We start from the raw sequence: 1,153,433 nt of genomic DNA on the forward strand, positions 1-1,153,433 counted from the left end.
GCATTGGGAAGTAACATTGCAACTTCATTGCAGTTCATGTGCAAATGTGGAGACTGGCCTGTCGTGTCCTGGGAAATCCAGGCTTAATAGGTTCCCAACTGTTACAACTGGAGTCTTTTACCTCTATTGCCTCCTTATTATCGGACCTGAAGGGATCCTGACCACCACATACACCAGTGAACGAAGTCTGAGATCTTTCTCCCTGTAACACCTTAGTTCTTAGTATCCTCTGCTCTGGGACTCTGCAATTGGCCTCACTTGAACAGCTCTGCAGCAGTTCCTAGCAGCTACGCCTCGTCCTCAGGGTATTGAGTTCAGGACTTACTAACAGAGGTGCAGTGGCGGCTGGTGACATTATAAAGTGATAGGGCGTAAAAGTTTGGGTGAGTGCCAGGTGTTGAGGGACATAGCCAACGAGCCCGACTGTCATGAAGGGGGGACAGGGAGCTCTCCTCCAGAACATTTTGAAAAAAATAGTGGCCAAATGGTGCATCTTCAAGCAGTACACAGTGTGCAGTCATGGTATCCACGTATCCAACCAGTGCACGCAGAGAACGTCTTCTGTAAATCCCCGCTAATTTCTCATCCTGCTGGATTCAGTAATTTTAGGCACGTCATTAGGGCATCAGAATTACCAATGTTGTAATGTGGCCTGTAGAGAGGAGGGTCGATGTAGTGACCTGAGGGCAGGGCACTAGGACCCTGCAAAGGAATGAGAGGACACCAAAGGAACCGGACACCACATCCGGTCAAGGGTGTGGGAGGGGGCATTGCAGAGCGAGTGCAAGAGGTGGGTAGACGTGCGTGGGCACGGCAGAACATCTTGTATGGAAATAAAGCATTGACAACTGGCGAACGAAGTTGGGATCTGAAGGGCAGAAGCGAATCGTAAGGTCAGGCAAAGCGAGAGGGACAAGGAAACGTGGCAAGACTACCGTGGCCATTTTGGAGTCAGGCAAATCGAGCCAATCAGAAGCAAGAAATAAGCGGTGGCCATTTTGAAGTCAGGCGGCCATTGAAATGGATAGGAAAATGGAAAAACTGAGAAAAAAGAGTCAAAAGGAAGAAGAAAACAGGGGAAATAAAGCATAATAAAGAGGGAACAAAGGAACAAATAAAGAAATAAAGAAAATAGAAGAGGAAGACGCGCAGAGGAGTACCAAGGAAGAAAAATGAGCGACAATGATGAGAAGCAGAGCACGCAAGCAGTCTTCCGCAGGCCTTTACCATTCAGCCTATCTGAGCCACAAGCGGGCATCCGGTGGGAAAGATGGATCAGAAAATTTGAGCACTACATGAGCGCCACAGACGTCCCGGATAGCAAGCAACTGCACCTGCTTCTGAATCTCGTAGGGGATGAAATAGAAGATCCGTTGCTAACATTCCCCACCGATCAAACAGCGGATTACAAAGGAGTGATACAGTGTCTCACACAGAAATTCAACCCCCAACGAAACGTTGACTTTGAAAGATATACATTCAACACTGCATGCCAGCAAGGAGAAGAGAGCCTGGACGATTTTGCGACGAGACTCAGAAAACTGGTCACATACTGCGAGTTTGACAAATTCGACAATGAGCAAGCAATAAGACTGCGCATCATCGAAGGTTGTCAATCAGTGGAGTTCTGAGCACGCATTCTGAATGAACCAACGACGCTGGAAAAAATATTGACGATGGCTCGCATGGAAGCACGGGCCACAAAGCACGCCAAGCAGATGGAGTTGGGAAAAGAGAAGAGAGTGGCGCTAGCACATCGCGTCACTGGGAATTTCAGAAAGAAAGAATTCCAGACGCTGATCCTACCAAAGAAGGGCGAATAAACATGCTACCGCTGTGGTCTCGAATTCCCACACATCGGTGCCTGCCCAGAAATGGGTCAGAAATGCAGGAAGTGCAACAGGGGCAATCATTTTTCAAGCACATGACTGACCAGACAATTCAGAAGTGAAAGAGGCAGAACAACGAGACCACGGATGACCAGGAACAGGTACGCACGACATATGGAAACTGCCAATCGCAGCTCCTCCAACGAGTCAGAAGAGGCGGCAGCACCTGTGGCGGAAGCAAGACTATATCTAATGTCAGACGCACCAAGAGAAGCCAAAGAGACAGAGCACGTTCATCTCATGTAAAAACAACAAATAAAGAAAACCGCCACTGTGGACATCGGCGTAGGGAGCCACCAAGCTAAGTCCGTGCTTGACAGTGGAGCCACATGCAATATCATGTGCATGTCAGAATACCAGAAAATGAGAGTGAAACCACAGCTATCACCGTCGACCGTGGATGTGTTAACGTGGGGTTCCCAAAGGCCAGTAGGAACTATGGGAAAATTCATGGAGACTTTAACATACAGGTCCTACCAAGAAGAAATACATGTGCTCAAGGGTGACATCCCAGCACCATGCCTGCTAAGCAACGTGACGGCACAGGTGATGGGGCTACTAGCAATGACATACCACATGTCGGAAACGGAAAACATCCTACAAGAATACCCAGCTATACTGAAAGGTCTTGGTAAGCTGGAAGGAAAACAAATAACATTACACATCAATGAAGCAATCAAGCCAGTGGCTCAGCATCATAGACGAGTACCAATCCATCTCCAACCACAAATTGAAGAGGAAATAACTAGCTTACTGGCACAAGATATGATTGAACCAGCTGAAGGACCAACGCCTTGGGTGTCTCCGATTGTGGCAGTTCCTAAGAAGAACATCTCAAAGATCCGCATCTGCGTGGACATGAGGATCCCAAATACCGCAATCGCAAGGGAACGTCACCCGGGGCCACACCTAAATGACATGATCGGCTGCCTCACTGGAGCCTGCCGGTTTTCGAAGCTGGACTTGTGCAAAGGGTACCATCAGGTAGAACTGGATCACCAGTCCAGATACATCACAACATTCTCCACACACCTGGGTCTGTTCAGATACAAGCGACTGAATTTCGGAATCTCGTCGGCAGTGGAGATATTCCAGGAAACAATACGGCAAGTGATAAGGCCGGTACGGAACAGCCTAAACTACAGTGATTACATTTTGGTATTTGGAAAAACAGACAAAGAACATGACGCAGCATTGCGTCAAGTGTGCACACAACTGGAACAAGCAGACCTAACATTAAATGGAGAGAAATGCAAAATGGGGAGAAGGGAACTAGTGTTTTTCAAGCACATATTCTCCAAACAAGGGATGAGGCCAGATCCCAGCAAAGTTGAAACACTGAAGAATGCAAATCCCCAGACGGATGTTGCAGAAGTAAGATCATTCCTGGGCCTCGCTAGCTACTGTGCGCGGTACATACAGGACTTCGCCACAGTGAGCACACCACTAAGAGAATTGACAAAACAAGGACAGAAGTTCATCTGGTCTCAGGAATGCAACAAGGCATTCGAGGAAATAAGACAAGCAGTGGTGACTGTGGAACTTCTGGCCTACTTTGACCCCCTACTCTGCACTGAACTGACTGTCGATGCCAGCCCAGTAGGACTATGAGCAATTCTAGCGCAGCATCTGCCAGGGAGAGATTCACAAAGAAAAATTGTTGCGTATGCAAGCAAAAGCTTAACAGACATTGAAAAGGCATACTCGCAACCAGAAAAGGAGAGCCTAGCAGTGGTATGGACATGTGAACACTACCACATGTTTATCTACGGGAAGTCATTCACCATCATAACTGACCACCAGGCGCTAGTGACGATCTATGGCAGCCCGTCAGCCAAAATGCCACCCAGGATTGAATGCTGGGGCATATGGCTGATGGACTATGACTTCACGATTGTGCACAAGCCAGGGAAAGAACACAATCCGGCAGACTACATGTCAAGACACACATTACCGCAGGCCCACGAGACGACATCGATGGCAGAAGAATACCTCAATTTCGTACTGAAACAAAACACCCCAGCGCCGATAACACTAGCAGAGCTAGCAAGAGAAACCAAGGACGATGCCACGCTGCAAATGGCCATGGAGATAACGAGATGGCAGAGATGGAGGCACGTTAACAATAATTGCACCTGGGGAACAGGAGTATGCAAGGAAGAAGTGCTAGCTCTCAAGAAGATCCATGAGGAACTGTCTGAAACAAACACAGGGATAATGATGAGAGTGACGAGAATCGTGATACCAAGCTCACTCCGGAGGCAATTGGCAAATCTGGCTCATGAGTCACACCGAGGCGTAGTAGCAACAAAGAAACTACTGAGAGAGAAAGTATGGTTCCCTGGCCTAGATCGCATGGTAGAAGACACCATAACGACATGCCACCTCTGTCAAGTGACAGGACCACCGGCTAGGCATGAACCACTACAAATGTCCGAACTTCCAAGAGTGGTGTGGACAACATTAGCAGCTGATTTCTTCGGGCCCCTGGACACAGGCAACTACCTGCTCGTGGTCATCGACGAATAATCACGGTTTCCAATAGTACGACACGTCCCATCGACATCAGCAAGAGCAACCCTACCGATACTAGATTACATATTTGCAGCATGGGGTTCACAAGAAACACTAAAAACAGACAATGGTCCTCCATTCTCAGGGGAAGACTTCTGCAGATTTATGGACTATCTAGGGATAAACCACAGGAAGATACTTCCACTGTGGCCTCAAGCGAATGGAATGGTGGGGAGGTGTTAGACCCGGCCTTGTGGCATGGCCATCCCTGACCCCTAGCCACACACCCTGACCCGTGCACCTCACTCAGCCCCCGAGTACACGGCCTAGCCGGTCCTTCCCGGCAGAACCCACACACACCCGACCCGGACTTCCCCGTCCATGCCCTCCATCTTGCCAGCACCACAGGGCGCGCGTGCCCACTTCATGCACCTACGATGGCCGCCCGGCTCCAGCGCAACCCAGGCCTAGAGGCGCCGCCCCGGCTGGAGGACATCGCGCTCCCACGGAGTGAGAGAGGGAGGAGCAGTTTCCATCGCACCTCTGACCTCCCCTTGGGAGATGGGTTTCGATCGGCCCTCCGGCCTCCCTGAGGGCTGGCTCCATGCCTGCTGTGTGTCTGGGACTCCTCCCGACCCGGCCCTGAAAGGATCAAAGGGCGACATGGCAGGAAACTCCAACAAGCAACCCCCAGGTGCTAAGACCCCTGCCTACACAGACTCCGGACATCAAAGAGGAGTTGACCTATAACAAGGGGTGCTCCGGGACTATCTGGCAGATTCGACTCTGGAACGACGAGAGCCCTGCTGACGTGGTCGCGGCTCCCTTGCAACCTTGGAACACTTGAGCCCTGCTGAGTGACTCGCGGCTCCCCTGAAGATCGTAAGACCTCCGACCTTGTGCTTGAGCCCTGCTGAGTGACTCGCGGCTCCCCTGAAGATCATAAGACCTCCGACCTTGTGCTTGAGCCCTGCTGAGTGACTCGCGGCTCCCCTGAAGATTGTAAGACCTCCGACCTTGTGCTTGAGCCCAGCTGAGTGACTCGCGGCTCCCCTGAAGACCGTAAGACCTCCGACCTTGTGCTTGAGCCCTGCTGAGTGACTCGCGGCTCCTAAAGACTCCCTCGGTCCGGCTGGAGCCCAATGACCACAGCGTATCCCCCAGCTCGAGGATTGTGAGCTGTGCGCCGTGTACGTCCCTGCATTGAACCGGATCTCCAAAGACTGTCCCGCTACCCCCTATCCCTACCGAGACTCTTTGTGCCCGTGCTCTATTTGTAAATATCCACCTTGTTGATCATAAAGATCCTACGAAGCTGATTAGATAAAGATCAGTTCCCAAGAACATACCGTGTGGTGTCTCTTTGTCGTGTGGTGCAGTGTGTACGATCCTAGACACGAGGCTCTTCCCCTGAGGAGTCTCCCGCCAGTGCCCGGCTACGATACCCGAGGGTAGGTCTCAGGGTGCTCAGGTACCCTCCCTGTCTCCTCTGAGGTCGCCTTCTAACATTGGTGGCAAGCGACGGGATTCGGGCCCATAATCTAGAGATCATACCGTAAACGGCTGACGCACTACCGGCAAAGACGGCAGAGGAAAACGCCATGAGTCTCACAGAAACCGACGCGAGTACTGTGTTCCAGGCAGAACAACTGGAAGAGTACACGCACAAAGAACTGAAGCAATTCTGCAAAGAACTAAAAATCGCTACCACTGGTCTCAACACCAAAGAAGATATGCAGAAGGCACTGAAAGCTTGGGTGGAATCCGGAGCCCCCCGCCCAGAAGGAGCGGTGGAACTCCACGACGAAGCTGGACTCTCCCAAAGAGAAAGCAGCAGCAACCAGGTACGAAGCTTCGTACCAGACGGGGGTCTATCCCCGGAAGAACTCGCAGACAGAGAGAGAAGTCGTAATCACGAACTCGAACTGGCCAAACTGAAAATCGAGGGCGAGTTGAAATTAGCTGAGAAGAAACTAGCAGTGGAACAGATGCGAGTACAAGGCGAACTAGAAGAGAAGAAACTCCAACAGGAGCACGAAGGGAGAAGACTTCAACTGGAGCACGAACGCAGCTTGAAAGAAATCGAGCTCAAAGCAAGGAGCGAAGAAGCTCGACCCCCGGAGAACCGAGAGGCGCCACTCCCGGCGGAACAGAAGGTCCACATCCCCAAAGATGTGGTCAAGGAATATTACAAAAACGATGACATCCAACAATGGTTCAAGGCCTACGAGGTCGCCATGACCTCACACCGAGTCCCGCAGAAGGATTGGGGGGCCGGGTTGTGGGGCCGATTTTTGAGCGAGGGGAGAGACACCCTGCTCGACCTACCATCCTCCCTGCAGACCTCCTACAGCCACATGAAAGAGGCCCTCCTCACAAGGTACGGCCTCACCCCGGAGATGTACCGCCAGCGGTTCCGTGACTGCGCGAAGATCCCTGGCACCACGTGGGTGGAGTATGTGAACTTTTTTCAGCCGTTCATTTGACGGGTGGATTAAGGGCAGCAAAGTAACCACCCTGGACGAACTAACCGACCTCATGTTATGGGAACACCTGGCCGCGAACTGCTTTGTGGAACTACGCCAGCATCTGCTCGACAGCAAGCTCACGGATCCGAGGAAGCTGGCTGTCGAGGCGGATCGCTGGACCAACACCCGGGTCTCCCGGGGCCCTGTAGGAGAATACCCCCGAGCCAGTCAGGGACCACCCCACCAGAGAGGGGGGGGGGAACCAGGGAGGGCAGAAAAAATCCCAGTCCGGTCCTCCGAAAAACCAACCTCCGCACTTCCCGGCACCCCCACCAGCTGTATCCGGTCCACCCGTGAGACGGGGGCACCGGGTGACCATCGCTTGTTTCCGTTGCCAGAAGCCCGGGCATTACGGCAATGACCCCGAATGCCCCATGGCCCTGCGCATCCCCACTACAGCCCCTCCAGCCAGACAGATAGCCAATGTAGCCCTAGGGGAGGAGATTGAGGAGACCGTAGAGTGGGAATCCGCCGCCATGGCCTTAGTATCATTAGGAGACAGAGAAATGGTCCCTGGGAGCCTCCTGCCCTCCAACACGAAGAAATACGGGCAGCTAGTGATGATCAATGGCCAACAGGTAGAGGCCCTTCGTGACACCGGGGCGAGCATCACCGGTGTCCTCAGCCACTTAGTCCACGAAGACCAAGTCCTCCCCAATATATTTTGCCCTGTAATTGCAGCTGACAACACTGAGAGCCTCTGTAAGGTAGCCCTGGTGCCTTTTAAATGGGGAGGAGCGGTCGGTAAATTGAAAGTAGCAGTAAGAACCTCCCAGCCGGTCTCCTGGGGAACGACCTGGAAAGTTCCCCCTGGAAGCAAGTCGAGCGCAAGACCCACCTAGGGATGATGGGTCTCCCCGAGTGGGTGTGCGCCACCACCCGATCTATGGCGGCCCGACTGCCCCCCCCTTGGGGAAGTCGAGGATGCACCTGCCAACGAGGACAGGATTGTCCCAGGAGAGGTCCCCCACATCTCCCCACGAGGAGAATCTGTCACCAGCGACGAACCCCTACCTTCCGACCCCGCACAGATCACAGAGTTAGGCGATCTGCCCGAGTTGGCCCAGTGGCGCCACGAGGGGGGCCCCTCCCGAGAGGAGTTCTGCCAGGAGCAAGCTACCTGTCCTTCCCTGGTCGGACCCCGGCAGCAAGCAGAGGCCCAAGCCGCGGGCGACCAATCTGGAACACAACGGTTATATTGGGAAAATGACCTTTTGTACAGCGAGCAGAAGTCGGTGGAGCTAAGATCAGCCCGGGTGCTGGCGGTACCCCTACGCTTCCGAGACTTCCTCCTGGGCTTAGCCCATGATGTCCCCCTCGCAGGCCACTTGGGCCAAGACAAAACCTACAGTCGCCTAGTGACTCACTTTTACTGGCCTAAAATGAAAGCAGATGTAGAAACCCACTGCAAGTCCTGTCCCACGTGCCAGGCTAGTGGGAAAAGTGGAGGAAAGCGCAAGGCTCCCCTCCAACCCTTCCCTGTCGTCAGTACCCCTTTTGAACGGGTCGGGATCGACATCGTGGGGCCCCTGGACCCCCCAACCTCACAAGGTCACCGCTTCATCCTCGTCCTAGTGGACCATGCCACCCGATACCCTGAGGCCATTCCCCTACGCACCATCACAGCCCCCGTGGTGGGCCGGGCGTTGATGGGGATCTTTTCCCGTGTGGGTTTTCCCCGCGAGGTCGTGAGCGATCGCGGAACGAACTTTATCTCCAAATAAATGACGTCCCTGTGGCAACAATGTGGAGTGTCCTATAAGTTCACCACCCCGTACCATCCCCAAGGAAATGGCCTAGTAGAGCGGTTTAACCGGACTCTGAAGGGGATGATCGCGGGCCTGGAAGAGCCCCTCCGGCGCAAATGGGACGTCCTGCTCCTCTGCCTTTTGTTCGCCTACCGGGAAGTTCCCCAGAAATCCTTGGGGTTCAGCCCGTTTGAGTTACTCTACGGGCATCCCGTCCGGGGGCCGCTCAGACTGGTCAAGGAAGGGTGGGAGGCGGCGCCCCGAGACCCCCCCCGAGATGTGTAAGGATACGTTCTGACCCTCCGAAACCAGACTAGGAAGTTTCGAGAACTGGCCGAGGCCAACCTGGAGACGAGCCAGGAAGAAATGAGGCGCTGGTACGACCAGAATGCCACTCTGGTCGAGTTCCAGCCGGGCCAGCAGGTATGGGTCATGGCCCCAGTGAAACCTTGCGCCCTCCAGGATAAATGGACCGGGCCCTTCAAAGTCGTTGAGCGGAAGAGCCAGGTCACGTACTTGGTGGACGTCCAGTCACCTCGGGACCCCTTCGGGTCCTTCACGTGAACCGCCTCAAGCCTCACTTCGTGCGGACGGAGCTGAGTCTACTACTGGCCACCGATGACGGGGCCGAAGAGGAGTCATATCCCCTCCCTGACCTCCTGTGTACCAAGGAAAAGGATGGCTCCGTGGACGGAGTGAATCTCTCTCCATCCCTCACTTCCCAGCAACGCGAGGACTGCCGCCAGCTCTTAGGGCAGTTCCCCGACTTATTCTCTCTTGTCCCCCAAGTCACCGACTGGTGTGTCCATGACGTGGACACCGGAGACAGCCCGCCGGTGAAGCACTGAGCCTACCGAGTCCCTGATCGAGTCCGGTCCTGCATTCAGGCCGAGGTCTCGAAGATGCTGACCTTGGGGGTGATCGTACCCTCAGACAGCCCCTGGGCCAGCCCCGTGGTACTGGTCCCGAAAGCAGCTGCCCCCGGTGTCGCCCCAGAACTCCAATTCTGTGTGGACTACCGGGGACTCAATGAAGTCACCCGAGCCGGCGCTCACCCCATTCCCCGAGCAGACGAACTCATTGACCGTCTCGGGTCTGCTCATTTCCTCAGCACATTCGATCTAACCTGCGGGTACTGGCAAATTGCGCTCACAGAAGGAGCCAAGGAGCGGTCCGCCTTCTCCACCCCGGATGGGCACTATCGCTTTCGCGTGATGCCCTTCGGGATGAAAAATGCCCCGGCCACCTTCCAGCAACTGGTAAATAGAGTCCTGGCCGGGGCTGGAAAAGTGCAGCGCCGCATATCTAGACGATATCGCGGTTTTCAGTTCCGAATGGAGTGAGCACCTCCAGCACCTCTGGAGGGTGCTAACGGCCCTGCGCCAGGCAGGCCTCACAGTAAAAGCCAGCAAGTGTCAGATTGGACAAGGTTCGGTGGTCTACCTAGGGCACCGGGTCGGAAGCGGGCAGGTCGCCCCTCTGCAGCCTAAGATCGACGCCATCCTAGCCTGGGAACCACCCACTACCCAAACGGAGGTCCGAGCCTTTCTGGGCCTCACCGGCTACTACCGGAGATTCATCCGGGGGTACGGCAGCCTTGTCGGTCCCCTCACGGAACTCACATCCAAGAAACAGCAAAAGAAAGTGCAGTGGACCTCTGCCTGCCAGGAGGCGTTCGATGCCCTGAAAGCGGCCATGTGTACTGCCCCCGTGCTCCAGGCCCCCGACTACTCCAAGGAGTTTGTGGTACAAACTGATGCCTCCGAGCATGGCATTGGGGCAGTCCTGTCACAGGTGAATGACCAAGGCCTAGACCAGCCCTTAGCCTTCCTCAGCCGAAGGCTATTACCCAGAGAACAGAAATGGAGCACCATTGAGCGCGAGGCGTTCACCGTAGTCTGGGCCCTCAAGAAATTACGACCCTATCTGTTCGGCACCCATTTCAAAGTCCAAACCGACCATCGCCCCTTGCGATGGCTCATGCAGATGCGAGGAGAAAACCCCAAACTACTGCGGTGGTCAATCTCCCTCCAGGGGATGGATTTCACCGTAGAGCATCGCCCTGGTACTGACCACGCCAACGCTGACGGCCTCTCCCGGTTCTTCCGCCTCAGCGAAGAGAACCCCCAAGAGGATGGGTAGTTCTCTCCGGCTTTCAGCTGGGGGGGACGCGTGTTAGACCCGGCCTTGTGGCATGGCCATCCCTGACCCCTAGCCACACACCCTGACCCGTGCACCTTACTCAGCCCCCGAGTACACGGCCTTCCCGCCAGAACCCACACACACCCGACCCGGACTTCCCCGTCCGTGCCCTCCATCTTCCCAGCACCACAGGGCCCGCGTGCCCACTTCATGCACCTACGATGGCCGCCCGGCTCCAGCGCATCCCAGGACTAGAGGCGCCGCCCCGGCTGGAGGACATCGCGCTCCCACGGAGTGAGAGAGGGAGGAGCAGTTTCCATCGCACCTCTGACCTCCCCTTGGGAGATGGGTTTCGATCGGCCCTCCGGCCTCCCTGAGGGCTGGCTCCACACCTGCTGTGTGTCTGGGACTCCTCCCGACCCGGCCCTGAAAGGATCAAAGGACGACATGGCAGGAAACTCCAACAAGCGACCCCCAGGTGCTAAGACCCCTGCCTACACAGACTCCGGACATCAAAGAGGAGTTGACCTATAACAAGGGGTGCTCCGGGACTATCTGGCAGATTCGACTCTGGAACGACGAGAGCCCTGCTGACGTGGTCGCGGCTCCCTTGCAACCTTGGAACACTTGAGCCCTGCTGAGTGACTCGCGGCTCCCCTGAAGATCGTAAGACCTCCGACCTTGTGCTTGAGCCCTGCTGAGTGACTCGCGGCTCCCCTGAAGATCGTAAGACCTCCGACCTTGTGCTTGAGCCCTGCTGAGTGACTCGCGGCTCCCCTGAAGATCGTAAGACCTCCGACCTTGTGCTTGAGCCCTGCTGAGTGACTCGTGGCTCTCCTGAAGACCGTAAGACCTCCGACCTTGTGCTTGAGCCCTGCTGAGTGACTTGCGGCTCCTAAAGACTCCCTCGGTCTGGCTGGACCCCAATGACCACAGCGTATCCCCCAGCTCGAGGATTGTGAGCTGTGCGCCGTGTACGTCCCTGCATTGATCCGGATCTCCAAAGACTGTCCCGCTACCCCCTATCCCTACCGAGACTCTTTGAGCCCGTGCTCTATTTGTAAATATCCACCTTGTTGATCATAAAGATCCTACGAAGCTGATTAGATAAAGATCTGTTCCCAAGAACATACCGTGTGGTGTCTCTTTGTCGTGTGGTGCAGTGTGTACGATCCTAGACACGAGGCTCTTCCCCTGAGGAGTCTCCCGCCAGTGCCCGGCTACGATACCCCGAGGGTAGGTCTCAGGGTGCTCAGGTACCCTCCCTGTCTCCTCTGAGGTCGCCTTCTAACAGGAGGTTCATGGGGAACATCAAAAAGGCAGTTCAAAGGGCAAAGCTAGCGCAGATATCACTTGGCCAAGCTCTGTGCCAGGTACTACGTGACTACAGAAACACACCCCACAACTCCACAGGAAGATGACCAGCAGAGCTAGTACTGGGAAGAACAAGTAGGAAGAGGCTACCACAAGTAGAAGTAACTATGGCACCAGATCACAGCAACATTGCAGCAAAAGACAGAGAGGCGAAAGAAAAAATGAAAAGATATGCAGACGCCAAGCGACACGCCAGCTCGTCAGACCCAAAGGAAGGAGACACGGTGGTAGTACGGCAGAGACAACAAAGGAAGTCTGACAGCATGTTCTCCAAAGACCCGCTAATAGTAACTAAAGTGAAGGGCCCAATGGTCACAGCCGAGTCAGAACGTCAGAGGATAACACGGAACAGCTCACATTTCAAAGAACTAAAAGAGAAGACAAGGGAAGACCAAGATAAGGAAACAGCAGAACAAGAAGAGCAGGAGCACAACAGGAAGGAAAGAGACAATGACGAGGGACCAGCAGAAGAACAACAGACGGAGGCCGGCCCGCGAAGAGCATGCAGACGGCCAAAAAACTAATAGAAGAAATGTAATGATGGGAGGCACACCGACCTGTATCAGGGTAGACTTGCATCTATCTCTATCTACACATCTTTGTGTTTTTCACTTTTCTCGTCACTTCTTTGTGACAAAGGGGGGAGATGTAGTGACCTGGGGGCAGGGCACTAGGACCCTGCAAAGGAATGAGAGGACACCAAAGGAACCAGACACTACATCCGGTCATGGGTGGGGGGGGCATTGCAGAGCGAGGGCAAGAGGTGGGCAGACGTGCGTGGGCACAGCAGAACATCTTGTATGGAAATAAAGCATTGAAGATCCTTACCTGTCTCCTGTGAATCTATACACATCAAGACACGACAGTCATTACCCATTCGGCCGGATTTACAATGCACCCGGGACGCACACTACAAAACTGGGTTTTTCTACAAGACTTGATGACTGTGTTTGTTTGCTGAATTTGGCGGTAGAGAGCTGAGACGTGTGCTTCCCAGGTGCATAATTACATACTATTGCCTTGTTTTAAAGGCGTATCCATTATGTTTTGTGTCTATATAAGCCCAGAAGTTCCTTAGATCATTTCTTTTGAACATCATGCAAATGTTAAATAACATGAGCCACTCTTTCTCCCTATGTTAATGCTTAGACTCCCATACTTGTATAGCTTCCGTAATACCAGCAACTGTCTCCAGGGTGGACTAGCCTCTGTACCAACTTGGATACTATGTGGCGAAATGCGCCTGAAGGTGACTAAACTCCAAAGCGGTGGAAAAAAAGATTCTTTTGCACCAGGTAGTTATGCAGCCCCTCACAAACACGCAGGAAAAGCTCAGGTATTCAACTTGAATGGAAGTATGTACTGCCAATGTGTTTGTCATGGATACAATCCCAGCGGAATGGAAGTTCACACAACTCCGTTGCTGCATTACTTTAGAAGTGCTTAATTAAGATGGCGGGATAGCTCAGTGAGCTGGATGTTTACAGCTGAGAAATGCAGTGTTCTGAAGGTCACGTGTCAAGCTTGGCAGGGCAGGCACGGCATTGAATCATTACGACTAAACTGACTACCGTAAAATAGGTAATAATATCTGTTATTTATAGCGCTTGGAAATGGCAGCAGTGTGGTACGTAGCGCTATTAAAAACATTATTTATATCAAGGGCAGAAAGAGCCTTTGAAGACATCAGCCAGCCTTGCTGTAAGCTAGTAGTGCAATGACATGAACTCAGTCGCGGCCGGCATGGCTCGGGGGGAGGGAGGGGTACACGCAGGGAGGAGGGGCGTTAATTAAATGAATAAAATAAACAAAAAAAGCTTACCAGGCATCTCCTCCGGTCCTGCGTCGCATCACGTCTCCTCTCCATACAAGACGTGCAATGGAACTAACTTCTCCCCGCTCTTTTCTTTTGCGCTCGGCTGTGTCCAGGGCATGGGGCGACTGTGTGAAAAACACGTCACCGCCCGAGCAGGATTCTATCTTCAGACGGCTGCACTACACATACATGAATTGTACAGATATTCCAAAATATATGAGCACTCAGGGAAGCACAAATTAAGCACTCTTTTCGGTAATTCCAAAGTTTGATGAAAATAAAGATTTTAATAGGATCAAAGCAATTCAAGATACTATGTTTGGTGATGCTAAAATAACAACTATTTGCTGAAATCCAATTTCCACATATTATTATTTGTGGCTGTATAGTTTTATCAGGAACATTATGTTTGTACAAAATTAGTGGCCTTTCCAATGGAAAATGTGTTGTGGGTACCAACTATACCAAGCTTTGGTAATATAATTGTGACAGTACAATCCTAACTTCACCTCCAGCTACATAATGCACCCTTACCGCTCTCTTGCCGCATAGGCATAGCTCATTTGCTGCCCTTGTTCTTTGTGCAAAACCTGGACTTTTCACAGTTCCTATGAGTTCAGTTATGTAATATTGATGGTAGCTCCCCCCTATGAAAATTGTTCCAGCTGGGCAAATCACGTAGTAGGTCCTTGCCTAAAAAGGTTGACTGTACTCTGGTTCTCATGTAAAGGGCTATGATTCCCTGGGGCCACGTTTGCGCTGTATAAAACTGCAAAAACAAAAATAAAGGCCTAATAAATCAACACGCAGAAAGTGCTTTTACTTTTAATAGCATCTTAACTCACAAATAACTAAATACTAAACTTAAAATTACAAATGTACGTAACGAAATCAAACCTCTCTAGCCTTTCTTAAACAAGAAATCTGTGTAATTAGATCTCTCAGTTTTGTGTTAAAAAATGCAAACCCATCCTGGCATCTTGCCCAGAGTTCACAGTGTAATACCTATTTCTTTTTTTTATATATATATTTTTTTTATTGAGAAAGATTCATGACAGACAATCCTAAATTATTGACAGATATTATTGGCAAGTTGCATTTATCATTATATACGTTACATGGGATAAGAAACAGAAATTTCAAGAAATCACATCTCTGGCCCCATTTCCAATTCCACCACGGGTGATACACAAATCTCTCCCCTGTAGGTGTTCCATTTGGACCATTTTTTATCCCATTTCTTCGGGCACCCCCTGGTTACAAACACCTCCTTCTCCGCAATCATGCACTTGTCCAGTTCCTTCAGCCATACCGATACAGCAGGTGGTGTCACTCCACCTCAGCCCCTAGCCAACTCTCTTTTCACCAACGTGTACCCCAACGTCACCAGTTGCTGTTCAATCTCCGTCAGGTCCGAATCCACCCATATGTTTAAGAGGCCTAGGCGGGACGTCAGGTCCACTGTCTTCCCCAATGCAAACTGCATATGATTCGTGGCCTTCTCCCAGAGACTGCGCACCAGCGGACATTCCCACAGCGTGTGGTAGAAGGTAGCCTGGTGCTTGCAACCCTTCAAACATAGGTCATCGTGTCTCGCCCCGATTTTAGCAAGAGTTATCCCCGTCATATATGACCGATGCAGAATCCTAAGTTGTATCAGTCTGAATCGAAGCGTGATGGCCGCCTCACCAGGTGACATAAGAGCCAATTGCCAATCGTCCTCTTCAATCAACCCAGGTCTTTCTCCCACTGCTCCTTGAGCTTGCCAAAGTTATCTGGTAAATTGTTACTGAGTTTTTTATATGTCAAGGAGATCGCTTTAGACTGTAGTGGCCCATCAAGCAAGCAATCTTCCAGAGGCGACAAGTCCGGTATGTCCTCGCAGCTCGGGAAGGCCGCCCTTAAGGCATGTGTTATTTGCAGGTACCCAAACACCTCCCCTGGAGCCATCTGGTAGATCTTCCGGAGATCTTCAAATTTGAGTATTGCTCCCTTTTTAATCATGTCTTTCACTGTCGAGATGCCTATCATATCCCAACCGTCAAACCCTGGTTGATAGCATACCATGCCTAGTTTCTGAGTGTACCATAAAGGCATTGCCTTGTTGAGAACATTAGCCCATCCCAGCCTTGAGTTTGCCAGACGCCAAATTTGTATTGTGTGCAGTGTTGGACGCAAGGTATAACAGTATGTCGTCGGCATATAAGGATATTCTGTCTTCGCATTCCAATGTCCATCGGAGGCCCCGTATCATAACATCTCGACAGATCCAAGTCGCCAGGGGCTCCAGCATAAGGGAAAACAGCAGTGGGGATAGTGGACATCCCTGTCTAGTGCCCCTTCTAAGCGTGAAAGCCCGGGAAGTATAGCTGTTAACTCTGACCTGCCCCTGTATGTCAGTTTGGAGTAGTTTCACCCACCGAATAAATCTAGGGCCCAGTCCGACCCTCTTGAGAACTTCAAACAAATATGGCCTGTTACACTCCTTCCTCTCCGTGCCTTACCTGACTCGCGTCATGCCCGGAATAGCTCACCAGACGCTAAGGCGAGAGCGCTGATGGGGTGGTTAGCCGGATGGTGGACACGGAACGAGAACACAACGGGAGTTAGTACTACAACTCCCATGATCCCTGCACTTCCGCCACCAAGTCCGATCACGTGGGAAGAACCCGGAAGAGGTAAACCTTTGAAAACGCTGTTCGGCGTTCCACTCGCTGCTGATTATTCTCCCGATGCAGCCGAGATCCCCGACGTCTGCTGTTCGCCCATGTAGGGTAAGGGTGCACATGCACCACCTGGATCATTGAGAGCCGCTGCTCTCGATATTGTTATTGCAAAGACTTCGTACTCCTGCCTAGACTTTCCTTGTGTGGCGAGAGAAACCATACCCTGCTGTTCTTGCTAAGTGTATACTTTGGCCGCTTGGCTACTCCATATTCATGAGTGTTATTATTTTCGCATTCCCTGTGTACAATTTCCTGGGTGATCTTAGGTGTTTAGTGGTACTTGTATAATACTCGCCCTGAAACATTAACCAACGGTTGACATTGACTTAAATGCCACGGAGTTGAAAGAAGCATTTTAACTCCGGACCATTGTTTATTAATAGGGGGCCATGAGGCGGCAGTCTGCTCATCCCCTGTGAAGCGAAGCAAGTCAACCCATGTGGTGTGTATGATAAAGAGCACCTGATAGAGTGTTTGCTGTCTGCCTGGCCACAGAGTGTGAGGAGGTGTTTTCATGTTGCCTTCCTTTTGTTCCTAGAATCCTCTATATCATTCAGAACAGGGTATTGCTTGAGTGGGATCCAGGATGAGTACACCTGGAGAAAACGTGGTTTAAGTTTATTTACAGGTACGCATCTTTCCTCTAGAGTGAGTTGAATAGGCATATTAAAGAAAAGGCTAATGTGTTGAGTGTATTTTACTTTCAGATCTCCCTCCCAGCTGTTCCCATCCTTTCCTTCCCCCGCTTGACCATCCCACTCTCCTGTGCTTTAATAGCAGTCAGGGTTGGGGCTGTCGAGAGGTGGACCCCTTTTTGCATCGTTCCGCTCCCGAGGAATCTTCGAGTCAACAGAATAATCAGCCCACGAATTGACTTCCTCCTGGGCGGGTCGATGCAAAACATGGCCACATTAGAGGAAGTTGTAGGTGCCTTAACCTTAGTACAGCAAGAACTAGCCACCTCTCGAGCCGAAACAGCAGCCTTAAGGCAGAGGGTTGAAGGAATGCAACGCAACCCCTTTGATGCAGGTATGGGGCGGGTTCCTTTAGGTGGCTTTTCAGCCTCAGCCGCACCATTCAGCGTAGAACTGCCTACGCCTATTCCCCTTGCAGCTCCTGAAAGGTTTTCAGGAGATGCCCATAAGGTGCAAGTATTTATTACACAAATCCTGCTACACTTTTCGTGTAAACCCAAGGCTTTCCCTTCCAACCAATCTAGAGTAGCCTTCACCATTTCCTATTTGAACGGTGATGCCGCGCAGTGAGCTGTTCCCCTGGTGCGGCGCGATGATCCACTTTTGTATGACTGGGATGCATTTCGAGACGAATTTGAACGAGTGTTTGATCGCCGAGCCGCCACCTTTACAGCTGAACGTGAACTGCTAGAATTGATACAAGGGAATAAAGAATTAGTTGTATATGTCAACGCCTTCCAACGATTGGTTGCAGAGACAGAATGGCCCGAGAATAAACAACGCGCGTTGTTTTATCAGGGCCTTAAGGATGACTTGAAGGACGTAGTGGCTACTATAGATCCTCAACCCACCTCTTGCAAGGCACTCATTGAACTAACCCAGAGGTTAGACCACAGATTAGCAGAACGTAGGGTGGATAAAAGGAGAGGAGAGAAACCCTCATTTTAGGTTTGACCGAGCTAGACCAGCTCCTGGAGGATATAACTCCACTTCGGAACCCATGGAAATAGGTTCAGTTCGAGCCTCTCTTACCACAGAAGAAAAGGAGCAGAGACGCAAGAATGGGCTGTGCCTATACTGCGGAAAGAAGGGGCATTATGTGAGGGAGTGTTTGGCTAAACCTCCAGGGAGGGATAGAGAGGTCTTGTCCCGTAGGAGTGGAGAAAATCTGAAGACGGAAAACTTCAAGGCTCAAGAAGACAAGAAGGGAGGTTCTTGGGCATAAAGGCGATCCCTTCCGTACAAAACATTGATGACAGTTCGACGTCCCATTTGCATGTGTCGTTACACCTACATCTGGGAGAACAGAAACGCCCCCTCAAGGCCATGGTAGATTCGGGAGCAACTGGTCTTTTTATAGATAAGGACTTAGCTCACGCATTGAAATTAAAACTAATACCTAAGGCCGAACCCGAAATTGTGATGACGGTAGATGGGCGGCAATTGGTTTCTGGCCCCATCCGGTACTGTACGGAAAACCTTGAGATATCTTGGGAAGAACAACATTGGGAAACGCTTTGTTTCAATGTGATAAAGGCACCCCAGTACGGAATCATATTGGGTCTCCCCTGGCTCCGGAAACACAATCCGATGATTGATTGGGAGAAAGAGACGATCAAATTTAATTCGCCCTATTGCATAGAACACTGTAGTTCTAATCGACAGAGTACGACGAAAGGGTCCTCTCGAACGCATATGATAGCCACTGCTGAGGAGAAAGACATTCGTTTACCTGCACCATACCACGACCTCCGGGACGTGTTTGACGAAGACCAAGCCAATATCTTACCACCGCATCGTAGCTACGACTGCCAAATTGATCTGGTTCCCGGGGCTGTGGTGCCATGTGGAAGAATCTATGCGCTCACCGAACCAGAAAATGAGCATTTACGCCACTATCTAGACACATATTTAGACAACGGTTTCATAAGACCGTCCAAATCACCCGCTGCATCACCCCTCTTTTTTATACCTAAGGCCAATCGAGAACTCAGAGCCTGTGTGGATTTTAGAGCGTTGAATAACATCACCATTAAGAATCGCTACCCTCTGCCCCTCATTCCAATGTTGTTAGACCAAGTACGCCGAGCGGTAATATATACTCGCTTGGATTTGAAAGGCGCTTACCATTTGGTAAGAATGCGTGCTGGTGATGAGTGGAAGACGGCCTTCCGCACAAGATATGGCCTATTTGAGTACTGTGTGATGCCATACGGCCTATGCAACGCCCCAGCTGCATTTCAGTTTTTCTTAACCGACGTCCTGCGTGAGTTCCTTGATGTTACGGTTATCATTTATATTGACGGCATCTTAATATACTCTGAGAAAGAAGAAAACCACGTAGAAGACGTTCGAGCGGTTCTGCTCACACTACGAAAACATCGCTTGTTTTGTAAAATAAGCAAATGTGAATTCCACGTGAGGAGAGTGGAATTCCTGGGAATCATTCTATCGGCTGAAGGACAAGAAATGGCAGCACGTAAAATACAAGCTGTTTTAGATTGGCTACCCCCCAAAAACGTAAAAGAACTGCAGTGTTTTCTGGGGTTTGCCACTTTTTACAGACGTTTTATTCAGCAGTTCTCGCAAGTGGCGGCTCCTCTGACCAGACTACTGAAGAAGAACGTTCCTTATGTGTGGACTGAAGATGCCCAGAAGGCATTCACTGTGTTAAAAACCGCCTTCACCACTGCGCCTATTCTTGCCCACCCTGACAGTGACATACCATATGTAGTGGAGGCAGATGCTTCGGATGTGGCCATTGGAGCCATTTTATCACAAAGAAACAAAACGAATGGGCAATTACATCCGGTGGCCTATATGTCCCGAAAATTAAACACGGCGGAAACCCACTACACCATAGCAGAAAAAGAACTCCTTGCTATCAAAGACGCCTTTACAGAATGGAGACATCATCTGATGGGGGCAAGACATACCGTAACGGTATATACAGACCATCGAAACCTGCAATTTATGAAGTCGGCTCGGTTACTCACTCCTCGTCAACTAAGGTGGATGTTGTTCTTTGCGGAGTTCGACTTTGTGGTTACCTATAGACCCGGGGTGGAGAATAGGAAGGCAGACGCCTTATCTCGTCGTGACAATTCCCTTGCTGAGAACAAACAGGAGCAGCAGGCCATCATTCCCTCCACAAAAATTGTGTGTGTAATACAAACAGAGAACTTCCTAGACCAAGTAAAACAGGCCATTAAAAGTCCATCTTGGAAAACCTGGATGAAGGACAATACAGAATGGCATTTAAAAGACGGTCTTCCCATGCGCCAGCATCAGCTGTTAATACCTGTCTCTGCACTAAGAAAAACAGTCTTCGCTTGGAGCCATGAAGACCCATGCGCTGGACATACAGGCTTGGAGAAAACTATGGAAAAAATTCTGCGCCACTTTTGGTGGCCCAAGGTTAAACAAGACATCACTAAAAGAATCCAAGAATGTGTTGTGTGCTGTCAGGCCAAGGCAGACCATAGAAAACCTCAAGGACTGCTGCAACCGTTACCCTCTCCAGAAGAACCTTGGGAATACGTATCAATGGACTTTATCGTCAGTTTACCAAAGGATAAAGGCTGTACGACCATTTTAGTGGTCGTGGATAACCTAACTAAGTTGGGTCACTTCATAGCGTGCGCTGACCTGCCCTCCTCATCCCAATTGGCAACCTTGCTGCTCACAAATGTCGTGCGTCTTCATGGGATACCCAAAGTCATCATTACAGATAGGGGTCCTCAATTTACCAGCAAATTTTGGAAAACCTGGTGCCTGGTGCTCAACACTTCATATAGCAAACAACACCTCCACAGCCTTCCACCCACAGACAGACGGTCAAACAGAACGTCTGAACCAAACCTTAAAGAAATACTTACGTTGCTACGTGGATCAAACAACGGACGAATGGGTGGACCTTCTGTGGTTAGCAGAAGTGGCCTACAACGACGCTCAGCATAGTTCCAACAAAATGACATCCTTTTTCTGTACCTATGGATTTCATCCACGCTTTCTTCCCATAGTGAAACCTCAGTATAATGAGAAAATACTGAGTGTACAAGAAAGGGTTACAGTGATTCAAGAAACTCTGAAAACCGCCAGAACAAACCTACAAAAAACCAAGGAACAATACAAAAAACAGGCCGACAAGCATCGTAGACCAGGTCCTACCTATAAGAAGGGTGACTATGTATGGCTGTCCACAAGGAATTTCAGGTTTCGCAAATACAGTGTTTTCAATCCTCGATACGTGGGCCCGTATCGCATAGTGAAAAAGATTAATCCAGTGGCGTTCAAACTCGCCTTACCCTCACACATGAGGATCCATCCGGTTTTTCACGTTTCCCTTCTGAAACCATCTGCCAAACCACCTCGACAACCAACGTCTCCTGCAATAATAGATGGACAACCAGAGTACGAGGTGAAGAGAATACTCGACTCCAAGTGGAGACGCAAATCCTTATGGTACCTTTTGGCTTGGAAGAATTATGGACCTGAAGAAAACTCGTGGGAGCCAGCAACTAACGTGCATGCCCCTCGATTGGTAAATCTGTTTCATAAAAAGAACCCTAGTAAACCTGGCCCTCAAAGAGGGGCCCCGAAGAAAGGATGTGCTGTTACACTCCTTCCTCTCCGTGCCTTACCTGACTCGCGTCATGCCCGGAATAGCTCACCAGACGCTAAGGCGAGAGCGCTGATGGGGTGGTTAGCCGGATGGTGGACACGGAACGAGAACACAACAGGAGTTAGTACTACAACTCCCATGATCCCTGCACTTCCGCCACCAAGTCCGATCACGTGGGAAGAACCCGGAAGAGGTAAACCTTTGAAAACGCCGTTCGGCGTTTCACTCGCTGCTGATTATTCTCCCGATGCAGCCGAGATCCCCGACGTCTGCTGTTCGCCCGTGTAGGGTAAGGGTGCACATGCACCACCTGGATCATTGAGAGCCGCTGCTCTCGATATTGTTATTGCAAAGACTTCGTACTCCTGCCTAGACTTTCCTTGTGTGGCGAGAGAAACCATACCCTGCTGTTCTTGCTAAGTGTATACTTTGGCCGCTTGGCTACTCCATATTCATGAGTGTTATTATTTTCGCATTCCCTGTGTACAATTTCCTGGGTGATCTTAGGTGTTTAGTGGTACTTGTATAATACTCGCCCTGAAACATTAACCAACGGTTGACATTGACTTAAATGCCACGGAGTTGAAAGAAGCATTTTAACTCCGGACCATTGTTTATTAACAGGGGGCCATGAGGCGGCAGTCTGCTCATCCCCTGTGAAGCGAAGCAAGTCAACCCATGTGGTGTGTATGATAAAGAGCACCTGATAGAGTGTTTGCTGTCTGCCTGGCCACAGAGTGTGAGGAGGTGTTTTCATGTTGCCTTCCTTTTGTTCCTAGAATCCTCTATATCATTCAGAACAGGGTATTGCTTGAGTGGGATCCAGGATGAGTACACCTGGAGAAAACGTGGCTTAAGTTTATTTGCAGGTACGCATCTTTCCTGTAGAGTGAGTTGAATAGGCATATTAAAGAAAAGGCTAATGTGTTGAGTGTCTTTAACTTTCAGATCTCCCTCCCAGCTGTTCCCATCCTTTCCTTCCCCCGCTTGACCATCCCACTCTCCTGTGCTTTAATAGCAGTCAGGGTTGGGGCTGTCGAGAGGTGGACCCCTTTTTGCATCGTTCCGCTCCCGAGGAATCTTCGAGTCAACATGGCCATTCAATAGAATCGAAAGCCATGGAGGCATCCAAGGACAATATAACTGCATCTTCCCCTAGAAAAGCCCTGCGCGCCATCACATTGTGCAGTTGGCGTATGTTAAGAACCGTATTTCTTCCCGGCATAAAGCCCGACTGATCCGGGTGTACCAAGGAGAAGATCACTGTTCCAAGGCACGAAGCAAGTACTTTCGCCAAGACCTTAGCTTCCGCATTTATCAACGAAATAGGCCTGTAAGAGCTACAGTTGTCCACAGGCTTTCCCGACTTGTGAATAACAACAATACTAGCAATATGCTGGTCTGCCGGCAGACATTCCTTTTCATAGCTTTCCTCATACATTGCCCGCAGATGTGGGACGATCTGAGAGGCCATGACCTTAAGGAACTCTATGGGGGTGCCATTTGGCCCCATCGCCTTCCCCGACTTAATGTGATCAATAGCTTTCTGGGTTTCTTCATTAGTCAGGTCCGCGTCTAGTGCATCTCTATCGAGCTCTGAGAGAGCCGGCACATCACTATCTGCCAGAAGTTGACGTGAGTCCTCTTCCATATATGCAGTGGAGGGGGAATATACTGTTTCAAAGTGACCCGCGAATGCCTCCGCAATATCCTCGGAGAACATTCCCATTGGGCAACGTTAGTCAAGGCACCCATCTTGTACCCTGCTCCCTCCTCTCCAACCATGCCAGAGTCATCCCGGCCCGATCTCCCAGTCATATAACCTATGCTGAGTAGCACTATGGGTGGCCATCATGTGTTCACGCACCTTGAGCCTGTATTCGTCTTGTTTTAGAGTCAGTCTATGATGTGCATCCCCGGAGGGGTCCCTTGCATGCTCTGCCTCAAGCTCTTGGAGTTCCTCCTTTAATTGAACCAAAATTTGACGCCTATTCACAACATACTTCGTATTTAATGACAAGGCATACCCCTTTAGGACCACCTTATATGCCTCCCAAATGGTCTCTGCAGAGTCTACTGATCCCAAATTTTCAGCCAGATAGTTCCCTGTTTGTACACAGAGTTCTTCTTTAATATCTGGTATTTTTAACAGCCAAGGGTTAATAACTATAGTACTGCGGGCCTGTCGCTCTCCATTCATGAACTCAATTCCCACAGGGGAATGATCCGAGATTCCTCTGGGTAGCGTTCGTGGGTGTCTAAAGCTACCAATGGAGGCCTTGTGTGTTAGGAAGTAGTCAATACGGGAAAGACTGCCGTGCGCACTGGAAAAGTACGTGTACTTAGAGTCTGCTATTTGTAGCTCCCGCCCAACATCTGAAAGGCCTAGTGCCGTGGTGAATTCTGCCATAAGGTCATTAGGTCTGGCCCCCTGCCTCTGTGGGTATCTGTCGATCTTATCATCCATAGTCAAATTGTAATCACCACCCATTATCAGTGTACCCTCGGGGAGTCCCGTCAATATTCTACCAAGGTCAGCCAGGGCCACCTTACCCAGCGCCGGTGGCAGGTAAACAGAAACCACATTAAGGGCTCTTCCCTTCCATTGGGCTTCAACCACAGCAAATCGCCCTCCCGGGTCTGCCCATGTATTGTGTATGATCAGGGGCTTGCGTTTTTTTAACCAGGATACACGTACCTCTAGAGCCAGTGGTATAATCAGCATGGACCAAGAGCTTGTATCCCCATCTAGTAAGGGCCTTGCTTTTGTTACCCACCAGGTGAGTTTCCTGCAGCAGCACCAAATCCGGGGACTGCCTCTTGAGATATTGTTGGACAATCCCCCTCTTTATTTTGTCACCCAGTCCGTTAACATTCCAAGATAGGACAGAGAGTACTAATTCCCCATCAACCCCCATCCCATGGCACGCTAGTATATACCACCTCACAGGTCAACAGTACGGCATATATGTCATAATGCACCATACACACAAGAGCAACTCCATCATTTTTGTGTCACTTCCAAAACCAACATGAATACCATCACATAGCAAAACAATACAACTACTTTTCAACTGGCTACGAAAACACCCCCCTCCCACCCAATACCGCCCCCCTTCCCTGCCCCCCTGCTCGTGGACTTAAATCTACCCACCCCCTAACATGGCAGAGTGCCTCTCTCCCTCCCCAGAATGCTGAAAATGCGCTGGGTCAGTGAGCCCCTCCCCCACATCTACATATCACAATTTATGAGTCTTGCCATCCACATTATGCAATCCCTTAAGTCTTGGGCGAACCATGTCCTTAAGTCCACAATACTTTACCAGATTACCATCGCCCACCTTCAGTGTCCTATGTGAGGTCGCAGCCGGAACCATGTCTCTGCTTCACCACTCTTACTCTGTGAGCGGGGTCCGATGCCGTCTAGGTTCCACAATGAGTGCTCCAGAGCAGGACCTCCTGTGTCTGCTGAGTCGTCGCCTAGCACTTCTGTACAGCTGTTCCTTTGCAGGGCCGATCTACTCGCCCGGTCTCTTCTTTGGCTTCCAGCTTTGCTCCATCCTTCCATTCAGTCCCATGCTTCCTCCGGTGACTCGAAGAACCACGTTTTGCCATCCGATTCCACTCTCAACTTAGCCGGAAAGAGCATTGCATACTTCACCTCACGGTCACAAAGTTCTCTTTTCACCGCCTGAAAACTTCGACGCTGGGCATGGATCTTGGCCATGAAGTCTGGAAAGAAGGCGACTTCATAATTATCCACCTTCAAGGGAGGACTGGACCTCGCCGTCTGCAGGATAATGTCTTGGTCTCGAAAGTTGAAAACTCTGGCTATTAGGGGCCCTGGGGGGGGCACCAGGCTTGGGCCTGCCCCCCGGCACTCTGTGAGCCCTTTCAATCGAGAAATAGCTGGACAATGTCTTAGGCTTGAGATGCGCGGTGATTAGTTCTTCAACATAGAGATCTGCGGCAGGCCCTTCTGCCCGTTCCGGAACCCCCAAAATGCGTATTTTATTGCAGCGGGCGCGGCCTTCATAGTCGTCCAGTTGTTGTGCCATTCGCTCCTGCTTCTTTTGCATCTCAACCATCTGCGTTTGGAGCTCTGACGTATCCGTTTGCAAGGCCGTAGAAGCAATTTTCAGCTCCTTCACCCTGTCGTCCATCTTCCTAAAGTCTGCCCTGATGAGAGAGACTTCCACAGTGACCCGAGTCCAGCGGCGTGCGCACTCCGTTAATCGCCGCCATAACATCATGTATTGTCGGCTCCGGTCCCTGTTTAGGGACAGTAGGCCCTTCTACTTTCCCCATGTGTTGCGGCTCACCCTTATCCCCTGCCTTAGACCAAGCGAACTTGGCCAGTTGCTTCTGAGCGTTCGCTTTAGGGCCCCTGCCGCCCGTCGCCATATATGTAGAGCGGCGTCACGGGGGCCAGGAGAGACCTCGGGGCTACCGCGGCTATCGCCAGCCGTCCACGTTGCCAATGAGCAGCCCAGCACCTATCCAAACAGATTCTCCAAGGCTTCTGCCTCCGCTTCCCAACCCGCTGCCCGCTTTTCCAGAGAGGATGGCTGCCGGCTCCGAGGCACCGCCACTCTGGGGTATGGGGCAAGTCCAATTATACCTCACTCCAGAGTTGTTCTGGGTCCCAGAGACAGCCCGGTTGCGCTAATATTGCTGCGGTCCCAACACTAATCACTGCAGGATGCCCCCCAGGGGGCATGAGTCACTACTACGAAGGCACGTCCAGGCCTAAAGGGGGCCGAAATCCGGTCCTTCCCGCACTGTACCGCCAAGTCCAGAGTGGCCGCCGCTTCACTCACCCGGCCCTGCCACAAGTGCCCCCGATACGTCTATCACGGCCCGCTGTTAGGGCCTCCGGACAACCCACATATGTGGTTCATCGACCGTGTTTCATGGCGCAGGTTCCAATCTTCAGGGTACAATTTACACCATTGCCCCCACCAGGAGGACGTTCTGTACATTGGCTGCAGACTGGGTATCAGCCACAGCCTCCAACCCCCAGATTTGCAACTTTACATGGAGAGTGGGGGAGGGGTGGGGGGGGGGTTTCCAGGTACCAGATCCAACCTAGAATGCAGGTTATATGCAAACACGGGGAGTCAGACCCCTAGCCTCCTCCAACCTCCCAGGAGCTATGCGCCACCACCAGTCTCAATCAGGCCCAGCAGGCCGCGCGACCGGGGCCTCGTGTAGCAGGGCCCACCACCGTATCCTCTCCGGGCCTCTCACTCTCTTCCGCCGCCGCACGCCGTCTCCTCCAGCGCGGTGGGCACCACCGCTCAACGGACTTCCTCTAGATGCGCAGTGCCCTGATTTCTGCCGGAACACCGGACTTGCCACCAGGGTCTCGCCGGCACTGCCTCCCGCCCGGGCTCCTCACTGTGCCTCCGGGAGATCGCGATCAGCAGGCCTCCACGCCGGGACCCCAGGTCGAAGCGTCAGTCACCCAGCTCTTACCGCCTCAGCCCCAGCTCACTCGCGGTGCGACCATCGGGTGTCCGCTGCCTCCAACACCGCCATCAGGGCTCCGCTGGGCACATCGGAACCTTCACACGCTGCAAGAGACTGTCTCCAGCTCTAGAAGTCCGCCACTGCTGCCACCGTCAGGGCTCATGTAGGAGGGTCACTAATGCCTACTTTCCGCCCTCAGGATTCACCAGTCTCAATCCCACAGGTAGGGAGTGCGACGCCACATCTCCACCGTTTCTTTATGTCCTTGGATGGCACAGGATATATCGATATGTCATGCGGGGATCGGGAGCTCCGTTAGGCAGCGGCCATTCTCGATGGCTGCTAGCCACGCCCCCTCGTAATACCTATTTCTATTGTATTTCTCAGGTGTTCACAATGTACAACAATGTAAAACCCCTTTCTATTACATTTGGTACAGGTCATGATCCAAATCCCCTCCTTATTATATTTTCCAGAGAGTTCCAATGAAGAACCCCCTTCCTGCTGTATTTTCACAAGGTTATATATATAAAAAAAACAAAGGTTACAGGGACGTTATAGTTAGGCTCAGATTTTACTCATACTAATCCATAGAAATTAAGCAGTTATAGTTACCTGAGATAACTATAACTTACACCCCGCAATGTACTGCCTCACATATTACATCACTCATGACATGGTCAGTGGCATCATTGATGACATCACTGATGACATCTCAAATGACATCAGTGTAAGTATTTTCGAAGAGTTTATGATTGTTAAACATATATACTAACCTACTACAAAAGCTAAATTAGTATACTAAGTGCACTACTACTGAGTGATACTAATTCTAACATATATTATGTGAGTGGCTGTATGAATGTATTTATCCTTGTTTGTTTGGGTGTGAGAGTGGCTGTATGGGTATAAGTGGTTGTGTGATGAGCTGTGTGGATGAGGAAGATGCTGTGTGGCTGGCTGTATTGGTGAGTGAGTGGGTGTGTCAGTGGCTGTATGAGGCTCACTTAGATTTACTGCAGGGACAAAATGGATGGAATTGATGCTAGGTCCCAACTTCCCTCACCTACCTTCTTCGCCCAACTAGGTCAAAGCAAAAGAGGGAAGGTGGGGAAGGAGGGAAACAAAACAAGGGAAGGAAGAAGGGTGCTGACTTCCACTGGTTCTTCTGTTGGGAGGTCACCAAGAATCCTGTGAAGGAATATGCTAAGCATGTGTGGGGGACAACTCCCATGGACTGTAGAACACTCACAGTATCTATGTTAGAAGCACCATAGGAGTATAAAAGACCCTTTAAATAATAATCATATATTACACCTGAATTTGGTAAAAACCCAAAAACATTTTTCCCAGGACAGGAGAGACCATGGATAAAAATAGGGCAAAAAGCGCAGGATCACTTTAAACAAAAAAAGTGGATTTCCTATTAATAATATAATATAATCTCTCTTTTTCCATTGCAGCAAGAGACTTAACAAAATCAAAAGACCATCAGAAACAAACTTCTAACAATATAACCATCAGATAAGTGTGACCTTCCTTCTACTTAAATAAGAAGATAAACACTAGAAACTAAGAAACTGCAATTCTTTACAACCCCTGCTTTCATTGCATTTCAGAGGCAAGCTGCCCAGGAAGCTGAGGCTTAAGGAAACAATGTTACCTGCCGGAAAGAAGCTACGTAATGAATTGCTTCGGAAGAGTACCAGAGCACCCAGGAAGGCGAAGGTATCACGAAGAGGCCCTGCAATCCAGGACCGAAGCGACGACCAACAGCCAACTACTGCTGAAGGATTCATGTGAGTGTGGCGGTGAATTGGTGGGAGGCCTGGCAGGATCCGTGCTGGAACACAAAGTGCGTTACCAATGCGGACCCCTCCCTTAAGTACGCCTCAAGCGCCGCCCTCACCTGCTGACAGACAACTGTGGGCGGGGCTCGCGTCAGCGTTCTCAGGGTGCCCCGTAAAGTCTGACAGGCGGTATAAGTGAGTGGTGGTGTGTAGTGTCTGTATGGGTGTCTGAATGGCTGTATGAGTTAATGACTGGGTGTGAAAGTGTCTGTATGGGTGAGTGGCTGTTTGCGTGGGTGTTTGGTTAAGTGAGTTGGTGTGTGAGTGCCTGTATTGGAGAGTAAGTTTCTGGGTAAGTGATTGTATTGGTGAGTTAGTGGCTGTGTTGAGAGGATGTATATGTGAGTGAGTGGATGTCAGTGACTGTGTAGGTAATAAGTGGGTGTGTGAGTGGCTGTATGGGTGAGTGACTGGCTGAATGAGTGGCTGCATGGGTGAGTGAATGGTTATGTTAGTGGCTGTACAAGTGAATGAATGGGTATGTGAGTGGCTCAAAGGAGGAGTGAGTGGGTGTGTGAGTACAAGTATGGGTCTATGAATGGGTATGTGAGTGGTTCTGTGGATGATGTCATCAGTGCTGTCATTTGAGATGTCATCAGTGATGTCATTGGCCATTTCATTATTGATGTAATATATGAGGTCATAAGCAGTGCAATACAGGGGCCTAAGTTATAGTTAACTCAGGTAACTCTAACTGCTGAATTTCTATGGGTTTATATGAGTGAAATTTGAGCCTAACTATAACGTCTCTGTATTATGGTTTTTTCAGTGAATTTCTAAGATTTAAAAAAAATTCTATTTCCTAACTATAACGTCTCTGTAACCTTTGGTTTTTTTAAGTGTATTTCTATGGTTTTTAAACTGGTAGTCGTGTTTGCAGAGTGGTGGAGAAAAATGCGGCGGGCCTCCGACCAGCTCTCAGGAATCCCGCTGTGTCAGGATTACTGGAGGTAACAGGAGGGCTTCTCGTCCCCCAAGGACCCCCAGCAACCAGGACTTCATCCCCCAAACCGGTATGATGCTAGGAGGCGCATTTGCAGAGTGGTGGAGAAAGGGGGCGTGGCCTCCGACCAACTCTCAGCAATCGCACTGTGTGGGACTCACAGGAGGGCTTGTTGGCCCCCAAAGACCCTTAGCAGCCAAGTGGACTTCATCTCCCAACCAGTCGCGCCAGGAGGCGCGTTTGCAGAGTGATGGTGAAAGGGGGCGGCACCCCAACACAACTTACTGGGCCGGCTTTTAAAAAAAAATGTTTTTGTTAGGAGAGCATGGGCCCCCTTCCCTGGGCTGATTACGCGCAGGGGAGCCCAACCCCCAGGGCCAGGCCTTTTTTTAAATTTCTTTATCTATTTAGGGGATGGGGGCCCTGTGGCCCCCTCCCCGGGATAATTTTGGCCCCAGAGACCCTATTCCCCAGGGCCCACCCTTTTTTTTAAAACAATTATTACTAGTAGGGGTGGTCCCCATCGGGCCTGGCCATTTAGAGATGGGGGAGGGCTTCTATCCTCAGTAATGAAAACTGCACCATTTGCAAAAATGTGACTGTACTCTTGCTGTAGCAATGACATGCTCACCTCCAAGGTATTTATTACTGCTTACTTGCCCTGTCTGGGAAAACATGCCCAGCTCCAAGGTAGTTATTACTGCTTACTAGCCCCATCTGGGAAATTGTAGACCAAACCTGCATTAGATGCACTTGCTTCATATGCATTTCCTTGCCCTGCCAGGAGAATTGGACACCAAACCAGCGCCACCTGTATTGGATGCTCTTCTTTTGCAGCTCTTTTATTTTTAGAGAAAGATCTTCCTGTTGCTTGAGAACTGTCGCAGATAGGTTGTGAAACAGGTAAATTAAAGTGTTATAATACTGGACAAGGCTTTGCTGACATGCTTGTTGGCTTATACTCAAGAGTTGAAAATCACACACCGTAGCCATGTTTCTAGGTCTTGTATCAGCTTCAATGGGGTGCCTTCCCACTCTGTATGCTCTGATGTCAATGTGTAAAGCAGAATCGTCTTTTACGATGCCCCTGAATAGCTTTCACAGGTAAGGGTGGACAGTGCCCTCTGTGTGTTCAATAAGGTTCCTCACCATGACATTCTCCCTTCTTTATCTGTTCTTCATGTCCTTGTACTTATCCATGACCACTTTTTTCTGTCACTGTAAGAGTACCCAAGTAGAATGCATTCATTGGTCAGTTTTCTCATTGGCTTTAAGTTAGCTCTTAACGGCCTTCAGGTGCTGGGTCATTGAATAACCTCAAGATGTCTTTGCCCAGATCAACCCTGAAGTTATTTGGTTTGATTGAGTTTGGTAATGACTTGAATAGTTTTAGTCGGCATTATTTTTGCGGGCCTTAAATGCCGTACCAGCTGGATGCATTTGTCAATGTCTGCCAGTGTTGGTTGTTTTTGTGGTTTCTTCTTTAAGGAAAATCACCACTGGTACGCTCTAAACTAACCCACTCCAGCCACCATTCAGCAGCTAGGTGGCTCATGCATGTGCCTCCCAGCTGGCTTCGCTGTGGGCATCACCACCCAACATTGCTTCACCTACACAGGAGTTTTCACAAGTTTGTTTTTTCTCTTCAGATGCCCTCTGCCTTGGGACCTGTTTGACTGCTGTCCAGAATTTTCAGCACGCAGTTCTAGGCTGCTCTCGGGCAGGTCCTGATTTCCTCAGAATAATTTGATCTCATACTCTCTTCACCTCACCATAGCTGGGTTTGGAAACCAATGCTTAATAGAAATGCTTTTACCTGGAAGTGGCCGCAAAAGTTCACCAAACCCCTTGCAGCCAATTCTGATATCCAAGCCACTCAAAGGCCAACACAAGAGCAATGTCCTCATAGGAAGGTCTTCAAGGTGCCATCCCATGCCCACAATGTGTCCAGCGCTCCTGATCATCACAAGCCTTCCCTTAGTATACCACACAGTGCTTCAGTTCAAGTTCTCTGCACTTTAGGAAAGACCACGCTGGCTTTGTAACCCCACCACAGATTCTCCTGCCCAGCATGTTGTTATCATTTCAAGAGCTTTTTTAGTCTAATTGCCACTCCCCCCAGCACCTCGCTGAATCACTATAATGGATGGTCCCATTTTATAAAATGATATCAAGATGGCAAACATTTATTTAGACTCTGAAATTTCTTGTCTTTTTTTGCGCAAGGCAGAAGGGTATGTGGCAGAATGTCTGATGGCAGGCATGCCACAGCCAAGATAGCACAAACTAGTCCAGGCTTTTGATGGGTACATGTCTGCTTGGTTTCCACACACACACACAGTAATGCCCATTTTGGTTAGATACACCACTACCGGTGAACAGCCCCCCAGAAGGAAATATTTCTAGGAATATCAATGTGGTTGAAAATCATAAAGGGAATGGGTTCTATGTGTTTAGGTTTGTCACATTGCACGCTCTACATGCGCAGAAGGTGCTGCCATTTCTTTAATCACAAACTAGTCAGTGGGCAAAAGAAGACAGATGAATAGAAGGGGCAAAACCTCATGATTAGGAAAAGGCACAGTCTGTGAAGAGGGGATAGAGAGAGGGGCTAGTCATGCTGTTGAACCTTTATAGGGGTCCACAGGGCAGCCAGAGGCTATTGGGCCAACACGTGGTGGTTGAAGTCATTTGATACTAGTGTCCTGGAACCCATCCTACTTTGGCTCAGTAAATTGAGTAAAGTACACAGGTGTGTAGCTCCAGGGGGGGGTTGTTTGGGGTGCTGTACCCCCACTGCAAAATGTACTTTGTAGTAAATAGTTGGGTACTAGTGCTTTCAGTCGAGTAATGTGAATTGTCTGTCAGATTTTACCTGGGATTTGTACATGCCCACACTGACAAAAACACACTAACTCTCTCTCATCTATGTTTTGATGGCATTAAAAAATGTTGCTTCATTTAAAAAAAAAAAAATTGTGTTTTAAGTACCCCAAACAATCCACACTCCTCTCTTTTTCCATTGTCCCCTAAGCCACCCCTCATGTCCTGTTTCTCATATAACGTGTTTTAACAACATGTCCCAGAGTGATCGTTGGGAAATCTGGAGCTCATACCCCTCTGCCCCCCAATCATACTGACCAGTCTATTCCCCCACAAGTAGAACCCTTTCCGCATTTGACTCAGAGGGTAGCAAGGGCAGGCAGTCACAGGCTTCTCAGTGAGGTATAGTGTGGGTGGGGCTCAGAGTTCAACAATCAACTGACATTCACAATAACGTCAATTTTCAGCCCAGTACTCATCTTTTTAGAAAAGAACGTATTTTTTTATCACACAGCAGTACACAATACTACACGATTCAATCCACTATAATGTGTAGTAATTCTGGTCACGATTCTTTGGTGGTGCTACAGCCCTTATCTCCCTTCATGCTAGATCTCATCAGGGTGACCCTAGATGAAACTGTCCCCAACAATTTATGGTAGGAACATGAAAAGGGCTTAGGTGCAGCTTTTAATACCCCACAAGTCAAAGACACAATTGGTTCACTCATTAGCTTGTTGCTGCTAACCCTAGTGGTGTAGTGGGTAGAAATTCGGCCTTTCAGATCTTCATGCTTGAGTAACAAAAACTCAGAGATCCCTGGTGCCCAGTTGCAGTCATTCCAAGGTCCTTGAGTAGACCGGTAGTCCATGTCTATCTGTACGTAGCATTGGCATTGATGGTCCTCGAATCACGAATGGCACAGCTGCTGACTTGCTGGGTCGGCAGATGTGGCCCCATTCCGGTCACCAGGTTGTCATGGCAGAGGCAGTCCTGACCTGTGTTGGACTGGCATGTTGGGCACCTGGAGACCCTCTACAGCATGTGTTGCTCTTGCTTTGTTCTCAGGAAGCCTGCTTTCTCTCCGTATCCCTCCGACCAGAAACAGGCTAGATTTCTTCTCCTGGACAGCCTCTTCTCCAGCAGAGCCAGACAGACTTCTTCCCTCTCCCAGCAGGCAGGCAGGCTTTTAGGCACAAGACAGACCCTTAGTTCTTCCAGCAGGAAGTGCAGACTTCAGATGATGTCCCCTCACCATTGGAGACTAGCTGCCAGACAGCAGTAATGGAAACAGAGCAGTTTGACGATTACTGTGTGGAGCACTTCCTTCCTTGGTCATGAAGATATTGGAACTGGAACAAGCTTGGATGGTTTGGGTCACACTTTAATATATTTTCTAGGCAGGGGATGTGGATCCACTGTCCCAAACTTCAGATCCGGTTTGAGGTGGTTCTCTTTTAACTGACTTTCTCAAGTTGATCTCTAGAAATGGCCTATGTCTAAAGTGATGCTTTCACGTAAGGTAACACTGGGGCTGTCTCCACACTGGAGCACCAACAACATGGAAACAAGTGTGAGGTTTCCGTATCTAGCTGACCTCTGTCTCTCTTAAACTGCATCAATCAGAGATTGACAATATGGCAATCCTGACCCAGAAACGGTGTCACCTTGAACAACAAAAACAACAGAGGTGTAGCTCCAGGGGTGATTCACCCTTCACCCCTAACATCCACTAAATGCCGGTGGTCAGGAAGAAATAATTAGCAGCCTCTTGCTAAGTAAGCACTTGTAGAATTTAAAATGTTTCTGAAAACATGAGACAGTGAATTAAATATTACTAAGATCAAAGGACGGGGTAGCGGTTTTCAGAATGTCTCATTCACACCACTTTGCTATATAGTGTTTTACTCTGTAAGTCAGTTGTGCCTTTTTTTCTCCCCATAGCTTTCTGAAATCATCCATCTCCATATCTCATGCCCTTTCCTTGGACTTCATCACTCCCTTTTCGTTCTGCTCTTGTGAACGTACTTCTTAATGTCAGATCCCCTTTACCATGCCCTCTCACTCACACAGTCCCTCCTCACCTGTAAACACCGCATTTTCTTTTCCTTTAGTGCTGTCAATATTTCAAACGTTCAAATAAAATTGTAGTGAGAATTGACAAACGTGATCTCATCTCTTTGTGCGCCCTGCAGAGCAGGCTACGATTGGTTGAACATGTATTATGAAAATGTAGTGTTTGATACTTTGCAAATTTATTTTGGTTAATTAAATCCATTTAATTTAAAACAACCAGTGATAAAATCACAAGAAGTAATATTTTTTTGCAAGACAAATATATAGTATGACGTTTACAAGTCAGGTTTGACGCTAGATGCAAAAAAATGATAGGCTTTGTCTATATAAAAAGTGCCTTATGTGCGGATCTTACTAAAAATATCAGTTCAAGATGGATTCCTTGGACCTTGGTAAGCTTAAATACCAATCAGTTTAAATGATGTGCTCTACGTAAAAGTTAGCAGATTAAATATGCCCATACACCGGCAGGGTAAAGTATGTGAGTACTTTGGTTTGCCCCAGAGACACCTGAAAAGTCAAAATGGCAAACACTTTTATAGTCTTGCTAGCAGCCTGTTGTTGTACCTGCTGCTCAGCCAGTGTGCGTGTGGTGTGAAATGTTGGTGCGTGATGATGCTGTGGAACGTTGGCTGAGTGAGGCTGGCAGTTGGAGTACAGGCTGAGCAGCAGGAAGGCTGCTCCTGGTGGGGCTCACTGTACCTTTCATCTTGAACCATCTACTTGAATAAATACAACCTTAAGTTACCCTGGAACTTGATCCTCGTTTATTTACAGCATTTTGGCGACAATTTTACAGAAAAGAACCTGCGTGTGCTACCTGAATGGAAAGGTACTATGAAGCCTTCAGTAACTGGAAACTGAAGAAGCAGAACTTGAAGGAGCTCCTCTTGTGAGTAAGTTTGGCATGTACAGCAAGCTGGCAGTCCTGAGCCTCACCAGTGACCACAAGACCGGTCGGCCCCAACCTGGGTGTGCCAGTTCTTACTTAGTTTGTCTTCTATCAGTCTGCTGTAACTGTGGGAAAGTGGTGTTCCCCTGTGGACCTACAGTAAGAAGTTTCCCTCTTGTCCATGACACTGACAGCGCTGAGGAAGTTGTGTTCTCCTCTGAGGGTGTTGGAAAGAGAGTTTGGGGAGGTGCACCTTGAAGAGGTCTCCATGTCGTTAAAAGCCTCTAGTCCCAAGAGCCCAGTTGTGGAAGTGCTATTGAAAGACTCCTCACAGTCCTTGTTGGAAAGAGTGTCTTGCAGGGCAACTAGTCCCCAGAGACAGTGCGACGTGTGAGAGGAGTCTCCATACTGTGGATTAAGAAGGACTGCAAGATTGTGGAGGTGGACTACCCGGAGCTCGTGTCTGGACAAGCAACCTGGGTAGTCCATTCTGTGAACTTTATTTCCCTCAGTCCATGCGGGTAAGAGCGTCTTGGGAGGTGCATCTTGGAAGGGGAGTTCTCTTGTTTTCTTTTGGGAAGTGCTACAAGTCCCCAGAGCTTGTCTTCGAAGGTGTGACTGGGAAGAGGTGTCCCCTGAGTGCGTGTCAAGAGGCGCTGAGGGTTGGAGGAGTCCCGCAGTCCATGCGTGGAGGAGTGACTTGAGAGGCGCATCTAGGAGGAGGAGTTTTCTCCCGCCTCTGTATTTTTCCCTGAGCCGGCTGGGTGATGTGGAGTGTGGTGTTTGGTGGCCTTTGCTCCTGACTACAACTTTTTGCCATTGCGCCTGTTAAAAAAGAATACGGTTGGAATCCATTGGCTTACCTGTCTTTAACAACCATCCCTGGTGTCAGCGCGAGCACTGTCTTCTCCTCGCGCAGTGTCCTGCAGCTTTCATGCAGTGCTGCACGGACGTGCCTGGAGCCACCTGGCCCTTCATCAATCTACGTGATCCCATTTTGTCTTTCTCACAAGCGGACAGGCATTACTTCATTGTGTTCTTGCAGGTTTGGAGCCGTGCTGTGTGTGGCGTTTTGCTTTCATCATGGTGATCTTGTGAACTGTTGTGTGTCCATAACAGCTCTCGTGGGCACTGGTGCAGTGGTTGGGGTCAGGGGCAACCTGAAAGGAAACATCCTCTGAGGTAGTGTTTCAAGTGTTTCCCACTTCAAACTTGCGTGTTTCTGGTTCATCTGCCCAAGGCACAATTCACACTTGACTTTCCTAAATGCGATTCGGAGGTGAAGTTCTTCACGATCCTGCTGCCTTGGTCAATTCGAGTGAGATTTCGCTCACTGGTGTTTGAACAAGACATTACTGGTTGTGCCCGTAGCACATTCACAGTTTTTTATAACTTTTGTTTCAGGTGCATGTATGGTGTCAAATTTTGATCTCAGCCGTATGGATTTGCAAGAGAATTTCTATTACTGCTTGGTTTTGCAACTTCTATTTTGTTTGTGTTTAATTGTTGTGTGTGAGTTGACTTTTCGGCTCTAAGTCACTCAGGTTTACCACTATTGAGTGGGGTGGGAGGATTTAGGTAATTCACCCATTGTTGGTGCATTGTGTGAGATGACTTTGTTTGTTAGGTCACTCTGTGTTACCACCATGGCTGGTTGTTGGGTTGGTGATTCCCTCTCTGTGGGTGGTGTGCGTGTGTGAAGGCTTTTTGGTGTTTAGCCTCTCTGGTCTCCCACGACTTTTGTGGGTATGGGTTGAGTTGGTATGTCGCCCTGTTAGTGTTGTGTGTGAGTTGACTTTTGGTGTTAGGTCACTCTGGGTTACCACCTGAGTATGTGTTGAGGAGTTGACTTTTACGCATGTAGTCACTCTGGTTCATCCCCTGTCGATGTTGTGGGTGTTTGTGCATCTCACTGTTGGGTGTGTGTGTATGAGAGGGCTCTCAGGTTCTGAGCCTCTCTAGCCTACCACTATTTTTGTGGTTGTGGGTTGACATAGCTTTGTCACCTTTGTGGGCGCTGTGTTTGTGTTGACTAGTTTTCAGTCACACGTGTCGACCACTTTTGTGTGGTTGTGGGTTGACATAGGTTTGTCACCTTTGTGGGCACTGTGTTTGAGTTGACCCCTTATCGATGTCGTGGGAGTATGTGTATCTCTCACTGTTGGGGGTGTGTGTGTGAGAAGGCTCTTTGTCACAGAGCCTCACAGGCCTACCACTATTTTGTGGTCGTGGGTTGACATAGGTTGGTCACCCTTGTGGGCGTTGTGTTGGAGTTGGCTTGTTTTTGAGTCACTTGTGTCTATCACTTCTGAGTGGTTGGTAGGTGAATTTTACTTCACCTCTCGGCTTTGGCGTTGTTGCTGAGCTTTTCTTTATGCTTGTCCTCTTTTTGATTCCTCCCTTTCAGCTTAGGGGTTTGTCTCTATCTTTGTATTTGTTTTGCTCAGGCGTGTTGGCTCCTGCACCGTTGTGGTTTGGTTCCCTGTGTTCTCACGTTCATTTTCGGCCTGGCCAGCTGTGGTTTTTGTGGAATTAGGGGTTGGTTGGTTGTGTGCGACGCTGTTGCTTGCTGGTTTGTTTGGTTTTGTGTGGAAAGGGAGTGGATGTGTGTAGGTGTTGTCTTTCTGTTTGTAGACTCATTAAGTACATGGGTGGGCATTGTCATTTTTCATGATTGCATTGCCTTATGTTGTCATTTATGCTATGTATCACTTTCTACTATGCATTTCTGAATTTTTGAGGTTGACCTGTAAGCCCATTGTACTGCTTTTCCCATGTTTTCATCTTAACTGGTTTGCCCTCAACCATCTTCAGGTCTTAGCAATGGTACCTTTCCAGATTCATGTACATGTTATTTTCACTATGGTGTGCTTTTCACTTGGATCATTGCATTGTGTTTTTGTTTACTTTTTGAGGAAGAGAGAAGTGTTGTACCTGCTGCTCAGCCAGTGTGAGTGTGGTGTGGAATGTTGGTGCTTGATGATGCTGTGGAATGTTGGATGAGTGAGGCTGGCAGTTGGAGTATGGGCTGAGCAAAAGGAAGGATGCTCCTGGTGGGGCTCACTGTACCTTTTATCCTGAACTTGTTATCTTAATAAATACAACCTTAAGTTACCCTGGAACTGGATCCTCGTTTATTTACAACAACTGTCTACATGATTGTGGGAGTGCGGGCCGGATAAACAGACGCGGAGGCTGTATATTGTGGGCCAGTGGGTGGCTTTTATTTAAGGTTTTAGTTGTTTGAGCTTCAAGTGAGCGTGGTGGATCTTCGGCTTTCCTCTGGATCTCCTTTCTGCCTTGTGGAACCTCGCCTTCGGCTATCTTCCCCTTTGTCTGTTCTTCTTCTGGGTCGGGGAATCTACCACGGAGGCTCATAAAGAGGAAATGGAAAAGGAGCCGTCAGTCACCACTTAAATGACACGCCCGTAATCACACCAGATTGGTGTTTGGGAATGTAACAAGACGAGACAGGGGATACTAGTGAAGGTAGGGGCAATTGTGATTGGGGGTAGGTCAGGGAAATATTGTGCACTTTGTGAAGGTGTCTAGAATATCCCCAGAAATCAAACTGACAACAACCAAAGAAATGGCACGTGAGGGACGGGGCTCTTAAAACGTGAAACACATTCTATACACTAACGCCCCCCTTCCTTCCGTCAACCACTAATTGCTCACCTCCCACCTCCCCGCTTCCTCTTTCACACTGCCCGCGGTCACTCACCGGCTCTGCCGCAACTCTCCTGAGTTGCAGCCTCTCTCCAGCCTCCTCCTGTGGGGACCACCACCTCTCGTCTTCTTCTCTGGCTTCCTCTTCTTCCTCCTCTGACTCAACGTCGTTCTTCTCCACGTCTCCTCCGCTTCGCAACTCCTCCTTGTCTCTGGCCCATTCGCGCCCTTCGTCGTTGGATTCAGTCCTTTTCTCCTCCTGTTGAGAAGTGCTTCTGGGGTTAATCCCTCCTCCTTTCGCTGCGGCGTCACGAGCGCCTCGTTCCTATATGGACAGAGCACAGGGGGGTGGGGTTATCCTTCCGGAGGACGTTGTGAAGTAACTCCGATTCCACGGTTCGGTCACCAAAGGAATTCCGTCTCTGCTATTATGGCTTGTCATCTCAGGTAAAAGGCATGTCCCGATCGGTACCCTATCACATAGATTAATGCATTTAATGAATCTGGTCACTACTTGAAGGTGATCTCCTTGCAGACAGAAAATGGCAGGGCTGCTGATGTGTATGCCAAACTGATTAAAGGCATGGTGTTACCATTATCTGCGCTCATTGAGTAGCATGGTGCAGGTGCATAATATATGGGACAGAGTTGCATATTGTAACCAGCACAGGCACACATACAACACAGCAATCACACCGAAGCATTACTACATAGTCATATTGTAGGCAAAAAATGAATTAAATACACAGCAGCAGAACTTTATGAGTCAGCTGGCAGGTGCACCTCTAGTGACACAGGCAAATAGGCAAGTTCACACTACTTACTCGTAAGTAACAGAAAATAAGAATGCTGCCACCACTGCGCTCATGCCACTTAACTCTTGGCAACAGCTGTACCCGTCTACCATTAAGAGGATAGCACTTGGTGCACCTCTCCCAGACTATCAAGACAACATTACCATGAGACAGGACTAGAAAATGGCGCACATGCGTGATCCATGTGCCACCATGTCCAAAAATCAGTACCAAGGGTCTAGATACCCATGCAGCAGAGGCACTCAGAACAGGGGTGCAAGTCCAGTATCATGCAGGAAACTTTTCCATCTCCACACAGCTCAGACACCTAAGGGGACTCAGTTCACAGTATGCACTATACAAGAGCCCTAGGTAGCATGAAGAAATCTACAATAAGACAACCTCTGGAAAAAGCTAAGTCTCTTATGGATTGCAAGATAAAAGAAATGGAAAACATAACGAGGACCTGCATCACTGATGTGGATCACTTTAAGGACTTTTAGTCATTTTTGAGAAATTGAGCACTGTTTTTGCCTGTAAAGTTAAAAACATGAACATAAGGTCCGATCAGCATCTGTTATAAAGTTACAGCCGGTTCTTCCCTATTTAAAGCCCACAGGACAGGTATAAACTTCCATAAAAACTGTTCTCTTAACACCACCATTCCTTCTGCACCACTTGTGAGAAGATGGCCTGGTATATGCTGTCCACTAGTCATAGTGGGCACCTTGTACCAGTCAAAACAACCCTTATTGATGATAGGTTTAAAGACAACCTTTATTGAAAGCTATCCTAGTGGTAGCTATGGAGAGCAGCCTTCAGGCTAAGTCTTGAAGGAGTGTAAAGCAGCTTGGTTTACCAGATTATAACCTCTTGAATCACTAAATGGAAGGAGAACCACACAAGGTATTTATAAAATATATGTATTTATTTCTAAACACTCACTACTAATCTCTTTATGAGATTAGAGTCCAAGATACACAATAATACAGTTCTAAAATGACAGTAAATAGTACAATATACAATGGGCCCTGGGGCGGACCAAACCATATATTAAGAAAGTGGAATAAGAACCATGACTTGACTTGACACAGTGCCTAGAGTACGTAGAATCGCTGGGAGCCCAAGGAACCACCCAAGGTAGTGACACAGGAGACCCACGGGGGACGCGTGCAGTGTGAGAACACAGGCGCGAGCCCCGTACTATTCTATGGGAAAGTCGCGGTTGGAAATTTAGAAGTTAAGGACACTTAGGAGAGGACTTTGAGCAAACCCCTTTAGACTTAGAGGGTTCTAGGGCCAGCACCCACAGGAGTACCGTAGAACTCGAGTTACCTCACCCAGGGAAGCCGGGTGCATAGGTGTCAAATCTTGTTGGGAATCGTCGTTGATTTCAATGGCGATCTGCTGCAAAGTGCTGCTGCCGGGAAGGAGAAAAGTGTCCATTGTGATCCAAGCCTGAATGATCGAAGATCAGAAGAACCTGAAAGCAGAGGGGACAGGGTCTGGGTCACTTGCCAGTGATCAGGGGAACGATAGACGAATGCCCACCGATGTCGTGTGTTTCAGGTGTGAAGAGGTGAAGCTTGACTCTGAAGCCACGAGGACCAGGAGGCGTCGATGACAACCAGGAGCTGGATTCGAGCTGTCCCACAAAGGATGTTGAGTGCTGCAGTGTCGGTGCCCGGATTGGACCCAACAAACTTTGGCAATAGCAACCCACACAGGAAGAGAAAAGATGCTTCGGTGCGGCCCAGCAAGGTCCTGGGGACTCCACAAGAGATGGAGAGTCAGGGCACGTCTGGAGCAACCAGGTAAGCCCAATTAAAGTTAAAGTTGCCTTCACAGGGACCCACCAGTTGATGGACCAGGAATCGCGAAGGGACCTCGAGAAAAAACACAAAGGGCCAGCTCACGGAACACTTGTGGAGTGTAGGTGGGCAATCTTTGGTGCAAATGCTGCTCGGGGTCAGGGCTACAAGTAACCCAAAGCTCAAATGCAGGAGTTATTGGAAAGCTGATGCTTCTGCATAGTTACGCGGTGTCCAGGGGTTCGGGTTGCACTGTCGCCATGAAGGATACGGGCCTCAGACTTGCTGTGGGCACTGATCAACCTCTAAGACCACGGAAACCCACCTCCTGTGTTGCAAAATTCTTCGGAGTCTGGTGCTTCGGAGATGCAAACCGGTCAGATGTGTCTTTGGTGCCTGCCTTGCAGGGGAGTAACTCCTTTACTCCAAGGGCGATTCTTCAGTCATCTAGTTCAATGTAGATCGTCGAAGTTCCAAGATTCAGTATCAGAGTTTCGTCCAGGTGTAATCTAAAGTCCTGTAGCCAGGGGTTCCGATCTTATACCCAAGGAAGGGGTGGTACAAACTCTAGGGAACCACCTATGGGAGGGTCAGGAAAGAGGGGTGGCTACACCTATTTCCTTTGTCCAGTTTCGCATCAGAGCAGGGGCTGGTAGCCCCTGCAAACGGTTTGAGCTGGACTATGCACAGGGACACCAAATGTGCCCCCAGTGCAGACTTCAAAGCACTCTTGGAGTGCACCCACCCCAATACACTAAAGCCTGTCTGGGAGGGAGGTGGTGACACCTCCCTGTGACAGGAAACCTATTGTCCAGGCCTCCCCTGCCGGAGTTTCGTCCAGCAGCAGGAGGGCAGCAGGGTTTTTGAATAAGTGGATGTCGGGGAGGACGATGAACCCCGCTTTCCAAGGGGTTTCCTCACGTCCCTTTTGTGCATCTTGAGCTCTACTATAGGCACTAGCATTCTCAATTGCTGTCTCTAGGGTGAAGTGTGCATGTTGTCTGACCCATTTTTGAATGGGAGGATGGAGTGAGGATAAGTATTGTTCCAAATATACTTTAGCCATGATGTTCTCCTTAGTGGTGGTTGCAGGTTTCAACCAACGGTCGGCCATATCTTTTACTCGAAAATATAGGGCTCTGGGGGCTTCTTGAGGGCCAGCTTTGATTTGTCTGAACCTCATCCTGTACGTTTCATCGTTGACACCTAGTCTTTCCATGATGCACTGTTTTATTTCTGCATATGGGTTCACTCCCAGGACTTTTGCCGCTTCATAGGACGCTTGAAGCTCCCCGGACAGTAAGGGTCCTAAATATTGTCCCCACTTATCTACTGGCCATGATGCTGCCAGGACCATCCTCTCGAAGTTATTGAAGAAGTAATCAGGATCTTCTCCACACACATATTTCTGTAGGATTTCAGCTGAAAGTGTACTCGGGCCCCTTTGTTGCCCGAGGGCGTCAGCGAGTTTCCTCATTGCAGTGTCATGGGTTTAGCCTTGTTCAGTAATGACTTGTTGCAGCTTTCCACGATCTTCTTCTACAACCGTGAGGAACTTCTCCATTGCTTTCCCCAGACTCTCTTGGCTTCCAGCCATTCTGGCAATTGCAGCCTCCATGTCTCCGGTGGATCCCACTTCTGACACCACTTGTGGGAGTGCAGGTTGGATAAACAGACATGGAGGCTGTATATAGTGGGCCAGTGGGTGGCTTTTATTTAAGTTTTCAGTTGCTTGAGCTGCAAGTGAGCGTGGTGGATCTTCGGCTTTCTTCTGGATCTCCTTTCTGCCTTGTGGAACCTCGCCTTCAGCTATCTTCTCCTTCGTCCGTTCTTCGAATCTCCCACGGAGGCTCATAAAGAGGAAATAGAAAAGGAGCCATCAGTCACCACTTGAATGACACGCCCGTAGGCTGTATTGTGCCCGTCACCACACCAGATTGGTGTTTGGGAATGTAACAAGACGAGATAGGGGATACTAGTGAAGGTGTCTAGATTATCCCCAGAAATCCAAATGACAACAACTGAAGAAACAACATGTAAGGGGCTCTTAAAACGTGAAACACATTCTATACACTCACACCCCCCTTCCTTCCGTCAACCACTAATCGCCACCTCCCGCCTCCCCGCTTCCTCTTTCCCCTGTCCGCAGTCACTCACCGGCTCCGCCACAACTCTCCTGAGTTGCGGCCGCTCTCCAGCCTCCTCCTGTGGGGACCACCACTCTTCACACCACCTCTCGTCTTCTTCTCTGGCTTCCTCTTCTTCCTCCTCTGACTCAACGTCGTTCTTCTCCACGTCTCCTCCGTCTCGCTACTCCTCCTTGTCTCTGGCTCATTCGCGCCCTTAGTCGTTGGATTCAGTCCTTTTCTCCTTCTGTAGAGAAGTGCTTCTGGGGTTAATCCCTCCTCCTTTCGCTGCGGTGTCACGAGCGCCTCGTTCCTATATGGACAGAGCACAGGTGGGTGGGGTTATCCTTCCGGAGGACGTTGTGAAGTAACTCCGATTCCGCGGTTCAGTCACCAAAGGAATTCCGTCTCTGCTATTATGGCTTGTCATCTCAGGTAAAAGGCGTGTCCCGATCGGTACCCTATCACATAGATTAATGCATTTAATGAATCTGGTCACTACTTGAAGGTGATCTCCTTGCAGACAGAAAATGGCAGGGCTGCTGATGTGTATGCCAAACTGATTAAAGGCATGGTGTTACCATTATCTGCGCTCATTGAGTAGCATGGTGCGGGTGCATAATATATGGGACAGAGTTGCATATTGTAACCAGCACAGGCACACATACAACACAGCAATCACACCGGAGTATTACTACATAGTCATATTGTAGGCAAAAAATGAATTAAATACACAGCAGCAGAACTTTATGAGTCGGCTGGCAGGTGCACCTCTAGTGACACAGGCATATAGGCAAGTTCACACTACTTACTCATAAGTAACAGAAAATAAGAATGCTGCCACCACTGCGCTCATGCCACTTAACTCTTGGCAACAGCTGTACCCGTCTACCATTAAGAGGATAGCACTTGGTGCACCTCTCCCAGAATATCAAGACAACATTACCATGAGACAGGACTAGAAAATGGCGCACATGCGTGATCCATGTGCCACCATGTCCAAAAATCAGTACCAAGGGTCTAGATACCCATGCAGCAGAGGCACTCAGAACAGGGGTGCAAGTCCAGTATCATGCAGGAAACTTTTCCATCTCCACACAGATCAGACACCTAAGGGGACTCAGTTCACAGTATGCACTATATAAGAGCCCTAGGTAGCATGAAGAAATCTACAATAAGACAACCTCTGGAAAAAGCTAAGTCTCTTATGGATTGCAAGATAAAAGAAATGGAAAACATAACGAGGACCTGCATCACTGATGTGGATCACTTTAAGGACTTTTAGTCATTTTTGAGAAATTGAGCACTGTTTTTGCCTGTAAAGTTAAAAACATGAACATAAGGTCCGATCAGCATCTGTTATAAAGTTACAGCCGGATCTTCCCTATTTAAAGCCCACAGGACAGGTATAAACTTCCATAAAAACTGTTCTCTTAACACCACCATTCCTTCTGCACCACTTGTGAGAAGTTGGCCTGGTATATGCTGTCCACTAGTCATAGTGGGCACCTTGTACCAGTCAACAAAACAACCCTTATTGATGATAGGTTTAAAGACAACCTTTATTGAAAGCTATCTGTGGCTATGGAGAGCAGCCTTCAGGTTAAGTCTTGAAGGAGTGTAAAGCAGCTTGGTTTACCAGATTATAACCTCTTGAATCACTAAATGGAAGGAGAACCACACAAGGTATTTATAAAATATATGTATTTATTTCTAAACACTCACTACTAATCTCTTTATGAGATTAGAGTCCAAGATACACAATAATACAGTTCTAAAATGACAGTAAATAGTACAATATACAATGGGCCCTAGGGGCGGACCAAACCATATATTAAGAAAGTGGTATAAGAACCATGACTTGACAGGACACAGTGCCTAGAGTACGTAGAATCGCTGGGACCCCAAGGAACCACCCAAGGTAGTGACACAGGAGACCCACGGGGGACGCGTGCAGTGTGAGAACACAGGTGCGAGCCCTGTACTATTCTATGGGAAAGTCGCGGTTGGAAATTTAGAAGTTAAGGACACGTAGGAGAGGACTTTGAGCAAACCCCTTTAGACTTAGAGGGTTCTAGGGCCAGCACCCACAGGAGTACCGTAGCACTCGAGTTACCTCACCCAGGGAAGCCGGGTGCATAGGTGTCAAATCTTGTTGGGAATCGTCGTTGATTTCAATGGCGATCTGCTGCAAAGTGCTGCTGCCGGGAAGGAGAAAAGTGTCCATTGTGATCCAAGCCTGGATGATCGAAGATCAGAAGAACCTGAAAGCAGAGGGGACAGGGTCTGGGTCACTTGCCAGTGATCAGGGGCACGATAGACGAATGCCCACCGATGTCAGGTGTTTCAGGTGCGAAGAGGTGAAGCTTGACTCTGAAGCCACGAGGACCAGGAGGCGTCGATGACAACCAGGAGCTGGATTCGAGCTGTCCCACAAAGGATGTTGAGTGCTGCAGTGTCGGTGCCCGGATTGGACCCAACAAGCTTTGGCAATAGCAACCCACGCAGGAAGAGAAAAGATGCTTCGGTGCGGCCCAGCAAGGTCCTGGGGACTCCACAAGCAATGGAGAGTCAGGGCACGTCTGGAGCAACCAGGTAAGCCCAATTAAAGTTAAAGTTGCCTTCACAGGAACCCACCAGTTGACGGACCAGGAATCGCGAAGGGACCTCGAGAAAAAACACAAAGGGCCAGCTCACGGAACACTTGAGGAGTGTAGGTGGGCAATTTTTGGTGCAAATGCTGCTCGGGGTCAGGGCTACAAGTAACCCAAAGCTCAAATGCAGGAGTTATTGAAAGCTGATGCTTCTGCAAAGTGACGCGGTGTCCAGGGGTTCGGGTTGCACGGTCGCCATGAGGGATACGGGCCTCAGACTTGCTGTGGGCACTGATCAACCTCTAAGACCACGGAAACCCACCTCCTGTGTTGCAAAATTCTTTGGAGTCTGGCGGGTGCTTCGGAGATGCAAACCGGTCAGATGTGTCTTTGGTGCCTGCCTTGCAGGGGAGTAACTCCTTTACTCCAAGGGCGATTCTTCAGTCATCTAGTTCAATGTAGATCGTCGAAGTTCCAGGATTCAGTATCAGAGTTTCGTCCAGGTGTAATCTAAAGTCCTGTAGCCAGGGGTTCCGATCTTATACCCAAGGAAGGGGTGGGACAAACTCTAGGAAACCACCTATGGGAGGGTCAGGAAAGAGGGGTGGCTACACCTATTTCCTTTGTCCAGTTTCGTGTCAGAGCAGGGGCTGGTAGCCCCTGCAAACGGTTTGAGATGGACTATGCACAGGGACACCAAATGTGCCCCCAGTGCAGACTTCAAAGCACTCTTGGAGTGCACCCACCCCAATACACTAAAGCCTGTCTGAGAGGGAGGTGGTGACACCTCCCTGTGACAGGAAACCTATTGTCCAGGACTCCACTGCCGGAGTTTCGTCCAGCAGCAGGAGGGCAGACTAGTGTCTGTGGCTGGCAGCATCCATTTTGTGATGCCAGGGCTCTGTTAGCTGTTACCGGGTATACCGGTGCTGTCATGTCTCTCCCTCTAGAAGGGTAGGATCATATTCCAACACCAGTTACTGGTGTGGGGGTATGATTCCAAGGTGTTTGACACCAAACACAACATGTTTCCGTGCAGCCATCCCAAAGTTAGCATTTACCGTTTGGTTATAATAGCACTTAGAGTATATGGTTTGGCTGCATCACAAACAACCCCAGAAAAAAGGTTCTGAAGGCTGCAGAGGGGCTCTGCTCATGCATGGGCACCCTCTTACATCAGCACTCTGACTTCAGGATTAGTAAGGCCTGCCATAGAGATGACTGATAAGTTTATATGTGCAGTGATATGGAGAGATATAGTGAACCTATATCTCAGTAAGGGGTGCATGCACCACCTTACCCAGGCTGCAGTAGCAGTCCTGTGGTGTCATTTTGGAAGGCTTCCCAGGGGTGGCATAATACATGCTGCAGCCCCTGGTAGGCCTCTGGGGTACCTATTCCCTGGGTACATAGTATACCATATACTAGGGACTTAGAAGGGTTCCCCAGAATCCAATCTGGAGTGTACCTAAAGTACTGGTAATCAATTGAGAGAGGAAGCAGCTAGGCTGGGGTCCTGGTTAGCAGGGCCCCAGCCAGACTAAAGTCGAAAAACAGTGAAACATCATCAAAAAGTGGGGGTAACTATAAGAAGCAGGTCCTACTCTCCTACACCACTCGAACAGGCTGGTGATCTTTCTTAAAAACCTCAGGATGTTGCAGATCCCTTAAAATCATTTCTAGTCCGAAAGGGGGTAATTTTTATTATTCATCTCATAAGACTGAAATAACTGCTCCATCCTACTTGTGATACTTTGCACCACAGTGTTACACATATGACAGGCGTACCAAAATGAGGAAACTCCTAGGAGGGAGGATTTAGAGAAATAATAACATGGGGTGAAATGAAATTAGCTATTAAATTGCATTGTAGTTAAAAGAGGTTTAAAAGGGAAACCGGCAATATAAAATTTTGCTTAAAAAAATGAGTCTCCTTCCTAAATCAGGAATATTGCCATACATGGTATAGGTACATAAATGTCATACATTAAGCACTTCAGACCAGTTCCATTTCTGTCTTATCTTTACAACTTCATCTTGAATATCAGAAGAAACGTTTTAATCCTACATAACAGAGGTGAGCCAATGGATTCAACATAATAATTTGAAACGTAACTCAGGAAAGGCAGAGCTATCAGTCCTAGGGAAAACAAACAACTTGACCTCCAATGATTGGTGGTCAGTTGCTTTATGAACCCCTCCAACCCGAAGTAATAGAGGTAAAAAACTTGGGGGTAAAGTCTGATAAGAGGTTGTCTTTCTGCAAGCAAACTTTATAACACCCAAGGCACCTGCTTAGCTCTATTTCGGTCTCCAACCTTTTTTTTATCTCCTACCACTGGAACTGCGAAAAACAGTTAGACACGACTTAATCACTCTGAAAATTGATTACGCCAATAGTCTCTATATTTTCCCCTAAAACTTTTATAAACTGCAGGTAGTACAGAACACAGCATGTGTGATTTTAAAGTAGCCAAGGTACTCAGTAATATCTAATCAACTTGAACAGCTACATTGTCTGCCTATGGATAAATGTATTCAATTTAAATCTTTGACCTTTGTACCTATATATCATGTGATTGGCGCTACGTACTTGACAGACAGATTTCAGCCTTATAAACCGATTAGAAATCTGTGATCCGGTAGAGCAATGCTGTTTCAGCTCCCCGCCTTCAGATTAAGTAGAATAGGAGGCAAAGCATTTTCCTATCTGGCACCCTAATTATGGAATAACATTCCATTATCCCTGTGAGAGCTAGATGGTGAATTTCAGTTTCGGAAAAGGCTAAAAATATGGTTGTTTTATCTCAATAGACCTGATATTTAATTAATTGTGGACCCTGTTGTGTCTGGGCCCAAGGCACCCATGGTGACAATCACGGACACAGACACACAGTGGTAAGGTACTATAACTGGCCACGAGCACGTGCACCAGGGCCCTTTTATTGGCAGGCTCACGTCACTCGTGACACCTGTGATGGATGGGTGTGGGGTGTATGTGTGCTCACTCCCCCAAGGAAGTGGTTAACAACTCGGTGTCTGCTGAGACACTAGAACGTGTCCAGCAGGACACAACATTCCTCCCAAATTTTAATGAAGACAAAACAAAATACTAGTCCAACCTGTAGGGATAAACAACAATTAAGTATACACCACAGGGTCCATCAGCTTCTCATTTCAGGCATTAGGAGGACAGCAGACAAGGACTGGTGACTGTCGGCAGCAGGACAATCTCGGCAGGCACTTATAATTTAACCTGGGTGGTTCAGGACACGAACGCTGGCTTGGAGACGTCAGCTGCACTCTTGTAACATGCTGGTGGAAACATGTCTTTTGGTCCGAGGTGGCTCTCCTTCGCTGACCTTGAGGATGGTATGTGGTGGGTAATAACAGTTCATTAAACTGGGTGCGTCAAGAGCATGGTGGGAGTCCATGGTGAAAGTTCACGAAAGTGTTGCGGGATCGACTGACGCTCCTGTTAGACTACCTTGCTGTATCCAGTAACATGTTGGTGGGGCAACCGGTTACTGCTTGTGAGCTGCGCTGGGGCTGCGTGTGTGCCGACTGGGGGCAGCTGCAAGACCACCGAAGAGCCAGTACCCAGTCGCTTGCACAAACCGCAGGGGTGGATGAGTCTTGGTCAGGACATGCTCTCGCTGCTGCAGTTCAGGTGTAAGCCAGGTCAGAGGGTGGCTTCTGGATCTTCTTGTCAGCTGGTGTAGCAACGGTGTAGGACTCCAACCCATTGGTACTTTGGGGATGGTAGTGTTTGACGCACTTGACACTGACTGGTGTGGTAGCATTGCCAGCCGTGTGGTGAATCTGGACAACAGTTGGTGATGACTTGCCTTGATGGTTGCAGGCCTTCAGTCTTGAGTCGATCACCTGAGGCAGGGGGTGGCCAGGTACCTCCATTTCCTTTGGGGAGGCAGTTACATCCGTGCACTTGGACTTCTTGGGCTACTAGGACGTTGGTGACAGTGACGTGATGGACATGCTGAGAAACGTGAGGCATGAGACTCTGTTCGCGCAGGCTTGTGGCTTACTCTCGGTCTCCCACCGTTGTCACCAATTCATTCTCTGGTTGTCACCCCCTCCACTTGCTGGTGGTGTGTCGGGATGCGCTCCTTTAGCAGCTTGGGTTCTCTTCAGCATCCGGCCCGGCCACTCACGACTTCCCCTTCTGAACTTGGTCGGTTGTCCGATTCTTAGTGTAGACCCTCCGGTCACACTTCCACGTTTCTTGCTGAATGAGGTGATCTTCACATGGCAATGATGATGGGGTTGCCATGGGACCTGGACAACAGGTGTTGACGATCTTCTGTGAGAGGAGGTTTCTGGAGGGACTTCGCCACTACATGTCTCTGCCTTGCTGAGGCTGTTCCTTCACCTCTGACATCTGCGGTCAGGGGCAGGGATGCTGTCCGACTTCAACGGCCGACACTCGGGATGGACGATCTCACTGGGAAGCATTGGGGAGAGAAGCTGTCGTGCTTGCTGCGGCTTATGTTTGGTTCTCCCATGGGGCTGTCTCCAGGGACGTCGTTCCGCCTTGGTGGCTGTCTGGTGTCTCTGGGTGTGCTCTTGGCTTGTGGTGCTACGAGTCCTCGTGCTTCTCCTCTTGTTTTACTTAGCGCACCTGTGTCTGTCCAGCTCTTCCTGGTGACAGGATTGTCACTCTTCTTTGCGATTTTGTTCCAGGTGCAGTCGCATACACCTTGTTCAAAAAAGGCCAACAGGGCCTATCAACTTCACTGGTCTCTGGATCATGCGGCAAGACTTCTCTCGCTCTTCTCTGCTGGGTGGTGAACAGCCACTTGTCTTGTATGCTCTCTCTTCAAGCAGCTTCTTGAAGCTCCTACTCTGGGTGTTCCCTCTTCTGGGAATGACTTCCACAGGCAGTAGGGAGCTGTGATAGTGGCTGACCACTTGGAGTGTGCGACTTTCCTCTTGTCTGTCTTGGGTCACCGGCGACTCTGTCTTGAGGCAGTGTGAGGGAGGACACTGTGCTGTGTTTGGCTCACTCAGAGCTCTTTTGCTGCTGTGGAGATGTAGACGATCTCCATGCTGTCTCCAGCATTGCTTCTTTTCTTTGGAGAGGTCTCTTTAGCTCCTGGGCATTTACCCATGCTGATGCGCTTCTGCTTGCATGTGTCACACATCTGGGACTGCGCACGCTTCGTCTTTTCTTGGGCGCCCTCTTCTGGCACCTGGCGTGTCTGCTCTTCCTCTTTGCGATGGTGATCGTTCACCGCCAGGGGCGTGATGTGCAGTCTTCTCACTTGTGGTGGCGTTGGGCAGCCGCTGGTGGTGCGCGCTCTGAACCAGTCTTTCTTGTGTAACTAGGTGGGGACAGCTGGCGAGGTTTTGTGCTTCCTGAGGCTCCTTGTGGGGGTTAACAGTCTCTCCCCTCCAATGCGAAAGACATGAGTTGGTGCCCCGTCAGGCAATGCTGGGGCTACTATGCAGTGTCTGCTGGCGCCGTGCAAGCCCACGTTTCTCTAGTGGTGGTGGGTGTTCACATCTTGGGGGCGCGCTGCGCTGTCTTCTTTTCCCAGGGATGATGCTTGTCCACGTGCTGCCTCTTTTGTTTCTGGTCAGCATACCTGCAACGCTAAAACTTTAATCGACGTGCCTGTATGGCGGAGTGCTGGTGGCGGCTATCATTGTGCATGGTCATTTAGTCTTTGTGTGACTGCTGGTAATTAGGCTTCCTGTGACATTGTCTCTATTGCTGCAATGGCTGACTACCACTGAGAACCATACCCTTCTCTTTAGGCTATTCCTTGCTTCTAACCCCTTGTCTCAGGCTTGACTTGGGTACTTGCACCTGTTGGAGGCAGTGTCTCACGCTGGGGGAGTCACCAGGTGCAGTCAATGCTTATCTTGATGGCGCTTCCCAGTCTCAGTTGTTCTGAAGCAAAGGGTGGGGTGGGGTGTTGAGAAGTCCCGGTTTTGTAACTGAGTTCATATGGAGTAGTGCACTACTGGAGGCATGGGCACAAGCACTGCTGGCCTTCTTGAGGTGATGCATCTATCCTGTCCATCTACCGGTGCTCCTGCAGTTGTCTCCCAGTGGGGCCCATTGACCACATGGTGGCGCCTCAGTCTTTGATGCCGCTACAACAGCCTTTGCTAGTGCTGCGGGACCGTTAGGCACTCTCTCTGGGGCCGCTGGGCTGCAGTGCTACGGGTGCTGATGTGGGGCTGCATTCTGGCACTGTAGCTGCAATAGCCACTAGGTGGCACTGCAGACACTGTCCCTGTTATTTCCCCAGGCGGCAGCTTCATTTTGAATCCCCGGCCACGCAGGGGTCTGTGCTGTGCGTTTGAGTTGCGGCTTCATTTCCTCCTCGCCTGGTGGGGCGTTGACCTGAGAGGATAGCGGCAGTCGGTAGCATGAAGGAGGGAAAATATCTACTCACTGGCAGGTAGGGACGCTTGCTCCAAGAGGGAGGTGGTCTCACCGAAAACCAGTCCCGGACAGGGCTCCCGCATGCAGGGCACTACCGTTGGTGGGGAACGGTGCAGCCGCTAGGCGGTGCCTCATCCGTGTTAATACTCCGGCCGCGGCAGCTGCCTGAGGCTGCTGGCTTTCCGGCTCACACGCATTCTATATGAGGCATAACCTGCAGGTGTGGCCTCTAGGTGTGTCTGCAGCGGGCTTGACTCTCGATGACCGGGTGCGCACCTCACCGTCAGCAGACGGTACTGGTGCCATTCAGCAGGCCGGCATTTCTGTTCCTCTCACTGCGCCTACCGTCTGGCAGGTAAGTCTACCCGAGGTGCAGTCTGGGGCATAGCCGGCTTGGCTCCGCTGCACAACAGGGCCAGGCGTGGGTAGCTTTGCCGAGACTGCCTTATTTGGGGTGCAGCCTGCTCACATAAACCGCGGCATCTCGATCTTCCGACAGCAATGCGGTGAGTCCTGTGCAAGCTTCATGGACCGGTGGCAGGCTCGCGGACGCAGTCGTCTTGTGGCTGAAGGCTGGGTGCAGTCTTGTCACCCCCCCACAGGCATCAGCAGTGAGGGTCACTCGACGGTGTGGTGGCTCTTCACCTCCGCTTTCCTCCCCCGCCACAACTAGTGCAGGCTGGCAGGGCTCTTGCGGGTGCGTGGGTTGCCACCAGGTCAGCATGCAGTTGGATGCAGGACGAACTGGAGGGCGCGTCTCCTGGTGTGCCACAGCTCCGGTGCTGCGGTCACTCAGCAGCTGGTGAGGAGGATGCCCTCAGCGCTAGCTACCTTGTCCCCCCCACCAGGGATTGGGACGCGGCTGCCTCCTCACACGTGGGATAAGACCCACTCGTCGCCATTGTTGTGTCGGGGCCCTAGGCCCACATGGTGACAATCATGGACACAGACACACTGTGGTAAGGTACTATAACTGGCCACGAGCATGTGCACCCGGGCCCTTCTATTAGCAGGCTCACATCACTCGTGACGCCTGAGATGGATGGGTGTGGTGTGCATGTGTGCCGACTCTCGCAAGGGAGTGGTTAACAACTCTGTGTCTGTTGAGACACTAGAACGTGTCCAGCAGGACACAACAGAGCCTGCTCTGTTGGTTTAGTGCCGGGACACCCGTTTGGGCAGCTGTTAGCACTTTATAAATCCTTTTTAGGTCTCGCCTGACCCATCGCATGCGCTGGTCTGGCGAGACTTGAGAGGGCTCCAAAAAGTGCTACCAGGCCAGCCTAGAGCTACAGTGCATGTGCGCGGGCGCGCGCGCCGCGCTTGACCACATTGCTTTCACTTTCGCGGCCGCACAGTCGCTTTGATTTTTGATCGCGATCACATTCACTTTCGCGGCCGCACGGCCGCTTGTTTGGCTGAGCTTCCACGTCGCTACTTTTAGTTCCTTCTGCAATACCATTACCTACATCTTAACAAATGTAACCAATAACTGGGTCATTCAACCAAAAGAGTTATTTGTGGAAGATTAATAAGGCCGAGGTTTAGCACATCATGCAAACCCTGTGATTGATGTTTTTGTGGAAATAATAAAACATCCTTGTCTCCCATCTCATCTGCTGCTTGTCCTGGACCCTCATTCACGTCACTCTAATACCACTAACTTACGAACCTTTGAAACTATTTCTCCGCTGACTTCTTCCATATCCGCCGAAGTCACCAATTTAAGTTCTGGGCCCTTGACACTGGTGTCCTGTCATTGCTTATTGTCTTCCGTACCTCCTCGTCAGGACAGGACTGGAAGCCAAGGACGGACTTGGTAAAAAAATTCTCCTCTTTATTTATAATTCTGTTTTCTATATTGGCATAGTTTTTTTATGGTGCCTGTGTACCTTTGCTGTACTTTGTGAAATGATTTCGGTCAAAAGTGTAATTCCAGCGGGTTCGGGTGCAACAAAGTCACTACCCAACTTTGGTATTTCACATTTTCCGTTTCCTGTAGAAAGGAGTTTCATTTGTAAAGTGAAGTGCTGACTTTAATATTTAGTAAATCCTTTGTTACCAAGAGTTGTAGGAGCGTAGCAGCGCTAACAAGAGCTCTAGTTTTTTTCCATCAGAAGTTGTCCCTTTTTCTCCTGCTCCCGTTCTGCAGGCATCAATCACTGTGCTCAGGGTGTCCAGGAAAGATAACCGTTTATCCAGGTTCCAACTGCGAGCACAACATTGTGTTCACTCCCAAGGTGACAAATGTACCTTAATTCGTAAAGAGCCACTGATATGACATGAAATGACGCTACGTATAAAACTAATGATTGCAAGATACCAACTTGTAGCTCTGTATATTCTGACTGGCAATTTACGGGTCAATTTTAAGTTTGGCTGGCGGCCCTCCACGAGGGCCACCCACTATGAGCAGTGATTCCCCACCTGCCTTTTGGGGATCTCAGTAATGAAAGTGCATGTGCTTTTAAGTAACAACCCCTCACCTCGAAAGGCATATGGATTAGGTTTTTCCCAGGTTTACATCACTGTAAATCTGGGGCAGCATCAAATTGCATGGGTGTTGCACGGGAAATCCCACCGCAACACCCATAGAATGTCTCCCAGGTGCAGAGTAGGACAACACAGCAATTTGCGCTGCGTCACCTTACTCATGATTTATGAGACCACTCAAAGCCACGCAGGGTGGCTTTGCATGGCTTCATAAATCTTTATAAGAGCCCGTCGCTGTGCATGTACCACTTTACGTGGTGCAAAGTGACGCAGGGCTCTCATAGATAAGCCCCGAAATGTCCCTGAGGTCCATGGAGTTTTCATTCTGCATGTCAGGGGCTTTTGGCCTTTTTAGGTCGAGCCTACAAAGCACTTGCGCTGTCTGGAGGATCTGTTGTATATACTTTGTGGGATCTGGAGATCAGCACTGAGATCGAACACTGAGAAGCACCAACACTCTTCTTCTCATACCCCCCTACTCAAAAAAATCGCCTCGAAGTCCCGCTCCTTTTCTGGCAAGGCCACAACCATTTGGAACGCCCTCCCCAAAGACCTTCGATGCAACCCCTCCTATTCCAGCTTCAAAAGAGACCTTAAAATTCATTTTCTCACTACATTTTGGGGAAATTAAATCCCTGATCTCCTTTCTGACTACTCTCCCTCGTCCTTAGGCAACTCCGCCTACCCCCACACTCACCCACCCCCCTCCTGACACCCTCCTCACCTCCATCCCCCTCATTATACCCCCCCCCATTCCCTACTATGTCCACTGAGTCCGCCTTGGCATACTGTAAAATTACTATTTATAAGAACATTCTGGTTCTTTCAATTTGTTTTCTATTTATCCTATATGTACTTCTGCTCACTATGTACCCTAAATTGTTCTCTTTATTTTGTTCGACCACATGTATAGCTTGTTTCGTTCAAATGCTATGATTGTTTTTCTTGTGTATTTCCATAGCTGATGTAAAGCGCTCTGATACCCCCGGGTGGAGCTAGCGCTATATAAAACCTTCAAAATAAATAAATAAATAAGTCCTAGGACTGGTCTTTGCTTAGGGATTTTTTTTTCTGTTCAACTGCCACTATTTAACTGTCTTAATAGAAAACGACCAGTTGCGGCCAGCAAAATACCAGAATTGCTTTCTACTTTTAGGGACTTTCTTTTTTAAATATTTCTAGCAACTGCGTCTATTTAACTTTCTTGATAGAAAACGACCAGCAGAGGTCAGTAAAATATCAGAATCACTTTAGCATTACCTAGATTCTAGGCCATAGAAACTTGTATTCAATGAGCACCTGTAGACATGAATATTTTTTTCAAATCTTGTATTTTCAGTGATATGACCACCGAAAGGGGCTGATTGTATATTAAAAACAGAGCTTTGAACAATACAATTTCCCGCTGATAGGCAGTATTTCTCTCCATGTGTTCCCATACCTGGCGGGGGCGTGGCTAACGGGCTACAATGGCGGACGCAATCTTGTAGAGCTCCGCTACCTTTTCCCCGAGTTATCCTGTTCACGGGGATCCTGAGGTGCTGCCTTTGCACTAAATGCCGGCGGCAAGGTGATGTGGAGCGACAGGGGTGCTGGCGAGGCTCCGGAGCGCTGTGGTGACGGCGAACGAGCTGCGGAGTGTTGGTGACGCCTGGCCCTGAGAACTGTGAACGGCGGTGGACCGGGAGGGCCGCGGGGCTCGCTCCCGGAGCTGCGGTGTCTGGAGATAATCGCAGGGCAGAGGTGAACGCTGGGCGAAAACGAGCGACTGGCAGGGGAGATCCCCCGGATGCAGACCCTGACATGCAGATGCGGTGGAGGAGGCTGCGGGCGCACTGAAGCTGCGGCGCTGGGGGCACTGAGCAGCGCCCTGTGACGGACTGCCGATGTGGGGGCGCCCTTGCGGAGGGAGACACGGAAACCGGCCCCGGTGAGCGGCGCATCTGTGCAGCGTTATCTGTGGAGGTGATTGGCGACAGACAACTGCTGGGGGCTGGAGAAATTCGCGCGCTCGCGGACCACTGGGCACCAGAGACCTTGGACTGGCGCTGGGGGCCGCTGTGAGACGCGGGACCCGGGCGGCGGCGGCCATTTTGCGACCTGCCTGCTAGGGTTGCTCAACGCAGGGCAGAACGGGGTGCAGGACACGGACAAAGCCATATGGCGTGCCGGACGCGGTGAAATCGCGGCGGGACAGGCCGCGGATAACCCCGCAGCCGTGGGAGAAGGAAAAGGTAGAAGAGGCTCCCCACGAACGCCCAGCACCGCCTGCTGAATGACGCGAAGGAAGCATGGCTGAGTAGGGAGCGCGAGGGACTCTGTCATCGTGGGGCACATACGGCGGTGGGCCCGCTGTCATAGCGCTTCCAGCTGGAGGAGGGAGTCGGCGAGGAGTGCTGGGAGGCGGCTGCTGCTGTTCCGGTGCGGCGCCGCGAGCGGTGAGTCTGCGGTGGGAGCTGCTGGCCATGCTCTTGTGAGAGGCTGAAGGACTGACGCCTGTGGTGTAGAGAAGACGGTGGAGGGCGAGGCTATACTTGGAGATCTGCCTCGCGGGGGGGTACCACTGCCTCCAGCTAAGGAGTTCCCACCTGACCGCTGCCTACCACCTCAGGGTGCGTTTGCCCCTGGAGAGCTGAGGTGTGCTGCCCCCGCCTAGCTCCTGCTGGGCGACATACCGTGGAGGACGAGCGGGGGGCTAGATCGTGGTCCCTGAGCGAGAGAGCGTCCGCGCCTGTTATACACTGCGGACGCAGAGGGCAGTGTCGGAGAGCACATGTGGGTGCCGGCCAGCCTCTAGAGCCTGTTGTGGACCCCACAGGCGGATCCTACCTGTGGCTGGACACGTGCGGAGCCTTTTGTGAAGACGGAACCTGTGAGACTTCACTGGGGGGCGCTGGCTATGCGAACATCATCTACCGACCAAGTGCCACTGTCCTGGTGCGGTTGGCGAGAGGACGCCGCGGGTGCACCAAGTCTACTGGCGATTGGTGGCGGATGCCCACAGCGTAGCAGCTGGTGATGGGCCGTATGCGCGCCAGGTTGCAGCAGGGCCCGCTGCAGGCACCGACTTCTGACCGCACCCGCCATCGAGAAGAGATGGAAGAGGGATCGTCATCTGCGGCGCTGGCAGCCAAGATGGACTCTGTACTGGCCGCAGTGGAGAGAATAGGGACAACCCTGGACCACACTAGGACGTCTCTGGAGAACCGCATAGATAAAGTCACTTCCGACTTCACGCTCCTCCACGCGGACCATCGCAAACTGGCAGACATGGTCGCCACCCAAGGGCAAACACTAAAAGAGCTACAGCCGGTCACTCGCAGTCATGTCGCTGCTCTACAAGATATGTTGGATCGTATCCACGCCCTAGAAGATAGGGCGGAGGACGCAGAAGGGCGCTCCCGTCGCAATAATGTTCGCGCCGTGGGCCTGCCGGAGGGAGAAGAGGGCCGAAACCTGGAGCAGTACGTGGAGGACTGGCTACGCACAGTCATGCCGCCAGGGAAACTGTCGACCCACTTCGCGGTGGAAAGAGCTCATCGTATGCCTGCCCAAAAGCCACCACCGGGAGCCCGACCGCTCCCATTCCTGTTCAAGCTGCTGAATTACAGAGATAGGGACGCCATTCTCAGAGAAGTTCGCAATATGAATGGTCTTTCAGTGAGCGGCGGCCAAGTTATGCTTTTTCCGGACTACACCGCGCTGGTGCAAAGCCGGAGAAATAATTACATGGCAGTGAAACGCCAACTTCGTGAGCTGGCGTTGCCGTACTCGCTGTTGTTCCCTGCTAAGATGCGTGTGGTGGACAAAGGGAAGACTCACTATTTTGATTCCCCAGCGGAGGTCTGGAACTGGCTAGAGGAGAAAGGACTATGGACAGGGCCGTGGCCGGCCGACCCAGGGGACGGAGCCCGACCAAACAGGAGAGACGGGGGTCGCAAGCGGCACAGAACAGTACGCGAGATGCCAACGCGGTCAGCGGCTCCAACGCCGGAGAAAATGCGGCTGGAGCGCCAAAATGTACTGCAGGCGGTCACAACACTTGCCAGTCCGAGTCCGGTAGACCCATTAGATATGGAGGAACGACCCGCAGTGCTGGTGAGCAGGTCAACGTCACCGTCGACTACACACTCTGAAGATTTTAGTGGGCCGGTGGTCACCCCACAGACTGCGGATGGTATCCTGGACTGAGAGATGGCCTGAGACCGCTCGTGCAAGTATCTTGCAGTTGGCTGATGTACATGGGTGGGGAAGGGGGAGAGACTAGGTGATGGACCTGGCCTAGTAGACCTGCCGATCTGGGAGGGGGAATTGTTGAGATCATAGCTGCTCGCCCATGTCAGGACTTCCCAGGGGAGAACAGTAGACGGGAATGGTTCCCGGGGACTTTGCTTATGCCTCACTAGCTGCACCGATCACCATTGGGTAACACTTCTTAGCGGTGCAACACACTTGAAAGGCACACGGGGATAGCGATAGCGAGCTTTCATCCACACGCATACTCCCCCAGGTCACACCCTGACCTAGTTTTCACCTGTGTAAGGTTACGTAAGTTTGGACCGACACACTTGTGAGGTTCGCCCCAGCCGTTAAGCAATTGTTATCGTTATGTTGATATTGTTGCCTCAGACTACAGCTCCCTTACTTTACTGCAGCGCATGCCGGCTGCCACAAGCCCCGAGCCTGGTTTCCCCAATCACAACACAGCTGCGCTATGACACGCGTTAACATTCTTACATGGAACATACGGGGCATGCACACTCCCACGCGGAGGTATTCCATTTTCGCCTACCTACAGCGACACTCTGTTGGAATCGCTCTGCTACAAGAGACACATATGACGCAGCCCGAATTAGAGAAGCTGCGAAGGCGCTGGAGAGGCCAGGTGTACGGCACGGTGTACTCGGCACACGCCAGGGGCACCCTTGTGTGGGTCAGAGCGGGTGTTCCGTTCGTCAGTGAAGACGTGTCTGTGGACACTGAAGGTAGGTACACACTGGTACGGGGAACACTGAATGGCCAATCTATGCTACTGGCCTCGATCTATGCTCCGAACGTCGACCAAATACACTTCCTCACACAACTATCACTGGCGCTGCCTCCTTACGCCGGGCTCCCCTGGCTTATTGGAGGGGATTTTAACTCTGTCCTAGATGTGCACCTGGACAGGTCGTTTCCTCCGCTCCGTGCGACGTCTGCTGCTTCCACGGCACGCGCATTGGTTGACTGGCTCACGCAGTGGGGGGTGCTTGATATCTGGCGGGCCCTGTGCCACGTAGATCGTATTTATTCATATTACTCCACGACGCATGACCTACACGTGCGTCTAGACAGGATAGTGGTATCTCCGGCGCTTCTGCCGCTAGTGGTGAACGCAGAATACTTGGGGCTCACGCACTCTGATCATAACCCCCTGTGGCTCCAATTTAGCTGGGAAGCGGGTCGTCCTCCCATACCCACGTGGCGACTTCAACCTACTGCGCTAGAGGATCCGGAATTTCGCTCCTCAGTGGAAAACGCTCTCCTCTCCTATTACGAGCTCAACGAGGGCACAGCGAGCGACGCAAGGGTGGAATGGGACGCGCTTAAAGTAGTAGTCCGAGGTCACAGCTTAGGAGCCACAACAACTGGCAGATCTGCGCGCCAATCACGCTGCACTCCTGGAGCGCCTGAGGTGTCTGAATTATGCGGCACACACGACCCGCACGCACGCCTCGGCTGACAGGGCAGGCCGGCTGCTTGCCTGGCTCTTAAAACAGGAGGCCACCCGAACCCTGATCGCAGCGATACGCACGCCGGAGGGAGAACTCAGGTGCACCCAACGGGAAATTCATAGGGTCATGGTAGACCACTATACACAGTTGTATCGCGCGCGAGGTCGCTGTTCGGGAGACGATCTAGAGCGGTTTATTGGACAGGCGCAGCTGCCTACGGCCACTGCAGAACATATGGAGGCCCTTAACTGTCCTCTTACGTTGGAGGAGATAGGGGAAGCCATATCCTCCATGGCAACTGGGAAAACTCCGGGCCCAGACGGGCTACCTACGGAGTTCTACAAAGCCTACCGGGAACATCTGGTGCCGCACCTCCTCAAGGTATATAGGGCGGCGGTTGAGGTGGGCGCCCTCCCTCGATGCGTGAAGCCTATTTGGTGTCTCTACCCAAGCCGGATCGGGATCCCAAGGACTTAGGCTCTTACCGCCCGCTAGCGCTCCTTAACACTGACTGTAAGATCCTAGCCAAGGTGTTGGCGGAGCGTTTGGCGCCGGTGGTTTCGCACTTAGTCCACAAAGACCAGAATGGGTTCGTGCCAAAACGCAGCACGTCCTTGAACCTGAGGAGATTTTTTAGGGTGGCGGCAGACAGTACACAGGAGTGGCCTAGGGCAGGCTGCCTAATATTAGATCTGGAAAAGGCATTTGATTGCCTGGAATGGCGATATCTCTCGGCGCTGCTGCTGAGATACGACCTGGGCTTGGGGTTTCTGCAAATGGTGGGTCTCCTCTATAAAGATCCTACGGTGCGGGTGCGACTAGGACCGTATATCTCTGACGCCATACCGATCTGTAGGGGAACCCGACAGGGATGCCCACTATCGCCGCTCCTGTTCGCCCTGGCGATGGAGCCCCTGGCGTCGACTATACGGGAACGGATGGGGGCTGGCATACCACTGGGGGACGCGGTCCATCAGGTGTCACTCTATGCAGACGACCTGTTGGTGTACGTAAGAGACGTCGACGACATCCCACCTCAACTAGCCCATATTCTGCGTGACTTTACTGCCCTCTCGGGACTTCGGGTGAACGCAAGTAAATCTTGCCTTTACGCATTCGGCGAGGGTCGACAGGACCCCGGCTACATCTTAAATGGCACCAGAGTACAGTGGAGGGGAGACACCTTCAGGTATCTGGGACTACGTATTTACCGCCAACCGGCGGACCTACTAGATGGCAATCTGGGTAAGACCTTCACGGCCATTAAATCCCAGATACGCTTCTGGAACGCGCTGCCGCTCACGGTCACAGGTAGAGTGGCGCTGTCCAAAATGGTGATCCTCCCGCGGCTTCTCTATTATTTTGCTAACCTACCCCTCTATGTCCCAGCGGCCTTCTTCACTAAGTTGTCACAACTTCTCAGGGACTTCATCTGGGGGAATAGCCGACACAGGATGTCACTCAAGAAACTCTACCTCCCTACAGACCAAGGAGGTTTGGCCGTACCCTGTTTCGAGCATTATTACCTAGCGGCCCAGCTGCAGTGGATAGCTCGTTGGTTCGCGGATAGGGGTCGCGAGGACACTGCGTCCGTACTGCCGCCGTACTCACTTGAGCGGTTGTTGGTGCTCTTCCATCCAGCCTCCAGGAGTGCTGTCCCAACCCCGCTCCTCCTTGCTGTGGCGTATCGCTGCTTCCGCAGGAGCCTATTCCTTACTCGGCACGTGCACCCATATGCCCCAGCGCTGCCGTTAGAAGGCACCCCCAGTGGGACGGGACCGCTCACCTCCCTCGCGCTCACACAATGGCGAGAGGCAGATATTCAGACCCTAGGAGATTTGTACCAAGACGGAGTGCTCCTTTCGTGTGACTTGCTTGTGGAGGAGGGGGGACTACCAACGGGACAATTCCTGACTTATCACTCCTTAGTTAGGACTTTGGTTGCTAGGTGGGGAGACATGGCCGCAGAGCCCAGCCAGCACCTCACTATACAGTATTTACATGTCCTGGGACGGGGCTGCCGTCTGATTCGATGGTTTGCAACGTCGTTGAGGATACACACGGCGATTACCCTAGAGCCGCTCAGTCACAAATGGGAAGTAGATCTGGGGAGGCAGCTGACGGATAAAGACTGGGAACGCATATTGAAAGGCCCGGTGCGTATACCTAGAAATATGCGCCTTCGACAGATACAACTGTTCGTCATACATAGGGCATATCTTACCCCCGCGGTTCTTAACAGCTATTTCCGCCGCACGGACACAAGGTGCCCTAGGTGCGCTGAATCGGGGGCTGATCTCATACACATGCTGTGGGGCTGTTGTAAACTACACTCCTATTGGCGTACAATTCATGACTCCCTGCGCACTATAACAGGACGGGACATATCTTTTGACTGGGTGGTCTACCTGCTGTATCACTTTCGCAGGACACAGACAACTAAGGTGACGTCTCGGTTTCTGGATTTGGGGCTTGCGGTCGCAAAGCGCCTCATAACCAGGAGGTGGAAGGCGCAAGATCCGCCTCATCTGCAGGCATGGAGGCACTCACTTGCTGCATGGGCCGGAGCGGAGGGGACGGCCATCAGACGGGAGGAGACATTAGGGTTGAGGAAGACGCCCATAGCCGCGCAGTGGGAGGAGCTACTTCAGGCGCTCAGACATGTTGTGGAGGGAGATGGGTGGGATGAGCAGACAGGGGGGGGTTGACTCCAGGACGGGCAACAGGAGATCCGTCGGAGTGACCTCGTAGGGTTCCACGCATGACTTACACCTAGATTGGGTGATGTGGGAACACGCATCTACGCACAGGATTATGTACCGTAGCTTACTCACTGAACATTACCAGGGGAGGGGGGGGGGAGTATACGAGGGGCAGAGACGGTGATATGAACAATGGAGCTGGTCTAATTTTGAGGTGGTTGAGGTTTTCTATGTTTGTTTCATTATTGTTTCTTGAAAGTAGATATGGATTCGGCTGAGGGACTCAATGGGACATCCTGACGTGCTCATGTAGGGGAATAATGGGCCGCACACACCAATGCTTAAGATCTGTACTTTATTAGGGGTTCCGAGCAACTGGGTGGATGTTAGAAGGCGACCTCAGAGGGGCCCGGAGGGGGCCCTGACTGCCCTGAGACCCACCCTCGAGGTATCGTAGCCGGGCACTGGCGGGAGACTCCTCAGGGGAGGAACCTCGTATCTAGGATCGCACACTCGGCACCACACAACAGAGAGACACCACACGAGGAGTTCTTACGAGCAAATCTTTATCAGATTGGAGTAGTAGGATCTTTATGATCAGCACAGCAAATATATACAAGCAGAGCGTGGGCTCTCAAAGTCTTGGAGGGGAGTAGGAGGAAGCGGGACAGTCTTTGGGGATGTGGATCAAATGCAGGAGCGTACCCTTCGCACAGCTCACAATCCTCGAGCTGGGGGATACGGTTGTCGTCGTGGGGTCCGGCTGGACCAAGAGAGTCTGTGGGAGCCGCGAGTCACTCAGCGGGGCTCGGTTACAAGTTCGGTGGTCTTACGATCTTCGAGGAGCCGCGAGTCACTCAGCAAGGCTCAAGCACAAGTTCGGAGGTCTTACGATCTTCAGGGAGCCGCGAGTCACTCAGCAGGGCTCAAGCACAAGTTCGGAGGTCTTACGATCTTCAGGGAGCCGCGAGTCACTCAGCAGGGCTCAAGCACAAGTTCGGAGGTCTTACGATCTTCAGGGAGCCGCGAGTCACTCAGCAGGGCTCAAGCACAAGTTCGGAGGTCTTACGATCTTCAGGGAGCCGCGAGTCACTCAGCAGGGCTCAGGTGTTCCAAGGCGAATCTGCCGGACAGTCCCAGAGCACTCCTTGTTATAGGGCGACCCCTCTTTGATGTCCGGAGCCTGTGCAGGCAGGGGTCTTGTCACCTGGGGGCCGCTTGTTGGGGGTTTCCTGCCATTGTCTTTTGATCCGTTTAGGGCCGGGTCGGGAGGAGTCCCAGACACCCAGCAGGCGTGGAGCCAGCCCTCGGGGAGGCCGGCAGGTCGATCGAAACCCACCGTCCCAGGGAAGCGCAGAGGTGTGATAGAAACTGCTCCTCCCTCTCTCATCCCAAGGGGAGCGTGATGTCCTCCAGCCAGAGTGGCGCCTCTAGGCCAGGGTCGCGCTGGGGCCGGGCGGCCATCTTGTTGCATGAAGTGGGCACGCGTCCCGGTGTGGCCGAAGGGCAGAAGGCCACGGACGGGGAAGTCCGGGTTGGGTGCGTGCGAGTTCTGGTGGGAAGGATCGGCTAGGCCGTGGGTTTGGGGGCTGGTGTGAGGTGCAGGGGTCAGGTCTAGCTATGTTACGAGGGCCGGGTCTAACATGCGTCCCCCCCAGCTGAAAGCCGGAGATAACTACCCATCTTCTTGGGGGTTCTCTTCGCTGAGGGGGAAGAACCGGGAGAGGCCATCGGCGTTGGCGTGGTCAGTCCCAGGGCGATGTTCCACGGTGAAATCCATCCCCTGTGGAAATTTTGCTTGTAACTGAACATTATCTGCGCCATCTTGCCTCTCCCCAGCGCCACGCACAGCGAATGCACGGCCGCCATTTTAGGCACCCCACTCTCTCCCCGCTCATTCTCGATCGCCAGCGCTTTCCCCTGGCGCTGCGAGCATCCCCCGCGCGCCGGCCACCCCCGCTCTCTCATACACGGGCCATAAACCCTCGCATTCTGCGCGACCCTGCCATGGAACCACATCCCACACCTGACCGACATCCCATACATGGTCATGCCTCTCTTTGATAAACCCCCTTCCTCTGCGCCCCATTGTCCGAACCGATCCCAGGCCATCACCTAGCCCTGCGGATGCAGTTTATTGCCCCTACTGTAAGGGAAACACCCCACATCAAAGGGATTACAGTGGATCAAAGCCCCTGCCCCCTGAGACCCGGCCGGTTGCACACACCCCCGGGAATTGGCGGAATGTCCAGCTGCGTGATAGCCATCTCCTACTGTAGATGGGGTGGGGACTTCTACTGTAGATATGTGTGGGAACGAGCTTGAAGTGGGGGTTCCAAGGAATGTCTTTCCGTACATCAAAGTCTCAATAAGAATGTACCATGTGTAATAAAGCAATAAACCTGTGTATAAGAGGCCAGGCCTCAGAGATGCAGTTAGAGCACCTCGTGACGATACCTTGCTGTCTGATCTGATGTGTTCTGCTCCGACGGAATAAAACTTTGTTTCCTGCCTTCCAGTCTCCGGCGCCTGCCTCTTTCATTGGTAAATTATCGAGTGGTATGAGAGGCGATTACCGCCGGGCAATACTTGAAGGGTTATCGACTGAAATTGCCGCTACCATTTAACAATTGGCGTCCCAAGCGTGGGGCCCATCAGAGACACGTGGATCCAGTGGGAGAGGTCCTGACGACAGAGTGAACGACTGCAACGATCGGGAGAGCTCCTGCCCAATAGACCCTCGTCTGGCAGCCGATCATCCGAACTTCACTGGTTCCGAGCAGACCTCTCTCGAGTGATCTACGGTCCTGACTGGGAACCATCAGGAGTGCCGCGGCAAATACGGAGAGTAGAGGACGATCGGGCGCTGGAGGCGGAAGACGAGAAACTGTCCACGCGGTCCGGGTAAGGTCGTGATACACGACAAATTGCGAAATAATTGATTGATTGTTTGAAGTTTTGGAATACTAGTATTGCTCATTGATTGTGCTCATTGATTGTTCTCTTTGAGATATTCGCTGTCTACAAACGGGGAGGAGTAGAAATACTCTCTCTCTCTCCCTTTGCAGATAGTGAAGGGTAGGTAACGCAGACTTTTGTCCCCGTTGAAACCCGTCGTGCCTATCTTTATCTCCCCACTGATTGATTGTCCGAACATTGATTGTTTTGAAGAATAGTGCTCTTTGAGATATTCTCTGTTTGCAAATAACGCAGAATAGAAATATTGTGTCTAGTCTTTGCAAATAGTGAAGGGTAGGTAACGCAGACTTTTGTCCCCGTTGTAACCCGTCGTGCCTATCTTTATCTCCCCATTGATTGATTGATTGATTGTCCGAACACTAGTTGTTCGATATTGGTTCTTTTGGAGGTATTCTCTGCTTACAAATAACGAGGAATAGAGATATTCTGTCTAGTCTTTGCAAGCAGTGAAAAGATAGGTAGTGCTGACTTTTGTCCCCATTGAAACCCGTCATGCCTATCTTCTCCCCACTGATTGGTAGTTGGTTCTGCCCGGACCGCTTATTAGAGGTGGACCATCCGGCTCCACTGGAAGGCACCCCTAATAAGGACATGTTCACTAAATATGGACTAGTCGCCGTAGCTTATACCAAGCTATGGCATAAATATACAAAGAAGGACCCCGAGAGTCAGTGGCCACTGATGGGATCCTTCGACGACCATAAGATAGAAGTGCTAGAAATGGCTCTGCGTAGCAATAAGACGACGCCTACTATGCTTGACAGTATCGGCATGTGGCGCAAAGAAGCAACGCAACGGAAAAAGAGGGAAGAAGTAAAAGCAGAAAAGGAATTACGAAAGGCAGCTCACCTTGCCGCTAGAAAGTTAGAAGAAGAAATAAAGGAGAGAAGGGAAACTAAACTAAGACAGGAGCCCGAAACCTCAGGCCAGTACGCTGTTAGGACCCCCTCTATGCTCTACCCTGAGTTGTCCTCTAAGCAACGGACGAATGATGAATTACTATTAGGTCCCCCGATCATTTACATGCCCCCTCCATACGCACCCTCCCAATCGGTAGTGCAACACCCACAACCCCCAAACACGAGCGAAAGCAGTACAGGGGCCTCGGTCCTCACGGCCTCCGTGCCGGCCGAGCCTCTTGTACTGAACACAACGTCGGCAACGACGTTGGATGACCCTGAGATAAGAAAGAAAGATTCCACCAGAATGAATCGATTAACAAAGGATGAACGAGCAGGAATTGACAAGATAGTAGGGACACTGGTGGAGCGGAAGGAAAGTGAGGAGTATATAACAGACGTGTATAACTCGTATGCCGACAGCCGCAGACGACACTTTGTCGTACGACTTTGTTATCACGCCCTGAATGCATATGAGGATAGGTACCACGATAAAGGTCCCGAAGGCTTAGCGGCCCTATATAGGAAGGTAGACATTGGGGAAGAAGGAGAGGGCGATGTGACGAACCTCTTCACTCGCACACTCGGGGTCTATCGACACCTTAAAGAACACAGGCAGACAACCAAAACAGAAACCCCCATAGCGGCTAAGCCCCAGGAAGGAAGGACTGATACCATGATGCCCATCAAAGAGGCCGCCCCCTACTGGGTCCCCCCACGAGGTCAGGGAACACATGACGACATCAACCACCAAGATGCGAAGGGGAGGGTTGTATATAATTGGGTCTACCAGCCATGGGACCGACAAGATATTTTGACCTTTAGAAAAACTCTACCCGACTTAAGAAAGAACCCGACTGCCTTCTACACCGAACTAGGTACAGCCTTAGGCTCAACAATAATGACTTTAGCAGATATCGACTTGTTCTTCGGATTATGTCTGCCGGCTGATGTGTGGAAACAAATCCGGAAAGTTGACCACGCTGAGCCGTTCGGATATACCTGGGTACAACTCGATACCATAGATAAACAGCGAGAACCGGGACAGAAACCCCCGAAAGCCATATTAGAGCTCCCAGACAAGATTGTACTTAAGTTGAAGACTCTAATCCCAGAAAGAAAGGTAGATTGGTCAAGAGTGACGGCTTGTCGCCAGAAACCCCAGGAGGATGTGTCTGAATATTTCTCTCGGTTCGAGACTGTGTTTTCCGATTATAGTGGCCAGGATATGACCACTGCAACCGGACATCACCTCTTTGTCCAGAATTATGTGAAGGGTCTGTCACAAGAAGTCTCCCAGAAGCTGCAGACCAGCGAGAGTAGTTGGGCAGCCTCCAAACCCGCAGCTATCCTCCAGATGGCCCAATATTACGAAAACCAAAAGAATGAGAACGATAGGGCGTCAGAAAGGAAGAAAAAGGAACTAAAGGAGAGGGTAATGATAGCACAGTTGCAAGGGGTGACCATAGGAAGGGAACCCCCGAAAGGGAATTACCAACCAACCGCCCCTAGAAAGCTACCCCCTAGAGACCATACCCCTGCACCCTACAACGGACGGAGAGACTTAGATGGGAATCAATGTGCGTTCTGTAGAGGGTTCGGACACTGGAAATCCCAGTGCCCGGTCCTTCTGGAAATGAACAAAAATAGGGACCCCAGAGACACAGCATATGACCCCAGAAATAGAGGACAGGGACGAGGGTACACGAACGACGCCATCAACGACAGGCCAGGCAGACCAAACACCTTTGATCGCCCCCGACAAAACCAGTGTCAACAGTCTGACTATGAAAGCACCCATGACTTCGCATAGGACCGCCAGGGGCAAGGGAGGGATCCAGTCGAACTCCGTGTTGACCAGCAAGGTCCTTACGTCACTGCTAAGGTCTTGGGCACAAAATCTCCATTCCTGGTAGACACTGGGGCGACACGTAGTGCGTTATCCAAACGACTGATTCCTAGGGCACCCTTGTCTGGCTCACATGTAACCTCAATAGGCTTCGATGGAACGCCCTCCACTAACCCCTTATCAGCACCAATCTCCTTTGACTTAGAAGATAACACCACTGACACGACCTTTCTGCTCTCCTCCAACACCCCCGATGCTATTATGGGACTTGATTTGCTAAAACATTTTCGAGCTACCATCAGATGCTCCCCAGACGGAGTTCGAGTCATCCTACATGATAACCCAGATCTGTCCAGACCCTGTCACACACGGCGTATGCTCTCTATAACCGATGCTGACATGTCCCTACTCGACACATTACCTTCACACCTATGGGCTAAAACCGACTCAGATGTAGGGCGCATGGTGATCGACCCGGTACACATAACCGTCCGACCGGACGCAGTGCTCCCAAAGCTTCCACAGTATCGGATATCACCCGAAGGCGAGAAGGCATTGGTGGAAATCATCGAGTCCCTAGTCGAGGCAGGAGTGGTAGAAGAAGTAGTCAGTAATGTTTGCAACATCCCTATCCTACCCATTGTAAAGAAGCAAGGCGAGGGAGATGAGAAAGCCTACCGTTTCATTGTTGATTTGCGAGAGGTTAACAAAGTAGTCATACCCCAGTACCCCGTGGTCTCAGACATCACCACCATCCTCACCCTGATTCCATCCACTGCCACCACCTTTACTGTTATTGATCTCAAGAACGCATTCTTTTCCATCCCCATCCACCCAGACAGCCGCTACCTGTTCGGCTTCACTTTAAAAGCCCGTTCGTACAGATTCTGCAGGGCACCCCAAGGCTACACTGAGAGTCCCAGTATTTATAGCCAAGCCCTCAAGAGGCAACTAGATGCAGTCCAACTACCCGATGGAGTGGTGTTGATACAGTACGTCGATGACATTCTTTTGGCGGCCGACACCACTCCACTTGCCGTCACAGCCACCATTCACCTCCTCCGCTTCCTTGCGGAGAACGGTCACAAGGTCTCCAGAAAGAAATTGCAATTCTGCCAGCCCCAAGTAACGTATCTAGGCCACCTACTATCCAAAGACGGGAGAAAACTTACCCCTGACCGAATTCAGACCATCCTAGAAACCCCTGTTCCCAAAACTCAGAAGCAAGTGCGGTCCCTAGTAGGCCTCACCTCCTTTTGTCGACAATGGTTGCCAAACTTCAGTCTTATCGTAAAACCTCTGCTTTCCCTGCTGGCTAAAGATGTCCCCTTCCCCCTCCCCTGGACACCCGAATGTCAATCCTCCTTCAAAGAATTACGAGACGCCCTCTGTTCGGCCCCAGTCCTAGGAACCCCAGACTACACTAAACCTTTCTCCCTCTACACCCACGAAAGGGAGGGATGTGCGTTGTCTGTCCTAACCCAGTCCATAGGCCCTAAACAACGCCCTTGTGCCTACTTCTCTGCCACTCTTGACCCTGTAGCCAGAGCTTTGCCCGCATGCCTTCGAGCAGTAGCCGCCGCGGCTATCTCTATCCGGCAAAGCGAGGGGATCGTGCTCTCAAACCCCCTCACAGTATTGGTACCCCATGCGGTTGACACCCTCCTGAACCAAACCAAGACTCAACACCTGACTAGCGCACGACTGACTGGTTATGAACTGACTCTGCTTGCACCCCACATCACATTGAAACGATGCACCACTCTGAATCCAGCTACTCTACTGCCTCTCCCTGACTCTGACCCCAATGCGTCCCCTATACATGATTGCGTGACTCTCACCGACGAACAAACCAAGAGTAGGGTTGACCTCCGGGATACTGCCTTCCCGGACCCTGACGGAGAACTGTGGGTGGATGGCTCATACATCAAGCTCCCCGATGGCACCACCTCAGCTGCCTATGCAGTCACCACAGCCCGAACAGTTGTTGAGACAGCCCGCATCACACAGCGATCCGCACAGGCGGCGGAACTAATTGCTCTCACACGAGCCTGCATCCTGGCAGCAGGGACAACCGCAAACATTTACACAGACAGTCAGTACGCCTTCGGGGTAGTTCACCACTTTGGGCTCTTATGGAAAGAGAGGGGATTCTTGACTTCTCATGGCACACCCATCCTGCATGGAGATCTAGTCTCTGCCCTGACCGAAGCAGTCCTCCTCCCCACACGGTTAGCTGTGATCAAATGCCAGGCACACAAGAAGGTGACAGACATTATAGGACAGGGAAATGCACTGGCTGACATTACTGCCCGAACCACAGCCGAGAATAGGTCCACGACCCGTATGTACGTAACCAGGTCACAAACTGAGAAATGGAAGGATGCTAGGGAAACAATTAGGGATATCCAACTAGCCAGCACACCACACGAATTAACTGAATGGGCCCGGGTGGGATTGAAGGACGATGACGGTTGCTGGCGAACTAAAGACTTGAACAAATGGTTGCTACCAGATTCATACTTGATCCCCATGCTGACCATGGCACACTCCCCCGCACACATAGGGTCTGCCCCCATGATCGAGCTCATCTCCAAAGTCTGGCACAACGACAAAATCCCAGACTCAGCCAAACGTCTGGTCCAACAATGCCTAGTATGCCTCCAACACAACCCTGGGAAGGGAACTGCTGTACCCAGGGGAGGGTTTGGGGTCCCCAATCACCCCTTTGAAGTCCTACAAATGGACTATGTCCAGTTAGAAAGGTGCCAAGGTTTGAAGTATGTACTTGTCGTTGTGTGTGCTTTCAGCAAGTGGTTGGAAGCCTACCCAACCCATGACAACACCGCTATGACTACCGCAAAAGTACTACTGAAGGAATTCTTCCCCCGATACGGCCTTTGTCGAATTTTGTGGAGCGACAACGGCCCACACTTCGTAGCCGAAGTTATCCAACTCATCTTAAAAGGGTTGGGTGTAAAACAGAAATTCCATGCGGTCTTCCATCCCCAATCTGCAGGCTTGGTTGAGCGACACAACGCCACATTGAAGCTTAAGATAGCAAAAATAGTCGCCACCACAGGACTGAGATGGCCAGACGCTCTCCCGCTAGCATTGCTATCAATGCGTTCCACCCCCACTAAACACCACTTAACCCCCTACGAGGTCGTTTTCGGGCGGCCCATGAACCTTTGGGCTGCTCCAAAGCCAACATCCATCCACGACGTCCCGGACGTCCTCATGTCTGACTATTTGTATAACCTAACTAAAACGTTGTCTGTCATCCATCAGCAGGTGCTGCACGCCATTCCCGATGTTTCCAGGGGCCCCGGACACGACATCCAACCCGGTGACTTCGTCTTAGTGCGTAACTTCCAGCGCACCAAGAGTCTGGAGCCCCGGTGGACGGGCCCCCTGCAAGTCCTGATCACCACCCGAACAGCTCTTCGAGTGGAGGGGAAACGCAATTGGCTGCATGCACACCACTGCAAGAAGGTATCACCGACCCTGACAACCACGGACAACATCACCGCCCAAGAAGAACTTCTGGACAAAGACCGACCATCCCTGAGCCGCTGGCCAGATACAGAGACACTCGAGTTAGTAAGATATCCTGATCCCACCGTGCCATCCAAGGAAGGGTATAACTTGCGACGAAAGGAGAGAACTTCGGCTAAGCAGACCACAGGCTAAGTGGAAATCTCAGAGCGGTAGCCTAGTCACCTCAAAGGCCACCAGGAGAGAAACTAAACAAAGTCTGTGGTTCTGCCCGCTACCGAGTCTCTTGAAGGTGATGGAAGCGCCCGACATGAAGATGATGGAAGCAACCGGACGTCCGAAGATCCACTACAAAAACCCAAAGACTGACCGAATGCACAGCTTAAAGACTATTGCACTTTTCATTACCCTTCTCTTTTGCCTTCTCCTCGTGGTCACCTTCTGGATCATGGAGGAGAGCACACCCGCTCATAAGACATTGCTGACCACCGTTCAACCTACCACCATGAAAGAACACCATCTGATCTCACTTTCACCCCAACTCCGAGAAAGGCGTAAGGAGTTCTGGAATAACTCTTTTGTGCAGTTGCTCCACCAACACAATCTTGCTGCCAACGCCACTAATTGCTGGATCTGTGGATTGCTACCACATGCCACTGGACACTCTATCCCTTTCATCCCTTCACCTTTTTCTGTCCATGGTTCCTGCCTCGCCTGGCTAATCCTCCTGCAAGAAAGCTACAAGGACAATGCCACTTCCGGCAGAACCATGTCACACTTCTACCATGGGTTCTGGCTGAATAAAACTGGAAGAACTTCTGCCCTCTTCTGCCCTCTGAGATCGAACACTTCCTTTCACATGGACATCCCTGCCAAAGAACGAGTTGAAATGCAAGTGTTCAACAACCCAGCCAGACCCACCTTCTCTTACCTCCGGAAACGGACGGCCGCCACCCTAACAGTGGCCCTGTCCGTCATCAACATCACTGGATTTGTGTGCCTCGAACGCCTGGGGGCGCAGCTCGTGGGCCACAGCTCCTGTCTCATCACCCGAACATTGGACTCAGTTGACCCACCCTCCTTTGTTGCCTCCCCGAATACGTACTTCGTCTGTGGTACTAAGGCCTACACCTGGCTTCCGAAAGGTTGGGGAGGCACCTGCTACATCGCCTTTGTCCTTCCTCCGACATATGTGGCTCCAGCAAACCATCACCGACAGAAACGGGCCAAAGACATTGTGCAAGCCGACTCCGCCGGAGCACAGTTCATGGACGCAGTGAAAGGCCTTGTTCCACTCTGGGGTCCAATGGCAAACAGCCGTGCCATCCGCCACTTAACCCAGGCAGTCGAAACGGCGATGAACATTACGGCTGGCGCCCTCGCCAACAACACCGCCGAGCTCCAGGCCGTCCGCTTAGTGGCCCTTCAGAACCGCCTCATTCTAGATGTGGTTCTGGCTGATCGTGGAGGAGCATGCCGCATCATTGGGTCCAGCTGTTGTACCTACGTACCGGATAACTCACCCTCAGTCTACAAAGCAATTGAGCACCTCCACAGACTGTCCACAGAGGTCCATCAAGAGCAAGAAGAATGGTCACTGGGGAGTTGGTTTTGGGACACTATTAAAAGTTGGGGATGGAGGCTGTTGTCATTTATCCTAATACCGATTGTGATACTATGTGGATGTTGCTTGGGGATTCAGTGCCTGCCACCTTTATGTTCGCTTTTTATGAACTGCATCTGCCCTAAGACTTTGGACTTTGAAACAGAGCGAATGAAAGCTCTGTATGAGGTGGAAGTTCGAAGTATTATGGGGATAGATCCGAACTAGACAAGCTGGCGAGATATGTTAAAAGGGAGGACTGTGGAAATTTAGCTTGTAACTGAACATTATCTGCGCCATCTTGCCTCTCCCCAGCGCCACGCACAGCGAATGCACGGCCGCCATTTTAGGCACCCCACTCTCTCCCCGCTCATTCTCGATCGCCAGCGCTTTCCCCTGGCGCTGCGAGCATCCCCCGCGCGCCGGCCACCCCCGCTCTCTCATACACGGGCCATAAACCCTCGCATTCTGCGCGACCCTGCCATGGAACCACATCCCACACCTGACCGACATCCCATACATGGTCATGCCTCTCTTTGATAAACCCCCTTCCTCTGCGCCCCATTGTCCGAACCGATCCCAGGCCATCACCTAGCCCTGCGGATGCAGTTTATTGCCCCTACTGTAAGGGAAACACCCCACATCAAAGGGATTACAGTGGATCAAAGCCCCTGCCCCCTGAGACCCGGCCGGTTGCACACACCCCCGGGAATTGGCGGAATGTCCAGCTGCGTGATAGCCATCTCCTACTGTAGATGGGGTGGGGACTTCTACTGTAGATATGTGTGGGAACGAGCTTGAAGTGGGGGTTCCAAGGAATGTCTTTCCGTACATCAAAGTCTCAATAAGAATGTACCATGTGTAATAAAGCAATAAACCTGTGTATAAGAGGCCAGGCCTCAGAGATGCAGTTAGAGCACCTCGTGACGATACCTTGCTGTCTGATCTGATGTGTTCTGCTCCGACGGAATAAAACTTTGTTTCCTGCCTTCCAGTCTCCGGCGCCTGCCTCTTTCATTGGTAAATTATCGAGTGGTATGAGAGGCGATTACCGCCGGGCAATACTTGAAGGGTTATCGACTGAAATTGCCGCTACCATTTAACACCCCTGGAGGGAGATTGACCACCGCAGTAGCTTGGGGTTTTCTCCTCGCATCTGCATGAGCCATCGCAAGGGGCGATGGTCGGTTTGGACCTTGAAATGGGTGCCGAACAGGTAAGGGCGTAGTTTCTTGAGGGCCCAGACTACGGCGAATGCCTCTCGCTCGATGGTGCTCCATCTCTGTTCCTGTAACGCCCTGAACGTCTCAGGATCGTTTAACAGACACGATAATGAGAACGCAACCACTTGTGAAGGTTTAGTTATTTTAATGAAGGCAAAAATAATACAAGGAATAAACAAAGGTTATAGTCACTGGAATCCTCCAGGCTAAGTACGTTACCAGCCCACAGCACGGATGGTCCTAACCGTCCTCTGCATATACGCCAATCCCGGCGTATGCCAACAGAGGGCAGAAATGAAATGGCCGATAATGCCAATCGGTAGGCTGTGAGGGGCACGAAGAGTGTTGGGGAGAATCGAGGAGTCAGGGAAACACCCAGCCGGGGTCTCTACCTGAAGGGAGCAGCCGCTCAACCTCTTCCTCAGACTGCACCGGGACGCGGAGTCACCTCCTGGTGATGCGTCACCGATACCCCAATCACAAGCAAAGAAGACTGAACCGAGAGCAGCCGCTCGATCGATCCCGTGGACTTCCGAGTCTGTAACGCGGCAAACACCTCCTGGTGTGCGTTACAGCTGGCAGTCCCTGTATCTCTGGTCGGGCTGGGAGTTACGACTCCAACCAGCAAAAGCGCCACTGTGCTTTGACTCAGCCGAGTCAAAAAGCGAAGCTCAATGGTTATCCGGTAGAGCTTCCGGGTCCTTCACAGGTGACGATGGGGCAAGACACGGCCCAGGGAGTAACGACTCGACCTACCTCCGTTCTTGCCTTACTGGAGCACCACTCCGGAACACTGCTCTTCACTAAGCAGGTACGTCGGTGTAAACACAATATCCGACAGCGTTGTACCTCCCGGTTCCTCCCTTTATAGGGCGTGTTTTCCTTGAGTTATGTAACAGCTCTCCTGTTTACATAAGGGCGTGTTTTCCTTGAGTTATGTAACAGCTCTCCTGTTTACATAAGGGCGTGTTTTCCTTGAGTTATGTAACAGCTCTCCTGTTTACATAACCTCTCAACCGCTAAGCATCCTGGGAGATGTAGTCCGTTTTCGCTGGTTACCGTTTTCCTCCCCTCGCATGACAGGAATTCTTGACAGTACATCCTCCCTCTCAGCGGCTCCCCACGGGTCCAGCGCTGGCAGGAAAACGCCGATGGAACAAGGAGACCAAGCGCGGAGCATGAACCCTCTCAGCCGGTTCCCATGACTGCTCCTCCGGGCCATAGCCTTTCCACGCAACCAGGTACCACAGCTTCCCCCTGCGCCATTTGGACGCCCGTATGCCCGACACTTCATACTCCACCTCCGACTCCACGCATACCGGCCTGGGTGTCCCAGACGGCTTGGAGGGTGCTGGTTTGAGCAATGATACATGAAAGACAGGGTGTATCCGCAATGACTGGGGCAAGCACACCTTCACGTTCACGGGACCCATACACTTGGTAATTCGATAGGGGCCCATGTACTTGGGATGGAACACAATGTTCTTTCGAAACCTCATGTTTCTTGTGGATATCCAGACGTAGTCTCCAGTGCGGTACAGTGGCCCGGGCCTTCTCTTCCTGTCTGCCGCAGCCTTGTATCTTCTCTTGGCCTCTATTAGGACAGCCCTTGAGCGCATCAACGTGTCTTTTATGTGTGCCACCCTGTCCGCTGTGGCGGGAATCCTGTCCTCTCTGAACGGATGTAGAAATGGCAAGAACCTGGGATGTTGGCCATAGTTGCTATAGAACGGAGATGACTGTGTGGAGCTGTGAGTGGCGTTGTTATAGGCTATCTCTGCAACCCATAGCAAGTCGACCCATTCTTCCCTGCCCTGGTCCACAAAACATCGCAGATACTGTTTGAGCGTTTGGTTCAGGCGCTCGGTTTGGCCGTCCGTTTGAGGGTGGTAGCTGGTGGACAGGGCGGTCTTAACATGCAGCGCAGTGCACCAAGTCTTCCAGAATTGCGCAGTAAACTGCGACCCCCGGTCCGACACGATCACCCCAGGTAATCCATGCAGTCGTACCACATTCTTTAGGAGTAGTGACGCCAATTCCCCGGCCGTAGGGACTCTCTTGCAGGGGATGAAGTGCCCCATTTTCGTCAAGTAATCCACCACCACCAGTATTGCCGTCATCCCCTGGTCTACCGGTAGGCCCACCACGAAGTCCAGAGATATGCTATCCCATGGTCTATCCGGGGTCGGAAGTGGATGTAAGAGCCCTTGGGTTCGGCCATGGTCGGCCTTCATTGTAGCACACGTAGGACACTCCTGTCCCCACCTCCTGACATCCACTCTCATGGTTGGCCACCAGAAATGCCGTCCCATGCTAGCCACCGTTTTTTCAAAGCCCAAATGACCTGCGCATGGAGAGTCATGGCACCAGATGAATGCTTGTTTCCTTAGCCTAGGCGTGGGTATCAATAGGCACCTGCCCTTCAGGGGTATCCCGTCCTTCAGCTGCCATTCTCTGTGACTGAGGAGCCACCTCTGCCATGCGAATGACCTGATCCCTCTCTTTATTCCCCTCAGGAAAGTATCCGGTTGGATAACCCCCAATACCATCCTCGGGGAAATGATGGAATGCTCGGTCGCAGGCAATGGTTCCTTAACTGCAGATTGACGGGACAGGGCGTCCGCCTTCCGGTTTTCCATCCCCGGCCGATATGTGATGCGGAAGTTGAACCCCGCAAAGAAGATCATCCACCGCAGCTGTCTGGGAGAAAGGTGTCTTGTGGCCGTCATGAACTGTAGGTTCCGATGGTCCGTGTACACCGATACCACATGTCTTGCCCCCATCAACCAATGCCTCCATTCGGTGAAGGCGTCCTTGATTGCGAGAAGCTCCTTCTCCGCAATATGGTAGTTGCGTTCGGCGTCGTTGAGTTTGCGGGACATGTACGCAACGGGATGAAGCACCCCTGTGTCGTGGTTGCGTTGGGACAAGATAGCCCCCAGCGCCACATCCGATGCGTCCGCTTCCACCACGTAGGGGAGATCCGGATCGGGGTGAGCCAACACCGGCGCCTTACCAAAGGCGCTTTTCAGGGCCTCAAAGGCTGTGTTCGCTTCAGGGGACCAGACAAACTCCTTGGACTTCCTCAGTAGCTGTGTGATTGGGGCCACCAATCCTGAAAATCCATCTATAAACCGCCTGTAAAAGTTGGCGAAGCCAATGAAACTTTGGACGTCCTTCACGCTTTGGGGCACCGGCCATTCTTTCACCGCCTTGATCTTTCGTTCTGCCATCTCCTGTCCCTCTGGACTCAGCATCACTCCGAGGAATTCCACGGATGTGACGTGGAAGTCACACTTGCTGAGTTTACAAAACAGCATGTTTTCCCTCAGCTTTTGGAGCACAGCTTTGACGTGGTGTACGTGCTCCTCCACACTGGACGAATAGATGAGGATGTCGTCGATATATACGACCACGTAGATATCCAACTCCTCTCTGAATACCTCATTCAAAAAGTACTGAAAGGCTGCCGGGGCGTTGCACAGACCGAACGACATGACGAGGTACTCAAAAAGGCCGAACCTGGTCTTAAAGGCGGTCTTCCACTCGTCTCCGTCCCTCATGCGCACCAGATGGTATGCCCCTTTCAAATCCAACTTGGTGTAGATACGAGCTTTCTTGACCTGTTCCAGAAGTACACTGATGAGAGGCAAGGGGTACCGATTCTTTACGGTTATCGCATTCAATGCCCTAAAGTCCACACAGGCTCTCAGCTCCCCATTAGCCTTCGGGATGAAGAAGAGTGGCGAGGCGGCCGGAGACTTGGACGGGCGGATGAATCCTAGCTTGAGGAGTTTATCCAGGTACCCCCGGAGATGCACGTTTTCAGGCTCCGTCAGGGCATACAGCCTGCCGCTGGGAACGCTGGCCCCTGGCACCAGGTCGATCTGGCAGTCAAACTGTCTATGTGGTGGTAGCACTTCCGCCTTCACCTCATCAAATACATCCTCAAAACTGTGATAAGCCTGGGGGAGAGCCACATCTTTTTCTGCCGCTGTAGCCACCGTCTGACTCCCGCTCTCATCTGCGTCAAGGGATTCCGTTCTTATTCCACAATGCAGGATGCAATACGGTGACGTCAGTTCGATGCGATGTGTTGGCCAATCCACAGAGGGGTTGTGTTTCTGTAGCCACGGCAATCCCAATATGACGCCATATTGGGGCGCTCGGATGATGTTAAAATCGATTTGTTCCAAATGGTTCCTCCCACATCTCATCGGAAGGACCCCCGTGTGCTGCCCGATGGGCCCCGTCACCAATCGCCTTCCGTCTACAGCATAGACGTCTTCGGGTACAGCTTTGGGAAGAAGCACTAGCCCTAGCCTGCATGCCTCGTTGTGGTCCATAAACATGCCAGTGGCCCCTGAATCCACCATGGCCACAACGGGTATCCACTGGTCATGCACTCCCACGTGCACCGTGAGAAACAGGGGTCGTTGTCCCTTAGTGACCGAGTTGGAAAGTGAAGGGATGGATGAGTGACTCCGAGATGCCCCTTCTTTGGTCTGGGAGTCCTCTAGTTTTCCGCCGGTACGTCCACCACGGCTGTTACCGACCGGTTGGCCCGATAACGTGACGTCTTCGGTTTGGCAGGGCATTCACGTACGTAGTGGCCTTTTTTGCCACAATATAGGCACAATCCTTGTTTACGGCGTGACTCTTTCTCCGTGGCTGTGAGGCTCGCTCGTATTGCGCCGATGTCCATGGGTTCTCCCTTGGATGCGGTGGCAGTTTCAGGACTTCCCACTGTCACATAGGATGGAAGGGATTTTCCTTTTCTCCCATGATCCCCCTTTCTTTCACTTAGCCTATGTTCCAGCCGTAATACCAGGTTGATAAGGCCCTCACATGTCTTGGGTTGTGGGTCAATATGAGCCACGGCGTCCTTGAGCTCCTCGCACAGCCCGTGATGGAAGAGCGCCGTCTGTTTAGCAACAGGCCACTTGGTTTCCGCAACCAGCCTTCGGAACGCGTTGAGATACTGCACCAGGTCGTTGGATCCCTGTCTCAACTCAAGCATTTCACGGTCCGCCGTGTACGAGTCAGCCCTTCTGTCGAAGACCTTCAGGAATTCCTCGCGAAAAGCACCCCAATCACATAAGATGGGGTCGTCCCTGCTCACCAGAGGTACGGCCCATTGTGCCGCGTTTCCAGCCAAATAGGATATAAGGAAAGCCACACGAGCCTGACTCGTGGGGAACGCCCTTGGTTTGCACGATAAATGTAGCGCCACTTGTGTGAGGAATACCTGCACTGTGTTAGGATCCCCACTGTACCTCTCTGGTGTTGCCAAGGGGACGGCTACCGGCATTTCCACTACTACCGCAGGGGTCTGGTTCGTGAGGGAGGTGCTGGGCGTGAGCGGGTCCAATTGGATAGCATCCAGTCTGGCTTTTACATCGGCTGTTTCTTGCCTGGAGGCAGCCAATTCAATTTGCACGGTCGCTAAAGCAGCCAGCACATCATCAAGTGTTGCCATGTCTGTTATCGACCGGGAGACAGTTAGTGTTTATTAAGGTCGGATATTTTGTAACGCCCTGAACGTCTCAGGATCGTTTAACAGACACGATAATGAGAACGCAACCACTTGTGAAGGTTTAGTTATTTTAATGAAGGCAAAAATAATACAAGGAATAAACAAAGGTTATAGTCACTGGAATCCTCCAGGCTAAGTACGTTACCAGCCTACAGCACGGATGGTCCTAACCGTCCTCTGCATATACGCCGATCCCGGCGTATGCCAACAGAGGGCAGAAATGAAATGGCCGACAATGCCAATCGGTAGGCTGTGAGGGGCACGAAGAGTGTTGGGGAGAATCGAGGAGTCAGGGAAACACCCAGCCGGGGTCTCTACCTGAAGGGAGCAGCCGCTCAACCTCTTCCTCAGACTGCACCGGGACGCGGAGTCACCTCCTGGTGATGCGTCACCGATACCCCAATCACAAGCAAAGAAGACTGGACCGAGAGCAGCCGCTCGATCGATCCCGTGGACTTCCGAGTCTGTAACGCGGCAAACACCTCCTGGTGTGCGTTACAGCTGGCAGTCCCTGTATCTCTGGTCGGGCTGGGAGTTACGACTCCAACCAGCAAAAGCGCCACTGTGCTTTGACTCAGCCGAGTCAAAAAGCGAAGCTCAATGGTTATCCGGTAGAGCTTCCGGGTCCTTCACAGGTGACGATGGGGCAAGACACGGCCCAGGGAGTAACGACTCGACCTACCTCCGTTCTTGCCTTACTGGAGCACCACTCCGGAACACTGCTCTTCACTAAGCAGGTACGTCGGTGTAAACACAATATCCGACAGCGTTGTACCTCCCGGTTCCTCCCTTTATAGGGCGTGTTTTCCTTGAGTTATGTAACAGCTCTCCTGTTTACATAAGGGCGTGTTTTCCTTGAGTTATGTAACAGCTCTCCTGTTTACATAAGGGCGTGTTTTCCTTGAGTTATGTAACAGCTCTCCTGTTTACATAAGGGCGTGTTTTCCTTGAGTTATGTAACAGCTCTCCTGTTTACATAACCTCTCAACCGCTAAGCATCCTGGGAGATGTAGTCCGTTTTCGCTGGTTACCGTTTTCCTCCCCTCGCATGACAGGAATTCTTGACAGTTCCCTGGGCAATAGCCTTCGGCTGAGGAAGGCTACGGGCTGGTCTAGGCCTTGGTCATTCACCTGGGAGAGGACTGCCCCGATGCCATGCTCGAAGGCATCAGTTTGTACCACAAATTCTTTGGAGTAGCCGGGGGCCTGGAGGACGGGGGCAGTACACATGGCCGCTTTCAGGGCCTCGAACGCCTCTTGGCAGGCAGGGGACCATTGCACCTTCTTGGGCTTTTTTTTGGACGTGAGTCCCGTGAGGGGACCGACCAGGCTGCCGTAATTCTGGATGAACCTCCGGTAGTAGCCCGTGAGGCCCAGAAAGGCTCGGACCTCCGTTTGGGTAGTGGGGGGTTCCCAGGCTAGGATGGCGTCGATTTTGGGCTGTAGAGGGGCGACCTGCCCGCTTCCGACCTGGTGCCCCAGGTAGGTTACAGAACCTTGCCCAATCTGGCACTTGCTGGCTTTCACGGTGAGGCCTGCCTGGCGCAGGGCGGTCAGCACCCTCCGAAGGTGCTGGAGGTGCTCACTCCACTCAGAGCTAAAAACTGCGATATCGTCGAGATATGCGGCACTGAATTTTTCCACCCTGGCCAGGACTCTATTTACCAGTCGCTGAAAGGTGGCCGGGGCATTTTTCATCCCGAAGGGCATCACGCGAAAGCGATAGTGCCCATCCGGGGTGGAGAAGGCGGACCGCTCCTTGCCTCCTTCTGTGAGCGCAATTTGCCAGTAGCCGCAGGTGAGATCGAAGGTGCTGAGGAACCGAGCAGCCCCGAGCCGGTCAATGAGCTCGTCGGCTCGGGGAATGGGGTGGGCATCGGCTCGGGTGACTTCATTGAGTCCCCGTTAGTCCACGCGAAGCGGAGTTCTGGTACGACCCCGGGGGCAGCTGCTTTTGGGACCAGGACCACGGGGCTGGCCCAGGGGCTGTCCGAGGGTTCGATCACGCCGAGGGTCAACATTTTCGAGACTTCGGCTTGGATACAGGACCGGACCCGATCAGGGACTCGGTAGGCTCGGTGTCTCACTGGGGGGCTGTCCCCGGTATCCACATCATGGACACACCAGTCGGTGACCTTGGGGACCAGGGAGAAAAGGTCCGGAAACTGCCCTAGGAGCTGGCGGCAATCCTCACGCTGCTGGGGAGTGAGAGACGGGGAGAGGTTCACTCCCTCTACGGAGCCGTCCTTCTCTTTGGTGCACAGGAGATCGGGGAGAGGATCTGACTCCTCCTCGGACCCATCATCAGTGGCCAGCAGGAGGCTCTGCTCCGTTCGCACAAAGTGGGGCTTGAGGCGGTTCACGTGGAGGACCCGGAGGGGGTCCCGGGGGGACTGGACGTCCACCAAGTACGTGACCTGGCTCTTCCGCTCAACCACTTTGAAGGGCCCGGTCCATTTATCCTGGAGGGCGCAGGGTTTCACGGGGGCCATGACCCATACCTGCTGGCCCGGCTGAAACTCGACCAGAGTGGCGTTCTGGTCGTACCAGCGCTTCATCTCCTCCTGACTCGCCTCCAGGTTGGCCTCGGCCATCTCTCGGAACCTTCTAGTCTGATTTCGGAGGGTCAGGACGTAACTGAACACATCTCGGGGGGGGCCTCGAGGCGCCGCCTCCCAGCCTTCCTTGACCAGGCTGAGGGGCCCCCTGACGGGGTGCCCGTAGAGTAACTCAAAGGGGCTGAACCCCAAGGATTTCTGGGGAACTTCGCGGTATGCGAATAGGAGGCAGGGGAGCAGGATGTCCCACTTACGCCGGAGGGGCTCTTCCAGGCCCGCGATCATCCCCTTCAGAGTTCGGTTAAACCGCTCTACCAGGCCGTTTCCTTGGGGGTGGTACGGGGTGGTGAACTTATAGGACACCCCGCATTGTTGCCATAAGGACTTCATGTACCGGGAGATAAAGTTGGTACTGCGATCGCTCACGACCTCGCGGGGGAAACCCATGCGGGAGAAGATTCCCATCAACGCCCGGCCCACCACGGGGGCTGTGACGGTGCGCAGGGGGATGGCCTCAGGGTAACGGGTGGCATGGTCCACCAGGACGAGGATGAACCGGTGCCCTTGGGAAGTTGGGGGGTCCAGGGGCCCTACAATGTCGATCCCGACCCGCTCAAACGGGGTACTGACGACAGGGAAGGGTTGGAGGGGAGCCTTGCTCTTCCCTCCGCTTTTTCCACTGGCCTGGCACGTGGGACAGGACTTGCAGTGGGCTCCTACATCTGCTCTCATTCTGGGCCAGTAAAAGTGGGTCACGAGGCGACGTTTTGTCCTGGCCCAAGTGGCCTGCGAGGGGGACATCGTGGGCCAAGCCCAGGAGGAGGCTTCGGAAGCGTAGGGGCACCACCAGCACCCGGCCGGACCCTAGCTCCACCGACTTCTGTTCGCTGTACAGGAGGTCATTCTCCCAATACACCCGGTGCGTCCCCGTCTGGTCGCCTGCGGCCTGGGCCTCTGCCTGTTGCCGGGGCCCGTCCAGGGAGGGACAGGTAGCCTGCTCTCGGCAGAACTCTTCTCGGGAGGGGCCCCCCTCGTGGCGCCACTGGGCTAATTCGGGCAGATCGCCGAACTCGGTGACTGGGGTGGAGTCGGAAGGCGGGGGTTCGTCACTGGCAATCGACTCTTCTGGTGGGGACCTGGGGGGACCCTCGGCTGGGACCATCCTATCTTCAGGGGCCGGGGCGTCGTCGACTTCCCTCAGGGGGGTCAGTCGAGCCGCCATGGATCGAGTGGTGGCGTACACCCACTCAGGGAGGCCCATCATCCCTAGATGGGTCTTGCGCTCAACTTGTCCCCAGGGGGAACTTTCCAGGTCGTTCCCCAGGAGACAATCAACGGGTTGGGAGGTTCTCACTGCAACCTTCAGTTTACCGACCACCCCTCCCCACTCAAAGGGCACCAGGGCTACCTTACATAGGCTTTCTGTGTTGTCGGCTGAAATGACAGGACAAAAGACGTTGGGGAGGACCTGGTCTTCGTGTACTAAATGGCTAAGGACACCGGTGATGCTGGCCCCGGTGTCACGGAGGGCTTCTACTTGGTGGCTATTGATCGTGACTAGCTGCCCATATTTCTTTGTGTTAGAGGGCAGGAGGCTCCCAGGGACCATCTCTCTATCTCCTAAGGACACTAGGGCCATAGCGGCGGGTTCCCACTCCTCTGCCTCCTCAACCAGGGCTACATTGGCTATCTGTCTAGCAGGGGGTGCTGCCTGGGTGGTGCGTGGGGCCATGGGGCATTCAGGGTCGTTGGCGTAATGCCCGGGCTTCTGGCAACGGAAACAAGTGATGGTTACCCGGTGCCCCCGTCTAAGGGGGGGGCCGGATACAGCTGGTGGGGGTGCCGGGAAAGGTGGAGGTTGGGACTTCGGGGGACTAGCCTGGGACTCTCTCTGCCCTCCCTGGTTCCCCCCCCCTCTCTGGCGGGGTGGTCCCTGACTGGCTCGGGGGTACTCTCCTACAGGGCCCCGGGAGACCCGGGTGTTGGTCCAGCGATCCGCCTCGACAGCCAGCTTTCTTGGGTCCGTGAGCTTGCTATCAAGCAGATGCTGGCGGAGTTCCACAAAGCAGTTGGCCGCCAGGTGTTCCCACAGCATAAGGTCTGTTAGTTCTTCCAGGGTGGTTACCTTGCTGCCCTTGATCCATCCATCGAAGGCGCGGCTGAAGAAATTCACATATTCCACCCAGGTGGTACCCGGGATCTTCCTGCAGTCCCGGAACCGCTGGCGGTACATCTCCGGGGTGAGGCCGTACCTTGTGAGGAGGGCCGCTTTCATGTGTTCATAGGATGTTTGCATGGAGGTGGGTAGGTCGAGCAGGGTGTCTCTCCCTTCGCTCAGGAATCGTCCCCACAACCCAGCCCCCCAATCCTTCTGTGGGACCTATGGGAGGTCATGGCGACCTCGTAGGCCCGGAACCACTGCTGAATGTCATCATTTTTGTAATATTCTTTGACCACATCCTTGGGGATGTGGACCTTCTGTTCCGTTGGGGCGGCCGCCTCCCGGTTCCCCGGGGGCCGCGTTTCTTCGTTTCTCGCTCTCAGTTCTATTTCCTTCAGGCTGCGTTCATGTTCCAGTTGAAGTCTCTTTCCCTCGTGTTCTCGTTGGAGTTTCTTCTTTTCTAGTTCTCCTTGTACTCGCAATTGTTCTACTGCTAGCTTTTTCTCGACTAATTTCAGCTCGCCCTCAATTTTGAGTTTGGCTAATTCGAGCTTGTGATGGCGACTTTTTTCTCTGTCTGCGAGTTCCTCCGGGGATAGGCCCCCGTCTGGTACGAAACCTCGCACCTGGTTGCTGCTGCGTTCTCCTTGGGAGGGTCCAGCTTCGTCGTGGGGCTCCCCCGCTCCTTCTGGCCGGGAGGCTCCAGAATCCACCCAAGCTTTCAGTGCCTTTTGCATATCTTCTTTGATGTTGAGACCAGTGGTAGCGATTCTGAGTTCCTTACAGAATTGTTTTAGTTCTTTGTGAGTGTACACTTCAAGCTGTTCCACCTGGAACACGGTACTGGCGTCGTCTTCTATGAGAACCCCGGTGTTTCCTTCTGCCATCTTTGTCGGTAGTGCGTCAGCCGTTCACGGTACGATCTCTAGATTATGGACCCGAATCCCGTCGCTTGCCACCAATGTTAGAAGGCGACCTCAGAGGGGCCCGGAGGGGGCCCTGACTGCCCTGAGACCCACCCTCGAGGTATCGTAGCCGGGCACTGGCGGGAGACTCCTCAGGGGAGGACCCTCGTATCTAGGATCGCACACTCGGCACCACACGACAGAGAGACACCACACGAGGAGTTCTTACGAGCAAATCTTTATCAGATTGTAGTAGTAGGATCTTTATGATCAGCACAGCAAATATATACAAGCAGAGCGTGGGCTCTCAAAGTCTTGGAGGGGAGTAGGAGGAAGCGGGACAGTCTTTGGGGATGTGGATCAAATGCAGGAGCGTATACTTCGCACAGCTCACAATCCTCGAGCTGGGGGATACGGTTGTCGTCGTGGGGTCTGGCGGGACCAAGAGAGTCTGTGGGAGCCGCGAGTCACTCAGCGGGGCTCGGTTACAAGATCGGTGGTCTTACGATCTTCGAGGAGCCGCGAGTCACTCAGCAAGGCTCAAGCACAAGTTCGGAGGTCTTACGATCTTCAGGGAGCCGCGAGTCACTCAGCAGGGCTCAAGCACAAGTTCGGAGGTCTTACGATCTTCAGGGAGCCGCGAGTCACTCAGCAGGGCTCAAGCACAAGTTCGGAGGTCTTACGATCTTCAGGGAGCCGCGAGTCACTCAGCAGGGCTCAAGCACAAGTTCGGAGGTCTTACGATCTTCAGGGAGCCGCGAGTCACTCAGCAGGGCTCTGGTGTTCCAAGGCGAATCTGCCGGACAGTCCCAGAGCACTCCTTGTTATAGGGCGACCCCTCTTTGATGTCCGGAGCCTGTGCAGGCAGGGGTCTTGTCACCTGGGGGCCGCTTGTTGGGGGTTTCCTGCCATTGTCTTTTGATCCGTTCAGGGCCGGGTTGGGAGGAGTCCCAGACACCCAGCAGGCGTGGAGCCAGCCCTCGGGGAGGCCGGCAGGTCGATCGAAACCCACCGTCCCAGGGAAGCGCAGAGGTGTGATAGAAACTGCTCCTCCCTCTCTCATCCCAAGGGGAGCGTGATGTCCTCCAGCCGGAGTGGCGCCTCTAGGCCAGGGTCGCGCTGGGGCCGGGCGGCCATCTTGTTGCATGAAGTGGGCACGCGGGCCCGGTGTGGCCGAAGGGCAGAAGGCCACGGACGGGGAAGTCCGGGTTGGGTGCGTGCGAGTTCTGGTGGGAAGGATCGGCTAGGCCGTGGGTTTGGGGGCTGGTGTGAGGTGCAGGGGTCAGGTCTAGCTATGTTACGAGGGCCGGGTCTAACAGTGGAGTCTCCATGCTGCGTCCCAACTGTGTCCCTATCATGTGCACCATATAATGCTGTTGCAACGAAGGAACTCATATGCAAGTAAATCGAATTCCTGTAATTGTGTTTGAAAAATCAATAAAAACAGATGATAAAATTTTTTTTTTTTTTAAATGTGTTCCCATACCTGGCATGTTACGCAGTTTGGTACTTACTTTCCCTTTATGTTAAAGAACAGTAGATGTTTCAGCATCTAGGCTAATGTGCTGCATAGCTAAATACATATACGGTCCCAAAGGCGAGACCGATTGCATTGCAAATGCTTGTTTTATTTTCCCCAGTAAGGTTTTTAGGTCTCGGCTCGAAGGCTGCGCTTGCGTAGTCTTGCTCCGAGATTTAATGTTTTGGAGTGGGGCTTTAACCCGCCCCTTTTTTTTACCTCTTCTCCATTGGCTGGCCTCTTGAATGCTGGCCAGCCATTGGAGAAGAGGTTTGTCTCTCCGAACAGGCCCCGTCCTTTTCGGATTCGAGGGCGTGTTTTATGCTACTTTTCTCATTATCTCCTCCAGCCAATGGCAAGAGGAGAGAAAAGAAAAACACGCCCCCGAATCCGGAAACGCCGCTGCCTTTCTCCGAGGCATTTCTGCTTCGCCTCGGAGAAAGGCGGTGGTGTCCCGGCGTCCGGACGCATTTGTTAATTTCCAATACTTGTTTTTCAAGTGCCGGCGTTTCTGGTAGGAGGCTTAATTGGTGAGGGAAAACTTTTCTTTCGCCGTCCGATCCGGGTTTCTTTCATTCGTCTGACTTGTTTTTTCTCCTGAAACGTTTTTCCTCGAGCTGAGAGATCGCAAACACGAGCTTCTTAAAAACAATTTATCCAACGCGGCAAGTTGCGTATACGAGCTATAGCCAGTAGATGGCACAATCGACACGTTTCTTTCTCAACAACAGTTACATTGTTGACATGATGCAGTTCATGATGGGAAAGATTTAAGTGTCAAAATTATTTTCCACCCACAGACACCAATGTAAATGAAATTACTGTACTATTCATTTCTGGAGTATAATCGATTGTCTAAATGAAGGATTCAATTAAGGCTCATCGTTGACTCGTGTGATTCATGTTGAACGTGAGAGAGACAGACGCAAGAGCACACGCAGGTAAGCAAACACGTCCTTTCACGAAGACAGACTTTCACAGGGGTGCGTAAAAAATGATTGCCTTGTGGTTCTAGTGAGCGCTCATTGGTTAAACTCCCTATCACTGCGAGCGGCAGCGCACTGAAGACCTTTCACTTGCAAACAATCTACCGTATTCTCACAGAAAGCTATTACCTCACTTGTGTAACCCAGCTTTCGAGGACTGTAGTACACAACTGCATAAGAAGAATGCTTTTGTGCGCTATATTGCCCTGATTTCTGCGTAAGGCGCTCTCAGAGGCATGGACACGCACTGGACACTCCCACTTAATAGGGTCCTAGCCCTAATAAAAATGCCAAATATGTCTGCAGATAAAATCTGCCCTTTAAGACTGATGTCCATGCTAAATGCCTCCACCTGCCCTCTGCATACCTGCACAAGCATAGGTTTTTGTCCAAAGCTTAATTTCTAAACGAAAGAGTGCCTGCGCTAAAAGCTCTGCTCTGATACACATGGCTGGTGCAAATAAATGTGTGTGCACGGAATACCAAATCTGTATAGTCCTAAACATACCTCAGGCATCTTTAGTTCATTAACACTATCACTAACATTTATATTTTCTAAGAATTAAAAAAAAAACTTGCCTTAACATTGTCCAATATTCACTCTCACATAGCATGTTTTTAAAATATTTTAAGCAGATTTGTTTAATGTTATATTGCCATTGTTTTAAAATCCGTCTGGTCAGGAAACAAAACAAGCATTTACAATGCAATGGTCTCGGCATTGATAAAGTTAGAGCTATTGGCATTGCTCATGACATTATTGTTGTTTATGTTTTTTTTTTTAAACATTTAAAGAAACGGCAAAGTCAATGCTATTATTCACCTCGATAATCTCCACGGCTGCTCCGTCGTGTCGCGGTGCACACATTCCGGTGGGTTACATCTGCATCACAACAATTAGTGAGACCATTTCATATTTCGGGTACGAATTTCAACAAGAACCCACAAAAAACTGACCTTTGGCTACCAAGACATTTCAAATGTATTTAAAATATCGAAATAATTACGCGGCATCCGGATTGAGCAGGGTAAAGATTAATATTTTGTTGTTAAAATAAATATAAATAGCTCTTTGATCCCAGACAGAGCTGGTTTCAAAATAAAGATCACTGCCGGCACATAACACGCCGAAAGCCGGCTGCGAAACCTTCTGTATTCGGGTCTCAGAATCAGCGCTCTCCTAAATGGGCGCAGCGTTCATTTGTGCGGCAGGTGCAGTGACACCAGGGCCTCTGCCTTTAATCACTCAGTGGGCGGCGGGACGTTTTCATCGCGTCCTTGAGAGGCCAGCGCGCTCTTGCTACTATTAATCACAGCTCCTAGCGCTGCCGGATGGAGCAGGAGCACCTCAGAGGGAGCCCAGCAGCGGCGGGGACACTGGTCAAGCCCGGCCCAAATGCAGACTGTGGATGCTGCTGGGTGAGTGCGCCTGTAGCAAAGAAACCAACTTCACCCCGTCCTGTCCATCTCAAGTTCCACCTTAAAATACTATTATTGCTCATCCGGCGGTGCCTCAAGGGAGCCCCTGCTGGAAGCCCACGTCTTTATGTGAAAGCGCTATGTTTCTGTAGCTTGGGGCGCTGCAGACCTCTTTGCGTTATAGTTTGGTGAAATATTGCCAACACACGAAGTCCCAAAGTCCGCTTTTCATACATTTACTATTTTAGTCAAGTTGCCAGTTTCCCCTAAACCGTGATTCTCCATTCAAACCCTACACGCATTAATTGGCACGGATGAAAGGAGCGGTTAAGATTCGGACCTGCAGAGCACACCCAGCGGTGAGAGGCTGCCTCTGTGCGCTGTACTTTGTTGCGAGTTCAGCTCTGTGTAGCTGCTGGTTGGTAACAAGAGCTCGCTGTCTTAGGACCCCTTGAAGTAGAACCCCAGGCCTCAGGCACACAGTGACGTTCAGCGCCTGTGGGGTGCACAGCGGCTGTTTTAGTTTCTATTAGTGTGTGCTGCTGTGGGTTTGTGTTTAGTGAAAGTGAGTGTGCAAAGCCCTGCAGGGGGCTGGGCGGGTGCTCGCGTCCAGCTGTGCTGTCTCCAGCAGGTACCGGGGCAGGGAGGTCTGACACGGGCTCCCTGGGTCACAGGGATGAGCTGGTCTCCGGCCAATGGCTGGCAGGGAGGAGGGCGCAGGAGGGGAGAGGGCGAGCCTTGGACTGACTGTCAATGGCTGGCAGGGAGGAGGGCGCAGGAGGGGAGAGGGCGAGCCTTGGACTGAGTGCCCGTCCCACCTTTCCTCACTCTCAGATGAACCATCTGTCTCTCCGTGTCCTAAGCACAGGCAGCAGAGGCAGGGTTAAGGTTATAGAAATGGGATCTGCTTTGTGTGATAATTCAAGAATTGAAATCCTTTATCCTTTGAGATTTGGGAATCATATTTCAGCCAGCAACATCACTTAGATAAAATGAAAGGGGTGTACGGGCAAAAATGCTTCACTCCTTAGCTAGAAATCTGTCAAGCCACTTCTGGGGTAACATTGTACTGGTAAGCACTTCATCACGTGTAAACTGTTCAGGGTGCTCGTCTATAGTTCATCCTAGTAGTCTTGTCCTTATGTTATGCATAGTAACAGAATCAAAATCAGTTTTTAGGTCTCTTGTGTATGTGTGTGTGGCTCTGTGTGGGTGGCTTTTTTTGTAGGTGGCTCTATGCGTGGGTGGCTCTGTCTGTGTGTGGGTAACTCTGTGTGTGTGTAGGTGGCTCTGTGTGGCTGGCTCTATTTGTGTGCAGGTGGCTCCATGTGAATAGCTGTGTCGGTGGTTCTGTGTGTGTGGGTGGCTCTGTGTGTGGGTGGCTTTGTGTGTGTGGCTCTGTGTGTGGGTGCAAATGCAATAGGTCTCGAATTTGAGAGAGATTAAGCTATTGACATTGTAAATAACAATGCCGTTTCTTTAAATGTTTTAAAAACAAAAACATAAACAAAAATAATGTCATGAGCAATGCCAATAGCTCTAACTTTAACAATGCCGAGGCCATTGCATTGTAAATGCTTGTTATCTTACCTGGGGAAAAATACCGCCATATGTTCAAGTAATAATATTCAACACAGACCTGGACCTGATTGTTAGGTAGAACTATATATGAAATCGTTAACATTATTATTTTTTAATAGCCTTTTTGTCTTTGTTAGAATTGGCAGTGATCCTTAGGGTAACTATAAAATACGTTAGTGTTTTCTTCTTACATTTGCTAACTGAAGTATGTACTGTTAAGATTAAAACAAACCCGACTTTAGGTGAGTTTTCTTATTTTAGTGCCGGCATTTCAATAAAATTCCGGTCACGCCAGTATAAAAGCGGTCAGGTGGCAACCTTAGTCGCAACTACCATAATCTGATTTTGGCTCGTGGCCATTTCAAGCAGTCATCCGCTTCAATGCAAGGTTCAGCTAAGGAACGTGAGAGGGCCGGTCGCCCCACTGAAAACTTTGGAAGATTGATGGCTATTGATAAATGCAGCAGGACAGCCATGCGCGCTGTAAAGAATGACAGCAGGCCAGTAGCCCTGCAGCAAAAAGCTTAGAATGCAAAGATAACTCCACCCTAAGCAGGCAGCAACCAGTTTCCCTCACAGCTGTTCTTCTCTCGACCGGTTTACATAATCCCGCCCAACAACACGGACAGGCAAAAACACAAAAAGAGGACACAAATGGCAGGTATCGCTCTGGACGGATCGTAGTTCAAGAAGCCATCTTTAAGTGAACCTCACACCATCGATGTTAGGACATTTACTAAAGCAAAACGCACAAGGACGTTTCCTTCTAGTTTGATAAACAATTTCACTATCAGAAGCGTATTTTAAAATACACAAAAAACTCATACGCGTTTGAGGAGCGCAATATTTACGGTGTTGTGAAAAATATGTATTTTAAAGCTAACTATCCCGGCTCTGTTTATTTTTTGAAGAACTCGGTAGTTGTTCGTTTTCAACCGCCCAAGCAGCTTTCAAGCCACATTGTTAAGATGGCCACTTCTTCCCTATGTAATGGCTAGCGTTGTCCGCTCTTCTATGTCTCTGGTCTAGTGGCTGAGCCTTTGTGTTTGCGGAAACCTCTGTTTCTGCCAATAGAGAGACTGTAACGGCCGGCCCACTGTACTCGCTGTAGCGACCCCCAGTGGCAGCGCCGCTTGACAGCAGCCTGAGAGAAAGAGGAATGGCGCTGAGAAAGCCCGGGCAGTGAGAGGCCCCGGCATTAAGCGCAACCCGCGCCGGCAGTATGGTGAACACCCGGCGCTCCCTTCGCAGCAACACCGCAACCCCCGCCGCAGAGCCAGCTCACTTTATCTCCTCTAGGACTCGCTCCGGCAAGGGTGCCCGTAGTGAGGCCGCTGCAGAGCAGGTCAGCCGGGGACAGGGGTTCTGTTGGGATAGGAGTAGTGGGAAGGGACGCGGCTAGACTCTGCAACAGCAGCACACACAAGTTGTAGGTTGTCATCTGTCTGTGTGTACACACTGCCCCATGCAGCCAGAGGGAGGCGGGCCAGCGCCAACTGTGGCTGTGTCTGGGACTGCACCCTGCCAACACTGGACCCTGCACCTACCGGTAACCGTTCTTTGCAACCCCAACCGGCAACAGAATCTAGCATCTTTACCAATTCCCGCACACCTAGAGGAATGGAAGAATCCATTAAAAAAAAAAATCCTACAAAAAAGGGCGTAATCCCGAAACTATCCTACAACATGACTGAACCAAAATAAACCCTGCAAAACATACACCTCCTGCCAAGAAAAGAGGCCAAACATTTAGCAGCCCCACTCTAACCAAGAGCCAGAATCTCTAGGAGACCCCATCCGAAACATGTCCCATCGTCATTAACGACATACCCCAAACTAAACTACCACCAACTTCTTTGCTATAACTCTCGACTCAGCCTCATATTTTGTGTGCCCCTTCCACTTAGAACTTTTTTTCTTACCCTCCAACTTAAAAACCTCCATACATTGAAGGAACCACCGTAATGGCAGAACTCCAAACATTGACATCTATGGGATAATTATAATCAACTTGCTCAATCCTTCTCGGATACTCAACAAGTTTAGAATTGTGTATACAGCAACATTTCCAACCAAGCACAAATGCAGTATGCCCATGCAAGGTAAACCACATAGAACTTTAGCCTTAAACAAGCTTTTACAGTAACCACCACCCTACTTCTCCAAAGGCAAACAGTCCCCACTCAGTTATGGTTTAGGGGGACATCAGTCACAAAGTCTTTACAGGCTTTTCAGGATAAACACTTTATGTGTATGTATGTGTGTATTTCTATCGGTGTATCTCTTTTTAAATTTTTTTTTACATCACCTAATCCTAAACACACCCTTCCATTTGCACACTTGCATATTTATGTACTTTTTTCTATAGCTCCTACTCAAACCGCTTGGGGTTCAGTGCATTGTACAATGTATTGCGGTGCTATAGTGAGAGATGTGTTGACTAATTTAAAAAAAGGATATAACTGATGAACAGAGAGAGGTGATTATCTTATGCGTACATTTTCATAATATGTACAGCAAATCAGAAAGATTGGAATATAAGGGAATTAGTTAACTTTGGTAGATAAGTTAACATTTACATCAAACAGTGGAGTAGGTGGATAAGTACAAGGAGTGCAAACATTGGTAGTCAATTGAAGTAGGAACAGGTATGATTAAAATCGTGTTATAAGAACTGTTTAACAAAGTGTTGATGTTACACTTGAACCAGAATAAATAAAGTAAATGCATAATGTACAGACTGTGATTACAGCTGCAAATCACATTAAACATTGTGGTAATGTATAGAGTGCACAGAGTATATTAAACTATCAGGTCAAAAAGAGTCGATGTAGAGGTTGTGTAAAGGAGTTAATTACTGCAAGACTCCTATCAAGCAAGTCCATTACAATGTGAAGCATAATTATCCTTAACATCGGCCGTAAACTGAGTGCCCTATTTAAGATATAACTTTAAATGGTGCATAGCTAGACTTTGAGGGTTGAGCGTCTTAAATGAATAAAAGGGCCAGTAATAGGGTTAGTAGGATTGATGTTAAGTTCATTTATATGTATAGACAAAGATCATCTTCCGAGGAGAAATGGGACAGGAGATTGATGCGATCAGCAGCAGAATGTATATAACAAAAAGCGCATCAGCATAGGCAAGTATAGGCTATAATGGCCAGTTAACACTTAATGGATTTGCAAAATAATGTTAATGAGTGGAAGAAGGAAGGGTTTGCAATCATGACATAAGAAAACGGCAGAACATTATACTGTCTCATAGAGTTTCCCTATGAGCATGTGTTTAAGGAGAGATTTTACATTTGGAAAAGGCGGATGTCTTCTATCCTTCACATTCTGGCAACAACAAAACCTGGGGAAAATGGTCATTCTCTATATCAGATAATTTGAGTGAGGCAGGAAAGTCGTAATGTTGAACAAATGTTAAAGTGTGTGGAATTTGTTGGGGGCTGTGTACTGTGATCCGAACATTTTGGCATCTGAATGTGTGGGTAGGAGTGGATATTATGGGTCACCATGGAATATTTTCTCAAGAAGAATACATAAACGGTGAGCGAGAAACATGGGGGCAGATGAAATGTGCTCAATATAAGATCAGTCATCTTGGTCTTGGACAGGATCCTTTTAGAAGATGAATAGGTGAAAAGTGGCTGTTGAGGCTCAGAAGTCTCTTGCATTTCTCAAAGAGAGTGGACCATGCTGTTCCTGGCTCTAGGCAAACATAATGAGCTTGTAAGGGGAAAAAGTCTAGTATCCAGGAAAATTTTGTATGGTGGGAAAAAATAATCGTTGTGGATGAAAACGTCACGTAAAAGGCAAACACTTGGGGCGGGGTATGATCTGCGTTTGCACATTATTTATTAGAGAGAGTTTACTGGTGACTAGTGCAGTCTATTTTAAGTAGTCAGCAAAAGGGAGAGCTCAAAATCATTTTCTGAGGGATGTCATTTTCTTTGCAGTCTACTACAATGTTGGTTATGCTTTTGTGAGCACACCCTTCAATGGCACTTGGCCTATAAGGTGATTCCTCAGCAAGCACAACTTTTTGTGTATTTTCTTTATCTCACTTTAGAATCCTCTAGTTCATCCACTTAGCCATAGCATTGTACTGGGAACAGGGTATCCTCCGTAGCAGCAATGACACTGTTACAGTAGACTCCAGGTATAACCCTATACAAGTCTGCTGCTCATGCACCAACCCTAGTCAAATTAGGGCTGGTATCTCGTATGCCATTCAACTTGCTACCGTCCACCCCATCAGGTTCCAGATAGCCTGGGCTGTTGGGTGGGATTTGTGTACTTACTCATTCCTAGTATACTGGCCATCCTCGGAACAACTTGGGGCAACTATCACCCACAATGAACATTAGGCTAGGCACATCGGTGTTGGTGTTATGTTTGGGCAGTTAGCCCGCTGTCACTTTGAGTTCCACAATTATAACACATCCCTTATTAGGTCGGAGATACCTTATGGCTACCTCCACAATTCCCCAGCCATGTGACCTCTTAGAGCGGATTCATTCCCTTTAGGCTGTCCCTTGTGGAGTGACCTGGGAACCACAGTGGTTACTCTTAGAAGTTTCAATTTGATGCTTAGTACCCCTGTACCCTTGTCATCACACCCTTTGTCCATCTGACTGCCTTGTCCCTTCTGTACAGCTTCTGCACTAGTTAACAGCCCAGTTCATTATCTGCCTGTCCGAATGTGCTGCAAGTTCCTTAGTGCCAGAGTTCTGCAAATCATTCAAATATGGATTAATCTCTAATGGGCAAAGACCCACAATTTGTATAACTAGCTTACAGCTAACTAAGTTCGATGTCAGTTGGCAGTTCTTTGCGTGTGTTGCTGTGTTTCATGGTATCTTCTTCCACATGTTAGAGGAAAATGCACCTGCATGCGGCACAGTTATTTTTTTTGTTTAGAAAACGGTATTTTTCATTTTGATTTGCACTTTCAACATTCTGAAACAACAAACATCAAGATTGTGGCAGGTGTCGGTTGCAACATTTATAAAGTATTCCAGAATTGCGCAGAACTTTTCAAACCTGCTAGTAGTCTTCCTGTACTGTATGCCCAAGTCCTGGAAACAGCCTATTTCAAAGTGAATCCCCCAAACTCTGGATGCACCTCACAAGTTAGCCTAGTCAGTCCTCCCCAATGAGAACAACTTTGTTTTTCCCGAACTGGTGCGCAGCCCTGAGACTACTGCGCAGTAATTCAGGTCCCTTACTTGTACTGGCAATGATTCCTCTGGGGCACAAAGGTATATGAATGTGTCATCCTCATACATGGACGCAGTATTTGTGGTTGAGTCTGTTCTGATCCACAATCCTGCAGCACTGACTTCAATCTGCATCTCAGTGTCTTCACAACTAGTGTTAACAGGTGAAAGTGGTCAGCCTTGTCATTTACTCATCGAATCGATCAGCTTTCTTATACCACCTAGCCATGTGTATAATGGTTATTTCAGCCTAGAAAGTCAGGCATATATTATCACTAAAGCTCCACTACTGCGTCTTATTGCTCCGCTGATGTCCGCAAGGGCAGAATATGTGCCACTCATCCCAAAGATGCCGACTAATTTAGTTAGGCATGCATTTTCATAATATGTACAGCAAATCAGATAGATTGGAACATAAGGGAATTAGTTAACATTAGTAGATAATTTAAGATTTACATAACACATAGAGGTATGTCGAGAAGTACAAGACATGTAACATTTGGTAGTTATTTGAAGTATGAACATCAATGATCTATGTTATTTGTAGTGTTTAACAAAGAACTGATGTGTTAAATTTGAACCAAAATAAATGCAGTAAATGGATATTGTGCAGACTGTTACAGCTACAAGTCACGTTAACCCCACATTGGCCATGGTGCACCAGGACTTGCACCTTTCTGATCACCCTGTTTGCTAACAATGCTCAAAATGTAGATTTCACTATTGGCTGTGAATAGCGTGAGATGCAGTCATATGGGTCAGAATCTCTCAAACCGTATCCGATTTGGGGTTGTTGATAGGCAGTATTTTGGTATTATGCACCCACAGAAAGGTTTCCAAGAGTCTCTCCAAGGGCATATCTAGAAATTATGGTACAGAGCAGCAGGGAAACCATCACTTTCTGGTGCTTTGCCCCTCATACTTTGTATTGCTGCCACTAACCACTCTTTAGTTAAAAGGGTTGAACCTTGCTACTATTAAAACAGCTGCCACTAATCGTTAGTGGGGTAAAATTGCCTGGCTAACGGTATTATTTTAGCCATCCCTGTAAAAAGGAGTGCTATTTTTGGTGGATCTTTATCGACCAACAGAGTTTAGCACTCAGCCAGCGAGAAACTTACAAAGTCATATACTTTGCGCTGGACCCTTTTTGCAGTGGTACCCTGCACAAGAAAACCTAAGGTGTTTGTTAAAATGAGAAATTAAGGAGCAGATTGTAACAAAGACACCACACAAGGAACATTTGACACTACAAGGTGTTCAGTGTTTGGCTGGAAGACTTTATTAGTTGAGCCAACATTTGAGGTCAGTACCTTGCTCATTATCGGCTGTTTAAAGATAGTCTGAGTCTTGTGTCTGGCTTTGTGGCTTGCCTGAGAATTGTTGCTAATGCTGCTGAGAGCAGTTTGATGGCATCAGTTGTATTTGTGTTGTATGTATGTGTTTTTTTTTAAATGCTGTTAGATAGTGTTTTGGGTGCAAATGAAAATAGGTAAACTTTATATTTAGTTACAACAGGTATTGCATGAAAATATGACACTACACTCCCTCAAACATCAGACCAGGGCAAATGAGCAGAGGTAAACTGGCAGCTGGTAATATGCGAAAGGTGCTTCTGTACTACAACAGGAAAGGGTTTGTGTTGGTTGGCACCTCTTTGCCAACAAGACCTGCTTTAGTGCTATTTGTGTACTCGAGGAAGTCTGCTAAACATGTTCTGATGGGATTGTGAATTGTGGACTGGTTGAGTAGATGACGTTTTTTAAAAAAATTTGCTAAATAATTGTATTTAATGCTATACAGTAAACCTAATTCCATTGTATTATAGTGATTAATGCACTATATTCTAATGCATCATAATATTTATTTAAGTGATGCGATGCTGTGTGCAAGCATGCCTTAATTCATAAAAGAATATAGTTAGATTGAATCATTTTATCACTTACCAAATGTAGACAGATGACTAGTTGCTTGTTGGATAATGTTAATCTGAATAATTAAATCATTGAAAGGTTGGAGGACGTTAATGTGAAAGCTGTTGAGATTTTTCATTTGAACGGGTAGAAGAGAAGTCCTTCCCACATGCTTTAGCAAACAAGACAATGTATTGTAATTGCATTTATATCGTGCTTACTATACCTGACGAGGCATTGAAGCACTTTATGCTGGGCAGCATGCTAATGTGGAACCCAAGGTTAGCGACCATTAATATTGGTTATTTTGGCTATTGCGGTTAGTCTTGGATGCACAAGCAAACCATTCTATTAATTCATTCCAGTTTCTGTGTTGTAGATTAAATTAATAGAAGTTAGTTGTGATCATTAGTTTGGGTCGGGAAACATAGAAGGTCATGTAGATGGTTGGTGGGATTAAAAAATGAGCTAGAGGAGATTCGGTACTGTTAAATTACAGAGGTATGACTTTCAGAGAGGAGTAGTTGTGATCTTGTAAATGAGTTGTGGGCTGTTTGCAGAAATATAAAGATTAAGCCAAATAATGCATGATGACGGCCTTTAAATACAGTGATAGAGCGTGTCCCCGCATTCTCAACAAGACCAGATGATAGTAGACTGTCTGATTTCCTTGTAAGCACTTCATTGCTGTTTTCGAAGTTGCCTGGCTCCCAGCGCATTAGTAGCACCATCTTAGAAAGGGCTCTGACCCTTAAACTGTTAGGTAATTTATGATTGTTTTATGCTTTCACTTGATTTTAAACTTTCTCTTTTAGTTTGTGTTTCTTTACAAGTATTGCCTGCCTCAAAGGAGCTTGCGGCAGAACACGTGGTATTGCTGGACCCTTGTTTTGAATTTTTAGTTTCCTTCACTTGTTTTTAGGTGTCGCATGCGTGGGCTGCGCACATGCGCAGTCTCGCTGGCGAGATTTTATGATTTGGAGGAAATTCTGTAAAGGGCTTCAAGCCCCGCCCCTCTTTCCCATTGGCTGGCGTCACCGCTTATGCTAAACTGTTGCCAGCCATTGGGAAGGAGCACTGCGTGATGTAGACTTTTCCACTTTTCGGCCAGCCCACTTAAACGGGCTCGTCTGCCTTCCTCCCGTCGTAAAAGGTTTCTTATCTTTATGGGGCCATGTGTTCCAAACACATGGCCCCATAGAGACAAGCAATCGTTTTGCTATGGACGAAAATGAAAGCGAACCCTGCTTGTTATGGGGTCGCTCTAGAGTATGTGCATGCGTGCACTTGGGAGGAGAGGCTCGGGCATTGCATATCTTTAGAATTGTTATTGTTTGGAGGGCTTATTCTCTGGCATTGTGAATTGTTTTTCACCCGCCTACTGTGTATATTTTTATTGTGATTTGAAATGTGTAGCTTCCTGAGTGATGTAGCCAGCGCAGAGGTTGAATCAGTTTTACCTGGCTGTCTGGGGTGTTGGCTGTGTCAGCTGTGGTCTCTGTTACTTTACCACTGAATAAAGAGTTCACCACCAATCTGGATCTCATACGCTTCTGCCTGACGTCACCATAAGGCAGGCACCGTCGGATACATACAAGACATCTCGAACTGCCTGACGTCACCATAAAGCAGACAATGCGTTCCGCTTTGAAGAATGAAATGCTGAGTTGGCGCTACCGACATTCAGACGCCTTTCATCCGTTGGGGTCTTTTATTCCTAATGTTCCTCCAGATTACACAGGCAGCATCTGCGCCGCCTCGACCACAACAGCACCAAATAAAGATTAATAGCAGGGCCTCTTGCCAGTGCATCTTTACTAGTCACTCTCTACTAGTCACTCTCTACTAGTCACTCTCTACTAGTCACTCTCTACTAGTCACTCTCTACTCTCTACTCACTCTCTACTCTCCCCCTCTCTCTCTACCCCTCTCTCTACTACTCTCTACCTCTCTACCTCTCTACCTCTCTCTACGCGCACACATATATAATATACTCACGCTCAGTGCCTGCAGTCGACGAACCCGGTGTGGGGAGTTTGTGAACACCTCCCTGTTATAGTGTCCCACCCAATCACGAAGGAGACACTTTATTAAAGTGCGGACATTGTGAGTTACAAATGATGGCAAAGGCATTAGCTGAAACGCGTCATGCCACATTCATCTGGCTGGAATAAACGAGAGTTCCCGGTTACCTGCGTGAGCTTGTTTCTTTCTTAACAGGAAGGATTCTGGTGTCTATATATGTATATGCATTTATATATATGTATGTGTAAATATATACATATACATCTGCATATCTATATAAATGCATGCATACATATACATATATGCATGTTATGTACTTGAAAGTTTGAAAAACACTAATAAAAGCAAACCTAAAAAGCCACCTAATTACAAACCGAATTGCTTTAAGTTAAACAAGGACGAGACCTATTGCATTTTCAATGCTTGTTAGTCCGTGCTCTCAGCACCCTGTCATCATGCCTAAGACATGCCCCCTGCCGATGCCAGCCTTTAAATACGATAGTGTGTCCGCGTAGCTGCCGCCCCGCTGGCGCGTAAATGGCATGTCTTAGGCCAGCCCGTCTGCGCTGTTCAGCACCCGACCCGGAACGCGTCCGCCCCAGCCACTATGGTGGTTTGTTTACACAGCCCCAAATGTTTTGCAGATACTCAATGGGCGAGCTGCGTGAACCTAATCCAGGTAGGTTATGAAACGGCCCTGTGTTGTCCGTCGCCAACTGCGAAAATTCTGTGCCTTGTCCATATTGTAACTGCACCCTACTAAATCTTAAAATAAACAACCTCAGATCACCGGAAGTAAAGGGTTCCTCAGACATCAAGCAGTTTTGATGCGCTCTTATAAACGTGCAATCCTTGGTGAAACACGCCACTGCCTTTGTGGATTTCTTAGATGCTCTGTATTTAGCTATGCCATTTATTGCCAAATTATGGGCCGATGCAGCGGCCGTGCCCGACCTAGCCATAGCAGTACCTTCAGGTTATTTGATTCACAGACTCGACTGGGTAGGAAAAAAAGGAGGAGGCATTGCCGTAATTTATCAACACTCTTTTGCAGGGTCCTTCAGGGAACTTATCAGCTCAAAAGAACTAGATGCGATGGCATTTAAACTACAATTTACTAAGTATTATATATTCAATGGGATCCTTCTATATTTATTTATTTATTCGTCCCCAAGGCTCCTGTACAGTCTTTCTATCGAACTTTCCCCAGCTTTTAGACCTAAAAATCGATTCTCCTGACTACACGATATTGGGGGATTTCAATTTGCACTTGGAAAATCCAGATAACACGGATGCGTCAAATCTCTCTGACATGTTGCTTAGACTAGGATTAGAGCAGTTGGTTAAAGAACCGACGCATCAAGCAGGTCATCGACTCGATGGCATTGTTTCCGACTGCCCTTACCTTTCAACATCGACAGTCCTCCCTGTGGCATGGTCTGACCATCGGGTGGTCATGTTAAACATTAAATTACCCACACCGCAATTAATATTAAACCTCGACTTATAAGGCTGTCCTCTAAATGGCACACTGTTAGAGCGGAAGAGCTAGAATCAGTCTTGACCGCGACCATGCCACTGGCCACGACCGATCCGGATAAAGCCGCCTCTTTATATCAGTTATGGCTGGACAAAGCTATAGATGGAATAGCACCTGTTAATTTCAAATAGAGCAGCAGGGTCAATCCTAAGTCTTCAAAAACAAACATGTCACAGACAGGAAAGAAAATGGAGGCGACATAATGAGAAATCAGAGAAATTCAAAAGCATCTTAGCCATTTACAAAGATATGATCATCAAAGAAAAAACCTTATATTTCACCCAAAAAATAGAAGCGGTAAAAAAATCTTCAAAATAACTTTTGTCCTGTTAACAGTTATCTAAAATACCGGTAAAAGTAAATCATGACTTTAACAAGACCTTTTGTAACTCTTTTGGTTACCTTCTTTCAAGACAAGGTGAATTCTGTTTTTAATCTTTTCTTTTCCAATTCTGCAAACCGGCCGATCTATCGAACAGGGCTCCAATCCAAGGGAAACAAACATAAGGCCACCTTAACTGCCTTTTCTGAGCTCTTCCCTGAGTAAATCAAAACTCTTCTTTTGAAAACCAAGTCAGGATCCCCTTTAGAAAAATGCCCTACCAAAATTACACATCTAGCATCAGAAACAATTTCAGGCTCCATAACAGAACTTTTTAATAAAATGATCAAGCTAGGGCAATTTCCAAGTCTTTGGAAGATGGCATCTATCCTCCCTCTGCCCCAAAAAACTAATCTAGATCCCACAAACCCCAATGATTATTGGCCAATCTCGAAACTACCCCCCTTGCTAAAATATTTGAAAAACAATCATCTCTCAGCTGACCACTTTTATCGAGGACCACAGCCATCTAGACCCTTGCCAATTCAGTTTTAGGTTACACCATAGCACTGAACAAATCAGACTCCTGCTGGATGGTGGTGGCAGTGCCATGCTGATCCTATCAGCAGCATTCAACACTGTAGACCATGATATCCTACTGAACAGGCTTGCAGACATTGGTGTAAGGGACATAGCCCTCTCCCTTCTTAAATCGTTCCTGTCAGACAGAATAATTTGTTGCAGCAGACAATTTAAACTCCCCCTATTTTTCTCTCCCATGTGGTGTTCCCCAGGGCTCGTCTCTTAGCCCGACCTGTTTCAATATATATGTGGCACCTTTGGCCAAACTTATTAGATCATTCGGGTTCACTGTAGTCACTTATGCAGATGATACCCAATTAGTGGTCTCAGTATAATCAAATGTTACAGATACAGCAAGGCCTTTTCATAGCTGCATGGAGGAGATTGTGAAATGAATGGCCCAAAACCTACTAAAGTTGAACTCTGGTAAAACCGAGGCACTGCTGTTTGAAAAAGATCGCTCCTTTTGGTCCCAATATTGGTGGCCATCTGATCTAGGCAAATTTCCTTCTCTAGGGTACCAAGGTAAAAAACCCTGGTGTAGTATTTGACAGCCCGCTGACCTTTGAAGGGCATGTTAACGTAAATTACCTCTGCCTCCTTTTTTACCATGAAACTGCAAAGAAAAATATTACCTTTCATACCTAAAGATTTGCAAACCACGGTAGTCTCTGCATCGAAAATAGACTACACCAATGCACTATTTGTGAATATTAGAAAGAAAAGCCTTAACAAGCTGCAGATTTTGCAGAACTCCCCTGCAAGTCTATTGTTAGGCATACCAAACAAAAGATCCGTATCAGGTGTTCTTCCACTTCTTTATTGGTTACCCATAGAGAAACGCATACATTTGAAAGCTTTATGTATTGCTTTCAGGGCTCTTCATGGAGAAGCAACTGAATTTTTCAAGCTAAACTTTTGCTGGTACATTCCGCCCACACATCTTCGTTCAGAATCAGCGTCCAACGTGATCATTCCAAGAGCAAATAGAGCTCAGTGGGGAGGGAGAAGCTTCATAGGCAGCATCTCTTGTCTTTGGAACTGTCTCCCAATATCTTTAAAGAGGGAAACTGACCTGCTTGCTTTCAGGAAAAACTTGAAAACGTGGCTTTTTAAATTATACGGCTCGTCAGTCTTGGCCGGCGACCTCATAGAGTCCCATGCCTAGACACCCCTGGGTAGTAGCGTGCTCTTTTGTAAATTATTATTTCATTTCATTGCATTTCACTTAGGTTAGTTTGTGCTCAGAGAAAGAAGGCCTACAGATGATGGAAAGGAAGAAGAGGGCATTTTGAAAGAAAAGAAGATAGGTGACAGTTGGAAGCTTTAAGTAAAGGTTAGTTTTTTTATGCTCTTGTTTAGGAATATAGGGGATGTTTTTTGAGGTAGCGTGCATTTTGAGGATACAAAATGGTAGGAAGAAACAACTTTATTTGAATGTGAAGTCAGTGCTATATTAGGTACTTTTAATGGGCACTTGAATCTGGCAGTCTGTCTACTTCTAGGATACTGCTAGATCACCGCTACAGCCCGGTCAGCCTATCAGCTCAGGGGGTTGGAAGCCAAAAGTAATTGCTGGATGCATAAAAATGGGGTAATATTGAGAGCTTTAGGCTGTGCTGAAAGGAAACATTGATTCCAAGATCATATCAGTGTGTGAAGATATATGGGTCTGTAACACAAAATACTGGAGCGAATGAATGTCTTCTGATGTTCTTCCTTATGTTTGGTTCACAGAATTAATTACAAAAAAGAGTGGGATTTATTTTGGATGCCTCCTGTTTGAAATGGCACAAGATGAAGGGTGTGGACAGCTTTCCCAGACAGTGGAAGTGTATTGTCTACATTCCAGTGGCTCGATGGTCGAGATACAGACACTGGTGTGAGGAGGATGTTGACAGAGTTCTCTTTAAATATTAAATCAAGACTTTGTTAGCAAGAGGCTGCTGATTAGACTTCCTGAACCACTGCCCTTTGGTAGAATGCTGGGCTGGGAGTGGATCTGCGAATTGTTGTGCAGGGTGAATGGGGACATTTAGGTGAGGTCAGGACCTTGATCTTCATTGATCACACTTTCAGTTGGGCTGATGGCAGACAAGTGCAGAAACCTCACACCTTTGTGTGCCTCTGTTGTGGGTGCTTCAGACTGGAGAGTATACTGATGTGAGGTGCATCACTACACAGAAGCTTTATCTGGAGAGCAGCCTGGATTGACAGTTGAAAGGAGGACAACCCCAAATGTATTCTGAAGCATGAGACCGTGGGTCCACTTGCAGCATGAGTCAAGTAAAAAGTCGGTGTCTTTAATCGTCACTCCCCTGTCACTCCCTAAGAATTAGTGATAAACGCAGGGTCTACAAACAGGTGCCGTTGAATCGAGAACAATGTCTCTGAGGCATGATAATTTAAACATGTATGTCTGCTATATAAAAAATATATACATATTCTCCCTATATAAATAGCTTATCATTCCCTAATAGGAAAAGGCTGGTTACAGATTTTTTTTTTTTTTAAATACAATTTTATTGAGTTTTCAAGCAGCATAATAAATGCAATACATCTTCAAAACAATTGGCCGCTAATAATTAAAAGGTATGAATACACAGATCTTTACAAAGATGTAAATAACAATGTGGACATTCGTATCCAAGAACACATATCAAGACAGTGTCACGTTATCTAAGGAGCAAAAGATAAGGAACTGACTTGACATTGCGAGATATCCGAGTATTAGCAGACCCATAAGTATCTGACTCACTCTACTTTACAAACTAATATGAAAACTTAGAACCACCCCCACACCCCCTGTTCCTGTTCCACTAACTTATAGCGTGAGACAAATAAAGATTGTATCCACACAGTAAATAACAGACAGTTTCATAGCATACATATGTATATATCTATAGGTCCTCCGAGAGATAAAGGGAAATGGCATTATTGGGTAGCAGATAGTTTAGCTTTTGGGGATGTGGGGGTGGGCTGGGCCTGCTCTGCGATGTTAGTGGGGTTAGCATATCAATGGCTTTAAATGTTTCAAGCATGTAGTCCCAATCTAGAGAGCTAGGGATTTTATGTAATCCTCTAAATTCCTCTTATCTGATAAGCGTACTCTCAGTGGTACCCCAGCGAACCATTACTGTCTGCCATGAGATAGGTGTAGTGGGAGAAGCAGATTTCCTCCGCATTGTGATGGCATGTTTTGCTATAAGCACAGCCAAGTCAGCAAATCTATACTGGACCCTCTGCCTCTTGGGTCGTTTATGCAGTCCCAGCAGACAGCTTTACGCCGATGACCAAACAGTCATACCGGTGACTTCCTGCACTCTGTAACCAACAGTTTGCCAGTATATGCGTAAAGGCGGGCACTCCCAAAGCACATGAAGTAGGTCTGCATCTGCTTCCTGACACCTAGGGCAGGTGAGTTGTATGTTGGGGAATATACGATTAAGGCGATGTGGTGTGAGGTATGCCCAATGTAAGATCATGTACTGTATGTATTTAAATTTAGCATCGCGAGACACTTTCTTAGGAACTTCTAAAAACAGATGCCCATTCCTTGTCCGTCATTTCTCTTCCCAGCTCCAGCGACCATTTAACATGGAGTGGTAGTAACTGTATCCCCGAGTGTCCTCGAATATCTCTGTATAGCCAGCGAGTGGGGTGGTGTCACCTTCCCATGAGATATGTTGCGTATAGTAGTTCATGCTTAGGGGATTCAATCCCGTTAGGGGACCACCAGCGTTTGATGTAGTAAGAGATAGCTGCGTGTAGAAGAAAATGTGTCCGGGGAACCCCCTGTGTACGGACAAAGTTAACGTGATCTGCTAGTATGCCCTCAGTGAATAATGCTAGCTGGTTACAGATTTCATTCACGTGATCTGCATTTTGTGTTATGTTAATGTAAATCTAAACTATACACTTCTTTAGTCACAGAATAAGCACTCTAGCATGTCTTATACTTCCCATCAAATACTTGGACTCCATTGTCCACATCACGAACATTTAAATTCTCGCAGTCTCTCACCCATTCTGCCAGCAGACTCTGCTCCTCCAGTAACAAGCTGGAACAAAACGCCTATTCTGTTAAGTACATTTGGTATTTTAAAAGTTTGCTTTCATACAAAGACACAAACCCACAGGCAAGGATTGGCAGTCCATAAGTGGCCCCCATAGAAATGAAAAAAACGGATGTTGAGACTTCAGAGTTAAGGCTGAAGCAGCTTCGATTTCCCCCATCTTTTGATTATCCGTCTTTAGAAAGATTAAGATCTCATTGATAATTCCTGTTCAGTTTCAACAGAGCAGAAACATCTCTTCAATAGATAGGCAGCGCCTCTGCTGTTAATTATGATACATATTGCCTAATAGACAATGTTCGAGCAGAACATTTAAATATTGCCCTTGTATGCTAAAAAAATCACTCCCAACATAACTGGAAGAGTTGGCAGTACTAATAAATAGCTTATCCTCTTCTCTCCTCTCTCTAAACGACTTCACTCCCATTGCATTTCATTTTTATTCATTAATTATTACTTAACCATCAAATAAATATTTTCCAGACCTACTTAGTATTACGTGCCACAGAGATTGTGAGGGTATTCATTAGATTGGTGTATTCTCCACCTGTTTCATGTGCTCAGATTAGATGTTCAAGCAGGATGAGAACGTGTGTGTGAAGGCAGGCAGCCTTGTTGCAAAGAACCAGTGATTATCATCTAGGCCATTTGTCTAGTATAAAATGGGTGTGAGTTTATGATCTATATGCTTCTATAATAAAAAAAATTCGAATTGCGCGGAGTTGGCACTGTGGTGGGAAGTTAATCCACATCCACCTTCCATCCAAACAGTTTTTGTTTGAATACCAACAGGACCCCAGTAAGCAGCCTTCTGCACATAGTTTACTGTGCTTTCTATCTAAACACCCTGATGTCTTCTAACTATAACGAGGTTTTCCTCTAGAAATCTTAAACTGGACATCTCTAAATTGATAGAAGCCATTACATGGAAATCCAGCCTGTCGTACTGTAAACAGGACACCCATTAACCTAGCTAATAACTAAAATATTGTCAAATAGTTTCTAACCAGGCACTGTCACACCTTGTTGCGTGACATCTTTCCTGTAACAAAAAAATCCAAAAACATTTTGGGTTTAAACAAATTCTTGAGAGGTAGTCTAATAGTCTAGCTTGCATAGGTCACCCCAGTTTAAGCCCATCAATGTATTTATTTTAAGGCTGAAAGCCTTTCCAAGGGAAATGTCTTTTAGAATTGCCGTTCTTCAATAGGACTTGAGTTGTAAACATTTCTGAAATTATACATTGCTTTCCCTTCAATACCCAAAGTAAGTAAAATGACTGTAAATCTGCTCTAATTCACTTTGGAGGAGTAGATTATGTGAAGTGTGCCCTCACAAAGTAGATTCCACCTCTGCCCTGTTAGTGTGGAACAAAAGAGTATGCTACTTATGTTCAGTAATGCTCTTTCTGATGGCACTGGATAGATATTTCAAGAGATTTATCAGCTTTTCAATATTCTCAGGTACCAGACTGAATCTGGAAAGATTCACAGCAATATCTTTCAATATCTACCAGTGCTGTCAGGTGCTTTGTGTCAGTGCGCCACAACAACCAAGACATTGTAACTAGACCCTGTATCTCACGCCATCCTCCTTGCTGGCATCAGTTTAGCTCTGTTTCCTTGTACATCAGCTAACTAAGGTTCTGAAAGTCCTATGAAAATTGATGTTATTCCTTATCATGAGAAAACAGTGCATGCCGTGAGTTATTTAGCTTCTTAAAGACCAGTTGTACTCCGACATGTAAGAGGAATTCCTCTAAGGGTGAACCAAATGTGATATGCTACAGTCTCCAGCATAGAGAGTTGTTCTGGTCCCTGGAAAATTCTTAGGCAAGCTTTAGACATGAGACTGAAGTGAATGCCAATAATTAATTGAATTGTGCTATTGGTAATAAGGTGTCAAGCAGTACCGAAAACTATCCTTACCCAAGAAAAGACCTGCATGAGAGAGCAGATAGAATTCTGAGGGTTGCTTTGATTCCAGAGCGTGGTGGCACCATTATTTGACGGATCGGTCCTGTCCAGGTGGCCAGGATGCGGTTGGCATGAATATGGAGTATTACTACGGTTCTTGAGCTGAATAGAAGAGCCAGTAGCTTTCACAGGGCAGCACTTACTATCTTCTTCTCAAATATATGTCTGATAGATCCCGTAATGCCCAGTTATGCCAAATGGTATTATAGAGTACCTCAAGCTCTTGAGTGTCTGCTAAAACTATTCTTTGAAATGTGAGCTGGAGTGTCACCTCTTGGTTGCCGTACCATCCCTTCACAGAATTGTACATAGCCTTCTATATTTTAGTGTTCAAGTTGATTGAGGTCTGTAAATGTAATTTTCCTTTTACCATCTCTTCTCCACTGTCTACTTTTCATAAAAACTTCACGTATTATACTACTTTCTAAACTCTTCTTTATGGTGACCCAAAACTATTACTTGAACCCCGGAATATCAAGACCAATTTTTCCTTGAACACCTTGCATTTAATGGTGATACTCCTCCACCCTTTTAGTCACGTATATGAGTTGATGGCATCCATGACTGCTCAGTGGACACATTCTTTTGTGCACTGAAATCAGCAGTTTGCCTCCGCCTTATTCACTGTCCTGCAAGTGATTTCCCAGCATCAAACTGCCCTTTTCTCAGTTTCCCTGAAGTTCCTTCCCAGATATGTCCATTGCAGTCTGGTGACACTCCAATTTGATCTCATGTTCACGTTTAGGTCTCAGCAGTTCCACTCAGCCTGTCATCTTTCAGGAGATTAATAAAATCGGTACTTTTTTCTGTTATGTAAATCCCACTGTACTTAGTTGGTAAAAATCTTTATTCGACTGGTGATAGAAATTAAGATGTTTTCTCAGCGACGTATACAACTAATTTTAGAAGCCCTCATCAACATTCATGCCCAACTTTATAGTACTGTAAGATAGGCCCTGATCCCTGCCTTCGTTTTTGAATCTCAATCTCCACTCCCTTGGTCATGCCCTGCATAATCTTGGCCATTCCCTGAACATATGAACCTCACTGCGCACCCTCTGTTGTGCTATGTGCACTAATGTCAGTTATTTTCTTTGCGCACACATGGCCATAATAGCTATGCTGTCAGTCCACTTCATTGCACCTTGTAAGCCATGGTAAGTGCATCTACACTCTCGCAGATCCTCATTTACACTTTACACACCACTAGCTATGATCCTGATGCACCTACCCTACACACTCTCAGCCAGCATTGTCACCTGCACTCTTTCTCTGCAGATACTCGCTGCTTACATTTATTCACTCTGCATATTCTTTGTCAGTTTGTGTGCCCTCACCATGCTCTAATGAAATTTACCTGCACACTTACATCTACAGTGCATACTCTTTCTCTGCTTCTTGCATTCTGTGAGACTTATCTGTCTTTTGAGGAAGCCTGAAAGGGCATTTCTTTGATTGGGAGTGCTTGTAGAGAGAAGTAACTGAACAGAAACTGCGGACTTCAGTTACCATTGCATTCCAAATGGATAAGCAAGCTCAGCCTATTTGTTCACATGGATCTTGAAGTGTACCGATTAGAGCAGTCCAAGATTACCCCAGGAGATCTTTGGATATTTAAAACTTGATACACAATGCCCAGTCTGAGTTGTGTCCTGGCAAATGAGCAGTTTTGTATTTTCATGCAGGGACGATAGTGTGGATCTAGGCTACCTGGTTGCATATACCACAACACAAAACAGGAAAGAGATGCTCGGCATGTTAAAACTTGATGTCGGGAAATTGATATGTTCGCTCAGCCCACCTGACATCTACAGCATCTCTGGGGCCAGCTGAGATGCAACAGTCAAAGGCATATACAAACATAACCTTAAGGGGAACCATTATTTCGTGCACGCACTTGCCATGTCCTATATGGAGATGCATCATCTCAATCTGTTGCTTAGTTTCAACCCCCTTCTCTCTCCCTCTCATGCTTTTTTGGGCACCACTGCTAATTTCCCATCTTGTTAACTAATTAGATTATTGTTTGCATTACATAAATATAAACTTGGGGCTTGTGTCCAAACACGCTTTGTCTAAGTTTCAAGTCCATCTGCTACCCTCTTATGAAAAAGCTTGCACCAACATTGGGCCAGTTCCTAACCTTCCTTTCTTTTATAATGAGGAACAGAATATGTCTACTCTATCTTCTATTTTCTTGTCCGTGATAATTCAGTCACATTAGTAGAACACAAAATAACCCTAGTCACAATTACCAATGATAACCCTCTATCCTTGGCGCATTAGAATGGGATATCAAAGTCTACTGTGCTTGGTTATAGCCTTGAACTTCTTGGATCAAAATACACTTCTTCAGTCTATTGCTTCGGTCTCCAACCGAGCCCTCATATGTTTTTCTTTCTTTGTCATGGACGCAGGTTTGTTGAATGTGTCTTAGCTCAGTGCCCTTTGGATCTCTCCTGTCCCAATCACGTCTGAGGCATGTTTGTTTGCCCTTCCTCCACTTTTGATCCTTTGTAGAAAGGCTTTACCTCCAGGAATACAGCACTCAAATCTACTTAAGGCTTTCATGGAATTGACAAAACTCCCTGTATCAGGTCATCTCCTAGACCAGGTCAGGAATTGGATGACATTTAGTAAATAGTCTTTAAAGATTCCTGCAATGTTCAAAAACTATTACCATGAACGTAATCTACATATCTCTCATCCTTTTTAAATACCAGTCAAATGCTCTGGAGACTGACTCTTTCCTACATTTCATCATCAAGTCGACTACTTTAGTTCTCGTAGAGCACGTTTTATCTAATTTGAAGGACTGCTGGCCTCTTGTTTGAACAAAAGACATCTAAGAAAACAGATCCAATTCAGCCATGACTACTACAATGACCCCTAAAGGTGCTACTTGCAAGTCTTCTAGAAATGCTACAAATCCTATAGACCACATCTATTTACTGAAACCTTTTTACTGACAAGTGATCAATGGGAACCTAAAGATATTATGACATCATATTTCGATAAACATTTTTTAGTCATCAGAGTTTTTACTGAGATCTCACTCACTAGCATCCCCCTTCCACTGCCATCTCTACAGTAAGAACATTTATTGCTCACTTGAGTTCCAAGCACCTTATTTTGTACGTCACGTTGCGTTTTATAGGACCTCACTCATTTATTTCCTTCATTCTCCATGGTATACCCATATCAAAGGCATGTAGCATGGTTCTTCGCATTCGCCTAGCCAGATAGTTCACTTCATAGCCCTGCAACCGGCTGTGCCCATCTATTTGGTGGGACCCTTCTACAGCTTATGAAATAGTCCTCTCAGTCTAGAGACTGTTTACCTTCTATAATTAGCCGTTCTTTAGTAGTTGAAGCAGTGCTTTCAGGCTTCGTAGTTTGATAGGAATCTTTAGTTTAGGAAGTGTAGAAACATTGCCATCGTAGGTAGATGTTTTGCTCATTGCTTTAAGCTGGTATGCTTAACGCATTTAAACACCTTTAAAAATATTTAAGGGTTATTGGCCATCAAAGAATACTTCTCCACATCCTATCCAGGTTTATAAGGATGTGTGTTCTCATCGCCAGGCTTTGTAGTTGTCCTCCATTAAAGATTATTTCCTTAAAAACTTTGCTACATTTTCTTGTTTCGCAAAACTTTATGTTCACGTTTTACATATAATGTTTTTGTACATTGCTTTTGCAGGGTGATTACTTAACATGGATTTCTGCCAAGTCTGCTCATTTAACTTCGCAAACAGAATTAGTTTCTTCCTGCTTTCAGCTGGTTTCTTTAGCAAGGCTGCCAGAATCCGAATTGAAGGGTTGTTTTTCAACGACCAGACTAAGTTGTATTGTTGTTCGAGTGTGCTGCTTTACAGCAGTTAAATGTATTGAGGAGATTTGTGTAATCAGATTAACCGCATTTAGTTCTGTAAAGAAGCGTTAACCGTATGGTGTTATTCAGTGAGGGTTCTTTGCCATTGTTTTGAACAAACATTTTGAAGCCAACAAATACATTTTTCGAATTTTGTGGTTAGAGACACCTCTTGCTGAGTAATGATAGATTTCGAAAAAATGACATTCAAAAATAGGAATTGTAAAACACAGACATGCTTAGCTTGGATACCTGCATTCTGAGTTCTGTTCTTTGGACTGCCTAGGCTGGGTGCTAATTAAGAAGTGTGTTTGATGGTTAAGCTGCTGCTGACCCATTGCCTGCTAAGTAGCTCCTTTGTTCAGATTTGGGATAGCTGTGTATTTGCCGCCTCCTCCATCGCCTCTAATAACAAACCTAGATTTTCTGTGTATTCATTTCAAGGTTACTTAAGCAGTTTTTATCTCATGCCCTCATTCATTTGTTTCTTAACTGTCTATTATCAGATATTGTTTCTGATTCGGATCCTTGCAAAACTGCAATTAAAAAATTGCTCAACTACCTGAATTGAAAGTAGTTTTCTACCAGTGCTATCGGTGTTCTCTACCATGAACAATACTACACGCTACTATACATGGCCCTTCACAAGCACAAATTCTGTTACATAAGATCCTGTTCCCTTAAACAGATTAGCCCTTTCTTTTGTAATATTTATGCTGATAATTTTGTTTGTAAATTTATTTGTTATAAAAGCATATGTTTTTGCCCTCCTAAAAGAATGGTGAACACGTGTTTACCGTTGGGCAAGTCATATCGTCCCAATATGTTCCTGGGTAGACCTCCTAGTGTACAGACTTAAGGCAACACAATTATAAACATAACTGTGATTTCAACTATTAATAACATACCAACATAAATGAAGGGAGAACCAACTATATCTGGATATGTTTACAAAATAGTCATAATTTTTATTGATGATAATATAAGAAATTCAATTGTGAGTGAGATTCAACTGCAGAGCAAAGTATTGGTTGTGTGTAACTAAACAACATTAACCACAAAAAAACTGAATCTGACTCTTGTGCTTCCCACGACCCACCACTTCAGACTCACGACCCGCTTTTTAGAATGGCAAACTTTCATGACCCACCTTACTTTCATGGACATGAGGCAGGCGATTATATTTATTTATTTATTTTCTCTTTTATGTTTTGGTGTCAAACTTAATTTTGTTTTTTCGAGTCTTACACATCACACATGGTCATACATTTAAATATTGCCATCGCTTGTAACCAATTAGTAGCTTTTTTATTGTACAGGTTGGACAAATAAGCCGAGGAGACAATCCATTGAATGCTACTTCATGTATTACCAGGGATCCTGTAACCCATTTTTATTCCTATCCTAAACCCTCCCCAATCCCCCGTTTCTCCCATATATCGTGAGGCTGAATCCTCCCTAAACAGTTGTCGTACTATCGCTCTGTATATATGCCGAGGGAGATGCAATGCAGAGAGGAGTCAAAAACTAAAATATCAAAGACTGGTAAATTAAACAAAAGATAAACATATAATAACTTGGCCTAGTTTAGAACCTGGGTGACATGGGGTTGTTACTTTACCATTGGGGTGGGTTCTAGTAGGAGCCGTGACACCAATCAGAATTGGAAAAGATGCAGTGCCCTGACTCTCGAAGGGCAAGTTGTTAACGCAAGACTTTTTTTTTTTTTGCCATACATATATCCTTTTATTGATCTCTGTCCATGCTGGAAAATGAGATTATAACAACAAAAAAGTCAGTTCTCATTTTTATTTAAAGTGCACCTAAACCAATCAATGAAAAACAGAAGGACTTAACATCACATTTGTTTTTAATAGTAATTAACTTTTGGTAGCCCCCTCCACCACAATTTTTAACAAATCGTACTTTAAAAAAAAACAAAAAAATTGATTTTCAAGCAAAGTTAAACGGCATCGCTACCATGCAAGGCAGCTTATGTATAAAAACGACTAAAACAAAACCAACTTGTGATTGATCAACACAGGGGTACAGAAGCATTACATATCAGATCAAAGTCTTCATTGTACATCTGGATTGATAAAACGTTCCCATGTAGAAACTAATCTGCTCCAGATTGAGGGTCAGCCATGGCTTGTTGCAAGAATTGACGCAAGGGCTCTCAAATGTCTTTGGGCTTAGACGATGTCTGGAGTTCTTCAGCACATAGTTCCATATTTTCTTTGCAGTATATCAGGTCTTGAAGCCAATGGTCAATTTTTGGTGCTTGTACTCCTCCCCACTTAATAGCGAATCGATGTTTGGCCATTAGCAGCACAATTCGTTTGAATTTTCCCAATGCCCTTTTCACATGAGGAACGTAACACAATAGACACACCAGTGGTGTACATTGCAATTCCGACCCAGACATGTCCCGTAGTCGTTGTACCACATGCCTCCAAAATCGCGCCACCCTCTCACATTCCCATGCGAGATGCAAAAAGTCAGCTTCCAGCTGTCTACATCGCTGACAGCTACTGGAATCTCGCAAACCATATAAGCGATGTGGCGAGTGATATGTCTGATGTAAATATTTGAAATGTATGATTTGGAGGTTCCCATTCGGTGTAAGCTTACTGGTAAGACTGCAAACATGTTCCCACTCCGCGAGTGTCATAGGGGGGTTTAGTTGATCATTCCATCTAGCAAAACTCTTATCTAACCCAGTGGTCCTCTCTGCGCTTATTACCCTGTATAGTTTTGTGATTAACTTTCTCCTTGTGGTTAAGAGCAACTGTAGAGACTGTAGAACAGGAGGTTCTAGCGGATATGTAGTATAATGCGATTTCATCGCCAGTCTCAGCCTATGAACAATGAATTGAAAAAGTAGAGTGGGGTTAGTAATATACTGGAGATTGTCTGCGCCGAGAAAATTGCCGTCCGGGTAAAGGTCCTGCATTGTGGTTATACCTCCCTCCTTGAGTAATCTCAGGGGGCCCACCTCTTGTGTCACCAATATAGAAGCATGATGCATCAAAGGCATTGCTGGGGCATATATAGGTAATTTGTGAGCGAGCTGGCCTATTGATTGCTACGCTACAATTGTTGTATCTAGTGTGTTAATTTCAGTTCTTGGAGTTCCTCGTCGCACATGAGTAAAAAGACTACAGAGAGGGGTCGGGTAGGCGTCACCCTCCTCAACTGCCACATGTGGGGTGTAGGCATGGGGTGCAACCAGAAATATGCATATTGCGTGTGAGCACTTAGTTAGTATATGTATGGGTCTGGTGCACTAAATCCTCCTCTATCATAGTCAAGTGTAAGTGTAGACCAGCCCACCTGAGCTTGTTTACCTTCCCAAATCAGTCGGAACAGGGATGTTCGCAAAGTATTATAACATTTTTTGGTTAGTCTTATCGGTATGTTAGCAAATAAATATAGGAAACGTGGCAATACCACTATTTTCATGATTGCAATACGGTCGGCTAGGGACAGTGGCAATGCTAACCATTTATCAATTTGCTTATCCAGTGTGACGCATGCCCTCCCATAGTTTTCTCGTATCACGACGTCTGGGTCCCGGTGAACCCAAATCTCCAGGTACTTGATCGGGTCTGTTGTCCAAACTAACGGGTAGTCCATAGGTGGAGGATTGGGGGGGGAGAGGGGGGGAGGATGTTCACCGTCGGAGGGATAACCACTGACTTGCCCAGTTAATATTCAGGCCCGATAGCAGTCCAAACCTAATGTAATCTCGTAATACTTGTGCCAGATATTGAGTAGGTTCTCTAATGAAGAGCACCATGTCATCAGCATAAAGGGTAATACCCACCAGTCTGTGATTAAAGTTTAGTGCTGTTTCCCTGTGCCGTTGGCGTATCACACATGCCAGAGGCCCAATTGTAATAGCGAACATTAACGGCGAGAGGGGGCACCCCTGACGAGTGCTGCCTTTGATAGAGATTGGCTCGGACTTCAGCCCTCCCACACGACCCCGTGCCGAGGGGTCTGCGTATAGCACCCTCACCCAGCCCAAGAACAGTGGTGGAAAACCCCATTCGCTGGAGAATGTGGAACATGTAGCTCCACTCGATGGAGTCGGACACTTTAGCCGCGTCAAGCATAACAGCCGCAGCATGGAGCTGTGGGTTAAGGAAATGCAGCATCGCAAAAATGGTCCTCAAATTATGTGATGTGGATCGCTCCGGAATTAAGCCAGACTGGTCCGGCAGGATCAGACAAGGCATCAGTGGCTGGAGCTTAGTGGCTAGTATTTTTGCATCTATGTTTATCAGCGAGAGAGGCCTATGTGATTCGCATGCGTCAGGAGGTTTTTCTTTCTTAAGTAGGGTGATGATTAAAGCCTGACGGAGGGAGAACCCCGGTCTCATGTGCCTCCGCATATACCTCTAGTAAATATGGTGTGAGGAGTGCAGCGTTTTCTTTATAAAATTCCATGGTGAGTCCATCCGGTCCGGGTGCCTAAGCCTTAGGTAGGGCATAGATCGCTGCTTTTATATCGTCCTCAGTCAGTGGTTGATTCAAATATTCCTGATGGCCATCGGCTAACCACGCACAGACAATGTCCTCTAAATATTCTCCCAGCGCAGATTCTGACCCCGCTCCCTGTGATGTGTACATTGTGGCATAGTAGCCCCGAAATTGTTCCAGTATATCTAGTGGGGCATAATATTCTACTCCCCTGGAATCGGTTATTTTGTCTATGTGGTGATGGTCTGCATGCGTTTTGAGTTTCACAGCTAAATTGCGGCTTGGTCTCCCACCCTCTCCATACTTACTTGCAACATGTCGGCGTGACATGTATTTAATTTCCGATTCAGCTAGAGTGTCATACTCCAGGACCAGTTCATGTATTCGTGCCAGGATATCAGGGGAGGCAGTAAACAGCTGGTCGGCCATTTTCACCTCCACCATCGCCGCATCTTCCCTTCGCCGATTATATCAGGAGACTGACGACTTTAAACACTTTGTCTATCGCCATATGCTCCTCACGGAGGCGGTTATCTGCACTGCAGAGTTCAGTGAGCTAGGTGCGGACAAAACGATGGTATTTGCAGGATTCCGGAGCCCGGCCTGCGGAGCTCCCTCAACAGGCAGCCATTCCGCAGCGCGCCGTGACCACGCCCCCGGTTAACGGAAGACCTTTAGATAAGTAGCTGACCAGTGGTTCCTAGGCGCATTCATAATTTTTAAACTCATTCCGAAAAATATCGCTCCTGCGTCCCATGATGAGTGCCTGCCATAGATGTGCGTACCATTGTGTCAAGGCTGGTTCCTCTTTCTTCTTACAGGTTGCGTCTATGTCCTTCTTATCTGCCCCTAAGCATAGCCACATAATGACTTGGTCTACTGTTGTTTGGTATTTCAAACAAGGGTCTCGAAGACCTAGGATTGCAAAATCTGGGGTGTCTGGGATTGGATATCCCAAAATCTCCTTAATTTGAGCTAGGATTTCTGTACAAAAGGGCAGAATAGTCGGGCAATCCCACCATACGTGGCGTAAGTCGCCTAGGAGACCATACACTCCAGTAGAAGTCTGTCGTAGGGAATATCTTTTTTTAATTTGGTGCGGTATAGGTACCAGATTGTCGCCTAATCTCTCTCCACAGGGCCTTCCGTTGTGTCTGTAATAGCATGACCTAATATGCGTTCCCAGAATTCAGTGTGACGTGGGCGCCAGGACAGCATTGTATTTAACAGCAAAGAGTAGAGGAAAGAAATAGCCCCTTTTACTGTCCCTGACCCTCTTACAAAGCGCTCTAGTGTCGTGAGTTCCCTTGTCGCTCCTTCTCTAATGCCAGGTTGTATAGCCCAATGGTGTGATTGGAGATAGTGGAAGTATTGTGTGTGTGGGAGGTTAACGTCTCTTTGGCAGTGTTCAAAAGTCAAGATATCCCAGTTATGGAAAATGCCAGCTAGCGTGAGACATGCCCCCTCTTTCCAGGTATCAAAGGGCCTCAGTTGTAGCGTAGGAGGGAACGCTGGATTGTGGTGTATGGGGGTGAATGGCGAGGGAAATGTTGTCCATTCCATCTGTTTCAGTACCGTGCCCCATGTTTTCAGAGTCGTCCAAGTGGGTGTGCTTAAGTAGGCATTAACGGGTCGGTCAGCTTTCGGTTTCCAGAGGACATCCATATCACCCTCCCCGTGACTGCCCATTTCATATGTAGCCAGTGTTTATCTGACTTGCGTTGGGACCATTCCACCATGACGCAAAGTTGCGCCGCTTATTAGTAAAGGGTCAAATCTGGCAATGCCAGTCCTCCCTCTTCCAATGGCTTTCTTAAGAAGTTAAAGGGAAGCCTCGGTCGTTTATTTTGCCAGATAAATTTAAGCCGCACATGGGCTTCCTGAAGGAAGTCTCTGTCTAGGTTGATGGGTAGGCTCTGAAATAAGTGCAACAATTTCGGGAGGACCACCAGCTTGATAGCATCTATTCTGCCAATCCAGTATAAAAATAATGGTGCCCATCATTTGAGATCTGCCTGAAGCTGGCGTAAGAGTGGAGGGTAGTTGCCTGCAAATAATTCCGAAATTTTGGTAGTAAGTTCTATGCCTAAGTAGGTTAATTCCTTCTTGGCCCGTTGGAAGGGAGTTGTGGCTGCCAGGGTACTCATCTCTGCTCCTGGTATGGTCAAGTTAAGGAGGAAAGATTTGGGGAGGTTAATGCGTAATCCAGCCACCTCTTCAAAGCTTTTCAGCTCCTCCTGAAGTGTTGCTAGGGAGCGTTGCGGATCTGAAAGTGTTAGTAAAATATAATCCGCAAACAAGGAACTTTTTTGCTCTTCTAAGCCGAAGTCGATTCCCCTTATCGTCCGACTCTCCTGATTTTTGCGGCTAGGGGTTCAATGCTGAGGTCGATGAGAAGTGGTGATAGTGGGCACCCCTGCATTGTCCCCCTCCCCAGTTTAAAGAGGATCCAAACATATCCCATTAACTAGGATTCTGTCACTTGCGGCCGCAAAGTTGACCTTTATCAAATTTATAAAAGCCTCACAGAAGCCGAATCTGTGCAGTGCTTGAGAGAGAAACAGCTAATCTACCCTGTCAAACTCCTTCTCGGCGTCTAGGCCTAACAAGATTGCAGGGACTTGCTTTTTAGTAGTCTTTTCCGTTAGATGTATTATCCTGCAGACATTATCATGTGTCTGTCTACCCTTGAATAATCGGGACTGGTCCGGTTGTGTCAGTCCCAGCATCAGGTCCTCTAAACATGTGGCTAGAATTTTTAGATATAGCTTGGCATCTAAATTGAGAGAGGCTATGGGGCGATAAGAGCTGCATTGTTGTGGATCTTTCCCTGTTTTGGGAATCACTGTAATGAGTGCTTCACACATGGATTGTGTAACCTGCTGGGAATTCGCGATGTGGTTAAAAAGAGTGGTCAACTAGGAGATCAGTTCTGGCCTGAAGGTTTTATGAAATTGTGATATCAGGCCATCTGGACCAGGTGAGTTGTGCAATTTCAGTCCCGCTAGCATCAGGCACACCTCCTCCTCTGTTATTGGTTCGCCCAGCTGTTCATTCTGGGTTGGGGTGACCTGTGGGATGTCCACGCTTTAAGGTAGCCTGCTTGTGCCTGTGGGTTGGGTTAGTCAGCTGTATATAGTGTGCTATAGAAAGTCCCTAAATACACGCACTTTCCCTGTGTCTTCCTGTGACAGAATCCTAGATGGGGTTTGTATATCCCGAAGTATTCCTTCTCTCTCTTAATCCGTAACTGTCGGGCTAAGTGAGAACCTTCTTTGTTACCTTTTACGTAAGATGCCGTCGTAGCAAAGTCTGTTCCGCTCTGTTAAATTAGATCGCCTGTAGTTTCCCTTCTAGGGCAGTTAACTTTCCTTTGAGTGCTAGTGTGAGGTTAGCCTTGTGTGTGTGTTTTCGAGTATTTTCAGTTCTCCTTCTAATTCCATCTTTTCCTCAGCTCTCTGTTTAAGGGGGGCCATCAGAATTTTTCAATGGCCCCTCACCACTGCCTTGAATACGTCCTACGTGTTCGCTAATGAGGTGTCTTGTGAGTCGTTTATTTGGAAGAATTCTCTGATGGCTGTTCTAAATGGGTCCCGTAATGTTTTGCCCCGGGCTAGTGCAAAGGAGAAAAAACATCTTCCAAATGTTGGTGCGGACGCTCTTCTTTTTTTTTTTTTTTTTAATGTAACTAAAACATCGTGTGGCAGCGCAGTCATTTACAAAGACCACATTTTCCATAGAAATTTCCACTGAATGTGCACAGATATAGTTTTACTGATCAAAACATATTGAACAAAAATGATAATGTGTGGAAATTGGTTTCAGTTAATATCATTAGAGCCGCTCATCCAATATGCAAGCAGTGGGGGAAGAGTGCCCCATAATGCTTTGCAGAGCCTAGATGGAAACATGCCCGTGTTCCAGTTGTGGTGGCCTCAGGAGGACGGGGTCACCACCAGGTGTTTGCAAAGGTGCAGGGAGAGCTGCAGGAGCATGCAGACTCCTGCAGCACAGCGTGAGGAAAGTCCCCCCCCCTTAAGTCTCTGGGGACTCAATGGAAATAACCCATCAAGGGCTCAGCCATCTTCCAACAGCCTCCTGTGGCTGGAACTTTGGTTCTTCAGTTGGGGGATGTTAGAGACTGCCTCAAGGTGTGGAGGGCTGTGCTGGGGATGTCTGGAGAAGGGCATCCCCAGGAGGTAAAGCGGTGCAATTTCACGAGAAGTGCACTTACCAATGTTATCTGTATGGTGGGACTGTAAGTCACATGTGCAATGTGGAGTCATAAGCAAAGTGGGCTTATGATGCCAGACATTCCTGCTAGGGTGTCTGGCTGTATATGCTTAATCCTGTGATTTTAACTGAGATGCCATTAGGGGCTTTAATTGCAATGCATTATAATTATCAGCTATGCTGAGTACCTCATTTAAAGTGATGTTCAAACAAGTATTCTTGCTTCTGCGTTAGGGGAAGAACAACCCAGACTGTTAGCCACTAAGAGGTAGAGGTATGGTCAGTATGAGATGGTCAGTCAGGGTTATGTGTCCCCAGGACAGGTGTACTTCTTTTTAATGCTTGTTGAGATGATGGGGTGGGTCGCCACTGAGATGGTGCCAGTGGGCGAGGCCATCGCTCCAGGTTGTGTCACCCACTGCATTAGGGGGCAAGATGATGTGCATACATGGGAGTGGTGGTACTAGACCCCACCACCCCTGCGGGAGGGGTGGAGATGTTATACAATGTTACTAAGTAATTCCAACAGCTTATCTACATTTGTAAATTGGTGCATAGTATTGAGTAGTGTGTGTGTTTAATAAATGTACTCTTTCTTTTATAAAGCAAAGTACAGACTGGACAATCCATTATTAAGTGTTATTTCTGCGTACTGGTAAATGGGGTTTACTAGCCTACACCACCTCCCTTGAGTAAGCCTTAGACTGCTCTGCAACGCTCCAACAGGGTGTTTGGTTCCCAGTGAAGGACAAATGTGACATGTTATTTGCGCAGGCCTCACAGATAATGCCTCGTTTTCCAACACTCATATTTCATTAGATCTAACTTGAAACATACCAAGTTAAGTAATACTCCGGTTTTTTTTTTAGCAGTTAGCCAAATTGCAAACACAGCTAGACATTTTCCTGAAAACCCCACTGAGGGAGGACACTTTAGCCAAGCATAAAAGCAGGACATTTTGTTCTAATACATAACACAGTGAAAACTGCCCATGCCTCTTTAATAACTTTGAAAGACTTGACTGACTCTTAATGACCAGTTACAGATTTTTTTTTTTTTTTTTACCCAGGTTCCTAAATACATTTATAATAATATTTATATTTATTAACATCAAATTCGTTAGAGATAGTTTGCATTCACTCTGCATCTTTAGATACCAGCTACCATTTTTAAAAATCCTTTTTTCCTAGAAGAAGGGATTTTTCTGGGTTTCTGTGAAAGAATTATCGCCTCCTTTTTCTTCTTTTTTTCTCTTAGCTATTTTTTCTTTACTTTTACAAGTCTCCAGCCTGTGGCGCTAAGATGTCAAGGAAAGATGACTCTAATGTTAGTGTGTTCTGTCTTTGTAACTGTCACTTCATGAGGACTGCAACAGTAGTTAAAGAGGCAGGGGCATGAAGAAGATTTGTGTCCCAAAAGTATATTCTACTTATCTAGTCGAAACATACAAAAGTATTGAGGCCTTGGCTAACTAACAAAGGGAGTTTCTGTCTAATTGATATTGGGGAGAAGAATAGGAGGGGTCCGCATAATCGTGTTTCATGGGATGCTTTGACTCCGGGAAGGAAAGACATAATATGCTGTACTTGGTTGTTATGGTGAAAATCAATAAAAAATATTGGTTAAAGGAGGTTTGTGGCAGAGAAAGGGAAGATTTGCCAGGGGGTTTTCAGTTTTACTGGATCCACTTCTCTAACCAGGCATTTTGTCGTTGACAAAAAAATCCTTTTAATGACTATTCATTTTTGCGTCTGCAGGTGTCGCATCTCTCGTTTTAAGAGTCATCTGGGTGTAGTCTAGTCTGCAGACAGGCAAGAGAAACGCATGCTATGGAGTACTGTTTAGCCTGTACCAGGCTTCTGACTGGTTAGCACACCTAGCATATCTACACTATTGAACCTTTGCATTATGTTCTCTGGGCTCTATTGTTTCGTGGCACACAGGATTCCTGGAATGTATATTCTAAAGGACATGAGTATTTGCCATTATGACTCAATTAGAGCGGTCTGTGCCATTCTATCATGTGCCACAGGGTACTCTTAATAAATGGAACTCTGCTTGTTGCATACATATAAGCTGCTGATGTTCAGCCCTCTTTGTCCAAGGCTTTAGAAATATGCAATTTACCTCAATGGCTGTGGCAATCTCATGTCGGCTGCTCTTGGTTCAGGTCATAGTTTCATGTAGATGTATTGCCGGATACCATGGATGGGTATTTGAATCTGTAAATGTGTTCTTGGCAAAGAATGTCTACTATAGGGGGTGGAATATTTGAAAGTGGATGGTTCATGGTAAATGGCTCCCTCTGAAAGGTTAGGGGCCCACCTGCACCCCAGGGCTTGCAGGGCTTGCATTAGGCTCCGGTTACAAAAATATAGGTGTCCGTCAATGTGTTCTCTGACTCAATGTGCTTCCTAGTAGCAGTGGACCTTTTACTATCTAAATTAAAGCCAGATTGATGTGGTCTCTGATCTGCAGGCTTGATTCTTCAGATTAACCATCTCTTCTAAACTGAATGGAAGCATATTGTACTTATGAATACATCAAACCTTGCTTGTGTTCCTGCTATGATTTTAACTTGTGTAATCAATTAAAATCCTTAAATTACAAAACAGCGAATAATAAAACTATGTGCATGTCTGTTTTGGTATATTGGCTGATATACAAATGTCAATTGACTTCTGCATGGCCTCCTGGTTTTCAGTCATTTTGTCCAATAAAGTAGCTGACAGCAGACATCCACCCTGTTCAAAGTAACGTTTTTGTTCATATCCATAACATAAACCCCCTCTGTTCTAGATTCTATCTGCTGGGCAGTCTAAAATTTTAACCGTGCATGTAAAAGCTATATCTTAGTCCCCTTCCTTACAGCTTACATTCATAAGTATTGAGAATTAAATTCACCTTTCTGTGGTTTTGGAGAGGCTTTGAAAAAACATCTTTATTCAGTAACTTTGATCACAAGTTCCCTCCTCGCCTAGCAGCATTGTTGCTGGCAATTCATCTATTTTATTTTGCCTATCCATAGTGAAACTCCTTGGAAGAGCGGCTCCTCAAATAAGGGCAGAAGAAGGTGTGTTTGCTACTTGCCACAGTCTTTACTATCTTATGGCGTAATCAATGCGACTTGACTTGACCTACTGTCCGATCACTTTCTTTTCATACTCTTGTTTATGATACGCGGACCTTTGCCTGATGTTATAATCTAGCAATCATTTGCATTAATATAGTGCTTCATACCACGCTTCAGTCTTTTCTAAGCACCATAAATAAAATGCTATTGCCCTAAGTGCGGAACTCAGTTTAACAATCTTAGAAGACTGGAAGGCTGAATCTGCCTTGCCGCGATTGAAACTCGCAATCTTCACATCTCTGAGTGTCTGAGCGGTGGGCCTTCTCCTTACAGCTGGCTTGTGCAACAAGCATTTGCAATGCAGTAGGTCTCACATTTACGAAAGTTTAACCTATTGGCATTGTAAATGACAATGCATTTTATTTATGTTTCAAAAACCAAAACATAAATAAAAGGCATTGTCATTTACAATGTCAATAGCTCAAACTAATGTAAATGCGAGACCTGTTGCATTGCAAATGCTTGTTTACTCCTGGAAATGCTGCCTGATGAACTGAGGGGGATCAGCTGACAATCTAGCATGAGATGGCCACTAATGTAATCTTGTCTGGTGTGTCACTTTTACAACACTAACAATATCAGCAGCTCGGGATGATTTTCATTTAAGATAAGTAGCTCTTATTACAGAGAATGTTGGAGACCCCTGTATTTAGGTGTAAGGTGACGAATAAGGTTCTAGCTTCAGTTTGCTTTTTTGTGATATACTCCAAAAAACTCAAAAATGGCATCTCGCAGTTCTCTCAAATGAAAGTGCTCAGTACCACACGACTTTATTTTTGACAAGTTTTATAGCTCTGAAGTAAGTGAGGCACTGCACAGTGCTATGTAAAGCACCCAAATAGTTTTAATTAAAATAAATACATATCATATTCAATTATAATTAAAGGATAAATATGTTATAGTTTTAAGTAACACATATGCAACCACCTCAGGACTCAGCTATTTGAAATGTATTCTAAATTGTGGAAAGTAGCAATGTTGTCTCTGGGCATACTTGTGAAGAGAGATGATGACATATTCAGGAATGCAAGAGGCTGGGTGAGATTCCAGTGTAAGGGCAAGTGGTTTGCCCTGGATTATAAAAATAGGCAGGCACCCCACAATGTTTCTTTTCCACTGGAGGATGGAGATTTAACTGTCTCTTTGTTGCTGCCAAGACTCTGCATGTGCCGTCTTGTTTCGAATTTTAAGGGGTGCATATGGCGCTGCCTGCAAGCAGACATGACCACATCCCGTTTCGGACTCGGCACGTTTCTGCTGAATTAAGAAGGCCATATTGAGACGTAGATTCCGACAACATGCAAAATCTCTTTATGACTTCAGTCATTAGAATATTTGTTTACCAGAGATCATGTGCGTAATTAGATGGAGAGGTTGAGAAGAGTACGTGGCTCTTTGCCACCGAAAGATATTCCTGTAAATTATCAACAGCCAGGGAAAAGATGTCCGCAACTGTGGAAACAAACATCGCGGCACCAACGCTTTACTTTTAATGTTAAAAGTACAGCGCGGGTGCCGCGATTATACCAAAAGTAATGAAATAGATGTTTTTTTCTATTTCTTTACTTTTGGAATAATCGCGGCACCCGCGCTTTACTTATAACATTAAAAGTAAAGCGCGAGTGCCGCGATTATACCAAAAGTAAAGAAAACAAGCGGCACTGAAAGCGATCGCGTAGTGTCAACAACTAGTAGTGCCAGTGCACCACAGAGGAGGGGGGTAAGGAGCACGGCAGCGACAGCAAGGCGAGCGTGCGCAGCTGCACGTGCTAGCCACTGTCGGGAATGGGCGTAGCAAAGGCAGGACATGCGCTAGCCTTTGCCCACACACGTGCCTTTTTTTGTAAAAAAAAAAAAAAAACACGCGAAAGCCAATGCCTGACGGCGAAAGCTGATCTCACGCACGAGCGTGTGGTCAGCTTTCAAAACCCTATACAAAAGGGCTCTCGCTGCGCGAGCAGGGCTACGCATTGCAACGCAGGCGCGAGCCCTAAAAAATGAAATACCATATCGTTTCACTTTCGAATATTATTGCTCACTCTGACCTGTTATTCCCAGCCCCCAACAGATTTTTTTTGTTTGAATATTTCCCATAAGCAGTCCTCAGATACATGCAAGATGTAAAGCTCTCTGCATTATAAATATTTACACCTTTTTCAATTCATTGTACCACTCTGCTACCCCTTTTCTGTGGTTTTAGTATTCTTTTTATTAAAATTATAATAAAAAATTCAACTTGATTCGAAGCTCAAGGGGACCAAGGCTTAGAGGACCTTTGCACCACTTGGAACATACCACCCAGTTCCTTCCACTGTTTCTGTTCTGCTGTCCTTACATTGCCTCACTTTTGGTTCTGTGCTCTAACTGCAGTAGCTCCTCACACAATGTGTGGACGCCGTCGATCACTTCTGTAAGTGGGCCTTTCTTTGCAAAGCTTTCATTGCTCGTGGTTGTCCTGCTGCACTCGCTGTCTTCCGTCTTCGGGTCCCTTTCTCACACCCCGTCTTTCCTGCTCCTCATTGCTCACGCTTAATTTATTTCCTTGTCTACCAAAAGTCAGCTCTCACGTTGCTGCGTGGACTAACTATTACAAATATCCTGTGTTACAAGCGTGGGCATCTCATTTACTAATGTACTTTTAAGAATGAAGTTTGACCGTTTATACCGCACGTCCTTAAATTTAGGGCCTTGCGTAGACCTATTGTTCCTTCTTGTTTCCCTTTATTTAATATATATATTCTTTTTCCGTACAATACCCGGATATTCCCTGGGACCTCGTCGGCGATTTTTAAAACTCTGTAACTTTACAATTAAACGCTCCCAAGTTAGTTATTGTACGGTGGGACCTTACTTAAATAATTATTTTATCCCGACTCTAATAATTAAACTATGACTAGGAATGACTGTATTTGTTTGTCAAATTACAATCTACAATTTAAAAAGAAGTAAAAAACAGTTTTGCCTACTTTTAGTGGTGTTCCCGGAACAATTGGACTTCTACATGCTGCAATATGGAGGCGTATCTTAAGCATAAAGATTTTGTTGCCAAAATGTTTTCTCTTCTCTGTTGTTTCCATATGTATCCTCCCAATCTGTGCAATGTTTCATTCATGCCTCTGTAGTTAATCCTAAAGGCTAAAGTAGCCCTTAGGACTGTTAAATCTCATTTGCTTCAGAGGTAGGAAGAGGGTGCTTCCTTTTGGAGCTCAAACTGTATTATTTGGGTGCTATTGGCAAGCGATGTATGCCTTTAATCCCTTCTGCTGGGCTTTCTGAGATTCTCTTGCCTTTGTCTAATTCTCTACTTGCAATATTGGAGATGGTCAAAAGGGGTTCCTCCCAATATTGCATCCAGTTTGGTCAAGACCACAGTATGTGGAGAATTGTTCTGGGCTCTCAATTCACTTTCTCCAATACTCTCTGGGCTTGGATGTAACAACCTTATTTAGTTGTCTATGGGTATGATGCCACCTATTTAGTATCTTGTAGACTACCTCCCTTGTGCATGTTATTCAAAGTTATTTGCATGCATGTATACCTCCTCTACTGCTTGTGATTGAAGGTGATATAGAGAATATTTGCCCACTGTTTTGGAAGGTGTATTTAATCTGTGATGGTCTTGCCTCAAGTATTGCATAAAACAACCTGGATACTAACTATATTTGGTGTTGGAGAGGGTCTGTCAAAACTTTTTTGGTGGTTAGCAATGAGTAAAATTCTGCTAGTCTGCGTTCCTTTTCAATGTGCTTATAAAGTGATGAGGGGGCGGTTGAGCCAAAACGTGGTCAATTGAGCCTGTGCAGCAAATCAGTATACATAGAGATCTAATACAGGCAACCCACCATTCTCCATTGGTTTCCCATTTGATAAGTGACTATTCCCCCTGGTTAGATCAATTTGAGTAAGCATTTATTATGGTACTGATAAATTCTTGTAAGAGTGGAATAGATTGATTTTTGAATAGATGTAGGAACTTTTGCAAGATTATCATTCTTTTTAAAATTGCAGTTAGTGCGATCACTTGAGAGTGAAAGGGTTATCCATCCCTTGATCTATACCTTTATCATCGCCTTGCTATAGTTAAGGTGGATCATCTCATTCACATCTCTGCTTACACGGATTCCCCTGGTATTTAACAGACTCTCCCTACCATATTAATAGATAATCAGTTTAACCTTTCTAAGGCAGTCGAAAGTGGCTCATAATAGGATCTATATTCATACCTGAATTTTAACTATAAAGTACAATGTTGTCAGTTTAAAGGGAGACCAGAAGTGAACAGCTTGTAATATATATGACTGGACATGAATGAACTTCTCTCCAAATCCAAGCGAGAGGTTCTTTGTCAATGGCAAACGTCAAGGATGAACAAGAAATATCTGAATACCCCAGGACTAAGCAAAGAGGAGTTTTTTGTAAGATGACAATGTCTATATCATTGGGATATAGACATGCTAATACTTGTTGGGTTGTCTTTGAAATTAAGGACCCTAACATTACAACTAAGCATCTATTTTGTATGATTATTTAGTATTACGTCTGGGGAAATGAACAGAAACGCCCACAAAGTTGACTGCCATGAAGATTAATGTGATACATTGTGCAGATTTCTGAATCTGTGTCAAAAGTGTAAATATCAGAAAAGCAATATCAGCTCTCCTAGCCTCCTTTCCTCCAACACAGACTTCGAATGTAATCCCACCTTCCCAAATTAAAACAACGAAGCCTGCTTTGTCTCCAACCTGAACTCAGATGCTGTTTTTTGCGCATACGGGGGGGGGGGGGGGGTGTAGGAGGGCGTGCAGTCACACAGCATTTATTAGCTTTATTGCAAAACTACAAAATATGAGTTGCAATGCCCATAGCCAAGAACCTCATTATTGAAGCAACAGTGCACTTTTACATATCACCATGCTGCCATTCTAAGTGGTCTTCTCATGGCTAAAGTAGACTGCTAGTTGGCTTTATCAATATAATGAAACCCAATTCCCCTTCAGAGCTTCCTGCTGGTCAAGTGTCTAGGGTGTCTGAGAGTATCAATCATTTGCGGAAGTATACATCCCCACCCCTAATCTGTTTTACATAGTAATCTAACATTACACATTGAGCTATATATATATATATATATATATTCTATCTATCTCAATCTCCGCAACATTCTATTTGGAATAACTTTGGCACCGATTGACGAATCTTTGCCAAATTTTATTACCCGGGAAGGCGAAGCCGGGCCCGGGGGCAAACGCTGTCCGGAGGAGGGAAGCCCCACCCCCTCATTAACATCTCGGCTAGGCAGGAGTGACCAGGATTGGTCCCCAAGTGCGAGTGTGGGCCCCCCAATCAGGGGGCAAGCAAGCGAGGGGGGGGGTAAAAAGGGCCAGCAGGCCACAGAAAAATACAACCACCCCTTCTCGCAGCAGAGAAGATAGAAGAATCGTGTTGTGTCGGTGGAAGCGGCGACATACCAGGAGCGGAAGGACTGCCTCGAGGATTGCTGCCTGCAGCCAGGAAAACTACAGCCGACACCGAGCTGGGCCTGAGGATTGCTGCCTGGAGCTGGGCCTGCTCTTCCACCTTTTTTGCCTCTCTGCAACACAGCCGCCCGACCAACTGATCTGGTGCAGCGAGAATCGGCGGAACAAGCGGAGGGCTGGGCCCTTGCCTGTTTTCGTGCCCTTTTCCGTGCAGCGGAAAACATCCCACAGCTGACCTGGGCAATGGGGAAAGAGAGACTGCTGCAGCGTGAGGGGCGGTCCCAACCAGAGGAGCGACGCGAGCCTTAAAGGCACACGACCCCAAAACGGGAAACAGCGCGCGTATTGAAGTGCACATGGCCCGGCAGCTGAGAGGAGCGTCGGAGGCTGAGCTGGAACTAATTTCAGCTCCCCCAGCAGCGAAAACTGGGCAGGAGACTGGAGGCTAGTAGGAGGTCTCCGATTGCTAAAAGGAGTGGCGGCAAGCGTGCACAGCAATTGGGAACCTCCTGCAGTATTGGGGTAGTTTGTTTTGCTCTCGGCTGGGATGGGCGTCTTAAGGCCAGCAGGAGGTCTCCAGTAGCCGCCTGGGAGCAAAAAAAGGCGTGACCAGCGCAGGGGGCACTCTCTCCTCTACGATTGACTACTCAGGCAGGATAGACAAAGGTGTGTACAGTGAGAGTAACATTTTGGAGTTTCCTGCATTGTCTTGGGGCTGTTGGTCACACAGGACCAAGGACTTGATTTAACAGCAGAGCATTTGGGGCACACACTGCTGCAAAAGGAAGCTCGGAGCAGCAGATACAAGCAGCTAGGGCATCTCAGCACCAAGCCACCAAAAGAACAGGGGACAGCACAGGATTTTTGCAGGAATGGTCAGCAAGCAGGGAGAAAAACGCAGCCCCCGGCTCACTTCAGGGAGAACCATGCGCGGCCGGAGACCGCAAAGAAAGGACAGAAGAGACGCGGAGGAGACACTGGCCCGAGCTGGACGACGACCTGCAAGCCATGTTGGTTCAAGCCAGGGCTCTGGTTGCCCTGAAGGGACAGAGCTGGGTGGTCCAGCCAATCAAGGATGGGGCCCAAGGGAAGGAGAAGAGGCCACGGCGGGCATCCCCAGAGCGGCCACCTCCCTAAGAAGGCGGGGGGCAAGGGGCCTGCAGCCATAACGGCGGCCCCTGTGAACCAGAATGGAAGGAGACCAAGGGGAAAGGAACGCCCCGAAAGCCAGGAGCAAGAGGGCTGTGTCACCGGAGTAGGTGTCTAGCTCGGAAACGGATGGGAGCAGCGATGACGAGGGGTCTGTAGCCAGCACGGTGGCCCCTCAGGAGAGACAAGAAAACATGGGCGACAGAGAGAATGATAAGCATGGCGCACTAAGCAAGCTAGGGCGTGGGAGAGGACAAACAACGAAGAGCAGCCAAGGGCAAAATGTAAATATGGGCACTCAGCTAGGAGTGAGTAATGTGGCATTGCAAGGACCATGGCTCATGCACCGCGCGTGGCAGGCAGGGCTATGTCAAGGGCGGCAGGATTTCGAGGGCGAGGCCTGGACTGCGGGGGCAGCTCATCCAACAGCATGGATGCCCTGGTGGCAATGGCCAGGGGTAGGAGCTCCATTACCGGGGTACACCCCATGGAGTGCAGGGAGGCAAGGGGACAGCCCGATGCCAAACCAAAGGACAGACAAGAGAAGCCACACAAAAAGGGCGACAAACAAGGAAACGGGGGCAGCAAACCAGGCGCAGCAGGGGGAAGGGACAAGACCCGAGGCAACCACACAAGAGGGTGCAGGGGTCCCTGGGGGGGATAATTCAAGTACGAGCAAGACAGGGAAGGGGCCAGACACCAACGAAAAGCTGGCCAGCAAGTACCTGCGCCCCTCCCCGAGCAACCCCACCACGACCACAACGATGCTAGGGCTGGCCAACCTCATCACAGTAACCGTGAAAGAGGGGATCTGGAGAAAGGAGTTCATAGACCTCTTTTCACTACTGGAAGTGCGCCAGCAACACAAGACAAGAAGGACGATGACAGGAGGGACACCCGTAAACCCAGGGTGGAAAGATCGATAGAAAATTGTCTGAAAGCATTCAGAACATTAGCATGCGTATTCATTATGAAATTCCCTTAAAGCACAGCGGCACTGATCTTATACGAGCAAAAGGTGCACGAGGCGCAGCAGCAGTATCCAGGCGAGGCATGGCTAAAATACGATGAGGGTTTTAGGGAGAAGATGCAGGTATGGCCAATAATGGGATGGGACGGTCAAGACATGGAAGGTTTCACGGAGCATATGGTGGCAGCCAGGGAGGGGGTCGGCGCAAAAGAGAGCAATTTTCGTCCCTACGGGAGTAAAGGAAATTTCGAGGGGCAAGGAAAGGATTTAAAAGGGAAAAACCAGGCCAGTAGCAAATCAAGTAGGCCATGTTGGAAGTTTGACAAAGACGAGTGTAAGTGGGTGGCTTCATGCGGATTTAAACACGCTTGTGGGACATGCAGGGGAACCATCCCACCATACGCTGTAGACGGGCCACAGGGCCAGGGGCCACCAAGGATAAAACCGGCACAAAGAAATGAGGTAGAGGCCCCTCTAGTCGGGGGCAATGGAGTATGGGGCAGGAGACAGACTCTACCAACACCCGTAAAGACAAGCAGACTGTTACATTTGTTAAAGGACTATCATAAGATAACAGACAGACACCTGTTGGGCTGAAGGCTTCACACAAGGTTTCCCAATCCCCAACCAAGTACCCAGAGGCGGCCGGGAGTGCCGGAATCTGAAATCAGTGAGAGACACCCCCGGGGTGGCAAAACAGAAGTTAGAGAAAGAATTACAACTGGGACGGGTGGCTGGCCCATTCACTCCCCCTACCCCCTCCCAATGAAAGATATGGTGGTACCACCGCTCAGCATGGTGCCCAAAAAGGAGCCGGGAAAATACCGGCTGATCCATCACCTGTCTCACCCCGAGGGAGAGTCCATCAACGACTGGTTAGAAGAAGGAGCATGCACTGTGGCCTACGCGTCGGTGGACGATGCAGTGGACCTTATTAGACAGGAAGTGAAGGGCGCCCTGATGGCAAAATCAGACATAAAATCAGCATTCAGGTTATTGCCGGTGCACCCAGAGAGCTACCACCTGTTGGGTTTCCAACTAGAGGGGCAATATTACTATGACAAATGCTTACCAATGGGGTGCTCAGTATCATGCGCGCACTTTGAGGATTTCAGTAGTTTTCTAGAGTGGGAGCTGGGATTACGCGCTCCAAACGGTGGACGGGTTGACTACCTAGATGACTTCTTTTTTATTGGGAGAGCAGACACGGGGGAGTGTGCCAATCTACTAAACAATTTCATAATGCTGGCCCAGGAGTTAGGCTTCCCATTAGCGCAGGATAAAATGGAGGTCCCAACCACAAAACTGTCCTTCCTGGGGATAGAGCTGGACTCCGTAGCCGGGACGTTCAGGTTGCCACCAGAGAAGGTAGCCGAGCTACGGGACACCCTAGGAAGATTGAGGCAGCAAAAAAAAGCGACGAAATACAGCAGCTTCTAAGGAAATTGAATTTTGCCACTCAGGTGATCCCTGTAGGGCACACCTTAGCTAGACGCCTGGCATGGTTGACCAGGGGCATGACACAGAAGCACTACAGGGTTCGCATCAAGCAAGGGGTGAGGGAGTACCTGGGGCAATAGGAGAATTTCCTGTCAGAATTCAATGGCACCCTAATATGGCGAGACCCCTGGGTGCAAGCAGACGACTTAGAGCTCTACACGGACTCGGCCGGGGGGGGGGGTTCAGTTTTGGAGCAATCCTAAGGACCGCATAAGCAGCGAGGGCCTGGCCAGCGCCCTGGCAGAGCGCTGGGCTCACCAAAAACATATCCTTATTCGAGTTGTTCCCAATAGTGGTGGCTTTACACATTTGGCCCCAGCAGCTATCTAATAGGCAGATAACGCTATGGTCTGACAACCACGCAGTGGGGCAGGCAATTAACACAAGGTCAGCAAAATGCCCAGCTGTGACAACCCTGCTGCGCAAACTAGTTGGCTGCCAGCTAAGGGGCAACATCGTGCTTAGGGTGAGACACATCCCTGGAATAGACCACTCAGTGGCGGATGCCATTTCTCGTTTTCAGTCGGCGAAATTCTGAGAGCTTGCCCCAGACGTATACAAAGAGATGACCCCAGTGCCAGAGGAAGGATGGGCAAGGGTGGACCTGGGTTGAAGACATTGCTGAACAATGCACTGGCCCCAAAGACCAACAGCCGTTACCGTAAGTGTTGGGAGACATTCATGGCCAGGACAGGTTTAGAAGGGGGCTGGAGGAAGTCCTAAAGTTCATTGAGTGAGCATTCACGTCGAGCAAGACGAAAACCTGGGCCCAGACACACTTAAACGCGGTGGCATATTACTCAAAGATGGCTACAAGGAAGGACCCAACTAGGGCTTTCCAATACAGGATGGCAATGAGAGGTTGGGGCAGGTTACAACAAGCAAAGAAAGACGCAAGGCACCCCATCCACTTTAGCATGCTGCGAGGGATTTTGGGACCCTTGGCAGGAATATTTACCTCGAGGCATGAGACAACACTTTTTGGCGCAGCATTCGCACTTACATTCTATGGGGCTTACAGGGTCAGCGAGCCCCATCAGTCAGTGACCCAGGATCAGCATGCATCCACAGAAGGGACATAGAGATAGGCAAAGGGTGCATGGACGTACTACTGGGACGGTCCAAAACGGACCAGGCAGGAAGGGGCACATGGACCAGAATACACTGTATTAAGGACGCAGCCTGATGCCTGGTTTGCTTGCTGCAAGAATACTTGGGACCGGTGGAAGGCAGAAATGGGCTGCTTTTCAGTCACAGGGATGGGTCTTTCCTCAGCCGCTTCCAGTTCATAGCAGTGATGAGAAGAACCCTGGAAGCGATGGGCCTCCCTGCAAAAGAGTTTGGTTCCCACTCATTCAGAATAGGAGCGGCCACTACGGCTGCAGGATTAGGGTTGGGCAGTGAGCAGGTCAAGGGAATAGGGCGCTGGGCATCTAGCTCATTTAAGCATTACGTACGCCCCACAATGTACTGACTCCAACTTCTCCTCCTTCCCCTGAACCCATCTAGGTCCGACCAAGACACGAAAGGTGTGGCTCATGGGGCACGCCAACCTGAGGCGGGCCCAACACTGAGCGACGGCCAGACGTGAATTTGGCGGTATATGGCTGTGGGACACCGAAATAATCTGGTGGGGGCGCTCGGGAATGAAGTGGGACCAACTGCTACCTACGGCGCGGGAAGCATTGAGACAAGGTGGCAGACCGGATGTGTTGGTGGTCCACCTGGGAGGAAACTATTTGGTGGCCTTGGGTAGGCAGGCTCTCCTAGAAAGTATGCAGAAAAGCCTCGCGGTCTTGGCACGCCTGATACGCCCAGCCGAAGTAATTTTTTCAGAAATAATAGTCTGAAAGGCCTGGCGAGTGGCAGCGGACTTGGAGGCGGTGGAGAAATCCAGACGGAAACTCAATATTACCATGGCGAAGGTTTGTAGGGCCAATGGATGGGGGTTTGTTAGACACGGTTTCATAAGCTTGAGGTCCCCGGGTTATCACCTGGAAGACGGGGTACACCTTACTGGGGTAGGAATGGACATGTTCCTACTGAACATTATAGGGGTACTAGAGCAGATGGGGTTCAGCTGAGAGCAAAGGGGAGGCCAGGATAGGGGGTGCTCCCTCCAGTCGGGAATCCATAGGTAGCGCGAGGCGAAACAAACACAAGGAAGGTAGTAAAAACGGAGAACTTACTAAAAGGTAGATGGAGGGCTCTCACAGTGTCCTTGGGATGCCTAACTGCAGGGGCACTGAGGGAGCCAAGGGGCGGTGTGCCGCCGTAGGAAGAGTAGATGTGATGCTCCTGCAGGACCCTTGGGATGCCTCACGGCAGGGGTACCAAGGGAACAATATGCAAGGACTCAGCCTCAGGAAAGCTAGAGTAGATGCTCAAGTAAGGTCCTTGGGATGCCACACGGCATTTACCCCAGGGAGCAGGGAGGGCCCAAGAAAGGGTACAGGGCGAGTGGGACGGCACTTGCAGCCCAGACAGGTCCAGATGGACACCCTCCAAGTTGGTAGCAAGTTGAAGCCTAGACCCGTCAGTCTGAGGCCCAGACAGGGGGTCCCTCTCCTCCCAGGAAATTGAGGAGGCTGGGTCCATACTGCGAGCAAAAACGAGGGCAAAGACCAGTAAATGTGTAACATGGACATTAAATGAACAGATGATATGACCATGAACGTTGAAACTGTATAAACATGTGATGTTGAATAAACTGCGACCTGTTATGGAACCAAAGGACGCTTGTCAGTGGTGATTTAAGGAGTACAGGAACGCAGTTTGGTGGGAAGTGGGCAGGAAGGGGGTGGGGGCAGTTTGCCACCTGGAGGGGGTTATGCCCACAATTCCCCTTACCTGATTAGGGCAATAAGACACTGCATTGCTTCCAGCTGAGACCATACTGCTTCTTTAAGCTTTATGTTTTGTCGATCCTCGCTAAATTTTCATATGAAGATGTTTTCTCTTGTTGAATTACCTACTTTCCTCACTGACATCACTTTTGTCAGGCAGTTTGTACACCACTTTCGGTGAACTTGTCAAAAGAACCTGCACTTTTCTGTGAATTACTTACTCTCCTTGCTTACACAGTTACATGTCTGTAGCAAAGCCCTTCAAGAATGTGAAAATTGCACATTCCTAGTTTATATTGCATGCTATGCAAGTTGTCTAAATCAAGTGCTGCCTAAATGTTCCACGAGGTGTGAGTATTTACAGAAAACGCCTCAGACTTCATAGATGTAGGAATAACGTCTTTGACATATTATGAAAAAAATCACACTTTACCAATCCAAGCTAGTCTGTATAAAGTTAACTCTGGCTACCTGAAAATTCTCTGCCAGATAGTAAAGGTAGTTCCGAGTTGTTATATTTAAAGCCTTAATGTTCAGCAGATTAAGGGCTGCCAGTGATTAGAAATAATGCTCCCAAATGCCCAGATTGCTGTGATGAGCTGGTGAAAAGCTAATACTGGACTCGCTGTCAAAGGGGTATACCTAGGTATATATGGATTTGATGTATTTGAAGTTAGGGTCTGGAGAAAATAATTTAACTTTATGGTCTGGATGTAGTGTTTCAAATGTTTATGGAGTTACCTCTGTTATGAAAATAGTAGTATTTTATGTATCCTTATTTATCTTTTCACTTCTATTAGAAGGAAATAAAAGTATTTGTATTAACACTCTACAAATTAAAATAATGTTAAAAAGATGAAGACTTTCCGTAGCAGCCGCCCCAGCAATTTATCTGGTACTTCTGTGTGTGTGACTGGAGCCACAGTTGCTGTTATCTTTTAGCCAACGTTTTTTGGCCCTACTAAGACTCAAGTGAAGTGTTGGTTCTTGAAGTTAGGAGTCTTAGTTTGTTAACCTGATCCGCTTTTACACTGGGTTATCCAAAGAAGAGCTCTCATGTTACTGATCAAAATCGGTTTTCAGGGCATTGTCACGCTGCTAGAGTAGAATGCTCTGAAATTGGAAACTGCCTACCTATTGTAGAGGACCTATCCCTTAAACGCTGAAGTTCTGTCCTATCAGAACCTTTGAGGTGCTAGGTAGTCGGTAGGGGCTGTAGGTAATCGCACTGATTATGGGGTATGAGGTGTAGGAAAAGAGTTTAAATTGCATCCTGCATGGGCACCAGTCTGAGATCACAACTAACACTGAGCAACTCAACAAAAAGAATGGCACACTCCGACTCCTTTCTCCCGCCCCCTGACTCTTTCCCCTCTTAAATCTCACGCCCAGCTGATCACAATCATAAAAGTACGGGGAGAGGTCTCCGGATCCGACCCTGCTTTTATGAGTGCCCAGCCTTTGGGTTAACCTTCTGGCAACAGATAACACTATGCCTACCACAACACCAAATGTCGCCACAAATTGTAGACCTCTGTGCTATATAAATTGTACCACGGGTGTCTACTGCTAGAAGCACATCTGCGTTGTACTATGCGGTGAGCATCTCCCTGAGCTATTTCAAAGTTTCTGTCATATCTCCTCTTTCCTTTATCCAGGGTTCTCCAAAGTCTGTCCTGGAGGGACGGATCCATGCCAGATTTTCTTTTAGCTTATCTCTATTTGGATGAATGCAGTTATCTTTTACAAATCTGGTATGGATCTGGCTGTCCAGGATCGACTTTGGTGACCCTGCTCTGTACAATACTACATCATGTACTTGTGTGACTATTTACAACATTTCTTGTGCCAGTACAGGGCTAGCTTAGAAGCTGTGCTTTGAAGGAACTCTAACCTACATTTATTGTTCTGTAACCTGTCTGAGAAGAACTGATAAGCTTAGTTAAACAGCATGCTTCAAAGACTGTCCCAGCAGTTTTAATGTACTTGTTCACAATAGTACAGTTGGGCTTTAATTTACTTTTGCCAGAATGTCTGTTCTTAGGAGGCAATCCATAAAACAAGATAAGGAGTACAAATAACCCTTACTCTTTCATTTAAAAAAAAAAATCTTGACAGTTTAGATTTTAGCATTGCTAGGTGTCTTTGGCTCCAAAGGTTTAGGCAAAATGTAACTGTCCAAAATACCAATAGGGTGTGTTAGATAGTCAGGTGCTTGAGACATGACAGTAGTTTTTTTAATTTAATTTGTGTAACTTTAAGGGCAGCAGACTTATCGGGCATTAACCCCTTGTGTGCCCATGACGAGCTGGACTCGTCATGGAGCACAGTCGCCCTGTGCCCATGACGAGTCCAGCTCGTCATGAGGCATTCCCTGGGGGATTCCCTTTTAGTGAAAATAGCCTCGGGAGCTGGGGAAGAGCTTCCCCAGCTCCCGAGGCCCCCCCCTGCTTTCAGTGTAATGACGATCGGCGCGCACGTCGCGCCAACGTCATTACACTGAAAGTGAAACTGAAATGAGCCAAGAGGCTCATTTCTGTTTCTCTTTCTACGTGCTCAGGGGGCTATCTCAGCCCCCTGAGCACGTAGAAAGACGGGAGAGGTATCGGAAAGTAGAGAATCTCCCCTTTCCAATGGTACCACTCCCCAGTGGATCCCTGCTTGGGGATCGCCACAGGAGGACGATCCCCAAGCAGGGATCCACCCACTAGACACCAGGGAGGGGGGAGCGGCCCCTTGGGCAAGGGCCTTTGCCCCCCAAATAATTTTGGCCACATTTAGTCTTTTTGCCCCCCCTGGGGGGCCGATGGGGGCAGTAGCCCCCAATCTGCCCCCCTCGGGGGGCAAAAAGCCCACTAGACACCAGGTAATTAAAAAAAAAAAAATAGGGGTAGGGGCTGCCCAAAACGGGCAGGCCCATGCCCCTACCCCACCCCCCAATTATCACAGTCTTTCTTCCCCCCCCCCCCGGGGGGCAGAAGGGTTATTGGCTCCTAATCTGCCCCTTCGGGGGGCAGAAAGCCCACTATACACCAGGGATTTCTTTTCATTTTTTTTTAGGGTGGGGGCTGCCCGAAACGGGCACGCCAATGCCCCCACCCACCAACCACCATTACAGCCTTTCTGCCCCCCCCCTGGGGGGCAGATGGGGTATTGGCCCTCAATCTGCCCCCCCGGGGGGGCAAAAAGACCACTAGACACCAGGAAATTTTACAAAAAATAAAAATAGGGGTGGGGGCTGCCCAAAACGGGCAGGCCCATGCCCCCACCCCACCCCCACTTATCACAGTCTTTCCATTGGCCCCTAATCTGCCCCTTCGGGGGGGCAAAAAGCCCACTATACACCAGGGATTTGTTTTCAGTTTGTTTTAGGGTGGGGGCTGCCCGAAACGGGCACGCCAATGCCCCCACCCACCCGCCACCATTACAGCCTTTCGGCCCCCCTGGGGGGCAGATGGGGCATTGGCCCTCAATCTGCCCCCCCGGGGGGGCAAAAAGACCACTAGACACCAGGAAATTTTACAAAAAATAAAAATAAGGGTGGGAGCTGCCCAAAACGGGCAGTCCCATGCCCCCACCCCCCAATTATCACAGTCTTTCTGTCTTTCTGCCCCCCCGGGGGGCAGATGGGGCATTGGCCCCTAATCTGCCCCTTCGGGGGGGGGGGGCAGAAAGCACACTAAACACCACGGATTTTTTTTGCGCAATTGTTTTTAGGGTGTGGGCTGCCCGATACGGGCACGCCAATGCCCCCACCTCCCCCCCACAAAAATGACAGTCTTTCTGCCCCCCACGAGGCAGATGGGAGCTGTAGCCCCCAATCTGGCCCCCACTGGGGGCGCAGAATGCCCACTAGAAACCATGGATTTTTTTGTTTTATTAGTGTAGGGGTAGGGGCTCCCCAAAATGGGCATGACAATACCCTACCCCACCCCCTTAGAAATTCCAGTCTTTCTGCCCCCCCCCGGGAGGGCAGATGGTGGCAGTGGCCCCTGATCTGCCCCCTGGGGGGCAGAAAGCCCACTAGGTGCCAGCAAGTACGCAGGCTTTTATTATGCGTGGGGGCTGCCCAAAATGGTCATACCAATGCCCACACCCCTACAAAAAATAGCCAGTCTTTCTGCCCCTTTAGGGGCATATCAGGATGAAACCCCCTTCCCCGATTCCCCCCCAGGGCGGCAGAAAGCCCAATGGGCTCCGAATTTTTTTTAGCAATGTGCATACCTGTGGATTTTGGGCCCTAGCGCAGTTGGCACGTAGGCAAACCTGTACATTTTTTTAAACTAGACACCGAGGGGAATCCTGGATGGCGCGATTTCACTGGCCCTCACCAGGATCTGTTACCCAGAATCCATTGCAAACCTAAAAATGTGTCCAAAATAACACATTTTCCTCACATTTCTGTGGTGGAAAGTTCTGGAATCTGCGTGGGTCCACAAAATTCCACCCACCCTGCGTTCCCCAAAGTCTTCAGAGAAAAATGGTACCTCACTTGCGTGGGTAGGCCTAGTGCCCGCGTCGGGCAAGGGCCCAAAACCTATTGAGGAGACATCAAAATTACCTATCACAAAACAACCTGGTTTTGCAAAGGGGGTCCCATGAGTTTTTGGCCCCGGGCTTGGCGGCCATCTAGGGAAACCTACCAAACCCTAGGGATTCTAGGGAGGTATGGCTTGCGTGGATCCCCCAACGTTTCCTTACCCAGAATGCCCTGCAAACCCCCAAATTTAGCTGAAAAAATCACCTTTTTCACACATTTTTGTGTGGGAAAGTTGTGGCATCACCGGGCTGACACAAATTTCCTACCACCCAGCGTTCCCCCGGGTCTCCCGATAAAAACGCTGCCTCACTCGTGTGGGAGGCCCAAGTACCCGCGACAGGCAAGGGTCCAAAACGTAGTGCGCCTCAACAGGCAAGGGTCCTAAACGTAGTGCGCCTCACTACGTTTTGGGCCCTTGCCCGTGGCGGGTCCTTAGGCCTCCCACACGAGTGAGGCACCGTTTTTATCAGGAGACCCGGGGGAACGCTGGGTGGTAGGAAATTTGTGTCAGCCCGGTGATGCCACAACTTTTCCACACAAAAATGTGTGAAAAAGATGAATTTTTCAGCTAAATTTGAGGTTTGCAGGGCATTCTGGGTAAGGAAAAGTTGGGGGATCCACGTAAGCCATACCTCCCTGGAATCCCCCGGGTGTCTAGTTTTCAAAAATGTGTGGGTTTGGTAGGTTTCCCTAGGTGCCGGCAGAGCTAGGGTTCAAAAACTACAGCTAGGCGCTTTGCCAATAAAGGTTCATTTTTCACTGCGAAATTGAGGTGTGTCCACGATGCGTTGTGCGCCGTTTCCTGTCGCGGGCACTAGGCCGACCCACACAAGTGAGGTGCCATTTTTATCGGAAGACTTTGGGGAACACGGGGTGGATGGAAATTTGTGGATCCACGCAGATTCCAGAACTTTCCACCACAGAAATGTGGGGAAAATTTGTTTTTTTGGCAATTTTTTAGGTTTGCAAGGGATTCTGGGTAGCAGAACCTGGTGGGAGGCAGTCAAGTCACCCCATCCTGGATTCCCCTGGGTGTCTAGTTTTCAAAAATGTATAGGTTTGCTACGTTTCCCTAGGTGCCGGCAGAGCTAGGGATAAAAAACTACAGCTAGGCACTTTGCTTAAAAAGGGTAATTTTGCATTGTGAAAATGCGGTGTGTTCACGTTGGGTTTTGAGCCATTTCCTGTCGTGGGCACTATGCCTACCCCTACAAGTGAGGTACCATTTTTATCGGGAGACTTAGGGTAATTCAGATTTGTAAAGGAACTGTTATTACCTATTGACTTTCGATGCATTACTGCCTTCCAAATGAAAGACTTTGTGTAAAAAAGAAGTAATTCTAAAAAATGACTGACAATTCTCATGCTAGTATGAGTATTCCCAATTTCGGAAATGTGCAAATATCTACTGTTTCTAAGTTCTATATTCTGTTCCCATTTCAGAAATACATAGTTGTCTTTCATACCGATTTTTCCATGTACACATTTTTACAGAATAATTACTATATACCCAGTACATAATAAATGTTGCTGCTCAGTTTTTGGCTCTGGTTCGTCTGGTTCTTGGTGAACCTACAAGTCCTTTATATCCCCACAACCAGAAATGTCCAGCGGATGTAACGGTATATTGCTTTCAAAGAGCTGTCAAAATTAGAAGTTGTTACAGGTGAAAACGTTGACACAAAAGGCGCTTTTTTTCAACAAATATTCAATTTTTCCTATATTTAACTGGTAGTTTCTGTAAAGAAACCTTGATGGATCTACACAAATGACCCCTTGCTGAATTCAGAATTTTATCTATTTCTCTAAAATGTATAGCTTTCCGGGATCCATTATTGCTTTTGTACCCGTTTCTACCATTAACTGGAAGGAGGTTGAAAGCACAAAAAATAGCAAAAATAGGCTATGTCCCAGAAAAATGCCAAAACTGTGTAAAAAATATGTTGGGTTTCTGACAAAAGTCTGGTATCCCCTAAAAGCTGGGAAAATGGTGATTTCAGCCCCACAAACCCTTTTGTTGATAACATTTGTAGGGAAAAACCCAGATGCTTTCACTTGCTGCCCGTTTTTCCCATTTTCCCCCCAAAAAACTAAATTTTGCTGTATTTTGGCTCATTTCTGTGACCCCTCCAGGGGAATCCACAAACCCTGAGTACCTTCAGAATCCCCATGATGTTGGAAGAAAAGGACGCAAATTTGGCGTGGATACCTTATGTGGTCAAAAAGTTACAGGGGCCGCAGCGCGCACTACCCCAAATAGCCAAAAAAGGGCGTGGCACAGGAGGGGGAAAAGGCCTGGCAGCGAAGGGGTTAATAGTCAAGGGTGAAAAATGTCGGCACTTATGAAAACAGTATCTTCGTTCTATTTTGCATTAGAAGATAGACGTCCATGCACAACATATCGCTAAAAACAAGATCCTATGTTCATCTGAAAAATGGGGCAATAAAAATTGGATTAAAGCGTAATACTCTACATGATTGCAACACCTCGGCATGTGCAACTCAATAAATCCAACTCATTAAGTCCACATACTATTTACAAGAAAGGTGTGCTACCAGCGAATATAAAGGGTATATAGTGCATAGAACTGCCTTATAGCGGCAATGGTGGTGGAACCACATTAACAAATGAAGATCTAGTCTAACACAATCATGTTATTGTAAGGTAGAAGCAACGGCTAAGCGTGAAACCAAGGGTGTTCGTTTTTAAAGCAATGGTGGTAATTAACAGATGAGCTTTAATTGCAGCAGATCGTATATTATATTTTATAGATTTATAGGTTTATAATATACTTGTTTATTGAATACTTATGTTAGCAGTAGTTCCTGATATTTAGGATTCTGTATAATGTCAGGGTTAGGCAATACCCATTACTACAGCCTCTGCTTTTCTCACTGAGCATATCATGAGATCATTTCAAACAAGTTTGACTGCTTTGCTCCCAGCCCAATTGTACTTCCTGCTTAGCATGGGTTGTATTGGTAAGAATGCTCCTATCAACTTGCTGCAGATTTTACAGATTGGCAAACTTTGTAAGGACCCTTTTAGTATTCATTAAAGGAAACCCTCCCTAATGACTATGTTCTCGTCTTTACTGCTGCATTTTTAAAGTCATAAACATTTTTTGCGTTAAATTATCACTTTAAAAATGCCGTTCCTGATTAAGACTTTGAGTGTTCCCCCCTCAGGGTTACGAAAGGCAGTATACGGCATGTTTCTGCCTTTTGTATTTTAGCTTGTTGAACAATGCTTTCATAAAGCCTTTACTTATGGCAGTTTGTATTGGCACACAGCCCCGTTAATACTTTGAGTTTGGGTTTGCATGATGTAGCCTTTCATGTTCAAAGTTACTCTGTGCTATGTTTGTGTGTCCGGTTGCAGTCACAGTTGCTGTAGTTTCTTGGAGCTTTTTGGCAGTGATAAGACCCGAGTGAAGGGCTGGTTCTTGGGGTGAGTAATATTTGTTTGTTAATGTTATCCTCTTTTACACTGCCAGTTCCAAAGAGAGACTCGCCATGGGCTATCCAAAGGAGAGCAGTCACGTTAGGTTGATCAAAGTAGTCTTCCAGATTGTGCTGCTCTGTTTCTCCAGTAGGGGTTCGAGGTTGGGTTGCTCCGTGGAGGGCTCCAGGTCGGATAGCTGAGAGCAGGTCGTTAGGTTGTGTTGTCGAGAAGAAGGACCACAGGTCGGGCTGTTGAAAGAAACAATGTAGTGGAGGGCGGGGTGTAGGGGTAAGGTTTATTAGAGGGCTACCGCATGCAAACCTGAAAAGGAGGATACCACCATAGATTGATAAAAAGAAGGGTCTCTCTTTGGTTCACCTGAAAGGAGGGCCATTTGTTTGATTGCTCAAAGTAAAGTGATTTTGGGAGGGCTCAAAAGACTGTTTGAGATCCTATTAATTTCTCAATTGTACGTGAACTGAGAGACCTATTACTATTGTGTTTTTTTCTTAATTATTAGTAATCGTTAGTATATTATGTTATTTTAGTGCATTGGACATTGACTTGTGAGGTTTGCAGAAAAGAAAAACATCCTTCACATTTTTGACATTTTCTTATGCAGCACATTTGGTCATATTGTGAAATTAAATAACCAGGCCACATAGTCTTTCCACCGGTGCTGCAGTTCCTATTTGATTTTTGTAAGGCGCCGTCGTTTATTACCTTTCAGACCAATTGAAGCAGTCTTGGTGTGGAACTAATCAATATATTTGTTTCACTTTGACAAAAAAAAGTGCGGTTTTCCTTACTGTGATTATTAGTTGTTGTCGTCCAATGCTGTCGAGTCATTTAAATGTCACTGCATCTTAAGGTTTCTGAGGCACACACTAAAAAACTGTTTCGTGTGCCGGCAAGCCCCATAGCAGCCTGTAATTCCAGTTTTGCGCTAAGGTGTGAGGCGTAGCATTTTCATTGTTATTTTGTGAGCTGTTTTTGTCTTTAATAGCTGATGGGTAAGAAAGGAAACGCGAATTTGGATGTCTGATCGCTGATATTGTATGAAAAATAAATATATACCGCCGTTCCCTAGCCCGATTATTGTTTTCATGTTTGTTAGAGTTGAGCATGGTTCGCTGCGCTGATCACTGTATTTTGCGAGCTCTTCACACAGTGCTTCAGGGCGAAGTGAATCACTGATCCCACGTTCTGCCCGACTTAAAATATATGTCAAAACTGTGCTGTAGCCTGTTTTTAAAAAAAATAAATAAATAAAAAAAAATTTTTTTTTATACGTACTTGAGTTTTGGTGACACTATTTTTTTAACAATTTTTATTTATTGAATATTTAGGTCACTGGTATATCCACACAATTCCAACATTTGTAATATTAGTTTTAAATGTGTGATCTCATAAACTCCCTTCCCCCCTCCCTCACCGTTGAGATGTACCTTGTACAGAAATCCAGGACTGGCCTAAACACTCTGCAGTTGACATGGTAACTGGCACAGATGATTCCTAACCGGCTTCCCTCCCTTTTCTTAATATAATTTACAGTCGTTATACCACCCCCTTCCTTTCCAACTAGCACCAGAGCTAGTCCACACTATCCTGCTTAAAGCAGTTTGAGGATTTTCAACTTTGGAGGTATGAGATTGAAGACATTTCCGCTGTCGAGTAATTCAAGAGCGGATCCCATATTGTTTCAAAGTCTTGCAACATGTGACAGGTGAGCTTTTCCTGCTCCCATGCAGATTAAGATCAAAATGTCCCCCCAAACCCCCCCCCTACCCCCGAGGTTGAAAGCACATATCTGTTGATAGGGTTCCAGTCTCTAGGAATTCAAATATCTCTGGAAGAGGATAGGTCAGAATTGTCCTCATTTTTGAAAAACGTTTTTATTGACATTTATAGGTAATAATATACACATGCACCGGTGGTATCGCCATTAACACAGAGATTTACATAGCAAGAGCGCCCAATCGCAGCCCTTTCGACCTCAGTCTCGTGGGCGCTCAGGCCATCCGACCCTATCCTAAGTGGGGCTGCAGGTGCGTGGCCGGGATCAGCCGCTGGGTATGCCCTACCGGAGTGCGCCCTGATCGCCGCGCCGCAGGGGCGCCGTGCAATGTGATTGAACCCCTTTGAGTGGTGTGTCGGAGGCTAGAGAAGTGCAGCCAATGAGTAACTATGAACGAACTGGGGGCAGGGAACCAGGGGATGGGGGGTGCACTATGTCGTCTTATCAGGAATGCTTGTGGCTATGCGCTCGAGAGCTGGACCAATGTGAGAAAAAGAAAGGGGGGGGTTCGGGGTGGCCGCGGATGCGGAGAGGGGGAGGGGGCCGGAGGGGCTGGGGCATCGGTCGTAGCCTATGAGGGATCTGGCGGTGGGGCCTGTGATGTCTGCCTCTGCGAGGCACCGGGTGCTTGGACTGCCCGCGCCGCTCGCAGGGTGGGCTCCGGGGTCGCTGGCGCCCCCGGGGGATCAATCGGTTGTGTACTCGCCGCAGCCGCTGTTTCCTGCGTGAAGGCGTGCAATAACATGGCCCAGGGCATGGAGATCGGGTGTTTGCGCATCCCTCGGGCCTCCTCCGTTCTAAGTGTAGTCTCCTCCGCCTTGCCCCATTTCAGGTCAGAATTGTCCTCATACTTGTAAAAAATCTCTACTCAAAAGGACTGAAACTTGTGACATTCCCACCAAATGTGAGCTGGTCCACCACGCAGCCCACATTCTGTTCATCAAAAAAGGGTGATTGCAGGGTGTGGTATTTTTGTAATTTGGTAGGGTACCTGTACCAATTAAAAAGGAGTTTGTAGTATGCCTCCCTTCCTAGAACACTGCGTAGCTTTAAGATTTCTCCAAGTGAGTCTGTACGTTCCGTGCCTTGCAGTTTGTTCACTTATCTTTTGTCTACTTATCTTTTTTCTCAGGTGTGATAGTAAGAAGTAGTTGCTATAATTTGGAGACTTTTCCCTTTGCCCCTGGGGCTTTTCGTACAAAATTCTCCATAGGGGATAAGTCTCTAATGCTAACCTCCCAGTTAGGTGGTTGTAAAAACCCGGTGTCGTATCTATATATAATGATATCTGTCCTCACTTATTTTTCCCCTGCCGAACATATTGCTCAGCAGGCGACAGTCACCATCTTGGCAAGTATCGAATGAACCCAGATGAAGTGCCAGGGTAATTGTAGTGCGTAAGTGGAGAGATATGTAGTCAGATAGTCCTATGTAGATATGGGGTGAAACCCCGAAACCGGTTCTAGGATGCTTGTTTCCGGTCCAGGGAGGACCTGGCTTAGCAGTTCGGGCTTAACTGTTCCCATGAGGCACAGGGTCAAGACTGATTTGCATATGGCCAGGTCTAAACTGGGGTGGCATGGTGAGCAAAAGAATGATGGATTTAACCCAGATCTCTTGACTGGGGGTGAATGTTTTGATTTGTTCTGCATTCCGTCAATCAACTGTCTTTTTTGCTTTAGAGCACAAAGCGGCACGCACAGTTATCTGGTCATGCGAGACCGGGTGAAGGTCACAAATTCAGACTGACCGCGATGAAGCGCGACCTTAATACATGGACCAGGTTACTCCTGCTGAAAAAGTTTCTCTCTTAAGTCTAGTGCAAAGTGTTCAGTTTGCGGTGGAAGTAGTCCTGAGGAGCATGGAGAACCTCACGGATGGACCTTGCTGTAACACGGACAGCAAGCTGAGCATTGCGGATGGTCATTGCTGGAGATTTGCGTTGGCTGTCACCTCTGGCTGTCCATGCTGTAGCGCGCAGTGCTGATCTGGCATTGCCGGTCGCTGTATCAAAAAATTGTCTGGTTCACTTGAGCTTCCCGTTGGCGCGTGACAAAATTTTGGCACAAATAGGCCCATTCACAGTTGCAAAGAGCCCAAGACGTCAGGATTTCTGTTTTTTCTTCAAGGAGTGGTTTAACGCATGCCACACCAAGAGTCCAGGAACTGAGAGGCACCTCTTGGGGATCAGAAACTCACTCCAGCATGGCCAAGGCAGGTCCAGTTGCTGGTTCAGTGCAGCAGGTCAGCTGGGCAGTTGCATGGACTCTTCTGGAGCTTGTTATATCCCTGTTGCTCAGAACAGGAGGTCAGTTAGCTGTCCCTTGGAGTTACTTAAGCATAGAATGAAGGGTTCAGGTCCAGTCTTCCTACACAACAAGTAGAGCAGTTCTCAAGCATCAGGGCATCGCTCTTCTGTAGTATTGTCAGTTGTAGGAATGTACTGAAGAGTGGGTGTGAGGGCCCCTCTCTTTATACCTGGTGCCCACTTTAGAGTGGGGGAGGTTCTGGAGTTTTCTCCTATAGAGGTGTCTGAAATTTTCTGCCTCCCTGCCATGGCCTGAGTCTGGAGGAGGGCACAAAAGGCTAGTGTGAAGTTCTTTGTGTGTGAGCTGAGTCTCTGCCTTTGAAGTGCAAGTGTGGTAGGTGACCGCTCTGCCCCTCTATCAAGTCAGAGATGGCCCTTTCTGGCAAAACCCAGTCCCTCTATTGTGATGTTAATGCACAAAGGCAAACTACACCAAGTCATGTGACCCAGGAACAGGTTGCAGGCACCCAATAGTATGGACAAGGAAATGCCAACTTTATAAAAGTGGCATTTTCAGAATTGTGACTTAAAATCTGACTTTACTATAAAAGAAAGTTTTAAATTTCAATTTCTCAGACACTAAACATGAAATTCCCACCTGCTGTCAATTGAAAGTTGCAAAAACAACAATTGATGGACAGAATGCAGCACAATGTCATACATTCACCCCAGTACAGAGATCTGGGCCTAAATCCAGCGTTTTTTTTGCTCACCATGCCATTCCAGTTTGAACCTAGCCATATGCAAATCAGTCTTGACCCTGTGCCTCATGGGAACAGTCCAGCCCGAACTGCCAAGCCAGGTCCTCCCTGGACTGGAACCAGGTATTCTAGGATCGGTTTCGGGGTTTCACTGATTTGCATATGGCCATGTCTAAACTGGGGTGGCGTAGTGGGCAAAAGAACGATGGATTTAACCCAGATCTCTTGACTGGGGGAGAATGTCTGCATTGTCAGCATTCCGTCCATCATTTGTTTGTTGTAACGCTTTTCGCCCTAAGTGGGATGGGTATTCCCAGACGTGGGACCCATGCTCACTACGCCACTGGAGTCAAGCTATCCTGGCTGATGACGGCTGATAGCCAGAAACCGGTCCTAGGATGCTTGATTCCGGTCCAGGGAAGACATGGCTTGGCAGTTCGGGCTTGACTGTTCCCTTGAGGCACAGGGTCAAGACTGATTTGCATATGGCCATGTCTAAACTGGGGTGGCGTACTGGGCAAAAGAACGATGGATTTAACCCAGATCTCTTGACTGGGGGAGAATGTCTGCATTGTCAGCATTCCGTCCATCATTTGTTTGTTGTATCGTCAATTGAAAGTTATCACTTATCAAGTGTAATAATGTAACCCAATGTTATCCTATAGGAGAGGTAGGCCTTGTAATAGTGAAAAACAAATTTGCCAGTTTTTCACTATCAGGACTTGTAAAACGTAAAAGTACATGACCAACTTTTTAAATACAATGCACCCTATTCTTTGCGACTGTTTAGGGCCTACCCTGACTTATATGTATTGACAAGCATTTGCAATGCAATAGGTTTTACGCGTGTTTGAGTTATTAACATTGCAAATAACATTGCCTTTTATTTTTGTTTTTAAAACATAAATGAAAGGCGGTATCATTTACAATGCCAATATCTTAAACTTGCGTAATTGCGAGACCTATTGAATTGCAAATGCTTGTTGAAATACTATCTGGATAAGCAAGATGACAGCTCATTTTGTTTTATCCATGTCACTCTTAAATTGTATGCTAGGTCTCCAATGACCCCCATCAATTGAGTAACTTGATTATTGTGACTGACACCAATGAAAGGAACTACTCAATGCGCAGTGCCATCTTGTTTGAAAATTAAAATTTGTGCATCTTTTATTGAGTTGAAGTTGTAAGGTGCCCGGCCTCTGATAACTCTTCAGATCGTCCGGAAGTTGCCTACGTTAGCAAAAAAAAAGATACTAAAAATGCTCCTGTTTGAGCTGTGACGCAGTCTGTGAAGATTATGGTGTGGAACAGGCCCCTGTGTTGCACCATCCTGGACCAAGGCATCCAGATGTCAGCAGCTGCTCAACTTGGGGCTGGAAACAGAACACATATATATCACTTTCCTAATGTGAGTTACTTGCCAGGCCCTCATTATACGTTCATAGCCGCTTTGACAAGAAAGTCTTCAAAGAAAGCAGAGCTGTGGGACACACGCTGCAGCTTCCGTGAGCGCTGAGGACTCGTGAACAGGCGCCCGGAGTTCATGTTTCTCACATCCATCTGGTGTGGCTCCATCTGCCACACCTCGCAGCTCCAATACGCCCCCAAGGCAGGGCTTTAAGTGGGATGAAAAAACTTAACGCAGCAAGCAGGTGTGTGGGCTTGAACTCTATCAGAGAGAGGTGCCCGCCGTCACTTGTAGAGGTGACCGCTGTGTGGGGGGAGCGCAGGGAAAGACTACACTTCCCAGCATTCCCTGGGGCCCGGATATCGACGTCAGCGCGCCCGGAGGCGCTATTTACCGGACCTCGACCCCGGCAGAGCGGGGGACGCAGCAAGCAGGTGTGTGGGCTTGAACTCTATCAGAGAGAGGTGCCTTTTCTTGGGGACCCTGAGGATCGCTGTGGCCGCGCCGTCTCCCTCCCGCCGTCACTTGTAGAGGTGACCGCTGTGTGGGGGGAGCGCAGGGAAAGACTACACTTCCCAGCATTCCCTGGGGCCCGGATATCGACGACAGCGCGCCCGGAGGCGCTATTTACCGGACCTCGACCCCGGCAGAGCGGGGGACGCAGCAAGCAGGTGTGTGGGCTTGAACTCTATCAGAGAGAGGTGCCTTTTCTTGGGGACCCTGAGGATCGCTGTGGCCGCGCCGTCTCCCTCCCGCCGTCACTTGTAGAGGTGACCGCTGTGTGGGGGGAGCGCAGGGAAAGACTACACTTCCCAGCATTCCCTGGGGCCCGGATATCGACGACAGCGCGCCCGGAGGCGCTATTTACCGGACCTCGACCCCGGCAGAGCGGGGGACGCAGCAAGCAGGTGTGTGGGCTTGAACTCTATCAGAGAGAGGTGCCTTTTCTTGGGGACCCTGAGGATCGCTGTGGCCGCGCCGTCTCCCTCCCGCCGTCACTTGTAGAGGTGACCGCTGTGTGGGGGGAGCGCAGGGAAAGACTACACTTCCCAGCATTCCCTGGGGCCCGGATATCGACGACAGCGCGCCCGGAGGCGCTATTTACCGGACCTCGACCCCGGCAGAGCGGGGGACGCAGCAAGCAGGTGTGTGGGCTTGAACTCTATCAGAGAGAGGTGCCTTTTCTTGGGGACCCTGAGGATCGCTGTGGCCGCGCCGTCTCCCTCCCGCCGTCACTTGTAGAGGTGACCGCTGTGTGGGGGGAGCGCAGGGAAAGACTACACTTCCCAGCATTCCCTGGGGCCCGGATATCGACGTCAGCGCGCCCGGAGGCGCTATTTACCGGACCTCGACCCCCGCGACGCGGACAGCGCCGGGAGAAGCCCGGGACAAGGGCGGGACCGTCTGTGGCCGTCCGGGGCCGGAGGAGGCCGGGCTGGGCCATATCCCCTTCGTCCTGAGACTGTGAGTCACCACGGTGTTCTATGCTATTGATTTGCATTTGATTAGTACTAGGCACATGTTTCTGGATAAGTTTACTACCCACTGAAGCACAAGACCCCTCATTTACGGACCAGAGACTATTAACTGTTTGGATTGTTATTTCCATCTACTGTTAACTTGTGGTAGATTTATTTTCATATTGTGTGTATTAGCCTTACGTGATAAAATTAGGAAATGATGAAACGGGGAAGGAAAACAAACGCCAAAGCCCCTGCAACGCGGTCACACACTAAGTCCCTAGCTGCAGGTTCCCAGCCACTACCAACATTGACTGCTATCGATAAGATGCTCCAGCAGACCATCGGGGTTGTGGCTAATGCTATAGAGAATACCGAGAGACGGCTCTCCATTACACCATCACTGTACATTCCAAGTCAGGAAAGAGACACTTCGGTCACTATGACTGAGGCGCTGGAGGTTAGCTCCTTTATGACATCATCTTATATAGATCTACCTTCCAGTCAGGTGCCAATAGAAAATTCTAAGGATCCCCGAGATAGATCCACTATACTGGCTTCTCCCCCTGTTGTGAAGAAAAGGGTGGACACATGTAAGCCGTGCCCGAGGAATAAAAATAAAAATAAAAATAACACTGCCCCAACTAAATTAAAAAAAAATATCCACACCAACCATGACCTGGTGACTCCATCCGAAAATCTGCGTGACGCAGCGCCAGGAATACCGTGTTGGGTTACTAATATGGTCACGGACCTACAAACTTCCTTGGAACGTACAATTCTCATTCAGCTTAAGCCACTGGTATCAAAACTAGATAAATTGATTTCCATGTTGAACTCCAGAGGCGGGGGGAAAACTGAGGCAGTTAACTCCCAAAGATCGTCGGCCCCTCTTGGTATGGAAGCCCAACAAAATAAAGCTCCCTGCATTTTAGTTCCTGACACTACTAGCCAACCGGCACAGATTGCCAATACGGGATTGATTATGGATGCCCAAAAACCTACATCCCTTCTACCCCAAGACACTCTTAGCGATGGTTCCCAGCAAAGATACAGCCAACCCATAAAAACTCTGGCAAGTAAACCTGATAAAGTCCCGACTACGTTAAAGCAAGGCCAGCTGAGTAACAATACTAGCATTCCCGCAAAAGCTAATATGATACCAGAATCTAATGCCCAGCACTTGCCCACAATAAATTTACCACCCGAAGCACAAACTTTTGTCGTTGCACTGGTGGGTGTTCCACCTTTAAGAGAGGGCAAAAGAGAAAACGAGGATGAGTTAAAGAATAAGTGCATTCAGTGGCTCACAGTAAATAGGCCCCTACCAAGAGACATTTCAGGAGAAATATTGCTGGCTAGAAGAGTGGGCTGGATTGGGAGGAACCCAAAGACTGTAGCAGGAGATGTAATAATTCTAAATTTTAGGGATGCCACTGCTGTACAATATATATGTAGTAGTGACACTTATAAACAAAGCACCCAAATATCTGCTCTACATCTCTCCTATTTCTATCCTACTCCTAGCTGGGAACCGCACTATTCTAGAGCCAGGATTTTTAATAGGGGGCATCACCTCCCACCCTGCAATTTGGAAAATAGAGGTATACATAGAGAAGGCTGGCCTATTCGTACTCCTCTCTACCCGCTACAGTCACATTGGAATAGATTCAGTGTACTGGAAGAGGTGGATTGACTTGGCTTGGGCGGAAAACTAGATCAACAACTCACCAGTAAAACTACCAGCTGGACAAGGGCCATAGAGGGAGAAGCACCGTTAGCAGATTGTATAAATAGCTCACAAAACAGGGAAACTAATATAAATAGCTCGGACACTGAGAGTCCTGATGATCCAACACAAGGTTGCATAAAATTGGTCTCTTGGAATATAGCTGGCCTAAAAAACAAGTTGGGCTCCCCAGATTGGACTGCGTTTATGACTAAATTTGACATTTGCCTAATGCAGGAGACCTGGGCATTGGAGGATAGTAGAAGCCCGACTTTTGCTACCTATAATATCCTCGCAACATCACTAGGTAAAGGCCGCCCGTCTGGGGGACTATCGATATGGGTAGCCACACACTTGGGAACCCAGGCCGTACAAATACCAACAAAATCGCTGGATTTCCAATGTGTTTTATTACAACCGCCAAACAACCCCCCAGTAGCACTAATCAATGTTTATTCGAGGCCAATCAGAAACGGTAAAGAATCAACCACACTGAGTGAGCTGGCATCATTTATCTCAGGGCTAGATCCTTGTAATTCTATAGTCCTCGGCGGGGACTTTAACTGCCAGTTTGAACCATTGGGTGGGGTGGATCAGGGTGAGCAGGATGAGGTAGATGCACTATGGCATATCCCAGACCCGGATATTTCCCCAGTCAGAGCTTGGACACCTCTGGTATTACAAGTAAAATCCTTCTGCCTTACAACGTCTCTGCGGGCGTGTAACGGGAGAATGGACTCTGACCGCCCAGCAGCAGGAACGTTTAACCGGACAGACAGGGTCTCCATAATTGACTATATAATGATTGAAGCTAAAAATTGGAGCAAGATAAAGAATTTTAAAGTTGAAAAAAGGCAGGATAGTGACCACAATGCTCTGACTTTAATTCTGAAGCCAGGGTCCTTCGGGTTAAAAAACCCTGAGACTACACTAAATGTGGAAATTCCTCCTCTTGTACTATCTAACAACCGTAGAAGGGTGAAATGGCCTCGCCTGGCAACGTCACCTTTACAACTTGCGAAAATTTATCAAACCGCGATACCCTGGATAACTCGGATGGCTGCTGAAACTGGGCCTACGCAGGTAGTGGAAATACACAAACAGCTAGTATTGGAACTGGGGGATGTTTTTTATCCAATAGCTAGAGCAAAGAGCTATGTGCCCAAAGCGTTTCCTTGGTTTAATACTAGGTGCAGGGAACTAAAAAAGAACCTTCTCGCAGCAATTAAATCAAAAAATAAACCCAGCACTCGAGATGCTAGACAAGCGTATAAGAAGGAGCTGTCTAGGAGTAGGTTGGAATGGGAAGAAGAGAGGTGGGAAGCGCTGAGGGATGCCTTGGTGACTAAGGACGCCAAACTCTTCTGGGAGCTAGTGAGTTCTTCTGTAGGAGGCAGTGGGGAATCTTTCCTGCCAAACATTGCTCCCTCAGTATGGGAAACGCACTTTGCCACATTGTATTCTTCCCCCTCGGTCACCCCGGAGCCACTGAATAGAGCTCGGATAATGCAACCAAAAGACCAACTCTGTGTTCCATTGGATCTAAATTCTACACATGAGCATTGTCCTCAGGAGCCGTCAGACCGTGGAAACTACTCTGGCCACCTAAGAACTAGGAAGCAGATGACTACTGGAAGTATTGAGGTTATCTCAATCAAAGAAGTAGAATCTGCTATTACCAGGCTACCCTCTAACAAAGCCCCAGGGCTAGGTAAAGTGCCAGGTGATCTCTTTCGTTCACAACCTAAAATCTGGGGACCCTATCTAGTTGTACTATTCAATGCAGTCCTGACAGGAGCTAATTTACCAGATACCTGGGCAGGGGCTGAAATTGTTCCTATTTACAAAAAAGGTTGCCCTTTAGCTCCCTCGAATTACAGGCCCATAAGTCTCTTGGATACTACACAGAAACTTATGGGCCGGATCTTACTAGATAGAATACTTGAGTGGGCAGAGGAGAACAAGATATTAAGTACCTACCAGGCAGGGTTTAGAGCAGGGATTTCGACCCTGGATCAGCTCTTTAGACTACAGGTCTTGTTTTGGAAAACCGTAATTCTGGGAGGGGGTAGTCTCTACCTGGTCTTCGTAGACTTACGGGCTGCTTTTGACCTCGTGCCCAGAGAAAGCTTATGGAAGGTCCTGAAAGATCTAAACCTCCCGCCTTACCTCCTAGAAGTTCTGAAGCATTTCCATAAAGAGAATTATGCTCAGGTACGTTGCGGGAAAAATGGAGAGCTTTCAGAACGTTTCCCAGTTACCAGAGGTGTGCGCCAGGGCTGTGCCCTGGCCCCCACCCTCTTTAGCCTTTACATCAATGGTTTGGTGGGTGAGTTGGACAAGGTTAAGAATGGTGATGTTCCCCGGCTGGCATCTGGACGGGTGCCTGCATTGATGTTCGCAGACGACACCTTATTGCTGTCTCGAACCTCTACAGGCATCCAGAGGGTATTGGATGGCTTTGTAATATTCTGTGCTTCGAGGGGGCTTGAGATCAACTTAGAAAAGACAAAGTTCATGATCTTCGGCCCCCCGAAGCGCACTCGCCCCTGCCCAGTCCTAAATGGCATCCCACTGGAAAGGGTTGGTACCTTCGTCTATCTGGGTGTTACCCTGACCGAAGATTTTGGCTGGGGCCCACAGGTGGTCAAATCCGCCCTGAGGCTCACACAGATAGCGGGGGGTATAAACAAATTCCAAAGGAAAACGCTATTTAAACCAGTCTCCCCTGGTCTCGAGATTTATAAAGCCCAAGCTAGACCTGCTGCAATGTACGGTGCAGAACTCTGGGGCCATACCCGTGTATCACCCCTTTCCAAGGTCGAACATACATTTATTAGAAATTTGATAGGGCTCCCTCAGAGCACCCCGCTGATACCCCTGAGACTAGATTTAGATCTAGAGCCTATCTTTGAACTTCTGGCGAGCAGACCCCTCTTGTACTGGAGAAGGCTGTGGACAGCGTCAGAGCTCGGCGACTACAGAGCTGAGTTTCTTGCAATTTGGGATCAGCTGAAGAGTAGAAACATACCTTGGCTATCCCATATAAAGGCCACACTATACCAGATTGGCCTCCCCCAACTTTGGGAGACCCCAGAGCAAGGCTGTCTGGCGGTAAAAAGAACGGAGTTGTTAGCTATAATTAGACAGCATAATCTGGACCAACTATACCGCCTGTCATCTATGGGTAGGTTGACAACGGAATTCCTGCAAATAAAACTGACCCCCAGTAAGGAGGAGTACCTAGACTTGATTCAGCCGCCCAGAGCAAAGAAGTTATATACCCAATTAAGATACGGCTGTCTCCCGATTGGGGAATTGACTTGCAAGTGGACGGGAAGAAGTGTGGGGGTTTGTCCCGTCTGTAATAAAACCAAAGAAGACCTTGCCCATGTTCTATTTTTCTGCTCCGCTTACAACAAAATACGAAGAGCCTGGCTCGTGCCATTGTGCAGAAACTTGGGATTAAAGCACTGTGCGCAAGCCTGCAGGATTTTACGCTATGACACTTCCCCCCAATTGTGTTTTCTGTCTCCCGTTTTTTATATGGTATGTGGAGAAGAAGGTCAGCTCTGATCAATCAACCAACTATTAACTTTTAATACAAATGGAATTTTATTGTTCTTTGTTCCCACTTTGATAACTGCTGTTTAATAACTTTTTATCCAAAATACTGAATTATTTATGCATTTTACGTGTATGTACATATTTTATCTGTGCTTTTATGGTCACTGACCGAAATAAAGCTATCAAAGTGAAGTGAAAAAACTTTGGGGGTGTCTCAAAGGGGCGTGGCCTATGCAGTTAAGGGCGTGGCTTAAAGGCATGTAAGCTAAAAATCTGTGCTTAGCATATTAGGCCGCCCAACTTATATTTTGCTGTTTCTTTCAATGCACCCAGATACATGATACAACAAGTAACATCATACCTACAACAATTCAGGACTATCGGCTTTGTCAATGGTTGTTAGTTGCATAAGATAAATAAGCAGTGACAATGGCTTTTATATAATATTGAGAAAGCTTCCTCTTAACGCCCTGGTGACACCACGACGATGTTGCTGCTCTTGAGTTTCAAAAAGAGAAAGGAAATCCAAAGAGAAAATGATTCTCTTTAAAGCATTTCCCTTCCCCTACAACGCTGTCACTTCAGTCTGTAAAAAATAGACCGTCTGTGCCAGGGCACAAAACCGAGCCCGATAGAGACCCGTTTCGAGGCCTCCTTCAAAAAACTGCCGGTGCTCAGCACCGGTGAGACCCGGCGCACTTAAAGTCCTTGCCAAGGGCACATTGGGTTACTTACTCGATGAGTTACGGTTGCAGCTGCTGACATCTGCGGTGACCTGCAGGTCACGAGTTCGAAAATAGGTAAAGCAAACCATTCTGTCGAGGTCGAAAAACTGAGTATTAATAGGTTTAAATGGTGTCATTTGTTGTAAGCAGTGTTTAGAATCGGGCGACACATAGCGCTCGCTCAACTATCCTTACGCACACTAAAAACAAAACGAAGGTATAGACTTCATGTCTAGTCCCATCTCTCCGGAGTGCTCCTCGTCACAGGACTGCACAGCATTGCGAAGCCACATACACACTTTGTCTATTTGTCATCTTTCTCCTCCTTCCGTTTCCTCGCGTATCTTTCTCCATCTCTCCTTTCACCATGCTTGCTTCTATCCACATCTCTCATCTGTGGCCCTTTCCCACTTATTGTTTCTCTTCCCTCTGTACCTTTTGTTCTCTCCTTCTCTGTCTTTATACCAGCAGGTTTTCGCACTCCACCTAACTCCCCATCTATCTTTCTCCTCCAATCTACTTGCTCCCTGCCGCTAGTCTTCCGCGTCACTCTCTTCCCACTCGAGCCCACCTCCCACCCCTTCTGTCGCTCGATCTCTTCCTCCTGTCGCCTCTCTCTCTCCTCTGGCTCTGTCCCCTCTAGCTCTCACTTTGTGGCCCTATACTACCCCCTCTCTCTTCCTGAGGCAGTCTCTGTGTCTGTGGGGAGCACTGCAGGCCCCGGTGCACGTGAAGAGAGCAGTGCATTATACTTGGCGCTTATTGGATTAGGTGAGAGATTTGCGCCAATTCGGACCTAATTGAAATTCTGAAGCACACACTCGAAAGCAGAGAGCCGACCCGTGGATTGAACACCCCTCCACGGACACTGCAATCGAGCCGGCATACTGCCAGGAGCTCACCAGCCACTCACGAAGCGGCCCTTGCCTTAAAGTGTATGGATGTGAGGAAACTCCCAAGTTTCCTAGGTCCACGAGGGATGTTTTTTTCTTTAAATTCTGGAACTTGTAGTCCAGATTTATTTTATACCGCTTTCAAAAAAGACTACAAGTCCCAGAATTCTTAAAAAAATAAAATCAGACCTGGTCTAATCAGTCAGACATGGATCTGGGACACGTGGTAGCATTGAGAGGCTGGCCAGCTTCGGGGGGGGGGCAAAGGGGATTCTGTGCAGTTCGTGCGTGTGTGCGTGCCTCCGGTGTTGGTGCGTGAGTGCACGTGTCCATGCAGTGGCGTCACTAGGGTTGGTGTCACCCGGTGCGGGTAACTCATGGTGTCACCCCCTCACGACTTACCGCATGGACCGAGTCCGCTCCGAGTCCGCCAGTGGACACAGTTGGCAAATAACGGGACCATACAGAATCCTTAGTAACGTTTGTAAATGTAGGTCCTATATTTACAAAATGTGCCTGTTAACCCCTTCCCTGCTCATGACGGAACCGTTCCGTCATGAGCCACGGTTGCCGTGTGCTCATGACGGAACGGTTCCGTCATGACAATCCTGTCGGCGGCCGCTCCGCCTGCGCGGCGCTGTTTTCCCGCCTGTGCGGGGCGACAACGCAAATGGGCGGAGTCATGACGGAACCGTTCCGTCATGAGCACAGCTCAACTGTGGCTCATGACGGAGCGGCTCCGTCATGAGCACAGGCCCGCCGCGCTGCCCCCCTGCCCCCCCCAGCGCTGCAGCGGAATGTCCGCAGCAGCGAAGGGGTTAACAACAGTGTGATAATGATTCATTAATCAGGTTGTACAGTGGGTTACCTGCTAGTCAACAGTAGCTTGGAATTTATAATATCATAGGTATGGTACTTTTTACTGGTGTGGTGTTCCCACTATCCAGCAACACGATATATCAGTGGTCGAAGTGGGGGAAAAAAAGTAGGGGAACTGTGGGCGGAGAATCAGAGGGCGGGAATAACCCAAGGATTGGATCAGTGGGCAGAGCCAGAGGCGTGGCCAGAATGCGCAAACATCCCAATTTTTTGTATTTGTTTGGTTTCACTGCCCAGTTTTATCAACCAATTGATACACGTGATTATTTAAGGTTATAATGAGTTATTGACAGTAAAATGTGTTCACAAAGTGGGATATGCTTCTAATCACAGAATGTCCCCAAATACGATAAAATGTGGAAGCACAAGCCATTTGTCTCCGAGCCATAGAGTTTCTGTCATCAGCATTTCTCCTTTTTCCAAAACAGCAGTTCAAACATGAGTGGCTAAAAATCCTAGTTTGCAAATGTTTTCTAAATAATAATGGCTCTGCCATATTTGCCTCATAATGTAAGATCTGCAGCATGATCTGACCATTTAAACTAATAAATTGTTTGTTGCTCAAACGTATCAAAAGTTGATAAAAAATGTGACTTGTGTTGCTGTGGAGTAGATGACAGTTAATAGCTCACTGTTCTATGTTAGGATTTTAACTTATAAACTGCAAGTAACAAAAGGATCTCTCTGACAAAAGCAGTAGCCCACTGGCCTATTTACATTATGTGCACTTTGTGATCTGCATGGTACAGGTTATTTGCAGCAGGTACATTAACCCTCTGAGCTACCTTTCCATGAGTTAAATCTTCTATTAGACAAAATTTCGCTCTCTCTCTAGGAAGAACATTAATCACCAGTCATCATGACATTTTTATTGTTACCGAAAATTACTGGAGGCCAGGAAGGAGGCAGCAAGCGCTTTTAAAACCATAATATACTTGCAAAAATGATGTCTCCACCTAAAGTGAGCACCTGGTGCAGTCACACCGGTTGTACCGCCCTAGAGCTGGCCCTTCTCAAGGGTCCTGTGATCTCTGTGACCGGGTCACTGTTCTAGGGTGTACTGCTTCATAGGCCTGCCCGCAAGACTGGAGGTGAACTTCAGTATGAATAGTGGTGGACAAGCCTTGAAGGTTAACCTACACTTGTCATGCTAGGGTCCACCTGCTGGTGCTACGACACCGGGGCTTCTGATGTCTTGTGAAGCCTTCTAAGGTCTAGCATGAGATAGTGCTCTCTCAGGAGAGTGGTCTGGCGGACTGGTTATTAAGGCTGAACCTGGTTACCCAGTTCCAAATTCAGCAGCTCTGGCCATAGTGCCACATCCTCTCCCCCACTGAACACCATACTGTCCCACTGAGAAAAACTCAGACTGCCTTCAACTACAACCCAATTGTTGCCAGCTATAAACACCTGGATGCGGCTCAATTTAAATTACGCACTGGGCAAGAGCAATATGTGGCCTACAAAAAAAAGTGACAGCATCCTGGAAAAAGCAAACAATCATAGGGAATGCAAAATTTGGCAAACCATGTGAGATGCAACCAGGAACAACATGGTTACCTTAACGCTTTTACACTCACTGTTCAGAAATCAGTGAGTGCTTTTGCCTGAAAAGTTAAGGACATGACAACAGGGCCCTGAATGGACCCATTTCAATGGCCATTGCTTATCCTTACAAAACGTAAGCAGTATGGTAAAAAAAGACAACATCCCTAGATACAGAGCAGCAGTACAAATTTTGTTTTTCAATCCTCACATTGCAGTACCTCCAGGATTGGTGCACTAGTTCCAAGCCCAGGGAAAACAAAGCCAAGACAACAAAAATAGCGCTTCACTGGTAAACACTGTAAAAGTGGCGCTAATGTGCTTGGGTGTGAATAAAATCAATCTGGACAGTTTGCTACCTCTCTGTCTTACTTTATTTAGTTATTTATTTTTCATATTTTTAAACTTTTATTCCCGATGCTGCATTTTGGAATTAAATGTCAGAAAAATATGATATTGATTTCCAGCATAAGTGATTTTCTTTTTTGGATCCATTTCACAGGGAAGCAAATAAAAGAAAGGAGAGGAGACAGTGCGCACTGCGCACAGGCACGTCCTCCTCCTAAAAGGCTAGGTTGCTCTGCGCACACCGGCCCTGTTGGTGTCACCCCATGTGAGGGTGTCACCCGGTGCGGTCCGCACCCCCCGCACCCCCATAGTGACGCCGCTGTGTCCATGTCTGCCTATGTGTCTTCGTGTGTGTAACTGTCTGTGTTTGGGAAGGGGGGTGCTAGGAGTGCACCTTGACAAGAGATATCGGGGCGTCGGGGAGGGGTCGAGGGTTCCAAAAAAGGCTCGAAGGAGAGGAGTTTGGAGAACATGTAGCAGAGTTCTCCAAGGTGTCACAACAATTTGAGCAGAGACAGCAGTCACTGCGCTCCAGCCAGCGCCAGGGACGCAGCGTGCACTAGTGTGTAGCAGGTACAGGGACACCGGGGCCAAGAGGTCCGAGGAGGGCCCACCGAACCCTCATTATTGCTTTATTTGACAATTCAGGTTAGCAGCTTCCAGGGGCCCATTACTTCCAAGCCTAAGGCCAGTGACCGCGACTACGCCACCGGCCAGTGCGTGGAATTTACAGCGTTGCTCTCGGTGCCTTAATGTGCGGCCACGCAGTGATGTGGAGTGAAGGGGCCCCCACAGTCTCCATTGGAGCTGCGCCCTGGCGTCCCTACAGCGTGTCTAGATCCACTGGAGGGCAGGCCGTGGGGGTTTATATAGGACCCGGAGTACAAAAGCTTAGCAAGGATGCACTGGGAGTGACGCGAGCTAAGAAAGTGTCCCTTTAACTGCTGTTGTGGGTAGGGAATTCTGGGTTCAATGAGGCCCTCGTGGCTCTAGGCCTCGGTGCCACTGAACCTGCTGCTCCCGCAGGCCAGGCGTATGGTGGCATGTGACAAGTCTAGAGGCTCCGAGGGGTCGCCGAGGCTCACACGGACCAGGAGAAGCCCTTGAGAAGCTGCGGGGCCTCCTAGCTCCAACCTGATATGGAAGGGGGTGGGGGGGTGGTGGTGTGCTGGTGCACCTCCACACTCGCGCCAAGAACGGCCCCAGCACGCCTCGCTCCGTGAGTTCAGAACCAGCGGGGCACAGGTTTCAATCCTGTGGGGCCGCTCTACATTCCGTGTCCCCACCTATTGCTGCTGGCGCTCCAAGACGCAAACTAGTTTACATGAGAGCAGCGATGAGCTTCCAGGCACAGTCCGGCCGATCTAGGACGGAGGCTGCAACCAGCGCTCAACACACGGTCCGGATACACACCCCCTGCTCCGACGTGCTCCTACCCACAGGCAAAAACAGCAAGCAGTACAGCTAGAGGCAACCACACACGGCAGGGCGCACCACCCACCAAAACATCAATGTTGTCTACTATAATTTACAACAAATGCTAAAACAAAGACTGCGTTTACACCCCCAAAATAATTACGCAGCCTATATATGGAGCCCTCAAGTGTAACGTAATCACGACTCAACATTATTCAACCGGTCAGGCGTAAATGCGCACATCCCTCTAGCGAAATATAGACCGCTATAGGCTCAATGCCACCCCCGTAAGGGCCGACCGGTTATGTTAAGAGTTGACTCCTGCGCGCACACCTCCTCAGGTACAAACAGATGCGCCGGGATATGGAAGCACATTTTGAGCAAAAGGCATTCACGTTCATTCTAGCCATATCAGTACGTTCAGAAGCTGCCAGACCCCGCGTGCTCTGACAACGCATCCTGGACTGCAGCAAAGAGACCATCGCGCTGCGCCACGTGCAACGGGTGAACCCTGCACTGCGAAGTGACGACCCCCGCAGGCAATGGGGATCTGTGCGCTGACCCTGTCCGTTACTGCACCGGATGACCCCAGCACTACTCTCACACATAGGGCCAATGGGTGCCCCCTGCTCTGTCCGACTTAAGACAGGAGACCCTCAAAACTGCACGGAGCGATCTCTGCACCGACCTCCATTATACTGCAGTGCCCATGGGCAGGACCACCTTTATACTGCAGGAAACCTTGCCGCGCTGTACCGATGTCAAGTCCCGGTGCCCTGATCTCCCGGGATGACACAATCTGAGGATCAGCCGAGGCTACGGCTCTAATCTGCTGCATTAAAGGGCCGGTGCCCCGGAACAAGATCAAGAGCACACTGGCAAGGTCCTGCAACCGGGGTGACCTGAGGAGGCGTGGCGAGTGAGTCCCCCTGCAACTCAGCGTGCGGGGGGGTTGGGGGTAACCAGCACTGCCTGTGCCGGGACAGCACCCGCTGCAAGTCTTCCACCTCACTTCACCCCCGTGGGTGGCGAGGCTGATGTGGCACCCCGAACATCATGCAGAGGAGGCTGGCACTCGCAGCCCCCTTTAACCTCTTCAGCACCCCAACACCCACCAACGCCCCACAAACAGCCGGGCTCACCTCAGACGAAACACCGCTGTCATCACAGAGACAAACACCAGCAAGAAAATACAGTGCGAAGTCTACATGCCCTCTGTGCGCTGAGATCAGAGGCCAACTCCATCAACAAGAACCTCTGAGGCTGTGGGTAGCCAGCTTCCAGACCACACTGGGTACCTTGCATCTCAGGCAGCACGGTCGGAATGCTCCACATGCTCTGAAAATAAGCGCGGTCCCGAAAGTGAAAGAGGACCGCGCTGCAGCCGGAGCATGGAGATCGCATGGGGCCATGTGTTTCTAATTAGAAACACATGGCCCCATAAAGATAAGAAAGTGCTTTGCGACAGACGCAAAGCAGTCCACCGATTCCGGCTCGGAGGCGAAAGGGCGTTTACAGAAAACCCTCATTTCCAATGGCAGGCCACCGTTTAGCATAAACGGTGACGCCAGCCAATGGAAATGAGGGGCTGGGCTTAAAGCCCTCTTCTGAAAGTCCTTGTCAACAATAAATCTCGCGAGGCGAGCAGCGCATGCGCTGCCACGCCACGCGAGACCTAAAAAGGAAGGTCTAGGCCTTTTTCTAGGCAGTTTCAAACAGCGCACACAAGTTGCAATGGCAGACCAGGGACATGTTTAAGAAGGCTAGTCAAGTGGGTGGCAAAATCAGTGCTGCAGTATTTTAATTTAATTTAAAGGCCCTGGGTACATGTAGTACCACTTTACAATTGGTGTAAGCCAATTTTACCATGTTTAAAGGAGAGAGCTCAAGCACTATAGCACAGATGAGTAGTGGTAAAGTGCACAAAATCCTAAAAGTCATCAAAAAGGAGTGCAGGAAACAGAATGGGTGAAGGCAAAAACATTTACGGTGGTTCTGCAGAGAGGCCAAGTCCAACAGTCCCAGTCATTTCTTATGTTGATGATCAAAGGTTTACTGCTATGGGGTGTTCCCCTCTCTAATTAAAAAGTTTTAGACATTTCCCTGTTCAGAATTACTCTGTGTCTGGGTGCTTTGTACCAGCCATGGCCATTGTTATAAACTTTGGTCCCATTACTATCACTTTGTTTTCTTTAAAAAATGGCAGTCAACACCAGTCCACTCGATCAGTGCTTTTTTTGTTGCATCCTATGCCTGCTTATTAGCCAGCGATCTTTCTTTGCTTTTTTAAAGATGTATGACCTGCCTGAAATTATCGTGTCTGGTGTTCTTTTATAAAGCCAGATTGATCTCAGTGCATCAGTGTTGGATAGACTTTCTATAGTCATTGGACTAGAATTTCTGTGTAGACTTTAACATCTACGTTCAAGAAGGCCACTGGTCTCTCCATTTTTATTTAGGTATTAATGATATAGTGGCCTCAGCCATCCAGTGGGTGACACTCCCTGTTGCCAAGAAGAAGTTGCATAGGCGGATTAATGTACGTGCTAACCTACTTGCAAAAGCTTTGTAAATTCTCCCTGAGAATCTGTCGGGCCTTGTGTTTTCTTAGTCTTTTGAGGCTGCTTTGACTTCATCTTCTGAGAAAACACATCCAAGCAATGGGGGATAAAATTGGAAATTGAAAAGCAACCTCCTGATCCGACACCTTTCCTACTTCCCACTAGGACATCTCCACAGAAAAATACCAATTCAGTATTAAAGGGAGCTAGGAGTCCACCCCCCCCCCAAGAGTGCATGCCTAAGACATAAAGACTATTCCCTCAGCCCAAGATTTAAAGGTCTCGCGACATGCCTTGCCAGCCACAATACAAAATTGGAGGCAAATTCAGTGTACTATTATAAAAGATCACACAAATTGACAAAGGGAGAGTATCCTTGGTTCTGCCTTGGTCAATTCCAGACAAACTAGCATATGTACCTGGAATATTAACGGTCTAGCTAGTAAAAGTGAGGATCCGGAGTTTCAGCAATATTTAAAATTATTTGACTTGCTACTGCTTCAAGAGACCTGGGAGGAAAAGGCCTTTGGATTCCAAGGATACACATCCTGCTGTATCCCAGCAATAAAATGCTCTGATTTTGGTCGTCGGTCGGGGGGTTTAATGATTATGGCATCTATAGTAACAATAGGAGAGATTCCAACAATAGAAACTCAAATAGCACCTCCAAGCACCATGCAGGCGGCAAAGATAGTACTCGGGCTTAACAGCGTACGCCAAGAAGTCATAGTAATTAACGCCTACATTCACCCCAAAAGGAAATTGAAAGCTGCCAAGGAAATGATAGAAGCCACAAAACAGATAATGGATGAGGAGGATACCGATCATATTATTCTGGCAGGTGATTTTAACATGTACCTTATTAGCTCTGGAGTAGGTGATGCCTTTGACCAAGAACTTAGCGCCGCATGGGAAGTCCCAAGACAGGGCTCTTCAAAAATTAGGAAACCTACAAGTTGTTCAAAATACTTATTACGGCAACTAGAACATCTTAATTTAAGAGTCTTTAATGGGCGCTTTCCGGAGGACGACCAACCTGTCGCAACGTTTCATTCATAATAAAACAATCTTCCCATTTGAATTATACATTCACATCATTAAATATGCTTGGTAAAGTAACAGCCTTTAGGATAGGGACTAGGGAATACAGCGACCACCTGCCTCAAGAAGCAACAATAAAAGTCAACTCACTACTTAAAATCGAGCCATTTACAGGAGTTAACATCGAAGTGGCCGCAAATCTTAAGCGGCTGTGGTGCAGCCCCAGCAATATTAGCACAATATCTCTCATGGCAAAAACGCTATATGCTCAAGCGGCAAGTCTCACGATAAAGCCAGTAGAAATATGGCAAAATTTTACTGTAACATTTGGTGATAAACTATTGAAAGGGCCATTGGATAGGGTGAGCCAACAAGAGGGAGTATCAACAAGATCACAACCTAGCACAGAAATTAAAGTACAAAAGCAAATTATGAAGCGAACACTGAGACAGATGCGAAAAAAATCCAACAAACCAGGAGCTGCAAGTTGCTCTTCGGAGAGCGAAAAAACTGTTAAAAAGGAAGAAATGGGAAAAAAAAGAAACAAAAAAACGATGAATAATGGGCCAAGCTCCTCCACGAAGTTAAACAAAAAAACAGCTCACGGTTTTGGCAACTAATCAAAAGAATTAAGAATCCAAACCATCTTGGTTTAAACTCTAATATAACGAAGGAAGCATGGACAGGATACCTCTTCACGCATTTTAACAGTACAGCCGCTGATAATGAGGGGAACATTGAAGAAATAGGGAAAAAGGAGCCCAGCGGTGAAATCAACAGGCAATGGCCACATAACAGCCACTTCCCACGAATTAGACCCAAAAGGAATCATGCTATCCTCTTGTATGGGTAAATTGATGCTAGGCTTAAATTCTCCTCCCTCTGCCAAAACTGAACATCATGACGCCACATCAGCTGATATTAAGAGGCAAATAGCAAGGGGCAGACCAACTGGTGCCCCCGGTCCAAATGGCATTCCACCAATGCTATTTTAAACGTACGCGTAATTTTGGAGTGTTGCATTAACACTGGTTTCTAAAGACATAAAGGATACCCTGACATTACTGGAGTCCTGGTCAGGATCAATAATAAAGCCCAATTTTCAAACAGGGCGTCTGGAAACTCCCAAACCATTATCGGCTCATTGCCCTTATAGACGTGGAGTCTAAGTATTTTGCAGGAACCATACTGGAGGAACTAACATCATGGGCATCTGATAATTCAATCGTCCCAATTAATCAAACCGGCTTCTGCCGGGGTCAAGGGGCCACACAACAAACATCATGGCACTGACCCTACTGATGGATGCAGCAAAAGAGGCCAAATCTCCCCTATTCCTTTGCTTCATTGATTACACTGCCGCTTTTGATCACGTTGATCGTAAAAAGCTCTGGCGGAAATTGGAAAATTGGGGAATACCTAACGGCTTCTGGACCAGTTAAAACTACTGCATGCAAACACCTGGATTAAGGCTAAACTAGGAGCAGGAACGAACCTCTCTAAACACATCCCGACAACAAAAGGGTTGAAACAGGGTTGTGTTCTAGCTCCGCTTTTATTTAATCTTTTCCTTTCAGATTTGCCATAAGAACTCGACAAATGCCCCTGTCATGCGCCAAAACTGGCGAAAACTCCGCTGTCAAATCTGCTGTACACGGTTGACTTGGTATTGATAAGCCGGACCTCCATCGGCCTCCAACACCTTATGAATGTAACTCACACCTTTTCAGAAAGGAATTGCCTGCAAATAAATTTTACAAAATCCAAGATCATGGCAGTGAACTATCGGAAAAAGAGGAAGATCAATTGGCACCTAAATGGACAAGGGTTGGACCTGGTAACTACTTACAAATACCTGTGAGTAATTTTGGACCATAAGAACTCGTTCAAATCCGAATTGGAGTCCCTGCGGGGAAGGGAACTGTGACTTATCTGGCAATATCCTAAAAGGTCAAACTTCCCGACTTTTTGACTCCTTGCTTCAGGTTTTGCGTGTAAAGCTACAGCTGACCCTCACATATGGGAGTGAGCCCCTTCAAGGAAAGGATGCTGCACTACTGGATATAGTGATAGCAAATTCATACAGAGCAATCTTTAACTTGCCACGATATGTTTCTCCAGCGCAAATTCGGCTAGAATTCGGCCTTTTAAAACAAACACTGGAAAGAAGGGGCGCTTATGTCATTAGTTGGCATAAGATTTGCAGTGGCGAGGTTGGTTCTTTAAACTCCAACCTATGGGAAGAGCTACTCCGACACAGAAAATCCTCAGACAGAGATTATTTATTTGACTCCCTTCAAGTGTTAGGACAGTCAGACCTTTGGGGCACTCCCACTGATCTTTTGTCTTTTAATAAAAATCGCGAAAAAATCAGTACAAATCATGTCCTTCATTGAGGACAAGACGGCATTAACTAAAAGAGCACGTGGCTGAATCATGCTTAGCGATTACAGATCATTGCAACCTCAAGCGTACCTTAAAATTGGACTTAACATAAAAACAAAAGAAAAGTTCTTAAAATTACTCCTCGGAGTAATTCCAGTTGCCCCTCACCTGCCGCCTTGGGAAAGAAAAAACTACCCGCAACAGTGTCGCTTATGTGGAACTGGTAAGGAAGACATTATTCATATTGTTTGCATCTGTCCTAAATTAAAGGATATTGGGCACAGTCTGTTACGTCCATCTTTCAATTTACAAGGTGTTCGAGCATGCAGGCAACCAGTCAAATTGTGCTTTAATCCAACTGAAACAAAATTAAATTGTCAGGACACAAAGTTTTTGACCTAGTAACAAAAAGGCACAAGAGCATGTTGAGTGCGGATCAACAAAAGACAGCCCGAACACCTCCTTGATGGTAGCTTGATACATCTGAAGACGTACCACGGGCACTTGATGTTGAGGTAACAACGGAGCAATGGTACAACTTGGGGAAGTATAGCTTTCCTAAGACCAACAAATAACAAAAAAGACACAAGAGCAAGCTGAGTGTGGATCAATAAGAGGCAGCTCGAACTGCTCCTTGATGGTAGCTTGACACATCTGAAGATGCACCACGGACACTGTAAAGTCGAGGTAACAACAGTACAACGTGGGGAAGTACACGTTCCCTAAGATCAATAAGTTAGTACTATCTTCATCTGGGAACTTTAGAGCATAAGCATATAGTAATCTATTTAATCTAGAGTAATTTCTAATTGTCTCTGGGTCTCATATTTGAATTTTACCTGGCGATGATGAACTTGCAATGCAAACTTTTAAACTTTCAACTTTATTAATGACTATAAACTGGTATTACGCACATTTTTACATTTCAGAATCTGTAGAAAATGATTTCTTAGCAATTTCTAGCAATACTTCACTTTTTTGTAAAGGTTTTAATTAATCATGTACAAATAAATCATTACCTTACCTCACCTGACTTCATCTTCTGAGATTTGGGAATTCTATTTCTCAAGCTCCGATGTCAGCTACTGGGTGGGGAATAGGTAGCTAATTAATTATCTTGCAGTGCCTCAGGGTGATGGAGGGTTTCAGACTTGTATAGCAAGGCATAGTAGCCTAGAAAAGGTTATGAGAAAGAAAAGGTAGTGGTGTTCCCTAAAAGGGAATAACCGCACATCCAAACATTTTAACTGTAAAAAAGATATCCGTAATATGCGTGACACATGTATGCGTTGCTATATTGGCAACCGGGTGCTAGGTCAGCTTCAAACACCTACTACCTGAAGGTGCTACCACGCACATTAAACAAATAACTTGCATATAACAAGACACAAAAAAGAGAAGCAATTGCAGGACAACCATTAAACCTAATTTGTTTAAACAACCTAGAACAGTATTAGTCATATATTAGAATAAATCCATAATGTAATTTCGGGTCTGGTTTCATTCTTATTTGATGCGCTTCAGTGACGTTGTGTCTTCTCACTAGAGTTAGTCAACATTGCGAAACTTTTGCCTTGAAAAAGTCTGTGTATCAGACGAAACGTGTCGGCTAATCGTGTGCTGGGAGTTTTAATGTTTGAACTTTAAAAAAGGAAACGAGGAAATTTATCATGTTGATCTGATTGGATTATTTTGAACTGATTGGTGTTCCCTCATCGCCTTCATTGTGCAGAGACCTGAAATTACATTATGGATTTATTCTAATATATAACCAATACTGTTCTTGGTTGTTTAAACAAATTAGGTTTAATGGTTGTGCTGCAATAGCTTCTCTTTTTTTGTGTCGTCTAGCAAAGGCTTTAATTTTGACTCTTCTTTACTTGTTTTGCCCCCACTCTCTAGCCGAATCCCCTTCACTAAGCCCTGTTCTTGCTTGATGTGGACCTGTCATACTAAGTGGGTTTCTGTTTTGTTGCCCGGTGCATAGTAAAGGTGTTTGAGGTTCAATATTGACTGTTCTTCAGTATTGGTGTCTTAAGTGCATAGTTGACCTTTCAGAGAATTGACCTCTTTCACTAGGTGTTGAGAGGGGGTCTCCCTGTATATGAGCTCAGTTATTTTAATCTCCTTTTCCAGTTTTTCCCTTTATTGGCCCCTCAACTTTTTATAAAACACCTTCCTTATGCATGTCCCCTGTAAAATGGCTATATCAGTGAGAGTAGTGGGTTATTCACGATAATGTAGCCTATCCTGGAGTACATCCAGAGGAGGTGAGAATTGAACAGGAAGTCTCTTTGTGTATCATGTTGTTTTCCCTAGACATCAGATAGCCCAAGCTCTCGCAGCTTAGATTTAAGCAATCTGAAGAAATCCCCTGCGCTTGTATTTGGTCTTTGTCTGTCTAAAGCTGAGTTTTACACCATGCTAAAATCTCCCATCAAAAGGATATCCCCTTCTGCAAATTCTACTTGTTTATCACCTCATATAAAGCCAAATAACATGACACACCCTTCAAAACAGTTCGGCTGTGACCAGGGATGGAGGAAAAACAGTATTGACCCTGTAAGGTAGGGCAGTGACCAAGAAGCTGAAGAAAGACTTGCCTTGTGGCAGCTGGGTTTCGCCATCTTTAAACGGGGGCTCCTGGGTAATTTCATAGTAAGGCAAAGAGGAGGTGTATCAAAAGGAAGTGGGGATTGCTAGAACATTGATTCAACTGGGTAGTAGCATTCCTCCAATCTCTGGCTAATTTACAGGATTAATCTGGCAAATCCACCATCACCTCTAGAAATCATTCCTGGATCTTGGAAGATTCCATCTGAAGAGGGCAGCCCTGCTTGCAGAAAAATCCTGACTCCTGATTGCTGTCTCCTGCTGGAAGAAGAGGAAACTCACGTGGAATCAGGTACTCAAGGACCCCATAATTCTGCAGGGTTCCACGGACTGGAACTGCTCTCCAATGGCCAGCTGGAGACAGCCTCCTGTTTGCTTGCTTCACGGGCACAAAAACCAGAATGGCTCCTGACTCTAAGACGGCTCAGCAGACTTAAGAGAACACGACCTTGCAGGAGACCTCGCTGGGGAGAGTCTTCAGAAGCTAAGGGATTCAGGACTGACAGAAGAAGCTTTCCCAGCAGTTGTAAACTAAGTCTGAGAGTAAAGCCTGTGGGACAGGACAATCCACTTAGTGTAACTGACCTCCACTCCATCAAGGTTGGCCTGAAATTGCACCTAGGTTCTGCTGTTGGCTTTCGATTGAGCTTGACTTTCTAGGTGCTTCTTGCCTTAAAGCTTGAAATATGTAGATGTCCAGTGCACCTTAACCTGATGATCTTGGTGTTTTTGTTTTGCTAGTTGCATTTATTTGTTCTAAATTGGTTTGAGATTGCTTTTGTTGTGTTCTTTACTTTAAAATTGTTTGTATTGCTTGAATTTAGCATGCACTTCTCTGAAGATTGTCTGCTTATGCCATAGCTATCAGGGGTTGAGCAGAGATTCCCTCAAAACACGTGATCTGAAAGACATTTGTTAGTGATAGATTCCTTACCTTAGAATATCCCCAGGAGTCAGACTGGATCCGGAAAGTTTTGCTAGCAGTACCCTTGCGCGTCAGTAGGTGGCGTCGTGCAGCTCTGTGTCCGTCACTGGCATTGTAAGCGCCGAGATGACGTCACGGAGACTACTTAGGCGCCACCCATGCACGCTGACGTCAGTTCTTTCTTTTTCTGCGCCAGCAAGCGCAGATCCGGTTAGAGCACGTACCTTAGTCACTTTTTGACTACCCTTTTTGAGACTTATTGTCTCCTTAGTGCATGTAGGGATACCTGGATTTAAGTCTTGTGGGGCCTGCCATCGTAATATGTCGGTGGCGGACCCCCACGATGTTTGTCTCTACTGCCTGGAGACCAACCACGACTCCCGGGACTGTCGGGCTATGGCCCTGAAGGCCTTGAGGGAGCGGCGCCGGAATCTGTTCGAGATCCGGCACTCGTCCCAACGCCGTTCCAGGGACCGTTCCCGGGAATGCTCGCGGGACAGCAGTCTTCGCCCTCGGATTCGGGTAAGAGACCATACAAAAAGAAGTCAAAGAAGAGAGTTCGCTCTCCGACGTCCCTCCGTCAGTCCTCGGATGCGGACGAGGGGGAAAGGGGTTCTGCCCCTGCTGCTCCTTTGGAGCCAGCGAGTCCCGCGGCCTACCCGCCTTACCCGGGTCCGTCGGCGACTCCCGAACAGGTGCAAGAATTTCTTACTACCATGGACCGCCTTTTTAGGACTCGGGCTCCCGCCGGCGCATCTTCGGGCCCTGCGGTCCCGTGTCTGGATCCTGTTGGGCCGCCGGTGGATCCAGCTTCGGCGCCACAGGATCCTGCGCCGTTGGCTCCGGCGCCACTAGGTCCAGCGCTGCCGGCTCCGGCCCCAGCGCCACCCTCGGCTCCGCCCCCGATGCTGAAATGGGTGCCCTTCGTCCTGCCTTTGCCCAGGTTCATTTTGTTCCGGCCTGGGATCCGCACTGCGACGCGGTGCTGTTCCTGGTGCTGTTTCCGACACCGTTTGTTCCTTCTCCGGTCCCAGCTCTGCCGCCGCAGTCTGTTCCCATGTGACCGAGGTAGAGGATGACTGGGAGGGGTCCGAGGACCCTCTTGATTGTCAGTGTGACTCCGAGCAGGACTGGGTGGACGACTTGGAGGACTCCAGCGACCTCAACGTCTCCTCTGACCCGGGGTTTGCCTCTCCCCGCCTATCATGGAGGAGGCTCCTCCAACACGATGGTGCTCCGTCGGCAGCTGAAGTTCTAAACCTTGATCTCCCTACGGTGGCCCTTAAAACTAATCTCCTCACTGAGGTGCTCCAGACGGCGTCCTCTTCGTCGGAGCCCCTGCTCCTATTTAACAACGCCCTCACTGACGTCTTGTTGGGCACTTGGTCGCGGCCAGCCACAGGGGCCCGTGTGGGTAAGAATGTTGCCAGGCGTCACTGCCCGGCGCATGGTGACCCCGCTTTTCTGACCACTCGTCCTACGCTTGAGAGCCTGGTTATCCAAGCCTCGACGTCGCAGGGTGCCTTTCCCACGGTTCCACCTGATAAGGACTCTAAGAAGCTGGAACAGTTCGGTAAGCTTGGGGCTGCGGTCAGTGAACACCGCCTGCTTATTGGGCCGCTATTCCCACGCGGTGTGGGATACGGTTGCGCAGGTGTTGCCTCAGTGTCCTGAGGAGACCCACGCTGTGCTGTCCCAAGCGGTTGCTGAGGGTAAGGATGCAGCTAAGTTCGCCATTCGGTGTGGTTTGGAGACTGTGGACTCACTGGGTTGGGCGATTTCTACAATTGTGGCGCTTCGTCGCTACGCCTGGTTGCGATCTACCGGGTTCTCACCAGATGTCCAAAGCCCGCTCATGGACATGCCCTTTGATGGCACTCGCCTGTTTGGCGTTAAGGCCGACAGTGCACTGGAGCGTTTTAAGGACTCGCGGGCCATGGCCAAGTCCTTGGGTCTTTCCGCAAAAAGCCCGGCAACTCCTGGTTTTCGTTCCTTTCGTGGCCACGGCAGATGCGCCCAGGCACGTTCCTTCAGCAAGCCTGTGCAGAACCAGCCTCTACGCATACGCGGCTTCCGCAGGGGCGGGTCTGGTCTTCAGCGTGGGGGTCAGTCCACCTCCACCTCTGCCCCTGCTGCTTCTACCTCCAAACCTTCCTAATCCGAGCTTTGTGGAGGTGCCCACGCTGGTGGGTGGCAGGATCCGCCACCACCTCCCCCACTGGCGCGATATCACATCGGACAAGTGGGTGTTGCTGATCATTCGCAGGGGTTACTCCCTTCCCTTTCAGTCCTCCCCTCCAGCCATCTCGGTGCCACCGCATTGCGAGGGATCACTTGGTACTTCTCCAGCAGGAAGTCACCGCCCTCTTGGCCAAGGGGGCCATTGAGTGCCTTCCTGGGCCGGAAGTAGGGAGTGGTTGTTATTCCCACTACTTTCTGGTCCCCAAGAAGGACAAAGGGGGCCTGCGCCCCATCTTGGACCTCCGGAACGTCAATCGCTTCTTCCGGAAGTGTTGGACTTGAAGGACGCATATTTTCACATCCACGTCCTGCTGGCCCACCGGCGTTACCTGCGGTTCACGGTAGGCCAGGAGCATTTTCTGTTTGCCGTGCTCCCCTTCGGCCTTACCAGTGTCCCTTAGGTGTTCACGAAGGTGATGGCGGTGGTAGCAGCTCACCAGCGCAGGTCGGAGGTGTCAGTCTTCCCTTACCTCGACGACTGGTTGTTAAAGGCGGGCTCGCCCCAGGCAGTCGTCAACCACCTTCAGACTACGGCCGACCTCCTGCATTTGCTGGGGTTTTCCATCAACGTGCTGAAGTTGCACCTGAGTCCCTCTCAGAAGCTCCCCTTCATCGGAGCGGTTCTGGATTCGACGCTGTTTCGGGTTTATCCTCCCGAGCAGCAAGTCCGGGATATTCAGGCTATGATTCCGATTTCTCAGCCTCTGTCCCGGGTTTCTGTCAGGATGACCCTCTGGTTTCTGGGCCTGATGGCCTCCTGCATCCTGCTGGTGACACTATGCAGTGGGCCCTGAAGTTCCAGTGGCCGCAGTATCAGGGCAACCTGTCCGATCATGTCCAGATCTCAGAGGGCACTGCACAGTAATTGCAGTGGTGGCTCACGAATCGCGATTGGGTCAATGGCAGATCCCTCTCCCTTCCCCAACCGGAGCACATAGTGGTGACGGATGCTTCCCTCCTGGGATGGGGTGGCCACTTGGGAGAGGCGGAGATCAGAGGCCTCTGGTCTCCGGTGGAGTCCCGGCTCCATATCAATCTGTTGGAGCTTCGGGTGATCTGACTTGCACTGAAGGCATTCCTTCCCTCTGTCCGGGGAAGTGTGGTGCAGGTGTTCACGCACAACACCACCGCCATGTGGTATTGCAACAAACAGAGCGGAGTGGGGTCCTGTACCCTATGTCAGGAGGCTCTGCGCCTCTGGACATGGCTGGAACATCAAGGCATCACCTTGGTGGTTCAACACCTGGCAGGTTCTCTGAACACCAGGGCGGACGAACTCAGCCGCCGGTGCTTGATGGATCACGAATGGCGTCTTCAATCGGAAGTGTTGCAAGGTCTCTTTCAGCAGTGGGGAGTCCCTTGGTTAGATCCATTCGCCACCGAAGAGAACGCACAATGTCTTCAGTTCTGCGCGTTGGAATTTCTAAGGCGGCACTCGCTAGGCTACGCTTTTCGTCGCGAGTGGAGTTGCGGTCTATTGTATGCCTTTCCGCCTATACCACTTCTGCCCCGAGTGCTGAAGAAGATTCGGTGCGACCGGGCCCAAGTCATCCTTGTGGCTCCGGATTGGGCACGAAGATACTGGTATCCCGAGCTACTCAGCATGGCGACCGATCCCCCGATCCGACTGCCTCTTCGGGAGGATCTTTTGTCGCAGCAGCAGGGGACGGTTCTCCACCCGAACCTGTCCAGCCTCCACCTCCATGCGTGGTGATTGAGCGGCGACAGTTGACAACTTTTGATCTTCCTCCTGAAGTCTGTGATGTAATTCTGGCTGCCAGGCGTCCTTCTACTAAAACGGTATACGCCTGCCGGTGGAACAAGTTTGTGGCATGGTGCACAGCTAAGGCTGTGGATCCCCTTTCTGCCCTTCTTTCCGAAGTCCTTCTGTTCCTTCTTTCTTTGGCCCCGCAGGGCTCTGCTCTGGGCACTATCAAAGGTTATCTTTCGGCCATCTCCACCTTTTTACGGCTTCCAGATCAGTCTTCTCTTGTTAAGTCCCCGGTTGTTAACCGTTTCCTAAAAGGCATTACGCACACGTTTCCTCCCGAGCCGTTCATAATGCTCCAGTGGGACTTAAACGTGTCTTGACATATCTGATGTGCGCTCCCTTCGAGCCCCTTCATACCTGTCCTTTGCGCCTTCTCACTCTTAAGACGGCTTTCCTGGTAGCTATCACCTCTGCCAGAAGAGTGAGTGAGCTCCAGGCTCTTTCTTCCAAACCATCTTTCCTTTCTGTTCATCCGGACAAGGTGGTTTTAAGGACCCATCCTTCTTTTTTGCCAAAGGTTGTTAGGCCCTTCCATATCGGGCAGACCATCACTTTGCCCACCTTCTTTCCGCCTCCGCATCCTTCGAAAGAGGAAGAGAGGCTCCACCGTCTGGACCCAAAACGTGCGCTCTCGTTCTATCTGAAGTGCACACAGCAGTTCCGGGTGGATGACCAGCTCTACGTGGGCGCCAAAAAAAGGTCGGGCCGTGCACAAACGAACCATCTCTCGGTGGGTCGTTCTGTGCTTCAAAGCTTGTTACTCGCTGGCTAAGAAGGCGCCTCCTGTGGGGCTGCATGCCCATTCTACCAGGGCAACGGCAGCCACTACTGCCTTGGGATGCGCCGTTCCCTTGCAAGATATTTGTCAGGCAGCTACGTGGGCCTCGTTGCACACATTTACCAAGCATTCCTGCCTTGACAGTCAAGTCCGGAGAGACTGCTTCTTTGGCTGTTCTGTTCTCTGTGACTTTCTGGTGTAATCTATTTGCAGACCCACCACCGGGGTTGGTATTGCTAGGGTATCTATTCTAAGGTAAGGAATCTATCACTAACTTGTCTCTTTCAGATGCACAAGTTACTACCTGTGTAACGATATATCTGTAAGAGACATTAGTTAGTGATAGATTCCTTACTGCCCCACCCTTCCTCCCCGTTCTGCGAACTGATCCTAGGGTTAAGGTCATCCCTTTCAGGGCCCTAGTTTCTTGGCACCAGTGGTCAGTTTCTTGCATGGCTCTGCATTCCTTGCATGGAAAGTCGTGTACAGAACTGACGTCAGCTTGCATGGGTGGCGCCTAAGTAGTCTCCGTGACGTCATCTTGGCACTTACGACGCCAGAGACGGACGCGAAGTCGCACGACGCCACCTACTGACTCGCAGGGGTACTGCTAGCAAAACGTTCTGGATCCAGTCTGACACCTGGGGATATTCTAAGGTAACTAATCTATCACTAACTAATGTCTATTACAGACATATCGTTACACAAGTAGTAACTTGTGCTTTTGACCTGTAAGTGTAGGTTTATTGAGTTTGCAGGGGTGCCCCATCCAAAATTAATATTCCCATTTCTGACAGTCACTGTTGGTATAGATATTCTGCACGAGATGTGAGAGTGGGATGCTCCAGGTGAGTCAAGGTAAACAGAATATAGTTTGCACAGTCATTTTGTATTCCCTACTAACATTTGTTATCACTTTAATAATAAAATTTTGAAAAGCAGAGATGATAGTGGGCACTCCTGCCTGCTGCTTTTCAAAGACAGCATGTTTGCGATTCAAATATGTTAACACTCACTCTGGGATTAGCGATAGCTCTAGTATAACTCTCACAAATTGGGCCAAACTCCTTATTTAGATGGAGTGTCTGTGAGGACAACTCTCTCGACTGAATTCAATGCATCTCCTGCTTCTAATGAGCTCCAGGGAGGCTTCCAATCACTTTTCTATGTCAATGTGAACTGCACAATTGATATTGTCACCTGCCTGTCTCCCGATTACGGAATAAGATTTGCCTCAATAATTTGACCTCTGAAGGAGTTTTCTATATGCGTTACAAGATCCTTGACTTAAACCTTAGCATTGATATTGAATAGGGCAAAGGGCTTATATGAAGAACATGAAACAGAATTGTTACCTGGTGTTTGTATAAACCATGTTTGTTGCATTCTCCATAAAAGGTGCCCTCAAGCTCTTAGCCGTGCAAAAATCAAATCTCAAAGAGGACCTAACTGAGGTTGCTGAAATAATTTATGAAAACTAGTTGTCTGCCCGGTATTGCCACTTGATTTGCTTTAAACTCCCTTACTGAAGCGAAGACTTTTGATAGAGTGGTGATATCCTTGAAAGACTGAGTGGACGTGCTCACCTTCCATCTGGGCCATCGCACTCTTGACTGGTCATACGTCTTTGCTGTTAAAAAAAAAGTGAAGTATTCATAGGGTTTTTATCCGAGATCACTTTATCCTGACTTCACAACTCCTTCAAGGAATGGATTTTTGTTTTTTGTTTGAGTGGCATGAGTAAAGAACATGGAACTCGTTTTGTCAGTGCAGCTTCCATCTCTGGCAGCATGTGGAGCAGTGGTACACATGGGCCATGCATGAGAATCCAAATGTTGTTTCCTTACGCCAGATCTCTCGAAATACAGCAAATGTGAACAGAGCATGAAAGGATGGTAGAATAGTTGTTCAGTTTCCATTCCAGCTGTATTCTGTCTTGCACACTACACAGAACCATCAACATGGGAGAAAGATGCTGTATGCTTGTCCTAGTTGAAATAAGGTTGCAGTGACATAAAGCCAATTGCATCGAGAGTCTTTCGCAGCAACACATTTAAATAGCCACAGTGATAGGTAAACTATGTTAATGTCCCATTGGGTGCGGTTGTCAAGAATGGTTGGAGTGGCTCACTCGAGCCACTGAGCACCGCATCTGCATTTAAGGCCCACTTCAGTTGCGAGGATTTAAAGGCTGATCCAGCAGTTCCCATTGCATTTAGGTGACACTGGTGCTAGTTGAATTCGCAACAAGACGGAGGTAACTCCATGATTCGCCGCAGCTCCCACAGCAGGATGCAAGGAATTGCTCAGGTCTATGGAGAATTGATCCTCCGTGCTAAAGCTGTAGCGTTTCACCACCATTTTCGCGCTCACAGAGAGCTCTCAAGTGAATTATTTATCAATATGGAGCCGGTATGGCACTCTTTATAATTATTCTTATTCGTATAATATGCATTTAGATGCCTAAATAGATTTTTGCAAGGGTTTGAGATTCGAATGTGTGTAAGGATCTGGTTAGCAGCCTGGTAGTCCGAGATGACGTGTTTAAATGTCCAACCCCCAGTATCCCATTGTTAACAGTAACGTGTGTTGTTAGCCTCTATCTGTAGACCTCCACATCAGTGGAGCTCCCTCCTTGTTCGCATCACGTTGCCCGCCAAAGACTGGTTCATCTCTGATATTTTAAGACCTTATTTGAATCCGTAGATCCTTTCCCTGAATTCCACCTGTGGACGTTCAGTGTCCTTGTTCTCAACACACTGTAGTGCAGTATTTATGTAGCGCGGTTAGCAAGGCGTGTTTTTCACAGCTAGTCCTTCACACCATCAAAGTGTGAGATGCATCAGTTAAACGGAGCGCTTTGAGCTGTGATGGCTACAGTCCGAGGATCTTGGTTTGGCTATGCCACGATGTCCTGTCCGATGCTTATTAATTTTGCTAAAATGTATAATGATATGACATGGCACACCAAGCTAGGGTGTCACTTTCGCATACATGCATTGTATGCACAATATCTGCTGCCACTATTCCACCAATTGTACATAAACGTCGAGTTCAGAAAAGTAAATAGTTCACTTGGCGATATATTAGTACACGATGTAGTCAACACGATATTTTTGTAGGTCGGTATTGTTCACGATATCGTGACATACAGCCCATACCAATCCACACAGTTTTCCTTTCCGACAGTCAAGATGTATAGTCTCCATGAAATTGCTCGGTGTGTCGTCCTTGATGTGCACACTCAGTGTACACCTTGTGTAAAAAAAGCGATGTAACAAATCTGAAAATGCTGACTTGTTCCACGTTCTTCTACTACTCTATATCCGGTTGCTGCGCGAGCACTTATTCCGAATTAAATGGGTCACACAAGCCGTCCCATCTGCTCTATGACGTCTCTCCGCCATATGCTGCTGCGTCACTCCAAGGTACAGAGAGGATTAGTGCTGTTTACTGCTAGTTACTCAAGTCTGGGAGGAGGCTTTTCTTGCGATCAGCAGCGTGTGTGTGTCTGAGCTGAGATCATGCTGAAAACACTGAAGCACAGGAAACATCTGGGCAGCAGCCGGCGTTGTCCTCGTGTTCCCTTTTAATGTAGGCAGTTAGTTCCATGTGCAGAACTCTGCCAGCTTTAAACGGCTGGATGTGCTGGCAAGCCCTCTGCGTTTAGAGCAGCGCCTGGGACGCGCTACCTGCTTTGTTTCCAAAACCATGACTAGGCAGGAACTCTAACACAAAGACCTGGCACAGTTTCCTCGACGTTAGAGAGCTCAATTCCGTCTCCTTGGCTGTGGGTTACGAAGCTCTTGGTGGGGTTCGAATTCAGGCAGTGCTACTAGATGAAAGCGGAGCAGTTCTAGTTCCACGGAGTTTGGTTTAGGCGTCGTTGAGCTTTGCTGCTGACTTTAATAAGTTGCCCCGTTGTCCTGAATTGGAAGAAGAGCAATTAATAGCCGTTAATGCCCAGTTATCAGATGAGCCTCTGTGCGCACCTACTACAGTCCATGCTGGTACCGGAAGGCGTACAATCTGTGACGTCTCTAGATTTCTTTTTTTGGTGGTTATGTGTGTGAAAGGCTACACCGGGAACCACAGATAAAAAAAACAGTTATGCCACTTGTAATGGGCAGTGGTGGGGAGTGTACGTACAGCAGATTCAAAACTAATATTTCACAGAGGCACAGTCTCTTTTTTTTGCATATGCCTTTATTCTGTGCGCTTTTCATCCAATAGGAGGCCCAGTCTCGGGCGATTCCCCTAGCTCCATGTGCAGTGATGGTTGCCTGCATGGTGGGTTGAAGTACCAAAGTATAAAAACATAGGAGAATGATGTAAAAAAGCATTAAAAAAAGTTCCAAACGTAACTGAATAAACTTTAAGGGTAAGTAATAGGCTCTTTTTTTTTATCATAAGACATGAACTTGCGTTATATAAAAGATCCTTCCACCTTGACAACCGGTTGTGGTGGAAGGTATGGCTTTTGGTGAACAACTGCTCTTCAGGGTTAAATATCCATATTACCTTAATCTAAGTGTACAGGACACATATGAATACATTATATTGCTAGGGATGTAAGTTACTTTAAGATTGAGATGGACTCACCTGTTGTTCACTCAAGATGCCGTTGGAAAAAGTGTAAAACAATTTGAGGAACTGAAAAAAAAAAACAACGAAATAACAAGCTGAAACACTAGACTTGCCAGTGTGATAGCAATGCAAACTCAAATTATTGGTAAAGCTGATGATACTCTTATACTGTGGTACACTTCTCCTGCATGTTGTTTATTACTCTTTGTTGTGCTAGCCCATAGTGACAGGACGCCTTACGGTAATATCTCAGGTGTGCATTATCCAAAGATAACGAGCAACACATAAATATTAATGTTGTGTGGGTACCACTCAGTAGTATCCTCAAATTTAGCTGTAATCTTCTAAGCGTATATTACTTAAAGCATGAACATTCTCTCTTAAATGTACATTCACGTTGACCACACAAAGCATGTTAAAATTCAAAAGTGCCAGGCGAGTTTTAGAAAAGGAGATTATGCACTCTACAGTCCAGTGAGTCCCTTTAGTGCCCAATCAGTCTTAGAAGAGGAGCTGATTAATTAAGTGCACCAACCACCCTTTCAAAGAGACCTAAATGTACTAATGGTAAAAAGAGTCACTTAGCTTGAGGCTGCGCAGAAGAACATTTGGAGCGTCCTGAGGAGGCCAAGGCATTAAAACACGGGTAGTCCTTGTAACGCTGCTACTGCGACCACCTTTATCAGTTTCTCATTGTAAAGCATCAAGAAGAAGGGTACAGCATAAATACCTTGGATTCCAAGTTGTTCTCACAAGAGCTGCCAATTCGGTGAGCATCGGATAGGATCCAATCACATTTGTCTCCTTTGTGGAATAAGGCTTTTTCTTGTAAGCGGCAGCTTTGTAACATTAAACTTAATAAATCCATAAAACGCAACTAATGCCCACAGTTGGCACTCAAATTATAGATGTCCAAGGTAACTCATAGGTGTGAAATGTTAATAAATATCTTCTTGTCCAAGACTTGTTGAAAAGGAAAAGAATAAAAAATAACTTTTCCCTTTTGGTGCCATGCAGTAAGTTGACAAATCATAGATTGATCTAATTTTATCAGAGCTCGGATAACCTCCTCTCTCACTGTGCTAGGGCTCATAGTATCTGAGGATTTGGATTCTAACACTGCTGTAATTTTGCTGCCTTACTGCAGAACGTCATACAGGGGATAGAAGTAGGTGGGAAGCTATAGTTCCAGGGTTAGAATGCCCTCTGAGTCTGTGTACACCCATAAATCTATACTTTTACGGCTATTCTTCAACTCCTCTCAAAACACTTTTCGCACTGGAAAAGGTTGGAAACCTATTCCTGAAAAGTGTGGAATTTTTTTTTTTTCTAGGTGGGAAAAAGAGGATGTAGGGAAAGTGAATTTGCGATGACACAACATGAGCATTTATAACTGCATGCGTTTTCTCACGTGAAAATTAAATTGGCTAAAGTTTACTAGGAGCACGGTTTCTAGGCCTGCATCCTTGAATACCTTCTAGCCGTGAAGCTTCATCAGTGCTGCAACATATACTTGTAGGTGCTCTTTTCTGGTTTTGTTTAAGAATTGGGCGTCTAATTTATTTTCACACGGCCATAATGATGTCAATAACTGTTTTACACTGATTCTCCATATCCTATTTGCACATGATCTGGGAGCATTATAAGCCGTCTCAAATTGTTACATTTTATTAATGTGTACATGTTTTTATACTGGAACCACTGTCTGTAATGGAAGTTGAGCTCTTGCAGCTCATTGTTTTTAGGTCTCGCCTAGCGACGCAGCGCATGGGCTGCTCGCTTGCAAGATATGTTGTCGTCTATTTCTCTTCCGAAGCGGGGGTGGAAGCTCCTCCCATGCTTCTAATTGGCGCAGGTCCTAAATGCATGATTTTCATTGGGAGGGAGGCATGTTTTGTTGCCTCCCTGTCTCGTCTCCTGCTCGCCGTGCCTGCCCGGTTAGGCAATGTGCATGTGTAGGGCTCGCGGCGTTTCAGCACAGCGCGCACACGGCGCACTTTCACTTTCCCTCCCTCGGCATTTCAGCACAGCGCGCGCATGGCGCGCTTTCACTTTACCTCCTTCCATCCCCCAGTCGGCTCGAGATCATCTCGGAAGATCCCGGGGACCCTGCATGGCGTCAGCAGTCTCTAGGTATCTAGGTTTTGTATCCAGGTTTCACGTTGCTTTTCTTATGGGTGTCTTTGCACTTAAAGTGTTCTGCTTAAAGGGAGGGGGTTTGGACAGTTTGCATCTGTTTTGAATTAGTTAATTTGTACAAACAAAATATTGCTGTTGTCTTTCCCCCTGTAATCCTGTTTGGTTGTTTGTATATTTCGGTTGCATTGTTGGAAAAAAAGGGTCTTGCTTCTAATACATTGTTAAAATAATTAGTATTTTCTCGCTTTATCGAGAACTAAATTGCTGCATGGAGTTGCAAATAAGACGTTTCCAATCCCAACTTTAGAAGCCGCATTGGAAAGATGTTTCTGGAATAAGATGACTAGGACTGTGTGAAGGAAATAAACCGAACTATTTGTGGATCCACATTTCTGCCGTTGTATATGGTTGTATTTTCAAATATTTAAAACAGCAGAAACGAACGCCCGGGTCCCTCCGCGGTCCGCTCTTTTCAAGGCGCTGCTCGCTGCAACAGTTTCACCAGCGAACTCAAGAGTTCCGGTGAGATGAGTGGTTTTCGCGCTTACTTCAATCTCTGCCTTTTGGGGTTCATGGGGGCGCAGTGACCCACTCACCCGCGTCCTGTGTTTGCATTTTTCGTGTGTACATCGTCGGTTCCTAGTTGTGGCGCTTCTAAATGCTTGGAATGAAAGGTATCGCAAACGGGGAGCTAGGAGACCCCCGCATTATGCCCCTTTAGGGTTTGGTTTTAAACAGCTACTTCGTGTTTTGTTTGAGAAAAAAAAAAAAAAAAATTCCGAGTTCGTATTTCTACATTTCACATCCCTTGTTCCAGTACACCTCAAATATACATTTATGAAGTAACTGTTCTGACAGGCAGCGAGAGAGAGACAGACTCCCGCCTCGCTGCACCCCGATGTATGTGACACCCCGAAGGGGTCATGAAGCGTAATTTCCCTTACCTATTGAATGAAGTGCTTTAGTGAGCAGCAAACATAGTTTACCGACCGTGGAGGGAATAAACCTGTCGGGAGCGGCTGCAGGGAGGGTGCAAGGGATCACTTCAAAGAGGGCAAAGTGCAGCTTGTGACCCCTTTCTGCCCACGTGAGCAATAGAACAAAAACAGCACGATAATAGAAGTAATACAAATAACAATGATACAAACAATAATAGAGAAAATAAATATACTAATTATTGTGATTATTATTATTAATGATGATAATGCCTATTTTTAATAATACTTTTTTGTGTGGATATTTATATAGCGCGAACTCGGCCCGAAGGTATTGGAGCGCTTTACACGAGCACCAGTTACTACACAATGACATATTTATTTTTTGGCTAGGCATGGGGAGATTAAGTGATTTTCTCACATTCGCGGGATGTGGAGTCGACACTGAGGCTCGAACCTAGGATTCCCAGCTCCATAGTCGGCGGTCTAGCCGTGAGACCACATCCTCGTACTTCTGTTAACAAGCCCAATCAGACTTCCTATTATTGCTGTCTTTGCCGCCATTAATGTTCACCAGAAGTTTTGAGGTAGAAATGGTTTTGATTTGTTGCCAGCAGTGTCCTGCCAGGCACGGGCATTAACTCTTTCGATTGGCCATCAGCAGGCGACAGAGTAGGACTGCCCGGAGCGCGGCCTCCTCGCGCGCTCCGGGGATCCACCGGAAGTTGGGAGCAGCACCCCAGAAAGGACCAAGCCAGTGAGGGGCTGAGCTGCATCTAAGACCCTGCAGTCAGTTCCCAAGTGCCCGGGAGAGGCCCTTACCGCCACTGACCTATGTACTGGTTACTTCTACCCATTCAAGGCTTATGAGTCGAGTGCAGATAGCACCAAGCAGGGATGATAACTGAGCCTTGCACTGGGGGGGCCTCTGGGTGCAGTGAAAGACTGCTGTGTCTTCTTCCTCATACTAATGTTATTTCACCAGAGACTCAAAGAATGTATAAATATATATATCACTGACAAAACTCACATTATTAGAATGTTATAATTGATATTCATGTTTTATTGATGTACATGCAAAAAAAAGTGTATCACCTTTTTAAAGTTTCTAACCTGGTTGTGATCGTGATCTGTGCGGGTGCACGGACCGCCACTGGTAAGAGGCCGCATGAATGCTGTTCAATGGCCTTTAAATATGGCTTGTGAACCCCACGTCCCTCCGAGGCTATTTTCTACTCCCTGACCATGGAACCATAAATGTCCTATAGATACACCCACGAGGAGCCGGCAGACAGAGCCCTTTCATGTTTTCAGGATATCCACCGGAATTTAATAGCTATTCAATGAATGTAAATGAAACCCATTTGCATAAGCGGTTATTCTGGTAGCCTGGCACAGATCTGCGCATCTACACTGAGCACTCGTGAAATACGTCATTATTGTAGTGAGACTGTACCCCTGTCAAGTGTGACATGACGTTGAATTAATCTAAGTGCAGGCTTGTGCCTGAAGCAAAGAGAGTTAAGTTGGGGCGCTTTCTATAGCGCAATTTTCACACCGGAAGGAATCACGGCGCTGGAAAACTTAATTCTGGCCTCAGACAGACTCATCAACCCAGAAAACAAGCATTTGCAATGCAATAGGTCTTGCAATTGCGAAATTTTGTAGTATTGGTATTGTAAATAACTGCCTTTTATTTATCTGTTTTTAAAATCAACACATAGATAAAAGCTTTGTCATTTACAATGCATGTACCTGAAAGTTTTGCAAATGCGAGATCTATTGCAATGCAAATGCTTGTTATTTAGAGCGCTCACAGTAATAGTAAATGGCCTGTTTAGGTCTCGCCTAAGCAGCGTGTATGCGCTACATAGGAGGCGACCTCTTGGAATCGATCCGCTTTTTTGGCCAAAAACATGAGTTTTGCCTTGCTTTCAATTGCAACGCGTGCACGTTTGGCGTTTCCCTTGCGGGAGTGAACTTTGGCAACATTTGTTTGAAATTATCTTGCAAACAGATGGTGTCCCTGCGTGCTCCCACAAGGGAAACACTGTGCGAGTCTCGCTCGTTGTTAGCTTGAAGTGGGTGCTGCTCGCAAAACTCAGTCCGTGCTTGGCGTTTTTAGGTCATGCCTGAGCCAGCGCATGCGCTGCTCTGGCGAGACTTTTAGTAAGTGGGCTTCAAAAATCCGACCGCACTCTTTGTGTGGCCTAAAGCATGCAGTTATGCGCACAGGCGCCATCTGGCTTTCCTCTCTCGTCATGGCTCAGTAAGCGCATCGCTCTCGGGCACCCTTACACTCGCGGGACGCTACAGCTACTTTCACTTTTGCCACCACACGCACGCACACAACTCCCTGGCTCTTTTTTTTTTTAACTTCCAGTGCGAGGCGCCTACGCTTGTTGCTAAGTGTTTTCCAGCATGTGTGTTTTCATTCACTGACCTGCAGCTCGAAACAAGCAAAAAAAAGAACTTGAAGTAACAGTTCTTTCCTCCACTTTGCCGTCACTGGAGACACACATAGGATGTACTCTACACCTTCTGCAAAGCGAGCAGCGGGCTGAAATTCAATTAAAGCTTAACCCATGTGCTCACAATACAAACATCAGAAATAATTACTCTCTCCTTTATTCCCAGGGCCGGGGTTTGTTGTTGAACCACCACCGCCTGGAGTAAGGTACATTGATTTACAGGCAATTGTCTGCTCATGCGCATATTAGTCATTTACAAATGCTACTGTTGCAGCCAATGAACCCTGATAAGCCGCGGTTTTCTGAGCCGAGTGTGTCATCAGTGCGTCAGTGTCTGTTTACAAACAGCTCCCTTCCCTCCAGCTCTCCCTCCCCCCTTAAAGTTCAGGAAAATATTTGTTCCGAATGGTCTCGTTTGAACCACACGCAGCCCTGCTCCCGGCTCTTCTGCAACCTGCCTCTGTCCTGCTTAATGGGAAAATCTTCTTTAATTAAGAACAAAAAAGCATTTCTTTCTCTGGTCCTCCATTTTAGGTTCTTTTGCTTTTAATGCAAGCTAACTCATTAGGTGAGTACACAAGAAGCTCTGCCTGTAGAGGCTTGGATTTTTTTATCAGGAAAAAGGCAGGCGTGGTTGCTCACTAAATGTCGCTGATGGATGGCCGGAAGTATGCTAAGTGAAGAAGCAACCTGCCCGTTGTTGTGAAGCTCTTCCAGGCAGCTGTTGTATCACGATCAAAGGCCTATTTTCTTTCTGTGCCCATTAGTGCCACAAATACAGGTTAACCTCAAAAAGCCCTGTGTCCAAATGGTATGTCAAGGAGGAATTCAAAGCAAACACACATGTTGATTGACACTTCCAGATATGTTACTTTCACCAGGCTTTTTCTTCGTTAGGCATTGATAAAACAGAGGTTAAAGTAACCGAATGGGCGATTTTTTTGTTGTTGTCATATAAAGAAGAAAGTTGCTGTGGAACGGATAGTTGTGTAGATATATATACAATGCACTTATCAGTTCCACGCATGTATTCCGAAGAGAGGTTTTTGTCTCCTGAACCAGTAAATCCGGACATTAATTTTAAAGGTTGAGTTTGTAGGAGAGTAGGGTCTGCTTTCTATGTTCACCCCCACTTTTTGCTTTTGCTTTACTGGTTTTCGACTTAGATGTGGCTGTGGGCCTGCTAATCAGACCCACAGCCCTGCTGTTCTCTCTCTAAATTAATACTATGTACTTTAGGTGCATAACCCATTTGGATAGGATCACCTTATTGGCCCCTGTACAGTGTACCTTAGGTACCCAGGGCATAGGTGTACCCTAGGCCTACCAGGGGCTGCAGCATGTATTATGCCACCCCTGGCCTGGCCTTCCATTATGACACAACTGGCTGATCACTCAGCTGGGGCAAGGTCGTGTAATCACCCCTTGCTTAGGTGTAGTATTCCTATACCTAACTTACATATAGACACATGTGTACCTATCAGCCACTCCTATGGCAGGCCTTATCAATCCTGGAGGCAGAGTGCTTGGTAACATGTGTGATGGTGCTCTAGCATGAGCTGAGCCTGTCTGCAGCTTTCGGAACCATGTCCTGATAGCTGTTCTATGATATAGCCTACCATATACTCTTAAAGTGCCTTATAATCTTAAACGGTTATGGTAACTATGGTTTGGCTTTATCAAAACATGTCGTGTAAGGTGTCTAACACTTTGGAATAATACCCCCATCCCATTTCTGGGGATGAGGATATTATCCCTCCCTTCTAGAGGGAGAAGACATGTTGTAACCTACTTACCCGGTTAAAGTTAACCAGAGCCCCAGCATCACAAAATGGATGCTGCTGCCACAGACACGAGTCTGACCTCCTGCTGCTGGGAGTGATCCCGGCAAGGGAGGCTTGGACAACGGGAAGGGGGTGTAACCACCCCCCTCCCAGGTCCCACCCATAAGGCGTGACCTAGCAGGTAACCCAGCCCCCCAGATTTGGATAAGAGTGGTAGCTGGGCCCCAGGAGACTAGATTATCCTGAACCTGCAACTTGAACAGAAACTCTGGACCTTCGACATTCGACGAAAGAAGAAGACTGAAGAATCGCCCTTGTGGCCAAGGAGTGGCTACCCTGTGCAAACAGGCACCATCAAGAGACTACCCTTTGCTTTGCTAAAGTTCTACGAGGGACCGACTGCAGAGCCCGACCAGAGCCTTGACTTCCAGACTTCTCCGACCCTGATCCACATCCACAGCCGAGCTGAGATCCGTGGAGGCGACGAGAGACGTGGGACCGGCTAACTGGGAAAAGTGGCGAGTATCTTCCAGCGCAGCTTCTGAGGCACCCTCGAAGTTGTGCACCGGGGATTGAGAAGCCCCAACCCCAAGCACCATCTGCACCGAAGATCAGCCCCCCACACTCCACGAGTCCTACGTGGGGCCCTTCTGCATTTTCCTGCTTGCCGCGCCTGTCCGGTTGCTTGCCCGTTGGCTAGTGGCCTTTGTGACGACGCATCCAGAAATCTTCACTGCTGGTTTGGCTCCTCCAGACTGGCTCCCGCTTCCTTGCAAAAGAGAAGCACCCCAGACCTTCCTGGTCTGCACCAGAAGCAAGTCCTCCGTTCTTCGTGGGTTCCGCTTGCCAAGGCTTGGTGAGTCCTAGTTCAACTTCGCCGCCGCCGACAGCAAGATCCTTCGTGGGACAGCTCGCCTCCTGGTCCTGGTCGTCCTCGACGTTTCCTGGTCCCCGTGGCTGCAGCGACAAGCTTCACCTTCACCTGCAATCTTCACGACATCGCCTGGTTCCTTCCTGGTTCCACGTGGTCACTGGCTAGTGACCTTGACTCTGTCCCTTCTGCTTGCAGGTCTCCTCTCTTCTTGATCCCAGCCTTGGGATCCACCGGACACTCTTCACTGACTGCCTGTCAGCAACTTTCCTTCAGGCATCCATAGAAGTCCACAACGAAACCCGACGCAAGTTCACACCTATGCACCCGCAGTCCGTGGGCTAGGTAACTTGGGTACTTCGGTGCTCACAAGGGTAGTGACAATCCTAGGGTCTAGTTTCAGAGTCTCGACTCTCTAGCTGCTTCAGAAGTGTCCTTAAACTGTTAATTGCTAACAACTACTATTTCTATCGACTTTTACGCATTACGCGTGAGTGTTTCCACTCTGCACCTGAATCCCGTGGGCCTCCCACTTCCTAACTGTTGCTAGTGCAGTGTAGCCCAGCGATGGCCTAGGCCTATCCTATTTCCGTGACAGTGGTCCTTATACCACTTACTTAGTATATGGTTTGCGTGGCCCCTAGGGCCTAACTGCATTACTTACCTGTGTGACTTAATGTATGCTTAAATAAGACTGTGTTGTACTTACCTCTAATCTCATAAAGAGTGCTGAGGGTTTGGCTAGAATAAATACACTTTATTTTATATATATATCTGTTGTGGTGTCCTTTCATTTGGTATTCAAAGGATTATATATGGTATCACAGCTGGCTTCACATGCCATTCAGAGTTTAGCCTAAGACTGCTCTTGTCCGTGCTACCACTAGGATAGCTGGTCTATAAGGTTGACTTTACAACCAATCACCATAAGGGTTGTTTAGACTGATATAAGGTGTACACTAGAACTAGTGACATCATACATCAGGCCAACTTCTCACATTGGTGAGCAGCGGTTGGGATCTGAGCTTACTGTTGTAATACCATTGTAATCTTGAGATACTAAATTGAAAGATCACACAGATATTGTCTAGGTACATATAACATAGATTATAATACTTAAGTCCTACTGGACTTAGTGGTTGTAGGTTGAAGGGAGTAACACACCCTGACTACAACTACCAGAGAGGTTTAGTAGAAACAACTAGTGTAGGTAGGTGCACACACCACACCCTCACTAGATCATGTCTCTGGGAAGAGATCAAGAAGATGCTCTCTCAGGAGGGGCAGGTCTGCAGAAGACCCCCTCTAGATATGATACCCTAACTTTTCAGGAGATGAGACAATTGTGTACCTCCAGAAAGTTAAAACAGGGTGCAAACCCTACCCTCCTTCAGCTAGTACAACTCCTAGAGGAGTATGATGCTCTTAGAGCCTCACAGGCCAGTACCCTAGGTACAAAGGAGGGTCTACCCACCACAGATGAGTCAGATGGGACTTCAGATGAAGAGGTAGACAGCCAGGGCCAAGTAGGAAGACTTAGCCAGGCTAACCTAAGCTTACATGGGAGTTTGCATGGGGTCCCCCCCATACAGACCCCCAAGTGGGCTTACACAGAGAAGCAGGAGGGACAGATCCCCTTCCAGGGAATCCATCCACTCCCATGTCTCTAGCATCTCTAATGCTTCCTCTCACAGGGGAATGACTTCCCCTGAGAGAAAGGAGCATGAAGCCAGGATGAGGGAAGCTAATCTGAGGATTCAGAGGGAAGAACTTGCCCTTGCCAAGGAGAAGCTTGCTCTGGCTAGAGAGCAAAAGTTAAGTGGGTCAGAACCCACTGGTGGCAGCAATATCCCTAAGGATAGAGACAGGCACTATGATAATAGAAACCTGAGCAAGATTGTCCCTCCCTACAAGTGTGGGGATGACATCCACAAATGGATAACTGCTTTGGAGAGAGCTTGCAAAGTACAGCAGGTACCCCAAAGTCAGTGGGCAGCTATCTTGTGGCTCTCCTTCTCTGAGAAAGGTAGAGACAAGCTCCTCACAGTTAGTGATGAGGATGCAGACAATTACACTGTCCTGAAGAGTGCTCTGATTGATGGGTTTGGCCTAACCACTGAACAATACAGGTTGTTGTTCAGGGATACCCAGAAGACACAGACTCAGGACTGGACTGACTTTGTAGATTGTGCCACTAAGGCTCTGGAAGGCTGGCTAGTGGGAAGTAAGGTTAAGGACTATACAGGATTGTATAATTTGAGCATGAGAGAACATCCTTAACAACTGTCAAAACAAGCTACTGCATCAACACCTGATTGATTCTGATCGGACTTCTCCCCAAGAATTGGGAAAGAAGGCAGATAGATGGGTCAGAACTAGAGTTAAGCAGAAAAACCAGAACCAGGGCGGTGATCAGAAAAAGGCAGACCAGAAGGGTAATGATCAGAAACAAAAAGACCAGAAGTCTTCACCAGGCCCCCAAAAGGCTCAGGGGGAGGGTGGTCCCAAAAAGGATAAAAAGAAAGATGGCCAAAAGAAACCATGGTGCAACTATTGTAAGTCCAACTCACATTGGTTTAGTGAGTGCACCAAAAAGGATAAGCCCCCAGCCACCATTGCCCCTAAGGCAACTGTACCCCCTAGTCCAGCTGTAAGTGGTGGTTCCCAGCAAAAGGGTGTAGTAGGGTTAACCCTGGGAACTGAGGAGGATTCTGGCCTAGTCAGAATACCTACTCAGGCTGTTCTGATCTGTGATGGGGACTTAGCTTTGTCCTCTACTGTAGGCCCCAGTAACCTGGGCAAGTACAGACAGACTCCTTTTATCAACCAAAGAATGGCTCAGGCCTACAGGGACACTGGGGCTAGTGTCACAATGGTGACACCTGCCTTTGTGGACCCTGGACAGATCATACTAGGTGAGAATTACCTAGTGACCAACGCTAGCAATGCCATTACCTCCCATAGTGTGGCTATTGTTAACTTCTCCTGGGGAGGGGTAACTGGCCTCAAGAAAGTTGTTGTTAGTTCAGACCTTCCTGTAGAGTGTTTACTGGGCAATGATCTTGAAACTTCAGTTTGGTCGGAAGTGGAGTATAGGACCCATGCAGAAATGCTGGGGATAGATGCACATGTCCTTGCTGTGACCAGGTCACAGGCCAAAAAGTGCACCACTGAACAAGTGCTGGATCCTGAAACTATGGACCAGTCACAACCCAAGAGGAAGAGCAGTAGGGTTAAGGCTGTGCCTTCCCCCCTGCCTCAGGTGGTGGATCAGCCCTCCCAGGAGGATGATTCTGAGAACCCTGAAGGAACTGTCCTAGAAGAACTTGAACCTGATCAGGTTGAGTTTCTTGGGACAGGGGGACCTTCAAGGGCAGATCTGAGGCAGGCTCAATTAGACTGCCCCTCTCTTGAACCCCTCAGACAGCTGGCTGCTGCTGAGGCTGCAGGGAATGCTCAAGGTACCCGTAGAGTGTATTGGGATGAAGGGCTACTGTACTCAGAGGCTAGAGACCCCAAGCCTGGTGCATCCAGGAGGTTGGTCATACCACTGAAGTTCAGAGGCTTCCTTCTTACTTTGGCCCATGATATTCACCTTGCAGGACATTTAGGCCAGAACAAGACTTGGGACAGGCTTGTCCCTCACTTTCACTGGCCCCATATGTCAGAAGATACCAAGGAGTTTTGTCGCTCCTGTGTCACCTGCCAAGCCAGTGGCAAATCAGGTGGCACCACAAAGGCCCCCCTCATACCACTACCTGTGGTGGGAGTTCCCTTTGAAAGAGTGGGCATAGATATTGTAGGACCAATGGACCCACAAACAGCATCTGGGCACAGATTTATACTGGTGATAGTGGACCATGCCACCAGGTATCCAGAAGCTATTCCCCTGAGGACCACAACAGCTCCTGTTGTGGCAAGGGCCCTGCTTGGAGTATTCTCCAGAGTGGGCTTTCCAAAGGAGGTCATTTCTGACAGAGGTACCAACTTCATGTCAGGATACTTGACTGCAATGTGGAAGGAGTGTGGTGTGAACTACAAGTTCACCACACCCTATCACCCACAGTGCAATGGGCTTGTTGAGAGATTCAACAAGACCCTAAAGGGAATGATAAAAGGTTTACCAGACAAGCTTAGGCGAAGATGGGACATCCTTTTACCCTGCCTTCTGTTTGCTTTCAGAGAGGTCCCACAAAAGGGGGTTGGCTACAGCCCTTTTGAGCTTTTGTTTGGGCATCCTGTAAGAGGACCCCTATGTTTAGTGAAGGAAGGATGGGAGAGACCTCTCAGACAACCCAAACTTGACATAGTAGATTATGTACTTGGTCTCCGCTCCAGGATGGCAGAGTATATGAAGAAGGATTCTAAAAACCTTGAGGCAAGCCAAGAACTCCAAAAAGCTTGGCATGACCAAAAGGCTGTGCTGACTGTTTACCAGCCAGGGCAGAAAGTGTGGGTGTTGGAGCCAGTGGCCCCAGCAGCACTCCAAGACAAATGGTCTGGACCCCACACTATTGTTGAGAAAAAGGGAGAAGTCACCTACTTGGTGGACCTTGGGACTCCCAGAAGCCCCCACAGGGTGCTTCATGTCAACAGATTGAAGGCATATGTTGACAGGGCAGACATGGGCTTACTCATGGCTACAGATGAGGGGCAGGAGGAAGAGAGTGACCCTCTCCCAGACCTGTTGACTCAGAACCCTGATGATGGCTCAGTTGATGGTGTGGTCTTTTCTGACAGCCTCACTGTCCATCAGCAACCGGACTGCAGACAGGTTCTGCAATCCTACAGACATATGTTCTCTCTGACCCCAAGTCAGACAAACTGGTGCACCCATGAGGTGGACACTGGTGACAGTCTGCCTGTGAAGAGTAAAATCTACAGGCAACCTGACCATGTCAGGGACTGCATAAAAGTTGAGGTACAAAAGATGTTGGAGCTGGGAGTCCTTGAACCTTCAGAGAGCTCTTGGGCTAGTCCTGTAGTTCTTGTGCCAAAACCTCACACCCAAGATGGTAAGAGAGAGATGAGGTTTTGCGTGGATTACAGAGGTCTCAATGCTGTCATTAGGACAGATGCCCACCCAATACCTAGGGCAGATGAGCTCATTGACAAACTGGCAGCTGCTAAGTTTTTGAGCACATTTGACCTGACAGCAGGCTACTGGCAAATCAGACTAGCTGAGAATGCAAAGGCCAAAACTGCTTTCTCGACCCCAGGAGGACATTATCAATTTGTGGTAATGCCCTTTGGTTTGAAGAATGCACCTGCCACTTTCCAAAGGTTGGTGAATCAAGTCCTTACTGGGTTGGATGATTATTGTGCAGCTTATCTTGATGATATTGCTGTCTTTAGCTCCACCTGGGAGGATCACCTGGTCCACCTGAGGAATGTTTTAGAGGCCCTGCAAAAGGCAGGCCTCACTATCAAGGCCACTAAGTGCCAGATAGGGTAGAGCAAGGTTGTATACCTGGGCCACCTAGTTGGTGGGGGTCAGGTTCAACCACTGGAGAGCAAGATCCAGACCATAAAGGACTGGACTCCTCCAACTACCCAGACTCAGGTCAGAGCTTTCTTGGGCCTGACTGGGTACTACAGAACGTTTGTTAAGAACTATGGGTCCATTGTGACACCACTTAATGACTTGACCTCCAAGAAAATGCCAAAGAAAGTTCAGTGGACAGTAAGCTGTCAAAAAGCATTTGATGACCTGAAGCAGGCCATGTGCAGTGCACCTATTCTGAAAAGTCCAGACTACTCCAAAGAGTTCATTGTCCAGACAGATGCTTCTGAGTTAGGTGTGGGAGCTGTTCTTTCACAACTGAATGTAGATGGTCAAGACCAGCCCATTGCTTTTATAAGTAGAAGGCTGACCCCTAGAGAGAAACGTTGGTCAGCTATTGAGAGGGAGGCCTTTGCTGTGGTTTGGGCCCTGAAGAAGCTGAGGCCATACTTGTTTGGCACTCACGTCAAGATTCAGACAGACCATAAGCCCCTCTTGTGGCTAAATCAGATGAAGGGTGAAAATCCCAAACTTCTTAGGTGGTCCATTTCCCTACAGGGGATGGACTTCACAGTGGAACATAGACCTGGGACTGACCAGTTTTCAGTTTTCAGTTTTTAACGTCTTTATTTCGAATATTCTTCATAAAAGACAAAAATATTTACATACATATAAATAATAACAATATTACATAATCAATGACATTATATGAAAATTAAGCGTAAGGAACAATAGAACAAAAAGAATTAAAAATTGATTAAAACCTCAATTAAATTAAATATGTGCATAAAGACGACAAGAGAAGATTATTATTGAACCAATGCATATAAAAAGACACAACATCAATACTGGTCGGAGACACAATCTAGTAAAGTAACGTACTATATGGGTTTTTCATGACGGTATGTTACAAACTGTCTTAGACCTTAATAACCAAGCCCATCCAAGGAATTTGGCCAATCCAATGGAAAGACATTCAGAGGTGTTAGTTCTTAGAATGAGCAAGGCTTCACTGCTCGACCGGGTCTTTAATCTATAGCATATAGGCTTTAGCCACTTGTGGCGTGGTTCACGGTAAGCATTACAAACAAACAAGAAATGACCTATTGTTTCTTTATGGTCAGTACAACATGGACAAAGTGAAGTCGCCGGCTTCTGCCAACCACTGGTGAAGGCCCGTAATGGCAATGTACCTAGACGGAACTGAAAGTAAAGTTTCCTATCTAAGGTTTTGACGATTACATCCCAAAAGCACTCGGTATGAGGGACTATTTTATGTAGCAGAAACAGACCGGTCAGGTTCGGTTTCTCCGATAGAGCAACGTGTTCATCTTTAACCATAGACCAGAAGAGAGATTTAAAATCTTTCTTAGAGGGAAAGATGTGAGAGCCCGGCTCAAACCACAACTGGGGGAGGCCCATTCCGATAAGAGTGTTTCTAATTGACTTAAACCATGGAATTTCACCTGCCCCCTGTTGTGATCTAACATCCTGAAGCTCTTGGGCAAACATGGCAAGTTCCGGTGTGGACCATATTCGTCTCCATAACGCCACCATCCTGTACTGGGCTTGATGTTTAATTGAATGGAACCCCATATCCATCAATAGTGGTAGAGCGGGTGTTGATGGAGGAAGACTGACTAGGTTTCGGAAAAATTTGTTCTGTATCCTATCAAGGACAGCCAGGTCCACACAACCCCATATATCAGCCCCGTATAATATGGCAGAGCTGATTTTTGCACTATATATTTTAAGAGCGGGCAATACCCTTTTGGTCAGAGAACTCCGCTGCTCCTTCACCAGACATCCGGACAGACGCGTAAATTTCAAGCTAAGCGCCGCTATTTGCTCTTTCCAGCGTAATCTATAGTCCATTGTCACACCAAGATAGGTCATAACTTCAACCTGTTCCAGACTAGACCCGTTCATCGTAACATTGCCCCTCTGTGGTTTTTTCTTTGTGAAGACCATAAATTTGGTTTTGTTGATGTTAATTTCTAAATCGTTCTCATTGCAGAAATCCACAAATTTGTCTATAGCTACCTGCAGACCCTTCTGTGTTTTAGCCAATATGAGCGTGTAATCAGCAAAAATTAAAAGGGGGAATTTAGTCCCACCCAGTGATGGGGCATCGGTAGGGGTTTCTGAGAGAAACTTAACCACTTGATTAATAAAAAGTATGAAAAGGGTAGGGGCCAGGACGCAGCCCTGTCTCACTCCACGAGTCACAGGGAAGGGTTCTGTGACCTGGCCCTGGCGGCCCCACCTAACTCTAGCAAAATTTCCCTCGTGCATCCTGATGGTAAATTCTAGGAGCGCAGAAGGAACTCCCATCTTTCTTAATGCAGCCCACATCTTTCCTCTGGGGACCAAATCAAACGCTGATTTGAGGTCCACAAATGCAGCGTATATCGTGCCACCTCTCAAAAACACAGTTTTCCAGTAGATCATAACAAATCTTAAGATCTGATCTACAGTACTAATGTGAGCCCTAAAGCCAGCTTGTAATGGAGAGAGAATGTCAGCTTCGGTCATCCAGGTGTCGATTTTACCTAAAAGCATTCTAGCCACTACCTTTTGTAGGGCATCAATAAGACTGATGGGTCGGTAGTTTCCTGCATCAGTTTTATCCCCTTTTTTATACACGGGCAGGATCTCTGCCCCTTTCCATGAATTTGGGATCCTAGTCCCTCTAGCTATCGCATTTGCTAGGGTAGTTATGTACGGAACCCAATGCACCTGGTCATACTTAAAAAGGTCCGCTGGGACACAGTCCATACCGGGGGCCTTACCGTTCTGGACTTGTTTAAGAGCAACTACAGTTTCTGTTTCTGTGAAGACAATGTGGTCAAGTATGGGCACCGCAGTCTGTACACTGGCATCTTCCCAAGTGTGGGAGATCCGTACCGTGTTACTAAACTGCGTCGCGTAGTGCTTGACCCATTGTTCTGCAGGCACATGGTTAACGGGGACTTTCGAGTCCCCAGTCCCACCCCACCTCACAACCTCCCAGAATTTTTGTTGGTTAGGTGAGGTGCTAGCTTGGTATAAATCTAACCAGCGCTGTTCGTCCCAGTTGGTTTTTGCCTCTTTAAGTACTTTCTTGTAATTAACCCTAGCTAGCCTAATATCATTGGCTGACTTGGATTTAATAGCAGCTATTAGGGTGCTATGGGCAAGACGACAAGATTTATCATACCATTTGGTCCTAGTTGGTACTGGACCATTATTCCTTCCTTTTGTGGGTTCATTAAAAAAAGTTTTAATCTTATTAAACAGAGACTCATGGATCGACCCTATTTCTTCCAGGGAAGTGCCTTCATTAACTATGGGTACCATCGAATTGGTGGCTGCTGAGACCTCCACCGCAACCCTTTCTAATACGGTAGGGTTGTCTATAAGCCTAGTCCAGCGTACCCTTCTACAGTCATTCGTGAGAACAGCCTCGGCTGTAACGGTAGTGGATGCAGAATCCAATCTGAGACCCTCATTCAGTAGTAATTTAATTGCCAGGGGATTATGGTCACTTTCAGGTCTTTGGACTACTTCCATATCCTCTAGGATTTTCCAAAACTCTATCTTTATTAAGAAGTAGTCAATACGGCTCGAATGCTGGGAATTGTCAAAAGTGACCTTTCCCATCGAATCTGATTTAGTTCTACCGTTAGCTGCGCGCAGATCCCATTCAAGGCAGAGGCCTAACCACTGCATTGCGGCCTCGGTAACTTTTTTAATTGGAGGGATGGATAATGGTGGAATATTCCAAATTTGATCGATTTCCCCATATCCTTCTTTGTCAAGACTAGGAAAAGGTTCAAAAGAACAATTAAAATCACCTGCCACCATTATACATTTGTCGCTAGTAATATTGTTTAATAGGGAATCTAAATCGCTAGCTGCTCTCGCAGGCTTCCCACCAGGTTGCCCTCTTGCATATATGTTAATCAGAAAAAAGTCCTCGTTATTTTTACCAGACAATTTCAAGGCAAGAATATCACTACTTAAAGTAGGAATGTCTATAATTTTAAAGGCTAGGGATTGTCTGATCCAAATAACCAGACCACCTGAAGGACGACCTTTAGGTCCTTTTCAGGCTGGTTTATAGTAGTTAAGATAGCCAACCCGAAAGATGGCATCAGTTGACCAGCTTTCCTGTAAAATGATAACATCAAAAGAGTCCACATAAGAGCCCCAGTCATCCTCAGACATTTTCCCTTTTAATCCCGCTATATTCCAAGACAAAACTGTGAGGGTATTACTTGTTTCTTTCGGCAAGTTGTTAAATGGATACACAGTCTCCTCAGGGACCAGGGGTCTATATGTGGGATTTGGAAGTTTTACCCTTTCTACCTCCCCTTGGGAATTACCACTCAGCCCTGTTACAATATCAGCCCTGGGAGATGGAGTAGGGTTAAGGGAACTCAGTACAACTTCACTCGGCCCGGGAATCGGTAGTAGATTGTCAAGTCAATCCACACCTTCCAAGCCGGATAGCGGAGCAAACCGGTTTGTGAGGTGCGGGTGAAACAAAGGGTAGACTGGGGTATCAAAGTGAAATCTCCCTCTCGGCCTGTCTCTTCTAGAATGTTGAAATGGGGTGTGGGGTCTACTTGTATATAAAGCAGGGTAGAAATAATTCAACAATAATGTTTGCACATCCCCAACTCTTCCGAATCTAGGTTCCCTGCTGATAAATTCAGCCACCCATGGCTCTCTGAAACTTATCACCACACAGTCCCCCTCAAGATCTTTCTTACCATAACCTATCCAATCCACCCTTCTTACATTAAGAATTTCAGGATTCATGTTGGGTGGGAGCGGGCGATTTTTATTAAGCCAGAATGTTACTTTGTTGTAGAGGTCCTTGTGTGTTTCTCTTTTACCATCTACTAAAGGAGCCACTCCAGTTAAGATGATGGTGTAAGGCTGTGACTCTGGGGGGAGATTAACACATTGTTTCCTCGGGATAGGTTTGATATAGGGCCGGATGTTTTGGTCGTGACTACTAAGAGTTTTCTTGGCCTGGGGTTGCTTTGCGGCCTTCTGTCTAGGTGCGCCCTCAGAGCTAACTGTTTTCTTGGGGGCCGATACAGTTGTTGGCTGCGGGGCTTTTAACGTAGTGGGTCCCGCTTTTGAACTTGAGGCCCCTGCTTTGTTATTCACCAGAGTAGACTTCGATGATGACAGGGCAGTGGGGGGCAAGCCTTTGGGGGCTAAACTGGCAAGAGTTCTGTTTGTAGATGCTATATTATCTTTAACCAACCTATCCAAGGAATCCATTTTTGTATTCAATAGTCTTGTCCTTTCGAATAGTGGTAAGAGCAGGGATTTCATTAGTAACTCTATCTTAGCCAGAAGTATGCCTTCAGCAATACTAACTGTGGTATTATGGTCTTCAAGTTGAATCACCACATTAGTATTAGGCAACTGTATAGGTGAATCAATAGTACTTCCCGCCCCCTCAATATGTTCATCTAAGTCGGGAGAGTCTAACCTTTTACGTTTCCCAGGGTTCTGTGAGGGTAGAAGTTGTGAAAGGGGAGGGGAAGTCACTTGCTCCTTACTGATATTAAGATTAGGTGAGTCCGAGAGACCTGATTTCTCTCCAGGCTGGTCTAAAAAAAATAGTAGTCCCTCTATTTAGCATATTATCATGTGCAGTGGTATATGAGCCATCTTGACCCGTCCCCGCTAACTCCACAGTTTGGGTCTCAGGAACAGTTACAAGCACTAAATCTGTATTAACATCATTGCTATCAGTGTCTAAAAGGGAAAGCGGGATGGGGGAGACTGCCTCATTAATTTTCCCAAGAGAGGATCGCTTGCCTGTAATTATATCTAGTGAAAGACGTTTTTCAACTAGAGCGATTTCTTTCTCCAGTATGGCAGTAGAGCGTTTAAAAAACTGGTCAATTGTACCCGTAAAAGTGCCATTAGAGGTGGAGACCTGGACTTGCCTCTCTTTGCCAGATCTTAGGGTCATCTTTAGATATACAAGTAACCAAATTAACACCAACCTCAGACCTCAGATTATGTACAATAATGGGCAAAGTTAGGTCAAAGCGGTTATACTAACAATGAGGACACAAGCCTGGTTATGGTCAGATGCAATGTTTACAAAATAAACATTTAAAACGTCTGTTAGGTGCTACCATGAGATGTTATAAATATTGAGTGGTAAATGTTAGGAAGGTGGCCCGGCCCGGCCTCACTCGGCCTCTGACGGCCACAGACGGCCCGCCCTCTGCCCGGGATCAGCCCGGCGCGACCCGCGACGCGGAGGGAGCCGCGGCTTTTGAAGCGCCTCCGGGCACGCTAACACCAGGAAGTGGGCGGGGCAGCGGTGATTTACGGGAGCTGTAGTCTCCCCCAACGGCGGCCTACGATGTCGTGGAGGCGGCGGGGGAGACACACAGCGTAGGCACCCCGTCCAGGCAGCAGCAGTTCGGCGTTTTCCAGGCGCAGGTAAGGCACAGCGCGATGTGGTAATGAAAGACGGCACCCCCCGCTCCACCGAGGGAGCCGCGGCTTTTGAAGCGCCTCCGGGCGCGCTAACACCAGGAAGTGGGCGGGGCAGCGGTGATTCACGGGAGCTGTAGTCTCCCCCAACGGCGGCCTACGATGTCGTGGAGGCGGCGGGGGAGACACACAGCGTAGGCACCCCGTCCAGGCAGCAGCAGTTCGGCGTTTTCCAGGCGCAGGTAAGGCACAGAGCGATGTGGTAATGAAACACGGCACCCACCGAGGGAGCCGCGGCTTTTGAAGCGCCTCCGGGCGCGCTAACACCAGGAAGTGGGCGGGGCAGCGGTGATTCACGGGAGCTGTAGTCTCCCCCAACGGCGGCCTACGATGTCGTGGAGGCGGCGGGGGAGACACACAGCGTAGGCACCCCGTCCAGGCAGCAGCAGTTCGGCGTTTTCCAGGCGCAGGTAAGGCACAGCGCGATGTGGTAATGAAGCACGACACCCCTGGGACTGACCATGCCAATGCAGATGGACTCTCCAGATATTTCCACTTAGAACATGAAGACTCAACTGGTCAAGGTTAGTTTAATGTCCCTAAGTTTGGGGGGGGTTGTGTAGGAGAGTAGGGTCTGCTTTCTATGTTCACCCCCACTTTTTGCTTTTGCTTTACTGGTTTTCGACTTGGATGTGGCTGTGGGCCTGCTAATCAGACCCACAGCCCTGCTGTTCTCTCTCTAAATTAATACTATGTACTTTAGGTGCATAACCCATTTGGATAGGATCACCTTATTGGCCCCTGTACAGTGTACCTTAGGTACCCAGGGCATAGGTGTACCCTAGGCCTACCAGGGGCTGCAGCATGTATTATGCCACCCCTGGCCTGGCCTTCCATTATGACACAACTGGCTGATCACTCAGCTGGGGCAAGGTCGTGTAATCGCCCCTTGCTTAGGTGTAGTATTCCTATACCTAACTTACATATAGACACATGTGTACCTATCAGCCACTCCTATGGCAGGCCTTATCAATCCTGGAGGCAGAGTGCTTGGTAACATGTGAGATGGTGCTCTAGCATGAGCTGAGCCTGTCTGCAGCTTTCGGAACCATGTCCTTATAGCTGTTCTATGATATAGCCTACCATATACTCTTAAAGTGCCTTATAATCTTAAACGGTTATGGTAACTATGGTTTGGCTTTATCAAAACATGTCGTGTAAGGTGTCTAACACTTTGGAATAATACCCCCATCCCATTTCTGGGGATGAGGATATTATCCCTCCCTTCTAGAGGGAGAAGACATGTTGTAACCTACTTACCCGGTTAAAGTTAACCAGAGCCCCAGCATCACAAAATGGATGCTGCTGCCACAGACACGAGTCTGACCTCCTGCTGCTGGGAGTGATCCCGGCAAGGGAGGCTTGGACAATAGGTTTCCTGCCTTGGGAGGTGCGAGCACCACCCCAGACAGGCCTTAGTGTATTTGGGCAGGGAGGGATGAAAAGAATGAGACATGCCTGGGGCACACAAGGTGTCCCGTGCATAGTCCAGTTCAAACCGGTGCTGGGGCACTCCAGCCCCAGTCCTGGCGCGAAACTGGACAAAGGGAAGGGGGTGTAACCACCCCCCTCCCAGGTCCCACCCATAAGGCGTGACCTAGCAGGTAACCCAGCCCCCCAGATTTGGATAAGAGTGGTAGCTGGGCCCCAGGAGATTAGATTATCCTGAACCTGCAACTTGAACAGAAACTCTGGACCTTCGACATTCGACGAAAGAAGAAGACTGAAGAATCTCCCTTGTGGCCAAGGAGTGGCTACCCTGTGCAAACAGGCACCATCAAGAGACTACCCTTTGCTTTGCTAAAGTTCTACGAGGGACCGACTGCAGAGCCCGACCAGAGCCTTGACTTCCAGACTTCTCCGACCCTGATCCACATCCACAGCCGAGCTGAGATCCGTGGAGGCGATGAGAGACGTGGGACCGGCTAACTGGGGAAAAGTGGCGAGTATCTTCCAGCGCAGCTTCTGAGGCACCCTCGAAGTTGTGCACCGGGGATTGAGAAGCCCCAACCCCAAGCACCATCTGCACCGAAGATCAGCCCCCCACACTCCACGAGTCCTGCGTGGGGCCCTTCTGCATTTTCCTGCTTGCCGCGCCTGTCCGGTTGCTTGCCCGTTGGCTAGTGGCCTTTGTTACGACGCATCCAGAAATCTTCACTGCTGGTTTGGCTCCTCCAGACTGGCTCCCGCTTCCTTGCAAAAGAGAAGCACCCCAGACCTTCCTGGTCTGCACCAGAAGCAAGTCCTCCGTTCTTCGTGGGTTCCGCTTGCCAAGGCTTGGTGAGTCCTAGTTCAACTTCGACGCCGCCGACAGCAAGAGCCTTCGTGGGACAGCTCGCCTCCTGGTCCTGGTCGTCCTCGACGTTTCCTGGTCCCTGTGGCTGCAGCGACAAGCTTCACCTTCACCTGCAATCTTCACGACATCGCCTGGTTCCTTCCTGGTTCCACGTGGTCACTGGCTAGTGACCTTGACTCTGTCCCTTCTGCTTGCAGGTCTCCTCTCTTCTTGATCCCAGCCTTGGGATCCACCGGACACTCTTCACTGACTGCCTGTCAGCAACTTTCCTTCAGGCATCCATAGAAGTCCACAACGAAACGCGACGCAAGTTCACACCTATGCACCCGCAGTCCGTGGGCTAGGTAACTTGGGTACTTCGGTGCTCACAAGGGTAGTGACAATCCTAGGGTCTAGTTTCCGAGTCTCGACTCTCTAGCTGCTTCAGAAGTGTCCTTAAACTGTTAATTGCTAACAACTACTATTCCTATCGACTTTTACGCATTACGCGTGAGTGTTTCCACTCTGCACCTGAATCCCGTGGGCCTCCCACTTCCTAACTGTTGCTAGTGCAGTGTAGCCCCAGCGATTCCCTAGGCCTAGGCCTATCCTATTTCCGTGACAGTGGTCCTTATACCACTTACTTAGTATATGGTTTGCGTGGCCCCTAGTGCCTAACTGCATTACTTACCTGTGTGACTTAATGTATGCTTAAATAAGACTGTGTTGTACTTACCTCTAATCTCATAAAGAGTGCTGAGGGTTTGGCTAGAATAAATACACTTTATTTTATATATATATATCTGTTGTGGTGTCCTTTCATTTGGTATTCAAGGGATTATATATGGTATCACAGCTGGCTTCACATGCCATTCAGAGTTTAGCCTAAGACTGCTCTTGTCCATGCTACCACTAGGATAGCTGGTCTATAAGGTTGACTTTACAACCAATCACCATAAGGGTTATTTGGACTGATATAAGGTGTACACTAGAACTAGTGACATCATACATCAGGCCAACTTCTCACAGAGTTGTGTTGAGAAAGCGTATTACAAACGCAGAGACAATGATGGCTTGGAGCATCCCTGGCAAAAGGTACCCACATCCCACTACTATTATGCGTTCAGAGAAAAAACAGGGATATGTGTGTTGCTGCATCTGCTGTGTTGCTGCGTCCGTACTTCGTCACCACCAGTACACCGTCTGACCACATCACTGTTAACACAGCACAGTGAACAGAACACAGTCTGCATCTAAATGCATTTGTATAACTGGAACATGAATGTAAGTTAATGTATTTCAACTTAGACTAAAACATACAAAAATAAGGGCAACAATTTACTAATAAAGACATATTATTAACAAGCATTGGCATAGCCAATAGGTCTCGCCTTTGGGACCTTATAAGTGTTTAGCCATGCAACAGTTGATGTTGTTGCACCAAGGATATTGTACTGCATAACTAAATACTTATAAGGTCCCAAAGGCTAGACCTATTGGCTATGCCAATGCTTTTTTAAAATTGTTGTGCAGTTATAATCTGTTCTGTCCTCTGCTCCCTCTTTATTTATCATTGCATTTAAGTGTGCATGTTTAGCTGGTCATTTTATTGTATGTTTGTTGATACGTGTTGGGTTTCTTTTCTGCCCAGTGCATACGAGATTGATCAAGATGGCAAAGTCAGCTGGTGTCTCGTTTAAAAGGTACTTTTGTGTGTGTACGAGGTCTTTTAGTGCAGAAAAGGGCTGAAAAAGAGAATGTGTCCTGTTTTTGCTTTTCTCCCGTACCTCTGCTTTTTAGCTGGAACACGGGCCATGTTTCCTGTGATTTAAGGGTTTAAAGAGCCCGTCCAGTGGGGGAACTTGGGGAAAAAATCAGTGAATAATATTCCGTTTTTAACTGTTTGATGCCTGGTTTTGGGGTGTCTGCTTTCTATTTCTTTAGTGCGTTTCTGCATGGTTTGCTCCAGGGTGGGGGTGTCATCTTCTGATTTGTGAGTGGTTGTTTTGGTCATTAATCAAGAGGTTTCGACTCAGAAAAGTGTCTTGAGGTGGGGGTGGATATGTTTCTATGCATGCTATACTAGTCGACTTAAGGTTTTTTGTATGCATAAAGTAAGTTGTATAATTGTTCAGTGGGAAGTTCGCTGTTTCGGGGGAACAAATTGTGCTTGAGGTGTAATTGTGGGCGGAGTTGCGAAGAAGGGGTGGATTTGCTTGCTGAGGATGTTAGTGATTGTTAGAAAACTTTGGAGTCTGCTGAGCGATGAGGGGAACAATGGAGTATTGTCGCTGGGAAGCGGGTCAGCTGTGGTCAATGCTCAGGGAGCATTTTCCTCCTTTTGTGCTCTACAGGAGGGGGTGTGGATAATTTTAGTGCAGTTCCAATCCACAGAAGACGCTGCACTAACTCCCCTCCGGAGATGCCCCCCTTTAAAAGTAATGTCTTCGAGGGGTTTCCATTGGATGCTTTTAGAAGTTTGGAGGAGTTCCACGGGGTGTGTGTCTGAGCTGTTCCTAGAGACGGGGGTGGGGATGCAGAGCCCCCCAGGCGACAAGTCCTGGCCAGACAAACGCCACATTCCCTTTCCTCCCCACCGCCGTCCCACAGTTTCCAGAACCACTCTTGCTTTGTCAATAACATTGCAAATGTTGTGAGGGGTTAGTCTTCCTGCCCCTACCTTTATCCTGGTTTCACAATGTTATTAGATTTGTGTGCCGGGGTTGGGGGTTTACGCACTGTCTCCAGCCGCACCTCAGTGTTTTGCAAGTGTTGGTGGTTGTACACCGGGTCTCCAGCTTTACACTTGCTTTATCAGTATTTTATTTTGTGTGTTTAGAGTCGGTGATATGTATTCACCCAATTGTCTTTCTGGACGTCTGCTTTAATCTCGGAGAGGTTTTTATGGGATCCCTTGTAACTTCATATTCGATGTTTCAGTTCCTGGGTCATAGGTCACATTTGTGTTGTCATGGTTTAGTTGTTTGACTCCGGCATTGCAGCAAGTTTGTTTCTCAGTGTTATGCCTCACCTGTGTGTGCGCGCAGAGAATCACAGGACCCTCTTGGTCTCCAGCTTACCCAGTTCTTTCTCGGTATTACTTGCTGTGTGCGCCCGGGGTTGATGGATGTCTCCCGCCTTACCTTCTTACTGCCTCCATTACAGCTGGTGGTAACTGCTGCTGTTCTACCCTCAGCCTCACGCGTGATTTCAGTAGTACTTATTTGCTGTAGTGATAGAGGGCACGAAGTGCTTCCACCTTATCACCTGCTTTAACCTCCCCCACCCCGCCTCTTACGGTTTGGGTATCAGTGGTGTTAAATTGGTCTCAAACTTTACCTTTGTTTTCGCCCTGCCCGGCTTTCAAACTTTTTTTGTTACCTTGTTGCAAATTGGATGATCTCCTTGCCCCCTCCTCCCCCATTTGTTCTAGGCATATTGGAGGGGGCAACCTGGGCTTCAGCTTTTCCTGTATTTTTCAGCTGTGCTGGGGGTGGGGGGAGGTTTTTCTTGCAAACAGTTTTCTCAAATTTTGCTCTGCTGTTTTTGACTGGGATCTGCTGGAGAGAGGTTGCTTGATCTTACCTTTACCCTTGCCTCTGCACCCAATGTTTAACAATTTGGCGGAGCATGGACTTTCGGTTTGCTGGCGGAAATTGAAGAAGGGCATAACAGCGTCCCTGCTCCACTGGTCAATTTCTCGGAGATAGTGTTTTTCCAAATAAATTATGTCACAAATACATTTGCAGGTTTTTTTTTACCACGTTTTTGCCCTTTGTCATTGTTTTTCCTTCTTTCTCTCCCTCATTCTTTGCCCCTTGTGTGTTTGTTTTTTCCTCTCACTTTGGATCAAAATCTGTTGAGGACAAGCATTGGCATAGTCAATAGGTCTTGCCTTTGGGACCTGTTAAGTATTTAGCCATGCAACAGTTGATGTTGTTGCACCAAGGATATTGTGCTGGATAACTAAACACTTATAAGGTCCTAAAGGCTAGACCTTTTGGCTATGCCAATGCTTGTTTTCCTTGTGTGGAGGTTTGGTCACAGAAAAGACATGTGGCATGCTTAGCATTCAATTGTTTTTCTCTCTTAAGGATGAAATCCAGTTTTGAATGTGCATTTTTGTTCTCTTCATCTCCTGCGTTAATCAAGTTATCCTCATTCTGCTCAAGGGGTAGATTCTGGGTGACACTGTGATTGAAATCTCCAGAAGTTAATCAGAGCTCATGATGAACAGGAGCTTAAAAATGTGATGCAAGTAAATGTAACTTTCGTTGTGAAATTGATCAAATTTGAAATGTTGTGCAATGATTGCGCTTTGTAGTAAGGGTAATAATTTGAGTTGTGAAAGAATATTTATCTAACAAACCATAGTTTTTCCATAATTGTCCGAACCGATCATCTGATCCTTCCTGGTTTGTGTTGCTTCAGGATGGAACTTCCTGTTGTATGATCCACTGATTTTTCTGTGATTCATACAATATGATCATCAGATTGTTTAAGAGAAGGGTATTAGTTTTAAATAAGTATTCTGTAATAGTCATTCGATATTGGGGATTTCTGGTGTATGCCACCATATTGTTTGTCAATAAAAATGACCGCTTAGGAGCGGTCTGTGGTCAGATTGGTGTTTACAATGATTACTTCAGCACTTTAAAAAAAAAAAACTGGGTCTGAGGTAGGATCCATGGATTCCCAAATAGAGAGCCCAGCCCTTTAGCATACAGTATACTTCACAGATCTGAAAAAGAGACCGTATAGGACTTTTTATGGCTGATGGTGCCATTCTTTCTCTATTTGAAACCCACCCCTAAGCCCCAAAACACTGCATGAGAGTTCCTCTACTGCAACTTGGGAAGTCCTACCTACTTGTTCTTGTGAAATTTGTGAATCCCTGCATGGTCCCACTGATCCTGTTAGAGGTACATTTAAAAAAAAAAATGTTTTTACGTTATTTGGTTGGTTAAGAAGTTAGCTATTCCTCCACTAAAAAAAAGTAGTACATATTTGGTAAATACTGCCTTCTCTTATGTATGGTTCTCATACTGGCTATGATGGAGAGGCATCAGCATATATTGTTTTGGAATTGGGCAGCATCATGGCTGTCATTGATGTAGACGCTGGTGTTGAAATGGCTTTGAAGTCGTGTATCAAAGCCTGCAAAGTTTCATGTGGATTCCCTCAAGGATCCACCCTTTTTCCTCTGCGGTTTAATGTATACATGCTTACTTTAACTCGGTTATTAAACTTCAAGAGCACAAGGTTCTTCATGTGCAGTGATGAAATGGTGTTTGTTTAACTTACAAATCCTAAAGCCTATATCTGCGTTTTGGACCAGGCTAAGGATGCTCTGACAAATACTCTAAGTTTGGTTTGTTACTGTATGGCCTCCAACATTTTGAAACTCGATCCCTCCAAGCTTCTCATCACCAGATATGTCTCCACCAAATGCAGCTGTATCAAAGACCGGAAAGTATTGGCTCTCTTCTCATCCCCACTTCTGTCATCCAAAATCTGGGCGTTAACATACACTCTAACTTCTGTTATGAACTTTAAACCTCTCACCTTCCCAGCTCTTTCTTTTGGTATGTTAAGTGTTTGAGAAAAATTCTCCCATTTGTTGCCCCAAAACTTTATATTACCGTAATCTTCTACTTAGGATCACCAGATGAGCTCATCAAACTTCTGCGGCATATACAAAACTTTGCAGCCCACCTTCTGACACGGCCCTAACCAGATCCCTCTTAACCTGAAAAGCTTCCACTGGCTCCATGTAAAAAAAATGTGTGTACTCTTCAGGTTCCTGGTACTCGTTCATGAGTTTATTCACCTCTGGTCCCCACCTTTCTTGGACGCAAAATTGTAGCTTGATGTCTCCCAGTTGACTTTGTGCCTCATGGGTCAAAGGTTATTCCAGGTCCCTAGGGCTATTGTGGTCTCCTACAGACAAAGAAGCTTTTTATCATTGCTGCAGGAGTGGAACAAGTTTTGCCCCCGAGTTCTATTTTGTGATGTTGCTTAGCATCTTACGTGGGTGGGTGAAAATGCTGCCTCTTATACATTGGTGTATTCTATTAATGCCTCTGCCTTAAATATGCAGGTCTTGTTTTTTTTATACACGTTTTTAGGTCTCGCCTACGTAGCGTGCTTGCGCTGCATAGGATGGCCTTTAGCCGTCGCTCTGCTCATTTTCAAGCACACACTCGTGCTTGTGGCGGCATCCACCTTGCAGGAGCGAGTGCAGTGCTTCAAAATGAGCAGACTGCTCTCCCAAGCGCGCACGCATCACTCGCGGGCCCACCTCCTCCTCCCCCTCTCTCTCACAAGCGAGGTTTTGAATTAGCGTGGTCGCTTTCACAACGCTAATTCGAAACAGATGTTAATTACCGCGTTCGCTGCGCTTTGGGTGCCGGGAGCGGCGTGTGACCAGCGCTTGTTTTACCAGCCACCGCTCTCCCTTGCCTTTGATCTTCCTCTTGTTATTCCTTCCATTCTCTTCTTTCTTCCCTGTCGATCTTTCCCCGCTATTCCTTCTACCCTCCATTCTAGCCTCTACTGCTTCCTTCGTTTTTGCTCGCTTTCATGCTTTATTTTCTTAGTGTTTATTCTGTCACTCCTTTTCTGTTCTCCCTCTAAACCCCTTCCTCCTTTTATCCCTCTCTTCTCTCGTCGCCCCTCCTCCTTTCTTCTCATCTTATTTTCTTCCTCCTCTGCTTTCAACCCTCGTCTTCCCCTCTCTTCCTTGCTTCCTCGGTTCCTCCGTTCCTCTCCGTGTCCAGCCCCCTCTCCCTGGCACCTCTGACCTTTCCCGCTGCCTCCCAACCGCCCTGACAGTTGGGAGCCGGTGCCTGCGGGCGCAGAGTCGGGCTCGCCGTGATTTATGCAGTCGGTAAAACAGCAGACACACTCCAGTCTCCCTGATTAAAATTCAGCTCCGGCCCCGACTGCAGCACTCCACACCAATGAAGACCAGAGGTTTCCGATTTGCTTATAAGAACTTTATCCCTGCCATCTGTGTTGACAGACTCAAGTTTCTGTACGAAAACTTTTGTATCTAGTTACTTACTGCTACTTCACGTGGGTGCTGCAGCTGACCCTTACTTCCCTAGTTGATTGTAATTGGAGTAAGGATGTAAACTACCTGTATCTTATTACAGGACATAAAGAACGCCCAAGTAATGTGTGCACCCATGCTACTCTTGCATAGCACATCCATTTAGGTACACACCCTGGATATCTGACGTGCAGCGTTAAAGTATTCGGACTGCAAAACTTTAAAGGTGTGAATGTGTGACTTTTCTGTTGCCCACGTTGTTAACACATTTGAGCGATTAATATTTCTGTAGATGGTGGACTCCTAATTGGCGTGCCAGCAATTAATGCAAATTTTGCCAAATTGTACTTCTTAGGGTGGCAGATATTTTTAATAGTCAAGCAGGCATGCTTTTGATTACACTAATTAAGCCCTTAATTTGAACGTGGGCATGCTTGCTTCAACCGCTTAGGCAGTCTCTGGAAAGCCCTGCTGAGCGCGGCCCGTTCCAGTGCTGCAGGAGCCAAGCTCAGTACTTGGAACTCGTTTGTGTGGCTGCGATCATCCTTTCTACGTTCAGATATTTAGAAGCAGTGGCATAGGCAATAGGTCTTGCCTTTTGGACCTTATATGTGTTTAGTTATCCAGCACTTATAAGGTCCCAAAGGCGAGACCTATTGGCTATGCCAATGCTTGTTATACATTGGTGCATTCTTATTAACGCCTCTGCCTTAAATATTCAGGTCTTGTTTTTTTTATACACGTTTTTATTAAGTTTCTTACCCTTGTTGCTCATCACAACATACAGTGAATAAGTCCTACCATTGCGACTGGATTATGCAAACCGTGTCACAATAGAGAATCTAGTGCAATATACAGCTGAAGGATTTGGTCAGACAACAGTTACATTAGGTTAGTAATGTACATCAGCAGTAAGACATTTTGGACATATGAAGAAATTCGAAATCATGGCATAACAATGTTAACAAAAATATCTAAATATTAGCAAGCATATTCTTACTTTATGAGTAGAAGTAAGGAGGATAAAACTTTTTTTTTTTTTTTTTTTTTTAAGTTTTCAAAACCTTTATTCAGCATGAACACGAGATACACAGCCCCACGCCTACAACCAACCTGTGGCCGGCGGCTTGGTACGAAACTGAAAGTGGACGTGAACACAGCTGCCTGCCTACAACCCTCAAGGGGCCGGCTGCGGCGTAGGAAGAATAAAGACAGTACAACAGCATGAAAGACCATATCTCATCACCAACTGAACATTTTGCATTGAATGATCTACCCACAGGAATATGCCTACTTGTAGCGAGGCAGCCTATAGTCACGTGCAGTGGCCTTCACATCCCTCATCCCAGCATAGTGCCCGGCAAAGGAGCAGGAGGAGTCCCACCCCGGGTGACACAACAATAGAGGATGTCCATCCCAACCCCCGTCGACCCAACTCCCGCTCCCGTCCCATCAGTTGGGTTGACATCGTAGCAGTAGTGCCCTAGAAGACTAGGGGTTAAGTGAACAGATAGGTTTGTTACACCTGTGGGTGCGCTAATAGATATGTCTGAAGGGGTCCCCAGATGTCAGTCGGTCTAGAGGCGGAGGGCAGGAGTTCTGCATAGCGAAGCAATGTATCTTGACAGTGTATCATGTCCCTGATCCAGTCCTTAAACTTAGGAGCTCTGCCCCTCCCCCATCTACAGGCTATCAGTCTTTTTGCCATGAGAAGGGCGACCGTGGCAAATCTACGGACCGGTGTTTTTATAGTTTTGGTGTAGCCCAAGAGTGCCTGCGTTGGAGAGGGTGACAATTGCACATCTATCATTTCCGAAAGCCCGGAGTACACTTTTTGCCAATAGTTGGCTATTTCCCGGCACCCCCATGCCATGTGAAGGAAGTCCGCCGCCGGAGCCCTACAGCGCCAGCAGAGATCACCCTCCCTAAGGCCCACCCTATGCATATGAGCCGGAGTACAATAGAGCCTATGTAAAAACCTATAATGGATTACCCTGAACCTGCTGCTAGAGGAGATTTGTTCGGTTTGTAAGCAACAATAGCTCCAGAGATCATCATCTATGGGCAGGCCCAGCTCCTCCTCCCATTTGGTGTGTGCCCTGCATGGCAGGGAATCTGGTGTAGTACGTAGAGAGTGGTATAGGAGAGAGACTGCGTGCGCCGGGGTGTTAGCCTTGAGTAAACGATGCAGGGGCTCCAGCGTGGGTGGCTCGTCAGGAAATTCCCCCGTCAATGCTCGAATACCACTACGAAGCCTGATATAGAGGAATGTGTCCATGGTAGTAGGAGTACGGCCGGTAGACATGTGCGACCAGGAGCGGAAGCGTCCGTCCTGATAGAGGTCCCCCCATGTCTTAATGTGGAATTTAGCCATAAAGTTCTTAAACAATTGTTCCTGCAGAAGTGGCAGCCGGGGATGGTATGCCAGGGGAAGTAGTGGAGAATAAAGCAGCGCAGCGTGGGCTATCTTCGCAATGTATCTCCACGCTAGAATGGAACTCGAGATCGTGGTGCGGTACACCGTTCGCGTCTCTGGTGTACTCAATATTGCTCCCTCCAGTGGGATAGGATTGACCAGCCAGTGTTCCACAGCCGTCTGTGGTAGGAAGGGAGTGGGGCGAATCCAATGATAGACGTAGTGAGCTTGTGCACTATAATAGTACATCTCAAAGTCTGGCAAGTCGAAGCCGCCCTGCGCGAACGGGCGGGTCAATACCTCCCAACGAAGACGCGGCTTCTTCCCTCCCCAGACCAGACGGATAAGCTCAGACCTCAGAAGTTGAAAAAAAGATTTGCCTGGGTAATATGGGATATTCTGAAAAAGATAAGGATCTTCGGAAGAACCACCATCTTGATGAGGGAAGAGCGGCCTGCAAAAGAGAGGGGTAGCGTGATCCATCTGGTCACGCATGCTTGGACATGGTCAAACGTGCGGCCATAATTCATCCGCATCAGCTCCTCGCGGTCCCGAGAGAGAAGTATGCCCAAATAGTGAACCTCATCCATGTCACATCGCAGGGGGTATCCAGAGGGAACGGTTGGGCGGCCGCAGTAAGCGGAAATATAGTGGATTTCCCCCAGTTGATATGGATACCAGACAGTCCCGCGAAACGAATAAACTCCCGGAGGATGGGATTTAGGTTCGTAGCCGGGTCACGAATGTAGAGCGTGATGTCATCCGCATAAAGGGAGATGAGCACTTCTCGCTGAAGACAACGCAGAGCCTTATCTCGGTGGTGTTGCCGGAGCCGGGCAGCCAGCGGTTCCATCGCCACTGCAAACAGCAGCGGAGATAAGGGGCACCCCTGCCGGGTGCCACGCGACACCCCAAAGGCTTCCGATATGCGCCCATTCACCCCCACCCTCGCAACCGGCCGGTCATAGAGGATATCAATCCAGCGCGTGAAACCCCGGGGCAGTCCCATGTTGCGTAAGATACAGTTAAGATAGTCCCATTCCAGGGAATCAAAGGCCTTGGTGGCATCCAAAAAGACCGCCACCAACGGCAATTCCGGGTCTACATTATGCATGACTGAAAAAAGCGTCCTGAGATTATTGGAGGTGGCCCTGCCAGGGACGAAGCCCGCCTGATCCGACAACACCAAGCCTCCCAACAACAACTGTAAACGATTAGCAAGTATTTTAGTCAAGATTTTGGCGTCACAGTTAATTAAAGAGAGCGGGCGGTAGGAGTCACAGAATTGAGGTGGCTTCCCCGGTTTTAATAAGGAGGTAATCAGTGTCTCTTGCATCGATGGAGGGAGTGTGCCCGACTCATGTGCCTCCAGAAATACCCCCTGGAGTACCGGAGCCAAGATGTCTATGTATGCCTTGTAAAAATCCATGGGTAACCCGTCCAGACCCGGGGCCTTCCCTGGTGCCATCTGATTAATGGCATCTCTAACCTCCTCCAGGCCTATCGGTTCTGCCAGAAACTCCCGCTGACGGTCTGAGAGCCAGCCCAGTGTGAGCTCCTTCAGGTAATCGTCCATATCTAATGCGCCGACTCTAGTAGTGGAGTAAAGTGTGGAATAGTGTGTAGTGAAAGCCTCCATAATCGAGCGTGTGTCACGTATAGGAGTTCCACCCTCCCCTTCCAGCTCCAACACGAAATTAGAGCCTCTCAGGGGGCGGACCGCTCCCGCCAAAGATTTACCGGGTCGTTCCCCCTCACCGTATGTACGAGCCTTGAAATACTTGCCCCGGAAATTGACCTCTCTGTCAGCGGTGGCCATATAGTCCGATAGTGTCTCGCGGTATTTTGCCTGTGCATTGGTATTATCGGCGTAGTCTGGGCTAGTCTCCAGGTCGTGGAGTGTGGACTCTAGTGCATGGAGCGTGTTGCGTAAGGCTTTCAACACCCCGGAGCCCTTGGAAATGCAAAACCCCCGTATTGTGACCTTGAGCGCTTCCCATAAGGTGGCCACACGGTCCACCGACCCCTTGTTAAGGGACAGGAAGTCTTCCAGTTCTTGAGATAATTCCACACGGAACAGGTCATCAAGTAAGATCTTTGGCTGGAGTCGCCACGTGGGGGATCTACCTAGAATGTCCTGGAAACGGAACTTGGCCAGTACCGGGGAGTGGTCAGAGAACGTTCGGCCGACATGCTGCACATCCACTAGGGAGGGGGCTAAGGCTCTAGTCACCAAAAGGTAGTCTAGTCTGGCCCATGTTGCATATGCATTATTCCAGTGCGTGCCTTCCAAGGAAGTCGGGTGTAAGTGACGCCAGGTATCCACGACATCCTGAGTGTCGCATATGTCCCTCAGATATCTATGTGTGTTAGTATAGTGGTGTATAGAGGGGTTGGACCGATCCATAGCGGGGTCTAAAACGGCGTTAAAATCCCCCCCCCCAGATGAGATGTGTGGATCCCACTTCTCGGATCTTGTTCCAGAGAGTAATGAAACTGCTCGGGTTATCGCAGTTGGGTCCATAAGAGCAGGCTAGGGAGATAGTCTCGGCACCCATCCTACCCCATGCTAGACAATAGCGACCCTCCCGGTCTGCTGCGGTACCCAAGGGGACATAGGGAACACCTCTTTTTATTAGAATAGTAGTGCCTCTTGCATAGGAGGAGTAGGGCGCATGAAGCGAGTGAGCAGCCCATCTGGCAGCGAAGGTGCCCCCGCGGAGGGGGTCCATATGAGTCTCTTGCAGAAAGACAACCTGGACATTCAACCTGTCTAAGGCACCCAAGATTCGTCGGCGCTTTCTCGGGTCCCCCAGTCCCCTGACATTCCAGGTAATAGCAGTGAGCAGCCCCCCCCCTCCCCGCTCAGCGTGTGCGGCGTGGGCCATGTTCACTAAGGGAGGCAGTACAGGTGAAGAGGCCCGTTAGGCAGCAATTCCACAGGTTCAGTTGTCTATAAAGGGTGGCATACTGTGTTACTTCGAGAAATATGTGTGCAATGCTCATGCTGAAAAAAAAGAACAAACCCAAAACATTCCCTCGAGGACCCACCCTCCCACCCACTCCGACATCCCAATCATGTCGGGCATCGCCCCCACCCCGTACAATCCAACAATGTCCTAACATTTACTTATTGGGGAACACCCAAGAGGGGGACACCAGGGGTCCAGACCCGCCATCCCACTCCCCCGATATCTCACCCGCTATCCCCCGGAGCCAAGGTCCAGCGGAAGCGCGGGAAGGGGGAGATTGGTGCCAGGGCGCATTCAATTGTAAGCATCATCGGGAAACCAACTAAACCAGCAAGGCCTAACAAGTGATGGCTCAACAGTAGAGGGCTGCGATACACAGGTGTTTGCGTGAACAGCTCGAAGCCTCAACAGTAAGGCAAAGGGAGAGCAAGGCCAGCCCTGGGAGTATCAATAATGGAACATGTTAACAGCTTGAAAGCCCAACTCAGTCAATGGCAGAAGTGGGGGATCGGGACCCAGCCCTCACCAACGGGGAACGGGCCGGTTCGGAAGATGTTTTGCAGTCTTTCAGAAAGAGTTCAACTTGGGACGGATCCTGAAATACATGGGGTCTGCCAAGGTGGACCACCCGCAGCCGAGCCGGGTATAACATAGAATATTGAAGTCCTTTTTGCTGCAGCCGTTTCTTGACCGGTCCAAATTTGCGACGTGCCTCTTGCACTGACTGTGTGAAGTCCGGGAAGAAGGACAGTGTGGTATTTTCATAGAGGACAGGCTGCTTCTCCCTGGCCAGTCGGAGCAACGTGTCCCGATCTCTGTAATTCAGGAAACGGATTACTACCGGCCGCGGGGGCGCACCTGGCACGGGACGGGGGCCCAAAGTGCGGTGAGCCCGCTCAACCACCAGTTGTGGAGAGAATGCATCCGCGCCAAAGAGGTCAGACAGGAGTTTTTCTACGAAAAGTTCCATTTTCCCTACTGAGGTGGACTCCGCCAGACCAATAAGGCGGACGTTGTTGCGACGCGATCTCGCCTCTAAGTCCTCGTTCTTGTCAGCGATGACTTTCAACAGTCTCTCCATTTGCGAGACCTTGGAGGTAGTGCCCGATGCCCCATCCTCCAGCTCCGAAATCCGCTGCTCCGCTTCCTTGGCCCGTTCTTCCTGTTGGTCCAGTCTGTGCACCACGGAGTCTAAACGGCGAGACATGCCATCAATCTTAGAATCTATAGAAGTGAGGCTGGTCTGCATGTTCAAAAGGAGCGCCTTCCAGTCCACCTCTTCAGCGTCGCCCCCCTCAGGTTCTCCATCTCCCGGCGGCGAGGCCCTGGGTTTCTTCTTCTGGGACTCGAATGGGAGTTGGGATTGCTTAGCATCATTCTTCCCCATGATGGCAGGCGACGACTGAGACCTCAGTCCTGGTGGCCAACCGGGAGCCGACTCGGTATGACAGTCAATGTCTGGGTGCGTGTGGCCGTGTAGGAATCGGGTATCACGTCAAAGATTTCTCGGCGGGAGTCACTTCCGATGGCCACCAAGCGGGGGGCCCATAGATATGCAGCAGGAGGGAAGGACTGCAGCACAATGCGACAGAGTCAAGGGCCCACACCAGGAGGAAGGCCCCGGTTCCCGCCAACAACACTAGCCGGGTAGCCCTCCAACTGACCATCAGCTCGAGCCGTCCACCAGCGTATGCGGCAATCTCCTCCGTGGTCCACGCTGCGATTCGCACTCCACTGGGGTCGCCGCGACAGGGGAGGGCCCCACGCGGGGAGCCGACAGCGCCGCTCCTCAGCCAACTGCTAGATGCCCTTCGCGACCTCTGTCCCCCGCGGGGCCACCCCAGCCCGCAACTCCCCGTCCGGGTGCAATGCTTGTGGCAGGCACGACCTCACAATGAAGCTCCGAAAGAGGGGGCAATCACCACCAAGGCTCCCCTGCAGCCAATGGGGGGCAGGGCCGATCCCCACAAGTCCGTCTGGAACCGTCCCTGGGCGGGTACTTAGGGATCTAACACCTCCCGCAAGGCCATAGCATGTCCCCGCCTTACCGGCTCCTCGGGTGGTCCGTGAGGGTCCACAAGTATTCCGGCAAGTTCGCCAGCCTCCGATCTCCTCCTCCGTTGTCGGCCGCGTCTCGCGGCCCAGCGCGCACGCCGGATCCCCGGTGCAGAGTATGCGTGGCAGCCGGCGTCCGCGTTCCAGGCGAGCGGCAGCAGCGGCCTGCAGGAAGTTTCGATGGTCGCCTCCGCCGAACCGTCTCTCAGATCGCTCTCAAACTCGCTGTGGGCATTCACCGGACCTAGGACCACCAGTTGAGCCCGGTAAATCTGTAGCTCCCCGATGCAGGATGATATGGTGAAGCATGGAAGCGCCCGGCTGGCGAGAGCCTCACAGGTGTGCGGCCATGTTGGTCTGGCGCCCTCTAGCGCCCCCCAAGTAAGGAGGATAAAACTTTTGTGAGAAGTATAGACCGTTCTTGGTTATGTTGCTCTCAACAGTGCCTTGAATCTCCAGTGTACATCTGCTATATACATAAAGCACATAACCTAATGAAATGAACATCTCCTTTCATAACGCATCAATGCTTGAGCAGCACAACCTTTTGCACCATAACAATCAGAGGACAGATAGAGGGAGAAAAACTGAACTCACCAAAGGAGTCATTTATATATTTCCTCCTACATTCACCAGGGGAGAAAAAAAAGTCAGATGTGCATAAAGTTACAGGTAAAGCTTGCGAACAAGTTCTTGGATGTTGCCTTTCATGTATGTATTCTATCGAACATAAATGCATCTCAAATCCAACATGATGAAGATAACTTTTTGCAATAAACCAAATAAGATAATCCCAGACTAGTAATTCATTAGGATCAAAGTGAACAGAATGTTCCATGGAACATAAAGAAAAAAAATGATCCACACATGAAAATGGTGTGTTGCATGGAATGCCAAATCAATATCTGGATTTGCATCACAGGTAGTGAATTAACACATGTACAAGTCTCGTATATAATTTTTGCATTTTTTTACACTTTTTGTTTAGGTTTCAATTCAACCATTTGCCCTAAAGAGTTTTTGGAAGACCAAACCAAAAAAGCTACTGCACAGAATTGCCTGTTACGGTTTAAAAGTAGAACTATTTATTTCTTCTTACTTCCTTTCTGTTAGTATCATGATGTCGATGTCAAGTAACCTATGAGTGGGGGGGGACTCCCGAGATGTGCATCGATATGTGAGAATGATAATATTCTGCCTCTTATGTAGATTATATTGAATCCGATTATATGATGCCTACGTCCTAGTTTTAATGTGTGCCAGGCTGCACAGTTTCGCCTGGAAGTTGAAATAAAGAAAGGGCTGTCTGCTGGCTATCTCATGTGTTTTAAAATTTAATAAAACTTTTGCAAGGTAGCCCTCCCGGTTCTCAAGTTTAGGCTCAAATGAATGGTTCTTTGAAAGTGCTACATGCACCGAGGACATGGCTCCTTCAAGCCGCATGACCTTTGCTTTTTATAAAGCCTTTACGTTCTCAAAATGGGCCCCTTTTCGTTTTCAAGGCTCCCTCTCTGACAGCAAAGTACACTTTAAGCGGTGGGGAGAGGGCTTCGCTAGGGGCACATGAAACCCGTAGGGCAAGGCATGCTGGAGTGTGCGCTGTCAGTGCCAGTCTCCGCCTCAGTGCCCCCAACTCTACCAGGGATATCCTCTTAACAGTTTTGTGTTGCACACTGGGAGAACCTAAAAATACCTCCACTTCGTCTCAGTTTTGGTATCTTCTCAATCTTGGGTTAATAAAGGGAGAGGAGTGGGTGGCCTGTCAGAGCTGCCAACTTTAGAAGTGGGTCAAGTGTCCTGACGTCAACGTAACAACTTGTGATTGAGCAAATATAACGAAAAAAATTGACCGAACCATGCCCATGTATTCTGGAGCTCATAGCGCTGTAATGCCGTTGTTTAGAAATAAGCAACTGGCACAGTATTTGAAACGGGGATGTGGAATTCCTATAGCCCGACGCCCAGGACATATTGTTTGGGGTCAAGGGCAACACGTTTTCTTGTGTATTTTGTCCTTGGGACAAGTAGGCCCAACCCCAGGAAGCACAAACCGTTTGGCTGCCAGTGTGCAGTCCTACATTATGGATCAGGGAAGGGCACGGTACAGTTAAGGTAATATATGCGAATGCGGTTCAAACTTGTATTTATGGTTCAATAATTGAAAGCCTTTATTATTAGGGTGAGCGCTTTAAGTAAATATTGTAAGCTCTGACTGCACTACTGACAGTGGTTCCAGTATAAAAATGTGTACACACGTTTTTAAAGTTTGGCAATATGAGGCTATGTATAATGCTCCCAGAATGCTCTCTGATTTGATGCAAATATTTGCTGGAGCTTGAAAGCAAGATTAATGATTCTTTGCTTTCAAAATAAAATGTTCATAAAAAAATTAAAGCAGGAACTAAAACATTTAGCTAAACTACTGGAAAATTTCAGAAAGCATTTCTTTGCAGAATCATTTAGTAACGTGTTGATGCATGCTAGTATTCCCAAAAATATTCATAACGGAAAACCATTGTAACCAGTTTCAAAGAGATTATGTGAAACAAAAATAAACAAGCACTGGCAAAGCCACTAGGTCTGAAATTGGTGATCAGCTTTTTAATTTTGTCAATGTGTGACTTCTTTTGGCATGGTTTTTGTAAAACCCTATTGGTGTGGGAGCTTCGGGGCCCTCACCATTATAACATACATTGGCAAAGTAAAAATTGTTTTTGTTACACTGGCACTGAACAAAACTACTTTGTGTGCCAATATGTGGCTTGTGAAAGTGCAGAATGCTGTTACTCACAGTGAAACCAGCCAATACAGAGAGAGAGACCAGAATTCTAAAACGCAAAAGGTCATGGTCAACACCACACCAAATCAGTGGCCCAATTATTAAGGAAAGTCTCAAAGGTGCACCCATGGTATATATCCTTGCAGTAAGTGCAGCTATACGGCTTTTGTGAAATCCCAAAAATTTACAGAAGTAGGACAAGAAACTAGAAAATATTTCTGAACTGTATTTAAGCATGAGCAAATGCGTGTGTGTAGATTTGCTCATGCGAAAATCTGAATGTTTGCAAGTTCACTTTCCCTCCAACCTATTTTGTTCCCAACTCTGGAAGAAGGTTTACATCTGCCATTGTCAGGAGTACATTTCCAACATTTCTCAGTATAGGGAAAGATTAGAGAAGAGTTGTTGAAAACCACTAAAACATGCAAGTTAGTAGGTATGCACAGACTCAAAAGGGCATTCTAACCCTGGAACTATTGCTTACCACTACCTTCAGCCCCAGTATGTAGATCTGCAGAATAAGGGTATTGCAAGTATTCAAACACTACTATGAGATTGCTGCCATAATTTGTCGCCACACTACGTGGCACTGAAGGGATAAGTGGTTTCTGTTACAGGACAAGTAGATTTATGAAGCAACCTGCCCCATGGACAGGTAGATATTTTATTAAATTCCACACCCCTGATTGAAAGCACACTACAGTTTTTGGTCAAGTGCGCAAACAAAGTTAAGGTGTGGCTGTTTTCAGACAAGAGATCCTCAGCATTTACAACATTACGTTGTTTCTCCCCAGCCGATTCTTGTACTTGTAAGTCCTTCAAATCACATCCTGTCATATTTGTCTTTCGATTTTAAGTCAGCTTCACATTACAGCAAGTGCCAAAACATGAGTAGAAGCCAGGACTCTTGGTCCAGGGTCACGTGGTAGTCACCAGGCATGCCAACAACCCATTAGAGAAACATCCCGCATCTGTATGGGAATGCCCACTCTTTCTCCACTACAAATAGGACCTCTAGTCAGGACACAATAGCAATGGTACATGGGCCTAAACTTTTTGGGGCTTTTTTAGATAGCACAAACTTGACCCAATGACACGCCTTGGTTCTGTAACCAGGTCTTTGCCGGGACCTCCACTTTTCGAGTGCATCTGTGGTTTCTGCAGGGCTCTCAGGCTAGCAAGATTATCCCCACTCCCCACTTCTGCTTTACTCATCCCAAAGCTCCTTCTACTGCTGGGAACTCCAAAAAAGCACTTTCTAGACCCTTCTCTCTTATATCCCTCCACTATCTTTTTCAATCCAAATAACAGACCCACATGTCCACTGCTCAAATTAATTTAATTTATCCTTATACTAATTCTCCACTAATCCTGTTTGGGTTCCGGACTAGTGTGCTACCTGCCGAAAAGCGCTAAAGCACCTCATCGGGGGTAGCAAGCGCCATATAAATGCAAACCCTTCCCTCTTCTATTCCTCTAATATCCCTTTTCAATCCAAATAACAAACTCACATGTACGCCACTCAAATTTATTTAATACTTTCCTATACTAATTCACCACTAATCCTTTTTCGGTACCAGAGTAGCGTGCTACTCGGCGAAAAGCTCTTCCATGCCTTATCAAGGGTAGTAAGCGCTATATGAATGCAATTACAACACCACCACACGGCTCCAGTGAAAGCAGCTTGATGCAGGGGCTTTTTTGGGCAACTGGAATTATGTGGGTGGAAAGTAAATTATACGTCATGAAATGGAAAATTATGCAGCATAATGCAGCACATTTTGTAATAGTATTACTTATTTAGTCCGGTCTAAAACTAAAATTAAGGACTCTATATTAAATGTGTTAACGCTTAAACAACACCTTTAAGTACAGGCATGGACATCTCCTTAATAATCTCTTATAAGGTCCCAAAGGATAGACCTATTGGCAATGCCAATGCTTGTAATATTGGGGAGGTGGGAGCCACCAGGCAGCCTGCCACATGCTCACCTGTAGCACTTCAAAATTGGAGGGACACTCAAAGCCCTGGGATGGCAGAGATGCCTCACAAACGAAACCCCATTGCGGTGCAGGACTATGATGCCACAGGTCTCAAGGTTGCGAGGATTCAGGTCATGGTCCATGAATGGCATTTCCAATTTGGGGGAAGCTCTGGGGGACAACAACATTAAATTCTTTATAGACTTTCAAACAGAGTTTGACCTGCACCGCATGCAGTGTTTTTAGATGTCTACAGCCCCAACATGCTGTCACACTCTACATGGCAGAGCCCCATGAGATATCAGAGAGCAGATTTATAAAACAAACAAAAAAACCTTTGACTTTTGAAATGTGGCCTTATTTTATTGATGATGGACACAAAATGTATATCATAGCTGGGTGGGCTATGCCTGTATAGAGTTATTTATATTAGATGACACCATCTCCTATTGCATATGGCCAGAGGTATTTCACATTGGCCTATGACTGCATGTGAGATAGCCTCAGTCAACACATGTGAATGTTCAGAATCCTGAATGAAGGCCACCTTTCACTACTTTTATGGAATGGTGAATATCCAACTTCATCCTGGTTTGGAACAAAATCACTATAGATGTTTGGGCGTTGTATGTATTCTGAATTATGTTCTCCAGTTCCAAATAAAAAATGCTGAACGTCTGCTGGGATTTGATCCACGTTTGGTTTCTTCCCCTAATGTTCTCAAGGAAATGATCATCAGTTTTCCAGATGCTAAATTGAGGACACATTTTCTATAAATTCACAAATATCTTCCTCATACTTGAAAGGCAAAAATATGATATGCTGAGTAAAACGTACACCCTAGAGGAGCAGTAGACTGTCCGTTAAGTCCTTTGCCACAGAGTTCCAAAGAACAACTAGTGCGCTCACATTCTATATTCATGGCAAAAATGTGGCACAACTGAACACCATGTTGCTGAAATAGGAGCTATAGAATTGTACTGTTTTCCTATAGAGGAGATCGCTGTAAACTAACAAGTTTGTTTTTTTTTTAAACTTTATTTTCCAGTTTGCAACATGTTAAAGGATACATGTATGCAAAACAGTTCACCGTCAATTGCAGTATTTTTGTCGCATTAATAAAACATTGTCATGTAGCATTACAATATTGACATGACTGTCATGGCTGGTATGAAGAAATCAATGATACAATAAAGTTGTCACCCCGAAAGCCCCCCTCTGCCCCCAACTGCTGCTGTCCCCCGGCAGCGCAGGGACCCCAAAATAGTAGAAATAGTGAACATAATCGGCCAAACATTCAGGCTCTTCCATGTCTGTCTAGAGGCACTGGAGTATGATTAAGCCGAAAGGATTGAAGCCGGCTACCCCACTCTCTCCGGGACAATGCCATGGTCTAGTTGAGATTTGGAGTCCTGCCGCAGACCCTCCACGTTGGAACGATATGGGCCCCCATATGTCATTAGGATGGGAAGAGCTAGGCATTATGCTGGCATAGACCTCGCTATTGGTATTACAGTAGGCCAGGCTGTGCAGCCAACCCTGTAAGGTAGGTGCGGACTTGCGGCCCCAATGTATTACTATCTCTCTTTTCACCAGCAACAGTCCCAGTGATGCCAATCGTCTAACTCCTTTGGGGAAGTTAACCGTGTATCTCAGTAAGGCCACTTCCGGAGTTGGAAAAAGGGGCAGGTTAATAATTTTGGCTAAAATGCTGTGTATTTGTTCCCAGTAGGACTGCAGCCTAGGACATGTCCATTTAAGATGTGCAAAGTGTGTATTGGGTGCAGCGCATTTCTGGCAGTTATGCGGTCTGGATTGGTCTAGTCCGTGCGCTTTAGCAGGGGTGAAGTAAATTCAGCGTAAAAATTTGAAATGTAGAAGTTTGTGCCTGCTGTTGAGAGAGACTTCTTTTGTTACTGCACAACACTTGGCCCACTGCTCATCCGTAATCGGGTGGCCCAAGTCTGTCTCCCAGTCATTACGGACCTTGTTGTCTACCGGCCTCATGCCAGGCCATGCTTTATCTAATTTAGAAATTAGATGTGCACTACTCGTGCTCTCAATGATCAACGTAAGAGGGGTGAAAGACTGGTTCTATCGGAAAATTAGGCAGTGTGGCGTGCAAAGCTGAACGGATGCGACCTAGGACAAATTTATCCAAAAAGCTGCTGTCGTGAAATCGGGCTTCGTCTACAAGCGAGAAGATGTGGCCCTCTGGATATAAATCGCCCATTTTAAAAAAGCGAATGTGGACAAAGAGCGCTTTACCAGTCTTTCACCAGTTATTGGCAGCCAGCAAGCTTTGGGGATGGGTAAGGCAGAGTAATATAATGCCGTGGCGCCGGTCAACTGCCTCTCATTTATCCCATGCCCAACTTGTCGTGGAGACAGTTTGTATGTCATAGGGTCCCTAGGTACGCCCTTGGGCAGAACAGTGGCTAACCGCTCCGGCAGAACAAAGTCTGCTTCAGGGCGAAGAAATGGGATCCTGGCATCTGGGTGAAACCATGCATGAGCATAGCAGCATTGGGCCACCAGATAGTACAATTGTAGATCTGCGACACCATACCCCCCTCTGTTATATGGCAGGGTGAGCACTTGCCATCTAACACGTGCCTGCTTCCCTCCCCAGACCAATCGTGTAAGTTGTGCGTGCAATGCCCGTAAGAAAACGTTTGGGAGGGGTATGAGGATATTGTTAAAAAGGTATAAGAATTTAGGGAGCACCACCATCTTCAGGATCACCACACGGCCGGCAATTGATAACGCAGTCATCGTTCCACCTGAGTCTCAAGTGTTCCAAGGGCCTGCCCATTGTTTAAGCGGATGATCTGGGCAGTGTCTAGGTGGATATGGATCCCCAGGTACTTGACCGAGTCTGTGCACCATTCAAGTGGCAATTGGCACTCCCATGGCATCGTGCTCGATGTTAAAGGAAAAATCACTGATTTTTGCCAATTGATGCAGAAAAGGCAGAATCTGAGGATTTCTCTGATGAGCGGCTCTAAATTTACCTGGGGTTCCCTGACGTAGGATTGTGAGGGCCGGTGTTGAATTGTAAACCCCGCTGTAAATGTCGCTCCTGAAAATGGCGAATTAAGGGATCCATTTACCAGGATAAACAATAGAGGGGATAGGGGACAGCCCTGACGTGTGCCGCGGGAAAGCTTGAAGGGTCGGGAGAGCGTGCCGTTTAAGCGAAGTCTCGCCGTGGGTCTGCTGTATAATAATGCGGTGGTAGCAATAAATCCCATGGGCATGCCCATATGGCACATCACTGAAATAAAAAAGGGCCACTCCAAGGAGTCGAATACCTTCTCCTCATCTAAAAGGATTGCAGCCGCAGGGACCTCAAGATTAATCCTGTGTAGGACTGCAAAAAGTGTCCTGAGATTGAGCGAGGTGGATCGGTGTGGTACGAAGCCCGATTGGGCCAAGGATATGATAAACTCCATTAATTGGGACAGACGATTGGCGATGACCTTGGCTAAGATTTTATAGTCTAAATTTAGTAGGGACAGAGGCCTGTAGGATCCTCACAGGGTTGGGTCTTTACCAGGTTTGGGGAGTAAGATAATAACCACCTCGGAAAAGTGTGTGGGGGGTAGTATTTGTTGCTCGAGGGCCTCCACGTAAACCTCGATGTAAACTAACGAGTTGATGGGTTTCATTTAGGAATTGGTCAGTACTCTGGAATACTAAAATGATGGCACGTTTTCTATAATTTCACAAACATCTGCCTCATCCATTGCATAAGTAAGTCAGGGAGGCTGAGTGGAAACGTGAACTCCCAACAGCTGCAGCAGTCTAAAAGTTGATTCTCCACTGGTCTACTGTGCCTTCACCACAGATTTCTAATGAACAATTAGAGTACTAACATTCTATATTCATTAAAAAATGAATGTGTGTTAGACCTGTCAGCCTTAGGGTGGTCTGCCCCCAAAACATTTAGCTTTGGACCGCCATGTTTTTTATGTATCTTTGTTGGCCTTAGGACCCTGAGCACTCTACCACTGCTAACCAGTGCTTAATGTGCTTCTTCTCTAAACATGCTTATTTTTGGTGTATACCTGATTGGCCTATTTAATTTACTTGCAAGGACCACACCATTTACACAGGGCCTGTAAGTTAAAGACCACAAGTGGACTTGCAGTATTGATTGTGCCACCCACATGAGTAGCCTTTCAAAGTTATCCTAGACCTGCCATTGCAGCACCTGTTGTGCAGGCTACTGCCACCTTGACTTGACATTTAAAACCTACTTACCAACCCTTAAACTCCCATTTTATTACATATGTCACACCTAAGGTAGGCCCTAGGTAGCCCTAAAGGCAGGGTGCAATGCAAGCAAGAGGTATGGCATGCACCTTTTGGTTTACATGTCCTGGTAGTGACAAAAAGCCCTTTTCATTTTTTACTACTGTGAGGCCCAACCCTCTCATAGTGTAGCATTGGGAATGCCTTAATAATCTTTTAAGCTGTAATTCCTGATCAGAGAGGATTACCTTTTTGATGTTTCATATGTTTGGAATGGTATAGAGAAGTTCTACTTATTGGTGAGGTTGGGTTTAACTTTACTATTTTAGAAATGCCATTTGTAGAAATTGCAAAAACTACAGTTGATGGACAGAATGCAGAACAATGTCATACATTCACCCCAGTACAGAGATCTGGGCCTAAATCCATCGTTTTGTTGCTCACCATGCCGTTCCAGTTTGAACCCAGCCATATGCAAATCAGTCTTGACCCTGTGCCTCATGGGTACGGTCCTCCCTGGACTGTAAACAAGTAGCCTAGGACCGGTTTCGGGTTTTCACCCCTCTTCAGCCAGGATAGCTTGATTCCAGTGGCAAGGAGAGTACGAGACCCACATCTGGGCATACCCTTCCCACTCGGGATGACAAATGCAAAAACAACAGTTGATGGACAGAATTCAGAACAATGTCATGCATTCACTCCAGAAATTGGACATTTCCCTGCGCGTATTGTGACAGTGTCTTAAATACATGCCTGGGGTGAGCTTTCCCTCTAGACAGCCACAACACAGGGCACTCAACGGCATCTGCATTCATCTGTCTACTGATGGGTCATCCTGGGCAGGAGGGAGGAGAGGAGGTAACGCGTCACTTTAATATGTAGTGTCCTGCCTCCACACAAAGGGCTGATTTAACTCCATAGCTAGGCTGGCAGACCAGACTGGGCTGAAAGGGGACTTTTGCACTTCAGAGAGTTCTTTTGAAGTCACCCCCACATCGAAGGCACGTTTGGGTAAAAGTACCGGGTCTCTAACCTGTCTAATTAAACAGGTTTTGGACCTATAACCAGACAGCGCTGGCTCTACAGCTGCACATTGCCACAAGGAACTGCTGTACTGCCAGGAAGGGACTGCCACTCTTCATTGCTCTGCTTTGTTGGCCTGCTGCTTGTTGAGTTGCAGAAGGGACTGCTACTTTGTCACTTGCCTTGTTGTGCTGGCCTGCTGCCTGCTACGTTTGTGCTGTGTGGATTAAAAGCATTCTCCAAGGTCTTGTTGGCTTGCCTCCTGTTCCCCAAAGTCTCAGGGCCATCAAACACTTGCCCTTTTTCCAGTCCCTGCTATGGCATTTTGCACCTGTGCTCCGGCAGTCAGCTGGTGACTACAGACAAATCTCTCTTAATATTCTGCTCATGGTGGGAGTAGAGTGACCGCTTCACCCTCTGGCAGATTGAGAGCGTGCGATAACCAGTGTCAGCACTGCCCTCCACATGGGCCAAGAGAGATTGAGTGCTGTTTGTTCCCATGTTTCCAACGCAAACGTCCGAGAGGAGACTGCCGAGCACCACCTTTTTGCAGCGTGGCCCCACCTGAACCTGGGACCGCGACCAAGCACTCAGTTCCTGCCAGCCCGAGCGCCCCTCCTCTTCACTTGATACTGTAGCACTCTGGGTGGATTCTCCAGCGTGCTTTGCTGCCCCTGTTGTCTTGATGACCAGGACTCACCTGCTACACCACCTTACTGGATCAGACCTTGCCGAACTACATCATGCGCCGCCTCCATCAACGAAGGGAGCTGCAGCACAACTCACCAAACTACTGCCTTTCTTACATCAAAAGTACTGTGATTCCCCGAGACTTGTGAGGTCTCTGCAGCCGGTCTATGCGACATTGGGAGTGTGTTTTTTTTTTTTTTTTTTTTTTTACCAGCATTCCAGTCTTGAGGGACCGAGCAGAGACGTCTTCAGTGAGGACTTGGAGGGAGTACTACACTTGCATTGAGAAAGTACCTGTGCCCTTCCATTCTAGTATTACCACAAAGATTGTAAGGGGAGCAAAGATAATTTGCAGCACTGCTATTGTTAGCACTTGCATAACTTGAAAAGCATACATGGGAATCTTTTTGTTTTGGTCTTGCTTTTTTCAGAACATAACCTGTGTGGAGTCTTTGTGTATCCATTGTGTTACTGCGTGTTGTGCACAAATACTATTCACATTGCCTATTTTGAATATCCTGCCTGCTCTGCATCATGCTGCCAGAGGGTGAGCACAGGTTATCTCAATTGTGTATCTAGCTTACCCTGACTAGAGTGGTGGGTAATGCCTGGCTTGGGTGTACACTTTAGCCAACCAGGAACACCATGTCCAATTGCCACTTTGCTGATAGGAGATATGGAGTTTAAATTCTTTCCCATGGAGCTGGCTTAAGTAAACGGGCCTTGAAGTGTTTAACGCCGATATGAACCTAGCTGGTTAAAAATATGAGGGGAAGTATAGATACACACAGTCAGTGCTGGCATAATCTGTTATAAGGTGCTAAAAGTAGTTAATGAGGGGGAGCTTTGCCTAAGTCCAGCATCCCCTTTCCACATCTGTTTCCTCAGGTTATTTTTCCTGTATGACGATTAATACTTCCATTTACATGTGTGGCAGTAGTTTTTTTTAAGAGGTGCAGAAAGCTATTTGTAGAGTGATGTTTCTATTTAAAACAAATAGATTTGTTTCTGTGGGGAGTGAAACCTTGCAAATTAGCTGCTGTTTGGACATTTCATTTGTCCCATTTCCATTTGTGTGCATTGGCTTAAAAATATTTTTTATTTTGAATTCAATATATGGAACTTATAAAACCCATTTAAAAGTATATATTGCCTATAAAAATGTTGCATCGTATACTTCAGAAACAACTACATACTAAGGTAATAAAAACATATTTCAAAACAAGTAACGTAAACCAGGCAGGCTCCTTTTTATAGCCTAGAACTGTCCTAAACTACACAATTTCGTATACTTTAATAATATTTTGCAGCCAAAGTGAAAGAATTCTTTTAGTGTACTCATTAATTTCAGGAACATGTACTGACCAAGATGAGAACCATTATTTTTATGAACATATTGAGCCTCCTGTATAGGAAAGTGATAGGCCGCTGCAGATGACAACTGTGGAGTCAGTCTCCCAATGCAGGCACATTCTGCGAGCTAGATGTATATTCTAGCTCTTTATTACAACTCTCTGATAGTTACTGCCAGCTATAATGGGAGGAAGTCATAGTGATGTGTGGGTCTTACTGTAATGAGGCTTATGAGGTACGTGCTATGAATCTCTTGGGTACATATTGTGTGGTTAGAAGGCAATCGAAATGCACCATTTTTGGTAATGTACCGTACAGAAGTGGTCATAGAAGCCATCATGTACCTGACTCGTGTAGAACTCTTCTGTATAATATAGTGATAATACTTTACCATGCGTGCCAATAATGTAGTATGGAGGGCTGTACCTTTCTGTACTCTGGGCGTGTTTGGTGTTTAGATCATCTGGGAAGAGATCAGTAATGAACTGTCTTAGATTGCATTCCAAGTGTTCCAAAAACTTGAGTTTACACAGCAAACTCTTGTATTGTAGTGAAGATAGTTTCTTTTCTTCATATGCATTTTTTCGTACTAAAACATTTTTATTGGAATTGTCTCTGCTTTCTTTCCCTCAAGTTATAACACAGGCAACAACATTTAGGTTAAGAGGCCTATATACAAATAAAATGAAAACATTTTGCTGTGAATAAAGCCAATGGGAATATTTTATTATGAAACAAATAAAGATAATTTTGGTTTAGTTTGTAGATCGTTCTGGAAATAATATTCTTTTCAACAATAGATCTGAATCAGAAGCAGGTGATGTGTCATAAAACTTGCAGGTTCATATATTTCAGTCACCAGAAGTCTGTGCCTAATTTCATAGTTTTGTTTCATACTGGCAGCTTGCTGTGTCATAGTATTATCTTAGAATGCCTTGTCTTGTTGTTATTTTATAGAAGGATATAAGCAGTGATGTGAGCTTGAGTGACAGTCATCTGTCTCCCCCCGCCAAACGCATCTGCAAACATGATGAGTCTGGTCATGAAGAAGGTGCAAAGCCACGCGACACTGGCAAGAGAGAAGAATGGGGTATCTCAACCAGGCGTAGGAGGTAAGGTTTATGTTTGTATACGTTTGCATGTCTATTTGTGTTCTTCTGTGCCAGTGCCTTCATGGATATTTAAACTGATGTACTCCTGATCTCTGTAGCTGCTACTTCTTTGTATTGCTCCATCTATGCCTTCCGTCTGATGCTTCTGTGGCTTGGGCAGTTAGCCTCTTCTTTAGTAATGTGTTTTTTTAATTTGTACTGATGTAGGTTGCTTTTTAGGCCTCGCCTGTGACAGCTCGCATGTGCTGTCCCTTGTGACAATCTATTGTTTCTCAGAAAACAAAAACAAACTTTAAAAAGAGGCTTCTAGCCTGCCCATTACTTACCATTGGTTGGCTTTGTTGTCAATCTTATTTTCTTCCTTTACATTGGTGAACGCGTGCAAGCTTTGTCTCTGTGTTTTCTGGTCTTGCCCGGAGCATTAACTCAAGTACCTATTAATTTCTTGATTAGTGTTTTTCCGTACAGCTTGTGCTCTGATTGTAATACATTTTTTTTAGTTTTTTTGCATTTCGTTGAAAGGCAACTTTACACCATCAGATTCGAAGCTTGCGCTTCCCAGTAATTTCAAGACATGAAAGTAAGCAATTTGAAATAAATAAACAAACTGTCGTATGTGATCATTTTCCTGAAACATACATTTTGGCAGCCTGCCGCTTTTGTTGTTGATGGAGCTGTAAACATACTCCCTGCTTTTCAGACTGTTGTCATACAGACTGTATTATTCTGAATTGCAGCTGTGTCATATTTACTTATTTGTTGGTTACCTTTTATAATTTATAGGGTGTTTAATGCATCAGTAAACACATGGTGATTTCAAAAGGTTTATGTTTGAGCTTTTCCCCCACCCACTACTAGCATCACCTTAGTCTCCATTCACTTCTACCCACAACAGGATCCTCAAGTCAACCTCGCCTCTTTATCTCCGCCCACACCTGAATCCTCAAGTGATCACGCCTCCCTTACCTCTGCCCATCTCTGAACTCTAAAGTCACTCTCACACCTCCCTTTACCCATCCAGAACCCTCAGGTCACCCTTACCTCTCTTTACCTATACCCACCCCCTGAAACCACAAGTAACCCCCCCCCTCCTTTTACATCTACCAACCTCTGCCCACTCCTTAACACTCAAGTAACCCTAGTCTCCCTTTATCTCTGCCCTCCCTGAACCATCAAGTCCCCCTCGCCTACCTTTACCTCTACTCACGTCCAGAATCTCAAGTCACCCTCACCTCCCTTTACTTCTACTCACCCAGAATCCTAAAATCACCTCTACCCACCCAGAACCCAAAAATCACCTTAAAAAAAATAACATATAAAGTAAGTTATTTAAAAGAATGTGTGTGTGGTAAAGCACTGCATGGTAAAGATACAAATACTTACCTGTGCGGTACTTACCTGCGTGGTAAAGGCTGCAAGGTAAAGACTGTTTCCGCTCCGGCAGGACACATCTCTGCCCCTTTCTTAAACACTCTCCTGCCTTCACCCTGCACCCCTAATTGTTTGGGGGGCACTTTTGGTTGTTTTATGTCTTGCAGTAGATTTGGAGGGCACCTTTGCCTCTGACAGTTTGCCTCTTATGCCACACCTAACCCTCTACTTTAAGTTTTCCCTGAGACAGTGCATGCGCTTTCGCTTGTGAAACATTTTGTTTGATTACAAGAGGCTTAGAGCCTACCCCTTGCTTACCATTGGTTGGCCTCGTCGTCGCTCATTTCCTTGCTTCTCTGTGGTCAGCAAATTTGTGCTTCACGTCCTCTTTATGTGTTTGTCACTACCATGGAACATTGACCTAGTACTGCTTTCCTTGCTCAGTGTCCTTTCACTTCTCACTGCTTTCAGAGGTACTTTTGGGTATTTTTGTTTTTCTTTTTACTTGCCTGCCCCTTCCTCCTATTATTGCTTCCCCTGTCCTCCGCCTGGGTTTTCCTTGTCTGGTCCCCACTCTGTTGTTGCTTGCCCTGTATACCCCTCACTGACTTCCTCTTCTTGCGGTCCATCTCCTGTCCCGTCAGGAAAATAGGCTCCTAAAAGTCAAACCAATGGGTTTCAAGATTGCACAAAGATGGAAATTATACTGTACTCTCTGTTATGCATATTATTTTTGGTGCTGTATGCATGCGGGGGCCAAAACAGCAAACGTAAGCTCGGACGTAAGATAGCTAAACCTTTTTTTTTTTGTCGTCCAGACCGAGAATAATCTCATATTAAGAAAACGGATCATTGCCTTTCGCAACATGACTGCGGCTTGTGAAAGCATTTTTGGGGGGCTCGTGTCCTTTGGCTACCTCCCGCTTGCACCAGCAGCAAGAGCCTGCTGCTCTTAGACCAGTTTATACTAACCTTTAATTACAGCGGCAGTGCCCCGCACATTTTAAGATGGCAAACAGAGGAACTTAAGTGCGCCTAGCAAGACTTATTTTGTGGGGACAGGCTCATTGATCGAAAGGTGAGCTATGTCCCTTTATACTTTTCTCCCAAATGCTACCTGTAATCATGTTGGAGAATGGGTCCGGAGATAAGCAAACCTTTTTAGGTCTCGGCTAGCGAAGGCTGCGCTTGCGCAGTCTCGCTCGCGAGATTTAATGACTTTGAGAAGAGGGGCTTGAACCCTCCTCTCTTCTCTCCTCTTCTCCATTGGCTGGCCTCTTGGAATGCTGGCCAGCCATTGGAGAAGAGCTTTGTCACTCCGAACAGGCCCCGTCCTTTTCGGATTCGGGGGCGTTTTTTTTTGTTGCTTTTCGCTTTTTGCCAGGCCGTCCCTTTTTTCGCTGGTGGGCGTGTTTTTTTTTTTTTTTTTTTTGCATCCGAAGGTTCGGCCATTTCGTGCGTGGCGGGACTGGGAACGGAGCAGCAACAGTCCTTCGCTCGCAGTACCATAAAGCAGTCCCTGCATAAAGGCTAAAAACATTTGCTGTGATCACTCCACACACAGAATAGCCATGTTCTATTTTTGTCCGTCTGGAACTAGCAGGGCAAGTTTTGTAAAAGTAAAAAAAAAAAAAAAAGGTGCGCGCGTCATTATTTGCCAGACCTTGGCCAAACACAATGTCTGTTCTGTGCCTTCACGCGACGCCCCGAGTCACTCTGGATGCCTGTCACGTGACTTGAGAAGTTGCATTCCTGAACGTTCTCACTGAGCTGCTGCTGTGGAGCAGTATTGGAAACACACGTCACTATCCCTTAATATTGGATGCAAATACAGTCTTGGCGAAAGAAGGCATGATAGAGCTGAAATTTAATCCTAAAGTCTAAGCTGTTCCGAACAGGGGCCCCCCAAATAGGTTTCATCCAGGGCCCTCAAAATCCTTAAAATGCCCTTCGCTGACATGGGTAAGACTGTGCTCTATGCAAATCAGAATGTTCACGAACGAGTAATGTTCATGACAATCTGTAACTTTCAGTGAAATCTGTTCTTAAATGTGGAACGCCAAGAGCAATTTCGGTGGCCTTGCTATTTTATCTGATGAAAAACTAGACGATTCGCTGTTGCGTTTGCGGGTGCCCACCCCGCTGGTGTTTGCTTTCTTGATGATGGCGGGTGCCCACCCCGCTTATTTTATATTCAAATTACGAGGGAGCCTACCCCTCTTACTGCCGAAGCAACAGAATCACCGCCGCGGCCCACAGGAAGCCAGGCATCCTTGCCCGGGACTGGGGCGGAGCCTGCGGTGTAGCAGGAAGTGTCTGCTCAAATGGGGCTCCCATGCGCTGTTGGGAGCCCCGGTGCGCGCTGATGAAAGTCCAGGCGGGAGCCCACCCCGCACTGGACAGCACCCACAACGAAGGAGGCAGCCTGGGGCCTCGCGGGCCCCATCCTGAAGTCCCGGTCCCGAGACGGGATACCGGGTGAAGCCTGGTGCAGCAGCAAGGCGGGGCTCAGTTGAAGGTACTCTGTACCCTTACTATGTTTCCTGAGCAAGGATTTCTGAGGGGTGGGAGTTACATAGGTATCTGCCTCCACAGTTCATTCCTGCCCTGAAGTTCTCGGAGTTTGTTTGAGACTTTACTGGTATTTATGGAAGCTGCCTTTAGAATAAATCAGCATCTCCCTTAGTTCCTTTCTCTTCCCGTCTGTCCTTCCTCCCTTCATTTTACAGTTTCTTTCTCATACCTTCTATCATTTTCCCTTATTTCTACTTTCCTTCTCTCCTTCCTTCCTTTATCCCTCCCTTCTGTCCTTCCTTTATCCCTTCCTTAACTCATTCCTTTGTTTTACCACTTCTGTCACTCTTTCCTTCTCGCATTCCTTCCTTTATTCCTTCTACCCAAGGACCAAACAGATGACTTCTCTCTCGGCACACACACAATAACATCACACGTTAGTCAGGAGGCACACACATGCTTTTATTTATTGACATAAATAAATCAACAAATCAGCCTAACAATAACTAAATAAAGCAAGACGGAGTGTTCTTAAAGTGGGCAGATTGGTTTTATTCAAATCCCAAAAACATTAGCGTCATTTTGCCAAGTTTGCCAGTGAAGCGCTGTTCCCCCGCCCCCCTGGGGAAGTGCGCCAAACCTGGAGGTATTGCAATACAAAATGTGTAGGGCGGCTTTGTGTTCACGAATGTGGGGCCATATTATCAAGTAACAGCGATAACATTATCGCCGTTCCTTGATAATATGTTCCAAGGTGTTTTTAAGCCATACTGCTTACGTTTTGTAAGCATATAAGCAGTGGACATTGAAATGGGTCCTTTCTGGGCCCTGTAGTTTTCAGGCAAAAATACTTGTTGATTTCTGCATAAATGTAAAAGCGTTAAGTTGTTCCTGCTTACATTTCACATGCTTTATTTAATGGCTCTGTGTGGGTGGCTTTGTGTGTGTGGCTCTGTGTGTGGGTGCAAATGCAATAGGTCTCGCATTTGAGAGAGATTGAGCTATTGACATTGTAAATAACAATGCCGTTGCTTTAAATGTTTTAAAAACAAAAACATAAACAAAAATAATGTCATGAGCAATGCCAATAGCTCTAACTTTAACAATGCCGAGACCATTGCATTGTAAATGCTTGTTAGGTATCACGTAGATGCGCAACGCGCTGCTTCGCTTTGCGAGGCATGCTGCATTAGAGTATATTTTAGAAGTGGGATGGAAGCTCCGCCCCTATTTTTCATTGGCTGTCGCTATCGTCCATGTTAAATGCTGGCTTCTGATTGATAATGAGGCTTCTTAGTCCCTCCTTGTTACCGCCCTGTCTCCTTTAGGAACCGCCCATCAGGACTGGATTGTTTACTTGTGGCGTTATACTGTCTCCTTCAATTAGTCCCTCTCCCTCAAGTCGTGTCTTCACCAGGCTCCGATGCGCCGGATTGGGTCTCGGGCCCCAGCCCAGTGTCAACATTGCACAGATGCCGAGTCTCCAGGGGGGGGGAGGGGAAACGAAGAAGATAAACAAGCGCTCCAGCTGCCCTCTCATCCATCCCTCCCTTCCAGTCAGGCGCTATCCTCCAAGCGTGGTGTAAATACACCTATGGCCTTAAGTCCAACCCCAGGGATCAGATTTTCGACGTCCCCCACGGCTCATTGCGTCGTTTGGTGCTGATTGGTAGGGAGAACATTTATTAACAATACGCCTGAAATCTAAGTTTAAAAATATCTTCTTAGACCTTGTTTTTTCTCGAACAATTGTGCAATCCTGCTCTATGTATGTCCCGCCCTCCGCCCAGCTCCCTGCATTTCACACATTGTTCTTAAAGGCAGGTACATTTGTGAAGTATGTTTTTTTCTGTTGCACGTGCACACTGCTTCTACCATCTCGTGAAGCTCTTGATGAGGGGTTCTTCCCAGGGGGTCGGCCAGTGGAGTTGTCTGAGGCGGGATTATCCGTATTTACTTGAGCCCTTTTACAGGTTCCTCCTAAAGGAGATTAAAATAGAGCTCTGATGGCGTCGGGAGACAAGGTTTTCAAGGGGAATCCCGGTGTGGTTTCCCGTTATAGGTGGCACAGACTTAAAGGAAATAATATTATTACACCTGCCTTAAAAATAACTTTTGTAGTGTTTTGTTTACATGCCAGATTGCCGATTTACAATAAATCCAACAATAGCTATTAATATTGCGAGTAAAATATTAGTGTGAGAGCAGTGAAAAAGAAATGCCCCCCTCAACAATCTTCGTTCATCAGTAGCACTTATTTTGGGGTAATGTATCCCAAATCTCTGCGGAAGTGTCGTGTATGTGCACATATTTAACCGCAAGTTAAAAGCGCTCAAGCTTCCCTGTCTCGTTCATCATCTTTTTTTTTTTCCCTCTGCATGCTGGGACTTGTAGTCGGGGCCAGTCTTTAGCATGAGCAAACAGTGCTCACGCCCAGGGCGCAAGAGCAACCTGAAGCAGTCTCCCTTCAACCTGGCCCTAAATAAAATTGTAGTAAACCCTGTTTTGAAGTCCTTTTTTCTCTTTTCTCTTGCCCCCATATCCACCCTTTTTTCCCAACGCACTGACAAAGATGAAATCATTGACACCGGAAATTGTTCTCAGGCCTTTCCAGAACAAGTGGTGAGTTTGTCGGGTTCTGGCCGTCGAATTGGTCTCTGCTGGGTACGGGATTCAGTGAGAGCTTGGCACTGACGTTTGGTAAATATCTGAATTCGTAGTAGGAAATATCTTAAATTACGACACGCAGTTTGTTAGCACACCCAGGCTTTTTCATATTGTGTCATGTGGACAGTCTTGTATGCCCTTATCTACCCTGTAGTACGGAACCTCCAAATATTGATTGTCGGTCATTGCTATCTTTGCTTGCAAATCGGACATTAATGTGAAAGTTAATGCGGTTAAAATCCGTTGTGTTGATGATGGCGCATCAAAAAGTGTAGCTTTTTATTGCACAAAGGCAGGAGTACACTGGGAGACCACACTTTGGAAATGATTATCAGTTGCACACTGTATGTTTAAGAACTTCTGTCCAGCTGCAGATTTTCGCATCAGTTTTCAGAGTAAGACCTGGCTTGTTTTTCTCAGAGATGTAAGTTGCAGTGTTGGCAGCTGCACACGAGAGTCAGAACTCATTCCCAGGGGTGAGTAGCTTCATTATTTGAAGATCAATATAAACCAGTTTGGATTCGACAAAGTAGGTTTTGAGTCCGTGAATGAATGATTCATGGGTACTTTTAAACACCACCATCAACGCTCCGGTGTTTTCCAGTGTGGAAGCATGCTGTGTCTGCTCGCCTTTTGAGCTGTCAGCGCGTTGCTCAACAGCACCGCCTTCTACTGAGCCCAAGGCTCAGAACCTGGGGGAAGCTGTGGAGCCAGGTTCGTGTCTGGCGGGACGCACAAACATCATGTGATTCTGGGCAAATCACTTCATCTCCCTGTGCCTAAAAAAGGCGAATGTGCCCGTGTAATGCAACTGCTGTTCATGTAAAGCGCTCGGATACCTTGTGTATTTTTAGGTCTCTCCTGAGCCAGCACGCATGCGCTGCTCTGTGAGGCATTTAGTATGGGCTTTTGAACTCAGAACATACGCTCGTGCGTGTGCTTTTTTTTTTATTAACCCGCAGTTGGCCTGTGCATGCGTCTTTCTTAAAAAAAAGACAGCACGCAGTTGGTCCAAGGCGGGTGATTGTTCCGCCATCTTTGTTCCCTGGCTAAGGGTGCTCGGGAGCGAGCATTAATGCCATCTGCTTCCTATAATCGCGTTAATTGGAAACAGATGGCGGTTAGCGCTGGTCGCGCTGGTTTTTCGCCTGCATCGGCGGGTACAAGCGCGCGTGCACTCACCACTCCCGGGCTTGTTATAGTCTTCTTAGATGTAGCAGTTACATGCACTGGATTCAGTTCGCAAGCAGGAGGTTGTCACTTGGCACTGCCACTCTCAAGCAGTACTGGCTCCGCCCCTTTCCTCACCGGCCTTTGACACCTCAGAGGCCACCCGCCCCTTTCTTGCCTTATGACTTGTTTGGGGTTGTTGCCTGCAAGTATTCCCGGGAGCATACCACCACTCGGCACTGCTTGGCCGGAGTGCCGCTCTCCCTTTAATCTGCAGGGCCTGAGGAGATGTGATGCTATGTGCGGCTGGCGCTGCTCTGCTTGCTCGGTGGACTCACTTCTTTACGCGACGTTTTGCCAGCTCGCAGGCTCCGGGTACACAGCAGTGGCGGCCAGCGGACACCTTCAATGCGACTGGATGTACCAGAGGTATGTAGTCGGAAATGTAAAGCACAAACATGGTGCTGCAGGGCTCGAGACCAGTCGCGGAGACCATCATCGGCGAAGGTAAATGCCGCCGCAGAGCAGCTACTAACACCCGCTCTGCTATCAGCAGCTCGGACAGCAGACATTTTTAAATATTACGCTGTGCATCAGGGCGGGGCAAAAGGTGACTGCTGTGCGGCTCCATTTTAAATCCTGGCAAACCTGTCGCTATTCTATTTGAAAGTGTTTCTCAAAGCATGTGACGTGGTGCCAGTATTAAAGATGGCTAACGCCTGACCCTAATGTGACGGGAGGCGATTAAAACAGTAGACACATTTGAGGGAAATAAGAGCTGTGGGATTTATGACATTCCTACATCGCAAGCTGCGCTATGTTTATTTGTTGATGTCTATTTAAAACCTTGGAACAGAAATCAACGGAAAGGCGTATTTTGAAGTCTGCATCAAAAGTGTTTTAAATATTTATGAATTAAGGGGAGATACCCGAAAAGCTTGAAACAAGTGTATTCTCAGTTGATCAACCTTTATACCTTCTAGATTTAGAAATCTACATTTTATAAGGTTTGTGTTACAATTATGTCCCTTTCCCCACGTAGTCCTTTCCTCCTTAACCCTCTCCTCCTTTGGAATCTTCCTCTTCTTCTTTCCCCCCCCTTCTTTCCCAGCTGTTGGTACTTCCCTTCTGTTAGCCGAGAGGCTGCCTTAGAATGTTGGTAACGTTCCGTCGGAGAGACTATAGACGAACTGTGGAGCACTGTGGAGGTGGAATAAAGAGGTCTTACCTATCTGGCGTGCTGTCATCATTTCAACACTGGCGACGAGAAGACTGCGTGAGGGAGCAGTGTCCACCTCCATCCCTTTGGTGTGTTCGTGCTCGGAGTGTCGTTCATACACCTTGTGGCCCACGAGGTCAGGTACATTTTATAAAATCAAGAAAAGGTTGGTGCCTTTCCAGCGGAGCGGTGGTGTGGTCAAACTTAGCCCTGAGCTATGTATTGACGGCACTGCGGGGAAACTCATAGCTCTGCCCAGCTGTTTCTCAGCGCTTACGACGTACTCTGGTTCCCGTTTGGTTTCAAAGCGATTCAACGCTGAGAGACACGTTCCAGTCTGGTCCTTGGGGGTGCGCACCCTCAGGTTCCAGTGTGTTTTGGGCGTTTGCCTTCTACTTTGAGGTAATTTTGCACGGGCGCCCCTGGTCTTTGACATATCCGTCACCCTCAGGCTTCTGGTGTGCTTGTGGGTCCAGTACCAGCGTTCAAGTGGAAAACAGCTGATGTTTTGAGGGTTACGAAGCGGAGAATTCACCTTTTCCCCTCAGGAAACTTCGGGGGCAGCTTCCTTGTTCCGTGTTCGATGGCACCAGCGCAGCCGTCCTCAGCTTAGACACGCCTATTATCATAGAGCGGAGGGCCAGACAGAGGCGGAGCTTATTTCTCACGAACAGTTAACCCCTAACATCCAGGGTTTACATTTTCAGCTGGTCTCTGTGTAATAATTCGCCAAGTCTTCCTTGCCTTTGCCTCTTCTGTGGTATTTCCTCGTCAACGGTGACAGGCACACCTCCAGTCCTTATTAGCCTGTCATCTCTATTTCAACAGCGTTTGCCATCTATTCTTAAGCATTCTGAGGAAGTTTTGTTAGTTCCTTGTAACGGTGACAGGCACACCTCCAATCCTTAGTAGCCTGTCATCTCTATTCCATAGCGGATGTCATCTATTCTGAAGCATTCTGTGGAAATTTCGGCAGTGTATTTTCAACCTGGAACTTCGTAGTATTTTCTCATTTCAGCCTGTTGTTCAGTGGCAGTCACTATTCAGACTTCGGAATTGTGGCGTGAAATTTCCTTTGTAATTCTACTGTTTGAATTCCAGTCCTATATAACCTTGTAAAAATGGCGGCAAATATGTCTCAACCTCCTCCATACCTAAATGAATTTTCAGAACCCAATTGTCCTTGGAATGAACGGGAAAAAGTGTTTGAATCATATTTAATAGCCATTGGGGGAGAAAGATTTGGTCCGATAAGAAAACAGCACATATTATTACATAATCTTGGTTCCCATGGCAGAAAAGTTTTTGATACGCTTCCTGACATACCGCAAGATTCAAACTTAGCAGATGATCAGTTGGATGTTTACCACTTGGCATTGTTAAAATTGAGGTTACACTTTGGTGATAAAGTGAATATTGTCCTTGAACGACACAAATTTTTTAGCAGGGTTCAGGGGAAGCAAGAGAGTGTTTCAAGTTATGTGGCTGTACTTGGGGGTTTGAGTGAATTGTGTGAGTTCGAAGGTCTTAGAGACTCACTAATTAGCGATCAGGTAGTTAGATGTACTAACAATCCTAGAATTCAAGAAAAGCTATTACAGAAGCAACCTGATCTTAAAAATGCTATAGAAATAGCAAAGTCTATAGAGCACACAGTGTTATGCATCAAAGAGATGAAAACCCCTACAAATAGTGAACAGGTGACAGAAGTTGCTAAGTTGACACCTGAGGATACGGTATGCAAGGTGAAAGAGAAAAGCAATGAAAACTCACGTAGCGATGATAACACTAAACTAAAATGTTACCGCTGTGGCAGCGGCAATCACTTAGCCAATAGTCCTAATTGCCAAGCAAGATCTTTTATTTGCAGGAAGTGTAATAAAAAGGGTCATCAGGCTAGGTTATGCCACAGTAATCAAAAGAAACCTTTTGTTGGCAGTGACGTAAATGACAGTAAACAAGAGAGTGTGAAGAAAATTGTGTTTCAGATTCACGATGGCAGTGAGATCAATCAGATCAAGTATCCTCAATGTGATGTCAGATTGAATGGTAAAGTGATTAAGATGTATGCAGATTCGTGTTCACCGTTTACTCTACTTAATGTGTCTGATTTCAATGAAATGAACATTGGTCAAGAGGGGGAATTACAGGTTGCTGATATTTCACCTAGCAGTTATACTAAAGACTCAATTCCTATAAAAGGGATGATGAAAACTCGAATTTCTTTTAAGGACCGGTCCACCACAGGGAAAATTTACGTTGTGGAAGAAGGGTCCAATCTGCTGGGTTGGCAGCATCAAAAAGAATTAGGAATAAGATTAGACCCTAACAACCCAGAGCAAGTACTGGTCGTAGACAGGACGTGACAGGTAGAGAAATTTGTAAGAAATTCCCTGAAGTATTTACTGAAGAGTTAGGGCTTCTCAAACATTATCAACACCGAATTAAACTCAAACAAAACGCTAAGCCTAAAGTACATAAAACTAGACCAATACCACACCTCATGTGGGAACCCTTAAAAAAAGAGTTAACTAAATTACAGGATTTAGGGATAATACGTCCCATAGATTGCTCTGAATGGGTTGCCCCCATTGTGATTACCCGTAAGGCTCATGGAGAGGACATCAGATTATGCATTGATCTTAGAGACCTAAATGACAGCATAATAGTTGAGACACCCATTGCCCCGCATACACGAAATACTCAGTACAATGGGCAGAGCAACTTGCTTTAGTGTTCTAGATCTATCAATGGCATACCACCAGGTAGAGCTAAACCCGGATTCGAGAGAACTTACGGCATTCACCACTCCTTTGGGCACATTCATGTTTTGCATAATGCCCTTCGGGTTAGCATCTGCGGCTGCAGTATTTCAGAAAATCATGCAGCACGCACTGGAAGGTATACCCAAGACATTATGCTTCCAGGACGATGTCCTAATTTATGGTGCTACCACAGAGGAGCATGATAAGAACTTATTTCAAGTACTCACAAAATTTAAGGAGGCTGGTGTAACACTTAAGGAAGAGAAATGTAAAATAGGTGTGAGCACAGTTGACTACCTGGGACATACCCGAAAAGCTTGAAACAAGTGTATTCTCAGTTGATCAACCTTTATACCTTCTAGATTTAGAAATCTACATTTTATAAGGTTTGGACATTTCCAGCCTTTCACTTGTATGCATTTGGATCTTGTTTACATTGACAGAGTAGCACACTTGCAGCGACGTGAATGAGCGATGCACAGCCACGAAAATGAGACGGGTCTGTGGCCAGCATCTGGCACTAGTGCAGAAATATTCATTTTTAGTTGCTATACATGTCACAGTTCTAACATGTCTAACTTTGTGTATCCCTTCTCTTTCTCCTTATGTGGAACGGTAAGTTGTTGGTATTTTTCTGGCTCACACAACCCCTCAAAAAGCGCAAGAACGGTTTATGAATGGGTAAAAAGCTACTCCTTAGGTGCACAAATGTTATTGATTTAGTCTAGAAAAAGACTTGTAGTTTATTATGTCATTTAGAGTTCATGCCATGCACTTTGTATTATTCAGGTCATTGAGTTTATCATAGCCAAAAGTTCTGGCTAAACACATAAGGTCCCTAAGGCGAGACCTATTGGCTATGCCAATGCTTGTTACCTATGTATTTGGAGTAACTTGTAACAATTAGCGCAGAGGTTTGTGCCAGAGCAAAGAAAGCAATGGAAAGCGATGGCTGTGTCTTAATGCCAAGTGTAGTGGTTTTGTTTTTTGCCAAGTGGTTTGGTGTGTGTTTGGCCGAAAGTAGTCTGCGGGCTTCTACCTACCCTCTTAAAGTGACAGAGCTACTGCTCTGCGCATTAAAAGTTAGGGAGTTGCAGTGATTGGATCAGAATTACAGGATCCGTGTCTGAAGTACTAAACCCCAGGTCTTAAGCTGGTCCCAAGGTTGATTCCCAATACACCTTTACATGTTGTGGGTTCTCTGTCTCAGCTCCTCACTACCACCCTTTTCTCTTTCCCCTGTGATTGTTTATTTAAATCACATTACCAGAACCCAAGCCTGCAAATGTTTCTACACTACACCCACAGCGTTCACCATACACCTTCGCAAGTACTGCAGCTTTGTTATTAAGGAGACTTCCATGCTCACTGATCCCTCACTGACTAGACTCTGGGACTAAAAAATCAAGCATTTGCAGTGCAATAGGTCTCTCATTTGCGAAAGTTTGAGCTATTGGCATTGTAAGTGACAGTGCCTTTTATTTATGTTTTGAAAACCTGCAAGCGGTGCTTAAACACGCACTTTGTACTATAAGTTATAATCGTTGCTTACTAGAAGCAAAGCTAGCAGTAAAAGAGGCGCAGTTACTGCCAGTCTTGCTTCTTTCTCTTAAGGAACGATTATAAGTACAAAGTGCTTGTTTGGGCACCGCATTCAGGTTTTCAAAACCTAAATAAAAGGCACTGTCATTTACAATGCCAATAGCTCAAACTCTCGCAAATGCGAGACCTATTGCATTGCAAATGCTTGTTTAGTGACTGCAATTGCTAAAAACGAACTACAGAAAGTGAGTAGGAAATGTATGGCATATTGTTGTGTGAATTAAAGAAAGCCCTACTTTGAAGGTGTTAAGTGTGAACGTTTCCAAAACAAACTAAAAGGCTTCGAAGTAATCTAAGGAACTACATTTCCCATAATGCCTTCTATTCTACATAAAGATGAAGAGCGATCGAAACGCGTCGTGGTGTGTCAATGCTCTATGCCTATTATAGAAAGTTGCTGAAGCGAATCTCTGGTTGTGCAGCTTCTCCCTTGTGCAAGCCGTACTGCTGTACAACACGACGGTGACTTGTGAAAGCATATTGGGGTGAGGGGTGGTGAGTTCGGGGCCTTTTACCCCCTCACGCTAGCACCGGCAGCAAGGGCGGGCATAGGTGCTAGTACCCCAAGCCGCAGTGGTTTCAAACTTAAATCACAGATGATCCCAAACATGACACACAATATTATTGATGTCTTGTTTTTTTCATTTGTGTATTCTTTCTTCCTATTTAGTGTCCACAGTTCTACTGTGTAACAGTATATGTATTATACAATGGGATAAAGTGGAAGATATCGCTTAGCACTAATATTCTTTTTTAGATTTCAGGTATATTTTTAAGGAATATATGGGAATGCGGTTGGGGAAGGCACACCACGTCTCTTTTTATAGTATTGGGTCACCTCAGCAGTGGAGCCATAATTATTTACTTTATCTATGTATTATTTTCCTCCAATAGAATCATTGATTACAACAACCAGAGGCCCAGATTAACCCGATACCTGTATTTTTCTGTGTTTTTTATATTCTTTTGAACCCCCTCCCCTTTCCTCCCACCTTCCTTTTTCGGTACTTTGCCCACTGGGGCTTAATTGGGAGAGGCTGCCTCCATATTTTTGTGAGAGTCCAGTCAAAAGAGAGAGAATAAAAAAGTGAGAGAGATAAAAAAAAAAAAGGTAAAAACAATGGTAAAGTACTAATTTCTTTAAAGAGCAATAGGAATCATTCTGGTCCCCGCAGTCCTTATATATATATATATATATATATATATATCATTTTAACTTTCTCAATTTTTTTCAAAAGAAATATTTCAAAAAATATTTTAGTATTTACAATGTTCTCCTCACAATTCTAAGTGCATGAATATTCATCACCCCAAACAAACAGCACTACCAGTTCAAGGTACTGGCTTTCGGTCTAAAATCAGCACCAAGGGTGTTCACAAAGTGTCTAGCAGCTGTAGCAGCTCATCTCAGAAGGCAAGGAATTCATATTTACCCCTACTTGGACAACTGGTTAGTAAGAGCAAACTCATACAGCCTATGCAAACAACATATGCAGCAAGTGATGGAGACATTAATTCAGCTGGGATTCTCCATACACGAGCAGAAGTCATCAATAGAACCAGAACGCAGGAAAGTGTTCTTCTTTGCAGAAATAAACACTGTGTTAGGGAAGACATTTCCCAATGAGAAAAGGATAACCGCTCTGCTAAAGGAGACTCCCCTATACCAGAAGGGGTGTCATCTGGGGAAATTACTAGGAATTATGGCATCATGCATTCACCTTGTTCCCAATATCCGTCTACACAAGAGACCGTTTCACGAATGGCTCCGAGCACAATGGTGTAAAGCTACAGGAAGTTGCAATGATCTAGTGGTTGTCACAAACAAGGTTCATCAGGAGATGGCATGGTGGAACAGAGCAAACCCAGCACAGGGGAGACCTTTCACACCTCCAACACCAACAGTGACCATAACAGATGCGTCCTTAATAGGATGGGGTGCACACATGGACAATCTTAAAATAAGGGGTTTGTGGTCACCACAAGATGCAGTGAAGCATATCAACCTGTTGAAACTAAAAACGGTGTTCTTAGACTTAAAAGCCTTTCAGAAAGAGCTATACGGAAAAAAGATGTTGATACAAACGGACAAAACTATAACTATGTTTTACATAAACAAACCAGAAGGGACTCACTCTGTAGCACTATCCAATCTAGCTCAGCAGATATGGAGCTGGGCAATCCCAAATGGAATAGATATTTTAGCGATACACCTACCAGGGAAGGACAGTCTAGAAGCAGACAGACTGAGCAGACAAACAGCAGCATCCCACGAGTGGAAACTGAACCAAACAGAAGTACAAACAAGCATTGGCATAGCCAATAGGTCTCGCCTTTGGGACCTTATAAGTGTTTAGCCATGCAACACTTGATGTTGTTGCACCAAGGATATTGTGCTGGATAGCTAAACACTTATAAGGTACCAAAGGCGAGACCTATTGGCTATGCCAATGCTTGTTTGCTTAAGTGTGTGCTCTATGGTAGGAGCGTCTTCAGCAGCCGCCTAGTATGCTTTGTCAGAGGCTTGGCTTCAAACACTACTATCCATTTAATAATGAAAACACACCCCGAGATGGCCCTTCATACGCCCAGCACTTCTTCGAGCCCCCTTCATTTCAATAATCCAATATGTGCCTGCTTGGGAGTTTATGGCACCTAAAATATTTTGGAATTCCTTTGGAAACCGTTTTGAACGTCAGCGGATCTTAGACACAACTATTTGACTTGGTCCAGACCCCATTTTCCACACATGGCAGCAGCTGAGTGGCAACTGTTGATAAGTTAACTGCTTGTCAACTGTTGGTCCAACGAGTGTTTTGGGGTACTGTAGGGGCACCCACTGCAGAAACGTCTCGACACTGGCCCTCTAAAGGAACAATTACTGGCTGTTGAAGCGGTGTCCTTGCCCGGCCCCAGAAACGGCATGAGGTTCTGTTTACATCTAACTATGCCATTTTACGCGTGGACGGTGGGATTGAAAAATAAACTAATCTTGCTGCATTGTTGCCAATCTAAACACGTCTCCTCCTGCTACAAGATCCGACAGACCTGTGTCCCCCGCCAGCCAGAAGCGCACAGAAGAATTATGAGATCCCTAGGTTGCCATGGCAGTCTGAAGTACACGTGACCCACCACATCTGAGAGAAAAACACACTAGCGGTGAGGGCGAAAAAAGTAAATTATTTTCTGCAGAGCATAGCATGAGGAAAGCCAGAGGAATTTAACACTTTAGACAGAGACTGTTTCCGAACTCATACAAATGAAAATCCAGGAGCTTCCCCTGTGTGTGGACCCCAACATTACATCGCTGAAATGATGGACACTTTGAGTCACAAAAAAAAGGTGGTAGTCTGTATCTGCTCAATATTTGTTAGCCCCTTCCACACGGGGGGTAATTCCCCTGCGGTGCGGGGGGGTGGCGGCGGTGGCGCTGTGCTCGTGACGAGCCCAGCTCGTCATGAGGCACAGTGGAGCTGTGCTCATGACGAGCTGAGCTTGTCACGAGCCCAGCTCGTCATGAGGCACAGTGGAGCTGTGCTCATGACGAGCTGAGCTCGTCACGACCCTGCCCACTAATTGATTCCCCGCCTGTGCGGGAGAATCAATCGCGCTTGGGCGGGCCGCGACCGTTATGACGAGCCCAGCTCGTCATGAGGCACAGTCATGAGCACCATAGCGGTTCAGAGCTACGAAAGAGCAACACAAAGCAAAACATCAAAAGAATTCAAAGGACAACATTTATGGCTAGCGTCAAGCACTTATAATGCAGTTTCTCTCAAGTCATCAAAACAGTTTGAGACTGGCAGTTTTACATATAAGAAAAAACGAGTGGTGTGCGCGCGTGCGCACCACAGCGAGCCATGTGTTTTGAATTATTGCGCACGCGTCTGGGCACGATAATTCAAAACCCATGGCGCCCGTGCAGGTAACCGCACGCAATAGGTCACACACGCATGAGCGTGTGGTGAGCTTTGTGAAGCCCCATACAATAAGTCTTGCAGAGCAGCGCCTGCACGCTGCTCTAGGCTAGACCTAAAAATGTTCAAAAAATGGGGAACTCCACAGATAGACCTATTTGCAACACCCCAGAATGCTAAATGCCAAAATTTTGCATCCAGGCAAGCCTGCAACCATGTGGAAATGTGCCTTTTTAGGGGAACACCAGTGCAGGAGTTACCCTTAACTGTCCACGGGTCCTTAGACCAACAAAATAGAGATTGACACTGAAGCTGAAATTCAAAATAACAAGTTCGTTCACTCATGAGTGAGACCACGTCCATACAGCACCCTCCAGTGTCCCAGGAAGTAGTGGCTTGAATACACAGACCACGATGCTTTTATACAGAGTTTTCTGCACTGGTAAGCACGTAGTTACAAATAGAAGGTACAGGCCTACACAGGAATAACTACCGACAAACATGGGCAAATGGGAAATCACTTAGTCAGCAAAGTGGGAGGGGGAGCAGGAGTGCTTATTGCAGGACTAAGAGATTGACAGTTTAGTCTGAGACCAGGTGTTCTGGCAGCTACAAACTCTTTAGCATGCATATTGCTTTTAGCGGAGTCAGGAAGTCAATTGAAATAGACTGCACAGGCAGGGAAAAAGATGAGCAGCAGAGGATGGTTGAATTACATAGCTGACAAAATGAATGCCACAAACAAGATGGTTTCAGCTTATGCTAACAGAGATTATTTGCGATTTCCACAACCAGTCCCTTGGGAATGCGCTATGGATAGACTGGCCAGGAAAATTTGCGTACGCGTTTCACCCAATACCATTACTGAACAAAGTAATCAGCAAATGCAGAACCAGCAGGATGACCATGATTCTCAATGCACCACAATGGGCCAGAGAAACATGGTTCTCGGAACTCATGGCAATCTCGCAGGGGACAATGCACAAACTCCCGGCAAGAAAAAATTTGCTAACAATGCAATACGTGAAAGTACTTTATCCAGAGCCAGAGAGCCTAGGACTAGCAGCGTGGCTTCTGAAGACTTAGAAATCGCACATCTCAAACTGCCCGAAAGCACAATGGCTGTTCTAAGAGAAGCAAGAAAACCAACAACAAGAAAGTGTTACACAGCAAAATGGAAAAGATACACACAATGGTGTCTTAAAAAATGTCTGTCAACAAAAATGACAAAAGAAAGAACAGTGCTAAAATACCTCACGCATTTACTACAAAGTAAACTATGCTTTACATCACTAAAAGTACACTTAGCAGCTATCGTCGCGTACACAAGAGGGGAAACGGGGAAGAGTTTGCACACCTCACAGGTGGTCAAACGGTTCTTGGAAGGAGCAAAAAGAATTGCACCACCAAAATCGGTGCCAGCACCAACATGGAATTTAAACATTGTTCTGGCACAATTGATGAAGGCACCTTTCGAACCACTGCACAAAGCAACATTGCAAATGCTTACAATAAAATACAGCATTTTTAGTGGCAATTACATCACTACGTAGAGTTAGCGAACTACAGGCACAAAATTTACAGGAACCCTATTTTCGAATACATAGAAACAGAATTGTCATGAGGACAGATCCACAATTCATGCCAAAGGTGGTATCAAAATTCCACATAAATCAGAGTATGCAGATACCAAATTTCTTTCAAAATCTAAATAACAAAGTGGAAAGAGCTGTACACACACTTGACGCAAGAAGAGCAGTCATGTATTACGTGGAAAAAACTAAAGGATACAGGAAAACAAAACAGTTATTTGTATCCTTTGCAAATACAATCACAAGATGGTTAGCACAAGCCATGCAACTGTGCCACAAGCAAGCAGGACAAACTTTACAGGAATCGCCACAGGCGTATTCAACCAGAAAAACAGCAGCAACAATTGCTTTTCTTGCTAACACTCCAATTCAAGATATTTGCATGGCTGCAACATTGTTTTCGGTACACACATTCAATAAACATTATTGTGTGGACATTCAAATGAACAAGGAAGCAGGATCAAGGGTCTTAACAGCGTCTATTTACAAACCAAAGTTCATCTTCCACCCAGCCACCGCAAGACTAACAAACCGCTACAAAGTCTATGCACAGCAAAGTGAATCCAGAAAAGATTCATGCTGCAAAACAAATGGTTTCTTACCTGTGTAGTTTTGCAGCTTGAAGAATTTCTGGATTCACTAGCGAACCCACCCTCCTCCGCCAAGGAAGAGAACCATAGGGAGGAAGAATGGAAACAAATGACAAGAAAAAAGAATCCGAAGATTGCTACCAATGGTGGGTCTTCCGGAGGAAGTCCGTCGACGTCACAGAAGGGCACCAAATGGTACTACGTTGTCGAAGCCCACCAAAAAAAAAAAAAAAGGAAAATACTACAATTCCGGACCCAACCACTAGATGGCGGAATAATGCACAGCATAGTGAATCCAGAAATTCTCCAAGCTGCAACACTACACCAACAGGTTAGAAACTATTAGTTTTCTCAGTGACTATGTATATAAATGTGTGTGTATGTATATGTATGTGTGTTTGTGTATATATGTGTATGTATATAATATATGTGTATATTGGTGCCATAACACACAATTGGTGTGTGAAATTAAAATAATGGATTGATTATTAAAATACAACAAAGACTCAATGAATATATGTATAATAACGCAAAAGTACTATGAAGTATCTCCCTGTTTGATACCAAATCCCTTTTTGGTTATAGCATGCTTGATTGGAATATATAGTTATTTCTGCACAGTGTCAAAGCATTTAGAATGAATTTCTTTCCTTTGAAACTACGTCTCCCAGAAAGCATAGCGATGTATTGACAAGAAATTACCACGAAATACTTAATGAATAACCATGTATATAATTGGTCTAAACACATTGCTGTTTGTGAACCGTGCACAAGGTCTCAGGAAGACCGAAATGCGTGGTTTGTAGTATTTGGCCCGTAAGATTCTGAAGTTGCCGAAGGATATTTGAACCTACCCGTGGGTGCGATCCATTCTTCCTTGGAAGTTGCTCTTTGATATGTATATATGTGTATGTATGTATATGTATGTGTGTAAAGGTATATATGTGTGTGGGTGTATGTGTATGTATATATATGTTTATGTATGCGTTTGTGTATATATGTTGTATGTGTATATATGTTGTATGTGTACCGGACCCCCGTGTAGCCTCTTACTTCTCTTGAACCGGAGTGGTGTGTTTTGGATATTTTGCACGCGGGCCAGTGGCGTGCTAAAGAGGCCCCGTTCTGTAAAGAGGCCTGAGTTTTTGCTGGCTCAGCTCATGCTGCTTTTTGACTGTAACCAAGGATTTGGTAACTCCGGCCCACCTTGAAGTGTTGACGCTGGACAGGGCTTCTGCCATGAGCAGCTCATGACTTCACAAGGTGGCGGTATTCATTGCATCCCGTCTTGTGGCCCGCCTGCTGTCTTCACAATGGGCTAAGAACGTCAGTGGGGACCCAAGGAAGCCCGAGGACAATTTTTCCACAACAAGGCGGAATCTGGATATTGCACACCTTGCCCCTAATATCAGGACTATTCCAGTTGTCCATCTTTCTTTCCCCCCCCCCAACACTGCCAAATCCCTTTTGGTGAATTCTGGGACCTGTAGTATGTTGCTACGAACTACAGTGGGCGTGTTGTCAGGTGACCGTGGGGTGGTGCTCCTTAGCCAATGGGAGCACAGCAGGAGGTTAATTAAGGTGTGGGTGGAATCGTGCCATGTTTGCAGAGGCATCTGAGGAAGGCGCAGGAGCGCCGAAATGCATTATGCCTGAAGTGTCCCATTAAAGGCTTCCGACCGGACCCCCGTGTGGCCTCATACTTCTCTTGAACCGGAGTGGTGTGTTTTGGAGATATATATATATATATTCACTGAAAAAACCATAGGTTTCACACACGTTATAGTTACGAATTAGCATTTAAAAAACCTTGCAAATTCACTTAAAAAACCATAGGTTTCACACATGTTATAGTTAGCTGGACATTTCACTCGTAAAAAAACAATGAAATTCTCCCGTTCTAGTTAGTGCAGGCAACTATAACTCACGCGACCGCAATCCTCTGCTGATGACGTCAGATATTACATCACTGTATTTAGACACTTATTTACCCATGTCTTCTTCCATTAATCGTTAGCTATACATATATTACAAATATTTATTTTTCATAAAGACACATATGTCATCAGTGATGTAATATCTGACGTCATCAGCAGAGGATTGCGGTCGCGTGAGTTATAGTTGCCTGCACTAACTATAACGGGAGATCTGAAAATTCTATTTTGAATAACTTTGGCGCCGGTTGATGAATCCTCGCAAATTTTTCAAAATAGGTGGGGCGTTCCGCTCCGCTCCTACCCTGAAAGTCTCGGGGTGATTAGTCAAGCGGGGGCCGAGAAAAAAGGGGGGTCCCAAAACGCGTTTTCCCCATGCATTTTTCCATAGGGACCTTTAGTCCAAGGTACAGCCCGAACGGCTGAACAGAATTACTTGAAATTTGGCAGAGAGGTAGTCCTGAGGTCAGGGATGTGCCTTTTGAATATCTGGAGTCAATCTGTTCAGTAGTTCCTGAGAACATTTCTGTTAAAAGTACATATATATCTATAAGCGCGCACAGTGCGCGAGCGCAATTCTGATTGGTTGTTAGATGTCAGTAAACATTCGGCCGCCATTTTGTCTCTCGCAGTCTGAGGCAGTGAAAAACAAAGGTGGAGAATGTGTAAAGGGGGCAGGGTGGACAGTTCCTGACCCCCTAGCCTTTGTCAGGGGGTCACTGAAGGACCCACAAGAGTGAAAAAATCATTTATTTTTTTGACGAAAAAGCACGGCATGCACAACGCATCGTGGACGCTCGGTGCGCGAAGCGCACCGCGCGCCCACACTGCGCACACGGTGAAAAACCTGGAAAAAAAAATATTAATAAATACATAACTTAGCATTTAAAAAACTGTACAAATTCACTTAAAAAACCATAGGTTTCACACACGTTATAGTTAGGAATTAGCATTTAAAAAACCTTGCAAATTCACTTAAAAAACCATAGGTTTCACACATGTTATAGTTAGCTCGACATTTCCCTCGTAAAAAACCAATGAAATTCCCCCGTTATAGTTAGTGCAGGCAACTATAACTCATGTGACCGCAATCCTCTGCTGATGACGTCAGATATTAAATCACTGTATTTAGACACCTATTTACCCATGTCTTCTTCCATTAATCTTTAGCTATACATATATTACAAATATTTATTTTTCAGAAAGGCACAAGATGGCTGCCAACACTTCCTGATTTGGAGTGTTGACAGCCAATGAGAATGCAGCTCTTGCACGACAGGGTGCGCGCTGGGTGTTCTTACGGTACGCGGATCCTCCGAGGCCATAGATATATATGTACTTTTAAATGTCATTTTCTCAGGAACCACTGAACGGATTTACACCATTTAAGCAAAAGGCACGAGTCTGAACTAAGGACTACCTATTTGCCAAATTTGGTGTAATTCCGTTCAGCAGTTCGGGCTGTAGCTGCGGCTAACGGTCCTATGGGAAATTGCATGGGGAAAACGCGTTTTGGGACCCCCCTTTTTTCTCGGCCCCCGCTTGACGAATCACCGTGAAACTTTCAGGACAGGAGCGGACCGGAGCTGGCCACAAGTTTTGAAACTTTCGTGAAGATTCGTCAATCGGCGCCAAAGTTATTCCAAATAGAATTTTGCGGATTTCCTAAGGAATATAGGTCCTAACTATATCTACCTACTGGCGATCGCCAGTAGGTAATATATCTTGTTGAAGGCAAGCGCCGAAACGCGTACACTGTCCCTTGTATGCACTGGTGAAATAAATAATATTTATAAAAAAAGCTCTGTAGTGCCGCTTTGCTTCCTTGTCCCACTATTCTGCACTACATTTGAGCTATGGATTAGATATGACGAAGCCGTTTTTGAAATACATGTGTGTAAAATATATATATATATATATATATATATATATATATCGCAGCATCTTCCCCCATTCAAGAAAGAAGAAAGGGACACAGCGGGGCACGTCTTGGACGCTTTATTCAAAAGAATTCAGCATGACCGGTTTCGGCGCACAGCCTTTCTAAAATGCCCCAGTCCATTGAAAAGAGTCCCCACTAATGTTCATAGAGCTCCTCCCACTAAAATAGTGAAGGGTCCAGCTGCACCATGTTGTGCTGACATCCAGTAGACCCATGCCACGAACTACCGGTCCCATCATGCACCTGGCTGGAATATCACGAGCTGCAGCGGGAGTCTTTAACAGATATGCTGGGGGAATTAGCGTCCCTGGGTCCCCTACTTTCCACCTCATCACAAAGCGGCACCTTAGATGGAGACACAACTATCATGAATGTGCCTCTCCACACAGTGTTGAACCACAAATCAGCGGCAGCAAATCGGTAACCACAGGTGAGTAGGGGGGTCATGGATTTCCGATACCTCGGACACAAATTCAGCTTTCACACATAGTTTCCACTTGCTGGTGTTATCCATGACCACTTTCAGGAAGGGTCCCTTTAATCGCACCACAGGCTATGCGCGAAACATCACAGCAGCTTCCCCCATTCAAGAAAGAAGAAAGCGACACAGCGGGGCTCGTCTTGGATGCTTTATTCACAAGAATTCGGTATGACCAGTTTCGGCGCACAGCCTTTCTCAAATGCCTCATTCCCCTCTAATGTTCATAGAGCTCCTCCCACTAAAATATTGAAGGGCCCAGCTGCACTTCGTTGTGCTGACATCCAGCAGTCCCATGCCACGAACTACTGGTCCCATCATGCACCTGGCTGGAATATCACGAGCTATATATATATATATACACACACACATACAAGAAGAGCTCCTTCCGGACTGTTGGGGACCCAAGGAGAATGGCGCACACACAGGCGGAGCATACCGGTCATTCAATCACCTAGTCAACTGCAACAGTTCAGCAGCGAGCTCTCAGGAATGCAAAACTCTGAATCGGTAAGGTTCCACTGTGTTTATTCCACAACTCTTTTCGATTTCAACCCAAATCTTGATCACGTGAAACGTGCAACATAAACCAAATTACTTAAATAGCCTGTAAGTAAGTGCGGAAAACAAAAAAGGACCACAGTATTGATAATGGCGGACATGTTGGAGTAGTGGCTTACATGAAAACGTAATGTTATACATGTTGGCAAACTTGCGTGGGGACACAGAAACATAGGTACAAATGATGTATACCGAGTACTGAATGCAAAGTGCACAATATACCAGCAAAAACACTCGTACAATGTTATGACCGACAAAGCCCATGCGCATGCTCAGTTGGCAGTCAAACTTTATCAAAATTCTGAGACTAGAAACTGCAACACTGAAGAGGCCTATCGACTAGAGAGATGCCATTATCGAGCGTTTTAAGGAAAGAGGATACCCGTATTGGGTGCTCAAGAAAGCTAAAGATAGTCTGGGTTCTGTCAATGACGCCAGCCCTATCGCTGATGCGCCTATTTCACCCACTGACACTGACGTTGAGAACACTAGGGTAATCATAATCCTTCATGAGCTGCGCTCTGAGATGGGTCAATGCCAGCTGTTTTTTTTTGCTGGTTTTTTCCCATGTCGTTTGAAATACAGTGGCTCAAATGTCTCTGGCTGTTCTGGAAGACCTTCAGGCTTCTCTCTCTCAGGCTTTTCAGGATGGCTAGCGATGCAGTGAAATTTGTGATACTCTCAGAACTGGACATACAACAGCCACAAGTGTGGCTCTTCAATGCCAAGCCTCGATGTGGTCCACAGGCTTTTCCATGAACAGCCCTCTTTAATGATGTGGATAAATCCAGGAGAAGAACAAGGTAGAAACAATATTTTTATCAACATGAAGAGAAACTCCATCCCCAGCTGTGCAATTCAAGACGGTCTCCCAGCAAATGTCTTCACTGCTCCTGTTCAAGGCATAACATCACCAACATTCCAACTAGAACAAACCAACGATGCTTCAATAGGTGATACATTTGGAGATACCAATGATACTATAACACACATTCCTATACCGCACGTGCCTTTTGACGGAGCTCATCTTTTTAGGGATAAAATGTACGTTTCGTGGAGAGCAGAGTCATGGCACATTTCTTGGGGCTTTCTGCCCCAAAAGGCAATTCCACCAGCAATTTCGACCTCTTTGTGGCTACGTTGGAGGATTTTCCCATGTGTCATTGCTATCCCCTTTCTCCAGCATACCAGACTTGTTTTACCCTTGCTATGGCTGCTTTTCCCAGAAACCGCAAGGACAGCAGCAACAACGTGAGGCTCGGTCTGTAAACCCTTGAGTGGCCGCAACTCCAAAACCACCTTGGTGCGCCTTTGTCAGCACAAAGCCACGCTTTCAGAGGCAGGATCTGATTTTGAATTCAGGCCATTACGACGGATAAGTCAATCCTGCTAATTGTCCACTGGGGCTATGACCTTCCCAACCTTTCTACCCTGCCGCACCTTCCACTGTGTTCAGAGTGGCTGACTGAGGGCTATCTGAGGCCATAGAGGGGAATGTGGTCTCATAAGTAGTAAATGGGTTTTACAGGTGCTATTTCCTTGTGCTGCTACACCCTACTTCCTTGTGCTGAAGAAGGATGGATGCTTTCATCCTCTCCATGCCTTACTATAGAAGGACAGATTTAGGATTCTCTTGCTAGCCCAGGTCCTGTCTTCACTGTACCCTCGAGACTGGTTAGTGGCATTGAACCTGTAGGACGCTTATTTTCACATCACAAACCTCTGAAAGCAGACTGGCGATACATGTGGTTCACAGTGGGACAGGAGCATTTCGGTTTGCAGTACTCTTTTGGGCTCATCAGTGCCTGTCTTATGTTCAGGAAAATGATGGCCATGGATGTAGCACATCTACAGAGGTATGGGGTACCAGTCTTACCCTACCTCTACGTGTGGATGTTAAAGCTGCGCTCGTCCCAAGCAGTTGTCAACCACCTTCAGACGACGGTGATCCTCCTGCAATTGTTATAGTTTACGATCAACATGCTGTAGTCACACTGGACTCCTTTGCGGATGTTCCTTTTCATCTGAGCCATTTTGAATACTGTACGGGCTTATGCCTATCCCCTGGAACAGAGTCTAGGACATGGGTACTCCAAGAGGCCTCAAGGGTGATGTGATCGAGGGCCGCATTGATGCCAGCGGGGTGGAGGTTAGGCTGGGGGGAGTTGGCATTCATGTGGGTGTAGGTGAAGTGAAGAATAATTGCATAATGTGAAACCAGAGAACCTGGGATTAATCCTAGCTTCCCCACTTTATTAAATTGTCTGACGTTCAGAAATAGTTTTATCTCAATGTCCCTCCTTTTTCTTTATTATCACAAATAAGAGGATCTCAAAATAAATGACTTAAGGACGTGCGTTGTACAAAACCTTCTCCTGTGTTTGATTTAGCAAACTATAATGTTGTTCATTTATAATAGGACCCCAGGTCTCCCAAATAGTACACGTAACAACTGATTTGCTGCTTTAGTTCACCATTGGTATTATTGCCAGGGTAGAGGGAAGAAGTAATGTTTATAAATTCACATTTGAAAACCATCACTTTTAAAATAAAACTTGTTAATGCACTGATATAATCTGATAAACCAAGGTTAAAAGGTTATGCAAGTTAATTAAATACACCTTTAGAATTTTGAAGAGTCTAAAATAGTTTTACACTTTTGCAGCACAATGTCTTTAAAAATAAACATGTTCTTAAAATTAACATTTAAATAAATGTTCGCCCGATTATTTAGCTTCTTTTTATTGCTAGTGCTGAGATGAGTAAACAGCCGGCCAGAGCTGCAGTAAACCAGGGGGCCACATATAAAGGTCAGGAGGGCCGCACTTTCAGTAGCAGTGGTCTAGGACATTCCTTGCTATATTACCAATGTGTCAACTTCTGTCCTGGATCTAAGTGTGGATGACTCTGAAGATGCTAGTATTGTTGGCCTCTTGGATCCTGCTAGTGATACATGGCACATGTGGACCCTGCATGGAGACCTCAAATCCCAGTGGGCACAACTTCATGGAAATCTGTCGGTTTCCATCCCAATTGAAGAAAAAACTGCAAAAGATCTGCAGTGGTGGCGCTTCTCCTTACCACCCACAATCCCAGAGCTGATGATGGTCGTGGATGCATCACTACTTGTTTGGGGAGGCCATCTGGAAGAGGTGCAGATCAAAGGAGCCTCAATTCCATATCAGTTTGTTGGAGTTTAGGGCAATTTGCTTGGTGCTAAAGGCCTTTCCGCCCATCTTCAATGGGAGATTGGTACATGTTCTCACTGATAACACCACCGCCTAGTGGTACTGCAAAAAGCAGGGTGGTGTTGGCGCCTGGATTCTGTGCCAGGAGGCATTAAACCTCGAAGTGGCTGGGACGCACAGGGGATCACAAATGGCAGTTGCACCCAGAGGTGGCACAGGCCGTATTCCAGCAATGGGGAGAACCCTGGCTTGATCTTTTTGTCGCCACCAGCAGCATGTAATGACGGACCCAAGTCCAGAGTGCCATCCTTCAGAGGGAGACACAGGGCTGTCTACATTAAGGTCATGCAAACAGAAGTGTCCCTCTCACTCTGCTCCAAATTTCTTTCCCACTCAGGGTGCTTTCCAGACAAACACCAGTTCTTCTCCAGAGCACGCACAGAAGAGAAGAAAGCGACATTATTTCTCACAGGAAGAGCTGGAGCTGCCGTAAAGTCATTGTGAAACCTTGTACATGGCAGCATGCAATGCCTTCTGCTAAGTCTAATGACCTTGCTGCTGAAGCCCTTCTGTAAAAAGGATTTCCTCTTACCATTTTTTTTTTTACTCTTTACAGGAATGGTAAGTATTTTTATTTAAAGGCCCGTAAAAATGTGGGGAAAATCATCAATCTGTTTTATCCTCCTTTAAAATTTAATATTTTGAAAGCAACAAGTGCATAAAAAATTATTTCAAAATAGCTGTTAAGCTATCTTTAATTTTTTTTTTTTAGAGCAAACGAAGTGGATTGTACTGTTAAAAAATAAAGGTTACTTACTTTTGGTAACTGTCTTTCCGGTGGATACTCTATCTAGCCACAGATTCCTCACCTTGTGAGTGAATAATCCCCAGGTGGCATCGTGCATCTCCTTGCCAATGTTTTTCTGCTGCGGTTGTGATGAGCAGAGCTACATATAAGCGCCACACATGCTTATCAGTTGCTTTCTAGGCTGTCCGATTCTTCAGACTCGGAACCCATCTGTAAATTGGACTAGTGTGGAGTTTAAGGAGTGGATTGAACGACATAGAGTAGAATATTCATAGCTGAGAAAGGTGTCAATTTTGAGTTGACCACATCAAGAATAATTGGGTATTGTAGGAAATCGGCTTCTTATGTGTAGTCACCCCAGATTTTTTGTCTTTTGATTGACCCTATAGTTTTGCTGGCTTTAGAAAACTGTACACTTCACCACTGCTAACCAGTACTAACGTGCCATGCTCCCCCTTTAAAGATGGTCGAATTAGCTTACTCCTTATTGGTATATTTAACTTTGCCTATAAGTCTGTAAATATCCCCAGGGTCACGAATTTAAATGCCACAAGTGGACTGCAGAACCTATTGTGCCATCCACTATAGTGGAAGTGAAGACATGGCTTTAGGCCTTCTATTGTAGCCTGACTGCAACAATGCAAAACATGCACTGTGACCTGTCAAACAAAGCCCTTTTGGCAAGTAAACACGTTATTTTAAATATTAATAAGTCACCTTTATGTAGGTCTTGTTGCCCACATGAGAGAGTACATGATATTTAAAAGTAAGCGAACAGGGAGTACTGAAAAAGCGGGTAGAGTTGGCCCCGGGAACTTTAAGCATATTAGTTGGGGAATACGCAGGAGTCATTCCCACCCTCTTGCTAGTGTCATGCATCAGTGTGGCACCTACAGGCATCCACTTCAGAGCACTTCTGTACATGGGGAAAAACGTAAGAGGACTGGACCTATTGTGTGTGACTTAGATGAGCCCTGAACGGCTGGACCTGCTCCCTCATGTACCAAGGACAAAGAAGTGGACTCAAAGGGTCAGTTAACTAACCACCCATGTAGCTATAGTGAGACCTAATGCTGCAATAGGCCATTTCTTGGAAGTACCCAGCTGACCATTGGCAAATGGACCTAGACTGGATCCTGCCGTTGGCATCTGCCTTGCACCCTGTGAGCCTCCAAGTACCTCCCCTGAGGTCTTGGGAGGCTTTAGAAGTATACGCCTGTGGTGGACTAAAATGTTTGTCAAAAGGTAAAATGTATAACCAGGTATGTGTAGCCAACCCGTGGTCCAGTGCATTTAGCTTTTCAAATTGCACCTAGGGCCTAGTGCCTACTCTGCCACAACCGTTGACATATATTAGCCATTTTTGCCTGTTTGTTGGGGCAACGTTAAAAATGTGTATCGCTGGTGAATTATTACATTTTACTTAGTTTCAATATGGTTTTTAATGTTTTACATTTTGACTTATTAATTGTTTTGGTACTGCATACATCCTTTACACATTGCCGTATGTTAAGATTGTCTGCTCTGTCCCATAGCGACCAGGGGGTTGAGCTCAGGTTAATTTAGTGACTTTGAGGGTTTACCTTGGAAAGGGTTGTGATTATTCCTGGAGGTGGGTAGTCACCTACCCCAATTAATCTAATTTCGTGCAGGTCTGTGTCTCAATTAGAGAATTAATTCACCTCTGTATTCTGTAGTTGCAAGTGTGTCTCATGAGATAAATATGCTAAGATGGAATATGAGTAATACAAATGTGTTCCTGGAAGAATTGAGAACATTTCTTATTTGTAAATATAAGATTATATCACAGGAGGATATGAAATCAATGAGGAAGAGGTTGAGAAATGTACCATCTTCTTACTGAAGAAAGGTTTGAGTTATAAGATTTGTGTGCGAAAAGCAAATTGAGTGCTCGGATTGGTTGCCGCCAATCTGGATTTCCTTCAAGAGCTCATGGGGATTTGAGATTGTGTATTGACCTTCCCTGCCTAATTGATGATATATGGATAGACCAATTCCTTTTTATCGAACTGCAAGAGTTGACATCGGTGGCAGGAGCTATTGTCCTTTCAAAAATTGGCTTAACAAGTGCTTGCCATCAAGTGGAATTGGAGGCGGATTCCAGGCATTATACAGCTCTTATTACACCGGAAGGAGAATTTCAATACAAACACATGCCATTTGTATTGGCAGTTGCATCACCTGGGTTCCAGAGACTTATGCGAAACATGGAAGAATGCGGAAGGTGCCAGAGTGTTTCAAGATGATATTTTAGCTTTTGGGAAGAACATGAAATTGCATGGTGCTAACCTGAGGAGAGTTTTGTCATTACTGGGGCAAGCAGGTTTGACAACAAAACTTGAAAAATGCAGGTTTGGCCAAGGGGAGGTGGAATATTTAGGCAAAACAAATTCTAATTTTGAAATCGTGCATAAGAATGTCCATGTTGAGTCAAGCGTTCCTAAACTACTTCCTATCATTGAAGATCGATTATGGTCCTTTTTAGGCATAGCAGAGTCGAAGCTAGGTTTATTCACAATCACTCTTCCAGTAAAATATGTTCGGCCATGAACAAAATAAATATTTTAAGAGGTTAAAAATGGAAATTGCCAAAGCACTGTGTCCTAAACTGCTTGTGAGTGAGAAAAAATGAATGGTGTTGATGAGTGGTTACAGTTTGGCTGCTATATTACCCCAGAAAAATGAAACTGAGTGAGAAGTGGTGTATGGTTCACATGCCATATGGTCAGCAGAAAAAATTATTCCGTTATCTAACGAGAAATGCTAGCTTGTACTTCGGCTGTGGGCCATTATGAGGAACACGATGTTTGTAGCATGTATTGCTGTAGATTCAAATGTTCTGCATTTTTCTGCCATCTAGTTCTGGGCTCGGGCTTTTGCATGTTGTTTTTCTTTAAAGAAGTCTTTCGATTCAAAAGGTACAGTGATCCTCCCTTAGCTGGCAATGCGCATCGACTCCATGTTAGATTGAATTTTTCTGTCATTTAAAAAACCACATATAGATCCATACAAACTGTTTTTGCCTTGTTTTCCACATGCTCCCCGAGGATTAATCACAAACCCCTGGCAGTCAAACAGTGCATAATACAAGGCCATGTAAATCTCTCCAGAGCTTATGCGTCAAACAAACAAAAAACCCCTCCATACCAAATACCCTACCCCTAAACACTATGAAAATTAGAAATTCCCTCCCCCTCCCTCAGTCCTCACCAACAACTCAGGTGGCCGCCTCTGTCCTCTGGTATCCTACATTCCGAGGAATATCTATGTGTTGAGTTATGATGTACCCAGCTTGTTCCGGGGCTATCCCCTCATCCCCGACTCGGTCTCCGCCATCAGCATACGGTTCATAATCTCGTAGTGCCTGTACTAACGCCTCCCATGCAGCTAAGAATTTTTCTGTCATTGGGTTCGGATATGTACTGATGGGGCTTACTGTTCCGCACCTGAAGCACTTTCCTTTAGGCCCATTCTGTCGCTTTTGGACTCCAGGAGCACCAGAAGAAAATCCTCTTGATGATGAATTCATTTTGTTCAGAACAGAGTTCAGGAAACTCCAACTTTCTTTGACGCCTCACTGTTGGGGCCTTGATCCCACTTCGGGGCCTTATGCCTCTCGGAATTTGTCACCAAGAATGCGTGAAGAGTCATGGAACAGACCACCTTCCAGTACTGCCCCCAATGCCACTCCAAATTGGCCACAACTAGGTCTGCAATATCTGCCTCTCCCTGGACCTCAAACCGCCACGTGTGAGGCCTGCCTCACCTTCCGTTCCTCACAGGCTAGGGTGAAGGCTTCAACCGTGAGTTCCATTGTCTCCGACACACAATTCAAGTCAGCACAATGGACCTTAGCTGAAGCTTGGCCTTAGGCGAGCTATAGTAGAGCCCGGTTTCTAAGAAACAGCCAGCCAGGCCACAAGTTCGAAACGGGCGAAAGGACCATCGGTGCTGAAATTGAAGCCTGATTCAGCACCAAAACCACCCTTGTTGTCAAAAACTCCATTGACTCCGAGGACTCACTTGCTGCCGAAAACACCTTTGACTGCCAGCTCTTAGGTGACAGAGCAACCTGTCCTTCAGCGGCTGCAGAAGAGTGGGATGCTCACCAGAAAGGCTAGTTCATCCATCCTTACACAGGCAAGATCATTACCAAGCTACATTCAAAGCCAAAAGACACTTCGCCACAGAAGAGAAAACTCACTTTTGAGGAGGAAATTGCTTTGTATGCTTCCCTACCTTGTAAGCTCAAGAGGAGCAAAGACAGTTGTGCCATTCCTCTTCCGCCTCCACCACCTTTTCCTCCTCTTCTACACACTTCTTCTCTTCCATACTCAATAGAGCGTTCACCCCATTTATCTTGCGTGGAAGGCAGTTCACCTTACCGACCGCTATTATGCTCCTGACTATGGGAGGACTTCAAGGTTGATCCCCTAGGCAACACAGACCGATATCTGTATCCAGCTAGGCCATTGCCCCTGGATGGCATACATCCTACCACAAAGTCATTGAGAGGGCAAGCACTTATCATAGGGGGGGGATATGAACGTCCTTCAGGGAGATAACGCCTACTTCCTGGTAGAGACTCTACCTAAAATGCTTAAGGGTATGCTTAAGATAAACATAGACAACTTCAAAGGCAAGAGTGGTCGCTCTCCGGGTCAAAAAGAAATAAAAGCCCTTTCCCAACAACCCGCCCGACATATGTGGGCAAGTCCCCCCCAACCCCGATTGTCTGAGGCAAGAATCGCATGACTGCCAGCAAAATGATCACAAGTTGAAGGTCAAATCGAAGATCTAGTTTTGGTAATGTCCAGCATCCATTGTACTCCGCAGTGGTGGAACGGCAACAACCTGGTGTGGGGCAGGGCTTTCCTAGACCACTTTCCACAAGTCATCATTTCCACAGATGCCTCCCAAAACAGATGCGAACTCCCCTCGATCACAGTACAGGGTGTGTAGACTCCACATCAGCAAAGCCACCACATCAATTCCCAGGAGCTTTTGGCAATGTGCCTTTCCTTACGTCTTTCTACCTCTTATTTGAAGCAAAGTAGTCCTGTTCTAACATGACCACCATATACTACCTTCAGAAGCATGGGGGTACTCACTCACTCTCTCTTTCCCTGCTAGCTCAGATAGTCTGACATTGGGTCATTCGTCACCGCAATTTACTCAATGGTGGAGTACATTTGGGGTGGACAATGACCTTGCAGAACTGTTAAGCAGGATGAACCAACAAGTCCACGAGTGGTAACTCTACTGGTAGGTCCTACACGTGAACTTCTACTGTTCGGGCTCTCCCAAATTAGATCTGTTCGCTGCCCCAGAGAACGCAAAATGCCCAAACTTTGCCTCCAGGTATCCACACCCGCAATCCATGGGTAAATTCACTATGGAGCAGCTGGTCAGTGATATTTGCCTATACTTTTCTGCTCCTTCAACTGGTGGTGTGGAAGATGCAACAAGCAATGCAGACCCTCATCCTGGTGGCTCGGAAATATAGCCCTGCTAGAAATTTTTATCCCCACCCCCCTCCCCAAGAGGCTTACTAACTCACTGGCCCTTCTCACCAGGAACCGAGGTCAGATGAGGCACCCAGATCACAAGCAACTCAATCTAGCGATCTGTTACTGGCTTCCTTAGAATTTGGTGACTTGGTCCTCTGACAGGAATGCATGGTCATGCTAAGTGAGTCCCCCAGGCCTATCACACAGGCATGCTATGATGCAAAGTGGAAACAATTATGTCTACTACTGACTGCATTGCCGAGAAGATAGGCCCTCTAAGAACTGCTATCCAAGACAGCATAAAACTACCTGCTACACCTCCAGAAGTCAGGCCTAGTTTACACTTCAATATGCCTTCATTTAGCAGCAGTGGCTGCATACATGCAAACAAAGAAAGTATTTCTCCCTCTTCCTTTTCCCAGTAATTAAGGCATTCATGGAAGGTCTCAATAGAGTTCTTCCTCTTAGGGTTCTACCAGCGCCAGTGTGGAACTTAAACATTGTACTTAACAGACTCATGGGTCCCTCATTTGAACCATTACATTCTTTCCCGCTCCAATACCTTTTCTGGAAGATAGCCTTCTTTGTTACTGTAACCTGTTTTTTTCACATTAGTGTCCTACAAGTTTTAAGGACAGGGTTGTGCTCAGGAGAAACCAGAAGTTCCTCCCTAAGGTGGTTGCCAAATTGCACCTTAACCAGACTGTAGAACTCATGGTCATTTTTCCCCAACCAAACTTGGTAGCAGAGAGCGCGCTGTATGCCCTAGAATAAAGCACGAGAGAACCAAACCTTTTCGCAAGGCAGGCCAACCCTTTGTGGCCTTTGTAAAGCCAAACAAGATGGAACCCATATCCACGGTAGGAATTGCTAGATGGATAGAAAAGAGTATTGGGCATGCAGTCTTGCTATCACCAAGCACAGAGAGCCCTCTTAGTTACATCTAGGGCACACTACTTGCAAGAAAGCTGCATCGATGGCCTTCTTAGTAAACATTCCCATTACTGACCACTTTTATTGTGTTGATGTTCTAGCCATAAAGCTATGGTTGGCCAAACGTCTTAAGGACTTATTTCAGACACAATAATAATAATATTTCAATTTCTAAAGTGCGTGCTTACTCACAGAGTAGTGTCCCAGGGTTAGGCTTGGCCCTCCTACCTACTGCCAAACTTAAGCTCACACCAGTAATAAACCATGCTGGACAGGGGCACTCCACCAGTGATCCTACTGTGTCTGAAATAACTAAGTTTTGAGCGTCTTACGGAAGACTCCATGCTGAGATACGGGGGTGGGGGGGCAGGTTATTTCCACATCTTGGCCGCTTGGAAGCCAAAGGAACAACCACCCATTCGATTTTTTATTTTTTTTACAAAAGGTACCATAGCCAACTTAGCTCTGGGCGATCGAAGACTGCAGCTGGGACAGTAAGATGGCACCATAGATGACAAATACCAGGGACTCTGTCATTAAGAATTTTGTGACACAGGCCCTTTGCTTTAAAAGAGGCCCTTGTTTAGTGGCAGTTAGTGCAAACTAGCAAGCGCTGGCCCAGATGTTGCACGTCGAGGTAAGTTCAGCACTAAATGTGCTGCCAGATTCTGAACTCTGCAGTCTCCTCCGAGAGATCCCAAGTTGCAGAACATTGCAATACTCCAGCTGGACTGTAACCAGTGCATCATCCACACGCTAGCCACTACATTTAGTAGGGTACTGCTTTACAGTGTATGCACAGCATGTGTATGTATTACAACACATGCTATGAATGGAAATTGTTACCCAGTAAGCATCTGTTTGTAGTGTGTACTGTTGTCGATTCACATGCACCCTCCCCGGACACGGGTAGCTTGGATTTCAAATCTCTTTACGTTTTTCACAAATTATCCTCTTTGTGCAGTGCACATGTGCATCGTTCAGTGTTGACTTACCAGTCCTAAGTTTTCTCACCTGCTGAGTGGAAAACAATCTAACATGGAGTCGATGCACATGCTCATTGCCAGCTAAGGGAGAAGTCACTATACCTTGTGACTCAAAAGACTTCTTTGAAGAAAAACAACTTGCAAGCGTCCCAGCCCAACATTAGATGGTAGGAGTATGTAGGGCATGTGAATCTAGAGCACTACATGTTACAAACAGATGCTTACAGGATAACATTTCATACACTTGGGACTAATCATAAACCATTGGCACATTTGTTGGCTCCCTGGAAGTTGGAAGGTTGCTGTCGCCAAGTTTGGTAAAATTAGCATCCATGTAGCTGGCGTACTACTATTCTGTAGTGTGTGTCCCTGAGTTATTAAACATACAGGAGGATTGGTTATCCAGATTGCCATTTCAGGGATGTGAAGATCTTGCCATGGAATGTGATGGGGCTACCACATTGGGGAATGTGGAGGAGAGATTTGTGGTACATAGTGGTGTGCTATCAGAGGAGGAGTAGAGTAAAGCAATGATGACTGATAGTTACATGATATAGTTAAAACAGGTTTTTGTTTCTGGTTAGCCCTTTTACAAGAATTTATATGAAGATTGCACTGCCTTCGAGAAGATGAGTAAGTTGACATTTAAAGGGAATGTTTTGGCAAGGATAGATTTGTTGGTGCCTTTGGTCAGTTTGCATGCGGAATCGTGAGATTGGCACATAAAGGGCATTATGAAATGTCTGGAATTAAGGTGAAAGTAATGGAACATTTCTGGTTGCCAGGAATTGATGCCAGTATAGATGGGTAAGATCCCCTGCAACTTAGTTTTTCCACTTCACTCTGAAATATTCAGACAACTTTTAATTTTCATTGCTTCCAGATCACTGTATGTATGAGTATATATACCATATCTTTCACACTGAGGTGATTAATAGCGAATGCCCTCTTCATGATGTACTTCACAGCTTGCCTGAGGGTTTCCATTTTACACTCTGGGCACCAACTGGTAATAATCTGTCCAAATCAAGACATCTGGGTGGCTGGTTTCATGTTTGCAAACGTGGACTACTTGCAACCCACCTGTGAGCAGTCATGCTGACAGCCTTTTTATGGCCTGGCTTGACAGCGCAGCAATCGCCAAACAACTATGTGAGCATCACTGGAGAGAGCATTTGTTCCGCCCTCAAATTGGGATCTAGGATTACATGCTTTGTTTGGGCTGTAGCTGTGTGCTTCCACAAAAAAGTGACAGGCCTGCAGCAGCTGTAATTGTTTTGTTTATTTATCCAGCTGTCTAACCTTGAACTCTTGAGGGGCACACACATGACACTGGAATGCTATTAACGTGTCTTAGGTAGCTAGATAATGTATGTTGTTTCTTTCTGGCAGCAGCTCAGATAAGAGAATGGTATTCCTTAACCTGTATGATTTTTTTTTAGGTCTGGCGTGACAGTGCAACTCTCACCTGACAATCATACGTCCAGTTCTTTGTATCCACACAACTGTATATTTGTTCCCATGCTATTTCCTTGTAATGCTTCACATTACCACACTACCATGGCACAATTCGAGGGTACATGCGGGTAGACGGCGTCTACTCACTCTTTTCGCAGGGTGGACGCTGTCTACCCTGCCAAGAGGTTGGGCCCCTCAGAAATATGCTAAACTTGTCCTGGGGATACATTCCTCCGCGCCTGCACGTTGTCTGCTTCCGTGTTTCGGCCAGAAACGTGCAGGCGGGGAGGGGGCTTATCGGATTCCAGCTGGGCCGATAACAAAGGCTTACGTGAAGGGGCCATCAGACCTCCTTTTGTTACAGTATCCTGGTTAGGAGATCTGGGGAGCCTCACACCTGAATGCAATGCATGGGGAAGCAAACGCACACAGTTTATCACTTCACAGGTATTTAAGAGAGGCATGTTTTTGAATTTGTTCTGTCCCAGCATATAAGAGATATGCATGCAATGTAAGACTGTCAGATGTCTCTGTCCTAGTATTTTCACAAATAACAATTTAAATACCACTATTTTGTTTTATATCTTTTATAGCGCTACTCATCCCAATGCAGGGTGTTGGAGCACTTTACATCACACGTACACAATATACATTGACAATAAATCATATGTGTGTAAATCAGTGTAGGATGTGTTACATAAGACACTGGGGATTACAAGGTGTAGGAACCACATGTCTTTCATAGCTCACTGTGCTAGATTAGAAGGATAACAATTTATGAACTGCAAGTAACAGAGATATCTTTGTTAAAAACAGTAACCCACTTAGCCATTTACATAAAACACAAATCAGTCATTTGCATGATACATAATGTGCTTTGCAGGAGACATATTAACCCTCTATGCTACTTCGATTCAAAACTGGGACTAAACAAAACAAAGGTCTCTCCCGCAAATAAGTTGACTTCCAGAATTATCTTTATTAATATTATCGCCTGAGATTTAGTTGTCAAACACAAATCTCTGCAGCAGGTGCCTTAACCCCAGAAGGTACTTTAAAATGCAGACATTACAACCAATTAAGCATAACAGATTTACTGCCACGTTTGTCCTTGTTGGCAATTTCTTTGTGGCAGGGTTTTCAAAAATAAATGTATAAGTTGAGGCCAATGTTTTGCATCAGGGATGCTCACTTTTTTGGCGCAACCCAACGCAAAATCGCATTTGTTAACTATTGTAATGCGCTTAAATGGACTTATGATAGACATGCTAAACATATATCTGAGATCTCAAGATCTGATATCACTGTTTGGGATGTCAATTCCTGTGAGGTCATGGGTTGTGATGCCATTTCCAGTGATGCCATGTACGATGTCACACATTGTGATGTCACACAATGTAGTCACTCGCCATTATGTCACTTGCATGTTGCCTAACTTGATTAGATCCCTTTGTCTTTTTTTACGACTTGGTCTCTGCACACAACGTTCCTTTAAAGCCAGACCTATTGGCATTGCCGATACTTGTTTTTAAGTTAGTGGACCAGTCAATACTGCATCCTTCTCAACATCATCAAGTGACGTGGACCTCGCTGTGCCATCTTGAGGGCGTTCTCTGCATTAGAAGTGCTTTAAGGGTCATTCTCACAGTGCGCAGGACACTGAACTGATCATATTAACAGCATAGGGGATACCCCTGATGGAGCGGGTTACCAGCTTGGGTTACTCACACATACCATATACTCACCTGGGCCCTTAACATTCATACAAGTAAGCTAGTAAAGACCCACTGCCATCAATTGTGTGATTTACCTGTAATTTGATATTCACCTTTACCAAATCTTACCAATTCTATATCCTTGTCAATAATTCTCCTTCCCTCAATGAATCAGGTTGCTGAGTTAGTTTATAGTAGAAATGACATTAACTTTACCTTTGAAATAACCACAAACTCTAAAAGTTTTAAAATCTTTATCTAATCAATAATATTTGTGAGTCAATTCAAACACAGCTCAAACACCTTCTCTCTTCAGGACAAATTTAAAGTCATACAAAGCAAAGTCACAAAATAAAGATCAATGAAGATGGTACCGGAGGAGGGAGAAAAATAGAGAGCAGACTACACAGTTTTATAATTACCTAGGATAGTGCGATGACCAAACCCCTGGCCTAGGAGTCCGGTGCAGATCTCCAGAACAGGTCGGGAAATGAAGATCAAGACAGATTCAGGACTGGGAAGGTGACCTCTTCTAAGTGCAACGTCTGCGTTGCACCCTTCTCTGGCACTACTCTCCTCGAATAGTTCTTCCGCAAATCCCCTTCTAGATGATTGGATTATCGATGGGTATTTTGGTCTTTCGAGCAAGGTCTCTGTCGTCTACAGGGTCTGAGACAGCGTCTCGAACAGAGTCTGTGGCAGCATACGTGTCAGGTCTGTGACGAGTCGGAATGGCGAGTCTGACAGATGGGTCTTGGGCTCTGGTCTGAAATGAGCAGATCTCTAACTAACTTACCTCAATTATACTATTCTGTGTTCGTGTACCACCCCCCAATGTTTCAATACTGTGTTTTCCCCCTATTCTGATTGGACAGGGCAAGGAGGAGAGTTCATCACACCATACTTAAAGTAATATATTTCTTAAGACCATTGTTCTATGTTTCCGCCCCTTAATTTACTTTCCCAAAGCTTTATTCCCACCCGCATTTCACGTTATGATCAATACATTTTGAAACATTATTAAAAGTCTCTTCCTTTGTCCAGGTCAGTAGGTTGAGGTCTTTTGCGTCTCTGTCCAGTGTGGCCTTGGCTGTGTTTCAACTGTGCTATAATGGATTTCGGCAGGTTTCTGTGCGCCTGTACGTGAGTCAATTGGGGTAGGGATTTCAGTCACCCCCAGAGGCCCAAATATGAACCAATAATAATGTCAGAAAAAGACACGTTAGAATACGAAATAAATTAAATAAATTTTTCACTGTATACAACTTATCTCTGCTCTATCCCCATTTACTTAAATCTTTCGCATTAGCAATTAGTAGAACTTATAAGATTTAGTTTAAGCAATAGCATGCGCATTATCATGTGAGTTTCAAGCAGCGATATTAAGAGCTATTGCGCAGCTGCAAAGTTTCCACCCAAGCATAGGAGACGTCCTACTACGTAGATGCAGTAGACGCATGCGCAGTGAAGTTCCCGCGTTTTTGGCGCCCATTTTAAGACACTTGGGTTACTTGTTAGTAATACACATATAAAAGCTTCCCCTAGATGCAGTATGTCGTGTGTAATGCAATTTTAGTATTTACAAAACAGATTGGTTACGTGATTAAATGTTATTTGAGAGGGTTGCATACAAGCAAGTTTCTTTTATACGAAACCTTGCTCCATCACCCCTGTGCTTCATCTCTCTTCTTCCTTTGTTCCAAGCAAACAGTTACTGACTCCCTCACAGATATTTCTACACAGCTAATGCTCACAGCGTCAAGGTCTGCACAGGGAGCCTGTTGCAAGTTGTACTTGGGACATTCCACACCCTATGATGCATTGGCAAAGTCATTAGGTCTGGCTTTATTATGCTAGAGCATGCAAACCGCGTTTGCGCCTTCCTTAATTTGCATGTCTAAGTACATTCAAGCTAGACCAAGTAGCTTTTATTCATACTGTTGCATTAACTTCTCTAATCCAAGATCCCGCTCCTGTTGGGTCTCAGTTTGGACCCAGCATCTTTAATACACATCTTTCGAGGCAAAGCCCACACTTAATTTGGTTTAATGAAAACTATCATTTCATGTAATTATAATGTTCCTAACTGGTATTGTTTGTTCTTGTTATTTGAACTAACAATTTGAATAATTCACTATTTAAAAACATTATTCAGAGTGAAAAATATTGGGCAGGTAATCAGAATAAATCAAACATTGTACTACCTCACTTCAGAACATATAAGATCTTATATTTCCCATTAGTTGATGTTCCCCGTGCATTTTGACTCCAGGTGACCTGTCTCTCATTGGAATGTATAATTAATTTGTGCTTATTTTGTGTTTAGGTTAACGTCCCCTCCTGTTGCATCTCTGCCAAATGGCCACACTACCTTATGTAAGTACTTTCGAAAGTCATCCTAAGCATGTATATTCTAATTGTTGTATGATGTCCGTTTCATTCTCAGTCCGAAAGCACTTGCGCTTAGTCATGTTTATTGAATAAGGATGCGGTGCTTTAACGGAGTGCTAGATCTGACAGTTGCTATAAAACTTTGTATCTCTCGCGTTTGTTCCAGAGATGTTAATAAAGATTATATAGGTTTGATATTTTGCTTCCTTAACATATATTAATTAGTGTAAGATTTCTGCTTTTTTCATGAAAAATGTTGTTCCGTTGTCCCCGCTTTGAGCATGTTTCCATCTAGTGGACAGATTATTTAAAAAAACTTAAACCTGCTTCGATTGCTCTATTACAGGAATGGAACTTCTGGCTGTGCTTTTATTTTTTAAAGTATCAAAGCTCACGTACTATTAATTTTGTTGTATTTCTTGAATTGTCCCTAAACTTCCGAGTACTTTTGGTAGGAGTGTGGTGGAGGAAGGCTAACAGAAGGTTTTTGGGGGTCCCTGAGATTTAAACACTGCTGGCAAGGACAAAGGCACTCAAAGGAAAGCAGCCGGTTGGCACGTGCCATATACCAGTGAGGGTGCCAAAAAGAATGTATACTCCCTATGTTTTGCAGGGCAACACATGGTGGGGCCTGTGGGAAGTGGGCAGCCTTCCCAGCCGATGGGGCTCTAGCAGTCTCATGTTCTCCTGAGGAAAAAGTATCATTTGGTAAGGGAAGTTTGTATCGTGAGCCAGAGAAGTATTATCAAGGCAGGTGTTATTTGGGTAGATGAGTCTGACCTGGTGCCACTCCTACCCTGTATTGAGCGGGTGTCTGGCTGACTCGGCACTCTTGATTAAGAGTCGTGTGATGCATGCTTTATATGGGCATACGTTGAGGTTCATTTTGTAATCACTTGGTCAGTTGCATGTCTTGGGACACGCAGAGTCTGGAAATGCATGTTGTACTCCTATGTTTTGTTGGAATACAGTATGCCACTGGTATTACCTTGTAGATCTTTTGCCAGTCTAATGGCTTGCCATATGGCTTTTTGGTTTCCATTGCAGACTGGAGTTCGATGTAGCCTGTGATGTGGTACCGTTATTGTGCTCTCGCTGTAAGCTTGTTTAGGTGACCATGTCTTCTTTGAGCTGTTGGTGTGTGATTTTGGTGAGAGCGCTTTGCAACTGCATAGGCATCTTGTAGGTTAGAGGGCCTAATGCCCATTACAAGTCTGAAAGATGTGTGTGTGTTTTTTGGCGGTGAGTGCTATTTGGTAGTGTGATAACCATACCAACTAAATGGCGTGTCTGTGCTATATTGAAGCATTTCTGCCCTCTGTTCTGTTCAGTGTTAGTTGGTGTAACATGTCATGGCCAGAAGTTCTGTTATAAGCATGGTGATGGCCAGCTGTGTGGGACATGTGCAGTGCAGTGTAGTGTGTTGGGTGTACGCAAGATAGTCTGCCTGATGGAGGTTTTATAATTTATCTTGTATACAAATAAGAATTAATACATATTTAAGTTCACAAAGCAAATAATAGAATGTATCCGTAGGTGAATCAATACTTTTTAGTCTATATCGCAATTATTCATTAGAATAAATACAGTGACAGTGCATTCATTACCCAAGTATAGACCTATATTACTCCCAATAGTTCTCCAGCTGATTAATGTGGGAATGGCACGGACATTCATGGTGGCTGGTTTTACCCACCTTAGTGCACTATTGCATAAAAGTAGGACTTTGGGATGATTTTCTGTGGGTGGTGATGAGGAAATGGGTAATCGCCTCAAAGACCAGATCAAAGCTTTTGCCTTTAAAATTGTGTTGGATGCCTGATCCCCTACTCCGACCTAAATGGGACCACGACGTGGCGGGACCGGATGATGAGGGATTGCCTCACCTAAGGAAACTGCTATTTCCTCCAGACTCAGACTAGTACAGCTTAAAATACTTCATAGAATATACCTCTCGGGACCAACGCTGGTAAAGATGGGCTACAGGACCAACGTTGACTGCACAAAGGGATGTGGGCAGGAAGGTACCTTTGTGCACTTGCTCTGGGAATGTCAGGCTATCCAAGAATACTGGGCGGGAGTGGCGAGCAGCATGGAGGAAGTAATGGGTGTTAAAATAGACTGTAATTTAAAATTGTGCCTTTTAAATATTTGGGGTCCCATGGACTTAAATACCAAGGAGAAAACATGGGTGACATTGGGAATGATGATTGCCTAAAGGAATATTGCCAGGATGTGGGGGGAGGGTGTGAAGGAAAAACCATCACTGAGACTTTGGGGGAAAACAATATGGACCAGTGTATGTTCACTGAAAAGACAGTGTACGAATCTAGAGGCTGCCCCAACAAATGGACACAAATATGGAACAAATGGAATTGTTATAGAGGAGAGATATGTGTACCACCATTGCCAAGGCGAAGACATGAATCAGAGCAGACTGTTCCCAATTCTGCTAACTGTGTAAAGTCTGTAACTTGGTGATTGCTTTTATAACTAGAGGGAGCTCTATCCATGGGCGTTGCAGTGGCATTGATGACGTATCATTGTTTAAACCTGTAATACCTTGTCTTAATAAAAAGAAAAGTAAAAAAAAAATTACATTGTGTTCGGCCACCGGACCTGGTATTCTGAAGTACGCTGTTTTAAGATTAGGCTGACATTGTATCTCACTTTGGTTTAAATTGACTTAAGTTTCTAAACTCAGTTATTTTAACACGCTGCAAAAACATATTCTTTCAAACGCCTGTTATATATATATATGTGAGGTCATCCATCAATGGAAAAGCAGCATTCGATCGAAGTCTGCTCCTCTCAGTGTGTAGTGGCCCAGTCTGTTACAGGCTTGACATTCTGTGCCCATGAGCTTGATGCCTGTACGCTTTCCCACTTACACCTACACTTACACCTAATACGATGTAGTATGTCATGTGGTTTGGCCTGTGCTTTTTAGTGCCAGAACCGAAGTGTAAGTGTATTTGGCTCAAGGTTAGATTTAATAGAACTTGGTCTGGACTAGATGAAGGTTGGATATGTGTTAATACATAAAACCAGAGACTCTTAAGAGGGTTTTCACTGTACACCGAATAACACAGAATTGCCTAATTACACTCAAGCATAATGTTCAGGAATTCATCCATGGTTAACCTATTACTAGAGATATACATACATACAGATCAATTCCAGAATATTTGTACATAAGTATTTACACCATTGCAGCGATTTGCGCACCCATCAACAATACTTATGAGATTCACAGAGCGTCTGCTCTGTACCAAGACATCCACAGACACAAAGACTTGCATTCCAATACAGCAGCTTGCAAATAACACATGGTTAAATACAGACTCAAATGTGTGCCAGTGCACTCTCAAAACTATTATGCTCTACCAATAGATTTATTAGGGTAGGAATAATTTGAAAATGTATGCTTGCATGCTTACAGTAGTTATTGCTTATGAAGTGTGCGCCTAAAAGTAGCTTGAAATAGTAGCATTGATGCATCCATGTTTGAGCACAGTGACCCCAATGTACAACTATGTGTCTTGTTTCCTTAGACACAGTTGACCTGGGGCGGCAAGACTTTGCTTGGGAATGTGATATTCTTTTATATGCATTTTCTACGAAGTTTGATGTGTTATAAGAGTTCATTTGCATCTATGTGCGTGAGCTAGACCCATAAATTAAGCTGTGGCTCTAGCTATCGGAGGAGTCCTGTTCGTGTAACTTCTCCATGCTACTTCCAGTGTGAACAACTTTTACTCAGCATACTGGATAACTTTCAACCAGGCGTGGTCTTATTTAAAGAAAGATCTAGAGTTATATTCCAGATGTGGCGCATGTTTCTGGATTGTGCACACCTTTTAGAAGGTGTGCCCAGCGCAATCCAGGAAAATGCGCTGCATTATGGTAAATGCGCTGCCACCAGAGCAGCGCATCCATGTGAAAAACAGAGCAGCTGTTTTAAACAGTGCAGGCGGCAACTCGTCTGCACCTTTAAAGGGGAAGTCTAGGGGTGTCCATGGGACCCTCTTTCCCCCTGCCAGAGTGCTGCAATAAGGGGATGCACTGACAGGGCGCACCATCGGTGCGCCTCCTGACCCGTTCTTTGCATCTTTGCCCGTGTTGGTAATTTAGCACGGGCGCAGAGGCAAAGGGACTCCCTCATTTGCCAGGGGAACACCCCCATGCAAATGGGGCAATGCCCTATGAAGATATCGCTGGTGCTGTCGGTATAACGGTAGGGGTCGCACAGGCGTCTGCGGCCCTTTCTATAATACCAAAGTACCCTGGGGGCATGCATAGAGTGACACTTGTTATAATAAGGCCCATGATGTCTTAGAAATGTTCAGTATTTTTCCTTTTCTCACCCAAATCACCTGTCAAATGACCTGAACTTCCCATCAGAGTTGGTGGTTTGATGTAAAGCTTGCCACAATCTACGTTTTAGGTGTTATAGTACTATATATGGCAGTTATGGTTGAACCATTCAACAGTGGGGAACCACTTTATTTTCTTATCACGTTCTTTGTTAAAATGGTACAACTTCTTTAGGTTGTGAGAACACAATGCTTTCTCTCCTAGCCCTTAGGAGCCGTCCTCGTCGTGGAGACAGTGATACCAATGTGGACCATCCTTGCATTAACAGTGAAATGGAAGTTAAAAGAAGTTGCCGGACGAAGAAAAGCAGATTTGAAAGCTTAAATCAAAGTCTGTTGTTTGATCAACTGGTAAATAGGTGTGTATCAATTTCTATGTACTTAAAAAGTGTATTTTATTTTATATTTTGCTTACTATTTTTTTTTTTTTAAATGGACCGTATAAAAGTTTTCCAAAATATTCTGAATACTTGAGTGGTTTGGCCGAGTCCCTGATCTGTAATTAAAACTTGCTGAGGCACAATCAGATTTTAGTTTTGCACCTTTGTGTTTTCCAGTATTTTGGTAATTCTAATAAAGCACATTTGTGTTTTGCCTTGATTGTGGAGTTCCTCTGGATAAAAGTAAACATTCTATTTTGCTTTCCCAATAAAGGGACATCATCTGCGCCTCCTTGTACTGGCAGTTTTGGCAGGTGGTATGATTTTAGCTCAACATGTTTCATTGGATGTAAATCTTCACTTCTGGTTTAAAGGAAAAAAAAGGCTTATAGAGGGCACTCTGTTGCTTCTATGCGCTTTTTTGAAAATACTGAGGAATACTTTGATGAAGAAATCCGCACTACTTTTTGACAGTAAGTATTTCTGCAGCACGGACAAAGCCAAAAGGCAGCAAAGCCCTGTACAGGGTCAAAGCTGAGCATAAAGTCAACGAGTTATAGGAGTGGTAACTGGTTTGTGGGCCGTTAATGCATTGTGATGTAGTGTTCTTTAAAGAGGTGAGTTTTCAAATCTTTCCTTAACTGAAGCAGCCCTTATAGATATGGGGATGATGTTCCAGATCCTGGGTGCATAGATGGGGAAACGCCTGCTGCCTTGTGTTTCTTCTATTTACACTTCTTAGTCCGCAGTCTGATGGTGTCTTGGTTGCATTGTTTGTAGACAACTACCAGAGATGATGAGCTTGTCAGCAAAATACCCAGGGGTGCTGGCCTTGATGGCTTTTCAAATTATGCAACTGGCTGTAAAGATGATGCGAGCCGGCAAGGGTAGACAATGGAATCCCATAAGGATGGGGTGATGTGATCATATTTTCTCAGTCCCTGATAGGATGATATGCAGAAACGTTCAGTACTGACATTTTAAAGTGTAAGAATTTGCCATTAAGTAGACACTGATCTTTAAAATCTTGACAGTGGTAGTAATATACAAGCAAGGGCATGTAACACTTAGAAGTACCCAGCCCTAGTTCTATCAGAGGGCTCTCAAGAACAGTTCTCCCAGAGCTTATGCTGTGAGGCAAAACCCTAGTAGTAAAATGGTCCCCCAGTGCTTATTATTTAATAATGCTGGTATATTTAAAACTGCATGGTAAAGCAACAGACCCTAGCTACACAGCAATAGCTAAAGGCTCCACTGGGTCAGTGCCCTTATGCTCAGTGCAGCTACCAAACTTCAAAACGTTTCTTCAGCTTGTGCTTACCAGGTATAGCTTTACACCTTGTATTTCGCGTCTTAATTTCCCTTTCCTTCTCTCGTGTGTGCCAGTTTTATGTTCGTAGTGCCTAAATGGCAATCACTGCAGGCCTGATTTTGCAACCTGCAGATCTTTTTACTGGACTCCTTAGAATAACTTTATTCCCGAGAATAACTTTAATCTGTGGCTTTCCTTTTTTTGTAGATTCAGAGTTCAAGGAAACATTCTAGTGTTTGGAGTGATGAAGCAGTAAATGTCTTCGCGTTCGCCAGCCAATGGCCCTTTATTTTGTAGACCTCCTTCCTAGGCTAGAAATTTGTTGATTTCAGACATTGCCTCTGTACAATTATTATTGCATCCATTGGGCCACAAGCTAGTTTTCACTGGTCATACAAAAGAAACTCCTAATGTGCTTTGTTTATCTAACACTAGAGCACTGCTAAAGGTGATCTCTGGGCCAGGTGTCCTTTAAGTCTACCAGACCTTCTATCTATGCACTCAGTCATTTGGAGCAATTTCTTATGTTACTTCATAAGGTAACCTACCAGTACCATATAGCATCATGGTGCTTCTCGATGCAAGCAGGTAGGCCATTTGCCATTGTCATAGGCCAAAACTTCTAGCTTTCTAAAAAGAGCGTTCCAATGGAAGTTTCTTTCGGTGCTTGACCCAAATCAATCAAATGTTCTTGAAGATCACTATACGACTGTGTAGTGCATCAGAGTCACAACTTTTGACCCCCTACAAAAGGATCGCTTGACTAAAAATAGATCACCAAATCATCTGACCCTTGACATTTGTCTCTGCAGGATCTTGATCATCTTACTGCTCTTCAAAGAGAAGAAACAGTTGATTTGTTTCTGTATTCTGCCGCTAAGAATGATCTATTTTGCTGTTGAGCTTTCGCCCTGCATTTCACCATACATCTGTGAATGTCAGGGCAGACCCCATGAGCCCTTTGCCTTGTCAGGGAAAATGGGTTGGGGAAGATGGGCACTATTGTTAATGTTGTTTTTCGATTCAGAAGGATTATCCATCAAAAAGATTTTTCTTTGGTTTGTCCATATCTGAAGCTATTAACCACAGCAGAGACTGTAAGGTGCAAACTGACCTCATAGCTCCTGCATTATTCCAACAATATTAGCATTCTTATGTGTGCTCACCACTAGTAGATCTTTTTACATACAAGGTCAATTCCTTGCTGCTGATAATGAGGAAAGATCAGGTCCTTCGTGATTCTATGTCTGGCAAGCTGTTTGACATGTTGAGTGTGGAGCCCTGGATATTCTAAAATACTGTAGCGATCTTATACTGGCGGCCTGTCCCTTGTCAACCAAGAAGACTCTAGAAAAGTGGAACTAATTCTAACATAGGTCCAGAAAACATTCATACCCTCTCTTCATAGTGTGCTCATTATTGGCTCAGTTAATTTTTACCTCATACATTCCTCCCTCAAAACTGCTTCTATTAAAGAATGTCTGACAATAATATAAAGATTCAGATGGTAACAAAGCACACAGTCCTTATTTTCCCAGTGCATTATTTCTCTGGGTACTATTTAGGAGTTTCCACCCCTAACAAAACATGTGCACTCATGAGTACTCTGTACTGCAGCCGCGAAGAATTCATTAATTCTTATGAACCTATACATAAGGCCGATATTGATTAACAAAATCTGTACACTCATTAGCATTCTGCACTGCAGCCATGAAGAATTCATATCATTCTTATAAACCTATACATAAGGCAGATATTGGAGTACATATCCTGCATCTTTTGAATGGGATCATGAAGGATTTTTGGATCAAAAATGCATTCTTTGCGTTACTTAAAAAAATAGCCTTAACAACTAATCCAGTTTCTATTCCGCATCAACGAACCAGTTAACCTTATGGCAACTTTACTCCGTATGAGATCGATTTGAACCTCTGCAGATTTGAAACAGTTTTTAAGTTCTGTTAACAAAAGTATATGTTTCTTTAAATTTGACAAACTTATTTCATTTCAGAATTTAAATAAGTGTGACATCTCAAAGCATTGGATAGCGTGGAGGGAAGAGTATGCATCGTGCTCTGCCAGAACAAAAATGAAAAGCCACTAGCTCAAATGGTCTTGCCCTCTTTATCAGTTGTATTCCTGACACGTGTGCATGCCGTTCAGATGGCCACTCCTCTGCGTAGCTCTACTGCTGGCGCACTCCATTCAAGAACAAACTTGAAGTCAGACCGCCAATACTTAGAACCTTGCTCAAATTCCTTGCCTTTTGAATTTTAAATAATATAGCTGACTACGATTCATTTCACTATGTGAATCTATGACTATCTAAAGGGGAAGAAATAAAAGTTACTTGTCTGTAATTGCATTGATATATTTCACAGATCTTATTTGCAGCCTTTCCCCCTTCCTTTCTGATGCTAGTTTTATGCCTACAAAAATCTAAAGTTCGAATGACCTCTCGGGGATTGTAGCACAGAGCTCATCCAGATCATTGGCTGCAGTTTAAAGCTTCGAGTGAGATGACGGGCTGCAAATGTGTTCTTAAGTATGCCGGTTTCAGTTTTTCACTGATAATTCCCAGACTAACCGTGTACAATTTAAGCATGTGAATCAATTAAAGATGCATGTGTCAGGAAACTTTAAATGCATATAAGAGACTTTTTATTCGAGGCATATGAGCTGCAGAATTCATAGTTGCATACATTGCCATCTGGTGTTGGGCTCGGATGCTTGCACCTTGTTGTTTTCTTGGAAAAAGTCTTTTGTTGTCACGAGATGGGTGATTCCTCCCTTGGATGATAGTGCGCATGGGCATCGACTCCATCCTCAGATTGTTTTTTTTTTTGCCATCGGGTTCGGATGTAACTTCATTGCTCTGGTTCGGTACCGTGTTTTCCTAACCTTTCGACGCACAAACCATTGCAACTCTACGGTATTGTTTTCGTTTGCGTGCCTTTCGACGCACTAACTCTAATTCGATTCCGGTTGTCGACGCGGGCCGCTGGGCCTATCGACGCCATTCGGGCCTACGGCTAATGGAAAGGACTCCATTCAAAAAATGCCCCCAGTGTGGAGCTAAATTCCCACACAGCGACCAACACAAGGTCTACAACCTTTGTCTCTCGCCTGAACACGAAGAAAAGGATTGCCAAGCCTGTGTCTCCTTCCGGTCAAAAAAAACGATTCTTGATTGCCGGGCTCGATGACACGTTATGGCGCAACAGGCTGCACCGGTGCCCGAAGACCTCTTCGATGAAGGCCCGATGTTCCAGAGGCAGAGGATTCGGAGGAGCTCGACATCGTATCCGAAGCAGATGAGACTGACTCCGATGACCATATCACTCCAGGTCAATGAGTGAGTAGAACTGCCTCTGCTCCAACCCCACCCGACAAAACAAAGGCTCCGGTCAAGACTTCGCCTGAAGGCATTAGTCGTGACCTAAGGAAAACTTCAGAAGCCCCGCCTCCGGGCCTGGCTCTGAAGACAAAGGAAAAGCCTTCCAGCAGCTCGGGACCAAGCAAGTCGCACGTCGGTGCCCCAAAAACACCGTCGATGCCGAAAGCGGGAACACATCCTACTCCCGCTGTCCCCAAAAAAGCCACGGCACCGAGCACTCCGGCACCGAAAGAACAGAAGGCCTCGGATCCGAAGAAACATCGACAACCTTTGGATCTGAAAAAGATTTCAGACTCGACACCGAAGCCGAAGGACTCAAAAACCCCTTCTAAGGCTCCAGATCCAAAATCGAAACCACGTTCGGAACCAAAAAGGTCGCGCCGAAGGGAGATGCTGAAGAGGAGGAACTGTTTCGCCCGGATCCTATCGATCCGAAACAAAAAACATTGCATGTGGACCCTAAAACAGGCCAATATTGTCAATATCCCGTGGAACAAGAGGCAATTGGACACCCCACACATCTCTGAGGTGCCTGTGAAGAAAAAAGACTGTGCAACTTCACCATTAAGACCCTCTTCTCCTGTTCTTCCTACTAAACCTCCTTCTCCTCCAAAGTCTCACATACATCCTCCATACCCATACACACAACCACAGGATGATGATGACCTAGGTGATGGAGGTGGACATATTGACCCTTACAATGATCCTGATGATGACACTAACAAACCACAGTACACATGGGACAACTACAATGATCCTGTAGATCCTCCAGACCTTCCTGATACAGATACATACCCAACAAGGCCATCTTCCCCAGATGACAACATTGGATTTAGTCAGCTCATTGATTGGGCTGTCCAATATCATGGCGTCCAAATGCATTCAGACCCCACAGAGGGAGATTTCCTCATAGACACTTTTGCACAAAGGACAGTACAAACATTACCCATGATGAAAGGTGTCATCAAACATGCTCCAGATTTCTTCAAAGACCCTGTCAGGACCAGGATTCTCAATCCTCGGATTGTGAAAAAATATAAACCCGCCCCTAATGATCCCACCTACATTAAAGGCCAACTCCCCTTAGATTCCCTGGTGGTGACCAATGCTAGTAAGCGTGCCAACTCTCAGACCACCGGTGATGATCCATCTCCAGACAAAGATTCTAAATTACTAGACGCTTCAGGCAAAAGAGTTTCCTCCCAGGCAGCTAATCACTGGAGGATAGCTAATGCACAAGCATTACTTGCCAGGTACGACAGGGCTCACTATGACGAGCTTGAGAGCCTAATGCAGCATTTACCTGACCAATACAAGGCCAAAGGCAATGATCTGATTCAGGAGGGCAAGTTGATAACAAACGCATCCATTAAATGTGCCCTCGATGCAGCAGACACTGCATCTAGATCAGTCTACACTAGTGTGTTATTACGAAGGCACGCATGGTTGCGCATTTCTGGGTTGAACGAGAAGTGCAGACTACTATCCTGAATCAGCTCTTCAATCAGGAACAACTTTTTGGCCCAGCTGTAGACCCAGCCTTAGAAAAAATGAAAAATGATACTGTGTCTGCAAAATCAATGGGAGCATTACAGTCTCCATCTACACAAGGCTCCTTTCGTCGCTCCTTTTATAGGGGCGCATCCAAAAACATCAGCACAGACACTGCTTCCTCCTCCTATAAAAGTCCCACACAAACGTTCCCCAACAAGGGATATTTCAGAGGCGGATACAGGGGAAATAATAAGGGGAGAGGCCGAGGTAACGGCACTCATACCTCCCCCACTAACATACAGTGACTTCCCTCCACTACCTCCAGACCATTCCACTCCGGTCAGAGGAAGACTCTCGCAGTTCCTACTTGTGTGGAATTCCATCACTACAGACAAGTGGGTAAGACAAATAATCCAGTATGGTTACTGCCTGGAACTTAATGCAACTCCCCCCAACATACCACCCAAACAGCGTCCAATGTCCATAGAACATCTAACGCTCCTCAAACAAGAAGTTCTCTCCATGCCTCAAAAGCACGCAATAGAACCAGTTCCACTAGAACTTCAAGGTACAGGGGTTTACTCCCTGTACTTTTTAATCCCCAAGAAGGATGGTACTCTCAGGCCAATATTGCACCTCAGTCCTCTCAACTTCTACATACAGTCGGATCATTTTCACATGATCACTCTCTAACAGGTCCTTCCACTGTTCCAACAAGGCCACTTCCTTGCCACACTAGATCTCAAGGACGCCTACTTCCATATTCCCATACACCCTGCTCACAGGAAATATCTAAGGTTCACAGTGGACAGCCAAGGTCCTCCTATTTGGAGTAACCACAGCACCCAGGGTCTTCACCAAGTGTTTTGCTGTAGTGGCCACACACTTGCAGAGGCAGCAGATCCATGTGTTCTCATACCTGGACGATTGGCTGATAAAAGCCAAATCGCACAATCAGTGTGTTCATCATACTCACCAAACAATTCAGCTGCTACACAACTTGGGGTTCACAATAAACCACACCAAGTCACACCTACAGCCCTCCCACCTACATCAGTATCTAGGGGCCACAATAGACACTTCCAAAGCACTAGCATACACCAATCCAGTCAGGATAGCCAGTATGCAGACTCTCATCACAAAATTTCAACCCCAACACTCCCTTCCAGCTCGAGTGTTTATACATTTTCATAGTATCTCACGCAAGACTTCAGATGCGGCCCTTACAGGAATGCTTAGCACGTCAGTGGAATCAGGCTCAAGGTCAACTTACAGATCTCGTGTTGGTGGACAGCTACACACATTGCTCTCTGCAGTGGTGGAACACACAAAACCTTTCCAGAGGGCGGCCGTTCCTAGAGCCAGTTCCCCAGATAGTGCTAACAACAGACGCATCACTCACCGCCTTGGGAGCCCATCTCCTAAACCACAAAACTCAGGGCAGGTGGACCACTCAACACAAAGTGCTCCACATCAATCACCTAGAATTACTGGCACTATTTCTAGCGTTAGTCATTCAAATCACATCTCCTCAACAAAGCTGTCCTGGTCCGTACGGACAATATGACAGCAATGTACTACATACAGAAACAAGGAGGAACACATTCTTTGCAGCTGTCTAACCTAGCGCAAAGCATATGCAGATGGGCCATTCCGCAAAACGTATATCTTCTGGCAGAACATCTTCCAGGAGTGCACAATCAGATTGCGGATCTGCTAAGTCGTCAGACACAGCAGATACATGAGTGGGAACTTCATCCTCAAGTTCTTCAACCATTTTTCTACATGTGGGGTCACCCAGACATACATCTATTTGCCACACACGTAAACGCAAAATGCCCAACCTTCGCTGCCATGTTCCAACACCCGTTGTCCAAGGGCAATGCGCAATATGGATGAACTGGTCAGGCAGATTTGCGTACGTTTTTCCGCCACTCCCACTCATTCCGCTAGTAGTACGCGAGCTCAAGCAACATTCTCTCAAAATGATCCTAGTTGCTCCCACATGGTCACAGCAACTGTGGTTCACAACACTCCTCGAACTCTCTGTAGTTCCACACCAAAAGCTACAACTCTCCCCAAGACTGCTCACGCAGAACCATGGAGAGATAAGACATCCAGATCCAGCACAACTGAATCTAGCAATCTGGCTCCTGAAGTCCTAGAGTTCGGGTACCTTAACCTCCCACCAGACTGTATGAACATTATCAAAGAAGCCAGACGCCCTACCGCTAGAGCTTGCTATGCAGCCAAATGGAAGCGATTCTGCATTTACTACAATAACAACAAAATTGAAACGCTAGATACTTCCATTCAGAACATCATTTGCTATTTACTGCATTTGCAAAGATGTACTTTTGCAAACTCATCCATAAGATTACATCTGGCTGCCCTTGCCGCCTACCTGCAAAACAGATAACATTTGTCATTGTTTACAGTACCCGCAATAAAAGCCTTTATGGAAGGCCTTAACCCCTTCAGCGCTGCGCGGATTCCCCCGCGGTGCTGAAGGGTTCGAGCGCGGGCGGGGCCATGACGGAACGGTTCCGTCATGAGCACAGCTCAACCGATGCTCATGACGGAACCGTTCCATCATGAGCATGGAAGGGGTTAAAAGAATAATTCCACCCAGACTGCCGCCCTCTCTGGTGTGGAACCTAAACATTGTCCTTACTAGACTCATGGGTCCCCCATTTGAGCCTTTACACATGTGAATTGCAGTTCCTTACTTGGAAAGTAGCTTTCCTCGTCGCAATCACCTCACTCAGAGTAAGTGAGATCCAGGCTTTAACCATACAAGAACCATTCTTTATTTTTTTTTTATTTTTTTTTTTTTTTGGTTTTTCAAAATCTTTATTTTACACAAATCCAAAAGAGAATTTATTGATAGAGGTCCCCCCATGTCTTAATGCGGAATTTAGCCATAAAGTTCTTAAACAATTGTTCCTGCAAAAGTGGCAGCTGGGGATGGTATGCTGGGGGAAGTAGTGGAGAATAAAGCAGCGCAACGCGGGCTATCTTCGCAATGTATCTCCACGCCAGAATGGAACTAGAGACCGTGGTGCGGTACACCGTTCGCGTCTCTGGTGTACTCAATATTGCTCCCTCCAGTGGGATAGGATCGACCAGCCAGTGTTCCACAGCCGTCTGTGGTAGGAAGGGAGTGGGGCGAATCCAATGATAAACGTAGTGAGCTTGTGCACTATAATAGTACATCTCAAAGTCCGGCAAGTCGAAACCGCCCTGCGCGAACGGGCGGGACAATACCTCCCAACGAAGACGCGGCTTCTTCCCTCCCCAGACCAGACGGATAAGTTCAGACCTCAGAAGTTGAAAAAAGGATTTGCCTGGGTAATATGGGATATTCTGAAAAAGATAAAGGATCTTCGGAAGAACCACCATCTTGATGAGGGAAGAGCGGCCTGCAAAAGAGAGGGGTAGCGTGATCCATCTGGTCACGCATGCTTGGACATGGTCAAACGTGCGGCCATAGTTCATCCGCATCAGCTCCTCGCGGTCACGAGAGAGAAGTATGCCCAAATATCGAACCTCATCCATGTCCCATCGTAGGGGGTAGTCCAGAGGGAACGGTTGGGCGGCCGCAGTCAGCGGAAATATAGTGGATTTCCCCCAGTTGATATGGATACCAGACATACCCGCGAAGCGAATAAACTCCCGGAGGATGGGATTTAGGTTAGTAGCAGGATCACGAATGTAGAGCGTGATGTCATCCGCATATAGGGAGATGAGCACCTCTCGCTGAAGACAACGCAGAGCCTTATCTCGGTGGTGTTGCCGGAGCCGGGCAGCCAGCGGTTCCATCGCCACTGCAAACAGCAGCGGGGATAAGGGGCACCCCTGACGGGTACCACGCGACACCCCAAAGGCTTCCGATATGAGCCCATTCACCCCCACCCTCGCAACCGGCCGGTCATAGAGGATATCAATCCAGCGCGTGAAACCCAGGGGCATTCCCATGTTACGCAAAATACAATTAAGATAGTCCCATTCCAGGGAGTCAAAGGCCTTGGTGGCGTCCAAAAAGACCGCCACCAACGGCAATTCCGGGTCTACATTGTGCATGATGGAAAATAGCGTCCTGAGATTATTGGAGGTGGCCCTGCCAGGGACGAAGCCTGCCTGATCCGATAACACCAAGCCTCCCAACAACAACTGTAAACGATTAGCCAGTATTTTAGTCAAGATTTTGGCGTCACAGTTAATTAAAGAGAGCGGGCGGTAGGAGTCACAGAATTGAGGTGGCTTCCCCGGCTTTAATAAGGAGGTAATCAGTGCCTCTTGCATAGATGGAGGGAGTGTGCCCGACTCATGTGCCTCCAGAAAGACCTCCTGGAGTACCGGAGCCAAGATGTCTATGTATGCCTTATAAAAATCCATGGGTAACCCGTCCAGACCCGGGGCCTTCCCTGGTGCCATCTGATTAATCGCATCTCTAACCTCCTCCAGGCCTATCGGTTCCGCCAGAAACTCCCGCTGACGGTCTGAGAGCCAGCCCAGCGTGAGCTCCTTCAGGTAATCGTCCATATCTAGTGCGCCGACTCTGGTAGTAGAGTAAAGTGTGGAATAGTGTGTAGTGAAAGCCTCCAAAATCGAGTGTGTGTCACGTATAGGAGTTCCATCCTCCCCCTCCAGCTCCAACACGAAATTAGAGCCTCTCAGGGGGCGGACCGCCCCCGCCAAAGATCTACCGGGTCGTTCCCCCTCCCCGTATGTACGAGCCTTGAAATACTTGCCCCGGAAATTTACCTCTGTCAGCGGTGGCCATGTAGTCCGACAGTGCCTCGCGGTATTTTGCCTGTGTATTTGTATGTCGGCGTAGTCTGGGCTAGTCTCCAGGGTGTGGAGTGTGGACTCTAATGTATGTAGCGTGTTGCGGAAGGCTTTCAACACCCCGGAGCCCTTAGAGATGCAAAACCCCCGTATTGTGACCTTGAGCGCTTCCCATAAGGTGGCCACTCGGTCTACTGACCCCTTGTTACGGGACAGGAAGTCTTCTAGTTCTTGAGACAATTCAGCACGGAACAGTTCATCAAGTAAGATATTTGGCTGGAGTCGCCACGTGGGGGATCTACCTAGAATGTCCTGTAAACGGAACTTGGCCATTACCGGGGAGTGGTCAGAGAACGTTCGGCCGACATGCTGCACATCCACCAGGGAGGGGGCTAAGGCTCTATTCACCATAAGGTAGTCCAGTCTGGCCCATGTTGCATATGCATTGTTCCAGTGCGTGACTTCCAGGGAAGTCGGGTGTAAATGACGCCAGGTATCCACGACATCCTGAGTGTCGCATATGCCCCTCAGATATCTATGTGTGTTAGTATAGTGGTGTATAGAGGGGTTGGACCTATCCATAGCGGGGTCTAAGACAGCGTTGAAATCCCCCCCCCAGATGAGATGTGTGGATCCCACCTCTCGGATCTTGTTCCAGAGAGTAATGAAGCTGCTCGGGTTATCGCAGTTGGGACCATAAGAGCAGGCTAGGGAGATAGTCTCGACACCCATCCTGCCCCATGCTAAACAATATCGACCCTCTCGGTCTGTGCAGTACCCAGGGGAACATAGGGAACGCCTCTTTTTACTAGAATAGTAGTGCCTCTTGCATAGGAGGAGTAGGGCGCATGAATCGAGTGAGCAGCCCATCTGGCAGCGAAGGTGCTCCCGTGGAGGGGGTCCATATGAGTCTCTTGCAGAAATACAACCTGGACATTCAACCTGTCTAAGGCACCCAAGATTCGTCGTCGCTTTCTCGGGTCCCCCAGTCCCCTGACATTCCAGGTAATAGCAGTGAGCAGCCCCCCCCTTCCCGCTCAGCGTGCGTGGCGTGAGTCACGTTTACTAAAAGAGGCAGTACAGGTGAAGAGGCCCTTTAGGCAGCAATTCCACAGGTTCAGTTGTCTACAAAAGGTGGCATACTGTGTTACTTCAAAAAATATGTGTGCAACGTTCATGCTGAAAAAAAAGAACAAACCCAGAACATTCCCTCGAGGACCCACCCACCCACCCACTCCGACATCCCAATCATGTCGGGCATCACCCCCACCCCTTACAATCCTACAATGTCCTAACATTTACTTATTGGGGAACACCCAAGAGGGGGACACTAGGGGTCCAGACCCGCCATCCCACTCCCCCGATATCGCACCCGCTATCCCCCGGAGCCATGGTCCAGCGGAAACGCAGGAGGGGGGAGGTTGGTGCCAGGGTGCATTCAAATGTAAGCATCATCGAGGAACCAACTAAACCAGCAAGGCCTAACAAGTGGTAGCTCAATAGTAGAGGGCTAAGATACACAGGTATTTGCATGACCAGCACTAAGCCTCAACAGAAAGGCATAGGAAGAGCAAGGCCAACCCTGGGAGTATCAATAATGTAACATGATAACAGCTAGAAATCCCAACTCAGTCAATGGCAGAAGTGGGGGATCGGGAACCAGCCCTCTCTAATGGGGATCGGGTTGGTTCGGAAGATGTTTTGCAGTCCTTCAGAAAGAGGTCAACTTGGGACGGATCCTGAAATACATGGGGTCTGCCAAGGTGGACCACCCGCAGCCGGGCCGGGTATAACATAGAATATTGAAGTCCTTTTTGCAGCAGTCATTTCTTGACCGGTCCAAATTTGCGACGTGCCTCTTGCACTGACTGTGTAAAGTCCGGGAAGAAGGACAGTGTGGTATTTTCATAGAGGACAGGTTGCTTTTCCCTGGCCAGTCGGAGCAAAGTGTCCCGATCTCTGTAATTTAGGAAGCGGATTACTACAGGCCGCGGGGGCGCACCTGGCACGGGGCGGGGGCCCAAAGTGCGGTGAGCCCGCTCCACCACCAGTTGTGGAGAGAATGCATCTGCGCCAAAGAGGTCAGACAGGAGTTTTTCAACAAAGTTCCATTTTCCCTACGGAGGTAGACTCCGCCAGACCAATAAGGCGTACGTTGTTGCGACGCGATCTCGCCTCCAAGTCCTCGTTCTTGTCGGCGATGACTTTCAACAGTCTCTCCATGTGCGAGACCTTGGAGGCGGTGACCGATGCCCCATCCTCCAGCTCCGAAATCCGCTGCTCCGCCTCCTTGGCCCGTTCTTCCTGCTGGTCTAGTCTGTGCACTACGGAGTCTAAACGACGAGACATGCCATCAATCTTAGAATCTATGGAAGTGAGGCTGGTCTGCATGTTCAAAAGGAGCGCCTTCCAGTCCACCTCTTCAGCGTCGCCCCCCTCAGACTCTCCATCTCCCGGCGGTGAGGCCCTGGGTTTCTTCTTCTGGGACTCGAATGGGAGCCGGGACTGCTAAGCGTCAGTCTTCCCCATTATGTCAGGTGACGACCGAGTCCTCAATCCTGGTAGCCAACACGGAGCAAACTCAGTATGACAGTCAACGGCTGGGTGCGTGCGGCCGTGTAGGAACCGGGCAGCACGTCAAGTATTCCTCAGCAGGATTCACTCCTAATGGCCGCCAAACGGGGAGCCCATAGATATGCAGCAAGATGGTAGGATTTCAGCACAATGCGACAGTCAGGGGCCCCCGCCAGGAGGAAGGCCTCGGTCCCCGCCGTCAGCACTAGCCGGGCACCCCTCCAACCGACCACCAGCTCGAGCCGTCCTCCAGCGCATGCAGCAATCCCCTCCGCGGTCAGCGCTGCGACTCGCAATCCACTAGGGTCGCCGTGGCAGGGGAGGGTCCCACGCGGGGGGCCAGCAGCGCCGCTCCCCAGCAAGGCGCCAGATACCGTTCGCGACCACTGCCCCCCCGCAAGGTTACCTCAATCCGCAACTCCCCGTCCGGGTCCAATACATATGGCAGGCACGACCTCACAGCAAGCTCAGAGGCGGGGGCAGTCACAACCAAGGCTCCACTGCAGCCACGGGGGGGCAGGGCTACGCCGATCCCCACAAGTCCTCCCTCCGTCGGCCCCCTCAGCCTAGAATCGTCTCAGGGCGGTTGCTTAGGATCTAAAACCTCCCGCAAGGCCATAGCATGCCCCCGCCTTACCGGCTCTTCGGGCGGTCCGCGAGGGTCAACAAGTACCCCCGTATGTGCGCCGGCTTCCGACCTCCTCCTCTGTTGTCGGCCGCGTTTCGCGGCCTAGCGCGCACGCTGGATCCCCGATGCAGCGTATGCGTGGCAGCCGGCCTCCACGTTCCAGGCGAGTGGCAGCAGCGGCCGCAGGAAGTTTCGACGGTCGCTTCTGCCGAACCGTCGATCGGATTGATTCCAAAATCACTGTGGGCAGTCACCGGTCCCAGGCCCAACAGTCGAGCCTGTTAAATCTGTGGCTCCCCGATGCAGGATGGAATAGTGAAGCATGAAAGCGCCCGGCTGGCGAGAGCCTCACAGGTGTGCGGCCATGTTGGTCCGGCGCCCTCTAGCGCCCCCATACAAGAACCATTCTTACAATTACATCGTAACAAGGTCGTTCTTAGAACAAATCTGAAATTCCTTCCCAAAGTAATCTCTGCTTTCCATCTTAATCAATCTGTAGAGTTACCAGTGTTTTTCCAAAACCCAGACTCCGTAGCAGAAAGAGCTCTTCACACACTTGATGTCAAAAGGGCTTTACTTTATTACATTGACAGGGCTAAACCTTTTAGAAAGACAAACCAACTGTTTGTATCTTTCTCTCCACCTCATAAAGGAAATCCCATCTCCAAAGCTGGAATTGCCAGATGGATAGTCAAATGCATTCAAATATGCTACCAGAAGGCAAAACACACATTAACAATTCCCCTTAAAGCGCATTCAACACTCAAACTAGGGGCTTCCATGGCATTCTTAGGGAACATTCCCCTAGAAGACATTTGTAAAGCAGCGACATGGTCTACTACACACACCTTCACCAAACACGATTGTGTAGACGTGCAGGCGAAGCAACAGGCTTCTGTAGGCCAGGCTGTTCTTAAGACACTTTTCCAAACCACTGCAACAAATACAGGTGACCACCACTAGTGGAGACACTGCTGTACAGTCTATGCAACAGTATGAATTCTGCATTTCATATGCCTCGAACGGAAAATGCTACTTACCAGTATGCATCTGTTCTTGGCATGTAGAGCTGCAGAATATCATACGCCCACCCGCCTCCCCGCAACCTGTATCTGTTTCAGTGATATCTTACTTAGATACATTCACATGGACATATTTTCTGTTTCTTACAAACTCCATCAATTCCCATCATGGCGAAAAACTATCTGAGGATGGAGTCGATGCCCATGCGCACTATCATCCAAGGGAGGAGTCACCTATCTCGTGACTACAAAAGACTTCTTCAAAGACAACAAGAAGGTGCAAGCATCCGAGTCCAACACCAGATGACGATCTATGCAACAGTATATTCTGCAGCTCTACATGCCAAGAACAGATGCATACTGGTAAGTAGCATTTTCCTTTACTTATACAAGTCTCAGTAGGGACATCTGAAGTGATTACTTTGTGGTTTTTTTCACATGAAAATTCAATAGTACTGCTGAAGCTGTTCTCCAAGAAATGGACAACATTAACATCAGACGAAGTGGAAAATCAAGGGAGGTGGAGCGCCTTAGAATGTGGACAGACACAGAACTTGTAAGTGGCAATATTTGTTACTTTTTCGGTAGAAGAGTACATCATATTACAGAGGTTTTTCAATGTAAAATATAAGCTCTCAAGGTTTTTTGCTGAAGGTCCTGGAGAAGGCTGCAACTGTGCAGTGTTGGGGTTTATGGAAAAATATCACTGGCTAGCGACATGGCAATTGGACTTTAGATAAATCAGTGAGCTGAATGGAGACTACCTCCTTGGATATATAGACTACAACCCTGAACATTTTGAATTGAGTCCCCCTGGCGTTGCTGTTTAAGCACTTTGACCAAAGTTTCGGAATTGGCAGAAAAAGGGTGTGCCTCAAATTCAACAGACAGACAACCCCAAGTTAAAAAAATGCACGTCTTTTTGGTGTTTAAACCAATACTGTTAGGAGTGCCACAGGGATCATGCCCGTCTTCTTTGCGGTTTACTGCCTATGTACACCATAACCCAATTCACAAACTTGTCTGTGAAGTTGGTTCTAATTCCACAGTTATGCGGATGACACTAAAGTTTTCTTCCTCATTTCTGACAATTCTCAGGAAGATCAGGACAACAGTAGCAAAGTATTTGCTAATGTACAGCAGTAGTTGTCGGAGATTTGAATCATCCTAAATTCAGAATACTTGTACGCCATACTTCATTTTGAAAATAGTGGGTGAAATATACAGTCCTACCCAGATTGATGCTGTCGCAATCCCAATAAAAAAGGAAGCCTCTAAGTGTAACATTTGACAGACTGTCTCTGGCCAGCAGGTTTTACTCAGATTGTCTCTAAAGGCTGTCAGCTCAGACTGTTCAGATGCGTTCACTTTTGTTTAGGTCTGGCCAACAGACAGCTTTATTTGTTTCATCATCTTTGTGTAATATAAAAATAAATACAAATAGGGACATTGGTTAAGGTCACTGTGACTCTTCTGTAAAACATTTGATTCTGGCCCCTGCATCATACAGCAGGGGGGTCGTGAGTTAGCGAACTTCAGCCACTGAGTGTGCTGGTGTTTTTACTAATTGCATGTTCACATTCAACTAATACAAGAGCACTTCAGCCTCAGGGCTGGTGGGCCAATACTTTATCCTTTTTTAGTGATCCTTGTGTGCTTAAAGTGTTTTCCTGTTAAAGTTATTCAAAGGCCATACATTTTTTTGTTTGCACCAATAACAATCATATTTTCCCGTGATGTACACTGCCTGCTTGAAAGCATCTGTACTGTCACATTAAGATGATATGCAATGGATAATTTCTTTTAATTTAAAGTTTTAATTCGAAGGATGTGGCAGTACTTTTTTTTCTGTTTGTGAAATATGTTTGCAATAAAAAGAAGCAAGAACTATATAAAGGAATATCGTGATGAATTTAGTCCTGCCCTATGTGTGCGGACTCGCTTCCCAGCCCTTGGAAGCAGTAGACAGACACCCAGTAGTTAGTATTTTGTAATGCAAACTTATTTATTATGAACACTCCACCTAAAAAGCTTGTGTATTAGATTGACGGTAATTATCATAATAATCTCACCTGTCCTGATAACGCAAATGAATACTAAAAGTACCCAGAGTATTTTACAACATTCATCCCTTCTTCCTGTTCTAGTTTAGTGCAGTTTCTTCCTAACACCTGTAACTATATATGTATGCATTGTTAGCACCATAATTATGGGAGCAGTTAGTAATTTTCTTGGTATAAATATATACCTTACAGCTGTTGGCCTTCAGTTGGATACAGTCTCGCTGGCAGGCCCCTCAAGAGTTATGATCAGTGATTGTTGTTCCTCCCGAATCTTCACTTTATACTCTTCCCCCAGTGATTCTGGATGGAGAAAGGAGGAGCTGTTCCCTGCAGATCCTCTCATAGATTTGCTCTGTAGAAAATGGGTCTGTTACCTGAGCTATAGACAGCATTCAGATATTGCAGAGGCACATGGAAGATTGAACAAATGTTTATTTTATTGTTTCCTTCAATAAAGCGATCTGTGCAAGTTGAGATGGCCTTAAAATTTCGTTCTGCAACTTTCAGAAATGATTAGGTCTGAAATGCAGTGATCTTGCCACAGAATGGGAACGTGTCTGTTCTGTTAGCACAACTGTCTCTTAAAATTAGGTTTATATTAATATGGTGATCTTATTCACATCAGTATTTCATTCAGAATATCCGTGTTTTCTGGCCTCAAGCCTGTCACATACATACTCTAAAAGAGTTCATGCTTTCATGTTTACATAGTCAGGCCTGGCTTATTTGTAACATGTCTCTGGAATATGGAAATGATCCATAATATGGGAACATTTCTGCATCACACGACTTTGTCTATTGTTTCTTCATCGCGGCAAACAGAGATTAAGGGCTTCTGTGTACTGAAGGTAGCTACAACTCTTCCACAAAAGCCCACCCGAGCCATTGAGACACAGGTGCTCAAGCAGTCTAAGGCAATCTAAAAGCTCTTGAACAGACAATACCACCTTCCCTAAGGCAGGCCATTATTTGTAAATGGGAACCAGCCAGCTTAATTTGTTGTGTTTGCAGCTACTTAACTGAATGGAACAGCACCATCTTTGCACATATTCAAGGTAGTCCGAGAAAAAATGATAACGTTTTTGGACGGCATGGCTGCTGTATAAGTTTTAAAGCCATTTTAACGCTCTAATGGATTTTTAATATTTCTATGATACATTTCTTGTGAAAATTAAAACTGTTGAGTAAGTCTGCCTATGAATGGGCATTTTCAGTTATTTTATTTGGAGGGATTTCTTATGTGCTTCTTTACATATTTTATTGATACTTAAATGCCACTTTCTTATCCCTTGAAAAGCACAAAGCACTTTCTGTAATATTTATATTGCACTCATATCCCTGGTAAGTTTTTAAAGTACTTAGCTTTGCATTCAGTTCCTTGTCACATTTGGGGGTGCATGGTTGAAAGGGTGATATTTGTAGAGGTGGTGTTTGTAGATTGTCATGTATGTAACATGTTCAGTGGGATGCTTGAGATATGATAATACTGGGAGCATGGTGCGTTGAATGTCACTGTGGACAAGCATGGGGTGTTGCAGAGAGTGTGAGATTGGATATAGTTGAGCTTGTGGTTTTTATCATTTTTAAGGATTGACAATTGTGAATGTAGAACCTGCTGTAGATGTGGATCTGTGGGATTATGTGGAGTCTCCCTAGAAAGTCAAGAGAACAAACCCATTGGAGGCACTGTCAAGCTACCAAAGGAGTCCAAGGCCAAGTCCATCCTGGAGTGACAGTGGAACAGTCCACTGGAAGCATTGTTAAACCAACAAGGGGCACATAGAAGAGTGAGAGAGTACATGTGTATTCAAAGTACTCACAAAAGCAATCCTCCCAAAACAAAAGTGTTTTCAGTGAAGGACAACCGATGGGAGGAGACAGAGTTTCTTAAACCGGCAAGACACTACTGTAAAGTGCCTAGGACCTATCTGTTCTTGACCTGAATGCCCTGGGGCTTTAGGGCCTAGAAAAGGATTGGGCATTCGCCCGTTATTTATAGAAATTTAGTTTCTTATTTAACTGTTCAGGGATCTGGCATGTGGGCACATAGTGTTTATTATTGTTTGAGTTTAATACCAATACGAGAATACCCTGATGTGGCACTTTGGTAACTTTTCCTTTGCCCTGTATGTGTGATAATCTCAAATGAATTGTCCTCTAAGGTAACCCAAGTCCCACATTAACAATAATCTTCAATTCAAATTGCCGCTCATCACTGCAGGGCTCAGCTACCATAGGCCCTACTCATGTTTTACATACTCAATAGAAACTACTTTTGAGGTGAGGGACTCAAGCATTAGTTCCTTGAACAAAAGTGTAAGTCCACGGCCAATTTGTCAACAGTTTATAGCGAGAGAGCTTGGAAATAGTCCAATTCCCTGAGAGCAGGAAAAACAATCATGCTGAATTCATCTTCGTACCTCAAATTAATGTTTAAATTCTTGATGAAAAATATGTAAAAACAGGTATAAGACCAGCCATTTGTTTTGTTCCCCACTGGAACTTTTACAGGGATTAAAAAGGACATGTACATACACAGGTCATATACATACGAAGGACATGTACAAACACATACATAGATTACAATTGTATAAAGGAACCCCCGCTTTTTTAAACAATGAACTAATATTCCAATGATATAACCTTTGTATTACATTCCAATGATCCCTAAGTGTTTCTCTCACCAAGTGATAGCATAACCTGTATATTGAACATTAACTTCAAGAGCAGAGTTAAAAATTAAAGTATGTTACATTTAATGTCCTAAAATTGGCGTTTTTAGAAATTTGAGCAATATGAGATTTTGCATAGCCAAACCATAACTTAATATGATATTATATGTACTCAAGCAGGCATTGCAAGCATATATACCTGTCAGGAACCCTGGAATGTTCTGTTAGCAGGCCAGGCAATCTTGCTTATTACACAAATGAGGCACTGCTATGTCTCAATGTAAAGCATAAGCCTCATGTTAACATAAAAATATGCTGTTTACTTAGAATATTTTTGCAGCAAAACCAAGCTGAACTTCTCAGTTCAAGATCACCAAAATGATAGGCTCACCATTGCACACATTCAGAACCCGTATCAGCAAATGTATCGTGTTATTTTTCATAATCAGAATCTCCTTAAAGTAAAGCACTATCATACTGAGTCCAACTTTCAAGTCACAGTATAATGCTTGACATATCGGGAATTGCAAACACAAGGGGATGAAGAACGGAGCGCTGAAACTTTTCAGACACTCAACCCCCAGTCACATATTTGGGTTGAATCCATCAGCGTTCTTTAGCTCACTCTGACACCCCAGTTAAGACCCAGCCATATGCAAATCAGCCCTGACCCTGTTCCTCATGGAAACAGTCCAGCCTGAACTGCCAAGCCAGGTCTACTCTGGACCAGAAACAGGCATCCTAGGACCGGTTTCGGGGTAACACCCCTCATCAGCCAGGCTAGCTTGAATCCAGTGGCAAAGTGAGCAAGGGACCCACATCCGAGCATACCCTGCCAACTTAGGGCGAACAAAGCAAACACAAGAAGACGATGGACAGAGCGCTGAAACTTTTCAAACACTTACCCCTGTCACAGATCTGGGTTGAACCTATCATTGTTCTTTAGCTCACAATCGGGAATTGCCACAGATGGTGGTGTTCGGTTATTAATTTTGCATTCCATGATTGCACACCCAAAGGCCAGATTCCATCCTGTAGACCATCTCTTAAAGGGGCTGAGAAAATTTTGAAGATTCACATTAACCCAGATATGTTGCTGTCCAGCCTCCTCCCAAAGCCACACACTTGTTGTGCAAACTCGCAACTTGGTGAAAAATCACTAGATTGTGTGGACAATTTTCACCTAATAGAACACAGGCTACCTTGCAGCAAACAGCTGATTGTGAGCTGATGCTGAACAGCTAAGCATCAACACCAACACTGATTCAAGATCCATAAATATAACAAGATATGTGAATGAGGCATTTCTGAGCATGCCGTCGGAATCTGGAAGCTCCACCTGACACTTTCCCTGCCTCTTGTTCAGTTCTGAAAAAGTCCACTTACATAAGTCGCCTGTTCAATCAGTTTGTTGTCATCCTAATGTTAATTCTGTCACCAACTGATGATTATGATGCTGAAACAGATTTATATGGTGACCTGGTAGGACATCCTAGAGCTAAATGTTATCCTAGGTCTTCCATAATCCTGTCTTACCTACGTTCTTTTGCATTTATTTTGATCAGTGTTTATAGGAAACTTCACAGCACAGGCTGATGTAGTTACTGCAACACCAAACCATGGGAAAGGTCCAGCAATTGCACCTTCTGGATAAAGATGGGAAGGCTTTGGAAGTTAAGCAAAAGAAACGTTCTATTAAAGCATTACTAAACATGATTCACCATCATGTCCTGTTACTGTTTGTGAAGTGCAGACAACATTGTGGTATTTCTAGGGTTTCTCCCTTTAGAAAAGACACAAAAATGTATTTTGTTCCTCAGCAGTAGAATTTGACGGCAGATACCTAATTTCCCAGAACTAATCAAAACCCGGAGAAGTAAAAATGTGACTATTCAGAGTGAAATTCTCAAGTACAATTTTGATCTTGCAGCAGTAGGTTACATACAAGCCTTTTTTGGTTTTCAAGAAAATACTAGATTAAGAAAATAAACAGTTTTCCTCCATATCTTCCTTAATCGAGCATAGCTTTTATCCAAGGTGCTAGAAGGCAGTGCAGTCTGACAGCTTTTAGGCAACACTAATACATTTGCATGATATACTCTTGACTTTTTATCAGCCAAGGATCATTTATCCCAGGTGGGAGCAAAGGCCTTCTGTTTTCACAAAGTTTGGTCTCTAATTACTCAAGACCAGTGGGATCTGAAAATATTCTTGAAAGGTTCACCTTGGACCTTCCTTCAAATCCTGCTCTGTTCCCAACAAAAGTTTCAGAAGTCCTCACCAGAGCTGTTGCTGGAGCTTAAGAAGCATTTTCTTTTGGAAGTTACTGGTTTGGCTTCTGAACAAGAGAATGCCACGAGCTTTATTTTTTCCTGGTACTTAATTATCCCAGAAAAGATTAGGGGCATAATTGTAATTAGTAGATTTAAATAGCGCATCTTCTCAACCATGAGGCTATCCAGGCGCTGTCCATGGGGAGATTAAGTGATTTTCCCAGAATCACAGGATGTTGAGCCAACACGGAGGCTGGAACCCGGATCCCCAGCTCCAGACTTGGCAGCTCTGGCCGCTGTGCCACACCCTCTCCTAGGCATCAGACCTATCTCTGACCTGAACAAATTTTTCTCCCAGTAGACATCTTTCATATAGTCACTCTGGTGCACATTTTGAAGGTGTTCTCTTAAAGTGACTTGTTAGCATCTGTAGAACATCTAAGTGACTTCACTTACATTGCAGTCAGGATAGACTTTGGGCAATACCTCAGGTTTATGTATATACAACTCAACACCCAAGAGTGGACTTGTGAGTGCTTTCTTTAGTGAAGTCTTTTCTTTATCTTTAGGAAGTGCAGTTATACCTTTAAGCCAATGACTATCAAATAGGAGCACAGTATCCAGCAGAAGTTCAGTTTATATGTGCTTTGCAGTACAGTTCTTTGTTAATGGCCTTTTCTCTCACTGCCTTCCTGGTCTCCCAACTCGCTAAACTATCTCCATCACAAGATGAGAGGCATTGACAACAATGCTCAGACTGCAAACTTTTTAATTGTGGTTTCATAGGCTTTTAGGCATTTTGTTTAATTTTATTTTACTATTCTGAAAATGAGAGCTGTTGTGCGGCCTTACTTTTAAAAGGAGAAGAAAAGTCTATGGAGAGCCTTTAAACAAGATATTGCATGTTCCTCACTAATAGAAGTTAAAACTGATTGGCCTTCAATCTAGTTATGAATTATTCACATAGCCAAGTTTGGGACTGAGGACAAACACTAGTGTCCCTAGATTGCATTCCCTTCCCCACAAGAACAGCCAAGGAGTCTCTTGGGAAGGATAGATCTTCCAATCACTCCAGAAAAAAGAACCCCTGGCTAATTTACTTTTGAACTATGCCAGTCAAAAAATATTCTCAAAAGGTTGACCTATTAAATTTTCAGCAGTAAAGACTCTATCTCTCACCTGTCCTTTGAATGGCCTTTTTGCTCCAATAAAAGTCAATATATAACATAATTGCTTGTGTTGTATACTAGTCTCCAAGAAGTTTTTTGTATTGTCTTCTGTACTCGTCTGTGCCGTGATGGAAAGAACCAACCCTGCCTGCGTAACCAAAGTCCTAGTCCAGCAGATGCATAATGACCAGAGCAACTCTACATTGATATTTCTGTTAGGAAAACATGCCAGACTATGACCTTAGTCATACCATACACAACTGTCTTGTTTTGGCCAGATGCCCACATTGGTTGCACTCAGCTTGTGATTGCTACTCCTTCGACCTTTCTCCCAGTTTCGGGATCTACTGTTTGTCACCCGTAATGAAGATCTAATGATGGAGAATGAAAATTGATTTTCTATAAACCTAGTTCCCCTCTGAAGTCACGTTATTTCCAAACTGAGCTGTCCATTATTCCCTGGTTTTAAGCTTTAGATAACTGTTCTGCGATGTTTCCCAATAGAAATCCTATTTTAACTTTAAATGCCTTTTTACTAGTGTTCTTGGGTCCTGCTTATCTCGCATAGTGTTTTTCACTAGTATGAATATAGTGGAGAGTCCAAGAATTTTAACATTTTTGCTGATTCGTGCAGGGAGTATTAAGAGATAACAAAGTATTTGTACATTGTTCAGTAAAAACGTATTTAAATATGCTGTGGGATTTATAAAAGAAACCAGCATTGAAAATGCTTTATGTACATGAAATCTTTGGCTCCTGTAACGTCATCCTTTTTGCTAAGGGAGACTACGGTATATCATACTTTGAACCAGCTCAAAGATTCTAACTGTGTGAGGACTGGTGGGGTAATTGTGACCCCTACTTACCATCTGTAATTAAGTTTTAGACTGCTGAATCATTTTGTGAATGTATTGATTGTACTGTGCAACATTCCAGGAATTTGTTTATGAACAATGTGCCTTGAACAATCTTCTGTCGGACAATTCTAGGAAAATATGGATATGTACTCCAGAGTGAAGCGCAGGAGAAAGAGTTTGAGGAGAAATGCATACGGCATCCAAACCCACGATGATGAGTCTTCTGAAGGAGAAGAGGAGGAGGGGACGGAAGGTAGATAACAAAAATATGCACTACCTAAAATAAAATGGATACTGAAATGCTGATTTCATTAGAACCTTTGGTTGATGGGTGCTTCCAGAACTTGTTACCCGTTCTACATGAAATACTCTAACAGTTGCATTGTGCTCTAACTAACCTCAGAATAAAGTATACAACCATGATTGTGAAAGCTTTACATGTTTTACATTTAATCTCCCATTTCCTCATACATGTATTACTTTTAGGGTCTCATGTGTTGTAAGCAAAAGAAATCACCAGGTCAGATATTTTTCATATTCTCTGCCTTAACCCGGTTTTCACCTTCCACTACAAATTTCTTTTCAATATCAAAAGCAGCATCTATTTTGGAGAAAGGAGGATGGGAGGACAGCTAGGCTCCTTGCAATCCACCAAATAAACTCTATGGTAAAGATGTGGTATATTAACTGTGTGAACTTGACAAAAGATGATGATTAGAAGTCTCATTTGAGAGGGACTTGACCAGCAATAAGCCCGAAGATCCCAATCAAAAGAGCAAGTGCCATCTCATTCACATGGTGCCATCATAGAAACAAAATCTACTTTGTATGTTGCCAATATTCTGCATGAGCTTTATTGCCAAAACGAATGCACGCCAGCTTTACACCATCCGGTCTTTTAAATATTGTGGTCATCTGTGAAATGCAGTTTTTCAGAGGTTCAGCCGCTTAAAATTACATCCTACTCTCCTTCCTAACTGAATTGGATTTGCTTAGGTTGCCTAGCAGGATCAGAAAAAGCCTCTCTAAAATGCTTTTACTTAAAGTTTTTTAGCTCTCCATGTGTAAACACCTCTCTTTGCCTACCCCCATATCACCAATTTCCACACCTGTGCTGTGTTTTCTGGCATCCTTCTAAAATACTTTATTGAAAAGAATTTTGTGTACTATGCTGATTTCGCTTGACCCAGTACTCTGTATAAGAATGCTAAAATCTTCTACTTTCCACCATTTTCGGGAATTGTAGGAGTACCTTTTGTCGCCCTTCCCACAAGAGTTGGGTTTTTACTCCTTATCATATGTACACAAAAAATGCCTTGCCATGTTTTGTCAGGCATGCCTTCCCCAATGGGCTTTAATCAAATTGTAGGACGTGGTAAGCAGTTTTCAGCAGCCAAAACACACAAAGCCTGTGTTTCTTGTTTGAGGAATCTGCATCTTATGAGATGCTGCCTCTTTTATTGTAGAATTTGCAGACTATTTCTATCTGTTCAGAAAGGACCTGGAACTGAGAGTGACTGGAATGTATATTGGTTTTGAAGCAGTTTCATCTTAGTAAGCAGGATTCCATGCCAAGAGTGGCCCCTTATACGACAATGTCTATTGGTATCACCGCTCCTATTCTGAATCATTCCCTTTAAAGGGTACACACTTGAGAGAACCACTTTGAAAGAAAGCATGGAGCTTTACAACTTAAGGACCAATGGTACCACAATCATTGTTTCAAACTGAACATGTTCCAATGGAGAATTCGAACTGCCGTCCATTCTCCTTAGAATATACTCCCTAGGCCTCTAGGTGGCGCCATGCAGCTCCATGTTGGCTCTGTACAGCCCTAGAAGTGACAGAGCTGGAGCCCCATATGCACCACCCCTGCATGCTGATGTTGGTTCCCTTCTTTCTGTGCCCTTGATGCAGATCTGAAGCTCCGATTCCAAATTTGTCAGACTTCTAAATCTAATTCCAGTGTGTTCATGTACACCTACAGGTTTAAACCATGCTGCGACCAGAGTAAAGCAATGTCAGTAACCGACCTGCACAAAATGTCTTTCTGGTGTCTGTGTTCAGGCAATGACTCATGTGCCCAAAGGCAATCTATGAGCGGAAGGCAGAGCCTTATGTGGTTATAAGTAGTAGTTATGGCTAATGCTCAAGTCCTACTCCAAATTGTGGGCGCGGACTCTGTCCCACTCCCAAGGCTATTCCTGCAAATGGTCAACTTTGTGCTGTATGTCAAGCCAAGTGCAAACATGAAAAGGCAAGGGGGTGCTCAAACCCATCCCAACCAAAAGAGAAGGCATCATGATGTGAGTTTTGTTACCATTGAGGGATCTGATCATGGAGCATATTCCTCAGCTGATAACGGTATGCCATGATTCCACCCGACCATCTGTGATACTACACAGATTGAAGCCTTTGGGGCTGGGGGAAACGCTGCTGAATTGTGTGTGCTTGGGTCTGCCTCTGGTATGCATTGGGCCCCCTCGCAACTGAAGAGGCCCCAAGTCAGGTTACCGCCTAAGCGTTCTTTATCAGTGCCATCTGATCCTTTGGAACCTGTTTAGGGCCCCGTACCAACATCAGTATCAACATTGGTAAAGCTTCTACTATGGCTCCAACATCTGAACTGATGGCACAGGTGCTGAAAGATAATCTAGTGCGGATTCTGATGTCAGACTCCAAACCGCGTGCAGCTTGATCTTGACTGACGTTGCTCTATGACATTACGAAAGTGCAATTGTTCGTTGTCCATCCTGACTCTGACCTCATGCCTCTACCAGGGCCGATGCACTAGTAGAGTCTCGATTTATCTTTTTGATTCTAACTCTGAACAAGGACAACCCAGAGTTGAGATGGAGATGGTTGATTCCCTCTTATTGCACAGATGGTAACCTTTAGATGGATTTACAAAAGGCCAATGGGCTTGACACCTCTCTGGAGGCAGGGTTTGACTCACCACTAATGGGATAAAGTTCCTCTATTGCAATGGTGGTCCGGCAACCAGCTGAAGTCCTAGAATTACAGCAGCCCTCAGACTAAACCAAAATATTCTTCCTTACCGAAATTTTGCAGCCTGATCCAGCCACATATGATTCTTTTGTCGCTTTTAACGAGGCCCTCACCAATACGTTGATGGCTACTTGTTTGTGCCCACTATTGAATATATAAGTGGCTAGGTGTCCCAGACTGACTACTGGCTATCCTGGTTTTCTGACTAAGCATCCTACTTTAGAGAATCTTGTGGTTCAAGCTTCAACCAGTAAAGTGTATCCCAATTAATGTCTCAAAACTCCAAGGGAATCCAAGAGGATTGATGCTTGTGGCAAGCATTTATTTCATCTTCCAGTCTAGTATTGCATATGGCTAATGATGTCGGCCTATTGGGCTTGCCATGCCTTTTGGGACATGGCCAGAGAGATTTGGCCTTTGGTCCCATTAGACTTTCGTGATTCTATGGATGAGACAATTTATGGTAGACAAGACGCAGCCTAATATATCTAGATGTTCTAGATACTAGTTATTGCCTGTGGTGGGTAGTTGGCACCAGTGTTGTGTTTGACATGCATGGGTCTGTTCCACAGGATTTTCCAACGATGGACAAGCCTTTTTCATGGATACGCCTTTTGATAGCTTACACGTCTTTGGTGAAAAGGCAGAATTTGCGTTGAAGCGCTGTAAGGAAAGTAGAGCTGCAACTCGCTCCTTGTGCCTGTTGACCCATGGCTTGCTGTTTCCTCACCGCTTCAAAATGTTCAGAGGCTATTCTAGAGGGGTGACGTATAGGCAAAGTCAGTCTCCCCAGTGGCATTAATTTCCTGGGGCATTAATTCTTCCATTCCCACACCCCTACTGTAACAGCCACCAAACCCCTTTAGTTAACTCTTAGTGGCACATGGCCATCTATTAAGAGACGGGATCCAGCACTTACACCCAAGGTTGCAATCCATCACGTACTGCAAATGGGTCTTGCAAATCTTTCAGCATAACTATGACCTTTGTCTTCTTTTTTCCCTCCAAACATTCCCCCCACATCAGAGATCTTTTCAGAAGATCCCCTGTCTATTATTCTGTAGGAAATGCGAGCCTTACTCTTCAGGGGTGCTATCGAGATGGTACTGCACTCAGAAAGAAGAGTGTTGTTATGCTTGTATTTCTTTCTGTCAACAAAGAAGAGCGTCCAACCTATTTTAGACTATTGACCTCTGAATATCATCTTACAGAAGGACAAATTTAAAATACTCATGCTGTTCCATATCTTGTCTTCCCTGGGCCCCCTGCAACTGGATTGTGTCCTAGGACCTGCAGGAGACATTTTCTTTTTAGAACAGTCCTGTAGTCCCACATATGTTACATGCTGCTAGGTAGGACTGGAGTATTTTCATCTTTCTGTACTTTGTTTAGGCCTCCCCAGTGCCCCTCTGTTGTTCACAAAAGTGATGGCAGTGGTTGTGACCCATCTTTGAGATTGGGGATATCGTTCTTCCCTTGCCTTGACCACTGGCTGTTAATGCAAGCTTGCCACAATCAGTTGTAGACCACCCGCAAATGATGGTGAGCCTCTCGACGACATTGTGGTTCTCAAGCAACAAGCTGAAATTGCACCTGACTACTTGGCAGAGGCTTCCATTCATTGGAGCTGTCTTGTATACAGTGCAGATCAGGGCCTTCCACAGCTGCAGTGAGACCAGACATTCAGTCTACATTTCTGATGTTTTGGCCTGGTTGCTAGGTCATGGTGTAAGCAGCTCTAAGACGTCTTAACCTCCTGCATCCTCATTTGGCATATTCTGGTTCTGCAATGGAATTTGAAGTGGCCCAGCATCAAGGAAATCTGACGGATGTTATCCAGATTTCATAAATGACATCTTACAATGACTGACACATCCACAGTAGATGAGGGGCTCCGGTCCTCTTTGAACATCTTATTACCTGTTTCCATCAAAAAACACCAAAGAACCCTTCTCCCGACACCCTGGTACAATGACTCATTATGCGAACAAAAAAAGCCATGTAATCATCTAGAGAGGGTGTGGCGTAAAACATATGAAAAGAAAAATTAGGCAATTTACAAAAAAAGCATTAAAATACAACCAGAAAACTTGTCGCAAGGCTAAAGCCTCATTTCATTCGAGTAAAATCACTGTAACTCAGAACTGCCCCGAGACTCTTTTTCAGGTTGTGAAAGCCCTTTCCGACCTGACCAACACTCCACCTCCCTTCCTCAAACACTGTGCGGAAATAGCTGAATCCTTTACCAAGAAAGTGGCCGATATCCATGCGACTATTTCCAGTACTGACGAGGTCAGCTTTTCAACTAGTCCATCTTAGGTAAACGGTGAGTTCTATGAGTTCCAGCCTTTGGATAACTACTAATGAACAGAGGCATTTTGCTTAGGTATATTGGCGCCACTCAAGAGAATAACACATGTATTTGTACATAAAAGCACTTATTTGGAAGACGGTGCTGTAAGGTGAGGAGAACCACCAACCTCCCCAAAATAGCGGCCAAAGCCAACAAAATATACAAAGAAATCCTCAGCACACTTCATAGATGTATCAACAATTTGTTAAGTGCACGATGTAAGCACAAAATATACACAAGTTATTTCAATTCTTATTTTCTTTCTTTATTCTTTTGGTCTTGCTTCAGACAGCCAACACGTGTTTTGTCGCTTACACCGGGAATCATCCCGCGACTTTCTCAAGGATATGTCATTTCTGATAAAGACCTTTCTTTTGTGGTGATATTTCCAACTCACAAAGGGATTCAGTATCTTGCGCGGTCAATAAGGCAGTCCATGCATCTGAGGGATCCTATTTTGTCCCCAAATCTTGAGCTTGCGAGTCTGACGGTCTCGTCCCAAACGCCATTCTCTGCGTATGAGCTACACGGAGAGCGACATTTGGGACGATTCCAGCCTTTGGATGCCTTATTGTTTTATCCGATTCTAAAATCCATTAAATCGGGATCCCCATTGAGTTCCTGTCCCCTAGATGTATTTGGAAAAACTTTCCCACTCTTATAGGGCAGATTACCCAATTGTCGTTGATGGAGGGCGTGGTTCCTAAAATCTGGAAAACTTCTTTGATCGCCACCCCCACTAAAAAAAACGAATTTGGACCCTCTTATATGGTCGAATTACACACCCATATCGTTGCTACCTACTCCAACTAAAGTGTTAGAAAAATATGTAAATCTACAACTTACTAGGCACACTTAACTCAACTACTTACTACATCTCACAGTCTAGGTTTTGTGCGGGACATAGCACCGAGTTGGCGCTTCTTGGTGTTTTGGAGTTTCTGAAGCACCACTTAAATGCAGGCAGATCTGCTGCACTGATTTTGTTAGATCTCAGTGCAGCATTTGTTACTGTTAATCACTGTGCTTGCAAAGAGGTAGGAGGAAATGGGAATACAGAACACTGCTTTATCCTGGCTTAGATCCTTTTTTCAGGATCACAGCTTTCAGGTGCATACTGACCAACATAGGTCAAATCCACCATGCATAACCTTTGGTGTGCCTCAAGGATCTACCTTAAGTCCTCTGCTATTCATTTACATGTTAGACGTCTGGCAGAGATTGTGGAAAACTGTAGCCTTACACCTTTCTCATTTGCAGATGATGAACAAATTGTGATATCTTTGGCATCAAAGGATAATCGGAATGTGATGGCTTTCCACTCCCATCTCACCCAAGTTTCTTCTTGGATGGATGACCACTTTTTAAAGTTGAATGGGGACAAGACAGAAGTCTTGCTGGTGGGTAATCCCTCCACCCCTAGGGGTTCTCACCTGTGGCCTGTGATTATGGGTACTCTTCATAGCCTAGTGCCAGTTGTAAAGAACTTGGGTGTTTTGTTGGACGACAAACTTACGATGAGCCAGCAAATTAGCAGTGTGGCAGCCACCTGCTTTGGCATACTGAAGTGGCTCAGAAAGATCATGTACTGCTTCTTCACTTCTGTCCAGAGAACTGTAGTCCAGGCCCTTGTTTCCTCCAGGCTGGACTAGAGAAATATTTAGAATCTGGGAGCAGCTAAACAGCTACTTAAGCGCCTTCAGATTGTTCAAAATGCTGCAGCATACCTTTTGTTTCGCCCCCCTGCCTCCACGTTTTCCTCTTCAGCCAGTTTGCTAAAGAATCTTCACTGGCTGTTTGCAACGAGTGCATTTTAAAGCAATGTGCTATTTTCACAAATGCTTAGCTGAGATCATTGTTGTCTTGATACTTTCCCGTACGCTTGTTATGCTTGTCAACGGAGGTTGGCCGTAATTCCTAAAACCAGGATATCTTGCCAAAGAGGCAGAGCCTTTCTTCCCTTGGATGAGGGCTTTGGAATAATCTGCATTCAACATTGAAAGAATGTGACTCATTTCCGATGTTCAGGAAACTTTTAAAAACCTTGCGGTTTACATTCTCAAACTCCTCTTAAATTCTTCTATTAGTGATTACAGTTTGGAGTGATTCTCTGCCGTATGAGCCTACTGCTGGGAAATCTTATGTAGGTAGTCATGCGCTTTACAAAACGCGCATGATAATTTGCGATGGAGGCTGACCAAGTGCAATTGGTCCAGTGTCAGGCCCATCTCCCTTCCCCACTCAGAGTTGACAGTGGTGACGAAGGCGTCCATGCTCAGTTGGAAATGGCATTGGGGGAAGATGGAGATCTGAGGATTTGTTGGCTATTTGTCTGTCTCTGAAGGCCTGACATCCATAAAGGGGTAGCTAATGCATGTTCTCTACAACTCCACCGCCATGTGGTTTTGCAACAAGTGGGATGGAGTGGTGTTCTAGGCCCTGTGCTAGGAGGCTCTGCCTTTCTGTAGTTGGGTGGAGCACCAGAGCATTTCCTTGATCGTGAACCACCTATCAGGGTCCCTGAATGCTGGAGCAGTTGGCATCTGGCAGATCACAAGTAATGCCTACATCCCGAACTGGTGCACGGTATCTTCCAACAGTAGGGAGAATCCTGGATAGATCTTTTTTGCATTGTTGAGAACACGCAGTATCAAGCATTTTGCACTTTGAAGTTTCCAAAAGAACACTCATTAGGAAATGCATTCGGCTGGAATGGAATACTGGACATCCTATAAGCCTTCCCACCCCTCCTCTCTTGCCGGAGTTCTGAAAAAGATCAAGAATGACTGGCAGCCCCCAAGACATTCTAGTTGCTCTAGATTGGGCAAGGAGATTGTGGTACCTGGAACTTCTGGACATGAGCATCTGTTTCTCGAAGAGGCCACCACTTAGGGAATGGCATCTGTCACAGTAACAAGGCAGGGTACTCTGCACAATCTGTATCTACATGCGTGGAGTTTGAGTGGCAAACTGACCTGAAGTGGTGGATGTGATCCTTGCCACTGGGCGACCTTCCACAAAGTCCATACATGCCATGGGCTGTGACCAATTTGTGACTTAGTTTGCCCCTCGTAAGATTGATCCCTTACAAGCAAGCTGTTGGACGTCCTATTGTTTGTTTTATCTTTACCCCAGCAAGACCTTGCAGTTGGCCCTATCAAAGGTTATTTGTCATCCCTTTTGGCCTTTCCGCATGTACCGGACCAACCGTACTTATTTAAATCACTTGGTGTAATGAGATTTATTAAAGGTTTGACACGCTTGCTCCCTCTCAAACAGTTTGTGATGCCACAGTGGGACCTTGGTTGTGGTGATTCTTATTTGTAAGTCATTCCAGTCGATGCATAGCTGCTTGCTGCATCTTCTGACTTCAAAGATTGTTTTCCTCATTGTGATTACGTCAGAGAGGATGCTGTTAAGGTGGATAGTCCTCTTCATCAAGATCTGCTACTCACTGGCCAAGCAGCAGTCCCTGGAAGGTCTGAGAGACCATTCCACCGAGGCCAAGGTTTTGACCATTAATTAGGCTTGATGAATGCCTGTCCTTGACATCCGAAAGGCTACAACCTAGAAGTCTGAGCATACATCCATGAAGCACTACCTCTTTGACAGCCAGGTCCACTAGGAACTTTGCCCGCACAGTCCTGTAGGATTTTTTGATTTGCGCCCGCTCCACCGACCCTTTGCCTGGGTAGGTCCTGCTTTGGTATGTATTCTTAGGTGAGAAGTCTTGGTAGAAGTGTCATCTGTGCTTTTAAGTTAAGTTAAAGCTGATTACAGGGTATGTGCCATTTTAAGAATAGTAGATGACCACTGATAGCATACTGGCCATCAAATCCAATTGGAAGCCCTCTGTCAGCACTTAAAATTATTATACAATGCACTTCAGAATCTCTTGGTTGGTTACATTATTTGTGTTATTGATTTTACTGTAGAATCTCAAGAAGAAGGTGAAGATGAAGATGAAGATGGAGATGAAGAAGTCGAAGTAGGAGAGGAAAATGACCGACCTTATAACTTGAGACAGAGAAAAACTGTGGATAGGTATCAAGCCCCTCCAATAGGTAGGACGCAACATGGTCATCACAGCTAAATATTGTGATTGTATCTGCTTTCACAAGTCTTTTACTGTTACTATATTCTGAAATGTGTGCTGATTATTTCGGCTGCTTGTTTGCTATATTAGTGGTATGTTATGAAATGAGTGCTGTTTTCAGGTTGTATTGTGAAATCCTGTTCAAAGTGGGTTTGGCCTTATCTGTCTTCTTTGCCAGCATACCTCAGGGCTGCTATAGATAATAATATACCAATCAACTTATGATTCTATTAATATACACATAGTATTGCTTTTTGTTCGAAGCTTAGTAGGATGATTGACCTCTAAAGCTTTGTCTTGAAGTTTTCAAATTTCTTCCTTGTGGTTGAATATTATAAGCTTTGTTTGACACTGATATTCTTTTTATTTGAAGGAGTCATTTTAAAAAAGCTGACCAAGTGGTATCTGCATTGTCAAGAAAAACTCCATTCCTGTAGGAATTTGTAAATGTAGTGGATATGGAGATGCATAATCTAGGACCCTCTACCTATAGTGGTACACCCACTCACCACTGTTTCTTCTGCTCAGTCCACAGCAATTGGTTACCTTGGGGTCAACCAGACTCCAAGACATTTTAGTGTGCTCTCACTATAGTTTCAGTACAGGCCACCATTTTGCGTTACCCTACAGCATATAGATCATAGTCACCCTGGGGACCAGTAGGCTGTACATGTTAATTTCAAAGGCCACCAAGCAAGCCTATTGGTCTTAATTTATCATGTTGTATACCCCTGTGCCTAAGCACTGCGACAGGGCCACTGGCTAATAAAATCAATTTTAAAACGTCCAGAAAAGCAGGGAATAACAAACAATTGTTTATTGACCCCTTAATATATACTAGTCTTTGACCTGAATGCTTCACATATGTGGAGAAATGTTACAGACTTGAATCTGAACCCTGGCATCCCTACACACGCAAACACCTGCTCTCACACACCCACACTTCCTCTCACTTCCCATTGCCATCAGGGTTAGTTCACTCACCGTGACATCAGCCTGGACTTTAAATTTACCTTGCAATAATAAGGGTGGCTTTACTTGTGTAGAACAAGTTTAAAGACTGGCTCATCTGTATCAGTGCTGAGTTTCCAATGTTGGTGAAATATATTTCCTTTTATGAAAATGCACAGTGGCTTGTGTCTGTTATTAAGGACATCCGTCAGGGGATTGGCAATGTTTATGCATTAAGCCTTAAAGCCATTCCAGCTTGGTTAATTTTAAGTAATTCAGCAACTCTGTGATTCCAACTTCTTCCCCCCAGTTTGTCTCTGATTTTTCTGATGGTTGAAGTACTTAAACAGCAACAAGGTGAAGAAAATATTCCAATAATGCTGGGAGCGAATGGAATGTTAATGTTGGTGTTATAGAAATAGGCATACAGGCAGAAATCATTATGGCACACAAGGATATGTTGATTATGTGAACTTTGCTCAGTGATGATAAGTAGATTAAGAATTTTTGAAGTATTTCATTGGCAGAGATATTTCTTATGGTGTAATGTTTGGTATTTATCCAAATGGATAATAAGTACATGGTCTTGTGAAAAAGTTTGAAATACTGCTTGAAATTAATAAATTGTTGGAAAGATGTTATGATAGTGAAACCCTAGATCCTAAGTAAATCTGATCTTCAAATGTGTTCTTTCAAATTTTCTTTACCAGAACCAGCACATCAAAGAAAAAGGCAAAATACTTTGTTCGATACTCACAGGTCCCCAGCAAGAAGGAGCCATATTAGGTAATACGAAAGCTACAGTTTTTTTTTTTTAATATTAATTTTCTCAGACTTGACGTATAGACATTGCTATTTTAAATAACTAAAGATCTTTCCCAGGCTTTTTGAACTGATATGTAAAATCGAATTGTGAATGCGCCAACTTATACTTAATGGTGTCATACAGTGTAATCTCTAATCACTTTCTTACATTGAGAGTATGCTCTTACCAAACATCACATGAGCTTCATCCAGCCAATAAGCACATGTGAATAACCATTTCCTTGCAAACATTATTTTCTTCATCTCATTTAAACAGGTCCTGCCAAAATGCCAAGCAATTTAGAACTGTACTAAATAGCAATCGACTTTGTATTCCAAATGCATGTTTATGCTGCCTTGAAATGTGATTCAAAATCCATGTGGGTAAAGCCTTTTGTGGATCACAGGGCCATTCAACACAAGAGTTGTAAAAATATAGCACAAGCAAGTATTCTCATTTCATGTATAATTGTTATATAGTTGTAATATAATGAATATGGTAAAGCAAATGAAAATTTAGAAAAGTGGTGACAGTTTAAAATATATATATCTTGTAAGCCTTTTAGCATGATCAGGGAGCAGAAAGCATTAAACAAAATTGTTTTAAAACAGTCTATCACAAGAAATCCAGAACAATATTAATTTTACATGATAAACTTAAATAATATATATTGTCCCACAATATGTTAAATATCTGTAGTTCGCAGAACAAAGTACTCCAGAGGGCTATCCAATTTACACTTCAAAACTGTCATTAGATAGAGCTATAGAAATTCTTGTTCCAGTGTTCTAATGTCAAAGGTAAGTGGATTTCCAAGTAACTCACATTTCTGCCCCATGGCAGGTCCTCAAGGAATACTCTTATTTAGTTTGTCTATTCTAAACTGCGTGCATTCCGCCATTCAGGCAATGATAATTTATTGTCTCTCTTCCAATTTGTTGTAATGTAACATATAGCAGTAGCAATACCTAAATTAATTAATTTAGTCTTGTTCTATTCTGAAATTTAATTGCGAACTTATGAAGCAAATGTATTACCTGATATAAGAGGCATAAATAGATTAAACCGATCCATTACCTCACCAATATATAAACCATTTTACACCCATACAACCAATCACACACCTATTCATCGACCTATACAGCCACTCAAACACCCAGTCTTAAAGATACAGATTATGCTAGGAAATACAATTAAAACAACCTTTGAAATTCACTGATAAAAACAAAGGTTACAGGGACATTATATTTAGGAAACAGAAAAATCTTATGTTATAGTTAGGCTAAGATTTAACTCGTACAAAACCAGTGAAATTCAGCACTTCTAATTACCTGAGCTAACTATAACTTACGCCCATGCAGTTTACTGCTTATGACCTCACATATTACATCACTCATGACATGGTCAGTGACATCACTGATGACATCTGAAATGACATCACCGAGGACATCACCCACTCACACCCTATAGAACCTCTCATACACATACTCAACCCTTTACATACCCATTCACAGACCCATACCAGTACTCACAACACCAATCACTCATCCATCGTCACTCACACATCCACTCACTCATACAGCCACTCATACACCCACCCATACACCCACCCACTCACCAGTACAGCCACTAACACATCCAATTATACACCCTTACAGCCGCTCACATATCCACTCAATCACCCATACAGCCACTCACACTGCCACGTACTCACCAAAACAGGTACTCACACACCCACCCACTCACATACAACCACTCACTCACCCATACAGCCACTCGCACACATTCACTCTCCAATACAGCCACTCACACCCACTCACCTATACAGACTCAAGCTGCTGCTCACTTGCCCATACAGCCACTCACACCGCCACTCACACCCACTCCCTCATCCATACAGCCACTCAATGACCCCCTCATACACCTATGCATCCACTTGCACAGCCACTAACTCACCCATAGTCACTCACACACACTCACTCCCCAATACAGCCATTCACATACCCATACAGCTACTCACATACGCACTAACACATTCAACACATCCATAGAGCCACTCACGCACCTACACTTTGATACAGTCACACAGCCACTCAGAATGATTACTAGTACAGAAGAATAGTAATTTAACTTGTGCTGTAGTTTAGTATACATCTTTAAGTTTCAGAAATGTTTATGAAACACCTACAGTCTTGGGATGATGTAATCAGTGATGTCACTGACCATGTCATGAATGATGTAATATGTGAGATCGTAAGCAGTGGCAGTGCATTGCGTGGGCGCAAGTTATAATTACCTCAGGTGACTATAACTGCAGAATTTCAAGATTTTGCAGAAGCCTTGATTCCAGTGAATAGATTCGATAGGCTAGCACCCTCCTTTAATAAAGTGGTACTGCTCCAGAGCAGTTCACCATCAGCCACTTTTAAGCACATACCAATATCTTGGCCACAGTCCAATAAAGCTAAATCAAAGGATGTGGTATAGCTCATGACTTGTACAAACAACTGCTGTTAGTGAGGACTAGTATGTTATGGAAATTCACACCTTTTTTAAGGGCATGTCTACTATTATATAAATTGCCCCCACCTCAGGTCTAGTAAATCTAGATGTGTAACCAAAGTTTGGCAAGCACTGGTCAGTCACATCGAATAAGGCAGCACTACATATCTCCACATGGCAGACTAACCAATGGCAGGGCCACATGCTAACAAACACACACTGTGACAACCTGTAGGACGTGCAACATGATGACCTGTTTCCTCATCCAATTTTGTAAAGTCACATAAGGGATTTGTCACTTTGCAAGGCCCACTCTGTCAGTCGTGCAGCATGTGTGAAAACAATAAGGTGTTCTTGGAGTTTTTTTAATCTAGAATTAAATGGGTATTTTGATAGAAAAATGTTTATTTTGAGGAAGTGATATGCTGATGTTTGAAAACAAATTGATAAAAAAAAAAAAAAATTATTTAAAGCTATTCTTCGAATGATAATTCATGATGTGTTTGCGTGTTTTATAGCTGCTAGTGTTTCCTTCATGCTAGTGGCCAATTGCTGCTATGGCCCTTGGTTCATTAGTCTTGTGGAGGCATTTTATATTTATTATACTTTTCCTGACATTGATGCTGGTATACCTGTCCTATACGTTGGGGTTGTTGGTGTTCTGTCACAGTATACATTTTTAAATAAAGTCCTCGCAAAAAGTAAGTATATGTGGGTGAATACAGTTATATTTACATTCTTAACTCCATCTATTTATCATCCGATTACTTAGAAATGGAGCTATGAATAGCAAACCTAAAATTGTCTATGGATAAGTACCTTCATGATGATATACAATCCGTATTCTGGATTTGAAATTTTGGCTCACAGTATTTTGTCACTTCATATTGTGACATGCATCTTGGTAGCCACTTTTGTGACCACCTCTGCAACAGTGTTGAGAGTCATTAGAAGCTCAGGCGTTCCTCTCATTACAGAAAAGGTTGAAGACCCCTGCTTTAATTTTTTAGGCTGTTCTTATGAGCTGAAGATTGCTCAGAGAGCTGAAAGCTTGTTGCTGACAAACGTGTGGACTGGTGGACTCTTGTGTATCATTAATTGGGTGCTCGTGACATCTGTTATTTACATAGCTAAGAAATGGAAGAAGTTTGCATTATGAAGCTAGAACAAAATAATGTGTTTGAGGCATGTGAGCTGTAAATCACATGCCTTGCATACTCCTGCCATCTAGTGTTGGGTCCGGATGTTTGCAAGTTATTTTTCTTCGAAGAAGTCTTTCAGTCACGCATTAGGTTTCAGTGATATTGCGCATGGGCATTGACTCTATTGTTTGTTTTTTTCCGCCATCGGGTTCGGACGTGTATTGCTGTGCTTCGCTTCGAAACAGTTTCTTCGGGTTCCCCTTGGTGCGCAAACCACTCTACCCGGTATTGTTTCAATCACGTATCCCACTTCTCTGAGTATTGTATCTATTGATGAAAACCTCTATTTCGATTGAAGATCTTGGAAAGGCCGTCTGGCCTAACTGCATTGGTCCACTTTGCAGTTGATGGAATGGACTCCATTTAAACTCTGCCCTCTGTGTCGTGCCAAGTATATGCGCGCCGACTTGCACGAAGTGTGCATCTTAAATTTGTCTCTGGAGCACAACGAAGACTGCAATGCGTGCAAATTATTCCGATAGAAGAAAACGCTCCGTGATAGTCGGGCTCGACGTCGCGAGATGCAGAGTGAAAATGTCGAATACATGCCGTACATCTTCGGTGAAGGATCTGAGCAAGAATTCAACGCACAAGGGGCCGAGGAAGGACAAGAGGAACTTGTCTTCATCCCAGAATCGGAGTCGGAAGAAGACTTGCCACCACAAGGTCAGCGTACCGTGAGTACCGAACGCCCCTTAACCCAAAATCCAACTCAGCTGAAACAAAAGGCTTCAGTCCCACCCCCGCCTTCGGGCCACTGTCGGCACCAACAAGATGTTTCAGACTCCCCGCCCTCAAGCTGGGCACCGAAACACGTTGCTAAGCCTTCCGGCTTGGGCCCGAAAGCTTCGACGCCCAAAAATGATTCCTCCCCAGCGCCGAAACCTAAAACTGTGCCTCTGAAGCGGCAGGATCTGATTTACGACGCCCCAACACTCAAATCTGACCCAAAACAAAAGGAACTCTACATAGATCTTGATACAGGACTTGTTTCTACTAATTCACCTCAGAAACGAAAACCTGAGTCAGAACAAGAACCTTTATTCCTTCCAAGAGGAAGATTGTGGGTACTAACCCTCCCCCTCCTCCTCTTCTACCACGTTCCCCTAAACTAACCTCCCCACCTTTGCGTCATTTACTAATTACACCAACTAACTCACCTCCAACACCTGATGATGATGATGATGATGATGGGGGGGGGGGGGGAAATATCGTACCGATAGATCCCTGGAAGGATAATCACATTTGTCCAGCTACTGATAATGACCCAGATCTTTACCCTGCAAAGCCTTCCCCTCCTGACGACAATGTAGGACATCGAGAATTACTTGCTAGAGCTGCAGAATATCATGGGGTGCAGTTACACATGGAATCTTTAGAGGAAGATTTCCTATTTGAAATGCTCAGTACCACACATAGGGCTAGTCACACTCTTCCTTTGCTTAAAGGCATGATGAGACATGCTGATGACATCATTAAAGATCCAGTGCAGGCCTGCTTTCCCACCCCCAGGACTGATAAAAAATATAAACCTGCTCCCTCAGATCCAGTCTTCATTAAAGGTCAGCTACCAATATACTCTTTGGTAGTCTCTAATGCCTGTAAACGGGTCAAATCACAGACTACAGGTGATGCTCCCACTCCAGACAAAGAGACAAAACTATTAGACGCCTCTGGTAAACTAGTAGCTGCCCAAGCAGCAAATAATTGGCGCATTGCCAACACTCGGGCCCTGCTAGCCAGATATGATAGGTCACACCTCCCAGATGAACACAAAGCAGAAGCCCAAGATTTAGTCCAGGAAGGAAAACACGTATCCAATTTCTCAATAAGATGTGCTTTAGATGCTGCAAACACCACAGTTAGAGATCAACACTATTGTGTTATTATAAAGACATGCATGGTTGAGGATTTCTGGTTTCAAACCAGAAGTACAACAGTCTATTTTAAATACTCCTTTTGACAAGAAACATCCCTTCGGGCTCAAATTAGATAAATCATTAGAAAAATGAAAAAAGACACAGAGGTAGCCAAGTCTATGGTAGCTCTGCAGTCTCCCTCTAATCAGGACTCCTTTCGTCGCGCCTTCTACCGTGGGGGGAGTCCAAGACCATGTCCTCAGACAATACTGCCACCTCTTATAAAGGCAACAATCAATCTTCCTCTACAAGGGATTTCTTTAGAGGAGGATATAGAGGTAACAACAACAAAGGTCGAGGCAAGGGTTCCGCACCGTGTGATTGCCCCTCCCCCAGCAAGCAGTGACTTCCCTACACTTCCCCCGATCATCTAACACCTGTCGGGGGACGTCTTCTACAATTCCTCCCCATTTGGCAATCTATCACCACAGACAAATGATTGTTGGGAATTATCCAACATGGTTATTGCCTGGAGCTTACCAGCAATCCTCCAAACATACCACCAGTTTCTCACAAAATAACAGAACATTTACATCTACTTCAGCAAGACGTACAGTCTCTCCTCTCCAAAGGAGCCATAGAACCTATGCCGTTACAACATCAAGGGACAGGTATGTACTCCATCATCCCCAAAAAGGACGGCCCCTTGAGACCTATTCTGGATCTCAGAGAACTAAACCTTTACATACTATCAGAGAATTTCCACATGGTAACAAGTGTTCCGGCTTCTACAGCAGGGCGATTTTATGTCTACTCGAGAATTAAGACGCATATTTCCATATTCCAGTTAATCCTGCTCATCGTAAATTCCTCAGATTCATCATAGCGGGTCACCATTACCAATTCAAAGTGCTGGCAGTAGTTGCAACCCATCTGAGAAGACAACACATCCATGTCTTCCCATACCTGGACGACTGGCTCATCAAAGCCAATACTTACCAAATGTGTCTCCAACACACTCAAACCACTATTCACTTACTTCACCAACTAGGGTTTACAGTGAAGTCTCATCTACAGCGTTCCAACCTGCAAACTTATCTAGGAGCCACAATAGACGATCACAAAGCTCTAGCCTCGCCCAATACAGCCCCGATTCACAGTATTCAGCCCCTTCTCACTCAATTTCAAACCAACCAATCATTGCCAGCAAGAGTCTTCATGCAACTGCTAGGCATGATGGCATCTTGCATAACAATTGTTTCCCACGCTAGACTTCACATGCGTCCCCTTCAAGAATTCTTAGCAAGGCAGTTGCTGCAGTCGCAGGGTCAATTAACCGATCTAGTGTTGGTAGACTGCCTCACCCATCGCTCTCTGAAATGGTGGAATTAACCAAAAAGGTGGCCCTTTCTTGACCCTGCTCCACAGACCGTGGTAACGGCAGACTCATCACTCACTGGTTGGGGCGCTCACCTACAAAGTCACACAGTCCAAGGATTATGGACTCTAAAGTACAGGAGCCTTCATATCCATCACCTAGAGCTACAAGCAGTGTTTCTAGTGCTCCAAGCCTTTCAAACTCACCTAATAGGCAAAACTGTCCTAGTCCGCACAGACAACATGACAGCTATGTATTACATACAAAAACAGGGGGGTACACACACTCCAACTGTCACGCCTAGCACAAGCCATTTGGAAATGGGCCATACATTACAAAATGTATCTCCTAGCAGAAGACCTTCCAGGAGTAAACAATCAAATTGCAGTCCTTCTCTGCAGACAGAAGCAGCAAATCCATGAGTGGGAACTTCATCCCTAAATCCTTCTTCCCTACTTTCAGGAATGGGGGTTTCCTCACATAGACCTGTTCGCCACAGATCAAAACGCAAAATGCCCAAGTTTCGCCTCGTGGTTCCCACACCTGCTCTCCAAAGGCAATGCCCTATGGATAAACTGGTCAGGGACATTAGCCTACGCTTTCCCGCCTCTCCCACTCATTCCGCTGGTAGTTCGGAAGCACAGACAATCATCCCACAAACTCATTGTCATAGCTCCCACATGAGCACGTCAACCATGGTTCACCACCCTCTTAGAGCTCTCAGTAGTTACATACCAAAAGCTGCATCTCAACTCCAGTCTCCTCACTCGGAGCCATGGATAAATCAGGCATCCAAATCACAAGGAACTCAACCTGGCGATTTGGCTCCTGAAGCCATGGAGTTTGGTTATTTACAATTACCACCAGACTGTATGAACATCCTAAAGGTGGCTAGAAGACCTACTACTAGGGCGTGTTATGCAGCAAAATAGAAAAATGTTGTTATATACTGTAACAATAACAATTCCTGATGCTTCGGTACAAAACATCATATGTTATCTTTTATACTTACAGCAATCTGGATTAGTTTATACATCCATTAAATTGCATTTAGCAGCAGTAGGCTGCATACTTACAAAACAGACAACACTTATCTCTATTCAGAGTACCAGTAATTAGAGCCTTTATGGAAGGACTAAAAAGAGTAATACCACCAAGAGTTCCACCTGCACCAGTATGGAATTTGAACATAGTCCTTACAAGGCTAATGGGTCCGCCTTTTGAACCAATGCACATGTGTCAATTACAGTTTCTCTCATGGAAGGTTGTTTTTCTTATTGCAATCACTTCCCTAAGGAGAGTTGGCGAACTCCAGGCACTAACTATCCGAAAGCCTTTTTTTCAACTTAACAAAGACAAGGTGTTTCTTCGAACTAATCCCAAATTTCTACCTAAAGTGGTTTCTGCTTTTCACATCAATTAATCTGTTGAGCTACCTGTGTTCTTTATTCAACCTGATTCTGTAGCATAACGGGCTCTACACAAACTAGATGTTAGAAGAGCTCTACTATATTACATGGAAAGAACAAAAGATATTTGTAAAACAAAACCGCTTTTTGTTGCTTTTTTGCCACCACACAAAGGCACTCTCATCTCTAAATCGGGCATTGCAAGATGGATCGTGAAATGTATCCAAACATGTTATGTGAAAGCGAAAAGAACCTTGACAATTCCCCCTAGAGCGCATTCCACATGCAAAATAGGGGCTACTGCGGTCTTCTTAGGGAATATTCCTTAGCGGACATCGGTAAGCCAGCAACATAGACACATCTACACCGCACACATTCACTAAACACTATTGTGTAGATGGCCTAGCGAGGCAACAAGCTAATGTAGGAAAGGCAGTACTTAAAACACTTAAGAATACTGCTGTATAGTCTATGCAAAGCATGTGATCTACAGCTCACATGCCTCTAACGGAAAATGTTACTTACCCAGTAAGCATTTGTTCTTGGCATGTAGAGCTTCCCCGGGTACCTATATCTGTTGCAGTTTTTTCTTATCTTATATACATACATACGCATGGACATCTCTATTTTACCTTTACTAACTCCATTGTCACCCTCTGCGGGAAAATAATGCAACTATGGAGTCGATGCCCATGCGCAATCTCACCGAAAGGAGGCATCACCAATCTAGTGACTGGAAAGACTTCTTCAAAGAAAAACAACTTGCACACATCCGGACCCAACCCTATATGGCAGGAGTATGCAAAGCATGCAAAGTATGTGAATCTACAGCTCTACATGCCAAGAACAGATGCTTACTGGGTAAGTAACATTTTCCTTATTATTATTGATGGACATTGCTGTGCTGATTGGCAGACAGCAGATGTCCCTGGTTTGTACATGGTCATCCATGAATGACTATGGTTTAACCATGTATTAAAACAGGGTTAAACTTCTATTGTGTTTATACAAGTCTGCATTCTTTACTTTGAAACATTTATTTATTGAACTTTATGGACAAAATTCATTTGATTTAAGTAATGTATGTTTTGTAATAGAAGAAAGAAGCATGCCATTCATAGCAGTGATACAACGTCGTCTTCAGATGAAGAAAGATTTGAAAGGAGGAAATCTAAAAGCATGGCAAGAGCAAGAAACCGGTAATTATGTCACTTTTTTTGTGTTTATTGTAATTTACTTTAGTACAGTTCAAGAAAGATACATATATTGGCAGTAGCAGAATTATAGATGAGAGAGTGGGTGTCACAAAACATCTTTTTCCACTTTGTTACTCTAGTAGCTAAAACAAATGCTGGGTAGAATGATGCCACATTTAGCATGCACATATATGCCGGTGAATTTAGTGTGCAAAATCTATTCAAAGTTTGCTGAGATATTTGCTGAAAAGTGGGTTCAAGCATTATATTGATATTTGAGTGGGAAGATTCCAGACGTGAACCAGTATAAAATGTTGAACTTGAATTATTGTAGCTGGACTCTGAATATCATTCTTCTCTTGGTTGTGAATGTGTATATTTTTTAATGAGGGTTTCACAGCCCATTTGTTGTGATTGTGATTCTGTTTGGTAGTTTTTGTTCAGTCTACCTAATCGAAATTAAATTGAGAGCACAAGATTTGGGATCTAATGTATTACATTCCTCATCCCATAGACCACATTATTCAAACCTTTCCAAAATCAAATCTACTTGCATGAACTGTACCAAAGTTATTTGTGATTTAAACATAGTTTCCTTATGGACTGTTGGCTTGAACTCTATCTACCAAATCTTTCGCTGTCTGTCTCTCGCAAATCTGCAAACATCGTATAATTAAGTGTGAAAGTGAAGCCTGTACTACAGTCTGAAAATATGATTGTCAGGGAAGTAATTATTAAGGTTGACCACAGAGAGAGTTATCAGTTGGCTTGTAAGAGGAGAGACAAGGGGAAAAGGATAGGTTTTGAAATCTGAATGTAATTGATTTCAAAATGTACTAACAAGGATTCGTCCTGTGTGCATAAGTTTGTGTTAGCTTACTTAAAATCCCTCAAATATTTTGGTGCATAAACTAACTGTATGCAGTTATATTTAATGACAGATGTCTACCAATGAACTTGAGAGCAGAGGATTTAGCCAGTGGAATTCTACGTGAACGGGCAAAAGTTGGCACAAGTTTGGCTGATGTTGACCCAATGCTGCTAGACAAATCGGTAGGTTGTGTGTATGGTTTACATTTGTAGCAATCTTTTATGTCACATTCTTGCATTAACATTTTCAGGTAATTGAAGAGAAATTATTATATCTTGGTAGACACAAATTAAAAAGGCATACCTGATCAGCAACTCTGAAGAGACAAGTTATTTGTGTGTACTCAAAGGGTGAAAACCGTGTAATGTTAAATCAAAGGTCTCTGGCCAAGTTAAACTCTATCATACGTATAGGCAGCATTATGCTTAAAATACATTTTTGAAAGTTTTACTGTTGCAGAGTGCATTTGAATTCTAACAAAATTCAGAGTAGCGTAATTAAATTTCATGTCCTGACATCTTATTTTCCAAATTGTTGGTACCCAGGTGCCGTCACAATAAACTTCAAAAGGCTGTTTAGTCCTAGCTTTGCCATTTGGTAAGAGAAATGCATACATATTATTATTCTCTCTCTCCCTCTCCCCCACCTGCCACTATTTCAATATTTCTGCCCTAGATAGGCCTTCAGCAATGAGCAGACTTTATGTGCATCCATTCCCTGGGTTCCCTCCCTCAGGAGTTCCTGTGTTGGGGGGTGTTTGATCTTCCAGGCACCTGCCTGGTCACTGACTCAGAGACTGATACTAGAGAATGTAGCTCGGCACCTTAACAGGTGGTTAAATGCAGTCATGGCTAAGGCTTTGGACAAATTGTACATCAAAGAGTTTATACGGCTTAACTCGACCATAAACGTCAGAGCAAATAAAAGAAAACCAAATACAGTATTAAAATTCATAAGACTAAGACAGACGCCCCCAGGTTATTGCAGCATAGATTTGCAAATTTAGCAGCACAAAAATTAAAATTTAACAGCACAACATTTTTAATTTTGCAGCATTGTTGCAGCACTGTGTTTTTTTACTCCTATTCATTCATTTTCAGCCTTAAATCAGTGGAACCTGTTTTAGCATTATTCCACTTTGAATAAGGCATGTTTAAAGTTTCTGCAACTCTATGGAATTACAGCTCCAATCCTAACCTCATGGGAGGGAGCCGTATTCCTCCCTGGGAGGTTCTAGCGCTCATGTATGCAGCCCTGTCATGGCACCACTTTCACCACTCCTCTTCTGGTTTAAGTCACCCAGTCCTTTTCTCTTTCTGGTTTCAGTCACACAGACCACTTCGCTCCCTGGTTTTAGTCATCCAGACCCCTTTGTTCCTGGTTTCAGTCATACAGGTTCCTTTGTTCCCTGGTTTCAATCATACAGACCCCTTGTTCCCTGGTTTGCCATACAGACCCCTTTGTGCCCTGGTTTGTCATACAGACCCCTTTGTTCCCAGGTTTCAGTCACACAGAACACTTCGCTCCCTGGTTTGTCATCCAGACCCCTTTGTTCCTGGTTTCAGTCATACAGGTTCCTTTGTCCCCTGGTTTCAATCATACAGACCCCTTTGTTCCCTGGTTTGTCATACAGACCCCTTTGTTCTCTGGTTTCAGTCACACAGAGCTCTTTGCTCCCTGGTTTCAGTCGCACCGAGCTCTTTGCTCCCTGGTTTCAGTCGCACAGAGCTCTTTGCTCCCTGGTTTCAGTCGCACAGAGCTCTTTGCTCCCTGGTTTCAGTCGCACAGAGCTCTTTGCTCTCTGGCTTCGGTCAGTCTCTGGTTTCAGTCACACAGCCCCCATCGCTCCCTGGATGCAGTCACATAGTCCCCTCTCATGTAGCATTCACTGACTCCCTGCCCCCTCCCACGTCTGATCTGGGCACTCTTCCATGGCCTTGAAAGCTTTAGGATGTATCTCAGCCCCCCACACCTGCTTTCAACCCGTCCTGATGCTGAGAGGCTGTGAAGGGGATCGAGCCGGCAGATTGAAGCCCTTTACACAAAACATTGTGCTCTTAGGTGTAAAGAAGGACATACATGGAAACCGGGTGCAATAGAGAAGCATCTTCCGGTATTTAAATTATTGTACCAGATGTATCTACCTTCGTCACCTGGGGATTTGAATCTGAGATGCATGTTGACCAAGGACGCAAGTTATCCTAAATGCAAATACATTCCGTGCTTTTCAGACTAGATTACCCTGAAGATACTTATTTTTCAGCAAGTAGAAATGCAGGACATCACGCTTTCTAGAAAGAGGGGATGCACAGAAGTGGCAAAATGCCAACAGCTATGTAGACACTCCCAGTGGATTGTGAAATACTTCAGCTTTGAGAGACACATTGATTGCAGACGTCTCCATTTCTTTGAAAGCTTTCTTCACGCGCTTCCGCCTTCTATTATCCTGCCAATCTCAGGTCAGGATCAGCCTGTCGACTGCCGCCATCATAATGACAGAAAGGGAATTCGGCTGTGTTGCACGCCCTGGCCCTTCAGTGGCGATAGTGCGGGTTTCGACAGAATGCCAGCAACTCCCCTCCATTACATATTCAGCCTGTCTTGAAGAACTTTATTTAAAGATCGCACGCTTGGACCGAAATGATGTGCACAGAGTGCATACCCTTTACAAAGTTTGCTAGCGAAGAGCTACTTTGGTTTTCTTCTCTTTCTGTCAGCAGGCAGCTATTAAGTCTGTACAGCGCCACGTAGTGACGCGTACATGTACACAGCCAATAAAATGCCACCATTTTTGTGGCTGTCTGCTGGAAGCCGTTTTTAGCGGCCAAAAAATTACATTTTATGGTCATTGTGCTAGTCAGCTGATTTCGCGATATTTAGCGCATCACGAAATCCTGGAGGGTCTGTGAAATGTCAGACACTTGTTAAAAGTACTAAAAACCGATATAAAAGACTTCTGAACAATAAGAGTAATTAAATGACAATATCGTACCTTTATAGCACTTAACGTGTAATTTAAAACAGCATGTATAGCGGTTTCGTTTCCCAAGCAGTGCAAATAAGCAAAGGCTGCTGCATGAGAGTTAGTTTTTAATGCTCGTAAATTAGGGGGGAGAAACCACACTCTTTGTGCAGTGTAAAATTTGCCAAAAGTGCATAGTGCTTTGTTCTGCTGGGAATTGACAGTGACAGCGGGGAAGAAATGAAAACCACATGCCTTTTACTGGGAAAGCTAGCAAAGTGTATAGTTTGGAGATGAAACGATGTCAGAAGAAACTCGTGCCTCATTTATACGTGCCGGGCGTGCAGGAAAAACCCTAGGTATCTGTTCTAACGGTCCTGCTTTGGTCTCTACCCATGTCCCTTGTACTTTTTGATTAAAGAGGGCTTTCATTTGAGTTAGGGGAATAGTCGAGAGACTATCCTGGTTAAGATGAAATGTTGAGGCACCAAGTCTTTCAAAACTCGTTTTAATGTACTTAAGACATGGAATACCCAGACAGTTGTCCAGCTTCAGACAATCTTGTAAGATTGACCTGCATAGATGGGCTTTTGGGTTTTGCAAGATTCTGTGCCATAACAAAAGTGGTTGTAGCTTGATATGGTGTCCTATATAATCAAGCCCAACCCGTTCATGGCAAAAGGCTGTCGAGGTAGAACATGGAACTTCCAGGAGCCTCCTTATAACTTTGTTCTCTACAATTTGTAGAGATTTGCCACTAATATACCCCCATAAGCCCTCACCAAATGTGGCGACAGACACGCATTTGCTTTTAAAGATGCGAAACATTTCTCTTGGTGGTTAGTGCTTCAGTCATTTGGAGAATCTAAAAACTGCATTAACTGCTCTTTGGAATTGAATGGCTCTTACATTGAGGAGGAATTTCCAATTAAAATCTACTTCGATCGAAATTCCCAAATACGTAAGAGGTGGAGTTTTAATAATTCTCCCGTCCCCCCAAAATAAAAACATTTTAGTCTTGGCTAGTTTGGGGCCACATTTCATTACAAAGGACTTTGTTCGATTTGTGTTTAGTCCTAAACTACTCATAAAACTATTAAATGCATCTAGTAAAATCTGGAGACCATTAGCGGTTTTTGCAATGAAAATGGCGTTGTCTGCATAAAGCAGCACCGGGATTTCTCTCTCGTTGATCTTTGGCAGGTCCTTCCCGTCCGTTATCAGGTGCTCTCCCTGGAAATTAATATAAATTAGAAATAGAAAAGGTGCCTAGAACCAGCCCGGTCTAACTTCAGTGAATGATGGAAAGTCCTTAGATAAATCTCCGTTCATGCTATACCGTACTCTGGCTGTAGTATGTTCATGTAGCCTACTGAGTAGGGATATTATTGCGCTGACAATGCCTAATTGGATCAAACCTTTGGGTGGTCTACCATATCAAAGGCGCATGTTAGGTCTATGAATGTAAGATGGACACATCCTTTTTTGGCCTTAGTATACTTTTGGACGATCAGGGAAGGATGTAAAGATTGTTCGACAGTGCCCAGACCTGGACGAAACCAAACTGTAGGTCTGAGTTTTGGTTGGATTTAATTTATACCCTGAAACCTTCCCAAATGAATAGGCCAAGCTTTCTATCTCCACAATTGCTTGCTCAGGGTCTGAGGTTGCCACCGCCATGTCATCCGCATAGGCTAAAACCCGCACCTGGTGTTGCCCGCAAATCATAGAGTAAATCCTATCACTCATTTCCAACATTACAAGGAACGGGTTAATATACATAGCAAACAGCGGGGAGCAGGGACACCCCTGTCTCCTCCCCATACTGATTTACACAGGCTCTGATTCTCTGCCAATTACACAAATCTTAGCTCGCGGTGATTTATACATAATTTGTATAGCCCTGATGTAGCTTGAACCAAACAATATCCTATGCATGACAGCCCATAAAAATAGCCAGGAGACAGGGTCAAACGCTTTTTAGTGTCGAAAAAGATCAATCCTAACCTGCTGTGTTGTATATTAGCATAATCTATCAATGTGACTACTCTATTATATGGTTGAGTGTGCTCCTGCCAGGTATAAATCCATGCTGGTAAGTAGATACCAAGGGCGTGATAACTCACGCCAGCCTTGTTGCTAGGATGTTCGCGTATACTTTGCCATCGGCATTTAACAGATATATTGGTCTATACGACCCTGGCAAATTTGAGGACTTGTATTTGTTTTTAAAAACCACTATATTAGCCTAATCCCATGGTGGCAGATTCCCAGACTGTGCCTCTTGAAATGTAACCAGCATATCTTCCTTAAGTACTTGAAAGAGTGTTCGATATACCTCGAGTGGCAGCTTCTCTGGTCCTGCTGCTTTCCCACTGGCCAGCGAACCTATAGCCTCCTCGAACTCCTCCATAGTTATCGGAGCATCAAGTAGTACCTTGTCTTCTTGCCTTAATTCCACTAGGTCCAATTGTTGTAAAAATATCTGTCTTGGTGGTTAGATTCATTCTGTGTATACAGTTCTTTGTAAAAAGCACGAAATATTCCCAGGATGCCCTCCATAGTTTCTACTGTGTTTCCAACTGGATCAACCAGTGTAGTTATTTTCTCTGAAGATTGTTTGGCTCGTAACCTTTGTGTCAAGTATCGCCCTGTGGCTTCCCCATATTCATACCTTTCTTCTTTGTACACCTTATACTGACTGGCAATTTCCTTACTCCATAACTTGTTAATTTTAGCTTTACAACACGCAATCTTGGTTCGTATTTCCTTACCTTCTTCTCCCTTCTTTATCACCTGTATGAGTTCCTGATCCACTTTTTTTAACCCCTCCCTACCCCTTCCTAGAAGACCCCCCTCACCCACCACCAAAAGACACCCTCCCCATCCATCCTTACCCCTTCCCCAAAACAGCGGGCACTAGGGCCTGTGGCCCTTGCGATGGGGAGCTGGCTTTCTACCTGATATGTCCCCCCCCCCCCCCCCACCCCCAACCAAATTCTTTCCTTCTTCGAGCAAATACTCTGCCTTAATCAGAAAAAAGAAAATTACATGCATTACTAAGGATCTAGCAAGTCTTTCAACTATGAATCCCTCTTGCATCACCCTTGAAGGACAGATAAGAATAGTCAACTGCGCCCAAAGCTCCGTCTCCATCCGCTTTAGATCTTGTGACAGCAGCATTTTACACAGCCTTTTCTGCCTCCGCCGACTCATTTGCATCTGTCAGAGCTGGGTTGTATTCTACTACTGCCCCTACCTCCCTAGCCTCAACCCCACTTTCCTGTATAGCTTCTGAATTATTTTTAGAGTAGACTTCTGGCAACACCGGCTCCTGAAATGTATCATCAGCCAGGATATTGCCCAAATTTCCTGGTGTTCCTTCTATCATTTTCGCAGCACTCACTTTGGAAGCATGTGGAGCAGTATTTTTCTTTTTTGCCAAAGAATATCTGGGGGACCTTTTTATTGTAGATTCCCTGCTCACCTTGAAACAGTGTGTCTATACTGCACTGTACACCATCTGCAGTCGCCTGCTGCATACCATGCCTGGTAGCTGCACCTCTGTTAAGACGCCGCATCCACCATTACGTGGGTTTTCCCTTCTCTTGCCGATTTGGGAGGCATACCGCTACACCTGAGCCTAGAAGGCCCAGCCTCCTGCAACCGCTGGGCTTGCCGCCTCTGAATAATCTGTGTATTGCAGCACGGTCGAGCCTCTCAATGGACCTGTCACTGAAAAAAAAGCCTTCATTCAGACACCTGCTAACCTTTGCGAGCACCTTTCCAATACCGCTGTTAAGTCTTCAATACTGCCAAGTCCTTGTTCCGCTAACTCCGTGGTTAGCCTTCAGTTTTGCTTCATAGACTAGGAAAGGGGGGAGAGACTGGGAGCTCGCTGCTCACTCGTCGGAGTCGTCGGACGCCATCTTGCCCCTTTGTGGTGTTTTCATTGTGTTACTGTGTGAATGTGTTGCACAAATACTTTACACATTTCCTCTTTAGATAAACCTGACTGTTCTGTGCCAAGCTACATCTTTTAGTGATTAGGGTGGTGGTTCCTGCTTGGACAGAGTGCATACCTCTGCCAAACAGAAACTCCATTTCTAACACCTGCCGGAAAGCGACATATGCATGACAGCTACCTGGTTACCAGTTCACACCTTCCCAAGGCACTATTGCGTGTCATGGAGCTGAACAAAGAGTCACAAGTGGGACAGAGTGCTGGAGTACCTGTTTGCAACCTCATTTTAGTACAGCCTCCAAGAGAAACCAGAGAGATCGCTACAAAATCCATGCACAGCATATGAATCGGGAAAAGTATTCATGCTTCAAAACAAAATAGTTACTTAACAGTAGGAATAGTTTTATAGCTTGAAGAATTTACTGGATTCACATGTGACCCTTCCCCTCCCTGAAAAATGAGGCTAAAAAGAGGGTTAAACACAGCGATACCGTACATCCTCAAGAAGTCAACAAGCAAAAAGGTCACCAAAAATTGAAAAAAGATTCTGAAGATGGCGACCATGCTCACAGGCTTCCGGGGCACACATCTAATGTCACAGAAGGATGGGCTTAGCACTAAATAGCCACAGATGACGGCAAACAAAAAAAAGTGAGAGTTTACAAAAATAAAAAGAGGACTAACAAAAGAATCCCGGATCCAACCACTAGATGGTGGAATAATGCACAGCATGGAATCCTTAAAATTCTTCAAACTGCAGAACTACTCCTACTGAGAAGTAAATATTTCTTTGTCAGGCCTCAAAATGTACTCACCCACTTGCTATGGCGAATGAGATTTTATCAGTTCGAGCTAAATTTAGGACCTACTCATCCATTCTGGTGAGTTGACGAAGAACAAGTGTTCAATTCAGTCAGAACGTGAAGTAGCAATAATGATGCATTTAAATCTTTTTATCTTGTCATTTTTTCTGTGTTCTGAGACCGAGGTAAGATGTCAGTTTATGATTAGTTATCCTCTACTGTCTGCAGAGTTCTAGGATTTTGTAAAGTGAACTGTCTGACCTGCTGTACAAAGTGTGAAATAAAAAGTTGAAGTGTATCAGGTTATTCGCAACACACAATCTGAAAGAAACACGTTCGTTAGATTCCTCACCTTAGAATATCCCCAGACGTCAGGCTGAATCTGGAAAGATTTTCGTCAGCAATACCCTTGGGTATTGCTAGGCGTCGTCTGTGGCTCCGCGTCCGTCGTCGGCGTCGTGCGCGTGATGACATCGTCGGAGTACTTGGACGCCGTCCTCGCGCGCTGACGTCAGTTCTTCTTTTTTCACGCCAGACAGCTCCGATCCGGGAAGAGCATACCCTTTTAGTCGGACCGACGCCGTCTGGCGCCGCACCCGACGCCAATGGTTGGCAATTTAATCTTACGCCTGGCTCTGATCATTCCACCTGTTTACCAGGAATCGGATGACGGTGACGACTGGGAGGGGTCTGAGGACCCTCTGGCCCGGCAGGGCCAGTTATCTCAGGACTGGGCAGACGAGCTGGGGGATGCCAGTGGTCTTGACACCTCCCCTGACACTGGCTTCATCTCTCCTCCGACCGTGGCTTCGGAGGAAGGTGCTGCATTTTCTGTGGTGCTGCGCAAGGCGGCCGAAGCCCTTGGGCTGCAGCTACCTGCTGTGGCCGTGAGGACTAACCTCCTCACTGAAGTGCTCCAACCATCAGCAAGCTCCTCGGAGCCTCTGCTGCACTTTAATGAAGCACTGGTTGACGTTCTGAAGGGCACCTGGTCCAAGCCCTCCACAGTACCTCCCGTGGACCGGAACGTGGCCCGGCGCAACCGCCCTCCACCGGGCGACCCCAGTTTTCTGTCCATGCACTCCACGCCCGAGAGCCTGGTTATTCTCTACTTCCCAGACCTCCTTCCCATCCGCTCCCCCGGATCGGGACGCCAAGAGACTCGAACAGTTTGGTAAGAAGCTGTTCTCCTCCCTTAGTTTGGGATTGCGGTCTATTAACACCACTTGTCTTTTGGACTGTTACTCCCACTCCCTGTGGGATACGGTGGAGGATGTGCAGCCCCAGTGTCCGGAGGAGGCCCGGACACGGCTCGCCCAGGCTCTTGCCGAGGGGCGGGATGCAGCGCGGCATGCAATCCGATGTTAACTGGACACTACGGACTCACTGGGTAGGGCAATGCCGACCACGGTGGCGCTTCGTCGCCACGCCTGGCTGCGGTCCACAAGTTTTTCTGGGGATGTCCAGAGCACCCTCATGGACATGCTCTTCGATGGCAGTCCCCTTTTTGGCGACAAAGCGGATAGTGCGCTGGAGCGCTTTAAGGACTCCAGGGCTACAGCCAAGTCCTTGGGCCTCTCGGTCCGCGTCCGCAAACTTCCACTTTTCGCCCCTTTCATGGCGCAGGAAGGGGCGCCCCCTCCCGTCCGCCTAGCCACAGGCCGCAGAACCAACCTCCACGCGGTCGCGGACGTGGCTTCTGCCAAGGCGGTACAGGGGGACAACGTGCCGGTCCGTCCACATCTACCCCAGCAGAATCCGCCTCAAAGCCCTGCTAGTCCGTGCTTTTAGGCCCATTCCACGCCAGTGGGAGGCAGAGTTCGCCATCACCTGCTCCACTGGCGTTCCATCACGTCGGACAGTTGGGTGCTGCAAATCGTCCGAAGGGGCTACTCCCTCCCCTTCGAAGCGACCCCTCTAGCCATGCCACCGCAGTACCACCCCATGTTGGGGGTTCACTTGAAACTTCTACAGGAGTAAGTTACGGCCCTCTTGGCCAAGGGGGCCATCGAGCGCGTTCCTAGTCCAGAAGTAGGTCGTGGTTGTTGTTCCCACTACTTTCTGGTTCCCAAGAAGGGCAAAGGAGGCCTACGCCCTATCTTGGACCTCCGGAGCGTCAACGCCATCCTCTGGAAGGAGAAGTTCAAGATGCTCACCTTAGCTCAGGTTCTGGCTGCCCTAGACCCTGGAGACTGGATGGTAGCGTTGGACTTGCAGGACGCCTATTTCCACATCCCCGTCCTGCCGCCCCACCGGCGTTACCTACGGTTCACGGTGGGCCAAGATCATTTTCCGTTTACCATGCTCCCCTTCGGCCTCACCAGTGCCCCTGGGGTGTTCATGAAAGTGATGGCGGTGGTCGCAGCTCATCTGCGCAGATTGGGGGTTCCAGTCTTCCCCTATCTCGACGACTGGTTGTTGAAGGCGGGCTCGCCCCAGGCAGTTGTCTCCCACCTCCAGACCACGGCCGACCTCTTGCATTTGCTGGGGTTCTCCCTCTGTCAGGGGAAGTGTAGTGCAGGTGTTCACGGACAATACCACCGCCATGTGGTATTGCAACAAACAGGGCGGGGTGGGGTCGTGGACCCTTTGTCAGGAGGCTCTACGCCTCTGGACATGGATGGAACATCAGGGCATCACCCTGGTGGTTCAACATCTGGCGGGCTCTCTGAACGCCAGAGCAGACGAACTCAGCCGCCGGTGCATGATGGATCACGAATGGCGTCTAAACTCGGACGTGGCGCAAGGCCTCTTTCAGCAGTGGGGAGAGCCTTGGTTAGATTTATTCGCCACCGAAGAGAACGCGCAATGTCAGCAGTTCTGCGCGTTGGAGTTTCCAAGGCGGCACTCGCTTGGGAACGCCTTTCGTCGCGAGTGGAGTTGCGGTCTGTTGTACGCCTTTCCGCCTATACCACTTCTGCCCAGAGTGCTGAAGAAGATCAGGCGCGACCGGGCCCAAGTCATCTTGGTGGCTCCGGATTGGGCACGAAGGTACTGGTATCCCGAGCTACTCAGTCTGTCAATCGATCCCCCGATACGACTGCATCTTCGGGAGGACCTTCTGTCGCAGCAGCAGGGGACGGTGCTCCACCCGAACCTGTCCAGTCTCCACCTCCATGCGTGGAGATTGAGCGGCAACAGTAGATGCCATTTGACTTGCCTCCTGAAGTCTGCGATGTGATTCTGGCATCCAGGCGTCCCTCCACAAAATCGGTGTACGCCTGCCGGTGGAACAAATTTGTGGCATGGTGCACAGCAAAGGCTGTGGATCCCCTTTCCGTCTCTCTTTCTGAGGTTCTCCTCTTTCTTCTTTCCATGGCCCAGCAGGGCTCTGCTCTGGGCACTCTTAAAGGTTATCTTTCTGCTATCTCTGCTTTCTTACGGCTTCCCGATCAGCCTTCTCTTTTCAAATCCCCTGTTGTTTCTCGCTTCTTCAAGGGCATTACTCACATGTTTCCTCCTGTTCCTTTCGTAATGCCTCAGTGGGATTTGAATCTGCTATTGACGTATCTGATGTGCGCTCCCTTTGAGCCACTTCATAATCGTCCCCTACGTCTGTTGACGCTCAAGACTGCTTTCCTGGTTGCCATCACCTCAGCTAGGAGGGTGAGTGAGCTCCAGGCTCTCTCTTCGAAGCCTCCTTTTCATTCGGTCCATACCGGACAAAGTTGTACTCAGGACTCGTCCATCCTTTCTCCCTAAGGTGGTAACTGCCTTTCACATCGGGCAGTCTGTTACGTTGCCCACCTTCTTTCCGCCTCCGCATCCTTCGAAGGAGGAAGAGAGGCTCCACCGTCTGGACCCAAAACGGGTGCTGTCCTTTTATTTGGACCGCACCAAGCAGTTGCGGGTGGACGACCAACTCTTTGTTGGCTACGTGGGCGCTAAGAAGGGGCGGGCGGTGCACAAGCGAACCATCTCTCAGTGGGTCGTTTTGTGTATCAAGGCCTGTTACTCCTCAGCCCAAAAGGAACCTCCTGTAGGGCTGAGGGCCCATTCCACTCGGGCCACAGCGGCGACAACTTCCCTGGGCCGGGGAGTCCCCTTGCAGGACATTTGTCAGGCAGCAATGTGGGCCTTGCTGCACACGTTTGCCAAACATTATTACTTGGACAGCCAAGTCCGGAAAGACGGCTTCTTTGGCCGTTCTGTTCTTCAGGACTTTCTGGTGAGATCTTGGTTTGCAGACCCACAACCGGGGTTGGTATTGCTGGGGTATCTATTCTAAGGTGAGGAATCTAACTAACATGTTTCTTTCAGATGAACAAGTTACTTACCTTCGGTAACGATGTATCTGTAAGAAACATTAGTTAGTTAGATTCCTCACCGACCCACCCATCCTCCCCGTTCTGCGAACTGATATCTAGGGTTAAGGTTATCCTTTTCAGGGCCCTAGACTTTTTTGGCACCAGTGTCGGTCTCTTGCATGGCTCTGTGTTCCTGGCGCGGAAAACTATGTACAAGAACTGACGTCAGTGCGCGAGGGCGGCGTCGAAGTACTCTGACGTCATTCCGGCGCACAACGCCGACGACGAATGCGGAGCCGCAGACGACGCCTAGCGACACGCAAGGGGTATTGCTGGCGAAAAATCTTTCCGGATCCAGCCTGACGCCTGGGGATATTCTAAGATGAGGAATCTAACTAACTAATGTTTCTTACAGATATATCATTACCGAAGGTAAGTAACTTGTTCTTTAAATTGCTTATAAGTCAACTGTGCAATCATTTAAAAATGTATTTCAGTAGTTGTGAAAGCCTGTTTTTTGTACTTCTATGTGATGAAAAAAATATTTTAATAGATGAAAAACATATCAAAACTCTTTACTTGGTTATGTTCAAATGATAAATGTTTTCTGGAACCCAATTTTCACAGATTATTATAAATGCTCTAAATAGTTATATCAGTAAAACTGCACAGTAGTAGGAAGATTTGTGGCCATTTCTTGGAAATTTACTGTCTGTAAATGACAGTGCGCTACCACATCATGCTTTAGTAATATATTTATCAAAAGTGAGTTTTAAACATGAACTGAGAAACACTCCTGCATCTGCCCTTATGGCAATTCTATTAGTAAACTGAGAGGCAATTCAGGGATCTTATGTACCCTATATATGGGCTAAATTCTTATTACACAACGAGCATACGTTTAGTCTATTTAATCAAACAAAAGAGTTTTGCTTTGTACAGCGGAAATGTTGAACACACATGTTTGAAGGTGCATTCATGTGAGAATGAAGAAAAAGGCGACTCTGAAATAAAATATTTGCCAATGATCACACAATTTGAGACCAGTCTATGGGTCAAGTACATTACAATTAGGTCGAGCATGTTATTCAAGTTACTCAACCTGCAGGTCTAGCAAAATTGTTATGATTTTTCGAGGCCTGTTTGTGTTTGGTAAACCACACTGAAATCCCTAGGCTTGGCTTACAAATACACTGGAGACAATTTGTAGGCAATTGCTTATGGAATTACCTCATTTCAAGGTTTTTGAATGCTGAATCCACGTTGGAAAATCAAGTTTGGAGATTATGTAGAGTAGGGTCATGTGAAGTCCATCTCCGACCTTCAGGAAAAACGAGTTGTACAAGACTGATGTGTGTATGTATCAGTAGAGAAAACACATACTGCACTATGTAAAGGAACTAGAGACTGTCTTAAAACATATTTTTATAATTCTTATATAGCAGTGATTGTTGTTGAAAACCTATCAAACGACTCAACAATGCAGGGCATTGTCAGAATGTTTAGTTTACTTCAAGGATTTTAGGGAAGGATGTGATTGAGAGGGTGTGACACAATGAGAAAGAAAGGTGTGTAGCTCTTGGGAAGTTTCAGTTTCCTCAGATGTATGCTACATAGAAACAAGTGCTTCAATCACACTTGCTATAATTGGGAAAATCTCAGGGAGGTGTGTTGTAGCCTAATTTCCAATTGTCATACATGTTTTACTAAGGTTTTTTCATTCTGTTTGGAGCTCTCTTATTCCTCAGATTTTAGAAGTGTGTACTGATGACTATTACAATGGTGAAGTTATAAATTCTCGACTTAAACCCAAACAAGTACTTCTCGGATTGTTCGAGGAGCTAGAAAAATCTGAGTTTGAAATGGATTACTCTGGGTATGGTAATGACAAGTGAAAACAAGCACTGGCAATTCAGTAGGTCTCGCATTTACGAGAGTTTGAGCTATTGGCTTTGTAAATGACAATGCCTTTTATTTATGAGTTGTTTTTAAAACAGATCAATAAAAGGGATTGTCATTTACAATGCCAATAGCTTAAACTCTCGCAAATGCAAGACCTATTGCATTGCAAATCCATTTGTGCCATATATATTTTAAAGCGTTAGGAGAGTATTGCTGGCAGGACAAAGCTATTTGAGAAAATAGTGCTCGGAGACTGTAATTAAAGCCTACCGAGTAACACCACAAGTAACAGGGTGTCGCCATGGGAGGTTATAAAATGAGACAAGGCGGTACTAAGGAGGGACTACTATGCCTATTGACCAATGAACAGCCACAGTTTGCAGTGAACAATGACACAAGCCATTGAAAAATATGGGCGGAGAGTGGGCGGAGCTTCAAGCCCCTACCTGATACAACATGCCTCGCAGAGCAGCACATGCACTGCCCAGGCTCGACTTAAAAAAAAAAAAAAAAATTAACTTATTATATAAAAAAGCTGAAATTTACATTCAGTGATCTTGGCCTGATGCATGACTTACCATACCATACCTCCTGGAAATTGGGAAAGGCGATCTGTATGGTCTTCAACTACATTCATGTATGAGTTATCATACAGTATGGCTACATATATTCATAAACAGTAGTTCACCTCTCCCATTCTAAGACTATTCTGAAATCGTTGGCGAGTTTTTTTGTTCCCAGTTTATATGCCTACATCAATGTGGAAGGTGAACACTGCTAACAAGACACAAGACTTCTGTTATCTTTTGAGATAATGCGCAGTTGACATTAAGCATTTATCTTGGAAGACTGAATCAATGAAATTAAATTTTTTAACTTAGAGGACTCTCTGAAAGCTTTCAGTGACTAGATTCATTCACATACTTCCAGATCAGCCATACCGTGTCACCTACATTTTTGTCTTCAGAATTCCTGTGCACCGCAGACTGTGAGGAGTTTCATTATTCAGAGCCTGGCAAACAATTCCCTTTTTTCCGTTATTGGCATTTGTTTATTTAGTTAAAGTACATCTCTAATCTAAGTAATGAAGCATCATATAGACAGGGTTGTGCATACAACTGTCAATAGACTTCTACCACTCGTAATAATACCATGTGGTCAAACATGCCAAAGTGCAGGTGCCAAAGATTGACAAGCTGGGAAGACCATGACTGGGAGAACACCATGGGCTTTTCTGAGGCACTGCTTGCGCATTGTTGCCCACATCAAAGACATAAGTGGAAGAGGTGGTTCTAAAAAATTGATTCCATTAAAGAAAACTCTTCACAATCCCATTGTCCCAAGTGATACCATGTTGCAAGGATTTTGCTCAGGAACAGACCTATGCTTGGGACAATCGAGCACCAGCTTGAGGGAATTAAGTCACCATGCCACATCATCCGACTAGCTTATAGTCCCTCACTTGCCCTCCTAACTTTTCCAGATAGACAAGTGATTTGGCACCCCAGAACACAACCCTCTCGACCCTCTCCGGGATTGTGGTACCAGGTCACCCCCTTACATTCTCTCTCACACTTGTCCATAATAAATAGAAGAGACATGAAGTAAGTTTACAATATTTATATAAAGTATCATGTTCTAATATGCATTAATTGCGCCACAACCAGAAAACAGACGCAAGTCAGTAATGTAATTAGCATTATTAGCAGACCATATACAATAAAAACCCCTGTCATAATATGTGACAGATTCACCTGAACCCACCCTCACTACAAAAACAATGTGATTATAGATCCCTGGACTTGGTGGCGGACCCCATACCTTAGCACATATAGATAGTTGCTCTACATCCCAGCTGATGTAGCCCTCTTGTCTCAGGACTTTTGCTCTGTCTGCAAGTCCCGGGTTATATTCAAAAATGTGTTCAAAAACAGCAGCTTGTTTTCTCTATTATGTCTAGGTGCTAGTGTCTTACTACAGAGAATAACAAGGAGCAATGTTGGTTAACCTTGCCTAGGCTGTTCGGACTCAATCCCAGGAAAATAACAAAATATAAAACCATGTGTTGACTAGGTGGGAAAATAGTGTGTCCCAAAAAAAAAGCGTAATATTTGGTGAAGTGTACAATGCAAAAGCTGCCTACAGCATTCATAATTAGGCTAACATAGGGAAAACGACAATGGGCCACGTAGGAAACACATGACAGCCACTTACTGTTAAAAGTATGTGCCACCCTGAAGAAAGTAATTTACCTATAGCTAATGTTCTCCACCATTTTGTTGACGTGTGCTTCAGCCTTACATTCTTGTGGGTACTTTTTTCATGCTATAAAATGTCTTACTGGCTCCTCAGAAATGGTTTCGAATTCCTTTCTTAGGCTAAGACTAAGCAGCTCCAAGTATGATCTGAATGAATTTCAGAAGCTCAATCAATCAATCAGTGACACTTATAAAGCGCGCTACATACCCGTAGGGTCTCAAGGCGCTGGGGGGGGGGGGGTGCCGCTACTGCTCGAATAGCCAGGTCTTCAGCTTCTTCCTGAAGGAGAGGTGGTCTTGGGTCAGGCGCAGGTCGGTCAGGAGGGAGTTCCAGGTCTTGGCGGCCAGGTAGGAGAAGGACCTTCCTCCTGTAGTCGCTCTTCGGATGCGGGGGACGGCGGCGAGGGCGTGGTTGGCTGATCGGAGGTGGCGCGTGGGAGCGTAGAAGTTGACTCGGCTGTTGAGGTAGCTCGGGCCTTGGTCGTGTAGGGCTTTGTGTGCGTGGGTGAGGAGGCGGAAGGTGATTCTCTTGTTGACGGGGAGCCAGTGAAGGTCTCTCAGATGTCCGGAGATGTGGCTGGATCGTGGGATGTCGAGGATGAGTCTGGCTGAGGCGTTCTGGATCCGCTGGAGTCTCTTCTGGAGCTTGGCGGTGGTACCGGCGTAGAGGGCGTTACCATAGTCCAGTCGGCTGGTGACGAGGGCCTGGGTGACGGTCTTCCTGGTCTCTGTGGGGATCCACCAGAAGATCTTCCGAAGTATGCGTAGGATGTTGAAGCACGCCGAGGAGACGTTGTTGACCTGCCTGGTCATGGAGAGGGAGGAGTCCAGGATGAAGCCCAGGTTGCGTGCATGGTCTGTCGGTTTGGGTGCGGTGCCCAGGGCGGGAGGCCACCAGGAGTCGTCCCAGGCGGAGGGTGAGGAGCCCAGGATGAGAACCTCCGTCTTGTCCGAGTTCCGGTAGGTAACAACGTTACATTGCCCAGGATTTCCAGCATGGTGACACAAAATATATGTAAGAAGCATGACCATCTATATATTACACCAATGTTCAAGAACGAATCTACATTTAAGTACATTTTAATCTTATTACTGCCTTGTCAAAAATGGATGCTATCACAAGTGTACCTCCAGTGCACATTCATCATCTAGCACTGCAACATCATTCCTCGTGTCCGTCTTTGTATCCCAACACAAGATTATGAAGAAGGTGTAGTCCCATGGGTCAAGATATATACAAAAAAAAAAGGACTAGAAAATTATTTCCCTAGTATTTAATCCCTTCAATATGGGTTTTGTGCACAGCCAGTTAGGTTTATTTGTAAAAGAAATGCAATCCTTTTCATCCACCAACAAATTCACTTGCTTAGATTTGGACCACCATGGCTCTGCCCCGATTTTGCAACAATAGAACTTTAACAAGGAGTTTCTAGCATGATGCAGTACTCCAGTGATTTTCTACTTAGATGTTTTCCTTTTTCTACACTGTGCTAAGGATCTTTGAACGATTGTCATCGTTTTTGACAATTTGACTTTTCTTCTTTTATAAAGTGTATTCGGTGTTCACTAGCAGGGTTTACCTCAATCTTCAAGAGTGAAACTAAATTAAACAATTCTTCGAAATGCCAACACCAACTGCCTGAATGTGAATGCTTCACCTCCCTTCATGTTCAGGACTGGATAATTCAGCCTGATAAGAAATCTGGTGCATGGAGGTGATTGATAACCTATGGGAAATGGCTTCTGAACACCCACACTAATAAACATGAGATCTCCACTGTGTATCATTTATTTTTAACTATGTTTATTGCCCCGCCAAGACCCTGACACAAACTAGATGGGAAAGGTAATTGGAAAAGCCTTTGACAGGTAAGAAATTGACCAAAATCTATGGTAGAGCTTGCATATCCTCTAGAGCCTGCCACATCAAACACATGCAGTACAAGTTAGTACACTATTGGTGGAGAACGTCACAGAAACTAGCAGAGTGGGACAGAAGAAATGAGGTTACTTGTTGGTGTGGCTGTGATGTACTGGGTACATTAACACATCTTTTATGGCTTTGTCCGAAGTTGAAGAGGTATTTGAATGTAGTACTGTTGGTCTTAGAAGCAGCTTTTGAAACCCAAGCCCAAGATTCATATTGCTGGATGCCTTCCACCCTCCCCCCATCTAGGAAAAATGTAATACGAGTTCCTTAGAGGCAAGTGTCATACGAGTCCCTTAGAGGCAAATGTCATACGAGTCCCTTAGAGGCAAATGTCATACGAGTCCCTTAGAGGCAAATGTCATACGAGTCCCTTAGAGGCAAACTACTCATCCAAGCTCTTGCAGTGGGAATTCAGACAGTGTTGACAAAAGTGGAACACACAATCCCCGCTGTGTCATGAAGACTGGCTCTATAAAATGTGGAATGTGCTGGCCATACAATATAGCACTCAACACATAGAGCAGAGGCACAAAACAGATGATACAGACTGGGCCCTGTTCATTACCATCTTGTCTACAGAATATAGAGAGAGGTTTCAACCTAGCTACCTTAGAGTCCTCCGAGATGAAACAGATCTGTAACAAACTAGCCTAGCTCCAGATGTCAAAAATCTTTATCCAAATTGGCTTCTTTGACAAATGATCCTGAGTAATTGTATTTGGCCAAGGAAGTAACATTGTTATATTGCAAACTGTTCTTCATATTTAAGCGATGAGAATGGAGGGAGTTCTCATGTTCAGCTTCAAAGCCCCTCGCCGTTTGGTGGATGGACGCAATGGTATGTGTTTCCAATTACCTATAAATAGTTTTCATGTTAAATTCTTCAGATTCTGCCTGGTTTGATTTACACTGCTATTGTTCGAGCTGCCATCAGACTCTTTTCAGTAAAGCCTTGCTTTGCATTTCATGGGGTTTTAGGGTAGCCTAGACTGCTATTGAATTCCACTTGGCAGCCTTCGTAACACTACCGGCAACTTTGGACACTTCCTTGAAACACAATCACTCAGCCCTCCATACATTTAACATGTAATAATGTGTATAGCATGGGTGCAACACGGAAAGTCAAAATTTAAAACCGAGGAATGCTGATGTTAACACAAAGGGTCGGCATGGCTCTTAGACCTGTTCAGGAAAACGTGCTTCTCAGATGCAGACAGGGTGGCACTCAGCAACCAACTAAGATTGTACTTGAGCACCAGAGTGATAGTTGAAGCTGCAGTACCTCATGCTGTGCATGCAGGTGTCGAAGTCAGATTTGGTTTATTTAGGCTATGCTGTATTGGAGTGTGTACTTGAAGCCCCGCCCATATTTGTCATTGGCTTGTGTCATTGTCCTTCGTAAATGCTGGCTTCTGATTCAGTATTAGGCTTGTTAGTCTCTCCTTAGTACCGCCTTGTCTTCATTTGTAACCTCCCATGAGGACTGGCCCTTTTACTTCTGTTGTTAACCTCGCCCCCTTCTCCCCCAGCGCCTTGAGACCCTCATGGGTGAGTAGCACGCTTGACAATTCCCTGATTGATTGGCAGGGTACGTCGTCTTTAGTCTGTAAGCACTATTTTCTTTTATGAGTTTCTCTTACTGCTGGAGGATCTCTTGTGTGGAGTTGTGACCGTCTTGTTTATTTAACTCGTAGCATTGGCCATGGGAGACAGAAGGGGGCAGGTCAGCGATGCCTTCAAGCATTTGGAATGCAGTAGGTCTCGTATTTCCGAGAGTTTAAGCTGTTGGCATTTTAAATGACAGTGCTTTTTGTTTATGTTTTAGAAACCAAAACATAAATAGAAGGCAATGCCATTAGCTCAAACTTGCATAAACGTGAGACCTTTTGCATTGCAGATGCTTGTTTATTAACCTCGTCTGCATCTTCATGAGCATGAGTGGCATAGCCACAGTGAGACCAAGTAAAGGCACAGGAGTGTCACAAGCCGCAGCTCATCAGGCAGGGAAGCAAACAGGTGAGCTGGAAGTGTAAGTTGGTTGGTCATGGGACATTTGCACTGTACATACAGCCGTTTGGGACTCAAAACTGACCTTTGTTTGGGGTTTGAAGGGGAAGCACTGGACAAGCCGGGGGGAGGGAGGAAACTGGGGGGGGGGGGGAAGCAGCACACGGGAGAGAGATAGCAAGAGAACGCATGCGCTCCCCTGGAGTGCTTAAGTAATAGTAAAGCAGTAGTTTCCTGAATGAATGCTATGTCTGCAGTAGAAGAACACCAGACAGAACACTGCAAGGCGAAAATGCTCCTGGGTGGGACAGACGTAAAAACAGGGAGAAAAGTTGTCGACAACTGAGGTACACAAGGAAGACATCCCAATATGAGCAAGTGATATCACCACAAACCCACTCTTAGAATATTGGTATATTGTATGCAAAAGGTGTGCCAAAAAAACACCTAAGGCTGTTTGTAGCCCGACCAAAATAATCAAGGTTTGAGAGCAGACATGCCCCGTAGTCGAACAAAAAAAAACTTGTCACTACTGGTGAAAAATATTCAGTTCTAAAGCGGTTGGTAGACATTTTTATATTAATTATTTTAACTTTGAACAACCAGTTTAATATTTATTTTTCTTTTAGGTACGTTTTGATAGTATTGGTGGATTACGCCATCATATCCATGCACTTAAGGAAATGGTTGTGTTTCCGCTTCTTTACCCAGAAATCTTTGAAAAGTTCAAAATTCAGCCTCCCAGGTATGGAGTTAAGTCGTAACCGAAAATGTATAAAGGTCCTAATGAAACACGCATTATGAAGTTAACTTATGCATGTAATTGAGCACACCTTGCATAGCAATTGACTCATGGGTGTGCTATTTTGTCTTGTTTTTCCAGGTAGTCGAAGTCAACAAATGTGCGATTTTTGTACTGAGCCTCGTTTAATGTTATATTGTTGGACTGTGTGATATTTTCAAAGTTTTCCTGCATGACGGGTCATTGCTAGCCTTATTCAAAGTTGTTGCCCTCCTCTTGCCACCTGGTAGGTGGTTGAGGTGTTACATTTTACATACTTTTGGGGCAAAGAGTCCGCTTTCCATGCTAGTAACGGCCATGCTGCTGTAGGAAGCATAATGCAAGCTACACTCCCCTCTTTGTGAAGTGTAGATTGCAGGATTTAAAGAAGCCTTGCATGAATTTTGTATAGTGGTGTGCTTTTTTCCTTGATTAATTACACCCAAGTGCTGGTGATTATAGGAACCAATGAGAGCTGCTCATTATATTTGGTACGGGATCATATGGAAACTGATATGAATATACTGACACCCTGTGGAAACGGGCAAAGCACTCTAGTAGCCCAGTTTGCAAAGTGCCAATAAATAAAGTGGCAAATCAATTGAAAGTTTTTGCTGTATGCATTGTACTTTTCACTTCTAATAGATTTTTCAAGGCTGTTTTTAATTACAAATGAAGAAGAAACAATGAAAGGGAAGCAGCCTAGTAATTTTATGTAATTATTTTTTAAGTGTAAATGTTTTGCCCAAATTGTCATTTATCATTATTCACGGTAAAAGAATGTCTCTGCAATTAGTCGTTGTTAGAGTTGTAATGCCCTTTATAATAACTATCCTTAATAAACTGTAATAAATTATATACATGCTCTTAAATTTCCAGATGCAACAAAGTGTGCTTTGTTGTAATTATTATACTCTAGTTTAATCTACATATTTTCTGCTTCTAAGCAATTTTAAGAGGAACCCTGTTTTTAGGTGACTCAAGACTGCTTTAGCTGTGTGCCAGAGCCTTCTTAATAGCAAAATATTCAAGCATTGGCGAAGCCAATAGGTCTGCGTTGGCTGTCAGCCTTTTAGCTTTGTGGGTCCTTGTTGTGTCATGGGTTATGCAAGTCTTTGCTATTGGAAAAGGTGCCAGGCCTTCATCAATCTAAAAAGCAAAAAGGTATCTAACAGCAATAATTTATTTTGGTCTCATTTCCATATTGGTCCGAGAGTGAGGGAGACTGACTGTAAAAATCTGTCACTCACAGTGAACTTAGCCTGTGGCTGACGTCGCTGGACGCATGCTGTATGTGGTAGTGGGTGGAATGCAAATGACTCAATAACGGACAAATGGATGAAGAGGGCTAGTTGAAAGCCTCTGTGTAATTAACCTATGGAAAATTAAAATCTGTTGGCTAGTGCCAGAACTAAAGACGAAGAGGGGCTTTCAGTGTTGATCAGCCTATTTATGACCTCTCTTCATAATATTGGTCTGCAGTGTTGTTAAACTGTCATTACAGAGCATGGACTATTCATGCTGGCTTGTATTCAGATAGCGTGTCGTTCGCAAACATAGTGGAACCTACTATTGATGTACAACACCAAAGCTTTTCATTGTTTTAATAGCTGGTCCTGCAATGTTTGTGAGGAGCATGCTGAAGGTGTATGACAAATAACTGAAAAACTTATCAGTTAGTGGCAGCCGAAGGCCCTCTCACTATCATAGCATCATTCCCACCTGTAGCATTATGCTACCTGCTTCCATTACACGTAATATGCACTACATTAGCATATTAGGTGTAAGCTGTCCTTAAATGTAGCTCAGATTATACATTCTGAAGTAAGCGGTATGGCTTGCACCAAGGTAACAACTAAGGGGTTCTAAATTACTCTGAGGCATAGCTTGTTCATGCCAGCATCACCACCATCTGCACTGCATTCCTGGATATACAACCTCCCTTCACTGATGGCCAAACCTTAAGCATTCTGGGAATGGTCAATCCAGTAGAATCCTTGATCACGGCCAGCAGGAGGGTGCATAAATTATCTATTCGTAGCATGTGTTGGCTGCAGATACACATGCTATGCATACTCCTGCCATCTAGTTTTGGGCTGGGACTCTGCAAGTTGTTTTTCCTTGAAGTTTTATAATCGGCGTCATGAATCATTTGTCCCCCCCTCGAGGTATTGTGCATGTTCAACAAATCCTTTGTTTAAAAAAAGAAATTTCGCCACCGGGCTTGGACGGACTGCGCTGGAGCTCTGCAGCATTCGATGCCCACGTGGCCTATGGACAAGAAAGAATACAACTGGATATCCAGTAGACAAACTACAGATTCTAAGAGACTGATTACCCTGCGCCCAGAACACACAAGTGTCGAGACTATCCGTCTCTGGGCGATGGAGACGAAAAACGACCTCTTCCGATGGTGACCTCGGTGAGGGGCCAAATACGCACACAGTGATACACAGGAGCAGTGTAATTTATGCCTCTCTCTGAAACATAAAGAGGAAAAGTGTGCGGCTTGTGCATTATTCAAAAAGACTCTTTGGACCTATAGGAACCGACGCCTGGCGCACACCATGGAATTGGAGGCAAAGGCGCAATTCTCGCACGACAACAACATGTAAAGCGAAGCTGGAACTCCGCTAGGAGGTGGGATGGTCATCCCCAATCCCCACCATGTCCCTTCCAAATCATCCCCTGAAGAACACTCGCTGGTGCATGAAGAGTGGCCCATATCGCCGAGGCTGATACCTGGACTGAAAACCAAGACGACTCCACGTTCCGTCAGTACAGTCGCCCCTGTTTAAAGAAAATCTTACTTACCTCTACCACCCCACCACGCCATGGTATGCCACAGCCCTCGCTCTCAGGCCGACACCATGAGCACGCCTTGGAGCCAAGAAGGGGTAGGAACGTTCTGATCCCAATCGGGCAAACCGACCACAGCACGGGGCGGTTCCGGCACTTTCTTCGGCACCCAAGCTTAAGGCGATGTCGACAGACACCGGCACCCAAGCAGAAGTCTGCATCGGAAAACACATTGACACTGGAGGATACCAAGCAGGCTGTGGCCCCAAGAAAATCATCGGATCCGAAGAAACACTCGGGTTCATCAGAATCAAAGCAGACTTCGGTTCCGAGGACTGAAAAGCAACACAGACACATTTCTGACCAGAAGAAAAGTCTGATCCATGGGGTTTCCAAGCTACACAAAGTTTCTGAGGCCACACCACAGGCTCCAAAGAAACACAAAACCCATACACAGAGAGTAAGTGATGACCAAGGCATTGTGTTTGAGGGACCACAACAATTTGTGCAGGAAAAGCGTTAAGAAAATGCCATGAGGCATGCTCAGGAACCAGGGCCTCCACCAAAAAAGTGTCACAACAACACAGGGACACAAGTCAGATGTCTTTCAGCCCCCCAGATTCACCACAAACACAAGTAACCTCTCCACAAGAGGAGGAAGAGGGAGAGATATAGACTCCCATGGAACACCGGATACTCAACATACCCCTGACCAAGGTGATGATTATGATGTGGTACTGCCATATCAATATATGAAGCCGCCAATCACTACTAAAGTGTCGCCTCCAGATGACAAATCCTCTTACCACATCATTCCAAGAGCGGTGAGTGCATCAAGCTCCCCATACACACTACAGAGGAGCCAACTGGCTTCCTAGTAGAAACACATTTGTGCACAGAGTGCACAATTCAATATCTCCCAATGATTGGCTTCGACATCTTTGAGGACCCAGTCAAATCCAGAGTCCTAACTCCTTGCATAGAAACGAAATACAGGCCATCTCCAACTGACCCCATTTACATAGTAGGACATCCCCCTGCATATATTCCCTAATTGTCACCACAGTCAGGAAAGGAGCTGCAGCACAAGGTACTGAAGAGGTGCCGCCTCCAGAGTAGCAGCAGGGCATGCAAACCACTGGAAGATCACCAATTCAGTTAGCCTGCTCTCCAGATACAATAGGGAAACCTGGGATGAGATGCAACATCTAATACATCATCTCCCTGAAGAATACAAAAAGCAAGTAGAAGACCTAGTAAATGAGGGGAGACCAATATCAAATGTAACAATCAAATGTGCATGAGACAAAGCTGACACTGCTGCAAGATTCATCAGTACGTCAGTCATGCTCTGTAGACATGCGTGGCTACGCATATCTGGGTTCAAACTTGAGGGATGGCAGCAGCATATTTTTAATGTCTCATTTGAGGGGGAAAACCTCTTTGGGCCTGCTGTAGACACACAATTGGAGAAGATAAAGATACCGATTCAGCCAAATCCAAGGGTACCTTACAAACAACACCTTAAAAGCAAAAAACTTTCAGTGTTAGAGACAACAAAAGCCTCTACCCCAGAAAGCCCCACATAACAGCAATATCCCCAGCAAGGACGTGGATGCTATAGTGGAGGATACAAAAACAAGGCTCGAGTTAGAGGTACCTCGAACAAGGGCACCTCTACACCACCAGCTAAATGACTTGCCCACATCCCCCCCCCCCCCCCCCCCCTCCTCTCCCTCTCAACCACAAAACACCTGATGGGGAAAGGCTGCAAAAATTCCACCGATGCATCATGAAGGATATTGTGGTTCAGGGACACTGGAGCACCAAATAACAGACAATGCACATCAACATGCTGGAGCTCCTAGCCATCTACATGGCTCTCAAAGCATTCCTAACAAACATTACAGGCCAAACTGTCCTTCACCCAACAGAAAATATGACTGCAATGTATTCTATTCAGAAACAAGGGGGGACCTATTCCATACAACTGTTACAACTAGCACAGATCCTATGGAAATGGTCAAACAAACACAAAATTCTCCTCCTGCTATAATACATACCATGGTAGGAAAACTCAGTTGCTGACCTGCTCAGCAGGAAACAGCAAAAAGTTAATGAGTGGGAAATACACACTCCGTCACTGCAACAATACTTCCATCGAAGGGAAACCCCCCTGTAATAGACCTTTCGTCACTGCCAAAAAAATGCCAAAGCTTTGCATCCAAATATCTATACCCGGTATCCTAAGGGAACGCTCTATGGATGAACTGGTCAGGGATATTTGCTTACGATTTTCCTCCTCTCCCACTCATCCCATCCATGGTCGGAAAACCAGACTTCGATGACCCTAATACTAATTGCTCCTACATGAGCTCGACAGCCAAGGTACACTACACTACTCGCGTTATCCCTAGTATTTCACGAGAAGCTACCCAAACCTTCTCACTCACAGCAGGGGTAGGGTGAGACATTCCAATGCACAGCAGCGCAATCTTGCGATTTGGCTCCTGGGGTCATAGAGTTTGGATACTTAAATCCCCCTCCTGAATGTATGTCTGTTCTAGAGGAGACCAGAAGAACAACCACATGAGCTTGCTAGGCAGCAAAATGGAAATGTTTTGTTCACTACTGTGTGTCCTTAAACATCAACCCTTCCTAACCAACAGAACAAAACCCATATGTTACTTGTTACACTTACAAAAGGCACATTCAGCATATAGCTCAATATGATTTCATTTAGCAGCCAATGCAGTATACCTACAAAACAGGAAGCACCAATTACATTTCCATATTCCTGTCATCAAAGCCTTCATGGTAGGATTAAAAAAGTCATTCCACTACATACACCTCCAGTACCTGCTTGGAACCTAAACATTGTCCTAAGACGCCTTATGGGGGCCACCATTTGAACTACTTATTTATTGTCTAATACTATTTTTAACATGTAAGGTGGCTTTCCTTGTAGCAATAACATCTCTACGAAGTTTTGGCGAAATACATACGCTCACTGGGGAGAAACGATACTTTCAGTGTTCCCTTACAAAGTGCGTTTACACACAGACCCAAAGTTCTTACCTAAAGTTATCTCGTTTCCATTAAAATCAAACTCTAGAGTTACCGGTTTTCTTTCCAAAACCAGAGACAGCCCGAGAGCGTGCATTACATACATTTGATGTTAAACGGGCACTTATGTAGTACAAAACCCTGCACGAAAACACAACAGCTATTTGTTCCGTTTTCAAATCCACAGAAAGGAATGGGTATTTGAAAAGCAGGGTGTAAGAAAGTTGCTCTGTATATACTGCACCAAAGTAAGGTTCAGTGTGCAGAGAGTCTGCAGTCCCCAGAGGTTTGGCAGAGGTTAAAGTTAGATATAACCTTACTCTCTAAAGTGGCAGCTTAGTCGAGCAGTAAGGCAGTATCAGAGGACAGTGTAAAGCATTTGTTGTACACACTCAGTCATCAAATGGTCTCACACACTCAAGAACTGAAATCTAGGCCAATTGTTTTGCATATAAAAACATAGTTGTTTTTATTTTAGAACCACAAGTAGGTATCAAAATACTTTTCTCAGTATGAGATGCTTTAGTTAAATACTTTCAATAAGCAATAGACTTTTAAAGGCAATAGTTACAGTTGTTGCAATAGGCAACACAAGTTAAACACAATTATAACATGGAGCTCAATAGGGATTTTAAAGTAAACACAATATCAATTACTTTGCTTAGGTTTTTCTTACTCGGGGCTGGATCCTGGATTCAGCCCTGGTGCATCTCCTGTAAACAGTTGAAAGAATTTTTTTTTGTTACACAGGTGATTTTTAAGGAATATTTATATATTTCAAAAATCGACACTTAGAATTTCTGGCAAAAACCAGGCAATGTTATCCTATGGAGAAAAGTTTGGTTATCGGAAAATTGCTTTGTAGGGTCAGTGCTGGGCACAAAGATCCAGCACTGGGATATCTCCTGATAACAGGTGAGTAATTTCGTTTTCGTTGATCGGGTGATTTTTAGTGAATATTTTAAAGTTTCAAAACTCGACACAAAAGAATTTCCAAGTGAAACCAGTCAATGTTACCCTATGGAGAAAATGTAGGTTATCGGCTTTCAGGTAAGTACTTGACTGGCAGAGTTAAGGTTCTGGGCTTAGACTCAGGGGTCTCCCAGGGTCAGGTAGGTACAGTTGTTACACCCTCAGCAGCACAGGGGCAGCTGGGTGCAGAGAGAGTAGACCCAATGTTAGCCTAAGGCAGGTAGGAAGCCTTTGGTGGCTGCTAGCAGGCAGGCCACGCGGCTGTGGGAGCTGAGCTCCTAGTCACTTACTCAGGGCAAGTGGGGAAGTAGAATAGGACCGATCCTGCACTTCCAGGGGCACTCGGGAGACTGGGTACAGGGTGCTTTTGAGCCTTCGGGCGCCCAATGTAGTTCAATGGAGAAGCTACAAGACGAACAAAGGCTGCAAGCTCGGGGACGAAGATTCTTCAGGTACGACCACCACTGCGAGAGGTAAGTTGGGAAGCTGAAGGTTAGGTAGGCACCTAGGAGTTGGGCACAGGGGGGCCGCAGGGCGCCGGGTGCACGGGTGCCTTTGGGCGTTGGGAAATCTTACCCTCTGCTGGTCGCGGGTGGGGGTCACTTGAGTTGAGGCTGCAGGCGTCGTCAGGAGCGTCGAGGAGGGTCCTTGGGTGCTGGATTCTTGGTCACAGTCGCCAGGGGGACGTCCTCGTGGTCTTTGTTGACTCAGGCCGTGCTCGGCGGGTGCGGGGTGTGCAGGAGTCGCGGTTCCTGGATGGCACCAGGGGTTGTTGCTTGTTTGAGCAGGACCACTGCTCGTGGGAGTCCCAGTCTATTAGAGGAGCAAGGCAGTCCGGTCCTCCAGGGTTTTCGAGGTTGCTGACCACTGGAGACGCCGGGGTTTAGCAAGAGCAGGTTCGAGGGTCGACAGGTCTGTAGGGCTGGGGCCAAGTCAGTTGGTGTAGTCCTCTTGTTAGCAGCTGCACGGCAGGTCTTCTTTCTTCTTGTTCTTCTTCTTGTTTCGGGATCAGAGGAAAGAAGATTCGGGGTGCCCCTAAATACTAAATATAGGGGCGTTACAGGTAGCGAAAGGTCAGGGACCAATGGGTCCCTTCCCTGGGGTGGGTACACCCCCTATCCTGCCACTCTCCCGTGGGAGGGAGGCAGGAGCCTAGTCCTTATTGGGTAGGGCTCCCCATCCTCAAGATGGCGAGAGCCCGGAGTTGTGCTTCACCTCGCCTCCCCACCTGAGGCGTGGGGTTGGCACAGGCTGGCACACCCCCTTTCCTCACTTAGGGTTTCCCGCCAGTCTTCCCGCCAGAGTGGGGGCCAGAACCGGTGGGGACCAGTTGCTGAGTACAGCAAGTGGTCTGGGGAGACTCACAAAGGTGGAATGCCTTTGAAGCTTCCCCTGCCCATCTTGGGGGAGGAGACCTAGCACCTCGCCCAGGACGTACATTGTTGCAGGCCTAGGAGAGCGGCTGGCTCTCTTCCCAGGGGGCCAGCAAACTGTCTGCTGGGTGGCAGGCTAGGCAGCCTCTCAGTCAGGACACGGGTTGTGCGTTAGTTTCAGGGGGCAACTCTAAGTTGCCCTCTGTCTTGAACTTTACATTAAAACCCACACTTGCATCAGTGTCGGTTTAATGTGCTGAAAAGTTTGATACCAAACTTCTCAGTCTTTTGTGTTACCATTATGGTGCTGTGGAGTTTGTGTTGACAACCTCCCAGCACCATATACTCTTAATGACAGCACTGCACTTACAGTGCCCAGGAATGGACCTTGGAACTGTAGGGGTACAGGGCTCATGCAGCTGTACCCACACCACTGGCATAGGGCACCCAGCTTGAGGGGTGACTGAAGTATGCCAGTGCAGTGTGTTGTGGGCATGGCACACAGGCATGTGTGCCATGTCGACTTTGTTTTGTTCTGCACCAAGAAACTCAGCCTGCAAAGGCAATGTGTGTGTGTGTGTGTGTCAGGGTACAGGGCCTCTAAGGGTGGCACAATAATTGCTGCAGCCCTTAGGGTCCTTCTCTGGTCACAGGGCCCTGGGTACCTAGGGTACCATTTACCAGGGGCTGACATGTGGCCAGAGATGCCAATTGGGTTTGGGCTTAGATGCAGTTTTAGGGAAGGAACACAGGCCCTGGGCACCTGATTGGCAGGAGCCCAGGGCACATCAAGTCAAAGAGCATCAGTAGTCTGGCAACAAAAAAAAGAAAGTGGGGGGTTTACTGCAACAGAAACCCACCTTCGCACACAGGGATAGCAAGATGGATTGTCAGATGTATCCAAATTGGTTATGGTAAAGCAAAACCGACATTACCAAGTATGCCAAGTGCTCATCCAACAAGGAAGAAAGGAGCAATCTTGGCTTTTGGGAAATATCCCTTTTAGTGATATTTGCAAAGCAGCAACATGGATGAACCCACATACATTTACAAAACATTAAAGTGTGGCTGTTCAAGCAAGACAACAAGCTCTAGTTGGTCACAGTCCTTCAAACATTATTTCAGACAAACGCACCATCTCATGCCTAAAGCCACTGCGAGAGGGGTACTGCTTTACAGTCTATGCAAGGCATGTAGTGTTGCAGATTCACATGCACCCTCCTCCTCCCCTGCAGGTATTAGATGGTGAGAAGAATACACACAAATACAGCATGTTCAACAGTAAATTCCAAGTTAGCAGAATATATCCTCACTCCGTATAAGGAAGGGAGAGAAAAATCTAACAAAGGAGCTGTTGAACATGCACAATACCTTGAGGGGTAGGGGAAATGACACACAACTCCGATCATTAAACTTCCTTAAGGAAATAAAACTTGCTGAGTCCGGGCCCAACACTAAATGGCAGGAGTATGCATAGCATGTGAATATGCAGTACTACACACTTTAAATTGATGCTTACTAGTTAAGTAACATACTCTTTTTCTGGGGATAGATTGTAGATGGAACGCTGGAGAACAGCCTTGTAGAGGGGGTAGTAATTCATTAGGCCACCGATCTCCTACTGCATGTAGAGTGCTAACTAGGATGCAAAATCTGCATTCTCCACTTTTTACGTTGTGCCATAATACTGCACTATTGGCATTGTGTGCACCTTTGTCAGTTCCAGCTCATAGTACATACCAAAACTGAGTTGAATATGCTATTTTGACGACACCCGGTAGACTTGGCGCTGGAGCACTTAAAAGTAAGTAGGTCACAGCCTGCCTGCGCCCGTGCTGCAGTATCCTCAGAAATGTAGCCCTTATGAGGCTTCGAAAGGGATCTGGCACATAGACCATGCCAAGCCCTCCAACCCAGCTGCAGACTGCTGAGTCCTTTTGAGGCTGGGGTCAGTGATCCAACTGTCATCGTCCCCTGAGGCGCGCCCAGTCCCCTGCACCCCTGCTTTATTTTCCAAGCTGCTTTCAATCAATCAGGACTTACGAACCAGGCAAATCACCTTTGAGGGTCTCAAGGCTGTGCAGTTGCTAGATGCTTCATTGAGAAAGCAGTAGAAATGAGGGAAAAGCAGGAGAAACACTCAGGAAAAAAAAAAGAGAGGAAGAAGAAAGCAGTAAAAAAAACATGCAAAGCAGGAAAAAACACTCCGAAAATGGGGTGAAATGAAGGGGAAAGAATTAAAAAACGAGGCAAAAGCAGGAGAGGATGGAGAAAACAGTAAAAAAAAACGAGGCAAAAGCAAGAGAAAGCACTCCGAAAAACAGGGGAAAAGATGGAGAGCCTTAAAAATAAAAAGTAAAAGCAATAGAAAGCACTCATAAAAACAAGGGTGAAGGACTGAGAAAGCAGTAAGAAAAACTAGGGAAAGCAGGAGAAAGCTAAAAAAAATAGGAGGAAAGGAAGGAGAAAGCAGTAAAAATCAAGGTGAAAGCAGGAGAAAGATGTAGGGGACGGAGGGGAAAAGTAAAAAAATAAAAACAAGGTAAAAACGGAGAAGGCACGAAGAAAAAAGCAGTAAAAAGATAAAAGCCTGAGAAAACACTCAGACAAAAGGGGGAAAAAAGGAGAAACCAATAAAAAACGAGGCAAATGCAGAAAAAAGCATAGGAGGAAGGAAGGAGAAATCATTAAAAACGAGGGAAGAGCAGGAGAATGCACTCAGAAAAATGGGGGCGATAAGGAGAAAGCAGTAAAAACAAGGGAAAAGCATGAGAAAGCAGTCGCAAAAATGGGGAAAAGGAAGATTAAAACAGTAAAACGAGGAAAAAGCAAGAGAAGGCACTCAGAAAAACAAGGGAAAGGAAGGAGAAAGCATTAAAAAAAATGAGGGGAAAGCATTAAAAAACAGGAGGAAAGGAAGAATAAAGCGGTACAAAACGAAGGTAAAGGAGGAGGAAGCACTCTGAAAACAGGGGTGAAAGGAAGCACCTGTTTCCGCAGCAGGGCAGGATCCTGCATATGAATCTCTAGAACTTGTATCTTCATTCGTGAAAATAGAACAGTGAGTTAAATGCGTTTGAATTGATGACTGAGGTGGTGAATGTTTTCTTTGCTGCCAGATGCCTTTCCACGAAGTCCATCTGAGCTGACACAAATCTGTTTTCTGCTGTGCTGCCTTAGATGCGACTCCCCATCACAAGACAAACTTTTCGATGTTCTTTTGGTTGTTCTCTCGCGGCCATGCAATGCCTTAGTAGGCAAAGTGAAACATTTCTTGTTGGCCCTTTCTGCTTTTCTAGGTTTACCAGATCACTGGTTGTGATGGGTTTCATTATTATAATAATGCGAAAGTAGCTACTATTAGACGCACCTAGGGCAGGGAAAATGCAATTGTAAATACAGAAAATCTCTAGGCAACAAATTGGTCAGTCAAAAATTATTAGAGCATAAATTAACAATAATAATGCTCGACCCAATGTACCAATATTAATAACACTCAATTTTATTAATACACATTTTTTTTAAAAAGGCTCAACTTTTGTCTGAAAACAAAAAACAATGTACATAGAATGACAGGACAAAATGACGCAATGATGACAAATATATAATAATGAAGGATTGTAGCACACTGGCGTTAATTCAACTATAAAAGCTTTGATATTGTTTTCACACAGTGAAAAATAAATCATTACAAAGATGAATATGACATTGGACTATAAACAAGAAGTACATATGACTTATCTAATGAGCCACATAGCAATGTAAGGAACAAAGGAAAACACTGAATTAATAAAATAATGCAATGTTGGCTCTTAAAAAAATCGAATCTATGGGTTTCATGAAAGGTTTGACACATTTCCTTCAAAACCATTTGTAATGTCCCAGTGGGGGCTTCACCTGGTCTTTGCATTCCATATGTAGACACATTTGAGCCGATGCTCAGCTGCTCCTTCAGGCTCCTGACGCTGAAATCAGTCTTATTGTGTGCATGCCATGCGAGTGAGCTGCAGGCACTTTCGGTGCAACTGCCCTATACATTTTTTGTAGACCAGTAGGTGTTGAGGATGCGAGCAGCATTCCTCCATGTGATTGTGTTGTCCTGTCGCGTTGATCGATTGATCATGTTGCCTGCAATCCTTTGCTGTGCCTCACCCCTTGATGTGAGTGACGAGTTAACAAATGATGCAAGATTTGTCCATGCTTGTGTTTCTATGTATTAGCACATTAAAACTAGAACTCTTGAGTTACTAATATATAATGTACACATGTAAGGCTTTTAAGCCTGTCTTTTTTGCAATAATACATAAAAGGTTTTCTTACCGCCAGCTGCGAACAAGCATTTGATATTCCACTGTTAAGATTATTTTATTTACTACAGGTTGGTTAGTAAAGATGGAGTAAATAAAGTAATTGTGGCTCTACACACTACAATAAAATCTAATTTAGACTATATGGGAAATATACTGCTAATTCCCTTGAGTGTACGATATTATTGATTTAGTAGGTGAGGGCCAATTTTCGTTGCTCAGTTTGTTAGACATGGGAGATTAAATGACTTACCTGGAATCAGGATTTTGTACTAAAAATCTATTTCAGTTTTAACAATTATATACAAACACAGGCACATTTGCTATAATTTTGTATTTCATAGACACATTGTTTAATAGCTGTAACGTTGTACTCTGGACATCTGACGTCTGCTTGATTTACATGTGCAGGGGCTGTTTATTTTATGGTCCACCTGGAACCGGTAAAACCCTGGTGGCTAGAGCTCTTGCCAATGAGTGCAGCCAAGGAGACAGGAAAGTGGCTTTCTTCATGAGGAAAGGAGCAGACTGTCTCAGTAAGTGGGTTGGAGAGTCGGAGCGACAACTGAGGCTGCTCTTTGATCAGGTGAGGATTGTCTGATGTTCACTGTTTAGACACGCTGCTGCATTCCTAGTCAGATGATGTGGGGGGATTTGTAGCGGTAGCAATCCAGTATTGTTTAGCCTTCTTTGCCACACTTTAGGCATTTATATTAGACTAAAGACAAGACAGTGTATTGATTGGATCTGCATTATAAAATAAGGTGGAACTTTTAAAACCAACTGCTGCTGGCAGTTTGAGTCTGCCAAGTATGTATTCAATTGCTCTGTAAATGCTCTTGTTTTAAACAAAATCTCACACATTTTCTTGCGTAACTACTAGTAATCTGAGAATCGATGCATACCATTGTAGAGATCTATGCTGTAACAGGGTATCATTCTCGTGTAATGTTTATCTTTGAGTGAACCTCCACCATTTTAGACACAATCTTTGATGGGATCTGCAGGCAGTGCCTTTCAGCACCTGCTTTCTTTCGTCTTTGAAGTACTGCCATTTTCCTCTTCAGTATGTGTATATATTATATATATCTTCACAAGATTTTCACCAGATTCGAGGACGGACTCCGTAGCAGGTAGGTAAACCCCTTTATTTGAAAGAAACATTCAGCTTCCCCGGCCCGACGCGTTTCAGGGAATCCTTTCCTCAGAGGCCTCCATGCGCAGCTTCAAAGTGCATGCCTGCTTTTCACTCTGCGTGCTTCTAAAAGTCTTAATTGGCCTCCGGTGCGCCATTTGAACAGTTCACTGTTCTATTGCACGCTGGTTATTGCAGTTCTCATTCAAAGTGTGTTACCCTCCAGGGGGTTAAGTTGCTCATGGTGAATGTAGGACAATTATAGCAGCCCCTGATTGAGCCTCCGGATGAGACTCTCAATGTTTGATTTATTTCTCTGCTGCGCCGAATATGAAGGAAACAGTTTTTCCCTCCCACGGACCCTTTACAGCTCCTCTGGGCGGTGCAGTCACTCCACGGCTTTATTAATTGATTAAACAAAATCTCACTCATTTTCTTGCGTAACTCATAGTAATATGAAAATTGGTGCATACAATTGTAGAAATCCATGCTGTAACAGGGTATCATTTTTATGTAATGTTTATCTTTAAGAGCGATCCGCCACCATTTCAGACACAATCTTTGATGGAATCGGCAGGCAGTGTCTTTAAGCACCTGCTTTCTTTCTTCTTTGAAGTACTTCCATTTTCCTCTTCAGTATGTATGTGTGTATATATATATATATATATATTCACTGAAAAAACCATAGGTTTCACACATGTTATAGTTAGCGGAAATTTTACTGATAAAAAAACCAATGAAATTCCCCCGTTATAGTTAGTGCAGGCAACTATAACTCACGCGACCGCAATCCTCTGCTGATGCTAATACTGTATTTAGACACTTATTTGCCCATGTCTTCTTCCATACATTTTTAGCTATACATATATTACAAATATTTTTTTTTCATAAAGACACATATGTCATCAGCAGAAGATTGCGGTCGCGTGAGTTATAGTTGCCTGCACTAACTATAACGGGGGAATTTCATTGGTTTTTTATCAGTAAAATTTCCGCTAACTATAACATGTGTGAAACCTATGGTTTTTTCAGTGAATTTGCAAGGTTTTTTAAATGCTAATTCCTAACTATAACGTGTGTGAAACCTATGGTTTTTTCAGTGAATTTGTACGGTTTTTTAAATGCTAAGTTACTTTACGCCATTCGTGGCGTGCGCGCCCACTTAACGCAGTTCGTTCCGTGCGCGCACGGTGCGCGCACAGTGAGCACGCGGTGCGCTTCGCGCACCGCGCGCCCACTTTACGCAGTTAGTGCCGTGCACGCACGGTGGGCACGCGGTGCGATGACAAAGCAAGAAAGCACGTCAACAAATCTGTTTCTGCTTTCCTCCGTGACTATGGTATGGGTGCCATTTACCACAACAACTTGCGTTATGACATGCAAGACATTTATAGAGGAGATGGTGTGCACTTCAATGATGAAGGGAACAGAGTCTTCCTCTTGAACCTTAGACTCTGCATCGGTACTTACTTGTAGGTACCACTAAAAAATCATTTCATAAACACAACGGCTCTTTTTAGAGCCCCCTAATATCTAAACACTTAAATCTGATTTTCATTTTTTTTTTTTTTTCTACCGTACGCTTACCGTAAGCTTACCGTACGCGTACCCCGTGATTTTTTTTAAAATCAATAAATGTTTTCTTTGTACTTTACAGTCCTTCTTTGACCCCCTCACAAATGTAAGGGGGTCTGTAACTCTCCTCATTGCCCCTTTTTCTTGTTTTCACTCTTTTTTTTCTGAGTGAAATACACAAAATGGCGGCCGCCGCTTCCTGGTTTCTGCCGATTCGAATGTTTACTAAGATCTAAGAGCCAATCAGAATCGCGCTCGCGCACGCCACCGTACGCTTACGGTAAGCGTACGGTAAGCGTACCGTAAGCGGGCTCAGATATATATATATTGATTTAAAGGCTATTTTCTCAGAATCTACTGAACAGATTTACACCAAACCTACAAAAGGCACTTCCTTGACCTAGGGACTACCTCTCTGCCAAATTTCGAGTAATTCTGTTCAGCCGTTCGGGCTGTAGCTCGTTCTAAAGGTCCTATGGAAAAATGCATGGGGAAAATGCGTTTTGGGACCCCCCTTTTATCTCAGCCCCCGCTTGACGGATCCCCCCGAGACTTTCAGGGTAGGAGCGGAGCGTAGCGCCCCACCTATTTTGAGAAATTCGCGAGGATTCATCGACCGGCGCCAAAGTTATTCAAAATAGAATGTTGAGGTTTTCCTATGGAAAAGGGGTCCTAACTATAACTACCTACTGGCGACCGCCAGTAGGTAATATATATATATATATATATATATATATATATATATATATATATATATATATTTTACTCTCCAGTCGTCCAAGACACATTTACATCTCAAAGGCACAAATTAACATTGTTATAATTTGTTTGTGTTTAATAATTCCTTCTAATGATGGATCACCAAAATGGGACTTTCCTGATTGATACCTTTACCTGCAAATTATTTCACTTGAATCGCATCTAGTTTCCAGAGGCATTCAGAAAGTTGAAATAGTGTTCCTGTGCTAATATGTGGCACCACGCTCAGTCTCTGCTTCATCCCTAGATATGACACCAGAGAAGCATTTAAAGTGGTTTGAAGAATTTTCAGGTTTGCTCCCTTTATTTTATTTTTTTTTTTTTTTTTTTTTTGAAACCGTTTATTACAGGTCTTAAAAGTATACAAGTATGGGCCCACAACCTTCCGGCCGGCCGCTAGCAAGGGTAGGAACATACGACATACATTTATGGAACACGTGGTATTACAGGAAGAGCATTTCTCAGTAGGTAACAATGTCAAAGCCACATCATCCAGGCCCCATTATGCGTTTTCATTTTAAATTAAGAACAACAAAAATTAAAACCACACCCACAAGGCAACCCACAATCAAAATAGCAGCACGTGCTCCCCAAGAGGGGGGATCCCAACTATACACAGAAGTGTGAGGAGGGGGAAGAGAACAAAGCGAGGACTGGGGGAACCCAATGCCCGGCAGCGGGGGAATGAGTCGGCTAAGGGGATGGGGCTGGCGAGGCATCAGGCAGCAGCGGTGGTGCGCAGATACCCCCTCGGTAGGCGTTCCAGGGGCCCCATACTTTCACCCATGTCCCAGGCTTACCCCTCGCCACATACACCACCTTTTCGCGAAACATGCACCAGTCCATGTGTTCTTTCCAGGCCGAGACCGTCGGGGGCCTCTGGGATCCCCACAGTTGAGCAATATCACGCTTGGCTATCATATATCCCAGAGTCACCCACCACGTCTGCGGCGCCGAGTAATCAGTCGGTTCCCACACATTCAACAGGCATCTCCTCGCTTCAGGCAACAGCGCCTCATGCGTAACCCGTCGCAGCACCTCATGTACACCACGCCAGAACCCCTCTACCTCCGGGCACTCCCACAAAATATGCATAAAGGTCCCCAAAGCACCACACCCACGCTTACACAACCCATCTCCAGCATAGCCCATACGCAGAAGCTTTGGCCCCGTCATGTAGACCCGGTGGAGTATCTTGAGCTGGACGAAGCGAAGGCGAGCCGGTATGGCCACCTCCTTCGGGGAGGCCACCGCGGAGGTCCAGTCCTCGTCGTCCAACTCCAGCCCGTCGGCAACCCAAGCCGCACGAAGGGCAGTCAACAGGCCCGAGCGGTCGTTTATGAGCTTTTTGTATATAAGTGAGATCGTGCTGTCCGGGACGTGCCCATCCAGCATTCTATCCTCCAGGGGGGAATATTCCGGGATGGAGGCAACGTCCGAGAAGACGGAGCCCAGTGCATGACGGACCTGCAAATACCGAAAGTATTCACTGCCCTGCAACTGAAATTCCGTCTGCAGCATATCGAACGTTTTAAATCCTCCCCTCGTCCAAAGATCCCCCACTTTACTGATACCTATTATGTCCCACTTCTCGAAGCCCCTAGAGGTCCACAGGGAGCCTAACCGCTCAGACGCGTATAGTGGTGATGCCCGGGTCAAACGGTCCTTCCACCCCATAGCTGCATTGGCCGCGTGCCAGACTTGCACCATGACACGCGTGGGGCCCGTCAGACGAGCGTCGGGCGCACTAGAGTAGAGCGCTTGATTGTAGTCGCCACCTGGCAGGAGCATCTTGTCCATTTCAAATGCCGGGTTTAAGGCGGGCCCGTAGAGGCCATGGTTAATGGCAGCGAGCTGGGAGGCCCAATAGTACCGTTTAATATCCGGGAGGGCAATCCCCCCGTCAAACCATGGGAGCGTCAGCTTAGCCAGAGCAATGCGCGGCCTCCCGTCCCAGAACAGGCGGCGTTGCAGACTCTCCACCTCACGGAAGTAGCGCGCCGGGACCAAGTCCATAGTGTTCTGCAAAGCGTACAGAAAACGCGGCAGAGACATCATCTTGAACAATGCCGCCCGGCCGAGCGGCGAAAGCGGCAGGCGCCGCCAGCGTGCGACATCTACCCGCAGACGCTGGAGGGGGGGAAGCAGATTCCGTTCATACCGGGCCTCCGGGTCCAGAGTAATGAAGACACCCAGGTACCGAAATCCCTGCGGGGCGATCTGGATCGGACAGCCCCGCGGGAGAATAGGAGCCTCCCCAGAGAGAACATACACACACGATTTAGCCCAGTTGATGACGAGACCGGAGTTACGACCAAACGAGTGTAAAACATCAACTAGCACTATAAGTGATTTACGTGGGGAGGCTAGGTACAGAAGGATGTCATCAGCGTATAGGGATACGCGGTCCTCATACTCGGGGGTCCAGGGGAGACCACGGATGGAAGGCTCCCACCGCAGCCACTCCGCCAGGGGCTCCAAGGCAAGCGCAAAAAGAAGCGGCGACAAGGGACAGCCCTGTCGCGTGCCCCGGCCCAGCTCAAACGGGGCCGATACTCTTCCGTTCACGACCACCTGCGCCAATGGGCCCGCTTACAACAATTTGACCCAACTGATGAATCCTGGGCCAAGTCCGAACTTCGCAAGCATCGCCCAGATGTATGGCCACTCAAGCGTGTCAAACGCCATGGTGGCGTCTAAGGACGCCAAAATGGCCGGTTCTCGTATAAATGGGACACGCGCAAGCACCCCATGCAAACGCCGCAGATTAAGGGCTGTATTGCGATGGGGAATAAAGCCAGACTGGTCCTGATGAACCAGATCTCCCACCACACCGACCAGCCGAGTGGCGAGTACCTTAGCGAGAATTTTGGGCTCCGCATTCAGTAGTGAGATAGGCCGATAAGAAGTAACCCGATCCCGAGGTCTCCCTTCCTTGTGGATCACCACGATTGTAGCCAGACGCTGGTCAAGCGGGAGGGAGCCCAACGAGTGGGCCGCGAGGAACATTGCGCGGAGGTGAGGCGCCAATGTATCCGGTCGCAGCTTATACAGCTCGATCGGGATACCGTTCGGGCCCATGGCCTTGCCAGAAGCGACCGAGCGTATGGCGAGGGCGATTTCGTCGGAGGTGGGAGCGGCGTCCAGCGACACCCTGTCCTCCCCGGACAGGGAAGGCAGTGCGATATCCCTGAGCAGGGCACGGGAATCCTCTTCCGAGCAAGAAGAGACCGGGGAATACACCTCGCGGAAATACTCCGCGAAACAGGAGACAATTTCTTCTGGCTCAGTTACACACACACCATTCGTTTTCTCAATCAGCGGGACCACACGATTCGCTCTCTCCTTTTTATCCAACCACGCTATCAGTTTACCAGCCTTATCACCCACATCATACAGTCGCCCCTGTTGCTCTCTACTAAGGCCCCTGGCCGCCTCCGTAACGAGGGCCCTATAAGCCGCCTGTTTGAGCTGGAGGACATGTAGTGCAGCATCCGTCACCCCATCTTCTAGATTACCCTCCAGCTCAGCACTTTCAGCCTCCACCCGGGTCACCTCCTCCCGCTCGCGCCTCCGGGCGTGGGAAATAAGGGATAGGGCCTCCCCTCTAAGTACCGTTTTGAAGGCCTCCCACAGGGAGATAGCTGAAGGCACTGACCCCACATTCTCCTCAAAATAGCGCTGGAGGGATTTAATCAAGTCAGCGCGAATGGTGGGGTCGCGCAGGTACCAGGAATTGATTGGGACCACCCTGCTCTCAGCCCTCGGAAAGACATCAAAATGCAACAATAGCGGGGAGTGGTCCGAGATACCCCGTGCCAAATGGCGCACCTCCCCCACCCTCCCGACATGGGCCGCCGGGACAAGGACATAATCAAGCCGTGAGAGACTACCATGGGCCCCCGAGTGGAAAGTGTATTGCAGCTGCGTGGGATGTTTTAAGCGCCAGCAGTCCACCAATCCCAGTGTATCCAAGAGGCCGGATAGCCACGCCTGTGCCCGGGGGAGGTCCCTAGGGGGGTGACGATCCACAGTCCCAGAAACCACCGCGTTGAAATCCCCCCCCACCACCAGAAGCCCCCCCGGAAGGCCAAGGAGGAGGCGCCCCAGATCTGCAAAGGTGGTCGACTGCAACCCCGGTGGGACGTACACTGACACAAAGACAACCACTTTGCCCTCCATTCTCCCCACCAAGACAGTGTAACGTCCCCTGTCATCGTGGAGCACCTCATCAATTTCTAACGGGAGCGAGTTCTTTACCATGATACCCACACCCCTCGAGCCTGACGTGAAGCCCGAGTGGGCCACGAGGCGGTAGCCACGCCGATTCATGGCGCAGAAGGAATTGCCAATAAGGTGTGTCTCCTGCAGGAAGACCACATCAGGCGAGAGTCGCTTCAGATACTGTAGGACCACACCTCGTTTGATCCTGTCCCCCAGTCCATTGACGTTCCAAGACAACAAAGTTAATTCCCTACCCCCCATCATACACAGAAACCATCATTCGTCCCCCCGAGAGCACAGTAGAACCAACACAAAAAAAGGGTTGCCTTGTGATAATAACGAACAACACCCCATCCCTGCCCACCCACCCCAACAAAACTCCCCCCTCCCTGCACCCCTGCATGAGCCCAGACAGCCCCCCCAACGTGCAGTGTGCCTGTCGCCCCATAGATAGTTAAACTAACTAGACCCCCAGAGGAGGAGGGAGAACCCCCAAGAGACCCCCACAACCTCAATAGGAGGGGAACTTAAGCAATCCGACGTATAGTCAAAAGTGGCATCATTTTTGTCCCGAGCGAGGCCTAATATTAGTCCCTCAGTCTTGATCCGGCGAGCCCTCTCCCCCGGCCGCTCCCCCCCGCCACCCCGCTCTCCAGACAGAGTATCCAGCCAGTCCCCGGCCGCTTCGGGACGATCAAAAAAGTGTGTGCGACCTTCCACCTCCACTCGCAGCTTAGCTGGGAAAAGCATGGCGTATTTGAGATTTAGGTCCCGAAGACGGCGCTTGACACCAAGGAAGCTCAGTCTCTGCTTCTGGACTGCAGGGGTGAAATCAGGATAGAAATTAATGTCCATATTGTCAAGTCTAATCGGTCCCTGCAGTCTGGAGGATTGGAGGATAGCGTCTCTGTCCCGAAAATTAAAAATCCGGGCGATGAGAGGTCTCGGAGCGGCTCCGACCTTAGGCCTTCCCCCGGGAACCCTGTGGGCCCTCTCCACAGCAAAGAATTTACTCAGCCCCCGTGGCTGGAGATGGGTAACAATCAGGTCTTCCACGAAAAGGTCCGCCGCCGCTTCCTCACGTCCCTCAGGCACCCCGATGATACGGATGTTGTTCCTCCGGGCCCGACTCTCGGAGTCCTCCAGGCGACGATCCATCAGCGCACTCGCCCGAGCAAGCCGGCGCACCTCCGTTTGCAGGGCCGCCACATCTGTCGTAAGGCCCGATGCGGTGTGGGCCAAAGAATCGACTCGGTCGTTGGTCTTGGAGAGATCGGCCCTTATCAGGCCAACATCTACGAGGACCGAGTCGATCTTCTGCGCCAGTGTGTCAAAACGCTGGCCCACAGAGGCCTTCATCTCGGCGATGGCGCCCATGACATCCCGCAGAGTCAGATCCGTGGGCAGATCGGGGGCATCAGTAGGGCCCTCAGGGGACCTGCGTGGCACCTCAGGAGATCCCTTCTGGAGGGTATAGCGATCCATGCTGTTGGACTGATGGGCTGCGCCACGCCGGGTCGATTTTACCTTTGCCCGATCGCCATCTTGTTTCGTGGCCATGGTCCCAGTCTCCCGATCGCACCAGCCACGTCGTGAAGGGCGGGCAAGCCGGTCCACGGGCTCCGGGGGGTGCCACCCCAGATCTGCGGGGCAGATCACAGCCGGCGGGCAGGCAGGGTCCCCCAGCGAGGCCACACCAACACACAAAGCCCCGCGACCCAACCTCGCATATACAGCAAGGAGGGTGCGAAAGTGAAAGTGCGGGTTACTCGAGCCACCAAGCCCTGTCCGCCGCTGTTATTCACTTCGTCACTGGATCGCCCCACAACGCAAATCCGGGGTTCGGCTAGGAGAAGGCCGCAAACCTCAATCGGTGCTAAAGTCGGTGTCCGAGGTCCGATTTGGAAGCGGAAAACGGGCGCCACCTCAGCTCGGGCTCACCAACACAGTCCCCTCATCTGGGACAGGATATGTTCAGGATAGTCATAGGAGGTCGCGGAGGTCCTCGGGAGCCTCGCACCTACGCGGCCATCTTGGTTGCGCGCTGGGTTTGCTCCCTTTAGAGCATTTCCCATGCAAAATAGTTTTTCAACAGTATGTCACAGATGGTTCTGGCCCCAAAACCTCCGGGTATAAGAGATGCAGTTCCTGCAGCAGACAGATGTTCATTTCAAATCTGCATGATGCATTGGGGCACAGAAATTACCTAGTCATGTGAGAAGTGTGACAACATGTAGGCCAAGGATGTCTAGGAATGGAAGGCAAAGCTTTTCTAGACGTAGGCTTATGGTGATCACTTTGAGCAACCATGTTCTTCGAGGTCCAGCTCCTGCATCATGTCCCACTTGTGCTAGCCTTCAACCAGTCCTCCAAATGCACCACATCCAATAGGAAAAAGAAGTCCTCTGAGAAGAAGCACAGGAAGAAGCACAGGAGATATACTCTGGCCTCTGTCATTCCTGTTAAAGAATGATTTCTCTACTTGGTGGCCTCTTTCTCTCACTCAGCCATCGACTTTGGAGACATAAGAAATCCTTTTGGTGCCGTTTTCAGCCGTAGGGCACTCTCTGCTAATTTTGGAAATGGAGCTCCATGTTCCATTTCTAGAATTTCCAACCTTTTAAGCTGCCTCTGTGCAGATTGAAGTCTTCACCCAGGCAGTGCTAGTTCTTTTGTGTTCCACTCTGGAAAGCCTTGGTGCCACTGTGTGCCCCAAGAACATCACAAGGCCACTGGCTGTACTTCTTTTGGCAGCTCATCCCTGAGCCTGTTGCACTTCCCTACAGCACCTTCAGTCACCATTCTGGCCAGGCCAAAACTCTTCCGCCACCAAAGGCATTGCTGGTGCTCTGCGACCAGGAATGTTACTGATGTCACCAGCACCAGCTTTGAATCTGCTACAGAATTTAGCAAACTTTCCACAGACTAAGGCCATTCAAGGACATCTAGATGTAAAGCTCAGCCATTGATGGAGTCCCCTTACAGTCCTTTATCTTGTGATTAACAATATTTCAGGCTTAGGAAGCTTTTGTGTCGGATTCAGATGTCCAACACAGTTTACCACAACAATGATCACAGCAGTGAGGTGGACTAACTTCTAAACATCCCCCCAAGCAGAATGGATATTGGTGGCTTTCTGACCCTGCAGAATGCCATTGGCCTGGAGTGTCGTTAGGGGTCTCCCTTTAAGGAAGTTGCATCATTTACAGCTGTGCTTCCCAAGACCGAGGATGTCTTTAGATTGCCCTTGCATGTGAAGTATAATAAGGCAAATCTCCTTAAACAAATTCTGCAACCAAAACTGCCTCCTTTGAACCTTTGCTTCTTTTTATCTAGGTACCAGTAGATCCCAGTGAGATAGCATTGAAAAAACTAGCCTCTTCCCCTGCAGTGAACCACCATGTCTCCTATCTCCATTACCCAGCTCAGGGAGACCCCTCTCACCGCAGAGACTTGTGGTGCAGGTGCCATCCACCTCTAAACAAAACCCTGACTGCTTCTCTTCCACTTCTGTTATTAGGGAGGAAAATCATAAAGGCAAGGAGGAAGATTTTTTTTCTCCTCCGGGATCATCACTTTTCATTCCACAAACGCAACTTGACAATGGCAAATGTCAGTCCAAACTGTCAGGACCATTTTGTAGAACTTGTACATCATGACAAGACGCAGGCCAAGCAGATCCTGTGCTCTGGGCACAGTGGATTTGTTGGTGCATTCCATGGGCTGTTACTTTGCCATCCACTCTTATGCCTAAATGCGTTCCATGTGCATATTGGAGGGAATCTTATGGACATGCCTTTCGATGGGCCATGCCCCTTTGGAGAAAAATGCTAATGAACACTGGAGCAATTCGGATAAAATAAGGCTATGATTTGGTCCTTGGGGCTGGCTTCTCTTGCTTGCAAGTTTAACCAGCAATGCCAAATTAAGAGATACTCCTGGACCTGCCCTTCCTGCAGCACAAGCTCTTTCAGTCAGTCCAGAGTTCAACAAGTTCATTCAGAGTTACAGATGGCATGTTGGCTTCAAACGCTTTTGAGAGCAGCAACCTCCTCCTCCCTCGCCCCTCCCACAAAACCACTTTAATCCACCCTTGATGGAGTACGTGAGGCCTGTAGGGAGGAGTGTGTCCTTTCATCCTGCTAGCTGGAAGTCTGTCACCTTGGACTGATTGGTCTTCCAAGTTGTTTAACAAGGCTACTCCGTTCCCCGAGATGCTTCTTTCCATTCCCTGTATTCTCTTTGCCACCTCAGAGGACGTTGCCTGAATTCTGAAGGAAGAGGTTCTTACTGTGTTGAGGCAAGGGGCCCTTGGAATTTATCCCAAAGAACAAGATCAGACAGGGATGCGATTACTTGTATTTTCTTGTCCCTGAGAAAGATTGTGGTCCCATTCTGGACCTCTGAATTTTGAATTCCTTCCTCTGGAAGAAGTTGAAAAAGCTCTCCCCTGCACTGTTTCCTTGTGCATCTGGAGCTGGAAGACTGGGTTGCATCCCTCTGCTTCCAAGACGCCCCATTCTTTCTGTCGCATAAGAGATGGGTCAAGTGATGGGCTCCACCCTCTATCAGTTTGCAGGCCACCTGCTTTTTGCTTACTTCAGCCCCCTGGGCCTCCACAAAGGTGATGTTGGTGGGTGTGCATATCTTTGGAAGTCAGGGATCTCTCTAATCAACTGGCTGTTGAAGACCGTATCGCTATTGTCACCTAGCAAGACCACCTACAGGCCTTGATCTTCCTGCCCTTGGACCTGGGCTTTTTGACATAAATAAAGACTTTTTTTTGTTTGTGCACAAGAGCCAAGCATTGTCTTCAGCTGGAGCTTTGATATCTCTTTACTATTTGTCGCCATGTATTTTTAGGAAGGTATTTTTTAAGTGTACTTGTAGTCTTGTTCTGAGGAACAATTTCTGACCTGTTCATGACCTCTTGTGATGTCAAGCTTTACCTCTGCTGCAGCAGTGTTTTTGGCATCATTATTTCTTTATAAAGGACCCATTTGAACAAATTCTGTATTTGTCCTCCTGCTGTTAGTCTGTTGAATACATTTGCCACCTTTTCCATGAAAATAAGTTGTAGTTACTCCTGAGCCTCTGAACTTGTGTTCTGTTTTGTGCCGCAGGAGTGCACTTCTAGTAAAAATTCAGCACTCCATAACTGTGCACATCATTCAGTGATACTCATTGGTACGTGACTCAGCAATCCTTAGTGTCTGCACATCTGCCACTCTTTACCTACTCATCCTTTGGGTATGCTAATCAATGCCACCCATCAAATAATTCTGGGACAGTGTCCTTTAGCAATTCTTGGCGATCCCTCCAGGGCAAAGAGAATCTCTTCTGCTCACAGTTCCATTGCTTCTGCTTGGGCATGAAGAATTAAGTAATCACCTCAGAGACTGAAGATTAAATGGACATTAGCGTTCCACTGTTTCCTTTGCCTCGCCCTTAAACCAAGCTAGTTTCTTACAATCGGATTGAGACTTCTAGCTGCATATTTCTTACCTTAGAAGATTCAAAAGGTGTTAGACTGGATCTGAAACATCCTAAGCAGTACCCTGGCACGCCGATAGGTGGTGTCAGTGGGCCCCACATTGGTGGTGCACTGGAAATGACGTGCGTGGTACCTATATAAGCGCCACCCCAGAGTGCTGACTTCAGTTCTTTTCTCGCCATCCGCACAGTTCTGGAGTGAGCTACCTCTGTCCACTTTTTGGTCAACATTTTCAACATTTTGTCTGATACTTTTCAGACATTATGCTAGCTATGCCCCCTAAAGAACCTGAGGGGTTTTAACTTTGTGATTTCCATCACAGACAGGTGTCTGTGACAGACCCCCATCTAGTTTGATTCTAGTGCCTGGAGCCGGGCCACGACTCCAAAGCCTGTGAAGACTGTTGCGCTATGAATCCCCAGGTGTTGCGAAGCAGTCCCTGAAGCTCCTGGTCGCCAACACCTGTTGAATCTGTGACGCTCTAGGTGCCAGTCATGTAGAAGACCCTGGACCCGTTTGTGGAGCCTTTCCCAGCAATCGTCATTGAGCTTGTATTGTTGGGTAAGTCTCTCAAGAAATGGTCTGAGTGGTTGGACATGGTGCAGGAACGACGGTGCTACTCTGGGCCCCGCTCCCACGAGTCAGCCGTGGAGCCTCGGTCTTAACCTGCTGTGCCCCTTCCCGAATCCCTGGAGCCTGAGTGACCCCTGCCAAGCAAGTTTCATAAGGTCATGCACCCTATATTTGGACCAACCCCTCTGCAGCTTCTTCGAGCCCCATGAGTTTGGCGATTGCTTCCAATGGCTTTTCATTATCGAGTCAGCACTCTGATTAAGTCAGGCTCCCTGGATCTGTTGCAGGATCTGCACCGGCTCGGGTTGCGAGACCACTTCTTCCCCAAAGCCCATTCCAGTGGTGCAGGTCCCAGTGCCCCTGACACCCCACAGTGGCACCCACCCCATCATCATACGCGATATGGAGCTGAATCGGTGTCCCCAGACGTCCACTCCTGTGCCGGCCAGAACTCGACCTTCCAAGTCAGAGCCAGGATCCCCTTTTTTTGATGGGCTCTGTGAGGAGTGTGATAGGGGAGATCTGAGGATCCTTATGGCTACCAGAAACCCTTAGACGTTCCTGAGGATAAGTGGTATGAGAAACTGGTGGATGCTAGTCGTCTGGAAGCCTCCCTATACTCTTGCTTAGTCTCTCTTCATAGTGTATGAAGGAAGGGGCTTCTTTTGCCATTTTGGTGAGGAGGGCAGCTGAGATCCTGGACCATACACTGCCCTCAGTGGCAGTCAAGACGGACCTCTTGACAAGCGCTTCCGCTGAGAGTTGGCCCCACAGAACCTTTCCTCCCTTTTAATGAAGCCCTTATGAATGTCCTGCTCGGGTCACAGGCCAAGCCCTGCAAGAGGCTTCTTGTGCACTGGACAGTTGCCCACAGCTAGCTCCTGGGTACCCAGCTTTCCTCACTCAGCAACCCACTATAGAGAGTCTGGATGTCCAGGCCTTCACCTCAAAAGTCAGCCCTAGCACGTTACCTACCATAAGATCAGAGAGGGAATCCAAGAGGCTAGATCTTTGGCAAGAGGATGTTCTATTCTGTCAGTCTGAAACTGCATTCGGTAAACACTGAATGCCTTTTGAGCCAATATAACCACACAGTTTGGGATTCGGTTGTGCAAGTGCTGCCCATAGTCTTGAAGGAGATCCAAGCCATCCTTACCCAGGGTATTGCTGATGGCAGGGATGCAGCAAAGTTAATCATTCGCTGCATGACAACTCGGTAGGAAGAGCGATTGTGTCATCATTGGCACTCAGACGCCACACCTGGCTTGGATCTACTGGCAATCAGGCAGAATCTGTGCCAGAGCGCTTTAAGGATAGCAGGGACACTGCCTGCCTGCTTGCTTGGTTTCTTCATGGCCCCATACCAACCCATTCTGCTTTTTGCCTTTTCTGTGGCTATGACGGGGGCTGCCAGCTGCTCCATTTCTGCCCAGCCACCAAGGCCAACAGGCTCCCCAGTACCTTTATGGCATTGGATTCCCTGTGGAACACACAGCCAGTGATCTACCCAGTCTGCCACCCTGACAGCCTCAGCCTCTAAAACCCTTGAGTTTTCCCTCTCACAAATACGGGCAACCAGATTGTCGGTTGGATCCGACAGTACCTAACTCACTGGCAGTCCATAACATCAGAAAAGTGGGTACTTCAAATTGTTCAGCGGGGTTACTCCATCACTTTTGTAGAAAACCCTGCCGCCCATGTCCTCATCCTCAGACCGGCTGAAGGAGTACCACCTTTTACCACCTTTTGGCCCAAGGAGCCATAGAGCGGGTGCTGGCATCAGAAGTAGGTTGTGTTTGCTCCTCCCTTCTGGTGTCCAAGATGGAGGGAGACCTTCGCCCTCTTTTAGACCCGTGCCATCTCAACTCCTTTTTGAAGAAGGAGAAATTCAAGATGCTCACGTTAGCTTGGGTCCTGTCTGCCCTGGATGATGAGTACTGAATGAGCCCTGGACTTGCAGGACTATTACTTTCATGTAACTGTCCTTCCTGCCCATAAACGTCACCCGTGTTTCACGGTGGGCCATGAGCACTTTCAGTTCTCTGTGCTCCCCTTTGGCCTCACCACCACACCTTGGGTGTTCACAAAGGGGTTGGCGGTGGTCGCTGCCTATGTGTGGAGGTCAGGAGTTCCAGTCTTACCTTACCTTGATGACTGGCTGTTAAAAGTGAACTCACCACAGGCAGTCATCTCCCATCTCCAGACTACGGTGGACCTACTGCATTTGCTGGGGTTCACTATCAACGTGCCAAAGTCACACCTGACCCCTTCTTAGATCCTCTTTCATTAGTGCTGTTCTGGACACAGTGCAGTTTCGGGCCTCTCCTCCGGAGCGGTGAGTCCAGGATATTCAGGCTGTGAGGCTGATTTTCTGCCTCTGTCCTGGATTTCGGTGAGACTGACTCTTAGGATGCTTGACCTCAAAGCCTCCTGCAGCCTGCTGGTAATACATGCCCACTGGCATATGCAAGCTCTGCAGTGGGCCCTGAAGTGTCAATGGGTAGGAGCATTAGGGAAACCTCTTAGACCTTGTCCAGATTTCAGCGGGAACTGCTAAAGATCTGCAGTGGTAGCTGACATACTACGATGGGTTCAGCTGCAGACTCATCTACCTTCTCTAACCAGAACTGACTCTGGTAACAGATGTGTCATTTCTGGGTTGGGGCGGCAATCTCAGAGATGGAGATCAGAGGACTGTGGTCTCCGGCCGAGTCTCGGCTCCACAGCAACCTGATGGAGTTGAGTGGTTCACCCAACATTGAAAGACTTACTTTCTTCCATCAAGGGAAGGCTGGTTCGGGTGTTTATGGACAACACCACTGTTATGTGGTATTGCAACCAACAGGGTGGGGTCGTGGACTCTGTCAAGAGCTCCTGCGTCTCTGGACATGGCTGGAATGCCAGGGCATATCCCTGGTTGTTCAACAGCTGATGGGCTCTCTGAACGCCAGAGCGGATGAACTAAGACATTGATGCCTTGCAGATAACTAATGGAGTCTCCTTCCGGAGGTGGTGCAAGATCTTTTCAGAGATTGGGGTTCACCTTGGTTAAATCTATATGCCTCTGCCGAGAATGCGCAATGTCAGTACTTCTGCGTGCTAGGGTTTCCAAGGGGGCACTCGCTTGGAGGCGCATTTTGTCTCGAGCGGAGCGCAGGCCTCCTGCACGCCTTTCCGCCTATACCACACCTGCCCAGTGGTCTCAAGAAGATCAGGCCCAACAAATTCTTGTTGCTACGGAATGGGCACAAAGTGGATGATATCCTGAACTCCTGAGCATCAGCCCTCCGATCAGGCTGGCCCTACGGGGAGATCTACTGTCAGAGCACCAGGGCAGGGTCCTGCACCTGAACCTGCGCATGCTCCGCCTTCATGCTCGGAGATTGAGCTGAAACATGGACAGCTTTTGACCTTTCTGCAGAAGTCCGGCATTTCATTCTGGCTGTCAGGAGTTCCTTAACAAAGACAGTATACACCTGCTTTTGGGACAAACTTGTGGCATGGTGGGCTACCAAAAATGTAGATCCCCTTCCTGCAACTTTGTCCCAGGTGGTGTTTGTTCCCTTGTTTGCCCCTACACAGCTAAAGGGTACCATTCAGCCATATCTACTTTTCTTGCAGTTGCTGTAGAACCCCCCCCTTTTCAAATCACCTGTTAGACCAGTTTTCTCAAAGCTCTCAAACACATGGTTGCCCCGTAGCCCTTTATAATGCTCAAATTGGACCTGAAAATATTTTTGACTTTTTTTATTTGATAACCATTTGAGCCTAGGCAGAGCTGCCCACTGTGTCTCTTGACCATCAAAACAGCCTTCCTAGATCGGCCAGGCGGGAGAGCGAACTACAGGCACTTTGTGTGCATGCTCCTTACTCGACTATTTCCCAGATAAACTAGTTCTGGGAACATAGGCCTCTTTCTTACCAAAAATGGCTACACCCTTTCACGTAGGCCAGACCATCACACTGCTTACATTCTTTGCTCTGCCTCACCCTTCCAAAGAGGAAAGTCTTCATATCCTGGATCCAAAAAGAGCGTATCATTCTACATTGATCGTACCAAAGAGTTCAGTTGGACAATCAACTCTTTATTGGGTTCGTTAGGACTAAGAAAGGAAAGGCAATGCAGAAAAGGACCTTTTCAAGATGCTCTGCTTTAAAAAAGGTTATGCACTGGCAAAAAAGCAACCTCCTGAAGGCTTGCATGCTTATTTCATCAGAGCCATGGCTGCGTTAGCTTGTAGTACCTCTCCTGAAAATCTGTCAGGCTTCTATGTGGGCATCCCTGCACATAATTAATAAGCACCACTGCCTGGATAATTAGGTTTGACGTGACAGGCACTTTGCCTGTTCGGTCCTCTAGAACTCCCTGGTCTAAATCTGTTTGCAGACCACCATCCGGGGAGCTTATTGCTTGGGTAACTATTCTAAAGTAAGTAATCTGCAGCTAGAAGTCTATCAGATGAACAAATTACTTACCTTTGGTAACACCTCTTCTGGTAGAGAAGCCATCAAGCCGCAGATTCCTTACCGACCCTCCTATTCTCACCGCTCTATAAACCGATTTCTCTACATGAAGTGACCTTTGTAGGTTCTTATTGTCTTCACACTGGTCCATCTGCATTCTGTCGTGGCTCTGTGCTTCTGGTGTTGAAATATGAAACTGATATCAGCGTGCTGGAGTGGTGCCTATATAAGCACGGCAAATGTCACTTAGTGCATGGCTGACAGAGCCGAACAGTGCCACCTATCGGCTCACAGAGGTACTGCTCAAGATTTTCCGGATCCAGTCTTACAAACTTATGACATGTTTCTGGAACCAATAATCTTCCTACCACTTTGAATAGCATATGGGCCGGCTATTCCCCAACTGGAAAGGTCACTATATTTCAGGTTTAGGCTAGGCACACTGCCAGTCTAGACCTTTACGAATAACTGATCTACGAAAGGTTTGGCTTCAACCTCGTGCAATTGCGAATAAGTGGTGAAGAAACAATATTACACTTTATGCTACTCTGTACCACGTCCTTCAAAGCAAAGAGGATACCCACGACCTCTTTATTTGATTTAACAAAAGGCACTGTAAAGTTGCTCTGTCTTTGTTTTTGAGCTGACTCTGATACGTTTTTTTTTATTACCATCTGCTTCTTAAATCTGTGCCATCTGGAAATCTACTAGAAGTGACTTCACCATACATCCTTCTGCCACGTGGATACACTAGGCCCGGTCAAGAAACACCATTTTACATGCTCAAGTTTCTAATTTGCCTTCTCTCCCTAAACATGATGACATTTGACACACATTCATTTATGTTCACATTCAGGATAATATTCTTTGGAGTTTTGCTTCCACTACTAAAATATTCACTTTTCCTGGCTGGAGCATCCAATAATGACTTGGGAGAGGCTAATTTACGTAATTTTGTACTCTTTTTTTGGTGGTCCCAGGAGTACAGGGGCACCACGGACCTCAGTGGAAATGTGTGAAGAGGCTGCAGGAGCGCTGGAGCCCCCTTCCCTACAGTTTTACACATCAACCATACGTTTGCAGTGTCTTAAAATTTGGGACCACCTTAGTGTCAAGAATTCCTGTCATGCGAGGGGAGGAAAACGGTAACCAGCGAAAACGGACTACATCTCCCAGGATGCTTAGCGGTTGAGAGGTTATGTAAACAGGAGAGCTGTTACATAACTCAAGGAAAACACGCCCTTATGTAAACAGGAGAGCTGTTACATAACTCAAGGAAAACACGCCCTTATGTAAACAGGAGAGCTGTTACATAACTCAAGGAAAACACGCCCTTATGTAAACAGGAGAGCTGTTACATAACTCAAGGAAAACACGCCCTATATAGGGAGGAACCGGGAGGTACAACGCTGTCGGATATTGTGTTTACACCGACGTACCTGCTTAGTGAAGAGCAGTGTTCCGGAGTGGTGCTCCAGTAAGGCAAGAACGGAGGTAGGTCGAGTCGTTACTCCCTGGGCCGTGTCTTGCCCCATCGTCACCTGTGAAGGACCCGGAAGCTCTACCGGATAACCATTGAGCTTCGCTTTTTGACTCGGCTGAGTCAAAGCGCAGTGGCGCTTTTGCTGGTTGGAGTCGTAACTCCCAGCCCGACCAGAGATACAGGGACTGCCAGCTGTAACGCACACCAGGAGGTGTTTGCCGCGTTACAGACTCGGAAGTCCACAGGATCGATCGAGCGGCTGCTCTCGGTTCAGTCTTCTTTGCTTGTGATTGGGGTATCGGTGACGCATCACCAGGAGGTGACTCCGCGTCCCGGTGCAGTCTGAGGAAGAGGTTGAGCGGCTGCTCCCTTCAGGTAGAGACCCCGGCTGGGTGTTTCCCTGACTCCTCGATTCTCCCCAACACTCTTCGTGCCCCTCACAGCCTACCGATTGGCATTGTCGGCCATTTCATTTCTGCCCTCTGTTGGCATACGCCGGGATCGGCGTATATGCAGAGGACGGTTAGGACCATCCGTGCTGTGGGCTGGTAACGTACTTAGCCTGGAGGATTCCAGTGACTATAACCTTTGTTTATTCCTTGTATTATTTTTGCCTTCATTAAAATAACTAAACCTTCACAAGTGGTTGCGTTCTCATTATCGTGTCTGTTAAACGATCCTGAGACGTTCAGGGCGTTACAAAATATCCGACCTTAATAACACTAACTGTCTCCCGGTCGATAACAGACATGGCAACACTTGATGATGTGCTGGCTGCTTTAGCGACCGTGCAAATTGAATTGGCTGCCTCCAGGCAAGAAACAGCCGATGTAAAAGCCAGACTGGATGCTATCCAATTGGACCCGCTCACGCCCAGCACCTCCCTCACGAACCAGACCCCTGCGGTAGTAGTGGAAATGCCGGTAGCCGTCCCCTTGGCAACACCAGAGAGGTACAGTGGGGATCCTAACACAGTCCAGGTATTCCTCACACAAGTGGCGCTACATTTATCGTGCAAACCAAGGGCGTTCCCCACGAGTCAGGCTCGTGTGGCTTTCCTTATATCCTATTTGGCTGGAAACGCGGCACAATGGGCCGTACCTCTGGTGAGCAGGGACGACCCCATCTTATGTGATTGGGGTGCTTTTCGCGAGGAATTCCTGAAAGTCTTCGACAGAAGGGCTGACTCGTACACGGCGGACCGTGAAATGCTTGAGTTGAGACAGGGATCCAACGACCTGGTGCAGTATCTCAACGCGTTCCGAAGGCTGGTTGCGGAAACCAAGTGGCCTGTTGCTAAACAGACGGCGCTCTTCCATCACGGGCTGTGCGATGAGCTCAAGGACGCCGTGGCTCATATTGACCCACAACCCAAGACATGTGAGGGCCTTATCAACCTGGTATTACGGCTGGAACATAGGCTAAGTGAAAGAAAGGGGGATCATGGGAGAAAAGCAAACTCCCTTCCATCCTATGTGACAGTGGGAAGTCCTGAAACTTCCACCGCATCCAAGGGAGAACCCATGGACATCGGCGCAATACGAGCGAGCCTCACAGCCACGGAGAAAGAGTCACGCCGTAAACCAGGATTGTGCCTATATTGTGGCAAAAAAGGCCACTACGTACGTGAATGCCCTGCCAAACCGAAGACGTCACGTTATCGGGCCAACCCGTCGGTAACAGCCGTGGTGGACGTACCGGCGGAAAACTAGAGGACTCCCAGACCAAAGAAGGGGCATCTCGGAGTCACTCATCCATCCCTTCACTTTCCAACTCGGTCACTAAGGGACAACGACACCTGTTTCTCACGGTGCACGTGGGAGTGCATGACCAGTGGATACCCGTTGTGGCCATGGTGGATTCAGGGGCCACTGGCATGTTTATGGACCACAACGAGGCATGCAGGCTAGGGCTAGTGCTTCTTCCCAAAGCTGTACCCGAAGACGTCTATGCTGTAGACGGAAGGCGATTGGTGACGGGGCCCATCGGGCAGCACACGGGGGTCCTTCCGATGAGATGTGGGAGGAACCATTTGGAACAAATCGATTTTAACATCATCCGAGCGCCCCAATATGGCGTCATATTGGGATTGCCGTGGCTACAGAAACACAACCCCTCTGTGGATTGGCCAACACATCGCATCGAACTGACGTCACCGTATTGCATCCTGCATTGTGGAATAAGAACGGAATCCCTTGACGCAGATGAGAGCGGGAGTCAGACGGTGGCTACAGCGGCAGAAAAAGATGTGGCTCTCCCCCAGGCTTATCACAGTTTTGAGGATGTATTTGATGAGGTGAAGGCAGAAGTGCTACCACCACATAGACAGTTTGACTGCCAGATCGACCTGGTGCCAGGGGCCAGCGTTCCCAGCGGCAGGCTGTATGCCCTGACGGAGCCTGAAAACGTGCATCTCCGGGGGTACCTGGATAAACTCCTCAAGCTAGGATTCATCCGCCCGTCCAAGTCTCCGGCCGCCTCGCCACTCTTCTTCATCCCGAAGGCTAATGGGGAGCTGAGAGCCTGTGTGGACTTTAGGGCATTGAATGCGATAACCGTAAAGAATCGGTACCCCTTGCCTCTCATCAGTGTACTTCTGGAACAGGTCAAGAAAGCTCGTATCTACACCAAGTTGGATTTGAAAGGGGCATACCATCTGGTGCGCATGAGGGACGGAGACGAGTGGAAGACCGCCTTTAAGACCAGGTTCGGCCTTTTTGAGTACCTCGTCATGCCGTTCGGTCTGTGCAACGCCCCGGCAGCCTTTCAGTACTTTTTGAATGAGGTATTCAGAGAGGAGTTGGATATCTACGTGGTCGTATATATCGACGACATCCTCATCTATTCATCCAGTGTGGAGGAGCACGTACACCACGTCAAAGCTGTGCTCCAAAAGCTGAGGGAAAACATGCTGTTTTGTAAACTCAGCAAGTGTGACTTCCACGTCACATCCGTGGAATTCCTCGGAGTGATGCTGAGTCCAGAGGGACAGGAGATGGAAGAACGAAAGATCAAGGCGGTGAAAGAATGGCCGGTGCCCCAAAGCGTGAAGGACGTCCAAAGTTTCATTGGCTTCGCCAACTTTTACAGGCGGTTTATAGATGGATTTTCAGGATTGGTGGCCCCAATCACACAGCTACTGAGGAAGTCCAAGGACTTTGTCTGGTCCCCTGAAGCGAACAAAGCCTTTGAGGCCCTGAAAAGCGCCTTTGGTAAGGCGCCGATGTTGGCTCACCCCGATCCGGATCTCCCCTACGTGGTGGAAGCGGACGCATCCGATGTGGTGCTGGGGGCTATCTTGTCCCAACGCAACCACGACACAGGGGTGCTTCATCCCGTTGCGTACATGTCCCGCAAACTCAACGACGCCGAACGCAACTACCATATTGCGGAGAAGGAGCTTCTCGCAATCAAGGACGCCTTCACCGAATGGAGGCATTGGTTGATGGGGGCAAGACATGTGGTATCGGTGTACACGGACCATCGGAACCTACAGTTCATGACGGCCACAAGACACCTTTCTCCCAGACAGCTGCGGTGGATGATCTTCTTTGCGGGGTTCAACTTCCGTATCACATATCGGCCGGGGACGGAAAACCGGAAGGCGGATGCCCTGTCCCGTCAATCTGCAGTTAAGGAACCATTGCCTGCGACCGAGCATTCCATCATTTCCCCGAGGATGGTATTGGGGGTTATCCAACCGGATACTTTCCTGAGGGGAATAAAGAGAGGGATCAGGTCATTCGCATGGCGGAGGTGGCTCCTCAGTCACAGAGAATGGCAGCTGAAGGACGGGATACCCCTGAAGGGCAGGTGCCTATTGATACCCACGCCTAGGCTAAGGAAACAAGCATTCATCTGGTGCCATGACTCTCCATGCGCAGGTCATTTGGGCTTTGAAAAAACGGTGGCTAGCATGGGACGGCATTTCTGGTGGCCAACCATGAGAGTGGATGTCAGGAGGTGGGGACAGGAGTGTCCTACGTGTGCTACCATGAAGGCCGACCATGGCCGAACCCAAGGGCTCTTACATCCACTTCCGACCCCGGATAGACCATGGGATAGCATATCACTGGACTTCGTGGTGGGCCTACCGGTAGACCAGGGGATGACGGCAATACTGGTGGTGGTGGATTACTTGACGAAAATGGGGCACTTCATCCCCTGCAAGAGAGTCCCTACGGCCGAGGAATTGGCGTCACTACTCCTAAAGAATGTGGTACGACTGCATGGATTACCTGGGGTGAGCGTGTCGGACCGGGGGTCGCAGTTTACTGCGCAATTCTGGAAGACTTGGTGCGCTGCATGTTAAGACCGCCCTGTCCACCAGCTACCACCCTCAAACGGACGGCCAAACCGAGCGCCTGAACCAAACGCTCAAACAGTATCTGCGATGTTTTGTGGACCAGGGCAGGGAAGAATGGGTCGACTTGCTATGGGTTGCAGAGATAGCCTATAACAACGCCACTCACAGCTCCACACAGTCATCTCCGTTCTATAGCAACTATGGCCAACATCCCAGGTTCTTGCCATTTCTACATCCGTTCAGAGAGGACAGGATTCCCGCCACAGCGGACAGGGTGGCACACATAAAAGACACGTTGATGCGCTCAAGGGCTGTCCTAATAGAGGCCAAGAGAAAATACAAGGCTGCGGCAGACAGGAAGAGAAGGCCCGGGCCACTGTACCGCACTGGAGACTACGTCTGGATATCCACAAGAAACATGAGGTTTCGAAAGAACAGTGTGTTCCATCCCAAGTACATGGGCCCCTATCGAATTACCAAGTGTATGGGTCCCGTGAACGTGTGCTTGCCCCAGTCATTGCGGATACACCCTGTCTTTCATGTATCATTGCTCAAACCAGCACCCTCCAAGCCGTCTGGGACACCTAGGCCGGTATGCGTGGAGTCGGAGGTGGAGTATGAAGTGTCGGGCATACGGGCGTCCAAATGGCACAGGGGGAAGCTGTGGTACCTGGTTGCGTGGAAAGGCTATGGCCCGGAGGAGCAGTCATGGGAACCGGCTGAAGGGGTTCATGCTCCGCGCTTGGTCTCCTTGTTCCATCGGCGTTTTCCTGCCAGCGCTGGACCCGTGGGGAGCCGCTGAGAGGGAGGATGTACTGTCAAGAATTCCTGTCATGCGAGGGGAGGAAAACGGTAACCAGCGAAAACGGACTACATCTCCCAGGATGCTTAGCGGTTGAGAGGTTATGTAAACAGGAGAGCTGTTACATAACTCAAGGAAAACACGCCCTTATGTAAACAGGAGAGCTGTTACATAACTCAAGGAAAACACGCCCTTATGTAAACAGGAGAGCTGTTACATAACTCAAGGAAAACACGCCCTATATAGGGAGGAACCGGGAGGTACAACGCTGTCGGATATTGTGTTTACACCGACGTACCTGCTTAGTGAAGAGCAGTGTTCCGGAGTGGTGCTCCAGTAAGGCAAGAACAGAGGTAGGTCGAGTCGTTACTCCCTGGGCCGTGTCTTGCCCCATCGTCACCTGTGAAGGACCCGGAAGCTCTACCGGATAACCATTGAGCTTCGCTTTTTGACTCGGCTGAGTCAAAGCGCAGTGGCGCTTTTGCTGGTTGGAGTCGTAACTCCCAGCCCGACCAGAGATACAGGGACTGCCAGCTGTAACGCACACCAGGAGGTGTTTGCCGCGTTACAGACTCGGAAGTCCACAGGATCGATCGAGCGGCTGCTCTCGGTTCAGTCTTCTTTGCTTGTGATTGGGCTATCGGTGACGCATCACCAGGAGGTGACTCCGCGTCCCGGTGCAGTCTGAGGAAGAGGTTGAGCGGCTGCTCCCTTCAGGTAGAGACCCCGGCTGGGTGTTTCCCTGACTCCTCGATTCTCCACAACACTCTTCGTGCCCCGCACAGACTACCGATTGGCATTGTCGGCCATTTCATTTCTGCCCTCTGTTGGCATACGCCGGGATCGGCGTATATGCAGAGGACGGTTAGGACCATCCGTGCTGTGGGCTGGTAACGTACTTAGCCTGGAGGATTCCAGTGACTATAACCTTTGTTTATTCCTTGTATTATTTTTGCCTTCATTAAAATAACTAAACCTTCACAAGTGGTTGCGTTCTCATTATCGTGTCTGTTAAACGATCCTGAGACGTTCAGGGCGTTACACTTAGGACATTTGTTTTTCAAAGTACTCCCAAAGCTGGAGCTTTTGTTCCACATCTGGGAGTGCAGTGCCCTCTAGAGGTTGGTTCTATGGCTGCATTGCATGTGGCTGAAGGGGTTTAAAGAAGCCACATGGAGTATAGAACCCACTAGGGTCTTGCTCTATGACTGCATTTTATGTGACTAGAAATTGGCACCCTCTTGAGGCTGTTTAAATGGTTGTATTTTATATGGCCTGAAAGTATGCAAATGTTATGATCATTTAAAATGTTTTATTGATATAATAATGTTGAGAGGGATTACTGAACAATGTTGATATGCTTGATTGATATTAATAATTGCATTTGCACATGGTTCTTATTGATTATTACACATACGCACAAAAGTATGGTATTTTCAACATGTGGGTTGTTGTTTCAATGCGATGACCCCTGATAGAGCCAATCATTTGATTTATTTAAACGTATGCCGCCCATATGGTGATGAGTTATCTAGTATAGGTTGAGGGGTAATCTAATTTTGGGCTTCACAACCCTTTAGGGGTCATATGTGATTTCATAATGTAATCCAAGGTATAGTTGATCTGCTTTATTTATATATTTGTAAATCAATTCATAGTATTTAGAAGTTGGGGTGTAATAAATGTCCTTTTAATCAAGAAAAAGCACTGACTGAGTAGGCCTTGTACTGCCCTGCTTTTCTCCATTGAGTCAGTGGGGTGATTGGTTCCCAGAAAGGGGATATTGTGGGCCTATTTCTTGGGGAGGCCTCAAATCCTGCACACCTAATAACTCAATTTCATACACTTTCTATTTCTCAAACTGTTTTCGTTTGGTTCCTGAGGGACCAAGCGATGTGACCCTATGGGCAGTAGTGTGCATATTGGATAAATAAAGACATAAAGACCTAACTGTTCAGATGTATAACTGGTTTGGAATATTAGTGTATGACACTTATTTACTTTGCCACACAACAGGCCTACCTGATGAGACCCTCTATCATCTTCTTCGATGAAATCGATGGCTTGGCTCCTGTCCGTTCTAGTAGACAAGATCAGATACATAGGTAATATTTTCTGATCAACATTTCATCTAAAATCTATTTAAAGGCAAATGAATTTCAAATGTTATTTTTTCCTTCTAGGTATAAAATGCAGTGTTGCAGTTCAAGGCATCATTCTGAAACAATGTGATGCCCTGTTCAGAGTTCTGAGCATCATTTATTTTTATCTCCTACCAATTATTGCCGCAATTTGTGTACATTAGCAAAATTATTATTCTAGTATCGCAAATATGCAGCTTTTGGCATCACACCATTGTGACTCCGAGTCAGGCGTTGGCCTGAAGTAGACCTATGATGCAACCTCTAACTTTGGATGCACTGCAGCGTCTCCCTCAACACCAGGTGTATTGGAGGTTAGCGGTCCTGTACAACTCAAAATTCAGATGCAGAGAATGTGCTTCAGAACATTCCACATAATGACAATGAATAGCCGGACAACTTCCGCCCTCATTACTATGCTGATGCTGTATCGTGCATGGACATACAGATTGGAAATGGGATGGACTCTTCCCCCTGAGACTGATTAGAATCGCCTCCAGTTTACCCTAAGCGAAAAGTGCCTCCTTTATGGTAAATTGTCCGCAGGGCAGCTGCAGTGCTTGATTTCCAACTATCTACGTTTGAAGCAAAATCAAACTTGTTGATGGAGCCTGCCCGCCAGTTCGGAGCGCTTTTTGCCTTTCATTGAGGCCTTAACAGATACTTTGATAGTGGCTTGAATGAAACCATGCTTTGCTCATCCCATTAGTCATCCACTGGCTAAACATTAGTGACCCATTCTTTGTCACCTAACTTCAGACCCGGAGACGCTTAGTGGTCCCGGCGTCCACAAGCAAGGTCAATCTGAACGCATTACCTTCCACTCCGCCTGATAGAGAATCGAAGCACATTAATATATTTGGCAGCAGTATATTTTCCTATCCAGATCCGTAAACACCATCTGCCTACGGGGATTTTATAGACATGCGCTTTAATACATGGCCAGCAAAATCTTGACCACTGTCCCTGATGAATTCAGGACAGCCATTGCCCGAACAATTCAGGACTCTGCTAAATGTGTTAAGGGACAGAATAGACTGCATGGGCCTTGCTATTGACACCATTGTTGTGATCAGGATGTGAGCTACTTGGTTTTCCCGTAATGCTCAGGCATCCTTATTTACTTGCCCTTTGAAGGAGCCAGACATTTTGGTGAAGAGGCCAACTTAGCGTCAGAGCGTTGTAAAGACAGCCACTTTACATCCGGTTTCTTAGGCTTCCTTTCGATTGCCTGCCAGTTTAATCAACAATAGAGAAAATTCAGAGGCTATTTGAAGGCAAGGCTTTAGCCGGTTGATAAAAGCAGCCCTCAATCAGTTGAGCAGAATATTTGCAGCTCAAGAGGACGTTGCGGTGGTCGCCTTGATTTTCCCTTGCAGGCCCTTGCCCAGCTAATGCAGACCAGATTCATTTTTTTCATATTTAGCTGGGAATCCATTACTTCGATCCAAAGTTGCTGAAGTTTGTGAATATAAAATGACCTACCATTCCCATCATCCTCTCCTTGTAGCCCACCGGCTCCTATTCACGTTTAATTTTAGTGGGCACAACGCTGCGGCTGTTTGTGGGACTTCACCTGCATCTCGAAGGCAGCAGGACAGGACCCTTCATGCTGCAGACTTTTCTCCTTCCCTCAGTCAGAGATTTCAGTAAACCGATGAGCAGTCTTTGGTTTGGGGTAGTCAGACGGGTAAGGTGGAAATCAGGAATATCTGGCCCCCAGTGAAACAAAGGCTTCATATCAAATTCATGGAGCTTTGTGCTGGCTGTCTGTTTCCGAAACCCTGTCTCCAATCCTTCAAGCCAAGTTCTGTGCAGGTCCTGATGGACACCATGACTGCAGAGTGGTGCTGCATCAAGCTGGAAAGAATTGAGTCTTTAATCTTGTACCAGTAGGCTCTGCACCTTTTGAAATGGCTTGACTTCTTCTGGTGGGGTCCAAAAAGCTGACAGACCAAGAATTGCTTATTCATCCCATAATGTCTCCGGATATCATAACCATTGGTGTTACCCTGACTGGAGCTTTTTGCCACTGCTAATTAGGTGCAGTGTCAAAATGACTGCGTTCTAGTTTTCCCTCCAATAGGATCTCTAGGGGGCACATTTTTGCCAACACTGGCTTCCAGTACTTCCTGAACATTTTTACACTGCTGCCTGTCCTGCTTCCTGCCCCGAGGAGGGTCCAGACAGACTGGGCTCTAGTCATTTTGATAGCCCAGCTTGGTGCTAGAATAGTATGGTTGCCTGATCTCTTGAGCCTGAGCATTTGCTTTCCGATCTGTCTGCCTTTCTGGGAGGAACTCCTGTGTCCACAATAGGGTAGGATCCTGCACCAGAATCTCCACAGTTTACACCTCCATGTTTGGAGAATAAGCAAAAACTGAGTAGTTTCAACTTACCTGCTGAAGTTGGTTAGGTGCCTTCTTGACTAAATCCATCTATTTAGAATGTTTGGCAAAACGTGTAGCCTGGTGCAGAGACCATCAGCTCGTCCCCTCTCATATATTTGGCTGTTTGCGTTATCCTTGTCCCAGCAAGGCTTTGCAGTGGGCACAGTTAACAGACATTGGTAAAGCGAATAGTTTTCACCTATGTGAATTCTATTTACTTCGTCAGTGTTTTTTTTACATATTGCAAAGCAGTTGAGGTGCTGTGCAACATGGCTTTAAAAAAAAAAAAAAGAAATTGCTATGACACGGACAATGCTGGCCACGTCCTAGCTTTTATTTTGAACCATGTTGCACAGTAGCTCAACTAGAAAGCGACAAGTAAAACATTGACAAAGCCAATTGATTTTGCATAGGCACAACCTATGAGATTTGCCAATGCCTGTTATAGTTACAAAGCAAGTGCATGTAACTGTTACATTGGTCACTGAATTCAGGTTTGATTCTTTCTTTTTTTTAGTTCAAAAAGAATTTTATTGAAAGAAAATAAGGTGTCAGAGTATAACATACAATCTGAAGTACAAATCAATATAATGAAAGCTTTTATAATTAAAATACAGATATTGGACTCTGGACATCAAAATTAAAAAAAGGAAGATAAAACAGGATATGTGAACAAAGATACCATTGGGAAATATGAAGAAAGTAACGGAGCCATTAGGAGAATCAAGGTGGTTTGAGAACTTTGTGTTGAGAGGGCTTTACCATGGAACTTCGTTTGGCACAAACATCAAAGTATGTTGTAACAGGTGACCATAAATCCAGGCGTTTCGTCGCCAAATTAATAGGATAAACAAATGCAGTATCCAGTCTATGGTTATGGCAAACAGTGTACCACCAGGCTTTGTAGGACATTTTTGTAGAGTCTTTCCAGTTAATAGTTATTTGCTGAAAAGCGACTGCTAATAATAAGTCAATAACTTTAATATTGAGACAGACATTATCCCAAATGGGGAAGAGGCTGCCTAGGAAAATGTGAGTAAAAGAGAAAGGAAATTTAGTATTAAAAATTAAGTTGATTTGAGACCATACTTGTTTCCAAAAAGTGTGTACATGTGAGCAAGAAAAAAGCATATGGAATAAATCAGCAGTGGGAGATGAGCAAGTCAGCATAAATTTAATGTGGTATGGAATCTTTTACTCAAGGTAGTTGGTGTAATTAGGATTCTGTTGTAAACAAAAAATAAAGTTTGCGTAGTGTTTGCTGCCCTAGAAGAGTTCTGAATCTTAATCCATATGCCCTTCCAAAGTGATAGCGGCCAGCATGTATCAAGATCACTTTACCATGTCTCTTCTATTTTAGTCTTTTGTGTGACCAAATCAGTATCTCGTAAATAATTATAAATAGTGGATGCTTTGGGTATAGTCTTTAATAATGTGTGAAGAGTTGGAGAGGGCTGTGAGATAATAGAGGTAATATGTGACACTCGGAGTTGATCATAGGTATCCAACCCGTTTTTTTTAGCAAGTTGTATTTATATATAAAGGAGGTTGGTAATTGGCTAAGAATATCAAAAGACCACAGTTTTGGGGTATTGGGAGATGGGGGGGGGGGGGAGGGGAAGGGACAGTTGGCGCGGGTTGGGTGGGCGCGGGACAGAGACAGGTCAATGAAGGCACGCACGACACGGGGCTTGGCCGCCACCAGGGAGCCACCACACCAATCACCACCGATGGCGCTGCAATGCCTGACGCCCAGGGACCGCAGGGAGTAGACAGAGAAGGGTTCTCAATCCTAACGTGGAATGTAAATGGGCTGGGTAGTAAAATCAAACGAGGCCTGGTAAATGCATACATTAAGAAGCTAGGACCTGACTTTGCGTTGTTGCAAGAAACACATCTTATGGGGAGCAACTGTGGATTCCTAGCCCGAGGGCCCTACAAGGTCCTAGCGCATGCGGGATTTACCCAAGGCTCGAGAGGGGTGACAATCCCGGTACGGAAAACACATCCGTTTAGGGTGACGCGGACGTGGACGGACTCACTAGGGACTTACGTGGGGGTCCGGGGAGTGTGGAGACGGAAAGAATACACAATAGTGTCTGCTTATGCACCACCTAAACTTCAGGCAGCCTCGTTGAAAGGAGTGGCGGAAATACTGCTTGATACGGCGGATACGGTGCAGGTGCTTGGGGGCGACTTTAACAATGTGATGGCCCAGGCGCTTGATAGGTCGGGAGACAGGGGAAGAGACCTACCTCCGACTGCCCTCGCCACCATGATAGAGGCTATAGGTTTGACTGATATATGGCGATGGTTACACCTGGAACGGCGAGATTATTCATTTTTCTCTGGTCCCCACAGGGTGTATTCCAGACTGGATTATATCTTCATGGCTCGACACATCCTGACTAGGGGGGCTATAGCAGAGTACAACGCAAGGGACCTATCCGATCACTCCCCCCTTCTGGTGACACTGGGACACCAGCTGCGGGGTCAGGGACACTGGCAGGTGTCGGCCTGGGACCTGCAGAACTCGAAGGTACTGAGGGGCATACGAGCGGATGTCAAAGTCTGCTTAGCCGACAATGAGGGCTTGGTGTCGTCGCCGGTGACCTTCTGGGAATCCATGAAGGCGGTCATGAGGGGTAGGGTTCAGGATAGGATTGCAGAGGAGAATAGGGAAAGGCAGAGAGCAATGCAGACACTGGAACGTCACATACTAAAGCTGGAGCGGGAATATCTCGTCGGAAAGGAGCGGGAGACACTCCGCCGGTTGCTCAACGTCCAACGGCAGTATAGAGATCTTGCTACGGGAGAAGCCAAAAAACAGGCGATGGCAACGCTCCATCGTCTATACGACGTCGGAGATAAGTCCGGTAAGCTCTTAGCGTGGCTAAGTAGAAAGGAGAGGGACGCGCGGTGGATAGAGCAGGTGAGAGATGCGCAGGGGACTCTGGTGAGTTCTGATGCCCAGATCGCGGAGACTTTTGCGGGACACTTCCGGGCATTCTATGCAGCACGGGACCTGGGCACGCAGGATGATGCACTGCAGTACATGGTGGATCTGGACCTGCCAGTGCTCGCGGACGGGGACCTCAAAGAATTGGAGGCTCCCCTCACGTTGGACGAGGTAAAAAAGGCGCTGGCCAAGCTGCGGGTGGGGAAAGCACCGGGCCCGAACGGGTTCCCGGCAGAATTTTTTTTTAAAATGGCAGATCTCTTAGCTCGCCACTTGCTGGCTTTATTTGAGGGGGCGCATGAGGAGGGAAGCCTCCCCCCGGATCTGCGATTGGCCACGATCATCCCGATCTTCAAAGAGGGGAAGCAGCCGGAGGAATGCACCTCCTATCGCCCGATATCCTTACTCAATATTGAAGTGAAACTGTTGGCGACGGTGCTGGCCCTCCGGCTGTGGAAGGTGCTCCCGGATTTGGTGCACCTGGACCAGACTGGCTTTCTCCCAAGCAGAGCGACGAGACTGAATCTGCGGAGAACGCATAACTGGCTACAGGCGGTGAGCGGCATTCAGGATCCCCACTGGTTTCTCTCCCTGGACGCAGAGAAGGCATTCAATGCGGTGCATTGGCCCTTCCTGGAAGGGGTCCTGGGGTGCATGGGCTTCAGACCAGTCTTCCGCCAGTGGGTGCGACTGCTGTATACGTACCCCAGGGCACGAGTGAGAGTAAATGGGGTCACCTCTGGGGAGTTCCCTATCTATAGGGGTACACGGCAGGGGTGCCCCTTGTCCCCCCTGCTATTCACAATGACAATTGAGGTACTGGCGGCAATGGTTAGGCAGCATCCGGGGATTAGGGGGTTCCGCAAGGGACCACAAGACTAGGTGGAGGAAAAAATTTCCCTATACGCTGACGATGTCCTTCTCTATGTCACCCACCCGGACACGACGATCCCGATAATCTTCTCGGAGTTGGAACGGTATTGTGCCCACTCGGGATATAGGGTTAACTGGCACAAGTCGGTTTTGTACGATCCAAGGGGGAGGGAGCAGTGGCCGTGTGTCCCAGACAGCCTCCAGAAGACGAAGGAAGGGTTTCAATACCTTGGAGTGTTCCTAACGCTTGACCAGAGCGTCTCCTATAGTAAGAATGTCGGAAGGGTTCTTAAAAACTTTGTAGAGGACGCGCACAGATGGCGACGGCTGCAGCTTACGATACTGGGGCGTGCAGCCATGTTTAAGATGATAACCTTACCCAGGTTCCTGTATGCATTCCAAAACGAATATTATCCGGTTCCCAGAAGGGTCTTCCGGGAGATCGACTCGGAGGTCTGTAGTTTACTTTGGTTAGGCAAGCAACCCAGGGTGGCGCTAAGGACTCTGCAGCGACACCAATATAGCGGGGGGATCTCGCTTCCTAACGTAGAGGCCTACTATTGGGCGGAACACCTGGTCTCCATTAACGACTGGTTCCACGCCCCCGCCATGCACCCAACGTATGCTCTAGAGCGGTACGCCATGAGCGCACACTCATACAATCACTACCTCTATGGTGGCAAGGGTACGGGACGGCTATTGCCGGCGACTAGACTCACCCTGGCGATATGGCAAAGGGAGAACCGGGAGATTGGATGGGATCGGAAATTGACTAGACGAACGCCTTTTTGGCACTGCGCGTGGCTGCCGGAACTGAATAAGTTGAGAGGGTTCAAACACTGGGATACCATTGGGGTGTCGACGTTAGGGGATGTGCTAGTGAAGGGGGAACTGAAGTCCTTCTCGGTCCTCAGGGCGGAATTTGGCTTACTCCCCACGCAGTATTATAAATATGCTCAGCTGAAGCATGCATGGAGGTCGGGAGGGCAGCAGACGGCCTCACTCCCGGAAGGGGCGCCTGTCGCAGGAACACATGATTGAGAGAGCGGTGTCCCTAACGTATCGGACCCTCATGAATAACATGCCTGACACTCTGGGGGCGCTCAGAGGGACATGGGAGGCGGAAGTGGGGGAGATGGACGATGTGGATTGGAACACAGTTCTTATGCATCCACGAAAAGTGGCGATTAAGTCCCGGCTGCGGCTGATACAATTTAATATCCTGCATCGGACCTATTTTGATAGATTAAGATTGTACAAAATGGGAAAGATAGGGGACACGACTTGTCTGAGATGTGGAAGGGAAGGGGGGGACTTCTATCACATACTCTGGATGTGCCCACAGATTAAGAGATACTGGCGAGGGATCTTAGGGGAACTAGGTAAAGTGCTAGAGGTTCCACTACCGGAAGCTGGTGTTACTGGGCATGACGAACGATGTAGACATCACTCGCCCCCTGCTGATCTTCCTGGTTCTGGCCCTTGTGGTCGCAAAGAGGGACGTGGCGAAATACTGGGGAGCGCCCACGCCACCCCGACTGGAGGAATGGAGGAGGGGTCTCGACCTCTACATGGCGGCAGAAAGGGTTACATACAAGGCACGGGGCTGTCCCAAAAAATTTCGCAGGGTGTGGTCCCGGTGGAGGAAATATAATGGCATGGATGGGGGTCTATAGAAGGGTGGCTGGGAGGGGGGCCCTGCACAGTTCACGGACAGTATGAGTAGCCCAAGAGTGTGGGCGGATGTGAACAATAAGGATGATGGTACATTCAGCAGAGCAATTATTGAACGGGCTCCTCGGGGGAGGGGTGAGGGGAGGGGGGGCGGCCGAGAAGTGAAGTGGGTGTACTGACCAGTGCTGATCTGTCTGTTTGGTTGTTCTTCTTTGGTGATAAAGAAAAAAACGAAAATGCAAATAAAAATATTTTTTAAAAAAAAGAATATCAAAAGACAAAAAATTTGAGTCCAAAAATAGTTGATGAACCCATGTTAAACCTTTGTTTCTCCAAGTTTTCCAATAAAAGGGCTTATTTCGGATCATCAAGTTTTTATTGTGCCAAATTGTTGAGTTAAGGAAAGAATCTGCGGTAATGGAAGTGTGAGTGGAAGGCAAGTCAAGAAGTTTGGAAGTATGCTTTATTATTGGAGTAGAAACGGATTGTGGCTTTCGTGAGAAGGAAAGGTACTCTTGGAATGAATAGGGAGATAAAAAACGGCCTTCTAATGTAGTCCAAAGAGGGCAGTCGTCCTTAGAGTCAAGTAACCAAAGAGATGCTTGGCGTAAAAGGAAAGCTTTCTGGTAGGTTCGGAAGTCCGGAAAATTTACACCTCCTTCTGTTTTGGGTCTTGTTAATTTTAATATAGACATCCGAGGTTTCTTGTTGTTCCATAAAAAGGAGGATAAAATCAAATTAATAATATTGTACCTGAGAATGAATGTGTAAAATATAAACCTAAATATTTAATATGATTTGGACTCCAAGAGAATTTGGAGGCAAGGAAATCGGGGCTAAAAGTGTGTTTTGTCAAGGGCAGAATTTCACATTTGTCATTATTTAACTTGTACCCAGAGATGAGAGAGTAAGACTTAACTTCTGTTAAAAAAGCTGGAACTGAGTCGTTTGGATTTGACAAAAAAAGAAAGATATAATCAGCGTAGGCAGCTAATTTTATATGAGCGTTCGGTGTCTGAAATCCATGTATATTTGGATTCTGTCGTATTTTGGTTAAAAATGGTTCTAAAGCCAAATTAAACAAAAAAGAGGAAAGAGGACATCCTTGACGTCCCCTCTACCTAAGTTAAAAAATGGGGAGACCAATCAGTTGGCACAAACAGTGGCTCGAGGGTTAGAATAAAGGAGAGAAATTAGGTTTAAAAAATTGGGGCCATAGCCAAACCATTTGAGGGTATAAAATAAGTATTTCCATTCAACTCTATCGAAAGCCTTTTCGGCATCTAGCGCAATTGCTGCTAAAGGATGGTTTAAGTGAGAGGGTTTGGAAAGGACATTAAAGAAAAGTCTTGTGTTATCTGTTATAAACCTCCACTTAACAAAGCCAGATTGTTCTTTTCCTAGTAGTTTCGATAAGTATGAATCTAATCGTATGGCCAGGGTTTTAGAATTTTTTTTATAGTCCATGTTGACCAGGGACATGGGCCTGTAATTTTTACAATGTGTGGAGTCTTTACCTTCTTTAGGGATGAGGCAAATATGTGCTTCTGAAAAAGAACCAGATGAGTTGTTTGAAGAGTAAAAGAAATTTATCAAAGAATGCAATTTAGGTATTAAAAGAGTACAAAAATGGAGATAAAATTCGACAGTGAATCCGTCTGGACCAGGAGCTTTGTCTCTTTTCAAGGTGTGAAGAGATGTTAAAAGCTCTTGTTGATTGAGATCCGCTTCTAGGGGAGAAAGATCCAGCTGGTCCTGTTGGGATTTTTGAATGGTTGAAAAAAACTGTGATAAACTGTGATCCATAGGATGGGTTTCCGATGCATATAAGGATTTATAAAAAAGGGAGAATTCCTTCAAAATTTCAGCATCCTTAAGTTTTAAAACATTGTGCTCGTCATAAACAGATTCAATATTTAATTTGTTATGCTTAATTTATAAATAGTTTACTAGTATTTTACCTGCTTTGTTTTTACCACCATAAAACTTTGCGCTGGACTTTAACAGGTAAAGTGAAGCGTCCTCTGTTGATTTCTTGTTAAATGACAGTTTAGCATTTATAAGAGCCGTTAAACATTCTTTCGAATTGGATACATAATAAGTGTTCCAGTTTCTTAATGTCTTGGAGGAGATCGCTAGTATTTTTACGTGCCGTTCTATGTTTTTTTGCAACAAAATTAATAATAAAATCTCTTGCTTCAGCTTTAAAAGCATCCCAAATAGTCTGGATTGGTAAGGATTCTGTTTGGTTTATCTCAAAGTATTCATTAAAGAAGGAGATAGTAAACGTTGGGTCTAAAAGAAGGGTGTTATTAAAACGCCATCTTATTGGGGCATTCATTTTGGGTAATAAATCAAATCCAATCGATACCGGTGTATGGTCTGATGATAGAATTGGACCAATTTTAGCATGTGTAAGGGATTGCAAGATATTGTGGGATACAAATACATAATCAATTCTGGATGGAGTTTGATGTACAGGGGAAAAAAATGTATATTCGCTAGTGGTCTGTTTGCATAGGCGCCACGCATCAAGGAGTTTATATTGAGTAATGGTGCGTATGAAAGATTTATGCGGTTTGTTAGGAACGAAAGACACCCTAGAGTTCCGATCAATGAAAGGATCGAACACCTGATTACAATCCCCAGCTAATATAAAATTATCTTCCATACAGCTTGAAAGATATTTAGCCAATGTAGGACAAAATGAGGCGTCTCCTCCAGTGGGGGCATAGACATTATGGAAAGAAACTGGAACACCGCTTAATGATAATTTAACATTTAGCCATCTACCCTCTGTATCTGATTCTTGTAGAATAAATGTAACTGGAAGAGATTTACGACATAAGATCGCTACTCCATTTAGTTTACCATCACCTTGAGAAAAATATACTTCCCCCACCCAGCCTCTTTTTAATTTCAAAGATTCAATTTCCGTAAGGTGTGTCTCTTGCAAGAAGGCTATGTGTGCATCTAGCCTGGCCAGGTGAGTTAAAACCCTCTGTTTCTTTATAGGAGAGTTTAATCCCCTAATGTTCCATGAGACTAGCTTCAATGGCATATGTAGTTAAAGAAAAGCATAAATAACAGGGGATATTGACAGTCCAATATAGTGAAGCGTAAGAAGAAATGGTGAGAAACAGGAGTAAAAATGTACGCAAACAAAGTAATCCAGAGCCATAAAGAAGAAAAAATAGTATTGGGTTGATTCCAGAGAAAGAGCTCTGATAGAACAGAGCCATGAGGGAGAGAAAAGATACCTATATAGCGAAATAAGTACAAAAGATAAATATTTGGATGTGTTATGAGAAATAAAGATATCAATTCAGAAAGGAGAAAAGAGATAGAAGTGTTAAAGACACCTTGAGAAGAGGAGAGAAAGAAATGTAGAACCAAAAACAGAACAAAAGACAATACATAAAACATACCTACAAAAACGAAACAGGAAAGTGGGGGTGGGTGAAACCACATGGATTAGACGAACCATCCAGGGAATACCAACCGGGCCAGAAAATAAACATAACTGCAATAGGCAAAGAGTAAGATAATTATAAAATAGCCAAGGAATAACCAATAATTAGATACATAAAGGAACTGAAGACCAAACAGTATAAATAACATTGGACTAGTTAACAAGTATAGGTATGCAACTATATGTATCCATGGTAACTGAGGATAACAATGAGTGAAGAAGATGACAAAAATGCGATACTAATAAGAGAAAATTGAACAATGAACAATAAAAACGTAACGAATCAACAGAGTAACAAAATGTGATTTGGAAATAAAGCAATAAACATATTATAGTCAAATCGGGTAAGAATCCTTCTGATCAAGAAACCTGTTAGATAAAAAAAAAGTTTGAAACCAAAGAACTTGTGAATAGTATATAGAAAACCAACATTAAATAGATAAAGGATTGAAAAGGCGACTTAACAACCAATCCATGAAGAATTAGGTACTAATTAATTCCAGTATGTCCTTAAAGTCAAGTATTACTCGAAGCAGAAGGCTGCATGACGTCCATAGCAGTTGGATTACATGAATTAATGAAGCTTTGTAACCTAACTGGGTCTTCATACGTTGTTGTCCTGTTATTATATGTAACCTTGAATAAACAGGGATGAAAAAGACCATAGCGAGCACCCATTGATCGAAGAGCTGGTCTCATGTTGAGAAATGCTTTACACCTGTGGGCAGTGGCTTTAGCATAGTCTTGCGTGAAAAATAAAGTTGAACCAGACCAAGTAATCCGCTGGGAAGATTTTACCGCAGATAACACCAATAACAAATCTGTGTATTCCAGAAAGTAAATAACTCCTCTTTGCCTTTGTGAGTGTGAAGTATTGGAAGAAGGACAACCTAATCTGTGTGCTCTTTGAATATTAAGTACTGTGCTCTCTGCTAAGTGTAGTACTTTGGGAAGAAAAGATTTAAAGAAGGCGACAGGATCCGACCCCTCAACTCACTCGGCCAGACCATAAATTCACAGGTTGTTCCTCCTATTTCAATTTTCAAGGTCCTCAATCTGCTTTTGGAGCGTCGAAACTTGAGACTGAAGCTGGGATACGTTTGCATTAGTATCTCTAAATGAGGACATACTTTGTTCAACTGCAGTGACTCTTGTGTCAAGTTGAGACCAATTGTCTGTGAGGATTTGTAGTTTAGAATTAGTCTCCTCCATAAATGGCCTAAGGGCCCTTATTTCATCCAGCAACATCTTCATGGATACTGGTGAGACTGATTTAGGAGGAGAAGGAGGATTTTGTTTTAGGCGTTTAGTAACAGTTTTCCTTAAGGACGCCGGTGAGGGATCCATATCTGCCACGGAGGAATGTGGCATAGACAGTAGAGATTCTTCCAATTTAGAGTAAGCAGTGAAGATTTGGGAATTGTTGACAAAAATAGGTTTTGGTTGCGACTTCGTAGGTAGAGCTCCTTTCGTTCTGCCCATAGAGCCAACTTTTGACACTCAAAAGAATATGCAAATAGGAGGGAATAACTGTGTGGAATTTATACAAAATATGCAGTAATGGCAGAGAAAATCAAATTCTGAGCGTCCATTGAAATTGAAGTTCAATAAACAATTACCTATTTATGACTATGCTTGGTATAGAACCAGAAATAAATAGTCATTGATGTTGAAATCATAGCAGCTGAGGCTATAAATATAACGCAAGGGATCTAAAAGTGACCAACAATCCAAAAGAATATGAAGGATATTGCGCCATATAAATGGGGAAGGGTGCGCAAAATGGCCGACAAGGTTCTCCTCTCAGTCAGGAAGAATGAAGTATTAAAATATCAAACTATCTTCTGCCTCCAGAAAGAATGAAAGAAAATCCAGGAAATGTGCATTACAACACGTGCAGGCAATGCGTGCTATAAAAAACAGTCAAGGAGACATTAAGGACTTCGGAGCCGGTACCTCCGTGTTTTTGAAGAATACAGCCTTGATGCAGATCCTAAGATGGCGGCCGCGATATTGCCTCTCCGCTGAAGAAACTCACTTGCAGAAATGCAGTGTTATCCTTATGATTTAAAAGGCGCCGAAAGTCTCTGGATACTCAGTGCATCTTCCGACATCCTGTCCGCATTTTGGTTTCGCGGTTGACAGCGATGTAGCGCGAAAACTCCAAGACCCGTCGGATTTGATTCTTAACAGTAGCTTTTTTTAATTACTCCTTAATTTTGGACACCATCATTTATTAATATAAAATACATGTCGTTTTGTTTTGTTTACAGACAGAAAATAGTTTTCAAGCGAGTTTTCACATGCACAAACACACCGCATGCAACTGTACTGCACAAAGGATTTGATCTGATAGACATCTGACTGCAGAGTCCTTAGCTTAGAACTTCCCCAGGCGCCGGTCTGGATCCAGAGATTTTTCCGCAATTCAAACAATTTCTGTTCCTTTTTCAGTTTCTGGCACTGTTTATTGGCAGACAAAGGGTCCCGACTAGTCCAACTTGCACCTAGAACGTTTTGCTGTGTTGGTTTTTGTAGTATGGTCTATTTTGCGATCTCTGGGGTGCAGAAGTGCTTATGTGTCTGCCTTACTCTCTTGGTTCTGATTCCTGCCTGTTTTGCCCTTGCTGGCAGCTGGACCTTTCATTTGTCCTCTTTCACAGTTGCCAGTGGTACCTGTTGGACGTAAAGCTGTACTTATGTTTCCTTCTTCTTTTATCTTGGGTTTCCTGTCCTAAGCTAAGTGAGCTCCGTGTTATATGTCTGGATTTTGCCGGTATTCTTTTACCAGAATAATGCAGTAAATGGTTCGGTTTGCATGTTTATCAGGTGATACATTTTTGTAGATCATTTTTAGTTTGTTTTTCTGGTCACACTCTGTTACAGGAATGTAGACATTTACTGTACGTTCATGTCCATCACTGTTTGCCTCGTAAGAGGATATGGTTTTCCCTTATGGATTTTTTTTCCTAGGAGCGAGAATTATACTCTCTCCTTAGTTTTAATTTTATTGTTGGGTATTTTATCTTTTTTGGCGCACTGTTCCTTTATCCAGTTTTACAGGTGGCTCCGCGTTCTGATATGGAAATGTTTGACAGTAGAAAACTGACGTTAGCGTGCCGGAAGGAACTTCTATGGCCACTGACGTCAGATCTGCGGACGACATCAGGGTGGAGCCATGCGACGCCGTCCCCCGGCGTGCAGAGGTACTGCTGAAAAATCTCTGGATCCAGACTGGCGCCTGTGGAAATTGTAAGTTAAGGAATCTGCGGCTAGACTGTCTCTACCAGATATATCATTACCGAAGGTAAGTAACTTGTCCAACAGGAAAACAATTCTCTATTTCGTATTAATGTCTTTGCCGTGAGACTTCTGATGGAAAGAAACGATGTGTTCGAGGCATTTCTGCTGTAGATATACATGCTTTGCATAGGTCCGCCATCTAGTGTTGGGCTCTGATGATTATAAGTTGTTTTTGTTCCAAGAAGTTTACTTCAAATCACGAGGCTGTGTGGTGACTACTCTTGGTAATACTGCGCATGGTCATCAAAGCCATCTTCAGATTGTTTTGCCATATGTGTGTGAGAATGTAAGGATGATGTATATATCAGCAAAGTGATGTCCATGCAGTAGTATGATGTAAGTATATAAAGTATATGAACTGTAACCTACTCAGGCTTTTTGGGGAGAAGGGTTGGTGCATGTAAATCTACAGCACTACCAGCCAATAATAGATGCTTACAGGTTAAATAACATATTCCGTTTGAGGCATGTGTATTGTAGGTACACATGCTTTGCATAGACTGTAAAGCAGTCCCTCTCCCTAGGCAGTGGTTAACCTGTGGGCGTTGCAGTTGCTTCTTGTGAGCTGGGTCTGAGGGTGCAGAGAAGTGCAAAACTAAACCAGTGTCACCACAAGAGCGGCGCCTATGTGGCTCCGTACTGTTGCTTCTGGAACAGTGTGAGGCCATCATGGAGTCCAAAGGTGCCGTCACCTGTTGCTGGATGAGAGCTATTGCTGTTGAAATCGGGATCCAGTCTGGTGTTTTGGATTATTCTAAACATGAGATCTAAAAGAGACTCTTAGTTATAGATTCCTTACCTTAGAATTACCCACAGACGTCAGACTGGATCCGAAGAATGTTTTCTTCAGCGGTACCTATGCGCGTCAGTAGGTGGCGTCTGTCGACTCTGCGTTTGTCGTTGGCGTCATGATCGCTGGAATAATATTGCGGTGTTCACTTAGATGCTGCCCCTGCGGGCTGACGTCAGTTCTTTCTTTTTCTGCATCAGCCAGTGCAGATCCGGAGAGAGCGGGACCCTTAGTCAATTTTTGAATAGTGTTTTTCGACTTTTGTCGACTTCTTTTTGGAGTCGTTTGACTCCTTGTGCTCGTAGGGATGTCACATCGGCGGACCGGCTTCAAGCCTTGTGACTCCTGTCACAAGCTGATGTCAGTCATGGATCCGAACCTAGTGTGCCTTTGGTGCCTGGAGCGCGACCACAACCCGAAGTCGTGCTCCGACTGTCAAGCCATGAACCCAAAGTTTTTGCGGGAGCGGTCCTGAAAGCTTCTGGAGGCCCGGCAGTCAGCCCCGGGCCGCACGAGGTCCCGGTCAAGAGCGAGGTCAGGTGACCGGTCGCAGAATCACCACCATCACTCCTCATCAAAGTCTTCGGGTAAGTCAAAGCACAAGAAGAAGGCAAAGAAGCACCGTCGCTCTTCGCCTTCTCCCCGTCCGTTGGCTGATGCAATGCGGAAGGTCCTTGTCCTTCGGTTTGGCCCGCTGGGTCTGCTGGGACGGCACCGCACTTTCCTCCCTTTCCAGGAGCCAGAGCGTCCCCTGCCCAGCTTCGTGCCTTTTACGAAGTCCTCCACTCCATCTTTGGGCAGCCCGACTTCGCCAGCGCGCATTCGGGCTCCGCAGACTCGGCTGGGGGCTCTAGGCCTTCGATGCCTGTGGCTCTGGCCCCGACGCCGCAGGGTCCCCAGGGATCCAGGCCTGGATCCGGATCGACGCTGGTTGACCTCACGACACCTCCCCCAGCGCCGATTCCACTGACGACACCGCTGTCACCTTCCCCTTGAGCCGAACACTGAGCCGGACCGGCATAGCCCGACACCGGTGCCGACTGATACTTTTGTACCACTGTTCTATCCTGGCGTTCCTTTTTGCCTTGAGTGGCAGCCAGGAGAGGATGAGGACTGGGAGGGGGTCTGTGGACCTTCTGGCAGACCAGCTAGAAGAGCCGGACTGGAGAGAGGAGTTGGGTGATGCCAGTGGTTTGGATACCTCCCCAGACGTTGGAATGCTTTTCCCCCTCACCATGGCCATGAAGGAGGTAGCCTCTTACGTTGTGGTGTTGCGTAGGGTGGTTGAGACCTTGGGCCTTGAGCTTCCTACGGTGGCAGTCAGGACTAGCCTCCAGACTGAGGTGCTTCAACAGGCAGCGGTCTCCTCGGAGCCCCTGCTGCCCTTCAATGAGGCCCTCACCGACATCCTTCTGGGCACTTGGTCCAAGCCCACCACAGGGGCTCCTGTGGAAAGGATGCTTGCCCGACACCACCGCCCGACCCCGGGAGACCCCATTTTTCTCTCACAACACCCTACCCCTGAAAGCTTGGTGGTCCAAGCCTCGACTTCTAAGAGCGTGTTCCCTACTGCTCCCCAGATAGGGAATCCAAGAAGCTGGATCATTTTGGGAAGAAGATGTTTTCTTCCGCCAGCTTAGGACTGCGTTTTGTGAACACCGCATGTCTCTTGGGCCGCTACACCCACTCTGTGTGGGACACGGTTGCGCAAATGCTGCCACAGTGCCTAGAGGAGGCCCGGACTCTACTCAACCGTGCGGAGGGAAGAGACGCAGCAAAGTTCACCATTCGGTGTGGGCTGGATACTATCGACTCCCTAGGTAGAACGATTTCTACGTCAGTAGCCTTGAGACGCTATGCCTGGCTGAGGTCCACTGGCTTTTCTGGGGATGTCCGATAGACCCATTTGGACATGCCCATCGATGGCCATCGCCTGTTTGACGACAAGGAGGATGAGTCCTTTAAGGACTCTCGGGCTACAGCCAGATTCTTGGACCTCGCTGCCACCTCTCGCCCCGTTCAGTTAGCTTTTCGCCCCTTTGGTGGGTACGGAAGGGGTGCCCCACCACGTTCCACCCAGGGCCACAGGCTGGCGCAAGCTACTCAACCTCTGCGAGGCCAGGGACGTGGAACTCAGCGCCGTGGATCAGGGGGCCAGTACACAAGTGCCCCTTCTGCATCGGCCTCCAAGCCTTCCTAGTCCGACCTTTCAGGGCCACCAGTTGCAAGTGAGTGGCAGGATTTGCCATTCTCTCTCCCACTGGCACAACATCATGTCGGACAGGTGGGTTTTGCAGATAGTCCTAAGGGGCTACTCCATCTGCTTCGAGACTACCCCTCCCTCCATGACACCAACACTCCATCTCATGACGAAGGATCACTTGGCCCTTCTCCGTCAGGAAGTTGCATCTCTCTTGGTCAAGGGAGCCATTGAGCGAGTTCCTGCGCCTGAAGTAGGTCGTGGTTGTTTTTCCCACTACTTCCTGGTGCCCAAGAAGGACAAAGGCCTGTGTCCTATCTTGGATCTCAGGAACTATAACCGCTTCCTATGGAATGAGAAGTTCAAAATGTTGACATTGGCTCAGGGCTTGTCTGTCCTCGACCCTGGAGACTGGATGGTAGCGTTGGACTTGAATGATACTTATTTTCACATCCCCGTCCTGCCGGCCCACAGTGGTTAACTACGGTTCACTGTGGGCCATGAGCAATTTCAGTTTACCCCGCTCCCCTTTGGATTTGCCAGTGCCCCTTGGGTGTTCACCAAAGTGATGACAGTGGTCGCAGCTCATCTGTGCCGATCAGTGGTCCCAGGCTTCCCCTATCACGACGACTGGATGTTGAAGGTGAGTTCGCTCCAGACTGTCGTTTCCCACCTTCAGACTACGGCGGACCTCCTGCACTCGCTGGGGTTTACTATCAATGGGCCGAAGTCACACCTGATTCCCTCTCAGAAGCTCCTTTTCATCAGAGCAGTTCTGGAAACAGCGCAGTTTCAATCCTATCCTCCCGAGCAGCAAGTCCGGGAAATTCGGGCTATGATACTGATGTTTCAGCCTCTATCCCGGGTTTCGGTGAGGATGCCCCTAAGGCTGCCGGGCCTCATGGCCTCCTGTATCCTGCCAGTGGACTATGCCAAGTGGCATATGCGAGCTCTGCAGTGGGACCTGCAGTTCCAGTGGGCGCAGCATCGGGGGAATCTTTCCGATGTCCAGATCTTGGAGGGCACTGCACACCAATTGCAGTGGTGGCTAAGAAACCAGGATTTGGTCAAGGGCAGATCCCTTCCCCAACCAGACTTCACAGTGGTGACAGATGCATCACTTCTGGGGCTTCACATCAACCTGCTGGAGCTCCAGGCGATCCATCTTACACTGAAAGCATTCCTTCCTTCTGTCAAAGGGAGAGTAGTGCAGGTGTTCACGGACATCACCACTGCCATGTGGTACTGCAACAAACAGGGCGGGGTCGGGTGGTGAACCCTATGTCAAGAGGCTCTCCGCCTCTGGACGTGGCTGGAACATCAAGGCATGTCCCTGGTGGTTCAACTGTATCAGTCAAAAAAGGAGACACTGTTCCAAAAAAGAGAAAAATAGAGAGAGACTCAAAAAGGCATGAGAGGATAAGGTCCTAGGCTTTATAGGACCCAAGTAGGGATTCAACACCTGGCAGGTTCCCTGAACGCCAGGGCAGACGAACTCTGCTGCCGGTGCATGATGGATCACAAATGGCATCTTTACTTGGAGGAGGTGCAAGGTTTCTTTCAGCAGTGGGGAAAGCCTTGGTTAGATCCGTTTGCCACCGAAGAGAACGCACACTGTCAGCAGTTCTGCACATTGGAATTTCCAAGGCAGCACTCGCTCAGCGACGCATTTCGTTGCGAGTGGAATTGCGGTCTTCTATACGCCTTTCTGCCTATAACACTTCTGCCCAGAGTGCTGAAGAAGATCAAGCCTCAAGGATCCAAGTCATTCTTGTGGCTCCAGATTGGGCATGATCAGACTGCTTCTTCAGGAGGATCTTCTGTTGCAGCAGCAGGGGACGGTCCTCCAGCTTCTGACCTTCCTCCCGAAGTCTGTAATGTCATCTTGGCAGCAAGGTGTCCCTTCACTAAAACCGTATATGCCTGTAGATGGAACAAATTTGTGGGACGGTGCACAGCAAAGGCTGTGAATCCCCTTTCTTCCAGAGGTTCTCCTCTTCCTTCTTTCTTTGGCCCAGCAAGGCTCTGCTCTGGGCACCCTTAAAAGCTATCTTACGGCCATATCTGCCTTTATTCACCTTCCTGAACAGCCTTTTCTTTTCAAGTCCCCTATTGTAAATATATTTCTTAAGGGCATTACTCACCTCTTTCCTCCTATTCCTTTCGTAATGCCCCAGTGGTACTTGAATCTGATCTTAACCTACCTCATGTATGCTCCTTTCGAGCCACTACATAATTGACTATTGACCTTGAAGACTGCTTTTCTGATTGCCATCACCTCTGCTCACAGGGTGAGTGACCTTCAGGCTCTTTCTTCTAAACCTCCTTTCCTTGCTGTTCATCCGGACAAGGTTGTCCTTCGAACTCGACTCTTTTCCTCCCAAAGTGGTTACCTCTTTCCACATAGGACAGACCATTACTCTGCCCACCTTCTTCTCGCCCCGCATCCTTCTAAGGAGGAAGAGAGGCGCCACCATCTGGATCCAAAACGGGAGCTTTCATTTTATCTGGATCGCACAAGACAATTCCGGGTGGATGATCAACTCTTTGTTGGCTATGTGGGCGCCAAGAAAGGTCAGGCTGTGCAAAAACGAACCATCTCTCGTTGGGTCTTCCTTTGCATTAAAATTTGCTTTTACTTGGCGAAAAAGGAGCCTCCGGTAGGACTGTGCGCCCATTCCACCAGGGCGACTGCAGACCCCCTCAGTGACATCTGCCAGGCAGCCACGTGGGCATAACTGCACACCTTCACTAAACATTACTGCCTGGATAGTCCAGTCCTGAGAGACAGCTTCTTTGGCCGTTCACTTCTCCAGGACTTTCTGGTGTGAACTTGGTTCGCAGACCCACCTCCGGGGGTTGGTATTGCTGGGGTATCTATTCTAAGGTAAGAAATCTATTACTAATAGTCTCAGATGAACAAGTTACTTACCTTCGGTAACGATATATCTGTAAGAGACATATATTAGTTATAGATTCCTACCGCCCCACTCATCCTCCCTGTTCTGCTAACTGACATCTAGCGTAAGGGACTCCCTTTCAGGGCCCTAGTTTTGTGCACAAGGGGTCAGTGTATTTCATGGCTCTGCGCTTCTGGCGTGGAATATCGTGTAAAGAACTGACGGCAGCGCGCAGGGGCGGCATCTAAGTAGATACCATAACGTAATTCTGGCGATCACGACGCCAACAACTAACGCGGAGTCGACCGACGTGCAGGGGTACTGCTGCGGAAAAAATTCTCTGGCTCCAGTTTGACACCTGGGGCTAATTCTAAGGTAAGGAGTCTTTAACTAATATGTCTCTTACAGATGTATCGTTTCTGAAGGTAAGTAACCTGTTTGTATCTGCAATTAGAGTATCCACCAGCAAGAATATTACTGAAGGTAAGTAACTTGTTCATTGTAGATTTCTCTATTTTAACTGTTTAGAGGGCCAGAGGAGGTCATGAGGATATTCATTTGAGAGAACTAATCAGATGGTTATGATCTAGACATAGGTCACCAGTTAAGGAACATGGTTTGTATGAATTATATAATGTTTTGTGAATGCAACCCTTTGCATCTTCGTGGTTGTCAAATGAGTGTAATTTTACTCTCTGCTAATATTTTAAAATTTTCTTCTAGTTCTATTGTTTCTACTCTGCTGGCCCTCATGGATGGACTCGATAACAGGGGAGAAATAGTCGTTATTGGTGCTACAAATAGACTTGATTCCATAGACCCCGCACTCAGGAGACCTGGTCGTTTTGACCGAGAATTTCTTTTCAGTTTGCCTAATCAAAAGGTAATTGACAGACATTGCATACTGATGTGGTTTAAATAGTTACCAGTGGTGTGTTTGTAAAGTTAATTTATTTGTATGTCTTGCACACTGTAAACATTTGTAATGATGTGAAGTCAGTGACACTTGAAAACAAGGCTACCTCTATGTTTTCATGTCTTCTACAAACGTATATTGTCTATCCCCAAACTTTTATAATGTGCAAAGGTTGTAAGCAGACTACTCTTAGAAAATAACGCATGTTTTATTTTGACTCATCCACCAGGATCTGGCTAGGCAATTTCGCTACTCTGTCAAATTTTAACTTTTTCTAGAATTTATATGGGGCTTACTTTTGCTTTATAGTAGTGTTTTATAGTCCCTGTTCAAGGTTCAACATCGTTTTTTGCTATAGTTCTGTAAATTGCAGTAAAGCGTTTGAGCCAGGTTGATCATGTGGCATAGTATGACTTATGTGAGTAAATCTGTAATTATTAGGTTATTATTTTTGTATTTTTTAAATTGAGGCTCATAACTTAAGGTTGTCAGCCTGAGAAGAGTTGGCTCTGTTTCTTTCTTTCTTTACTCTTCTGAGAAAACCTATTTTTAGGTTAACGTTTGTTGACATCCAAATTCATATACAATAATGACACTTTTTAGGTAGGATAAATTATTCCATACTTCTGTTGGCTTTTAGGAAATATATGTAAAGAAATTAAAAAACACCTCCTTAGAAGTTTAGCAGTGTCTAATGTAGCCTTTTATATCTCGACAAACTCTAGAGCTCTCTTTTTTGGATCTATGTTTATTTTTCCAGTTCTCCATCACGTTTAATCTTGAATGCTGCTACTTTTAAGTTTCTTAACCTTGACTGTTAAAATTTAAGGGAAAGTGTTAGAAACTTTGCATCTATATCATTATATTTAATGATTTGGTTTCTTACTAGGTTTGTCGAGTCTAAGACATGGTATGCAAGAAAGATGGTAATTTCAGGTGAAAATGTTTGAGTTGAATTATTACAGTCTTACCCACAGTTTATTTATTTGTATATTTCTTGTAAGCTTGTACACCTTAGAGAGATTTGGAACACTAGTTCTTGCTCTTTGAATTTCTGGAACATTGTTCCAGGCTACTTGGGTCTAACCTGATGGAAAGTGAGACCCCTCTCTCCAATATCCCACAGGCACTGTTTTGATGAAGGCTATTAGTCAAAAGCTTACCCGGTGAGTTCAGTTTTAAAGCGTTTCGTGTAAATCAAGTGGTTGGTTCTTGCCCTTTCTTAATGGCACCTCCGATTCTAGGGCACTGAGTTTTTTTGTGGACCAAATTCAAGATACTCAAATATAGCATCCTACTTTAGGTTTAGTCGGTATACCCGACATTTGGTATATGAACCTTGACTTTCAAATTCTTTCATTTACAGAGGTACAGGCACATTCTGGCTGCTGAGTCCACTGAGGGGCTGGGCTGGGCATGTCAGGCTGCCGTCGTGCGCATATTGCTCCTGACCTAGGTTAGGCCTTATAATATGAGTGGGCATTAATAGTGTAGGCCTGTAGAGCTTACTGGAAAATGTGTTGTGCTTTCACTGCGTTATACATATTGATGACATTTGCCTTAAAGTACAGTTTTGTTCCACTTGGGCCTAAATGGTCCAACAGGTTTCAAACTATGGTAAAACATGCAGAGCATGTTTGAATTTGCAGTTCCCAACACACTACATCCACATCCTATGGGTCCGCAGGAATTTTCCACTTTCTTTTGCTCAGCTCATAATCAAATTCCAGGTGAAGTTAATTACTCTGTTCACAAGCAGAGGGAACAAAGAGACCCTCACACATAAAGAGCAATTATCATTGATTGACCTAGTTCCATGGAGATGAAAAGGAGGTGGAGAAAATGAGCTTTTCACACAGCACCTTGGCAGTGGTCATTGGTTGGGACAGTCCAGACCTACTAGAACAAAGAGGAAGGGCCAGACCTCTGTAGGCAACATAGTTGGGGCCCGCCTTTGTAGTTTTAGTGTGAAGTGATCTGGCAGTGATGTCAGCTAGGGGTGGAGCTGAGGCTCTCAGAGGAGCTCTTTCAAGAGAAAACTTGTAGTTGCCATGATGGAGTGTCCCAGATTGCTGTACAGAAGAGTTGAGATATTGGTGGAGGGATTATGTTGCATCCTGGAATTGAACAGGGTGCCTTGCATCTACAGCTTTCCACCTCCTCTTAAAAACCCCTGCGTATATGAAAAACGGCTAAGAAGACCGTGGATCTGAGAGGTGCCAACGGTAGAAAGAAAGCTTAGCTAAAAAAAAGAGAAGCCACCTGAAGGTGCAGGTCACCAGAAAGTCCTGGAAAATGTGCACCATATAGAGACCAGGAATCCCGACGAAACGGCTGCTGGTAACTAGACCTAGCCACAAAGAGCAAAGTGAGCCCAAGATTGAGAAGGTTGGGCAAGAGTTATGCCCATGTAAACATTTGCCTGCGAAAAAAAGAAAGCAAAGAAAAACTGAAGCATAGCTCACCTCTCCATCTTTATGTAATACCACTGGGGTGGCGCAGGGCCCAGTGGTGGGTACATAATCAATTCATTATTTTCTCTGAGGGAGCTGTGTGCATTGGCTACTCTCCTCCTAATCCAGATTGCCCCCGAGGGCCACTCTACCAAAGGGCCAGTGCAAAAAAATGGCATGGCCTGGGGCAAGAAGGAGCTCTGTCCTGGTTACCCTTTCCCCTCGGAACACACACACAGAGCAAGGGAAACTGGGAGAGCCTGCTGTTCCCGTGTCTGGGGGGCAGGGGCATACTATGAATACTCTCGCCTGCCATCCACATTGCAGGAGGAACATTGCAGTTTGCTTGTGCCTTTTGAAAGCAACGTGGGTGAGAGAACGTAGATCCCAGCTTTTGCAGGGACCCGGCAGGGCCTTGGGGCGCTCTCCATAGCCCCGAACAACCCAGACTCTGCAGGGGTGTCCCGGGTGGGACTATGTTACCCCACCAAACAGAAACCCCAAAAGAAATACTGCTGCGTGAGGCTGCGCAACAAAGCAAGAAGAGTGTGCAGGCCTGCTCATTGAATATTCTCTGCTCTGGCCAGGAGCTACCCATAATGTCCAGTGAGGGTGTTACTTATTTACATATGTTCGAGGCATATGAGCTGCAGATTACACACTAGGCATAGATCACCATCTGGTGTTGGGCCCGGATGTTTGCACTTGTTTTTGTCCTGGAAAGTCTTTGGAAGTCACGAGATAGGTGACTCCTCCTTAGGATCATAGTGCGCATGGGCATCGGCTCCATCCTCAGATTGTTTTTTTCCGCCATCGGGCTCAGATGTGTTTCTCGCCCTCCAGTTCGGAACCGTTACCGATTCCTGTTTCGACACGCAATCCTTTACCCTTTCGACGGTATTGTCTCGATCGCGAACCCTAATCGGCGCGCATCTCTACAAGTCTTCGATTCCGGTCGTTGACGAAGGCCTTCGGGCCGACCTGAGCCTTGGCATCTGGCTCATGGAAAGGACGCCTTTCAAAAAGTGTCCTCGATGTGGGTCGAAGTTTCCCCACACTGATCTGCATGAGGTGTGTAACCTCTGCCTCTCTCCGGAGCACGAGGCCAGAGACTGTCCAGATTGTGCCTCTTTCCGCTCGATGAAGACCATCTGGGATTGACGAGCTCGAAGGACCATGGCTCGCTCGTCGACTTCGATCCCCGAGGAGCGGGTCGAAGAAGGCCTCATCAACGCCTCCGAAGCCGATGACTCGGACGTCGAAGAAGTGACTCCGGCTCCACGGGTCGTAAGTAGAGACGTCGACCCCGACCCACTCCCTACAGCAAAAAAAGCTTTGGTCACACCTTCACCTTCGGGCTCATGTGCACACCGACACCCTGCTTCCCATGCTCCGCCCTCGGGTCCGGCAAAGAAGCCTACCAAGCCGTCGGGCGACTCGGGCTCGAGTCTGCCTGCCACCGGCGCCGAAGCCCAATCATCGGCACCGAAAAAGAAGCCGCACCCATCCTCCGTGCCGACCGCTACTTCCACCCCGAAGCCCTCGGCACCGAAGACACCAAGCAGTGACTCCCCAGCACCGAAAAAACACTCTGAGCCGACGAAGAAGCCACTCCCCAAATGTTCAGACTCTCACGCTTCGGAGGCGAAAATACCATCGACACCGAAGAAGCACACAGAGACTGGTAAAACACACGGCTCCAAGCCCAAAACCGCTCCGGAGCCGGCGCCGAAAATGCCCTTGATACCGACACAGTCGACACCGAACACCCAACCTTCTTCAGAAGAGCTTTTTTTACCAGACCCTCAACAAAAAACTCTAACTTAAGACCCTAAAACTGGTCAATTAACTCTGAGTTCCAGGAAAAGACCACTGGACATGCCTGCACCAGCTCCACCACCTAAATAGAGAGACATAGCCACATCACTTCTTAGAGTCCCTAGTCCACCTCCTCCACCACCTTGTTCTCCTACGCCATCCCCTATACCAGTAGACGATGACGACACATATGATGACACAGGGGACGGTGCGGATGACCTGCCACTAGGGGACCCCCGTCCACCAACTACCCCTGACCCCTGGGATGACTATAATACGCCTGATGTCCCTAATGTCCCGCAAGATGACATCTACCCCTTCCCCACCAGAAGACACCATGGGTTTTAATCAGCTGGTACACCGAGTACCAGTACCGCGGGGTCGACCTACATACAGAACCAGTCGAAGAAGATTTTTTAATGGACACTTTAGACACCACCTAAAGGTCCACATCCACTTTACCCATGCTCAAAGGGGTTATTCAACACGCTACAGAGTTATTTAAGGACCCTGTTAGGGCTAGAGTCATCAATCCTAGAATTGAGAAAAAATACAAAGCTGCCCCTACAGACCCAGCTTACATTAAGGGCCCTGTTCCATTAGACTCCATGGTGGTCTCAAATGCTAGAAAGACGGCTAACTCGCAAACATCAGGTGATGCAGCTCCGCCCGACAAAGAAGCTAAACTCCTGGACGCCTCTGGCTAAAGAACAGCGTCACAGGCACAGGCAGCTAACATTTGGTGCATCGCAAACACTCAGGCCCTGTTAGCCAGATACAATGGGGCTCACTATGATGAGTTGGAGTCCCTACTACAGCACCTCCCAGACAAATACAAAAATAAGGCCAACGACCTCATACAGGAGGGTAAAATTATCACCAACACCTCCATCCGGTGTGCTCTCGATGTGGCAGATACAGCATCCAGAGCAGTAAACACAAGTGTCTTTCTCCACAGGCACGCGTGGCTACGCATTTCCGGTTTTAAACCTGAGGTGCAACGCTCTATCCTCAACCAACCATTCGACCAATACCTTTTTGGCCCTAATGTTGAAGCATCCTTTGAAAAGATGAAAAAGGAAACGAACACAGCCAAATCAATGGGAGCCTTGCAATCGCAAGCTCCCAGGTGTTCTTTTCGTCACTCATCCTACAAGGGCAACTCCAGGGTCTACTCGTCTGATAACCAATCCACCTCTTACAAGGCTCCCACCCAATCCACCTTCACCAGAGGTTATCAGAGAGGAGGATACGCAGGCAACAATAACAAGGGCAGAGGCAAGACTAACAACACCCGCTCTGCCTCCACCCCTGCCCAATGACTTCCCTCCGCTTGCCCCGGACCATTCCACTCCGGTCGGGGGAAGACTACAACAGTTCCTTCCTGTCTGGACCAACCTCACCACAGACAGGTGGGTGCGACAAATAGTGCAATCAGGTTACTGTCTCGAACTTACCTCTACCCCCCAAACATTCCACCCAAACACCGTCCAATGTCAACAGAACATTTGTCACTCCTGAAACAAGAGGTAATTTCCTTACTACAAAAAAGTGCAATAGAACTGGTTCCCCTGCATCAACAAAACACGGGAGTTTACTCCCTGTATTTTCTCATACCAAAAAAGACAGCTCTCTGAGACCTATTCTAGACCTCAGGCCACTAAACCTATACATACAAACAGACCATTTCCACATGGTCACACTTCAGCAGGTCCTCCCTCTGCTTTCACAGGACGACTTCCTAGCTACCTTAGATCTCAAGGACGCCTATTTCCATATTCCCATTTACGCAACTCACAGAAAATCTCAGGTTTGTAGTGGACGGGCAGCACTATCAATTCAAAGTACTCCCTTTTAGGGTCACAACAGCACCACGGGTATTCACAAAGTGCCTAGAGATAGTCGCAGCCCATCTAAGAAGACAACACATTCACGTCTTCCCATACCTCGACGACTGGCTCATAAAAGCCATCTCGTACAACTAGTGTGCATCACACTCACGCGACTGTCCAATTACTCCACGACATGGGGTTCACAATAAACCACACCAAGTCTCATCTGCAACCCTCTCACACGCAACAGTACCTCGGTGCCACATTAGACTCCTCAAAAGTGCTAGCCTATCCCAGTCCAGCCAGGATAGCCAGCATTCTCGCTCTCCTCACCAAATTTCAGCCGCATCACTCTTCCAGCTCGAGTGTTCATGCAGCTCATAGGGATGATGGCCTCTTGCATATGCATAGTGCCTCACGCAAGACTCCAGATGCGTCCCATACAAGAGTACTTAGCACGCCAATGGAACCAGGCTCAAGGTCAGCTAACAGATCTGGTGTTGGTAGACGGTCGCACTCATCGCTCTCTGCAGTGGTGGAATACCAAAAACCTTTCCAAAGGGCGACCGTTCCTAGAGCCAGTTCCTCAAATTGTCATGACAGCTGACGCATCGCTCTCTGGCTGGGGAGCTCATCTATTACATCACACCATGCAGGGCAGGTGGACATCTCAACAAAAGTTATTCCACATCAATCACCTGGAATTACTGGCCATATTCCTAGCCTTAAAAGTATTCCAAAAATAAATATCAGTCAAGACTGTCCTAGTCCGCACAGACAACATGACAGCCATGTACTACATACAGAAACAACGCAGGACACACTCTCTGCAGCTCTCTCAGCTAGCACAGAACATATGGAGATGGGCTATACCTCAGAAAATGTTTCTCCTTGCCCAACATGTCCCAGGAGTCCAAAATACCATAGCAGATCTGTTAAGTCGTCAAACGCAACAGATCCACGAGTGGGAACTTCATCCACAAGTTCTTCAACCATTCTTTCAAATGTGGGGGCAACCACAGATAGACCTCTTCGCCACCCACGAAAACGCCAAATGCCCAAGCTTCGCCGCCAGATACCAACACCCATTGGCCAAAGGCAATGCGATATGGATGAACTGGTCAAGCAGGGGAGAGTAGTGCAGGTGTTCACAGACAATACCACCGCCATGTGGTACTACAACAACTGCGCCTCTGGATATGGCTGGAACATCAGGGCATTTCCCTGGTGGTTCAACACCTGGCAGGTTCACTGAACGCCTCAGCGGACGAACTCGGCCGCAGGTGCATGATGGATCACGAATGACGTCTTCACTCGGACGTGGCGCAAGGTATCTTTAAACAGTGGGGAGAGCCTTGGTTAGATCTATTCACCACCGAAGAGAATGGGCAATGTCAGCAGTTCTGCGCGTTGGAATTTCCAAGGCAGCACTCGCTCGGCCACGCTTTTCATCGCGAGTGGAGTTGCGGTCTGTTGAACGCCTTTCTGCCTATACCACTTCTGCCCAGAGTGCTGAAGAAGATCAGGCGCGACCGGGCCCAAGTCATTCTTGTGGCTCCGGACTGGGCTTGAAGAGTTTGGTATCCCGAACTACTCAGTATGTCTATCGATCCCCCGATCCGACTGCCTCTTCGGGAGGATCTTCTGTCCCAGCAGCAGTGGACGGTCCCCCAGCCGATCCCAGTCTCCACCTCTTTGCGTAGAGATTGAGCGGCTGCCGTGATTTCCTTTTGACTTGCCTCCTGAAGTCTGTGATGTCATTCAGGCAGCCAGGCGTCCCACCACTAAGTTGGTATACGCCCGCAGGTGGAACAAGTTTGTGGCATGGTGCACAGCAAAGGCTGTGGATCCCCTCTCTGCCCCTTTTTCTGAAGTCCTACTGTTCCTTCTTTCTTTGGCCCAGCAGGGCTCTGCTCTGGGCACTATCAAGGGCTATCTTTCTGCTATTTCGGCCTTTCTCAGGCTCCCTGATCAGCCATCTCTTTTCAAGTCCCCTGTTGTCAACAGATTCCTGAATGCCACAGTGGCACCTGAACCTGGTTCTCACATTCTTAATGTGTGCTTCTTTTAAGCCTCTTCACAACTGTCCTCTTCGTCCGTTCACTCTGGAGACTGCTTTCCTGGTTGCCATCACCTCTGCTAGGAGAGTGAGTGAGCTCCAGGCTCTTTCTTGCAAGCCTCCTTTTCTACCTGTCCATCCGGACAAGGTTGTGCTCGGGACACGTCCATCCTTTCTGCCAAAGGTTGTCACTGCCTTTCACATCGGGCAGACCATCACTTTGCCCACCTTCTTTCCGCCTCCGCATCCTTCCAGAGAGGAACAGAGGCTCCACCGTCGGAACACAAAACGTGCGTTCTCATTTTACCTGACTCGCACAGAACAGTTCCGGGTGGATGATCAGCTCTTTGTTGGATACGTAGGCGCCAAAAAAGGTCAGGCCGTACACAAGCGGACTATCTCCCGATGGATTGTCTTCTGTATTAAAGCCTGTTATTCTCTGGCAAAAAAGGAGCCTCCGTTGGGGCTGCGCGCCCATTCCACCAGGGCGACAGCTGCCACTACGGCATTGGGACTGGGATCTGTCAGGCAGCTACATGGTCCTCGCTGCACATGTTTACTAGGCACTTTTGCCTGGACAGCCAAGTCCGGAGAGACAGCTTCTTTGGCCGCCTGTTCACCGGGACTTCCTGGTGTAATCTTGGTTGCAGACCCACCACCGGGGTTGGTATTGCTCGGGTATCTATTCTATGGTAAGGAATCTATCACTAACGTGTTTATTTCAGATGAACAAGTTACTTACCGTCGGCAACGATTTATCTGTAAGAAACAGGTGTTCGAGGCATATGAGCTGCAGATCACACACTGAGGATAAGATCGCCATCTGGTGTTGGGCTCGGATGATTGCAGGTTGTTGTTGTCTTCGGAGAAGTCTTTGGTCACGAGGTTGGTGACTCCTCCCCTGGACAACAGTGCGCATGGGCATCCACTCCATCGGCAGATTGTTTTTTTCCGCCATTGGGTTCGGATGAACTTTTTTCCGCTCCAGCAGAAAACTTCCAGCAATCAATTTAACTCTTTAATCTTCATTTCATCGACGTCGACATCAACTCGGACCGGTTCCGGAAGCGGCTGATGGACAGGACACCCTTCAAAAAATGCCCCCAGTGTGGAGCGAAGTTCCCCCACAGTGACCACCACGAGGTCTGCAACCTCTGCCTGTCGCCGGAACACAACGAGTCCACCTGTCCAGCTTGTTCCGCTTTCCGTTCGAAGAAGACCCTCCGGGACCGAAGAGCTCGACGCCATATTATGGCCAAACCAGCTCCAGCACCGGAGGACATCTTTGCTCAAGATGTTCCCGAAGACGACACCGAAGATCTCGAGATCGTGTCCGAAGCCGACGATTCCGATGACCTCATCACTCCAGGGCAGCGTGTGAGTACCACCCCCCCTGCCCCTGCCCCATCCAAAAAAGCATTGGTCAAGACTCCGCCAGTTGGGCCCAGTCGCGACCGGAAATCCTCTTCAGAAGCCCCGCCCTCGGGCCCGGCTCCGAAGACAACTAAGCCTGTGGGTGGCTCGGGCTCGAGCAAACCTCACCTAATTGTGCCTTTAACACCCTCGGCACCCAAACACCCATTGTCGGCACCGAAACAGGCTCCAAGACCGAAATCTCCTTCGGCACAGAAACGTTCCTCGGCACCGAAGTCTCCACCGGCACCGAAACGTTCTTCAACATCGATGCCTGAAAGTCCATCGGCACCGAAACCTCAGTCGGCACCGAAACCTCAGTCGGCACCGAAACCTCAGTCGGCACCGAAACCTCAGTCGGCACCGAAACCTCAGTCGGCACCGAAACCTCAGTCGGCACCGAAAAATCAGTCGACACCGAAAAATCAGTCGACACCGAAAAAATCATCGGAGCCGAAAACTGCGTCCCCGCCGAAACAAGCTCATAAAGACCCGAAGCGGACGTCACAGACACCACCTTCGGAGCCAGATGATCTTTTTCGACCAGATCCTACTCAGAAGCGGATCTATATCAATCCTAAAACGGGACATGTGACTGCCATCCCATATAAAAAGCGGAAGCTGGACACTACACCTCCCCCAGCTCCCATACGGAAAAAGGACTGTGCTACTTCACCACTTCGTCCTTCCTCTCCTGTTTTACCTCCTAACCCGTCCCCCCCCTCCTCCTCCTGATTCTCCTTTACCTTTACCTTTACCTTTACCATCTCCCTATCATTCACCTCCTCCACAGGATGATAATGATGACTTAGGGGGAGGGGCGGACCCTGATTTATTTGATGATCCTGTTGACCCAAACGACCCTTTTACGTTCCCAGACCCAGCACCCATGGATGACTGGTCTTATCCTATACCTGACATGCCTGACCCCACTACCTACCCTTCCAAGCCCTCCCCTCCTGATGACCACCTAGGGTACGGCCAACTTATAAATAGGGCAGCAACATTCCACGGCGTTACTATGCACACAGACGCCATTGAAGAGGACTTCCTCCTTGATACCTTTGAGCAGTCACAAAAGACTGTTCACATACTGCCCATGATCAAAGGGGTCATAAAGCATGCTACTGAAGTCTTTAAAGACCCTGTTCGAGCTAGGGTTCTCAACCCACGCATCGAAAAAAAGTACCGACCAGCCCCGCAAGACCCTGCATACATTAAGGCCCAGCTCCCTTTAGACTCCCTAGTCGTATCAAATGCCAGGAAGCGCGCTAACTCACAGACAACTGGAGAAACGCCTCCCCCAGACAAGGAGTCTAAGCTTTTAGAAGCCTCGGGCAAACGGGTCGCCGCGCAGGCGGCTAACCATTGGCGTATTGCGAATACCCAGGCCCTGTTAGCCAGGTATGATAGAGCGCATTATGACCAACTTGAGGACCTTATGCAACATCTGCCTGAACCTTTTAAGTCCCAGGCCTCTGACCTCATCCAAGAAGGCAAATTAATATCTAATGCCTCCATTAAATGCGCCTTAGATGCAGCAGACACTGCTTCTAGAGCGGTCAATACTGGCGTCTTACTCAGACGACATGCCTGGCTCCGTATTTCCGGTTTTAAACCGGAGGTTCAAACCGCAATTCTAGCTCAACCTTTCAACCAAGAGCAGCTATTTGGCCCTGCAGTGGATACTGCATTAGAAAAAATGAAAAAGGATAATGAAACTGCCAAGTCTATGGGAGCACTGCAGTCTCATCAAAACCGGGGTTCCTTTCGTCGCTCCTTTTATAGAGGAGGCTCCAAAAACACATCAACTGAGACCACGTCCACCTTTAAAAATTCTGGACAAACATCCCCTAACAGAGGTTACTTCCGGGGAGGTTATAGGGGAAACAATAACAAAGGTCGAGGACGGGGCAACAACAACAACACCCGCACCTCACCAGCCACCAAACAGTGACTTGCCACCACTCCCCCCAGACCATTCCACTCCGGTCGGGGGGCGACTCCAACAATTCCTGCCTGTCTGGACTTCCATCACCACAGACAGGTGGGTAAGACAAATTATCCAGTCTGGCTACTGCCTCGAACTCATACAATCCCCCCCAAACATACCGCCCAAACAACGTCCAATGTCCTCGCATCATCTCTCTCTCCTCAAACAAGAAGTTCAATCCCTGTTACAAAAACATGCGATAGAACCAGTCCCCCTTCAACATCAGGGAAAAGGGGTATATTCTCTATACTTCCTCATTCCCAAAAAGGACAAAACACTAAGGCCCATACTGGATCTCAGACTACTAAACCAGTATATACATTCGGATCATTTTCACATGACCACTCTCCAACAAGTCCTCCCACTTTTACAACAGGGAGACTTCCTCGCCACATTGGACCTCAAGGACGCATACTTTCACATCCCTATGCATCCCGCTCACAGAAAATATCTACGATTTGTGGTAGATGGGCAACACTATCAATTTACAGTTCTCCCATTCGGAGTAACAACAGCACCCAGAGTGTTCACCAAGTGCCTAGCAGTCGTGGCAGCGCATCTCAGAAGACAACAGATCCATGTCTTCCCCTATCTGGACGATTGGCTCATAAAAGCCAATACATACCAAAAATGCGTTCTCCACACTCATCGCACGATTCAAACTCTCCACGATTTGGGATTCACTATCAACTACCCCAAATCCCACCTACAACCTTCCCACTTACATCAGTATCTAGGAGCAACCATAGATACATCCAAAGCCATTGCCTATCCCAGCACAGCCAGGATAGCCAGTATACAAAATCTCATCTCTCAATTTCAAACTCATCCATCTCTTCCAGCAAGAGTGTTCATGCAGCTCCTAGGCATGATGGCGTCGTGCATCTCCATAGTCCCACACGCACGACTTCAAATGCGTCCCTTACAAGAATGCTTAGCACAACAGTGGAACCAAGCTCACGGACAACTTACCGATCTGGTGTTGGTGGACAGTCGCTCACTTCGATCACTGAAATGGTGGAACACCATCAACCTGTTCAAAGGGAGACCGTTCTTAGAGCCTCTTCCACAAGTTGTGCTAACTACAGACGCATCTCTCACGGGGTGGGGAGCCCACCTCCTTCACCATACCACTCAGGGCAGATGGACCAGTCAACAAAAACTGCTCCACATCAACCACCTGGAACTCTTAGCAGTGTTCCTAGCACTAAAATCCTTTCAAATTCACCTAAAGAACAAAACTGTCCTCATACGCACAGACAACATGACGACAATGTATTATATACAGAAACAGGGAGGGACACACTCTCTCCAACTGTCCCAACTGGCACAGCAAATCTGGAGATGGGCAATTCCCCAAAACATCTACCTGTTAGCAGAACATCTCCCAGGGATCCACAACCAAGTGGCCGACCTCCTAAGTCGCCACACACAACAGATCCACGAATGGGAACTACACCCCAAGGTTCTACTCCCCTTCTTCCAAAAGTGGGGACAACCAGACATAGACCTGTTCGCCACTCCCGAAAACACAAAATGCCCAACCTTCGCCGCCAGGTTTCCACACCCACAGTCGAAGGGCAATGCCCTATGGATGAACTGGTCAGGCAGATTTGCGTACGCCTTTCCGCCTCTCCCACTAGTTCCATTTGTGGTACGCAAACTGAAACAACAGTCACTAACACTAATACTAGTGGCTCCCACTTGGGCACGTCAACCATGGTTCACCACACTTCTGGAACTATCTTTAGTTCCACATCAAAAGCTACACCTCTCCCCGGATCTGTTAACCCAGAACCATGGAGAAATCAGACACCCAGATCCTCAAACACTGAACCTAGCGATCTGGCTCCTGAGGTCTTAGAGTTCGGTTACCTCAATCTCCCTCCAGACTGTATGAATATCATAAAAGAAGCCAGACGCCCTACTACTAGAGCGTGTTATGCCGCTAAATGGAAACGATTTGCCATCTACTGCGCTAATAATGACATACATCCATTGGATGCTTCCATCCAAAACATCATTTGCTATCTACTACACTTGCAAAGATGCAATCTAGCGTATTCCTCTATACGATTACACCTAGCAGCCTTGGCAGCCTACTTGCAAAATAGGCAACACCTGTCCCTTTTTAAGGTACCAGCCATCAAAGCGTTTATGGAAGGTCTCAAAAGGATTCTTCCCCCAAGATTGCCACCTGCCCCAGTGTGGAATCTCAATGTGGTTCTAACAAGACTCATGGGCCCCCCATTTGAACCTATGCACAAATGTGAATTGCAATTCCTAACATGGAAGGTAGCCTTCCTTATCGCAATCACTTCCCTGCGCAGAGTAAGTGAAATACAAGCCCTTACACTTGAAGAACCTTTCTTACAACTACACCGTAACAAAGTGGTTCTTAGGACAAACCCTAAATTTCTTCCAAAAGTGATTTCCCCTTTCCACCTTAACCAATCAGTAGAACTACCGGTCTTTTTCCCAAATCCAGACTCGGTAGCTGAAAGGGCCCTACATACCTTAGATGTTAAAAGAGCATTGCTTTATTACATCGACAGAACAAAACCTTTTCGAAAGACAAAACAACTCTTTGTTGCTTTCGCGCCACCACACAAAGGCAACCCGATCTCCAAATCAGGAATAGCCAGGTGGATAGTTAAATGCATCCAAATATGCTACCTCAAGGCTAAACGTACACTCACAGTTCCCCCTAGGGCGCACTCCACGCGTAAAATAAGGGCTTCTATGGCCTTCTTAGGCAATATTCCCTTAGAAGACATTTGCAAGGCAGCCACATGGTCTACCACGCATACCTTCACTAAACACTATTGTGTTGACGTGCAGGCCAAACAACAGGCCTCCGTGGGCCAGGCTGTCCTAAAAACTTTATTTCAAACTGCTGCAACGGATACAGGCGACCACCGCTAAGGGGAGCACTGCTGTATAATCTATCCTCAGTGTGTGATCTGCAGCTCATATGCCTCGAACGGAATATGCTACTTACCAGTATGCATCTGTTCTTGGCATGTAGAGCTGCAGAGTCACACACGCCCGCCCGCCTCCCCGGGACCTGTATCTGTTCCAGCATCCGTCTTACTTAGACATTACACATGGACATCCTTTCTTTCTTTTCTATATACTCCATCTTTTCCCATCATGGCGAAAAACAATCTGCTGATGGAGTGGATGCCCATGCGCACTGTTGTCCAGGGGAGGAGTCACCAACCTCGTGACCAAAGACTTCTCCGAAGACAACAACAACCTGCAATCATCCGAGCCCAACACCAGATGGCGATCTTATCCTCAGTGTGTGACTCTGCAGCTCTACATGCCAAGAACAGATGCATACTGGTAAGTAGCATATTCCTTTTTTTGGGAAAATATTTTTATTGAGCACCACATATAAGTTACAGATACATACGTCAAGTAGTAAGCGTGTTGGAAACATTAGCATAAAACCTATTTGGAAGGCATCGTGTTCACATGTTGTAACCCAACAATCGGAGAGTACAAGCAGCTCACAGGAAATACAACAGTTCTTATAGCAGAAATGAACAAACTGCTACCCCAGGCAGCTTGTGACAATTCCAATTAATGCAGTCTAGTGCAATACCCATTTCACCCCCCACCCACAATAACCCTTCCCCCAACAATACCCCAACAAAACAATTAACCTAAGTGCCGCTTCATGGAATAAACACCCCGCTGATGTACCTGCGGCCGGTGAGTGTCAGGTCTAAGAACCCCAACAAGGGGCCTGTACTGAGGGGGGGGGGGGTGGGGGAGTGGAAGGGAGGGGGGGGAGGGAAGGTAACAAGGAGGGAAGTAAGAGGAAGAAAGGGTAGAAGGGGTTAGAAGGGAGGGAGAGAATATGAAACCCAGCCGGGGAGAAGAGAGTACCAGGAAGGCACCCAGGCAGGGTACGGACTAACATGAGTCCGCCAGCTCCTAACCGTCCGCCCCACTCTCCTGCAGACCATATTGCGACACCACGGGATCCAATTCTTCCATCGCCTTAAATTGTTCTACTAGGTGTGCCCAGTCCAGTGCAATCGGTTGTTTCCTCTGACCCCTATACTCTTCTCGGTATAAGGCCTCCCTTTCCGCCACCGCCCATCTGCCCACCTCCTCGCGCTAGGTGCCTACTCGCGGCGCTAGGGTAGACTTCCAGCGTTTTGTTATCATACGTTTTGCCAATATCAGAGCCAACCCTGCAAATCTGCATATCAACTTTGCTTTTTTTTGGAGGGGGAATAGCCCTAAGAGACAGGCCTCGATGGTGTCCCATGGTGTGCGCCCCGTCAACACCGCCAGCCCCCAAATAATCTCTGACCAAAACCCCCGCAACCGTGGACAGTACCATATCATATGTAGGAAATCAGCGTCCGGTGTCTTGCATCGCGGGCACGCCGTGGGGAACATCTTTCGTATTGTTGCTGGGGCAAGGTACGCTTTATGGAGGATAAACAACTGAATCGTTTTTAAGCGGCAATTCCGAGAGACTCGTCGGGGATGCTCTATTATTTGCGCCCATTCCCTGTCTTCCAAATACCGCCCCAAGATCAAGTCCCATTTCTGCCTGAGATGCAGCAATGGAACATACAAATGCTCTCTCAAGCCACGATAAAGCCAGCGCAACAGGTATCGGCCATGTCCCATAATGTGTATGGACCTCAGCAATTGGAAAGTTGGGGGTTCTACTCGATCCATGTACCAGTAAGTTTGGATGAAACACACTACAGCCGCATGCGTGAGGAATAAGGTGCCAGGCACCGAATGGGCACGTGCGAACTCGTCGTGCTGCATCAGCTGGCCCTCGAGAAAGAAATCCCCGACTGTCTCCACCCCTCCCGAGTCCACCCCTGCAGTTGAATCAGTGTTAGTACCCCTTGCCTAGTCGGCAGTCCACATAGAGGGATATTCGGGGCGTACGGAGATGGTAACCTAGCCATCTTTTTCGCCTGTGCCCAGTACTGCAATGCAACTTGCAACAAGTAAGGAGGATCACGCAACTTCTGTGCACCCGGACATAACTGCGATTGAAGAAGCCCTCGTTTTAACAATTCCGGGGTGTACCCAATTTCGAATAATTTCTTACCCGCCAACCAATATGCCAGCCACTGTATTGTCCCGCTATACAATATGACTTAAAATCAGGCGCCCCCATGCCTCCTACAGTGGTGGGCAGTTGTAACTTAGTTAGCGCCAATTGACGCCTGCCTGCCCCCCACACCAATGAAAATAATAACGTATCAAGCAATTTAAAAATTCAGGCTGGCAGAACCACTGGTAAATTCACAAAGTGTAAGAAACATTAGTTAGTGATAGATTCCTTACCGCCCCACCACCAATCCTCCCCGTTCTGCGAACTGATTCCTAGTGTTAAGGTCATCCCTTTTAGGGCCCTAGTTTCAATGCACCAGTGGTCAGTATCTTGCATGGCTCTGCGTTCCTGGCGCGGAAAGTCGTGTACAGAACTGACGTCGGTGCGCGATGGCGGCATCAAAGTAGCTGCCGAGTCGTCATCTCGGCGACCACGACGCCAACGACGGACGCGGAGCCGCAAGATGCCACCGTCCGACGCGCAGGGGTACTGCTGATAAAAACTTTCCGGATCCAGTCTGACGCCTGGGGATCATTCTAAGGTAAGGAATCTATCACTAACTAATGTTTCTTACAGATATATCGTTACCGAAGGTAAGTAACTTGTTCTATAGTGTGATATTGCATCTGATATAGCCGTGATTATGGGCTTTAGGACCCTCTAAGGGTGTATTATGAAAAGAGGGTATCACCTAATGTATTTCTACCTATTTGTAACTTAATACAAAGTATTTCAATAGTGTCTTTGTAATTAAGTACTTTTCTCTTTTTAAAAGGAAAAGCACTAACTAGACAACATTTTTTTAAGTGCTGTTGTGTGCCAGCAAGTGTGAGTTTACTAGCCCTCACAACCTCTTCTTAGTAGTCGATGGAATATTCTGCTTCGCTACCCTGAGAAATAAGTGCCATAATGAGTTATTGGTTTCTAGTAATAAGATAATTGTGGACCTGTTAATTGTCAGGGACTCGTATCCTTAACAACTAATACTACAATTACCTACATCAAGGAAATACTTGTACACTTATTAGTGATTTTTTTTCTTCAAGCCATATGGGATCCAGAAATCAGACAAATGTTTTGAAAAACAGATACGTAATTCAGAAAGAACTTTACTGGTTTCAATCATCCAGGTTCTAAGGGCATAAAAAGATAAAGAGCCCTCTAAAGTTTCCTTATTGACCTCACTGAGACTCACATTCTTGGATGACGCGGACGTTATTTACTCCAAGAAATTGAGAATTTTACATTTGTTGTCTATAAAAAAAAATTCATGGAACCCAGTGTTCTTTTTAGGTCTCGCTGGCGTTGCAGCGCGAAGCGCTGCCGCCAACGAGAACTATTGTTGCCGTGATGCCTCTCAAGGTAGACAGACCGGGGCACGCGCAGCGATCGGGGTCTGTGGACGCGCTTCTGAGACGCGCTTGCGCAGACGCAGACGCACACAGACACACACACACGCGCGCGCGCACACACCCCGCCGCTGCTGACCCTCCTCACCGCATCCACGGCTGCCTAACGCGCGCGCGCACACACCTCGCCGCCGCCCCCCCTGTACAACAAGCATTGGCAAACTTGGAAACACATTTAAACTGTTAATTCGCACTTCTACTTTCTCTTTTAGCTTCGACTGTACTCAACACATGGAAACGTTATCCACATACTCATGAATAAGTCATGCAGGCGTTACCTCCTTTTTTAACATTTAAAACATATGGAGTGCCTGAAAACCATATATCTATGCGCTGCAGATAGTCTGCAACAACGGGGATTTCTCGTTCAATGTGCATTTGTTTTCTGTCTTACAAGCACATCCTCTTTTGTTGCTGTAACCTCTGCATGTAGTGGGAATAGTTCACTCCTTCCAGCTCATGAGAGCCATCGAGTCAGCCACTGACTGGCCAGCCCACACAATAACTCGTCAATCTACTCACTTAGAAATCTTTCCCAGATTGTTAAACTTTTCCTGCCAACAGTTCAAACACTAACAAACAGGAGGGAAAAGAGTAAGCGAAGCAACAGCCCTATTGTAAGAAGCCCCCGGTGCTTGAAATGGAAAATATAAGTGCAGGTACTCTGTAGCCGAGTACCTGCTTGTCTCTGATAAGTGCCGATACTCTCCAGTTAAAAGTATTATGACGGTCTTGAACAGTGCCGTTACTCTCCTCTCAAAATAAAAAAAAAAGTGCCGGTACTCCGTACCGGGCAGTACTGGCCCATTTGAAGCAGCCCCCGAGCCACAGGCAGTGTGTCCTAAATACAGGGTTCTCGACTCGTCAACCAGAAGGGTCCGAAAGCTGGGAAAACGCTCTACACACACCTCTCTCAGCACCGAGGCTGCCATCACTGCCAAGGGGTACTGTGCGGGACACGCTTCCAAAACACTCGGGGCACACACCACCCATCCATCTGCAGTAACAGTAAATAGGAAAGTCCCACTGTCTGTACATTCTCTGACCCACTAGAGTACGACAGGGCTCACTCACACCGCCATCCGTCCAGAAACACAAGTTCACAATAACTTGCTCCATACATTTCTTAGAGTGCAGGTTCTGATTATCATGTCTAGACAAAACACATTTTAAAAGCACTCCCTTCAAAACGTACTCAAAGTCGACCCCTTGCAAGAAAGTGGTGTATCAAAACCGTATCACAATTCTAAACTGCTGTCCTCAAAGTTTTTGCCACAATGATCGCCGGAGCATCCATTAAACATCAGAAAACTTGTTCTAGTAAAATCAAAAGAACAATTATTTACCCATTCCCTCAGTGATGGGCGCGCCTCATCTGAGTCGCTGCTCGCCGGGGCTCCGCGGCATGTGACTGCCCGCTCCGCTTTCGGAAGTCTCGCCTCGGTGTGGATGTGAGCCATACATGCACCGAGGCGCTGCCGGGAATCTGCGGCATGTGCGCGCGGCTCCCGCCCCTCCCCCTGGCCACAGCTCATTACACACGTAAACAGAGAGCAGCGGCTCGCGTGGCCGAGGAGCTGCCGGTTGGTGCAGTCCGCGAGCCCTCTGCTGTGGCTCCGCTGATTCAGACCTCCGGCTCACACTGCCTGGGCTTGGTACGGAGCACTATGAATCAGGCCAAATACAACCTGCTAAAGATATCACAGTGGAAAATCGAAGCGGAAAGCGGGAGCTGTGACTGATATAACAGTTGACGGAAGCAGCAGAACATTAGTGATTCTTTCTGAATGACTTTACAAATTGTGAATAGAGCAGGAGTCAAAACAAACCCCGGTCACCCACATGTGGGTGCTCTTTGTGGAATGCACACGCTAGATTTACTAATGAATAACAAGCATTTGCAATGCAACAGGTCTCGCAGTTACACGAGTTAAAGCTATTGGCATTGTAAATGACAATGCCTTTTATTTATGTTTTTAAAACGAAAACAAAAATAAAAGGCATTGTTATTTGCAATGTCAATAGCTCAAACTCGCGTAAATGCAAGACCTATTGCATTGCAAATGCTTGTTTGTATTTTTTGTTTATGATGTCATATCTACTAAATCCAATTGACCAGATCTACCAAACATTCCGCACTTAATATGTAAAAAAAATGTTGTGTATAAATTAGATGTTCGAGGTATGTGAGCTGTAGATCACATACTTTGCATAGCCCGCCATCTAGTGTTGGGTCCGGATGTTTGCTCTTTGTTTTTGCTCGAAGAAGTCTTTTCCAGTCACAAGGTAGGTGACTCCTCCTTTCGGTGATAGTACGCATGGGCATTGGCTCCATTGTTAGATTGTTTTTTTCTGCCATCTGGTTCGGATGTGAATTGCTGCGCTCCGGTTTGGCACCGTTTCTCAGGTTCCCTTCGATGCGCAATCCACTACCCTCGACTGTATTGTTTCTCGATCGCGTTTCCCATTCTCCGCATATCGACTCAAAGATCTATGATTGGAAAACTCATGGAGGGCCGTTGGGCCTACCTGCACCAGGCTCACTACCAGTCGATGGAGCGGACTCCATTCAAACTCTGTCACGGGTGTCACGCCATATTTTCGCGCACCGACCTACATGAAGTGTGCAACCTCTGTTTATCCCCTTAACACGACGAAAAAGATTGTGACGCGTGCCGATTGCTTCGATGATCGTTGGGCTCAGACATCTTCAGTGAAGATTGCGACCAAGAAGAAACACAAGCTCAAGGAGCCGAGGAAGAACAACATATCTCTGTGGCCGACTCTGACATGGAGGAAGAGGAACAAGTTACACCGGGTCAACGTACCATGAGTACAGAAGCCCCCTTGCCCCATCAACAGAAGACCAAAAAGGCACCCGTCCTTCCTCTGCCTGCGGGCCAAGATCGGCACCAAGAAAAAGTACTTTCGACACCGAAAATGGCGAGCAAAGATAAAAAGACTCCTCCAAAGGAGCCTCGGTCCGATCTTCCACCTTCGGATCCGAAACAAAAGGAACAGATTATAAACGCAGACACTGTTCATATCCATGTCAAATTGCCTGAAAAAGGGAACATGGCTCAACAGGAATGCCACATTCCCTTGAAGAGAAAGAATGTGGGTACTAACCCTTCACCGCCATATATTCCACCTCCTTCACCCACTAATCCTCAGTTACTCATCACACCCAGTAATTCACCACCACCACTTTCACCAGATCCACAGGATCAATGGGATGTGGGTGAATATAGGCCACAGGATGTTGACCCATGGGATAATTATGACACTGACCCACACATAGACAATGACCCTGACTTGTATCCATCCTGACCATCACCCCCTGACAACAATATTTGGTATATTGAGCTTCTTAACAGGGCTGCTCATTATCATGGAGTGGAACTGTATGAGGAGGACTTCTTGTTTGAGACCCAAAGTTCCTCTCAAAGAACTACCCATACACTGCCAATGCTTAAGGGGATGCCTAACCATGCAGATGAGGTTTTCAAAGACCCTGTAAGGGCAAGAATCATCACGCCTAGAGTTGAGAAAAAATTCAAACTGGCACCTACTGCCCCTGCGTACAACAAAGGTCAGCTGTGTGAGAAAGTGCCATCTTTCTTGCATGGTATGCTCAAACTTTTTGCTGAATTGCTGACTGTACTTTGAGTGTGCCCTGGGCTTCTGCCAATCGGGTGCCCAGGGCCTATGTTCCTAACTTAAAACCCAAATTGGCAAACCCTGGCCATATGTCAGCCCCTGGTAAATGGTACCCTAGGTACCCTGGGCCTTGTGACCAGGGAAGGCCTCTAAGGGCTGCAGCACTTATTGTGCCACCCTTAGAGGCCCTGTACCCTAACACAAACACACTGCCTTTGCAGTCTGAGTGTCTGGGTACAAGACAAAACACAGAGTCGACATAGCACACATCCCTGTGTGCCATGCCCACAACCTACACTGCCCTGGCATACATCAGCCACCCCTCTAGCTGGGTGCCCTATGCCAGTGGTGTGGGCACAGGAGCATGAGCCCTGTGCCCCTACAGTGCTGCCATTTAAGAGTATATGGTGCTGGGAGCTCGTTAAACATGAACTCCACATCACCATAATGGCAACACTGAAGACTGAGAAGTTTGGTATCAAACTTCTCAGCACATTAAACCCGCACTGATGCCAGTGTGAGATTTAATGTACAAAGCACTACAGAGGGCATCTTAGAGATGCCCCCTGAAACCTAACCTACAATCCACGTCTGGTCTGAGAGGCTGCCTAGGTTGCCACACAGCAGACATGTTGCTGGACCCCTGGGTAGAGAGCCCCCGCTCTCCTGGGCCTGCAACAATGCATATCCTGGGCGAGGTGCTAGGTCTCCTCCCCCAGGATGGGCAGGGGGAAGTTTCAAAGGCATGCCGCCTTTGTGAGCTTCTCCAGGCTATTTGCTGTACACAGCAACTGGCCCCCACTGGTTCTGACCCCCATTCTGGCGGGAAGACTGGCCGGAAACCCTAAGTAAGGACAGGGGATGTGCCAGCCTCTGCCAACCCCACCCCTCAGGTGGGGGAGGCGAGGTGAAGCACATCTCAGGGCTCTCGCCATCTTGAAGATGGGAAGCCCTGCCCAATCAGGACTAGGCTACTACCACCCTCCAACAGGAGAGTGGCAGGATTGGGGGTGTACCCACCCCAGGGCAGGCACCTATTGGTCCCTGCCCTTTACCTACCTGTAACACCCCTAAATCTAGTATTTAGGGGCACCCTGAACCTTCCCTCCTCAGATTCCAGATTCTGAAAAAGCAAAGAAGAACAAGAAGAAAGCAGACCTGCCATGCAGCTGCTAAGAAGAGGAAGACACCAACTGCTTTGGCCCCCGCCCTACCGGCCTGTCGACCCTCGAACCTGCTCCTGCTAAATCCCGGCACCTCCTGTGGCCAGCAACCTCACAAACCCCGGAGGACCTGGTTACCTTGTGACTCTGAGCATCTGGGACTCCAGTGGCTCTGCTCAAAGCAAGTTTCTAACCCCTGGCATCAGCCCGGAACCGCGAGCCCTGCACACTCTGCACCCGCCAAGCCTGTCCTGTGCCGGAGTAGACAAAGACCCCGAGGACGTCCCCCCGGCGACTGTGACCCCAAATCCGGCACCCAAGGACCCACCTCGAAGCTCCTGACAACGCCTGCAGCCTCAGAACCAGGGACCCCCCCCAACCGCGATCAACAGAGGGTAAGATTTCCCGAGATCAAAAGGCACCTCTGCACCCGGAACCCTGTGGCCCCTGTGGCCGACTCCTGGGTACCTACCTATCCTCCAACTAGCCAACTTACCTCTTGAAGTGGTGGTGGCACCCGAAGAATCTTCGTCCCCGAGCTTGCAGCCTTTGTTCGTCCTTGAGCTTTCCCATTGAAATCCATTGAGCGCCCGAAGGCTCAAAAGCACCCTGCACCTAGCCGCCCGAGTGGCTCTGGCAGTGCAACTTCTACTCCTACCTACTTCCCCATTTGCCCTGAGCACGTGACCGGGAGCCCAGCTCCCACAGCCGCGTGGCCTGTTAGTCAGCAGCCACCAACCCAGGCCCCCCTGCCTCCCATAGGATAACATTGGGCCTAACTCACTCTGCACCCGGCCGCCCCAGTGCCGCTGAGGGTGTAACAACTGTACCAACCTGACCCTGGGAGACCCCTGAGTCTGTGCCCAGAACCTTAACTCTGCCAGTTGAGTACTTACCCAAAAGCTGATAACTCACTTTTCTTCCATAGGGTAACAATTGACTGGTTTCTTCTGAAATTTCTTCTAAGTGTGGAGTTTCTAAACTTTAAAATATTCACCTAAAATCAACCGAGTAACGAAAATGGAAATACTCACCTGCTATTAGGAGAGATCCTAGTGCTGGATCCTGAAAAGTACTTACAACCATACTTACCACTAACTCCATTTTCTCCCATAGGAAACCATTGACTGTTTTTCTGTGAAATTTCTTTTGTCGATTTTTGCAAACTGCAAATATTCTTTAAAAATCGTACCAACTGTGAAAACGTAATTACTTTCCTGTTTTAGATAGATGCCCCAATAATTAGCCTAGGAGCCCAGCACTAGATTACAAAAGTAACAAGAACATACTTTACCCGTATCTTGAATTTTCTCCCATAGGAAACCATTGACTGTTTTTCTATGAAATTTCTTCTTAGTGTCGATTTTGCAAACTTATAAATATTCCTTAAAAATCGCCTGTCTAACCTACATGCAGTTTCTCAACTGCTTACAGGTGGTACACTAGTGCTGGATCTAGGATCCAACACTGACCTAGAAAAAGTACCCATATCCCCACTTACCTGCTAAGTGAATTTCCTTTCATAGGATAACATTGGTAATTTGATCAGAAAAAGTTTGTCAACTTTTAAAATAGCAAAATATTGTTTAAAAATCACAGCAGTAACTTAACCGAATTTACTCACTTGTTTCCAAGAACTGTCCCAGGACTGAATCTAGGATCCAGTCCTGGAGTTAGAAAAGTAATCCTGAAAGTAATCAAGTGCACATAACTTAAAATTCCCATTGAGCTCAATGTATTATTGTGTTTGAAATTGTGTTGCCTATTGCAATAACCTGTAACTATTACCTACAAAAGTCAATTGCAAAAGTATTTAACTAAAGCATCTCATTCTGAGAAAGTATATTTTGATACCTATTGTTGTTTCTAAAATAAAACAACCATATATTTTTTATATAAACCATTGGCCTAGAGTTCAGTTCTTGAGTGTGTGAGACCATTTGCTGACTGAGTGTGTACAACAAATGCTTTACACTGTCATCTGATACTGCCTTACTGCTCGACCAAGCTACCACTTTAGAGAGTAAGGTTATATCTAACTTTAAACTCTGCCAAACCTCTGGGGACTGTGGACTCTGTACACATTGTACCTATTTGGGAACAGTATATACAGAGCCACTTTCTCATAAGCTGCTCCTAGACTCTTGTGGTTTCAAATGCTCGCAAGAGAGCAAATTCACAGACCACAAGCGAAGCCCCTCCTCCTGATAAGGAGTCCAAGTTAGTTTATGCCTCTGGCAAAAGGGTAGCCTTACAAGCGGCTAATCACTGGCACATCGCTAATGCTCAGGTTTGTTATCCAAATATGATAGGGCTCATTATGATGAGTTAGAAAAACTCACGCAATTCCTTCCTGATGAACATAAATCTAAGGCAAATGATCTCATTCAAGAAGGCAGACTTATCACCAATACCTCCATCAAGTGTGCCCTAGATGCAGCAGACACAGTAGCGTGCACAGTAAACACCAGCGTACTGCTACACCGACGTGCATGGTTGAGAATTTGAGGTTTCAAACCTGGGGTACAGTCCTCTAGTCTCAACCAGCCATTTGACAAAGATCACCTCTTTGGTCCAGCAGTTGACACCTCACTGGAGAAAATTAAAAAAGATAATAAAGTCGCAAAGTCCATGGGAGCTTTGCAGTTACCTGCCAATAGGGGTTCCTTTTGTCGCTTCTTTTACAGGGGTGGTTCCAAAAGTATTTCTACAGAAAACCCCTCCTCCTCTTACAAGGGCAACAACCAATCACCCTCAAGAGGCTATTTCAGAGGAGGCTTTAGAGGAAACAATGGTAAGGGAAGAGGCAAAGGAAACTCCGCACGCACTTTCCCCGCAAACAACAAGCAGTGACTTGCGTCCGCTACCCCCAATCATTCCACTCCTGTCGGGGGATGTCTCTCACAATTTCTCCCGGTCTGGAACACAATCACCACGGACAAAAATGTTTTACAAATTATCCAATATGGTTACTGCCTGGAACTTACTGACACTCCCCCAAACATTCTTCCAAGATCACACACAATGTCACAAGAATATCTTAACCTTTTAAAGCAAGAAGTTCTCTCTCTGTTACAAAAAGGAGCTATAGAACCAGTTTCATTAAAATATCAAGGGGCAGGGGTATACTCTTGGTACCTCTTAATTCCCAAGTAGGAAGGCTTTCTCAGGTCTATACTAGACCTCGGAGAACTAAATCTATACATTCAGTCGGACCACTTTCAACAAGGTCACACTCCAGCAAGTGCTCCCACTCATTCAACAAGGCGATTTTCTGTCCACTCTGGACTTAAAGGATGCCTATTGCCATATTTCAATATACCCTGCTCACTGCAAGTACCTCAGGTTCGTGGTAGCAGGCCAGCATTATTAGTTCAAGGTGCTCCCATTTGGAGTAATTACCGCACCCAGGATTTTCACCAAATACCTAGCAGTAGTAGCAGCTCATCTACGAAGACAACACATTCATGTCTTCCCATACTTAGACGACTGGCTCATAAAAGCCAATTCGCAACAAAGCTGTCTACGTCACACTCACAAAACAGTGCAGTTGCTTCACGATCTTGGATTCACAGTAAATCTGTCCAAGTCCCATCTCCAACCATCCAACACACAAATGTATTTGGGAGCCATTATAGATACACAAAAGGCTCTGGCCTACCCCCAATCCGGCCAGAATCTGCAATATGCAGACTCTACTCTCTGTTTCAACCTCAAAACTCATTACCATCTTGAGTGTTTATGCAGTTACTAGGGATGATGGCGTCTTGCATTCTAGTAGTCCCTTACGCAAGACTCCACATGCGTCCCCTTCAGGAGTACTTAGCACATCAGTGGAACCAGGCTCAGGGTCTCTTATCAGATATATTGTTGGTGGACGGCCGCACCCATCGCACTCAGCAGTGGTGGAATACACAAAACCTTTAAAAGGGGCGGCCCTTCATCGACCCGGTCCCACAGATAGTGCTACTATCAGATGCATCGCTCACTGGTTGGGGAGCTCATCTCCAGACGCATACAATTCAAGACATGTGGAGCCTGCAGCAAAAGCAGATTCACATAAATCATCTAGGGCTGTTAGCGATTTGTCTAGTGCTCAAAGGGTTTCAAGTACATCTAGTAGGCAGAGCTGTCCTGATCCGCACAGAATGTACTACATACAAAAACAGGGGGTGGGGACACGCACTCCAGCTGTCACAACTAGCACAGACCATCTGGAAATGGGCTATACGTCACAAAATGTATCTCCTTGCAGAACACCTCCCAGGAGTAAACAATCATTTGCAGATATGCTTTGTCGTGAAAGACTACAGCTTCATGAATGGAAACTCCACCCTCAAGTTCTCCTTCCATTCTTCCAAATATGGGGCTTTCTGGACATAGGTCTGTTTGCCACAGATGTAAACGCAAAATGCACAATCTTCGCATCCACAGCCATTGTCCAAAGGGAATGCACTATAGATGAATTGGTCAGGGATATGTGTCTACTCTTTTCCACCCCTCCCACTCCTTCCATTGGTGGTTCAGAAGCTCAGACAGGCGTCCCGGACACTAATTCTAGTTGCCCATGGACCCCGTTGGAGCTCTCAGTAGTTCTCACCAAAAACTACATCTCACTCTTAATCTTCTCACTAAGAACCATGGAGAGATGAGATATCCAGATCCCAGTCATCTCAACCTTGAGATTTGGCTCCTGAGTTCTTAGTTTGGCTACCTTAATCTACCGCCAGACTGCATGAACATCAGCAAAGAGGCTAGACGTCCTACCACAAGAGCATGCTATGCAGCTAAGTGGAAGAGATTTGTTACATACTGCAATAACGTTCAAATGGATCCGTTTGATGCTTCAGTTCAAAACTAAATATGCTATTTATTACATCGGCAGCGTTCCAATTTAGCGTACTCTTCCATACGCTGACATCTTGCTTCAATACTGCATACCTACAGAACAGACATCTGTCTCTCTTTAGAGTTCCTGTCAATAAAGCATTTATGGAGGGACTTAAAAGAATCATTCCTCCAAGACTTCCACCTGCTCCAGTGTCGAATCTCAACATTGTCCTTACCAGACTAATGCCATTGCTTAGATGTGAACTACAATTTCTTACTTGGAAGGTAGCTTTCCTCATAGCTATCAAATCACTGAGGAGGGTAGGTGAGCTTCAGGCACTAACCATAGAAGAACCATTTTTACAAGTGCACCAAAACTTAGTGGTTCTTAGGACCAACCCTAAATTCCTACCCAAGGTAATTTCTGCTTTTCATATCAACCAATATGTTGAGTTGCCTATTTTCGTCCCTCAACCAGATTCTGTGGCATAATGTGCTTTGCACGTCAAAAGAGCACTACTTTACTATATAGAAAGGACTAAACCTTTGCGGAAGACAAAACAACTGTTTGTCGCTTTTGCACACCACATAAAGGCAATCCTATATCAAAATCGGGCATTGCAAGGTGGATAGTCAAGTGCATTCAGACATGCTATGCAGAATCAAAACACACACTGACAATTCCCCCTAGAGCGCACTCCACACGCAAACTAGAGGCTTCTATGGCATTCTTAGGAAATATACCCATAAATGGCATCTGCAAAGCTACAACATGGTCTACACCTCACACATTCACAAAACACTGTTGTGTAGATGTGTTAGCAAGAGAGCAAGCTAGTGTGGGCCAAGCTGTTTTAGGAACACTTTTTCAGACGACTACAACAGCTACAGGTTAGCCACCTATTTGGGAGATAAGTGTTAAATAGTCTATGCAAAGCATGTAATCTACAGCTCACATGCCCCGAACGGAAAATGCTACTTACCCAGTATGCATCTGTACTTGGCATGTAGAGCTGTAGATTCACATGTGCCCACCCGCCTCCCCGGGTACCTATCCTTGTTGCAGTAATATTTTACTTAGATACATATATACATGGCCATCTCTTATTACTCTTGCTAACTCCATCATCACCCTCTGCGGCAAACAATCTGACAATGAACCCGATGCTCATGCGCACTATCACTGAAAGGAGTCGTCACCTGCCTTGTGACTGGAAAAGACTTCTCGAACAAAAACAAAGTGCAAACATCGGGACCCAACACTAGATGGCGGGCTATGCAAAGCATGTGAATCTTCAGCTCTAGATGCCAAGAACAGATGCATACTGGATAAGTAGCATTTTCCTTTTAGTCTGTGCACTGAAGGATTGAAACACACAGACCACAAGAGATAGAGGAAGAATACCAGTCACAGTGTGTTTGGTTTATTTATTCTTTTAACATTGACGATACATAAAAATCATTAACATTGATCATATTCCGGCATAAGTTCCTCAAAATATTTTAAGTATATGCTCATACCCTTTATCCAGACCCTTAACTCGTCTTTTCACTTAAGTCAATAGACTTTGACTATCTTTCTCACCTACTTCGGCACAAAAACATATAGTGAGGGAGTTTTGTGGTTACTGATAAATATTTCATGGGAGCATATTGAATGATTGGTAAAAAAGCACATTGATGCTTTCTTACACTTTGAGAGCTCTACATTTGTTTAAAATTACTGTTATTTTAAAGTAGCATATTCATACACTGCCTTTGACACGGACTTTTCCCAACCAGTTGTTGGAGGGAGAAAAAGAGCTTGTCTAATCATGATGGGTATATTATTTTGCCGACCTAGGTTCAGCTTAATTTCTTTCGCTTTCTTCATGTAATCAAAATAGGTTGACTAATTGAAAAAATAAAAATGAATACCTATATACATTCATAGAGGGGCGTTTGTCACCTCTCCATGTATTGGTCTTTTGAATGGTCATTCGCATCTTACTACCGCCTACAACAGGCAGCAAGGGGCAGTGGGTAAGCCCACTTGATCCTTTGGCCCTTTTGCAATGAGTGACAGCAATTTACTCTATTACGTGCACACATGCTTATACAGAAGAGCACTTCAATGCTCCGGTTGGATCTGCTACTACTATTTTCGTTATCTTTATTCTTTTTTTCGTTCTTCGCTAAAGACTGCTTTTGATGATGAGAGGCAGACCAGTTTTTCTGACATATACATTAAACTAGGAGGGACTTTGGGTCAACCACTGCTCATGATTGGATGGCTTTGTTGTCTAACTAAATTGTTGGTTCTTAATTTGAGGTCTTTCCTCCCTATTCTTGTGTGTCCATCCTAAGAACATGTTGTTCTTAGTGTTTAGATTAAATTAGTTGTATGCTTCCTCTCTCTGGTTGTGGCATGTAAGGAGAACTATTTCATTATTGTAGAAGCCATACTGAAGAGAATGTCTCAAAAAATGGGAAACCCAATAGACCCTTGGAGGCTTGGGCAATTAAATAAGCAGGTAAGTGTGCCTACAAGGGATTTGTTCATATATATATTTATAGCAATTGAGAAATTACCTTCAGGTAAGCTCTATCAAAGTCGCTTATAGTTCGATTACTCCAAACACAATTCTGTTAATTTACCAACGAATGACTCATTCCTATAGAGATATAAAGATAAGAAAACAAAACAGATAAGAAAAACACGGTGTATGTATTCAGAAACCTCATTTTATATTGATTGAAAATCATTAGTTATAAAGGGTACAAAATCAAAAATCAACACAATGTAGCTAGAAGTAAAAGTTACATAAGATTAAATAGTCTTCATAGTTACCATTGTGAACACCTTTTCACAGAATGTTTGTAGGCAATCTGAAGAGTTTACACAAAGACTAAATTTCCTGTAGTACAGTAAAATAAGGAATAGGTGTAATAGTCGATGTTTCAGTCTAATGTTGTCTTGGTCCGTTAGACAATCCTCAGGACCTTGTTTATGTTGATAAAAAGACCCTTGTATATCTGAACAAATCCCTTGTAGGCACACTTACCTGCTTATACTGAAAAGAAGGCTCCCCCATCTCATGCAACACACTATGCACGTTTGCTAAGTCTTACTTAGAATATAATTTGGATGAACATGTAAGTCAATACTTGTTAGATGTTATTTTTATTTTAAGAACATGTTTATGGTAAGCATGAAAATTTGTGTCAAAAATAAACTACCAAAAGAAAAAAATAATTGAAAAATTAGACCTAACAAGTTTCACACTGTGCATACATATATACTTTTTTATGGTCCTGATGTAGGAAAATGTGTTTTATACTTTGCTGGTGTTACTTTTAATTGGTAAAAGGCACAGTTTAAATATTTGCGAGATGGTCAGTCGTTTTTTGGAGCATGTGGGCTGCTTTCCATAAAATCTAGAGACTACAGTAATACTGCTAATTAGTTTATTGGTTAAAAGAAATGCTTGCCACTCTTTTGTTGTACATTTGTCACTCCGCCTCAAGATTTCTGATCTATTAAGTCACAAATTAGCTAAATTCTTGTTGTATATACAACAATGCTATATTAGCTTTCTAATTGCACATCCATTGAGTGTGAGGTAAGTGCTAGGTGCTGTGAGGTAGCTGCTGTTCAAGAATGTAACTTCTGGGGACCAACCTATACTTTGCCTGCAAGTGTGAGGAGTCATCCTAAAGCACTCCACTAATATATGTGCCACTTTATGCACCGGATTATCTTTTCTTTTTACAAGTGCACTGGACTCTGCATGTGCATCTCTTCTTATCCTTTTACGTTCTTCAGGAGAGACCTGCTTGCAAACTAGGGGTACCGTCATGGGTTCAGCAGGTACAGAGTATTGGGATCAATGGAGTGAGGGACACCTGCCTGTTCCAGGTGCAGTTTTTGTCAGTGTTTTCCCAGAGAGCACTGTTCTACATTTTAAACAACGCAGCGTAGATACACTGTACTCTAATCCAGCTGTATGACCCCCTGCCCAATCTGCACCTTCACACCTGATGTGGCAGCCGACACTACACAATCATCAGTAGTGGCGCTTTGTACGATGTACCAACGAGCTGATCTCTAACCTTCCATTCAAGGCAGGAGACAATCAATCCGTCAAAACAAATATGGACATTGCAGTAGTGAAAACTATGTTCAGTCCTAGGGTTGCTTTAGTTAGAAAGAGGGTATAGTATGGTGTTTTGAGAATGAAGATTTAAAGGCACCCTCCATACTGTTGTATGTGAAATAAAAATGCAGTGCAGAATCTGTACTCAGATGCACACTGCATTTAAAGCATAGGTCTGGCAGCCATGCTGTAACATGTCAGGCGACCTTAACTGTTGCGCTTACTTTAGGCAGGGAAACTGAGTGGCTTCTGCCATGGCCTTGCTGCAGTGTAAAAAGTAGTGTATAGTTGCAAGCCTTCAAGTAATCATGAGAAGTTCAATTTGCAGTTTGCCAATTAGCAGCAGCATGCACCCCGTATGTTAGTTAAATGTAGCTCTGCCCAAGACTAAAATTGTGATGATGACTTTCTCTGTAACCACCTCTTACTAACAACTAATCACAGACCCTAGGTTAAAACTCTATTTACTTAAATATTCCACTTCAAAGTTTTGAGGCCATTATATGCTTCCATCCTTATCTGGATGACATATCTTATTAACATTAACTTGTTTTTATATAGCACTTGAACCTGCCATTTCTTGGTGCTGTAAATAACAAGTGCTGCTAATAAATGTTTCTGAATCAACAGTGGGAGGTTTTCAATTGGTCATCAGTAATATGCCGTATGTTTTAGTAGTAAGCTTTCAACACAGCCATCCTGTCTGCTTGTTGGATCTCAGAGACAGCTGTGAAATAATAGTTATTGCTGAACTTTATTTTGAAATAGGTGATCAGTTACATTTCTGTTTCTAGTTAATTATTAAACTGAATACACTGATGCTGCATGTTAGACCTGACATCTTTTGGCGTGGTTTCCCCTGTCGTTTTGCTTTCTGAACTACTATTTTTTACTTTTTTTGTTGCTGTCTGAAGGACTCTGAGCACTTTACCACTGCTCACCAGTGCTTCAGTGCATGTGCTCTTATCTAAAATGTTATGACAATTGGTTTATCCCTGATTTGTATATTTGGTTCACGTATACGTTCCCATTAAGTGTTATACTAGATGACCTGGGCCTGTACATCAAATGCTACTAGTGGGCGTGCTGCACTGATTGTGCCTCCGACAGAAGTAGCCTTTCAAACCTGACTCAGGCCTGCCACTGCAGTCCCTGTAGGCACAGTTTACTGCTACTTCAACTTGCCATTTCCAGCTACTTGCCAAGCCCTAAACTCCCGTTTTATTACATATCAGTCACCCTTAAGATAGGCCCTAGGTATCCATAAGGCCAGGGTGCTGTGTAAGTAAAAAATAGCACATGCACCTTTTTATTTTACATGTCCTGGTATGGACAACCACTTCGATTTCACTACTGTGAGGCCTGCTCCTTTCATGGTTAACATAGTCAATTCCTTAAACACACATTTTGAGTGTGATTTCTGATTGCAGAGGAGTAGCTGCTTTGTTTTAGACCGTTGGATTGGTAATGACAAATCCTCTTAAGTGGTAAATTTGGATCTGATATTACTAGTTTAGAAGTGCCACTTTTAGAAAGTGGACTTTTCTCTGCTCTTAGCTCTCTTGTGTGCTTTCCAATACACGCATGGAGTGGGGTGACAGCTACACTTAATGAATTCCTTCTAGACAGCCAGAAGTACAGGACACTCATTCATTGGAATACTGATGGGTGTTCCTGGGCAAGAGGGAGGGGGGGAGCTGACATGTACACCTGAATAGGTAGTGGCCTTGCCTCACACAAAACACTGATTTACCCCCCAAAGATAGGTTGGCTGACAGAGCTGAGCTGAAAGGAGACTCGTGCACCACAAAGGCTTTGCTTCACAGTCACCTCCACATTTGGTTATAAGCATTGGGTCAATGACCCCCCTCTCACTAGTTCACTTTAGAGTCCTATGGAGGCTCTGCCAAGAAGAGGAGCTGTGCTACAGGACGGACTGTCACTTTGCTAACAGCTTTGCTGTGCTGGCATGCTGCCTGCTAGGCTACAGGAGGCACTTCCCAATTGCTACCTGCTCTGCTGTGTTTGCCTGCTGCCTCTGACTTGGGCGGTGAGGAGGACTGGGCCTGTTCTCTACAACCTTTTGCAACCTAAGTAACTCCAAGGGCTTCTTGGCTTGCCCCCTGTTTAGGAAATCTCAGGGTCATCAAAGATTTAATTCGCACATACGACCACTGCTAGGCTCTGCTAATCCAGAGTCAGACTCTGCCTGACTTGTCCTCAACCAAACCTGGGCCTTTGCAGAGTGTTGGCAGCTGCTATTGGGCATCCTCACGCATCAGTGCAGGGTGCCGATCAAGAACCGCCGTGTCTGCCTGCTCAAGCGCAGCCCCTCGTGTTGGTTGACTTTTACAAAGCTGCAGCGCCCAACCTGGCGCACTCAGCACGCATCAAGGAAAGATGGGCATCTGACCTTCGTCATTTTAATCACTGTATCATATCCAGCAAGGGGAGACCACAGCAACGTGGGTCCGATCCAAAGACAGTCGCCACCTCTTCAGTCCCCTGAGAAAGTTACTGTGCACTCCGGGACTTATGAGGTCCCTGCTGCCCAAAAGTGCTCTTGAGGGTGGCCCGGAAAGGAGTGAGTAGATCAGTCTCCTTCAAACTTGACATTGCATTTTAACTGTAATAACTTTGGAAGCATTGCTTTGTACTGAGCCGGAGAGAAAGTTTGTTTCCGATCAATGGCGTGAATCGCTGTCATTTCGCCTGCGTAACTGTAAAGAACCTACTGAAAGCGCAAGGGCTCTTTTAGCATTGTACATAAAGTTTTCATAACCTGAGATGCTTTATTTGTATTCTTATCGTTTTTAGGTCTCGCCTGACCCAGCGCATGCGCTGGTCTGGCGAGACTTATTGAGAGGGCTCCAAAAAGTGCTTCCAGGCCAGCCTAGAGCTACAGTGCATGTGCAATGGAGAGAGTGTCACTGCCTTACCCAGACTAGAATTGCAATCCTTACTTGGACAGGATGCATAACTCTGCTAACTAGAGACCTGATCTTTAACTCTGCTCATTAGTCTTATGTAGCTGTGGGAACAGCTCTGTTGATGAACTGTTGGGCTTCTCAGTGGTCAAGGAGATGGAACAGCTTGGTAGGTGAGGTACGACTAGAAATTACACAGGCTTCATTTTGATGTGCTATTTGAGGAGTGCGTGAATAAGCCTGCTTGCCGAGGTTTACTTTCTTGTAGAGAGGCAGGCCAGCATGGTCTTTCTGCTCACCAACAACTAACTACCAGTGTAATGGAAAAATTGTCTCATTTGGGATGTTACTTGTCTATGTAACAATCACATTTTGTGATGGGTGCGAAAGATATCTGACAGGAAAGACACAGCAGGGTACACTGATTATGTATGCATCACTTGCTTACTTAAACATTTGCATTTTCACTCCGTCTGCTGAGTGAAATTTGCTTGTGATGACTGTCTGCTGCTACGCCACACTTCTACCTCCAGCTGCCCCCTCTAAAGTCAAATTCTACCTGACCAGAAACAGAGAAGGCTGTAGTCTTGTTTTGTTGTGCTTCAAACCAATGTCCTTTTTATGCATTTGAGTGTAGAGGCCTCACTGCACCTCCGGAATTCATGTCCTTATCTACTCAACCTGGAGATGGTTGCTCCCATATTCCTTGCTTGCGTTAAGGCCCATAGCACACTTGCTATGCCGCAGTTGCACACACAGCCTGTATAGTTAATTCCAGGCTTCTACATTTCTTCTTTTTTTTTTTTTTTCTTCTGGAGTTTTATATAGCGCGACCTTGACCCAAATGTATCCGAGCGCTTTATATGAGCACCAGATGCGTTACACAAGGACACGTTCATTTTTGTTAGGGACGGGGAGATTAAGTAATTTGCCCAGAATCACAGGATGTTGGGCGTCGATTGCTGAAACTCGAACCTCGTTCCCCAGATTTGAGATTGACCGTTCTAGCCTTTAGGCCACATTCTCTCCGCTAATATGCCAACAGTCAGCCTCTACACCGGTTTATTTTCAATTTCTTAACAGTCTCCCATTTTCAAAGTGTGCCCTTGTCCTGCACACATTCTGTTTATTTCATTATAGTGCATGCTAGTCCATTAGGAATTCTGTATGTTGTTGAGCTGTCTTTTTGATTCAGAGATGTGGTAACACCTGCAACAAGCCTTTCTGCAACCTGTTTGGATGCCTTAGCACATTAAAGTCAGAACTGTTGGCTTTGCCGGTGCTTGTTCTATTAGTATTGAACACTACATGACGAGCACATTTCCGTGCTCTCATCCCTTTTTGTCTTTTGTCCTCTCGCAGTGCTCTTCTTGAATTCCCCCCGCCTGATGTTCTCTGCCCCCGCCCCATCTGCTGTTAGAACAGTCAATTAAAAATGGCTACCACGTATCACATGTGGGCATGCACGTATCACACATGCATCACAATACATTAACGGTCATCTTGGAATGAACCCATTTAAGATTGCTGGCCAGACATGTATATTGATGCATGAGATTGTCGTGAACCATTTGGAAATCTAATAGTGCAGCCTTTCAGCGCAGAGACCCTTTGGCTTTGCCAGTGTTTGTTTCTTTCTTTTTTTGTAATTAGGATGTGTTTAAACTACTTCTTTTAGTTTACGGTTATAGCCATTCAAAGGCAGTACTACCCCTTCTTTTCGTCAATACAAAAAATATATATATTTTCCTGTGATGTACGTTAAACCTAAAAGTACTTCTTTGCCTGTTGCTGCCTGCTAGGAAGCATGCATACTGCTTTATTAAATCAGATGCAATAGTTAATATATTCTTACATTTTTTTTTCCTTTTATTTCAAGCATACAGTCTCTGGGTTTATTCACATGCTTGCTTTCCTTTTTAGGTCTTGCCTTAGCCCGCATGCAGTACTGAGTGTGGAGTGGAAGCTCCCCCCCCCCCCCACTCTCAGCCCATCTTTTTCATTGGCTTGTGTCTTTGTCCTTTCTAAATGCTGCCTTCCGATTGGTTTATAGGCTGTTAGTCCCTTCTTATGACGGCCATGTCGTCATGTGTAACCTTCCATGGCTACAGGCCCCTTTACTTCGAGTGTTGCATTGTATGTGTTATTTACAATTGTGAGCACTATTTTCGCGTCCAGAGCTGAGGGATACAAAAGGGCTCCTCGAGTCACCTCGAGTGACTGGTCAGCTCGTTGGCGGTCTCTTGCACTCTCTGTTCACGCCCCTACGCTAGGCTAGGCGCACGCAAAGTGTGTGCCGTGATGGGCAATTAGGAAACAGTGTGCCCGGAAACGAGGCTTAGAAGAGACTGTCTCCGAGGCTGATGGCGACGCCTTCGAGTGACTTGTCAGACCGTTGGTGGCCACAACTGCTCGCTGCACTCGTCTCGCTCTCTCTCCATTGCACACGCGCTATGAACAACACATATTGTGTCCAGAATAGAGTGAGGTACTGGAAGCGGCCGTCACCGAGGCTGGTCACTTTCACTCATTATAACCCGCCGCTCACTGTGGCACACATACTGCACAGTGATGTCTGGGTATGCGTAGGGAATGGAGGGGGTTAGGTAAGGGCTTTCACCGAGGTGGACAAAGACACGTCTTGAGTATTTATTTATTTATTTGTATTTATTTAATGCGTTTTTATATAGCGCGGACTTTACCCGAAGGTGTCAGAGCGCTTCACAATAGGAACAGTAATGATACATAAGGAGAAAAATTACAAGTGAGCATGTTACAAAATCAAACGTTACGTTACATGAGGCAATAGTGACAATTGTGCAAGTATCAAGAGCAAACAAAATACAAGAGGTAGCAAACGATACCTTACAAAAGGAAAAAGTGACGTGTGCAGGTTACAAGAGCATACAAAGTACACGTAGAGGTAAAAAGATTGCAATAAATGGCAGACACTCAAAACACTAAAACAAAAGTTACGTTACAAGAGGCAGTGGTGGCCGTTGTGCATGTATCAAAAGCAAACAAAATACAAGAGGTAGCAAACGATACATTACAAAAGGAAAGGTGACGTGTGCATGTTACAAAAGAGTACAAGTAGAGGTATAATACTGCATTAAATGGCAAACACTCAAAACACAAAAACACACTGGGAAGGCACTTCTATAGGCATGGAGAACAGAATTTCCTATAATGAAAGGACTTCCTTCAGAAAATAGAGGGTGTGAATTAAATTTGGAAGTGTCTTTGAAGGAGGAGAGCTTTGAGGTCAGTTTTGAAGGCCTGGGAAGAGGTGGTGGTCCGGAGCTGAGGCGGAAGTGAGTTTCAGATTCTCACTGCGTTGCCTGAAAAGGATTGGGCCATCGATCTTTCCTTCCTGAAAGTGGGAGGTTCAAGCAATACATTTTCTGCATTACGTGATGGTCTGGAACCTCCAGAGAGTTTGTTTATTCGCCAGGTAGCGAGGGGAGGAGGAGTGCAAGGCTTTGTGGGTGATACAGGCAGTCTTGTAGATAGATCTTGCCTCTATGGGAAGCCAACGGAGGGTGGATAAAATGGGTGTGATGTGGTCGCTTCTTTTGGCCCCATATATGAAACGAGCTGCTGAATGGAGAACAGACTTCAGGGGGGACAGGTGGGATTTGGGGAGGCCCGAAAGAAGAGAATTGCAGTAGTCCAATCTGGAGAGAACCAGCGATTGGACCAGGGTTTTAAGGTTGTGCTCCGGGAAGAAGCGATGAATCCCCCAAAAAAGGCGCAGTTGAGTAAATTGAGTTTTTGGTCGAGTATGACACCAAGGGATTTTGCGCTCTCGACAATGATGGGATTATTGTTCAGTAGATTAATCTGATCCATCCATGATTGCACTGGGGGAGGAGAAAGTGAGGAGGAGAGGAGGAGGAATTCTGTTTTGGAGGGATTCAGGATCAGTTGATGAGTTAACATCCAGTTTTGAATGGAGTCGAGAGTAGAGCTCAGGAAGGAGAGATCGTGAGTGGAGGCCACCTTAAGGTAGATTTGAGTGTTGTCCGCATATAGATGATAGTGGATCCCGGATTTACTCAGGAGATTTCCCAACGGTTCTAAATAGAGATTGAACAGTGTGGGTGCAAGTATAGAGCCTTGAGAAACACCTTGACCGACCGCTAAAGGAGATGAAAGACTGTTCGCTATTTTGATCATTTGGGATCTATCAGAGAGGAAGGAGGCAAACCATTTGAGCACAGTGCCCTCCATGCCCATTCTCTGTTGAAGAGTGTTAAGGAGAGTGTTGTGATTGACAGTGTCAAAGGCTGCAGAAAGGTCAAGAAGAATTAGAAGGCAAGAATCCCCTGAATCGAGTATCCGCAGTGCGTCATCAATCACTAGCAGCAGGGCTGTTTCAGTGCTGCAGTTTTGAATGAAGCCGGACTGGAAATTGTCAAGAAGATCATTGTCCTTGATATGGCGAGAGAGTTGTTTCGCTACACATTTTTCTGTGATTTCGCAAGAAAGGGTAGGTTAGTGATGGGACGGTAGTTGTTGAGGTCGTTCGCATCAGCGGTGGGTTTTTTAAGCAGAGGGGTGACCTACCCAGTTTTGAAGGAAACAGGAAGGGAGCCTTGACTGAGGGAGAGGTTGACCAGAGTGGTCCAATAGGAAAGAGAATGGGTATAGAAGTCAATGGCAATGGCACTAGGGATGGGGTCAAGAGAATGGTTAGAGGGCTTTGTGTCGAGGATGCATTTAAGGAGGGCATCATCAGAGATGGGGTCAAAGTTTTGCCAAATGGTTAAGGATTTACGCTCCTCTTTAGGGGTAGGATGAATGACCTGATCTACAAGTGATTTCACCTTTTCGTCAAAGAATATAGCGAATTCCGCTGCTTTCTTTGTGGAATCCTCCAATTTGGAGGTTGGGGGAGAGCTGTTTGGGTTCTTGATGAGGTCGAATAGTTTTTTGGGTCTATTTTTGGCTAAGTCAAGGAGGGATTTGAAGTGTGACGCTTTTCCAAGGAAGATGTGCTTGTGGTACTTGGATCTTGCTAAATGAAGCGTGGCCAAATTTTCGGTGGAGGGCGCTTGTCTCCATTGTTTCTCAAGGACTCTTAGGTACTTCCTTTCTTCATAGAGGGATTTGTTGAACCAAGGTGTTGAGGGAGTGGGCCTTTTCTTTTTGCTTTGGAGAGGAGCGACATTATTGATTTCGACTGTAAGGACTGTGAGGCATTGGGAGGTGAGTTCGTTAACATCTAGGTCCGGGTCTAGCCTTGGAAGTGATAGCAAAGCAGAATCACGGAGGGCACTGAGGTCAATATTTTTAGTGTCACGAAACCAGGAAGTAGCCCTCTTAGGCTGGCCAAGAGTTATAGAGTGTGATAGGTGAAGAGAGAATGGGATGAAGAGGTGGTCAGACCAGTCTACATGAATAGGGGTAGTGATAGTCAGCAAGCCTGCTTTAGAAATAACAAGGTCCAGGATTGAACTCTTAGAGTGTGTTGTTTCAGTGCAGTGTTGGATAAGGTCGTTTGCAGAGAGGAAGGTTGCCAGCAAATTCGCATAGGTGTCTTGAGGCGAGCCCCAGTGGACATTGAAGTCACCCACGAAGATCTGATTGTCACTTTGTGAGTATTGGTCGCTGATGCAGTCCGTGAGTTCCTCCATAAACGAGGGGCTGCTACCAGGCGGGTGGTAGATAACATGGAATCTGAGAGGTGAGCGGTGGGGCAATTGAAGCTCAAGAGATGGGCATTCAAAAGTGGAAGGAGCTGTTAGGAAGAGCCTTAAGTTGAAGGGAGTTTCTAAAGATGACTGCAACACCTCCCCCAACTTTGTCAATTCTGTCATTTCTAAGTAAAGAATAGCCTGTGGGTATAAGGAGATCAAACATAGAGTGAGAGGTATCGTTGAAACAGGTCTCTGTGAGGAAGAGCATGTCAATATTGTGCAAGTTGATGGTATCGGAGATTTCAAGTTTGTGTTTTATTGCAGATCTGCAGTTGTGGAGCATACAGCGCAGCTCTGTCGCGATTGTTTTGGTGACGGGGCACTTGGGCTATGAGGGGTGATGGGGATATTGTACTTGTATGAGGGCGCTCGGGAGGGTTTAGGTGGATGAGTGGTTCTGACAGAAGAGATGGTCGGAATAGTGTAGATAACAGGGTTACTGGGAAGTGAAAGTGGAAGACAGGTGGCATTCGAGTACTTGTGTGAATTTGCAGACGACAGGCTATGCTTAACTATTATGGGATGTGGGGGTGAGGTGCATCTTGTGGGAGGGCGAGTGTTTTCCAAAGGAATTGAGGTGTATGGAAAAGTCGAGATCTTGGAGCTTAAAACTAAAATGGTAGCTTCAAGTTGGAAGATGGAGGTGATTAGAGAGCCTAGCTTATTTTCCAGAGAGAGTAAGGCAGAGCACGGCATGTTGGGTGGCTCGATGGAAACAGGAGGGGGTGCACTTGGCGGTGGAAGGCAGGGAGAGGTGGGGGGACGGGAGGGGAGTAGGGGTATAGGGTTCAGAGGTGGGGAAAAGTTTTGGATGAGAGTAGGAGTTGGTGCACCAGGGGTGGGAGGAGAGTTGGCGTTGCAAGAAGGATAGGAATTAAGGACAAAATTAGGGGGCGATAGGGGAGGAGTGAGGCGGTGGGGCGGAAGGAGAGGGGGGGGTGTGTGCAGTCATAGGGATGAAGGAGGTTTGGGAGGAAGAGAGGGGAGGGGGTTGGAGAGGTCCTGGCAGCTAGGTGAGGAGGCTGTGAGGGAGCTGGTATCCGGCAGAGTGGGGGGGATTGGGAGATAGGGAAGTTGAAGAAAGGAAGTGGTTCTGCTCGGTCCGAGGGAGGGAAAGGGTTACCGGGGGGGGGGGGGGGAAGGGGGTAGCACAGCATTGCTGGAGGAGTGTGGGGAAGGAGAGAGATGGAATGTGTTTGTGGGGAAATCGGGGTACATAGTGAGGGGAGGAGGGGGAGGAAAAGCAGAGAGGTGGAAGGAATAGGTAGGGATAGGGGGGACGAGATGAGAATGGAGTACCGTGATGGTGCAGATTGGACGAGGAGCATGTTAGCAAGAGGTAAGGCTGAAGTGAAGAGGGTTGGGGGGCATACTGTGAGGGGGGAAGAATGGGAGGGGAGGGGAGGGCAGAGGGGAGAGAAGAGGGTCGACCTGTGCCTCCCAAGGGTGCAGCCTATTGGAGAGTGGGGGGGGGGGGGGATCAGGGGAGGAGAAGAAGAGTAATTGGTGGAGCTAGATGAAGAGTCCAGGGATAGCCCGGTCGCAGGGGAGGGGAGTAGGGAAGGGAAGAGGTGGTCAAAGAGAGAGAGACAAGTGTCTTTGGCTTGGATCATGACAGTACCATTGTTATAGAGTGAGATAGTGAGGGAGCCGTTGAAAAATGCAGAGGGGGAAATTTTTAGCTGTTTCCCATGAGGGATAGAGGAGGAGGAGGTGACGTTAAGGGAGTTGTAAAAGCTGGTAGACCAAGAGGGGATGTCATGAGTGAAAAAAATGCGATCGTTTTTGAGCCTCCCATAACGACCATTGTAAAACTGATCAACAAAAAGGGAATCGGGGAAACATTCAATGGTGTTATGCTTGAAACATTTTGCTGCAGCTTTAGTCAGGTTAGGAGGGTAAATGATTTTGTAGCAATTAATTCCAGACTTAACTCGAGTGGTGGCCATGTTGGGAAATTATGGAGGAGGAGGGTGGTGGGGATATGGGAAGGGTGATGCTAGGAAAGCGGCGGTGAGAAGTATAAGGACAAGAAGGGGGCACATAATCCAGACGTTGGGTGAAGGGATCTGAGCTAATGTGGAGTCGGGAAAGTGAGATTAGGAACAGGTTGTTACTTCAGAGCAGGACTGATTCAACAAGATAGGACTGAAGAAGGAGTGGTGTAAGAGGAAAATCACTGTACTTATCATCCTGTGACATAAACCACCTTATGCACAGCATCACAATAGACCCCAAACGCATTGTACGCCCAAAATTTCAACAGTCAAATATTAGACACTTACCTCCTAAGTATCTATAACATTAGGGTCATAAAGCACAGGGTGGAACATAATCTCACTAGCATAAACCAAAGTGTGCAAGACCACCTCAAAATCATAAAAACACATTTAGAGGTAGCCAGAACAGGGTCCAAAAATCAAACTACATGAAATACATTTCCTAGCACCACAAATACACATTAGGGCCTGGCGCCCTACAAACCTCCCGGTCCCCTTGTACCCTCTGGTACCTTGTAAAAATCAATGTGGTCACTTGCGCTTTGTTCACGTGTGTCCGCGGAACGGGGGGTTAGAAAGGGCTGTCACCAAGGTTAGTGAAGCCATATCCCCAGTCGCTTGCAGTTCAATGTGAGTGTCCCTTTCACTTTCAATCCGCATGCGACAGTCTCCAGGCGCAGCACGTGAACTGCGCAGTAATGAAGAAGCAGAACAGCCAGTATTTTGGAGGTGTGGGCAAAGGTGGTGCTGTCGTCTGCAAGGCTGGTGAAGACACCTCTTCGATTCCACACTAGTTAGTCCATTGGAGGTCTCTTCCTCTCTAAGTGCACGTCTCTCTAGGCGTGGCACACACTGCGCAGTGACGAAGAAGCAGGAAACTGTGTGCGCTGGGTCGAGGGGTCTGTGGGGCGTGCCCGAGGCTGGCAAGACATCTCTTCGAGGTACTTAGAGGGGAGGGGCACAGCATCCTTTGTGTTGGACTGGGACAATGGCACAGAGTGAAGGAACCCAGTGCCACAGAATCCTCCATTGCCGCTGTGATTGCATCAGTACCGGCGAGCCGAGGGGTCTAGACCGCACCCTTCCCAAAGATGTGCAGAACACGAACCGCGAACGGTGTTTCACATCACTGCAAACTCGTCTCACTTCATTGCATTTTACGATGGGCAAATACAAGTTCTTAAAAGCTCTTGTGAATGTGTAAGGAAGATCAGATTGTGTTACTAAGATATAACAAGCATTTGCAATGCAATAGGTCTCACATTTACGCAAGTTTGAGCTATTGACATTGCAAATAACAATGCCTTTTATTTTTGTTTTCGTTTTTGAAACATAAATAAAACACATTGTCATTTACAATGCCAATAGCTTAAACTCGCGTAAATGCGAGACCTATTGCATTGCAAATGCTTGTTTTATTTTCTCAGAATTTTTGTTGCAGATTCTTGCAATTAAACAAAATGTAACCATTGCATTAGGTTCCAAAGGCCAGTCCTCTTGGCGTTGGCAACGCTTGTCTTTTTATGGGTTTGTAGTCTGCGTGATTCTTTAGTATAAACCCCCCAATGCTTATAAACTATGATAATGAAGACACAGCAAAATAATCCTTTCCAGATTACAGGTGGTATGCGAGTCAAGTCTAGTTTTTCTAGGCAATGGTCCTATTTCTGTCCTTTCTTGAATCAGTTCTTGGATCGCATAGGAATGACACTTTAAAAAAATAAAACACATAAAGGCTAATCTTTGTGTGCAGCCTTGTATGTAATATGCCACTTCTTGCTCCCAGCATTTTTCCACTTAACAATAAATTGGCAACTTGGTGGATCACGCTGTACTGTGCCCCTAAAATACTGCATAACTGTTGTACGCTATGTAATGGTTGCAACCAATATGCTCCATGTTTGTGTAGTGCCTTGGAAAAGTCAAACAGATTGAAAAAATAATAATACAGTTGGCAACCGATAAGAAAGTAAAGGAGGGTGAATGTACAAGAATGACCACTTTAGGTAACATATTGTCCTATAAGAGGCCATTGGCCACACAACTGGTGGTAGAATTTGTAATGACTTTGCTGTGATTGGAAAGATGTGTTTGCATACTATGCTGCATAAAAGGTGACACACCCTTGCCTTGTTATTACCGTGTTAACAGTGTATTACTGATAAGCGTAATGCATTGCTCGTTACCAAATGCCAAAGGGGATGGAAAAACCATGTTAAATACCATGTGCCATAGTAAAATGTGCATTAAAACTATTTCTAACGTTGTTCAAGATATATATATTTTTTTTATCAGGCAAGAAAGCACATTTTACAAATTCATACCAGGGACTGGAATCCAAAATTGTCTGATGCATTCTTAGAAGAAGTAGCTGAGAAATGTGTTGGTGAGTGGAACTTTTACAGTGCTTTACAAACCCATGTTACTGGCTCGAGGAATTATTTCTTAATCGTAGATGTCGCTCTCACTTTTTGCATTGATTAGTAACTCCTCTCTTTATTTATAGACAGCGAGAACTGCACAAAAAAATATTAAGGGGTGAGGTCTGCGCACACCTCTTTCTGCCACACGTGTTCATAACTAACTGCTACTACCCATTTTTTGTAAGCTGCTGATAATCAGAAACTGACTTTTCGTTTTTGATTGTGTGTGTTGCTGTCACACCCACCCATAAATTGCAATTTTGGATGGACAATTAAAAGGTTTTTCCCTCTCGCGTTTGTCTGTATGGTTTATGCACATAATATATTGTTAAAACAGGGGTCGCCAACCTCTCCTGTAGTAACAGCTACTTACGTTCAATGAAAATCATTCCATGCAACTAATATTAGGATTTTAATACTGACCATCAGACAAGTTTACATTTTGTCTCAATTACACACTTCAATTTTTGTATACATATACTTATTCTACCAAGCAAAAGTTTCTAATTTAGTAGGCTGGGCGGGCTGCACAAAGGAGAGCTACCTATGGGTAGTTGGAGAGCTACTAGTAGCTCATGAGCTACTCTTTAGCGAGGCCTGGTTTAAGCAGAGCATTTATTTGTGGCTGTCTCAAACTCAGTTGGCATCACCTATCTAAGACTATTGGCACCTGATGAGATTTCTTAGGTGTGGGGAGCCCGTTTCTGTCCATGAACAAGGGATCAGGCCTACATGCTTAAAAGTACTTGACAAAAGACTTTCTATACCAATATAATGATTTTAGCTGTAGTTCCTGGAACATTCAGCACCTTTTAGTGAAACGTTTTGAGACAAAAAGCATCTTGTTGCTACCTTCTTGAAGATAGACAACGTGTTTCAGAAGCAGTACCAAGTGATTGGGCTCTGAATTTATAGAACTGCAGTCTGATGGGCTTCGTTTGGCTCAATTCAATACAAGGATATGGTTTTCAGGTCTTGGTAGAGTTTCAGCCAAGCCTCTTCAACACCCACAGCCTGGGCACGATCAGACTGGACACGAGGAATTTAAAAGAAAAAAAGATTAAAAGGCAGCAGGCCTTGTCCATTACTCGCCCAGGATCTTAAATGATTTCCCTGAATCAATCTGGACTGCCCCAAACATGCTACAATTTAGGAAATAGATGAAGACATTTCTCTTTAAAGAACACTGTTACAACAAATTAACAGTCCACTTCGACTCCCAAAACAAAGCTTCTCCGACGATCACTCATTCACAACATCTTTGCCTAGGACCCTGTACAGAGCTCTGCTGCCTGTTGTGCTGGTTCCCACTATATAAATTCGCATACATACAGGTTGAACTTATTTTTCTCAGAGTGTGTAGTTCCACACAATTGGCAGGGATGTGTCCAGTGGTTGGTAAAGCAAAGATGAACTCTCCTAAGGGTGCCACTCCTTCCTTGGATCCTGTGGACCTGGAGGCTTAAAAATCACCTTCCTAGGTTAGGCTGCTTGGGAGAAAACCCAACGTTAGGCTTATCAGTCATCTCAAAGCACACTTTGATGTCATGCCTTGTGGGAAGTCTAGTATGTTTCTTGGGCACAGGCTAATTTAGCATCTGTAGTGCAGCAGGAGCTGGAGCCCCCTGTTAAATACTTAGTCTTCTTCCAAATTGATGACTATTCTTGGTAAACCACGTCATCCAGATGAAGAGTCCGTTGAAAAGGTTCAGCTCTGAAGCCCTATTCCTGGGAGCCCCTGCTCAAGGAGAATAGCTGAGATACCTTGTGCGTACGACATTCTGAGACTCCAATACCGAACTCAGTCGTGCTGGATAGCTGAACTAAAGTGGGAGTTGCAGCCACTTCATTCTTTCAGGCCTGTGAACTTTTGTATAAGCAGGAACGCAGTGACCTTTGCTAGAAAGCTTGCTGGAGGAGCCTCGGCCGTCCAATGCTTTACAGTCCCTAGCTGAGTCTTCCTCTTGGAGACAAGTGCCTGAAGCATGAAATTCACCCGCCAGGGATGATGGAGCTGAGGCATACATCGAATATGCACATGCCCAGGAGTATAATTAGACCTTCTTTTGTGCTACTTAAAGAATTAAATTCCATGCCCTCCCTGTCTTGTGGCCATTTCTTAAGTCTGTCAGAAGGGAAGTTGTCTGTTGGAGTAAACTCACTTGTACAGCAATTGCATTACCTCTGATCTGCAGAGAGTTATATAATTCGAAACCCAGTGCTTTGCCCGGCCACATTATTTCATACAAATGGACCGAAGTCTCAATCCTGCTAAAAATACTTTAACTTTTATATCCTTGGGAGCATTCTAATTTAGTGTGGTTTTGAGACAGGTAACCCATAGTTAGGTGGTTTATGGCTTGCTTTTTGTAAAGTCACTTGTTTTTAGTGCTTGGCTATAACTTATCTCAGGCTCACATTGTGAAAATGGGAGTCATTTTGGTTAACCTTTGTTGTTCAACTCGTACTTCCGTAAGTGATTTTTCTCTTTCATGATATAGTATGTTATTCAAGCACTGGCCTGTTTACCGTATAATTGTGGCTGCTTTGCAATTTATTATTTTTAGATTAAAAGATATTTATATTTAGTAGTAGCTGGATATTTGTAGACATGCAAATGTTTCCTTTTCTTTTGTCAGGTTATTGTGGAGCTGACATCAAAGCACTTTGCACAGAAGCTGCCCTTATTGCTCTTCGTCGGCGCTATCCTCAGATTTACCACAGCAATGAAAAACTGCAACTAGATATTTCTTCAGTAGTTCTTGGTGCACAGGATTTTTTCCATGCAATGAAGAACATTGTGCCTGCTTCACAGCGTGCCATTATGTGTCCAGGACATGCACTAACACCGGTCATTAAACCACTGCTGGAAAGAACATTCAATAACATTCTAACCATTTTATATGAAGTATTTCCACATGCAGAATTCAGCAGCGGAAACAAAAGCGAAGGTATATTCTTCTTAATTCACTGTTGGTTTCCTTGTTGTGTGTATATGAATAGAATATGTTTCTATAGGTGTGCTGTCTTGTCAAGAAAGAAAAAAATGACTTCTCCCAAGCTGCAGCTCTTTAACAAGATCACCTATGATTTGCCAGCAGGTTGATAAAATGTTTATGTATTTATTTATAGTACCTCAGTCATATGTTAAATGAACTTGAAAGGGTGGAATTGGCAAGGATGTTAACTTTGGGCGGGTGTTGGTTTGTTCCCATAAGTGAACTTTAAGCATAGCAGAGCCTGTATACCAGTTGAGGTTACCGCTAGTGTTCATGCCTGTTTAGCTGTGGTAGGGGTTGTCACAGAGATGGCGCACCCTGGAGTAAGTTGGAAAGAGGCTTTCCACATCAGCAGAGACTTTTGAGTTCCATAACAGTCACAGGCTGGTAAGAGGGCTGCATGTTGTGCCTTGCTGCTGAGCTGTGCTCATGCTTTTATCTATGCCTCTCATATATTTCCATCCAGAAGGGGATTTGACCGCCTGGGGAGTTTAGTTGCTTAATATGTTGGATTTGTGTAGAAAGTTTGAAGCCTGACTGACTTCATTTTTGTATTGCAGATATCTAAAAATTGAGTCAACAGATTATGCCAAAGCACAAAAAGGGCTTATTCAGAGTACTGTGCACTATTTTATGTAATGCATTCAACTTTTATGAAATAGTAAAGAGCAGAAATTTCTAGAGGACTTAAAATTGAAAAAGGTATTTACCTTTGGTGAGGCTCTTTTTGGTGGATATTCTCTCTAACTGCAGATTTCTCACCAGATGCTCGACTGGATTCAGAAAACGTTTGTCTAACAATGCTCCTGTGCCCTACTAGGTGGCACTTTGTGGCACCGTGTTGCCTCTTTAGTGCCCCTGAAGTGATGATGCGGAGTCACATGTAAGCTACACCCTTGCGCACTAATGTCAATTTCTTCCTGGTTTCTTTCCGTCTCCTCAAACACAGAGCATGAAAAATTGGTAGCACAAGTGTACAGTTTCCTAACTTAGGACCTTTTTAGATATTGAAAAGGGGGCATTCCACAGAATGGGGAGATGAGATTGCATTGAGGAATCCGCATACTGAGTATCAAAAAGAGCATTACTGAAGGTAAGTAACTTGTTCTGCTGATGGATACTTCTAACCTCAGATTCCAGCAAGAGATCAACTTTGCTGTTAAAGCCCTCTGAAAAGTCAAAATCGAAGTCCAAGCACATGAAAGCATAGCGGGACATGACCACATCCATCTCTTTCTATCCAAAGAGAAGGTGCAAGAACATCATGATTATTTTTTTTTTATTGATCTTTTTATTAAATCAGCAATCATGCAAGTGAGATACAATACAGCTTCATTAATTTCAAATATGCATATGATAAGTTGTACATTGGCAGTCAGTACTTTATATAATATCACTTCTTTTTTATTGTGTCTCAGTACCTCCCTGGCATTCTACATATAATGCTTTAACTTTAAATTTGTCACAGCATAAAACACAATTGGTCCCTTCTCTTGGACATTTCCAGTTCCTCCATTGGTGAAGCACATAACACGCCTCTATATGCATTCCATCTGGCCCATTTTTTATCCCATTTTTTTGGGGCAGCCTCTGGCCTTGTAAACCTCTTTTTCGCCAGTCATATATTTATCCATTTCAGCCACACAGCCTATTACCAGAGATCGTTCTGCCGCCCCCCCAATTCATAGCAATTGCTCTTTTCACCAATGTAAAGCCCAGGGTGGCTACCTGTTGTTCGATTTTGGTTAAATCAGTGGCCTCCCATAGGTTGAGGATCCCCAATCGTGGTGTTAATGCGATTTGTTTCCCCAGCGCGTCCTGTAACTTTTCGGTGGTTCTCTCCCACAAGGGGCGTATCTGGGGGCAACACCACAAGATATGATAGAATGTCGCCTCTTGGCAACAGCCTCGTAAGCAGAGTGCGTCCTGTTTGGCACCTATTTTAGCTAATGTTGTTCCAGTAAGATAAGTTCTGTGCAAGATTTTTAGTTGGATCAATCGGAGGCAATGATTTATGGCCGCCTCCCTCGGAGACATCAGTGCCGCCTGCCAATCATCATCTTCGATTCGTCCTATGTCCATCTGCCATCGTTCCCTGAGAGTCTGGAAGGAGTCAGGCTAGTTGTTGCATAGTTTACGATATGTGATATAGCTTAGTCTGGGAGGAGTTCCGGCAATCTATCCTCCAATGGAGATAAGTCTGGCAGATTTGTGGCATCAGGGAGTGCTGTTAGAAGTGCATGTCGGATCTGTAGGTATCAAAACATTTCTCTGTGTGCTAAATCGTAGTTTGTCTGTAATTCCTTGAATGTGAGGACTTTACCCTTGTGAATGAGATCCCCCACGGTGGATAGGCCGATAGTATCTCATCTGTCGAAGCCCACGTGATGACAGAGCATCCCTAACTGGTGGGAGGTCCACAGGGGCATCGCCTTGGTGAGCACACCTGCCCATCCCATGCGTGCATTTACGCGGTGCCAGTTGGCTAATGTTTGGGCCATGGGTCCCAGATATCTTCCCTCACGGACCTTGGCATATAGGGCCCCAAGGTACCCTTCTCGTCCAAATTGTCCTCTTTCCAGTCTGTATGCTGGGTGGTCCGGAGCACCATATACCCAGTGATTCATAACCACTAACTGTGATGCCCAGTAATAGAGGCGTATATCAGGGAGTGCAATTCCCCTGTCGTACCACCCCTTGGTCAATTTCCCCAGAGCTATATTTGGTGTCCTGCCGTCCCACAATAACGTGCGAATCTCTGCCTCTACGCTATCAAAATACGAGTCAGGGATGTGGTAGGGTCAATTTTGGAGTATATATAGAAACCATGGCAGTGCCAAAACATCATGATTTTAGTTGGTCTTGCACCAGATTTCCAGTTGAGGATCCGATTCCACTATTGATCCCAGTGCACCTCGAATTTCCCAGACCATTGGCAACATTGAAGCATATTGACTCTTTTAAGGAGGCCATACTGCTGCTGTTTGAAATTGATTGGGCTCCCTCTGGCATTCCTTCAGGCCCCAAGAATGTGCTGGGGCCTCCAGTCTGGGTACAGCCAGCAGATCCATCCTTAGCGGCGTCTGAACCTCTTGCACTGGTTACTGGCCTTGTACTGCCTCCAGTACAAGCTTCTACCCCAGCTCCATGAACTGTGCTGGACTCTTTCTCGTCAACACCAGTATTGAAACCACAGGTGCTGGAAGAGGATCTTGTGCTGATTCTGATGTCAACTTTAGCCTGATAAAGGCAAATTATATGAAATTACTAACGATCAACCACTCACTATACAGCCAGTATCTTATATAGTGGCTTAACCATCGTAGCTATGCCTTTAGAGGATCCCCTCTCACTTTGGCTCAGATTCTGACCAAACCTTACTACCACGAGAAATGATGATGGGGTTGAGGGATCATCTGCCCCCTCATTTTTACTTGGACTTCACAATGCCAGTGGGCTTGATACATCCCTGGATAGAGGGTTGAATAAGTGATTTGAACCACCAGCAGGAGAGTCTATTTTTTGCAGTAGTAGTCCGACGATCAGATGAGGTCTTCGACCTTCAGCTGCTGTCTATTGGACAGATTAATGTACTTATCTCAATGACTGGTTGTTGAAGGCAGGGTAACTACAGTCAGTCGTAGACCAACTCTAGACAGCAGCAGACCTCATTATATTGTTGGCATTCACAATCAACAAGCAAAATTCACACCCAACTCCTTCACAGAAACGTCTTTCTTTAAAGCGGCCCTGGATACAGGTACATTTCAGGGCCTTCCTTCCGTTGCAATTAGTGCAGAAACTTTGAGCTATGATCCTGAATTTTAAGCCTCGGTTCTGAAGCTCGTGAGAGTACCTCTAAGACTTCTTGGCCTTTTTGCCTCTTCATCCTCTGTCAACTACCACAGGTGACATATGCAGTTTCTGCAATGGAATCTGAAGTTCCAGTGATCCCTGCACTGCAGAAACCTATTGGATATCATTCAAATTTCGAAGGAGACTGCACACATTCTGCAGTGGTGGCTACTCTACCACAATTGGAGGTCATCTGAGGGGGATTGAGATCTGAGGACTCTGGTCTCCAGTACAAGCCCGACTCGACCTTGAAGACCTGCCCGCCATCTGGTTTGCTTTCCCACGTACAACACTAACACAATGTGGTATTACAACAAACATATGACTACTACATCCCCAGATGGCATAGGGCATCTCCCGGCAATGAGGAGAACCTTGTCTAGATCTTTTCTCCACAGTCAAGAACTTGCAGTGTCAAAAGTTTTGCGTGTTGGATTTTCCAAAAGAAAACTCACTAGGGGATGCATTCTGGCTGGAATGGAACTCAGGACTCCTGTACCTTTTGCCACCTCTATCTTTCCTACTTAGAGTTCTGAAAAAAACAGGATGGACCGAGCCCAAATCAAGGTAGTGGTTCCGGATTGGACCAGGAGAGTGTGGTACCCGAACTTCTGGTCATGAGTACCTGTTTTCCAATTAGGTGCCACTTCGGGAAGATCTCCTGTCTCAGCAACAGGTCAGCAGGGTTCTCCACCTAAATCTTTGCAACATACACCTCCATGCATAGAAATTAGTGGTGGCAGTTGACTGTTTGATCTGCCATAGGATGTGGTGGATACCCTCCTCGCCGCCAGGTGTCCTTCCACGATGTCCATGTATGACGAGGAATGTAGCATGTTTGTGGCTTTGTGTGGTATCTGCAAAATGTACCTATTCCGAGTTGTAGGATGCTCTTTTGCTTGCTTTGGCCATCAAGGCTTTGCAGTGTGCACAATTAATGGTTAGTTGTCTGCCCTTTAATGTCTTTTTAACAGGTTGTGATGACACAATGGGACTATAATTTGGTCTCAACGTTTCTTATGTGTACGCCCTTTGAGCCTATGCATACCTTCTTATCTCATCTCTAAACTTTGAAAACTGTCTTCCTCATTGGGATTACTTTAGCTCATTGCATGAGTGAACTTCAGAAACTGTCAGTACGCTCGCCCTATACCACCGATTTTTCCAGACAAACTGGTATTAAGAACACCTTGCCTAAATTTGGACTCCTATCCCTGCTAGGCAATCTATCACACTTCCAGCATTCGTCCCTCGCCACCCCTCCAACGAGTCTGCATTGGCTGACCCCATAAGGGCTTTAAGTTTTTGCATTGATTGTGCCAAGGCACAAAGCAGGGATGATTGTATTTTTTTATTGGGGGGGGGGGGGTTCCGGGGTGAAGAAAGGGAAGGCTGTGCAATAAACCCTATTCTATTGAGGTGCATTGTGCTTTGCATTAAGACTCCTTGCTAGGCACTGGCAAAGAAGTACAGAAAAAATAAAGGTAGCCACTGTACAAGGAATTTTAGTTCTGGGATGAGGGGGATGAGGACAACAAAGCGTACAAAATCCCACACAACCTGTATTTCTTAAAAACTGGCTTAAAACAGATCTATGAACTGACAAGAAGCAATTTAATGTAAGCCAACATTGACTTATTTCTTTATTTTTGTTGTCAAAGAAGCTGCCGCCAGAAGATCTGAAAGCCCATTCCACCAAGCTGAAGGCTGCAATCACTGGGTTGGCGTGCAGTGTCTGCCCTGGACTTGGAGTGGTAGAAGTTCCTCTACTCAGTCACTTCCAGGGCAGGACGAAATCAACGGGAAGTAGAAGGGCGTGATCTAGAGGCGTACAAGACATTTAGTAGAGAACAGTTTTCTGGGTCCCCTCTAGCACCTGGGTAGTATTCTATGGTGAGGAATCTGCCGTTAGAAATATCAACCAATAACTTCATTTTTGCCCCACTTATCCACTTTAATATTTGCCCTTTTTTTGGTTCGGCATACAGCTTGATATCTTTTTCTTCCTAATTTTGTGAAATTGTAAAGCGGCACCAAAGTTATTTGCAGATTAAACAGCCCTTTGCCAATCCTACAGGTTTTGTTTTTGTACAGTGCTTTCATGCAAAGACACGCGCATGAATCTCTTTGCGCATGTAATCAACTGAATTTTGGGGCAACATTTGCTGGAACATCGTGCATTTAAAGCATATTATCCAGGCCAGAATTGTACTGAATCTAAAAACTAGAAATAATTGAAAAATGGCCCATTCTGAATTTTCTGAAATTTGAAGAACATTGTGCCTAGAAACTGCTGAATACTGGAATGATTTAAAGACTACTCTATAGTAATGAGATTTATGAAAGGTTTGACGCACTTGTCAAACTGGTTCCCTCCCAAGCATTTTGTGATGCCACAGTAGAGCCTTATCATGGTCTTGATAAACTTCGAGCCAATACGTACCTGCTCACGCCATTTCCTGGCTTTGAAGACCGCCTTCCTCATTGCAAGTACGTCAGTACAATGCAACTGACCTACACCACCTTTTTTCATGGACCAGTTAGTGTTGAGGTCTCTGGTGGCATTCTTGCCAAAAGTTGTGACTCCCTCTCACATTCAATCAATCAGTATTTATATAGCACAGCTATTCACCCGTGATGGTGTCCAGGCCCTGAGCCATGTGCTCTGGTGGAATTAGTTGAACAACCGGGGCTTGAGTCCCTTTCTGAATTATCGAAAAGAGATGTGTGGTAATTCCAGCATAGAGAGCACTGCTGAAGTCCTCTCGGTTAGTGACAAGGGCTTGAGTGATGCTGAGTGGGAGCCATTTGAAGATCTTTCAGAGCATGCGAAGAGTGAGGATGCAGGCATAGGAGACTGCGTTGATCTGGTTTTTCATGGTGGGTTGGTGTCCAGGATGATGCCAATGTTCTGAGCATGGTCTGTAGGAGTGGGTGAGCATCCTAGTTCATTAAGACACCAGGAGTCGTTCCACAGGGAGGTGTTGTTCCAGAAGAGTACTTCTGTTTCTGTTTTGAGTTTGAGACTGTGGTCTTCAGTCAGCGACACTGGTCATGCGCAGGCAAAAGTTAGCCTTCGTGGTGGATGACTGTTCAGATAGAGGATGAGCTGAGTGTGGTCTGCATAGGATATTATGTTCAATCCAAAGGTTCTGACAATGTTGGCTGCGATGGAGGAGAGGGTGGGGGGGGGGGGGGGGAGTGAGTTTGTTGCTGATAGTCCTGATTCCAAGGTTGAACGCGGTGGGGACAGGGTCCGTGGGTGGTCCTGAGTGGATGGAGTGCATGATGGCTGTGCTGCTCTGTGGGGTGAGCTGGTCCCAAGCAGTGATCCGGTGGTAGGCGTGTGTGTCTGTGGGAGTGAGGAGGCTGACTCTGTCTGAGGCAGTGGGTTGGGTTTCAAAGTGTTTGTTGATGGTGGTTATCTTGTTGTTGGAGTGTTCCAGGGTGTTGCAGAGTTCTTGGAAAGGGGTGATGATCTCGGTTGCTGAGGGGTTGGAGAACTCCTTCACGATGCTGAAGAGCTATTTGCTGTGGCTAGAGCTGGCTTTATGCGGTGGGCTTGTGCATTCTTTTTTGTCTTTTTCAGGAGTTGGTAGTGGTTGAGCGATGTCTTGAAGGTGGTGTGGTGTCCTTGCTGGTGTGCCATTTCCTTTCTAGTTGCTTGCAGTTGCGTTTCATTGTTCTCCATTCCAATGTGTAAAAACTGGCATGTTTGGTGGATCTCTGGAGTTTGATGGGGCTGACTCTGTCGGCTCAGTCGGTTTTCCAGGTTAGTAGTGGATTGAGGGTGCGACGGTGTTGAGTGCGTTGGTCCATTGGCTTTCAGATACTTTGTTCCAGTTGTGGTATGATGTGCTGGGTGGCTTGGTGGTGGTGCTGAGGGCTGCTGTTATGGTAAAGTGGGCAATTTAGTGGTACAAATAGGTAGGCTCAATGACATGGCTGTATTTGGCTCTCTTGCTGTCTGTAAAAATAGGGTTGAGCATTGTGTGTGGGGTTGGTGGCCAGTTGTTTGATGCCAACGTTCTTCATGCTTTTTAGAAGGATGGCTGTGTTGGCGTCGATGGGGTCGTCTAAAATTGAGGTCTCCGAGGAAGTTGTAGTGTACGGTGTCCATGACTTGTGGTGCAATAAATTCAGGGATGGCATCGCAGAAGCCGGGGTGTGGTCCTGGATGTCTGTAGGCGAGGGAGCCTCTGATAGTGGTTTTGCCGATTGTTTTGAGTTGGAGTGGAGGTGTTACATGATGCATGATTAGGGTGGTGGTGGTGGTATAGTGGGTGGCTTCTTTATGAATAATGGTGATTCCACCTCTGTGTTTGTTGATGCTCTCCTCTTGTCTAGCAGTTTTTGTTGTGGAGTCTGGGGTCCAAGGCTTTGAGCTCAGGGCCAGTGTAGCTGCGGATGACTGGATATCCAGGGTTCTGGGCATGGTCCAGGCGGGGATGGACGCAGATGGGCTTGTTTTGCTGCATGTGTCTGCTGCGTCCTGCATTAACGAAGTCCTGGAAGAGGCGCTGGACAGGATTTGCAGAGTCAGTAAAACATGGTAACAGTGGGAAAACATGAGCGGGCAGTGGAGCAGAAACAGCAGAACGTTTTAAAAATAACACACACTCGAACACCATAGCAGAAAAAGATCACAACAACCTCAAAACGATGTAAGAAAGGAAATATAGTTAGCCTACCACAGCAAAACGACAGTGCACAAGAATCCGGCGTACCACAAGTATGGAAAGCAGGGAGAGAGCAAACAGAAGAAGAAGCAAGACACAATAAAGGAAAGCAGAAAGAGAGAAGAAAGAGCAAGGCACAATAGATGGAGAGCGGGGAGAAAACAGACAATAGAAAACGACAGTGGAGAACAGAAAGTGCAAGGCACAATAATGGGCTGAGCAAGAGCACAAGTGAGGCAGAGGCAACGAGGAGCTGGCATGGGGGACATTGGGTAATCCATCAGTCTACCAGTTTTCTTTGCTCCCCCTCAACCTTTAAAAGAGAAGGAGAGGTTCCATTGTATAGACCCAAACCGACTAAGGTTTTACATTGATCGTACCAAGGATCATCGAGTGGACGATCCGCTTTCTGTGGGGGGGGGGTCTCTGGAGCAAAGAAAAAAAGGTTATGCTGAAGACAATCCTGTCGAGGTGGAAAGCCCTCTGCATTAATATCTACTGTGCACTGGCCAAGAAGGCTTACAAGCCCATTCCACCAGAATGAATGTTGCTACCACTGCCTTGGCACATGTAGTGCTTGCCATTGACATATACCAGGCTGCAATGTGGACATAATTGCATACGTTCCTGAAGCAGTACTGCCTTGACAGCCAGCTGTGGCGAGAAAGACATTACAGCCACTCAGTCCTACGAGACTTTTTTCCCCTCAGGAGGTAATCCTTTGGTGTGTGTTCTAATGCGAGGGATCTTGAATTGGAAGGTATTTTCCTTAGCTAATCCTCTCTGAAGGATACTCTAAATAACTGCAAATTCCTTATTGCCCTACTACCAATTGGGTAGCCAGAAAAATAAAATACCTCCACTTTAATATATCCAAAATGGCAGTAATTAACTATGTAGCAAAGTGCCCCTTTTTGACATGGTCACTCCCACTTTTTGCCTGGTATTCGATGCAGTTTTGACACAAAGTGCACTAGGTTCCTCTTATCCAGGCGCCCAGTGCCAGATCTCTTTCCCTAAACCTGTACAATTGTTCCTCTAATTGGCATTACCTTTGGCACCCATGCAAGTCCCTACCAATATACTAATAAATACACAAATGTTAAATTGTTTTTCACAAAAAAATTTATATTTTTGTTCGAGTTCATAAATATGAATGTATGATTCATTCAATTTTGTTTACAAATGGAGTAATTTAGAGTATGAAAAAGACCTGTAATTAAAAACCAAGAGGTCATTGTGTTATTGTAAATATTATGATATAGAAATTGTTAAAAGCAGTTGGAAGTATTCGCATGCTATACGGCCATGCAACAAGTGACACTGTACACTTGCTACACACACATCCCTGTGTGCTATGCCTGCAGACGCTTCATGCAGTGTGGGTAAGTCAACCCTACAGCAGGCCTTACAGCCCGAATGCAGGGATATATATATATATATATATATATATATATATATATATATATATATATATATTACCTACTGGCGGTCGCCAGTAGGTAGTTATAGTTAGGACCCTGTTTCCATAGGAAAACCGCAACATTCTATTTGGAATAACTTTGGCGCCGGTCGACGAATCCTCGCGAAATTTTCAAAATAGGTGGGGCGCTACGCTCCGCTCCTACCCTGAAAGTCTCGGGGGGATTCGTCAAGCGGGGGCTGAGAAAAAAGGGGGGTCCCAAAACGCGTTTTTCCCATGCATTTTTCCATAGGACCTTTAGACACAGCTACAGCCCGAACGGCTGAACAGAGTTACTTGAAATTTGGCAGAGAGGTAGTCCTCAGGTCAAGGAAGTGCCTTTTGTAGGTCTGGTGTAAATCTGTTCAGTAGTTCCTGAGAAAATAGCATTTAAATCAATATATATATCTGTGGCAGCTTACGGTGCGCTTACCGTGCGCTTACGGTAAGCTTACCGTACGCGTACGGTGCCGTGCGTGAGCGCGATTCTGATTGGCTGTTAGATCTTAGTAAACATTCGAATCGGTCGAAACCAGGAAGCGGCGGCCGCCATTTTCTCTCTCGCACGCGGTGCGCTTCGCACCGCGTGCTCACTGCGCGCACGGTGCGCTTCGCGCAACGTGCGCGCACGGAACGAACTGCGTTAAGTGGGCGCGCACGCCACGAATGGCGTAAAGTAACTTAGTATTTAAAAAAACGTACAAATTCACTGAAAAAACCATAGGTTTCACACACGTTATAGTTAGGAATTAGCATTTAAAAAACCTTGCAAATTCACTGAAAAAACCATAGGTTTCACACATGTTATAGTTAGCTGGACATTTTACTGATAAAAAACCAATGAAATTCCCCCGTTATAGTTAGTGCAGGCAACTATAACTCACGCGACCGCAATCCTCTGCTGATGACATATCTCTTTATGAAAAAAAAATATTTGTAATATATGTATAGCTAAAATTTAATGGAAGAAGACATGGGCAAATAAGTGTCTAAATACAGTATTAGCATCAGCAGAGGATTGCGGTCGCGTGAGTTATAGTTGCCTGCACTAACTATAACGGGGGAATTTCATTGGTTTTTTATCAGTAAAATGTCCAGCTAACTATAACATGTGTGAAACCTATGGTTTTTTCAGTGAATATATATATATATATATATATATATATATCTGAAAGAAACACATTAGTTATATATTCCTTACCTTAGAATTACCCCCAGGCGTCAGACTGGATCCGGAAAGTTTTTTGTCAGCAGTACCTCTGCGCGTCGGAAGGTGGTGTCGGTCGATCTCCGCGTCCGTCGTTGGAGTCTTGGTCGCTGCAATAGCTACTTAGACACCGCCCTCGCGCGCTGTCAGTTCTGTCTTTTTCCGCGCAGATCCGGAGAGAGCGGTACCTCCAGTCATTTTTTGACTGAACTTTTTGACCAACTTTTGTCGCCTTCTTTTTTGAGTCTACGACTCCTGGTGCCCGAGGGATGCCCGGATTCAAGGCATGCGGTTCCTGTACCTGACTGATGTCGGTTACGGATCTGCATCGCATGTGCCTCTTTTGCCTGGAGCGCGACCCCGGCCCCAAGTCTTGCTCCGAATGCCGGTCCATGGCTCTGAAGACTTTGCGGGAGTGGCCCGAAAGATGCTTGAGCGCCAGCACTCGGCTCCAAGCTGTTTGAGGTCCCGTATGCGAGGGAGGTTGAGGGACCGGTCGCGGAGCCATCAACATTCGTCCAAGTCATCAAAGTCTTCGCACTCTGGGTCGGGCAAGTCGAAGCACAAAAAGAAGTCGAAGAAGCATCGTCGCTCTTCGACTTCTCCGCGTCGGTCCGCTGACGCGACGAGGCATGCGGGTGGTGCCCCTCCCATGGCTCTGCACGCGGAGCCGGAAGAGCCGTCTCTAGGCTTCCCTCCCTTCCCGGGCCTCGGAGCGACTCCTGCCCAGCTTCTTAAATTTTACGAGGTGATGCACGCCATCTTTGGGCAGCCTGAACCCACCGGCGCGCCTTCGGGCCCACGCGGACTCGGTTGGGGGGCGCCTAGGCCTTCTCTGCCGTCTGTTTCAGCGCCGCAGGCCCCCTGTGGATCCAGGTCTGGATCTGGCACAACAACCGACGCCGGTCATGTCCCCGGCCGGCGTTGACCCCGGCCTCCATCCCGATGTGGACCTGGAGCCGGACTGGTGTTGCCTGATACCGGATCCGGCGTCGAGCAGGGTTTTTGTGCCCCTCTTCATTCCTGGGGTCCCTTTTCAGCCAGATTGGCTACCTAAGGAGGAAGACTGGGAGGGATCAGATGACCCTTTAACTGATCAGCTAGGATCTGAACAGGACTGGAGAGAGGAACTGGGGGATGCCAGTGGTCTGGACACCTCCCCTGACCTTGGCATTTTGTCTCCTCCTACCGTGACTACGGAGGAGGGAGTGTCATATGCAGTGGTGTTGCGTAGGGCGGCCGAGACTTTCAATCTCGAGCTTTCTGCGGTGGCGGTCAGGACTAACCTCCTGACAGAGGTGCTCCAGCTGCCTACGAGCTCTTCGGAGCCCCTGCTGCCGTTTAATGAGGCCCTTACCGACATCCTTTTTGGCATGTGGTCCACGCCCAACACGGGGGCTCCCGTGGATTGGATGATTGCCCAACGCCACCACCCGGCTCTGGGCCACCTCACTTTTCTCTCCCAACACCCCACCCGGAGAGCTTGGTGGTCCAAGCCTCCTCTTCCAAGAGCGCATTCCCTACCCCTCCACCGGAAAGGGAATCCAAGAAGCTGGATCATCTTGGGAAGAAGATTTTCTGTTCCGACAGCTTGGGACTACGGTCGGTAAACACCGCATGTCTATTGGGCTGTTATTCCCACTCTGTGTGGGATACGGTTGCGGAGGTGCTGCCTCAGTGTCCGGAGGAGGCCTGGCCAGTGATCTCCCAGGCCGGGAGAGATGCGGCAAACTTGACCATCCGTTGTGGGCTGGGTACCGTCTACTCTCTAGGCAGGACAATTTCAACTTCTGTAGCCCTTCGTCGCAGCGCCTGGATGAGATCGACTGGCTTTTCGGGGGATGTCCAGAACACCCTCATGGACATGCCTTTTGATGGCCATCGCCTTTTTGGCGACAAAGAGAACAACGCGCTAGAGCGCTTCAAGGACTCACGGGCTACAGCCAAGTCCTTGGGCCTCTCGAGCTGCCCAGCACAACCTGCTTTCCGCCCCTTTCGTGGCTACGGAAGATGTGCCCCACTACATCCCGCCCAGAGTCACAGGCCACAGCAAGTTTCTCAACCTTTGCGCGGCCGGGGACGTGGGAACCCCTGTTGTGGTTCAGGGGGCCAGCGGGCGAGCCAGTCCACCAACCCCCCCTCTGTAGCACCCTCCAAACCCTCCTAGTCTGACGTTTCAGGCCCATCAAACGCCAGTGGGCGGCAGGATCCGTCATCACCTCCCCCACAGGCGCACAATCACGTCGAACAGGTGGGTTTTGGAGCTAGTCCGAAGGGGCTACTCCCTCCCCTTTGAGGCTTCCCCTCCAGCCATGCCACCTCAATACCACCGCATGTCAGAGGATCACCTGACACTTCTCCAACAGGAAGTTTTGGCTCTCTTGGCCATCGAGCGCTTTCCTGCCCCAGAAGTAGGTCGTGGTTGTTATCCCCACAACTTTCTGGTGCCCAAGAAGGACAAGGGCCTGCGTCCTATCTTGGATCTCAGGAACGTCAACTGCTTCCTCCAGAAGGAGAAGTTCAAGATGTTAACGCTCGCTCAAGTCTGATCTGCCCTTGACCCTGGAGACTGGATTGTAGCGGACTTGCAGGACTCTTATTTTCACATCCCCGTCCTGCCGGCCCACCGACGTTGCTTGCAGTTCACGGTAGGCCACGAGAATTTTCAGTTCACCGTGCACCCCTTTTGGCCTTACCAGCGCTCCTCGGGTGTTCACAAAAGTGATGGCGGTGGTCGCAGCTCATCTACGCAGATCAGGGGTTCCAGTCTTACCCTATGTCGATGACTGGCTGTTAAAGGCGGGCTCGCCCCAGGCTGTGGTCTCACACCTCCAGACCACGGCCGACTTTCTGCATTCGCTGGGGTTCTCCATCAATGTGCCGAAGTCGCACCTGATTCCCTCTCAGAAGCTCCTCTTCATCGGGGCGGTTCTGGACACGACGCAGTTTCGGGTTTATCCCCTCCGAACAGCAAATCCGGGATATTCGGACTATGATTCCGATCTTTCAGCCTCTATCCCGGGTTTCGGTCCGGATGACCCTGAGGCTGCTGGGCCTCATGGCCTCCTGCATCCTGCTGGTTGATCACGCCAGTTGGCATATACGTGGTCTGCAGTGGGACCTGAAGTTCCAGTGGGCGCAGCATCAGGGGAATCTGTCCGATTGCGTTCAGATCTCGGAGAGCACTGCTCGACAGTTGCAGTGGTGGCTTACAAACCAGGATTGGGTCAACGGCAGAGCCCTTTCCCTTCTCCAACCAGAGCACACAGTGGTGACAGACGCATCCCTCCTGGGATGGGGCGGCCACATGGGAGATGCGGAGATCAGATGCCTCTGGCCTCCGGCAGAGTCCGAGCTCCACATCAGCCTTCTGTAGCTTCGGGTGATTCGTCTTGTACTCAAAGCATTCCTTCCCTCTGTCCGGGAAAGAGTAGTGCAGGTGTTCACGGACAACACCACCGCCATGTGGTACTGCAACTAACAAGGCGTGGTCGGGTCGTGGACCCTAAGTCAGGAGGCCCTCCGCCTCTGGACATGGCTGGAACATCAGGGCATATCCCTGTTGGTTCAACATCTGGCAAGTTCCCTGAACACCAGGAAGGACAAACTCAGCCGCAGGTGCCTGATGGATCACGAATGGCGTCTTCACTTGGAGGTGGTGCAAGGTCTCTTTCGACAGTGGGGAGAGTCTTGGTTAGATCTATTCGCCACCGAAGAGAAAGCGCAATGTCAGCAATTCTGCGTGTTGGAATTTCCAAGGCGGGACTCGCTAGGCAACGCTTTTTGTCGCGAGTAGAGTTGCGGTCTGTTGTACGCCTTTCCGCCTATACCACTTCTGCCCAGAGTACTGAAGATCAGGCGCTACCAGGCCCAAGTCATCCTTGTGGCACCGGATTGCGCACGGAGAGTCTGGTATCCCGTGCTGCTCAACAAGGCCATCGATCCTTCGACTAGTCTTCATCTTTGGGAGGATCCCCTGTCGCAGTAGTAGGGGACGGTCCTCCACCCGAACCTCTCCAGCCTCCACCTCCTTGCATGGAGATTGAGCGGCGGCAGTTGACGTCTTTTGACCTGCCTCCTGAAGTTTGAGATGTAATCTTGGCAGCCCAGCGTTCCTCCACTAAGACGGTATACACCTGCCGGTGGAACAAGTTTGTGGCATGGTGCACAGCAAAGCCTGTGGATCCCCTATCTGCCCCTCTTTCTGAGGTTCTCTTGTTTCTTCTTTCTTTAGCCCAGCAGGGCTCTGCTCTGGGTACTATCAAGGGCTATCTTTGGGCCATATCTGCTTTCCTTCTGCTTCCAGATCAGCCTTCTCTTTTCAATTCCCGATGGTTAAACGTTTCTTGAAAGGCATAACTCATCTCTTTCCTCCTATTCCCTTCGTTATGCCTCAGTGGGACTTGAATCCAGTCTTAACCTATTGAATGTGCGCTCCCTTTGAGCCGCTTTACAACTGTACTTTGAGGCTTCTGATGCCTAAAGCTGCATTCCCGGTAGCCATCACATCTGCCAGAAGAGTGAGCTCCAGGCTCTTTCCTCCAAGCCTCCTTTCCTGTCTGTCCATCTGGACAAGGTGTTTCTCAGAACTCTCCCTCCTTCCTTCCTAAGGTTGTCACTGCCTTTCACATCGGCAGACCATCACTTTGCTCACCTTCTTTCCGCCTCCGCATTCTTCGAAAGAGGAAGAGAGGCTCCGCCGTTTGGACCCAAAATGTGCGCTTTCTGTCTATCTGGATCGCACAAAACAGTTCAGGGTAGACGACCAACTCTTGGTTGGCTATGTGGACACCAAGAAAGGTCGTGCCGTACACAAGCGAATCATTACTCAATGGGTTGTCTTGTGTATTAAAGTGTGCTATTCTCTGGCTAAAAAGGAGCCTTCAGTGGGGTTATTCGCCCATTCCACCAGGGCAACGGCAGCCACCACTGCCTTTGGAAGAGGAGTTCCTCTACATGACATCTGTCAGGCAGCTACGTGGGCGTCACTGCACACGTTTACGAAACACTACTGTCTGGACAGCCAAGTCCGGAGAGACGGCTTCTTTGGCCGTTCTGTTCTCCAGGAGTTTCTGGTGTGATCTCGGTTCGCAGACCCGCCACTGGGGTCGGCATTGCTGGGGTATCTATTCTAAGGTAAGGAATCTATAACTAACGTGTTTCTTTCCGATGAACAAGTAACTTACCTTCGGTAACAATATATCTGTAAGAAACATTAGTTCGTTATAGATTTCTTACCGCCCCACCTATCATCCCCATTCTGCGAACTGATTTCTAGGGTTGAGGATATCCTTTCAGGGCCCTGGTTGTGTGCACCAGTAGTTAGTGTCTTGCATGGCTCTGCGTTTCTGGCGCGGAAAGTCGTGTACAGAACTGACGTCATAGCACAAGGGCGTCGTCGAAGTAGCTACCTGACGTCATCCTGGCAACCACCACGACGCCGACAACGGATGCAGAGCTGACCGATGCCACCTTCCGTTGTGCAGAGGTACTGCTGACGAAAAAACTTTCCGGATCCAGTCTGACGCCTGGGGGTAATTCTAAGACTGCATTGAAGCCTAAACCCAACTGGCAATCGCTGGCCACATGTCAGCCCCTGGTAAATGGTACCATAGGTACCCAGGGCACTGTGACCAGAGAAGGCCTCCAAGGGCTGCAGCTCTTATTGTGCCACCCTTAGAGGCCCTGTACCCTGACACACACACACACTGCCTTTGCAGGCTGAGTGTCTGGGTGCAGAACAAAACAAAGAGACGACATGGCACACATCCCTGTGTGCCATGCCCCCAAACCACTGCCCTGGCATACATCAGTCGCCCCTCTAGCTGGGTGCCCTATGCCAGTGGTGAGGGTACAGGTGCATGAGCCCTGTATACCTACAGTGCCCAGGTCCATTCCTGGGCCCTGTAAGTGCAGTGCTGCCATTAAGAGTATATGGTGCTGGGAGGTTGTCATTACGAACTCCACAGCACCATGATGGCTGCACTGAAGACTCGGAAGTTTGGTATCAAACTTCTCAGCACATTAAACCCACACTGATACCAGTGTGGAATTTAATGTAAAATGCACGACAGAGGGCATCTTAGATATGCCCCCGGAAACTCGACCAACTCTCAGTGACCTGACTGAGTGGCTGCGCAGGCTGCCACCACCAGACATGTTTCTAGTCCCCTGGGTCGAGAGCTTGCTGCTCTCGGGGGGCTTGAAACAATGCACTTCCTGGGACGAGGTGCCAAGCCTCCTCCCCCCAGGATGGGCAGGGTTCATGAACGAGAAGCTTCAAAGGCATGCCGCCTTTGTGAGCTTCTCCAGACCACCTGCTGTGCTCAGCAACTGGTCCCCACAGGTTCTACCCCCCACTTTGGGTGTGAGACCTGGCGAAAAAAACAAAGTGAGGAAGAGAGGTGTGCCCACCTCTGCCAACTCCACCCTAAGTTGGGGGAGGCGAGGTGAAGCACAACCTCGAGTCCCCGCCATCTTGAGGATGGGGGGACCCAGCCAACCAGGGACAGGCTCCTGCCCCCCTCCCACTGGAGAGTGGCAGAATAGGGGGTGTACCCACCCCAGGGAAGGGACCCATTGGTCCATGCCCTTTACCGACCTGTAAAGCCCCTAAATTTAGTATTTAGGGTGCACCCTGAACCTTCCTGCCTCAGATCCCGATTCCGAAACTACAAGAGAAACAAGAAGAAAGAAGACCAGCCGTGCAAGATGACGACACCTACTGACTTGGCCCCAGCCCTACCGGCCTGTTGACCCTCGAACCTGCTCCTGCTAAACCCCGGAGTCTCCAGTGGTCAGCAACCTCAAAAACTCCGGAGGACCTGACTGGCTTGCTCAACTAAAGACTGGGACTCTCACGAGCAGTGGCTCTGCTCAAACATCTGCAACCCCAGGCCCCGGCCTGAAACCGCGGATCCTGCCCACTCTGCACCTGCCGAGCCCGGCCCAAGCTAAAGTGGACAAAGACCACGAAGACGTCCCCCCGGCGATCTTGACCAAGAATCCAGCATCCAAGGACTCACCTTGACGCTCTTGACGACGCCTGCAGCCTCAACACCAGGGACCCCTCCAACCGCGACCAGTCGAGGGTAAGATGTCCCGACGCCTAAAGATACCCCTGCACCCGGCACCCCCCTGTGCCCAACTCCTGGGTGTCTTCCCAACCTACAGCTTCCCAACTTACCTCTCGAAGTGGTGGTCTTACCTGAAGAATCACCGTCCCAGAGTTTGCAGCCTTTGTTTGTCTCGCAGCTTTCCCATTGAAATCCATTGGGCGCCCGAAGGCTCAAAAGCCCACTGCACCCGACCTCCCCAGTGCTGCTGAGGCTGCACCAACTACCCTGTTCGACTTCCCCTCTTGCCCTGAGTAAGTGATCAGGAGCTTTGCTCCCACAGCCGCGTGGCCTGCCTGCTAGCAGCCACCAACCAAAGGCCCCCTGCCCACCATAGGCTAACATTGGGCCTACTCTCTCTACACCCGGCTGCCCCTGTGTTGTTGAGGGTGTAACAACAGTACAAACCTGAACCTGGGAGACCCCTGAGTCTTGCCCCAGAACCTTAACTCAGCCAGCCGAGTACTTACCTGAAAGCCGATATCTTACATTTTCAACAAAGGGTAACATTGACTGGTTTTCACTTGGAAATTCTCGAGTTTTGGAACTTTTAAATATTCACTACAAATCGTTCGAATACCAAAATCGAATTTACTCACCTGTTTTCAGGAGACATCCCAGTGTTGGATTCAGGTACCCAGCACTGTCTAGAAAAAGTGATTACAACTGTGATTTACAGATAACCTGATTTTCCTCCATAAGATAACATTGCCTGGTTTTTACCAGAAATTCTTCTAAGTGTCGATTTTTGAAACATACAAATATTGCTTAAAAATCGCCTGTTTAACAAAAACTATTTCTTTCAACTGTTTACAGGAAATGCACCTGGGCTGAATCCAGGATCCAGCCCTGAGTAAGAAAAACATTCGTAAAGTGATTCTATTGCATTTTACTTAAAAATCCCATTGAGCTCAATGTTATAGATATACAAAGTATTGTGTTACCTATTGCAACCCCTGTACCTTATTGAATTCAAAGTCTATTGTTCATGGAAAGTATTCAACAAACAGCATCTTATTTTGAGAAACTATTTTATGTAAACCTGTGGTTCTTAAATAAAATAACAGTATAATTTTTTTTATACAAACAATTGGCCTAGAGTTCGGTTCTTGAGTGTGTGACCATTTGCTGCCTGAGCGTGTACATCAAATGCTTCACACTGTCCGCTGATACTGCCTTACTGCTCGGCCAAGCTACCACTTTAGAGAGTAAGGTTCTATCTAACTTTAACCTCTGCCAAACCTCTGGAGACTCCTGGACTCTATACACACTGAACCCTACTTTGGTGCAGTATATATAGAGCCAGTTTCTTACAATAAATAATGTTTCTTACAGATATATCGTTACGAAGGTAAGTAACTTGTTCTGTGTGGACATATCTGCATGAGCAGATATGCTCCTGTGCTGGCCAGTTCAATTACTGCCAACACACTTGACCAGGGAAGCCATTTTAAGTACAAGTGCTGGACACTGGTAAAAAACAAGTTCCTCAGCTTCATGATTGCTTCACTGAATTCAAAGATGTTTGGTATCAAACATCTTGTATTAATAAACCTACATTGATTCAGTGATGGATTTATTGATACATGTACCCAGAGGGCACCTTAGAGGTTTCCCCCTTAAAACCTACCAACTTCTAGTGTGCTGGCTGACTGGTCCTGACCAGCCTCCTGCCACAGACTAGTTTCTGAGTCAGCAACGAAACCTGCTCCGGCAGAGGGTGCTTTAGACCCCCTCCAGCAGGATAAGCAGTAAATTAGTATTCCAAGGCAGGGAGCTTCAAAGAGCCCACCAACTTTAGTATGCAAATTTGGCTTCTCTCAGAGGTGATGCCACCCTCCCCTCTGACCAGGACCTATTTCGTGCCTGGACAGGTGGAAAAATTAGTAGTCAGAAAGGCGTGTTCACCATCAGGCTAGTTCCACCCTTAAGGTGTGCTACCTGATGTGGACATGAAATTTAAAAGTCTGCCATCTTGGTGATGGCCAAATTAGGAACTCTAGGACAGGGTTATGCTCCCTTCCCACAGGAAGTGGCCTTATAGGGTGGATGTACTGACTCCACGGGCAAGTAGCCAATTGGCTACCACATCACACTCACTTAACGCCCCTGTAGCTAGTATTGAGGACAGCCCCTGGCACCAGGAAATCAGATCCGGTCGACCTGAAAGGAAGACACTGAAGAGCCGCAAAAACAATAACAGAGGACACCCAACTGACTTGTCTCCAACCCTGCCTTCCTGTCCGCTGTCTAAGACAATTGCGCCAAAGACCACTCGTCCTGCAGTTGCCTGTGCCTGCAAAAGCCTGGGCGGACTGCCGCCCTTCACTAAATACCCTGTAACTCCTATGGAGACCCAAGAACTCCCATGGTGTATCCGAGCTGCTCCCCTGCATTTTGTAGGCACCCCAGAAGAACCTGAGAGGACTCCGGGCTGCCAAAACCCAACACCGGAAAGAACCACTACACCTTTGCCACCAAGCCCGAGTTAAAGTGGGCTAGTGGTGCCACATTGGTGCCCAGACCCTCCAGAGAGGAAGCCCACCTTGGTTTGCCAACACTGGACTTTACCGCCCTGCCTGCGGCCTCTATGTGCTGTCCACCTCTACTGCGAGAAAACCTGACACCTGTGACCACCTCTGCAACCAGCCACCCCAGCCTGAGGACAAGAGGACCAAAGCATCATGAGACCCAAACACCCTTATTGCTTCAGCTGGACTGGTCTCTCAGTACCAGCTTGCAGCATCTTTTCGACTGGACCAATCCCCTCGCTGTATCGCACCTCTCCACTCTGCCGCCCCAGTGCTGCTCAAGGTGACCTATTGGTGCTAACTTGGACCCTGCCCCATACTCACCTTCAGTCTGAAAGATTGGTTCTGTATGTCACTGTAAAGTACCTTTACGCAGAATGTCTTTCCTCCATAGGATAATATTACCGCCCCAGAAATTGCACTTGTCAACTTTAAAAACTGTAAAAATTCATAACTCGAAACGTACTTACCTGATCATAATGATTTTGGTGCCTACATTTTTATAAAAGTGTTATTTTTATAAATGGGGGGTTTGGATCTCCTTCTTGAGTTTTGTGTTTCATTTATTGCCTGTGTGCATGTAGCAGATGTCGAACACTCCTCTCTGATAAGCCTAAGGCTGCTGGACCACACTACCCCCTAAGAGAGCACCTTGGGATTGCAAGAGCAAGCCCCTGTTAACTTATAAGAGATACCTGGACTCTTTTCACAGTATACCTATTTTTGGTATACTATATAAAGAGCCAGCTTCCTTCAAAGTAAGATTAGCAAGCACATCAGGCTTTCAGGGAGAACTCCGCCTGAGAAAATTCTGAAATATCCTTCTTGCACCCAACCCTCTTTGAGTCTTTTCCTCCTTTCCTTCACGCCTTCTCTCAAACCTTATTTGTCATTTTGCAATCTTTCCCTTTAATTTTCCATGTTTCCATCCTTTATTCTTGCATTCCTTAATGTATCCATCCTTCCTTTTTGTTCATCCATCTGTCTTCCTTTCTCCACTCATGCATCCATACATTTTCAGCTTCAGTCCTTGCTTCTCTCATTCATCCTTTCTTCTTCCTTTAAATCCTTACACCCATCAGCGTCTTCATTCATTCACCCTTCTCTGCACCCATCAGCACTTTTCTGCATCTTCTCTGCACCTGTCTCTGTCCATCATCTATCTATCTTTCTTTCTCTCCATCTATCCACCTCTCTGCCCATTTTCCCATGCATCCATTCTTCTTTTATCCCTCCTTCTCTAACTTGTTTCCTGGCTCTTTATACCATTTACTCCCCGACTCTGTGGTATTTATGAGCTTCAGTTTGGAGTCTCCAGCCCTAAAATGGGCTATAATCAAGAAGTTTAACGTTTCTTGTTATTCTCACTGCTCACCATTACCCACTCCTGCTCAAGCTGCTATAGTGAGGAGGTGATGACGGCCCTGCCTCCTGTTCTGTTGAGTGGACTCTTTTTAACAACTGAAAAGGTTCCAAGTTAGTATTCAACATAGTGGTACCAGCAATTGTTCACATTCCACATCTGAGAACTTGGAAAGGAAAAAGATGAGGAACTCAGTGCGCAGGAGTAGCGCTGGTATGTGGCTTCACTCCTTCACTTCCAAATTGGTGTGAAGTCAGCCCGAAGCCAGATGGTGCCATCCAGCAGCATTCTATAGAGAAAGTTTTCTGGAGTATTCTAAGGCGAGAAATCTGCAGTTGAGTATCCTCTTGCAAGAGTATTACCAAAGGTAAGTAATTTGTTCTCTAATGGGGGGCACTCTTCCAGCTAATATTGGTGAGGTGGGTGTTAATAGAGTCAACTCTGCACTCCTTCTGGGTTTGATGAGAGTAACATATAGGCCCCACCCAGTAGGATGGCGTCAGTTCCTCTTTTTCCACTCCTTTTGTGTCTGGAGCACCTCCTCCCCCGACCTTTTCTGTTAAGTTTAGCAAATTACAAACATTTCTACGAAGGGAAATGTCTTTGACCTCTTATTTGCCACCCCCCAACCTTAAAAAGAAGACTGGCTTCAAGCCATCATGTGACTGCCGCAAGCAGATGTCCGTCCCAGACCCACATAGCATCTGTCTTTCATGCCTTGGCGCCGAGCATGATTCGAAAATGTGCAACTCATGCTCTCTGATGAACCCGAAGGCCATCAGGGAGTGGGAGGGCAAGTTTTCTTTGTGGATCACAAGAAGAGAAGCTTGGTCCTGCTCTTAATCCAAGGCTTTGGTGTCCTAGTGTCATTTGCTGTCCTAAAGTACGTTGAAAATGAAGTTGAATTACAGTACGCAGCAGACGCATAAGAACTTCAAAATTGGGTTGTCCCCTTTCATACCGCTCCTTTCTCAGAGAGAATTTATGCAATGGGCATTCTAAGGGCATTACTCCATCGGTGTCTTTGGACTCTGATCCATTTCCCATGTTGCAGCCCATGCAATTTGTTTCCAAGGCCATTATCAACCTGGTGCAAACTGAGGTGTCTAGAAAAGCCTTGCTGCAGTTGTTCATTGTTCCGGTCCCCTCATGTGTGCTTGCAGGCCCCATGGATCTGTGTGGGGTTCCAGACAAGATTCTGCTGGCTGGACCTTCCCCAGTGCTATCCAACTCAATCCAGCCACAATCTTACCCTGGCTGCCACCGGCCTGTGTTTTGACTCCCTTGCTGGAGGCCCTTCAAGCTATCCCTGGCTAGTTGTCGGTCATGGTGTTGGGAGAATGCTGACTCCTGACTGCTCTCATATCCAGAGCTGACTTTGGCACGTTCGTGACCCATATTTTGTTATGAGACCACAAAGGGACAGCCTGTGGCAATTGAGGCCTCCCTACCAATTCCCTTGTCACTGCATCAATATTATAGAAGGCAGGAGGCAATTTTTTTTAAAGAATCTTTTTATTGAACAAACCAAGAAAAACAAATTACAGTGCAGTATCATTGTCTTCATCCAAGTAAAGTGCATAGGTACAATATCCATCAATACGCTACATGGGACCAATTCCATTACATCGAAACTTATGACATTCTCTGTCTTGTAGATTTTATTCACCCAAGTGGTCTCCTGCATGTGGAGAAGTGTCACTAAACGGTGTACATACATTCCCCGACTTTCGTTCCATGCTCCCCAGATTCTGGTCCATTTTTGTGGGCACCCTCTTTCCTCGTGTATCACCCGCTCTGCCTACATGCACCATTCTATGTCTGTCTCCCAATCTCTGAATTTAAGCCTAGTAGTTCCCATCCGGGATCTCGCTATGTTGCGTTTTGCTACCATGCACCCAAGGGAGACCCATATTCTCTCAGCCCTTGAGAGGTCAGCTGAATCCCACATGTTAAGAAGGCACCATCGAGGCGAGACCTCCATTTTTTTCTGACATGTTAAAAACTGCGCCGATGTTACCTTCCCCCAATATGTCTGGAGAAGCGGGCAGTCCCACCACTGGTGCATGTACGTTTGTCTGCCCACAGCCCCTAGGGCACGCCGGGGAGTCCAAGGTACCCATTTTAACCAATGCTGAAGTCGTATAATATGCTCTATGTAGGAGTTTGAGTTGGATAAACTTAAATCGGGCAGGAGGCAATTTTAGGTTAGATGCTGAGATGCCCTTGAGCAGTCCAAGCTGGATGACGAAGTGGCAAATCAAATTCTCCTCCTCATTTTATAGATCAATTCTTCTATTTGGATTTATAGAATGTTAATGTCCTAAACGCCTCACTCCCCATAGAGAAAAATGCCTCTGTTGCAGTGTTGATTCACAGGGCTACATAGGACCTGGACTTGCAGCTGCTTACTGTTAATGATAAAGCCAATCTGTTAACGGAGATTTTTGCACCCCAGACCTCCGGTGAGCCTCCTGAGTCCCTGCCGACACAAAAGCACCCTGGGGATCCCTCCTTCCTGATGCATCATCCTACTCCAGAAAGTCAGGTGTCCCAGGCTTCAGCTATCAAACTCAACCGAAGGGCATTTCATTGAGCTTCCTCCGACAGGGAATCCAAGTGAATTGATGTATAGGCAAATGTGATCTCTTCCCGAAACCCACAGGGCACCAAGGCAAAGACTTTAATCCAATAGCTTTTTCCCCCCAAAGGTTGAATGAAAGCAGAGGGAGCTCTCTTGTGGTTTCCTGGCCCCTCATGGGTTTTTAATGATTGTCCTCTGGCGCATTCTCTCAGTATCATGGTGAATGAACTTAACAGGCATTCCCTTGCTGCCCACAAGTGGCGTCTTCACCCAGAGGGGGCTCTGGGACATCTTTGCCCAGTTTGTAAAAGAAAGGGCGAGCACTCCAAAAGCAGACTTAGTTGAGGTGGATTGTCCTCAATATCAGGTTTTGCTGTGCATTGTCTGACAAGGAACCTCCTGAGGGGCTCAAAGCTCATTTCTCCAGTGCCAAGACCACCACTATGGCCTTAGTGTGTTACAGTATATGGCATCTACCAGGTAACTACATGAGCACCCGTCCAAACCATCACCTGGCATTGTTATATTGATTACTGTGTCCTCATGGAGAGTCAATTTGCCCTTGTATTGGTGAACTTCCTGATGTAAAATCCCATTTACAGACACAGATAATTTAGGCTGGGACTGCTTTTGTTTCTATTCAAAAAGTGAGGAATCAGCGTTTAATTACAATTCCACTGGAAAGAGCGTTACTGAAGGAAACTCATCATTCATTGACTGAAAGGGGTTTAAGAGACTCATGTCGTAAGAGCTTTTTAATGTCCTCCCTGAAGAAGTAAAGGAGGTTCAACATTTTGATTTTGTGAAAGTTACCAATAGGTTAGTGTCCTATCAGGGAAGGCTTTCTAATATTTGAAATTGGAGTAGAAAAATGGTATGTTGTACATGAAAATGCACATTAATGAATAAATATCATTTTTGTTATACTTTCTTTCTTTTCAGATGCTCCAAATCTAGGTTTGGATGAGAGTGAAGATGAGAGTCCTGTGTCAATTTTTGATGTTAGTTGTCAGTCCCAGTCACCAAAGAAACAACATCCAGCTGCTACCCACAAACCCTTTCTTCACTTTCAAATGTAAGTACTTCTATAGGTTAATGAAGGAGTTTGAACGTGTTTAGAGTGTAGAATGTGACGTAGAATCCCTCTTAGTAGTGACACTAGTTTGACATTTGGATATGTGTAAGTCTCATGAACTCAAATGGTGCGGCTTATTGCTGCCTTAATTAAATGTTTATAATTTACTTTGTACCTTCTGCGTTTAGTGTTAACGTTAGTCTGATGACTCTGGGGACTTTGAGAGAGCTCTTAATTCTTTCTTTATTATTGCTAATTACCTTATAACCGCTCCTGATTAACATCTACTCTTACATGAGAATAAGTTTAAGGTAAAAAACAAAAGTATCACATGACCTCATTTTAATGTAACCAAAACATGTTGCACATCATTTTTAGGTCTCGCCTTGGCAGCGCATGCGCTGTCTCAGCGGGACCTAAAGTAATCTGTATTTAGGCTTAAACTTCATGTAATCTGTTTTTCCGCTTGCTATTGGCTTACTTGTGGTATTCCTGTTGTTATCTCCCTTTCTGTTGGCTGTTGGTCATTTGCTAACTTCCGTGTAGTCTCGATTCAGCGGTTTTTAACTACAGTTTTAGTCCGCTCTGCTTGCACTTCTTTTAATTGCCTGCAGTGCGCCATCTGTTTTTCACGCTGTAGCCTGCGTCTGTAACTGGAGACTTTCGTGTACGCTGGCTAGTTTTCTCTTATCTTTACTTTGTCGTTTGTTTGGCCATCACACTGTCTAGCGTGAGTTGGCCCCTCTTTCGTCCTCTGTTTCCCTTTATAGGGCTGTGCATCTGGAAACAATCATCCCCATCGCAACTACAGTGCGAGTTTTACATAGTTTTTCCTCTTCCCGGTTCAGACGTGCATCTGTTAAAAATCTATTGCACCCCCTCCCCCTGGATTCTTCTGGCGCCCAGCCTCAGGCATGTCAAATCTGCCTAGAGACGCTGCTGGTTTGACCTGTGGTAATAGTTCAAGGAAGGGGATGCAGCACTGCACTTTAGCCGTTGGAGAGGTTGATGAAGCTGACACGCTAGGCCTGTCAGCTCTTTACAGGAAGGGTTGCACGCAGTGAGGCCGTGGACAATGTGAGACTTTCAGCTTTTCTTTTTGTAAAGTTTCTGCTATTGCTGCCTAATCTCTCTGTGCGCTGCCAGCCCCCCACAATCACCTCCCGTTGCTCCTTGTTTCACTTAGACAAGTTAATGCTGTCTTTCCTGTGACATACAGTCACCACCAAAGAATGCTGTTGCAGTATTCAATGTCGGACTTTCAGAGCAGCGATGTTCTGTGTAGCCAACCGCAACACTAGCTGCTCATCTAATTTCCAACCAACTTTACAAGCATTTTATAAACTTATTTAATACTAGCTTAGCTGCTTTTTAAAATATATATACTTGTCACCTGAACTTTCATCGCTACATTTTTTCGGCATGGGGCGAACCTTCACTGAGACTTTTTTGTTTAGTTGAAGTGGTCTACTTTCCCTTGGGCTGTGTGCAAAAGCGTTTCAGCCAAAGGCCATCTTTCAGATTTTCCAAAATTCCCACCGTCCACCTCCTACCTAAGTTCCCTTGGTAAAAAGGAGCAAAATTGTGGAGTTTTTGGCTGCCTGTGAATTCCTTACATTCCTGCCCCTTCCCGCCTTCTGCCCGAGCAGCGCACAGGTACATGTTTGTTTCTTTTAGAAGGGTCTGTTGATAAGAGTTAATTGCCAGCTTCATGCTGCATTCACATGGCATAATGCTCATCGCACCACAGACGCTCTGTGCATCTTAAAAAAGTGAAATACTTAACTTCTTGGTTAACTTGTAAGTGCTACGAAGTCTGTAAACAGATATGGCTGTATCCAGTAGGGTTTCCGTTTATTGCTGACATTTACAGCCAGGACACAACTAGCAAACAACCATTTGAAATACAATAGGTCTCACATTACTAAAGTTTGAGCTATTGCCGTTGCATAATTATTTGCAACGCCAATATTTCAAACGTTTAGTAATGCGAGACCTATTGCATTGCAAATGCTTGCTTTTCTTTCCTCTACTCAGATTCTTTTGCTCTACCTTTTTTTTTTTTAATAAGTATAAAAGGCTTTCATCCGAAGAATCATATGTCATGCTATGCTTGATAGGCCTAATGCTTCTATCCATCATTCCTCTCTTAAATACTCTCTTCTCTCATCTCATCTTCAATCTCTTCTCTCATCTGATCTCCGCCTTGCACCTTTCTTCACCCCCATTCACTCCCACGCTATCTCCTTTGCTTTTCCTTATCTCATGTTTTAGGTCTGGCCTTTGAGACCGCAGCTATTTACATTTTGCTTCCCCTCACCGCAGCCTACAGCATGAGACAACGGGTTAGACCACGTTACTTATTGGCTCCCTTCACTTTCAGCGACTGCACAAAGCCTGCGCACATTTCACATTGGATAAAAAATTGTTCCTATCTTATCAGTGGCAAAGCTATTTCAGTGTGCATCTTTACTGTTTTTATTTTTTGTTATCTGTAAACCAGCTAGTTATGATGTGTACACTGCTTTGAAACGTTTATGTTAAATGGTGTTTAAGTGTCTTTGTAGATGTGTGAAATTTGAGTGCTTGGTTAGGTGGTGATTTAATCTAGTCTCCACCAAAAATAGCAATAGTAAAATGCAAAGCCAATTGAAAGGTTTGTTGTTTTGAAAGGCATCACTAAAAGAACAGCATCAGTGATGTTTTCCAAATTTAAAATTTTAACTGCAAGCATACAGTGGCCATGTATGTGTAAGTGGTGGCTTGTTTTATATTACGTTTTTTCCATTTTCTCGCATATCCTTGGAATGAAAAAGGAAACAAAAAGAAATGCCCATAACAGAAGCCTGCTATGGTCCAACCAATTGTCTTTGGCAGTGTTTATTTCGTTTTTGTCTAATCTCGACACTCTTTCCCACTTTTCTTTCTACTTTTCCGCTCTCCTTCACGTCTTCTTCATCCTGTCTTCTCTCTTCAGTCTACATCCTACCCTTGTCTCCCACCAAACTCCCCCTAATGTCCTCTTAGTCCACACTTTCTCTATCAAATCCATACCTTGAATATGCTTCCCTCACTCATCTCCAACCTATATTTTTACCTGACCTCCTTGTTTCCCACCTGTTTCTTCTCCTTCTTCTCCTTTTCTTTTGATTTTATTGTCCTTGCCTTCCTTCCCACTCTTTTTCCTTTGCATGTTATATTTCATGCTGATTCAGGTCCTCCTTTTTCCATAGCTCATCCTCTCTATATATGCCCCCTTTTCTCTGTACACTAAAATCTCCACTCTCCCGCGCTGTCTCCTCTTCAAATGCCTTTGTTCCTGTTCTTTCTATTTATTCCCGCTTTTTTTCTATTTTGTTTTTCCTACTTTTTCCCTTCCTACCTATTATCTTCTTTATTTTCAGTTCTTGTTCTTAGCTTCTATCACATTTTCACTGTTCTATCTTGCTTTCATTGCTGTCTTAACCATATCCTTTCTCTATTTCGTGCCCCATCTCAGCTATTCCTTTGTTTTCTCTACTTTATATTCAATTCTCATTCACTCTTCCACTTCCCTCCTTTATTTCTATCCTTAAGTTTACAAGCCTCCGATATTGTGCTGTGAACATTGCTGCTTAGAAGTATGAGGTGGTGTAGAGAGTGTGAACATTGACCCAGCCATTCATAACTACAATTTTAATAAAAGCAGTTATGATCGTTTAATTGAAGGGACATGGCAAAAATCTCACTCACCACTGACATTTTAGATTTTTGCTACTTTTTTTGATGCGTTAGCAAGAGCCATGAATAAATAATAGTTGTTAAAGAGTTTTCATACCTTCTCAACAACCCAGAACATCTTTACTGAAACATGGCATGCTTAATGCCAGGTGCAAACCATTTTTCTCTTAAGCTTCAGGGTCCCTTCGCTTTGGCTTCTGGTTTGCCGTCAGATGTTACTCAGTGGAACAACATTTGTTCTGCTTGTGATTTAGTGACCTTGCATTAGCTTGCCGTAAGAACACAAAACATGCTCATAATATTGACAAATACCAGTTAAAAGATTGCTTCTGAACCGAAGTGGCAGTCACTACATACTTCTATGCAGAAACCAGCTCCTACATTTTAATTGGCATATTTACTACTATAATGTCTGTACAATCCATGTAAACCATCCTCCTTAGTGTATGAATAGCCAGGTTTAGAAATGCGATTTCTCTAAAATGGCAGTATATCTCTAAATATAAATGTACTGTGAGGTCTGAGCAACTGATACCTACAGTTGAAACTGGCTGAGAATAAGAGAACCGTTTTAACATTTATTTCTTGTAGGGGGCATGGACTGGAAAGGAGAACCACACAGAAAATGAAATTGTTTTGTTTCATTCACCCGCTGACTAAGCCGTAGTGCAAAGTGTTTTGGCCCATAAAAAACATCTATTAAATCATTCTTTTAAGCAAAATAATAAATCTCAAAGTTTCATTGCTGTGTGAAATCATTCTTAATTTAAAGAATTGCAGCGTCTTCCTTTGTTTCCAGTGAATGTCCAGGGCCTTGTGTAGCACCGCTTGCCACACACCCAAAGAGAAAGACGAGTTTTCACTTATATAGTGTCTTTTTTCAAAGAAGTGTCTTGCATTGACAATATATCCCTTTTGTTATCTCTCTTTGCCCTGGGAGTGGCGAGTGCGGTCCCATAGAGCATCTGGGTTGCTGGAAGAGTGGACTCTGTCTACAGAGAACATAGTGTTTTGGTATATCACTTATAAAGTTTTCTAAGCTTCAACAGCAATTAGGTCAAATGCCACTTCCAACAGGGAGATAAGTGCTACAGGCAGATGTCATTATCAGATCCTCACAACATCTATATGATGTCGAGACGTATAATTCTTCTTCCCTGATGTATGTTAAGTCTCTCAGGAAGCAGGCTTAAATTATTGCTGCCCAAGGTGAATGATCTCCTGAAAGGTCTTTCACAAAAGCACCAAATCATTTAGGAATTTTCGTTTTGTCTGGCGAAAGGTTCGAGTTCCTAGGATCGTTTGGAGTCACAATGTTATTCCCGAGTGCCGAATCCTTCCTCATCCTCGTAGCCAATTTCAAAGTGATGGAAGATTCAGTTGAAATTTCGAACTCACTCTGCAGAGTCCTGCACAGTTCAAGGCTTTTTTTCATACCAAGTTGGACATCTTTAAGATGGCTCTTATATCCTCCAGGAAACTCCCCGACGGGGGACCAGCTCATTTAGGCTTGGTGACTAATGCCTCCTGCCCCCTGTAAGTCAGCTGAAATGTTCCAAAACTAGGTCAGATCTTGCTTTCATGAATTGGCTATTCCTTGAGTGGTGTGGCTCACTGGTTAGAGGCAGCAGACCCGGAGGCAGAGGACGGCCCGGGACCAGGGTTCAATTCCCGACGCGGCAGGGTCGTGGACCAGGGCCAGCAGACTCGATAATTCTCGCTTCGGTGCCTACTCTAACCAGGGATCACACTCTGCAACTCTGGGCATTAGCTTGCCTCATCTCCACAACGGCCCCCCACATTCGCCGGGGATGCCTGGTTTCACCTTGGAGATACCCTGGAGGGACCATCTCACAGGGATAACCAGGACGGGTTCCCCAGCGGTCTACAGCGCCACGACGCCTCAGGGCAGCAGTGCGCTTTACAAGACACATACATTACATACATTACATTATACCCAGAAATTTGCCTGGGTGTTGAATTTACTTGGCCCTGATTTCAACTCCATAGCTATGCTTCAAAAGGACCGTGGGTACACGGAGGACTATTCTGAAGCGGCCAACAAACTGCCGCCGCCTCCTTATTCTGACCTGTATCTTGACGTACAAATTGAGTGGCCTAGATAACGTCTTCAGAAGGGAACATCCCTTACCCCTTAAGGGCCAACAGAGGAAATATTGTCCTTTACCACAGTGCTGCATAAAGCTGCAGAAAGTTTGGACCTCACTTTGCCCTCCAAGGAACCAAAGTCTAACACTTTGACAGCAACCTTTTATTTACTTCTTCAGTTGCTTATCTCTTGTTACCATTTAGGAAGGCATTACTGGAACATATCTTGGGTGCATGAGAAAAGCTCTTTTGGGGTCCAGCAGGCCACAGATAAATTACCAGTCACCATGGAACTGCTCTGGGTTCACCTGCCTCCACCGAGCCTGGTTGTTGTGGCTTCATCTTCCAAACAAAACCCTCACTCCCTTCCCTACAGCCTTTCTGGATAGGGTAATCAAAACGACTGGATGCTGTGGACTAACAGGTTTTTGCTTTAGGCAACCTTGTTCTCTGTATAGTCAGTGCTAAATGCCTACTTGACTGCAAGCTTATCGTTATACCTTATGGGTATATGCCAAACTGGCTGTTGTCAGCCTACCAGAGCATTTGAAGAGACATTTCTAAATTTGTCATTAAAGGCCTGGATGCCTCAGATGCATTGGTAGAGAATCATAACAGACTGCTGAGCCATAGCATTTATCTGCAGGAGCTATACTCTACCCTTCCTAACCTTACCACCACACTGTTCTTCCACAAGGAGCATTCCACCTCGCGCTTCTATTCTGGATGCAGAAGTCTTTGCCCTGCTGATAAATGGGGCATAGAAGACCAAAGGTCTGGCCTGCATACCTGCCCAGCCTTCTTGACGAATATGGTTTCAGCCTTTAATATGGCCTAGTCTGTCACTGTTCCAACTCATCTATAGAGAATTCTGGTTGCAGAATCCTTACAGTAGAATATTCTCCAGGGGTCAGATTGGACCTGCAATTTTTTTTGCAGTTCCCCTGTGCGCCGGTAGGCGGCATCGTTCGGCTATACATCGGCGTCATCTATCTATTTATTTATTTATAAAGTTTTATATAGCGCGAACAAGATCCCAAGGGATATCAGAGCGCTTTACAATCAAACTAGATCTAGAGGCTAATAAAGTAACAACCACAAGATGAAAACACAAATGAATCGTAAAGTGCATAAAAGTTCACATATAAGTTAAGTTAAACAGAAGACAGTGTACACAGTATGTCAATTAAAAAAAAAAAAAAGTATAGTAGTAAATGTAGAAACAACGGAAGTAAGAACAATGTCAACGGGCCAAGGGGTTAGCCCAATTACTGAAGGAGTTTATTCATCAGGAATCTTTTGACTTCCAGTTTGAACACCGTTGTTCTGGTGATTCTGCGTATTTCTGGAGGAAGAGAGTTCCAAATCTTTGGAGCCGTGCCGGAGAAGGCTCTGTTAGAGGTTCTCTTTTTGTTCAGGATAGGTGGTTTCAAGAGTAAGGTAGTAGCGCTTCTAGAGGCTCTTACACCACAAGATAGTTCTGGTTTTTGCGCCAGATACCTGGGCGTCTTGAAGTGGATAGCTTTGTGCGTCATCGTGGCAAATTTTTAGCTGGATTCGTGCTTCATAGGGGAGCCAATTATAGTTTTTAGTACTGGCAATATGCGCTCATTGCGTTTGGTGCCTGTAACCAGTCTAGCAGCAGCCTTCAATGAGGCCCTTAGCGGAGCCAGGGTGTATTTGGGCAGGCCACAGAGGGTTGCACTGCTATAATCTAGCCTCGGTAGGACAAGCGCTTGAACCAACTGCTTGAAATCCTTAAGTGGAAGGAAAGGTTTGATGTTTCCGAGTGTCCTTATCAAGTGGTTGGCTCCTTTACAAGTGTTGCTGATATGATTTTTCATATTCAGGATCTTGTCCAGGGTGACTACTAGAGATTTGGCTGAGTTTACGATGAGCGGAGTGCAGTTGAAAGCAGTGAGATGGCTCAGCCAAAGGTCGAGATTAGGGGTGTGATTCTGAGGAGAGATGAGCAAGAATTCAGTTTTTCAGGTGTTGAGCAGGAGATGGTTCTCAGTTAACCAGTTTTGAGTATACGTTAGGATGGAGTTGAGTGATATGAGGTTTTCCGGGGATGAGATTTTCAAGTAGAATTGCGTGTCGTCGGCATACATGTGGAAATGAATATCCATGGAGTTAAGTGCGTTAGCTAACGGTTCCAAGAAAAGGTTGAAGAGGATAGGAGATAAGGCAGATCCTTGGGGGACCCCCATGAGAACAGGAGGGGGCTGGGGGAGAGAGTGATTTGCCTTGACTCTGCGATCTGTGATGGAGGAAGGACGAGAACCGCTGTAGCACCTGATCACCAAAACCCATCCTGTTTTGCAGGATAGCTAAGAGATTGTCATGATTGACCGTGTCAAAAGCAGAGGAAAGGTCAAGGAGGATCAGGAGGCAGGAATCGTTTTGATCGAGAATCTTTAGAATGTCATCCATAACATAAATGAGGGCCGATTCAGTGCTATGCCCTGTCCGAAAGCCGGATTGATGTTGGTCCAAGAGCTGGTAGTTCTCAATGTGAGCACAGAGTTGGTTCTGAATGCATTTTTCAAGGAGTTTCGCAAGGGTGGGTATGTTGGATATAGGTCGGAAAATATTGAGGTCTGACCTATCAGCGTTAGTTTTTTTTAGTATAGGGGATACTTGGGCTGCTTTTAAGCAATCGGGGATTGTGCCTTGTGACAGAGAAGCATTTACAATCCTTGTCCAGGTAGGGATGAGTGCATTCATGATTTCCTTGAAAATGGATGGGGGTAACGGGTCACTGACGTGGTTAGAAGGATTGATATTCCGAAGAATCTTTTTGATATCTTGTTCACTGAGCGGGGCAAAGGTGTCACAGGCCGCATTGTTCTTGGGTATCAGGGGGGTAGAGTTGAGCTTTTCAAAGAGGACAGGTGGAGAGGCTGCCCTGGAGGAGAGGAGTCCGGCATTCTTAGCAGCGAGCTCAGATGATATGAGTTTAGATTTCTCAATGAAGAAAGAAGCAAGTTTGTCACATGAGGGTGGGCTGCTTCCAGGTTCAGATAGGTTTGGACCTACAATTGATTGCTGTTTGACCAATTCGAACAGTTTCTTGGGGCGGTTTGCCGCTTGATCTAATTGGAGTCTGAAATAGTTAGACTTGGCGTTCCTGATTTGTTTGTAGTAAAGGCTCCTGGCGTCTCTTAGGAGTTTGAGTTGGTGCGAAGAGGGATTCGATCTACCAGGAGCGTTCAACTACCCTAAGGTTGCGACGTTCCGTGTTTAGGTTTTCATTGTACCACGGTTTGGAAATTTTAGTTGAGGCATTTTTATGTTTGAGTGGAGCAATGTTTTTTTATGATGTTGGAGATGGTCACATTGTAGGAGTCAGTGAGTAGCTGCACCTCCGTCAGGTCCGCTTGAGAGGAGAGGGTCGATGTACAGAGGGCGGCTAGCTCAACAGGGTTTACTAGTCTGAGGTCCCTTTTCCATATCTTTGATTTCGTTGGTTGGGCCTTCCACAACTGTACCTCTTTGTTGATGTAAAAAAGGATGCAGTGATGGTCTGACCAGTCACATGGAATAATAGAATCCAAGGAGATGGTCTGCCCGTTAGAAATAATGAAGTCAATAATTTTTCCTTTATTATGGGTTGGTTGGTCACAATGCTGGGTCAGATCATGATCAATTAGAAACGCTTTATGGCTTGAAACTGCAGGGTCTATGGAGTTAGCCCAGTGCAGATTAAAGTCACCAAGGAAGATTTGGAACACAGCTGAGTCAACATTGCTCGAAATGATTTCAAATAAATCCTCAATAAAGGGGAGATTGACTCCTGGGGGCTGGTAGAAAGTGTGAAGTTTGCAGACCGGTAGGTTCTTACTTGAGATGTTGTGACAGAGATATTCACAGGAGGAGGGCGCAGAGGACTCAACGGGAGAGATCGAAAGTGTATACATCGTTGTCGTCTGTGCCGGATGTGACGTGCGCGGTGCCTATATGTGTGCCTCCGCAGCTTCTTTCCGCAATAGCGCAAATCTAGAGAGCTATGCCGTCTTTTTTGACTGACTTTTTCTCAACTTTTGGTCGAGGTCTTTCTTGGGACTTTATCTTCTAGTGTGGCAGGGATTTTTTCTACAAACCTGCAGGCTTAAAACCATGTGGTGCCTGTCACAGGCAGATGTGTGTGACAGACCCGCATCGGGTTTGCATCTGGTGTTTGGAGCTAGTCCACTACTTCATGACCTGCCAGAATTGCCATGCCATGAGCCCAAGGCGCTGAGGGAACGGTCTCTTAAAGCTCCTCGCCACTTGACATCAGACTACTTCGTGATGCTATTGATCCCAGTTGTGGAGAAGGTCCTACGACCACTCGAGTAGCTTCTCATGATAGTAGTTTTCTCAATTGCAGTCATTGGGTTAGTTACATAAGAAGTCGTATAAGTTGTTGAAGCGCTGTTGACTTCTCCTCGCGGTCGAAGTCATCAGACCTGGATTGGGAGCATTGGCTTCATCTAGTCCTCACTCCGCGGTGCAGCCTGTGCAAGGGTTGTCTTCGCGCCTCCCAGAGTTTCCCAGAGTGAGAGCTCAAGAAGTTTCAAGGCTATGCACCTCATTATTTGGGCTGCTCAACCCATCTGGACTCGCTCAGGCCCCTAGTGTACGGGAGAGGCCCCTATTGGCTCTCTGCCAGCAGGTTCATCCTCTGCACTAGTTTGGCCTCTTGGATCTGGTGTGGCACCGCCCACAAGACTGTGACCTTCCCTGCCACCTACCCCAGTGCCGTCCCACCCTACTCGCAACAGTTCGGGACCTATTTTTACGAAGCTGGATGGGCCTCTCCGGGTGCCGACCGATACCATGCCTTCCAAGTCGGAGCCAGTGCCTATTTCTTTTGATGGGCCTGGAGAGGGTGAGAATTGGAAGGGGTCAGAGAACTCTTATGGTTACCATCACCCCCTGGATGATACAGATATGAGGGACTGCTTTAGGGAGGTGGACTGGGCGGGAAGAAATCTTCTGGTTTTAATACAATTATATAAAGCCTGCTTTAATATTGTTTCCACCGTGTGTCATCTAATGTCCTTTGGAAACCTGCCTCTACTATCCTTTCTTAGTTTAGCTTATTTTTATTAATGAGCATTTGCGGTGCTGTAAAGGTCCTTCAAGGGATGAGTTGACCTTTAAAGGCCCCGAACGTGCTCAACATTACAGAATCCTTACTTAATATGAAATACAGTCATTTCTAATTGAGGAAACTGTTCATAGGACCACATTTTAACCAGACGACTAGAAAAGCCACTCACCTTGTAAAAATATTTTTCTATAATAATTTTCCAGGTTTGACTCACTGCTGCTTTGCTTGTTCTTGTACGATAAGGGGGTTTTGTTTGTATGCGTTCTTTTCAAATTGTCAGGCCTCTCTTCTCCCACAAACTTCCTGTGCGAGGGGTATTTATTACCAGTAGGAGAGGAAAACCTAAGCAGACTCTCGCTCTCTTCTCTTGTAGGTCAGCACTTCACCAGCCCACATCTTACCGACCAAGATTACTGCTTTCTGGAGAGGTGGGTTCGGGACAGACTTCACACTTTGCTCCAGCATTATTGCACAGCCTGGAACAATTTTCTGTACACCAACTAGATCTACCAGCACTTTACTCTGTCAGTGCCAAAACACCTGAAGAATCATGTGCCCAGGTCAGTATTCTCATTCCTGCCAAATATTTTCATTCATTTGTGTTTAAGGATGCTTTCATGACTGAAATGACACACTCTGATGTGGTGCTTACTTCTTTAAATGTAGTGCTGCAATGCGTTTCAGGTCTCAGTGCGATCATATAATTCCATATATGCCTCTATAAGAAAATGGAATAAATTGAGGTTGTTCACTGTGGTTCTTACAGATTGGCATGTTTTTTAGCTGCACCCTTTATTTTAAAATTACCAGGATATTATGAGAGAACTAGAATTCCGAAAAGTTGAACTCTCTTAACAGAATGGAGGTCTCACTTAAAAAAAAATAATAATAATGTTTAGCGTACTACCCAACTCCTCGTGTGACTTTCACTAATTGGTTTGAGTAAGCAAAACAAAAACCTCCTTTATACTGAGTAGATAAGCTTTAAATTCTGTTCATACCAGAACGACGCATGTGTTTAACGCGGTGCATGCCTTTACAACGCTGTCAATACAGCGAATGCATCATTACCATGCATGTATTTACAACAAAGATTTTTAAAACGCATATGCCTTTACCACGAAAAGTTTGTAGTAAAGGCATGGTTGGTAAAGGCATATGTGTTGTAAAAATTTCATATTTAAGTATAATATATATATATTTTGTTTGTTTTATATGACAAAGTCCTTCACAGCTGAAACACGTTGTTTACAAGCAAATAAAGCTCTCACTTTACTTGGATGGTGTGCCACTTCATTCTCTTGTGGTTTGGACTCTTTTTCATGGCTTGTGGCTTTTCTCTACCACGGCAGGCACTGGCACGCATTGGTAGGCATGCGGCTTTCAGCGATACTCGACTTTGGAAATATATATATACATATATATCTATCAGAACAAGGAAGGGATCCCCCCAAAATTATGAAAGTGCTAGAAAAAAATGAGTTACTGGAACAAATAAATGGCGGCAAAGTGCCACTTTGAAAAGATATATTGAATACAATCAAATTCCTAGAGGTTTACGAATCCTGATGCTACCTACCCTTAATGACATGGACCCTGATCTGTTAGCCGAATGGCAATTAGACGCTACGGAATGTTCAGTGAAATTAATGAATACTTTAAACATCCATGCAGAATGTAAATTGACAAGCACTTCAGAAAAAATAAAAGATCTTGAAAAAAACCTGGAAAGTTTTGGGGGTACAGAGGAAGGTAAGAACGTCTTTGAAGAAGTAGCAGGTAAAATGGACAAACATGAAAAGGAGGTCCAAATGAAGAAACAAAAAAAATTCAATTGGGACAAAATGGATTATGCTATGGGAAGGATCTATACTTCTCCAGTATTGGGGTATCTTTCATAGATTCACATGCCTGAATCATTCCACGTCGTCTGAGTGGGAGTCCCACGGTACATAAAAAAGCAATAATTATGCACATAATAACCATAACATAGGTAACCTAGAACCAGGAAGTAAAGTAGTCATTAACTACAAGGAAAAAAACATCCACATCCACAACTTGTCCAAGTCATTATATATAGTCCAAACTGCAGCCAATCAGGCGACAGCACCCTCTAGAATGCTCTCCTCAGAGGCTGAGGCTCAGATATTCTACCGCACGTCGTGTGAAGGGAGTCTCCCTGAGGTCTGCTCAGTACTCCTCTATTCTTCTGGAATTTCTTCTTTCAAGATGTCATCTTCAAAGAAATCTCTCTTTAGACCTTGTGACTCTTGTGGTAAGATCCGTCTGTTTTCTGAAGATCCCCACAAGAATTGCATTTATTGCCTTTATCCTGATCACCAGGTGAGAGATTGTAAGATATGTAGGACCTTCCCTCAGAAAGCAGTCAGAGATAGATAATGGCGGCTACTTCTGTGGCTACAGAAGATTAAGGATCAAGACAACCCCTTATCTGAGTTGGGAAGTATTGTCTCCGGCTCATCTAGGTCCTCTAGGAAGAGGATGGCTGAGGAGGATCTGTCTTCTCCTGGGGCTAAGGTGTCGAGAAAAACGCAACCCTCTAAGGGTTCTGATTTGCCTTCCACCTCAAAAAAGGCTCCTCCACCTTCTGAGGGTAAGCCTCTGCCTACTCCGCCCCCTAGAAAGACTGTGAAGTCTCTGGCTTCAAAGCAACTTCCTGAAATGGATTTACCTCAGAGAAAAATCCCGCCGTCGATGCGACTTTGGCGTCGACTGTTACCTTCTCTTCGCCGAGACCAAAAATGATCATGTCATCAGCTTCATCTCCGTCGACGCTGGTCTCTGTCTCTGTGAAGCCCATCTCGTTGACGAAGGACATTATATCTACCGCCGACGCATCGTCAACGACGAAGGCTAGAAAGAGCTCGTTGATGATTGCATCGTCGACGGCCGCCTCGTCGTCGACGCCCACCTCGTCGACTAAGATTACCTCGTCGTCGACGACGACTGCCTCGTCAATGGTTACTTCCTTGATGGCAGCACAATCGACGACAATACCGTCGACTGCCCCCTCGTCAACGCTTCAATTGTCCTCTTGCACAGAATTGCAAGTTTGGTCTGCATCTACGGCCACGGCCTCCTCTGCACTGTCTACGACAGCATCTTCTTTGCTACAGAGACGTGGTTCTTCATTGGAGGCTTTCTCTTCATTGCATATCTCCCCTACCAAGGTGCCTATTGAGGTACCAGAGCAATTACTGGACTTGGGGGGAGGATGATGAGGAGTCCGAAGAGGATGACAGATTCCGCACTGCCAGGAGCCCTTCGGAATTGTTTATTAAATATCAAGAGTATGACCAGGAGGAGGATCCTTTCCCGGAGCCTGTAGCTCCAGCTCCTGAGACGATACCTACAGCACAGATGCCTCTAGCTCTGCTAAACAATCTACAATATATGTTGGACGATTATTATATCCATTTTCCTCCATCTGAATCGGCGGAGTCCATTCCATCGACACCTATGCCTCAACCTTCTGACTCTTCTTTAAGGTCTCCCAGACCACTTTCTCCAGTACAGTCTCACCATTCCCATGATGTTAACACCACTGATGATGATAGGGAAGAAGGAGAAGTGGACGATAGGTCTCTTCTTACGGAGTGGGACGACTACCAGATTCAAACTCCGTCCCCTTCAACTCCAGCTCCCATTGACTCTCCTCCAGTCGATATCAGAGGCTTTCATCTCCTTATGGAAAGGGCAACACAAAGGTTCCTTCTACTGATGGAGACAAAGAAGGATGAGTGCTTCCTCTACGATTTTAAGGATCAGCCAAGAAAACAGATACGGACCATTCCCATTATTTATTTCATTTGGAAGGAAGGACTGAAGGTCATGACAGTGCCTGCTTCTATTCCTGCGGTCTTGCCTCGGCTAGACCAGAAGAATAAGGCACCAGATAACTCACCTGCTTGCCTCATAGGCCAGCCGAAAGCTGACTATGTTATTGCCCAAGCGGCACAAAGACGAACTAGAAACCCCTCCTCTCCAATTACAGCTCCTCCAGACAGGAACGGCAGGCGACTGGATGCTATTGGGAAGAAGGTTTCCACCATGGCAGCGACGACCGTCCGTGGTGCTAATTCACTGGCCATATTTGGGCGGTACGATAGACCGATGTGGTCGGACATCTCTCCCTACATCAACATGTTGCCAGAACCATCAAAGTCTGAGGCCTTAAAGATCTTGCAAGAAGGGGAGCGTAGCTCTGCTGAGATAATAGATTCGGCCGTGGATGTTGCATCCACTGGATTTTGGCAGCTAGCGGGAGCTGCAGTTCTGCGAAGGCAAGGCTGGCTAAAGTCGACATCTTTTCGCCAGGAGGTTCAGGCAAAGATTATTGACATGCCGTTTGATGGAGAATCACTATTTGGCCAGCATGTCGAAGAGGCCCTTCAGGCCATTAAAAAAGATACAGAGACCTCAAGATCTCTCGGTACTCTAAAATTTCGCAAGCTGCCCTTTCGGGGTGCTAAGGGATGCGGATCCTTTTCCAATAGAGGAGGCTATAACCAACAAAGGTCATACCAGTCCTTTCAAAGCAATCGGAGATATCAGTCCCAAAGACAACAGTCATATGAACAGCGAAATACCTCCTATTTGCAAAACAAAAGAAGGCCCTCCTACCGTGGACGGGATTCAACTAAAAAGCAATGAAAACCGCCACCACTTCTACCACCCACCCCTTTAAGAGTTGGAGGAAGAATCGATTACTCGAACTGGTCCGCTATCACATCAGACAAGTGGGTCCTGGACATCATGGCCAGAGGCCATGTTCTAGAGTTCATAAAGATTCCTCCAAATTCTCCTCCCAAGGGCCCACCTCCTGCTCATCTCAAGGAGCTTTTTTTTCCCCCAAATAAATTAGATAATTAGAAAGGGAGCGATCAAAAGGGTCCCTCATTTACAAAGAAGAACAGGATTTTATTCGAGATTTCTCCTGATAATGAAAAAGTCGGGAGAATGGAGCCCCATCTTCTATCTTCGCTCCCTCAACACATACCTGAAAAAATTATCCTTCTGAATGTTGACACTTCAAGAAATCCTTCAGCTCCTCTCGGCGGGGAATTACATGGCCACCCTCGACCTCCAAGACTCCTACTTCCATGTGCCAATTCTACCCAGACACAGAAACTTCTTGCGATTCAGAGTGGCTGGCAGGGACTTTCAGTTCAAAGTCCTTCCTTTCGGACTACGTTCAGCACCCCATGTATTTACCAAGGTTCTGGCACCAGTGGCCGCACACCTCCGTCTGGAAGGGATTCAAATCTTTCCATACCTGGACGACTGCCTGGTGAATTCTTTTCCAACCGCAAACACACACATTCAAAGATGTCTGTCACTTTTCCAATCTCTAGGTGTCTCCATCAACCTCGACAAGTCTCATCTTGTTCCATCACAAAGAAAGACATTCTTGGGAGCCACGTTAGACACTCAGCTTACCCGGACATTTATCTCAAACGAAAGACTACACAAAATCTGCAAGCTGGCCCACCTTTTACGATCAAAAAGGTGCGTTTCAGTCCGGCTGTTCAAGTCTTTTTTAGGGATGATCTCTTCCTGCATCCCTTTGATACCCAACTGCCGTCTCAGAATGAGGCCCCTGCAAGAGGAGCTCCACCACCAATGGTTACAGATTTCGGGGTCGTTCAACGACATAATTCGCATCACTCCTCGGATGCGAGAAGCCTTACTCTGGTGGACTCTAATAAAGAACGTGGAAAAAGGGTGTGCATTCCTGGTAGAAGCCCCAAATTTCACCATCACTACAGATGCATCCCTCGAGGGATGGGGAGCACACCTTCAAGGGATGACGGTCAACGGCAAGTGGAACGTCCAGCAAAGAACGTGGCATATCAACCTTCTAGAGTTAAGAGCCATCTTTTTAGCCCTAAAATCTTTTCGAACCATCATACTGGGATCTTCAGTACTAATTCGGACAGACAACACTTCAAGTATGCACTACTTAAACAAACAAGGAGGAACAAGGTCTCCACTTCTCTCTCTTCAAGCCCAAGAAATCTGGGACTGGGCGATACGGCACAGAATCAGCCTATTAGCGATCCATGTTCCAGGATTCTTCAATGTCCTAGCGGATTCCCTCAGCAGATCGGCAGTTTCCAATTACGAGTGGGAGTTACATCAGCCAACATTGAATCGGGTCTTTCAGGAGTGGGGTCGTCCCGACCTGGACCTGTTTGCGACCAATGAGAACCGCAAATGCCCATTCTTTGCAAGTTGGCTTCCCCACAAGGGGTCACGCGGGAATGCATTTTCGATGAATTGGTCGCAGATATATGCTTACGCCTTTCCTCCGATACCGTTGGTTCCCAGAGTTCTCTGGAAGATGACGAGAGAACCTTGTCGCCTAATTCTCATCGCTCCCAGATGGACTCGCCAGTTCTGGTTTACCGAACTTCTCCTATCAGAATGCGATCCCATTCAGTTTCGACCAATACCGAACCTCCTATCCATCCAGAACGGACAGATCTGCCACCCGGACCCTGCTTCTCTGAAATTAGCAGCCTGGCGCCTGAACACCTTGAATTTGCACATCTGAACATTCCTACGGATTGTAAGGAAGTGTTAACCAATGCTTGAGCGCCTGCCACTGTAAAGACGTACAGGCTTAAATGGAAGAGATTTTGCATATGGTTTCAATTTTGCATATGGTGTCAATCTACCAATATTCACCCAATTCATGCAAAACCTAAACAGATTTTACCGTTCTTTTTACACTTGGCAAGATCAGGCCTGTCCTATTCTACTCTGAAAATATTTTTGGCAGCTATTTCAAGGTTTAGGCAAGACGGTTGCAATTCTCTCTATTCAGCTAGGATCCTTCAGCAGTTCTTCAAAGGATTGTTTCGGATGTTTCCTCCTATTCGACGCCCACCTCCATCCTGGCACCTTAATGTGGTGCTTGCACAACTCATGCTGCACCCCTTTGAGCCTATTCATAAAGTGGATTTGAAATTTCTATCGTGGAAAGTGTCTCTGCTATTGGCCTTAACATCTTGACAGAGGAGGAAAAGCAGTTTTAATATTGCTCGACCTCTCGGCCGCTTTTGATACCGTGCCCCATGACCGTCTCCTCCAGAGACTGAGAGAGTGCGGCCTAGGGGGCACGGTTCTCAGCTGGTTTTCCTCCTTCCTTAACGAGCGTCAACAATCGGTTTGGTCCCCCCCATTTTTCTGCAGATATTCCCCAACTTAATGTGGGAGTACCTCAGGGCTCTGTGTTGAGCCAGACTCTTTTTAATGTCTATATGGCCTCTCTGGCTTTTCTTGCCGAAAAATTTGGAGCCAAGATTATAACATATGCTGACGACTCTCAAATCTTCACATATGGAAAGGATGAACCTTTCAATGAAAGTGTAATTAATTAATGTCTGTCCAACATTTTTGGATGGTTCCATTGGAATCAGCTGTCCTGCAATTCGGCCAAAACCGAAATTATTTTCTTCGGACATACCCCAGGGGATGAGTGGAAGAACTGGTGGCCTCAGGACCAACCTTCTCCCCCTAGCCCTGTCACCACTGTGAAAAATCTTGGAGTCTTATTAGACTCTGATCTCTCCATGAAGTCGCAGGTGAAATCTATGACGGGCACAGGTTTTAGGCTCCTAAAAATTCTAAGAAATTTTTTCTATCACTTTTGCCCCTGCCCCACAGACAGATAGTAGTTCAGGCCTTAATTATTTCAAGACTGGACTACGCAAATGTCCTCTATCTGGGCATCCCGAAATTTCTTGTTCACCGCCTTCAGTTGGTCCAAAATGCAGCGGCCAGGGCTATTCTGAGGTTTGGTCCTAGGACCCATCTGGCCAGCCACTTTAAAACATTACATTGGCTTCAAGTAAAAAATAGAATTAATTTTAAGGAATTGGCCCTTGCTTTCAAAGCTTTACACAATAACGGGGCCTCTTATCTCAGAAAGAGAATCGTTCCCTACTGTCCAGGGAGGACGCTAAGATCTTCAACACAACACCTGCTAGTGGTGCCAAAATTTTACCTAACTAGGAAGGGAGGACGCTCCTTCCAGGTGATCGTTAGCAAGTTATGTAACTCCCTACCCTTGGCCCTCAGAAGTGACCCTGAACTTCTTAGCTTCAGACGCCACCTTAAGACCTGGCTGTTCCACCAATAAATTATAAAGTCGTGAACGGTAGGACAGAAAGCGTGTGGGATCGTTTTTCTTTTTAGGCAGTCACTCGTAGCGCCGGGACACTCTTTTTGAGTAGCCGTGCACTCTATCAATCCTCCTTAACATAACATAACATCAGCTAGGAGAGTTAGTGACATTCAAGCTTTTACTGTTAATCCACCTTTTCTTCAATTCACCTCGAACTCAGTAGTGCTACGCACTAACCCAGTTTTCTGCCTAAAGTGCCTTCGGACTTCCATCTTAACGAGCTTATCATTTTAAAAACTTTCTTTCCCAATCCTCAATCACATGCGGAAAGTACTTTGCATTCCCTTGACATTAGATGATGTCTCAAGTTCTATTTACAACAGACTTCTACAATCCGTAAGTCTGACCAGCTATTTGTAGCCTACGGAAGGATGTGGCAGGGACATTCAGTATCCAAGCAGACTATAGCTCGTTGGATTTCTGCCGCAATTTGCCTCTGCCTTCAGCAAGCAGGAAGACCATTGCAAACAACTCCGAGAGCACATTCTACAAGAGCTATTTCCTCTTCTACTGCTCTCTTTGCGGGTGTGCCTCTTCATAAAAATTTGCAGAGCTGCAACTTGGTCCAGCGGACACACTTTTACCAAGCACTACTGTTTAGAGGCTGCCAGTGATGCAGATACGTCCGTTGGACAAGCGGTTCTCCGTAATCTTTTTAAATAAGGTGAGCCTCTGTTCTTCCCTCCTCCTCTGTACTATTTCTCAGACGCATTTCAGATATGATTATTATATATCATAGCATTGTCCTGTATAACCATATATACATGTATTGATGCATAGTATAGCATTCCAGTTATGTTGTTGCATAATGTCTTTTGTACATATGTTTGTTACAAATAGCGTCTTACGAGCATTATTGGCGTACTGCTTTCTATTCTGATTCAGGCATGTGAATCTATGAAAGATACCCTAATACTGGAAAAAAAATAGTGACTTACCTGTAATCTGTGGTTTTCCAGTATTGGTATCTTTCATAGATTCACATGCAACCCACCCACCTCCCCTCAGAGGGTGGTTTATGCTCTTATCACTTGGTTCACTCTTGTGCTAGAAAATCTGAGAGCCTCGGCCTCTGAGGAGAGCATTCTAGAGGGTGTTGTCGCCTTATTGGCTGCAGTTTGGACTATATATAATGATTTGGACAAGTCGTAGATGTGGAAGTTTTTTTCCTTGTAGTTTATGACTACTTTACTTCCTGGTTCTAGGTTACCTATGTTATGGTTATTATGTGCATAATTATTGCTTTTTTATGTACCGTGGGACTCCCACTCCGACGACGGGGAATGATTCAGGCATTTGAATCTATGAAAGATACCAATACTGGAGAACCACAGATTACAGGTAAGTAACTATTGTTCTTATGCGCGATGATATGATGTACTCCTCGAAGGTTGGATCAAATGAGGAATAGAATAGAACCACCCTCCAGTGTGGAGAAGTCAGTTCAGGAGATTAGGGGCTAGCCGCAATCCTACCGAAACTGTATTTTCTGGGGGCACTGCACCTCCCGCAAATGACAACGAGAGGGATAGGCAGGGGATCAATAAATCAATCAAAACAAAAAGAACAAGTAGTTGGAAGAGGAAAACGTTCAAGAGAAGGAAAGAAAAATGAATGAAAGAAAAAGCAAACCTGGGGGAGGATTAAGTGCTCAACCTCTCAAGCATGCCACGCGACACAAAACATAAACAACCGCTGAACAAAGGCCAGTCCTTCTGTCCGATGTTGGGAAGGAATTTGGCAACCACAAGAATAGATCTGTATACTTTTTGCAGGAAATTAAAATTAAAAAAGCCCTTCAAAACAACAACAAAAATCCCATCATCAGAAAACTTCAGGAGGTCATTCTCCAGCACTTTCATCATCAATAAGACAGGATTTACCATATTTAAGAATACTTACAGACCTGGAGAGCCAATCTAAGACTTAAGGTGGCGAATGCAACATAAACTCCCTAACTGATCAAGAACAGGAGTGTTTGAGAACAGGAGGAAGAAAAATTAATCAAGATTTTGTCCCCAGCTACCACCCAGTAATGAGATTGACCTCTTTCAAGAACTAGTATCTGATGGCCTCAGAAATATTGCATTACAGGAACAAGAAGCACGGCGTCCTCAATGCAAAGGCAATATGACCAAGAATGACTGATCAGCATTGAAAGAACTACAGAAGAATCAAGACATAATAATTAAACCCTCTGACAGGGGTGGAAACATTGTGAATATGGACCAAAGCAAGTACATTATTAAAGCACAGATGCAGCTGAATAACAGTGACCATTATGAAAGATAACCAAAGGATCCAACTAAATATATAATGTGGGCTTTCCATGAAAAAGTGAGTGTATGGCATGATTTAGTACTACTTGATGATGACAAATCTCAATATTTGAGAAATGAGCATCCAATATTACCTACTTTATACTTAATACCGAAGGTACATAAGAATGCCAACAGTCTACCGGTGTGCTCCATAGCTAGTTTATTTGGATGTGTATTGGAGAATGCTTCTAGGTTTGTAGATGTATTTTTGTTTCCGTATGTTTCCAGCCTCTCATCTTATGTAAGGGATTCCATGGACGTCTTAAACAGAATAAATGACATTGCATGGAAATGAGATTGTATTATGTCAACAGTAGATGTTGCATCATTGTACACCTTTTTAAAACATGAACATGGACTTGCGATAAGCAGACACTATTTGAGATCATGATCATTAAATTTAATGGAACACTCTGAAATGCTGCTAAACATAATGGAATTTGGCTTAAAAACAACATATTTATTTCTGATGGGAAGTTCTACATACAAAAACAAGGAACAGCAATGGAAGCATCATTTGCCCCGACCTATGCGAACCTACCCATGGGATTCTGGGAAAGCCAGACCATTTGGACTGAAAGAAATGCTGAGAGTCTAAACAATGTGGTCCTGTGACTAGGTTTCATCAATGATTTGTAAATAATTTGGAAGGGAGGCCGAGATTAATTGAAAAGGTTTTAATAGTCCCTCAATGATAATCCACAGGATCTGAAGTTTACTTTCTTAACAAGTAAAAGTGTGGGAAAGTTTTTTAGGCAGTGACCTTTAGATTGATCAAGTCAAAATATGAACAAAATGTTTTAGAAAACTAACAGGTGGAAATAACCTCTGGTTTGCGAACAGCGCACATCCAAAAGCCCTTAAATGGAGCATTCCGTATGGACAATTCCTGGGAGTAAAAAGGAACTGTTTGGAAGAAAAGGATTTTGATTAACAGTCCAAAGAGATGACACAAAGATTTCTTAAACAAGGATACCCGACATCTGTTTTAGTAGATGCCCTAGCAAGAGCCGATCAAAAAAAATAGAGATGAACTTTTAATACTAAAAGTGAAAGCTGACTCAATAGAAACAGAAAAAACAAGATATTTCATGGACTTTAAGGAATCTATTAAGGAGATAAAATGTTTGATCAAGAATAACTGGAGGATTTTAGAACATGATGAAGATCTCAAAAATCATATACAGATCCATCCAAATACAACATTTCGAAAGATGTCATCAATAGGGAATATGTTAGTACAAAGCTTCATGTCCAACAAGAACAGAACATTGAATTAGTTATCCTCCAAGAGATCAGGCTTTTATAGGTGCACCAAATGCAAAGCTGGGGGGAAACAAAACAATTTTGAATCTGATAAATGCAACGATAAAGAACATAAAAACATAGAAATTGTGAAAGCACATATGTAGTTTATACCTTGGAGTCTGAAGGCGGAAAGTATTTTAAATTTACACATATATATTACGATTAACACACTTCAACTCTGTAGTCTACAACACCAATGAGCAATCTCAAATAAATACTTCACCTATGTGATTACCACATGAGCAAGGTTATATTTTATGGAATTTAACAAATGTCTCTAAAACCAAGAGGGGGGAACAGTGAATAATCTTCGAAGATCAGAATCAAGATGAATCATAAGGCTGGGTACTAAACATTCATGGGGTCTGAATACGGAATCAGATCTTCATGTATTTGAAATCCATGAATACTTGTATCAGATTAAATTGGGGGTTCTGAATACTAGAACTCTAGTGGAGAGAACTACTTTAGAAATATCTTGTTAGCCTCGAATGTTGTGTATGTTATCAGCTGTTATGAGACACCTGTTGAAAAAGCTATTGAGACTGTAAGCTGTGTAAGGTGTTTTCTACATGGGGTCAACGTAGGAATTTTAAATTATGTCTAATTTATTGTCATAGGTTCATTATGTATTGATTAAAGTTTGCATATATATGCACATAGAGGTGTCGGTACATCGCCTTTCAAGTTTATGAAGAATATAAATGAAAATAGAGCACTTTACAAATCTCTTTAAATGCAGGCACCATTTATGACCCCCCTGAACATTTGGATTTGTCATTATGCACTTTAAATATAGGAAGATCTCTTTCAAAAATTTGTAAAGATCTGAAAACAGAGAGCACTTTATAAATGCACTTTAACTATAGTCACTTTATTTGGTCCCTTGGAATAAATCGGAGGTGCATTTAAAAATAAAGAGCATTTTACATAGGTAATAAGCACTTATCAATATTAACATCTTACGGGATCAAATTAACATCAGGAGTGGGCACTTGACACTAGATCTGCCTTGTTGCACTCTTAATCTACTGGTATTAAGTATTTCTCATGTAATTCCCAGACTGGGAATATAGAAACAGACTAAGAAACAGTGGTGTGTTTATTAGTATCAAGTGCTTTGTAACCGGGATGAGGGCTATGAATTCATAAGCACTTCATAACCTAAAGGAGGATGATGAGAAGTTTTTACTGAGGATCAGAAGTTTTATTTGCCAGAGTTGGTAACAACTAGCATTTATGTGCAACTACTCCTATTTATTGCCTTAAACTTAAAGGATGCATATTTGGAATATAAATGACTACCTTTAATAATAAGTAGGGAAGGTACACATGGTCTGTAAAGATACATATGACAAACTATGGTTCTTGAAAGGATGCAATATACTCTACTGAGGACATAAGATTCACCTGTGTTAAGGTCAAGGTTCTGGATGGCAAACAGGAAGCGGAAAATACAATAATAAAAAAATAGTGACTAGTTGAGACTTGAAAGTAACAATGGGTTATTACAATTGCGTATGAACATTCTACAAAGCGAGTGGATAGGACCTAGAGTAGTGATAAATGATGTACTTAACATTTAAAGAAAATAAGCTAGGAAGCCTAAAGGTAATATGAATGGTGAACCTGAAATTACATGAGTTTTCTGTAGTGGCTCAATCAAACAAATGACTCCAGACACAAACTAAGAATGTATGTTAAAGAAACCTCAAGAGAAATACAGTTGAAATAACATGTAAAAGAAATGTGGATTTGTTGTTAGATGCAGGAAAAATGGATGTATTGCTTTCCCATCTAATCATAAAATGGGATAAAGTGGTCATGTTTCTGTTAAAAAAGAAATACCATGCATGTGTTTTTAAATCTGGTGATGGTTGGTCTACTTCAAAAAGACACTCTAGACACATCTCTTTGGCCCTGTGAAAGGCTACGGCTGAAACGCGTAGGCCTCTGTTCTATGTTATGATGCACTTGGTGTAGATTTCAAAATAAAGGAACAGTATAAAGCAATAGCTGTGACGTGCCGTGATCTTTTTTAAGCAACATTGATCCTAAAGGACAAGGCTGACCAGTAGAAATACAAACACTTTCATATATAATGATTCAATGAAAAAACACAAAGGTTACAGGGATGTTATAGTTAAGCTGACACTTCACTAACTCGCACCTCTGCAATGCACTGCTTATGACCTCACATATTACATGACTCATGACCTGGTCAGTGACGCCACTGATGACATCACCCTCAGAATCTCTGATGACATCACCCTCAGAATCTCTGACGCACCCACTCACACCCCAATATAACCTTTCATACACCCACTCCAACTTACACACTAGCATTCTCAAAACCGTTGACACATTCATACCGCACTTACTCACCCAGTCACTGATGTGTTTTGATATGCATGGAATTTATAGCAATGATGGAGTGCACTTTACAGATGGAGGCAACAGAATTTCTAAGTAACATGAAACTCTGTATCCGGTCTTATGTGTAGCAGCCATATACACACAACCAAGGTACTGGCTCCTGTCAGAGCTGCCAGGGGTACCCAATATATTGTAATTTTTTTTTGTCTAAAGTTTTTTTTTCTTTAGTTTTTGACAATCTTTGCTACGATGTTGTGAAAGCAGATATTCAATGACCACCAACACATCCAAAAATGTTTTAAAATCCATTCTGAACATTGCACTACACATATTACTATGTACATACTTTTTTCAAAGCATGTTTAAACTCATTTTTGTACGATGTTTCTTTAAAAACCATCTTTCAGACCTATTTTCCGTTTCACGGTTATTCGCCGGGGTCGCCATTAACGACAATCCATAAAGTGAAAATGCATATATGCACACAATACAGTATTTTACACACTAGGGGTTTATTCCTCTACACTTCAAACTTATATTTTTCTAGTGTATTTCTGGAACAACTATCTCTAAAATCTATTTTCCGTTTTCGAAATGAGGCCGGAAATCGCAATAACATTGGTCAGCGCGATCCCCTCGGTTACATTGCGAAAGCAGAAAGCAAAAGCAGGAATTCAAAAGCCACCACCGCATTCAAAATGATGACTATATAATTAATTCTAACCATCACAGTAGGAAAATAAGCGGGCCAGGCTTCTATACATTCAATCCACCTCCAGCTGCTCCACATATGAGCCTGGCTTGCCTATTTTCCATGTGACAGAGACGGGAGCATTCCTAAAATGAAATTCATATTGAAACCAGCAAGGGAAGCAAGATGGATGTACTTCTACTTACGGGCTGAAGATGTGGAGAATGCCGCATGGAGAAGTAAAGGTAGTACTGACAATCGTTTTTTTTTTTTTTAAACTCTGCACATGTAACGTAGTGTCTGCAAGCCAAGTTCGTGCCACTTTTTTATTTTAATTGCACCGTTTTTTCTTTATGCTGGCCACTTTTCTTACCTTTACTTGCATCACTGTCAGCAGTCCCCGGTCCGTCGTGGCTTGTGCCGATTGTACGGAGGGACGTGATCTTCAGCTGTCTCTCTTCCAGTGCACCGACCGGAAGTAAAGGTCACCATTCCAGACACCGAGGAGAACCCTACCATACCTATTTAAGGCAGGAGAGGGCGTGGACACGCGCAGCGGCGTGCCAAAGGCAAGCCCGTCTGCGCCCATCCGCGCCTGACCACCGCCAGACCCCTTGCCCGTTTCCTCATCCAAGCTAATTTAGCTTGGTAAACATAGCTATGGCTCAGCTAAGATACTCAAGCGTGGAACTTAGAAACCTAAATAAATCTAGAAAACCTACCACTCCTTATGATCACCTAGCAACAGCTGTGAATATAGTTCAACCCGAAACCCAGAGCAAGACTCACTGTAAAGAGCAAGAACAATTGCCTAAATTATCATCTAAAGTTTACACAGTTTCCGACTGTCCCAAGATAACTAAACAACTGAAAGGTCTATATTTTAATGCCCCTTCAGTTCCGAAACATGCAGTTAAAATATGGAGCCTTTTAGATATCGAGAGACCTGAAATCTGTTTCATTACAGAAACATGGCTCCATGAACACGCCTCTCCTGATATGGCAGTCGCTTTTCCTCCCCAATATAATATAACAAGATTGGATAGAAACATCAGGAGAGGAGGTGGTCAAGCAATAGCCACTACGACTGAACTGGAAATTACCATACTGGATTCTATTATCTCGGACCAGCTAGAATTATGTAGTTTCAGAATGGGAAATCAATCTAAGCAAACCTGGCGAGGTGCAACCTCCGGTTTTGAAAACTAAATTCACACATAATCTGCTTGAAGCCATTGCGCCCCATGTACTCGCAGCCGAGAACTTTCTCCTGATTGGGGACTTCAATTACCATGCGGAATTATCATCAGATCCCGACACCAGTCAGTCGATCTCCAATTTGAACACACTAGGTTAGGTCCAAATCGTGACGGTCCGACCCATTCAGCTGGTCACACTCTTGACCTTCTATTTACCAATAATACCAGTATTAAAGTGGAGCCGTCCTTTCCATTGTTGTGGACAGATCATGATATGCTGAAATTCTCTATATCAGTAGTTACTGAGAAAAAGGATCTCAGTCATGAATGTACATGGAGAAGACCCTGGCGGAAAGTTACTACTAGTGCCTTTTCTGCTCACTTTAGCTCCCCTTCTCTTACCCACACTGAGAGTATTGACCAGGCAGCTACCTCCTTTGAGGCTGCAGTAACAACATTGAATATTTTGGCCCTACTCGCAAAGATTAAATTTAAGCCCAGGGCAGCAGCTTGGTTTACAGAACTACTAAAAACAGAAAAACTCTACTGTAGGACAGCCGAAAGAAAATTGAGGAGAAGTAAAAGTACTACAGACAGGGAATCGTATACATTTACTCATCATAGCTATTTGGCAGATATTAAACAGGCAAAACAATCCTTCCTTATAAATTGGATTGAAAAAGCGAGTACTCAAACAAGGAACTCTACAAAATATTAAAGGAATTCACCGCCCTCTCTACACAGCCATGTGCTGTAGTGACACAAGACTAGGTAGATTCCCTTCCCACATTTTTTGAGGAAAAGGTCATTGCTATTCATAATTCCTTCCCGCATCATGATATTAACGAAGCAAAGAATCCTCAAAACGATTTCGAGGGGACACTCCCTTTGTTAGAAGAGTTCTCCATGCTTGCCTCAGAGTAAGTGACAACTGCCCTGGTTAAAATTAAATCAGGTTCTATAGTAGACCAGGTTTCACCACGTTTCTTTCCAACTATCGCCCTATTACTTGATAGAAATCTTACTGACTCATTTAACATGTCACTTACACAATTGGCAGTCCCAGTCTCATGGAAAGCTGCTAGGGTCAGGCCTATTTAAAAAAAAAAAATCGACTGCGGACTCTAAGTCTCCAAGTAATTACCTGCCCATATCGTTGCTCCCTTACTTTAGAAAAGAGCTTGAGTCTCTAATAAATAAGCAACTTACCATACACCTAGATAAGAATGGACTACTGGACTCGTCACAGTTCCGCTTTAGGGCTGCACATAGCACCGAAACAGCACTAGTAGAAGTCATGGATAACATCAGACTAGCCCTGGACAATGGGCAGCCAGCTATGCTTATCTTACTGGACCTGTCAGCCGCCTTTGACACCATCTCCCACAGCATTTTAAAGCAATGGTTCTGGGAGGTGATTGTCAGAGGTAGGGCGGTGGCTTTGTAATTACCTGACGGACCAGACCACTACTGTTCAGATTGGAAATATGGTCTCTCACAGCCGACCAGTAAAGATGGGAGTTCCACAGGGCTCTATTTTAAGCCCTCTCCTCTTTAATCTTTATGTGGCACCACTGGCTAAGGTGGTCAGAACGTATGGTTTTGATGTAGTGTCATATGTTGATGACACTCGCTTCCGATCACCCTAGGACCCGACCCCAACGATACTAAGTGCCGTTTCAAAAACTGCATGATCCACATAGATGACTGGATTAGCACCAATCATCTACAACTAAATGGGAGCAAGACCGAGATCATTCTTTTTGGTAGGGCACAGGAAGTTTGGTCAGAGGACTGGTGGCCTCTCAAACTAGGTTCCTGTCCATCACCAAAAACAGTAGTGCGAAATTTAGGTGTAATGATTGACAACCAACTATCAATAAAAAATCATGTAGATCACTTAATAGGTACTTGCTATGGAATCATGCGTAGGTAAAGAAAAATCTTCCAGTGGATCCCAATTGATTCAAGGAAGCCGCTGATCCAAGGCTTGATCATAGGTCGTATTGATTATGGCAATGCCTTGTTGGCCTCAATCAATGAAGAACTCCTTTCCAGGCTACAAGTCTTACAGAACACTGCGGCCAGACTGGTATTGAATCTCCCTTCCAGGGCTCCATCAGCCCCTAGCCTGAAACACCTCCATTGGCTTCCCATAAGGAAACGTACTTGTTTTAAAATCCTCTGTCTAGTACATAAAACTATGCACGGAAGAGAACCCAGCTATCTGACGAACGAACTTAGCTGGTACAGGCCCACGAGGATACTCCGATCTAGCACTAAATCCTTACTTACCTCACTTAGAGTGCGCACCGCAGAAAAATGGCGGGAGATCGTTTTCCTTCCTTGCCCCCACTCTCTGGAACAAACTCCCATCCCATCTGCTCTCTATCACAGAGCACAACCGATTTCGCAGAGAATTAAAAACATGGTTGTTTGATCACTAGTACCTTTCCATCTCTTTCTCAGCAGGATCTGGAGTCGTGCGCTAGCGCCATGAGACCCTCGGGTGATATGTGCGCTCAATAAATATACCTGACTTGACTTGACAAGTCTAATGATTAGGCATGCTCATATTCAATGTATATTTAATATGTGAAAGCAGCGTTTTGGACATTTAAAATGAAAGTTTTAATTACGCTGCTTTCTAAAATGAAATGAATGTACCTGTTTGAATTTGTGCACTCTGGAAGATGATTGGACAGCATCTTTAAAACATGTGGTCATTCGAAAGGCAAAGACTGTGTTACCCATAATCAACGCTTGAAGGAGCAGAAATGCCTCGGGTTTCTTTTCACTTGTGTACTTACTCCATGCGATATTAAAGCGCTTGAAGCAATTCTTCAGCTGGTGTTAGTGCGACTTTCTTAGAGTAAAGGAAGTGTTTCTGGAGATGTATATATTGTTTGTTGCTATGCGGAACGTCAGCTAAATAAAGAAGCAATTCTGCACGAAATTGGTGTCCGTGTCCCGCTTGTCGACTAACAGTCAAGGGAACTTGGATGGATATATATATATATATATATATATATATATATATATATATATATATATATATATATATATATAATCTACTGGCGGTCGCCAGTAGATAGTTATAGTTAGGACCGTGTTTCCATAGGAAATCCGCAACATTCTATTTGGAATAACTTTGGCGCCGGTTGACGAATCCTCGCAAAATTTTCAAAATAGGTGGGGCGCTCCGCTCCGCTCTACCCTGAAAGTCTCGGGGTGATTCGTCAAGCGGGGGCCGAGAAAAAAGGGGGGTCCCAAAACGCGTTTTTCCCATGCAATTTTCAATAGGGACCTTTAGTCCAAGGTACAGCCCGAACGGCTGAACAGAATTACTTGAAATTTGGCAGAGAGGTAGTCCTCAGGTCAGGGATGTGCCTTTTGCAGGTCTGGTGTCAATCTGTTCAGTAGTTCCTGAGAAAATCAAAAGTAAAATCATATATATATGTGGGCGGAGCCTAACCACACATCTCATCCTGAGATCTGATTGGCTGTCAGCACTTCATCCAAGAAGTGTTGGCAGCCATCTTGGGACCAATATACATGATAGCACCTCATTAAAAAGCATTGCAGTTAATAGAAGGTTTTAAGAATTTAGTTACATTATAAATCATTTGTTGATGGTACCATACTCATTTTAGGAATTGTGGTATGTTCTAAGGTGATTTCACCATGTGAAAAAGCATTCTGCTGGGATATCATGATTGAGAGAAAAATATTTTCTCATGCTTTTCCCACAGAGGTTTGGAAGGTGATCTATAAGCTAAACTGAGAGCTTATTTTCTGTAAATTCACATTATCTTTCTCAGTCATGTGAGAATGAAGTCTGACATTCTCAGTAAAACATGTACGTCCAACAAGGGCAGAGACTGTCAGTTGATTCCTTTGTGTTCTACTGCAGCTTCCCAGAGTGTTCCAAAGAACAACTAGAGCGCTAACAGTCCTACTTATGATAAACGTATGGCACACCTGAAGCCATCTTGCTTGGATTAAAGTGGTAACTCTTAAAACATTTAATTTAAAAAGGTACAAAATGAGGGGGTTCATTTTTCCATAAAAAGTATGATTAGTGCTGCAGAAAGAAAAATTAGGGCACATTTTGAGTGACTTCTCAAATCCTCTTCTATTTCATTAAAAAATTCTGACATGCAGACTGAAACATGCACTTTCAATACCAGCAGCAGTTTCCCCTGGTGAGCAGTAGCTTTACTACAGTGATCTAATGAGCAAAAAGAGTGCTAACATTCTGAATTTAAGGCAAATGTGTGACACATCTGAATGCCTTCTTGATGGAATCAAAGTAAAAAACTGAAAGTATTTCCTACTGAGGAGACTGCAGTACATGAGGAAATTAGGAAACTTCATAACAAATAAATCTCCCAAGATGGCCACCGGAGACAAAAGAGCCCAAATGTAGCCCAAAATCACCCAGATGTAGCCCAAATATAGCCCAATGACAGAAGTGTGCAAAACACTTATTATTTTGTGTTTTTGCAGTGTTATATAGTGCAGACTTGTCAGGTATTGGAGTGCCTTACATGAGCATTGGTTACATCACACAAGAACAAATTCATTTTGGTTGTAGACATGGGGAGACTAAGTGATTTGACCAAAATCACAGAATGTCGAGCTGAAGCAGAAACTCCAACCTGGTTCCCCAGTTGCAAAGTCTGCAGTTGTGGAAGTAACACCACATCCTCTCCCCTAAGTGCAACATTTAACCAAGTGGTCAACTGGATAAAAAAACAAAAAGATAACAAATAATTTAAAAGTGCTTTGTCGCTATTTGAAAACTCAGAAAATATGTCCTTATTTTAGTCTTTTAGAGCACTAACCATAATTTTGATGCCAATAAGACCCTCTCATATATGTAATTTCTAAAGGAAATGCTCTAGGTATTACAGTTTTGATTACATCAAGATGACGTCAGGCGTTCCACACTTTTGTAAAAAATATAGAATGTTAACAATCTAGTTGTTCATTAGGATACTGTTGAGAGGCAGAGGCCAGGGGCACGGGCTCTGAAAATTGAAGGCAGGTAGGAGGGTCAAAGGCAACAACTTAACCACACTGAGCAGGCAGGAAGGGCCGTGGCCGCACAACAGACTATGGAGGGCAGTGGAAAGGGGGGCAGGGGCAACAAACCAACAATACAGGACTTGCAAGAGAGGCTGTGGCAATGTAATAGACCATTGTGGGCAGAAGGAAGAGGCAATGGTAGTACAACCATACATGCCAACAGACCCTATTCAGCCAGGAAACGTCCAATGTTTTTAAGCTCAAATGGGCTTTATTTGATCTGTCTCCTGTCTACAATCTCCTCTTTTTCAATGTAACTCAAAGGGGAAAATCAATACCCCAGTTTTTTTTCAAAATCTCCCTCTTACCAAGTTCAAAATGTTCGCAAGTATGGTACATTGGATCATGGAAGGAAATGGGGTAGGGACATGGAGAGGTGCACCAAACTGACCCTGCAGGGCAGGCATCAGGGTTTGCAGCAGCACAATCCATAGAAAGCAAGAGGGAGGGGACAGGACCATGCACATGGACAACAGAGAACAGAGGGGCAAGAGGGAGGGAGTAGGGGTCTGCACATGTAAACAGAGGGCTGGGGGCAAGGGGGCAGGGCAGGAGCAGCAAGATAGCCATGGAGGTCAGGCAGGATGGGCACTAGAAGCAAGACACACCATGAAGAGCAACAGTGAGACTGTGATGGCATACACACAGACCATGGAGGGAAGGTGGGAGGGGGTCAGGGGCAGCTAACTGACCACACAGGGAAGGTGGGAGGGGCCATGGCAGCACAGAAGACCATGCATGGCAAGTGGGAGGGTTAGTGGCAGCACAATGGCTATGATGGGCAAGAAGGAGGGTGCAGGGGCATGCACAAAGGACGATGGAGGATAGAAGGGAGGGTCAGGACCTGTGCACAGACAAAGTTCAGGGGAAGGGGCCTCACAACAGACCGCACGGGGCAGGCAGGAGGAGCAGTTGCAGCACAACAGACCAGGGAGGGCAGAATGGTGTGGCAGTACAATGGACCATGTAGGACAGGAGGAAGAGGATAGGGGCATGGCATGTGGACAGGCAGGGTGGAGGTGGCAGGGACAGGTTACAGTCATCTGACAATGCTAGGCAGGTGGGAGGGGAGTGGCAGCTCAACAGAACACTCAGAGTAGATAGGAGTGGCAGGTCCATGGAACATGGTGGGCAAAAAGGATGGAGCAGGGGCATGCACAAAGACATCGGAGGGCAGGGGGAAGGAGAATAGGGGCAGCAAGCTAAGCACAGAGTTTAAGCAGGAGGTCAATGATGGGGCATAGAATTGGGCAATGGAGGGCAGGAGGAGTGGACTGGTAAATCATAATAAATTGAGGGCAGTGGCAGCACATCAGACCATGCATGGCAGGAGGGAGGAAGCTAGTCCATGGATTCACACAACAGAGGATAGGGAGGAGGGGGATGGGGCAGCAAGCTAACTGTTCAGAGAAGGCGGGTATTAGGAACTTTATTGTTTTTAAAACGTGTGTCTGTGCGAACTACTTAAAATATGAACAAGTATGCAGCATAATCTCACTTTTATTCAGGAAGAAGAGGACGTTTGTGACTGTGACTCCGGGCTCACTTGGCAGAAACACCCCCTGACCCTCCACCCCCTATCGCAAAATGTAATGCCCGTGAAAAGGGTAGGTGAACACAGTGTTATATAGAACATAGTCCTGAGAGCACGATTGAAAATGAAAACTAGATATAGTGTATGGTATAAACTATGCACCAAAAAGTGTGATATAAGATGAACCGGGCGTGAAATATAATATGCGCAATGACAGATTCATTGGAGAGCGCGAGATAGCACAGGCACTAGCGCGTGCTATGCGATATGCGCCTTGGAGTGTAATATGCACAGGGCAGTGTTGTGTAACCTAACTAGTCTCTAAAGTTGTAATATAAAATATGTGCTGGGGAGTGTAACGTTGCATATGCACTGTGACAAAGATATGGATCCCAGATTGTAATATGTATGGCATAGCACTGTGCGTTATAACATAGGCATCGAGGAAGGCACGTTAGATGGGGCAATATAACCCGTGCGAAGACAAGTGTGGCATGACATATTCACGGGGTGGTGTTACAGTGCACATGGGCTAGAGAGTGTCATAGCATATGCACTAGCTAGTGGAATACAACACAGAGGTGTGTGGCACTCAGCAGGCAATGGTGGGTGTAACACAGCATTGGGCTCTGCCAGGAGCGCGCTGTGACTCTCAAGTGATGTTCGTCCCCTTTCCAGAGAGTAAAATAAAAAGTATTACACATCCGGCAGTGGATGTGTGTTTTATTAACCGTGAGGGGGGTTTCTTGCATAGTTTTGGTCGAATTTTTGTCGAATCCCCTTTGAATGGCTTGGTGTGCATGTGTATTAAATGTGCCCGTCAATAGCTACCCATGTTTGTATAAATATACGACAAGGGTGTCTACCGGGATTAGGCACGGTAGGGCATCAGACATGTCAGAGCTTCACTAGTGGTGTAAATACATTCCACGTGGATTCATTGTATGCATAGTCTCCTTTTAATGAATATCACGCAAATCGTCATGGTGATAGGTACATACGGTTTGTCCAGCATGTCCTAGGTGTGTCTATAAATATATATTTTTTAAAAAGAATAAAAAACAATGGCCGGCCCTGGGGATTGGGGTCAAAAAAATATAATTAGGAGACAGGCCCTGGGGGATGGGGTCATCAGGGCCAATAAATTAGAAGAAGGGGAACTACACAGCCCCCCCTTCTGAAAAAAAATAAAATAAATAAAAGACTGGCATCGTGCCGGAGGCCACGCCCCCTCCTTGCAGCACTCTGCAAACGCGCCCCCTGGCGAGATGTAAGTTGGGGAATTAATTCCTCTTCAATACTGAGGGTCCCTGAGGGCCAACTAGCCCAACAGGCATCTCCAGTATGTGCCAGAGAGCTGCGCTGCAGACAGGTGTTCTGAGGCCATGCCCCTTTTTACACCTCTCTGCAACGCAGCTCTGTGGTGCTTTTTGGAGGTACCTAGTGGTCTAGTTTGACCCTAGGGACCCTTAGGATTCAAAGGGACTTAATCTCTCAACTTAGAACAGCCACAGGGTGCGTTTACACAGTGGTGAAGTGAAGGGACGGGGCCTGAGTTAACGTGTGCAAAAACGCCCTGTGGCCTGTTTTAAGAGGTAGTTTTAATCCCCCTGCCCTATTATATACTAGGGGCTTACAGAGGAGGTCATGCTAATCACAGGGGGACCCCAACGCATAATGTTCCCTAGTGTATGTAGGTGTTTTCACTGTATTCTAAGTGTCTTTTAACATAGCACTTGGTCTAGGACTGGTTAGTCAGACTCAGTTACCACCAGTATCCGTCTGAAAAAGTTGAGAGTACAGGATGATTTTGCAACAAGGCTTCTTTCTGCTCTTCTTTTTGTTCTTTCTGCACGTTATCCTTCTTCCTGCACTTTTCTTCGTCTTTGAGGACTTCTGTTGCTTCTTTTGGCATTTCTGTTTTTTTCTTTCTGTGCATTTTTTCTTCTTTCTTCACATGTCCTATCTCTGTTGGCATAGTTAGAAATTAGCATTTAAAAAACCTTTGAAATTCACAGAAAAAACATAGGTTTCAGGCACGTTATAGTTAGGAATTAGCATTTAAAAAACCTCAGAAATTCACTGCAAAAACCATAGGTTTCAGGGGTGTTATAGTTAGCTGGACTTTTCACTTGTACAAAACCATTGAAATTCCCCAGTTATAGTTAGTTCAGCTAACTATAACTCGCGCGCCCGCAATCCACTGCTGATGACGTCACATATTACATCACTCATGACATGGTCAGTGACATCACTCATGACATCACTGATGACATCACTGATGACATCATCGTTGTGATAGAGTGGTAGACCTCCTCTCACCCTAATATAACCTTTGATACACACATTCAAAAATAGAGACTCAAATTTTCAAAACAATGGACATACCAATACCAGTTACAACAACCTCTTCAGTAATTCTAAGATCCACATACACATCCACTCATTCACCAACAGTCATATACAGTCACTCATACATGTACTCACTCATCATATGTACTCATACACCTATACATCCTGTTACACAATGCCACTCATCCATAGAGTTACTCACACACATAGTCACTCATGCTAATAAAGAATCAAACATACATTTACTTGCATATACAGTTATACACACACCACCACACTTACTTCTAAGGAAACGTACACATACTTAGTCTTTTAAACAATCACTTATAGAAACACATACTTATTCATACAGGAACTCTTTCAATCTCACTCTCACATATACTCACTTATATACACCAATAGTCACATATACTAGTTTAAAACATATGTAGTTACTCATAAAGACACTATTGAGACAGTCATCCACTCACTAACACACCCATACTCATCCACCCATACAGTCCCACACATGCTGTCTTCAACACATACAAACAGTGAGTCACTCATTCATGCACCTATGCACTACGTAATACCCCCACCGAACCATGCAGACACTCAGACTGATACTCAAAAAACCAACTAATAACCTATATAGACACCCATGTAGCTACTCACCAACCCATGCAGCCACTTATACACAAAGTGAGAGACTGATACAGATATTTACATATTTAAACATTACTCACTAAGCCATGTATTCACTGTGATACACTTAATCAGTCAGTTACACAATCAATTTTTCAAAAACAAATCATCCATTTAGACACTTATACACCCATTTATTCTTCCATCGACCTTGAGATATACATATATAAAACATATTTAATTTTCAGAAAAACACACATTCACTGGATTATGTCATCAGTGATGTCATCAGTGATGTCATTTGAGATGTCATCAGTGATGTTATGAGTGATGTCACTGACCATGTCATGAGTGATGTAATATGAGACGTCATCAGCAGTGCATTGCGGGCGCGCGAGTTATAGTTAGCTGAACTAACTATAACGGGGGAATTTCAATGGTTTTGTACAAGTGAAAAGTCCAGCTAACTATAACACCCCTGAAACCTATGGTTTTTTCAGTGAATATATATATATATATATTTTCGCCAGTAGATAGGACCACGTTTCCGTAGGAAAAGCAATTTTTCATGTGCTTATGACTTTGGCGTCGTTTGACGAATCTTTACGAAATTTTCCTAAAAGTTTCTCTTTTTTGATCACCTCCTATCTTGAAAGTTTGGGGGTGATTGGTCGGGGGGGGGCTGACAAAAAAGGGGGGTTCCAAAACATGTTTTCTCATTGCATTTTCCATAGGAAACTTTAGACTAGGCTACAGGTCAAACTGCTGAACGGAATTACGCCAAATTTGGCAGGAAGAAAGGTCTTGGTCCAGAAAGCACATTTTTGTTTAAATGGTGTAAATCCGTTCAGTAGCTTTTGAGAAATATCAAATTTTACAGATATCGATATTTGGGAATTCTGACATATGATTGGCTCAGGGGTTACGAGCACGAGCTTGCGGCTGATTGGCTGTGAACGGTTGAAACTAGGAAGTGTTGGGAGCCATTTTATGCCTCAGTGCGCCAGCTCGCATCTCTTCCTCTACAAGCCATCAGTTCCGTAGTTCTACTTCTGCGAGGCAACATTGAAAATATACCGCAGCTCTGTCAACCCGAGATACCCCTTTCACGGTCCCTCTCCCCATATTACCAGCTCGCGGTTATGATTTTAAAAGTCAGTACGTCGGCTCGCAGCTCTGGGTCTGCGAGATGTCGGGCCCGCAGCTCTACCCCTGCAAGCCACCCTGTTAGCTTGTAGATGTGTCTGTGCTAGCAGGCCCGTTACTTTCCCTCTGCGAGTCTGCCCGTCGGGTCGCAGCTCGGGCTCGCAACAGTACGTCTGCGATACAGCCCATTAGCTCGAAGCTGTGTCTCTGCTAGCAGGCCTTTTGGCCCGTTGGTCTCCCTGTGCGAGTGAGACCACAGGTCTCCCTCTGCGAGCCAGTTCGCTGCTGTGCTTTTGCAAGCCGAAGGCCCATAGCTCTCCCTCTGCGAGCGGAGCCCATGGGCCGCAGGTCTTCCTCTGCGAGCCTGCCCAACGGGCCGTAGGTCTCCCTCTGCTAGTCGGACCGCAGCTGTCTCTCTGCGAGCCGATATTGGGAATATTAGGGGGCCCAAAAAAGAGCCCTTGAGTATCTTAGTTGGAGCTACATGTAAGTGCGGATGCACAGCTTCAGGTTATTCAGAAAAACTCAGTTTCCCGCATCTGTGAAGTGTACTCCATCACTTTTGTAGATATCAGTCATATCAAAACGTATGTTGTTGTAGATCGACCCTATATATATATATATATATATATATATATATCTATATCTACTGGTGGTCACCAGTAGATAGTTAGTTAGAACCTAGTTTCCATAGGAAAAGCATTTTTTGATTTGCTTATAACTTTGGCGTTGTTTGACGAATCTTTACAAAATGTTCCAAAAAGTTCCTCTTTTTAGGTCAGCTCCTACCCTGAAAGTTTGGGGGTGATTCGTGAAGGGGGGGTGAGAAAAAAAGGGGGGGTCCCAAAACTTGTTTTCTCCATGCAATTGCCATGAGAAACTTTAAACAAGGGTACAGGTCAAACTGCTGAACAGAATTACACCAACTTTGGCGGGGGGAAAGGTCTTGGTCCAGAAGGTACGCTTTTGTTGAAATGGTGTAAAACCGTTCAGTAGTTTTTGAGATATTAAAGGAAAAAAATATATATATATATATATCTGGGCGGAGCCTAACTCCTGAGCACGAGATTGCCTCTGATAGGCTGCTAACTCTTGAAACCAGGAAGTGTCCTCTGATTGGCTGCTAACACTTCCAACCAGCAAGTGTTAGCAGCCATTTTGTGCCTCGCATCGAGTGAAAATATAAAACAAAGGTGCCTGAGGCAATTTAATATACCAGAACTCTGTGCGAGATACCCCTTTCACGCTCCCTCTGCCCACATCACCAGCTCACAGCTATGCCTTTAGAAGGCAGTCCGTCGGCTCGCAGCTCTCTTTGCGAGCTAGTACGCTGCTGTGCCTCTTTGCGACCGGACATGCCACATTTGGCTGTGAGAAAGGTCGTGGTCCAGAAAGCACGCTTTTGTTTAAATGGGGTAAACCCGTTGAGTAATTTTTGAGAAATATCATATTGTAAAGATATCGATATTTGAGAGTTCTGACATCTGATTGGTTGAGGCATTACGAGCATGAGCTTGCGGCTCATTGGCTGCTAACTGTTGAGACTAGGAAGCGTTGGCAGCCATTTTGTAATTCAGTCCGTCAGCTCGTATCTCTCCGTAGTTATACCTCTGCGAGGCAATACTGAAAATATACCGGAGCGCTGTCTGTGCTAGATTCCCGTTCAACGCTCTTCCTCTCCCCACATCACCACTTCGCAGCTATGCCTTTAGAAGCCAGTCCGTCGGCTCGCAGCTCTTCACCTTTGCGAGCTAGTACGTTGCTGTGCCTCTACCTCTGCGACCTAGTACGCTGCTGTTCCTTTGGGAGCGGACGGCCCGTAGTTCTTTGTTATAATCTAGGAAGTAAATGATGCATCCTCTCTGTTGCTGTCCTTGCCTTGCCGCTCAGTGTGTGTGATGTCATCGGAATGTTGAGTGTGTTTGAGTGGAAGGAAAGTTCAGTTGGTGTGGATGGGCTGAGCAGCAGGGAGGCTGCTCCTGGTGGGGCCTAGCATGAACTTAATATGGATCCTAACCAAAGAATAAAGCTGAGATCCTGAACCACATCTTATGGACTTCCTAGCTTTCTTTATTTGTAACATTCTTCCTCTGCGAGTCGAGCCCACGGGCCCGCAGCTGTCCCTCTGCAAGCCTGGGTGCGAACTGTTGATAAGTCACACTATATGAACATTGAAAAGCCATTTTGTGATTCAGTCCGTCAGCTCGCATCTGTCCGAGGCAACTCTGAAAACATACTGGAGCTCTGTCTGTGCGAGATACCCCTTTCACGCTGCCTCTTCTCAAATCAGCAGGCAACGCACCCTCTTCCCACATCACCAGCATACCCCCAACAACCTTCTTGGGCCCACAAGTCTCCCTCTGCGAACCACCGGTCGGCTCGCAGCTCTTCGGGTACGACTTCCCGGGCCTGCAGTTGTATCTGTGAAGCCAAGACTGGAAATATACTGCAGGTCTCTCTCTCTGCGAGATGCCCCCTTCACGCTCCCTCTCCTCACATCACTGTTCCTCAGCTATCCCTTTGGAAGCAGACGGCTCGCACCTTTCCCTATACCTGTCGGCTCGCAGCTGTTCCTCTGCGAGCTGGCCCACAGCTCTCCCTCTGCGAACTGACCGGCTCTCCATTTACGAGCCAGCCAGTCTGCTTGCAGCTCTTCATCTACGAGCCTGCCCGCCGGCTCTTAAGTCTCTGAGAACAGATGCAATGGAGCCAACAATTATGCAGGTTGGACACCCAACACTGCTCCGACCCCCCCCCCAGCAGCTGCTCCTTGTCCGCCATCCCCCCTCACACCCAACCCCCACAAACAAATGTGACAGTCACGTTAGGGAATCTGGAACTTAAAAAATTGGCTAATGTAGTACAATTATTAATAAGAAGATGCTTGTGAAGTTGGACAAATAAGAATCTTAGTCATGTATGGATTTACATATAAAACATTTTATTTAAACAAAAGAAAAAAATAAAAGTAGGTACAGGTATGGCGTGTCATCCATCGACAATTTGTGAATCACAGCCTGCAAGACACAAAGAAAGATAAGATGGTGCATCATGCGTCCAGCAAAGGAGAGAGAGAGAGAGAGAGAGAGAGAGGAAGACAGAGAAAAAGTGAGAGAGAGAGGAAGACAGAGAAAGAGTGAAAGAAAGAGAGAAAGAGTGGGATACAAGGAAGAGAGAAAGAGAGAAACAGTGTGAGAGAGGAAGAGAGAGAGAAAGAGTGAGAGGAAGAGAGAAAGAATGAGAGAGGAAGAGACAGAGAAAGTGTGAGAGAGAGAAAGGAAGAGATGGAAAGGGAGATTGAGTGTTGACACTGTGGAGAAAATCTTCACAGCTCACCTTTCTGCCACTGGTGTGTCTCCAACCACGTGCCGGGATATAATGCAGCCCTCAAGTTTAGTCACCTGAAACATAGTATGTCATGAGTGATGTCATTTGAGATGTCATCAGTGATGTCACTGACCATGTCATGAGTGATGTAATATGTGACGTCATCAGCAATGCATTGCGGGGGCGCGAGTTATAGTTAGCTCTACCAACTATAACGTTCACATTTCTCTAGTTTTGTACAAGTGAAATGTCCAACGAACTATAACGTCCCTGAAACGTATGGTTTTTTTCAGTGAATTTCTAAGGTTTTTTGAATGCTAATTTCTAACTATAACATCTGTAAAACCTATGTTTTTTTCAGTGAATATATATATATTTGTACTTAACTGTAAAACCTTCACCATGCACATTACTATTCATGCCTTAACAAAATGTAAATAAACAATACTTTTAAAACCTTTTCCATGCATATGCTTTTATCATTCTTGCCTTTGAATTAAATTCATTGTAAAGGCATGCGTGGTAAAGGCTGTGTGGTAATGGCTTGGAGGTAACAGCTTTGTGGTAACAGCTTTATGGTAAGTCATCCGTGGTTATGACTGCATTGTAATGGCTGTTTCCCGTTTATATCGTTTACCGTCCTGGCAGTGGCTTAATTTGCAATTTCAAGCTATGCTTTCAACATCTGCCCCCATCAGTGAATCTTTAGCAGTGGAGATTAATGCATTTTGTGTCCAGCTGAAAATATTCAGCCAAACCTGCCCTTCATAGAAAATGCATCCTGCGGGGGGAATTAACTTGCTACTGCTGTAGGCTCATACTTTGAGGCTAAAGACCTGTATTACTATTAGAACATTCCACCCTCTGAGAGTAGAATGTTCTAAAATAGACATGGAGAAATAGAAAAAAAAGTTTTGGAATGTTGGAGCAAGAAGCTAGGTCATACATTGTCAATAGTCTGACATGCTGTTTATTAATTCAAGTATTTGTTCATAAACAACTTAATTTTATGTCGAGCCTAGGCAGCACATGTGCTGCTCTACGAGGCATGCTAGAAGCTCCGCCCACTCTCTGCCCATATTTTCCATTGGCTTGTCATTGTCCACTGTAAACTGTGGCTGTTCATTGGTCCAAATGCTTAGTAGTCCCTCCTTAGTACCGCCTTGTCTCATTTTGTGAGTTCCCATGGTGACACACCCCGTTACGTGTTGTTACTCGGTAGGGTGTAATTACAGCCTCCGAGCACTATTTTCTCAAATAGCTTTATCCTGACTGCTGTTGCAGGCATGACACGCTCTCTTCTAAAGCGTTTTAAAGAATTTTTTTATAGCACATTTCAGTGCTATAGGTCTCGCATTTGCAAGCGAGGCTTTAAGCTGTTGACATTTTAAATGACACTGCCCTTTATTCACCTGTTTTAAAAACATTACATAAGTGAAAAAAGGCATTGTCATTTACAATGCCCATACCTCACACTCTCGTAAATGCTAGACCTATTGCATTGTAAATGCTTGAAGTATGCTTGCAGAAATTATATTGTTTGCTCCATGCTGAGGAGGATTGTATTACATTATCTGTTTTTGCAAATGAACTTATGTTTTAATTACCACAATTCCTTTTGCAGATCATTTGTCCTTAAAATAGGTGAGTGTGAAGATGGGACAGTGAGGAGCCGGAGACCAGGTCTGCTGCTATAAGGTTTTATTCCCCTATAGTTCCGTTTTACATATAAGGGCCGTCTGTTAGGCAGTTCTTTGAGGGGGTCTGTTTTCCCTGACTTCCCGCTGTGTGGAACAGTGCTTTTCTTTCTGGGGGATGTCTTCTCTCCTCGTGTGTAGCTCGGAGTTCCTTTCCCACGTCTGCCGGTCTCTTTTCTGCTTCTGCTGTGCTCGGGGCTGGGCTCTTCCTTGGGCACTTCCCTCGCGTGTGGGAGATAAGGACAGATAGGCATGGGATCAGTTTTCGGTTGCTAACGTAGTGAAGGATTCCCAGGGCCCGGGAGTGAGGGAGTACACCACAACGTGATTCCTTAAATGTGCACTTGAGTGTATAGTTTGTGACGGGCGGGGAAAAAGGGAAAAGAGAGAGAGAGAACGCCTATGCGCCCGACTTGAAACCGCGCGGCTCTGTTGTTTTCTATGCGCCGCGTCTACACCTGCGCCCTCTCCCGCCTCCCAAATGCCCTTGACAGCCGCTCCCGTACCTGTAGCAGCCACGCACCCCTTGGTACGTGGCTCCGGGATTCGCCGGGTCGTTGGCCTCCTGGCTCGCCTTCCGCTGCCGCCTTCTCTGAGCTGCTCCCCGTTTCCGTCCTCTCCGCTTTCGTAGGTTCTGCAGACCGCTGACACGCCACCTCCTCCGTTATGCTCTCCGCCGTGATCCTCGCGCTGGTCGAAAGACGCACCTCTCTTGGATCTTCCGGGTATTTGTCCAGTGAGTGGCCAATGACGTTGCTATAGGGCGGGTCTTTGTGTAGACTCTTGCTCTGCTTAAAGGGGCCCGGGATAGACTCGTTTGGAAACGCCGACTCCCAGGCGTCCGTGCTTTCTTTCCACTCTTCCTGGTAGGGATGAAACAGAGGGGTTGAAGGGAAGGAGGCAGACCACCATTCATTCGTGCCCGTATAGGGAGTGTGTGTCGGGACCACCCTGTCACAGTGAGCTAGATGTTGGGATCTCTGCAAATGTGTTCATGATTTAAGGAGTACCTCATTCTCCTTCTTGGAGGCTGTGTTGCCAGGCTCAGTGTGTTTAACTCGAAGAATGTTCTTACTATTAGCCACTCCTAAGCATATATTCCACTCCTCTATTAATATTTACTTCATACTTCACAATCCTGAATCATTCTGTTCGAGGCATATGAGCTGCAGATTAGACACTTGTGCATAGATCGCCATCTGGTGTTGGGCTCGGATGTTTGCAGTTGTTTTTCCTCTTGGAAAGTCTTTGGAAGTCACGAGGTCGGTGACTCCTCCTCTGGATCGCATTGCGCATGGGCTTCGGCTCCATCCTCAGATTGTTTTTCGCCAGCAGGGAAATGATGGAGTGTAGTAATAAACAGTGAAGATGCCCATGTGTGTTGTATCTAAATAAGATAAACTGGAACAGATATAGGTAGCCGGGGAGGCGGGTGGGCGTGTGTAGATCTGCAGCTCTACATGCCAAGAACAGATGCATACTGGTAAGTAGCATATTCCGTTCGAGGCATATGAGCTGCAGATTACACACTTGTGCATAGATTATATAGCAGTACCCACCGTTAGCGGCGACCACCCGTATCTGTTGCAGTGGTTTGAAATAATGTTTTGAGTACAGCTTGGCCCACACTAGCCTGTTGCTTAGTTTGCACATCTACACAATAGTGTTTGGTGAAAGTGTGCGGTGTTGACCATGTAGCTGCTTTGCAGATATCATCTAATGGGATGTTTCCTAGAAAAGCCATTGAAGCCCCTATTTTACGTGTAGAATGGGCTTTAGGGGGAACGGATAGCGTTCGTTTTGCTTTGTGGTTGCAAATCTGAAGGCATTTGACAATCCACCTAGCTATCCCCGATTTGGAGATGGGGGTTGCCCTTGTGTGGTGGAGAGAAAGAGACAAACAGTTGTTTGGTCTTACGGAAAGGTTGTGTTCTCTCGATGTAGTAGAGTAAGGCTCGTTTGACATCTAGTGTGTGTAGAGGTCTTTCTGCAACGGTTTGTGGTTGCGAGAAGAATACTGGTAGTTCTACAGACTGGTTTAGGTGAAAAGGAGAAATGACTTTAGGGAGGAATTTTGGGTTGGTACGGAGAACAACTTTGTTATGGTGCATTTGTAGAAAAGGTTCTTGAATGATAAATACTTGTATCTCACTGACCCTTCTGAGGGAAGTGATGGCTACGAGAAAGGCTGTTTTCCATGTTAAAAATTGGAGTTCACATTTGTGTAGAGGTTCAAAGGGAGGCCCCATTAGCCTGGTGAGAACGATATTTAGGTTCCACACAGGTAAGGGTGGCACTCTGGGGGGAATTATTCTTTTGAGGCCTTCCATGAAGGCTTTAATAGCAGGTACTCTAAAGAGATTGTCACATTTGGAGGATGACCCTGAATTTGTGCTGGTAACGTTTAAAATCCATATTAGATATTCAGCACCTGCTGTGGAACTAGACACATCACACCACATCTCAAAGTACACGAGCACAGTTCAAACTCCTCCCAATCGCTACACAACACTGGTCCTGCATACCTCATTAGCCGCATCTCTTTTGACAAACCCACTAGATTCCTACTAGCACACATTCTACGAATACGCAGAACCAGAACCGGAGGGCGAGCCTTCTCCTACATCGCTCTGCAAGCATGGCACGACCTGCCGTTACACATCAGAGCCTCCTCCTGAGTTCGTGACTGCCACAAGAAGCTGACAACCTGGCTCTTTGATTAGTCCTTCCATCTGCCCTAAGCAGGATACTCTCCAGGGAGATGGTGCACTCTACAAATCATAATGACATATAAACCCATTGACTTTAGCTTCCTCTGCCCCCATTGGCTTATTCCACAGTTCTGGTCGGTGTCAGTGACACAGTGGACCAGTATAATTGCTGATAATCTTACCTTTGATGATCTGATGGAAAACCCTACGGGTCGTCTGTAGTCCAAGATGGTTCTGGAGCACTGATTGGTGTCCAACTGATGATCTGCTGATTCATTTTAAAGTGTTGATGGTGGTTTCTCCATTCCCTTGGTTTGGCGAGCCGTTGCCAGGGGGTGTTTTGCAGCCTCAGATACTTCATCGTAGTAGCAAAAATGCAAATAACTTGTTTTTTTATGTAGCATTTCTTACCACTTCTCTGATGTTTTGAAGCAGTTCAAATGACAGGTGTTGATGTTACTCAGTTTACTGAAATCCATTTTACATCCTCAGAGGGTGGAAGACTGAATTGAACTGCAAGGATTCAAACTACTAAAATATAAATCACAGTAGGTGAGCTTTTAAGTCTGTGTGCATTTAGCTGTCTGTTGGTTTACATACATGTCGCTTATGTCCTCAACCACAGTTCAACACACGTTTGCCTTAGGACACTTACACCATGCAATTTTGTTTCTTTTCTCTGTTCTTCGAAAGGGATAAGCCTAGTCCTGTTGGACAGCAACTCTCATTCAAGTGCTATCAATACCGTTTTTCAGTTTTCTCACAAATCTGACTATATAGAATACACTTGCGGGAGAGTGACCGGGAATTCCAAGAGGAGAATTCTCGTTTTAACATTTTTAACAGTAAAAGAGGTCTAAGTTTCTATGTGGTACATAATTGGAGGTAGCACATTCGTTGGTGTTAGAGAATACAGATTGTATACTCATCCCACGTGTTCCTTCCTCCTCATGGCGCACAACCACACCATGAGAGAAATGCAAAGAACCATCCAAAGTATGTTTACTGACATTTGGGGTAAAAGTTGCTTGGATGATACGAAGGACGCAAAATGACAGCATTGCTTCGAAAATTGAAAGGCAGTCTTTTATACACATTTGCCAGCAGGGATGATGGTGGACTGTTATAAATGTTTGTCAAAGGACGAGGCTCTTTGGAAACTGACTAATTATATTGCAGCTCTAGGATTTTGTCACTAGCATACAAATACACAGGCAGTAAAGATGAACACGTATGTGGACAATTTATTATCAAAACATCAGATATATATCGAACGCAGCAAGCAGTTGACATTTTGAGAGGATTAGAAAAATCATTAAAATGCATGAACAATCTATGTATAATTGGCAACCCAATATTCCAAAGTTTACAAGAGTAAAACAATTTGAGTGAGAATTATGTGACAACTAAGTATCAGAGTTACTCCCACTAATACAACCAAGAGCATGAGGGGCCATATCATAGCATGGGACATATTGCTTATAAGAAACACAGAGCAGCATGCATGTTCAAAGTGACACTCAATTTTGATGAGAAGTGAGGAATCCGCCAATAAGTTATGGTGGTACTTCTTGGTTGGAAGGGGATTTAAACATTTTTTTGCTAGCTACCAGGAAAGATGATGTACTAGTGTAGTGTCTGTCAGTAAATGCTGTTGTATGGTGAAGAACAAATTGAATGGCCGTAGGACTGGATGAGACGTAGCAGGTTAGTTCCACCAATAGTTCGGCCAATAGGTATTTATTGCTGAGTTCGCACAGGAGGGTCTTTTTGGGATAACTGTAACCAAAAGAACCTTGAGAGATTTGTATTGGTGACTTGAAGAGTGGCTCAAGCAGTGTTTTCCTTGTGTTTATGGTAATAAGCTATTTAAAAATGTTCCTCCTAGCTAATTCAGAATCAGAAAACGCTTTATTCGATTTTAAATACCTGGTAAAATCATGAAAGCTGGGGATACAAAAAACAATTCATTTAGAATACACATTAAGAAAATGCATTTGCATATACAACTAGCCCAATGATGCATCATTTTACAATTTAAAAACTAACAGATTATACTTCTCCTTTTCCTCAGTATACTTTTCAAAAGCCCAGTCATGCTTCCAATACAATACACATTATCCAGTAATTGTAAAAATAGGAAAGCTGGGCGACATTGCCGCCACGCTCCCTGTTTTAAAAAAGACATAATCCATCTAGCACGTTCTTTAACATAAAATTTACAAAAAAGGATAACATGCATAGTTGTATGTGGTGCTAGATTATCGCACGGACAGTGGCAAAGATTCCTGAACCAGTCATTTATAGCTGGAAAAAAGACCAGACGATGAAAACAATAAAATCTAAACCTAGTCAGTATATATCTATCATATTCCCCCATACACCACACTAGGTAGGGTTGAATGGAGTTAGTGGCCAAACTTAGTTGATGGTGAATTACAGAATTTTTGTTTAATTCCACTGCCAATCTGAGAGTCTCAAAATGATTTAAAAATAGGGCTTTAAGCTCTTTTCTAGATATTGTGCTCCTGCTATCTGCCTAACACCCCTCTCCTCGCGGAATGACTTACTGCACTCACCCTTTAGTCCATACCTCACCTTGGCTGAGGCCCCGTGTATAATTGCCTCAAAAATTGCACCAATGAGTGCTCAACCTTTAGGTCCTCTAGAATTTTCCATTGCCTACTATGGTCAACGCAATCGAAAGCAGCGGTAAGATCTACGAATACCACAAATAATTTCCCTGCCTTCGCTTGGGTATACTTCCCCTGTAACATGGAAAAATGTAGGACCTGCTCGATTGTACCCATCCCCTCCCTAAAACCGTATTGGACCTGGCTCAGAATATTGTTGTCCTCGGCCCACAGTTGAAGTTCATTCAAAACGACCCTTCCTGCAATTTTCATAAATGAGTCTAAGAGAGAAATTGGTCGGTAGCAGGCAGGATTTTCCCGGTCCCCTTTTTTAAAAATGGGTATTATTACGGACTCCGACCAGGATTTAATAAAACCCATAGCACAACATGCTTCTAGAACTTGAGTTTGCAACGGAGACCAAAGCTCTGTTGTGCTTTTGTAGAGGTCAATCGGGATCCCGTCGGGGCCTGGGGCCTTACCTTTTTTACTCTCATTTATTGCCGCCAGCACTTCGCCATGTGTAAAATGGATATCTGAAAGAAACACGTTAGTTAGATTCCTCACCTTAGAATATCCCCAGGCGTCAGACTGGATCCGGAAAGATTTTTAATCAGCAATACCCCTTGCCCGTCGCTAGGCGTCGTCTGCGGCTCCGCGTCCATCGTCGTGCGCCGGAATGACGTCGTCGGAGTACTTAGACGCTGCCCTCGCATGCTGATGTCAGTTCTTGTTCTTCTTTTTTTCGCGCCAGACCGCGCTGGTCTGGGAAGAGCTTACCCCTTTAGTCACTTTTTGACTAAAACTTTTTGTACTCTTTTGTCTACTCAACTCGAACTGGTGCCGGTAGGATGCCTGGTTTTAAAGCCTGTGACTCCTGTCACCGACTGATGTCGGTGACGGACCACCACCGCCGGTGCCTTTACTGCCTGGGGGCCGACCACGATGCGGAGTCGTGCCTCGACTGCCAGGCCTTGACCTCGAAGGCTAGGCGGGAGCGGTCCCGCAAGCTTCTCGAGCTCCGACACTCGGCTCCGCGCCGTTCCCGGTCCAGGAGGAGGTCGAAGGACCGTTCGCGGAGCCGCAGCCACCATTACCGCTCGTCGGGTTCCAAGTCTTCGGGTAAGTCGAAGCATGGTAAGAAGTCCAAGAGACAACACCACTTTTCGGACTCCCCCCGCCGGTCGCGCGACTCGGTCGAGGGTCCAGGTGGTACCACCCCCGCGGCTACGTCCCCCTACCCACCGGTCCCTTGGACTGACGCGACTCCGGCGGAGAATGCCTTCCTGCCGGCGCGCCCGCGGGCTCGACTGGGCGACCTAGCGAGCCGGCGGCGCCGTCGTCGACTTCGGTCCCGACTCCGCAGTTCCCCGTGGGATCCAGGCCTGGATCTCAGTCGGTGCCGGTCGACCTCACGACGCCTCCTCCGCTGGCGCCGACACCGTCTCCGGACGCCGCCGTTCTCCGGTTCAGCCCCGGTCCGGGCCCGGCGCCGCAGCCGACGCCAATGGATGACAATATCATCTACCGTCCGGCTCCGATTATTCCCCCTGTTAATCAGGAATCGGATGATGGGGGCGACTGGGAGGGGTCTGAGGACCCTCTGGCCATGCAGGCCAACTTATCTCAGGACTGGGCAGATGAGCTGGGGGAGGCCAGTGGTCTGGACACCTCCCCGAACACTGGTTTCATCTCTCCTCCGACTGTGGCTTCGGAGGAAGGTGCTGCATTTTCCGTGGTGCTGCGTAAGGCGGCCGTAGCCCTTGGGCTGGAGCCGCCTGCTGTGGCCGTGAGGACTAACCTCCTCACTGAAGTGCTTCAATCGTCAGCAAGCTCCTCGGAGCCTCTGCTGCAGTTCAATGAGGCACTAGTGGACGTTCTGAAGGGCACCTGGTCCAAGCCCTCCACAGTACCTCCTGTGGATCGAAACGTGGCCCGGCGCCACCGCCCTGCTTCGGGCGACCCCAGTTTTCTGGCCCAACACCCCTGGTTATCCAGGCCTCTACTTCCCAATCCTCCTTCCTGTCCGCTCCCCCGGATCGGGAATCCAAGAGGCTGGAACAGTTCGGTAAGAAGCTGTTCTCTTCCCTTAGTTTGGGACTGCGGTCCTTGAACACCGCTTGCCTCTTGGACCGTTATTCTCACTCTCTGTGGTATACGGTGGAGGACGTGCTGCCCCTGTGTCCGGAAGAGGCCCGGACGCGGCTCGCCCAGGCTCTTGCCGACGGGCGGGATGCAGAACGACATGCTATTCGGTGTGGACTAGTCACTACGGACTCGCTGGATAGGGTGATGTCAACCACGGTGGCGCTCCGTCGCCACGCCTGGCTGCGATCCACGTCTTTCTCAGGGGATGTCCAGAGCACCCTCATGGATATGCCCTTTGATGGCACTCGCCTTTTTGGCGAAAAGGCGGATAGTGCGCTGGTGCGCTTCAAGGACTCCTGGGCTACGGCCAAGTCCTTGGGCCTCTCGGGGCCGCGACCGCAAACTTCCGCCTTTCGTCCCTTTCGTGGCCAAGGAAGGGGCGCCCCCTCACGTCCGCCTAGCCGCCGGCCGCAGAGCCAACCTGGTCGCAGACGTGGATTCCGCTGAGGTGGTACCGGGGGTCAACGTGCCGGTCAGTCCACATCAACCCCGGCAGCATCCGCCTCAAAGCCCTCCTAGTCCGTGCTTTCAGGCCCATTCCACGCCAGTGGGAGGCAGAGTTCGCCATCACCTGCTCCACTGGCGTTCTATCACGTCGGTCAGGTGGCTACTCCCTCCCTTTCGAGACGACCCCTCCAGCCATGCCACCGCAGTGCCACCGCATATCGGGGGATCACTTGAATCTTCTACGGGAGGAAGTTGCAGCCCTCTTGGCCAAGGGGGCCGTCGAGCGCGTTCCTGGTCCAGAAGTAGGTAGTGGTTGCTATTCTCACTACTTTCTGGTTCCCAGGAAGGGCAAAGGGGGCCTATGCCCTATCTTGGACCTCAGGAGCGTCAACGCCTTCCTCCGGAAGGAGAGGTTCAATATGCTTACCCTAGCTCAGGTTCTGGCTGCCCTGGATCCAGGAGACTGGATGGTAGCGTTGGACTTGCAGGACGCTTATTTTCACATTCCCGTCCTGCCGGGCCCACCGGCATTACCTGCGGTTCACAGTGGGTCAGGAGCATTTTCAGTTCACGGTGCTCCCCTTCGGCCTCACCAGTGCCCCTCGGGGTGGTCGCAGCTCATCTGCGCAGATTAGGGGTTCCAGTCTTCCCCTATCTCGATGACTGGCTGTTGAAGGCGGGCTCGCCCCAGCAAGTAGTCTCCCACCTCCAGACTGCGGCCGACCTCCTGCATTTGCTGGGGTTCTCCATCAACGTGCCGAAGTCGCATCTGAGTCCCTCCCAGAAGCTCCTTTTCATCGGGGCGGTTCTGGTCTCGGCGCAGTTCCGGGCTTATCCTCCGGAGCAGCGGGTCTGGGATATTGAGGCTCTGATTCCCATCTTTCAGCCTCTATCCCGGGTTTCGGTCAGGTTGGTGCTGCGGCTTCTGAGTCTGATGGCCTCCTGCATCATGTTAGTGCATCGCGCCAGGTGGCGAATGCGGGCTCTGCGGTGGGACCTGAAGTTTCAGTGGGCCCAGCTTCGGGGCAACCTGTCCAACCATGTCTTGATCTCGGAGGGCACTGCACGACAGTTGCAGTGGTGGCTCACGAACTGCGATTGGGTCAGCGGCAGATCCCTCTCCCTACCCCACCCGGAGCACGTAGTGGTGACGGATGCGTCCCTCCTGGGAATGGGGGGGCCACATGGGGGAGGCGGAGATCAGAGGATTCTGGTCTCCGGCGGAGTCTCGGCTCCATATCAACCTTTTGGAGCTGAGAGTGATCCGACTTGCACTGAAGGCATTCCTTCCCGTTGTCCGAGGAAGTGTGGTGCAGGTGTTCACGGACAACACAAACGTCATGTGGTATTGCAACAAACAGGGCAGGGTGGGGTCGTGGACCCTTTGTCAGGAGGCTCTGCGCCTCTGGACATGGCTGGAACATCAGGGCATCACCCTGGTGGTCCAACATCTGGCGGGTTCTCTGAACGCCAGAGCAGACGAACTCAGCCGCCGGTGCATGATGGATCACGAATGGCGTCTCAACTCGGACGTGGCGCAAGGCCTCTTTCGGCAGTGGGGAGAGCCTTGGTTAAATCTATTGGCCACGAAGAGAATGCGCAATGTCAGCAGTTCTGCGCGTTGGAGTTTCCAAGGCGGCACTCGCTCGGGGACGCTTTTCGTCGCGAGTGGAGTTGCGGTCTGTTGTACGCCTTTCCGCCTATACCACTTCTGCCCAGAGTGCTGAAGAAGATCAGGCGCGACCGGGCCCAAGTCATCTTGGTGGCTCCGGATTGGGCACGAAGGTACTGGTATCCCGAGCTACTCAGTCTGTCATTCGATCCCCCGATACGACTGCCTCTTCAGGAGGACCTTCTGTCGCAGCAGCAGGGGACGGTCCTCCACCTGAACCTGTCCAGTCTCCACCTTCATGCGTGGAGATTGAGCGGCGACAGTTGATGCCATTTGACTTGCCTCCTGAAGTCTGCGATGTGATTCTGGCAGCCAGGCGTCCCTCCACTAAAACGGTATACGCCTTTAGGTGGAATACATTTGTGGCATGGTGCACAGTAAAGGCTGTGGACCCCTTTCCGCTCCTCTTTCTGAGGTTCTTCTCTTCCTTCTTTCTTTGGCCCAGCAGGCCTCTGCTCTGGGCACTCTTAAACGTTATCTTTCTGCTATCTCTGCCTTCCTCCGGCTTCCTGATCAGCCTTCTCTTTTCAAATCCCCTGTTGTTTCTCGATTCCTTAAGGGCATTACTCACATGTTTCCTCCTGCCCCTTTCGTAATGCCTCAGTGGGATTTGAATCTTGTCTTGACATATCTGATGTGCGCTCCCTTTGAGCCACTTCATACTTGTCCTCTTCGTCTGTTGACGCTTAAGACTGCTTTCCTGGTAGCCATCACCTCTGCTAGAAGGGTGAGTGAGCTCCAGACTCTCTCTTCTAAGCCTCCTTTCCTTTCTATCCATCCGGACAAGGTTGTGCTCCGCACTCGCCCTTCCTTCCTTCCTAAGGTTGTGACTGCCTTTCACATCGGGCAGTCTGTTACGCTGCCCACTTTCTTTCTGCCTCCGCATCCCTCGAAAGAGGAAGAGAGGCTCCACCGTCTGGACCCAAAACGTGCGCTCTCCTACTATCTGGACCACACAAAACAGTTCCGGGTGGATGACCAACTCTTCGTTGGCTACGTGGGCGCTAAGAAGGGGTGGGCGGTGCACAAGCGGACCATCTCTCGGTGGGTCGTTTTGTGCATCAAAGCTTGTTACTCCTTAGCTAAAAAGGAACCTCCTGTTGGGCTGAGGGCCCATTCCACTCGGGCCACGGCGGCGACGACTGCCCTGGGTCGGGGAGTCCCCTTGCAGGACATTTGTCAGGCGGCAACGTGGGCTTCGCTGCACACGTTTGCTAAGCATTATTGCCTGGACAGCCAAGTCCGGAGAGACGGCTTCTTTGGCCGTTCTGCTCTCCAGGACTTTCTGGTGTGATCTTGGTTCGCAGAACCACCACCGGGGTTGGTATTGCTGGGGTATCTATTCTAAGGTGAGGAATCTAACTAACGTGTTTCTTTCAAATGAACAAGTTACTTACCTTCGGTAACAATGTATCTGTAAGAAACATTAGTTAGTTAGATTCCTCACCGACCCACCCATCCTCCCCGTTCTGCGAACCGACATCTAGGGTTAAGGTTATCCTTTTCAGGGCCCTAGACTTTTTTGGCACCAGTGTCGGTCTCTTGCATGGCTCTGTGTTCCTGGCGCGGAAAACTATGTACAAGAACTGACGTCAGCGCGCGAGGGCGGCGTCGAAGTACTCCGACGTCATTCCGGCGCATGACGCCGACGACGGACACGGAGCCGCAGACGACGCCAAGCGACGCGCAAGGGGTATTGCTGACGAAAAATCTTTTCGGATCCAGCTTGACGCCTGGGGATATTCTAAGGTGAGGAATCTAACTAACTAATGTTTCTTACAGATACATCGTTACCGAAGGCAGGTAACTTGTTCATCAATCCGCGAGAAATCAATATGGTCACCAAATGGGTTTAGTTCCTGGGGTATAGTAATAGCCTCATTACCCTTACTTCCATAGACCTTAGAAGAAAAGTCAACCCATGATTTCTCATCAATAGCTAACTCAACCCTTGCTTCCTTATTATTAGAGAAAAACTGTGCCTTTACTGCCTGCCAGAAATAGGAACAATCCCTACGTAAGGAAGCCTCGTAAAGGTTATTCCAGGCTTGATTTTTAATTTCTTTCTTACGTTTATTCCTGGCAAGGTTATAGGCCTTCCTGCACCCTCTAATTTCCTCATAGTCCCTCTCTGTTCTATGGAGAGCAGCCTTTAACAAGGAATAAGTCTTGGTACACGTATTATCAAACCATCCATTTTTTTTATTGGATGGCACCTTACGAGGACCACTCAGCGAATTTTGTATTGTTGACATAATTAGTGAAAACGCATTCAATATGTCCCTATGAGATGTCCCTTCTTGCAGGCACTCAGTAATAGGGATTAAAGCCTTAGATATAATCTTTGTGTTTAGAACCTCTGGATATTTCCTGCCCCTCAGGAAATAGCCATTTTGACAGGCCAGCACAATATCTTGAGTCCAAGCCAAGCTTTCCCCAATAGAGGGTGTACTCTTAAATGGAAGTAAGATATTAATACTTAACGGTAAATGATCGCTCAGACCATTTGAATGGATAAGAAATTGATCAAACCAATTAGCATAACGATTTGGGATGATAATAAAATCTATCAAAGAGTTAGAACCCCGACCAATGAACGTGGGACCAAACTACTGGAGGAGAACACAGCATATTGGCAAAGCCAAGATCAAAAGTTGCCATGGTATCTTTCGCCCCTGTCTGAATGAACGAAGTGAGCCGCATGGGCGTTGTTTGTTTTCTATTTCAACGTCCCCAAACCCACATTTGGACTGACGACAGATACTGGTGTTAAAATCCCCGCCCCAGATCGTAATCACATCCATTCCTTTAGATACAACCAAATTACTTAAGTCAATAAGGCTTTTTAGTAAGTCGGCAAATTTGGCCTTATCTATGTTATTATAAAAATTAATAACCACTACCTCAACTTGCAAAAGTAAATGCTGACAATTTGATAATAGGAGGTAGACTTTAGCGTTTTGATCTTCTGGACCCTCAACATATTTGAAATCTAAATGCAAATCCCCCCTTTGTGTCTCCCATGTGCTGACCGCAGGGCTGGTATGTGAAATATCTTAAAACCATCAATATGTAGTTCATCCAACAACCACATCTCCTGAAGACAAAGGATGTCAAAGTTGTTAATGAAGTCTATCCATATTGGGTTATCCACCTTTGACTGTAGGCCAGAGATATTCCAAAAGACTACTCTAACGGTCCCTTGAACAGAATCGGGTAGGGAATTTAACTCCTGGTCACTTTCACCCTGTCTTTGACTTCTCTCTGCAAGTCGGCGACCAAACTACTATCTAAGACTACAGTAGATGTTACAACATTAAGATCTCCACCGCTTAGTGGATCGTTTAAGAAAAGTTTTAGAATTCCTTCTGGGGGGGAATCACTCATATTTTTCAAACCCATAAAAATATTCTGATTAATATGATTGTGAGTTATAGGGGGCAAAGCGGTTACTGTAACACCCCCACACATGCCATTGTTTACACCTACAAACGGTTCCACAGAGGATACTGAGGGACTTAGTCTAGTTAAAACTTTGGGGGCCCAGTCAACTGCTAAATTATAATGAGCATCTGTGGCCGAAAGTCAGTCCACCTCCTCCAAAGAATATAAAGGCCCGTACCTATTTGTTACCTCTAAATTGTAACTTGGGTTACTATTAGGTTGAGTGGTTGTATGTGAGGCGGTGTATTTATCAGACAATCTTGGCCGGTAAAAATAGCCCAAGGGGAGAACATGGATACCCTCATCCATAGGTTTATTTGCACCAATACGAGTTAGAATTTCATGGACTAGGGAAGGGGAACCCAAGGATAGAACGACACAGTCCCCTTTAAATGTTTTTCTGGTGGTACCCACCCACGAGACAATTCTCACCATTTTAAATTCGGTAAACATCTCCTGTGTCAGTCCTGTTTTAACGCCCAGACAATGTATAGCTTTGCTCCTCAAAGTGACCCAGGATTCTTTATAACCCTCAGTGGTTTGAGGAACATTTGCCAAAATCAAGGTATAGAGGACCGCAGCTGGTGGAAGATTTAGACTAGTGGAGTTTGGTGGGAGCTCTTGATTATATGGCGCGCGAGTACCTTGACTAGGGCGTGTGTCAGATTGAATTAAATCGCCCCTTCTTTCATTATTAGAGGCGCTCACACCCCCTCTCACCTTAACAGCCTTGTACTGTGAACCACTAGAGGTGGAGAACTTCGTAGTTGTGGAACTTGCGGGTCTGCTAATACCCACGTCTCATTGCTCTGATTACTACATCCAGGGGTACTAACTACTAGAGCCTGGCTTTTACCTTTACCTAATCCATCTCCCCCACCAGACTCTGATCGTGTTGTTGTCACTTTGTTTAAACACCCTGTAATAGATACCAGGCCTGCCTCTATTTTGTCTAATCTCCTCACCAAGATACCAATAGATTCTTTAATAAATGTGGTTAACTCTGTTAATAGGCTTGTGATTCCTGACATGTTATTTCTAACTTGGCCTTTACTTTTGCTTTTATTTTTGGGACAAGTTACACGTTCTTTAGCTTTAGTAATAGTTAGTGTCCATTCCTAGTAACCTAGTTTTGGATTTTGGGGTATTTGGGGGAGTGGAAGGTGGAACCTTATGTATCAGCGGCAGTAAAGTTTTGGAGGCATCTTTTTTCTTAGAGGTACACACTCTTTTGGGCGGCGGCAATGGTACAACATCTGAGTCTATTTAAGAAATCTCAGCACTCCCGATCTGGACACAGCCGTTTTGATGTTCTGCGGTTGTCACATGAGTTTGTCTCCCCCTCATGCAATATATGGTTGGGGGAGGCGTGTGACTCTTTGCTCAAAGCCTCTTCAACATTAGAAATTTGTTTTTCAAGAGCACCCACGGCCCCCGTCAGATATTTCATTAATGACGTACTGGAATCTTTAGCCTTAGTCGTTTTTTGGCCGGGAGGTAAATTATACAGTTTTCTTTTTCCCATAACGTGGACCACAAGATAACCCCAACACAAAAAGTAAATAAGCAAAAATAAATGAAGAAAAACTGGGCTCCGTTCACAATAATACACATGCGATACACCTATTCGATTCAATCAGGGCCCCATTTAAATAAAAAGGCAATAAAAAACAGTCGAAAATCAAAAGAGTAGATAAAGTTACCACAGTCTCACACACTGGTGTATTAATCCAGAACTCCAAAAGTCATGGCCCAGCCCAGCCTCTTTCGACCACTGACGGGCAAGGACGGGCCAGCCCTTGGCCCGGGAGAGCCCGCGCGCGTCCCGCGGGAGGCCTGGCGATGTTTTAAGCGCCGGCTGGTGCGCGAGTAATACGCGGTTCCCGCCGTGAAAGCTATGCCCCCTGGGGAATGTAGTTTATGGTGGCAGTCTGCTGTGGCAGGTTGCAGGTTCCAGATTGTAACATCCACAGGGTTGATGTGGGCGCGATTGCAGCGTTTGGTCAAGTGGCAGCAGTAAGACCTGTGGTCAGGTGTCCTAGCTAATTAATAAAAGTGCAAAGCATTGAGTGGGAAGTAAATGACCTGTTTGACATTTGCCTTCTCGTTGTGTTGGGTTGTTTGCAGTTGGTAAAAATTAAATCTATGCAGAGAAACTGGCAAAGAACGGACTGTCAAGTGCACTTTTAATGATAAAGGTGGCTTGCAATTTGTATATGTTATTTAATATATTTATAAAGTGCTTACGAGCCAAGGAGTAATATAGTAGTGAAACTGGTAACTAGAACTGTATGAGAACAATCAACTGGTGGTAACTAGTGGAACAGAATGGCAGCAAGGCATTCAGGGAATGTTTTGACAACATTGGTCCACTGTGATGGGTATTCTGTTGATGAGAGGGAGATCTATAGGGAGCAGGCTAAATCAAGGTAAATTAGTGTATGAATGGGAGAATATTGTATTACATGGAAGAACATTCGTTGAAGAAACTGCAATAAGATTTACTGTTATGGTATAGCATATTCTGGAATGCAATTGGGCATGTTTGTCAGATCTGGTTCAGTGTGTATGTGTCATATCATGTCATTTGGCTCTGTGGATGTTCTAGGTAGTTTACATTCTTTTATGATTCAGTTACTGGCCTGATGCTATATTTCTCCTCCTATCTCACCTCCTTCATGAAGGGAGATTAAATCGAACGTGCTACGTGCCATTTTCTAACATATCTGAAATATATTGAGAGATTCCACTAAAAGATGTTTAAGGCCCGCTGCATTCCATACTGAGCCAACTTAACAACATTAGCATTCCTGGAAGAGAAGTTCTCTAACTGTGGTGATCAAAGCTACATTGTCAGACAAAGCATTACGCGATTCTGTCGGGACTGGAGGCGAGGATTATGCTTTTCTCTTTGCTGTATTAACTATTTCATTAAACAGCAGCCATCAGAACCAGAAACAACTAACTTTCCCAGAACACCCTGGGCAATGTAAACTATTTCCTCCAATTAACACACAGGAGTGCATATAAAGTTATATGCCCTTTTCATTCTCCCTCTCTCTTCGCTGCTGTCAGCCTCAGTTAAGTGCATCTCACTCCCTTTGCCTTTTTTGGATTCACTGGTGTCTTTTCAGGCTATGGGGGTGGGGGGTTCTTTCCGGCATTGTGTGATGTTTCCCTGTGTTTGCTGGCTGCGGTAGTGTGTAATCGGGCTCTTTACGTGACCCTTCCCTTCTCTTTTACGGCGACCACGGGAGCAGTGTGGTTACACCCCCACCCCTCCCCCCCCATGGCATCCAAGAGAACAACTCAGTGGTTCCCCCAACGCATGTCTTTTATTCTGCAGGAGCCATAGCCTATGTTCTGCACACATTTTGTTTCCTTCAGATGAAGGCCCGCACTGCAATGGTCTGCATTTCCCATTTGTTCTGTGCATTGCTGCTGGCGCTCCCCTGGGGTCGGTATTGTCCTGTGTGTGAAGACGCCCTCCAGGGTCTGAATTGCGAGGCTGCTATGGCCCCCTGGGGCACATTGGTCCCAGGCAATGACAACTCAATATTTCTGCTGGAGTGATCTTTCACTCGGCACTAAGCAGACTCTCTGGAGTCCTTGGGTCTCCCAAAAAATTCAGGCCTCGTTCCCTCCCAAAATTCATATCAGTAAGTAGGCAGGAGCCCCAACAGGGCAACATGCAATCCTCTGAAAGATATTACATGGAGGAGGAAGCTCCATGCTTCCTCCCTTGGGGCTAGTATTTTTATGAAGCCATTTACAGGGCAGTGTTGGAAGCCATAGCCTTTCTTGAGTATCGCCTTTACAGGCAGATTACAGAGCAATGCACGCTCATCCCGTGTCCTGGTTCCGTGCACCCGGGGTCCCCAGGTTCATGCGTTCCGAACCTCCTGCCCCCTATGGCCCCTTAGTCACAGAAGCACAAACCGGAGGCGGTGTGGATTACAATGCCTTTGATAGGTTTTAAGTGGGCTTTCCTGGTGCAGTCCACCGCAGCTACCCCCTACTTCCCCTCCTCTATTCGTCTACCCCTTCCTTCCCCAGACCACACAAATGGGGACGAGTCCCATGGAGACGCTGTTGTGGAGGTGGGCCCTTCCCTCCCTTGGTACCCTATCTCAGATTCAAGTCCTCTGGGGCAGCCTTCTGCTGGTCTGGCAGAGGACGTGGTGCACCCTGATGACATAGTTAATTCCAGTTTGTTGAATTGGGCTCCGGCAGACAAGATTGGCAAGTATGTGGGGGGCCTTTGCTTAAACATCTACAGAAAGAGATCAGTAAGCCACCTGCGGGCAGAGGGTCCCTGACTGTCTCTCGATGACAAAGTTGCCCTCACGCCAGAGATTGATCCAAAAATGGCCAACTTTCTGGTAATCTACATCAAGGACCCCAAGAAAGGGATTGGCTGGTCTTGGTGTTCCTCCCAAGATAAGCTCCTGGACATTATTGGGCCCCTTACCAAGATTTTGGATATGGTAGAAGAGGCTAAACTGACAGGGTATTTCATTTCCCCGGAGGTGTTATCAGGCTTGACTCAGCGTGCGGTCTTCTTTTTGGGCAATGCGAATTGCGCTTTGTCCATTAAGAGGTGCCGCTCCCTCTTAATTAAAGTGGACCCGAAATTGGGGGAGCCAGTCTGCTCCGGGCTGGTGCGCTGGCCCAAGGAGGAGTATTTGGCAATCCCCTTCATCACGGAGTGGGGAAGTTTGTAAGCAACTTATTTTAGTTATCAAAAGTGACAGGAGTCAGCACCTAGTTATAAAACATTCATAAGTTTGACGAGTGGTTAGTTTACCAACACTTCAAAATGGAAGGGATCCACCTTCTCAGATGTGTCTTGTGACCCCTCGATCTTCATCTGGCATGGGCAGGACTTGGAGTTCTCACCACTCCCCTTCAGGCTGTCTTCAGCCCCTTGGCGTTTACCCGAAGTCCTCGGTGGTGGAGCATCTGCGAGGTCCGGGGATTCGTCTCCTATTCTGCCTAGATGACATTCTGCAGTTGGATTAATGCCTGGTGAGGCTTGCCCATAAAGTTTGCACAGCAGTAAACCCCTTGAAGAGGCTGGGTTTTGTCATCCACGACAAGAAGTCCGTTCTGACCCCCTCCTAGAAGATGACGTTTCTAGGGTTCATCATCGATTCTACGACACCTACCTTGAGTCTTCCCTCTCTGAAAATGACCATGATCTGCTGGGAGCTGTGGGAAATCCTCTCAAAATCCCAGACCTCGCTGAGGTAGATCATCCGGCTGGTCGGCCTTCTCTCCTCTTCTATTCTAGCGATTTTTCCCAGGTCCCCTGCATTATTGCGCTTTACAATGCCTCAAAGCTCATCTTTGGAAAGGGTTCCTTATTGCATTCGGCAAGCCTTTTAAGGTGCTTTTGTCGCCCTCTATTGTTCGCTAGGTGCGGTGGGTGATGTGAGAAGCCAATATTCACACATCTGTTTGGGGCACATTTGATGAAAGAATACATGCTCTCAAATGCTTTTTCTAAAGGAGCCCGTCTGGAGAACATTATGAACGCAGTAGACTGGTCCTCAGATTCTACCTTAAGCGGTTTTAAAATAAACCTTTGGTAGAAGTGGCTCAATTGGTGATCCATACTCTTTGAAGTAGCATGATCCTCGCCTCCGGTTCTGACATAGAATATAACATTTCCTAGCTGTCGTAACGGAAGGTTTCACTTCTGTTAATAATGCGGAGGCGCTTGGCTGATCCCTCCAAAATTTTTAAGAAAATATTTTAGCTTAACTTTATTACAAGTCAGTGATTCTGTGATTCAGATGTCTGTTGATTTGTTGTTCATGCTGTTGAATATACTGTTATAGTGTGATTTTTTTTTTTTCCCCTCCATGTCATTATTTGTTAGATTATAGACATTTGGAATTGTGATACAGTACTGATAATCTTGGACTTCCTTTCCTTGTAGCAGTTGATGGGACCAAGACTGATTCCTGAAGTTGCAGTGTCCACCTGTTTTACGCGAAGAAAGAGGGAGAATGAAAAGAGGCATAGGACTTTATATGCACTCTGTGTGTTGATTGGAGGAAATTGTTTAAAGTGCCTAGGGTGTACTGATGGCTACTATTTAATAAAATGATTAATAAAATAGAGAAAAGCATTATCCTTACCTCCGTATCCTTAATAGAATTGAAACTTTCTGTTACCACAGCTAGGACATTTTATATTCTTGCTACAAAACTACAAAAAACAGTAGCCCAGAAAAAACAATTTTCAATTAAATTCAACGAGGTAATGTAACATCATCTTCTCCCACAGAAGGCTCTCTTTCAACGCTGAAATTTTAAAAGGAGTTTAAAATCCAAATCTTGATGGGAGGCATGTCATTGATGCCTCTAAAATTGACCCTTCCCTCCGCCTAATTTCTAGCCTAGCCTACTCTGATGCCTGTGCCTCAGTAACGTAGATACTGCCCCCATATCCTAGCCTTCAGCACAATCTCTGAATCATTGCCGCAGAAGGTCTCGAGCCTTAGCCACTCTCCTTGCTTGAACAGGTGTTTGCTGCAGATGTTGCTAGATTTGACTGCTAAAGTATCTGTTATGGCTCTGATTCACTCTGTTGTGTACACCCACGCACTCTGTGTTAGTACTTTTAATGTCAGAGTTTGTTAGGTGGCTGACCCAGTTTCTCTACGTTCATCACGCAGATTTGCCATTATTGCATACAATTTTAACACACTTTGTTCTGATACCAGGGTGGATGGTAGCTTTGGCAGGGCTGTTTTCAGATATTTGCAAGGTTAAAACACTTCTTTATTTCAATCTTTCTGTGAAGGTTGAGGCATTTTTTCTCGTACTGTCCGTGTTTGTCAAAAGTTGCTGTTAGTGAAGATAATGCCTGCTAAACAAAACACTTTAAATTAACTTCTACTACATACTTTATTTGTTGGACAAAGCTACGCCAACTTTGAACACTGCGGGCCCATCAAAGAAATGAGAGTAAACGGGTTAAATAACATAACTTTGCTGTTTCAGAGCATTTTGAGCTTTCTTGGGCTTACTGATTGCCACAATATACTTCCATTTTACTGTTCTGAAGAGTTTTGGTGTTACTGAATAAATAGCAAACACTTGCTGTGTTCTTTGTTCCACTAGCACCCCTTTAAAAGGCATAGAGTTAATCAAGATGTTGCTCACTAGTATAGATAATAGGCCATGTTATAAATGCTCAATACGTAAAGAGTCAGTGCAATTTCTTCCTTTCTTATGCAGTGCATCGGTAGCAGTCTCCCTTACGTTAATATTTTTCTAGTTCTTGAATATTCAACTGTTGCGTTAAATGACTTGCTGTGATTTCCCAAAAAATCACAAAGTGTAATTCATCATAATATTGGCTCTATCAGGTGTGCATGCTTGCAGCATTCGTCAGTTTTTTAATGATTGAATTTGAGCTGCTATTTTTGTGGAGCATGGGGGGGGTCACACGATCGCCTTCACAGGCATTCTAAATGCCAATACCAGAGCTGTTATCAAAATGCTGATCTTTGAAAGGTAAATTATTAATGCAATATTCAATTCTGCATTTTTTTAAACCAGATTTTCCGTGAAGCACGAAGAGCGGTTCCTAGTATTGTATATATGCCTCATATTGGAGATTGGTGGGAGGCTATTGGTGAAACTGTGAGAGCTACTTTTCTGACATTGCTGCAAGACATACCATCTTTTTCACCAATCTTTTTACTGTCTACCTCTGAAACGGCATACAACGAGCTACCTGCTGAGGTAAGTCCTTAAATGTATAGACTGTGGGTCACAAGCAATATTTATATGTATAACTAAACTACATTGCTTAAAAATTAGACTCCTTCTCTTGGAAAAAGAGCACAGCACCTTTGAAAACCAAGCTACTCCAAGAGAGGCAATCCTAGAATTTCTTTTAAGGCATAGTCGTTTATTAAAATATATCCTCACTTGATGTCTTTTTGGTACCTTTTCTTCCTGACCCTGCTGATCCATCACAATTTAAATATATATATATACGAAATATGAACTCTTTAACAGATTTTCCTCACCAAGAGGAGGAAAAAGCAATTCAAGCTCAAGTACTATCAGTCATGCAGATGATCCACGTTTTTAATGTTATGCCATACAGGCTATTTGCAGTGGCAGAAAATCTATCATGACATTCCGAATTGCTCTAGCGTTTGAATGGTATTCAATGGGTCAACTCTGTGGTGAGGCAGATAATTACAACACTTTTAAACAGCACCGTGGGTCAAAGCTGCACGGGTAAAACTCCATGTCAAACGTAGTATTCTTTTGGCAATCAATCAATGTTTGAGGCAGCACCTCCGTGCGGTGTTCTTATTAAGTCCGAGTCCTCAGCAACCCTGATACTGCAATTACAAAATAGTAACAGGGACATGATATGAACCCAGGGTGCGATTATGAACACACTGGCCCAACACTTCGCTACTGTCTACCAAAATAAACGCGCTCCGCCCCCAGAAATAATACAGACCTTTCTGGGGCAGACAAAGCTACCTCAAGTAGACACTGAAATAGCTGAATCGCTTGCAGGGCCCATTACTGGAAAGAATTACTAGCAGCCATCTGACTCCTCCAAATAGCCAAGTGCCCCGGAAGCGATGGACTCCCAGCTGAGTTCTATCAACAATTAGCGCTACTGCTAGCAGATAAGCTACTAGAAGTATATCATGATGCCCTCAAGATAAGTCTTTGCCCACATCCATGCAAGTAACCAAGTTGGTAACCATTATCTTGAAACCTGACAAAAACCCTCTACTGTTAACCTCTTATAAGCCGACCTCACTCCTAAATCTTCATAAGCTTCTCAGCGGGATCCTAGCGGGCAGGTTATTGCCTCATATGCCCCACCTAATACAACTACACCAGTCCAGGTTTATTCCACGGAGGAACGCCACACATAAACTGCGACAGCTGGCACATGTCTAGCACGGCCCAGTCCTTGACATGATTTGCAATGCAATAGGTCTCGCATTTGCGAGAGTTTAGCTGTTGGCTTTGTAAATAACTATGCCTTTTATTTCTGTGTTTTGAAATCCTGCAAGCGGTGCTTAAACACGCACTTTGTACTTATAGTCCTAGCTTACTAGAAGCAAGGCTGGCAATAAAAGAGGCACATTTTCTGCCAGCTTTGCTTCTCGTAAGCAACAACTACAAGTGCAAAGTGCGTGTTTACGCACCTCTTGCAGGTTATCAAAACATATAAATAAATGGCATTGTCATTTACAATGCCAATAGCTCAAACTTTCCTTATACAGACAATGTGCAGTGGTTTTGCGCACGTTGGCCCCTCATCTCATGCATGATCGAAGCACAGTAGAGTTTTGGTGTGACCAGAAAAAGGGCATAGCTAACCTCGCCCTCAGTCTCAACCCCCTTGAAAGGGGATCTAACTGCACGCATTCCTGCGGGAGACCCAGTGCGTTAAGTGGGATGAAAAAACTAGGGTGTCTCTCATAGGGGTGTGGCCGATGTAATTAAGGGCGTGGCTTAAAACACTTAAGCTAAAAATCTGTACTTAGTATAGTGTGCCGCCCGACTGGCATTTTTTCTGCTTCTGTCCATACAGCCAGATATATGATACACCAAGTAACATTACACCTACAAGAAGCCAAGACTATTGGATTTGTCAATGGTTGTAAGTTTCATAGCAGAAATATTCAACAACTATGACTTTGTTGTATATAATAGTTAGACCTGTCAGCCCTAGGGTGGTCTTACCCCGCATTTTTTTTTTCCCTTTCTGCCTCAGTATTTACCACCATTTGTTTTGTTGGACATGGGACTCTGGGCACCTTACCGCTGCTGAATAGTGCTGAGGTGCAGGTGCTCTCTCCTAACAATATGGTTGCCATAGGCCCCTGCTACTGCGTAGTGGCCACTGTCCTATCTGCACGCTAGTAGTTGGGATCAGGCTGGGACATAATGCTACTGTAACCCTGAGCGTCCCGCCTCTTGTCACCAGAGAAGCCACCACAGAGTCCCCAGAGCCTTCTAGAATCTTCCCAACCCCCCAGGCTGGCGCCAGAACTTGCCACCTTTTTGTAGGGTCACCTGACCTAGGGGTATAAAGGTAAGGGAGGGAAAACCTGACAGTCGGTTGGTGCACTACTAGACCTGGGGACCCTCTGCCGGAGTATAGGCTGCTGAGCTAGGGGGGAGACTACACTACTGAGGCTGATTGAGCTTAGGCCCTGCTGACCCCAAGATAGCTGAGTGATCTTGCCAGCTTGCTGACCTGGCCCAGTGGGAGGGCAACCAGCGAGACCAACTCCATTGGGTTTGCCGGGGACTACCAACATTCACCCCACTGCAACTGACTTCTGCACCTAAACCCTGCATCCAATCCCAGTAAATCCTTCCTGTCATCTGCTGCCAGCGCCAAGGCTGGGAAGCGCTGGGAACCCCAAGGTAAGCACTGTGCCAATTAAGCGCTGTTCTGCAAGAATCTGCTGCCTCCTGCTAGCGCTGTGTCACCTAAGCGCAGTCTTCCAAGAACTGGCCCTTTCCCCGGAGCACTATGCTGGGGCGCTGCCGTGTGCCCAGGACCTGTGTGTGCCCTGAATATTGAGCGCTGTGCTAGAGCCTCCGGCTGCGGACTTTGGGCGCTGCATCAACTAAGCGCTGTGCCTGAAGAAGCGCTACATGCCCCCGATCATCGCCGCTGCCCGGGTACCTGTGAATAAGCACTGGGTTGGCAAAGCGCTAATTGCCCAAGATCACCGCCACAGCCCGGGTACTTGCGATCCAGTGCCGAGTCTGCCGGAGCGCAGTCTGCCAAAAATACGGCCATAGCCCGGGGGCCGCTGATTCCAGAGGCGCTGTGGCTAATATTACCGCCGCAGCCCAGGTGCTGTGCCCCTGGACGCCTCCGCGGCTGCTGGAGGAGGGCCGCGGCGGCTGCAGCGTAGGCCGCGCTGGGCCTAGAGCATCATCATCGGCTGCGCCCACTTCAAGCCGCGCAGGGATTGGCTCCTGGGTCTCAAGGCCGACAGAGGCCCGGAGCCGGTCCCGATCTTCACCGGAGGGGCTCCGCTGCCAGTGGAAGCCCCCAGATCGGCTCCCCAGCCTTGGAGAGCCCCGAGGGAAAGGAGCAGCGGAAGGAGTCTCGCCTTCCCCCGGCGCAGGTACATCCCGGGGAGGGAGGCGAGCTCATTGATAGAAGCGGGGCTGGCGGGGGGGACAAGACTGACGCGGAGTGGCAGCCCCGTGACCGCCCATCACTGAGCAAGATCTGGGCTAAGCTGAGGATGCGGTACTTAACTCCCTGCTGGCCAGACCTGACATCGTGTGCCCAAATTTCCATCTGCCAGGGGCTCAGGCCCCAAAACACGGACGGAGAACTGTTCTTTTTCCCCGGCTGCAATACCCCTTCTGAACCAACTGGTGACAGCTGCCTACATTGTACCACTACGTATGGCTGCCCCCTCCCAGGTGAATCAGTGCAGGAGGGTTGGGGCCTAAATTGAATATAGAACTGCCTTGGTTTACTCTGCCCAAATGAGTCTGTATGCCCACTGTGAGTAAGAGTCTGGGAAATGTTCATTTATATCGCTTAGTGGGTTAGGAGTGTTACCCTGTTGTATTTACACTGCATTTGAAATGTTACCTTTAGTGACCATATGCCCCAGAAGTGTTACCTGAATTATCCTGAGGTTACCAGAAACCCTTTAACCTATTTACTGTGAGAAATCGATGTTATCTGCTCTAACAAGAAATAGATAAAGATACTTGTTTTTGTCAAATGCTCTGGAAGTGGTGGCTCCTTATTGTGTGAGCTTTACTGTGTCAGTGTGAGTGTGTGCTGCACAACTACTTCACACATAGCCTCGGGGTGCTTACCTGCCTCTTGCCAAGCTACCGTGTCGGAATCGGTGGTCCCTGGGACCTTCCGTGTCTAACAATATTGAAAATGCTTCAGTTACTGTGGGCGAGGTTGTGGTGTAAGGCTAAAGCTGCTGATTTTTGAGCTGAGCGAGCAGGTGCGAGCCTGACATGGGCTCTACAGCCTGTGATTCAAAAAATAAACATGTCACTGTGTAATGTAATTAGTGCTTATGTAAAGTGCACCAATATCTTCGGCCCAGTTTGTGCTATATAAAAGTGACAAAATGTCTCTTGTTATATAAAAAGCAGTGACGGTGGTACTATTGCAGATAAGTTTTCTTTTTTTTTCACTTTGAGGGTGATGGCAAAAATGGAGAGCCGAGTAGGGACCCGTTTCAGCTCCTACTTTTTTTTTTTTGGTAAACCTTTATTGGTACATAAAGCAGTTACAAACCCGGGCCTGAAACCATCACAGCCGGCCAGTAGTACAGAGTCGGTCAAAGCAAATCAGTCAAGCCATAAGAGTACAACAACCCGCCTCCCAAATGCCCCGTCGTAACTCAGGATATTATCGGTACCATATCGGCACCAGGATGAAAGAGGTTTCTTTAGAGTTTTAGGAAGGAACAGGATCTGATGCCACACAATCCAATAATACAAAGGCAAGGGGTTACCACAGCTCAGGGTATTCACAGGCAGGACTACTGCAGGCAGGACGTTGGCGTTGACGCACCTTAAACAGGATAGACAATGAGCTATACAATTCGCCCATCAATACAGATTTATGCCCGCTGCAACATAAAAACGTTAAAGAAACATCCACCCCTGTAATCTGTACCACCAGGACGTATAGAGAGGAACCTGTTAGACAGGTCCCAAAAGAAGTAGAAAAGAGGAGAAATAAAAAGAAAGCCAAGAGAGACAAAGAATAAGAAAGAGGCCCTAGGAACATAAAAGGAAAGAACAGTAGTACCCCTCCCCTAACCCCCCACCCTGCACCTCTGCCAATGGCTACGGCCTCCCCCTTAACAGCGTGCCTGTCGCCCGGTGTACGGAACCCGAAATATAGAAGAAAGGGGAAATATAAAAGAAGGAAATATAAAAGAGAAAGATATATTGGGGGGGTTCACCAGTACAGGCCCCCGGCCCCCCCGCGTAGCTTACAGGTATATCAGCGCCGCTGCAGGACAGCCGAGGAACCCATCGAATCAGAACAGTAGTCGCCCCGCCAGCCCACCCAGTCACCCCCCTGTCAGCATCTGAGGGAAACAATCACCATTTCGTAACCCAGCCCCACCCGGCCATTATCAGAAACGTGTCCCAGTCCGCACAAAGCGTAGCCAACAAAGCACCAAGAGTACAATAGACAAGGATATCCAAAGAAGAGTAGGAGTTCTTCCAATGCGCCAGGACACGACACATTTCACAGCCGTTCACAGCCCACAACCGCCTCCCACGCAGCAAGACATAGTCCGGTTCAGGAAGAGTAGGCAGTTCAATTTATATGGGTTGCGCGACGATGTCTGCCACAAGGGAGAGGGGAATAAAGGAGTCCCCACATCCTCACATCCGATGGAATCCCCGAACACTCCATGTGTCCATGGACCAAGTTCCATTCCGACGATGCCCTTTGTAGCTATCGAGTAGACCCCAGTCACCAACGTCCACTCATCAGCAACGTGTAGGGTCCCGTAGAGACACCCATCCGGGCCATACCACAGATCGTGGAGGGAGTCACCGGGCAAAGGCACACAGTGAAAATACCGCATCAGGCTCTCTCATACTTCCACTTATGCCGGGGTCTAAACGCCATGCGAACCAAACCCACTCGCTGTGCTTCCAAAACACGGGAAGGGGCTTCCGAACTCCGCACTCCTTTTGAAATGCGCATCGCCATCGCCTCGGGTGGGCAGGGTTCCATGAGGGTATCACTACCAAATGGGGCGCACAGCATAAATGCCACCGGAGTTCACACTAGAGCCGCCATCATTTGTGCCATCCGGACGTCTCCCCGGTGGCGCACGTTGTGATAGCCATCTCAACTGCCCCCCGGAAGGTCTCATCTGCGCCACCCAGTGTGTCCGAACGACTCCAAATCGCCATGCAGCAATCGGCCCCGATCAGCCGAATCGCGGGATACAGGCAGCAGCAAGCGGGTCGTACCAATCTCCAGCAGAGAGACACAGAGCTGCGTCACACGTCCACATTTAGCAAGGCAGCGTTCGGGTGGGTGGGGGGGCCCGTCCGGCATGAGGGGACGGCACTCAGCAACGGACGCTAGGATGTTGTTGAGGGTGGGTTCGAGCGCCCCCGCGGGTGACCGTGTTTTCCCGGCCGTTGTTGCTCCACTCACCACCGGCTACAGTATCACGTGAGGTCCCGGCTCCGGGACCCGCGTAGGCCACACCGACCGGGAAGCATATCTCCGTCCCTGAAGCTCGGAGAGCCTCCGGAGCAACTCTCGGTGGGATCGGTCCTTCTCCGACATCCAGGAAAGTGTCGGCAGAGCTGCCCCGACAGCTAGATCCAGCAGCAGGAAGAGAGAGTCGACGGAGCCGGGAGCCCGGGCGGCCATCTTGGCCGCCGGCCTGGCTCCGCCCCCCCAGCTCCTACTTTTAAGAACTACCGGTGCTGAGCCCCGGCAGGACCCGACCCACTTAAAGCCATGGGGAGACCTGTCCACAAACCGCATCCCACTACCTGCGAAAAGCACCTCAGGGCAGACCATGGACGGTTGATGTGAATCTCGAGGCACGAGAAAAGCTCAAACTTTCAGTAATGCAAGAGCTATTGCATTACAAATCGATCGCGGCATTTGCACTTTAGCTTTAAACATCTTAAGCTGAAGCGCGGGTGCCATGATTGCTTCAAAAGTATTTCTACGGAGCCATCCAAGGCTAGGGGCAGTCCGTCTCATAATTTGCTGCAGCATAGATACATAACATAGCCTTCTTTCGCAAAAATTGGAAAGCTCTATGAAGTCGAGAGGCCCTTATTGTGGCAATACTTTAGATCCCTAAAGACTAGCCATGCAGAGGTACTTAAATATATACCTTCAAGAATACGTTGTCTGGTTTAATAATACTTACACTTTCTGCTTCGGTTTTTGCTACGGTTCAACTCACGTTTGCAAATATTTTGTTTGATTTATTCTGCACCAGGACTTTAAATGGTATAAAAAAATGGGAGAGTCTCTCAACGAGGCGTGGCCAATGTAATTAAGGGCGTGGCTTAAGAACACATAAGCTAAAAATCTGTGTTTAGCACAGTGTGTCCTCCGACTGGAACTTTGCTGCTTCTGACTTTGCATCCAGATAAATACTACACGTAACATCACACCTACAACAGGCCAGGTCTATTGGCTTTGTCAATGATTGTTAGTTGCATAAGATAAATAAGCAACAACTATGGCTTTGTTGTATACAATATTAAAAATGATCCAGTTCTGAAATAAGACAATAAAAGAACTATAATGAGTCTCTTTGGAGCTACATCAAAGGCAGCAAAGGGCCCGATTGGGACCCGTCTCAGCACCTGATTTTTAGAACCGCCAGTGCTAAGCACTGGCAAGACCCGGCGCACTTAAAGCCCTGTCCTGCACTAAACATGGCTTGAAAAAAAGCTTTTTAAAAATGTAATTGTGGATTTCTTGTGTGCACCCTTGTGGCGAAAGGCTGCTAGAACTTACCACAACAATAAAATAATATGTCGGACAGTCTGTCATTGTTATGTGCTCGATAAGCAATATCTCCAGGTAAGCTGAGTCTGGATATGTGCGTCAAAATGTGTCTGTTCCTTCTGTTCAGAATGGTCAAGTTGGTTCAGACTGGTGCTCAGCAAAGAGACAAGACGGGTCTACCAACTCGTGTCCATATAATGTTCCCAAAAACTATCACTCAATGCAAGGCCCAGTCATCTCCTTCACTGCTACTCAGCAGAATTAGTGCTGTTTTGTTCCCTGTCCTCTCTTAGCGCAGGCGGCTGTGTGGTAAGAGATGACGGTGACGGGCCTAGCTGTGACACTATGTCCGCTGATGCTGTTGCTATGACCAGCCCCCTGACTGTGGGGATGGTAGTCCCCGCCCCTTCTTACTCTGCTCACTTCCGCCCACAGATGCCCATGGGTGTCTTTGCTAGGCCGGTCCCGAGGTGCCCGTCTGACCAGAGTAGAGTTGATGTAGCTGGTAAAATGTGCATCTCTCTGGCATTGGGTTTTGTGCGTTGACAAATGAGGCACCTCTTGTCTGATGGTTTTGATGGCGGTGTCAATACACTGAGGCCTTGTTAAGCACCTCAGAAGCATTTTACTGTTTCAGGATGTGGTCTGTCAGATTTGGCTATGGAGCATTTAATGCAAGCGCTTCCGGTGTTGCTGCTATGTCGGCACACAGGTGGGAAAGACACATTCGCTCCTACTTCTCTCCTAAACAAAGGAGTTAATTGGGCACTTTCAGTACACAATTCAAGGCAAAGTTTCAAAATCCATTCAAAGTGGTCAATCAATCAAGAAATTTGTATAGCGCGCTACTCACCCGGAGGGTCTCAAGGCGCTTGGGGGAGGGGGGTCTGCTACTGCTCGAACAGCCAGGTCTTAAATTGCTTCCTGAATGAGAGGTGGTCTTGGGTCAGACGTAGGTGGATGGGGAGGGAGTTCCAAGTCTTGGCTGCCAGGTAGGAGAAGGATCTTCCTCCCATGGTGGCTCTTCGGATGCGTGTAACGGCGGCGAGGGCCTGGCTGGTCGATCGTAGCTGGCGGGTGGGAGTGTAGAAGGTCAGGCGGTCGTTGAGGTACCTGGGGCCCAGGTCGTGGAGAGCCTTGTGTGCGTGGGTGAGGAGTCTGAACTTGATTATTTTGCTGACTGGGAGCCAGTGCAGGTCTCTCAGGTGTCCGGAGATGTGGCTGTGTCGGGAGATGTCCAGGACGCGTCGTGCGGAGGCGTTCTGGATGCGTTGGAGTCTTTTCTGAAGTTTGGCTGTGGTTCCGGCGTAGAGGGTGTTCCCGTAGTCCAGTCGGCTGGTGACGAGTGCCTGTGTGACCGTCTTCCTGGTTTCGGTGGGGATCCATCGGAAGATCTTTCGGAGCATGCGTAGGATGTTGAAACATGAGGATGAGACGGCGTTGACTTGTCTGGTCATCGAGAGGGAGGAGTCCAGGATGAAGCCCAGGTTGCGTGCGTGGTCCGTTAGTTTGGGTGCGCTGCCCAGGGCAGGGGGCCACCAGGAGTCGTCCCAGGCAGAGGGTGATGATCCAAGGATGAGGACTTACGTCTTGTCTGAATTCAGTTTCAGGCGGCTGTTCATCATCCACTCGGCTACGTCTTTCATCCCTTCATGTAGGTTGGTTCTGGCGGTGGCGGGGTCGTTGGTGAGGGAGAGTATCAGCTGGGTGTCGTCGGCGTAGGAGATGATGTTGAGGTTGTGTTGGCGTGCGATGGCCGCGAGGGGACTCATGTAGATGTTGAAGAGAGTGGGGCTGAGTGATGATCCTTGTGGTACGCCGCAGATGACTTCGGTGGCCTCGGACCTGAACGGGGGGAGGCGGACTCTGGGTTCTTCCGGCGAGGAACGATATGATCCACTCCAGTGCCTTCTCTTGGATTCCGATGTTGCTGAGGCGCTGCACTAGGGTGCAGTGGCAGACAGTATTGAACGCTGCGGAGAGGTCCAGGAGGATGAGGGCCGCTGTTTCCCTGTTGTCGAGCAGGGCTCTGATGTCGTCAGTGGCTGCGATGAGGGCGGTCTCGGTGCTGTGGTTGGCTTGAAAACCGGACTGCGAGTGGTCGAGGGATCCGTTCGTCTCGAGGAAGGCGGCAAGCTGTCTGTTGACTGTCTTCTCGATGACTTTGGTAGGAAAAGGGAGGAGCGAGATGGGGCGGTAGTTCTTGAGGTCGGTGGGGGTCCGCTGATGGTTTCTTCAGGAGGGCGCTGAGTTCGGCATGCTTCCAGCTCTCCGGGAAGGTGGCGGTGTTGAAGGAGCAGTTGATGATGTCCCGGAGTTGGGGTGCGATGACGGAGTCTGCCATGTTGAAGACGTGGTGGGGGCATGGGTCGGTTGGTGATCCGGAGTGGATGGTGTTCATCGTGTGGATGGTGTCTTCGGTGCTGACCGGGGTCCAGGCGCGGAGGGTGGTAGTGGGGGGCATCGGTTCGGTGGTTGGGTGCATGGTCTGTGCGCCGAAGCTGTTGTGTATGTCGGCGATCTTGCTGAGGAAGAACAAGGCGAGTGAGTCGCAGAGGTCTTGCGAGGGAGTGATGTCGTTGTTTCCGGCGCTGGGGTTGGAGAGCTCTTTGACGATGCTGAAGAGTTCCTTGCTGTTGTGGGCGTTGTTGTCTAGTCGTTCCTTGAATGCTGTCTTCTTGGTGGTGTGGATCAGCTGGTGGTGTTTGCGGGTGGCGTGCTTGAGGGCGGTCATGTTGTCTGTAGTCGGGTCTTTGCGCCAGGCTTTCTCGAGGGTACGGCAGTTGTTCTTGGAGTTCTTGAGATTGTCGTTGAACCAAGAGGCTATCTTACTGCCGGGCCTGCTGGGATGGTTTTTCAGTGGTGCGAGGTCGTCCGCGCAGTTGGCGATCCACTGTGTGAGGTTGTTGGCTGCTTGGTTGGGGTCTGTTGTGCTGGGGGGAGGGTTCTGGCTCAGGGATGTGGTGAGCTGGTCGGTGGTGATTTTGTTCCAGCTCCTGCGGGGAACCTGTTGCGGGTGGTGGTGGGTCGTGGTTCTCCTGAAGCTGAAGTGGACGCAGCTGTGGTCTGTCCAGTGTAGTCTGGTTGAGTGGCTGAAGGGGATGTGCTTGCTGGAGGAGAAGATGGGGTCGAGCGTGTGGCCGGCGTAATGGGTGGGGGTGTTCACCAGTTGCTTGAGTCCGAGGTTGGCGAGGTTCTCCAGTAGGGCGGCGGTATTGCTGTCATTGTTGTTCTCCAGGTGGAAGTTGAGGTCCCCTAGGAGGATGTAGTCAGCGGAGGAGAGGGCGTGCAGGCTGATGAAGTCTGTGATGTCTTCGCTGAATTGTGTGCGAGGTCCTGGGGGTCTGTAGATGAGGGTGCCTCTGAGTGTGGTCTTGGGGTCGGTGTGTATCTGGAAGTGCAGATGTTCGGCGGCTGTGAGGGTGTCGTCGGAGTTGGTCGTGATGCGGATGGTGTTCTTGTGGACGATGGCGATGCCTCCTCCAGTCTGGTTGACGCGGTCCCTCCGGGTGATCTTGTATCCGCCCGGGATGGCGATGGCGATGTCGGGCGCTGAGGAGGCGATCATCCATGTTTCCGTGAGGAAGGCGACGTCTGGGGATGTGGTGTCGAGCAGGTTCCAGAGTTCCACGGCGTGTCTGTAGACGGAGCGGGTGTTGAGCAGGATGCACTTCAGGTGGTTGCTGCTGGTGCTCGGCTTGGCAGGTGCGGTGCAGGTCCGGATGCAGGTGAATTTGCAGGTTTGGCAGGTGAAGGGTCCGTGGGTGCGTCTCGGGGTGGCTCGGTTGCAACCGGGGATCCGGCCGGTGTTGTGCGTTGAGGGTGGCGGCGTCGTAAGTCCGGCAGGTGGGCTGGCATCTGCGGGGACCAGGGTTTCTGGCGCTGGGCGCGGACGGGCGTAGACGGGCTTGCCTTTGGTGCGCCTTCGGCGCACAATCGGCGCACCCGCTGCGCGTGCACTCCGCCATAAATGGCGAAGTGGGAGGGAGGAGCAGCTGGGAGGCGGGAGCGGGGCGGCGAATGGGAAGGGACACAGAGAAAGAAGGGGGCGGGGCCGCAGGGGAGCAGCGGCGGGGAGAGGGCGGGAAACGCGGCAGGGGCTGGGCACAACAAGTGGGGCAAAACACACAATAACGCTGGAAAACAGAGGCAATCGACGATAAACAGAGGCAAAATACAAAACGCAAACACTACAGAGGAAAAATACAAACTACAAACGGTCAAGGACCAGGAGCACAGCTGTGGGCAGCGGCGGCACTCGGCGGGATCAGGGGCAGCCTGGGCAGCCTGGGCTCACTCACGGGGTGTGTGCGCGGTGCGTGGGGTGACCGGCCCAGAGGGTCAAGGGTCACTGCTCACCACCGCGTGCACTCTGCCATAAATGGCCAAGTGGGAGGGAGGAGCAGCTGGGAGGCAGGAGCGGGGCGGCGAATGGGAAGGGACACAGAGAAAGAAGGGGGCGGGGCCGCAGGGGAGCAGCTGCGGGGAGAGGGCGGGAAACGCGGCAGGGGCTGGGCACAACAAGTGGGGCAAAACACACAATAACGCTGGAAAACAGAAGCAATCGACGATAAACAGAGGCAAAATGCAAACGCTACAGAGGAAAAATACAAACTACAAGCGGTCAAGGACCAGGAGCACAGCTGCGGGCAGCGGCGGCACTCGGCGGGATCGGGGGCAGCCTGGGCTCACTCACGGGGAGTGTGCGTGGGGTGACCGGCCCAGAGGGTCAAGGGTCACTCTACGAGGTCTACGAGGACAGCGCGCGTCCTCAGCCTTCCTGAAGAAACATTTGAACATCTGAACATTAAAAAAATACTCTGTCTTTCTGTTGCCGGTTAACAAAACAGGGAGGTACTGGGCAGTTGAATGCCCTGTACTGGTAGAGCTGTCTTTTCAACGAGGGTGCAAAACACCCATTTTTGTTTTAACTTTGTTTAATCCTGCAACTTTTAAGTTATCATATCAGTCGTTTTGTTCATATGACTTCTTGACATACCTGAACACACCTGACACTCAAAGACGAACATAAGGCCAAGCACAATGAAAGGCATTCAACCAAACAGATACAAACCCGGCACATACAAAAATAACAACCATGAGTGATTTCTTTAGTGCGTACTACCTCAATGGGGCCATTTCACACTGCTGTAAATACCTGCTCTAGTCCAGATGATGCTGCCAAACGGCATAATCATGAATGCTTTTATAAAGATGTTTATACAGCTTTGACAACATTTCTCTGTATTATTTTTACTGTGAGTATATCCAATAACCTGCCTGCTCTCCACTCACCCTGACATTTTTAATTGATATTTTATGTTCCCAGACTATTCCTCATCTGCTTTACACCACCAGTGACACAGCCGTGAAGCTGTTTATTACACGTTAGCCAGCTCAGCGATGTGCTTTAAACAAAAATGCCATCTCTGACATCGGGTGCAAGCGCTTCGAAGCTGTGGCCATGCCCTTTGCAGGGGCTGCCCCTTCAGGGTACCCTGAAAAGAGAGGACGTCCCTGTGCTGGTAGACATGTGCGTTTCTGGTGGGGGGGGGAGGTGTCTCTGGTGCAAATCAAAGACTTCTTGACATTAACGTTTGACTGGCATTGGTACACGGTGTTACATACCCCCTAGCACACTTGTGGATGAGCGCGGCCCAGATTGGCATATTAGGCACATGCCTATGCCCCATGCCCCACATGACTGTGTTCTCTACAACTTGAGTTGGCAAGTTTGAATATATATAGGGCTGCAGCACGTAACGGCGGACAGAGAACAAAGATGAATGTGCTGTCCCACAGCATGTACAGATGTCTGGCATAAAGCCTGTAAATCGCACGTTCACCCATTGCAGCGGAGTAGCACTTGATAATTATAACACAAATACGGGGCACTCGTGTATTGACCTCGGAAGGGTAAAGGCTGAAGGGCATCTTTCGAACATTTGACCACTGGGTCTAACACTTTTTTTTTGTTGCATATTTATGTAGCGCGAACTCGACCCGAAGGTATTGGAGCGCTTTACATGAGCACCGTATTTACATTACACATTCAGGCACGGGGAGATAGTGATTTGCCCAGAATCACAGGATGTGGACGCGACCTCGAGGCTCGAACTCTGGTTTCCAGCACCAAAGTCGGCAGCGTAGCCGACGGACCACATCCTCATCCTCTCTAACACTTCTGAAGCCGAGGCATTAATCCACTGAGCCATCGTGCACACGCACCTACTGACAGCAGGAAAGATTCACCAGTGTCCCACGGCCTGCTGATCACTACAAGCTGTCCTTAGTCGCTAGCTCTGTGTTTGCCTTCCTGGTATGAACAGTGCCCAGGGTTGTCCCGGGCTATTTAAGTGCAGCCACCTCTTTATCTTTTCCATGATGCCAGTCTAAGGGTTACTTATCACAGACGGTTCGTGTGCCAGTTACCATGAATTTACACTGCACTCTGATGCCTGCATGCATTACATATTCAGCAACGAACCAGCACTTGCCCTTTTTTAGCATTCATGACATAGCGTCGTTTACCTACATGGTGGTGTTTATATCGATCTGAAAAGGCAGATACGAAATATGTTTGCGCTATACAAAATAAACGTAGCTATGAAAGAGAGGGTGTGAGGAATAAACGGAGAGCTAAAGAGATAGGGAAGAAACAGATACCGAGAAAAAATAACGAGATGCAGAGAGGGTGTCTGTGTGAATGTGTGATAGAGGGAGGGAGAGAAAAAGACTGAAGAGGAGAAAGGGAGAAGGAGAGAGAGCGACAGAGACAGGAGAGGACACAATAGTTAGTGGAAGAGAGAGATATCAACGGGCAGTATGCCACACGTAAATAGAGAGGGGGATACATGTGGGATATGCAGGGCCATTGGTCGAAGTGGTTGGAAAAAAGTAGGGGAACTGTGGGCGATGAATCGGAGTGCTGGAATAACCTGTGGATTGGATCAGTGAGCGGAGTCAGAGTTGTGGCAGAAAGAGCAAAATATCCCAATTTTTTGTATTTGTTTCCCATTTCACTAACCTGTTACAGCTTATTATGTAATTTGATTTCACCAATGGATACACATGTTTATTTAAGGTTTAATATAAGTTATTGACATTAAAATACATTCACAAAGTGGGATACGTTTCCAATCACAAAGTCTCAAATATCTTTATTTGTCTCCCAGCCATGGACTTTGTCATCCGCACTTCTCCTCCCTTTTTCAACAAGAGCTGTTCAAACATGAATGGCAAAATATCCTAATTTCCAAATGTTTTCCACATAATTATGGCTCTGCTAATGCAGCTTGTCTCCTCTTAATAATGCATTATCTTTTCAAGAAAGAGGGTATGGGCTCAGGGTTATTTTTATTGCAAAACGTGAATACTTTCCACATAGCTATAAACACACGCAAGATCGTCAAAGAGGAGATGCAAATGAGAAGGCACGGACAATGGGAAGGAGGGCGGGGTAAACAAGGTACGGCCAACAGGAGGAAGGGCTGTGGTAAAGAAGGCACGGACAATAGGAGGGAGGGCGGGGTAAAGAAGGCATGGACAACTGGAAAGCAAAAGCAAACAAGTACCATGTGAGGGAGCAGAGAAACCAAACTGGAGGAGCAGGAAGGGAAGGTGAACCTGGGCACGGTAACAGCTGCAACGAAACACAGAACACGCTTGCAAAAAACACAGAAGCAGGCTACAAACTGGTATCCGTGCACAGCGCCTCCCTCAGCTCCCCCCCTTCCTTCACAGAAAGCTCTCTTAGCCCCCGCACCCCCCCCAGTCTCCCAGTGCAGCCCTGAGAACGTGATTCTGCCCGCACCAGCTTTTTCAAAATAAGGAATACCTCAAAGCATGACACAACCAAAATGTCTGCACATGAACCGTTTCTGAGCACAATCTGTGGATGCATGTGGCTCCGACGAGGCAAAGCTGTTGCCTCCCCCATGCTGCACGGAACCCTCTGAATGGGATGGGACGGAGCACATGGAGCAGTGGGAGGGGCTGCAATGACTCATGGCTTTTCACAAACAACCCTCCAACAATCCTAATCTTCCTTAAAAGGAAGCCCAAAATGAACTAAATATCCTACCAAAAAAGTCCAACTGCTGTACACATCGAAAAGTGCAACAAGCATTGGCATAGCCAATGGGTCTCGCTTTTGGGACCTTATAAGTGTTTAACTATGCAACAGTTGCATAACTAAATACTTAAAAGGTCCCAAAAGCGAGACCTATTGGCTATGCCAATGCTTGTTTTTTGGTAGGCACGAAGAGCCACCCTACCCCGTGTAATACCAGCTGCTGCAACAGGGGGAGGGAAGGACTCTGAGGAGAGAGAGCAGAGGAGGAAAGAGCAACAGAGAACCAGTCAGCCAAGTAGGTGCGAACGTTAAAGTGAAAGTAATCATTTCGCGGGCGCTTTGATGTTCGCAGTGGCCGCGCGGCTCACTGAGAACATCAAAGCGCCTGCGAAATGTACATGCAGGCTGCCAAATGGTGCGCGCGCCCGGCGCAGATGCACTGTAGTTGGGGGCCTGAAAAGCACTTGTTTGCACTTCCAAATCCCCGTTTTCTATAGCTCTCGCCAGAGCAGCGCTAAAGCGCTGGCTCAGGCGAGACCTAAAAAGGCTGAATAAATGCAATCAACAGAGCGGGAGGAACAGAGAAGAAGGCAGTGCTGACACAATTGTGGCATTAATAGGAGATAGGAGGAAGGAATGATATATTTACATGTAAGCAGCTTCGCCTCCAAAGCTGAACACAGGCAAGCAGTAACAGGCCAGGAAACCAAGAAAATAAATAGTCTTCCCAAGAACACATAAAGAGCCATAGCAGAATTAGACAATACTTAGTCCCTGCTGCATGGGAGGAACAGAAGGGAAAAAGGAGGAACAAAGAGGTAGGGCTGACCACTAGCAAGCAAGGATTTTTAGAGGACACTGAAACAAACAAATCAAAAGAAGGGGGATGGCTTTAAGCCAACATGAGAAATTACTACAGGTCTCAAATGCTCGACCTAAAAAGGAAGAATGTGCGTTGGCAATTCTTGATATTGAACAAACATTCGATTCAGTGAAGTGGGAGTGTGTCTGGGCAGTTCTCTGAAGAATGGATATGAGGCCGGGGTTTATTCAATGGGTCCAACTGCTATATAAAACAGCCCGGTCCGGGAGACGGTATCGGAACAATTCATATTGACACAAGGTACCCCACCGGGTTGCCCGTTGTCGCCGCTTCTTTTTGCGGCAGCAATGAACCATCTTGCAGCGACACTGAGGGAGAGAACGAGTGGTTGAGGAATCCCCTTGGGCGATAGTAACTATGTCGTATCCCTATATGCCGATGATAAGTTAGTGTATTTTCTGGCACCCGACCCAAGCAGTACCAGTCCTCCTTACTGAGCTGGAGAAATTTGGGGTACTCTCCGGACTCCTAATAACCCTGGAAAATCAAAACTAATCCCTGCGGGGAACTGGCAAGGAAATCGTCGGATGATCTACCCGAGGTGGGCCTGCCATGGGTAACTGAGGGAATAAATTGCCTAGGGATCCGCCTGATGTGTTCGGGCCCTTCTTATCTGGAACAGAATACAGGGAGGGTAGTAGAAGGTATACACACCTCCATAAGGTTCTGGAAATCTTAACCTCCGTCCCTGATGGGAAGGATGGGGGGGAAGGGGGATTAGAGGTGCCTCACTTGGAACTGTTCTACATGGCTTCACAATTGCAACATGCGGTCCACTAGTCGGAAAAAACGAAAACCTGGAAAAAAGACTATTGTCTGGCACGTATGGTCGAGCCTCCCTCCCAGAACTTTTATGCTCAGAGCCAGGATCCCCAAAGACTACCCATATATGCAGGAAGCTGGCTCTGTATATACTATACCAAAGTGAGGTATAGTATGCACAGAGTCCAGTGGAACCCCAAAGGTAGGCAGAGGTAAAGTTAGATAGAACCTTACTCTCTATTTGTGGTAGTGTGGTCGAGCAGTAAGGCAGTATCAGAGAAAAATGTTAAGCATTTGTTGTACACACTCAGTCAGCAAATGAATTCACACACTCAAAGAATGAACTTCAGACCAATTATTGTTTTTGTATAAAGATATTCTTTTAGTTATTTTATTTCTAGAACCTAGCAAACCTGGCACAGGTTAGCAATACATACTTTACAGTAGTAAATGCGGATTGTAATACAGTTCAATTGCAATTGTAAATGTACTATGGTTTGACTTACAGTATTGTTTCAGAGAAGTGCAATCACTTGTAAATACAGTACATAGTCTTGAATGGGATTGTCAGTAAAATAGCAGGCACGTTACTTTTGGATTACTTTTCTTACTCAGTGCTGTATGCCTGGATGCAGCACGGGGACATTTCCTGTAAACAGGTGAGTAAAAGCGTCTTTGTTAAATCGTACAATTTTAAAGAATTTCTTTGGGTTTCAAAACTCCACACTTGGAAACTTTTTCAGGAAAAAGTGTTATCCCATCGAGGAGAATATAGTTATAGGTTTTTAGGTAAGTAATCGGTAGTGGGAGTTGAGGTTCTGGGGGTAGACTCAGGGGTCCCCTAGAGTCAGTGATGCACTCTTGTTACACCTTCAGCGGCCCTAGGGCGGCCGGGTGCAGAGTGTTGAGGCCCAATGTTATCCAATGGCAGATAGGGGGGCCTCCGGTTGGTGGCTGCTGGGAAGTAGGTTGTTGGAGCAAAGCTCCTTGACTTTAGCTCAGGGCAAATGGGGAAACAAATTAGCACTAAAGGTGCACCCTCAGCCGCACCAGGGCGGCGTGTGCAGGGTGCTGTTTCAGCGTCGGATGCCCTGTTGTTTCCAATGGAGAACCTCCGGTTTGCAAAAGCACTGCAAGCAGGGAGATGAAGGACTTCTGGGTGCGACCACCACTTCGAGAGGTAAGTTGGGAAGTTAGTGGTTGGTTAGGTACCATTGGTTTGGGCACACAAGGCCGTGGGGCCTCTGGTGCAGGGTTGCCTTTTGTGGTCGGATCTTATTACCATCTCCTGGTGGCGGTTAGGGGGGCCTTCTGGATTTAGACTCCAGGCGTCGTCCGGGGTCGACGGATCTCGGTTCAGGATCGCCGGGGTTACCTCCTAGTGGTGTTTGCCCACTCGAGCTCGGGCCGTGGACGCTGGGTGCAGAGTGGGGCGGATTCGCGGTTTCTGGCTGCTGCCAGAGGTTGCAGTGGAACAAATCCAGTGTTCACGGGAGAAGCAGTCTTTGGAAGTGAAGGCAGGCAGGACCTCCAGGGTTTTTGAGGTTGCTGGCTGTATGACACACCGGGATTTCGCAGGAGCAGGTTCGAGGGGTAGACACGCCGGTTGAGCTGGGGCCAAGTCAGTGGGCGTCTTTCTCTGCTGCACGACTGTTGGTTCCTTTTCTTCTTGTTTCTTGTCTGGATCTGAGGAAGCAAGGTTCAGGGGTGCCCCTGAATACTAGAATTAGGGGTGTTACAGGTAGGTAAAAGGCAGGTACCAATGGGTCCCTTCCCTGGGGTGGGTACACCCCCTATTATGCCACCCTCCAGTGGGAGGGGGGCATGTGCCTGTCCCTGGTTGGCTGAGTCCCCCCCATCTTCAAGATGGCATGGACTCAGTTGTGCTTCACCTTGCCTCTCCCACCTGAGGTGTGGAGTTGGCAGAGGTGGGCACACCTCTCTTCCTCACTTGTTTCCCGCCGCTTCTCCCGCCCAAGGTGGGGATCAGAACCAGTGGGGACCAGTTGCAGAAAGCAGCAATTGGCCTGGGGAAGCTCACAAAGGCGGCAAGCCTTTGAAGAGTCCCGTTCGTGAACCCTGCCCATCCTGGAGAGGAGGCTTGGCACCTTATCCCAAGATGTGCATTGTTTCAGGCCCCAGAGCGCAGCAGGCTCTCGACCCAGGGGTCCAGAAACATGTCTGGTGGTGGCAACTGAAAGCAGCCACTCAGCCTGGACACTAGTGGTGGGCTAGTTGTCAGGGGCATCGCTAAGATGCCCTCTGTATGTATTTTTCATTAAATCCCACACTGGCATCAGTGTAGGTTTAATGTGCTGAGAAGTTTGATACCAAACTTCTCCGTTTTTAGTATAGCCATTATGGTGCTGTGGAGTTCGTAATGACAAACTCCCAGCACCATATACTCTTAATGGCAGCACTGCACTTACAATGTCTAAGAATGGACTTAGACACTGTAGGGGTACGGGGCTCATGCACCTGTACCCTCACCACTGGCATAGTGCACCCAGCTAGAGGGGTGACTGATCTATGCGAGAGCAGTGGTTTGTAGGCATGGTACACAGGGATGTGTGCCATGTCGACTCTTTGTTCTGCACCAAGACACGCAGCCTGCAAAGGCAGTGTGTGTGTCGGGGTACAGGACCTCTAAGGGTGGCACAATAAGTGCTGCAGCCCTTAGAGGCCTTTTCTGGTCACAGTGCCCTGGCTACCTGTTGGACCATTTACCAGGGACCGACCTGTTGCCAGAGATGCCAATTGGGTTTAGGCTTCAATGCAGTTTTAGGTAAAGAACACAGGCCCTGGGTATCTGATTAGCAGGAGCCCAGGGCACACTAATTCAAAGTACATCAGCAATTCAGCAAAAAGGGGGATGCAGACACACACACGCGCGCACACACACACACACATCCCCCCCGCTCTGCCACAGATATCATGCAGATCTGTATAGAGGGCACTTGCATACAGCACTGTAATGAGGTGCCACTGATATCCGGCAGGTTAGTTGATAATACACATGACCATGTGGCACAAGCACTCCTCCACGTTTCCGCTAACCAAAACTACCCTACACCCATGGGTTGCAGATAAAACCCTCCCCCTCATAACAGGCCGATTGCGGCCAGAGTCACATCAAGGCAAGGAAGGAGGGTGGCAGGGCTAATTAGGCAGCATCTGACAAATGGGGGTTTGGCCACCACTCAGGAAGTTCACCTATAGTATGTGGAGCAGAAGCGTGCTTAAGGCCATAGTCGTTCTATCAAAGAGTTCCACATTTGGCCTTCCAGCACCAGCTCAGTTCTGCGAAGCACAGGGAGAGTCACACAGTCTCATGACATACTTTTAATCGCTCTCGGAAGTATTCCTCAGCCTAGTCAGTTACACTCACCACCCAGACCTGACCTGGGTAATACTACCTTGCAACACAAAGTTGTTGGGGCCGAGTGAGGAGAGGGCATCAGATCCGCCCCATGGAGGGCTGAAAAGGAACAATTGATGAATGGGGGAGGTGAAGCCTGGGAGCCTCTCGGCCGAAGGAGCGTCAGGCACATGTCAATCAAAGTATCAGCCATTCAATCCGGGCACAATGGAGCACAAATCTGCTTCCCTCCACCTCCCTGAAAATGAGGCACAACATCTGGTGCGCATGGATCCGAGTCACACCAGACCGCTCCGGTTACACACAACTAAGAATTACAAATTCTGTTCCTCCCTGGAAATGAGGCAATCTGTATGGTGTGCGTTGATAGGGGTCACACCAGACACTAAAGGTCACACACAACGAAGAGTTGCAAATACCGTGCCTCCCTGGAAATGAGGCACAGTGACTGGTGGTGGTTGTTATGGGTTGCACCAGACAATTCCGGTCACACACATAGGTGCAAGTTTACCATTGTCGCACATGGTAGAAAGAGGCACTGCTATGGGTGGACCCTTCCTCCCTCTGAGGGTCGCAACCTGTGAATTGGACAGCACACACAATAGGCATACACACTGCATGTCGCACAGGAGAGATGCGGTTCGAACCCCGAAGCGGGCCATGTGGGGTCCCGCAATTGGTGAATCTGCTCACCACCAACAAGACGTTTATGCGTGTTGAGGCCTCCGCGATGCAGAGGCCACACTCCTTCGATGCGGCCAATACTTTTGAGGCTCTGCACAAGTCAATCCAGTCCCCAGGCACAATACTTAGTTCCATGCTTTCATCACGCTTTTAGTTGAGATCCAGCAGATGATGTGGGCACTTAATAGGGCACCGCTCTCCAGGTTTCACACGTAGATGGTGTGGGTCCCTCACAGGAGGGCTTTGGTGTCACTATTCAGGAAGGGTGCACAGTCCCTTCCAATGGCAGCAATTCTCCTTGTGCACAACAGATTCCTCTGGCAGTGTGCACCACGCAGTTCGAATATGTCGGTCCCTCGTCCCCAGAAGTGTATCTTTGCCCTGCTGAAGTATGGTACCAGTAGTTATACTGAAGTGTGCCTTTGAAGTAGGGGGTGATTCAGAAGGCTCACTTTGAGCCACACGGTTTTCCCTGAATTTCAGTCCTGTCTGCCATGAAGCCGTGGAATTCAGATCTTTAGTGGGACCATGATCTGGCTTCCAGAGGCCCAGTGTCAAAACCTCTCCCCCAATCTATCCATTTGCATGCCCATTGTTTATAGATGTCACTGGTGAATGCACAGATGTGTTCCTCCAGTGTGGACTGGAGTTAAGCTAAAAAGCACACACATTGTTTTAGGGCAGAGAAATGCCCACTTTCTAGAAGTGATAATGTCAAAAGGGCGATGCTGTCGCCCCAGCTGCGGCACTGCTGAAGTGAGTAACGTTTCCTCTTGAAGTAAACACATTTTTTCTCTTTTAACCAAGGTAATCCATAGTAATCCACAATCTTCATAGTTGCCAAATAATCCATGTATTCAATGTATGAGCTCACTCCAGAGATAGTTAGGTCGAAATAGAATACTTTATTCCGCATTTTCAGATGCCATATGTTGCCAATCCTAGCTTAAACATAGACACGCGCAGTCAACCTTCTTTTGAGCCAACACAGTAAAATATCCCAATGCATTTCGAACTTTATAGTTCCTTGTGAGGGATACTGCAATAAATCAGAAAAAGTGCATAAACTGTGCGCTAAATGCCAGTAAATCATAATGCCAATAACAACTAATCCGATGTCTCCCCATAATTTCCCTCCTTAATCCACCTCATGAGTGCTCACATTAAAAGCAAATCAAAACCATAATGTGCTTAAAACCTCAATCATACTGTCTACAACAGTAGCCCTTTCCGGAGTCTCCCACAGCCACTCTCCTTCTCAACCCACACCAGTGCTTGTTATCAAAACTAAATAAGTAAAATATTAAATCTCACAAAATACATACTCCAGCCCCTTTTCCTAAATTTCACAAAAAGTAAAATGTGTTTTTTTACCTAATAAAGCTGCACTTTCTAGAAGTGGCATTTCTAAGCAATTAATGAGAAATCCACCTTTACTGCAGGGAAAGGTTTGTCATTGTGAATCCGATGATAGAAGACGTTGAGGTTGCTCCACTGCAAACTACTATTGCAGCTTGAAGTAATTTCGACCATTCCCTCATGTTAACCTATGGAAAGAGCAAACCTCATAGGTAGTTAAAACCTGCATGCATGCATGGGCATTCTTTACTACCTGGGCCAGCAACACTTGTGTACCTGCCCTGCCTTTCACCCACTGTGGTGTTCTCCCCTCAAGCCTTACCCTAGGGATGCTCTAGTAGTGCTAGTCAAAGGTCCCCTCAGGAGTGGCCAGAGGTTCAGAAAGGTCAACCTGAGCATAAGTTGAACTGTGCACAAACACTCCTGAAATGGTAGGCTTGAGAAATGTTTAAAAACATCTGCTAAGCAACACTTACTAACATGTGTAGGAAGGGCGCGCATACTTTCACACTGCATTTACATTGGTAAAGTGCCCTGAGCCCTAAGCTCAGCAAAACCCTGGTGTCCTATTGGCAGAGACTACCTCCTAGGTAGGGAAAACCTACATGAGAGTTCTTCACTACCAGGTCATGAAACACCCATGTGTACCTGCCCTGCCAACCTACCATGTGCTATGCCCCTCACTGTTTACCCTAGGGGTGCTCTAGTGGTAGTGGAAGGCCCACTTAGGGTAGGCTAATGATTTGGAAATGTGAACCTGAGCAAAACTGCAACTGCACACCACAGGCCTGCAATGGCAGGCTTGATACATGTTTGAAAGGCTATTGTGGTGGGTGACAGATTCAGTGCTGCGTCCCACCATTAGCCAGTGCAGTACCTGCCTCGGGTACTTGGTGTACCCTTTAACAGGGCACTCACATGTACTACACTTAAACCAATCAAGTAAGCGCCACTTCCTAGCATGCGTAGGAATGGTGTGTGCACGTTGCACACTGCATTACAGTGGGAAAGTGCCCAGAGTCCTAAGGCCACGAAAAAAGCAAAAAACAGATGGTGAAAAAGCAAAATGTTTTAGGGTAATCTCCTAAGAAGGGCCACAAAAGGCAACTAGGAAAGTAACTTTCCACTAAAGATGCTGCAGTATAGCCTTATGAATAGGCACAAAAGGAAGAGCCATGCATTTAGGAGGAATTCGATTTAGGTTCCATTTGGGGTATGGTAGGCCTTCTATTGGATGAAATCTGATTGGATGGAACAAAACACCATCGACTACTTGGTTTTGCACAACACTTGACACATCACTTGAAACAGACATGGGCTGTTGTTCATGACAAGCATCCCATGAAGTGGCCTCACTCAGTTTGTTCTGAGGAAGGCAGCTCATGTGCTGCCATCACCACTTTCAACAGTTGAGGCCATGAAGGATATTTTTTATGGAAATATTACAGTCCGCTTTTATGGCATCAAACACTCCTCTCATTTAATGATGAGCTCAATGAGTCCATAAAAGTAGCACGGGACAAGTCAACTTCCATCCTAGCATGTAATAGGCCTAATGCCTGGCTATATAAGCCAGTGTCAGGAGGCATTCTTCATAGTCTAGTAGAGCAGGCACGAACCAGAACCCAGGGGCATTTTTCACTGCACTTCAAGACAGGAAATCTAAAAAAGTTGGAGGCCATGGGCCAAAAGGTATTTTTTGTTAGCAGCCTAAATGCTACAAGTCTCTTATCTAGATATGCCAATGTGCTGTGGGAGATTGCTGCCATGGTGGTGCCACATGTGCTTGACCTCCTTAAGGACCGTTTTATGGAGGTGGTGAGGGACAGTCGCAATACTTCTTGCCAGATCCTTAGGGCAGGAATAGACACTTTAGATTCAGTTGCCAGGGCTATTAAGTTCATTGCACCAAGAAATTGTTCTTGACTACTTTCCATGAACTTTTCAGGTGATGTTCAAGCTAACCTGGTAGAGGCGAGGCAGATTCAGTCTTGCAAAATTTTAATACCAGAACAGCAACTGCCAAATCTATGGACCCAACATCTCCAGCCGGTGATTTCACAGCCATGATAGGAATTTTCGGGGCTACTCGGGAGACGACTTTTCATCAGTATTAGCCCACCCAGCTGCCTAACCAGTTTTCAGGTAGAGACTCCTAACCCCAGATTCCTCACCTCCAGGCCTCAGACTGGATCCGGCAACTTTTTCAGCATTATATCTGCACACTGGTAGGTGGCATCATGCAGCTACACAACGACTCCATTAGGTTCCGGAAATGGTGTGGAGCCTATAAAGGCGCCACTCCCTGACGTCAATTGCTTTGTTTTCTGCACTACCAGTTGCTAATCTGAGCTGCATCTTTTTTTTCCAAACACTTTTGCAGTGTGCAAGGTGAAATGTCACCTCCCAAAATTACAGATTTTAAACCCTGTATGGACTGTTGCAAGCAAATAACTGCAACAGGTCCTCATAAGTTTTGCCTGTGGTGTCTGATGTCCAGTCACGACTCTAAGGCCTGCATTGATTGCTCGCCAGTGAACCCGAAAACCATATTAGACTGCAAGGCAAAACTCTGCAACGTCCCAATTCCAAAGATCAGTCTCAGTCCTGTTCCTCGTTCAGAAGTCGATCTCAATGTCATTTCTTGTCGCACTCCAAATCGTTTGGTAAGTCAAAGAAAAAAATAGAATCAAGCAGGACTCGCTGTTCTTTGCAGTTCCACCCCCCGAAGTGACCAACTTCGAAGCCTATCCTGTAACTTGTCCCGACACATACCACTTTTCTGGGGCAGTGTAAGACACCAAGGTACCTGCACCTTTCACTGACCCCTGAACGAGTGACAGAGGACCATCTGTCCGTCTTACGGCAGAATGTGCAAGCCTTTATGGCCGAGGGGGCTATAGAGTGTGTCTGAGCCAGAAGTGACCTCAAGCCTAAAAGACTTGAAGAAAAACACAGATCTCACACAGAGACACAGGCTATTATTGCACAGGGACCCCACCCAGACTGGCCAAACTTTTACTTTCAACAAGTACATTACACTGGCACTTAATTCATTACTTAAGTTACTGCATAAACCTGCTAGTTGTCGTCTTTGCTATGTTGTTTGACTGTGTGCGGTTGGCCTAATTCCTATGCATTAGATGTCACATCCACTGACCTCAGGGCTGGTAGCTTTAAGCTCCCAGGAAGTTATAGGAAGCTGCTATATTATCAGTTTTAGATTTCATATTCGCAACATTGTTATGTGATACTTTAAATCACTACAAATATTCAATGATTTTAATTACTCCTCCGGTTGTATTTTATTTTGTTTTTATGATTTTAAATTAAATCAAATAATGCATATTTTTCAAACAAGTGGGCTATGGTTATTTCCGCTACTTTCTGGTTCCAAAGAAGGACGGAGGACTTTGTCCTATTTTAGACTTGCAGGCCCTCAATGCCATCCTCTGTAGGGACATATTCAGGAAGCTCACTCTAGCCCAGGTCTTGTCTGCCATAGACAGTTGGAGACTGGATGGTGGGGTCCGCAGAACAGATTCTTCTCCTGCTGGTCCATCAGTGCAATTCATGGTGGGACAGAAGCATTTACAGTTGAGGTGCTTTCTTTGATCGTATCAGCACCCCTCAGGTGTTCACAGCGGTGGTAGCAGCACACTGTCAGAGGATGGGTCTTCCAATCTTTCCCAGTCTCGATAACTGGCTGTTGAAAGAAGGAGAGTTCAGAATATCAGGTTAGAATCCCAATCTTTCAGCCTCAGTCCTGGATTTCAATGAGGTAGACTCTGAGGCTACTAGTATTGATGGCATCCTGCATCCTGCTTGTTAAACGCGCCAGGTGGGATATGCAGGCCTTGCAGTGGGATCTACAGTCTCAGTGGACTCAACATCAAGTGGACCTCTCTGACCTGATTCGAAATTCTGAGGAGACTGTGAAAGATCTGCTGTGGTGGTTACTGGACTGCGATTCGGTAAGTGGCAGAACCCCTCACCACTCCCTAAGCTGACAGTAGTGACCGATGCGTCACTTCTAGTTTGGGTTTACCACTTGGGAGATGTGTAGATCAGAGTCCACTGGTCTCTGGTTGAGTCCCAACTCCACATCAACCCTTGGAGCTGAAGACCATCCGCTTCGTGTTGAAAAGCGTTTTATCCTGCCATAAAAAGTAGGCCTACAACATTTGTTTCATCCCTCTCCCTTTGTAATGCCACATTAGGACTTTAACTTGGTCCTTACGTTTTTGAAGTGTACTCACTTAGAGCCATTTCACAGCTATTCCTTGCGGCTCCTTACTCATAAGATAGTGTCCCGTGTTGCCGTAATATTGGCATGCAAGTGAGCTTCGAACTCCTCTTTCAAACTGCCATAAACCACCTTTTTACAAGACAAACCGGTTCTGTAGATGTAGGAAGGTAGAATCTGACTACATGGTTGCCCCCACTTTTTTTCTGGTGTTTTGATTTGTTTCGACTTTAGTCTGGCTGGGGCCATGCTATTCAGGACCCCAGCCTAGCTGCTTCCTCTCTAAATTTATTCCATGTACTTTAGGTACACTCCAGATTGGATCCTGAGGTACCCTTGTGAGTCCCTAGTATATGGTATACTATGTACCCAGGGCATAGGTACCCCAGAGGCCTACCAGGGGCTGAAGCATGTATTATGCCACCCCTAGAAAGCCCTCCAAAATGACACCACAGGTCTGCTACTGCAGCCTAGGTAAGGTGGCACATGCACCCCTTACTGAGGTATAGGTTCACTATACCTCACCTATCACTGCACATAGAAACCTATCAGTCACCCCTATGGCAGGCCTTATCAATCTTGAAGGCAGGATGCTTGGTTATATGTGAGAGGGTGCCCAGGCATGAGCTGAGCCCCTCTGCAGCCTTCGGAATCTATCCTCCGGGGATGTCAGTGGTGCAGCCTGACCATATACTCTTAAGTGCATTATAACCAAACGGTAAATGCTAACTTTGGACTTGCTGCCCAGAAACATGTCGTGTTTGGTGTCAAACACCTTGGAATCATACTCCCACACCAGTAACTGGTGTGGGAGCATGATCCCACTCTTCTAGAGGGAGAGACATGACAGCACCGGTATACCCGGTATCAACTTAATAGAGCCCTGGCATCACAAAATGGATGCTGCAGCCACAGACACGGGTCTGGCCTCCTGCTGCTGACCGAAACTCCGGCAGGGGAGGCCTGGACAATAGGTTTCCTGCCACAGGGAGGTGTAACCACCTCTCAGACAGGCTGATGTGCATTAGGGCTGGGTGGAAGCACTCTGAGTGCTTTGAAGTCCTGCACTGGGGATACACTGTGCATAGTCCTGCTCAAACCGGTTCAGGAGCTACCAGCCCCTGCTCTGGCGCGAAACTGGACCAAGGAAATGGGTGTAGCCACTCCTCTTTCCAAACCCTCCCATAGGTGGGTTCCCAGAGTTAGTCCAACCCCTTCCTGAGGTATAAGTAAGGAACCCCTGGCAACAGGACTTTAGATATCCCTGGACGAAACTCTGCAACTGAATCCTGGAACTTCAACGCTCTACCAAAGACTAGAGGACTGAAGAAATCTCCCTTGGGGTCAAGGAGTTACTCCCCTGCTTGGCAGGCACCAACGAAGCAATTTGCCGGTCTGCATCTCCGAAGCTCCCGACGGACTCCGAAGCATCTGCAGCCCAGGAAGTGGATTCCCAGACTTCTCAGAGGCCGACCCGAGTCTCCAGCAAAGCTGAGACCCGCAGCCCTCGTGAGTAACATGGAACCGGAACTCCTGGTCACCTTGCACATTTGCAAGTGCGTGGACCTCCCAACGTCTCTCGAAGTCGTGCTTTGGGTTACTTGTAGCCCACGCCCCGAGCACCATCTGCACCGAAGATTGTGGGCCTACATTCCACAAGTGTTCCGTGAGCCCACTTGTTGCATTCCAGCTCGAGGCTCCTTCGCGATCCCTGGTCCATCGACTGGTGGGTCCCTGTGAAGGCAACTTTGATTTTCCTTGGGCTTCCCTGGTTGCTCCAGACGTGGCCAGACTCCCCACCGCGTGCTGAGTCCCTCAGACCTTGCTGGTCTGCACCGAAGCATCTTTCTCTTTTCTGCGTGGGTTGTTGTTGCCAAGGCTTGTTGTGTCCAATCCGTGCACCGACGCTGGAGCACTCTACATCCTTCGTGGGACAGCTCGAATCCAGCTCCTGGTCGTCCTCGACGCCTCCTTGTCCTCGTGGCTTAAGAGTCAAGCTTCACCTGAAATCACCCGACATCGGTGGGCATTCGCCTATCGTGCCCCTGGTCATTGGCTAGTGACCCAGACTCTGTCCCCTCTGCTTTCAGGTTCTTCTCATCTTCGATCCAGGCTTGGATCTCTTCGGACACTTCGCATCTTCCCGGCAGCAGCACTTACTTGCCAGCTTCCATTGAAAACGACGACGCGACCCGACACCATTTGACACCTGTGCCAAAGTTACCTTCCCTGAGTGAGGTAACTCGAGTACTCCGGTGCTCCCGTGGGTGTTGACCCTAGAACTTCCTAAGTCCAAAAGGGTTTGGTCCTAAGTCATCTCTAAGTGCCCCTGATCTTTAAAAATCTAACCGCGACTTCCCCATAGAAGCTAACGGGAGCTCGCGGCTGTGTTCTCACACTGCACATGGCCCCCGTGGGTCCCCTGTGTCACTACCATTGGTGGTTCCTTGGTGTCCCAGCGATTCTACAGGCTCTAGGCCTTGTGTTTATTCAAGTTGTGGTTCTTATACTACTATTTTAGTATATGGTTTGGCTCGCCCCTAGGGCCTAACGTGTATTTGTACTATTTTACTGTAATATTTAAAGTGTAACTTATGTGTTTGGACGACTAGCCTCATAAAGAGACTAGTAGGGTGTGTTTAGAAATAAATACATATATTTTATATATATACCTGATGGTGTTGCCTTACAGTTAGCCATTCAAGAGATTATAGACTGGTAAAACAAGCTGCTTTACATTTCTTCAAGACTTAGCCTGAAGACTGCTCTCCATAGCTACCACTAGGATAGCTTTCAGTAAAGGTTGTCTTTAACCTATCATCAATAAGGGGTTGTTTGGACTGGTGCAAGGTGCCCACTATAACTAGTGGACAGCATATACCAGGCCAACTTCTCACAGTAGATGCGAGCATCGTTCTTGCCTAAAGTCATGACGCCATTTCACGTCAGTCAGACCATCACCCCGCTAGCGTTCTGTGCTCCACCTCACACTGTAAGGAGGAAGGATTCCACCACTTGGAACCCAAAAGAGCATTTAGCTTTTCCATTGATTGTATCGGAGAACACCAGGTAGGCAATCAGCACTTTGTGGGGTTCGCTGGAGAGAAAAATGGCAGGGCTGTGCAGAAGTAGACCATCTTCTTCTCGATCGTGCTCTGCATTACGATCTGCTACTCATTTACCAAGAAGCAGCCTCTGGAAGGACTGCTAGCTCATTCCAACAGGGCTAAAGCTGCCACCTTGGCATTGGCATGCCAAGGTCCTGTCCTGGAAATCTGCCATGCAGCTGCATTTGCGTCATACAAGACATTCACAAACTGCTACTGCCTGGAAAAGCAGATTGACAGAGAGGAGCATTTTGCCTGCTCAGTCTTCTGTCTGAAGAACAAGGTATTTACTTCTGGTAACACTCTTAGTGTTAGAGAAATCTATCTAACCGCATATCCCTCACCAACCCTCCCCATTCCCTGAGCATCTGACCTCAGCGCACAAGAGTGGCTCCTATATCGGCTCTGCACGTCATTTCCGGAGCAGAACAGCATCCTTGCGGAGCTGCACAGTGCTACTTACAGGTGCCCAGTGGTACTGCTGAAATTAAAAATCCAGATCCAGTCTGGTGCCTGGGGAATATTCAGAAGGTGAGGAATATGTCATTAGATAGTCTCTACCAGAAAGAGCGTTGCCAAAGGTAAGTAACTTGTTCTATATGCAATACAGAGGCCTTAGCAAGCCTAAGGGTAGACTGATCCAGCAACCCTCCTCATCCTCTCATCTGTACCACCAGGAAAAACACTGTAGTTCCTTCATCCAGCCCTTTGTTGGTAGGGTTTTGTCCTTTGCTCATGCCGGTTGGGTCATTACAGTGGGTCTTATGGAGGTTATTCCCTTTACTTCCAACAGGCCCCTCCACATCAGTTCCTTCAGTCTGAAGATCACTTTCAGATTTGCAGCAGAAGCTGGCGACTCTTTTGCAGTAAGGAGCAGTGGGAAGGTCCCAGAGCATTAACTTGGGCAGCGGTCCTATTCCCGGTACTTTCTAGTTTCTAAGAAGAACACTAGCCTGCCTGTGATCTTTGACCACAGGTTCTTGAATGTGTACCTTCAGAAGCAAAGGTTCAAGATGCTCTTTATACCACAGGTACTCTTGATACTGTAAAAGCAAGACTGGATGGTGTCCCTCAAGTTAAAGGATGCCATTTTTGGGTGGCCCGAACCGGTTGGGGATCCTAGTCCTTCTCCGCCGGCGGCTCCGGGCCTGGCGCCGGATCCAGATCAGCACCGGTTGACCTTATTAAACCTCCACTGCTACCGCCTCCTCCGGCACCACTACCGCGTTCTACCCTGGCCTCCACCCGACGTAGACCCAGAGCCGGACCAGCATCGTCCGATGATGGATCCGGCGCTGAGAGGGTTTTTTATGCCCCTGTTCACTCCTGGGGCCCCTTTTCAACCAGAATGGCATCCAGATACTGAGGAGGAGGACTGGGAGGGGTCAGGTGACCCTCTAGCTGACCAGGAGAGTGAGCAGGACTGGAGAGAGGAACTGGGGGATGCCAGTGGTTTGGACACCTCGCCTGACCTTGGCATGTTGTCTCCTCCTACCGTGGCTACGGAGGAGGGAGTGTTGTAAGCAGTAGTGTTGCATAGGGCTGCCGAGGCTCTCAACCTCGAGCTTCCTACGGTGGGGGTCTTGACTAACCTCCTGACAGAGGCTGCAAGCTCTTCGGAGCCCTTGCCAATGTTTAATGAGGCCCTCACCGACGTCCTTTTGGGCACATGGTCCAGGCCTAACACGGGGGCTCCTGTCGACAGGATGATTGCCCGACACCACCGCCTGGCTCTGTGCGACCCCACTTTCCTTTCCCAACACCCCACCCCGGAGAGCTTGGTGGTCCAAGCCTCCACTTCCAAAAGCGCCTTCCCTACCGCTCCACCGGAAAGGGAATCCAAGAAGCTGGACCATCTTGGAAAGAAAATGTTCTCTTCCGCCAGCTTAGGACTGCTGTCCGTAAACACCGCATGTCTTTTGGGCCATTATTCCCACTCGGTGTGGGATACGGTGGCGCAAGTGTCATTTCAGTGTCCGGAGGAGGCACCGGCAGTGCTCTCCCAGGCTGTCACCTCCGAGAGGGATGCAGCGAAGTTTGCCATATGTTGTGGGCTGGATACCGCCGACTCTCTGGGCAGGACCATCAACGTCGGTATCGCTTTGTCTACACGCCTGGATGAGGTTAACTGGTTTTTCAGGGGATGTCCAGAACACCTTGATGGACATGCCCTTTAATGGCTGTCGCCCTTTTGGGGACAAAGCAGAAAATGCCCTAGAGAGCTTCAAGGACTCACAGGCTACTGTCAAGTCCTTGGGCCTCTCCACCCGCCCTGAGCAGTCTGCTTTTTGCCCCTTTTGTGGCTACGGAAGGGGTACCCCGCTACATCCCACACAGAGCCACAGGCCGCAGCAAGTTACCCAACCTTCGCCCGGCTGGGGATGTGGGAACCAACGCCGTGGTTCAGGGGGCAAGCGGGCAGGCCAGTCCACCAACCCCCCTCTGCAGCAGCCTTCAATCCCTCCTAGTCCGACCTTTCAGGGCCATCAGTCGCCAGTGGGCGGCAGGATTCGCCATCACCTTCCCCATTGGCGCACCATCACGTCGGACAGGTAGGTTTCCCTCCCCTTCGAGACTACCCCTCCAGCCATGCCACAGCGATAACACCGCATGTCGGGGTATCACCTGGCCCTTCTCCAGAAGGAAGTTTCGGCTCTCTTGGACAAGGGAGCAATCGAGCGTGTTTCTGTCCCAGAAGTAGGTCGTGGTTGTTACTCCCACTACTTTCTGGTTCCCAAGAAGGACAAGGGCCTGCGTCCTATCTTGGATCTCGGGGACGTCAACCGCTTCCTCTGTAAGGAGAAGATCAAGATGTTGACGTTGGCTCAGGTCTTGTCTGCCCTTGACCCATAAGACTAGATGGTAGCGTTGGACTTGCAGGATGCCTATTTTCACATCCCCGCCCTGCCGGCCTACCAGTGTTACCTACAGTTCACGGTAGGCCATGAGCATTTTTAATTTACCGTGCTCCCCTTTGGCCTTACCTGTGCCCCTCAGATGTTCACGAAAGTGATGGTGGTGGTCGCAGCTCATCTGCGCAGATCAGGTGTGTCAGTCTTCCCCTATCTTGACGACTGGCTGTCGAAGGCGGGCTCGCCCCAGGCAGATGTCTCCCACCTCCAAACTACTGACTACCTCCTGCATCAGCTGGGGTTCTCCATCAATGTGCCGAAGTCACACCTGACCCCCTTTCAGAAGATCCTTTTCATCGGAGCGGTTCTGGACACGACACAGTTTCGGGTCTATCCTCCCAAACAGCGAGTCTGGGATATTCGGGCCATGATTTCGATATTTCGTCCTCTATCCCGGGTGTTGGTCAGAATGACTGAGGCTGCTGGACCTCATGGCCTCCTGCATCCTGTTGGTCGATCATGCCAGGTGGCATATGCGTGCTCTGCAGTGGGACCTGAAGTTTCAGTGGGCGCAGCATCAGGGGAACCTGTCCGATTGTGTCCAAATCTCGGAGGGCACTGCTCAACAATTGCAGTGGTGGCTCACGAACCAGGATTGGGTCAATGGCAGATCCTGCACCCTTTCCCAACCAGAACACACGGTGGTGATGGACGCATCCCTTCTGGGATGGGGCGGCCACATGGGAGAGGCGGACAACAGAGTCCTCTGGTCTCCGGCAGAGTCTGGGCTTCACATTAACCTTCTGGCGCTCTGGCCGATTAGTCTTGCACTGAAAGCATTCCTTCCCTCTGTCCGGGGAAGAGTAGTGCAGATGTTCACGGACAACACCACCGCCATGTGGTACTGCAACAAACAGGGTGGGGTGGGGTTGTGGATCCTATGTCAGGTGGCCCTTCACCTGTGGACATGGCTGGAACATCAGGGCATATCCCTGGTGGTTCAACACCTGGTAGGTTACCTGAACGCCAGGGCAGATTAACTCAGCTGCAGGTGCATGATGGATCATGAATGTCGTCTTCACTCAGAGGTGGTACAAGGTCTCTTTTGACAGTGGGAAGAGCCTCGGTTAGATCTATTCGCCACGAAGAGAACGTGAAATGTCAGCAATTCTGCGCGTTGGAATTTCCAAGGCGGCGCTCGCTAGGTGACGCTTTTCATCGCAAGTTGAGTTGCGGTCTGTTGTACGCCTTTCCACCTATACCACTTTTGCCCAGAGTGCTGAAGATCAGGCGTGACCGGGCCCAAGTCATTCTTTTAGCTCCGGATTGGGCACGAAGAGTCTGGTATCCCGAGCTGCTCAACATGGCTATCGATCATCCGATCAGACTGCCTCTTCGGAAGGATCTTCTGTCGCAGCAGCAGGGGACGGTCCTCCACCCGAACCTGTCCAGTCTCCACCTCCTTGCGTGGAGATTGAGCGGCGGCAGTTGATGTCTTTCGACCTGACTCCTAAAGTCTGCGACGTAATCTTGGCAGTCAGGCGTCCCTCCACTAAGATGGTGTACGCCTGCCGGTGGAACAAGTTTGTGGCATGGTGCTCAGCAAAGGCTGTGGATCCCCTTTCTGCCCCTCTTTCTGAAGTTCTCTTGTTCCTTCTTTTATTAGCCCAGCAGGGCTTTGCTCTGGGCTCTATCAAGGGCTATCTTTCAGCCATCTCTGTCTTCCTTCGGCTGCCAGATCAACCTTCTATTTTCAAGCCCCCGGTAGTTAACCGTTTCTTAAAAGGCTTAACACATCTCTTTCCTCCAATCCCCTTTGTTATGCCTCAGTGGGACTTGAATCTTGTTCTTTCCTATTTAATGTGCGCTCCCTTTGAGCCGCTTCATAACTGTCCTTTAAGACTCTTGACTCTTAAGACTGCTTTCCTGTTAGCCATCACTTCTGCTAGAATGGTGAGTGGGCTCCAGGCCTTCTCTTCCAAACCTCCTTTCCTGTCTGTCCATCCGGACAGTGTGGTTGTCCGGATCCGTCCATCCTTCTTTCCTAAGGTTGTCACTGCCTTCTACATCGGTCGACCATTACTGTGCCCACCTACTTTCTGCCTCCGCATCCTTCAAAGGAGGAAGAGAGGCTCCACCGTCTAGACCCAAAACATGCGCCCTTTCTATCTGGATCGCAAAAAACAGTTCCGGGTGGATGACCAACTCTTTGTTGGTTACATGGGCGCCAAGAAAGGTCGAGCCATACACAAACGCATTATTTCTCGATGGGTCGTTTTGTGTATTAAGGCATGCTATTCTCTGGCTAAAAAGGAGCCTCCAGTCAGGCTAAGCGCCCAGTGCACCAGGGCGACGGCAGCCACTACTGTCTTGTGAAGAGGAGTTCCTCTAAATGAAATCTGTAAACGTTTACCAAACACTACTGCCTGGACAGCCAAGTCGGGAGGGACGGCTTCTTTGGCTGTTCTGTTCTCCAGAACTTTCTGGTGTGATCTTGGTTAGCAGACCCGCCACCGGGGTTGGTATTGCTGGGGTATCTATTCTAAGGTAAGGAATCTATAACTAACGCGTTTCTTTCAGATGAACAAGTTACTTACCATCGGTAACAATATATCTGTAAGAAACATTAGTTAATTATAGATTCCTTACTGTCCCACCCATCCTCCCCTTTCTGCGAACTGATTTCTAGGGTTAAGGACATCCTTTTAAGGCCCTAGTTTTATGCACCAGTGGTTAGTGTCTTGCATGGCTCTGCGTTTCTGGCGTGCAAAGTCGTGTACAGAACTGACGTCTGCACGCGAGGGCGGTGTCTAAGTAGCTACCGCGACGCCATCCCGGCGACCACGATGCCAACGACGGACGCGGAGCCTACGAACGCCACCTTCCGACGCGCAGAGGTACTGCTGACGAAAAAACTTTCCGGATCCAGTCTGACACCTGGGGGTAATTCCAAGGTAAGGAATATATAACTAACTAATGTTTCTTACAGATATATCGTTACCGAAGGTAAGTAACTTGTTCAACAGTGCATGAAACTATGCCTGTGATGCATGAGCCTAACGGCATACATTCTATGAAAGTTCACTAGACTGTTTCTTAAGGTTGCATAGTATTACTGTGTTGGCATTTGCAGAATAGTCCACGCCTGTGGTATTTTCTTTCAGTTTATGCAGTATTTTCAGTCTTCAGTACATTGGTCCTATAAAAGTAGTGAGTAATCTTATCTTACTTTTAGGAAAGCAGGTAATAATTCTTATTTTCCACATTCCAAATTGTACTTTTGACATATTGGTAAAATGTTTCTATTACAGATCAAGGGCATCTTCAGGACACAGTACAAAGAGGTTTTTCATATTGAAAGGCCCAACGAAGAGGACAGGCTTAAGTTTTTTCAAGACTTGATTCTCCACCAAGCGGCAATGGCACCTCCTAAAAGGACACAAGCTGGTAAGGAAAAAAAGAACATAAATATTTGTTGCATCTAAATGACCTACCATTTTTGCATGTTTAATGAGGAGTGTAGAATTTTATAATTGTGCAAAAGAGGGGATGCTTCTGAAATCTACTTGGCTTGTACAAAAGTTTACTTGTCCCCTTTGGGGCCATGTAGTGAGGGGGCCATTTAGTGAGGTGAGAAATTATGGCAGCATTCACAATATTTTGGAGCTCTAATATAAGACTTTCTAGTTATATCAAGGTTCATATTATCTAAGCATTTAGGTTCTAGCAAGTCCTTGATTTGCTGTCTTTGTGCAAATCTTAATTCAGGGGCTTGGAAGTAGGCAGAAAGCATTAGTAGCATGGCTCGAGTTTGTGTACGCCCATAAAATTACATGTTTATTAGTACAATACTTCTCCAATGTCTTCCTACACTAGAAAATGTTGAAATGTAAACCTGGCAGGGAAAGACCTAAAACTTTTTCCAGGGTCCAAAGAAAGGTGCTGGAGTAGGATGACTTTCTACTTTGGGGGGGGGGGGGAATATTTCCCCCCTGTAAAAAAAAAAAAATAACCACATTTGAAAATACTCAGCAGGTTATCACATGAGCAAATATACTTTATACTATGTACAAGCATAAGTTTTCAAGGGACATGGTTTCAGGACTTCTTCTCTGCACTCCTCATAAATCCAAAAAGTTGTAAATTGTCACCAATGTAAAGTCTTTTACCTGCTGGTGCTATTTTGTGACCTCAAGAATGAGACTCTTAATTTATTTTTATTTTGCCTATAATGTTGTCCATAATGATTTTCTTCTGTTGGATACGTCTAACCGTTGATTGCTCATATTTAGAATATTACTCCTGCTCCCGAGCACCACAAGGTGGCATTGTGTGGCTCTGTGTTGACTTCTTACCGTCCTGGAAGTGATGAAGCAAACCACATACAGGTGCCACCCCTGCTTGCCAACGTCTGCTTCTTTCTTTACGCTGCTTCAATTGTGGATCTGGACCTCTGCTCCCACTTTAGGTGTTCTTTTGACTGATTCCAATGTACAAGAGAAATATGTCCCCATCGAAAAACTACAGGCTTCAACCATTCCGTAATAGATGTTGGTCACGGACCCCCACAAGTTGTCTTTGGTATTTGGGGCCAGGGCTTTAGTGATGAGTGTGCCCTCATGTGCTAGAAGGAGATCAAGAATCGATGAGCTGCGCATCACCGTACATAGGAAGAAATCACAGTCCTCTCAAAAGTCCCTTTCTCCTTCCAAGTCGAGGACCCAGACTGGCTCCCTCATGACATCTTCTACGCGGCCGAAGTCAAAGCAGAAACACAAGACGTGAACCATGACTCGACCTCATTCTGCCACTCTTTTTCTAAAGAGAAGTTATAAGGGTGTAAAGGTACCAATTGATATTGCTTCTGATCTCTGATTTAGATGCCATAGCAGTAGGTTGAGCCCTCAAGGAGGCCATGCTGTGAATCCTTCTCACTTTTCCGGCTTGCTCTGGCAGGCCCGAAGTATACTTTGGGACCCTCAGTGGGTTAACTGCCAGCGGATCCATCCTCTTCACCATATGAATGCCTTGGGAACATCTTGAGTTCAACACAGACTCCATTGCCTACTCCCACACCAACTCCAAGACCACATTGATCCCTCCTTCATTGAGGTCTGATGCCATAGACTGGCTCTAGGTAACCCCAATTTCCTTACATAGCATTCTACTTCAGAGATTCCAGTGGTCCAGGCTTCCATCAGCAATGTCCACCCCTGTACAATCCCTACTATGCCTACAAATATGATTGGGAAATTCCAAAAACATGTTTTTGTCACTTAGCTTCGCGTTGAGGTCAGTCACTGCGGGGCCGTATACGTATGTCGTTTAGGACATGAGCAGCAATATCTTGCTAGATGTACTTAGTGCTTAGTACTTAGAGCTTCCTTTGGTGAGACGATCTAAAACTACCAAGATGCGGCCAAATACGTGGTTCAGGGTGGCCTTGATACTACTGAATGTCTAGGACATGCAATTGGCACCAGTATGGTGACTGTCACATTAGTGGAACCGTGACACAGGTTTCTCAGTAGACATTTGGGCCCTCTAATGGATATGCCTTTCAGTGATTTACATCTATATGGCAACAAAGCAGATTTTGTCTTAGAATGCCTTAAGTGTAGTAGGACCACAGCCTGCTCTCTAGGTCTTTTGGCCCCTGCCAAAGTTTTACTTTCGAGTTCAGGAAACTCCAAGACGACTCTATTGGGTTGGTTTACACCAAACTCCTCAGCTCCTACCGCAGTCACCCAGGTTTTTTAATTGCTAAGGACATTGATATGGCAAGCAAAATCATAGGTCACCATAGGCATCATTCCTTCTAGTTCCCCTCCTATCTATTTGCATTCCAATTTCCTTTCTGTTCAGTTTGACGATTCCTGAATTGATTGGGTAGTTTTTCCACTTCGGGCTTACTTGGGCCTTCGCCCTTTGGGGTTGGCTTCGGTCTTCAGGTGTTGATCACCCACGATGTTCTTTCGGTGATGCCTATTTATTACTGTACCATCCTCGCTGTCACACAAAATATTCTCTGACCAATGATCTCCCTCAGGTCTGCAATTTGTGTCTCTGCCAAGCACAATGAGGCTGCTTGCAACGGCTGCCGCTCCTTCCGTCTGAATATAACACTACACAACCATCAGGTTTGATGTCTTAAGCTGTTACGGAGTAGCATAGACGACACCCCAGACCTTTTGCGAGACCGAGGACATCGAAGGGGGGACATCATCCACAAGCATCTGCTGCGGACAAAGGGACTTTCTCCTCTCATGACCGCTCTAGTTCCAAGCTGGGAATAGAAGATCTTCTGCCAGTGCAGACAGCCGTGAGTAACCCCCCGTTCTCTCTTCCCCCCCCCCCCCCCCACCTCGATACCAATCCCGCCCTGAGCAGCAGAGTCAGACTGCCAGGCCACCACTACCTTCAGGCCAATATCTCCAGACATAATGCCCAGCTCAAGCTCTGCGCTGAAGTAAGCAGTGAGACCGACTACTTCAGCATCGACCACTCCACCCTCAACCACTCCACCCTCAGAGCCGAGCCGGCCATCGGAGCAGACAACGTCGATGTCTAAGCCGAAATAGACATCCGCCATCGGTGTCAATCAGCAAATCCGTTCACCGATTGGTGACTATCTGACCAATTCTTCATAAACTGCAAGAAGAGAGTTACGCCCACCAGAAACATCGCATGATACATCTCCACATGGGCCGAATACTCATCTGCCCTGTGATTTGCTGCTCAACCATCCAAACGTCAACTACCCTTCAAAGAAACCTTAGACATGCCACCTCCACGAAGCAGTGCAAGAAAGTGGATAGGGCTACAAGTCCTTTGCCTGTCACTATTCTTCTACCTCTTCTACCACCCCTGCCAGCCCTGCAACACTTACTCTCCCCACCGACTTCTCCAGACGACCCTATGCCATACATACTTAAGGGGTCACCTCATTCAGACCTGGCGAGAAAGGGGGAAGGGGATGTCTTTGACAACCCACCACACATTGATCCCTGGGACACTTATGACACTGCCCTCCTGTTGGACACAGGATCCTGACCTGTACCCTGCCCAACTACCCCCTCCTGACAATGCCACCTCCTACCACAACCTTATTAGAAGTGCTGCTTCCTTTCACGAGGTATATCTTCATACTGAGCCTTCAGAGTAGAATTTCTTTTTTGACACTCTTTACTCCACCAATCACTCCGCTCAGTACCTCCTCATGTTTAAAGGCATGCTCGATCACACCCCAGGCATTTTGCATGACCCAGTACGCGCCTCAGTCATTACACCAAGGATTGACACAAAATAGGCTTCCTAACTGATCCTCTCTACATCCGGGGTCAGCTTCCACCACACTCCCTTGCAGTCACTTCCTCCCGTAAAAGGGCCAAATTTCAGAGCACTGGGGATGGCCCTCCACCAGATAAGGATAGCAAGGAAATAGATGCTGCAGGTAAGAGGGTAGCTGAGCAATCAGCTAACCATTGGTAGATTGCCAATACCATTGAGCTGCTTTCTAGGTACAACCGTGCCCCTTGGAATGAAATGGAGGAACTTCCAGAGGAGCACAGGAAAAGGAGCAATGAGATTTTCTCTGAAGGGAAATAGATCTCCAACACCACCATCTGTTGTACCCTAAGTGCTGCTGACACGTCTGTCAGAGGAGTTAACCCTAGTGTCCTTTTGCGCAGGCATACATGGCTCTGTATCTCCAGTTTCTAAGCAGGTCCAACAAAATTTGATTAACCTGCCCTTCGATGGGCAACATCTGTTTGGTCCTTAGGTTGACCAACTGTAGAAAAGATAAAGAAGGGCACTGCAGCAGCTAAAGTGCTGGGTACCCTTCAAACCCCTGCACCTCGCTGCTCCTTTAGCCTCCCATCCCATGTGGAGAAGTGTGGCTCACTGGTTAGAGGAGGCAGACCTGGAAGCAGAGGTCAGCCCAGGACCAGGGTTCAATTCCTGGCTCGGCTGGGTCTTGAGTCCATAAAATGTCCATGGACTCGATAATTCTCGCTCCAGTGCCTACTCGACTCATGGGTTCACACTCTGCGACTCTGGGCAATAGCTTGCTTAATCTCCACATGGGCCCCTCGCGGCGGGATGCCTGGCTTTCACCTTGCGGATGCCCTGCCGGGTTATCTCACAGGGGAATACCAGGACGGGTTCCCTAAGCAAGCGCTTAGAGACCGCTTGGTGATTTGCGCTATATAAATTCCTGCACATTTACATTCCCATCCTACTATAGAGGTTCCAAGACCACCTCCCTTGAAACCTTCACCTTAAACCAATATCAACATGCCCAGCACACCTCTCCCACAGGCTGTTTCGAGGCAGAGGTAAAAGTGGCTTCTCCAAAGAAGCTGCCACCACCACTAAGCCCCGACTCACCAATTCTTCCCCCGACCACACCAGTCAGGGGTCATCTCCAAGGGTTCTTTACCGCTTGGTGACCAGGGGGTATTGCATATTATCCAACATGGTTATTGTCTGGAGCTAACTTCTACACCTCCCAACATTCCACCATGCAAACACAAACTCTTCCCCTCAACACCAAAGGCTTCTCAGGGAAGAGGTACAATTGCTCCTACAAAAAGGAGCCATATAACCCATTCCTCCCCATCAACAGGGCATAGGAGTTTTCTTGCTATACTTCCTGGTCCCGTAGACCAGTTTTGGTCCTTAGCCCCATAAACGAATACATTCTCTCAGAGCACTTTACGTTGGTCACTCTTCAGGATATCATCCTGCTACTACAACAAGGCGGCTTCATAGCTGCACTCTACCTCAAGGATGCCTGTTTTCACATTCCAATCCATCCAGCACATTGCCGGTACCTCATACTTTGATTCAGCAGTTGGCATTACCAATGTGAGGTGCACCCCCACAAAGGCACCCAGGGTTTTAACTGTGAGTGCCTTTCGGTGGTGGCCGCTCACCTACGCAGACGGGCATTCACGTCTTTCCCTATCTGGATGACTGGCTCATCAAAACTGCTACTTGTCAGAAATGCCACGAACACGCTCGGGTCACCATCAACCTACTTCAAGAATTCAGATTTACTATCAACACCTCAAAATTGTTGCAGGGATTCTGCTTTTGCACAGAACTATGCGCAGGAGACCAGGACCTCAGAGAATTGTGGTGTACCAGAAAACTCCCCTCAGAACCCCTTATCCGACTAGCTTAGTATCCCATTCGTTAGCCTAGATCTAGCTAGGCGGTCCCAATGTATAGACAAACCAGAACAAGCGACTTAGATATTTCTCAGGAGTGGTGGGAATCCGAAATACCTGTTCGTATCTTTTTGTTAGTCCACAACATAATGATACAGACACGGTAAAGTTTAATGAGTTTATTTTATAAACCTCGCGTCCTAAGATGCAGTACTTTGGCTAACACTAGCAGACTAACAGTACAGATCAGAACCATAAGCATTATTACAATACCATACAAAATGAAAGGAGCAATCATACTAATAATGACAGTGGTATACAGCCACACTCCTTTCTCTATAATCTAATACATTTATTATTATTATTAGACTATTAGAAGGTCTCTTACGTTAACAGGGGGGACCCCATACCGTATAGTTGAATCACATCAAAGGATCAGCTAGCTCTCTCATGCATCAGCTCTTCTGTTTGAATGAATGTAAAACCAAACTGTTCTGCAATATTAAAGACGCTTGTCCTTCAGATATTGGCAGCTGTATGTATGGTATGTCTAAAAAGTGGTACGATCAATCTAAACACAACACTCTGTACCTTCTAGTGACCCAGACTCGTTCTTTGCATGATGTACAGACCAAGGGCACATTTCACGGTTAAGAATGTGAAACAACAGTTTGTTATCCTGTAAGGCAAAGTCGAGTCAGCATTTCTAAAATGAATAACACATAAGTGTCGTGTGCAGCGCAGCAGAAACGACAAGCTTGCTTGCTAACAATGATCTCGTTTATGCTAACTTAGTGTTGTAAATAGGGCGTGGCTTAATCCATCCTACAAAATCACACCTCCAGCCCTTCCAGATTCATTCTTATCTGGGGGCGGTACGTAACGCGGAGGTGGGCATAGCCAAATGGCACCAGGATACAGTCTTTTCAGACACTCGTCCCTCATTTCCAACCAGATTAACAAGTCACAGTTAGGACAGTAATGCGTCTCCTCGGCATGATGGCCTCCTGTATCACCACAGTACCCCATGCCAGGTTGCACATGCTTGCATTGCGGGAGTGTTTAGTGCGCCAGTGGCCTCAAGCAGAGGGTCAATGGGAAGATCTGGGTGTTGGTGGACTGTCAAACATATCATTCTCTGCAATGGTGGAACAACAACCTGTTAAAGGGATGGCCTTTTCTCGACCCAGTTCCACAGAGGACCATCATAACGGTCACCTCCCTTATGGGCTGGAGGGGCGCACTCACAAAATCTGACTGTTCAAGGCCAGTGGAAACCCAGTCACAGGGGTCTCACATAATTTATCTGGAACTATTAGCTGTTCCCCTTGTGTTGAAAGCTTTCCTTCCCCACCTCAATGGCAAGGCAGTCCTCATCAAAACGGACATGACAGCCATGTATTAACCTTTAGAAGCACGGGCTCACCAGATCCCCCTCAGCTTTCTCACTTAGCCCAGTGCATCTGGAGGTGGGCACTCAGACACAAGATCCATCTGTTAGTAGAATACTTGCCAGGAGCGTAAAACAACTTTGCCTATCTCCACAACAGGATGCGGTAACAAAGCCATGAGTCGGATCTCCATCCATAAATCCTTCTGAAGTACATCCTGCATTGGGACTACCAGAAATAGACCTCTTCGCCACAGCAGAAAACGCCGGATGCCCAAGCTTCGCCTCTAGGCTTCCACAGTCCAGGGGCAATGAACTATGGATGAGTTTGTCAGGGATATTTGCGTACGCTTTTACTCCTCTCCAACTACTTCTGTTTGTGGTTCGGAGGCTTAGGTAGACATCTCTCAATATCATCCTGGGAGCTCCCACCTGGGCACCCCAACCACGGTTAACCACCCTCCTAGAACTTTTAGTAGTACCACACAATAACCAGGCTGGACCTACTCATGAAGAAACATGAAGTCAGGCTCCCGGATCCCAAGCCTCTCATACTTGCGATCTAGCTCCTCACATCCTTGAGATTGGATACCTTAATCTTCCACCCGAATGCATGGATTTTCCTAAAGAGGCATGCAGGCCTACCACTTGTGCGTGTTACTCTGCCAAGTGGAAGAGATTAGTCTACTTTTGTCGGTCCAAACATATTGACCCATTAGCAGTCAAAGCATAGGAAATGGTCTCCTACCTGCTTCACCTTCAAACTTGTGGTTTGCTTTCACATCCATAAGACTACACCTAGTGGCTGTAGGCGCTTATCTTCAAAACAGTCAACACATTTCCCTCTTCAGATTCCTGTCATTAAAGCCTTCATGGAAGTTCTTTAGAGTCATTCCTCCTTGTGTCCCGCCAGCCCCGATATGTAATCTTAACATTGTTTTGACAGGACTAATGGGCCCTCCATTCGAACCCCTCCATTCCTGCCCCCCCCAGTTTCTCTCTTGGAAAGTATCAATTCTGGTCGCCATCACTTCCCTTGGATGTGTTAGGGAGCTTTATGCACTAACCTTGGAAGAACCATTCTTCTAGATACACAGAGATAGGGTTATACTTCACACCAACCCCACGTTTCTCCCAAAAGTGGCCTCACAGTTCCACCTTAATCAATTCATTAAACTCCCTGTTTTTTCCCCTCAATCTGACTCAGTTAGAACTGGCTCTCCATATTTTAGATATTGAACGAGTCCTCATGTGTTATATTGACGGAACTAAATCTTTTGGGAGAACACAACAGTGTTTTGTTGCCTTCTCCACACCCTTGAAAGGAAATCCCTTTCTAATGTTAGCATTGCTAGGCGGATTGTTAAATGCATCTAAACATGCAATGCTAAAGCCAAAAGAATATTGACCATCTCTCCTAGAAACCACTCCACTTGTTAAAAAGGAGCTTCTGTGGCCTTCCCTGGGAACATTCCTATAGGAGACATTCGTAAAACCGCTACATGGTCCACACCACATACTTGTACAAAACATAATTGTGTGGATTTGCTTGCCTGCCAACAAGCCAGTGTTGGCCAGGCAGCGCTACATATGATTTTTCAAACCACTGTAATTTCCACAGGCTAGCCACCGCTTTTCTGGGAGGACTATTTTACAGTCTATGCATAGCATGCGTATCTACAGCCACACATGCCTCAAATAGAAAATGTTACTTACCCAGTAAGCAACTGTTTGTGGCACGTAGTGCTGCATACTCACATGCACCCATTCTCCTCCCCGGATGCCTGTGACTGTTGCAATCACCTTTTTATTTAAAATTCCTTTTTGCATGGACATCTCTCTATACAACGCTTTGCTTCACATTCCATCCTCACCCTCTGTGCCGGAAATCAATCTAACAGTGTGCATTACCAGCAGGAGGAGAAGTCCCAATTCCTTGTGACTCGAAAGACTTTGTTAGAAGAAAAACAACTTGTACATAGCCAGGCCCAACACTAGATTGCAGGATTACGCATAGCATGCAAATCAACGGCACTACATGCCATAAACAGATGCTTACTGGGTAAGTAACATTTTACTTCCATATACAATCTGATGCTTGGAAATCACATTCAAAGAATAGTAATATGCAAAAAGTTAGACTATCTACTAGAAACAGTGTTGCCAAAGTAAAGTAACTTATTCATCTGAAAGAGACAGTTATAGACTATTTACCTTAGAATTACCCCCAGGCATCAGACTGCATGGCGAGAATTTTTTCTCTGCAGTACTCCTGTGCGTCAGTAGGTGGCGTCAGTCGACTCCGCATTGGCGTCGCGGTCGCCGGGATGACGTTGCGGTGCCTACTTAGACACTGCTCATGCGCGCTGACGTCAGTTCTTTCTTTTTCTTTTTCTGTGCCAGCCTTGCGCAGATCTGGAGAGAGCTACCCTTAGTCACTTTTTGACTACACTTTTTCGACGTTTTGTCTCCTTTTTTTTTTTTGATTTTTTTTTTGAGTCTATCGACTCCTGGTGCGCGAGGGATGTCCCAATGCCGGACCGGGTTCAAGCCTTGCAGCTCCTGTCACAGACTGATGTCTGTGACGGATCTGCACCTTGTGTGATGTCTGGATCGCGACCACGACCCGAAGTCATGATCCGACTGCCGGAACATGAATCCAGAGTCTTTGCGGGAGCGGTCCCGAAAGCTATTGGAGGCCAGGAGGTAGGCTCTGCGTCGTTCCTGGTCTCGTTCTAGAGGAGGGTCTCGAGACCGCTCGCAGAGCCATCACATCTCGTCGCACTCAAGGTCTTCGGGTAAGGCGAAGAAGCACCGTCGCTCTTCACCTTCTCCCCATCAGTTGGCTGATGTGATGCGGGACAAGGAGCATCATCGCTTTAAGGCTCCGTCTCTGGTGTCTGATTCAGGGACTTCTCCGTGCTTGCCTCCGTTTCTGGGAGCCAGAGTGTCCCTTGCCCAACTTCGTACTTTTTAAGAAGCCCTCCATTGCATTTTTGGGCTGCCCGACTCCGCCTTAGTGCCTCACTGTGCCGATCGGGGTCCTGGGCCTTCGATGTCCCTTTAGTAGACCAGCTTAGAAGAGCCGGACTGGAGAGAGGACCAGGGTGACGCCAGTGATCTAGACACTTCTCCAGACCTTGGCATGCTTTTTCCCCCCTATTATGGCTATGGAAGAGGGAGCGTGCTGCTCTGTGGTGGTACGAAGGGCAGCTGAGGACTTGGACCTAGAGCTCCCTTCAGTGGCAGTCATGACTAATCTCCTGACAGAGGTGCTTCAGACTGCGGCAACCTCCTCTGAATCCCTTCTGCCCTTCAACAAAGCCCTCACTGTCGTCGTATTGGGCACCTAGTCCAAAGCCCAGCACAGGGGCTCCTGTGGAAAGGATGATTACCTGCCGTCCAGCCCCGGGCGACCCAGTTTTCCTCACCCAACACCCTTCCCCCGGCAGCTTGGTGGTCCAAGCCTCTTCTTCCAAGGGCACATTCCCTTCTACTCCCCCGGACAGGGAATCCAAGAAGCTGGATCATCTTGGGAAGCGCATGTACTCTTCATCCAGCTTGGCACTGTGGTCCGTGAATACCGCGTGCCTCTTGGGCCGATACTTACTATCTGGGATACGGTCGCGCAAGTGCTGCCTCAGTGCCAGGAGGCGGCCCTGGCCGTTCTCTCCTAACCAGATGCAGATGAGAGAGACGCAGCAAAATTGGGACCTTGCCAAAGCAAATGTGTAAGACTGCCTGTCTGCCCACAGTGTCACCAGCTTGTGCTGTCTTTACTGCATTCCACTGGGCGACCGTAGCAGAGTGAAATACCAATAATTGGCAATCTTCAGGAACATTTCTGTTCGAGGCAGGTGTGCTGTAGATACATATACTTTGCATACTCCTACCATCTAGTGTTGGGTCCATATGTTTGCAAGTTGTTTTTCTCCGAAGAAGTCTTTCCCAGTGATGAGGTAAGGCAGCGACTCCTTTCGGTAATAGTGTGCATGGGCATTGACTCTATTCTTAGATTTTCTTTCCGCCATCAGGTTTGGGCATGTATTTCTGTGCTCCGGTTCGAAACCGTCCTTCGGGTTCCCCTCAGTGCGCAATCCACTGCACCCAAGACAGTATTGTTATCGTACACGTTTCCCTATTCTTCGCTTATGTAATTGATCGGGAAACTCTCCATCTTTGGTCGAAAACATTGTGGGCGGCCTTCGGGCTCATCCGCGTCGGTTCAGCCTTCTGCCAATGGAACGGACTCAATTTCAATTGTGTCCTCGGTGCCACTCCAAGTACCCTCGCACCCACCTACATAAATTCTGCATCTTGTGCCTCTCACCAGAGTACAATGAGGAACATTGTGAGGCTTGTCGGTCGTTCCGATCAAAAAAGACTCTACGGGATCGTCAGGCTTGGTGACAAGGCATGCAGCGACAAAGCAACAAACATACTCCAGATATCTTCAGAGAAGAATCCGCATATGAAGAGTTCAAAGAAGAGCAGTGGAGAAGGAAAATGCCTTCTCTATCCCAGAATCAGATTCGAGCTGAAAATCAAACTGGAGTCAGAGGACATTCCACCAGTACAGGGTGCAGTGAGTACTAAAGCACCTTTACCTCACAAACTGTCTTCGACCAAGCATAAGGTTTCTGCACCACCTTTGCCTTCGGGCCATGGTTGGCACCGAGATGATGTTTCCTCTGTCCCGCCCTCGGGCCGGGCACCAAAACAGTCAAGCCCTCTGGCTCGAGCTGAGGAATGCAGTCTTCAGAACCGAAACCTTCCTCTCCGAAGGACAAAAAAGACCAGTCCGGTTCGGTGCCAAAATTGAGATAGATTCCAAATTCTCTGAAACTGTTCCTAGACCTTATGAAAGAGAAAATAAACCCTAAGCAGAAAACAAATCTAAATCCATCCAGATACTGGACGTATTTCAGCAAAAACACCTTCCAAAAGAAAAGTCAGTTCAGAGGACACTGGTTATAAGATTCCTCTTAAGAAGAAGGAGGAGGACATGGCTACAAGTCCTATTCACCCTAATCCGCAATCGCCTCCACCATCTTCACCACTACCACAATTGCCAGAGTCAGATCCTCTACGCATTACACCTCAGGGGTCTCCTCATACACAGCCTGATATAGGGGATGACTATGACAATAGTCAGTTACCAGCATATCCATGGGATGACTATACTATTCATCCACCCACGGATAATGATCCAGACTTGTACCTTGCGAAGCCATCGCCTCCAGATGATAATGTAGCTTGTCAAGAGCTGATTTCAAGAGCTGCAGCTTATCATGGGGTTACATTATACAAAGAGTCTTTGGACGAAGACTTTTTATATGAGATGCTTGGGGCTTCACATAGGACAAGTCAGAGTCTTCCCATGTTAAAAGACATAATGAGACCTACAGATGAAATATTGAAAGACCCTGTTTGTGCCTGCTTTCTAACACCTAGGGTTGACAAAAAATACAAACCCCATCATCTGATACTATTTTTATTAAAGGACAGTTGCCTTTAGACTCACTAGTTGTTGCTAATGCTTGTAAGAAAGCATACTCGCAGACCTCTGCAGATGCACCTCCCCCAGACAAAGAGTCTAAATTGATTGATGCATCGGGTAAAAGGGTGGCTGGTCAGGCCGCTAACCACTGGAGTATTGCCTACACGCAGGGCCTACTAGCTAGGTATGACAGCACACTGGGATGAGATGGAAGGCCTGCTCCAATACTTACGAGAAGAACACAAGAAGAAAACACAAGTGTTAGTACAAGAAGGCAAACTCATAGCTAATTCTTCCATTAGATGTGCTTTGGATTCTGCTGACACTGCAGCAAGGGGAATTGCCACCAGCATTCTCCTACGACAGCATGCTTGACTTGCAATTTCAGATTTTAAACCTGAGGTTCAGCAGTCTATTTTAAACAACCCTTTCAATAAACATCATCTATTTGGACCTCAAGTAGATGAGGCCTTAGAAAAAATGAAGAACGATACAGATGTGGCGAAATCCATGGGAGCGCTTCAGTCACTATCAAACAGAAGCTCCTTTTGCTGCTCATTTTATAGGGGAGGGTCCAAAAGTACATCCTCAGACCCTAATGCTGCCTCCTATAAGTCAGACACACAACCCTCTCCCTCTAGAGGAAACAATTTCAAAAGTATGGGTAACAGCACGCCAACATGTTAACTCCCCTTCCCCCAATAAGCAGTGACTTGCCTACATTTTCCTACGATCGTTTAACACATTTCGGGGGAAGACTTAAACAATTTCTCCCCATTTGGCAATCCATAATTTCAGACTAATGGGTACTAGACAGTTTCCAACATAGTTGTTGCCTGGAGCTCACCAGTAATCTTCCCAGTATTCCACCTTGCGCACTCAAACTCTTGTCAGTGCACCTACAGCCCCTCAAACAAGAGGTAGAAGCTCTTTTAACAAAGGGAGCCATAGAACCAGTTCCACTACAGTGCCTAGGTTCAGGGGTTTACTCTACTTTCTAATCCCCAAAAAGGACGGCTCCTTAAGACCAATTTTGCACCTAAGGATGTTAAACATGTACATATTGTCAGAACATTTCCATATGATTACATTTCAACAAGCGCTTCCAATTCTGCGGCAAGGTGATTTTATGTCCACACTGGACTTAAGACAAGAAGGCAAACTCATAGCTAATTCTTCCATTAGATGTGCTTTGGGTGCTGTTAACACTGCAGCAATGGGAATTACCCCCAGTATTCTCCATAACAGCATGCTTTACTTAAGTCAGGGGTTTCTAGCGGAGATCAAACCCTAAAAAAGGCTGTAAATATTCAATCTGCCGCAAAGATGGAGATTTTTGATAAACAAAGGATAGTTATTTGAGATTTGAAAGTGGGGTAGTTCTAATACATTGTAAAGTCTTGCACATGTTAGCTAAGCACTATTTCCCAACACAAAGCACATTTGTGGATCCAGAGAATTTGAACAGACACTTTGAGTATCTTTAAAGCAACAAGCTTATTGATATGATTAGAATGGATACTTTTAACTGTGGCTGTGACCTTTTTGTTTCCAGGATAACAGCTTTGTGTAGAGTTAATATTACCTCTGGTGCTAACAACCTTCCAGCAGTTGTTTGAAAAAAGATCCTAAATAGGTTTTGGAGCCTGTATTCAGACATGGATTTTTCAGGAATAAGAGTTTTGCTATTTAACCCATTTTACAGAAAAGGGAAACTAGATCATCGTCTTACTCTAGGTTTATAGCCCTCCTTGATTTGGAATCAAATATTTTCAGCTACTCCTACAAGAGGTTCATGTTGCGTGGCGGAGGCCAGCTACCATTGTGCAGACCATTACCTACCGTTGCATTCTCTCTTTCAGTACACTGGTATAATCGTGTCCCGAACTTTTTGCTGAGTTCTTTTTTTTGATTGACATACTGCTTTTGATGGAGTTGACAGATTTTGTGGGCAAAAATTAAAAAGGCATACAGGAAACCTGTCTAGAATTGGGGGAAAAAAGATATATGATCTGGAAACGAGTACTAAAGATTTAGAAGATTGGCAATTAAGTAACTGATGAAGTAGAAAGAAGCTCCGGACAAAGTCTTCTCTGACTCTTTAGAAAGGTTAGAAAATCACACAAGGAAAAGCCATTTAAGGAACCTGAATAGTATGTAATATTGCGTTGGATTTCTCCTACACTGTTGTGCATCATTCAGGGTTTTTATACCAACTTTCGGATCTGTATAAACTTGGGAACAGTTTTAGCTGTATCTGAAATAATGTATACAAATTAATAGCTGAATCAGGTCAGCACTCCCACACCTACACAGATGCCCTGTGGAACATCTCTGGAAGTCCCATTTGTGCCCACCAAAATAAGGCAGGGAAGTTGTCTCCCTTTTGCAATGTACTGATGACCATTTTCTTTTGACCTAACATCAATAGGATTACAAAAGGTCATAAACTTTTGACCAAGATCGAGGTCATCATGTTTGAATATACACTCTTGCAAGCACGAACTTCGCTTCTCGTGACAAAAGGGTTTAGCAGGTGACAACTTATAATCAATTAGGGCTATAGTTCCAGAAGTGGTAAACACAAACTTCGTCTGTGCTCAAAATAACCCAACTCAGCCAGAACCACCTGGCCTAGTTCATTTTAGCTGTGATCAATACCACATTTTTACCGGCATTGATGTACGGTCTCCAAGAGTTTCCTGGCAAAATATCAAATTGGCACATCCAACAAACTTTGCTAATGTCTTAGCTTTTTTGCTGCATTCCACCAAGCAGGCCCAGATGCTACCGTGAACACGCATCGTAAGACAATCTTTTGCTTCTTTTATATATGCTTCTGTGCATGGCTTGCCAATAAAAAAGATGGAAAGCCTTTGTATGAAGAGAAAGAACGTCTTCTGGTGCACTAATATAACAAAATCCATTGTCTCTATGTTTATAATAATCGATTTGGAGCTAAAAGATAATTGGCAAATTATAACACCTTTTTGACGTCGTATTGTAAGTGTGAATTTTTTCAATTGTGTTTTCAAACTTTTCAAATTCAGGAATATCCCTCCTCTTGTGTATCTCATTGTTGAGTTTAGAAGCTCCTGTGATTGATTAAAGGGCATTACAGGAAGTGGTCACCTTTGAGGTTGGCACATGAAAATCATTCTTCATATTATGTGTTTCCGCCTTGTGCTTAGTTTGGAACATATAGTTTGGCTAAAATCATTAAGTGAATCAAGGTCCTTAGCAAGGCTCCGGAGTGCCACTTTCAACTTAGTCTTCTGACTACTTCCAAATTCTACGACAGTATGTGAAGGAATGATGTCACCACCAAAAATGACGATTCAAGCCGTGCTAAAAATGAAGCATATGTCTGTCACTGATCCTTACAAGATGTGTTTGTAGTGCTTGTGCTCCAGCCATGACTCAGTCATGTGACAGATGTGCCTTTTTGCACCCAAAATGATTCAGGATTGGGAGAATAGACCTCTATGTTGCAGACACATTTCCTGAAACAGAGGTTGACTCGCCACCTGGAGCATCAACTGAAGACTGTGCCTAGTTTGCAGTGGTGTCTACGAGGGCAACTGAAGCTCTCGACTTGCAATTGCGCACTAGTGAAACGCGGACAAATGTATTGACTGAAATTCTTCAACCAGGTCCGGCTTCATTTGATCCATTACTTTCCTTCAATGAAGCCCTTACTGAGGCCCTGATGGCAACTTGGCCAAGCCATGCCCCCCAATGCTTGTATTCTAAGTTGCCTTAGAAAGTATTGATTGCATATTTAGAACAATTGGCACTAGTGTGTTCTGAGTCAGCATGCCGGGATGAGGTCAGCCGTCTTTAATGGACATACCCTTGGATGGCTCCAGGCTATTCTTTGTAAAGGCTGTTTCACTGCTAGATACATTTAAAGATAGTTGCTCTGGAGCTTGATCCTTGGGACTACTCTTGCCAGCCAACCAATTTCTACACCAATGCAGGACATTGAGGGGCTACTCCAGGGGGCTAGCTTGCAGACATTGCCAGTGTTTCCAACCAGAACACCACTAGTGGATTCAGACCTTTCATTGCTGATGGCGTGGCAACAGCCAAACGTTTTTGCACCACGGGGGCAACAATCCAGTATGACCATTAAAATGTAAAATAGTATGTTCGAGGCATATGAGCTGTAGATTACACACTGTGCATAGATCACCATCTGGTGTTGGGCCCGGATGTTTGCAGTTATTTTTCCTCTTGGAAAGTCTTTGGAAGTCACGAGGGATGTGACTCCTCCCTTGGATCGTATTGCGCATGGGCTTCGGCTCCATCCTCAGATTGTTTTTTCCGCCATTGGGCTCGGATGTGATCTTCTCGCTCCGGTTCCGAACAGTTTCCAGTTCTTCTATCGGCGCACAATCCTTCCTCCCCTTTCGCGGTATTGTTTTAGATTGCGATCTCCACTCTCAACACGACTCATCGTTCCAAGTCTTAGATTCCGGTCGTCGGTGAGGGCCTTCGGGCCTACCCAAGCTCTGGTCCTGGCTGATGGAAAGGACTCCATTCAAAAAGTGTCCTCGATGTGCGTACAAATTTCCCCACACCGATCTCCATGAGGTATGCAACCTCTGCCTCTCCCCTGAACACGAGGCTCGAGACTGTCCGGCGTGCAAATCCTTCCGGTCCAAGAAAACCATTCGAGACCGAAGGGCGAGAAGAACCATGGCACACTCGTCGACAGCGATCTCTGACGACATCTTCAGAGAAGGCGTCGACGCTCCAGAAGGACAGCACACCGAAGAGGGCCTCGTCAGCGCCTCCGAGGCCGACGACTCAGATGTCGAGGACATCACTCCGGCACAGAGGGTCGTGAGTACCAACATCCACCCCACACCCTCGACGGCATCCAAAAAGGCTTCGGTCACGCCTTCGCCCTCGGGCCTAGGCACGACCAAGGACATCGCTTCCCACACCTCGCGTTCGGGCCCGGTAAAGAAGCCTATCAAGCCTTCCGGTGGCTCGGGCTCGAGCCAGCCTACCGTCGGTGCCAAGAAATACTCCTCTGCACCGGCGCCAAAAAAGGAAATGGCCTCCTCCTCTGCACCGAGCTCCACAATGAAGCACTCGACGCTGAAAACAAGCACAAGATCCTCGGTACCGACACCGTCCCCGGAGCCGAGCAAAAAACACAAAGCCATCAACACCCACACCTCGAAGCTGAAAAAGTCATCTAGTAGCCGAGTAAACAACCAGCCATTCCGAAGCCGCACAGTTCAAAACAACGAACTGATGCAGACTCCAAGACTAAAAAACCTACAGCCCCGACGCTTTCGGCGCCGACGGATCGGCCACTCACTGAAGAACTGTTTAGGCCTGATCCATTACAAAAAACACTGGTCAAGGACCCTAAGACTGGACATTTGATGCTCAGCATCAAAAGAGACCACTGGACAAGCCTTCCCCAGCTCCACCTCCACCTCCAAAGAGGAAAGACTTTGCTACCTCCCCTTTGAGAATACCTTCACTCCCTCCTCCACCTCCCCCTCCTCCTTCTCCTCCCCCACCTCATTATTCCCCCACACCCTCTCCGGATGATAATGATGTCTATGATGACACAGGGGACGAGCCCCATGACCAACCCACAGGAGACCCCACTCCTACAGGCTCCCCAGACCCATGCGACGACTATAACATTCCAGACATCCCTAATGTCCCGCAGGATGATCTCTATCCTTCGAGACCATCCCCCCCCGGAAGACACAATGGGGTTTAACCAACTACTCCAGAGGGTTGCACACTACCACGGTGTGGATCTCCATACTGACCCGTGGAGGAGGACTTCCTCCTAGATACCTTCGACACAACATACAGGGCCACTTCCATCCTGCCCATGCTCAAAGGCATTATCAAGCACGCGCCGGAGGTCTTTAAAGACCTGGCCAGGGTCATCAACCCTCGCATCAACAAGAAATATAAGGCCGCCCCTACAGACCCAACCTACATCAGAGGGCCAGCACCACTAGACTCCCTAGTAGTGTCCACTGCAAGAAAGCGTGCAAACTCCCAGGCATCAGGCGAGGCACCACCACCTGATAAGGAGTCCAAACTCTTGGACGCATCGGGCAAGCGCACTGCATCCCAGGCTGCCAACATATGGCGCATCGCAAACACACAAGCGCTTTTGGCAAGATATGACAGGGCACATTATGATGAACTAGAAGCCATAATGCAACACCTCCCTGACGAATACAAAAATAGAGCCAATGAGCTAATCCAGGAGGGTAAAACCATCACCAACACCTCCATTCACTGTGCCCTAGATGCAGCTGACACCGCCTCTAGGGCAATTAACACCAGCGTCCTCCTCCGTCGGCATGCCTGGCTACAAATTTCAGGTTTCAAACCAGAGGTGCAAGCTTCCATCCTCAACCACCCCTTTGACCAGGAAAATCTGTTCGGCCCAAAAGTTCATGAGGCCCTAGAATAAATGAGGAAAGATACAGATACGACAAAGTCTATGGGAGCCTTACAATCGCACCCTCCCAGGCGCTCCTTTCGCTGCTCTTCCTTTCGAAGCACCTCCAGAGGCTACTCCTCTGACACCGCTTCTACTTCCTATAAAGCCCCTACCCAATCCACCTTCACAAGGGGTTACCAAAGAGGCGGCTACAGGGGCAACAATAATAAAGGCAGAGGCAAGACAAACACCTCCAGCTCTGCCTCCACCCCTACCCAATGACTTCCCTCCACTCCCCCCCAGACCATCACACTCCGGTCGGGGGCAGACTCCACAATTGCCGTCCTGTCTGGACTACCATCACCTCAGACAAATGGGTAACGCAAATAATTCGGTCCGGCTACTGCCTCGAACTAACATCTACCCCCCCCCCCAAACATTCCACCCAAACAACGCCCAATGTCACACGAACATTTAGCAGTTCTAAAGCAGGAGATAATCTCCCTCCTACAAAAGAGTGCGATAGAGCTAGTTCCCACCCACCAACAAAATATGGGAGTTTACTCCCTATATTTTCTCATACCAAAAAGGGACGACACTCGAAGTCCCATCCTAGACCTCAGACCCCTAAATCACTATATACACTCAGACCATTTTCACATGGTCACACTCCAGCAGGTACTTCCCCTGCTCTCCCAAAACGACTTCCTTGCCACCTTAGACCTCAAGGACGTCTATTTGCACATTCCTGTTCACAACGCTCCCAGGAAGTTTCTCAGATTTGTAGTGGACGGTCAACACTATCAATTCAAGGTGCTCCCCTTCGGAGTCACCACAGCACTACGGGTGTTTACCAAGTGCCTAGCGGTAGTGGCAGCTCACCTGCGAAGACAGCACATCCATGTCTTCCCATACCTAGATGACTGGCTCATAAAAGCCAACTCATACAACCAGTGTGTACAACACACTTACGCCACTATGCGAATACTTCACGACCTCGGCTTCACAGTGAATCACATGAAGTACCATCTGCAACCATCCCACGTAAAACAATACCTTGGTGCCACCATAGACACCACAAAAGCGCTAGCCTATCCCAGTCCTGCCAGGATAGCAAGCATTCAGGTTCTCCGCGCCAAATTTCAGCCACAACACTCTTCCAGCGCGAGTGTTCATGCAACTTATAGGAATGATGGCCTCTTGCATATTCATAGTACCTCACGCAAGACTCCAGATGCGTCCTCTCCAAGAGTGCTTAGCGCGCCAATGGAACCAGGCCCAGGGTCAATTGTCAGATCTGGTGTTGGTAGACGGTCGTGCCCATCGCTCTCTGCAGTGGTGGACCACCACAAACCTTTCCAAAGGACGACCGTTCCTGGAACCAGTTTCTCAAATAGTACTGACAACAGACGCATCGCTCTCCGGCTGGGGAGCTCACATACTACATCACACCATGCAGGGCAGGTGGACGCCTCAACAAAAGTTACTCCACATCAACCATCTGGAGTTACTAGCCATATTTTTAGCTCTAAAGGCTTTCCAAACGCATGTCTCAGGCAAGGCCGTCTTAGTCCGCACCAACAACATGACAGCCATGTACTATATACAAAAACAAGGCGGCACACACTCTCCGCAGCTCTCACCTAGCACAGAGCATATAGAGATGGGCCATACCCCAAAAAATCTTTCTCCTAGCCCAACATGTCCCAGGAGTCCAAAACACTATGGCCGATCTGCTGAGCAGACAAACACAACAGATCCACGAGTGGGAACTCCATCCACAAATTCTTCACCCGTACTTTCAAATGTGGGGGCATCCACAGATAGACCTCTTCGCCACCCACGAAAACGCCAAATGCCCAAGCTTCGCCGCCAGATATCCACACCCATTGTCCAAAGGCAATGCGATGTGGATGAACTGGTCAGGCAGATTTGCGTATGCTTTTCCGCTCTCCCACTCATTCCATTAGTGGTGCGAAAACTACAACAACATTCCCTCACTCTCATCCTAGTAGCTCCAACTTGGGCCAGACAACCGTGGTACACCTCACTGCTGGAACTATCTGTAGTACCGCACCAAAAATTAAACCTCTCTCCAAGCCTCTTAACCCAGAACCATGGAGAGATCAGGCACCCCGACCCAGCTCAGCTCAACCTTGCGATCTGGCTCCTGAAATCTTAGAATTCGGTTTCCTAAATCTTCCCCCTGACTGTATGAACGTCATTAAAGAAGCTAGACGACCTACCACTAGAGCTTGCTACGCAGCCAAGTGGAAACGTTTTCTGATCGATTGTCACAACAATAACTTCAATCCCCTAGATGTGTCCATTCAACACACCATAGGCTATTTACTACACCTACAAAGATGCAATCTAGCCTACACGTCTATTAGACTGCACCTTGAAGCCATAGCAGCTTATCTACAAAACAGGCAACATCTATCTCTCTTTAGAGTACCTGCCATAAAAGCCTTCATGGAAGGCCTCAAAAGAATAATTCCCCCAAGAGTGCCACCCTCACCGGTGTGGAACCTAAACATCGTTCTCACCAGACTAATGGGGCCTCCCTTTGAACCTCTACACAAATGTGAACTTCAATTCCTAACAGGGAAAACTGCTTTTCTTGTAGCCATCACCTCCCTTAGAAGGGTCAGCGAGATACAAGCACTCACCATTCAAGAACCTTTTCTGCAAATGCACCATAACAAGGTGGTTCTCCGTACTAATTCAAAATTCCTCCCTAAAGTCATTTCTCCCTTTCACCTAAACCAATCTGTGGAACTACCCGTATTCTTCTGGCAACCACAAACCGTTGCAGAAAGAGCTCTCCACACATTAGATGTCAAACGAGCCTTACTCTACTACATCGAGAGAACACAACCTTTTCGTAAGACAAAACATCTGTTTGTTTCCTTCTCACCACCACATAAAGGCAACCCCATCTCCAAATCTGGGATAGCTAGGTGGATTGTCAAATGCATTCAGATTTTCTACCACAAGGCAAAACGAACGCTATCTGTTCCCCCTAAAGCCCACTCTACAGGTAAGATAGGGGCTTCCATGGCATTCTTAGGGAACATCCCCTTAGATGATATCTGCAAAGCAGCTACGTGGTCAACGCCGCACACTTTCACTAAACACTATTGTGTAGATGTGCAAACTAAGCAACAAGCTAGTGTGGGCCAGGCTGTACTCAAAACATTGTTTCAAACCACTGCAACAGGTACTGGTGGTCGCCGCAAAGGATGGGTACTGCTATATAATCTATGCACAGTGTGTAATCTGCAGCTCATATGCCTCGAACGGCAAATGCTACTTACCAGTATGCATCTGTTCTTGGCATGTAGAGCTGCAGATCTACACACGCCCACCCGCCTCCCCAGCTACCTTTATTTGTTCCAGTTTATCTTACTTAGATACAACACACATGGCCATCTTCACTGTTTATTACTACGCTCCATCATTTCCCTGCTGGCGAAAAACAATCTGAGGATGGAGCCGAAGCCCATGCGCAATACGATCCAAGGGAGGAGTCACATACCTTGTGACTGCCAAAGACTTTCCAAGAGGAAAAACAACTGCAAACATCCGGGCCCAACACCAGATGGCGATCTATGCACAGTGTGTAGATCTGCAGCTCTACATGCCAAGAACAGATGCATACTGGTAAGTAGCATTTGCCTTTCTACCCAGCTGGAGATCCTTCGCTCACATCACGCAAGAGGGACTTAAAAATTGTTCAAAGGGGCTGCGTTATGCGTTTCATTTCTTTCCCACCTCATCTTTCTACTGCTCTAAAGGAACTTTTGTCAGAGCATTTCACAATCCTGATGCAGGACGTTGGACAATGCTTCTGTTGTCCAAAGGTGCCATTGAGTGCATGCGGGACTCTGAGAAGGGTGCTATTTGCGTTTCTTCTCATTCTGTTGAAGGTTGGAAGCCTCACTCCACCTGCTAAATACTTTTTTGAGGAAGAACAAATTGAAAATGCTTATTTGTCTCCTATCTTTTTCAGCTGTGGGCCAAGCAGGTTGAATGGTGTGTCTGGACCTGTAGGAGGAGTATCTCAGTTTACCTGCTATGCAGTCCCACAGGTGTAATCTATAGTTCATGGTGTGGTTGGAGCACTTACATTTTCCATGCTTCTCTCTGGCTTACCTCAGCCATTTGGATGTTCATGAAAGTGATAGCGGTGGTCACTGTTGAACTTCAAAGGTCAATGATAAATGTGTTACCATACCTAAAAAACTGGCTACTCAAAGTGGGGTTGCTGCAGTCAACTGTAAAGCACCTCGGATGATGGATGAACCCCTGTCAACATTGTGGTGTTCCATCAATGAGCTGAAGTTTTGCGTGTACCTCACGTAGATGATCCCCTTAATTGAGGCTGGAGTGGACACTGTGATGTTCAAAGCCTTTCCACCACCACAGTCAGTCTAGGACTTTCAGGATATTATCCTGATGTGTCATGCTCAATCCTGGGTCGGTGAGCATTGGTCTGAGGAGTCTTGAACTTCTAGCCTCATTCATCCTCCCTGTTCCGAATGACCGATGACATGCTCTCCATGCTGTGGAACAACAAGACTGTCTCTCTTACTCCATCCATATCTTGCATGAATTGGGCCAGGTTATGCGGTGATGGCTCACAAGTGCCAACCTGACCTGTGGCAGGCCACCCTCAGTCCGCAATGTAGAGTTCACAGCTATGACATATGCATCACAGTTGGGTTGGGGATGGGGCTGATTTGGAAGTGGAGATCTGAGGCCTCTTTTCCGCAATGAAGAGCCACCTCCTTTTTAGTCTTCTAGAGCTTTGGGTGACGTTTCTGGCCCTAAACGCCTTCCTGCCAGCTTTCAAAGGGAGGCTGATGCAGACAATCACAGACAACATAACTGCCATGTGGTACTGCAGTAAGCAGACAATGGTATGGTCCTGGATCCTTTGCCCAGGAGGCTGCAAATCATTAGAGGTGGCTAGACCAGCAAGACATCTCCCTGGTAGCCAATCACCTAGCGTGGTCCCTGAATTCTAAAGCAGATGAACTGAGCAGATATCTAGAAGACCACTGGTGGCATTTCCAGGCCGAGGTAGTGCAGGGCCTCTTCGAGCACTGGTTTTCACCCTTGATAGATCTATTTGCCATCATCGATAACACGCTGTCTAAACAATTTTGCATGTTGGATTTTCCTCCAAGGCATTCTCTTGAAAACTCGTTCTGGCTGCGATGGAACTAAGGACTCCAGGAAGCATTTCCACCTCTACCTTTCCTGCCTCAAGTTCTGTGAACGATCAGGATAGACTGGAAGCAAGTTCACTTAATCTCCTTGGACTGAGCCAGGAAGGTGTGGTGCCCAGAACTCCTAAGCCTGAACATTTGTGTCTGATCGGGCCCCGTCTTCGGGAGGAGCTGCGGTCTCATCAGCAGGACTTGGGTTTGCATCTAGTCTTCCACACACTATGCCTCCATGTGTGGAGATTGAGCAGCCGTTGGATTATTTTTAATTGTCCATGTAAGTGTCTTGTGTGATAATTGTCCATGTAAGTGCCTTATGTTATCCTTGCGGCCAAGCATCCTTCCACAAAGTCCAACTACTCTGGGCCCTGCAACAAATTTGTTGCGTGGTGCGGAGCCTGAAGCATTGACCCCTTACAAGCCAGACTTTCAGATGTCTTTGTTCTTTCTTTAGCACTTTCATCCTTTCTGTGTTCTTCTGCTGAACCGTCCTTGTTTGTCTTCAGTTGTCATGCGTTTTATAGAAGATTTGACCTGCGTATCTCCCCGTGCTATTTGTAATGGGACATGCATTTCGAGCCAATGTGCAGCTGTTTATGAATTTGGACAGTGAACGTTTTCCTCAAAGGGCTCATTCTGCTACATTGCATTAGTGAATTGCAAGAGCTTTCAGTAGAATTCTCCCCCTCCCCCTTCTTTCCAGATAGATTGGGAACAGAGGGCCAGGGCAGCCTACCTACCCAAGGTTGTGACTCTTTTCTACGTTGGCAAGTCAATTACTCTGGCAGCATGTTTTACTTCACTCCAGCCCTCAAAGGAGACTCCCATCGACCTATTTTTGACAGCCCAAGGATCATTGTGTAAATAAGTTCTTTGTGCATTTCCCTTAAGACAAAGAAAGGGAAGGCTATGCAAAAGAGAACCCTGTCAAGGTGGGTAGTCCTCTGTATCAAAATCTGCTATGTACTGGCCAAGAAAAAACACCTTGAAGGCCTGCCGGCCCACTCTCCTAGGGTAAGGCCTCCCTGACTGCACTGGTATGAGGGGTACCTATGTTAGACATCTGCCATGGTAAACTATGGGTGTCAGTGCATACGTTCACAAAGTGCTCCTCCCTTGACAGTCGGGTCGAGCAGAAAGGTTACTTTGAATGCCTGGCTTTGCCGCACATTTTGATTGGAGTCCTCTCCCCAGACCCTCCACTTAAATTTAGTACTGCTATGGTATCTAGTCTAAATGAGAGGTATTTGCAGTTAGACACCCTTTTATATGGATATTCTTTTTAGATTTCTCACTGCCCGACTCACCGATCTGTGGAGTAGCTTATTTAACATATAAAAAGATGCCAAGTTAGAATTCTGCAGACTGTCTCGACCAAATTTTCAGCATTCAGCCTCAAGGGTGAGGGGTGTGGAAGGCGAACGTTATTGTAACTGTCGTCAGCGCGCACTGTTGACACTTATATACAGCTCTGCTGTTTAACTTCAGTTCAGGTGGGTCGGAGTCATCACAGAACTGCTTGATGCCACCTACCAGTGCATGAGCCCTGCTACAAAAATTCAGCATCCAGGCTAACGTCTGGGCATATTCTAAAGGTAAAATCTGATGCCTGGGGATAATTCTAAGGCAAGAAATCTGTGGCTAGATAGTCTTTATCAGATGGGGCATTACCAAAGGTAAGTAACTTGTTCTTCCCTACCTTTGCAACCCTGCTAGCATCCTTCCATTCTGGACTGTGTGAGCTTTGTTCATAAAGTCTTTTAATATCCCGCAGATATGAGATTGCAAAATCCAGCCTTTCATGCCGCCACTGTTAATGGTAGGAACATTAATCAGAGGAATTGGTGTAATAATTGAGAAAATCTCCTAAGCCCCAATATTTATTTCTTCTTTGGTGACCAGAGGAGGTTAATAATTAAAGGTGAGTGTGGTTGTGGAAGATGTTTTCGATTTATACCCTGGACTTTGTGCCTCGAATAACCTATTTGCAAGGTACTGGGTCTGAATATTGTTCAAATTTGGGGACCATTAGAAGTTTGTTGAGGTTCGCTGGCATATGACAGAAAGAGCAGCCCTCATTTGAAGATCACAGCAAGCAATAAGCTGATATTGATGTTGAAAATGGCTTAACCAGAGCTGAGATCCCTGGGTTTACTGCACATGGTGTACCCCAATGTCACTATGGAGGTGTGTTCTGTGAGGAAAGTTTGGAATCAATCCAGATATTTCCTGTCTGACCACTTACTTACTGTAATCTCTGTTGACAGTATTGATGTATGATAGTATTGAATGATAACTAGGCTGCCTTCATTAGTAGAGCTGCAGATGTTGCCAAAGTGAACAATCATGTTCTGTAAGCTTGCCTTTTTATTTTGGGTCCAGAGGCTAAAAAGTGTCAAACATTTTCATAATATGCCTATTGAATAAACATTTGTAATGATTCATGGAATCACTCAAAACTCTGACGCCTTTATCATGATTCAAACCTCTCAATTATTGGCAGGGGTTTAGTTCTTTGTTTTGCTGTGAGGTAATTGAAGTGTAGTTGTGATCTGAAAAGAAGATTGGGAAATATGAATTGTTTGTGATGACAATTGTGTGTTAAAAGAATAAGGCCCATTGCGTGACCCCTATTGTGTGTTAGGTTAAACCCTAGCTACCCGATTGCTTCCAATAGCTCAGCTGAAGCTTTTGGATTGGTGTTGTAGATCTTTAATGTGAAATCTGCCACTGGTAATGCAGAATGGGTTCTTCCCGTAGCCTAGATTACATTTTCACAAGGTTGTCTGCAGAGCTAAAGGCAGAATTGGTAGAGTGATGGACCGATACAATCCTTGAAGAAAGTACTGAGAGTGAGCAAGAGGTTATCTGGCATAGCGGTTTATAGGGTCGAGAAGAAAGAGGATGTGGCCCTCCGGTTGTACGGCATAACTTCATTCTCCAAACACCGGGATATTAATTGTATTTGGTAATCTCATAATGCAGTCATGTCTCCGAAACGAAGTTGCTGGTTAGTCCGTAATCCGACATGTCATATAATTCTGGGTCGTGGCCGTCTGCGGGATATACATTTATTAACACACAAGCTGCGTTCCTTTGCTATAGAGAAGATAGTTCCATTTACATCACCAGAGCCTCCAAATGTGTGATTCAGATGGAAACTGATGTTGCACAAAGGGAACCAAATTTCCTTTTGTACAAGACGACCAAATGGGGACTTTGTAGTGGTGCGTATCGCAAACAGCCAGCAAACCAAGAGAAACTTGTTCCTTTAGTGCTTGATTGTGCATCTTGACTATAGGCAATTTAAATCTCTGGATTTAGGGGTTGGGACAGGATTGGTATCTCCACGTTGGGATCGGTGGTTAAGGGCTGAGTGAACAAGTTTTGTCTGCTGTTGGTATATTGTGTAATAGATGTTTGGCTGAGACTGCCCCATTTGTGAAGTGCCGGTCTGCATTGCATTCTCGAGGTTTTGACGGTAAAGGCCCTGGCAGCATTGTCTATCGACCAAAGCCCCAATGGACACAAAAAGTGAGTGTACCAGGGGGCGTGGCTTGGCAGGCTAGCATGGCGGACGCGCCTTAGCTCGGCTCCGTCCAGCCCGCCGATAACTATCCTTCTATTGATCCTTTTGCCCGACCCAGGGCTCTCCCCTGTAGCGGTAGGGGTGTGTGGCCATTGGTGGCAGCATCCGGTGGCACCCCATCGTCTCCCGGAGTCTGTGGGACAGCGACGGGAGAGAGAGCGGGGCCTGGGCCTGTCGCGCCTCGGAAGCCGCGGCCTCGATTTGGGCAGCAGAGGAGGTTGTCCCGTCAGACGGAGTGGCGGACGCGGAGAGCCGGGAGCTGCGGTCATCCGCTGGACAGGGGCGGCGAACGCTGGCCTAGGTGGATCCTCGTGGAGGTGCACTGGGAGCCCGGAGGTCGGGGCTCCCTGGGATTGGATCCGGACGACAGCAGGAGTGGCGCTGCCCAGCGGATACCCCGGCGGGGGTGCGGAGAGCAGTGCCGCGGGAGTAGCGGTGAGTGGCCATCGACGGTGGGCGGTTTCTCCCCCCGCCCCCCACCCCCCACACGATGTGCACCTATTTCCTTGTGCCTGCAGCTGTTGGTGGTCCGGGGGCTCGGCGGCCATTTCGGGTCGCGTGGTGGTGGTGGTGGAGGGGGTCCATGGCGGCGGCTCTGAGCATCAAGGCTGGTGAGGCCGGGCCCCGGATGGTGTAGCTGTACGGGGCCCACAACGGAGGCACTGGACTGGTTTTTTCCCCCCCCCCCCTTCCGCTTGCCGCCCTCCTAGAAGTGCTTTGAGTGAGAGCCCGGGTGCTCGGCGGCCATTTCGGGACGCGGCGGTCGACGAGGGTCTTGCTGGTAGTGCATGGTGGCAAAGGGGCCGGCAGTGCGCTGCGGGAGGTGAGCCACACTCCGGGGATTGCAGTTTGTTTTGGCCTTCATTCGCCCCGCCGGGGGCCTCCTTTCTCGGCAGTGTTTCGGGGACCTGGCAGACGCTTCTCCGTGCGCCTGGAGTGGGGGCAGCAAACTCTTGGTCCGGACTCTGTGGCCGGGGGCCCCCTGGTGTGTGCCCAGGCGCGGGGGGTGAGAGACGATCGCAGCATGACAAAGGATACAGCTGGTGGGGCGCCGGGCAAACAGGGGCCTATCGACAAGTTTACGGGCCCGGGCCCGACCGGGGGTGCGGCCTCGGCAGCTCCGGGCAGCCCTGCTGGCGGCCATTACCCAGTCCAGGGACATGTTAGACGCGAAGATTGGTGCGGTGGTCTCCGACGTAACATTGCTGCGACAGGACTTGCGGAACGCCGTGGCCCGCATCACGGAGGCCGAGACTAGGGTCTCGGGTGTGGAGGACGACGTGGCGACGCTTAAAAAACAGATGGCGGCCATGGAATCTTCCCATAAGAACTTAGTGGGCCGAGTCGAAGATGCGGAAGGGAGGGCTCGCCGCAATAACCTGCGCTTCGTAGGATTTCCGGAAGGGTGCGAAGGTACCAACATGGAGCATTTCCTGACGGAGTGACTGGTGTCCTGGCTCCCCCCTGACACTCTTTCCGGCTGCTTCGTGGTGGAGCGGGCGCATAGAGCGCTGGTCCAAAAACCGCCAGTGGGAGCCCGACCGCGACCGGTGATCGCCAGAGTCCTTAATTACCATGACCGAGACGTCCTCCGGCAAGCCAGGGCAAAGGAACCACTCCAATTTGAAAATTCCCGCATTCTTATCTTCCCGGACTATACGAGGTTGGTCCAACAGCAGCGTCAATCCTTCCTGGCGGCTAAGGCCCGGCTGCGGGAACTTCAGCTCTCCTACGCCTTGCTGTTCCCTGCTCGGTTGCGGGTGATATACCAATCCCGGACCTTGTTCTTTGACACGCCCAACAAGGTGTTTAAATGGACGGATGAAACTGTGCAACTTCGTTGTCACACTCCCCCCGGCAGAGACTCTACTTCCTCGCATGATGAGGCGTCTAAGACTGGCTGTCGGCAGAAGACGAAACGGGTCCGGCGGTCCAGGTCGCGCCGCCGCTCCAAATCTGGTGGAGTGCGACCTGGAGCTGGGGGAGCTGCTGGGCGTCCACCTTCCACTCCTTGATTGCAGTGGCCGTATTGGCGGGGGACTCTATCACATTGTAGACTCTGTGTTGTAATCGATGATGTGTGTGGAGAGGGGGGTCCTGGGTTGGTAGAGTACGTAACGGGCAGGTGCCGCTGTAGCATCGTGCGGGCGGGGTAGTCACCTGCGACTTGTTGGTGGGGTTGTGTTTGGGGATCCATTGGTGGGGGGTTGGAGATCCATGGTTGGGGTCTGGCGATGCTATCCACCGCGACAGGTACTTCAGTGGTTTTGAGGTATGGGGTGGGGGTTGGGGGGGTTGGAATTGTTGTTGTTGGGGTTATGGGGTTTGTTGGACCGCACACACCTATGGGAGCTGCCAGAGATGAATGGAATTGGGATGCTTCTGGATGGGTCTCAGTGGACTACATTGACTGATCATGGCAGATAAAGCTACTAGGGTCGATGGGAGACCTGCGGTACTCCGAGTCTTGAGTTGGAACGTTAGAGGCCTGCTTGACAAGATAAAACGGGTGGGCAGTCCTGCAGTATGCCAAGCGGGCGTCTGCGGATGTACTACTTTTGCAAGAAACACATCGCCTGGGTACTAAGGCTCCCTGTCTTCAGAGATACGGGTACCTGCAGGTCTTTCATTCTGGGTTCACCAGGGGTTCCCGTGGTGTGGCCATACTCATTCACAAGCGGGTCCGATATACACACACGCGCTTATGGGCGGATACACAAGGGCGGTATATCTTTGTTCTAGGAAAGATTGGGGCGGAAGTAGTGATTTTCGGGAGTGTCTATGCCCCACCCCCATTATCATGGACCCTGGCTGAAAAGATCATGACTGTATGGGCAGAGATGCCGTTGGCAGCAGGTATAGTGGGCGGTGACTGGAATGATGTTATGGTGGTGTCACGGGATCGCTGTTCGGGGAGTGGTGCGCGAGGCGGCGATCGACCAACCAAACTACAGGCTTTGGCTGACGGTCTTAATTGGGTGGATGCGTGGCGGCGGCTTCATGGGAATACACAGGCGTATACCTAACTCTCTGCCGTTCATGGGTCATTTTCTTGGCTAGATTACATTTTCCTTTCAGGGGCCGCGGTGGCACGGGGGTGGAGGCGGATATCCTCCCACGTGGTTTATCGGATCATTCCCCGGTCTCGCTTTGTATGCGGCTCGGGGGGTCAGTGGGCAATTTCACTGGCGCCTTTCGGGTTGGCATCTTCAGCAGGAAGACTACTGTGCCTGCATGACGGAGGCTCTGGATCTTTACTGGGCTCGGAATGTGGGCTCAGTGTCAGGGGTTGATATCTTATGGGAAGCTTGGAAACCTACGCTGCGTGAAGTTGACATTTCATATAGTGCGGCGGCCCGCCGAGCGCGTGATGCGGGATTGGTCCGGACGGAGGGCGAGATTAGGGAACTTGAGAGTCGAAGCCGAGGGGAGTCAGGTGGTACCGCACGGTGTCAGTTGCAATATGCCCAGCAAACATACGCCTCGCTTTTGATGGACGAGGCGAGGCAGGCATGGTTAGCTACGAGGAGCCGGGTTTATCAGTGGGGCGACAAATCGGGGACAATGCTTTATAGGCTGGGTCAGGGGCAGCATCAATCACAGACCCTCCCGGGGATCACAGATAGAGAGGGGCGCGTGCTAACAGACCCTGGCGCCTTGGCGGAAAGCTTTGCAGCATATTATGCGGAGTTGTACGGATCGCGGGAGACCATGCCCGGGGGGCTTGTAGATCGGTTCCTCGATGATCTTCCCCCCTAGAGCCCTTTCGGATGAGGCGCGTGCAGACTTGGACCGACCGCTGACGGTGGATGAGTTGGGGACGGCATTGGGGAGCTTGTCCCTAGGGAAGGCCCCGGGCCTGAACGGGTTCCCGAGTGAGTTCTTCAGAAAATACTTTATGCAACTGGGGCCCCATTATCATGCGGTGGTGGAGGATTCCTGCGAGCGGGGGGTTTTGCCGGCCGACTGGCGGCATGCAGAGATTGTCGTATTCCATAAGCTGGGCCGCCCTCCTGAACAACATGCCTCCTATCTGCCGATTTCCCTTCTTAATGTGGAGGCGAAGATTCTTGCCAAGGCCCTGGCCAACAGGCTCTTGCCATATATTCATACCCTGGTCCACCCGGACCAAGCCGGGTTTATGCCACATAGGGCAACGCGTCACAACATCCGGCGTGCACATGTGGTGATTGCTGCAGTCCAGCGGCGAGAGGCTCGGGCAGCTCTCCTTTTGGCAGACATAGATAGAGCTTTTGACTCTCTTAGTTGGCGCTATCTGTTTGCCTTGCTGCAACGTCTAAACCTGGGGCCACGCTTCTTATCCTATTTAACGCTTCTGTATGCGGATCTTACGGCCTCTGTTCGGGTGGCAGGGGCAACCTCGGCAAGATTCCCGGTGCACCGGGGGACACGACAGGGCTGTCCCTCTTTGCCTTACCTATTTGCCTTAGCCATGGAACCACTGGCCTCCTGGGTTCGTATGGATGCGCAATACACAGGGTTTGAGTGGGAACAGGGACACTCGGATCGCATTGCCCTATATGCCGACGACGTGTTGTTCTTCCTTTCGGATCTGGATAAAACGGGACCGAGACTGCTCCGCATAATGCAGGTCTTTGGGGAGACGTCAGGATTATACTTGAACCCGAGGAAATCCACCCTTTGGGTACTGGGCGGTCGGGACGTACAGGGTGCGTGGACGGCGTCATTACGTCTTGCGGCCGGGGGGCTGCAATATCTGGGGGTCTTCCTGACCGATGTGCCGACGAACGCCTGGGAGCGCAACGTGGTGCCGGTATGGGAGAAAGTATGTTGAGATGTTAAGCTCTGGGCGCGTATGCCTCTCACTATCTGTGGCCGCTCTGCCATCTTTAAGATGGTGGCACTGCCTCGACTTCTTTACCAGCTCCAAAACCACCCATATGAGATTCCCCCCAGTTGGTTTCGGAAGGTTAATGCGGTGCTGAGCCAATTTCTGTGGGAAGGAGGCCTGGTGAGGGTATCGCTGCGGGTTTGCATTCTGCCGGTATATGATGGGGGACTGGCTACCTCTGATCTCTTATCCTATTATTACGCCTCCCATTTATTGGTCCTAAACAAATGGTGGTATGGCGATAGGGGGGACCCGGCGTATGCGGTGGAGAGGCGTCTCATGGACCCACATACGGTACATACCCTACTTTACGCGACTGCATTGCGAGAGGCACTGCCACCGGTCACTCAGGTGGTGTTTCGGGTGTGGCGTCGGGCTTTGTCATATTGGCTGGTGGGTTAGGCTTACCCGAGAGACCCCGTTGTGGCAGAACGGGCTGCTCCCTCACTTGGCGACCCTCTCTGGATTTAGGGGTTGGGACAGGATTGGTATCTCCACGTTGGGATCGGTGGTTAAGGGCTGTGTGATAAAATCCTTTGGGGACTTACAGCATGAGTATCAAATGCCACAGACACAGTTCTTTAAATACCTCCAGCTGTGCCTCGCCCTCGCCCCTAGACTGGAGGGTATGCAATCCATCCCTGAATTCAGTCCCCTTGAGGCTAAGGTGTTTATGGGGGATCTCCAAGAAAAGAAAGTCTCTAAAATCTATCAGTCTATGGTGATTCATAGTGCTCCGTCCCTGCCGGGTCTGCGTGAGAGGTGGGAGACGGATGTGGGGCCGTTGGACGAGACGGATTGGAGAGAGGCCCTGGCCTCCCCCCGTGAGGCTAGTATAGCGATCCGACTGCGTCTCGTCCAATTTCGGTATCTACACAGGACATATTACACACGGCAGTGGCTGTGGCGGGCGGGTCTTATAGCCTCCCCGGACTGCCTTAGGTGTGGGCGAGAGGTGGGGTCTTTGGTGCACATGGTCTGACACTGCCCTGCAGTGCGCCGGTTTTTTTGGGGGGGGGGTGTTAGGGTGCCTGTCGGAGGTGTTGGGCTGGGATCTTCCTGTAGACCCCAATTGGTGTTGCTCCATATTATGGCCGATATTGGGGGTAATATCTATAAGCGCCACTTGCTGCTTCTGGGCCTAACGACAGCCAAGCGGGATCTCGCCCGGGCATGGAAGGCCCCGGCGGCTCCCTCTCTTAATGTTTGGAAACGAGGTTTGGATTTCAATATGGGCCTGGAGTTGCCCATCTTTAAGGCGCGTGGGTGTCCTCGGAAACACTTCAAGATCTGGAAGCGGTGGGCTGATTATAGGGGCATTTTCCTTGACCCAGTCCCTACAGATGGAGACTTGGGGCCTGTTTGAGTGTCAGGTGTGGCGCGGAGTACTAATTGTATAGAGATAGTGCTGGTGGACTCTGGCGGTGGTGCGGTCGGGGGGGCGGGTGTTGGGAAGGGAGGGGGTTTTCTTGACAGATGATGTATGAATAGCTCTCCAATGTTCCTTGTTATGTAAAAATATCAAGAGCTGTTGCTATTTACTATGTGGCAGATCCCCTGGTTCTACAGGGGCCTGCAGTCCTTGCCTTCTTGATTAATAAAAGAGTTGTTAAAAAAAAAAGTGAGTGTACCTGCCTCTCCAGGCTAACGCTGCTACCATGTCACACAAAGGTGTCCTTTTCACTATTATTTTTCTTTGCATCGTAAATCTCTTAATTTACACAGTGGTTAGAAGAGATTGTCCAATTTTGAACCGTAATCAGAACTAATGAGTAAAGATTCAAAGGGAAATGATTGTTTTATCACTTTTGATAATGCATTGCAATCCGTGTCTAGAGCTGCACAGCCCCTACTAACTGGAACTCGAACCAGTTAAGTCATTGCTATAAAAACATATATTAATCAGGTTTTACATTTGGGGATGTAATCTATGTCAAATAATTCTTCTCCTGCAAAGTTCAGTTAGCATAAAAACAATTTCGGTTGTGCATAGGCATTTGGAGTAGAACAACATACACCTGTTTAAGGAGAGTTTGATGCACCTTACACTCTCATAGGATACTCTGGAAACCAAAAATCATGTTACATGGAAATATTTTTGGGTAAATTGAGAATCTAAACCTGATCTGGAAAATAATACACAATGAAATAAGTGGCATAATGAATCCTTAAATACAAACCTTTTATTGTTTCACTCCGACTCATGAGCCTTACCTTAGAATGAGAGAAAAAATACCTGAAATAAGCAAAAGCAAGTCTTACAGCTATAAAAGGAATTGTTTAATGATAGTAATTGCAGAGTCCATAAGTACACACATCTTTTTGTGTGTTCCTCTCTCTAGTTTATCTGGGTAAATTGTGAGCTTAGGCATTAGTTCTGTCAGACCCTGTTAGGACTTCATGTGTACAGGGTGCCCCCTAAAAATGTACTTAGTAAGGTATGGCACAAGCAGGAAAAACAAGAAGAATGGCAGTGTACGGTCCCACCCGACCTGTATTGCGCTTCCTATGGTGCCATAAGAAGCGCAATGCAGGTCCAGTGGGACAGTACACTGTAAGACCCAGTTAGGAGGCCACAGGGCAGACAGTGGCCACTGGGACGCAGTAGTAGTGTTTAAGGTCGTTTGCCTCTTGTGTCCTGGGGTTCATCCTACTAGGGCTATGCAAACTGGGCCAAGTACACCCTTTTGGCCCTTAACTCGCAAGGTTGAGTAGTCAAAGGCTTCTCAGGGATGTAGCGTGGTCGACAAAGACTCCGAAGTAATACAGTCTAACAACCAACACAATATTTCACAGTCCAGCCCAGGCTTGTCTTTTTTTAAAGAAAATACTTAAATGAAACACAACTAAATACTACACACATTAATAGTGTTTCACTTACAGGGTTCTATAATCCTCTTCAAGCTCCACAGCATCAGCAGTAATCTGTCTCAGTTCTAAGGGTGGCCCCAATATTTTTGGAGACTTGGCAGAGATTAGCAGTCATAGGTAATTATTAGGCACAGGTGTGTTTTCTATTAAGTGATCACATCTGTTAACCCCTGGTTTAGTTAATTAAATTCTTGAGCAAAAGAGTTCAAGCTGGCAAATGTTATCTTCCTACCAGAAGTCTTTTATTTGTGCAATCAAAACAGTCTTTCACTGTCTTTCCTTATCTTACCTATTCTGCAGATAAACTGCTTGGTGCAGCTTGGGATATCTTCTGAGGCATAGGACGACAGTAAGTAGCTGCGCTCCTCACTGTGGCTGCTGGAAATTGATAGCACATCATGACTGGTTGGGAGGTACTCTTCTTAGGCAGTTGCTGGGCCATGGGATATGTCCTCCGCTGTGGCTGCAGTGCACTGCACGTCAAGGGAGCGGTACAGTAACTCACACTACAGGGATGCTGCTGGACAACCCAACGCTTGTAGTCAGTTCACCATATGAATCATACATGGAGGGTGGGTGACCACTCATAACTTGGATTGGTGCCACTTGCACTCAGTGTTGTTCTTGGTGCTCCACATGCCGGGGACATGGCTGGGTTTCTTCTACTGGATAATCTCTCCTTCTGCAGGGACAGTCATTCTCCTTCTTTCTTTGAGAAGCCAGACAATCACAAAGCTTCTCCAACAAGTAGTGCAGACTTCAGGTGATGTCCCATTCCCTCAGGGAGACTGGTTGTAATGCAGACAACATTCCTGATATCACAGCAGCAATTCAAGTATTCCATAGAGCATTCTCTCCTTTGATCAAGTAGACGTGGACTGGAACAAAGTGGAATGGTTTGGGTCCCACTTTCATTTTCCAGTAACAGGATGTTGATCCACTCTCTAAGGTCCTGGATTTGATTTAGGTAGTTCAATTTCAATTTTCATTTTCTGGCTGCACTGCAGGCAAAGACTCTCACATCAGTTTGTGATGACCCTGCCTCCAGACATGAATATTTCCATATGGGGACAATGAAGTGTGAAGACTGTGAACCTGGCTATCAGCCTTCCTGAAGTAGCAGTCGGGGAAAGACAAAAGGGCAGGCCTTGCCTAGAAACGTACTCATCCCCAAGTACATAATCTGCTGACTCGCCCTCTGCCCTCACCATCCACCAAATGGCGGTGCTAAGTAAGACCAATCAACGGTCCCATGCTAAAAGGTTTTCATAGAATTTCTAAGGCTTGGTCTCACTTCCTCTCTTCCTCGTCCTTCACTTTAGTGTGTAGGTCTCTAGCTTCAGGAATGCAGTTTCACTGTCAGGGGATCTACAGCCCATTCTTCATCTTCTACTGTGCTAAATCAGGGCAAGAAAGCAAAAGACACACAATTGATGAACAGAATGCAGAACAAATCAAAACATTCACCCCCAGTCAAGCGATCTGGGTTAAATCCATCATTCTTTTGCTCACCATGCCACCCCAGCTTAGACCTGGCCATATGCATATCAGTGTTGACCCTGTGCGTCCAGCCCGAACTGCCAAGCCAGGTCCTCCCTGGACCGGAAACAAGCATCCTAGGACCGGTTTTGGGGTTTCACCCCCTCATCAGCCAGGATAGCTTGATTCAAGTGGCACAGTGAGCCCAGGGGCAATCCAAATGGTTCTCACTAGTCCCAACATTCATTCTCTCACCATATCACAGATTGTTGCTACCATCTACTCCATACACGCAGTTGGCACACACATGGAATGTGAGTGCAAGGGTCTGGGTCCAACGCCTAAGTGTAAATGTTTACATGAGTGTGGTCAATAGACTGCACTCCCCTTGTAATTGAAAAACGGTCTGTTCAAGAATATTACTCTGCAGATATTTGGGTATGGTTTTTTTTCAAATCTTATTTTTATTAAGTACTGCACCAATGTATCCAGAATAAGGACGTACATGTACATTTTCGGGGTCCACAGTCAATATACAGCCAGTATTGTCAACAAGATATCCTGTGATTATATACAGACTCATTACTCGTAGGGCCACCACTGCTTTATGTCAACAACCCAGAACATGAACAGGAAGCCCATATCAGCAAAGAGAGCACACTTGGTCTGCTCCTCCAGTTTCTGAACCTAAGATTCACCATGTACAGGCTTAGGCCTCACTGCACATGCTAGAATCACTTGAAAGTTAAGCAAATAAAATAAAAAAGGTACCAGTTTCACATACAGTAAGGTGACTGGGCAGGGTACACTCCCATTTAATATGCTGGGGATATTCCCATATCAACAGCAATCATAATTGTTGTCGTTTGTGTCGCAGGCATTTTTTAATAGTATTTTTTCAGGATTCGAGTGAGAAGCTAAACTTAAGACTTGCCATACTGTCGGCTGGCCCTTTATAAATCGGGACAGCCTGACCCAAAGATGGCTTCCTTTAAGTCTTGCGAGATCAATTACAAAAGCATCTATCTTTTAAGATTTCAGGCAGCCTTCACTTTTCGCATCTTCTCAGCAGTGTTCACTCACTCATTCACTGTGTACTCCAAGCACCTTTATGCTACTAACACTTCCAGTGTGTACAATTCTGGCAATTTTTTTTCAGCAGGCTTTCTCCCACCAGGTGTTGTTTCAGCAGCTCCAGTACCTTTCCTCACATCACTCGTGCTGCCTCCTTTTTCACAACTACATACTTGGTGACGGTGAGCACTAGGCCCCTGCACAAGCACAATTTTCTGCTGTTAAAGAACTTTTTCCCACAGGTGGACAATGTTTTTTGGCTTAACATTTGTGTCAGATCTTCTGATACTTCACTGGCTAGGCATATACATCTAGATGTGCAAGCTCATTTGCTTACAGAATACTGTCCTTTATTAATCGGGACGGCCTAGACCTATTGGCTTTCCTGGTGTTTGTTTACCTTTCATTCTTGTATTCATTGTCCCGCATTTATAATAGAAAAAACAACTGCCAGAATCCAAAGTTAGAAGGACTAAGTGAAAACATTCACACCTGATATGAGAGCTCAGCAATTTCCGTGTGGTCATTTTGCACTATTAAGAGCTGATTACTTTAAAGACTGGTCAAATGTTTTGAATACATAGACGAAAACCTAAAAAAGCCAGGCCAAATGACAGTGAGACTATTTTTATGCTTATGGGGTAATTCTGAATAAAAAAGCCACAGTTTTCTCAAACTTTTGTTTACTTTACCTCAAATGGGCGTTAACTGGAAAACCTATGATTATCAAAATGTACTCAAAGGTTTTTCTTTAACATAAGATGTGAACATCGATCTTTGTAACATGCCTTTCAACAATATAGTAAAATACATTGAGTGGATTGTCTCCTTCTCAGTACAAAATCAATAAGAACATGATGGCAGTATGAACACACAACCTGGGATCGAGAGAAATATTTTTAATAGTTCGTTCATTCAATTGTTGTATCAAACTTCTCTTTAGGTAAGCATCAAATTGGGTTCCGCTAATGTTTTTAAAACCTCACGAAACCAGTGAATGTGCCATGTATTTTCATCCAAAATAGGAGTCTACCCAAAAAATTTAGGTGATCTTAATGTGTTTTATTTTTCAACATATGTCTGATCTTTCTTTCTTTCTTAGCTCTTCGTGCATTGGAAGTCCTCCCTCTTGCACAGCCTCCTGCTCCCCGCCAACTATCTGAAACAGAAACTCAGCGAATAGAAGCCCTTGAAGAAAACACTTTAAGGGAGCTACGTTTGTTTCTCAGGGATGTTACCAAAAGGCTGGCCACAGATAAACGCTTCAGCATCTTCAGCAAACCGGTGGATATTGACGAGGTCTTGTTTCCATAACCTGCAAACACCTATGTGTATGATTATTCTGTATCAAACCAAAAGAAAAAAAGGAACTATAAATTTTAGATTAAGGATCTACGGCAGTTGGTTAAGGATACAGCATACTGATTGGACATTTTTCACTTATGAATGCTTTGTTGTCTCCTGTATCTTTCAGAAACTTTAAAGCCAGACCGTTTCAAATTTAAAGCTTGTTCCTTGCGGTCATATGCAATGATTCCTAGTAAAGGGTGAGCGGGCAAGTTCCTCATTTAACTGAGGCAGACAGGAAGATCAGGTGAAATTGTGTTTTTGAGTTCAGACCTCCCTCGAGAAGGAAGAATAACTCTTCCTGGTAATAATGCAAATCTTCAAAGATCCTGCAATCCTCTCCTTACCTTAGGGTTTGGTGGATAGCCATTGAAACCTTCCATAGAAGTGTTCATGCCCTTTTTATCCCATTCTTTGTTGAACAGTTTTCATTTTGAAACGGATGCACAGATAGGCACAGGTATGGGTTATTGTGCCACTGTTGGTGCAAACAAATGTCTTTGTATAGGTTTGTATATTGTCTATTGAAGCTAATTGATGGCTTATTTCCTCTCTTTAGGTTTCATCTTCATGCTGCTTTAGCAGTTTGTTAGCAACAGACCTACAGTAACCAGTATAGAATTAGCTTGAGCTTTGTGTCCACCCCTCTACCTTAATCCGATAGCTTTCGTGCATATCTCAGTTCCCTTCACCTGATTTGATAGCTTTTCCCCTTATTCTGGTTGCATTACAATGTTTAGGAGACTATGTTCTCCCCCTCTCTGTATCTTCCTGCTCCTTTCCCACCCAACTCTCACTAAGTCAGTTTTCATATAAGATGAAGTCCTCCCTAGCTCCCAAACATGACACAGGATTCAAATAAGCAGTATTTTAGTAGAAACTCACCTGCTGAATGGTATGGTATTAAAGACTCTTCTATGGAAATATGATTTGGGCAAGTTGGTTAGTTTTCAGCTTTCCTCATTGCTTAGCACTTGGATCTGGATTTCTAAGACATGAGTGGTCGCAAACAAGGACATGACATTAAGATTTCTTCATCCCAAACTCTATCACCTCTAAAAAGCCAAGCTTACATCTCTTTAGATAGGGGTCATTGCTTCAACCAAAATATTTTATAATTGGTAAAATAGCCAGGAGAGTTTGGAGTAATTTTAGATCTTAACAAATGTCTTGTGTTGGGCACACTTGCCCTATTATATTTTCCGTAGGTATTTAGGTTGTCAAGCATTGTCCACCACTTTGGAGTAATGCTGTGTGTGTTTGGGGTGCATAGCATTTCAGGAGGTCATGGAACCAATTAGTCCGCATGCTGAGAGGATAGGATCTGCTGGCGATAAACACCATAACTTCAGCCTTCTTGAATGTGAGTTAAGTCAACAAAATTCGAACCTGCTTGTGCAGGCAATGGTCTATCCGGGGTGTCTTCCCAGCATCGCCGAATTTCAGAGATTGTGTTTCGAAATATAGAATAGGTTAAAGTTAGGCCTACTTGCAGTAGTGAATGATCATGGACCTCCTGACTTTTAGAAAGCTATATTGTTAAATATACACCATTGAAAGCGATAGATGTTGGTTGGCAGATATTAGACTTCTGTTTGAATGATGAAGGGCAAACAGCTGGCGTGGTAGACTGCGGAGTTTTGATGTAAGGTGTATGAGACTAAGCGATTTCAAATTGGGTCATTCTGTGAAAGGAGGCAAATAGAGATTTCAGTGCAGGCAAGTGTTTATCATATCATTGTGGTCACAGCAAAAGACACCTTGGGGCAGATTTATGAGCCGCTTGCGCCACTTTTGCGTCACTTTTCCCATGTTAAAAGTGACGCAAAAGTGGCGCAAGGGGCTCATAAATCTGCACCCTTGTATGGTTCTGGACTGTTGAGACACTATTGCTGTAATCCAGGTGGGAAATAATTATAGCTTGGACTGGGGCAACCTTCCAAGAGGTGGAGTGGTAGACTTTCTGTAGCCAGTACAAACAATCAAATTCTAATTGAGTACAGCATTTATTTCATGACTGAAGGAGAGCTAGTTAGTTATAGCACTAAACACACAACTTTCCTGGGAATTAAAATCGGCAATGATTATGTCAAAGAGATCAGATGCGTTGATAGTTCCCCCAAACTGATTTTATCCCTAAACCAGCAGCACCAGTTTTAATGCACCCAGTAGTTAAGGTGCGAATGGCAGTGAGGCACATTGGAGAAAATCTCAGATTATCGTCTGGCTGTAGATGAAACTGACTATTCTTTGCATGCATTTTTCTTGTGAACACAACATACTGATAGTGGGGTTGTGTAGGAGACCAGGCCCAGCCTGTAGGTTCCCAGAAGTGATGTTGGTGGATCTGTAGAGTACAGGTCTTAGTTTGACCTTACGGTTATGATTTTGTAAGACGCTAGCAAACGAGGATAATGCTGTTATGCTGTTATGCTGATATCTGTGGATAGTGCCAGTCTGTCAAAGATTGGTCCCTAATCAATTTTCAGACATTCTACAATGTAATCCGTATTGTTGCATCAGTGCCCAGGCCCGGTTTACGGCAAGACTATTAGTCGCTGAGGAGACTGTTGGCTCCAAAAGCGAGCCTTGTTTGTTGAGCCTTTATGACACAAGGTATTCATGGGATTAGTCTGAAATTAGAAACAATATCAGAGTTACCAAAGGGTTCCTTTAGGATGGTATAGTTTAGTACTGGAGTTAGATGGAGTTGATTTATTGAGTGATTTTTGAAGTAAATGCAGAGACCCAAACTGACACCGTTGGCTTTGCAGACTTCCTATGGTGCATAGAATCTTATGAAAGATGGCCAGAACTGTTAAAGCCTCATTAACTGGTGTGAACTCATTTCAAACGAGTTTTAGACTGGCTGTGTATCTCTGTGAGCATGATTACTCCATAGTTAACCAACTCCACAGCTCCCAAATTCCTGGTTTTAGTTAACATATTGTAATTAGGTGGAAGGTTATTTTCAGATATAGGGGGACATTAATCAATTTAGGATATTTCTTTGTGCTTGCAGATGAAATGTTGAAAATATCAGAAGATTTATCAGCTTTGCTGGAGTCATTATTGTACAGTTGTTGTATAAATTCATAGTAAGAAAAGTGATAAAAGATTTCAATGTGTAAACATCAACATTCCTGCTGCAGGAATGAATGATATAGGCAAGCTAAAGGTCATTTCCTTTGCAACACTGCCAGTTGTATAGAAGAGACAGCAGATCATCAGTGGTGATATCACCAGTTCTTGGGTTGAAGTAGTTGTATGCTGTGATAGCTAGATTAGACTATCTAATCAGACTTTAGCTGTTTGACTGATACATTTTGAGTTTTATAAAGCTGTGTTAGCAGCCAGTGTCTGGTTGATATGTCACTCAACTGGACTCTCAAGCAGATGCAGCACAGCATTGTGGCAATACAGAAAGACATTGACTGCCTATTCATCCTCTGTTCCTTGACTGAAAAGAATACCTAAGTCCACCACTAGATACTGCCAGAAATACAGGGCACTAGTGCTCTCAACAGAATCCATCCAAGTATCTAGGAGAACCAATATAAGTTATTCATAAAAGAAGAGGATGATGGATTTCGTTTTTATTAACCTGACTAATGTCAGATAGTTTGCTCTGGCCCCCCGAAAGACACGTTGACAGGTTGTAAAGACTGCAGAATTAAGCAGCCAGATCATGCCAGCACCAATGAGTCCATATTATGCCAGAGGTGAAAGTTCTCCATTGGCTCTTGGTTGAATTAGCGTTCCTTTAACAGACTAAAGTGAATCCTTGGGAGTCCAGTGTCTGACCATTTGTTCCAGCTCCAGGTCTCGGACTTTGTAAGGAAACCTGCTTCTACTCTATTAAGGTGTTTGTGCTAAAGAAGAGCATCTCCAAATTTCAGTCTTATCAACCTATCTTAAAATGCTGGTTTACTGAGACATATTTCATCTCATCTAACTGGGAAAATAAGATCTGCAGTACTTCCTCTCTTAGAGAGACTCTGAGCACCAAGAAGATTGGATCTATCTTCCTTGCAGGGTCCATAGTCTTCATGCTTTATTCTGCAGTTTGTGCTTCTGATGTTTAGTGCTAGGTTATGTGCTGCAGCTCCATTCTTAAAGGGGTAATGTTAGAAAGATTTGAGCGAAGTATTCTATATTATTTCACCATGGAACCCTGCATCATTTATGCCAAAGTCGGTATCTTAAATGTATTCGAATAGAGCTTTACATTTTATATGTCAGAGTTAGAGACTTTGAAACAAGACTGCTTATTTGTTTTGTAATTCCTAAATAACTATTTTATTCTAAATCTATTCTGGGTCTTTCTTTTTGTCTTTTACTGCTTGTGTCACTATTCATTAGAGTTCAAACCCTAAAGGTGGCCCAGCTCAATATGTAAAGCTAAAGTTCCTTATTGTGGAATATGTTGTCATGCAGGCCTTTTGGAAATTCAGCTTTGTTGCCTTGTATAGTCACTACACTTTCTGCAATGACAGTGTTGATGCTAATGTTGTGGCTGGATTTCAGATTAATCATGCCATTTTGCAGGAAATATTGATTCAAATGTTGACTGAAGTTCTTGTTGCGGACTGCTTGGTATTCTTTTCTGCGGGTAGTAATTCCTGCAAGAGAACAATTTATCTGCAGAGTAACATTAGTAATCCCCATTAGTTACGGTTTCCTTTTAGACAACGCTCCCATTGAGTAAGTGCCCTTAGTCTAATTTTCACTGGTAGCAAAGCTAAGAAAAGGCCTGCACTAGCACCAAGACAAACGGCAACAAGCTTTAGAGTGCAGTGGGATGCACATTACAGTCTGTTTTTTAGTTTTCTATTTATAAAGGGTTTGGGTCTTCCTATTGGGTGGCGGTATTCCAAAGAAGGTAAACACTGGAGAATACCTCATTCAAGAAGATCCACAGAAGCAGGTAGGACACATATTTTGCACAAAATATGAATTACCATTTAACCATCTTCTCCCTTGTTTTTTGGATTCAGTCATTTAATTGCCAGCACAATTAGTTAAAGACATGTTGCAATGACTGGCCTCTCACATAGGTGTTTGCAAGTTCCCTTTTCTGTGCTTTCAGTGTGAATGCAGCACATCCCATATTGTTGTTACACATTGTGAAGCTTGCTAGTATCACATGATAAATGTAACAAATCATCCATCCAGCTTTTTTAATGTTTGTTTTTGCGTTTGAAACTTCTATTTGAAGAATACTAACTTTCTTCTATTATCATAGATTTCAGATTATCTTGAAGTCATCAAACGGCCAATGGATTTGTCTACTATGATGACCAAAATTGATAAAAATGAGTATTTCATTGCCAAGGACTACTTAAAGGATATAGACCTTATTTGTAGAAATGCATTGGAGTATAATCCAGACAAGGAACCTGGAGGTGAGAGTGTTGCTAAAATTGTCCTTTGAAAAAGAACGACTTTCGTTTGATTTAGTGAAATTATTTTTTAGGGCATAAAATAATTTGTCGTGACCACATGATTTATTTGCAGGCAATTAGTGTGTTGCATTATGTGTTGCTTTATAAACAGTGGTTCTGTATAGCTGTGGTGGTTTGCAGTCTCATTACTGACCGCTCCAACTTCAGTCACAGACCGCAGTGTACAATATATATGTATACAATACTACACAATCAGCCCATGCTCATGATTAGATGACTTTCGTATCCATCCTAGTTCCCTGCTTTTTGTTGTTGATTTCCTCCCTATTCTGTGTTTGTCTCCCCTGGAGTATAGCTTGGTTACCCCTGCTTTTGATTGGCTAAAGTGAAAACTTCCACCTATAAAGTTAAGAAACTACTTTATCGCTCTCCTTTTTAGGTTGAGCCTGGAGTCAGCGTGCAAGCACTGCTCTGGTGAAGATCTGCTGTAGTTCAGTATGTAAGGGAAGCCCTGCCCACTCCCCGCCCCTATTTTTCATTGGCTCGTGTCTTTGTCCTTCGTAAATGCTGCCTTCGGATTAGTTTATATGCTTGTTAGTCCCTCCTTATTGTGTCCATGTCGGCATTTGTATCCTCCCATGGCTACTGGCCCCTTTACTTCGAGGTTTACATGGTACGTGTTGTTTAGACTGTGAGCACTATTTTCTTTAATGAGGTTCTCCTACTGCCTCCCCCCCCCACCCCCGTTGTCCCTGCCTTCTCCCCCCTCCCTCCAGTTGTCTGTGCCTTCTCCCCCATGCCCCTGCCTGCACTCCTGTTGTCCGGGCCTTCCCCCCGTCCTTCCTCCTGTTGTCCATGATAACCACTGTTTGCAATGCCATAGGTCTTTTGTAAATGTGATTCCTATTGCATTGCAAATGCGCGTTTCTATTTCATTACTTGTTTAGCATTTCATGGTGACTGCATAGCTTGGTTTATACAACGTGATTGCACTGTTTACGTTTATCTCTCCTACCTCCCGGCCTGCCGTCCCATGCACCTCGGCAGTACACCGGATAGCAGCCTTGATGATGCCTGGGAGGTTTCCTTACCCTGTATGTCCCCTTCAACCATGCCTCGCTGATGCTCGTTCATGGCGTGCCACATGGCATCCTTGGTGATGCCCTGGATATTGTACCGTTGCACTCTCCAGTGTTACCCCTCTTCATGATGGTAGCTGCTACAGTGCTCAAAGCCAAAGCCAAAGCTTTTAAACTCCACCAGCACTATCTAAGCCAACAGCAGCGACTAGACCTGCTAAAGCAAAAGAAAAAATGCTCAGTAGTAATTCAGTGGGGTGAGTGAGTCACCCGGTTTTTCAAAATCCGGAATAAGAAGGTCAGATGCGGCACTCTGCAATCTATAGCGCGTCTAACCACATAGTTTTAAAGCATATTTTAATTCCTTATGTGTCGCCCTTACCTTTTCTTCCATCCCTTCACTCTGTTGTGCTGTCCTCGTTCCGCCACGGCTTGTGCCGCTTGAGTGGAGGGACCAGCATCGCACAATCTTCCGGTGGAAGTGAGAGGAAGTCACCTTCAATCCACGGTCAGCGCTCTAGTTGTAGCCGCCTTTCTTCCCGCTTCCACTTCCTACCCTTCTTAAAGAAAGCACTCCGCGCGGAAGCACGCTGCAGAGCGCCAAAGGCAAGCCCGTCTGTGCCTGTCCGCGCCTGCTCATCGCCGAACACTCTGTCCGTCTCTCCTGCTGCTATCTACCTCCTATCTGCACACTCCTTTCCTCACTTGTCTTGTTTGTACCCATGGCCATCATACACTATTCGAGTAAAGAACTCCATGAGTTAAACAGGGTCAGCCTCCCTGAGAGGTCCACAACCTTCCTCCCGCTAGTATGCACCACTGATGGTAAGGCAGAAAACCTTCCCAACTTTCCGCCCCCTCTTTTTAAATCACGTTCGACCGACCTCGCAGACCGTATTCTGATAGATTCACTGAATCAACTAATAGGGTTATATTGTAATCCCCACATCCATGTGGAGGATCCTGAACACTTATTACAAAATGAACAAGTTACTTGCACTTTCTGGTGGATACTCTATCTAACCGTAGGTTCCTCTCTTCAAGAATATTCCTCAGGTGCCAAACTGGAACCTGATGCGTTTTTTTAGCAGTACTTCTTTGCACTGCTTGGTTGTGGCGTGTGGCTTCATACTGCCCTCAAAGTGACGCCACAAGTAAGGGCTGCCCCTGCACTCTGTCAGTTTCTTGCTTGCCTCCTCGCATTCAGATGTGGAGCTTAAAACATTTGTCAATACCAGTGTGCAGAGCTCTATTTTGGGACCTTTTTAAATGCCAAGAGGCCACCCTACAGAACGTGGGTTCAGAGTGGGAGGGCGTCAAAGTATCTGCAGTTACGTGACATTATTACCTAACTCAAACATCCCTTTAACCTTTACTTTTTCACTAAATTTCTATTGTTTTTTTAATGTAAAGTAAGATATTCATCGCCGTGTGTTATTCCTAGTTTTTTACCCCGAACTGCGCGCTCCCAGCAGCACTAACTGCCATTCAAAAGGACTACTTTTCTTCCATTCCTAAAAATACTTTGGGAATATATCTTTCCCCTAAATGTTCCAGGACCCGAGTAGGAATACTAAATTAGCCTCCTGGAATCTTTGGGGGAGAGTTGCTCTTTCCCCAAATATTCTAGCACTGGATTTAGAATATTATTTTTGACCTTTTATTGTCTGCCACGCCCATTGCTGTCCTGAGGGTGCCGTTCAGGATAAGAAACAGGAGCAAGCCTGTTGTGCACGGCAGGAGATTAGGTGCAGGGACTGGCCTCGGCCAGGCCTTTCTTACAACCGCTTGTGGATGCTCAGCAGCCCATGCTTCGCACAGCTGACTGTAACAATATAAAGGGTGTTATTTTGAGAAAGGCAGACCTGCTGGCTTTGTCAAAGAGTCAGAACACCAAAATCTAAAAAGAGGGTGCTCGTAGACCTGTCAGCCTTAGGGTTGTTTTCCCCAAACATTTTGTCTTCTCCCCTCATATTTTGCAGAATTCGTTTTTGTTGGCCTTAGCACTTTGTGCACTTTACCACTGCTAATCAGTGCTAAAGTGCTTATGCTCTATCTCTCTAAAACATGGAAAGCTAGGTTAACCCTGATTGGTATAATGAATTACTTATAGGTCCCTAGTAAAGTGGTATACCCTATACCCAGTGCCGATAAAGGCTAATAGTGAGCCTGCAGCACTTATTGTGCCACCCGCTTTATTCCCTTAAAACAGGTCTCAGGCCTGCCATTGCAGCCTGGGTGCAGTTTTAAACTGCCAATTAGACTTGGCCAAACAAACCTTTTGCCAAGCCTAAAACTCCCTTTTTAATACATGTTCGTCACTCTAGGTTAGGCCCTAAACTTCCCATAGAGCAGGGTGCATTGTATTTAAAAAGTTGGACATGTACTTTTATGTTTTACATGTCCTCGTAGTGAAAAACTCCCAAATTCATTTTTTTCTCTACAGTGAGGCCTATCTCTCTCATAGGATTACATTGGGTTACCTTATTACATTTAATAAATGATTTTGGGGGCAGATGAAAATATCAAGTTTGGTGTCCAAGGAATTGTAATGTAAAATCCTTTTCAATGGTAAAGTTGGATTTCAAATCGCAAATCTGTAGATACCACTTTTAGAAAGTTAACACAAGGATGGTGATGGATGGAGTGCAGAAACTTTTCAGACACTCGCTCCCAGTGTCAGATCTGGGTTGAATCCATCATCCTTCTTAAGCTCACTTTGCCACCCCAATTCAGACCCAGCCATATGCAAATCAGTTTTGTTACTGTTCCTCATGGGAACAGTCCAGCCCGGACTGCCAAGCCAGGTCTTATCTGGAACGGAAACAAACATCCTGGTGCTGGTTTCGGGCTAACACTCTTCATCAACCAGGCTAATTTTAATTCAGTGGCAAAGTGAGCAAGGGACTCGCGTCTGGGCATACCTTGCCAACTTAGGGTGAACAAAGCAAGCACAATGAGATATTGGACGGAGCGATTAAACTGGTCAGACACTCACCCCGAGCCCTCATGGGAATAGTCCAGCCCGAGTTCAAACTGGAATGGCGTGGTGAGCAAAATAACAATGGATTAAACCCCGATCTGTGACTGGTGGTGAATGTTTGACAATGTTCAACATTCCGTCCATCATCTTTTTGTGTTGCACTATTAGAAAGTTGACATTTTCCTGTCCGAACTATTTGTTATCAAGATGAACTTTTTTTTAGTATGTTTCCTGAAGATTGGTTGAACAGCGACCAAAATTAGAAGCAAAACAAAAAAATATTTTCCTATTGAAACGTGGTTCTAACTATAACTACCCAGTCGCAATCAATTGTTTCGATTGCTGGTCAGGATGATTGGTTGCTAGGCAACATGATTTTAAGTGCCCTATATATTTCTCCCAACACGCAGTGTTTCAAATGCTGTGACAATTAAGTTCACAGTTTTATATTTTCATGTAATGTATATTTTTCAAAAGGTATATTAACATATTACCTGTATATTTTTTTTCAAATTGCCTGGACTGTTGTAAATATCGTGCGTGATATGTTGTAAAACCTTTTCATTATGTCCATGGTGACGTTTTTAGTTGAAGGGAATAGGAACGCCGATCATAGTTATGGCGTTGACAAAGATCGTTTTGGTCGAAACGCACAGCCTTTGGAATAAACTTTCATGGCAACGGTATCCTGGAGTATGACCTTTCTCCTGTGTTGTACTGAGACAGTGTCATTGTTGTTTATATAGTGGGTCCTGCTCCCACTGACCTCCCCGATTGATGAATGAGTTCGGATGACTGCAGGACGTCAGTTTCTAAATTCGATTTGCTCAATTCCCACCACCATTTACCAAAAGCATGGTGAACTGGTGAGAGCCAGGAGGTGAGCGGTTGGCAGGGGACTGTACCTTGTGTTCTCATTGTGACATGGGATGTGACTAACCCCTCTCCCTCCTGCTGCGAAACCTTTTTGCATCGGGATAGAATCACCTATACTTAACACTTACATTGTTGGGAGGGGTTCCGCCGATAAGGAGGTTTCCTGCTTGCGGCGGCTTGAGACATCGTCAGTACTGTTAAAAGGTCATCGGTATTGGGGATTTCCTGTGTAATTGACTTGATATGGGCCTGACAGGCTCCAGGGGACTCGCTACAGAAGGTGCTGCAGCACTGTAGACACTTTTGACTCTTTCCTAAGATTCAGAGTGGAAGCTTGAATAAGGCCTACTAGTGAGCATTCCATGGATGCAACCACCAGTGATTGGGTAATAACCCTAACCACATTACAAGGAAGAGGGTGTTGGGCCAGGGATTTGCTGGATAAACACTATTGCTTTAACCTAAAAGGGATTGTGGTATAGCTTATGAATTGCCCTTGATACATAGTAGGTCGGGCCACTGCGTCATCACGAGTAGAAGGCCTCAACCACTGTTGGGCCCAGTACCACCTGCGTGCCCCATGGTCCTCTGAAAGGGGTTCTGACACTGTCCCTTCCAAGTGGATACTCCGGAATACATTTATTCACTTTGAAGAAGCAAGGTAGCATAATTACAGGCCACTGACAGCTAATTTTGACAAATCATACAAGCTCATACAATAGCATCCCCACTCAAAATAAATATTGATTTTGGGATGAAAAAGCAGAATGGTCCGTTCAGTCGAACATGCTAAGGCCTCAGACTAGTTGATGAAATGCAAATGCACATGTGAAAAAATTATTTCTCTTTCAGTAGGTGCACTTTGGTACCTCGGAATGAATACCAGCATTAAGCCTTCCAACACAGGACGTATCTCTCAAATATCCATTTTAAATATCAGAAATGCAGCCACTTTTTTTCCAAGCATCTCCTTACAAGTTTATTTAAACACTTCTGCTTTGGTAACAAATACTCTGCATTTTGGATAACTTATTCTACCTGTAGGAGAGTAGGATCTGCTTCCTATAGTTACCCCCACTTTTTGCTGATGTTTCACTGTTTTTGGACTTTAGTCTGGCTGAGGTCCTGCTAACCAGGACCCCAGCCTAGCTGCTTCCTCTCTAAATTGATCCCCAGTACTTTAGGTACACTCCAGATTGGATTCTGGGGTACCCTTATAAGTCCCTAGTATATGGTATACTATGTACCCAGGGCATAGGTACCCCAGAGGCCTACCATGGGCTGCAGCATGTATTATGCCACCCCTGGAAAGCCCTCCAAAATGACACCACAGGACTGCTACTGCAGCCTGGGTAAGGTGGTGCATGCACCCCTTACTGAGCTATAGGTTCACTATATCTCTCCATTTCACAGCACATATAAACAGTCACCGCTATGGTAGGCCTTACTAATCCTGAAGGCAGGGTGCTGGGTTTTATGTGAGAGGGTGCCCATGCATGAGCAGAGCCCCTCTGCAGCCTTCGGAATCTTTATTCTGACGTTGTTTGTGATGCAGCCAGACCATATACTCTTAAGTGCATCATAACCAAACGGTAAATGCGAACTTTGGGATGGCTGCACGGAAACATGTTGTGTTTGGTGTCAAACACCTTGGAATCATACCCCCACACCAGTAACTGGTGTGGGAGTATGATCCCACCCTTCTAGCGGGAGAGACATGACAGCACCGGTATACCCGGTACCAGCTATCAGAGCCCTGGCATCACAAAATGGATGCCAGCCACAGACACAAGTCTGCCCTCCTGCTGCTGGACGAAACTCCGGCAGGGGAGGCCTAGACAATAGGTTTCCTGTCACAGGGAGGTGTCACCACCTCCCTCCCAGACAGGCTTTAGTGTATTGGGGCTGGGTGGGTGCACTCCAAGAGTGCTTTGAAGTCAGCACTGGGGGCACATTTGGTGTCCCTTTGCATAGTCCAGCTCAAACCGGTTGCAGGGGCTACCAGCCCCTGGTCTGGCGCGAAACTGGACAAAGGAAATGGGTGTAGCCACCCCTCTTTCCTGACCCTCCCATACGTGGGTCCCTAGAGTTTGAACCACCCCTTCCTTGGGTATGAGATAGGAACCCCCTGGCTACAGGACTTGAGATTACACTAGGACGAAACTCTGATACTGAATCCTGGAACTTTGACGATCTACATTGAACTAGATGACTGAAGAATCTCCCTTGGAGTAAAGGAGTTACTCCCCTGCAAGGCAGGCACCAAAGACGCATCTGTCCGGTTTGCATCTCCGAAGCTCCCGCCGGACTCCGAAGAATTTTGCAACACAGGATGTGGGTTTCCGTGGTCTCTGAGGTCGATCTGTGCACTCAGCAATTCTGAGGCCTGTATCCCTCGTGGAAGACCGTGCAACCCGAACCCCTGGACACCGCGACCATTTGCAGAAGCATCCGCTTTCCAATTACTCCTACAGCTAAGCTTTGGGTTACTTGTAGCCCTGACCCCGAGCAGCATTTGCACCGAAGATTGCCCGCTAACACTCCACGAGTGTTCCGTGAGCTGGCCCTTTGTGTTTTCTCTCAAGGTCCCTTCGCGATCCCTAGTCTGTCGACTGGTGGGTCCCTGTGAAGGCAACTTTCCTTCTAATTGGGCTTACCTGTTTGCTCCAGATGTGCCCTGACTCTCCATCGCCTGGGGAGTCCCCAGAACCTTGCTGGTATGCACCGAAGCATCTTTTCTCTTCTTGTGTGGGTTGCTGTTGCCAAGGCTTGTTGGGTCCAATCCGGGCACCGACACCGCAGCACTCGACATCCTTCATGGGACAGCTTGAATCCAGCTCCTGGTCATAGTCCACGCCTCCTGGTCCTCATGGCTGCAGAGTCAAGCTTCACCTCTTCGCACCTAAAGCACCCGACATCGGTGGGCATTCGTCTATCGTGCACCTGGTCACTGGCAAGTGACCCAGACTCTGTCCCCTCTGCTTTCAGGTTCTTCTGATCTTCGATCCAGGCTTGGATCACATCGGACACTTTTCTCCTTCCCGGCAGCAGCACTTTGCAGAAGATCGCCATTGAAATCAACGACGATTCCCAACACTATTTGACACCTATGCACCCGGATTCCCTGGGTGAGGTAACTTGAGTATTCCGGTGCTACCGTGGGTGCTGACCCTAGAACCCCATAATTCTAAAGGGGTTTGCTCAAAGTCCTCTCCTAAGTGTCCTTAACTTCTAAAATTCCAACCGCGACTTTCCCATAGAATAGTACGGGGCTCGCAGCTGTGTTCTCACACTGCACACGTCCCCCGTGGGTCTCCTGTGTCACTACCTTGGGTTGTTACTTGGGGTCCCAGCGATTCTACGTGCTCTAGGCTCTGTGTCTAGTCAAGTTGTGGTTCTTATACCACTTTTTTAATATATGGTTTGGTCCGCCCCTGGGGCCCATTGTATATTGTGCTATTTACTGTCGTTTTAGAACTGTATTATTGTGTATCTTGGACTCTTATCTCATAAAGAGATTAGTAGTGAGTGTTTAGAAATAAATACATATATTTTTTATATACCTTGTGTGGTTCTCATTTCATTTAGTAATTCAAGAGGTTATAATCTGGTAAACCCCAAGCTAATTTACACTCCTTCAAGACTTAGCCTGAAGGCTGCTCTCCATAGCTACCACTAGGATAGCTTTCAATAAAGGTTGTCTTTAAACCTATCATCAATAAGGGTTGTTAGGACTGGTGCAAGGTGCCCACTATAACTAGTGGACAGCATATGCCCGGCCAACTTCTCACACTACCCTAATCAAAGGCTTGCCCTGCTTTTTAAATGTTTAGTGAATGCTTCTTTGCTCTCAAATACAAGTTTCCTTTTCCTCAGCAACTATGCTACTGGTACACATACAGGTGTTGACTTCCATGCACAGTAATAATCATCAGGCATGATATGGATCATATGGCAAGGATTTTTACCACCTTCTTGACTGGGATAGATGGAATAATGTTTTGAATACCAAGTCTATTTGATTAAGTCATTGCTGCTGCGGTCTATAATGCATGAACTGAACTCTCGCCAGGCTACGTGGCAGTATGACTCCACGTTATCTCAAATAGTAGTAATGATTCCTACAAACGTTTCATGCCACACTTTAAGATGTAGCTGTAGTTGAAGTTGCACCTCCACTAAATATCCAGTGGTGTGACTATAATTTAATCCGTGATTTTGAAATTAAAAGGCCACCTGGATCAGCCGAAACAATGCCCCAGTAGCATTGCTGTAAATGGTGGAATGTTCCATCAGATAGGCTTGAAAAGAACGTTGAGAAAGTATCATCAGGAAAGGAGATGTTGCAGTCCTCCTTCAAGTATATAGCAAAATCTAAAGATAACAGCAAAGTAAATTTAGATAAACTAATGCCCTGCAAGTACAAATGGTTTAAAACTGCTCTGAGAGCATTCAGTTGACAGACGTAGTAGAAAAATGGAGAAGGAATTATGAAAAACAGGATAAAATCAAATGCATTAAGTATCACAAGAAAGTCGGTAATAGTGTTTCCTTACACAAGGAAATGGAACGGCACATCAAACGGTCACAACACGGTCGGGGCCAGCGGGAGTAAAGGAGAGGACGGCTTTAAGCTACGGATCTGTCAAGAATTCCTGTCATACAAGGGAAACACGCCCTTATGTAAACAGGAGAGCTGTTACATAACTCAAGGAAAACACGCCCTTATGTAAACAGGAGAGCTGTTACATAACTCAAGGGAAACACGCCCTTATGTAAACAGGAGAGCTGTTACATAACTCAAGGGAAACACGCCCTTATGTAAACAGGAGAGCTGTTACATAACTCAAGGAAACACGCCCTTATGTAAACAGGAGAGCTGTTACATAACTCAAGGAAAACACGCCCTATAAAGGGAGGAACCGGGAGGTACAACGCTGTCGGATATTGTGTTCACACCGACGTACCTGCTTCGTGAAGAGCAGTGTTCCGGAGTGGTGCTCCAGTAAGGCAAGAACGGAGGTAGGTCGAGTCGTTACTCCCTGGGCCGTGTCTTGCCCCATCGTCACCTGTGAACGACCCGGAAGCTCTATCGGTCAACCATTGAGCTTCGCTTTTTGACTCGGCTGAGTCCAAGCGCAGTGGCGCTTTTGCTGGTTGGAGTCGTAACTCCCAGCCCGACCAGAGACACAGGGACTGCCAGCTGTAACGCACACCAGGAGGTGTTTGCCGCGTTACAGACTCGGAAGTCCACAGGATCGATCGAGCGGCTGCTCTCGGTTCAGTCTTCTTGCTTGTGATTGGGGTATCGGTGACGCATCACCAGGAGGTGACTCCGCGTCCCGGTGCAGTCTGAGGAAGAGGTTGAGCGGCTGCTCCCTTCAGGTAGAGACCCCGGCTGAGTGTTTGCCTGACTCCTCGATTCTCCCTCACAGCCTACCGATTGGCATTGTCGGCCATTTCATTTCTGCCCTCTGTTGGCATACGCCGGGACCGGCGTATATGCAGAGGACGGTTAGGACCATCCGTGCTGTGGGCTGGTAACGTACTTAGCCTGGAGGATTCCAGTGACTATAACTTGTTTATTCTTTGTATTATATTTGCCTTCATTAAAACAACTAACCCTTCACTAGTGGTTGCGTCCTCATTGTCGTGTCTGTTAAACGATCCTGAGACGTTCAGGGCGTTACAGGATCGAACTTATCAAGGTTTCCTTACCGGGTCTCTCCACACGTCAATCTCTACTCTACTATAGTATAGAGTCTGCTTATATAACTGCTTCAATTTGAAGATTTGTTTAATACTTCAGAGACATATCAACTCTGTTTGAAACGTGCTATCCCCTTTTTAGAAGCAGGTGGTGCCACCTAAGAAATTGCTTGCCATTTGCCTTGACAAAGTCTAAGGGAAGACAAAACATGTGTTGGCTCAGTGGCAGTTTTGTTTTTTGGATTTACGACTACAAGAAAATTAAGTTACATCTATTGAAGAAATCCAACGATGTGGACTCTGCTTTTCCAGTAGTACTTGGAACGGTGATTAGCCATTATTACTTGACAACAGTGTATGATTGCTAGCTCCATAGATCTGGTACTAGGCTATCGCATTGACCCACAATTTGGGAGTTCTTATGAATACAAGGGTGTGCTCACTAGTATTTTTCTATTTTGAACAAATACATTATGTAGCCAAACGTAATCATAGTTGCACAAAAATGTTTTCACGCATGAAAATCAATCGGGTTACTTACACCCCTAAAGATTTTAAGACCCATGTGCTGTGTTCATACGTGAATTACTCCTCTCTAAAGAGCTCCAGCATCACTTTTTCAAAGTCCGTCATTGTTATCTGGCACTGCAATGGTTTGGAATAATGTATAACCATTGCCCTTCTTTTTGTCCCTGATCTTTCCTAAAAAGAGTAATAACGTTGTTCACCGAATTATTATGTTTGGTGACTGATCTTCTCAAAAGCAAAAATTAAATGCCCAAGAAACCTAATTTGTGGTTTCTGATGGTTATTTCTACCTGTAGTTTCCTCACTTTTAGATTATCCACAGGTGACAGACTGGATCATGAGTTTTTGTTTCTTCCAGCAATGTACCCTGCATGCCAGTAAGAGGCGCTGTATAGCTTCACACTGACTTCATACAACCCTAGAAGTGACAGAGCGAAGCCACATATAAATGGCATCCCCACATACTCGCAAAAACCAGTAACAAGAGTATGTCCATATAATCCCGCATAACCTGGGCTGAAGCATTCAGACAATACAGAAGGTGGTATGCAGGGGGACTCAATTATTAGCAATATACGTTATTCACAATGAAACAATTGTTAATGGAAACGTGAGTTAATCAAGCCTTACGTGTTAAATAATTAGATATAGTGGTAATTCCAACCAATACCTACAACTAGAGTTCATTCCAGTAGTTTGATATATACATGGATGGACACAATAAATCACATTAATAACCACAAATATACAGTCCATTAGTTAGAGAGAGCAAATTGTACTATAAATATGCAGTTCATTAGGTAGAGCGCAAATAGTGTAATATAATGTAACATGGCTTTGTAGAGCTTATTCTTGTCACCAGTGAAGAGCCAGGAGCTGAGTTGGAGCGGACAATCCAAGAAGGTTCAGTTGAAGAGCCAGGTTTTAAGTTTTTGCAGAGTTCCAAAATAGACGTGGCTATCCTAAGGTGCTGGGGGAGGTCGTTCGAGGATTTGCCCACCAAGTAAGAGAACGTTCTGCCTCCTGTTTTGCTTATATGTATCTTGATCCATCACGAGTGATGCTAAGCAGAGGTTCCTGGATAGTTGGTGGAAGTGTAGTCATGGTTGAGGCCGGTGGGACCCAGGTTGTGTAGTACCTTGTATTCATGGGTGAGCATCTTAAACTGATAGCGTTTCTGAATGAGGAGCCAATATAGTTGTCGGAGGTGAGGTGTAATGTGTGTGTAGCGAGGGAGGTTAAGTACTACTCTGGAGGCGGCATTTTGGATGGTATGCAGCTTGTTCAGCTGGTGTGCTGTCATGCCATAGTAGAGGGTGTTGCCATAGTCCAGTCTGCTTGTGATGAGGTCCAGGGTCACTGTCTTTCTGGTGTAAGGAGGGATCCATTTGATGATTTCTCTGAGCGTGTGCGAATGTGAAAGCAGGCTGAGGTGACTGCATTGATCTGATGTCTCATGGTGAGGTTGATGTTCAAGATGATGCCCAGGTTTTTGGCATAGTTAAAGGGTGTGGGGCCTAGTTCTGTAGGCCACCAAGTGAAGTCCCAGGGTGAGCTCTTGTTGCTGAATATTAGGATATCAGTCTTGTCAGCGTTGAGTCTGAGACAGTTATCCCTCATCCTGTTAGCCACGTTGGTCATGCACGGTTTGAAGTTACGTTTGGTGGAGTTTGTGTTTTCCGAGAGGCATAGGATGAGTTGGGTGTCAGCGTAAGAGACGATGTTGAGTACCTGTGTCCGAATGATACTGGCAAGAGGAGTCATATACATGTTGAAGGGAGTGGGGCTGAGTGAGGACCCTTGCGGTAGTCTGCAAATGAGGTCTTTGGACTATGAGATGAATGGAGGGAGGTTGACTTGCTGTTTTCTTCCAGTCAGGAAGGAGGCTATCCACTTGAGAGCTGGTCCTTGTATTCTGGTTTGTGGCTCCTGGATCCTGGAGATGAGTGTGTAGTGAGATGAAGTGTTGAAAGTGGCAGAAAGGTCCAGGAGGATAAGTGCAGCAGTCCGTCCTTAGTTTAGTAAGGTGTAAATATAGTCTGCCGCTGCGATGAGGGTTGTTTCGGTGCTGTGGTTGTTGTTCAGGAGTTCGAAGTGTTCAAGGTAGTGGAAGAGCTGAAGGTTGATTGCCTTTTCTATGACTTTAACTGGGAAGGGGGGCAGGGAGTAGTGAGATGGATCGGTAGTTGCTGAGAATTTCAGGGTCCGATGAGGGTTTCTTGAGGAGTGGGGTGACTTCTGTGTGTTTGGAAAGTGGCTTTTACGATGGAGGTGTTAATGACAGTTGTGAGTGCTGTGTTTATCGTGCGTCTCCCTAGGTTGAAGAAGCGGTAGGGGCATAGGTCAGTGGGGGCCCTTGAGTGGATGAATGGCATTATATAAACGCTTTGTCTTTGTTGGTCAGTAGTGTCCACTTCCTCAGAGGGATGACCTTAGTGGTGGAGGTCGGAGGTGAGAGAGGGCAGGTAAGGTGTGGTTGAGTGTTAAAGTTCTTCTAGAGTATATCTTGTTGCGGAAGAAGTCAGATAGTTGGTTGTGGGGTTCTTATAACGAGGTGATGGAATTGGTGGTGGCTACAGAATTGGTAAATTCCTTAACAATGGTGAATAGTTCTTTGTTGTTGCTGGCTTCAATCCTCTGGGTCAGAGCTTTCTTCTTAGTCTCTTTCAGTTCATGGTGGTAACTCCTGAGTGAAGTCTTGAAGGCACTCCTGGATGCGGGCTTTTGTGGGGTTCTCCATTTTCTCACTAGCTATTTACATCACCTTTTGATCTCTGAGTGCATTGGTATACCAGCTCGCATGTTTGTCTTATCTCTTTGGGTTGGCACTTGTGGGGATATATTTATTGAAACAAACTGTGTTACTTTTGGTGTCGTCAGAGAAGGTCAGGGCGGAGCTGGAGGGTGTTGATCAATGTGACTTTGGTCACATTCTTCCAGCTGCGGCTTGGGGTGCATAGCCTCTCTGTTGGTGCAGGGGGTGTGATCAAGATGTTAAAGTATATGATGAAGCGGTCCGACCAAGTGAGCGGGGAGGTGTGGCTGATCTTTATTTTGTTATTGGAGGAGTGTCAACGATGTACGTGGGCCCCTTTGCAAGCTATAAGGCCAATGTTTTGCAGGCTATCTAGTAGGTCTGTGGTTTTGGAGTATGTTAAGTCGTCAAGATGGAAGTTGAGATCGCCTAGGAGTAAGTGGTCTTTGGTCTTTATGATAGAGGGTGACGAGGTCTGGGAGGAGGTTGCTGAGGTTGCTTCTGGATCTCAGTGGCCTGTATGCAAGGATCCTCCTGATGGTAGATTTTCTTCCCATCTGGAGCTTGAAATGTAGGTGTTCTATGAACAGAGTTTCTGGGTCATTGGGGTTGGTGAATGTGATGATGTCTTTCTGGATGATGGCGATGCAATCTCCTGGTTTTGTGGTTCTGTCCTGGTTCAGGATCTTGTATCCTGATGATGGGATGACGTTGGCGATGTCTGGGGCAGACAAAGGGGTTGAGCGAGGTTTCAGTGAGGAAGATTTCAAGTGCGCGATGATGTTTCAGACCTCAGTGGCATGCTTGTTGTGTGGGTGTAAAAGGTGGAGTCAAGAGAGATGCTGTGTGGGAGGGTGAGTCTGCAGAGTGCGGCAGCAGGTGAAGGGGCATTGTAAGCGTATGAAACGATCGGCCCTGAATTGGGGTGCGTAGAGGCAGCAGTGGTCTTTGTGGCATCAGGGGTTGTCACATGAGTTCCTCGTGTGAGTATCTATAGGAGCCCCAAGGACCTGGCTTCCTGGTGCGGTTCAGGTGTGGACGATTGCAGACGGGCTTGCCTTTGGCATGTTGGTGTTCCCGCTACGTGCAGTAGTGCTGAGGCCTGCATTAATTGGGTCCTGGGGTGGGCGGAGCAAGGAATCTGCAGGGATGGGGGAGTTGGCAACTAGGCAATGCAGCAAACCGCAATGCAGGCACAAACACAGGAATAGGTCCTGGTACAGGAGCAGGCAAGCTGAGGCTTACAGGGAGCCCAGGTACCTACTCAGTAGGTTCGGGGGTGGCGGGGGCTAAGAATCAGCAGGAGGGGGAGGCAGGAACTGGGTGATGCAGTGGTTGTCCCTGCATCGCCAGTCAATCAAGTAGGAACAGGAGCAGGCAACCTGAGGCTTACAGGGAGCTCACATGCCTACTCTCCTGCAATATTAATTTACATTTCTTGTCTTCCAAAAGTATTCCGCTCTCTAACATCAGTTCCTTTTTTTCCATAAGGATCTAGAACTCTGTTCTTAACTTTGTTGGTTTTTTGACATTATCAGGACCATGCTATGCCAGAGGAAATGTCTCTCCAGAAAAACGACAGGATTCAAGCCGTGCTTTAATTGCAAGAAACAGATGTCATTCATGTACCTACACAATGTGTTTCTGGGGTGCTTGGGCTCGATGTTGTGACATAAGTGTGCCTTTATGTAGCCAAAAGCAATCAGGAAGCAGGAGGCAAAGCTCTATGGCGTCTGACATAAGAAGAGATCACATTCAATACAGGAGGTCCTATTCCAATTTACAGGGCTGTTCTTACTCACTGTCATGAGGTCAGTCCTGCATGAAGTCCTGTCTCCTTTAGAAGTTCTCCAGTGAGCCAAGAATGTGCCATAAGTGAAAGAAAGTCTAGCTGGACTCCCATCCCGCCGCTTGAAATCTGGCGAGAAGTTGCAAGGGCAACACGGGAAAGGTTCAGAGTCTTCTGAGTTTAAGCTGGGATCGTATTTAGTCCCAGCATGTTCTGAATTTCCCAGAGCGTCACCGACCTGACAGCAAATAGAATTCTAGGAAGCCATGCTGTAAATATTCTAGATGCTACTGGCTCCCACTCTCATGCCTTCGGGACCATTAGGCCACTAGTTGGACTTTCACTGACTGACTCTCCTCCACCACTAACTGTTCCTTGTTGCCCTCTTCCCAGGTCTGTATTGAAGCTGGTCCATACTTCAAATCTGGCTGCGGGGTACACTCCAGTTCTTTATGTGCTGACAACAGCAATAACGGCATCTGTAGACTCGGACCCAGGATGTCTCCCCACACCAGGCCTATTCTGTGCTATGAAGGACTAGGGCATAACCAGTTTTTGTACAGGCAGACCTTCAGTGTCTGACTGCCCCTTAATGACATTCGTATCAGAGGCAAGAAGCCCTATTGGACTCCCACTGCACTGCGGTCCAGTACATACCTAATGTCCTTCATGACATTGATGGTGATGAGGAGGCGGCGAACAATCTGCTTCTCCCTCATCACGCTAAAAACAAGCTGTACCTAGACTTAAAATATGTCAGTGGGAAAGATAACTCACTAGAGACAGTACTGGAATCTCCGCCTGGTCCACCAGTGGAAGAAAGTGCCTTGTTTGCTGAAGTAGTATGAAGAGGAGCAGAAGTGTTAGATTTGCATTCCCTTACTCTGAAAACCAAAGAAAAATTGACTGAAATTGTTCTTCCAGTTTCAAGTAAATCTGCGCCACTATTACCATTGAAAAAGGACTTTATAGACATGCTCATAGCCACATGTTCTAAGCCATCCTCAGCCTTTCAGGTCAGCCGACCTGTTGCCAGACTGCACAGACTAGCTCCCTGTGAACCTAGGTTTTTGACAAAGCACCCAAAGCATGAAAGCCTTGTGGTGCAGGTATCTACAAATGAAGTGAATCCGAAAGCCTTTCCTTTGAGCCCCCACCAAATAGGGAGTTCAGACTTTTTGCCTGTGGCAAGAAAATGTTTTTCTCAGTGACTTCTGACAGGTATACCCATTCTTTATGGGACATGGCCAGCAAGATGATGTAGGCCATCCAGGAAGACCTCTAGTCTTTTTTGGTCCAAACGTTCCAAAATGGACATGCCATAGCAAAGTATGGGTATCATGCAAGCGACAGAACAGAGCCATCAATCAAAGATATACATCGAAGAGATAGGAGCACATCAGTACTGTAATATTGGAATAGGTTCTTCATGAATGTCCATAACACAGACAAAAAGGGTTATGCCGAATGTATTCACTGTTGGTTCCAATAAACAAGCTCCAAAAATGTAGTGATATATATGTGTGTGTGCGTGTGTGTATATATATATATCAGGAACCACCTCTCCAACAAAGAAAGGATATATATATCTTACACTTATCTGTGAAATACTTACATTTTTGTTGTAAAGGCATGCGTAGTAAAGGCACAGTTGTGGTAAAAAAAAGTTGTTGTGAAGCCTTTCGTTGTAAACGCATTGTCGTTGTTAAAGTAAGTTGTGGTTCAGGCATCATGGTAAATGCTGTTTTCCCCTCTACAACCTACACCTCCATGCATGGAAATTGAGCAGTGACATTAATTCTTTTGACATGCTATCTGAAGTGGAAGATGTATTTCCCCTATTCACAAAATTCATCTATGCAAGGTTCTGAGTTGCGAGGTCTGCCATTTCAACTCTCTGTATGCCAGACATTTCGATTTATTGTTAGCCTTGTTGTTGTCCCAGCACAACCTTGCATCGGGTACAGTAAAAGGTTACTTGTTGGCCATATCTAATAGAGACTTCTAGCCGCAGATTCCTTACCTTTGAACTTGCAGGCGTCCTCCTGGATCCGGAAGATTTTTCTTAGCAGTACCTCTGCACGTTGGTAGGTGGCGTCGGTGGGCTCTGCAGTTCTTTTCTTTCCGTGCCAGCCAGCACCGATCTGTTTGAGAGCTACCCTCTTGTCATTTTTTGACAGACTTTTTTTTTTACCCTTTTGTCAACTTTGTTGGTGTCTTTAGGTATTTCAAGCAAGACGACTTTTCGATTCAAGTTGTGTGGTGCCTGTCACTGCACCATGTCGGTCACTGACCCCCACTTAGTGTGTCTCCATGGCCTGGAGCATGACCATGACTCAGTCGTGCTAAGTTTGCCGGGTCATGGCACAGAAAGCTTTGAGAAAGCGCACATCGTCCAGCACTGTGGAGGTCGCCTCGTTGGTCTAGATCCCAGTCCTGATCTCGGTCTAGAGTAAGGTCCGACCACTGCTCAGGTGAATTGAAGTCCTGTCTGTCGAAGTCGGTTGAGAGGCACCACATAAAAACAAGAAGTCGAAGCGTGCTTTGGCTCTGGCACCACGGGCTCCGATTTGACCCATTTCCGGGTCCGAACCGATGCCTGTCGCATCGCCACAGCGACCTTCCCGCCATTGCGTCTGGGTCCGAGGTCCTCGGGTGTCCCCCGACGCAGAGACCGGCGCCAACTGAACCGCACAGCTCCATGCTGTTCACCTTGCCCTATCCTGAAGGGTTAGGGATGGAGGAAGAAGATTGGGAGGGGGAGCAGTATCCCTTAGAAATCCCACAACAACAAGATGTGGACTAGTACTAGTAGTTTGGTAATGACAGTGGTTTGGACACATCCCCAGACTCTGGCATGCTTTCCCCTCCTACCCTGGCTACGGAGGAGGGAGCATCATTTGCAATGGTGGTGCGTAGGGCTGTGGAGGTCCTGGTCCTGTAGCTCCCTACAGTGGTGGTCAAAACTAATGTCTTGACCGAGTTCCTGCATTCTGGGGTCTCCAGTTCGGAGCCCCTACTGCCCTTTAATGAGGCCCTAACAGACGTACATCAGGGTACCTGGTCCAAACCCAGCACAGGGGCTCCTGTGAATAGGACAATCGCCCGCTGCCATCGCCCTGCACTGGGTAACCCACTTTTCCTCACCACCTACCCCACAAAGATTGGTGGTCCAGGCTTCCAATTTCCATGGTGTTTTCCCTTCTGCACCCCCTGACCGGCAATCCAAGAGAGTGGAGAGTTTCGGAAAGAACAATTTTTCTTCTGCTAGTCTGGCATTGTGGTCGGTGAACACTGCATGACTTTTGGGCCGCTATTCCCATTCGATATGGGACACAGTTGTGCAAGTTCTGCTTACAGTCTCTGAGGAGGACTGGGCTCTACTCTCCCAAGCTTTTTCAGACTGGAGAGATGCAGCTGAGTTCGCCTTCAGATGTGGCTTGGACACAACGGACTTGCTGGGCAGAGCTATTTTCCAGAACAGCTGTTTGTGGCCACGCCTGGCTGAGAACATCTGCTTTTTTTAGGGGATGTCCAGGCTAACCTCATGTAAATGCCCTTTGATGGCTCCTGTCTCGTGGAGACAGAGGATAATGCCCTTGATCGTTTCAAAGACTCGTGGGCCATTGCCAAGTATTTGGGCCTCACCACATCCCCTAGGGCCTCATCCGCTTTTCGCTCCTTTCGTGGCTACAGAAGGGGCTTTTACCCACCCCAACCCTACCCTGGCCAGCGGGCCTGCAAGTTCAACATCTGCTGGCCGTGGATGCTGTTCACCCCGGCCCGTGGGTCGGGAAACCAGAAGCCGAGCCACGATCCCCTTCTCCACCGCAAAACCTTCCTAGTCCGATGGCCCAAGATCACTCTCAGCTGGTCGGTGGCAGAGTATGCCATCATCACCAATTGCAAAACATCACATCGGACTAGTGGATATTGCAAATAGTCGGAAGGGGCTATTCCCTCCCCTACGAGACTATCCCTCCATCTATGCCTCCAGTGTACTTTTGGTTGACAGAGGAACACCTTGCTTTACTACACCAGGAAGTCAAGACTCTAAGCTAAGGGAGCTATAGAGAGGGTTCCCGGGGCAGAAGTAGGCAGTGGTTGTTATTCCGGCTAATTTCTGTTTGACCTTAGAGCCCTCAATTACTTCCTCAAAAAGGAGAAGTTCAAGATACTCACCCTAGCTCAGGTCCTGTCTGCCGTGGACCCAGGAGGCTGGATGGTAGTACTGGACTTGCAGGATGCCTATTTTCATATCCCCATTCTGCCTGCTCATCGTCTCTACCTGCGGTGTACGGTGGGCCACGAGCACTTTCAATTTGCAGTGCTACACGCCGGCCTCACCAGCGCCCCTCGGGTGTTTACAAAAGTGATGGTGGTGGTCGCAGTCCGTCTGTGGTGATCAGGGGCTCCAGTCTTCCCCAAACAGTTGTCTCCCACCTCCAGACTACAGCGAACCTCCTGCATTTGCTGGGGTTCATATCAACGTGCCTGAAGTCACACCTGAATCTCTCTCAGACGCCCTCTTTCATTGGAGTGATTCTGGATATGGTGCAGTTTCTTGCCTTTCATCCAGAATAGCGAGCCCAGGATATTTAGGCTGATACCGATGTTTAGGCCTCTGTCCTGGATTTCGGTGAGAATGACTCTGAGGCCGTTGGGCCTCATAGCCTCCTGTATCCTACTAGTGACCCCTGCACAGTGGCACATGCAGGCTCTGCAGTGGGACCTGTAGTTCCAACGGGCACAGCATTGAGGGAATCTCACCGACCTGGTTCAGGTTTCAGAGGGTACTGCGAGAGACCTGCAATGGCGGATAACAGACCGCGCTTGGTTTGAGGGCAAACCCCTCTCCCTTCCCCACCCATATCTCACAATAGTGACGGATGCATCCCTTCTGGGATGGGTTGGCCATCTGGGGGAGGTGGAGATCTGAGGACTCTGGTCTCCGGCAGAAGCCAAGCTCCATATCAATCTGTTGGAGCTTCGGGCGATCCGACTGGCACTGAAAGCCTTTTTGCCGTCAATAAAAGGAAGGCTCGTGCAGGTGTTCACGGACAATACTTCCGCTATGTGGTATTGCAACAAACAGGGTGGAGTGGGTTCGTGGACACTGTCAAGAGGCCCTGCGTCTCTGGACTTGGCTGGAACAACAGGGCATTTCCCTGGGGGTTCAACACCTGGCCAGTTCATCTGAACGCCAGGGCAGACGAGCTCAGCTGAAGGTGCCTTGTGGATCATGAGTAGCGTCTCCATCCGGAGGTGGCACAAGATCTTTCAACGGTGGGGAGAGCTTTGGTTAGATCTGTCCGCCTCCGAAGAGAACGCGCAATGTCATCACTTTTGCACATTGTAGTTTCCAAGGTTGCTCTTGCTCCGCGACCCTTTTCGTTGCGAGTGAAGCTCAGGCCTTCTATACACCTTTCTGCCCATACCACTCCTGCCCAGAGTGCTCAAGAAGATCAGGAGCGACCGGGAACAAGTTCTTCTTGTGACTCCTGACTGGGCACGGAGAGTTTGGTATCCTGAGCTTCTAGACATCGATCCTCCAGTCAGGTTGCCCCTTCGAGAGCATCTTCTGTCACAGCAGCAGGGGAGGGTCCTCCACGTGAACCTGTCCACCCTCCGCCTCCTTGTGTGGAGATTGAGTGGCAACAGTTGACAGCTTTCGACCTGCCTCCCAAAGTCTGAGCGGTTATTTTGACAGCCAGGCATCCCTCCCCAAAATTGGTATACACCTGCCGATTGAACAAATTTTGTAAATATTATGCAGACCGGTCTATAGACCCTATAGCTGCATCTTTATCTGATGTCCTCCTATTTATACTTTCCTTGGCCCGGCAAGGCTCTGCTTTGGGCACCTTGAAGGGCTATCCTTCGACATTTTCCTCTTTTCTTTGGCTGCCTGATAAGCCTTCTCCATTCAGACCCTCTCTGGTGCAGAGATTGTTGAAGGGGTTAATGCACTTGTTTCCCCGAACACCCTTTATTATGCCACAGTGGAACCTTAATTTGGTCCTCACTTGTTCGAGCTGTAGATCATATGCGTTAGCATAGATTGCCATCTGGTTTTGGGCTCGGATGTTTGCACTTTGTGTTTCTTCGAAGAAGTGTTTGTAGTCACGAGGTAGGTGACTCCTCCTTACAATGATAGTGTGCATGGGCATCGACTCCATCCTCAGATTGTTTTTTTTATGCCATCGGGTTCGGATGCGTCTTGCGGCGCTCCGGTTCGGTATTGTCTTCGAACTTTTTCGATGCGCAATCCTTACCACTCGACGGTATTGTGTTCGATGCGTTTTCCCTTTCGATGCGCATCGTCAAATCCAACAGCTTCGATGTGGGCCGTGAGGCCTACCCACGCCGACCTTGCCAGCAGTCCATTGAACGGACTCCATTTAAAAAAATGCCCTGGGTGTGGTGCTAAGTTCCCACACACGGACCTGCACGAGGTCTGTAACCTCTTGTTTTCCCCGGAGCACAAGGAAATCAATTACGAGGCCTGTCGATCATTCCGATCAAAGAAAACAATTTGTGACCGTCGGGCTCGACGTCACAAGATGAGACGCGGCACTAGTCCGGTGCCAGACATCTTTGGAGAAGAGTCAGAATTCCAACCCGGCACCGAAGAAGAACACCACGGCTCCGTTTCTGAAGCAGACATCTCCGACATGGAAGAGGACTCGAACGTCACTCCAGCTCAATGAACAGCGAGTTACGAGCCCCAACAGCCCACAAAAACTCCAAAGACTCCGGTTACGCCTTCGGGCTCAGGTCGACACCGTGAGAACACTTAAGATGCCCCGCTTTCAAGCCCGGCTATGAAGCATAAAGACAAGTCTTCAAGCTCGGGATCGAGCCGAACCCACATCTTCGGCACCGAAGCACAAGGCTAAGCCAGACACTCCGCTGTCGGCACCGAAAACATCCTCGGAACCGAAAGATTCCCATAAAGCGAAGGCTTCGGAGCCCATACTAACAAAACCAAAAGCTTCGGAACCGACGCTGGCTAAACCAAAAGCATCGGAGCCGAAACCAGTTAAGGAGAAAATTTCGGAGCCGCAACCAGCTAAAGAAAAGCCTTCGCATTCGAAACAGGGAAAAGTCAAGCCTTCGGAGCCGAAACATCCTGCACCGAACCTAAAAAGCACGGAAGCCCTCTTAAACCTTCCGAACATGAACAGACTCCATCCAAAGAACTTTCTCTACAAGAATCTTTGGATCCGAAACAAAAACAGTTGCATATTGACCCTGAAACTGGAAAACTTCGAGCAACACTTCATAAAAAATGGAAGCTGGATCTCCCTGAAGACTACCGCATACCTCTTAAGGCAAAAGACATGAGTACTAACACCTCTCCCCCCTTAAATACCTCCCTCTCCTTTAAACCCAAATTTACTAATTTCACCACCAAACTCACCACCACCACGTTTCTCACCTGTGCCACAGGATGAAAATGATTGGTATGGGGATGGGGGCAGGGATGGGGATAATAATGAGGACAACATTCCACAGGACTCCGACCCTTGGGAGGATTATAATAAGGACCCGGATCATACTAATGACCCCCATCTATATCCCTCCAGACCATCACCACCCGATGACAACATTGGTTTCGCACAGCTTATTAATAGAGCTGCTCAATACCATGGGGTGGAATTACATACTGATCCCTTGGACGAGGACTTCTTAGTGGAATCTTTCGCTCCATTCCAAAAAACCACTAATACTTTGCCCATGCTCAAAGGTATGATAAAACATGCCAGCGAGGTATTCAAAGACCCTGTTAGAGCTACAATACTTACACCAAGGGTAGACAAAAAATTGAAAGCCGCTCCTACAGACCCAATTTACATCAGAGGTCTGGTACCTTTAGATTCTCTTGTCGTTTCAAATGCACGCAAGAGGGCAAATTCTCAAACAGGTGACGCCCCTCCTCCTGACAAGGAGTCCAAACTTATAGATGCATCAGGCTAGAGAATCGCATCTGAAGCTGCTAATCATTGGCCTATTGCCAATGCACAAGCTCTCCTGGCCTGTTATGATAGAGCTCACTATGACGAGCTAGAAAAACTGATGCAACACTTACCAGACCAATACAAGGCTAAAGCTCACAGTCTCATTCAGGAGGGTAAGCTCATTACAAACACTTCCATCAAATGTGCCCTTGAAACAGCTGATACAGCTTCGCGTGCCAGTAACACCAGCTGTGAGAAGTTGGCCTGGTATATGATGTTCACTAGTTAAAGTGACCACCTTGTACCATGCCAAGCAACCCTTATGGTGTGGTTGTAAGTCAACCTTTTCGGACTAGCTGCCCTAGTGGTAGCGTAGGCTAAGCAGTCTTTGAGGCTAAACTCGTTAAAGCGTGTTAAGCAAGCTGTTTTACCATATGTAACCCCCCTTTATACCAATGAAAGGACACCACACAGATATATATTCAAAATATATATGTATTTATTACTCAAAGTATCCCCTAGACCCTTTATGAGCACAGGAGCACAAATCGTTAAACAAGAAAGTATCACAATATACAGAAGTTGCACTTTATATGGATAGGCCCGGTGGCCGCTCGAACCATATACTAAAATAGTGGTATAAGTACCACGACTAGGAAAGGGAAAAGGCCTAGGACCTCTAGAATCGCTGGGCCTACAAGGAGCTAACGCTAGTTAGTGACCAGGAGGTCCACGGGTCGCGTGTGCAGTGAGGAAAGTTACACGCGGGCTCCCATAGGTTTTCAATGGGTGCGTAAAAGTTCAAAAGTTACTGCTAGAAGGGTCTTCTGGATGGACTACGAACTTAAGACTTAAAACACAGACACTAGAGATGTTTCTCTACACTTGGGCACCGGAGTGCCAGCTTTACCTCACCCACAGGAAGCGGGTGCATAGGTCTCGAAGTGCGTCGGGTTTCGTCTATCTGTTCAATGGAGCCTGATGACAAAGATGCTGCAGGCGGTCGGTCCAGAAGAGATGAGGTGGATCCAAGGGTGGATCGGAGTTGTAGAGGACCTGAAAGCAGAGGGGACAGTGTTCACAGTCACTAGCCAGTGACCGGCGTGGCACCAGGTAGGTACCAGGCGATGTCGGGTGCAAACAGGCAAAGAGGTGTAGCTTGTCTCCGCAGCCACGTGGGCCCTGAAGGTCGACGACGTCCAGGAGTCGGTTCACGAGCTGTCCCACGCAGGCTCTCGCTGTCGGCGGTGTCGGCGACTCGAAGGAAGCAAACAAGCCTTGGCAAAAGCAGGAGTCGTAGGAAATGAAGAAAGCTGATGGTTCTGACCAGCAAGGTCAGAGGGGCTGCTCCTTTGGGGGGCAGCAGGGGCTAGTCTGGAGCAACCAGACCAGCGTTGTAGTTTTCAAGTTAGGTCGCCAAGATGGCCACTAGCCAACGGGCCAGGGTCCGGTTAGGCGCGTCGAGTTGCAAAGTGCAGAGGGGCCCACGCAGATCGTGGAGATGCTGGAGGGCTCACCTTTGGTGCAGATGCTGCTCGGATGTTGGGCTTCTCAGGTCCCAAAGCACAACTTGGAGGGAGCCTCTGTTGTCGCGCTTGCAGCTTGTCGTGGGTCTTTCAAGATGGCTGGCTCCACGTGTCTCGGTGCCTCCACGGGTTCCTTCTTTGCAGGGACTGTGGATCGGGCTGTGAGAGGTCTGGAGGTCCAGTTCTTGTCGGGCTCTGGGCTCGGGCTCCGGCAGGAGGCGGCGGCAAAGCAGACGTCGAGTAGCTGGTTGGTGCTTGCGTTAGCAAGATGGTCACTCCCTGACCATAGGGGAGATTTCCTTCTGTCCTCTGTGCAGCAGAGCGTCGAAGTTCCCGTCTTCTTCTTTGTAGTCAGTTGATTTCAGGATGTCTGAAGTCTTGGGACACAGCTCCTACCTTTAAGCGGATTCTAGGGGCCAGACTACCTGCTAGGTCCCTCCCTAAGGGTGGTACCAGGAAGGGGGGTGGTTACACCCCCAATCCTTTGTCCAGCTCGCCCCAGGTCCGGGGCTGGTGTGCCCCAGGATCGGTTTCAACTGGCATATGCACCGAGGCTCCTTGTGAGCCTCAGTCATGTCTGATTCTATTCAAGCCCTACCTGACCAATACACAAAATCCTGTCTGGGGTGGTGCACGCACCTCCCCTGGCAGGAAACCCTTTGTCCACGTCTCCCAAGCTGGAAGGACTCCCAGCAGCAGGAGGGCAGACTTGTGTCTGTGGTGGCAGCGTCCATTTTGTGGAGCTGAGGCTATGTCTGATTTTACCCGGGTTTCAGGTACTGTACATGTCGTGTCCCTCTAGAAGGGTGGAATGCTAACCCCGTCGCCAGAATTGGCGAGGGGTTAGTATTCCAATTCGTATGACACCTTACTCGACATGTTTTGATAAAGCCAAACCAAAGATAGCATTTAACCGCGAGGTTCATAATGCACTTAAGAGTATATGGTATGGCGATATCTGGAAACGGTAGAAGGAAGTTGTTCCGACCACTGCAGACAGGCTCAGCTCATGCCAGAGCACCATCTCACACGGAACCATGCACTCTGCCTTCAGGATTGTTAAGGCCTGCCATAGGAGTGACTTATAGGTTAACATGTGTCCCATTTAAGGTTAGGTATAGGTATACTACACCTAAGTAAGAGGTGGTTACACCAACTTACACAAGCTGAGGGATCAGCCAGTTGTGTCAAATTTCTAGGCCAGGCCAGGGGTGGCACAATACATGCTTCAGCCCCTGGTAGGCCTTAGAGGCACCAATGCCCTGGGTACCTAGTGTACACTGGTACAGGGGCTCACAGGGTGATCCAATTCCAATTGGTTATGCACCTATAGTGCATAGTGTCAATTTAGTAGAGAGAACAGCAGGCTGGGGGTCTGATTAGCAGGCCCACAGCCTCAATATGTCAAAAACCAGTGAAGCAAAAAGCAACAATTTGGGGTGACCATAGGATAGCAGACCCTACTCTCCTACACCAGCTTTTTGCTACGCCGACACGCTTGGCTTCGAATATCAGGGTTCAAACAAGAAGTACAATCAGCACTACTTAATCAGCCATTTGATCAGGAACATCTTTTTGGCCCCACAGTCGATTCTTCATTGGAAAAAATGAAAAAAGACACAGACTGCTAAATCCATGAGGGCATTACAACTACCTTCTAATAGAGGCTCCTTTCATCGCTCCTTTTATAGGGCTGGCTCAAAGACAACTGCATCAGACAACACCTGCTCGGCTCATATAAGCCCCAATCAATCTTCCTCATCCAGAGGATATTTTCGGGGAGGATACAGAGGAAATAACAATGGAGGTAGAGGTAACTCCACCTACATTTCCCCTACCACCAAACAGTGACTTCCCTCCACTACCCCTGATCATTCCACTCCTGTCGGGGGACGTCTCACTGTTCCTACCTGTCTGGAATACCATTACAACAGACAAGTGGGTAAGGCAAATGATCCAATATGGTTATTGCCTGGAACTTACCTCCACTCCACCAAACATTCCTCCCAAACGTCGTGCGATGTCCTCGGAACATCTCATCCTCCTAAAGCAAGAAGTTCTCTCCCTGTTACAAAAACATGCAAAAGAACCAGTCCCCTTAGCTCATCAGGGCACATCTGATCATTTCCACATGGTCACTCTGCAAAAGGTGTTCCCATTGATTCAGCAAGGTAACTTTCTTTCCACTTTGGATTTAAAGGACGCCTACTTGCACATTCCAATTCACCCCGCTCACAGGAAATATGTCGGGTTCGTGGTGGACGGTCAACACTACCAGTTCAAAGTCCTCCCATTCGGGGTAACCACAGCACCCAGAATTTTCACCAAGTGTCTAGCAGTAGTAGCTGCTCATTTAAGAAGACAACACATTCACGTGTTTCCTTATCTGGACGATTGGCTCATAAAAGCTATATCACAACAAAGTTGTGTTCAGCACACCCACAAAACAATTCACTTGCTTCACCACTTGGGATTCACAGTAAACCTCACCAAATCCCACCTCTAACCGTCCAACACATAAGTATATCTAGGAGGTACAAAAAACTCTTGCAAAGCTCTAGCAGATCCAAACCCAGTCAGGATGCGCAACATACAAGCTCGAATATCACAATTTTAACCTCAACACTCATTACCAGCTCGAGTGTTCATGTAATTAATTGGAATGATGGTCTTTTGCATTATAACCGTCCCTTATGCAAGACTCCTAATGTGTCCTCTACAGGAATGCTTGGCACGTTAGTGGAACCAGGCTCAAGGTCAATTGATAGATCCAGTGTTGGTAGACAGCCGCACCCATCGCTCTCTGCAATGGTGGAACACACAAAACCTTTCCGAAAGGTGGCCGTTCCTCGACCCAGTTCCACAGATAGTGCTAACAGCAGGCGCATCGCTCACCGGATGGGGAGCTCATCTACAAAGTCATACCATTCAGGGCCTGTGAACTCCACAACAAAAACAGTTCCACATAAACCACCTGGAACTTCTGGCAATTTTTCTAGCATTAAAAGCCTTTCAAGCCCATCTACTACACAAAACTGTCCTAGTCCGTACAGACAACATGACAGCAATGTAAAATATACAAAAACAAGGAGGGACACACTCCCTACAGCTCTTGCGTCTAGCTCAAAGCATATGGAAATTGGCCATTCTTCAAAAGATATATCTCCATGCTGAACACCTTCCAGGAATAGACAATCAGATTGCAGAGCTGCTCATTCGTCAGTGACAACAGATCCACGAATGGGAGTTAGATCCTCAAGTTCTCCTTCCATTCTTTCAAATGTGGGGCTACCCAGAAATAGATCTGTATGCCACACACCAGAACGCAAAAATGCCCAAACTTCGCGTCCAGGTATCCACACCCATTGTCCAAAGGCAATGCGCTATGGATGAACTGGTCAGGAACATTTGCTTACGCTTTTCCGCCTCTCCCACTCATTCCATGAGTGGTTCGGAAGCTCCAACAGCATTCACTCAAAATGATCCTGGTTGCTCCCACATGGGCTCGACAACCGTGGTTCCCAACCCTGTTAGAACTATCTCTAGTTCCTCATCAAAAGCTACACCTCTCTCACCCAAGCTTTTCACTGAGAACCATAGAGAGATAAGACATCCAGATCCTAATCAACTCTCTCTTGCTATCTGGCACCTGAAATCTTAAAGTTTGGCTACCTCAATCTTCCGCCAGACTGTATGAACGTCATTAAAGAAGCTAGACGTCCTACCTCAAGAGCATTCTATGCAGAAAGTGGAAACTATTTGTAATTTTACTGTACAAACAATCCAATCAATCCACTAGATGCTTCCATTCAAAACATAATTTGCTATCTCTTACACCTCCAACGCTGTAACTTAGCATACACATCTATACGATTGCATCTCGCTGCAATAGCTGCTTATCTACAAAACAGACAACACTTGTCTTTGTTTTGCATGCCCGCTATCAAAGCATTCATGGAAGGACTCAAAAGAATCATTCCCCCTAGAGTTCCACCCTCTCCAGTTTGGAACCTTAATATTGTCCTTACAAGACTTATGGGTCCAACGTTTGAACCTATGCACAAATGGGAGCTACAGTTCCTAACTTGGAAAGTAGCTTTCCTTATAGCCATCTCATCTCTTAGAAGAGTTGATGAGCTCCAGGCACTAACCATATAAGAACCATTTTACAAATTCACCATAACAAAGTGGTTTTTAGGACTGATCCAAAATGTTTATCGAAAGTTGTTTCTGCCTTTCACCTCAATCAGTCTGTTGAACTACCAGTGTTTTTCCCTCAACCAGACTCAGTCGCAGAACGTGCTCTTCACACACTAGATGTCAAAAGAGCAATACTCTATTACATTGAAAGGACTAAATCTTTTAGGAAAACCAAACAACTTAGTTGCTTTTTCACCACCGCATAAAGGCAATCCGATTTCAAAAACTGGTATTGCAAGATGGATAATTAAATGCATCCAAATATGCTACATTAAAGGCAAACGCACATTAACTATTCCCCCTAGAGCGCATTTCACACGCATACTAGGGGCTTGTATGGCATTCTTAGGGAATATGCCCTTAGATGACATCTGTAAGGCTGCAACTTGGTCTACACCTCCACAAAACACTACTGTGTTGATGTGCATGCAAAGCAACAAGCTAGTGTGGGCCAGGCTGTCATAAAAACACTTTTTCGAACTACTGCAGCAGAAATAGGTCAGCCACCGCTGGGAAAATAACTGCTGCCTCGAACGGAAAATGCTACTTGCCCAGTATGCATCTGTTCTTGGCATATAGAGCTGTAGATTCATATGCACCCACCGGCCTCCTCAGGCACCTTTATCTGCTGCAGTATTATCTTACTTAGATACAACACACATGGACATTTCTTTCTATTCTTACTAACTCCATCACCCTTTATGGCGAAAACAATCTGGGGATGTAGTCGATGCCCATGCGCACTATCATCGTAAGGAAGAGTCACCTACCTTGTGACTATAAACACACCAGATGGCGATCTATGCTAACGTATATGAATCTACAGCTCTACATGCCAAGAACGGATGCATACTGGGTAAGTAGCATTTTCCTTCTGATGTGCGCACCGTTTGGTACGCTGCACAACTGCCCTCTACGGCTGCTCACCATCAAAACAGCCTTCTTAGTGGCAATAACATCTGCCAGGAGGGTGAGCGAACTGCAGGCACTGTCATCACAGCCTCATTACCTGACCATCTTTCCGGATAAAGTAGTGCTTTGCATAAGGGCATCTTTTCTCCCTAAGGTGGTGACATCCTTTCACGTGGGACAGTCAGTTACTCTTCCCACCTTCTATGCACCACCGCACCCTTCCAAGGAAGAGGAGCGTCTCCATCGTCTGGGCCCAAAAAGATAATTGTCGTTCTACCTCAATTGAACAAAAGAGTAACGGATGGATTACCAACTCTTTATAGGGTATGTGGGTGCAAAGAAAAGGCATGCTGTCCAAAAGAGGACTATATCTCATTGGGTTATCCTCTGTATCAAAATTTGCTACGCCTTAGCGAAGAAAGATCCCCCCAGAAGGGCTTAGGGCCCATTCCACCTGGACAAAGGCGGCTACTGCGTCTCTCCAGCTTAGTGCCCCTGTTTCTGATATCTTCCAGACAGCCAAGTGGGCATCGCTGCACATGTTCGCCAGACACTACTGCCTGGATTTCCAGGTTCACTCAGAAGGCCTGTTTGGTCGCTCTGATTTGCAGGATTTTCTGGTCTAAACCTTTCCCCAGTCCCTCCTCCGGAGATGGTATTGCTTGGGTAACTGTTCAAAGGTAAGGAATCTGCAGCTAGGTGGACAATTTACTTGCCTTCGGTAACGCCTTATCTGGTAGAGACATGATCTAGCCGCCGATTCCTTACCGAACCCACCCTTTCTCCCTGCACTGCAGAATTGTTTTTAATGTCAGGGATGTTCCCCTTCAGGGCCCTTGCTGGTCATTTTTTAACACACCATGGTCAGTCATTTCATGGCTTCACACTTCTGATGTGGAAAGTTGTGAAAAGTACTGACGTTAGTGCGCCGGAGTGGCGGTTATATTGATGACGCGGACGTCACCGCGACGTCACACAGTCGACCTACACCACCTACTGGCGCACAGGGGTACTGCTAAGAAATTTCTGGATCCAGTCTGACACCTGGAAGTTCAAAGGTAAGGAAGGAAGTTATTAGTGAAGGTAAGTAACTTGTCCTTCAGCCTTTTTATTGTTTGCCTGATCAACCCTCTCTCTTAAAATCATCAGTATTTGGAAAGGTCTGATGCATATGTTCCTTCCAAAGCTGTTCGTCATTCCTGAGTGGTTGCCAAATCCAGTCATAATGTTCCTTATATGCATGCCATTGAAGTCCATGCACAGTTGCTTATTCTGGCATCTGGCAAATAGGACCTTCTTCTTTATTACCATCACTTCTGCTCACTGTTTGAGGGAATATCAGGTGCGTTGTATGCAATCTCCATAAGCAACTTTCTTCCTGGACATATTGATGTTGAGGATTCAGATTGACTTCCTGCATCCTTCCATGTCAGTAAATCAATTACCCTGCTGTCATTTTTTGCTCCCACACCCCCTGACAGAGGAGGAGAGTCTTTATCGGCTTGACCCTAAGTGAGCTTTAAGTTTCTACACAGACCATACGAAAGACCATTGTGTAGATGATCAGTCCTTTGTGGGGTTCACTGGGACCAGGAAAGGCAAGGTGGTGCAAAAGAGGACTTTGTCGAGGTAGATAGTTATCTGCAATAAAATATGCAACACACTAGTTAAGAGGGAACCCCGTAGAAGGCCTGGGGGCTCATTCCACCAGGACCAAGGCTGATACGACAGTGATGCTGATTCTGGACATCTGCCGAACTGTAACTTTGTGTGTCACCACACATGTTCATGAACCACTACTATCTTGACAGTGAGGTTCAATAGGAGGGCCAGTTTGCCCACTGTGTCTTGCAAGACTTCTAATCTGACTCCATTACTCAGACCCATCCACCTTTGGGACGTTTTGCTGTGGTATGTATCCTTAAGGGGACAAATCAATGGTCAGAAGTATCACACATTACTTACCTTTAGTGACCCTCTTTCTGGTGGATAATCCATCTACCTGCAGATTCCTCACTGCCCTACGAAAAAATCAGTTCTGCGGAGTGAACTTCTGAACTTGAAAATAAGGTTCTAAGTTAGATTTTGGCACACAGTCACCTGCTACTGGTTTGAAGTGCTCTGCGTCGGTTGGCGTGGAAGGTGAAAGATTAAGAAAGAAAGATTAAGAAACTGATGTCAGCACTTACAAGTGACTCCACTCTGTCACTTCTGTGGCAATATGAAGTCACCACAATAATATGGTGCCTCCTACTGGTGCACAGGGAGCATTGGTGAAAGAATATCTAGTTCCAGTCTACCACCTCAGAATATTATAAAGATGAGCAATCTGCGGTAAGTAACTTGTACATTAGGTTGCAAGATGTTTTAAATCTTTGCTATCTTTTGAACAGTACCAATCTGAACAGAATTATTTAAACAAACATTGTTTACTTTTTTGTTTAGATAAGATAATAAGACATCGAGCATGTACGTTGAAGGACACTGCACATGCTATTGTTGCTTCAGAACTGGATCTAGAATTTAACAAATGCTGTGAAGAAATTAAAGAATCTAGAATAAAGAGAGGTAAGTTACATAAATGGTTATATTTGAAGGGCAGCACTTTATTTTTTAATAGAATATGGGCAGAATATATGGATTAGGTTGCCTGAACTCAAAACATTTCAAGCATTAAAGAGACTCAGGAAGACTTTAAGCTCCTTCCTAAGGGCTACATTTAGAGTTTGGCAAATGTGATGAAGCACCATGTCTGCCAACCCCTGCGACGGCCCACTCATTTAAAGACAGGCGGACCTCAAGTTTTCCATCAAGGGATCCCCCGTTGGCTCCGTCGACAGAAAACGTCCCCCTGCGGGCCCAGTAGAGTTCACTTCAATCGATTTAGTCCAAAACTAATTATGTTAATTATGCTGTTTAGGTTATATCTTGAACAAGCCCAAAAAGCCAATGGCTAACTTGTTTGGTACCTTTACAGGCAATACAAGTGGTGAATTTGTTTTGAAATGTTTAACATTTGAAAAACGTTTTGTACAGTGTTCAAACTTAAGATCGATATCTCTATCCATGTAAGGCCCTACTGGTAAATGAGGTACAAAGGTGTCTATCATGTGCAATATTATTGGCTTCCTACCTTATAGTTACAGGTGATATCAACTGGTCTCCCATAATTAAGTATACGCTCTTGAGCATCTTTCCAGTAAGACCTGAGTGAAGCATGTACATGTTTATCTGTTGTTCTACCCTCCAGATTAAAAGTAATCATTTTTCAACACTGAATCTTTCTCTAAAGCTTCTTGACGGTTTTTATATTGAATGAAGTATGGGTGTATCCTAAATCACTAGATGCAACAAAGCACTCATATTCTTCCTCCACATCATCACTCTCCACTGTGGAAAATGAATGTGATCAAAAATCAGATTTCACATTTGTTGAGTCAGAAATATGTTCAACAATATGATATTCAAGCAGTTTAGCATCCAATCTATTGATCCTAGCAGTAATTGTATTCTTAGCTCTCCCACAAAGAATGTTGACAAGTAGAGGGTGAGCTGTACGATTAACAAACTGTTTTACCCCAAATAGAAGTGTGGAATGTGTTGACTGCTCAAGGTACATACCAATAACTCTTTTATACCAATAAATCTTTTATACCAATAACTCTTTTCTATAACCAAACATAGTTTCTAAAATTGCTTCAATATAGAAGCAAAACTATTTGTAATTGCTTTATGCATCCAATTGGCTGAGAACAGTGCCCAATATTTTATAAGACGTTATAAAATGTAAGATTTAATCTGAGGTCATTGCAAAAGATTGGTAATGCAGGGGTTCATGAAATGGTACGTTTAACCTACTCTTTAATGTCTCCCTCAATAGCACAGCCTTGCTGGAAATCCTGTCAATACCCTTAGTGTAAAGTTTGCTAATCTTAGAAATGGTTTGAGTTCATCCTTATGTGCTGGGGATAATTGACTAAATCAACAAAATTAAGAAGGGATAAATACCTGTAGTAGAATATGGTGCCCTTCATTGACTAAATTGGATAAGGGAAAACGCCTCTCCTATGAATATGGTTCTGTAAATAATCAATGTCCTCTTTCAAAAACTCACACTTTTATTAGATAAGTGTGGTTCCAATACCATTCAGGATGGAAAGAATTCTCTCAAGAGTCCGTTCAGGAGCATGCTTGTCAAAACCCCAAATTAAATAATTGTCCTGAAATGCAATAATGCTAGGAATATCTTTGAATAATTTAGATGCTAGTCTTTCAAAAGTTGATGTTGCAGAGTCTAGACAAGGGACATACAGATTAATTGAAACAAGCTATCAAAGGGTATAGAATATGTAAGATCACATTCTTTAGTGAGTTGAATCTGTTTATAAGCTTTCATGTCGGGCATAGAAAATGTAGTGGCATTAGTCAGCTTATTTACCAAGCCTTCAGCATACTGGTCTGGCCCATGTCACTGAGAATGGCCATGATTTTGTGAATATGTGGATTAATGCATTTGCAGAGTTTCTGAAGTTCAAAGGCTGTGCCACCATTTATATCTTGGAAAAGGCTGTGTTTTTAAAGTTCAGACAAAGTGAGGAAATATGCCATTTGCATAAAATAGTGTCGTGGATAAACTAATAAAAACGATCCCTGTATTTGTGAATTGCTGTGAAATTTCAAGGCGGAATATTGGGGTTGATCCTTTGGAAGCCCTTGTAGATTTTAATATTATGGATTCAATGGTTCAATTTGTTTACTTCATGTTGGTGAAATGGTCATTGTTTGTTTGTGGGCAGGTTTACCATTATCATCGGAACTAATAAGACCACATGGTTCAACCACACACAAGGCTGATATCCTAACTGAAGAATCTTCTCAGAACAAACATGGAAATATGGAGGCAGGGAAAAACTCTGCAAGTAAATTTATGTGTAAGTGCATCTGCTTCACATTTGATCGTTTCTTGGTAATTTGCATGCACATACCGCTCATATTAATCAAATGTATTGGTTGGGGGAATTAGAAAGCATAAGAATAGACCCAAATGGCAGTGAAGTGCTGCAGGTAGCACCAGGATATATACCTAATGAGCAAGGACTTATGCAGTGATCACTCAGGACAATACATCAGTTTTTATTTATATGAATTTCCACAGCCTAACTTTCACCAACAGGTATATTAGCACTAATCTTATAGTTGAAAGGTGGCAAAAAGGTGGAAAATCATAAACCAGTGATGCATGAAACTGTCTTTAATGTTATTTAGGAAATAATTAGGATTTCTAAGCTTTCCTGGAACAAAGACTTTCGTTGATGCTTCATATCTTTGTTGGTAACGAAAATTCCAGTGTTTTTTGAGCTGCTATGTAAAAGCAGTACCACCAACAGTCCTGTTTAAAATGAGGTACTATCCTGTGAAGTGTAAGCATGGACTATAATATCACTCTTGGTTGATAGACCTGAAATTTCCGAGCCAGAGCAAATGGCAGAATGTTAACTGTTAATTAGGCAAAGTGATTTAAAAATGTGTTCCTTTACTGGTAGCCAGCAGAGCGAGGAGAGCGCAGTGGAAATTGAATCAGTCTTTTTAAGATGAAGAGCAATGCTCTCCTCAGAGTTTTAGACTAAGTGCAATTTTCTTGTTGCCTTATCATGGAGTTCCACATATAATGCATATCTGAAAGAGACTATCAGTTATAGATTCCTTAGAATTACCCCAGGTGTCATACTGTATCCGGATGGTTTTTATTCAACAGTACCCCTGCGTGTTGGTAAGTGGCGCCGGTCGACTCCGAGTCAGTCGTTGGCGTTGTGGTCGCCAAGATGACGTTGTGGTGCCTGCTTAGACACCGCCCCGGTGCGCTGACGTCAGTTCTTTCTTTTTCCGGCACAGATCCGGAGAGAGTTTGCTTCTTAGTCATTTTTTGACTAAACTTTTTTCGACTTTTGTCGCAGTCTTTTTCGAGTTTTCGACTCCTGGCGTGTGAGGGATGTCTCATCAACAAACCGGATTCAAGCCCTGGGACTCTTGTTACAAACTGATGTCCATGACAGATCCGCACCGCGTGTGACTGATGCCTAGAGCAGAGCCAGGACCCAAAGTCGTGCTCTGACTGTCGGGCCATGAATCCTAAGTCTTTTTTGGGAGCAGTGCTGAAAACTTTTGAAGGCCCGGCAGTTTACTTCACTTCGTTCCCAGTCTCGCTCGAGGGGAAGGTCTTGAGACCTGTCGCAGAGCCATCACACCTCGTCTTTGCACTCCTCGGGTAGTTGAAGCACAAGAAGAAGGCAAAGAAGCACCACCGCTCTTCGCCTTCACCCCGTCAGTTGGCTGACCAGACGCGGGATCTGGAGCTTCGTCGCTCTAAGGCTTCATCTCCAGTGCCTGACTCAGGGAGGACTCTGCGCTCCCCCCCGCCCCCGTTTCTGAGAAACCGGAGCGTCCCCTGCCCAGCTTCGTACACTCAACTAAACCCTCCGTGTGGGCAGCCCGACTACGCAGGTGCGCTTTTGGGTCCTGGGGAGCCGGTTAGGGCCCCTGGGCCTCCGTTGCCGGCGGCTGCAGGCTTCCCATGAATCCAGGCCTGGATCCAGATCGACGCCGGTCGACCTTACTCGACCTTCCCCAGCGCCGGCCTTGCCCCCGGCCGACGCAGTCCCCATCCTCAACCCCTAGATGGACCCGGATCGACGTCGGCTGACATCAAAGCCGAAGGGTACTTTTGTTCCCTTGTTCATCCTAGGTATTCGCTATCGCCCTGAAGGTGGGGATGAGGACTGGGAGGGGTTGCTGGACCCTTTAACAGACCAGCTGGAAGAACCAGACTGGAGAGAGGAATTGGGGGATGTCCGTGGTCTGGATACCTCCCCAGACCTTGGCATGCTTTCTCTCTCTACCATGGCTACGGAGGAGGAAGCGTCCTATGCAGTGGTGGTGCATGGGGCAGCTGAGGCTTTGGGCCTGGTGCTCCCTACAGTGGCAGTCATTACTAACCTCCTGACGGTGGTACTTCACCCTCGGCAACTTCCTCTGAACTCCTCTTGCCCTTTAATGAGGCCCTCACGGACGTCCTTGTGGGCATTTGGTCAATGCCCAGCATAGGGACTCCTGTGGAATGGACGATTTCACGCCGCCACCCCGGCTCCAGGCGATCCCATTTTCCTCACCCAACACCCTTCCCCCAAGAGCTTGGTGGTCCAAGCCTCTTCATCCAAGGGCGCATTCCCTTCTGCATCCCCGGATAGGGAATCCCAGAAGTTGGACCATTTTGAGAAGCATATGTTCTCGTCATCCAGCTTGAAGCTGGGGTCTGTGAATACCGCATGTCTTTTGGGGCGCTATACGTATACAGTCTGGGATACAGTTGCGCAAGTGCTGCCTCAGTGCCTGGAGGAGGCCCGGGCCATTCTCTCCCAGGCAGTTGCGGATGGGGGAGACGCAGCAGAATTCACAATCCGCTGTGGACTGGATATCACTGACTCTCTGGGCAGAATGATTGCTACGTCGGTAGCCCTTCGACGCTGCGCCTGGTTGAGGACATCTGGTTTTTCGTGGGATGTTCAGTCAACCCTTCTGGACATGCCCTTGAGGGCCGTCGCCTTTTTGGTGACAAGGTAGACTCTGCACTGGAGCGCTTTAAGGATTCTCTGGCTACGGCCAGATCCTTGGGCCTCGCTGTGTCCTCCCGTCCACCACAGTCTGCCTTTCGTGGCTACGGAAGGGGCACCCCACTATGTCTGATCCAGTCCAGCCACCGGCCTACGCAAGCTGCCCAGCCCCTGCGTGGCCGCGGATGTGGGACCCAGCGACCCAGGTGGGTGGGCCAGTCCACCCGTAACCCCCCTGCAGCAGCCTCCAAACCCTCAGAGTCTGACATTTGAGGTCCATCAATAGCCAGTGGGTGGCAGGGTTCGCTATAACCTCCCCCACTGGCAATCTATCACGTCAGACAGGTAGGTTTTGCAGATAGTCTTGAGGGGCCACTCCCTCCCCTTCGAGACTATCCCTCCTTCCATGCCACCGTCTTTCGATCGTATGTCAAAGGATCATTTGCCACTTCTCTGCCAGGAAGTCTTAGCTCTCTTGGCCAAGGGAGTTATTGAGAGGTTTCTTGCACCAGAAGTAGGTCGCGGTTGCTATTCCCGCTACTTTCTGGTGCCCAAGAAGACCAAGGGCCTGCGTCCTTTCCTAGACCTCCTCATGGCCCTCAACCGCTTCCTCCGGAAGGAGAAGTTCAAAATGCTAACATAGGCTCAGGTCCTCTCTGCCCTCAACCCTGGAGACTGGATGGTGGTGTTTGATTTGCAGGACGCTTATTTTCACATCCCCCTCCTGCAAGCCCACTGATGTTACCGGATTTCAGTGAGAGTTACCCTGAGGTTGCAGGGCCTCATGGCCTCCTGCATCGTGCTGGTGGCATATGCGGGCTCTGCAGTAGGACCTGAAGTTCCAGTGGGCGCAGCATCAAGGGAATCTTTCCAACTACGTCCAGATCTTGGAGGGAGCTGCACAACAACTGCATTGGTGGTTGACGAACCAGGATTGGGTCAGAGGCAGATCCCTCTGCCTTCTCCAACCTGAACTCACAGTGGTGACCGATGCACCACTCCTGGGATGGGGCGGACACTTGGGAGAGGTGGAGATCAGAGGAGTCTGGTCTCCGGCAGAGTCCGGGCTCCATATCAACCTGTTGGAGCTCTGAGCGATTCACTCGGCACTGAATGCATTCCTTCCCTCCCTCAAGGGAAAGGCAGTGCAGGTGTTCACAGACAACACCACTGCCATGTGGTACTGCAACAAACAGAGCGAGGTGGGGTCATGGACCCTTTGTCAAGAGGCCCTTCGCCCCTGGACATGCCTGGAACATCAGGGCATGACCCTGGTGGTGCAACACCTGCCAGGTTCTCTGAACACCAGGGTGTAGGAACTCTGCAGTCGGTATCTGGTGGATCACGAATGGCATCTTCACTCAGAGGTGGTGCAAGGTCTCTTTCAGCAATGGGGAGATCCTTGATTAGATCTGTTCGCCAGGCTGGAGGAGACTGTTAAATTCCAAGTTGTAGGACAGCTGATTATAAACTGCACACACCAACAACTTCGACTGATAGGGGAGTTCTTATATTAGCTTATAATTCTCCAGTACTTCAGAATTCAGAGAGGGTTTGTTCAAAATAGAAATGTGTGCCAGCTTCCACTCATTGGTTGTAATACCAGTCTTTAGAGCTACAGTAGCGATACCTTGGGTATGGTTAACTACCAGAATGCGACTACACAAGCCGGTATTATTTATTTGGCAAAATTTGATATAATGAGATAGATGTCACTCTCAAAGTAGTCAGCAAATGCATTCGATCTCCCCATGGTCAGAGGAATCTGTAGCTCTTTATTAACGGAAAAGGTAGCTCTAGAAATGTTGGGAGCTATAAATAAGATTGTTAGCGTAATAAGCTGCCTAGTTATTTTTAGTTGCAGCTTTATTATTATGGTTATAGTTTTACCATTCACATTTAGCCTCGAAAGAATATTAAGTCTCCTGAGCTGCTCAACTGCACGGAGACTCTCATTTTGGCTAATTCCTCAAAGCATAAATATTAGGGTGAGATCTATTTGATATCTCATTTGAAAAAGGACTGATTCATTTCAAATTGAAGGTAAGTGATTATTGTACTCATAGGCTCATTCAGTGACAGAGATAACTTTTTGAAGTGTTCCTTTATCTATTGCTATCTTGTTCCAGTGGCATGGTTTCTGGGCATTTAAGGTAAAACTGTTACACAAGGGAAGAACGTTGGAATGCCTAAAAACGATAGCACAATGACCATGGGATAGCTGGTGCACCCGCTGCGCCGGCCATTGTCCTCAATTAGACTGCTAGTAAAGATGGATGACAGGAACGGCAACCCCTGAGTTTACACTAAGTTAAAATCATGCTTTGTCTATTACCCTTCTTGGGAATCCAAAAACCCCAAAATTCTTAAAATATCACATGCAGCTAAAACCAAACTCTTGCTAACACTCAATTAAGGACTAATTAAGGGCAATTTTGAAATGCTCAAAAAAGATTATGGAAATGCAAGCAGTAGAACTAGCAAGACACTAGTTACCTATTTTAGCCGGCTTTCAGGTAAAAGGTTCATGTGTACATCTAAAAGGTAAGTGTGTACGAATAAAGAAGGAAAGCAGCATCACAGCAGCTGGCGCAGGGAGGGAAATATTGCAGTTTAGGATCATAAAAAGCTTGTGGACAGGTGGATATTTGCCATTTGAATTGTACCCCTGAAGGAGTAAGTCTGAGCTACAAACGCTCCATGGTTTGTCCATGACCTGAGAAACTCTGTGGACTTACAATTGTGATAAAAGTAGTTCTGCAAGTCCTCCGATATAAAATGATGAAAAGCAAGGTATTGATTTTTTTTTCTCTGAAGTACTGATCTTCGGTAAGAAAACCTCTGCATGGGACAACAGCTGGTGGCCTGCAGAACTCGGACCCACTCCAACCGACCACACATGCAACCTCAGCATACTCCTCAACAGCCAACTGACCCTGAAACAGCAAGTTAACGCAGTTGCAGCCTCCTGCTTACACACACTTTGCATGCTCCACAGAATTTTCAGATGGATTCCAACCAACACTAGAAAGGCTGTCCCAGAGGCCCTCGTAACCAGCCGTCTCGACCACGGCAACACCCTCTATGCCGACATCTCCACCCATCTGCTCAGAAGAATACAGACCATACAGAATGCTGCAGCCAGACTCATCCTGGACCGCCCCGAACAAATCCACATCACCCTTCACCTGAGAGACGTCCACTGGCTCCCCATTCAGAAAAGATGTCAGATCAGGTTCCTCATGCACTCCTAGAAAGCCCTCCACGACCTAAGACCTGCCTACCTTAACCATCGACTGAACTTCCACCAACCTGCTAGACACCTGCACTCCTCTTCACTCGCCATTGTACACACCCGTCGCAGCATCAGTCATTCGTTCTCTTACATCGCTGCCAAGACCTAGCACGAACCTTCCCATCAAGCACTGTACAGCTTCCTTGCTGGAAGACTTGAATGAGTTTCAAGACCTGGCTCTTCGATGGAGACACAGCGCCCAGATATCCATAGGGGTGACCGTGCCGCACTCTACAAATGCTGATTGGCTGATTGATTAATCGATTAATCGATTTGAGAATAAATTAAAATGCTTGTAAGCCTCTTTTTTAGAGTCTTGAAGTGCCACAGCCACCCATGACCATTTTAATAAATCAACATTGTAATTAAAGCAAGCAAAATTAGAAATCTGCATATTACAATCCAAATTCTTACCTCTCTTTGTCTTAACACAGTAAGGATTTATAGAGTCTGAACAATCTGACAGCAGTCAAGTAAACAGTAAGGCAAAATTCAATATATCTGTCTCAGAACTTCATAAATATTTAATGAGAAATTGACGCCTCTCATAAACTGCTAGCCTACGTAAATTGTTAATGGTAACCAAACCAATGCCATTTGGACACATGGTCTTGAGCAGCTTGTTAGACACAACTAGGTTCTGTGATTTATGTTGGGAGTCTTTTTCATCAGTCTTTGTTGAATAATTGTTTTTTTTACAACTTGTCAATTATCTCTATGTTCTAAAATAAAGTAGAAGAAATAATCTGCCAATGGGCACAACGTACCTGGCTGGTGGACGCTCCGCTGCGCACTCTGCATAGCCCGGGGGTCAGGAGGCGCTGTGATTTTCTTCTTTGCCGCCAGAGACCTTGCTGGACGCCGCGTTGGGGACTACAGCCCCCAGAATCCCTAGCGGCACTTCCGGCTTCCGCTTCCCTGCGCGCCCGGAGGCGCTTAAAGCTGTGAGGCTCCCTCGGTGGAGCGGGGGCACAACGGGCAGCATACCTGGCTGGTGGACGCTCCGCTGCGCACTCTGCATAGCCCGGGGGTCAGGAGGCGCTGTGATTTTCTTCTTTGCCGCCAGAGACCTTGCTGGACGCCGCGTTGGGGACTACAGCCCCCAGAATCCCTAGCGGCACTTCCGGCTTCCGCTTCCCTGCGCGCCCGGAGGCGCTTAAAGCTGTGAGACTCCCTCTGCGTCGCGGGACGCACGCGGGCGGCGCCGGGCTAAGCCCGGGCAAAGGGCGGGCCCTCTGTGGCCCTCAGAGGCCAGAAGAGACTGGACTGGGCCAGGTTTCTGTGCATTTTGACGAATGGTGTTGATCGCGCAGTGACTATTGTTGCCATTTGATATTTCCATTTGTTTTTTAATCTGATTGTCCTGTTTGTGAGTGCGTAGGCAGACACTAGGATTTCTGGGCAGAAGCTTAACCTATAAGCGAACGGAATGGTTAAATCAAAAACTGATAAAGCGATGGCGGCTCCAGCTACCCTAGATAATTTCCTGGTCAGGAAAGTAACACAGATTAATAATGATAGACGTGTATCCTTGGGGAAAGGCACCGTGATTGAAGATACATTATTAGAAAATGATTCTTTAAGCCAGCCCCAAGACCCTGAGATCAACCCGAGTGGTGTTATCTCTACGGCCCTCCCAGTTTTCATTCCTGTAGAGGTGGAGGTCCATTCTGCTTCTCGGGTGTCGTCAAGTTCTGATGCTGATGTACTAAATGAGACCCAACCTGAGATTAGGCATACGAGATCATGTAGAACACGGTCTCAAAGGGAGAACGGGAAACATAATAATTGTAAGCCAAAAAAGAAGGTCGGTAAGCCAAATACTGGTACTGTTATACCAAACCCTTTTGTATTCGCGGCCACCAATGGTGCTGGTAATGGAGCTAATCTAAACTCGGATATGATTGCCTCACTTTTAAAAAACTTAGAAGCTTCTTTTACTGTCAAAATGGAGGAGCTTATTAAACCATTAACCACTAAGATTGATGATTTAGCTAAGGAAGTGATAAGGCTGGGTGACCTGTTATTGTCTCGGGAGATTGCTCAGCCTAGTGGAATTGATTACTCTGGGGGGAAAAGGAGAGATACTGCTGTTCCTAATGATATACAGAATAAGGGGAGGGGAGAATCTGCTGATACAGTTATCCCAGGACCTGTAACTTCTACCCAGCCGGATATTCCTGTGGAAACTGTTTTGCAGCAACAATTATCCATAACTCCCCACAGCATTAGAGCCTCTAGTGTGGCGAGACACAATGGTCATCTTAATCTACCACCAGACTGTGCTCCTTTTGTAGTAGTACTGACCAATGTGCCCTCTTGTGGCACCCACCCTGCATCTCCCTATGATGAATCCTTTATCTCTCTGAAAAATAAGACAGTGTCCTGGCTTAACAAAAATTGTGGATTTCCGATTTCCTATTTTGACGAGATATTAACAGTAAGGCGTGTAAATTGGGTAGGGCCGTCCAAAAAGTCTGGTTCAGGGGACTGTATAGTCGTAAATTTTAAACACCCCCAGCATGTAGCAACCGTACTTCTGAGAGCTTCTGCACTGGTTTATAACACAAATAGTATCTGTGTACGCCCCTTGGGTTATTTTTATGCACATCTGTGCAAACCACGACTGCAACAGAATTTAACCAGGCGGGGACGTGAACCTTTTACTCCCGTGCAAGAGACCCATCTTCTGCATAATATTACTAATTCCTGTGGTGTAGGTGGACCGATTGGCGTGTCTAATAGGAGTGTTAGTGCTGGACACTATCAATATGGGCCGAATCTTCACACACAGAATAGGTTCGAAGTATTATCTGGTCTTGAACTGTGCGATTGACGGGGGGCACCTGCAGCTCAGGACATCGGGGCTTCAGGTGAACCTACTAATCCAGATAATTTGGTAGGTAAATTGTCAGGATGTCTTGCTGTCTCTTGGAACATTGCGGGTCTTGCTGCCAAAATGTCTGATGTAAACTGGGTGATCTATATCAAACAATTCTCGATTATTTGTTTACAAGAAACCTGGGAATTGGGATGTGAACTCTTTTTGGAAGGGTATAGGGCTTTCTTTGTGCCAGCCTTGCCATCTGTGCGGGGTAGGCCCAAGGGGGGCCTTGTAATTTTTGTATCTATATTAATTCCCTGTGAAGTACAAAGAATTGTAGCACAGCATACAGGTGTAATGGGTGTAACCTTAAGTGGAGGTAATGTCTGTGTCGGGCTGGTGAACTTTTACAATGCTGTTCATGATAGTGGTGGCAGGAATCATATTTATTTTTTAAATTCCTTTGTTTCAAATTTTATGGAAAATGTGGGCCATAACCTCCTGATTATGGGGGATTTTAATTTGCATCCTTGTATAGACCCATTGCATAAATGTTTACCAGAAATGGTGTGTGATCGGGCAGACTGTCTCCACATGGAGCACACAAAGGAGGGTGAACTATGTAATGACTTTTTGAATGACCATGACCTCTCTTTGGCCATGTCTTTAAAAGACCCGCTATTTCGCTTTGATACCCCTACTTTTAAAGGGCATGGAAGGGGTACCTTTATAGACCATATACTGGTCTCGCAGACGATGCAAACTTTTGTGGATTCTTTTACCATTGACTTTAGTGAATTCAGTGACCATAATCCTCTTATAATTGGTCTAAACTGCCCATGGTCCAAAAAAGGTATTACGAGTATCAGGCAAGGTAGTTTGGTTACAACTGATGGTAAGAGGCGCTTAAAATGGTCTATGGTCTCTGAGGATGTCCTCTATAAGAATATCACTGTAGGTTGCGCCGAGGACATCAAAGTTTGTATGAATGGGGGAGGTGAACCCAAGCTGGTTCTAGAAGCGTACCAAAACATTACGGAAAGGGTATCAGCATTTCTATCGGTCCCATATAAACCCCGACTTAACTTAGGCCCGAGATGGTTCAGTCATGACTGTACTCTAGCTGCCCGTAATTTGAGGGTAGCCTTGGCAGCAACCCCGAGGAACAGGGAGGCCGTAAAACTATGTAGAAAGGAATATAAGGCTACTATTGCTGCCCGTAAAGAGTTTTTGAGGAAAGAGGCCTGGGAGGAATTGCTTGATCCCTCTACTTTGAATAACAGCACTAAATTTTGGGGTCTGGTAAAGAAACCTTTTTTGACTGGGGACTCGGGAGATGGACTGGTTTGTTGTATAACAAAGGAGGAATGGGAGAGTCATTTTAAAAGTTTATATTATTCAGAGGCAGATGCAACTATGGTTGCTGTCCCCTCTGATAGGGACAGTACTGCCATCATTTTTGATATAAATGAGGTTCTGGTTGCTATAAAGGGTCTTACTGCCAACAAAGCCCCTGGCCCTGATGGAATACCACCTGATCTTTATGAATCTGATCCGGACTTTTGGGCTCCCATTCTGACTGCTGTTTTTAATGCAGCAGCCACATTGGGCTGCCCGGAGACTTGGGGTCTCTCAACAATAGCTCCGGTCTTTAAGAAAGGAGACAGGGGTAGTGCTTTGTGTTATCGCCCAATCTCGTTAATTGATTCAATGGTGAAGATAATGGGGAGAGTTATACTCCAACGCCTAACAAGCTGGACGAACGAAAACAATATTTTGTCGACCTCTCAATATGGTTTTTGTGAAGGGCGTTCAACTATAACTCAATGTCTTAATTTGTTTCTTATATTGAATAAATATACTGTTGTGTATAAAGGAACAATTCACCTTGCCTTCATGGATCTGTCCTCTGCCTTCGACTGTGTTAACAGGGGGAGGCTGTGGCAGACCATGAAGGATAAGGGTATTGATAAGGGGATTGTGGAGTTCCTTGCGGACCTGCACAATGACACAAGAGCTAACGTGAGGTTTTCATCGACCGGGGAAACTACAGGGAGTTTTAGTATCAATAAAGGAGTACGTCAGGGGTGTATTTTGGCCCCTTTTCTTTTTAACTTTTATATAAATGACCTTGAGGCTGTCTTACAAGAGGTAAAATCAGACTGCCCTAGAGTTGGTCTGAGGGGTATCCCTCTACTTTTATATGCTGACGATGCGGTCTTAATTTCAAGAACAGAAGTTGGTCTCCAGGCACTATTGAATGTTTTTAATAATTTCATGTGTGATAGGGACCTTAAGGTCAACAACTCAAAATCCTATATTATGCATGTTGGCCGACAACCGAAGAAGAAGTTCAATTTTAAATTGAATGATGTCTCGATCCCTACCACCCAAACATTCACCTATTTAGGTATCTTATTTGATACCAAACTTAATTGGGCTCCTCACTTGGCCAAGAAAAAGGGGGAAATGACTAGAGTCAATGCCTCCATCTTCAATACTGCGTCTAAACTGGGGAATAAACCAAATGTGGCTATGATGAAATTATACAACTCTAAATCCATAGCCACTGCTGTATACGGTAGTGAGATATGGGGTTACATAAATGGCGAACAATTACAAATAGTTGAAAATAAATTTTTAAAACGCCTGTTATGTGTCCCATGTAGTACCTCGAACTTAATTGCACATGAAGAACTTGGCTGCCAGTATTTATCCGACATTGTCGGTTTAAAACCTCTGTTATGCTGGGTAAAACTATGGTTAAGTGATGAAATCCCTTTAACACATTTGATAGTGGAAGACCTTATATCACTTGATCATGCCATGTGTGTACCTTGGCTTAAATACCTGAAGTCCCAATTTTTGAAACTTGGTTGCCTGAATCTGTTTGATAAACCGAGGGATATAGTCAAGGGTGATGTAGCAGCAATTAAAAACGTTTTCTCTATGAAATGTATTGCCCTAAGAGATGAAGTTGAGCTCTTAAAACCTAATGTTAGAAAGTATATTATGCTGAGTACTTGCAACTCTATGGAAAAGTATCTAACATGCCCCTTCACCTCACATGAGAAATTTTTGCTGACCCGATTCAGGTTTAACATTTTCCATCTTCTCTTATTTAGACCCACGGCAGATATTTTTAAGAAACCTGTAGCTCCCTGTGGCTGCGACGGGAAGTCTCCACAGGATATGCTACATTTTATGTTTTTATGTACATTTTATGAATATCCCCGTAGGAGATACCTTGTTCCCCTTTTAAAGAAATTAAATTTTAAACAAATTAGACCTGCCTTTATGTACTTACAGCTGCTGCACCCGGATAGTGTCCTCCAGGTGTTAGAATTTTTAAAATTGACACTAAGATTTAGAAAATGTTTAGATGAGTAAATGTAACTTCCTCTGAACTATTAGTCGCCCATTGCACTAATGCACTTTTTTTCCTGTACTGTTTTGCCTTTGCACTCTTTTATGGAATTTATGTATTGTATGTCTGTGTGATCGATTTTGTCATTAATGTGATGTTTTTTAATATGAACTGTTTATTGATGTGTACTTTTATGGATTGAAAAATATCCGAAATAAAGTCATCTATCTAATCTGACAATGGTGTTAGTGCATTGAAATGCATTTATAAAAAAAACAGCTTTTAAATGTTTTTCAAATAATATGGTCTTGCAAAAATGTAAATTTTATTAATTGAGACTACTTGATCAGTCTCTGTATTATTTCACATTATTACTGGGTCTTTACACAAAACAGTTAGATTTTTTGCCAAAAATTATATTTTATGATTTTCAAAAACATGAATTTGACATCATGGATAAACGTTTTAATATATTCCAAATGTTTTCTTAATCTCCATTATATTAACCTTTCAAAGTACACATTTTGGTCACTAGATAATGCAGGGAAAGAAGACATCCGCAATACTCAGTACCGTAAGAGTCTGTGCTAATGACTACAGATTGCACTTACAATCATATTTAATATATACATATTAATATCTGGGTAATGGCTGTGTTATGCACTCTATTCTGTTACTCATGAACCATCCAATTCTAATTATTCAAGTTGTGTAATATATTTCTCCAGCCTGTCTATAATACATTGGCTAATGCAGAGTTATTTTTTACTTTCTTTGTTATGTGCTTTGATTAGAATAATAAGAATGTCTAAATAATTTGTTTCGCTCACCAATTCTTTTCATTCCTCCTCAAACCTATTCTCTGGGCTGCCTCCACTCAAAGGTTTACATTGCAGCAGAGACTGGTACCGTAAACTGAAACCTGCACCTAACTGGTATTGCCATGTGGTAAAAGCTGAGGTTTTAGAAGCTCTTGGAATCCCTGCCAAAGAATGAGGGCATTTATGCTCTGGTAAAAGCAATAGATCTTCCATCAAAGGCCGAGTTGGCTATTAAGAACCTTCATTAGATAGGTTGAAGAGGAGGGATCACAAAGGTAGTCCAAGGTTTGCCATCAACTCACAAAAAAGGCTGTAGTGTGATAACTGCCTTCCAACAAACGCTAGGAGCCCGCTGGAAGAAAATGTATCTGGGTTATGTCATGGTAGGCTGCCATTTGCACAGGTGGCTCTGGTGCAACACTTACACTTCTTTGCTATCTCAGTAACAAGTCAGATGAGCAGAAATTGCTAATGTCCTTGGACCTTATTTATACTGATGTTGGAACCATGTATTCCAGTTTGTCCATTCACCAGCATCAAAAATCATAATCAAGTACTCAACCCTTTTACTACAGTGGTATTTGTGCACCTCTGTGCAACGCATTTTTCAAATAAATTGTTTTTAGGTTGTTTAAATACAATTACTACTTTGGTATGTTCAGCCATACTCTCTGCTTTTTTCTTGCATATTCAGGGCTGTCTAATGGTGCACACCTCACATACATATCTCTTTGCAGCCTCAAAGTATAATGAGAAGGTTTCATTGTTTACACACATTTTCTCAGTATTATATTGAATTTCTCAAATAGAAAAACCTATATCTTGGAACACCAGCCAGGGAAATGTTGCCCTGAAATAAGGGGTCCAGCAACACCATATCTACGTGGGTTTCCCCATGGAATGGAATGTGCACAATCAAATATTAGTAACAAGGATCACAAAATTGTGGCAGAATCACTGTTTCTGGTGCACTCTTCATTTCATAATAGATCTCAAATTTGGAATTCTACAGAAGGTTTGAAACTATACATTTTCTAATTTAGTGCAACCTAGAGCATCTAGTGATGCAAGCAAGATCTCTCAATCCCTAATTAGCTGGCTGGTAGAACATACTGAAGAATACATTTGTCAAATTTTTAGTATGCAGTTAATTTGGGGAAAAATGGAATGAAACTTAAAGCGAGATCCTGATTTAGGGTATCCATCATTGGGTATAGGTACCACTCCTGGGCTGTATGGAAACACAAATTAACATATATTTTTAACATCTACACATCCATAGGTTTCTATTGCTTGGTGCCCGACCTCCCTTGCCCTGAATAGCTGGCTGGGAGATTGCCCTGAACTTGATGTCTGTCAGATTTGAACTTTCCCCCCCCCAAAACATGGTAATGCCGTGCCTTCTGAACAGGTCCCTGCCAAGGATTACCACCCACCTTTATTCCTGTGGATCTTTTGATGGTAGAGGTACCAGAAGTGCATGGATTTTCATTGGGTTTTTCAAAAACTGGTCATTCCTTTCTGCCTGCTGCATGCAGAAAGATATCCCTACCAACGATTGACCCCCATTTATGTTCAACCTGTTTAACTGAATGTTGGGGTACAACACATACCTGCGTTATCATTGTGTTTAGGCAGGGATCAATGCTCTAGACTAGACTCCAGGGAATAATTTTGGTGGGGCAGTTTTCATAGGGGATTGACCCGCACCCTAAGAAACCAACCAAACGTAGAATTTTCTGAAAAGTAGAGAGCCAGTGACCTCCACGGTGATATAGCTTAAATAAATTATAGCACATCTGATTACCCAGAATGTCCTACAGATGTCAAGGTTTGGTAAATAAAATCCAATTTCTGAGGAGTACTTCTAACTGCAGATTCTTCACCTTAGAATACTCCCTAGGCGTCAAACGGGATGTAATGTAATGATCCATTTATAGAGCACAACTGTCACTCCGAGGAGCATCATGGCGCTAAACGGAAACCAGGGATAGGGACTTGGAATCCTGGTTGACTGCTGGTGGTTTTTATAGGGACCTCACATCAGAGTTTTGCAGAGAGAATCAGATGCGCTGAAAATCCAGGTTTTCAGAACTTTCCTGAACTGGGACTCGAAAGTAAACTGGAGAAGCTGTGGAGGGAGTTTGTTCCATGCCTTTGAGCCCAGCACTTTGAGTGACTTTCCTCCCTTTGTTGCCAGTCTAAAATCCGGTATTTTTAGCAGATTGGCCTTTGATGATCTTAAACTTCGGGAAGGAACGTATCGTTTAAAAGGTGTGTGAAGGTATTGAGGGCCTGAGCAGTGGAAGGCCCTAAAGGTGATGAGGAGGACCTTGAAAAGAACGCGTTTGTGAATTAGCAGCCAATGAAGTGTGTTTAGAGCCGCTGATGCAGATGATTTCCTGGGCCACCTCAGTACTAGTCGTGCTGCAGCATGCTGGACCATTTGTAGCCTATGCAGGACTGACTTATTGGTACCTGCATAAAGGCTTATTACAGTAATCTAGCCTTGATGTAATAAGGGCTACGGCCACTGTTTGCCTTGCTGAAAAGGGGATCAGATCAAAGAATCTTTTTAAAGTTTTAATAATATGGAAGCAGGCTCCAGCAACTGCCAGCGACTGCTGTTTAAATGACAGAGTAGTGTCAAATTTGATTCCCAAATTCCTAACCACATTTACTGTATTTGGAGGAGGGGTGATATTTGCTGGCCACCAACATTTGGGTGAGAAAAGGTGGTCTAGGCCTAGAGGTAGAATTTCAGTTTTCTCAGAATCGCACTTAAGATCTGGAAAATGTTTCTGTAGCAATGCTCTCTTGTACTACTAGATAGCGGTGTGCGGTTTTGCGTTGACTCCGTAGTGGCCTTGAAGTGACTGAGCATATAAGCGTCAACCCTGCACTTTGATGTCCGTTTCTTTCTTTTCCGCAGCTTCTGAGACAGATCTAGAGCTTCACTCCTAATTTTGTCAGTCATCCAGCAACTGTTCAAATCCAGTGTGCTATGCAACAATGTCCCCTCCTAAGACTAGAGATGTCAAACCACACAGCTAATGTAGAAAACAAATGTCAGGCACTAACCCGCACAGGCTGGCTCTCTGGTGCTGAGGCTTAGGACACAACTCAAAGTAGTGTGACAAGTGGGCCCTCATTCACCTTAAGACGATCCGGCACAGAGAAGCGAAACTGTACTTTATCGAGCATAAGTAGTAGTCAGAGGCCACGCATATGTTCTGCTCCAAGTCGATGGCGTGGACTCACTCCTGCATTCCGAGGCAGCTCATGCAAGAGGTCAGATTTGTGGTCCTCTGGTAAGTCAAAATCATGTTCAAGTTAAGGGCACAAGAAAGTGAAGCAGAACTCAACCCCATCCCGTGATTCTGGTAGAGACTTCTAGCCACAGATTCCTCACCTTTTGAATATTCCCCAGGTGTCGGACGAGATCTGGAAACTTTTCAGCAGTACAACTGCGCGTCGATAGGTGGCTCTGCACTGATGCTGTTCAGCTCCAGAAATGACCTATGGAGCCTATATCTGCGCCGCTCCTGTATGCTGACGTCAGTACCTTTCTTTCTGCGCCATCAGATGCGGATCTGGAGATACCTCTTTTGATCAAAAAATTGCCTTAGTAGGGAAGGGACGTCTTCTCTCAAAACAGGTTGTTACTGCACATCCATCCATAAATTGTGTAAGGCAAATCTGAAAGTGACACGTTAGTGACTGATTCTTTACCTTAGAATATCCCCAGGCGTCAGACTGGATCCGGAAAGTTTTCTGTAGCAGTACCCTTGCGCGTTAGTAGGTGGCGTCATGCGGCTTCACGTCCGTCACTGGCATCGTAAGCGCCGAGATGACATCACGGAGACTACTTAGGCGCCACCCATGCGCGCTGACGTATGTTCTTTCTTTTTCCGCACTAGCAAGCGCAGATCCGGAGATAGCACGTACCTTAGTCACTTTTTGACTACTCTTTTGAGATTTTTTGTCTCCCCCTTTTTTGTCCTGGTGCACCTAGGGATGCCTGGCTTTAAGTCTTGTGGGGCCTGCCATCGCAACATGTCGGTGGCGGATCCCCATGATGTTTGCCTCTACTGCCTGGAGACCGACCATTACTCCGGTCCTGCAGGGACTGTTGAGCCATGGCCCCGAAGGCCTTGAGGGAGCGACGCCGGAAGCTGCTGGAGGTCCAGCACTCGTCCCATCGCCGCTCCAGGTCCAGGGACCGTTACCGAGACAGCTCGCGGAGCCGCAGTCATCGCTCCTTGGGCTCCAAGTCTTCGCCCTCTGATTCCGGTAAGCGACGTCATAAAAAGAAGTCGAAGAAGCGTGTTCGCTCTCCGACGTCCCCCCGTCGGTCCTCGGATGTGGACAAGGGGGGCAGGGGTTCTGCCCCTGCGCCTGCCTTGGAGCCTGGGAGTCCCGCGGCCTACCCGCCTTACCCGGGTCCGTCGGCGACTCAAGAACGGGTGCAAGAGTTTCTTGCTACCATGGACCGCCTTTTTAGGCCTCGGGCTCCCGCCGGCGCGCCTTAGGGCCCAGCGGTCCCGTTTCCAGATCCTATTGGCCCGTTGGCGCCGCCAGCGGATCCAGCTTCGGCGCCACAGGGTCCTACGCCGTTGGCTCTGGCCCCGGCGCCACGAGGTCCGGCGCTGGCGGCTCCGGCTGCAGTGGGTGCCGTTCGTTCCACCCTTGCCCCGGTTCCAGGACCATTTTGTTCCTACCTGGGATCCACATTGGGAGACGGCGCCGGCCGGCGCCGTTCACAGCGCTGTTTCTGACGCCGTATGTCCCTTCTCCGGCTCCGCCACAGCGACCGATGCCTTCGGCAACGGAGGTGGAGGATGACTGGGAGGGGTCCGAGGACCCTCTTGCCCATCGATGTGACCCCGAGCAGGACTGGGTGGACGCCGGCGAACTCTAGGTCTCTTCTGACCCGGGGTTTGCCTCTCTTCCCACCCCCCCCCCCCCCCGGGGTTTGCCTCTTCCCCCCCCCCCCCCCAACTACGATGGAGGAGGGCGCTTCCTACACGATGGTGCTCCGTCGGGCTGCTGAGGTCCTCAACCTCAATCTTCCTACGGTGGCCCTCAAAACTAACCTCCTCACCGAGGTGCTCCAGACGGCGTCTACTTCGTCAGAGCCACTGCTTCCCTTCAATGACGCCCTCACCGACGTCCTGTTGGGCACTTGGTCGCGGCCGGCCACAGGGGTCCCTGTAGATAAGAATGTCGCCAGGCGTCACCGCCCAGCGCCTGGTGACCACGCGTTTCTGACCACTCATCCCATGCCTGAGAGTCTGGTCATCCAGTCCTCGACGTCGCAGAGTGCTTTTCCTACGGCTCCACCGGATAAGGACTCTAAGAAGCTGGAACAGTTCCGTGAGTGGTTGTTCTCTTCGGCCAGCTTGGGGCTGCGGTCGGTGAACACCGCCTGCTTGTTGGGGCACTATTCCCACGCGGTGTGGGATACCGTTGCTCAGGTGTTGCCTCAGTGTCCTGAGGAGGTCCAGGCTGTACTTTCCCAGGCAGTTGCCGAGGGTAAGGATGCGGCTAACTTCGCCATTCGGTGTGGTTTAGACACCGCTGACTAATTGGGGAGGACGATTTCGATGACTGTGGCGCTGCGTTGCCACGCCCGGTTGCGATCTACTTGGTTCTCGCCTGATGTCAAGAGCTCACTCTTGGATATGCCCTTTGATGGCACTCGCCTGTTTGGCGATAAGGCTGACAGTGGACTGGAGCTTTTTAAGGACTCACGAGCCACGGCCAAGTACTTGGGTCTTTCCGCGAAGAGCCCAGCCACTACTGGTTTTCGTTCCTTTCGTGGCCAAGGCAGGGGTGCCCAGGCACATTCCTTCAGCGAGCCTGTGCAGAACCAGCCACAGCGCGGCCATGGCCGCGGTTTCCGCAGGGGCGGCTCTGGGAATAGGCGTGGGGGTCAGTCCACCTCCGCCCCCGCTGCTTCTACCTCCAAACCTTCCTAATCCAAGCTTTGTGGAGCATGCCGGTGGGTGGCAGGATCCGCCACCACCTCCCCCACTCGCACGATATCACATCGGACAAGTGGGTGTTGCAGATCATCCGCAGGGGTTACTCCCTTCCCTTTCAGTCCTCCCCTCCAGCCATGCCACCTCGGTGCCACCGCATGTCAGGGGATCACTTGGTACTTCTCCAGCAGGAAGTCACGGCCCTCTTGGCCAAGGGGGCCATTGAGTGCGTTCCTGAGCCGGAAGTAGGGCGTGGCTGTTATTCCCACTACTTTCTGGTCCCCACGAAGGGCAAAGGGGGCCTGCACACCATCTTGGACCTCCGGAACGTCAATCGCTTCCTCCGGAAGAAGTTCAAAATGCTGACTCTGGCTCAGGTCCTTGCTGCCCTCGACCCTGGAGACTGGATGATAGCGTTGGTCTTGCAGGATGCATATTTTCACATCCCCGTCCTGCCGGCCCATTGGCGTTACCTGCAGTTCACGGTAGGCCCAAACCATTTTCAGTTTGCTGTGCTCCCTTTCGGCCTTACCAGCGCCCCCGGGTGTTTACGAAAGTGGCGGTGGTTGCAGCTCGTCTGTGCAGGTCAGGGGTGTCAGTCTTCCCCTACCTCGATGACTGGTTGTTGAAGGCAGGCTTGCCCCAGGCAGTCGTCAACCACCTCCAGACTATGGCTGACCACCTGCATTTGCTGGGGTTCTCTGTCAATATGCTGAAGTCGCACCTGAGTCCCTCTCAGAGGCTCCCCTTCATTGGAGCGGTTCTGGATTCAACGCTGTTTAGGGTTTATCCTCCCAAGCAGCGAGTCCGGGATATTCAGGCTATGATTCCGATCTTTCGGCCTCTGTCCCGGGTTTCAGTCAGGATGACCCTCCGGCTTCTGGGCCTGATGGCCTCCTGCATCCTGCTGGTGACACATGCCAGATGGCATATGTGGGCTCTGCAGTAGGACCCGAAGCTCCAGTGGGTGCAACATCAGGGCAACCTGTCCGATCATGTCCATATCTCGGAGGGCACTGCACAGCAGTTGCAGTAGTGGCTCAACAATCGCGATTGGGTCAAAGGCAGATCCCTCTCCCTTCCCCAACCGGAGCACACAGTGGTGAAGTATGCGTCCCTCCTGGAATGGGGAGGCCATTTGGGAGAGGCGGAGATCAGAGGCCTCTGGTCTCCGGCGGAGTCCCGGCTCCATATCAATCTGTTGGTGCTTCGGGCGATCCGACTTGCACTGAAGGCATTCCTTCCCTCTGTCCGGGGAAGTGTGATGCAGGTGTTCACGGACAACACCACCGCCATGTGGTATTGCAACAAACAGGGCTGGGTGGGGTCCTGGACCCTATGTCAGGAGGCTCTGCGCCTCTGGACATGGCTGGAACATCAAGGCATCACCTTGGTGGTTTAACACCTGGCAGGTTCTCTGAACGCTAGGGCAGACTAACTCAGCCGCCGGTGCTTGATGGATCACGAATGGCGTCTGAACTCAGACGTGGTGCAAGGTCTCTTTCTGCAGTGGGGAGAGCCTTGGTTAGATCTAGTCGCCACCGAAGAGAACGCGCAATGTCATCAGTTCTGCACATTGGAATTTCCAAGGCGGTACTCATTCAGCAACGCTTATCGTCGCGAGTGAAGTTGCGGTCTTTTGTACGCCTTTCCCGCTTATGCCACTTCTGGCCAGAGTGCTGAAGAAGATCCGACACGACCAGGCCCAAGTCATCTTTGTGGCTCCGGATTGGGCATGAAGATACTGGTATCCCGAGCTACTCAGCATGGCGATCGCTCCCCCAATCCGTCTGCCTCTTCGGGAGGATCTTCTGTCGCAGCAGCAGGGGACGGTCCTCCACCCGAACCTGTCCAGCCTCCACTTCCATGTGTGGAGATTGAGCGGCAACAGTTGACAGCCTTCGATCTTCCTCCCGAGGTCTGTGATATCATTCTGGCAGCCAGGTGTCCCTCCACTAAAACGGTATACACCTGCAGGTGGAACAAGTTTGTGGCATGGTGCACAGCAAAGGCTGTGGATCCCCTTTCTGCCCCTCTTTCTGAAGTTCTTCTGTTTTCTTCTTTCTTTGGCCCAGCAGGGCTCTGCTCTGGGCACTATCAAAGGTCATCTTTCGGCCATCTCCGCCTTTTTGAGGCTTCCAGATCAGCCTTCTCTTTTTAAGTCCCCGGTTGTTAACCATTTTCTTAAAGACATTACGCACACGTTTCCTCCCGTGCCGTTCATCATGCATCAATGGGAATCTCGTTTTGAACTATCTGATGTGCGCTCCTTTTGATCCCCTTCATACCTGTCCTTTGCGTCTTCTTACTCTTAAGACGACTTTCCTGGTAGCTATCACCTCTGCCAGAAGGGTGAGTGAGCTCCAGGCTCTTTCTTCCAAGCCCCCTTTCCTTTCTGTTCATCCGGACAAGGTGGTTTTAAGGACCCGTCCTTCTTTTTTGCCAAAGGTTGTCACGTCCTTCCACATCGGGCAGACCATCACTTTGCCCACCTTCCTTCCGCATCCTTCAAGGGAGGAGGAGAGGCTCCACCGTCTGGACCCAAAACATGCGCTCGCATTCTATCTGAAGCGTTCACAGCTGTGGATGACCAGCTCTTTGTTGGCTTTGTGGGCCCCGAAAAATGTCGGGCTGTGCACAAATAGACCATCTCTCGGTGGGTCGTTCTGTGCATCAAAGCATGTTACTTCTTGGCTAAGAAGGAGCCTCCTGTGGGGCTGCATGCCCATTCTACCAGGGCAACTGCAGCCACTACTGCCTTGGGACGTGGCGTCCCCTTGCAGGACATTTGTCAGGCAGCTACGCGTGCCTCGCTGCACACGTTTACCAAGCATTACTGCCTTGACAGTCTGGTCCGGAGAGATGGCTTCTTTAGCCGTTCTTGCCTCCGTGACTTTCTGGTGTAATCTATTCGCAGACCCACCACCGGGGTTGGTATTGCTGGGGTATTTATTCTAAGGTAAGGAATCTATCACTAACGTGTCTCTTTCAGATTCACAAGTTACTACTTGTGTAACGATATATCTGTAAGAGATATTAGTTAGTGATAGATTCCTTACCGCCCCACCCATCCTCCCCGTTCTGCGAACTGATTCTAGGGTTAAGGTCATCCCCCTTTCAGGGCCCTAGTTACATGGCAGCAGTGGTCAGTTTCTTGCATGGCTCTGCGTTCCTGGCGCAGAAGGTCGTATACAGAACTGACGTCAGCACGCATGGGTAGCACCTAAGTAGTCTCCGTGATGTCATCTCGGCGCCTACGACGCCAGTGATGGACGCAGAACCTCACGACGCCACCTACTGACGCGCAGGGGTACTGCTATAGAAAACTTTCCGGCTCCAGTCTGACTCCTGGTGATATTCTAAGGTAAGGAATCTATCACTAACTAATGCCTCTTACAGATCTGTTGTTACACAAGTAGTAACTTGTGCACCATTTTCCAGTGACTATTCCTTGGAATTATAATAGCCACTACCTGGTTAAATCGCCTCATCTGAGATACACACCACTTTGCAGTGAGTGTGGCTTATTTCTTGTATGTAACCCTCTGATATCAATCCTATACCGCCTTTAGATGGCTCATTCGCCAGTTATCACTTCTAATAAGCTTTATTTGTGATACAGAAGGAAATGAAATCATTTAGAGCCTTAGATTTCTCCATTTGGACACTCTGGCCTGATTCCCAATGGTAAACTTCTACTCTTGTGTAAGTTTACGATTGTTTTCTATTCACAAACTGATTTTATGGGTAGTATCTTTACAAGTGCGTTACAAGACTCTGCATTCGTAAAGATACTATTCGTAAACCCCTTTGTGAATAGCAATCCATTATAAACTTACATAAGAGTGTAAGTTTGCCTTTGTGAATCGGGCCCTCGATGAGGTCACAAGAACTTGATTTATACGCTGCTTTGCCTACTCATTGTGTTCTTACTGTAAATATCACAATTACTTGGGCAATATACACAAGGGATATTTTCGCTTTCGTTTGGATCTGGGCACACAATTTTTATTGCCAGATATTAAACTCAGACTAACTTTTCTTACTTTCATTTCGAAATTAACTCTGCTGATCATCACTTTTCTCTTGCTACACACCTCTCATAGATAGCTTGCCGCACAGTATTTCATGTGGATGTTTGACAAGCTATTAATACCACTACTCTGGACTTTAACCTATGACTCGGTGTGCTTTGGGCCACTTCACAGTTACGCTTAGTGTGGCATTCAGCGCCACTGCCCAGCCCCTGTAGTCAAGATGAATAGGCCACCTAGTCCATTACCCCCTGCACCTACTGCACCACCTGCCAAAACTCTTCAGCATGCCCTTAGCAGAGCACAACCACCCTCTGGGAAGCAGAATACGGTGATTCTTGATGGGTTGGCAGGCCATAAGATCGGACAGGCGGATCCTTCAAATTGTTCAGAAGGGATGTGGCCTACCCTTCCTTTCCTGTTGTGTAGTTCCTAGGACCCCCCCAGGACGAGCGTGTTTTGGATGATCTAAACTGAGGACTTGGTGTGCAGACAGACTCTGGACACCCTCACAGGATGAGTCAACCGTTAGACCAGCTAGCTCTACAGTGCCACTACCACCCCCTGTATTCTACAGTGGTGGATGTAGTTTCTGTCAACCACTGAACATGACAACCCTGATTCCTCGAGTATCGTGGAAAACAGTACTGTATCTTTCACTCAGTCACTCGTGCTTACTTTTCTCAGAGTACACATAGAATGCCGATTGGAACCGTTTCAATAGTTATTTATTGGTCAATCATCAGTCTAGTATGAAACATATTCGCTGCAAAAAATCAAAAGACAGGAGCATACAAGTGTGATCGCTAGCACCAATATCGTAAATAGTAGATACATTTCTAACATAGTGCTAATAAGATGAATAAAAACAGATAATATAAAACAATAGCATTGGCAAACTCATACGATGTATAGCCTGCCTAAATGTACCTAGCCTAGCTATGTAGGTGAAGCATGTGTATGTAAGTGCCAGGATATATCGTAATAGAGACAAGAATCCTCTGGGTAAGTGCTAACCCCTCACCTGATGATTCTGAATGAAGGAGCCCGTCCCTGCGTCGAGGATGGCACCCCACAAGAGATGTCAGGTCTCTGCCTGTCGAAGGAGCTGCCTGCAGAGTCTCGGTCCAGCCTGGAAGGAATTCTCTTCTCTTTCTGTAAGGGGTAGTGAGGGTCTTTTATACTAAAGTGGTCACTCCAGGGTGTTTTGAAGAATCAATATGTTTTAAAAACATTTGCTAATCCTCTGCTAATCCTTTTCTAAACAAAAATGATCATGGACTGCTGGCAGTTGGCCATGGATGAAAAAAGTGGTGACCATTACTCAGAATAAATCTGCCGTGCCTGGGGTCATTTTTATGTACGTCAGGAACAGGGATTAAGATAGGATATCAAGAGCCTGGTGTTGGAGGCAGAAGTAAGCTACTAGGTAAAAGGTCACCTGTGTAGGACCGTTTTGTCGTGTGGATGGGACAAAATGTATGTAATTGGTATGTACATGATGGGACCATCCTAAAGGACATGACATTCCGTGCTGCCACACTTTCCCGCGTTCCCCCCCTTGGCATCTCTTTGTTTTGCAACAGGAAGTTCAAGCCATTTTAGCCGAAGGGTCTATTGAGAGGATGTCCATGCTGGAAGTAAGACGTGGTTGTTATTGCCACTACTTTCTGGTTCTGAAGATGGATAGAGGCTTTTGTCCGATTGTAGCCCTGTACCCTTCCACACCTTACTCCAGAAGGAGAAATTCAAAATGCTCATGAGAGCTCAGGTCTTGTCTGCCCTCGAACCTTGAGACTGGATGCTGGGGCTGGACCTGCAGGACACCTATTCCCATTTATCAACCCTGCAGGTTTATTTGTGATACCTGTGCTTTGTTGTGGTACAGCAACACTTTGTATACTGAGCACCTTCTTGGTCTTACCAGTGTCCCTGGGGTGTTCATGAAAGTGATGGCCGGGATAGCCTCGAGAGGAACATGAGACTTGTGTGCCTTCCCACCGATATCATCCCTGCCATGAATTATCAAGAAGATCAGGACCGACTGGGCCCAAGTCATCCTGTTGGCCCTGAATTGGGCATGGACAGTTTGGTATCCAGAATTCCTGGGCTTGAGTGTCTGTCCTCCAATCAGGCTGGCCCTCTGGGAGGACCTGCAGTCACAGCAGCTAGGTGGGGTTCTGCACCTCAGCCTTCATAATCTCCACTTTAATATTTAGAGACTGAGTGGCAACAGCTGAACACCTTTGACATTCCTAGGGAGGAGGTGGATGTCATCTTGGCAGCCAGGCACCCCTCAATGAAAACTACAAACACCTGTCATTTGGCCAAATTTGTGTCTTGGTGCCGTGCTCGGCACGTAGACCCCCTCCAGGCAGCATTGTCAGATGTTTTATTGTTTTTGTCCCTAGCCTGGCAACGCTTTGTTCTGGACACAGTTGAAGGTTACTATATGGTACTTTTGGTCTTATGCAGGTGCCGAATCAGCCCGAAGGTTTACATTTCTCTTCCATTCCCTTTGTCGTGCCTCTGTGGAATCTTAACTTGGGCTTCACAATTCTAAATGTGCACTCTCTTTGAGCCACTTCATACCTGCCCATTGCGGCTTCTCACCCTAAAGACAGGGTTTCTCGTCACCTTGACATCGGCTCGGTGTGAGAGTGAGCTTCAGGCTCTGTGTCAACCACCATACACCACCTTCCCTGGTAAGCTGGTTTCACGGACAGGGGCATCCTTCTTGTCGAAAGCTGTGTTGCGGTTCCATGTCAGTCAAGGATCACCCTGCCAGCATTTTATGCTCCACCTCTCACCTTTGAGGAGGAGGAGGGAGAGACTCCACCAGTTGTACTCCATGAGAGTTCTCTGCTTTTAGATTGACCATAGCAAAGCCCAATTGGTTTGACAATTGGCTTTTTGTGGAGGTCTCTGGAGTGAAAAAAGGCAAGGGTGTGCAGGAGATGGTTCTTTGCACGAAGATCTGCTGCACACTGGCCAAAAGCAGCCTCACGAAGGACTGCGTACTTATTCTACCTGGGCCAAAGCTGATACTTTTGCCAGGCAGCTACATGAAAGTCCCTCCGTACTTTCACAAAGGGTCTGTCTGCATACGTTTGCTTAGAGGGGCACTTTGACTGCTCGGCCATCGGGGACTTTCTGGTTTGAGTCCATCCACAGACCCGTCTCCAAATAAGTACTGCTTTCCTGTCCATTCAAAAGATGAGGGATCTACAGCTGGAGGTATCCATCACAAGAACAAGTTACTTAGCTTCAGTGATGCTCTTTCTGATCTAGACTCTCTCCAACTGCAGATTCCCTACCGACCCTCTCATCCTCACCATTGTGTGGTTGAATTCAATCCATTAATAAGATCGCTAGTCTATGAATCTGCACCCTGACCACATCAGTTTGATTCTGAGGTTCGCCGCTGCGGACATGGACAGTCTTGAAAGCAACTGATATAAGCATGCAGGAATGGTACCTATATAGTCTCCGCACATCATTTTGCTGAACTCCATTAGTGCACTACCTACCAGCGCAGAGGTTCTGCTGAAAAAGTTTCTGGATCCTGTCTGACACCTGCGAACTAGTCAAAAGCTGAGGAATCTGTGGCTAGATAGTTTCTACCAGAAAGAGCATTACGAAAGGTAAGTAACGTGTTCTGTCTCCAAAGAAAAGGCTTTTGAGCATCACAGTGTTAGTCAACCTCCTTCCAGATATGGTGTGCAGAGCAAATTCCACATTTGGTCCCAGAGTGTCCTGAATGTCCTAGTTCATAAGTTACACAATAACAAATTGATGCCTTAAAAGAGGCAATGCTGCAGATATGTGCCTTTTTCTACAAGCTGCCTTTCTCATGCCTTCTGCCCCAAAGATTTGCAAGGGCTTTTAGTTGGGTTACTGGCAGCACATTCATCCTTAGTGCTGTTTGACCTTCTTGGATCTGTTACAGCCCAGCCGTACTGAACCCGGTACAGACTTCTGCCTCGGTTTAATGACCTACGCTTGTCCCTTCCTTGTCGATGACCGACTCCACTAGTGCTGGAGGAGGAACCAATTCTGTTTCCGATGTCTGATCATAAATTGAAATTACTAAAGTGCAACCAGGCACCATATGACCTGACTCTGAGACTTTGCCTCTTGTGGACTGGACGTGCCATCTGATTTTTTTTTTTCTTTTTTTTTGGAAGACCTTTATTTTGCACAGCTGTGTCATCTTACAGTATACATTCGCCATCCATGTTGGCTAATCAAGGAGGCCTTAAGCAGATGCTTCCAGACATTATGACACAGCCATTCAGCCGGTAACCCGGGGGTCCGGCGGCGTTGTACATGGTGGTATTGTTACAGTCATTAGGTAAGTACCTTGATAAATTACAGGTCTATGTTTTTTTTTCCTTATTCTTAGTGTCGGTAACAGAGATGACGCAGTATTCCAGCCTGCATTGTGGCTATTGCTGTCGTCACCCAGGCCCTGATTGAGAATTGCCCTAATTGTCGTGGTTAATCTTAAACGTGGGGGTCCCCGGGCAGCACAGTGTCAGCGTCGTGTTCGCAATGCTGGCCGGAGCATGGCAGTAGTGTTTCGGTATAGCTCACTGAGGCATGAAAGCTAACGCTTAAGTTCGGCGAGTCTAGCCTACAGCTTCGTAGTTAGGGTCCATGCGCGGGGTGTATGGCGCGCATCTGTCCCCCCAGCGCTGCGCCCCTGAGGCCGCCGGTTATCGGGGTTAACTGGACGTGCCATCTGATGCTCCACTATTTGGCTGAGACTTTGACCAAGCTTAACACCACCCGGAGATGATGATGGGAATGATCTACCCTCTTATTATGATGATTGCAACTATAACATGGGCTTGCAAGTGGCCCAGGTGGCTTGAAACGTCCCCTGGTACAGGCTTTAACTCGCCATTTTGACCACCAACAGAAGAAAGTGTCTCATTTGTAGTGGTAATCCGATAAACAGCGGAGGTCTTGGACCTACAGCTGCCCTCTACTGAGACTAAGACCAGTGTTTTTACAGAAATCTTACAGCCTGGGCCAGCCACATCTGTGACTTTGCTTCCTTCTGATGAGGCCTTTAGTGACACTTTAATGGGCACCTGATCAAAGCCTTGTTCTTGAAAATGAATAGGCCTCCGGGCAACGCTGATTTTCTCGATAAACACCCTACTGCTAAGTCTGGTTGTTCAGGCCGAACAAGGTGTACCCCAATTCATTCCAACTTCTCCAGATAGGGAGTCTATAAGGATTGAGGCTTTTGGAAAACTAATACTCTCCTTGACTTGGTTAGTATTGAGATCTGTCAATACAGTCTGCTTATTGGACTGGTATATGCATGCCCTTTGGAACCTGACCAGCGGTACCTTTCCAGTGGTCCCAAAAGATTTTAGTCCCTGATTGGCGCAAACCTTTGAGTATGGTCAAGATGTGACCAAGTACGTGTTTGTATTGGCCGTGATACTACTGATGGTATAGAAATAGCAGTTGGCAGCAGTGTAATGCTCCTCTGCCATGCGTAACTGCGCCTCACAACATTTTTCGGATACTTATAAGCTTCTATTATGTATACGCCTTTTGATGGCTCACACCTGTCCAGTGAAAAAACGAATTATGCTGTGGAACATATCAAAGACAGTATAATCTGATAGAGACTACTAGCCGCAGATTCCTTAACGTAGAATTATCCCCAGGCGTGAGACTGGATCCGGAAAATCTTTGCTACAGCATCTCTGCGCGCCTGGGGCGGTACCACGCGACCCCTCCCTGATGTCGTCCGCGGACGTGACGTCAGCGAGGTCACAAGTCCCACCCCGGCACGCTGACGTCAGTTTCCTTCTTTTCCGCGTGCAACGCGGATCCAGATTGTGGTCCCTTGACCGGTTTTCAGACCTCTTTTACCACCTTTGAGCTGGGAACAGTGTGCGATGCCTTTGGGCATCAAGACGTGTGCTTCTTATGCGTGTCAGATGTCGGCGATGGACCCTCACCCAATTTGTATGTGGTGTTTGGGCGAGCACCATGATTCTACGGACTGCGAAGCTTGTCAGCATCTCAAGCCGAAGTCCCGGCAGGAGCACCGGATGAAATTACTTTCGGCCCGCTTGTCCAGATCGGTCTCGTCGCAGCGTCTGTCTCCTCCCTCGAAATGGTCCAGGAACCGCCGTTTCCGGCTGCGGCATAGTCCTTCACCGAGGCCCCACAGGTGTCGTTCGCCTGCCGGTAAGCCTTACAGCTTGCCACCGAGGCCCTGTCCTCCTTCCGATGAGGTCGCGGTTTCCTGTCAGGACGTGCGCCCTTGCCTGTCGCCACCCTATCCGCCGTTTCCTGGCGTTGGGGTGACAAGGGCCCAGATGAAGGCGTACGCTATGGCTCTGCAGGCTTCTTTGGGCCCCCCTCCTCTTCCTGAGACGTCCGTGGATCCCTAGTAATGCGCGGGGCCTTCTGCGGACTCGCCGGCGGCTTCGACCCGGCGCCAATGAGTTCGGCTTCAGGTCTTGGAGGTGTGGTATCGTCGAGGTGCGGCCCCAAGGGGTTCCCCTCTTCGACCCACGGCGTCCCTGACTCGCCGCAAAGCCCCGCGGGGCTCCCTGCGGTATCGCAGGAGGTCGCCGGGACTGACGGTTCGTCTCCGAGTCCCCCTCGGTCCTCTGGGCAGGCGGCTGTCTTCCCGGAGGTCGAGCCGACGCCTGTCCTGCATCGACGGCTTTCCTCCCCAGCCCTGGCGGTGCCGCGGGTGGAGGCCGGGATCCGGGGTGCCTCCCCCGCCGGGCCGGCACCTTTCATTGGCCGCCTCAGCTCTGACCCCGCCCCCTTCTCCTTTGAGGCACGTGGATGTGGAGGTCGACCCAGCACCCCTGGTGGACGCTTCGGCACAGGTCGAGGATTCACCGGTGCCTGTGGAGGACTCCCCGGCGCTGTCCCGACGTCGGATAGTGGACTCTTCTCCGGATGTCCCTTTCTCTCCGCAGGATTATCGTCTGCTTGTCTCCCCTTCACCGGAGAGTGGACGCCGCATCGTAGCATTTTCCCCAGCGACTTCCGGGGCGGGTTCTACGCTGTCTCCGCGTCCACAGCCCCTGGACCTGCTCTTCCGCTCCCTGCAGTTATCTGCCCCGCAGGCTTCTCCGGAGACCCCTCAGGTCCCTCACTCGCCCATGGGTCTTCCATCCTACAGGGGCTGGCCTTTTCTTCCTCCAGCGAGGCACGGAGACGGGTGACTTAGTTTACAGCCTTTGCCCACAGAAGAGTTGCTTTCCCCCTCACGACACCCTACGGAGGCGAGTGTGGCCTTTGCCCAGGCCATTTCCACAGCCACCAGCATTTTGCAGATGGGCAATCCGGTCGCTCCGCTTCCGTCAGACCACTTGTTGGAGGTATCCACCAGGGCTCTGGTGGAGGGGAGCCGCTTCTCCCCTTTGAAGCTTAGCTCCACAACTCTCTTCTGGGGGCCTGGGGGCGTCCTGCTATGGGGGATCCGGTGCCCCGGCCTCGCCTTCACCGTCCGTCCTGCCCAGCACGATCGAGTCTGCCCCTTTTTTCCCACCCATCTGCCCAGGGCCCTGTCCTGCGGGCTGCTTTTCCCTCCTTGCCTTCGGTGCTGCTCCTGCCGTCACAGGAGGCTCGGTGGTTGGACTCCTGGGGGCGTAACATTTTCGCCTTCACTAGTGCTGCTCTACGCGCCCTCAACACGCTTTGTGTGTTGGCCAGGGCTGCTTCCGACCTGTGGGATTCTGCAGAGTCTCTTCTGTCTCACGCCTCCCAGGAGGGTGCCCGCGCTGATCTGTGGCACCATGTGCGGGATGGTCGGCAGTTAACTGCGTTTATTCTCCGTTCGGCCTTGGACGTCTCTGATTCTCTCAGCCGCGCAGTGGCGAGTTCTGTGGCCATCCGCCGCCATGCTTAGTTGCAGGATGGTGTCTTCCCGGAGAATGTTCGGGAGCGTCTTGTTGACCTGCCTTTTGATGGGACTCGGTTGTTTCACACACACGGACTCCGCTATTCAGCGCCTCCTTGCGGGGCTCCGTCCCCCTCTCCCTCCGTAAGCTTCGGCTTGTCGGTCCTCCGGTCTCTTATGGGAGACGTTTCTCCCGCCTTCCTCTTTGGGGTCTTGTGTTTCGGTTGGCCGTCTGTGTGCTGTGTGGGGCTTGGAATGCCTTCAGGGTCCCTCAGTTGGCCCCTCTGTTCTTTTGGCTGCTGGTTCAGCCCTTGAGCATTGTGGTGTGTGATTTTTGCTGTTAGTGAAGCTGTATAGGTCCTCAGATTGGACCCTTTGTGTATTTTTGGGCTGATTAGTAAGCAGTCTGTGGTGTCTTCCACAGGTCTTATGTGTTCTTGACCTCTGCTGCGGGTTTCCCTAAGAGGTGTTTCCCTGTTTTGTTTTGGGACGTGTCATATCCTAGGTGGGGGTACTTGTTGGCCATTGTATAGCTCTGTCTTAAGCTGGGCGGGTGTGGATACCTTCTAGGTTTCCTTGCATTTTCCTGGCGTCACTGTATACCGCTTGGTGCGGTCTTGCTTTTTCTTCTGCCTTGGCGCAGCTTGCACTGCTCCAGGTACAGTCCCGCTCTGTATCCAATGGTGTTTCTATTCTTTTTCTACAGAGTTTGCCTGTCGTCCATTTGCCTTCCCTCTTCAGCTTCTGAATCGCCAGACCCACCTTTGTCATGCTGTTTACAGCGTCGTGTCTTGGTGTTTCCACCTTGTTCTCCGCCGTTTCGGCCTTGGCCTTTGCCTTGTATCAAGGGAGGCTGGGTTATTCCTGGTGCTCTCCTGTGTTCTGGTTGCCGGCTTTCGGTCTGTACTACATGTGTCTCTTTATCTTCTGGCCGGTCCCACTTCTCTTAGTGGGCCGGGTGGTGTTACTGGAAAGGTCCTTCTCTAGGGCTTGTTCTGGGGTTCCCTCGCCTCGGTCTTCGTCTTGCGCTCGGCTTATTCTGGGCACGCTGCGTCATAGTTTTTACCGGCTGTCTGCTGTGCGCGCCTGATAGTTCTGGTCCCCCTCAGAGGGCCTCGGCGTGTCAGCGTGGGCTCCTGTCCCTTGCCTTGCTGGAGCTTTGCGCGTCTGTGTCTTCCTTCTCACGTTTGCGCTTATCGGCTGTGGGGCCGTTCCTGCCTTGTTCCCTTCCTCAGGGTGGACACCCATTCAGCTGTCCCCTTTGCTGTATGTTTTCTCCTGGGGTGGGCTCTGCCTCCGTTCCTCCTCTTCTCCTTGGATTTGAGGGTGGTTCGATCTTCCTTTGTACTCGCTGGGTGCCGTCTGACCCTCTGGGTTTTCTGGTGGACGCCCCTTGCTCCTCGGGTAGGCTTGTGGTATCCTGACCTTCCCTTCTCCTTGTTCTTGCTTACTTCTGCTTGGAGGGGGCTGGGCCGTCCTTCCTGTCCCCATGACACATCCCCCATCCCCTGTTGGGGCCCTGTGTTCTTCAAGCTGGTGAGGTCCTCGCACCCCTCCTCCCCTCAGGGTATGGCTAGGGTATCTATTCTACGTTGAGGAATCTGCGGCTAGTAGTCTCTATCAGATGTACAAGTTACTTACCTTCGGTAACAATGTATCTGGTAGAAAAATTAAAAAATCCGACTGGCCGCACTCTGCTAGTCCTACCAGCGTGTTACCCCAAAGAATTGTGGTCCATGAAGTAGCGTCGGCGGGTACGCCTATGCCAAAAGTTTAAAATGAAAATGAGTGTCGCGTTAGCCATCCCTGGACACGTGTTTCGAGGTAGTTACCTCTCGTCAGCAGGGAGTAGGTATGTGTGTAGGGTTGCTGCATTGGCAACTACCTCGAAACACGTGTCCAGGGATGGCTAACGCAACACTCATTTTCATTTTAAACTTTTGGCATAGGCGTACCCGCCGACGCTACTTCATGGACCACAATTCTTTGGGGTAACACGCTGGTAGGACTAGCAGAGTGCGGCCAATCGGATTTTTATTTAATGTATCTGGTAGAGATGATTCTAGCCGCAGATTCCTTCACGACCCGCCCTTCCTCCCCGACCCGCCCTTCCTCCCCGTTCTGCGAGGACCCTTCAGCTTGGTCTTATGCACTCGCTCCCTCCGGGTGGCATTTGTCTTCTGTGGGTGCCCTTTCTCTTCCTCCCTGGCAGGATGCTTCATTCTCTTTATTTGTTCCACTCCTTCCTTTCTGGTACTTGGTCGGTAGGTTCATATGTACTGTTGCATCCCTGCACCCTGGTTCTTCCAGTGTGGGGCCTACTCATATTCTTCTCCTCTGCACTCCTCTAGGTTGGGGTCTCTTGGCTGTGCATCAGTCCTTGGCTTTTTTACAGGGGATATGACACTCCTTGCTGGTGTTGTCTTGGGGTGATTTGTGGTTCCTCATCTTTTCTGGACTTGTCTCCCTTCACTGTTATAGATTGTGGTTGCTGACTTTCTGTCGTCTGCCCCGACTTCTTCACATGTTTTTCTGTCTCCAGGGGGGATATCACCTTCGCTTTGTGGGGTTGCTTCTCAGAGCAGTGCTCTGCTCCTTCCTTTCCATGCTTTTCAGTAATGCAGTGCTTGGCACTGTTCCTAATGGTGTTGTTCCTCACCATTCGTTTCTCCCTTTTTGTTTCACTGATTTTTTTCGCACACTGTTCCCATACTCTCACAGTTTTGTTTGTGATGGCTCTGCGTTGTGGCTCGGAAAAGTTCTCTGAAGAAAACTGATGTCAGCGCGCCGGGGTGGGACTTATGTGACCTCGCTCACGTCACGTCCGCGGACGACGTCAGGGCGGGGTCGCATGGTACCGCCCCCGGCGCGCAGAGATGATGTGGCAAAGATTTTCCGGATCTAGTTTCACGCCTGGGGATAACTCTACGTTAAGGAATCTGCGGTTAGAATCGTCTCTACCAGACACATCGTTACCGAAGGTAAGTAACTTGTACTTTACAGAATGCTCCCCATATCTTTGGATCTCAGCCAAACTGTTTCCTCACCAGTTTGGGAAATTTCATACACATATGCACTGTCATCCTCCTCAGCCAGCTCTGTCATCACCCCAGTCCTTTTGAGGTCATGGATGTGGCTCTAACACTCAGAGTGCAGAACAACAATGGGTCCTTCCAGTCCCCTTCGGCAACAGCCGTCAATCTGCTTTAGATTGCCATTAGCTGCGCAGAACCATCCTATGGGAGGCAGAATTTAGCACTTTTTTCCTGGTTGGCGATCTATCACGCCCAGCAGATGAGTTCTTTAAATCATTCTGCATGCTTATGCCTTAACCTTTCTTTCTTTTCTGGCAACCCTTCCGTTGACGTCAGAACGAATCTCAGGAGGATACCTGTCCATTCTGTTGCAGGAGGTGAAAGTTTTATTTTCTAAAGGACTTATTGAGGCAGTTCTGGGCTCAAAAATAGGCGAGAGTAGGAACTCACGCTAGCTCCTTTTGGAGAATAATGATCAGGCCTTAAGACCATTTTGACCTTTGACCTCTTAATTCCTTCCCATGGAAGGACAAATTTAAAATGTTCATGGTGGCCCAGATCCTGTGTGCAACTGACCAAAGGCACTGGATGATGTCCTTGGACCTGCAGTAACTTTATTTTAGTATACCATATTATTTACTTTATTTTGGCTAATAGCCATAAAAGTAATAGAATTTAATTATTTTAGAGAAAGCACAAAACTATGTCAGCAAAAAAAAATGTAGAAGTACCATGCATAAAATATTCTTAGAAGTATCTTCTCTTGGCCTAAGGACACAAAACCTGTACAAACCCTTTACGATAGACAAAAACATAGTATGGTCTGTCATGCCTAAAATTACAGTCTATGCATGTCATGCTGGAATGAATGAGTTTGTAAGAGCATCAGACCAGAATAATAAGCTTTAACAAGCAGGTACTTTAATACAGTGCATTACTAGACACGTACGTACTATATTTAACACCTAAAACATATACAAATTCCTGCAAACATTACCAAAGGTACAAGGAAGGCCAGGAGCATTTACTGATTGCTCTGCTCCCCTTTGGCCTCAGCAGTGCACCTCAGGTGTTCACAAGTTTGATGGCTGTGATCACTGTTCATCTTTGGAGGTCGGGAATTCCAGTTATCCCAAATCTTGATGACTGGCTGTTGAAGGCTGGCTCACCACAGTCCCATCATAGATCACCTCCAGATGGCCACAAACCTCCTCGCATCGCTTGTATTCACGATCAACTAGTCAAAGTCACACCCACCTCCTTCGAAGAGGCTTCCTTTCAGTAGCGCTGTGCTGGATACAGTATAGTTCAGGGCGTAATGTTCACGGCCATTCCTCCATTGTAACAAGAGCAGGACATTAAGCCAATAATCTCGATATTTTAGCCTTTGTTCTGGATCTTGATAAGAGCAGCTCTGAGGCTTTATGGCCATTTAGCCTCTTGCATCTCCCTTGCCGACATCATCAGGTAGGATATACAGGCTGTACAATGAAATCTAGGAAACCTGTTGGATTCCATGTCGATCTTGGGGACTGCACACGATCTGCAGTGATGGCTACTGTACTGCAGATGGACCAGCAGCCGGCCCCTCTCCCTTCCCCACCTAGACCTGACTTTGGTGACAGTCATCACTTGTTTGGAGATGGCTTTTAGGGAAGGTGGAGATCATAGGTCTTTGGTCTCCAATAGAAGCCCAACTCTATTTCAACTTTCTGGAGTTACATGCTATTTGCGTCTTACAGGCTTCCTTTCATCCATCAAAGAGCGTCTGATGCAAGTACTCATGGACAGCACCACTGCCATGTGATATCGCAACAAACAGGGCATAGAGGGATCATGGGGTGTGTCCTAAGAGGCTACGTACCTCGAGTTAATTGGGGGCGTCAGGCCATGTTCCTCATCACAAACCACCTAGTGGGTTCTTTGAATGACAGAGCAAACAAGTTATTATATTGTACACATAGTCTGTTGGATCAACATTATTTTGAATGCATCCACATTTGAAGACAGTCTGCCCAAGAAGATCTACCCAGCTACCCACTCAGGTTTTCAAAAAAGACAGGGAAATAACATGTATAAATAAACATCAGTCAACAGAGTCTGCTTTCAACAAATGTACTATCTTCATATACTAGTTTACACTAAGAAAACAGCATGACTTTATAAGATATACAATGACGAGCAGAGGGTTGAGGCAAAAACCAGTCTGCTCTTGTCAATACTATCCGGGAAGTAAGTACTGGTGCTGGAAGCCAGGGAGTACATCCCTCTCTACTCCATATTTTGGAGAAAGTTCCAAACCAACAGAAAACACAAAGTGGTTCCGCACTCAACAGTGAAGTCTATAGGATTCAATTGGAAAGTCGTCTTTATGTATTTGGCGAAAAATTCCAAGGCAATGTAGTATCTTTTTTCAAGTAAGTTCTTTATTAATTTCACTTTCACGATAAGACAAGTCAGGCAGATAAAATCCAGTAGCCGACGCGTTTGGTCCCAAAGGGACTTCTTCAGGGCTACAAATAAAGCATATAAATACATTTAAAATGTATCCAAACATGTAGACAGACGCACAAATCCATTTTCCTAATATAAAAGTTTAACTTATGGCATTTAGTAGTCAGCTTTTTCTATATAGTGAGCAATTGTTTATATTGATCAATAAAGTTCAATTGTATTGGCATCATACTTTCTTTTCTGATAGGGATGGGGAGTACATACTAATATCTACCATTATCAATTTGGGAATATGTAATCATGGTCACATACCTCTAAATTATAATATAGAAAAAGCTGACTCCTAAATGCCATGGGTTAAACTTTTATATTAGGTAAATGGATTTGTGTGTCTGTCTATATTTTCGTATATATTTTAAATGTATTTATATGTGTTTTTCTGTAGCCCTGAAGAAGTCTCTTTGGGACGAAACACGTCAGCTGCTGGATTTTATCTACCTGACTTGTCTTATCGTGAAAGTGAAGGAACTTACTTGAAAAAAGATACTACATTGCCTTCGAAATGTTTCGATAAATACACAAAGACTACTTTCTAATTGAATCCTACAAACTTTACTGTTGAGTGCAGAACCACTTTGTTTTATGACTTTAAAAGATGATCAATGAGTGGTGCATAGGACGTGCTTCTGTAGAGAAAGGTGCACATGAAAAAGAAAAGAGTAGTGATAGGTGCATTGGTAACAATTTCTATCTGTGAATCAATCAATCAGGGGGTTGTATAGCTCAGCTAATCACCCGTGAGGGTCTCAAGGCACTTACGGGGAGTGGGGGGATGCTGATCCATCAGGGTTCAGTCGAAAAGGCAGGTCTTGAGATCCTTCCTGAATTGGGTCAGCAACAGGGTTTGCCTGAGGTGGAGGGGCAGGGTGTTCTAGGTCTTGGTGGCGAGGTAGGAGAAGGATCTTCCTCCGGTTCTTGTCTTGTGAATCTGAGGGATGGGGCCAAGGGCCAGCTAGGCGAAAAGGAGGTGTCTAGCGGGAACGTGAAATGCGAGGCGGTGTTTCAGATATGTTTGTCCAGCGTTGAGGAGGGCCTTATAGGCGCGAGTGAGGAGCTTGAAGATGATTCTTTTGTCGACTGGGAGCCAGTGAACATCACTGAGGTGTTCGGTGATGTGGCTGCAGTGGAGGGTGTTGAGGACCAGTCTGTCTGCGGTGTTTTTAACGTTCTGTAGTTTCCTGAGGAGTTTCTGGGTGATGCCGGCATAGTTTGTTGCTGTAATCAAGCCTGCTGGTGATGAGTGTGTTTGTGACTGTCTTTCTTGCTTCGGTGGGGATCCACTCGAAAGTCTTTCGAAGCAAGAGTAGTGTGTGGATGAATGAGGAGGATATGGCGTTGATCTGGCGGTTCATTGTGAGCGAGGAGTCCAGTATGATGCGTAGGTTACGTTCTTGGTCCTTGTTCCCAGTGCAGTAGGCCCAAGAAGTCATCCAAGGCAAAGGGGGTGGATGCCAGGATGAGTACTTCACTCTTGTCTGAGACGAGTTTGAGGCAGCGGTCCTTCATCCAGGAGGCAACGGCCTTCATCCCGCTGACAAAGTTGATTCTGGTGGCCAAGGGTTCGTTGGTGAACATGTCATTATACGACAGAATGGGCTAATCCATGTCTCCAATCAGATTTTTTCATGGTAGCCCACAGCAGTGGTGCAGATAGATATAATGTTGACGTTTTTACCCCAAAACTGCAAGTGCCAGTAAATAGTCAAATAGTCAACCTGGGTCTTCAGGACAAAAGAGAAAAGGATGACGCCCCAATGAATAGCAAATCAGGGAAAAAAAATTAAAGTTTCCAACGATATCTCAGTTCTGGAGATTTGGGGTTATCTTCCTCCTCCAAAACAGTGTCCTTTGAAAAAGGCTGTAGGTGGTAACCTCTCTAAAGGGTGTGCTCGCGTGTACTTTAAATGTAAATGTTTTAACAGCCACGCATACAAATCGACTGTGGAAGTGAACGATGAAAGTTGGTGTTTGGAAGCACAAGATCTAAGAGGCTGACAAAAGTTTACATGAGGCAATTATTTATACCTAAAATAGGCTCCACTAGAACCGGATATTAGTCCCCAGAGTTTCACTGGGGAAAACATAAATCTTCTTGAGCTCCATAAATTGTTGTTCGAATGCAAAGGCAGGAGGGTGGATTGCAAATTGTATATTGCAGAAAATGGTCTGCCCATTCTTGGATGGTGGCATCAAGGAGAGTTAGGAATTGTATTGGATCCAAATGGTGTGGATCCTGTTCTGGTAATTCAGGACACCAAACAGAATACACATGTGCGGAAGAAAGAATTTCCTACGGTAAATTTCCGGGAAAGTGGGAGAATTAAAAGGTTTAGTGCACTGGATAATATTAAGAGAATGTGAATCCTTGTGTTTACAGAGTAAGAAACATATCGTTCAGTATCTGAGAGGAATCAACCCAACAATTGAATTAATTGGTTGAGTTGGGTATCATCGAGCAGGTCGAGCCATCTGATTGGGTAGCCCCCTTGGTAGTAGCTTGGAAGGCAAACGGACTGGTCGTTTGTATGTGGATTTGAGGGAATTAAAAAAACATCTTTGTAGACATGTTCCTTCTACCACGCATTAACAAACTATTGTCAGTAACAAAAGTCATGGAGTGGTTCTCTACAATAGATCTGACCTCGGCATACCACCAGGTATTGTTACATGAGGAAAACAACCAAGCATCTCACTGCCTTTATCACACCTATTGGATGTTTCCAATGCAATATGGTACCCTTTGGTCTGGCCTCCGCCGCGTCTATGTTCCAAAGTTTGATGCATCATTTATTTCAACATAAAGATAAAGTCATATTCTTCCAGGATGATATCTTGATAATGGGCAAAGACAGGGCAGTACATGACGAAGAATTAAGGAGTTTGCTAAGAATCTTGTAGGAACATGGTCTAACAGCAGAGATGGCCAAATGTAGATTTGCGCAGAACAAAGTAACATACCTAGGGCATGAAATAAGTTCCAAAGGTATCTCACCTAAGGCAGAACTAGTTGAGGCCATATTGGAAGCACACATTCCCCAAAGCAAGGATGATGTCTGCTCCTTTTAGGTTTAGTGGAATTCTATTCCAAGTTTGTGCGCAATTGTCCTGAAAAAATATGCCCAATCAGACAACTGCTTAAAAAAGGGTGTAAGTTTGTATGGGAGGCAGAGTGCTAAAAAGCATTTGACAGCATCAAAAAGGATATTTGCATGGTTCCAGCATTCCACGGCTTTGACTCGAACTGCAGTAGTATTATCACCATGGATGCCAGCTGCAGGGGTCTGGGAGCAGTATTGTCCCAGATGCAAGAGCATGGCATGGAACGAGTAGTAGCATTTGCTTTACGACCTATGACCCCAGGAGAGGAGAAATACTCTGTAATTGAAAGGGAAACCTTAGTATGTGTTTGGGGTCTCAAGCATTTTAGGCACTTCATTTGGGGAACTAAGGTGATGGTAAGAAGCGTCCATAAATCTTTTGACTAAGGTTCTAACATCACAGGGTCTTAATTACGTCTCTCCTAGGATTGCCAGATTGTCCATGCAACTCTTGGAATATTTATATGAAGTTAGTTATGTTCCTGGGGCCCCTAACTAGATTGCTGATTTTCTAAGTAGAATAGCATTACCTATAAGTGATAATACCAACAATGAATTGGATGAATGTGTAATGGCCTTAGTATTACCTGAGGAACTTAAAAGCATTGATACTAAATCATGGACAGTGTTTCAAGAACAGGATCTTGTACTCGCCAAAATTATGACCTGTGTGCAGGAAGGGTGGCCAGACAAGAAACTTATGGTAAAAGAGTTAGGTGCATATTGGTAGGTACGTAATGAATTTTCTGTGGAAGAAGAATTTCTTTCAAGAGGTGGTAGGCTAATTCCACCCAGCATGTATCAGGGGAAAGTCATTAATGTTCTGTTAATTACACTTAATATAGCGCTCAACTCAACCTAGGGCTGCTCGGCAGCAAGCAAGCATCCACAGAAGAGAGAACACTAACAATAAGGAGGCTTTCAAAAGTTTACTGAATTGACAGTAGTTAGTGCAGATACAAATATTCAGAGGTAGTTTGTTCCAGTGAAGTGGCACCAGATTGGAAAAGGCTCTGTTCTGAGATCTTAAACTTCTAGTAGGTATGTATCATTTGAGTTTAAGATATTTGGGGCTTTTGCCCCTTAAAGGCATTGTAGGTGAAGCAGCAGATCTTGAAAATGCTGCTGTTCCTTACTGGTAGCCAATGTAAAGATTTCAATGAAGGGGCTGAAGGAGTTCAGAACAGGAGGTAGAGAACAAGCCTGACTGCCGTATTGTATTATTTGCAGTTTGGTCATGATCGTCTCATTTGTTGTGGCCAGTAGTGTTCCTGTAGTCCCGACCTGGGCCTGATCTAACGTTCTTCTGACAGGTATTGAAAGATAAGGAAAGATTCTACATGAAAAGACCATGATGTTATAGCACAAACTAGTGGTAACCAAAATCTGCTCTCTCATGGAGAGGGCTTGGTTAATTGTTATGCCAAGATTCTGGGAGATGGAACTGTGCCCAATTGAGAGGGCCACCACTCCTTCGACTACAGAGTGGTAGCTTTGCCAAACAGCATGTTCTCAGTCTTATCGGCATTCACCTGTAGACAGTCAGCTGTAAACCTACTAGAGATAGCTAGCATTTCCTTCTCAAAGCGATCTTTGCTTTTGGCCAGATCTTTGTCAAAAGTATAGGCCAGCTGAGTGTCATCAGCGTCAGATATTATTTCACAGCCAAAAGGCTCTATCTAAGATTATAGAGCCTTTTGGCTGTGAAATAATGCCATATAAATGTTCAACAAAGTAGGGCTCAAACCTGAGCCCTGTGGTAATCCCTTGTCCAGCCGCATCTTGCGTGAGTTATAGGGACAATTTCGAATCTGTCTTCCCGAAAATTTTGGATCCATTTCAGAGCTGTCCCCTGGATGCTGATCTCACGCAGTCTCTGCAACAGCCTTGAGTGAGAGCCTATATCAAAGGCTGCAGAAAGGTCCAGCAGCTCCAGCATGGATGGAGCTCCTTCATCAAGCGAGAGTCTCAGAGAATCGGTGACGGCCAGGTGGGCCGTTTCTGTGCTATGGCAAGGACTGAATCCAGATAGCAATGGATCTAGAATCTGATTCTCTTCGACATAGGTTAATTGTTTGTTTATTAAGCCCTTTAGCTATTTTCCGAAAAGAAGTAACAAATATATGGGGCAGTTGTTGGATATTAGGATCCAAAAGATATTTTTTTAGGATTGGTAGGACTTCCGCAAATATACCTTCAGAGGGGATAAGTCCTGTTTCAACAGTTTAGTTAATCAATGTTTCAATAGCCGGAGCGACATGGCTATGAAAGGTAAGCCATAACTCTAGGCTTGCAGATGCTCAGCGGAAATCCCTATTTAGCCATACCAAAAGATCTCTTTGTAGGAAGCTAGCTCTGTATATATTCTATACCAAAGTAAGGTGTGGTTTGCATAGAGTCCAGTGGTACCCTAAAGATAGACAGAGGTAAAAGTAGATAATAGGTTACTCTCCATTTGTGGTAGTGAGGGCGAGCCGTAAGGCTTTATCAGAGAGTAGTGTTAAGCATTTATTGTACACACTCTGGCAAGAAATGATGTCACACGCTCAAAGACTGAACTCAGACCAATTTTGTTTGTATCAAAATATTATTTTGTCATATTTTATTTTCGAGACCCAAGCCAGGCCTGATACAGGTAAGTATAATAATACTTTGCAATACTTATGCAGTAAATTACAGTTGAATGCAGGTTAAATGCAGTTGGTTGATTTACAGGTAAGTCAACAGTCAAAATTACTTTTCAGTTACTTTGTAGATTGCTGTGTATGTTACTTCTTGGATTACTTTTTAAGTTATGTTTGCTACTCAGTGTGATATGCCTAGATATCACACTGGGACATTCCCTAGTCCAGGTATGTAATTCAGTTTTTACACATTTGCAGTTTCTTAGGGTTTTCATACAAACCAACTCCACACTTTCACAGAAAAGCAGTCAATGCAGTCCAATGGGAGAAAATAATGTTATTGGTTTACTGCTTAGCAGTCGGTCTTGGGAGTTGGTCTCCTAAGGTTAGAAGGGTTTCCCCGGGGTCAAGAATGCACTCTCAACGCACCCTCTGCTGCACTAGAGCAGGCGGGTGCAGTGTGTTGAGGCCCAGTGTTATCAAATGGGGGATAGTGAGCCTCTGGTTGGTGGCTGCTCACAAGCAGGCCACAAGGTTGTGGGAGCAAAGCTCCTGGTTTTAGGCTCAGGGCAAAGGGGGATCCGATTACGCACACAAGGTGCACCCACAGCGGCACAGGGGTGGCCGGGTGCAGGGTGCTGATTTTGCGGCGGTGCCCTGTGGGTTTCAATGGGGATTCTCCGGTTGCAACAAACTCTGCAGGCTCGGGGACGAAGATCTTCTGGAGGCGACGACCGGTTGGAGAGGTAAGTTGGGATGTTGGGACACAGTCGGTTGGCCAACCCAAGGGCCAACCGACCCATGGGGTGTCGAGTGCAGGGGTGTCATTTGGAGTCTGGTTGCTCTTACGGGCTCCGGTCCCAGTCGGGGGCATCCTCCAGAAAGAGGCTGCAGGTGTTGGTTGGAGACTTGAGGCAGGTCAGGGATCACCAGATCCCAGGTCAGGCTTGCTGGGGAGACCTCATGGTGTTTGGCCACTTGGGCCATGGGCGTCTGGTGCAGACACGTGGATTTTGCCGGAACCAGTGGGTGAGCAAATCCAGTGTTCACTGTAGACAGTCTGGTTTGGGAAGGCAGGGCAGGTCCTCCCGGTTCTTGACGGCTGCTGTCTGCAGGACACATGGGGATTTCGCTGTAGTCTGTCGGGGTCGTGACAGGCCCGGTAGGGCTGGGGCCAAGTCAGTTGGTGTCCTCCTCTTCTTCAGCACGGCTCTTCGGTCCTTATTCTTCTTTCTTTTTGTCTGAGGAGGAAAGGTTGAGGGTTGCCCCTAAATACTAAATTTAGGGGTGTTACAGGTAGATGCAGGTCAGGCCCAATGGGTACCTTCTTTGGGGTAGGTACACCCCCTATTATCCCACCCTCCGGTTGGAGGGGAGCATAAGCCTCACTCTGGTCGGCTGGCTTCCCCCATCTGCAAGATAGCGGGGACTGAAAGTTGTGCTTCACCTCACCTCCCCCACCTGAGGGGTGGTGTTGGCAAAGGTGGGCACACCTCTCCTCCTAACTTTGTTTTCCTGCTGATTCTCCCGCCCCAAGTGGGGATCAGAACAGGTGGGGGCCAGTTCCTGGGAGCAGCAAATGGTTAGCGAAGTTTATAAAGGCGGCAAGCTTTTGAAGCTTCCGCTTTGTGGATTCTGTCCATTCTGGGGGAGGAGGCTTGGCATCTCGTCCCAGGCTGTGCTTTGTTTCAGGACCCCCAGAGTGGCAGGATCTCAAACCAGGGATCCAGAAACATGTGTGGTGGTGGCAGCTGTCAAGCAGCCAGTCAGCCAGGACACTAGACTTTGGTAGTTTTTCAAGGGGCATCTTCAAGATGCCCTATGAGTGCATTTTTCATTGAATCCCACACTGACATCAGTGTGGGTTTAATGGGCTGAGAAGTTTGATGCCAAACTTCCCAGTTTTCAGTAAAGCCATTATGGTGCTGTGGAGTTCGTAATGACAAACTCCCAGACCATATACTCTTTATGGCATTACTGCACTTACAATGTAGACACTGAAGGGTTACGGGACTCACACACCTGTACCCTTACCACTGGTATAGTGCACCCAACTAAAGGGGTGGCTTAGCTATGCCAGGGCAGTGCATTGTTGACTCTTCACTTTGTTCTAGAGAGAGAGAGAAACAACAAATAAAACACACACACAGCTTCTAAGGGTGGCACAATACGTGCTGCAGCCGTTACAGGCCTTCCCTGGTCACAGTACCCTTGGTGCCGTTTTTTAAGGGACTTGCATGTGGCCAGAGAGTTGCCAATTGGGTTTTTTAACTGTACAGTTTAGGAAAAGAACGTAGGCCCTGGGCACACTCAAAGTACATCAACATTAGGCAACAGTGGGGGCAATTATGCAAAAAAGGGCCACTTTCCTACACTCTGGACATCCCCCAGAGAGAAAGGTTTAAGCATGTCTCGTAAAAGTTTCCCCTCCACTCCCTTAAAGGCAGCACTCCTAATGTCACCATTGTTTTCTTTGGTTAGAATGTTAAAATTCAGGTAGATCTGACAGATTTTCTCCTGAAAAAAAGTGGCAGGAGAGTCACCCAATTTCTGCAACACTAAGGTTATCTGAGAGCACACCTGAGGGCTAGTAAAATCATGAATAATTTTGAAGAGCCTTTTAGGTGAGTCGCCTGCCTGTCAATTTGATTAGTAATAAAGCACTCCTGCATAGATTTTAATGTTCAGGTGATATCTAGACAAAGCTAATTTATAAAGATTTTTGTCCTGAAGATTCTTTGTTCTACCCCATCCTCTCTCAAGTTTTTTACATGCAGATCTTTCAATTTTTAGCTTGTTGCATACCAGGAGCAGAAGAATGCTGTTTTGTTTCAGCCTTCTTCTTAAATGGAGCAATTTTATCAAAAGCTGCAGTTAAGGCCTTATTAAAGTCTACTAATGCTGAATTAATGTCAGAGACACTTGCTCAAGGAGCAGGTTGAAACAACTCACTGAAAGTCAGACGAGACTAAATGCCAGGCCTTCTTACTGTCTTATCACTTCCTTCACTTTTCACCATATTGTTACTTGAGAAGATTGAAATTGATAGGCGATTATATAGTGGTCAGTCCATGTTAAAGGCATTTGTGCATTGCATATAACTGACTCTTTATTGGCAAACAGTAAGTCCAATGAATGGCCTGCTTGGTGAGTAGGGCCAATAATCAGTTGGCGCACTCCTAGGGTTTCAATGCCTGCCATAAGCTTCACCACCTCTGGGTTAGAGAGATCTTCTCCGTAATAGTTAAAATCTCCCACAAGATGAGAGGATTTGGTAGCAGGACATGGGTCGCTATTTCTTCTTCCAGATGCTGACTAAAAGCCTTCTTAGGCCCTATATAGATCAAAGCTCCTTTTCAGCTTTCTGTAGAAGAGAAATCAATAAAACAAAATCCTAATAGCATAATATCAGATATCGTGGTCTCAGTCCATGAGACTTTTATCGAGTTTTTAAAAACAATAGCAATGCCCTCTGCTGTTTCCAAACCCATATCAAGTCTCAGCTGAAAATTTTCAGGCATGGCTAGAGTGATAGCTGGGGAATTTGTGGTATATAGCCATGTTGCCATAAGAAAACAAATATCTGGGGACAGGAAAGTATTGAGGTCCCATACTTCAATAGAGTGCTTAGCTAATGATCTCACTTTATAAAGAAATCTCCTTATACTGATATTAATGTAGGTAGAGTGAAGTTCTTTACTAGGTTCTATAGAGGGGAGAGTGGCAGTTGGGTTGTCAGGAACAATCTCACCGCGTACACAATTAGATTTAGGCATATTAGAATTGATATCCCTCAAGGTGGAGCTAAATAACCCATAGCCACAATCAAAATGACAGAGGCAGGCCACTGGGCCCTCAAGAGCCCCAGGAAACCCATTTCGGCAGTACAATTTGTGTAAGGTACCCAAACTATAAGATGCACTTAGCTGGTGAAGGGAAGTGGAGGAATAAGAATTCGGCTAGGTTTATCACCTTTCCCCTCAAAGAACCAGGGGTTTATACTCCTGGTAACGTCCAGTCGGAGACTGGCTTACATTGGGCACGCCTTTGGTGCGCCAGTGGAGCGTCTGCAACGGCATCAGCTTTTTATAGCCAGACAAACTAAACCGCTAACAAAAATGGCTGCCAAAGAGACAGGAAATTATGACACTAGAGAAGAGGCTTTCTCCGCAACAAACAGTCAAGGACTGCGGCTGAACAGAAAGCAAAGGCAGCACAATTAAAAAGAGTAAGTTCGGGTGATATTTAAAAATATATCATCAAATGTAACCCACGTGTATTGCTATGCCTCACAAGTTAGAGTAACATAGAGCTTACCTGCGTAATTGGTGCCATGAGGGCCATCTAGGAATTGTAAAAGACAAGGCAAGAGTAAAACAATCGTATTGGTGGCCAGGTGCTGATAAAGAGATTAAGAGAGTAGTAAGGGCATTTGTGAAGTGTTCGAATCCGGATAAGACCAGGGTTACTTTTAATCCACCCTTACATACAGCTGAGGTTTCTTGCATGGCATCGTAGAGGATAATAGTGGTCTTTGGACTGGTTCATGATCAGCAGAGGTTTGGTAAACTCATTTTAGTGGCCATACACCATTTTTCTAAAAGTCCGGAAGTCAAAATAGTTAAGAAAGCTAACACGGAAGAAGTAGTTAAGTCTTACACTTCTCAAATTTACCATATGTTAACACGTAGGTTCCTATCCCCATCGCCAACTTACGAAAGGATCCACATGAATGAAGGTTTCCAGTGCCATATTATTTATTCACGTAAGCCGACCTGGCATCAGTAACGCGACTATCTTCTCCAACTGTCTTCCCCATAGTGCCAACCACTCTATGCCCCCACATTCCAATGCCCACATTCTGATGCCTGCCTAATGAACATTCTACCCCTGATAGTTCCCATGGCAACAAGTCAAAAACACAACACACCTCACCATGTAAATGACATCAGTGCTGTTACAATTGAAAAAGCCCATCAGAGTAAATTTTCTGCATTTGTAAGTGAAGTCTTCGGTCTCATAGCGAAGATCACATGGTTTACATCTCCCACATTTAAAATGACCCACAACAGGATCCAAATTCAAATGTGTACGCATATCAGGTTGAACAGGGGTTGGCAACAGAGCGCTCACCACATGATCCCTAACGTTTCGTCTTCTTTTGAAGGCAATCAATGGCTGAACTTGGGTGTCAAATTCTTCTCGGACACCCAGTGTTTGTTGATCAACCTTTTAATCGCAATACTTTGGGTACAGAAAGTGGTCATGCACACCAACCGATATTACTGATATCTTTCTCCTTATTTTCAAATAGGGAATCTCTAGGGCAGTCAATGTAAATAATCACCCCGTGGCAACCTAAAATAAAATTAAATTACTGATAAATGAACAGACCTAGAGAACATGTGAAAAATTAAATATATACTTTAATACATTTAATACATACATCTGATATTGAATTGATTAGGTTAAAAAAACCTAACGTACAAATAATCATAAATGTATCAATGCAAGCAGTGATAAAAAAAAGTACAAAGACAGTGGAAAAATACAGAAAATAGGACAAAATATGCAATATAAATAAAAAGACGATATGTACAAATAAGTGTGCAAATATGATGCACAATCCAAAATATTAAATCACTATCATCCAATAGTCAACTCTATATTATTATTGAATAAAAGGACATATAATACAGAAAACAATGTGGACTTAAACGTGGCAGCAAATAAGTCTTGTTCTACGTGCGTTTCTGCGAACTGGGGCGCCTTATTCAGGAAATGAGCCACAACAGACTTTGTACCCAAAAGGGGTATAGATGTTCAACACTTCAGAATGGACAGAATCTCAATAAGAAATGTTTTGTGCCTGCACTATAGTTGATATCAGATGTAAAAGAGCTCACTAAGAAGCTCCAAGACGGAAACTGACCAGGCAGCACCAACGTTTAAACAGTTCGAATAAGATCATATAATCTTTGTTACTGGAATCCAGATATATGCCACAAAGTTAAACTTTATTGGCAGTGTGGTAGATGAAAAAACTGAAAACACCAAGATCCAGGCACGACAGTATGCAGGTGACTCCGGAGGACATAAATATGCTGCTCCTGATTTGGGACCGTGATAGAGAGTGCTGCCGTTCTCTATCGGTCAGAGCTCCATATGTGCTAGGGCAGTATCGAGCCCTTTTCCTAGCTCCCTTGAGAAACACCTTTGAGGGGTTGGGGTGGATATAACTTCTTTCTAAAAGCTTGTTAATGAGTGTCAGACTCCTTGAAGTAATCTGCCCTCAAACTGCATTTTCTCAAAGTTCTCAAGAACTGCCCATAGGGAAGGTTATCTTTTAAGCTACGGGGATGTTGGCTGGAGTATCCAGGCACCATATTTCTCTCGGGTGGCTTGAGGGATATGGTGGTATAAAGTTTGTCTCTGACCTTAATGGTGATGTCCTCACATCTATTACACTACTGTATCCAAACCAAAAAGTGTCTCTACAAGCCTCTAATTCTCCTGTTGGTGATGTACTCCACTGTTGCGGGAAGATCTTATGTCAGAGATACAAAACACCTTCTCAGTATCCTGACAGATGTACAGTACGACCCATCTGTGGAAACAATGCTTTGCCTAGATGTGGAAGCACTGTATATGAGCATACCCCAAGAGGAAAGTATTCAGATAATACAGACCATATTGAACCAGACCGACTGGCCGTGGAATGCACCAGTGAAGTTTGTTATGGATCTAATCAGGCTTGCCCTTACAGAAAATTTATTTAGATTTGAGGATGAGTTATACCTACAGGTACACGGTACTTCGATGGGGAGTACATTTGCCCCTAGTATTGCCTGTCTCTATATGGGCTATATAGAAGAAGAACATATATGGAATAACAACCCATTTTCTGACAGAGTGCGTAAGTGGCTACGGTAAATAGATGACATTTTTGTTATCAGGCATGGAGATGTTAATAGCATAAAAGACTTCATGATATGGATTAATAACATCAACCCATTTCTAAAGTTTACCAGTACAAATAACATGAAAATATCATTTTTGGATATTAACATCACCGCAAATGGTAAACTAGAGGGCTCCCTCTGTAAGAAACCAACAGACCGCAATAGCCTGTTACACTTTAACAGTGCACATCCTCGCTCTTTGAGAGAAAACCTTCCAATAGGTCAATACCTAAGGATACGAAGGAATTGTTCCAACTTACAGGATTACAATAACGAGGCAAAGATTCTAACAACCAAATTATCAGACAAAGGCTACCCCAAAAAAGTGATAGAACAAGCAAGAAAAAGGTCACAGAATACCCCTTGTGAAGCATTATTACAAACAAATGTCAAAGAAGCAAATACAGCTATCATTTGTGTTACAACGTATAACTCATCTTCCAATTCTGTGAAGAGAATTAAACAAAACAACTGGCGGATCCTGAATTCAAATAGTTTGAACTTTGAAAAACCTGTGTTTTCGTTTAGGAAAAACAAAAGCATAAGAAATACTCTAATCCATACAGACAACCGGGAACCAATAACAGATACACAACTGACATTGTGGAATAGGTCACCAGTAAAAGGACATTTCCCTTGTGGAAACTGTGTGGTGTGCCCTTTTACAAAACATACTAAGGACATTGATCTGGGCTTAAAAGAGAAATGGGAACAGAGGCACCACACAAATTGTAACTCAAACAATGTGATTACATGCCCGTGTAAACTCAAATATGTCGGAATGACTTCACGTAAGATAAAACTCCGCATCGGTGAACACAGAAGTACAATCAGACGTGGAATAGGGTTCACAAAATTGACAGCACACTATGTGGAATTTAAACATTCCGAAAAAGACCTGGAATGGACAGTAATTGAGAAAGTGAATGAAGGTCCGAATGCCACAAAAATACTTTTTAAACGTGAGCAGAGATGGGTGTACAGATTGGGTACCGACAAACAGGGTTTGAATGACTCAATACCTTGGAACGCCTTCAGATAAGTATATCTGGAAGTATCCATTGACAATGAAGGTTTGTTAATGAGAATGTAATATATGTATGAGATCTCCCTCTTTATTAATAATTTGGAAGAATCATGGAACAGAGTGTCATTTGCAAAATATAGTCTATCGCATACTTTATAGTGTACATCATGAATTGAGCAGGAAACACTTTTAAAATATTGTTGTTTTAAAATGTGATCTGGGCACTTTAAACGATGTCGGCATCCTTTTGCATATGTCTTCTCAAACAAAATGTTTTTTTCACAATATGTATTTTATACAATATATAATTGTTCTAACGGTATGCCGCACTAAATATACCGTTGCTCCGTTTTTTAATGCCAGAGTTAGAAAGTCAATGAACTACAAAAGCGGGACCTAGTATTCTTATTCCCGACTCTCTGGCTGCTTACTTCCTTTAAATATACCGGGAGTCAAGGTTTGTTCACAAACGCCCCGGTCATTTCTCTTCCTTATACCGGGGTACGTTTTTGACGTTTCCCACACCACATGGCAAATGTGGCATACCATTTTTTAAGAAAGACTAATTTTGGGGCACGACAGACACAATAGCGGGACATTGAACTCCAATTCCCGACACTCTATTCGGGTGTCAACTCTGAGCGCACCGGTGACGCGACTCAATCAATCAAAAATAAAGTTTATTTAGACCAATTGACCTATAAACCACAATACATATTTTATCATCTAAAATCAACATAACACAAATTCTTTCCAATTGCTATAAAAAAAATCTACTATCATAAAACTACATTTATACAATTAAAACCAAAATTCATTAAAATTGAAAGAAAAAAAAACTTTGGCCGTTTCATAGGTTTCTACTCAGTTTAGAAATTTATAAACCCACTGCATAAATTTCCCTATGGCTATCGCAATGTCAAGATTTTCCATTTCCACTAAAAGATCACGTGCTTGCGAGCGCTCATTGACATCATATTTTAAAAATATCGGGCGAAGAAACACTTTACGTAGATTTAAAAACAAATCACAATCCAATAAAAGGTGCAAAATATCACACTTCATTCCTATTTTACACACACATTTACCATCCAGATGTAAAAGGGCAGCTTTTGTTCCGCTGTTTGTAAATAGTGGGTTAGTTCCTATTCTTAGCTTAAAGACTTCATTCCTTAGCCAGCGGTTAGGTAGCAAATCCATATATGGAAAACTGGAATCTTTCTCCCATCCTGTGCTCATAAACTTTACGGAATCTTTTTCTCTCAGATACTTTAGATCTATTGCCCTCGAACATACCTTACCCTGCACTTTAAGCACTTTCTTTATCACATTAATTTGGAGTGTTATAGGGTCAATGTCCACCTTCAGGCGATCACAAATGGTCAGGAGTTTCCTTCTTGTTGCCTTCGCCCACTTTAACTCGCTGTATTGAATTTCCCTCATACACCATTGTGATACCTTGGTGTCTTCCCCCTGACCCAGGCGGTTCCAGAATCTAAGCAAACTCGACTGGACCTGGACATTCCATGAAGGTTGGTCCAATTCCAATCTAATTGCCTGAATCATCGCCGACCCTGGAAGGGACAGCAGGGATTTTAGACATTTACCCTCCTCTTTGTCCCATGAGCTTTTCCCATCGATGCATAGAACCTCTGCCCCATATTGGAATTGTGGCGGAACCATAGCTTTAAAGGCGGTCAATAGTGGTTTATGTGACATATCACCGTAGCTATAGTCAAATCTTTTCATCCCACATACCGCTAGATGCGCTTTTAGTTTCTGTGCTTCCAGATGGGTATCCCATTTCAAAGTCCTTGTAAACCATATTCCGAGGTATTTATATTCATTTACAGTATCTAACTTGGTTTGGCCCAAGTACCAGCTAAACTTCTTACTCTTCTTCCCAAAACACAAGATTTTTGTTTTGTCCATATTTACTGTAAGACGCTTTGCAGCGGTGTATTCATTAAGTACATTCAACTTTCTCTGCAACCCTACCTCTGTTTGGTCCATTATTGAACAGAGGTAGGGTGACTCGACTCGTTGAGCATCTACGGTCCGGCTTCCATCTAGTTAGCGATATCCCCTGAGTACTTATGGCGCGGTTTGAGTTTGTTAAACGCGAGAGCCGGGGAACGGAGCCGGTAAATAGGTGTACCGCCAAGCAGAATATGTAAATTAGTAAGTGGGAAATGCTGCGCTTACGAGTACGATAATAGGGGTAAGTGTCCCTTTGAGATTCTAACAAAAACAGCGTGTTTTTTGGTCTTGCCTTATGACAAACAACATATGACCGAATAACCACTCTCCCTCAGACACGTGGGTTTCGTCCAAGTTGGGTAAGACAACACCGACTATGTATGTGTGTGAATTTGGTGTCTGACACCCATTGCATATGAAATAATTATGTTTGGAAATGGATGTGTGAACACTACAAATAATAACATCGGTTTGTTGAAGTGTTATTTAACGATGTCAAAGGAGATACTCACGATTGGGGTACATATGTGTTACGTACTCACTGGTTACTACAATAATGCTGATGGTGTTCTAATAAGTATTAATTCCATTTATAATTCTGATTCTTGTTATAACGTGAGGTTGTGCACTACACCCAAGTTGGGTGATATGAATGAATTTGATTCACTTGGGCCCATATGGTTGATGGATAATTAAGATTGTCCATGCATGGTTCTGAAAAGTGCACACAAGCATGGATTGAAGTTGCACTCCAAGACTGTAATTGAAATTCGATGTTCAATCTTCGTGTTATTTTTCTCTTGTTTTTTCTTCCTTTTTTCCTTTTTTCTCCAAATAGGTGGAATTTTTACAAACACGGAAGGTAGGAGGATTAATATTCTCCACACTGTGATGAATGTCGTTGCAAAAAAAGAATTTTTGTGATTAATTTCGATTTCAATTTTGACTTTTGATAGTGATGAAGGGAACAGCTATCTGTACCTTCGAAGATTCTAAATTATAGGTCAACTCTTTGAAATACCAGGGAGGGATCATTCTTTTTTAAGCCCTGACGAAAGCCCCTCACCATTTTTTGGCAATTACAAGCAGGAAGAAACATGTTGGCTAACCTTTAGGGTCCTAGGACCATAAAACTCAGAAAAGCCCCAATTTTTTCTGATTTTTTAATATCCATTGCATCCCCGCGAATAAAGGGATACCTAGGGAAGCAATAGGATTTTTAATCTTTAAATCCCCCTGGCCAAATATCTCCTAAGAGCTCCCTGAAAGATGGTCGAGCCCACCCAGACCTCTAGGAGTCTGGGTGAACCCGATGATGAAGCATGACACCAATAGGGTGATTGAGGGTTAATTAATAAAAGGAAATCTTTTTACTTCCCACAACAGCGGAGTACATCACCAACAAGAGAATTAGAGGCTTGTAGAGCCATTTTTTGGTTTGGATACAGTAGTGTGATAAGTGTATACTAGGGAGGAGGTATCCGTACGTCTACCCTTCTTACCCCTTATGTCATTAGTGGAATTTTCCACTGATACCTATTGGTTATAGATGTCCTCACATCTACTGGTAAGCCATCTATGAAATTTCCCTACGGAGCCAACAAGCTCGGCAGACATCGTCTGGAGGACACAGCTACGTCCTGTAGTGGTGCAGGGCATCTTCTGGCAGTGGTGAGAACAAAGGCTAAAACTTTTTGCCCTGTTCAAGAACACACAGTCAGAAGTTTTGCACATTAGTATTTCCTCGAACTCTCACTAAGAGATGTATTTTTTCTGGAATGGAACTCAGGACTCCTGTACGCTTTTCCGCCTCTGCTGCCCAGAGGTTTGAAAATTATCAGGAACAACCAGACCCATGTCATTCTAGTGGCTCTAGATTTGGAAGGAGAGTTGGTACCTGGAGCTTCTGGGCATAAACACTAGTTTTCTGCTCAGGCTGCCACTTCGGGAGTACTTCCTACCTCAGTGCCAGGACACAGTCCTCCACCAGAATCTATGCAATCTATAGCTCCATGCTGGCAGTTAACTACATTCAAACTGCTTCTTGAAGTGGAGTATGTCTTCCTCACCGCCAGACGTCCTTCCATGAAGTCCATTTACGTCTGGCAATGGGACAAGTTTGTGACTTGGTGTGGTAGCCGCTAGATTCCAAGCTGCTGTTTTTTTTTTTTTAGTTGTTGTCTGTGACCCACCAAGGCCTTGCAGTGAACACTATTAAAGGTTGTTTGTCTTCCGTGTGGGCTTTTATAAATTTGCCAAACCAACCATCCTTGTTTAAATTACCTGCTACGATGAGGTTATAAAAGACATGACACTCATTTCCTCCTAAACGGTTTGTGATGCCATAGTGGATCCTTAATTTGGTCTTAATGTTTCTCATGTGCCCATCCTTCCAGTCAATTCATAGCTGCCCTCTGCGTCTCTTGACTTTGAAGTCTTCTTTGTGAATACTTCTGTTGTCACATGAGTGATTTTTAAACACTGTTGTACAAGTTTCACCATTATTTTAGACAAATTGGTGTTGAGAATTTGGGCAGCCTTCTTCCTTGATGTTGTGACTTCTTTCCACATTAGGCAATCTATCACACGCCCACCATTCTTTGCCCCTTACCCCCCTCAAAAGAGGAGAGGCTTCATCAATTGAACGTTAAAAGAGCTTTAAGCTTTTATGTTGATAGTACCAAGGAACATCAGGAGATGATCAGCTTTTTTGGTGCTCTCTGGGGCGACATAAAAAGAATAGAGGTGCTGAATAGGACCCTGTTGAGGTGGATAGTCCTCTACATCAAGATCTTCTATGCACTGGCCAAAAGCCCGGCACCAGAGGTTCAGAGTCCCTTTCTCCAGAGCTGAGGCTGCTACCACTATGTTGTCATGCTGAGTACCTGTCTTTGACATCTGCCAGACTGCATCGTGGGCGTCCGTACATAAGTTCACAAAGCACCACTGGTTTGACGGTCCGGTCCGACAGGCAGGGCACTTTGCCCACTCGGTTCTGCAGGACATTGTGGTCTAAGTAAATGCTGCAAACCCTTCTCCTTGAGGATTTACTGCTTTAGTACTGATCCAAGGAGAGAAATCTGCAGTTAGGAGTATCCATCAGAAGAACAAGTTTCTATCTTTCAGTCACGCTCTTTCTGGTGAACACACTGTCTAACTGCAGATTCCTCACTTCCCTCCCACTTCCTGTTGAGCGGCCTCTTTATAGCATCTAAAAAAGGTGGCAAGTTAAGAACCTGCACACTGGTGCTCCCAATTTTTCACGCAGTGTCAGGGCACAGAAAACTGAGGTCGGCGTGCAAGAGTTGTGCTTATTGGTGTCTCTGCTTCATTATTGCTGGAGTCAAAGTGGAGCCTCATGATGCCGCCCAGGGATGCGTAGGAGCATTTCTACAGAAATATTTTCTGGATCCACTCTTATCCTAATGTGAAGAGTCTGCAGTGTCCAGCAAAAAAGTGTCACCGAAGGTAAGCAACTTGTTCTTTATTTTTCTCTAACAGAAAATTCCAGAACATCTGGCAAGCAGCAAACGTCCCACAATCCAACATTGCCATATTTTGCTTGATAAAACTGGTCCCCCACATGTGTGGGAGGGCCTGTAGCAAGAGACATGAAAGGCCAAAACTTTCATCCTTTGGCAGTACATCACAAACTCAAGAACTTTCCGCTACAAGGCATTTCTGCTATTTGAATCAAAATTTCATATTTGAAGGTCATTCTTTGTAAAAAAAAAAAGTGGTGGCGTCCAGACAAGCCGCAGCACTCAGGACACTTGTGTGTTTTCGTAAGTGTCTGGGGGTTGGTAGTTTTCCCTCCCTGCCGGCCTTGGGGGTCTGTGCCCAAGAAAGTTGTCTGGAGCTATGCGAAATCTTTACTTGAGCTTAGAAAAAAATAATGCAGCATCTGTCTCCTGGATGTGGGCAGGCATGTGTCTGTTCCTTAGCAAGAAGCTAGATGTTTATTGGATTTTTTCTAGGATAAGAGAAATATCCAAGCAGCTCCCTGCTCCTTTTTGCGGCAGTGCGGAGTTCCTTCCTCTCGCAATGCCTCTCATGGAGATAGACGCAATGTGTGAGAAAGGGGCGGTGTTTTTGCAGCGTAAACCTCTACTAGATTTACATGCCGTGTGTAGGCTAGAAACCGTCTCTGTTCGTGCAAAATCGATTCATTTTCAGCGCAATGGAGATTGTGCCTTTCTGTGCTCCAGAGAAAATCGTGCAACAAATGAACACAAGTAAAGAAGTTCTCCAGAAACGGAAATGGGACTGCTGGTATGAAGAAAGGTTGCATGAAGATGGAACACGGAGCTGTTCACGAGGTTTAAATGCATTTCCTCCTGACATAAATACCTTTCATTGGCGAAGAAGGGCTCATCGTTAACATTGCTCGCTTTACACCGCATGAAACCTTCGGGTTTTTCAAATCTACTCTTATGAGGAATCTGTACATCTGCGCTCAGAATAGAGGACATTGTTGAAACAGCCCTTCTGTTTCCCACGGATTCTTTCAGAGACTAAAGATCACCTAGTAAAGGCACATGCAAACAGCATCACATACTATGGCAGGATATTTGCATATCATATTCAGGAGCATTTTGAAATGAACAGATTGATGTTATAATGACCCGAACATGGTTGAACCTTTTATGAAGTACATTTCAGCAACCATTTTTGAAATGTACTTCATTGATTACTGTGTTTGTCTTGAAAAGGTTCAGCCATGTTCAAGGCATTTTCTTTCAAATATACTTACTTATTTTGAAAGTCTCAGTGTATTGATATATCCCATAGATAAGTGGCTCCACTTGAAATATTCATTCGATAAACAATAGTGGTTCACTTAGGCCAAATAGTCTCATAAGTGTTAAAGAAGCCTAGGGTCTTAAGCAAATTTGAAGACCAATCCTCACATAATACACCAAAGGCAGGTATAAAAGCAGGCCACTACATAGCGTTATAATGCAGCTAACGTATTCATTGCATATTATTGAGACTCTTTATGTATATCATGATCTAGTGCTCGCAGATAAGTGAAAGAAACGTGCAGTGATAAGTGAAATCGTAAAAACATGCATCAACTCAAAACAACATGATGCTAGACTCCTTTTAGCATTTTTTATATAATAAAGGATGAGTCAAGTTGATCTGCTGTCAAAGGCATTTCAAGCTCTATGAAACTGAGATCATCATCGGGACAAGGTGTGTTAGCACCTAGTGTCTAAAAAAAAAAAAACACCACCTAGGTAAATTGTATGTAACCTGATGGAAACCTGCAACATAGCTATTAAGTACCAAATCAATAGATACTTGCCGGGTAGGCGAAATATGGAGTTACTCAATTGCTATGTTCATGCTAATTAGAGGAAAGGACAAGGAACATGTAGCGATAGTCGCTTGACCCTGCAGGAAAGAAAGAAAGGAAGGGGTGAAGAAGTGAATTTCCATCCTGAAGGATGAGGAAATTCATAATTTGTTTTATGCTACCAAGTAAGTTTTCGAAGCCCCACTACCCTTAACTCACTCTTAGCTGACCCATAGATTGCAATACAGTCGGTGTTTACTCCCGGTTTCCTTAACCACAGGTCTCCGGCTCGCCAGCATGCCCGGCAGCGGTAACAGATAAGGCATCCCTTGCCTGCTCCTTTCTCTACTAAGGATTCCTTCAGGCACACGGGCTACCGGCCTGCATTAAGTGAATTATTTTTCCTTGGTTCCTTACCCCCATTCTTAGCATTTTGAATAACTCCAGGAGGATGGTGCAACATCCCTTGATTTCCTTCCTCGGCATGGTGCAAGGCTTTCCACTTCATTTTACGGCTTCCTCCTATCTGTTTCATTGATTGACAGCCTTTCGCTCTATTTCCTGATGTTCCTTCAAGCTACACTACCTTTAACAAGAAGTTCTAAGCATTTTTAAATGGCATCATACACACATTGGCATCATAAACATTGGCAGAGTTCATCGTCTCAACTTTTTGAGCTATTGGGTTCATCAATAATTTTTAGGTCTCGCCTGACACAGCGCTTGCACTGGTCTGGTGAGACTTAAAGTAAGGGCTTCAAAAAATGCTACTGCCGGCCACAGCTTGCAGTGTATGTGCGCGGGCGCGCGCTTGAGCAGAGGCGCCATATGGCGTGATTACTGCTGCGCGCGCACCACTCGCGCACATGCACTGCAAGCTGTGGCCGGCGGTAGCATTTTTCCCCCGCCACAGCAGTCATTTCTCGAAGCGGGCGCTTCCTTTTTTTTAATGTTTATTACTTCTATGTAGTAATGGCGGCACCCGTGCTTTAGCTTAAAACATTTTAGGCTAAAGTCTGGTGCTGAGATTGCTTCAAAAGTAAATAAATAGACAATTCTTTACTTTCGAAGCAATCTCGGCACCCGACTTTAGGTTAAGATGTTTAAGCTAAAGCACGGGTGCTGCCATTACTACAGAGCAGTAATAAACAGAAACAAGCATTGGCATAGCCAATAGGTCTCGCTTTTGGGACCTTATAAGTATTTAGTTATGCAACTGTTGCATGGCTAAACACTTATAAGGTCCCAAAGGCGAGACCTATTGGCTATGCCAATGCTTGTTTTAAGATGCTTTGGAGCATCAGCGTGTGTCTTCATGAACACACAGACCCCCAGAATGACTGCTATTCAAAGGGTGTGCACGGGGGCAAGGGAGCAATGGGGGCACTCGAAGCTCGGCCCAGGGGAGGAAAATAATAAATGAAGAAAGGAAAGCTAGCAGAAACTAAATGACGAGCTTGTGAGCAACATGGAACACACACAGGTGGTTCGGCAAGGTGAAGCAACACCTGGATAGAGGTAGAATACAGGTTTGGTGTCTTGGAGTCACTGAAAGACAATTAAAAAAAAGATGGTAAATAAGTTATGCTCCACTGGGTAGAGAATCACTAGAGGAAGGAAAGCCATCAAATAAGAAACAAGCAAATGAGTGACAAGCAAGCCAACCAGTGATCAGCAGTGGGCTATACAAAAGCTGTATGGTAGGCAATTTCTGAAATGTTTGGAGATGAACAAAAACAAGTAGCGTTTTCCGGTTCCAGCCACTAGGCGGCGGGATGAAGGCACAGCATGTGACTCTAGAAGTTCAAAATTATGTTACATCTAAGTAATTGGTTTCATCTGTGCCCGACCACTGCTTTGATATTTTTTTTTCTTATTATTCTTTAAAAAATCCTAAAATCATCTACCTCCTTGCTAGGGTACAGAGGCATATCTTTTTATCTCAGAATGGTTTCTCATGAACAGAGAAGCATTCTGTGGCAACGGATCTATGCGAGATGAACCTGGAACAGGAATTCACGATTGGAAGTGAAAAGAATAAGTCAGTCCTAGTCCCACTTCTTCTGGTCCCCACCTCCTGGTTCAGCTTTTCTCTTTTTAGGGCGGGAGGGACTGTGGGCTGCTCTTACTACCCTCTCTACCACCTATCTCCCAACCTCCAGAAAAATGTGGATTGAGCTGGAACTAGTGGACAAAGCTAATAGCTGCCCTTTGCCACTTCTGTAGCGCCCCTGCCCCATCATACCAGTTCTGGGAAGGACCTGGAAGGGACTAGAGATGCCCTGCTAGGTCCATCAGATGTATATGTGATATTAAATGCAAATTAATTGGTCAGCCCTGCAAATGAGCACCAGGCCGTGTTCCGGTGCTCAGAAGGGATTGGAAACTGCCAAACTCTTTCTCCGTAGCAGGAGTTTGTCTGAATCAGTGACAAAATTCCTTAAAAACGGCTACCTAGGGCAAGGGACGGCAATCCTTTGGTGATATTGACACGCATATACATAGTAGAGGTGTCCTGAAGACACTTTATTTAAAAAAAGAAGTAACAAAATGTGTGTGTCGGTTGCATAAGTCAGACTTTTCCATAGGAAGAGTTTTTTTTGTTTTGCTAATCACGTTGGCACTATTTGACGAATCTTCAGGAAGCATTCCAAACCAGAATGTTTGCTTTGTGAGTGGGCGAGGCTGCTCTACTCTTTGAGCTGGGCAGGGGAGGATTTGTTTGCTAACTCCTGAGTGCACAAAGACTGTTTGGTCGGCCCTCTCGGGCCGCCCAAACCAGTCCTACCCACACTGCCCTTCTCCATGCGGGAAAGTTAAATTTAATTGTATTTCTTTAATTTTTTTATTTCCCCACGACAACCCCGTGATTCCCTCTCACCCTCTGCGATACCCCCCAGCACTGCCCCCTCCCGCGCTACCCCTCACTAGTTAGTTCTAGTAAACTGTAATTGTACATTCTAGTTAGCTCAGTAAACTGTAATTGTACACTGTAACTGGTGAATTTCAATGTTTCGCTAATTTAAAAATGTTAAGTTTTAACTGACATTTCCACCTAACTATAACTTCAGTTTAACCTTTGTTTTTTCAGTGAGTGGGTGGATGAATATCAGGCAAGAGCCCTCGGGGGACAACGTATATTAACTTTCCCTTTCCCTTTTAATAGCAATCATTATTTTGTTTCTCTATTGATGAGATATTGCTTTAGTGTTAAATATGCCACGTTCTAGCCAGGTCCCTGATCATTACCTAATCAACTTGTGCCACCAAAACCACCTCCTTTGTTATAGATAGCAGATGTCTCCTGGTGTTTCAAGGGTGAATAGTCCTTTCATCCAAACCCACAGGTGGAGCTGCCTCCCCCTTAGGTACCAGTGATCAGGCCGAGGATGTTTCATGAGATATAACAAGCCTATATCTCTACCTCAGCATAGCCCTATCTATGTCTGTGACTTTGCTGGGCACCAGCAGTTCTCTGCACCTTCTCAGGAGGATCGCTTCACTTCAAAGGGTGATGGTGCTCTGTCCAAAACCATGTCTAAATCCAGACACCCACACATACATGGCAACTATCCATGATCAAACAATCAATCAGGTTGTACTTGTACGTAGAGTGCCCTTGTCCTCCAAGAGGATATCCAGGCTCTTGCAGTATGCCTCTGTTGAAGAGAAAGGTCTTGATCCCCTTTCTGAAGTGGGTCAGTCAGTGAGGGAGCGGTGTGGAGGGGGAGGGAGTTCCAGGCTTTAGGGGCAAGATAGGAGAAGGAGTAGACTCCGGTGCGGCAGCTTCGTGTGTGAGGGATCTGTGCGCGGTTTGCAGAGCAGAGGTTCCTGAGGGGTCAGTGAGGCTTTGTAGGCATGGGTCAGGAGCTTGAAATGGCATCTCTTCTTGATGACCAAATGGACAGCTGTGCCCTACAGTCCCCAGTTTTAACCCATCTGGTTTCCCTAGAAGAGATGCAGTTTGGAGACTTCTTTTGGGACCCCTTAAGGGGCAGAGGTATTAACGTTGGCTGGGGTTCTAGAAGCTGGCTAGTAAAGGGACTGGCTCTGGTCATTAGATCTTCAGGACACTTTCTTCCATCAGCTTAACCTTTGGGAATATAGGATAGTTTGCTGTGGAAAACCAACACTACCAGTAGAGGCGACTGCCATTTAATTTCTGTGCTGAATCGGTCCCAGTGGTTTCCCTTCTTTGGCTGCAGATGTTGCACTGCTTTAAGCAGTCTCTCAGATGATTGCTTTATCAGAGCAGTATCTAGATCAATTGTATCCTGTAATGTCCTGACACTTGGGACACTGTAAACTACACACAGTTCTTCTTGGTGACCACCAAGACGAAACAGTACTCCTTATTGCAGACATTTGAATGCCTTCTCTATGCTACAAAGGCTGAGGGCCAGGAGGATTGCACTTGCACAACAAGACTATTTCTTCCAAAGATGCTTTTGGAACTACAAGTGTACTGTATAGGGTCAGTGTAATAGGCCAAGCTTCACACTTGTTGCAGATGGCGGCCTTTCTAGCATGGATAGCCTATATTCCAGTGGTGAGATCCAAAGGTCTTGGATTCCACAGATGCAATATCATTGTCATATTCTATGTGAAGAACCAAGGCAGCAACTACTTCCTGCTGTTCTGCTAGCCATAAGCTTGTGGAAACAAGCTTTCCAGAAATCATGCTACTGTTCGTCTTCTACTTCATGAGTATTTAAAATACTAAAGCAGAGATCCTGAGCAGGGTTTTGCAACTCCACACAGGGGTGGGAAATACTCCTTGAATTGTTTGGCCTCATCTGTGAGATATAGGGTTGTTCATCCATAGACCCCCTCCCCCCTCCATACTCATAGATGAACACCAGCTGCATCAGTTGGCTGACTGGATAGGCATGAGGTCCACATCCAAAGGAGGATGTCCTCATGTTGGACTGTATCGGGGCATTCGCATACAGTTTCCATTCATCTTATAATTTTCAGGGTCCTACAGATCGGATCCAGCCTAGTATGTTTGGTAAGCTTAGACAGTGCTACTTGAATAAAAAAGTTTAGTTTTTTTTTTTGGCCTGCCGTCTATTTTAGAAAGCCAACATATACCTTCTCCAGAGAGTCCTCCTGTCCAATGAGGAAGGAGTGCTGCACCATATCCCTCCATCGCTCAACTTGAGTGCATGATATCTGATAGCTTTGCCTTCACACACACACTTAGGCAGAGAACATGGACGGTCTGGTAGTTATTATGAAGTATCTTAATGCAAGGAACAAGTAGTTACATTTCTGTCGCTGGGCACAAGTGACATATATCATCACTAGTTGTGATATTTCCAATCACTAGCATGACCTTTAACAAAAATTGTCACTTGAAGCCTGGATGCATTCATGTTTTCTGACTTTGCCCTGTAATTGTCTCCAGAAGAAACCAGTTAGCATGTGAAAGTAGAATATTTCGAAAACTTTAAGCTTTTTTTCTGGTCTCATCTTTAGAAAGTAATGATTAGAAACCTATTTTTCACAGTTGTTCAGGATTTGGCCAATTCCACTGTAGCGAATAGAGCCATTATTCAGACTCCGATATTGGGACCATCTTTCTATTTATTTTCCTGAAAATGTTCCTGATATAAGCAAACTCCTTGATAATAGCTAGTATCCTCCGTGATTGTGAAGCCTTACTTGTCTAAAGCTTGCTGGATTACTGGCTTACATTTAGAGCTCTCATGGAAGATACCACTCTCCATAGTCTTCGATCTTTAAAAACAGAACACATTGAATCGCTGTCCTTCATGGGTTTTGCAACATACTGAGTGATGTTTGCTGCACTCATGTTATTTATCTAAAATCCCCCTCTGGCTTCTGGGCCATTTCCCCTTGCCTTGGAACACTTATCTATGTTGTTCTCTTTCCTGCAGCAACATAGATCTTAGAAGCATTCATGCCAGTGTTAGTGAGAACTTCGCTATAAAATGATTACTCTTTAGACGTAGTCCAAGTGGCTTCCTGGTCACCTGAAAGGATCTTGGATGGTGGTGGTGGCAGTGCTCTAGACGTTTCAATTCTACATCAACATTTGACATGCTCGCCCAAAGGGCCTAGTTGGACTGTCTTCAATTTGTCTTGTGGCATGAATAATGTATATGCCTAGCTCAGTTTATGTCAGTCTATAAGCCTAGTCTTTAGTGTCCCGCAGGGCTTCTTTCTAACCTCGCAGTCTCTTCAGTGTTTGTTGACCTGCTGTGTCATCAGTCTCATGGGTTCCATTTCCATATTTACATGATAGTAAAATGATCATTCTCTGGATAATGTAATGGGGTTGACAGTGGGGAGATTCTGGAATTGCACAGTAGAGGCTGTGGGAAATAAACTGCAACCATTGGCTCAAACTGAATTCGGACCAAACTGAGGGAATGTTGCCATTGGTAAGGAATAAATATCTGTAGGACTTCAGTTGTTACCCTCTGAAATAGGGCCTCTAACCTGTTTGAGTGGTGGGGAACTTGAGTTTCCCCTCTCTCTAATCAAACCTTTGCTATCTCTGAAAGTGTTTTTTTTTTTGCAGCTTAGTATACTATGAACACTGTTACTCTCTGTCGAGATGCACTGCTACAGTAATGGTGTAAGGAGGCTCCAGACTAGACTGTAGTACTTGTTTATATAAAGGCTCCAGTTTATTTAGAATTCAGCAGCCCACCACAATTTTGAAAACTTTATTTAGCTCCATATTTCTGCAAGAATAGTGCTTAAAGTTCTATATGTTATTCATTGAATAATCAATATCCGAGCACCTTTCTTTCTAATGCATAACATGTTGAGATGCCTTTGGACCTTAACTATTAGCTCTTGAGACCAGATTATCATCCCTGCATGTTCTCCAAATAAGCAGGCAGGTGAAAGGTGGTGAGTTTGTTTTTAGCACCTGAAAAAAATGAAATGCTTTACCAGTTGGACTGAGCGTGACTTTTATCCTCCGGTTAAAATGAAGTTTAGGATGCGGGTATTTACACAGCACAATGGGTCTTAAAACTCTGGTCTGTCTCTATCTAGAAGCAACTGTGTGTACTGTCTAGTAACAACTAAATTAAGAAATTAAGCAATGCTGCAGTAAGTATCTATTGATAAGACATGTTAAACCTATTTCTTTTTTAGGCTATAGTTGATCAAATGTATTTTATATTTCCCTTTACATAGTTCCTATGAGGAGAAAACGGCGGAAGTCTCCATGGGTGAGAGGTATAATCAAGAAGAAAAAGCCAATCTATTTAAAAAAAGACGAAGATGATGACAAGGGTGGAGATTCTGATAATCCAGAAGCAGAAGAAGATAGTGAAGTTCTAGAAAATGGTGAATTAGAGGTCAGCACTGATTGCCATGAGGAGAATGGAGAGGAAGCTGCAGAACTGTCTGTGAATGACGAGTCCTCTTGCGATGTGGATACGCAAACAGTGAAATTATGCATACACAGTACTTTGGAGAAAGAGAATAGTTTTGCTCCAGTGGAAGAGGAGAGTTCCAATGAGTCTATGTTGGTGAACAGCTCAGTTTTGCTTAAGACTGGAATAATATCAAGAAAACAATCGCCCCTTAAGGGAACTTACATAAATGGTGATTCTTCAGCAGACAGTTTGGAGGGCATGCCTCTTTCAGCGTTGTGTAATGGCAAGGCAAAGGGGGTCAAAATTGTACACCTTTCTGGGAACAAGCAAAAACCATCAGATGTGGATAAGACAATGGAACAGCCTGAAATGTACAAATTACATTTGTGCAGTGTAGACCACGATAGTGGTGATGTAAAAATAGCGCATCCAGAGCCAACGCAATTAAGCAATATTGGGAACACTGTTCGGGACACAGTTCTAGACAACTCTGAAGCAGATAAAGAAGGTAAGTTAAATGTTTTACGTGGAAATTAAGTTGACGTGTATTGGGGCAGATGTATATTCATTGTTTTTTTCCTGAGGTCCTTCGAACGTTTCCCCCTTCAACCAATCATTTTTCGCTACCTACCTGTTTCTTTTGCTTTGAAATTCAAGCAAAATTTGATAGGGCAATGGCTAACAGTTCAGACACATGTGTACTACAGTACATAACACCAGATTTTATAATACGGTGGTAAAAGATAGTTGCAACAGGTTGAACCATAACCTAACATGAAATGTCACCAGTCAAAAATGCTCGTGATCGGCCCCAAATTAGCTTCATTGAGAGATAAACTAACACTCTCATTCTAGACAACCACCTAATCTCTCTTGAGCAAGAGAGATTAGGTGAATTTATTATAAACGAGGGCCCAAATACTTTTTATTACCCAAATTTAAATTGGAGCGCAGTGGCCTTTTTATTTGGTTTAACATGTAATGGCGCCTGCCCCATTTATTGCACACACATTGAAATATATTAAATATATACATACCGGGCTACGGCAACCCTCCTTCAGGCAATGGCTTATTCGTGTGTCATTTCCATTTGAGGTCTGGCTCACAGAGTTGGCAAAGGGCCAGCCTCCTTCAATGACTGGCTGTTTTGACACTGTCTTTCATTTTGTTGGGTCTTCCCACTGGACAGGCCTTGGATGATTGACATATCAGGCTGTATGTAAGTGACAGCATGTCCCCTCTTTACATGAAAATCTGAGACTGCAAAGTCATCCACATAGGAAGGTGGAGTATTATGTGGTGATGCTGGTTAGGCTTCTCCATGGAATACTGTCACAAATCCCAAAGATGGTCTTTAGCTCAATCCTGGTAGTGTAGCAAAGACCAGTCAGGCCTTACTAGAGGAACATGTGTTAAGTATTCCAGAGTTCAAACATGGACAATAAGTAATTGACGTGACTCAAGAGAAATCCTACACCAATTTATAAAAATAGTGTATTTTTATCTTAATTTATACACCACAACGAACAGAATAGCATGCATATAACCAGAGTTCTAGATTTTTGAGGCAATATAAAACCAGTGCAAAATAATTAATTGAAACTTTAGCATGGCCCGAGGAGCCCGTGTGCAGAATTGTTCTTGCTGTCCCTGATGCTGAGTGGGAGCCAATGGAGAGCTTCTTTTACTGTTGAAACAGTGGCGGAGGAGGAGCCTAGCGCGCAACCAAGATGGCCGCGTAGGTGCGAAGCTCCCGAGGACCTCCGCGACCTCCTGAATTAATCCTGATTATATCCTGTTTTTGATGAGGGGACTGTGTCTGTGTACCCGAGCTGAGGCGGCACCCGTTTTCCGTTTTCGAATCGGACCCCGGACACCGGTGGGAGCACTGATCGAAGATTGCGGCCTTCTCCGCGCCGGCCCCCCGGATTGGAGTTGTGGGGCGATCCGGGGACAAAGCGAACAACAGCGGCGGGCAGGGCTGGGCGACTCGCGTACCCCGCGCTTTCACTTTCGCTTTTGCGCCCTCCTTGCCCTCAAGCGAGGTAGGGTTGCGGAGCGGGGTGCGGTGGTGTGGCCTTGTCCCGGTGCCCGGCTGACCCGCCGGCTGTGAGTTGTCCTGCGGTCCAGTGGTCACTCCCCCCCGGAACCCGTGAACTGGTTTATCGGCTCTTTCGAGGAGATTGGCACGACTTTGGGAGTGCGACATGTCCACAAAGCAAGATGGCGACCGGGCAAAGGTGAAATCGACCCGCCGTGGCCCGGCACATCAGTCTAACAGCATGGACCGCTACACCCTCCAGAAGGGATCTCCAGAGGCACAGCGTACATCCCCCGCGGGCCCGACTGAGGCGTCTGCTCAGCCCGCAGATCTGACCCTCCGGGACGTCATGGGCGCCATTGCCGAGATGAAGGCCTCGGTGGACCAGCGCTTTGATACTCTGGCGCAGAAGATAGACTCGGCCCTGGTGGATGTGGGCCTGGTGAGAGCCGACTTGTCTAAAACAAATGACCGGGTCGATTCCCTGGCCCACACTACCTCGAGTCTCACTACAGACGTGGCGGCCCTTCAAAAGGAGGTGCACCGGCTTGGCCAGGCGGGCGCCCTGATGGACCGTCGATTGGAGGACTCCGAGGGTCGGGCCCGGAGGAACAACGTTCGCATTGTCGGGGTGCCGGAGGGACGGGAGGAGGAGGCGGCAGATTTGTTTGTGGAAGACCTGATCCTCACCCGTCTCCAGCCCCGGGGGCTGAGTAAACTTTTTGCGGTGGAACGTGCTCACAGGGTCCCCGGAGGAAGACCTAAGGCCGGAGCCCCGCCGCGTCCTCTCATTGCCCGGATTTTTAACTTTCGGGACAGAGACGCTATCCTGCAGACTTCCAGGCTACAGGGACCGGTCAAGCTCGATAATATGGACGTGAATTTCTACCCTGGCTTTACTCCGACGGTCCAAAAGCAGAGACTGAGTTTTCTTGGAGTTAAACGTCGCCTACGGGACCTGAACCTTAAGTACTCAATGCTTTTTCCAGCTAAGTTGAGGGTGGAGGTGGATGGTCGCACGCACTTTTTTGACCGTCCCGAGGCGGCTGGGGACTGGTTGGATACTCTGCCTGGGGATCGGGGCCGGGGGGGTGGGGGGGGTGCGGTTGGCGGGGAGGGCTCGCCGGATCAGAACTGAGGGGTGAATAGTAGGCCTTGCTCTGGACAACATTCCGGTTACCATTCACTGATCGTGTATGTTCCCCTCCTATGGAGGTCGTACGGGGTCCATTGGGGGCTTTCCCTCCTCCTCTGGGGGACTAGTTAGTTTTTCGTCTATGGGGCGACAGGCACACTGCACTTTGGGGGGGCTGTCTGGGCTCATGCAGGGGTGCAGGGAGGGGGGAGTTCTGTTGGGATGGGTGGGCGGGGGTGGAGTGTTGTTTGTTTGCACCGCAAGGCGAACCCTTTACTGTATTGTTGTTTTCGAGATGCTCTTTGGGGGACGACTGATGGCTTCCATGTATGATGGGGGGTAGGGATTTGACTGTGTTATCATGGAACGTTAACGGACTGGGGGATAGGATTAAGCGTGGTGTGGTCCTGCAGTATCTGAAACGAATTTCACCAGATGTGGTCTTCCTGCAGGAGACACACCTTATAGGTAATTCCTTTCATGCCATGAATCGGCGAGGCTATCGCTTGGTGGCCCATTCGGGCTTCACTTCGGGCTCGCGGGGGGTGGGCATCATGATTAAGAACTCGCTCCCATTGGAGATTGATGAGGTGCGCCATGATGAGAGGGGACGTTACACTGTCTTGGTGGGTAGAATGGAGGGCAGAGTGGTCGTTTTTGTATCAGTGTACGTTCCGCCGGGGTTGCAATCTACCACGTTTGCGGACCTGGGGCGCCTCCTCCTTGACCTCCCGGGTGGGCTTCTGGTAGTTGGGGGGGACTTCAATGCGGTGGCTTCTGGGTCTATGGATCGTCATCCCCCCAGGGACCTCCCCCGGGCACAGGCGTGGCTGTCCTGCCTTTTAGATACACTAGGATTGGTGGATTGCTGGCGACTAAAGCATCCCGCGCAGCTGCAATACACCTTCCACTCGGGTGCCCATGGTAGCCTCTCGCGGCTTGATTATGTCCTTGTCCCTGCGGCTTATGCTGGGAGAGTGGGAGAGGTGCGCCATTTGGCGCGGGGTATTTCAGATCACTCCCCACTACTGTTGCACTTTGATGTCTTCCCGAGGGGGGAGGGCAGGGTAGCCCCAATCAATGCCTGGTACCTGCGCGACCCCACTATTCGAGCCGAATTGATCAAATCCTTGCAGCGGTACTTTGAGGAGAATGTGGGGTCTGTCCCTTCGGCTATCTCCCTGTGGGAGGCTTTTAAGGTAGTTCTCAGAGGGGAGGCCCTCTCCTTTATCTCCCATGCCCGGAGGCGCGAGCGGGAGGAGGTAACCCGGGTGGAGGCCGAAATTACTGAACTAGAGGGTGACCTGGGGAGCGGGGTGACGGATGCCACATTGCATGTTCTACACCTCAAGCAGGCGGCCTATAGGGCCCTCGTCACGGAGGCGGCCAGGGGCCTCAGTAGAGAGCAACAGGGGCGACTGTATGATGTGGGTGATAAGGCTGGTAAATTGATTGCGTGGTTGGACAAAAAGGAGAGAGCGAGTCGTGTGGTTCCGTTGATCGAGAGGATGGATGGTGTGTGTGTCACCGAGCCGGACGCCATTGTCTCCTGCTTCGCGGATTATTTCCGCGAGGTGTATTCCCCGGTTTCTCCCTGCTCGGAGGAGGATTCCCATGCCCTGCTTCGGGACATCGCGCTGCCCTCCCTTTCGGTGGAGGACAGGGATTCGCTGGACGCTCCTCCCACCTCGGACGAAATTGCCCTTGCTATCCGCTCGGTCGCATCTGGCAAGGCCATGGGCCCCAATGGCATCCCTATCGAGCTGTATAAGCTGCGACCGGATGTACTGGCGCCCCACCTGCGCGCGATGTTCCTGGCGGCCAGCTCGCGGGGTTCCCTTCCGCCGGACCAGCGTCTGGCCACGATCGTGGTGATCCACAAGGGGGGGGAGACCCGGTGAGCGGGTCACATCCTATAGGCCTATCTCGCTCTTGAACGCGGAGCCCAAAATCCTCGCCAAGGTGCTGGCCAACCGGCTGGTCGGCGTGGTGGGCGATTTGGTCCACCAAGACCAGTCCGGCTTCATACCCCATCGTAACACGGCCCTTAATCTGCGACGCTTGCACGGGGTGCTCGCGCGTGTCCCGTTCGTGCGGGAACCGGCCATCTTGGCGTCCTTGGACGCCACCATGGCGTTTGATACGCTCGAGTGGCCATACATTTGGGCGATGCTGGCGAAGTTTGGCTTCGGACCGGGCTTCATCAGCTGGGTCAAGTTGTTGTATTCCGGCCCATTGGCGCAGGTGGTGGTGAATGGACGAGTTTCGGCCCCATTCGCACTGGGACGGGGCACGCGACAGGGTTGCCCCCTGTCGCCTCTCCTGTTTGCACTGGCCCTGGAGCCCCTGGCGGAGTGGCTGCGGTGGCACCCTTCCATCCGTGGTCTCCGCTGGACCCCCGAGCATGAGGACCGTGTGTCCCTCTACGCTGATGATATCCTTCTATATCTCGCCTCCCCGCGTAAATCACTGATCGTCCTAGTTGATGTTTTGCGCTCATTCGGTCGCAACTCAGGCCTCGTCATCAACTGGGCGAAATCCTGTGTATACGTGCTTGCCGGGGAGGCTCCGGTCCTACCACGGGACTGTCCGATCCAGATTGCTTCCCAGGGGTTTCGGTACCTGGGTATATATATTACTCTGGACCCGGAGGCCCGCTACGAGCGGAATTTGCTGGCCCCCCTCCAGCGCTTGAAGGAGGACGTGGTGCGTTGGCGGCGTCTGCCGCTTTCGCCGCTCGGCCGAGCGGCCTTGTTTAAGATGATGTCGTTGCCGCGCTTTCTGTACGCTCTCCAGAACACTATGGACTTGGTCCCGGCGCGCTACTTCCGTGAGGTGGAGAGTTTGCAGCGTCGCCTGTTCTGGGACGGGAGGCCACGTATTGCCTTGGCTAAATTGACGCTCCCGTGGTACGATGGGGGGGTTGCCCTCCCGGATATTAAACGGTATTACTGGGCCTCCCGGCATTTGAAATGGACAAGATGCTCCTGCCCGGTGGCGACTACAATCGAGCGCTCTACTCTGGCGCGCCGGACCCTCGCCTGACGGGACCGACGCGTGTCATGGTGCGTGTATGGCACGCGGCTAACGCAGCTATGGGGTGGAAGGACCGTTTGACCCGGGCGTCACCGCTATATGCGTCTGCGAGGTTGGGCTCCCTGTGGACCTCGAAGGGCTTCGAGAAGTGGGACACGATCGGCATCAGCACAGTGGGAGATCTCTGGACGAGGGGGGGATTCAAAACTTTCGAGACGCTGCAGACGGAGTTCCAGTTGCAAGGCAGTGAGTACTTTCGGTACTTACAAGTCCGCCACGCGCTGGGCTCCGTCTTCCCGGATGTCGCGTCCATTCCGGAGTCTTCCCCCCTGGAGGACAGAGTGCTGGATGGCCATGTCCCAGACAGCACGATCTCCCTTATATATAAAAAACTGATCAACGACCGATCGGGCCTGCTGACTGGCCTCCGCGAGGCCTGGGTTGGCGATGGGCTGGAATTGGACGACGAGGACTGGATTTCCGCGGTGGCCTCTCCGAAGGAGGTGGCCATCCCGGCTCGCCTTCGTTTCGTCCAGCTTAAGATCCTCCACCGGGTTTACGTGACGGGGCCAAGGCTTCTACGTATGGGCTTTGCTGAGGATGGACTGTGTAAGCGTGGCTGTGGTGCTTTGGCAACTTTCTTGCATATTCTGTGGGAATGCCCAAAGGTGGAGCGATTCTGGCGTGGTGTGCACGAGGTCCTGCGAGTGGTTACGCGTGTCGCGCTGTTGCCTGAAGCGAGGAGATGCTTGCTGAATGTGTGGGAGCCAACTGACTACTCGGTTCCGCAGACGCGGTGGGTGACTCTGGGATACATGATAGCTAAGCGTGACATTGCTCAATTGTGGGGATCCCAGAGGCCCCCGGCGGTGTCGGCCTGAAAAGAACACATGGATTGGTGTATGTTTCGTGAAAAGGTGGTGTATGTTGCGAGGGGTAAGCCTGGGGCGTGGGTGAAAATCTGGGGCCCCTGGAACGCCTATCGCGGGGGTATTTGCGAGCCGCCACTGCTGCCGGCTGCCTCACCAGCTCCGTCCCCCTAGCCGACCCCCTCCCCCAGCCATGGGCACGTGGTTCCCCAGTCCCTGATCTGTTCTCATTCCCCTCTTCAGAGTTTGGCGATTGGTTGGGGTCCCCCACTTAAGGAGCGCGTGCTGTCACTTGGGATTGCGGGTTGCCTTGCGGGTGTGGTTTTTTGTGTTGTTGTGTTTCGACAAAAGGAAACCGTATTGTGGGTTTGGAGTTATGTGGCCTGCACTACTGATATCTCCTGATTTACCTTTTTGCACCGCCAAGAGATTTTTCTGTATATATGTCATATGCTTCTGCCACTCTAGCGGCCGGCCAGACGGTTGTAGGCCCATACCTGTAACTATTTGAGATTGCAATAAACGGTTTCAAAAAAAAAAAACAAAAAAAAAAAAAGAAACAGTGTTGCAGGGGAAAAAGATGCAAAAACACAACAAAGGGGTGGTTGCTGACATTGGTCGGATTGCGTACCCTCTAGATGCAGCATCAATGAAGCTGTTGGCTGCCGGACTAGCGTCCAACAAGCCTTGGCAGCTGGAAGTGGAGCAAAAATTCACTTCGACGTCCAGGGGAACGTGGTAGCTGCCTGTAAATTTGTGGAAGTCAGGACTACAGTTCCCACAATGCACTGGACCATCTGGATGTGGGCAATCCCATGGAGGGCCTGATGGCCAGCTATTCTTTGGATCTGTTATTTTACATGTAGTTTGCAGGGGACTAGTGTCACTAGTCTAGGCTAGACAGGGTTCCCTCAGTCTAGGTGAACCTAGAGATAGCCTAGGACGAGTCTCGATCAAGGAGTTTCAGGAGCATTGCCACAGGTGCAGGGTATCCCTCTTTTGCTTTGTGCAGTGTCCTATTGTCGTAGACACGGTCTCTTCTTCTGTAAACTTTGATGCAGGTTGGTCAGACCTGTGATTCTGGTGTCAGGGGTATCCTTCAAAACCTAGATTTAGAGGAGCTAAGAGTATGAGAGCAAGTAGTCAATGGGATGCTAGTCCTCACCAGAGATGGGGGTGTAGGTCACCTTTTCTACACAGGACCCTCTTTTCTGCTACTTCTAAAAATGGCAGAACCCTTCTTCCAGTGATGTATATCAGAGGCTGTGCAGCTTTAAAGCTCACCGCCTTGATGTGCCACCTCACTCGCTTGCCTGGGAGGAAGGAGGTGTGACCTCCTTCCTGCCCAGGCCTTTGTTCCTGACTCCTGTGAGTGATCAGAATCTTATCTTGACTGCAGCAAGCGTGGACTTGCTCATCAGCCGAACACAGAAAATCAGATTTCCCCCGTTCAACTCCGAACTCACAGAAATCAGCGTCTGAGCCCCTCAGAGAATCTCCTTGAGCCATACCCTCTTCAGCATCTACATGGCCCCACTGGTAGCCATCGTCAGAAGCCACAGACTAAACACAGTCTCCTACGCCAACAACACCCAGCTAATCCTCTCCATCACAGACCAAACCACAGCCGCCAAAAGAAACTTCCACAACGGGATGAAGGCAGTCACCACCTGGATGAAGGACAGCTGCCTTAAGCTCAACTCAAATAAGACCGAAGTCCTCATCCTGGGCTCCACCCCCTCCACTTGGGACGACTCCTGGTGGCCACCCTCAGTGCTCTGAATCCACCTTCCCATCCCTCTCCTCGGACCATGCACAAAACTTTTGCTTCATCCTGACTCCTCGCTCTCTATGAACTGCCAAATCAAAGCCGTTTCGTTGGCCTGCTTCCACACGCACCACCTGCTTCATAGGATCTTCAAGTGAATTCCCACTGAGTCCAGGAAAACAGTCACCCATGCGCATGTCAGCACCAGACTGGCCTACAGCACCGCACTCTACAACGGCACCACCCAGAAGCTTCAAAAGAAACTGCAGAACATCCAGGAAGCCTCCGCCAGACTCATCCAGAACATCCCATGCTGCAGCCACATCACCGGCCACCTGACAGACCTTTACTGGCTACCTATCAACAAAAGAATTAACTTCAAGCTCCTCATGCACTCCTACAAAGCCCTCCACAATGCCGGACCTGCATACCTCAACCAACGCCTCTTCTTCTACACTCTCACCAGACATTTCTTCACTGCCCAACTGGTTCCGGTCACCATTCCTCAGATCCGCAAGACCACAGATGGAGGAAGATACTTCTTCCACCTTGCTGCAAAACCTGGAACTCCCTGCCTCTGAGCCTCGGGCAATCACCATCACAACCGCAATTCAGGAAGAACCTCAAGACCTGGCTCTTTGACTGAACCGCAGATCCACCCCCACAGCGCCTTGAGACCCTCATGGGTGAGTAGTCGCGCTCTATACCAATCCTGATTGATTGATTTAGTGAGAGCACAGAGAAGCTGGGTGAACCAGGTGGGCAACCTCTTAGGTAGCCACCTGGGTGCATGCCACATCCCCATCCACACGAGAGAAGAGGTGAGAAGGCATGTTCTTGGATACCAAAAATGGCATATTTTGGCAGTACCATGATAGAGCTGCCAACCCATGTTCTCCTATGGAGTGTATCACTTAGAGCCATATGTAGGTAATTTCTATTTACCGATTCCTAAATTCCGAATTTTAACGATTCAGTATTTAAGAATCGGTAAATAGAATGTAGGTAAAAAATCGGTAAATGTTACCGATTCGGTATTATTCGTTAATACTGATTCGGTATTTACCGAATCGGTAATAAGGCATACCTTCCCATTCATTCCTATGGGCCTGGAGGCCCATAGGAATGAATGGGAAGCCATTCACTATTACCGATTCGGTAAATTCCGAATCGGTAATAGGGGGAGCATATTCAAGGGTGGCAGGGTGTCACATTGACACCCTGTTGCACCCCTGAATCGTGCATGTGTGCACATGTGGCGCACATACAAGCCCTAAGGGCATGTATGTCTGCCACATGGCACTTTAAAGAAAGCACAAAATTGCTTTTGAAAAGGTATTCGGTATTTACCATCAACTTGTAGTTGGTGGTAAATAACGAATCCTTAAACCAAAAATGCACTCACTTGAGTGCTCCCTACTATGGATTTAAGGATTCTGTAATTTTCTGATTCGGTATTTTACCGATTTCTTAAAATACCGATTCGGTAAATTACCGAATCCTTAAAACCTGCCTCCTACATTAAAAAGGGCTAAATACCGGTAGTTAACGGGAAAGTTACCGATTTTCGGCCGTTACCGACCTGTATTTAGCTATCTACATATGGCCCTAAGTGTCTTTTAATGAGAAAGGGCACTATGGGCCATATAAGTTTTCACTTGTATGGCCATACCTTTGCACCTTGCCTCTAAGGCTTCCACAGGGGTGACTGGCATATAACAAAAATAGTGCATTGACTTTGCCACACATTGTAAGGGTAAAATAGAGTTTGAGCAGTTTGCACGGCTCCTGCTGTCTGCAATGGCAGGCCAGCTGTCAGTAGTTTATTTGGGTCACTCGGGTGGCACAAATAGTGCTGCTGGCATTTGGGACCCCTTTATCTCCCATGCTCTGAATACAACTGGTACCTGTATGGGCAAAACATCTTTCCATGGGAACTGGCTGTGAAGGCAGAAGTATTTTGTGAGCATATGCACCAACGCCTATGTCTCAGTCTCAAGTACAGTCACTCTGTGTGTGCCAATGCCATGGTAGCAGGCTTAGCCCTGGTGAAATGTTTCAGCAAGCTGCTTTTTAGCCAATGCATAGTAGACCTTAATGCAGAGGACTATCTGCCTCAACAGAGTCCTCTTCTGTACAGCATTTCCTTTCTCCGCCTTGGAAAACCACACAAAAAGCTGATCACGCAGCCTGTGGTATGATTAATATAAAAGCTGAAGTCCTTTTTGGGGTCCAATCAATGGGGACTCTCCTCCTCTTTCGAGGGGTGAGGAGGGGCAAAGAACATTGGTTAAATGATGGTTTTCCCTAGATAGAAAGGAGTTGTGACTTTAGGCAAAAAAATGGTCTGTGTCCACAGCACCAGTTTGTCCGGAAAGATGGTGCAGGGAGGTTGTATTCCCCCCGCCCACACCCCCCCCAACCGCCTGAAGCTCATCTGTACGACAAGCTGAAGTGATGGCAATGAGAATGACTGGCTTTTAAATCAGAATAAACGAGCTGCTGCACATGGGTTCGAAGGGCATACACATGAAATATTAAGCCCCAGATAAGGTTCCACTATGGCATCGCACACGGTTTGGGAGAGAGCCGTGTGTCAAATCTTCAATAAACTGCATCACAAAAAGTAATCTAAACAAGAATGGTTAGGCAGGTAAACGTAAAAAGGGTGAAAGGGCCGGCGAAGAACCTTTTATAATGCTCACTGAAAGACGTTGCTGGGCCATAGACAAAACAAATGATTGGACATCCAACAGCTTGGCTTGTAAAGGCTCTACCATGCAAACTCCCCACCAGCCCACAAATTTGTTCCAGTACCAAGCATGGCTAAACTTCGTGGAAGGGACCCTGGTGGTAAGGAGGACATCCACCAGTTCAGGCGGGAGTTCAAATGCAGTTAGCTGCCACCATTAAAACAACATGCATGGAGGAGTAGATTGTGCAGGTTTTGGTGAAGGATCCTGCCCTGTTACTGAGACTAGACATCCTCTCGAAGTAGGAGCCATATTAGGGGGGCAGATACATAACTTTTGGGTACAACACACCCATAGTCCAATCCAGAGCCACTAGAATTACTGAGGCTAGGTCATGCTATCTGAATCCAGTGTGGCACTTGGGGAATATTCTAAATGTGAGGAATCCGCAATTAGAAGTATCCATCAGAAACAAATCTATTGACAGTTGTCATTACCTGTCACCTTTTATCTCCTGGCATGATTTACAGTTTGTTCACCTAATCAGTGAGGAGGATGGCGAAACAAATTTAGGAAAGATGGATTTACAGAGTGCTTTTTTGATAAAAAGTCTGATTACTCGCTTTATTATGCCTGTTTATAGTTGTCTCAAAACCTTTTCCTTTGTCTTTTTTTTTGCTCACAACCTGCGTTACCTGCTGTCTAGTCTGTCCAGATTTTTGTTTGTATGACTTAGTTTTATTTCTGTGTTCATTTGTTCCTCGCTGTTGTACTCTCTGTATGCATTGCTGCCTGTTTCTCATATGCAGAGATACTGATAATTGGGAAATATGCACTGCTAGACCAATATGTTGTCAGTCATATGCAGAAGATGGGATTTACCCATCAGCATGAATACATAGATCAATGAGCTCCAGCTCATTCTTCATAGCAATGTCAATCATTTAAACTGGGAACATGAGGAGAGGCGTTATGGTGCAGTGTTTCTCAAATTGTGTTAACTGGTGAGATGGAGTTGCTCCTTGATGCTTTCCAATTTGCTTCAATAGCTCAATCAGAAGATTTGTAGAGCGCTTCTTTTCACAAGTGAGGTTATGTAGGCGCTGGCAGGTTCCAAATGATTAGCTGAACAGCCAGGTCTAAGGGGACTTTTGGAACTCTGGAAGAGATTGGGAGGTCTGCAGAAGAAAGGTTAGCTCATTCCATGTCTTCACTGCTAGGTAGGAAACTGACTGACCTCTGCATTTGGTACGACTGTTAAGGGGGATGAGGATTAGAGAAAGGGATGCGAAGCATACATGTCTGATGGGCTAATGGAAGTTCAAGCAGGGGTTCAAGTAGGTGGGTCCGCAGTTGTGCAGGGCCTTTTATGAATCGGTCAGAAGCTTGAACTGTCATCTTTTCTGTACAGGGAGCCAGTGGAGTTCCCTGAGGTAGGGGGTGATGTGGGTTCATCTGAGGAGATCCAGGGCAAGTTGGCTGCTGTGTTCTGTATGGTCTGTAGCCATTGGAGGTGGTGAACTGCAATCCCTGCGTAGTGTGTGTTGCCATGGTCCAGTCAGATGGAGATGAGGGCCTAGGTGATGGTACGTTTTGAGCTTTAGGTTAGCCATTTGAATATCTTATGAAGCAGAGGACTAAGAACCAGGAGGCAGAGACGAAGTTGACCTGATCCGTCATGGTTCGCTTATCCAGAATCTAGGTACCTGGTGTGGTCAGTGGGGGTAGTAGTAGGTCCATTTTCTGAGGGCCACCACCATGCGTCCCATGGGAAGCTTGTGTTTCCCAAAATCAGTACCTCTCTCTTGTCTGTGTTGAGCTTCAGGCAGTGGTCCTTCATCCAGCTGGTGACATCTGTAATGTGGAAGGTGGCAATGGTGTTGGTGGTGTCTTCGGAGAGAGAGAGAGAGAGGATGAGCTGTGTGCCATCAGCATAGGATATGATGTTGAGTGGGTTTTGTTGGTTCTGGCCAGAGGTGCCATTGAAGAGTAAGAATCCTTGAGGGTACTCCTAAGATGATTTCCTTGAAAGTAAAGGGGGCAAGGCAGACGTTGTGCATTCTTCATCTGCTGAGGAAAGAGACAGTCCATCTAAGAGTGGCTCCTTAGAAGCCTATGTTGTACAGCTTTCAGATGTGTGTGGTGGGAGAGCGTATTTGAACGCTGGCTAGAGGTCTAGGAGGATCAGAGCCGGTGTCTCACCTTGGTCGAGTAGGTCTCTGGTGTTGTTGGTAGCAGCAATGAGGGCGGTCTCGGTGCTGTGGTAGCTGCAAGATCAGGATTGGAAGGAGCTGAGTAGAAGGTTCCTATCCAAATGTGAGGAGAGTTGTTGGTTGATGGCGTTTTCTGATACTTTGGCCAGATACAAGCACAGGGAGATCGGTTGCTAGTTGTTGAGTTTGCTGGGTTCTGCTGATGTTTTCTTTTAGCAGGGCGTTGACCTATATGTTTCCAGTCCTCTGGAAAGGTGGCCATGGCAATTACGGTGTTGAACAAGGTGGTGAGTATGCAGCGGGGTACAACATAATCTGGGGAAGTGTGTGAGGGTTTGCAGCATCTCTAAGTGCAGATGAGACAGATCCTGCGGGCCGTGAAGCCGGTAAAATGCAAACAAATTCTGCACTGCCTTATAATTCCAGATCTGGTGCATTGAGGCCACCCATATCATAAGGCAAGGTGAGGACTTCCCATCAAACCCGGCCCACGCCAATTTGATCAGTACAAAGCGGATAGTTGTGAAGACCATTCGTGGCAGGAGCATAGGGTATTCCGGAACAGAAATAGGAATCTGGGGAAAATGTGTTGTGTGTAAACGACGGTGCACTATCACACGATGCTTTAGTTACATTAAAGAATCACCGGCCTAATGCCCATTAAAGTTTGGTAGGCCACAAAAGTTTGTCATGGTTCTAAAAAGTTTGGGAACCATTGGTCTTGGATCTCCATTGGAAATTATTGAATGGCAGTACTCTGACAGGGCTGCATTTCGGACCTCAAGGGCAGCAGAAGGCTGGGGTTACATGCCGCCCATAGGCTAGGAGGTGCATCTAGAAATCTGAAGCTGCTCAACTTGTTAAATCAGTGAGTAATTTAGCTGAACCAATAGCCACCTTCTATCAGTCTCATAAAGAAATGTGCAAGTCCTAACTATCACCAACACTACACCAAACTAAAGGGATCTGGATGTGTGGAAGGTCAAGACCTCTTTATGTGAAACCAAAGGATATTGGGATTGATTACTAGACCATGGAATGGTAATTTCCATGGTTCCCCTAGCAAGGAAAAGAAAATCTACTGGTAGATTTCCTTAGCGACTCTGCTCAGGCCCACCTCAAGAATAAGCTGGATTCCCATGGCACCATAGATCAGTGCCAGTGTCTGTACCTGTTTAAGGTTCTGTATTTGTCCCATGATTACTGTGCTGTGAAGAGTTGCATTTCTACCTCAGCTGTGATGTGGGTGAAGGGTAATCTTAAACCCTTTGGTGATAAATATGAAAGCTAAGGAATTGGCTCTCATAAACGGAGGCAAGAAGACCACATACTAGGGTGACATACCCTTGTTTCTGAAATATTTTCAGAAACAAGGGTAGACTTAATGTACCTTGTTGTGCTTTTATTGAATCATTCGTAGCAATTCTGTAGGTTTATATTTCCCTGGTTTAGAAATCTTCAGTGCTAATAATGTCTACATTTATCTTCTGTTTCTGCTTAATTTTTATTAAGGTTCTCTTTGGTTTCTTTGAGATCCCTTTGGTTTCAAGTTTCTTTATAGATCTGGCAATATGTTTTCTATCTAAACCATTCTATCTGAAAGAAACACGTTAGTTAGATTCCTCACCTTAGAATATCCCCAGGCGTCAGACTGGATCCGGAAAGTTTTTTGTAGCAATACCCCTTGCGCGTCGCTAGGCGTCGTCTGCGGCTCCGCGTCCGTCATTGGCATCGTGCGCCGGAATGACGTCGTCGGAGTACTTAGACGCCGCCCTCGCGCGCTGACGTGAGTTCTTCTTTTTTCCGCGCCAGTAAGCGCCGATCCGGGAAGAGCTTAGCCCTAGTCATTTTTTGACTACCTTTTTGACTCTTTTTGGTCTATCGACTCGACTCTGGTGCCGGTAGGATGCCTGGTTTTAAGGCCTGTGACGCCTGTCATCGCCTGATGTCGGTGACGGATCACCACCGCTGGTGCCTTTACTGCCTCTGGGCCGACCACGACGCGGAGTCGTGCCCCGACTGTCAGGCCTTGACATCGAAAGCTAGGCGGGAGCGGTCCCGTAAGCTTCTCGAGCTTCGGCACTCGGCTCCACGCCGCTCTCGGTCCCGGTCCAGGAGGAGGTCCAAGGACCGATCGCGGAGCCACAGCCATCGTCATCGCTCGTCCCTGGAGACTGGATGGTAGCGTTGGACTTGCAGGACGCTTATTTCCACATCCCCGTCCTGCCGGCCCACCGGCGTTACCTGCGATTCACGGTGGGTCAGGAGCACTTTCAGTTCACTGTGCTCCCCTTCGGCCTCACCAGTGCCCCTCGGGTGTTCACGTAAGTGATGGAGGTGGTCGCAGCTCATCTGCGCCGATCAGGGGTTCCAGTCTTCCCCTATCACGACGATTGGCTGTTGAAGGCGGGCTCGCCCCAGCAAGTCGTTTCCCACCTCCAGACTACGGCCGACCTTCTGCACTCGCTGGGGTTCTCCATCAATGTGCCGAAGTCGCACCGGAGTCCCTCCCAGAAGCTCCTTTTCATCGGAGCGGTTCTCGATTCGGCGCAGTTCCGGGTCTATCCGCCGGAACAGCGGGTCTGGGACATTCAGGCCCTGATTTCCATCTTCCGGCCTTTGTCCTGGGTTTCGGTCAGGTTGGTGCTGCGGCTACTGGGGCTGATGGCCTCCTGCATCCTTTTGGTACCTCACGCCAGGTGGCGGATGCGGGCTCTGCAGTGGGACCTGAAGTTTCAGTGGGCCCAGCATTGCGGCAACCTGTCCGACCATGTCCTGATCTCGGAGGGCACTGCGAACCAGCTGCAGTGGTGGCTCACGAATCGCGATTGGGTCAGCGGCAGATCCCTCTCCCTACCCCAACCGGAGCATGTCGTAGTGACGGATGCGTCCCTCCTGGGATGGGGGGGGCCATATGGGAGAGGCGGAGATCAGAGGACTCTGGTCTCCGGCGGAGTCTCGGCTCCATATCAACCTTTTGGAGCTGAGGGCGATCCGACTTGCACTGAAAGCCTTCCTTCCCTCTGTCCGGGGAAGTGTCGTGCAGGTGTTGACGGACAACACCACCGCCATGTGGTATTGCAACAAACAGGGCGGGGTGGGGTCGTGGACCCTTTGTCAGGAGGCTCTGCGCCTCTGGACCTGGCTGGAACTTCAGGGCATCACCCTGGTGGTTCAACATCTGGCGGGCTCTCTGAACGCCAGAGCAGACGAACTCAGCCGCCGGTGCATGATGGATCACGAATGGCGTCTGACCTCGGACGTGGCGCAAGGTCTCTTTCAGCAGTGGGGAGAGCCTTGGTTAGATCTATTCGCCACCGAAGAGAACGCGCAATGTCAGCAGTTCTGCGCGTTGGAATTTCCAAGGCGGCACTCGCTTGGAGACGCTTTTCGTCGCGAGTGGAGTTGCGGTCTGTTGTACGCCTTTCCGCCTATACCACTTCTGCCCAGAGTGCTGAAGAAGATCAGGCGCGACCGTGCCCAAGTCATCTTGGTGGCTCCGGATTGGGCACGAAGGTACTGGTATCCCGAGCTACTCAGTATGTCCATCGATCCCCCGATATGACTGCCTCTTCAGGAGGACCTTCTGTCGCAGCAGCAGGGGACGGTACTCCACCCGAACCTGTCCAGCCTCCACCTCCATGCGTGGAGATTGAGCGGCGGCAGTTGATGCCATTTGACTTGCCGCCTGAAGTCGGTGATGTCATTCTGGTAGCCAGGCGTCCCTCCACAATGACGGTATACGCCTGCCGGTGGAACACATTTGTGGCATGGTGCACAGCAAAGGCTGTGGATCCCCTTTCTGCCCCTCTTTCTGAGGTTCTCCTCTTTCTTCTTTCTTTGGCCCAGCAGGGCTCTGCTCTGGGCACCTTGAAGGGTTATCTTGCTGCAATCTCTGCTTTCTTAAGGCTTCCTGATCAGCCTTCTCTTTTCAAGTCCCCTGTTGTTTCACGTTTTCTCAAGGGCATTACTCATATAATAATAATCTTTATTTAGATATAACACATATCTTTAAAAGAGTTTACAAGATTCACAGTTAAAAAGAAACCAACTGTTTTAAAATACAATACACTGTTATATGTTACACTGGCTATAAAAATACAACATAAGTATTAAAACAAGGCAGTGTTCTGTGGAATAGGATTAGATGTATTGATCTATCACTTTGCAGAGCATGATAAACGTTTCATTTCTTCTTCTCTAAAATTTTTGTTAACAAATCCTGTTTTGCGTAAAGTTACGATATACTTGTTGAATAAAAGTTATTAAACCCAGGTTTAAGTCTTTGTTTTCAGGGTTCAGAGCCACAATAATGGCTTGCCTGCATGTCCGAACCCCCATCCTATTCCACTCTACTTTAAGTTTACACCTGCGTTGCGAGTTAAAAGCTGGGCAGAGACAAACTACATGTAGCAGGGTTTCGGCTGTCTTGCCGCACCCTCTGCAGATAACGTTTTCCGCCATACGTCGCCAGGGGGGCAGATCTTGCAAAAAGCGCCAGTCACCCATCCTGATTGCCATAAAGCTGCGTTTTAAGTACAGTGAATATGTGCAAGACAGATAAGATGCAGGGGCTAGCCGTCTGTAAGAATTTACAAGAGCCCAAGCATGACTACGTTTGGTGAAGAGGGCCTTATCCATTATGAGAGAACTCATTCTCACACATTTTTTGATGGCAGTTTTGAATGCTGCCCGGCTGGGGTTGAGGACCCATAGCTCGCTCGCCGACATTTGACAAATGTAATCCTTGAAAAGACAACCAAACGTACCGCCAGGGTTTTTCTGGGTAATTTCCAACCAGACCAAAGATTCTAGTGTGCCTAAGTCTGCTTGTCGCAGTTTGTGGCAGAGATTCAGATATGTACCAATGTTAGAAGCATCATAATTCAATATCCCCAGCTCAAGTCTTACCTGAGCTGGAGATGCGGAGTTTGGCAAGTGGAGTACCTTTTTATAGATTTTGCTTGTATGTTGGTTTAAGGCAGTATTCAGCTTGCCCCTGAATATCTCTATACCATATGATAGAGAAGGGCCAATTTTTGCTCTCAGAACTTCTAAGAGTGGTAAAAGAGTTGGGCCAGAGATATTTTTCGAGACTTTAGCTAGTGATACAGCAAGGGTTATGGCTTTGACTGTGAGCTCGTTACGATGTTTAGTAAGGTTACCTCTAGAGTCCAAATGGACACCTAGGTACTTGTACGAGTGACCTACAACGAGGCTTGTGTTATTATATGACCAACCTCCAACAATGCGCCGTTTCCGACCAAATGGGACTACTTGTGTTTTCTTTAAATTAACCTCTAGTTGGTTCATGGACGTGTAGGTGTACAGTTTATCAAGAAGCCTTTGCAGCCCGACCCTAGTGAGGCTAAAAAGAACCAGGTCGTCGGCATATAAGAGGTTGCTTAAAGCCATTCCTCCTACCTTTGGGGCGTGACTATTAGTATCGTCCAATGCTTAAAGCCATTCCTCCTACCTTTGGGGCGTTACTCATATGTTCCCTCCTGTTCCCTTCGTAATGCCTCAGTGGGACTTGAACCTTGTTCTTACTTTTCTGATGTGCGCTCCCTTTGAGCCCCTTCACAACTGTCCACTTCGTCTACTGACTCTGAAAACTGCCTTCCTGGTGGCCATCACCTCCGCTAGGCGGGTGAGTGAGCTCCAGGCTCTGTCAGCTAAGCCTCCCTTACTTTCGGTTCATCCGGATAAGGTTGTCCTCCAGACCTGTCCTTCTTTCCTTCCTAAAGTCGTGACTCCCTTTCACATCGGGCAATCTGTCACGCTGCCCACCTTCTTTCCGCATCCTTCAAAAGATGAAGAGAGGCTCCACCGTCTGGACCCAAAACGTGCGCTGTCATTTTATTTGGCTCGCACAAGCCAGTTCCGGGTGGACGACCAACTTTCTGTTGGATATGTAGGTGCGAAGAAGGGTAAAGCTGTGCACAAGCGGACCATCTCGCGGTGGGTCGTGTTGTGTATTAAACTCTGCTATTCTTTGGCAAAAAAGATCCCTCCTGTTGGGCTGCGAGCCCATTCCACCCGGGCCACTGCGGCGACGACTGCCCTGGGACGGGGAGTCCCCTTGCAGGACATCTGTCAGGCGGCGACGTGGGCTTCACTGCACATGTTCGCCAGGCACTATTGCCTGGACAGCCAAGTCCGGAGAGATGGCCACTTTGGCCGTTCTGTTCTCCAGGACTTTCTGGTGTGATCTTGGTTCGCAGACCCACCACCGGGTTTGGTATTGCTGGGGTATCTATTCTAAGGTGAGGAATCTAACTAACGTGTTTCTTTCAGATGTTACTTACCTTCGGTAACGATGTATCTGTAAGAAACATTAGTTAGTTAGATTCCTCACCGACCCACCCAGTCTCCCCGTTCTGCGAACCGACATCTAGGGTTAAGGTTCTCCCTTTCAGGTCCCTAGATTTTTTGGCACCAGTGTCGGTCTCTTGCATGGCTCAGCGTCCCTGGCGCGGAAAGCTATGTACAAGAACTGATGTCAGCACGCGAGAGCGGCGTATAAGTACTCCGACGTCCTTCCGGCGCACGACGTCAACGACGGACGCGGAGCCGCAGACGACGCCTAGCGACGCGCAAGGGGTATTGCTACAAAAAACTTTCCGGATCCAGTCTGACGCCTGGGGATATTCTAAGGTGAGGAAACTAACTAATATTTCTTACAGATAGATCGTTACCGAAGGTAAGTAACTTGTTCTTTGTGTTCAGTGGGATCCTAACTTGTTGATTTTTAAAATGGCTATTGGCTTGGCTTTGTGAGCACCTGCATTTTAGTAGTTTTAATTGTATAGCACTCAACCCTGTATTTTTGTTCGCTAGTGCCTCTGTAAGAAAGGTCTGGGAAATGCAGGTCCTCTGCATGGATCCTCCTTTCCCATTTTTCCTTTCTTTCTTGCCAAACATTTGGTGCTTAGGATGCAGTTGGCATTTATGCCATATGTTATCAGGATTTGTATAGGGCACTAATCAGTGGAGGGAGGATCCAAATGCTAAAGAACATGTGTAGGCTGATCGAAGTTCTGAGTTGAACAGCTAGATTCTCAGTTTCTTGCGGAACTCCAGATAGGGAGTGTGGCTTAGCGATGTTACCTAATATTATCAAAAGTGATTTTGCAATTGCACATCAACCAAAAGATTCCTTTAACAACGTTTTTTCCTGCTGCTCCAGCCCTCAGAGGCAGACTGGCTCTAGAGATTGTTTGATAGCAATTCCCTTGCGCGTTGATGAGTAGTGTTGTACAACTTCATGTTGGATCCATCTCACCCTCAATGTGACATTGAGGCTCCTATATCTGCACCACAGACATCAGTTCCTCTCTTTCTGTATCTTCCAAGGTGGATTTGGAGCTCCTTTGAATCACGTCAGACTTACCTTTTTCTTTTTCCCTCAAATTTTCCAGTGTGCAAGGGACATGTACCCACCAAAAATGACATGCTTTAAACCTTGCAAGGATGGCAACCTGTGACAGACACCCACATGTCTGTCTGTGGTGTCTTGGCTCCAAGCAAAACTCTGTATCCTGCAGATGATGTACGAATATGAACAGAACAGCCATCCACAACAGCGAAGCCAAACTTACCATCGTGAACTTCAGAGGAAGTCGGAGAAGTTCCAATCAAGGTGCATGGTTGTGGACTCGCTCCCCAAGCCACACTTTTGACCATTCTCCTTTAAAGTGCAGTGGTTCAGGTAAGTTGTAGAAATCCAAGAAGTACAAGAAATCAAAGCACGGGTCCCCTTCTTCCCTCCTCTCACCATTTGGAGTAGCACGAGTCCCATAGTCCCTCTAGGCTATGGAGTTGTTCCCTTCACTCAGAACAGATTCCTCATTTGATCCAGATGCGCCAGACTTCCTGGGGCCATCACGATACTTCAACAATTCCACGAATTTATAATAGTTCTGGATAGAAAAGTTGATACTCCAAGATCCCTCTAGAGCGTCTTTGGACCCTAAGGATCTGGGGTGGCCTCTAGTCTGGTTACTGCCAGTGGATCCATCCCATATGCGGACTGTACCACTTGGGCTTGCTTCAGGGCTGACCTTGTCTCTGAGCCCTGCTCCGCTGTCTTCATCATCAGCGCAATGTACGGCACTGCCTCTTAGGCCACAACCCCAGGTCTCAGCACCAGCCCAATGCCACTGTTGTCATAACTAGACCTCATAGTTTTATCAGACTCTGAAAGTTAGTTTTCAGCCCCCGAAGTCACACATGGCACATCTGTACTTACTCATAAACCTCCCAGCCTCATGCTGAAGACCATGACAATGGTTATGAATCTTAAGACATTGAGAACATATTTTTGGATTTGCAGGATGCCAGTAAACTGGATGCTTCTCCCCACACTTCTCTAGGCATTCCTCACCTATTTGCACTATGGCAGCAGAGGGGTCTGCCTCTTTTGCCACAATGATTAAGACAGTGGCAGAATCTTTCAACATTACCTTACCCACAACAGTGGTAAAAAGTAATAAAAACTAATGTTCTGACTGAAGTGCTCAGTCGAGGCTCAGCTAGCCAAGAAGCTTTGCTTACACTTAATAAAGCCCTCACTGATGGGCACCTGGGCAAAGCCAGCATCTTGCCCACTGTTAAATAGTCAAGTGGCACTTCGGTATAGACCTGCTTCCGGGGATCTGGATTTTCTATCCCAACACCCCACTCCAAAGAGCTTAGTAGTACAGGCATCCACTAGTTACCCTAATGTGATCCACCTTCAACAGAGAGTCAAAGACACATTTGCTAAACATATATTTTCTTCCACCAGCCTTGCCCTCTGGTCAGTCAATACTACATTCCTCCTGGGCAGGTACTCGCATGTGCTGTGGGACACAGTGGCAGATATCTTGCTAAAGGTCCCAGATGAAATAGGGCAGCCCTACAACGCCTTATCTTGGATGGCCACGATGTGACTAAATACTCTATTTTCTTGGGCCGGAGTACAAATGACTTTCTGGGTAAGGCGGTTGGAATCCGTGTTGTGCTTAGACCCACCTGCATTCACTTCTTGAATTCTATTCTGATGTCCAACAGATCCTTGTGGACATGCTCTTCTAGTGCTCTAGGCTATTCAAAGTTAAAGTGGGCAATTCCTTGGAAAGATTTAAAGAGTAGAGCCACCGCTCATGCTCTAGGCTTATTATGCAGTTCTTCAAACAAACTTGACCGTTTTGAGGCTTTGGCAGGGGGTACCAGGAAACGCAGCGTCAGCATGTACCTCGGGTGCAGCAAGCCTCCCAATCCTTTCAAGGCAGAGGCCGGGGATCAAGCCGACAGCATCCAGTCCCCCAAGAGCACCTTCTACTCAAAACCCAGCACCCACCTCCTCCGTCTACCGCAAAACCGCTTTAATTTACCCTTGCCATCACACAGTCACGCGGTGGGAGGCCACATCACCTTCCTCCTCCCCAGATGGAGGAGCATCACATTAGATCAATGTGTGCAGCAGATTGTGCAACACAGTTACTTCTTACCCTTCTTTTCTCATCCTATGATTGCCACCCACTCTGCAACATCTTCCAGAGGACCAATTGACCACACTCACAAGGAGAAATCAAGCACCCTTGGTCAAGGGAGCTATAAAAAGTGTATCCGCATCTGAACTGGCTGTTAACCCTGGTTATTTTCTATTGCCGAAAAAGAATGAAGGCATCCGTCCTATCCTCAGTCTGCACTCTTTGAACTTCTTTCAACTGTAGGACCATTTCAAAATACTGACATTGGCCCAGGTTCTGTATTCTCTGGATCCGGTAGACTAGATGGTGGCAGTGGATTTGCAGACCAAGAGCCCTTTGTTTTCCATGCTTCCCTTTGGCCTAATCAGGGTACCTCAGGTGTTCACAAAGGTGATGGTGGGGTTGCAACCCTTCTGCTGAGGTTGGGAAAACAAGTCTTCTCATACACCAATTGGCTACTGAAGGTGGGCTGGCTCAAGCAGTTGTAAGCCACCTCCAGATGATGGCCGCCCTGCTGACTTCGTTAGGTTTTTCCATGTCACACCTGACTCCTTCACAACAACTCCTCTTCATTGGAGCCATCCTGACCACAGCGCTTTTCTGATCTTTCCCTCAGACTCATCGAGTCCAGGACATTCACTCTCTGATCTCAATGCTTCCTTGACCTGGGTCTACGTGAGAGCAGGTCAGAGGCTTCTTGGCCTCCCGCATCCTGCTTGTGGACCACACAAAGTGACATATATAGGCTCTGCAGGTGGATGTGAAGTCTCACTGGACTCAACAATAAAGGGACCTATCGGAGTGCATTCGGGTGTTGGATGAGACTGTGAAAGATCTGAAAAGGTGGCTGTGCGGGTGCAATTGAAGCAGTGTCAGACTCCTCTCCCTACCCCACCCAGAGCTAACAGTTGTGACTGATGCATCATTGCTGGTTTGGGGATGCCACCTGGAAGATGTGGAAATCTGAGTACTCTGGTCTCCTGTGGAAGTTTGCCCCACATCAACCTGCTGAAGTTGGGAAACCCTTCCGACCATCAAGGAGGGGGAACTAGTGCAGGTTGTCACTGACAGCATAACCACTATGTAGTAGGGTGGGGTATGGTGTGAATCCTGGGTCCTATTCCAGTAGGCTCGGCGTCTCTCGAAGTGGCTGAAGGTTTAGGGCAATTTTCTGATCGCTCGGCACCTGGCAGGATTTTTAAATGCCAGGGCAGATGAACACAGCAAGTGCTGCCTAGCAGATCACAAATGGCACTTACTCTTGGAAGTAGCACAGGGTCTTTTCCAGCACTGAAAGACCCCAGGCTTGATCCATTTGCCACCACAGAGAACGTGCTGTGTCCAGACTTTGGAGCATTGGTGTTCCCAAGACAGTACTTCCTCAGACGGTTTCCATCTCAACTGGGGCTCAGGACTCCTTATGCCTTTCCACCCCTACTTCTCCAGACTTGAGTACTGAAAATGATCAAGAAAGATAGGGCCTCAATCCGGGGGCAACCTTTCGATACCTGCAAGTGCGTAGTGCATTCTACAAGACCATTCCCATGGGCACCGACCTCCCAGCAGACTTGCCATTAGAAGATAGGCTACTAGATGATTATTTGAAAGAGAAAGTAATTTCATTGACCTATAAGAAGATTTTAAATAACTCCCCAGATGCTTTAGGGAAGATCCGTTCTAAATGGGTGGAGGATGTGGGAGATCTAGATGAAGAGTGGCAGGAAGCGCTGGCATCCCCTCAAGAGGTTGCTGTAATCTCCAGATTTAAATTGATCCAGTTTAAGCTCCTCCACAGAGTTTATTATACAGGCGTAGCGTTATCTAAGATGGGTGTTTTGGGTTCCCCGCAGTGTCCCCGGGGATGCGGGCAAGTGGGCACATACTTACACCAGTGGTGGGAATGTCCAAGCATACGGCAGTATTGGAGGAAAGTGACCACAAAGATGTGGGAGGTTTGTGGGAAGAGTATGACGGTCACCCCCCCCCCCCCCAACTTTGCCGTCTTAATGTATGGGTGGCGACTGACCTGACGGCTAAAGAAAGGACCTGGGTCTCCCTTGGGAATGTAGTTGCGATGCGCAGTGTAGCCAAAACTTAGAAGGGTGACACGACACCCAAACTCTGTGACTGGGAAACGGATATTGACTGGTGTATGCAGACGGAGAGGGTGGTCTACGAAGGGAGGGGTTGCCCCCAGAAATGGACCAAGATTTGGGGTGACTGGAACAAAGAGAGAGGAATGTTGAGTGAGCCATTTCCCGATCCCTCCACACAAGTCGATATGACTCCATGATAGCATTGGTTAAGATGTTGAAATTGTTGTTCTGTAATGTCATGGAGATTTTGGACTCTAAAGACAAATTAATGCTGGTTTCGGTACTTGTGCACTATGTCACTTTATTATATGCTGCCATACATTTGTTTTTCTTGTCAATAAAAGATTTATAAAATAAAAAAATAAAGATAGGTCCAATGTCATCCGAGTGACCTCAGACTTTGTGAGTAGAGTGTGGTACAGAGAACTTCATGCCATGAAGATTTGTGCTCCGAGCAGGCTGCCCCTTTGGGAGGACATCCTGCTTTAGCAGCAAAGAGTCCTGTCTCTCAGCTTGCTCAACTTGGAGACCCATGTGTGGAGATTCAGCGCGACAGTTGATGATCTGAATCCCAAAGTGGTTGGTGTTATCTTAGCTGCCAAGCGTCTATCCACCAAAACTGTATGCAGGACGCTGGGAGAAATTTGGTCTGCGTTCCCTCTGTAACATCCAACCTTTGAATACAAAGTTGTCAGACATCTTATTATTTTGTCTGTCTCTAGCCCAGCAGGGCCTTGCTGTGGCAACTGTTAAGGTTTATTTGTTGGCTTTTTTACATTTGCTAGAACGTCCATCATATTTGAAATCATCTGTTATAGTGCGTTTTTTGAAAGGGCTGATCCACATGTTCCCCCCCAACACCATTTGCTGTGCTGCATTGAGACCTTAATTTGCTCCTCACTTGCCTCATGTGTACCCACTTTGTACCAATGCACAACTGTCCTCTATGCCTGTTCGCCATAAAACATGGCCTTTACCTTAGTAAGGAAATTAGCAAACTCCAGGTCCTGTCTGTCCTGCATACATGCACATCGCTCTTCTCAGACAAATTATCCTCCGAGCAAAAGTTGCATTCCTGTCTAGGATAGTTACGCACTGCCACATCAGGGAATCTATAAACTTGCTGGCTTTCTACTCTACACCTTCCCTAGGAGGAGGAACACCTCCACTGCTTTGACCTGAAGGGTGTTCTCATTTTTTAAATTGATTGGCCCAGAGGCTATTGTTAGGATGATCAACTGTTTGTGGGCTTCCATGGTCAAAGACTGGGAAAGTGGTGCAGAAGTGAGCCATATCCTGAAGGATTGTGCTGTGTGTTTAAATCTTCTTTGGGCGAGCCAAAAAGCAGCCCTTGGAAGGCATGTGCACTTGTTACACTAGAGAGAGGCTGCTACCAATGCGCTAGCGTGTGGTGAGGCCGTCTTGGACATCAACCAGACTACTTCGTGGGAATCTCGTCACACGTTCACAAAGCACTATTGTCTGGTCCGGCAGAATGCAAAAGACACACAATTGATGGACGGAATGCAGAACAAATCAAAACATTCACCCCCAGTCAAGAGATCTGGGTTAAATCCACCATTCTTTTGCTCACTATGCCACCCCAGTTTTTACCTGGCCATTGCAAATCAGTCTTGACCCTGTGCCTCATTGGAACAGTCCAGCCCGAACTGCCAAGCCAGGTCCTCCCTGGACCGGAAACAAGCATCCTAGGACCGGTTTCGGGACAGCTTGATTCCAGTGGCACAGTGAGCCCCGGACCCGCGTCTGGGCATATCGGGCGCACTTATGGCGAGAAAGCAAAAGACACACAATTGATGGACGGAATGCAACCCCGAAACCAGTCCTAGGATGCTTGTTTCCAGTCCAGGGAGGACCTGGCTATGCAGTTCTAGCTGGACTTTTCCCATTCGAAGGTGAAGAAAATGCAGTTAAAAGTCTTTATCAGACCTGGGAGTCGAGTTTGGAAGCAACATAATTGATACCTTACACCATAATGAACTCACTACACTAGATAAAATTAAGAAACAACTAGACAAATGGTCCCCCAAGTTCATCACCTGGTGGGGCAGGATTGAAACAATAAAAATGATGATCACCCCGCTGATCAATTATTTTATCAACATGTTACCCCTCCTATTATCCCAAGACTTCCATCACTAACTAGACAATCTAATCTCCAAATTCATTTGGCAGGGTAAGACGCTAGAAAAAGTCCTCATAAAGCTCATGCTAGATAAGTCTCTGGGGGGCGTTAACTTGGCCAACTTTAAAACATATCAAACTGCCTTCCTAGCGAAACAGGGATCATATTGCTTCTTTCCACCTAGCAACTACACACCAGTGTGGTTGGAAATTGAAGAGGCTAAATAAACTAAACCCACTCACTCTTTTAACCACTAATTCCACAAGACTAGTTAGATCTAAATCTATATTTAAAAACACAAAAATCTCCCTACTAAAACTGGACAAGAAACTCCACACAAACATAAGACTGTCAAATATGGAATCTTTATGCAACAACCTTAATATAAAATACAAGGGTAAACTCGTTTTGAAGCTTGGATAAATAAAGGCATCCTCTTCACCCAACAACTGGAAGGCTCATTTTTCACTTAACTTTCTCGGAAATCCAAAGTAATTACGAACTCGATAATATAGAATGTTATAACTTTCTTAAAATTAAAACTGCCTTATCGAAGTCTCTGCTGCATAGACAAACCCTGTCTCTCCCAAACTTCATTACTAACATTAACAGCTTGAGACACCAAGTTTCCAATATCTATAAACTTCAACGTCCTAAATCCACGAAGTTGAACAAAAATCTAATTACGTTCTGGGATCAACATGCCTCTAGCCCCCATCTGAATCACAGTGGACCCAGATATTGAAATCGGTTACCTACCAAAAAATGTCCCCTGTCTTATCAAAAACAAAACTTTGGCTCCTCTATAAAGCTTACTCGACCCCTGCACACCTACAAAAGCAACATCTCTGACCAGCCCCAACTTGCTGCAATTGTGAAGAGGAAGTAGGCGACTTAGCATGCCTCATTCTTCACTGCAAAACCTTTCTGGGACAAAGTGTTTGAATTTATCTCCGCCTTATTAGGCTGCCACCTAAAAAACGAATTTACCGCCCTGATTGCAGGTTTCACCAATATTGATTTAGATAACCATGCTGACAAAGCACTAATGGATCTCTTACTCAAGTCCGCAATAAAAATTGTCTTAAACAACTGGAATAAGACAAACAAAACCTCCTTCAAATGTTCATTAACTGGATCATACATTTAAGGGGCGCAGACAATATCGCTCTCCAACAGTCCCCCTGGAAAACTTCGATAAGACACATCTGGGACAGGTTAGACAACTACTTCTCCCCAACTAAACCGCCTTGACATGCTCCCAGGCACACATTATCTTATTATCTTCCAACGCATTGACCCCCCTACACCTACTAGTTCCTATTGGTGGTTTCTCCACCTAGCTCCACTCATATGATACGCTTGCCTAATACTCCTACTGTAACTCACATGGGAAAGTATTCTTTATATGTTAACTGAACTAATTTTCTCTATTTTCTCAAGTAAAATAGTGAAACATATCCAGTATCCCTACTCAGGCCACCTATTTCAAATTGATTTGTTCTGCTCTGTTCTTTTAGTATTATATATTTGTATTATTAAGACTGTATTCTTATTTTCCATTTGTCCTATTATGTCTTATTGTTTTTACTTGGTTGTATCACACTGCTGGTCTTTTCTGCTGTCGATCATCGCCCTATATAACCAAGCATGTACCAAATATTTGATTATATGTTTTCTAAAAAATGTATAAACTCATTTAAAATGAAAGGTCTTTATCAGCCAACCAAGTTACTTGCCTGCTGTAATGCCCTTTTTGGTAGAGACTCTATCTAACCACAGATTTCTCACTGGCCCATCCTCCTCTCCGTTCTGTGAAATGGACTCATACACTCCATTAATAAGATCCCATTTTATAAATCTGCACACTGGCTCGTTGTGACTTCTGTGTGCTCCACGTCCTATGGTACATACTGAGATCAGAAAGAAACTGACATCTGCGTGTAGGGGTTTAACAGATATAGGTGCCCCAACATCACATCTGGGGCAGGACACATCTGACGCACAGCCGCAAACTCCACCTATTGAAGCGCAAGGGAATTCCAATAAAAAAAACTCCGAATCCAGTCTGGCGCCTGGGGAATTTCCAAAGGGAGGAATCTGCGGTTAGGTAGAGCCTCTCTCAGAAAAGGCATTGCCGAAGGTAAGTAACTTGTTCTCCTGGGCCTAGTCTAGTGCCAGATGATACTTATTCAAATGAATGATCAGTGGAAAGGCAGAAAAATTGCTTCAGAAGGTGTGAATGCTTCATTCCTCAATACTAGTTGAAACACACTAGATCTTATTTTCTGCGTTTCTGACAATAGATTGTATCTCAGTAAAAACTTTTAAATCCATGTTACACTGGAGCGCGACAATTGTTTGTGAGAAACTGGAATCACAATAATTACACATTTCTACTGTAGCAGGGGCTTCCACCCTTGAAAGATGATGTGTAAGTGACAGAGTTGTTTTTCCAAGGTCAGTTTTGTAGCATACTGCTTTTCTTGGTACGCTACATTAAACCCAGGTTGACGCTTGATGTGTGACTCTGAAGAGGGAAGCCTAGTTGTTCACTTTAAAATCTGAGAGAAGGCTGGGGGTGTGGCCAAGCCGCCGACCAACATGGCAGCGCGGCATTGAAGCTCCTCCAGTAACCTGCAGACTGGCAGTGATATCCTGATACCGATCGCTTGACCGCCGTTCTACTCTGCATCAGAAAACGCCCCGTGATGCAGAGAACTCATTAATGTGCCCAGGTCGTAATTGAGGGAAGGCACCGAGATGATTCGATCGTTGGAGGTGAAGGGGGAGGAGCGCTGCTGTGCAGACGGCCCTGCCTGCTTCCCGAGGCCTTCCGGCCGCTGAGCCGCGCGCTAGGACAGCATTCCCGCCCGGAACACCCGTCGATCCTGAAGGTGAGACCGCTAGGCGTGGGGGGCGGTGTGTGTTCTCCCCTCCCCCCCCCCTCGTGCCAGGTCTGCTGCCGCTGCATTCTCGTCTGGGCGGACGCGCAGGCCTGCACCCCTTTTCCCACACGATTACAGGCCCCGCGGGGACATGGCCCGCAAAGGGCGCTCCTCGGGAGGTACAGGCGGAGTAGCAGGGGGGTTGGGCTGCCGCTTTCGCTGCCTTTTGGTGCTCGGTCCCCGAGAGACAGCCGGCTGCTCTGGTGCCTCCTCATTAGAAGAGCGCCCTGGGGGCACACCCGTTTGCCTGGTGCCATCAACGAGATCCGTGCTGCTGCCTGCCTCGACACCGGCCCGCCACTAGGACATCCGAAATCCTGAAGAGGGGCCCCACTCCCACAGCGCATGTCCCATGCTGGGCCTGTTCATGAAAGCCCCACAGTTATCTGCCTCGCCCAGTGTGGACTAAGGAGTGTGCTGCTCTCCCACACAGTACAGTGCCCCGTTTTGTGACATTAGTGTGGCCTGCTTTACATTGTCCGGTCCTGCCTACATTGCTCCCTGATCGGCCTGTGCCCGCTCCATTCGTATTGTGAGCCTGCTTCTCCACCACATCTTCATATATCATTTACTAGCGCTGCGGCAACAGCACCTGGTGCATCCTGTAGACTGGTGGCCCCCCCACCTTTCGACTTTTTGTTGGGCCTGGCCTGCTGACTGGGTGCATTGTTCCACTGGCTCAACGGTTTGGGTAGTCATCCAGCACAGTTGGCTCCTCGCTGGGGTCTCATCAGTGTGTGTTACGTGTCGGACGTCAATATAGCCTCCATCATCCGTCCCCGCAGCGGCATGCGCCCCAAGGACGCTAAGCAAAAGACCGTGCCATTTGCAAAAATCTCTGACAAACCCGCGATGACGACTCAACCATGGCAAAGAATAGCACGGGTGCTGATGGGGCAGACGCTCTTGTGGCGCAGACCTCTGCCTTACTCTTGGAAATGAAGGTGGGGTTTCGTGCGCTCGAGGGAAGATTTGATGTGCTGGACAAACGCTTTGAAGTCATAGGGGCCAAACTCTAATCACATGATCGGCGTCTAGATGTGGCAGAGGCAAGGAATTTGGACAGGGAAGACGGAATGGCGCAATCCCTCAAGCGGCTTGAACGGGTGGAATGCATTCTCAAAGACGTTACCATGAAGAACGAGGACCCCGAGGCACGCAGTCAGCGCAATAACAATTGCATCCTAGGGGTTCCGGAGTCGATGTCAACTGGCCGCCTGAATCTCTTCGTCGAGAATCTGTTGGCTGACATGTCTGGAAGAGAGTCCTTCACACCCGGTTTTGTGGTGGAATGCTCTCATTGGGTCTGCGGCTGAATCCAGACCTTCCCCAACGGCCCATCATTGCATCATTCAGCGACCGGGACACTGCTCTGCGCCTTGGCAGAGAAAAGGGAGACACTGCCTGGCATGACTCTAAAATTGTGCTATATCCAGATTTCACTCTGATGGTACAAGAAGCCCGACGCAAGTTCAACGGGGTTAGGGCCACCCTCAGAAACCTGGGCATGAGGTACGGCATGCCCTACCCTGCGAGACTGAAAGTCGACGTTGGCAGCCGTACACGCATCTTCGACACCCCGAATGAGGCACAGGAGTTTTGCCGCAAACCTCAAGCAGAACAACGCTTGCCCCGGAGGAGATGGAGTCAGGTCTTCGCCCCAGAGTAGCGACTCCAACTCCAGCATGGAACTGTTCTCCAGCTCTGGCACAAGCTGACAGACGCACCGCATTAGATACTGTTTAATGGCATTCTTAAATTGGGATATCTAAGTCCGGTCCATCAGTATGGTTTCAATGTCTGGTTAACTGGCGTGGCGTTGCCGTCCCCATGGTGTACACCTTTGGTTGCTTTCGTGTTAGTTGTATATACCTGGTTGGGGTTTTAGTAATTGCAGCGTGAAGACTATTGGTTTATTGGGATACGTTTCATGTTTTGGGCAATGTCTCCCTCTCCTTCAGAAGAGGCTGGTTGGGGGAGGGGGGGGTAATGTAGGATTGTTTCACAATTGTTTACCAGAATTTGGCTTAGAGGTTCATATTTGGAAACGGGCATGTTTGTTGTCACAATTTGATTGTTTTCATCGTTGTTTTTATATGACCTATGCGAGATACACCTACAAAGGGGCAGCTGGCTAATACAGAAAGTCCTTCGGGCTTATCCCTTATGACCTGGAACGTTAGGGACCTAAACGACAACCGTAAAAGAAAGCAGGTACTCCACTATCTCACTAGACTCAATGTAGATGTGGCTTACATTCAGGAAACACACTTACCCCAAGCGAACTCACTCCGTTTTGCTGCCAGTTGGGGCACACACCACTATTTAGCTAACTACAGTAACTATGCTAGAGGTGTGGCCATATTCATTCACAAACTAGTCCCTTTTAGCCTGGGTTCCATTGTCAGTGACAAGGAAGGCAGATACGTTCTTGTCACGGGATCACTCATGGGACATAAAGTGGCGTTGGTGTGTGTCTATGCTCCAAACACTGCATTACAAGCACAGCTGCTAAAACTCGACCCCTGTCTACTCTTGCTCGGGGGGGATTTTAATTTACTCCTTAACCCCACACTAGATAGCACGGCATCCACCCAAGACACTAACCCACGCTCCCGACGAGCTCTCACGGCCCTATTTGATCAGCTTTCCTTAATTGACATTTGGCACCGGCGCCATCCCACCCACACTGACTACACACATTACGCTGGGCATCACAACACTTGGACAAGAATAGATTACTGGCTAGTGTCCCCGGCTATCTCCAATTGGTTTCAGATTCTTGAGACGCTCCCTAGAACTTATTCGGACCATTCGTCGGTTCGGCTTCGTCTGAAAATTCCACGGCCGGAGGGGTATGAGCGACAATGGCGCTTCCCTAGCCGAGCGCTCCTTGATGTTGTGTTTAAAGAAGAGGTGCGCGAGGCGATTGAAGATTATTTCGCAATAAACATGGGATTGGTTGACTCTCATGCGGTCTTGTGGGAGGGCTTTAAGGCATACATACGGGGAGTGTGCATAGCTAAGCACTCTGGGGTGCTGAAAAGCCTATGCTCCACCATTTCTCGTATTGAACGGGAACTCGCAGCCCTTGACGCTTCACTGCGCTCCTTGACCCCAGGCGCAGCTGGCCGGCGGTTGGCCATACTGATCAAATACCGCGACGCGGCGGACCGTGAGATCCTTTACTTGGGTAAATACCAAACAGCTAGACGGTACGGGGAGGGCAAGAGACCAGGCAGGGTACTGGCGCAGATGTTGAGGCCTCCCTACAGCAAAGCGTTCATCACTGAGATACACTCTATTTCTGAGCGTAACCTTACTTCCACTTTAGAAATCCGTGAGGAATTTTTTTAATACTTCACTGCTTTGTACTCCACTAAAACAGGAAGCTACCGTTCGGCCCAGGAGGCTTATTTGTCGGAAATAGCTTTAGTATATCTGGAAAAGGATATGTAAGACTTCCTCGCCGAACCGATAACAGAATCCGAGGTCCGTGGTGCGATTGCTACCCTCCACTGTTCCTCAGCCCCCGGCCTTGATGGCTTCCCCAGGGGCTTTTATAAAACTTATACAGATTTATTGGCTATGCAATTGATTGAGGTATATGCAGAGGTCCTTGAAAAACAGATGCTGCCCCCTATGCTCAGAGAGGCGGTTGTGATCCTTCTTCCTAAACCTGAAAAAGACCCAATGTTGTGTGGTTCGTATAGGCCCCTGTCCCTCCTAAACCTGGACTCTAAATTGCTAGCCAAAATAGTGGCCAATCGCCTTTCTCAGCTGATGGAATTCATCATTTCCCCAGCTCAATCTGGGTTCGTCCCCCACCGATCCACTTCTTTAAACCTTAGAACTCTTTTCTTGGTCCTTCATAGAATCGATCCCGCACTCCCGGCGGCTGCCGTCTTGTTAGGTACCGCAAAGGCCTTTGATTCTTTAGAATGGCCTTTCTTCCTCTCCGTTATGCGCCTTATGGGCATGCCGATTGGTTTTATCGCTACCACTGCCCTGCTGTAGAGCGGCCCTTCGGCATGAATGGGACTTTATTGCAGCCCTTCTCCCTTTCACGCGGCACGCAACAGGGCTGCCCCCTTTCGCCCCTGTTATTTATTTTGGCCATGGATCCCCTGATAGGGCACTTTCAGGAAAGACATCTGCAAAGGGGCTTACAATTTAACACTGGCCCCCTCCTAGTTTCCCTATACGCGGATGACACCATCCTTTACGTTGGAGACCCTCGGGTAAACTTGGAGCCCCTCATCAGGGAAATACTCCGGTTTGGCCTTTTATCTGGCCTTGGTATAAACTGGCATGAGTCAGTGATATTCCCACTTACCTCCAGCACAACGCCCTGGGAATGGGCATTTCATTTGGAATGGTGCACTGACTCCGTCAAATGCCCAGGCATTCATATACACCTTGATACCGCGCAGATCCTTCGACTCAATTATGGTCAAGCTATCACAACACTCGAATCTCAGATTGAGAGATGTTTACACTTGCCATTATCCATGGCTGGTCAGGTCGCTATTCTCAAAATTATCGTATTGCCCAAGTTTTTGTATTTTTTAAACAATATTCCTATCCCACTCACTAATGGGTTTTTCTTACACTTGTGCCAACAGCGTACTAGACTGATATGAGGTGGCAAGCAAGCTCGTGTTCGCTGGCAAATTCTTACCTTGCCGTACGAAAGAGGTGGCTGCGGAGTACCAGATTTTCAACGGTATTATTTAGTTGCCCAGTGCAGCTATGCCTATGCGTGGTACCACCCAGATGCACGGATACCCTATTTGCGGCCAGATGTGGATTTTGTCCTCCCTGACCGGTTATCGACCGTGCTGCCCAGGGGAGTGCCCTGTGACCCCTCGGACATACAGACTGTTTCCACCACTAGCTGGACCTGGGAGAAACTACGACGGATCACCGTTGCTCCCTTCCTATACTCCTCCGCTTTGCCGGGCCCTAATGCTCGTTGGCTCTCAATTACCGGCGAAAAACTGACTCCGCGCACTTTAACCAAGTTTGACATCACTGCGTTCCGGCACTTATATCCAGAAGGACTTATTTTTCCCCGTCAGAAGATGCCCGTTTCCAGACCGTCACATTCATGGACAGCTTTGTTTTTAGCCGTATCCGATCGGCGCTGCACGCTGCAATTCCTGGTTTCCGCCTTGAGCCGGAGTCCTTTCCGCCCCTAACACTTATAATAGAAAACCCTGCTGGGGCATATCCCATCTCCAAATTGTACAAATTCTGCACGTCCCTACGACCCGTACATGACGATAAAATCCCCGCAGACTGGGAGACAGACCTTGGGCATGCGATTACAGACGATCAATAGGTTAAATGTTGCGCAGTGACACACAGTGTCTCATTAAACATTAGACATAAGCGGTTACATTATAAATTCCTACGGTGAATGTACTTTACCTCTGCTAAAGCACATAGGCTAGACCCCACTAGACCCCACACTCGGCCTAAATTCCCTGCCCCCACACGCCGACTTTGCTCACCTCACATGGACTTGCCCCAAGCTTCATGCATACTGGGAGGAAGTGCACCAGACAATAGGTACCATTACGAAGTTGACTCTTACCCCCATTCCTCGAAGTAGCATTTCTAGGATATACCATGAACTTTCCCAAACATGTCCAGCGTTTTGCATCCCTCAGTTTACTGTTAGCTAAACGCAAAATTACCCTACTGTGGGGCCGCAAAACTGCCCCCACCCTGGCAGGCTGGCTTTGCAGCCTGGCTTATTGCAACACAAACAGCGAGGTATATGCTGATCTCCTACCAGGGACCTCGCGACCTAAAGATATTTGGGGCCCATACAGACTGTACGTAAACGGTCTTCAGCAAGTCGCCAACTCTCAGCCACATGACGGCATAGTACCAGAAGGTGTGGGCTGATATGCCTATCCTAATCCATCCTTAGTTTGGTTTGCTCTACCCAAATCCTTCACATAGCTTATCAGGTTGTTTTCATGACTTAAATGTCTGCGGTCATTACACTGCATCAGTCTCTGGGGCAATTAACACCAATTCATGGCACGATCTGACGGAGATGAGCACTGAGGACTAATTTTTTCATTGCAATGTCGTGTTTCCCAGCGGGCTATTATCAGTTCGAGATATGTTGATTTTATTGTTACATTGTGACAAGCAGGCTCTGTATTAGTTGTTTGCATATACATGGTTTTCATGCCAAGACATCGTTAATGTTCATCTATGCCTGTACTGATTTCACTATTGCCAAAATGATAAATAAAGTAAAAAAGAAAATCTGAGAGCAGGCTGGAGACAAAATTGGAGATGCGTGTCCCTGTTCTTTCCCTTTTTTAGGTCTCGCTTGACCCAGCTTATGTGCTGGTCTGGCGAGACTTGTTGAGAGGGCTCCAAAAAGTGCTACCAGGTCAGTCCAGGCCAGTCTAGAGCTACAGTGCATGTGCACGGGCGCGCGAGCCGCACTTTACCGCGATTACTTTCACTTCCACGGCCGCTTTGATGTTTGATCGTGATCGCGATTGCAATCACTTTCACGGCCGCTTGGCATAGCCAATAAGTCTCACTTTTGGGACCTTATAAGTATTTAGTTATGCAGCTGTTGCATGGCTAAACACTTATTAGGTCCCAAAGGCGAGACCTATTGGCTATGCGAATGCTTGTTTTTTAAATGTAATGTGTTGGTCAGCAAAGCCCAAAAGGTCAAATTATTTTTTGAACCAGTTCTATAAATTGTGTCTTCTGAAAAGGTTACATTGTGGTTCTTCGATATGATGTGAAGATTTGTCTTCTGCTACTGAAATAAAGTGCCAACTTTATGGTAACATTCAACATAAAGTCTGTTTTTTAACTTTAGGAGTATCAAAAATGAAAAAGGTCAGAAAAGTGATTCTTGATGAAGTTCCTGAAGAATCTTCCGATCCAGACCCTCCGCTTCTGGTTGATCATTGCAGACTCAAGGTAATACTGCTGACAAGTACGGGTAACCAGTAACAAGTACGGGTAACCAACCATATATGTATATTCGTCTTCATGGCCTTATGTGAAATAGACTTGTCATTTTTTGCTGCGATAGCCAAATGTTCATAATCTCTATTGCTTGAAATGCTTATGTTACCATCACTTTACAGAAGTCTTATTTTAAACACTCCAAAACACTTGGCATGTTTATGTTTCGAAGCTTGTTGTTTACCATTGTTTGGAGAAGGATTCCCAATGTTGTGGTTGAAACTGCATTGTCAATATGTTTTGCTTTACAATATAATCATGTGCTTTGAACAATGTGGTTATTAGTTCCATACAATGCCGCAGAGTATGGTATACCAGAGTTGCCTAGAGACCTACACCAAGAGTAAACCTACAGTAAGGGAAAGCTCGGCATTAGTTTTCAGTGTACGGATGGGCTTAATGGTTCCCGGCCTGTTCAATGGGTACTGAGCAGATTACCTACTGCGGATCTTCACTCTTTAGACTAAGAATTGTTGTTGGCTTACAGGGAGAGTCCAAGCCCTGTATACAGGCAACTCGCTGCCCCCCAAAAAGCAAATAAGGTTCTTCCACTAGAACATAAATAGTTTCTGGTCATTTTTTGGCTTTGCTCCATTTGTCTCTAAAAAGATCAATGCATCCCTCCCACTTGCTGCATTATGCTAAGCTTGCACTTGAATGGTCATTGATGCACAACTTTGAGAATTGAATTGAATATGGCTGTTAAGTAGTTTGGTTGTTACTACGTCCTCCGTCGTGTTTGTCACAGTCCTTGCTCAGAGAATTTATAAAAAAACAAAAGAACCTCTGCTGTGTGTTCAGCCAAGATCTGAGCCAAAATCTTATGTTATGTGAACATCTTAAATACTGAACCTAATGCTGAAAACCTTTGCAGGTCAATATTGTCATTTGAATGACCAAAAAGACTTGGGAATATCAGATGAATAAAATACCCAGGTGGCATAGGACTTTGTGATACTCTATCCCACGATGAAAAAGACACCAGTGCACATCCACCAGCAAAAATAATCTTATCCATTTTCACCAGCACTTGTGTAGATAATATGGTGTGCTTGATGTAGCCCAGTGCTGAGGAGTATTGAACATAGCCACTAATGTACAACTTGACCTCCGGGAAGGGAGAATATCTTTAAGTCCTAGCCAAGGTTTGTTTAGGACCAACACGTGTGCTGCAGGACAGCTATCGATGTCAGAAAAAGCACCGAAAGGAAGCTGAAACATTGTCTAACAGTGATGGAAGCCCTAAAATTGAACCAGTCCATTCTGTGTAGGCTAGGTGCCCTAACCTAGGTTTACAACTTTGACACCTGCTGTGAGTCTTGAGTGACCCAGAGACAAAGGTACATATTTATTAAAACTCCAATTAAAACTCAAAGATCTATTTCTACAAATATTTACTGACAAAAAATTGGGCAACCCAATAGACCCTTGGAGGCTTGGGTAAATCAAAGTCAATATTTGGTATAAGAGTGCCTACAAGGGACTTATTTTAACAAAAACTCTTCTAGACTCAAAGCAATAAATGTATAAAGCCCTAATTAGTGGCTTTTAGCAAGCAAATTAACAAAATAATTATATTCATTCATGGCGAGTATATCAACAGAAGAAATGCAAATAGTGCAGCACAGATGTATACTTAAAAAGTACAAATTTATGTAGAAAATTCTGTTTACAAAAAAGGGTATAAAATGCAATAAACATAAATACAAAAGTGACTGAGAGAGACTATCTTCACAGCAGCTGTTTTCTTATTAACACTTTTGTTATATGCCATTTCAAATATTCTCAAATGAGAACATAATTGAAAATACAATGAACATTTCCAGAAAGATCTTTTACACATGAAAATGGGTGAAAATGTCGCAGTTTCGGTCTTGTCTCGTGCTAACGTCTATAAGACCATCTTCAGGACTAAATGCTCTTATGTGGACTGATGATCCTAGAGCAAAGAATGAACGTAACCATATGTACAAAGCATCTACATGAGGATGCACAGTAATAGAGTATAGAATGGCCTCCAAAAATCTAAACTTATATCGCAACGGCTTTCCTGTCCTGAAGATGGTCTTATAGACGTTAGCATGAGGCTCCTCTTTTAGTAAATTCAGGGGAGGGCAAAATTATGTGGCAAGGTTGACTGAATTATCTGTCGAGAAAAGGTAAATTATGCGGTGTAATACAGCACATTTTGTGAAAGTTCTACCGTTCTCTATATATTGTATCAAAATGAGCTATAATATGCAGAGAGTCCAGAGGCTTTATAGAGGCTAAAGTAGATAATACTAATGCTCTCTTTTGTGGTAGTGTGGGAGAGCAGTTAGGCTTATCAGAGGGCAGTGTTAAGCATTTGTTGTTCACACAGTGCCAATAAATGACACACACTCAATGAATACATTTGAGGCCAATTTATAAAAATAATAATTGGTTATATTTATTTTGCAGCACCACAGAACTTTGTCATAGGTAAATACGTTTTTCAATAAAAAAATACTTTTCTGTTTAAAAATCTGATACTTTACAATGTAAACCAATGGGAGGGAGAACAAATTCAGCATACATAGGGATAACATAGACTTACAAGATCAGTCTTCGGAAGTTAAGATCAATATTGGGAAAGGTTTAGTTCAGCACCAACAGTGCACCACCAGCGACACAGGGACGGACAGATGCAGGGGTGCCTTTTGGTGTCAGAATCGGCATAGGTCATTATTAGGAGGTTCTCCAATGAGAGGCTGCATGCGACGTCGAGGATTCCAGGAGAGGTCAGCTCACGCTGACTTGGACCCTGAAGCGCTGATGAACGTTGCTGGAACCAGTGGGCCACTTGGACTGGTGCAGAGGTAGAACTGGGGCAGGCTTTGCGGTCTTTCAAGTCAGTCTCTTTAGTTTTAGATGATTGTTTGATGAACAGGTCCGCTCATTTCGGGAGTCTTGATCTTTATCATAGGCAGGCAGTTCTCTCAAGGTTCTGGAGGAAGCTGGTTTGCAAGACAAGTCTTGTTTTGGTGCAGGTTCGTCCGGGCTGCAGACAGGTCGGTAGGGCTAGGGACAAGTCAGTAGTTCTCTGCAGTCTTCACTGCTGGTGCGACTGTGTGGTGTGCGGCTCTTCTAAGTAGACAGGAACTGAAGTTCAGGTGGAGATGCCACCTAAATAAACCTTGCCCTGATTGGATAAGTCCCACCATCTTCAAGATGGCGGGCACTGAAAAGTGTGTTCCACTCGCATGCAGCACCTGAGGGGTGGAGTTGGCAGAGTTGGAGGGGGGCACATCTCCTATTCTTCCTAAGCGTCCCGCCTGTCCCCCTGCCATAAAGGAGGTGAGGACATGAAGGGTACTTGCTCCCTCTAACAGGAAAGGCTGGGGTCGCATTACAAAGGCAGTAAAGCCTTAGAACCTCCCCTCCATGGGTGGCTCTTCCGGACCAGGGGGGAGATGTGCACACCTTCACTCGGGAAAGGCATTGTTCTCAACCTCAGAGTGTGCAGGCCCTCTCCCTATGCGGACAGAACACTGGTGGTAGCAGGCTGGCTCAGGCCAGTCGGTCATCATACTAAGGATTGGCAGGTTTCAGGGGACCTTTCTAAGGGGTCCTCTGTGTGCACTTTTTAATAAATCTAACACTGTGCAGGTTTATTAAGCTGAGATGCTTGGTACCAAACATACCATATTTCAGTGAAGCCATCATGGAGCTGGGGAACTCGTAATGACTAGTGTCCTGCCCATGTACTTACTATGGCTTCCCTGGACACTTATTAAATCCAGGAATCAACTTGAATACTGCAGGGGCATATCTACTCATGCAAATATGCCATCACAGTAAATATAGTGCGCCCTCCCTTATGGCTAGGGCCTGCTAGAGGGGTGTCTAACCTATATTTCATGCAGTGTTCATGGCCATGGCACACCAGGATGTGTGCCATGTCGACTCTTCAATTTTGTCTTCACCAAGACACGCAGACAGCAGTGTGCATGTGCTTGGTGAGGGGTCCCTTAGGGTGACATAATTCGTGCAGCAGCCCTTAGGGACCCTCATTAACCACAAGGACCTTAGTACCAGGGATATCTTTTACTAGGGACTTCAAGGTGAGCTAAAGGGGTGTCAATTGTGGGAACAACAGGTACAGTTTAGCGAAGATCTGGCACAGGGGACCTGGTTGGCAGTGACCCTGTGCACTTCCAGTCAAAATTACAGAATTTTCGAGGCAAAAAGTGGAGGCTAACCATGTCAAAAGAGGCACTTTCCTAAAACTACTATATCATATTTTCTATTTTACACATAACACTGCCTAAGCAAATACTTCACCTTATTAGTATCAGTTTAACTACCAAATACAGCAATAAGCAATTAAGAGATGATCAGTCAACCTTTGCAATGGACTTTTCACTGCTCAGGGACACGTTGCACATTTTATGGAACTTTTGATCTGTTGAACTACAAACAACATTTTCTCTTTGTTAAAATCTGCAGATTATGCAGCAGAGGAAGAATTATATTGCAAATATGGCATGTCCCTAATTATACTGAAAATGCAGCCACTACCGAATCACAAAATTCCAGTGGCCCTGCTGATGCTGTATGATCTTTGGAGGTTGTATTTAGTGTTTCCACTTTGGACACTTGTGAATAGTTGCTAAGAGAAAAAAAAAAAGTTTTTGGAGCATGTGTTGCTGTGAATACACATGTTCTGCATACTCCTGCCATCAAGTGTTGGACTAGGACATTAACAAGTTTTTTTTTTTTTCTCATAACAAGACATCATTAGTCCACAATGCAGTAGGACGAAGATTCGACTAAGGTTTTTTTGTTTTTTTCGCCAGCCAGTTGGGACATTTCAACTCAAGCTTGAGACCAACGAAAACTGTTCTGCTCCTTTTGGTGCTATATTTCGAGGCACCTCATCCAGCAATGGAAGAACTCAATGGCATCAATTTGGCTCAAAATCGGTGACCTACCCAGGAATCCAGTTGTATTAGAAATCACTGTAGGGGAAGGGTGTTATGGACAATACGCCTTTCCATTTCTGTCCAAACTGTAATGGGAAATATCCATGTTTAGATCACTATTGGGTCTGTCTGCCTGTCTACAAAGCATGAGAAGTCAACCTACTCACTCTGCAAGGTGTTTAGGAACAAAAAGACAATCTGATACTGCTGTGAATGCTGTTGGGTTCATTATAAAATACAGCATTGAGATCTACCCGACATACCGGACCTTTTCGGCGCTGTGGACATCGGGGGCCCCGAAAAGGTTGGACGTTTCCTCAGATATCCCACCCACTCAGGGAGAGCAAAGCTGCGAGGCCCCATTGCATCAGAGCACAGGGCCAGAGCTACAATTCTTCTAACCTTTCTTGATGATCATCCCTCATGGCTTAACCTAAAAAAAGTCCCACACAGAGGTCAAGCACCACTCCTGAGGGAGTCGGACATCAAGCCACAAGACTAGCCTAAAGAGACACCAAACTTTGGGTTTTGTCTGAGACCATTTCTCTTACAGGGACCCCCTATGCTCTGAGAGTCTGCCAGCTTGGCCCAAGTCTCCAACAATCCACCCTTGTAGTTGAAATCAGCTCTGAAGCGGGCTCCGAAACCAACCCTGAAACCAGCTCCAAAAAAGGTCTGGATACAGAGAATGGAGTTGAGTGAATTCCCCACTGCCGTTGAACTCCCAGAGGTATCTAACATTAGTCACTTATCAACAGAGAATATTCTTGGTCGTTCAACCCTTCAGGAGAATACTCACACACCACATCCTCCACCAGGGAGTACAGGAAACCCCCCGTTGAGGAACAAGTATCAGAGGAATCACCATCCTATAAATGATACTAAAATAGTGCAGGGACAAGGCCTGTAGTCCTCCCCCATACTTGCCTCCTTTCTCGATCCCTGTACCTCTGCAACAACCACAAACTCCATAACCTCCTCTGTCACTTCAGCAGTCGGACCACTCAGGGCACACAGACTCAGATCAAGAGAGCCAGCCGCTATGATTTGTTGGACTCCTATCTACAGCCTTAGCCTGCTGACATGGGCATGATCCCTGGGCTTTGGATTACTGTGTCAACCCACAGGACAATGCTGACTTAAAGCCCTATCCGATTAATACCACCCCACACCCCAGGTAAAAACACAGTGCCCCATGCAGTTATCCAAAGGGCAGCCGAACCCCCCCCCCCCCCCCCCAAAAAAAAAGAGTTCAAGTTGTCGAGGAGGAGTACAACTTGCTGGTGGTGAACACTCTATGACCAAGAGGTCTGTTCAGAGCCTACGAATTTCTGAAAGCGTGATCAAGTACATTGCTAAAAATGTAAAGGACTCAGTCAAGGTACAGGTCGAGGATCAGGAAAAAAGCTTGTTCCAGATGAGCCTGTGTATATTAGGAATATGTCCCATCAGACACCTTGGTTGTGCACATAGCCGAAAAATAGCTTGTGCCCAGTCAACTGTGGACTCTGCTCCCCCGGATAAAAAGAGTGTTGGACTTGGCCCTTTCTGCAGGATCACCTTCAAACGTACTGCCTTCACCCGTCCTGTTTTTGCTGAAATAGTTTTTGTTGGCCTAAGAACTTTACCATTGCTGGGGGGGCAGAGTTTGCATCGTTCGAAGATGGCCGCTGCTTGAACAAGCTCCGAGAGCCATCCAGACTATTCTGCAATAATCCTGACATTTCCGTACACCAGAAGCCTGCAAATTGTCGCCGAGTGTGCTAAGAGTGCGCTTTCCTCCGAGACCTGGATTGAGGCAATCTGGCGAATTAAAGAGCGGCGGCAAAACTGGCCGACATGCGGCCTGTGGTGAAAGTGAGGTGAGGCCTGCTGCTGGGAGCTGCACGGCCCAGGGTGAAGCTGAGGCGCTCTGAAGCCAACTACATTGCGCTGCGGGAAGGAGGTGTGAGCGTATAATTGGCAGGCTGGTCCCGGGTGAGCCGTGCGATCTGAGGGTGAGCCTGCAGAAGAGCCTATCCACCATAGATGGAAAAATAAACTCTCTGGCCTACAGGATTGACCGGATATGGGACCACATTGGCAAACACGCGGAGCGCATTGATATGCCAGAAAGGAGAGTATCCGAAGTCAAGGAAGCTCAAATAAATAGGGAAGCTGCTCACGGCCCTGCAAGAAAAAGCAAAAGATATAGAAGTGCGGTCAAGGCGCAGCAACATCTGAATTTTGGGGCTGCCTGAGAGTACAATGATGTGAAATATGGAGGTCTTTGTGGAGAAGTTGCAGGTGACCCTGCTGGGCTGGGACACACTTTCAGATATGTTCATTGTCGAGCGAGCTTATCGTTCCTTGGGGCCTAGGCCTCAGCCTGATGCCCCTCCCCGTCCAGTAATTGCCAAGTTACTGAATTACAGAGACAGAGATGCCGCATTGAAACGTGCTAGGGAGCTTAGAGTATTGCAATTTGAGTGGTCTTCCCTCTCCCTTTTTCCCGATTTCACCATGAAAGTGCAGGAAGCGAGGAGGCAGTTTGCACCCTTGAAGTGGCAGCTGAGAGACCCTGGGCTCGACTACGCTAAGCTGTACCCGGCCGGACTCAGGGTCGCGATGAACAGAACGTCAAGGATCTTTGTGGACCCCAAGTCACTACAAAAAGCCCTCAAGGAACGCAAAAAAAAACGGAGGCAAATAATGGAACGATGCAAGAGCAACCAGAGGCGACAGGCGGTGACTTGGAAGAGTAGACAGACTGTCCCGGTGAGCTGGCCTGCTTACATATACTACAAGCAGGTATGTTGTAAATTATGCTTCGACTGGGATACCTAAGAGTAGAGAGTAGTTGCCCAGTGGACGGGGACTGCGCTGGCCTGCCAGCAGTGACTATGGGCAGTAACACCTATTGGAAATTGAAACCGTGATTGGCAATAGGTGGTTGCTGTTAACTGCCGCAAATTTACTCTGACCCTGATGTGGGACTTACAGGACTGCTGGCGAAAATTAGACTTGCACCAGTGGCACTAAACATACTGTGTTTGTTAGGAAATGTATAATAGAAGACGATGGCTAAGTTTATTCACTTTTTTACAATCGCACTTAAGGTTTCCGCAGGTAACATCTGCCCCTTTTTTAACTCTTCAATTTGTATTAGAATGCAACGGGGTCCTGGGAGGGAGGGATGGTTTCATTCATGCCCAGTTGTGGTTGGAGGGGGGGGGGGGATATGTTGTTTTTAATGACTATGTAGTGTGTGCGCATTGTGTATTTGACGTTCAAGACCTGAGGATCTGCCTGAAGGATATATCAGGTAGCAATTTTTTAGGTCAACCCAGTCATGACAGTGGTACAGGGCCATTATAGAGGTTAGTGGCAGCAGAATTCGTCAGTTCACCTGGAATATCAGGGGCCTAAATGACTTCAGAAAGCTGCGTAGGGTTGTTGCATACTTAGTGAGACACGAGATCGACATTGCGCTGCCTGTAAGAAGTAGTATTCTCACACATAGGTGCCTGGACAGTCATTTTCATGCTGCAGGGTTCACATCCCATGCCAGGGCAGTACTTGCATGGCTTAACCCCAAATCAGATATTATGCTACAGGTGTTAGAAGCTGACACTGGCGGTAGATGTGATTTCTAGATGCACTGGGAAGGTGCATTGATTGGCATATAGTCCACGTGTAAGGGCCTAACTATGACTGCCCACAGTTTTATCAGGAGCTGCTAGACCACATGAGAGCCAGGTTTGGTTTGCCGCTCCTTTAAGGAGGGGGGTGATCTAAATCGCGTCCTGAAGCCCTGGTTGGATCATTCCGGAGGTCCGGCATGACATCAGTCTGCCGCGGCCAACGTTATATGTGATCTAGCTGTCCAACTAGATTTGCTAGATGCTTGGAGGGAGCACTCCTCTGGTGTAGGGGGATTCACTCATTATTCAGTTATGCACAATTTACACACCAGAATTGATTATTGGCTTATACTGAGACCCTTGTTTCAGCAGGTACGAGAGTGCAAGGTGGTCCCCCGATCGCTCTCAGATCATTCCCCAATAATGCTAGATATCGAAAGCACGAGAAGGAAGCCAGCACCCTACACATGGCGATTCCCCCCCATACTCTTTGATGGATAGTGTTTTTTCGTTCTAAATTAGCTGAAGTCATAGAATGCTTCATTGATACCAATATAGGGTCTGTCCAACATTTTTCCGCAGTCTGGGAAATGTTCAAGGTGTACATCAGGGAAGTAGCCATGTCCAAACACTCTGAGGTCCTACGCGCTATCCGTCAGCGTCTGGTAAGCCTGGAAGGGCGGTTGGCAGAAGTCAAGTAGGAAGCACTAGAAGATGGCAACACTTTGATTGCTGATAGTCTAAAGGAGACTCTGGCAGAGTATCATGAGATAGCAGACAGCGAAATAAAACACTGAGAGAAGTATGGAGAGAGTGAGCGTCCGGGTGCGATATTGGCTGCCTTGCTGTGGGTCAAGAGTGAGGCAGGGAGTGTGACGGAGCTATGTGCTGTGGACGGGGGTGGGGGCTACTGAATGATCCTATGGAGATTGCAGGTAGATTCAATCTATATTATTCAGAACTGTACTGTACGAAAGAGTTCGGATGAGCGGCTATCTCAGAATACTTAGAGCACATACAGATGCCCTGGCTGTCTAATGAACATAGGGAACACCTTATGAAACCATTGGATCCACACGAGGTCCTGATAGCATTACATTCGGTGAGAGTGGGAGGTGCACCTGGAATAGACGGCCTCACTGTTGCATTTTATAAAGAATTCAAGGATCTCGTGATCCCACATTTGTGTACGCTCTTTGAGGAGATGGGGGACGAGGGGACGATGCTGTCCTCAATGAGAGAAGCATTTATTGTCACTGCATTAAAACCTGGCAACCCCCTGGACGAATGTTCATCCTTTCGGCCTTTAGCGCTCCTTAATGTTGACACTAAGCTCGTTACGAAGATCTTGGCGGCTTGCCCCCTTGCTACCACTGTTGGTTGGCTCGGAGCAGTTGGGCTTTGTCCCAGAACGTGACTTGTCATACAATCTAAGAACGGTCTATGGCGCCATACAACATATTAAGCCTGAGGTTAAAGCGGCAGCAGTCTTTTTGGATGTTGAAAAGGCCTTTGATTCTGTGGAATGGATTTTTATGTATGCAGTACTGAGACGCATGGGGGTAGGAGATATCTACCTCAGGCTGGTAGGGGTGCTATATAGCTCTCCCGCTGCTCGGATACTAATTGGTGCCATAGTCACATCCCCTATCAGAATATCGAGAGTCAAGCAACCAGGGTGCCCGCTGTACTCTCTGCTATATGCTTTAATTGCTGAGCTTCACACATGTGCCTTAAGGGAATACCATGGTCATAGGAGACTTAAATTTCTTAACTATAACCTCATTGTGTTGGCATATGTGGATGATACGCTGTTGTATGTCTGTGATCCTGAGATCAACCTGACCCCAATCCTCGATGAGGTTGTGCGTTATGGTGAAAGGTCCGGCCTTAAAATCAACTGGGCTAAGTCGACAATTTTCCCTTTGTCCCCGGCTATGTTACCAGTGGGACTGGACTACCCCCTACAGTGGGCATCGTATCAAATCCGGTATCTAGGCATATGCGTGCATTTGGATTCGGCTCTGGTGCTCAGCGAAAACTATGGCAGAATGATCACCAGATTAGAGGGAGAAGTGGATAGGTGGATCCGCCTCCCCTTGTCATTGCTAGGACGCATATCCCTAATGAAGATTGTGGTGTTACCTAGCCTGATTGTGCTGCCTATGCATATTTTTAAGACACTTTGCTCTCTATTGACGAGATTGGCCTGGGCAGGGAAGCAACCGCAGGTAAGTTGGAATGTTCTCACACTGCCATACACTATAGGAGGACTAGGGGCTCCAGACCTGAAGCTATACTATAGAGCGGCGCATCGATCTCATGCTTTCCACTGGCTCCACTAGGAAATGCGCCCTACACATTTACTAATTGAAAAGGTGGCTGCAGCACCTGAATCATTGTCAATGGTGCTGTTTCGGGCCCCTCTCAGAAGGATTGGGGTCCTGGACTCTGTTACACACGTGGCACAATCTGCTGAAACTGTAGGTAGGCACAATTCTCTCTTCAACCTTGACCCGATTGTGTGGTGTAACTGGCTGCCGTTTAGCCGTGAGAAGAGGGTGGTACAGGCTCTTGAGATGCTTGGTGTCACCAAGGTGGGCGATCTGTTCTCAGAGGGCAAGGATGAGCTTGCTACTGAGATGGGGGATTCTACACTGCTTGCTCACTTCCATTTCATAGAATGAGATATGTGCTGCGTGAGCTGCTCGTAGATGAGATGTTGGAGCCGCCTGAGCTGGGGGAGCTCTCTCACCTATTGCACTGTGTGACCCCTAGAAGGATTGTTTCTATCATTTATGATATAATGCAAGATTATAGAAGAAATCAATATACGAAGGCCAGACTAGAATGGCAAACAGATTTTGGAGTGGCACTAGAGGATACTGTCTGGCGATATTGCTGTGAGACTACACAGCAAGTTTCTCTGATCGGCAGACTTCACTTGATCCATTTTTTAATTCCTTCACAGGGTCTACCATACACAAGAACGACTATTTAGGTATGGCTTACGGGACTTTGCACACTGTGAGATTCGAGGCCGACTCGGCGGGTTTTCTGCATATAGCCTGGACATGACCAGGGATAGCGAGGTTCTGGGAGCAGATCTTCCAAATATTGAACAAAATCACTGGGTTGGTACTTACAATAAACCCACTAATGGCACTGTTGCGGTACACTGGGAAGCTGCCAAATGAGTTGCGAAAACGTATAGGTATGGGATTGTTGCTTGCCAACGAAGAACTGCTATGCGGTGGACGCGTGGACCTGTACCTACAGTTACAGAATGGTCCAAAGATAAGGTATATTGCAACACACAATCTGAATTGTATGATGATTTGCTGCCACCTCAGAGCCGCCCTAGGAGCTTTTGGGGATTGTATCAGCAGTACTTGGTGAGAAAGGATACGGGGAGACTGAGGGAGCAGGCCCTATTTAAATAAGTCCAAAAATGGAGGATATGCTGCAACATAATAGTGGACATTTCACACATGTGGAACTGTTATGTAAGACAAGGTTAGTCCAGCTTAATGTTACAGTGGCAGGGTACAGTTTTATGTTGACCTCGGAAAGACCATGCTGCTATGTACTGTTGGAAATGTCATAAGTTTGTATCAGATAAGATGAGATTGTTGTGTAATTGGCCGTGAAGTATACACACTGTAACTGCGAATAGTCACAGTACGTTTTTGTTTTATAATTTTCAATAAAAATTTTATATAAAAAAAAGTAAAAAGAACTTTGTGATTGCTAACCAGTGCTAAATTACTTTATTTATTTTTAAAGCGCACAATTCACCTCATCAGGGTATCTCCGCGCTAAGACTGCCATAATCAACCAAGGAGGGACAAATCAGAACAGTGTAGTTTTCTGCAACTTTTTAAATGCCAGGTAGTCCGTACATTGATGTAAGTGGATGGGGAGTTGATTCGAGTAGCGCGGGGCTAGGTGGTAAAAGGCTTTGCGGCCCAAACATGTTTGGGGAAACGCGGGACTTGGAGAAGTGCTTTAGCTCCAAAACGGAGGAGCCTGGAAGGCAGATAACTAATGAATTTGTCTTTTAGGTAGCAGGGGCCTAATTTGTTTATAGATTTATAAACAATACAACCGATCTTAAATTCGATCCTCTTCCGCACCGGTATCCAGTGCAGTTTTTGAAGAAGGGGGAGAGATGCGGTTTGGGAGGGGGGGGCATTGGCCATCAGGGGGCGCCGTGTTCTGGACTACCTGCAATTTGTTTATGGAGCTTTCCTTAGCTGAAATCAGCAAAGCGTTGCAGTAATCCAGACGACCTAGTACTAATGCCTGAATCAAGGTTTTCCGTGTGGTAAGAAAGGGAAGACTTTGTGAAGACTAAGGCTGTGGAAGCATGCTCCAGCGGTAGAGGTGGTATGCTCCCCCAATGTAAGTTTGTGGTCTATTCGGACTCCAAGGTTTTTTACCACCTATTTCAGACTTGGGGCAGAACCTAGTTCCTCTGGCCATCAGCTAGGGGACCACTTTACCGCTGCGTCTCCAAAAAGCATTATCTCTGACTTTCCTGCATTGAGCTGAAGAAAATTATCTTTCATCCATTCCGCAATGCCTTTCATACCTTCCAAAAAGGTCGTCTGAATGCTGGAATTGGCTTTGTCGTAGGAGAGTAGAAGTTGGGTGTCATAAGCATAGGATATAGGAATAAATCGTAACTTCCTCAGTAATCTTGCCAAGGGAGTAACATAAATGTTGAATAAAGTAGGGCTCAAAGCAAACACAAGGAGATGATGGACAGAGTGCTGAAACATTTCAGACACTCACCCCCAGTCACAGATCTGGGTTGAATCCATCATCATTCTTAAGCTCACTTCGCCACCCTAGCTCAGACATAAGCCCTGTGGGACTCCCTTGATCACCCTGGTGGTCTGCGAGCAAAAGGGGCTCAGGTTAATGCTCTGAGTTCTGTCAGACAGAAAGTTAGCCATCCACTTCAAGGCGTTCCCTTTAAGGCATGGTAAATTTGGCTTAAACTGAATTGGCATACTTATAAATCCCTTCTAGAGTTACATACTTTATACCCAAAGCCTGTAAATAGATGCTACTAGTGGGCCTGCAGCATTTATCGTGCCACCCATTTAAGTAGCCCCAAAACATGTCCCAGGTCTGCCATTGCAGCCTGAATGCAGTTTTTTAATTAATTTAATTTAACTTAGCAATATAACCCCCTTGCCAAGTCTTAAACTACCCTTTTATTGCATATACGTCACCAATAAGGTAAGCCATATGTAGCCCATAGGGCAGGGTGCAATGTAATCAAAAGATTGGATATATACTTTTAAGTTGTACATGTCCTGGTAGTGAGAAAATCCTAAAATCGTTTTCACTACTGTGAGGCGTACCTGCCATGGGAAAACAATGTGTTGCCTTAAACCATTTAATGAGTTGTAACTATTTATTGGGAGCAGGTACTTATTTCATATTTGATGTCTGAGAAATCTTTATTATAAATCCTCTTTTTTAATGGATTTTAAGATACCATTTTGAAAATGGCACTTTTTGTTGGCATTTTCCTGCCCTAACCATTTGGTGCCTGCAGCCTGTACCTGGATCACATGACTGGGTGTATTTGGCAGCTAGACTTTTATTCCTCCAATGGAGCCACACAATAGAGGGTTTAGGTTTGTCTGGATGGGCCATTAACTGACAGGGTGGGGAGGCGGAGCTGGGTACAGCCCCACTTGCAACTGAATAGGCTGTGCTCTACCTTCACATTAAGGACCTGTCACCACTGCATTGTTCATGCAGCTAGTTTGTAAGTAATTTTATTTTTGTGTAGAGAACTAAAACCAGTGAAATACAGCCAAGTAAAAAAAATTAGGATAACATACATTAAACTACACATAAAATAAAACGTATTGGACGGCAGTTACATCGCGAAAGGAGCTGATTTGTCAATGTTCAGACTCTTCCTTGCATAAGAAAAGGTGAAAAAGTGCAATGCATTCATAAGAACAAGTAAAAAATGTCCCTTTGTCCTGTCCGTGGAGGGATATACATTTAGAGGTCAGGGCACAGGGAATAAAGTATGGTGGCTGCAATCCAGTTGTAGATTGGTTCCGTAGCAGCTGTGCTTGCTGCTGGTGGAGTGTATTTGCTGGCTTTTGGCATTTTCTTTTCTACCAGCATGAGGAATTTTACCAGCCTGAAGTTGAGCTTCGGATTATGTTTTGCAGCAGGCCAACGCTGCCTGTCTCCTTGTGTGAATCCCTCTTCAGTTGAGCTGACTTTTGAGCCCTCTGATCCATTCATCCTTCAGTTCACTACAGATGCAGAGCAGGTGCAGGAGGTCTTTTGTGGTTAAGCCGCATAGTCAACAGCAGTTAGAGAATCGTATAATTTGCCATGGCGGGAGATGCAGAGTTGAAGGGAGTATCCCCAAACGGTGTTTTAATTTTTAATTTTTTCTTCTCTTGGGTAGTCTAGGCTGAAGTATTTTTGAGGGTTTAGTGATTGGTAGCTGTTGAGTGTCATCCAGACATGGCTGCGGCCTGGGAATGTAGCCTTGTCTTCTACCAGTGAGAGGCTTTTTATTCAATTCCAAGCAGGTTTTTTGAAGATGGTGTGACTGGTTGGAATTTCCCAGACCTGAGACAGCCCAGTGTTTGAGAGGGATTCTTGAAGAAATTTCTGGCAGGCAATGAGCTTTGATGCTGCATCTCTTGCCATAAAAGACGATTAAAGGTGTTTGCAGCGGAGTTCCTGATCTTGTGCCAGCAGACAATGAATGCACCTTGTTTTGCCAAGGACTGTTTCATTAGGCCGAACTCTAACAGTATCTGTGCCGCCGAAGAGTACTGTGGAATGCTGAATGAGTCTGTAAGCCTTAATTTGTGTACTGTTAGAGTATTGGCACCTATGCCTCTCAGGGCTTTGCTTCCATAGGGGATTGCTGGTAGGATTTTTGATCGAACTCCCTGGCAGAGAGGTGTCTGCATCGGGCCTGTCTGCTTCAATTTAAGGTCCTTACTGCCAGATCTATTCCTTTTTATTTGAATGCCCAATTCAACATGGCAAACTGCTCCCCTTGTTTATTTCTATGCCAAGGTATTTGTAGTTTGTTGTGGTTTGGATCCGTGTAGTTCCCAGATACCAGGCAGGGGCTTTCTTCTTGCTACTGTTGATGGTAATTGTTCTCGAGATTTACTTCCAGAAAGTTCTCTGCTGCCTATGTCTGCATTGCCTTTAGGAGATGTTGTATGTCCACCTGTGTGTGGCTTGCCAGGACCACATCGTCCGCGTATAAAAAACTGGGTAGCGTTGTGTAAGCCTAGGGGCATTTGAATTGCAAGAGTTGAGAATCTGCGTTGGGTCCGCCATGTAGAGGTTAAGTAGTATGGGGGCTAGCACTCATTCTTGTTTAGCCCTTGATGGTTGGCACTTGCCTGGAGAGGTGAGTTCCCTCACCCAGCTTTACCTGCACCCAAGTGTCTGTGTAGAGGAGGATGTCAACCAGTGGGCGCGGGACATTCCAGTTGGCCAGTTTCCTTCAGAGCCTAACCCGGCCTGTGTTATCTAAGGCTGCTCTGGAGTCTATGAAGCAAAGGTGGAGAGTCTGCTTAGAGCTTTTTGTTGCATATGATCATTGACTTGGCCAAGATGTTTGTAGTTATGCCCGTATGTTTGGAGAAACAGGTTTGATAGAGTGGAATAATGGTGTTTGCTGATGCCCAGCTTGAGGATCCTCTAATAGGTGTCGATCATAGCGACCAAGCGGCAGTTTTTTGGTTTAGCTTTGTCTCCGCCTTTATAAATTGGGGAGGTGACTAAGTCTTTCCAGGAGGCTGGGAGTTTCCCCAGGAATCTGACCTCTTGGAATGAACGTTCTAGGGTTTCGGCCCAACAATAGCGAGGTTCTGGGAGCAGATCTTCCAAATATTGAACGAAATCACTGGGTTGGAACTTACAATGAACGCACTAATGGCGCTGTTGAGGTACACTAGTAAGCTGCTTATAGGTATGGGGTTGCTGCTTTCCAAACAAAGAATTGCTATGCGGTGGGCGCGAAGACCTGTACCTACCTTTACAGAATGGTCCAAAGATATGGTATATTGCAACACACAATCTGAATTGTATAATGATTTGCCACCTCAGAGCCGCGCTAGGAGCTTTTGGGGATTGTACCAGCGGTACTTGGTGAGAAAGGACACAGGGGAGAGGAGATCCCGTTAGGTTCTGGGGCTCTTTGCTGCCTTTGGTGATTTGGCACTTGATGTAAATGATATGAGCGGCTCATGAGTCATGCTGATTGTGGCTGGTTAGAGAAGGGGTATTGTTGGTGCGTGATTGGAGGACCTATCCTCACTGTTTTTACTGGCTGGCTCAGAGATTGATGGTTGCAGTGAGCTTTAAGAAAGTCTGCCCAGATCTCTTCTGGGATGTAAGATGTCATGCCTTCCTGGGCTGAATGCATCATTTTGTTTACTGTTCCATAGAATCGAATGCTGTTGTTAGATTGGATGTCTGAGAATAGTTTGGCCCAGAAGTCATCTTCTTCAGTTCTGTTGACATTCCATTTTAGTTTTTTCAGCAAACTTCTTCGTTCCTCGAGTAGAGAGTTGAGGTAGGAGTCCCCAAGTTTGTATCTCCACGATCTCAATGTGCTCTTTATGGCCCTATTAAGTTGTTTCAGTTGAGTGTGGTAAGCAAAGGAGTGCTTCTCTAGTGTTTTGATGGAATCTTGGTTTGGTTGTCGTGGAGAAGCAGTTGGCTAGCATTACAGTAAAGCTTTCCAATCTGTTAGTAAGGCTTTTTATGTGCTTGTAGTAAAACCTTTTCCTATTTAAACACCTCCTCTGAGTTTACCAGAGCAGTTTTGATTCTCTTGAAGTTGATCGTATAACTTGTATGTGGAACTTCTGCCGATGATTCCAGTGCAGGCGACTCTACTAGGAGGAGTGCCTCCTGTGGCCTGTTGTCACTGACTCCTTTATCTTCTGCCTGGAATGCAGAGACTCAGTGGAGTAGTGAAAGCAAGATGAACGTATAGTCTAATGTTGAGCAGGTGGATGCAGAGTAGAAAGAAGCTGCCGGCGGGAAGTCTTCCGGGAATCTTCCATTTAGCTCCCTGAGGTTGGTGTGCTGATGCTCCCTGATGGTCCTGGTGACTTTACAAGCAGAAGTGTTTTCTGTTTTAATAAACTCGATTCCGAGCAAGTCTGTGAACCTTATGTCGGCTAGGGTTGGAACAGCTGCCATCAGCAGTAGAATCTTGCCCCTATTTAGCACATCGCAATTTCCTCTTGACTATTACTCGGGATTAGAAAGTAGGATGCAGGAAATCTGCCTGTGATTTGGAGGCTGGGGGGTGCTGTGTGACCCTGCCCACTCGGGTGCTGAGTGGTTGGGGGGGCCCTGTTGGCAGATATTGTCCCCACTCAGTGGGAGTTGCTTGCTCTGTCAGTAGGGTGTGCTGGATAGCTTTTGTGAACCCAGTGCCAGCAAACTCTTGGCCATTCTGATTTTTTTTCTGTGCTGGGGACCCTCTATGGAAGGCCCCATGTGTTACCAGGCAATATGCAGGGGCCTAAGCCCGAGATGGAGGCGCCTTCTGTTGAAGTAGGATAGTTGGTGCAGGCTTCCTGTGCTGCCAAGGCTCGCTGATAGGTCTAGCCACTGTTCTTATTGTTCCTGTGGCTGCTACCTGTTTCCTTTCTGGGCGCCCCTCCTGTGTTGGTTATTTTGGAGGGGTGCCAGGCAATGTTCCCTCTAATTTTTTTCCTCTGTGTGCGGCAGTGTAAGGTTTCTGTCACTACATCCAAAGCTATGTGCGCCAGGAACCTGACCGAGCGTGTGCAGTGACAAATATGGCTTATAGAGGGTGGAGAGCACATTTACAGTATAGAGAAGATGCCTGATGTGGACAACAATGTACATTGTAGAGCTCAGATTTGGTGAGAGGAGATGGTGGATAAAAGGTTAGAAAGTGGAATTATATGGAGTATAGGCAAGGAAGTAGCCAGAAAATTAAAATACCCCCACTTCGAACCAAAACTATTATGACACCAAGCCAGTGAAGCAAGTCATCGGACCCTCCCCAAAAGGGCTTGCTATTTTCATCTATTCATTCTTCCATCCACTCGCTGATAATCACCATTTCACCTTTACATTCCGTCTTCCATTCAGTCTTTCATCCAATATTCAGTCCTTCACCATTCCGTCCATCCACCCAACCCATCCACATGCAAATCTATTCATCCATGTTCAAACCTATCTATCAAACATATCTATCCTTTCACTAGTGTTATGAAGAACAAGGGTACCCCTATATGCGAACCTGGGGTGATACAATGTAGAAGGGAACAACGGTTCTGGATGGCCTATGAAGGTCCAGAACAGAGAGAAGCCCTTAGGAGGGCGGATGATTTAGTATAGGTACAAAGACTCATATGGGAGAATGATACTTAATATAGAGAAAAGGGGCAGTCGCTGCGCGTACTTGCACGCGCACAGGACCCGCTCCACCCCTCCGTGAGACCCCCATTGAGTGAACCGTGTGCCGCCTGAAATGAATTAAATTCCCGGCACCGGAACCCCTCCTTCCTAGCTTGATCAGGTTGGATAAAGTTTTGATTTCAAGCCATCGTTCTTCCTCGAGGCATTCACCGCTGTGGTGACACCACCGGTGCAACACTTTCAATTGTCGACACCTTCTATTACTTACCTTCCCATATGCTAAAGTTCATATGCTCACATTTGTCCTGAAGATGAACTCGAATAATTGAGTTCGAAACGTCGTCGACCTTACGCAACTTGAACCTTTTGTACTGATTGAACAAAGAAAATGGTTCACTATTGTTGCCAATGCGATGCTCTTTTTTAAAGCTCACCCTCACCTGCACGTCACGCTTGTTGTCACTAAATATGTGAGCACTTGAATTCATCTTGTGTATAATAAATAAGTGTCATATATTGACCTCTCCTGCCCCTTTTCTCTATATTAAGTATCATTCTCCCATATGAGTCTTTGTACCTATACTAAATCTATCCTTTCACTAGGTCATCAATCCTTTCACTTGCCATCCCACCTTTCATTTATCGATCCTTTCATTAATCCATCCAATCATCCATCCATTCACACTTCCATCCACCCTTTTACTCATCTATCCATCCTTTCACTCAGCCATCCTCCCTCTCACTCATTCATTGATCCACCCTTTCACTCATCTATCCACCCTTTGACCCATCTATGCTCTGATTCATCCATTTACCCTTTCACTCATCCATTCATCCTATCACTCTCTCAGCCACCCATCCATCCTTTCACTCATTTATCCATCCATTCAACCTTTCAGTCATCCATCCATCTACCCTTTAATCCAGACCACTATCTACCCTCCCTATCACTTATCTATCTATTCTTTCACTTATCCATGCATACATCCATCTTTTCCTTCAGCCACCCATCCAGCCACTCATCCATCCATCCACTTAGTCCTTCCATTTATTCTTTCACTCATCCATCCATCCATTCTTTCACTTATCCATGCATACATCCATCTTTTCATTCATCCATCCATCCACTCACCCACTTAGTCCTTCCATTTATTCTTTCACTCATCCATCCATCATTCATCCAGCCATCTACTATTTCACTCATCGATCTACCCTTTTATTCATCCATCCTTACCTCTATTCTTTCATTCATCCATGCATTTAGCCATCCACTTCTTCACTCACATCCATCCATCATCCATTTACTGTTTCACTCATCCATCAATCCATCATCCCTTTCACTCATCCATCGATCCACCCTTTCGTTCAGCCATCCGTCCCTTGACTCATCCACTCACCCTTCGATCCACTCATCCATTTACACTTATACTCATTCATTCTTTTGCTCACTCATCCATCCACTCTTTTCACTTATCCATTTGCCCACCCTTTCATCCAGTCATCCATATATTCTCCCTTTCACTTATCCATCCATTATTTCACTCATCCATCCTTACATCTATCCTTTCACTCATCCACCAGTGCACTCTTTCACTCAGTCCATTCATACATGCACTCATTGATCCATCCATTTATCGTTTAACTCAGAGGCATCCTTTCACTCACTCATCCATCCTTTCTCTCATCATCCATCCATCCTTCCTCCCTTTCACTCATCCATCCTTCCTCCCTTTCACTCATCCATCCTTCCTCCCTTTTACTCATCCATCCATCCTCCCTTTTACTCATCCATCCTTCATTTCACTTATTCATCCATGCATACATCTATTCACTCACTCATCCACCCTACCATCCATCTATCCTCCTGTTCACTCATCCATCCATTCTTTCCACCTAGCCATCCATCCGCCAGTCCATTCATCCATCCTTCCCCCTTTCACTCCTCCATTCTTACATCCATCCTTTCACTCTTTCACCTATCCATGCTCCCCTTCACTCACTCACCCGTCCACCGTTTCACTCCCACCCATCCACCACTACACTCCTCCACTCACCTTCCCACCTTTCATCTGCCGAGTTGCAGACAAAAAAGAGCCCCATCAAAAACCCCATCTGAGCTGCATCTGCTAAAGCAGGAGGTTGACAACGGCACTGAATAGGGGGCACAATGTGGGTGGACAGTGTATGTGGTTAGTAGAGAGCGCATGCAGAGAATGGAGATCAAGTGTCTGGAGGATGTACAGTTTGTAGAGTGGACGCAGGGTCGAACTTGAACAGAAATCGGCCCAGTCAGTAAAATTAAAGTTGCCCCGTTAATCAGCCATCTGAAAACTTACCCCACAGTTGTAAATCGGGCAGTTTTTAGCTTGTATAGCCATTTGTATAGGTATGGCAACAGCATTCGTTTGTGCTTGCTGCATGCAATTTTTGTGGTACTAACTGGAAAAACAACAGTAAAACGTGGCCCACCAGAAAACCGGTCCACAAACAGCCCGAGAAATGCCTCACATATTGAGCTATCAGTCCAGCCGTTGGTGCATAACCAGGCCAGTCCGACCAAAAGCAAACTTGCTAGAGAATGCATACAAAGGACTACTATGTGGAAAATGGAGCAGGGGTTCAGGAGGAAGAAAGCAAGCTGCACTGGGACGAGATTGGAATGAAGTGTTGAACCCGGGTGTAGAGCTGTAGAAAAGGTTGAAAAACCTATTTATGGTTTGAGTGTGGTATGCAGAATGAAAAGAGAATGATTATTTATCAGAGAGAATGTTTACACGCAAAAAGAAGCTCAAGACCGATAGAGGCATCCTCGCCCGTATTTAAAGTGCAAACCTAGTCAATCTCTCACCTTGGGGGAGGGGCATTGCTGAGTTTCTTTTGTTAAAAGGGAGCAGCTCCGGGGCAGATTGTGTGCCTTTGTGAAAGTAATCATGTTAATTTCAGAGCATGATGGGTGCTGCGATTAACATGAATACTTTTACAAAGGCATACAATCTGCTGCGCAGCAATGCCCTTTTAACAAAAAAAACCACAGCAAGTTCAGGAGGCACTTGCTGCTGAATTTACCTGCCACTGTGCGCGCTTCACACACCCCACTGCGTGCTCTAGGTGCGATAGGAGCACGGGCGCATATGTGCGCTCCTTACAGGGAACAGTGGTACCAGGACTGTTGTCATACCTCGGGGTATGTAGGAGATGTCAGTGCTCCCTGAAGAGTGATTCATGGAAATCAAGTGACCTCTGTGCGTGGGTGTGGTGATATTTTGTTCCTTGGATGAATGAGTTCTAGTTTCTTCCCATGTTTCTGCCGTCCCAGGCTTATGGCAGGAAGAGAGGGTTTCCTTTTGGGTAGGTTAGTTCGAGGTTTCTAGGGTGTCCCGTGGCAGGGGTACAGGACAAGAGGGGTTGACATCAGAGTGAGTTTGTTGTGGCTAGAGCAGGGGGATGCACAGCTGGATGATTCGTGCCTGTTCTTTTTATTCCGGCCCTTCCTCCACGGTATCTGCCTATGTTTAGCATTCTGCTTTTTGTTTTGTGCTTGGTCTGCCTCCGGAAGTAGGGGTACAGTGGGGGGGGGGGGGGGGGGGTTCCTTTGTGGTCTGGTATAAGGAGATGTACGATACCCCTGTACAGACGGCCGGTGTTTGGTATGAGAGTGTTAGTCCACACTGGTGGCTCCACGCAAAGCTCCCTGCGATCTGGGGCTGTTGTGACAGGGATGTTCTCCCTGGTGGAGTTCTGCTTATTGAGCTCGGTCCTGAGCTCATTTAGGACATTTTTGAGCGTAGACAGGAGAGTGGACACCTTATCCACGATTGGGCCCAAGCTGCACATCAGCTTTGCCTCCAGTTGTGCCCACTTGTGCAGTAAATTTAGATCTCCCAACTTCTCAGCTATGACGGGGACGTAAAAAGCCAGGTTATCTTGTTGGACTGCTACCGGGGGGCTTCTACAGACCATTGCATGCTATTTAACAGGGATGCCCTCACATTGCCCATGTGGACAGGCACTCTTCCTGATGTCTGATTCCGCCCCTGCTTTGAGGGCCTGGACGGTGGCTTCAGGGGGAAGCTCTCTCCAGTGAATCCAATGGGTAGGAGTAAAGCATTTCTGCACATTCCTGGGTGCCCAGATATGAAAGTGGCCCCTGCTCGTCTGCCTGGTCATCCTTGACTGCTGGTTTTTCTTGGAGTTGTTCTTGAAACTCTGATGATGGAGGGGTTGGGGTGGCATTATTACAGGGGGATCTGGGCAGAGTTTTGGGCCATTTGGACTGGCATCTAGATCGGTGATGACCTCCTGTGCCTTGCACGTGGTGTCATCCCGAGACGATATGAGCAGATCTTCTGTGTGGCTTGTCTAGTGTCTAGCGTGGGAGATCCAGTTTGTCGACTTCTGCGCTGACCCTTTGTTTCCCATGGTGTGAATGTCCTCTTGGTGTTCTTGGGACTCTTGGGCTACGTATGTAGGAAAGTAGGATCTGCTTTCATGGTTACCCCTACTTTTTGCTTGATATAATGCTGTTTCTGACTGGGATCCTGCTAATCAGGACCCCAGTCTCTGTTCTTTCTCCCCTTTATTGGTATGGTAAGTACTTGGGTACATCCCAGATTGGACACTGTTGTACACTTATCAGTCCCTAGTATCTGGTACTAAGGTACCCAGTGCATAGGTACACCAGGGGTCCCTCATGGGCTGAAGCATGCATTATGCCACCTGTGGGAGGCCACTCAATTTGCAACTACAGGCCTGCCATTGCAGCTTGTGTAAGCTGGCGCTAACACCACTGACGAAAGATGTAGGTTTCCCTATATCTAAGGTTACTGCACTTAAAACCTATAAGTCACCCCTACAGCAGGCCTTTGCAATCCTTAAGGCAGGGTGCTTGGTCCTAAGTGTGAGGGTGCCCCTGCATGAGCAGGACACCCCTACAGCCTTTGAAGTCTATTCTCCTGGGTTGTGAGACAGCCATACAACATAGAGGGGCACCGTGTCATTACGCGATGACCATCTTGAAACTGGCTGTAACAAACCCTGTCATGTTTGGTATCAAACATGTTGGAATCATACCTCTCACACTGTAAAGGGTGTGGAAGGTATGATTCCAAGAACTGTAAAGGACCTCCGTACTCCCGGTACCAGTCTTCCAGACAGCAAGCCAGGACTACCGCCGGCCAGAGACACGTTTCTGCCCTCCTGCTGCTGAGCCAATATCGGGCAGGGGAAGGCAGAACAATAGGTATCCTGCCACAGGGAAGTGTGACTATCTCCCAGACAGGATTTAGTGTATTGAGGCACGGTGGAAGTGCTTGCCATTGCCACATTGTCTGGGTGCAGGGCACACTTGGTGCCCTCCATGCATAGTCCAGTTCAAACCAGTTCAGGGAGGTGTTGGCTCCCACTCTGCTGCAAAACTGGACAAAGGACAGGGAAGTATCCTCCCCCTTGTCCAGCCCCTCCTTTGGGAGGGACCCCTGAATCGTCCCTACCCTTTCCTTAGGGTGTTTAAGGGCTTACCTGTGGGTGGGTGCCTAGATGTGTTGTGGGACAAGATTAATTTCAGACACCCCTTCTTCTTCGACCGTCTGGGCACTCAGAACTTTGCTCTGGACATCAGGGCTGCAACTAGGAAGACTCCTACTGCTCCTGATCACGTTGCCTTGCTCGTCTGCTGCATCGTCTTTGCTGGTGCACCATACAGAAACCTTCCAAGGCCTGTGGGCATCCAGGACACCTGAAGGAATCTCCCTTGAAGTGAACGAGTCACTTCCCTACATCTGCAGGCACAGCAACTAAGCTGACCGTTCTGCTTTGGCATACCCATCCCACAGGAACAGTGGAGATATTGCTGCACACAGGCGCACGCCTTATCCCCTAACTATCGACTGTGCCTTATTCATTTTAATTTCTTGCACCGCACATATAGAACCCCTCCATGGCTCGAGTGTGTAGGATTGGTAACAGAAGACCGCTGTCAGTGATGCAGGTCACCTGATGCAACCTTCCTACACCTAGCATGGGAATGCCAGCAAATTCACGCATACTGGGGGACTGTGTTCGATGCAATTGATGAAATGATTAGCACACCCATAGACCGGTCCCCACTGACTGCGTTATAAGGCTACGTAAAGAATATACCTACAGAGGACAGGCGATTATGCACAATGCTATTATTGCTTGCTAAAAAACGCATTGCTATGTCGTGGGGCAGGACTCATGCTCCTAAGAAAGCTATGTGGCTCAGAGACGCAGAAATTGTCAGGAACAGCTTGCTGCGTTCTGGGACCTGATGCCCACTCAATCCAGACCCAAGGACGTATGGGGCCCCTTACAACAATACACTACTGCACAAATGACCGAAGCGGCCACCCCCTCTTCGCCTCAATGATAGACGCAATGCTCGGCATACTGCATCCCTAGCTGGGCTGTGAAAATTGAGACCCTCCATCAGATCATTTTGGCCTTAGCATGCGCTTCGATTCCTCCCTCCCCGTTTCCCTTCTGAACACCCTCCCTCCCTCCTCTTGTTACACAGTCACTGTTATGTTTTTCTTTTTGAGTTGAATGGTTGCGACCAATGGATGAGGGGCAAGATTCAGTTGCCATCATCAAGCGACATTGCTTGCTGTTCTCGGAGGCAAAGGGTGCAGCAACACAGGTGGACTTTTTTAAATAGATCAAGTGCGGGTACTTGGCATTGCTCAGAGATACCTAACTGTTATGTTGCTGCACAGACAAGCTTGAATGTGACATCCATTGTAAATGCTATTGTAAACACTGAATAAATAGACTTAAAAAAAAAAAGCGGACCGTTCTGCTGATCCTGAGCTCCCACAGACTTCGAAAGACTCAGCAACACAGGAGGTGGGCCTTCACATCCCTCGAGGCCTGCCCTGTCTTCTCACCAAGTTTGAGGCCCGTATCCCTCATCAGAGCTGCAGCAACCGACCCCCTGTGCACCTCGTCAATTTGCAGTTGCAAAGACTTGTTGGCTTCCTTCCACCAAGATATTTGGGCTCCAATTAGCCCCAACCTCAAGCATCTCCAATGACCAAGATGTTTATCCTTACCATATCTCTTGCATTGTGTACTTCCATCTTTGGTGAGCTGCTTGAGGTCCTTTTGTGACTCTAGTGCCTCTGGCCTGTGGTTCCCCTTAAGGGTCATCTTTGTATTCTTTTGGCTCCCCTGACTGCTCGGGCCTGCCCTGACTCCCCTGCTTGTGGTGAGTCTCCTGGACCTTGCTGGTCCAGACATTGCACTTTTCTCCACTTGCACATTGGTTGCAGTTTCCAAGGCTTGTTGGTGCTTCCGCCGGACACCGAACCCTCAACTCTCGGCATCCTTCGTGGCACAGCTTGTAAACGGCTCCTGGTCTTCCACAGCGTCGATTGGTCCACACAGCTGCAGTCCTGACGTCACTGTCCGCTCCCCTGCAGCACCCGAAATCGGTGGGCATTCGTCTTCAGTGCCTCCTGGTCACTTCTGAGTGGCATAGACTCTATCCCCTCTACTTGCAGGTTCTTCATTTCTTAAACCCACCTTTGAGTTCCACCGGACACTTTCACCTTCTCCAGCAGCATCATCTTCCTGAAGTCCTCCATTGAATCGACTGTGGTTTCCGATGCCACTTCACACCTATGCATCCAGCTCCGCTGGGGTAGGTATCCTGGTTCCTAAAGTATCCACGGGTGGGGTTGCTCTCCAACCTTCTGTCTCCCACGGAGTTTCTTCAGGGTACGTTGGGAAGGGTCCTTCTTCTTTAAAATTGCGACCGCGACTTTCCCATTTGACTTGCATTGATCCTGCGGTCCTGTTCCCACTCTGCACACGGCCTCCGTGGGGATCCTGGTTACTGATCTTGGGTGGTTCCTCTGGTCCCCGACACTTCTATGTCTTCTGGGTATAGTCTTGACCTGAGTTGTGGTTCGCATACCACTATTTTAGTATATGGTTTGGTCTCCCCCTGGGGACTACTGTGTATTACGTGCTACATACCTGTTTCTATTGAAAAATATTGTGTGCATTGTGTGTATCTCCGGCTAGAAGATACCTGTACGTGTTAGTGAGTGTCTTATAATAAGTACATATTTTTATACATAAACTGTGTGGTTCGTTTTCACCTAATCTATACTTTAGGATTATGTTCTGGTAAAACCAGCTGTTTTACACTCCTCTGGACTAAGCCTGAAGGCTGCTCTCCACAGCTACCACTTAGCGAGCTTTCTAACGTTGTCTAAGACCACTAAAATCATTATAAGGGTTGTCTGGATTGGTGCAGGGTGCCCAGTAACATAAGTGTGACTCATGTACCAGGCCAGCTTCTCACAGGTAGCATGTGCTGGTGATAGCGTACCGCCCTCCCTGGTGGACGCCTGCCGATCATTGTTGGTCGTAGGGTTTTTGGGGTTCATTAGAGCCTCATCTGCCTGGTTGCTTGCCCTTTAAAAGTCTGGAACCTGAAGGGGCTCGAGTGGTGACTGCATAACTTGGATTTAACTGCTGGTTGAGAAGATGACGGAGCTGAAGGAGGACCATCTTTCCTTGCTGCATCAGGAAGTGATGGCTTTTATGCCCAAGGGAGCCATACAGAGGGTACTGATGCCTGAAGTAGGCTGTGGTTGTTATTCCCGCTTCTTCCTGATGCCCAAGAAGGACAGAGGCCTTCGTCCTGTCCTAGACCTGCGTCCTCAGTTTCTTCCTCAAGAAGAAGTTTAAAATGCTAATGCTCAAATCCTATCTGCTTCACCTGGCTGTTGGCTGACCACCTGCTTTCGCTGGTGTTTACTATCAACTGACTACCTCTCAGATGCTCTATTTTATTGGAGCTGTTCTGGACACAGTGCAGTTTCAGACCAATCCTCTGAAACGGCGAGTCCACAATATGCAGGTTATGATACCGATGTTTCAGCCTCTCTCCTGGATTTCGGTGGACTGACTCCTAGACTGCTTTAACTTATTGCCTCTTGCATCCTTCTTGTGATACATGCCTGTTGGCATATATGGGCTCTGCTGTGGGACCTGAAGTTCCAGTGGGCGCAGCATCAGGGGAATCACTCCAACATAGTCAGATCTTGGAGTTAACTGCAAGAGATCTGGAGTGGTGGTTAACGAACCGCGATTGGGTCAGCAGAAGACCCCTCTCCCTTCCCCAACCAAATCTCACATTATTAACGGATGCGTCAGTCCTGCGATGGGGCAGCCATCTGACAGAGGTGGCGCTCAAAAGCCTCTGGTCTCCAGCACAATTCTGGACTCCATGTCAACTTTCTACAGCTCCTGGTGATCCGGCCGGCAATAAAAGCCTTTTTACCCCGCATCAAGGGAAGGTTAGTAAAAGTGTTCACAGACAACACCACCGCCATGTGGTACTGCAACTAACCAGGCAGGGTAGGGTCATGGACCCTTTGTCAGGAGGCCCTACGTCTCTGGACATGCCTGGAATGTCAGGGCATATTCCTGGCGTTTCAAGACCTGGTGGGCTCTCTGAATGCCAAGGCGGAAAACTCAACCTAAGATGTCTAGTGGATCACGAATGGTATCTCCATCCAGGGGTGGTGCAAGGTCTCTTTCAGTAGTGGAAAGAGCTTTGGTTAGATCTGTTCGCCACTGCCGAAAACACGCAATATCAGCAGTTCCGCGTGCCAAGTTTCCAATGCGGCCCTTGCTTGGAGACTCTTTTCATCTCGAGTGGAGCTCAGGTCTCTTTTATGCCTTTCCGCCCTTAACACTTCTGCCCAGAGTTCTCAAGAATGTCAGGGACGACTGGGCCCAAGTCATCCTTGTGGCTGCAGACAGGACTCGAGGAGTTTGGTATCCCGAGTTGTTGAGCATGGCCATCGGTCCTACGATCAGGCTGCCTCTTTGGGAGGGTCTTCTTTCGCAGCAGCAGGGGAGGGTTCTCCACCCAAACCTGTCAATGCTCTGCCTCCCTGCGTGGAGATTGAGCGGCTACAGTTGACAGTATTCAACCTTCTGCCCGAAGTCTGCCGGGTTGTCTTGACACCCAGGTGTCCCTCTACTAAAAAGGTATATGCCTGCCGTTGGGGCAAGTTTGTGGCATGGTGTGAAGAAAAACAGGTTGAACTTCTTTCTGCTCCTCTCTCTCAGGTCCTTGTCTTTATCCATTCCCTTGACTAGCAGGGCTCTGCTATGGGCACCTTAAAGGGCGTTCTTTCTGCCATCTCAGACTTTGTGGTTGCCTGATCAGCCATCCATCTTCAAATCCCCGATTGTATATAGGTTCTTGAAAGGTTTACAACACGTTTCCTCCTTTATCATGCCTCAGTAGGACCTTAGCTTGGTCCTAACGTTTCTGATAAGTGTTCCTGTTGGGCCATTGCACATCTGTCCTTTCAGGCTCTATGCCATCAAGACTGTTTTCCTGGTGGCAGCAGCATCTGCTGGAAGGTCATCGAGCTGCAGGCTTCATCATCCAAGCCTCCTTACGTGAACATCTACCCAGACAAGCTGGTTCTACGCACTAGAGCCTGCTTTCTGCCGAAAGTCATTGCTCAATTTCATGTAGCCAGCCCCATCACCTTGCCTCTTTTTTTACACTCCACCACATCCCTCAAAGGAAGAGGAACATCTTCATAGTTAAGACCCAAAAAGGCGTTGTCTTTCCTCCTTGACCACACACTTAGTTCTCGGTGGACTACAACTCTCGTGTTTCCAGGATAACAACTGCGCCCATGCCTCCCCAGAACCACCGAAGGCCCTTTTTCCTGCCAGAACTGCCACTTCACCTGCAACACCGTGGATACCACCGTCTCACAGATCAGCCACACTGCATCACACACAATCACCAACAAGACTGACGCTAACACCTCCGGAAAGATCCACTGCCTGCCGCACGCTCACTTAGAAAACATGTCACTGAAATCTGGGACACCATTACCACCCATGCCCCAGACACCGTCTTCGTCACCGAGACCTGGCTGAACCCTGCATCCGCTCCAGACATCGCAGAGCCACTCCCGACGGATAAAAGTTCGCACACAGGTGACGGATCCACCAGAAACAGCGGCGGCATTGCCATAATCTACAAGGAGTACCTCGAATGCTCTACCACCACAGATGACTCCTACCCCTTCATGGAGTACCTCAACTTCCAACTCCGAACTAACAGCAAAACCACTATCAGAGGCACCCTTGCATTCAAGCCTCTAGGACCCCACCATACCTTCTGCAACGACTACCCCAACTTCATCCCCCTATATGCCATGGACTAGAATCTATACACCTTCCTAGGAGACCTCAACTTCCACCTTGAGAACACTGCAGACACTAGCAAGGCGACCTCCTAGAGAGTATGGACAACCTTGGCTTAAACAGCTGGTAACCGACCACCCCCCACACTACAGAGCGCATGCTTGATCCCATTTTCCCAGCCGGCAACAGTAAAATAAACCCACACCAAAGAGCTCACCTGGACCGGCCACCACTGCATCCACTTCCATCATCTCCGAACCACCCAACACCTCCACTGCCAGCAAGATATGGTGCAGCTGGACAAAGATATCAGAACAGTGATGGACCAATTCCCTCAACTCCTGCCTACCCACCACCACCGGTGAGGCAGAACGTACGGTGGACAAATTCGCAAACTGGCTCACGGCAAGTGCTGACAAAGGTACACCGAAGAAACACATCAAAGCCAATAAACAAACATGACACTCCAAATGGTTCCCAGAAGAACTGAAGACCCAGAAAGGTGACTGCAGACAGAAGGAAAGAAGATGGTGTGCCAGGAAGACCCTCTAGGATCGAAAATACTTCAAAGACGCCCTCAACCAATAACACCTCCACCTCCTGAAGAACACCAAGCCCCAGCCACCCGCATTAAGAACAGCTCCAACAACAGCAAGGATCTTTTCAACATAGTCGAGGAATTTTCCGACCCCTCGGCAACTGAAAATAGCATCACACCCTTGCAAGCTCTCTGCGACACCCTCACTGACTTTTTCCACAACACAATCAGCACCATCTACCAAGACTTTGCCCCCCAATTCCCTGCAGAGGACAGCATACACAGCATCGTACCAACCGATGTACACCCACACCGGGTCATCTTGTGGAATAAGAAGGAAACCGCATCCATCGTGAAATCCATCCACTCTGGAGCCCCAGCAGACCGCTGCCCACACCATACATTCAACCTCGGCAATCAACCCATCAGTAAAGAACTCACTAAGGTCCTCAACTCCTCAATCACCACAGCCCACTTCTCCCCAGAATTGGAAAGATGCCGATGTGAAGCCGCTGCTGAAGAAGCCACCCGCGGACCCAGGATCTAAGAACTACCTTCCTATCTCCCTGCTCTTTTTTCCAGCCAAGGTCATCAAGACAGCCATCAACATCCAGCTCACTAGATATCTGGAGAACCACAACCTTCTGGACCCCTCCCAATCAGAGCTGACCACAGCACAGAGACGGCCCTAGTCGCAGCCACAGGCAATATCAGCATACTGTTAGACCTTGGAGAAACAGCAGCCCTCATCCGTCTTGAACTCTCAGCAGCCTTTGACACCGTATCTCACCATACACTGTTAGACTCCACCAGATCGGAATCCAAGGAGCAGCCCTCAAGTGGATTGCATCCTACCTCACAGGAAGAATGCAGAAGGTCATCCTCCTGCCCTATTCCTCGCTCCCTAAGAACATCACCTGCGGTGTACCTCAATGCTCATCACTCAGACCAACCCTCTTCAACATTTACATGACACCCCTAGTAAGCATCGCCATGAGCCACGGACTGAACATCATCTCCTACTCCGACGACACCCAACTCATCCTCCCCCTAACGACCCAGCAGCTACCAACGACTACTTCCAAAGATGCATGAAAGACGTGGTCACCTGGATGATCTACAACTGTCTCAAACGTAACTCAGTCAAGGCAGAAGTACTCATCTTGGGGAAAGGAAAAAGATAGTCTGAAACAATGCATGGTGGCCACCTGAGCTGGGTCCAACCCCCAAGCCCACCGAACACACCCGCAACCTCGGCATTATCCACAACAGCCAGCTATCTATAAAGGAGCAGGTCCGCGCCCTCTTCTCCTCTTGCTTCCTCTCCCTCCAAATACTCAGGAAGGTCTTCAGATAGCGCCAACCCAACACTAGGCGCACAGGCTCTCGTCACCAGCAGACTAGACTATGGCAACTCCCTGTACATAGGAATGACAGCCCAACTCATGACGAAACTCCCCACTATCCAGAACGCATCAGCCCTATTCGTCCTGGACCTCCTCAGAGGGACTCGCATCACCCCACACCCCAGGAAACTCCACTGGCTATCAGTCGCAAAGAGATGCCAGTTAAAAATGCTCACCCACGCTTACAAGGCACTACTCAACGAAGGACAGGCTTATCAAATCAAATGAACATCCACCCACCTACTTGGAATCTCTGCTCCGAATCTCTCTCCCTAGCAGCCACCTGACTCTTCAGCCGAATGAGCAGTTGAGGACGCTCCTTCTCCCACCTGGGGGCTTGGACCTGGAACAACCTCCTCTTGCACCTTAGAGCCTCACCTTCGCTCCAGCAGTTCAGTAAGGCTCCCAAGACCTGGATATTAAGCCAGTACGAGAACAGGCAGCATGCTCTTCCTGCACCACAAGACCCTCACGGGGCATGAAGTTTTACTCTACAAATCCTGATTGATTAATTGACCTCTTCGTGGGGTATGTCTGCGCAAAGAAGAGAAAAGGCCATACAGAAGCGGACCATCTCCTGATGGATAGTGCTCTGCATTATGATCTGCTATGTGTTGGTCAAGAAGCAACCCCCTGAAGGTTTGCATGCTCATTCCCTCAGAGCTTAGGCTGCGACCACTGCGTTAGCATGCTGAGTTCTGGTCCTGGGTAGCTGCCAGGCAGCAACATGGGCTTCTATTCTCTTCTCACATTCACAAAACATTACTGCCTGGTGTTAGAAAAGGTAGACGGACCGGGAGGGCCGGCCGGGTCAGGGGGAGAGGTCTCCGGGGAGAGCCGTCTCCAGCGATCGTACAGACAAGTAACTTCCCCCCCCCCCACAGACAGAGATCACACACGGATAAGGTTCAGTGTTCTTTATAGGTACTTAGTTACGATACGGTAGAATGGTACAAGGAGGTCTGGACGCAGGGGTCCCCTCGATTAGAGTCTCGTAAGGTAGGGAAGGGGGTAGCGGGTCAGTCTATTTACCAATCAGGTAGTTCAGATGAGATGATGACGAGCTCACAATCCTCGAGCTTGGTGTTTAGGCAGTACGGTCCGCGGCAGCGCCAGCAGGTCCCGGTAAGGATGGTTGATACAACGGGCCGCGGCAGCGCCAGCAGGTCCCCGGAAGATGGTCGTTACAACGGGCCGCGGCAGCGCCAGCAGGTCCCAGGAAGATGGTCGTTACAACGGGCCGCGGCAGCGCCAGCAGGTCCCAGGAAGATGGTCGGTACAACGGGCCGCGGCAGCAGGTCCCAGGAAGATGGTCGTTACAACGGGCCGCGGCAGCGCCAGCAGGTCCCAGGAAGATGGTCGTTACAACGGGCCGCGGCAGCGCCAGCAGGTCCCAGGAAGATGAAGGTTGCAGAAGGCCGCGGCAGCGCCAGCAGGCAGGACGATGGTTCACAAGAGCGGGCTACGGCAGCGCCAGTAGACCGTCAGGGTTGAGTTCACTCGGTGTCTCTCGACTCCAGGATACAACTGCCTTCCTGCTCCGGAGCTGCCTTAGTTATAGGGCTGGTGCCCTTTGATGTCCGGACCCTCGCACTTGGAGGTCGGAGGGTCCGGGATGAAGGTGTCCAGACACCCAGCAGGGGGTGGAGCCAGCGCCTGGGGGCTGCTGGAGGCGATCGGCACCTGGCGGGGGAAGAGCTCTTGACGCTTCGTTCTCCCATTGACCTGCCAAGTGGTCCGCTCACCTCCGGGGTGGATGGTGGTGCCGGGATGTCGGGCCGGCCAGGCCCGGGGTTAGGGTCGAGGTGAGGCCACGCGGCCGCGTGGTGCAGGGCCCAAGATGGCGGCTTGACCCGGCCGGGGAAGCCGGTGGGGCTGGGCCCCGTGATGAGTAGGGGTCCGAGGGCAGAGGGTCCGTCGGGAGACGGAGTACAGGGGCTTGTCACGGGGGTAGGCCTGGTGGGCCGGAGCTCGGGCCCTGTCGTGCGGGGGGGAAGCAAGCCCTTCGTGTGGCCTGTCCAACATGCGTCCCCCCCAGCTGAAGGCGGGGAGAGTCACCCATCTCCTTGGGGACTCTCTTCGTCGAGGCGGAAAAAGCGGGACATGCCATCCGCGTTGGCGTGGTCTTGGCCTGGCCGGTGCTCCACAGTGAAGTCCATTCCCTGCAGGGAAATGGACCAGCGCAAGAGTTTTGGGTTCTCCCCCCGCATCTGCATCAGCCATTGCAGGGGTCGATGGTCGGTTTGTACCCGGAAGTGGGTACCGAAGAGATAGGGTCGGAGCTTTTTGAGGGCCCACACTACTGCAAATGCCTCCCTCTCGATTGTGCTCCAACGCTGTTCTCGGGCCAGGAGACGTCGACTGATGAAGGCCACCGGCTGGTCATGACCTTCGGGGTTCAGCTGAGAGAGGACGGCCCCGATGCCGTGGTCGGAGGCGTCGGTCTGCACCACAAATTCCCGACTGTAATCGGGGGCCTGGAGCACCGGGGCGGTGCACAGGGCGGCCTTCAGCTCCTCGAAGGCCGCTTGACAATCAGGAGTCCAGTGGACCCGCTTCGGTTGATTCTTGGATGTGAGTCCCGTGAGGGGCCTCACGATGCTGCCGTAGTCCTTTACGAACCGCCGGTAGTATCCGGTGAGCCCCAAGAAGGCTCGGACCTCGGTCTGGGTGACGGGGGGCTGCCAGGACTGGATGGCAGCAATCTTAAGTTGTAGTGGGGCCACCAGCCCGCTTCCCACTTGGTGCCCAAGGTAGGTCACCGACCCTTGGCCAATTTGGCACTTGCCAGCTTTAATGGTGAGGCCGGCCCGCTGGAGGGCTTGGAGGACCTCTTGGAGGTGACGGAGGTGGTCGGACCAGTGGCGGCTGTATACAGCGATATCGTCCAGGTAGGCAGCGCTGAATTCTTCGAGCCCTGCCAAGACCTGGTTCACAAGACGTTGGAATGTGGCGGGGGCATTCTTCATGCCAAAGGGCATGACCTTAAATTGATAGTGGCCATCGGGGGTGGAGAAGGCTGACCGTTCCTGAGCCCTGGGTGTGAGGCCGATCTGCCAGTAGCCCGCCGTTAGGTCGAAGATACTAAGGTAGCGGGCGGCCCCCAGCCGGTCGATCAGCTCGTCTGCTCGGGGGATGGGATGAGCGTCGGTCCGGGTGACAGCGTTCAAGCCCCGGTAGTCGACGCAGAATCTCAGTTCAGGGGCGGTGCCGGGGGCAGCGGCCTTGGGAACTAATACAACCGGACTGGCCCAGGGACTGTCCGAGGGCTCGATGACCCCGATCGTGAGCATCTTGGCCACTTCCTCCTGTATGCAGGCCCGTACCCGATCTGGTACGCGGTAGGCCCGGTGCCGGACCGGGGGACTGTCCCCGGTGTCTACGTCGTGCAAACACCAAGGAGTGACCCCGGGGGTGAGGGAGAACAGGGCAGCGAACTGCAGCAGGAGGTCCCGGCAGTCCTGGCGTTGCTCCGAAGTGAGGGCGTCGGAGAGCCGGACCCCATCCACGGAGCCGTCCTTCTCCTGAGTCTTCAAGAGATCCGGGAGGGGCTCGGAGTCTTCTTCTGTACCACTGTCGGTCGCCATCAGGAGGCTTAGTTCGGAGCGCACAAAGTGTGGTTTGAGCCGGTTGGTGTGGAGGACCCGCAGGGGGTTCCGGGTGGTCCCCATGTCGATGAGGTAAGTGACGGGGCTTTTACGCTCGACCACTTTGAAGGGCCCCGTCCACTTGTCTTGCAGGGCACATGGTTCGGTGGGGGACATCACCCATACTTGCTGCCCAGGCTCGAATTCAACGGAGGAGGCATTGTGATCATACCACCTCTTCATGTCCTCCTGACTGGCCTCGAGGTTCGCCTTGGCCATCTCCCTGAAGCGCCGGGTCTGGTTTCGTAGGGCCAGGATGTATTTGAAGACGTCGGGAGGGGTCGTTAAGGGGGCCATCTCTCAACCTTCCTTGACTAGGCTGAGGGGCCCTCGCACAGGGTGCCCGTACAGGAGTTCGAAAGGGCTAAAGCCGAGGGACTTCTGGGGGACTTCTCGGTAGGCGAAGAGGAGGCACGGGAGCAGCACATCCCACTGGCGACGGAGAGGCTCTTCCAATCCCCCAATCATCCCCTTGAGAGTGCGGTTAAAACGCTCCACTAGTCCGTTCCCTTGGGGGTGATAGGGGGTCGTGAATCTGTAGGTGACCCCGCATTGTTGCCAGAGGGACTTCATGTATTTAGATATGAAATTCGTGCCTCGGTCGCTGACGACTTCTCGGGGGAAGCCTACCCTGGAGAAGATCCCCATCAGGGCCCGGCCAACCACCGGAGCTGTCACTGTCCGTAGGGGCACCGCCTCGGGGTAGCGGGTGGCATGGTCCACTAGTACCAAGATGAACCTGTGTCCTTGTGCCGTGCGGGGGTCCAGAGGCCCCACAATGTCTATCCCCACCCTCTCGAACGGGGTGGTGACCACAGGGAAGGGTTGCAGAGGGGCCTTCAGCTTCCGACCACTCTTCCCGCTGGCTTGGCACGTGGGGCAAGATCGGCAGTGGTTCAGGACGTCATTCCTCATTTTCGGCCAGAAAAAGTGGGTCACCAGGCGACTGTATGTTTTGTCCTGGCCCAGGTGTCCAGCCAGGGGGACATCGTGGGCCAGGTTGAGCAGAAAGTCTCGGAAGCGGAGCGGTACCACCAGAACTCGACCGGCCCCCAGCTCGGCGATTCTTTGCTCGCTGTAGAGCAGGTCGTTGTCCCAGTAGACCCAGTGGGTTCCGGGGGTGTCCCCTGCGTTTTGGGTATCGGCTTGTTGGCGGAGTCCCACGAGGGAGGGACAGGTCTTTTGTTCCTGGCGGAACTGTTCTTGGGTGGGCCCCCCCTCTTGACGCCACTGGGCCAGATCCGGAAGGTCCTGGTGTTGAGCGTCTGCTTCGATAGTCGGGTCCGTGAGATCGGACTCGCCGTTGCCCTCGACGGGGGCAACCGGGGGCGGAGGTGCTGGCCATTCGGTTTCTTCTGATCGGGGGGTGGCCCGGGCGGCCATGGATCGGGTGGTTATGCAGGCCCAGTCCGGGAGGCCCAGCATCCCCAAGTGCTCTCTTCTCTCGACGGTGGCCCACGGGGAACTCTCGAGGTCATTCCCCAGGAGGCAGTCCACGGGGGCATCGTCCCGGACCGTCACCTTCAGTAGGCCGGAGACCCCTCCCCATTCAAACGGGACGCAGGCCATCTTACACATACTCTCAGAGTTATCTGCCGAGCGGACGGGGCAGAGAATGTTCGGCAGGATCTGCTCGGGCTTCACCAGATGACAGCGGACGGCCGTCACGCTGGCGCCGGTGTCACGCAAGGCCTCGGCTCTCTGTCCATTAATGGTCACCCACTGACCGTATTTTCGGGTGTTGGCGGGTAGGGGAGCCCGCGGAACCATGTCTCTTCCCCCTAGGCATGCCAGGACCATGGCGGCCGGTTCCCACCCTTGCTGGGCCGGCTCGTACTCTTCGGGTCCCTCCGATGATTGCTCTTCCCCTAGGGCAGCGGCCGCTACCTGGCGGGGCTTGGGTGTTTGATTTAGCGGGCAGTTCGGGTCATTGGCGTAGTGGCCTAGTCGCTGGCACCGGTGGCACGTGACGTTGGCTCGGTACCCAGGCCGCAACGGGGGGTTGCCCCGGCCGGCCGGAGGCGGGGTGCTGGCCACGGGTGTTGTTGGTAAGGCGTCTCTCCCTCGCCCCTGGCCCCCTCCTCCTCCCCGAGGACGGTGCTGGCCTTGGTTGCCTCTGTTCTGATCGTGGGGCCCTCTCCGGCCCACTCGGGTGCTTTCCCACCGGTCAGCTTCGGCGGCGAGCTGCCGGGGGTTGGTCAGCTTACTGTCGAGTAGGTGCTGCCGGAGCTCGACGAAACAGTTGTTTGACAGGTGCTCCCACACCATAAGGTTGAAGAGTTGTTCGTAAGTGGCGACCTGACTTCCCTTGATCCACCCTTCGAATGCCCGGCTGAAATAGTTCACGTATTCTACCCAAGTTGTACCTGGGATCCTGGTGCAATCTCTGAACCTCTGGCGGTACATCTCGGGCGTGAGGCCGTAGCGGGTGAGGAGGGCAGCCTTCATGTGGTCGTAGGACGACATCTGGTGATCGGGGAGCTGCAGCAGGGCATCGCGACCCTCGTTGATAAACCTCCCCCAAAGTCCGGCTCCCCAATCACTCCGGTCGATTCGGTGGGAGGTCATTGCGATCTCATAGGCTTTAAACCACTGTTGTATGTCGTCTTCTCGGACATATTCGCGGACAACATCCTTGGGGATGTGAACTTTTTTCTCACTTGGCCCCGGGGTGTGTGGTCGCTCAGGCACCCCCGGTTCCTTATTCTGTTTGCGCAGTTCTATTTCCGCTAGTCGGCGCTCGTGCTCGAGCGTTATTTTTTTCTCTTCCAGCTCTCTTTGTCTCTGCTTTTCTTCTCGTTCCTCTCGAAGCCGCATATGCTCGAGGTTAAGTTTCTGTTCAGCCAACTTGAGTTCCCCATCCATCTTGAGTCGTGCCATCTCCAACTCGTGTAATCTGACTCTGTCTCTTTCTCGGATCTCCTCTTGCGGGAGGCCCGTTCCCCGCTCCTCGGGAGCCGTGGCGTTCCCCTCTGGTGTGATGCTGGTTTGGTCTGGTGTGACGCTGCTTTGGTCGGAGGGTCCTGTGACCCCCGTTTCTGTCCATGACTCCAGAGCGCGCTTTAGGTCATCCTTGGTACTCAGGCCGGTGGTAGCAATGCCAAGTTCCATGCAAAATTGTCTCAGTTCGCGGTGGTTGTATTCTTCTAATTTCTCCATTTGGAATTTCTCGGTGGAGCTGCTCTCTTTGGTCGACATCGTGTTTTTGTCGTGGGGTGAGCTACTCTCTGTACGATTACGCGTTGATTCGGATCGCGCCGCTGGCCACCAATGTTAGAAAAGGTAGACGGACCGGGAGGGCCGGCCGGGTCAGGGGGAGAGGTCTCCGGGGAGAGCCGTCTCCAGCGATCGTACAGACAAGTAACTTCCCCCCCCCCACAGACAGAGATCACACACGGATAAGGTTCAGTGTTCTTTATAGGTACTTAGTTACGATACGGTAGAATGGTACAAGGAGGTCTGGACGCAGGGGTCCCCTCGATTAGAGTCTCGTAAGGTAGGGAAGGGGGTAGCGGGTCAGTCTATTTACCAATCAGGTAGTTCAGATGAGATGATGACGAGCTCACAATCCTCGAGCTTGGTGTTTAGGCAGTACGGTCCGCGGCAGCGCCAGCAGGTCCCGGTAAGGATGGTTGATACAACGGGCCGCGGCAGCGCCAGCAGGTCCCCGGAAGATGGTCGTTACAACGGGCCGCGGCAGCGCCAGCAGGTCCCAGGAAGATGGTCGTTCCAACGGGCCGCGGCAGCGCCAGCAGGTCCCAGGAAGATGGTCGGTACAACGGGCCGCGGCAGCGCCAGCAGGTCCCAGGAAGATGGTCGTTACAACGGGCCGCGGCAGCGCCAGCAGGTCCCAGGAAGATGGTCGTTACAACGGGCCGCGGCAGCGCCAGCAGGTCCCAGGAAGATGAAGGTTGCAGAAGGCCGCGGCAGCGCCAGCAGGCAGGACGATGGTTCACAAGAGCGGGCTACGGCAGCGCCAGTAGACCGTCAGGGTTGAGTTCACTCGGTGTCTCTCGACTCCAGGATACAACTGCCTTCCTGCTCCGGAGCTGCCTTAGTTATAGGGCTGGTGCCCTTTGATGTCCGGACCCTCGCACTTGGAGGTCGGAGGGTCCGGGATGAAGGTGTCCAGACACCCAGCAGGGGGTGGAGCCAGCGCCTGGGGGCTGCTGGAGGCGATCGGCACCTGGCGGGGGAAGAGCTCTTGACGCTTCGTTCTCCCATTGACCTGCCAAGTGGTCCGCTCACCTCCGGGGTGGATGGTGGTGCCGGGATGTCGGGCCGGCCAGGCCTGGGGTTAGGGTCGAGGTGAGGCCACGCGGCCGCGTGGTGCAGGGCCCAAGATGGCGGCTTGACCCGGCCGGGGAAGCCGGTGGGGCTGGGCCCCGTGATGAGTAGGGGTCCGAGGGCAGAGGGTCCGTCGGGAGACGGAGTACAGGGGCTTGTCACGGGGGTAGGCCTGGTGGGCCGGAGCTCGGGCCCTGTCGTGCGGGGGGGAAGCAAGCCCTTCGTGTGGCCTGTCCAACACCTGGACAGTCAGGTCCGTCGGGATAGGCACTTAGGTCATTCGGTCCTGCAGGACTTTCTAGTGTGAATCAGTTTGGCAGCCCCACGTCCAAGGAGGTATTGCTTGGGTATCTATACTAAGGTAAGGAATATGCGGCTAGAAGTCTCTATCAGATGAACAAGTTACTTACCTTTGATATCTCCTTATCTGGTAGAGACTAGCTGCAGATGAATTACTGACCCATCCATCCTCCCTGCTCTGCTAACAGATTTCTAGGGACAGGGCTGTTGCCCATACAGAGCCCTAGTTTTCCACACCAGTGGTTGGTGTTCTTCGTGGCTTTGTGCTCCTGTTGCGGAAAGTCGCTAAAAGAAACTGACGTCCGTGTGCTGGGGTGGCACCTATATAGGCACTGTGCACGTCACTTCTGGCTTGAATGACACCGCGTTCAGCCGATCATTGCCCCCTACTGGCATGCAGGGATACTGCTCCAGAAAAAATTACCAGATTTCGTCAGACGTTTTAGGATAATTCTAAGGTAAGGAATCTGCGGTTAGATAGTCTCTACCAGGTAAGGCGATATGGAAGGTAGGTTACTTCTAGTCACGGTTTTTACCTAAAACTTTGAAATTGCATGCCTCTAGTTCTATCGGATGGATGTTTGTCCTTTTGGTGTCTAATAATTAAATTTGTCTTTATTTTTTTAAATTAGTGTGGGTTGTTTTTCTTGTCTTGTGTTTTCACTTCACTGTTTAAAGTGGTGCGTAAATACTTTACACATTGCCTTTAGGTTAAGGCAGACTCCTTTTGTGCCAAGCTACCTGAGAGTTAAGCGCAGATTAATTTAGTTACTTTTGTGGCTCACCCTGACCGGGATTTTTGCTGTTGCTTGAACAGGGGTCACCTCCCCCATTCCACCAACAACCCAATTTTTTTATAGAGAGAAAAAGTTTGCTGTGGCGATGAACAGCCAACCAGTGTGGGGTTGGAATTGCCAGCTCGGTCAGACTGCTCTCTTGCATACCACTGGGAGAAGATGGAGGCAGAGGCGTACCTCATAAGTGGACAAGAGGTGGAAGTGATCTCCAATGCTTTGGCTTTAATTTTCAAAACCAATTGTTCACTCAGGTCAGCTCCTGTCTTGAAAGTTCCGGGGTGATTCGTCAAGGGGGCCAGGGGGGGGCAAGAACAAAGGGGGGTCCCAAAACCTGTTTTCTCCATGTTAATTTCCATAGGAAACTTTAGACACGGCTACAGCGTGAACTGCTGAACGGAATTGCCCCAAATTTGGCACAGAGATGGCTCATGGTCCAGAAAGCACGCTTTTTAGGTCTCGGCTAGCGAAGGCTGCGCTTGCTCACTCTCGCTCGCGAGATTTAATGACTTGGAGAAGAGGAGCTTGAACCCGCCCCTCTTCTCCCCTCTTCTCCATTGGCTGGCCTCTTGAATGCTGGCCAGCCATTGGAGAAGAGGTTTGTCTCTCAGAACAGGCCCCGTCCTTTTCGTATTCGGGGCGTGTCTTTTGCTACTTTTCTCATTCTCTCCTCCAGTCAATGGCAAGAGGAGAGAAAAGAAAAACACGCCCCCGAATCCGAAACCGGCGCTGTCTTTCTCCAAGGCATTTCTGCTTCGCCTCGGAGAAAGGCGGCGGCGCTGGGACAACAGATCAGTACTCTTACCTCTACAATTTCTTTCATATTAAAGATTAGGGGGCGCTAGTTAGAGGGCGTGCAGCGTAATGGCCGCACACTAGTGCAGCTCTGCTGGCCCGGAACCATCATCAGCTAAAAATCCTCTGAAGAAGACATCGGAAATATGCCATCCATGTAAAAATGGACATCGGAAGCCTGGCGCACTTGTGTAATGCTGGTCAGCAGTCTGTATCAGCAATGTGGGGCCTGTAAACTAACTTTGTAGTTGGTGCGCGTGGAGACCGGAGCGCTCAGAAAAATGGCGGCCACCTCTCTCCACGGACGGCGGAATGGAACACTCCAATCGTAATCGGCCCACTGACTATCTGCTGAGCAAATGGTGAGTGCGGGTGTTTCCTGCGGGGCGGTGCAGTGCATATGGGGAGCAAATAATAGCATAAATACACTGACGAGATAATCGGATGCGATTCAACCTGAAGTAAAATGGCGGCTGCTTGCAGACGAGACGCGGCGGAGCTGCAATACATAAGCCAAGACCCCGCGCTTCACCGTAACACAAAGAAATAGCCTTGGCAGACCAACAATTAAATTAACAGAGCGAAACTTTCAGACAACGGGCGGTGAGGCACTCTACTCTGCCATAGTTGATGCAGAGGACCAATACGCTGCTAAGCAATCTCGCATATCCACACACAAAGTGCATGGAGACACTCTGTGCGCTGCAGCCCATACCTGACTACACTGCGGCACAACTGGATATGGAGCAGAGACGATTGATCTACCTACAGGGCAATAACTGTGGAATTGCTGCCGCATCACCCTTCGAAATCTCAGAGATCCCCTCCTCGACCACCAGCACGTCTTTCTGAGGCGAGCCCCCTATGGCCCCATGAGAGACACTGTGTATGAGTGATCACCACACCCGTCACAACTTCCCTGAGGAATGGCGACATAGGATAGCAGCTCGGAGCAACATCAATAGCGAATACCGTATATATCACCGTGCAGTGACCAATGTTCCCTCCTGTTTTAAATAGGATTGATAGACAAATCATGTCATGTCTAATCAAGAGGCATCACCTCGCTTAACTCTTCACCGGGAGCACCAATTCACTTTCTTAAGGTTTAAGCAATTAGTCTGTATATATGAATAACCAGGGACCCTACTATAACATATGTAAGAGACGAAAAAGGACTGTCAGGATCTGACCCTGCTAATTTGTACTGTTACCGGGTACAAAACCACAACGAACTACATTTCACAGAAGGCCTCAGTAGGAGGGGCCTCTGGGTACTTAGTCGACCTTCGCATGCTAGGAGGCGTGCTTAATCCTGATTTTGGGAGGCGGCGTGTTTAGTGGGGAGCCTTTGTCCGTCCTATGTACGGGAGCGGATCATTTCATCTTCAAAGCTGCCTGCTGAGCATTGAGAGACACTGTGTGCGCATTGGAGCAGACTTGCGGCGGTGCCTATCAGCAGTGCTTTAAATGGGGCGGTACTCACCGGTACTGAGTACCGGCACTTATTTTTTCCCCCTCCAAGAGTAGCGGCACTTCTCCGAAATTAAATAGAGTACCGGTACTCACTGTCACACAAAGTCATGTGAGCATGCATCGCATTTCTACACTGCGGCGCATGCTCATATATTGGTGATTTCACAAGGAGAGCAGTGACGCCATGGCGCCAAAGCAGAGCAACGTGTGACCCAGGCGCGCAACGCCCATTGGACTCAAAGGCCTTCGCCACCCCCACACCCCCTCGTGTGTCGCAGCCCGGGATGAGACAGTTTCCTGGGTACAAACACAGCGGCACCCGAGTACTTCACAGGTCTTTAAAAGACCTTTTGCTCGTTAACGAGGCTTTGATGTTTCTCACTCCTTAGAGCCCCTGCACCTCCACTCTACCTTTTGCTTGAAGAATCAGACCCTCCACCCCACACGAAATTTGACTCTAGTTGTGCCTCAGGTGTGACCTCCCCCGCCAGGAAGCTATGCCGCGGGAAGAAAGGAAAGCTCTTTAAAAATCCCAATTTGCTCTGGCTTTCCCTTTCTTCCCTGTGCGAAAAAGACGGAAAGGATAGCATAGCAGCTGGCAGGTGAAAAAGGGGACAACTGAGAGCTTTCAGAAGTGAAGGGGTATAAACACAGTCAGCTAAGTAAATCGAGGGGTTATCTGAACAAGCATTTACAATGCAACGGTCTCGGCATTGTTAAAGTTAGAGCTATTGGCATTGCTCATGACATTATTTTTGTTTATGTTTTTGTTTTTCAAACATGTAAAGAAACGGCATTGTTATTTACAATGTCAATAGCTTAATCAGTGTGTGTGTGTAGGTGGCTCTGTGTGTGGGTGCAAATGCAATAGGTCTCGCATTTGAGAGCGATTAAGCTATTGACATTGTAAATAACCATGCCGTTTCTTTAAATGTTTTAAAAACAAAAACATAAACAAAAATAATGTCATGAGCAATGCCAATAGCTCTAACTTTACCAATGCCGAGACCATTGCATTGTAAATGCTTGTTAGATCATGCCTAGGCAGCGCTTGCGCTGTCTCGTTGAGACGTGCAGTATATACTTTAGCGTGGAAGCTTCGTTTAAGCTCCCGCCCACTCCGCCCATCTTTTGTATTGGCTTGGGTCCTAAATGCAGCCTTCCCATTAGTTGTAGGCTTGTTATTCCCTCCTACTGACGGCCATGTTGTCAATTTTGTCCTTCCATTGCTGTTGGCCCCTTTCTGTAAACACAAGTTCAAGGCATATGAGCTGTAGATGGCATACTTTTGCATAGATCGCCATCTGGTGTTGAGCTCGGATGTTTGCACTTTGTTATTGTACAAGTCTTTGTAGTCACGAGATAGGTGACTCTTCCTTTGGTTAGAAGTGTGCATGGGCATCAACTCCATCTCCAGATTGTTTTTTTCCGCCATCGGGTTCGGATGTGATTTGTTGCGCTCCGGGTCGGTGTTGTTTCGATTCCCCTTTGATGCGCAAAGCTCTTACCGCTCAACGGTATTGTTTCGATCGCAATCTCTCGACGCGCATCTACTTTCCAAAGAGATTCTCGAGTCCGGTCATCGACGTGGGCCGTTAGGCCGATTGGTGCCATCAACCAGCATATGGAAAGGACTCCATTTAAAAAAAATGCAAGTGTGGGGCTAAATTCCCACACACAGATCTCCATGAGGTCTGCAACCTCTGTCTCTCTTCAGAACACGAGAGTCGACACTGCCAGGCCTGTGATTCTTTCAGGTCCAAGAAGACTATACGTGATCGCCGGGCTCAACATCACAAACTGTCTAGATCAACAGTCTCTGCGCCGGAAAACATCTTTGAGGCCGGCCCCGACGATCTGGAACCGGAGACAAGAGATGAACAAACCAGCGTCTCCGAAGCCGACGAATCAGACTCAGAAGACCAGTCGATTACTCCAGGTCACCGAACCGTGAGTACTGACGTCGACGCCCCGGCCCCGAAAAAACATAAGGCTCCTGTAACACCTTTCCCTTCGGGTCTGGGTCAACACCGTGATACTGCTTCAGAAGCCCAGCCTCCGGGCCCGGCTTCGAAGCCCACTAAGCCTTCAGGCAGCTCGGGATCGAGCCAGCCACATCATGGTGCTGAAAAACCCTCTTCAGCACCGAAACATAAGCCCAAGGTACCATCAACTCCAGACTCTTCGGCACCGAAACCCAAAATACCAGAAACTTCGGCACCAAATCAAACTCCATCCAAATCTTCAGATCCGAAAAAACTGACGAAATCTTTGGAGTCGAAAACACCACCTAAGCAGAAGGATACAAAAACTCCTCTTAAAGCTAAGGAAGATAGGCCAAAACACCACTCGTAGCCTAAGTCCTCGGCGACGAGTGTATCCAAGGAACTTTTCCATCCGGATCCTAAGCAAAAGACACTGCATATTGACCCCATTACTGGGCAAGTCACCTCTATACCACCTAAAAAGGGGAAATTGGACTTCTCAGATTCCCTCAAAGAAAAAAGACTCAGCCACCTCACCTATGAGGCCTTTTTCACCACCTCCTCAGCTTCCAGCCATTATAATTTGTCCAGCACACACTCCAATACCTCCTCTATCACCTACAACACAAGATGACAATGAAGATTTAGGGGGTGAGGATGAAGACATAGACCCACCACATCATGATACAGATACTGATGATGACACCCACAGTATTCCACCTCATGACTCTTGGGAAGACTATAATGTCCCAGATGTACCTAAGTCAGATTTATATCCCTCCAGACCATCCTCTCCAGATGACAACGTTGGGTTTGCGCAACTAATAAATGGAGCTGCACAATACCATGCGCTCAACTCCATTCAGACCCCGAGAAGAGGATTTTTTATTAGAGACATTTTCACAGCCTCAAAAAAACAACAAACACTCTCCCTATGCTTAAAGGGATGAATAAACATGCCCCTGAGGTTTTTAAAGACCCTGTCAGAGCTAGGGTACTCAATCCTAGAGTTGAGAAAAAATACAAAGCAGCTCCAAGTGATCCAGTTTACATAAAGAGTCAACTTCCTCTGGACTCATTGGTAGTGGCAAATGTCAATAATCTGGCAAATTCCCAAACCACAGGTGATGCACCTCCGCCAGACAAAGAGTCTAAACTAAGAGACACCTCAAGTAAAAGAGTTGCGTCCCAGGCGGCAAACTTCTGGTGTATCGCCAACTCACAAGCCTTACTAGCAAGGTATGACAGGGCTCACTACGATGAGCTTGAAAAGCTCATGCAGCATCTCCCAGACCAATATAAGACCAAGGCAAACGATCTTATACAAGAGGGGAAATTAATTACAAACAACTCAATTAAATGTGCCCTAGATGCAGCAGATACAGTATCTCTTACTATTAATACAAGTGTATTACTGCGCAGACATGCGTGGCTACGTATATCTGGTTTCAAACAAGAGGTACCGTCTAACAAATTCAATCAACCCTTGGATCAGGAACATTTATTTGGCCCTATTGTGGACACATCTTTAGAAAAGATAAAAATCTCCAACCATCCCACACCCAACAGTGTCTAGGTGCAACAGTAGATACTTCCAACGCCCTTGCATACCCCAATCCAGCCAGGATAGCCAGTATGCAAGCCCTCATAACAAAATTTCAACCGCAACACTCACTACCAGCTCGAGTGTTGATGCAGTTAATAGGTTTGATGGCCTCTTGTATCTTAATTGTCCCTTACGCAAGATTCCAAATGCGTCCGTTACAAGAATGTCTAGCACAACAGTGGAACCAAGCTCAAGGTCATCTTACAGATCTGGTGTTGGTGGACAGCCGCACATATCGCTCTCTGCAATGGTGGAGCACACAAAATCTTTCCAAAGGGCGGCCGTTCTTAGACCTGGTTCCACAAATAGTACCAACAGCGGACGCATCGCTCACCGGCTAGGGAGCTCATCTCTTAAACCACACCATTCAGGGTATGTGGACCCCTCAACAGAAACTCCTCCACATCAATCACCTGGAGTTTCTGGCCATATTTCTCGCCCTAAAGTCATTTCAGAAACCTCTCCTAGACAAAACTGTCGTTGTCCGGACGGACAACATGACAGCAATGTACTATATACAAAAACAGGGGGGTACACACACTCTGCAGCTTTCATGCTTAGGGCAGAGAATTTGGAGATGGGCCATTCCTCAAAATATATACCTCCTATCAGTGCGTATACCTGGGACACACAATCAAATTGCGGATCTGCTCAGTCGTCAACAACAGCAGATTTACGAATGGGAACATCATCCGCAAGTTCTTCATCCGTTATTTCAAATGTGGGCCACGCATTTAAACACAAAATGCCCAAACTTCGCCTCCAGTTATCCACACCCGTTGTCCAAAGGCAATGTTATATGGATGAACTGGTCAGGCAGATTTGCGTACTCTTTTCCGCCTCTCCCACTCATTCCGTTCCTGGTGCGCAAGCTCAAACAGCAGTCTCTCTCACAATGATCCTGGTTGCTCCAACATGGGCACGACAACCATGGTTCACGACACTGCTGGAACTCTCAGTAGTTCCACACCAAAAGCTGCACCTTTCCCCAAAGCTTCTCACACAGAACCATGGAGAGATGAGACATTCAGACCCAGCTCAACTAAACCTAGCAATCTGGCTCCTGAAGTCTTAGAGTTTGGGAACCTCAATCTCCCACCAGACTGTATGAACGTCATTAAAGAAGCTAGACATCCTACCACTAGAGCATGCTATACAGCTAAATGGAAAAGATTAGTTATTTATTGCAATAACAACACAATCAATCCACTAGATGCTTCAACTCAAAATATTATCTGTTATCTCTTGCATCTACAAAATTGTGATCTGGCATATACATCCATACGATTACATCTTGCAGCTATAGCACCTTACTTACAAAACAGACAACACGTGTCATTATTTAGGGTACCTCCCATCAAAGCATTCATGGAAGGTCTTAAGAGAAACTACTCCCAGAATTGCACCCTCTCCAGTATGGAATCTAAACATTGTCCTTACTAGGGTCATGGGTCCCCCATTGAACCTTTAGGTAAATGTGAGTTACAGTTCCTCACATGGAAAGTAGCTTTCCTTGTGGCCATCACATCTCTCAGAAGAGTAAGTGAACTTCAGGCATTAACCATACAAAACCATTTTTGCAAATACATCACAACAAAGGGGTTCCTAGGACAAATCCTAAATTCTTACCTAAAGTAGTTTCAGCTTTTCATCTTAACCAGTCTGTTGAGCTCCCAGTATTTTTCCCTCAACCTAGACTCAGTAGCTGAACAGGCTCTTCATACGCTTGATGTCAAAAGAGCTATTCTTTACTTCATTGAAAGGACAAGAGGTTTCAGGAAAACTAAACCACTTTTCATAGCTTTCTCACCGCCACACAAGGGCAATCCTATATCAAAAGCTGGAATTGCCAGGTGGATCATTAAATGCATTTCAATATGCTACCAAAAAGCAAAGCGTACATTCTCCATTCCCCCTAGAGCTCATTCCACACGCAAAACAGGGGCATCCATGGCATTCTTAGGAAACATCCCCATGGATGACATTTGCAAAACCGGAGCATGGTCTACACCGCACACATTCACAAAACACTACTGTGTAGATGTGCAGGCAAAACAACACGCTAGTGTGGGCCAGGCTGTACTAAGAACACTTTTTCAAACTACTGCAACTCTTACAGGTAGCCACCGCTAACGGGGTAACTGATGTATAGTCTATGCAAAAGTATGCGATCTACAGCTCATATGCCTCGAACGGAAAATGCTACTTACCAGTATGCATCTGTACTTGGCATGTAGAGCTGTAGATCCGCATACGCCCACCCGCCTCCCGGACACCTATATGTGTTGCAGTACTATCTCACTTAGATACATTTACACATGGACATCTTTTCTTGTTCTAACTAACTCCATCATCACCCTGTATGGCGAAAACAATCTGGAGATGGAGTCGATGCCCTTGCGCACTACTAACCAAAGGAGGAGTCACCTATCTCATGACTACAAAGACATCTACAATAACAAAGTGCACACATACGAGCCCAACACCAGATGGCGATCTATGCAAAAGTATGCGGATCTACAGCTCTACATGCTAAGAACAGATGCATACCTGTAAGTAGCATTTGCCTTTTGTTCCGTGGTTCACCCCCACCCCTTTCGCAGTCTATGCCTTTTCGGGACATCCCCTCCCCCCCCCCCCCCCCCCCCCTCCAGTTTATGCCTTTTTGCCCACCTGTACTCCCTTTTAAAATGCAAGAGGACTCACTTAAATGCGAGTTCGATTGCATTGCAAATGCTTGTTTTAAAGTAGTGCGCATTAATTTGTGCGCGATACCTGGATTCCCCCGCATTGCTTGGAGTCGTGGCGGGAGCCCACTCCGAATGTCGGTGCCTGCTTGGTACATCGGGAGCCTACCCTGCATTGCCGATGCCCTGGTGAAACTGCTGCAGAGAGCCGCGAAAACCAGAAGTCAGGCAGACTGCCTGACCAAGGACGGAGCTAGCCCCAGGAAGTCTTATTGAGGGTGCCCGAGTCAACCTTTGGGAGGGCAGGAGCCTACCCCGTCTCCACGAGTAGCAGCGTGAATATTCCAGTTATTGGGGCATTTTTTAGCCCCATTGTCACTTAAGGGAAATCGTCGTGGGTGTGACACTGTTTATTACCTGTTAACCTTTTTAACAAGACTTTTGCTATTGACAACATCAGTAGGTCGCGCAGATGTGATTTTTCTTTAAAGCGCCTGTTTCAGGACCAACTGTTTTGACAATCGGCGCTATACAATATCTACATCACACACTTGTTCCGGGTGCGAAGACTACAGAAGGGACAGAATTTAGGACAAAGGTCGGAACACGAATCACATTAATCATATCAAATTACACGGATAACTCTGGGTCGGAATAAGAAAATGCTCACTAACTTTGGTCACGTGTTCTTACTGTTGGGACCCGCCCTGTGCCTGAATTATGTGCTTACAAAGAACACAGTGAGAGCAGTGTTCTTTGTTCAGCGGTCAGAGGGACCTCCGGATGGAGGATGAAGGCAGGAGGCAGCCCCGGAATGTGCCCTTTTCTTGGATATTTTACCATTCCCTCTGCTCAGCAAGTCTAAAATTGAGGGTACAAGAACGGCCGTTCTGAAAAAACAGCATTATACCCATTGGTGACATATTCCTATCAAGAAGTCTGTATACAACTGCTAAAAGGAACCAGGTCTGCATTGGAAGCATATAACACACACTTTAATATTATTTGGCAACAAATTAAATGAATAATTTATACCAACATGGGTTAGCTCGCAAACAAGTTTATTTAAAAAAGCACCTTCAGCCAAGGGTGCTGCATGATCAAACATTGTACTATATTGTATGTAGATCGACCCTTTAATGCTCTGCTGAGCAGAGAAACTAGTAGGCAATGATGCTACAAACTGTTAAATAACACATAATTTCTTGATTAAATCCACTCATCAAACACCAATTATATTTGGTATGGTATCGTACTTCTATTTTTTAAACCAGAAGAAAGAGAAAAAGCGCCACCAGCATTCATTTACACACACACACACACCCTATTTGCAGCCTTGAACTTTGTCCAGTATCGAGGCACTCTGCAGCATGTACGGGCATGCACAGGAAACGCCCACCACCTTTCATCGGCAGCTCTAACCTGCGTCTAATTCCGAGACGAGTCCTCTTTAAAAAAAAAAAAAAGACGCCTTTTCAACTAAATGTAAGTTTATTTTGCTTTTTGTACAATCAGACAACAGGTAGATTTAACCTGCACGAATCCCAAAAAGATTCAACCTGATTAAAACATACCACTCGGCAAGTACTACAAATTAAGCAACGCAGTTTTAGCCATTTAAAAAGATACTTGGCAAAAAATGATATGCACCAATAATGCGCTCAAGTAAACTGAACCCCACGGAAGAACACAACTCGCATGCCAGTCACTTACAGTGCTGTTTACATCAATATGTCTACTGTCTTTCTTCTCTGCCCTCGTATGAACTGGAACAACTAGGTTGAGTCTTACATCCCACAATCCTTAGCGAAAATCGTCACATCCCTTCCCGCCTTTACCTTCCTTGGCAGCTGGTCAAGGAAAGGCGTAAAGAACTATACTTAATTATCAGGAAGGCATAGTCTGTGTGCTCTGTCTTGCTGCGATGTAAACGTAAACAGGCGCTTGACTAAACATGAGATATTTCATGGCCGTTCTCTCAGAAATAATGTCAGCCTGCTTTCTTAACCAGTGCAATTTTTTTCTTCCTAGTCCGTAGACAGACCTGTCAACCTGAGCCAGAATCTTACCGTGTGAGAAGGGGGCGGGGCCTAGTGACGAACAGTACCTAAGAAGCTATTTTGCCCCCACATCGCCCCTAATCTCCTTCGTGGAAAAACAAAGTTGACAAATCAAACAAAATCAAGCTTTTTGGAACGACGCTCACCAAAACCAATTGGCAGCGAGTGTGTAATGTTTACCCCAACACTGCACGCATAAACAAGAATTGCGAGCAAGACGGAGAGGCGGAGCGAGGCGCGCGCACATAAAGGAAGGCTGGGAGAGGAGGGGTGGCAGCTGCACGCATGGGGCGGACTATTCACCAACGAAAGAGACGAGAGTGAGTGTGTAATGTTTACCCCTAACACTGAACTCATGAACAAGAAGCGTGAGCAAGACTGAGTGGTGAAGCGAGGCACGTGTGCGCACGCTTGGGAGAGCAGTCTGCTCTTTTCCGAAGCACACACTCGTTCTTGTGGTGCGCCATTGCGCACTTCCGCAAGAAATAATGTCAGCTTGCTTTCTTAACCAGTGCAATTTTTTTCTTCCTAGTCCGTAGACAGACCTGTCAACCTGAGCCAGAATCTTACCGTGTGAGAAGGGGGCGGGGCCTAGTGACGAACAGTACCTAAGAAGCTATTTTGCCCCCACATCGCCCCTAATCCCCTTCGTGGAAAAACAAAGTTGACAAATCAAACAAAATCAAGCTTTTTGGAACGACGCTCACCAAAACAAATTGGCAGCGAGTGTGTAATGTTTACCCCAACACTGCACGCATAAACAAGAATTGCGAGCAAGACGGAGAGGCGGAGCGAGGTGCGCGCACTTAAAGGAAGGCTGGGAGAGGAGGGGTGGCAGCTGCACGCATGGGGCAGACTATTCACCAACGAAAGAGACGAGAGTGAGTGTGTAATGTTTACCCCTAACACTGAACTCATGAACAAGAAGTGCGAGCAAGACTGAGTGGCGAAGCGAGGCACGCGTGCGCGCACTTGGGAGAGCAGTCTGCTCTTTTCCGAAGCACACACTCGTTCTTGTGGTGCGCCCTTGCGCACTTCCGCAAGGTGGATGCCGCCACAAGCATGAGTATGTGCTTCGAAAAAGAGCAGAACGACTGCTAACAGTCCTCCTATGCAGCACATGCGCGCTGCGTAGGCGAGACCTAAAAACGGACCACCTGTTCCAGGGCCAAAACAGAGCCCGTTAGAGAACCGTTTCGGGGCCTCCTTTAAAAACCTGCCGGTGCTCAGCACTGGTGAGACCCTGCCCACTTAAAGCCCTGGGAATTAGCACAGCAGTAGTCAAATGGTCTAAAAGTGTCGTTCACTTTCATGATGCCGAGCTTTCTACTTTACAGGAGACAGACAAGTAGGAACAATTGATAGGAGAATCCGAGATACCCGGAATGACAATTTAGCACCATTGCTGCATTGACCACATTATTATTGGAGCCACACCTGGTAGGTCTGCTTAGCCCCAAAAGGAAAAGAGCCCTTTTCAGAAAAAGGAGAAAAGGCCGGTGTGTCTTACACCTCTCCTAGCTAGTCATGCTCTGTTAGATGGCGAATGTTTGGAGTCAGACAAACACGTCAAAGAATCTCTTATCTGAGGGTGATTATAAGACGGATCTTGACTTTTGTTTCTTTCTTTTTTATTCTGCTATTTCCATAACTATATAAGAGTACATCAAACATACACTTAAAATACGATTAAAAAATATAACTCATCACTGTATATAATTAAAACAAAGAACCCAACAAATCATTATTTCTTTAAAGAAAAATCAGTGGGCAAAGTGTTCATGTGCTAAAGTGCATACAGATCAAAATGGTAAAAGCTTAATAAAATCCATGTTTGGTGAGCAGCATACAACTCTATCAATCCCATTTAACATCAAAAGTCACCATAAATCATTAAACATCATTTAAGCTCATTACCACCCAATAAAAGCTCCAAATAGAAAAATGTGTTATACTTAAAATGTCATTAATTGTCAAAACAAAGCAGCGTATTAATCATTTTCCCACTGAATTACGCAAGTGTACCGCAGAAGAAATGAAGTTATGGACCATCTGACTTCTTTCTTCTGTTTTCAAAAGCTGTAAATAATACTGAGCCGGTATACATTTCCTTATGTTCAGAGTCTTTAAAAGTAGGATAATTAAATTTCTCCGTGACCGTAATATAGATGACAGAAGAATATGAAATGCACCATATTTTGTTTCGATTCTGAATCACACGGACAAGGTTGAAGCTTAGAGTCACAGTATGCCTTGCCTTACGAGGATAAGAGACCAGGAAATGAGCTATGCTGAACCTGAGTCTGACCAAATAAAATCTTGCTGAGTGGCCTAGGGGGAACAGTAAATAAGGTTCTATATTTTCAGTGCAAACCAGTGGCAAGTACTCCTGGACTTTCTTCTTCCCCCAGTTCTATACGCTTATTTTCGAATTTTAACATAGATAAATCCTTTTTCAGCTGGTATTTTGAAATATTTGCCATTTTTTTCTAGAGTACTAACACATTCCCCACTTCCTACTTGGACAGTTCCTTAATATGGCAAAGCCAAGGAATCTCCTGCGTGCGTTCAAGGCTGAGACAATCTGATATTTTTGCGCGGTTCAGCGCAGGTTCTTGTTTAACCCACACTGAGTGCCACAACATTATCAGGGCAATTTTTACACTCTGCATTAATGGAATTAAACCTACCTCCGTGTGGCATAAAATACTTGGGAGGCTGCTAGGAACCGCCAGGAAACGTCTAAGAAAGTGATTTGCTGCTGTCTGTAGGGACATTGACTAGCCAGAGCCCCATACACCCGCCCAATACTGGAAAACAGCACAGCAGCGGGCCTTATTAATAGTAATTAAGGAGTCTATCTGCTTATGGCCCAACTTCCTTGCAAACCTGAATAATGGGCGAGGAGTCCGCCCAGCAACCATAACATAGGACTAGGCCATGTTAGTCTTAAGACCAAGATCACACATCAAATTGTTAAAACTGCTTAAAAGTAATTGAAGACCCACCCCAGCCCTGGACATCAAAACGCAATCATCAGCATAAAGTAATCGTGTCAAGTTTCTAGAGTCCACCCCCTGGACATCAACCTGACCTAGACCAAGGTGAGTCTCCAGATCATTAATATATAGGCAGAATAAAAACAGGTCTAGCACACACCCTTGGCGTACTCCACAATTCATTTTTATGGGAGGGGAAAGTTCCCCATCTACTCCATATCTAACCCCGCCAGTTAAGTCTTGGTGCATTTGCGCTAAAAAGTGAACCAGTGGGAGGTCTAAACCCATAGCCAGCAGTCTCCACGCACCGTTGGCACTCTTCGTTTTTTTAATATTCTAAAGCACCTATTGCTGCCCGGATACGTAGATGTATAGGTCATGAATGTCTACGCCCTCCCCCAACGTGTGTTGTATCCTGTGCTAAAGAAACCTTTAGCAGTGTTTACAGCTTCAGAACTCTTATTTTGCTTTGCTGATTCGAGCACGGCTGTGGATAGGCGCTTAGATGGAGAATATCACGTCATTTCATTCCACAATACATGTTGCTGATACTTTTAATATATATGCAACATATATCAGCTTTGGACTATACCATTTCTCGCTAAAAGGCAAATTTTCTCTCCATGTGTTCCCATACCTGGCGTGTTACGCAGTTTGCTGCTCACTTTCCCTCCATATTATAGAACAGTAGATGTTTCAGCACCCGGGCTAATATGCTGCATTCCTAAATACATATAAGGTCTCAAAGGCGAGACCGATGCATTGCAAATGCTTGTTTTTAAATGGTGTAAATCCATTCACTAGTTTTTGAGTTATTTAAAGATGTACAGATATTTATATTCGAGAATTCTGAGACCGGATTGGCTGAGCCCTCCCAAGCACGAGTTTGGCTCTGATTGGCTGCCAACACTCCAAACCAGGAAGTGTTGGCAGCCATCTTGTGCCTCGGACCGAGTGAGAGGGTAAAAAGGTATAGTTAGAAGCTAGTTACCATAGGAAAAGCGTTTTTTGAATTGCCAATAACGTTGGCGCCGTTTGACGAATCTTCACGAAAGTTTCAAAACTAATTGTTCACTCAGGTCCGCTCCTGTCTTGAAAGTTCCGGGGTGATTCGTCAAGGGGGGCCGAGAAAAAAGGGGGGTCCCAAAACCTGTATTCTCCATGTTAATTTCCATAGGAAATTTTAGACACGGCTACAGCCTGAACTGCTGAACGGAATTGCACCAAATTTGCACCAAATTTGGCACAGAGACAGCTCTTGGTCCAGAAAGCACGCTTTTTTTTAAATGGTGTAAATCTGTTCAGTAGTTTTTGAGCTATTTAAAGATTTACAGATATATATATTTGAAAATTCTGAGCTATGATTGGCTGAGCCCTCCCGAGCACGAGGTTGGCTCTGATTGGGTGCCAACACTTCAAACCAGGAAGTGTTGGCAGCCATCTTGTGCCTCGGAACCGAGTGAAAGGGAAAAAAGGTAAGAGAAACGATAAGAAACAAAAGAAGGAGGCATGGGTAGGAACACCCTGACTCCCCAGGCCCAAGAAAAGCATTTAAAAAAATAATAATAATAATTTGGCCGGGTCGCGCTGTGTGCGAACCCTGTCGAAAATGAAGAAAAAAAATAACAAAACGCGGGGGTCCGCGTTTCGTTATTTTTTTTTCTGCATTTGCAGAGTGGTGTGAAAAGGGACGTGGCCTCGAGCCACCTCTCTGCAATCCAGCTCTGTGTCGCTTACTTGGAGGTACCTGGTGGGCTAGTTGATCCACAGGGACCCTCAGTATTTGAGGGGGAATTAATTCCCCAACTTACAACGCGCCAGGGGGCGCGTTTGCAGACTGGTGGAGAAAGGGGGCGTGGCCTGGTATGAGAAGTTAGAAATCCTTCTGTGTGGGACTTACTGGAGGTAATAGGAGGGGTAGTTGGCCCCCAAGGTTGACGTTGGGGGCTAACTACCCCTCCTGCTACCTCCAGTAAATCCCACACAGTGCAAACGCGACTGCTATGTTATAATTAGAAATTAGCATTTAAAAAACCTTTGAAATTCACAGAAAAAAACATAGGTTTCAGGGACGTTATAGTTTGAAATTAGCATTTTAAAAAAACCTTAGAAATTCACTGAAAAAACCATAGGTTTCAGAGATGTTATAGTTAGTTGGACATTTCAGTCGTATAAAACCAGAGAAATTTCGATGTTCTAGTTAGTAGAGCTAACTAATACTCGCACCCCCGCAATGCACTGCTTATTACGTCACATATTACATCATTCATGACATGCTCATAGACATATTGATATATATATATATATAATATTTCTCAGTTAAAACTGTATTATGTTTCTGGCTCAATGCATAAAACCATTGAAATCTGCCGGTTACGAACCTCTGTGCACACATAACCCACACCTCCTCTAGTGTTGCAAATGACAGCACACATTACTGTACTGATGGCTTGATGGCTGTCTAAGTATAGTAGTGGAACTCCTCTGGGGCTTGCAATTTACCTATGTTGTACAGTTGCTTCTTAGGTATTATAGAGTATTTCCTTGAGCTTTAGCTTGTCTCCATTTAGTGCTCTTAGGGTAGCTTATATTGTACTGCCTGCTGGCATCACAGTGTTGTCAAGTGAAAGCATATCCAGAAAAATGTCATTAGGAAATGATGTATTAACTCAAACATTCTCTCCCACAGAACCTTTTGGATGTGCTGGTCAAAAAAAGCAGCAACCTTGCCGTTGATGAGCTTGAAAGGTGGTACTCAGTACTTAGCCAGTGTATCTACCAGCATCGTGAAGAATATGACAAAACACAACTCATTGAGGTACAAACTGTGAACAATTACCTGTATAGAATTTTGCTACTTTTCCTGTTATTTTCCTTGTTCTGTCTTTGTTATTACATATTACTAAGGAGTTGTTTTAAAGCTCCGTTTAGTTTATTTGTATAAGACATGATTTGCAACCTACATCCCCAGTTCAATGTGTCAAGACACGTGATAAAATCCATACAGGAAGCACAGAGCCCAAAACAAATCACAAAGCTAACACAAAAAATGTAAGAGAGGGTAAAACCATTTGCATTTTGAATCGAGAGGAGAAGAGAGTAAAATGCATTTCACTTTAATTTGGGAAACGTCATTTGATGCTATTTACTTATTGAGAGTAGAATAAAGGATGAACATCCTTGTGTAGTTTATATATTTTATCACCACAAGGACATGGATATCGAAACAACTTTACCTGCATTTATGCTTAGCAGTACACTAGTGTGTGTATTCATGTGTTTTGGGCAAACACCTCATTAAACCACTCCAGGATAAGAACAAGACTGCAACAAAGGTAAATACAAAAACATTCTGGAAGCATAAAAATGAAATTGACATGAAGCATAAAATGGCTAAAGTGTAGTATACTAACCATTAACAAGAATTTCTTTAAGACCCTTTAAAAAAACATAGCTTATGTGACAATGGATAACTCGACAGGGCATTCTAAGCCTAAGCGCTGTGGAGAAAAGAAAATTCTTCTCCCACCATTCTGCAGTGGTAACATTTTAATTTCTTAGTTTTACTATGTTTACCTGACCCACTTGGCGTCTGTTAGATGGATTCGGTCAAATTGTTTTTGAAAAATCATCTTTTGCACAAAACATGTCATATGATTTCTTCTAACTAGGACTTTGTACAATAGATTACATTTGTAAATGTAATTTTGGGTTTAATTCATCATAGAAGTAACTACAAATAGTCAAATGACATATTTCTTCTCACCTTAAGTGTCATTTTTAGGTCGAGCCTAGGCAGTGTTTGCGCTGTCACTTAGCGACCTGTAGTAATTGCTTTGTGGAGTTCTAACTCCACCCATTGCTTGCTTTTGTTTTTCATTTGTCTGTCAGTGGTCTTCTAAAATTCTTGCTGGCTGGTGGTCAGTCCTGCTTCTTTGTCCCTCCTTTTTCTCTTCCGTTCCTCCTATGCAGCAGGGACTAAGTACTGTCTTATCATTCTACAGTTCTTTATCTGTTCTTAGGAGCACTACTTTTTTTCTTGGTTTCCTGCTCTGTTTCTGTTTGCCTGTCTTTAGTTTCGGCACAGTAGATGATTGAATTTAAATATAGTTTTCCTCCCTTCCACCTCCTCTGAATTCTACAGTTGTATTAGGGGTACGTCATGCGCCATGCTTCCCGCTTTGTTGGTTATATTTTTTAGGCTTTTAGCTATTTTCGATTTTGACCGTTATTTAGGCTTTATTTAGTAGGATGTCTGTTCGGTTTTGGGCTTTATTTTTAGTTAGCCTGTCTCTGCTCCCGCTAAATGTTTTGTTTACTTCTTATAAACTTTCCTAGATGCTTTATTTTTCAGCTTGCCCATGGCTCATCTCCCCGATCTCCCGTGCAGTGCCCAACACCATTTCACCCCTCCCACTTGCCTACCCCTCCCTCGGTGATACGTTCTGGGCCCTTGGCCCACATGCTATAAGAAGGATGACATGGACACTGGAATATGGTACTAACAACTAGCCACGAGCATGTGCACTCGGGCTCTTTTATTTGCGGGGTCACCTGACTGGTGACGCCCGTGTTGGATGGGTGAGGGGGTGGGTGTGTGGGCCACCCCTCGGGGGAGTGGCTAGCAGAAACACTAGCCTGTGTCCAGCAGGACACAACATTCCTCCCAGATTTTATTAAAACGAAAACAGCAAACAAGAGGGAAGGAATGGGAAGACAACTAAAAATAACTGGAGTCTCACAGTTCAGAGATGTAGCTCGCAGGACAGCGGTGAACAGGTGCAGCTGGGAGCACCCGGACATCTTGGCACATGTTCCTACTTTAACCAGGCACGAACACGGTGCTGATGAAGTCCGGACCTTTCAGCTTGGTGCCAGTTGAGTGATAGTCCACCTATGTGATGTTCGTCGGTCCAGCGTACTCTTGCTGTGAGGCAATTAGTGTCTTATTGTTCAAAATAGGTGCATCAGGAGCGTAGGGGGAGTCCATTGTTAAGTACTGGACGATTATGTTGCTTGATCCTTTGACGAGAGTCTTGGCATTCTGTGACCTGTTGAAGTCTCGGTTGTATGGCATGGCTGTTTCCTGGAATCCATTGGTGGGGCAAAGAAAAGTCCATCTGTCACGCTCGGGGAGGCCCATTGGATGAGTTGCCATCGGACTTCATATGGGCTCTGACTCTGGAGCCGCCGCCTAGTCACTCATGAAAACTGCAGGGGTGGATGTGTCCTGGGCAGAACATGCTCTCGCTACCAGGATCAGGACATGCGCCAGTTAAACAGATGGTCACTGTATCTTCAGATCGTCCCTCTGTATGGCAATGGTGCAGGACTCGTCATGGTACTTGATGCTCCAGGGATGGGAGTGATGCATATGATGAATGATGGAGTGGCTGCCATGAGCCGACTGTCCAACAGGTGGTGATGACTGGCAGTGATTAGGGGTGACTGGCGAACCTTTGCAGTCATGATACTCGTCTTACACATGGTGCAACTCTTCTTATTTGGCATGTGTGTAAACAAACGGGGATGCCCTTTCCTTTAAGCAGCCGCGACAGGTGGCTGGACGGTCACTGAAAAATGACGCATCTTAGAAGGTGCGTTCAGGTGAAAGTGCGAATACTCGTTCTGGTCCCCTTTTGTTGACTTTTACTGCGCACCTGTTGTCATCTGCTTTCCTGGAATAGCACTGTCACTTTCCTATATATCTCCACTCCTTATCTTCTCTGAAATGTGGCGACAGGCCACGTAATGCAGGTAACTTCTTGCTGCAGTAACCACGCAATGCAAGTCACTTCAACAGCTGCTCTGAAATGTGGCGGAAGGCCACTCAACGCATGTTCCGTCAGTACATGCTCTGAAAATGTGGCGAAAGGGCCACGCAATCTCACAGGGACCTCCTGCTCACTCCGTCGTTTTCTTTGGACCTTGCATCTTCTCCCGTCGCGGACCACTCACCGATTCAGTCCAGTCCTGTCAAATAGGACTGAGCGTCGAGGAGAAGAAGGGTATGGAAGGCACTACAGAACGGATGTCAGCCATTTTAGGGACGGCAGTGGAGGTATGTGTGCTTTAATGGATCCGTTCTGTAGTGCCTTCCATACCCTTCTTTTCCTCGACAGAGTATTCCGGCTGTAAATTGGGATCGCTGTGGGAGGTAAGTATCTCCCTTCTCATGCATCAGTTGTGGCAGTGCGCCACTCGGAGTGCAGGAATCTCCTCATGCCTGTAAAGGACTGATGCACACCACAGTCTTAAGGCAGTATTGGAGGCACTTTCTGAATGGTTTCTGGCCCACTGCTGGGCGACGTTGATGCAGGTAAGGTTGACTACCATCTCTCTCCTTCCTGCGTTCGGGCCACACAGGGCCCCTCTCTCTTCTGGGAGTTCCTTGGTGCTTCGCTGATGGCGGGTAATCCCCCTTCCGCCTACTGTTCGCTCAAGGGCATTGCTCTTGCAACTTGATATTGCGCCGTCGGATCCTGCCTTGGTTTCTGCATGCTTGGCAGGGTTGGTAACTCCTTGTAAAATCCTTCTAGACAGTATTGGGGCAGCTAGCTGGCACGCATTCCTCCATGTAGCCATTCACTGTCCATGCGCACCCGTGAGTAGACGCTCAGTCTGTCGCGTGCATTAAACGTAGTGGCTGCTCCTCTCTTGGGCTTCCTTCTTATGCCGTCTTGCATGGTCCATGAAGGTGCTGGTTCTCATGCACGTCTTCCTTACTTGTGCTGAAAGAAAAACATCCGTGGTGCAGCTGGGCATAGTGTTGTGATGTTGGGTTTGTGATAAAAACAGGCAATGAGGTGTTAACATGAACAACGTTGAAAAGATAAAGATGTCCACTTTAGGTACAAGAGGGCGGAACTGTGCTTATTTTTTTTTTTTAGGCTGTTGCGAAAGGAGACATTTTCATTCAGTAGTTGGACTGGGACACATTTACATCGTCTGTAGTAATATATTGAAAGTCTTGCAAGGATGTAAAAGCGCCTGGACTTGTGTTGGACATCCTTGGTGTAAAGTTAGTCAGGCTTTCTTCTAGGTGTTGCTCTGGCAAGGCTACCCCGAATACCTGAGTTAACTTATGAGGCAGTTTCGCGCATTGCAGATGCAGTCGAGGCCCAGAAGGAGGCTGTGTAGTAGTGCAGATTCTCCGCTTTGATTCAGCGCTGGGACAGTGCAGTTTTCCCACATGTTTGCTTGGTTGCAGGCGGCTTGCACTTCGTCTTAGTGTGAGTTTGTAAAGGACCGTTTCTTTTGGGACATGAGTGCTTGTCAGTGGCGGCTCCTCCATAGGAGCGTTTGGGCGCCGCCCCACTGCTTTCTCGCAGTGCGAGAAGGCAGAAACATAAATGGTAATTACTACCATTTATATTTCTGCCTTCTCGCACTGCGAGAAAGCAGAAGTGCCTGATCGGGGGTGGGCGGTCCTGCTTGAGGGCAGGGGGGGAGTGGCTTGCCCACTGTTGTGCATAGGGACTGTTTGGTCGCCCCTGGGGCCGATCAAACAGTCCGTATGCACACAACAGTGGGCAAGCCACTCCCCCCATGCCCTCGAGCAGGACCGCCCACTCTCCTTAGCCTACATAGAGAAAATTGTCCCGGCTGGGGCGCTCTCCACTGCGCCTCAGCGTTGTGATTGGCAGAGCGGAGGGAGGGAGGCTGCCTTTCATGGATGACGACGAGAGCTTCAGGACGGCGGGAGCGGCAGTTGGGACGCATCCAGAAGCTGCGGTGTTGCAAGACGGAGCAGGAGTTGGGACGCATCCAGAAGATGTTGCAGGACGAGGACGGTAAGTTTTATAATATTCTTTAATTAAACTCCTCCCGCCTCCACCCCCCCGTGACGACCCCCACCATGCCGGCCGTTACTGTGAAGTTATGAATGTACAAAACTATTTTAGGCCCTCCTTAGGCCTAAAATAGTTATGTACATTCATTACTATTTTAGATCCTCCGGTGCCGTATTAATGCCAGTCAGGGTCGGCTTTAGGGCGCCGTGTTTGAAAGTTTATTATGCCTTTGAAGCACCTGCTGCAGCGTTTCTTTCCCCCGCAATTACCAGGCCTCACATAAATGTCAAGATATCTCGTGTGATTAATTATCTTCCTGGAGAGAGATCAGCATTTTGTATAGTTGTGGTTTTGACTTAGGTGAAGTTAGTGCTGAGGGTTAATATGCCTGCTGCAAAGAACGTGTACCATGTAGATTACAGATGTAAACAGATCAGCAGGTTAATTTAATGTATAATTTAAAGTCCTAATATAGAATAGTGAGCTATTAACTTTCATCCTAGAACTGCATACACTCTGCAAAGTACAGAACATTGATCAATGTTGCAAAAAGGGTTAATTTGGCTAGAAATCGATTCTTATTATTAAAGAAAACTCCCAACTATGCTGTTTCTTTTTCGACTCTGAGTTTGTGCTTCTCCACACTAAGCACTCTTAAACTATACTGCCTACCAGTATGGATGACATGTGACTCCTACACTTTTAGTCCTTTGGTTTACGTAACATTTCCTACACACTGATTTACACACGCATGATTGAATGTCTGTGTGTAATGTGCGTGTGATGCAAAGTGCTCAGACACCCGACACTGGTATGAGTGGCGCTATATAACTAATTCAATGCATCTGAGAGAGTGTGGTTATGGAGACTTGGTCACTGTTAAAGGGTGCTAGTGAGAGAATCCGTGGTGGAGGTGGTCATTGAGGGGACGCCATCACACATTGTCGCACAGGGTGCCACCAGCGCTAAAGCCGGCCCTGATGCCGGTGTGACGGCCCCGCACCTTATATTCTTTAATTAAACCTGTTACGGTGCTCTGTTCTCGGCTTTATTCCCTTTCCCTAATTATTGAAAAGTTTAAAAGTTCAGAAACTTAATATGGCATTCCATTTTCCACTGTCTTACTTCATGCAATATTCATACAATAAATATCATTACTTTCCAAGGAGTTTGTAATAAAGGGAACTAAAGATATTCAGCTGGGCTCCGTTTTTATGTTGAAATAGGCAGTCTCTCTTGGAAGAGCTCTAAGACAATCATGCCTTTGCAAACAGCTATAAAAGTAGAACAAAGTCCCCCTTTTCCAGTATTAATCCATCAGGAAGCTTTCAGGGATATTTCTTGTCTAAAATATTCATAGACAGCACAATGTCCTGAATGCCCAGTGACTACTAACATTGACTTTCGCCACAGCCTGTAATCCCTGAGGTGCGGGACTCAGAAGGACCCAGAGGCCTACCCTGGTGAGGAGGGAGAGACTGGGCTGTGAGGTGATTTGGTTTTTCGCCTTAGAGGTTTTCGCCACCCAATCTTTGGCCCTAATGAAGACCTGAGGTGACATATAGTTCATCCTTCTTTGGCAATAAGGTCAGGCGGCTAACGGCAATGTTCCCTATTCTTTTAAAATAATGCAGTCAGGCTAAATGGATGGCACAGGTGCAAGCAGGAATGCAGCACGATATGGGACAGTTTTAAATGTGTTTAATTATTTCAAGTCTACATATCCTACCTACTTTTATAAATATTCTTGCTTTCTGAAATGTGGTTTAACCATCATTCCTTGGCGTGAGGGTCCTGCAGTTCCCCTTTAGTCAATCAGGCTCGCTACGACAAAAAACACATGTAGACACTTTTTTTACGCCTCACCACTTTCAAATGTCACCAGCCACCACTGGTGCTTGTGCAGTTCTGGATCTAGACACCTATCCACGTTGCAGGCCTTTTGAACAGGTGCAGTACCCAGTTGTGCCACTAGGTGGCACTGCAGCTCCGTTAATAGGCCCAGCAGCTTTGCCGACGCTGCGGGCCTCCTCGCAGCGGGAATTCAGGCTCGGGAACAGCTCGGCCTCCACACAGCTTATCCACCTTCCGAGCCGTGTGCTGTGCTCAGGGCCTCATGCATTTCTCCAGAAGGTGTTGGCCTCCTCACGACCATGACGGTGAGTTCATTGATGGTCTCTTTCAGGACGCGGTTGGCTGGGCTAGGTTCCCTTTTTGCCTGTCGATGGGGGTTTGCATGCTGCTGGACGGGTATTTCTATGACATCCTGTGACATTTCAGCGCGGCGCGGTGAGTACTCGCGCAGCAGAACTTCACTGGCTTCTCTCCATTGCATGGGGGGCAAAGCACTGATTTATTAATTCCGCTTCCTTCTATGCGGCTTGAACCCACCTCACGCTTCTCTTTCCTCTTTGCAGGCCATGCGCGAGATCACACTCTGCCTTTCCGCTCTGTTGCAAGTGGGGCTGATATACTGCTGGTGACTCGCCTATGCATAGCGGGTCTCTCCCGGGCTGGCAAGCAAAACCGCCCTTGTTACCACCACGACACCTGCCTCACCAAACCACCCACTGTTCTGCTTTTATTACTTGAAAAGCGGGGTCTTTGCAACCCAACGGACCGCCCGCTTACTTCGGGTTCACGGCCGCACACGCGACACTCCACCCCACCATGTTAGCTCATTCCGATGGGGGTCTCGCCTCATTTCATGCTGGCCGCTCCGATCTGCCACGGGCCGCATGTTGTCTCCTCCTTGCTCTACCCACCGCCGCAGTCTCACTCAGTTCTCATGCTGGGCGGGCAAAGAGGAGCTGGGGCTGCTGCACGAGGCTCCGGACCTTACTTTACTACAGGGCAGTGTTCTTCGCGGGGGTGGGAGGTGTCTGGTCACTGCTCCACTTTGTCCTCCCCTCATTAGGCTCACTTCGCTGCCCCCGATGTCCTGCAGTCAGGGCTAACCTTCCGTCTGATGTCTGCTCAGGCGTCTCTCCCCTCGTGGCAGTCTGCGGCGGCGGCGGCTGGCGTCTCAGCAGTCCGGCCTGGCTCGCATTTTCCCCTGCCATCGCGGGTCATCACATTGCCGGAAAGTCTGGGCAGCAGGCTCTGCCAATGCGGGGTGGGCTACCGCCGCCTCACCTTCACCCTGGGGCTCTTCACCCGAGCCAGTGGGCACTCCGGCGATTTCACCTGCTGCAGGGGGGGGGTGCCCTCGACACGGACAGCACACCTTCCTCCTTTTACCACCAGACAAAAAGGCTGCACACGCGGGCAAGTCCCGCTCGTCGCCACTGTTACGTTCTGGGCCCTATGCCCTTATGCTATAGGAAGGATGACACGGACACTGGAATATGGTGCTAACAACTAGCCACGGGCACGTGCACTCGGGCTCTTTTATTTGCGGGGTCACCTGACTGGTGACGCCCGTGTTGGATGGGTGAGGGTGTGGGTGTGTGGGCCAGCCCTCGGGGGAGTTGCTAGCAGAAACACTAGACTGTGTTCAGCCAGGGGCGTAGCACAGGCCTCCGCAGCCCCGGAGGCCCCCTAGCTCCAGGGGGCCCCCACCTGCTGCATTGTACACAGCCTGGACGACTGGTAATAAGAGTCATGAGGGGTGTTGCCCTACGAGTTACATGAGAGCGAGGCAGGAGGAGCGAAAATAAAATACAGTGAAGATGCTCATCACAGAGCTGTATTATGATCGCAAGCAACAGTTGTCGAGTTTTTGGGGGATGGGGCAACTACTCATGTGCCGGCCTAGCATACGCAGTGATTCGCCCTTGAAGCACAGGCCGGCTTAGAGACATCACGATGCTAGGCGTGGCCATTTTAAGCGTGGCTTCTTACGCACCAATTCTGCTCCATGAATTAGAAAGGAGATACCACATCGGGCTCTGCTTCAAGGCCGAATTCCCACAAAACAAGGTAAGAAACTGGTTCAAGTATTGTGTGTGTTTTTTGCACAAATTACCAATGTAATTGGCCCAAACGTTCCATAAATGTTTAACAGTTTACCGTTTTGAGCCAAGTGCCCCATTTTGAAGTTACGTTTTAAATCCGGAATCTTTCACTTGTTTTCCAATGTCACATTCAAGGTGCCTTCACTGCATTACAGATTTATGCTATATTAATGTTACGGTTTGTTCGACATTTCAGATGAATACGAATTACCAATGTGTGATATCATCTATGAAGGCTTTTATTGGCGCGCAGTAACTGATAAGAGCGAGGCCTGCAGCACTCTGTGTGCGCAGCGACGTCTCCACCTTCAGCCTCTAAGTTCTAAGACTCGTACTGGGGCATTGGCTGATTTGACTCGGGCGGGATAAACACAGCAGAGCGACAGGCAGGGCAAGGGAGGTCAATGTAGAGGGGGGCAACCACGACACAATGATGGTGCAGTCTCCACCCACCTTAAGGTTTAGTTGTTGAAAGGGAACGCTGAACTACAGCCACTTCTATGCGCAAGTGTAGTATGACCCCTTGATCAGAGCCGAGCCGTTTGCGTGTGCACTCCTCTCCTGCCGGGACTTTGGTGTCTATTATTTAACCTGGGCGAATTGCCTAGGAAGTGCATGACTTTGCTGTTCAGCAGCAAAGATTTACAGTGTTGCACCTCATTCCCTTACTCCTGATAATCAAGCCATACGAGAGCGCCATAACAACCTTATCTAACTTTTAAGAGCTGCTGAAGCCTGCCCTCTGACCCCAGGCCTTGGTGACCTACTGACTAGGCCTTGCCAGCAGTGCATAACTGGCACTGTGGCAGCTTGAACTCAGGGTGCATGTCTGTGTGAAGTCACTTGATACATTATTTTATCACTATGTGAGGCCACCCCCATTGTCCACAGTTAAAAACAGAATAGGAGGTCTAATGTTACTTGCCGTTAACGAAAGCCCACACTTTTTACTTTACAAGGTTTGAAATGAGATTTGCAACCCATCTCTATATCCGATGTTACAACACAGAAATGTAAACGGATCTCATGACACCTGCAATACATTATCTATATCGAGCTGCTCAGCCAATAGCATTCTGTATATCTGGGGTTAGCATTTCATTTTTTTCATAACCATGAGCCAAAGAGTCCCAGAATGCAATATGCTTCAAGTTTGGAAGGAAATGCAGAATAAAGAAGTTATTTTTTTCTTCTTCAATTTACTGCTGGTTGGCAGCTTTCTATATAATAGATCTCCCCACCAAAACTGCCCCCATCCCTGATTATAGTTCTGACATATAACTAGACCCCTTTCCCACTCTGGGTTTACAGCAGGCTCAACAGATTTCCTTTTTTACATCTGCTATGCTGACTGAGATTCGTAGAGGAGTCACAACATCAATGTAAATCAGGAGTGACCAAATAATAGAAGATTAGTGACACATGAGGTAGTCACGGCTGAGGTATGTCCGTCCGTGTGTAGCTGTTGGTGGGTTACTGCCTATATATGTAAAAGAAAGAACTCCTTTACCTCACCGTCCTGACTTCTCTTTCCATTTTCAGTGACTCCTTTACCTCCTCAGCGGCTTCTCTCTTAATCCTTCTCCTTCCATAACATATGTAACTTAGTCACTCCCACATTCCTGTGAAGACCCACACTGCACAACTATGACCTTCACTTCCCAAAGTATAATAAAATAGGTGCTTCATAGCAAGGGAGCTTCCAGATGTTGGGAGGTCTATATGTGAGTGGAGGCGTTTTTCTGAAATCAGTGGGTGCTACGGGCCGAAACTTAGATGAATCGCTTAAGCTTTGCCTGGGCCTTAGTACCACATGGTGCAACATGGACTTTTTGAGGTACTTTACATGAACTATGCCAGTGTTTCAGTGCTTGAGCAACAGTGGTACTGATGCAGAGTATGGCAGCAGTGCATTTACAGAGCTATGTGTGAAGATGAGGTATATTTACAGACTTGCATAGTGTGTTCATTTGCAGAGCTTTGTTTATTGTGTGAAGCACATTTTTTAAAGAGCAGTATGTGGTTACAGCTATCTGTTGAAACTAGATACTAGGACTTGAAATCTGGTCCACCCTCTGTGCCCTCATCCAGTTTGGTCCTCTCCCTTCCCAATCCATGGATTTTCTAGGCAAATGACTTATACACTTAAACACAAACCCCATCGCTGTTGCCTTCAGAGATGCCACAGGTGTCTAAACACATGCTTTTCATGCATTTGGCCACGTTCCCTCTCCTTGCACATGTTTCGTAATACTTGAAATTGCAACTCACTATCTGATCCATGTGTCTTCCCAATGTGAACTAACTGGACATGCGCTGATTCACGAGATATGGTAACCACTTGCCTTGTAACCATTCCCTCCCTAAGGATATGTTCCCTGAGAGCTCCATCAGAACACTCTCCCTCTGCATGGACTCTCTGGATCCAGCCTTTATCACAGGATATTCTCTCTATGCCTGACTGTCCTGCCTTTTTATGTGGACTTGCTCCTTCCTGAATATTTCACCCATGTCACAGGATTTCTTCTCCAGTAGAACACCCTCATTCTGATTTGACATGATAATTCCCATTGAACTTACACTCTCCCTTCCTCTCTTTGCAAGAGTGCATCTTGACAGGTACTCTCTGTATGCTCCTGTACCTGAGCCATTGTGCCCCTGCACTTCAGTCACCTAATCTTTAGGATGTTTCTGAACATGTTCCCTCAATTCTAGACAGATATTCCTTGTGCCAGAACCAGAATCTCTCCAAATGTGGCCTCTGAAGTCTCCTACCTGCTCTGGGAAGCTGCTTCTCTCCATAGACAGATATTCTATGCTCTGTTTGTATGTCATTGTGCATGTGTGTCTCTCATCAGGTTAGAAGTCACTTGTGTGAAGTGTTTCGTTGTTTTTTCTTTCTTTCTCCTAAATATTGGAAGGCTTCCTAATGAATAGGTAGAACATTCAAGAGATGAAACAACTAGCACATGTAGAGATAGGATTGTACATGGAGATTGGGGCTCAGCTCTGAAGAACAGTGTGAGCTGATGGGGAGCATTGTACTCACCAATGAACCCTTTAATGGGCAGGGAGTTCTTTATAGAAAAGGGGGGCCTATACTGTTCAGTGGGCTCTGTGCTGAGCAATGAGCCCTGTTAATTGCTGAGTTGAGAGCTCTGAACTTAACATATAGCATGTACTGAACAGATAGATCTGCACTTAGCACTATGCTTAATGCCGGGATGCTCATGATGGAGCAGCTGTTTTGCGCTTTATAAATCCACTTCATTCATTCATCTTAGCAGAGTAGACCTATACTGAATATCTGGGGATGCGAGCTTTATGCCTAACTAGAGCTCTGCACTCAATAGGGAGTCCTCTAATAAGTATGTATGGAGATTTGTATTTAGAATGGTGTTCTATGAGTAAGAGGCTCTGTTTGCTCAGTAGTGTTGAGCGGGACAGCTGGTGATTAATGAGCTCTGTACTGAGCCATGAAGGGACAATATTTTACAAACCAGGCTACTCAGTATTATACCAGGGGCATCTTTCGACTTGTTTCTAGTAACATTTCTTGAACCCTGTGCTGTAATATGTACCGTTCGAACTCCTGTTTTTCGAAATTGTACAACATTTCTTGAAATGTATGTTGTAAATGCAATGCACCATTAGAAACATTTTATGTTTTTTTTCTTGCTGGGGGAGGGCCCACTCTGGAAGGCCCACACCGAACGCTCCTCTTTCATTTTGGTGAGCTTGCTGTATTCACTAGCTCCTTCAACTTAGATCTCAGCTTTTCACCGCACAACGTTTAGGATCCACCAGCCACCACTGGTGCATGGGCAGCAGGCCCCTGGCCTGAGAGCTCCTGACTGAGTCCGGAGCATCCGGGGGGGGCATTCATGTTCTTTGCAGGGGGGCCCCCTCAAGGTTCGTTACGCCACTGTGTCCAGCAGGACACAATACTCGGAGGTCGCTGCATTCAGAGACCTCTTTCGGCAATGTATTGACTTCCCTCCTCCCTTTTTGCAGTTTTATGCAAAGTGATCTCAAACCGTAGGTATTGGAGTGCTTTACACAAGCACCTGTTTCATTACACACTCTAACATTCATTTCGGGGAGATTAAGTGATTGCCATGAATCACAGGATGTCAACTCTGAGACTTGAACCTGGTTCCCTAGCTCCAGAGTCTGCAGATCTGGCCATTACCCATATCCTCTGCCCTTCGTATCTGCTTCTTCCCCACTCCCATGACAAAAGTGGAGTTTTTATTATTTACGAACTAGCGCTCCTTTAAAGTTTTTTTCTCTCCTTTGATGTTTATTTTCTGCATCATTGTAACAGCTCCACCTAAAACTGTTTTTCACAAAACTTTCTCCTACATATCCACACAAGGTCATCAGTCCTAAGGTGTGAGCTGCTGACCAATTACAGAGGGAAACGTCATCTTTGCCTCTCATACCCAATCACAGACTAGCTTTCCTGTCGTCCATCCAATCACAGCTCCAATGCCCTCCTTCTCTGCGTCGGGCTGTGGTAGTTGGGTGTCCTGACTGGCGACGGGAACCTCGGTGTTGGATGTTGTCAATTTCTCCACATTTACATATTTCAGTTATTATTTCGGCCACACCGAATGAACTAGCTGTCTCCAGTGTCCGTAATGTGTTCTGCAAGAATATTATTATTAATGGTTACATTTCAAGGCCGGTATTGTTGTGTGTGCTGGATTGTCTTTAAAATCAATGTTAAAGGGTTGGGGGTGTTTCTTGAGGTTGGACCGTAGGTTGGCTGGTAAAAGCCACAGGAAAGCTTGGTCTCTGTCTCGAACTTTCCGTGGCTCCGCGTCATCTACTTAATAAGCTGCACAGGATGTTCCGCACTTAGACAACGTTGTCATACTCTGCTTTCCGTCTAATTAGGTTCTTTCTCATAAAGCTCAAGTCATATCTTTCACTGTAATTGAATTCCTCTGGAAAATCTCTCAGCTGTACTAACAACCACAATCAATTTCCTGCAACTCATATTCACACTCAACCCTATTATGTGCTGCTGGTCACGCATGAATAGCTGGCCTAGTGCAAAAATTCCCTCCGTCACCATTTTAACTAGCCTTTTGTTATTTTAGGCATGAATGACTAAAAGGGCCCTTGTGAACAGAGCGTGTCTTTCTTTAAGAAAGGGCAAACGGCTGGTAAGCTCAGCTCCCTAAGCTGCGGCTGCTAATAACTGATAAAGTAAAAAGGCACCTTCAAAAAGAAAGATTCAATGTCAGCATCATTTTTGCAGGGCAGTTTTCTAATCTGTGTTGAACTTCAGTTGTAAATAGTCTGTACCAACCAAGATTTGGATTTGTTAGTTATCGTGTATTTCGGGCACAGCCCATAAAACACATCTGATTAATACAGCGAAGATAAATATTAGATACATTAAAAAGTTATGCAGTATAAAAACATAAGACATCGAGGTACCGTTGCATTACTATAAAAGCAGTTAAAAAATTACATCAAGATAAAAAGTAAGAAAGACGGGACGTCATCAATAAACAAATTGTAGATCTAGCAAGGTAACCAATTGTGTATATTGGTGGCTAGTATTCCAACCAATCATAAAATATTCAAGTAATCGTAACGAGGAGAATGTGCAAAATAGATATCCAGGCGGCTATACAGAAGGGAAAGATCAGCAGGATAAATATGTGTATCATTTCATAATCACTTGTTAGATGGAAGGGAATTCAGATTTACAAATGGTCTTCTTTCTTAACGTCCAGGCAATATAGATATACTTGGAGACCGCGAGAGGTATGCGTTCTCTAGTATCGCTTTTGAAGATTCTCTCCGCTTCCCAATAATGTCTCACACCCATGTGGTTACATACAGCCACCAACCATTTTTTCCAGACCCTCCTGTATGAGGGACAGAAAAGAATGAAGTGGGACTCCATTTCCACAATGTTCGGGCAATTTGGACAACAATCGGTCTGGCAAGTTGTCTTGGCCTATTTGAAAGTGTGTGATCTCAAAGGCAACACCCTGCACCTATATTGTACGTACAGACATTTTAGCTGATGTGGATGCATTCTGTTCAAATATGGTTCAAGGCTAGGCATACTTTTATGATTCAGGAAATTGCCTGTGAGAGGGTTGGTCTGATGCATTTCCCACGTTTGGAGTAGGACTCCCAGTAAGACTGTTTTCTGCTTAAAGCATCTCCTTTTACTATTGTCTCTGGGGCAGGCCATAGCTCACTCATTCCTATTCTGTACATTAGTTCTTGAATGTGTTCCAGCCATGGTGTTCTCAAATTTCTATTGAGAGCCAGAAGATCTTCACGCACTCTCTATAGGCTGCCAATTCATTAGTGGTCCATAATCTGACCCAATATAAAAGGGGTTTTAAAAACGCTGTTAAATGAATAGGATTGAGAGCCAGGTCTAAGCATATTGGTGTGGCAGGAGAGCTTGAGGGAAGCTTAAAGTGTTTTAATGACCCTTTTTTTCTATTTTTGTTAAACTCTCGGCATCTGCATAGCCCCAGATCTCGGCTCCATATATTGCTGACGCTACAGCTGAGGATATATATACGGTGATGACCAGAGAGACAGCTTCACTAGATGCTGCCTTATAACGCCTCACTATGCCAGAGGCTTTCTGATGGAGAGTTGTTTTGCTTTTTTCCATCTGAGGGCCCCATGCTTGTGTATCGCTTAGCCTCACCCCAAGATAGTCGAAGTGGTGAACTACCTCTAGTGGAAGCCCCTCTACAGTCACGCTACCTCTGCACTCTTTGTGTGGGTTAATCATCATAACTTTCGATTTTGACTGATTTAATTCTAGGCCCCTTTCACCACAAAAAGTAACATTGGATTTGTTCTTCTGGCCGTGATATTGTGAGGTCTGGAGCTGTACTATCAGCAGAGGCTCAAAGTCAAAGCCATCTGTATTATGTCTCTTCAGTTTCAGCTAGGTGCATACCCAATTTAACCTGTGTTAAACGGAGAACATCACACCTCTATTTCTTCACATGCATATTAAGTAAATGATGTTGTTCCCTTACTCTTCCATGCCATACAGTACCCCAGCCCTGTAACCACCCTGATTAAGGTAATGTGTCATCTAATGAGGCGGAAGACAGATTTTCATATCACTACTTGGCCTTCACACAGTCTACGGTTCAGCCTTAAAATATTTCAGCTCCCACAAAGAAAAATAGAATTTCCTCAAGGGCCGTATCTCCGCTCTGTAGTCGCAGAAATCCAGTAACTGCTGTGGCTAAATTTTAGACACAATATTGTTCTACGTTTTTGGTCTGGCTCAGAGACAGTTTTATCTGTGGGAGCTTCATGTAATGAAGGAAATAACATATATATATATATATATATATATATATATATATATATTCACTGAAAAAACCATAGGTTTCACACATGTTATAGTTAGCGGAAATTTTACTGATAAAAAACCAATGAAATTCCCCCGTTATAGTTAGTGCAGGCAACTATAACTCACGCGACCGCAATCCTCTGCTGATGCTAATACTGTATTTAGACACTTATTTGCCCATGTCTTCTTCCATACATTTTTAGCTATACATATATTACAAATATTTTTTTTTCATAAAGACACATATGTCATCAGCAGAAGATTGCGGTCGCGTGAGTTATAGTTGCCTGCACTAACTATAACGGGGGAATTTCATTGGTTTTTTATCAGTAAAATTTCCGCTAACTATAACGTGTGAAACCTATGGTTTTTTCAGTGAATTTGCAAGGTTTTTTAAATGCTAATTCCTAACTATAACGTGTGGGAAACCTATGGTTTTTTCAGTGAATTTGTACGTTTTTTTAAATGCTAAGTTACTTTACGCCATTCGTGGCGTGCGCGCCCACTTAACGCAGTTCGTTCCGTGCGCGCACGGTGCGCTTCGCGCACCGCGCGCCCACTTTACGCAGTTAGTGCCGTGCACGCACCGCGTGCCCACGTTACGCTAGATGGGCAATGTACGCACGATGCGCTTCGCGCACCGTGCGCACATGGAGGACATATGATGCACTTCGTTTTGAAAGGTAATATTTTAATTTTTCGTATATGTTATAAGCCATGCACAAATGGTGCCCTTCGGGCACCGTTTGCACACGGGGTGGAGAGAGTGTGGATAATTTTTTTTTTAATTATTTTTTTAAAAAATATTTTAGTTTATCTCATCTCGAATAAGCCATGCTCAATTGGTGCCCTTCGGGCACCAATTGCACACGGGGTGGGGAGAGTGTGGATAATTTTTTTTTTTTTTATAATTTTTTACCGTACGCGTACGGTAAGCGTAATCGACGAAATTAGCGAAAAAATAAAAATACCGTTTTTGGCCTTGGGGGGGTCTTTGGGGACTCCCTCAACATGGCTATGTGTGTGGGAGCTGTCTAAACAGCCCCTTTACATGTTTTTGTGCTTTATATTTTAAACATCACTCTCAGTGCGAGAGAGAAAATGGCGGCCGCCGCTTCCTGGTTTCGGCCGATTCGAATGTTTACTAAGATCTAAGAGCCAATCAGAATCGCGCTCGCGCACGCCACCGTACGCGTACGGTAAGCGTACCGTAAGCGCACCGTAAGCTGGCTCAGATATATATGTTATGTTATGTTAAATGGGACTTTTATAGCGCAACGGCTACTCCAAAGGAGTGTCCCGGCGCTTTTGTGCTCCAGACCAAAGAAAGAGCTGGAAAACATAACAGTAGAAAGAGCAGGGGCCTAAAGAGGGGGCAGATTATCCAGTGAACAGCCAGGTTTTTAAGTCTTTTCTGAAGGCAAGCAGGTTAGCGGTGTTTCGCAAGGACACCGGTAAGGAATTCCATAGCTGCGGAGCAAGAAAGCTAAAGGACCGGCCGCCTAGCCGAGCCCTTTTGATGCGTGGCACCCGAGCCAAAGCCAAAGCTTCTGACCTGAGGGATCGTACAGGTCGATAGAAGTCCAGCCTCCTCTGAAGATATTTGGCACCATTGCCATGCAAGGCCTTATGGGCGAGAGTCATGGCCTTGAAAAGTGTCCTCTTCCGCACCGGAAGCCAGTGAAGGGATACGAGGAGATTGGAGGCACTGGTGCGGCGGTGCAGGCCAAAAATTGCACGAGCAGCAGCGTTCTGAGTAACCTGCAAACGCTGGAGGAGGTATTCAGGCAGACCCAGATATAGGACATTTGCATAGTCCAATCTGGACCCTATGAGTGCCTGAACAGTGATCCTCCGATGTTCCTCCGAGAGAAGGGGAAAGAACTTGCGCAACATTCTGAGTATCCCAAAGCATGTTCCCGTAAGAGTGGAAACCTGGGATTTGAGCGAGAGCTCGTTGTCAATTTTAACCCCCAGGTTCTTAGCCCACTTAGAGGACTGAGTGGGAGGGAACATGTCAGCAGGCCAGGCCATCAATATATTGATTTAAAGGCTATTTTCTCAGAATCTACTGAACAGATTTACACCAAACCTACAAAAGGCACTTCCTTGACCTGAGGACTACCTCTCTGCCAAATTTCTAGTAATTCTGTTCAGCCGTTCGGGCTGTAGCCCTGTCTAAAGGTCCTATGGAAAAATGCATGGGAAAAACGCGTTTTGGGACCCCCCTTTTATCTCAGCCCCCGCTTGACGAATCCCCCCGAGACTTTCAGGGTAGGAGCGGAGCGTAGCGCCCCACCTATTTTGAAAAATTCGCGAGGATTCGTCGACCGGCGCCAAAGTTATTCAAAATAGAATGTTGCGGATTTCCTATGGAAACGTGGTCCTAACTATAACTACCTACTGGCGACCGCCAGTAGGTAATATATATATATATATATATATATATATATATATATATATATATATATATATATATGTATATATATATATGTATATATATATATGTATATATATATATATATATATATATGTATATATATATATGTATATATATATATATATATATATATGTATATATATATGTATATACATATATGTATATACATATATACATATATATATGTATATACATATATACATATATATATGTATATACATATATACATATTGCCTGGATTCTTTTCCACAAGATCCCTTTGCTGTGTGATATATATAATCTACTGGCGGACGTTATAGTTAGGACCGCGTTTCCCCATGCATTTTTCCATAGGGACCTTTAATCCAAGGTACAGCCCGAACGGTTGAACAGAATTATTTGAAATTTGGCAAAGAGAAAGTCCTCAGGTCAGGGATGTGCCTTTTGAATATCTGGAGTCAATCTGTTCACTAGTTCAACTATAACTCACGCGACCGCAATCCTCTGCTGATGACGTCAGATATTACATCACTGTATTTAGACACCTATTTACCCATGTCTTCTTCCATTAATCTTTAGCTATACATATATTACAAATATTTATTTTTCAGAAAGACACATATTTAATCAGTGATGTAATATCTGACGTCATCAGCAGAGGATTGCGGTCGCGTGAGTTATAGTTGCCTGCACTAACTATAACGGGGGAATTTCATTGGTTTTTTTCCGAAGGAAATGTCCAGCTAACTATAACGTGTGAAACCTATGGTTTTTTAAGTGAATATATATATATGTTGTTACTAACACTTGATATTACTACTCTTTATACGAGTATACGGCATACTGAGGGTTTGAAAGCAACTGAATTTTATCTAAATAGAAGATCTTTGAGGTTTTTAAAACAAAACGAAATGATTTTAGAAATGATGAAATGGTGTTTAACCAAAAACATGTTCTTATTTGGAGAAGAAATGTTCCAACAGGAACAAGGGACGGCGATGGGCACCTGCTTAGCCCCCAGCTATGCCAGTTTACATCTTGGGAGGAGCAGGTGCTCAGGGGCCCACCTTTGGAACACTGGAACGACAATATACTTTTGTGGGTGCGATTTATCGATGATGTTTTCGTGCTGTGGGAGGGCACGGAAGCATCAATCGAATTGTTTATTAATGAAATAAATTGTAATACCCTTAACCTGAGATTCACTGGACAATACAGCAAATCCTGTATAGACTTTTTGGATGTAAGGGTAAAGGCTGCTAATGGCAAACTAGAAACTACTGTTTTTAGGAAGCCCACCTCAGGGAATACTATTTTACATGCTGGGAGTGCTCATCCAGCCCCCTTAATCAGAAGTATTCCCTTTGGTGAATTTTATAGAGCTAGGAGAACATGTAGCAGCCTTGAAGAATACCAAGAAGTTGAAAAGGAAATGAGCCAAAGATTCCTACAAAGAGGTTACCCACAGGATATGATAGAGGGGGCAGCCTTAAAAGCAAGGAATCTAGATAGAAAAAAAGTTTTATTTGAACTCTCAAAATCAGAACAGAAGAAGAAGAGGAATTCTATACAAGGACAAAGTGATTGTAGGTTTATTACCACATTTAATAAGAATCACAAAGAGGTCAGGATCATTTTAAATAAACACTGGCATTTGGTGAAAAATGACTCAATACTAAGTCCAAAAATGAAAAAACGTCCTGAGATTAGCTTTCGTAAATCCAAATCATTAAAGGACCGTATTGTGAGCAGTGAATTCATTGAAAGTAAAAAATTGGGACCACCCACATGGTTGACACGTAAAATGGGTTTTAGGAAGTGTTTTAAATGTAAGGCGTGCCAGCATTGAGTGAATCGGACGCATTTTAAAACATCTTTTAATAAAACTATTAATGTTAGAGGCTTTTTAACGTGTAGATCCAGTTTTGTGGTTTATGCCTTACAATGCCCCTGCCAAAAGATGTACATAGGGAGCACCACTTTACCAGTATTCCAACGAGTATTGCAACATAGAAGAGCGATTGTAAACAAAGATAGGAAATATCCGATCGCAAGACACTTTGAAACATTCCATCAGAGTGATCCAGTAGGTCTACAATACAGTTGTATTGCAGAGATCCCCAAGAAAAAACGAGGAGGGGATCGAGAAAAAGAGCTCCGTAAATTAGAAACTTATTATATTTGAGAGTTCGATTGTAAGGAACCACAGGGCTTGAATGTGGATGAAGATCTACACACTTGTCTATATTGAGGAATGTGTCAGTTGCTAAAGAAAATTTGAAAAGTCAAAGTAACTTGTAGTATAAAAAGTTCGGTGGAGAGAAAATCCCACTTGAACAAGTATTGAAGCAAAAAATGCCGGATATTCATTGAACTATTTGTTTTAAGAGGGAGCTACATACATTTTATGGTAATTTGGTAGGAATTGTATATACCTCAAAAAACCTTTTAATCTAGACATCTATTTTGAAGCACTAGCACTTTTGAATAATGAGTATATGTTTACATTTAATAAGCACTAGCACTTTATAAACAGAGATGAGCACTAGCACTTTATTGAAATCAAGTGTAAATGTTTACATCTAAAAAAGCACAAGCACTTTATGAGAGAATTAATAGCACTTGCTATTTATCTTATAAATAGGCGGAAAGATTAAATATGTTAAGGTTTGTTTTTTGTATATACAAATCCATATGTGATTATCAAGTAATTGCATTTATAAATAATTCAAAGCAATATATGCCAATGAAAACATTGTATTGGGACAGCTGTTCATAATGCTAATGTAGGAAATGTGTAGGAAGACAAGGAAACGAAAAGACATTCCAAAATGGTGGCAGCTTTTTACCTACCTTTTTTACCAGGTCGATGGAAAGATTCTAGTAGTCCCTCATTTATGTTGTGTATGTCACATGTCTGTTATAAAAAAGAGTAACGAATGGTTTTGCACTATCGTGAACAAGGTGGCGAGAGGCCATCGAAACGCGTTGATGTGAACTCAAAATAAAGAAAAGCCGAATGAAAAAACCAAAGGTTTCACACACGTTATAGTTAGCTGGACATTTTACTCGCAAAAAACCAATGAAATTCCCCCGTTATAGTTAGTTCAGCTAACTATAACTCGCGCACCCGCAATCCACTGCTGATGACGTCACATATTACATCACTGATGACATGGTCAGTGACATCACTGATGACATCACTGATGACATCTCAAATGACATCACTGATGACATCACTGATGACGTCATCTAGTGAGTATGTGTTTTAGAAAAATGTTAATATGTTTAATATATACAGGGAAAGGCCTGTTTAAGAATGAGTGGGTGTACAAGTGTGTAAATGGATGATTTTCTGTGGTGCTTAACATGATTCTTTAAGTTAGTCATTAAATGTATCTTACTGCAGACTAGTGACTAAACTGTGTAAATGTATGTGTCTGTATGTTGGTGTATAAGTGGCTGCATGGTTTTGAGAACAGCTATATGAGTGTCTATATGAGTTATTGATTGTGTGAGTATCTGTATGGGTTCATAAGTGTTTGTGTGGGTAGGGTGTGTGTGACTCTGGATATAGATGTGTGAGTGGGTGATTCTATGGGTGCATGGTTTTAAAAGTGCATCTGTGATGGACTGTATGGTTGGGTGAATGTATGTATGGGTGTGTTAGGGATTGCATGTATATCTCAATGGTACATATGTGACTAACTACATATATGAAAGGCAGTATATATGCGTGTAAGAGTATATAAGTGGGTATATGTGAGATTGTGAGAGTGGCTGTATGGATGAGTGTGTGCTTGCATAAATGATTGTATAAGAGCGTAAGAATGTGATACTATTTTTGTGAGTAAGTGAACTTGAGTGTGTTTCACTGCCTAGGTGAGTAAATGGGAGTGTGATTATTTGCATGATTGAGTAAGTGTGAGAGCATCTCTATGGATGATTTGTAGTGTGTGAGTGTCTATTTATGTGTGTGTATAAATTCATATGACACTTTTGTATGAAGTGACTGTAAGTATGAGTGATTGTACAGGTGAGTGTGTGGAGGTGTATGTTGACCTAAGAGTTAATAATTGGGTATGTAGTTATTGGTATTGTAGTATGTATGGTTTTGAGAATGGAACTCTTACATTTTTTGTCGGTGTTTCAAAGGTTATATTATTGTGTGAGAAGATGTGCTACTCTATCACACAGATGACATCATCAGTGATGTCATCAGTGATGTCATTTGAGATGTCATTTGAGATGTCATCAGTGATGTCATCAGTGATGTCACTGACCATGTCATGAGTGATGTAATATGTGACGTCATCAGCAGTGGATTGAGGGTGTGTGAGTTATAGTTAGCTGAAATAACTATAACGGGGGAATTTCATTGTTTTTTTGCGAGTAAAATGTCCAGCTAACTATAACGTGTGTGAAACCTTTGGTTGTTTCAGTGAATTTGCAAGGTTTTTTAAATGCTAATTCCTAACTATAACGTGTGTGAAACCTATGGTTTTTTCAGTGAATTTCAATGGTTTTTTAAATGCTAATTTTTTTATTTTTTTTATATTTTTGAAATATTTCTTTTTAAAAAACTTCCCTATGTATACATTTATATATTATCTGTATCCTTTAATTTGGTGTGGTTTTTTTTTTAAAGTTTTTTAATTTAAAGTTGAACAGCATAGTTAATATCTTCTATTAAGTTATGTCCACTTTTTTTATATAAATTCTTGGGGTGCGTGCTCCTAGTACGTTTGCGTACATTTTTCATGAATTCCGGCTTACGTTATTTACGTACGCATACATACGTATTACTGCGCGCTCGGAGCGCGCACCTAGTACGCATGCGTACGTACGCACGCTTACGTACGTCGTACGTACTCCTCGCGGTATACTTCCGTATACGCGTAGACTACGCGCGCTGACGTTTACGCATACGCGCATGCTGCGTATGCGCGTTACGTACGCGCATAGTACGTAAGCGCATGCGCGCGTTCGCGCATGTGTAATTGTACCGTGCGCGCTGGGAGCTTGCTCGGTGCGCGCACGTCGGGATATGTGATGAATAAAACAACACTTCTAATTGGTTTTCATTACTTTCAGTTTCAGATTGTTTCAACACCACACCCAATCCCCTCATGGCAAGTCATGTGATCCAGAAACATCACTTTTCATTGGTTCAAAGTACTTTCAGTTCCAGATTCTTCCAAAATCACACCCACCCCCCTCATTGTTAGTTCTGATTCCCTAGGAGAAGGAGCTAATCTGTGTGTTGAGATACAATGGCAGAGCAGCAGCCTCCTTCTGAGAGTGAGCAGGACACTCTTGAGAGACAGAGGCAGAGGAAGCAGAAAAGCTCCTTTATATGGCAGTTTTCACTTTTCCAGAGGGACAAAAGAAGGTGAATGCACCAAAGGTCACCTGCAAACTGTGTCAGTGCCTCTTGTCACGTGGGAAAAACAAGAAGTATTCTTTTAGTATTCATACTATGACAAGACACGTTGAGAAAATGCATCCAGTGACTTTTCGTCGAGCTTCTGGAGCAAACCCTCCACCTGCTCAACCGACGACATCTGCAGCAGCTCAGCCGAGCACATCTTCGGCAGCTCAGGCAAGCACTTCTTCTGCAGTGGTGCCTTCACCTTCTACCACACCTTTGGATATTCGTCCTTGTTTTTTGAGGATGAGTACTCACTGCATGGATTGTGGTCGTCTTATTACTTTGGGTGAGAGCAGTATTGATCTCATTCAAAGAAAATTTGAGGAGCATCCTTGCGAGAGGCCATAATTTCTTATTTTTTTTTTTTTTTTCGTTTTTCTCTTCCTCTGTCCCTACATTAACTCAAGGGCTCTTTTTAGAGCCACCTAAAATCAAAACACCACAACTTGTTTTTTACAATCTATTTTTTTTTTTTTTTAGAGTGCGCGCACCCAATGGGTTTTTAAAAAAAAAAACATTTTTTTTCACCTTTACTAAACCATCAGGAACTCCTTGAGAATGAGAGGGGAGTGACAAAGTAATTAAAAAAGAGATGGTGTACATTTCACAGATGAACGTAAGACAGTTTTCCTATTAAACTTTAAACTCTGCATCAGTATTTATGTATAGGTACCCAAAAAACATAATAGCTCATTTTAGTGTTGCATTTGAATTGGCTGTATTTACAAGGAGAGGAAAAGACACACAGAGAGGCTTATCCTCTCCTTGTAAATATGGAGGAGCACCCTGCGCCACTAGTACGTCAAGAAAATTGACGTAGTGGTGGCGCAGGTGGCTTGTAAATGTGCCCCAGAGATGTTAAGGAAAATAAGGGTGAAACAGACAAATCAAGAGTGACAGATACAGACAGAGAGCAAACAACTGAGAAGGAGTAAGGCAGTTAAAAAGACTAAAACATGTGGATACAGAAAAAGAAACATGGATGACAAATTATTGATGGAGGTAGTAAAGGTAGGGGAGTAGTATAGAAGGAGTGAGGAAGTTACAAAAGAGTAGTAAAGCAGGAAGAGAGAGTGAGGAGAGAAATGAGAAAAGTAGAGTAAGGACAGGTGAAGAAAAGGAAGCATGAAACGAAACCAGTGACACATACAGATATGTTAAACTTACCTGACCATCAAAATAAATAATTTAGAATTAAATGTTTTTATTTAATTGCAAAGAAAACTGAATTACATCTTTTAAATTTTCTTTCTAGTTCTGTAAAAAAGAAAAAAAGTATTAATATTCAACAATACACTTTATTAAACAGTACATGTTTTTTCATATTTAGCAAAGCAATTTTTTGCCCTTTTTTTGCTGTTTTCAAAATGTTTTGATTTTCACTGAAAATAGTGAAATCAATTGTATTCATCATTTAACAGCGGGCAAAAAAAAAAACAATCTGAAAGATTGTTTAAAAAAGCCCCAAATGTATCCTCACTAAAACATACCTTAATAGAAATGTTAAAAATACCTTTTAAGAAGAATAACAATTTCTAAAAAAATAACGTCTGTAAACCTTGTTGCAAAAGAACATTTTCCAAAATAATATCCGTCAAAGAAGTCAACAATTGTTTGTTTTACCTTTCCTTACGGCCAAATGATAAGTTTAAAATCCCTTTTGAGAGAAATATCCAATTTTAATCCTTTGAAATTTTAATAATGCTTTCATCCAATGATGATGTTAGTATTTAAAATTTGGGTTTCAGAAAAATTAGGTAACAATTGGGTAAATCATAAGGCAAACGTTGCTTGAAAATCAATTGAGAATCATTACACAGTGTCCATCCTTTTTCACATTTAAGATAAACTGTGTAATTACCAGAAGTTATAGAAGGTCCATCATGAAAAATTATTGCAACTGCAACAAAAGTTTTTCCAGATATTGATAATTGTTGTCCTGTAAACTTCTTTATTAAAGTGTCAAGTTTAGTTCCATCAGCTCTACAACGTTGCATCATTAAAATTACATACTGTCCATATTTCTTTAAAAATAACGTTGATAACATATCTGATTTACATTGAGAACAGTCCATGCTGTGATTAGCATCTTTAACTAATTTACTAAAAGTCACTGTTTTACTCTCTGGTAATGGTAAATATATGAACCTTTCAGAATCAACATTACTACTGCTTGTACAGTTACCACAACAATGTTCCCATTTATAAGAGACACCAAATACATTTTCTACTTCTACCCCTTCATCTTCCAGTACCATCAGGATATACATCAAGAATTCTTGTGCATCTTGCTGGACATTTTGTGTAAACTGTGTACGTCCAGAACATACATCTAAAAGATTTCTAACATCGGAAGCACTTTCTATTTTAGTTTTATCATTACTCAGCTTCTCATAGAGGAGACTCAGCAAAGAACAGAATCTTTTTTCTTGATTTAGTATTATCTGCTCTTGCAAACTTTCAAGATAAAATACAACATTCAGCACTACATTTGCGTAGCAGTTGACACCAGAGCTATTTTCAAAATGACAACCAACAACCTCTTCAGCATTCTCCTTTTTCTTTTTGCTTGCAGTCACATCACTATCTTTTTGTTTTCTCTTCTGTACACCCTCATTACAGATATCCTCAAATCTCCTTTTCCGACAAACAACACGTTTTTCAAACACAGGATACTGACCTAAATGAGGAGCATAGCTTCTTCTTAATCTATTATACTCCTTTACACAGTTTGCATCAGCACTTACTTTTGAGTCATCAAAGTCTATCATGTATAAACCAGATAATTTTTTCACGCGTGACAAAGCAACATATGCCATACCTTCTTTAAACACACTAGATCCAATGTTTACAAAAGCACTATCTACAGTTAATCTTTGAGACTTGTGAATAGTTACAGCATATGCTAGAGAAAATGGAAACACGCACATATAAGTCTTTCACAAGCAAGAAACGAACTGAACAACGACAAATGTCTTTAACCTCTTGTATCTGATCAAATTTTATTTTTAAGCATTCAATTCCAACTTTTTTCTGGTAATTAATAAAACCCGCAACTCTTCCCATAGCTCCATTCACTAAACCTTTCTCTACATCCAAATTCCGTCTTAAAATTACTCTACAGTTCATACACACATAAAGATTCTTTTCCAAACCTGCTGTTTTAGAAATGTTTTTCTGCAGAGAATCCAATTTAGTACCCAATTTGCCTGTCAATATAACAGTTATTCGTTCATGTTCTATTTTATCCACAGCTTCCAGTTTTATAATCTCTTCATTTTCCAATTTCAAAAGTTCTTGATTGAATACAGAACATTCATGTAGTGTTGGCATTAAGCAGATTACAGTATTTTTTTCTGCAATTTTCTTGTATATTTTCTCTGGAACTATTTGTTCTGTTGGAAACAAATTACTCAGTAATCGACTCTGTAATGCTTTTTTGCCATGTTCTGTGAGTAGTCCAATTCTTATATCTTTCAGAATACTTGCATAGTCCTCATCATTGGCTTGCCTCATATTGTTAATGAGTTCCTTATACTCAAAATATGTCCAAATATTTACATTGCCTATACTTCCTAATGACTTTTTTGCGTCTTCATGTGTAAGTGTATGGAATACCGGTTGTCCTTTAACTGGAGTAAGTTGCAAAAGATCTCCAAAAACTATGACATGTTTTCCTCCAAATAGGACGTCAAAGTCTGTCTTCAGAATTTGCTGCATTCTTAAATGCACAAAGGCAAGCATTAAGTTTGATACCATGCTTACCTCATCAATAATGAGTACTTTCATTTTCTTCAATACTCTTGAAACTTCCAAGCATGCTTCTCCTGCTAGTTTGTGGTACTGTATTTTGTTCTCATGCTCTACTGGTAACATTAGCAAACGATGTAAGGTAACTCCTTTGTTATACGCTGCTAACCCAGTTGGAGCAGTAACAACACAAGACAAAATGGAATCCATTTTCTTCTGTAGGTAGCTTCTAATTACATTAATTAAGAAACTTTTTCCAGTTCCTGCTTGTCCACTTACATACATTCTCATTGGTTGAAAAGATGTGCATGAGCACTCTTTATTTTCATGTAGTAATCCGTGATCAAGTTTTTTGTCTGACTTCTTCATAAATTTGTTTTTGTTCTTCATTCAGTTGCTCCTCCAAATATGTTAAGTCTACAAAATCTTCCTGAGCTTGATTCATAGCTGTTTCCACTTCGTTCATGGCTATTGCTGCTTCATTTTCGATGATCGGTTGTCCTAGAGGATCTTGACTGAATGTCCCAGAACTTTGACTGTCTTGAGAACTGTCTCTAGCTACTTCAGCTGCAATTGTTGCTTCTTGTTCATTTCTTCATTTAACATTTGAACATAAGTTGTGAAAGTACTGCATTCAACGTTGTCTTTGTTAGCATTGAAGGAATATTCATAGCTCTGAAATTCTCCAAGTAGTTCCTCCTCTGTACGCCATGGTTTAAACAGCTGCAAATGTGCCAAGTAGTAAAATTCCTTTTTGTCAGGAGTGTCGCAACTCAGCTTCCGGTGATTTATCAAACTTCCTTTTGTTTGCTTCACCAAACATACTTCCTCACCAATGACTTTATATTTTCCATTGTTGATATCTTCTGTGACATTCCGTTTAAAAATAAAGTTCTGCAGCACTTCATAGAGACACATGTTCTCAAGGTGATGACTTCTTTGTGGGTAATATGTGTCCAACATGTTTGTTCTTAAAATGTCTGTACTTTCAGGTTCGTACTCTGCTAAATATTCAATTTCTCGAATAGATTTCAGAACCCGATTTCGCATTCCTGCAAGGCCTAAACTTGCCCAAATTGTTCTTCTGGATTTCGAGTACAGACTTGCAGATGATAACCTATCTGAGCATTCGTAGGATCCAATTTCTCGATGCGATAACATCTTTAAACTGAAACTGTATAGCTTCTTACTGACAGTCTTCTCGTGAGAAATCTCTTCCCACATTTCCTTCAATTCCGTTTTCTCAGATTTAGTGATGTAAGATGTGACATAGCGAGCAACAGCAATAGAATTATCAGCCACATACTGTATATCCATGTTAGCATTCCACATGGATAAAATGACTGGGTTGTAGTCATTTATATATTTTGACTCTTCTTTTCTTCTTAGGTTGTAGGTATTCTTAGGCGATTTTCTTGTAATGGTATGTCGCACAGCTGACATAAAACTGTTTACTCTTCCTTTTGAAAGAACAGGTCGTGGAAATCCAAATCGACATTTTGTGTAGAATTTATCTTTACTCTTGTACTTCCGTCGACAGTATTTTCCACACCGATGACTTTGGAATCGTAAAACTTGCTCTTTTAAATGTTTCTCTTCTGTGCTTTTATGTATAGCACATGTTGCATATCCTTCGATGAAACTTAAAACTGCATCATCAGAATCTGTTCCAAATTTTGGAGCATCCTTGATCCACAACAGCATATGAATATGAGGAGCACCTCTGGCTTTGTACTCTTTTCTCCAAAAGAAATCCACAACTTCTCCAAGAGGTGGATTTTTTTTATTGCAGATGAAGGACATCATAGCCTTAAATCTATGATTGAAATATCTGCAAACATTAACCGGATCCAATGAGCACAATTCTCCTGCTGTCTTGTATTGGATGTTTTCAATATTTGAATTTGCCTCTCGAAGAAAATCCAGAAGATCATCCCAAGCGTACTCAGCACAGCTTAGGGTAAGGAACCATGTAGGAGTTCCTAAATTCCGTAACATACATTTCAATTCTCCATGGCGTCGGTACCAATATTCATTCGTCCCACGCTGACAAGCCATCAAATTGATCAATTGAGATTCCAAATGATCATCTCGCTGTTGCACTTTGTTCATAAAATCCTTTGCAGTCACATTACATAGATGTACTACAGTTTTCAAAATGTGATTTACTGCATAAGATAGTGCTGACAAGTCACTTTCAAATAAAAGATGGAACAAATAAGGAATACTTTGACACAATCTCGGATCTTCAGCATATAGTCTTGTAGTCCGATACTCAGAAGCAGGAATCTGTACTGGACGTTCATCATATCGTCCTCCTTCTCCTGTAGGAAACAGCTGGGGAAAACAACGAGCTTCCAAGCTCTCTTCCCATACACTCACAGTAGTTCCTTGTGCTTTCTTCATCTGAAACACATCAATAGCGTTTCCCATAACTTCTTTAGAATGAAGAGGATGTATGCTGAAATGTTCATAAATTTCTTCTTCTTTTGACTTATCCACTTTTTCAAGTTGCCCAGTTGGTATTCCTGTGTCTTCTAGTATTTCTTCTTCATCCATATAAATGGCTTCATACCATTTATTATTTTTTTTCAAATACAAATTTGCTCTTTGTACTTTTCGTACATCCACCAGCTCCTGTCAAAGTTTCTTATTCTTTGTAGGTACACCATTAACCAGAATAACTAATGGTTCAGTTTCCAAAGTATCTGCATCAATTGTTTCCATATTTTGTTTCAAATCTAATGGCAAATAGACAACTCTTCCTTTTAAACCTCTCTGTAAATCCGAAGGAGGTAATTTACCAGTTTTTGGCTCCATACGCACTATGGTCTGAAACGGATGGACACATTGAATGAGTATAGACTCATACGTATTTAAATCAGAAAGTTCTGGAGGAATATCAACCAATTCTAAATTATTATGTACAGCTCTAGCTGGCATTCTATTTTCTTCTAACTTGTTATAACCGTATTTACAAATACGCTGATCTTCACCCAAATCAAAACAATTTTCCAGAAATATATATGTTGCAAAATCTTTCCACTTATAATTATCTTCATTTTCACTTTTTTTATACAAATCAACATTCCTTGTTTGATTTTTGTAATGGCTTCTCCGGCAACATATACAAGTAATATTTGGTCTTTCATTAGAGATGATAGCAAATTTTGTCATTTCATCATCAAAATTTTTACTAACAGTGAGTTCTACATTCTCTTCCACATTTTCATCAATAGCTGTGTCATTTTCTGCACTTTCTTGTTCTGGACCAAAGAAACAAAACTGAATTTCATCAGTAACCTTCACTACATCTGATACAGATCCACGGAACAAAGCATTATTCAACTCATTTAACTTTAGTGCTGGACTTTTAGCAAAATACAATGTTCTCACAAACTTTCTCATTTCAGTATGATGAACTGCCAGCATCCTAAAATGGTGAAAAACACTTTGACACACTTTCCTAGATAGACAAGCCAGAGAATGTCCTTGCAAACCAGTATTCTCTCTCACTCTGCATGGATCTAGTCTTTGAAGCACCTTAATCTTCTGTTTAACACTCTTTTTACTATATTCTCTTAGAAAGTCACGCAATTTATCAATAGATTCCTGACGCACAGTACAAATACTACTACAATTCCAAGTGTACACTGGGGCTTTAGGACGTCTTCCCATAACCTCATCAGTCATCACTTGTTCCTCATTTCTTGGAACCATTTTCTCCTTTTCCATTACACACCCATCCTTAACTTCATATGCTCTACCATTGGTGTCAACTGCATGCAACAAACTATTACTTTGAAGATAACTCTCTTCATTAAAAAATGGTTCAGTTGAACTATGCTTCCATTCTCCTAAGAAGACTTTACAAAAGTTTTTTTTTTACTTCTCTTTTCCTTTTGCTTTGTGACTTCATTGCATTAACTAGTTTATCTAATCTATGCATCCTGTTCAAAATTAAAATGAATAGTTTTTTTTTTATTTCTAATGCCTTGGTAACAATATTTTCAATTAATTTCTTTTTCTTAAAATTTTTTGTTTATTTCTTATATTTTTTCATATCCTTCAGCAAATTTAACATCACTCTTCTCTGAAACATTTTTCGACGAATGTTTTTAAAATCTATTTTCCGTGTTAAGTCACTCTTCCTAACTTCTGAGTCTATATTAGCATTTTGTTTTTGCTTTCGACTCTGTTGTTGTTTTGTACTTGAAACACTGTTTGAATGTATCTTCCGATCATTTTTTTTTTTTGAAGATATTTTTAAAAAAATCTTTAGTTTGCTTACCAGAAGACTTTTTCTGTTTTCCAACACGTGCTTCGCCTCCTAATTTTTTTATCAGTCGTCTTCAAATATAGTTGTTGTTTCTTTTCTTTTGTTTTTCTTGACTTTATAGGCATCTTTATATTTTTTCACTGTTGCTCACCAATACCTGCAAAAAACTAAAAAAAAATACCTTTATGTAATTTAAATTCATTACATTTTTAAAAAAAAAACTTTTCAAATCCTATCACATGAGCTGATCCTTTGCTACGAGTCAAACTCTTACAAAATAGAAGAAACATGAATTAAATCTCTGACAACAATTCCTGTGTCCACACAGACTCATGGTCTGATTCTAGGCAGAAAGCGATATTTCCTTTGGCAATTTGAAAGCACATTTTCTACTGGGGAAGAGCAAGTGATAATTACTGTAACAGCCTGACACATGTTTCTTCTAGTTTAGACAGGCAGAAAGGAGCACATGTCCTGACAGCTCCTTGAGACCATGACCATGTGTTAGAGGGTGACTGATTAGACTAGAGCAAAGGAAATGAGCCTTGGTGACGTTGAATCTGTTTGCGTTACACACTGCTATCTGAAACGGCACACAGAGCTGACTAATACACATGGGAGTGTAGCAGAAGCTGCTGCGTGTGTGCAAAGAGTGTGTTTCTGGAGACTGTGTATTGTCAGCTGCAAGAGACATCTACATAGAGACTCCCACAACTGCATGAACAGTACAGACATGTGTGTAAGAGTACATGTGTGGTAAGGGTTAATTGGAATTTTCAACATGTAGGAACCACCTCCGCCATTGCAAGAATTGATGAATAATCTACCATGCAATTTTCAAACGTGTTTGCATTTGCATCACATTTTTGAGATACTGCTTTCTGCTGATTGCTAACCAACACATTGGAAGAAAACAAGCTGAGCCTTTCCTGAATGTGCAAGTTTTTCTGATCAACAGCAACACAAATTAAAATGCTAACAACAATTCCTGTATGCACACAGACTCATGCTCTCATTCTAGACAGAAAGCGATATTTCCTTTGGCAATTTGAAAGCACATTTACTACTGGGGTAGAGCAAGTGATAATTACTGTAACAGCCTGACACATGTTCCTTCTAGTTTAGACAGGCAGAAAGGAGCACATGTCCTAACAGCTCCTTGAGACCATGACCATGTGTTACAGGGTGACTGATTAGACTAGAGTGTTACAAAAAAACAAGCTGCCCCTTTCCTGCGAGTGCAAGGGTAATAGAGCAAGACCAACCGGAATGAAAACTCTCTTTACATTTCCTATGTGCTCACTGTCTCATGGTATGATTCTAGGTAGAAAACAGTATTCCTGAGTCATACCAGTACACATTAACTTATAATGAAGTCATACTCCATAATATATAACATGTTCAAGCCGCTTAAATATCTTCCTTTACATAAAATGTTAAACACAACTTTTAAAGTGGTAGGAAAATGTACCATACTATTTTCAAATGTGTTTGCATTCGCCTCTCACTGATCAGTAAATGATTTCTGCTGAATGCTAACCATCACACTTTAACATAACAAACTACCCCTTTTCTACGAGTGCAAGGCTAACAGAACAAAAGCAACACAAATTAAATCTCTGTAAAAAAATCCTGTGTGCAGACAGACTCATAATGTAATTTTAGTCACAAAACAATATTCCTCACTAATACCAATACACCTTAACTTACAGTGAAGACATACTCCATAATATCTTACTAGTTCTACACAGTTAAATTTCTCCTAAATCACAAAATGTAAAACACAACTTAAAAACAAGAATGAGAATTCTATTATTTATATCAAAATACACCACATACTTCCCCTCTCAAACTCATAACTCACCTTTAAAATGAATTAGCTGAGAAAGAAATGTGGGACTCAAACAGCAGATTATCAGAGCCAGAATCTCGGAGCTCTACACCTCTCTCCTCTCTGCAGAACCAGTAAATGGCAATTTTTCCCTCTCTTTTTTCCCACATATACATGTTAAAGTTAAATCACAGTCCTTCCCACATTTTTTCAAATGGAATCACACATTTCTATTGGTTGCAACTTTCAACCCCTTTGCAAATCATCCCTTCCCCCAACATGACTTCTGCCTGCTACCATAGCAACAGCTCATGGAACACTGGTGTGAGCACAGAGGTCAGAAGTTCAGCAGACATTGTTTCAAATCAAAACAGCAAGAGTGCTTGACTTTTCAAACCTAACAGCAAATCCAAAGTAATGTTCAGTGGGAACAAATTTTTCTGTACCAATCCAAAACATGCTTTTAAAAATGTAAACATACAGCCTAGTTTTAACTGTAAAATGGTTTAAATCAGCCAATGAGTTCTTTTTTATCAAAATAAAGTATGTATGCCTCCATTTTCCAACTGTTTCTTTTCATATTGCCATTCTACTGAAAGACACCTTCAGAGTGCATCCAGATCTCCTTGAAACATGTTCACAGTGTGGATTGTTGGTCATAGCTATGTCTTCTGGAGTGAAAAATTTGCAGAAAAAAGAGGTATGGTGAGAGACCTTGCTTTGCCAAATGTAGACATTAAATGGATTGGTCAGAGAGGGTTAAAGTGGCACCAATTAATGCCCTTGGTGAAAACCTTTCTACATCTCCCACAGCCTAACCTTATTATTGTGCACTGTGGTGGAAATGACCTAGGCACTTTAACTGGGGTAGGTCTGGAAATGCTTATTAAGGACACCTTTGTGCAATTGATGTCCCTTTTTCCTCAATCTGCCTTTGTATATTCTAACATATGCCAAAGGCAAAAGTGCAACTGGTCCAACCAATTTTGTCCACAGATTGACAAAGCAAGAAAGCACGTCAATAAGTCTGTTTCTGCTTTCCTCAGAGACTATGGTATGGGTTCTATATACCACAACAACTTGCGTTACAACATGCAAGACATTTATAGAGGAGATGGTGTACATTTCAATGATGAAGGGAACAGAGTCTTCCTCTTGAACTTTAGACTCTGCATCGGTACTTACTTGTAGGTACCGAAAAACACTCAATGAACACAAGGGCTCTTTTTAGAGCCACCTAATATCGAAACACTTAAAAGTGATTTTTATGTACTTTTTTTTTATAATGTTTTCTTTCGGGTGCGCGCACCTCGTGATGTTTTTTAGTTTTTTTCGGGTACGCGTAGAGTGCGCGCACCTCGCAATGTTTTTAAAAAAATTTTAATCTTTTTTTTTTCCCTTCGTGGTCCTACTGTGCCCCCCTGACAATGACTAGGGGGTCTACAACTCCCTACCCTGCCCCCTCTTCACGGTCTCCACCTTTCCTTTTTAGTGCGACAGACAAAATGTCGGCCGACACTTCCTGATTTCTTCCGATTCGAATGTTTACTGACATCTAACAACCAATCAGAATGACGCTCGCGCACGGCAAGGTGCGCGCACAGGGCTTGCTCAGAGCGCGCACGGTACGCGCGTATAGATATTGATATGCTTTTAAATGCGATTTTCTCAGGAAATACTCAACAGATTTACACCAGACCTGCAAAAGGCACTTCCTTGACTTTATGGCTACCTCTCTGCCAAATTTCAAGTAATTCTGTTCAGCCGTTCGGGCTGTAGCTGTGTCTAAAGGTCCTATGGGAAAATGCATGGGGAAAACGCGTTTTGGGACCCCCCTTTTTTCTCAGTCCCCGCTTGACCATTCACCCCGAGACTTTCAGGGTAGGAGCTGAACGGAACGCCCCATTAGTTTTGAAAATTTCGCGAGGATTCATCAACCGGCGCCAAAGTTATTCAAAATAGAATTTTGAGATTTCCTATGGAAACATGGTCCTAACTATAACTATCTACTGGCGGCATATATATATATATATATATATATATATATATACATACATACATACATACATATATTACCTACTGGCGGTCGCCAGTAGGTAGTTATAGTTAGGACCACGTTTCCATAGGAAATCCGCAACATTCTATTTTGAATAACTTTGGCGCCGGTCGACGAATCCTCGCGAATTTTTCAAAATAGGTGGGGCGCTCCGCTCCTACCCTGAAAGTCTCGGGGGGATTCGTCAAGCGGGGGCTGAGATAAAGGGGGGTCCCAAAACGCGTTTTTCCCATGCATTTTTCCATAGGACCTTTAGACACAGCTACAGCCCGAACGGCTGAACAGAATTACTTGAAATTTGGCAGAGAGGTAGTCCTCAGGTCAAGTAAGTGCCTTTTGTAGGTTTGGTGTAAATCTGTTCAGTAGATTCTGAGAAAATAGCCTTTAAATCAATATATATATCTGAGCCAGCTTACGGTGCGCTTACGGTGCGCTTACCGTATGCGTACGGTGGCGTGCGCGAGCGCGATTTTGATTGGCTGTTAGATCTTAGTAAACATTCGAATCGGTCGAAACCAGGAAGCGGCGGCCGCCATTTTCTCTCTCGCTCTCTGAGTTGGGCAGCAAAAACGATGCCAAAAAATGTCTAAAGAGGCAGTTTCTTGAGATCCGAACCACCCAGCATTGATATAGGGGTCCCCAAAAAACCCCCAAGCCCAAAAAAAAAAATTTTTTTTTTTCGGAAAATCGCCGATTACGCTTACCGTTCGCGTACGGTAAAAATTAAAAAAAAACACACCCTCCCCACCCCGTGTGCAAATGGTGCCCGAAGGGCACCATTGGCGCATGGCTTATTACAGGCAAGAAATAAACAAAGAATAAATTTCACAAAGATGCGCATAATATGTCCCCCATGTGCGCACGGTGCGCGAAGCGCATCGTGCGTACATGGCCCATCCCGCATAACGTGGGCACACGGTGCGCGCAGCGCACCGCGTGACCACCGTGCGTGCACGGCACTAACTGCGTAAAGTGGGCGCGCGGTGCGCAAAGCGCACCGCGTGCTCACTGTGCGCGCACGGTGCGCTTCGCGCACCGTGCGCGCACGGAACAAACTGCGTTAACTGGGCGCGCGCGCCACGAATGGCGTAAAGTAACTTGGCATTTAAAAAAAACGTACAAATTCACTGAAAAAACCATAGGTTTCACACACGTTATAGTTAGGAATTAGCATTTAAAAAACATTGCAAATTCACTGAAAAAACCATAGGTTTCACACATGTTATAGTTAGCTGGACATTTTATTGATAAAAAACCAATGAAATTCCCCCGTTATAGTTAGTGCAGGCAACTATAACTCACGCGACCGCAATCTTCTGCTGATGACATATGTGTCTTTATGAAAAAAAAATATTTGTAATATATGTATAGCTAAAATTTAATGGAAGAAGACATGGGCAAATAAGTGTCTAAATACAGTATTAGCATCAGCAGAGGATTGCGGTCGCGTGAGTTATAGTTGCCTGCACTAACTATAACGGGGGAATTTCATTGGTTTTTTATCAATAAAATGTCCAGCTAACTATAACATGTGTGAAACCTATGGTTTTTTCAGTGAATATATATATATATACACACATATATATATATATATATATATATATATTCACTGAAAAAACCATAGGTTTCACACATGTTATAGTTAGCGGAAATTTTACTGATAAAAAACCAATGAAATTCCCCCGCAACGTTACGCTAGATGGGCCATGTACGCACGATGCGCTTCGCGCACCGTGCGCACATGGAGGACATATGATGCACTTCGTTTTGAAAGGTAATATTTTAATTTTTCGTATATTTTATAAGCCATGCACAAATGGTGCCCACGTTACGCTAGATGGGCCATGTACGCACGATGCGCTTCGCGCACCGTGCGCACATGGAGGACATATGATGCACTTCGTTTTGAAAGGTAATATTTAAATTTTTCGTATATTTTATAAGCCATGCACAAATGGTGCCCTTCGGGCACCATTTGCACACGGGGTGGAGAGAGTGTGGATAATTTTTTTTTTTTTTTAATTTTTTACCGTACGCGTACGGTAAGCGTAATCGGCGAAATTACAGAAAAAAAAAAATTCCGTTTTTGGCCTTGGGGGATCTTTTGGGACTCCCTCAACATGGCTATGTGTGTGGGAGCTGTCTAAACAGCCCCTTTACATGTTTTTGGGCTTTATATTTTAGAAATCACTCTCAGTGTGAGAGAGAAAATGGCGGCCGCCGCTTCCTGGTTTCGGCCGATTCGAATGTTTACTAAGATCTAAGAGCCAATCAGAATCGCGCTCGCGCACGCCACCGTACGCGTACGGTAAGCGTACCGTAAGCGCACCGTAAGCTGGCTCAGATATATATATTGATTTAAAGGCTATTTTCTCAGAATCTACTGAACAGATTTACACCAAACCTACAAAAGGCACTTCCTTGACCTGAGGACTACCTCAGTAATTCTGTTCAGCCGTTCGGGCTGTAGCCCTGTCTAAAGGTCCTATGGAAAAATGCATGGGAAAAACGCGTTTTGGGACCCCCCTTTTATCTCAGCCCCCGCTTGACGAATCCCCCCGAGACTATCAGGGTAGGAGCGGAGCGGAGCGTAGCGCCCCACCTATTTTGAAAAATTCGCGAGGATTCGTCGACCGGTGCCAAAGTTATTCAAAATAGAATGTTGCGGATTTCCTATGGAAACGTGGTCCTAACTATAACTACCTACTGGCGACCGCCAGTAGGATATATATATATATATATATATATATATATATATATATATATATATATATATATATATATATATATATATATATATATATATATATATATATATATATATATATATATATATATATATATATATATATATATATATATATATATATATATATATATATATATATATATATATATATATATATATATATATATATATATATATATATATATATATATATATATATATATATATATATATATATATATATATATATATATATATATATATATATATATATATATATATATATATATATATATATATATATATATATATATATATATATATATATATATATATATATATATATATATATATATATATATATATATATATATCAAATCCAACATTGCCCTGATACGAGAACAAACCGGCAGCAGAGTGGTTTACACCATTGGCTATCTTGCACTATAAATGATGGCAATTTACCTTTTCTCATGCTCACAGTAAGAGATCAAGTGAAATCCAGTGCAGCAGCTTGAGTATCTAGCCTGGTGGATGAGTGCTTCATTTGTGTTACTTTTTTTCTTGAAGTATTCAGTGCTTCATTTTGTGTCTGCTTTTTTTTTTGATTGCCTGATAGCTTCCCACAATGTTGTTCTTAGCCTACTCGCTGTGCTGCAACTTGCAGTGCACCATGCCCAGAGCATCCACTGCTTCACAAGCAGTCAACCATCTTTGAATAATATTCGACATACTTTATGATGGTTTTATCATTCCAAGATGGCCAACTGAGTGCTTCTAAATATGGAAGACATCCTGGAACGATAAACCTAGAATAAAGGTTTCAGAATACCATTCTAAGTTGACCTCCAGCTGCAGTAGTTCTTTATCAACTTATTTTTCTTTGCAAACATATGCATGCCATCATAAATGGCAACATTTTTACATTTGGTAATTTCTAATACACATGCTTGCAAAAAGAATAAAAATTAATTTCTTGCCGAAATCAAATCTATTGCCTTTGTCATATTTATTTTCACATTCATTGGCTAATCCTCTGCTCAATGATATGGCAACTTGAAATCATGAGAATGGTCTCTTGGTGGTTAAGGCAAAGCATATTTTCGCCTATGTTGACTTAAATTTAACACTCAGTGTTTAACTTCTTATTTGACAAAACATCTGGAGGGGCTTTATTTAACATTGCTGCAGACACCTGTCCACTCTCTTCATAACTCAGATATTTTGCTTAGACCCTTTTTGGAAAATACTGGATTTAACTTCAATCTAATTAAACTAGCACCTGGATACCTCTGCTATATTATATAGAATATGAATGAGTTTTTTGATAAAAAAAAATACCCCAGCAGTAGCAAAGTAAGGGTGCAGTAGCTTATGTGGCTAATAGAGGTACTGCACCTTTTCTTGCTTCATAGATTTTATTACCTATGCAACTGCTAGGATATTTTTTTAACAAAAAAAAAAATCATTTGCAACGGCAATAGCTCAAACTTTCAGTAATGCGAGACCTATTGCAAATGCTTGTTCTTGTTCTATTTAATGCTCCATTGTGACAATGTCTCGACTTTCGTATGCTCTTACATCCTGTTTTCACTCTAAATGGTATGTTCCTGATTATGACTACAGAAAGATTTTTTTATTGTTTGCCTGCGGATGACTGTTGATTCAGATGTATAATGGTTGTGTGAAGACTACATTTAAGGAGCTCTGTTTTTGTACTCTTTTTCTTGCATTATCAAGTTGAAGAGCAAGAAGATGGGGACAGGTGGCTATGGGGATTCTTCATTACCAGTCCCCACCTTAAATAGCCTACACACTCTTGCGAGACCTGGAGCTCTTGCATGAGGCCCGCCTTACTCTAAGATGAGTGTGTGTGATGTAGAGCTCTTGTCCAGTCTGTTGTTAGTCTTCTTGGCTGTCCTTTGGATTGGTTTATTCAGTGGCTGCTATGGCGGAGGAGCCTCACCCCTTTGCCTGCAGAGAAAAATGAAAAATAAAATGATAATCGAACTGTTTTAATATAATTTTATTTTTCGTCAGTAGGCGAGTCTTGGGGGCGGGCCTTACTAGGAATGGTGAAGGAGTGGTGGGCACTGCTGTCGATGTGCATGTCGGTTTGGCTGGCTGTCTTAAGACAGCCAAACCAACATGTGCGATTACATCTTTCCAACCCAGCTGTGTTGCTGGATGGAGAACAACAGCAGGCAGAGGCTCCCAGCCCCCGATGGAGCGCAAAACCAGCCTGCTCTGCCCAATCCCAACTCTACTTTCATTGGTATTACCACCATGAGAGCAGCATCCGGATTGGCCACAGGGGAGTCTGGGAGCCTCGGTCTGTGCCCAGAGGAGCAGAAGAGCGGCGCTAAGTATATTTTGTTTGTTATGTTACTTTCGCACCCCTACCCCCCTGCTGCTCTCTCCTACACCAGCACCTTTCCCTGAGACCAGCTGCTACTTGGCTTAATTGCAAATTTGCTTTGGACACTAGTCACCGCCTCTCTGGAGCTGGGCTGAGTATCTGCATATGTTTATCTTGGCCCATAGCTGTATACTTGGCCACGTTCTTCTGTTTGGTTGATGGCACAATCTGTCCCGATCAGATGGGTTGCTTAACCCCTTCAATCCCAGTCCCTGATGGTGCCTTCCCAACCTGCCTACTTACGAGAGCTGTGCAAACAGGTTTTCGTCATAGCTATTTCAAGCTTAGCAAAAGGTGTGAAGTTTAAATTGTTATTAAATAAACTGCAACATATTTTTTGCTAAAATCTCAGCTAAAAGTATAATTTTGTTGCACAAAAGGTTTGCTTTGCTTTAGAAAATTTGCAAAGGCCAGGATAGTTTACAAGATAAATTTAAAATACGACCACTCCAGTGATTGTTACTGCACACTTCAGAATTACCTCACTCTATTGCCTTTATCTAGCCAACCTTGTACCCACTCAAACATCCTTTGATCACCTCTAGAGACTTGCATTCACCCACCCACTTGAGTGTGCTTGCATCTAGTGAATGTCCGTGTGCATGTGTGTTTTCTGTGTTTGTTTGGTTTTCTGCGTATGTTTCTTGTAGGTAAGCTGCTGTCTGTTACACATGCATACATGTTTCCTATGCATTATTGTGCACATGGTAACACTTTGCTTCTGAAGCTGTACGATTTCATACTCTTTGGAATGCCCCGTTCTGAGCCGGGCTACCAGTACCTTTTTACCTACACTGTACTTTTGTACTGCCATGCTGCTCTTCTACAGGATACTTCAACTATCAACATGTCTTCCTTGCTATGGCACTCCACATGCATGCAATATGGCAGAAGTTTGGCGAATAGTATTCCATCACCAAAGCCAGGATACACACCACAGTCGCCCACTCTGTATACAGTATACCAAACATATTGCATAATCTCCCATAGTCACCATAACAGTACTCACGCAGCGATTTCTACCCAGCAATATCATTTGCATAGCTCCTTTCCATGTGCATTTATAAGTTGCCTTCCACAAATTGAGGAAGTTATAACCAGAACATCCTCAGATCAGACCTTCTTGTGCACAACACTGCACGAAAAACCCATAATTGTCAAAATACAGTTTACTCTTAATCACCTTGCACATCAACCTTCATCCTAAAAACGTTCAGATAAAGCTATCTTAAACAATTGACTCCCACACACTCAAGATTGTTTCATGGGTATAGAATTGGCCAGTGACATTTTTCTGATGGATACATCTGCCTGTGGATTCGTCACCTTTTGAATTACCCCTGCGCCAGCATTCTGTGGAAATTCTTGTTCGAGGCATATGAGCTGCCGATTACACACTGTGCATAGATCGCCATCTGTTGTTGGGCCCGGATGTTGCAGTTGTTTTTTTCTTGGAAAGTCTTTGGAAGTCACGAGGTATGTGACTCCTCCTTTGGATCATATTGCGCATGGGCTTCGGCTCCATCCTCAGATTGTTTTTTTCTGCCATCTGACTCGGATGTGTTTTTCGCGCTCCAGTTCGGAACTGTTCCAGTCTTCCTGTTTGGCACGCAATCCTCCCCCCCTTCGGTATTGTCTTAATCGCGTTCTCCACACTCGACGCGACTCAACAATCAAAGTCTTCGATTCCGGTCGTCGACGAAGGCCTTCGGGCCTACTTGGGCTCCGGTCCTAGCTCATGGAAAGGACGCCATTTAAAAAGTGTCCTCGATGTGGGTCGAAGTTTCCCCACACCGATTTCCATGAGGTGGGCAACCTCTGCCTCTCTCCAGAGCACGAGGCAAGGGACTGTCCAGCTTGCGCCTCCTTCCGATCGAAGAAGACGATCCGGGACCGACGAGCAAGGAGAACAATGGCTCACTCGTCGACTTCGATCCCCGACGACATCTTCGATGAAGGCGTCGATGTTCCGGAACAGCGCACCGAAGAGAGCCTCGTCAGCTCCTCCAAAGCTGCCGACTCCGACGTCGAGGACATCACTCTAGCACAGAGGGGCGTGAGTACAGACGTCGACCCCGACCCTAAACTCCCCTCCACGCCATTGAAAAAGGTTTCAGTCATGCCTTCGGGCCTAGGTATGCATCAAAAGACTGCTTCCCATACCTCGCTTCCGGGCCTGTTTAAGAAGCCCATCATGCCTTCAGGCAGCTCGGGCTCGAGCCAGCCTATCCTCGGTGCCGAAAAAATCTCATCAACACCGGCACCGAAAAAGAAAATGCACCTTTCCTCATCCACGCACAGCTTGACACCGAAGCACTCGGCGCCAAAGACTGGCACCGATAACATCCTCGGAGCCGAGCAAGAAGCCGAAAAGCCTCGACTCCCAAACCTCGAAGCCGAAACCCACCTCTGAACCAAGGAAGTCAAGACATTTCTAAATCCCACGGTTCCAAACCAAGAACCAGTGCCGAATCGACACTTAAAAAACCCACGGCTCCGACACCATCGGCACCGAAGGATCTGCCCCTTACAGAGGAACTGTTTCGACCCGATCCTTGCCAGAAAACCCTCGTAAAGGATCCAAAGACTGGGCATTTGAAGCCTAGCACTAGAAAAAGATCTCTGGACAAGCCTGCACCAGCTCCACCACCAAAAAGGGGAGACTTTGCCACCTCCACTTTGAGGATTCATTCACCTCCTCCCCCCCATCCTCCCCCACTCCATCATTCTCCCACACCATCTCCAGATGAGGAGGAGGATGACATTATATACAACACAGGGGACGGGGCGGGCAACCAACAGGAGACCCTACTCCTACAGGCTCCCCAGACCAATGGGACGACTACAACATCCCAGACGTCCCTAACGTCCCGTAGGACGATCTTTACCCTTCTAGACCCTCCCCCCCCCCCCCCCAGAGGACACCATGGGCTTTAACCAGCTACTCCATAAAAGAAACTCTATAAATTAAATAGCAACATATAGCTATTGTAGCATATCACATGGTTCATTTCCGGATTTTTATTTAATGTCTACTTAATTAATTAACTGACATTTTGCTTAACAGACTGAAAACCTCAAGAGAAAACCACACACACACATTGAGCTCATTTCAGACATAAACAGAAAGGGGTCAAACACTCAGGACACATAATACAGCGCGTTTTACTCATTTATTTCATAAATGGCGCCATCGCTATTTACTTACAAAAGTTGCACTAATGGGAAAACCACATAGACATTTAAACACACATTTAACCCACAGATCAACACTTAGGACAAAAACAAAGGGCAGCCCACAGACTGTACCTAAACCAAGCCATTTGTAAATACTAGTTGTAAGTCATATTTACAAGAAATGCTTCTCAATAGTGTTCCAAAAGACTGCAAAAACAGCCCAACAGTTTGCCAAGAAGCCAAAATACACTCCATTCATTAGATTGCGCAGAACAAAGGATCCTTGTATGTATTATGTCCATATTTTAATTCCCTGGGGATACAGAATCACCAAGGAAGAAATATGTTTTTAAACCTAAACCTATTTAGGTGTTCCCTCTAGGGGAGCCGGCTAATTTACTTTATTACACTACGGTACCTCCAAAGAAAAAGCAACACATTCTTCGATGTGAGCTTGAAACAGGCATGCCAAAAAAACTGCAGAATATGCAATATTATAATCAAAGTAGTGCTTAAGGTACTGTTCATACGTTGCACCGTTCAACAAAACCAGATAGAGAAAAATCTCCTCATTACCTGCCTACACAAATTGCAATTCGCATATACAAACCAATACAAATCCAAAGTTGGCCAACACCAAGTCCAAAGTTCCAAAGCTACAGTAAGCGTTACTAAACTACCTTACCAATCCAAGGCAAAAACCAACAGTAAGAGCCGCATAACTACTTTTACCAAACAAATGGTTGTCCAAATTCTAACTGCCAAGTTCTGAATGACCTAACGGTCTCCTTTTTTTTTTTTTTTTTTTTTTTTTTAAATACTCACGCCAAAAAAGGTTCTCAGTCAGGGGTGACATCATGTGGAGGATCAAAATCAGGAAGATCAGAAATATACTGGGCTGCAGAGACAAAGATTCCCCAGAATCTCCGTGCACAGAGTACCTTAGTAGAGTCCTGTCCTCCTCAGTAGATTTCTGTCTTCTGACAAGATCACTCCCACAGATAGCCACTTCTCTGATGAGGCCCACGTTGGCCGCGCCATTTGAAGAAATGCAAATCTCCTCTCCTTCTCAGGGGTCTCACTGATACTTCGTCCATTCAAACCAATAATAAAGAATTTGGCACAGAAGCTGAAATATAAAAGAACATTTTTATTAAACTCAAATGAGTGTGACTACGTCACACAGAAGCCGTAGCAACTGAATGAGGTAGTCCCTAGAATGGTCTTACTTCACGTGTTATATACTCTTTATCCTGCCCCAGGCATGTAAGGGAGTTGTACCAATTACATTCCTAAACAAATGGAAAATCTGGAGGGTCAGCAGGTGAGTAGCCTTTGGGATTTTAACTGGATATGGGCAAAACATTATAATTACATAGTTCACAAAGGTTAACCTTATTTATATGGCACTGCAGGGCATGGCATGATTACATGAACAGTATCTTGATTGGCAATCTCAGACAAAGATCGATCAGGGAAATTGGCTTTGCGAGTTCAGTTTCAGGTGAAGAGGTCAGTTTCTTACAGTTCATTCCAGAGTCAGAAAGAAACCTAGTCAATGTATACATAGACTAAGAAGACCAGGCCACTTTGTTCGCCAGACTACCTTCACAGGCCTACGTGAGGGCAACACAATATAAAATGGAGTCAGTCTCGAGAAATACAGAACCTCACTACCACGGGGTTGATCTCCACACACACCCCGTAGAGGAGGATTTCCTCTTAGATACATTTGACACTGCACAGAGGTCCACCTCAATTCTGCCCATGCTTAAGAGGGTTATTAAGCACACACCAGAGGTCTTTAAAGACCCCGTTAGGGCCAGGGTCATTAACCCTCGCATTGAGAAAAAATATAAAGCCGCCCCAACAGATCCAACCTACATGAAAGGCACCGCACCACTAGACTCCGTGGTGGTTTCCAATGCGAGGAAACGTGCCAATTCCCAGGCATCAGGTGAGGCTCCACCGCCAGATAAGGAGTCTAAACTCCTGGACGCCTCTGGCAAGCGAACAGCGTCCCAAGCGGCCAACATATGGCGCATTGCTAACACCCAAGCGCTCCTAGCCAGATATGGCAGGGCACATTATGATGAGCTGAAGTCAATAATGCAACACCTCCCTGACAAATACAAACATAGGGCCAACAAACTAATTCAGAAGGGTAAACGATCACAAATACCTCCATCCGTTGTGCCCCGCTTCCAGGGCAATAAATACTAGCGTCTTTCTGCGTAGGCATGCCTGGCTACGTATTTCAGGGTTCAAACCTGAGGTTCAGAGTTCCATCCTCAACCACCCCTTTGATGAGAAATACCTGTTTGACCCTAACGTCTATGTAGCCCTCGAAAAAATGAAAAAGGACACAGACACGGCAAAATCTATGGGAGCCTTGCAGTCGCATGCTCCCAGGCGCTCCTTTCGCCGTTCCTCCTTTAGAAGCACCACCAGAGGCTACTCCTCCGACAGCGCCCCCACTTCATACAAGACCCCTACCCAATCCACCTTCACTAGGGGTTACCAAAGAGGCAGTTACAGGGGTAACCGCAACAAAGGCAGAGGCAAAACTAACACCTCCCGCTCTGCCTCTCCCCCCCCACCCAGTGACTTCCCACCACTCCCCCCAGACTACTCCACTCCAGTCGGGGGCAGACTCCAAAATGTCCTTCCTGTCTGGGCTACCATCACCTCAGACAGATGGGTGCAACAGATAATTCAATCAGGCTACTGTCTAGAACTAACATCTACCCCCCAACCATTCCACCCAAACAGCGCCCAATGTCACAGGAACATTTGTCACTTTTAAAGCAGGAGGTGATCTCCCTCCTACAATAAAATGCAATAGAACCAGTTCCTACCCACCAACAAAACAAGGGAGTTTCTCCCTATATTTTCTCATACCAAGAAAGGACGGCTCTCTAAGACCCATTCTCGACCTCAGACCCCTAAACCAATACATACACTCAGACCACTTTCACACGGTCACACTCCAGCAGGTGCTTCCTCTGCTCTCCCAGGATGACTTCCTGACCACCATAGACCTCAAGGATGCCTATTTCCACATTCCTGTGCACAACGCTCACAGGAAGTTTCTGAGATTCGTAGTGGACGGTCACCACTACCAATTCAAGGTACTCCCCTTCGGAGTCACCAAAGCGCCACGAGTGTTGACCAAGTGCCTAGCGGTAGTGGCAGCACACCTGAGAAGACAACACATCCACGTCTTCCCATACCTAGACGACTGGCTCATAAAAGCCAGCTCATACAACCAGTGTGTACAACACACTCACGCCACTATCCAACTACTTCACGACCTGGGCTTCACACTAAACTACGCCAAGTCCTATCTGCATCCATCCCACGTACAACAATACCTCGGTGCCACAATAGACACCTCAAAAGCGTTCGCCTACCCCTGTTGGTAGACAGTCATGCCCATCGCTCTCTATAGTGGTGGACCACCAAAAACCTTTCCAAAGGGTGACCGTTCCTAGAGTCGGTTCCGCAAATAGTTCTAACTGCGGGTGCATCGCTCTCCGGCTGGGGAGCTCACCTACTACATCACACCATGCAGGGCACGTGGACACCTCAACAAAAGTTACTCCACATCAACCATCTGGAGTTACTGGCCATATTTTTAGCCGTAAAAGCCTTTCAAACACACGTCTCAGGCAAGGCGGTCTTAGTCTGCACAGACAACATGACAGCGATGTACTACATCCAACAACAGGACGGCACACACACTCTGCAGTTCTCTCAGCTAGCACAGACCATATGGAGGTGGGCCATACGTTAAAACATTTTTCTCCTACCCTACATGTCCCAGGAGTCCAAAACACCATTGCAGATCTGTTGAGCCGTCAAACACAACAAATCCACGAGTGGGAACTTCATCCACAAGTTCTTCAACCATTCTTTCAAATGTGGGGGCAACCACAGATAGACCTCTTCGCCACCTACGAAAACGCCAAATGCCCAAGCTTCGCCGCCAGGTATCCACACCCATTGTCCAAAGGCAATGCGATATGGATAAACTGGTCAGGCAGATTTGCGTACGCTTTTCCGCCTCTCCCACTCATTCCATTAGTGGTGCGCAAACTACAGCAACATTCCCTAACTCTCATCCTAGTTGCTCCGACTTGGGCCAGACAACCGTGGTACACCACATTGCTGGAACTCTCCGTAGTTCCGCACCAAAAGTTACACCTCTCTCCACGCCTCTAAACCCAGAACCATGGAGAGATCAGACACCCGGACCCAGCTCAGCACAACCTTGCGATCTGGCTCCTGAAATCCTAGAATTTGGTCACCTTAATCTTCCCCATGAACATCGTTAAAGAAGCTAGACGACCTACCACTAGAGCTTGCTACGCAGCCAAGTGGAAACATTTCGTGATTAATTGTCACAACAATAATATCAATCCCTTAGATGTGTCTATCCAACACATCATAGGCTACTTACTACACCTACAAAGATGCAACTTAGCCTACACGTCTATTAGACTACACCTTGCTGCCATAGCAGTGTATCTACTAAATAGACAGCATCTATCACTCTTCAGAGTACCTGCCATAAAAGCCTTCATGGAAGGCCTTAAAAGAATAATTCCCCCCCAGAGTGCCATCCTCACCGGTGTAGAACCTAAACATAGTTCTCACAAGACTAATGGGGCCTCCATTTGAACCTCTACATAAATGTGAGCTTCAATTTTTAACATGGAAAACAGCTTTCCTTGTAGCCATTACTTCCCTCAGAAGGGTCAGTGAGATACAAGCACTCACCATTCAAGAACCTTTTCTGCAAACGCATCATAATAAGGTTGTTCTCTGCACTAATCCAAAATTCCTTCCTCAAGTCATTTCTCCCTTTCACCTCAATCAATCTGTGGAACTGCCCGTCTTCTTCTCGCAGCCACAAACCATTGCAGAAAGAGCTCTACACACCCTAGACGTCAAAAGAGCTTTACTCTACTACATCGAGAGAACACAACCTTTTCGCAAGGCCAAACAACTATTCATGTCTTTCTCACCACCACACAAAGGCAACCCCATCTCCAAATCTGGGATAGCTAGGTGGATTGTTAAATGCATACAGATTTGCTACCACAAAGCAAAACTAACGCTACCTGTTCCCCCTAAAGACCACTCTACACGTAAGATAGTGGCTTCCATGGCATTTTTAGGGAACATCCCCTTAGATGATATCTGCAAAGCAGCTACATGGTCTACACCGCACACTTTCACTAATCACTATTGTATAGATGTGCAAACTAAACAACAGGCTAGTGTGGGCCAAGCTGTCCTCAAAACACTGTACCAAACAACTGCAACAAATACTGGTGGTCGCCTCTAGGAGGGGGTACTGCTACACAATATATGCACAGTGTGTAATCTGCAGCTCCTATGCCTCGACCGGAATATGCTACTTACCAGTATGCATCTGTTCTTGGCATGTAGAGCTGCAGATCTACACACGCCCACCCGCCTCACCGGCTACCTTTATCTGTTCCTGTTTAATCTTATTTAGATACAGCACACATGGGCATCTTTCCTGTTTCTTACAAAGCTCCATTATTTCCCCGCTGGCGAAAAACAATCTGAGGATGGAGCCGAAGCCCATGCGCAATGTGATCCAAAGGAGGAGTCGCATACCTTGTGACTTCCAAAGACTTTCCAAGAGAAAAACAACTGCAACATCTGGGCCCAACACCAGATGGCGATATATGCACAGTGTGTAGATCTGCAGCTCTACATGCCAAGAACAGATGCGCACTGGAAGTAGCATATTTCTTCCTAGCTCTCCCACGTCTACAAGGACCTCATTATAGCACGGCTCCGCTCGCGACTCTGTATGACGTAATCGAAGCCATAAGAAGACCTCGTCGGCGTGCTGACGTCAGTTCCCTTTTTTCCACGCTGTCGACCCATTACAGTTTTTTCTGGGACTCTCCATTTTCAACGAGAATACTTTGTTTCTAAAACGTCTTCGTATTTCTGTAGAAATGGCTACTTCGAATAAGTCCGGTTTCAAGCCCTGCAGAGTGTGTGGAGGTCATATGTCGATCACAGACCCTCATGACGATTCTTTGGTGTCTTTCTTCGGACCACGACGTCGAAGGGTGTTCATGTTGTCGAAAAACGAATCCTAAAGCATTGAAGTAGCATGAAGCGAAGCTCTTCATGGTGAAGGCGAAGAGAGAAAAGAGAGGTCGTAAGCGCTCAAAGTAGTCAACCTTGCATACTTCGAAGTCCAAGAAGCATGAGAAGTCGAAGACTAGACACGGTTCTCGACGTCGCTCTTCGAAGGTCAAGGCTTCGAAGTCGGCTTCACCTGTTCAGCGGCGCCGGGAAAAGGACTTTGTTTCTCCGTTGCCTTCTCCGCAGATGACTCCGATCCACTCGCCGACCCCGAGGGGTTCGCCGGCGTCAAGAGGCTCTTCGACGCCAAGAGGAGCTCTGGCACCCAGGGGTTCCCCCACACCCAGGTAGTATTCTCCTGTGGCTTCGCCTGAGCGGGCACCGGCCTCATCGGCTTCATAGCCTCAGCTTCCAGTTCGGCCTCGGATAGATCCCGAATCAGGGCGGCCCGGATCCTTACCCTCCTTTTCCTGTACCAGGACTGGATTCCTCGCATTTCCTAAATGCAATGTATGGCATGTTTGCCAGGGCATCCTATCCTTCCGGTGCGCCTTCTGGCCCAGTGGGTCCGCTTGCCTTTAATTTGTGTGTTCCCCAGCAGTATGCCCAGGCGCTTTTCATGCCAACTACTCCATCTTGGCAGTTTCCTGCCCCGAGGTTTTCGAATCTGAATTTTCAAACCCCGTCTGGTGTCGAATCGGCGCTGTCTCGGATTCGTTCGTTGCCTGTTTCTGAAGGTCTTCCTTCGACGCCGGCACCATTGTCGCCGCTGGCGCTGCCGACGCTGATCCCGAAGCACCGTTCCAGGAGGGAAGCACAAAGGTTGCTGGAAGAGTATGAGTACTGGCAGGAGGAAGGAGAGATACTCAACTCTGTGGACGAATTTGAGGGTCTGCAAGAGGCCAGTGGCTTAGATACTTCCTCGGAGTGGGAGCTCACTTCTCCAAAGTCTGGCCCCTCACAGGATGAATTTTTGGATCTTCAGTTGCCTTCAGCAGAAGGTAAGTCTAATATTTTGACTAAAGTGCTTAATACTTCTTCATCAGTTAGTGAGCCCTTGACTGCTCCTGCAGTTTCCAGAGCAATTGCAAGGCGATACAGGCCAGCACCTGGAGATCCAGCTTTTCTTGCTGCCCACCCATCTCCTGAAAGCTTGGTGGTTCAGGCTTCATGCTCCAAGCAGTCGACTGGGTCCTTCCCTACCACCCCTGGGGAAAGGGACTCTAAGAAGATAGGACAGTCGGCCAAGAAGGTGTTTTCCTCCGCAAGTATGGCGCTGGAGTCTACAAACGCCACTTGTTTGCTTGGGAGATACATTCATGCTCTCATGGACTCTTTTAGACTTCCTGAGGATGATCGTGTTCACTTTCTTTAGGCTCTTTCGAATTCTCAAGCAGCTGCCCGACAGGTCATTCAGTCGGGTTTGGACATTGCAGACTCAGTTGCTCGGGTAATTGGTTTTTCAATTGCGACGAGGCGGCATGCCTGGCTCAGATCTTCTGGTTTTTCTCCAGATGTTCAGGCTACTCTTTTGGATCTGCCTTTCGATGGTTCGAGGTTGTTTGGTACCAAGGCGGACTCTGCTCTGCAGCTTTTTAAAGACACTAGGGCTACTGCGAGATCTTTGGGCCTGCATTCTCAACCTAGAGGGTATGGCTACAAGAACTATCGAGGCTTTGGCAAGGCTTCTTCCTTTTGTTGCCATCGGCAAACTCAGCAGCAAAACCCTCTGTACAGGTCATACAGGGGAAAGAATAGAGGCCGTCTTTGAGGAGCCGCTCTGCAGCAGTCCTCTTCCTCTTTTCCTGCCCACCCCCACTGGTACCACGGGAAAGCAGCTCTAGATCCCCCCCCCCATCTTGGAGCATGTTGGTCCTGTAGTGGTTCGGGTGTCCCATTTTCTACAAGATTGGAAATCGGTTGCCTCAGACAGTTGGGTTTTGAATCTTGTAGAGAATGGGTATGCCCTCCCTTTTCTACAGTTCCCCCTCCTTACCCTCCTCGCCAGGATTGATGTTCAGAGGACCATTTACTTCTCTTACAACTGGAGGTTCTTGTCTTGTCGCAGAAAGGAGCGATAAAGGTGGTTCCAGAGCAGGAAAGGGGTCAGGGATGTTACTCCTGTTATTTCTTGAGTCCCCAAAAAGAACGGTCAATTGAGGCCGATCCTGGACCTCAGCATTTTTAATTTTGACCTCAGACAGGAAAAGTTCAAAATGTTGACCTTGGCTCAGGTTCTTCTAGCGCTGAAACAGGAAGACTGGATGGTGTTGATGGATTTTCAGGATGCGTATTTCCATCTTCCCATCCAGAAGTCGCATACGGAGGTATCTTCAGTTTATGGTAGGGTCGCAACACTACCAGTTTGCGGTCCTTCCGTTCAGCCTTACTTCCGCACCACGGGTCTTCACAAAGGTGATGGCGGTGGTGGCAACACATCTTTGAAGGTCAGGGGTTCTTGTTTTCCCATATCTGGATGACTGGCTGCTGAAAGTCAAGTCTCCGAAGATGGTGATGTGCCATTTGCAGGCAACAACGCGCTTGTTGTTCAACTTGGGTTTCTCAATAAATGTACCCAAATCTCACCTGGTACCTTCTCAGCGCAGCCTGTTCATAGGGGCAATACTGGACACTACTGTGTGTTGAGCTTTCCCGCCTCCACAGAGGACTCTCGACATTCAGGAGATGATTCTTTTGTTTCACGATGGAGCGGTTGTTCTAGTCCTGAAGGTCCAACGCCTGCTCAGTCGGTTAGCTTCCTGTATACTGTTGTTCAATCATTCATGCTGGCACATGAGGGCACACCAGTGGTGCCTCCGCAGGCAGTGGTATCAACACAATGGAGATCTCAGGGAGAAGATCAGAATCTCCAGAGACACTACAGCGGAGCTGTCTTGGTGGAGTGTGCAGGGCACCCTGTCTCAAAGAAAGCCCTTTCAGTCTCGTCCGCCGGTGGCCACAGTTATCACGGATGCCTGCACTCTGGGTGGGGTGCTCATCTGGGGGATCTGGAGGTCAAAAGGCTTCGGTCTCCAGAGGAAAGGTTGCTTCACATCAACCTTTTGGAATTGCAGGCGATTAGTTTGGCACTAAAGACCTTCCTTCCTTCCCTTCGGGGTCTGTCAGTTCAGTTCCTGACGGACAACACTACTGCGATGTGGTACATCAACAAACAGGGAGGTGTAGGGTTGTATCGTCACTACACAGAGGCTCTGCGACTCTGGTCCTGGGCTCGGGGCCAATCGGATTTGTGTAATGGCAAATCATCCGGCCGGTGTGCTAAATGTGCGTGCGGACAGTCTTCATCCGGAGGTGGCCCATTTCGTCTTCAAGATGTGGGGATTTTCTCGGTTGGACCTCTTTGCCACTCGCGAAAATGCGCACTGCCCGTTCTGCAGTCTCCCGTTTCCGATGCAGGGAGCGTTGGGGGACATGTTTCAGTTGGATTGGAGTTCACAGCTCCTTTTACGCGTTTCCCCCCATACCCTTGATTCCTCGAGTTCTGAGTAAGGTTCGCCAAGGCCGGGCCCAAGTCATATTGATCGCACCGGATTGGCCAAGAAGGGTGTGGTACACAGATCTACTTCACCTCTCATTGCACCCTCCACTCCTTCTCCCTCTCAGGGCCAGATCTCCTCTCGCAATTGCAGGGGCAGGTTCAACACCCCCACCCACAGAGCCTGCACCTTCATGCCTGGAGATTGAACGGGGCAGTCTGAGTTCTTTCTCACTCCTGGATATGGTGGATGTTATTTTATCATCCAGGAGACACTCCACCAAATCTATCTATTCCTCCAGGTGATCCAAATTTGTGAAGTGGTGTGGAGAGAGGTCCATTGATCCTTTGAAGGCACGTTTGTCTGATGTGCTGAGCTTCTCTCTTGCCTTGGCCCAGCAGGTTTGTGCTGTGGCTACAGTTAAAGGTTATTTGTCGGCTTTGTCAGCTTTCATTTGTTTGCCTGACCAGCCGTCTTTGTTTAAATCTCCTGTTGGTATGAGATTCATTAAGGGCCTTACCAATAAGTTTCCTCCCACTCTTTTCATTATGCCTCGGTGGGATTTGAATCTTGTTCTTACTTTTCTGATGGGTTCTCCTTTTGAGCCTCTTCATGGTTTTCCCTTGAGGCTTCTTTTCTTCAAAATGGTCTTTTTGATCGCTATTACTTCGGCAAGGAGGGTAAGTGAGCTTCAGGCTCTTAGTTCTAAACCTCTGTTCTTGACCATTCTGCAAAAAAGATGGTTCTTAGGACCCAGGGCTGCTTTCCTGCCTAAAGTGGTTACTCCTTTCCATTTGGGGCAGTCTATCACCTTACCTACCTTCTATCCTCCCCCTCACCCTTCCAAGGAGTAGGAGAGACTTCATCGCCTTGACCCTAAGAGGGCTGTTAGTTTTTACCTGGACAGGACCTGGGATCTAAGGCTGGATGATCAGCTCTTCGTGGTCTACATTGGACGGATGAAAGGAAGAGCTGTCCACAAACGAACACTCTCCAGGTGGATCATCTTGTGTATCAAGATCTGCTACGCCCTGGCCAAGAAGGAGTCGCCTGAAGGTATTAGAGCTCCACCAGAGCTAAGTCATCTTCTTCTGCTTTGGCTAGAGGTGTTCCTGTTGTTGATATTTGTAAGGCAGCGACTTGGGCGCCTCTCCACACCTTTGCGAAGCATTACTGCTTGGATTCTGAGGTTAGGAGAGACGGCCATTTTGCACGTTCTGTTGTGCCAGATTTTTTGGTATAGTCAGGTGGACACCCTCCTCTGGGAGAGGAATGGCTTTGGGATGCAGTTCAAAAGGTGAGGAATCCACAGGCAGGTGTATCCATCAGAAGAACAAGTTACTTACCTTCGGTAACGCTTTTTCTGGTGGATACAGTATCTGCCTGTGGATTCCTCACTGACCTACCCGCCTCCCCGTTGTCCTCCTGTGTCTACCCAAAAAAAAAAAAGTTACAACTGTTTGACATGGATGTTTTTAAAATGTAATTTTCATGCTTACCGTTTGCTGCTAGGAAGTGCTTTATTAGCCTTTTCCATACTGTTGATGTATATACTATGTGTATTTGTATATATACTATGTACACTGTGTATACTTGTAAAAATGTTGTTGGTCCGCCCGTTTGCCTCGAGGGCACGGAAAAAATGGTTGGAACTGACGTCAGCACACCGACGAGGTCTTCTTATGGCTCCGATGACGTCTTACGGTAATGTCTACGTAATGAACAACATTTTGCAACTTAATATCAAAGTCCCTTGGCGCACCCTCCTATACTCATACCACACACAGATCTTCACCTGAATCGGACTCCTCTTACTTTCTTAATAACCAGTGTGAAGCACCAGTACAGTAGGCTTTTAACAAATCTCTACTAACCACACACAACCAAACAACTAGGACCTTCACTTCTGCTGGTTGAAGTCATTATAGAAGGGCAGTTGTCAATAATATAGAATGTTTTTAATGCTGTTAGGCAAGACAACAGATTTGATAAGTCGTAGAAGTAGTCTCTCACCTGCTATTTTGCAATATATGTGGCTGTATGTATGTATATACATGTGTTTGTGTGTATTAATTTCATTACCTACCAGCGGATGCCAGTAGATAGTTATAGTAAGGATGTAGTTTCCATAGGAAAAGCGTTTTTTGACTTAGCTATATCTTTGGGATCATTTGAATAATCTTCACAACATTTTCCCAAAACGTTTCCCGGTGATTCTTAATGTGCCTGAAAAGTTTCAAGGTGATCCGTCAAGCGGGCCGAGTAAAAGTGGGGGTCAAAAAATATTCATTTTCCATGTTAATTCCCATAGGACCTTTAGACATGGCTACAGCCCGAACTGCTGAACGGAATTACACCAAACGCGGCAGAAACATACATATTGGTCCAGGGAAGTGCCTTTTTAGGTCTCGCCTAGTGACGCAGTTTATGCGCTGCTCGCCTTGGCGAGACCTATTGTTGGCAGTTTGGTGGGCGAAGGGGGACAGGACATGGCACGCGCACGGCTAGCAGCCTTGGCACAAGGGACAAGCATGCGTGCGAGGACAGGAGATGTGCACACGCGTACGGCTCGGCCGCTCGCTCCCTGTCTGCGCGCATGCTGCATGCACGCTGTTTGCCTGCTCGCGGTTGCTTTCACTTTTGTTGCCGGCTCGTTTTGTTCCTTTTAAGCATGCAACTTTAGCAATATAGATTTTGACTGTTTACCACTAAAGGGCGCAGCAGGAGATAATACGTAACGGCCTGCCAGCATTTGCAGCTGCAAGAAAATGGCATCACCGACAATTCATTAGCTAAGCCTTTGTGCATGAGATCGGCTTGCAGAAACTTGCAAATATCTTGCATTTGGAGGCTGTGGTTTTCTATGAGGTTACGCAAGTTAAAAACACACATCTGCGTCAGCAGTTTCTTGTCATTGAAGGCACAAGGAAAAGTGGTGCTGACTTAGACAACAGACATAAGCCTGTCAGCGGAAATGTCTCGTTTTGTTTCTTTTAAGCATGCGGCTTTAGCAATATAGATTTTGACTGTTTACCACTTGAGGGCCCAGCAGGAGATAATATGCATCGGCCTGCCAGCATTAAGTAATACTTATATATTTTAGATTATACACAATGCTTCTTCTATCTGTAACAATACCCAATATCTCTGGTGCAGCTTTGGAGCGAGTGCATAATCAAAGCTCCATACTTTGAAACCGATTTGAGGCTTGACTTAGGTTCTACATCCTGTGATACTGGGCAAATCACTTAACCTCATGTGCCTAAAAAGGAATCTGACCTTAGAGCTCAAGTAAAGCGCTCAAATACCTTCGGTGTGAGCTTGCTGTATATAAAATTGCAAGAAAGAAAAGGGGAGGGGCTCCAGTCTTAAACATCATGAGCTAACTTCCTGCACCTTTGCATGTTCACATAATAAATATCCTATGCCGCTTGGAACGTGGCATTTTATTATTGTATTTATATACTACCGTTATAAACCAATTTAACACCTTAAAATTGGGTTTCACATACAGAGCAGTGTGTAAGGCTGAATAATTGTGCAGTTTGATGGCCAGTCTCAAACTTTATCACTTACTAGGGATACACAAAATGCTTCTTGAGAAATTGCTGAGAAAACGATGCAGCATGATGTACCATCAGTTAAACGAGGCTGAAAAACACCCATCCTGCAACCCAGCAGTGTGAAATGTTTCTCTTTCTTAAGATGGGTTTCTACAGTAGCTGCAGACGTTTCTCATTTTATGACCAAATCGAATATTCTGCATTGTGTTGTAGGAGAATTTGTTTTAGACATCCGAGGTTCACAGTGAATTATTGTTCTTTTAATGTGTATCCTGTCACTGCCAGGTTTTCATTTTGTTTTCAGGACTAGGTAGCAGCTTTCTTCTCTTAAAACGATGCGTCATGCGTTATCACAAGTAGAACACCAGCACCCCTCCCCCGCCAGCAACTGTCTGGCTTCAAGTTGAATGCTTTAACCTTTGGTGTCCACTGGATCAATTAATAAACATTAAGGAAGATGTTCCAATAATAACGTTACAAAAATCACAAGCATCATTCAATCAATCACAAGTTCAGACTACCAGTTTTACAGAAATAACACTTTAAATAAATACTTCTCAATGCTGTACTATAATGTGTCTATTAGTGTCAAAACTTCAATGTTAAACAGCAGTAGATGTTGGAGCACCCAGGATAATGTGCTGCATGACAACTTCGTAGAGCTCGGTAGCGGCGCGAGGAGGGTCAGCATGAGCCGCAGGGCGCACGACCTACGTCCGGGAGGCTGGGAGGCCGCATGGAGCCCCTCTTAAAAAACACGCACGACGCTGTGATATACGTGATAGACTATGACTAATCATCCTAATTAGTAACAAGCATTTGCAATGCACTAGGCCTCACATTTGCGAGAGTTTGAGCTATTAGCATTGTAATTGACTGCCTTTTATTTATGTATTTGTTTTTGTAACATAAAAAAAAGGCATTGTCATTAACAATGCCAATTGCTTAAACACTTGCTACTGCGAGACCTATTGCATTGCAAATGCTTGTTGTGATTTGGTATAAATCCATTCAGTAGTTGCGGAGTTATTCAAAGATATTTTCAATTGTGTATATAGGGACGCAGATTCTTTTCGAATTCAGGAATCCATGCGCCAACAGCCTTACCGTGATTGGCTAGCTGCCATCTGAGAGGAAAGTTGCAGCTGCTATTTTGTTCATCGGGACTCTGCGGGGAAAATAAAGATAAAAGAATGATAGAAGAGGGACAGGGTAGAGGGACTAATGCTTCAAAGCTACGTCCACCTGATTTCCAGTTATGGAACAATGGGGACCATAAGTCGGTTTGCATGTGTCAACCTTAAGTTACATGTAGGAATATATATTTATTTTATTTTTCGGTTACACGTTTGGGTGCTAGCCCTTTCAAGATTTGAACACACTGGACCAAACTTTAAACTATATTTGTTCCTTCACTTGCAGCCAGTGAAGCTTTTTTTTAACAGTGGTGTAGGATGTGTATTTATAGGAATTTGAAATACCAATCTCGCAGCCTCATTTGGGGTTTTTAGAAGCTTGTTTCGAATGGTGTTATGCAAACCTACATAGACACAGTTAGCATAATCGAGTCTGGGAGCGATGCGTGCTATCGCTGTCAATTTCCTTGGCCCAAAGGATACGAGCAGTGCAATTTTCTTCAGCAATTTGAGTTAGAAAGTGAACTTAGACACTACTGATCATGTTTGTGGTTGCAATGTAAGTCTACCATCGATAATAAAACCTAGGCTCTAAAAACAATAAAGGAGAGATTTAATCTTGTCGTTATTGCTCTTCATCTGCTTAAATAAATAGTTAATTCTCTGCTCTTAGTCGAACACAAGTGCATTTCTTCTGATCATGTTTTAGTCCTTGCTTTGAAAAGGTGTTTCATTCACTGCTTTTGCGGTTAAATAGATAAAGTGCAAAATTGGTGTTATGATGATCAGAATTGAGTTATTTGTATTGTAATATCGTTATTAAATTTTGCATATGTTGAAAATATGTGTTTAATTTTTTGCAGGCGATGGAGAGAACAGTTAAAATGTTTGAAACATTCCTGTGACGACTACAATAGAAAAGGACTCTCAAAACGCTCTAGGGAGAGTTTTCTTCTGCTGAGCCATTTGATTTCCAATTGCACCAACTCTATGCAGAGCATTGGTCATAAGTGCTTGCTTGTCTGTTGCTGTCTGTTAAACTTGGTGCTATTGTCTCAGGTACCTGAAAGTAACCAGCCTACAAGAACCAAACCGAATTACAGATCAAGATGTTTTCACTAAGCGGAAAACCTATAAACCCCAGATTGGACATGTTTTGGTGCTACAACAAATGTATTTAGTCCTGCTTCTGTGTTTTTTCATCACCGTTGTGGGAAAAACTTTGTGGCACAGACCAGGAGACTACTAAAACTGGATTCAGCAACTTTTCAAAATCGAGAATTTTAAAACAAGTGTTTTTTTTCTTTTTGTTTTTTTTCGTTATGGCATTTTTCTGTGATGTGCTTTTGCAACTAGAGTTGTACTTGTTTGAAGGTTGGCAATGATGGCTTTTTTGGAAAGCTGGAGAAACTGGACGGCATTTGAAAACGAGGCTATTTGGGACTGCCTTTAACTGTGCCTTTTTATCCAATTGATAGGGGACGGAAGTTCGCGCTTTCGGTTGCTGTTCATTGCAAGATTCGCTAACAGTTTCCAAATGGAGTAAAAACTTTCTAACCCGCTTAAGGCCGTTTACTCTTATTGTATCGAACCATGTTTTTGGGTGGTTCAGTGGGAGAAGTTTCATATGCCATACAGACATCACTTCTTCCATTATGTATTGGCCATATGTCAAGTCTATATTTCCTCCCACACTGGTGCAATTCTTGGAATGTTTCTATTTATAAGCATTTATGTCATAGTGGTTTTGGGTGATGCTGACCTAAAAATGAGTAGGTAATAATTCATGGGTGCTATGCCGTTGAAATATATTTGCCGAATTTTCCATCACATTAATTGGTCTGTCTTGGCCGTAGCAATGTATAAATGCACATTTTCTAGCACTTCTGTGGTTGTTGGTAAAACTAAATGGCTTGCCGTCAAGATAGCAATCAGTAATGAAATGAAGGAAATATTATGTTGGAAAATGAATACCAGTATTGATCTAGAAAAGGGAAGTTGAAGACCACTACTCCTCCTTCGACTTGGATGTGGGACTATCTTCAGGTCTCTTACTGCTCTGTAGATCGGCTCGGCCTGACCAGTGTTCAGATTCTAGTGTAGTTTAGAAGTTGCAGTCAATGCAGATTGAGATGTAAGAAGAGATATCTAGTTCTTACCTCATGTTCCCAAATTTAAAGTTACTTCAATTTCTTTCACAAATCATAAAAAACACGTCTAAATCTTTTTGTATATGGCTGACTGACGCTACTATCATTTTTGTTTTGCATCAGTTATTTCTTTCCAAATATGCAACAGATTTATTTGTTCCTTTTTATATTTTTCTTTTGTGAGGAAATGACAGTTAAGGTACTGCAGTTAATATTACATACCTCAGTCGTTTGTATTTTAGATAACATCACTGTTTACAGAGCCAAATAGTTGCTCTACCAGGTTTACATTCTGAAGCTTAGGTACATTACTCCATTGTGATGATGACTGAGGGACTTGTATAAGACCACTTCAGCTAAAAGTAATATAGACTTTCGGTCTTGGCTAACTGCAGTAATCCATCGGGGGTTGTTTTTTTTTTCTTTTTACATACAGTCCTTCTTTTTTAGGTTCTTATACGCCACTACTGTTTGTAACTCTTAATAACACTTTGGTAAAATAGCAGCCATACTACACAATTTTAAATGCAACACATGTAGAAACACATTGTGTTTTGTAGATTATAAGAAGAGTTTAACAACTCTTTAAATGTTCTGTAAATATATGATGTTTCACATGTCTTTTTCATTAATATTTATTACCATAATTACTGGTTATGACATTTTACTGTCAGATACATTAACCTGACTGCTTTTTGTATTCGATGGAATTTGTTACAGACTAAACTTTTAAGAAATAAAATGTAGCCAATTTTTTGTAGCAAGTTTTGGTTAAAATGTGTTTTGCAGGTCTCACTTTGCTGCTGTTGACAACAGAAAGAAAACTAGGAACGAATGGTTTGACTTGCACAGGCGTTTTACTAAAGTGGTAGGAGCAAACATTATATGTGTGCTACTGTAAAAGAAAATCTGATTTTAATGTGCAAACACGTTAGCATTAGCACTTGTCAAAAATGCAACTGCATATATTTTTTAACACGTTCTTACATTTTTAGGAGTTTAACATTTCGGAAATGTCGCTATAAGGGACTTTGTGCATTTTTATCTCCAGTATCATTCTTTGAGCAAATCAGTATTTTGTTGAACCCGTACTGCGAAACCAACTATGTTAAGTTACCTTTCATCAAAGAAATGCTGTTGTTGCAGGCCTGTATAAAACTGTGTTTCACTTCAAGGACAAACAGCTCCCTTACGGTTTTCTTTGCTGATATGCTATGGTGCTAGGGTTAAATGTTCTCTATTGTCTCAACATCATCTTTTCACAGCATTTTGGGTTTTTTCTTTCAAGGTTTCAAAGCGGTAACATCTTTAGCGTTCGGTTTCCTATTTTGAACTTGTTTAAAAAAAATACAGCATAAGCCCCTAATATGGTTTCCTAGTCAAAGCAAAGTATGATTTTATTTGTTGGGCTCTCAAACTGTATTGGTTATAACAGAGCTGCTCCTTAGCTGTTGCTACAAGTCAAGGAGAACACTTGGGTCTCACCTGTGGCCATTTTGGTGTTGACATTTTGTTGTTACTTGATTTTCGCACTTGCCACTCCAGTGGGTTAAAATGTTGAGTTCTGTTTCGATACTGTCTTCCCATTTCTAATTAAGTTGCGACTTTAGTGGATGGCTTAGCCTTCCTGAGACAGAATGTTAAGCTGGATAGCTGAACATACTGTGCACTCTGTGAAAAAAATAGCTTGACTTTCTGAGCTTGTTCTGCTACCTTTTGTATTCTGTACATTTGTTTTTATTTACTATGCATCCACTGCTACATGTTTGTCTGCGTTGTGGGTTCAGTAAACCGTTTCCATCAACTACGATATATTTTGGATTCTGTAGCTTTTTTCAGAATTGTGTTGCCATTGGATGTTTTACATTTTTGACCTTCAACTTACTTTAGCTATGAAATAAGTTATTTAATTTTCAAAACTTCTGGAATTTTGAACCTTTACTGTAATTTGTAATATACCTGCTGTGAAATACTTGAATAAAGATATGATGGGGGAATAGACAGTTTGTTTGCTTTCTTTTGTTGTCTAAAGCCTTTTTTTCAAACAGGATTTGTGCCACATGCCCATGTTACGTGACTACCAAATATGAAGAAACAGCATTTTCATATATCCATTTTCAGAAGGACCAATATTTACAAGGTAAGGTATTCCTATATTTCCAAACACACTTCAACTATCCAGAAGAGTTAACCTTGAACTTAATGTTTAAATTATTTCAGCTGCTAGGCCCAGATTGTGTGACAGTATAGCCTCATAACCCAAATTAACCACTGAATTTATGGCTGCATACCCCTTCTTTTATAGAGAATGGTCTTTATAGAAGACTCCCAAAACCTGTGCACCACAAAGGAGGTTTAAAGGACCATTCATTACGATATCCCCACCACGCTACTATGAATTAATTCCAAACAAATGACAAAAGGACCAAAAAGTGTAGCTGTAGCTTTGTTGGAAGTGGATGACTCTGCTGCCAGTCACCTATGCCTAAGAGAGGATGTAGTGTTCTTTGATGGTTTGCACTTTCTTTATTGGTTCTCTTTCTTGTGAAAGGTTTTCTTCAATTTATTTTTAGGTTTTATATAGCTCTAGCCAGACCTGAAGGTATCGGACCGCTTTGCATATAATGCGAGATCGTTTGATTTAAGTACATACATATATACAGACAAAGAAAATCATTAGGCAGTAAAAGAAGTTACACTATACGGACATTAGTACAGCATAAGTTAATTGCATAAATGACGTAGTATATAGCTGAAACAATAATCGACCACCGCAACATGTCTAGTCTGTTTTGGTGTGAGCTTTGCGAACATAGCTCGGTTTGTGTACGTGTGGAATTATTTGTTGGGCAGTAGGTATTTAAGGTCCCATTTAAAGCAGGAAAAGGAGGGGTTGCGGCAGAAATCTCTAGGCAGTGAGTTCCAGATCATTACCAGATATTTGGGGTTATGTGTATGAAGGGCTTTTTGGAGGATGCAAGCAGTCTTGTAGATATGGTTTCCTCCAATGGTAAGCAAATTGCGGTTCTTGAGGGCCGTTTTGATGTGCTCAGACTGTTTAAAACTTTTTAGGAGCCAGGCAACCATGTTGAGAACTATTCTTAGGGTGGCTGGGGAACTTTTTGGAGTTCCTGTAAAGATGGCGTTGCCATAATCCAGTTTTGAGAGGACTAATGATTGCAATATCCTCTTAGGCATCACAGGGAATGAACAGTTTGATTTTCTTGAAGTATTTTAGTGTGTAAAGCGCTCCTTTGGCGAAGTTGTTGATGTGGTTCTTCATTGACATGTTTTTGTCCAGGGGGATGCCCAAGGACTTTACACAGTTGGATAGTGTAAGAGAACAATTTAGGGCCTCCAAATCCTTGAGCCAATTGGTAGAAGGCTGTTTTTGGGAGAGAATAGTAGTTCAGCTTTAAGTGGTTGGTGTGAACCCAAGTTTGTATCTTAATTAGTACGACATTCAGATGTAGGATGTCACTGGACGATTTAATTTTGTAGTAGAGTTGGGTTTCAACGGCATGTAAGTGATATTTGACCCCTGCTTGGTTCATGATAACAGTAAGGGGTTCCATCAAGAGATTAGAAAGGGATTGAAGAGCACTGAGCCTTGGGGTACATCAAGTGGAACTAGTGTAGGTTTCGAGAGAGTTGCTTACTTTTGTTTGTTGTGAACGATGTTGCAGGTAAGATGTGAGCCATCTTAGGACTTTGCCATTGGTACCAGTGTGGTTCTTGAGTGTCTCGAGTAATGGTGGGTGATTTACTTTATATGAAAGAAACAGTTAGTTATAGATACCTTACCTTAGAAATACCCCCAGCGTTACCTACGGTTCACAGTAGGTCACAACTTACTGCTGGTGGATCATGCCAGGTGGCATATGCGGACTCTGCATTGGGACCTGAAGTTCCAGTGGGCACAGCATCAGGGGGATCTGTCAGATTGCGGACAGATCTCGGAGGGCACTGCACGACAATTGCAGTGGTGGCTAACAAACCGGTATTGGGTGAACGGCAGAACCCTCTCCCTTCCACAACCAGAGTTCACGGTGGTATTAGATGCATCATTGCTATAATGGGGCGACCACATGGGCGAGGTGGAGATCAGAGGCCTCTGGTCTCCGGCGGAGTCCGGGCTCCACATCAACTTTCTTTGGGCGATCGGTCTTGCACTAAAGGCATTCCTTCACTCTGGGGAAGAGTGGTGTAGGTGTTCACAGACAACACCACTGCCATGTGGTACTGCAACAAACAGGGCGGGGTGGGTCGTGGATCCTATGTCAGGAGCCTCTCCATCTTTGGAAATGGCTGGAACATCAGGGCATTTCGCTGGTGGTTCAACACCTGGCAAGTTCCCTGAACGCCAGGGCGGATGAACTCAACCGCAGGTGCATGATGGATCACGAATGGCGTCTCCACTCTGAGGTGGCCCAAGGTCTCTTTCAGCAGTGGGGAGAGCCTTGGTTAGATCTATTGCTCACCGAAGAGAACGTGCAATGTCAGCAGTTCTGCGCATTGGAATTTCCGCCTATACCACTTCTGCCCAGAGTGCTAAAGAAGATCAAGCGCGACCGGGCCCAAGTCATCCTTGTGGCTCCGGATTGGGCACGAAGAGTCTGGTATCCCGAGCTATTGCACATGGCCATCGATCTTCTGATCTGACTGCCTCTTCGGGAGGATCTTCTGTCGCAGCAGCAGGGGACGGTCCTCCACCCAAACCTCTCCAGCCTCCACCTCCTTGCGTGGAGATTGAGCAGCGACAGTTGACAGCTTTTGACCTTCTGCCCGAAGTCTGTGTTATCTTGGCAGCCAGGTGTCCCTCCACCAAGACTGTATACGCCTGCAGATGGAACAAATGTGAGTCATGGTGCACAGCAAAGGCTGTGGATCCCTTTTCTGCCCCTCTTTCTGAGGTTCTCTTGTTCCTTCTTTCTTTGGCCAAGCAGGGCTCTGCTCTGGGCACTCGTAAGGACTATCTCTCTGCCATTTCAGCCTTTCTTAGGCTCCTGATCAGCATTCTCTTTTCAAGTCCCCGTTTGTAAATCGCTTCCTTAAGGGCATTCCTCATCTATTTCCTCCTGTTCCCTTCGTAATGCCTCAGTGGGACTTGAACCTGGTTCGTATGTATCTTATGTGTACCCCCTTTGAGCCACTACATAACTGTCCTTTCAGGCTTCTGACTATGAAAACTGCCTTTCTGGTGGCCATCACGTCTGTGCACAGGGTGAGTGAGCTCCGAGCCTCCCTTTCTGGCTGTTCATCTGGACAAGGTCGTCCTCAGAACTAGACCTTCCTTTCTTCCCAAGGTGGTTACCTCTTTTCACATTGGTCAAACCATCACTTTGCCCACCTTCTTTCCGCATCCTTCAAAGGAGGAAGAGCGGCTCCACCGTCTGTATCCAAAACGTGCGCTTTCCTTCTATTTGGATCGCACCAAACATCCGGGTGGATGACCAGCTGTTTGTTGGCTAAGTGAGCACCAAGAAAGGTTGGGCCGTGCACAAGCTGACCATCTCCAGGTGGGGGGGTTATGTGCATCAAAGCTTGCCATTCTTTGGCAAAGAAGGAGCCTCCAGTGGGACTGCGCGCCCATTCCACCAGGGCGACAGCAGCTACTACTGCTTTGGGACAAGAAGTCCCCCCTCAATGACATCTGTCAGGCAGCTACGTGGGCATCTCTGCGCAAGTTCACAAAACATTACTGACTGGAAAGCCAAGTCCGGAGAGACATCTTCTTTGGCAGTTCTGTTCTCTAGGACTTTCTGGTGTGAACTTAGTTTGCAGACCCACCTCCGGGGTTGGTATTGCTGGTGTATCTATTCTAAGGTAAGGAATCTATATCTAATTGTCTCTTTCGGACAAACAGGTTACTTACCTTCGGTAACGATATATCTGTAAGAGACAGATTAGTTATAGATTACTTACCGCCCACCCATCCTCCCCGTTCTGCGAACTGACTTCTAGGGTCAGGAAATCCTTTTCAGGGCCCTAGTTTTCTGCACCAGTGGTCAGTATCTTGCATGGCTCTGCGCTTCTGGCGTGGAATGTTGGGTAAAAGAACTGACGTCATTACGCGATGGTGGCGTCTAAGTAGCTACCGCAACGTCATCCCGGTGACCATGACGCGAGCGGGGAGTCGACCGACGCCACCTTTCAGCGCGCAGGGGTAATGCTGACAAAAAAATTCTCCGGATCCAGTCTGACGCCTGGGGGTAATTCTAAGGTTAGGAATCCATAACTAATCTGTCTCTTATAGATATATCATTACCGAAGGTAAGTAACTTGTTCATTCATTTAAGTTGTGCAATGGGCAAACAGCACTGAAGCTTCTGGATATTTTTGGGAACTATCAGCTGAGTATGGTGACCTTTAACTGCACACTTAAATCTGGTGGTTTAGCAAATGAAAAATATTATGTAGGTTACTTAAATTGTTGCAAGAAGTCCAACTGTCATGCAGTTTACACATGAAGATATCTCCCTGTTATCAAGGACTGAAATGTTGCTTGATTTGACATTATTGACAGGTGAGACAGAAAGACTGAATGCTTTGAATTGAGAGTTCTATGGAAAAAGACAATCCTCAAAATGATTTGTTCTGTAAAAACAACATACAAGTCAAAACGGACTCTTTTGATACAGCAGTTGCACACAAAGCAGATGCAACACTTTCCCTATGTGACCTGGTATCCAAATGCTTTCAGAAAATAAAGCTGAGGCTGAGCTCCTGGGCATTGAGAAATGCAGTAGCTTCCTGATTAGGCTTAATCAAAAATTCCATGATTGAGTTTGGGATTTTGAGCAACTGGAACCCTGTGTGATGTAATTGGCAACGTCACTGGTGCCATAAAAACTTTAAAGTCAAACCTCAACCTTCTCAAAGAGAGCAGAGCAGAAAACAGATGTAGCGCTTTCTTTCATGCTCCAAGTTGCTGCCGAAAACAAAGCTGAAGTTATGGTGACGTTGGCAGAAACCCAGTGATCAGGTGATAGGTACAATAAAAGAGTAACTTCCCTGTTTGTATCCAGCTATATGTGATACAGGAATGTTTCACACAGGTTTGGTTTTCAAGAACTGTAACTACTAGAATGACATCTAGGGCCATACTCCAGATTACAGGGCATGAATGGACATTAACCAGTGCCATTTTTCAAGGTAAGGATGATATTTATTGTATGTCTTTTAATTGATCTACATTTAATTATTATTTCTATGACCACTATCAACTGAAAGGGTTCAAAGGGTAGTGACAATTCTAATCCAGTGACTTCCTTACCAGTGTTTCTAGAACGGAAACTCTGGAACGCTAATGATTTTATTCAAATCAAAATATCAGGCTCTATGGAAATTAGGCTTGAAATCATGGATTTGAGGTTTCTCCATGAAAAATTAGCAAATTGCTTGGCCTTTAGTAGCTCTCAATTTTCTGTGAAGTAGCTCTCACTACAGGAAAGGTTAGCGACCACTGCTCTATATACTTTAAACTTTTATAACTGTAAATCCATAGTCACTCAATTATATACATGTATGTGTATCTTAGTTTAGCAATTATAAGCGTATTATAAATTTAAATTAGGATATCGCCTATACATAGGTAGGAAAACACAGGAATGGACAATATACTTGTAGAACAACACCTTTAGAATTTAATATTTGTCTTCAGAATCTGATAGACATCTAGCTGCAGATTCCTTAACTTAGAATATCCCCAGGCGTCAGACTGGATCCGGAAAAATGGTTGCAGCAGCACCTCTGGGGGACGGTGCCACACAACCCCACCCTGACGTCCACATACGTGACGTCAGCGAGGTCATATAAGTCCCTCCCGGCACGCTGACGTCGGTTTCCTTCTTTTCTGCGTGCAACGCGGATCCGGAGTGAGCGGTTCCTCTGGCCTGTTTTCAGGCCTCCTTGTCGACGTTTCACGTCAGGAACAGTGTGCGATGCCTTTGGGCTTTTAAACTTGTAATTCCTGTTCGCGACAGATATCCGCGAGGGACCCGCATCTTATTTGTATGTGTTGTCTGGGCGAGCACCATAACTCCACGGACTGCGAAGCCTGCCAACACCTGAAGCCGAAGTCTCGGTGGGAGCGCCTTATGAAGCTTCTCTCAGCACCGGCTGTCCCGGTCGGAGTTGTCTTGTCCCCCGGCTTCTTCAACGGCAGGTCCCTCTACTGTCCGGTTCCGCCATCATTCGGCCTCCAGGGCCATCTTTCGCCACTTGTTAAGTCGAGGCGCTTGTTGCCGAGGTCTTCGACCTCCCCTTCTGTTGTCTGGGGCACTGGTTCCCGGAACATTCCAGCACACCCCGGGCTCCTGGGCAGGCGGTCACCTGTCCTGGGTCGGCGCCGTACCGGTATTGGAGGCTCGCCTCCTCTGCTCCGCTTCTTTCTCCGAAGTCGGAGCCTGTCATGGCTGAGGTGGCCTTGAGCACACCCCGGGCAGGCGGTCGCCTGTCTGTAGCCGGGGTCGGCACCGGAGGCTTGTCTCCTAGACTCCGCCTCCGCTTCTTTCTCCGGAGTCGGAGCCTGTCATGGATGAGGTGGAGTCGGCGGGGTGGCGCCGAAAGCTTGCCTCGTCGGCTGCGGCGCCTTCTTCTTCGGAAGGGGAGCTTGTCATAGTTTTGGCGCCGTCCGGATGCAACCAAGTCGGCGACTGACGAGGCAAGGTCGGCGCCAACGCATGTCGTTTCGGCACCGTGTAGACGCCGAATTATGAACTCTTCTTAAGAGGCCTCTGGAGAGAGTTCGCCACCACCCTCTCACCCAGTGTCACCGGAGGTGTTGCCAGTGCCCCCCTTGGAATTTGTGGAGCCTCCTCAGAAGCTCCCAAATCCGGCAGGCTCTTCGCCTCCCCAGGAGCCACGTCAGGATCCTCATTCTTCAATGGGGCTCCCTACCGTGGGGCATTGGTCGCACCCTCAGTGTCTTGGGAGGGTCAGCTTACAACCCTCCCCCACTGATTTGTTGTCCCCTCCGCGTTGGGCTGCCGAGGCTGGTGTGGCTTTTTTTGAGAGTAGTCTCATTAGCCTCCCGCATTTTAGACATGCAACCCCCTTGTCTGTGGGCCCCTTGCTTGAGGTCCTTCACCGGGGGGCCAGGAATGTGGAGCCACTTCTGCCCTTTGAGGCTTCCCTTTATGATACCCTTTTGAGTACTTGGGTCCGGCCTGCTTCAGGTGACCCGGTGGCTCGTTCAGTTTTGCACCATCACCGTCCAGCTCTGCATGACCCTGTTTGTCTTTTTGTGCATCCTGATGTGCAGGGGTTTGTGTTGCAGACTACCTTTCCTTCACTGCCCCCTCTAACGCTTCCTCCCTCTTGGGAGTCTAGATGGCTTGAGTCATGGGGTAGGAACATCTTTGCTTCCACTAGTGCAGCCTTACGGTCCTTAAATACAAAGTGTGTTTTGGCTCGGGCTACCTCTGACCTGTGGGACTCTGCAGAGTCTTTACTTTCTGCCACCTCTGAAGGTGCTCGGGTTGATCTCCTTCGCCTCCTCTGGGATGGCCGCTACCTTGCCCAATTCACAATCTGCTCAGCCTTAGATACTGCGGATTCTTTGGGCCGAGCTATAGCGGGCTGTGTTGCCTTAAGGCGTCACGCTTGGTTGCGAGATAGTGTCTTCCCTGAAAACATCCGGGAGCGACTGGTTGACTTGCCCTTTGATGGCGTTTTGCTGTTTGATGCTCACGCCGAGTCGGCGGTTCACCGGCTTCTTGCGGGCTTTCGTCCTCCCACTTAGGTCTTCTTGGGCCTATCTTCCGTGGTACTACTTTGATGCGCCCTGTGTTTAACATGGGTGGTGAACCTTACGTCCTCTTTTCTGTGGTCAAGGGTGATTACAGTTTTATTGGCATCCCTTGGGTGCTTTTTGCTTTGAGCTGCCTGTTGGCCTGCTATGCTCGCGTTCCACAGGTTGCTGTGTCTGGTCCTCTGACTGAGGTATTGAGCTGGCGGATCAGCTCGGTAATGTCATACGGCTCGGAACTCGGGTTCAGCTTGTTACTGCGCTCTTTTAGCTTGGCCTCTTGCCCTAAGAGATGTTACCTGTTGTTTGGGGTATGCATACTCCATGTGGGGTACTTGTATGCTATTATATAGCTCTGCTTATTTCACCTGGACCTGGAGAGCCTGTGTCTCCATGCGTCGTCTGGTGGTCCGCTGTTCTCAGTTTTTTCTTAGGGCCATCTGCTTACACCATGGTCATCCACCTCTTTGGGAGGTTTCATGGTCTCCTCTTCTACAATGGCTCCTGCCTGCCCTTACTGTGCTAAGTATGATCCAGTATGGGCATGTTCTGACTCCTGGCTAGCTCTGTCTCTACATGATTAGATGTTTATACATTCTGTATACATGCCGGTTGCCTTGGTGTTCCTCTTCCTATGTCGCCACCTCTTTCGAGGCTACACAGCCCGGACCAATATCTCCATGTGTGCGGGAGCTTTTCTATGTTGTAGCAAGTTGCCAATAGGTTCCTCCTTGCGTCTGCTTGCTGGGGTAATTTCCCAATTTCACATATGCTCCCTTTTTTGGTTTTCAACGCTGTACGTGTCTTTTCTGGAGTGTTGGTCTCGGATTCAGAGACTCTTCCCACCATTTGTAACTTTGGCGTTTTTTGGCCACTTCCTTCAGGTATGTCCTTTTCCACGTTTTCACGTACTATTGTTACAGCTGCGCCTGCGGGACAGCTCTATTGTGGGTTGTTTCTCACTTTGGCTTCATATTGCCCGGTCGGGCACTCTTATGCTTATCGTGTCAGCCACTTTAAGGTCTCTCTGGCAGTTTGCCTACTGCAAATTTCTTCCTGCTCCGACGGGTTTAGAATTGATGCCAATTGCCTCTACTTAGCCTTTTTGGGGATTGTGTGTCCACTTTACATGTTTCCTGCCCGCTCACTATTCCCAACGCATGGCTCAGGTTCTAGCTCTTGCCCTGGGCTCGTGACACCTTCGACTTCCTTCTTAGGTTAGTCTGTTAGGCTGGTTGCATCTCGTCAAGTTCATTTTGAGCTTGGGATGGTGTACTCATCGGGTGCCATTAAGCGGAGAGTGGTTCTTCTTCCTTTCTCTCTCTCTTTCTTGCTCTGGTACAGGGCTCCTGCCGTTCTACCTGTCATTTTTTATACGGGTATGGTGTGGCCCAATTCTGGCGTTTTTGGGATATGTTCTGTCCTGTTATTTTTGCTCTTCCGAGGAGCTGTGTTGCGGTCTGGCTGTTCCGCCACAACTTCCCCCATTAACCGTCACTCTGTTGCCAGATTGGATGCTTGGCGCTTTCTGTTGTTCTCTTGCAGACCCACCCCCCTTTTTTGGGGTATGGCTGTGGTATCTATTCTAAGTTAAGGAATCTGGGGCTAGAACTCTCTATCAGATATACGAGTTACTTACCTTCGGTAACGGTGTATCTGGTAGAGACATTGTCTAGCCGCAGATTCCTTAACGCCCACCCAGCCTTACCGTTCTGCGAGGACCTTGCCAAGTGGGGTTCTCCGCTGGCCCCCCTGAGACGGTTGACATTGTTTTTTTCTCTCATGGGTGCTTACATTGTTGCGTCCCTTTGAGATGTGCCATAGTAGGGCTGACCCCCTCTCAGGGGTTTCTGTTACCATAATACAGTTGACTCCCTCTTAAGGGTTTCTTATCTGTAAAATGATGCCTTTTCGATTGGCCTTCACCAGGAGATTCCTCTTTATTTTCTTATCTTCTTCTGTTGCCTTTCCGCCTTCTCTAATCGCTCAGGGTTCTGGTCTCCTCTACGGTAGTCTTCTTTGGGGATCTGTTCACTTCTGTTTCAGACCTCTATTACTATAGGCTGAGTGCCATACTTTTCCTACCTGCGGTGAACTGTTCTCTCTGTGCTCCGTTCTTGCTGGATGGCACAGTTCTACATGGTACTGACAGTCTATTTTTGTCTGCTGTTCTGCATGGTAATACGTCTATTTCTGTCTGTTGAGATATTCTTCCCTTGTTGCACTTGGGAAAGGTCTTCGCTTAGCTTGTGAGGTCCTTTCTCACAGCTTTTTCCCCTATATGTAGGTAGTGTCTAATTCTGTCTCTTACGATGGTGTCTTACACCATCCTCTTTATTTATTCATGGATTTTCATCCATCGCACACTGTTCCCATACTTTCTCCGTTTTTTTTATTGCTGGCTCCGCGTGGTCGCGGAAAAGTTTCTCAGAAGAAAACTGATGTCAGCACGCCGGGAGGGGCTTATATGACCTCGCTGATGTCACGTACGTGGACGACGTCAGGGCGGGGTCGTGTGGCGCCGTCCCCCGGCGCGCAGAGGTGCTGCTGCAAAAGTTTTTCTGGAATGCAATCCGACGCCTGGGGTTATTCTAAGTTAAGGAATCTGCGGCTAGACAACGACTCTACCAGATACATCGTTACCGAAGGTAAGTAACTCGTACTTTTCACTCCCTCTTATTCACAAGTTGAAATGTGTTGTAATTACATCTCGATATACAAATAACAGTTACTTTACTTATTAACAAACCTAATAAAATATTAGCCTTCCACATATCTGAATAACCAGAGACACCTGCAAGATGACCTCAGGTAACTTTCTTTCTCGGATCACCACACCTAATATAGAACCCAAATAGAGCTTTCTGCTGGATACCTCTACCTACAGATTCCTTACCAGAAAACTCCAGGTGCAGGCAGGATCCAAAAACTTTCTCCAATAGCTCTTCCACGCTAGTAGAGAGTGCTAGGTCAGTTTTTCTGTTATAGAAATAATGCCATTGTGACTTCATTTGAGCCATAATACAACCTCTCTGGACAGTTCCCTTCTTTCCGTACCTTCGACGCAGGTTAGGCGCCCGTTGGCATACATTTCCCTCCACAATATCTCCTACTTGAATTACATTTTCCCAGGTGCAGTGACAGTATGTCCCTTTCTAGGGATTGTCATTATCAAATGGTTCGAGGCATATGAGCTGCAGATTACACACTTTTGCATAGATCGCCATCTGGTGTTGGGCCCGGATGTTTGCAGTTTGTTTTTCCTCTTGGAAAGTCTTTGGAAGTCACGAGGTCGATGACTCCTCCTTTGGATCGTATTGCGCATGGGCTTCGGCTCCATCCTCAGATTCTTTTTTTTCTGCCATCGGGGGTCGGATGTAATCTTCGCGCTCCGGTTCCGAACATTTCCAGTTAGACGATCGAAGCGGAATCCTCACTCACATCGCGGTATTGTTTCGATCGCGATCTCCTCAATCACCTTCTCATCGACAAATCTTCGGTTCCAGTCATCGACGGCGGCCTTCAGGCCTACCCAAGCTCCGGTCCCGGCTGATGGAAAGAACTCCATTCAAGAAGTGCCCTCAATGTGGGTCCAAATTCCCCCACACCGATCTTCATGAGGTGTGCAACCTCTGCCTCTCCCCTGAACACGAGGCTCGAGACTGTCCGGCCTGTAAGTCTTTCAGATCGAAAAAGACTATTCGGGACTGAAGAGCCAGACGAAACATGGCACACTCCTCGACCTCCGTTCCAGTCGACATCTTCGGAGACGACGTCGAAGATCCGGGACAGCAGCACACCGAAGAGGACCTCGTCAGTGCTTCCGAAGCAGACGACTCAGATGTAGAGGACATCACCCCGGCGCAGAGGGTCGTGAGTAATATACCCCCCTTCCCCCACACACCCGCGCCGACACCCAAAAAGGCTCCGGTCACGCCTTCGCCTCCGGGCCTAGGCAAGACCAGAGACGCTGCTTCACACACCCCACCTTCGGGCCCGGTGAAGAAGCCAAATAAGCCTTCCCGCAGCTTGGCTCGAGCCAGCCTTTCTGCACCCGTGCCACTTCAGCACCGAAAAAGAAATCGGCCTCTACCTCGACACCGAGCTCCGCACCGAAGTCCTCGGTGTCGAAACCCAGCGCTTCCGTACCGACGCCATCTTCATTACCGACCAAACCCCATAAGGCCCTCGGCACCGACACTTCCACGCCGAAGCCTACATCGGCACCGACCAAGAAATCGGAGGTTCCCAAGCCCAGTGCTAAGTACGGCACGGACAAGCCTAAAAAGTCATCGGCCCCGAAGACTTCGGTGCCGACGGAACAAACCTTGTCACAGGAACTCTTTACACCGGATCCCTTACAAAAAACTCTAACCAAGGATCCAAAAACTGGACATTTGGCACTCTCTTCCAAAAAGAGACATTTGGACAAACAGTCTCCACCTCCAAAGAGGAAGGACTCTGCTACTTCCCCTTTCAGAATACCTTCCCCACCTCCTCCACCCTCTCCACCTCCGCCCCCTCCGCCTTCTCCACCCCCACCTCATCGCTCTCCGACCCCGTCTCCAGACGATGATGATCAGGGGGACCCATATCACGATCCAGGGTATGTGCCCCCAGACCCCACCCCTACAGGATCCCCAGACCCATGGAACAACTACAATAACCCAGATATTCCAGACGTCCCACAAGATGACCTTTACCCTTCCAGGCCATCTCCACCGGAAGACTCATTAGGTTTCCACCACCTACTTCAGAGGGCGGCACATTATCACGGGGTAGAGTTACACACTGACCCAGTGGAGGAGGATTTCCTCCTCAACACATTTGATACTGCACATAGGTCTACCTCCATACTACCTATGCTCAAGGGGGAGGTAAAACATGGGCCAGAGGTTTTTAAGGACCCAGTCAGGGCCAGGGTCATTAACCCACGCATAGAGAAAAAGTACAAAGCTGCCCCCACAGATCCTGCCTATATCAAAGGGCCAACGCCACTAGATTCCCTAGTGGTTTCCACTGCACGAAAGAGGTCAAATTCCCAGGCGTCCGGCGAAGCACCACCACCTGACAAAGAGTCAAAGCTACTGGACGCGTCAGGAAAGCGCACTACGTCACAGGCAGCCAATATATGGCGTATCGCCAACACCCAAGCGCTATTGGCCCGATACGATAGGGCACATTATGATGAATTAGAAACCATAATGCACCACCTCCCTGAAAGATACAAAAATAGGGCCAATTAATTAATTCAAGAGGGTAAGACAATAACTAACACCTCCATACGCTGTGCTTTAGATGCAGCAGACACAGCCTCCAGGGCCATTAATACTAGCGTCCTCCTCCGTCGCCATGCTTGGCTGAGAATATCAGGTTTCAAACCAGAGGTACAGGCCTCCGTCCTAAATCATCCCTTTGACCAAGAACACCTATTCGGCCCAAAGGTAGATGAGGCCCTCGAAAAAATGAAGGACATTGATACGGCGAAATCTATGGGAGCCCTGCAGTCACACCCTCCTAGGTGCTCCTTTCGCCGCTCTTCCTTTCGGAGTACATCTAGAGGCTACTCCTCAGATAGCGCGTCCACTTCCTACAAATCCCCCACTCAGTCCACCTTCACAAAGAGGCGGCTATAGGGGCAATAACAATAAAGGCAGAGGCAAAACAAATACCGCCCGCTCTGCCACACCGCCTACCCAATGACTTTCCCCCGCTCCCTCCAGACCATCCCACTCCGGTCGGGGGCAGACTATAAAATTTCCTTCAGGTCTGGGAGACCATCACCTCAGACAAATGGGTGACCCAAATTATTCGGTCAGGGTACTGCCTAGAATTAACATCTATCCCCCCCAAACATTCCACCCAGGCAATGGCCAATGTCACAAGAACATTCCACATTACTAAAACAGGAGGTAATCTCCCTCCTACAAAAACAGGCAATAGAGCAAGTTCCTGCCAATCAGCAAAATTTAGGGGTCTACTCCCTATATTTTCTAATACCAAAAAGGGACGAGACTACGACCTATTCTAGATCTCCGGCCCCTAAACACATACATACATTCAGACCATTTTCACATGGTAACGCTTCAGCAGGTGCTTCCGCTCCTCTCCCACAACGACTTCCTCACCACACTGGACTTGAAAGACGCATGCTTTCACATTCCGGTACACCATGCTCACAGAAAGTACCTCAGATTTGTAGTGGACGGGCAACACTTCCAGTTTAAGGTGCTCCCATTCGTAGTCACAACAGCACCAAGGGTATTCACCAAGTGCCTAGCGGTAGTGGCGGCACATCTCAGAAGACAGCACATTCACGTCTTCCCATATTTGGACGACTGGCTGATAAAAGCCACGTCCTACAACCAATGTGTACACCACACCGCCACTACAATCCAACTACTTCACCAACTAGGCTTCACGGTGAACCACCAAAAGTCCCAGCTAACACCATCCCACATAAAGCAATACCTCGGTGCCACCATAGACACCTCAAAAGCCATAGCCTACCCCAATCCGGCCAGGATTGCAAGCATTCAGGTTTTGCGTCAAAGATTCATACTTCAACACTCCCTCCCAGCAAGAGTGTTTATGCAACTGATAGGGATGATGGCCTCTTGCATTTTCATAGAGCCCCACGCAAGACTCCAGATGCGTCCACTCCAAGAGTGCTTAGCGCGCCAATGGAACCAGGCCCAGGGGCAACTGACAGATCTGGTGTTGGTAGATGGTCGCACCCATCGCTCTCTAGCCCTAAAATCCTTTCAGAGACAGATTTTAGGCAAGGCAGTCCTCATTCGCACAGACAACATGACGGCCATGTATTACATTCAAAAACAAGGCGGCACACACTCTCCACAGCTCTCTCAACTAGCACAGAGCATATGAAGATGGGCAATTCTACACAATTTTTCTCCTAGCCCAACATGTCCCAGGAGTCCAAAACACCATGGCAGATCTGCTCAGAAGATGCAGCAGATCCACGAGTGGGAACTGCACCCGCAGGTTCTTCACCCGTTCTTACAAATGTGGGGGCATCCGCAGATAGACCTCTTCGCCACCCACGAAAACAAAAAATGCCCAAGCTTCGCCGCCACATATCCACACCCATTGTCCAAAGGCAATGCGATATGGATGAACTGGTCAGACAAATTTGCGTACGCTTTTCCACCTCTCCCACTAATTCCATTAGTGGTGCGAAAGCTACAACAGCATTCCCTCACACTGATCCTAGTAGCTCCAACATGGGCCAGACAACCGTGGTACACCACGCTGCTGGAACTCTCGGTAGTACCACACCAAAAGCTACACCTCTCACCATGCCTCCTAACCCAGAACCATGGAGAGACCAGGCACCCGGACCCAGCTCAGCTCAACCATGTGATCTGGCTCCTGAAATCCTAGAATTCGGATACCTAAACCTTCCCCCTGACTGTATGAACGTCATCAGAGAAGCTAGACGCCCTACCACTAGAGCCTGCTACGCTGCCAAGTGGAAAAGATTTGTTGTTTATTGCCATAACAACACAATCAATCCTCTAGACGTGTCTATACAACACATCATATGCTACTTACTCCATCTACAAAGGTGTAACCTAGCATATACCTCCATTCGGCTACACCTCGCAGCAATTGCAGCTTACCTACAAAACAGGCAGCACCTATCACTTTTCAGAGTACCTGCCATTAAAGCCTTCATGGAAGACCTAAAACGAATAATTCCCCCCAGAGTACCACCCTCACCTGTGTGGAACTTAAATATCGTTCTCACAAGGCTAATGGGGCCGCCCTTCGAATCTTTGCATAAATGCGAACTGCAATTTCTCACATGGAAAACAGCTTTTCTTGTAGCCATCACTTCCCTTAGAAGGGCCAGTGAGATACAAGCACTGACCATACAAGAACCCTTTCTTCAAATGCACCAGAACAAGGTTGTTCTCCGTACCAACCCAAAATTCCTACCTAAAGTAATTTCCCCTTTTCACCTAAACCAATCTGTAGAATTACTGGTATTTTTCTCGCAACCTCAAACTGTTGCAGAAAGGGCTCTACACACGCTAGATGTCAAACGAGCCTTACTTTACTATATCCAAAGAACACAACCTTTCAGAAAGACCAAACAACTGTTTGTCTCTTTCTCTCCACCACACAAAGGCAACCCCATCTCAAAATCAGGGATAGCTAGGTGGATTGTAAAATGCATCCAGATTTGCTACCACAAAGCAAAACGAACGCTATCCGTTCCCCCTAAAGCCCATTCTACACGAAAGATAGGGGCTTCTATGGCTTTTGTAGGGAACATCCCATTAGATGATATCTGCAAAGCAGCTACATGGTCTACACCGCACACTTTCACTAAACACTACTGTGTAGATGTGCAAACCAAGCAACAAGCTAGTGTGTGCCAGGCTGTACTAAAAACACTATTTCAAACCACTGCAACAGATACCGGTGGTCGCCGCTAAGGTGGGGAACTGCTATATAGTCTATGCAATAGTGTGTAATCTGCAGCTCATATGCCTCGAACGGAATATGCTACTTACCAGTATGCATCTGTTCTTGGCATGTAGAGCTGCAGATCTACACACGCCCACCCGCCTCCCCGGCTACCTGTATCTGTTCCAGTCTATCTTATTTAGATACAACACACATGGGTTTCTTCACTGTTATTACTACGCTCCATCTTTCCCTGTTGGCGAAAAACAATCTGAGGATGGAGCCGAAGCCCATGCGCAATACGATCAAAAGGAGGAGTCACCGACCTCGTGACTTCCAAAGACTTTCCATGAGGAAAAACAAACTGCAAACATCCGGGCCCAACACCAGATGGCGATCTATGCAAAAGCGTGTAGATCTGCAGCTCTACATGCCAAGAACAGATGCATACTGGTAAGTAGCATATTCCTTATTTACCGCCCACCCCAACATATGTCTCTAGTGTCTGGGTTTGGAGCACACTAGTCCTGCCTAACCATCCGACCCATGGCCATCAAAGTGTGGGAAGCTAAGCTCTGTATGGCCAGAGCCCATGATGGTCACAATGCCATAAGAAAGTCTAAACCTCAGTTGAAGTCGCCAAAGAAGTCATTGAGGGAGAGAAACTGAAAGAGAAGAAGACCTGATTCTATTCCATAGGAGCTTATATAGTGTGCAGCTACCCGGAGGCACCCCAGTACTGTTAGTGCACCACAGAATGATGGAGGGGGTAAATCTTAAGCATTTTGGAAAAACAATGTCTTAATTGCCTTTCGAAAAGGAAGTTCCTTTCCGAGAGAGGGGGAGGCTATTCCAGAGTTTAGCTGCGCTGTATGAGAATGTATGCCCACCATATTTAACTCTCTTGTCTTTGCAAAAAAAGGCATTAGAAGAGCGCAGTGCTCTTCCCGAAGTATAAATGGATAGCAGGGGGTGAGCGAACATGGGCCCTTTGTCATGCAGCCCCTTATGGGCAATGCACAGTGATTTACATTTGCTCCTTTCTGCTATAGGGAGCCAGTGGAGGAGACGTAAAGCTTCCCTGGCATGTTGGTGTCTCGGTATATTATACAATATACAGGCTGCAGGGTTTTGAACTACATGTAGTTTATTGGCATTAGATGCTCCTAAATACAATGACTTGCCAAAGTCCAGGCGTGAAAGAATGAGTGCCTGGACCACTAGCCTTTTAGAGATGGGAGGAAGAAGAGAGGATTTTTTGGAACATTCTCAGCATGCCATAACAGGTAGTATCTAATGTTACAGCCTGTGAATCAAAAGAAAGAAATGCGTCCAGCCACATTCCCAGACTTTTTATGGCTAGGTTTAGAAACAGTGGAGAGATAATACAACCTGGATAGCCTAGGTCAAGGGATGGACTCAAGTTATTTCCCATGATCATCAGCTCTGTTTTGTCTGCATTCAGTTTAACACATGAGCTATCCAGTGGGGTATACCGAATTATGACTGAGTTACTGCAAAAAAGCCTGTGTGTATTGCCTGCATATATTATTGAAATCCCAAAGGGGAGGACAATATCAGCCAATGGTTTCCTATATAAATTAAAAAGAGTAGAGCTCAACGAAGAGCCCTGGGGTACACTACAGTTAAGGGGGAAAATGTTAAATGTGCAATTTCCATCGTAAATCTGAATGGTCCTGTCTTCCAGAAAAGATTTCAACCAAGCTAGGGCAGTACCAAAGATTCCAACACTCTGTAATCTGTCCATAAGAAAGTTATGACTAACCGTATCGAACACTGAGATAAGATCAAGGAGGATTATTGCTGGTGTGCCTCTTTTATCTAGACACCTTTTAGCTTCTTCTACCACAGTTAGGAGAGCTATTTATGTGCCATGCAGGGGATGGAATCCAGTCTGCGTAGCATGTAAACAACCATGTTTATCAAGTGTTTTACTAATCCCTGGCAAATTAGAGGTAGGTCAATAATTCCCTAGCTATCGGGGGGTAGGTTGAGTTTATTCAAGAAGGGTTTTACCATAGCGTGTTTCCACGCACTTGGAACCAGGCCTGTGGTTAAGAAAAGATTCATCAGTTTGAGCCGGGATTGTGCAATCACCTTTGATATTTTGTTTAAACGGGGAGCTGGGTCCTTTGGTGATCCTGATTTTATTCCCTAACACAATGTTTTGGGTGGGGCCGTGGTCCCCCTTGGAGCGCCTCTGTGCCCCATGGGACTTCTAGGGGTGCCTTACGGTTGCCTGTCGGCAGAGCTTTCCTTGGCGTTTTTTGCCCCCTTTATACCCACTGCTGATAATACCATCAGTGCAGAGCATTTCCCCCCCATTTGCCGACGCTGTTAATCATGCCAAAATTACAGGATACAGCAGTTCTGGTTCAAAAGTCACACAGTTTTGAATGGAGGCTGATGAAAGAACAGCACTGTAGGGAAATTATCCTTTATCTTTGTGGAGCACATGTGACAGGACACTGGCAGTGGTTATGTGCAATACATCTCGACCAAGACTTTCCATGACTAAGGGATGCCCATGGCATCAACTCTTTTCCTGAGTTGGCAACTGATGACCCTTCTAGTCCTTCTCAATTCACTTCTTACCACTCCATCATATGAAAAGCAGCAAAGGATTTAGAACCACTCTACCTTCAGTGGATGAAAACCAAGATACTCACTGGAGTCCACCAACCAGTCACTAAAACTTCTGAACTCCTCGTACCTTTCAGTGGGGCATTACCAAACCCGGTATTGACTGCCTGGGAGAAGCAGACTACTTCTGTTCAACTGAAGAGAATTGTGGCCAAACGCTAAAGACCTGCTTACAGCAATCCATCCTTTCTATTGGGCCATCCATTGCCAGACAATTTTGTAGCCCAGACCTCATGTTCATACAAACTATTCAATAGTGTATTTTGGGTATAACCTATAAAACACGCAAGAATAAAACTATACAATAAAAACGAATTGGGCAGTAAAGTTTTATTTAAAGCAATATGGCCAACATCAGTATGATAAGCGAGTTAGTAGATTTTTTGTTAAAGAAATGTGGTCAACATCTTGATCTACTAAGCTTACACTTAATAAGCCATGCAGTGAACAAGTAGTGGGATATGGCAAACACGATTGCTGTTGATGTAGAAGTCTTCAGTAATTCCAAGGCTAAAATCAGATTCCAGATGCCAGAGCTTATTGGTAGAAGCAACCATTTCTTCTGTCGTCTACTGGGAGGACATTTCTGTCTCATCCCGCAGACAGGGAATATAAGAAGTCGAAAGCCTTTGAGAAGAATATGTTCGAGGCATATGAGCTGCAGATTACACACTTGTGCATAGATCGCCATCTGGTGTTGGGCCCGGATGTTTGCAGTTTGTTTTTCCTCTTGGAAAGTCTTTGGAAGTCACGAGGTCAGTGACTCCTCCTTTGGACCGTATTGCGCATGCGATTCGGCTCCATCCTCAGATTTTTTTTTTCCGCCATCGGGTTCGGATGTAATCTTCGCGCTCCGGTTCCGAACAGCTTCCAGTTCGACGATCGACGCGCAATCCTCACCCCAATTCCATCCTCAACCATCCCTTTGACCAGGAACATTTGTTTGGCCCCAAAGTGGATGACGCCCTAGAGAAAATGAAAAAGGACACTGACACGGCAAAATCCATGGGAGCCTTACAATCTCATCCTCCTAGACGCTCCTTTCGCCGCTCTTCCTTTCGGAGCACATCCAGAGGCTACCCTCAGACACCGCTTCCACTTCATACAAATCCCCTACTCAGTCCACCTTCACAAGGGGTTACCAAAGGGGCGGCTACAGGGGCAACAATAACAAAGGCAGAGGCAAAACAAACACCTCCCGCTCTGCCACCGTGCCTACCCAATGACTTCCCTCCGCTTCCCCCCAGACCATCCCACTCCGGTCGGGGCAGACTCCACCATTTCCTTCCGGTCTGGACTACCATCACCTCGGACAAATGGGTAACACAAATAATTCGGTCAGGCTACTGCCTAGAACTAATATCTACACCCCCCCCCCCCCAAACATTCCACCCAGAAAACGCCCAATGTCACCAGAACATCTACTGCTACTCAAGCAGAAGGTAATCTCCCTCCTACACAAAAATGCAATAGAATGCGTTCCTACCAACCAACAAAATATACTACTCCCTATATTTTCTCACCAAAAAGGGACGAGACGCTACGGCCCATCCTAGACCTTCGGCCCCTAAAGAAATACATACACTCAGACCATTTTCATATGGTGACGCTTCAGCAGGTACTTCCGCTACTTTCCCAAAACGACTTCCTCACAACTTTAGACCTCAAAGACGCTTATTTCCACATCCCAGTGCACAACGCTCACAGGAAGTACCTCAGATTTGTAGTGGACGGCCAACACTTCCAATTCAAAGTACTCCCATTCGGAGTCACAACCGCACCACGAGTATTCACCAAGTGCCTCGCAGTGGTGGCAGCACATCTGCGAAGACAGCACATTCATGTCTTCCCATACCTAGACGACTGGCTGATAAAAGCCAGTTCATACAATCAGTGTGTACAACACACACACACCAAGATCCAGCTACTTCACCAGCTAGGCTTCACGGTAAACCACGAAAAGTCCCATCTACAACCATCCCACATAAAACAATATCTAGGTGCCACTATAGACACCTCAAAAGCGCTCGCCTACCCCAATCCTGCCAGGATTGCAAGCATTCAGGCTCTACGTGCAAAATTCATAGCACAACACTCCCTTCCAGCTCGGGTGTTTATGCAACTAATAGGGATGATTGCCTCTTGCATCTTCATAGTACCTCACGCAAGACTCCAGATGCGTCCTCTCCAAGAGTGCTTAGCGCACCAATGGAACCAGGCCCAGGGTCAATTAACAGATCTGGTGTTAGTAGACGGTCGCACCCATCGCTCTCTGCAGTGGTGGACCACCACAAACCTTTCCACAGGTCGACCGTTCCTGGACCCGGTTCCCCAGATAGTACGAACCATAGACGCATTGCTCTCCGGCTGGGGAGCTCATCTATTACATCTCACCATGCAGGGCACATGGACACTCAACAAAAGTTACTCCACATCAACCATCTGGAGTTACTAGCAATCTTCTTAGCCCTAAAATCTTTTCAAACACAGATTTCAGGCAAGGCAGTCCTAATCTGCCCAGACAACATGACAGCCATGTACTATATTCAAAAACAAGGCAGCACACACTCTCCACAGCTCTCAGCTAGCACAGAACATATGGAGATGGGCCATACACCAGAAAATCTTTCTCCTAGCTCAGCATGTCCCAGGAGTCCAAAACACTATGGCAGATCTGCTCAGCAGACAAACGCAACAAATCCACGAGTGGGAACTCCACCCACAAGTTCTACACCCGTACTTTCAAATCTGGGGGCATCCACAGATAGACCTCTTAGCCACCCACGAAAACACCAAATTCCCAAGCTTCGCCGACAGATATCCACACACATTGTCCAAAGGGAATGCAATATGGATGAACTGGTCAGGCAGATTTGCATATGCTTTTCCGCCTCTCCCACTCATTCCACTAGTGGTGCGCAAGCTACAGCAACACTCCCTCACACTAATCCTAGTAGCTCCAACTTGGGCCAGACAACCGTGGTACACCACACTGCTGGATCTATCTGTAGTACCGCACCAAAAATTACACCTCTCTCCACACCTCTTAACCCAGAACCATGGAGAGATCAGACACCCGGACCCAGCTCAGCTCAACCTTGCGATCTGGCTCCTGAAGTCCTAGAATTCGGTTATCTGAATCTTCCCCCTGACTGTATGAACGTCATCAAGGAAGCTAGACGACCCACCACTAGAGCATGCTACGCCGCCAAGTGGAAACGTTTTGTTGTCTATTGTCACAACAACACCATCAATCCCCTAGTCGTCTCCATCCAACACATCATAGGCTATTTACTACACCTACAAAGGTGTAATATAGCCTATACGTCCATTCGACTACACCTCGCAGCTATAGCAGCTTATCTACAAAACAGGCAACATCTATCACTCTTTAGAGTACCTGCCATTAAAGCCTTCATGGAAGGCCTTAAAAGAATAATTCCCCCCAGAGTACCACCCTCACCTGTGTAGAACCTAAATATCGTTCTCACCAGACTAATGGGGCCTCCCTTCGAACCTTTGCACAAATGTGAACTCCAATTCTTAACCTGAAAAACCGCCTTTCTCGTAGCCATCACTTACCTCAGAAGGGTCCGTGAGATACAGGCATTTACCATTCAAGAACCGTTTCTGCAAATGCACCATAACAAAGTTGTTCTCCGTACCAACCCAAAATTCCTCCCTAAAGTAATTTCTCCTTTTCACCTAAACCAATCTGTACAACTACCAGTATTCTTCTCGCAACCACAAACTGTTGCAGAAAGAGCTCTACACAAACTAGATGTCAAACGAGCCTTACTCTACTACATCGAGAGAACACAATCTTTCCGTAAGACCAAACAACTGTTTGGCGACCGCGACCACTGCGCCTTCATCGGCCTGGTCGCCCCCACGCTCCTCGTCCCTCCTGCTCCTGTGCCTCACCTGCTGCCTGTGCCTGCCTGATCGCCGAACGCCGTCTATTCCCTCCCCCAGCGCCCCAGCCGCCGCAGGGCCGCCCGCCAAGCCCGCACTCGATTTTCCCGCCGCTGCCTGCCTGCGGCCCCGCCCCCCCCGCCAGCCGATAGGCTAACACGCTCCCGCCTCCCAGCGGACCCTCCCCTCCCGGCTCCCTTCTTAAGGGGACCCAGACTCCTTCTCGGGAGCGACCACTGCGCCTTCATCGGCCTGGTCGCCCCCACGCTCCTCGTCCCTCCTGCTCCTGTGCCTTACCTGCTGCCTGTGCCTGCCTGATCGCGGAACGCCATCTTCTCCCTCCCCCAGCGCCCCAGCCGACGCAGGGCCGCCCGCCAAGCCCGCACTCGATTTTCCCGCCGCTGCCTGCCTGCGGCCCCGCCCCCCGCCAGCCGATAGGCTAACACGCTCCCGCCTCCCAGCGGACCCTCCCCTCCCGGCTCCCTTCTTATGACGCCCCCAGAGCGACCGCGCAGCGGGAGCACCGATTGAGCGCCGAATGTAAGCCCGTCTGCGCCCGTCCGCGCCTGGACCGCGCCCAGTGCCAGGACCCCTGGCCCCCGCAGACACCAGCCCACCCGCCGGACCTACGACGCCACCGAACTCCACGCACTCAACGCCGGCAGAATCCCGGGCTGCTATCGAGCCACCCCGAGACGCACCCACGGACCCTTCTGCTGCCATTCCTGCAAGTTCACCTGCATTCGGACCTGCACCACACCAGCACCGACCAAGCCGAACTACAGCAGCAACCACCTCAAGTGCATCCTGCTCAACACCCGCTCCGTCCACAGACACGCCGTCGAGCTCTGGAACCTGCTCGACACCACAGCCCCAGACGTCGCCTTCCTCACGGAAACCTGGATGAACGCCTCCTCAGCGCCCGACATCGCCATCGCCATCCCGGACGGCTACAAGATCATCCGGAGGGACTGCGTCAACCAGACAGGAGGAGGCATCGCCATCATCCACAGGAACTCCATCCGCATCACGACCAACACCGACGACACCCTCGCACCCGTCGAACACCTGCACTTCCAGATCCACATCAATCCCAAGACCACCCTCAGAGGCACCCTCATCTACAGACCCCCGGGACCACGCACACAATTCAGCGAAGACATCGCCGATTTCATCAGCCCACACGCCCTCCCCTCCGCTGACTACTTCCTCCTCGGGGACCTCAACTTCCACCTGGAGAACAACAATGACCGCAACACCACCACCTGCTGGACAACCTCGCCAACCTCGGTCTCAAGCAGCTGGTGACCACCCCCACCCACTACGGCGGACACACACTCGACCCTGTCTTCACATCCAGCAAGGACATCGCCTTCAGCCACGCCACCGGACTCCACTGGACGGACCACAGCTGCGTCCACTTCAGCTTCAGAAGGACCACGATCCACCACCACCAGCAACCGGTTGCACGCAGAAGCTGGAACAAGATCACAGCCGACCAGCTCGCGACTTCCCTGAGCACGAACCCTCCCAACAGCGCAACGAACCCAAGCCAGGCGGCCACCAACCTCGCGAAGTGGATCAGCAACTGCGCAGACGACCTCGCCCCTCTGAAGACCCCGCCTAGCAGACCCGGCAGCAAGAAAGCCCCATGGTTCACCGAAGAACTCAAGAGGTCCAAGAAGAACTGCCGAGCCCTCGAGAAAGCCTGGCGCAGAGACCCAACACCGAACAACATGACTGCCCTCAAGCTCGCCACCCGAAAACACCACCAACTGATCCACGCCACCAAGAAAACTGCATTCAAGGAACGACTGGACAACAACGCCCACAACAGCAAGGAACTCTTCAACATCGTTAAAGAGCTCTCCAACCCCAACGCCGGAAACAACGACATCACCCCTTCGCAAGACCTCTGCAACTCCCTCGCCTCCTACTTCCACAACAAGATCGCGGACATACACAACAGCTTCAGCTCTCAACCGACGCACGCCACGACTGAACCACCGCCCCCTACCACCACCCTCCGCGCCTGGACCCCGATCAGCACCGAAGACACCATGCGCACGATGAACTCCATCCACTCCGGATCTCCGACCGACCCCTGCCCTCACCACGTCTTCAACAAGGCCGACGCTGTCATCGCACCCCACCTGCGGGACATCATCAACACCTCCTTCGACACCGCTACCTTCCCGGAGAGCTGGAAGCACGCCGAACTCAGCGCCCTACTAAAGAAGACATCAGCCGACCCCACCGACCTCAAGAACTACCGCCCCATCTCGCTGCTCCCGTATCCAGCAAAAGTCATCGAGAAGACCGTCAACAAGCAGCTGGCCGCCTTCCTCGAGACGAACGGATCCCTCGACCTCTCGCAGTCTGGCTTCCGGGCCAACCACAGCACCGAGACCGCCCTGATCGCAGCTACCGATGACATCCGAGCCCTGCTCGACAATGGAGAAACAGCGGCCCTCATCCTCCTAGACCTCTCCACAGCCTTCGACACTGTTTGCCACCGTACCCTAGTGCAGCGCCTCAGCAACGTCGGAATCCAGGAGAAGGCACTGGAATGGATCATCTCGTTCCTCGCCGGAAGGACACAGAGAGTCCGCCTCCCCCCATTCAGATCAGAAGCCACCAAAGTCATCTGCGGCGTTCCTCAAGGCTCCTCGCTCAGCCCAACCCTCTTCAACGTCTACATGAGCCCCCTCGCAGCCATCGCACGCCAACACAACCTCAACATCATCTCCTACGCCGACGACACCCAGCTGATCCACTCCCTCACCAACGACCCCGCCACCGCCAGAGCCAACCTACACGAAGGGATGACAGACGTAGCCAAGTGGATGATGAACAGCCGCCTGCAACTGAACTCGGAGAAGACGGAAGTCCTCATCCTGGGTTCTTCACCCTCCGCCTGGGACGACTCCTGGTGGCCCCCCGCCCTGGGCAGCGCACCCAAACCAACAGACCACGCACGCAACCTGGGCTTCATCCTGGACTCCTCCCTCTCCATGACCAGACAAGTCCACGCCGTCTCCTCGTCATGCTTCAACATCCTGCGCATGCTACGTAAGATCTTCCGGTGGATCCCCACCGAGACCAGGAAGATGGTCACCCAGGCCCTCGTCACCAGCTGTCTGGACTACGGCAACTCCCTCTACGCCGGAACCACCGCCAAACTCCAGAAGAGACTCCAGCGAATCCAGAACGCCTCAGCACGACTCATCCTGGACATCCCCCGTCGCAGCCACATCTCCGGACACCTGAGAGATCTGCACTGGCTCCCGGTCAACAAGAGAATCACCTTCCGTCTCCTCACCCACGCACACAAGGCCCTACACAACCAAGGCCCAGGATACCTCAACAGCCGCCTCAACTTCTACGCTCCCACACGCCAACTTCGATCAACCGGCCACGCCCTCGCCGCCGTCCCCCGGATCCAAAGAGCCACCACAGGAGGAAGGTCCTTCTCCTACCTGGCCGCCAAGACTTGGAACTCCCTCCCGACCCACCTCCGCCTGACCCAGGACCACCTCGCCTTCAGGAAGCAGCTCAAGACCTGGCTGTTCGAGCAGTAGCGGACCCCCCTCTCCCCTAGCGCCTTGAGACCCTCCGGGTGAGTAGTGCGCTATATAAATGCTGTGATTGATAAATGCTGTGTGATTGATTTGTCTCTTTCTCTCCAGCACACAAGGGCAACCCCATCTCTAAGTCGGGTATAGCTAGGTGGATTGTCAAATGCATTCAGATTTGCTACCACAAAGCAAAACGAACGCTATCTGTTCCCCCTAAAGCCCATTCTAAACGTAAAAAAGGGGCTTCAATGGCTTTCCTAGGAAACATCCCATTAGATGACATCTGCAAAGCAGCTACATGGTCAACACCGCACACTTTCACCAAACACTATTGTGTAGATGTGCAAACTAAGCAACAAGCTAGTGTGGGCCAGGCTGTACTCAAAACATTATTTCAAACCACTGCAACAGAGACAGGTGGTCGCCGCTAACGGTGGGTACTGCTATATAATCTATGCACAAGTGTGTAATCTGCAGCTCATTTGCCTCGAACGGAATATGCTACTTACCAGTATGCATCTGTTCTTGGCATGTAGAGCTACAGATCTACACACGCCCACCCGCCTCCCCGGCTACCTGTATCTGTTCCAGTTTATCTCATTTAGATAACACACACATGGGCATCTTCACTGTTATTACTACGCTACATCTTTCCCTGCTGGCGAAAAACAATCTGAGGATGGAGCTGAAGCCCATGCGCAATACGATCCAAAGGAGGAGTCACCGACCTCGTGACTTCCAAAGACTTTCCAAGAGGAAAAACAAACTGCAAACATCCGGGCCCAACACCAGATGGCGATCTATGCACAAGTGTGTAGATCTGCAGCTCTACATGCCAAGAACAGATGCATACTGGTAAGTAGCATATTCCTTTTGCCCTGTCAGTCTGACTCTAATATCTTTAAATTCGACTTGCCTTATGGGTCAGTATACACATACACTAAGGGGACTGACCCAATTATTCGCTCCTTAACTTGCCTGATAATCTGCAGACACATATTTCAGACCTGTTCAAAGATGGAGAAGCAGTAGCTCACCAACCCATCTAATCTGGCCCATGGCTCTTGGAGGCAAGATCCATGGACCCATCTGTAGCCCTTTGTTGGCATTGTTACGCCGATCAGGTTTTTCTACCATAGTACATTCGGCCCTAATGGACTTGCCTTTTAATGGTTCCAGGCTATTGAGGGTTGAGGTTGACTCTGTGCTCAAACATTTCAGGGAAAGCAGAGCTACACATGGGTCCCTTGGCCTTGAACATTGTTCAGGCCTCGAAGATCATAACTTCCAACCAGTGACCACTTTAGATTGTGGAAAAGGGGTACACCCCACCCTGCCCTGTATTGCACACCTCATCCCCTACTAATCTCTTGGTTCAGAAGACCATCTCTGCATCCTGCAACAAGCGAGAGGGATTCTGCCACGAAAAGGAGCAGTGGAGTTAGTGCCACAGAAATCTGGGACAGGATCTATTTCCGGCACTTCTTGGTCCCAAAGGAGGATAACAGTCTTCATCCGGTCCTGGATTTCAGGTCTAGAATTTATTTCTGCGCAAGAAAAGGTTTAAGATGCTGTCTCTGGCTCACGTTTTGTTGCCACTAGATGCAGAAGACTAGATGGTGTCTCTCAACTTGTAGGATGCGTTTCCACATAGTGATCCTGCAGTCTCAGTGATTTGTGGTAGGGTTGATTTTTGCTCCCATTCAGTTTGACATCAGCTTCTTGAGTCTTCACAAAGCTGACTGCAGTGGCAACAGCTCATCTCAGGCAATCAGGGAGCCTAGTGTTCTCATACCTGGACAACTGGCTGCCCAAAGCCAAGTCTCCAGAGATGGTGTTGTGCCGTCCGTAGCCAATAGCATCTTTGCTGTTCAAACTGGCCTTTTCAATCACTGTGCCGAAATCTTACCTGGAGGCCTCACAGCACCGCCTATTTGTAGGGATTGTTCTGGATATGACATTGCTTTGAACATTCCCTACTCCACAGAGGATTCCGAACATTCAGTCTACAGTTCCAATGTTTCAGGAAAGAGAGTAACTTCCAGTCCTGATGGTCTTAAACTGGTTATGTCTGCTGACTTTGTGCATTCACGCATGCAAGCCAGCTCATGTGAGCTCTCCAGTAGTGCCTCTGCGCTCACTGACTCCAACACGGGAAGAGATCTTTCAGAAATCATTCTGATCTCCTGGGATGCTGCAGCATATCTGACGTGTTGGGCAGTAGAGGAAAATAGTTCAAAAAGGTTATCCTTCCACCCTCCACCGGCCATGGCAACAGTTGTTACAGATGCTTTACCTAAGGAGAAAATCTGGAGGAACTGCACATAGATCTCTCTGTCTTCAAAAAAGTGTCTGGGCCACTCTGTATGCACATGCATGTGTAGTGTGCAAGCATATAAAATTAGATGGGCTTGATCCGGCACACAGATCCTTACACTGCGGACCACGAAGTTGCAGCACTGTTCCATCCCCGCTAAGGAGTAGTTTGTATCATTTACAGTGTTTTTCCTTCTTTCCCCTATTTATTGGCAGAGTGAGAAAATGTTGGTCCTGATGAATACCTCCACACCAATTAAAATGTATTAAATAGTTTAAAATTTTTGACCCCTCTCCTATAATTGGGTTGAAGATTTCCTCTCTGGTTTTAATGTTATCCTTATGGGGGAACAACAAATAGATTTAATACTACCAAGAGGTAGTTTTATAAGCACTTCCTCATCATTGCACTCTGTACTTCCTCCCACACCCTTTCCCACATAGGCATTTTCCATCCATAGAGCTTCTCTTCTGCTAGGAGTTGTAGCCCATACTACAGACTTCTGTGTGGTGTGTGAGGAGAAACCCTATGATGAAGCATGCCACCTAAGGTAGGTGAGGGTTGTCGTCCTAAACAAACTATTATATTTAGAATGATAGACGGAATATTGTTCCAGAAATGGACACAGTCTTGCCACCTAGAGGATAGATTACAGGTACTCTACGCTTGGAGACATGTAAGTCTATACTTTTGTAGTTACTCAAAAGTATAAGAGTATACTTACCCACAGATTTACTCATGTATAATTTTATCTTTGTGAAAATGCCCTACAGTTTGTATCAAGGAATGTATTAATAACAAAATATAATAATGTAATAATCATTCTACATCATTTGTTAAATCAAGTACTTTTAAAGTACAGAATACTAGGAGACCACAAACAAAAAGATATGAGTGCTATACAAAGCCACTTACATTTCTAAAACCTCTGACAGGATTACTAGTTTTAGCTATTTTTTGTTCCACAGCATCAAAGGCAGCTTAGCATGTGGTACTCTTAAGTTGTCTTGTGGGCTGCACCCTCGGGTTGAAGTGGATCTGTTTAAAGAGTATTATATTGTATATATTATTTATATGGTGCAACTATCACTCCGTGGGAGTATCATGGCGCTATGCAGTCATACATGATTCTCCGATGGAGGCTGCCACCAAATGTGGAAGGATTAAATAAGTGAAAGGCAAAGGGATTCAGCAGCTCCAAAGATCCGGGTTTTCAAGGATTTCCTGAAGCAGAGTTCTGAGTGGATGAAGCGGAGATGACAGGGGAATGTGTTACATGCTTTTACCAGAGTCTTTTAATAAACTGTATTCTGTAGAAATAATATTTAATATAAACTGCAACACTATAAATGGCTTATGAATGCTACATATCTGAAAGAAACACGTTAGTTAGATTCCTCACCTTAGAATATCCCCAGGCGTCAGAATGGATCTGGAAGATTTTTCGTCAGCAATACCCCTTGCGCGTCGCTAGGCGTCTGCGGCTCCGCGTCCGTCGTCGGCGTCGTGCGCCGGAATGACGTCGTCGGAGTACTTAGACGCCGCCCTCGCACGCTGACGTCAGTTCTTCTTTTTTCCACGCCAGTAAGCGCAGATCCGGGAGAGCTACCCCTTTTAGTCTTTTTTGACTAACTCTTTTTTGATCCTTTTTGATCCTGTCAATCGACGTCTGGTGCCGGTAGGATGCCTGGGTTCAAGGCTTGCGATGATTGCCATCGACTGATGTCGGTGACCGATCACCACCGCCGGTGCCTCTACTGATTAGGCCCCGACCACGACGCGGAGTCGTGCTCCGACTGCCAGGCCCTGACTTCGAAGGCTAGGCGACCACTCGGCTCCATGTCGTGCGCGATCCCGGTCCAGGAAGATGTCCAAGGATCGCTCGCGGAGCCGCAGCCGCCGCCACCATCGATCGTCGGGCTCCAAGTCGTCGGGTAAGTCTAAACGCTCTAAGAAGCCCAAGAGGCGACATCGCTCTTCGGACTCCCCTCGCCGGTCGCGCGACTCGGCCGAGGGTCTGGGTGGTTCCACCCCCGCGGCTCCGTCGGAGCCGCAGGCGCCGCGCAAGTCCCCATACCCTCCGATCCCTGGGACTGACGCGACGCGGGCGGAGGTCAGTGCCTTCCTCTCGGCCATGAGGAATCTGGCTCCGCCGTCGACGCCCGCTGGCGCGCCTTCGGGCCCCGCGGACTCGACTGGGCGACCTTGCGGGCCGGCGGCTCCGGCCCGGCGCCGTCGGAGACTCCGGTCCCGACGCCGCAGGTCCCCGCGGGGCCCATGCCTGGGCCCCCGTCGGCGCCGGTTGACCTAGTCACTCCTCCACCGGCGCTGACGCCTGAACCACCGACGCCACCGGTGCCCCCGGCGCCGCCGACGCCGAATGGCGTCGGACCCCAGTTTAGCCCTGTTCCGGACCCGACGCCGTTGCGGCGTCGACCGACGCCGCGTCCGGCGCCGATTGAGCCTCATCAGCTCTACTGTCCGGCTCCGATCCTTCCTCCTGCATATCAGGAATCGGATGACGGGGGCGACTGGGAGGGGTATGATGACCCTATGGCTGTTCAGTCGCAGCTTTCGCAGGACTGGGCGGAGGAACTGGGGGAGGCCAGTGGGCTGGACACCTCGTCGGACACTGGATTCACTTCTCCTCCGACTATGGCTTCGGAGGAGGGTGCCGCATTTTCTGTGGTGCTGCGCAAGGCGGCCGCGGCCCTTGGGCTTGAGCTGCCTGCCGTGGCTGTGAGGACTAACATCCTCACTGAGGTGCTTCAAACGGCCGCAAGCTCCACTGAGCCTCTGATGCCGTTCAATGAGGCCCTCACTGACGTTCTCCAGGGCACCTGGTCCAAGCCCTCCACAGTCCCTCCTGTGGATAGGAACGTTGCCAGGCGCCACCGCCCTGCTCCGGGCGACCCCAGTTTCCTGTCCCGACACCCCACCCCCGAGAGTCTGGTTATCCAGGCCTCTACCTCCTGTAACGCCCTGAACGTCTCAGGATCGTTTAACAGACACGACAATGAGGACGCAACCACTAGTGAAGGGTTAGTTGTTTTAATGAAGGCAAATATAATACAAAGAATAAACAAAAGTTATAGTCACTGGAATCCTCCAGGCTAAGTACGTTACCAGCCCACAGCACGGATGGTCCTAACCGTCCTCTGCATATACGCCGGTCCCGGCGTATGCCAACAGAGGGCAGAAATGAAATGGCCGACAATGCCAATCGGTAGGCTGTGAGGGGCACGAAGAGTGTTGGGGAGAATCGAGGAGTCAGGGAAACACCCAGCCGGGGTCTCTACCTGAAGGGAGCAGCCGCTCGACCTCTTCCTCAGACTGCACCGGGACGCGGAGTCACCTCCTGGTGATGCGTCACCGATACCCCAATCACAAGCAAGAAGACTGAACCGAGAGCAGCCGCTCGATCGATCCTGTGGACTTCCGAGTCTGTAACGCGGCAAACACCTCCTGGTGTGCGTTACAGCTGGCAGTCCCTGTGTCTCTGGTCGGGCTGGGAGTTACGACTCCAACCAGCAAAAGCGCCACTGCGCTTGGACTCAGCCGAGTCAAAAAGCGAAGCTCAATGGTTGACCGGTAGAGCTTCCGGGTCCTTCACAGGTGACGATGGGGCAAGACACGGCCCAGGGAGTAACGACTCGACCTACCTCCGTTCTTGCCTTACTGGAGCACCACTCCGGAACACTGCTCTTCACGAAGCAGGTACGTCGGTGTGAACACAATATCCGACAGCGTTGTACCTCCCGGTTCCTCCCTTTATAGGGCGTGTTTTCCTTGAGTTATGTAACAGCTCTCCTGTTTACATAAGGGCGTGTTTCCTTGAGTTATGTAACAGCTCTCCTGTTTACATAAGGGCGTGTTTCCCTTGAGTTATGTAACAGCTCTCCTGTTTACATAAGGGCGTGTTTTCCTTGAGTTATGTAACAGCTCTCCTGTTTACATAAGGGCGTGTTTCCCTTGAGTTATGTAACAGCTCTCCTGTTTACATAAGGGCGTGTTTTCCTTGAGTTATGTAACAGCTCTCCTGTTTACATAACCTCTCAAACGCTAAGCATCCTGGGAGATGTAGTCCATTTTCGCTGGTTACCGTTTTCCTCCCCTCGTATGACAGGAATTCTTGACAGTACATCCTCCCTCTCAGCGGCTCCCCACGGGTCCAGCGCTGGCAGGAAAACGCCGATGGAACAAGGAGACCAAGCGCGGAGCATGAACCCCTTCAGCCGGTTCCCATGAATGCTCCTCCGGGCCATAGCCTTTCCACGCAACCAGGTACCACAGCTTCCCCCTGCGCCATTTGGACGCCCGTATGCCCGACACTTCATACTCCACCTCCGACTCCACGCATACCGGCCGAGGTGTCCCAGACGGCTTGGAGGGTGCTGGTTTGAGCAATGATACATGAAAGACAGGGTGTATCCGCAATGACTGGGGCAAGCACACCTTCACGGGACCCATACACTTGGTAATTCGATAGGGGCCCATGTACTTGGGATGGAACACACTGTTCTTTCGAAACCTCATGTTTCTTGTGGATATCCAGACGTAGTCTCCAGTGCGGTACAGTGGCCCGGGCCTTCTCTTCCTATCTGCCGCAGCCTTGTATCTTCTCTTGGCCTCTATTAGGACAGCCCTTGAGCGCATCAATGTGTCTTTTATGTGTGCCACCCTGTCCGCTGTGGCGGGAATCCTGTCCTCTCTGAACGGATGTAGAAATGGCAAGAACCTGGGATGTTGGCCATAGTTGCTATAGAACGGAGATGACTGTGTGGAGCTGTGAGTGGCGTTGTTATAGGCTATCTCTGCAACCCATAGCAAGTCGACCCATTCTTCCCTGCCCTGGTCCACAAAACATCGCAGATACTGTTTGAGCGTTTGGTTCAGGCGCTCGGTTTGGCCGTCCGTTTGAGGGTGGTAGCTGGTGGACAGGGCGGTCTTAACATGCAGCGCAGTGCACCAAGTCTTCCAGAATTGCGCAGTAAACTGCGACCCCCGGTCCGACACGATCACCCCAGGTAATCCATGCAGTCGTACCACATTCTTTAGGAGTAGTGACGCCAATTCCCCGGCCGTAGGGACTCTCTTGCAGGGGATGAAGTGCCCCATTTTCGTCAAGCAATCCACCACCACCAGTATTGCCGTCATCCCCTGGTCTACCGGTAGGCCCACCACGAAGTCCAGTGATATGCTATCCCATGGTCTATCCGGGGTCGGAAGTGGATGTAAGAGCCCTTGGGTTCGGCCATGGTCGGCCTTCATGGTAGCACACGTAGGACACTCCTGTCCCCACCTCCTGACATCCACTCTCATGGTTGGCCACCAGAAATGCCGTCCCATGCTAGCCACCGTTTTTTCAAAGCCCAAATGACCTGCGCATGGAGAGTCATGGCACCAGATGAATGCTTGTTTCCTTAGCCTAGGCGTGGGTATCAATAGGCACCTGCCCTTCAGGGGTATCCCGTCCTTCAGCTGCCATTCTCTGTGACTGAGGAGCCACCTCCGCCATGCGAATGACCTGATCCCTCTCTTTATTCCCCTCAGGAAAGTATCCGGTTGGATAACCCCCAATACCATCCTCGGGGAAATGATGGAATGCTCGGTCGCAGGCAATGGTTCCTTAACTGCAGATTGACGGGACAGGGCGTCCGCCTTTCGGTTTTCCGTCCCCGGCCGATATGTGATGCGGAAGTTGAACCCCGCAAAGAAGATCATCCACCGCAGCTGCCTGGGAGAAAGGTGTCTAGTGGCCGTCATGAACTGTAGGTTCCGATGGTCCGTGTACACCGATACCACATGTCTTGCCCCCATCAACCAATGCCTCCATTCGGTGAAGGCGTCCTTGATTGCGAGAAGCTCCTTCTCCGCAATATGGTAGTTGCGTTCGGCGTCGTTGAGTTTGCGGGACATGTACGCAACGGGATGAAGCACCCCTGTGTCGTGGTTGCGTTGGGACAAGATAGCCCCCAGCGCCACATCCGACGCGTCCGCTTCCACCACGTAGGGGAGATCCGGATCGGGGTGAGCCAACACCGGCGCCTTACCAACGGCGCTTTTCAGGGCCTCAAAGGCTTTGTTCGCTTCAGGGGATCAGACAAACTCCTTGGACTTCCTCAGTAGCTGTGTGATTGGGGCCACCACTCCTGAAAATCCATCTATGAACCGCCTGTAAAAGTTGGCGAAGCCAATGAAGCTTTGGACGTCCTTCACGCTTTGGGGCACCGGCCATTCTTTCACCGCCTTGATCTTTCGTTCTGCCATCTCCTGTCCCTCTGGACTCAGCATCACTCCGAGGAATTCCACAGATGTGACGTGGAAGTCACACTTGCTGAGTTTACAAAACAGCATGTTTTCCCTCAGCTTTTGGAGCACAGCTTTGACGTGGTGTACGTGCTCCTCCACACTGGACGAATAGATGAGGATGTCGTCGATATATACGACCACGTAGATATCCAACTCCTCTCTGAATACCTCATTCAAAAAGTACTGAAAGGCTGCCGGGGCGTTGCACAGACCGAACGGCATGACGAGGTACTCAAAAAGGCCGAACCTGGTCTTAAAGGCGGTCTTCCACTCGTCTCCGTCCCTCATGCGCACCAGATGGTATGCCCCTTTCAAATCCAACTTGGTGTAGATACGAGCTTTCTTGACCTGTTCCAGAAGTACACTGATGAGAGGCAAGGGGTACCGATTTTTTATGGTTATCGCATTCAATGCCCTAAAGTCCACACAGGCTCTCAGCTCCCCATTAGCCTTCGGGATGAAGAAGAGTGGCGAGGCGGCCGGAGACTTGGACGGGCGGATGAATCCTAGCTTGAGGAGTTTATCCAGGTACCCCCGGAGATGCACGTTTTCAGGCTCCGTCAGGGCATACAGCCTGCCGCTGGGAACGCTGGCCCCTGGCACCAGGTCGATCTGGCAGTCAAACTGTCTATGTGGTGGTAGCACTTCCGCCTTCACCTCATCAAATACATCCTCAAAACTGTGATAAGCCTGGGGGAGAGCCACATCTTTTTCTGCCGCTGTAGCCACCGTCTGACTCCCGCTCTCATCTGCGTCAAGGGATTCCGTTCTTATTCCACAATGCAGGATGCAATACGGTGACGTCATTTCGATGCGATGTGTTGGCCAATCCACAAAGGGGTTGTGTTTCTGTAGCCACGGCAATCCCAATATGACGCCATATTGGGGCGCTCGGATGATGTTAAAATCGATTTGTTCCAAATGGTTCCACCCATATCTCATCGGAAGGACCCCCGTGAGCTGCCCGATGGGCCCCGTCACCAATCGCCTTCCGTCTACAGCATAGACGTCTTCGGGTACAGCTTTGGGAAGAAGCACTAGCCCTAGCCTGCATGCCTCGTTGTGGTCCATAAACATGCCAGTGGCTCCTGAATCCACCATGGCCACAACGGGTATCCACTGGTCATGCACTCCCACGTGCACCGTGATAAACAGGTGTCGTTGTCCCTTAGTGACCGAGTTGGAAAGTGAAGGGATGGATGAGTGACTCCGAGATGCCCCTTCTCTGGTCTTGGAGTCCTCTAGTTTTCCGCCGGTATGTCCACCACGGCTGTTACCGACCGGTTGGCCCGATAACGTGACGTCTTCGGTTTGGCAGGGCATTCACGTACGTAGTGGCCTTTTTTGCCACAATATAGGCACAATCCTTGTTTACGGCGTGACTCTTTCTCCGTGGCTGTGAGGCTCGCTCGTATTGCGCCGATGTCCATGGGTTCTCCCTTGGATGCGGTGGAAGTTTCAGGACTTCCCACCGTCCCATAGGATGGAAGGGATTTTCCTTTTCTCCCATGATCCCCCTTTCTTTCACTTAGCCTATGTTCCAGCCGTAATACCAGGTTGATAAGGCCCTCACATGTCTTGGGTTGAGGGTCAATATGAGCCACGGCGTCCTCGAGCTCATCGCACAGCCCTTGATGGAAGAGCGCCGTCTGTTTAGCAACAGGCCACTTGGTTTCCGCAACCAGCCTTCGGAACGCGTTGAGATACTGCACCAGGTCGTTGGATCCCTGTCTCAACTCAAGCATTTCACGGTCCGCCGTGTACGAGTCAGCCCTTCTGTCGAATACCTTCAGGAATTCCTCGCGAAAAGCACCCCAATCACATAAGAGGGGGTCGTCCCTGCTCACCAGAGGTACGGCCCATTGTGCCGCGTTTCCCGCCAAATAGGATATAAGGAAAGCCACACGAGCCTGACTCGTGGGGAACGCCTTTGGTTTGCACGATAAATGTAGCGCCACTTGTGTGAGGAATACCTGCACTGTGTTAGGATCCCCACTGTACCTCTCTGGTGTCGCCAAGGGGATGGCTACCGGCAATTCCACTACTACCGCAGGGGTCTGATTCGTGAGGGAGGTGCTGGGCGTGAGCGGGTCCAATTGGATAGCATCCAGTCTGGCTTTTACATCGGCTGTTTCTTGCCTAGAGGCAGCCACTTCAACTTGCATGGCCGCTAAAGCAGCCAGCACATCATCAAGTGTTGCCATGTCTGTTATCGACCGGGAGACAGTTAGTGTTATTAAGGTCGGATATTTTGTAACGCCCTGAACGTCTCAGGATCGTTTAACAGACACGACAATGAGGACGCAACCACTAGTGAAGGGTTAGTTGTTTTAATGAAGGCAAATATAATACAAAGAATAAACAAAAGTTATAGTCACTGGAATCCTCCAGGCTAAGTACGTTACCAGCCCACAGCACGGATGGTCCTAACCGTCCTCTGCATATACGCCGGTCCCGGCGTATGCCAACAGAGGGCAGAAATGAAATGGCCGACAATGCCAATCGGTAGGCTGTGAGGGGCACGAAGAGTGTTGGGGAGAATCGAGGAGTCAGGGAAACACCCAGCCGGGGTCTCTACCTGAAGGGAGCAGCCGCTCGACCTCTTCCTCAGACTGCACCGGGACGCGGAGTCACCTCCTGGTGATGCGTCACCGATACCCCAATCACAAGCAAGAAGACTGAACCGAGAGCAGCCGCTCGATCGATCCTGTGGACTTCCGAGTCTGTAACGCGGCAAACACCTCCTGGTGTGCGTTACAGCTGGCAGTCCCTGTGTCTCTGGTCGGGCTGGGAGTTACGACTCCAACCAGCAAAAGCGCCACTGCGCTTGGACTCAGCCGAGTCAAAAAGCGAAGCTCAATGGTTGACCGGTAGAGCTTCCGGGTCCTTCACAGGTGACGATGGGGCAAGACACGGCCCAGGGAGTAACGACTCGACCTACCTCCGTTCTTGCCTTACTGGAGCACCACTCCGGAACACTGCTCTTCACAAAGCAGGTACGTCGGTGTGAACACAATATCCGACAGCGTTGTACCTCCCGGTTCCTCCCTTTATAGGGCGTGTTTTCCTTGAGTTATGTAACAGCTCTCCTGTTTACATAAGGGCGTGTTTCCTTGAGTTATGTAACAGCTCTCCTGTTTACATAAGGGCGTGTTTCCCTTGAGTTATGTAACAGCTCTCCTGTTTACATAAGGGCGTGTTTTCCTTGAGTTATGTAACAGCTCTCCTGTTTACATAAGGGCGTGTTTCCCTTGAGTTATGTAACAGCTCTCCTGTTTACATAAGGGCGTGTTTTCCTTGAGTTATGTAACAGCTCTCCTGTTTACATAACCTCTCAACCGCTAAGCATCCTGGGAGATGTAGTCCGTTTTCGCTGGTTACCGTTTTCCTCCCCTCGTATGACAGGAATTCTTGACACCTCCTTCCCGACCGCCCCGCCGGACCGGGATTCCAAGAGACTCGAGCAGTTTGGCAAGAAACTGTTCTCGTCCCTTAGTTTGGGCCTGCGGTCTTTGAACACCGCCTGCCTCTTGGACCGTTATTCCCACTCCCTGTGGGATGCGGTGGAGGACGTGCTGCCCCTGTGTCCGGAGGAGGTCCAGACACGTCTTACCCAGGCTTTGGCCGATGGGAGGGATGCAGCACGACACGCCATACGATGTGGGCTTGACACGACGGACTCGCTAGGTAGGGCGATTTCCACCACGGTGGCGCTTCGACGTCACGCCTGGATGCGGTCCACGTCATTTTCCGGGGATGTCCAGAACATCCTCATGGACATGCCTTTTGATGGCACTCGCCTGTTTGGTGAGAAGGCGGACAGTGCGCTGAACCGCTTTAAGGACTCCCGGGCTACGGCCAAGTCCTTGGGCCTCTCGGCTCCGCGGGCGCACACCTCCGCTTTTCGCCCCTTTCGTGGCCAAGGAAGGGGTGCCTCCTCACGTCCGCCTAGCCACCAGCCGCAGAACCAACCTGCGCGCGGTCGCGGACGTGGTTTCCGCCGAGGCGGTTCCGGAGGACGACGCGGTCAGCCCACATCCACCTCGGCAGCATCCGCCTCAAAGCCTTCCTAGTCCGTGCTTTCAGGCCCATTCCACGCCAGTGGGCGGCAGAGTTCGCCATCACCTGCTCCACTGGCGGTCCATTACATCGGACAGGTGGGTGCTGCAAATCGTCCGAAGGGGCTACTCCCTCCCCTTCGAGACCACCCCTCCAGCCATGCCACCACAGCACCACCGTATCTCGGGGGATCATTTGAGTCTTCTCCACGAGGAAGTTTCGGCCCTCTTGGCCAAGGAGGCCGTCAAGCGCGTTCCGAGCCCAGAAGTAGGTCGTGGTTGCTATTCCCACTACTTTCTGGTTCCCAAGAAGGGCAAAGGGGGCCTACGCCCTATCTTGGACCTTCGGAATGTCAATGCCTTCCTCCGGAAGGAGAGGTTCAAGATGTTAACTTTGGCTCAGGTTCTGGCTGCCCTAGACCCTGGAGACTGGATGGTAGCGTTGGACTTGCAGGACGCATATTTCCACATTCCCGTCCTGCCGGCCCACCGGCGTTACCTGCGGTTCACAGTGGGCCAAGAGCACTTTCAGTTTACCGTGCTCCCATTCGGCCTTACCAGTGCCCCTCGGGTGTTCACGAAAGTGAAGGCGGTGGTCGCAGCTCATCTGCGCAGATCAGGGGTTCCAGTCTTCCCCTATCTCGACGACTGGTTGTTGAAGGCGGGCTCGCCCCAGACAGTCGTCTCCCACCTCCAGACTACGGCGGATCTCCTGCATTTGCTGGGATTTTCCATCAACGTGCCGAAGTCACACTTGAGTCCCTCTCAGACGCTCCTCTTCATCGGAGCGGTTCTCGATTCGGCGCAGTTCCGGGTCTATCCTCCGGAACAGCAGGTCCGGGATATACAGGCCCTGATTCCCATCTTTCGGCCTCTATCCCGGGTTTCGGTCAGGCTAGTGTTGCGGCTTCTGGGGCTGATGGCCTCCTGCATCCTACTAGTGCATCACGCCAGGCGGCGCATGCGGGCTCTGCAGTGGGACCTGAAGTTTCAGTGGGCCCAGCATCACGGCAACCTGTCCGACCACGTCTTGATCTCGGAGGGCACTGCACAGCAGTTGCAGTGGTGGCTCACGGACCGCGATTGGGTCACGGGCAAGAGCCTCTCCCTTCCCCAACCGGAGCATGTCGTAGTGACGGATGCGTCCCTCCTGGGATGGGGTGGCCATATGGGAGAGGCGGAGATCAGAGGCCTCTGGTCTCCGGCGGAGTCTCGTCTCCACATCAACCTGTTGGAGTTGAGAGCGATCCGACTTGCACTGAAAGCCTTCCTTCCCTCTGTCAGGGGAAGTGTTGTGCAGGTGTTCACGGACAACACCACCGCCATGTGGTATTGCAACAAACAGGGCGGGGTGGGGTCGTGGACCCTTTGTCAGGAGGCTCTGCGCCTCTGGACATGGCTGGAACACCAGGGCGTCACCCTAGTGGTTCAACATCTGGCGGGCTCTCTGAACGCCAGAGCAGACGAACTCAGCCGCCGGTGCATGATGGATCACGAATGGCGTCTGAACTCCGAAGTGGCGCAAGGTCTCTTTCAGCAGTGGGGAGAGCCTTGGTTAGATCTATTCGCCACCGAAGAGAACGCGCAATGTCAGCAGTTCTGCGCGTTGGAATTTCCAAGGCGGCACTCGCTCGGCGACGCTTTTCGTCATGAGTGGAGTTGCGGTCTGTTGTACGCCTTTCTGCCTATACCACTTCTGCCCAGAGTGCTGAAGAAGATCAGGCACGACCGGGCCCAAGTCATCTTGGTGGCTCCGGATTGGGCACGAAGGTACTGGTATCCCGAGCTACTCAGTATGCTGACCGATCCTCCGATACGTCTGCCCCTTCGGGAGGATCTTCTGTCGCAGCAGCAGGGGACGGTCCTCCACCCGAACCTGTCCAGCCTCCACCTCCATGCGTGGAGATTGAGCGGCGGCAGTTGATGCCATTTGACTTGCCTCCTGAAGTCTGTGATATCATTCTGGCAGCCAGGCGTCCCTCCACAAAGACGGTATACGCCTGCCGGTGGAACAAATTTGTGGCATGGTGCACAGCAAAGGCTGTGGATCCCCTTTCCGCCCCTCTTTCTGAGGTTCTCCTCTTTCTTCTTTCTTTGGCTGGCAGGGCTCTGCCCTGGGCACCCTGAAAGGTTATCTTGCTGCTATCTCTGCCTTCCTACGGCTTCCTGATCAGCCTTCTCTTTTCAAGTCCCCTGTTGTTACACGCTTTCTGAAAGGCATTACTCACACGTTCCCTCCTGTCCCTTTCGTAATGCCTCAGTGGGACTTGAATCTGGTTCTCACATTTCTAATGTGCGCTCCCTTTGAGCCTCTTCATGATTGTCCTCTTCGTCTGCTGACGCTTAAGACTGCCTTTCTGGTAGCCATCACCTCGGCTAGACGGGTGAGTGAGCTCCAGGCTTTATCTTCGAAGCCTCCTTTTCTCTCTGTTCATCCGGACAAGGTTGTCCTTCGGCCTCGTCCCTCCTTTCTTCCGAAAGTGGTGACTCCATTTCATCTTGGGCAGTCTGTCACCTTGCCCACCTTTTTCCGCCTCCGCATCCTTCCAAAGAGGAAGAGAGGCTCCACCGTCTGGACCCAAAACGTGCGCTCTCCTTTTATTTGGACCGCACAAAGCAGTTCCGGGTGGACGACCAACTTTTCGTTGGATACGTGGGTGCTAAGAAGGGGAAAGCTGTGCACAAACGGACCATCTCTCGGTGGGTCGTTTTGTGCATCAAAATTTGCTATTCATTGGCGAAAAAGGACCCTCCTGTTGGGCTGCGCGCCCATTCCACTCGGGCCACGGCGGCTACTACTGCTTTGGGACGAGGAGTTCCTTTGCAGGACATCTGTCAGGCGGCAACGTGGGCTTCGCTACACACGTTTGCTAGACATTATTGCCTTGACAGCCAAGTCCGGAGGGATGGCTTCTTCGGCCGTTCTGTCCTCCAGGACTTTCTGGTGTGATCTTGGTTCGCAGACCCACCACCGGGGATGGTATTGCTTGGGTATCTATTCTAAGGTGAGGAATCTAACTAACGTGTTTCTTTCAGATGAACAAGTTACTTACCTTCGGTAACGATGTATCTGTAAGAAACATTAGTTAGTTAGATTCCTCACCGACCCACCCATCCTCCCCGTTCTGCGAACTGACATCTAGGGTTAAGGTTGTCCTTTTCAGGCCCCTAGATTTTATTTTTGGCACCAGTGTCGGTCTTTGCATGGCTCTGCGTTCCTGGCGCGGAAAGCTATGTACAAGAACTGACGTCAGCGCGCGAGGGCGGCATCTAAGTACTCCGACGTCATTCCGGCGCACGACGCCGACGACGGACGCGCAGCCGCAGACGACGCCTAGCGACGCGCAAGGGGTATTGCTGACGAAAAATCTTCCGGATCCAGTCTGACGCCTGGGTATATTCTAAGGTGAGGAATCTAACTAACTAATGTTTCTTACAGATACATCGTTACTGAAGGTAAGTAACTTATTCTTTCAGCATACTGCCTGGGTTGTTACTCACTGTCAGCCATAAAAGGCCCTGTGTTTGCAATCATTCCCAAGATAAGACATTTTTGCTTTCAATCGTTTCATTGAACGAAGAATTCTGATCGTCAAAAATGCTTTCTGTAATTAGCACAGTTTGAATCATTAATACATCAGCAGTGCAGAAAAATAATGAAACGCGTTCTGGAAGCTGGTACTTGGAAAGTAGGAAAAAGAATGCGGAGACACAAGTTATTGCACATATTGTTAAATCTGAAAGAGACACGTTAGTGATAGATTCCTTACCTTAGAATATCCCCAGGCATCAGACTGGCTCCGGAAACTTTTCGTCAGCAGTACCCCTGCGCGTCGGTAGGCGGCGTCGTGCGGCTCCACGTACGTCGCTGGTGTTGTAGTCGCCGAGATGGCGTCTGAGCTACTTAGACGTGCTCACGTGCGCTGACGTCAGCTCTTTCTTTTTCCGCACCAGCAAGCGCAGATCCGAGAGAGAGTGGTATTCCTAGTTAATATTTTAACGTTGTTCTGAGACTTTTCACTTGTTTTGTCGAGTTCTCGACTTCTGGTGCAGTAGAGATGCCCAGGTTTAAGTCCTGTCGGGACTGCTGTCGGAACATGTCGGTAGCGGGCCCACATAACGTGTGTCTTTTCTGCTTGGGGCATGTCCATAACCTCGAGGCGTGCCCCGATTGTCGGGCCATGGCGCCGAAGGCTTTGTGCGAGCATTCCGAAAGTTGTTGGAGGCCCGGCATTTGGCTCCGTGACGCTCTAGATCCCGCTCCTAAGGAAGGTAGGGAGACAGGTTGCGAGGCCGTCACCACCGTTCGTCGGAATCAGGGACAGGTAGGTCCAGGTGCCATAGAAAGTCGAAGAAGCGACCTCAGTCTTCATCTACCCCTCGCCGGTCGCGGGACACCGTGGAGGGGGCGGGTGGTCACTCCCCCGTGGCTCCGGTGGAGCCTCCGTTGTTGCCTGTGGCCTAACCGCCCTTCCTGGGGCTGTACGCGACTCCAGAAGAGATACAGGTCTTCCTTTCGGCCATTGGCCGTGTATTTGCCCCATCTGGCCCCTCCGGTGCACCTTTGGGCCCTGTGGACCCCTTGGGTGGCTCTGCCCCCGTGCCGGCACCTTTGGGCCCGGTTACGCCGGCAAGATGCCCAGACGTGCCGCTGGCTCTGGCCTCGGCGCCACCGCTGGCTCTGGCCTCGGCGCCACCACTGGCTCTGGCCTCGGCGCCACCACTGGCTCTGGCCTCGGCACCACCACTGGCTCTGGCCTCGGCGCCACCACTTGCTCTGGCCTCGGCGCCACCACTGGCTCTGGCCTCGGCGCCACCACTGGCTCTGGCCTCGGCGCCACCACTGGCTCTGGCCTCGGTGCGGCTGTTGGCTCTGGCCTCGGTGCCGCCTTTGATTCCGGCATCGGCAAAGCTGTTGGCTCTGGCCTCGACGCAGCCTTTGGCTCCGGGCTTGGGCGCCGGCCTCGACAACTCCGTTGCATCCGATATCAGCATCTGGCGCCGGACACGGCGTCGTTGCCTCCAGGGCCAAACCATATCGAGCCTGCCTTCTCCAATTCCTATTCCGAAGGGGGAAATATTTGTTCCCCTTCCGTGAGCCCCTCGTCCTTCTCGGCCTCTCAAACGGCCAGGGACCGAAGGGGGTACTAGGAGGGGTCTGACGACCTTCTCGCAGCTCGGTGGGAGGATGTACTAAACTAGGTTAGCAACACGGAGAGTCCCAGCAAGCTGGACTTATCTCCACACCCTAATACACTGTCCCCTTCTTCCGTAGCTACTGGGGTGGTTGGTTCATTCTGTGGTGTTGCGTAGGGGTGGCTCCTAACCTCAAATTCCCTACAGTGCCTATCAGGGTTCCTGACTGCAGTGTTTCAGCAGCGGCCTCTTCCACAGAGCCGCTACTAACCTTCAATAACGCACTTAAACCTAACACAGGGGCTCCTGTGGATACAAGGCAACCCCAGTTCCATCACACAACACCTAACGTCAGAGTGGCTAGTTGTCCAAGACTCTGCCTCTCCAAGTGCCATTTAACATCTGTTCACACTCTGTGTGGAAAACCGTGGCGCAGGTGCTGCCTCGGTGTCTAGCGGAGGCTTGCAAGGTGCTCTCCCAAGCAATTGCCGAGGGCAATGATGCGTCAGGGTCGCCATCCATTGTGGTCTTGACTACGCCTCCTCCATAGGCAGGGCAATTTGCATACCGCAGCGCAACTGCAAACAGGGGACCCGCACCAATGGGTCCCGGGGCTAGCGGGCAGATCAGTACTAAAGACCTTCCTAGTCTGCTGTTTCAGTCCATTGTAAGTTCCACCACACGCCAGTGAGCGGCAGGATTCGCCATCACCTCCCCCACTGGCGTGCCATCACTTTGAACAGGTGGGTTCTGCAAATGGTCCGAAGGGGCTGCCACCTCCCCTTCGACACTACTCCTCCTGCCATGCCACCTCAGCACCACTGCATGTCAGGAGATCACTTGACACTTCTCCAGCATGCGGTTGCGACCCTCTTGGCCAAGGGGGCCATTGAGTACGTTCCAACGTCCAAAGTAGGTTATGGTTATTACTCTCACTACTTCTTAATTCCAAAGAAGGACAACTGCAAGGAGAAGTTCAAAATGCTCACGCTTGCTCAGGTCTTGTCTGGCCTAGACCTGCAGGACTGGGTTGTACAATTGGATTTGCAGGATACTTATCTTCATAACCCCATCCTGCCAGCCTACCACTAGCACTTTGAGTTCACAGTGTTCCCATTCGGCCTTACCAACGCCCCTCGGGTGTTCACGAAAGTGATGGTGGTGGTCGCAGCTCATCTGCGCAGATCAGGGGTTTCAGTCTCCCCCTATCTCGACGACTGACTGTTAAAGGCAGGCTCGCCCCAGGCAGTCGTCTCCCACCTCCAGACAACGGCCGACCTCCTGCATTTGCTGGGGTTCTCCATCAACGTGCCAAAGTCGCATCTGATCCCCTCTCAAAAGCTCCTCTTCATTGGAGGGGTTCTGGACACGGCACAATTTCGGGAGTCCGGGACCTTCGGGCTATGATTCCGATCTTTCAACCCTTCTCCTGGGTTTCGGTCAGGAAGACACTAAGGCTGCTGGAACTCATGGCCTCCTGCATCATGCCAGATCGCATGTGTGGGCTCTGCAGTGGGTCCTGCAGTTCCAGTGGACGCTGCATCAGGGAAACCTGTCCGACTACGTCCAGATCTTGGACGGCACTGCACAAGACTTGCAGTGGTGGCTCACGGACCGGCATTGGGTCAGCGGCAGATCCATCTCCCTTCCCCAACCGGAGCCTACAGTGGTGACAGATGCGTCCCTCCTGGGATAGGAGGGCCACTTGGGAGAAGAGAAGATCAGAGGCATCTGGTCTCCGGCGGATTTCAAGCTCTATGTCAATCTTTTGGAGCTCAGGGAGATCCTTCTTGCACTGAAAGCATTCCTTCTCTCTGTCAAGTGTTCACAGACAACACCACCGACATGTGGTACTGCAACAAGCAAAGCGGGGTGGGATCGTGGACTCTGTCTGGAGGCTCTGTGCCTCTGGAAGTGGTTGGAGCACCAGGGCATTTTCCTGGGGGTTCAATGCTTGGCAGGTTCTTTGAACGCCAGGGCGGACGAACTCAGCCATCGGTGCATAATGGATCACGAATGGCGTCTTCACTTGCAGGTGGCGCAAGGTCTCTTTCTACAGTGGGGAGACCCTTGGTTACACCGACGAGAACGCGCACTGTCGTAGTTCTGCGTCTTGGAGTTTCCAAGGTGGCCCTCGCTCAGAGCCGCTTTTCGTCACGGGTGGCGTTGCGGTCTGTTGTGCGCCTTTCTGAATATACCACTTCTAACCAAAGTGCTGGAGAGATCAGACGTGACCAGGCCCAAGTCATTCTTGTGGCACTGAACTGGGCTCGTTCAATTTGGTATCCCAAGCTACTCTGTATAAGTGTGGATCCCCGATCCGGCTGCCTCTTCGGGAGGATCTTCTGTCGCAGCTGCAGGGGACGGTCCTCCACCCGAACCTGTCCAGCCTCCACCTCCTTGCGTGGAGATTAAGCTGGTGACAGTTGATTCCTTTTGACTTGCCTCCTGAAGTCTGTGATGTCATTCTGGCAGCCAGGCGTCCCTCCACTAAAACGGTATACGCCTGCCGGTGGAGCAAATTTATGGCATGGTGCACAGCGAAAGCTGTAGATCCCCTTTCTGCCCCTCTTTCTGAGGTCCTTTTGTTTCTTCTCTCTTTGGCCCAGCAGGGCTCTGCTCAGGGCGCTATTAACGGCTACCTTTCTGCTCTTTCAGCCTTTCTCGGGCTTCCTGATCAGCTCTCTTTTCAAGTCCCCTGTGGTCAATAGATTTCTCAAAGGCATTACTCCCCTTTTCCGACCTATTCCGTTTGTGATGCTTCAGTGGGACTTGAACCTGTTTCTCGCCTACTTCATGTGCGCTCCCTTTGAGCCTCTTCATAATTTTACAAACTGTCTTCCTGGTGACTTTCATCTCTACTAGGCGTGTGAGTTAGCTCCAGGATCTGTCCTGTAAACCACCTGTCCTGGCAATTCATCCGGAAAAGGTTGTGCTTCAACCACGTCCCTCTTTTCTACTGAAAGTAGTCACTGCCTTTCATCGGGGGCACACTGTCACTCTGCCCACTTTCTTTCCGCCTCCGCACCCTTCCAGAGAGGAAAAGACGCTCCACCGTCTGGACCCAAACGTGCGCTTTCATTCTACCTCTACCGCACACAACAGTTCCGGGTAGATGACCAGCTCTTTGTTGGCTATGTGGGTGCCAAGAAAGGCCAGGCTGTGCACAAATGAACTATCTCACGCTAGGTTTTCTTGTGTATTCACGCCTTTTACTCTTTGGCTAACAAGGAACTTCCGGTAGAGTTGCGCGCCCATTCGACCAGGGCGACAGCAGCTACTACAGCATTGGGACGCGGTATCCCACTGCAACACATCTGTCAGGCGGCTACGTGGGCCTCGCTGCACACTCTCACTACGCATTGTTGCCTTGACAGTCAAGTCTGGAGAAACTGCTTCTTTGGCCGTTCGGTTCTCCGTGACTTTAACTGTTGCTAGACGTGATGTCTTCTTCGAGAAAGTCTGGTTTTAAGCCCTGTAGGGAATGTGGGAGTCACATGTCCATCACTGACCCCCATGAAGATTGTTTATGGTGCTTGTCGTCGGATCACGACGTGGGGTACTGTTCCTGTTGCAGGAAAATAAATCCTAAAGCACTTAAGGAACAGGAAGCAAAGTTGTTTCTGGCCAAGGCGAAGAAAGAAGGTAGAGGGCGTAAGCGTGATAAGTCGTAGTCGTCGACTTCACATACGTCGAAGTCGAGAAAACACAAGAAAAAGAGAAGACATGGATCTCGGCGCCACTCGACGAAGGGTAAGGCTTCGAGGTCGCCTTCACCTGCCCCTCGACGTCGCCGTTAGGACTTTGTATCTCCTTCGCCCTCGCCTTCTCCTCGTGTGACTCCGGAGAAGTCTCCTTTGCCTAGAGGCGCTCCGGCGCAGTTTCCGGCGCCTAGGAATTCTCCAGCTTCTGACGCCGAGCCGTTTCAGGATGTTCCATCTTCACCTGTACCTGAGAGTGAACCGGTGGAATCCGCAGTGGATCCGATCGTTCCGACGTCGGACACTCCCTGTTTGGATACTGGCTCGAATCCAGATCCACAATCCGTCGCATTTTTTAAATGCTATGTACGGAGTTGTTCAAAGATCGGCTTTCCCATCCGGAGCACCTTCTGGTCCAGTGGGTCTGCTGGCATTCAACTTCGGCATGCCCCAACACTATGCCCAGGCACCCTTCATGCCGATGGCGCCGTCATGGCAATTTCCGCCGCCGAGAGTCTCGACGCCGTTAATGGAATCTTCGGCGCTGTCTGAAGAGCCTTCCTCTCGGCCTCTTGTCTCCATTGGAGCCTCCCTCGACGCCGGAGCAGGTGGCGCTGCGTACGGCACCACTGATGCCGCGTCCGCGGATTAGTTCACGGAGAGAGGTTCAGAGGCTTTTAGAAGAGGAGCAGTATCGTAGAGAGGAAGTAGAGGAGGGCGAGTTGGAAGAGTCTCTGGATGAATTCGAGGGGATTCAGGAGGCGAGTGGTTTAGATACCTCTCCAGAGTGGGAATTCTCTTCTACAAGGACTTCGCCTCCTCAAGAGGTAGCTCCATACCATTTGGTGATGAAGAAAGCTGCGGTGCTTTTGGATTTGAGGTTACCTACTGCTGAATATAAACCGAATTGTTGACAGAGGTTTTGCATTCACCTTCCTCCATAGTTGAGCCTCTATTAACCTTTATTGAAGTCTTGTTGGATCCTATCATCTAGTTTTGGCGTAAACCTCTTTCTTCTCCTGCTGTTTCTAAGGCTGTGGCTAGAAGGTATCGGCTGCACCAGGGGATCCAGATTTTCTCTCTTCTCACCCATCTCCAGAGAGTTTGGTGGTGCAAGCATCCTGCTCCAAGCAATCTTCAGGTGCTTTTCTTCAGGCCCCAACTGAAATCAACCAATGCCACTTGTCTGTTGGGCTGTAACATACATGCTTTGATGGACTCGGCAAAGCAATTGGCCCCCAAGTTGCCTGATGAAGAGAGCGGAAACTCTATGGAGGTTCTGTCAGACGCTCAAGCTGCGGCTAGACTGGTTATTCAATCAGGCCTGGATACGGCTGACTCAGTAGCCAGAGGTATGGGCTCCTCCATTGCTACAATAAGGCAGGCTTGGCTTCATTCTTCTGGATTTTCCCCTGATGTCCAGGCCACTCTTGTTGATTTGCCCTTTGACAGGTCGAAGCTCTGTGGGGGAAATAGCAGATTCGGCCTCACAAAGATTTAAGGATAGCAGAGCCACTGCGCAATCCTTGGGGTTGCAGACTCAGTCGAGCGGTTTCGGCTACAGGAAATATTGAGGTTTTGGAAGGTCTTCCTTTCGCAACTTCCGTCAACCTCAGCAGCAGCAACACAATCCGCTCTATAAATCTTATAGAGGAAGAGCCAAAGGTCCCTAACGTGGTTCTGCCCGCAATCTCTCCTCCTCTTCTGCCTCCCCCGCTCCCTCTGGTACCGCAGGAAAACTGCCCTAGATCCCCCATCCTGCATCATGTGGGTCCGCTGTCTTACTTTCTGCAAGGTTGGAAATTAGTCACGACAGACCTGTGGGTTTTAAACCTTGTGGAGAATGGGTACGCCCTTCCCTTTTGGGAATTTTCTCCTCCTTGCCAAGGTTTTTGTTCAGAGGACCATTTACTTCTTCTGTTTAAGGAGGCTCTCGCATTACTACAGCAAGGTGCAATAGAGGTGGTTCCAGAGCAGGAAAGGGGTCAGGGATGCTACTCCTGGTATTTCTTGGTCCCCAAAAAGAACGGAAGATTACGTCCGATCCTGGACCTCAGGGTCTTGAATACTTACCTGAAGCAGGAGAAATTCAAGATGCTGACCCTTGCTCAGGTTCTTCTGGCACTGTAGTAAGAGGACTGGATGGTGCCAATCGACTTATAGGATGCTTATTTTCACATCCCCATTCTGAAGTCGCACAGGAAGTATCTCTGTTTTACGGTTGGGTCGCAGCACTACCAGATTGCGGTACTCCCGTTTGGTCTTACTACTGCACCTCGAGTCTTCACAAAGGTGATGGCAGTGGTGGCAGCTCATCTCAGAAGGTTGAGGATTCCTGTTTTCTCCTATCTGGACGACTGGCTGCTCAAAGCGGAGTCACCAGAGATGGTGCTTAATCATCTGCTGGTAACATCTCAACTGTTGTTCAACTTGGGTTTTTCAATCAATGTGCCCAAATCTCACCTGGTGCCCTCTCAGCGCAACCTGTTCATAGGGGCGGTCCTGGACACTACTGTGGGTCGAGCATTTCCTCCTCCACAAAGAATTCTCGACATTCAGGAGATGATCCCTTTATTCCACAATGGAGCAGTTGTTCCAGTTCTGAAGGTACTTCGCCTGCTCGGTCTGTTCGCCTCCTGCATTCTGATGGTCAACCATGGACGCTGGCACATGAGGGCGCTCCAGTGGTGTCTCCGCAGGCAGTGGTATCAGCACAACGGAGATCTCAGGGAGTCTGTCAGGATCTCCAGAGAAGCTGCGGAGGGCAATCTGTCTCAAGGAAAGCCCTTTCATCTTCTTCCATCGGTGGCCACAGTGATAATGGGTGCCTCTACCCTAGGGTGGGGTGCTCTTCTGGGGGATCTGGAGATCAAGGGTCTTTGGTCTCCAGAGGAAAGGTTGTCTCATATCAATCTTCTGGAATAGCGGGCGATACGTTTGGCGCTCCAGGCCTTTCTCCCTTCCCTTCGCGGTAAGTCGGTTCAAGTCCTGACGGACAACACCTCCGCGAAGTGGTATGTCAACAAGCAGGAAGGAGTATGGTCTTATCGTCTCTGCAGAGAGGCGTTGCGGCTTTGGTCCTGGGCTCAGGACCATCGGGTTTGCTTGATGGCGAATCATTTTCCCGGGGTGTTGAACGTGCTTGCGGATAGTCTCAGTCGGCAGTTATCTGCCGACCACGAGTGGAAGCTTCTTCCGGAGGTAGTTCGACTCGTCTTCCGGACGTGGGGGGACTCCTAGGGGGACCTGTTTGCCATTTTCAAGAACGTGCATTGCACGTCATTTTGCAGTCTCCAGTTTCCATTGCAGGGGGTGTTGGGGGGCGCGTTTCAGTTGAGTTGGTGCCCTCAACTCCTTTACGCGTTTCCTCTCATACCCTTGATTCCTCAGGTTCTGATGAAGATTCGCCAAGACCAGGCCCAATTCATATTGATCGCCCCGGATTGGCCAAGAAGGGTGTGGTACACAGATCTACTTCACCTCTCATCGCACCCTCTGCTCGGTCTCCCTCTCAGGGCAGACCTCCTCTCGTAGTCGCAGGGGCAGGTTTTACACCCCCACCTCCAGAGCCTGGACCTTCATGCCTGGAGATTGAACGGGGCAACCTGAGTTCCTTCTCTCTCCCGCCTGACATGGTGGATGTTATTTTATCGGCCAGGTGACACTCCACCAAGTCCATTTACTCCAACAGATGGTCAAGATTTGTTAAATGGTTTGGAGAGAGATCCATTGACTCTTTAAAGGCCCACTTATCCAGTGTTCTTCAGTTTGCTCTTTCCTTGGCTCAGCAGGGTTGTGCTGTGGCCACGGTGAAGGGCTATTTGTCGGCGTTATCTGCTTTTCTGTGTCTTTATTTAAGTCTCCTATCGTTTTGAGATTTATCAAAGGCCTTACCAATAGGTTTCCGCCTACTCCCTTTGTTATGCCCCAATGGGTTCCTAATCTTGTTTTGACTTTTTTGATGGGTTTCCCGTTTGAACCCTTACAAAGCTGTTGAGGCGTTTGTCTTTTCTAAACATTCTTTCTGGTAGCCATTACCTCAGCAAGGAGGATTCAAGCTTAGTTCAAAACCCCCGTTTTTGACCATACATGCTGAAAGGATGGTCCTCCGGACCAGGGCTGCTTTCTGCCTAAGGTAGTTACTCCCTTTCATCTGGGGCAGTCCATAACTCTCCCTGTGTTTTATCCTCCCCCTCACCCTTCCAAAAAGGAGGAGAGACTTCACCGTCTGGACCCAATAAGAGCGGTGAGCTTTTATTTGGACAGGAGAAACTACTTACGTTTGGATGATTAGCTCTTTGTGAGCTACGTTGGACGCTCAAAAGACCAAGCTGTGCACGAGCGCACTCTATCCAGGTGGATCATCTTGTGCATCAAGATCTGCTACTCCCTTGCTGGTAAGGAACCGCCTGAGGGTATTAGGGTTCATTCTACTAGGGCTAAGTCTTCCACCTCTGCTTTGGCCAGAGGTGTTTCTGTAGTGGACATTTGTAAGGCTGCGACTTGGGCCTCCCTCCACACTTTCGCAAAGCATTATTGCTTGGATTCTGAAGTGAGGAGGGTGGGCCATTTTGCACGCTCTGTCTTGCAGGACTTTTTGGTATAGGAAAGGTGGACACCCTCCTCCAAAACTGGGACTGCTGTGGGAATCTATTCATAAGGTGAGGAATCCACAGGCAGATGTATCCATCAGAAGAATAAGTTACTTACCTTCGATAACGCTTTTTCTGGTGGAAACAGTATCTGCCTGTGGATTCCTCCCTGACCCACCCTCCTCCCCGTTGTCCACCTTTGTATACCTAAAAGGATGCCTTATTTACCTTGTTGTTTTACTTTGTATCTTCTTTCTATCTGGTACGTTTATAGGGAATGCTGATATTCTTTAGCTTTTCTTTTTGTATTGTGTATATTGGTTCAGATGTTGTGTACTGTGTATACTTTGAATCTGTGGTCGGTCCACCTGTTCGCCTCGGAGGCACGGAAAAAAATGGGTAGAACTGACGTCATCACGCCGACGAGGCTCTGTTATGGCTCCGGTGATGTCCTGCGGAGTCGCGAGCGAAGCAGATGTCCATGCGGCGTGGAGAGCTAGGAAAAAATTACGCGGAATGCTGGCGCAGGGGATATTCATAAGGTGAGGAATCCACAGGCAGATACTGTATCCACCAGAAAAAGCGTTATCGAAGGTAAGTAACTTGTTCTTTACCATTAAAATCCCATATGTACTAGACAAGACAGCTGTACCTCCTACAACTTAGGAATTACAGATTATTAGATGTAACAAGGAATCCCCAATGTTATCCCGTGGGATGGGTAGGCCTCACAGTAGTGAAAAATTTAATTTTGGAGTTTTTCACTGCCACAAAATGTAAAACTTAAAAGTACATGTCCTACCTTTTAATTGCACAGCACCCTGCCCTGTGGGCTACTTAAGGCCTATTTTAGGGGATATTTCTATGTACTAAAAGCCGAGGGAGTTTAGGGTGTGGCGAGAGGTTTTAAATACCAAGTCGACATGGCATTGTAAACAGCGCACACAGGCTCTTCAATTGAAGGCCTGAGACATGTTTAAAGGGCTACATAAGTGGGTGGCACAATTAGTGCTGCAGGCCCAATGGTAGCATTTAATTTACAAGCCCTAGGCACACGTAGTGCACTCTACTAGGGACTTATAGGTAAATTAAATATGCCAATTCTAGATAATCCAATCAAACCATGTTTAGGGGAGAGAGCACCAGCACTTTGGGCACTGGTCAGCAGTGGTAAAGTGCACGGAGTCCTAAGGCCAACAAAAAGGAGATCAGCAAAAATGGAGACAAGCATGCAAAAATGTTTGGGGGAAGACCACCCTAAGGCTGACAGGTCTAACAGCTGGGGATACTGAATCCTGAATATTGACAGGACAGAATATCGTTACAATAATATGGGGGACAAAATATAGAGAGGGAGGTAAAGATTTACTATTCTTAACTCCACATCTACTTACTTTGAAGATGTATACATCACCAAGGTACGTATATGTGACGTTAGATATGGAAAATGTATAGAAATATACCTTTCAGTATTTGGCCCTCATATTGTTATAATGATATTCTATTGAAAAGATTAAAGAAACTTGAGTGTTGTTTTATGATTTCTTTCTTTGATATTCTCAAATCAGGTTTTCATAATGTATTCTCTTAGTTTCTTGACTAAGCTAAAACACTCCGTGAGATTCTCAAACTGACTGTTAATAACTTAGAAATGCACTTCTAAACAGAGGTTGCCGAGACTTAACAAGCACTTTAGACATCATGAATAGATCACAGACCCAAAGACCTACCAGGAGAATATATATTCTCAAACCCACATCTCACTAGCTGGAACAACCCAGATTTCTACAAGTGAAAAAGGCCAAACTGAGTAAAATGCACATTCCACACAAGCGACAGCACTGGGAGGGCAATGGAATATGTCTACTCTTTAATTGTCAATAAAAGAAAGTTATACCCACTTTGTTTACTAAAGTAGCTGGGTAAACTATTCAAGGAAGCCACTATATGGTGTCTGCTTCATGCACAGTTCTCGGATTGTTAGCGCTAAGCAGGATGCATTATGCTCCTTCCAAGAAGGTGCACTCTGTTCCCTGGCTCCCTCTCTAGGATGCTCCCTGCTTTCCAAGTAGTCCAGGGATACTTCTCATTAGGTTGCTGTGTGCTCTCTATATCTTGGTAAATCACTCCTTGCTCATACTTGCCAACATTCTATGACAAAAAAGTGGTAGGATATTTCAGGTTTAAAATATGCTAATTTGCATAAATATGACATCACAGGAAATCACATCACACAACTTTTAACTGGGCCATGACATCACAGGAAATGCCCCCACTTGACATGTAAGACAGGAACAAGGGAACCATACTCACGCAGAACCAGGGTAATGAACTTATTTTCAAAAGACAGAGGCTTCTGTGGACACTTAATTAAGTAATCTCAATGTATATGAGCACAATGGCAATATATTGGGTTATAGTGATATTGGAGAGAGAGAAGGAAGCAAATACACCTCTGATTTGTTTTTGAATCAAAAATATTTATATAATCCTTGAAATGAAATACTGTGACAAAGTAATACATTTGGACATATAGTTCTGCGTGAAAGGTGTCATCATACCTGAGCAGACAGACACTGCTAATTGGAAGGATTGCCACAGGCTGCAGTTGATTCATTCTCCATAAGAGACACCAAAGTGAGAATGTTCTCACCCTCCATATGTAAAAAGTATGGCCTCGGCGTGATTGACGAAAGAAGGAAGTAGCCTACTTCCATGCATGCGCTCAGATTCGGAACTCAACCCGTCTTGACTGCGCTTTGATCGTGCCATCTTCCAGGCTTGTGAATCCTTACATTGTGCGCATTCACGTAATAGCCTGCTCACCACCCACCTCACACTTGGGCTCCTGGCTGGGACCCATGTGAGTATCCCTTTCTTATCCTTTGCACGGTGCCACACCCTCCACATGAGCCGGCCCATTACCCTTCAGGTGTCCCTACGATCATAGGTCCTGAAGAGACCCTACATTGCAATCAGGGTTGAAACGCCATCGACAAGTTGCATAAACGAACCATTGTTCACCAGCACTGATCACTGTATCTAGCGCTATATACTGTACATATATATGTAAGTGGTCGTTTATATGAAGCATTGGAAACCTTGTATATATTTCACATATGTCACTAATTCTCTAGGTTCCGTTTTTCACTGGGACACCTTTCACTCAGAACTATATGTTCAAATGTATTACTTTGCAACAGTATTTCATTTCAAGGATTATATAAATATTTTTGAATCAAAAACAAATCAGAGGTGTATTTGCTTCCTTCTCTCTCCAATATCACTATAACCCAATATATTGCCATTGTGCTCATATACATTGAGATTACTTCATTAAGTGTCCACAGGAGCCTCTGTCTTTTGATAAGCCCACTTGACATGTGACCTAGATCAGCTCTAAAAAAAAAAAAACCTGGTCTTTTATGCAAAGACATTGCTGCAGAGTGGGATGGACAGAACACAGTAATCGAAATCTCTTATTGTGACTCATAGAAACAAGCGCAGACGAGAGCCATTGGCACTATGTAGTCTAGCCATTTATTTATTCATCACCTAAATATGGTCTCCACGTTTACCCTTGACTTTTATCTGAGTCTGTTTATCTCCTTACTCTTAGAACCACCCGTAGTAATCTTCTCCAGAGTTCTCATTACTCTCATACCCTTTATACTCCAACTTTACCCATCTCCACTCAAGTACCGTAGTTTTAGATAAACAATTCATGGCAGAAAGACGAATAGAGCAAATGAGGAGGGAGGATGGGAGTGGCAGACTAGTAGAGATGAGAAGAGAAGGCAGCAAGAGAAAAGGTGAGAAAGGACTATTAAGGAACAATGTTGGATAAACAAGGGAAGCCGGGGAGAGGATTACACAGGATAGAAATAAAAGAAAATGTGAGCAGAGCAAGGAAAAAAGATTGTAGAAGAGGACAGAGATTTGAAGAAATGGAAATAAGAATGAAGGTAGAAGTAAAGAGAAATAAGAAAGTTGAAGAGAAAAGGAGGCATGTAGGAAAGTCAGATGGTACAGTTGGAAATGGGAGTAGGAGGCAAAGTCATTATTCAACTTCCTGCCTGTTATTTGACTATTTATAAAGGATGATAGGCATGTAATGCATCATTAACATATTAGTAACTTTCAAACAACGTTTGCTAGGCAGTACAGAAAGCTCCCCTAGATCTGCGCTGACAGTAACTAACTTAGCACAACCGGCCCCTTCCCTCCTCTCCTCAGAGAGAGGCCGGGTGTGAAGCCGCGATCAGCTTACCTGCTTTTCAGCCTGGTCACTTCGAATTGATGGCACACTGCTGGTAGTCTGAAGTATGGTTTGACCAAAAGTAAACATTTACAGTCATAGCCCTGATGTCCCTTGCACACTTCTACACAAAGCTGGCAGGCTCTGTCTGTGCAGTTAAGAAAAGAGGCAGCAAAGTTAATTAAGCCCTGCTCACAATTTGATTAGCACATTAGAATGTTGGGAGCACCATGGAAGGCAATAGAGTAGCTCTGGGCGTGTAATGGCTGCTATAAGCCTGAACCCCCAACATTCCAATGTTTGTCTTCATGTTTCTTCTTTTTTAAATTTCTAACCTTCTACCCTTAGTGGATGGAATGTTCTGATAGTTTTGAAGGCCTTCTGCCTCGGGCTTTGCCGGTTGAAAAAAGTATTTTCCCTCATTAGAGGCCCTCGCCTAAACTCTGGTTAGGGCTTTTAATAACCATTCTAGCCCTCAGCAGCAGGCTATAAGATTATAATAGACCCGTCTTGTTCATACTTAATTTCATCTTTGGGAGGGGATGTGTCATAACAGCCAGAGCTGCCGACTTTGAAACTGGAGAATCAAGTTAGTCTGTGCGTCAGCATCCTCTAATTCAGGGCAAATCACTTAATCTCCCCATCCCACACAAAAATTAAATAAATACAAATTTGACCTTACGTGATGTAACTGGTGCTCATGTAAACCACTCCAATACTAAGGTGAGGGGATAAGACACAGAAGCCAGCTTAGTAGTTTCAAAGATAAGATGTTTATAATTACAAAAAAGAGTCCACCACTGGGAACGCACCCAGAAGTCTGGAGAGTCACTAGTAATTGATTAGTACACTGGCAACACTCCAGAACCCCCAGAAACATTCTAGTTTGGGAGCAGTTTATTAGTAGAATAGCATTAATATATTAGCATATTTCATTAGTCCCTCTCCCGCAAGCAAAAAACAAACAAAGCAAATCAAAAACAGCAATAAAGCTCATGACACAACATAGTCCGCCAATCTCACAGGCAACTTGATATTGTGATTGCTGTGGGTTTTCTACCAAGTGTGTCATTATCAAGCTCTTAATCCACACCATAAGAGGAACGCACAACTTCTAGAGTTTCCCCTGTCTCTGAAACATGTCTAGTAGATTGTAAATCAGAAGAATTAAAAGAGTTGGATGATAAAGAATCATCCAAAATATTTCCCTGTTGTATTAAGGATTTGGAATGAGTTACAAAATTAGGATCATAAAACGTGATTGGAAGATTTTCTAAACCCACATCTGTGTCCAACATAGAATCATCACTATTCACAACCTCTCCATCACCTCCATGATTATACATGTGTTTGATTATATCTGCTTGGTGATCAGAAATGTTTGACAATACTTTTATTTCAACACCCCTTTTCAAACAGAAGAAGAAATACTGTAGACTGATTATTTTCTCAGGTAAGGAAAACTTAGATTCAACTTTAATCCCCTTTGTTGATTTCTTAATGATATCCCAGACACCTAACGTAAGGTCTGACTCCTTAACACCCTTTTTATTTTCGAAATTCATCTTTCTTTTCTCTTGCTTGCCTAAAACTCCATACTTCAATTTTTTTTTATCCACCACAAAGTTATCGGATCTGTGTGACACTGAAAACACTAAACCAATAAGGATGAAGAGATGTATGAGGATCTCTACCCCTCAACAATTTGAAAGGGATAATACCTGTTGTGGAGTGTGGTGATGTCAAATTTGACCAAACCTTTTCTTTCAAATACTATTAGCACTCAAATTAGCAGATAATCCTGTTTGTATTCCCTCACGAGATGATTAGCCCTCTCAACCAAACCGTTTGAAGCAGGACTATATAAAGCCACTTGTAAGTGCTTATTATCATGTGAAGCCAAAAAATCACGCATCTCTTGAGAGCAAAAATGGGTCCTGTTATCAGAAACAATTAATTTTGGAGGGCCCTCTTACATGAAATCATTCTCTAAAACATTCAGGACATTTCTGGTAGTAGCTAATTTAATAAAAGAATAGTAGCTACATTTCGAATAGTAATCCACTGATCTTGGAAATTGAGTTACTGGTTGACTGGTGAGTGAGCCCTGGTCAAGCAAGAACCACAATCCTAGTCAAGGTAAGGCACAAGCAAGCCCCAAACGAACTTGTGCTCAACCCCCTCTAGTAGCTCAGCAAAGAGCAGTCAGACTTAACTTAGGGGCAATGTGTAAAGTATTTGTACAACACTTCAAACAATAAAACACGGAAAAGAATCCCACACCAGATTAGAAAAATAGAGGAAAATGTAATAAGTAAAACAGACCAAAACGACAAAAATGCAATCAGTAGAACCGCAGTCATCAATTTTTAAAGAGTAGACCGAAATAAAGCACCTAAAAGCATAAAGCGCTAATGGCGGCTATCTGGTCGCATTGGACCGGGTCAAAGGCAAAAGTTCAAGACGACTGTGTGGGTTTGGGCTGGATACAGTCATTCCCAAATTAGTCCAGCTGAAGTTTTACCTTCTCAAGTTTTGTACCAAGAGTCCTGTTTGCATTGGAGAGGGTTGCAGGAGGTTGTCGGCATGGTGCGAAGAGCAGGCCAGGCGTCACAGGAGGACCACCTGGGGCTTCGCATTGGCGGTTCTCAGCGGGCAATCTATGCTTGCTGAGACAGGCTGGCTGTGGCTCATGTTGATTTTCAGGGCAAGTGATTCCGGTGCGAATGGGCCTTTTCGCAGCCGCAAAGAGCCCCAAAAAAGCTTGAATTAAGAGCCCGCTGAGCCACACCAAAGGTCCAGGACTTTAGGGGCACCACCTGGGGATCAGGAACTCACTGAAGATAGGCCCAGGAGCTGTTTGTGGAACCTTTAATGTCCCTCAGGCTCAGATCCGAAGGCATTCGAGAAACTTTGGGGTCCTAGGTTCAAGATGGAGTTGCAGGCCCAGTTCTTCTTTCCCAGGCAAGGGACAGCAGGCCAGCGAACAGGGAAGCAGTTCCTTCAGAGTAGCAGTCTATCAGAGTGGCAGTCATTGTAGCAACGCAGCAATCCTTCTTCCTGGCAGAGTATCCACAGTTTTAGAAGTGTACTAGAGTGGTGGTTCTTGAGGTTCTTCCTTTATACACAGTTGTGCCTTTGAAGTGGTGAGAAGCCTGTAGAGGCATGCATTTGAAGTGCAGATATGCCCTGCCTTCCTGGCACTGGCTCCAGACTAACTACAGGGGGTATGCAGCCCTTTGTGTGGAGACAGGACATAGCCTATTCACGTGTTAGTGAGGCTATGCCTAGCTCCCCCCTCCCATCCTGCCAGTGATGGCTGTAGGAAGGCAGGATCTGACTGCATGGTTACCCCCACTTTTTGCCTGGTGTTTTGCTGGTTTTTGACGAGTCTGACTGGGATCCTGCTAATTAGGACCCCAGTCTATCTGCTTTCTCCCTAAAATGTTATGCATGTACTTGGGTATACTCCAGATTGGATACTGGGGTACCCTTGTCAGTCCCTAGTATATGGTACACATTTACCCAAGGCATAGGTACCCCCAGAGGCCTCCCATGGGCTGAAGCATGTCAAGTCAAAAAAAAAAGTTAGAAATGTGTATTCGCCTGCAACCAGCCATAAAAGAATTCATCACAAAGATAACACATTTCTTAATAGAACACAATAATAATTAATAAAATATGAATATCAAATTAGAGTTCCATAGATAAAGGAACATCTACAAGCATAATACATATCGGCAACATTTTTCAAGTTCAAATTTCATCATTAATCGCTATGGGAAAAATAAATGCATAAAAATCATTTTCCAACAATATTTCGAAACCGAACTGCAGAAGAAATATGTTTATAAACCATTAGGCAAATAAATTAGTCTTTTAAAAGCTGGAGATAATGCAAAGCAGCCCGACATTTTCTTATATTTAGGAATTTTAAAAGTGGTTTTAAAAAATCCCGTCTTTGTTTAATACAAAGTTTACAAAAAAACATAAAACGCAACGTGCTCTGAGTAGATTCTGAATCACAGGGGCTTAAATCCAATTTAGCGTCAGAATATACATTTCGAGGATAGGAGACCAAAAAGTGAGAGATTCCAAACCTGAACCTAATAAGATAGTACAATTTAGCATGACTAAGGTAAAACGAAAGATAAACCTCAATACCGACTAGAAGTGAGTGGTCAACAACAATTTTTTTTTTTGTCATCTCCAGTGTACCTCTCGACGAATAGGAGTAAGCTAAAAATTCTCTTTTCAGCTTTGCCCTTGATGTTTTGGCAACATTTCCGGGGTTGTCGAAACAATCGACAGTCCCAAGGTCTCCAATTAGGTTTTAACATAGGAGATCCATGACATTTTACTCACCCACTCCAATTTTAAATAGTCTGTAATAACAGCACGATTCAAAGCCGCTTCTTCCTTTACCCAGATATTACGCCACAATAACAAAGGAGCCAAATGTATACGAAAGGACAGGGGAATCCCACCAAGTTCGCTGTGACAAATAGTGGCAGTAGTACTTTTTGGAACACTCAGCAGACGTTTCAAAAATGTTTTCTCAGCTCTCTGGAGGCATTCAACATTACAAAAACCCCAGACTCCGGCACCATACAGGGTGACAGCACACGTGCGTGCTTTATACATTTCTGTCATTACGTTGATGGTTCGAGAGTCTAGCTTTTTTGTAAATCTGAAATTTGCCTCCAGGTTTTGATTAAAACCCCTGGTCCTTGCCTCTACTAAGTGAGACCAAATATTTTTTTAATCAAAAAGAATTCTTAAATAAGAAAGAGTGGGCACATAAAGCAATTTCTCTTTGTTTATAAAACACGCTTTAAAATTGCGGGGTATTTACCCACCACCATAATATGGGATTTCACTACATTTGTCTTCAGGCCAAGGTCATCCATAAAATTACTAAAACTAGTTTAAAGCCTTTGCAACCCCACCCCAGTTCTGGACATTAAAACACAATCGTCTGCATATAATAACACCGGTAACAACCTGCGGCCTATATGAGGAACGTCCACATTCCCATTTTAATGTGGCTCTTGAGGTCGTTAATATGCAGACAAAATAAACCATGTATTATGCCACCCATGAGAGGCCATGCAAAATGGAACTACTGGCCTGCCGTTGCAGTCTGTGTAAGCTGGTGCTTACTTACTTTAGATATAGGTTTACTATATCTATAGGTCACTACACCGAAGTCACCCCTATAGCATGCCTTGACAATCCTGAAGGCAGGGTGCTGGGTTTTACGTGAGAGGGTATCCCTGCATGAGCAGAGCCCCTCTGCAACATTCCGAGAGCATTCTCCCGGGTTGTCTGTTAGACAGCCAGACATATAGGTAGAGGTGCATTATATCCTCACGGTAAATGCGATCTCAAACAGCTGAAACAAAACATGTCATGTTTGGTATCAAACACCTTGGAATCTTAACCTCCACACCGGTAACCAGTGTGGGAGGTATGATTCCACCATTCTGAAGCGAGCTTCGTGGGGTCACTGGTCTTTCTGGTACCAGCCTTCTCGACCCGGGCAGCACAAAATGGTTACTGCCGACCAGAGACACATTTCTGCCCTCCTGCTGCTGAGCCATGCTCGAGCAGGGGAAGGCAGGACAATGGGCATCCTTTCGGATTTTGTGTATTGGGTCTGTGTGGGTGCACTTCCAAAGTACCTTAAAGTCTGCATCTGGGGCACACTTGGTGTCCCTGTGCATAGTCCAGTTCAAACCAGTCCTGGGAGCCATTGGCTCCTGCTCTGGTGCGAAACTGGACAAAGGACAGAGAAGTATCCTCCCCTCTGTCTTGACCCTCACCTGGGAGGGTCCCCTGAATCTGTCCAACCTCTCCCATGGGTACACAAGGGCTTTCCTGGCTGTAGATTTGACGTGGACAAGATTCTGAACAAGAAACCACTGAACTTCGACCGTTTCGACACTCTGGACTTCGCTGGACCATACAGGCTCCATGCAGGACCTGTGGAGCATCAAAGACATCTGAAGTATCTCCCTTGGGGTGAAGGAGTCACTCATCTGCATTCGCAGACACTGTAACACAACTGACCGCTTTGCTGACCCTGAGCTCCTGCGGACTCCGAAGGCCCCAGCAACACAGGAGGTGGGTTCTTATGTTCCTTGAGGGTGAGCTGCCCTCTCACCAAGTTTGAGGTCAGTTTCCCTTGTGGGGAAAGCCTAACCTGAAACCCCTGTGCACTGTGTACTTTCGCAATTGCATATGCTTGTTGGCGTTCCCCAACTAAGTGCATTAGGCTATCGATAGCCCCAACCTCTGCGCACATTTTGTACAGAGGACTTTAGCCTCCTTGCACTCTGTGCCCTGTAAGCTGTTGTTTTGTGAAACTGCTAGAGGTCCCCTCGCGACTCCTGTGCCTTTGGCCTGTGGGTCCATTTTAGGGACAACACTGGTTTTCTTGGGCTCCCCTGGTTGCTCCAGGCCTGCCCTGACTCCCCTTGCTGTGGTGAGTTCCCTGGTCCTTGCTGGGCCAGACCGTGTCCTTCCTTGACCTTCCTTGACCACCTTCATTGGTTGCCGCTGCCAAGGCCTGTCGGTGCTCCCGCCGAACACCGACTCCTCAGCACTCGACATCCTATGTGGGACAGCTGGTATCCGGCTCCTGGTCATCTTTGACATCTCCTGGTCCCTGTGGCTGCTGAGTCAAGGTCTCCTTCTTTGCACCTGAAGCACCCGACATCGATGGGCATTCGTCTACCGAGCCCCTGGTCACTTCTGAGTGACCCAGACTCTGTCCCCTCTGCTTTCAGGTTCCTTCCTTAAAGAATCCACCTGTGAGTTCGACCGGACACTTTTCTTCTTTCCAGCAGTGGCATTTCTTTGAACACTCCCATTGAGAACGACGGCGGTTTCCGACGACACTTCGACCCTATGCACCCGGCTTCCCTGGGATAGGTAACCCTGGTACGTCAGTATCCACAGGTGGAGTGGCTCTCTAACCTTCTAAGTTCCAAAGGAAAGGGTGCTTAAACACTAAAACTGCAACCTCGACTCTCCCATTGAATAGTACGTAGCACGCGTTCGTGTTCTCACATTGCACCCGTCCTCCTTGGGGTCCCTACTTACCTTGGGTGGTTCCTTGGGGTCCAAGCCATTCTACAACCTCTAGACACTGTCTTAACTCGAGTCGTGGTTCTTATACCACTATTTTAGTATATGATTTAGCCTTCCCCTGGAGCCCACTGTGTATTAGTGCTACATAAGTTTGTTTTTGTGCTACAGTATTGTGTGCTTTGTGTTTATCTGAGTGTAGCAGATACTGTGAGGTATTTAACGTGTTATAATAATAGATACATATTTTTAGAACTACTGTGTGGTTCTCCTTTCATTTAACCAATACATTAAGGTTGCATTCTGGTAAAACAAGCTGCTTAACATTCCTTCAAGGCTTAGCCTTTAGGCTGCTCTCCACAGCTACCACTTGGATAACTTTCTTAGGTTATCTTTGACCTCTTAAATCACCATAAGGGTTGTTTGGACTGGTGCAAGGTGCCTCCAGGGAGGACCTGGCTTAGCAGTTTGGGCTGGACTGTTCCCATGAGGCACAGGGTCAAGACTGATTTGCATATGGCCTGGTCGAAACTGGGGTGGCATGGTGAGCAAAAGAATGATGGATTTAACCCAGATCTCTTGACTGGGGGTGAATGTTTTGATTTGTTTTGCATTCCGTCCATCAATTGTGTGTCTTTTGCTTCCTCGCACTAACTGCGCCTGGTATGCCCAGACGTGGGTCCTGGGCTCACTGTGCCACTGGAATCATGCTATCCTGGCTGAAGAGGGGTGAAACCCCGAAACCGGTCCTAGGATGCTTGTTTCCGGTCCAGGGAGGACCTGGCTTAGCAGTTCGGGCTGGACTGTTCCCATGAGGCACAGGGTCAAGACTGATTTGCATATGGCCAGGTCTAAACTGGGGTGGCATGGTGAGCAAAAGAATGATGGATTTAACCCAGATCTCTTGACTGGGGGTGAATATTTTGATTTGTTCTGCATTCCGTCCATCAATTATGTGTCTTTTGCTTTCTCGCCCTAATCGCACCAGGTATGCCCAGCCGTGGGTCCTGGGCTCACTGTGCCACTGGAATCATGCTATCCTGGCTGAAGAGGGGTGAAACCCTGAAACCAGTCCTAGGATGCTTGTTTTCGGTCCAGGGAGGACCTGGCTTAGCAGTTCGGGCTGGGCTGTTCCCATGAGGCACAGGGTCAAGACTGATTTGCATATGGCCAGGTCTAACTGGGGTGGCATGGTGAGCAAAAGAATGATGGATTCAACCCAGATCTCTTGACTGGGTTTGAATGTTTTCTAATTCAACACTAATTCTCTATGGGTCCCGCAGTAGCGTGTTACTCGCCGAAAAAGCGCTTCGACGCCTCGTCAGGGGTAGTAAGCGCTATATAAATGCAATTACAATACAATACAATGTTTTGATTTGTTCTGCATTCCGTTCATCAATTGTGTGTCTTTTACTTTAATTAGTGGACAGCATATACCAGGCTAACTTCTCACAATGGCCCATCCAGTCACACCTAAGCTCCCATTGTGTGTTGCTGTCTATGAAGAATACACAAAGCCTGTCAGCTACAGTCAGTCATGTGACCAGAACCAGGCTGCAGGTCCCAAATGGCCAAGGCAAGAAAGTGCCAACTTTCTAAAAGTGGCATTTTCAGAATTGTAATTTAAAATCCGACTTCACCATAAGTTAGGATTGTAAATTAGGATTCCAGAGACACCAAACATGAGCTGTTTATCTCTTCCCATCTGGAAATTACACTTATAAAAGTTAACTCAACTTCAATGTTATCCTATGGAAGAGACAGGCCTTGCAGTTGTGAAAAACAAATTTGAGTTTTTCACTACCAGGACATGTGAAATTTAAAAGTACATGCCCAACTTTTTAACTACACTGCACCCTGACCTTGGAGCTGCCCAGTGCCTACCCTAGGGGTGACTTATATCTATTAAAAAGGAAGGTTTTTGCCTTGCAAAAGATTTATGTTGCCAAGTTGAAATAGCTGTGTAAATTGTACACACAGGCTCTGCAATTGCAGGCCTGGGAAATTTTTAAAGGACTACTTAAGTGGGTGGCACAATCAGTGCTTCAGGCCCACTAATAGCATTTAATTTACATGCTCTGGGTACATGTAGTACCACTGTACTAGGGACTTATAAATAAATTAAATATGCCTATTGGGTATAAGCCAGTTCCACTATGTTTAGAGTAGAGAGCACAAGCACTTTGGCACGGAGTCCAAAGGCCAATAAAAACAAATTCAGCAAAAAGTTGGAGGAGGAAAGCAAATGTTTGAGGTTGACCCTGCTGAAAGCGTCAGGTCTAACATCTACCACACCCGAAAATCTCACCTCCCTGGGAAGCAAATTAAAAGGACCAGAAAAATCTAAAGCAAATTCCCTCATGGCCCCTCAGCTAGAGGTACTGAACAGAATGGTCTCTTGTACCTTTCAGTGTTTGTCCAAGACTTAACATTCTGGGCAAGAATCCACACATTTTCATACACCAGCATCAATACCAGGCCACCAGTAAAATTGATGTACCTTCTTCCAAGTATTTTACACCCGTGTGTCCGCTGTTTGCTAACCTCATAAGAACCACCCACAAAGTAACTGGTGGTATAAACGTGTTGCCTTAACAGAAAGTCATTTCCCCGTGTAAGTTCAGAGGATACCTGTGCTAATGACTTAAAATCACCTGTTAAACATCTGGTATGAGGCCAACCTTCCGAGACAAACCTCACACCCCAATGGCTGAGATTGTCCGACTCAGTAGCATTAATCCAGTCTGACTCAACAGGTGCTACAACACACTGATCATCTTTGTCAACTATATCAATATAGTTTTCCTCCACCAGAATCCTGTAAAGGAGGTCGAAGCTAAATATTTTACCCTTGTACATACTTGATAGTCATGTCATATTCTTGGAGTATAGATAACAGTCTAACTAAACAAGCTGAGGCTTTACCATGACCATCACCACTTAATATGCACCATAGGCGTGTGATCTGTACATACATCAAAACCTGCGCCCCAAATGTATCTTTCAAATTTCTGTACAGCTCACACACAAGCTCATGCCCCTCTTTCTAATGTGCTGTAATGTGCCTCTGAGTGATCAGAAAGCAAAAGCTGCTGGACTTTCTTTGGTGTCCATAGATTGGTATAATACTGCCGCTAAACTATGCATGTTGGCATCCCCACTGATAACACATCTGCACCCTGCCACAAAAGGTTGCAAGGCAGGCGCATCAATGATCAATTTTTATACTTCTTTGAACGCCTTAGCTACAGTAGATTACCAGTCTAATTTGACACCTTTCTTCAGCAGTGATCTTCAGGGTTGTTCTGTCAATGCATACCTGAGTACAAATCATGCATAATACTCACATTATCCCAGAAAATGAGCGTAAAACATCTTTATCAGATGGTGGAGGAGCCTTCAGTATGGCATCAAGATTACATATTTTTCAATGAATACCATGTGATGAAATTGTGTGTCCCAGATAGTTTACACTTTTCAGGCCTGACCGTCCTATCTTTGTTTTTCAAAATATTCAAAATTCATTCAAGAACAATTAAATATTGCTCTGGATCCTTAGTAAATAATGTAGATATCATCCTGAAAAGCTTGAACATTCGACACATTGCTAAATAATGCATCTCATATTTTTAAACATGCTTGCTGCTGAGGCAAGCCCCAATGATAATCGCAAGTACTTAAAGGCGCCAGAAGGTGTGACAAACTTGGTGAGGTCTTGAGGTTATTTTGAAAGTAATAGCTGATAACTGGCCAAATGTATGTCAAAAATTAGAATTAGGAATTAGAAATTAGAAAAATATTTCACCTCTCCCAAATTCAAAAGCATTCCCTGGATGTGATGCAAGGGATGACAATTCACCACTATATTTTTATTTAATGTGCATAAGTCAACAAACATACACCAGTCTCCGGAGTGTTTCCAAATCAGTACAACTGGAGATTCACATTCAGTGGAGTTACTTGACTCAATGATTCCTTCATCACAGCTTGTCCAATGAAACTTTAAGGTAATTTCTTACCCTGAGTGGCACTTGTATGACTTTATACACACCTGGCAGGACCCCAAACTTTACTTTGAAATCATGTACAAAACTTTTGACCATACCCCCTGAAAAATTTGTGATAACTTTTTGTGAAAAACTCCCATTAATGTTAATTGCTAAAGCAGGCAATTCACCTAGAACAATGGGATCATCTGAACCAGATTTTGGATAAAGCCCCAATCTTGCCAAACCTATCCAAGTATATCACATCCTTAAACTGCTACATAAACTTTGGTTTCAATCTTTCTTCCTAAACATTCAAAAGAACTTAAAAATAAACCGATCATTTCAATGTCATGATCTCCAAAGGCTTTTGGATTGATGTCAGTGCACTGCCTTTTTTGGCACTTTGACCAATGTTTAAAGTATGCTGTGTCAGCTATAATGGTTATTGGCACATGAGAATAAGCCATAACATTAAGTATTATTCCTCCAATAGTGGCTTCCCAGATGGGTCCTTTGATCTTTTTGTTAACATATTCTATAATCTTTAGTCCAGGATCAACCATTAGAACAATACTGTTCAGCCTGTCTTCAAAGTCATGGATTTCCACATTGCTAATTTTTGCAATACTTTTGTTAACTTTAAATACTGACTGGAAATGTCTAATCTTCTTACAATTATTACAATTTCTGCCCATAGCTGGGCATATGGGACTGTTTCCAAAGTGATTTCTGGATTCACATCTATATTCCTTTTCTCTTTTCTACGCCCATATTTTTGTGTCTTGTGCTTGACGTTCAACAAACACTCAGGTCATCATTCACACAACTTACTGGTAACAACCCTTTTTCAACATATAACGATTTGGTGGAAACTCTCTCTATTGATCTCTCAGTACTTTTTGTAATATCAATTGTTTCATCCAACATAAGACTTCTGCAGGCGAAGAAAAGTTCTTTTATTTTCTTTGAGAAACAATTAAAAACAAACTCATCTCTTATAGAAGTGTCTACAGAATCCTTGGAAGCACTTGAAAAAGCCAATATGGGCAAAGCAGCTACATACTTCTAAACACTTTCATCACTCCTTTGCTTTCTTCTGAAAAAAGTAAGGTCTTTCTAAAAGTACATTTTTGTTGAAACTTCAAATGAAGGAGAAGAAACTGAGAAGGTAAGTAGAGCTCTTTATTCTGGTCATCCACTCTCCACAGTCAAGAGTTATCCAACATTCTGTGAAAGGAGGGGTGCAGGGGAGGACTGTACCAATAGGAAAAAAGGAAGAAAGGTGTGGTAACAAAGGCGGGTAGGAAAATGTATAAGAACCAGTTTACAACACATCTCCCTACATAGGGGAGGGTGAACTAAATCGCATTCACAAGTCTGTCCCCACTCCATGTCTGTCCATTCTCTAGACGTACCACATTCCTGCTTACCTTTACCAACTGTTGGGAAGGGTAGAATCTGCTCTGGCCAACCTGAACATGGCTCGGATTCCTCACCAATACAGAGTTGTTAATTTTGAGGTTATGCTCTTTAACGCCATGTCTTCTGTCATACCAATTTTTTATAATTCTCTTGGTGTCATTGTATTTCCTTTTGACCTTCCCCACTGTTGCTTTCAACCTTCTTACAACCTTCTTACCCCCCGGCAGCCACAGAGGGTTCATCTTGGTGCCTGGCTCTCTCCCTCTTAGTGCTACAAAAGGGGGAATCCCTGTGATGAGATTAGGCGCGGTGTGATGGGCCCATATGCATTGTCTGAGGAAATCATCTATCTTCTGGTGTTGCCAGCCAATAAGGTTAGACCCTTCCCTTACCAGATACACCTTACCTACAGTGGATCTCCCTTTAAAGTGTATGTGTACTTTCATCATTCCAAAAAGGGGAATATGGGGTCTTTGGTATAGCCCTCAGGAGTAATGTCAGGTTTGCTTATCTCTGCACTTAGATCTCCCAAAAATCATTTGTAATCCTCAATATTTAATAGGGTAAAGGGGGAACAAGAGTCTGCAAACATTTCTATAGGCTTGTTTTTGAGTAAAACTTTACATCTAGGATTGTCAAGTTTGGTACTACCACCTACACCTTTCACTTGAAATACGAATTTCTGGTGGTGTTCACTTTCTACATTAACTACTTTGACTTGGCTGTTGTTTCCATCCCTACAAACTCTGGCCAAATGACCTCTCCTATTACACTTCTTGCAGGTGACACTGCGGGCTGAACAATGTGGGCTGTTGGCCAAGTGATTATTACTTCTGCATCTATAACAGTTTAACCCAAGGTACTCCCTCATAGGCTTGTTGTAGGGCTCCCCTTTGTTTTTTACTTTAAGAATATTGCTGTGTGACTCTTCCACTTGTACAGAAGCAACCCTTCATGCATTTGGCTGTGTGCTCAAGTAAGTAATTTCTCTTGTATACGACTGTTATTCGTGCATCTGACTAATTGATCCCTTATAAGGGAGTCATTGAGTTCACCAAAGTCGCATAGTTGGGTGAGACCTCTTAAAACCGCTATGTAGCTCTTGATAGATTCATTCTTGCCTGGCACACGGTAAAAAAACTTGTGGTGCTCCAGAACAACGTTTATGTTGTCCCCAAAATGCTTTTCCAATTTCAAAAGAGTAATGTCATACACATCTAGGTCATCATCCTCTTCAAACTCTGGTTCTGGTAATGTCTCATACACCTTGCGACCATGCACCCCCAAATTATGCAGTAGAATATGTTGCTTGCGTACTGCCGGAAACCTTCCCCCCAAACCCCCCAATGGCAATCAGGTAGGATTCAAATAACTTGGTCCATTCTTTCCAGTGAATTTCTGGTTCTCCGCTATCACTTAAAAAGGATGGTGGTTGGCTAATCCCTGGTGTACCCATAATGAGGTGACAGGGGACAGCAGGAAAAGTAAGGGTAGTGGAAAAAACACTGCCTAATGGAGAACCTAATTGCTTGTAAAATCTGTGGTAGGCTGGCACGCTGTCGCAGGGGGAAAGGGGAAATAGAGGTTTGTACTGGGATACACAATGCTTGAACATGGCCAACTGGCTGGCTACTAGAAAGGATAATGAAAGGAACTCAATAGTAACATAGCCAATGGCTGACTTAGTAAATTTAGACTCAATGGTAACATGGCCAATGGCTGACTTATGAAAGTTGAGGGTCTACTTAGAAAGGTTACTGTACAATTATGAAGCATGAAGTACAGGTGTGCGTATCACCATGACTGGTGTGCGTATCAGCGTGAGGAAAACACACAGAGTGGTGAGCATGACCCAGGGGAGGCAAGGAACAACGTAACGCGGTGAAATGTAAACTCACGAAAGATTGAGGCTTTATCAAAGTGTTTATCACCAAGGATTGAGGGTTTGTTAAGGTGTGCGTGTCACCGTGAGGAGAAACGCACTAATAGCCCAGCAAGGTGTGCGTATCACCGTAGCGGCAAATGCGGAGAAGAGCTGCTCATACTGGTGTGTGAGTCACCATGGGTAACACGCACTGAAGGTGAGCGTGTCACCGTGTGTGAAGCGCAGGAAAACAGGAGACTGGGGCACTGGCAGGCAAGGAAAAAGAAAAGTCTTACTTGGTGATAGTTATCTGTGTGGTACAGCAGAGGTTGATCCGTAGAAATACTGTGGAAACGCCTAGGCGAGCGCATACGCTGAGCTCGATCAGCTGCGGGTCAGGATGACACCACTGAGTAGGCTGAATGGCTGACGGGAGCTCCCTCAGGCAAGACCGGCCGAAGAGAGACTGGTGCGCCGGCAGAGTTTTCACCAATAGGGGATCTGTTGTCACAGTGACGGCTGGAAGGAGGCTGGTGCACCGGATGACAAGCAATATTGTATTGAAGGGAGTATCTCTGGATCACAGCTGACAGGAATTCACCTCCCGACTGCCGACGCTGAACCTGAGGAACAGCTGAAGGGGCGTGTGGAGGACTCGCTAGGGCGATGGCCGGCAGCTCAGCAGAACTTCGTCTTTCACCTGACTGGATTTTGTGAGGAAAATTAGAATAAATTCCCCAGTGAGAGTTCTTCACGTACAGCACAGGTAAAGATGAGGGAACACAGTTTGCCACGCTGCTCGTTAAACCGGAGATGCGGTGGTATCTGCAAGAAAAGCCGCACTGCTGCAAAGCGAAGGTTGGAGCAAAATGTGGAGTCAATTTCGATGAAAAGTGGAAAGAGAACTCACAAGGGCTGTGAGTAAGTAAATCCAAAATCAGCTCTGAAGAGGAATCCACAGGCAAAATGATGAACAGGGTTCCACCCTGGTACTGAAAAGTACTGGAAGGTCTTGGAGAGAGTACAGAAAGGGGAGACAACCACCTGCCCCCTGCACAGGATCGTCGCCAGTGTTGAAAGTTCAAATGAAGGAGAATAAACTGAGAAGGTAAGTAGAACTCTTTATTCTGGTCATCCACTCTCCACAGTCAAGAGTTATCCAACATTCCAATGTAAACTCTAAAGGACCATTCCATTGTAGGCATGAAAGGAGGGGGACAGAGGAGGACTGTACCAATAGGAAAAAAGGAAGAAAGGTGTGGTAACAAAGGTGGGTAAGAAAATATAGAAGAACCAGATTACAACAATTTGGTTCTTCCGAAAATTGTTTTCTCATTCTTTCTTTGGCCTCTGTATAATCATCCCAAATGCAAAATTGCCCTTGTGTTACTTCCGCCTCTGGTAAGTTATCAAATATCCTTTGACCAGCATGACCAAGATGTTTGAAGAGTAGTGAATGTTTTTTTTGAAGCATCGTACTTTGTGGCATCAATTGCTAATAAGTAGTTTTCTAATATACATAGCCATTTTCTCCATTTAATTTGTGATTTTGTGATTGTTAGACCTGGCATCCTTGCCGTGGTTTTCCCTGACTTTTTGCCTCCATCTCCTATGTTTTGATTCTGTGCTGGATTTCGTTTTTGCTGGCTTAGATGCTTTGGGCACTTTGCCACCTCTGATCAGTGTCAAAGTGCAAGTGCTCCCTGTATAGGTTGATATTGTGATTAGTTCTCCCTGATTGGCATATTTGTTTTACCAGTAGGTGCCTAGTAAAGTGCACTGAGTGTGCCAGGGTTGGTAACTCAAATGCTACTAGTGGGCTTGCAGCACTGATTGTGCCACCCACATGAAAATGCCCTCAAAAGTGGTCCGAGGTCTGCCACTGCAGTGCACAGTTTGTTAACCGCAATGTCGACCTGGCAAGTGCACTCACTTGCCAGGCCCTACCCTTCCCTTTTCTTGCACATAGGACACCCTTATGTTGGGCCCAAGGCACCCCCCTGGTCAGGGGGCAGTGTATGTGAAAGGTAGGACATGTACTGGGGTGCGTAACATGTCCCGATAGTGAAATACTGCCGATTTCATTTTTCACTATTGAAAGGCTCTTTTGCCTTTAGGACAGAATGGGGATTGTTTTGTAACATTTTACAAGCATATCTTCCCATAGGAGTAAGATGAAAAATTGGAGTCTGGTATCCCTGAACTTTTAGAAAGTAGCTATTTTCTTGTTCAACCTTTCTGTATGCCTCTGCCTCTTTGTGTGTTGACTGTCCGGTTTCAGTGTGACAGAGACAGAGGATGTGCATTCCCTGTATTCAGCCTCAGGGGGGGTTAGGTGTGCCTGGCCCTTCCTGGATGGCCCAGCCCTGAGCTGAATAGACCCTGGCTGCATATAGAGTGGTGGGAGGAGATTTACCCTGCACCTGAATAGGGCCTGTCTCCCTTGCACAATGCTATCTCCACCTTCTGTGGTCATCTTGCACCATGGAAGGCAGATCTGGTTTGAACTGGGCCTAGAGCTCCCTGCACAAAGAGAACAAAGACATTTTGGGGTATAAGTATTAGACCTAAAACCCCTGAACTTTAGATCATTTCTGGACTCAAGCAGAAACTTTGAAGGAGAAGAGCTGAAGAAACTGAGGAGAAGAACTGCCCTTGCTGTGTGTCTGGGGTTGGCCTGCAGTTGCTGTTCTGCAAAGGAAAGGAGAAGGACTTTGCTGTGTCCCCTGCTTGAAGAAGATCTCCAAGGGCCTGAAGTGAACTGGCCTCCTGTTCAGAAGTTTCAGGGACACAAAGACTTTACCACCAGCTCCCCTGAACTCTGCTGTGGTGTGTTCTGACCTGCCTTGAGGTGCCTGTGCCAGTTTTGGGCCTCTGGAGGTTGTCTCTGCTGTTGGGCGCTGGAAGAAACCCAAGAGAAGAAAGAAAATCTGTTTCTGACGCGCTGTGACGCCGCAACCTGCACCGAGGCCCGGGGAGCCGCTCGTGAAGTGAACGGCGCATTGCCTGGCCTGCTCCGACGCCCGTCGACGCCAGCAGTGATCTGCCGTGTTCGACGCCAGCGCTCACATGGACGCCGTCCTCGCCAGCGCTCACATCGACACCATCGCCAGCGCCTGCATCCTGTTATCACAGTGCCAATAACCGCCCAGGGTGACCCTACAAACTGGCGACGTTGCATCGTCAAAGGAGCTGACATCGACCGACTTCATTTCCAAGGTACTGTTTGTTTGGGGGTCTGTGTGACTCCGCACCCGATGCCGCGATCCTCGCGGTCAGTGCTGTACTTTGGATTTCTTGCTATCACGACGTTGCAATAGCCCCAGTATTTGATTCCTACAAGCTTATTTTTGCAATATCCTATTGAAAGTAATTTTTCTGAATATCGGTATGTTGGATTTTTTTATTTTGGTCTTGTTTAGTTTAGATAAAGATACTTTATTTTTCTAAACTAGAGTGGTGTCCTTTTGTGGTGTTGTCGCTGTGTTACTGTGAGTGTTGGTACAAATACTTTACATATTGCCTTTGGGATAAGCATGTCTGCTCGTGCCAAGTTACTGTAACGCCCTGAACGTCTCAGGATCGTTTAACAGACACGACAATGAGGACGCAACCACTAGTGAAGGGTTAGTTGTTTTAATGAAGGCAAATATAATACAAAGAATAAACAAAAGTTATAGTCACTGGAATCCTCCAGGCTAAGTACGTTACCAGCCCACAGCACGGATGGTCCTAACCGTCCTCTGCATATACGCCGGTCCCGGCGTATGCCAACAGATGGCAGAAATGAAATGGCCGACAATGCCAATCGGTAGGCTGTGAGGGGCACGAAGAGTGTTGGGGAGAATCGAGGAGTCAGGGAAACACCCAGCCGGGGTCTCTACCTGAAGGGAGCAGCCGCTCAACCTCTTCCTCAGACTGCACCGGGACGCGGAGTCACCTCCTGGTGATGCGTCACCGATACCCCAATCACAAGCAAAGAAGACTGAACCGAGAGCAGCCGCTCGATCGATCCTGTGGACTTCCGAGTCTGTAACGAGGCAAACACCTCCTGGTGTGCGTTACAGCTGGCAGTCCCTGTGTCTCTGGTCGGGCTGGGAGTTACGACTCCAACCAGCAAAAGCGCCACTGCGCTTGGACTCAGCCGAGTCAAAAAGCGAAGCTCAATGGTTGACCGGTAGAGCTTCCGGGTCCTTCACAGGTGACGATGGGGCAAGACACGGCCCAGGGAGTAACGACTCGACCTACCTCCGTTCTTGCCTTACTGGAGCACCACTCCGGAACACTGCTCTTCACGAAGCAGGTACGTCGGTGTGAACACAATATCCGACAGCGTTGTACCTCCCGGTTCCTCCCTTTATAGGGAGTGTTTTCCTTGAGTTATGTAACAGCTCTCCTGTTTACATAAGGGCGTGTTTCCTTGAGTTATGTAACAGCTCTCCTGTTTACATAAGGGCGTGTTTCCCTTGAGTTATGTAACAGCTCTCCTGTTTACATAAGGGCGTGTTTTCCTTGAGTTATGTAACAGCTCTCCTGTTTACATAAGGGCGTGTTTCCCTTGAGTTATGTAACAGCTCTCCTGTTTACATAACCTCTCAACCGCTAAGCATCCTGGGAGATGTAGTCCATTTTCGCCGGTTACCGTTTTCCTCCCCTCGTATGACAGGAATTCTTGACAGTTACCAAGGGGGTGAGCAGGGGCTATCTAGAGTGTGTTTCCCCCTTACCTTGACTAGAAGAAAAGGTCCCTATTTGGACAAAGGTACGTACCTCTGCCAACTAGAGACCCCCATTCCTAACAATAATTTTCCCAGTTGTTTTACAAAAGGAGAAGGTTGTAAAACATGTTGAACAAAAGCCATAATATATATACAGGACAGAATGTATTTCTTCATGATTTATATTATTAGTTCACCAGGCTTAAAATATTGATGATATTTAACAGCTGCGTAGAGGAATTAAAATACTGGTTACCATTGCTGAATATCCTTACGAAGTCTATACTGCTCGAAGCATTAGTAAAACATTTTTTTTCTTTTTTGTCAAAATTTAATATTTCACTTGCAACTTCAATTTTCAGGTATCTATTTTCATAGAAAGAACTCATTGAATGAGTGAATTAATGGATGATTGGGGTGTGTTGTAATGCGCGTGGCTACTCACCGAGTGTCCTGGTGCTAAGACTACTAGAATGGCCTAAAACGTAAAAAGAAAAGTTCCCTATTCGACGGAAGATAAAAGCCAAGTTTTGAACTTCCAGTGGAAGACTTTGTCTGAAGGAAGAATCCAGAAGTCCATTGGAAGCATTTTCCAGGCTCTAACCACTAGAAATAAGAATCCTTTACCTCCCTTCTTCATAAGCTTAATTTGAGGCACCACCACCAAGGCTGCCGACACCAAATGCAAGGTTTCTGGCAGGACAGTAAGGGAGAAATCTGTCTGCAAGATAGCCAGGACCGAGCACGGTAAACCAAAGAGAGATGTTTGAAAAGGACACACTGATTAAGAGGCAACCAATGAAGAGATCTTAAGGCGGTGGTCGATGTCCTTTTTAGGAAGTCTGAGAATAAGGTCAGCCACCACATTTTGCACATCCTAGAGGCAACTAAGCAAAGCCTTTGACACCCCCAGGTAGAAAGCATTGATGTAATCCAGCAGGGACGTGACCAGAGCATGTACCACTGTCTTCTTACATTGTATGGGGACCAAGTGCAAACATTTCTTAAGGGTCCGTATCAACCCAAAGCAGATGCCAACCATAGCTGAAATCTGAGGAAGCGGGGAAAGTTGATTTTCCAGTTTGACTCCCAAGGTTTTAGCTACTGTAGATGGAGAACGGGGAGGCAGCAAAGAGGAAGGCCAGGCCGCTTCCCACTAGTTGGATGTGTGGGGGCCAAAAAGAATTTCAGTTTTGTCTGCATTACATTTCAACTAACTATTAAGCATCCAAGCAAAGACTACCTGCATGCAGTTCTTTAATGCCTTCTCTGCCGAAACACAGGGCCCCTCAAAACCTAAGAGCAGTTGTTTATAATCTGCATACAAGATGATTTTGCATCCAAATGATTCCACAAGTGCCGCAATAAGGGTCATAAAAACATTAAATAAAGTAGGGCTCAAAGATGAGTCCTGCAGCACCCCTGTTTGACTGCTTTAACAGGCTCCATCCACAGTGACAGCCCTCTGGAATCAAGGAACGATTTCACCCAGTCCCATACACATTCTCCCACCCCCAAGTCATATAAAAGAATCGTATGGGATAGTATTGCATGCTGTTGAAAGATAGAAAAAAATCAACAATGCATTTTTACCTTGATCAAGAGACCACTTAAAATGTTCAGATATTTCTAAAAGCGCAGTCTCAGTGCTGTGGCGAGGGCAAAACACAGATTGACTAAGGTGCAGCTACTACTCCTGTTCTAGATAATCGGATAGTTGGTTAGTCACCAGTTTCTCCAGCATTTTTTTAGAAAGATGGCTGCAAAGAGATAGGTCTATAGTTACTGAAAATGTTAGGATCTAGGCAAGGCTTCTTAAGCAAATGAATGACAGCCAATTTCTATGCAGCTGTTACAATAGCGGGTGACAGTGAGAGGTTCAATACTCTGTTGATCACCGGATCAATCACCTCAACAGCCGCTGCTAGCATTGCAGGTGGACGAGAGTCCAACGGAGATCCAGGTTTGCAATCCTCAATAGCCGCCGACGACTGCTTGAGGGAGATTGCCCTAAGCTGGGAAACCTTTCTGTCATTAACAACCCACCTCATGAATAAAGGTACTTCCTTCAAAAGGGGGAGATTCGTTTGACTATCACAAGTTTTACCCTCAAAGAAATATGCAAAACCATTGCACAGACCCTGGGAGGGAACAATTGCCCTACTGCAGGTTTTGGGAGAAAGAAAAGATTTTGCAACCTGAAAGGTGGCACTAGAACTACCAACTGCAGCACCAATTGTATCCTCAAAATAGGAGATCCAAGCCAATTTAATAGATGCATGATAAATCCTAAGAACATTTTATTTGTTTTTTCGGACTGAGGAATAATCTTTGTGCCAATATTTCGCTTTTTACATGCTCTCCTTTCATCGGCCAAGGAGGAGGGGGACCAAGGGGCAGGATCCCTTCTCTGCCTCTCCTTTGTCTTTTTAATGGTGAGTAGTTCCAACAGCAAAGGGGAACAGCGATGACGTAGGTGCTCAATGGGCCAGGCATTAAGGAATGGTCAACCCTCATTTTGATGTGGGTCAGGTACATCAACGACCTATTTGTATTACGGAAAGAGGATGCAGATGTGGCCAAAAGCTTTGAAGATAAGATCAATTATAATAATTTTAACTTGACATTCGCTAGCCAGATTAGCAAATCAGTGTTGGATTATCTGTATGTAAGATCAAAAGTAAAGGATTTTAAACTCACAAGTATACATTTTATAGAAAAAGTACATATGGAAATAGCACATTACACACAAGAAGTTTCCCACCCTTTGCCCTTAAAAAATAGTATACCATATGGGGAACTCATGCGCTAAAAGGATCTGTAGTTCTGAAGTAGACTTTAAAAGAACGCAGGATGAAATGATGACTAAATTGCAAGCACGTGGGTATTCGATAAGATTCTCTCAACCCCAAAAAGAATAGCAAAGTGCAAAAAGGTTCTTTTTTTAAAAGACAATGCCAAGAAAGGAGAAGAACAGGTACATAGTTTTGTCACTACATAACAAAGTCAACATGAGCAACTTAGGGGAGTCCTACAAAAACATTGGCATCTTATTAGACCCATTATTGGCACAGAGGTGGATAAGAAACCACAAATCACGCTTAGGAAGGCAACATCGATGAGAGGTAAGCTTGTAAAAAGTGAGTATGTTACAAGGAAGGAAAATTGGCTTAAACCACAGAACACATTTACAAAATGTAACAAATGCAAAGCATGTGTTAATGATGTTAACGTAACTAAGATAGGCGAGTTTTGAACTGTCAAACAGAGTTTGCAGTTTGTGCCTTGTTTTACCCCTGTCCTGAAATATATGTGGGCAGAAACTTATTGCAGCACATAAACGAGTCCTTCAATATCTGAGGACAATTAAGAATAAAAATGTCAGTTATCCAACCGCATGCCACTTCCATGAATTCCATGATGGTGATCATAATAAACTCAAGTACAATGTGATAGACTGCATACCAAAGACAGTGAGAGGGGGAGATAGAGAGAAACAATTGAGAAGGTTGGAATCTAGATATACATTGGAGATGGATACTAGAAAACCCTAAGGGTTGAATATTGACGCAGAGATGTATAGACATTTATGAATGTTGCCTAAGATTTAGCGGTTTCTAGTATTTTGTGACTGCTATACTTCAGTGCAATTTTAAGTATGTGTTTATATTTTCAGGAGTACAGCTACAGAGAACGAAAGTCGGCAGGTCCACATGTAGACATCAAACCGGTATAGGTTTTGGGATGGCAGGAAAGTGTTGTGATACGTTTTTTAACATTTGTTTTTGGAATTTGCCAACTTGGGCTTTATGAGAGAAATGTGTATAGAATGGACCAGGGGACTGCCATCCAATGAGAGAATATTTCAGTCGATTTAAGTTTTGTTATGTATTATAATTGTATTGGGTTTACTGTGCATGCATTGCTACAATAAGTATTTATGCTTTCTAATATTATTGTTTTAAATATGCATGAGGTAATTAATATCGAATGTGGAAGTGTATGAAGATATAATTCTTTTAACAATGGAGATGTATCATAGAACTGCCGACATGGCCTTCATGACCGATAAGAATTGTGTGGTCACAAAATTGGCCATGAAGATATTCATGCAATGGAAGAATATGATTGGTCTATAATGCAAAATTTATTCACAGCAAATAGATAATGTGCACGGTCCATGTATGACTTAAATTAACAGACATAAGTGTTTTTTTAAATTACTAGTCCCGAGTATGCTATTATTAATGATTGTTTGATACACGCAAATGGTAATTCTAACTGAAAGGCAGCAGCTGGTTTGGAGCAAACCATTCAAAGATGGCATTGTACTAATGACTAATGAGATTAGTCCATTGTTGATGTTCATAGTGCACATAAATAGAAAGTGAGTAATAGCGATCAGCGTCGTGACCAAGAAGATTCTCTCTGGAATGTGTTGATGCATATGTTCATTTCCGCGTTTTTGCCAGAATAAAAAAACAGAAATCACTGCCCTGGATCCCTTTATTGCTGGATAGGTCATGTGCATTAGATACAACTAATTAAATGCCCACTCCTGAAACATTTAGTTATGTTCACATCACGTTGATTGCCTGCACCTCTTTTGGCTGCCACTGTTAGCAAGTATGATATCATGTGATTCTGACCAGCAGAGACTATGCAGGGACAGTAAAAGAAATAAAGCACCACACCCAACAGACTGCTCGGTAGCACACTTATCACATGCCCTAGGACTACAAAGCATGCAGAAGGTCTTCAACCTCCTGCCCTCCCATACAACTGGGCGGGCAGCAGCGACGGAGTGTAATGGTTGTCACTGTGTCTCATGGGGAGGGATTGAGTCAGGTGTCCTGAGTGCCATGTTTGTGGGGTACAGGTAGAAGGTGTGAGGCAGCCATTCTGGAGCTGCTGCTATTCTTTCACTTAACACGCAAGAACACAAAGCACCTTTCTTGGAGGGAGCAAGCATACTTGCTAACCCTACCAATTCAGGGGCTGGGCTACTGCTTTTTCAGCAAAACTGCTGCAGAGTTTTGCCTCCACTCCTAATGCTATTTTATGAGATCTGGCAGATCTTGGCATTTCCTACACTGCCAGCAACCTAAAGAACTAGGGCAGCAAGGGTTTAAATATATTATTTTACAGTTTTGTATAGTGTGAGCTCGGCCCAAAGGGTATTTGTGATATGCTGATGCATTAATGTGTATTAATGTCGTGGTTCCAAAGTACTGCTCCCAAGACGAAAGTTTCCGGGCACCTGGAGTGTCGCCAGTGTACTAGTCAGCTATGGGTGACTCCAAACTAGTGGATGCGTTCCTCATCCTAGGCTCCATTCGTAGAGATAAACCTTTTTGTAACAACTAAGCTGGTTTCGGTGTCTGATGCCAACACCACCTTTTGCCAATGAGCGAGTTTCCACCAGCATTCAGTATTGACCAATTGCTTGAAACAGCTGCTTCGAGTTGAAGCAACTGCTTGTGCTCTCATAGTGAGCTGTACTTTTGTGCACTTAAGTTGGTGCAGACAGAGGCGAGCAGCAAAAATGTACTTCCTTCAACACCGTCTTTTCATGGGAGGGATGTGCTCGAGCTCGGATTGACCTGGTTTTATGCGATCCTAATTTCCTCACGTGAAGTGCTCATGCTACGCGTCCATTCTATCCAGTATTCCCTGTCTTTCCCATAAGGCAGCCGGAGAATATGTGACGTCACACGCAGGGCCGCCATCTTTGAATGAGAATGTTAGTTATTTGTTCCTGAAGTGTGTTGGGTGACGTTTTTTTTAGGGGGGCGGGGAACGGGGATCTGAATTTGAACTATGATGGGGGCAGGTGGCTTCTCAGTTGTTTTTATTTAGCTTTGGTTCTCTCCCTCATCTGGGCCATTTTTCCTGGACTAGAGGTGTTTTTTTGGGACAGGTTGGTGACTACTCCTTATTTAAGGGGCACCGTGGCGTGGATGCTCTGCTGATGCACCAAAGGGAAGTCAGTCTGCACCCCATCCGCGGCCAGCGCCAGCCATGCTGCCCATGAGAGCGTGTTTGGGCCAGACAACATTAGGCTTTCATCGCAGGAGTTAGAAACACTTAGGCCACCTCAGCGCTGTCTGGTGGAGCTGGAGGTAGAGTATTGCTGGGGCACGTCGTCTGCTCTTATTATCACACCACTCTTCCTTTTCAAAATTTAGATGGATAGGCAGCAGTGGAAGGTTTTAAGGTGAGTGGGAAGGGAAGGCAAGGCAAGGATGCGGCTGGGTCAGAGGAAAGAAATATCTTCAATTCAAATTACTCTCCCCTCTTTACATAAACACGCATTGAACGTTTTTGATCTCCTGAGCAGTGCCGATTTGGATGTGTTTTTTATGACTGAGATCAGGCTTAATAGCTCATCGGCCCCTCATATTACCCTAGCGACTCTCTGCTGTATTTGGACAGAACTCCTTAAGTTCGGGGGTGTTGTAATTGCCTTTAAACGTTCACTGCAATGCTTCACCTTTGAGCTACCGGGACTTCTGGAGGCTGAGAGTTTGGGGTTTTGCATGGTAGTCTCAGCACAGCTGTCTCTTACTGGTGCTTTGATCAAGTGCCCACTGGGCTACGCTGGTAATTTTGTCAAATCGCTTGATTCAGCATTGGCTCATATTACAGTGTACCTCACTGATTTCACTTTGCTTGGTGATTTTACTCCTGCTAACCTGTGGTAAAGTGCATGTGATGGAGCGGGTAAAATGTTTATTTTATTTTATTTTATATACCCAATCCATTTATATATGTTTATATTAAAATGATTAATAATTAATTATAATAATTAATAGTTGATGTGAAGGTACTAACTCAACCTTATTAACAGAAACAATACACGTGGGAATGCATTTGCATGGCTAAAATAATAAGTGAACTACGTTTGTATGCATATTAAAACGGTAAATGTTGCTTGAGTAGTGATTTGCGCTTAAATAAACCAGCATTAACGGCTTTAGATGTTGCATATGGCTAGATAAATGCATACACATAAGGGTATTAGCAAGGGTATAACACTGTTTAAATCATTTCTATGTATTAATTACGATTTTGTGTTTCTTTGCTTAAAGTTGTCTATTCTGGCCTACCAAAAGATGGCCGCCGACTGAAACCTAACTAGAGTACATTACTTCATCATTTGAACAATGGAGGAAGGCGCCTGCACTGACTTCGTTCGTGTCCCTTGTGTGACCTGTCAGACCATGCCCATGAAGACTACCCTGGGCGAGGTGCCAATGTCCCTGAACGTGGAGCAAATGTTGCTAATGGGAAATGAACTATCGAACTCAACCGGTTACCAACGAATTTATACAATTTGTACCTGGGATTAGTCTTTCCCATACATTCACTGTGAAACTTCTTCCACATGAGAAAATTTGAAACTGTTTCCTAATGTATTGAGATGTATTTGAATTCAGCCAATCGCTGGCCTGAGAAATAAGAAAATGTAACTTTAATGCGTAAATTTTAGTATAAATATTAGTGGACTAGAGAGGGAAGGGGCTTCTCTATGCTGCTGCTCTTTCCTAGACGTCACTTTGAGCCGAAGCTATTAACAGAGAATCGATGATCAGAGATCCTTATGCTGACGGAAGAGGACGGAGACTTTAGAACCCTGATGAATTTACTGAGGTCCAGTTCTGACTTAGAGAACGACATTTAGCCAGAATAGGTAAATATGACAAAAGATAATATTGCATTATTAGGATTTAACCTGCATTTGAATTAGATAAAGAAATTTATTATTTGAATTACTGTGTCGGGTGATTATTTCTTTGAAATGTTTATCGATTAATTTGAGAGTTAAAAGCATCATTAAACTAAATAACAACTAAATGATCCGATTGACCTCCTGATGGAGGAATCGTTAGGGTGATTCAGTAGAAGTAGTTTCCTCTATCAAAGCGAACAGCTGTGGTTTGGGATTTGATATCCCTCTGTAGGCACGGATAGTTTGAGAGAATGAATGTTGGTGTTATGGGCCCCACCAGCGTGTTATATGTGTATGTGTGTGTGACTGAGAAATCATTCTGTCCGTGGAAGCAGGGGGAAATTTAGTAAGCCAAACTGCACCACTATCCCTTTCAACCATGATAAAATTGGCATATTACTTTACTTATAAGTCCCTAATATATGTTACTACATGTACCTAGGGTCTGTAATTAAACGCTACAAGTGGGCTGCAGCACTCGATGTCCCACCCAATAAAGTAGTACTGTAAAACATGTCTCCATGTTTGCCTTTGCAGCATGTGTACAGTTTTAAACTGCCATACAAATTAAGCTTTTTGCCAGACCTAAACTTTCCTTTTTAATGCCTGTAAGTCACCTCTGAGGCAGGCCCTAAATTTCCTAGGGGAGGGAGCATGGTATTTAAAAAGAAGGACATTCATAAATTCAGTTTTACGTACCCTGGCAGTCAAACTCTCCAAAGTCGCTTTTCACTGTGACAAAACTAGTTCTCCCATAGAACTGCAAGGGTTATATTACACATTATGATACTTATCTTCAGTTTGGGAGTAGCTATAAAAATGATTCAAAGGTTACATTCAAATACTAATCTTTATACGGTTTCAAGACATAATGGAAAAATATAAAAGAATATATGTATTGATACCATAAAAATACACTCCACATAATACTTCATTTCAAACACCTTAAAATAGAAAATTATCAGAACTAATTTCTCTGATGCGTGCTATAGATCAGTTTTTAGCCTGGTAATAACCAGGCTAACATAAGCAAGTATCTTCCATAGGCAAGAGAAGTTGATAAAAAGTATATATACTATAAGAACAAATATTTATAAAAACAAAATTGTCGTATATTAAATAGATAAAAGATTCATATCTAATCTCTTCCTTACTCAAAGGGACGTATTAAAATAAATCTGCAAGTAAAGCACATATAGTTAATGAATACGGGTGAGCAGTGCGTTTACAATTCCCCTGATTGATTGAATTACATTTTTGTCGCTAAATAAGGGCAGGTCTTCATTGTCTAAATTCCCAATCTGATGTTTACCAAACAGGATCGTAGATATTTGTAGAATTTGCATAGAAAAATAAAGTGTATTGTGCTTTGCAGGGAGACACCATCACAGGGACAGACTCTTGGGTCTGTAGCCAAACGACCCATTGTTGGTCAGGCGACTATGGAGCACCCTTAGATAACAGATGTTAACATTTTTGGATCTTGAAATGTTACACGGACGCTACAGTTAAACCCTGATAGAGGGGGAGGTGGTTTCCCCCGAAACATGGTGTGTTGGTGTGGAACAGCGATACATTTGGTGGATTATGTGCAATTAAGAACAAACTTTTGACTGGGAACCAGAATCCAAGGATGGATGTCAAATGTAACAAATTGGATTGCGATCTGGAACTTCCAAACAGTTTTTTACTCTGGACCTTATGCGTTTGGTTTGGAGTTGTGACACCAGAGATGGATTTTGAGAATTTTTCAACCAGATTGGATGACACCTTGAACTATGTTGTTCGTTTGGACTCTGCGTACTTTGACTTCTTTGAAACACCTAGTTTAGTAAATGAAACTTTTTAATTCAGCTTAAACTCGATTTGATTGAGGTGTATAACACACAACATGTATGTTACTTTTTGAATTTAATTTACCCCACTGAATCAATTCCCTTGGATTGTTAAAGCTATAAAATGGGTGATTTTTCTGCATATGCAAAATTTGGAGACTGAGTGCAGTGTAAGTTTAAGTTACCCAAAAGGCTAATGAAGTAGGATGAGCTACTATGTAGTGTATCTATTAAGCCGTAACCCAGTCAATAAAAAGCGATCATACAAATTGCTCACTGCTATGAGGTAAGATTGTATATTTGTAAAATTCAAGGATACCACAGTCACGTTTACATATTCAATACACTCTCTCTCCCATTCCAAGACAGGCCAAGCTTTGTGTTTAATATCTAATTTAGGAGTCTAAGTCGATTCAAGGACTCATTTTAACAGTCATTTTAAATCCAACTTAATGATAAAGTCTGGTTTTATATTACTTTTGGATTTTCCTTCCTAAGCCAAATGTGCCTTTCTGCCAGTGCCACATGAGCTGAGGCTTTTGGACAAGTCTGCACCGGAGACTAAGAAGAAGAAGAAGAAAGCTAAACAGTAAACTAGGACTGGATCTCCTCCACAGCAGGACTTGTAGGGGTGGATATAATTTGAGGGACCATGATAAAATTACTAATTAAAAGCCAGATCGGTGTCGGTATTCTGATAGCCGTTCTTCTCCTTTCTTAGCTGGACAGGAATGAGTGGGCGGGCTGAGTATTGCTGAAAGGACAAATACGTCAAACTTTAAAGTAATAGTGAGTTTCAGGTTAGCGTGAAGAAATAAAAAGGAGAAAAAAGAGAACAGTTTGGATTGAAAAGCTCATTTTAAGACAAAGAGAGTAGCTGGTTTACTGAAAAATAATGCCTCAGAAATTGCGGGCACTTCTACAGAACGTCACTTGGCCGACAGTGCTTCAGAATAGCACAGCAGAAATGACAATATTTTGCCAGACTCTCAAAGAGCAACTGTTAGTGACTCCAACTAAAGAATGCATACATGTTGAAACACCGTGATGAGTACAGGCCCCAGCTAGGCCCTCAGAATACAAGGGTTCGCTCTCCTGTAACGGAAACTAGAAGGAAGTTGGCACGGAAACTGCAAAGTACAAAGACAGAGTTTATTAACCCTTAAGGGTGGTCCTACAATCCATACAACACTCTTCAGTATTGCATAGAGTAGCACAAAGAACTCGTGTACACAGTCCCCTTTTATACACAACAGAGGGGCTCATAAGTGGGTGGATACAACATGAAGCAACATTCATTACCTTTTATGGACATTTTCGATACAGAATCAATATGTGGGTGGAGTAACTAATTTCCTGAGCCCGCGAAAACATGGTCAAGCAAGGGCTAACTGATAACAGATGTGGTCAAGTCTGGGCATGCGCCAGACGGACAAAGGAGCTATTTATAGACTGTTACTAGGCAGATTACAAGAGAAACTAACACGAAGATAGGACTCTTCTCGTGCTGAGCACGTGGAGACATGACAGTACAAAATGGAGTCCGGACAGTAGGCAACATAAGACGAAAGACATGCTTTAACTAGAGAGAATTCATGTCTTTAGTGAATGCTTAATCATATCGCCATTTTAGTTTTCAACAGACGACCCTTTCAGCATTTACTGAAGACATTCGGCTTATTAGGATAATCATCATATATGTCAATTTTCATCATCTCTTCCACCTCTTTGGTTAAATGTTTCTGATAGGTGACATTGGCAATAGCTTTCTTATCAGGAATACAAAATGACACACATAGGGAACAGAGTAAAGGACCACATTGGACACAAATGCAACAAGAAAACAGAATTGCTACAATAATGCAGAGACCAGTTAAAACCTTCCACCCCCATGTGGTGATCAATGCCCAAAACCATCCAGAAAAGGTCCAAGTGCCATTTTCTGTATGGATTTCAGCTGCAATTTTATGCAACTTATTGATGGCATTATAGACTGATGGCGTGTGGTCAGGAATAAACACACAACAACTACTTCCGATAATTTTACATGCTCCACCTCGGTCAGCTAACATGACATCTAACACCATACGATTCTGTAATGCAACAATTCTAGTAATTTGTAATTCTTCCGTAAGATTCCCAAGAGCAGCAGCGGTTTGATTTGTCACAGCCTCTACAACTCTTGTTAATCTTCGAACTTTCCTACTATTTAGGGCAACTCCAACAAAGAAAAACAATCCTAAATTAAAATCAATGTACTGCTGCAGGCTAGTATCAGTTTGGTCAACATCATCAATAGATAGAGTACGCTTATACCTATTTACAGTCACATTATTCAACAACTTCAAATCTTTATGATAAGATGCAGGTGCCAAGAATACAGGAGGTAATAGGAATGCTACATAACATACTCCGGACCAACCGGCTGGCAAACGATAATAACCCTTATTCCCACATACGAAGTATGTATTATGGGATGCTAAGAAGCTACTATTATTCAACCCGTCAATGTTCAAGATAGTGATACAGTCACTAACACCAACAGGAATATAACCCACACTCTGGACGCACAGGTCCGCTTGAGCTTGTGCCACTTGAATCACGAATCGGTCCTTCCCCACAGTGTCTCTAGTGTTCGTGAAAATGTAGGGAATCGATTCATTGTCTGGTCGATACTCTTCCCATTCCCATATTGTCCTATTCGCTTGTGGGTAACCATCTTTATCTTGATGACATTCCCTATTAAGTCTAAAGAGTAATCGTCCCACTGTAGGTTTCCGTGTGGCAAAAAGCAAAGTATACCATGCTCTACAGGAGCCATTATGAGAAAAAGGAAGAGGTATGAATGGCGTCCCTCCTTTCTTCTGATGAGCTGGCATCATACCACATATCCAACAGTTCGTAGCATTTGTAGCGACATGGGTATGATGCAACATCTGAATGAAAGTGTTATTCAAATAAGACTGACGATGCTTCAATTCTTGATATGGAAGGGTATAAAAGTAGTGCTCCTCAGGCACTGGAGTAGTCAAAACAAGCAACTCTCGGGCAGGAGTCACATCCTCAACAAACCATGTGGTTATCCCAACAATAGCTACTGTAATAATAAAACCTGTTGCGCAAAGAATCTTCCTCTTCTCCATTTTAGAATGAAAAATCAATACCTTCCTGAAACTAAAAGGTTGTCAGAACTCTTCCCCTTAGGCAGCGGTTGATTTCTTCACCAGCGGGCCAAGACGGGTGTCACTACGCTAATGCAGGGCTTGCCTCATTGGCTCTCCGTTTCACTAACCTAAGGGCCGTTCTGACAGTTTGTCCCGATACTGAAGAATTCACTTCCTTGGTCTGAGATGATATCGCCTTACTTCTGGAATCGTTTGGTCCGAGAAGAGCTCCTCGCTGTCATTCGGTTTCACAACACGGCCTTTGTGGGTAGTCAGGATCTCTCGATGGTCGGTCAACACAGCAGGCTCCACCAAACCTGGCGGCACTTTCCGACAGTGCGTGGAATGAATCCAGTTCTTCCGATTGGAGACTCGCACCGCTGTTCTTGTCGCCAACAACACCTGCTCAGGACCCGACCACCTCGGCTCCAGACTGTTCGTCCTCTCAAACGCTTTGATTAGGACATAATCTCCAGGTCGAAGAGAATGGCCTTCACCAGTGGATCGATCAGGGAGCGCTTCTCGAACCTGTTGATGAATAGAAACCAAATTATCAGTCAACTGTGCCAAGTAATCGCTCATCATTACACAAGGTATGTCATATACTGAATTTGGCTTTGGTGTACCCCAAATATTCATTGGGCGTCCGAACACGATCTCATATGTCGTGAGACCGGTTCGAGAATGCGGTATCGATCTGATTGACAATAATGCCAGCGGTAAAGCATCTGGCCAAGTCAAAGAAGTCGAAGCTTGGATCTTCGCGATCTTAAGCTTCAAAGTACCATTGTACTTCTCAACTAATCCCGCAGACTGAGGGTGAAACACTGCATGAAATTTCTGGGAAACTCCCAGTCCTTTCAGTACATACTTAATAACGTCTGCTACGAAATGGGGTCCATTATCACTCCACAACAGTCTGCAAACGCCATATCGAGGGAAAAACTCCTTCAATAGCATCTTGGCTGTAGTCATTGCAGTATTGTCTTTCGTAGGGTAGGCCTCAACCCATTTGCTGAAGGCACAAACCACTACTAGAACATACTTCAGATTGTTACAGCGTTCAAGCTGAATGTAATCAATCTGCAATACCTCAAAAGGTGCAGTGGGTGTTACAAACCCTCCTGCTGGAGTTCGTGTCCCTTTTCCAGGGTTGTACTTCAGGCAAATCATACAAGTCTGTACCACCTTCTTTGCCGTACTAGCAATCTCTGGATGCTCCCAGACTTGGGTAAGCAATTTTACAATTGCGGAAGCTCCAACATGTGCTAGCCCATGTGCCATCTGAACCATAGGTTGTACAAAAGCTGTGGGTAACTTCCATCTATCCATCTGCTTATTTCTCCAACAACCTTCATCATCCAATTCCCCATCATTAGACCATTGCTCCCGTTCCTTATCGGAAGCGGTCCTCTGTATTTCCAGCACTTCTCTCCTTGCATCGTGCCATCTTTCTGCCTGCGACTTCACAACGTACATTGCAGTAGCACCAGGCTGCATCGCAGTCTCTCGTGCCACTCGGTCTGCCAAAGCATTCCCTTCTCCAACTTTATCAACCACTTTCTTATGGGCACTACATTTAATTATAGCAATCTTCTTCGGATATGTTAATGCAGTCAAAAGGTTGTGAACTAACTCTCCATGCATTATCTGTGCTCCATGCGACGTTAGAAACCCTCTCTCCTTCCAGAGTAGGCCGAAATCGTGCGCTACTCCGAAGGCATAGCGGCTATCTGTATAAACATTCACACACAATCCTGCACTGAGCTCACATGCTCGTGTTAATGCTATCAGTTCCGCTGCTTGAGCTGATTTCTGTGGTATGCGTGCTGTCTCCACTATTGTTCGCAGTGTGGTAATTGCATACGCTGCTGAAGTTGTACCATCTGGTAGCTTCAGGCATGATCCGTCCACCCACAGTTCTCCATCTACATCTGGAAAGGGCGTATCCTGGAGATCAATACGACCCTTTGTCTGTTCCTCAGTCACCAGAATACAATCGTGTGCTTTTCGTGCTTCAGACTGAGGTTCCGGGAACGGCAACAATGTGGCCGGATTTAACGTTACACACCTCTTTAACATAATATGAGGAGCCAAAAGCGTCAACTCATATCCCGTTAAACGGGCACTGGTCAAATGCTGCGTCTTTGTCTGATTAAGCAGGGCATCAACAGCATGGGGGACTAATACCAACAGTTTGTGAGATAACACAATTCCCTCACTTTGACGTATTGACACAGCTGTCGCCGCAACCGAGCGAAAACACCCAGGCAATGCTCGGGCAACAGGATCAAGTACAGCCGAAAAATATGCACAAGGGCGCTGCTTGCCGCCGTGCATCTGCACTAGAACTGATAATGCACATCCATCTTTCTCATGCACATACAGTGAAAAGGGCTTTGTATAATCAGGGGTCCCTAACACTGGTGCTGAACAAAGGGCCTGTCGCAATTGCTGGAAGGCAATTTCACACTCATTTGACCAGGGAAGAGGAATCGGTGTGTCTTTTGTCAAAAGGGCTAATAATGGCTTAGCTATGTGTGAAAATCCTAATATCCATTGCCTACAAAAAGAAACAAGACCCAAAAATGCACGCACGTCCTTCTGTGTAGAAGGCACTGGCGTGTCCAAAATTGCTTGAATACGATCTGGTGTGAGTGCACGCCCCTCCTTAGACAAAAGGTGACCCAAATAAGTCACCTTTGGTCTACAGAATTGCAATTTCTTCCTCGACACTTTGTGATTGTGAGATGCCAAAAAGGAAAGCAAAGATAACGTACTCTTCTCACACAGCTCAGGAGTGTCAGCCGCCAACAAGATGTCATCGACATATTGTATAAGGGCGACACCCTCGGGCAGAACAAAGGAATCCAATTGCCTTTTCAATGCTTGACTGTAAATGCTAGGGCTTTCTGTGTAGCCCTGAGGGACTCTACAAAATCGATAAGACCTATTATTCAAAGTAAAACCAAAAAGGTATCGGCTATCAGGATGAATAGGGATCGAAAAGAAGGCATTTTTCAAATCAATAACTGAAAACGTGGTCGCCGTTGGCGGGACCAGAGTAAGTAACGTCGTGATATCAGAAACCACCGGATACTGAGGTATCACGATCTTTGTTCACTTACCTCAAATCAATGATAAACCGATAAACTTTAGCATCCGTGTCTTTCTTTAAGATGGGTAAAATAGGACTGTTGCAAACATTATAGGGAACTTCTTCCACTACCCCCACCTTAATCAAATCCTGCACAATCTGAATGAGCGAATGAGCGCCTCCTCCCCCTCCTGGGAAATGCGATACTGAGGGAGGCGCGGTAACACCGCACCCTCCTGGACACTAATATGGACTGGCGGAATCACCATCTGTCCCACATCGGTATCTGAAGTAGCCCACAAAGAATGAGGGAGAGAAGCTAACACAGAATCCTCCACGACCACACACATCCGATCTGTCATCGGGTGATTATCATTTAATATCACACGTACTCCAGCGGGGGAACAGCGGATCGTAGCTCTGAAGTGCTTGAGCATATCAAGACCCATAATGTTGTCAGGCGTGTTCGGGGCAAGCAAAAACGGACAGGGTGCAGAAAAGGGATCAACATGGAATGCAAGGGGTTGGGAAAGAGGGCTTCGAGAGAGTGTACCATCAAACCCTACCGATGTAACCATTAAGCCAGATTGGGGAGCCCTCGGAACCAATTGTTTGGACAGCGTACTGTGGGTCGCTCCTGTATCAACTAGGAACCGATCAGTAGAACCCAAGACCTTTGCTGAAACATAAGGACCCTTCTGATCAACCGGCACTTCAACTGATTCTAACCCCCATCCAACGCATTCCTATGCATGCCGTGAATCATGGTACCCAGCGCTGTCAGTCGCTGACATTTGATACTGGTGCTGTTGATCAAATACATTGGGTCTATCTCGCTGCTGCGCGTGAGGTTCAAAGTGAGCACGATCATTAGAATTCCCTCTGAAATTCGAGAAACCCCCTCTACCTCTCGGTACACCTTGATTACGCCCCTGACGAGATTCATACAACGCCGGACAATCTCGTGCCCAATGACCCGACTGTTTACAATATGCACATTGATTCCTATTTACATCTGATCGACCCGAAGGGGGCCATAGAATCCTCCCCTACCTCGATCGACACCCCGCCGACCATATACTTGTGCTAACATCACCTTTGTTTTTAAATCTTTCGATTTCTTCTCCTCCTGCCCCTTCGCTTCTTGTTCCTGACGCTCATAATACTGAGCTATAGTCAGGAGGGATGTCGGAGACGCGGTGGACCAAGAACTTTCACTCGCTTTTAAACGAGCTGCTATTTCCGGTAACAAATTCGCCACATATTTATCAGCAAAAAGGTGTCGACCCGTATCATCCGTAAGTGACTGACCACTAAAATCATGAAATGTCTCCTCAAAGCGCGTAAAGAAGTCTGCAACTGATTCATCAACCTTCTGTTTACACGAGGCTAACATATTCCAGTCAATCTTTTTAGGGGGAATAATTGTTTTCAACTTGGTCAAAATAGCAGCAGGAAGATCTAAAATAATCCGCGGTGGTTTTTGCGCGGGTTTTCTTTCCCTATCCTCTTCCTCAATCTCAGACCACCTAGCCTTAAAAGCGGCAACATCATCCACCTTCCGCACAGATCTCCACATATCCGGTGGTAATATGAGCCCAAAGAACAAATCTATATCTGCTAAGGTCATAGTACAAGAATTCAAGGCCCCTTCGACTTCTTCGTAAAAGGCCGCTGGATTCTTGCGGGGGTCAGGCAATGCATTCTTTAATGCCATAACATCAGCCCTATGCCAGGGAGTATAGACCCAATTATACACAAAATATCCCTTAGCATCGGCGGAAGTAATATCCGGACTAGTTCCCGCTCCTTTAGGAGGAACAAACAAAGGTGCCGCCTCTCGCATGGGTTTAGCATGCACTAGTTCATTCTTATCTGACTGGGAGGAAGACGGCTGCTGGTCATCCGCCTGCAAGGTCAAGCTCTCCTCCTCCCTGTTCCGGCGCGCTTTGTCCCGCAGTTGAAGCATCTCATCCCGTAGCGCAAACAGCCGTCGGACCGCATCAGGCACCTGAGAGGGAGAGAAAGTACCATTACGTAGTGCTCTAGAATCCGACACTATCTCCTGTGGCTCAAAAACATCAGAATATTTTCGAAAGGCAGCAACCACTTCATCAGAGAAGATGGCAGCAAAATACAACTTCTCCCTATCCTGCCATCCTTCCAGAAGCAGTAATAACTCTGCAGAAGATATCTTATTTGAGACTGCACGAAAAGAAAGTTTCCGAAGCTCACCCGAGCGCTCAAGAGATAACATGGATCGCGTGTCTATCTTATCTTTACCCAATCCAGAATCCTGAACTGCCGGAGCAGACGCACCTACATAAGGTGGCGGGGAACGATCTAATAGGAAAAAATCATCATCATGATTAGTAAGGACAGGATAAAGTGGCTGACGGACAGCATATTGACCCGAGACTTGCAACCTACGCTCTTTCTCTTGTCTCTCCGTTAGTTCTCTTTCCTCCCAACGCTTCACTTCCTGTGCTCGCACATGATCATTCTTCCGTTGCTCTTTATCAAACAGCGCTTTCTCACGTTTTTCTCGCTCACGCACTTCCTTCACCCATAACCGCACACACTCAAACATATCTTGACGAGCACGCCGTTTACACATACACTGTTCCACATACTCAATCTTACGCATATCAAATGATCCATACAAAGGCCAGCGCAACTCAGGATCCTTTTTGGTGTATTTCCTCCATACTGTGCTGTACATTATAGAAGAAAGACCATATTTCACATACATATCCCTATTAGGAGTCCCTTCTGGGGGAGCCGGAGCAGATTCCTCGAGGTTTAACCGGTTTCCAAAGCAGCAGCACCACTTACGGAGTGCGCTAAAAGCAGGCATGCTCAAAAATAATGCAAAATATGCAGTATTATCAAAAAAATGGCACTTAAACTTTGCGCCGTTCAAATTTACACAGCTCCGGAGAAATATCTCCACATTACCTGCCTATATGTGTTGCAACGCATATATTCTCACAGTAATCAATACAAGATGTGACCGGTCATCACAAATCAAAACTCAAATGGCCAACCCAGACGTCAAAAACTCGGAGCAAGTACCGTACAACGGTTCTTACCAATCAAGAGTGTCCAGATTCCAACTGCCAAGCTCCAAAATTCGCCCAAACGGCTGTCACGGCAAAACCGACAGAAGAGGTCTCAGTTGAGGACCGGCGCCACCCAGATGGTCAGTTCGGAAGGGAAGGAAGAAAACCTCGGGATGCCAGGACTAAAATGCCTCTGGCAGTGATCACATCCCCGGCCAAATTCCTCACCTTCGTCACGACCAGTCCTTCGAGCATCCGAGTCGCCGATGAGCCCCACGTGACGGGCGCCAATTGATGAGTACAGGCCCCAGCTAGGCCCGCAGAATACAAGGGTTCGCTCTCCTGTAACGGAAACTAGAAGGAAGTTGGCACGGAAACTGCAAAGTACAAAGACAGAGTTTATTAACCCTTAAGGGTGGTCCTACAATCCATACAACACTCTTCAGTATTGCATAGAGTAGCACAAAGAACTCGCGTACACAGTCCCCTTTTATACACAACAGAGGGGCTCATAAGTGGGTGGATACAACATGAAGCAACATTCATTACCTTTTATGGACATTTTCGATACAGAATCAATATGTGGGTGGAGTAACTAATTTCCTGAGCCCGCGAAAACATGGTCAAGCAAGGGCTAACTGATAACAGATGTGGTCAAGTCTGGGCATGCGCCAGACGGACAAAGGAGCTATTTATAGACTGTTACTAGGCAGATTACAAGAGCAACTAACACGAAGATAGGACTCTTCTCGTGCTGAGCACGTGGAGACATGACAGTACAAAATGGAGTCCGGACAGTAGGCAACATAAGACGAAAGACATGCTTTAACTAGAGAGAATTCATGTCTTTAGTGAATGCTTAATCATATCGCCATTTTAGTTTTCAACAACCGCATGGACAAGTAAACTCCCAAACAGCGTTTGTAATGTAAAAATACAGATCGAGGGTGATATTGCACACGTTTAAAGCCATATTCTGGTCTCACTCATCAGATGCCTATGACATTATTCTTCCAGATGTTGATTAGCCACCATCATTTATAAGAGAGGCATCTCGAAGAAAGTAGGTAATAATGCAATGTTTTTCTCTAGCTCCAGAAGAACGCAGGGATAAATATACACACGAGTTGGAAAGGCTCCAGTGATTCTGTATCAGATGGGATTCCTTAAGGAATGAGCCTCAAATTCTGTCTCCGCCCCATTCAAGCCAGATGCTAAAAGCCATATTAAAGCCTAGATCAATTACAATTTAAAGAAATAACAGAGCTTTGCCATTCCACCATGACTATCCTTCTTTATGGGTATTAGGAAAGGAAATTAAATGCAAATGCACACACTTGCAGTGCAAACCGTGGAGTGGACTATTGGCAAACCTGTTCAAGAAAAAATACAAACATTAGATATTTCCATTGGATTATTTAGCCAAAATATAGAGCCTGAATCCCAGAATCTAACTGCTTTTCATTTGCCGGTTTTAACAATGCAAATGAAAGATTGCCTGCAGGGCTTAAGAATAGCCCTGGGTGCTTTGCAGCTAGAATAATGGAGATCCTACAATAAGATGTAGAGACTTTTTCATATATTGATGACATACACATTACTGATGGTGGATTGGCTGAACACCTCAGCAGGGTGGACAGAAGTGTGATGCTCCTGACCCGACATGGGTATAAAATACATTTTAAGAAATCTAAAATTGCACTTCTTAACGTAATCTTCCTTAGATATTTATTTTCCAGTGAGGGTCAAGGGTTGGCACTTGACTTCCTACAGAAGTGTGCTACTTTACAGCCTTCAAATACATCAAGCTCTGATGGGATCCTTGACCTTTGAAATGGCTTATTTGCCAAATTATGCTAAGCCTCTATAGAAATTCATCACGTTTTCTTAAAAGAGTTGTATGAAGACACAGATATCTTATTTGAGCTGCAAACAGACATGCTTGGGTCATAGCACTTGAGGTAAATATGTAGTTTACAACGAGGGACACTCAAACCCCATAGCTAACTATTCACATTTATACACCAAGGCAGAGGAGCAATTCACTCTTAATGAGAATATCCTTATGGTAGTAAAAGCCATATTAAATGAGTGTCCTCTAGCACAGGGATAACAAATATTCGTAGTAGCCACTGTACTACTAAAGCTAATGTTCCTAAAATTCCTGTGTGCTCTGCACCTTCATAGGTGCAGTAGGATGCGTCTTCAAACACATCTTTAAATGCTACTGATGTAAAGTCTGAATATGAACCTGCACATGGATTCAATAATTTCTACATTAAACACAGAATATTCTACACACTCCAAATATTTTACCCATACAGGAGTACAAGAGCTTGTTCTTTTTTTTGTTGTTGAAGATAATGACATCAAGGCGCTCCATACACACTAAAGTTTTGGGTGACTCCACTGCACCGATAGGTGAAATACAAGCTGGATTACTTACCCTTCACAATTTTTAATCCGTTAGTCCCCACACTCACTGTGTACGATTAAGCATTCTATGTACAGGCGAATTTCCCACAGTGGCACTTATATGGGTTCAGAGACAAAAAAGGTAAATTGATAAAAGTAAACCACGTTTGATTGGTTGACCGAGGTCCTAAAACTCATTGATGTTCAATAGAGGGGGCATGCCAAGTGTAATGGCGTCAGCAGAAACACGTAGGGCAGCATCCCCCCTCACCTGGGGCTTCACATTGATTTTTCCTGGCCTGGTGGCACATGGTCATTCTTTTTTTTTTTTTTTTTTTTCTTTTTTTTGAAACCGTTTATTACAAAATGAAAAAAATATACAGAGATGGGCCTACAACCTTCAGTCTGGCCGCTAGCAAGCAAGAAGAGCATTGGATACAAACAATAGCGCCCATGCCGCGGCGAAGGGAAATGCACAGGAGGTAAAAGCGGTGGTAGCCACACCATCCGAGCACACATAACGGTTTCATTTTAATATAAATAACAACACAAGAACAAATCCACAAAGCAACCCACAATCGGAAACAGCAGCATGTGCTCCCCTAGCGGGGGGACCTTACCAATCCTTAGGAGTATCAAGGGGGGAAAAAGGGCAAGACTGGGATTAGGAGGACTCAGTGCCCGGGACCGGGGAGATAGACTGGCTAAGGGGATGGGGCCGGTGACGGATCGGGCAATAACGGCGGGGTACAGATTCCCCCGCGGTAGGCGTTCCAGGGGCCCCATACGTTCACCCATGTCCCAGGCTTACCTCTCGCAACATACACCACTTTTTCCCGAAACATGCACCAATCCATGTTGTCCTTCCATGCCGAGACAGTCGGGGACCTCTGGGAACCCCACAGTTGAGCTATGTCGCGTTTGGCCACCATATATCCCAGAGTCACCCACCGCGTCTGTGGTACCGAATAATCGGTTGGCTCCCACACGTTCAACAGGCATCTCCTCGCTTCGGGCAGCAGCGACACACACGGACCTCATGCACACCACGCCAGAATCGCTCCACCTCCGGGTATTCCCACAAAATATGGAAAAAGGTCCCCAAATAACCACACCCACGCTTACACAGCCCGTCCACAGCATATCCCATACGCAGTAGCCTTGGCCCCGTGACATAGACCCTATGGAGTATCTTGAGCTGGACGAAGCGAAGGCGGGCCGGTACGGCCACCTCTTTCGGGGAGGCCACCGCCGATACCCAGTCCTCGTCATCCAGCTCCAATCCATCGGCCACCCATGCCTCACGAAGGTTAGTCAGCAGTCCCGAGTGGACATTGATAAGTTTTTTATAGATCAATGAAATCGTGCTGTCCGGTACATGTCCATCTAGCACTCTATCCTCCAGAGGGGAATACTCCGGGATGGAGGCAACGTCCGGGAATACGGAGCATAGCGCATGATGGATCTGCATATACCAAAAGTACTCCCTGTCCTGCAACTGGAATTCTGTCCGTAGCATCTCGAACGTTTTGAATCCCCCCCTCGTCCAGAGATCACCCACCCTGCTGATGCCTATCATGTCCCACTTTTCAAAGCCCTTCGAGGTCCACAGGGAGCCCAACTGCTCAGATGCGTATAGTGGCGACGCCCGGGTCAAACGACCTTTCCACCCCAGCGCCACGTTAGCCGCGTGCCACACTCGTACCATGACACGAGTGGGGCCCGTCAAACGTGGGTCAAGCGAGCCGGAGTACAGCGCTCGGTTATAATCACCACCCGGCAGTAAAATCTTATCCATTTCAAAAGCCGGGTTTAGAGCGGGCCCGTACAGGCCGTGATCAATCGCAGCCAGCTGGGAGGCCCAATAATACCGTTTGATATCCGGGAGGGCGATTCCCCCGTCATACCACAGGAGCGTCAGCTTCGCCAAGGCGATACGCGGTCTACCCTCCCAGAGCAGTCGGCGCTGCAGACTCTCCACCTCGCGAAAGTAGCGCGCCGGGACGACGTCCATTGTGTTCTGCAGAGCGTACAGGAAACGCGGCAGCGACATCATCTTAAACAATGCCGCCCGGCCGAGCGGCGAGAGCGGCAAGCGCCTCCAACGCGCAACATCCTCCTTCAGGCGCTGGAGGGGGGGAAGCAAGTTTTGACTATATCGGGCCTCCGCGTCCAGGGTAATGAAGACACCCAGGTACCGAAATCCCTGCGGGGCGATCTGGATAGGACAGCCCCGCGGAAGGATAGGGTCCTCCCCAGAGAGAACATAGATGCACGATTTAGCCCAGTTGATGATAAGGCCGGAGTTAAGGCCAAATGAATGCAATACATCAACCAGCACTATTAGTGATTTACTTGGGGAAGCCAGGTACAGGAGGATATCGTCAGCATATAAAGATACGCGGTCCTCATTCTCGGGGGTCCAGCGGAGACCACGAATAGAAGGTTCCCACTGCAGCCACTCCGCCAGGGGCTCCAAAGTGAGCGCAAAAAGGAGCGGTGATAACGGGCAGCCCTGCCGCGTGCCCCTGCCCAACTCGAACGAGGCCGACACTCTACCGTTGACCACGACCTGCGCCAGCGGGCCCGAGTACAACAATTTTACCCAACTGATGAATCCTGGGCCAAACCCAAACTTCGCAAGCGTCGCCCAAATATAGGGCCATTCGAGCGTGTCAAACGCCATAGTGGCGTCCAAGGACGCCAAAATGGCCGGCTCTCGTATGAACGGGACACGTGCGAGCACCCCATGCAAACGCCGCAGGTTAAGCGCTGTATTGCGATGAGGGATGAAGCCGGACTGATCCTGGTGAATCAAGTCACACACTACGCCGACCAGCCGATTGGCCAACACCTTGGCGAGGATTTTGGGCTCTGCATTCAATAACGAAATAGGCCGATAGGATGTGACCCGGTCCCGTGGCCTCCCCTCCTTATGGATAACCACGATAGTAGCTAGACGCTGGTCTAGCGGGAGGGAACCCGCCGAGTGGGCCGCGAGGAACATAGCACGGAGATGCAGCGCCAGCGTATCCGGTCGCAACTTATACGACTCGATGGGAAGACCATTAGGGCCCATGGCCTTGCCGGAAGCGACCGATCGTATGGCGAGGGCAATTTCTTCGGAAGTTGGAGCAGTGTCCAACGACACTCTGTCCTCCTCCGAAAGGGAAGGCAGCGCGATATCCCTGAGCAGGGCGTGAGAATCCTCTTCCGAGCGGGAGGACACCGGGGAATACACCCCACGGAAATAGTCTGCAAAGCAGGCGACAATTTCTTCCGGTTCAGTGACACACACACCATTCTGTTTCTCAATCAACGGGACAACTCGACTCGCTCTCTCCTTTTTGTCCAACCATGCAATCAATTTACCAGCCTTATCACCCACATCATACAATCTCCCCTGTTGCTCTCTACTGAGGCCCCTGGCCGCCTCCGTGACGAGGGCCTTATAAGCCGATTGCTTGAGTCGAAGAACATGTAATTTGTCATCCGTCACCCCATATTCTAGATCACCCTCCAACTCGGTTATCTCCGCTTCAATACGAGTCACCTCCTCCCGCTCGCGCCTCCGGGAATGGGAAATAAGGGACAAGGCCTCTCCCCTGAGTACCGTCTTGAACGCCTCCCACAATGAGATCGCTGATGACACAGACCCCACATTCTCGTCAAAGTAACGCTTAAGGGATTTAACCAGCTCTGCGCGAATAGTGGGGTCACGCAGGTACCAGGGATTAATCGGGACCACCCTACCCTCTCCCCTCGGAAGAATATCAAAGTGCAGCAAGAGTGGAGAGTGGTCCGAAATACCCCGTGCCAAATGGCGCACCTCCCCTATCCTCCCAACGTGTGCCGCCGGAACCAGGACATAATCTAGCCGTGAGAGACTACCATGAGCCCCTGAATGGAAGGTGTACTGCAGCTGCGTGGGATGTTTCAAACGCCAACAATCCACCAGCCCCAAGGTATCCAAGAGGCCAGACAACCAGGCCTGGGCACGGGGGAGATCCCTAGGGGGGTGACGATCCACAGTTCCGGAAACAACAGCATTAAAGTCCCCCCCCACCACTAGAATCCCCTCCGGAAGGCCAAGGAGAAGGCGCCCCAGATCCGCAAAGGTGGTCGTCTGCAGCCCCGGCGGGACATAGACAGACACAAAAACGACCACTCTGCCCTCCATTCTACCCACCAAAACCGTGTAACGTCCCCTGTCGTCATGGTGCACCTCATCAATCTCCAACGGGAGCGAGTTCTTAACCATAATGCCCACACCCCTTGAACCAGACGTGAAGCCCGAATGGGCCACAAGGCGGTAGCCCCGTCTATTCATGGCACAAAAGGAGTTGCCAATGAGGTGTGTCTCCTGCAGAAAAACTATATCGGGCGAGATTCGCTTCAAGAACTGCAGGACCACACCTCGTTTTATCCTGTCCCCCAATACATTAACATTCCAGGACAACAAGCTCAGTCCCCTACCCCCCATCATAAACAGAAGCCATCACTCGTCCCCCAGTGGGCACTTTAGAAATGAAACAACGATGTTTTTGCCTTGTGGTAGAAACAAACAACACCCCACCCCAACCCACCCACCCCAACAAAACTCCCCCCTCCCTGCACCCCTGCATGAGCCCAGACAGCCCCCCCAACTTGCAGTGTGCCTGTCGCCCCTATATAGTGAAACTAACTAGACCCCCTAGAGGTGGAAAGAGCACCCCTTCTAGACCCCACACAACCTCCAAAAGAGGGGAAAGAACAAAGACAGAAGCTTTGGTCGAAAGTGGCATCATAATCGTCCAGAGTGAGGTCCAATATCCATCCCTCAGTCCCGATCCAGTGGGCCGTCTCCTCCCACCGCCCCCCCCCCACCGTCCCGAGCACTACCCCCAGACAGAGTGTCCAGCCAGTCCCCGGCCGCCTCGGGACGATCAAAAAAGTGCGTGCGACCATCCACCTCTACCCGCAGCTTGGCCGGGAAGAGCATGGCGTATTTTAAGTTCATGTCCCGGAGCCGGCGCTTAACACCCAGGAAACTCAGTCTCTGTTTCTGGACCGCTTGAGTAAAATCGGGATAAAAGTTCACCTCCATATTTTCCAGCTTCATCGGCCCTTGCAGTCTGGAGGCTTGCAAGATCGCGTCCCTGTCCCGAAAGTTAAAAATCCGGGCAATGAGAGGCCGCGGAGGGGCTCCGACCTTCGGCCTTCCCCCGGGAACTCTGTGGGCCCTCTCCACTGCAAAGAATTTACTCAGTCCCCGAGGCTGGAGATGGGTAACGATCAGGTCCTCCACAAAAAGATCCGCCGCCGCTTCCTCCCGTCCCTCGGGTACTCCGATGATGCGGATGTTATTCCTCCGGGCCCGACTCTCGGAATCTTCCAGGCGCCGATCCATAAGCACACTCGCCTGACGAAGTCGGCGCACCTCCGTTTGGAGGGCCGCCACCTCAGTCGTGAGGCCCGACGCGGTGTGAGCCAAAGAATCGACCCGGTCGTTGGTTTTGGAGAGATCAGCCCTCACCAGGTTGACATCCACTAGGATCGCGTCGATTTTGTGGGCTAAGGTGTCAAACTGCTGGCCCACCGAGGCCTTCATCTCAGCAATGGCGCCCATGACGTCTTGCAGAGTCAACTCTGTCCATGATGTTGGCCTGATGTGCGGCGCCGGGTCGACTTGGCCTTCGACCGATCGCCATCTTGTTTCGTGGCCATCGTCGCGGGTCTCACCCCCTCACCAGCCACGCAGTAAAGGGCAAGCAATCAAGGCCACGGGGTCCGGGGGGTCACCCCAGGACGGCGGAGCGGGCCACAGCAGGCAGGCAGGCTGGGTCACCCAGCGAGGCCACCCCAACACCAAGAGCGCGCGATCCCACTTGCAAAGACGGCAAGGGGGCGCGAAAGTGAAAGTGCGGGGTACGCAACTCGCCAGGCCCAGCCCGCCGTTGTTGTTCACTTTGCCACCGGGCCGCCCCCAAACGCGAGTCCGGGGTCAGGAGCGAAGGAGGCCGCAAACTTCAATCGGTGCTCACTCCGGCACCCGAGGTCCAATTCGAGAACGGGAAACGGGTACCACCTCGGCTCAGGCTCACCGACACAGTCCCCTCAACCGATGCAGGATGAAGACAGGATAAACGTAGGAGGTCGCGGAGGTCCTCGGGAGCCTCGCACCTACGCGGCCATCTTGGTTGCGCGCTAGGCTCCTCCCCCCACATGGTCATTCTTGATGGCAAAAACTACTGTTTCATCCTTGGATGCAGACCTCGTTCCAGGATGGGCCTGGCGAGGCCTACTGAGAAAGCGAATAGGAAATTGCATGGAGTGAAGTCTTCCTCCTCACCAGTATATGATCTTGTCCGCATGCCTTAGGTGCAAACGCAGTTGAGGTGCAGAACGGAACACTCTTTATTTACAAATTCAGATCGCAGAAGAGCAAGTGCACTTTGACATGGGTTTGGAGCTTGAATAGAGTGGCTCTGTGGATAGCCTCGTTCTGCCAGGGCGTTCTCTCGCGCGCAAACCGGAACAAGAGTGATATTTAATTCATCCATGGGGCATCATGTAAGGTCACCTTGAAAACCACATTTGTTTCGATATTCCTTCGGACACTTTGTGACCCTAGCCTGAGCAGGCTTTAGCGCTGGTGTCACTCGGTGCGACAATCATTTTTGGTGCCCCCACACCCATGACCGCCTCTTCAGATTCTCTCACTACCAGCGGGCAAACGTACTTCATCTCTCCAATCATAAGGTATTGATAAACACAGTGACTCCCCCCCCCCCCCCTGAGGTCAGCGCCCCCACCACCGGTTTATGCCCAGTGCAGCCGCACCGGTCACGCTACCGTAAAGCTGTCCCTGCCCCTAACCTCTTTACAAATACCCCCAGAAATCCAAAATAAGAAAGTATTCATCCCCATCCACTGGCTGTCGCTGAAGCAAACCCAAGGCCTGAGTGGGTGTGAGATCTTATTTTGCTCCCTCCTTCCTGAACAGATCTGGTCTACAGGGTGAGAAGACAGGAGTCAGCAGCAAGAGAAACTAAAATATGTATTTATCCAGAGGTGACTCTGAAAAAAACATGCTGTTCTGTCTCAATGAACCACTCGAGACCAGTTTGTGTATTGAAGATTAATATTTTTTCCAAAACAAACAGGAGCCTTTGAGGATAGCAGCGCGCAGAAATCCTGGCTGTCTTTATTTAGAATATATTCCACCCTGGGCGTTAACAATATACATTCTAAAATAAACACTGCAAGTTTAGGGATAACCAAAGGAAATCAACCCACAATGCAAAACATGCCCTTTCACTTATTTTTCGGAGGCTCCTCATGTGCTTTAACTAGAATCAAAGCACAAACCTCAAGCCTGGCAAGAGATCATGTAAGATCCCAAAGGAAACACCCACTGTAGGCATGCTCTTTAATCAGTCCTACATCACTAACAATTAACAAGGTATTCCAGAATGTTTCATGACGTATGTTTGATGTTTCAGATGTTTTGGGACATCACTCACTGGATGGCACCTTTAAGAATTCTAAAACATTCTCAAAGCACTGATGTTACCATTGCGTGCTGTGGCTAGTCCTTTCCGCAAGGCTTTGTCTGGACTATTTCTTGCAGCCTAAATGTGAATAATTTGCTTGAAAATTCAATTTATTAATCAGCTGTTATGGTTCAGAAAGAGTCTGATAATAAAAATATACAGAAATAATTAATTAATAATTTGCTGCCAATGTATTAATAGTTTGCTCCTGAATAAAGCAGAACATGCATGTGAAAAGTAGAATCAAAGGAGGAATTTAGATCATAAAATATAAGCTTTATTATTTTGTATTAATTCAAATGCCCGACATAGCAATGCTGATTATAATTCAATGAACATGAATCCCAAAATACCAGCATGCTAGAGGATTCATGTTACCAAATTCGTATTAATAATTCAAACTAATAGGTTGAAAACTTAGGGCCTGATCTAGAGTTGATTTGATTTGATTGATTTGATTTGCGAATTTATAAAGCGCACAATTGCACGTGGGCGTCGATGGTCTGCCGAATATATTGCACTACCTAAGAAGTAGAAAACCAGGTTTTTACCTCTTTCCTGAATGTTAGCAGAGATGTGCTGTTGTTGATTGTAATAGGGAGAAGGTTCCAGGTCTTGGCTGCCTGAAGTAGGAAGCTTCTCCCCCCCACCCCCCCCACCTAACTTGCTTAAATTTGGGGACCTGAATCAGCTTTGCCTGGCTCGAACTCAGGCTTCTGGATGGCTCATATTGTTTTAGATGTGTTTTTAAAAAAAGGGGTCCTGACCCATGGAGGGCTTTATAGGCCAGACAGACTGCTTTGAACTTCATTCTCTTTCCAATTGGTAACCATTGGAGGGCTCCTAGTCTATGGGCTACTGGCTCAAATTTTGGAATGTTTAGCACCACCCTTGCTGCCGCGTTCTGTAAGCGCTGGAGTTTTGCGAGATGTTGGCTCTGTATCCCAGCATTGAGCGCATTCCCATAATCTAGCCTGGATAAGGCCAATGCGGTTACTAATGTTTTGCATGAGTCCTGGGGAATGAACGGCAGTATTTGTTTTATCATTTTGAGGACACACCAAACCGTAGAAGACAGTTTGTTAGTCTGAGCATCAAAGGATAGTTTGTTATCCAGTATTATTCCTAGATTTCTAACTTTGGTCACTGGTGAGGGGCAGTCCCCTAGGGTGTCTGGCCACCATTTAGGCGACCAGCATTTAGTGTCTGTCCCCAACATCATGATTTCGGTTTTATCACCGTTTAGTTTTAAGCAGTTACACTGCATCCAGTGATTAATCTGTCTCATGCAGTTGTTGAATCTGCCTGCGGTTTCTTCTAGGTTGTTTGAGATAGATACCACTATTTGAGTGTCGTCTGCATAGAATACTGGTAGGAAACCCCAGTTCCTTATTATAGCTGCTAGTGGGGCCACATAAATATTAAAAAGGGTAGGGCTCAAGGAAGACCCCTGTGGTACGCCGCATGGTGAATTAAAAGGTTTGGATGTAACCTCTCCTAATTTAACTGTGAAAGTTCTATCGGTTAGATAGGAGGCTAACAACTTGCATGCCATATCATGTACCACCACTTCGGCTAGTCGGGTCAGGAGTGTATCATGGTTTACAGTGTCGAAGGCCACCGAGAGATCTAATAAAATCAAGGCGGCCTTCCCTCCCGCATCTAGTACACTCCTGAGTTCCTCCACTGCCATAAGCAGTGCTGTTTCAGTTCCATGTTCCTCTCGAAACCCATATTGTGAGTGATCCAGTGCATTTACAGATGTTAAAAATTGTGATAGTTGCTTGTTCATTAATTTTTCCAGTACTTTGGCTACGAAGGGGATTCTCGAGATTGGTCTGTAGTTTCCAGGATTTTGTGGATCTAAATTAGGCTTTTTTTTTTTTTTTGAAACCGTTTATTGCAATCTCAAGTATATACAAGTATGGGCCTACAACCTTCCGGCCGGCCGCTAGAGTGACAGGAGCACCTGACAAACTTACAAAAGGGCACTTGGCGTTGCAGAGAAGTAAATCAGGAGGCATCAACGACGTGGGCCACATGACTCTAAGCCCACAATACGGTTTCATTTTATACACACACAACAACATAGAAAAACCACACCCGCAAGGCAACCCGTAATCGAAGGTAACCACACGTGCTCCTCAGATGAGGGACCCCGACCATCCACAGGAATCTGAAGAGGGGGAAGGGAAACAAGTCCAGGACTGGGGGAACTCTGTGCCCGGGGCTGGGGGAGGGGGTCAACTAGGGGGACGGAGCCGGTGAGGCAGCAGGCAGCAGTGGTGGCTCGCAGATATCCCCGCGGTAGGCGTTCCAGGGGCCCCATATTTTCACCCACGCCCCAGGCTTGCCCCTCGCCACATACACCACCTTTTCTCGGAACATGCACCAATCCATATGTTCTTTCCAGGCCGACACCGCCGGGGGGCGCTGGGATCCCCACAGTTGAGCGATGTCACGCTTAGCTATCATATATCCCAGAGTCACCCATCGCGTCTGCGGAACCGAGTAATCAGTTGGTTCCCACACATTCAGCAAGCATCTCCTCGCTTCAGGCAACAGCGCGACATGCGTAACCAGACGCAGGACCTCATGCACACCACGCCAGAATCGCTCCACCTTCGGGCATTCCCACAAAATATGCATAAAAGTCGCCAAAGCACCACACCCACGCTTACACACCCCATCCTCAGCATAACCCATACGCAGAAGCCTTAGCCCCGTCATGTAAACCCGGTGGAGTATCTTAAGCTGGACGAAGCGAAGGCGAGCCGGTATGGCCACCTCCTTCGGAGAGGCCACCGCGGAAATCCAGTCTTCGTCGTCCAACTCCAGTCCGTCGGCAACCCAAGCCTCACGGAGGCCGGCCAGCAGGCCCGAGCGGTCATTAATCAATTTTTTGTAAATGAGGGAGATCGTGCTATCCGGAACGTGGCCATCCAGAACTCTATCCTCCAGGGGGGAAGACTCCGGGATGGAGGCGACGTCTGGGAAGACGGAGCCCAGCGCATGGCGGACCTGCAAGTACCGAAAGTATTCACTGCCCTGCAGCTGAAACTCCGTCTGCAGCGTCTCGAATGTTTTAAATCCCCCTCTCGTCCAGAGGTCCCCCACTTTACTGATGCCAATCGTGTCCCACTTCTCGAAGCCCTTCGAGGTCCACAGGGAGCCCAACCGCTGAGGCGCATACAACGGCGACGCCCGGGTCAAACGGTCCTTCCACCCCATAGCTGCATTGGCCGCGTGCCACACCCGCACCATGACACGCGTGGGCCCCGTCAAGCGGGGATCCGGCGCGCCAGAGTAGAGTGCTCGATTGTAGTCGCCACCGGGCAGGAGCATCTTGTCCATTTCAAATGCCGGGTTCAAGGCGGGCCCATAGAGGCCGTGATTAATTGCAGCTAGCTGGGAGGCCCAGTAATACCGCTTAATGTCCGGGAGGGCAATCCCCCCGTCATACCACGGGAGCGTCAACTTCGCCAGGGCTATACGCGGCCTCCCGTCCCAGAACAGGCGGCGCTGTAGACTCTCCACCTCACGGAAGTAGCGCGCCGGGACTAGGTCCATAGTGTTCTGGAGAGCGTACAGGAAGCGCGGCAACGACATCATCTTAAACAATGCCGCCCGGCCGAGCGGCGAAAGCGGCAGGCGCCGCCAGCGCGCGACGTCCTCCTTCAAGCGCTGGAGGGGGGGAAGCAAGTTTCGCTCGTGGCGGGCCTCCGGGTCCAGCGTGATATAGACACCCAGGTACCGAAACCCCTGCGAGGCAATCTGGATCGGACATCCCCGCGGGAGGACGGGAGCCTCTCCGGAAAGCACATAGACACATGATTTAGCCCAGTTGATGACGAGGCCTGAGTTACGGCCAAAGGACCGCAGGACATCATCCAGGACAATCAGTGATTTGCGCGGGGAGGCTAGGTACAAAAGGATATCGTCAGCGTAGAGGGACACGCGGTCCTCATACTCGGGGGTCCAACGGAGACCACGGATGGAAGGGTGCCACCGCAGCCACTCCGCCAGGGGTTCCAAGGCCAATGCAAACAGGAGCGGCGACAAGGGGCAACCCTGTCGCGTGCCCCGTCCCAGCGCGAACGGGGCCGAGACTCGCCCATTCACTACCACCTGCGCTAACGGGCCCGAGTACAACAATTTGACCCAGCTGATGAATCCCGGTCCAAATCCAAATTTCGCCAGCATCGCCCAAATGTATGGCCATTCGAGCGTGTCAAACGCCATGGTGGCGTCCAAGGACGCCAAGATGGCCGGCTCCCGCACAAACGGAACACGCGCGAGCACCCCGTGCAAGCGCCGCAGATTGAGGGCCGTGTTGCGATGGGGGATAAAGCCAGACTGGTCTTGGTGGACCAAATCGCCTACCACGCCGACCAGCCGGTTGGCGAGCACCTTGGCAAGGATTTTGGGCTCCGCATTCAAGAGCGAGATAGGCCGATAGGAAGTAACCCGGTCTCGGGGTTTCCCCTCCTTGTGGATCACCACGATTGTAGCCAGACGTTGGTCCGGCGGGAGGGAGCCCCGCGAGTGGGCCGCCAGGAACATCGCGCGGATGTGGGGTGCCAGTACGTCCGGTCGCAGCTTATACAACTCGATAGGGATGCCGTTCGGGCCCATGGCCTTGTCAGATGCGACCGAGCGTATAGCGAGGGCAATTTCGTCCGAGGTAGGAACAGCATCCATCGACTCCCTGTCCTCCACCGAAAGGGAGGGCAGCGCGATATCTCGAAGCAGGGCATGAGAATCCGCCTCCGAGCTGGGAGAGACCGGGGAATACACCTCGCGGAAATAATCCGCGAAGCAAGAGACAATGTCTTCTGGCTCGGTGACACGCACACCATCCATCCTCTCAATCAGCGGAACCACACGACTCGCTCTCTCCTTTTTATCCAACCACGCAATCAATTTACCAGCCTTATCACCCACATCATACAGTCGCCCCTGTTGCTCTCTACTGAGGCCCCTGGCTGCCTCCGTGACGAGGGCCCTTTAGGCCGCTTGCTTAAGGTGTAGAACATGCAGTGCAGCATCCGTCACCCCACTCCCCAAATCACCCTCTAGTTCAGTAATTTCGGCCTCCACTCGGGTCACCTCCTCCTGCTCGCGCCTCCGGGCATGGGATATGAAGGAGAGGGCCTCCCCCCTAATAACTGTCTTGAAGGCCTCCCAAAGGGAGATAGCCGAAGGGACAGACCCCACATTCTCCTCAAAATACCGCTGCAAGGATTTAATCAGGTCAGCACGAATAGTGGGGTCGCGCAGGTACCAGGCATTGATTGGAGCTACCCTGCCCTCCCCCCTCGGGAGGATACCAAAGTGCAACAGGAGCGGGGAGTGATCTGAAATACCCCGCGCCAGATGGCGCACCTCTCCCACCCTCCCAGCATAGGCCGCAGGGACAAGGATATGATCAAGCCGCGAGAGGCTACCATGGGCACCCGAATGGAAGGTGTATTGCAGCTGCGTGGGATGTTTTAAGCGCCAGCAGTCCACCAATCCCAATGTATCTAAGAGGCCGGACAGCCACGCCTGTGCCCGGGGGAGGTCCCTAGGGGGGTGACGATCCATAGTCCCAGAAACCACCGCATTGAAATCCCCCCCAACCACCAGAAGCCCCCCCGGAAGGTCAAGGAGGAGGCGCCCCAGGTCCGCAAAAGTGGTAGACTGTAGCCCCGGTGGGACATACACTGAAACAAAGACAACCACTTTGCCCTCCATTCTCCCCACCAAGGCAGTGTAGCGTCCCCTCTCATCATGGCGCACCTCATCTATTTCCAGCGGGAGCGAGTTCTTAACCATGATGCCCACCCCCCGCGAGCCAGACGTGAAGCCCGAGTGGGCCACCAAACGATAGCCACGCCGATTCATGGCACAAAAGGAATTACCAATAAGGTGTGTCTCCTGCAGAAAGACCACATCTGGCGAAATTCGTTTCAGATACTGCAGGACCACACCTCGCTTAATCCTATCCCCCAGTCCATTAACGTTCCAAGACAACAAAGTCAAATCCCTACCCCCCCATCACATACAGAAGCCATCATTCGTCCCCCAGAGAGCACCTCAAAAACACCAATACAGTAAAGGGTTTGCCTTGCGGTAAAAACGAACAACACCCCACCCCAACCCACCCGTCCCAACAGAACTCCCCCCTCCCTGCACCCCTGCATGAGCCCAAACAGCCCCCCCAAAGTGCAGTGTGCCTGTCGCCCCATAGATGAAAACACTAACTAGTCCCCCAGAGGAGGAGGGAAAGCCCCCAAGAGACCCCGTACGACCTCCACGGGAGGGGAACTTACACAATCAGTCAATGATGACAATAATGTTGTCCAGAGCAAGGCCTACTATTAGTCCCTCAGTCCTGATCCGGCAAGCCCTCCCCACCAACCGCGCCCCCCCCACCCCCCCGGCCCCGATCCCCGGGCAAAGCGTCCAACCAGTCCCCGGCCGCCTCGGGACGATCAAAAAAGTGCGTGCGGCCATCCACCTCTACCCTCAACTTCGCTGGAAAAAGCATCGCATACTTGAGGTTCAGGTCCCGTAGGCGACGTTTGACTCCGAGAAAACTCAGTCTCTGCTTCTGGACCGCCGGAGTAAAATCAGGATAGAAGTTTACGTCCATATTGTCGAGTCTGACCGGTCCTTGTTGCCTAGAAGTCTGCAGGATAGCGTCTCTGTCCCGAAAGTTGAAGATCCGGGCAATGAGAGGCCTCGGAGGGGCTCCGATCTTAGGTCTCCCTCCGGGGACCCTGTGGGCACGTTCCACTGCGAAGAGTTTACTCAGCCCCCGGGGCTGGAGACGGGTGAGGATCAGGTCCTCCACAAACAGATCCGCCGCCTCCTCCTCACGTCCCTCCGGCACCCCGACAATGCGAACATTGTTCCTCCGGGCCCGACCCTCGGAATCTTCCAGTCGACGATCCATCAGGGCGCTCGCCTGGCCCAGTCGGCGCACCTCCTTTTGGAGGGCCGCCACGTCCGTTGTGAGGCCCGAGGTGGTGTGGGCCAAAGAGTCGACCCGGTCATTCGTCTTGGACAGATCGGCCCTCACCAGGCCCACATCCACGAGGACCGAGTCAATCTTTTGCGCCAGAGTGTCAAAGCGCTGGTCCACTGAGGCCTTCATCTCGGCGATGGCGCCCATGACGTCCCGGAGGGTCAGATCCGCGGGCAGAGCAGGAGCATCAGTCGGGCCAACAGGGGACCTACGCGGCGCCTCTGGAGATCCCTTCTGGAGGGTGTAGCGGTCCATGCTGTTAGACTGAGGGGCTGCGCCACGGCGGGTCGATTTCGCCTTTGCCCGGTCGCCATCTTGTTTCGTGGACATGGCTCCAGTCCCCAAATCGTGCCAATCTCCTTGAAAGGGGCTGACAGACCAGTTCACGGGCTCCGGGGGAGGGCGACCACAGCTCCGAAGGGCGGATCACAGCTGGCGGGCCGGCAGGGCACCCCGATGAAGCCACACCACCGCACGCCGCCTCGCGACCCTACCTCGCTTGGCAGTAAGGAGGGCGCGAAAGCGAAAGTGAAAGTGCGGGGTACGCGAATCACCCAGCCTCGCCCGCCGCTGTTGTTCACTTAGTCTCCGGATCGCCCCACAACTCCAATCCGGGGGGCCGGCGTGGAGAAGGCCGCAAACCTCAATCGATGCTCCCGCCGGTGTCCGAGGTCCGATTTGGAAACGGAAAACGGGTGGCACCTCAGCTCGGTCTCACGAACACAGTCCCCTCGTCTAGGACAGGATATGGTCAGGATTTATGCAGGAGGTCGCGGAGGTCCTCGGGAGCCTCGCACCTACGCGGCCATCTTGGTTGCGCGCTAGGCTCCTCCCCCCTAAATTAGGCTTTTTTAATAGCGGCAGAACTTATGCCGTTTTCCAGGCATCTGGGAAACAGCTAGATTTAATTATGTTTGTAAAGACCAGGGCTAGTTGGTCGCTTAGTAGATCTGGAAACAGGTGTATCACCTTAGGTGGACATGGATCCGATAGGCCCCCAGACCTAGTAGTCATTACCACCTGTTTGATCTGTTAAACAGATGGGGGCGCAAAATGGAACTCAGATTTGGAGCTCCCGGTGGCCGGTCCCTGTTTGGGTTCAATGCATGACTGTGAGGCAGCAGACTTTTCGGTCATTTTAAAGGATTCATAGACAGAATTCACTTTGTCCACGAAGAACTGCCCCAAACTGTTGCATAGTTCAGTGCTGCCCTCTATCTGTTTGTTGGAATTGAGGTTTGTTAGTTTTAATACCATGGTAAATAGTTCCTCGCTGGAATTCTTGGCCTCATTTATTTTTCGTATAAAATAATTACTTTTTTCTTCTAGGATTAGTTTTTTGTAAATTGCTAGGGAGGTTCTGTATTCTTCTTTCATCTGTTGTTCGTAATTGGATCTCCATTTCCTTTCCACCCTGCTACAATTTTGTTTTTGCACCTTCAGTTTGTCGGAGAACCATGGTTTGAGGGATTTTTCCTCCTCAACGTTATCTTTCTCAGAGGGACTGTTAATTTGATTGCTGAGTTCACCCAACTAAAAATCTGATTGGTGGCTAGGTTGCTGTCTAACTCTGATTCTGGAATGGTTGTGGAAAGTTGCTCCTGTAGTTTAGGAGTGTCAATCTTAGTCCAGTCCTGAATGGTGACATACCTAGGCTGACAATGGTGACATACCTAGGCTGGGAAGCAGTCACATCTGAGGCATGCTCTAGCTTTAAAGTACATTTTATTACTTTATGGTCTGACCAAGTAACCGGGAGTATTTCCACAAATTCGAGTGTTTGAGGTGAAGATCCCATCGAGGGTGTGCCCCGCCACATGCGTGTCTTGCTTAACAATCTGATCCATGGATATGTTAAACATTGCATCAGTCAATGTAATTGTATTTTTGTTTGAGCTCTTTTCTAAGGGTTTGGTGGACAGACTGTCATTCCTCCATCATGGCAGGACTGATCCATCAGTCACATATATGGTTAACTGCTTGACATATTTACGGTTTGAGCGGGTAGATTGCCGTCTGTCATAGCAGAGGAAGAACTGCCAGGAAACCTTCAGTCATCTGTAATAAGTCCCTCATAGTCAGATGCTGCTCTTACACCAATGGTATGGCGGACATAAATCTGCCATCTTTAGAGCTGTCTGCTTTCAGATTAAAGCAGGGGACAGCAATGGCAGATGGGGTTAGTGACGGCAAATGCATCCGTCAATGTTGACAGACACGTCTATCAACACATACATGTTATGTTATGTTACTTGGCATTTATAAAAGCACGCAGCTACTCCCAGGAGTGTCCCGGCGCTGACAAGGAAACCCGTAAAAACAGAACCCTCAGAAAGTCAGACACCCCAGACACCAATCATCAGAACAACAGCGTTTTTAACTTGTGACGAAACTGCAAGAGATCATTTTCCCCACGCAACTCAATGGGTAAATTATTCCAGAGTGCCGACACACATACCTGGAAAGACCGACCTCCCATCCGAGTGTGATAGAACCTAGGGGTCAATAGGGGTCGAGAGGATGAGGACCTTAGATTACGGGCGGGGACATAGTGCACGCATCTGGCACTTAGATAGGAGGGGCCGATGTCATGGAAGGCCTTGAAGGCAAGTACTAATGCTTTAAAAGCTACCCTTTTACGTACTGGGAGCCAATGGAGTGATCTAAGCAGAGGGGATGTGTGTGTACGGCGATCAGCTAGAAAAATAGCTCGAGCAGCAGCATTCTGGGTCACCTGCAGCCGATTAAACAAATATTCCGGAAGACCTAGATAAAGAACATTTACGTAATCTAGCCGAGAAAGTATCAAGGCTTGTACGACTATCTTCCTGTGGGACATAGAAAGCAGAGGTAAAAAAGTACGCAACATCCTAAGTAGTCCGAAACAAGTGCCAACCACAGATTGAACCTGGGCGACCATGGAAAGATTACTGTCCAGTTTAACTCCCAAGTTCTTTACCGTCGTGGCCAGGACGGTTGGAGGTGACATATCCGATGGCCACCAATCACGCCAATTATCATCTGGTAAGCAACCGAAGAAAATCATTTCTGATTTTTCAGAATTACATCGGAGGTGGTTAATATTGAACCAGTTAAACACCGCCGAGAGGCACAATCTAATCATCTTCCCGTCCAATACTTCCCCTTTGGCACATGTGAACAGTAGTTGCGTATCGTCCGCGTAAGAGACGATTTTAACGCCAAAAGATTCAACCAACTGTGCCAGGGGAGCAACATACACATTAAACAATGTGGGGCTCAGAATAGAACCCTGGGGAACTCCCACATTCATAGATTGGATGGGGGCCTCAAAAGGAGGGGACCAAACAGCTTGCTGGCGATTGGTAAGGTAGGACCGAAACCATGGTAAAGCATTGCCTCCGATACCGCACCTCCAAAGACGATCGAGAAGAAAGCCATGGGGAACGGTATCGAAGGCTGCAGATAAATCCAGCAATACCAATACTGCTTTCCCACCTTTATCCAAAGAAACTTTTATAGACTCCAAGATCTCAAGGAGAGCTGTTTCGGTGCTATAATTGGCACGGAAGCCTGACTGGCTAGCGTGTAGAACACCGTTGGATTCTACAAACTCTCCAAGAACCTGATTAACATATTTCTCCAGAGTCTTGGATAAGGCGGGGAGCAGTGAAATAGGTCTATAGTTGCTGGCAGTCCAAGGATCGGCAGAGGGTTTTTTTAGAAGAGGAAGAATTTTCCCACATTTCCAGCTATCTAGGACGGTCCCCCTGGATAGTGAGAGGTTCAGCACCCGGTTAACTGCCGGGTTAATTACCTCTGCTATTGAAGCCAGAATCTTTGCCAGGCAAGGATCGACAGGAAATCCTGTCTTGAAGGAACAAAGATGGAGAAAGGATTTTTCTAAAGGCAATTCTGGAATATGTAGTAGACAGTTCACAGAAGGAGGTGACTGTAAAAAAAGACTATCCAGATTTCCATAACAGTCAGGGCCTGCGGCTACAAAAGTGGACTGTAGAGCAGAGATTTTATTGAAAAAAAACTGAGCAATGCTGTCAGCCCAAGCATTCATAGGAACAAAAGGGTTTTTCAGCGCAGCAGGGGCCGTAAAGTCTTTTACGACCTTGAAAAGTTCTTCACTTTTGTTTCCTGCTTTCTCAATTTTTTCGTGGAGAAAGTTCATTTTTCCCTGCCGATCTTCTTTATAGTAAGCTTTTAGTGCGTTCTTATAGGTTAGCCTGGCCCGTGGGTCATAATCCTGTCTCCATTTCCTTTCTAGGCATTTACAGGCGCTCCTGCTCTTCCTGAGTTCCTCCGTAAACCAGGGAGCGGAAGGTCTTTCTCTATCAGCTACTCGCGTTTTAAGAGGGGCGATGCTATTCACACAAATTTCAAGCCAATTTTCTAAGGAGGATAGATCAAGATAGATTATCAGTAAATGACAAAGGGTGAGTTTCCAGAAAAGCTCCCACGGCTACTGTGGTCATAGATGTAAATGACCTAAAATTGTTAGTCCGTAGTGCATATAGTTTAGGGGACGGGGCTACAGTTTCTTTAATGCTGAACGTTAATAAATAATGATCAGACCAAACCAATGGAATGGGTAAAGCCATTTCAATTGGTTTAGTTGAGAAGACTTGATCTAATATGTGCCCCTTATCCTGAGTGGGATGAGTAACATAAGCAAGAAAGTGGAACATATTTAATGAGTCGTACAATTTTATTGAGTCCAGATTATGTGGCAGATCCATATGAATATTAAAATCGCCTAAAATTAAGCATTGTTCATATTTAGCAGCTAAGGAGGAATTAGCAAAATTTAGGTTTTCCAGAAAATTTTTGGCCTGACCTGGCGGTCAATAAATTAAAACCCCAGCGATAGAATGATGGGGAGATATTTTTAGCTGGAAACTTAAACATTCAGTGTTCTCTAAGTCGGGGTTGGGAAGGGTAATACAATTGAGCGAATTTTTATAAATAATCGCTACGCCTCCACCACGTCCCCTTACACGATCTTTCCTTATAATGAAATAATTAGGGGGAATAGCATTGGCGATTGTAGGGTTAGACCCTTCGTGAAGCCATGTTTCAGAAAGAAACAACACATCAGGCTTGGATTCAGTAAGAAGATCAAAAATGTGTTGTTGATGCTTTTGCATAGAGCGGGTGTTCAAAAGCATCAATTTTAACTCATTATTGATACGCTGATTTAATAATAAGGGTGGATCAGGCATGCATTCCCGTAGAAGGGATGTATCATCAATGGCCGGAGGAGGGGGGATTGTCCAATGGCATATATCACAACTCCATGTTTTCATGGAGTCCACTGAAAGAGAGTGGGGACGACATTTCTAACCATTGTTCATAACCTTCAGATCACCAGTATTGTAACTAATACGAGAATTATGCGTCCTAATGAATGTCTTACCCCCATTCCTTGTACCGTGATCGTCAAGCGCGTCCGAGGCGCGGACGGGCGCAGACAGGCTTGCCTTGTGTGCGCCTTGTGCGCACCAGCGGCGCGCCCGTTGCGCACGTCCGCTGCGCGCTAGCGCAGCGTCCCGTTTTATTGCCTCCGTGTTCGTAAGCTAGACCGCGCCTTGACCACGATGGCGGGTCTTAACAGAAGAGAAATACCCACTTCCTCTTCCCACAATCAAGGTTCGATTCCCTCTTATTCAGTATCACAGTTTCAGATTTTAAAATGTCTAAGAATCAAGTTAAAGCAACGCAACACAGAAGATTATTTAAAAAAATAGCATCTATACAGTACAAGCAATTGTGCAAAGAGCAAAGTGATAGCAGCTAGGATCGCTGTTTACAGAGCTGACAACTGAGCAAACTCGTATGGGTCCCATGCTTTAAATCTACTCGCCAACATCTGCAGTCCCACCACAGAAGACACTCTTCAAACCACACAAACCATTTACCATTCACAACACAAAGCACCAGAAGTAGAGGTCCTTCCCGTAAATGTATTGAGATGTTTGGAAAAAGGCAACCCAAATTCCAAGGAAATGTGCTAACTGTGATGATAGATGAGATAATTAGGGTTGAGCCCACGTTTTGGAGCACAGACCCAGACAACAACCCTTAGCCAAATAAGGGAAATGTAGGCCCAAATTGTGGATAAGGCGAATGCTGTCTCCAACACTCAATGCTCACAGGAGAAGACATGTAAGAGGTGGAATTACTGGCAGGGGAGAGTCCATTCTCTTGCTTCCACAATACAAGATGCTCTGGCAATTGGTCTCACAATACACTCAACAACAGAGGTGCTGCCCATATATGACTGTTCCAGTTCTGAGTTTTGATTTAAAATATCACTGCATTCTGGAAGTTTGGCTTTAACAATTTATTTTGCCTATTGAACTCACATATATGTTTCTAATGATGCGTAAAGCAAAGGCATAGAATGTGTAGCAAATGGGCTCTGATCATTTAGTCCACCAGGATTTTTCATAAATGACTACCTGGTTTTGAATCTTTACTGTGGATGAGTCCCACTACCTGAGTCTCACTCACCAGAAGTTCACGGTAATTGGACTCCGTGTGTTTGCTGCAAGTGTCTGCCTTTTATAAGGCTGCTGCGACACAGCTCGGGTAAAGGTCTAGTTAAACATGAACATTTGTGGACACACGTGTGAGACTACAGCTATGCGCAGCACGGTAGATGTGCACAGGTAGGCTGGTGCAGGAGAGACTCTTCAAGGATTGGTGCAGACCTGGGGCGGACCTTATAATATTAGTGGGCATTCATAGATAGGTCTGTACCAGAAAATCTGTAGTGCTTTTACTGCAGTATACATATGGGCCAAATCTGTCATAAAGTGCAGCTTTGCTTCTCTTAGGCCTATGCAGTCCAGCAAGGTGCCAAACTGGGGTAAAACATGCACACCAAGCTAGACTTTGCATTTCCCAACACATTACATCCACATCTGTTGGAACGTCAGGAATTGTCATATTTCTCTAGGTCGGTTTATAATCAGATTCCAGGCCTTTTTTCCCCATTTACTGGTCCAAGTTAATTAGTTACTTTGCTCCCCTAGTGATGGTAACAAAGGCCTCCCCACACAATGAGCAATTATCAGTCGTTGACCCAGCTTCTGTGAGAGAAAAGGTGTGAAGGGGAAAATCTGTGCCTGATAATTAGCTTGTCACACTGCACTGGGCTAGGATAACCCAGGCCCACTAGCCTTTAGTGCCAACACAGTAGAGGCTCAACTTTGACGTTTTCGTGGGAAGGGATATGGCAGGGATGTCAGCTAGTAGTGGAGATGAGGCCATCAAAGTATCTCTTTCCAGAAAAAACTTGAAGTTGCCATGCTGGATTGTCCCAGAATGCTGTGAAGGTTGGTTCATACGGGATGGAGGGATTATGGGATACCCTAGGATTGGCCGGTGGGGCCGGGCATCTAGAACTTTCCACCCCGACTTAAAAACCCATGCACAAGGAAGAGGCAGTTGAGAAGACCCTGGACCTGCCAAACGGCAGAAAGGATGATCAGCCTGAAAGAGAAGCCACATGATGCCCTGCCAAGCAGGGCATCAGGTGGCTCCCAGGATCTCCACTGATGCCTAGGACTAAGATGGGTCACTGTCCCCTGAAGACCAGTTGGGGGAAAGACCTGGATTCCACTGCCTCCCCCACACAGGTGCCCCGCAAGACAGCCAGGAGGATCTGGGCCTGGGGGGTGTTCAGGCTGGGGAGTATTTTACTGGCTGGTTACAGGGGACAATGCAAAATTCCCCCACCAGCCAGAGGGGAGTACCACGAGCTAGGTAGTGGAGAAGGATCACATAGGGAGACCGAAAACCGAGCTGCCTGTAAGACACACCCCTTTAGAGACCAGGAGGCCTGTTGAAAATGCTCCAGGTGACTAGGCCCGGCCACCAGGCGTGAAATGAGCCAATGATGAACAACATTGACACAACAGGGCCTGAGATATTCAGCTTCAAAGTACTGCCCCTTTTCAAAAGAAAAACAGTGCTTGGCACTCTCACACTGTTCCCTTGAAATTCCCAGCATTGGCCATGACCTGGGGGGTCCGCACATCTTTATTTAATTGCTTTCCTGAGAGAGGAGGTGTGTGTGGGGCCCCATTTGCCAAATGCTTACTATCCCTGGGTAACCATCAGCCCGGGGGCTAGCTCAATAAAGCAAGAAGTTGCCCTGTGAGGGCTGGTGTGAGGACTATGGTGACCTGGGACCCCAACCTCAGATCTCAGCTGGCCAGAGCAGTGGCGTAGCTAGGGTGGGGCGGTCCGCCCCAGGCGGCACTATTTTGGGGGAGGACAAAGGCATTCAGATAAGGCCTCTGCTTGATTGCGTGGACCTTCGGGGACGGGCAGAGAAGGAATAGGACTCGGGCAATGTCCTCTTCTTTTTTGTGCTGGCAGCTGTCCCCCCCTCTCTTCCTATTATTCCCTCTCTTCCTGTCTTGCTCCTCACTTACTGAAAACCGTGACTTGAAGAAACGGTTCACAACCTCTCTTTCCTTTTTTGCATTTAGTTGCTTCCCTGTGAAATGGATCCAAAAAAGAAAAACACTCTTGCGAGAAATGCCCTTTTTCTGACATTTTTCTATTCCAAAGTGCAGCGAGATGGAGAGAAATAGAAGGTTTTAAATATGAAAAATAAATACATAACTAAATAAAGCAAGACAGTTGTAAAGTAGCCAGATTGGTTTTATTTACATCCAAATACACCAGCTTCACTTTACAGAGTTTTGGAATGAAGTGCTACTTTTGTTTTCTCGTCTTTCTTTGAACAGCATTGTTGTTCCCAGGTGGGAAAGTGTACCATTCCTGGAGGTACTGCAATACCTGGTTGATGGGTGGATTGGAAAACAAAATGTGTACCATGGCTCTGTGTTTATGGATGTGGTCTTTTTAAACCATACTGCTTACGTTTTGTAAGGATATAAGCAATGGACATTGAAACGGTTCCCTTCAGGGCCCACTAGTCATTTCCTTAACTTTTCAGGTAAAACCACTCGCTGATTTCTGAATAGTGAGTGAGAGATCGTTAAGGTAACCATGTTGTTTCTGCTTACATTTCACATGCTTTACTTAATCTTGCATTCCCTATGAGTGGTTGCTTTTCCTTTTTTTTTGAGGCAGCATATTACTCTTATCAAGTGCATAATTTGAATTGAGCCACATCCAAGTGTTTATATAGCGGGCACAATTAGGTTATAGATGAAGGCAGTGCGTGTTTCTCTCAGTGGAGAAGTATGGTGTTCAGTGGGGGAGAGGATGTGGCACTATGGCCAGAGCTGTCGAATTTGGAACTGGGGAACTGGGTTCAGCCTTCATGACCAGTCCACCAGACCACTCTACTGAGGGAGCACATTCCCATGCTAGACCTTAGAAGGCCCCACTAGACCTTAGAAGGCTTGATGTCTTAGCACAAGCAGGTGTACCCTAGTGGTGTCAATTGTGGGTTAACCTTGGAGGCCTGTCCGCCACAATCCATACTGAAGTTCATCTCCAGTTTTGCGGGCAGGCCTACGAAGCAGCACACCCTAGAGCAACAGTGATCCAGTCACTGTGACTCTGTCACTGAGGTCACATGAACCTTGAGCAGGTTAGGGCGATGCGAACGGTGTGACTGCACTGGGCACCTATTTTGGGTGGGTGCGTAGTGTTTGCAAGTATATTATGGTTTAAAAAAAACTTGCCTCCTTCCTGGCCTCCAGCAGTTTTCAGAAACAATAAAAATGTCATGATAACTTCGGTGATTAATGTTCTTCCTAGAGAGAGATCGGAGTTTTGTCTAGTGGAAGGGTTGACTCCTGGAAAGGTAGCACAGAGGGTTAATGTGCCTGCTGCAAGGAACATGTACCATGCAGATCACAAAGTGCACTGCTTTAATGGGGGGACCATGATGAATGGTCATTTAATGTCAGCTGTAGATGTTGGATCCCTGAACAGTGTCATGTATGTGCATGTTTGCATTGTGCTGAGGGGATTACCAGGTAATTATTCACGCAGCTCTCTAATGGATGTCACATGCGGTTTTTCTGAGTCCCCGGATAGATCATGCAGTCTGTGGGTTCTCTTTTGTATTGCCAGTCACTGCCAGTTACTGGTGTATTCAACTGTGTAGCCTTGGACCGTGTCATGTATGTGCATGTAACTTGCATGATCGAGGTAACTATTAGCGGCGATACTACGTGTCTCTCGGACCTCTTTCAAGTGCTCGTCGTCCTTTTTCCCCAGCAACCCCCCTCCCCAGGGGCGGCAATCTAAGGGATATCCCCGGGCGCCACAAGCTCTAGCTATGCCTCTGGGCCAGAGTGCTACAGAGTAGGGGAGGAGGTGTGCTCATATACCTCCCAATGCCTGTGACTGGGGGGGGGCAGCCACACCCCACTCTGCACACTTCTCGCCCATGCTCCATGTTGTTGGAATAATACTTACTCACATCTGCGCCTGCCTGCTATAAACAGTGCAGATGGGGATGGCACTTACAGAATGCCGGCTCCTGGCAAATGAGTGAGGGAGCCCCTGTTTCCCACACCGAGTCCCTATAATTAAATATTTATAAAAACGGGCCAATGAGTGTCCAACAATACCCTGCAATGAGCCTATTTACACATTTCCTTTTTATGGTTGTGCCCCAAAACTGGGCAGGGCCACCAGCAATGTATTTTAAAAGTGTTACCGGGGGCTGGGAAGGTGCAGCAGACTCCCAATTTACTGTTACAAACTGACCCCAAATCTCATAGGAGCTTGTGTCAGTGACCCCAGGAGAGGTTTATCACTCTTTCAAGCTCTCTCTAAGCTGGGGCTGTGTGGGTTATGGAGTGCAGGGACATAAAGAAAGACTTTCACACATGTCTGAGGATGTTTTGAATGCACAATCTTTGTTAACAATATTGTTGATGAACACTGCAATACTTATAATGATCGCTTGTGAGTATCATTATTGCCTCCATCAGTTTGAATGGCGATACATTAGTGAATCATAATGTGATTATAAATATTAATGTGGTGATCGCTTAACAAAGCCAGTAGGCCTGCCTTATATATAATGACACCCCCTTTTAGTGTGATGTTTCATCTGGTATATGTGGGGGGCCTTGTGATTATGGGGTTCAGGACCCATCCAGTGGAAATGTGGTATGAGGGTGTCACGAAAGGTATTTTCATCTAGCTGATGTATGTATTTGTAAATTATTTTGTAGTATTTAGTAGTCAGTAAGTAAAAAAAGAACTTTTCCTTTATAAAAGAAAAGGCATTGACTGGACAATAATGTATTCAGTGTTGCTGTTGTTGCATGACAGTGAATTTGGATTGCTAGCCCAAAACAGCTCCCCTGAGTAGGTCTTGGACTCCTTTTTTTCCTTACCCTGAGAGAGTCGCATGCTACAATGGGGTACTTAGTTCCCAGTAAAAAGACTTATTACTTGCGCAGGACTCGCATCCTTCACAAATAATAACGCAAATTCTTACAGAATGGAAGAGAGGTGCAACAGTGATGTGATCCATCTCTGCAATGAAGTAATACATTACCATGGCACATTTTATCTTCCTCCATAACACTGAGTCGATTATGGCTACTCAGTTTCATTTTAATAAGCTAACACACATCCATCCACCCAACCTACACTGAAGTGGTGTCAGCGGCAACCCTGCTCACTAACCTTATAAGCCGGATACAGCAGGGGCGATCCACGATGCTAGAGTCCTTTCTCCCCGAGAACAGTATCACCCTAGAGGATTGAGAGCCCCCTCTACAAGCAACACCACCCCCGGGGAAACGGGATAACTCAGAAGGGCAGAGGCGACTAAATGGGGGAGGTACTCCACTCCTGTTGAGAGAGAAGGAACAGTCATGAGCTACAGGAACCCCGACCCACCCAGCAAGACAAGATATCAGTACACAAGTGAATTCCTCCTCACACTCACTCAGGCAGTTCCCTGTGTCGCACAGGTAGTCACTTTCAGACCAGGGTACTCACGCCTCCAGGAGAGGAAGAGCGGACGCTCGCCGAGCCTTTCAGTCGGCTCCAAGCGCAGGAACAGCAACACGCAGGTGTCTTCAGAGGCGCCTCGGAGCTCTCCGAGCCTTTCAGTCGGCTCCAAGCGGGGGTGCGGGTAGGGCCGAAGCGGAGAACCTCTAGTCCGGTCTCCAACGCTTTGGTTCACCAACAGGAGTGAGGAAGGAGAAGCGAAGTGCCACTCAAAGTAATATGCAGGCGGAAGGTGCGGGTGAGCTCATGTGAGCCCGTAGGTTCGTCGGAACGGAGTACGCGAAGGTGAACCGGGCAGCGGCTCACGCAGCGAGTACTTCTCGGGAAGCAGTCCAGCGAGGTCAATTACCTCGAGATACGCCAGAAGGGACTTGATTGACAAGCCCTGTTTCTTCCGTGAGAGCGGCTTTTGTACCGCCTCAGGAAGTGCGTTCGCGCGCTCGCTGGGGGCGATGGGTATTGTAATCTTAACCCTACCGCCTTCCCAGCGACGCGCGGCGTCTCTCAGGGCGCCGATATTCATCGGAGCCGTAAATCCTGACAGAACCCCCCTACTAGGGCCGGCGTCTCGACGGGCCCCTGGGTTTCGTAGGATGAGCCGCGTGGAAGCGGCGCAGCAATGCAGTGCTATGTAAATTGGACAGAGGTTCCCAGGACCTCTCCTTGGGACCATACCCTTTCCAATCGATTAAGTAGTGTAGCCTGCCCCTGATGTATCTAGAATCTAGAACCCCCTTGACTTCATACTCCTCCTCGCTATCTATAAGTAGTGGCGGAGGTTTTGGGGGGAGTCTAGTGAGAGGGAGACATGGTCGAAGCAGAGAGACGTGGAACACTGGATGAATGCGCCACGTGGAAGGGAGAGTCAGTTTCATAGCTACAGAGTTCACCACTTGGATAATGGGGTATGGACCCACGTATTTTGGTTTCAGGCGCGTGTTCCCTTTTATGCGTAGATGTCGTGTGTCTAACCACACCTTGTCTCCTACTTTGTAGTCCGGTTCAGGGGTTCTTCTTTTGTCCGCGTAGCGTTTGTCTCTTTCTTGGGCTGTTTCCAGTTGTTTCTTGGCTGTCTGTAGCACCACTCTCAGGTGCGAGTGATGTTCTTGGATGGAAGGGTGTTTGGTTTGTGCAGGCCATTCAAAGGGCAGCATGTTTGGATGGTACCCAGTTAGACAGAAGAAGGGGGAGCATCCTAGCGATGTGTGTTCAGCATTATTGTAGGCAAACTCCGCCATCCATAGTAGAGTACTCCATTCTTCTTCGTAGAGCAACGTAAAACATCTGAGGTACTGCTCCAATGTCTGGTTCAGTCTTTCGGTCTTGCCATCTGTTTGGGGGTGGTAGCTGGTGGAAAGCCGGGCGTCCACTTTCATGACTTGACACAAGGCCTTCCAGAACCTTGATGTGAACTGTGTGCCTCTATCTGTAATGAGAACCGCTGGGATTCCATGACTCCGTACGATGTGTTGTAAAAAGTGCTGGGCTAGGCCTGCGGCTGAAGGGAGTTTCTCCATGGCAATAAAATGGCCCATCTTCGTCAAATGATCGATGACGACCAGGATGGTAGTCATTCCTCTACTAGAGGGCATATCCACTATAAAATCCATAGACAGTGTGTGCCACGGAGCGGGAGGGATTGGAATAGGATGGAGCAACCCACTTGGTCGTTTGTGCTGGGACTTCCCTTGCGTGCATGTAGCGCATCCAGCGATGTAGACCGCTGTATCTGGGTTTAACGTAGGCCACCAGAAATGGCGCTTCATGGCTAGCGTGGTTTTAAGTACCCCCTGGTGTCCACCCAAGGTGGAATCGTGAACCCATCTCAAGGCTTGTTGTTGTAGGGAAGGGGTCGGCAGATACAAGCGGTGATCCTGAAATAATAGGCGTTGCCTAGAGGACCTGTGTACTGGGTCTTTGGCTACCCAAACAGCTTCTTCGGTCCCGGAGGTTTGGTGTCGTACTTCTTCTATGAAGTCGGGTGTTGTTGCGGCGGCCGTCAGTTCATCAGGGAATGATGCGGCTTCTAGAATCAAGGGAGTGTCGGAGACGGGTACAGGGTTCGTATTGACGGGTAGTTGGGGCCAGGACAGAGCATCGGCCTTTCCGTTTTGTGGGCCTGGACGATATTTGATTACGAAGTCGTAATCAGAGAAAAACAACGACCAACGTAGTTGTCTCGGTGTCAGAGCTCTGGCGGTTTTGAGGAATAAGAGATTCCGATGATCCGTATAGATTTCTACGGTATGTCTGGCGCCGAGCAAATGATGTCGCCATTCTTCGCACCCTCTTTTTATGGCTAGGAGCTCTTTATCCATAATGCTGTAGTTTATTTCACAAGGGGCCAATTTCTTGGAAAAGAAGGCGACGGGATGCAATTGTCCCGTGTCCGGGTGTCTCTGTGATAGTATTCCCCCTATTGCATATTGGGAGGCGTCGGTTTCAACCACGAAAGGACGTGTGGCGTCAGGATGACGAAGCACGGGGGCTGTCATGAAACAGTTCTTCAAGGTCTGAAAGGCCGTTTCCGCCGCGGCCGTCCACTCGAAGGAGGCTCCTTTCCTCAGGAGAAATGTCAATGGTTGGATGATACTGGAAAAGTTCTTTATAAATCGGCGATAGAAATTCGTGAAGCCCAAGAAACTTTGTAGGGATTTTACGGTGGTGGGCGATTCCCACTGGGTGATAGCCTGCGTTTTCTTCTCGTCCATGACCAAGCCTTCGGGACCGATGACATAACCCAAAAATTCCACTTCAGACACGTGGAACAAACACTTTTCCAGTTTGGCGTATAGCGCATACTGTTGTAGGCGCTCCAGAACTTCCGCCACGTGCTTCACATGTTCTTCCAGGGATGTGGAGTACACCAAGATGTCATCGATGTACACGATGCAAGATACATCTAAGAGGCCCCTCAGTACTTCATCCATGAAGTACTGGAACGCGGCGGGAGCGTTGCACAGCCCGAAGGGCATGACCGTGTATTCGAACAGGCCGAATTTGGTCCGAAAGGCAGTCTTCCACTCATCGCCGCGCCGTACCCGAACCAGATGGTAGGCTCCCCTGAGATCCAGTTTGGTGAATACTGTCGCGGTTTTCAGTTGGTCTAAAAGAACAGGGATCAATGGCAGGGGATACCTGTTCTTTACGGTGACCTTGTTGATTGCCCTGTAATCAATGCAGGCCCGTAATCCTCCTTCTTTCTTCGGAATAAAAAAGATCGGAGAGGAGGCAGGCGAGGAAGATGGTCGTATAAACCCGGTGGCAAGCATGTCGTCAAGGTAGGTCCGGAGATACGAGGTTTCGGCTTCCGTGAGGGCATAGATTCTGCTGCAAGGTATACTGGCTCCTGCCTCTAGTTCTATGACACAATCATAGTCCCGGTGTGGGGGTAATCTTTTTGCTTCTTGGGTGTCGAAGACGGATCGAAACCTTTCGTAAATGTGGGGTAACATGGTAACAGGCATTGCCTGTGGCTGGATGCATGTGCTGGCAAGGAACCCAGCTGGACTCCCCCTATGGGCCGACGTCTTGACTTGTTCTTCGGTACAGTGTTCTTGGCAAAAGGACGAATTTAATGTCACAGTGCGTGCGGCCCACCGCACTAAGGGATCATGGAGAGTTAGCCATGGCATTCCCAGAATAAGCGTGAAATGGGGGGCATCGATCAGGTCGAATTGTATCTGTTCGAAGTGATGTAACCCTATTTGCATTACGAGGGGCTTGGTGTGATAACAAACTGGACCCGAGGTTAAGGCTGAACCGTCCACGGCCTTCACCTTCTTGGGGGTATCCTTTTGATCAACAGGGATGCCTAACTTTTTTGCATACCGTTGGTCCATGAAATTTCCAGTGGCCCCGGAATCCAGCAGAGCATGGACCACCACCGAAATGTCACAAGGCAAGGTCAACACAACGCACACATTCATGTGAGCGACCGAGGGCTGTATGGTATTGGCTAAGGCAGGGAAGACCTCTTTACTGCTAGGCCTCAAACAAGCGGTCCTCATCTTATTCGGGCTCATTAGTTTTCCGGGTCCTCAGTCGGGTAATCCACTACAGACACCGTTTTAGGTCCAGGGCTTCCGGTAGTGGTGTTCTTGGTTCGGCTTCTACAATCTTTGATGAAGTGGCCGGGCTTGCCACAATATAAGCAGAGTTTCTGAGTTCTCCTTTTTTCTCTTTCTGCTTTACTCAAGGGGCCTCGGATGCCACCGATCTGCATGGGCTTGTCAATCTGTCAGCGGCAACCCTGCTCACTAACCTTATAAGCCGGATACAGCAGGGGCGATCCACGATGCTAGAGTCCTTTCTCCCCGAGAACAGTATCACCCTAGAGGATTGAGAGCCCCCTCTACAAGCAACACCACCCCCGGGGAAACGGGATAACTCAGAAGGGCAGAGGCGACTAAATGGGGGAGGTACTCCACTCCTGTTGAGAGAGAAGGAACAGTCATGAGCTACAGGAACCCCGACCCACCCAGCAAGACAAGATATCAGTACACAAGTGAATTCCTCCTCACACTCACTCAGGCAGTTCCCTGTGTCGCACAGGTAGTCGCTTTCAGACCAGGGTACTCACGCCTCCAGGAGAGGAAGAGCGGACGCTCGCCGAGCCTTTCAGTCGGCTCCAAGCGCAGGAACAGCAACATGCAGGTGTCTTCAGAGGCGCCTCGGAGCTCTCCGAGCCTTTCAGTCGGCTCCAAGCGGGGGTGCGGGTAGGGCCGAAGCGGAGAACCTCTAGTCCGGTCTCCAACGCTTCGGTTCACCAACAGGAGTGAGGAAGGAGAAGCGAAGTGCCACTCAAAGTAATATGCAGGCGGAAGGTGCGGGTGAGCTCATGTGAGCCCGTAGGTTCGTCGGAACGGAGTACGCGAAGGTGAACCGGGCAGCGGCTCATGCAGCGAGTATTTCTCGGGAAGCAGTCCAGCGAGGTCAATTACCTCGAGATACGCCAGAAGGGACTTGATTGACAAGCCCTGTTTCTTCCGTGAGAGCGGCTTTTGTACCACCTCAGGAAGTGCGCTCGCTGGGGGCGATGGGTATTGTAGTCTTAACCCTACCGCCTTCCCAGCGACGCGCGGCGTCTCTCAGGGCGCCGATATTCATCGGAGCCGTAAATCCTGACAAGTGGAAATAGAGAGGTATATGTACAAGTTACAAAAGAGCACTGCAAAGTGGTCTGTGTCTGCTGACTGGAGTAATTCTTTTGTCTTAGTCAACTGTGGCATTACATACCTCTGTTAACAACAGTTTGTAAGGAAACAGGTCACTGTTCCTGTTGATGGACAGAAATTGTTTGACAGTCTGTAGAAAAAATACAGTCACAGATACTATGTAAGAACTGAGGGGTAGTAAAATCCCCGCCGACTGTCTGACGCCTCTTGTCCCGTCTCTGATCCACCCGGATCAAAATGGGTTTGCCCCAGCTCGTAACACGTCACTGAATCTATGATGCTTCTTCCGGGTTTCCACACACTTGAATGGTCATACTCAGGGTGCATGGTGATTGATTTGGAGAAAGCCTTTGATTCCCTGGAATGGGAATTTCTTTTTGCCACCTTGCCTCGCTATGTATCGGGTGCCAATTCATTTGCCTGGTCCAGTTGCTTTATACACAGCCAACAGCCAGAGTGAAGATGGGCTCCTATATATCAGACCCATTCCCAGTGTGTCATGGTACCTACCAAGGATGTCCTCTCTCCCCGCTGCTCTTTTCCTTGTTCGATGAGAGAGTTCATCTGGAGTAACTCTCTTTGTCATGTGGCACTCTCCAAGCAATCCTTGCCTACAGATCAGGGTGGATTAGTAGTTCTAAGTATGAAGCAATACTATCTCGCATCCTAACTTCAGTGGGTGGCCAGGTGGATGGCAGGACTCCAACTTTCCAACACTGCCATGCTCATACCGGCCTGGACACTCTTGGTGCTGTTTCGGCTGTTTCACCCCTGCGCCCCGAGTAGTCCACCGGAATCCCTGCTACTTGGAGTTGCATACCAGTGATACCAATGAAGCTTGTACATAACATAAACGACGATCTCATCTGCGCCAGTCCTACCCATAACGGGCACACCTTGGGGTCAAGTAGTTACCACAACTGCAGAACTGTCTACTAGGCTAGAAACTGGCCTCAACACGTTAGGCAATCTGTAACGAGATGGTGCTTGCTGCCCTGCGACACACTAGTGGAGGAAGACAGCCTGCACCCAGGCCAATTCTATTACACACCTCCCTTATTGCCGCTTTGGAGGCAGGTGGGAGACATGACAGGGAAACACCAGACTCATCTTACTGTCCAATAATTACATGTTATGGAATTGGGAAGACATCTCACTAGATGGTTCACTGCCTAGTTGCCTCATCACACAGTGGTATCGCTCTTGCCCCTAAGGCAGCATTGGGATACAGAACGTAACTGATCCTGCACTGACAAAGAATGGGTAGCAATACTAGAAGGTCAAATCACGTCCCTCGAAACGCCTGCTTTTGTCTAATCCAATATTCTATTATACAGAGAGCGTATCTCAGCCCAGCTAAAATGAATCTATGTTTACACCTCACTGAAGTGGCTTGCCCCAGATGTAGTATTCTAGATGCAGACCTCCTCCACATGATATGAACCTGCCTGCTGCTTGACACATGCTGGCGGTCGGTAATATCCACATTATCCAGCTGTACTTGATGCACTGTGTCCCAAACATTAGAAGTATGTATTTTGAACCTTTTTCATAGGAGAAAGCGGCAAAAGGTTACTCCCGCTTTCTGGATCTGGGCTTACTGGTGGCCAAGCGCTGAATCATGAAACAGTGGAAATTGCCAGAACCTCCTTCCCGGATAGCCTGGAGGCACTCGCTACTGGTGTGGGCTAAGGCTGAAAGTGTTGCACTACACAAGCAAGACAACCTGGGCCTCCGTAAAATCCCTATTGCTACTAACTGGGATGCTATACTGCATAATTTCCAAAACGAGCTACAGGCAGAGTTAGATCACCTGGGAGCTTCATTGCCTGCGGCAACAGGAGATGAGGAGACCCCCTACATAGCTCACACGAGAAAGGTTGAATCCCGCATCTGATGTTTGCCTCGCATAACCAACATGACCTATGGGCCAGTAGTTTCAAATATGCATAACACCCCTACATTCGTCGAATAGGAGGGAGGGTAGGTATTACCTTAGGTGGGCCAAGTTATTCCTGTTATTTTTGCTTTGTCCTGTTTCCTTTGCCTCCCGCAAATCAAGCCCAGAGCATGGCACTTAATGGCATTACACAACATTGAGTGAAGTCCTTCATAAATTATCAAAAACATTTGGCAACACTACTAAATCAGAACAATAACAATGTATGTTAAGTCAGCAACTTCACATAGCATCACCATTACATGTTTATTAATAACATTATTTTTTGCTTTTATATCTCCCTCTGTACAGGTGAGCCCCATCAGAAGAAGATGATGACTTGGTGGGGCATTGCAAAGAGAGTGTGCCAACAGGGAGTCTTCAAATGCTGCAGTACTCACTGTCACAAAAGTTGGGCAGATCTCTGGCAGTGGGTCTGCCTTATTGCATTAAGTCACCTGGGAGGGTCTTCTCAGCAGAAGTGGTGGTACGGCGGTTGCTGAACCCCATTTTGCAGTGCATTCTGGTAGTGGCCTACTCAGACTTGGATAAGGAGCCGAACTCAATGGAGCAGCAACAAAGGGGTACATTTCATTAGCTTAAAATATGTATTGATGTGGCTTATAACCCTTCCTTTCAGTTTATGGCTTGAATACTGCATCACAAACATGACAGATAATGCTACCCTCCATAAGTGCTGTTCGATATAATGCACTCTTAAGTCTGCAGTGGTAGAGCTGTCACATTGGTCAAAGAGTAACCCAGACTTAAGCCAGTAAATCAAGGCAGCCAAGTCTTTACATCGCTCTCCGTGTCAATACTAGCAATGCTTTACTAATCTCGTGCATGTAGCTCCACGTGTTACAATGTTTAGGCATTAAATGTGTAGGCTACCTAGCAAGCATGATTTGAATAGAAAAAAACGTATTTAATATATTTTTAAGGATGTGAATCTCCATTGCAAACATGAAGATTAACCTGTCTGCTGTAATACAAGTACCATAGGAAGTCATGAACTTGTAACATGGCAGGTGGGATATCTGTCACATTACTGACAGAGTATCCCGTCCACCAAACCTGAATCCAGGCCCTTCATCAGGTTGGTCATGAGGCTTACACTCCTGTGGTGCAGGTAAAAAGGCTTGGTTATTCTCAGATTTCTAGTAAGCATGATATGTGTTACTTTGAGGGGACGCTTGTAGAGGACATCGAGGCTCTGGTCGAGTATATGAGGAGACTACTGTCACTCCCTCTGACGAGTTTAGGGTATACTGCCGTTGAAAAACGCGACAGCGGTATCAGTCAAACCACCAGACTCTAAATAGGATGGACGCATCTCCATGGCAATGGACAGGGGAACAGATAGTTTTTGATGGCCCGTCCACATCTGCCAGACTCTAAAGATTGCCCTTAGTGCCGAAATGTGTGTAAAACTTGAAATCAGCTGAGATCAATCCTGGTGGGGTGGCCTCAATCTTTTATCCTTCTGAGGTCCATTGAGTGGAATACCTATAGTTTGTAATCTTTTGAAGCTGGATCACAATATAAACAGAAGGTTTATTTTGCTGATGGCAAACCCATAGATTACCTATTGAAGCAAATTCCTACCTTCATAATGTTCTATGCTTTCCTATTACACTGAAAATTAGGAGACTCACTACGTGTCATTTTTCCTTCCTCTGATTATGAAAAGGTATGGACAGCAATCAATCATTTCTGTATTAATGTTTTTCAACAGTTTATATAACTCATACAAACAATTATAGATATATATATACACAATATAAAAATATGATTCTGAACATATATTAAACATGTAGACTGCCATCGCTGCTCTTGTTGCAATTTTTAACAGTCATAATTCCTTAAATTGTTTTCTGTTCTGCTAGGATTCATTAACAATGAAATCTGTCACTGGCTAAGTGACTTTTAAGTTACTTTTTTCACTAGCCTTTCATTTTCATCACTGCTGCCTCATGCCTGCAATGAAATTGATAAGTCCTTTTCTACAATGTAGCAGTTCCCGTTGGATGGTATGTAGCAGCTCAGGCGCCGAATCCCACTAACATTCAGACCACACTTCCCCAAACTCAGGAGAATGAACCTGTTTCTGCGGTCTAGCAACAAAGGACAAACCACAGTAATGTGGCAGTTTGACTCCTCCCTTTCTATAAACAACTTGCAGAGTTTTCTGTCCCTGTTGACACCAGCCTAGGCACCAGTAATCTACAGGAAGAGCAAAATTCACAAATGGAATATCCTATATACACATCATGGACATCCAATCAAGAAAATGCCAGGGGTAGCGGATGCGACATCACACACACCATTTGACGGTTACTTTCGCTCACACACACTTCCGACACATCTCATACACACAGTGTCTCATATATAAACACAATCTCCACCTGCAAGCAATATACATTTAAGATAATTTTTTGCATACCTCACCAAACAGGGAGAGTCATCTTCCAGCTAACTGTACATCATTTTTATTACACTAATAGTGAATAATATAATATTATTCACTATTAGTGTAATGAAAAAATGGCAGAAAATAAGGAAAGTGGAGCCCCTGCCGACATCCATAAGGGCGCTCTGCCGCTGTGTTCCTCTCACTGATTTTCTCATCTCTGAGGCCAGAGGTTGGAAAGGTAGTGCCAGGGGTCCCAAGAGGCAAGCCAGGGGTTGCAGCTGCGACCCCTGGCAATCCCTAAATGACGCCCATGATAAACATATTGCCTTGTGAGTTAAATCTAACAATAAATATGGCTGATTTGTAATTTCAATTAGAAATGGGTTCTTAAGGAACTCCTGAAAGTAGTCAATTTAATCACTTTTTAAAATAATCAAACGTGCTGTACTGGCTGGCCTTCTATCGAGCGGCAAATGGATATCCAAACCCTCAACATTCCCCCCATGCGACCCGACTTTTTTTTTTTTAGAAATGAGGCTGGCTGCCAACAACGACCCTCCAAAATCACACACAAAACTAAGAGAGTACAGAGAAGAAAACAAAGAGCAACCACGTCGGAACTTGAGGAGACAACAGAAAACCTTCTAATCAACCTGTCATCTTCAAAGCCAACCAAACATCAAACAATTGTCCTAGTCAAGGGTTCATTCTTTGCGCCCAAACGTGCAACATCAACCAACTGGAAACTGGGACAGCAATCTTTAAATTCTTGAGGCTACTTGGTTGGAAAGTGCTTTTTCACATGCCCTGTTCTGATCACAGATGAACTAGATGGTGGAAATAAATAAGTAAACAACTCGTGCCCACCTCCCATAAAGCATTCAACAATTTTGAAATCTTGATCAGTTTGATCTGAAAAAGCTGCAGTTTCTCAATACAAAAAATCAAACATGACGGAACAGGAAAGGGACACTTTAAGCAATGCGAACAGCAGACATTTAACAATCCAAAGCTGATAAAGGGGCAATCCTGGATATTGTGGATGAGGTTCACTAAAATCACAGTTGTTTACTACAATCACAAGGTAGATGAACATGTCAGGGATTACACTACATATATGGAAATTTAATAAGACCCTACTCTTGAAATTTCAAAACATTCTAGGGATTATTTTACATTAAGCAGAAGAGATGAAGTGGTTCAATTCCAACACTAAAAGAAATCCCACCAACGCAATTTCCTCGTATTTGTATATATGACCCTCAGTCCTCAAGTGTCCCCAAGATCCACCTTTTCGACCAAATGTCCCCGATTGTGGATGGATTAATGACCGAGAAGCAAATATAACAATGAGTTCCTCCAGTCATTAATACAACTAACTCCTTCTTATTTAAAAGGTTACACAGACTATTTTAACAAATTGAAATCACTAACACTACCTCAAACTAAAAATCTTAAATTGATGTAAATTCCCGGCTTAAATCAATTCCCCACACAACAGGGGTTGAAGCTGTGGAATGCCTGCTCCTGAATACGCAGGAAAAGCACACCAACAGATGTTTTATTTTGAAGCCTCTTCATTTTGCATTATACCAACGCTACTTAGATGGCAAGATAAATTCTTTCTACAAATAAGTGGAACTTCACTGTGTTTCTCTGGTGCACCAAGTTACTCCAAAGCTTTAATAGCCCTGTTTGAAGACCAATATGTTTGCAACAACTTGGCTTGGACCGAAGGTTTACTGATGTACTCATGACACATAATAATATCTTTTTAATTTGGCATGGAACCAACATCCAATCACACAACTTAAAAAACAAGTTCATCAAATTCAGCCACTACATTAGTATGAATCAGGTATCCTGTCCTAATGTACTAGTGGTACTGCAAGACAATAACATTTCGACCAACGCCTAAAGCAAATCAATGGGGAAAAATAACATGCTCCATTACAAATGTTTTCACACACAGTATTTTTAACAAATCTTGTCTTACTCTCAATGCACCCATATCAAAAGAATATCAACCCCACAACATTTCAACAGTGCTCTCCTAGAACAAACTACCAGATTTCTGAACAGGGGATTCACAGAATTAATCATCAAAAAATCAACTCTCTAGAGAACTATTACTTAAACAGTAGCGATGAACACACACAGAATATGGCCTGGTACTCCCCCAAGTCCCCTCTGTACCTTTTGGTACCCACAGCCAGCCCTTGTCCAGATGAGGTCTCCCTCCCTCCCTTAAGGCAAGTATTGAGACCACAACAATTTTTGCATTTTTTGGATTAGGGGGGAGTAACCACCCCGGCCGTATTTATTGCAAAATAAAGAACATTATTTATTAACCTTATGTACAATTACGCAGAAAGGCCAAATACATTGTTAGACAGATGATGTCACATGGCTATCCTTAACTCTAATACACACGACACTCCTACCGTAAATCTAACAATGCATATATTCACTTTCTGCATGTCCCCTCTAGAGCCTACGGCAAAGTCAATGACTGGCAACCTCCAGATCCCAGCAAACTAGCAAATTACGCAAAATATTTCGCCAGAGTTGGCTTGCGCAGGGGGTACAGCTTATCGGACGGATACTTTCCCCCGGACCCCCCCTGCGCCCTGTGCCTTAAACTCCATGACGGGGGCTGCAGAAATTCTGCATACTTGCGCCCTGATGCATTATGGGCCGCTGGTGGCCCGGGTGCTGCGCCTGTGGAGAGAGCAGAACAAGAGACTGTTCTGCTCCCCACACCCCCTTTTAAAAGGGGGGGGGGGGAGGGCGCTGTATGCCCGCGTGAAACCGGAAGCACTAAAGTGCTTCCGGTTCACGCCCTACCAAAACGCCCCCTATTGGACGCCTAATGGGGGAGGTGGTAGTGCTCCCACCTCCCCCTTTCCCCCGGGGACCGGTCCGACCGCAATAAGGGCGGCGCGCGCTAGTTAGCGCTCAGCCTCGCTCATGACGTTCGTTCCCCCTCAACTTATCAAGAGGTTCTGCAATCAAATGCATATGAAAGATATATGGGAAATGTTGAACATTGATCCGGATTTTGGAACCCTTTATGAAGCTTCTCCTCTATTTACTTACAAAAGAACAAAAAAAAAATCAAAAGGTTTGTCAGCCAGACGCATTTATTTGCATACACTGCAAAAATGTGGGCCGAATTTACTTCATGCACACCCATTAAACTTCAACATAAGATTGATTGTAATGCTAATAATTGTATATACTCACTGGAGTGTCCATGTGGATTACTTTACATAGGGATGTCTGAAAGATACATTTGTGAATAGCAGAGCATAAGAGCCACAGAAATCGACCTGAGAAATCTACGGTAGCATTGCATTTTAACAAAAACAAACATAATATATCACAGCTAAAAACTTCAGTTTCAGTGGTGTGGCCGCAATGCATGGAGTTGGATGTGTCGATCCAAGCTCCGAAAAAGGCTCTATGGACGAAGTTCTCCTACCTCCCTGGGGTCGACGTTTGGTGACCAGGTGAGCTGAAGGAACTACAAGCAGTAAAGGCTCCCCGCAGACACCACAGGACAGGTGGGAGGGGTCTTAACTCCGCAGGAAAGTGGTCTGTACCTGGTTCCCAAGGCCTAAGTTGGAGGTGGCCATTGAAGTCTGGGCCGGGGTAGGGTCCCACACCCAGTAAGCTGGGAGTGAGGGGCTCGCTGTTTGATGGAGTGTGCCTTGGTACACGTGGGGGTAGCGACTTCTCCCAGGACGCTTTTCGAGCTGCAGAAGTTGGAGTTCATGAAGTTGGTGCAAGGAAGGTAGAAGATTGGCCTCCAGAGGCATCTGTGTAGCAGGTTGAGGCTTTGGGCCCTGTGTGGGGGTGTGGAAAAGCCAGGCATATGGTGTGTGTGCTGAGTACCATTTAGGTGCTCACTGCCCTCCTAAGAAGGTACGAGATGCGACAAGGGTGTCTGTGGTGCCCGTGCCGGTGGGAGAGACCGCTGTGAGATGCCTGGGACAATTTTGCCTTACTGTCTTGACTCAGCCTCATGAGGCTGGGTAGCTGGCCCTCCAGATATGTGTACGGATGACTTAAGAGTGGGGAGCAGTAGTGGACTCAGTGAGGTGCAGTCCTGGTGTTTGCTGTGACTCATGATGAATCCTGAACAACATTGGGTAACATCGAGCACACCGGAGAAGGGGCTACTGTGATTGGGGGTGCTGGCAGTGGTGGCTCCTCCACTAAGGCGAAGGAGAGTCGCCTCACTGCCAGGAGCAGCAAAGAAAGGAATAAATAAAATTATAATAACGGAATAGTATTATCATTTTATTTTTCCCTCCTGCTGCGGCAGTGTGTAATGGGGACGGGGATGCAGGGGAGGAGTGGTTGAACACTCCTGTGCGCAATAACTGTTTTTTCGGCCCTCTCGGGCCACCCAAAACAGTCATGCACACTCACCTGTTCTCCATGCAGGCTGCATTACAGTCTGCATGGAGAACATGCACACCCCTCCAGCCCCTAGCTGAGCACCGTGTCATGGCGCTCAGACCAATCACATTGCTCCATTGGAGCATTGTGATTGGCTTAGAGGTGGGAGCCTGGCTGCCTGCTTCCTGTTCCGACCTGGAGTCGGATACATGAGAGAAGATGCGGGACCCGGCGGCGGCAAGGTAAGTTTTATTTTTGTATTAGTATTATTTTCTTTCAAAGCAGCCCGTGCCCTAACACCCACCCCATCCGCGCACGCCTCCCCACCTGCGAGCCGTGCTGGCAGTGGTGGCCTAGATTTGATTTGGATAGGGGTGATGTGAACGGCACTCATGGGCAGTGGAGCTATGTTGATGGTTGACAGGGGCCTGGACCAGGTCCATGAGTACCTGAGATCAAAAATGGTGCGGACCAAACCCGCAAAAACTGGTACCAAGTGAAGATTCTCCCAGCCAAATGGATGCAAAGAGAGCACTAAAGCAGGAAGTCATTGATCAGAACCAAGAGGCTCACATACCAGCGATCCTAGCCATCATACTAGATACCAAGCAAGCAATCGAGCTAACAATTGATGGCACTGGCTCTGGACATGTGTGCTTAGGGCTGACCATGGGAAACAAGCAGAAAGATTGGCTGAGACGGAATCTACCATAGCCCAGATAAACCCCAGGGTGTCAGATGGTAATATTAGGATGAGAGCTCTACAAAAAGAAGTCCATATCTTTCGACACACCTATGACATCCAATTAAGTATGAACTCGACTGATGTTCAAATTGCTTTTCAACCGTGCAATATAGTGGAGGAAATGTAGTGGGTCTGTACCCACAATATGGTCAGAGATTTACTCCTGGTAAAGCAGGATGGTAAGGTAGAGGGAGCAACCTCAAACTTGGAGGAAGAAGAAGAAAAAAAGTTAGCTAAGAAAAACACACATGTATTTCATTTTCTCAAATGAAATGATTTTTTAAAAATTCTTTTGTAATGCACTGTCTTACGAATAGTGCTATTGTTGAGAAAATAGTCGACCACGTCTAAGGTCTGCCTTGTTCCCGAGTCATTCAGGCACATCTGTTCCATTTCCAGACCAGTCAATGTTTATATGTTGGAACTCCTCAATAGTTGTGGCACTATGTGCTTCATAGGTAGAACCCAAGGATTCTTTGTAAAAAGAGAGAAATACAGAAATCTGCTCCAAAGGTAGCAGTAACCCAATGGGTTTCTTTTTGCTGTTTTAGTGAATTGAGCCACATAAGTACAAGGTAAACTTTGTGTTGTACAAAACATTAATTTGTACTTGTAAATTGATTTACCAAAGCATAACATTTTTCCATAGCTCACAAACAGAAAGCTTGCAGTATTTTTATACTTTCCATGATTTATTTCATAATATTTTATAGTTTTGGAACTATACTGTCCCTGTTCTTTTGCAGCTCTCCATCTGTTTCATCAGAACAATGTTATATTTATAATTCCTTTTCAAATTTACAATGGCTTTTTGCATGTTTAAAATCTCCAGATATAAATATAATAGTCCGAATTCATAAAAAAATTCACTGCGTACCTCTGAAAATATGCGTACGTACTGGTGAGTTGTTCCACTTTTTGTTAGCCACAACCATTTTTATTAGTGTGCGTGGAAAGCTGTATTAGGAGCAGGTTTCTTGATGTCTTTCTAGGAAAGAATTTTATGATGAAGAGGTGCTTCCAACGGGGACCATTAAGAATCAAATATGTTTTCTTTGGACCGTCAGGGCCACATCCTTGGTCATCATCAGACAGTGGGTGAGTTGATTTGACCATGGCGTCTTGTCCAGACGTTGCTTTCTCCAATCTTTTCCCTGCGATGTCCGAGTCTGAGGGTCTGTCGTCAGCAGCACCTCCCCTGTCTAGTCACTCCCTCAACTTGGTTCTCTCCTCTTGTCCCAGTCCAACATTTGCATTTCGTGGACCACAGTTTGGTTCTGACCCCTAGGTCAGTCCTTCCCAAGAGTCACTGGGAGAGACCCTGTGAGGGACAGCTTCTCTTCAATCCAACTCCAGGCCTCTTCCATACTCTGAAAGAAGTGCGTTTTATCTTGAAAGATCACCTTCAACTTGGCCGGGAAGAGTGACGTGTATTGTAGGTGAATTGATCTGAGTTTGGCTTTGACTGTGTCAAAGAAGCATCTGCTTTTGCACCTCCCTAAAGTAGTCAGGAAACAGTATGACCATGGAGGAGTCATATTTGAGTATCCCAGTTTGCCGTGCCTCTCTGAGTATTATGTCCCAATTGTAAAAGTTAAAAAGATTTGTAATTAGTGCCCGTGGAGGGGCACCTGGTATTGGTTTAGGGGCCAGTGCTCTAAGAGCATGTTCTATAGCGAAGCAGATTGAGAAGTTAATGGTGGTGAAAATATCATGAAGCCATTGATCCAAAAAGGCCGGAGCATTAGTGCCCTCCACTCCCTTTCTGGAAACTCACAAATCTAAGATTATGGCACATAGCGCGTTTTTCGGGATCGTCAACCCTCCACAATAGGTCTGCGGTGAGTGTCATGATATTGGCTAAGTCCTTACCCCCGCCACACATTGTCAACAACTTTACGAAGATCCTTTCTCAGCAGAGACACCTCCGTGTCCACCTCACCAGTTTTAATTTCCAGCGCCAACCTGGACTGATGGATCACTTTTAGAAGGGCGGCATTATCATGAGGTGTTGCTTTTGTGTGCCTAGCATATTTATCTATTTTTCCCTGGCAGGTCTGCTTTGAGTCTTTATCTTTCGTCATGACCCGGGGGGGAGTAGCCCAGGAGTGCAGTATCCTATGTGCGAGTGTGCTGTACTTGTTATCAGAAGACTTGCTTGCCCCAGGTTTCCGGAATATCAGGATGAAGGGGGAATGGGACCGGATGAAATACTCTCTGCCGCTTACAGGCGTCACTTAGGTCAGGTCGACTGGTCTACCAGGTGGGGGAGGTCTCGCCCCCAGACAGTTACAGATGGATAATATTCCCATTGTGCCTCCAACCCCTATGCTGGTTCCACAGGATTGCAGTGGTGGGCGAAGTGGGGTGCCTCATTCTTGGATCGTGGAGGCCGCCATTTTGAGAGGAGATTCCATTCAGGGCGCCAGCTCCATTTTCATCACCTCGGAGCGGCTCAATTTCAGCCTAGCCACCGGTCAATACTTTGCTATGTATCTGGGGGTTACTCATGGTGTATATGCCGGTTCGATGAGGCTCAGGGTCCAGGATTACTGCCATATTGCTGTCCACGCCCCGCTACAACAATACTTGACATAATATTTGATATAAAATATAGAACAATTCGTTATTTCTGAAATTGTATATATTATAATCCCCTACAGCATTGAAAACAAAATTCAAATCACGTAACGTATTGGCTGTAGTACTGATTGCTTTGGGGTTATAAAGATTAAAATCAGAATTTTGGTTAAAATGTGAATAGAGAGACAGTGGATGTTCTTGTATTTAGTGTGAAGTGTATGATGATGATTTGGTATTTACATTTTTGGTTCATCGAAATGTTAAATTGAAAACTCTGATGCCTATCTATTGTAATCCGTAACTGACGAGTAATTCTGATCATTCTAATTCTGCTCAGGGGTGGCCTAGCGCCCTAGATTTGCATACTGCTTTGCATAGTCAATTTGTTTGCATTTTTGTTTCTTATGAAGGCCGTTTACCAGGTCACAGTAGCTCAGCTATGCATCTGGTTGTATTCTTGATGATAATTTAGTTATGTGATTGATAACAGCAACAGGCTAGTATAAATTTGCATCTTAACTCTCTTCACTGCAGATGTAGTAAAGTTCCCTTGTTGGTATGATCTGTGAGTCGCAGATTGCTAACTTTTTGTAATAACCCTTTTCAGACTCAACACAAAACAGGAGAATATGAGACCGTTTTTTTCAACACAAAGTTTCTTTATTGTTATTAACTACTACACTTAGAGGTTTTCAGTGTTCTCTTAACAAGTGCATTCATTATTGTGAGCTGATGTTGCCCCACGTGGCTTTTACAAGTGTCTGGTAACTGTGAAATTATGCCTGGCCTCTCAATGTAATCCTTTCATTCCCCTTCCTGGTCTCTGATGTTCCCTGACCCCACTACCTGTAATTTATTTTTTTTTTTTGATAAACTTCTTTTTATTGTGTTTTGCGGCATAAAGAACAATATCAGGAATAATATACAGCAGTGCAGTGAACAAGGCATCAGTATCGGCAATCAGGAAAGCATCAACAGGCAAGTGCAAAAACCCTCCCGCCCCCTCCCATCCCCCGTCCCCCCCCCCTGCGCACCCACCCTTCAAAGCAGGCCCCCCAACCATTTCCCCCATATCTTGCGAAATTTTTTTGGGCAGCCCCGTGCAGTGTATAGCGACCGCTCCTGAGCTGCACACCAATCCACCCCTCTACTCCAGGTAGCCACTCTGGGCGGGTCTGGCTGTGACCACGCCGCCGCTATGTCTCTTTTAGCCACCATAAGGGCAGTGGTGAGGAAGTACTTCTCATTGCGGGACCCGTCCATCCCGTCCATGATGCCCAGCAGGGCCATTCTAGGCTCGTGGGGGACCTCCCAACCCAGGACCTCCGCTAGATCGGCCTCGATCGCTGCCCAGTAGTCCCCCAGACGAGGGCAAGACCACACCATGTGGAAAAAATCTGCCGGAACCTCCCCGCAGCGAGTGCAAGAGGCGTCCGCGCGGAGTCCCGCACGATACAGGCGGGCCGGGGTCAAATAGGCAGTGTGGAGGTAATAAAGTTGGATAAGCTGCAGCCTCGCGGAGGTGGTAAGCGACCGAGGGCCCATAAGGGCGTCCCTCCAGTCCGCCTCATCCAGGGGTCCCACCCAAGCCTCCCATCGCTGCTTTAGCCCGCTCCAATCCACCGGTGTATTGTTAATTAGGGATTTATAAATGCGGGATATGCCCCCCCTCCCAAGATACCCCAACATCACCTGGGCCTCAGGCGGACTATGGGAAGGCAGTCTGGAATCTAGAGGGACGTGAGCCCGAACCGCGTGGCGCAATTGAAGGTAGCGGTAGAATTGAGAAGGCTGCAGCGAGAAGCGGGTCCGAAGCTCCTGGAAAGAACACATGCGGCTTCCACGCCATATATCGCCCAGACAGGAGATACCGAGAAGATCCCACTGCCGAAAGCCCGTGAGTCCCACCACCTCCCGCAGCCACGTCCCGTGCCAAAGCGGAGTGAGTTGCGTGGACGTCCCCGACCATCTGGTGTGTCGCAAGGCCGCGCGCCACGCGAGAAAGGGAGCCCGCACGACGCCGGGGAGCGACAGGGGGATCGTTGTGCCGTAGAGCATGTTTTGGATGGAGGGGAACCCGAGGCAGTTCACCTCGAGTCGATAAGCCGGGTCGCCCCAGCCCCCTGAGAACCAATCGTGGACCACCAGTAGTTGGGTGGCCAGATAGTAGAGGTAGAGGTTGGTCATGCTTAGGCCGCCGTCGTAGGAGGGGACCCTGCAGCGGTCCAAGGCCAGCCGAGGTCGACCACCGCCCCAAAGGAATTTGGTCACCATCTTATCCAGGTCCCGGAACCACGGGCGCGGAAAGGGGCATGGAGTGTTCTGCAGCATGTAAAGAAACTTGGGGAGGATCATCATCTTATATAAGGCGACTCTCCCTAGCGGATTCAAAGGGAGGGCCTGCCACCGGAGCATATCTGATCTGGCTTTGTTTACTACTGGAGCCACATTGAGTGCCCAGCAGAGTTCCGGGAGGAGGGTGACCCAGATCCCCAGGTACTTAAAGGAGAGTCTCCGGAGGGGAATATCTGATTGCCAGTCGAAACATTCCCGCGACGGGTGTAGCGGGACTAGAACAGATTTTTTTGGGTTCAGATGGAGACCCGACGCCTGGCCAAACCGATGGAGGATCCGGCGGACCCGGGGCCCCGAGGTCGCTGGGTCGGAAAGATAGAGGAGGACATCGTCCGCGTATAGGGCAATCTTATCGGGGGCCACAGCTGGCCATTCCCAACCGCGAAGAACGGGATCTGCGCGAATCAGCATTGCCAGGGGTTCCATGGCCAACGCAAAAAGGAGGGGCGAGAGCGGACAACCCTGGCGCGTCCCCCGACCTATGGGAAACGGGCGAGAGAGAGCCCCGTTGACCAACACCCGGGCCCGCGGGTGCGCGTATAGGACCGCTACCATGGCACGGAACCGGGGGCCGAAACCCATGCGTTCCAGGACGTCGGCCAAGTACGCCCATCCCACGGAATCGAAGGCCTTTTCAAAGTCAACCAGAAGGAGGGCCAGGTAGGGAGAAAGGCGGCCGCGGTGCGCCATCGCAAGATGCAGGCGCCGCAGGCAGTGTCTGGTCCCCCGCTCCGGCATAAAGCCGCATTGATCCGGATGGACCAAGGAGGCGAGCGACGGGCGCAACCGCTGTGCTAGGACCGTAGCATAGATTTTGAGTTCGGTGTTGATAAGGGATATCGGCCGATAGTCAGAGCAGGACCGCGAGGGAGGCTGAGTCTTGGGGAGGGCAACTATGGTTGCCGTGTCCGTCTCGGGCCGGAACGAGCCCGTGTCCACCACGGCTGCAAACAGGTCCCGAAGCCTCGGGGCCAGCGTCTCCCGATAGTGAGCGTAGTACTCCTGGGGGAACCCGTCGGGTCCCGGGGTCTTCCCAGGTGCTAAGCGGCCTATGGCCTCCTCGATCTCTTGCAGCTCGATCGGTGAATCAAGGGTCTCGGAAACCTCGGGCTGCAACCGCGTAAGTGTAGCCGCGGTCGTCCCCAGCAATTCCTCAAGGGAGAGCGTGGACGGCCTGCGGCGGTATAGCTGGGAGTAATAGTCAGCGAACGCCTGGGCTATCGCCACCGAGGCTGTGTGAGTACCACCCGCTGGGTCCGCGATGGCCGGAATGATCCGTCCCGCCCGGGGATAGGTCGCCAGCCGGTGGAGAAGAGTGCCGTTTTTGTCTCCCCACCCGTAGACCCGGGCCACCGAGGAGCGCCATAGAATCTTCGCCGCCTCCAGGGAATGGAGGCGAATCTCCTCCCGCAGGAAGGCCAAGCGACGAGATCGGGCGGCATCGTCCAACTCCCCCAGACCGCGCTCTAATTCCACGGCTTGGGCTTCGCATTCCGCGAGCTTCTGGGATTGTGCCCGCCGTTGGCGCTGCAGATGCCCCTTAGCGGCGCCCCGGACAGTCGCCTTGCCGGCCTCCCACAAGACGGCAGGGGAGGTGACAGAGCCCTCGTTATGGGAGTAGTAGTCGGCGATCTCGCCCCCGACCGCCTTCCGGAAAGCCTTGTCGTGGAGGAACCAGGCGTTCAGACGCCACATCGGACGGGCAGAGAGGGGTGGGGGACCAAGAGCGAGGAGCACAGGCGAGTGGTCCGAAAGGCCCCTCGGAAGAATGCGTACATCTCGCACCCCCGCGCAGTCGGTGGATGGTACGAAGATGAGGTCGATCCGGGCATGGGAGTGATGGGCCGCCGATGTGTGGGTGTATTGGCGTGCCTGTGGGTGCCAGATCCGCCAGACATCGCAGAGGCCCTGCGCTTCGGCCCAGGATGAGAGCTGTTTTGCGCGGGCGACGCGGGACAGGGAGACCGGGCCCGTCGAGTCCAGGGGAGGCGAGTAGACGGCGTTGAAATCTCCGCCGAGAATGAGGGAGCCCGCCGGAAGTGTCGGGAGGAGACCCGCCGCGTGGGAGAGGGCCGACTGCAAGAGGGATGGCGCCGCATAAAGGGACATCAGGGTAAGGGGTCGCCCCTCCAGATTGCCAGAAACCACCACTACCATACCTTGGGGGTCCAAATGCACCCGGGACAGGACAAAGGGGAAGGACTTGCGGAGCAAAATGGCCACCCCTCGGGATCCCCGCACAAAACCGGAATGCCATACCCTGTCGTAACCGTAGCGGCCAAGGAAGGGGCAGTTGTTACCCAACAGGTGAGTCTCCTGGAGGAGGAGTACATCGATCTCAGCGCGTTGCGCGTATTTGAGGACCGCCATACGTTTAAAACGGTCCAGAAGACCATTGACGTTCCAGGATAGTATGCGCATGGCGGCCCTAGGGACAGGCGGGTCAGCCATGGTCTAGGACAGGAGAGGGGGCCAGTAGGGGCGCGGCTGAGCAGGCCCCCAGAGAGGAAGGACAACGGGACATCGGGCAGGAGAGCAAGCCAGACAGCACATGATGCCTTAGTACAACAATTAAGAGGGAGTCATCCCCCACCAACAAAGTCTTCCCAACGGGGAAGAAACAACCCCAAACCAACCCCAACCCCCCCCCCACCCTACACTTCGAAAACGGAAGCATCTGTCGCCCGAACCAAATGGAAGAACCACCAAGCTAAAACGCTTGGGCTTGAGCGCTAGTGGACCCCTGAGACCGATGAATTCAGACCTGAGTTACCTGCCCTGGCCAAGAGCAACACTGATAACGGGGCATCCCATCCCCGTCCAGGCATCCCCAGCCCCCCCTCCCCCCAAAGGGAACAAAGAGAGTCAAATGTTGGGGCTGCGAGAGAGGTCCGAAGAGTCCACCAATTCGACCGGCTGAGTTGCAGGGCCCGTGGGCCGGGGCGACACGGTCCGCCGTCCATCTGCCCCGGGACTGGCATGTGCGGCCGAAGAGGCAGAGGAGGCTCTCGACCCTCGGCGTGACCTTCTCCCAGAGCGCGTGGTGATCACCTCCTCCGCTGTGCGCTCCCGGGGTAACGTGCGGTGCCGCCGACGGGTCCTCGATGTCCGGGGTCTTCCTCGTCCCCTCCGCATACCCACAGGCGAGCCGCGCCCAGAGCACTGCAGGGGGTGCTCCTCCGTCAACCAGGCCCAGGCCGCCCGCGGGGTATCGAAGAACAAAGTCTTGTGCTGGAAGACGACCCGGAGGCGGGCCGGGAACTGGAGCTGATACTGGAGTCCCAGAGAGCGCATCTTTTGTTTCACTTCCGTGTAGGAGCGGCGTTGCTCTTGGACTTCGCGGGTGTAGTCCGGAAATATCATGATTTTGTGGTTCTGGTAAAGGAGGGCGCCCTGGCAGCGGGCCTCGCGGAGGATGGCGTCCCGGTCGCGGAAGTTCAAAAGTTTGAGGATGAACGGCCGGGGAGGCGCACCTGGGGGCCTGGGGCCCAGGGAGCGGTGGGCTCTCTCCACCACGAACGAGGGAGATAGGCTGTCCGCCGGCATCCAGGACCGGAACCATCGCTCCAGGAAGTCGTCCGCTCGGCCCGATTCAACTCCCTCCGGAAATCCCACTAAGCGCAGGTTGTTGCGCCGGGCGCGATTTTCTGCATCCTCGACCCGGCGGTGTAGTTCCTTAGAGTGGGTGGTCAACTCCCGAACCTGGTCCTGTAGGTGGCGGATGTCGTCCTCGGCGGTGGAGATCCGGGATTCGGCCTCGGAAATGCGGGCGGTGGCATTCCGCAGATCCTGTCGGAGAAGAGCAACGTCCACTTTGACCTCTCCCACCATGCCCTCGAGGGAGGCGCGGGAGGAGTTGATGGCCTGCAGGATGGCAGCAAGGTCCGTGGCAGGGGCCGGGGCCGGCGCGGCCGTGGAGCCGGGCCCCTTGTCGGTAGTAGTAAATTTGTCCATCCTGGTTTGGGTGGCCCCGGACGCTGGCTTGCCGGCCCTGTCTTTGCCCATATCTGTGGCGGCCGTCCGTGAATCAGGGCAGCGAGCGAACGTCACACCCGCAGAGCGTCAAGGGGCGCTCGAGCGGACAGGGGCCCAGCACGGGGGCGGCGGGGGGAGCCCGCAGCCGGACAGGGCCCGACACGGCCGGCCCCAGTGGTCAGCCTCCGGCGGGGTCCCCAGCGGGGCAACGAGTCCGATCCCTCGCCTCGGCCGTGGCCGCGGGCCTCTCTCAGAAACGATCCTCCGCCGCCGCACTCACCGCCTATTCCTGCTCTCAGGCTCCGTTCGGGGGGGGTCCCAGCGCAGCCCTCCAGGGGGCCTCGGGCTGCAGCCGCGAGGTAGGACAGCACCCAGCCGGTGCACCAGCTCTCCGCCGCAGGCCTCGGGACACCAGGGCAGGTCCAGCAGCGTTGGTGGGGGAGAGTGGGGGGAGACTGTGCCCCGGCCGTCGACACCCGGCCCGAAGGGGAGGGCCCCCACCACCTCCAGCCCCACAGCAGCTCAGGTCGTCCCACCAGGGAGTGCCCCACTCACCGCCCGGCCCTCCGTCTGGTACCACAGCCCGGAATGGGCTCCACAGCACCTCGCCGCCGGCCACAGGATCCCAGGTCGGGGCCCCACCGAGGGGGGGGCCGCCACTGCTGCAGCGACGATCTCACCGGGCCGCCAGGATTCTCAGGCCCAGCACCCTCGTGGGCGCCGCGGTCTCGAGTAGCCGCGCGCCCGCAGCCAGCGTCAGGGATCAAAGCCGCCTCCCGCCGGGCGCCGACAGCAGGCAGCAATCACAGCTCCGGGGGGGCGGTCGCGCTCCAAACTCGCACCAGGGACAGCCAGGCGGGCCCGGGCCCCAAAACTGCCGAAATCAGCCAGCCAGGGCAGGATCAGGCGAAGAAGAAAGGATCGGCGGGGTCTCACGGCCGGAGCCTCACGGCAGAGCAGCCATGTCGGTCAGGCGCCACCTAGCGCTTCGTAATTTATTATTTTTACATTTATATTTATTAATGTATTTATTTTTGAGGGCATTACAACTGCAAAGTGCAGCCAGGATACTCAGGGGCTTATTTGCAAGCCTCTTGCACCACTTTTGCATCATTTTTAACATGGGAAAAGTGACGCAAAAGTGGCGCAAGGTGCTTGTGAATCTGCCCCCCAATGTCTTACTTGAACTTTGCTCTGACTTTATTTCCTTTTTCTAAAAACATTTTAATTTACCATTTTAACATGACAATCCAAATGTTAGAACAGTAAATTAAAAATGGCCACCTGCATCTCAACGCATGCTGTCGGATCCTGGAAAGCACTGTCTTACGAATAGTGCTATTGTTGAGAAAATAGTCAACCACGTCTAAGGTCTGCCTTGTTCCCGAGTCATTCAGGCACATCTGTTCCATTTCCAGACCAGTCAATGTTTATATGTTGGAACTCCTCAATAGTTGTGGCACTATGTGCTTCATAGGTAGAACCCAAGGATTCTTTGTAAAAAGAGAGAAATATAGAAATCTGCTCCAAAGGTAGCAGTAACCCAATGGGTTTCTTTTTGCTGTCTTAGTGAATTGAGCCACATAAGTACAAGGTAAACTTTGTGTTGTACAAAACATTAATTTGTACTTGTAAATTGATTTACCAAAGCATAACATTTTTCCATAGCTCACAAACAGAAAGCTTGCAGTATTTTTTATACTTTCCATGATTTATTTCATAATATTTTATAGTTTTGGAACTATACTGTCCCTGTTCTTTTGCAGCTCTCCATCTGTTTCATCAGAACAATGTTATATTTATAATTCCTTTTCAAATTTACAATGGCTTTTTGCATGTTTAAAATCTCCAGATATAAATATAATAGTCCGAATTCATAAAAAAATTCACTGCGTACCTCTGAAAATATGCGTACGTACTGGTGAGTTGTTCCACTTTTTGTTAGTCACAACCATTTTTATTAGTTTGCGTGGAAAGCTGTATTGGGAGCAGGTTTCTTGATGTCTTTCTAGGAAAGAATTTTATGATGAAGAGGTGCTTCCAACGGGGACCATTAAGAATCAAATATGTTTTCTTTGGACCGTCAGGGCCACATCCTTGGTCATCATCAGACAGTGGGTGAGTTGATTTGACCATGGCGTCTTATCCAGACGTTGCTTTCTCCAATCTTTTCCCTGCGATGTCCGAGTCTGAGGGTCAGTCGTCAGCAGCACCTCCCCTGTCTAGTCACTCCCTCAACTTGGTTCTCTCCTCTTGTCCCAGTCCAACATTTGCATTTCGTGGACCACAGTTTGGTTCTGGCCCCTAGGTCAGTCCTTCCCAAGAGTCACTGGGAGAGACCCTGTGAGGGACAGCTTCTCTTCAATCCAACTCCAGGCCTCTTCCATACTCTGAAAGAAGTGCGTTTTATCTTGAAAGATCACCTTCAACTTGGCCGGGAAGAGTGACGTGTATTGTAGGTGCATTGATCTGAGTTTGGCTTTGACTGTGTCAAAGAAGCGTCTGCTTTTGCACCTCCCTAAAGTAGTCAGGAAACAGTATGACCATGGAGGAGTCATATTTGAGTATCCCAGTTTGCCGTGCCTCTCTGAGTATTATGTCCCAATTGTAAAAGTTAAAAAGATTTGTAATTAGTGCCCGTGGAGGGGCACCTGGTATTGGTTTAGGGGCCAGTGCTCTAAGAGCATGTTCTATAGCGAAGCAGATTGAGAAGTTAATGGTGGTGAAAATATCATGCAACAGGCTAGTATAAATTTGCATCTTAACTCTCTTCACTGCAGATGTAGTAAAGTTCCCTTGTTGGTATGATCTGTGAGTCGCAGATTGCTAACTTTTTGTAATAACCCTTTTCAGACTCAACACAAAACAGGAGAATATGAGACCGTTTTTTTCAACACAAAGTTTCTTTATTGTTATTAACTACTACACTTAGAGGTTGTCAGTGTTCTCTTAACAAGTGCATTCATTATTGTGAGCTGATGTTGCCCCACGTGGCTTTTACAAGTGTCTGGTAACTGTGAAATTATGCCTGGCCTCTCAATGTAATCCTTTCATTCCCCTTCCTGGTCTCTGATGTTCCCTGACCCCACTACCTGTAATTTATTATTTTTACATTTATATTTATTAATGTATTTATTTTTGAGGGCATTACAACTGCAAAGTGCAGCCAGGATACTCAGGGGCTTATTTGCAAGCCTCTTGCACCACTTTTGCATCATTTTTAACATGGGAAAAGTGACGCAAAAGTGGCGCAAGGTGCTTGTGAATCTGCCCCCCAATGTCTTACTTGAACTTTGCTCTGACTTTATTTCCTTTTTCTAAAAACATTTTAATTTACCATTTTAACATGACAATCCAAATGTTAGAACAGTAAATTAAAAATGGCCACCTGCATCTCAACGCATGCTGTCGGATCCTGGAAAGCACTGTCTTACGAATAGTGCTATTGTTGAGAAAATAGTCAACCACGTCTAAGGTCTGCCTTGTTCCCGAGTCATTCAGTAACATCTGTTCCATTTCCAGACCAGTCAATGTTTATATGTTGGAACTCCTCAATAGTTGTGGCACTATGTGCTTCATAGGTAGAACCCAAGGATTCTTTGTAAAAAGAGAGAAATACAGAAATCTGCTCCAAAGGTAGCAGTAACCCAATGGGTTTCTTTTTGCTGTCTTAGTGAATTGAGCCACATAAGTACAAGGTAAACTTTGTGTTGTACAAAACATTAATTTGTACTTGTAAATTGATTTACCAAAGCATAACATTTTTCCATAGCTCACAAACAGAAAGCTTGCAGTATTTTTTATACTTTCCATGATTTATTTCATAATATTTTATAGTTTTGGAACTATACTGTCCCTGTTCTTTTGCAGCTCTCCATCTGTTTCATCAGAACAATGTTATATTTATAATTCCTTTTCAAATTTACAATGGCTTTTTGCATGTTTAAAATCTCCAGATATAAATATAATAGTCCGAATTCATAAAAAAATTCACTGCGTACCTCTGAAAATATGCGTACGTACTGGTGAGTTGTTCCACTTTTTGTTAGTCACAACCATTTTTATTAGTTTGCGTGGAAAGCTGTATTGGGAGCAGGTTTCTTGATGTCTTTCTAGGAAAGAATTTTATGATGAAGAGGTGCTTCCAACGGGGACCATTAAGAATCAAATATGTTTTCTTTGGACCGTCAGGGCCACATCCTTGGTCATCATCAGACAGTGGGTGAGTTGATTTGACCATGGCGTCTTATCCAGACGTTGCTTTCTCCAATCTTTTCCCTGCGATGTCCGAGTCTGAGGGTCAGTCGTCAGCAGCACCTCCCCTGTCTAGTCACTCCCTCAACTTGGTTCTCTCCTCTTGTCCCAGTCCAACATTTGCATTTCGTGGACCACAGTTTGGTTCTGGCCCCTAGGTCAGTCCTTCCCAAGAGTCACTGGGAGAGACCCTGTGAGGGACAGCTTCTCTTCAATCCAACTCCAGGCCTCTTCCATACTCTGAAAGAAGTGCGTTTTATCTTGAAAGATCACCTTCAACTTGGCCGGGAAGAGTGACGTGTATTGTAGGTGCATTGATCTGAGTTTGGCTTTGACTGTGTCAAAGAAGCGTCTGCTTTTGCACCTCCCTAAAGTAGTCAGGAAACAGTATGACCATGGAGGAGTCATATTTGAGTATCCCAGTTTGCCGTGCCTCTCTGAGTATTATGTCCCAATTGTAAAAGTTAAAAAGATTTGTAATTAGTGCCCGTGGAGGGGCACCTGGTATTGGTTTAGGGGCCAGTGCTCTAAGAGCATGTTCTATAGCGAAGCAGATTGAGAAGTTAATGGTGGTGAAAATATCATGCAACAGGCTAGTATAAATTTGCATCTTAACTCTCTTCACTGCAGATGTAGTAAAGTTCCCTTGTTGGTATGATCTGTGAGTCGCAGATTGCTAACTTTTTGTAATAACCCTTTTCAGACTCAACACAAAACAGGAGAATATGAGACCGTTTTTTTCAACACAAAGTTTCTTTATTGTTATTAACTACTACACTTAGAGGTTGTCAGTGTTCTCTTAACAAGTGCATTCATTATTGTGAGCTGATGTTGCCCCACGTGGCTTTTACAAGTGTCTGGTAACTGTGAAATTATGCCTGGCCTCTCAATGTAATCCTTTCATTCCCCTTCCTGGTCTCTGATGTTCCCTGACCCCACTACCTGTAATTTATTATTTTTACATTTATATTTATTAATGTATTTATTTTTGAGGGCATTACAACTGCAAAGTGCAGCCAGGATACTCAGGGGCTTATTTGCAAGCCTCTTGCGCCACTTTTGCATCATTTTTAACATGGGAAAAGTGACGCAAAAGTGGCGCAAGGTGCTTGTGAATCTGCCCCCCAATGTCTTACTTGAACTTTGCTCTGACTTTATTTCCTTTTTCTAAAAACATTTTAATTTACCATTTTAACATGACAATCCAAATGTTAGAACAGTAAATTAAAAATGGCCACCTGCATCTCAACGCATGCTGTCGGATCCTGGAAAGCAGATCATTTCCCACTTCCCCTTTACACTGCCAAACAGGGAGCAAAGGTGCATATCTCACTGCCCTGTGAGATGTGTGTAGGGGAAAAGGGAATGGGAGAAGACAACAAACAACGCTGGATGGAGGATGCGCCTGTCAGAACATCATGGAACATCGACTATTATGACGTACCATGTGTGCAAGAGAAGAGAAAGAAATAAGAGAACAGCCTTGCATACAATTCTTCCCCTATGTAATGCACTCTAGTCTAGGCTCCAGAAAAATTCACATACCCCAGCATCCACTTAGGCAGCTCACAGGAAAACAGTGTCTGAATGCCAGCACTTGGCTACAGATAAAGGAGACTTTGGAGATCTGTCAGTAAGGAACCCTTGGAAGGTGGAGGTACATTAATAATACCCATGTGGTGAGATGCTTAATCATATAAGCATGACCGATTATTATTAATTATGATTGTCACATGTGTTGTGAGGTGGGGGTCACATTGGTGTGTGTGTACACAAATATAATGGAGCAAGCAATTATTAAGTCTAATGAAGATGTATACATTGTGCAGATTGTGGACCATACTGCAGCTGGTACCACTCTGACTGATGCCATTACAATTAAGTATGGTATTTTATTATTAAATTATTATTTTTGCACAGAAATAGCAGAGTGACGAGAAGTGGGTCCTGAAGAATGCCATGAACCAACTGGTCGCCCAAGGCAGAAACATGTTGACCTTACTTTAATAGGGAATATCTATACCCCTATTTTCACTTAGCTTTTTTAGCCCTAACCATTGGGGGCACCGATTAAAGTAGATTTTGTCTCCCTTGAGTTAGTTTTAACACACTTTTTTCACTTTATTTGCACTCTGCCCTTCACTCCGACTTCCATTGAATGATTTAAAAACAAAAACATCTCACGCTCCTCTCTTAATAGGAGAGTTGTAGCCCACACTGTGAACCTTGCGGTCACAGTGTGCAAGAGGGAACCCAGTGATGAAGCATGTCACCTTTGGGTGAGTGAGGGTTCTGAGAGACTAATGCCCCACTCTTTCCTTACACCAACACCTCGGTCAGTTATTGAAATAACTGACAACATCTGATATTTTTTGTGAGTACAACTCATCACAGAACACCTGTGCTTCATGATGCATGCATGTGCATCAGCGGCTATCTTGTAATGGGATTACCTTAATAGAAACACATTGTTTTAACACATCCACACACATGCAAATGACAAATATTTATGGTAATCTCTATAAATGATTACAGAGTTTTGCTGCTGCAGCCTGATGCTTGCGTTAGGTATCTATTTAAATGGCTGGAACACAGAGAGGGAAAGAGCAGAAAATGAGAGTGACAGTTCACAGAATGAGACATAAAAATTAGGATAGAGGCCTCCTCTGAAGATACAGCTATAAATATGCACAGAATGTGCAAGGAAGCAATATAAACCTAGTCAAAGGGAGTATCTACTTTAGAGGAACCAACAGATTTTCAGATGTGATCAACAAGGTATGAAGTTTCGGAGGTACTCTCTAGTGTGGAGCAGCAGACTTTTGGGAATGGGGCAGCTAACAGAAAAATTGCGCAGTGTTGTAATAGTATAGCATATATTACATAGTTGGCTGGACACCTTCAAATCTTATACATGTCTCATATTTGCTTTGTGTGTTAATGTAGGAATAAAGGTGCTTATTTACAAGTCCTGTGCGCCGCCGGTGCGTCACTTTTAAAATGGGGAAAAGTGACGTACTAGCGGCACAATGGCTTGTAAATAAGCCCCAAAATGTTTGCAAAAAATATTACTGGGGAGTTGTGAAGTGTGTTTTCTAGTATGAGTCGCATGTTTTGTTTCTAGGTTTAGTACACAAAAGCCCTATATGAGCACAGCATCTCTAACAGGGAAGGGAAGGCCTTTAGTTTGCATATCCATTCTTTGACAGGTCCAGATTAAAGCATCAAGGTGACACAATGCTCTGGTTTCTTCTTTTGCCTTGATTAGTAGATACTTTTAAAAGTAGGGAGAGAGCAGGGGCATCTACAGGGTAGTAAATGAAACCATAACAACCCTTAACCGCATTGATGGTCGAGGTGGGGTGATTTCGGGAACTATCATTTCTCTCCAGATGGGAAGGGTTCTGTAGTGTGTACGGGGGGCAACTCCAGAATGTTTTGACTTGTTGGTTTCCACAGGACTTTCCTCATCCAAAATCAGATTTTATCGATATTAATCTTTAATTAGAGCATTTTCCATGTATTCTTTATCAAAGCAATATGATTTAGGGGATTATTCATACCTGTTGGCTGGAGAGAAGATCAATAGTGATAATCAGATGACCTTGATAGGCCACGGCTTTGCCCAAATTCTCTAAGGTCTACTGTTTATTAGTGGGATTAAGGTTAAGGGATCTCTTGATTCTTGCCTTCAACTGCCAAGTAAGTATGAGCTGAAACTCTCTTGTCCATCTTTCTCCTTACTCGGAGTCTTTTTATTTAAAGTGAGTCCTGCCTCATTTTATGTAAGGAGGGAAGCAATGACATTATGCTGCAGCCAACTGGTGAGTTCACTAGCTCTGCAGCATATTGATTCACCAACAAAAGCATTCAGCATAAGTGAGCTTTCCACAGCACACTCCGTGTTGGTTAGAGGTGGTCTGAGACACATGAAGAACCAGTATTTTAAAGTGGAACATGTAAGAATTTTATGTTGGCATGTTTCTACAATGAGCAGCACCCCTAGAGATATTTTCACTGCAAATGGGTTAGCTGATCCTATAAAACAATACTAGATTTCAAATAAAATACTATTGTTGCTAAATTTGGTTTAGGATATAGGAGAGGAATGGTTCAACCACTGTTTTTAATATTTATTAAAAATGTATTTCAATTGGGACGTTGGACTTTGATAAATATACAGGAAAGTACATTTTAAGAAATTAGACTGTGTCTACCTGAAGCTTGAGTGGCTAATTAGCATTAGCTTGCCAGCCGCTTCCCCCGTCAGTGATTTCTCCTAATGTGGTGTAAAAACTGCTCCCAGAACAGAGGCAGAAGCCCGGAAGCTGAGGGTGTTAGCTCCAGAACCAGTTTGGTGTGGTGGAAGAGGAGAGGGGACTTCTAATTTCTATAGGCACACTCCTGGCTGAGACACCAGCCACCTCCAAGGGCAGAAGTGTTCTGCCATGTCGGATTTAACTCAGAATAGCACACTGTGGGATAATTTGCAGTAGGCTCACACAAAGAGGAACAAAAAGGAGCACTAATAAATCGCAACTGCATATCTCCCAGCGATTAGCACAACACTCAAAATGAGCATGGGGTCTGCACAAAGCAATCTATTATAGGGACAACCTATTCCTCTTTAAGCCTCTGGGATAAAGAAAGAAATTAAGACAGGAAAATCTGTTTTAAGGATGAAAAACCCTTACCCACCCAAAGGTGGCATGCTTCATAATCAGGCTCATCCTCACACTAACAAATAGGTTAGTGGTGTGGCCTACAACTATTACATCATTCTAGAGGAGCTTTTGGATCGTACCTATAGGGATATCTCAATGTGATCCGTGTGGTGTAGGTGATGGCAGTGCTTAATTTGCGAAAAATAAGTGCCGGGGCCCTTGTCAGGATACCACTGCAGCTTTCACCACCCATTGCCCGTCAGTGCAGCCCACGACAGTACCAACAGAACTGCTAGTACACTCCTCCAAGTGTAGCAGTTTAGACTATTCCAGCACCCCAATGTTATAAGAATGCAGCGGGGGCAGGTATTAGTCATTTTTAAGATATATAGAATTGACAAACAACTGTTGTTGGGCTTGCCTTTACATAAACAGCACTACCATGTGGCAGATCATCGTAAGCACCAGTGCTGGCAATTAAGTGCGAGTGTCGAGCACCGGAAACCACCAGCTCAAATTAAGCACTGTGTGATGGTAAGCAGAGTGAAGTGAAAAAAGTGTGGAAAAAAGTGATTTCAAAATGCCTTTGAGTGTATGATATGGAACTTTAATCACTGTCTCTGATGGGCACAATTAAAAGAGCAGAGCCAAGGGATACGACTTCACCCTTTATGCCGTAATGGGGATCAATATTTTTCAGAGAGAACTCAGCAGACCCGCAATGTACCCTGCCCATGTCTGTCGAAGTGTTTTGGCAAAGCTAAGCTGTCTTTGCCCATGGTGCAATGTAGACATGTCACTTTGCCTGATATCAATAATAGATGATACAATGTTATTCAAATTGTAAATGCAAGAGGGCAGAGTATTAATACAATTATCAACAACAGCAAGCACTTTCTCCAAATGATCTTGATTAATTTGTCTTAAACGAGTCGCTGGTCCCATTTGTGATAATTTCCAAATTTCCTTATATGTGGCATAAAAAAATCTTTTAGAACGTGGAGACTTAGGACCCAACAAGAAGTCAGAGAGGTCCATTTCATTGGAAAGAAGAGAGAGCTATTGTTTTACTGCAGACAGTGTGGATTGTCCCAACTATTACTGATACAATTTCCCTAGCGAATAGGTGGTGTCAATACCTGAATGATGAGAGTGGGAATAACGGGGGTCAGGTCGCCTTAAACCCTGGAGTGGAATTCAAAAAATTAGCATAACAACCATTTGTGTCTAGTGGCCACAGTAATCGCCCATGGGGATCTGAGAGTGTGGCATGAAATGTCCCACTTTGCAACATACTATCGAGCTGTTCTTCAGTGTAATTTGTTAAATGTTGCCAATAATCAAATTGGGCAATGGAGGGAATGTTTGGGGCATTCATGTGTTTAATGTTTGCCAGTCCCAGACTTGTAGTCTGCTGAACGGTGTGTTGGAATCAAGAAGGCTCGGTACAAGGTGTCTATCCCCTGAACTTGCCAAGGTTTGGTACCCTAACTGGATTTCATGTCAATCGTATTCTTCCAATATTCATAGCCTTTTACAGCCAATTGGGTAACAAATTAGTCTATATATAGTAGCCTAGTTTGTGTAAGCATATCTTTTTTTGGTGGTGTAGGGATAAGTTTTAAATAATATGACTTCGGGTCGTATGTGTCATATCTAGAAAATATGTGTATTTATCCTTGTATGTTTTGAGCTCCCTTGTGGGGGAATGGGGCAATGTTCCCATTGTGTGTACTTAAAAAGTGTGCTTTGAACACTGCTCTATGTAAATAGTGATGTCCATAATGATGGTAACAGAACATTATACCATAGTTAGCAGAATTTAAGTACAGATCCTCTGATCCAAAAACAGTGTCATATTCCAGCTCCTAGAGCATGGAGTTTACAATTTCAACATCCCAATCTTCAGAACATATTACAGGTACAATTACATCACCCATAGAAACCCTAAATACATATGGTATCTGCAGGATTTCCATAGGACGGAATACATCGTAAGGAACTTTATTCCAAACAATTCCATCAGGTACTGGAACAGCTGAAATGTTCAGCTTATGTGAACATGAGTGAGGCGTCAACACCTCATTGACCAGTTCTGTAGCAGAGCATTCTGGTAGGTAATGGCCATTAAGGAGCAAGAAAAAACAGTCAAATCCAATGTACAGGAATAGAAAAACCAAGGAAAGTGTTATCCAAACATATATCCAAGGTGGGACCAGATAAATGTATTTAGCCATGAGTAGAAAACACAGATTCGTGCAGAAGGAGTGTCTGAAATGAAAGAATCATTAAAAGAATCCGAAGAAAAATCATCTCAACCCACATAATAACCAGAATCAGTTAGTTGAAAAACTAGTGCCTCAGATCTGTATAAATGACATCAGCTGCAGACACAATAGTAAGAAAAGTACTCACTTCAGTCGTGTTGCTGGAAGTTGTAGCAGATGTGAAGTACTGGGTTTTTCAGAACCAACCCAGTGGTGCCAGGGAACACACCCGAAGACTTCGAGTTCTTCCTGTCTCAGACCACAGAAACACAGAGTCTTCTAGGTGAAGTCAAAGATCGTATTTATTGGCTGCAGACCAATCACAGGTATCCGAGAAGTACAGCATGGTGTATGTTCTCAGGAGACTGCTCCCAACAAAAAAACGGTCTTTTCTTATATACAGAATATTATGCTCTGGGCAACACCGCCCCTATTTTACAAGTCGTCATTCACATATTTTCGCTTCAAAGAAAGAGCAAAGTCATGATGATAATCCCACATTTCAGCTCGGTCAGCCCATAATTATTTACCCAGCGAGGCTCAGAACCCTCATCAGATATCAGCAGACCCCAATAAAAACGGGCACCTCCTCCTCGTAAAACAAGCCATAAAGTAGGAAACAGAGTCAGATGTGAAAGAGATTAGTCAGGGTTCGTGTGGGATGCACGACTTTATGATGTGTCGGGCCCTGATGCTAATCCCATTTGGCCGCAGTAAAAGGAACCGTCCGGGCAGGACTGACCTCGGGCAGCGGAGTCAGTTTGCACAGGTCACAAAGAAGTCACAGAAAGATTGCGTGTCCTTTAGGCCTAGGCATGGCCTCAGAGCGCAGCCTATGTGAGGGCAACCACAAAATGGTTATCGTTTTAAAATAGAACCCGAGGGTTTAATATGTAGTATCGTATACACGATGAGTTCATCGGGGAAACATGACGAAAACACTCATACATACCGCATTAGTCATTTGCGGTTCGCTGATACCAAAATCGGCATGGTAGGACCATGCTACCAACATGGTTCCAAAATTTACAGTACCACAGACCCTCCTTTTGCCCTTACATAGGCAATAACTATATTCATACTAATCTGAGTCCAGGTCTATATTCATAAAGTCATGAAGATGTTGCTGTAGCATCATCCTATTGCTTAGTTCGTCCCTTGATACAGGTTTCCTTATACATGATGTAACACAGAGGCTACACATTACAGGAGCACACTGTATACATAGACAGAACAGGAAAAGAATGGCTAAGATCGTCCCAGTGACTATTAGAATCTTCCATCCCCAAGCTGATATCAGTCCCCAGAACCACCCCATCATCGACCAATCTCCTTTATCCACATGAATGGATTCGGAAATCTTATGCAGTTTGGAAATGGCCTGATAGACTGTCGGAGCGTTATTTGGTATGAAAATACAGCAGCTTGATTGGATAACCTTACATACCCCACCACGGTCTGCATGTATGACATCTAGAACCATACGGTTCTGCAACGTCATGAGGCGATCCGCCTGGAGCTCAGCTGTCAAGTTACCAAGGGCACCAGCCGTTACATTAACAGTGGATTCAACTACACGAGTCAGTTGTCTCAGGTTCCTGCTATTGACCATTGGAAGAAGTCTCCCGCTTCCTGACCGGCAGTATCCTCCTTACTAGCAACGCCTCTCACAACTCTGGTCTTGTGATAATCAGAGGCGGCAGTAAATGTCGGCGGTAGCAAATTTGCAACATAACACGTGCCCAAGAAATCAGGGGGCAACCATGTATATGCTTGGTCATTACAAACAAAGTATGTACCCTTGGCAGCCAAAAACGCAGGGAAAACCGTGATGGAAAAATGTACGTTTCAGCACAGTCACTCTTCCCTAATTGAGCTCTTGGATTCTGACCATTGCCTTGTAAACAGAACCGACCTATGTGGGGTACGACCCAAATCGGAGATGAACTTTTACGCTGTTTCTCGCCCAGACTAATGCTATACCCCGTCGCGTTCCAACCCACATAAGCTCGCAACTCATCCTTGGGAATAGATGAATATGCATCGATATCTCTACTCATATCAGCAACTCCTCTCCTCAAGGCTTTATTGTTCGTGCTAGGTCTATTGGAACGCGGTGGTCGTGGGGAATAGGTCTCAAGTGCAAAAAGAAACTTAGTCTGGAATGCCCATGATGACCCATTATAGCTAAACGGCAGCACTAGATACGGGATACCCTTATCAATGGTATGCGGCATCAAACCACACACCCAGCAATTTGTTGTGTTCATTACTAGTTGGTGCTGGTGCAGGAGTTGAATAAACAAATTGTTTACGAACTCAGAACGTCTAGCTTGTTCGTGTTCAGGCAGAGGGTGGAAAGAGTGTGAAGGAACAGTAGGAGGAGGTATGGGCTGTATAGTGGGTGTAAACGGCACTTGAGAAGACAATAATACATAACCTACAGAAAACATCGTCATGCTAAATAGTACAAATAGACATAATATTACAAAACGTTTGCTATTCATTACTTTACATATTCTGCTCTCAAAATTTATTTCCTCAGCGGGTCTCTCCATCTCGAAAAACTCCATCCTCTAATCGTACTGTTCGCGGCGGATGAGTATTTTCTGCTAAGGAGTACACCTGTCAGTCCAGGGAACGCCCTAGACCAACCAGACCGTTGACCTAACGTCTCCGGCTTGTACCCCAAAGTCTTGGCACCACGACCCTACAGCTGAACCCGGATGGTGGTTCGAAAAACAAAAATAAAAAAAAAAATAAAAAAAAAATCCTTCAGATGGGAGAGGTGTAATATTAGAAAATAGCAAGGGAAAGGAATTGTTTTTTTATTTGTCCATAGTCTTTGACCTCAAATTGTAATGACTTTTCCCAGGTACTGTTTGGTCTTGAAACAAAAGTTCAGGTTCTGTAGTGTCCAATCGAATTGACGGTGGTACAGCTTCTTGCAAAATGTCATCGCTTTCCTTCTCAGAAAGCGTTCCTTTTACTCGTGCATCGCTAAACGGCAGAAAACGAGGCACAGTCTCAGTCTCTGAGTCAGCGATCCCTTCCTGGACCCACTGGTCGTAAGGCAAAGGCAACGGGACCCTCTTGCAATGAACGCCGTGGATCCAGTTCTTTTTCCCTTTCACTCGAACAGCTGATCTCGTCGAGAGAAGGACGAGATGGGGGCCGGTCCAACGGGGCTCATCATTTTTCGTCCACTGAAAGTTTTTGACCAGCACCCATGATCCAGGATTGATGGGGTGTCCTTGAGCTTCAGAGACCTGAGGCAGCGTATCATGCACCTGTTGGTGTAAAACATGCAATTTATACAGGTAATCAAGCAGTATTGGATGTTCGATCTCACTGAATTTTGTAGGCCTAGGCACTCCCCATATATTGGCCGGGCGGCCAAACACGATTTCATAGGGACTAAGTCCCACTCGTGAATGTACAGTCATTCTTGTTGATAGGAGTGCTAAGGGCAGAGCATCAGGCCATTTAAGACCAGAACTTGCCTGAATCTTAGCCAACTTAAGTTTCAAAGTGCCATTGTAACACTCTACTAGTCCAGCTGATTGGGGGTGATTTGCAGCGTGGAATTTCTGCTTAATACCTAGTCCCTCACATACATTCTTCATCACTCGACCTACAAATTCACTCCCATTATCACTCCATTCCATTCTTGGCATTCCAAACCTAGGGAAAAATTATTTGACAAGGGCTTTAGCTGTGGATAAGGCAGTATTGTCTTTTAGGGGATATGCTTCCATCCACCTTGAAAAAGCGCAGATAACAAAAAGTACATATTTCAAATTGTTGCACCTTTCCATGTGGATGAAATCTAGCTGCAAAACCTCAAATGGATACGTTGGAGGCGCAAAATGACCAGCTGGAGTTGGGGTTCCCCTACCAGGATTGTATTTCAAACATACCATGCAACTTTTGACCACATTCTCCGCACACTTGGGAATTCCAGCATTCTGCCATACTGGAGCCAACAACTTACAAATCCCTTTCACACTGATATGCGCCATTCTATGTGCCATTGTGACCACTGGAAGCACATATGCATCAGGCAACAACCATCGCCGGTGTTCTGACAAATCAATCCAACAACCATTTTCATCCAATTTACCCTTACTTTCTCTCCACATACTCAATTCTTTCTCTGCAGCTTCAGCTTGAAGAGACTTCACACTTTCTATTGTATCTTCACACATTCCAACATCACCAACCCATCTTGCAGGGCCTGCAACATACATTCGAGTTGTAACATCTTTTGCTGTTTCTTTCGCTACTTCGTCAGCAAAAGCATTACCACGACCAACATCATCGGTAACCTTCTTGTGCGCACTGCATTTTACAATCGCAACTTGTAACGGCAAGGTCAACGACTCAAGGAGATCATTCACCAGCTGACCATTCTGAATCTTAGTTCCATGCGAAGTCAGGAACCCACGTTCTTTCCACAAGCGCCCAAAACTATGGGCCACGCCAAAGGCATACTGACTGTCAGTATATATGTTCACTTTCATTCCTTTCGACAACACGCATGCTCTTGTAAGTGCAATTAATTCTGCTGCTTGAGTCAAATTATGTGGTATACGTGCAGTTTCAACAATCGTGTGCAAAGTCGTGATAGCATATGCAGCAGTCGTATCACCATTCGGAAGCTTGAAGCACGAACCATCCACCCATAAGGTACCATCACTCTTAACCAGGGGAGTATCTTTAAGATCCACTCTCCCTTTTGTTTCTTCTTCTGTTCTGAACAGACAATCATGCTGTTCAATCTCATCTGTGTCTGCTGAAATCGGCAATAATGTAGCTGGATTCAACGTGTTGCACCTCTTTATGTGCACATGACTCGCTAACAGTGTTAACTCATAACCTGACAATCGAGCACTAGTTAAGTGTTGTGTCTTGGTCTTGTTTAACAATGTGTCCACTGCATGCGGAACCATTACAATCAACGTGTTATCCATCACTAACCCAGCAGACTGTCGAATAGACACAGCTGCTGCCGCTGTGGCTCTCAAGCAACTCGGTAATGCCTTAGCTACCGGATCCAAAGTCGACGAAAAATACGCGCACGGACGCTGTTTGTCTCCAAAAGACTGTGTCAGCACTGACAATGCGCAACCTTCCTTCTCATAAACATACAATGTAAAGGGTTTACTGTAGTCGGGGGTACCCAACACAGGAGCTGAACATAATGCATTACGCAATTCCGAAAAACTTTTCTGACACTCTTCAGACCACGGGACGGGATTCGTGGTATCTTTACATGTTAATGCTATCAAAGGTTTTGCCAGCAAAGAAAAACTCGGGATCCACTGCCTACGGGATCCACTGCCTACAATATGAAGTAATACCCAAGAAAGCACGCACTTCTCTCTGTGTTCTTGGCACGCTCAATTGTGCAATGGCCTGAATTCTTTCTGGGGTCAGTTTTCTTCCCTCTTTCGATAAGAGATGACCTTAGTAGGTCACTTCTTGTCGACAATATTGCAGTTTTGAGAGAGACACTTTGTGATGAAAGGTAAACAAATGACGCAACAATGACAATGTAGCTTCTTTACAAATCTCCTCAGTATCCGCGGCGATTAGTAAATCGTCAACATACTGAATAAGGGTAGCACCACTAGGTAAGACAATTGTATCAAGCTGCGCTTTTAAAGCCTGACTGTATATTGATGGACTTTCACAGTAGCCCTGTGGAGCACGTTTAAAATGGAAGCTTCGACCTCCTAGACTAAAACCAAAAATATCCCTGCTCTCCTCTGCAATCGGGATGATAAAGAAAGCATTCTTGAAATCGATCACTGAGAACCAAGCAGCGGAAGCTGGAATCATAGTTTTTTTTTTTTTTTTTAAACCGTTTATTACAGAATCCAAAAGATGTACAAAGATGGGCCTACAACCTTCAGGCCGGCCGCTAGCAAACAAAAAGAGCATATAATACAAACAGTAGAACACACGCTGCGGCAGAAGTGAGATCACAGGAGTTGAGAGAAGCGTTGGCAGCCACACCATCCGGACCCCACACAACGGTTTCATTTTTATATAAATAACGAAAAAAAACAAGTCCACAAGGCAACCCACAATCGGAAACAATAGCATGTGCTCCCCTGGGGGGGACCCTACCGATACACAGGAATATCAAGGGGGGGGATAGGTCGGGACGGAGACAAAGTGGACTCAATGCCCAGAACCAGGAAGACAAGCAGGCTAAGGAGACGGGGCCGGTGACGGATCAGGCATCAGCGGCGGGGTGCAGATTCCCCCACGGTAGGCGTTCCAGGGGCCCCACACTTTCACCCATTTCCCAGGCTTACCTCTCGCAACATACACCACCTTTTCCCGAAACATACACCAATCCATGTTGTCCTTCCACGCCGAGACAGTCGGTGACCTCTGGGAACCCCACAATTGCGCAATATCACGCTTGGCCACCATATATCCCAGAGTCACCCACCACGTCTGCGGCACTGAGTAGTCGGTTGGCTCCCACACATTCAGGAGACATCTCCTCGCCTCGGGCAGCAGCGGCACATGCGTAACTGCCTGCAAAACCTCATGCACACCACGCCAGAATCGCGCCACCTCCGGGCATTCCCACAAAATATGGAGAAAGGTCCCCAAAGAACCACACCCACGCTTACACAACCCGTCCACAGCATAGCCCATACGCATCAGACTCGGCCCCGTAACATAGACCCTATGGAGTATCTTGAGCTGGACGAAACGAAGGCGAGCCGGTATGGCCACCTCTTTTGGGGAGGCCACCGCAGACACCCGGTCCTTGTCATCCAGCTCCAATCCATCAGCCCCCCACTCCTCACGAAGGCCAGTCAGCAGTCCCGAGCGATCATTGATGAGTTTTTTGTAAATTAATGAAATCGTGCCGTCCGGTACATGCCCATCTAGCACTCTGTCTTCCAGAGGGGAGTACTCCGGGATGGAGGCAACGTCCGGGAATACGGAGCACAACGCATGACGGATCTGCATATATCGAAAGTACTCCCTGTCCTGCAACTGGAATTCCGTCTGCAGCACATCGAATGTTTTGAATCCCCCCCTCGTCCAGAGATCGCCCACCCTGCTGATGCCTATCATGTCCCACTTCTCAAAGCCCTTCGAGGTCCACAGGGAGCCCAGCCGCTCAGATGCGTATAGTGGTGTCGCCCGAGTCAAACGATCCTTCCACCCCATCGCCAAGTTAGCCGCGTGCCACACTCGCACCATGACCCGCGTGGGGCCCGTCAGACGTGCGTCGAGCGAGCTAGAATAAAGCGCCCGATTATAGTCGCCGCCCGGCAGTAACATTTTATCCATCTCAAAGGCCGGGTTTAGAGCGGGCCCGTAAAGGCAGTGATTTATCGCAGCCAGCTGGGAGGCCCAGTAATATCGCTTGATGTCTGGGAGGGCAACCCCCCCGTCGTACCACGGGAGCGTCAGCTTCGCCAGGGCGATACGCGGTCTACCCTCCCAGAACAGGCGGCGCTGCAAACTCTCCACTTCGCGAAAGTAGCGCGCCGGGACAACGTCCATTGTGTTCTGTAAGGCGTACAGGAAACGTGGCAGCGACATCATCTTAAACAATGCCGCCCGGCCGAGCGGCGAGAGCGGCAAGCGCCTCCAACGCGCGACATCATCCTTCAGGCGCTGGAGGGGGGGAAGCAAGTTCTGTTTGTACCGGGTCTCCGCGTCCAGGGTAATGAAGATACCCAGGTACCTAAATCCCCGCGGAGCAATCTGGATAGGACAACCCCGCGGAAGGATAGGAGCCTCCCCAGAGAGGACATACACACAAGATTTAGCCCAATTGATGACTAGGCCGGAGTTAAGGCCAAATGAGTGCAATACATCAACCAGTACTATCAGCGATTTACGCGGGGAAGCCAGGTACAAAAGAATATCATCAGCGTAAAGAGATACGCGGTCCTCATACTCGGGGGTCCATCGGAGACCACGGATAGAAGGATGCCACCGCAGCCACTCCGCCAGGGGCTCCAAGGCAAGCGCGAAGAGGAGCGGCGATAACGGGCAGCCCTGCCGCGTGCCCCTGCCCAGCTCAAACGGAGCCGACACCCTACCGTTCACAGCCACCTGCGCCAGCGGTCCGGAATACAACAATTTCACCCAACCGATGAATCCCGGGCCAAACCCAAACTTCGCCAGCGTCGCCCAAATATATGGCCACTCAAGTGTGTCAAACGCCATAGTGGCGTCCAGGGACGCCAAAATGGCCGGCTCCCGTAGGAACGGGACACGCACGAGCACCCCATGCAAGTGCCGCAGGTTGAGCGCAGTGTTGCGATGAGGGATAAAACCGGACTGATCCTGGTGAATCAGATCGCACACCACGCCAACCAGCCGATTGGCCAACACCTTGGCGAGAATTTTGGGTTCCGCATTCAGCAGCGAAATGGGCCTGTAGGACGTGACCCGGTCCCGCGGCCTCCCCTCCTTATGAATAACCACGATAGTAGCCAGACGCTGGTCTAGCGGGAGGGAGCCCGCTGAACGGGCCGCGAGGAACATAGCACGGAGATGCGGCGCCAGCGTATCCGGTCGCAGCTTGTACAATTCGATAGGAAGACCATTAGGACCCATGGCCTTGCCGGAAGCGACCGAACGTATGGCGAGGGCAATTTCCTCAGATGTTGGGGCGGCGTCCAACGACACTCTATCCTCCTCCGAAAGGGAAGGCAGCACGATATCCCTGAGCAGGGCATGGGAATCCTCTTCCGAGCGGGAGGACACCGGGGAATACACCCCACGGAAATATTCTGCAAAGCAATCAACGATTTCTTCCGGTTCAGTGACACACACACCATCCAGTTTCTCAATCGACGGGACAACTCGACTCGCTCTCTCCTTTTTATCCAGCCACGCAATCAGTTTCCCAGCCTTATCACCCACATCATACAGTCTCCCCTGTTGCTCTCTACTGAGGCCCCTGGCCGCCTCCGTGACGAGGGCCTTATAGGCCGCCTGCTTGAGTCGGAGAACATGTAGTTTGTCATCCGTCACCCCACATTCTACGTCACCCTCCAACTCGGTTATCTCAGTTTCAACACGGGTCACCTCCTCCCGCTCGCGCTTCCGGGAATGGGAAATAAGGGACAGGGCCTCCCCCCGGAGTACCGTCTTGAAAGCCTCCCACAGGGAGACCGCCGATGACACTGACCCCACATTATCGTCAAAATATCGCTTAAGGGATTTAACCAACTCTGCGCGAATGGTGGGGTCACGCAGGTACCAGGGATTAATCGGGACCACCCTACCCTCCCCCCTCGGGAGAATGTCGAAGTGCAACAGGAGCGGGGAGTGGTCTGAAATACCCCGCGCCAAATGGCGCACCTCCCCGATCCTCCCCGCATGCGCCGCCGGCACCAGGACATAATCTAGCCTTGAGAGACTGCCATGGGCCCCGGAATGAAAGGTGTACTGTTTCTGCGTAGGGTGTTTCAAACGCCAACAATCCACCAGCCCCAAAGTATCCAAGAGGCCAGATAACCACGCTTGGGCATGGGGGAGATCCCTAGGGGGGTGACGGTCCTCAGTTCCGGAAACCACCGCGTTGAAATCCCCCCCAACCACTAGAATCCCCTCCGGAAGGCCAAGGAGGAGGCGCCCCAGATCCGCAAAAGTAGTCGTTTGCAACCCTGGCGGGACATAGACAGAAACAAAAACAATCACTCTGCCCTCCATTCTACCCACCAGAACCGTGTAACGTCCCCTGTCATCATGGAGCACCTCATCAACTTCCAATGGGAGCGAGGTTTTAGCCATGATGCCCACACCCCTGGAACCAGACGTGAAGCCTGAATGGGCCAGAAGGCGGTAGCCCCGTCGATTCATAGCACGAAAGGAGTTGCCAATGAGGTGCGTCTCCTGCAGAAAAACTATATCAGGTGAAATTCGTTTCAGGAACTGCAGGACCACACCCCGTTTTATCCTGTCCCCCAGTCCATTAACATTCCAGGACAAAAGACTCAGTCCCCTACCCCCCATCATAGCCGAAAGCAATCAATCGTCCCCCCGAGAGCACTTTAGGAATAGCACAACAATACTTTTGCCTTGTGGTACAAATGAACAATACCCCACCCCAACCCAACCGCCCCAACAAAACTCCCCCCTCCCTGCACCCCTGCATGAGCCCAGACAGCCCCCCCAACTTGCAGTGTGCCTGTCGCCCCTATATAATTGGAACTAGCTAGACCCCCTAGAGGAGGAAAGAGTACCCCCTCAAGACCCCGCACAGCCTCCAAAGGAGGGGAGACGAGTACAACAAACAAAAGACCCTAAGCTTGGCCGAAAGTGGCCACGTCATCCGGAGTGAGCCCCGGCATCAGTACCTCAGACCCGGTCCGGTGGGCAATCTCCTCCCGCAGCCCCCCCCCGCCATCCCGATCATGACCCCCAGACAAAGTGTCCAGCCAGTCCCCGGCCATTTCAGGACGGTCAAAAAAGTGAGTGCGACCATCCACCTCCACCCGCAGCCTGGCCGGGAAGAGCATGGCGTATTTTAAGTTCATGCCTCGAAGCCGCCGCTTGACGCCCAGGAAACTCAGTCTCTGCTTCTGGACCGCTTGGGTGAAGTCAGGATAAAAGTTCACCTCCATGTTCTCCAGCTTAATCGGCCCTTGCAGTCTGGAAGCTTGCAAAATCGCATCCCTGTCCCGAAAGTTAAAGATACGGGCAATAAGAGGCCGCGGAGGGGCTCCAACCTTCGGTCTGCCCCCGGGAACTCTATGGACCCTCTCCACGGCAAAGAATTTACTCAGCCCTCGAGGCTGGAGATGGGTAGTGATCAGGTCCTCCACCAAGAGATCCGCTGCCGACTCCTCCCGTCCCTCGGGCACTCCGATGATGCGGATATTATTCCTCCGGGCCCGGCTCTCGGAGTCCTCCAGGCGCCGATCCATGAGCGCACTCGCCTGACGGAGCCGGTGCACCTCCGTTTGAAGGGCCGCCACCTCAGTCGTGAGGCCCGACGCGGTGTGGGCCAAAGAGTCGACCCGGTCGTTAGTCTTAGCGAGATCAGCTCTCACAAGGTTGACATCAATGAGGACCGCGTCGATTTTGTGCGCTAAAGTGTCGAACTGCTGGCCCACCGAGGCCTTCATCTCAGCAATGGCGCTCATGACGTCTTACAGAGACAGATCCGTGGGCAAGTCCGGGGCATCCGGGGGGCACTCAGAGGACTTGTGCGATCCGCCGGGAGACCCCTTCGGGAGGGTGTAGCGGTCCATGATGTTGGCCTGATGTGCGGCGCCACGCCGGGCTGACTTGGCCTTCAACCGATCCCCATCCTGCTTCGTGGCCATCGTCGCGGGTCTCACACCCGCACCAGTCACGCAGTGAAGAGCAAGCAGTCAAGGCCACGAGCTCCGGGGGGCCACCCCAGGACGGCAGAGCGGGCCACAGCAGGCAGGCAGGCAGGGTCTCCCAGCGAGGCCACCCCAACACAAAGAGCGCCGTGATCCCACTTGCGAAAACGGCAAGGGGGCGCGAAAGTGAAAGTGTGGGGTACGCGTTGTTGTTCACTTTGCCACTGGGTCGCCCCCAAACGCGAATCCGGGGTCAGGAGAGAAGTAGGCCGCAAACTTCAATCGGTGCTCACTCCGGCACCCGAGGTCCGATTCGAAAACGGGAAACGGGTACCACCTCGGCTCAGGCTCACCGACACAGTCCCCTCAACCAATGCAGGATGAAGACAGGATAAACGTAGGAGGTTGCGGAGGTCCTCGGGAGCCTCGCACCTACGCGGCCATCTTGGTTGCGCGCTAGGCTCCTCCCCTGGAATCATAGTTAACAAGGCAGTTATATCAGGGACAACTGGAAACTGTGGCACAACTATCTTATTGACCTCTCTAAGATCGATCACAAACCTGTAAACAGGTGGCTGAGAAGGGTCAGTACGTTTTAAAACAGGCAAAACAGGACTATTGCAAACGTTGCCTCTTGTCTCTTCAATTGCATCCTTTTCAATCAAATCATAGATGATCGCTAACAACGCTTTCTCACCTTCATTTGAGATCTTATATTGGGGAATGCGTGGCAATTTAACATTGGCTTTCAAAGTGACCACGTATGGCGGTATTTCCAAGAGGCCCACATCATTAGGACCAGAAGCCCAAAGGACATCCGGAAGAGACGACAATTCAGCTGGCAGTTTATTCTTCGACAAATACATTGGAGAAATCACTTCCCTACCCAGTGTAAGTTGTACTCCCGAGGGGGAACAATATAATGTTGCTTGTAATCTCTTTAACAAATCCAATCCTAACAGGTTTTCACCACAAAAGGGGAAAGGGGTGCCATCAGCTCACAAGGTCCAACAGAAAGGGGCATTGCACTAGAGATCGGGTTCCTAACCGGGGCGCCAGAAAAACCTACTGAAACATTCATTTCGCCAGACAAAGGCGCGCCAGGGAGTTTCGAGTGCATAATAGAACTCTTTGCAGCACCAGTATCCAATAGAAAAGGCTCTGACACACCAGCTGTAGTCACCTTGACATACGGTCCACTCTGATCCATTGGCACTGAAACAACTCCCTCTCTTTGTCTATGGCTGTCCTAGTAATCATTACCTTCCGCATTTTCATCTTCCGCATAATAGTCGTTATTATAGTACTGAGCAGACCAATTAGTTGCATTGGCTTGCTGATCAAAACTATTCATCGTATTTTGAGGCGGAAGAGGACGCGCGTTCTGGGGAACATTTCCACGTCCTCTACCTCTAAGAGCTTGCTGACCACCTCTACCTCTTGTGCCATAAGCATTATTCGTACGCTGCAACAATATAGGACAACTATACTTAAAATGACCTTCTTCTTTACAATACGAACATTGATTGGGACCTACAGGAACACGCGGTTGGGAATATTCGAACCTTTGCATGTTTCTGTGAAACTGCTGAGGTTGCTGATAGTTACTCTGACTACCGTGTGGTGGGTAGGCCTGCTGTAACAGAACCTTCTTCTTTAATTCTTTTGTTTTCTTGTCTGCTCTATCCTTCTCATCTTTATCCCTATTTTCGTAATACTGTGCAGTAGCCAGTATTTGCGCTGAAGAGGAAACAGCCCAAGAACCCTCTGAATCTTTTAATTTCTTGCACAACTCGGGAAGCAAATTATGCACGAATTTATCAACATATAACCGTTGACCACCTTCCGTACTCATGTCTTGACCACTGTGGTCGATAAATGTTTCTTCAAACCTGGTGAAGAAATCAGACACTGACTCATCTTTCTTCTGCTTGCATGCGGATAATTTATCCCAATTCACACGCATCGCGGGCATTAAAGTTTTCATGTAGGTAATAATTCTAGCAGGGAGTTGTGCTACTAAGGGCTCAGGTTTGGCACCACCAACTTGTCTAGTGTCTGCAGCAATGATATTAGCCCATGTGTCACCTAGTTCTGCAGCATGATCTGCATTACGAATCGATCCCCATAAAGGCTGCGGAACAACATTCCCGAACAACATATCTATGTCAGCTAGATTCATGACACACGATTCTGCGGTCTGTGATAACTCCTTATAATATCCTGCAGGGTGTTTACGGGGGTCAGGCAAGGTCTGCTTAAGGGCTAAAACTTCAGATCGCTTCCAAGGAACATGTACCCAAACACGCTGAAAATGAGCTGGCACAGCAACAATACCTCGAGCGGCATCAGCTGCAACAGCGTCCTTCCATACCGGAGGGACTTCTCTCATCGGGTATTGTTTAACCTTTTTATCAGAGGAGTCATGTTCAAACAGCGACTGGGAAGGACCTTCTATCCTGAAAGACAATAAAGTCGCAACTGCTTTCTCAACATCGGGACCCACAATCATACCTTTTTCAAAATCAAACCGTACATGACACAACTCCTGCGGGCTTGAGTCTAAACCATGATCTTCCAATTCCTCATAGAGGAATTCACACTTTTTCTCGAAAACGTATCTCTGTTTTGGTGCTTCCCATTGATAAAAAACATTTACAACTGATTCCACATCATATCTTGAAGGATAAACAATCCATTTATGTGCCATGCGGTCTAATACTTCTTTCTCTTCAGAACCAGGCAGCTGACTACGCAACTGCTTACGTTGTGAACCAGGAGTCGTACTAGATGACCCGAAGAGAGGCGATATAAAACTAGTGACCGCACTAGCTATTCGTTGTCGTGTAGAAGGTGAAGTTGAGGCAAGAACAGGGGGAAAGACAGAGGGAAGAAAAACGGGTGCGGATACAGGTACAGGGGTCGTATCAGGAAGAGCGCCGAGAGAGGCAGCTGATGTACTAGGTAGAGTCACAGGAAACGCAGAAGAGATAGGTAGCAAAATCGGCGGCCCGTGAGTGGGCTGCGTTGTAGGGATAGGAGCCGGCTGAGGAGCTGGCGGCTGCGGGAAAGCTTGCGGCAAATTAACTGGAGGCTGTACATTTAAAGGTTGCGGAGGCGCTGTTGCACTCTGCGCATACGGGGGTGGCGAGCTTAGCAGATGTGACATTAGGGGATCTTTCTCCTTTTCTTTTGACGCATCTTGCTGAAGGGGCGGCAAAACTGGGTAGCATTTATCGATCACTAGTTTACGTTGCCTGCGCAACTGCTCATTCATTTGTTCTTCTTTATCATCTTTAAACTGTAAAGCTGCTTGCATTATCGACATACCTTTCTCCCTTTTATTTTTCTTCGCTAATTTGATTTCTTTCTGTTTGGCTTCCTTTCACCATAGGCGGAAAGAATCAAACATCGCCGGCCGGGCTTTCTTTTTAAATAATTTAACTTCTAAGTTATCTAAGATATCTGTGTCAAAACTACCATTTTGGGGCCATTTTAAGACACCATCCTTCCTGGTGTATCGGATCCATACGTCATTGTACGTAATGGGGCCCACGGCATGTTTCACATAAAGCTCATAAGTTGGAGTTCCAATTGGAGGAACCGGACACGAATCCTCTAATCGGGAATCCCTTTTACAACCCAAACAAAACAAATTTCCAAATATACTAGAACCAGGCATCCTTGCTCACTAGTCTAGTTTCAAACTTCAAAGGATTATCGAATACGATAGTCTTGTGAATACACGAGTCCTTCGGCTTTGGCACTTGCAAGTTCCAAATCAAAGCGATCCCAAAGGGATACCAAACTAAGAACCAAACTAAGGACTGGGAGACGCTCCACTTATACTTAACTGAGGTATCGATGACGTCACCAGAAGACTCGTTAAATCGTTTTGCTCTATCAAATCATCAAGGGTCCAAAACAGGGCGATAGTCAGGGCAGCAGTCCTTTGTAGCCGTCGGGACGCGGAGAACCTCGCAGTAAAGACTTTCGGACCACGTCGACATGCAGGGGTCGATGAAGTGGCGGCCTTCCTCCAGAATTTTCACACGAAGCTCCTCACGAACCTCTGGCTTGGACCGGTACCGCTGAAATCGCCCCACATTGGGCGCCAACTGATGTACTGGGTTTTTCAGAACCAACCCAGCGGTGCCAGGGAACACACCCGAAGACTTCGAGTTCTTCCTGTCTCAGACCACAGAAACACAGAGTCTTCTAGGTGAAGTCAAAGATCGTATTTATTGGCTGCAGACCAATCACAGGTATCCGAGAAGTACAGCACGGTGTATGTTCTCAGGAGACTGCTCCCAACAAAAAAACAGTCTTTTCTTATATACAGAATATTACGCTCTGGGCAACAGCGCCCCTATTTTACAAGTCGTCATTCACATATTTTCGCTTCAAAGAAAGAGCAATGTCATGATGATAATCCCACATTTCAGCTCGGTCGGCCCATAATTATTTACCCAGCGAGGCTCAGAACCCTCATCAGATATCAGCAGACCCCAATAAAAACGGGCACCTCCTCCTCGTAAAACAAGCCATAAAGTAGGAAACAGAGTCAGATGTGAAAGAGATTAGTCAGGGTTCGTGTGGGATGCACGACTTTATGATGTGTCGGGCCCTGATGCTAATCCCATTTGGCCGCAGTAAAAGGAACCGGCCGGGCAGGGGAGTCAGTTTGCACAGGTCACAAAGAAGTCACAGAAAGATTGCGTGTCCTTTAGGCCTAGGCATGGCCTCAGAGCGCAGCCTATGTGAGGGCAACCACAAAATGGTTATCGTTTTAAAATGGAACGCGAGGGTTTAATATGTAGTATCGTATACACGATGAGTTCATCGGGGAAACATGACGAAAACACTCATACATACCGCATTAGTCATTTGCGGTTCGCTGATACCAAAATCGGCATGGTAGGACCATGCTACCAACATGGTTCCGAAATTCACAGTACCACAGATGCACGTATTAATTGTAGTGCATTCTCTGCCCGCCCCAGCTGGTGAGAAACCGCTTTGGTGGTGCTCACTAGCTGAAGAGGAATTTAGTGCCTCAGATCTGTATAAATGGCATCAGCTGCCGACACAATAGTAAGAAAAGTACTCACTTCAGTCGTGTTGCTGGAAGTTGTAGCAGATGCACGTATTAATTGTAGTGCATTTTCCGCCTGCCCCAACTGGTGAGAAACAGCTTTGGTGGTGCTCACTAGCTGTAGAGGAATTTCCTGTGTGGTAGCGAGATGAGTAAGGGAACTACCAAGGACTTCTCATGGCCAGCTGTTGAGAATTGGTCACATGATGTAATTTGATGTGATCAATAGAGACAGAATGTTTGTCTTTAGAACCAGGAAGCAGTGGCAAAATTACAGTTCTTGTACTTTGAATGCCAAGGGCTGGCACCGGTGCCCAGTATGATGGTCCAAATTCCTTCTTAACCACCACCATCCCTTGCACAAGATCCCCAACTTGTGGAATCCAGCCAGAAGGTGCTAGTTTATCCTTGATTCCAACAGAGACAGACATCTTCAACTGCTTGTTGTTTTGGGTGTCATGAAAGTGTTGTAGATCCTGTAAGACAGACAGCACAATGATCATTTATGTCAAAAGGCTTGGCTGCCGCTGCAATTTCTGGACTGTCAAGGTCTGGACCATACATGTTGATACCAAAGAGGACCTTGTATGGGGTCCGGCCACCCAGAGATCTTTTAGGGAGATTGTTATGTGCTTGTTGTACCCCACATAAGTGGTGTATTCAACTACATCCTGTGCCTAATACTCTAGCTTTTAAGGACTGATTTAAGTCACAGTTCATCCTCTCCACGACATAATTGCCCTCTGGCTGACATGGAGAAGAATAATGCACCTATACACCCAGGGAAGCCATACTATCCTGGTATGCTTTAAAAGTGAAAGCCGGGCCCTTGTCCAAGCGGAATGTACCGCAAGCATGTGTCCTGATAAAGACTTGCATGTCTTTAATAACAGTGAGAGCATTAGCTGAAAGCTGTGGCCAAACCTAGAGGAACCTGGAGCAAGAATCAATTGCAACTAGGATAAATTTAAACGGAGTGACCAAAATAAGAGGAACACAGTGGTCCAAATAAATGCAGCTGAAGGGCTTGTTAGAAATTAACAGGTGTGTCTGCGGTGGACGAGCCACGTGGAAGCTTTAATTTGTTAACAAATGTCACAACAAAGGACATCCTTTTTTTGCCTGTTTATATAAGCAGTGCTACCAGTAATGTTGCAGTAGCAGAGAAATCGTGGCCGCCACACTGGCATGTGCAGAAGCAATACCTTCATGCGCAGCTATCACAAAAGCTAGTCTGCAGTCTTGGTTGGGAATCAAATGATCACCAACGCCTGGTCTTGTTACAAAAGGAATGTTTTGTTCTCTTAAGTGGTATGTATATTTAGAAGGAACGCCCTTAGGTAAAAGGTTACCATCTGTATTAGCATTGACAGCAGCTAAAATATCAGAATCTATTCTCTGCAGTAACAGTAGCAGCAACTGCAACTGCAGATTTGACTGCTTCACCAGCCAGAGAATTCCCTACCTTGTGTGCTCCCACACGCTGATGACTCAATGTATGAATCACATGAGCCTTGGCAACCTATCTTTGTGGTTGAGGTTAGCCACTTTAACCCAAAGTGTTTTATGCCTGATTGTGGTGCCTTTTGAGCCTTTAGAGTCTTTGAATCCATTCTGATGCCAAGAATGTAAATTATCATTAAAGGACTGTACACAGTAATACGAATCATACACAATAAGTGTGGGGAATTCAGGATCCGTATGCTTGAGTGCACGAAGCAAAGCCTTCAGTTCAGCCAACTGTGCAGTGCAGTCCCCTAAGAACTGAGTGTGATTTTTTTGTGGTCGGAATCTGCCGTCCAACACTACACCAATAATGGTGGCAAACTCTGCCGAATGTTGCTGTTTAGTGCCTATAGCAGGCTGGGCTGTACCATCAGTGTAAACAATATATTTATACTGTTTAAGAGGTAAGACAGAGCTGGGCATGGGGTAGACATGCTCATATTGTAGAAATTTTTTTGTCTGTTAAGACGGGTCAAAGACACAGTCTACATCAGCAGCTGTTAAGGATGTTGCCCACTGTATCCATCGTGGACAGAGAGCTTTAGCATTAGGAATTCTAGCCTTTGAGATGACCTCTAAGGCTGGCATAGCAGCGGTCCTCTTGTGCTTGTGGCCACCTGTCAGTATTCGTTCAGTGGAAGCAAAACGCATTTCTGCACTGGAATATAAATGTGATTAATATGAAATTGGCACTGTCTCACATTCGTTAAAAGTGATATAGGCAGTGCCAGCTGGCACGGCTCACGAGTGGTGGCTGGGCGGGCGAGGGGAAAGGGGAGGGGCATGACAGGTCGCAATGTAAAAAATGTTTTAAAAAAATAAACACTTACCTTGCCGCCGGGTCCCGCGTCCCTGCTCTTGCTTTACTGCGTCGGACTCCCAGAACAGAAAGCAGGCAGCCAGGTTCTCTCCCCTAAACCAATCACAACGCTGCAAAGCATCGTTGTGATTGTTCTGCTCAGCCAGGGATGGGGGGGCCTGGGCATGTTATCCATGCAGGCTGTAATGCAGCCTGCATGGAGAACAGGGAAAATGCGCATGACTGTTTTGGGCAGCCCGAGAGGGCCAGCCAAACAGTCATTGTGCACTTAGGGGGGTTCTACCACTCCTCCGCTTCTCTGCAGCCCAGCCCCCTCACACAAAACTGCTGCAGCAGGAGGACAAAATAAAATGATAATAATATAACGTTATTATTATTTGATTTTTTCTTTTCTTTTCCTTCTTCAAGGCAGTGGGGCGACGCTCCTCCGCCTTAGCAGAGGAGTGTCCCTGGCTATAGGAAAATCCAATTGCACCCGGTATGACCCGGTTGAGTAGGTTTGTGGTATTTACATGTGTATGTAAGTGACGTGTTGCAAGCAGCTCAGTTTGCAAAGATCTGAGTGTGTCTATGTGTTCTGATGTTCAATATGAAGTGGAAAAATCAGGGTGAATTAATTCATAAAGGTGTTTGATGTATTGTGCAAGAATTAAGGAATCCTAAGAAAGATTGTAGTTTCTTTAACGTATTTGGAGGTTGCAATTGTGCATACTTCTCCAAAAAATAAGGGTCCAAACTCTTACCCTCATGTGCAAGTTCATATCCTAAGAAAAGGACACTTAGAAATGATGTATGAGATTTCTGAAAGTTGAACTTATAGCCACATGCCGTGAATCCTAAATTTATTCGATCCACTCTGGCTAAGCGTGGGTTTAACCCATCGTCCATGAGGTAGATGTCATCTACGCAGGACAATGCGTCAGGGCCAGTATTGTAATAATTGTAATTGCATTTATATAGCGCTTACTACCCCTGATGAGGTGTGGAATCGCTTTTCGGCAAGTAACAGTAATAGGGATATATGAAATTAATTTGAGTGGTGGACATGTGAGTTTGTTATTTGGATTGAAAAAGGATAGTGGAGGGATAGAAGAGGGAAGGGTTTACAATTATATAGTGCTTGCTACCCCAGTTAAGGTGCTGAAGCACATACCATGTAGAATTTGCACTATGCCGGCAGCAAACAGTCCTGGACTGTTTTTATGTCCGATTGCTAATCATGCAAAGTGATGCTGAAAGTCAAGAAGACTGTCCAATCTCTGCTTTCAGGCACTATATTGTGGCTGAAAAAAACCATTGGAAATATCCAAGAATGTTTTTGTATTTCTTACATACTATATTGTTAATTAGTGTCGTACTGTGTGTGTGTTGTATTTCAAAAGTGCGTGTATGACTGTTCAAATGTCTAGTCTAAGACTATGCATTATGAATGATCTGGTTTCAAAAAAGGAAAACGAGGATTATTCAACTGAGAGACTCAGGGTTCAATAACTTCCTGGTACTCCGATTGGGAAGTATTTCTCTAACAGGTGCTTTAGCATTCCGTTGTAGTTGCCCTTGTAGGCTGGACCTTATGAGCATTACATAATTTGTATAGTCCTTATCCCAGCCAACGTGATTGTGGTATAAAGCCAGGGCTTGTGCAAAAGCTCATTCAGCTGCATTAGCTTGTTTGATTTATTCAGGAACAAGAGCAGAAAATAAAGGAAGTATTGCATCTTCACCATGTGAGGATGATTGGACAAAGAGTGGGGGCCAATCAACGTCCGCTAAAAGGATGTCATAAAACAAAGTTACATTTTTCCAGAAGGTTACTCTAATGGTGTGCTGTATGTCACCCTTATTTTGTATTTCTGAGTCATATAAACTATCTGGAGGGACTACACGCCTATCCGGGGTTTCAACTGTCACAAAGTTATTGGTTGCTCTCACTGCCAGAAACTCCTGGAGATTCCCGCAAATTATAATGACTTCTGTCAAACCGTCGAGTGGAGTCACTGCCCAACTCCTGTTCAGGCAGAGGGCTCTCAGTGTTTGTGACATATTTTGCGATTATAGCCGCAAACCTCTTTTTCTGAAATCTGGATTTAAATGGAGGAGACTTTTGCTCCTCCTTTATTCTCACATCAGGCGAGCATTTTGAGTCTCTTTTTGGCTTTATGTACTCCTCTTGTGTGCACTCAGATCGCCCTCCTCTCTCATACTGCTTTTCAGATGAGTCCTGCAAGGTACGAGGTGAACGTGTATCAGATATCTGATACTTGTCTGGAGCCTTGATTTTAGTGCGATCACAAAAATCATAGTTCCTCTAGGAGGCTCTGGGGGTTAAGAACCTCCGCGAGGTTTATCTTTCTGTAGTTTTTAGATTAAACCCATGTTTTTTAAACATATTCACTTGTCTGCTTGGCTTCCTTGTCAGTACTAGGCATGACAAGAGGTGGTTTAGTAGAATTAGTTCTCAAATTATTGTATCCTAAGGATGTATACACATCAGCAACAATTATAGGTAGTTTATTTTCACGGTCGGCTTGTGCGATTGCTGTGAGCCTCTGACGTATAACCAGAGACGCCTTTTCGCCTTCAATGTTAGACAGAATCATTGAGGACAGCACGGAAAGATTTCCCATACGTTTTATCCCCAAAACCAGGGCAGCAGCTACCCCGTGTTCGTTCTGTATTTGTTTTCACACGTTCAGCAAGACTGACATAGACAGAGTGCCATGACTAATGGTATATACAGTGGCAAAAACTGTGCCCCAAGTGTTACCATCACTTGTTGCAGGAACCATTCCGTGTGGTAAGCACATAGTCAATATCCTGTGCTTGTCTTGTAGTCTCATAAGAGGAAAGACAGCTTCAATTGGGTCAATTTTTTGGGGCGACCCAAAATGGAATTTCCTCACGATTAGTGGGAATTTTGCCCATCACTGAGTGAGCAATTACAAAACTAATTGTGGGTGCTGCAGGCAACTGGGCTTGCCCTGGCAGGCCAGATCTTGCTGGCACAGCCAACAAGGTGTGCGAAACATATTAAGTTAAGCATCTATATAATCTAACTAGGCTGTTATACAGATGTTGTAGCTCTTGAGCAGTGATATTTGCTAAAGTAGGGTATGGTGTATAACCTGCTAATGCTGGCCAGGGTCCCCTTCATTACTAACGGGGCCTGTGCGTACTGCTGCAAGTACATGTGGAAGGGTACAGTGGAACCAAGTGTGATGTTCCCAATCTGATAAAGGTATTTCTAAGAGCACATTTGCTCTATATGGTGCTGGTGGTGCAAAAATTGCCTATTCATGAAATGTGCTTGAGCATCCACAGCCAGAAAATTGACCCAAGAATAAAAAACCTCAAAGCGATAGCCATCGTGGGCTTCAACCACGAAAATAAAATTACTTTCTGCATTATTAAGTCCAAGTTATGTAACATATGCATGGACAGTTGGTCTGCAATAAACTGCAATGACAATGGGTGCTAGTGCAGGCATAAGGACAACAGAAATGGAAACAAAATGCAACACAAAAATTAGTAATCCTTTTAAACTTTCAAGCTTGAAAAACCCACAGAATTAGGTGCTTCCTAAACACTGAGGAGAATTAATCCCAAACACCATGGTTGCCTCCGGTGATAGGTGTAAGGGGTATTATGGACACACATAAGTACTACTCAGGAGAGCTATGTGCAGTGGCGTCTTGCAGCGGTAACGCTGTGGGGCGGGGAGGTGGGGCTGGGGCTGGGCTGGGTGGGGGTGTTAGTGGAGTCCGACATACAACGGCAAATATTTATTTATTTATTTACGTTTACATTTGCCGTCGTATGTTGGTCTCCACTACCCCCACCCAACCTGCCTTAAAACGTGCTTCCTGTTGTTTCTTCAGCTATCTGAGCAAACCCTGTGGCTTCCAGCTTGTCGTCTGATCCCAGAGGACTGGGACCCCTTTTCTCACCCCGCTAGTTGTATCATTGTCCAGAATCGCTATGAATCTCCCGTCACTCAAGTGTGTTCACCTGACCCGGTGGGAGTGCGTGTTCTTTGTGCCGCTAGGGTTCGATGGGCTGAACATGATGGATGGGGGGGTCAACCTTCGGGGAGCTGTAGCACTGGACTGGGATGGTGCTGGGACTGCTGGACCTGCTGTCCTGTTAGACTTTCATGCCTAGACCTAACAGTTCAGTGTTCGGTAAGGGACCCTCTGACTCCCTCAACTGGCATGCTGGTGTATACTAATGTGGGATTAGCTGGCATCGGGGAGAGTACTTCAATACCTGCATATGGTGGGGGAGGTGCGGACGCTTTGCCTATTGTCTGAGGGATAGGATTATTGGTCTGGGACTCCTCGAAGATGGCCCACAGCTATAATAGTGCCTCCCTCTGTCCTTATTCTGTACTGTGTATTTTATCCATACGTGTTTGATTATGTTAGTATCAAAGGTTCTCTTTTTTGGCAAGGGAAACATGCGTGCCTTAGTGTGTGCGTGCAATTCGTGGCAATACTTGTTAAGTGTTTTAGCCTGTGTGGGGAACCTGGTTTGCATGTGTTTTAGTCGCATCTCCATAATAAGTTGGGTACTTTTGAAGGGACAGATGCACCCTAGTTTTTCTGGGGGTTTTCTTTTGGCGGGAAAGAATTTTAAAGTTCTACTCTGGTCATGGGGAAATAATATACTTGAGGATTGCTGGTTCTAACTATTTACTATGAGCTCAACACTATTTATAGATGCATCAATATGTCCATTTCACAAACACAAATAGCAATGCATATATTGGGCCACAACCTAGAAGAAAGTGCAATTGTTAAATTGTCCTGAAATTTGGCAGCAAATAGCAGACTTTACTGTGATATATAATAACAATTGTGAAAATAGCAACACCTTCATATAGCACATTGAGACGTCAACAAAACACAATATTCAGACAAATTACAGTTGCATTAATTTACCAGTACCACAGTATCAAATCACCACTACATCAAATATACCTTGCATCAATTTCAATACTACAATAAGAAAATGCTGACAGAGAAAAAATTAGGACTTTGTAAAAAATACCTTAGCCTTCTCCTAGCGCATGCTATCCTGTGACCAGGGGAAGCTCTACGCAGTAAACAGGGCTAAGTGAGTCTGTCAATATCGGCTTCAAGACAAAGACCCCAACAATTTTTTCATGGAGAAATGGGATAACTCAAAAGACCACAGGCCATTCTTGGCCATACACAAGCTACACCCAATCTCCCAGATCCAAATCTTTTCCCTGATGTCTGAATTGCACCCTATTTCATACCAAGGGGCTTAGCGTACCATCTGTTTCACGCCAGCAATCCAAGTGGTGAGGCCTCAAATCTGTATCACACCCAGGGGACAAGCGTACCACCTGTGTCACAGCCAGCAGTTCAAATGACAACCTATATTCAACCTTCCTAGCGTGCAGACTATCGAAAAGAGGTGACCTCCGCTGGAATGCCTGTGAGGCCACTGTGCGACTGCTCAGTTTGTACACATAAAATAGGTAACATGCCAGGTTTCTGTCAGTGGCAGGGCTCTCAGGTGAAATTTTCATGCTTCTTCCTACTTTGCCATACGCCAAATGCTGGGGACTAAGGATCAGATCTCTTACCCTCTGACAATGGCTTCAGGACAGACCTCCACCCCGCGGATTCAGCAAAACTTCCAATCAGTTTCAGCATCTGATCACCGTCCTTGCTGAGCAAATGTGTGTTCATCCCGGTGGGAGCTTTTTCCTTCGGCTGCAGTCGGGTTTAAGGTTCCAATCTCTCCTGGCTGTCTTGTCAAAATATTGTTTGTATATGAATTGACCTTGAAAAAAGAAAAGACAAGTGGTGTTTGCCAAAACAGGAACAGTCGATTTAATTAAACACTTCGGCCGGGAGCACAGTTACTGAAGCGGGTCTGAGGACTGTCTCAAAGTAATATCAGTCTGAGTGACTCTTTGTGCAGGTTTTGGGAATAATAAAGTAGTTCTAGAGATCCTTGTGTGGTAAAAGAATGGAGTCATAAATAAGACCCCTGATAACAAATGCAGGTGGACCTAAACCCTTATGGTGTTTTGGGAATGCATGCACCCCTCCAGCCATGTGTGATTTACCACTCCAGCCATGTGTGCTTAGTTAGGGCGAATCTCCCTGGACCTTTGTGGTGTTGCTGCGCTTATCTGGTGGATGATCTGAGCTTCCTGTTCACACGTTTGTCTGCCAGCTACGTGCCAACCCACCTGTGACCTGTCAATCAGTAACCTCAGGCCTAGGTCACCTAACCACGTATTTCTGAGTCAGGGTAGATGGAAAATTCATGATGGCTGAATTTGATAATAGTCATGCAATTTCGCTCGTATATGCGAGTGTATCATTATAAGCATTGTCCTCGATTTTATCAATATCAATACATCAAATTGTGAACAAAAAGGATGTATTAAACCAGTAAAGAAAAAAAGAACACCATAAACTACAAATGTGTACTTTTTATTTATTGATCTATACATTTTACCCAGATATGTATTCACACACATCAACCCACCTATTGATGCGAATGTGTATTGGTCTCCTCACTCACCCATCCACCCATTTTATCCGAATATCCTTTGGTCAATCTATTTACTTGTGCATCCATTCACCTCTGGGCGTATGTTTCTACTTATACTACGAGTGCTCGGCTCTCTAGAGGTGTGCTATTTCTCTCCACCTTACGTGTATGCACTATAAAACATCCAAATGTATTCTGCTTCCCAGAACTAAGATCAATTATATTCCTTTTCAAAACCGCCAATGTTTAGCTCTGCCATTAGGTGGCAGTGTAAACTAGCAAATAGAATGTCAAATGTCGAGCACGGTGAAGACCAAGCTGTGTTTGACTTCACATCATGCTTTTTCCAAAGACGTTTCAGTTGCTCTGTGCGACCAACTTTGAGTACAAATCTTGGCAGTGAGGGCGACAAGCCACCACAATTTGTAACAGAACAGTCCCGTTAGTAGACGTGGGCATTTTTCAAGTCTCTGTCTGGCTAATAGTCCCCTCTGCATGTGAGCACTTCCTTTCGGCAAGAGGCTGTCTCTGCTATTAGACAGACCTTAAAATGCGGACATTAAAATGCACATTGGCTTCATTTTCGACATTCTGTAACGCATCGGAATAAAATGTACTCCCCAAAAAGCAAGCTTTGCCGAGTGCAAATGTACGACACGGGAGTCTCAGTAGAAAATCAAAGAGGCTAATATATATTTTTCTTTTTTTTACCGTAGACCTTGTGCTGACCTGGTGCTGTGGGAACTGGCCCTCTTCACTCCCTCCTGTGACTAAGAGTAACAAGCCTGCTTTACATTATTCAAGCCACCAGTGGAAATGCAATTGGTCATGAATCTAGAAACTACAATAGATCCATCTGGTGGGAGGAATCCACAGAGATGTTTTAAGGCATGGGCAAAGTGGGCTCAGACTCCTGATAGAGCCAGCCTTGTTCTGCAGAGTCTTGCCCTAATGACCTTGAATATTTCTTAAACAGATTGTTTTAAAATACTATTTTCCTTTAATTTTCTTTTAATGTCGACGATGTGTGATTGTCCAGTACAGACATTTCTCAGAGTAATGTGTTAATGTTTCATGAAACATTCATAAAAAAAGTTTATTTTAGATCAAAACAGGGCTTCTCATATGAGAAATGGAAGGGTGTCACATAGATTATTTGCAGTAGTATTAGTGAGCCTCTTCTGTGTTACAATATTAAAAACACTTTACTATCCCTGAAAATTCCATGTAAACACATTTAGAATTTGGACGCGTGTTCCTGTGTACCGTCAGGGACCCAGCCAAAGAAGGCATGAAAGAGCTGAAATTGAATCATAAATTCAAAGCTGCCCCGAACAGGGGCCCCCAAAATACGTTTGGCCAAGGGCCCCCAAAATCTTGAATATGTCCCTGGTAATCCCTCCAGGTAGGTAATCCATACGTGGCCGTGTGGCTCTCAGTCTGCCTGGGGTGGCCAGGATATGCTCCTCTTGCAGCTGCAGTCCATTAGGCATCTGTCTCTGTGCTGGGGTATTTTACGGTGTGAACTGAGCTGCGACGCAACAGAATGCACCAGTCCAAGGTACGCTTCAGATAGTGGGCAGCTGGAGCGGTGCCAGTAGTTTTGCTGTGTACGGGTGTAACACTGCTTGAAGAGATGCACTTCACCCTCCTTCTGACTAGGTCTGGGTGGAGTTTGTGGAGATCCTCTACGCTGAACTCTGCAAAGTGACCAAAAACTCTGCTGCGCTAAGCGGTTTTCCACAAGCAGCGGAGTGCATTAGGTCGTGCCATTCGTGCTGATTTTTTACGCAGGGTTTTTGTTACGTGCTGGAAAATCAGCACAAACGGCACTAAAGGCAGCGCATGAGGGCGCTGCTTCTTTCTGCTGCTTGAGCAGATGTTCTACTCGAGCAGCAGCTTCCTCAACGTGAACTGAAGGTTTCTCAATGCGAGCAGTCATGACCATCCACGACCGCCCGCGTTGAGAAATCTTGCTGGGAGGTGGTCTAGTGTTGGATTTTTCTTGCTCGCCAACTTAATGTAGAAAAAACTCCGAACTTTGCGTGCTCCGTGGGGTGCAGAATACTCCACAAACTCCGGAGCGGAGTTCACCATCCAGGCCTACGTCTGACCACCTACCATCAAGATGTTCTGAAGTCCAAGAGGATGTTGTTCCAAATCCTGTGCAACAAAGTATATATTCTATGTTTTTCTTTCTTGCACCTCTGCAGTGTCATGGCTTTTTGTGTACACACAAAGCATACCTTCTATGTTCTTCTTTCTTGCACTTCCGCAGTGTCATGGCTCCTGGTGCGTAGATTAAGTGTACCTTCTATTTATTCTTTCTTGCACTACCACAGTGCCATGGCTTATTGAGTTCAGACAAAGCTACCTTCTAGTTTTTTTTCTTTCTTGCACTTCTGCAGTGTCATGGCTCCTGGTGTGCACACACAGCTACCTTCTATTTTTTTTTCTTTCTTATATTTATGCAGTGTCATGGCGCCTGGGAAGACATTCTCTGTCTGAAGTAGTTAGTTTCTTGGCTCGTATAACACGGTGTAGTATGTGACGGCCTCGTATCTGGTTTTGAAGATGATAGGGGTGTGGGGCGGGGGGTAGAGGGGGCAGTGTATTTCTAGCAGTATAGGGGTGATGAGGTCAAACTCCCTCAAGCTCTTGCTCAGATGTGCTGCACGTTTGATGTCTTTCAGAGGTGCCCAGGTGGTGTCTTCATAGGAAGATTAAAGTGTTGCACAAGATCATTAGCTCCCAGCAAACTACCTAAAGGTTGCTGTGATGACCTCAAAGTCCATCCCACGGCTTGCGCAATGTGTGATCGTGCTCTCATAATAGACCGGAACATGCCAGGATCCGCATGACATTTGTAAGCATGTAATTATTCCCCCTGCCTGATAGAAAGCCTTTGATACATGTGCTTGTTTCTCCCTCTTCCTTCCGTCGCGTGCACCGCACTTCCTTTCAGGCTTAGACGTCACCCGTCCGCAGGCGCGGAGCCGCGGCTCGTGCAGGTGTATGAATCCGCGCGTGAACTCTTATCTCCTCTCTCCCGGCTGGAAGCGTCTCTTATCTTTCAAGTTTCAGGACGCGCAGTCTCTGTCCTTCCATGGGTTTAGTTTGTATTTATCGAGTTTCAGGAGACTTTTGAAGAAAAAAGGTATAAACGGATAAAAATATAAATTCGAGTATTTGCAGTATCTCTGACGGAAACACTACAATGTCATGGATGTATAATTCACCAAAATGCCAGTGGTACGTGACCCACACCCGATGACATCACAAGGTTGACCCCTTGTGTCTCCTTTAACCTGAAAAGGCTCTTTTCTTTTGCTGCTGAGTGCTGAGTGCTGAGGGCAGGGCATGTTAACTCTTTGGCCCAATGCTGCCTTCATGGCTAACGAGACAAGGGCAAGTCAGGGCAGTACCAAAGGGCAAGCCAGCCAGGGCAGTACCAAAGGGCAAGCCAGGGCAGTGCCAAAGGGCAAGCCAGGGCAGTACCAAAGGGCACTAGCCAGGGTAGTACCAAAGGGCACTAGCCAGGGCAGTACCAAAGGGCGCTAGCTAGGGCAGTGCCAAAGGGCAAGCCAGGGCAGTACCAAAGGGCACTAGCCAGGGCAGTACCAAAGGGCACTAGCCAGGGCAGTACCAAAGGGCGCTAGCCAGGGCATTACCAAAGGGCGCTAGCCAGGGCAGTACCAAAAGGCACTAGCCAGGGCAGTACCAAAGGGCACTAGCCAGGGCAGTACCAAAGGGCGCTAGCCAGGGCAGTACCAAAGGGCACTAGCCAGGGCAGTACCAAAGGGCGCTAGCCAGGGCAGTACCAAAGGGCGCTAGCCAGGGCAGTAACAAAGGGCAAGCCAGGGCAGTACCAAAGGGCGCTAGCCAGGGCAGTACCAAAGCACAAGCCAGGGCAGTACCAAAGGGCATTCCAGGACAGTAACAATGGGCGCTAGCCAGGGCATTACCAAGGGGCAAGCCAGGGTAGTATCAAGGCATGGTAGCCAGGGCAGTACAAAGGGCAAGTCAGGGCAGTACAAAGGGCAAGTCAGGGCAGTACCAAAGGGCAATCCAGGGCAGTATCAAAGCGCGCTAGTGAGGGCAGTACCAAAGGACAAGTCAGGGCAGTATCAAAGGGAAAGCCAAGGCAGTATCAAAGGATGCTAGCCAGGGCAGTACCAAAGGACAAGCCAGGGCAGTATCATCGGCGCTAGCCAGGACAGTACCAAAGGGCAAGCCAAGTAGAACCAAAGGGCAAGACCGAGGCCACTGCTGCTAGCCCTGGCCATGCATGGCAGTGCACTCATGCGTAATCCACTTATGTATGATTATTGTGAGTCTAATAATGCACAGCTATCTTCGGTTTGGTGGTGTCTACCATGATCACCCAGGTGTATTCTTTATCCGAAACTTTGTTTGTCCTTTTTATTTGATCTCTAATTCTTTTTTATGGCAATTTCTATCATTTATTGCTTTATTGTTAAAGTCTCCAACAACAAATTCAGTTTCCATTGCTTTCACATCTATAAACTTCCATTACCAGAATATTTCTTGTATTTACAACTCTCCTAGTACATGCGATGTCCGATTATTGGCTAATGTGTCCTTTTTACGAGTCTGAATAATATGTTTGTAGTAAGCCTTAACCATCACTTAACCCATGGACTGAGCACTTAACCCCTTGATTTAGCGCTAACCCCCTGGAATGAGTACTTGTCCTCGAGACTAATCACCTAGCCCCTGGAGTGAGTACTTAACTACTGGCTTGAGCGCTAATCCCCTGTTTTCAGCACTAATCCCCTGGATTGTGCATTAACCCCCCTGAATTTAGCATGAAATCCTTGAATTGAGCACTAAACACCCAGATTAAGCATTTGTGCACTAATCCCCTGGATTGCATGCTAATCACCTGTATTACACACTAATCCCTTGCATTTTGTATTAACTCCCTGGATTGAACATTTAACCCCTGGATTGAGCACTAAACCCCTGTTTTGAGCGCCTGTGCACTAATCCCCTGGATTGAGCGCTAATCACCTGGATTGAGCGCTAATCTCCTGGATTGAGCGCTGATGCCCTGGATTGAGCTCTAAAACCATAGAATGGGTGCTAATCCCCTGGATTGAGCACTAATCCCCTAGATTGCGCGATAAATCCCTAGATTGCACGCTAACCTACTGGATTGCGCGCAAACCCCCTGGATTGCGCACTATCCCCCTGGACTGAGTGCTACCCCCTGGATTGAGCGCTTAGTCAATGTATGAAATTGTATTGAGAACTAATCCCGTGTTGGGAGCTAAACCCCTAATTTGAGCTGTTAGCCCTGAACTGAGCGCCCATCTTTTGGATTGAGCACTCAGCCCAAAGATTGAGGACCGCTTCTTCAACCAGTGGAGTGGAAGTTCTCAAAGCAGCCACTGCTTGATGCGAGAAACACCTGACATCCTGACTGAAACTATAATGTGCATTTTTTTTCATAATTATCATCATCATTCTTTATTTTTTCAAAATTCCTTACAATAGGTAAACGTGTTCACATAGATACACAAACAGTATACAGTAATATACTACAGAAAGAAGATATAATTAATAAGAGACACTCTATTAATTAAAAAGTCACATGTAAAATACACATATACGTGTATATGTATGCACATATATATATATAATAGAATATATATATATATATTTGTATATGTATACAAATATCAAGTTTCACATTTGCCCAAAGCATAAAGTGCACTCCCATCAGGAAAATAACTTGCAGCAAACCAGATTCAGCGTGTTCCATGCTTTAATAAGTAGCCCAACGCGTTTCAGATATTGTGTATCCTTGATCACGGGCAAGCGGCACTGAAAGAAATACAAGCGTGACTTAGGGGCTATCCATAAATACCCACATAATAATTCATTAAACTCAGGTGAGTGCATGCTTATCCATAGTGCATGTTGGGATATATAGTACAATACTGCTCTCATCACATTTACTTGTGTCGCTCAATTCAAAGTTCATATTAGTGTTACCATGATAAGTTCCATAGTCTCCACGCTGTACTGATAAGCCAAATACCGCATCCCAATGTTCTGCCAGGCTTCCCCAGTGAGAAGTCTCAGACCCGCCATTCCAGCAAGGCGGTGGTGCGCTTTCACGGCCGGACACGCCGTGCATATATCAAGTTTCACATTTGCCCAAAGCATAAAGCGCACTCCATCAGGAAAATAACTTGCAGCAAACCAGATTCAGCGTGTTCCATGCTTTAATAAGTAGCCCAACGCGTTTCAGATATCGTGTATCCTTGATCACGGGCAAGCGGCACTGAAAGAAATACAAGCGTGACTTAGGGGCTATCCATAAATACCCACATAATACTTCATTAAACTTAGGTGAGTGCATGCTTATCCATAGTGCATGTTGGGATATATAGTACAATACTGCTCTCATCACATTTACTTGTGTCGCTCAATTCAAAGTTCATATTAGCGTTACCATGATAAGTTCCATAGTCTCCACGCTGTACTGATAAGCCAAATACCGCATCCCAATGTTCTGCCAGGCTTCCCCAGTGAGAAGTCTCAGACCCGCCATTTCAGCAAGGCGGTGGTGAGCTTTCACGGCCGGACACGCCGTGCATATATCAAGTTTCACATTTGCCCACAGCATAAAGCGCACTCTCATCAGGAAAATAACTTGCAGCAAACCAGATTCAGCGTGTTCCATGCTTTAATAAGTAGCCCAACGCGTTTCAGATATCGTGTATCCTTGATCACGGGCAAGCGGCACTGAAAGAAATACAAGCGTGACTTAGGGGCTATCCATAAATACCCACATAATAATTCATTAAACTCAGGTGAGTGCATGCTTATCCATAGTGCATGTTGGGATATATAGTACAATACTGCTCTCATCACATTTACTTGTGTCGCTCAATTCAAAGTTCATATTAGCGTTACCATGATAAGTTCCATAGTCTCCACGCTGTACTGATAAGCCAAATACCGCATCCCAATGTTCTGCCAGGCTTCCCCAGTGAGAAGTCTCAGACCCGCCATTCCAGCAAGGCGGTGGTGCGCTTTCACGGCCGGACACGCCGTGCATATATCAAGTTTCACATTTGCATAAAGCGCACTCCCATCAGGAAAATAACTTGCAGCAAACCAGATTCAGCGTGTTCCATGCTTTAATAAGTAGCCCAACCCGTTTCAGATATCGTGTATCCTTGATCACGGGCAAGCGGCACTGAAAGAAATACAAGCGTGACTTAGGGGCTATCCATAAATACCCACATAATAATTCATTAAACTCAGGTGAGTGCATGCTTATCCATAGTGCATGTTGGGATATATAGTACAATACTGCTCTCATCACATTTACTTGTGTCGCTCAATTCAAAGTTCATATTAGCGTTACCATGATAAGTTCCATAGTCTCCACGCTGTACTGATAAGCCAAATACTGCATCCCAATGTTCTGCCAGGCTTCCCCAGTGAGAAGTCTCAGACCCGCCATTCCAGCAAGGCGGTGGTGCACTTTCACGGCCGGACACGCCGTGCATATATCAAGTTTCACATTTGCCCAAAGCATAAAGCGCACGCTGTATCATCGGCGCTAGCCAGAACAGTACCAAAGGGCAAGCCAATTAGAACCAAAGGGCAAGACCGAGGCAACTGCTGCTAGCCCTGGCCATGCATGGCAGTGCACTCATGCGTAATCCACTTATGTATGATTATTGTGTGTCTAATAATGCACAGCTATCTTCGGTTTGGTTGTGTCTACCATGATCACCCAGGTGTATTCTTTATCCGAAACTTTGTTTGTCCTTTTTATTTGACCTCTAATTCTTTTTTATGACAATTTCTATCATTTATTGCTTTATTGTTAAAGTCTCCAACAACAAATTCAGTTTCCATCGCTTTCACATCTATAAACTTCCATTACCAGAACATTTCTTGTATTTACAACTCTCCTAGTACATGCGATGTCCGATTATTGGCTAATGTGTCCTTTTTACGAGTCTGAATAATATGTTTGTAGTAAGCCTTAACCATCACTTAACCCATGGACTGAGCACTTAACCCCTTGATTTAGCGCTAACCCCCTGGAATGAGTACTTGTCCTCTAGACTAAGCACCTAGCCCCTGGAGTGAGTACTTAACCCCTGGCTTGAGCACTAATCCCCTGTTTTCAGCACTAATCCCCTGGATTGTGCATTAACCCCCCTGAATTTAGCATGAAATCCTTGAATTGAGCACTAAACACCCAGATTAAGCATTTGTGCACTAATCCCCTGGATTGCATGCTAATCACCTGTATTGCACACTAATCCCTTGCATTGTGTATTAACTCCCTGGATTGAACATTTAACCCCTGGATTGAGCACTAAACCCCTGTTTTGAGCGCCTGTGCACTAATCCCCTGGATTGAGCACTAATCCCCTGGATTGAGCGCTAATCTCCTGGATTGAGCGCTGATGCCCTGGATTGAGCTCTAAAACCGTAGAATGGGTGATAATCCCTGGATTGAGCACTAATCCCCTAGATTGCGCGATAAATCCCTAGATTGCACGCTAACCTACTGGATTGCGCGCAAACTCCCTGGATTGCGCACTATCCCCCTGGACTGAGTGCTACCCCCTGGATTGAGCGCTTAGTCAATGTATGAAATTGTATTGAGAACTAATCCCGTGTTGAGAGCTAAACCCCTAATTTGAGCTGTTAGCCCTGAACTGAGTGCCCATCTCTTGGATTGAGCACTCAGCCCAAAGATTGAGGACCGCTTCTTCAACCAGTGGAGTGGAAGTTCTCAAAGCAGCCACTGCTTGCTGCGAGAAACACCTGACAGCCTGACTTAAACTATAATGTGCATTTTTTTTCATAATTATCATCATCATTCTTTATTTTTTCGAAATTCCTTACAATAGGTAAAGCGTGTTCACATAGATACACAAAAAGTATACAGTAATATACTGCAGAAAGAAGATATAATTAATAAGAGACACTCTATTAATTAAAAAGTCACATGTAAAATACACATATACGTGTATATGTATGCACATATATATATATTCACTGAAAAAACCATGGGTTTCACACACGTTATAGTTAGGAATTAGCATTTAAAAAACCTTAGAAATTCAATGAAAAAACCAAAGGTTTCACACATGTTATAGTTAGCTGGACATTTCACTCGTAAAAAACCAATGAAATTCCCCCGTTATAGTTAGTTCAGCTAACTATAACTCGCGCGCCCGCAATGCACTACTGATGACGTCACATATTACATCACTCATGACATGGTCAGTGACATCACTCATGACATCACTGATGACATCTCAAATGACATCACTGATGACATCATCCAGTGAATGTGTGTTTTTCTGAAAATTAAATATGTTTTATATATGTTTTTCTCAAGGTTGATGGAAGAATAAATGAGTATATAAGTGTCTAAATTGATGATTTGTTTCTGAAAAATTGATTGTATAACTGACTGATTAAGTGTATCTTTTTGAATACATGGCTTAGTGAGTAATGTTTAAATGTGTAAATACCTGTATCAGTCTCTCACTTTGTATATAAGTGGCTGCATGGGTTGGTGAGTAGCTACATGAGTGTCTATATAGGTTAATAGTTGGTTTTTTGAGTATCAGTATGAGTGTCTGAGTGTCTTCATGGTGCGGTGGGGGGTATTACGTAGTGCATAGATGCATGAATGAGTGACTCACTGTTTGTATGTGTTGAAGACAGCATGTGTGCAGGACTGTATGGGTGGATGAGTGTGTGCATGGGTGTGTTAGTGAGTGAATGACTGTCTCAATAGTGTCTTCATAAGTAACTACATATGTTTTAAACTAGTATATGTGACTATTGTTGTTTATAAGTGAGTATATGTGAGAGTGAGAGATTGGAAGAGTTCCTGTATGAATAAGTATGTGTTTCTATAAGTGATTGTTAAAAAGACTAAGTATGTGTAAGTTTCTGTTAAAGTAAGTGTGCTGGTGTGTGTATAACTGTATATGCAAGTAAATGGATGTTTGTTTCTTTATTAGCATGAGTGACTATGTGTGTGAGTAACTCTATGGATGAGTGGGATTGTGTTACAGGATGTTTAGGTGTATGAGTACATATGATGTGTGAGTACATGTATGAGTGACTGTATAGGATTGTTGGTGGATGAGTGGATGTGTATGTGGATCTTAAAATTACTGAATAGGTTGTTGTAACTGTTATTGGTATGTCCATTGTTTTGAAATTTTAGTGTCTATTTTTGAATGTTTGTATCAAAGGTTATATTAGGGTGAGAGGAGGTCTACCACTCTGTCACAAGGATAATGTCATCAGTGATGTCATTTGAGATGTCATCAGTGATGTCATGAGTGATGTCACTGACCATGTCATGAGTGATGTAATATGTGACATCATCAGTAGTGCATTGCGGGCGCGCGAGTTATAGTTAGCTGAACTAACTATAACGGGGGAATTTCATTGGTTTTTTACGAGTGAAATGTCCAGCTAACTAACATGTGTGAAACCTTTGGTTTTTTCATTGAATTTCTAAGGTTTTTTAAATGCTAATTCCTAACTATAACGTGTGTGAAACCCATGGTTTTTTCAGTGAATTTGCAAGGTTTTTTAAATGCTAATTCCTAACTATAACGTGTGTGAAACCCATGGTTTTTTCAGTGAATTTGCAAGGTTTTTTAAATGCAATTTTTTTTTTTTCTTCTATTTTTTTTAACATATTTTTATTTTAATTTTCTATCCTTTTTTAAAGACTATGGTTAAATTTTTAAAATTCTATAATATGTTTTTTTAAATTTATTTTATAAAATAAACATGTAAAATTTATTAGCAATACATTTTTTCTTATTTTTTTTTTAGTACGCGTACCGTAAGCTTACGGTAAGCGTACGGTTTACGCAATGTCCGTAATTTATCTACGCTGTTTGCGTATAGTTACGCAATTTGCGTAGCCGCGCGTACTCCGCGTGGGACACGTACGCGTGTACGCTACACGCGCACGTTACGCGGAAGTGTCGGGGAGTGACTGTTATGCGCATGCGCGCAAGCGCGTGTCTTTTTTACGCGCGTGCGTACTTTTGCCGTAAGCGTACCGTAAGCGTACGGTAGGTCATGTGATCATGAAACACAACTTTTGATTGGTTGAAACTACTTTCAGTTCTAGAACTCTCCTACACCACACCCATTCCCCTCATTTCTGCTTGTGATCCCTTAGGAGAAGGAGCTGGGTTGTCTTTGTGATACGATGGCAGAACAGCAGAGCTCTTCTGAGAGTGAGGCTAGCAGCACTACCTTGAGGCAGAGAGCGAGGAAACAAAAGACCTCTTACGTATGGGATTATTTTACTTTTCCAGAAGGCCAGCAAAAGGTAAATGCACCCTTAGTGACTTGCAAGCTGTGTAAGCGTGTACTTTCAAGAGGTAATCCTGACAGGAAGTATTCCTTTGGGAATCACACCATGATGAGACACCTTAAGGATGTACACAGAAGGACACATGCTCGACTTACTGAAGGTAACCCTTCAGTAAATCAACCAAGCACATCCACAGCAGCTCAGCCTGGACCATCATCTGCAGAGCCGAGTCCTTCTTCTGCAGGTCAGGTGAGCCCTTCATCTGTGGGGGGAGCATCTCCTTTTTCTGGTCCTCTGGAAATTAACCCTCGGTTTGCGAGGGTTGAAGTACGGTGCGCCCATTGTCACGATCTAATTACTTATAGGGAGACCAGTGTTTCCCTAGTGAACAGTAAAATAGATCAGCACACTTGTCGTACCGTCTAATATTCCCAATCTTTCTTTCCTCTGTCCCTGCATGAACACAACGGCTCTTTTAAGAGCCAACCTTACCTTTCATCTATTTTTTATATATTTTTTAAAAAACTTTTTTTATTTTTTTTTTACCGTACGCGTACGGTACGCGTAATTATTATTTTTTTTTTTAAAAAACACTAAAAATCAATTATCACATTACAAGGTCCTTGAGAGACTACAATTAAAAACTGCAAATGTGATTGTAGAGAAGTGGAAAAAAGGGACCATGACATTATTGACTTACCATACCCACTCAAAAAAAGATTTATTCATTTAATTTATTTTTAATTGCTTTTTAAATGGTTATAGTTTTCGAAAATTTTCTATCTCAATCTGAAAAAAAAGAAAAAAATATTAATATTTAATAAAACATTTAATAATACAGTACACATACTTACATATTTTTCAAAAAATATTTTTGCCTTTTTTTTGCTGTTTTCAGAAAATATTGCATTTCACTATAAATTGTGAAAGCAATTGCATTTATCATTTAACAGCAGGCAAAAAAAAATTAACAATCTCAAAGATTGTTTTTAAAAAAGCCCAGAATCTCTTTTTTCATAAACATAACTTTAAAGAAATGCATAATATTCTAAAAAAATATCATCTAATATCTATACTTATTTCTTTAAAATACCGTCTGATATTTTTGTTTCAGAAGTATAATCACAATAATATATGTCAAATAACTCCACAATACATCTGGTTCCATTTCCTTTAGGCCAAATAGTAATTTTAAAATTCTTTTTTTGTTTAATTTCCAATGGTAATCCAATAAAAAACAAAAGTTTAAATTGTACAGATGTCACCGTTTCTCTGTAACATTTTGGTTTCCGAAAGATTAATTAATAATTAAATAAGTCCACAATAGAATTGTTTACTTTTCCGCATGGCCAAATAGTAATTTTAAAAATCTTTTTTGAAAAAATTTCCAATGGCAATCCAATAACATTCCAAAATTTAAATTGTGCAGATGTTACCGATTTTTTCTAAATTTTTGGTTTTGCAAAGTTTCCTTAAAAAATGGAAAAATTCCACATTACAATTGGTTACCTTTCCATTAGGCCAAATGATAATTTGTTAAGTCTTTTTATTTGTAAATTCCAAATGGTAATCCAATAAAATGGTAAAATTGTGTCAAATCTCTCTAAAATTTAGGTTTCAGGAAGATTAGATAGGAATTTGCTAAATCAAAAGGCAAACGTTGCTTAAAAATCAATTGGGAATCATTACACAGTGTCCAGCCTTTTTCACATTTAAGATAAACTGTGTAATGACCAGAAGTTACAGTAGGTCCATCATGGAAAATTATTGCAACTGTTACAAAAGTTTTTCCTGAAATTGATAATTGCTGTCCTGTAAACTTCTTTATTAAAGTATCCAATTTTGAACCATCAGCTCTACATCGTTGCATCATTAAAATTACATACTGTCTGTATTCCTTTAAAATTAATGTTGAACACATGTCAGATTTACACTCACTGCATTGCATGCTATGATTAGCATCTTTAACTAATTTGGCAAAAGTGACTGTTTTACTCTCTGGCAATGTTAAATAAATAAACCTTTCAGAATCAACATTAGAGCCACATATATTATAATAGTTTTCACAACTATGTTCCCATTTATAAGAGAGACCAAACATATTTTGTATTTGTACCCCTTCCTCTTCCAGTACCTGAAGAAAATACATCAAGAATTCCTGTGCGTCTTGCTGTACATTTTGAGAAAACTGTGTTCGTCCTGAACATACATCTAAAACTTTTCTAATTTCAGTAGCACTTTCTATTTGAGTTTTATCATTACTCAGCTTTTCAAAAAGGAGACTCAGCACAGTACAGAATCTTTTTCCCTGATTTACGATTATCTGCTCTTGCAAACTTTCCAGATAAAATGCAACATTCAGCACTACATTAGCGTAGCAGTTGACACCAGAGCTATTTTCAAAATAACATCCTACAACCTGTTCTTCATTTTCCTTATTCTTTTTGCTTGCAATTACATCACTCCTCTTTTTTTTCCTCCTCTCTACATCTTCATTACAGATATTCTCATTTCTCCTTTTACGAGAAATTACACGTTTCTCCAACACAGGATACTGACCTAAATGAGGAGCATAGCTTCTTCTTAATCTATTATACTCCTTTACACAGTTTGTATCAGCACTAACTTTTGAATCATCAAAGTCTATCATGAATAAACCTGATAATGTTTTCACTCGTGACAAAGCAACATATGCCATACCTTCTTTGAACACTGTTGAACCAATGTTCACAAATGCACAATCTACAGTCAATCCTTGAGACTTGTGAATAGTTACAGCATATGCTAGAGAAAACGGAAACTGCTTCCTACGTACATATAAGTCTTTCACAAGCATGAAACGAACTGTACAACGACAAATATCTTTAACTTCTTCTATCTGATCAAATTTTATTTTTAAACATTCAATTCCATCTTTTTTCTGATAATTAATAAAACCCACAACTCTTCCCATAGCTCCATTAACTAAACCTTTTTCAACATCCAAATTTCTCCTTAAAAATACTCTACAGTTCATGCAAACATATAGATTTTTTTCTAATCCAGCTGTTTTGGAAATCTTCTTCTCTAGTGAATCCAATTTATTTTTCAGTGTGCCTGTTAATGTGACAGTAATTCTTCCATCCTCAATTTTGTCCACTGCTTCCAATTTCCTGATATCTTCCTTTTCCAATTTCAAAAGCTCCTCATTGAATATTGAGCATTCACGTAGAATTGGCATTAAGCAGATGACACTTTTGTTTTCTGCAATGTTCTTGTATATCTTCTCTGCAACTATTTCTTCCTTTGGAAATAAATTATGTAGCAGCAGAGTCTGTAATGCTTTTTTGCCAGCTTCTGTGAGTAGTCCAATCCTGATATCTTTCAGAATACTTCCATATTCTTCATCGTTTGCTTGCCTCATATTAGTTGTAAGTTCCTTGTACTCAAAGAAGGACCAAATATTTGCATTACCGATGCTTCCCAATGACTTCTTTGTGTCTTCATGTGTCACAGTATTAAACACTGGTTGTCCTTTAACTTGAGTAAGTTGCAAAAGATCTCCAAAAACTATGACGTGTTTTCCTCCAAATAACACGTCATAGTCTGACTTCAGAATTTGCTGCATTCTTAAATGCACAAAGGCAAGCATTAAGTTCGATACCATGCTCACCTTATCAATAATGAGAACTTGCATCTTCTTCAATACTCTTGAAACTTCCAAGCATGCTTCTCCAGTTAGCTTGTTGTATTGTATTTTGTTCTGATGCTCCACTGGTAACATTAGCAAACGATGTAAAGTGATTCCTTTTATGTTATATGCTGCTAACCCAGTTGGAGCAGTAACCACACAAGACAAAGTAGAATCCGTTTTTTGCTGTAGGTAGCTTCTGATGACTTTTATAAGGAAACTTTTTCCAGTTCCAGCTTGTCCGCTTACATACATCCTGATTGGATGAAATGATGTGCATGAGCACTCTTTTTTTTCATGTAGAAATCCGTGATCAATTTTGTTTCTGATCTCTTCATAAATTTGTTGCTGCTCTTGATTCAGTTGTCTTTCCAAATTTTGTAAGTAAATTCTTCTTGAGCTTGATTCATAGCTGTTTCCACTTCATTCATGGCTATTGATGCTTCATTTTCAACGATTGGTTGTCCTAGGGGATCTTGACTGAGTGTTCCTGAACTTTGGCTGTCCTGAGAACTGTCTCTAGCTATTTCTGCTGCAATTGTAGTTTCCTGTTCAATTTCTTCATTTAACATTTGCAGATAAGTTGTGAATGTTCTGCATTGTATGCTGTCTTTGCAAGCATTAAATGAATCTTCATAGCTTTGAAATTCTCCCAGTAGTTCATCCTCTGTACGCCATGGTTTAAACAGCTGTAAAAGAGCCAAGTAGTAAAATTCCTTTTTGTCAGTAGTGTCGCAACTCAGCTTCCGGTGATTTATCAAACTTCCTTTTGTTTGCTTCACCAAACATCCTTCCTCACCAATAACTTTATATTTTCCATTGTTGATGTCTTCTGCTGCTTTCCGTGAATAAATGTAGTTCTGCAGCACTTCATAGAGACACATGTTCTCCAGATGATGACTTCTCTTTGGGTAATATGTATCCAACATGTTTGATTTCAAAATATCTGTACTTTCTGGGTCATTCTCGGCCAAATATTCAATTTCTCCAACAGATTTCAGTACCCGATTTCTCATTGCTGCAAGGCCTAAACTTGCCCAAATTATTCTTCTTGATTTCGAGTAGAGACTTGCAGAAGATAACCTATCTGAACATTCGTAGGATCCAATTTCTCGATGCGATAACATCTTCAAACTGAAACTGTACAGCTTCTTACTGACAGTTTTCTCATGAGAAATCTCTTCCCACATTTCCTTCAATTCTGTTTTTTCTGATTTCGTAATGTAAGACGTTACATATCGAGCAACAGCAATGGAATTGTCAGCTACATACTGTATATCCATGTTAGCGTTCCACATGGATAAAATCACTGGGTTGTAGTCATTTATATTTTTTGATTCTTCTTTTCTTTTAAGGTTGTAGGTATTCTTCGGTGATTTTCTTGTGATAGTATGTCTCACAGCTGACATAAAACTGTTAACTCTTCCATTTGAAAGAACAGGTCTAGGAAATCCAAATCGACATTTAGTGTAGTATTTATCTTTGCTCTTGTATTTCCGTCGACAGTATTTTCCACACCGATGACTTTGGAAACGTAAAACTTGCTCCTTTAACTTTTTCTCTTCTGTGCTTTTTGGTATAGCACATGTTGCATATTCTTCAATGTAAGATAACACTGCTTCATCAGTATCTGTTCCAAACTTTGGGGCATCCTTGATCCACAACAGCATATGAATATGAGGAGCACCTCTTGCCTGGTACTCTTTTCTCCAAAAGAAATCCACTACTTCTCCTAGAGGTGGATTTTTTTTATTGCAGATGAAGGACATCATAGCCTCAAATCTATGATTGAAATATCTGCAAACATTAACCGGATCCAATGAGCACAGTTCTCCTGCTGTTTTGTATTCGATGTTTTTAATGTTTGAATTTGCCTCTCGTAGAAAATCCAGTAAATCATCCCAAGCGTACTCAGCACAGCTTAGGGTAAGGAACCATGTTGGTGTTCCTAAATTCCGTAACATGCATTTTAATTCACCATGGCGTCGGTACCAATATTCATTTGTCCCACGCTGACAAGCCATCAGATTGATCAGTTGTGTTTCCAAATGATCATCTCGGTGCTGCACTTTCTCCATAAAATCCTTAGCAGACACATTTTGTAAATGTACTCCACTTTTTAAAATGTGATTTACTGCATAAGACAGTGCAGACAAGTCGCTTTCAAATAAAAGATGGAACAAATAAGGAATACTTTGTCGAAATCTGGGATCTTCAGCATATAGTCTTGTAGTCCGATACTCAGAAGCTGGAATCTGTTCCGGACGTTCATCGTATCGTCCTCCTTTTCCTTTAGGAAACAGCTGGGGAAAACATCGAGCTTCCAAGCTCTCCTCCTATACACTCACGGGAGTTCCTTTTGCTTTCTTCATCTGAAATAGATCAATATTGTCTCCCATAACTTCTTTTGAATGAAGAGGATGTATGCTAAAATGTTCATAAATTTCTTCTTCCTTTTACTTGTCCACTTTTTCAATTTGTCCAGTTGGTGTTTCTGTGTCTTCTTGTAAATCTTCTTCTTCTTCTTCTTCTATATAAATTGATTCATACCATTTGTTATTCCTTTTCAAATACAAATTTGCTCTTTGTACTTTCCGTACATCTACCAGCTCCTGCCAAATCTTCTTATTCTTTGTAGGTACACCATTAACCAGAATAATTAATGGTTCAGTTTCCAAAGTATCCGCATCAATAGTTTCCATATTTTTTTTCAAATCCAAGGGCAAATACACCACTCTACCTTTTAAACCTCTCAGTAAATCTGAAGGAGGTAATTTACCAGTTTTGGGCTCCATACGTACTATGGTCTGGAACGGATGAACACATTGAATGAGTATAGACTCATATGTATTTAATTCAGAAAGTTCAGCAGGAATAGCATCCAATTCTAAATTATTATGTACAGCTCTGGTCGGCATTCTATTTTCCTCTAACTTGTTGTAACAGTATTTACAAATACGCTGAACTTCACCCAATTCAAAACAATTTTCAAGAAATATATAGGTGGCAAAATCCTTCCACTTATAATTATCTTCATTTTCACTCTTTCTGTAGCGATCAACATACCTGGTTTGTTTTCTATAATGAGTTCTGCGGCAACAAATACAAGTTATATTTGGTCTTTCATTAGAGATTATTGCAAATTTTGTTATGTGATCATTAAATGTCTTACTTACAGAGGGTTCTACATTTTCTTCCACTTCTTCCTCATTTACTGTGTCCTTCTCTGCACTGTTTTGTTCAGGACCAAAGTAACAAAACTGAATTTCATCAACAACCTTCTCTACATCTGATACCGTTCCACGGAACAGAGCCCTATTCAATTCATCTAACTTTATTGCTGGACTTTTAGCAAAATACAACCGTCTCACAAACTTTCTCATTTCAGTATGATGAACAGCCAGCATCCTAAAATGATGGAAAACACTATTACACACTTTTCTAGATAGACAAGCCAGAGAATGACCCTGCAAACCAGTATTCTCTCTCACTCTGCATGGATCTAGACTTTGAAGCACCTTAATCTTCTGTTTCACACTTTTTTTGCTATATTCTCTTAGAAACTCACGAAATTTATCAATAGATTCCTGACGCACAGTGCAAATACTACTACAATTCCAAGTGTACACTGGTGCTTTAGGACGCCTCCCCATAGCCTCATCCGCCATCATTTGTACCTCATCTCTTGGAACCATTATCTCCTTCTCCATTATGCAACCATTTTTCACTTCATAAGCACGACCTCTGGTGTCAACTGCATGCAGCAAACTATTACTTTGAAAATAACTCTCTTCATTAAAAAAAGGTTCACTACTTGAACTATGCATCCATTTTCCTAAAAACACTTTACAAAAGTTTGTTCTGTTCACTACTCTTTTCCTTTTGCTATGTGATTTCAGTACATTAACCATTTTGTCTAATGTACGCATCCTATTCAAAATTAAAATGAATAGTTTCCTTTTTAATTCTAATGCCTTAGCTGCAATGGCTTCAATTTCTTTTTTTCTCTTAAAAAACTTTGCCTTTTGCTTATATTTCTTCACATCCTTTATCAAATTGGACATAACTCTCCTCTGAAACATTTTTCTACGTATCTCTTTAAACGCTGTTTTTCTGTTTAAGTTTATCTTTTGAGTTGCAGAAGGTATATTTGCATTAACTAAATTCTCAATTTTTTCCTGTCCTTTTCGATTCAAATCATTCTTTCCAGTACAGACATTTTGTACATTTTTCCTTTTTTTGAATATGTTCCTTAGAAAATCTTTTTTTTGCTTACCAGAAGATTCTTTCTTCTTCCCAACATGAGCATCTTCAACTAACTTAGGTCCTCCAGTTGTCTTCAAATATAGGTTTTTTTTCTGCTCTTTTTTTACTCTGGATTTTGTAGGCATCTTAAATTTTGTTCACTGCTCTTCAGCAATACCTGAAAAAAACTAAAAAAAAAATCCTTTATTTTATTTAAATATATTACTACATTTGTTTTCACATTAGTCACAAAACGAAATTTCTTTGCCAATTTGAAAGCACACTTACTGCTCTTTTTTTTGGCAAGTGATAAACACTTTTACAGACTGACACATTATGAATCCACTTTTCAGATTTTTTACAAAGCACATGTCCAAACTGCTTTTTCAGACCAGCATCATTTGTAACCTGGGTGTCTGCCTACACTCCAGCAAGGGCAACCAGCCTTAGTGATGCTGAATGTATTTGCATTACTGACTGAAACCTCAAACCCCACTCGCTTGTGAATACTGTGCATGATTCCACATGGTAAGCAGCTACCTGTGTGCTAAGAGTCTGCTTCTGCACCAAAAAATGGCTCCCCCTTTCCATCTAATGCAACTGTGAAATCTCCAGAGCAATACGCAATAAATCTCTGCCTGTAATTCCTATTTGCACACAGAGTCATGTTTTCACATTAGTCACAAAACGAAATTTCTTTGCCAATTTGAAAGCACACTTACTGCTCTTTTTTTTGGCAAGTGATAAACACTTTTACAGACTGACACATTATGAATCCACTTTTCAGATTTTTTACAAAGCACATGTCCAAACTGCTTTTTCAGACCAGCATCATTTGTAACCTGGGTGTCTGCCTACACTCCAGCAAGGGCAACCAGCCTTAGTGATGCTGAATGTATTTGCATTACTGACTGAAACCTCAAACCCCACTCGCTTGTGAATACTGTGCATGATTCCACATGGTAAGCAGCTACCTGTGTGCTAAGAGTCAGCTTCTGCACCACAAAAAGGCTCCCCCTTTCCTTCTAATGCAACCGTGAAATCACCAGAGAAATACGCAATAAATCTCTGCCTGTAATTCCTATTTGCACACAGAGTCATGTTTTCACATTAGTCACAAAACGAAATTTCTTTGCCAATTTGAAAGCACACTTACTGCTCTTTTTTTTGGCAAGTGATAAACACTTTTACAGACTGACACATTATGAATCCACTTTTCAGATTTTTTACAAAGCACATGTCCAAACTGCTTTTTCAGACCAGCATCATTTGTAACCTGGGTGTCTGCCTACACTCCAGCAAGGGCAACCAGCCTTAGTGATGCTGAATGTATTTGCATTACTGACTGAAACCTCAATCCCCACTCGCTTGTGAATACTGTGCATGATTCCACATGGTAAGCAGCTACCTGTGTGCTAAGAGTCTGCTTCTGCACCAAAAAATGTCTCCCCCTTTCCATCTAATGCAACTGTGAAATCACCAGAGCAATACGCAATAAATCTCTGCCTGTAATTCCTATTTGCACACAGAGTCATGTTTTCACATTAGTCACAAAACGAAATTTCTTTGCCAATTTGAAAGCACACTTACTGCTCTTTTTTTTGGCAAGTGATAAACACTTTTACAGACTGACACATTATGAATCCACTTTTCAGATTTTTTACAAAGCACATGTCCAAACTGCTTTTTCAGACCAGCATCATTTCTAACCTGGGTGTCTGCCTACACTCCAGCAAGGGCAACCAGCCTTAGTGATGCTGAATGTATTTGCATTACTGACTGAAACCTCAAACCCCACTCGCTTGTGAATACTGTGCATGATTCCACATGGTAAGCAGCTACCTGTGTGCTAAGAGTCTGCTTCTGCACCAAAAAATGTCTCCCCCTTTCCATCTAATGCAACCGTGAAATCACCAGAGCAATACGCAATAAATCTCTGCCTGTAATTCCTATTTGCACACAGAGTCATGTTTTCACGTTAGTCACAAAACGAAATTTCTTTGCCAATTTGAAAGCACACTTACTGCTCTTTTTTTTGGCAAGTGATAAACACTTTTACAGACTGACACATTATGAATCCACTTTTCAGATTTTTTACAAAGCACATGTCCAAACTGCTTTTTCAGACCAGCATCATTTGTAACCTGGGTGTCTGCCTACACTCCAGCAAGGGCAACCAGCCTTAGTGATGCTGAATGTATTTGCATTACTGACTGAAACCTCAAACCCCACTCGCTTGTGAATACTGTGCATGATTCCACATGGTAAGCAGCTACCTGTGTGCTAAGAGTCTGCTTCTGCACCAAAAAATGTCTCCCCCTTTCCATCTAATGCAACTGTGAAATCACCAGAGCAATACGCAATAAATCTCTGCCTGTAATTCCTATTTGCACACAGAGTCATGTTTTCACATTAGTCACAAAACGAAATTTCTTTGCCAATTTGAAAGCACACTTACTGCTCTTTTTTTTGGCAAGTAATAAACACTTTTACAGACTGACACATTATGAATCCACTTTTCAGATTTTTTACAAAGCACATGTCCAAACTGCTTTTTCAGACCAGCATCATTTCTAACCTGGGTGTCTGCCTACACTCCAGCAAGGGCAACCAGCCTTAGTGATACTGAATGTATTTGCATTACTGACTGAAACCTCAAACCCCACTCGCTTGTGAATACTGTGCATGATTCCACATGGTAAGCAGCTACCTGTGTGCTAAGAGTCTGCTTCTGCACCAAAAAATGTCTCCCCCTTTCCATCTAATGCAACTGTGAAATCACCAGAGCAATACGCAATAAATCTCTGCCTGTAATTCCTATTTGCACACAGAGTCATGTTTTCACATTAGTCACAAAACGAAATTTCTTTGCCAATTTGAAAGCACACTTACTGCTCTTTTTTTTGGCAAGTGATAAACACTTTTACAGACTGACACATTATGAATCCACTTTTCAGATTTTTTACAAAGCACATGTCCAAACTGCTTTTTCAGACCAGCATCATTTGTAACCTGGGTGTCTGCCTACACTCCAGCAAGGGCAACCAGCCTTAGTGATGCTGAATGTATTTGCATTACTGACTGAAACCTCAAACCCCACTCGCTTGTGAATACTGTGCATGATTCCACATGGTAAGCAGCTACCTGTGTGCTAAGAGTCTGCTTCTGCACCAAAAAATGTCTCCCCCTTTCCATCTAATGCAACCGTGAAATCACCAGAGCAATACGCAATAAATCTCTGCCTGTAATTCCTATTTGCACACAGAGTCATGTTTTCACATTAGTCACAAAACGAAATTTCTTTGCCAATTTGAAAGCACACTTACTGCTCTTTTTTTTGGCAAGTGATAAACACTTTTACAGACTGACACATTATGAATCCACTTTTCAGATTTTTTACAAAGCACATGTCCAAACTGCTTTTTCAGACCAGCATCATTTCTAACCTGGGTGTCTGCCTACACTCCAGCAAGGGCAACCAGCCTTAGTGATGCTGAATGTATTTGCATTACTGACTGAAACCTCAAACCCCACTCGCTTGTGAATACTGTGCATGATTCCACATGGTAAGCAGCTACCTGTGTGCTAAGAGTCTGCTTCTGCACCAAAAAATGTCTCCCCCTTTCCATCTAATGCAACTGTGAAATCACCAGAGCAATACGCAATAAATCTCTGCCTGTAATTCCTATTTGCACACAGAGTCATGTTTTCACATTAGTCACAAAACGAAATTTCTTTGCCAATTTGAAAGCACACTTACTGCTCTTTTTTTTGGCAAGTAATAAACACTTTTACAGACTGACACATTATGAATCCACTTTTCAGATTTTTTAAAAAGCACATGTCCAAACTGCTTTTTCAGACCAGCATCATTTCTAACCTGGGTGTCTGCCTACACTCCAGCAAGGGCAACCAGCCTTAGTGATACTGAATGTATTTGCATTACTGACTGAAACCTCAAACCCCACTCGCTTGTGAATACTGTGCATGATTCCACATGGTAAGCAGCTACCTGTGTGCTAAGAGTCTGCTTCTGCACCAAAAAATGTCTCCCCCTTTCCATCTAATGCAACTGTGAAATCACCAGAGCAATACGCAATAAATCTCTGCCTGTAATTCCTATTTGCACACAGAGTCATGTTTTCACATTAGTCACAAAACGAAATTTCTTTGCCAATTTGAAAGCACACTTACTGCTCTTTTTTTTGGCAAGTGATAAACACTTTTACAGACTGACACATTATGAATCCACTTTTCAGATTTTTTACAAAGCACATGTCCAAACTGCTTTTTCAGACCAGCATCATTTGTAACCTGGGTGTCTGCCTACACTCCAGCAAGGGCAACCAGCCTTAGTGATGCTGAATGTATTTGCATTACTGACTGAAACCTCAAACCCCACTCGCTTGTGAATACTGTGCATGATTCCACATGGTAAGCAGCTACCTGTGTGCTAAGAGTCTGCTTCTGCACCAAAAAATGTCTCCCCCTTTCCATCTAATGCAACCGTGAAATCACCAGAGCAATACGCAATAAATCTCTGCCTGTAATTCCTATTTGCACACAGAGTCATGTTTTCACATTAGTCACAAAACGAAATTTCTTTGCCAATTTGAAAGCACACTTACTGCTCTTTTTTTTGGCAAGTGATAAACACTTTTACAGACTGACACATTATGAATCCACTTTTCAGATTTTTTACAAAGCACATGTCCAAACTGCTTTTTCAGACCAGCATCATTTCTAACCTGGGTGTCTGCCTACACTCCAGCAAGGGCAACCAGCCTTAGTGATGCTGAATGTATTTGCATTACTGACTGAAACCTCAAACCCCACTCGCTTGTGAATACTGTGCATGATTCCACATGGTAAGCAGCTACCTGTGTGCTAAGAGTCTGCTTCTGCACCAAAAAATGTCTCCCCCTTTCCATCTAATGCAACCGTGAAATCACCAGAGCAATACGCAATAAATCTCTGCCTGTAATTCCTATTTGCACACAGAGTCATGTTTTCACATTAGTCACAAAACGAAATTTCTTTGCCAATTTGAAAGCACACTTACTGCTCTTTTTTTGGCAAGTGATAAACACTTTTACAGACTGACACATTATGAATCCACTTTTCAGATTTTTTACAAAGCACATGTCCAAACTGCTTTTTCAGACCAGCATCATTTGTAACCTGGGTGTCTGCCTACACTCCAGCAAGGGCAACCAGCCTTAGTGATGCTGAATGTATTTGCATTACTGAGTCCAACCTCAAACCCTTAAACTATTCTTTTATTATACCAGTACACCTTAATTTATTGTGAAAACATAGTCCATATTATTTTACATGTTCCTCACATTTAAATTTCTCCCAAAACAGAAAATAATAAACACAACTTCAACAAAAAGAATTGCATTTCTATTATTCATTTCTTAATTTACCATATACATCCCCTCTCAGACTCTAAACTCACCTTTAAAATTAGTTAGTTGTGAAAGAAATGTGGCACTCAAACAGCAGATTATCAGAGCCAGGATCTCTGTTCTCTACACCTCTCTCCTCTCAGCAGAACCAGATAATGGCAAACTTTCCCTCTCTTTTTCCACACATATACATGTTAGTTTCAAATCTCAGTGCTTGCCCCTATTTTTCAAATGTAATCACACATTTCTATTGGTTGAAAACCCAACCCTTTTCCAAAAGTACCCTTCCCCCAACTTGACTTCTGCCTAGTACCCTTCCCCCAACTTGACTTCTGCCTGCTACCATAGCAACAGCTCATGGAACACTGCTGTGTGGAGTCAGGTCAGAAGTTCGCCAAACAATGTTTCAATTCCAAAGAGCAAGAGTGCTTGACTTTTCAAACCTAACAGCAAATCCATAGTACTGTTCTTTGGTAACACATTTTTCTGTACCAATACAAAACATGCTTCTATTAATTTACACATACAGCCTAGTTTTTATTCTAGAATGGTATGAAACAGCCAATCAGTTCTTTTTTTTTTGAAAAAAATATGTATGCCTCCATTTCCAAACTGTCTTTCTTTTCATATTGCCATTCTACTGAAAGACACCTCCTGAGTGCATCCAGTTCTCCTTTGAAGATGTTCACAGTGTGGATTGTAGGGCACAGCTATGTCTTCTGGAGTGAAAAGTATGCAGAGAAAACAGATATGGTGAGAGACCTTGCTTTGCCAAATGTAGACATTAAATGGATTGGTCAGAGAGGGTTAAAGTGGCACCAATTGATGCCATTGGTGAAATCCTTCATGCACATCCAACACCCTGACCTCATAATAGTGCACTGTGGTGGAAATTACCTAGGCACTTTGACTGGGGTAGGTCTGGAAATGCTTATGAAGGAGACCTTTGCACAACTGTTTTCACTTTTCCCTAAAACTGCCTTTGTGTTTTCTAACATATGCCAAAGGCAAAAATGGAACTGGTCCAATCATTTCTGTCTGCAGATTGACAAAGCAAGAAAGCACGTCAACAAATCTGTTTCTGCTTTCGTCCGTGACTATGGTATGGGTTCCATTTACCACAACAACTTGCGTTTTGACATGCAAGACATTTATAGAGGAGATGGTGTACACTTCAATGATGAAGGGAACAGAGTCTTCCTCTTGAACCTTAGACTCTGCATCGGTACTTACTTGTAGGTACCACTAAAAAATCACTTAATAAACACAGCGGCTCTTTTTAGAGCCCCCTAATATCTAAACACTTAAATCTGATTTTCATGTTTTTTTTTTTTTTTTTCTACCGTACGCTTACCGTACGCGTACCCCGTGATTTTTTTTTAAAATCAATAAATGTTTTCTTTGTACTTTTCTGTCCTTCTTTGACCCCCTTACAAATGTTAGGGGGTCTGTAACTCTCCTCCTTGCCCCCTTTTCTTGTTATCACTCTTTTTTTTTCTGAGTGAAACACACGAAATGGCGGCCGCCGCTTCCTGGTTTCGACCGATTCGAATGTTTACTAAGATCTAAGAGCCAATCAGAATCGCGCTCGCGCACGCCACCGTACGCGTACGGTAAGCGTACCGTAAGCTGGCTCAGATATATATATTGATTTAAAGGCTATTTTCTCAGAATCTACTGAACAGATTTACACCAAACCTACAAAAGGCACTTCCTTGACCTGAGGACTACCTCTCTGCCAAATTTCTAGTAATTCTGTTCAGCCGTTCGGGCTGTAGCTGTGTCTAAAGGTCCTATGGAAAAATGCATGGGAAAAACGCGTTTTGGGACCCCCCTTTTATCTCAGCCCCCGCTTGACGAATCCCCCCGAGACTTTCAGGGTAGGAGCGGAGCATAGCGCCCCACCTATTTTGAAAAATTCGCGAGGATTCGTCGACCGGCGCCAAAGTTATTCAAAATAGAATGTTGCGGATTTCCTATGGAAACGTGGTCCTAACTATAACTACCTACTGGCGACCGCCAGTAGGTAATAATAGAATATATATATATATTTGTATATGTATACAAATATATATATATCCATATAGATAAATATATATCCATATATATATATATATATATTCACTGAAAAAACCATAGGTTTCAGGCACGTTATAGTTAGGAATTAGCATTTAAAAAACCTTAGAAATTCACTGAAAAAACCATAGGTGTCAGGGGCGTTATAGTTAGCTGGACTTTTCACTCGTACAAAACCATTGAAATTCCCCCGTTATAGTTAGTTCAGCTAACTATAACTCGCGCGCCCACAATGCACTGCTGATGACGTCACATATTACATCACTCATTACATGGCCAGTGACATCACTCATGACATCTCAAATGACATCACTGATGACATCTCAAATGACATCACTGATGACATCACTGATGACATCATCCAGTGAATGTGTTTTTCTGAAAATTACATATGTTTTATATATGTATATCTCAAGGTTGATGAAAGAATAAATGGGTATATAAGTGTCTAAATGGATGATTTGTTTTTGAAAAATTGATTGTCTGAGTGTCTGTATGGTTCGGTGGGGGGTATTACGTAGTGCATAGGTACATGAATGAGCGACTCACTGTTTGTATGTGTTGAAGACAGCATGTGTGCAGGACTGTATGGGTGGATGAGTGTGTGCATGGGTGTGTTAGTGAGTGAATGACTGTATCAATAGTGTCTTTATGAGTAACTACATATGTTTTAAACTAGTATATGTGACTATTGGTGTATATAAGTGAGTATATGTGAGAGTGAGAGATTGAAAGAGTTCCTGTATGAATAAGTATGTGTTTCTATAAGTGATTGTTTAAAAGACTAAGTATGTGTAAGTTTCTGTAGAAGTAAGTGTGGTGGTGTGTGTATAACTGTATATGCAAGTAAATGGATGTTTGATTCTTTATTAGCATGAGTGACTATGAGTGTGAGTAACTCTATGGATGAGTGGCGTTGTGTAACAGGATGTATAGGTGTATGAGTACATATGATGAGTGAGTACATGTATGAGTGACTGTATAGGACTGTTGGTGAATGAGTGGATGTGTATGTGGATCTTAGAATTACTGAATAAGTTGTTGTAACTGATATTGGTATGTCCATTGTTTTGAAATTTTAGTTTCTATTTTTGAATGTGTGTATCAAAGGTTATATTAGGGGGAGAGGAGGTCTGCCACTCTATCACAAGGATGATGTCATCAATGATGTCATTTGGGATGTCATTAGTGATGTCATGAGCGATGTCACTGACCATGTCATGAGTGATGTAATATGTGACGTCATCAGCAGTGCATTGCGGTTGCGCGAGTTATAGTTAGCTGAACTAACTATAACGGGGGAATTTCAATGGTTTTGTTCGAGTGAAAAGTCCAGCTAACTATAACGCCCGTGAAACCTATGGATTTTTCAGTGAATTTCTAAGGTTTTTTAAATGCTAATTCCTAACTACAACGTGCCTGAAACGTATGGTTTTTTCAGTGAATTTCAAAGGTTTTTTAAATGCTAATTTCTAACTATGCCTACAGATATAGGACATGTGAAGAAAGAAGAAAAAACGCACAGAAAGAAAAAAAAAAAAGAAATGCAGAAAGAAGCACCAGAAGTCCTCAAAGACGAAGAAAAGTGCAGGAAGAAGGATAACGTGCAGAAAGAACAAACAGAAGAGCAGAAAGAAGCCTTGTTACAAAATCATCCTGTACCCTCAACTTTTTCAGACGGATACTGGTGGTAACTGAGTCTGACTAACCAGTCCTAGAGCCAGTGCTATGTTAAAAGACACTCAGAATACAGTGAAAACTCCTACATACACTAGGGAACACTATGCATTGGGGTCCCCCTGTGATCAGCATGACCTCCTCTGTAAGCCCCTAGTATATAATAGGGCAGGGGATTAAAACTACCTCTTAAAATGCGCCACAGGGCGTGTTTGCACACGTCACCTCAGGCCCAGTCCCCTCACTTCCCCACTGTGTAAACACGCCCTGTGGCCGTTTTAAGTTGAGAGATTAAGTCCCCTTGAATCCTGAGGGTCCCTAGGGTCCAACTAGACCACTAGGTACCTCCAGTAAGCGCCACAGAGCTGCGTTGCAGAGAGATGTAAAAAGGGGCACGGCCTAGACCACCTCTCTGCAATGCAGCGCAGTGGCGCTTACTGGAAGCACCTGGTGGGCGAGTTGGCCCCCAGGGTCCCTCAGGATTGAAGGGGAATTATTTCCCCAACTTAAAACGCGCCACAGGGATGGTTTGCACACGTTAACTCAGGGCCCGTCCCCTCCCTTCACCACTGTGTAAACACGCCCTGTGGCCGTTTTTAGTTGGGAGATTAAGTTCATTTGAATCCTGAGGGTCCCTAGGGTCCAACTAGCCCACTAGGTACCTCCAGTAAGCGCCACAGAGCTGCGTTGCAGAGAGGTGTAAAAAGTGGCACGCCTGGACCACCTCTCTGCAACGCAGCTCAGTGGCGCTTACTGGAAGCACCTGGTGGGCTAGTTAGCCCCCAGGGGCCCTCAGGATTGAAGGGGAATTATTTCCCCAACTTAAAACGCACCATCGGGCGTGTTTGCACACGTCACCTCAGGCCCCGTCCCCTTCCTTCCCCACTGTGTAAACACGCCCTGTGGCCGTTTTTTAAGTTGGGAGATTAAGTCCCCTTGAATCCTGAGGATCCCTAGGGGCAAAATAGCCCACTAGGTACGTCCAGTAAGCGCCATTGCAGAGAGGTGTAAAAAGGGGCACGGCCTGCACCACCTCTCTGCAACGCAGAGCAGTGGCGCTTACTGGAAGCACCTGGTGGGCTAGTTGGCCCCCAGGGTCCCTCAGGATTGAAAGGGAATTATTTCCCCAACTTAAAACGTGCCACAGGGCGTGTTTGCACACGTCACCTCAGGCCACGTCTCCTCCCTTCACCACAGTGTAAACACGCCCTGTGGCCATTCTAAGTTGAGAGATTAAGTCCCCTTGAATCCTAAGGGTCCCTAGGGTCAAACTAGCCCACTAGGTACCTCCAGTAAGCGCCACAGAGCTGCGTGTCATAGAGGTGTAAAAAGGGGCGTGGTCTCAGAACACCTGTCTGCAACGCAGCTCCCTGGCGCATATTGGAGATACCTGTTGGGCTAGTTGGCCCTCAGGGACACTCAGTATTGAAGGGGAATTAATTCCCCAACTTACAACTGGCCAGGGGGCGCGTTTGCAGAGTGCTGCAAGGAGGAGGCATGGCCTCCAGCGCGATGCCGGTCTTTTATTTATTTTATTTTTTTAAGAAGGAGGGCTGTGTGGCCCCCCTTCTTTTTCTAATTTACTGGCTCTGGCGACCCCATCCCCCAGGGCCTGCACCCTAGTTGTTGAAAAAAATACATTTGGCCCTCCCAAGGCCTTAATGGGCCCCGGGACCCCAACCCCTGGGTCATGGCCTTTTTTTTTATTTTTAATTCTTTAGGAGGAGGCTGCGTTGCCCCCCTCCTCAGGCCACTTATGGCCCCGGGGACCCCATACCCCGGGGCCGGCCTTTGTTTTTTTATTATTTAAAAAAAATCTATATTTATATAAACACCTAGGGCATGCTGGACAAACCGTATGTACCTATCACCATGACGATTTGTGTGATATTCATTAAAAGGCGACTATGCATAGAATGAATCTACATGGAATGTATTTACACCGCTAGTGAAGCTCTGACGTGTCTGACGCCCTACCGTGCCTAATCCCGGCGCCCCCGCCAGTTGGTACTCTCCAAGTAGACACCTTTGTCGTTTATTTATACAAACATGGGTAGCTATTGACGGGCACATTTAATATACACGCACACCAAGCCATTCAAAGGGGATTCGACAAAAACTCGACCAAACTATGCAAGAAACCCCCCTCAAGGTTAATAAAACACACATCCACCGCCGGATGTGTAATACTTTTTATTTTACTCTCTGGAAAGGAGACAAACCTCACTTGAGTGTCACAGCGTGCTCCTGGCTGAGCCCAATGCTGTGTTACACCCACCAGTGCCCACCGATTGCCTCACACCTCTGTGTTGTATTCCACCAGCTAGTGCGTATGCTATGACACTCTCGAGCCCATGTGCACTAACACCACCCCGTGAATATGTCATGCCACACTTGCCTTCGCACGGGTTATATTGCCCCATCTAACGTGCCTTCCTCGATGCCTATGTTATAACGCACAGCGCTATGCCATACATATTACAATCTGGGATCCATATCTTTGTCACAGTGCATATGCAACGTTACACTCCCCAGCACATATTTTATATTACAACTTTAGAGACTAGTTAGGTTACACAACACTGCCCTGTGCATATTACACTCCAAGGCGCATATCGCATAGTACGCGCTAGTGCCTGTTCTATCTCCTGCTCTCCAATGAATCTGTCATTGCGCACAATGTAGTGCATATTATATTTCACGCCCCGGTTCATCTTATATCACACTGTTTGGTGCACAGTTTATACCATACACTATATCTAGTTTTCATTTTCAATCGTGCTCTCAGGACTATGTTCTATATACCACTGCGTCCACCTACCCTTTTCACGGGCATTACATTTTGCGATGGGGGTGGAGGGTCAGGGGGTGTTTCTGCCAAGTGAGCCCGGAGTCACAGTCACAAACGTCCTCTTCTTCCTGAATAAAAGTGAGATTATGCTGCATACTTGTTCATATTTTAAGTAGTTCGCACAGACACACATTTTAAAAACAATAAAGTTCCTAATACCCACCTTCTCTGACCAGTTAGCTTGCTGCCCCATCCACCTCCTCCCTATCCTCTGTTGTCTGAATCCATGGACTAGCCTCCTCCCTCCCTCCTGCCATGCATGGTCTGATATGCTGCCACTGCTCTCCATTTAGCATGATGTACCAGTCCACTCCTCCTGCCCTCCATTGCCAAATTCTATGGCCCATCATTGACCTCCTGCTTAGCCTCTGTGCTTAGCTTGCTGCCCCTATTCTCCTTCCCCCGCCCTCCGATGTCTTTGTGCATGCCCCTGCTCCATCCTTTTTGCCCACCATGTTCCATGGACCTGCCACTCCTATCTACTCTGAGTGTTCTGTTGAGCTGCCACTCCCCACCCACCTGCCTAGCATTGTCAGATGACTGTAACCTGTCCCTGCCACCTCCACCCTGCCTGTCCACATGCCATGCCCCTATCCCCTTCCTCCTGTCCTCCATGGTCCATTTTACTGCCACAACCTTCTGCCCTCCCTGGTCTGTTGTGCTGCAACTGCTCCTCCTGCCTGCCCCGTGTGGTCTGTTGTGAGGCCCCTTCCCCTCAACTCTCTTGTCTGTGCCCAGGTCCTGACCCTCCCTTCTATCCTCCATGGTCCTTTGTGCATGCCCCTGCACCCTCCTTCTTGCCCATCATAGCCATTGTGCTGCCACTAACCCTCCTGCTTGCCATGCATGGTCTTCCGTGCTGCCATGGCCCCTCCCACCTTCCCTGTGTGGTCAGCTAGCTGCCCCTGACCCCCCCACCTTCCCTCCATGGTCTGTGTGTATGCCATCATAGTCTCATTGTTGCTCTCCATGGTGTGTCTTGTTTCTAGTGCCCATCCCGCCTGACCTCCATGGTCATCTTGCTGCTCCTGCCCTGCCCCCTTGCCCCCAGCCCTCTGTTTCCATGTGCAGACCCCTATTCCCTCCCTCCTGGCTTGTCTGTTCCATTGTAATGCCCCTGATCCGTCCCTCCTGCCCTTTATGGTCTGTTATGCTGCATCTTTCTCTCCTGTCTGTCCATTATGGTCAGCTAGCTACCATTGCCTCTTTCCCCTCTGTTCTCTGTTGTCCATGTGCATGGTCCTGTCCCCTCCCTATTGCTTTCTATGGATTGTTGTGCTGCACTCCCGTCCCGCATGCGCTGTGTGGTGTATTGTGCTGCTGCAAACCCTGATGCCTGCCCTGTAGGGTCAGTTTGGTGCACCTTTCCATGTCCCTCCTGTCCTCTGTTATCCGAGTCCATGTCCCTACCCCAATTCCTCCTGCCTACCATGATCCAATGTACCATACTTGCGAACATTTTGAACTTGGTAAGAGGGAGATTTTGAAAAAAAACTGGGGTATTGATTTTCCCCTTTGAGTTACATTGAAAAAGAGGAGATTGTAGACAGGAGACAGATCAAATAAAGCTCATTTGAGCTTAAAAACATTGGACGTTTCCTGGCTGAAACGGGTCTGTTGGCATGTATGGTTGTACTACCACTGCCTCTTCCTTCTGCCCACAATGGTCTATTATATTGCCACAGCCTCTCTAGCCAGTCCTGTATTGTTGGTTTGTTGCCCCTGCCCCCCTTTCCACTGCCCTCCATAGTCTGTTGTGCTGCCACTGCCCTTCCTGCCTGCCCAGTGTGGTCAAATTGTTGCCTCTGCACTCTCCTACCTGCCTTCAATTTTCAGAGTCCGTGCCCCTGGCCTCTGCCTCTCAACAGTATCCCAATGAACAACTAGATTGCTTACATTCTATATTTATTACAAAAGTGTGGAACGCCTGACGTCATCTTGATGCAATCAAAACTGTAATACCTAGAGTATTTCCTTTAGAAATTACATATATGAGAGGGTCTTATTTGCAACAAAATTATGGTTAGTGCTAAAACTAAAATGAGGACATATTTTTTGAGTTTTCAAATAGCGACAAAGAACTTTTAAATTATTTGTAATCTTTATGTTTTTTTATCCAGTTGACCACTTGATTAAATGTTGCACCTCGGGGAGAGGATGTGGTGTTACTTCCAGAGCTGCAGACTTTGCAACTGGGGAACCAGGTTGGAGTTTCTGCTTCAGCTCAACATTCTGTGATTCTGTTCAAATCACTTAATCTCCCCATGTCTACAACCAAAATGAATTTGATCTTGTGTGATGTAACCAATGCTCATGTAAAGCACTCCAATACCTGACAAGTCTGCACTATATAAATCTGCAAATACACAAAAAATAAGTGTTTTGCACACTTCTGTCATTGGGCTACATGTGGGCTACATCTGGGTGATGTTTGTGCTGCATTTGGGCTCTTTTGTCTCTGGTGGCCATCTTGGGAGATTTATTTGTTATGAAGTTTTCTAATTTCCTCATTTACTGCAGTCTCCTCAGTAGGAAATGCTTTCAGTTTTTTACTTTGATTCCATCAAGAAGGTATTCAGATATGTCACACATTTGCCATAAATTCTGAATGTTAGCACTCTAGTTGCTCATTAGATCACTGTAGTAAAGCTTCTGCCCACCACGGAAGCCTGCTGCTGGTATTAAAAGTGCATGTTTCAGTCTGCATATCAGAATTTTTTAATGAAATAGAAGAGGATTTGAGAAGTCACTCAAAATGTGCCCTAATTTTTCTTTCTTCAGCACTAATCATAATTTCTATCGCAAAATGAACCCCCTCATTGTGTTCCTTTTTAAATTAAATGTTTTAAGTGTTACCACTTTATTTCAATTAAGATGGCTTCAGGTGTGCCATACTTTTGTCATAAGTAAGACTGTTAGCGCTCTAGTTGTTCGTTAGAACACTCTGGGACATTCTGTCATTGGGCTATACTTGGGCTACATCGGGGTGATGCACTGGAAAGATGGCACACCGGAGGCCCTTAAATTAGTGTTGGAAGGCTGAGCATTGTGGGAACCCGTAACTTGATGTGCGAACGATGCTTCTCTGTAGAAGGGGTGTGAATGCTCCGAAATGCATTAGACTGTGGACAATATGAAAATGGGAGTTGTATTCCTGTTCCCTTGAAATAATAAAGACTGTGTCTTACAGCTGGAGGAGTGCGTTTTCTCACCGTGGGACAAAGTTGAAAAATATATACATATATATACATATTGGGAAGAATGAACTGAATACACAGCCAATAGTGGGAACTCTGATCTATTAATGATGTTTACACTATTGTAATTAATAAGTGTAGAGAATCACAATCCTATATATATATATATCACTTAAAAAACCATAGGTTTCACACATGTTATAGTTAGGTGGATATTTCACTCGTAAAAAAACAATGAAATTCCCCCGTTATAGTTAGTTCAGATAACTATAACTCACGCGCCCGCAATCCAATGCTGATGACGTCACATATTACATCACTCATGACATGGTCAGTGGCATCACTCATGACATCACTGATGACATCATCCTTGTGATAGAGTGGCGGCCGCGCGAGTTATAGTTATCTGAACTAACTATAACGGGGGAATTTCATTGGTTTTTTACAAGTGAAATATCCACCTAACTATAACATGTGTGAAACCTATGGTTTTTTAAGTGAATTTGCAAGGTTTTTTAAATGCTAATTCCTAACTATAACGTGTGTGAAACCTATGGTTTTTTCAGTGAATTTGTACGGTTTTTTAAATGCTAAGTTATGTATGTATTATTATTTTTTAAATATATTTATTAATTTATTTATTTTTGGTTTTTCACCGTGCGCGCACGGTGCACGCACCCCCGCGATTTAAAAAAAAATAAAAAAAAAAAAAATGTTTTTTTCTGCCTTCGGGGGCCTTCAGGGACCCCCTGACGAAGGCTAGGGGGTCAGGAACTCTCTACCCTGCCCCCTTTTCAGGTTCGCCACCTTCCTTTTTCACTCTCGCACTGAAAACAAACAAAATGGCGGCCGACACTTTCTGATTTCAACCGATTCGAACATTGACTAACATGTAACCACCAATCAGAATTACGCTCGCGCACGTTAAGGTGCTCGCACGGTGCACGCACGGTGCTCGCACGATGCGCGCACGGTGCGCGGCTATAGATATGTATGTGCTTTTTAACTGCAATTTTCTCAGGAACTACTGAACAGATTGACTCCATATATGCAAAAGGCACATCCCTGAGCTGAGGACTACCTCTCTGCCAAATTTCAAGTAATTCTGTTCAGCCGTTCGGGCTGTACCTTGGACTAAAGGTCCCTATGGAAAATTGCATGGGGAAAACGCGTTTTGGGACCCCCCTTTTTTCTCAGCCCCCGCTTGACGAATCCCCCGGAGACTTTCAGGGTAGGAGCGGAGCGCCCACCTATTTCGAAAATTTCGCGAGGATTTGTCAACCGGCGCCAAAGTTATTCCAAATAGAATGTTGCGGATTTCCTATGGAAACACGGTCCTAACTATAACTATCTACTAGCAACCGCCAGTAGATAATATATATATATATACACTTATTAATGACAATAGTGTAAACATAATTAATAGATCAGAGTTTCCACTATTGGCTGTGTATTCAGTTTATGTTTCCCAATCATGCCCTAGAAAGATTTTGGGCCACGGATTTGTGAAGAGAATGGTGCATGATTATCAAAGTTTTGTTAACATGACCAATTCTTTTAAATTTCAATATTGGCAATATGCACTTCATTTAAAGAGGACTAAATATGAAGTGAAGCATTATGGACTTTTGAGTTTCTTCTTAACAGCCACACAAGGGGGAGGAATGACTACCATTCTTTTAAGAAAACGTTGTCATGAGTGGTGGAATCACCAGTCTCGGCAGTAAATATAACCTTCCATGTCGCTCTATGATATTGGGATCCGTATGTACTTCAAATGACCTTCTAAGCTTATTCTGAAAGTAGTGTCTTTTCGGGCGATAGCTAGTCACTCCATCTTGGCTTGACAACGGATCTTTGACTGCTCTGAGGCCAAACATCTTGAGCAATTCCAGACATGATTTAGGACTATTTCAAAAAGTGTTGCCTTAGCATAAGCAAACCATGGAATTCTCATTGCTCCCAATGACCACAGATCTGAGCCAAGTGTTGGTGAAGACTATGTCTTGCATTATTGTCCAAGATGGTCCAGAACAACAGAGGTGTTAGAGTAATCAATTCCTCTACTGGGCAGAAGTCCAGTTCAACCCATAACATCATCATCGCAGAAGCCTCTCAAAAAGTAATTTTCACTCTCTGTATGGGTACATTTGATACAGTCCTCTACTTTAAATCAATAATGTAATACCAAAATAGCTTTAGCTGTGTATACCTGAAGCAGTTCTGATACTGAAACAGTATCAAACCTTTAAGATAATTTGATGACAGGCCTTGCATCTTGGGTCCAGATTTGAAACTATGCATGGGTATCTTTGGCACTGAATTTCAGACCTAAATAGTCAGATGAGTCAACAATTTGTTTTCAGTCTACTATCGAAAACGATGAGGGTCAAATATGTGTGCACTGATGAATATACAATTAATGCAAATAGTACTAGGCGTATAAGTTCCACTCCACCTCCAGTGGCCCACCGTAAAAATACACTCAAAAACAAACAATATATTAGAAAATGGAAGGAGTGGACAAGTGATCCGTAAACAATACATTATTGTAGTCCAAGAGAAATTATTTTCTGTAGTCCAAGAGATTTCTTCCAAATAGATTCTTTTATTCTTTCAAATTATTTTCAATTTGGTGCTCCAACACATTCTTAGAAGTCCAAACAAAATCTTAATTATACATAAACACAGCCAACGCGTTTCGTCCCCCTTGGGACCTCATCAGGGCTGCAAGAATAGAAAAGAAAATATCACTGAAAAATACATCATACATCTCTATATCCCAGTCCAGCTGACAGTCAAATTAATATTGTTTAATACATCTATAACCTCTACGACCTGCCTATATAACAATCTTAAATTTGATGAACTTACCCAAATACATAATCACTCAGTTTTAAAAGAACAACATCATAATTTATCATGTTATGGTTTTTGCCATTGATTAGACCATTAGTCCTCTCAGAACCCAGCCTATCATTCCTTCTTACTAAACTTTTTTATATAAGTCGTTACCTGATTTTGATTATAGCTCATTGTAGTATCTGCATAATGAAATATCACATACCTCCTAAATAAAAACAGGATGGTGTAAAATATCAGTCATGGATGTGTTTGTATCCGGGGTCTCTGGTTGGCGCAGGTATGCACTTGCGACAAGCAGGGACCCTTTCCTCTAAGTCAGGGCGTAGGATTACCTCTTTAAAAATAACCCCTGCTCACCCTCTAGGTAACGTGGCGCGAGCAGTCAGGCTAGATTTCCAGAGGGCATTAGGTTAAGCGTTCAAGATATCTCACACAATAACCCCCACCCCACCACACAAAGACACAAGGCTGTATTTATATCAAAATAAAGTTCTTTATAGATAAGATTTCTTTAGGCAGGTTGTCAAAATACAGTTCTCTTGTATAAATAATGTTCCAGTTACTCTTGAAGGCTTTCAGGCAGTCCACAGTTCTTAAAATGGCAACATTGTACTTAAAATAAGCTTCTTAGGGGTTCTGTGCGCTTCGTAGCGCCTTTGTTACGCTTTGTACAAGGTTTTAGAGGTGTGTTGCCGTTTCTCACGCTTCTCGCGTGAGCACGAGTACGCTGGCAGTGAACCGTACGGACCGTACCTTCGTTGGTACACGTCGTACACGTCCGGTACGCCCCTTGCCAAAGCTCACGCTTCCCGCGTGAGCGCCGTCAATGGATTTCAATGCAATACGGCTCGTACTTCTCCGGAGCGCTTCGGTCAGCTGGTACGATGGTTGCCAAAGCTCACGCTTCCCGCGTGAGCGCCGTAGCGGGTCTCCAAAGGCAGTATGGTGCGAGCAGCTGATTTCGAGCCGTACAAAGGCTCACAATGCACGCGTTCGTCGCGTAGCGGTTCTACAGCGCTAGTACTGCCCGAACCAAGCAGCGGGCGGGTCGTACTTTAGTGCGTTCACACACAGTACCTCAGTTCTTGGGTCGGATGATCGTAGCAGCTTCCGGGGTCCTTGCAGGAGCGTCCCACGTCGCGGTGTCGTCCCTCTTCGGCAGTGGGCGGCGGTGTTTTGTGGGGGGGCTCAGGATGGTCTCGGCCACACGGTCAGGGGCAGAAGCAGGAGGGCAGCTCGGGGGCAATCTCTTCAGCGCGTCGCGCTGTCAGCTTCACGGCAAGGGCACAAAAGGCGTCGCAGGTCCTCACAGGAGCTTCCACGGCCAGGGGGGGTCGCAGAGGCTCGGCGCTTGGAGCCTACACAGTCTCTCCTTTGCGGTGCGAGCTACGGCTCGGGGGGCAGGTGCTTGCGGTGCTTGGACCAGGGGAACAGGTCTTTGCGGTGCTCGCAGTAGCCCCGGTGGCAGATGTCGCGGTGCTTAGATGAGGGGCACAAGGTCCTCAGGGGTCAGCTTCACAGGATCGCTTCCAGCAGTTCTCCTCTTCTGGGGGAAAGGTAGCGCCCACTGTTCCTGGGGCGCAGTTCCGGGGGCAAGTTCACAAGCAAGCCCTTGAAGATTGTTTGAGAGCACAAGTTGATGCAAAGTCTTTTCCTTTAGTCTTTTCCTCTCCTTCCAGCAGACAGGCACCCACTGCAGGCCAGTCTCTCAGGCAGAGAGACAGTATTCCTCCTTCAGCTTCTCCAGGTCCTTCTCCTTCAGGCAGAGTTTCTTCTTGGCGCAAACAGGATCTGATTTCTTAGGAGCAGGGCTCCTTCTTTTATAGCACAATTCTTTTGTTCTTTGTCGCCAGGGCGCCTGGGCCTGGCTCAGTCCAGTTTTGGAGCACTTTGTTGTGGTGACTCTGCTCTTTCCTTTCAGCAGCAGGGCAGAGACATCAGCCGCTCCGCAGGGGGCGGAGCCGGCATTGTGGTGGCAGAGCACAGGTCTATTCAGAGTCAAAGGTGTACTCCTCCCACCCATCCTGGTGTAATCTCTCTACCCACCACCTGGCAGCCAGCCTGTCTCCTGGAATTCCCCAGCCCTGCTCTTCACTGTTGCTAGGCAGAACACACACACACAGCAGAGGCGGACTGAAATGGCCAGGTCAGTAAATACTAACTTTCTAAAAGTAGTATTTACAAACACAGGATATTAAAATAAACTTTACTAAAAGAAGTATTTTATTATTCTTAGTTCAGGCATACTAAATATGACTTTCGACGATGCTCTTTGAGTCCACTGGGATTACAGCATGTAGTAATTCCAGCAGCCCATTCTGGCCTATGGAGAGCAGGTAGCCTTCAATAGTGAAAAACGAAAATGGCTGTAATTCACTATTAGGACATGCCACAAACTTCAGGGCATGTCCTACCTTATACCTACAATGCACCCTGCCCTTGGGCCTACCAGAGGGGTGACTAATATGTAGTTAAGTGAAGGTTTGGGGACTGGCAAGTAGGTGCACTTGCGCAATCAGCGCGACAGTACCAGACTGCACGCAGGTTCTGCAGTGGCAGACCTTAGCCACATTTTACTAGGCCACTTCTGTGGGTGGCACAACCATTGCTGCAAGCCCACAAGCAGCATTTGTATTTACAAGCCCTGGCACTCCTGGTGCACTTTACTAGGGGCTGATAGTAAACCAAATAAGCCAAACATGGACACCAATCAATGTATACATTTTACCATAGGGAGAGCATATGTACCTTAGCACTGATCAGCAGTGGTAAGGTACCCAGAGTCATAAATCAGCCAACAACAGGTCAGGAAAAATACAGGAGGAAGGCAAAAAGTTTAGGGATGACCCTGCAAAAAGGGCCAAGTCCAACACAACCCCCTTCCAGCCAAAACGCAGGGTAGACCAATCACCACCGTGATGGTCTTCCCTGCTTGGGGCGATAGAACAATGACCTGGCCCACAACTGCAGAGGCAGACTCCAGTTATACGCCAATCTGAACCTATTGGACTCCCTCTGTCCATACTCTCAGGGCCCACCAAGCCACTCCATGGGGAACCCTTCTCCTCACCTGTGGACACCACCTGTGCAGCACCTAACGTTAACTGGCCCACAGGTGTGTCCCAACAGACAGACAGCAAAATGCTACAGTGGCCACTGACAGTAGTCAGGGATGAGACCCAGGCCGTATGCCTCTCAGGGCTCTCAAACCTCTGTGGCCCCAGGGAGCGGGGGCAGTAGCCCCAGGTGCTTGGCACCCTTTGTCCATTCTCCCTCCTGTCAGGTCAGGTATGAAATCCTGGCACTGACCCACCAGCCCCAGGACTGTACCCGGCGGATGGACCAAAGACTGGGGTGGCCTGTCCCACACCCGGTCCTCCTCCTTGGGGCTCTGTACCCTCCCACCTGGAGTGGTACCCCCTTCCAGAATTGCCAGGGCACCTGTGGCAGGTGTCCCGCGCAATCCGCCCACCAGTTCAGGGGTTCTATCTTGCAACTGGGCGTCCAGGTCAGGGGGGACACCCTGAACCTGCCCCTTCAACCTAGGGTCTAAACCCTTCCGTTGAGCCGGGGTCAGAGGCAAGGACTCCCTCCCTCTGCACCCCCTTCCAGATGGCTGCCCACTCCCAACTGGAGTGGTACCCCCAGAAGCAACATGGGTCAGGGCACTGATTACAGTTGTCCCACCCTCCAGGTCAGACAACCCCTGAACCTGGCTTCCCAACCCTGGGACCAACCCATGCGGTTGAACGCTCGCCTGGCGCTCCAGGACTTCCCGGGGGGCACGCATGCCCCCACTGAGGGTGACACATAACTCATGTGTCTTGTGATAGTCTGCCTGGCGCAGATCTCCCCACCCCTGTCTATCTGACAGAGCGCGAAGATCCCCCAGGACAGAAGTGGTGTCACCATGGTCATTCACTGGTGATGCAGCCCTTCTGGCTGGCCCCTGACCCACTGGTTCTTCCACTGGGGACTCTCTCCCCCTCTCACCCCTCAATCTGGACTTCAGCACCCTCCTAACTGGAGCGGTACTGCCAGACACCAGAACTCATGGAGGTCCGATTACAGACACTAGGGGATCCCCCTCAACGGGCGGCCCATCAGGACAGTCTAGGCTCCCCACCTGGTGTTCCCTCAAAGAACACTCCAGGCTCCGAGACTGGGCTTCGGGCACCTGGGGGCACGCCGCCCCACACTCACTCTTTCTCCACTGAGACAGGACGTGAGGCCCTACACCCCTCCCACTACCATGGGCTGATAGTAAACCAAATAAGCCAAACATGGACACCAATCAATGTATACATTTTACCATAGGGAGAGCATATGCACCTTAGCACTGATCAGCAGTGGTAAGGTTCCCAGAGTCATAAATCAGCAACAACAGGTCAGGAAAAATACAGGAGGAAGGCAAAAAGTTTAGGGATGACCCTGCAAAAAGGGCCAAGACAAAAGGAAGGGTACCAGTATCACCAGAGTCTGTTGTTTTCTCATCGAGTTAAATTTTATCTGATTAAAATAAAACCTGATAATCAATTATTTCCTATTTGCTATTAGTATTCGTCATTATTCCTGGCCTTTATTATAATTGGCTGTCCCATTTTTTCTTATTATCGCTAATTGTTATTTCCATATAATATCCTATCACATACCTCCTATAATTGGCGCGGTGGTATGAAGTATCAGTCATTAATAGGCACAAGTATCATCCAGGTCTTTAGTTTTCCCATCAAAATAAAAGTTTTTTTAAAAAATGATACATAATAATCAGTTATTCTCATACTACTATTTACTTTAGTGTTCCTGTTCAACAATCCCTAGTCCTCACCTCATTCTACATCCATTCTAGTCAATTAAATGGTATCCTCCACGCAATGAACCCTATAACAATATAACATAAAAGGACCAAATCAGTATTCCTTTCTAAACCTGTTTAAACAAAATATCATTTTGTTTATAGCCGAATATTCATATGTATCCACATACCTTTTATTCTAACAATAGCTTCCTCATGGCCTCCACTTCCAATCGAATATCACCGCTTAACCTAGTATCTTTTGCGTTTCCTTTTTATATTTTTATTCCACCAATCACATTCCCCGCCTACCATCTCCTAATTATCTTAAACTGTTTCCTCTCCGGTCCGTGAGCTACCAACCAATCAAAATCTTTATTTTAGCCTGCTCCTGCTAACGCCAGTACTGGTACGTCCTGCCCAATCGGAAACGTTTCCCTAATACATCATTGACCAATCATATTCCCTGGTCACTAAGCCTTCTATTTGCATTAGACACGAGTGTTTCCTATTCAGTCCGCATGCCGTTGGCCAATCAAATCTAGCGTGTTACAATGCTTGCTGTTCCTGGAAACAGTAATCTTGTATGCTCTTTTTATTAACACCAATGTATACCTCTGTTGCTAAAAGCCCCTCGACGGCATGTAATTAGTAAAACGCAGAGGATTCCCCCCACGCTAACCATTCACATATTCGTAATTCACTAAGTCTTAAATTTATTCACATTACGAGTACTTCCTGCCCGATCCGCATCAAAGCGGCCGATCAAATCGGGCATATTCAAATATGTTCTCATCAGCAAAATGATAATGTTATCTTGTATCTTTATAACTGCAGCGTTAAATTTTATTACTAAGCCCCATCAGTGGCCACTAATTATGAGAGCGGCAAAACTTTCCCACTCCGCTGACCAATCACAAACGTTCTCGCCTGCTTATTCAACTAACCAATAAGAATAGTCGTGTTACCAGTACTGCGCCGTAAACACCATAAATATAACGAGCAAATATATCCTTGATTTAAAGCCCATTATCAATCCAAAAAAACATACCCACTCACTGATTAAAACACATCCTCCTTCTATATACGTATCACAAGTTGTTATCCCTTCCAAATTTCAAATGTAAACTATTTGTCAAGTAAATAATGTATTCCTCAAATGATGAAATGAAGCAACCATTTACTGTGTACATTTGTCAATTTGTTTTGTTAACGTGTATTATAACAGTGGAATGTTGAGCGTTCCACTGAAGACCATGGAATGGACCGAGGGTCGTTCCATTGCCCAGCCATGGTACAGCCATTCCATTCCAGCACTCCATTGTTTGTGTTTCTATTTCTGCTTTTTTAATGTATAACGCTCTTTCCTCTGTGGGTGGGTGTTCTAGTAGCCTTATAGCCCTTCTGCCTCAGGCTATAATGTTGCTATAAGCCCCTCACCTGTGACTCTAGCTATTAACTTGGGCTCTAGGCTTTTTTTCAAACGTTATTGCCCTCAGCAGCAGTCTATAACACTTCATTAGGCAGAGCTTTGAATATTAGTCTGAGAAAGGTGTCGCTGTTTAGTGCAATGTAGACTAAATTGTGCACCCTAAATCACTAAATCAGCAAATAGTAGGACTGGAATGGGGAGCAATTTACTTGCGGTAGATCTGCCCTCAAAGCATCTTAATTTGACTTCTGGTATATATGTGCTTATCTTAAAATATTGGAGTGTCTTTTCTAATTTACATTTTTTTTGTTTATTACTTTGTTTTTTGCTGCATGATTGTATCAGCACATCCATTTTTGCTATTGTAAGGTGTTCTCTATAATAAATAATGATAGTGGCATGTTTTTATTTTACCAAAGTGAGTCAAATACTTTGACTCTAGAGGCCTGCTCTGTCATGCAGTGATGGCAAACCCTGTTTCATTCACTGTTATTTCTGTACACAGTCATAATATGATTTTTTTGCTTATTTTCATTGCTGAAAGTTCTCCTTAGAAGTATACTCTCAGTTCTTTAACATACAATTTGCTCAGAAACTAGGGCAGTAAAAAATACTGTAACAGAAATAAACAAGTTACCTTCGGGAATGCTCTTTCTGGTGGATACTCTGTCAATCCACTGACTCCTTATGTTAGAATATTCACCCAGATGCCAGAACAGATCAGGAGAGTTTTTTAAGGCAGTGCTCCTGCGCGCTGCTATGTGTCACCGTGAGGCTCTGCGTTGGTCTCACTCCAGTGCTTAATCAGAGGCGGAGGTTTCCGGTGTTCGGCACAGGCACCTAATTGCCAGCACTGAGGCTCATGACAGTCTGCCACATGGTGGCGCTGTCTGTCTAATTTAGGTATGAGCCCAACAATAGCTGTTTATTATTTCAATTTGCAATGACTAATACCTGCCTTCCAAGCCAAGCTTTGGAGACCAGGAATAGTATGAATTGTCACACCTGTAAGAGTGTGATGGTAAGTAGCCGTGTTTATACTGTCATTTGCAGCTGGCAGGGTCAATGTGGGGTGCAAGCTGCAGTGGCCTCCCGACGAAAGCTCCCGCACTTATTCTTTTACAAATTAAGAACTTCTTCACTTCCTCCCGGAAGTGATGAAACAGAGCCTTATATAACTACCATCCCTGTACATGACATCAGTTTCTTACCTTGTTTCTTTCTTTGCTCTCAGATGCAGAGTGTAAACAATAGTTTGTTACACTGTGCAAACTTGGCACCATTTTAGCTGTTGATAAGAGCCCACATCATAGAATGGGGAGGTGGAAGGGCAGTGAGGAATCTGCGGTTTGATGGAATCCACCAGGAAGGGTGTTTCCAAAAGAAAGTAACTTGTTTTTATTATCTTGTATTGGATACTTTAAAAAGCAGATTCCTTATCTTTATAATAGATATCAAAACAGGACCTAATTGTAATGAGGAGGAAGACAGTTTTCAAAGCCAGGAGATGCAGTGAGCAGCTTTGCATTGGCTTGAAGGGTGTTCACATGAGAAATGTCAAAACCAAGTTAAAGTCCCACGTTGGCATTACAAATGGCATGGAAGGAGACGTGTGTCAAACCTTAAACACACCTCATCACAGCAGGTGATTTGAACAAGGACAGTTTGTCTGGCAAATGTTGAAAAGCCAAAAGGGCTGATGACTTCTTTGATGGCATTCCTTGTTAGGCTAAAGACAAAACAAATAAAAGGACATCCGACAGCCATGCCATTTAGGAGGGAGGGGTGGTCTATATATATGCCACCACACCAGGTCACAAATTTGTCCTACTCTCCGGCATACATTGATTTTGTGGAGAGGTGGCTTGTGACAAGTTTGATATCCGTCACTTCAGGTAGCAAATCAAACATAGTCAATTGCTGCTAGTCAATCTCCACACATGAACATGTAGATTTTGTTGATTTGGGTGGTGGACCCTACTTTGAGACAGGTGATCCTCCAGGAGTGGCAGCATGATGGGAGGATAGATGCTCATGATGTTTAGGACAACACTCCTCTAGCCCAAGCCGGGCCACCAGGACGACTTGGGCCCAGTCGTTTCTGATTTGCTTCAGAACCTGTTCCATTCCTGCCAGAATGCATTTCTAATGAGTATACTTGTGGAAGTTCGCAAATGTGTAGGACTGGTGACACTGCACATTCTTAACTGTGGTGAAAAGATCTAGCCAGAGCTCCCCCCACTTATGATAGATGGCTGCTCACATGCAATCTGCCCGATTACCTCTCCTTAGTGTAGCTGCCCTGGCATTTAGGGACGACTACAAAGATCTTCTACCCCTCCAACCATCTTTTATGATGAAAGGTACATCTCTCTAGGAGTGAGCCCGAAACATTGGGATCATAGCTTGAATATTCTGGACTCATTGCTGTGGAAGGAAAGCTCTCAGCTCTACTGTATCCATAACTAACCCAATGAATGGAAGCCTCTTTGGGGGAATCAGGTAGGTTTTTAGCTCATTGATGGTGAACCCCAACCATGTCATAAGTTCTGCAGTCGTCCGGAGGTGGTCCACAACTCACTGTGGTAAGTCCGCAATCAGCAGCCAGTCATTGAGGTATGGGAATACAACACCTCCCAAACTCTGAAGATGACAAGGGACCATTGCCATCACTTTTGTGAACACCCAATGGGCGCTGGTGAGACTCAAGATGAGTATGGCAGAGTCAAAGTACTCCTGGTCCACCTTGAACACCAAGTAATGCCTTTTGGGACTGCAGGAAGGAAATATGAAAATATAGTAAAAGTAATTTTTAGAAAGTTATCTTATCCATTCCAAAAGCTCTGGGAGGCAGGGCTAGTCTGGCTACCTGGTGTTTCAGTGGGCTGGCAGAGCAGGTCAGTTTCACTGCTGCAGGGGCTGGTTTTGTTGCTGGGGACCCGCAGGTGACAATTCTACTTGCAGCACTTCTAAATAAACAATGCAAAAACAAATGGTTCTAAAGTATGCTTTAAAACTATTTGTTTTTGCATTGTGTATTTACAACAAAACGCCTGGTAGCCAGTCCATCCCTGCTTGGAGGCTAATTTGCATTAGCCTGCTAGTATCTGTCCAGCCAGTGCTTAATCTGAATAAGGTGTGAAAATTGCTCACATAGCAGGACAATGGCTTAGGCCTGGTGAGAGGATGAACCTGTTTTGGAGCATATAATAACTATCAGTTTAGGAAAGACAGCTGAGGAGGTTCCAGGAACTTCATGAAATTGAAAGGGACAGAGGTGAAGCCATTCATCGATTAGTATAAGGAGAGACATGGAAGGGGGAAAGCCTTTGTTTCCCAGGACCACGCTAGTGAGGCTGGCTCTGAACACAGTAGAAGGGAAGCTACCCCCATAACCAGTTGGGGTTGGTCATAGGGGAGGGAAATGCTCATTTTCCTGGCCACACCTGTAGATGGACAGAAGACCTCTCATAAGGGAGAAAGTGTCCCCCCATTTTGGTTTGGGTGCACTGCGGGATTGTATGCAGCACCGCAAACATGAACTACTGAAAAAGTCAGTAGAGTTACCCCGGGGAATTTTTACCCCATTGGTTGGGAGGGGGGCCAGGAGTCAACCCATCTACTGGCTAGTGCAAACCATAAATGTGGCACCCCAAGTAACCCTCCTCAGTGAACGTTCTGCACCTGAAGAAGATAAGAACTTGCTGCAACCTCTGTGGGGCACAGAAGGATGGGCCTGCTCCCTCTTATACCGAGGACAAAGAAGTGGACTTTAAGGGTCTGTTTGTTGATGTCCTGTGTGTCTACAGGAACACAGTAATCTGCAGCAAGTTGCAAGAGACCTTTTCCTGAAGTGACCAGTTGACCAGTACCAACTGGATCCTGCTGGTGGCCTCTGCTGGAGTAAGTCATTGCCCCTCAGTGCAGTCCCAGAGGTCCTGGAAGCCTTAGAACGGACCCAGGAGAGCTGCTCCAGAAACCTGGAAATGTGGTGACTTAGAAACATTTTGCTCGTCCAAGACCCTCAGAGCGTCAGCAGGACTTTGTGGCAAAGGTGTCTGATTTCGATTGAACTTAGCCAGATACAGCTGTTCCTCGCTGGAGGTTTTTGTGCTCTATAAAAACTAAGACTAAATCAGAAGATATAGTCTTTGACTGGGTTATCCGAACCGTGCTTCATCACGGTTAGCCTAAAAATGTAACTAGTTCCCAGTATACTGCTTCCACAGACTATCATTGGCTTGCAGTGCTTTTAAGCACTATTTTTACTTTAAATTTTAAACATTCATACCTCTGGTTTCCCTTATTGGGTTTTTGTCATTCGGGTGTCATTTATTACAGAATTTAGAGTTATGTCACAAGCCCAGTCCCTTGTGTGGATCCTTGTGTTAAACATCTGACTCCTGAAATTGCAGAAAGCTACAACACTGATTGAAGTTCGGAATTAGTCAGAAAGCTGACAAATTCGGGCGCAGACCTCTGGATCCACTTCAAATGTGCAGAAATAAAGGAACAGATGTCAGTGAATAGGGATGGCGCTTAAATGCTCTGTCACTTCCAGGGTGGTACGGATGCTACATGGAGCCACACAATGCCACGTAGGGGGGCCAGGGAGCACTGCCATGAAAAACTCTCCCAATCCAGTCTAGCGCCTTTGAGAACAGTCTAAAGGTAGGTCGGGAATGTGGGGTTATAAATATCCATCACACGCTGTTGAAACCTCACAAACTTTAGCAGAATATCATCATAGAAACCATGCTAATGTCCTCATTTAGAAATGGACAGCTATTAGACATCTGCTAGAAAAAAACCTATGCCCAGACCAGGGTCCTCCTAAGTTGGTCCTGGAAGGCCGGATCCATGCCAGATTTATAAAATAACTACATTTATCTAAATGGGGATATACTAAAAATATGGCATGGATCTGGCCCTCTAGGACCGACTTTGGAGAACCCCGGCCTAGACCACCCACCTCCTCCTTCTCCCACCTCCTCCAGAGCACAGGAGAAGGCAGTGTTTCTGATGGTGACCCCACCTCTGTCTCCATCATTGGAAGCACCTTGTCTTCAGACATGATGCCAGTGAAAATGTCATTGCACCTGAAGGGTGAGGATGTGGTCTGACGGCTAGACTGCCAACTTTGGAGCTGGTAAACCAAGGTTCGAGCCTCAGGGTCGCGTCCACATCCTGTGATTCTGGGCAAATCACATAATCTCCCGTGCCTACCGAAAAAACAAGCATTTGCAATGCAATAGGTCTCGCATTTGCGAAATTTTAAGCTATTGGCATTGTAAATGACAATGCCTTTTATTTATATGATTTCAAAACCAACACATAGGTAAAAGGTTTGTCATTTACAATGCCAGTAGCTCAAAGTCTCGCAAATGCGAGACCTATTGCATTGCAAATGCTTGTTTTTTAATTTGTATTCAATACTGCTTGTTATTTTCCCACAGGTCTGAGAACGTTGCTGCCTGCTCCATTTGCCTGCGCCTGAAAATATTACGTGAGAGTATGTAGCAAGACAGCCAGAGCTGCCCTCTGTAGGATTGGGAGTTCAAGTTCTCCTCAATTCCCCCGAGCTTCAAGAAACATAGAAATGACCGTGACCTTGTGTAATGTAACTTGAGCTCCTGTAAAGCGATCTTCAAGTCGGGGAGCTGCTCTACACTCTCCGCTAGCACCGCAATCCTGTGCATATCGTTCTGCTGAGATCTACCCCTTTCCTTTATCTGATAATTTTCAAAGGAACAATTAGATGGACAGGACTGCGTTCAGAGTGAGCAATGCAAGTTCCATAAACACAGCAAATGGTCAAAGCTACTTGGTGATGTTTTGCTTCTCGGAATGATTGGGGTTGGAGAAGGGACGTGAGTAATTTTGCACAGAAACAGTTTAGATCCCAAACCGAGAGTGTAAGCGTACCTTCGTCCCCAAGGCATTTCATGGGCAATGTAGAAACTTGGCAGTTTACGCTTAGCCTCTGCCATGCATCTGCGCAGGCTTACACCACAAGCGCTATATGGCCTACCGAAGCCGGGCGAGTGCAGAAGGGGAAAGTAAGTTCTTCTATACGTCACTCACCGCACTCTCAGCTGACCACCACCAGCAAGAGGTGGAGTTCTTAGAGCAGGAAACAGTTTACCCAGGCTTGCACCAAAGGTCGGCCTGAACCCTAAGGGACCTTTTGCTCCCATAGCGAAGGGTGGGGCATGGACGCGGTTGGGAAGCAGCGGTGCTCAAGATTAATGGGAAAGAGGACTGGGGGGCTTGCAGGAGGGGACATATGCATGAGTTATGTAGTCTTCATGACCTCAGCCTTTCATCCTTCTGAGGCCGGTTGGATTGGTTGCAATTCCTACGGGGGCTCATGAGACATGGGCAGGGGTCGGGCGCTGTCTGGGGAGGAGTGAAGGGGTGTTTTCAGTGGAAAATGTGGGGAGGGCCGAGGGTTGTTGGTTCAGGTGGTACAGAACAGACTGTCGCCTTCGGAGGTGACAGGGCATGGAGCGTAGCCGGGGGAGCTGGGATAGTTGGGCAGAGAGTATGTGCAGTTCCGCGGAGCAGATGGGTGTGGCTGCAGCCGAGGCTGGGCCCTGGTGCCACCTGGCGGACCATGCAGCAGCGTGCATGGAGGACGGCACACCCTCTAGTCAATGCAGGTTAGGTAGGGGCAAATGCTGGGAAATGGCAGGGCGGCAATTTGGTCGCCATTCAGAGAGGATGGATGTTTTGCTGTGCTCGGCACACTAACAGGGGGCTAGTTGTGAGGAGTTAGGAGGGTTACAGAGGGTTCAATGAGTGGGGTCAGCGGGTGGGGTGTGGGGAGTTGGGCGCAAATTTGGATAGGTGGGGGATGTTGGGAAGGTTGCACGGTAGGAGGTGCAGGAGGGATTGGTACAGGGGTGATGCTTGTAAGGGGAGATTGTTTCCTGGACTGCGGGAGGCTTACTTTGGAGGTGGCGGACTGGTGGGGGGGGTGGGATCAGGAGCATGATGTTGTTGAAGCAGGTAATAGTGGGAGGTGTCGGGGTCCCAGGGGGAGGCGACAGGCCTTGTGAGCAAGGCTGGGTAATCCTAAAACAGACGCATACACACTGATTAGGGTTAGAGAAAGACAAAAGCGTGCCAGGGGGAGCGGAGGGGGTGGGGGCACTAATTTAGGCAGCTAAGGAAGTTGCAGCGATGGGTCTAGTTACAGGGTTAAAGGAGGGAGGGGCACGGGGGACGAGGCCGTCCAAGAGAAGGGGTTTCTCAGATAAGGAGAACAGGGTGGGGAGGGCTATGATTCATTGGGCGGTCCGTCAAATCTGGACTGTGTGTGGTGTGGTGTGGTGGGTGGGGGGCTGCTCCACCAGGCACTACAGGGAGCGCCACTCTGAATGAAGGGGTTGGCGCCATTCTGGCAATAACCGGAGTCCTTTAATATAAAAAAACGATATAACACAAGTGAAAGAAGGTTTTGGTTATGAAATAGGCCACAGCGTTGGGGCCTTCGGACAGGGTGTATTTGAATGTTTTCTAGAGAAGCACCAGTATCACAGCAGCCTCTATTTCAAGACTGGCCATAGCGCTTCGATTGTGGTAGAAGGCGAGTCTAGCTGCCGCGGAAACCACCCGCTGAAGAAGTCTCCATCGATGGAGTCCAGGACCTTCATCGCACCAAGCGAGAGGGCCCATTCAGGGTTGACATGCTGAGCACTTCGTAGATGAAGCTGGAGTAGCTCCCCTTGCCCTTTCCTTTGCGCTGTACAGCAGACTTGGACACCTTTGGGAACTCCTCGTGCTACGGTAGTCTGCATTGCGCTACAAAACAGGGGCGTGAATAAGCGAAATGATAGTAAACAGCTTGTCTAAAAAACAACCATTGGAGTGCGTAACACGAAGGTCAGCACCCAGTTCCATGGAATAGATGCACTAGTACTGCAGTAGGGTAGGGACAGTGGGTGGCGCGCTTGTAGGCAAACGCGGCCGGCGGAGTGTACATAGCTGTGTCTGTCAATGCGCCGGTGACAGTTACATAGCTGATCATCGGGACGCCATGTGGCAGATTATTCGGCGGGTGTTGCAATTGCATTCGTGTAGCAGTTGGCGAAATGCTGAGGACGTTTGTGGAGGGGTAACACATACGATGTGCGCTGCGCGGGGACGCATGCCCTTGTCTTTTTTGTTAAGTAACACAATGTTTTGAGTTGTGTAACCATTGCTCGCCTGGCAGCCCCAGCCAATCAGAAAGAGCAAAAGAGTAAAAAAAAAAGAAAATCTGAACAGAAGAATTGTCCGTGACTACAGGCTCCGGCACATTCTCACTGTATCCTGAAGTGACGAATGTGCGTGTGGACGTGTCAGAGAGAAAGGCTGAGATTGTTTTTCTCTGACAACCTGGCTACAGAAGAAGCCACTGCAGACTGCTGGAAAAACGAGGAAGCGGCTGTTCACACACCCCTTCCCTGCTGCTACCGCTGTCTGCGACACCAATGTAACAAGCTAAAAAAGTGCCTACCCAGTAATTAAAGGGCACTGGATAACACTGCAAGTAAACGATCCAGTCCGGGTGGGCGTGGCCAAAAGGAGACAGGGCGGTAACAACGAGGGACTAAAAAGCCTCGTTCACAATAGAAAGCCAGCGTTTAGCATTAACTATGACGCAAGCCAATGGGAAGAAGGGGCGGGGCTTAAAGCACCCTTCTGGAAGCTGCTTGATTACAAGAAGCCTCGCAGAGCGAGCAACGCATGCGAGCTGCAACGCAGGTCTGCGAGACCTAAAAATGAATGTGTCCTTGTGTAACGTAACCGGTGCTCATGTAAAGCGCTCCAATACCTTCGGGTCGAGGTCGCGCAATATAAATCTGCAAAAAAATAAATAAAAAGGGCCACCCAATTAAATGCACCTTTTGTACCAGCATCGTCTCCGCAGGGAACTGTAACTGAATGTCTTACTTACACGAAGAGAAAACTCCCAGCACGTAGGGTCTGTCGTCAGGAATGAGATAAGTAATGACTAGTTCGCGACATTGGACTTCATCTCCCAGATAAGAGTATTTTAAAATAGCTCCCACCTTGGGTGCGGGAGCCGTTTCAGGGGGAAACATGTCCAGAGCGAGGGTCTACTCTGCTGGTGTGTGTGGGAGAAGCACAACCTCAAGCACAAATGCACCCAGACAGCCTATCTGTAATGCAAACAATGTGAACATTATGAAGAATATATGTTAAGTTCATCATCACTCTATCAGCCCGCCCGTCCGTGTGTGTTTGTGACATCTCATGTGATTGTGTGTGCGCACGCGCCCTGTATATGATTGTATGCATGTTTCTTCTGTACCTATTGGCTGTATTTATGTTGTGTGCATGAACGTCCTTGTGGGTGTTTCTCGGTGTGCACCAATGCTTGTTTTGTTCCATGTGCATGTGTGATTGTATCGGTATATGTGTGCATGTACATCTGTCGCTGTGCTGGTCTATCTGCACGTTTGTCGGGTATGTTGGGTGCTTCCTTGGATATGTACAATGATGTAAAAGCTAAACATATCGACTTTACCAATGTTCAGACGCTGTATGATATAAAACATTGTTTTATTGATTTACTAATCCAGTTGAAGCGTTCTTCTATGTACCAGTAGATGGCAGTCTAAAACAGGAAATGGAGATTAAAACCCAGAAAAAATCAGCACTGCGCATTTCTGTGGCTCAGTGAAACCAACGCCATATAAAAAGTATAGCTCTGATGTGCTAGGAAAGGGCTGACAACTTTTATTTATTTTTTAATGAATCTGTATGAAACGTGATTGATCCTCCGGTGTTTTCCAGTGGCTACCATTTCATGCACCAGGATCACAGCGGCTCTGGTTTTGTAGGTTCCCACAGCTTGTTGCTTGCTCTGGTGCCGTGAATGACGGCCAGGTAACAAGTGAGATTTAGAATAACACAATCATAAATTAACAGTAATATCTTTCACGACATTCTGTAAATAATTACAGTAGAATCTGACCCAAAAGACTTGGTGCTAAGATGCAGTATGCAACAAGCATGTACTATGAGTTGTTATGGGAAAAAGGCTTGTTTCTTTTTTGTTGGCCGTTTTATTTAGGGCGAACTCGACCCGAAGGTATTAGGGCGCCTTAGTACCTGTTACATTACACAAGGACAGATTCATTTTTTAGGCACCGGGAGATTAAGTGATTTGCCCAGAATCACTGGATGTTGAGCGTCACTGCCGAGACTCGAACATGGTTCCCCACTTCCAATGTCAGCAGCTCTGGCCGTTCCGCCGTATCCTCTCCCTTAACTTTTTGATCATGGAGCAATGTGACCTACCTCCCTGATGAAAAAAACAGAGCTTCCTAATTGTATCTCATCAAATGACAGCACAAATTAGAATTGATGATTCATATCCAGAAGTTTTGGTAAAACCTACATTCACTGACACTCAACACACTCGTGGTTGAGTAAAAGGCACACGATTTTTCATCAGCCATTGAAAAAACCCACAACAACAAGACACTCAACTGATCAACACAGGAAGGTTGCAAGACTCGACCCTATCCTTCAGGGGCAAACCCCACAACAGTAGAGACAAAAGACACTTACACAGGTTATTAAAATGACAGACCTTACTATATTAAATAACTAGATGTATCTAGAATTTGCCAGATATATCAAGAGGGTCAAAGGGAAAAATATTTATTGACCAATAGGTTTCTAATCCCCTAATTCTCAATGTATTATAACTACAAACAGGAAACCTAGGGTCAGAGCAAAGAAATAGTGATAAAGCAAGTAAATACTTCTACAAGTAAAAGTAAATCCCATCAGCCACCTAGGTAGCAACCAACATCATTTGGGATTCAGTAGCCCTTCCTGTGCCCTCCAAAGAATCAGGGCTACAGCATGAATGGGCAACAAGAACCTTTCTATCGGTTTAAGATATAGTATCTACCATAGTATCTACCATAGTTCCTGATAAAAGGACCCTTTTCTAGATGGGCTTGAGCAGTTATTCTTTCAAAACAGCTCCTGCACTGGTTTTAATTGCATCACTCGAACAGAACCAATAAAGTACTATATCTGTTCCGGTAGATGATTTTAATATTTTCACTTTTTACTTTTCACTTTTTCGTTGCACTGCTTCCCTCACCACCATTAACAAATAAACCACATTATCAGGAACTATGGTAGATACTATATCTTAAACCGATAGAAAGGTTCTTGTTGCCCATCATATACGAGACTATTAGAGACCTAAATGTTGCATTGCATGCTTTATATTCTTACTTGAGTGAAAGGGGCACATGACCTACTGCCCCAGAAATAACCGCAGACCACTGTTGTTCACTCAGTAGCAGAGTGTGCTCCATATCACACATCTAGACGAAAGTGGGCAAACTATCAATGAAGAAACAAACTAAAATTCCCTGTAGACTATTTTTTTTAGGTCAAAGAAAGACATCTTGGGAGCATTCGGAAAGCTTCCTTGGGAATGCATTCCGCCTATTGCTTACTGTTGGCTTTGTGGTTTGTAACTCACATTGTTAGTTGCTAGCCTTATTTGTTTTAGGCTGTCCAGATTGAGTTTGTCCCTCCCATCGAACATACCCTATTACTGTATTCTTCCATCGAGTGCTCGCTTTCTGTTAAATCTTGTTCTTGTCACATTTTCTGTGCATTCTAAGATAAAGGTTAAATGTCAGGCTCTGTCTTCCAAGGGAGCTTGGTATTTGCTTTTCCTTCTCTGATTTCAAAGTGAGAGGATTTATGTGACAATCTTGCTGCGACAGAAATTCTTTTTCCTAGCACACAAAAACATTTAAATGTCTGTAAATGAACAGTGCAGATATTTCAGAATATATTGGAATTAGGAAAGCACAGGTTAAGGACATTTTTGTAATTTCGAAATATAGTGGAAATATATATTTTAATATGATCAAAACAAAAAAAAGCAATGCACTGGGTGATGACATTTTCACAAGATTATAGTTTCTGCGCTGTATACTTTTATCATTAAAACTGCATGCCTACGCAAATGTTATGGCCATTTTAATTGAAAATGTGTTTTCTGTAATGGCAGTGCACAACTACACCGAGCATACTCCACTTGACCCCACTCCACTTTTCTCTGCACCACTCCTTGCCACTGCACTCCACTCTGCACCACTCCACTCTACGCCACTCCACTCTGTGCCATTCCACTCTACACCTCTCTATTCTGCACCACACTACTTTATACCAATGCACGCTATGCCCCTCTACTCTGCCCAACTGTACTCTTCACAACTGCACTCAACACCACTCCAGTCTAGACCACTCCATTCTACATCACCACACGCCACTCCGCCGTTTGCCACTCTACTCTGCAATGCTGCACTCTATGTCACTGCATTCTGTGCCACTCTAATCTACTCTACCCACCCTACTCTATGCCACTCCACTCTGCACCATTCCACTCTACCCGTCACCAATTCACTTTCTGCCACTTCACTCTATTCTGAAACAATCTACTCTATGCCACTGCACTCTCCTCCATTCCGCGCTACTCCATTCCATGCCACTCCACTCTGTGCCACTCCCTTCCACTCCATGCCATGCCACTCCACTCTACGCCACTCTACTCTGTAGCACTCTACTCTATGCCACTGAACTCTACACCACTCTACTCAAAACCAATGCACTTTACGCCACTGCACTCTATGACAATCTACTCTGCACCACTTCTCTCTACCCCACCATACTCTACTCTGCAACATAGAACGCCACTGCACGCAATGCCACTCTACTCTACAACCTTGCACTCTACGTCACTGCACTCTATGCCATTCTTTTCTACTCAGCACCACTTTTCTCTATGCCACTCTTCTCTACACCATTGTACTCTACGCCACTTCACTCTATGTCACTCTACTCTACGGCACTGTACTATGAAACACTGCACTCTCCTCGTTGGAACTGTACACCACTCTACTCTTCACCACTGCACTCTACTCTGCACCAATCTACTCTAAACCACTCTATTGCACTCTACACCAAGGCACTCTACATCACTACACTTTACTCCACTCTACTCTGCATCACTACACTCTACGCCACTGCACACTATGCAACTGCACTCTATGCCATTCTACAGCACTCCACTCTATGCCATTGCACTCTACTCTGCACCACTGCACTGTGCGCTACTGCACTCTATGCCACTCTGCTCCACTCTGCACCACTCCACTCTGCACCACTGCACTATGCACAACTCTAGTCTACTCTGTACCACTGCAATGTAGGCCACTCTAGTCTACTCTGCACCGCTCTAATCTACGCCACTGCTTCCTGGGACACTACCACTCCACTCTATGCCACGCCACTCTATTACACGGCACTCTACTACACTCTATGCCACTCCTTGCTACTCCACGGAACTCCACTGCACGCCACTCCACTCCATGCCACTCTCCTCTATGCCATAATCCTTTAATCATGCAGGTGTACAACATTACTAAAACACATTGGTCAAGCCAATAACTCTTGCATAGGCGAGACTTATTGGCTTTGAAAATGCTTGTTTTTAGTTTATAATAACCTTGATTTTCAATAGGTTATTATTTATCATTGAAGCCAGACAAAAAGAGAAGGATTGAAGCTGTGTGTCAAAAGCAGCTGCTTTCAAGCCCTGTGTCTTGAAAATGTCACCAGGGCAGATGTGTGTGGCGGCAAGCAGGGTGTTTGTTGCTTGTAGCCCCTTTATTGCAAACAAAGAATTAGAAATGAAAAATAATTAAAAAATAAAGAACTGGCTTACTTAGGCGAATGTGCATATGTGATCATTCAAAATGTTGTCACTCACAATGCAAGACAGCCAATGGCTGAAGTGAGCTGACCCACTGCCACACGCTCTATGCTTCAGTGGATGGAAGCAAAATTATAAAAACAGTTGAAGGACCACTGGAAGAAAAGAACTGACCCAAGCCCCTTTGTTTTTTATGAGTTTCTTTGATGATATGAGCCTAGTGAGACACCGGAAGTTATCTCTATGCCATATTTAATGAAGATATAATAACTCAGCAGCACATCACTTGAAAATCATATTTCTAAATTTGTACCCGGTGATGGCCTTCATGGATAATGGAGCAAATGTATCATCATTAGAACTAGTAGAAGTGCAATTAAATGAGCAAAATTACCAATAAGCGCACATGCAAGCTAACACATATTACAAAAGCAAATTGGTATATATAATATAAATATATAGGGCCAGCATTATAAGGCAGTGTAGAAATAAATATGTTGCAAATCACAGATGTAGATAGGGAGATAAAGTAATATTGATTATAGACATAATCAAATTCCTGGACTGGATACAGATGGTACATCGTGACGTAGACATGGTCCGTCACAGGGGGAGTTAGCATTGGAATGAAAGGCATTTTAAATTTTGACGGTTTCATAGCCGGGCCGGCTTTAGTGCTGGTGGTGCCCGGTGTGACAATCTTTGTTGGCCCACCCCCATGACCTCCTCCTCCACGGATTCCCTCACTACCACTCTCCAACAGTGCATGTCATCTCTCCAGAGCCCCTCTCTCACGTGCATTTTATTTGTTTTACAGTGCTATTCATACTAGTGTAGGATGTCAGAGCACTTTGCATCAAACACACACACATTATAGAGACAATGGGCCATATTATCAGGAGCGGCGATAACATTATCGCCGCTTTAGCAGCAGGAAACTGCCGCTAAAGCGGCATTAAGGGGCTTGATAATATGCCCTTGTGAATTCCCATAGAGGCCCAGGTTCACACCAGAACATAGGCTTTTATGGGAATTCACAAGGGCATATTATCAAGCCCTTATTTGCCGCTGTAGCGGCAGTTTTCTGCCGCTAAAGCGGCGATAATGTTATCGCCGGACTTGATAATATGATCCAATGAGTCATATGTGTGTAAATCATTGTATGGGAATTGTTACATAAGATAATGAGGATTAGAAGCTGTAGGAATCATATGTCATCCATATATCAATAGTGTTTGGTCTGGAGAATCAGAAACTCAGGATTTAAAACGTACTACAGTGGTTGGGGTTGACTTTACTAATAGAAATGTATGTGTATCCAAACAAAACCTTTCTAGCAGCATTAGGATAATGAAAGACTGCAGAAAACATAGCGTTCTAACCTAAACCATGCAGTGTACATGCAGCTCTTTTATGACAGTTCATAGATCACTGTGCTATGTTAGGATGTAATTTATGAACTGCAAGTAATAAAAGGACCTCTGTGACAAAAGCAATAACCCACTGTGCTAAGCACATAAAATATAGTTTTGTGATCTGTATGGTGCACATTCTTTTCAGCACTTTTTTATAATGAGCCAAAATTGCCACTGAACAAAACTCCATTCTCTCTCCAGCAGGAACATCTTGACATTCTCATTGTTGTCTAGAACTGTTGGACACACAAAGAACTCTGAGCAGGTGCTATTTAACCCATAAGGTATTTCTAAACAAAGGGCCCCCTGAGTTCAGTGCCAGGTGCGACTGCAGCGGTCGCACCACAATAAAATCAGCCCTGAGAGGCAGTCCTGGTGACTGGTGAGACATAGGTACATACCCTGATTTGACTCCCAGAGAAGGTATTGTCTTGGTATTCTTCAGATATTAGGTGCAATTCACAATGGAAGAAGTACAGTTCAGCACTATAAGTGTGTCAAGCCAGGTTTTAACAAGGATGGAGCAGTCAGAAGGGGAGATCAGGAGGATGTCTCTTTAAAATGGATTACACTTTGGAAGTTGAAGCATAATCCAAGGTTGGATGTTTCCTTGACTTAACTTTGGCCATTTTCCTTTACTTTGCACTTTACATTCTGCTATTTACACATACCTTCACCACTGTTAGCTGCAGCAAATGCTCGAGGGCGCTCCCTGATTGGCTGGGGGGAACCAATCAGTAGGAAGGTGGATGAAGCCTGTAAGAGCTTGCAGCCCTGAAATACTGGCAGCAGGGCGGTTGCGCAGCAGACGCCAAAAGCAATCGCTTATGTGCCCGTCCGTGACCAACCGGGGCCAGGGGCCACTTACTATACCCAAAATCACCTACACGCCCAATGAACTTGGAGACCTTGATTCTGTAAAATTCCAAATTGACCCCTCCATCGCACTCCACCTTTCCAGCCTAGGGCTACTTAACAAGAACAGCTGATTCATTGAACCAACCAAACAGGACTCGAGTCGGGGTACCACGTGGGTGGACGGCGTCCCCCCACTTATTTTACCGGGAGCTCGATAACTGGAGCAAATGGAGCCACACATTCCCTCTTTGGCCTCTCTGGGGCGAGATCGGAACTCATTCAGAACGCTGCTCACTGGCTGGCTTCTCTGATGCAATCGCATCTAAGGGGTGAGCGAGGGGAGGTAATGAGTCTGATGGTGCAAGCCACCTTTCGTGACGTCACTTCCTGTCGTGACGTCAGCGTCCCCCCACTTCTTTTTTTAGGACTTGTGCCCTGCAACCAAACCTGTTTTCCCCTCACGAGGATTAGCATTGATACTGATAACACTTCTAACAAGATCACATTTTTTTAAATCTCAACACTAGATCCATGGTCAAACACCAACTAGAAATATATCGACTACTGGACTCTGACAAGCCCGATATACTATTACTATCAGAAATCTGGCTAACAGTTGAATCCTATCCCGATATACTATCTACTCTTCCAGGAAACTACCACTTACTCCAGGCTAATAGACCAGTGGGCAAAGCAGGTGGAGGTGTGGCTGCAATAATTGTGAAAACTCTGAGATTCACTAGTCTTGAGTCATTCGACATCCTAGCTGTCGACACTCTCATAATAGAACTCGGCTCCACAACTTCCTCTCTAGTCTGTGCTCTGATATATAGACCTCATGGCTATATGCCAAAATCTCCACATACTTTGGCGAAACTTCTTTCCCCTCTAGTAATTGAATGTGCAAAATATTGATTATCGAGATTTTAATTACTGGGTTAATGAGAAAATGGGCAGGCACTCGTCCACAGTTTTAATCGACAAGTAGTCTGAATTTTGAACAGCATGTGCTTTTGCCCACCCACAATAAAGGCCATACAGTATAACAGGTGTGGTCAGCTAACCTGTCTGTATCTAACCTTACGGTTATGCCATGTGCTTGGTCTGATCATTATTTAGTAACATTTTTACTTACTGATCTGGTCCTTCCTAAACCCTCACCTAACACAGGAATTCCCTCTAGAAATTGGGCCAGTGTTAATATTGCATCATTTTGCACCTCACTGGCAACTTCCCCTCGCAACATAAAGGGCAATATTAACCAGAAGGAGGAAGGAATTACTGTCTGGTTAACAGTAGCTAGCAACTTGCATGTGCCTCGTTGTCTCACCAGAAAACCAGACAAACTAAACAACACCACGCGTCTAAATGGTTTTCTGAAGAGTTAAGAGCAGCTAAACTTGAACTCCATCAGGCTGAACGGAGTTGGGGGAGGGATTATTCGCCCAGAAAGAAGGAAGCCTAGCTACTTCATTTAAACACATATAAAAAAATCCATCATCCAAGCTAAATCAGTCTTTTTCTCAGATAAAATCATAAATTCAACTAACAAATCTAAAGAAATCTTCGGAAACGACAGAGTGACCGAAACGATCCCACCCACCCAGACTCTGTGCGACGTTCTCAGCTCTTTTTTTTATTGATAAGATCAAAATGATCAAAGACAGTGTCACCCTCACCCTCTTCCCTGCAATAACCCCAATCAATGTCTCAAACCCTTTTATACTGTCTGAGTGGCCCGACATCAGCAAGGTGTGCTTCTTTGGCCTGCTAACTAAAGTAAAGTAAAGTCTGACTTCCTGAACAATATATGCCCTCCAAAGGTCCTAAAATAAGTATTTGCCTTCTTTTCTGACTCAGCCTTATCCCTCCTCAATAATTCTTTGAGTCAAGAGGTGGTCCCTAACTCCTTCAATGAGGCAATAGTGGTCCCGCTATTAAAGAAAGTCGAGGACGACACACATATGCTGACATTTTTTGCCCCATTTCCTTCCTACCGTACCCAGCAAAGGTTGTGGAGGCACATGTGGCCAGGTGCCTATGTTTCTTCCTAGAGGACACTGATTTCCTTGACCCACTTGTAGTACATAAGTCTCTTGAGTTTTAGCTTTAGTCTTTCTAGAATGTTATTACCTGACCTGTATTCCACTAGAATGCTCTGTTGTACGTTGGTTCTCGTGGTGGGTTCTATTCCACGGTAGTTGCTTGTAGCCTCCGTGGAGAAGAGTCCGCTCTTGTCCATTCCCGCTTAATGGAATAAAGAACTTCTCTACTTACCTGCTGTTTCCCGCTGCTTGATTTACCACACCACTCCAAGCAGGCTCCGAGCAGCTCACTCTACTGTCAGGTGCTGATACTCCTTGACCTATCTGCAGCTTTCAATATGGCCGACCATGAATTACTAATCGGCCATGTCGGAGCTCCAGGCCTACAGGGCTCAGCACTAGACTGGATCACCTCTTTCATGAAAGACCGTAGTCCTTTAGTCCGCCTACCCCCCTTCAGTTCCCCCAAGGTCCAACCCAGGGGCACTCTCTTTCTCCCCACCTCTTCAGTCTATACATGCGCCCCCTTGTATACGTTCTGGTAATGATAAAGTTTAAGATCTACAACAATGCAGATGATATGCAATTGCTCTTTGCTATCGACAACTCTCCAAAATCTAAAGCTGCCTTTCAAAATACATTACTATTCATCGGGGACTGGAAGAATAGCAATCAGCTCAAACTGAATTCTGACAAGACAGAAATCATCATTATCATCACCAAGCCTGACTTGTGCAATCCTAGTTTCTGGTCAGCAACTATGGGCACCCTGCCCCACCCCAAGAGTTCAGTGAAATGCCACATAGTCTTCATTGACAATAACTTGTCCTTGAAACCATAAGTAGGGGCTGTAATATCATCTTGCTTCCTGCAATTGCGTAAAATAGGAAAAATAGTTAAATTTCTCACTTTTGAAGCCCTCATCCAGGTAATCATTGCATTAGTGATCTCTGGGCTAGATTACGCAAACTCTCTTCACCGAGGGTCTCAACCACAGACTACAACTGGCACAAAACCAGGCAGCCAGTTGATCTTTCATAAACCTAGGAAATGTCACATCACCCCCTTGATGAGGGAACTTCACTGGCTACCGGTGAAACAGCACACAGTATTTAAGACTGGCTGCACCATTTTTAAATCCCTACATAGCAACAGTCCTACGTTCATCTTGGCTTGTTTCCAAAAATACACACCCGCCAGCAATTCAAGATCCTCTCATCTGAATCTTCTTACCATTCCTGCCTTTAAAAAGAAGAGACACTGTGGCTCTAGGTGTTCTGTTCTCGCCCCCCGAATATGGAACTCTCTGCCATTAGAAATTAGAATGACCCCTTGGTACATCATATTTAGACAGCTCTTACAAACATGGCTTTTGAAACAGAAATACGACTAAAACTGCGGGTGCTGTGTGGTGGTTCTGTTATTCCAACGGCAAGAAACCGTCTGGTGTACATGAGCTCTATAAATGTCTATAACATAGAATAATTCTTGCATCATTCTTTAGAATTATTGAAATTTCCCTCTAAAGAAGGATGTAGATTGTTTTACAAACTCAACCAGCTTTTAAGGCTGTTTTTATTTTTTTGCATTAATATTCTAATAAAAGTAGATTTGACCTTAAAGATATGTTTTTTAACTTTAGTTTGCCATTCAGTTGTGCAACATTCTCAGTAGAGTGATTTTAGTGGCAGATGAACTCTTCTACTCTGAGCCTTTTTGTTCTCCTCATTCAAATCTTTTGAGTAACATTGTGATGAGGTTTTGCTATATCATTTCTGTGATCATCTTTCATGGTCTCTATATATTGAAACATGACCTTTTAGTCCAAGAAGATGGGTTTTAAGGAAGAAGAGACTGTAGTTAAGAATCATGACAAGAGCAGTGATTTTAATGTCTCTGACCCATTGTGTGTGCCCCCAAGGTTAGCCTGGGGTCACACCTTTTTATAAGTGAAGGGAAAATGGACGAGGAAATGATTTAATTAGTTAATTGGGATCTAGATCTTGACTGTCAGCTTCCCTTCCTTTGTAATTAAGAGGTCCTGAATGGGGCCTCTGCCTACACCTGTGTTGGAAGCTTTTGTGAGGCCTGAGGCCAAAACCTTTGAGCGCCCTCTCTTTCATCTATATCTGGGTGGTACTTCATATTTAAGAAGTCTCATAGGGGTCGATTACGATGTTGGTCAGAAAGCATTCCAACCAAATCGGTCTTGGAATGGTTTCTGACCGAATTGGATCCAGGGAGTCCGACCGACCGATTACAATTCTTCTAGATACGATTCGGTTGGACTCCCATTGACCTCAATGGGAGCCTGTGTTCCGACCAAATACACAGGCTCCCATTGAAGAGAGTGGGGGCTGGGTAAAATCGTGCATCCTGTGGTGGGCACCCCTTGGTGCCTGTCACACTGTGCATGGCCTGTAAGGGAGGGGGTCGCTTAGGTACCCCCCACGGGACCTATTCGGAAGGCCCTGGGTGAAGGGGGGGCTGGTACGGCCCCAAAAATCAGATTCTGACAGCCGATCTGATTCAGAACAACTGATTTGGAAAGGCTGTCCGAATCTGACATCGTAATTGCTCGGTCGGAAACGCAGTCCATAGACTTGTACGAGTCGACTCTGAATGACTTGGTTCCTCCAAATGCCATCCGGAACCAAGTCGGAAAGTCCGAACGCTTTCCGAACATTGTAATCGGTCATTTGGAAAGCTTTCCGAATTGGTCGAAAAGACGGGTTCCGAATCGCATTCGGAAGACCCGAATCCGATTCGGAGCCTTTATGAACAGCATCGTAATCAACTCCATAACCTATGGAAAGAGGAAACGCAGGATAGCATGACTTCTAGGTTCCTCCGGGGAAAAGGGAGGAAGCGCCTGGCCTTGAATGTCTGCAGGATCCCTTCCTTCGATGGGGGCCTGTTGATGACCCATTTATACCTATATTACTTGGCCACGCATCTGCTATCTTTGCACGACTGGTTTAATGGGGCTGGTCTGATCCGGCATATAAGCTGGAGCTTAGTGAGCTGGGATTGATCAGAGTTCAGTCGATGATGTATGGGGAGCCTATTCCGTCCCAATTGCCTGAGGTGACACGCTCAGTGCTGCTGGCCTGGCGAGCCGCGTTGCGACACACCAAGTGGACACACACATTGACCCAGTGCTGCCCCTGTGGCAGGGCCCTTGGCTCAGGAAAGTCACTGGACTACAGGATTTTCAGTCCTGGGACCTTATAGGTATTTCTCAACTGGGTGATGTTTGGGTGGGCGATCACATGCGCTCTTCCAAGACCTTCAAACTAGACACTCCCTACACCAGTCACAGTTTTACAGATATCTACAGCTGCGCCATTCTCTTCAAGCGCACCTCAGGGCAGGTACACGGCTTCCTGACCATAGCCCTCCCGAGGCACAGATCATGCTTGGGGACCTGGGGAAGGGGGGCATCTCTCGCATCTATCGGACACTGATAAACAATACCCCAACATCTTCAGATCAGCTACGGGTTCAATGGGAGGACTGGGTGGGTACCCTGGAGGAAGAGGACTGGCGTGACGCCCTTATGGCCCCCAGGACAGTTACCGCCTCTACCAAGTTGTGCATGGTCCAGCTTTATTATTTACATGCTGCCTACCTGACCCCTGTGCTAGATGTGGTCACGAATCTGCCGACTTTTTCCATATGGCATGGGCCTGTCCACGCTTAGCGCAGTTCTGGGGGGGACATTGAGGAGGAACTCACCGAAGTACTGGGGTGGGAATGAGAAATTGTTCTACACTACAGCAATGGTGGTGAGCAATAGTAATATAGCGACTGCCTGGAAATGCCCTGACCCCCCCCAATGTTGGGCGGTGGAGGACTGGGGTCGACTGGTGTGCGACGCAGGAGAAGATCATGTATGAGGCACGTGACTGTCCCAAGAAATACCGAAGGGTCTGGGGGAAGTGGTTGGGTGGGATAGTTTAGTCTCGCCGGGAATGTTCACATGTATATCATCTCAAATGTGTCCACCCTTGTTGAATGGGCTACTCAGAACATTGCATATATCTCTGTGTTATTGTGGTGTCGTGATGATTGGCTGGTGCTTGCTGTGAAATCAATACAAATTTGTTTATCAAAAAAAAAAAAACATGTTGTATCACCCCAAAAAAGAGTCTCCAAATATAATAGTCTCTGAGGATATCTGTCCAGTCAAGGTTACATTTGTTGCAGGATGTGTATCCACTGAGCCGAGTCCTAGTCAACCGTTTGTTTGCATATCATGCCACCTCAGTTTGGACCCAGCTTTATGCAAATCAGTCTTCACCCTGTTCCAATGGGAACAGCCCAGCACGAACTGCCAAGCCAGGTCCTACCTGTACCGGAACACAAGCAACCCAGGGCCAGTTTTGCACTTGTTAATGGCTCATTAGCATGGTATAGCTTGGCTCCAGTGGCATAGTGTGGATGGGATACACATCTGGACATACCTGCCCCACTTAGGGTGACATACTAACAGGGACATATAAGGATTTTGGGGGCCCTGTTTGAAACAGCTTTGAATTTATGATTCAATTTCAGCTCTTTTAAACCCTCTTTGGGCAGGACTGTGTTTACATCTAAAATTCAGGGATAGTGACGTATATTTTCAATATTGCACCACAGCAGCAGCTCAGTAATATTACTGCAAATAATCTTTGTGACCCCCTCCCATTTCTCATATGTGAGGTCCTATTGTAATCTAAAATGAACTTTTATTATGGATGTTCCTTGAAACATAAACAAAACATTTCTCTGCGAAATGTCTGTAATAAACTCTCACACATCAACCACATTAAAAAAAATGAAAGGAAAATGGTATTTAAAACAATCTGTTTAATAATTATTCATGGTCATCAGGGCAAAACTCCCTGCAGAACAGAGCTTGCTCTATCAGTGGGGCCCTGGGCCAGAGCCCACTTTGCCCATGCCTTAAAACGTCTCTGCATACTAAAGTATACAAAAAGTGATGGATGGAATGCTTGAATTAATCTCAGCCACTGGTAATTACTGGGGTCTCATCCCAATCCATTGCTATTATGCACACCACGCCAACTCAGTTTGAACCCAACTAAATGCAAATCAGTCTTGACCCTGCTCCTGTGGGAATAGTCCAGAAAAACTGCCAAGCCAGGTCCTACCTGAACCGGACCACAAGCAACCCAGGACCAGTTTTCCCCTTGTTATTGGCTCATCAGTCGGGCATAGCTTGGTTCCAGTGACACAGTGTGCATGGGACCCATGTCTGGGCATACCAATCCCCTCGAAACATATCTCCAGTCAGCATTTGGGACTTCATAGTTCTTAGTTAAGACCTGGTATGGTTTCACCTGACGTTTTGCCTTCAGAATTCTGTTTTTACTGACTTCATTTTTGCTGGCCTTAGGATTCTGCGCTCCTTTCCACTGCTAACCAATGCTTAAGTGCATGTACTCTCTCCCTATAACATGGCAATACTGTCTCATCCCCAATTGGCATATTCAATTTACTTGTAAGTCCCTAGAAATGTGCACTACCTGTGCCCATGGTTTGTAATTGAAATGCAACTAGTGGGCCTATGGTGCAACCCACTTAATTAGCCCTCTAACCATGGTTCAGGCCTGCCATCGCAGAGCCTGTATGTGCAGTTCAAACTGCATTTCGACCTAGAAAAATAAGGCTTTTGCCATGGCCAAACCTTCCCTTTTTACACATATAGGTTACCCCTAAGGTAGGCCCTAGACAACCCAGAGGGCAAGGTGCAATGCATTTTAAAGGTATGCCATGTACTTTTAAGTTTTACATTTCCTGGTAGTTAAAAACTTTCAAATTCGTTTTTCACTACTGCAGGGCCCATCTCCCCCATATAATAACATTGGGATTAGCTTTTTTCATTTTATAAGTGTAATTCCCAATTCTGAAAAGATTTACTTTCAAGTTTGGTATCTCTGGAATCGCAATTTAAAATCCAAATTTATGGTAAAGTCAGATTTTAAATTGCAATTCAGAAAATGCCACTTTTAGAATGTTGGTATTTTCTTGGTATTTTCTTACTTTAGCTATTTAGTGACTGTTTCCTGTCTCTGATCATGTCTGCCACGCACAATGGGAGCTTAGGTGTGACTTGATGCCATACTGGCCGGATGGGAGGGAGGAGTTGGACCCAGCCTCACTTACACCTGAAAAGGCTGTGTCCTGTCCCTACGCAAAGGGCTGCGTACCCCCCTGTAGTGAGTCTGGAGCCGGGGCAGGAAGGGAGGACGTCAGTGCACTTGAAAGGCATGTCTTTGAAGTCTCCCCCACTTCAAAGGCACAACTGGGTATGAGTACTCGACCTCAGACACCACCACTTCAGTACACTTCTGGACCTGTGGATGCTCTGCTAGGAAGAAAGACTGCTGTGCTGCTAAAAGGACTGTCACTTTACTGTACTGATACTCTGAAGGAGCTGCTGCCTTGATGTGCTGACCTGCTGCCCTCTTGCCTGGGAAAGAAGAACTGGACCTCAGGGACATAACAGGCTTTCCACAGCAACTGAACCCGTCTTCAATTAGCGCCTGACTCCCAAGAGGTGCCTCTCAGGTCCTGCGCCTTATGGTGGTTCTTGAACAATTTAAACCAAGCTTTTAGGCTCTTCATGACCCCAAGCAAGTTTGTCTCTTCACACAGCAAGAATCATCCACTAGCAAGGATTTCAACTACAAGGCTCCAGCCCACCTGTCCACGACGCCCGGCCTGCTCTTCATGCCACTCCAAACATCATCAGCGATGCTCTCCCTACTTCCAGAGAACTTTTCCCCCACGAATGGTACTCTTGGTGCAAAACTTGAGAAACCTTCAGCTGGACTAATCTGGGACTGTATCCGACCCGCGCTCAATCGCAGCTTTAACTTTTGGATATGACCCGGTCTATTGTGATCAGATATCCCTAGTTGGCACTATTTTAAAAATTCATAACACCGGTTCTACTGATTGGATTTTTGTTGTTTTAGTCTTGTTTAATTTAGTCAATTAAACTCTATTTTTCTAACCTGGTGTGGAATCTTTCTGTGTGGTGTTTTACCTGTTTCACTCATAGAAGTGTAGCACAGATACTTTACACTTTGCCTCTAAGTTAAGCCTGCCTGCTCTGTGCAATGCTACCAGAGGGTGAGCACAGGTTAATTTAGGGTTTGGCTGCTTACCTTGACTAGGATTGTGGTTGCTGCTTGAGTAGGGCTCATACTCCAGTAAACCTACAATCCAATTTCTATCAACCATCCAATTGGTCTGTTTCTGTTTTTAGTACAAATGACACGCTTCTGTACATAACATATAGAACGTGCTTGCCATTTATACAGTCCACTTCAGTGAAACAACAATTTTTCAAAATGGGCACATAAGGCACTTTCCTATTCTGGAAGAAAATCATTCTTACTGTTTGTATGTTTAACTCAATCACCAAGTACAATCGTAAATTAGCTCATAGAGGTATCTGCCCATAGTAAAGATTATCAACATCAAAGGGTTTTCAGCCAAGATCAAAATAGAGACAGTGATTAGATCTCTCCTAGACCTTAAGCACCTGGTAAGTAAATAGATGATTCCAGAGGTCTGATCAACATGTACCTTACATGTGTTAATTAGTTTAAAACTATATATAAATGTAAGACACTGGAGTATTAGTTGAAAGGGTGCGAAGCCACCTCAAATTATAATCACAGTATTTATCAAGGGGGACCACTAATGCCACTTAATAAAACGGTGCTATACTCACTGGTAGCTTGGCACAAAGCATTTAGGCTTAACTCAGAGGCAACGTGTAAAATATTTATGCAGCACCTAAACAGTAATAAAGTGAATACATAGCACAAGAAAAATCAAAAAACAATTTAGATAAATAGAGGATATAAATCAGCACCAAAACAACCAAAATCTAATAAGTAGAACAGAAGATATGCCTTTTAAAATGTTGAATTAAAGAGCACAATGCGCCCACCAGATATCTGGCCTCTCTAGACGGGATCAGAGTCATAAGTTCAGACTGATTGATTGCAATAGTTCGCCGGTCAGATACAAAGACCGGGTTTGTTACAGTGGAAACTTCTGATTTAAAAACTTTTATGTAGTTAGAAAGTCTGCAGCTGAGCCAGGCAGCCGACTGGAACAAAGGAAGGGCTCAACAATGACATGGAGCTTGATGTGCGAGGTCTTGGAGTCCATTGGAGGTTGCTTGTCGTCGGGTTCAGTGAAGCCATTGCTGAAGGATGTTGACGTTGCTCAGAGACTGCTTAGGGTTGGCTCCATTGAGCCCGTTGATAAAGGCTGATGGCGTCGAGTCTCAGTGCTGGATTCGGGGATGACGTCAATTAAGCACCAATGTTTGATGTTGAATCCGGTGAAGCTTTTAGTTAGGTAGGGAGGAGTACAGTCTGACCACAGCCCATGGGTCCTCGACCTTGGGGACAGTACTTCGGGGTCAGTACTCACTTCCACAGAGGGTTCACTGACAGAATATCAACACCTAAAGTATCCCCTTACCAAAATATTGTGTCATAAATGTCAAAAATATCGACTTCCTATATTTATAATGGTAAGTACAAAAATATCGTAAAAGAATATCGATGTTATTAATATCTTTGTACAAAATATCGTTTTTTAGATATATATATAAAATAAAATAATAAATATTAAATATATTAAATAGTAACATTAATTTAAAAAAAATTAGATTTACTATACATCTTAACAAATATAACAAATAAACTAATTTTAAAAAGTTAAACACGCATATATAATAATTAATATATATAAACATATTTTTACTTTAAAACAGTTATTAAACTTATAATTGTAATGTGTTTTATAACTTAAAGATATAACAATATAACAAATAAATGTATAAATATATATACATATACAATAACATAAAATGTATAATAACAGACCAGTCTAATTAAATTAAAACAATAAACTCTTTAAAAACCTTTACATTTAGTAAAAAATATTTTTCAGATACAAATATTAATAATTAAAAATGTTATAATTTAAAATTAACAAACATAATAATGTAAATTATAACAATAAAAAATAAATTATAACATGTCATACAAATACTATTCCCACTACAATTTAAACAAAACTACGTAAACTATTAATGTAAATGTATATAAAAAATACTACTCCCACTTAGCACAACACATAAATATAAACATTTGATAAAAATAAATTGTACAAATCTCCCTACAATAAATGCAAGCAGTACTAAAAGTGATAGATTGCACATAGGTAATACTTACTGCACCCATCCCAGCCGATGCAACACCAGGGAAACTGTTAAAGAGCAGAGAGGTAAAATTTACTATTCCCACTCTACTGAGTGTAACAGTAGAGAAAGTATTGAATTGTGGAGTGATAAATTAACTATTCCCACTCCAGTTAAAAAAACAGTAAAGTGTTGGATTGCAGAGGGGTAAAAATCACTATTCCCATTCCAGTCAGTTCAAAATTAAAAACAAACAAAATATCATCAACAAAATAAAAATATTTGAAAAACAAAGTAAATAAAGCAATGTGTTAAACATTGAAATAAAAATATATTAAGGTGCCGATTCCGATCCTAAAGAAACCAGGTACGAATCGTCGGACGGAGCGTTTTCTCCGTCTGACTCGTACCCGGGAAAAAGACCGTACAAACATGCAAGTACGATTCGTACGGAAACATCATTCCTGTACGAATCGTACAAAACACCGACCGACACAAAAATACATCCGAATGTGATCCGGGACAGCGCATACGCGACGTGCGGATGGAGTCAGGCAGCTTTTTACGTACCAGCAAGTACGAATCGTACCGACAGCACTCCGGACGGCAATATTTTTACGGCACCCAAAAAGTGCCGGAAAAGCTAAGTACGCCGCGAAGCGTGAGGAAAAGGGGGCCCGGTACGTGCCGAACACCCCCCCAGCCCCCTGCGGATGTACGCGCCGGACCCCCAGCCCCCCGTGGATGTACGGTGCGTACCCCCACCCCGTATGTACGGTGCATACCCCCACCCGTGTATGTACGGAGCGTACCCCCAGCCACCCCCGTATGTACGGTGCGGACCCCCACTCGTGTATGTACGGAGCGTACCCCCACCCCCATATGTACGGTGCGGACCCCCACCCGTGTATGTACGGAGCGTACCCCCACCGCCGTATGTACGGTGCGGACCCCCACCCGTGTATGTACAGAGCGTACCCCCACCCCCGTATGTACGGTGCGGACCCCCACCCGTGTATGTACAGAGCATAACCCCACCCCCTGTATGTACGGTGCGGACCCCCAGCGTGTTGCACCGTACATACGGGGGTGGGGGTACGCTCCATACATACACGGGTAGGGGTCCGCACCGTACATACGGGGGTGGCTGGGGGTACAGCGCGTCTGTCCGCGGGGGGCTGGGGGTCCGGCGCGTACATCCGCGGGGGGCTGGGGGGGTGTTCGGCACATATGCGGGCACATGTTCGGACGTCTCCATGGTAGCTATAGACGGTCACTCCGTACGGTGTTTTTACCATACGGTTGTGCATTCGGACGGACGGGACGGATCGTACTTGCGCGTTTGGACTTCGGTTTCCCGATCCGTACGTAAAGCTGTCCGGGGACGTGTCGGACACTTTTTCCGACCCGAGGACGTGTCGGGGAATTTTCCCAATCCGATTCGTATGGAGTTTTTTACATACGAATCGTACTTGCCAGTTTGTACGGGACTTGTACGATTCGTACGTAAAAAAATCCGGATACGATTCGTACGGGGAATATTTTAAACGGATCGGAATCGGCACCTAAATATTTAAAAAAATTAAAAATAAAAACAAATTATAAGGTTAGATACATATCGCAAATAGCTACAAATATATTAAATAAAATATATTTTTCTTTTATTGCAAACAAATCTTTTTATTTAGGACTTATTTAACAAAAACATTCATTATTACATATAATAGCTTATTTACTTCCTACCTTATAACACCACAAAATTCACAACCCACATCTAAAATAAAAATAAAATAAATATTTACACAATTAACATAATTATCAATTAAACAAATATTGTTAATTAAAAAACAAATACAAATTCACAAATAAATAATTAACTTCCCACCCTTTACCCCTGTAAACCAAAACCCCTCCCACAAAAAAGGTAATTAAACAATTGACATAATTAATTATCGATTAATTAATATTAATTTATAACTATTTATTAATCAATTTAAAATAAATTACTTTCCCACTTTAACCCCTATAAACTCAAAACCCACACCCCCAAAAAATTAATCATACAACTAAGAAAATTAATTATCCATTATTATTTTTAATTATCAACTAATTATTAATTAATTAATCTTGTGAGTGAAGGGAAATCCTTTGTCCACCCTTAAGCCAGTTCTGATCAGTCCACCCCCCCAGAGTTTAGAGTCAGCCTGACTAGAGAGACAAAAGGACGCAGGATTAGGTGTGAGCTTCATCTGACAAGTTAGACTACCTTTGAAACTTAGGTAGGTGCTGGGCACAGCTTTCAGGTGATCCTGTCAAGGGAAGAGACACACTCCCCTCACCCAGAGGCCTTTGTCCACTGTCTCGGAGCAGAACATATCTCCCCACGGAGGTGCCTTAAGGAGTCAGGTGACAGCTGGACACTGGCAGAAAAGCCTTTTGGTTTACGGCAGGAAAATGACAACTGTCTAAAAGTGTAATTTCCAAAATAGTAATATAAAATCTTACTTCACCATTAAGGGGCCGATTCCGAACCGGGTCAGAAAGCACTCCGACTGAGTTGGATCCGGAGTGTTTTCTGACCGAGCCGGACCCCTACAGTCCGACCGAGCGAGTAAGATGCACACGTATGCTGTCGGACTCGATTCGGTCTGACTCCCATAGAAGTCAATGGGAGCCAGTTGTACGACGCGTACATGCACTCCCATTGACTGAATGGGCGAGTCGTACGGCTGCGGGTGTCGGGGGGGTCCGACGCGGACCCCCGAAGCCCGACTCCGGGAGCTTTTGCGAGCCGAACACTCCGGCTTGCACTGGCTGTCCGACGCGTGCATCGTACTGGCTCAGTCGTGAATCGTATCCATTCCACGCCACGGTTAGCTTATGACCGAGATGCACGGAGCGGTTCGGACTCGGAAACGACTCGGTCGGTGAATTTCATGTAGCTCACATCGTACTGGCTCGCTCGTATAGCTGTACGAGTCGGCCGGAAAACACGCGTACGGCTCGTAGTTTTTCCGGCTGGATCGCGTTCGGTGCCCTTCCGAACCGGATCGGAATCGGCCCCTATGTTGGATTTTAAATTACTATTGAATGAAGTCCTTGAAATATTTTTAACTATTCCCAAACTGAATTTAGCACTTAATAAATTTGATAGTGTAAACCTGAGTTAACCTGTGAGAGAATCAGCCTTGCCACAGTGAAAAACAACATTATCGATGTAAAACATTGAACATGTATGTCCTACATTTAAATACTATGCACTTTCTCTGCCATATGAGCAGTCAGGGCCTAGCTTAAGGGTGACTTATAAGGATTAAAAAGGAGAGTTTAGTTCAGGCAAATGTTTATTTTGCCAGGTCAAAATGGCAGTTTAAAACTGCAAATCTAGGCTACCGTGACCAACATGGAGACATGTATCACAGTGCTACTTTAGTGGGTGGCACAATAACTGTTGCATCCTAATTGTAGCTTTTAATTTGCGGGCCCCAGTTACAGGCGGTACCTTATTTTAGGGCCTAACAAGCAAATTAAATGTTTCAATCAGGTTTATGCCAAAAAACAGGTGTGAAATGGAGGGTGCAAGAACTTTACAACTGATTAGCACGGGCAAGGTGCACAGAGTCCTATGGCCAACAAAACCGGGTTCAGCATCCTATGGCAAAAATCTGAGGAAATACGCAAAAGGTGGTCTTTTCCAATATGTTCCCCCCTTCCCTAGCAGAAGGCAGCGAGAACTACCCACCCTCATGGGAGTTCTCATAGCTACGGCAGAAAAACCTGGAAAGAGCATCAGCATTGGCATGGTCAGCCCCATGGTGATGTTCCAATGGGAAGTCCATTTCCTGTAGGGAGATGGAACACCTCTCCAGTTTTGGATTCACATCCACATTTGTATTAGCCATCGAGGGGTCTGTGGTTTGCCTCTGATTGTTTTGCCAAAGCAGACTAGTAGCCAAGTAAACATTTTGGGTGCCATTCTTAATAATGACAAGCAAGTGCCAGTGACCATATTGACCTATTTCGTCATGGCAAGATTTGTATCATGGAAGATGGAGTTTTTTGGCATACGCTGAAAGAGATGGTGATGCACCAAGATCAAGTGGCCATCCGGCGACACCTGTTGGTGGAGAGTTCGCTATAGAGAAAAGCTTCTATAGAAAACAAGCCATCATCAGGCCTCTTTAAAAAAAAACGAATCTGGATAGCACGGATAGTAAGAACTACCGCCCGATCTCTCTGCTTCCTATCCCAGCAAAGATCTTGGAAATGCACCTTAATACCCACCTGATGCATACTGCGGAAATGCAACACTGGTTGGATGTCTCCCAGTTTGGTTTCAGGATACACCATGGGACAGAGACTGCTCTGATCTCAGCTACGGACTGTATTAGGCTTCGAGTTGATGAGGGATAAGGGGGAGCGCTGCTACTCCTGGACCTATCAGCAGCATTTGATACCATCTCTCCCTCCCTGTTGCTGAATAGGCTCCAAGGCCTTGGCATCTCTTGTCAAGCGCTAGCTCTCTTGTCCTCTTTCCTCAAGGATAGATCCGAAATGGTGAAGCTTGAGCATTTCTAGTCAGAGGCTTTCTCCTTGCCCTGTGGTGTGCCGCAGTGCTCATCTCTGAGCCCTACGCTTTTTAATCTTTATGTAGCACCCTTAGCAACAATAATCCACTCTTCTGGAATGGAGGTAGTGTCATATGCAGATGACACACAGATCATGGTGTAAATCCCCCCAAAATCAAGCTCAATAGCAGAGAATGTCTCTAGTTGCATGACCAAAGTGGCAGAGTGGATGTCATGTATTTTTCTAAAACTTAATGGGGACAAGACGGAAGTAATGATCTTTGGCCCAGGAACACTTAGCTGGAACAGCAATTGCTGGCCACACTCCTTGGGAACATGCCCTATCCCGGGGAAAAAATGCCAAGAATCTTGGAATATTGATGGACACAGAACTTAACTTTAATGCCCAAATAAATCGTACCACAACTACCTGCACATGGATTATCAGGATGCTCAAGAAAATCTTCCCATTCATTCAACAGTCCACTCGCAAGCAGGTTTCCCTTGCCCTGGTAATATCCAGACTCGACTATTGTAACTCACTGTATCTGGACTCAAATAAGAATACGCAGCACAGAGTCCAGGTTATGCAGAATATGTTGGCGAGACTGGTCCTAGGCATACTCAAGGGACAGTCCGCTGCACAGGGACTGGAGTCCCTACATTGGCTCACAATTAATAAACGCATTAGATTTAAATCTAAGCCAGTTGTACGACGCGTACATGCACTCCCATTGACTGAATGGGCGAGTCGTACGGCTGCGGGTGTCGGGGGGTCCGACGCGGACCCCCGAAGCCCGACTCCGGGAGCTTTTGCGAGCCGGACACTCCGGCGCGCACAGGCTGTCCGACGCGTGCATCGTACTGGCTCAGTCGTGAATCGTATCCATTCCACGCCACGGTTAGCTTATGACCGAGATGTACGGAGCGGTTCGGACTCGGAAACGACTCGGTCGGTAAATTTCATGTAGCTCACATCGTACTGGCTCGCTCGTACAGCTGTACGAGTCGGCCGGAAAACACGCGTACGGCTCGTAGTTTTTCCGGCTGGATCGCGTTCGGTGCCCTTCCGATCCGGATCGGAATCGGCCCCTATGTTGGATTTTAAATTACTATTGAATGAAGTCCTTGAAATATTTTTAACTATTCCCAAACTGAATTTATCACTTAATAAATTTGATAGTGTAAACCTGAGTTAACCTGTGAGAGAATCAGCCTTGCCACAGTGAAAAACAACATTATCGATGTAAAACATTGAACATGTATGTCCTACATTTAAATACTATGCACTTTCTCTGCCATATGAGCAGTCAGGGCCTAGCTTAAGGGTGACTTATAAGGATTAAAAAGGAGAGTTTAGTTCAGGCAAATGTTTATTTTGCCAGGTCAAAATGGCAGTTTAAAACTGCAATTCTAGGCTACCGTGACCAACATGGAGACATGTATCACAGTGCTACTTTAGTGGGTGGCACAATAACTGTTGCATCCTAATTGTAGCTTTTAATTTGCGGGCCCCAGTTACAGGTGGTACCTTATTTTAGGGCCTAACAAGCAAATTAAATGTTTCAATCAGGTTTATGCCAAAAAACAGGTGTGAAATGGAGGGTGCAAGAACTTTACAACTGATTAGCACGGGCAAGGTGCACAGAGTCCTATGGCCAACAAAACCGGGTTCAGCATCCTATGGCAAAAATCTGAGGAAATACGCAAAAGGTAGTCTTTTCCAATATGTTCCCCCCTTCCCTAGCAGAAGGCAGCGAGAACTACCCACCCTCATGGGAGTTCTCATAGCTACGGCAGAAAAACCTGGAAAGAGCATCAGCATTGGCATGGTCAGCCCCATGGTGATGTTCCAATGGGAAGTCCATTTCCTGTAGGGAGATGGAACACCTCTCCAGTTTTGGATTCACATCCACATTTGTATTAGCCATCGAGGGGTCTGTGGTTTGCCTCTGATTGTTTTGCCAAAGCAGACTAGTAGCCAAGTAAACATTTTGGGTGCCATTCTTAATAATGACAAGCAAGTGCCAGTGACCATATTGACCTATTTCGTCATGGCAAGATTTGTATCATGGAAGATGGAGTTTTTTGGCATACGCTGAAAGAGATGGTGATGCACCAAGATCAAGTGGCCATCCGGCGACACCTGTTGGTGGAGAGTTCGCTATAGAGAAAAGCTTCTATAGAAAACAAGCCATCATCAGGCTTCTTTTAAAAAAAAAACGAATCTGGATAGCACGGATAGTAAGAACTACCGCCCGATCTCTCTGCTTCCTATCCCAGCAAAGATCTTGGAAATGCACCTTAATACCCACCTGATGCATACTGCGGAAATGCAACACTGGTTGGATGACTCCCAGTTTGGTTTCAGGAAACACCAAGGGGCAGAGACTGCTCTGATCTCACCTACGGACTGTATTAGGCTTCGAGTTGATGAGGGATAAGGGGGAGCGCTGCTACTCCTGGACCTATCAGCAGCATTTGATACCATCTCTCCCTCCCTGTTGCTGAATAGGCTCCAAGGCCTTGGCATCTCTTGTCAAGCGCTAGCTCTCTTGTCCTCTTTCCTCAAGGATAGATCGAAATGGTGAAGCTTGAGCATTTCTAGTCAGAGGCTTTCTCCTTGCCCTGTGGTGTGCCGCAGTGCTCATCTCTGAGCCCTACGCTTTTTAATCTTTATGTAGCACCCTTAGCAACAATAATCCACTCTTCTGGAATGGAGGTAGTGTCATATGCAGATGACACACAGATCATGGTGTAAATCCCCCCAAAATCAAGCTCAATAGCAGAGAATGTCTCTAGTTGCATGACCAAAGTGGCAGAGTGGATGTCATGTATTTTTCTAAAACTTAATGGGGACAAGACGGAAGTAATGATCTTTGGCCCAGGAACACTTAGCTGGAACAGCAATTGCTGGCCACACTCCTTGGGAACATGCCCTATCCCGGGGAAAAAATGCCAAGAATCTTGGAATATTGATGGACACAGAACTTAACTTTAATGCCCAAATAAATCGTACCACAACTACCTGCACATGGATTATCAGGATGCTCAAGAAAATCTTCCCATTCATTCAACAGTCCACTCGCAAGCAGGTTTCCCTTGCCCTGGTAATATCCAGACTCGACTATTGTAACTCACTGTATCTGGACTCAAATAAGAATACGCAGCACAGAGTCCAGGTTATGCAGAATATGTTGGCGAGACTGGTCCTAGGCATACTCAAGGGACAGTCCGCTGCACAGGGACTGGAGTCCCTACATTGGCTCACAATTAATAAACGCATTAGATTTAAATCTAAGCCAGTTGTACGACGCGTACATGCACTCCCATTGACTGAATGGGCGAGTCGTACGGCTGCGGGTGTCGGGGGGTCCGACGCGGACCCCCGAAGCCCGACTCCGGGAGCTTTTGCGAGCCGGACACTCCGGCGCGCACAGGCTGTCCGACACGTGCATCGTACTGGCTCAGTCGTGAATCGTATCCATTCCACGCCACGGTTAGCTTATGACCGAGATGTACGGAGCGGTTCGGACTCGGAAACGACTCGGTCTGTAAATTTCATGTAGCTCACATCGTACTGGCTCGCTCGTACAGCTGTACGAGTCGGCCGGAAAACACGCGTACGGCTCGTAGTTTTTCCGGCTGGATCGCGTTCGGTGCCCTTCCGATCCGGATCGGAATCGGCCCCTATGTTGGATTTTAAATTACTATTGAATGAAGTCCTTGAAATATTTTTAACTATTCCCAAACTGAATTTATCACTTAATAAATTCGATAGTGTAAACCTGAGTTAACCTGTGAGAGAATCAGCCTTGCCACAGTGAAAAACAACATTATCGATGTAAAACATTGAACATGTATGTCCTACATTTAAATACTATGCACTTTCTCTGCCATATGAGCAGTCAGGGCCTAGCTTAAGGGTGACTTATAAGGATTAAAAAGGAGAGTTTAGTTCAGGCAAATGTTTATTTTGCCAGGTCAAAATGGAAGTTTAAAACTGCAATTCTAGGCTACCGTGACCAACATGGAGACATGTATCACAGTGCTACTTTAGTGGGTGGCACAATAACTGTTGCATCCTAATTGTAGCTTTTAATTTGCGGGCCCCAGTTACAGGTGGTACCTTATTTTAGGGCCTAACAAGCAAATTAAATGTTTCAATCAGGTTTATGCCAAAAAACAGGTGTGAAATGGAGGGTGCAAGAACTTTACAACTGATTAGCACGGGCAAGGTGCACAGAGTCCTATGGCCAACAAAACCGGGTTCAGCATCCTATGGCAAAAGTCTGAGGAAATACGCAAAAGGTGGTCTTTTCCAATATGTTCCCCCCTTCCCTAGCAGAAGGCAGCGAGAACTACCCACCCTCATGGGAGTTCTCATAGCTACGGCAGAAAAACCTGGAAAGAGCATCAGCATTGGCATGGTCAGCCCCATGGTGATGTTCCAATGGGAAGTCCATTTCCTGTAGGGAGATGGAACACCTCTCCAGTTTTGGATTCACATCCACATTTGTATTAGCCATCGAGGGGTCTGTGGTTTGCCTCTGATTGTTTTGCCAAAGCAGACTAGTAGCCAAGTAAACATTTTGGGTGCCATTCTTAATAATGACAAGCAAGTGCCAGTGACCATATTGACCTATTTCGTCATGGCAAGATTTGTATCATGGAAGATGGAGTTTTTTGGCATACGCTGAAGGAGATGGTGATGCATCAAGATCAAGTGGCCATCCGGCGACACCTGTTGGTGGAGAGTTCGCTATAGAGAAAAGCTTCTATAGAAAACAAGCCATCATCAGGCCTCTTTTTAAAAAAACGAATCTGGATAGCACGGATAGTAAGAACTACCGCCCGATCTCTCTGCTTCCTATCCCAGCAAAGATCTTGGAAATGCACCTTAATACCCACCTGATGCATACTGCGGAAATGCAACACTGGTTGGATGACTCCCAGTTTGGTTTCAGGAAACACCATGGGACAGAGACTGCTCTGATCTCAGCTACGGACTGTATTAGGCTTCGAGTTGATGAGGGATAAGGGGGAGCGCTGCTACTCCTGGACCTATCAGCAGCATTTGATACCATCTCTCCCTCCCTGTTGCTGAATAGGCTCCAAGGCCTTGGCATCTCTTGTCAAGCGCTAGCTCTCTTGTCCTCTTTCCTCAAGGATAGATCCGAAATGGTGAAGCTTGAGCATTTCTAGTCAGAGGCTTTCTCCTTGCCCTGTGGTGTGCCGCAGTGCTCATCTCTGAGCCCTACGCTTTTTAACCCCTTCAGTGCCCATGACGAGATAGTCTCGTCATGGAGCGCGGTTGCGCTGTGCCCATGACGAGACTATCTCGTCATGAACCCCGCCCGCTAATGAAACGCCCGGCACAGGGCGTGGAAAGGGCGGGGCACTGAAGAGGTTAATCCTTATGTAGCACCCTTAGCAACAATAATCCACTCTTCTGGAATGGAGGTAGTGTCATATGCAGATGACACACAGATCATGGTGTAAATCCCCCCAAAATCAAGCTCAATAGCAGAGAATGTCTCTAGTTGCATGACCAAAGTGGCAGAGTGGATGTCATGTAATTTTCTAAAACTTAATGGGGACAAGACGGAAGTAATGATCTTTGGCCCAGGAACACTTAGCTGGAACAGCAATTGCTGGCCACACTCCTTGGGAACATGCCCTATCCCGGGGAAAAAATGCCAAGAATCTTGGAATATTGATGGACACAGAACTTAACTTTAATGCCCAAATAAATCGTACCACAACTACCTGCACATGGATTATCAGGATGCTCAAGAAAATCTTCCCATTCATTCAACAGTCCACTCACAAGCAGGTTTCCCTTGCCCTGGTAATATCCAGACTCGACTATTGTAACTCACTGTATCTGGACTCAAATAAGAATACGCAGCACAGAGTCCAGGTTATGCAGAATATGTTGGCGAGACTGGTCCTAGGCATACTCAAGGGACAGTCCGCTGCAAAGGGACTGGAGTCCCTACATTGGCTCACAATTAATAAACGCATTAGATTTAAATCTCTCTGCATGGTCCATAAGGCCCTTCACCTTCCATACCCTGCAAGATTGAAAACTATGCTTGGCCGGTATCTCTCAGCCAGAGCCCTTCATTCTTCGCTACTACTACAGCTCATGGTACTAAGAACTAAAAGCAAAAAATGTGGTGACAGATCATTTTCTACGGCTGCGAGCAAACTCTGGAACACCCTTCCACTAAACATAAGAGCCATTCCCCATCTATTGCCCTTCAGGAAGGCTCTTAAGACATGGTTATTCCTCTTATAGTTATCTTCTTATGGACTATGAGCTGGTGTTCGGACTGTGATCTATAGCGCCTTGACGCCATTTTGGTAGTTGATGCGCTTTATAAATTTAAATCAAATCAAATCTTGCCGCTGTTTAATTTAAGGCAGATATCTTTCATTCAAATTGCGATACTTGACATGCAGAAGCCAAAGGCATCCTGAGAAACTGTCATATTGTCTGAGATGGAGAAAATTATTTGTGTGTCATCCGCATATGAGACAATGTGATAGTTGAACAATCTGTTTTAATTATCCAGAGGCGGATGCACACTTTAAAAGGAGTGAGGGTAAGTGAGGATCCTGGAGAGGCCCACACAAGTAATTCTCACATCAGAAGAGTGATATGGAGACAGAGAAACATCTTGTGATCTTGAGGATGGAAATTATTTAAATCTGAGTGGCAATTGCCCGAATCAAACAGTCGTTGGTGCTAGATAGCATGACAGAATTGTTGAAAGTCACAGACAGGATGAGGCGTATCAGGGCGGCAGATTCACTCTGATCCAGAAGCTCATCTGCGGCTGCCAGCAGGGTGATCCTGCACTGTCTGAGACATGGACACTGGGGGGCAGATTTACAAGCCCCTTGCTACACTTTTACACCACCGTTGCATCACTGTTTTTGACACAGCGATAGCGTAAACAATGCACCACGTTGTGACACATTTACAACGTGATGCATCCATGGAGTTGAGTTCCCTTGTAAAGCCTTGCGTCACATTATACCTGCGTCAGGTATAATGTATGCAGGTTGGGCCTTCCAATGCAAGAAAGCCTCGTAAAAGTGATGCAGTGAAATCTACAAGATTTCACCGAGTCACTTCTACGACGCCACTGCGTAAAAACCTTACGCCTGCTTGAAGCAGGCATAAGGAGTGACGCAGCACATTAGGAATAGGCATTCCTGAGCATTGTTGGAGTTGCGTCTTGCTTGCGACACGACTCCAGCAATGTGTTACCAGTTCACCAACAGATGCGTGACACATCAGTCATTCCTTGCACCACGGTGCGCCGCATTGTAAATTCGACGCACCCATGGTGGCGCAAGGGTTTTTGCGTAACGCACTTGAACTGACGCATCTCTGCTAATATGCAGAGATGCGTCAGTTCTTGTAAATCTGTCCTTGGGTTGGGAACTGTCAAGTTAAGAGTGAGTTTCGAGGTATCTTGTATATTGCGAGTTTACCACTTTCTGGACTAACTTGGATGCAAACGAGAGAAGAGTTAGGGCGATAGTTGGCTAGGTCTGTTTGGTCTGCAGCTGTTTTTCTAAGAACGGGTACCACTGTGTCTAGATTCTATGATAGTGGGATGGGTCCTAGAGAAAGATTTATTACTAGAAACAGAAGGGCTGGGCCATGTGAGTCAATGCCTAACATAACGATGGCTGGGATATCTGGACTAAATGGTGGATACTGTGTCAGGCATTATAGTTGAGACGACAGTGAGAGAAGTTCCTCTTTGCGCACAGGAGCTATAGTAAAAGAGGGAGTAAATCCAGGGAGGGATTGTCCAAGAAACCAATCTGGAGGACTTTATTTTTACTCCTGAAATGAATGGAAAATGTTATTGATAACTTATGAGAACGACTTACCGAATTACTGTCCTATTTAGTGTCTATGCATTATTTCACAACAGAAAAGATGTTCTTAGCAGAATTGTCAGAATTGCCATTCCATAGTCCAAGGTAGTTGCAGTGGTGTGATGATCTAAGTGAGTGCAGATAGGGTTTAAGTGCCTTTTTGTAAAGTGCCCTGTCAGTTGCTAGATAAGAAAGTCAACATTTTTATTCCAGAGCCTTACATTGATGTTTCACTGTAGTAAGCTCAACCATGTTCCAAGAGAAGTTTTAGCAGTAAGACCTACATGTCTTATGAGGGAAGAGCTTATTCAGTACTTCAAGAATCCAAGATTTGAAATTGTTGGCCACTTCATCCATGCCTGAGATAATCTCAGGGGGTGAGTACTAAGCATGTGACTAGACTCTCAAATTAATTTTGGACCAGGGACAAAAATAATGTTGTAGTCACAATTGAGTCCCTAGATCTATTGTAGGAAGGGATGTGCCAAAGAAACTGGATGCCATAAATATCTGTCCAACTTATGAGGAAGCTGTCTGAGTATCTTCCAAGTTGGAAAATACTGGGTCAAGGAGATGAGGGTCTAAATGAGTAGGGTTACGCACTGCTAAGCAAATCTTATGGCTTCCATGTCATAGAGCGGTGCTACTGGGTTATGACCATCCAGGTTGTCAAAGTAAAGATTAAATTTGCCAAAGATGTTGACATTTGCGGATATTAGAACATGGTGAGAAAGAAGATGAGAAAAGCTAGTACGAAAGACAGCTTGTGGGGCAAGAGGATGCTAAACTATAGTTCCAGAGTATTAAAAATTCTATTGGACTTAAATGTGTAAGACTATGTGCATTGAAGCTAAGATGTGTAGGAGGCAACAATATCACAGGCATACATGAGCTGAAAACAATAGCAAGGCCTCCACCAATTTTGTTTCATCGGTCCACATGGCGAGAAGCATAGCCTGCTGGAATGGAGGCAGGTATGTCAGGACTTCAATCAGGCTGTTATGTTATCTTCTGTTTTGTTATGTAGATTTGTAAAGACACTGACAACCAGGAGGGTATCCTGGTGCTCATCGGGAGTGAGTTTAGTCACACCAATGGCCTAGTGTGACTACTCAAAAAGCCAGGTCTCCAGCTTCTTGTGGAATTCAAGAAGTGAGGATCTTATGTTTAGCAGCAGATCGTTGCATGGTTTAGGAGAGATGTAGCAAAAGGCTTGACCATCGGATCTGGTTTTCCGTATGCATGGGATTTGTGCAAGTAGGAGTCCGGACAAGCAGAGGTGTCTGGAAAGTTTGTGAATGCAGTTGTTATTGTGGAGATATGCATGGCCAGGTTTCAGTCAGAAATAAAAAGTTGAAATTCTGTGAGGAAATAAGGTCCCATATTTC

At 46.6% G+C, this 1,153,433-nt stretch overlaps 1 protein-coding gene across 3 annotated transcripts; it reads left to right on the forward strand.

The window, feature by feature from the left end:
• The first annotated feature begins 94,196 nt into the window (after window positions 1-94,196).
• On the forward strand, window positions 94,197-884,976 carry ATAD2B (ATPase family AAA domain containing 2B). Of its 3 annotated transcripts, none has more exons than XM_085610606.1 (28): window positions 94,197-94,491; window positions 234,178-234,332; window positions 275,600-275,649; window positions 280,246-280,399; window positions 296,092-296,194; window positions 304,805-304,925; window positions 313,970-314,098; window positions 315,792-315,867; window positions 325,334-325,435; window positions 326,374-326,485; window positions 347,006-347,121; window positions 360,086-360,260; window positions 386,506-386,594; window positions 407,915-408,074; window positions 452,899-452,989; window positions 455,666-455,977; window positions 481,764-481,896; window positions 493,200-493,386; window positions 545,334-545,519; window positions 581,948-582,083; window positions 621,361-621,557; window positions 626,851-627,010; window positions 659,774-659,896; window positions 662,125-662,259; window positions 726,876-727,568; window positions 764,347-764,450; window positions 821,979-822,107; window positions 881,689-884,976. In XM_085610606.1, exons 1-28 carry the CDS (start codon window positions 94,369-94,371, stop codon window positions 881,728-881,730), a joined length of 4,293 nt encoding a protein of 1,430 aa, XP_085466732.1. In that variant the 5' UTR covers window positions 94,197-94,368; the 3' UTR covers window positions 881,731-884,976. The 3 variants fall into 3 exon arrangements, with proteins under 3 accessions (XP_085466732.1, XP_085466733.1, XP_085466734.1); XM_085610607.1 differs by having other exon boundaries at window positions 621,361-621,542; XM_085610608.1 differs by lacking the exon at window positions 662,125-662,259.
• Window positions 884,977-1,153,433: the final 268,457 nt, after the last annotated feature.

The sequence above is a fragment of the Triturus cristatus genome, chromosome 6, assembly GCF_964204655.1.
Source record: "Triturus cristatus chromosome 6, aTriCri1.1, whole genome shotgun sequence".
In the NCBI taxonomy this organism is placed as follows: Eukaryota; Metazoa; Chordata; class Amphibia; order Caudata; family Salamandridae; genus Triturus; species Triturus cristatus.

Coding starts and splice junctions, on each gene's coding strand:
- ATAD2B (XM_085610606.1), top strand. CDS start 94,369: ATGGTGAACACCCGGCGCTCCCTTCGCAGCAACACCGCAACCCCCGCC. Junction 347,122..360,085: donor TTCAAAATTCAGCCTCCCAG/GTATGGAGTTAA, acceptor TTACATGTGCAG/GGGCTGTTTATTTTATGGTC. Junction 621,558..626,850: donor AACCGGTGGATATTGACGAG/GTCTTGTTTCCA, acceptor CTATTATCATAG/ATTTCAGATTATCTTGAAGT.